General features: G+C 44.4%; 1 protein-coding gene and 2 long non-coding RNA genes across 3 annotated transcripts; all 3 read right to left on the reverse strand.

Moving 5' to 3' along the window:
• Positions 1-25,177: 25,177 nt before the first annotated feature.
• On the reverse strand, positions 25,178-734,335 carry LOC144680472 (exostosin-1-like). The gene is made up of 12 exons (XM_078541470.1): positions 734,252-734,335; positions 732,431-733,450; positions 239,291-239,384; positions 232,357-232,464; positions 201,496-201,615; positions 193,430-193,562; positions 177,101-177,219; positions 170,394-170,489; positions 117,504-117,593; positions 90,383-90,543; positions 65,352-65,523; positions 25,178-29,536 (listed from the first exon to the last, which is right to left on the reverse strand). The coding sequence occupies exons 2-12, from the start codon at positions 733,429-733,431 to the stop codon at positions 29,351-29,353; spliced, it is 2,280 nt and encodes a 759-aa protein (XP_078397596.1). The 5' UTR covers positions 733,432-733,450; positions 734,252-734,335; the 3' UTR covers positions 25,178-29,350.
• LOC144680477 (uncharacterized) lies at positions 692,936-719,365 on the reverse strand. The gene is made up of 3 exons (XR_013576565.1): positions 719,253-719,365; positions 695,934-696,099; positions 692,936-693,373 (listed from the first exon to the last, which is right to left on the reverse strand). It is a non-coding gene; the product is annotated as an uncharacterized LOC144680477 (long non-coding RNA).
• Positions 734,336-796,333: 61,998 nt separating the features above from the next.
• LOC144680271 (uncharacterized) lies at positions 796,334-822,881 on the reverse strand. Its single transcript, XR_013576513.1, has 2 exons — positions 822,704-822,881; positions 796,334-796,978 (listed from the first exon to the last, which is right to left on the reverse strand). It is a non-coding gene; the product is annotated as an uncharacterized LOC144680271 (long non-coding RNA).
• Positions 822,882-1,140,628: the final 317,747 nt, after the last annotated feature.

The following is a 1,140,628-nucleotide window of genomic DNA, read 5'->3' on the forward strand; positions in this document are numbered from 1 at the left end:
AGTTGCTGACATTGCCCACAATGCTTTACCATACTCTATATTTCGCCATCCACCCCAGGCCACCACAGGGGAGCAGACAGGTGTTTCTGTGGCCATCAATGTGACTCCAGGAAGGTTTGTTGCCTCCCTGGTGTTAGGGTCAAGGATGTCACAGAGCGGCGGCAGGGCATTCTAGTGGGCGAGGGCGAACAGCCAGAGGTTGTGGTCCACACTGGTACTAATGACATGGGTAGGAAGGAGGATGTGGTCCTGCCATCGGAATTTAGGGAACTAGGTAGAAAATTAGCAAGCAGGACCTCTCAAGTAGTCATCTCCGGATTAATCCCAGTGCCACGGTGCAAGTGAGTACGGAAACAGGAAGATAAAACAGATGAATGCGTGGTTGGAAAGGTGGTGCAGGAGGGAGGGCTTTAGATTCCTGGGACACTAGCTCTGGGGGAGATGGCGCCTGTACAAGCCAGGCGGGTTACATCTGAACAGAGCCGGGACTAAGTTCCTTGTGGGTTGTTTTGAGAGTGCTGTTGGGAAGGGTTTAAACTAACTCAGCAGGGGTGTGGAAACCAGGAGAGAATATTAGAAAGTAACATCAGGGTGCACAGAATGCTGGGAAAGGCAGACAGCACTGAAATAGAGAATAGTAAGTTAATAGAGTCAGAGTAAGGGAGCAAGTAATGAAGTCTAAATCAAGGTTTCACTGCATGTAAGTGAATGCACGGAGTATAGTTAATAAAATTGGGGAGTTACAGGCACAGATTGTCTTGTGGGATTATGATGTTGTGGCGATAATGGAGACCTGGTTTAAGGAAGGGGAGATCTGGGTGTTAAATATTCCTGGTTACATGGTGTTCAGAAAAGGTAGGAAAGAGAAAAAAGGAGGAGGGGCGGTGTTTTTGGTTAAGGAGAGTATTGCAGTACTGGAGAAAGAGGACGTGTCAGAGGATTCAAGGACAAAATCGATTTGGCTAGAGCTAAGGAATAAGAAGGGTGAAATTACATTGCTCGGTGTAATATATAGACCACCAGCTAGTGAGAAGGGTATAGAGGAACAAATCTGCAAGGAAATTATAGAGAGGTGTAGACATCTTAGGGTAGTTATAATGGGGGGCTTTAATTACCCGTATATAGACTGGGATAGTTGTAGTGTAAGGGGCAGTGAGGGACAAGTATTCCTAGATTGTGTTCAGGAGAATTTCCTACAGCAACATGTGTCCAGTCCAACAAGAAAGGAGGCACTGATAGACCTGGTTCTTGGGAATGAGGTGGGCCAAGTAGATAAAGTGACAGTGGGGGAATATTTAGGGGACAATAGTCATTGTATCATAGGGTTTAGGGTGATGGTGGAAAATGACATTGGTCAATCCAGGGTAAGAATAATCAACTGGCAGAGAGCAGACTTCAATGGGGCAAGGACGGAGCTGGGCTGGATCGACTGGAACCAAAGGTTGGCGGGAATAACAGTAGCTGAACAATGGGCTACCTTCAAAGAGGAGGTGGTTTGGGCACAGTCAAAGTATGTTCCCTGAAAAGGGAGGAGTAGGACAAATAAATCCAGAGCTTCCTGGATGACAAAGGAGATAGAAATTAAGTTAAAGAAGAATAAGTGTGCTTACGCCAGGTGTCAGGGAGCAAATACAATTGAGAACCAAACTGAATACAGAAGGTTCAGAAGGGATGTGAAAAAGCAAATATGAGAAACAATGAGGGATGATGAAAAAAGACCGTCGGCTAACACAAAAGAAAACTCCAAGGTATTCTATAAACACATCAGTAGTAAAAGGGTGGGAAAAGGAGGACAAAAACAGAAAATGCTGGAAAAACTCAGCAAGCCTAACAGTATCTGTGGAGAGAAAAAAGAGTTAATGTTTTGAGCCCGTATGACTCTTCTTCATATTTATATATTTTATATATATTATGGTAAATTATATATATGGTATTTTATGGTAAAAGGAGGAGTCGGGCTGATTAGGGATCAAAAAGGGGATTTACACATAGAGGCAAAAGGCATGGCTGAGGTGTTAAATGAATACTTTGCATCTGTCTTTACCTACGAGGTAGATGCTGCCCAGGTCATGGTGACAGAGGAGGAAACTCAGTCACAAGGAGGGTTTAAAATTGATAAGGAGGAGGTATTGGATCAGCTGTCCGTACTTAAAGTCGATAAGGCACTGGGACCAGATGAGATGCATCCAAGAATATTGAAGGAAGTGAGAGTGGAAATTGCAGAGGCACTGGCCATAATCTTTCAATGTTCCCTGGATTCAGGGGAGGTGCCAGAGGACTGGAGAATTGCAAACATTACACCCTTGTTCAAAAAAGGTTGTAAAGATCTGGCCTGCAATTACAGACCAGTCAGTTTAACTTCGGTGGTGGGGAAACTTATAAAAACAATTATTCAGGATAGAATTAATAGTCACATGGAAAAACGTGGATTGATTCGGAAGAGTCAGCTTGGATTTGTTAAAGGAAAATCATGTCTCACTAACTTGCTTTTTGAAGAAGTAACATAGATGTTTGATGAGGGCAAGGCTATTGATGTGGTGTATATGGACTTCCAAAAGGCTTTCGATACTGTGCCAAACAACAGATTTGTGAGTAAAGTTATAGGTCATGGAATAAAAGGGATAGTAGCAACATGGATACAAAATTGGCTGAGGGATAGGGAACAGAGGGTAATGGTTAATGGGCATTTTTGCAGACTGGAAGAAGATTTGCAGTGGAGTTCCCCAGGGGGTGGTATTGGGACCCTTGCTTTTCCTGATATATATAAATGATCTAGATCTTGCTGAGCAGGGGACAATTTCAAAGTTTGTGGACAACACAAAACTTGGGAGAATTGTAAACTATGAGGAGGACAATGTAGAACTTCAAAAGGACATTGACACATTGGTGAGTGGGCAGATAGGTGGCAGATGAAGTTCAATGTGGAAAAATGTGAAGTGATGCACTTTGGTACAAAGACTTGGAGAGACAGTATAAAATAAAGGATACTAAAGGGTGTGCAGGAGCAGAGAGACCTGGGTGTATATGTACATAAGTCATTAAAGGTGTCAGGACAGGTAGAGGGAGCTGTTTCTAAAGCATACAGTATTCTAGGCTTCATTAATAGAGGCATAAAGTACAAGAGCAGGGAGGTTTTGATGAACTTATATAAGACACTGGTTAGACCTCAGCTGAAATATTGTGTACAGTTCTGGGTGCCACACTATAGGAAGGATGTGAATGCATTGGAGAGAGTGCAGGAGAGGTTTATGAGAATAGTTCTGGGGATGAGATACTTCAGTTATGAGGAAAGATTGGAGAAGTTGGGACTGTTTTCCTTGGAGAGGAGAAGACTAAGAGGAGACTTGAAAGAAGTTTTCAAAATCATGAGGGGTCTGGACAGTGTAGATAGGGAGAAACTGTTCCCATTCATAAACAGATCAAGAAGCAAAGAGTACAGTTTTAAAGTGTTTTCCAAAAGAAGCAAATGCGAGGTGAGAAAAAGCTTTTTCACACAGTGAGTATTTAGGGCTGGAAGTGTGGTGGAGGCAGGTTCAATTGAGGCATTCAAGAGGGCATTGGATGATTATTTAATTAGAAACAACGTGCAGGGTTACGGGGAAAAGGCAGGAGATTGATACTAAATTAAAATGCTCAGACAGCCGGTGCAGACACGATGGGCCGAACGGCTGCCTTCTACATCGTAACAATTCTGTGATTCTGTGTGACCAGAGTTAGCTGTGCGCTATGGTCTTCATTCAGGAAACTCCTGGATGGGCGCTGTGTAGTACAACTAAAAGTGGCTCCCTTCCCTTTGGAGGAACTATAGTAAGATGCCATCCTGGTTGGTTATTTCATGTGTTCTGTTGAAGTACGGTTTCACTACATCAGATACGGGTTCCTGTGCCCAACCAGGCAGCACTTATTCTTGTACTTGAGATGGGACTGGGTCTCGACTTGTCTGGTCTCTGATCTGTCGAGCACATAGCAGCGAGGAATCTGAGAAATTTAACAGTGAAACAAGTTCCTGTGGAACTAGGACTTGCTCATCAATTTCCTGTAAAGGCAAACGACTAGGGGCATCGATGTTGGTGATTTGATTGCCAGGCTTATGTACAAAAGTGTATTCGTATACGGCCAGAATTAAAGCCCTATTAGTATTTCTGTATCTTCTTTCTACATGCCTTCTACTTTCTAGCACAGATTTTAATCTCGGCCTTCCTTTTGACCTCACTATTGGTCAGACATCTCTCAAATGTAATGTCAGCTTGTCTGAGCTCAGTGGCTGAGTCTCCCAAAATTTCATTATCTGTCGGCTTCTTGGAAAATTCTGTGACTTTTGCTTCCAAAGCCTCTTTGGCTTCATTTAGCTCATTCTTCAGCTCTTCCATCTTTTTTTTGTATTTGTTTGCTGCCTCCTGGAAAATTGAGCATTGTTGTGTCTTCTCTGCCAACTCATTCTTTAGTTTGGTCAAAGAAGTGCTGAATTCTTTCTGTTTCTCTTCATACTTTTCCAGAGGTACGAACATTTGACTGAGGGTATCTTGTAGTGTGTGAAGGTCTTTCAACAGGTTTTCTTTTTCCCTGCTAAGGTTCCTACCTCGTCTCGAACTCTGTCATCAAGCAGGGTCTCTTTGAGTTTCTTCCGCTGTTCTTCCAGGTTTTGGCTTAGGACAGCCTGCAGTTCATCAGGTTGTTGAGTCCTTACATATTCCTTTTTCAAAACAGGAACACTTCCAGCTTCCTTTTGGAATCTCAGTGATCAATCAAGGTTGATTTCCCTTAGCCAATTTCGCCCTAGAAGGCTTGGTCCTCTGCCTCTCAACACAACACTGGTAGCTTTGCCGATTGGCTTCCATAATGGACATTTACTCTGCTTGTGCCTTTTACCTGAATGTCTTCGCCTATATATGTCTTTAGCTCAGCAGCCATTTGTTCCAAACTTAATTGATGTTCATCATAATTCAAATATCTGAAGCTATGTTCCCCAATTACTGTAATGGAATCTCTCGTGTCTATGTCCATTCCATTAGGTTTGCCATTTACTTTCACTGTGACAAATATTAGCTCTGTCTTTCCAACTTTCAGATTAAACGAGTCAATGCCAGAATTTGTTGTTTCAGGCTCTTCTACATTGTAGATTTTACTGGGCTTCTTTTCTTTACAAACCTGCCTGAATCTTTCCTTGCACTCCCTCCTCATATATCCATTCCTGTGACAATTGTCGCATTCGATTTTTTTAAACTACCAATCGCTAAAAGACTGATTATTTCCACCTCTTTTAAACGTATTCTTCGAACTCGCTGCTAAGTTATTTTTCTTTATTCTTCAGCTAGCGGGGGCTGTTTCCTGCTTCGTGGCAGAGTCTCACGTTTTTGCGCCACTTTCGCTGGAGGTTTCCCACCCGATGTGGAGGACGGCGCCATTTGCACACCCTGTATTGTTACTGCGCTTTCCATGGCCAGCGCTATCTCTAGTGCCTTCTTCAAATCCAGATTCACTTTGGACAATAATCTTCTCTGAATAGAGTCCTCATTCACAACACACACTAAAAGATTCCTGAGCTCACTGAACTAAACCGAACTTACAGTGTTCTGTTAACTGCCTCAGATTTGCCACGTAGCACCCAGTTGTCTCACCCGGGGGCTCTATTTCACAAATTCTGCACCGTGACTGAGGGCTTGGGTTGAAAGTGACCCTTCACAATGTCCATCAATTCATCGAGATTCTTCGAACCTGGGGCATTGGGTGCTGTCAGACTTTGAATGAAACTGTAGGTTTTGCTCCCACAAGCACTCAAGAGGATCACTTGCCTCTTCTCTTCCCCCATAATCTCGTTCACTTGATAAAAGAACGCGAGGCATCCTATGTATTGAGACCAATCATCTGTGGCTGGTTCAAAAGGATCAATTCTCCCAAGTTGTGGCATTTTGAGAGAGGATAACTTCTTCAATTCTAACAGAGCTTGTTACTTACAATCCCTGGGCGAGGTATAGTGCTGATTTCTTTTTAACTTGATTTCTTCTGTTCAATCCTGTTTTGTCCTCAAGGCCAGTTTGTGGTAGGGTGACAAGTTGTACTATTCGTAAAAGAATTGAACCGCAGACACTTCTTAAGTGGAAACATTGAGTTTATTTACACTATACTCAGCAGAAACTACACGTGTGCTTTCAACTCCAACTCTATCTCCACACCGTTAGCTGAAGTACCCTGCACTACTCTCCTATTGGTTACTACAGATCATGTGATCTTTCCTAACAAGTATTATTCTTAAAGGTACATTACACACTAAATGAAACCATAATTACTACAGTGGAAGACCTAAGCTGTAGGCCATCATTGTACGCAGCATCAAGACCATGCAATCAAACTTGGAGTGAGCATTTTGAGGGGACCTACAATGATGGAGCCTCTGATGACAGCTCTGACAATTTTTATGGGAGGTCAGACAGTGCTCCTTTGGCTCTGTGGTCCAACATCTCCTCTTGACACACAAAGTCTGAAGAGCATGAAGTGATCAAGAGCATTCCAGCACACCTGCACTCTGTCCCCTTGTAGAGCAGCAGGAATGCTGAGGCTCAAGCCCCTGACAGTGGTATTTGCTCTGTGGGGGAGTCACAAGCTTTTCTTTCTCAAGATGACGACATGCCTGGTTCCCCCAATGGTTTCTTCCTTGCTGGTTTCAGACAGACAGCTGAACCAAACTGGCCTGGCTGAGCTATGGCCCCATCATTATGCAGCCAGGTCATCAATGACCCAGAGCTCCTCAAGAACGCCCAGTACAGCCATCCAAATGTTCTCAGCAGGGATTCAACAGTTGTCAACCTCTCACACTGTAGCCATTGACGAACTACCTTGTAGGGACACTAGAAAAGACAACTGAGCACACAAGACAATCACTTGAGGTTCGCATAAGAGTGGCTTGTAGATATGCATGTTTCTTGTAACTATTTGACAAATTAAGATGGGAGTATTTTTAAGTAAAATGTTTTATTTCGGTATAGCTGTTAGCCTTCATAATTTAAATGATGTACCAGAAACCCCATGAAGCTGTATAGTTTGAAGGCCTTAATCTGGTGAGGTCATGGGTCAAATGCTGGGAGTTTTTTGGTGCTCAGGGGAGGGGAGTCATGGTTCAGGAGAATCTCTCCTCATTAATTTGCTGCCTTACAGCTCTGACAGCTCACAGAACTGTGAGACAGTGTTCTGCCTTAGCATTCTTCGATTCCCCATCCCCTCCTCACACTGACTGTGCAAAGCCTCCTGTATCATCTTCTGCTCCTGTCTCCTTCCGTAGGCAACTCTACTTTACACTGGGAGATTGTGGAGCATGCAGCAAACAATAATGAAACTTGACACTTGCTCTGGGCTCTACCAAAGGACCACTCCCAGCCTGTCCAGAAGCAGAACCATTATTATGGGATGTCAATGTCTACCAAGGCTCCTGGTTTGGGTAGTCTCAAGGGCAACATTCCAACCTTCCGTAACTGAGATTAAGCAAATCCTGATAAAGGATTCAAAATTTCCACAAAATCTCTGTTCCAAAGAACTTCCTAGCCAACCTGTAGTCAAAGCAGTGAAAAACTTGTTGTAAAAGTTAGCTCTTGTAACCCTAAAATGATGACTTATCTTAATGAAGTTGAGGATCTTTTTTTAATAGTGATTGGTTGTTCTCACTGTGATTTGCTGGACAGGTTTAGGAAGTGAAGTTTCAAGTACATAAGGACACCAATTCCTCACAAGGGTCCTGATTCAGGTGCAGGCCCCTTATTAACATACTATAATCATGGCTGCTTTTGTTTCAGGTAGTCAGAGGGAGGCCTAACGAGTACCTGAACCAATATGGCATTGGGTATACTCACCGAACATCTGGCCAAAAAACTGGGCATTGTGGTGCCTGTTTTGGATGCAGAAAGTGGGTGAACGGCATTCCAATTAATGTCCCAGCAACTTTACTGCATAATATTATTGAGGTGAATTCGAGTACTCCAGAGCACAGTAACCCAGCTGGTTTAGCAACCCCTGTGTGTTCAATTTGGTTGCTGATTATCAATTCGAGCTTTGATGATGCGATTTTCTGTATTTTGATTTTAGCAATTCTCAGCAGCTAAGCCGGACAGCTGAGTCAGTTGGGAGGGAGTGGGTTGGTGTTGTTTATGAAATGCAGCCAAACTGTTGGTGGAAGCGTGGTGATTGTTGAATATTCTGGCGTTTGCATGTGGGGATTTGATGGGTAGCTATCCAGAATTTTCCCTCAGAAGTTTAGTTATGCAGGACAGGCCCCATGGTGGGATAGATTGAACATGTTCTATGCATAATCAGTTTGCTCATCTGAATCACCTTTTTTTTTTCATGTTCTGTTGTTACTTACATTACTGAGGAGGCTGATGCTCTGACTGATACCACATTTTACAGCTTTTGTCAGTCAGCGGTTCTGCACAGCAGGGCAGGTACAAGGAGTTGCAATGCAGATTGTTTTTCCATTGACCTTCTCAGCTGGTGGTGAATAGAGATGATCAAATAGAAAAACTAATGTTAAACCGCAGGGACCTATGCAATTTTTCCTTTCCCTGCTTAGGGAAGGTACCTTGTTCTCACAATTTGCTAAACCAAAGGGTTGTGCGAAGAATTGGAGAGTACAGTGCCTGTGGCTGGTTAAAAAAAAAAGCAAATGCTTAGACAAATGGCAAATGTTAATAATAAGGTGCTTCTATCATTTTATTTGCTTATATTGGCAGGTCAGCTGTGCTGATATGAATCTATTTATTTGTTATTGGATGAGACAATCTTGTTTTTACTCATTTTAATTGTTCTTATTGACATTGTAGCTTTATTTATGATTCCTACGTTTTGTATCGACTGCACTACCCTCTTTGGACCTTTTAAGCATCCTCCAACATCGATGTTGTGCATTCTTAGTAATCAGGTTTGTAACCATTAATAGAGTTATATCTAATTAGCAAGAGATTCAGCTAACATACTTTGAAAATGATAAACTACCTCTATTTTCTAAAAATAGCACTGAATGATACCAAAAAATCTATACTAGTGGTATATTTATCATACTTTAAAACTGCAATGATAAAGTGATTGGAGGAATAGCCAATGGAGAAAATAGTTGTCATTATTGCCTGCTAATTGATGTCAGCAGTGAATAGAATAAGCAATAGAACGTTTACTTGTAAAACTACTTGAGACCTGCACAAAACAGGCAATGATAGATTCTTTGCATTTTTCTTCATTTCTGTTTCTCTGTTATTTGTTATTTGCTCCATTCTTAAATCCTCTCCTTTCTCCTCCAACCAAATGAATAATCGGAAGCTAATATACTATGCTATATAATATGCTCATTACTTACAACCATAGTAAATTATTAATTTTCTATTTGTATAAACATTTGTACAGGTGAAATCATTTTTTCACTTTGGCTTTTGGTTCAACATTTCTCAAAACAACTTGCATCCATAACATCTCTCCCAAAGTAACTTGGATATGATTGAGAGCTTACTCTGCAAGCAACTTTAGGGGTCAATGGCCTATTACTCCCTGCTGCATCAAAGTTGCCTTTTCTTCAAAGCAAGTTTAGTTTGCAATGCAATAAGGCAACTGGGGTTCAGTTGTTGAAGTGTGAAATATGTTTTTTTCCTGCTCCTTGTCAATGGGTGAATATTCTTTCCATATAGACTAGAAAGTATTGATGTGATAAAGTGACGAACACTCAATGAGTTCATATGACATTCTTATGTCTGTTATTTTAACAGAGCTATTAACTCAACTCCTCCATTAAAATAGCAGACAGAAGCATTTTACATGAATGCAGCAAGCTTTCATCTGCTCTTATTGGGCTGATCCCTAGCCAATAGATACTGAACTGTTGCCATCTAGAGCATTGCAGTCTATACCCAAATTCACAGCCTTAGATATTAAAACAAAGCACTGAGCACCCATGAAACCCTTTCCCCAGGGCTCCTCAGCCTCACACAGGATATATATCTAATTTTAAGAAGCTGGACAAGCAAATTGCTCTCAGGCCTCCAACAATGGTCTTTTAAGTAAGTAGAAGATGTGTGTGAGGCCTAGGCATGATTCTACGCTCGTACCCCTTATTCCCTCCCTCGCAGGGAAACAAACACACAGGGGACAATTTTCTCCCTGTCGTGCGGGCTGGACAGGAGTGGGCCTGGGCGGACGTGTGGCCGATCGCCGCCCGCTGTTGGCTGCGCGCCGCCATTTTACGGCATTACCCACCCAGCATGACGCGCACCTGGAAACGCTGAGCAGGCGGTGGGAGGAGGGAGAGTCAGGGCCTGCACGTGAATGGGCACAGGAGTTGCCTCAGGGAGAACACTTTGATTTGGAAAACTTGCAAAAAAGAATTAAAAAAATGATTCAGACATGTCCCCGCATGCGACAGTGTCACAAGAGCTGGGACATGTCAATGAATTTTAATAAAAACTTTTAATAGACTTATAAACCCTTCATGAAACCTCATCCCGCCCGTGGATGAAGTTCCACGAAAAATGTGAAGGCCGCCTGGGCTCTTCGCCTGCCCGACAACCTTAAGGTTGGACAGGAAGCCCTGTTGATGATTTCAACTGGTATTTAAATGGCCTTAACAGGCCTTTGACGGTTCGGCAGGCGCGCGGCCGAATCTGGTGCACGCCCACCGAACTGAAGCTCGGAATGATGCGCCGTGACATCGACACGCACGCCTGACATCACCGCGCGTCATTTTATACATTGGCGAGCGGGGCCCCCTCGCACGCTGACCAGAAGATTCAGGCCATAGGCCCGGATTTTCATCATGGAGGCATGGAATGGAATCGGGGATTTTTCCCGATATTGTGATCTTGCCTCTGCTCCAGCAGCGCTGACAGGTGGGATCTTCATCTCCTGGAGGGTGGGATGGCCTGGAGTTAGGGTTGCTGCCTAGAGATTGGCCAATGCAGAGATGGCCAGGTTAAGAGTATGAGAGGGAGCCAGAGGGAGCCGGGAGGGTGGGAGAGTGAGGGTGCATTGGTAGCGGTAGAAGGGATGGTGAGGGCGGTTGGTGGGGACACCCAGGCAGACATGGACCCTGGGGGTGGGAAGGACTACGTCGGGGAGGTCAATGTGGATGGGGGTAGGATTCTCAGGAAGGTAGGGAACATGAGCGTTCACCTGGATATCCTGGAAAGACAAGGGTTCGGGTTGGGTAGGTGATGGTGGGGCGGTGGAAGGTGATGCCTGGAGGGTTTGACAGTGATGAGGGAAAGTACATGGGTAACTGGAGGAGGGGAGAGGACAGGGGAGCTGATCCAAAGCTTTACTAAGACCCCCGTTGTCGAAATCGAAAGTGAGTGGAGCCTCGTATCGGAGGGGCAAAGGTGCCGCGTGGGAGTGAGATCAGTGGGTGGGCGGAGATGCAGGTCAACTCAGATGGGCAACTGAAAGCGAATCCCAGCAGGCAGCATTGAGATGAGTGTGATGGAGGAAGGCCCCGTGTGTGTGAGAGAGCGCTGGCACGAAACTCCGAAAGGCCCTGCCCCACACACACACACACACACACACTTCTCCCTCCAGAATCACTCGTGGTCTGGCTGTGTACAGCTGAACGGTCAGTGGTAGTGGGGTGGGGTGGAGGGGGTGGGGGGAATGCAGAGGGAAGACTTGCGAAACCTGTCGATGAATCTGAAAGACACCATTACACATTATTCAGTGAAAGTGAATATATTTTCAGATTGTAAAGTGACATGGCATGTCTTCTCTTCCTGCACTGGATGGCTGACCTCCTCTGTGCTCCTGTGACGCTGACTGCCCCTGTCACCCCCTTCCAGGCCGGGTTGGTGACTCTGGTGGATCTCCTGTGGCCAGAGCAGGGGTAGAGGACATCATGGGGGGCCTTTCACTGTGTCCAGCAGGTGCTCCAGAGAGACCTCACTAAAACTGGGGGCTGCCTCTTCTTTGCTTTCAGGGCCACCTGTCGCCTGGAGCAGGCCTGGTCTGTAGACATGAAGCAGGCTGCACTCTGGTGTACGTTAAAGATGGCGCCTGGAGTGAGGAAGCGTTGAGGTCCCAGTGTGGCGGGAAATCCAAGCCTGCCCGCCAGCGATCTGCTGTGTTTCCTGTGAATGCATTATTAAGGAGGAGGCGTGTGCTGGGAAAGGGGCGATATGGTGTGAAAACCCACCATTGCAGCTGTCTGGTAAAATGCCTCTTTTTTACACCCACTTCTGCACTTAGCACAAATCTGGGACGATTCCGCCCTAAATCCTGGGAGCCCAGGACCGGGTAAGTTTTGGTCCTCTCAAGGTGGGGAGGGTGGTAAGGCCCCAGAGTGGGGTGGTGTTGATGGAGAGCCCAGGGATGAGGGGGAGAGGAAGCAGCCTCAGGAGACAGACCTTTTAAAGGGGGCGCCCGATTGTAAAAGGAGGCCATTGATCGAGATGCCCTCTCATTGCCCCTTCTAGCCACAGGGCCACTTTTTGGGCTTCCTCCCTGCCCTTGAATTGGCCGCATGGGCCTCAACTGGGCAAGTGTGGGGGAGGGGGCAGCCTAGGCCTCACCATCCCACTGTAAAATTGAGGAGAGGTCGGGCCGGGCAAGAGCCCAGTGGGAAAGCCATCTGAAGAATGTTATGGTCACCCCCTGTTGTTAATGCTCGTTTGGTGTCTCACTGGGAGATCTGGAGGCTTGTATGGTTGAACATAAACCATTTATTAACAGCTTATAACTATACACATCTCTGGGTGGTACTGTCCTCTCATCCCACATTAGCCCCCTGGTCTGCTGAATACCCTTATATTATAATGGTGTGCTGCTATCCCGTAAACATATCCCATAACAACCCCTCTACCTCCAAACCTGTCAGCAGGGGAATGTAAAAGCTCTGCCCCATGTCTTTTTGGTATGGATGGTTAATTGGTTAAAAAATAGAGAGCAGAAAGTAGGGGTAAATGGTAGTTTTTCCAGATTGGAGGAATGTAGTAAGTGGTGTTCCACAGGGATTAGTGCCGGGATCCCTGTTATTCAAAGTTTACCTTAATAATTTGAATTTAGGAGCAAGTAACTCAATATCAAAATTTGCAGATGATACCAAACTGGGGGTTTACTGGAGGAAGAATGCAACATAATACAAGAAGATTTAAGAAAACCTGCAAATGGGACAGTTATAAATGGCTTCAATGTGGATTAAGTGTGAGGTGATACACTTTGGTAGTAAAGAGCAGAAACAATCCCTACACAGAAAATGAGAAACTGGATGTGGCGGCAGCACAAAGGAATTTAGGGATAAAGATGAACAAATTATTAAAAGCATTATCGCAACTCAGTAAACTTATTAAAATTTGTAACAAAGCACTAGGATTTATTTATTTAATTCATACATGGGATGTGGGCGTCGCTGGCTGGGCCAGCATTTATTGTCCATCCCTAGTTGCCCTTGAGAAGGTGGTGGTGAGCTGCCTTCTTGAACCGCTGCAGTCCATGTGGGGTAGGTACACCCACAGTGCTGTTAGGGAGGGAGTTCCAGGATTTTGATCCACTGATAGTGAAGGAAAAGCGATGTATTTCCTAGTCAGTGAGTGGCTTGGAGGGGAACTTGCCGGTGATGGTGTTCCCACGCATCTGCTGCTGGTTTTGAAAGTAATGCAGTTATGCTAAACTGAGGGCCGGATTTTCGCCATGGAGTCGGGGAGCTTATGTCTGGAAATCTCCTGGCCCAGCAGACCTGTGTCCATTGAAACGACCCCTACGCGCACGATTTGCACTGAGGGTTGAGGGGGCCGGTGTTTGATCACGTTGGGCATGCCCCCTGTAGGGGAAGTCTGGAGCTGGCCATGGATGTGGGTGAGTAGCGAAGCAGGCTGGTTAGAAGGCCTGTCTCAGTTCTCTGAGAATTTGGCCCAATTTTATAAAAGGCTGTTAGGCCCTCTACCCATATCCACCACACACCCCCTCATGCCCCCCATACCCCATTCCCCCTCCATGTCACCACATATTCCCATGCCACTTCCATGCGACCTCATAACCCCATGCCACCTCCATAGCCATCCATTGTGAGCAGACCTCAGGACCCATGCAGAAATGAAAAGAAATCTTCTAACAATCTAATAGAGCTCTCACTCATCCACACTTGATACAGAGAAAACCTCTCATTCGTGAAACCCATTCCAAGATTTCAAATCCCCTCAAGTGGTCAATTTTGTATAAAAACAAACTTTTATTCAGCAACCACGTCAAAGACAGCTAATCCTTAAAATTTTCAATTAAAATGTGAACTGAGTCCTGCTGTTGAGATAAGTGCTTTGGACATTTTTTGAACTCAGCTAAGCATTCATAATAGGTTCAGCTGTAATAACAGCCCTTGGGAAATGTCAACAATGAAGGTGATGGAACTGCAGGAACGGATAGTAATGACTTTTTCTAACCCACACCAGATGGCCTGCCAATTAAAGCAGACCAGCAGCTAATGTTTTGTTTACTATGACAAAAGCAAAATATTGCGGATGCTGGAAATCTGAAACAAAAACAAAAATAGCTGGAAAAACTCAACAGGTCTGACAGCATCTGCGGAGAGGAACACAGTTAATGTTTCAAGTCCATATGACTCTTCATCAGAACTAAGGAAAAATAGGCCTTTGACAGTCCAGCAGATGCACAGCCGACTCTGGTGCACGCCCGCCGAACTGAAAATCTGAAGGACACGCGGTGATGTCGGGACGCACGCCCGATGTCACCGCGCATCATTTTATGCGTCGGCGAGCGGGCCCCACCCCCACTTGCCGACACGAATATTCTGGCCCTAGGTTACCATCAGATCAGCCATGATCTTATTAAATGGCAGAGCAGGCTCAAGGGTTGAATAGCCTACTCCTGCTCCTTGTTCATATGTTCATATGTACGTATGTAATCACAGTGCATCATATCATTGTCCAACAGGTTTGAGGTTTTTTCAGCTTGTTTGGATGAGAGTGGGGGCTACAGGTTGGATGAGCTGACTGACCACGGCACCGTGGTACAGGATGCTATTCAAGTAGGGGGGAGCAAACAGGAATGTAGTGGTAGTAGGGGGACAGTGTAGTCAGAGGGATTGACACCGTTCTCTGCAGCAAAGAGCATGAGTCCAGACGGCTGTGTTGCCTGGCCAGTGCCAGGGTTCGGGACATGTGCTCAGGGCTGGAGAGGAACTTGCAGTGGGAGGGGGAGGACTCAGTTGTTGTGGTGCATGTAGGTGCCAACGACATAGGCAGGACAAAGAAGGAGGTTCTACGTAGTCAGTGTGAGGACCTAGGCGCCAAATTAAGAAGCAGAACCTCAAAGGTCATAATCTCTGGATTATTACCTGAGCCATGTGCAAATTGGCATAGGACAAATCAGATTAGGGAGATGAATGTGTGGATCAAAAACTGGTGTGGGAGAAGTGGGTTCTGGTTCGTGGGGCACTGGCACCAATATTGGGGAAAGTGGGATCTGTACTGTTGGGACAGTCTACACCTGAGCCATGCTGGCAAATGGAATAGAATGTGGGAAAATGTGAAATTGTTCATTTTGGCAGGAAGAATAAAAGAGAAGCATATTATCTAAATGGTGAGAGATTGCAGAGCTCTGAGGTGCAGAGAGATCTGGATGTCCTAGTGAATGAATCACAAAAGGCTAGTATGCAGGTACAGCAAGTAATTAGGAAAGCTAATAGAATGTTATTGTTTATTGCGAGGGGAATTTATTACAAAAGTAGGGAGATTATGCTTCAGTTGTACAGGGCACTAGTGAGACCACGTTTAGAGTACTGTGTACAGTGTTGGTCACCTTATTTAAGGGAGGATGTAAATGCGTTGGAAGCAGTTCAGAGAAGGTTTACCAGGCTAATACCTGGAATGGGTGGGTTGTCTTATGAGGAAAGGCTGGACAGACTAGGCTTGTATCTGCTGGAGTTTAGAAGAGTAAGAGGCGACTTGATTGAAACGTATAAAATCCTGAGGGGTCTTGACAGGGTCGTTATGAAGAGCATGTTTCCTCTTATGGAAAAATCTAGAACTATGGGTCACTGTTTAAATATTAGGGGACGCCCACATAAAGCAGGGATGAGGTGAAATTTTTCACTCAAAGGGTTGAGAGTCTTTGGAACTCTCTTTCTGAAAAGTGGTACAAGCAGAGTTTTTGAACATTTTTAAGGCTGAGGTGGATAGATTCTTGCTAAGCAAGGGGGTGAAAGGTTATCGGGGGTAGGTGGGATGCAGGTTTCTGGTTACTATCAGATCAGCCATGATCTTAGTAAATAGGGGAGCAGGCTTGAGGGGCTGAATGGCCTTCTCCTGCTCCTTGTTCGTATGTTCATATGTAAGCACACCTCACCCTTTAATGCACCAAGGGCAAATGGGCAGGTCTCCCATTTGGCCAGCACAGGTTTCAGTGCCACTTGGCACACACACACTCGTACAGCTCTGAGCGCCATGATACAACGGCCACCCCTCAACACGTCTCTACACAGTTCCATGTCATCTTGGCATTCACCCTTGCAGAGCACAGAAAATCATTAAACCTTTCGTGGCACCGTATCCATTTACGGTGATCTGCGTTATGCCCGCTGACACGGGCTGCCACCTCTGACTATACCTTCCTAGTGAGGTGAGGTGGCCTCCCTTTGCCATCCTGTGCCATTACAATGTCATGCCTGGCACTGCCTGCCTCAACAAGAATGCTCGTCAGAAAACAGGGGGGGGGCGGTGGGGTGGGGCAGAGTGCCCACCAGCCTTGCCCTCCCCTTGGCGTGCCCAGCAGATGCCATGAACATAAATAATAACTTTGACTAGCCTACAAGAATATACGCTAATTCAGCTCCACGCATCCAGTCTGGCAACTGTTGTGACTCTTTTCGATAGCACCTCTCTTAATGTTTGGCTTTTCAAAGCGGCCGTGATGGTGAGTCCTCTTAAACCAGGTTCTCAGTTAAAAAGATTCTCCTTCTTCTCAACTGCATTTGAAAAATGGTGTGCAGAGCGTTAGAGCCTTCCAGTTTTTACAGAGGAGTATAGATAAGTTGAGTGAGTGGGCAAACATTTCCGGCAGGTGTAGCATAACGTGGGAAAATTATGTTCACTTTGGCCGGGAGAATAAAGAAGTCGAGTAATACTTAAACTGAGAGTTACTGTAGAATTCCAAGGAGCAGAGGGACCTCGGGGTTCCCGTGTATGAGTCACAAAAGGTTAGTCCGCAGGTCCAGCCTGTAATCGAGAAGGCTAATGGATCCTATCCTTCACTACGAGAGGAATTGAACATGAAAATAAGGATAAAAGCAAAATACTGCGGATGCTGGAAATCTGAAATAAAAACAGAAAATGCTGGCAAAACTCAGCAGGTCTGGCAGCGTCTGTGGAGAGAGAAACAGAGTTAATGTTTCGAGTCTATACAGCTCTTCTTCCTCTTTATCTCTGAAGAAAAGTCATATGGACTCGAAACATTGGGGAGGAACTTCCCCCACGTTGGGTGGGCTGAGTGGGAATGGCCGTGTGTGGGCACGGACCTGATCGCCCCCCCGAACGCGATTGGGTCCGCGCTGCCATTTTACACAGGCAGGCCAATTCGGACCCGCCCAGCGTAATGTGTAGCTCCCGAGATAGCGGGAGTGGGCGGGTGGCGGCGGGAGTGCACTGACTGCTGGGTCCAATGGCGACCTGGCGGCCTGTTTAAATGAAGGCCTGGCAGCCTTTGCAAGGCTGCTCACAATGGCCGGGAGAAGGGCTCAACAGAGGGCTTCTGGTAAGCAGGCCAGGCCGCAGGGAAGGGCAGTGGGACAGTGTGCCCCTCAGCTTTCGGACGAGTGCCTAGCTTCCCTCCTGGAGGAGGCGGAAGTACGGCGGGAGATGCTGCTTCCGAAGGACAGGAGGCAGAGACCCTCCCCCACCCACCTGACCAAACGTGCGTGGGAGGAGGTAGCAAAGACTGTCAGCTCCCAGGATGTGGTGCGAAGCACCGTGGGTCCAGTGCCGCAAGAGATTCAACAACCTCCTACGCTCGGGAAGGGTGAGTGCCATGTTGGCTGAGGTCACTTAATGCAGCCGCCACCCTTTCCACCCAAGGCACCGGTGAGGCTGGGGTGCCACGGGGAGGTATGTTTGGTGAGCACTCAGGTCATCATGTGTGTCCCAGAAGCCATGGCACTGCTGAATGCTCAGTGACTGAAGTTTCCAACAAGGGTTGACCATTGACTGTGGAAGGATAAGCATGTATTGATCTGGGGGAGTGGCATGCACATTGACATTGTTCCCACTTTAACTAATTAAATATCCTTGTTCTTCCTCTCAGCATCACCGGAGCAGGGCCAGGAAGAGGAGGCAGAGGGCCCACCTCTCACCGCTGAGGGCCCAGAACATATCGACTCACCAGCGTCACACCATCCCAGCCAGGCAGGCACCAGTGCAGATACTAGCACCTCGGTGAGAATTAGATTGTTCGCTGGTGTCCCGGGGCACGGAGGTGAGGGCAGTTCACACTCACTTGAGGTGTGGGCAGAGACAGGGAGTGTCCATGGCGCCAGCAGTCGGGGGACTGCTGGGGACCAGGTACATGCTCGGTCAGTGGCTGATGATGAGCCTCTGGAGTCGTTCGTGAGGCAGCGAACGCTGGAAGTGCAGCAGGGTGTGCGGGAGGATCTGGTGGAGATACATGAGACAATGCGTGGCATGGTGCCTGTACTGGAGGAGTCCACGCGGAGCATCACCGATGCAATGAGCCTCATGTCCGAGTGCCAAGCTTCCTCCATGGAGAGGCTCCTCCAGGAGAACAATCAGGGCCTCCTGGGGATGAGCTCGGACCTGCAATCCCTCACAGCGGCATTGGCCACAGCTGGTCAGTGCCAGTGTTGGTTTGGGCACCAAGTATCCCAGCTCAATGCCCATCCATCCATGGTGAGCAGGGAGGTCCGAAGCGACCTCACATCGGCGCAGCAGCTGCCTGTCATCGCTGCAGGCTCCTCTCAGGGTGCTCCGGATGAGGGCAGCAGCTCCTCCGCCCCTCTGCCAGTGACCGTGGCATCTGATGAGGCTGTGGTGACTGGGCAGATGCCAGCTGTGGAACTGGCCGCTCCGTCCCAGGCGGGGCCAGCACAGGCTCCACGGGCCAGAGGACGTCCGCCAAGGTCATCGAGGCCAATAGGACAGCAGAGTGAGCAGGCTGGCTCGGGTGCCAGTGCCAGCGAGGGTCAGAACCTAGACTCAGCACCCGTAAGTGTAAATTTAAGGATCCTTAGACACACCACGGGTTTCTCACTGGTGCTTTTATGTTGCCCCACTGTTAGTTCATGACAACTTCATGTGGGTGCAACACTTTTTTTTGTTTTTGAACTTATTTCCTTATATCATTAAATTTTGCCATGTTTCCATGCCCCAGGGTGATTCCTTACTTCTGCAAGTGGACGGGAAGCCATGATGTAATGAGTGAGTTGTTTGACATTGAGCTTTATTGACAAGGGCCTTTGTTAATGTTATTATCCAGGCTGATTTAGCACTCAGGTATCGAGTGTGGAGCCCGCAGCCCTGGCGTGTGTTGAAGGTCCATCTGTGGTGGGCTAGCTAAAGGTTCTTTGGATTAAAGCCTCCCGGGTGTCCCTGCCTCCCTGGAGGTTGCCCGGGTCAGCGTCTACCCCCTCAGCGTTCTCCTGTGCGTGCTCATCCTCGGACTCTCTGCTGGACTCATCGTGTGCAGCCGCAGCCACTGTGTCTACGTCTTCATCGTCCACTGCGTCCCCCCTTTCCAGCACAAGATTGTGGAGAGTGCAGCATACAACCACTATCACCGAGACACGATCTGGAGGGTTTTTAGAGTGCGGCCCTGAACAGTCCAGGCATCAGAAGGGCATCTTGAGAAGACCGATGGCTCTCTCCACCACAGCCCTTGTGGTGTTGTGGCTCCTATTGTACCGCTGCTCAGCCTCTGTTCTTGGATGGCGGAGAGGCGTCATGAGCCACCTTCTGAGGGGATAGCCCTTGTCACCCAGCAGCCATCCATCCAGCCGGGCTGGAGCACTGAAGAGCCCCGGCACCTGGGAGTGTCTGAGGATGTAGGCATCGTGGGAGCTGCCTGGGTACCTTGCACAGACTTGTAGAATCAGCATCCTGTGGTCACACACTATCTGCACGTTCATGGAGTGGAAGCCCTTCCTGTTGACGAAGGCACCGGGCTCACCTGCTGGCGCCTTGATGGCCACATGTGTACAGTCTATAGCACCCTGGACACGGGGGAAGCCAGCAATGGCTGCGAAGCCTCAGGCTCACTGTGTCTGTCTGGCATCGTCCCAGCGGTAGTGGATGAAAGTCCGTCTGAACAGAGCGTCTGTAACCTGCTTGACACAAGTGTAGACAGATGATTGGGAGACTCCACACAGATCACCCACTGACCCCTGAAAAGAGCCAGAGGCACAGAAATTGAGGGCAACTGTGACCTTCAACAGCACTGGCATGGGGTGTCCACCCACACAGTTGGTGCAGATCTCAGGGCCTATCACCTGACAGATGGAGGTCACTGTCTCCCTTGAGAGATGGAGCCTCCTTTGGCACTGGACCTCAGACATATTGAGGTAGCTGCTTCACCGCCTGTAAACCCTGGCAGCAGGATAGTGGCGTCTTCTGGGGGTCCTTCCACCTTGTACTCCCTGTTGGCCCTGCACCCCTTGTGCCTGTGCCTCTCCTCCCAAAGGTGGCTCCCCTGGAGGCTGAATGTGGACTCCTGGCCTCCTCCCCCTTCTAGCCCTCCCTTCCTCCTCAGAGGAGGTACCTCCAGTCGGAGGGGCACAACTCCCATTCCCAGGCTAAGGGAAGGCTTCCTGAAACCTGCAGGCCCCAGAAATGATCTTTACTGTAGAGTCCTGACCAAGGCTGTTACTCCTGTCCAAGCAGCTGGTGAGAGTTTTGAAGTATTCCTGCTCACACAGGCAAGTGTCTGTAACTTTCACAATTAAATATCTAACAGATTCCACTCACGACCCCATTCACCTCTCTTATCCCACCCGTGGATGAGGATTATACAAATGTCTCCTACCCTCCTGCCCGTTGCGCCCATGCGACGTCCTGAAGATCACACGGGCCCTGAAAAAGAGCAGACCATTGCTGCCTCAAGGGCCTTAACTAGCTGATTAATTAATGGCGGGTGCACATCTGAGAAAGTCGCGTGCCCGCCCACCTGAATATCGCGATGGCACCCGGTGACATCAGGATGCTCACCCCCAATGTCACCACGCGTCATTTTACTCGTCAGCGTGCGGGGCCCGACCTCACACGCCAACGAGAAAATTCTGCCCGTTAACTCTGTTTCTCTCTCCGCAGATACTGTCAGACCTGCTGATTAGGCTTCAGTTATACAGGGCGTTGGGGAGACCGCATCTCGAATACTGTGTGCAGTTTTGGTCTCCTTGTTTAAGGAAGGATGGAAATGTGTTGGAGGCGGGTTGAGAGGAGGTTTACTAGATTGATACCTGGAATGAGCGAGTTGTCTCATGAGAATAAGTTGGATGGGCCGGGATTGTTTCCACTGGAGTTTAGAAGAGTGAGGGGTGACTTGATTGAAGTATACAAGATTCCGAATGGTCTTGACAAGGTGGTTGTGGAAAAGATGTTTCCTTCTGTGGGTACGCCCAGAACTAGGGACCACTGTTTTAAAATTAGGGGTCGCCCTTTTAGGACAGAAATGAGGAGAATGTTTTCTCTGAAAAAGGGGGTGGAGAGCAGCCAGTCTGAGGACCAACCGGGTTCTGAGACAAGTCAAAGTCTGACATCACAGGGAAACAGGTAAGTGATTGGTTGGTGAGTGTTTTACTTATTTAGCTTTCAAAACTCAGGTAATTTATTATAATTGTAAAGTTTATTACTACTAGTAAGGCATAATAAGTAATAGTAGGGTTTGTCAATATTACTAAGATTTATTAATAGTCGTACATTTTATTGGCATTGGTAAAGGTTTAATAATATTGATAAAGTTTATGACCAGTTGTAAGGTTTAATCACAGTCACAAAGTTATCAGTTAATAAATAGCGAATTGGTAGGGCTGCTCCAATCTCAAGAGTCCCCATCCCGTGCTATTTGGGGACTCCAGGACACTTCCCATGTCCTGGATAACCATTTGTGCAGGAACTGTCATCAGTGGCAGCATCTTGCGCTCCAGGTTGTGGAATTTGAGCAGCAGTTGGCATCACTGCAGAGCATTCATGAATTTGAGAGTTACATGGGTATCATGTTTATAGATGAGGTCATCCTGCAGATTAAAAATATGCAGGGAGTGAGGGAAGTGGTGACCACTAACAGTTAAAAAAGAACTGGGCGGTAGAGCAGAAATTCCCTGAGTCCATCCCACTTTCCAACCGATATTCAGTTCTGAATTCTAAATCAGGGTTACTGTGCATGTATGTGAATGCACTGAGTGTGGGAAATAACTCTGGTGAGTTACGAGCGCAGATTGCCATGTGGAAATATGATGTTGCTGCTTTAACAGAGACTTGGCTCAAATAAGTGCAGGACTGGGTGTTAAACATCCCTGGATACAAAGTATTCAGGAAAGATAGGAAAGGAAGAGTGACGGTTCATCTGGGAAATATAGCCGGAGCCCAGTCCAGGGCACCACAGGTGTCTCAGCTCGATGGGGGTGGGGGTGGGGGGCACAAGGAAGTCTGGAAGAGCAATAGTGATAGGTGATTCAATAGTTTGGGGAATAGAAGGGGATTTCTATGGCAGCAGGCCTGAATCCAGGGTGGTGCCTTGCATCCCTGGTGTCAGGATCACTGAGTGGCTGCTGAGCATCCTGAGGGGGGAGGGTGAACAGTCAGCAGCCATGGTTCACATCAATACCAATGACATAGGTAGAAACAGGGGATGTGGTTTTGCAGTTTGAATTTAGGGAGTTAGGTATTATTATTAGGTAAAATTATCAGGCAGGACTCCAAAAGTAGTAATCTCCGGATTACTGCCAGTGCCGCATGCAAGTGAGTGCAGAAATAGGAGGATAAGACAGGTGAGTGTGTGGCAGGAAAGATGGTGCAGGAGGGAGGGCTTCAGATTCTTGGGACATTGGGACTGGCTCTGGGAGAGACGGGACCTGTACAGGCTGGAAGGGTTGTATCTGAACAGAGCCGGGACTGAGTTCCTTGTGGGGCATTTTGCTAGTGCTGTTGGGGAGGGTTTAAACCAAGGATATGGGAACCAGGAGATAATATTAGAGAGAATTAGTAAGGAGCACAGAATACTTGGTGAGATGGATGGCACTCTAGAAGGGAATGATAAGTTAATAGATGGAGCCGGAGTAAAGGGGACAGTAACAGAGTCTAAATCAGGGTTATGGTGCATGTATGTGAATGCACCCCATATGGTACATAAGACTAGGGAGTAACAAGCTCAGATTGCCATGTGGAATTACGATGTTGTGGCTATAACAGAGACTTGGCTCAAAGAAGGGCAAAACTGGATGTTAAACATCCCTGGATACAAGGTGTTTAGGAAAGATAAGAAAGGAAGAAAAGGGGGTGGGGGGTGGCCATATTGATAAAGGACAGCATTGCAGTGCTGGAGAAAGAGGATCTCACAGAGGGTCAAGGGCAGAATGTATTTGGCTATAACTCAGGAACAAAAAAGGCGCAATTATATTGCTCGGTCTAATCTACAGGCCACCAACTAGTGGGAAGGATGTGGAGGAAAAAATTTGCAAAGAAATTAGAGAGAAGTGCAAAAATGATAGAATACTTATAACATAGACTGGGGTAGTAGCATGTAAAGGGCAGAGAGGGGCAAGAGCTTATAGAGTGTGTTCAGGAAAATGTTTTCAGCAGTATGTTTCCAATCCAATGGGGAAGGAGGAACTGTTAGATCCAGTTCTTGGAAATGAGGTGGGCCAATTTTTTGAAGTGTCAGTAGGAGAACATTTAGGGGACAGTGATCACTGTACCATAAGGTTCAGGGTGACTATGGAAAAGGACAAAGAACAGTCCAGACTAAGAAAAATTAACTGAAGGAAAGCCAACTTCAGTGGGATGAGAACGGATCTGGGCCAAATAAATTGGAGTCAAAGGTTGGTAGGAAAACAATAGCTACCTTCAAAGAAGGGATATATTAGTTCGAAAGGGAAAGGTAGGGCAAACAAATCCAGAGCTCCCTGGGTGAGAACGAGATAGAAATTAAGATAAAGAAGAAAAAGTGTGCTTATGACAGGTATCAGGTAGAAAATACAGTTGACAACCAGGCAGAATACAGAAGGTTCAGAGGTGAGGTGAAGAAACAAATAAGAGAAACGAAGAGAGAGTATGAAAAGAAACTAGCATCTGGCATAAACAGGAATTGCAAATCCTCCATAGTGTTACAGAAAGGAAAGAGACAGTCAAACGGCAGTGATTTCCTCTTACCACCTGTCGGTAAAGAGATGTTTTGAATTAGTTTTTAAAAACAGACACGTTTTCCCAATCCCTTGCTTCTTTTGTGTGATCCAATATACTAATAATCCACTGCAAACTCAAATTAGGATTAGCTCAGAAGGTTCGTTTATTTTTCACACCCAAAACACAGGGAATGAACATTCACAACACCCTGGATTATTCATGAACCCAGGATATGAGATTGTTACAACATGTAAGAAGGCACAGATTTGGGGAGGGGTTTGTGATAATCATTGTCACGGATGTGATTTTTGGTAGTTTTAAGAAACATATGTTTAGCAGTAACAGGAGTAGCAGATAACAGAAAAAGCAGTAGCAGAAGCAGCAGTGGCAGCACTGTATAAGAATGGATCTTCTCAGAGAACAAGCTTAATAAGGGGATTAGATGAACTAAAATGAAGCTAAAGAAACAATGGTAACAGAAGCAGCATTTTTCTTCAAGAGTTAACAGTGTCAGTGCAACTCAGAAGTTGCAGGAACAGCATTTGAGAGTGTGGTACTGATTTAACTTAAAAGGAAGCAAGGTACTGAAGTTTGGACATTATTGATGGTAAACAGCATTAACAAGTACTGATTTAACTTAAGGGGAGCAGGATACTGATGTTTGTAAGTTTATCAATGTTGTAACAAACCATTAAAAAGAGGAGTTGTGAGCCTTAACCCCTTTCTCCATCCAGGCGGGTTCAGGCTGAACCTTAGAGTTAGGAGTATAAGAGAGGTATTGGTTCACTTACCCACAGATTGTTGATGCAAGTGCCTGACCTACTGCTTGGCTTTTCAACTTGAATGAGGAAAAAAATGCTAAGAAAACGTTGTCATTTAAAAAAAAAATCATTTTATTTCAACAAATTGAGTCATTTATAGAAAATTGGCATTTACAGTATTTGTTTTATATCTAAAAAAATCTGCAAGTTGCTCTACATAAGCAAAGTGGAAAGTAGAGTGTACATTTCACACTTCCTGATTCAGCACTGCGACACGGCCGCATGCAGTGGCAGGTTTGCATGTAAGCCAGATCGAGCACGAATGTGAACACAGACCCCAGGATTTCAAAGAGTTTTCTATTGATGGATCTCTTCCTCGACCACCTGGGAATAACATTGGCAAAGGAAATCGTTACATTTCTTGATACCTCTTCCATCATACCTGTGAGGACTTCTAACAGCCCAGCATGTCAAAAACTAGACCACAGTGAACCAAAGTATTGCATTTTGTGTAACAGTTCAGACATGTGGAAGTACAACCGAGGCAAAACCAAAATTAGAATTCAGAACGAACAAACCTGGCAACACAATGCATTTAACCTCTACTGAATAAAGATATGTGCAATGTCATTAAAGCTATGTGATTAGGCAACACTTGAAATGGGCAAATATTGGATTGTATGGTTAAATGTTAAAAAACATGATGTACTTAATTGAGATTCACTTTCAAACTCAAACTGTGGCGACAATCATAATTATGCCTCAACTACATATGCTGTGCAAGGACATGCTGATATTGTGCATTGACTTCTGAGAACCATTCTAAACAAAATATTTCATCGTATGGCTTGGGTGTTGCATTGCACAATCTAATTTAAATACTACATTCTTTCCAATAATTGGTTGAGAACTGGCTAAACCCAAAATCTAATCCAGTTTACAGTACATTTTAAATTTATCCCAGCAAAATTCACTTCAAAGTATTATTGACACCCCTGCTGATCTGAACTTGTTATATTATTAACAGTTACTCAGAAACCAAATGCTGTACAAATTTTGAAACAAATTAATAGCAATAAAATGTACATATATCAAATGACAGGAAAATACACTAAAACTAATATATAATTAAATCAAGAAACAATACTGATATGCTGATGTTGATCCAATAATAGGGAGCTTGCAAAGGCAAAACCCAAACAGACCCTGTAAATGGAAGGATAGTTTATCAGAGTGTAGCACTTTGAGGGAAACACCACATTAAGAGAAAGCGATTGAAATATTGTAATATTGTATGCCATGGTCTATTAACCTTAAGCTTATTATGCTTTCATGGAAGGAAAGCAATGTATAGGGTTAAAAAGAATGCTTCTTGAATACAATTTATTTGTGCATTATTCTGCATTGGTACCTGTTTAATTATTTATGTTTATTGGATACGCTTTACATAATGCATGCTGTGTAGAACATATGTTACAGGAAAATTGCAGCCCTGTTGTGGAGTTCTCTGACAGGCTTCATCCCTGGTCCCTGTAGGAGCAGCCTACGCTAAATATCTGCACAAACAGTGCCAATGCTGGCTTCTGGGAAAAGTTGGAATTGCAGTCGAGGCTGTTGACTACTGAAGGATGGATGTTGCAATTTGTTTTTCCAATGTTATTTTAGGTCAGCTGACCTAGATATTTCAATTGGGTAGCCTCTCCAATGGGGTGGGTGAGTCACCTTAGGTACCCCCTGGTGTGACCAACTCTCTGGCCCTAGAGCCACTTGAATATTGGAGGTAGCCCTTCTGCCTTCTTCTGAGAAGTTGCATTGGTTGGGGCAGTACCTGGAGCAGCAGGAGGAGGACGGCAGCTACTAAGGGAAAAAATTATTTTTTTCGAGCAGCTAAGTATTTTCCTCCTTCTGCTTTGGGTCTGTGCACAGCCATAGCTGTGAGTGCTTTCACAATCCCCTCCATGATTGAATTGCCAAGGCTCCCTCACCACCCCCACCAACCTTTGAACATTGGATGTTGCTGGGAAAAAGTACACAACATGGTGGAGGCTGTGTTCCCTCGCTTCCATGTGATTTTTGCGCATCTGCCCAAATACGAGTGGCGCATTTTTTTGCTATCTGGCTGCTGTCCAGTAAGTGTGGAGATAGGACATTGCGGTGCCCATTCCCAAGGACATATTTGGCCTATTCAAATCAGAGATAGCAGAAAACCAGTGGACTGTGGCCAGAAAGTCTAGATTTTGTCCATATTTATCTTGCAAGACAAGTTACGGGATCTGTTGAAGGGATATAATTCAATTAGAAACTATGAATTTTTTTATGAATCAAGGTAACTGAATTTCAAATTTTAAACATAACTTCTCAATGATTACTATTAACACGCTAGAAAAATAACTTCAGCATAGACAAAATGAACCAATGAATGGGTCAGGATTATTTGGGAACAAATTTATCAGAGCGGAATCAACAATTCATTATTATTTTAACTTCAGTTTCGTACCAGAAAATTAAACGGATTAAACCTGATCCCTCTGACCATTTGATTTCTTTCATAAATATTATAAATGAGAATGCAATCAGCTGTTAAAATCTACAAATTGCCACATGGACATATTTTGCGAAAGTGCTACCTTTGACTGTTACCTGTATTTAGTTTACTTAACTGAGATATCAATAAGAACATGTTTGAAATAAGTCATGGGGATAGGGGTGTAGTTCATGAAGTCCCACTCCAGAAGTCATTTGACTCAATAAACCAGAGTGCATGTGGCTCTGCTGTTCATTGAATCTCCACGTAAATGTATTATTGACCCAACCAAAGCAATACCCTTGTGACTATCAATACATTCAGAGAATTTCTGTCACAGAACTGAAACTCCTATTGTGTTAATGTAGAAATTTCTCAACATAAAAGCTATTTTATAGCAGTGTTCCATCTAGATCATAACAAAACAAAATGAATATGTTGATGTTTCATATTGGCATATGGGTATAATATAAATTTGTAATGATAAGCCAGCAACATCATAAAGTGCCATCTTTGTTTTAAATTCCTTTCCTAACCTTTTGGTCTGGCAACCCACGTACAGTGATACAATCAGATTTTAAATGAATCATTACTTGTGGCTATCCTTTGAAAAGTTTGGCATACAGTCAGAATGAATCTATAAATCTAACCTGTATACTTTGAAAAAGGTTTTAAAAAAAAGCAGCTTAGAACTGGCAAATGACCAGTCACCTAGACAAGTTCATTGTTACTACTATTAGCAGAAGCGACCTTGGATCATGCTATCTCAAAACTGGCTTGTTTATTTATTTTGGATATGTGGAGTGCTTATTTTAAAGATGTATTTCCAGGATTCCAAGAATCCTTTTGTACATTACTGACTGCTCAGAACCAGTAGAAATCCCAAGCCCGTTGGGCTACAGGACATCACCATTGGTCCCATTTTTTTTTGCATCTGCTTAGGCCCACAAAGCCGAAAACACTGTATATTATCTATACTAAGAATAGCAATTGCTATATTAAAATATAATGTTATTGTTTAAGATTGCAAGTGTATGGTTCATTACTGTACCAAATTCTGATCCTAGCAATTATCTCAGATATTGTAAGGTTCATGACTGGGGACCAATGGTTTCATCCAGCTCTGAATTCAGTTGGTGTGAATCGATCATTAGCACCTGTAAAGGCTTCTTTTTCAACCCAGCGTGCAGTATAATTTCAAAGCTAAACTGTGCGTGTTATTCTGTAATTATACTTAGTTGCTGCACACCGTTTCTCTTTGTTCTCATTGAATATACTTTTGACCATTTAGAAAGACACATCTGTCACAGAGAAATAATTAAAATGTAAGCGGTGACAACTACATTTTCATAAGAATAAGCAAAAACAAAAAAAAAAACTGATTTGTATTCAGCTGAACTCCCCAATCCCCTCGCAAGCTATAAATAGAAAATGTACATTCTTTGACCATAAATTTGCTATGTGTTATTTATTCCTAAAATCCTCAAAGATTAGGCACGATTGTCAGAAACTTCAGTCTGTATACACAAAATAAAACAATAATATGATCAGAAACATCTCCAAAGCCTGCCTGGCAGTTATCTTCCTTTCAAATTGCACAAGTTTCATCGCTGTCTGGTCCCCAGAAGGTGCAGTATTCTTGTTGTTCCGTGTTACAGCATCATCAAGAGTTACTTGGGGGCTCTATATGAATATAACAGCCAATTGTCACAGGCTTGCAAGTCCAACGATCCACCTCCATTGTCTGTGGCCGGCCTCTATAACCGTTCAATATCCCGGTACTTCTTCCGCAGGATGGAGACTTGGTCTTTGAAAAGGATGGGATCCAGCCTCATTTGTGAGTGAATGAGAGGCATGAAGCCAAACCAGCTGGCAAAAGTGTTCATGCAGGTCTGGCGTTGTGCAAAATGATCCGGATCAGCCCAGCGGGAAGTCTTTGATCCCTGGGGAGAAAATACAAAGTCAAAGCTCGAAAACGAAAAGTAGCAGCAAAGGGTAAATAAAGTTGCTGTGGTCAGAGATCAAGCAAGTTGTTTAAAATGCTCCCAATTACACTTTGAAAAATGTCCATCGTGTCAAACTAGAGATTTAAACCAGTGTTATTTTAACCTGTGGGACATTTCACACCTTGCAGACTTGCGATATAAAAAACACAAAGGCAGAATCCTCGGGTCGGCGAGTGGGGGCAGGCCCTGCTCACTGACATGTAAAATGATGGGCGGTGACGTTGGGCGTGTGTCCCGATGTCACCGCGCGTCATTCAGATATTCAGTTTGGCGGGTGTGCACCGGAGTCGGCTGCACGCCCACCGAACTGTCAAAGGCCTGTTAAGGCCATTTAAATATCAATTAAAACACTTAACTGAGCTTCCTGTCCAACCTTAAGGTTGGCGGGGGGGGGGGGCAGACGAAGAGCCCAGGCGGCCTTCGCATTTATCATGAAACCTCATCCATGGGCGGGGTGAGGTTTCATGAAGGGTTTTAAAGTTTATTAAAATTTTTAAATAAAATTCATTGACGTGTCCCAGCTGATGTGACACTGTCATGAGGGGACATGTCTTAAAATTTTTTTTTTTGTCTTTATTAAAATTTTTAAAAGTCAAACTCATCTCCCTGAGGCAGCTCTGTGCCTCAGGGAGATTTCTGCGCTCTTTCACGCGCATGCACGAAATAGCGCAGACTCCAACTCAGCCTGCTCCCTCCGCCTGCACAGGGAGTGCTCAGCGTTTCCGGGTGAGCCTCATGCTGGGCGGGCATTAATTGGCCCGCCCATGTAAAATGGTGGCACACAGCCGATGGCGGGTGGCAATCAGCTGCACGCCCGCCCGCACCTGTTCCCGCCCAACCCCAGTCGACGGGGAGAAAATTCTCCCCAAGGTGTGTAACTTGTTCTAACAGGTCAGCATTGCCCATGAAGGAATCATGCGTTATTATAATTATCTAAATAATCGAGAATAGGAGAAGTATAACATAAAGTAGGAAAATATGGTCTTTGACCTGTTACCTTGTTAAACACAAAGTTTGTACATTAGTAGGCCAGCTGGCTATATTGCCTTTAGTGTAAAAGCTGTTAAAAGAAAATCCTGTCTGAGCAGATTATTTCAGTCATATTTCAGTCATGGAACTATAACACTGAGATTTACAGGTTAACCTCAAATAAACTCTGTTTTTCAGGTTCAACCCTAACATTGTCCTTACAACTGCTGACAAAGGGAGCACTGTTGTTGTTTACTGAACAGGCCTCCACCTACCAGAGACTGAACACCAACTCTGACTCTTCTTCCTGCCCCTCCCTGGACCATGGCCCCACCACTGAATGTCAAGCTATTGTTTCAAAGACTGTTATTCACCTCAATTCCTCTGGAGAATTTCCCTCTGCAGCCTCCAACCTCATAATCCCCCAACCCTGCTTCTCTGAGTGTGGGGGTTGGTGAACCTGTCCAGGAGCAATGCAAAAGCGCAGGTGCGTGTTGGGTACATGCAAAATTTTGAGGTTTGAAAGATGGGGCGATACTATCCTAGAGCGATACAAGCTGGGACAACGGACAATCAGTTCAATTATGGGATGACCCCGTAGGATCCAGGACAGTTGATCACCCTGATCCCAACATCTCCAAAAGGACAGTCCTGGTAGACCCATTATTTTAGTTTCCAATTTCCTGGGCTTAACCATCTCCTCTTCATCATTGATGTCCGCCCCCAACGAGGACAGCCTGAGGATCCTTCGCTTCTTCCTCATACAGTGGCCTAACCATTCCCCATCCATCACCACCCTCCTCCGTCTGAATAAACCTTTTCTCACGTTGAACAACTTTGACTCCTCTCACTTCTTCCAAAGAAAAGGTGTTGCAATGGGAAACTGTGTGGGTCCTAGATATGCCTAGTCATACTCAGGTCCCGACCCCTGACTCTTTTCATGCTACATTGTTGACTGTTCTCCCTTCTAACTGGAAAATTTCATCAACTTTGCTTCCAATTTTCACCCATCCTTCACATTCAAATGGTCCTCTCTGACTCGACTTCCCTGACTCAAATTTTGGGGATAGGCTATCGAAAATATCCACTATAAGCCCACTGACTTGCACAGCTACCTGACTACACTTTCTCATAACCATTTTCTGTAAGATCTCTGTTTCATTCCCCCAGTTTCTTTGTCTCTGTCGCATTTGTTCTGATGATGTCACCTTGGATACCAGTGCTTCTGGTATGTTTTCCTTTTTTCTCAACTGAGGATTCCCTTCCACCTGTGATTGGCAGGACCCTCAACCATGTCCATTGCATTTCCCGCATTTCTGTTCTCACCTCTTCCCCTCTCTGGCAGAACCACAATAGGGTTTTGCTTGTACAAAAACAAAATAATTTTTGTTTTTGTTCTAGATTTCCAGCATCTGCAGTATTTTGCTTTCATCTTAGGGTTTTGCTTGTCCTCACCTTCCATCTCACCAGCTTCCACATTCAAAGGACCATCCTGTGTCCTTCATCCCAATTGCCACCAAACACAGCTAACCTCCCCCCTTTCAGCATCTTGAAGGGACTGTCCCCTCCGAACAACCTGATCTGCTCATCACCGCCAACAGCCCCATTCCATTTCCCACAGCATCTTACTGTGCAATACCTGACCTTTTACCTCCTCCCTCCCCACTGTCCAGGATTCCAAACACTCCTTCCACGTGAAACAGTGATTTGTTTGTACTCCTTTCAGTTTAGTAAACTACATTGGCTGTTCAGTATTGGCTCTTTTGGGTGTTCTACTCCAGAAAGTCAGGTGGTGAAGGATAGAACTGGAGCCAATCTTTGCACACTTTTAATTATAGAGGCACACATTACAAACATGCACCTCCTAACCCAGCAAACACAGTTTCAGTCTGTTCTTATTTATACCTCTTTTGAAGAACCCGTAAATAATTAAGTGCCCCATTTGAAAGAGATACTACTAACCCACCATAACAAAAAAAAACTTCAAAGAAAACTTAACAACTCAAACTAAATTAAAATTACATTCCTGGGGGCGATAATGCACTCCAGCAGCAAGCGCCCCCCACCCCCAAACCCAGATGCTCACTGGTTACGAAAGGCCTCAATTGCCTCAAGTATATTGGCAGACAAAGCACGCTCCCTCTCCAGGGGCACCTGGACGTGGACATAGTCATAGAGGAGAGGCACTCAGTCAGACCAAATGATCACCTTGACTGCCTGTTCTTTTTTCCTAGGAGCACAAGTTAATGGCCACCACCTCCATACAATCAAACACGATATAAAATTAACATTGGGGAGACCAAATGAAAGCTGGGTGACCACTTTGTGGGACACCTCCGTTAAGCCGGCAAAGGCATGTCCTTATATTTTAATTCTCCTGTCATTTTAATTCTCTGCCCCACTCCCATTCTGACCTCGGCCTTCTACACTGTTCCAACAAATTTCAATGTAAGTTCTAGGAACAGCACCTTAATTTTCAATTAGGCTCTTTACAGCCTCCAAACTTAACATTGAGTTCAACAATATCAGAACCTCTGCTCTCTTTTTTCTCGAATGGAAGCTATTCATGAATTCCACTATTTCCATTTCCATCTCATCCAGATCTGTCCTTTGTTTCTTTATTTGATTCAGTAACACCTTTTTTGCCTTGCACCATCTTAGTGTCATTTAATCTCTGCTGACTTTCACCCTATTTCAGGCCTTCCCCTTTCTTTTCCCTCCTCCCATCTTCCCTGTCTTTGTAATTGTTTAAAGTCATAGAGTCATAGAGGTCTACAGCACAGAAAAAGGCCCTTCGGCCCATCGAAATCAGTTCTGATGAAAGCTCATCGGCTTGAAAAGTTAACTCTTTTTCTTTCTCCACAAACGCTGCTTGGCCTGCTGAGTATGTGCCGGAATTTACTCTTTATATTACAGCAAAAATTGTAAACATTATTTCCACTGCGTTATGGATCTCAGAGTAGAACATTGCAATATAGGAAGAGAATACTTCTATGCTCTGGTTATTGGTCACAGTAGCATGTATGTGTATTCGCAAATCATATCTCATTTCAGTGCTAGGGATGATCTTTAAGCACAATAAAAATATTTTATATATATGTAATACAGATTAAAGCTAGTCTCAGTGATGGTGACCATGAAGCTATCACTGATTGTTGTAAAAACCCACCTGGGTCACTAATGTCCTTTAGGGAAGGAAATCTGCCCTCCTTACCTGGTCTGGCCTACATGTGACTCCAGACCCACAGCAATGTGGTTGACTCTTAACTGCCCCTCTGAAATGGCCTAGCAAGCCACTTAGTTCGAGGGCAATTATGGATGGGCAACAAATGCTGGCCCTGCCTGTGACGGCCATGTCCCATGAATGAATAGAGAATAAACTTGTTTTTGGTATTGATCACAATGATCTTGCAACTCAAAACACTATTTTTCCTTTGATTGTTACACAACCTAACCCCTGAAAATCTCATGTTCTGCTTCTCACCTTCATGTGAAGTGTTTGAAGTTCTCAATGTGTGAAGCTCAAAAGGGCAGCTCAGGCAACAATGCTGTCAATTTGCTTTCTAAACAGGATGGAAATTGCAATTACTTTTATCTTTAATGCGGTCTTAGAAAATTGAACTTCTCAAGTCTTATGTTTAAATGTTGCTCTTTTTAATGTGCTAACGACACACCATCTAAGCACTTTTAAGTGGTTCATTTGTTTTCAGGACAAGGGTGATGCTGGCAAGACCACAGTTTTATTGTCTTTCCCTGCCTGTCATGAAAAGGTGGTGGAGGAACATTTCTTTGAATTGTTGTTGTCCAGGTGCTGATGGTGCTCCCACAATGATGTTCTTTTTATTCTTTCATGGGGCATGAGCATCACTGCCATTCCTAATGGGCCTTGAAATGGTGATGGTGAGCTGTCTTCTCGAACTACTGCAGTTCATCTGTTGTAGGTTCGCCTACAATGCTGTTAGGAAGGGAGTTCTAGGATTTTGACCTAGTGAGAGTGAAGGAACGGCGATATAGTTCCAAGTCAGGAAGCTGAGTGGCTCAGAGGGGAACTTGCAGGTGGTGGTGTTCCCATGCATCTGCTGCCCTTGTCCTTCTAGACGGTAAATGTCATGGGTTTGGAAGGTGCTGTCGAAGGTGGCTTGCTGAGTTGCTGCAGTGGATCTTGTAGATGGTACACACTTCTGCCACTGTGTGTCGGTGGTGGAGGGAGTGAATGTTTAAGGTAGTAGATGGGACGCCGATCAAGTGGGCTGCTCTGTTCTGGATGGTGTCGAGGCTCTTGAGAGTTGTTGGAGTTGCACTCATCTAGGTAAGTGCAGACTATGCCATCGCACTCCGGACTTGTGACTTGTAGATGGTGGACTGCCTTTATGGAGTCAGGAGGTGGGTTACTCACCAGAGGCTTCCCAGCCTCTGACCTGCTGTTGTAACCACAGCATTTATATGGCTGGTCAAGTTCAGTTTCTGGTCTCGGTAATCCCCCAGGATGTTGATAATGGGGGATTCAGCAATGGCAATACCATTGAAGCTGCAGGGGAGATGGTTAGATTCTGTCTTGATGTGGCTTGTTATTGCCTGGCACTTGTGTAAACATATGTTTTATTTATTTCCAAACAAGTCATGCACAATACAAATGATCGCGATCACAGCATTTACAACAATTGCAAGATTCAAATTCATCAGTAAAGATGGGTTGTTGTTAGATGTTTGTATGGGAGTGGTGGTGGCCAGTGGGGGAGTATTGTAAGCATTTGCTTGAATGTTGATTACCCTTGAGGGAGAGAAAGGGAAAGAGAAAGAAAGATACCCGAGTCATGATGAATCAATAGGAAAGAAAGCCAGAAAGCTGAATCTTCATGTTATAACCTGTTACTTGCTACCTATCAGCCCAAGTCTGAATGCTGTCCATGTCTTGCTCATATGGGCACAGATTATTTCAGTATCTGAGGAGTTGCGAATGGTGCTGAACATTGTGAAATCATCAGTGAACATCCCCACTTCTGACCTTATGATGGAAGGAAGGTCATTGATGAAGCAGCTGAAGATGGTTAGGCCGAGGACACTGCCCCGAGGAACTCCTGCAACAGTGTCGTGGGGCTGAGATGATTGGCCAACAACCACAGCCATCTTTCTTTGTGTTAGATATGACCAACCAATGAAGCACTTTCCCCCTGATTCCCACTGACTTCAATTTTGCTAGGGCGCCTTGATTCCACATTCAGTCAAGTGCTACTTTGACGTCATGGACAGTCACTCTCCCCTCACCTCTTGAGTTCAGCTTGTTTGTCCATGTTGGGGCCAAGGCTGTAATGAGGTCAGGAGCGGAGTGACCCTGGTGGAACCCAAACTCAGCATCAGTGGGCAGGTCATTGCTGTGTAAGTGCTGCCTGATAGCAGTACAAATGTCCAAGTTAGGGTGGCACGCAGAGAATCTGATCACAATGGTATTCCCGTGATTTTAGTGTACTTGAAAAATTATGTCCTTTCTCTGTGAGGGTTGCAGAATATAGTCACCAGGCTTAGGTCTCTGTTTCAATAGTTATACCTAGGGGTTGATTTTAACCCCAGTGGGTGGGAAGTTCAAAATGAGCAGGTGGTTTATCTGCTCAGTACTCGACCCTTTCTATTACTCCTGATTTTAAGTTGTAAGGTTCTGCAGGCAGCTGAAATTGAACAGTTTATCGAAATTTCATGCCAGTGATTTTTGAAAAAAATAAAGTTCTAGTTTCTGTGTCAGAATTCTTGTTCAGTATTAAGACTGACTGTCTTGACATTGTACTGGACGCCTTAAAAATGATGTTCCTTTTGCCAGCACATATTTGTGTAAAGCTCAGTTTGGTGCATTTGTCTGCATTAACCCTGGATGTCCAATCTGAGATTAGATGTGCAGTATCAACCACACTGCCAAATTTGAAGAGACTGTGTTGCAACATGTCTCATTAGGCCAGGTGAGTACATGAAATAATAACATTTTTACAAATTACTTTAAAAACACAGATTTCATATGCATATAATGTATCTTATGTTTATCTTCAATGTGCAAACTTTAGTAATTAAATACTGAATGTTATCAAGTGGTTGATCGTTTTTGTCCATATCTGGGATTGTGTTAATTTTCAAGTGTTAAAATGGGGTCACATTGGGAAGAACTGGCCTAGGTGCTCCCCCACTTTTATTTCTGGTTTGTTTCCCCATTACTAGTGTTACGGACAGGGGAGGAGAAATAAACTGAAACCCCCAATTCCCTTCCCTTTACTGTCTGCAATAGGTGTTGCTGTTTTTGAAAGGCAGTAATGTATATTTCTAAGCTCACCTTTAGCATGTGGTCAACTTGAAAAAAAAACAGCGGCAGATTTTCACGAGTTTAAAAATAAAGATTATTATTTATTCACACACTTACCCAGAGAGGTTTAAACACCATGTCATTCACACACCAGGCACTCAAGAAAGATACAACTGAAGAAGATAGTGCACTTCCACAAATCTTAAACCAACAGAACAATTCACATATTTAAACAGAATTACCTGGAAAAACTCAGCAGGTCTGGCAGCATCGGCGGAGAAAAAATCAGTTAACGGATTTCTTCTCCGCCGATGCTGCCAGACCTGCTGAGTTTTTCCAGGTAATTCTGTTTTTGTTTTGGATTTCCAGCATCCGCAGTAGCTTTTAGCTTTTTTGTTTTTAATTCACATATTTAGCTTGTTGAAGGAGATCAATCAGTGCGGGCCCAGTTGGGAGAAGTCCTTTTCCACTCTTGAATTGTAGTCCCGATGGGTCCAAAAATAGCTGAAGTCAGATGTCCAGATTGATGCAAGCTTCCTTCGAAGGGATGAATGTTCAGCCGGTTGTGAAGCTTTGGGGTTTTCATACCAGGAGGTCAAATCTCTTTTCAGATGGACTTGAATTTTGGAATCAGGCTAGAAAGCTTTTAAAGACTTTACAATCTTCTGGTCCTTAAAAGGCAAAGATGGCACAGCCTTCTTGCTGCTGTTGTTCTGCAGCTTTTGGTGTTCCCTTGTAGATTGCTGAGGCCCTTTCTGGGTCTTTAGATAAAAACACATTATCTCCAGCCAGTTTTGGTCACATGACCAATCCTGGTATTGTCTAACCAGAATGGCTGGGAAATACAAAGGTATCACCACATAATAAGGAGACAGATGGTGGTCTCTCATACTCATTCTGTAGATAACTGGTCTCTTTAGCTCCTTTTTGTGAAGCACTGATCTTGGGGATGAGAAGTCTAGAGGTATGTTGATTCTGTGCTTGAGGTGAACTTCGAATAATGGCAGGTGTGAATCCACAGATAACATTCGTCTTTGTACGTCCATATCAAGGGAGCTGCCCACTCTGGGTGATTTAATTGGAACTTTCCGGAAACTTGAGATAATCTTTTTTAAATAAGCAAAAGTCACCTGACTCTTGGCAGCTACCTTAGTAGCTCATTAGTGTCCAATTTAAAATATAAAAGACAGTTCCTGTAGCTTCCACAGGTCAAGGTCCATGTTTGATGTTATGAATAGGATATACATTCACATGGCATTACACTAGATTCAGTAATGAATCCTTCCTTGTCACATTTCTTACACACTTGGTTAGAATGAAGTCCTGTCTACACTGTAAAAACTCTATTCCCTTATCCCCTTTACTTATCTCTTCTGGTCAATTAATTTTGGGGCGGTTGAAATCCCGCATGACCATTACTCTTTTTTAAAATGACTTCCCTAATTTGTGTGTATATTTTTTCCTTCACCTCCCTTTCAGCATTAGGTGAGCTGTAGACCACACCCATGAGTGTGATTGATCATTTATTATCTTTTATCTCTATCTGGATGGATCTTCTTTCCGTCTTACAGATGACTGTGTCACAATTGGCTGTTACATAGCAGCAGGGCAGCTGGTATTCCCCTCCATGGACTCCTCCCCCTCTTTTTAGCCCACGGAGCTCTTTTCCTCTGGCTGCTCATGTGAGTGAAAAAGCTGGTTCATATGAAGTACAGTAAAACATTTTAAAATCACACTGGCTTTCGTAAAAATCTCATATTAGTGACGAGAGGAAGACATGGCTATTGATGTCCAGATCCTGCCCAAAATGTTTTATTCAATCTTCCAACAGTAAATCAATATCATTATATGAACATTCTGATGATTATCACAACTCTAATTAGGCAGACCATACCGCGTTATGAGGCTGCAATAAAAAGGACTAAAAATCATGACTTGGAACATTGGTGAAAAATAGATTCTTCAATTAGAATATCATAGATAGGTTTACTGGCTATTGTTGAAGACAATGAGGTCTTGGTTAAGTTGAATTTTGTAGATGTTTTAAACCCTTGATGACTAGGTGGCTATAGGGCCCTGTCATGCAAAGTCGCATGAATATAATGCAGGCTTCTTATTTCTCTCCATAACTCTCTCTCTAGTTCTCCAAAGGCGCTAGCCTTTGTTAAAGTTAGCTGCTGCCCTCCAGCATCTCATTCAGGTGACCATTTTTCATGGGTAAGCGTCCCCTTGATTACCCCCAGCAAGGACCACCTAACAACACCAATCAGAGATCTCGCTGATTTGCCTGGTTGAGTTCCCCAGTGGGCAGTTTTAGTAACGTTTTAATTTCCACATGTTAGTCACAAAAAGTTATTTGTTTTCTTTCCTGGTTTAATTAGGCACCCTACTGAAAGATTTTAGAAGATGTATAAATGATGGGCGGATGCACTAGGTGTGGTAGTGGGCATGAAAAATGATATATTGCCCGCTGGCCACAATGACGGGTTTTTGCGCCATCCTGGCATGTCCTTGCCTCATTAATAATGCATTCATGGGAAACACACCGGATCGCTGGTGGCCGGGCTCAGATTTGCTCACCCCACCCTGACCTCAGCGCTTCCTCGTTCCTGGAGCCATATTTAAAGCGTACCAGAGCGCAGCCTACTTCATGTCTACAGACCAGGACTGTTCCAGACGGCAGATGGCCCTGAAAGCAAAGGTGACGGCAGACCTCAAATTTAGTCTCACGTCTCTGGGGTGCCTGCTGGATGCAGTGGGAGGACGCCGTGAACTTCTCCATCTTCGCTCTAGCCGCAGGAGGTCCAGCAGAGTCACCAATCTAGCCTGGGAGGCGGAGGCAGCGGTGGTCAGTGCCAATGGAGCACAGGGCAGGTCAGTCATCCAGTGCAGGAAGAGGATCAATGACCTCATCCATTCCGCCCGGGTAAGTCAAGCACCTCATCACTCACAACACAAACACTCACAAACCCATCACACATCCACAGGGATCTCACACCTCAGAAGACAACACCACTGACTCTCACACATACCCTCACATCTCCATCGGGCTCATAGCCTCTGGATCTCACGTCCTCATCCTGTCCATGGCTCCGCTCACCACACAAACATTCCACACAGTGCCATGTGTCCTGCTCACACTCTCTCCATCTGATTTCATGCAGGAGAAGCTGGCTCACATCAGCAAGGAGAGGTCCCAGACTGGGGGTGGAGTGTCCCACATTAGGCCTCTCACTCACTTTGCAGAGTGTGCCATCGCATTGACTGGTGAGGACGTGCACTGTGCCTGCGGCGATGGTGAGGTTGGCGGCGAACACCCAAGTGAGAATTCTGCACCAGATCACCCACGCAACTGTGAGTGCTCTTTCTCCTGTTTTTGACTCTGCTGCCATACACTAATTATCTCTACTTTGGTTCACAGGGAGCACTGCCAAGCGACTGACACCCTCAGCCAGCCAGTCCCTCAGCTCCATCCAGGTCCTCACCTCCAGCCAAGAAGACACCTCCTCCATTGAAGAGCTGGAAATAAGCAGCTGGAAGACCCGTCACAGCCCCACACCCTCCACCAATGCAGAGACACACACCTCGCTGGGACCTAGATCTAGAGCAGGCTCAGTTTCACAATGTGGTGGCCACTGCATGGACACATGTACGCAGCAGAAGGAGGCAGGTTCAGCTGAGTTCCCTGGCACTCGGAGGACTGCTGGGGAAGAGGCATTGTCAGGTCTGAGTGAGATAAAGAGCCTTTGCATTCAGCCTTCCAACTCATTGTGGAAAGTCAGCAGATGGCATGGGAACATCACACAGAGCTGTTGGAAGACCTCAGCAGGGTGGCTCGTGAGTTGGAGTGTGTCCGCCTGCTCCCTGATGAAGTGGTGCCCACATATGTGCACATGAGATCTCCATGGGAAGGACGGCAAAAACCATGGAGACCCTGGTCTAACAGAACGTGGAGATGTGCGCAGGCCCACACTCCATCGCGATAGCCAAGGGTGAGTTGCTATAGTGGCAACGTGAGGGGGAGACAGGGCACCTCAACGTCCCTCAAGGTGTTTCTTGCCCTCAACAAGTCAGGCTGGGGCCCTCAGGCACCCGAGGGAGGAGGAGCGGCAGCTGGGCACCCCCGGGTCATTCACTCAGTGATCTCAGAGGCTGTGTCTGTTCCCTCTGACTCCCCTTTGCCTGTGACCCCCTCAACCTCGTCCTCCATTGCCACAGAGGGAGCAGCTGACCTTTAGGAGGACAGCTAAAGCAAGCCGGGGCCCTCAAGACCTCGGCTCTCCAGAGGACGCATGCCAAAGTCATCAGAGGCAACAGGGCCAACCATTGCACAGGCTGTCTCCACCCCTGCTGTGGATGTCAGGGCAGCACCTAGAAGAAGTGGTAGATCTAGAAAAGTTAGTGTGTGTGTGTGTGTGTGTGTGTGTGTGTGCGTTTGTTGCAGAGCCTTTCGGAGCCTCGTGCCAGCTCTCTCCCACGCATGCGGAGCCATCATCCATCACACTCATCTCCCTGCCCTGAGCATTTTCAATGCTGTCTGCTGGGGTTTGCTTTCAGTTGTCTATCTGAGCTGACCTGCATCTCCACCCACCCACTGATCACACTCCCATGCAGCACCTGTTCCCAACCAACACGGGCCTCCACTCACTTTCAATTTGTGTGAAATAGTTGTAGTAAAGTTTCTTATAAGCTCCCCCATCCTTTCCCCTCTGCCAGTCACCCATGTCTTTTCCCCTTTCACACTCCAACCCCCTGGCATCACCTTTGACCTCCTTACCCTACAGCTCAAACCCTTCTTCTTCACGAATGTCCAGGTGAACATGCATGTTCGCTACTATCCTGAAAATCCTACCCCCATCCACAGTGACTTCCCCGGCCACCTCCTTTCCACCCCCAGGGTCCACGTTTGACTCCATGTCCCCACCAACCACCCTTGCCATCCTTCTACCTGCACCGACACACCCTCACCCTCCCACCCCAGTGGCTCCCTCTGCCCCTTCTTACATTCACCATTCCATCCTACCACGCTCATCCTGAGTTTGCTCTCCATGACACTCACATTGACTCCACAGACCCCTCCCTTGCATGTTCAATTGGGCATTCCACTGCTCCCCAACACCTCCCTCCACCCTTACTGCTTTCTCCTTCCCATACTCCCTCCTCTGCCTGAACTTCCTCCTCCCCCAGGGCACCTTCCCCACTCCGAACTCCCTGCACCCACCCCCACCGGACAATTTCCCTCCCCACTCCGAACTCCCTCCTTCACACCTACCTCCCCACTTGCACCATTCTCCCCCGTTACACCCTCCTCTCCCGGACACCTTCCCTTCCCCCTTCTGAACTCCCTCCTTCCCCTGTACTACCTCCTCCCACCGTACTGCCTCTATCCCCAACCTCACCTCCCCAACACCTTCGTCACCCCCTTCCAACCACCCTACCCCCCCAACAACTTCACTCCTTTTCCAACCTCACCTCAACACCTTCACCCCTCTTCCAACCTCACCCCCACTAACACTTCCACACACTCCCCATTTCCCCTTCAAACCTCAACACCGCCCCCCCCCCCCACCCCTGGACACCTTCCTCTCCCACTCACACCGAGAACTTCCTCTTCCCCCACTTTGGTTCGCTGATCATCTGTACCAGCCCATGGCCAAGTCTGTGACCTTCCAAAGCAGGTCCGAAGCATCAGTGGAGACCATGGAAGATGGTGTGAGCCCACGGCGGAGTCCGTGATGTTCCGAAGCCTCAGCAAAGTTGAAGCTGCTGCGTGGAGACCTCCCACCCTCCGAGAGCTGCTTCGCGGCGCGGCCATGTGCACGAGGATCCACCCAGCCTGCGATGCACGTGTTCCTCCAGGGCCGGTGGCTGCAGGGCTCCAGCATCTTCTGCTCCCCGGACGTCCGCGTTCTGAGCAAGGCCCTAAATGTAAGTCCTGACTCCTGCACATCACGCTTGTCCACGGATGTTCTGGCGTAGCGATAAATCAGGCGTGGGGGATTGATTCCGGTTGGGCCTTACTTTGCATCCCATTAGCGGGATTCAACTCGGGTTCACGCTGGCCTCCAGCGGGATTCGTGGTCCGCTATCCATCAGATGATTTCACTGTGATTTCACGCCGGTATGAAAGCGATTTCTGCCCTTCCTACCAAATTCTACCCCCCCCACCCCCACCTGCTCTGCGCCTGCCGCCTGATGTTAATTACTTTTATTCTAAAAGTTTATCTCCTTGTGAGACTGAATGTGGTTTAAGACTGTCAGATATTTTTAACCACAAATAACTTCTACGATAGGCTATCCGCTTTATAAGTACATTTAAACTACATAAAATTATTTCTCTGTAATTTTATCAGTGCTCCAAACTTTTTTTATCTCTAACTTTTAGCTAATATTAGTGCACAAGAGAAAAATATAGCCCTTAATAATGTGAATAGCAAAATGTATCAAGCAATCCATGTGATTTATTATACATAAGAGTTGCTAGAACATTTTGAGTATGAACTTTTGATGACATTAAAATATAATCTGCACAGAATCATCTTGCCATAAACAAACAGTTCAAAGCTTTCACATTTCACTGGCAGGAATTCTGCTTCTTAATGAAAAATTTCATGTGGCCTTGATGCTTTATTTGTTGATTTGCTGGCAATTCAAAACAGCTTATTAAATTGTTCCAGTTTATTTAAAACATAAGATGATATTTGCGCTTTCTGACATAAATCATTTATTTTTTTTTGTGTGGGGTTTGAATAGTGGTCAAGATGGTCTCTGAAGACGTAATCAAACACTTAGGTTAAGCAAGAAACAAAAGGTGAGAAACTAGCAATATTTAGAAAGACATTACACAGCATATCATTTGATTAACAGAGAGACTCAGTTGCTTTGAAGGCCGCCCTCAAGTAGTTTCACTTTTCTCATAACCCAACAGATTCATCTCAATTCTTTATTGATATTGTTATGAAACATAAACAGGCATTACAGGCTTTGAAAAATAACCTTGTTATATAAAAATAGAACATCAATACACAAGATATAATCCTGCACATGACTCCTGGAAGGATCCTGGCAGTAGTATTTTTTTTAAAATCTGCACAGTACACAGTCATTTATCTATCAGGCCTTGTTCACTTGCTGAGATCCACGGTGAAATTATTCATTCATCCACCCTTTAACTTTAAAAATTATCGGTTCAATTCTGGACCATTCTGTGAGTGAATGGACCTATCACTGAATGTCTGAGACACGGCCACGTAATCATTGTAATGGGAATAATTACCTTAAATGTGGAGCGAACATTTTGTGGAATTCACTGGCATGAAACATTATGGCCTATAAGTTTGTCCTTGCATGTCCATTTTGGGCACTGACTACTAAACTCCCCAATATCGTGAGCAGGAAGTGCAAAGTCTGTCATATTGGGAATGACAAAAAAACACCCTTTACTGCACGCTTGAAGGATTTTTAAGCCCTTTGCATATGTAAGGAAGGGGCCTAATTCCTGCTTTAAGTTTGCTTTGTCCCAAGTACCATTGGCTGCACTCAGGAGAGTTTGGCCTAGGAGGAATAGCCTGCCAACCACGAAGGTAACTCACCTATCTGAATCTGGAACTGTGAGAACAGGAGTGCTCCTCCAGACTCCACACATAAGGAATTGACCGCTGCTGCTCTTGACACATCGAGGCTGCCTCTGGCACTAACATTCAATCACCCCAGCTCCTGGCTCCGGCCCCCTGATCCAGCCCCACTGCCTCCTTTGCTGACCCCCAATGGATCCCTGTGGGCCCTCTCCAAGGCCCAATCTGATCCTTTGGCCTCCACTGCTTGTTGGCCACCCTCGCATTCTCTGCCAATCTCGGATCACCCACTCCGATTCGTAGATCACTCTGATCCACAATCTGATTGCAGACCCAGCCCCTGAACCCACTTACCTGAGGGCTGCAAGAAACCTCTAAGACCATATTGGCTTCTTTAAAATGAAGCCCCAATGCAATATCTGGGGAGCCACAGGCTTCACCATTCAGGCACAAAGAGGAAAATCTTGTGCCCCTGTGTGGTCCATGTTGGTGCCTACATCTTGTGATGGAATTAAGATCCATCTTATTTAAAATGATAAAGTTTGAACATGAAGACCTTGCTTAACAGGAACACACATAGGGGAACTGGATATGGAGATTAGATTTATGGCACTTCCAATACTCCAGCCATTAAAATCCATGAAAATCAATAGTGAAGCTTCAAGTTTAAAGTTTTAAGTTTTGAAACACCCCTGAAAAGCAGACTGGTGCAATCTTAACGTTGATTTTGAAAGCGGATGGTCCCATTTGCCACTTGCTCTTCACAGCCCTGCCTGTTAGGTTTGGGGTGAGCTGTGGATGGAGGGGATTTTAAAAGTATTAACTTGATGCTGCCGGCTCTGTAGTCTTTGCAGTTCCAGGGCTGGCGATGACCATGCATGTGCCCTGCTGCACATTGCCCCCAATAAAGATGGCGGACTCACATGTGTTTACACATGTGCGGCATTGACAGAAAACCCAGGCTTTAAAAACATTCTTCATTACCTCTCTTCTTCACTCAGCTACATCGGCAACTCCCACCTCTGATGATAGGGTTGCTGCTGGGTCAGTGCTGGAGGGGCCTCCTAATGATCCTCGGTTCTTCTGGAGCTCTCCCTCCACACTTTAGTGGATGGGGCTCCCAGAGATGGCCATTCGGTTTGGTTGCCTCTTTCAAAGTCTTGCTGGTGCCAGCATGCGTGCATCCCTAACTTGCATTTCCTCTCAACGGCGGGATTGGGACCCACAAATGAAAATTCAGCCCCAGGCTTCAGCTGTCCCTGGTTCTGGCTCCATCTGTGAGACCCTGCAAACACCCGCTATCCATTTTTCAATGCTGGTATTACAGCTCTGAGAAGCTGGTTTCCATTCTTCCCGCTGGCGCACTATCAACTTCTTCTGTAAACAGCCGAGCGGCTGACCTGTGATTTTCAAATGGGGTCCGGCAGTGAAAACCTGCCACTCTGCTGACTTACAGCCCCATGCAACATGGCCACCTGTTCCCACCAGGCGTTAGAATCAGCTCTGATAGCTTTTTAAAGGAAAGGGGAAAACAATAACCTGCATGTACTTAGTGTCTGCCATGTCTTTAGCATAACCCAAAGCATTTCACCACCAGTGAATTACTTTTGAACTCAACTTGGGAACAACAAGGTGTTACAAACGGAAGGGAGAGGAGTGACCAGTTTATCTGTGTTAGTGGTGATGGTTAAAGGATCAATGAAGAGTGCAGGAGCAGCACCAGGCATACTTAAAAATAAAGTGTCAACCTGGTGAAGCTACTACACAGGATTACTTGCGTGCCGAACAGCATAAGCAGCAAGTGATAGACGGGGCTAAGCGATCCCACGACCTACGGATCAGATCTAAGCTCTGCAGTCCTGCCACGTATAATCGTGAATGGTGGTGGACAATTAAACAACTCACTGGAGGAGGAGGCTCCACAAGTACCCCCATCTTCAATGATGGAGGAGACCAGCAAATCAGTGCAAAAGATAAGGCTGAAGCATTTGCTATAACCTTGAGCCAAAAGTGCCAAGTGGTGATCCATCTCGGCCTCCTCCGGAGGTCCTCAGCATCACAGATGCCAGTCTGAAGCCAATTCAATTCGCTACACATGATATCAAGAAACGGCTGAAGGCACTGGATACTGCAAAGACTATGGGCCCTGACAATATTCTGGCAATAGTACTGAAGACTTGTGCTCCAGAACTTGCCGCGCCCCTAGCCAAGCTGTTCCAGTACAGCTACAACACTGGCTTCTACCCGGCTATGTGGAAAATTGCCCACGTATGTCCTGTACATAAAAAGCAGGACAAATCCAATCCGGGTAATTACCATCCCATCATTCTACTCTCAATCATCAGTGAAGTAATGGAAAGAGTCATCAACAGTGCTATCAAGCGGCACTTGCTTAGCAATAATCTGCTCACTGTTACCCAGTTTGGGTTTCACCAGGGCCATTCAGCTCCTGACCTCAATACAGCCTTGGTTCAAACATGGACAAAAGAGCTGAACTCCCAAGGTGAACTGAGAGCGCCTGCCCTTGACATCAAGGCTGCATTTGACCGAGTGTGGCATCAAGGAGCCCTGGCAAAACTGGAGTCAATAGGAATCAGGGGCAAAAACTCTCCTAGCACAAAGGAAAAAGGTTCTGGTTATTGGATGTCAGTCATCTCAGCTCCAGGACATCACCGCAGGAGTTCCTCAGGATAGTGTCCTTGGCCCAACCATCTTCAGATGCTTCATCAATAACCTTCCATCCATCATAAGGTCAGAAATGGGGATGTTTGCACAATGTTCAGCATCATTCGCGACTCCTCAGATACTGAAGCAGTTCATATCCAAATGCAGCAAGACCTGGACAATATCCAGGCTTGGGCTGATAAGTGGCAAGTAACATTTGCGCCACACAAGTGCCAGGCAATGACCATCTCCAACAAGAGAGAATCTAACCTTTGCCCTTTGATATTCAATGGCATTATCATCACTGAATCCCCCACTATCAATATCCTGGGGGTTCCCATTGACCAGAAACTGAACTGGACTAGCCATGTAAATACTGTGGCTACAAGAGCAGGTCAGAGGCTAAGAATCCTGCGACGAGTAACTCATCTCTTGAATCCCCAAAGCCTGTCCACCATCTACAAGGCACAAGTCAGGAGTGTGATGGAATACTCTGCACTTGCCTGGATGAGCGCAGCTCCAACAACACTCAAGAAGCTTGACACCATCCAGGACAAAGCAGCCCACTTGATTGGCACCACATCCACAAACATTCACTCCCTCCACCACCGACACACAGTAGCAGCAGTGTGTACCATCTACAAGATGCACTGCAGGAATTCACCAAGGCTCCTTAGACAGCACCTTCCAAACCCACGACCACTACCATCTAGAATGACAAGGGCATCAGATAGATGGGAACACCACCACCTGGATATTCCCCGCCAAGTCACTCACCATCCTGACTTGGAAATATATCACCGTTCCTTCACTGTCGCTGGGTCAAAATCCTGGAATTCCCTTCCTAACAACACTGTGGGTGTACCTACACCACATGGACTGCAGCGGTTCAAGAAGGCAGCTCACCACCACCTTCTCAAAGGTAACTAGGGATGGGAATAAATGCTGGCCCAGCCAGCGAAGCCCACATCCTGTGAATGAATAACTGAGCTACTCACCGCAGGATTCCTAGCCTCCACCTGCTCTTGTAGCCACAGACACAGTGAGGAGAGAGCGAGTGGCTGCATGAGTTGCCTCCAACACGGAGGAATGCAGGACCCCTATGTGACTACATTAAGCATGGATCCTTACTGGGTGGAGGCCACCCGCCAACCACTCCATCTGCACAGGCTTGGTCCCGTTCCCCCCCACCAGGTGGGCTGCTCACTCCTTGATGTCGGTGAGGTTCTAGAGGGCAGGCCAGCCCCCTCCCATCTTCTCTCTCTCTCCAATTGTGCCTCAACTTTTTTTGTGCAAAGAGAGAAGATGAGGTCGAGGACAATTGGTTTTCATGTATCTTTCTTATGCTTCCAGACTGACTGGATTGTGTGCCATGCGATTGTTGCGCTGCAGATTGTCCATAAAGGTTTTGGGGCAGCATGCTGCAGATATAAGTATAAGGCTTACACAGAGGCATGTTATTAGCAGTGCTTGCTGGTCACCTCAACGACTATCCTCTTCACCATCTCCCCACCACAACCTGCACCCCCCACCCCAGACAGCATCTGAGCTTCTGAGCTCTCTGTGTGGAAGGGTCAGGGGCCCAGAGTGGCCTCTCCACCTGCAGATCAGATGGACGGCATTGGGGCTATGAGGCCTCACCTTACAACGTTGAGTAGCTCGTCTATGCATGGGCCGCATGAATGGTGCTCTTGCCACTGAGGCCCACGTTCCCTGTCCCATTCAGTGAGGTGAGTGGGAGCAGTTGCAGGTTCAGTTACCCTGGCGGAGTAGATGCTATCATTCATCCACTTGCGGCTTTGCAGCGCAGTCCTGTAGTGGAGATCCTGGGCACTGACCTCCCTGGAGACTTCCTCCCATCCTCCCATGCATCCAATTCTCAACATGAAGAACAGGTAGAATTACAGGGGAAATTTCAAAAGTCCAGAGAGAATTAGCTTTGGCCAATCCACCAAAACAAATAATACTGCAATTCACAGTGGAAATCAGTACAAAGTAACTTTATTCATTCCTAATAGTAGATTAATTATTGTCTTCAATGGATCCATAATTTCAATAAGTATTGTTTCAAAAATCATTGGGGTCAATTAAATAACTTTTACAGCCAGAACACAGAGTGGAATTTTCCATTCTGGGACTAAATCCAGTGGCAGGGGGTGGGAACTGGGAGTGTTTTCCTCTGAGGAAGCCAATGGGAATTCGCCGCATATCGCATGATGCTGGCCTAATTAATTATGCAGTCGAGGGGGTTTCCCAACGTTTTGCACGGTGGGGTGGGCTGGATGGTGTGTTTCCTGCTATGCCATCTGGGTGCCATACTAAAAAGGTGCCTGAACATCAACTTAACCACCACTGAAGGAGGAGATGGCCCACCGATCACAGGGGGCTCCAACCCCAGGTTCAGTGACGCACCCTTGGAAGTCCTTCTCAATACAGTGGAAGTCCGGAGGGGTGTCCTCTACCTAGAGGACGGAAGGCGGAGCTGAACCATCACACCAGCCCGTGCGAAACATTGGGAAACCCACAAATGCATAATTAATTAGGCCAGCATCGTGCGATATGGCACAAATTCCCATTGGCCTCGCAGAGGAAAACACTCCCAGTTCCCACCCCCACCACTAGATTTAGTCCCAGAATGGAAAATTCCACTCTGTGTTCTGGCTGTAAAAGTTATTTGATTGACCCCAATGATTTTTGAAACAATACTGATCAAAATTGTGGATCCATTAAAGATAATAATTAATTTACTATTAGGAATGAATAAAGTTACTTTGTACTGATTTCCACTGTGAATTGCAGTATTATTTGTTTTGGTGGATTGGCCAAAGCTAATTCTCTCTGGACTTTTGAAATTTCCCCTGTAATTCTACCTGTTCTTCATGTTGAGAATTGGATGCTGAGCAGTGCGTGCAGTGCACTTGTCACTTCATCGCATGAGCTGAGTGCAGAGCTTAGGAACAAGAAAATGTTAAATGGCATCCATTCTCCTTTGCACCTTCCGACAGCATCTGTGGAGAGAAAGACAGAGTTAACGTTTTGAGTCCTATGACTCTTCTTCAGAGCTAAAGGGAAGTAGAAATGTGCTGAAGTATATACTGTTTGAAGGGGGGTGGAACAGGTGAAGCTGGACAGAAGGCCAGAGATAGGTGGAGGCAAAGGAGAGATAGGCAAAGATGTCATAAACAAAAGGTAAAGGGTTGTTAATGGTGGTGGTGTTGGCTAAAGGAGGTGCTAATGGTGACATTAAGAGTGGAAAGCAGAATGTGATAATGGCTGGACCAGCGTAAGCACTCTGGGAAGTGACAGATGGCCCTAGTGGGGGTGGGGTGGGGGGAGGGGGCGGTGATGGGAAAAAGGATCGAAAATAGGATAAGAGCTGGGGATAAAACTATGAAGAAAAATGGAAATAAATTTAAAAAATAATAATGAAAATAAGTTGAAAAAAATAAGTTAAAAAATAAAAATGAATATAGAGAAAAGGGGATCGGGATGGAGAGAGAGTTCATGGTCTGAAGTTGTTAAACTCAATGTTAAGTCCGGAAGGCTGTAAAGTGCCTAATCGGAAGATGAGGTGCTGTTCCTCCAGTTTGCTTTGAGCTTCACTGGAACATTGCAGCAGGCCAAGGACGGACATGTGGGCATGAGAGCAGGGTGGAGTGTTGAAATGGCAAGCGACAGGGAGGTCTGGGTCATACTTGCGGACAGACCGAAGGTGTTCTGCAAAGCGGTCACCCAGTCTGCGTTTGGTCTCTCCAATGTAGAGGAAACCGCATTGGGAGCAACGAATGCAGTAGACTAAATTGAGGGAAGTGCAAGTGAAATGCTGCTTCACTTGAAAGGAGTGTTTGGGCCCTTGGACAGTGAGGAGTGAGGAGGTAAAGGGGCAGGTGTTGCACCTTCTGTAATTGCATGGGAAGGTGCTGTGGGAGGGGGTTGCGGTGTTGTGGGTGATGGAGGAGTGGACCAGGGTGTCCCAGAGGGAACGGTCCCTGTGGAATGCCGCCGGGGAGGTGAAGGGAAGATGTGTTTGGTTGTGGCATCATGTTGGAGTTGGCAGAAATGGTGGAGGATGATCCTTTGAATGCGGAGGCTGGTGGGGTGAAAAGTGAGGACAAGGGGGACCCTATCATGGTTCTGGGAGGGAGAGGAAGGTGTGAGGGCAGATGCGCGGGAGATGGGCCGCACACGGTTGAGGGCCCTGTCAACCACCGTGAGTGGGAAATCTCGGTTAAGGAAGAAGGAAGACATGTCAGAAGCACCGCTGCAATGTTCCAGTGAAGCTCAACGCAAACTGGAGGAACAGCACCTCACCTTCCAATTAGGCACTTTACAGCCTTCCAGACTTAACATTGAGTTCAACAACTTCAGACCATGAACTCTCTTTCCATCCCCACCCCCTTTTTGATCCTCATTTTTCTATATTCATTTTTATTTTTTAGCTTTTTTTTCCAGTTATTTTCATTGTTATTATTTTTAAAATTTATTTCCATTTTTATTCATTGTTTTATCCTATTTTCAATCTTTTTTCCCACCACCATCCCCTCCCCCCACCCCACCCCCACTAGGGCCATCTGTCACTTTCCAGAGCGCTTACCCTGGTCCGGCCATTATCACATTCTGCTTTCCACTCTTAGTGTAACCATTAGCACCTCTTTTAGCCAGTACCACCACCATTAACAACCCTTTATCTTTTGTCCATGACATCTTTGGCAATCTCTCCTTTGCCTCCACTTATCGCTGGCCCTCTATCCAGCTTCACCTGTTCTACACCCCCTTAAACAGTATATATTTCACCACATTTCTACTTCCCTTTAGCTCTGAAGAGGAGTCATAGGACTCGAAATGTTAACCCTGTCTTTCTCTTCACAGATGCTGTCAGACCTGCTGAGTTTTTCCAGCACTTTTTGTTTTTGTTTCAGATTTCCAGCATCCGCAGTATTTTGCCTTTATCTCATTTGCACCTTACCTGCTTTTGCACTTTTACATGGTCATGTTTCATTTTTTTTCACTGTAAATACATTTTTACAAATACTGATTGAAAACTTGGTTCTCAATCATCCAAAAACCTGCCACATGTATCATTTCTATAACTATGTGGTAATAGAAATATGTAAACAAAACTGTCATTAGACCCATGAAAGTGATGTCCAGGGGTGTACTAAGATTTTTAGTCCTTGTTTTCTTACACTTTAGCACAGTTCCAAAATATATATTTTTTTAACTGAGTTTCTTCAAATTTATATAATCTTCCGGGTAATGATTCCTTGTTTAGTTTCTCTACTAGTTAACATTAGCGAAAAAGCTGAAAAAGAATGGGTTTTAAATTAAATAAAGATTTTTATTTGTTTTGTAAGTTCTCAACGTAGAAGCCAGAGAATAGGAATGTGCAGCCACATCCATCATCTTTTTAGCCAGGCAATCATAAAGTGAGGCGTTCAGGACACAGGCCAGATGCTTTTGCTTGCAAACTAATTCGATGAAGAAGTTCTTCTCAGCACCAGACCCTATTACACTTTGTCAAGTCATCCATTGGGCATGCAAGGCCTGGATGAGATGTGAACCACGAATCAATCAAATTGTGCTATGTTGGAGGTGCTTCAATGTATTTTTGAAGTTGATTTGATTGACAGCCTTGCACTCAGTTCTTTTTTTGTAGTCAATACAAGCAGCTGAACTGACAGCACAACTATATTTTCAGATCATTGCAGTGACACCGAACAGGATGAGAATAAATGTGTGCACCTACGTAAACAGCTTATTTAAAAACTCAGGAGGCTCAGGAAACAGTTTAATGCACCGGTGAAAGTTAAATCGACATTACACCATTTCTCTGCTGATTTAACTTCCACGCTTAATTCTTTCTCATAACCATTATTTTATACATTAGTTAGCAACATATGGTTAATTGGTATAGTATTTATCTACCTTTCAGAGTGATTGGGGGCGCACAGTATGTGTCAACCTGGTTCTGTTTGTAGAACTCTTATTTTAAAGAGTTACGGGGTGGATTTATTGCCCCCCCGTCGGCAGGTTTGAAGGTGGAGGGGGCATGTGTCCAGTGTGTGCCCTTCCCACTGCCTACCCACCTGCCCCTGACCTGTCTGAAATTTTATGGGGAGTGGGTGAGGCATTGGGCAACTCGCCCACCCTTGAGCTTTAAGTGGTCAATTAATGGACATTTAAGTGCCTTACCCCGCCACGGCTGGTACTTTACCCACAACAGAGAGGAGGTCCACACCATGCGGGAAGCTCATCAGCTTTATCTGCATGGGCTGGTGTCAGGCAAGGCAGCTGACCTTCCTTGGGGGCCCGTCAGGGGTCCCCTGAAAGTCTCCACCAGGGCCTTTTGAAACCTACGTCCTATCCCACCCCCTACTCTCCGCCCCCACCTCACCACAACCCCTGACCTCAGACTTACCTGTCAGTCAAGACTCTTCAGCTTTGGTTACCAGTGGTGCCAGCCAATCCGATTGGCCAGCAGTTCTCTAAGGCATGACATCCTCCCAAGAAAGGGATGCAAGTCTCACCTTAAAGCAATGAATGCTGCTCCTAGCATTAAATCACTGCTGGTTAGCCATCAGGATCATAGCGGGCATCCCAGCTTTTTAGCTGGGGGGTGTGGCAGGGACCACGATGCCCAGTAACATCCAGCCCTATGGGTGCAAAACCACTATGGATTTGAGAACATAATCTTTAGTGCAGTACAGAAGGAGTGCTACATAATTTTGGTGACACTGTTCTTTGGATGAGATATTAAACTCAGGTCTCATCTGCCATTCTTATGCAAATCTATGGATGGTCCCATGACATTTGATTTCTGAAGTACTGGCTGGTTTTCCTTATTCAACCATACTAGTAAACTACAAGATAATGCATTTATATAGTAGCTTTAACATTGTAAAATGTCTCAGGTGCTTAAGAAGCATTAACCGGTCATTCATTCATTTTCTATTTGTGGAAACTTCCTCTGTGCAAATTATCTGCAGGTTTTCTTGCATGGGGCGACTGCATCTCAGAAATAATGTCAACTGCGATGTCCTAAGGATGTAAACAGCACTTGGTAAGTATAAATTCCTTCCTTATATCTGGGATAACAGAAAGCTGGTATGGTGCAGGGGCCGCTGTGGCACCCAATGTTCAGGTCTGGAACTTGGCTTGGATCCTGAAGATCATGACAAGTGGAACCTGATGGGCGATTTATGATAGAAGCCCGGCAACCCCTGGAGTGGGACAGGCCTCTGCTGCATTTTACGACACCTGCACAAAGCACTCAAGATCCAGCTCTAGTGATGTGAGTGCCTAACAAGAATGTAAGAGGATGCCTCCCTCAGCCCCGTCAAACTCCACCATCAGGGGTGCCAATGGGTGTATCCTGTATGTCGCGCACATGGATTTAGGAGCCTATAGTCCTTGTAATTAGGTAGAAAGGAGTGCTGTCTTGTGAGTAAGGGAACACAATAAATTCCAACAAAACTTCAGCAAGAATGCCAGAATCCACCATTGATCACTGCTGTGGTTTGCAAAGTGATCAATCTACTGTGGATCTGGAATTGATCTGGTGCTGGGAAATGACAGTGTAGACTAAAGAATTATTAGAGAATCTGCAAACACCACCCATTCTGCTCAACAGACAGTCACAAGTTGAGCCGTTAACTACATGTAGTGGATGATTCGTCAGAGGTTTGCTAAGTATTGGATGGCAAAGGTATCCCATGGCTTGTGACCCAATATAATTCATCTCTGTCAGCTTTCTGGTTTTCTTTCCTTTCTGCATATAGCAGTGCCCTCTAAGTTAGAGATGGTGCAGCCCCTGGTTCCGTTATACACTGCAGAGGTTAAAATCATTCAAGGGTATTTTAGGCATGTTTTCAGAGACAATGTCCTCATGCTAAAGGTTTTGGAAAAGTCTTTTCATTTGTTTGTAGTACAACGATGCAACTAAAATTAAAACTGCGTCATTATGCCATTTGCATGCTTTATCAGAATGAAAATGATATAGGTCTGTTCTGCTTTTGCCTGTTGAAATAGAAAAAAATAGTAATTTTTTTGCCATGAAGATGGTGGCCCTTTAATAAGAGTTTAGTTTAATTTCCTTTCCATAATTCAGTCAAACATAGCATGTTATCTAATGTAACAACCAACCAGAAGCGAAACCATGACTGAGCTTCAGATGATGTTTCTGTAAATTATTTGAACATTACTTTGACAGCTTATGACCTTGTCTGAACAATTTGATGAGATACTGTCTGGTAACATGGTCCTGTGGTGTAGGCACATGTTCCGTGGTTTCACCACTGGATTTGCTGCCTTTCGAAATCAGCATGCTACTTTCCAATGTTGGAAATGTGAGGACAACTCTCCAAGGAGGCTCGACTACCAGAATAGTTTTGATCTCTCACTGGTGACATCAGGTGGGCATTTTGACTGGTTTGTCAGGTATACATTGAAGATGAAAATTAATTCCATTGTGCTGAGACAGTTAAAGGCGAGATGGATGAGATCTAGGAAGAGTAGTGCCACCACTTATCTGGTCCAAGCTCATCACCAACAATCGTCCATTTTGGAAAAATAGCGCTAGCCATTTGTCCAGTACGAGAAAGGGCAAATACAAAAGTGCATTATAAAATAATAGGCTGCCAACTATTTTGAGCATTTTAATAAGATTTAACCTGTACTTAACGATTTAAAAATCTCTGCTGATTTTAGGCAAGATCAGGGTTTCATTCAGGTTCAATTACCTGTTCGCACCACAGTAAAGTGCAATTACCTCAGCGATGGGATTCTTGATCCAACTATTAACAATTAGGAGAAGCAGATGCTCAGTGAGATTTCCTGTGTTTTTAAATTATGCTGGCTATTTTGCCTTTTGTTTTACTGCCCGTGTGTAGAGAACAAATTGCATTAACACCACATGGCCACTATAAATGGTACAGATTGTGTTATCATGTTCAATGTACAGAGCAGGCATCGACCAAACAAACAGAATGCTGAATTATATAGTCAAGCTTACAAGTGTACTAAGTTTCATAATCGATTAGGTACTTGCATTTCACTTCTGCAACCTAGATTCAAATCTGCCCCACATTGATGGGATGAAACTTAAGGGTTACAGAAAGGGTTCTATGTGACATGGTTTTTGGCAGTTTGAGTTCAATTACGAGCATTGGCATTATCATAAAATGATCCCTAACTGTTGCTCATTCTGGGTTAAGGATGGTTGGTGCAGGGAATTGTAAAAAGTACCACACCAGTCCAGTAGGGGCGCTATTCGCAGGGTGAGGATGGAAATGAGCTGTTGGGACAGTGTGGAGGGAGTTTGCTCTGTTTCTGTCTTATGAATAACAGTGGGTGAGCTATCGCTGTTACCTGTCACCTTGATGAGCGCACAAATCAATGGTGGATACCAGAGGATCAGAGGTCAATCATCTCAGGTCCAGGATGTCACTGCAGGAGCTCCTCAAGGCAGCTTCCTGAGCCCAACTATTTTCAGTTACTTCGCCAATGACCTCCCCTCCATCATAAGGTCAGATAGATGTCTGTTCACTGATGATTGCACAGTGTTCAATTCCATTTGCAATTCCTTAGATAATGAAGCAGTCCATGCCTGCATGCAGTAAGACCTGGACAACATTCAGGCTTGGGCTAATAAGTGGCAAGTAACATTCGCATCACAAACATCAGGCAAAGCTCATCAGCAGGTAGTATAACCACCGTCCTTGACATTCAACAACATTACCAAATCTCCCCATCATCATCATCCTGGGAGCTAACCTTTGAAAAAGAAAAAAAAAGTTTTGCATTTATAAAGCACCTTACATGTCCACAGGACATCCCAAAGGGTTTTAATGCCAATGAAGTACTTCTGAAGGGTACTGGCTGTTGTGGAAATGCAGCAGCCAATTTGTGCACAGCAAGCTCCCATAAACATCAATGTGATAGTGACCAGATAATCTGTATTTGTGACGTTGATTGAGGGATAAATAATTGGCCAGGGCAGTGGGGATAAACTCCCTGGCTTCTTCCTTTTCATTGCCCAGAAATGGAACAGGGCCAACATACATGCCATAGCTACTAGGATTAGCAGATTGGTACTACAATTCAAATGGAAGCTATAGAGATGTACTGCTGAGAGGCTTCTTTAGTTGAACAACAAACTTTATTTATAGAGCTGCTGCATTACCTGCAGACTTTAAGCAAGGCTACAATACACACTATAAACCAGGAAAACCCCGCCCCTTATAAACTTCCCTGTGCTCAGTGCTGATTGGTTATTCTGACCATGTGACCCTTACTCAGAAAGGCTGGCCTTAAAGCAAAAATCACCACAAAAAGATCCCTCTCCCTTTAGTTCCTTGTTTTACATTCCTTATTTACACAAATTACTTTATAAAGGTGAATAGAAAATAATATTAAAAATCTTAGAAATAATCAGGCTGGCACTTTGCCATGAATTCAGATTCAGATTGGTGCAGTGACTACAAATCAAGCCGTTGAGGGGATTTTCTGTCCTACAGGCTTGACACTAACGGGAACTGTGATAACCGGTACCTTCTTTTGGCACAGGTAGTTCCTCACTATTTGATTCCATGGAGTCGCCCGTTATGTCTATAACAGGCCGATCAGGTATTTGATGCTTACAGGTTTGAAAATGTTCTTTGGTGGCAACACTGACTGTGGGGGTGTCTCCCTGTTCCTCAGGTGATCCATGTGCTTATGAATGATGCAGCCTTCCGTGTCTATTTGGCGTGAAAGGGGTCTGGTCTCACGGGCGATAATTCCTGGGGTCCAACTTGGACCGCTACCGAAATTTCTTCCATATACGGCTCCATTGCCTGATACAATGACTTTGGGCAATCAGTGAGTCGAAAAGCATTGGTGTAAACTTTCGATGGTAGCAGGCGACGTCAGTGATTTCACCTCAAAAACCTCCATCCATTTTGAGAGCACGCCAATTACGAGCGAAAACATTGTGTCTCGGAATGCACCCAGGTGGACTATATGGATCCGCACCTATGGTCGGCCAGGCCATTCCCAAGGGTGTAGTGGGGTTGCAGTTGGCAACTTTTGTTGCAGTTGGCACTGTTGACAGTGCTTGACTAGCTTCTCAATATCTGCATCTATACCAGGCCGTCACACACAACCTCTGGTGAACATTTTCATTTTAGAAATGCCAGGATGAGCACTGTGTAATTCTGTTAGGAGCAGTTCCCTGCTTGGTACAGGAACAACTACTTTTGCTCCCCAGAGTGTGTTGCCATCCTGACAACTCAATTCGTATTTGCAGTTAAAAATGGTTTAATTTCCTCAGGGACTGGCTCATTTAAGCATCCTGTAAGTATCTGGTCACTCACTTTAGGCAGAAGCTGATCTCGATTGGTCCAGTTCGTGATCTGCTTCACACAGATGGGCGATGTGTCTAAAGAATTCAATGCAAGGACGATTTCTTGGGGTACAGGAGTGCATGAGATGCTTTCTTGCAAGGGTAAGCAGCTAAGAGCGTCCGCATTCGCTATGTGTATCTCAGATCGGTGCTTGAAAGTGTATTTGTAAGCGGACAAAATTAATGCCCCTCGCTGAATTCTTGCCGAGGCTATCAGCAGGATAGCCTTGTCTTCACTGAAAAGGCCCAAAAGTGATTTATGATCGAAGACAATAGTAAAGTGCCTGCCATGTAAGTACTGGTGGAATTTTTTAACTCCAAAGACTATTGACAGTCCTTCCTTCTCGATCTGTGAATAACCTTTCTTGGACTCTGAGAGGGTTCCTGATATGTATCCTATTAGCCTCCCAGAGCCGTCGTCCATTTCATGGGACAACCTGGAGTGGCGTCGCAGGTCAACATCAATTCTTCAGATGGGTTGAAGTGCACAAACAAGGTTGAGGAGTGCAGCAGTTGTTTTACTCTGTTGAAGGTTTCCTCCTGTGGAGCCTTCCAGGACCAATGATGGTGTTTCTTCAGCAGTATGCACAAGGGGACCAGTACAGTCAATAGGTTTGGTAAAAATCACCCTAGTGGTTTACCATCCCTGAAAATGATTTGAGCTGGGTGATATTTGTGGGGGAAGGCGCCTCCTTTATCACCTTAACCTTTTCTTCCACAGGGTGTAATCTTTGTACCGTCTACACGGTGCCCCAGAGAGGTAACCTCAGTGGCTTGGAAAGTGCATTTCTCCTTTTGTAGGCAGACTCCGGTTTCCAGAAATCTTTTTAATACCTCCTCTAAATTTGCTAAATGCTCAGCCTTTGTCGATTCGGTTATGAGGACATAGTCAAGGTATACTACAACCCGTGGTAATCCCTGTACAAAGTCTCCATCATCTTTTGAAAAATTGCACATGCCGAGGACGTGCCAAAAGGTAGAAGTGTATATTGGAATAGGCCTTTGTGTGTGTTTATTGTGACATACCCCCAAGATGTGTTATCTAACTCAAGTTGCTGGTAAGCATGGCTCATATCCAATATAAATCTTGGCTTGCAAGCCTTTGATTTTCCTAACTCGTTGCAAAAGAGGCTGTTGTATTTTTAAAATAATTCTAGCAGCCCTCCTTGAAAAATTTCGGACCAATTTAACTTGATTTCTTTTTAGCCAATCACGGCCCAGAAGGCATTGTCCTTCCCCCAATCACCATTATTACGGGGAGCTGGGCTGACTGCTGCCTATAGCTCACAGGTACCATGGCAGTTCTTTTACTTTTATGGCTTCTCCCGTGTAAGTCTTCAACTGGGCAGAAGTTTTCTCCAGGCTTAAGGGTTGGGTACCTTCTCTCAGGGACTGAAATGTGTGCTCACCCATCACTGTGGCTGATGCCCCTGTCCCCACCTCCATAACTAGAGGCTTCCTGTTTACGTGGAGTCTGACAGTAATAGGGTTTGCCTTGACTGCTTTAAGATTGAAAGGAGAGTGAATGTCAGAATCAGTTATTTCAGGGTCTTTCACATTATGTACTTCTGACATCTTAGCTGGCTGGTTACTTGGCAGTCTGGACTTAGCTCTGCACTGCTTTGTCAAATATCCTCTTTTGTGACAGTAACAGCACTCTGCCCCCTTAAATGTACATGTTTCAGGAGTGTGGTTACCCCCACATCGGCAACATTTCAACTTCAGGAGCACTGTCTGATTGCCTCCAGTATATATTTTTTGATTTCTGGGTGATTGGGAATGATTCTCGCTTCGCAGCTGCTTCTGCGGTTTTAGCACCACGCCCAGCTGCAGGTTCACACCCTAACTGGTAAACGCTGCATTTTGCAAGCTCTGTGGCTCCTGCAAATCTTTTTCAGTGCTTTCCATGCTACCCTAGTAGTTTACCATCCCTAAAAATAATTTGAGCTGGGTGATATTCGTGGGGGAAAGCGCCTCCTTTATCACCTTAACCATTTCTTCCACAGGGTGTAATCCTTGTGTGTCTACAGGTGCCCCAGAGAGGTAACCTTCCAGCGCTACCGCCGTGGTGCATTTAAAATTTATATCGACTTCTGCTAGCAATCGACACTGAATGGCTTCGTTGCGCATGCCACAAACTGACCGATCCCGTACCATGTTGTTCAAGGTCGCTCCGAAATCACAATGCTCTCACAATTGCTTTAACTCAGCAATATAACTCACAGTCAATTCGCCTGCGGCCGTCACCCTCATCTTAAATTTGAATCTTTGCATCACGACTGATGGTTTGGGCTGAAGACGACCCTTCACTAAATCTACGAGCTCACTGAACGATTTGGGTCGGACTTTTACGGCCTCGTCACGATGGGGGCTGGGCCCTGAAACGTAGCGAGCTATTCTCAACTCCATTGACTTCGGCGGGAACGTAAAATCTCGCTTCCATAAGATTCCGCCCTTGGAGTCAGGCGCGCTTGGGGCTGCGGGGCTGAAAATAAGGTTGTAGGTTTGACTCCCACAGGTGCTTAGGAGAATTGCTTTGCGCTTTGCTTCCTTCCCTATTTTGTTGGCCTGGAAATAAAACCTGCGACGCTCGATGCATTGAGTCCAGTCCTCCGTGGAAGAGTCAAACGAGTCAATCCTCCCAAAGAGAGGCATCCTGGTGAGTATATATTTTTTCCTCTTTGATATGAGATACTCACAGTTGTAGGGCGAGAGGCAACACTAGGATCATTTATCCTTGTCGCCAGATGTAGAGATGTACTACTGAGAGGCTTCTTTAGTTGAGCAACAAACTTTATTTACAGAGCTGCTGGATTAGCTGCCTGCTTCTAGCAAGGAGAGTCTAGGACCATAGGGCATAATCTCAGGGCAAGGGGTCACCCATTTAAGATAGAAATGAGGAGGAATTTCTTCTGAGGGTAGTGAATCTGTGGAATTCTTTACCGCTGAGGGCTGTAGAGGCTGGGCCATTAAGTATATTCAAGGCTGAGATAGACAGATTTTTAATCAGTAAGGGAATCAAAAGTTATGGGGAAAGGGCAGGAAAGTGGAGTTGAGGATTTTCAGACCAGCCATGATCTCACTGAATGGTGGAGCAGACTTGATGGGCCAAATGGCCTACTTCTGTTCCTGTGGCTTATGATCGTATTAAGGCTACAATGCACTCTCTAGACCAGGAAAACTCCCCCCCGCCCCCAAGCCCACCCTACCTTATAAGCTTCACCATGCTAGGTTCTGATTGGCTGTTCTGACCATGTGATCCTTACTCAGTAAGGTTGGCCTTCAATCAACAATCACCACAGGGGCCAAATCTATTTTTCTTACATTCGGATAGAATGGGCTCTCAAAATCTAGAAATATTTTCATTTTTCAAAATTGTAATAAATATTAAGCTGTATAAGTGAAAAACAAATTTTGTAGAAATAATATTGAAGGTAATAAATTATGGTTATGATGATATTGATTTTTACTCCATGAGTCTGACAGAAAGCATAACTAGCAAATGGTGTGGGCGCTAGGGATTTTTTGATTTTTTTTCTCATGAGTGAAATAAAGATCGATATAATTTTTGATCTCATTTATTGTTCTATGCATTGATTGACGTTCCTTTCCTAATGGTGCAGTATTGGATTTTCCATGCCTTCCATTTAAAGATCTCTTTGGTGGGAATTTCCTTGGGAATTCTCCTGCTCTGCCGTCGAACCACAGCAGAAACCCAATGACCAGCAGGGGCTCCTTGGAAAGGAGGGAAGAGCACGAGCTTGAATAAGGGATAGTGGAAGGAGTCTACCATCTTAACAGGGTTAAGAAGAAAAGGCTGAATGAAAAGACCAAAGTGTTTACGTGAACGCATGGGACTTAGATGGGGTGCAACTTCTCTGTGAACTGGGACTTGAGGTGAAGGATCATCCTTGCCTGGATCTGGATGGGGTGGAGTGACATTTACTGGATCTAGATGGGGTGGGCCGACTTTGTCTGTGTCGGAAAATTGGTAGAGTGGCTTTCTCATTCTGGAGGGGTAAGACGGCTTTGTGAAAATGGTAACGGGAGAATGGGTACGGAAACCATTTAACTGTTTATTTAGTGCTCCCATGCCATATTTATTCTATAATTAATATGTTCTAATTTTAAAGTGCACTTGAGGATTGCTATATATAAGCTGTTGCTCTCTTCCTTCTCATTGATGCTTTTTTTAAATAAAAGTTTTCTAATTTTTATGTCCCATTTTTAATATTTTTATGGTGGTGTTATTATATACACTGGGGAGAATTTTATTCCCGTCAGGGGGGTTTGGGCGGGAGTGGGAGCGGGTGCAGGGACAGATGCTCAGCCAATCGCCGCCCGCAATCGGCTGCAAGTCGCCATTTTATGTGGGCGGGCCAATCAAAGCCCACCCAGCGTGAGGCGCGCCCGGGAGCGCTGAGCCGGGGCCTGCGCTCTTTCGCGCATGTGTGTGAAAGAGCGCCGAAATCTCCCTGAGGCACGGAGCTGCCTCAGGGAGTTTAGTTACATTTTGAACAATTTAAATGAAGAGAAAATAAAAAAAAGAGAAAATAAAAAACATTTTCAGACATGTCCCCCCTCATGTGACAGTCAGTGTCACACGAGCTGGGACATGTCAGTGAATTTTAACAAAAAAATTTATCTGATTTACAAATCCTTCATGAAGCCTCCAGGCAGCTCCGTTAATTATTTTAATTAGTTTTTAAATGGCCTTAATAGGCCTTTGACAATTCGGCGGGCATGCAGCCGACTCTGGTGCGCACCCGCTGAACTGAAGACCTGAATGACGCGCAGTGACGCGAGATGCACGACCGACATCGCTGCCCGGCATTTTACACATCGGCACGCACGCCGACTCGAAGATTCTGGCCGTTAGCACAAAACTGAACCGAAAAATCTTCCTCATGTAAATAGTAAATGGGTAGTAAGTGGTCGGGTGGGACCTGTTAGGGACACAGAGGGTGATATATTTTCAGGGGTGCAAAGCAAGGCTAGAATAATTAATGAGCACTTTGTATTGGTGTTTACTAAGGATGTTGGTATCAATAGAAACAGAAATAGTAGAGGTAATGGATGGCTTGAAAATTGATAGGCAGGATTTTCTGGAAAGGCTGGCTATGTGTAGAGTGAATAAGTCAGCTGGTCCCGATGGCTTGCATCCCAGATTGCTGAGGGCGATGTGGATGGAGATAGTGGAAGGGCTTGCCATTATCTTCCAAACTTGCCTAGTTTTGGGTGAGGTGCCAGAGGATTGGAAAGTGGCAAACATGACACCCTCGATTAAGAACGGGGGGTAACTACAGGCCAGTCAGTTTCACGTCAGCGGTGGGTAAGGGCCAATACTAGGAACGCTGCTTTTTTTGGTATATATAAATGAGTTTGGTATTGGAATGCAGAATAAAATTTCAAAATATGACAATGATACCAAACTTGGAGGTGTGACAAACAATGAGGATGATACCAACCATCTACAACCGAACATAGATAGGTTAGTAGAATGGGCAAATAAGTGGCAGGTGGAATTTAATACAGAGAAGTCTGAGAAAATGCATTTTTGCAGAAGAGATAGGAAGAGGCAATATAGACTAAATGGCACATGTTAAAGGGTATACAGGGACAGGGTCACCTTCAGCTTCGTGTGCATCGATCTTTGAAGGTGGCAGGACATATTGAGAGAGAAGTTAGTTAGCAAAGTATATGGGATCTTAGGCTTCATAAACGGAGGTACTGAGTACAAAAACAGGGAAATTATGTTGAACCTTTATGTAGCTCTGGTTAGGCCACAATTAGAGTATTGTGCCCAGCTCTGGTTACCACACTTCAGGAAGGATATGAAGGTCCTTGAGAGGGTGCAGAAGAGATTTACCACAGTGGTTCCAGGGATGAGGGATTTTAGCGACAGGGGTAGGTTGGAGAAGCTGGGGTCATTCTTCTTGCAGCAATGGAGTTGAGGTTTGATAGCAGTGTACAAGATTATGACATGTTTCAGTAAAGTAGACAAAGTAAAGCTGTTCCTATTATCTGATGGTGCCAAATCTAGGGGTTTCAAGGCTTTGAGCAAGAAATACGCAGTGAGTGCTAAATGACTTAGAACTCGCTGCCTATGAGGGTGGTGAAAGTGGAGACGATCGATGATTTCAAAAGGAAATTGGGTGGGCACTTGAGGGAAATAAACTTGAAGGGCTACAGAGATAGAGTGGGGGAAAGGGAACTGACTGGATTGCTCTACAGAGAGTCAGCATGGACTCAATGGGTTGGATGGCTTCCTTCTATTATGTCATGAATTTGTGATCATCACATTCCAGAATAATTTATTTTTGGCTTTAACTGCTGAATCACTATACATGTCCTGAAGATGTGTCCAAAAAATATCCAAAATTAAAAGTAACTGCTAGACAATACATTTTACATCATTAGAGTTAATTTTCCACTTTACAAATGTGTAAACCCACCATTGCATAAATTGCACTTTTGTGTATTTGAGTTTCTTCACTTATAATGTGACTGATGATACAGGACATCATTGTATATTAAGCCATCACAGGTTCAAGTTCCACTGCACTCTCTTTGCAATTACTTGCTTTCATATGCCATTTGATTTTCGTTTTTACAGAACAATAAAATGAATTGCAGAATATAGTCCCAAAATACCATGAAAATCCTGAAGTCCAATGTAATAAAAATGGATTAACTCACCTAGTTGCCTTGAAGCAGTGGCCTTGATCATAGGATTGTTTTCAGTTACATGCTCTTTTCACGTGATTTCCTTTTTGGACACAGTGCATGCTTGCCTGAAACTGTTTGTCAGCTTCTTTGTGTTTATAAGTTAAATGAAATCTGATAAAATGGTGCAAGATTTGAGTCGCACTTTATACATACCTGTTGCATCATAGTTTCCTTATACTGCTTTTTCTGTGTGACTTTAATTGGAGGGAGTTTGGTGATGGCTGAAACCAGAAAGTTCATTAGGATATCTTCACAGTTTGTCATCTGGTCTATCATGTTGTGAAGACTGGCTGGCAAGTAATAGCTGTACAGGTAGTGATAATATCTGTAACAAAATAGAAATTTCATATAGACATCTATCACCCAATTAATATCTTACAACTCAGAGCATAATTAAGACAGAACAATTAAATTAAGTAGGAAGATGTTTCCTCCTACTGATGTCGGAATATTTTCATTAAACAATGATGACTCACAGATGCTGTCTTTCAAAGTTGAAAATAGATTATACTAATTCATGCTGACTGGTTGAAACCTAAAACAAAATGTTTTTGGGTAAAAATTGGTTTTATATTATCTCGGAATGATTCCCATATTTGCCACTTACAATAACAGGCTGGATTTTTCAAATGGGTTGAGGTTGGGATCATAGGCGATGTTGCGCCACTGGTCTCCATGCCAGTTCACCGTCACCACAATCCTGACCCCCAGCCATTTCCAATGAGGGTCACTCGGGGGCAGATCAGCTACCTGCTGGCAAATGGCAGGCAGCCAATTAAGGCCAATATTTTCAATTAACGGGCCTGTTAAAACCCCATTCCCGTGCAGACTGCATTTTCAGTCAGCAATGTGGGCAGCCCATGTTGGGCTCAGGGGGAAAGGGGTGAGGGGGGGGTGAATGAAAGATCAAGCAAGGGTCCCGCCCTGAACCCATAACAGCCATCGAGCCACAGCTGCAGCTGCTGGCCATCCTCTGGCATGGTGGCCCCTCCAGGATCATGCAGGCAGCTGTGGCATTTTAGACTTACCCTGGCCCTTTCTCTCTCAGTCTCCATGCCTCAGACAGACAGCTCCCACCGTAGCTGTTCCTGACTGGATAGCAAGCCTACTCCCTGCTTTTAATTGCCTGGAGCATTAAAGATTGTGGTGGACGCCATGTGGGGTCAGAACCGCCGGAGCTAGCCCCCATTTTCGGCTCCTGACCTGAATTAAAAATCCAGCCCAGTATGGAAAAGAAAATGACAAGACAAATAATTGCTAGGTTTTCAGCACTCAGGGCAACAATCTTTAATTTTAAATATATTCCTTCATTCATATCTGAATCTTCCTCTGCTTCACAACATGCAAGAGTGTAAGGGCAAATGATTTCCAGCATCCACAGCATTTTTTTTAATGTTTAATTCACTGCTACTTCTCTTCTAGGAACATCCAAATTGAAGAAATTCTGCTTTTCCCTTTGGTGGGATTTCTGTTTGTCTCCTTTACAGATGTTTGTTCTATTTCATCTTTCACTTCATCTGCTGCTTTAAATTTATCTTCTTCATTTCTGGTGTCAAGGACCACAAGCTTCAAGCATTCTAACACATAGGACACTAATGCCCCTATGAACCCTTCTTCCATTTCACTTTTGCTGATGTCATCCATCCTTCCAATCTCATCCTTTGCCATCTTTTCACTATCCTAACCTTGCGCTCTTCTATACTAATACTTCTGATATATCTTCATTTTTTCTCAACTGCATATTCCACACCACAGTGACTGTCAGAGACCTTGATCCATTTCCATTTCCAGCTCTTCCACTTTCATGTCTTCCCCTCACTCCCAGAACCACCACAGAGCTGCCCTTCTCCTCATGTTCCACCTCAGCCTCCACACTGAACAGATCATCCTCCTCTATTTCTGCCTTGTAGTGATGCCACTATCAAACATATGTACCATCCTCCCCCTCCCATTTTAGCATTCCAAAGGGAATGTTCTCTCTGCAACACCCTGATCTACTCTTCAATCACCCTCAACATCCCCTCCACTTCCCACACAACTCAGGGGAGGCCTTTTTAACCTCCTCTCTTCACACGTCTACGATCCCAAACTTTCCTTGCAGATGAAACAGTGATTTACTTGTACCTCTTTCAATTTCTTCTATTGTATTCACTGCTCATGATTTGGTCCCCTCTATGTTGAGAAAATCAAATTTAAATTGTGTGACTGCTTTGTGTGAGACGCCTCTTTTCAGTCTGCAAACATGACCTTGCACTCCATCTTAGGCCTTCACTTTTGTTCTTTCCTCCCCTTCCCTGCCTCTGTACTTGCTTAAAACCTGTTGTATCTCTAACTTGTCGTGTCTTGAGGTCATGCAGCTTTCTGCTGTCAGACCTGCTGAGTATTTCTAGAGTTTTCTGTTTTTATTTCAGATTTCCAACATCCATAGTCATTTGCTTTTTAACCTTTAAGTTTATACCCAACATTCAGCATTACAATTCTGAAACTGTATATTAAATGCATTAGAGTGAAATGGTTCTTTCTCTAAGGCTTCGACTTTTTTGTACAGTATCATTCAGCTTGTGGTTGGCATTTCTCCACAACAAAGTGAGTCAAATTTGGGATCTGGGATAATGGGATAGTGCTTTATCAATAGGATTGGGTTTGGTTTGTGACACAGCCTTTAGTGCTGCTGCATTGCTTGCTTCCTGTATTAATTAATAAGCAATGACTTATATATCACATTATTCTGCAACTTAGAGTTTTCCAATTGTGTAGTAGCCTATTCTCTAATAACTCCTCAGTCTCTTTCTTGACAAGAATCCAAATGTTAATGTGTTTAACTACAACAGATCGTGGTATAATGATGTACCACTAATTTGAATATATAAGTCTACGAAGTGGATATAATTGAGATCTGACAAGCCTTTCACTGATCAGTGCTGATGACGCACAAACTCTCAATTTGGCCCAATGTAGTTATTAGTAAGTGATCCTGACCTATTTTCACTCGTATTTTTTTTATTCTGATGAAAGCAATGTTGAGCTACTGCTGGCTTATATACAGAATTTCAACCAGCTGTGAAATTGTATTGCTGAGACCAAGCACATCAGACATATATATGTAAATTAATACATTTGAATGATTTAACAATAACATTCAAAATTGTGAATTTGTGTTAGTAAAATGGTTGAACAATTATATAGATAGGGAATAACTGGTGGTTTTAAGTATCATGTACTAGCAAACACCCCTGATATCTTCCCATGTAATATGGACAGATTTATTATATTATGGATATATTTATTATGGAAATTATGTGGATAATAACAGCTTGGTTCATTTGGTAGCACCATCCCCACTAAGCAAAGTAGTTGTGGGTTCAATCCCAACTCTAAAACTTGAGCACAGAATCTAAACCATAATTTTAGTTCAGTACCAAAACAATACTACATTGTTAGACGTGACATGCTTTGGATGAGGTGTTAAACTGAGATCTCAGCCACCCATTCGGCTGGACAATAAAGATCCCATGGCACTATTTGAAGAACAGCAGGGAATTCCTCCCAGCCTTGGTCAAAATTCCTCCTTCAAAAAGACCACAAAATAGAATAGCTGGCTATTTATCTCATATTTTGAGCATCCCCGATATCTTGCTTTTGTGATAATTGGTTATTTACCTTGTTACTGTTCGAGGGAACTAACGGTGTCGAATTTAATGACAGACAGTTTTTGGGCAGTGGTTAGGGTGATTGGGCTGCCCACCGAATGCCATTAGATTGAGGTCTGCACCATTTCAACGACCAGGCAGAAATGAGGCCAGGATTTCCAGTTGGCATGTGCCCATGCCAATGGATACAAATAGATTTCATATTTTGTTTTCCATCACTGATTACTTTATAATTATCTACACTAAAACCCAGCTGCCTAAGCCATCTTAATCTGTCTATATACCCTGGAATGTTATTGATCTCTTACATATGGTCACCTGACCACACATCTTCGAGAATCAATACATTTTGTAACATTACTAAAAATCCATTTCTTTCTAGTGTTTATGAATAGGCTGTTTTTTGAAACCAAAGCAGCACGGAATATATTCACAAAAGAAACTACTAATTCAGAAACGAGTTTCAAATACGTCATCGTTGTTGCAACCAAATGAACAATACGGATCCCACCTGAATTTGGGTATGAGGCCAGCAGCAGCTATGGAATTGTCAACTCTGGCTCAATGTATTTCTGGTTTTATCACCAGACCTCCCACCACCAGTTGCCATCCATTGTTAATCAGCACTTTTTCCCAGTTCCAATAATTCTACAACTGCGTTTTTTTCCATGCCCCTACGATTTTTCTTCGGGATTTCTCGCTGCAGAATCTTCATCTCCTCGAGATTCTAGGGCAATTCTGCAGGGTTTGCAATGACTGCTATGTTAAAATGTTTACAAGAAAACCACGCAAAATTGGTCCTTTTGTGTGATCAGGACATGTTCCTGTTGCATCCCAGGAGACAGTGTGCCTGTGACAAATAGATTTGCATGTAGGAAATAAGCCCAACCCTGCTTTGGGGCAAACTCCAGTCATGTTAATGAATTTGACAAGTTGCATTCTCCTGGTGAGGAATGAGCCCACATGCATGCAACAGACTATGTTAGATTCTTCACTGCCCATTCTTCACCCAAAACCAGGTACTGCATGGTTCAATTTCTAGGCCTAGCCATTTTAGATTCTCTTCTTCAACTCTCACAAATGTTTCTGACCAGAATGGAAAACTTCAACACAGAAAAGATGCCAGAGGCCATTGTAATATGGGTTCTGTAGATGTCTCAATGATGAGATCTTGAGACTTGTGTATTTAAACATGAACCATTTATTGTTAAATTTTTTTATTCATCCATGAGATGTGGGCATCGCTGGCTAGGCCAGCATTTATTGCCCATCCCTAGTTGCCCTTGAGAAGGTGGTGGTGAGCTGCCCTCATGAACCGCTGCAGTCCATGTGGTGTAGGTACACCCACAGTGCTGTTAGGGAGGGAATTCCAGGAATTTGACCCAATGATAGTGAAGGAGCAGTGATATATTTCCAAGTCAGGGTGGTGACTGACTTAAAGGGGAACTTCCAAGTGGTGGCAAACCCATGTGTATGCTGCCCTTGTCCTTCTAGATGGTAGCAGTCGTGGTTTGGAAGGTGCTGTCTAAGGAGCCTTGGTGAGTTTCTGCAGTGCAACTTGTAGATGGTACACACTGCTGCTACTGTGTGTCAGTAGTGGAGGGAGTGAATGTTTATGGATGTGATGCCAATCAAGCGGATGGCTTTGTTCAGGATGGTGTCAAGCTTCTTGAGTATTGTTGGAGCTGAACTCATCGATGCAAATGGGGAGTATTCCATCATATTCCTGACTTCTGCACTGTAGAAGGTGGATAGACTTTGGGGAGCCAGGAAGTGACTCACTGCAGGAGTCCCAGTCTCTGACCTGCTCTTGTAGCTACAGTATTTATATGGCCAGTCCAGTTCAGTTTCTGGTCAATGGAAACACCCAGGATGTCGATAGTGGGGAGTTTAGTGATGGTAATGTCATTGAATGTCAAGGGGCAATGGTTAGATTCCTTCTTGTTGGAGATGGTCATTGCCTGGCACTTGTGCAGCATGAATGTTACTTGCCACTTGTCAGCCCAAGCCTGAATATTGTCCAGGTCTTGTTGCATCTGGAAATGGGCTGCTTCAGTATGTGAGGAGTTGTAAATGATGCTGAACATTGTGCAATCACCAGCAAACATCCCCACACTGACCTTATGATAGAAGAAATGTCACTGATGAAGCAGCTGAAGATGGTTGGGCCTAGGACACTATCCTGAGGAACTCCTGCAGTGATGTCCTGGAACTGAGATGATTGACCTCCAACAACCACAACCATCTTCCTTTGTGCTGGGTATGACTTCAACCAGCAGAGAGTTTCCCCTTGATTCCCATTGATTCCAGGTTCGCTAGGGCTCCTTGATGCCACACTCGGTCAAATGCTGCCTTGATGTCAAGGGCAGTCACTCTCACCTCACCTCTGGAGTTCAGCTCCTTTCTCCATGTTTGAACCAAGGCTGTAATAAGGTCAGGAGCTGAGTGACTCTGCCAGAACCCAAACTAGGCATCAGTGAGCAGGTTATTGCTAAGCACGTGCTGCTTGATAACACTACTGATGACCCCTTCCATCACTTTACTGATGATCAAGAGTAGACTGATGGGGTGGTAATTAGCTAAGTTGGATTTCCCCTGCTTTTCATGTAAAGGGCACACCTAGGCAATATTCCACACAGCTGGGTACTGTTGTAGCTGTACTGGAACAGCTTGGCTAGGGGCACGGCAAGTTCTGGAGCACAAGTCTTCAATATTGCTGGAATATGTCTGGACCCATAGCTTTTGCAGTATCAAGTGCCTTTAGCCATTTCTTGATATCACATGGGGTGAATCAACTTGGCTGAAGACTGGCGTCTGTGAATGCTGGGGACCTTCAAAGGAGGCCGAGATGGATCATCCACTCAGCACTTCTGGCTGAAGATTGTTACGAATACTTCAGCCTTATCTTTTGCACTCATGTGCTGGGCTCCCCCATCATTGACGATGGGGATATTTGTGGAGCCTCCTCCTGCAGTGAGTTGTTTGATTGTCTACTACCCTTCATGACTGGATGGGCAGGACTACAGAGCTTAGATCTAATCCGGTGGTTGTGGAATCGCTTAGCTCCCTTGCTGCTTATGCTGTTTGGCACACAAGTAAACCTGAGTGTAGCTTCACCAGGTTGACACCTCATTTTTAGGTATGCCTGGTGCTGCTCCTGGCATGCCCTTCTGCACTATTCATTGAACCAGGTTTGATCCCCTGGCTTGGTGGTAATGGTAGAGTGGGGGATATGCTGGGCCATGAGGTTATAGATTGTGTTCGAGTACAATTCTGCCGATGGCTCTCAGCACCTCATGGCTGCCTAGTCTTGAGTTGCTAAATCTGTTTGAAATCTATTCGATTTAGCATGGTGGTGGTGCCACACAACACGGTGGAGAGTATCCTCAATGCTCCTTTGTGCTAGGTATGACTCCAACTTCGTCTCCATAAGGACTGTGCATTGGTCACTCCTACCAATACTGTCATGGACAAATGCACCTGCGCCAGGCAGGTTGGTGAGGATGAGGCTAAGTGTGTTTTTCTCTCTTGTTGGTTCCCTCACCACCTGCCGCAGGTCCAGTCTAACAGCTATGTCTTTTAGGACTCGGCCAGCCCAACCTGTTGTTGTGCTACCGAGCCACTCTTGGTGATGGGTATTGAAGTCCCCCACCCAGAGTACATTCTGTGCCCTTGCCACCCTCAGTGCTTCCTCCAAGTGGTGTTCAACATGGAGGAGTACTGATTCATCAGCTGAGCGGATAACAATGTGTGGTAATCAGGAGGTGTCCTTGCCCATGTTTGACTAGATGCCATGAGAAATCATTGGGTCCAGAGTCAATGTTGAGGACTGTATACCACACAGTGCCACCACCTCTGCTGGGTCTGTCCTGCCAGTGAGACAGGACATGCCTAGGGATGGTGATGGTGGCATTTGGGACATTATCTGTAAGATATGATTCCGTGAGGATGACTATGTCAGGCTGTTGCTTGACTAGTCTGTGAGACATCTCTCCCAATTTTGGCACTAGCCCCCAGGTGTTCGTAGGGAGGACTTTGCAGGGTCGACAGGGCTAAGTTTGCCTTCATCGTTTCTGGTGCCAAAGTTGATGCCAGGCGTTCTGTCTGGTTTCATTCCTTATTGACTACTTTTAAGCGGCTTGATACAGCTGAGTGGCCTGCTCGGCCATTTCGAGTGTCAACCACATTGCTGTGGGTCTGGGGTCACATGTCGGCCAGACCAGGTAAGGACAGCAGATTTCCTACCCTAAAGGAAGCAGATGAATTTTTATGACAATCAAAATGGTTTCATGGTCATCATTAGACTGTGAGGGTGTAATTTTCTATCTGTGAATGAAGTGCTATGGTGGGCAGTTTCGGCCTTGACCACCCCTGTTGGCCGGAACGGCAGGGACTCGTGCCAGGCTTTGCGCTTGGAAGCTCATTAATTATGTACAGACTGAATTACCTGGCAGGTCGGGAGCTGATTCGTCTGCCCGCTGTCAGCTGGCAGGGTCAAAGTTCCAGGAGCCATATTTAAATGCCAGCACAACACAAACATCTCTCCAGCCCACCTGTCTTCAGAACACGCACAGAGATGTCCTCCAGCCACAAAAAGAAGCCCAAAAGCCTCAAGAAGGCGGCAGCTTCACACACCAGGCCCTCCAGGCATTGATCAGAGGAGTGCAGGCGCACAGGCATGTCCTGTATCCCAGGGATGGCTCCAGGAAGCACAGCAGCCTCACATCTCCAGACTGGGAGGCCGTTGCAGAGCAGGTCAGCATGGCTGGCAACCAAGCCCAAAATGCCATCCAGTGCAGGAAGAGGATGAATGGTCTCATCCGCTCCGCCAGGGTAAGTCATCCTTCAACACCCTCCAAAATCAAAATCCCATCATGGCATCATGCATTCAAACTCAGGGATCTCTCTCAACCATTAGCAGGGAACACATATCACCAGTCATTCTCTCACAGAGACTTTCACATCACCACCATCCCATCTATCATGTTGCTCACACTCCATCCTCTGGCTCTTCTGGAGAGGGCTCACCACAGGGGACATGCATCTCACCCAACTCTGCTCCATCCCTTCCCATCACTTGCCTTTCTTTCTTCTTCATACAGGCCAAGCTGGCACACAGCAGGCGCAGACCGGGGGAGGGATGGCCGACATTGTTCTCGCTGAGTTTGAGGAGGCTGCAGCCAAGCTGGGGAGGTCAGGGATGGCTCCTGTGGGGAAGGGGAGATCGGCCTCTTCCAGCCACCTAGTACGGATCATAGCTCCATCACCTCATCAAATCCTGACATTCACAGTGAGTCATACGCAGTTTTATATAGCTCATGCCCATCAACTGAAACTCTATTTTCTAGGCATCAGGAGATCGAGGCCCACAAAGCAGCCAAGCACCAGTCTGAGCCCCCAGAACAATTCCATAGAGAAAGCTCTGGAAGAGCCGTCATGGCCCTCACACACACCCTCCACCAGCGCAGAGGCACACACCTTGGTGGGGAACAGTTATAGATTAGGCTCATGCTCACTTTCTGGAGAACACATCACTGACACATCCCCACAGCAGTCGGAGGCAGGTCTCTGGCACTCGGAGAGCAGCTGGAGACCAGCTACCTGCTCACTCTGAGTCAGGTGGTGAGCCTCTGGAAGTGGTCGCCTACTCAATGCTGGGGGTGCAACAACAGGCTGCAGAACATCAGACAGATCAACAGTCACACAGCAAACTAGCGCGAATGATGGAGGAGTCCGCCCGTGTTCTGTCTTATGCTGTGGCTTCGACATGCGAGCGCCTTGAGATCACCATGGGAATCCTGGTGCCCACCATGGAGACCTTGGTCCAGCAGGTCTTGCCATATTTTTGCTCAGCCCTGCACTCCATGGCCACACACCCTGGTGGGCATCATCAAGACGTAGGCCATGGGGACAAGGCAGCTCGACCTCCCGCTGGGTGCACCATCTCCTCAAGGAGTCAGGACGGGCCCTGGGGCACCCACGGGGAGGATGAGGGGCTCTTGTCTCAGGACGCTTCAAGGGTGTGCAGCCGCTCACAGCCCCCCTCTGTGTGTGACCTCATCCACCCCAGCTGCTCAGACCGCAGAGGGCACATCTGCCCCTGAGCAGGAGACCCTTATAAGGCTGGCGCCCTTCAGGCCTTGGACCTTCAGAGGACATCAGCCCAGATATCAGGACGTAGCAGTCAGCAGGCAGCCTCCACCTCTGCTGTAGATGTCGGGGCTGCACCCAGGCATAGGGCTAGAGTTAGGAAAGTTAAGAAATTTTGATGTCACCTTTAGGTCATGGATGTGCTACCACTGTAAAGAAAATACGCTTTTGTGAATACATTTCATGATTATGTAAATGTTTTGGGCAGCTGAAGGCGTAAATTTGTACATTTGAATTCCCTTATGTTGAGGTTTAACCATCCTCCCACTCAGTGACAATGTCCCACGATGAGATTAATATTCATGTGATGTCAATCTCAGTTGAGCTATTCTCCACACCCTTGTGTGATGTCAAGAAGATGTATTTAAATTTTTATTTGAAGTGTGTGATGTAAGCATTTCTAACCTTTCTGCCTTAAGGAACACCATTGAGTGAGACCAGCTCATCAGCATTGATAATCTAGCGGCATGTGTGTCTCCTCAGTGCTCGTGGCAGAAGACAAGACATGCCCGGGAGGAGGAGATCGCTAGCCATGTTCTCATCTCAGTTGCAGCTGTGTTTGCATCATTAGATGGCGGCGAAGGCTTCAAGTCTTCTCACGCATCATTCTTCTTCCTCAGTGGACTTTCTGTTCCCAGAGTGAGCTCACTCACAGGGCCCCAGGGACCAAAGCAGAGATCATGGCCTGGTGATTCATGAGGCCTGAATGTGCACGTGTGAATGCTGGACTCGTTCTCACTACATGTGGTTGAACATCCCCTGAGATGAATGGGAATGGCATTGAGGGCTAGGAGAGATGTGGCTATATGCCCTCCCTTAACTTTATTTTTTCTGGAACCTGTCAACAATTAGTGTCACGGGCATGTCTCCCTTGTCTTCCTTCTTCCATGGCGTGATCGCGCTCATACTGACCTCAGCACCTCCTGAGGTTCCTGGCCCTCCAGCGGCTCCTGGGCCTCTGGATCTTCATCCAGTTCGCCCTCTGGCAGGGAGTCACCTCTTTGCATTGCCAGATTGTGAAGGGCGTAACACGCTGTGATGATGTGGGAAACCCAGTTGGGAGTGTATTGGAGTGAGCCACCTGAGCAGTCAAAGCATCTGAAACGCATCTTCAGAAGCCCCATGGTCTGCTCTATAAGGGAGCGTGTGGAGCTGTGAGCAGTGTTTGTACCTCTCCTCGGAACAACTCTGAGGATGATGCACCGATGTCATCAGCTAGTGTTTCAGTGGGTACCACTTATCCCCAAGCGGCCATCCCTGCAGACGTAATGGCCCCTTGAAAATCTCAGGCACCTGGGAGTGACTCAGGATGTAGGAGCCATGCCAACTCCCAGGGTACTGTACACAAATGTGCCGTATGTGCTTCCGGGGATCACACACCATTTGTACATTGATGGAATGATAGCCCTTGCGGTTTATAAACATTAGGGGCTGGTGCTGTTCGCCTTTCCTCCTCACAGCCACTCCACAGTCTTCCCTCCTCCCCATTGATCCCCTCATGTTCACCCTTCTCCCTCACAGCCACTCCACAGCCTTCCCTCCTTTTTGCCGTCTTGCATTTGCCCTTCCCCTTGCTGCCCTTCTACAGCCTTCCTTCCCCATTGCCCACCTTGTGTTCAGCATCCTCGTCTCACGCCCCACCCCCACCCCCGGTCGAAGTGCTAGTTTCTGAAAGTGGAGTTCTGCCTGACTACCACTGCACGGTGGTGTCCTTGTGGACACCGGTCTCAGCCACTGGGAGTAGAAGACCCCCTGCACTCCCCAACCCCGGCCGCAGTACTGGCCACTGTCTGAAAGTGGAGGTCTCCATGAGTGCCACAGCACGGTGGTGTCCTTTAGGACAACTTAGGTGACGAGCAGGAGCAGACCAGCAGCGTGGCATTCATTTCAACAAGACTGGCGCAGCGCTGTGGCAGGTAGACTACATATGTTACACTCACCTCAAAGTTATGAGCAAACTGAGGTCTGACCTGTGCCTCCCTTTTCAATCTCCCACAAATTTGGAAAGTGTGACAAGATCCTGGCGAGCAGCTGTTTTAATGAGCATTCATGAGTTTCATGGGCACAATGAGCGTTAACGTGTTCACGGCACTAGCTGGCAGGATAACCGACCCACTATTAACCCACCATCAGGAGAATTTCAAATTATTTTTACCCCGGCGGATTTGCAACTTTTTGCCTGCCGTTGGATTCTCCGCTCCCACCCACCACGGGCAGGATGGGAAAATTCCGCCTTTAATTCCAGATATGTTATTGAATTGAAATTGTGGTGGGATTCGAACCCAGGTCCCCAGAGCATTACCCTGATTCTCTGGATTACCAGACTAGTGACAATGCCACTATGTCATTGCCTCGCCTGGTGATCTTTAACTATTTACAGATCCTGGGTTACCGTCATGCATTGTGCTGTTACCTCCATGCAGGCTGGTTCCAAAGTTTTCTCTCTAGACTGTTCTCTCAGTTTATTACCATGTTACTCTATACATCATACCATGGGCAATGTTACTCTCCAGTCTGACATTCACCCTTGCTCTGCTAAACACCTTTGCATTACAATGGCAAGCAGGTACATCATATAACATCCCCTTTCTTCTCCAAAGAAAATGTTCCCTTCCAACAGAGCATAATTATTTGTAATACAATCTTTACTTGCTACCCTGATTCCCCTATCTCAAGTCCCTGAATTTATAAATTCAGACGGTCTTGAGGCTTGACAGTTCTTCCACATCTTGGTCTGTCACATTTGGAGGAATGGTAGTTGTACTTTGTATTTCTGGTACTCGGTTATCTCTATTTGATTCGCTTTTTGCTTTCCTTTGAGTTGCGTTGTTCTTTGCCTATCATCCGTCTGCTTTTTTTGGACACTGTGGGCTCATCTTTTTCCTTCTGCAGGGAACGTGTGCTCTGTACATTCCTAGGGTGGACTCGAATTTTCATTTTCCGTGATGCCTGCCATGTTCTTGCTGGATGTATGAGTTTCACAAATGGAAGTTTCATTTCCACTTGTTTTCCAATCTCAGCCAAATATTTCTTTGCTGTTTTGTGTTCAGACAGTTTTTCAAGCTCATGAATCTTTTTCATTCAGCTCAATGGTTCTCAGTAGGTCTGAGACATCCAGTACTCTTTCTTCTTCTAATTCCTTGCATTTCAGTGCTTGATTTGCATTTTCTGATCATAGTTCTGTCTTATCTTTCTTTGTCTGCAGTGTAACTTTGTCCTTGTGCTTCATTTTGGTTTTATTGTTGGCCAGCTCTGTCTCTGGCAAAGTCTTAACTTTTTTCAGTTCTGTAATTGTGCAATTCATGGCTTCATTAGCTCCGCACAGTTTGGAAAGTTCTACGCTCTTCCTTTCAATGCCTTCTCTTTTCCATTCAACTGCTGCTTCAGCTCATCAGGCTGTTTCTTGGAGCTTTTGGCTTCCTCCTGGAATATTGAGCATTACTGAGGCTTCTCTGCCAACAGGTTCTTCAGTTTGTTTAGAGTGATGTTAAATTCATTTTCTTTCTCTTTGTAATTTTCCAAAGGAATAAACTTTGTCCCAAGGAATTCTTGTGGCGTTGAAGGTCTTTCAACAGGTCTTCCTTTTCTTTGTAAAGCTTGCTTGCTTCATCTTGAACTTTCCTGTAATTCAGCATAGTCTCCTTGAGTTTCTTCTGCTGTGCATCCATTCTACTGTTTAAGACAGCCTTCATTTCTTCATATTGCTGAATAAGTACGCATTCCTTTTGCATGTGATCTTGAAGGACAATAAATTGTTCTTTCAGCGGTTTATTTTCTTGTTGACCTTTTGCCAACTCACTCTGGGCTTCAGTGCATTGTTATGTTGCTACCTATAGTTCCAACACAGCTTTTTCTGAAGTAGTATCCAATGTTCTTTTTAGCTCCTCATGTTTTTCCTGGTTACATATTGATCTTTCAAGAAGTCTTTCAGGGTCGCAACTTTGTTGCATGCCTTTTCTGCCTGCTGTTTTGCCTGGCTGTAAATGTTGTTGAGTTTTCCCAACTCTTGCTTTGAATTGCCAACTGTGGAAGTGCGGGTTGTTATCTCCTCTTGGTACCTTTGTGCCATCTCTGAAATTTGTTTGTTCAGATCTTGAACAGCTTGGCTCATTGAAGGCTTCAGTTTCTCGTGCGTTTCCAGAGGTATATACTCAACTTGAATCTTGTGCTTCAAATCTTCCAGTTCAGCTCTGATGCGAACATTTTCTTGTAGAACAGCTTCATTTAATCTTTGCATGTTTTGCTTCTTTTGAGTTACCTCAGATAGCTTTCCTTCATTCACAATCATTGGCTCACTCTGCACTGCCATCTGTCTCCCTTGCTCTGGGGTCGTTTGGCTCTCTTGCTTTGGAGTCTTTTATAGCCCCCTCTCTGGGGCCTCTTGTTGCCATTGGTGCTTTATTGGGAGTTGCCCTCTCTCTGCGGTCTCTCGATGCCCTTGGTGCTTTATTGGGGGTGTGCTAGACTTTCTTCTAGGGTCTGCATTCTCCACAACTTGGAGTTTAAAATATCTGTCAAAGCCATTTAATATCCAACCAAATGTTGTTGAGTATTGATCTATATGTTGGCTGTGGAGTACTTTACCAGCAAGTGAGCCAAAGATGAATAAAATCTTATCAGCTTGTACTTCTTCTGATTCCTTATTTAATCTTGTAGTTTTTCTGTAAACTAAAAATTGTCTTCTCCAACACTCCCACTCTTGGGTCTGGCTTAGCCCTATCCATAGCACAAATGTATCTGGCTCTTCTAATTTTCTGTCCATGGCTGGTTTTCCTCTTGTAGTTATTGCTTTAAATGTTGTTACTGCTTTAAGACTGTCAGTGACCTAACCATTTTCTTCACTCGGGCTATCTGCAGCTGTTGGCTTTCTGTGCTGTGGGTTTCCCCACATATTTTCAGGTTTTGGCGGGCTCTCTAGCAATCACGGCTGCCTTTGTCATTGAACTTTTAAACTTTCAAGGTAGCGGTATTGCTTTTCTCTGTGACTCTTTCCTTCTTTGTTTCTGCAGGTCTTCTTATTTGGAGTTTTGGCAGGCTGGTGGTCTGATCGGGGCCCATTTTTTAAAATTAAAGTGACAGCACTTTTCTCCTCTGAACTGCTGGCCCATTGTTATTTCTTTCAGGTAACTTTTTTTTCTCAGCAGCTTCTTCTTTACTCTGCAGTTTTTCTTCTTAAACTTCTGATTCTGCCAGCCAATTTTTATTTAACTTTTTTTTTTAACTGCAGCTGTTTTTCAGCTGCTCTCTGGATGCTGAGCCCTTGGGACTGCCATTTATTCCAATATGTAACTATAGCTACTTTTTTGTATTTGTGCTCACCATCTTGTGAACTTTGTCACTCAGGTTCTTGCAATTTTCTGTGATAGACTTCTACTCATTCAGGTGGATTCCTCACTTCCAAGTCTGTAATGAAGCTTCTTCAGCTTTTTCTTCAAGTTTTCTTCTTAGCTGCGCGTCTCCCTTGTTATGATCCTAGCTGATTACCACTGGACAATTCAGATCCCAGGGTGGAACCCGGCTTGATAGATCCTAACTTTTATCTTTTATTTAGAAACACGGAGGGCAGCTACTGAACAGAGTCACAGGAGTCAGCTGATGAACTTTTAACAAAACATTTATTAAACAAGATGAACTATATTACATTACTCCTTCATCCAAAACTATATCTTTACAGATATATGCAGATTTGTAAGGATAGCACAAGTTACAAAAGCTATCTTATACTCTCATGTTCACGGTAAGTACACAGTCCTTGTAAACCTGTGGTCAGGCACAGTCCATGTAAACCTGTGGTCAGGCACACCACACTCTGAAACCAAGTGACAGATGTCACCCCAAACAGATGCCATGGATCCCTCATCAGCTCCCTACCAGACGCTTGTCGCACTATGAGCCAACCGGTCTCACTGAACTCTGTCTTTCACATGAGGGTATCAAATGAAGAACCTGCTTTGGAATCTTCTCCGTTCCACCTCCAGTGTTTCGAACTCTCCTTCCATTGTTCCTCTTTCCTGGATCGCCATGTGTGTTTAAGCTTTGCCTTCTATGCACTCTCAGATACTCAGCTGTTTATTGTTAATCTTTAACTATCTACAGGTCCCAGGTCACTGTCACGCATGGTGCTGTTACCTCCATGCAGGCTGGTTCCAGAGTGTTCTCTCTAGGCTGTTCTCTCAGCCTATTACCATGTGACTCCATACATCATATTGTGGGCGGTGCTACTCTCCAGTCCCACGTTAACCCTTGCTCTGCTGAATACCTTCACATTCCAATAGCCTGCAGGCACATCATGTAACAAAGGCTAAAATGTGGTCTTGTATTTCTTAATGGAAACATACAGCTGACATTACTGGAGCTCAGAATTATCTAAACGTAACATCGCATCTTAAGTTCAGCCAGACAATTCAGACCTTATCATGCAGAGAAATGATTACAGTGCATGCTTAATGAAAAATCAATAGCGGTGACATTTTAGTACAGATGCTTTCCTCGAGCCATTTGATGATATGATACCTTTCAGAATGTGGTCATTCTCCTGTTTGTTCTGTTTTCTGTGTCATAACCACATTTTCCCTGAGTGCAGCACCACCAATTAACTAACATCTTCCAAAACTGAAAACACGTGCCACTGTTATAAATGGTCTCTTGCATAGACATTTTGGAAAATTATGTTTTTCATCAGACCTTTGAGTCAATTATTGGGGACTATTGTTGTTCACACTAAAGATGTAATAAAACTTAAATGTTTCCTCACAAATCTGCAAAGAAAAAGCGTTGAGTTGTTATAACTCTTCCAAATTAAAACATTAAATCAGCTCCCCCTTGATTTATGGTTTCTTTGATGAAAAGCCTCTTGTAGCCATTATTTGTGTTAAGTGCAAGGGTAGAACTTCCGTTATGAGCCAGCGAAAAACATATGAAATCCATAAATAAATCAACTATTCCCCCTGGTGCGCATTTAAAATTGGCGATGTTCATTTTACTTTCAGTAGCATTAAGCTGCTTTCTTCCTGGTTAAGGTTTTATTTTACTGTGATTGGAATTCAACATAAAAACAATTGTTCTCCAACCTCCAAATAATAAAATAATTTAGCGCTGGTCTAAACATTTTGAGATGGTGGAAAATGGGCAGTAGTGGTTCAGCTACTTGGCACACGCCCTGGGAGATTCTCCTTTTCAACTGTAAAACAAAGGCAGGCAGGGTGTGTAACGGGCAGCCAACCCTTTGCTTTCTGCTGAATGTTATAATGGCAACGGAAGGCATCAGGAGGGAAGCCCAACATGACCCCACCACCACCAGATACTACCGAAGTGTGGATGGCAGTGGTTTGGGCGCCTGCTGATGGAGGCAGGCAGCCAGTTAAGGTCGTGAATTGGTCCATTTTACTGGCATCAGAATAAACCTCTGCTGCGCTGGGTGCTAAATTAAGCTGGCTTCCCAGCAGATTCCCGGAGAGATGTGAGCCTTCCTTTTCCTTTTATGTCACAAGGTAATGGCACTGGTCATCCCCACGATCCCAATGCCAAGATTAGATGCAGTCAAAAGGCTTTGATTTCTTGCCTGCCACCTGAGCACAGCAAGCAATTGTCATTCCTCAAGCCTTATGTATGGTCCAACTCATGATGTTTCCAATGCCCTGCCCTTGGTGTCTGTAGCTCCCTCTTCTGCCTTCAAAATCTTGCTTCACACTCTTGCAAGGTAACCATCATGTAAAGCAACATTGCATGAGCAGATCCCTGGTCACAATGGCACTCTGCATGGACTCCGCATCCTCTCAATGGCAAGGTTGCCTTGTCTCCGGGGTCCCATCGGCCTTCCTCCTCACTCTTCCTTCTTCCGAAACGATTCCTCCTCCTCCTGCTGCTCCTCATCCCAAGGAGGAGCTCCCTTCCTCATCCTACTCTTGCCCCAGTGCCAGACCCCTTCGCAGTGCCAAGTTATGGAGCATGCAGCATGTTACAATCAGTCAGAATACCCTGGAAAGTGTGTACTGCAGAGCTCCCCCTAAGCGGTCAAGTCACCTGTACTGCATCCTAAGCAGCCCAATGACCTGTTCAACTAGAGTCCTTGTATGAAGATGGCTTTTGTTGTACCTTTTCTGGGCGTCTCTGTGCGGTTGCTGTATGGGTGTGAGCAGCCACTTCCTCAGGGGATACCCCTTATCCGAGTATCCATCCATGCACCTGCAGGGTTGGTTGGAACACTCTCAGCAGCCCTGATTCCCCTAAAATAAATGAGTCATGGCAACTGCCAGGGTAACAGATGCAAACATGCAGGAACCTCTTGCATTGGTCACAGAGCAGCTGCACATACAAAGAGTGATATCCCTTTCGGCTTTTATATCAGTCTACATTCTGTGTGGGTGTCCTTATCGCAACATGTGTGCAGTTGACCACACCCTGCACCTGGGGAAAGCCAGCTATGGAGGCAGACGCTGTCGCCCTCTGTATCTGAAATGCTGCGTCAGTTTTGAAAGAGGTGACCTTGGTCAGCCTGGTGAAAAGGGCATTGGCTACTGTGTGGGTGCACGTGTGCGCTGCTGACTGTGACATGCCACATAAGGTTGGCTGCAGAGCCTTGGAATGAACTGCAAGCAAAAAAATTAAGGGCCATGGTGAGTTCAATGCCACTGGCAGTGTCAGCCTCTGGCATCCCCTTGACTGCAGATCTTCTTGAAGAAGAGTGCAAAACTCAGCCATAATCTCACAGGATCGATGAGCCTTCTTTTGCATTGTCTCTCACTCATGTCTAAGTAAGTGATTTTTCCCTGTAGACCCTTTCCAGTGGGAACTGCCTCATTGACCAATACCTCCTTTCTGTGGGCACTCAGAGTCTTGGTTCCCACTGTCCATGGACCTGTCCACGTGGCATATGAAGCACTTCAGGCTGCTGCTGCACCTGTGCCCCTATGTATTGGGGGTAGCCTGGTCCTACGCCCATGACCTAGGGAACAATTTTAAACTGTTTTAGGCTTTGAGGCTGCAGTGGAGCCCTGTTACTGGCAAGTCTGTAGCTGAGCTGAGGGTGTGGCCTGCAGAGGCTCCTCCATGCATTCCCCCCTCTCTGGCAAAGAATCGCTTTGCCGGCAGGCAAGTGCTGCTTACAAAACGTTGGTGGCACAATTTCCCTGGACTCTTCCCGAACCGACAGAGGTCACAACTCGATGGAGGAGATGTGGTTTCTCTCAGTTTCGCAAAATGTGCTAGAGCATATGGAAAGTGCATGCGAGATGAGATCTGAAATTACTGCATCTTTTATAATGGTGACCCTGAGTCAGTGAACCTGCATGTAGGGCCGCAACCCAAGGCCTTCTTAAACCACGAAAATACCACATGGGGTGGTGAAGCGACTGGATTTTCAAATTTTCTGCAAAGATTTTGGCTTCCCCAGCCCCATTCCTGCCACCATCAGCAGATGAAAATCCAGCCTATTATTCATCTGGATTTTAACATGGAAAAAGCTCCAGACAAACCACCTTCAATTTTTAAAAATCTTTGTAAAGTTGTTTTGCCTCTTTATTGGTGCCAAAAATCTCACTGGTAGATGGATGACAGTGAGCATAGCTCAACATTGCCTAAGTATGGAGTGAGAAGCCAGCGATACTTGCTGTGTCCCTTTTGCATCATTCTTAAACAAAGACCAATCCCAAAAGCATAACTGAAGAATAAATGGAAACTTGGACTAATATACATCACAAAATCCTCATGAAAACAAGAAAGATAAAAGGTAGCCAAACCAGAATGCCAACTATTGTTTTTAAGAGTTCCACAAATATAGGACTCAGCGCTGGATAATAAGTGATATCCCAATATTCTGTACAAGAGTGGTGTGCCCTCTGGAATCATCGGCCACATAACTGGCATCCATTGTCGAGAAATTGCTAACCAAGAGCGTTTTCTGGGATGCTATTATCTTCTAAAGAATGTTGATGTAAGAAAAACTCAGCATCAATTTAAAAGTGAACAAATTGTATCTCGCACATCTACTGTCGTTCCTTAAGGGGGAACTGAAATTGATTGACGAGTGTACTGGTTTTTATAGTAAATGCAATCTACTTTGAGTTTTAGAAGTCATTTGCTAAAGTACATGTCAAGCTTTTAAATAAGATTAGGATTCTTGGAATGAAAGGCAAATTAGCTAATTGGATTGAAAATCAGCTTAGTGATAGAAAGTAGGAGCGATGATAAAACAAAAAATCACTCGGAACTATTCAGTAGTGATAAAGTGATGCCACTTTTTTTTGTAAAATTTGATCATGTCATAAAGCTGTGCCTAGCTGGTAAGTATAAAATAAGTTTATATTATTCAAAGGCATCTGGGGCCATTAAATAGATTGCCTATAAAGGAATTTGAATGTAGATGAATGGAAAATAATCTACATGGGAATCGTGTATTCCTTCTATCCAAAATCAATTGGTGTTCTGGGATGGTAGGTCGTTAAGATTCTAATGTACTAGCTTTGATAGTGTTTTCTTACTTACTGTAAATAAAGCAAATCATTATCCCATCTTGGCAAAGAGAAACCTGACAATCCACTCTATTAGAATGTAATACCATTTTTTCACCGTACTGTTACAACCCCATAGAGACCGATAACTTTTAAAAGGGAATTCAAACTTCCAGTTAATTGCTGAATGGGTGACATGACAAGATTTCACATTTTAAGATGTTTACTGTAACAAACAGACTAAAAGCACCATCGACTAAACACTGGGCAGGGTATTTAGGTCGGCGTGCGGGCACGATCGATGGGCCCAGGAGTGGCCAGGGAACGGACTGCCACCTGCGATTGGCCCCCGACTGTGATTTCACGCTGGCCGGCCAATTGACGGCCGGCAAGTGTGAAACGCATGCTGAAATGCTCAGCGCTGCCGGGGTGGAGGTGGGTGCTGACATAAGCGCTGGCGCGGGGAAGCGCAGGATGAAAACTCCCTGAAGGCAGAGAGCTGCCTCAGGGAGCTAAAGAATTTAAAAGCAATAAATGAAGATTTTAAAGTCCGTAGAAAAATGTCCATCTGTCAGGATCAGTCACCTGAACAAAGAGCAGAGAAAAGTACAGCACAGGAACAGGCCCTTCGGCCCTCCAAGCCTGCGCCGATCATATTGCCCGTCAACTAAAACATTTTGCACTTCCGGGGTCCGTATCCCTCTATTCCCATCCTATTCATGTATTTGTCAAGCTGCCTCTTAAACACCACTATCGTACCTGCTTCCACCACCTCCTCTGGCAGCGAATTCCAGACCCTCACTACCCTTTGCGTAAAAAACTTGCTCTGCATATCTCCTCTATAGTTTTCTCCTCTCACCTTAAATCTATGTTCCCTAGTAATTGACTCTTCCACCCTGGGAAAAAGCTTCTGACTATCTACTCTGTCCATGCCACTCATAATTTTGTAAACTTTCATCAAGTCGCCCCTCAATCTCCGTCGCTCTAGTGAGAACAATCCGAGTTTCTCCAACCTCTCCTCATAGTTAATAACCTCCAGACCAGGCAGCATCCTGGTAAACCTCCTCTGCACCCTCTCCAACACCTCCATATCCTTCTGGTAATGTGGTGACCAGAATTGCATGCAATATTCCAAGTGTGGCCTAACCAAGGTTCTATACAGCTGCAGCATGACTTCCCAGCTTTTATACTCATTACCCCTGCCAATGAAGGAAAGCATGCCATATGCCTTCCTGACTACCTTATCCACCTGCGTTGCCACTTTCAGTGACCTGTGGACCTGTACACCCAGATCCCTCTGCCCGTCAATGCACTTAAGGGTTCTGCCATTTACTGTATAATTCCTGCCCGTATTAGACCTTCCAAAATGCATTACCTCGCATTTGTCCGGATTAGACTCCATCTGCCATTTCTCCGCCCAAGTCTCTAACCGATCTATACCCCGTTGTATCCTTTGATAATCCTCTTCACTATCTGCAACTCCTCCAACCTTAGTGTCGTCTGCAAACTTACTAATTAGCCCAGTTACATTTTCCTCCAAATCATTTATGTATACTACAAACAGCAAAGGTCCCAGCACTGATCCCTGCGGAACTCCACTAGTCACAGTTCTCCATTCAGAAAAGCACCCTTCTACTGCTACCCTCTATCTTCTATGACCAAGCCAATTTTGTATCCATCTTGCCAGCTCACCTCTGATCCCGTGCGACTTCACCTTCTGTACCAGTCTGCCATGAGGGACCTTGTCAAAGGCCTTACTGAAATCCATGTATATAACATCCACTGCCCTTCCATCGTCGAGCATCTTTGTCAATTCCTCAAAAAACTTGATCAAGTTAGTGGGACACGACCTCCCCTTCACAAAACCATGCTGCCTCTCACTAATACGCCCATTTTCTTCCAAATGGTAGTAAATCCTGTCACGAAGAATCTTCTCCAATAATTTCCCTATCACTGATGTAAGGCTCACCGGCCTGTAATTTCCTGGATTATCCCTGCTACCCTTCTTAAACAATGGAACAACATTGGCCATTCTCCAGTACTCTGGGATCTCACCTGTAGCCAGTGAGGATACAAAGATTTCTGTCAAGGCCCCAGCAATCTCCTCCCTTGCCTCCCTCAGTACTCTGGGGTAGATCCCATCTGGCCCTGGGGACTTATCCACCTTAATATTCTTCAAGATGCCTAACACCTCCTCTTTTTTGATCTCAACATGACCCAGGCTAACTACACACTCTTCCCTAGACAAAACGACCGCTAAGTCCTTCTCTTTGGTGAATACTGATGAGAAGTATTCATTTAGTATCTCTCCCATTTCTTCTGGCTCCACATACAGATTCCCACCACTGTCCCTGAGTGGGCCTACCCTTTCCCTGGCTACCCTCTTGTTTTTTTACAGATGCATAAAAGACCTTGGGATTTTCCTTAATCCTGGTGGCCAGTGACTTTTCATTACCCCTTTTAGCCCTCCTGACTCCTTGCTTAAGTTTCTTCCTACTTTCTTTATATTCTCCATGGGCTTCATCTGTTCCCAGCCTTCTAGCCCTTACGAATGCTTCCCTTTTCTTTTTGACTAATCTCACAATATCCTTCATTATCCAAGGTTCCTGAAAAATAAATGATGAAAACTCATCCATACATTTTTATTTTTTTAAATTTAATAACGGAAACCTCATCCCGCCCTTGGATGAGGTTTCATCAAATATGCAAAGTCCGCCTGGCAGATTTGTCCGTCTGCCAACCATAAGGTTGGATGCAGCAGGAAAAAGCGGGGGCAATTGGAACTTTAAAGGGCTTAATTGCCCTCTTAGTTGTCAGCGGGCGCGCTTCTGACTTTTGCGCATGCCTGCTGCCAAAATATCACAGGAGAGCAGGATGACATCGGGACGCTCGCCTGACGTCATCATGCGCTATTTTACGCCCGTGCGGGTTGGGCAAGCGCCTGCATGCCGAGCTAAATATTCTGCCCACCATTTTTGTAAACTTAGAATCTCTCTTAAAGCCCATTTCCATGACAACGTGTGTCACATGGGCCTCACATCCAGGTAGAAATGCCGATTACCTATCCTTGAGAGCCCAACTCTCTTTTACCTTAAAGCATAACTGTTTACAACCCAACATTCTCAACACTCTTCTGGGGCACTGGAGACTCACAGTCTATTCACTGTTGACACAGAGGCTGCTGCCATTGTCCCTAAGCATAAACACCTTGCACCTTCTTTCCAGTCATATAATCTGAGCCCCTTTTAATTTCTAACAATCATACCACCCAGGCTTGTTGTCAGGCAGACTTCGGGACAGGTCATATGACACCCTTTACTTTACCTTAAATTAAAGGCACAGTCTCGAAACATAACAGTACAGTAAAGGAGATAAGCGACATCTGGCAAACACCACCATAACGTACACGCTCCTTAGTAGAGAATTTTTAAAGTTCTTTCAGTTTTTTTTAAGGAACCCTGGATTAAGTCAATATTTCATTTCTCTATTCTTTCATAATCTAGGGCATTTGGATTTTGCACAGTATTATTCTTGGAGATGAGAATAATTTGCAGTGTTCTGCCTCTGCTAAACAAAAGAGCAAGTTAAATAAGTTCCCATGGACACATTAGACTTTCCTATGCTATTATCACAAACCATAATTTCCAGGTTTTATATCTTTATCAGGAAAGCAGTGAAGGTAATCAGGTTTGTTAAAGGAAATGATGGATTTGCTGAGGTGAAGAGGTTCACAGTGCTAGAGAATTGTTAAAATCTACCTTGCTTGAAGTTGTGTAAGACAACCTGGAGATGTACAGTGGTGTGTTGGTTTCATTGTTTCTTTATTATTTTAATATTAATGCAAGTCATATATCTTGAATTGAGTCAGGTCATCAGTTGTTTTGTATGTTCACCTCACTGAAAATAATTTAGCATAACATATTCTTCTTGGCCAACTCTCAGAGCAATTGAAGCAATATGTATGTGAAGGACACACATATTCGGTTTAGGTCGCAAAAGTTGATATAGGACAGTGTAAGTCAACTCCCATAAAAGTGAGATGCTTAGCCCTATCAGAGGAGTGACGGATACCGATGAACCAAAGAGAGCATCTACTTGCATACTTCTCAAGTTACCTTACCACTAATGTAACAGCAGCAAAAGGCAAAATGCGAAACACATGAATCAATTACACTGACAGTTGACCATTTTAATCCAGTCAAAGTTCTGGTGATGTCAAGATAAATACTGTCATTCAATTTATTATTACACAGCTAAGCATGTTTCGTAAACGTACAGAAGCATCAAAATTCTTGAATGCAATTTGAAGTAAAGGGAAATAATATTAGTCTCTACACAGGCTGATGTTATAAATCTCCTCCGGTCACTGATCATTTTAATTACAATTACATGCATCATCTTCTTAACTGTTAAAACAACTTTGATACCCCTTTAAACTACACTCCATTAATTTACTAAAATGTAAGTATAAATTTTAATTGCATATATTTTATATATATATATAAAATAGTTCAGAATGTTGGTATAAAACAGCAATATACTAGATATTCTAGATAAATCTGAGAATGCCCCTGTAAATGATAAAGATGTAAAACCTGGAAATTATGGTTTGTGATAATAGCATAGGAAAGTCTAATGTGTTCATGGGAACTTATTTAACTTGCTCTTTTGTTTAGCAGAGGCAGAACACTGCAAATTATTCTCATCTCCAAGAATAATACTGTGCAAAATCCAAAATGCTCTAGATTATGAAAGAATGGAGAAATTAAATATTGACTTAATCCAGGGTTCCTTAAAAAGATCTGAAAGAACTTTAATAATTCCCTACTAAGGAGTGTGTATATTTTGGTGGTTTTTCCATAAAAATCAAACAACATAAACTACTTAATATAAAAAAATAGCAGCATAAGGTGTAGCAAAGTGATTTTGAACTTGCCTGTGATAAAATGCTGCTCCTGTCAGAATCATGGAGTATTCATTGGTCCATTTCGACGTGTACCCCCATCGCCCCTTACTGTTGTCCCAGTAATGACTCCTGGCTGGGTAACCAACGATACGGTCTGGGAAACTGTGCCATACAATGAAGGCAAAATCAACCTAAGAATAAGACGATAAGGTCAACAGTCTGGTTCTATAGTCAAAAACTCAAATACAGGCATCTGGGAACAGATCCTTTCCTCTGCTTTGGTGACTAGCAATGGCAGTGTTCACATTCCAGTAAGACAACCATGGATTAAAATCTTTGCAGCATAAGTTTTGGGGTTCTAAGAAGGAAAAAGAAAGAAGCAATAAAATGAATGAAACTTTCTCCACAAAATAGGGGAGAGGAAATAGTCACATTACATGCTTTTCAATGTACCGCCTTCAATGCCAGTTTATCCTTTCTTTAATATGGAGACCAAAACTGCACACAATACTCCAGATGCGGTCTCACCAAAACCCTGTACAACTGTAGCAAGATTTCTTTATTTTTGTACTTCAATCCCCTTGCAATAAAGACCAACATGCCATTTTCCTCCCTAATCTGCATGCTAACTTTCTTTATCCCTCACACAAGTACACTCAAGTCCCTTTGAACAACAACACTTACAAGTTTCTCACCATTTAAAAAATATTCAGCTTTTTTATTCTTATGACCAAAGTGAATAACTTTACATTTCCCTACATTATGTTCCACCTGCCATCTTGCTTCCCATTCACCTAACCTGTCCACATCTCTCTGCAGCCTCTCTGTGTCCTCCCAGTCGCTTGCCTTTTCATTTAGTTTGGTATCATCAGCAAACTTAGCTACATTAATCTCTGTCTTTTCATCTATTCTAAAGCATTAATATAGAGTGTAAATAACTGAGGCCCCTTGCAGTAGTCCATTATTCACTACTTGCCAACTTGAAAATGCCCATTTATGTCCACTCTCTCTTTTTCATCCATTAACCCATCCTCTATCCATGCTAATATATTACTCCCAATTCCACGAGTGCTTATTTGCCTATGAACCTTATTATGTTTTCATTTATGCAATGTGGGCTTCGCTGGCTAGGCCAGCATTTATTACCCATCCCTAATTGCCCTTGAGAAGGTGGTGGTGAGCTGCCTTCTTGAACCGCTGCAGTCCGTGCGGTATAGGTACACCCACAGTGCTGTTAGGGAGAGAGTTCCAGGATTTTGACCCAGCGACAGTGAAGGAACGGTGATATATTTCCAAGTCAGGATGGTGAGTGGCTTGGAGGAGAATTTATAGGTGGTGATGTTCCCATGTGTCTGCTGCCCTTGTCCTTCTAGATGGTAGCAGTCATGGGTTTGAAAGGTACTGCCTAAGGAGGCTTGGCAGGTTTCTGCAATGCATCTTGTAGATGGTACACACTGCTGCCACAGTTCGTTGGTGGTGGAGGGAATGAATGTTTGTGGAAGGCGTGCCGATTGAGCGGGCTGCTTTGTCCTGGATGATGTCAAGATCCTTGAGTGTTGTGGGAGCTGCACTCATCCAGGCAAGTGGAGGGTATTTCATCTCACACCTGACTTGTGCCTTGTAGGTGGGGAGTTAGGTGGTGAGTTACTCGCCGGAGGATTCCTAGCCTCTGATCTGTTCTTGTAGTCACAGTGTTTGTATGGCTAGTCTGGTTCAGTTAACAGGATGTAACTCCTAGGATGTTGATAGTAGGGGATTCAGCGATGGTAATGCCATTGAATGTCAAGGGCAATTGTTAGATTTTCTCTTGTTGGAGATGGTCATTGCCTACAAGAGAAATCCAGGTATATCTACTGGTTCCCCTTTGTCTACCCTACTAGTTACACCCACAAAAAACTCTAATAAATTTGTCAAACAAGATATCCTTTAGCAAAGCCATGTTGTCTTGTTCTAAACGTACTATGCTTTTCTAAGTGTACTGTTCAGATTTCCTTAATAATAGATTCTAGCATTTCCCCAACAACTGAGTTAGGCTAATTGGCCTGTAGTTCACTCTTTTCTCTCTCCCTCCTTTCTTGAGAAGTGGTGTTACATTTACCAACTTCCAATGTAGTGGGACCATTTCTGAATCTAAGGAATTTTGGAAAATCATAACTAGCACATACACTATCTCTGCAGCTATCTCTTTTAGACCCTAGGGTGTAAGCCATCAGGTCCGTGGATTTGTTGCATTTTAGTCTCTCAAGTTTCTCCAATGCTTTATCTCTGCTGATATTAATTTCCCAAATTTCCTCACTCTTTTCACTCTCTCGGCTATTGTCTATTCCTGGTATGGAACTTGTTTCTTCTACTGTGAAGACAGACACAATATATTTGTTCAATGCCCCTGCCATTTTCTCGTTCCCCATGATAATTTCTCCTGTTTCTGCTTTGAAGGGATCAACATTTACTTTAGCTACTTCTTTTTATATACGTTTAAAAGCTCTTAGGGTTTTAAAAATATTTTTGGCTAGTTTACTCTCATATTCTATTTTTTCCCTTTTTATCAACTTTTTGGTGCCCCTTTGCTGGTTTCTAAAACACTCCTAATCCTCAGACACACTACTGTTGTTTTGCAACATTTTAATCTAATGCTATCCTTAATTTCCTGAGTCAGTCGGATGGGTCCTTCTCGCTGAGTATTTGTTCTTCCATGGAATGTATTTTTGTTGAACATTTTGAATTGTTTCTTTACATTTTTCCCATTGTTCATTTACCTCCATACCTTTTAGTCCATTTACCCAATTAACCTTAGTTAGTTCTCCCCTCATACCTACGTAATTAGCTTTGTTTAAATTTAAGATTTTTGTTTGTAATTGGAATATGTCACTTTCAAATTTAACGTGGTATTGAATGGTATTATGACCATTATTTCCCAGTTGATTTTTTACTGTGAAATTAATAATTAACCCCACTTCATTACACAATACTGGATCTAAGATAGCTTTATCCCTAGTCAGTTCCACTATATTCTGCTCCAAGAAACTGTCATAAAAACATTTTACAAACTCATCCTCTAGACCATTCCTGTGAATTTGATTGTCCCAGTCTACATGAAGATAAAAGTCCCCCACAATTATTACATTTCCTTTGATACAGGCGCCAATTATTTCTTGTTTAATGCTTTGCCCAATGGTATAGCTACTGTTAGGGGCTCCCACCAGTGTTTTCTGACTCTTGCTATTCCTAATTTCTAACCATACTGATTCTACTTCATGATCTTCACAGGCCCAATCTTTTCTCACTACATCCTTAGGTCATCCTTTACTATAAGGGCTACCCCCCCACCGTCCTTTGCCATTGTCTGTCAGTCTTTCCGAAATATAGTGTACCCTGGCTGCAAATGAAGATGTAAACACCAGGCGGGAGGTGAGGTTGGCTGGGCACTCGGCCCCCTGTTTTTCCGACAAGTGCCTCTCCGCCCTCCTGGAGGAGGTGGCTGCCAGAAGGGACCCCTTGTCCCCAGAGATGGGAGGAGGAGGCTACCGCACCTCACAAAGAAGGCATGGGAGGAGGTGGCAGCCCAGGTGAACAGCCACGACGTGGTGTGGCGCAGCTGGGTGCAATGCCGGAAGCGCTTCAATGACCTGCTGTGCTCGGGATGGGTGAGCATCGTGTTGGCATGGGTCAGTGTGTTGAATTGTTTTGGGCTAGCTATCCTCCCATGGAGCTCGGGGGTGTTAAAGTGTGAGTGCCAACTGTCAATCACACCGGAGCTGGCCAAGGGAGTGAGCCCTGACTGCTTTGACTCAGTGTCTTGCGCCTCGAGGGCCACGACTCAGATGTGCCCTGCGAGGTGCTCCTCAGGTGGGGTTGGCCAGGCTGCAATGGTGCTGCAGGTAGAGAGCAGACTAATCAATGCTCCTCTATCCTTTCAGGAGAAGACATCCCATAACAATATTGAGAGGTTGCAGACTGGCAGGGGACCCCCACACCTCCTCATCCTCTCCAAGGTATGAGCAGGAGGCCTTGGAGCTTGGGAGGCACCATGCACCTCGGACAGCTGGCCGCAGAGAGGCTGGGGTGTCAGACGAAGGTAAGAGTGCAGTGCACTGAGGTGAGAGTTTCAAATGCTGCAAACAATCTTGTGTAGTCTCATCATTGATGGGAGCCTCCAGACTGGAGTCCCCATTGATCATTGAAAGACGATGGCACCATGATGCAGATCTCCATTGTCTCACCAGGGTACCTGGCATGCACAGTGACAGTGTGATGACTTAAACTAATGACATGTTCTTCTTCTCCCTTAGATCTGCCACCAAGCAGCCAAGTGCAGAACCTCCAGGAGCTCCTCCTGACACTGGCGGACCACCATGCTCCAGAAGCACCTGTGTCACACCCACTCTCTGAACCAGGCACCAGTGCAGATACCAGCACCTCAGTGGGCATTAGTTCAGCGGCTAGTAGCTCGGTGCACATTGGCGAGGGCACTTCACAAGTGCTTGAGGTGCAGGTGGAGGCAGAGAGTGCCCAGGGTGCTGGCAGTCAGAGGGCTGCTGGAGACCAGGATGATGCTCGGTTGAAGGCTGATGATGGGCCTATTGAGTCGTCCATTAGGCAGCAGATGCTGGATGTCCATATGAGTGTGCGGGAGGATCTGGCGGAGATCCATGAGGGTATGCGTGCCATGTTCTCCGTTGTGGAGGAGTCCCTGTGGAGCATGAGCACTGTGTTGACCATCATGGCCGAGCACAATTCCTCTTCCATGGAGAGAGTGGCGACTCTCATGGAGAGGCTGCTCCAGGAACCGAATCAGGGGTTCCTGGAGATGCGCTCAGACCTGCAAGCCCTCACACAAACAATGACCTCAGGCGGTCAGCATCAGTGTGGGAGATGGATGAGGCACCCAGTATCCCAGCTCGGTGCCCATCCATCAATGGTTAGCAGGGAGGTCCAGAGTGACCTCACGTTGGCGCACGAGCTGCCTGTCGTCTCTGCAGGCTCCTCTTAGGGGTCTCTGGGTGATGGCAGCAGCTCCTCCGTCCCTCTGCCAGTGACCGTGGCATCTGATGAGGCTGCGATGACTGGGGAGATGCCAGCTGTGGCACTGGCTGCTCCCTCCCAGGCGGGGCCAGCACAGGCTCCACTGGCCAGAAGACGACTGCCAAGGTCATCAAGGCCAACAAGACACCAGAGTCAGCAGCTGTCTCCAATGCCGGTGCCAGCGAGGGGGGAGCACCTAGATGTAGCACCCATAAATGTAAGTTTATAGCACCTTAAGCACAAGAGGGACTGGTCACAGGTGATCTTTTGTTCTCCCATTTTGTTTTACATTTTTTAATGGTGTGACCATCAACACCAGATATTGTTCTGTTCAATAATCTGTGAGGTCCAACATTTGCTGTTGTGTTATTGGCCTGAGTTTGCTTCATTTGTTCTGTAGGTGCAGGGTAGATCAGTATGTAATGCTGAATGCGGTTAGCTCAAAACATTATTGCACAGGCACTGACTGTATCTTGGGGGCAAAAGAAAGGATCATTTCTGTGACCCAGGATGGTGGCGGCAGCCCTGGCATGAGGTGGTAACTCTTATTTGGTAGCCTTAGCTGAAGGAGCGTTGGTTCAAGATGTCCCTGGTGTCCCTGTCTTCCTGGAGTTTTCAGAGGTCTGGTTTGAAGCCCTCAGCGTTCTCCTCAGTGTTCTCCTCACCGCACTCCTCACCGCGCTCCTCACCGCGCTCCTCACCGCGCTCCTCACTGTGCTCCTCACTGTGCTCCTCACTGCGCTCCTCACCGTGCTCCTCACCGTGCTCTTCACCGCGCTCCTCACCGTGCTCCTCACCGCGCTCCTCAGCGTTCTCCTCACCGTGCTCCTCACTGTGCTCCTCTTCTGACTCACTACTGGATTCATCATCTGTTGCCTATGCAGCTGTGTCAAGATCCTCTTCCTCCAGTGGGTCCCCCCTTGCCAGTGCCAGATTGTGGAGAGCGCAGCATGCAACGACTATCAGTGATACCCGCTCTGGGGGGTATTGCAATGTGTCCCCTGAATGGCCCAGGCATCAGAAGCACATCTTGAGAAAACCGATGGTTCTCTCTGCCACAGCCCTTGTGAAGGCATGGCTCCTATTGTGGTGCTACTCTGCCTCTCTTCTTGGGTGGTGGAGAGGCATCATGAGCCACCTTCTGAGGGGATAGCCCTTGTCACCCAGCAGCCATCCATCTAGCTGGGCTGGAGCACTGAAGAGCCTTGGTACCTGGGAGTGTCTGAGGATGTAGGCGTCGTGGGAGTTGCCTGGGTATCTTGCACAGACTTGTAGAATCAGCATCCTGTGGTCACACATTATCTGCACGTTCATGGAGTGGAAGCCCTTCCTGTTGACGAAGGCACCGGGCTCACCCGCAGGCACCTTGATGGCCACATGTGTACAGTCTATAGCACCCTGGACGTGGGGGAAGCCAGCAATGGCTGCAAAGTCTCTGGCTCGCTGTGTCTGGCTGGCCTCATCCGTACAAAAATGATAGAAAGTCAATACCCGCCTGAACAGAGCTTCAGTCACCAGCTTGACCTAACTGTGGACAGCTGATTGGGAGACTCACACAGATCCCCCACTGAGCCCTGGAAAGAGCCGGAGGCATAGAAGTTGAGGGCCACTGTGACCTTCAGAGCCACTGGCATGGAGTGTCCACCCACTCAGTGGGAGCTGATCTCAGGCCCAATCATCTGGCAAATACAGGTCACTGTCTCCCTAGAGAAGCAGACCAGCCTTCGACATTGCACCTCGGACATACTGAGGTAGCTGCATCACTGCTGGTAAACCCTGGCAGCAGGATAGTGGCAGCAGGTTAGTGGTGTCTTCTGCAGCCCTTTCCACCTTGGATTTCCTGCTGGCCCTGCGCCCCTTGTGCCTGCGCCCCTCCTCCCACAGGTCCCTCCCGTGGAAGCTGCATTGGGACACCTGGCCTAGAATCAGAGACCACAATCCCCAGTAGCAGGGTAAGGGAAGGCTGTCTGATACCTGGAAGGGTCCACATTGTCTGAATAGTCCGGGGGCCTGGAAGACGCCAATGAGTCCTGAAATGAAGCCTGGAAATGCTAATAATGAAGCCCCGATCAGAGATGAAGCTGCCAAATACCAATAAGTAACCAGCAGCAAAGTATCTCCAAAACTCCTCACTACTCACACTGACAATGCTGCCGACCCTTTTAATCCCACCCATGGATGAGGTTTTGCAAATTGTGGGCTGCCCGCCTGCCCGTTTTGCGCGTGCGACATGCGAACAATCGCACGGGCAACGTTAAATCACCGTCAGTTGGGTTGTCAAGGGCCTTAACTGGCCTCTTCATTAATGGCGGGCTCGGCTCCGACTCCCTCACACACCCACCGAGTGCGCGATGACTTTGGGACGCTCGCCCAACATCATTGTGCGTCTTTTTACACTCATTCGGGTTAGGCACGCGCCAACAAGAGGAAAATTCTGCCCCAATAAACAGCTGAAGGCACTGGACACTGCAAAGGCTATGGGCCCTGACAATGTTCCAGCAATAATATTAAAGGCTTGCGCTCCAGAACTTGCCGTGCCCCTAGCCAAGCTGTTCCAGTACAGCTACACCACTGGCATCTACCCGGCTATGTGTAAAATTGCCCAGGTATGTCCTGCACACGAAAAGCATGACAAATCCAACCCAGCCAATTACCACCCCATTAGTCTACTCTCCATCATCAGTAAAGTAATGGAAGGGGTCATCAGTAGTGTTATCAAGCAGCACTTGCTTAGCAATAACCTGCTCATTGATGCCCAGTTTGGATTCCGGTAGGGTTACTCAGCTCCTGACATCATTACAGCCTTGGTTCAAACATGGAAAAAAGACCCAAGGTGAGGTAAGAGTGACTGCCCTTGGTATTAAGGCAGCATTTGACAGAGTGTGGCATCAAGGAGCCCTAGCAAAACTGGAGTCAATGGGAATCGGGGGAAAACTCTCCACTGGTTGGAGTCATACCTAGCACAAAGGAAGATTGCTGTGGTTGTTGGAGGTCAGTCATCTCAGCTCCAGGCATCACTGCAGGAGTTCCTCAGGGTAGTGCCCTAGGTCCAACCATCTTCAGCTGCTTCATCAATGACCTTCCGTCCATCATAAGTTCAAAAGTGGGGATGTTCGCTAATGATTGCACAATGTTCAGCACCATTCGTTACTCCTCAGATACTGAAGCAGTCCATGTCTAAATGCAGCAAGACCTGGACAACATCCAGGCTTGGGCTAACAAGTGGCAGGTAACATTTGTGCCACACAAGTGCCAGGCAATGAGCATCCTCAACAAGAGATAATCCAACCGTTGCCCCTTGACATTCAATGGCATTACCGTCACTGAATCCTCACTATCAACATCCTAGGGGTTACCATTGACCAGAAACTGAACTGGACTAGCCATATAAATACTGTGGCTACAAGACCAGGTCAGCGGCTAAGAATCCTGTGGTGAGTAACTCACCTCCTGACTCCCCAAAGCCTGTCCACCATCAACAAGGCACAAGTCAGGGGTGTGATGGAATACTCCCCACTTGCCTGGATGAGTGCAGCTCCAACAGCACTCAAGAAGCTTGACACCATCCAGGACAAAGCAGCCCACTTGATTGGCTCCCCTTCCACAAACATTCACTCCCTCTGCCACAGACAATGAGTAGCAGCTGTGTGTACCATCTACAAGATGCACTGCAGAAACTCACCAAGATTCCTTAGACAGCACCTTCCAAACCCACGACCGCTACCACCTAGAAGGACTAGGGTAGCAGATAGATGGGAACACCACTGCCTGGAAGTGCCCCTCCAAGCCACTCACCATCCTGAGTTGGAAATATATCGCCATTCCTTCACTGTTGCTGGGTCAAATCCTGGAACTCCCTCCCTAACAGCAATGTAGACATCGCATGGACTGCAGTGGTTCAAGAAGGCAGCTCATCACCACCTTCTCAAGGGCAATTAGGGATGGGCAATAAACACTGGCCTAGCCAGCGACACCCACATGCTGTAAATGAATTTTTAAAAAAAATTCAGCTTTAGTGGCAACGCAACTCCTTTGCACTTTTCACCATGGCTTTTCTCTGGTTTATTGGGTGCCATAATGGAAGGATGGGGTTTATAATTCACTCAATAGCAAAAGTAGAAATTACAATGGCAGCTACGAACAAGTAGGACTACCAGCACCTCTACTGGAAGCTTGCCTAGACATACAGACATACTAAGGAAATCTTTGAGTTCTGGATAACTTCTGAATGGCTTCCAGTTGGTAAAGTGATGATTCGCATTCGGAGAATATCAGAAATTCCAGTTAGTAGAGCATTCCAGTTCATAGAGTGCCGGATAACACAAAGTTTACTATACCATTTTCTAATGATTTTAAGGAACAGAAGTTGGCAGGATTATGATGGGCCAAATGACTTCCCTTTGTGCTGCAACAATTCCATGATTCTATGAATTCACCCACTGCTGGGACAAGATCTTTTTTGTCTCAGTGCCAAATCTTGTGTAATCATGTCACAAATTGGGTAAGTTATGCAAGAATTCAAAAAACTGTCAACACCTTGGCAAAGGCGCAAAGGAAATTTATTGGAATGGTACCAGTGATGAGAAACTTCAGTTTGGAGGAACTAGAAAAGGTTTGATTGTTCTTCTTAGGGGAGAGAAGGTTAAGGAGAGATTTAATCGAGGTATTCAAAATTATGAAGGGTACTGATTGCTTAAATAAGGAGAAATACTTTCCACTGATAGATGATCAGTAACCATGGGACACAGATTTAAGATTATTGGCAAAAGAACCAGATGGTGATAAGGAAAATGTGTTTCATGCAGGAGACTGTTGTGATCTGGAATGCAGTCCCTGAATGGTTATTGGAAGCAGATTCAATAATAACTTTCAGAAGAAAACTGGACAGATACTTGAAAAGGAAACATTTTTCCGGACTGTGGGAAAAAAGCAGGGGGAGTGGGATTATTGGTTAACCCTTTCAAAGAGAAGACACAATGGGTCGAATATCCTCCTTCTGTATAACTCTATGCTTTTATAAAGTGCGAAGAAAGAAAATGGGAGTATTTGGTGTTCTCACCATGTACACACCAGGAGTCCTGGCATTGTAAGAATGGGGGATGAGGGAAATATGCACAAGACAGAATAAAAGATGGTATGAAGTGACTAGGTGGAGGACAGACCATAAGATCATAAGACGTAAGAGCAGAAGTAGGCCATTTGGCCCATCGAGTCTGCTCTGCCATTGAATGAGATCATGGCTGATCTGACAATCCTCAACTCCACTTTGCTGCCTTTTCCCCATAACCCTCAATTCCCTTACTGATCAAAAATCTGTCTATCTCCGCCTTGAATATACTTAACGGCCCAGCTTATAAGACCTATAAGATGTAGGAGCAGAAGTAGGCCTTTACAAGGCAGTAATGGTGTAAGGCATGTATTTATTAACAATGTAGATAGGTGCAGGCACGTCTCCTGTGGCACACCTTTCTTTCAAAATACATATATTGAAGCCAGCTTCAGGTTTTGTGCATTGTGGACACTTAAAAGTTGAAAAGGTCTTTGTTGCCTACACACCTGAGATTCACCCTGGCTGATCACAAATAAAAAGGAATTTTGAGAAAAATATGATCGCCTGCTCAAAGAGTTGGAATCAAATCACATACTCCACAAAGAAATTGTGTATATTGAAGAAGTGTCCTTGAAAATGTATTCAGGGAACTTAATAACATTAAGAAAGTTACTCATTCCAATTTTGTTGAAATGCCCAAAATAATGCCTTAAACTCTTAGCCATCTCTCTATCTCCAAACCATATGTTTGATTGGATTCTTATTAACCCTACATAAGTGAATTCACAAGAACATAAGGTAGACTCAAGCAAAACAATAGTCAACCCCATCAAGACAACTAAATAACCATGGACACCAACTCCCTACCTGACAAAGCCCCATTCCAAAGAAAGATAAAGGTTAAATTATTGGATCACTGGATGGGCAATCTGGAGGTCAGGTGCCTAAATTCAAAATATAAATTTTTGGGTTTCTACCTCCTTGTGAAGCAAAATCAAGTGGTGGTGTTAATGCCTCTCTAACCTTCAAATCCCCAATAGCTCTGCAGTTTGTAAGAAATCTTACAGTCAGTACAGTACCATTCCATTGTTACTAACTTAAGATTTGGTGCTTCAATAGATTATACAAAGTGTGCTACAGCAAAACCATCTGGATAAGCTTCTTATGTGCCAATAGCCTACTTAAATTAGGGAAGAACCCCTCTTTCAAAATTCAATGCAGTTCACCATCTGCACTTAAGGACATAAGAAATAGGAGCAGGAGTTGGTGGTTTGCCTCCTGGAGCCTGTTCTGCCAATCAATAAGATCATGGTTGATCTGATGTGGCCTTAACTCCACTTTCCTGCCTTTCCCACATAGCCTTTGAATCCCTTCTCAATCCAAAAATCTGTTTAACTCAGCCTCGAAAATATTTAATGGCTCAGTCTCCACTGCTTGCTGGGGGAGGGAATTCCAAACACTAATGACCCCCTAAGGGAAGAAATTTCTTCTCATCTCTGTCCTTAATGGGAGATCCCTTAGTTCTAGACACCCCCACGCGGGCATCCGCGAGGCTGAGAGCTACGTGGATAGCATGTTCCGAGAGATGGTCACAGTGCAGCTTAACGGCCTGGAGACAGAGGGGGAATGGGTGAAGCTGGTGGGGGCGCTGGTTCCTCAGAAGAGTGCAGTAAGAGCCAAGTTTGTGGCACCATAAGTGGCTTGGCTGTACAGGAAGGGAGGAAGAAGGAAGAGCTATAGCAATAGGAGATTCATTAGTTAGGGGAACAGACAGGCATTTCTGTGGCCGTAAACGTGACTCCAGGATGGTATGTTGCCTCCCTGATGCCAGGATCAAGGATGTCACAGAGCGGCTGCAAGACATTCTTCTGGGGGAGGGTGATCAGCTAGAGGTCGTGGTCCACATTGGTACCAATGACTTGGGTAGGAAGGGGGATGTGCTCCTGCAATCAGAATTTAGGGAGCTAGGTAGAAAATGAACAAGCAGGACCTCTAAAGTAGTAATCTCCAGATTACTCCCAGTGCCACGTGCCAGTGAATGCAGAAATAGGAGGATAAGGCAGATGAATGCGTGGCTGGAAAGATGGTGCAGGAGGGAGGGCTTTAGATTCCTGGGACACTGGGACTAGCTCACTGGGGAGATAGCACCTGTACAAGCCTAGAGGGTTGCTCCTGAACAGAGCGGGGAATGAGTTCCTTGTGGGGCGTTTTACTAGTGCTGTTGGGGAGGGTTTAAACTATCTCAGCAAGGGTGTGGGAATCAAGAAAAAATATTAGAGGAATACCAGGGTGCAGAAAATACTGGGAGGGACAGATAGCACTAGTCTAGACAATAGTAAGTTAATAGGTGAAGTTGGGGTAATGGAGAAAGTAACAAAATCTAAATCAGGATTACTATGCATGTATGTGAATGCACAGAGTATAGTAAATAAGACTGGGGAGTCACAGGCGCAGGTTGCCATGTGGAAATGTGATATTGTGGCGATAACAGAGACCTGGCTCAAGGAAGGGCAGAACTGGGTGTTAAATATTCCTGGGTGCAAGGTGTTCAGAAGAGATAAGAAAGGAAGGAAAGGAGGAGGGGTGGTATTGGTTATGGAGAGCATTGCAGTGCTGGAGAAAGAGGATTCCCAGAGGATTCAAGGACAGAATCAATTTGGCTAGAACTAGGGAACAAAAAGTATGCAATTACATTGCTCGGTGTAGTCTATTGACCACCAAATATTGAGAAGGACGTAGAAGAACAAACCTGCAGGGAAATTACAGAGAGATGCAGGCATTATAGAGTAGTTATAATGGGGGACTTTAATTATCCGAATGTAGACTGGGACAGTGGCAGTGTAAAGGCAGAGAGAGGCAAAAGTCCCTAGATTGTGTTCAGGACAATTTTATACAGCAGTATGTGTCCAATCCAACAAGAAAAGATACACTGTTGGTCTTGGTTCTTGGAAATGGGGTGGGCCAAGTAGATCATGTGTCAGTGGGGGAACATTTAGGAGACAGTGATCATTATATTGTACGTTTTAGGATGATGATAGAAAAAGACAATAGGCAATCCAGAGTAAAAATAATTAACTGGACAAGAGCCAACTTCGATGGGGCAAGATCGGAGCTGGGCCAGATAGACTGGAATGAAAGATTGGCAGGAAAAACTGTAGCTGAACAATGGGCTAGCTTCAAAAAAGAATTTGTTCAGGCACAGTCAAAGTCAAGGTACATTCCATCGAAAGGGAAAGGTAGGGCAAACAAATCCAGAGCTCCCTGGATGAAAAAGGAGATTGAAATTAAGATAGAGAAGAAAAAGTGCACTCATGACAGCTCAGGTAGAAAATACAATTGAGAACCAAGAGGGATACAGAAGGTCCAGAGGGGAGGTGAAAAAGCATATTAGAGAAGTGAAGAAGGTTTATGAGAAAAGACTGGCAGACAACATAAAGGGGAATCCCAAAGTCTTCTATAGGCATATAAGTAGTAAGAGGGTGGTAAAAGGAGGAGCAGGGCCAATTAGGGACCTAAAAGCAAATTTACACATGGACAAAGGGGCCACGGCTCAGGTATTAAATGAATACTTTGCATCCATCTTTACCAAGGAGGTGGATGCTACCCAGGCAATGGTGACAGACAAGGAAACTCTGTTGCTAGAAGGGTTCAAAATTGATAAGGAGGAAGTGTTGAATACACTGTTGGTACTTAAAGTTGACAAGGCACCAGGACTGGATGAGGTACATCCAAGGATATTGAAGGAAGTGAGAGTAGAAATTGCAGGGGCACTGGCCATAATCTTTCAGTCTTCCCTAGACACAGCGGAAGTGCCAGAGGACTGGAGAATTGCAAACATTACGCCCTTGTTCAAAAAAGGTTGCAAGGATAAGCCCAGCAATTACAGACCAGTCAGTTTAACTTCAGTGGCGGGCAAGATTCTAGAAACAATTATTTGGGATAGAATTAGCAGTCACATTGAAAAACATGGGTTGATAAGGAAGAGCCAGCATGGATTTCTAAAAGGGAAATCGTGTTTAACTAACTGGCTGGAGTTCTTTCAAGAAGTAACAGAAAAAGTCGATGAGGGTTATACTGTTGATGTGGTGTACATGGACTTTGAAAAGGCATTTGACATAGTGCCACACAAATGACTTATGAGAAAAGTTATTGCTCATGGAATAAGAGGGGCAGTAGCAACATGGATACAAAATTGGCTGAAAAATAGGAAGCAGAGATTAATAGTCAATGGATATTTTTCGGGCTGGAGGAAGGTTTGTAGTGGAGTTCCCCAAGGGTTGGTATTGGGACCCTTGCTTTTCCTGATATATATTAATGATCTAGATCTTTGTGCGCAGGGGACAATTTCAAAGTTTGTAAATGATATGAAACTTGGGAGTGTTGTGAACTGCGAGGAGGACAGTGTAGAACTTCAAAAGGACATAGACACGTTAGAGTGGGCAGATAGGTGGCAGATGAAGTTCAATGTGGAGAAGTGTGAGGTGATGCATTTTGGTAGGAATAACATGGACAGACAATATAAAATAAGGGGTGAAATTTTGAAGGGAGTGCAAGAGCAGCAAGACTTGTGTGTATATGTGCATAGATCATTGAACGTGGCAGGACAGGAGGGGAGAGCATTTAATAAAGTGTATAGTATCCTGGGATTTAGGGGCATAGAGTACAAGAGCAGGGAGGTTATGCTGAATTTATATAAGACACTCGTTATACCTCAGCTGGAATATTGTGTACAGTTCTGGGTGCCATTTTATGGGAGGGGTGTGAACACACTGGAGAGAGTGCAGAAATGGTTAATAAGAATGGTTCCAGGGATGATAAACTTCAACTATGAGGATAGATTGGGGAGGTTGGGACTGTTCTCCTTGGAGAGAAGAAGACTGAGAGGAGATTTGATAGAGATGTTCAAAATCATGAGGGGGCTGGACAGAGTTTTTTTTTTCATTCACAGGAATTGGGCTTTGCTGGCTGGGCCAGCATTTATTGCCCATCCCTAGTTGCCCTTGAGAAGGTGGTGGTGAGCTGCCTTCTTGAACTGCTGCAGTCCATGTGGTACACCCACAGTGCTGTTCGGAAAGGAGTTCCAGGATTTTGACCCAGTGGCAGTGAAGGAACAGCGATATATTCCAAGTCAGTATGGTGAGTGACTTGGAGGGGAAACTCCAGGTCGTGGTGTTACCATCTATCTGCTGCCCTTGTCCTTCTAGGTGGTATTGGTCATGGGTTTGGAAGGTGCTGTCCAAGGAGCCTTGGTGAATTCCTGCAGTGCATCTTGTAGATGGTACACACTGCTGCTACTGTGCGCCAGTGGTGGAGAGGGTGAATTTTTGCGGGTGTGGTGCCAATCAAGTGGGCTGCTTTGATCTGGATGGTGTCAAGTTTCTTCGGTGCTGTGGGAGCTGCACTCATCCAGGCAAGTGGAGAGTATTCCATCACACTCCTGACTTGTGCCTTGTAGATGGCAGACAGGCTTGGGGAGTCAGGAGGTGAGTTACTCACCACAGGATTCCTAGCCTCTGACCTGGTCTTGTAGCCACGGTATTTATATGGCTAGTCCGGTTCAGTTCCAGGGTGTTGATGGTGAGGATTCAGTGACGGTAATGCCATTGAACACCAAGGGGCGATGGTTGGATTCTCTCTTGTTGGAGATGGTCATTGCCTTGCACTTGTGTGACACGAAGGTTACTTGCCACTATCCCCAAGCCTGGATATTGTCCAGGTCAGTATCTGAGGAGTAGCGAATGGTGCTGAACATTGTGCAATCATCAGCGAACATCCCTACTTCTGACGGATGGAAGGTCATTGAAGAAGCAGCTGAAGATGGTTGGGACTAGGATAGTACCCTGAAGAGCTCCTGCAGTGATGTCCTGGAGCTGAGATGACTGACCTCCAACAACCACAACCATCTTCCTTCGTGCTAGGTATGGCTCCAACCAGCGGAGAGTTTTCCCCGATTCCCATTGACTCCAGTGGACAAATGCTGCCTTGTCAACCTGTTGCTCTTGTCAAGGGCAGTCATTCTCACCTCACCTCAGGAGTTCAGCTCTTTTATCCATGTTTGAACCAAGGCTGTAATGAGGTCAGGAGCTGAGTGGCCCTGGCGGAACCCAAACTGGGCATCTGTGAGCAGCTTATTGCTAAGCAAGTGCCGCTTGATATCATTGATGATCCCTTGCATCACTTTACTGATGATCGAGAGTAGACTGATGGGGCGGAAATTAGCCGGGTTGGATTTGTCCTGCTTTTTGTGTACAGGATATACCTGGGCAATTTTCCACATAGCTGGGTAGATGCCAGTGTTGTAGCTGTACTGGAACAGCTTGGCTAGGGGCGTGGCAAGTTCTGTGTCACAAGTCTTCAGTACTATTGCCAGAATATTGTCAGGGCCCATAGCCTTTGCAATATCCAGTGCCTTCAGCCGTTTCTTGATATCACATGGAGTGAATTGAATTGTTTGAAGGCTGGCATCTGTGATGCTGGGGACCTCAGAGGAGGCTGAGATGGATCATCCACTCCACACTTCTGGCTGAAGATTGTAGCAAATGCTACAATCAGCACTGGTGTGCTGGGCTCCTCCATCTTTGAGGGTGGGGATATTTGTGGAGCCTCCTCCTCCAGTGAGTTGTTTAATTGTTCACCACCATTCACGACTGGATGTGGCAAGATTGCAGAGCTTAGATCTGATCCGTTAGTTGTGGAATCACTTAGCTCTGTCTATCACTTGCTGCTTATGGTGTTTGGCACACATGTTGTAGCTTCACCAGGTTGGTACCTCATTTTTAGGTATGCCTGGTGCTGCTCCTGGCATGTCCTCCTGCACTCTTCATTGAGCCAGGGTTGATCCCCTGGCTTGATGGTATTGGTAATGGGGGATATGCTGGGCCATGAGGTTACAGGTTGTGTGGAGGGTATCCTCAATGTGAAGGTGGGACAGTGCGGTGGTCACTCCTACCAATACGGGTTGACCGGGTTGCGATTGCCATTGTCGTTTCCAGTGCCTGGGTGGTCCGTCCACCTTCATTCCTTTTTTGTGACTTTGTAGCAGTTTGTTACAACTGAGTGGCTTGCCATTTCGGAGGGAATTTAGGCCCATGTAAGATTTCCTTTCCTAAAGGGCGTTTTTATAACGATCAACAGATTTTTATTGAATTCAAATTCCACCATCTCCCATGGCAGGATTCGAACCCTGGTCCCCAGAGCATCAACCTGGATTACTAGTCCAGCGACAATACCACTACGCCATCACCTCCCTATGGATAGGAAGATGGGGAAAAGCTGTTCCCACTCATAAAAGGATCAAGAACAAGAGGACAGATTTAAAGTGACTTGCAAAAGAAGTAAGTGTGACATAAGAAAACTTTTTCACACAACGAGTGGTTTGGGTCTGGAATGTGCTGCCTGGAAGTGTGGTGGAGGCAGGTTCAATCGAGGCATTCGAGAGGGCATTATTTGATTATTTGAATAGAAACAATGTGCAGGGGTACAAGGAAAAGGCAGGGCAATGGCAGATTTGGAGCTCATGCTCATTTGGAGAACTGGTGCAGACATGATGGGCCGAATGGCCTCCTTCTGTTCCGTTAAGATTCTGTGATTCTGTGAAATTGCGGTTGGGGGGCTGGTTGTGGCCGGAGGCCCTTGTCCCTTTCACCTCTGGGCCCGCCAATCACATGCGCGATGAACAAAAAATTCAGGCCTATACGTTACAATAAGATCAATGCCATAGCGGTATTGTTGCTGGACTAGTAATCCAGAAACTCAGGATAATGCTCTGGAGACCTGGATTGGAATCCCGCCATGGCAGATGGTGGAATTTGAACTCAATTAAAAAAAAATAGAAATAAAAGTCTAATGATGGCCATGAAACCATTGTCAATTGTTGTAAAAACCCATCTGGTTCACTAATGTCCTTTAGGGAAGGAAATCTGCTGGCCTACATGTGACTCCAGACCTACAGCAATGCGGTTGACTCTTAAAAATGCCCTCTGACTTAGGGCAACTAGGGATGGGTAATAAATGCTGGCCCAGCCAGCAACGCCCACATCACATGAACGAATGATAAAAAAACCTCTCATTCTGCTAAATGCCAATGAGTATAGGTCCAACCTGCTCAACCTTTCCTCATAAGCCAACCCCTTCATTCCAGGAATCAGCCTAGTGAATCTTCTCTGAACTGCCTCCAATGAAAGTATGCCCCTCTCTAAGTAATTTGGCACAAATGCTTCTGTACCACGGGCCATCTCAAGCCCATTGCTGCTCTTCTCATAAAATCACAGCCGATATTCAAGGATGCCATTTTAAAATCCATTTCATAATCTGTCTGACAACAATTTTTGCTGATCAACATTTGAACTGCCAAAGCGTCAAGAACTTGAATCATTTTAATCCTCCAAACCTGAGTATTCAATATCTATTAAGGCAAAATCTTTTTAAATTGACTTGAGTCTAGTGAAAAAGTCGTGACAAAGCTGAAAAGATAACATTTGAAAACTTTCATTGGTGCTTCAGCTTTAACAGGATCAGGACTTTAGCTTAACTAACAACCACAGTAACAAATGAATATTGATATATTAAGCAAATATCTGTATATTTGGCTTAGATACAGAACTCAACATAGCAAATCCCATATAGCAATTGACTCACTAAAGGCAAGACTAATATTAAAGCAACTGCCAAAAAAGACACAGGGCAGAATTTTCTGCCTGTCGGGCGGGCAGGCCAGACCCAATCTCCGGCGGGCGGGGAGCCGATCCCTGCCGGAGAAGCGGGCCCCACCGCCATTTTACGTGGGCAGGTCCATTAAGGCCCGCCCAGCGGGAAGTGCTATGCGCTCCCTGTGCTGGGGTGGGGGGGATTCCCCAAAAGCGAGAGTGAGCTCTTTCGCGCATGCGCACAAAAGAGCGCACTCATCTCCCTGAGGCTAAGTGCAGCCTCAGGGAGATCGCTTACACTTTTGAAAATATCAAAAATGGGAAAAAATAAATTCCCTAACATGTCCCGCTCATGTGACAATGTCACATGAGATGGGACATGTTCATAATTAAATGTTCATAATAACTTTATTAAAAATTTTAAAGCCCTGCATGAAACCTCATCCCGTCTGTGGATGAGGTTTCACGTTTTATATATTTGCCGCCGGGGCTTCTGGACAGTCTGCCAACCTTAATGTTGGACGGGCAGGTCCACCAATTACTTTAATTGATCTGTCAATGGCCTCAATTGCGCCCCCGCCTTCCTGAAAATTTAAATGGGGCAGGATGATGTCGGGGGTTCCACCCGACGTCATCCCACATCATTTTACGCGTCAGCGAGTGGACCCCGTGGTCATTTGTGCATTGAAGTTTAAATTCCTGGTATTCTGTGCCTTGTGAATCAGGAACGATAAGGTGTCCGTCGTATTTAAAAGTAACTCAATTGACATCGTTGTTATGATCCCGGACAAGGTTATACGACTCTCTGCACGCTTCTTTATCAATCTTCGTAGCAATTTTAACGATAGGTGAATCAGCTGGCGAACGTCTGTACAATATGTTGTACATTTTCATTATAAGAAAAAAGAATCAAATTTCACAACTGAATAACATTGTCGGAAGGTATGCAGGCAATCAAAATTGAAGATCCAATTTTGTCCTTGGCCATAACTCTTCAAATTGCAGTTTATAAAATGTCTTTTCAGGTATCTGAATGGCTGCAGTGACCCTATGTTGTCAGTTGCGGGTTTTGGGGGAAATTTAACACAATTATAAACAGATTTGTTCAAGCTAAAATAGCTGCAGTAACTAATATGATTAAAAGGTAAGTTTTGATAGTAGTACATGTTAATGTATTACAACGCCTCAAGCTTCCTCAGGGTTTTGGTGCACATTGGACAGGATTCATTCACACTGGTTAATTAGAAACCCCTTTTGCTGAGTTGTTTAAGCTGGGGGCAAAGATGTACATGTTTCTTACATTCTTCCCCCCTTTGGTGTGCATTAGGGAATGAGGCAGAACGATGTAATTCAGTACCACAGACAGAGCGCGGCAGAATGATGCAATAGCTAGCTCCTCCCACGGTGTCCCACAGCTGTGTCGATAATAGTACAGCATTCCCAATGCAACACTGTGGGCCTTAATCTTTCATACAGATTTCTCACTGAATAGCCACCTAAAACATTTCAATAAACTACAACTGTAAGAAAAGACCAAAAGTACTGCCTGTCTTAAACCGAAAAAGGGTACCTTTTCTTGTTTTTTTTCCTGCTGTTTAATGACTATTTTAGTTAACTTTCATACTGACAGAAATAACAAAACATGTAAAATTACCACATGTTCTGTGGGGATTCATTCCCTCGGTTCAATAAAGTGGTTTTTCTTAAAAAAAAAAATTGCCTTCTGCTTTTCTTGATGAAAATAAAAAAAAAACTCAATGTAGGTATAACTTGATTTAAAGTTCCAAACAATTATAAATGGCTATTACTTTAACTCATGTTGAGGTAATGTCTCTTAATTAAATATTCGCCAGGATGCATCATTTTTACTGACGGATAAGCTGGGATACATAAACATCAATTTGTTCTATTACTTGTTTCATGTCTTTCATAGGGGAAGTAAAATGCTTGTTAATAATTTAATGCAGCTATAAATTATACATCCCTCAATTATTTAAGGATACCGATGGCAATGCATTATATATTGGCTCAGACTTTGATGGAGTGGTGCACCTAACAGTGCGTGCCATTAAATGGACTTCAACTCTCACCCTTCAGCTCGAACTATTTTAGTTCTGGAAGGTGCTGAAACCCTGACCAGATAATAGCACGGGGAGGGTTAATGGAGCCTCTGGGGCCTTAGTGAAAGACAGGACCGATAATGATGAATGAGCTTTAAGGATTGATAAACAAACAACGGGAAAGGAAATAGAGTGAAGTAGAGTCAAAGCGGGTGCAGAAAAAGAAAGAAGGGAAATAAGATGGCATTAAGAGATTGAGAACAAAGGCAGAGAGCAAAAGGAGAGAAAAAAAACAGCAGTAAAGAAAACCTTTTGCAACAATGTACCACCTATTGGAATGAGACCCTACAGTTTACATTGTTCCCTTTGGGTCGGAGAGGTTGAGGGGCCTTTCAGGAACATAAGTCTCATTAAAAGGGTCTTTATGAAGTTAAGTAGCAGCCCCAACTTTCTACAGCCAGTTTAAATCGCAATTAATGTGAAAATTCGGCAATATCTTTTCTTTATTGGTTCACAAATGGGTGTTGCAGATAAGGTCAACGTTTATTGCCCATCCTTAATTGCCCTTTGCTGAGTAGCTTGCTGGATCAGAGGACAGTTAATAGTCAACCATATTGTCGATGGCCTAGAGTTACAAGTAGGTCAGAACAGTAGATTTTCTTCCCTAAAAAGGGCATTCATTTTTATGACAATCTAGTAGTTGCATGATCATCATTACTGAGGCTGGCTTTTTAATCCAGATTTAATTGTTAACTGAATCCAAATTCCCTGGCTACCATGGGTGTGGTTTGAACTCCAGTGTCCAAATCATTAGTCCAGACCTCTTGGTTGTATAGTGACATAAAAACTATGCTACTTCTTGAGGGTGGTTGAGGGTAAGCTCCTGTTTTCACAAATCTCTTGTTTTCACAGTGGTGCAAATTGCCCAGGACCTCGTGATGTTTGGCAATTCATGTAGTAACTCTTCTTTGTCACAAGTTACTGGATGACTTGCACATTAATAAGAGTGAGCATCATTAAACTCGCTGTTGCTTTGACAGTAAAATCCGAGCCACTCTTTATTCTTCAGACCGTAGGTAACACATCCTGGTGAAAGACAAATGGCAAATGACAACTTGGCTGCAGCGGGTAGCATCTACAAGATGCACTGCAGCAACTTGCAGCAGCTTCTTTTGCAGCACCTCCCAGCACGACCTAGGAAGACAAGTGCAGCATGGGAACACCGCCATCTTCATGTTCACTTTCAAATCATACATCACCCTGGCTTGGATCTTTGTTCCTTCATCACTGGGTCGAAGTCCTGGAAATCTCCCCCTTAAAGCACTGTGGGTGTACCTACACCACATGGACTTTAGTGGTCCAAGAAGGCGGCTCACCAGTGCCTTCTCAAGGGTAATTAGGGATGGACAATAAATGCAAGCCTCTCCAGCGACATCCACATCCCATAAATGAATAAATATCAATAAAAAATAGACCCAACTTAGAAATATCTTAATCAATACTGTCCATGTACTACTGATGATGGATTATATATCATTTGCTTTCATCTTTACTTAAATAAAAATACTATAGTTAATTTTAATTTCTTTTAATTTATTCCAAGAGATAGCTTCTCAATCTGCTGTTGAAAGACACACAGAAATGTGAAATTGTGATGGGTCTAGGAACCTGCATTTACTATGAACAAGGTATCAGGCAACAACATGCTTCTCTTTTTACTTAAACTAATTTGGTAACCCTAAATAATTTAAAATATGAGCTTTTCAAGATTTCTTTACCATGTTGGCCAATAGAATGCAGCAATCAGTCATCAGCTACTTTCTCTCAGGGTCAGGAAGCTCACTGCTCAATGCATTTTCTATTCCTGTTTTTAATCATGCAAATAAACAATGGTTTTGTTTTTAATTATTCTTTTTTGAAAGCTTCACTAGGTTGAATGGCCTTTTCTTCTTGACATGTTCTTCTGTTAATGCGGTGCCTCTAAGTGAGAGCACTAATTTATTGTCAATTAGAGCCAAATGTTGGACAGGTTTTTCCTCCTGTAGACAGGTTGGCCCCAGGAACTGAATCCAGACTCATTTCATGTTGATCCTTTACAGGCACAGAGACAGCAGATTTTCATCTTATCAGTCTGGACAGATGTGAACTGACGCTTAAGGACATGATGTGTGCCACTCAGATCCTCTCAGTTGCATTTGTAGATAAATATATGTAAATACAATAGTAATATTTTTGAAACAGGGATTTTGTATTAGTAAATAATGAAGTTTATATTTGTTTTATTTATACTGCATAATAGCATGATAGGAGAGGTAATGCCATATTGCAGATGCTCCAGACAGCCTCATTATATTGGAACAACCTGTTTCAAAACAGCTGCGATGTCACTGTGTGGCTCAATTTTACAAAGTTTTGCAATGGTGCGGACTTTAAAGGGCATATTTTCTGGCGCCATTGCTTAATTGGCATCACCAGGATGCTGTGAGCTTTTTTGCTCTCCTTAATCAGGTAGGAAGGGGGCTAGATAGCTCAGTTGGCTAGAAGGCCAGCATGTGGTTCAGAATAATACCAGCATTCCAAGTTCAATTCCCGATTCTGCTAAGGTAGACTTGGAACCTGCCTCCTTGCCCTGCCCTTAAGAGCGGAAGGCAATGGTAAACCACCATTGCCAAAAACTGCCCAGGAAATACATCAGGATGAAGCACCAGCAGACAATGAGCCAAGGACCTGTGGTCAGGCAGACGACACATAACACACCAATCAGGAAGGGGTGACTCTACTGGTCCTTTGTGGCCTGCCCTCATTTACTATGAATGATATGAAAGAAAACTCAGGGATAGAGCTGCTGTTGAAGGTTGGAGGAGATGATTAGGCTTTTCCATAATGCTGAGAATCATTGCTTGGCATGTTACCTGCTACTTGCCAATCCAGACCTTGGTGTTGTGAAAAGCCCACAGTAAACTGGAAACCAGACTAACAAAGTGATGACTGGCCCAGAATTCATACTGTGCTGACAAACAGTGGCCTGGATTTTCACTGAGTCAGGTTGACTCAGGAGGTTTTTAAAAATGGTGGGTTCCGATTCTGGGATTTCCGACCCCATTCCCGGCCTGTACGATTTTTTTGGGAGTGCCTTCAAAGGGTGCCGGCTGCTTCCTGTCAGAAGCCCACATCCGGCACTCCTGACCTGGCTGGTTTCATTGGGGAAATGGGCATCTTCTACTCCTCTGCAATTTTCATAGGCCAGAAATTTCCCCCACTTTGGGGGGGTGGGGGGTTGTGTGGGGGATGGGCCAGCGCGGGCGCAAACCCGATGGGCGCCCCCAATCGGGGCCGCGCCACCATTTATGCCAATTAAGGCCCACTCATCATGACGTGCGCCCAGAAGCGCTGTGTGGGCGGTGGGGCGGGGGGGTGGGGGGATTCCCTGAGTGGGGACCTATGCTCTTTCGTTCATGCGTGCGAAAGAGCACAGAGATCTCCCTGAGGTATGGAGGTTTCAGTCTTAAACTTAAAATAAAGGATTTTTAAACTTTTAAAACATGTGACACTATCACATGAGCTGGGACATGTCAAAGAATAAATGTATAAATTTTTATTAGATTTCAAAACAGTTCACGAAACCTCATCCCAGTTGTGGATGGGGTTTCATGATAAATGTGAAGGCCGCCTGGGCTCTTTGCCTGCCCCCCCGCCCCCCAGCTTTAAGTTCAAAAGGTCTCCCTCATGCCCCCCATCCCAAGTTCTGCCCTTCCACCCCTCCACAATGTCCCCTCAATTCCCCAAGCCAAGCCATGGCACTTCCATGCCCATTGACCCACTGTACAATTTCTAGAACCAATGAACCCTATAATGTAAAGTGGGCTGTGTAAAAAAAAATAAACCCTTGAAAAGAAGTCATTCATTGAGAACTTTCTCCCATGTTTGAAAGAAAGTCTTAAGTACAGGCTAGTAAAAGTGTCAATCATCAGGCCCTTTAAAGTTTCAAAAACAGTAAACCACAAACCCTTGAAATGCATAACATGTGTAAACAAACATTGTGACCACATGCTTGGCAGAGAGCAGAGACATCTATTATAATAACAGAACACCTGCTCCCCAGAGGAAACAATGTTTGACAGCTCAGGCTTTCTGATCTCTGCTAGCAGTTTCACAATGTTTGTTTACAGAAGTTAGCGGTTTCAAGGGTTTGTGGTTTGTGTTTTTTGAAACTTCAAAGAGCTTGGATGATTGACATTTTATTAGCTTGTACTTCAGACCTTTTCTCAAACATGGGAGAAAGTTCTCAATGAATAACTTCTTTTCAAGGGCCTGAATTTTTCAGGTGGTAGGCGGGCTCAGCAGGAGTGGTTGCAGAGCTGAGTGCTGCCTGCACTGCCATTTTACAAGGGTGGACCATGCGGTAGAGCGCTACCTGTGCAGGCGGGGGGGAGGAGGGAGAGTCGGGGCTAGTCCTCTTTTGCGTATGCGCGTAAATGAGCGCTTCAATCTCCCTGAGGCACGGAGCTTCAGGGAGATTGAAGGGCTTTTGAAATTATTATTTCAAAAAATTAATTTAATTAATTCATTTAAACATGTCCCCTCATGTGACTGTGTCACATGATGGGACATGTTTTTATATTTATTAAATTTTTAAAATTTAATTAATAAAAGCTTTAGGATACCCGTGGGATGAGGTTTCCTAAACAACGCAAAGGACGTTTGGCATTTTTGCCTGTCCGCCTACCTTAAGTTTGAATGGGCAGCGTTTACAATCACCTTAATCACTTCCTTAAAGGCCTTAAAAAGCCGTTTACGCATCGGTGGGCGTGCAGCCGACTCCGGCGTGTGCCCACCAAACATAACATCGCAACTCAGTGCGATGATGTTGGGACGCACGCCCGACGTCATCGCGCGTCGGCAAGTCGGGCCTGCCCCTGCACGCCCACTGAAAAATCCTGCTCAAGGTTTATTGTTTTACACAGCCCACTTTACATTTTAGGGTTAGGTGACCCACTGCGCACATTCTAGAGCCAAAGGGCATGGAAATAGCTTGGCATGGGGGGGTATGAGGGGCCATAGGGGATGGGTGGAATGGCAGATCTTGGCACAGGGGGCATGAGCCATGGGTGTGGGTGGAAGGGCAGGGCTTGACACGGGGGCTTGAGCAGCCATAAGGGGTGAGTGGAAGTGGGGAGCTTGGCATAGAGAACATGAGAGACCATGTGGCGTAGGTGGAAAGGCAGAGCTTGGCATTGGAGGCATGAGGGGTGGGTGGGGGGGCCATGAGGTGGCATGGCTGGGGCATGGAGAGGGTGAAGGGGATGTAAGGGGTGAGGGCTGGAGGACCTTTGTGTTTTTATTTTAGCTGGAACAAAGGCCCATGGCACTGAGACGGGCCTTATAAACAGTCTGCCTTGGCACCCAGCAGACCCCGTGCTGCCTCTGTGTTTCTTCCTGAGTCCACTGGCCCACTCCAGCCCACACCTGCCCCCCGCCCCAGCAATGAAGGTCCTGCCCTTGGAGGCACTCTCTTCTGAGGTGGGCAGGCTGAACCAGGAATTTTCCCTGAATTCCCTTGCCACAAGGATGAAAATCCAGGCCAATACCTCAAACTGATGTGCAACATGTGTGTGTAGAAGTTAGGCTTTAGCTACATGCTGGTGTGAGCCTTCCCTTAGGCTACTATACTCATGACAGCGACTAGACATCAACAAGTGCAGTGAAACAAACTTAACAACAACAACTTGCAATTATATCGCACTTTTAACATAAGAATATGATCACCGAAGCATAATTAAACAAAATATTGAGAAAAAGCCTAAGAGGGGAATTAAAAAGAAGAGCGATTAAAGGTTTGGTCAAAGTAGATTTTGAGGAGGATCTACAAGGAGGCGAGAGAGATGGAGAGGTGAGGTTCAGACAGGAAATTCCTGAATGTAGGGGCTGAAGGCACAGCCACTAATGGTAGGAGAAAGGGAGATTGGGGTGCACATGAGGCCCAAGTTGTAAATATGCAGAATTTTGAAGGGTTGTAGGGATGGAGCAAAAGTTAGGAAGGGGCAAAGCCATGAAGGCATTTGAACAATGAGGATGAAATTTGTAAATTAAAGTGTTGGGGGGGTATTGGGTTGCTGGGAGACAATGCAGGTCAGTGAGGATGGGAGTGATGGTTGAGCAGGAATTGCTGTTTATTAGGAAACAGGAACCAGAGTTTTGGACGAGCTAGATTTTATGGAGGGTGGAGGTTGGGTGGCTGGCCAGGATAATCCCAGCATAGGGATGGGATAAGTGGTTTTGCAAAGGCAGTCAGAAGCTCCATCCCTTAGAAGGTCAAATGGAAATTCCTAACGGAGTTTTCTCAAAGACATTATTTTGCAGGACTAGTGACTCACCTCGTTGCTTGACAGCACAGTGTCTTCATCTAAGCTGAGTACAGCATCTGTCTGGATGATGTTATATGGGAAGAAACGGCTACTCATACTCTGTAAAAATACAAAAGCTATAAGTTTTACAGCCTCCGGAACTTTCATACCATCCAATATTCACGTTTTAAGTAATCCTTTCATAAAGATCTCATTTGGAATAATGTCTTTGTAACATATGTTTGTAGTTACTGCTTGTGCATGGCTGTGAGAAAAAATAAATAAATTAAAGGCCTGGCACACTTAAACAAATTTCCCATGCACCATATAAAAAAATAAATTAGAAGGCGGGTGCCCAATTGTTTCACTGTCTGAACCCGTAAGCACCCCCCCACCCCATACACCACTACCCCACCGTGACTCTTAACACAATTAGCTGACATCCTATGCTGCTACAGTCTGATTGGCTGAAATTATGGTCTACACTACCAATGCATGAAGTTCCATGCCAGGAATGTTAAAAAGGAAAATTCGCTTGATGCTAATAAGGCGGTGAAATACCTCATTTGTTGAAAATGTTGTGAAACCATGATTTATATTTTAAAAAATTATTTTACTGGATGGAAACCCCTGATTGATTTTAAAGAAAAAACTAAAGCCACATTCCAATGGTCATGGTCAAAGATGGCTGCACATTTGCATCACTGCAGTCCAAAACTACTGAAATGCAGACAACCTGTCTGCAAGGCCACACCAGGAACGTTGATCGTGAAAGAGGATGAATGGGGGCCACCTCCTATCCCACTAGCAAAGCATCCAGGGTACTCAACTGGTGGAGACAAACCATTAGACATAATCACTTAGATAATGGGACCCTGGCTGAAAGAGGAATTCCCAGCCATGATGTAATCAAGGTAACTGGAATACACTAGCTATCAGCATATTTGGGTCACTGGGAAGTTGGAGAGAGAAGGTCATATGACAAGCCAACCCTTTGTGTGTTTTAAGCACCTACTTTCTCTGCGAACTGGTCAAGCAACTGAGACGTTGAAGCAACAAAACCCTGAATGAGTTCCTTTCCTCCTCTCTCTCCATCCAACTTACAAGTTTAACCCTGTCTGCTTATTTTGACTATCCAGGTGCTGCAGACAGAGATTTTAAATATCACTCAATCCTGCGCTGTTGTCTCCAGAAGAACATATAAATTGCTCAGCTACAGCTTTAAACCACCTTGACACTGAAAGCAGCAGGACTATCAAGTTCAGCCTGAAGTCAACCACGTCACTAGTCTTCAAGAGTCGTATATACCTTCAATTTTACTGGACTCTAAATTACTTAATCAACTGTGTGTGTGTGTGTCCGTGTGCATGCGCATGTGTATTATTTTACTTAGACTGAGTTAAGTACAATAGAAACTATCCTCTTCTCTCTTTTAAAACTCATCAAAACCTGTCTGATCGTGGGACTTTTATGGTCACAGCACATGAACAGTTAAACACTCACGGAATTGGCAAGTATATCCATTTTTAAAAAAGTAATCTGATGCGGTCAAACAAGGAGAGGGAAAAGAAGGGAACCATTCGACTCCTCCTCACCAGATTGCAACAAAAAGGAGTGAATATTTATTTTTCTACAAAATGAATAACGGGTGTTATAGACTTGATTTTCCAGACAGGTTTCTGATTAGAAACATCGAACTTTATTTATAGGCTGCAGCAGCAGTTACATGTTTCCATCAAGCTCCACCATTAGAAGAACTCTTACTCTAAAGTTCCCTGTGCTTAGAGCTGATTTGTTCACGACTTCATGTGATACTATACAACACAATGGACAATATTTTCCCCCCCCCGGTCGGGGGAGAAGTGTGGGAGCGGGCGTGGGCGGGCGGCCCTCCGTTCGGCACCCCCAGTCGGGGGCGCGCCGCCATTTTTCGTGGGCGGGCCAGTTAAGGCCCGCTCATCATGATGTCCGCACGGAAGCGCTATGCAGGCGTGCGAAGGAACACTCCGATCTCCATGAGACTAAGTGCTGCCTCAGGGTGATCGGTTCCCAAAGTGAAAAAGTTATTCTGTCGCAAATTTCGTTTACCATCCATGTCACATGAGTTGGGACGTGGACATAACTTTAAATAAAAATGAATCTTAATTTTTTAATTCAGTTGTGAAACCTCATCCCGCCCGTGGACAAGGTTTCATGCTTTTTCAGGTTGCTGCCAGTGCTCCCGGCCTGCCCACCAACCTTAAGGTTGGACGGGCAGGTCCACTAATTGGTTTAATTGTTTGTTTGAATGGCCTCAATAGGCCGTTGACAGGTCGGCGGGCACACAGCTGACTCAGCTACGCCCCCGCTGACCTGAAAATGGAAATGACGTGGGGTGACGCCGGGAGTTCCGCCCGATATCATTCTGCATCATTTTACGTGTCGGCGAGTGGGCCCCGCCCCCGCTCGCTCACGGGGAAATTCTTCCCAATAATTCTTAATACTGCAGTCACTACATTCCTTAAAGGTACAATTACTACATTCCTCCCCTTTAAAATTTTGGTACAGTTTGTATTTACAAAAACATCTACCTTCATGACAGTACAAATATACACGCAGGTCATGGAATTATACGTTCAGTCTCTCAGGTAGTTTCTGGATCTGGGCAGAATGGTGTAGCCCCACGGCTCTCGAATTTCTTACAGGATCTACATTATCTGGAATCGCAGCTACATCAGGTACCTCTTCAGACATAGACAGTTCAGTGTTATCCACTCCGACAGGAACATCTAGTATGTCTATCCTTGGGTGAACAATTTCCACAGGGACCATGGGTTCTACAATGGTTACAGGTGGAACATCATTTTGTTGGGGTATCTCCCTCCTTCTCAAATAATCCACATGTTTGCAGGTGATCCGACCCTCCACTTCTACATGGTACGAAACGGGTCCAGTCACAGAAACTATTACAACAGGTAACCAACTTGATCCACCACCGAAGCTTTGTACGTACACAGCTTTACCAACAGTTCATTTTCACCATCGACAGTGCAATCACAAGTCGCTTTTTGATTCCCTTGACTTTTCTGCACTTTCCCCTCCATATTGGGAAGTACCAGGCTTAATCTCATTCGAAGGTGTAACTTCATAAGTAACTCTGAAGGTGTTGAAGTTGTAGTAGTGTGTGGGCGCGGGTGGGGGGGCTTGTTTGATAGTGAAACAGGAAACATGAAAGTTTAGTCTCCAATGATCCTCCTGATAATTTTTTCATCCCAGCTATAAAAGTCTGCACTGCTCTCTCAGCTAATCCGTTCAATGACAGATGATATGGTGCTGTCTTTACACGTTTGTTACCATGTAGGCTTACAAATCTTTGGGATTCAGAGTTAGTAAACACAGTACCATTGTCTTAGATGATTACTTCTGGCAATCCACGTGTAAAAAAGCTTTGGCGTAACTTTTCTATAGTTGCACTGGACGTTGGCGACCTAACCTTGAACACGTCTAGACATTTGGAATGTGTGTCAATTATGAGTAGGAACATGGTGTCTAGAAAAGGACTGGTGTAATCTAGATGAAGTCTCACCCAGGGCTCCCCAGGCCATTCCCACGGGTGGGGCTGCAACAGGTAACTTCTGTAGTTGTTGGCGTCGTATACAGTGTTTAACCACCTTCTGGATATCACCATCCATGCCTGGCCACCAAATGTAACTTCACCCAATCATCTTCATTCTTGAGATTCCTGGATGGGCACTGTGGAACTCTGCTAAGAGTGGCTCCCTTCCTTGTGAAGGAACAACTACTCGCGCATCCCGTAACAGGACTGTTCAATCCATTCCTTCGAGTGAAGGATGGCTTCAATTCGTCAGGGACTGGTTCCTGGGACCATCCTTTCAATACTTGGTCTCTCACTCTAGGCAGGGATGGGTCATGAATCGTCCAGTTTCTTACCTGCCTCGCGCAGATTGGCGAGGAATCCAGGAAATTCATCGCTAATATGATCTCTTGGGGAATTGGAGCAAGTTCACTGCTCTCCTGCAAAGGAAGGTGACTTAGAGCATCGGCATTGGCTATATGCACCCCTGGTCTGTGTACAAAAGTGTATTCATGGGCAGAATCTTCGGCTCGGTCAGTGGGGGCAGGGCCCTCTCGCCGAGGTGTAAAATGACGTGGGGTGATGTCGGGCGTGTGTCCCGATGTCACTGCGCGTCATTTAGATTTTCAGTTCGGCAGACGCACAGCCAAGTCGGCTGAACGCCCACCAAACTGTCAAAGGCCTGTTAAAAAGCAATGAAGGCAATCAGCTGAGCTGCCCGCCTCACCTTAAGGTTGGACTCCACAGGCAGGATGAGGTTTCATGAATGATTTGAAATTTTCAGAGAATTTTTTATTAAAATTAATGCACATGTCCCAGCTCATGTGACCGTTTCACATGAGGGGACATGTCATAAAAAATTTTACAACACTTTATTAGACTGTTTAAAGTTAAAACTAATCTCCCTGCAGCACCTCTGTGCCCGCACAGGGAGCGCCCTTAATAGTCCCATCCATGTAAAATGGCGGCACCCAGCTGATCGGGGGCGCCTATTGGCTCCACGCCCGCCTGTGCCCATCCCCGCATGACCCCCCCGCAACGGGGAGAAAATTCTCCCCCATATGCGGGTAAAATTAGAGCCCATCTTTGAATTCATGCAGAAGCTATGAGAGGGATAGCTTTTTCTTCACTGAACAGACCCAAGAGCAGTTTGGGATCAGACATTATCGTAAAGTGTCAGCCATGTGTGTATTGATGGAATTTTTTAACTCCCAAAATGATCAATAATCTTTCTTTTTTGATTTGTGAATACCCTTTCTCGGCCACAGAAAGGGTCCTGGACACGTAGCCTATCAGCCTTTCTGAGCCGTCGTCCATCTTGTGTGTCTGTATCGTTCCCACGACATAGGGGGACGATTCACAGGTTAGTGCCAGTTTCTTTGTTGGGTCATAGTGTACTAACAAGTTTGAAGAGCGCAAGAGCTAGTTAAGTTTCGTGAAGGCTTCTTCTTGGGGTGACTTCCAAACCCAACGCTGGTTTTTCTTTAAGTGTAGAAGGGCTAGGACCATTGGTAAGTTGGGTAGGAGTCGACCATAATAACTAACCATACCTAAGAATGACTTGAGATCACAGGCATTTTTAGGCGAAGGTGCTTTAACTTTTACTTCTACCAGTATAACCCTTGGGCATCCACCTGGTGGCCAAATAAACGACTTCACTTGCCTGAAAGGTGCACTTTTCTTTTTTAAGCGCACTCCTGCTCCCAAAAATAATTTCAAGACCTCCTCCAAATTAGCCAAGTGTTCAGCTTCCGTGAACCCTGTTATTAGGATGTCGTCAAGGTAGACCACGACTTGAGGTAGTCCTTGTAGCAAACTCTCCATCATCCTCCGGAAAATCGCACAGACTGAAGAAACACCGAAGGGCAGACGCATGTATTGATGTAACCCTTTGTGGGTGTTTATGGTCACAACTCTCTGGAGGCATCATCCAGTTCCAGTTGCTGATACGCGTGACTCGTATCTAGTTTAGTATAAGTTGTTCCTCCTGCTAATTTAAAATGGAGATCCTCAATCTTGGGGATAGGGTGCATGTCCAATTTGGCAGTTTTGCTTACTGTTAGCTTATAGTGTCCACAGATCCGGATGGTCTGATCCGGTTTTAAGAAAAGGACTATAGGTGCTGCCCACTCAGAACTGAACTGGCTGTATGACCCCCAGCCTCTCTAAATAGTTCAATTCAGTGTCAACCTTCTCCCTCAGAGTATATGGGACCGGCCTTGCTTTAAAAAAACAAGGAGTTACCTCCGAGTCAATGTAGATCTTATCCTGTAGGCCTTCAATTCTCCCCAGTTTGTCTCGAAAAACCTTGTTATATTTCTTTAGCAGGTCTGGCAGTCCTCCTACTCATAGCTGGCAAATGCTATACCAATTTAGTTTAATTTCTTTCTCCTTTGCCTTCTACTACCATCACTGGGAGTTGTGCTGCTTATAATAAACAGGTACAGTGGCAATACCTTTCACTTGGATAGCTTCACCAGTATAAGTTTTCAGTTTGGCTGAAGTCTGCTCCAAATTCAATTGTTGAGTCCCCTTGTTTAAAGATTTGAAGGTGTGCTCTCCCAGTGCAGTGGTTGAAGTACCAGTGTCCACTTCCATCATCAAAGGTTTTCCATTTACCTGCAGAGTAACAGTGATTGGCTCTGCCTTCCCTACTTTACATTAAATAGGGAGTAAATATCAGAATTGGTGGTTTCTGGTTCTTCCACATTATGTACTTCAATTAACTTAGTTTGCTGCCTGGGAGTCTGTCTCAATCTTGCTTTACAGTGCTCCAGTGTGTGACCTCCTTTTATGGCAAAAATAGCATTCCACCTCTTTGAAACAGCAAGTTTCAGGAGTATGATTATATCCACATTGGTAACAAATCATTCTCAGTTTTGCTCTTGAGCTGTTTCCTGTGTTTATTTTAAATTTTCGGGAAGCGGGGACTGTCTCCTGCTTCGTGGCAGAGTCCCGGCTTTTCGTACCACACCCGGATGTCCGTTCCTGCATGCGAGTCCCGTTCAGTGCTTTCCATCGCGAGCACTATTTCCAATGCTTTTTTAAAATTGAGATTTACTTCAGCTAATAATCGTTGTTGAATGGTGTCATCTTGCACACTGCAGACCAAATGATCCCTGAGCATATCACTTAGGGTCTCCTCGAAATCACAATGTTTAGCTGTTTCAATTTCACTACATATGTAGCAATGGTCTCCCCTGGGGCTCTAACCCTCGAATTAAACTTGAACCTCTGCATGGTGACTGGGAGTTTGGGTTGAAAGTGTCCCTTAACGAGGTCTACCAATTCGTCGAAGGTCTTCAAATCGGGGGCGTTTGGGGTCATCAAACTTTGGATTAAATTATAGGTTTTATTCCAGCAAATGCTTAGAAGAATTGCTCTCCTCTTTTCCTTACCCGTTATTTCATTTGCCTGGAAATAAAACCCGAGGCATTCTACATATTGATGCCAATTCTCTGTGGATGGTTTGAAGGGGTCAATCCTGCCAAAATGTGGCATATCTGGTAAGTATATCTTCATTTTCTTCTGTTTAAACAAGATACTCAGAGCCGCTGGGTGAGGGACAATGCCAGACCCGATTTACCCTTGTTGCCAGTTTGTTATGGACTTGATTTTCCAGACGGGTTTCTCATTAGAAACATCGAACTTTATTTACAGGCTACAGGAGCAGTTAAATGCTTCCATCAAGCTCCACCACTAGAAGAAGAGCTCTTATTCTAAGGTTCCCTGTGCTTCGAGCTGATTCGTTCACACTGTCATGTGGTACTATACAACACAATAAGTCTTAAAGCTACAGTCACTACCATTCCTTAAAGCTACAATTACTACAACGAGTCAATGTAATTGCAGGAACATGCAGTTTTGAAACATGCTACCGCCGAAAGTGCAACATTTAAGTGAGTAATTAATCATGGAGGGAAGAAAAAGCATTCTCTCCATTTTTGTTGAATGAGGAATTGCCTTAGCAAAACAGAGAAACATTGGTTGATAAATATTCAAAATTATTTGTGAAAAAGCAATTTTTTTAAGGGTGAAATACTTTTAAGAGGATAGGTTTCTTTTTGGTGGCTTAGAATTGAGAGGCACTTGCTTAGCAATAACCTGCTCACTGATGCCTAGTTTGTGTTCCACCAAAGCTACTCAGCCCCTGACCTCATTACAGACTTGGTTCAAACATGGACAAAAGAGCTGAACTCCCGAGATGAGGTGGGAGTGACTGCCCTTGACATCAAGGCTGTATTTGACTGAGTGTGGCATCAAGGAGCCATGGCAAAACTGGAGCCAATGGGAATCAGGGGGAAAAGTCTCCACTGGTTGGAGTCATACCTAACACAAAGAAAATAGTTGTGGTTGTTGGAGGTCAGTCATCTCAGCTCCAGGACATAATTTCAGGAGTTCCCCAGGGTAGTGTGTTCAGCCCAGCCATCTTCAACTGCTTCATCAATGACCACTATAAGGTCAGAAGTGGGGATGTTCGCTGGTGATTGCATAATGTTCAGCACCATTCGCGACTCCACAGATACTGACACAGTCCATGTCCAAATGCAGCAAGACCTGGGCAATATCCAGGCTTGGGCTGACAAACGGAAAGCAACATTCACACCACACAAGTGCCAGGCAATGACCATCTCCAACAAGAGAGAATCTAACCATTGTCCTTTGACATTCAATGGCATTACTTTCAGTGAATCCTCCACTATCAACATCCTGGGGATTACCATTGATCAGAAACTGAACTGGACTAGCCATATAAGTACTGTGGCTACAAGAGCAGGTCAGAGGCGAGGAATCCTGCGATGAGTAACTCACCTCCTGGCTCCCCAAAGCCTGTCCAGCACAAGTCAGGAGTGTGGTGGAATACTCCCCACTTGCCAGGATGAGTGCAGCTCCCACAACACTCGAAAAACTTGGCACCATCCAGGACAAAGCAGGCCATTTGATTGGCATCACATCCACAAACATTCACTCCCTCCACCACTGACACACAGTAGCAGCAGTGTGTACCATCTACAAGATGCACTGCAGGAATTCACCAAGGCTCCTTAGACAGCACCTTCCAAACCCACAATCACGACCATCTAGAAGGACAAGGGCAGCAGATAGATGGGAATACCCCCACCTGGAAGCTCCCCTTCAAGTCACTCACCATCCTGACATGGAAATATATCACCGTTCCTTCACTGTCACTGGGTCAAAATGCTGGAACTCCCTCCCTAACAGCACTGTGGGTGTACCTACACCACATAGACTGCAGCGGTTCAAGAAGGCAGCTCCCCACCACCTTCTCAAGGGGCAACTAGGGATGGGCAATAAATGTTGGCCCAGTCAGTGAAGCCCACATCCCATGAATGAATAAAAAAGAATTTTTATCTAACTACAAACAATCCATTTATCGCAAGTTTAAAGGCATTTGGGAATTGTCAAGTAACTGCCTGATATATCACAGCTGAATCTGAAAGGATAATTATAGTCTCCTTTTTTATGCAAGGTGTGCATTAGTATTCACTATTAATTTGTATTTGTACTACAGACTTCTATAATTCTAGCACCATACTTAAATTTAGTAATTTTGAAATAATGAGATGTCTTGCCGGTTTGACAATGATTTGGAAGAATAAAAATCAACTTTCAGGGTACAATATTATGATTACCTTTATGTAACACGTACAATAGCGAAGCAAGTCAATCATGTAAGGGCAAGAAGTTTTAGGCTCAGCTGTTACAATTGGACAAACCTAAATGCTCACATGTGCCAACTCTTTAGCTCATTGGAACAAGTGAAAGTCACACGTTATGGTTCTATTGTTAATGTATCATATCACAAGGGCTTTCTCATTACCTGAGCTGCCAGTTCCTTAGTAGTGAAATAGCTGTAGGATATCAGTAGCTTATGCAGAAATAAAAACTTGAATATAGGAGTTTGATTGTTTCAATGCAGTAATAGCTACACTGAAAGTGATAGTTAATTGGTATGAAACACAATTTCATATTGCCTCACACAACACAGTACAAATGAGGCCATTTCCTCACTGGTTGGAAAAACAACACTCTAAAAAAAGTCCTGTTTTAAGGTAATTGGGGTAGAAACACATTGTCTTTTTCTCTGGCAGGTATCTGACAATGAGCATGCACTTGCTCAATAAAAGAGACTTCACCTGAAATGATCTTGTTATAATAATTGGGATGAGTTGTCAGTGCTTATCACCCCTTCGCAGGGTGCTCGCCCCTTTCAATCCATCCAACGATATATTCTGGGAAGGGGAAAACGGAGAACAGGAGGGGTGTTCATGGCTAACGGTCACCCGTTAGGAACACCATGGAGTTGGGAGGAAAATTTTCTTCTTTTAAAAAAAGATTTTTTTTTGGTTTGGTGTCAGCTTATGAGGCGGCATTCATGGCAGGAAAAGCTGAACACTGCAGGCCTGGGGCCTACCCTGCTCAGGGAAGTCCTAAAACTGGTGCTTGGACCCCAATTAGCATATACCAGGGCCCTAGTACCTGGTCTAGGCAGCCACCAGGTCACAAGGCATTACCTCATCAAATTGGCCCTTTTTAACCATTTTCTGCCTGGGAAATGGATGTAACAAGGTCCAACATCTACTCCAATTATTTTGTGCTTGCTTATAACTTTGTGCTTTGAACTGGGAGTGATGGATAATACGCAATCATATAAAGCCTGGGGCAGCTTCTCAGATGCTGATTTGATACTTCCACTGTCCCCACACATCCTTCGACAGCACCTTTCAGAATCATGACCTCTACCACCTAGAAGGAGAAAGTTGACAGGTGCATGGGAACGCGACCTGTAAGTTCCCCTCCAGGCCATCCTGACTTGGAGCTACATCTCCATTCCTTCACTGTCACCAGGGCCGAAATCCTGGAACTTCCTTCCTAACAGCTTTATGGGTGTACCTCTGCCATGTGGACTGCAGCTGTTCAAAAAGACAGTTCACCACCACCTCCTCAAGGGCCATCGAGGATGGGCAACAAATGCTGGCCCAGCCAGCGCTGCCCACATCTTGTGAAAAGAATTTTAAAAAGTACTGATGTAAACATAGCAGGGCTAAAACATGACACCATTATATGTATGCAGAATCATCTTATTGGAACAGCACAAAGAAAATAGAATTCTGATCCTTATGTTATCAGAAATCTTAAAATGAATTCTAGGAACAGAATTCAGCAGTCAACAATTTTTGAATCCTAAATTGTCAATTTACCACTAGCTGCTAGGACAATGCACTCTGCATAATTAATAACCAAAATGAGAATAAATTCTTGTCTGATTATTCACAGGTGGGATAAACTACAAATAATTTGCATAACTAATAAAGACTACTTCACATAGTTGTATAGGTTGTTCATTTTAGAGTAATATAACAGTGAAAATCATCTCCACTCATTCATATAAGAGCTGGTTCTTCATATGATAGTGAAAATATATTTGAAGTGGACAATTTACAGTTGCTTACTTAGTCTCACTGACAGACTATAAAAAAATGTATTATTTGCTAATCTTTTTATCAGGGTTTAGCCATTGAAAATTGACATATCAGAAGCTCCTTAAGCAGCATTTAAATGCCAAAAGATTATGTACATACAGCAGAGCATTACTTATGCTACAATATGCTTCATGTCTACTTTCCCATCAATGCTTCAGGTAAGTGAAAAATCAGTACTATGTTGAACATGAGTGTCTAATAATAAGCTTTTTGACAAAAGAAAGATATCTTCCACATTGACTGGAGTGAACAAACAGCATTGATATTCGAGATCCATCAACCTGCAGCCAAAGTAGCATCGCAGGTGATGTAGCTATCTGAAGAGTAATGTGTAATTTCAGAACAATCTGCAAAATAAGCACTAAACAAAATCATAGAAACATAGAAAATAGGAGCAGGAGTAGGTCATTCAGCCCTTCGAGCCTGCTCCACCATTCAATGTGATCATGGCTGATTTCCTATCTCAAAACCAAACTCCTGCTCTCTCCCCATACCTATTGACACCTTTAGAGTCTAGAAATCTACCTATTTCCTTCTTAAATATATTCAGTGACTTGGCCTCCACAGCCCTCTGTCAAGGGGTTGGTTAGCTCAGTTGGCTGGCTTGTGATGCAGAGTGGCGCCCACAGCGCATACAATTCAATTCCCGTACCGGCGGAGGTCATTCATTGAAGGCCCTGCCTTCTCAAACTCGCCTGAGGTGTGGTGACTCTCAGGTTAAACTCACCATCAGTCATCTCTCTCTCTAATGAGAGAGCAGCCCACGGTCCTCTGGGACTATGGTGACTTTCATAGCCCTCTGTGGTAGAGAATTCCACTGGTCCACCACCCTCTGTGTGAAGAAGTTTCTCTTCATTTCAGTCCCGCACCCTGAGACTGTGACCCCTTGTTCTAGAACACCCCATCATCTCTGCATCCAGTCTGTCCAGCCCTGTCAGAATTTTATACGTTTCAATGAGATCCCCTCTCAGTCATCTAAACTCCACTGAATACTGGCCTAGTCAACCCAAGCTCTCCTCATACGACAATCCTGCCATCCCAGGAATCAGTCTAGTGAACCTTCGCTGCACTCCCTCTACGGCAATATAGTCTTTCTTGGGTGAGGAGACCAAAACTGCGCATAATACTCCAGGGGCAAAATTTCCCCCCCATCACGGGGGGAAGTGTGTGGGCGGGCGGCCCTCCGTTCGGCGCCCCCCCAGTCGGGGGCGTGCTGCCATTTTTAGTGAGTGGGCCAATTAAAGCCCTCCCAGCGTGATGTCTGCAGGGAAGCCCAATGCGCTTCCTGTGCGGTGGGGGGGATTCCTGAAATCGGAAGTGCGCTCCTTTGCACATGCGCATGAAGCAGCACGACAATCTCCCTGAGACTAAGTGCTGCCTCAGGGAGATGGGTTCCCAAAGTAAGAAAGTTACTGCAGTGAAAATTTCATTCAACATCAATGTCACATGAGTTGGGACATGGACATAATGTTAATTAAAAGTGCCTCTTAATTTTTTGATTCAGCAATGAGACCTCATCCCGCCCGTGGATGAGGTTTCATGCTTTTTCAGGTGGCCTTAAGGTTGGACAGGCAGGTCCACTAGTGAGCTTAATTGTTTTTTGAATGGCCTCAATAGGCCATCGACAGGTCGGCGGGCGCACAGCTGACTTGGTTATGCCCTTGCCTATCTGAAAATCCAAATGGCGTGGGATGACGTCGGGAGTTCCGCCTGATGTCATTCCGCGTCAGTGAGCGGGTCCCACCCCCGCTCGCCAACAGGAAATTTCTTGCCCAGGTGTAGTCCCACCAAGGCTCTGTACAGTTGCAGTAAGACATCCTTGCTCCCGTATTCAAGTCCTCTCGCAATGAAGGCCAACATTTCATTTGCCTTCTTAACTGTTTGCTGCACCTGCATGCTTACTTTCAGTGATTGGTGTACAAGGACACCCAGGTCCCCTTTGTACATCAACACTTCCCAATCTATCACCATTTAAATCATACTCTGCCATTCTGTTTTTCCTATTGGAGTGGATAGCTTCACGTTATACTGTATCTGCCATGTATTTGCCCACTCACTCAACTTGCCTAAATTGCCTTGAAGCCGCTTAACATCCTCCTCACTACTTACATTCCCACCTAGTTTTGTGTCGTCAGTAAACTTGGAAATATTACATTTGGTTCCCTCACCCAAATCATTGATATATATCGTGAATAGCTGGGGCCCAAGCACTGATCCCTGGGGTACCCCATTAGTCACTGCCTGCTGCTCTGAAAAAGACCCATTTCTTCCTACTCTCTGTTTCCTGTCTGCTAACCAATTCTCAATCCATGACAGTATATTACCCCCAATCCCATGTGATTTAATTTTCCACACTAGCCTGTTATGTGGAACTTTATCAAAAGCTTTCTGAAAATCCAAATACACTACTTCCACCCGTTCTCCCTTATCTATCCTGCTAGTTATGTCCTCAAAAGACTCCAATGGTTTCTCAAACATGATTTCCCTTTCATAAATCCATGTTTGCTTTGTCTAATCCCATTGATATTTTCTAAACGTCCTGTTATCACATCCTTTATAATAGACTCTAGCATTTTGCCTACCACTGATGTTAGGCTAACCGATCTGTAATTTCCTGTATCCTCCCTCCCTCCTTTTTTAAATAGTGGCGTTACATTTGCCACCTTCCAGTCTGCCAGGACTGTTCCGGAATCAACAGAATTTTGGAAGATGATAACTAACGTATCCATTATTTCCATGGCCACCTCCTTTAGTACCCGGGGAGGGAGATTAGCGGGCCCTGGGGATTTATCGGCTTTCAGTCCCATTCATTTCTCCAGCAATGTTTTTTTTAGTAATACTAATTTCTTCAATTCCTCCTTCTCACTAGACCTTTGGCTCCCTAGTATTTCTGGGAAGTTATTTGTATCTTCCTCCGTGAACACAGAACTGAAGTAGTTGTTTAATTGCTCTGCCATATCCTTGTTCTCTATTATAAATTGTCCCATTTCGGGCTGTAAGGGACATACATTTGTCTTCACTAATCTTTTTCTTTTTACATATTTATAGAGGGTTTATATATTTATAGAAGCTTTTACAGTCTGCTTTTATGTTGCTTGCAAGTTTACTCTCATACTCTATTTTTCCCCTGTTAATCGATCTCTTGGTCCTCCTTCACTGAATTCTAAACTGCTCCCAATCCTCAGGCTTGCTACTTTTTCTAGCAACTTTATACGACTCCTCTTTAGATCTAATAGTATCCTTAATTTCTTTTGTTATCCATGTTGAGCCACTTTTCCTGTTGTGTTTTTGTGCCAGAAAGGAATGTATAACTATTGCAATGCATACATTAATTCCTTAAATATTAGCCATTGCCTATCCCAATGAAGTTCCCCAATCTATCTTAGCCAACTCATGCCTCATACCTTTGTAGTTTCCTTTATTTAGATTTAGGATCCTAGTTTCGAATTGGACTACTTCATTTTTCATCCTAATGAAGAAATCTATCATGTTATGAGTCCCTTAAGGACCCCGCACAACAAGATTATTAATTAGCCCTTCTCATTGCACAAAACCAACTCTAGGATAGCTTGTTCCCTAGTTGGTTTCTCAACGTACTGGTCTAAAAAAACCATCTCATACACACTCTCGGAATTCATCCGCCACAGAATTATTGCTAATTTGGTTTGTCCAGTTTATATGTAGATTAAAGTGACCCATGATTACTGGAGCACCCTGGTTACATGCATCTCTAATTTCCTGTTTAATGCCATTCCCTGCCGTAACACTACTTTTTAGAAGCCTATAGACAACTCGCACTAATGTTTCCCACCCCATGTTCTTCTTAGTTCCACCCAGACTGATTGTATATCTAAGTTTTCAGAACCAATAGCCTCTCTCACTATTGCACTGATTTCATCTTTAACTCCTTTTCCTTTTTGCCTGTCCTTCCTAAATATCGAATACTCTTGGATATTCAGTTCCCAGCCTTGGTCACCCTGCAGCCATGTCACTGTAATCGCAATAAATCATACCCGTTTACGTCTATTTGCGCTGTTAATTCATCTACTTTACTGTGAATGCTCTGTGCATTCAGATACAGAGCCTTTAGACTTGTCATTTTAACATTATTACAAATCCTTTTTGTACTATGGCCCTATTTACTGCTAGCCCTTGATTCCTCTGCTTTCCACTTTTGCTTTCTACTTTTCCGTCTTTCATTTCTATATTTGTTTTGCTCTCTTGTGTCTCTCTGCTCAGGTTCCCATCCCCCTGCCACTCTGGTTTAAACCCTCCCTCACAGTACTGGTTTAATCCATAGCATGGGTAGTGGGTGATGTCTGGAGACTCTCAGTACTAGAAAATATTGATTATCGCAATATGGGTTAACTAAAAGTTTTAAAAATGTGTCGCAAAACTGGAAAATGTTTGCCTTTGTGAATCTCCGTATTACAGGTCATGTAAATTAGCAAAGCAAATATTCCAGAGGCTAAATTCCCCTCATAAGGATTCACATACCATATTTGGCTTTACATGAAAAGGAATTTAACTTTGAACTCTGAGCTGTTGTCCTTTCCATGCTTCACTGGTAAAGACAACCTTCAGATGTTGCCATGATCAGTTATGACTAAGTATATAAATACATAAACCATAAGACACTGGTCAGTTAGATAACTAGGTAAAGGAATTGTGTTGTAGCATATATACAGTTTGTGTCAAAGAACTAGTTATAATTTGTATGCACTGTCCACAACTGAATAACAAAGACTATTTTGCTTACCCTCCTCTTCCAAAAAAAAAGTTTAAAAAATGAAGAAAGCAGTCCTATAAAGAGCCCAGCTTCAGCCTTTGCCAAAAATAGTCATTTTACGAGTGAAAATTATAGCATCATGAATAGTTACATCACAGAAGGAGGCCATTCAGCCCTTCATGTCCATGCCAATGGGATAAGGTGAACAGTCACGCATGATTATGAAAATTAAATATAGGCCTTCACATACTCCGTGAACAGCTCTAAGTAAGTCAATTGATACGTATTCTAATGTACCTGAAAGTGAATAGGCTGAATTATACGAAAACGCCATGGTCCTCGCCAGGAATTCTGTGATGAATAACTCACCTCCTGGCTCTCCAAAGCCTGTCCACCATCTACAAAGCACAAGTCAGGAGTGTGATGGAATACTCCCCACTTGCCTGGATGAGTGCAGCTCCCACAACACTGAAGAAGCTTCACCATTCAGGACAAAGCAGCCCGCTTGATTGGCATCACATCCACAAACATTCACTCCCTCCACCACCGACGCACAGTAGCAGCAGTGCGTACCATCTACAAGATGCACTGCAGGAAATTACCAAGGCTCCTCAGACAGCTCCTTCCAAACCCATGACTGCTACCATCTAGAAAGACATGGGTAGCAGACACATGGGAACACCACCGCCTGGAAGTTCCCCTCCAAACCTCTCACCATCCTGACTTGTAAATATATCGCCGTTCCTTCACTGTCGCTGGGTCAAAATCCTGGAACTCCCTCCCTAACAGCACTGTGGGTGTACCTACACCACAGGGACTGCAGCAGTTCAAGAAGGCAGCTCACCACCACCTTCTCAAGGGCAACTAGGGATGGGCAATAAATGCTGGCTTAGCCAGCAATGCCAACATCCCATGAATGAATAAATAAAAGCAAGCTTTTGTATTTTAAAATGAAGAATATTAGTTTTTTTTACACACTTGCCTCAGAGGTTAACGAAAAAGTGACATTTCCCTCAAATGTCTCACCCACAGTATGACACACACACACAAAACTAGATATATTTGAAGGTAAAACAGTGACTATAAAAATGGAATTTAACTCACTCTCTATTTCAGTGCAGGCCTGATGTTTCATAGTCAAGTTATTACTTGAGCTGAAGTCAAGGTCTCGAAAATGTAGAGATTTCTCAGTAATTTTGATGGTTCCTAGAGTTAATATGCCTGGAGGATTTTTTTCATAAGTAGCTTTGAAGGTGGACCAGGTTAGAAGAGTGAGAGAGAGGCTTAGTTTCTCTTTCAAGATATTGTAGGTGGTTACATTGCTGCTTAACTGGTTGTAGTGGTTGATGGCTTTGCCTGTCAGACCTCTCTCTCTCTCTCTCTCTCTGATGGAATTCTGTCTCTGTCTCTGAAGATGTCTCTGAGAAGCAGTTTGAATTTTCTGCTATATCTTTAGCAGGGAACCAAGATGGCCAGTGTATCGTGTGATCTCACATCAGTGTCGAATAATGGTCCCAAATAAGGGATTGAGGTAATTTAATTAACGGTCCAAAGTCTTCTCCCGCCTGCGGTTTTTTTTTAATGCCTTTAGATTTGACAAGGCAAATTTGCATTTTTACAATGGTATTGATTGATGGAGTGTTCTTTATCTCCTGGCTGAAACCACATTTAGTTGTAAGTTTTTGAGGGTGTTTAACCTCCAAATTCACTTACACTCACTTATTAATTTGTTCTTTTGAAACTTTGACCATTCAGGCAAGAGGAGACAATCTAGTGAAGCAACTCAGGAAACATTTATTAAGCAATGAAAATAATATGGCAGTGACTTTACTGGCTTAATGCGGTTCATTATTCAGCTTAGGGTGCGAGGAAACACATGGGGCAGAATTTTCTGGCTGACATGCGGGTGGTGGAGCCCGCATGTCAGCGCTTAAAATGTCACGCGCTGACATCACACGAGCATCCAGACGTCAGTGCGCGGCATCGCAATGTTTAGGTCGGCGGGTGCGCTATGCAGTGCGACGCACGCCCGCCATTAATTAAAGGCCTTGTTAAGGCTCTTAAGTCGGCAATTGACGCCGATTTTGAGGAGCCCGTGCGAACTTCAGCTCAGCGCACGGGCCCAACGGGCAGGCAGGTAAGTGACTTTTTAACAAACCCCATCCACTGGTGGGATGAGGTTTAATTTCAGCTTCAAAAAAATTTAATAAAGTTTTTGTGCACTTTGTTAACATGTCCCATCTCGTGTGACATTTTCACATGAGGGGGACACGTTAATGATTGTTTTATTTTTCTATTTTTAAACTTTCACAACCTTTCAGCGCTCTCCCTGAGGCACCACTTAGCCTCAGGGAGATGTGCGCACTCTCGCAGTTGGGGAATCCTCCCACGTCCGCACAGGGAGCGCATAGCGCTTCCCGGCAGACGTCATGCTGGGCCCGCCCACGTAAAATGGCGGCAGGGCCCGTTTTGGCGGCGGCGATCGGCTGCCCGCCCACCGCTGAGTCGGTCGGGCCCGCCCGCCCGTCAAGGGCAAAACTCAGCCCATGGACTTCTCTCTTTCTCTGTCTCTCAAGTAGAGTGTTCTTCTGCTCCCAGCTGGAAAGCAGTCCTCAGTTTAGTCTTCAAATTCAGCACGTCTGATAGCTCAAAGCTGGCGCTTTTTAACTCTTTCAAAACGACAACCCATGTGCGTGATTTGTTATGTTTTAGGATTCTGATTGCTCGGATGGTGCATGATCGGTTTCTGATTGGTTTGGGTGGAGCACGATCATCTATTGTGTTACTTATTCATAGGACTGTCTCTCTCAATTATAGTCTTTCCAGTTGTCTTATTAAATGTTGTGATTTGCCACTGAGATAATGAGCCTTAAAGGTAGTTTCGGTGTCTGCTTTTAGTTTCGGTGTTTGCTTATTCAAGATAAGAGTCTGGTGTATAGCGCTACTGATTAACACTTAGGCTCAGTAACCCAAATGTTTAACTGATTTTGGATTTCCAGCATCCGCAGTAGTTTTTTGTTTTTATCTCTGTGTTTAACTGATGTCTAGGTGTCTTGTAGAATTCTCACCTGCCTGTGCTTTGTACAAGTTAATTAAAATATGGTAAAGGAGTACAGAGCGGTGCATAAAGTGGTGCTTACAGAAATTACAGAGGTTACATAAAGTCTACATAAATACATATAAAAATTATTGGCTAGAGATGATTGGTGTAGTAAACTTTAAGTAACAAGATGTAGATGCAAGATATAGCCTAACATATTACAGATTCATAAAGAATACAAGTCACAAAAACTATATAGCTATGAAAACTGATTACAGAACTCAACTATAGCTTTCAAAGCCAAAGATGGTTACATATTTACAATAGTACAAGTTAAAAAGACTAAGCTAGTTCTGACTAATTGTATAGAATCTTGCAGTTATTTTACTTTACACATTTTTAACAGTGGCTTAGTCATGTGACTTACCTAGTGTCCTGCATTGACAAAATATCGTGTTGAGTTATGTACTTCGATTACTTGACCGTTACCATAACCAAACTACAAACTAATTATCAAACCTAAACTTTTCCACCTACTCAACATCAGAAAAGGTATCTTCATCCTCTTGACAGTTTAATCTACAAAAGTGTTTGGTAGCTCTGAGTTCTAGTTTTATTTACTTTTTAAGTGTAGACTTTTAAAACATGTTTTAAAGATTTATGATGCTGTCATGCAGGTGCTGTGTCATGACATGGGCAGCAGGCAAACATGGTGCTGCCTGCTTACCAACACATGATTGTGGCATTCACTCCAGTGCAATATACACTGCTCACCAGCCTGCATGATCAGCTGCAGGCTCAGGTACATGCATGGTAAGCAAGGTGTACAGCCAGCCTACATCTTAATGAAGCTTGCCCTCCACCTCTGGAAGGGGAGTTGCAGTCAGGCTACAGCAGCAGGTGGAACTGTTTCTTAAAGTTTTTAAAGGAAGAAAGAAGATTGCCAATGGAGGAACAGGCCAAAGAGAGGGCTGCCTGGAGGCTTTAGACCAGGAGTTTAAGAGGAGAGAGGTCATGTTTGCACATGGGCCAGGAGGCATTGCACATATCTTAGAAGATGGTATATAGCTGGGATCAGCAATCAGCATTGAGTCACTGGGCACTAATACATTGCAGCTAGAGCAGGAGAAAGGACAGGATATGTGCCATCTCATGACAGGATGAGGCTGCAGTCAAGTTCTGCTGCAGAGGACACTGGTGAGGACGCTGATAGGGCCGTGTACAGGGGAATGCTGATTGGCGCGTGCACAGAAACGTTTGGTGCATTGGAAGGCCTGCCACAGAGCATGTTGTCACTGTGACGGTGCATGGAGGTGTCCAGCTCCTACCTGGCACAGGGCCGTGTGCCAAGCTTGAAGCCCAACCTTTTCAGTACGAAAATGGGGCAAACTCCATGAGAGAACTTGTGGGCCCAGCCTTGATGCAGCATCTGGCGGCTGCTGTCTCTATTTCCATTGCAGGGTGGATGTAAGTCACCCAACAGCTCAGTGCTGCTGTGGAAGCTTAAACAAGGTCATGAGATCCACGCTTGTTGCCATGCAAGCCCAGCTTGGTGTCATGTAGGCTCAGACTGATCTGGACACCTGTGCTCAAAGGGCCTTGCAGGGTTTCTTAGCCGTCCAGCAATTTGTGGTCTAGCAGACTACTTGAGTTGCTGGAGCACCACCTTGGAAGGGTGGGGGGTGGAGGTGGGGAGATAGCAATGGCTCCATGGAACATGAATCTGCTGCCCTCTGTCAGGATGATAGAATTCATGCTCCCACTACCAACACTCAACCAGTGCCCTTGCAAACAATCATCCAGCCCGGGCTGCTGTTGCCCATGCTGAGGTGGTGCAACCTGAAACCAGGCCCTTTAGGCCCAGAGCTGCTTACCCTGCAAGGCTATTTGCAGTCTCCCCCACTGAGTGTCAGCAGCCTTCCGTCTGCCATGCTGCAGCCACTAGGGTTGAATAGAATTTTTTTGTAGTGTCCTTTACTTCAGGATTTTGACTGAGAGGAGATTGTGATGGACTGCAGCGCAGGGTTGGAAAGGTGAGGAATTGTGGAGCAGCAGTGATGTGGTGATGAGATTTCAGGAGAACCGGAATTTGAGTAGCTGCTCATGGATAGGCCACCTGGATCGAAGGGGTGTTGGGATGCCTCCTCGCTTGTTCCTCCTCCTGCCCAGGGCGTCTGCTGAAGGCCTGGTATGAAGGATTGTGCCCTCATGAGAGTGATGTTGTAGAGGCCGCAACAGACCACCACAAATTTGGGGACAGGTTCCAGCGAGTCCTGCAGGGCTTCTCCAAGTAGTCGATGCAGCGCAACTACTGTTTCAAAAATGTTGATGGCTTGCTTCATGAGGTTCATGGTTGCAGCACTGCCCAGGTGTGGTTGGGTAGTGGAGGTGAGTCATTTGCCAGGTGTAGAGCGGGTAGCCTCACTGCCACACAGCCAGCCTCTGGTTCATTGTGGTGGCTCAAACATGATGGGTAAGGCTTTCAGCCACAGTTGCTGCTCCCAGGACTGCAGGCATTCACTGACATGATGTCCCGTGCATGATCGCATACTGACTGCACATTAAGAGAGTGATAGCCTTTGTGCTTGTGATATATCTTCCTGTTAATATGTGGCACCCGTAGAGCCACGAGCACTGATGACTCTCTGCACCAATAGAAATTTTACTAGTCTGGCAAAACCACATGCCCATGTATCCTGCTTCTCTCTGGGAAGAAAGACTATGGAGTCTCCTCTCCTGGTGTACAGGGCCTCTGTTAACTCCCTGGTGCAAACTGTGAGATGGTGATAATACTACCCGTTCCCATCTGGAGGATCTGGTGGTGTAGAAATTAAGGGCCACAAATGATCTTCATGGCCAGCTCCTGACCCTGCTGTGCAGCTGTAGGCCTGCCTGTAGGAAGCGGCAGCCTGGTAATGAAAGCTCTCTTCCTTCCTCTATGCACAGCTTCCTGTCTTTGCAACCTGTGCACCATGTCCTTGTGATACAGCACCCAATGGAGGACTGCAACTATAGGCCCCATTATCTCATGCAGGCTTTCTGCTGACAGGCCTTCACATTTCTCTGACCTCCTTCGCAAAGTCACTTCTGAATCCAACAATTTCTTTAAACACCTCCAACAACATTGCATATAGTATTTTCATTCACTCTGCAGTCGCAAATGAAAGTGAAAAACCCCTCAGCTGGAAGTTCAATAGGTCAGGGGAGGTGGTAGCCTAGTGGTACTGGCACTGGACTAATACTCCAGATACCCAGGGTAATGGGGATCCGGGTTTAAATCTGACCACAGCAAAAGTCTGATGACGACCATGGCACAGGGAATTAAAAGTCTAATGACGACCATTGTCGATTGTTGTAAAAACCCATCTGGTTCACTAATGCCCTTTAGGGGAGGAAATCTGTTGTCCTGGAATCCAGTGCCATCTGGCTTTAAATCTACTTGTCTGATTAGCCTCACAGAAAAGCCTCAAACCTTAGCTTAGAGGCTAGTGTGCAACCGACTGAGCTAAGTTAACACATGTTCAATTTGTTATTATTGTAACATTGTTATTCAGCTGCCCACAGTAATGGCTTTTCTTTACCTTATTTTTTTCCTTCTAGCATTTTGCTTATTTTTTTCCTTTGCACGTGACATTGCAATGTAGCAAAAATGCCAATGTACTGCTAAAAACATTACCTTCTTTGAGAAAGTTTAACGCTGGGCAGTTTGCTTTGTTACAAATAATTGCTCAGGAGATACCAGAGACTCCCAGTTAGCCTCCAGAACCCAAGAAAGGCCCACAGGCTGACATGCCTCAATAAAATCTTAAATGGACAGTTGAATATTTCTAAGCAGTACATGGAGCCCAAATGTGACTGAGTTTGAAGAGTTCATAAACGACAACTCCATCTGTATACACTCCAATGTGCTTCCTTTGCCAACCTCGCTTTCCCTCAAGAACAATTAAGGACTGGAATAACCTTATAAAAACCTTAATCTCCATGCCCTCTAAGGATTCATTTAAGGAAAACCTGTTGAACTTTTTAAATTAAAGGAGCCATCGGTTGACCTCATTGTGCACCTCCTGTGAAAAGTCCCTAAAGGTACAGAAGGAAACCTTACCAAGTACCAAGTAGCACCAAAAACTTCTGTAAAGAAAAATTACTTTACAGCCGGGAATTCTGTTTTTGCCTGAAAAAAAATGGTATCCCTCATTAACAGATGCATTTAATGATGAATAAAACCCAAACTTCAATTGAAAAATGTTTTCATCATCTTTCTTTTTCTAGGACACATCTGTCAGCTACTGGTTTTGTTTAAGCTGGAGGGGAAAGTAGACTTGGATATGGACTCCTGAGAGATAGCTATCAGTGATACTCCCTGATGTGCCGATAGGAACTTAGTTAGTGGGTGCAAGTCTTAACTCTTGGCTCCCAGAGTTAAGACTGAAGCTAAGGGGCTAGATTTTCCTCTGTTATAGTTCCTTATTCCCACCTATATCAATGCCAATTTAAATAGTCCTTCTTTCAGAGAGAAACTTTGTAGGGTTACAAAGGAAGTGTGGGAGAGTGGGATTAGCTTGCAGAGAGCCTGCACAGACATGATGGGCCAAATGGCCTCCTTCTGTGCTTTTTATGATTCTCTGCTGGAAGGAAGTTCATCTGTTGCCCCTTGACCACTTTGCCACATGTAAATAACATGGGAGAGCATAGCCAGGATATACCTCACGGTTTCCTCTACATTGGAGAGACCAAACGCAGACTGGGTGACCACTTTGCAGAACACCTTCAGTCTGTCCGCAAGCATGACCCAGACCTCCCTGTCGCTTGCCATTTCAACACTCCACCCTGCTCTCATGCCCACATGTCCGTCCTTGGCCTGCTGCAATGTTCCAGTGAAGCTCAACGCAAACTGGAGGAACAGCACCTCATCTTCCGACTAGGCACTTTACAGCCTTCCGGACTGAATATTGAGTTCAACAACTTTAGATCATGAACTCTCTCCTCCATCCCCACCCCCTTTCCGATGCCCCCCCTTTTTTTCCAATAATTTATATAGATTTTTCTTTTCCCACCTATTTCCATTATTTTTAAATGTATTTCCATCCATTGTTTTATCTCTACCTTTTAGCCTATTTTGATCCCTTCCCCTTATCCACCCCCACTAGGACTATCTGCACATTGCTCGTCCTGCTTTCTACCCTTAATGTCACCTATTAGCACATTTCTTAGCTAATATAACTACCGTCAACTCCTCTTTGTCCTTTTGTCTACGACATCTTTTGGCAATCTCCACCTATCACTGACCCTCTATCCAGCTCTACCTGTCCCACCCCCCCTTAAACCAGCTTATATTTCACCTCTCTTCTATTTTTACTTAGTTCTGTTGAAGAGTCATACGGACTCGAAACATTAACTGTGTTCCTCTCCGCAGATGCTGTCAGACCTGCTGAGTTTTTCCAGGTATTTTTATTTTTGTTTTGGATTTCCAGCATCCACAGTTTTTTGCTTTTAGCCAGGATATACCTGTCCAATTTCCCTACAACCAACACCAGTAACTGTCAGGAAAGAGGTAGTGACAGACGCAGGGGCACTGGCAGAAGGTCCATTGAAGCTCCTTTTAGAGGGAGAACACCCAGCACTGAGTGCACCTGTACCTCTCCTCAAGCCCCAAACACTGCCCATCTTCACATTTCAACTCTGTTTCTGAGGCTAAACTAGCATGAAACTTCAGATCTTCAGGGCCTTGCTCCCAGCTCCACCTACAGTGTGGCTTCTCTTATGCTGCTGCAGCAGATGTCCTAACCTTCCTCTGATTAACCCACTAAGAGGCAAATAGTAACAAAAATCGTCCTATTCATTGTGGCAGATGAATCTGAAGACAGAGAAGTCGAGTAGAAACATCAAAATTTTAACTGCTAAGTTATGTTATAAATGCTAATATTGTTGTACATTATATATGTCATTGCAGTAATTGTGAGTTAAACCATTTCTTACTGTTATGGGGATCATGTGACAGTATAGAGCAATCAGCCCTAAGCGTGGGGAATCTTACAGGCAGAGCTTTTTAGCCTTGGTCTTGGAACAAGCATGTAGCCTCATCTGGAGTCTGTAAATAAAGTTTGCTGTTTCTTACAAGAAACCAGTCCTGTACTCCAAGTTTATTACAATTGATGATGAGGATAAATAGCGCTGACACAGCATCTCACCTCGTGACTGTGAGTAATTCGATTTTTCTTAAGAGAAGAAAGAAAAGAAGTATACTCACCAGCAATGCCTCTCTTAAACTGAATTGACCCGTACGACTCATCCGTCGAGGATTGGAGTCAGTTAAATTAGGTTGCGGCCAGATTAAAGAAAATGACCTAGGTGCTATTGGCAAGATAAGGTTTGAGGTATGAACATAAGAAATTATGGGAGAACAAAAGGTTAGCCACCCTATTAATGCTCCAGGACATGGACCTTGTCTAACTCTTGCTAAAACAAATAGGAGACGAAATTGGGTATTCCCTGAAACCAGAAACAGGGATCACAATGTGCGACTAACCCAATTGAAATGCAGGAGCATGCCACCTTTGTGTTGCTTGTCGATTAGCATGATTGCTGTGTGCAGCCAGGACTAACCGCACTATTTACTGGCTGCCCTCACCAGCAAGGGTGCTGACATCGTAACTTGCTAGTGTCAATTAAAGAAAACCTGCACTGTTTAAAGCTAGCTTGCACCTCAAAAGGGGAGGGTGCACTGTGGCTGGACAAGCTTCTAGGAGTCAGGCAGGAGTTGAATCTGATCTGGGAAGCAGGAAAAGTGACACAAAATGGGAAAGAACAGACTCCAAGGTTTTCAAACACTGCATTGGAGGTCTTGGTGAAGGAAGTGGAAAGGAGGAGAGATGCTCTGTACTCGCAAGGGAGCAGAAGGCCCTCCAGACACACGGTCACACAGTAGGAGCAGATAGCCATTGAGGTCAATGCCAGAGGACCTGGATGGATACAGCAAGAATTTCAATGGCCTCACAAGAGTGGTCAAGATATCTTCAAGTATTATAGCCTACCAATTGCAACACGAGTCTCAGAAACTCCTCAATTCACCACCCTGTCACTCACCAACAATATATTAATCAGAACTCATCTCTGAAATTTAAATGTTCCCCCGTACCCTCACACATTTAACAGGGTTACAAGCCTCAAACCCACATACCAAGGTTACACGAACTGCCAGCAATTCAACCATGACAGGTGCATCAGCCAACAGGTTGCACAACACACACTGACATACTTCCCTTTCTCTTGCAGGACAAGGTAGCGCACCACTAAAGGTAGCAGGGACCAACCAAAGAGATCAGGCTTGCCATATCCCAATCCCTATGGGGGAGATAGTGCTCACCATAATTGGAACAGCCATTGCTGAGGCTGTGGCCAGTAACTGGGCCTCTGACTTTTCCCCGTCCACCCCCTCATCACAAACCTACCGTTGTGCTTTTTACCTTTCAGGTACCTGTTACGGACAGGAGGGGCTTTAAGTTCCAAAAGCTCCGATTCTCCTCTTGCCATCTGTCCGTGAACAGAAAGGTGTTTTTGGTTTTTGATGTCCCCCTTCATAAGTAGTGGCGTACTTTCCCCAACCCCTCAGTTTTGGAGTAATCCAATCCTCTGTTAATAACCTCACAGCAAACTCGAGATAGGGTAAAATCAGAGGGTTAATTTATTTTACACACACTCAAAATGCAGGGAGGGTGTGTCACTAAGTAACCCCAGTACATTCACACAACAAAAGAGGGATGGAAGAAAGAAAGAGGTACAGGCAAAGACCAGGATTCTTTCTGGAGACCTGACTTTGAGAGAGATGGAGGTCAGAGGCAGGATGCTATAGCCTGGAGTCCTGTTATCCCTTCTGAGGTTAAACAGCAACCAAAGATGGAATCCAAAAGATGTATAATTAAAGCAATTCAAACAGCTCAAGTCTTAGTCATGTGACAGGGTGGTTTCAGGTCAGGCCATTCAGCTAAGGAGGCCCCCTTGCTAAAACCCATTGTATTTTGAGCAGGTAACTGTGGAACCATTAGTAAACATTGTAGATGAAGAGTCACAAATAGCTCTGCCTTTGTTCAGAGCTGGCTGGTGCGGGCATCTTGTCTACTAGTTCTTTGTGTTGGCTTGGCTGGAAGCTTCATACAAGTCACATTCCAGGAGCTTGATGAGTTTGCCTTTGTCCATTGGAACTGCTCAGAATTTTACAGAACTGCCAGCATGTGACTAGCTGGGGCCATTTAATAGCCCAGCAATTGTCCATTCATTGAAAAAAAATATTTAAACAAGATTATATGGAAGAGGAACAACTTTCTTTTAAGTTTTTCTTTCCTTCATGCCTTCTCGGCCATGACATACCCAAGAACAACTGATCAGGTACTGGAGGAAACCCAAAAAGAAAGCCGAGTTGAAGTCATATCGATACTTGCGGCTGAATTTTCACCTCAGCGTGCAGGTGCGCGCCTGACACGCATGAGCGTGAAACAGCGCGCGATGATGTCGGGCGAGCATCCCGATGTCATCGCGCACTGGCGTGATATTTTATTCGGCGGGCGCGCGTGGGAGTTGGCAGCGTGCCCGCCTACAATTAAGAGGGCTGTTAAGCCCATTAATTAACTAGAATTTTTCCCTGCCCGTCCAATCTTCTGGTGGGCAGATCAATAGGCCAAGCGGCCTTTCGATTTCTGTGGGAGCCTTATCCACAGCCGGGAGGAGGTTTCCGATGTGAATTAAAAATAAAATAAACGTTTTCAAAACTGATTTACATCATGTAACCTGCTCACGTGACAGAGTCACACGGGGGGACATATTTTTGTTATTTTTTTAGAATTTTATTTTTAATCTGGGAAATCTTCAGCTCCCTGAGGCAACTCTGTTCTGCGAGTGTACCTGTGCGCACGCGCTGACTTTAGCGCTCGCCCTCGCCACCCCCTGCCCAGGCAGCGCTGAGCGTTTCAGCGCACGATTCACGCTGGCTGGCTGCTAATTGGCTGAAATCATGGTCGGGGCCTGATCGCGTGTGGTGGGTCGTTGCACGTTCGTTCCTGGGCCCACCCGGGCTCACCCACCCAACTAGGGGAAAATCCTCCCCTTGATTTCACACTTGCAGCCATCTGTTCAGATGCTGACTGTGCATATCTTAGAGCAGTGATTCTCAACGTTTTTTGGTAAAAGAACCCCTTTTCAAACGGATTAGTAATCACAACACCACCTCCCCCACACCCAACATCTAAATTATACTAATGCTGATTATATCAAGGTGCTGTCTGTAAATAGTTTTTTTAATTTTTAAATGGGATGAGGGTATCAGCATTTATTGCTCATCCCTAATGGCCCTTGAGAAGGTGGTGGTGAGCTGCCTTCTTGAACCGCTGCAGTAAATGTGATATCGGTACACCTACAGTGCTGTTAGGAAGGGAGTTCCAGGAATTTGACCCAGCGACTGTGAAGGGATGGCAATATATTTCCATGTCAGGGCGGTGTGTGGCTTGGAGGGGAACTTGCAGGTGGTGGTGTTCCCCAGCGTCTGTTGCCCTTGTCCTTCTAGATGGTAGATGTCACTCGTTTGGAAGTTGCTGCTGCAGAAGGCTTTGCGAGTGGCTGCAATATATCTTGTAGACGGTACACACTGCTGCCGCCGTGTGCCGGTAATGGGGGGAGTGAATGTTTAAATTGGTGGATGGGGTGCTGATTAAGCAGGCTGCTTTGTCCTGGATGATGTTGAATTTCTTGTGTGCTGCGTTCGTCCATGTAAGTGGGGAAAATTCCAACACAGTCCAGATTTGTTACTTGCAGATGGTGGACAGGCTTTGGGGAGTCAGGAGGTGAGTTATCTCCCACAGAATTCCAACCCTCTGCCAGTTGTGTTTCTGGTCAATGGTAACTGCAAGGATGTTGATGCAGGGAGATTCAGCGATGCTGATACCATTGATAACGCCAAGGGTAGATGGTTACATTCTCTCTTGTAGGAGAAGGTCATTGCCTGGCACTTATGTGGTGTGAGTGTTCCTTGCTACAGGGACCTACAGACAAGTTAGCCTGATATCGGTCATCGGAAAAGTGCTGGAATTTATCATTAAGGAAGTCTTAACAATAAATTTAGAAAAGTATTATTGGAACAAGTCAACGTGGTTTTTCAAGAGGGAAATAGTGTTTGACAAATTTCTTAGAGTTTTTTGAGTGTGTAACTGCTAGGTTAGATAAAGGGGAACCAGCGGATGTGGTACATTTGACTTTCCAAAAGACATTTGATAACGTGCTGCACCTAAGGTTAATACACAAAATATTGGTTCATGGACGTGGGGGTGATATATTAGCATGGATAGAGGAATGGTTAACAGATAAGAAGCAGAGAGTCGGGGTAGATGGGTCACTTTCAAACTGGCAGGCTGTGACTAGGAGTGCTGCAATGCCCAGTACTGGGGCCTCAGCTATTTACAATCTATATTAGTGACTTAGATAGAGAGACAGAGAGTAATGTATCGAAGTTTGCTGACAATGCAAAGTGAGGTGGGGATGCAAGTTGTGAGGAGGACACAAAGAGGCTGCAAAAAGATATGGGCCTGAATTTTTTGGATGGCGGGGTCTTGTTTCCTGCCTCTGAAGAGTCAGTGGGGAACACATCCCCGCCAACTCAGAATGCCCCGCAGCCAATTCACGCTCCAACGAGTGTTAACTGGCTGCAAATGGGTCTTCCGCCCCTCACTCAGGAGGAAGTCCCTGCAGCAATCTGATTGGTCAGCTGCTCTCCAGTCCCTGCAGTGATAGCGCTTCAGTGGACAGAAGAAGAAATGGAGGAGGACGTTGGACCCTAAGTCTGGTCACCGGAGGCCCAGGTACGTTCAAGAGGCCCCAGGGCGGGGATGGTAGGGAAGGCCTTGGGGTGCGAAGGGGCGATTGGGGTCTTGGAGGAGAGGCTGGGAAGTTCCGGAGTCCGACTTCAGAATGGGGCTTCTGATGGAGGCACCAACTCCCCTACCTGCCCAGATGTAACTCTTCTTTTATGGGTTTCCCCCAGGGAAGTTCAATCCTCCCGCCAGCCTAAAAACTGAGGCTGGGTGGGAAATGGCCCTTGACCACTTAAGGTTCTCAACAGGGGCAAGTGTGGGCTTCCTGTCCAAGGCCTCGCCTGCCCCAGCGTAAAATCGCGGTGTGGTCGGGGTGGGCGGGAACCCAGGGGGAATCCCTTCTCATCAATTTCACGCTCCCCCCGCCTAAAAACCTGCCAGTGGGCCACTGTAAAATTCTGGCTATAGACAGTTTAAGTGAAGTGGGCACCAAGGTGGTAGGTGGCGTATAATGAAGGAAGGGTGAGGTTATTCACTTTGATCCTAAAAATAGAAAAGCAGAATATTTTTTAAAAGGTGTGAAACTTGTTGATGCTCAGAAAGATTTGGCTGTACTTGTACAAGGAACACAAAATATTAGCATGCAATACAGCAAGCGAATAGCATTTTGGCCTGTATTGCAAGGGGATTGGAGTACAAGAATAAAGAAGTCTTGCTATAATTGATGACACCTCATCTTGAAAACTATGTGCAATTTTGGTCTCCATATTTAAGGAAGGATATACTTGCAATGCATTGGAGGTAATACAGCAAAAGTTCACTCGATTGGTCCCTGAGATGAGGGAGCTGTCTTATGATGAGACACAGATTAAATTGGGTCTATTTTCACTAGAGTTTAAAAGAATGAGGGGGTGATCTCTTGAAACATTCAAGGTGGAGTAGATGGGAATGTGGAATTTGAAACACAGTCAGATCAGCCATGACCTTATTGAATGGCGGAGCAGGCTCGAGGGGCTGAATGGCCTACTTTTCTTATTTTGTATGTAAAATTATGAATGGCCTTGATGGGGTAGATACTGAGACAATGGGCGGGATTTATCGTACCCGCCCGCCGCCATCTTCTGGTCCCACCACAAGTCAATGGGCTTCTGGCTGGGGCGCTGCCTCGCCCACGGCAAGTCCCACCCATGACAGGGCCGGAAAATCCCGGCCATTGTTTCCCCTGGCTGGGGAGTCTAGAACAAGAGGCTACAGTTTCAGGATAAGGCGGGTGGGGGGGCGATCATTTAGGACTGAGAGGAGGAGAAATTTCTTCACTCAAAGGGTTATTAATTTTTGTGGATGTGCCATCATTGAATATATTTAAGGCTGAGATACACAGAGTTTTGGTGTCGCAGGGAATCAAGAAATGTGGGGAGGGGTTGGGAAATGGAGTTGAAACTAAGATCATCCATGATCATATTGAATGGCAGAACAGACTCGACAGGGCATGTGGTTTTCGCCTACTCCTGCTTCTTATGTTCTGATCAGCCCAAGACTGAATGTTGTCCAGTTCTTGTTACATATTAAAAATAACAAACCTTTGAAGAAAACAGGTATTTACTTTACATATATATCAGTGAGATGGTGTGCATCCTTCTCACTACAGAGCCTACCTGTCCTTGTTGTGTCATTTGACATTGACACTTGTAAACGCTTGATGGTTATTTTATTCAATCAAAAATCTCCACCGATTGGTCTCTCACCAATTAGGAAAAGGGGAGGGATCAGTTTATGGCTTTTTGAAAAGCATATATTAATGATTTATATATACGTGTGTGAGTTTGTATGTTAAAATAATTCAAAAGTAATCATAGAAAGAAACACGTCCATTTTTAATCTACGATTCTATCTATTCTGCTCCACAATTCGAATGTTGGTGAGTCATATGATTGATGTGTAGAAGAACCAATAAATGGCAAATCTCCATTCCTGTCTGGAGCTTTCAATTTATCAGCACACAGAGAGACGGGGCTTGAGGTTGGTTGTGATGGGAGGGGTGGGGGGGGGGGAAGGTTATTACTAGCATTAATATCATTTAATTTATCGTTATTGAAGTGGTCCCTAGTTAGGAACCTTTTTATTTCAATACGCTTCATATTAAACTTGTGATGGACAAGTTTAGTCTGTGGATCCCTGGGCAATTCTCTGTGGACCCCGTTTGAAAAATAGAGGATAGATTAGAGGTGGGATCTGCACATGGTGAGACACTAAACACAAGTCTGCTGCAGCCAGAGCAGGGGGGAAAGGATCACATAGGTGCCAGCTGACCAGAGGGCAAGGTTGCACAGGAGTTCTGCTGATCCCGTTGCAATTAAGCACCAGCCAGCCCAGTTAGCGACCACCCTGCGGGAATACTGACAAATTGTTGGCTGAGGGTAGGACGTCTGCAATGGTGGGCTTGGACAATGTACTGGAAGGAGATTCCGGCGCTGCATTGAAAGGGTCGCCATAAAAATGGGTATTTTTCGGAATATTACAGAATTCTTATGGGGTTAGTTGCATTGTGTGAAGCTACCTCGCGGAAACATTGTTTCTCTTCTTTCTCTTGGTAAAAACACACAAACAGAAATGTTGAGGTCTCCTGGTTCAGGCTTCCATGTTGACATTCCTAAGTTGATAGGATGACGTCTTGTACCCTCTTATCCATACAAGTGTCCAACAGGAGTTAACAAATGGCTTCCAGCATGAGACAAGCTAAAAGATGATCTCAGCTGAGGGGAGGTGACACTCTGGGTCTCTGGGTATGGTCCGGCAGCCATTGTCCAGAGCTACTTGAACAAGTGGCTGACATAGGGTAAACAACCAGCCCCTAGAAATAAAGTATATTAACAGCTGCTTGGAGGCAGGGTACAGTCCTCGTCAGGCAGCTGCCTGGTCTTACCTGGAAGACGACCAGGGAAGATGGAGAAAGAACAGGGAAAGAGCTTCCTAACACTTTGGCTGCTGAATAGAGGCTGCACCACAAGTAATCAACACACTCTGTGTCGTCTATCCATTTGTCCTCCTGGATCAGTAAACCGCTCTCACCTGTCACGGGTTGTGCGTTTTTCCTATCCATTTAGCTTATGCATCATACCTAAACTGTCGCTTCTTAATAAAGTTTATAAACTACCTTAAAATCACTAATGAGTTCTTGACTGCCTATTTTGGATTATCTGTGACACTCAAACCTTAAAACTTACAAATTGGTGTCAGGAGTGGAATCTCAAATGTCGAGATAGTAGGTTCAAGGCTTGAGAAGCCACAGCTATAAGTCTTAATTAAACAATGTGGAATAGTTCCTAAGTGAAACCAGCATTCACAATGGGGCTGGCGTATGCTAAGGAGTGACTGATAGAGGGTCTGACTGAGAAAACAGATATGCCTGGGATGAGAGATATCCTGGGAGCTGCAGAGGAGTGTGACGGAGATTACCAATGCATCGCTGATAAGCTTTCTAAAGAGATTCAGAAAGGCAAGATTAAGTTAAAGAGGGTACAGAATAAGTTGGCTATGGGAAGCCTTGCGGCTGAATAAAAAGTACAAGGATAGATAAGTTGCAAAAGAAAAGTGTGCAAATAAGCAATGTTCTCCTGCTTCAATCAGTTACGCTGGTAACAAGAGGCACTTAGCTGCTTACGAGGAAAACACTGGGATAAAATATTGGTTTACAGTCAGAAAACACCAGGCTGAGTGAGGAATTAGAAGCTGCAAAAGGGACTTTGTGGGAGATAATTTGGCAACAAAAAGTTGCCCCCTTGAAGCAGACAACTCCCCATGTTTAGCTAAAATTGCAGGCACAAATTGGCCAACAGCAGGCACTTGTGGTTGCTTTCTCCAAAACCAAGGGAGGTGACTCCAGCCTTTACTGAAACAATATAGTTTAAAGCACTCCTCCCTCTGTTCCACCTCTCCAATGTAATGAGGGAATGCCAGTGTGTGGGGTCACACAAGCTACGGCCATAGGAGATGCTAAGACCAAGGTAGAAGGGGGTGCGAGGAACAGTGAAAACATTCTCACCTACTAGGTTCAGGAAAGGGGTCACAACCATATCCTCGCACAAGCCCCTTTCCCTGGTGAGGTTAGGGCTCTGAAAGAGGAGTTGGGGGTGACAGTGGATATGAACACCGCCCCCTTCATCTGACGCCAAAGTGGGAAATTTTTAAGACTTCACACCTGGAGTTAGAGAAAGGGGGCTTAAACAGGTTCTCCAAGCTGCATGCTCCCTAGAGTTAAAGCGAGAGATGGACTGAGACATTATGGCCAAAGCCTCACTCAAGAAGGTAGAGGCTGACCTAAAAAAAGGCTCCGAGGTGAAGAACATTGATTTTCATGAGGTTCTGGTTAGCATCAAACCCATCCCAACTGAAAACTCAGGTGTATTTGCAGAGAAGTCCATGACTGTCACTGGCTCATGACGGACAGTGAGGGTCACCATTTTGACTCCCCGAGCTTTACTTGAATCATGCTGGGGCCAGTGTCCTGGTGAATTGAATAACTAGGGCTGTAGAAAGGGCTTTAAACTAAATAGAGGGGAGGGGGAGGGTTCTGGAGAGGGGATATGTAGGTTTACAAAGCTAAAGGATATGGTAGCATTGCAGGGCACCTATTTAGGTAATGATAACCAGAGTGTGACAGGAAGGGACTGAATGTACAAACATTTTAAAAAAGCAGCAAATAGGGTGAAAGGGGAAAAAAATGGTCAAAAGGCAAAATTAGTGGCTCTTTCCTTAAATGCACGTAGTATTCGGAACAAAATAAATTAATTAATGGCACAAATTGAGGTTAATGGGTATGATCTTGTAGCTGTTATGGAGAAATGATTACAAGGAGATCAAAGCTGGGAACTAAATATTCAGGAGTATGTGACTTTTTGAAAGGACAGGCAGGAAGGAAAGGGTGGTGGGCTAGCTTTGTTAGTATGAGATGGAATAAGTACGATAGCAAGAAACGATCTTGGATCGGAAGATGTAGAATCCATATGGATGGAGGTAAGAAATAACAAGGGGAAGAAGACACTAGTGGGAAAATGTGCGGTTATGCATTTTGGCAGGAAGAATAGAGGAGCTGAATATTATTTAAATGGAAAAACACTGCGAAAGCTGCAGCACAGAAGGATTTGGGAGTCCTCGTGCATGAATCACAAAAAGCTAGAATACAAGTCCAGCAGGTAATAGGGAAGGCAAATGGAATGTTGGCCTTTATTTCAAAGGAAATAGAGTATAAAAATAGGGAAACTTTGCTAAAATTATACAAGGCACTGGTTAGGCCACACCTAGAATACTGTGAACAGTTTATCTAAGGAAAGATATACTGGCACTGGAGGCAGTCCAGAGAAAGTTCATTAAGTTGGTCCCAGGGATGGAGGGATTTTCTTATGAGGAGAGATTGAGCAGGTTGGGCCTGTACTCATTGGAGTTTAGAAGAATGTGAGGTGACCTTATTGAAACATATAAGATTCTGAGGGGGCTTGACAGGGTAGATGCTGGGAGTTTGTTTCCCTTTGTGGGAGAGTCTAGGCCCAGAGGGCATAATCTCAGAGTAAGGGCAAGACAGAGATGAGGAGGAATTTCTTCTCTCAGAGGGTAGTCAATCTGTGGAATTCTTTACCGCAGAGAGCTGTAGAGGCTGGGTCGTTAAGTATATTCAAGGCTGAGATAGACAGATTTTTAATCAGTAAGGGAATCAAGGGCTATGGGGAAAAGGCAGGAAAGTGGAGTTGAGGGTTATCAGATCAGCCATGATCTCACTGAATGGCGGAGCAGACTCGATGGGCCAAACGGCCTATTTCTGCTCCTACATCTTATTGGAGGTGTCCATTCAGCCCAGAAGCATTGCAATCTCCCTCTTGTCTGCACGTGTGGATTCCTCCATTGAGAGGTAGCTCAATGGGGGTCCTGGTGGATGCATGGCTCGCATTGCATCAGTGCTCAGCCTCTCCTTATCGGGATCATGATTAATCTCTTTGGCGGTTACCGCCTGTCGCCCGCTCTCCTGAAAAGTGCATCTGTGACCACATGACGCAGTGATGTGCTTGTGAGATGCTGGACAGATCTCTGACTGCTCTCTGGAATGAGCATGAAGCATAAATGTTCAAGGCTGCTGTCAATTTGAAGCCACTGGTGTTGGGTGTCCACCAGCACAATTGGAACTTTTCTCCCATGCCAGTATCTTGTACAGAGGTGGCACTGTCTCCTGGGAGCGAAGACATTGCAAGTAGTTTGAGCAGTGCCTTAACACCCTGCCTGCATGGTAAGGTGATCTTTTTTGGCCTTTCTGACAGTGATCTCTGCAGCCTTCTGCCCCTTCAACACGACCATCTGCCTCCTGGGGCTAGTCAGCAGGATACTGCTGTCCCTGTCTCCCTCTCCTGTTCTCCTCGCTGGAGGAGTCCCCAACAGACTGCACAATGCCCAGAGGACAGCGACCTATTACTTCTCAGTTTGAGCCTTCCCTTTTAAGGATCTTCTGTGGCTCCAGGCCCCTTGAACTTTGAGTCCTTTCTACATTTTCCTTTGCGGTATATTACCTTGGAAAGGTGACCCAAGATCAATAAATCAAAAGCATGTCACCTCTACCAGCAGGCTCAGCTGCTGCCTTCACCTTGAGTTCCTCTCCAGCCCTGATATAGTGCCAGTTTGCCACCCATGCAAATCTACTGAGAATAACTCCATCCCACACCCCAGCTCCCCCATTTGGCTCCTGCGCTTCCCCAAAAAGTGGCAAAATCTGAGCTCATTGACAATTTATGTGATGCCCAATTTTATAGAGGGACAGCTGCCCAATCCGTCACTGTAAAGTTCAGCCCCAGGTCTCCGTCCACCCTCTTGCACATCAGGGTTCCCTGTGATATTCCCAGTGTGTGTCATTGGGCCTGTGCCTGTAGTTGATGCAGACCCAACATCGGTAGGTAGAGGTTGAAGAATTCAAAGGGGAATGTAAAACATTTTTTAACTCCCACCACCCCTCCTGCCCTGATTTTGACAGCCAGAGTGCAGCTGCAGGTTTCTCATCAGGCAAAGGAACCAGGGAAGGAAAAACAGGAGTAGATGATTCCTCACAGGCACAGCGTTAGCCATTATGCTGTAATCCTTTAAAATGTAAATCAAAGTTCTAAGGTTTAACAGTCTTCACAAACTCGAATGTATTAGACTGGAGGTGATACCATTACTGAATAATTGCAGGGGGAATACTATTCCTTATTGTAATTTATTAGAAATTCACAATAGAGGTTGAACTTAAAAGGGACAATTATGCAGCCATGGGTTCATATAAATTTGCACTGTTTCCAAGTTTAGTCCAAAGACATAAAAGAATTCAATGTTGAAAACAAAGCTCTTGTTTGAGAATGACTGTTACTAAACTAAGATGGGTTTCCTGGCACAGCTTATTGTTTTTATTGCCATTTCATGCTTCTCATCTTTCATTGACCAAGCTATAAAATTGTGTTATGTATTTATCAGATAAACTCTCACTGAAAGTGTTCTTAAAATCCCAGTATTTTCCATCTAATTATCAGCCAGGTAGATTGCCAAGGTGCGTTTTGCCTTTACTGTAATGGAATTGGCAATGTTAAATCTTCTCTTCAATTCCCATTGGTGCTTTTCTTTTCATCACTATCTGTTGTCAAGCCAGCTATTGCCTATGGGACATGTACATTTCAGCTCCATTTCTCCAATATAAATAATTCATCATGGAGGTACATGGGGTCAGTGAGAAGCAAGCAGCTAGGGATCGTAAACAGTCTTAAATACAGATTTTTGCTCATTTTGCCTGTAAGCAGAGTTCACAGAGTTGTACGGTGTCATTGAGCTGAAACATTTGCAGTACTGTCCCTAATGCAATTGCCATGTATTATAAAGAGTAAACTAAATTTATCTGCCCAGTCAATTGGATTTCTGCTGAACCAATGTAAGAATTGGAGCAGACTGGTGATGTAATAAATAAACTGTCACATGTCTGTACTAGCCCCAGATGGTCTAACCCCTTACCAGCGAGATTATTCATCCCATTAAGCTCATTTCATCTCGTGGGTTGGTCTGGCAGTAAATTTGGATTCATTATTATCCTCTGATTCTCTCAACTTCCCAAATCATAACCCAATTCTATCAGCATGTTGTTCTAAATTTCTATGAGATCAATGGGACTAAGGTGTCTCCCTTGATTAACCAATTTGTAAGTTTTTGCACATACAGTGTTACATTCATACAAACAATAAAATACAGTAATAAACCTAATTAGATGTTAGCATTGCTTTCTTGGAGTATTAATCCCGGACTCCTGTGATAAGGAATTAGAAACCCAAACATTTTAGTCTTTCTGGTACCTGGATGAGCACTTGGCATGTCATAACATTCAAGGCTCTGGGCCAAATGCTGGTAAATGGGATTAGGTAGGTAGGTCAGGTGTTTCTCACGTGTCGGTGCAGACTCGATGGGCCGAAGGGCCTCTTCTGCACTGTGATTCTGTGATTCTGGTGCACTCCTATCATAACTGTGGCAGAAGTGAGAAGTGCCTAAAAATAGATAAGGCCCTGACAACAGGTCCCAGCCTTTGCTGAGCTCCAACTGAACCTTGTTCAATGGCAGTGCCGACGGTAGGGGTGGGGCTCTCTGCATTGATTGCCTTGTAACCTTGCCCCTTGTTGAAAGTTGAGGCATCTTCTGAGGCCTGTGTGCCCAGCAAGAAGACAAATAGATGACCTTTTCCTGGAAGAAGTGGGGTCTATTTGCATCATGGCCTGTCAAAAGGGTGACAGTTTTTACATATGAACATATGACTTAGGAGCAGGAATAGGCTACTTGGCCCCTTCAGCCTGCTCCATCATTTAATAAGGTCACAGCTTATCTGATTGTAACCTCAAATCCACATCACTCCCGCCTAACCCCGATAACCTTTCACCCCCTTGCTTATCAAGAATTGATCTACCTCTGCCTTAAGAATATTCAAAGGCTCCACTTCTAGCGCGTTTTGAGGAAGAGAGTTCCCAAGACTCACGACCCTCTGAGAAAAAAATTCTCCTCATCTCTGTCTTAAATGGGCGACCCCTTACTTTGAAACAGTGGCCCCTAGTTCTAGATTCTCCCACAAGAGGAAACATCCTCTCCAGATCCACCCTGTCAAGACTCCACAGGATCTTATACATTTCAAGCAAGTTACCTCTTACTCTTCTAAACTCCAATGGATACAAGCCTAGCCTGTGTACCCTTTCCTTATAAGGCAACCCTCCCATTCTAGATATTAGTCTAGTAAACCTTCTCTGAACTGCTTCCAACGTATTTATATCATTCCTTAAATGAGACCAACAGTGTACAGGGTACTCCAGATGTGGTCTCATCAATGCCCTGTATAACTGAAACATAACCTCCCTACTTTTGTATTCGATTCCCCTCACAATAAATGATATCATTCTATTAGCTTTCCTAATTCCTTGCTGTACTGCATACTAGTCTTTTGTGATTCAAAGAACAAAGAACAGCACAGGAACAGGCCCTTCAGCCCTCCAAGCCTGCGCCGATCATATTGCCCGTCAACTAAAACATTTTGCACTTCCAGGGTCCGTATCCCTCATGCACTGGGACATCCAGGTCCATCTGCATCTCAGAGCTCTGCAAACTCTCGCCATTTAGATAATATGCTTCTCTTACATTCTTCCTGCAAAATAGACAATTTCACATTTTCCCACATCAAACTTTATTTGCCAGGTCTTTGCCCACTCACCTAACCTATCTATATCCCTTTGTAGATTCCTTATGTCCTCTCCACAACTTACATTGTGTCATCAACAAATTTAGCAACCTTACCTTCGGCCCCTTCATCCAAGTCATTTATATAAATTGTAAAAGGTTGAGACCCCAGGACTGATCCCTGCGACACACCACTCATTGCATCTTGCCAACCAGAAAGACTGATTTATGCCAACTTTCTATTTCCTGTTAGCTAGCCAACCTTCTATTGATGCCAATATGTTACCTCCCCATACCATGAGCTTTTATTTTCTGCAATAACCTGTGATGTGGCACCTTATCAAATGCTTTCTGGAAATCTATGTACAGTACATCTATTGGTTCCTCTTTATCCACAGCACATGTTACTTCCTCAAAGAACTCTAATAAGTTTGTTAATACGTTTTCCCTTTCACAAAACCATGTTGACTCTGCCTGATAACCTTGAGTTTTTCCAAGTGCCCTGCTATAACATCCTTAATAATAGCTTCTAACATTTTCCCTGTGACAGGTGTTAAGCTAACTGTATTTTCCTGCTTTCTGTCTTGCTCCCTTCTTGAATAAAGAAGTTACATTCACTCTTTTACAATCTAAAGGAACCTTCCCTGAATATAGGGAATTTTGGAAAATTAAAATAACCACATCAACTATCTCACCAGCCACTTTTTTAAGATCCCCAGGTGAAATCCATCAGGAACCAGAGACTTGTCAGCCTGCAGCTCCGACCATTTGTTCAGTACCACTTCTCTGGTGGTGGTTGTAATTTTCCTGAGTTCCTCCCTCCTTTCCATTTCCTGATTTGCAGCTATTTCTGAGACGTTACTTATATTCTCTGTAGTGAAGACCGATGCAAAATACTTGTTCATTTCATCTGCCATCTCCTTTTCTCATTATTAATTCCCCAGACTCACATTCTATTGGACCAACGCTCACTTTGTTAACACTTTTCTTTTTAAATTAACTATTGAAATTCTTACTATCTGGTTTCATATTTCTAGCTAGTTTTCTCTCATACTCTAATTTTTCCCTCCTTATTAATCTTTTAGTATACTTTGGTGTTTTTTTATATTCTGTCCAATCTTCTGACCTGCCACTCATCTTTGTGCAATTATATGCCTTTTATTTAAGCTTGATACTATCTTTAACTCTTTTAGTTAACCACAGATGCTGGGTCCTCCCCTTGTAATTTTTCTTTCTTGTTGAAATGTGTCTATTCTGTGTATTCTGAAATATCCCCTTAAATGTCTGCCACTGTATCTCCATTGACCTACTCCTTAACCTAATTTGCCAGTTTACATTGGCTAGCTTTGCTTTCATGCCCTCATAATTGCCCTTATTTAAGTTGAAAATACTAGTCTTGGCCCCACTCTTCTCTCCCTCAAACCAAATGTAAAATTCAATCATAATATGATCGCTGCTACCCAGGGGTGCCTTCACTCTGAGGTCATTAATTAATCCTATCTCATTGCACAATACCAGCTATAAATTAGCCTGCTCTCTGGTTGGTGCCAGAACATGATGTTCCAATAAACTGTCCCAAAAAACATTCCATGAACTCCTCATCAGGGCTACCTTTGTCCATCTGATTTTTCCAGTCTGCATGTAGATTAAAATCCCCCAGGATTATCGCCATATCTTTCTGAACACAAGCTCCTATTTTTCTTCCTTTATACTCTGTCCTACCATGTGGTTACTGTTAGAGGGTCCGCACGCCACTCCTTGCCTTTATCATTTCTCATCTCTACCCAAACTGCTTCTATATCCTGGTTGCCTGAACTTAGGTCATCCCTCTCTAATGTGCTAACACTATCATTAATTAGCAGAACCACCTCTCCACCTTTTCCTAGTTTCCTGTCCTTCATAAATATCATTACCCTTCAATATTCAGATCCTAATCTATGTCATCCTGTTGCCATGTCTCTGTAATGGTTATCAGATCATACTCATTTAATTCTATTTGCATTATCAGTTCATCTGTTTTATTTCAAATACTGGATGTATTCAGATACAGAGTCTTTAGTTTTGTCCTTTTATTATTTTTGTAACATCTAGCCTTATCTGCTATGTCAATTCTGTTTTAGAATTATCGACTATGTCAATTCTGTCTTAGAATTGAACTCTCTATCCTTTCCTGTCACAGTCTGCTTATCATTTCCCATATTAATACCTTGCTCTCTTGCCTTGTCTCTACTCTTTGATTTACCACATGTTCGCAAATTTGATCCCTTGCCCTCAATATTTAGTTTAAAACTCTACTTCCCAGTTATGCGGTTCTCTGGAACACTGTTCAAGTGTAGAATGTACCAACGGTACAGCCCCCACTTTCTCCAGTGCCAGTGTCCCATGTAACAGAACCCACTTCTACCACACAAGTCCTTGAGCCACATATTAATCTCTCTAATTTTATGTACCCTATGCCAATTTGCACAGGGCTCAGGTAATAATCCAGATATTATTACGTTTGAGGTTCTGCTTCTTAATTTGGTGCCTAGCTCCTCATACTGACTATGCATATCTTTCTTCCTTGTCCTGGCTATGTTATTGGTACCTACATGGGCCATAATGACTGGATCCTCCCCCTCCCACTGCCAGTTTCTCTCTAGCCCTGAACAGGTGTCCCAAATCCTGGCACTGGGAGATTGGGGACAGGTAACACAGCATTCTGAACTCTTGCTCTTTGCAGTAGAGGACAGTGATAATCCCACTCACTATACTGTCCCCTGCTACCACTAGAATCCTTTTCGCTTCCTCTACTTGAATGATTTCCTGTACCATGGTTCCATGGTCAGTCAGCTCATCCACCCTGCAGCCCCCACCCTCATCCAAATAAACTGAGAGAACCTCAAGCCTAAAATAAAAGCAAAATACTATGGATGCTGGAAATCGGAAACAAAAACAAAAATAGCTGGAAAAACTCAGCAGGTCTGACAGCATCTGTGGAGAGGAACACAGTTAATGTTTCGAGTCTGTATGACTCTTCATCAGAACACATCAGATAGTGGCATCTCTGAAACAACACCACTGTTATCATCCTCATCACTGAATTCTCTAGCCAAGGAGCAATGGTCATCTGTTTTAAGCAACCAAAGAATTATCTTTCCAAATAATAGAAAGTTTGCCAAAGACTCAGAAAGGTTAATGAAAGACTACTTGAGCAACAAAATAAGAACTACGAAATATACTTTCTTCATCCTCTGAGGCACTGCTGGGTTCATCATGTGCAGCCTCATCCACTGCATCAAGGTCTTCAACATCAACTGCATTGCCCCTTTCCAGTGCAAGATTGTGTAGAGTGCAGCATGCAACCACTATCACCGAGACCCGATCTGGTGGGTACTGGAGTGCGCCCCCTGAGCAGTCCAGGCATTGGAAGCGCAACTTGAGAAGACCGTTGGCTCTCTTCACCACAGCCCTTGTGGAGCCGTGGCTCCTATCGTACCGCTGCTCAGCCTCTGTTCTTGGATAGTGGAGAGGGGTCATGAGCCACCTTCTGAGAGGATAGCCCTTGTCACCCAGCAGCCATCCATCCAGCCGGGCTGGATCACTGAAGAGCCCCGGCACCTGGGAATGTCTGCGGATGTAGGCATCGTGGGAGCTGCCTGGGTACCTTGCACAGACTTGTAGAATCAGCATCCTGTGATCACACACTATCTGCACGTTCATGGAGTGGAAGCCCTTCCTGTTGACGAAGGCACCGGGCTCACCCGCTGGCGCCTTGATGGCCACATGTGTACAGTCTATAGCACCCTGGACGCAGGGGAATCCAGCAATGGCCGCGAAGCCTCTGGCTCGCTGTGTCTGGCTGGCCTCGTCCCAGTGGAAGTGGATGAAGGTCAATGCACATCTGAACAGAGCATCTGTAACCTGCTTGACACAAGTGTGGACAGCTGATTGGGAGACACCGCAAAGATCACCCACCGAGCCCTGGAAGGAGCCAGAGGCATAGAAGTGGAGGGAACTGTGACCTTCAGAGCCGCTGGCATGGAGTGTCCACCCACTCAGTTAGTGGAGATCTCAGGCCCAATCATCTGACAGATATAGTTGACCATTTCCCTTGAAAGTCAGAGCCTCCTTCGGCACTGCACCTCAGTCATATTGAGGTAGCTGTTTTGCCACCAGTATATCCTGGCAGCAGGATAGTGGCTTCTTCTGCAGCCCCTTCCACCTTGGACAACCTCTTGGCCCTGCACCCCTTGTGCCTGTGCCTGGCCTCCCAAAGGTGGCTCCCCTGGAGGCTCATTGTCCAATCCTGGCCTCCTCCTTATTCTAGCCCTCCGTTCCTCCTCAGAGGACTTACCTCCAGTGGAGATGTCAGAACCCAGGCTAAATGGAGCCCTCCGGAAAGCTGCAGGCCCGATAAAGATTCCTGTCTGCAGAGTGCTGAGCTGAAGCTTCAAAGTACAGAGAAAGCTGCTGGAAATCGATCTGATCTGCTGCAGATCACACAGGCAAGTTTAAAACACTTTCTGCAATAAATACTTCACATAAAACATTGATGACCCCACTGAGCCCACATATCCCGCCCGTGGATGAGGTTTGTTAAAAAGTCACTTACCTGTCTGCCTGTTGTGCCTGTGCACCGAGCCGAAGATCGCACGAGCGCCTCAAACTCGGCGTCGATTGTTGAATTAAGGGCCTTAACAAGCCCTTTAATTAATGGCAGGCGCGCGTCGCACTTGATCGCGCGCCCACCCAGCTAAATATCACAATGGCGCGCGCTGAGGTCGGGACGCTCACCCAGTGTCAGCGCGCGCCGTTTTAAGCGCTGACGTGCGGGGCCCACCACCCGCACATCATCCAGAAAATTCTGCCCAAAGTTGCATAGGGGCCTGTTTACATCTTACAAACATCAAAGTGCTTCATTCACAATAAAATATTTAGAAGTGAAATGACTGGTGTTGTGTAGAAGACACTACATCAAGACCCCCGCCCCCCTCCATAAACAATAATTAGATTAATGACTAGGAAATCTGCTTTTGGTGGTGTTGATTGTGAAAAGCAATGTTGACTTGGACACCAAGGGAACTTCCGGCTCTTCCTCCTACAATGCTAATAGGTTATTTAATATTCATTTGAGCCACTGAAATCTGGCCTTGGTAACAACTTCTCTAAAGGGGAGCACCTGCTCAGTACTGCACTTGAGTGGCAGGCTACAAAATGTGTGGGTAACCTGAGTTGATGTTGCATCCATAGCTGTCTGGCTATCGATTGTGCCAAGGTGACACATTTTACACATTGAGTTCTACTTGTTTCCCTCTATTCTCTCTTTTCCATTTATTCTTTCATCATTTAATTTTTAGCCTTTAATTTGATTTCTTTCTAGCTAATTTAATCACAGCATTGGTATTTTTTATTTCTTTAAAGACTAGCTTTAAAACCCTGTATTTACCTTCATGATTTTTTTAAAGCGGGTTTCGATTGGATAAAGCATGTTCTTTGGTCTATCTTTTAGCCAATTAAAAGGTAGAGGAATAGAGACTGACAAAGTCATATCACACATAACTAAGTCAACATCTGACACAGTTTTACACGCATAGATGGCAAGTAAACTTGGCATCAGCTTATAAATTAAAATACATGCCTGAACAAGAACAACCATCCAAGATGCATTACAGGTTAGACTTTGATTCTGGAAGTGAAATTCTTTGAAATGCATCTTTTGTAAGAATCTACAAACCATTTTGGGACTATACACAGTGCAGAATCTTTTATGTTAATCATCATGTGCGAGTAGATCCTGCTAAATGTTGATCTAGCAAGGAGCAGCTTCATTTTGAAAGCATGTTCTACATTCCTGAATCATTTCAAAATGGTTGCTCGTTTCTATCTTTTTCATTTTCTCCCTCATTTAAAAACAATACGAGACATATCTTCTTTCATCCTTCACTGAAGAAAACTATCTTGATTCTCTTACTTTGGTGGATCTAAATTTTTAAAAAATCTTTGTTGCTCTTCTCTGAAACCTTTTCCTATGATTTACTTTGCATGATGCTAAAGTGAAATGCAATATTCTAGCAAGGATGCACTAATGTATTATGGAAGTCAGTATTGCACTCTTTGCTCATTCTCTTTGTGCCTTGAAATGCCATCTGACATTGTATTTGCATCGAATTAAATGCCATTTTCAAGTCATTAACTTGATTACATTGCCTTCGGTCATGGGGGGAATTAAAAATGTAGTCTTTCTTCTCCTCTTATTCCCTTTAATCTCCAAAGGCAATTTAATTTTAATTTCCTAATCTTTCCTAAGAATTTCCCTTTCTTTCCTAATTTGCATGTTATTAATCTCCATCTGTGTTTAACATGCAATTTTATCCATTGCGGGCTACTTATATTGTTGAAAAATCTCCCAATTACTGGAATTACAATGAGATACAGCCATGCTGAATGATTACCAATTATCACCTTTTCACTGGGAATAATTTTATAAAATCAGGTCTCCATTAATATAGTTTTAGTTCCAGAAATAATATTCATTTTAATGGTAGCTTTATTTGCGGCAGTGCCTTGTGTTGCTAATATCTAGTTGATAATTCATATATTTTAGGATATAACTTCTAGCTTTAGGAAGTTAAAGTGTTAAATGACTGAGAAACTGGTAATAATCCTGAAGCGAATGCAAGTTAAACTAGCTGGGAATTAATTACAGTGAATCGCTACCCTATGTTTACCATGCAAGGTTAGAGCTGAAGTGTAAACACTGAACCATTTCTGGACCACTTGGTAGAGCAATGGGTGTCTATCATTACCTCCATAAAAGAAGCTAAAAGAAATTCTAAGAAGAAGGGTTGTAAAACTCCAATGGAGATAGAAATTATTCATATGGTTTCCCAGAATCAAGGAAAACGTCAGAATTAAAAGATAGTTGTTTTCCCTTTCTACCTGGAAACAGGCCATGTGTGTCATCTTGCCATCGAGATAGTTATTCAGTGTGCAGCTTTGGTTGGGAGGTTGTTTTGTTTAATTTATCTGTGTTTGTTTACTGACAGAAGTAGGTAGTTCAGTTTGGGAACAGGCAGAGGCAGATGTAGCTCTGCTTTGGTGAAGACTGCATCTCACCAGATTGAGAGAGCCAACAGGAGATGATAGTCAGTTAGGCCTACATTTCAAGCTGATAAAAGACTAGCTTCATCATTCGCTCCCTCCCCCCATCCCCACCCCGTTTCTTCCCCCTCCCTTTTGTTTTTTTTTCAATAATTTATATAGATTTTTCTTTTCCCACCTATTTCCATTATTTTTAAATCTACAACTAATACCTTGTCAGTCTTTCCACCCCACCCCCACTAGAGCTGTACCTTGAGTGTCCTGACATCCATTCTTAATTAGCACATTTTCTTAGATAATATCACCACCTTCAACACCTCTTTGATCCTTTTGTCTGTGACATCTTTTGATTATCTGCTCCTATCACTGCTTGCTTGTCCCTACAACCACGCCCCCCCCCCCCCACTCAACTTCTCTCCCCCCCCCCCCACCACCTTAAACCAGCTTATATTTCACCCTCTCCTAACTATACTCAGTTCTGTTGAAGGGTCATGAGGACTCGAAACGTCGACTCTTTTCTTCTCCGCCGATGCTGCCAGACCTGCTGAGTTTTTCCAGGTAATTCTGTTTTTGTTTTGGATTTCCAGCATCCGCGGTAGTTTTTTGTTTTTAAGTCATTCTTCTCATTATTCTCAATTCACATACTCACAAACCCATCACACATCCACAGGCTTCACACTCACTGCCCGATCCAGGGACATCACCACTCACTCTCTCACAAACACCCTCATCTCCCCTGCCCATCGTGTCCTCATGCGGTCCATGGTACCATTCATACACCACTCATGCCAGGCATGCTTTTCATCTGGCCTGGCAGGCATCTTGCTTACACTCTCTCCAACTGTCTCCATGCAGGATAAGCTAGCCCACAACAGGGAGATGACCCAGACTGGTGGAGGAATGCCCAACATCAAGGTCCTCACGGGCTTTGAAAATAGAGCCACCCAGCTGGCTGGCGAGGATGTGGACTCTTCCTGCGCAGACGGTGAGGTTGGCAGCGCTCAACCGAGTGACAATCTTGCACTGCAACATCGATCAGGCAACCAAACTGAGTGATGGCTCCTGTTTCACAGTCCCTGCCAGGCACTAATTATCTTTCTTTTCTATCACAGGCACATCCAGGAGGGCAGCCAGGAGCCATGTCATTGACTCCAGCCCCGAGGACACTTCAGAAGAGGAATCCACAGACACACCAATGGAAGACCCATCACAGTGTTCGCCCACACCCTCCACCAGCACAGAGAGACACACCTCAATGGGACCTAGCTCTAGATTAGCCTTGGGGTCACAATCTGTTAGGCACACAGCACTGTCTGATCCACAGCAGGCGGAGGCAGGGACACCCCAGGGTGCCGGCACTTGGAGGACACCTGGAGACCAGGTGTCTGCTGAGTCCGAGTCAGACGATGAGCCTCTGGACTCAGTTCCACCTCAGTTGCTGAAGCTGCAAAGACAAGCTCAGGAACATCAGGAAGGAATGCCTGCTGCACTCCTCAGATTGCAAGGCACAATGTCAACACTGCTAGGATGGCGGCTGCCATGAAAACCTTGGTCCAGGACATTGATCCAATGCTGTAGGAGCTGCACTCCAGCGCTGAGGCACTTGCTAGCATCCGTCAGTGACAACACTAGGGGGACGGGGGCGGGGGGAACGGGGGGGTGGAGGGGGAGGGTGGCAGGGCAGCTTGAACTCATTCCAGCTTCCCCTTCCTCTCAAGGTCAAGGGGTCAGCCATGGGGCCTTGGGCGCCCATGGGGAGGAGGATCAGCAGGTGCACACCCCGGGGCCATCCACCCAGGTGACTCTGGGAGTGTTCAGCCCGTCTGAATCCCCTCTTCCTGAGCCCCACACCTCCAGCTCCGCAGGCCATGGACGGTGCCACTGCCACACTGCAGTACCCCAAAAGCAGGCTGCGGCCCTCCACACAATCACTTCTGCATAATGTAAATAAACTCCCGTGAATGTCTCCTTGTCCATGGATTCTTGTTATGATGAGCAATGTTTGTGTCACTCAGATGTGAAACCTTGGTTCCTGCATGAGGTGAAGGCAAGTGTCTCAGTCCAGAGCCTCTTCCCTGTGCAGTCTGTAACCTTCAGAGCAAAGTTATTGTCTGGCTTCACAGTCACTCGACACAGAAGTGTTGCCTGCACCTTGATGTTGCTCATCATTGTTGTGCTGTCAGCACCTTTGAGGTGGGGATGGCCCCCATCTCTTCGGCATCTGTGTCTGGTGACACTGTGGTCCTGAAAGGGGCCAGCGATGAAAGTTGCCAAAAGAATCAGATGCTGTTAAAGTATCATTGCTGTGTCTCCATGATATACCCTGATCACAGGGCACAAGCGAGCTCCCCTCAGCCAGACAGGAGTCAGACGTTCACAGGTGCAATGTGAAGATCTATGGAATGTGCTCACTGCCTGTCGTCATCATCCACCTGGAATCTTGCGACTGTTAGGTGCTCCGCCACATCTCCATGACATGAGCCTGGTCACAGAAGGTATGTGCATTGCCGGGAGCCAGACAGGTGTCAGGCATTCAGGGATGCAAGGTGAGAAGGTCAGGAGTGTACTCACTGCATGTCGATTTGATTTTGTATGACAAATGAGAGGTTCGAAGATTTCTCTATCTTTGTACTTTAACTTCACCATGAGTTGGCCTTTGACTTTCAATGTAGTGTCACCAGGACCCAGTAATTTGATAGATGAGGGCTTGAGCCATTTTACTTTGTCTGATAAAGCAGAAACTCCTGCTCCTGTATCTAGTTCAAACTCTGCGGGGTGTCCATCCACTTTGAGTTTAACACTCTAGTATTTATTTGCTGTGTAATTTTTCTCTCCTAGGTGGGTTACTTCCTTTGTTTGTGGTTCTTCTGCTTCTTGTATGTGGCTTTGGTTTAAAATTTTCTCCCTTTTCTTACAGGTTGTCAGCACCTTTGAATGACAGACAGTTCTGATTATTATTCCATAGTTGAGGCACTCTGCTCCACTCACTGGGCATTCTTACAAGTTTACGAATTAGGAGCAGGAGAAGGCCGCTCAGCCCCTCGAACCTGCTCCACCGTACAATAGGACCATGGCTGATCTGATTGTAACCTCAACTCCACATTCCCAACTACCCTCAAAAACCTTTCACCCCCTTGCTCTACCTTAAAAATACTCAAAGACTCTGCTTCCACCACCTATTGAGGAAGAGTTCCAAAGACTCAGGACCCTCGGGGAAAAAAAAAATCCCCCTCGTCTCTGTCTTTAAACAGTGACCCCTAGTTCTAGATTCTCCTACAAGAAGAAACATCCTTTCAACATCCACCTTGTCAAGACCCCTCAGGATCTTCTATGTTTCAATCAAATTGCCTCTTACTCTTCTGGATGCAAGTCTAACCTGTCCAACCTTTCATCACAAGACAACTCACCCATTCCAGGCATTGGTCAAGTAAACCTTCTCGCTTGCTCAGCTTGCTCCTGCTATATTGATGACATTTCAAGATGGCAGCTAGTGAGTTTTTCTCCGTTTTGATGGGCTCAGACTTTGGCGCACTTCCTTTCTTATGGCCTACATACTGAATGGTCTCACTAGATCTTCTTCACAGGACCTCACCCTCTCCGCGAACGAACGCCCAATTTTGTTTTCTAAGCTCAGTTTGCCTTGCGACTTGTACTGCCTTTGATAATGTTAAATCCTCTTGTCTGTAAGAAATATGATAAGGCTTTGTCTCGGACCCCAACTACTATTTGATCACAAATCAATTCCTCTCTGAAGATTCCATAATTACAGTTCCCTGCCAGCCTGTATAGATCATTGATGAATGAATCCATACCTTCAGCTGGTCTTTACTTTCTCTCATTAAATTTTACCCTATCTATAATTAAATTTCTTCAAATGCTGAAATATGAATCAAATGTTTGCAGTTCTTCTTCGTAAGAAGTTGCAGTCTCATCCACTCCCTTCCTTGCTGTCACATCATCAGCAATAGATCCAACAGCATAAAGTAATGTACTGACCTGATCCTTTTAATCTTCTTTTGCATAAGCCAGAAACAGTTCTATATATTGTGAACCTCTTTCTTTAGTTGTCCCAGTTTGGGCCTGTAGCCTTCAGCACTTTGAAATGGTTCTGGGAGGGGCATGTGGATTCCATGCTTCCAGTGAGCCCTGGAATTGTTGCTGCTTCACTGGTGCTACTTGTTGCTATGTGTCTGTGCTCACTGCTGTCCAGACGCCAGATCGGTGTCTCAGCTTGCATCTGCTGCACTCACGATGCTCCAACTTAGGCGAGTTTTGAATTTGCTCCTTTTATCCTGCTTTTAAGGATTTCTTGACCTGCCATGTCTGTAGCTACTTCTTAAAGTTTTCTAGGTCTTTTACGTGCTGTCCGCTGCCACCATGTTTTGTTGTACTCAGGGTCTAGATGGGATTCTTTGAGGCTTGTCTATTCTCCCAAAGTAAGTTGCATGAGACTGCAGCCATTATACTATTTTTCACAGCTACCATATACATATTGGGACCTCTGCACACGTTTGGAACTTTTGTCCTCTCCATATCTCTGTTACTCAATCATGTGATGTTACATCATCATTACATCAGCATGATGAGCTTCTGGTGTTAACCATTCACTTTACAGGCTGTAGCATACCTTTTGGGTTGGCCCCAGGGAAAGTGAATGAACCTTCAAGATTTCACAAGATAAGGAAACTCTTGGAGCGGGAGTAAAAAGCAGAACTGAGTTTTATAACCTACACTCTTATAAGCTGCAGTGTTAAGTTAGTGGTGCTTATGTTGTTTAATTCTTTTTGATATACAATAAAGTTTGCTTTTGTTTAAAAATGTGAATTCCTGTGGCGTAGTTCTGTCGGTAAACTGCTGGGTGTCTGGATTTCTTCTTTAAATATTAATAGTGCCCAACAGGATCATAACAAGATTCAGAGTATACGTCTTCCATCCAATATTTTAAAATATTTCTTCGATATGCTTTTTGTCAACACGCTAGTTTCCATACTTGGTGACTCCTTGATTTAAAACTCATTAGCAGTGTTGTATGTTGGGGATACACAGGCATCCATTTCATAGTGTTGCTTGGGTGCAAGTGGAGAAACAGATGTTAATGGTGCAGCACCACACACCTACCCCCACCTCTGGTTGGGCATTATGACAGATGAAAGGGGCTGAACTTCTCAAACAACTCACAGGATCACAAGAAATGCAGAAAAATAACAAATGGACACCTGAATGACAAAAAGATTTTATTGCTGGGATTTTCCAATTTTGGTTTTGTTTCAGATCCGGGTGGAGTGGTACGTTTGCTTGTCGCGCAGATGCATCCTTGATCCTGGCGAAATTCCTTGCCCTCAGCCCATTTACATGCAAAATGGACAGAAACTTGTGCGATAATATCACCACCTTTAACACCTCTTTGTTCCTTTGTCTGTAACATCTTTTGATTATCTGCTCCTATCACTGCTTGCTTGTCCCTACAACCACCGCCCCCCCCCACCAACTTCTCTCCCCACACACCCCACCCCACCTTAAACCAGCTTATATTTCACTCCTCTCCTAATATTGCTCAGTTCTGTTGAAGGGTCGTGAGGACTCGAAATGTCAACTCTTTTCTTCTCCGCCGATGCTCCCAGACCTGCTGAGTTTTTCCAGGTAATTCTGTTTTTGTTTTGGATTTGCAGCATCCGCAGTAGTTTTTTGTTTTTATATATATAGAAGCTTGTGCGGATTGCATTTTGAATGTGAAAACCTCCTGCCCCCTTTGCAGTCTGCTGTACACATAGCTGATTATTTACACCCAAACACAAGAAAGGAAAATCTGCTTCCAAAGATCAGAGGTGAAAGGATTACTATTATAAACCACTACCCACAAAAATGTGTCCAATTGTAATAGCACACTTACTGTGTCTTAAATGTTCCACCACAACTATAATATAGTCCTTCCTCAGTTTGCTGCTAAATTTTGTGTAGTGAATTGATTCAGATGCTACATTTAAAAGGAATCTTGTATTATCCAAATAGATTTGTTTTCTTAAGGGCTTTGTCCATTCCCAAACAATTGAAACTGAACATATACAGCACTTCCATTTATTTGTGCAAATAGCTCTGTGTCAGCCCGCTCACATTTACCTGGTTGTTGTTCAGGTCTTTGCTTAGCGTGAATTCTACTCAAATTGATTCTGACAGTTTACCATTAAGGTTCAGCCCTTCTTTCGTGTAGACCGTCAAGTCTTCCACAGCAGCTCTATTAACCTAAAGCTGATCTGTGCTGGAAGAAATCAGACTTGCTGCAAAACCGGTTTCAGTTATTAGCATAGCTACTAGGAGACTGCCTACCTTGGTGGTGAACTTGGCCATACAATAATAAACATTTCCTGGTAGCTTTCTGTGGGTATAACAGTGACATTACATTGCTCAGCCATTTAAGAAGAGCAATCAAGATGCATTGTTTCCAATTGAAGATATTCTCACTAAACATTGTGAGGATGTTAAAAACTCACCTTACTTTCTCCTTCAATGACAGTTATAGGCACTGGGGTGGAGGGCCATTTGCTCTTGGGTGGTAATGATCTATCACAATTCCATAACACTATAATCTAAAAAAATAATCAGTACATGATATGCATTAATATTCTTATCAGACTGGAAACATCTTTCTTTTGTGGGTGCATGACCCAAAGAGATCACAGAGACAAACAGAAGGATTTCTTGTACCTTAAAAAATATTTTTCAACTATTAATGCTTTCTTCCACAAACATATCGTCAGGTTAATTCATCTTACATGCTAATATAAACAAACAGTATTTTCAAAATTATAAGGACCATAACAGGTTAAAGAAAAATGATGAAATGCTTAATATTAACATTCATTTTCATTAAGAAAAAATCTTAGAACAAAATAGGATGCTTAGATTACTCAGAATTTTCCGTTCTTAGATTGTTCAGTTGGTAAATTAACTGGGACTGAACTGAACCATACAGACCAGGAAAGTTCCAGTTCATCCCCATCTGTGTTAAGCTACTTGATCTCAGTCATGACTCCAGTCAAGATGTTGTTACTGGTCCCATTGTCCCTGGGCCAGGGAGGAGAATAAAACACAATCAGCCAGGCTTCCCATTTCTGACTGAAATCCAGTAATTCTCAGTGAAAAACACATTTGTGTGGACGTTGGATGTGGCTGGGTTAGGTTGAAATTTCCCTGAGGTTAATACCTCGCCAATGTTCATTGCCTAGTTTAGGCTAACTCATGAAGCGTCGACACTTGAGTGAGGTACTGGAAACAAAAACTTCCTTCATGAATTTTACTTCCACATGAATCAGCATCGTACATGCCAATCTAGAAAAGCTGCAAAAGCTAACTAACGGCTTTTTTAAAAAAAGCAGACAATTCAAAACAGCTCTGAATGTACATAAATAAGTAATTACACAGAAAGTACAGGAAGACATAAGCTTGTAACTTCATCTCTAACATTCCTTTATCCATGTTGCAGAAAAAAATCATAGTCGATGGAAGCCTTAAAAGGCACAGAAATGTAAAAGGCATGAGTGATGGGAAATTCTTCAGAGTTCTCCTAATTGGCTGTCATACCTTCAGCAGAAGATTAGCAGAAACTTTGAATGCACCAAAGTTGCAGCGACCAATTGAGAGAACAGAGAGGAAATTGTGGGTGATGAATTATATTCTTTAGCGTCTGTGTGGATACCGCCTACAGAAAGTTTTCATTTTTGATACTTCATTTCGTGCATTTTTCTAGCGTTTTTGATTCTGTGTTGATTGATATAACTGGCGTCTTGTGCCTCTGCCAGCTCTCTGAAAGAGCTATCCAACTAGTACCACTCCCTTTTCCTTCTCCATGAGCCCTGCAAACCTTCCCTTTTCTGCGTCTTGTGCTTTATTGAGATGAAGTTGCTTCTCAAGTATTGTATTCCCTCCACATATTTTCAATTTATTTTTCTCTCTGAAAATATATTCAATGTTTGGATGGAAAAATAGCAGTTGAAGGGGAAGGATGCAGTAAGGATAATTTTAACCTAACTCATCTCCTGGGAAGCAGATGGGATTAGATCGGCTGCCTGCTTTACACAGCATCACAGTTTTAGTGTCTATTGACTTCAGTGTAAAATAGTTGACAGAACCAATCCCACCGACTTTCCCATCGGTTTAGGCATTCGGTGTGGTGTGTGCGTGTGTGTGTGTGTGTGTGAGTGAGTGAATGAGTGAGAGAGAGAGAGAGAGAGAGTGGGGTGGGGGGGGCGCAATTATAGTAGAATACTCCAAACATAAAATCATCCCCGAACTGTTTTAATATTGGAAAAATAATCAACTCTGAGGTAAAGGTTATCCATTTCTCTCCTGATCATTTTCAACCCCATGGAGACTTCTATTAAGTCTTTTCTTGCAACAGAGCCCACTGGTAATATAACTTTGATGTTATAGATACATAAGGGAGCAGTTGCATAGGGATTCCTATAAATCAGCATGTAAGCTGGTCCTTGATTCTGACATGCAGGATTCCTTACAGAGCCAATCTCTGATACAGCCATAAATGATATGAGCTTATCAGGTTCTTTGGTGCAAAGAAATAATTTGAAATGCTGTGCTGCCAAGGGGTTAAGAGTCAATAATAAAATTTAGGTAAAAATGTTTTTGTTATGTTGTTAGTTGATTTTTATATTAGGAGTACTTGTAATTTCCCTTCTGGTTACACAGGCACTACTATTCTTCTCCTTCAAATCCTTGAATCATTGAAAAATGTCAATATATCTTAAAGGACGGGACAGGTAGCTCTGGTTCTCATTTCCAGTTAGCCATATATTTATAATTTATGAAATTCAAGAGTCAGATAGATACTGTAATTTCTGTAATCCTGCAAGTATGGCCTTCCTACCACTTGTGTTAGCTACACCCATTTATAACATTTATAAAGATAAATGTGTAGAGACTCACATCTACATATATTAATTTATCTTCATCTAAACGCCGTTTTCGCTCATTTCTATCCTGGTAAATGATGTCTGGTTACTCGAGAAATACTGGAACTAAATAATCCTTCACAGAGTCTACTGTACTTTTTTTCCAGATACACTGTCCTTTATTGATACACAAATATATATTTTTTTATTTATTCTTTCATGGGTTGTGGTGTCGCTGGCAAAGCCAGCATTTGTTGCCAATCCCTAATTGCCCTTGAATTCAGTGGTTTGCTAGGCCATTTCAAAGGGCAGTTAGGAGTCAACCATGTACATTGCCATGGATCTGGAGTCACATGTGGGCCAGATGGGGTAAGGATGTCAGATTTCCTTCCCTAAAGGTCATTAGTGAACCAGATGGGTTTTTACAATAATCGATGATAGTTTCATGATCACCATCACTGAGGCTAGCTTTCAATTCCAGATGTTTTTTTATTAATTGAATTTAAATTCCACCAGCTGCCATGGCGGGATTTGAACCCGTAACCCCAGAGCGTTAGCCTGGAACGCTACGCCACCATCTCTCCCATGGAGTGCTTTATCATACAGCGATATAATGTAAATTCTTCATGTCATAGGAAATGGAGGAAAAGGCACAGCTGGAAGCCAGATTCTTCTTCAAAAATGGGGAAGAAAAAAATCACAAGCATCACCCAAAGGTGTTTTTAGACATCTCCTGTAGGACAGTGCAGACAGGTAATACCCAAACTCTTTGAGCAGGCCACTTGCTTGTATCCTTGGTCAGGAAATGGTGTAGTAAACTTAAAAGAGCAGAAAGCATTACTTAAAGATGCAGCACTAAACATCCATATAGTTTTTAAATTATATACATAAATGATGGCATGGTTGGTCCGTCCCTTAGATGGTGTGGTATAGAAGCACATAAACTAGAGAGGTGCTTAATTTGATTCCTAGTCTATGCTAAGTTTGCTGATTACAGCTAAGGGGTTGATGGAAATATTGTCATTGGTCTAAGTCTCTGGATTAGGAAGTAAACCTAAAAATCATCCAAGGTTCCTGCCTACAATTGCTAAAAAACGGCCTCCCTTTGGAATGTGCACAAATGCTGACTCAGAAGCAAGAATATTCCCACTAAGCAAAGCTGACACTTTAGCCAGACATCTTTCCACTTGTGCTTTTTGGAACAATATAATGGCCCAGGTTTTGTGGAAGGAATACTGATGAGTTTATCAGCACTCACCGTTATTAAGAAGTTGATCGGGAGGGTAACTTCCAGCATTCACAAAGGCGCAATTAAACATGAAAATCAAGATGTTTCTGTCCAATTTGCTCTGCTCCTGCACAAGCTTCATTACACCAATAACTCACAGAGTCAGTAAAATACATGAAGGGTATGAAGTTGCTCTACTTACCAGTTACCCACTAAACATACCAGAAAAAGTTAGAACGTGTCCATTCAGATGTGAGTGAATTTTTAATGGAATAATAACTCTTAACTGCTGCCAAACAACCTCGCTGGGCACAGAAAAATAACTTGTGTAAGTGTGGAGGTCTTTTCCTTCAGATTTTAATTACTGGTAGAGATTTAACAATATTAAAAGTTAAAATAAGAACTTTAAAAAACTTTTTCTGTCTTTTTAAAAAAATCTTTCTCTCAATTCCATCTTTCGTCCCTTTTCTGCATTTTGTTTTCTGCACATTGAATTAAATATTCTAACTTGCACTTTCTAGTTTAGGTGCTCAGTGACTAATTTTAACCCCCAAAAATGGGTGGGTTTGCATTGCGCCGGATGTCAAAGTTTTAAAGATCCCATATCTGACCCCAATCTGCCTACTTCTGGTTTTAACGGAGGTGGGACAGGAACAGGCAACCACCTGTCCCAGGATGCGGGCTGGACATTTAAACATTATAATGCGGTTGCATGTCTCATTTTTAACCTGTTATCCAGGTTTAACCCCAGTTAGTCAGGTTCCCCAGGCCTCGAGGAACCCAGTAGCTAAAGGAAAGTGAGGATAGGGTCATGGAAAAGGTATGCATCTTTCCAGCACTGCTTGTAGGCCAAGAGGAGCAGGAGTGCTTCCTCTCACCGCATCAAACATACCCATTTTCCTGTTCAATCATTTCAACAATACAAACAGGTTCACTTCTTACAATTTTCAGACCCCATCTCTGAGATCCAAAGAATTCCCCCACGAAGGAGCCCTGGGATTGGCAACCACACCCTCCCACACCTCAACAAGCTTCATACCTATCCTCCACCCCAGGCTATCACCAACCCATACGCAGTCTTCCTATGTACTCACGGCCTGCTTTCACAGCTACCAGATCCCCTGGAGAGGTTGCTATGCTGCTTGAGATTCTCAATGGCTGTAAGTTGTTGATAAAAAGCACACAAAAAAGTCAATGGGCAGCTGTAAACACAATGAATGGTGCACACTGTTTGTTTGGTGCTGACTTCAGACCAATACCAGTGAGGCAATGGTGAATTTTAAAGGTTCACGAGGGTTGCTATTCATGCGGCCAACGGATCATAAAAGGACATTTTAGCAATTTGCATATTGAAAGAATCCACATTTTTGTCCTTCCACTTAAATCTTTTTGCCTTTTTACCCTCCTTTAAAAATCTTGCCAAAACCTACATCTGAGGAATCTTTTAGTCACCCTTCCTATTGGCCCAGGTCTTCAAGTCTTTGGAAGGTCGGAGACCGGGCGTCCCCTGGAAAATGTGCTACGGGACACCTTGGACGTCCCGATCCAAGAACTCCACGGGAATTGCCCAGGAAGTTTCAACTTCTGATGGGCAAATTTCCCTGTACCCCGGGACCCTCCGAGAAATTCTCCAGCTCTAATTTAGAGTCAGAGACTTTGGACAGTTCTGACTTACCTGAATAGTTACCCAGGAAATATTAGTCAGGGAAAAACCATGTCTAACTCCTGGGTAATTATACAACTGACCGCACCAACCCCCCACAACATCCCACTCACCACCACCACCCCACGACTCCCCCCAGTGACCCTCCGACTCGCCCACCCCGACCTGCTGTCGCCCCCAAACCAGACCTGACCAGACCTCACTACTCTACCCAACCTGCCACCTACCACCCTATAACCCTGCCCACTTAGCTCACTGACACTCATTCACGAACACACTGAAAAGCTATTTAAATGCCCCAAAGCTTTTCAGTGTGTAAGCAAATGAAGACTTACCAAGTTGACACTAGCTTACAGCTAGTGCTGTAAAAAGGCAGGGGGAGGGGCTTGGCTTCCCCCAGTGATCCTACACTACGAGGAAAGACTTTGAGAACAGGCATTTCTGAAGAGGCCTGGTTTGGAAGTCTGGGCCAGAAATGTGGAGCTCCCTTTTAGTGTAAAAAAGTAGGGGCATATGTTGATTGCCATTCCACAGGAAATTCAGCCCATAATCTCCATCTTTGGCTCAGTGTCAATTTTTGTTTGATTATGCTTCCGTGAAGCTTTTTAGATGTTTTCCTACGTTAAAAATGTCATGTAAATACGAGTTGTTGTTGTAATTTTCTCCCACTTCTTCCTGAATATTCTCATTTATACCGGGATATGGTTCCATGTCACCAGCTCCACCCAGTACACTGTCAAGTGACTATTCTTAACATGCAGATCCTGGATAAGTGTGTGCCTGCAGGCTACTTAACAGTGGAAAGGCATCATAGCTGAACCCAATCCTGCCCTTACCTGAGGGTGAAATTCTTTTGGTAAAAGTCAGAAGAATGCCTACTTTTCTCCATAATTAAATCACCTGCCAGTGAAATTGTGGAAACACGTGGCTTTGAAATGAAACTTTTGAGAATTTTTTGAGCACGTGCTTGCAAATTATGGAGAGAAATAGACCTATTTCTCATTGAAAGAGGAGTGGGTTATACATGATCTTTTTACAGATGCTCCTTCTGGCAGGTGTCACTGGATATCAATCAGTAATGGGAGCTCTGGTTAATTTTCCCTCTCTAGGCCTCTTTCTGACATTCCTCTTCCTGGCCCAGCTAAGACCTGTCAAGTTCAGAAAGGAACAAGGAACCTGGAACTTTGTGGTCTGGAGAAATCATATTTTCCAAGCATAAATATTTACTTTCTAAAATGAGATTCTGATAAACAATATCAAATACCAGAATACAAGGTTAAAAAACTGGATCCGTGGATGATATAAGTTTCAAAACAAATTAAAAGTTATATATTTTTTTTTCTACAGCAGTGCCAGCACGATCCTGTAAAGAGTTAATATTATTGCCTCCTCATTGCGTACCTGCTTGCAGTATTTTGATCTCGAAACTGCTAATATCAGTTTAACAATAGGCTGGGACTGCGACAGAAGAGGAGAAACTGCCTGAATGACTGCTGTGAACTCCTCTGTTGGGGTTATACCTGTTAAGAACAAATTTATACTCATATGAACATGAATAACAATAATGGAAAAAAATTAGCAGTATTATCATAAGCTCATCAGTTTGAACAGAACATGAAACTCTCAAAAGTAGGACTGTTTGCAAAGTAGTAACACAAGCCAGTTATTTTACTTTAGGATTAGCGAGTGCAATCACTGTATGTACCCGGATGATTTTGTGGAGTAAATGAGCTTTTGATTTGCTGTATGAACCACAGAAACCAGGAAGGTCACAGATCCAATTCTGAATCAGCGAATTCTCACCTGCAGTAGTTTGGGACACCCATGTGTGCATTGCTAGGGAGGTCAATGACAAATCAGACAGGTTCTTACCTCTAATCACTGCCCAGTGAGTTCCCTTTGAAGTGGATACTGGATGAAGGCACGGCCAGGCTCAGCTGTGGATGCTCCACACAGCTAAACCGCCTGCCAACATTTACTGTCTGTGCACATAATTAAAGAATAGCCACTTGGGCAAGATATGGAAGGAAACACTGCCTGTATTCATAGAATCACACAGCAGCTTGTGTCATCATCTTCACAAAAGGTGAGAAGAAAATTGAAAGCAAAGCACACGGAAATCCTCCTGTGAAAGGTTTTCTTAAAAATACTGATTGTTTATAAACAATCAAAAAGTCATATTGAGGAAGTATACAAAGATATGTAAAAAGATTCAAATAAAGAAAGACAATTTCACACTACAATAGCCATTGCAGCTCTTCTTTTGAGTCTGGGTACTACTACTGGGGTTTTGCACCTGTACTGCCACTTTTGTAACCAAGACTTTGGTGCACCTCAATATAAAAGTGGGAGCATAACCCAGGACACTGTTAAGCACACCAAAGTCCAGAGGTGTATAAGACCCCACTTTGATGGGGCTTTCTTACATTGGTTTGAGCTTCCAAGGAATGCAGTATAAATCCAGTAACTCTTTCACAAGGGTATATAGAAGTGAGGAATGCGTATAAACACTCAAATACAAAAAGAAATCTCTTATTTATGCAGTGGCTTATTTTCCCAGAGTGTCCCTGGCATTGATTTAATTGGATGCCCCTCTCACTCTCTGTTGGTTATGGCTGATCAAACTACACACAAAAACACAAAGGATGAAGTTTTGTAATTAATTGACCTGTCCTTATCAAGCCGGCCCTGTGGTGTGATAGTCTTCTGTACATGTGTTGTTTTATGTAATTGTTTGGCTATTCTGATCCAGTTCTCTGTGAGGGAACATGACATAAAAAGTAAAAAGAAAATGTTTGCCAAGTATTATAAAAAGTAAGCACATGGTTATAAAATTTAACAATTTTATATAGTTTTCCAATGGTGACTAATGTTTAGGAAATGAAAAAAAGAACTTGAAAATTTGGCTAAAATCTGTAGAAGAAAAAAAAGATGTGCATTTACATAAGCCTTTTTCATGACCGCCAGATGTCTCAAAGCGCTTTACAGTCAATGAAGCGCTTTTGAAGTGTAGTAATGTAGGAAATACCTGTGGTCGCTTTTCTGTTTTACATTTGATCAGGCTTTAAGTGGTGTTTTATTGGTTCCCGCCCAACCACTAGAATGCTAAACCCACCTAAGGTTGTGATGATGGAGCCAGGACAACACCTGCCACCAACCTGCTGGCCGGCAGTTGCTGGATTTCTGGTCGCATGAGGGAGGTGAGTACCAAAGATGAACCAGGAGGGGTATTGATGTGAGCTGCTTCCGTGTAAACGAAACTCTCTCACACAGATCCCCAGAACATCAAGCTCGGAATGTATAAATTGACCTGGGCTAAATGAGTTCCAGAGGTGATTAGACAGTGTGCTGACTCATTGTGACCTCCAACCCACAACTCATGTTGAGCCTAATATACTCCAATTTTCTTTCATGACTGGCTTATCCCGCAAAGGGCTCGGGTTCCCTTCTGTGCTCTTTATGATTTTCTGCTTGATGGGGCTATTTTAAATGTGAATCATTCGTGCAGTATGTTTTTTTTATATATATAATCTGCTGTTGCCATTGCACTGCATCTGTTTTCTTTCTAATTATGCTGGTGTACATTCATTGAAGGAACTCTGAACAGATTGATAGCTTAAAATGCAGAACAACATAATCTTCAAAATATTACAGAAAACACATTATTGAAATTGAAAATGTCAAGTCAGATGCTGATCTTTTTTAACAAGTGGGAGGATTAAATTTACATGCCCAACAGTAACCTGCACAAAACCTGTGAATGACCTCACTCTCAACCACACAATGGATGGTCTGACAAATATAACTTCGAACAGATTAACAGAACATTATTCTTCCTTCAGAAGCATGGCTGTGCGCTGGAGGCAACCTTAGCTGCACTACATCAATGGCAATAAATGACTCAAAGAGACTCGGGATTACAATTTGACCCTATATGTGACGATCAAAATTAGATTTTAAAACATGAGCTATTTGAAGATGCAATCAATATATTCCACCCTCTTCAATCACAGAAGCATCAGAGTAGACAGATGAATAAAGGGATAAAATTAACATGTAAGTCAGTGATTTTCTGAGTCTTTGCCTGTCACGAGGTGCCTCACATGCTGTGAGAATACATCACAGGACCAGTGCCCATGTTTTGCTGATGGATTGCTGATGTGGGGTATTTTACCGAGGGTGGGGATATGAAAAGCCTATTCTCCAAATTTAAATCCCAGAGTGAGGACACATCACTTAGTCTATCAACAGCACTCCAGCCAAAATCTATGCAAGAACTATTCTCTCATGGACCACCCTATACCCCATCCCCCCAAATGCCCCCTTAGTGTGATCTCCTGCTTTAGGAAAATTTAATTCAATACCCTGACTTGCACTCCTTCAAAAAAAAAAGTGCTCATTAATGCCTCTTTAACCCTCACCTTCCCTTCTCAATAGATATGATTAAATTGCATTTTAAAATGGTAAAATTACAGCTAGGCTTTTCAGGTCGTCACTTAGAAAGACATGGATTAATCAAGGACAACCAGCATGGGTTTCTTAAAGGAAGGTTATGTCTCACTAACTTAATTGAATTTTTGAGGAGGTAACGAGGAGGATTGATGAGGATAGCTGACTTGAGGTTGTCTACTTGGATTTTTTGCAGGCTTTTGACAAGGTCCCACATGGCAGACTGGTCAGAAAAGTATGATCCCACGGCATCCAAGAGAAAGTGGCAAGGTGGATCCAAAATTAGTTCCAAGACAAGAAGCAAAGGGTTTTTTTTATTCTTTCATGAGCTGTGGGCCTTGCTGGCAAGGCCAGCATTTGTTGCCCAACCCTAATTGGACTTGAACGGAGTGGTTTGCTAGGCCATTTCAGAGGGTGGATCTGGTATCACATGTAGGCAGATTTCCTCCCCTAAAGGACATTAGTGAACCAGATGGGCTTTTACAACAATCAGTGATAGTTTCATGGTCACCATTGCTGAGACTAGCTTTCAATTTCAGGTTTTATTAATTGTATTTAAATTTCACCAGCTGTTGTAGTGGAATTTGAACCCATATCCCCAGAGAATTAATCAGGGCTTCTGGATTACTAGTCCAGTGGCATTCTCACTACATCACCGTCTCCCTGGGTTATGGTTATCAGGCGTTTTTGTGACTGGAAGGATGTTTCCAGGAGCTTCCATAGGGTTCAGTGCTGGGTCCCTTACTTTTCATGATACATATTAATGATTTAGACTCAAGTACAGGGACTTGATTAGGGAGTTTTTTCGTAGATGATACACATCCACAGATCCCTGAAGGTAGTAGGACAGGGAGGTAAGATGGTTGAGAGAGCATAGGGATGCTCTCCTTTATTAGCCAAGGCTTAGAAAAGAGAGCAGGGAGGTATGCTATAACTGCATAGATAGAACTGGATAGGCCACAGTAAGACTACTCCATACAGTTCTGGTCACTGCATTATAGGAAGGATGTAAATGCACTAAAGAAGGTACAGAGGAGGTTTATGAGGATGTAGCCAGGACTGGAGATTTTAGCCATGAGGAAAAATTGGATAAGCTGGAGTTGTTTTCTTTGGAACAGAGAAAGCTGAGGGAAGATTGGACTGAGATATTAATTATGAGGGGCCTAAAGGAAGGCCCTATTCTCCTTAGCAGATAAATAACTGGAGGCCATAGGTTTAAAGTAATTGGCAGAAGGGTTACAGGGGAGTTGTCTTTTCACCCAGAGGGTGGTGGGGGTCTGGAACTCACTGCCTAAAAGGGTGGCAGAGGCAGAAACCTTCACCGCATTTAAAAAATACGTAGATATGTACTTGAGACGTAATAACCTACAGGGCTACGGACAAAGAGTTGAAAAGAGTTGGCACAGGTATGATGTGTTGAATGGGCTCCTTCTGAGTTGTAAAATTTCTGTGTTTCTATTGGTGAGACCAACAAGCAATTTCTCACACAAAATCTGGAACCCTCTTCATGGAAAGGTGGTGAAATCTAGGCCAATGAAATTTTTAACAAAAATCAATCACAGTTTTAAGTGTTTTTGTTAAGTATGGGTATAAAGGATTCTGGAACAAAGGTGGTTAAATGGAATTGAGGTACAGATCAGCTAGAATCAAATGGAATGACAGATAGAAAGCAGAGAGTGGGCATAAATGGGGTTTTTTCAAGTGGGCGGACAGTGAATAGTGGACTGTCACAAGGGTCAGTGCTGGGACCTCAGCTATTTACAGTCTATCTTAATGACTTAGACGAAGAGACAGAGAGTAACGTATCTATGTTTGCTGATGATACCAAGCTTGGTGGAAAGGTCACCTGTGGGGAGGGCACAAGATGCAAAGAGATATAGAGGAGGAGTTTCTCCGTCGGGCAGACGTGGAACCAATCGCCGTGCGCGATTGGTTCTGCTCCACCATTTTGCATGACACATGGCCGGTAGCGCGCGCGCTACCTGTGCGGGCGGGGGGGAAGAGGGAGAGTCAGAGCCCGTGCTCTTTCGCGCAAGCACACGAAAGAGCGCAGAAATCTCCCTGAGGCACGGAGCTGCCTCAGGGAGATTAAGTACATATTGAGATTTTTCAATAAAGAAACATAAAAATTATTTACACATGTCCCCTCAATGTGACAGTGTCACATGAGTTGGGACGTGTTTATGAAATGTGAAAAAATTATTTATTTGTTTAATAAAATCTTCAGGAAATCTCATCTTGCCTGTGGATGAGGTTTCCTGAAAATGGCAAAGGCAGCCTGGGCTCTTCACCTGCCCGTCAACCTTAAGTTTGGACGGGCAGCATTGATAAGTACGTTAATTGGTTTTTATATTGGCCTTAACAGGCCTTTGACAGTTCAGCGGGCGCGCAGCCGTCAGTGGCACAGAGCTGCCGAGCGAAGGATCTGAATGACGTCACGCCCGACGTCACCGCGCGTCATTTTACGTGTCGGCATGTCGGACCCGCCCCCGCATGCTGATGTGACAACTCTCCCCATAGACACATTACGTGAGTGGGCAACAAGATGGCAGATAGAGTATAATGTAGGGAAATGTGAAATTGTTCATTTTGGTCATAAGAGTAGAAAAGCAGAATATTTTTTCAAAGTTGTGAAATTTGCAAGTGTTGATGTTCAAAGAGACTTGGGTGTACTGTACAAGAAATGCAGAAAGCATGCAGGTACAGCAAGCAATTAGGAAGCCAAATGGCATGTTAGCCTTTATTGCAAGGTGATTAGAGTACAAGAATACAGAAGTCTTGCTACAATTGCATAGGGCTTTGGTGAGACCAGATCTGGAATACTGTGTGCCGTTTTGGTCTCCACATTTATGAAAGGATAAACTTGCAGCGCAGGCGGTACAGCGAAGGTTCACTAATTTGGTCCCTGCGATGAGGGGGTTGTCCTATGATGGGAGGCTAAGTTAATTGGGCTTATATTCTCCGAAGTTTAGAAGAATAGGAGGCGATCTCATTGAAACCTACAAAATTATAAAGGGGGCTTGATAGGGTGGGTGCTGAGAGATCATTTCCACTGGTCAGGGAGTCTAAAACATGGGGGCACAGTCCCAGGAGGTCAATCATTTAGCATTGAGGGGAGGAGAAATTACTTCATTCAAATCGTTGTGAATCTTTGGAATTCACTACCCCAGAGAGTTGTAGATGCTCCATCGCTGAATACATTTAAGGCTGGGTTAGCCAAATTTTTAGTCTCTCAGGGAATTGTGGGATATGGGGAGTGGGCAGGAAAATGGAGTTGAAGCCCAAGATCAACCATGAACGTACTGGATGGTGGAGCAGTCTCGATGGGCCATTTGGTCTACTCCTGCTCTTATTTCTTGTGGATAGGTGACAGAGTCTGAATGACTTACTCCTATGTTCTTCTCACAGGTAACCCCAAATCAGCTCTTCTTCAAGTATTTCTTCCACACACCCATTATGCTATAGAGATATTTTTCTCATCCATATCTTGCTTGATACTTATGAATTTAATTCCTGTGTTCTCTAGTCTTTTATCACTTGTCTCAGCTAAATATGTTGCTCACTTCAATCTTGTTTATACCTTTCATTGTTTTAAAGATGCATATTGGTCAGGATTTTGGAAGTTCACCGGAGGTGGGAATGCAGGTGGATTGGCCTGGAATTTCCCGCCGCCTGGCACATTCCTGCCTCCAGGACATTTTCCCGGAGGCCGGGTTGGGGGATGAAATGACTACCCACCCACAAGCAGCAGTTGAGGCCCTTTAGGGGCCCATGAAGGCTCTCCTCCTGCACCGACTGGAACTTTCCAGTCAGCATGTGGCTCTCCTGCGGTGACCGAAAAGAGGCCAGTGAGAGGAGGCGGCCTCCTGGGCTAGTGTTTCCTGGCCAGTGTTCCTGAGACATTTAAAGAACAGCTCCCCCAACCCCACTGCCAATACAGGAAAAGGGACATAGCTCCAGCTGAAGGCCACCTTCTGGAGGGGTTTCCCCTTTACAAAGATGGTCTGGCAGCTGTGGCTGTTATTATTCTCAAATATTTTAAAAGTGCTGAGAAGGTGCCTCCATCTTGATACCTCCTCTCTGTCCCTTACCTGTATCGGCAGGTTGCAGGTTTCTCACTGCTGGAGGGCCATCTATTGACCCCCCCCCAATTTCAGGAGCCTGCCCATCATCCTTAATTGGGTGGTGGTTGTGCCCTCTCAACATTAAACACCTGATCCAACAAAAATCACTTTGGACATGTTAAGCCCACAGTGTGTGGGATTGGGACCCAGAAATGATCCTACTGTCCGTGTCCCAGCCCCTGAAACAAAAGTCCTGTCCATCATGTCTCACTTCAGGCTCTTTGCCAGAGAGAAAACAAAAAACTTTAGTTGTTTACGCCTTGCTTCATAATTTTGTTATCTAAGGTTTGGGATTATCCAGGTCATTTATTTCTCTTTGCTTTTTAATGCATCTTTTGGGGACCAAAACAGTAAACCATACTCCAGGCTCTGGTGGTCAGTCACCCACCTGGCAAAACTTGTCCCAGTGAGTTGGGATCAGTGCTCGAGACTGTCAAGTATCATAAGATTTGACAACCTGTTATGAAAAATGATAAATACAAGCTTGTATTGTTGTTTTCACTGCTCGCTGGTTTCATTGTGCTTTACGTTTATATAATTGGAATCCCATATTGGTCAGGATTTTCCAGTTTAGTAGAAATCCAGCATTAAGTCAGCGAGGCTGCCCTTGCACTTTCAGATTTGTCTCTGTCGCTGACCCGAGGTAGGTTTTCTGGGATCAATCTCACTTGAATAATTTTTGAAGTCTCCTGTTAAGATTCCCACCTACCTTGAATGAGGAAGGAACATTATGATTGTGGGTTGTGAACACCAGCGTGGGTGACTCAGTGCTGGTGTCTGCTGGTAAAGAAGCTGAAGAAACCATGAATTACTGAAAATATAAATTTCCTCAGTAGATGAAGTGATTGGCCTAACAGTTAATTATAATGCAACAAACCTTTTGAAGTGGGAGCGATTTAGGTCTTTCTCTAAAACAACATTGTACACTGCAATTTATTGGTTCTCCTGGCATGTAACATTGCAATGCCATTAAAGACAGGAAATACATTGCATACATATTGCACTGTCTTTATGGTGTTATTTGAATAGAGCCATCGTTCATTAGGTGGACATATTCAACATCCCCATCACTTCTGGCAGAAAATCCCAGGTGTGGTGATGGCCCAGGGGGAGCTGGTGAATCAGCTCTTCAATGCCCTTCAGAAACTCATGCAACCTCAGCAGATGTTTCCCGATCATGTTCATATCATAAGCTCATTAATAGTTTCATCTCGGACTCCTTGGCTGTGCAAACTATCCCTTTAGTTTGGTAGATCTCTATAAAACAACCAATTTTAAGCACAAAACGGTGGCACAATTAGGAGCTATATTGGCTAACAAAATGATATTTTGCATTATGACTGACACCACCTGACTAGTTAACATGGCAAATGTCATGATTTAATGGTCAGCTATAGTCACGCGTAGGAGAGAGGTGGATGATCGTTGTGCATCCGTTTCTCCTTTCGATTGCGAATTAGACATAGTTGTTCAACATCTTTCTTTTCAAAATGAATGTTAGATATATATTCTTTCCCTTACATTTGGGGTTAGTAAATCATTTGGATTTGACTTGCTTTTAAAGAGAATATGGCACAAGGTTCTACATGTCTTATCCTCAGCTACTTGTGGAAAGTGTATTTCTACATCAAAATTCAAAACGACAAGGTCGACGTTCTGTCTATTTTTATGGTGCACACGTATTCACTTAAGTGCGCGGGCCCTTTAAAATTCTTACTGCAGCTACGTATGCGCTGTAACTTAAAAGGGGTCAACTCGTTCTTGCCCTGAATGAGAACCGGGTTGCTGCACATCTGCGCAGCTTGAGGTTGGGGCGTGGGGGGAATCACTGAAAACAGTGGACATCAGGAGATACTGAGAGCCAGGGAAGAACACAAAGGCAATATTTCAGTGCTCTAATCTTGAACATGGTAAGAAACTAACAACATAAAATTAAATAACAAGGCTTTGACCAAAAAAAAGGTACGATTATTCAAGTTATTGCTTTAAATCCCCAAAATGATGCCACCTGTCAGGTTCCAGCTGCTGAAACATCTGTGTGCTTCATTGTGGTAAATCTAGCATCAAATGTTGAACCGTGCAAAATTTTACAATAAGCAATAATTTGAATAGGATTTGACAGCAAGAACATTATGTTCATTCCAAATGTTACCTATTATAAAACTACGGAAGGTACATACTGTAAAATTACCAAAGACCCAAGTTATGTCAGTGTCTCTACGGTAACCAAACGTGTTTCTCCATAAGCATCGAGGACTTGACACATGGTAATGAGTCACAGGGTAAAAAAGAGGATACAAGGACCAGCTTTCTAACGTGCAAATGTCCCTTTTTGAGGGCTAATTTCTAAATTGCGTTAAAATTTTCCGTGAAATTTTCATTATTTTTCTTCATTCAAAGCTATAGTGCTAATCATGCAGAATAAATAAATATATATATATATATGTATATATAAATAAACTAACAAGCTTAGACTGTATATGTAATCCTAAATAGATCATAAAATAAGGTATAAGATAAAGAGGAAAAATAGCCTGTGCAGGGAAAAGGGGCTCATTAGGATGTGTACAAGAAACTGAAAAAAGAATAACTTAAAAAGATCAGAGAGTTGACAGACATGTAAAAATGCACAGCAGCTGATACAATGCAAAACAGTAAAAAATATTTCAAGAACAAAACAGCCAGAGAGCCGTCAGAGAGGTGAAAATCAGAAAAGATAGAAATAGGCTTAAAATTGAGGATGAGTACAAGTTAATAATTATCCTGAATGACTCCAAGTATTCTGAACTAAGACATATTACCCTCTCTGAATAGATATTCCAAATAAAATCAATGACAGAAGAGTTAGAGAGGCCAATCTGGCTTGAAATAAACTAATCCCCAGGGATAGATAGTATTTATCCCAGAGTTCTCAAAAAGACTAGGAAAGAGATTTGCAAAATGCTGGCTATCTTTGAGGGATCATTGGACACTGGGGAGATGCCAGAAGATTGAAAATAGGCTAATGTGGTGCTCACATTCAGAAATAGTGACAGCATAGACACAAATAACTCAGACACATTAATCTTATTTGAATTTCATTATTGGGAGTGTGATCTGTACAACAATGATCTAGTGATCAACAGTGAATAAAGATTCAGAGGGGGAAGATCCTGACCCCCCCACCATATTCTTTGAAGGAGTGAAAACCCAAGGGAATGGTTTTTTAGGCTTGATGATGTAGAAGTCTATTCAGTCCATCTTCATTCACCCATCTGGAGAGATCTTAATGGCACCCTAGAATAACTTGTCCAGATCAGTTTAGCTAGGTGTCTGTTAAACAGAGACATGGCAGGGCACCTGAGGTCTGCTGAATGTATATTCTGTGTCATGTGGAAACTCCAGGAGGCTTCCCAGCTGGACAACCACAGGTGTGGGAAGTGTCAACATCTGGAGGAGCTCAAGCTCCGAGCGTCCTGTGCAGCAGCTGGCATCGTTGCAGTGTATCCACAGGCTGAGAGGCACCTGATAGTCAGAGCTTTGAAGCCTAGACAACTCAGTCCTATTCTGTGCTTATTTTTATTTAATGAAAAATATAAAAATATAAGTTCCTCAAGGGTCCAACTTTGGCCTCTTTCTCTTCTGCATCTACATTCTGTCCCTTGGCAACATTACTTGCAGACATCAGTTAGCTTCCACATGCATGTCAGTGACACCAATCTCGAGCTCTTCACTATTTCTCTCGATCCCTTGGCTGTGTCAGTGTTGTCTTTCTGTTTGTCTGACATCCAGTCTTAGATGATCTTCCAGCTAAACATTATGAAGACCAAAGTCACTGTTGACAGTCCTCAACACAAGCTCCTCCCCCTTGCCACCCATTTCTGGCTACCCTGTCAGGCTCAATCAGACTGTTGGCAACTTCAGCATTTTGCTCAACTCCAAGTTCAGTTTCCAACCCCATATCATCTCCATCACCTACTTTCACTTCTGTAACATTTCCTGACTTTGCCCCATCTCGGCCCAAACAAAATATTCATCTATGCCTTTGTCATCTCCAGACTCAACAATTCCAATACTCTCCTGCCCATCCTTCATATTCTTTAAACCTTATACATCCTGTATCACATCCCACACTAAACCCCTTGTTTGATCATTCCATGCTAGTAACAAGATAGATGACTTGACGGCACAAATAGAAATAAATGAATATGGCTTGATAGCTATTACAGAGATGTGGTTGCAGGGTGACTAAGACAGGGAACTCAATATTCAAGGGTATTCGACGTTTTGGAAAAATAGGCAAAAAGGAAAAGGAGGTGGGGTAGCTTTGTTAATAAAGGAAGTTATCAGTGCGGTGGTGGGTAGTGATATAGGTGCAATAGATCGTGATGTGAAATCAGTTTGGGTGGAAATAAGAAATAGCCAGGGGAAGAAGTCACAGGTGGGAGTCGTCTAGAGGTCCCTGAAGAGTTGCCTCACTGTAGGACAAAGTATAAATCGGGAAATAATGGAGGCATGTAAGAAGGGTGCTACAATTGTCATGGGTGATTTAATCTGCATAGTGACTGGACAAATCAGATTGGCAGGGGTTACACGGAAGACAAATTTGTAGAGTGCGTCAGGGATTGTTTCTTACAGCGGATTGGAAAATCGCTAATGTGACGCTACTGTTCAAGAAGGGGTGGTGGGCGGGGGGGGGGGGGGGGGGGGGGGGGAGGTGGTTGGGTGGGGGGACAAAAAGCAGGAAACTATAGGGAAATTGCTAGGGTCCAATATTAAGGAAGAAATAGCAGGTCATTTAGAAAAACTTAACGCAATCAGAGTCATCATGGTTTTGTGAAAGGGAAATCATGTTTGACAAATTTGCTAGAGTTCTTTGAGGATATAACAGGCAGAGTTGATAAAGGGAAACCGGTGGATGTAGTGTATTTGGATTTCCAGAAGGCATTTGATAGGGTGCCACATAAAAGGTTATTGCACAATATAAGAGCTCACGGTATTGGGGGTAATGTATTAGCATGGATTGAGGATTGGTTAACACACAGAAGACAGAGAGTCGGGATTAACGAGTGTTTTTCAGGTTGGAAAGACGTGACTAGTGGAGTACCACAAGGATCAGTCCTAGGGACTCAATTATTTATTATCTTAATTAATGACTTGGAAGAGGGGGCAGAGTTTAATGTATCCAAATTTGCTGATGATACAAAAATAGGTAGGAAGGCATGTTGTGATGAGGACATAAGGGATCTGCAAGGGGATATAGATAGGCTGAGTGAGTGGGCTAAAACTTGGCAGGTGCAGTTTAATGTGGGAAAGTGTGAGGTTATGCACTTTGGTAGGAAAAATCAAAAGGCAGACTATTATTTAAATGGAGAGGGACTCCAAAAAAGTGCAGCACAGAGGGACCTGGGTGTTCTTGTGCATGAAACACAAAAAGTTAGCATGCAGGTGCAGCAAGTAATTAAGGAGGCAAATGGAATTTTGGCCTGTATTGCTAGGGGGTTGAGTTCAAAAATAGGGAAGCCTTGTTACAACTGTACAGGGTGTTGGTCAGTCCACACCTGGAGTACTGTGTACAGTTTTGGTCCCCGTATTTAAGAAAGGATATACTGGCATTGGAGGCAGTTGAAAAGAGGTTCACTAGGCTGATTCCTGGGATGAAGGGGTTGACTTATCAAGAATGGCTAAACAGGTTAGGCCTTTATTCATTAGCATTTAGAGGAATGAGGGGGTGATCTTATTGAAACGTACAAGATTCTGAGGGGGCTTGACAGGGTAGATGTTGAGAAGATGTTTCCACTAGTGGGGGAATCTCGAACTAGGGGACATAGTTACAGAATAAGGGGACACTCATTTAAAACTGAGATGTGAAGGAATTTCTTCTATCAGAGGGTAGTGAGTGTCTGGAATTCTCTACCTCAGAGAGTTGTGGAGGCTATATCACTGAAAGTGTTTAAAGAGGAGATAGATTTTTGAAATATCGGGGAGTTGAGGGCTGTGAGAAGCTGGTACAAAAGAGGAGTTGAGGCCTGGGGCAGATCAGCCATGATCTTATTGAATGGTGGGGCAGTCTTGAGGGGCTGAATGGTCTACTCCTGCTCCTATTTCTTATGTTCTTATGTTCAGTCCTTGCTTACCTATGCTGGTTCCTGATTCCTTAACATCTCATCTAAAATTTTCATCCAAATGTTTAAATTCACGTATGATCTCACTCCTCCCAAGCTCTATAACCTCCTCTTACAAACAACTGTCAACATTTTGCTTCCCCCAACCTTCCTTTGTGTCCCCTCCCCTCACCCCACCATTGGCGGTCATATGTTCAGCTGCCTTGGTCCAAACCTCTGTGTCTCTCCACTTCCTGCTCTTTCTTTTAAGATCCTCTTTAGAGCTCACCTCTTTGATCAAGCTTTTGATCACCCTTTGAAATTATTCATTGGCTCGGTGTTTATTTTTCCTTACCTGCTTGTAAACCTTTTGTTCTATGTTAAAATCATGATATAAAAACAAACTTTGTTCACTGTTTTTTGATTTGCATTTGTGGGCATAGAGTTTTAGAAAAGGCACTGTTGTCTCATTGGCAGATAAATTCTAAATCAAGATCTGCTAAAATCAGCATGCAAATTAATGGAAGCATAGAGTTACACTTTCAATCTGATCTTTGAGACTCCATAATATGCATATCTGTTGCCCACAAAGACAAAAGCTTGGACCCCTTCAGGTTAACAAATCCTGGTACATTAAGTGTCAAAAGCAGGCAGACCAAAGATAGGGATGATTCAGAAATAAAGAATTTATGTTAAGAAGTAGGCACAAAAAATAGCAAAAAGTGTACTGGTGGGAATGGTCTACAACCTGAAGGGGGGAAAAACTTATCAACTAGCAAAACCTAAAGAAAACAAGTAAGCCTTGCATTTTTATACAGCTTTTCATAACTTCAGAATGTCTTAACACGCTTTACAGTCAACTAAGTACTGTTTTTAAGGTGTAGTCAGTGCTGTCATGTAGAAGTGTGACAGCTTATTTGAGCACAGCAAAGCCCCACAAACAGCAACATGATAATGACCAGATTGTCTATTTCAGTGAGCTTGGGTGAAGGATAAATATTGGCCAGAACACCAGGGAGAACTTCCCTGGTCTTCTTTAAAAGAGTGCCATGGGATTCTTTACAGCCAACTGTGAGGACAGATGGCGCCTCAATTTAACGACTCATCAGAAAGATGGCACCTCCAACAATGCAGCACTCTCTTGCTAGTCCACGGCAACATCAGCTGAGATTATGTGCTGTGGGTCTTGAACCCATGACCTTTGGATTCAGAGGTGAGAGGACTACCACTGAACCATGGCTGACATTTAACCAGTGGTATTTTAGCAAAAAATGCTGCTTACATTAGAAACAAATCAAAATCCAGCTTAATAGGCTGGCCTTTTAAAGGGGATGGTTGTTTGGATGGTTTGGACTGATTAGGGGGAAGTTAAATATCCAAAATGGCTGGGCTGGTGTTAGTGGAGATGTTTTAAAAAATTTTTTAAATCTCATATCCAACACCAATCACTGCACTTCTGGGCTTAATAGAGCTGGGACAAGGGACTGTTATCCAACCCGTTCCCAGTAGGTGGGTTGGACATTTAAATACTTAAATGAGGCTGGAAGCTACAGTGTAACCCTAACCAGCTGCGTTTACCAGAACTTGCAAAATCTAGCAACTGAAAGAAGGCACAAATAGATTCATTCAACGGAAGATAGATACTCTTACAGAACTGTTTGTTGTTTGCGGGCCAGGAGGAGAAGGAGTGCCTATCCCAGCCCCAAGCTTACCCACTTGTCTTGGATCAGAACCCATCCCTCCTCCCTGGGATCAAGGATCAGACTCCCCTCTCACCAGGCTCTCAGTAGCAGCTGCAGGCTCCCTACCTGGGGCTGCGCACCAAGCCTGTCAATCAGATTGACTTACACGCCGGGAATCTGACAAAAAAAAACATGTATGCTGTGCAGTCAAAAATGCGCAGCACGTGGAAATGAAATTCTGCACCAACACCTACACAACCCGTCCCCATTAAGATGGGACCCCACAAGGGCTGTGCAGTGCCCAATACTGTCATGGACAGACAAATCTGCGACAGGTAGATTGGTGGGGACAATGTCTAGTAGGTTTTTCCCTCTAGTTGGTTCCCACACCACCTGCCACAGGCCCAGTCTGGCAGAAACGTCCTCAGGTCTTTGCCAGATTCAGATTGGTCATGGGTGATGCTACTGAGCCATTCTTGGTGTCCTTGCCACCCTCAGTGGTTCCTCGAAGTGATGTTTAACATGTAGGAGAACTGATTCATCAGCTGAAGGAGGGAAGTACGTGGTAATCAGCAGGAGGTATCCTTGCCTATGCTTGATCTGATGCCATGAGACCTTATGGGGTCCAGAGTCAATGCTGAGGACTCCCAGGGCAACTCCCTTCCAACTGAATAGCATTTTGTTGCCACCTCTGGTGGGTCTGTCCTGCTTGTGGGACAGGGCGTAGCCAAGGATAGTGATTGTGGTGTCTGGGACATTGGCTATAAAGTAAAGCCGATTTTGTCACAAGGAGAAAGGCTTTGTAGGCTCAACAGTTCCGGGTGTGCCTCTGTTGAACAGTTCCGGGTGTGCCTCTGTTGTTTCCAGTGCCTAGGTTAATGCCAGGTGGTCCGTCTGGTTTTATTCCTTTTTGGCTTTTCTGCAGTGGTTTTTGGTACAACTGAGTGACTTGCTAGGCCATTTCAGAGTTAACCACATGGCTGTGTGTCTGGAGTCACATATAGCCCAGGACAGGTCATGATGGCAGATTTCCTTCCCTTGAGGACATTAAGTGAGGAAGATGGGTTTTTAAGATAACTGATGACAATTTCATGGTCACTATTACTGAGAATAGTTTTTTCAAATCCAGATTTTTATTAATTGAATTTATTAATCAATTGAATTCATTAATTCATTGAATTTAAATTCCACCAGCTGCCACAGTGGACTTTGAACCCATGACCTGCACAGCATTAGACTTGCCCCTCTGGGTTACTAGTCCAGTGGCATTACCACTGTGCCAACATCTCCCCAGTAATCTGACAATATGATGATTACTTATCACTTCAGAAAACGCAAAGAAATAAAATCTATTCCACACCAAGAACAAATGTCTAAAATTACAGTACTTACCCAAACTTAAATAATAAAAAGGAAGAGCAGCTAAATTTGTTGAATACTGTGGTAATATGTAAAGTCCACCTGGTGGTTTATTCCATATGAACATATTTCTTGCTATATGCGAATATATCCTATCGTGTATGATCTGTGGAAGATAATAATGTAAATGTTATTCAGTTTGATTTTCATTGTACAGTTTGCTATAAACTTAGCACAAATTTCTAAACTTATATAAAAAAAACTACAATGCTCATCCCTCCTCTACACTTCAGCAAGTATAAGGAATAAAAACAGAAAATGCTGGAAAAACACAGCATGTCTGACAGCATCTGTGGAGCGAGAAAAACAGAGTTAACGTTTCGAGTCCGTATGACTCTTCAGGGCTGTATTTTGCTTTTCCCCCAGCAAGTATAAGGTATTGTTAGGAGAGAATGGAGGCTGGGGGTGTGCTGTGAACTCTCAAAGGAACACAGCTACTTAGGAACACATGTTTTATGTCACTAAAGCAGCTCAAGACGGGAACTGAGCCTCTTACTGGTAGATCTTCATAGCAGTTACACTTTGCCATTAAAATTAAAATATCTTCTATTGGCATCATGATTTTTTCCAAATACAGTACTTTGCGCAGAAACTATTTCCCATAGCAATTTTGACTTGTTTAAAAAGCATTAAAAAAAACTTACAACATCTTCCAAGACCTCCAATTAACTGCAATTAAATTTTACAATGTTTATTCAATTACTCGCAGTCATCAGATATGTGCAAATAGCTGTGTTTTAACTCTGTACAAAGTAATTGTAAGTTTAAAATGACCATGTTAATAGTATGTTTTAAACGGTAGACAAAGAAATTTCACATGAATGCACTAAAATATTTGATATTAATATCATGGAGCACAATTTCAATCCAAAAGAGAGGCTGCAAATTCCATTGATAGAATTAAAAAAACTTCCATAGGATTTGGGTGTCACTGGCTGGGCCAGCATTTATTGCCCAGCCCTAGTTGCCCTTGAGAAGGTGGTGGTGAGCTGCCTTCTTGAACCGCTGCAGTCCATGTGGTGTAGGTATAGTGCTGTTACGGAGGGAGTTCCAGGATTTTGACCCAGTGACAGTGAATGACAGCAATGTAGTCCCAAGTCAGTATGGTGTGAGGCTTGCAGGAGAACGTGCAGGTGGTGGTGTTTCCATGCATCTGCTGCCCTTGTCCTTCTAGGTGGTAGAGGTCACTGGCTTGGAAGGTGCTATCAAAGGAGCTTTGATGAGTTGTTACAGTGCATCTTGTAGATGGTACTAACTGCTGCCACTGTATGTCGGTGGTGGAGGGAGTGCATGTTTAAGGTGCTGAATGGGGTGCCGATCAAGCGGGCTGCCGTGTCCTGAATGGTGTCGACCTTCTTGAGCATTGTTGGAGCTGCACTCATCCAGGCAAATGGAGATTATTCCATCACACTCCTGACCTGTGCCTTGTAGATGGTGGGCAGACTTTCAAGAGTCAGGAGAGTTATTCGTTGCAGGCTTCCTAGCCTTCAATCTGCTCTTCTAGCCACAGTATTAATATAGCTGTTCCATTTCAGTTTCTGGACAATAATAATCCCCAAGATGTTGATAATGGGGGATTCAGTGATGGTAATGCCATTTGAATGTCAAGGGGAGATGGTTGGATTCTCTCTTGTTGGAGATGGTCATTGCCTGGCACCTGTGTGGCGTGAATATTATTTGACACTTCTCAACCCCAGCCTGAACATTGTCCAGGTCTTGCTGCATTTTGGGCATAGGCTACTTCAGTATTTGTGGAGTTGCGAATGGTGCTGAATGTCATCAATGAACATCCCCACTTCTGACCTTATGATGAAGGGAAGGTCATTGATGAAGCAGCTGAAGATGGTTGGGCCTAGGACACTACCCTGAGGAACTCCTGCAGTGATGTCCTGGAACTGAGATGATTGATTCCAACAACCACATCTTCCTTTGTACTAGGTGTGCCTCCAACCAGGGGAGAATTTTTCTCCTGATTCCCATTGACTCCAGTTTTGTTAGGACTCTTTGATGCCGCACTCGGTCAATGCTGCCTTGATGTTAAGGGCAGTTACTCTCATTTCATCTCGGGTTCAGCTCTTCAGTCCATGTTCGGACCAAGACTGTAATGAGGTCAGGAGTTAAGTGGCCCTGGTAGAACCCAAAATGAGCATCAGTGAGCAGGTTATGGCTGACTTAATGTCGCTTGATAGAACTGTTGATGATACCTTCCATCACTTTGCTGATGATCGAGAGTAGACTGATGGGGCGGAAATTTGTTCTGCTTTTTGTGAACAGGACATACCTGGGCAATTTTCCACATTGTCGGGTAGAGGCCAGTGTCATAGTTGTACTTGAACAGCTTGACTAGAGGCTCGGCAAGGTCTGGAGCACAAGTCTTCAGTACTATTGCCAGAATATTGTCAGAGTCCTTAGCCTCTACAGTATCCAGTGCCTCCAGCCATTTCTTGGTATCACGTGGTGTGAATGGAATTGGCTGAAGACTGGCATCTGTGATGCTGGGGACCTCCGGAGGAGACTGAGATGGATCATCCACTCGGCACTTCTGGCTCAAGGTGGTTGCTTCAGCTTTGTCTTTTGCACAGATGTGCTGGGTTCCCCCATCATTTGAGAATGGGAATATTTGTGGGCCTTCCTCCTCCAGTTATTTGCTTAATTGTCCACCATCATTCACCACTGGATGTGGCAGGACTGCAGAGCTTAGGTCTGATCCGTCGGTTGTGGGATCACTTAGCTCTGTCTATCGTACTTCCGCTGTTTGGCACGCAAGTCGCACTGAAGTTGACATCTCATTTTTAGGATAAAAATGAAGAAAAGCTCTTCTGAAGAAGAGTCATATGGACTCGAATCGATAACTCTGTTTCTCTCTCCATAGATGCTGCCAGACCTGATGAGTTTTTCTAGCATTTTCTGTTTTTATTTCAGATTTCCAGCATCCACGGTATTTTGCTTTTACCTCCTATTTAGGTATGCCTGATGTTGCTCCTGGCATCCCCTCCTGCCCCCTTCATTGAACCAGGGTTGACTTCCTGCTTGATGGTAATGGTGGAGTGGAGGATATGCTGGCCCATGAGATTACAGATTGTGGTTGTGTAAAATTCTGCTGCTGCTGATGGCCCACAGCGCCTCATGGGTGCCCAGTTTCAAATTGCTAGGTCTGGTTGAAATCTGCAAATTGAATTTAGCATGGTAGTAGTGCCACACAACACGATGGATGATATCTTCAATGTGAAGACAGGACTTTGTCTCCATAAGGACACCGATGCTGTCATGGACAGATGCATCTGAAGCAGGCAGGTTGGTGAGGATGAGGTCAAGTGTGTTTTTCCCTCTTGTTTGATCCCTCACCACCTGCCACAGACCCAGTCTAGCAGCTATGTCCTTCAGGACTCGGTCACCTCTGTCAGTAGTAGCGCTATGGAGCCACTCCTGGTGATGGACATTGAAGTCCCCCACCCAGAGTATATTCTGTGTCTTTGCCATCCCCAGTGCTTCCTCCAATGAGTGTTCAACACAGAGGAGCACTGATTCATCAGCTGAAATTGCGAGGGTTTGACTGGGGGATGGGTGGTATATGGTAAGCAGCAAGAGGTTTCCTTACCCATGTTTGACCTGATACTATGAGACCTTATGATCCAGAGTCAATGTTGAGCACTCCCAGCACAACTCCCTCCCAACTGTATACCACTGTGCTACCACCTCTGGTGCACATACCCAGGGATGGTGATAGTGGTGTCTGGGACATAGCCATGTTCATGGAATCTTACCTTACAGACAATGTCAGGCTGTTGCTTGACTAGTCCATGGGACAGCTCTTCCAATTTTGGCACAAGCCCCCAGATGCTGGTAAGGAGGACTTTGCTGGGTCGACGGAGCTGGGTTTGCTCTTGTCGTTGCCAGAACTGAGTGGTCCTTCCTGTTTTATTCCTTTTAGACTTCGTAGTGGTTTGATACAACTGAGTGGCTTGCTAGATTATTTTAGAGGGCATTTAAGAGTCACATGTAGGCCAGACCAGGAAACGACAGCAGATTAGTGAGCCAGATGGGCTTTTCCAACAATGTTTTCATGGTCACAATTGCCGAGACTAGCTTTTATTTTTATTTCCAGATTTATTTATTGAATTCCAATTTCACCAGTTGCCACAGTGGGATTAGAACCCATGTCCCCAGAGCATTACCACTACGTCACTGCCTCCCACTACATTCTCATAATTTGCAAGGATAAATTCACTGATAAAGCACTCCAACAGGGAACCAGGCTTGAATGGTGTATAGGTCAGAGATGGGGCTACAATAATGTGGTGTTGATCCTGCAATCTTCACTCCCTTTGAGCACAAGATCAACAAATTTACCCCAATAATGTCATCAGGACAATAATTGCATTGAATCAAAAATACCATCCTCATTTTGTCCTCTGCACTCCATAGTGTTTATCTTTGACAATGGAGTACCTTTTCAATTTGTAATAAGCAAGTTTGCTTTAAAATGTATATATTAATAATAAAAACTGTATGCTCTGTCAGTCAACAGGTTTGTGTCAACATTGACTATGAGTTTCTCCACATTAATTGCGTTAACACTTGGTGATACCCGCCTCCTGTCATATTTTCAGTATGAATTTCCTGATAATATGAGCTGTAACACAGCAGTCGAAAACTCTGGCCACTGGGTGACACTTGTGGAGTGGTGTATTTTTCTTCTCTTGGTTCTAAATTGGTGCCATATGGGTTCAGTTGAGTGTTGTTGGAACTGCACTCACCCAAGCAAGTGGAGAGTATTCCATCACACTCTTGACCTTGCAGATAGTGGACAAGTAAAGTATTCCTGCCTTAAGCCTAAACAGAATAAAATAATTGTGACAGAAGTCATAGTATATTTGTTCTTCAGAAATAACATTATTTTGGCAAGGACATCAATTAATCTATCCAGAAATGGGTGGCAGAGAGCATCTTCTCAAACCCTGTGACATTATGGGATTAAGCAATCTTCTGACCTTGGATGTGATATGTAATCTTCTTGTCAGTCAATCACTCTTTAAACTCTATCAGTGTAGCTCAGCTAATAGCATCAAGGTTGTAGCAAACTGCTATTTGTCAATTCCATCTAAAATTGGACAGTCATTCCACTATTTCCTTACTTAAAATCAGTCAAGTGCTTTTTGGAAATCATATTGAATAGATAGATAAAGTGAAATGAAAAATGTTTGCACCATTCAATACAGCCTAAAAAAGTTATTTTCTCAATTTGTCATCATGCTCAAAATATTCAGGAACATATTTTATGATTACACGAGGATTTTTGCAAGATAACTTAAAACATGCAATTGGCCTTATTTAAGTCTCCCCTGAGGCAGTTGAACAATTGGCCCAAAAGTAGCTTTGATAAAATGTTTTAGGAACAGATGAACGCCTAGGCTGAGGATAAAATGGGGGAAAAAAAAATACGGGGAAAAAAGTATTTTGCTTCTAAATAGACGTGCTGAAGTAGGATAAGTGTAAAAATACTGTGTGGAAAACCAGCTGGGCGAAAGACAATAAGAGCATAGATAAGGAACTGAAGGAATACGTTTTATGACATTTGTGGCTGTATAACACAAAAAACTACAGGATACAATGTTAGTGGAGTCATTGTTCATCAGGATTTGTTAGATATCAGCTATTTGTTGATTGAACAACAGCAAACTGGATGACATAATTTGGACAGATATTTATTTAACAATTAACAGTAAAATACTAGGAAACATTTAAAACATCAATTTTCATGATGTCTGCAACTGAAACTCATGTCTTGATACTACAAACCGTGAAATCTGTGTCAAGCTGATCTTGAATATACCATTCAGATGCTACCATAGAAAAGGTTAATAAAATAGCTGTGCTTTCTCATTTAAAAAAGGGTTTCAGTTATCTTTGTTCATTCAAAGTAACTTAATTAACTGATAATGTGATATCGAGTCCTACGTTTTGGGGGTGCTAATGAGATGATGCCAGCCATTTAATTCAGAATCAGGTCTGTTTATATGAATTTCAGTATTGGGTAATATCAGACTCAAATGTGGTTAGGAGGTGGAACTCACTAACTGCGATGCTAAAAGTGACAAAAAGTGCTGTCCTGAATTTACAGCATTTTATTTCTGTTGTGTAATGTTACCAAAATGCAGTCGCTTCTTCAAAGAAATTAAGCAAATAAAAGCAGGGTTAATGGAGCTGATTATTCTGTCCTTACTGCAGTCTGAAGGATGGTCAGGTAAAAGAATTGGATGAAGACTTGAAGGGGCTAAGTTTTCAGAGCTATGAGGGAATAGCAGCAAGGTGGACTAATTAGGTAGCTCTTTGGAAAGGCTGGCACAGACACAATGTGCTGTATAATTCTGTGAAGAGAAAGTTTATCACTCCCACCTTTCAAGTGAAATTTCTTAACCAGAGGGATAAACAAAAGAAAACATTCTATTACTACGAGGCAATGAAAAGACTGGACTTTCCAAATTCCCCCTACCCAACAGCAACATTCCCAGGATCAGGATTTTACCATTAGCGTGCGGGGGTGGGCCCGACACACCGACACGTGAAATCACGCGTGATGATGTCGGGCGTGCATGCCGCTGTCATCGCGGTGTTTCGTTTGGCGGGCGCGTGCTGGAGTTGGCTGCGCGCCCGCCGATAATTGATAGGCCGACTAAGGCCATGAACGAAGTCATTAATTTCAAGTTTAACTGGCGTGCCTGCATAAAATGGCGGCGTGGACCCGATGGCGGGTGGAGGTCAGCTCCGTGACCGTCCCCGCTCGCTCCCATCCAGACTGCCCGGCCCAGGAAATTTCCAGGCCCAGGACTTAATCCTTAAGTACATTTTATAGTTTCATTTGTAAGGTGGAGCTTTGCCATTTGGGAGCACACGTTGGCTGGAGAGGTCCAGATGTTCTGCAGAAAGTTCTGTCCGTCAATGTTAAAAATGAAACTTTTTGTTTTCTATCTAAGAGCCTGCTTCAATTCCAATAGACTGCGCTAACCGCTGGGGCAGCATTTTCCCGTCGGTGAGGGGGGGGCGGGGCCCATTCGCCGATGCGTAAAATGACATGCGGTGACGTCAGGCGGGTGTCCTGACTTCACCGCGCGACGTCATTCTGACCCTCAGTTTGGCGGACGCACAGCTGCGCGCCTGCTGAACTGGCAAAGGCCTATTAAGACCTGTTAAAAACTAATTAAAGTAATTAACTGAGCTGCCCGTCCAACCTTAAGGTTGTCGGGCAGGCGAAGAGCCCAGGCGGCCTTTGCATTTTTCATGGAACCTCATCCACGGGCGGGACGAGGTTTCATGAAGGATTTACGAATTGAATAAAAAACCTTTGAAAAAATTCAGTGACATGTCCCAGCTCATGTGACACTGTCAACATGAGGGGACATGTTTTAAAAGTTTTTTCCCTTAATTTAAATTTTAAAACCATAAACTGATCTCCCTGAGGAACAGAGGTGCCTCAGAGGGATCTCTGCGCTCTTTTGCCCGCACAGGGAGCGCTCAGCACTTCCGGGGCGAGTGTCACCCTGGGTGGGCCTTAATTGGCCCGCCCATGTAAAATGGCGGTGCGTCCCCAATCCGGGGTGCCGATCAGGTTTGCGCCCACCCCCGTCCGCCCCCGCACAACCCCCCCCCTCCAATGGGGGGGAAATTTCTGCACCTGGCAGAAGGGTTGGCATGAAATGAAATGAATCACTTCACTGTTTTTTTTTTAATAACTGTACCTGATTTTGTAAATAAGTCTGATCAATTTTAGCCTGTTAAAAAGTCTGGTCAGGGTGCAGTATTTTCCATCTATCTGAAGTATGTGTGAGTGTATCTTTAAACAGCCAAAGCCTTGGGATAGCTGTTAATCACCTTGTCCACACACTCTGGATGGTAGGAAGTGTGAAGATACAGATTCCAGATATCAGGGGACATGGTCTACCTATGGAAGCTGCTGGCAGGCCATTGACTGGTAGAATGCTGCAAAAGAAGCCAAAACTGCAGGATATATTAACTAAAAGTACATAGATTGAATCACTCACCTCTAAAGTAGTTAATACTATCTTTTCTGCAGAAGAAAAATAAGCATCCCAAAGGAACTGTGTTTGTTGCCTTAGTGCCAGTATCTTCTCATGGTGTACAGACCTAGTTATTGAAGGAAGCTGCAAAAACAAAACACACGGTGAGAGAGAACAAGAGAATTTATATGAACATTGAGAAGAATAAATGCTATTCTGAATTGGTAGCAATACCAGAAATAAGTACTTTGGATGCAACAGAAATATGCAGGTGCCTCTGGGATCATGGAAGTATCATTTTAGATAAAAACAAAAAACTGCGGATGCTGGAAATCCAAAACAAAAACAGAAATACCTGGAAAAATTCAGCAGGTCTGGCAGCATCGGCGGAGAAGAAAAGAGTTGATGTTTCGAGTCCTCATGACCCTTCAACAGAACTTCAGTTCATCAACTCTTTTCTTCTCCGCCGATGCTGCCAGACCTGCTGAGTTTTTCCAGGTAATTCTGTTTTTGTTTTGAAGTATCATTTTATTTGGTTGTCTTTAGCTTCTGACAGTAGAATTTGCTTTTCTTTTAAAAATTAAAAAAGGTGCACATCATCTCCTTTTACTTACTATTCTGAAATGAGCACACTTCTAAAATCTCTTCCTCACCTGCTTTTATTGTCTTCCTCTACCCGATCAGTGTCTCAACTATTCCCATTCTCTACACATCCTAAATGACATCTCCACACTGCCTTTTTAAACCTGTTTAAAATCACTGTTCGTTATTTAGGACAAATAACAGAAGAAGATTCAAGATGTAATTCCAAAGTGAGAAGCATAGCGATAGCCGGAAGTAATTTTTTGAAGATGAAGAATGCGTTAACACCAAGAAAACTCAGGCTTGTAACAAGGAAAAAAATCTCAAAAACGCTACAGTCTCCTACCCACTTTCCTGTGTGTCTCAGAAACCTGGACAATAAAGAAAGATCGGTGGAGGATAATAAATGCCTTTGAAATGTGAATGCTAAGATGTATGCTAAAAATTCCACATACAGACCCATAAGACAAATGAAGAGGTGGTTGAAATTGCAAGAGCATAAAGAACTCTAAAAGGTGACATCCAGAACAGAGAATGTCAGTGTTTCAGCCATTTGATCAAAGCTGAAAAGCCACAGAGATCTCTTCCAGAGGAGAGAGTGGAGGGCAGCAGAAAGAAAGGTCAACCTAGGTGTAGCTGAATGACGGATGTCACACAGTGATTGCAGACAAACTACAGTGGAAGTGTGAGGATGGTGCAAGACAGATGTCTGTGACATACCATGACAGCAGATCTCCTGCTCGGAGTAACTCCAAGCAGCAGCAGAAATCATTGTGCTGCCTCTTCGCACAAGATCACAATATGCTTACAGATGAAGAACAACAAATTACATTCTTTTTATTGCTGCACCGAGTTGTTTCCTAAATGATTAAATGATTCCTGGATTTTTGCCTCCGGCTTTTGGCCAACATGCTGATTCCAAGTGTTGATCGTTGCCCGGGTGATGAATTAGGACTCCTGACATCAGTTCCAATATTACATTTTATTGGTTTGACCCCACGTGCCCTTTGCCCTTCCCCCTCAATTTAAAGCAGTTTTCCAACTTAGCTTTTCCATACCATTTGCTTTCTTTTACCACACAGCTGATTTAGCGTGAAATCGTCTGCTCCCATTGGCGGCAGGCGTCATGGCGGGGGTGAGCGGACAACATGGCGAGAAGGCCAAAATTCGGTTTCACGGCATCGTGGAAGCAGTTTGCGATCGTCCGCTCCACCCAATGGTGTTTCCTGCTGACCAAAAGTTGGGATCTTAATTTTAATGCATTTGTATCCCATTATTGTGCCCGCATGCCGGAATTATCTTCCAACGTTAAATTTACCGCCCACGTCAACATGACTTCAGAACAGTGCGCTTCACAACTGCTTTTAAAAGGCGTGCACCTGGTGAACTGAACTTTGAGGGGAACTCGGAGGTGAGTGCACACAACCTTGCGCAGCGCTTGTGAGGATCGCTCATAGGACATCAAGGAAGAGGCGCCGTGCATTCGTTGGGGGGGGGGGGGGGTGGCGGGTACCAGCAAGTCACTTTCTCCCAGCTGGCTTTCAGCCCGGGTGCCGGGGCACCGGTGCCAGTGTGGGTGAGGCCTGGGTGGTGGGGGTGGCGAGGGAAGCGGTCGTGCACTTGCGAAAGCTGGTCAAGAATGAGTATTCTTCTGCAGCTGAGACCATTCAGCTGCAGTTCCATTGACATGCTTGGGAGTCGGGCCTCTGAAGCTTTCCTGCCCACTCAAGCAAAGCAAAAGCCTGAACGTGCCACCAAATGCACACACAACTTTTTGCCCCCTCGGGCACAGGCTGCAAATTAACGGGCATTATAAGGGGCAGCAGAACAATTGGCCGACTGGGCAAGTTGTACAAACGCCTTGTGAGTGGTGGCCATGGCGTACTGACTGGTGGAGACACTCACAGCCCCTTGAAATGTCTTTATTAAGGTTTGGACCAGTATCCATTATGGTTCAAACTAACAGTGCAGCCTTGCAGTGTGGGTTAGGGGAATGCCTGTGCCTGAGCTGAGAGCACAGTATGCAGTCCAGTGGCCGCAGCTGCCGCCAATCGGTCAAGTGGAATGGGGCGGAGGTCAGTGGAGTTTCAGACAGCCATGAAAAGCACTACACACTGGCCATCCAAGTGGTGGCCAGCACTCTCCAGCATGTGCGAAGGGGCTTTCAGACCTAACCAAGAGAGGTTCTCAGGACGTATGTGTGAACCCACAAATCTCTCTTTGATCCTGCAGGAGGAGAGCATCAGGATGATGGAGCCTGGTGGTTTAGTGGTATGCCTCATGGCTTACCAAGGGGCAGAGAAGAAGATGATTGAGGCAGAGGTGCCTGGCTCGGCAAAGTAGGAGCACCTCCCTCAAGACGAAGGAGCGGCAGGGCCTGCCTGCATGCAGCTGAAGATCCACAGAGAGCCGTTGCACGTAGGCACCTCACTAGATCCAGGATCTATAGACGGCGCCTGATATTCCTGCAGATGACTGAGAACCAGTGTCACGGAAAACTGTGCATGGGAACTGGTTGGTCACATATGCCACCTACTGTGGGAAATGGTGCCATGGGGACTTGGAGGCATCCACTGCCAGTGACTGTAAAAATGAAAGCTCAATTTTTACATTCGTTGCACCTTCCAGGGCTCCACAGGTGACCTTTGTGAGATTTCACAAGCCTCCATGCACAAGTGTACCCAGCAGGTCACAGACACCATCTTCACAAAGGCACAGAACTTTGTGCATTTTGCCCAGGATCAGGAAAGCAAGGATACAAGAGTGCTTGGATTTGTGCAGATCTCTGGTTCTCCACAGGCGCAGGGTGTCATCGACTGCACTCACGTGACGCTTAGATCTCTGTGGCAACAAGCAGTCACTATGTCAAAAACAAGGGCTTCCATTTGCTGAATGTTCTGCGGCCACCTCAAATACAACCTACAGGTCTGTGCACGGCTCCCAGGGAGCAGCCACAACCCCTACGTCCTTAGCAGCTCTCAGATCCTTGATGTCTTCCAGGATCCACAGAGGCTGCAGGGTTGGCTCCTCAGGGCAAGTGCTACCCACAGAGGACGTGGCTGATAACACCCGTGCGGTGGCCTCAGACTGCAGCAGAGCGACAGTGTAACGAGGCTCATGCCGCGACCCGGACTTTGGTGAAGCAAATGATAATCATCTTGAAAATTAGGTTTCAGTGCCTCGACAGGTCTGGTGGAGCACTGCAATATAGCCCACTGATGGTGTCGTGCATCATCGTACCTTCCTAATGAGATGCCAGCGAATGTGTGATGGGCTTGTGAGTGGGTGAGTTGAGATTGATGAAATGGTTGACTTACCCTGGTGGCACAGATGAGATCATTCATCCGTTTTCTGCACTGGATGGCTGACCTCTTGCATGCAGCATTGACACTGACCACCTCTGTCACTGCCTCCCAAGCCGGAGTGGCGATTGATGGGCCTCCTGCGGCCAGAGCGGGGGTAGAGGACATCGTGTGTGCCTCCACGATGTCCAGAAGGCGTCCCAGGGATGCATCACTGAATTGGGGGGCTGCATTCTTCTTGGCTTTCAGGGCTATGTCTTCACCAGAGCAGTCCTGCGCTGTAAGCATTGAGAAATGCGCGTGGCCGCATTTTCAATATAGTGCCTGGCGTGAGGAAGCTGTGAGGTAACGGCATAGCGGGCCAATCGGAGGCCAGTCACCAGGGATCTGGCATGTTTCCCGTGACTGCATAATTTATGAGGTGGGAAAACCCACCATTGCGGTCAGTAGGTAAAATGCCTTATTTCACACCCGCTAACGCACCGAGTGCAAATCTGGACGATTCAGCCCTTAGTCTTTCATTATTCCTGGGCACATCAAGCACCTTCAGACCCTGCTGAGCTCTGCTGAGCTGTTTGCTACTCCAGGGTCATCCCAGAATGTGAATATAAATTGTTTTCTCTGTTGAACTTCCGAGCTGAGGTGAGAGTGACTGCCCTTGACATCGAGGCAGCATTTGACCGAGTGTAGCATCAAGGAGCCCTAGCAAAACTGGAGTCAATGGGAATCAGGGGGAAAACTCTCCGCTGGTTGGAGTCATACCTAGCACAAAGGAAGATGGTTGTGGTTGTTGGAGGTCAGTCATCTCAGCTCCAGGACATCACTGCAGGAGTTCCTCAGGGTAGTGTCCTCGGCCTAACCATCTTCAGCTGCTTCATCAATGACCTTCCTTCCATCATAAGGTCAGAAGTGGGGATGTTTGCTGATGATAGCACGATGTTCAGAACTATTCACGACTCCTCAGACACTGAAGCAGTCCATGTCCAAATGCAGCAAAACCTGAACAATATCCAGGCTTGGGCTGACAAGTGACAAGTGACAAGTAACATTCGCGCCACACAAGTGCCAGGCAATGACCATCTCCAGCAAGAGAGAATCCAACCATCGCCCCTTGATATTCAATGGCATTACCATCACTGAATCCCCCACTATCAACATCCTGGGGGTTACCATTGACCAGAAACCGAACTGGACTAGTCATATAAAATACTGTGGCTACAAGAGCAGGTCAGAGGCTAAGAATCATGCAACGAGTAACTCACCTCCTGACTCCCCAAAGTCTGTCCATCATCTACAAGGCACAAGTCAGGAGTGTGATGGAATTCTCCCCACTTGCCTGGATGAGTGAACGCTGAACAAGCTGGACACCGTCCAGGACAAAGCAGCCCACTTGATTGGCACCTTCCAAGTGCACGACCACTACCATCTATAAGGACAAGGCAACACCACCATCTGGAAGTTCCTCTCCATCCTGACTTGGAAATATATCGCCGTTCCTTCACTGTCGCTGGGTCAAAATCCAGGAACTCCCTTCCTAACAGCACTGTGGGTGTACCTACACCACATGGACTGCAGTGGTTCAAGAAGGTAGCTCACCACCACCTTCTCAAGGGCAACTAGGGATGGGCAATAAATGCTGGCCCAGCCAGAGAAGCCCACATCCTGAGAATGAATTAAAAAAACCCATCTCCTTAAACTCTTCCTCCCTGCTTCATCAACCTTAACTTGCAAAAATGCAAGGAGCTCATGGACTTGTGTGTCAATATCAGAGATCATCCATTTAGTTGCCGCTGTTCCCCTTGCCCGCCAAACCAAGCTTCTCCCAAGGTTCCCTTCTGCCCTAGCTAAGAACCAGAATCTTTCCCTAGCTCCCCTCTCTCTCTGCATACCATGAGCCTATCCTGTTCATAAAACTCATCTGCTTTTTACACAACTCTATTTCCAATAAACTGATAATTAACTTCCCTTCCTGGCTCCATTGCTAGCTGATATTGATATTGATATCCTCAGGTACTGTCAATCTTCCTTTCAAATCTGCCAACAATAGCCCTTCCTCAAAAAGCTCAGCGTTAACCAATTTGACCTTGCAAACTACAATCCCATTTTCATACTCCTGTTCCTCTCTGAAGTCCTTCAATATGTTGTCGCCTCCTAACCCATTCCCATCTTTCCATGTTTGACCCTCTCCAATCAAGTTTCCACCCCAGCCATAAGACTGCACTGGCCCTAATCAAAGTCACAAGTGATATCATCTGAGCATAGTGCATTATTCCTCTTCATTCTTCTTGATCTACCTGCAGGAATGCAGGGATCCCAGAGGGTTGTAGAGGTCACAGAGAAAGGGAGACGTGTGGCCATGCACCTATGTGAACACAAGGATGAGAATTTTAAAATTGAGACCTTGCTGGACTAGAGAGTCAATGTTGGTTGTCGTACGTTATGATGTAGGCAGAAGTGGTTTGGATGAGTTCAAGTTTATGTAAGGTTGAGGCTGACAAGGAGACCGTTAGAATAATTGTGTCTGGAGATAACAAAGGTTTGGATGAGGGTTTCAGCAACAAATGAGCAGAGGCAGGGCGATGTTACAGAGCTGCAAATGCACTGTAGGCAGTCTCACTCTGTAGTGCAGAGGATATGGGATTGTAAGCTTAGCATAGGGTCTGATTCCACCAGTTATTTGAGGGGGTGAGTTCCTAATTCTGCATATCAACATGAGGGGAGGTGATGCCGAAAAGAGGCAAGTCTCTGCATCCCTCAGTCAAATGGGTGCCACAGTGCCTTAAGAGCAAGTTGACCGTTTGCCTCCAAAGCCATGAATGAAGTAAGCCACGGTGAGTTGGGGAAAAACAGAGTCTTGTCTTTAAAAATTTGCTGTACAGAGATGATGGTCCTGTACCTTTGCTGGTGATATGACATTTGGGAGACACGAGAATTACATTTTTATATTAATGCAGATATTCAGCATTAATATGTTTTAGAAATAGTTAGCGTCCATGAGGAAATTGCCTTTCCTTTTTAAGCATCAAAATTGAGACTGTAGCCTAGCTGTCTTAAAATTCCAGGCAGATTTGTAGATTTTGAGTTGTAGAGTATCGAGGCTGCAAATGATGGGTTCTAGATCCAAATCAAGTTATTGGTTCCTTGAAGGACATTAGGTATTTTGCTTTTAAATTCCAAGCCGTAGCAATCGGACATCAGAATGGTTTGCTGGCAAATGTCAAGTGCTTTGAACGCATTACATCTTAAATAGCTGCACCAACAAGAGAGCTTTATTCTAGGAGGAGGCAAGTGTCAAACCAACCAGACGATTAGGTGACCAGGAAACTACTGTTTGCATCTCATCTGCTTATGTGTTAGAAATGGTTAATATTCCAATTGCCTGACGATGGAGAATAAATTTGATCAACAAATGCATCTACTTTAACATCAACATAAGGGCAAACACACAACTGAAGATCAGCTCTATGGTCCTCAGTTTCCTGTGCCGACTATGAGCGGGGCTACAAAGATGCCCTTTGTGAGGCTGAACTCCCATGTAGCAAGAGGTTGTTGAAAGCAAATGAAAATAATGGCAATGAGTTTGGGTTGTCTTTTCTTGTTTTGAAATCGTTTATCTTTTGTGTAAGTCAAGCATACTAGTTTCTTCTGGTGTCATCCTGCTTTTGCGCAATTGTCTATTAGCTTTAGCCTGAACATAATAGTCAGTCTGTGTGGTATTTACCAGCTTTTTGAAGAACTTAATGACCATCCCACATAGTCCCCCCTGTATTATTTGCTGCAGCTGGATTATGTACCTACCACACATAATGGCACAAATGTGTCCACGCTAGATATCTGTGTTTTACATGCATATCAGCCAGCATTGCAGACCCAATGCCTGTGTTTGTTGTTTAAAATCAGCAAAGCATAAACACCCCATCTGAAGTTCCCACACTCAATAAGATTCACTGAGTTAAGTTTTAATATGGCATGCTGAGTCCAAGGTGACACAAGACTGGAGACCTGGTGGTGAGAATGTAACCTTTTCTCTCAGAAGGCTGAGAGTCTTCAAAACTCTCTTCCTCAAAACGGTGGTGGAAGCAGAGTCAAGCAGAGTCTTTGAATATTTTTAAGGCAGAGCTAGATAGATTCTTGATTAACAAGAATAGCTAGAAAGAGGGATGAGGTCTTGCATCACGAATTCAGGGAGTTAGGCAGTAGACTAAAAAGCAAGACCTCTCGGGTTGTAATCTCTGTGCCATGTGCTAGTGAGCTCAGAAATAGGAGAATAGCACAGATGAATTCGTGGCTTAATTGATGCAGGTGGGAGGGTTTTAGATTCCTGGATCACTGGGACCGTTTCTGGGGAAGGTGGGACCTGTACAAGCGGGACGGTCTACATCTGAACCAGAGCGGGACTAACATCCTTGCGGGTGGGTTTGCTAGTGCTGTTGGGAGGAGTTTAAACTAATTCGGCAGGGGGAAGGGACACAGAGTGTTAGCAGAATAGGGACACATCATAATACAGTAAAACAATCAAGTCAGAGGGAGTACAGCTGCATTAAGTTTCAAGGGAATCAGGCAAGGCTGGGTGGTCTCTACTTTAATGCCATGAGTATTACAGGTAAAACGGATGAGCTAAAGGTGAGGATTGACACGAGGAATTGTGATATAGTAGCCATCACTGAGATGTGGTTAAGGCAGGAACAGGATTGGCAGCTCAACATTCCGGGATATAGGATCTTCAGGCGAGACAGGGAGGGGGTAAAAGAGGAGGAAGCATTGCATTAATAGTTAAGGAGTCAGTTACTGCAGTAAGGAGAGATGATATCTTGGAGGGGGCATCGAATGAAGATTTGTGGGTAGAGCTTAGGAATAAAAAAAGGGGCAGCCACATTGTTAGGTGTTTATTATAGACCCCCAGATAGTCAGCGGGAAATTGAAGAGCAAATATATGCACAATTTGCGAAGGTGTGTAAAAGGGACCAAGGGGGCAATCTATGGGTGGAGCCAGAGGACATCGCTAGAGTGTTGAATGAATACTTCACATCCGTCTTCACCCAAGAGAATAAGGATGAAGGTATTGAACTCGGGGAGCGAGACTGCGAGGTTCTTGAGCAAATTGATATAGGGAGCGACAAGGTATTGGAGGTGTTGGCAGGCTTAAAAATGGACAAATCTCCAGGTCCAGATGATTTGTGTCCTAGACTGCTGAGGGAGGCAAGGAAGGAGATCGCAGGGGCTCTGACCCAAATTTTTAATTCCTCTCTGGCCACGGTGGAGGTGCCAGAGGACTGGAGAACAGCTAATATGGTTCCGCTATTTAAGAAGGGTTGTAGAGGTAAACCAGGGAACTACAGGCCAGTGAGTCTCACGTCAGAGGTAGGGAAACTATTGGAGAAAAAATTCTGAAGGAGAGAATCTATCTCCACTTGGAGAGGCAAGGTTTGATCAGGGATAGCCAGCATGGCTCTGTCAGAGGGAGGTCATGCCTAACAAATTTGATTGAATTTTTTGAGGAGGTGACCAGGTGTGTAGATGAGGTTAGTGCAGTTGATGTAGTTTATATGGATTTCAGCAAAGCCTTTGACAAGGTCCCACATGGGAGACTTATAAAGAAGGCAAATGCACATGGGATACAGGGTAATTTGATAAGGTGGATTCAAAATTGGCTTAGTTGTAGGAGACAGAGGGTGATGACAGAAGGATGCTTTAGTGACTGGAAGCCAGTGTCCAGTGGCGTACCACAGGGATCTGTGCTCGGTCCCCTATTATTCGTCATTTATATAAATGACATAGGTGACTATGTGGGGGGTAGAATTAGTAAGTTTGCGGATGACACAGGTAGATATAGACGGGATGGTCAAATGGGCAGATAAGTGGCAGATGGAATTTAACCCTGAAAAGCGTGAGGTGATACACTTTGGAAGGAGTAATTTGACAAGGAAGTATTCAATGAAAGGCATGACACTAGGAAGTTCTGAGGAATAAAGGGACCTTGGCGTGTGTGTCCATAGATCTCTGAAGGTGGAGGGGCATGTTAGTGGGGTGGTGAAAAAGGCATATGGGACACTTGCCTTTATCAATTGAGGCATAGATTACAAAAGTAGGGAGGTCATGTTGGAGTTGTATAGAACCTTGGTGAGGCCACAGCTGGAGTACTGTGTGCAGTTCTGGTCACCACATTATAGGAAGGATGTGATTGCACTGGAGGGGGTGCAGAGGAGATTCACCAGGATATTGCCTGGGATGAAACATTTAAGTTATGAAGAGAGGTTGGATAGACTTGGGTTGTTTTTTTTGGAGCAGAGAAGACTGAGGGGCGACCTGATTGAGGTGTACAAGATTATGAGGGGCATGGACAGGGTGGATAGGGAGCAGCTATTTCCCTTAGTTGAAGGGTCAGTCACAAGGGGACATAAGTTCAAGGTGAGGGGCAGGAGGTTTAGGAGGGATGTGAGGAAAAATTTTTTTACCCAGAGGGTGGTGATGGTCTGGAATGCACTGCCTGGGAGGGTGGTGGAGGTGGGTTGCCTCACACCCTTTAAAAAGTACCTGGATGAGCACTTGGCACATCATAACATTCAAGGCTATGGGCCAAGTGCTGGTAAATGGGGTTTGGTAGGTAGGTCAGGTGTTTCTCACGTGTTGGTGCAGACTCGATGGGCCGAAGGGCCTCTTCTGCACTGTGATTCTGTGAAAGGTTATCAGGGGTAGGCAGGAATGTGGGGTTGAGGTTACAATCAGATCAGCCATTATTTTATTGAATGGTGGAGCAGGCTCGAGAGGCCGAGTGGCTACTCCTGCTCCTAATTCGTACATTCGTACAAGAAAATAAGAACATAAGAAGAAGGAGCAGGAGTAGGAAATTCAGCCCCTCGAGCCTGCCCTGCCATTCAATACGATCATGGCTGATCTCATTTCAGCCTCAACTCCAATTTCCCGCCCTCTCCCCATAACCTTTCAACCCGTTACTAATTAAAAATCTGTCTATCTCCTCCTTAAATTTATTCAGCGTCCCGGCATCCACTGCACTCTGAGGTAGTGAATTCCACAGATTCACAAACCTTTGAGAAAAGTAATTCCTCCTCATCTCTGATTTAAATCTACCACCCCTTAGCCTAAAACTGTGGCCTCTTGTTCTAGAATGCCCCACAAGGGGAAACATCCGCTCCACGTCTACTTTGTCTATCCCCTTTAGCATTTTATGTACCTCAATTAGATCTTCTCTCATCCTCCTAAACTCTAGCGAGTATAGGCCTAAACTGCTCAATCTCTCCTCATAAGACAAGCCCCGCATCTCTGGAATCAATCTAGTGAACCTCCTCTGAACCGCCTCCAGTGCAACTACATCCTTTCTCAAGTAAGGGGACCAAAACTGTGCACAGTGCTCCAGGTGCGGTCTCACCAATGCCTTGTACAGTTGCAACACTTCCCTATTTTTATACTCTATTCCTTTAGCAATAAATGCCAAAATTCCATTTGCCTTCCTTATTACTTGCTGTACCTGTATACTAGCTTTCAGCGATTCATGCACAAGGACACCCAGATCCCTCTGCACTGAAGCAATCTGAAGTTTCTCTCCATTTAAATATGTATGTTCGGTAAATTACTTTTTTCCTTTAAAGTCAGAATTACAATAAGTTTCATTTTATTTGATATAGATAACTAGTCATAACATTGTTGAAAATGTTAGCTGTCTTGTTATCCCAGCACTTACTGGCTATTCTCCTATATGTGAGCCATCATGTCTATACAATACCAATGGTCACAGTGCTAAATTCTGTAAAGTTGTATTTATAATTTCCTTTTAACTGATCTTACATTTTGTTTTTGAAGACAGCGATGCATTCTGTCTTTATATATCAAGGTTAATTTACTGAGAAACTCAAGGAAATCAGAGTGGAACTTTACCGAAATGTACACGCTCCCAGCAGGAAGGTCAGCAGTGGATTGGGAACCCGTCTGATTCGGTAGCAGGCTTTTCTGGGGCCCTTTAACTGAGCCACAGCATTAGCATCCAGCTAATTAGCATCCATCACGCAAGCGTCGGGTGACATCGGGACACTCACCTGACGTCATCTTGCAGGATTTCCCATCCGATCGGGATAGGCACTCGCTCGCCAACCTAAACATTCTGCCCTCTGTCTTCCTCACGAGAACTTCCAATCTCCACATTTGAAGAATTTGCCCTGGAAATCTCTCCAAACATCACTCCCACTTGGATGGCTTCAACAATGACCCGCTTGTGGGGTTTCAATCTCTCACCTTCTGAGATTCCTTTTCTCTGGACCTCCGCGTACACACAAGCTTCGCCTTCCAAGCATGACTTCAGAAATTTGGCCGTCCCAAGCAGAACACCACCGCTCAAAGGAGCACCTTTGTCCCTACGGCCTGCAGCACGGAGTCACCCTCCATCGGCTGCCATCTTTGACCTTCTGAGCCTCTCTCAAGCCCACCTTGTGTCAAGTCTGCTCCCCGCCGTTTTCTCTTAAACTTGGAGCCTATTTCTCTGCTCTTTTCTCTCAACTTTACTTAACAAGGTCTGTTTCTCATCTCTGTCCCTGTTCCTTACCTGGGACTGTCTTCTGGGCCTCTTTCTGACCCCTGTCTTTGTTCCTGCTTGGGACATCTTTCTGTCCCACTCCCTGGTTTGGGACTTTCTCCCATGTCCTGCTCCCTTGGACACACTCAGCAAAATAGCACTCCCCGGTTCAGGTCATCTGACCTGCAGTTTTGAACCATTTCACTTCTTTGCTTCCTTTTTCTCCTGCGCAGGTAGCAGGGCCGGTTCCCAGTCTAAAGACAGTAAAAAAAAATACCAACTGAGCAAGTGTGGCCATTTCCCAGCCAGCACATGCCAGGGGTCCCGAAGCCAGCCGGGAACTGTCCTGCCCGAACTGCGACTGCCGATTCAAAACCAGGTGTCAGGTTTTGTTGCAATGGTTATAAGAAAAGAAATGTGACGATTACAGGTAGAGATGGAAGAGCTCCCTTGGCTGAAGTAGGAAAAGAAACAGTGGAGAGGTATGATTCGAAAATGAGGAAACTACAAACTCAATTTAATGTCACAAAATGTAAATTCACGTGATGTTTTTTAATGACTAGGTTAATGCATTCTGGGAAAAAAAGTCCTCTGTTGTAATTCATTAACTTACCTATTTCAAAGAGTTTAAAGTTTTCATTGAAGGGTTAAAGGGTAAGAATTTTACTGGACAAATGAACTGATACATTAAATATAGTGTAGAGAGAAATTCCAACTCCAAGAGCCAAGCTGCTTCAGATTGATGGGGTGAAATCTGTTTTAATTAAAAATAAGTGTGACTGTCCCTTTTTTCCTGTAATTAACTCATTAATAAAATATGTGTGTGACTTCTAAGAATGCAATTCCATTATTGGCCATTAATTGTGGATAAAAACAATCTCTAATTTCTCATTAAAAGTTAAATTTCACCTCTTGAGGTTGTTAGGTTCTAGGGAGATTGCCCACCTAACACACAGATTGTGGAATTGGTTGAAATATTTGAGGAAAAATTGAACCAATTCCTGAACTGTGAGCAAATAACAGGAGATGGATTGGTGCTCTACAGAAGGAATATAAAAATATTTAGGTGGATCTAAATGGTGGGGTTAGCTAAGTGGGTGAGTGACTTTCACCCATCTCCATTTACTCAGATCCCTAAGTATCATTTTTGCCAATCCTGACAACCACAACCATTTAATTTAATTTTTAGGATATAGGGAATGTAAGAAACATTTTACCTCATCATATTTGACACTAGAAGCTTAGTGAATAATAACTTTTGAACACGATAGAGTTAAATGTAATTTATTAACTATAATTGACAGTAACTGAATACATAGAATCATAGACTGGTTGCAGAATAGAAGGTGGCAATTCAGCCCATTGTGTCCGTGCTAGCTACATTAGAGATTATGTTATCAAATTCATAGATTTACATCACAGGATTTGGTATAAAATCTTAAATAAATGATTGTCATTGCTGCCAGATGTGGGTTCTACAAGCATTGTATATTCATCTACATCAGCTGGACTTTCAGGTTTACAGAACTTACGCCAATAAACTTCACCAGACATTACTTGTTCATTTTACTTAACTGTTACCTGCTGATAAAGTTGAACAAATATCCAAAATGGTAAAATACAAGTCAGAGGAAATCATGATTAAACTGTACAGTTTTCTATGGCAAAGCCGCAACTTGAATAATGTGTCCAATCCTGGTAACTGAGGAAACAAAGGGTGGAATTTTCCCAAATTTTCACCAAGTGTGGTAGTGGGTGGATAAAACGGTGTGTTGCCCACCGATGGCGATGGCGGGTTTTCACCCTGTATCATCCCAAGCTCACCTCATTATTTATGCGCTCCCGGGAAACAGGCCGTTTCCATAGCAGCCGGGCTTCTCTTGCGTTCGCCCGCCCATCACCCCTCCGCTGTGTCATGCCAGGCGCCATGTTTAAATGCCAGCTGTAAGCACAGCGCTCATTGCTTCCGGCTCGCCACTGCTGCCCAGGAGACATGACCCTCAAGGGTAAGAAGACTGCAGCACCCCCCAGGTTTAATGGTGGGTCCCTCGAGAGACTGCTGGGTGCCGTGGAGGCCCCGCCAGGATGACCTGTACCCTCGCTCTGGCCGCAGGATGGGCAGCAACGTGACCAATCCGGCTCGGGAGGCTGTGGCAGTGGTGGTCAGCGCCAATGCCCTTCAGAAGAGGACAGCCACCTAGTGCCACAGGAGGATGATTGATCTCCTCTGTTCCGCCAGGGTAAGTCACTATTCTCATCGCTCATAACTCACACACTCACAAACCCATCACACACCCACAGGGCCCTCACTCATTGCCAGTGCAAGGGGCATCACCATTCCCTCTCTCACACACATCGACATTGTCCTCATCCCGTCCATGGGACCACTCACCACCCGCACATGCCAGGCACATTTATCATCTGGCCTGGCAGGTATCCTGCTCACACTCTCTCCTTCTCTATCCATGCAGGACAAGCTGGCACACAACAAGAGGGAGAGGTCACAGACTGGTGGAGGAATGCCTGAAATCAAGGTCCTCGTGGACTTTGAAAACAGAGCCATCCAGCTGGCCAGCGATGACCGGGACCAGTCCTGTGCTGACGGTGAGGTCGGCGCTGCTCTACCAAGTGAGGGTCCAGCAGTGCAACATCCATCAGACAACCATGCTGTGAGTGATGTGTCCTGTTTCACAGGCCACTGTCATCACTAATTATCTCTCCTTGCTTTCACAGGCACATCTGGGAAACAGCCGACAGAGTCCATGACCCAGGGCCTCCAATCAAGACCCGAAGAAACCTCTAGAGGAATCTAGAGGTACCCTCCCTGAAGTCCCGTCACAGCGCTCACCCACACCCTCCGCCAGCGCAGAGACACACACCTCGGTGGGACCTAGCTTTAGAGTAGCCTCGGGATCACAATCTGGTGAGCACATCGCACTATCTGATCCACAGCAGGCAGAGACAGGGACTTCCCAGGTCCTCGGCATTCGGAGGACTGCTGGAGGCCAGAAATTTGCTGAGTCCGAGTCAGATGATCAGCCTCTGGATTCGATCATGTCACAGTTGCTGGAGCTGCAAAGACAAGCTTAGGAACATCAGGAAGGGATGTCCACTGCACTCCTCAGATTGCAAGGCACGATGGGGGAGTCTGTCTGTCTTCACTCTGAGGTTATAGCGCCAGCATTACAACGCACCGAGGTCAACACTGGCAGGATGGCGGCCGCCATGAAGACCCTGGTCCAGGACTTCGCTCCTGTACTGCTGCACGGGCTTAACTCCATCCCTGATGCCATAGTTGGCCTCCAATAGTGCATACGCGAGAGGGGTGACGGGCAGCTCGATCTCACTCTAGCTACCCCTTTCACTCACAGAGTCAGCCAGGGGCCCTCAGGCACCCATAGGGAGGGGGATCAGCAGGTGCACACCCTGGGCCCATCCATCCAGGTGACTCAGAGTGTGTCCGGCCCATCCGAATCTCCTCTTCCTGTGACCTCAGCAGCTCCAGCTCCACAGGCCGAGGAGGGTGTCACTGCCACACAGCAGGACCCCGAAAGCAGGCCGGAGCCCTCCAGGTCTCAGCCCTCCAGAGGACGACTGCCAAAGTCATTACAGACAGGGCATAGCAGTCAGCAGGCTGCCTCCACCTCCATTGTGAATATCCGGGGTGAACCAAGACGTAGCGGCAGGGTTAGGAAGGTTAAGGGGAATTAGTTGCACAGCCTGGGCATGGGTGTTAATCAGTTGCACATACTGTTCACTATTGTCAATAAACTCCCAAGAATGTCTCCCTGCCTATAACTCCTTGTTCTGATGAGCAGTGTTCGTGTTACTCAGATGTGAAACCTTTCTGCAAAGTTAAAGGCAGGTGTCTCAGTCCAGGGTCTCTTCCCTGTGCTCTGTGCAGCCTTCAGACTAAAGTGATGGTCCGGCCTCACACTCCCTGGACACATTACTGATGCCTGCACCTCGATGGTGCTGGTCATTGCTGCCAGAATGTAGTGGGCAGGCATCACAGAGTTCCCTCATTCTCTCTGTGTGCTCTCAGCATCTTTAAGGAGGGGCTGGCCCCCATCTCTTCAGCATCTGTGACCTACATGTGACTCCAGACCCACAGCAATGTGGTTGACTCTTAAATGCCCTCTGAACAAGGGCAATTAGGGATGGGCAATAAATGCTGCCCTAGCCAGTGATGCCCACACCCAATGAACGAATAAAAAAAAACCCGTCGCTCTGCTGCAGTCTGAGGCCATCGCACGGGTGTCATCAACCACATCCTCTGTGGGTAGCCCTTGTCCCCGAGGAGCCAACCCTGCAGCTTCTGTGGATCCTGGAAGACGTCAGGGATCTGTGACCGACTGAGGATGTAGGCGTCGTGCACAATCCTTGGAAACCGTGCGCACACCTTCAGGGTGCATTTCTGGTGGTTGCATACCAGCTGCACATTCAGCAAATGGAAACCCTTGCGGTTGATGTAGTTCACTGTGCGTTACGACAGAGTGCCATGAGTGCAGTAGATCGCACCCTGCACCTGTGGGAAACACAAGATCTGGGTGAATCCAATCGCTCTTGCATCCTGGCTGTCCTGGTCCCAAGCGAAATGCACAAAGTTGTGTGCCCTCGCAAAAATGACATCTATGACCTCATGGATGTATTTGTGGGTGACGGCTTGTGAGATCCCACAGAGGTCACCTGTGGAGCTCTCGAAGGAGCCACTGGTGTAGAAATTGAGGTCACTTTCACAACCACTGGCAGTGGATGTCCTCCATGTCCCCGTGGCGCCAAATCCTGCAGCAGCTGGCAGATGTGAGCGACCAGTTCCCTAGTCATGCACAGTCTCCAGTGACACTGGTTCTCAGTCATCTGCAGGAATGAAAGGCGACATCTATAGACTCTGGGTGCCAGGCTGTGTTGGCTCGCTGTAGCTCTTGGGCAGATATGCAGGAGCCCCAGCCATCCCTTCGTCCTGAGGTTGCTGCTCCTGCCTCTGCACAGCCAGGAGCCTCAGTCGCTCTTCCCTCCATCTTCTTCACGCTCTGTAAGCCATCAAGCATACATCTAGTTCATCAGTTCCATGATGCTGATGTGCTCCTCCTGTAAGGTGAAAGAGAGAGATACATAGTTAGCTTGGGTGCGCTAAGAACCTGTCCTGGTTAAGTGTGACGGCCCCTTAATGTGTCCCAGAGGGTGCTAGCCACCACTTGGATGGCCAGAGATTAGTGCGCCACATGGCTGCCCTGTTAGCTTAAGCCATGGGGGAGACTGGATGCTGACATTGCACGGGGCTCTGAGCGCCTCCAGCAGTGACTGCTCCATGGCCAGTTTTAGCGAGGAGATTGTACAACAAGTGCAGTTGTCCAACTGCTCTGCAGTTGTCCAACTGCTCTGCAGTTCACTAAAAGTGCTCATGAATTTACCGGGGCGGGGGCCAGCGGTGGAGTTTGGGGGGTGGTTAGCTCTGGAGAACTTGGTGGCACTTTGATGCCTCTGCATTGCTTGAGTGGGCAGGTAAGCTAGGAGCCCGGCCCCAGTCAGATCAATGTGGATGTGTCTGAACTGTCCGAGTTGCAGAGGAATGGTCACTTTCTACAGGTTTCCCTAACGCGTGGCCACTTCCCTCGCCCACCCTGCCCAATACCCCCCTCACCCCACCCCGAATGCTTGTGCATTATATTCAATGGCAGGGCTGCCCTTGCCCACCACTGGTCGCCTCAGAGGCAAGGCTGCACCTGCACCCGCCCCCCCCCCCCACCCCCCCCCTCGCCGGCTCCCCCTCACAAGTCGCCACCGAGGCAGGGCAGCACTAACCCCCGACCCACCCAGTGCCCCTGAAGCCTGCAAAGCAACAGGCGACCTTGGCGAGCTCTGCAGAATCTTGCTGTGCACTCACCTCCAGTCCACCCAGAGTGCAGCCACCAAGTGCACGTTGCATCTCCGCTGTTGTGAAGCAGGTCGGTGTGCTTTCCCGCCGTCATGGACGGACAATCCAGCGGGTGTGCGAAAGCCTGGCAGGATGGCCTGATAATGATACGCTGATGTATTACTATGAGGTCCCCCACGACCAATGGCAGGAAATGCGGCCTGCCATTGGCGGGTTGAGCGGACAATCACGACCTTCCTGCCCGCCGTTGTGAAACCGATCACACCACGTTGTCCGCTCACGCCACCTATCACACCTGTCAGCGGGCACAGAAAATTCCACCCAAAGAAAGAGATTCAGCTTTGGGAACAGGGCACAAAGAGCAATGAGGCTGATCCCCAGTGTCAGTGATCTTAGTTATTAGGAAACACTGGAGAAATGTGGGCTTTTCAACCTGGAAAGGAGGCACCTGACAGGCGAATTTATAGATGGAGGTAAGGATAGTTCAGGAAGTGGAAAAGGTTGTTCCAGAATACCATGTTAAGCTAAACCGTGTGAGTATTTAGGTTCAAACTAGTAAATTCTAATTTTAGAACTGCCATCAAGATATTCTTCATGCAAAGAGTGGCCAACACTTGAAATAACTTTCAGATAGAATGGTATAGGCAAAAATCCACAAATAATTTAAGAAACTATTATGCAACAATTTGGGATTGGAATGACTTTCCAGCGAGATAAAGCAGGGTGGGTCAAGAGATATTCCTCAATATAAATCTCTTGTAATCCTGCAACTAAAAGACTAGGATCCTAGTTTACAATGGTTATACTTATAGTGATTACCATTTGTATACTGTGTACTTGTCAAGCATTCCTGACTGTGATTTATTTTGGTGTGTAGAAAGTCATTATTTATGGATAAGACATTAGAGCTAATATACACCCTCAGTCGGAGCGAAACTCTGGTGAAACTCAGCCACCAGATATACATGCCAGTGGGTCTTCCGTTCCACTCAATACAACGTAAAGGATGATCAGGTGGTGGGTACAATAGGCAGCCAATCTGAACCAGCCAGTTATCCACCACTGTCAAAGTTAAAAGTTACCTTCATTATCTTACTGGACCTTTCTTTATTAAAATTCACAATGGAAGTTGTTATAAATGTCAGTTGCAGAACAGGCCATCAATAAGTTTCTGCAGATGCTCTGAAAGATCAAAGCCTTTAACTTAGACTGAGATGGCTTTTATTTTTGGCAATGGAAGAAAGTGGGAGGTAATGGATTGGGCAGCTGTTATACATACCACTTGATTTTCTTTGAAAGGAGCATTGGACAGGGTATATAATGAGTAGTTGACCTCAATGTGTGAATATTATTGGACGAGTACTAAACTTGTTTGCATCAAATTCCTTTGCTCTCTATTTTAACAGACAAGTTAAGGAAAACATAGTAGAAAGGAATTTTATATAAAACGTTCAGCTAGTTTATATAGTTTGAAATTTTAAGGCTTAGGAACATCAACATTACTAAGCTATTACCTTGAACGAATGATTCGTTATTGCATAAATACACTCAAAAACTGCTTCTGCAACTCTTTTATTCAACATTGCTGTACTTGTACAGGAAATAACACCATATGCACTAAGTGACTAAATCCATGGGATTCTGCACTGTACCAAATTATATATGTGCTAGCAAAGTTGAATGTCGTGCAAAAATACAAGTCTGTTCCAAATACATCAACAGCTTCAAAAATGTGTTGATTCCCATCTATGTAAAGTTGCAGTACTGTGCCAGATTTGCTGTTTGTAAAGTTAACCCTGCTTCATCAACTAATTCTTTTAATTGCATACTGTGACACCAGAGGGTGGTTTCATTGCTAATTTATCCCCAAGATTAAAGAACGTGTTGATGAGTGCTGAGAATTAATTAAAACTTTGCCAACAAAAATGACTTGCATCAATAAATCATAGAGACTAGATGCTTGGGAGGCAATAGTCAGAGGAAATGTTACAAATTCATGCCATCAGCTTTGTGCATTAGGAGCGCTTATCAGGAATTTGGGCCTGAAGGTCAGCTGGTCTCACAGGATCTTCTGCCCTTAAAATTTTAATGGTTGAAGCATCCTGCAGGGTCCAGAGGCCTCTGTGCATGAATTCATACAATAGACTCCCCATAAAGGAGCTCCACTCAGGGGTGCACATTGGTACATTCTACCCTAAGAAATGATCTGGCTTCATGCATGCACCAGAAATTGTAAAGTTCTAAAATTAAACAACACTATGAGATCCGCTGGCAGACATTGACAGATCCTGTGATGAAACAAAAATAGTCAAGCAAATATTAACTTCATGTAAACAGATTCAAATACTGGTAACTCTTCGCCTTCCCAAATACCCTGCTCTGCTTCTACAATCCTTCAAATTCTAATCACTTCTGGAGCTTAATTTAATCTATTGTATTATTTTCAAATCATGGACCTCACTGAATTATGAACCGTTGTCCTTCAACTAGACTTCTCCATTAAAAAAAAACCCCTCATTTAGACTGACAGGAAGATTGAAATAAAAATTACCACCCATCTGCTTGGAAGGCCTGGCACACACTTGAACAGTAACATATTAGCTCAACAACATGGACCCGTTCAATCAGCATCTACTATTCAAAGTTTGCTCGACTTCACTGCTAGACTGTCAAATTAATATGATAATAGGATTAAAAGATTACCATTATGAATGCGGTGAATGAGCAAATAATAATGGACCCGGTTTTGTGGCAACAAAGATACTGACACTGTCAACGCTCAATCTCATCACTCCATTGAAGCTGACTGCAGCTTCTGGAGTCCACACTCCACACGCGGGCAGTTAAATGCAGAAATCCAAATGTCACTGGCAGTGATTCCATGCATCACCATAGGGTGTACTGTTGAAGACCTCCAAATTTCAATCATTTTGTCAGTGTGCAGACAAAACCTTGCCCTTTTATTAGTCTCACTGTAAAAACTCTTGAAAAAGTTACACCTTGTTGAATGAGATATAACTGGATTTTCAACAGCATACTAAATTCATAATTATTGCCGTATGGCCTCATTGTTCCTGAAAGGCTAATTTTATATCTGTGGAATGTCAAATTTCCCCATTATGATAAAAAAATTCCACATATTTTAAAAATAATTTATCAAAAAATTGTTGAGATTTCAGCTTCCATCTTAATCTGGTGTGCATATCCCAAATATTTACTTCACTCTCAGTAAAAAAAAAAGATAATTAGTGCATTTTATTTCCTGGTTTGCAGACTGTGAGAATACTGAAATGTGATTGGCTGCTTACCCTGCTTGATAACACCACTATTGTAGGATGCCTGGAAATCCCCTTGAATTGGCTCCAGATTCAAACTCACATTGGGTAAGGGGAAAACCCACATCATAGAGATCGCTTGATCTTTGTGGGCAGCTTTCCTCAAGGTCATTGGTTAGCACCATTACTTCAATGTTGAATGCAAAATCTGTGTCACCAGTTAAAATTAGCTGCAGGCAGTGAACAAATTTCCTGACGTGTGTTGGCATGATCAACATCTACACATAACTCTCTACAGCAGAAACTTTTAATTGAATGTGTGCTATTCCTCCGATGGGAAGAAGGATTATAGTAGTTAGGGATTTACAAGCTGAAAAACAACATACCAGCCAGAAAATGAAATTATGGTTGTACACTGCTGGATTGATCGAAATGGTCCAAATGACACACACAATTTAAACAGCCATGATTTCTCCTCTCATCAGCCGTCTTCCAACAGAAAGGTGTTCTAATTGTGATTACTTGCCTTTATAAGTGGTGGCGTATTTCCCAAAGCCCCTCAGTTTTGGTGTGATTCGATTTCTATTGATAACCCCACGACAAGCTTGAGATTGGATAAACTCAGAGGGTTAGTTTATTTGTACACATTCAAAAGGTGGGAAGAGGGTTCGCAACGTGCCTCCCTCTACCTTTTTGCATTCATTCAATTAAAAAAGAGGGATAAAGGAAAGAGTTACAGGGCAAAAGGCCACAGAGGCATTAAGAATTGTTGTTTCGTTTGAGTCCAGAATCAAAACAGTGTATTCCTTCACAGGGGTCAGCAGGTTGAAACTGATGCTGGATAATCCACTTTTCCAATAGTGATGAATTCTACGATGAGATGGGCACACAGAGGTAAATTAATTTTGTAGGCAATGGTGCAGAGTTTTAGAAGTTCCAGTAGAAACAGCTTAGATGGGTCCAGGCATTCCAACCTGGACAGAGCCCTTTTTCTGAGCTGCTGCTTGTTTTATGGAAGATGGCAGACTCATCTTAACACCTCCACAAGACAATAATCCAGATTCTACCAGCTTTGTGGAAATGGGGTGGGGCGGGGACGGGGGTGTCATGTTACTCCCACGACTCCAATTTGCCTTTGACAAAGGATGATGTACATTCCTTCGTCTGGATTCTTTAGATTATTAATGTTTCAACCATTAAGAATTTCAAAAGAGGTTTTAAGGTCCTTTATCCTAGCAGATGGGTCATCTCCATTGGCCAGGCTTGGCTTAACAAATGTAAATGGCCTTTGTATAACTCCCTTAGAAGTCAGTCTTCTGCAGCTCACTGGGTCTCTTCATCTTCAGGGATAACAAGGTCTCAGCTTCCCTGAATGCCAGAAAGTTCCTTTTGTTTGAGTCATAGCCAGCCATGGCTTCAGTTATTTTAAATTATTTGTCCAGTTTTTAAATATTATTTTACAAAAATATGGAGTGAGGTCTTAGCCCTCTGACGCTTTTTAGACGTTGTTCATCTATACTTTTCAGTTCTAACAAAGAGTATTCACCTGAAATATTAGCCCATCTGTCCTCTCTACAGGTATTCACTTAGCAGCCAAGTGTTTCAAGCATTTCTGTTCATGTCATCCAATGGACCCCTGTTATTGTATCTGGACATTACATTTTTCTCAAATTCAGATTTGTGGTGTTGTCGTTTTCAGCATGTTTTTGTCTTTAGGGTGTGAGGCCACCCTTTAATGCATATTAGATCAAATACATTTCTATGTCTTACTGGAAAATCAAACTTTCTTGCTTATGATTTATAATTATGCACCATCAGTGCAAATTACTTCTTTTATCAAGTGATTTGCATCAGCCTTACTTTGTTAACCAAGAGCCCCATCAACCATTTAGTGCTAAAACATTTCACAATCTGATGACACATTCTGTGTTTGTGTCAGCAGCAAATAGGTGGCTGTTCCACACACCAACCCCACCCCATCCAAATCTTAGTGAGGAAATGGTATGAGAAAACTTCCTTGCCAAAGGTAAAAAACACCTCTTAAAATTCTTCAGGCTATTTAAATAATAACGAAAGGTACTTTAGAGTGTTAAGGCCATAGTTGAATTAAAGACTTCAGCTGTGTCAGTAATTATGAAAGGTAAGATTGAGTGAGTTGTATGGGAGAATTTTCTCCTTGTTGGGAACGGGCGCGGAGCCGATCACCGCCCGCGATTGGCTGCACGACGCCATTTTTGCATGGGTGGGCCAATTAAGGCCCGCCCAGCGTGACGCACACCCGGAAGTGCTCAGTGCTACCTGTACCGGCCAGTGGGAGGAGGGAGATTCGGGGCCTGCGCTCTTTCGCACATGCGCGTGCAAGAGCTCAGAAATCTCCCCGAGGCACGGAGCTGCCTCAGGGAGATTAATTTCAGCTCAAGACATGTTTAAAATAAAATTATGCAGACTTGTCTCTTCATGTGACAGTGGCACATGAGCTGGGATGTGTTTGTGAATCTTAATAACATTTTTTTATTTAATTTATAAACCCTTCATGAAAACTCATGGATGAGGTTTCATGAGAAATGCAAAGGCCACCTGGGCTCTTCGCCTGACCTCGCCAACCTTAAGGTTGGACAGGCAGCCCAGACAATCAGTTCAATTAGGTACTTAATGGCCTTAACAGGCCTTGGACAGTTCAGTGGGTGCACAACCAACTCCGGTGCGCATCCGCCGAACTGAAGATTGAACTGACGCGCGGTGACGTCGGGACGCACGCCTGATTTCACCGGGCATAATTTTCTGCGTTAGCGTGCAGGGCCCTCCCCCACACGCCGACCGGAAGTTTCTGGCCATAAACTTCATTACCAGGTAACTTGATTAACCTTCAACTCACCGTCTACTGTTGTGCATGCATGCCTTTGTGTCTACAGTGACTGAATACATCAAACTGTGCTGTATAATGGGAATACAAAATAAGGGTGGAATGTATGACTACAAAATAGGGACTAAGTAATATTTGTGCACACTGGCCCAAGTATTTGACATTCTCTAATTCAGCTGATGGCTACACTGGTCTTGATCTCCAGGGGCAATTTAATACCACTCTTCCCAATAGGAAAGGGGCAGATGTAGAGCTAAAATTGTTATGCAAAGACTCACCACCATGTTCTCACTCGATTCCTGTCCACTACTCTCTTAATTGCGCCCTTGTTTTTAGGCAGCCGAGGCATCTGCCTGACTTGGGCTGAAGCCTCATCGATACAGACAAAGCGGGCATCTAGATGTTATTGGAATCCCAAAAGCATTTTAAGTTAACTGTTGTTGGTGCCATACTCAGTAAAAACTGGAGATGGAAGAAGGGGAGGCCATCTAAGATACGTCAAAAGCTTTCCTAAGTGGGTGGGCTAGGAGGAGTGGGAGTGTTGCTGAAAGTCCCCCAAGGGGAGTCTGGGCCTCTACGGCCTTTGATCCCCTTCCCCTCCCACCCACGAAGTGACATCAATCCCATCACCCACTGTGCCTTATCTTGGTGACAGCAAGCAGCCTCCAGGCTCCGTGTGTTTTGTTTTGTTTAGTCTGAAGCTGACCAGCGGCCCGCTCCTGCCTGTTGTGGACAGGCAGCAGGTGGGTGGAATGAAAATGAGGCCCAGGAGTTAAAATGACCCAGGCCTCAATATAATGACAAAAAACAAAAAAACTACTGCGGATGCTGGAAATCCAAAACAAAAACAGAATTACCTGGAAAAACTCAGCAGGTCTGGCAGCATCGGCGGAGAAGAAAAGAGTTGACGTTTCGAGTCCTCTCGAAACGTCAACTCTTTTCTTCTCCGCCGATGCTGCCAGACCTGCTGAGTTTTTCCAGGTAATTCCGTTTTTGTTCTCAATATAATGACATTGGGTGAGTTTGACACTACCTCAGCCGTTCCACTTGCCAAAAACCAGATCCCAGTTAAAATTCTCTGTGTGTAGCACTATTGGCTATCGATTAATAATGTATTAAAAATCTTACATCTTTGTAAGCCTTATGTTAACTTTCCATTATAAATTCTTGTGTCCACATTTATAATGGAAGCGGTCTTTGTAAACTTGTCATACTGTAATTACACTCTCCTACCATTAGTAGTGATGTAGCATTTTTGAATGTTACAGCTTCTCAGCATGTAATGTAGATGTCTAAGCTCAAACAAGTTATTGCTGTGATTTTCAAACTGCATATCAACAGTATATTTGAGTTAGTCATGAATAATAATATCAATGCTATGATTTGTTACCAGATCTCCCATGGTGTTGCCCATGGCGAGTAAGATGATTCTCTGATTTATAACAAAAGAAGATTTATACCATGGATAAAATCAGGACCACTGATCTACCGTCACCAAATAAAATATATTCCACTTTTATTAAAATGTATTCTAGGGATTTTTACGCTTTGGGGATTCCATTTCACATCTCTGTACATTATTATTGTGCAAACTGTGCATGAGTGGCTTTTATATTTCATATACATTCCTTTACCTATGTATTTACTATATATTCTGTAGTATTTTAAGGAGTGTACACAGTATGATGATCCGCGAGATTTATTAATTCAGTATAAACGTTTATGCACTGACAGTTCAGAAGTTCTGATGAAAGGTCATGAACCGGGAATGTTCATACCGATACTTGCATTGCCATGAATACTCATTAGCATAAAACACTTTCAAATTACATCATAGCTTTAAGATAAAATCGGCACACAAATCTTGCTGCACAGGGATCACATTTGTTTTGAAGGTGGTGTGTACCAGTCGGCTTTGTGCAGTTGTGTCTGAGGTCAGCGGTTTCCTCGTTTAACTTGTTTATGGCACAAGGGAGGGGGAGCAGGGGAACGGCTGCTTGCATGAAGGCTTGGGACCAGCAAGGGTGAGTCAGTAGTGTGGGGGGGCAAGGGGGGTAATGTAGAGTGGGGTCAGGAGCGCAGAGGAGAGGAAGAAGGATCCGGGGAGGACAAGACTGGGGTTGGCCGTGGATTAATGAAGTGGGAAGGGTCTGGTCTCCTGGGTGTGGTGGGAACAGGTCAGTCAAGCTAAGAATATGAGGGGTCTAAAGGGTGGTGTTAGTACTGTCCAAATGTGAGTCCATCTCAGGGTTTTGGCTGGCAGAGTCCTTACAGGGCTTTGAATTCACCCACAACATTTCATTACCCCCGCTGAGAGTGATCTCGGACAATGCCCTTTACAATGCATAGAAGGGAGGGCCAGTTGAGCCTACAAGTTCAGCTATGTCCCAAAGAGTGGCAAGTACAACACTGGATGCTAATGGGAACGATCAATGAAGAACTGACAAAAAACACAACATTGTTTCTTCCACAATAAAGGAAATGTCCCTAACTCCCCTGTAAGTATCAATGTGTGCCAACCACGAGGCGTGCCTGTACTTTTAGTCTCTGACTAAGCTAATCCCAACAAATAATGACGATGCAAACACAAATAAAGTGCAATGTGAAATATTTACAAGTGAAACTTAATTTTGAAAAATGCTCTTTGTGCTCTCAAATCTTATGTTAATGGCAATTGGTTGGGCAGGAATTGACCGTGATGAAGCACCTTCCTGTGTAACCAGGAGGCTCTTTTATATCCCACATGTAGCTGCAGCATTGTCACCTGACATTGGGGTTTCCCCGGCTGCGAGATTGCATGTATCTCACGTGCACATCGCCAGCACTTTAAACTTTAATTTTAATCACGTAGGAAACGGGAAAAAAACAAGAAAGCAGAAGTTGCACATACTTGTGGTTATGCCGTAGGAAATGGCATGCTGTTGACAAAACCGGGGGATCTGGGGCTCTCCCAGGCCTCTGGATGTATTTTCAAATGGTAAGTTACAACTCACCCTGATTTAATGTATAATAATAGATACATAACAAAATTGACATAAGCACACGTTTCTGGTCCATTCTATTGCAGATATTACTGTCGATGATTTTACCTCTCTCTTTAAGTTCAGAGGTCGACAATTACTTTTGGCACAATCTCACATGAAATCCAAAATTTTAAACAAAAAAAGAGTTTTAATTAAATCATACAGTTACCCCTCAGTGGGCAATCTGAGGTGACTGTAGGTCACTTAGGAGTGATCTTTGACCGAGATCTTCCTGCTGGGTTCACCCTTCAACAAGTATTCTCTGGAGCGCTCCCTGTTGATACACATTGTCTGTCTTCTTTCTGCAGTCCCTGCCATGTTGGCCTTTTTCCTTGGTTTATATGCAGCATACAGCGTGCATGGGTTTTCCAAGAAATCACTTCTGCATGTGATTGGTTAGTTGGATGAAAGATCAGCAGTGGTTGGTTAGCATATTCTCAGGTTGTCTTCCATTGGTTTAGCCATAAAAGGACTTCTTCCTGTCCCACTGGGGAGGATCTTCCGGTTGGCGAGCGGGGAGGGGGTGCGGGGTGGTGTATAAAATGACAGGTGGAACTCCCGACATCACCCCGCATCATTTCCATTTTCATGTTGGCGGGGGCGCAGCCAAATCAGCTGTGCACCCACCGACCTGTCAATGGCCAACTGAGGCCATTTAAAAAGTACTTAACATCATTAGTGGACCTGCCTGTCCAACCTTAGGGTTGTCGGACAGGCCGGGAGCCCTGGCGGGCTTCAGAAAAAGCATCAAACCTCATCCATGGGCGGGATGAGGTTTCATGAGGGTTTTTAAGTATTTAATATATGTTTCAGTAAAAATGATGGACATGTCCTAACTCATGTGACAGTGCCATATGAGGGGACATGTCAGGGAAATTTTTCTATCATTTTTATTGCAAATTTTAATTTGGCGCCAATCTCTCTGAGGCAGCACTTAGCCTCAGGGAGCTGAGTGCTCTCTTTCGTGCGCATGCGCGAGAGAGCGCACTCCCGGCTGAGGGAAACGCCCCCACCCGCACAGGGAGAGCCCAGTGCTTCCTGGTGGACGTCATGCTGGGCGGACCTTAATTGGCCCGCCCACGTAAAATGGCGGTGCGGCCCTGTTTGGGGGCGCCAATCGGAGGCGTGCCCGCCCGCGCCCGCACATCCCCTCCCAACAGGCGTAAAATCTTTCCCACTGTGATCATCCGTTTGACTTTAATCAGTTTGCTCTGATGAACTGTGCTATTTAGATGTAAATTGTTCGATTTCATTCTGCAGTATCGTCCCCATTAACAAGTATTGACATAATTAACAGGTATTGCTCCTGTCCGATTTCCATCTAACAAACACTGCTTGAACTCATGGGGTAGAATTTTCTGCCTGTCGGGCGGGTGGGCCCGACCCAATCTCCAGCAGGCGCAGAGCCGATCCCCGCCGGAGAAGCGGGCCCCGCCGCCATTTTACATGGGCGGCCAATTGAGGCCTACCCAGCGTGACATCTGGTGGGAAGCGCTATGCGCTCCCTGTGCGGGCGGGGGGGAGATTCCCCAAAAGCGAGGTGCGCTCTTTCACGCATGCGCACGACAGAGCGCACATCTCCCTGCGGCTAAGTGCTGCCTCAGGGAGATCGCTGACACTTTAAACAATATTGAAAATAGAAAAAAAAAATTCCCTAACATGTCCCCCTCATGTGACAATGTCTCATGAGATGGGACATGTTCATAATTTACAGATTAACTTTATTAAAATTGGGTTTGCCAGCAGCCTCAGGGTGTGGGGCGTGGGTGCGTGGTGGGGGGGGGGTGCCTTGTGGTCAGGCACTCTGTGCCCAATCGAGGGACTCGGACAGGGGGGGTGATCGCTGAAAGAAATCCCCTGCCCTTGTCACTTACCCTCACTCCCCCCACTCTACTGAGATCACCCCCCCACCCACCCCGTGACCCCCCTTCACTCAGCTTTAGCCTGTGGTCCCATGATGGTCTTGGGCCTCTGGCGGGTTCACTGCTGCCAGAGCGACTGCTCCTGCTGGTGACATGAGGAGCTGCCGATCTCTGATTGGCCAGCAGACCTCAGTGGGCAGGACTTCCACCACTGGGGGCCTCAATCGCAGGGAAGGCCTGATGGTAGCCACTTAAGTGCCTGAAGGGGACTTGATTCTGTCAAGCGTCCCCCGACGAAAGTGACGGGGGTTCCCCTTGGTTCTCCAGCCTGTGGGCGAGATCCCCATTGGCTGAATAAATTCCCAGCCAGGATCATTCCTGGCACACCAAGGTCCACATCAACAACATTTAGAATTAAATGAAACTCAACAAACAGTGAAGCTCAACGTAAACTGGAGGAACAGCACCTCATCTTCCAACTAGGCACTTTACAGCCTTCCGGACTGAATATTGAGTTCAGCAACTTTAGATCATGAACTCTCTCCTCCATCCCCACCCCCTTTCTGATCCCCCCTTTTCCAATAATTTATAATTTTAAAAAATTTTATATATATTTTTCCTTTCCTACCTATTTCCATTATTTTTAAATGTATTTCCATCTATTGCTTTATCTCTACCTTTCTGCCCATTTTGATCCCTTCCCCCCACTCCACCCCCACTAGGGCTATCGGTCACTTGCTTGTCTTGCTTTCTATCCTTAATTTCACCATTAGCACATTCCTCAGCTAATATCACCACCGTCAACACCCCTTTGTCCTTTTGTCTATGACATCTTTCGCAATCTCTTCTTTGCCTCCGCCTATCACTGGCCCTCTATCCAGCTCCACCTGTCCCATCCCCCTCAAACAGCTTATATTCCACCTCATTTCTATATTTCTTAGTTCTGATGAAGAGTCATGCGGACTCGAAACGTTAACTGTGTTCCTCTCCGCAGATGCTGTCAGACCTGCTGGGTTTTTCCAGCTATTTTTGTTTTTGTTTCAGATTTCCAGCATCCGCAGTACTTTGCTTTTAAATAGGGATGTTACTCAGTTATCTGGATCGCCTGAACACATAGGTTAGCCAACATTTTAGACTCTGCCCAGTTTTACTGCTCATTGACTGTGCTTTCCTTGCCCAGTAGGGTAAGGTTAAAATGACTCCCATCATGTTTGTAGTGCAAATGAAGGCAGAATTGTTGAAGATTTTCATTACCTTTTTCAGGAATTCAGTCCTACTTTTTAAACTGTAAGCAAATTATTCCTTTTGTGGATCTGCAAGTTTACCAGAAAATAATCCAGGGATGATGGGAGGTGTTTATGCAAATAAAACTCATTCTACAGAAATATTGATTTTATTTCATGATCTATATCCAATTTTCCTTCTAAGGTTTAAGCTTTTCTCCTGGTTTTTTGAATTTGTTAAGAATGATTATCAAGGTACGCTGTACTCCACTTGCGATTCCAACAGTTCTTTCATGGGACCATTAAATACATTTACATGTAATACAACCATTGTATCCTGGTGAATGTGTTACCTGTAGAAGAAGCCTCTCATCCCCAATAATTGCAGCTTTACTCCAATCAATGATCTCTGAAAATGGTAGCTCCCATCCATTACTCAGTAATACTGGGATACATGCAGCCTGTAACAAAGGATATTGAAAGCTACGATTACATTACGCTCTAACATGTTCGTTTTAAGTTTTAAATGAGCAACTACAGAGAGCTTGAAGACAGGAGTAGTTATTTTCCATTTTTTAACTATGTGACTGACAACCCGAAGACAGTTGTAAGTATGGGGGCAGAGCACATCCTTCTATTCAGACATATCGTTCAATTTTCTTTATGTTAGAATCTTACATTTCTTGCAAGACTTGATTTAAACTCATGTGTGAAGATTGAATCAGCTTGGGGTGGAAACTTGATGGAACGGGGAAGGAGTTAATATCTAGTAATGTCACAAAGCCAAAAATATAAAAAGAAATCTGATGCGAAATTATCTGATCAAATGGCAAACGCATTATGAGCAGCAAGACTAAATAGTATAGGTGTATTTAATTACGCTTAATTAAAATGAAGCAAAGAGATGTCACAAAGCGAGGAGGTCAATTCACATAACGAATGCGCCACTGCTTCTTGATTCAGTGTATTGAACAATTGGGCTAGAATTAAGACCATAATTGATTTAAGTAATGATGCAGACATGATGGAAAAGTTGGAGCTTAGTAATCATAATATTTAATTTAATGGTGTTGACATGGGTAACAGTTAGAAATACTCAAACTGATGTACCAGGTTTTGGGAGATGGCTTGGGGATGATTAATCAGAACTTATACTGCAGTTAACAAAGGAAAAGAAAAACAGATTTCCGGAAGTGTACAGTGGAATGTGCACACATATACCTCACATCTAAATAGAAAATTAATGTAAAAGCATAAAAAAGGAAGACAAAATAAGGACAAAGAAAAAAACAAAATGGCTTAAGTGATTTAGGGAAACTGGGAAGGAAGAAGGTTGGAAATATGTATGAAAAGTAAACAAAAAATATGGGAATGAGAGAGGGAAAAATGCATTAGGGGAAACAAGGTACTTTTGGCTTATTTGTTGTTGGCAAAGTTTTGCAGAACAAATGGAACCATTTAAGTATGAAGAGCAACAAAACTCTTTCAGTATAGAATGCTGAGATCTTACTATGCAAAAAATGATAACTTTCAGAACTAAATTTGCCTATAAATTTATAGAAATAAAATAGGAACAAGTGCTATTTAAACTTAGAAGTCGAAGTGCCAGCTGAATTCATGGAGAATGGGGAGGTCAACAATAAAATGCATACCTTTGAAGGAAGTCTCAGATTCAATCTCCAGTCTATGCTGAGTTAGCCAATAGATAGGACGGCAGTGCAGTGTTACAGTTTTTTAAAAAACATCATTCACGAGGTATGTGCATTGTGGCCACGGCCAGCATTTATTGCCCATCCCTAAATGCCCTGAGAAGGTGGTGGTGAGATGCCTTCGTGACAATTGGTGCTTACTATGCCAGTTCAGAGAAAATTAACAATCACACTGATGTGGGTCTGGAGTCACATATAGGTCAGACTGGATAAGGAGGACAGATTTCCTTCCCTAGAGGACATCACTGAATCAGATTGAGTTTTACAAAAATCCGATCATAACTGATACTGGCTTTTTAGTCCAGATTTATTTAATTTACTGAACATAAATTCCCCAGTTGCTGTTGTGGCATTTCAACTCACATCTCTGGATCATTAGTCCAGGCCTCTGGAATACTAGTCCAGTAAAATAACCATTATAGCACTGTTCCCGAATATTTACATGTATACGGTTACAATTGGCTGCAACACACCTGGATTTCAGAGAGAAAAAATAGTGATATTGTCTAGTCCCAAAGACTGAAGAGCTAGAAGTGCGTATGTGTAAATATTGGGCAAGGTTTAGCCATAATACCCACACTATGATCAGAAACCTGCCAACGCTCATTACCCAGGCTAGCACATGGCCACTAGGAAAAGGTTTTCAGAATGAAAGTGGAGCCTGAGGAACCAAAGCCCTGGGAAATTTGATGGAGGAATTAAAACAAAAACTGAGGTACTTCAGCAATCATGAAACACTAAAATATAACGGACTACAACCATGGGAGTTTAAAGAAGTTATAGGAAAGGAATGCTGTTGTGGATTTTATTTCTGTTCTTTGGACTCCAAGGTGACAAAGTATGGAAAATAAGTATTGTTATTCCATTCTATAAAAATGTTTGAAGCATAATCTTGGGAAGTATAAATCTGCCAGATTAAGATCTATAGTGGAACATATTTATATTTATCTATAGTGGGAGTCTAGCATACAGAAAGCAATGCTCAGAACACTCTTCCAATTCATGCAGTTCATGCTATTTTTGATTTCAATGGAGGTCCGGTACATAAAATAACCAATTTTTCAAATTGTGCCAGTCTAGATGGGAACACAATATGTTCTAAGAAATGGTTCAATAAAAATATACCAGCAGAAATTTAGTAATTGAATGGCTTATGCATAATTAAATATGGACAAATTAAAAACAATTTATACTTTGGACCTAAAATAGTAATGAATAAGGCAAAATTTCAAGCAGTGTAGCAATTAACTAAAGATAAAACATCTACTTAGGCATTCTGAAATCCAGGGTGTATATAGCTTTGTAGATTCCAAGGAATCTAGAGATACACTATAGGTACTCCACTGTGTATTGATCAGAGGTGTATGAAGTACCATACTTAACACAAAGGTACAGTTTCTATATTTCAATAAAAGGGAACAAAGATTGTTACAGGTCTTATATCATTGAACTATGAAAAGAAACTAATTTAACTCAACCTGTTGACATTGCAAAAGACATGGCAGAAATGATATGTGGTTTAAGTTTAAAAACTGTTTGGATAATCAGTCAGATTGATGTGTTTTATGAGGAAGCTGGAATAATAAGCCAGTGATCATAGCTGAAAAAGCCACAAATGAAACGTAGTTTGAAGTGTAATTTCCTTGCAGAATTGTAAGTCAGCCAGTGTAGTAAGTATTGATGATAAAAGAGACTTTTTTGTCAAAACGTTTTGTATTGCACTCATCAAGACAATTCACAAGAAAATAACAATGTCAGAGGAAACAACATATTTATGCTTTTTGAGAAGAGAGTGCTGATTGGTTGGCAAGTGGGCTCTTATTGGTAGAGACGTTACCCTGGAGAATGCACCAGTTGATGGTGATTGAAAGTTAATTTCCAAGCATTGTTTGAAATTTGAACCAGGCAGCTTGACTCGGATTGGTCAAGGCATTGCCCCGGGGAATGAACCAGCAAATGGCTGTCATTTATTTTGTTCTTTCTTGGGAGGGGATGTGATGTGGAGATGTAATGTGGTGTATGAATTTCAGTGCCAGTGTAATGCTATGTATGTAGGCCATCCCAAAGACTGGCAGATCGCATCCCTATGTATGTACATCCCAAAGACTGGCAGATCGTATCAAACAGCATGTCCCTTCCACTGTTTGCAACAGGCAAGGTATGGACCATATCTAACCAGCCCTGCTTGCAAAACTCAAAACAGTATCTAACGTTAGATGTGATTTCACCATTGGACAACATTTGCTAAGTAATCCTCAGTGTGCTAAGAATTACGCTGACAACCAATTTGAGTTGGCAGGCTCACAGTGTGGCACATTTGCATGTACTGGAAGCTATGTATATTAATACGCAGAGCCCTGTTCTTTGCAGACAGAAAGAACACATGCACACATTGTGCCCATTTCAGATAAACAAACTAAGTGACAGCCATTCACTGGTTCATTCCCCAGGGCAATGCTTTAACCAGAGTCAAACTGTCTTGTTTAACTTTCAAACAATGCTTGACAGTTAACTGTCTGTCACCATAAACTGGCGCATTCTCCATGGCAATGCCTCTACCAGAGTCCACTTGCCAACCAATCAGCACTCTCTCATACAGTATAAATATGTCGTTTCCCCTGACATTGGTATTTTCTTGCGAATTGTCCTGATGAGTGCAAGACAAAAAGTTTTAACAAATAAGCCTTTTTTTTCAACAATACTCAAGCTCTGTACTACCAAACAACTGCGTGTAGTAAGTGTTAACTCAGCTGCAACATTCAAAAAGGGAATAAAATATTATCAATTCTGTATAGAGACGGACCAAGGCTGGTTGCTAAAACAGGAAGGAGAGGAGAATGGTTTGCGTAGATACGAAATAAGGGACTAAACAATGAGGTGAACTGACAAATTGAACAGTCTCTTCTCATTCCTACTTTCTTACATTAAGTGCATAATTTAAATGTGTAATGTCCTCTCTGCAGCCTGGCCAATATTCTTGTCAACCAACAGCACTGAAAACAAATTAACTTGTCATTCATCTCATTGTTGTTTGAGTATCTTGCTGGCTGGTATGTTTGCCTCCATAACAATAGCCTCTGGACTACCATGTAATTCATTGTGCAAAATGCTTGGGGATATTTCTGAGAGATGTAATATGGAACAACATAAAAACAAGTCCTTTTTTTCTGAGATTCTGTATTATAATTATAACAGAGTTTTTCTTGCTCTTAATACTTTATTCTAGGCAATATTTCACAAAACTAATTTGTAACAGATGGGTTTCATTCACCATAATGTTGGCTAAATAAATTGCATTAGCCAGGAATGATCAACCTTTATATTAATAAAAATGCTAATTACATTAAATTAATTGTTTCTACAATCAACATAGCATTAGGATTGTGATTTCCAAAATAATCGTTGGCATAACTATGATGAATATTTAGTGAGAGAAACAGATTTGGGGTGACGGAGAGATTAAGCATAGCACATTAATGCTGTAATATGCTGAGTCACTGAGTGGTTAAGAACCAAGCTAATGCCTTTTTGATTTCCCACTCAGCAAATTCCAGAGTATTAGGGAAGTGCAAAGCAAAAGTTAAGAATGTCTCACTGGAATTCAGGAAAGATCAGTGATTTTGTCTATAAAGACTCCTTTGAAACACTTCTGCGCTAGTTCAATAGCGAGTTGCTTAGCTACTCCTTTGTCCTGGGAAATGATGTATACTACAAAGAAGCCAAAATAAAGGAGAAACAAACAATTTATTTAATATGGCAGTGGGATGATAGAAAATTATCTGTAAAACAATTTGTTTTCTGGGCTAGAAGATGGTCAATACAAATCCTGATGCCACACTTTAGATATTGAGCATGGGTGGGGAGAGGAGGAGGGAGAAGAGAGCAGTAAATGGTTTAAAGCAGTCTTGTCCAACCAGCATTTTGGTCCCCGAAGCCAGTTTTCAAAATGCCAGTCAGACAGGTAAGTAGAGAGGAAGATTCTACAAGGAGCTGCACCTGCAATCACATGCTGTTCCTCATTGGTAAACCTATCAGCAGCAAATATGGGAAAGAAACTGTCTGTGATCGGAGGAGCAGCGATGAGTTTGGGGGAGGTGGTGGTGGGTGGGGGGTGGTATGGGAGTTCTGGGGACCCTGAGGAGGCCAGAATGCTGGGGCTGGGGTAGTGAGGGGTGGGGGTACCAGAGGACAGAGTGCCAGGGAGGACAGGCAGGCTGCAAGGCCTGGGAGTGTATGCTACAGAGCCTGGAGTCATAGGAGAGGGGGGTGGGCTGGGGTGTGTGTGAGAGAGTGAGAGTGAGTGAGAGTGTGACTGAGGGTGTGCCTGTCTTTGGAAGTGAGATGGGGGGAGGGTGCCTAGGTGGATTGAGCGTGTGTCTGCTTTATTCCCAACCTCAGGTTTCTCATTCACTTTCACCACCACACACCGACACATGCACACTCCCACTCACAGTGGCAGAGGGTGAGTGAGTAAACACCCTGAGACTGGGAGCGACCCTGGCGCGCACACACTCTGACCCTCTCACACTCTGGTCATTTTTATTAATTACTCTTTTTGAAGCTTCACAAGTTGTTGCTATGATATTGCTTTATTTTTTGCTCAGCAATTGTTTCTTTTCTTGATACCTCAACTTTTTTTTTTGAAATTCAGTTTAACGTTGTGGCCAAACTTTATCTTTCTGAAATTTGCTCATTAGCCCCTTGAGTGAGAAAAAATTGGAAATGTGCCCCCGCCAACCCCAAGCAAAAAGATTGGGCAAGCCTGGTTTAAAGCAATGTTTCTCCACAGGGGACCAAAATAAATGAAAAATGGTAATTAATTGGGTTTTATAGGTTATAGGTCTTTAAATAATCACAGAAAGATAGAGGATAAAAAGCACACGTATCCTTTTGAAATATTTGATTAATTATTTAACAGTACTCTGATTGTACTTAATATGAGACAAGTGTACTATTTTGTTTTATAGTTTTGCAACTACAATCACATCTGTTAAAATTCTATTTAAACATGTACCAATGCAGTTGAGACATTAGACAGCTTTATTCACACAATAATAAAGCTCGTCATGTACTCCAATGTTTTTCCAAATACCTACTGAAGTTTGCAATTGTTTTGCTAGGTGAAAGGTCACTGCATATATTAGGAAATGAGAGGTGTAATAATAGGGAACCCCACATGCTATCTGAGCCTAGAACAGGTGCCCCCCAGCACTTGTTCTAAATCCAGATGAACTGCTAATAGATTTCCCTTTATAACATGATGGACTGCTGGAGAGCCCTGCAGTCTGCTGCTTTTCAACCTTGACTGAAGGAGAGACCATATGGGAACACTGGGTCGTAGAGATTAATGTTAATAATACATGTTTTAAATTTAATATGCAAAAATAGACAATTTTAAAGTTATATTAAAAAACATTGTTTCCCAGTGGCAATGGGTTGTTATTAATTAACAGAGTCTTCCAAAGGTCCAAAGAGTATCTTGGGAACTCATGGTTAAAATGATAACTATTAAATTTGACTGATTATGTTAAGGAACAGCTAACATTGTGAACACCCTCTTGTTTCTCGAGCGTATTACCTGAAGAGCCTCCAGAAATCGGAAAGAGCCCAACCTCCTCCCTCTTGGGACAAGACAAAAGCTTGAGTTGTGCAGCAATTCTTGGTATTCAAACCTGCAGAGACAAAGTAAATAAATGCAATTAAATCCACTATTTCAACAAAAAAAACCTGTTTTTAAAAATCATGAGCACTATTTTAATTGTGTCCCTTTCTCTTGGCGAACACCAAAATAGACCTTGGTTGTTTCTACTAAAACACCTTTGCTTTTGAATAAACCCGAATCAAAGACTGACACATGAGGCAGAATGTCTTCGTAGTTCCCTCTCAATTATCTCCATAATCAAATAAATATAGGACAAGCCTTTCAATTTTGGTGGAAGGGGTAGGGGGTGTGTAAAACAAATAGTAGAAGATAATTCACCAATTAAACAAACCCCCTGATTCATTTGGAAAATCCGATTGGATACATCACGAGTGGCCAGTGCACCAGTGCTCATATTATGTCCCTGTCAAAGTTAAAAGTTTTCCTAAGGGGGAGGGGAGACTTTGTGTTGGCTGCCAAATGGGAGTGATACTGGCAATACCCTTGTAGCATCTACCCAACATAGCAATCAGGGAGCCCAAAGCATTTTCAGATTCGGGCATCATTATAATTTTTTTCGTGAGTCACTTGTGCCATATGTGGCGGCTGAACAAAGGCAGAGAGGTGGGGAGGGATAGCCCGAAAAACACTGGCCCCAGGTGGCATGTCAATTTCAAGCCCAATCTTGGTGTGGTAATAATCACTGGTGCAGAGGGAAGGCGGGAAAGGAATCCTGCTCTCCTCCCCATTGAGGTCAATTAAACATGTTAAAAAGCTCATGAAGAGTTTGTTGGAGGAGGAGGGTGGAATATTTAAAAGGGGTGCATGGTTTTCAGAAGCTTTCATTTTCTGAACGGCTGAGGGCAGGTGGGTACAGTGGGGTGTCAGAGCACCACTCCAGCCCCATAAAAGGGCCGGAGGGGCAATGGGGCACTGGGCACTGGTGCACCCTTAGCACTGCACAGAAAGAAAGGAAAGTGGGCAAAGTGCCCGGTTTTTGAACAGGGTCATCTTCTGCTCCCCCCCCCTGGCATCATGGGGGCAGAAGAGCAGGGGGCTGCCAAGGACAATTGAGTGGCCACCAGTCCAGAAGGAAGGCTCCAGCCTGCAGTAGGGGCACAAATCTCAGACTCTGGACCCAGTAGCGATAAGGGGCAACACCCTTCAAAGGAAGGGCATAACTCCAGTCCTCAGGAGAGGAAAGAGGGGCAGGAAGGCAACGAAAGCCAAACCCTCAATGCAGGATCAACTGCAGAAGATTGATCCGCCTGGAAATGACCGAGAACTAGTGCCACAGGAGGCTGTGGCTCTCCAGGCAGATAGTGTCACCACAGCCTACATGATGTCGGAGTGAGGATGGCCCACAACCTACAACTACGGACGTTTTGAACTGTCTAAAGAAGACCTGTGTTTTCTAAAGAAATACAAGAAAAGACACTGATCAAAAGATGGCTGATACTGTAAAGGGACTCCTTCTGGAAAATTCCTATGTTGAGTACACTGACAGACATGTCCTGAGAGGACATGGAATTTCACACCTGGGGAGGTGTCAAGCCACACTTCAAATAGAGACTTTAGAAAGGAAAGTATTCAAAAGCAAAAGGCTGGACTTTTAAATTACTGTTTGTGAAGACAATGGAAACTGTCCCCCCAGCCAGCTACAACCCACTAGACACCCAAAACCACCTCCTGTTGATTTATATCTCAGAACGTATCGAAAAGTTTGAGCTGAAAGCAAAATGGACTTTGGATGCAAGGAATGCCTGTACACAGAGAAATGAGTTTAAAACTGGCTCTGAAGACCACTGTTTGGCAGTGGCAGAGCCGAAGGACAATACCAAAGAAGTAAGAAGGACATCTCTCTCTCTCTCTCTCTCTCTCTGGGGACAAGTGTTGTAATCGGGAAAAGCAAACAACAGCAAGAGGACAGTCACCCCAGCAGAGACAAGCAGGTCATCTCTCCATCAAAAGGTGTCTTCAGCAAAGTGCAAAACTGAACAAAGCTCACTCTAGAGTTCCGACAATACCACCTGCTCAGTCGAACAACCATTGAGCCGGCTATTGGACTACTGAAGATTCAATTCCAGTACCTGGAATGGTTAGGTGTTACCCTCCAATGCCTTCCTGTAAAAGTCTTGCTCATTATAGTGGACTGCTGCACTCTCTGTAACATGGCCCTCCAGAGAGGTGTGAACCCCGAGGGCGGTGAGGTCCTGAAGGACGCCAGCATATTGGGGGAGGAGCAGATGCAGGAGGTGAGAGAGAAGGAATTGGAGGCAGAGGGATGACGCAGAACAGAGAAGTGCTTCTCTGTTACGTGACGACATGATCTGCTCCTGTCACCCTCTGGGGAGAAGACCTCCCTCTGCTCCCTTACAGCCTCCAGCATTAGATCCAGATTGGTATCAATGAATCGAGGGGCAGCCTTGCCCTGGGCGCCAGGCTTCCGCTCCCCTGTGATATTTTGCTTCCTGCTGGTGAACTGAAGGCTTTGGCACATTCAGCAGATCTCTCCCTCAGAACAACCAGCAGCCTCAGTGATGATTGCCATGGGGAGTCTAAATGAGTTCCACACTTCACTGCTCAAAGTGTACAGGGAAGCTGACTCCATGCCAATGAAGGGCTCACCTCTGTGAAAATCTGAACTTCAATCAGTTTCCCACCAGAGGCAGGTTTCTGACCACCCCCCAAAACAGAGCTGGCTCCTGTTCCCCATCTCCATGCCCATAATTCAGCCCAATGTGCCTCTTTGGGAGGAAGAAGGGAGAACAATTGCCAGCTCTTCCAGCTGGCTAGCAGGTGAGGTTTAATGGGGGCAGAAGGGCAGGGTGGGAACAGTGATGTGGGGAGGGTGGAGGGCAGGATGGGCACAAGCAGATTGAAAGAATTTTTTGAGGTTCAATGGAGCTCCTCCTGGCCCCCAAAAAAAATCATTCAAAAAACTGGAGAGGCCCCCAATGTTCCTTTTAAAAGGTCCATAAATTAGGCCTCTCAATGCCTGCAAAAATGAAACTGGCATGCATCATGCACATTTTGCCTATTTCTCCTTGAAAGTTCCAATCAGGCTTTAATAATGGACATTGCACCGCTATTTCCATGTGTGAGTAGCCTTCTGCCTGTTTTTGAGTAGGGGTGGCGGCTGCCTATTTAGAATGATGTCAGAAAGTTAATTCAAACAGATAGATCAGTGGACAAGGTCCCCACCAAACCTTCAGTTGCTGGCCACCCATTTTTAACAATTGGAAACAGGAGGCAGGCAGTTGAAAGCTTTCCCTATGTTGTTTCAAAACTGAATGGAATCACTTTCTGTAATCTTTTTCTGGCAATAGAGCAACTATTTTTCCTTTATTCATACATAAATAGGTATGTCTCAGTTTTTAGATATATAATCTACAGCACAAAGCACTCTTGTAAACATGAATGTTTCCTTAGCCATCATTTGAGGTGAACAGAAGGAAAATGTTGCCTCTTGTTAATAATTAACAAGCGCATCCTTCAGTTTGAGTCCTTTCATGAACGCAATGGCATTTCTGCACAGTGACCATGATGAACTAATTTTCTACAGCCCACTGGCGTCATTAAAAAGAGACATTCCAATCCTGTTAAAAACTGTTCACATTTCAAAAAGTCAAAAGTTGTGTACAGAGTTAATTGCCCTGGGAATGTACATGTTTAGCATTTTGCAACTGTTATAGAGATATATTTTGGGATGAATGTGCATTTTTAAAATGCTTTACAGTTCAATACATTAGGATCATTATATAATCACTCAATGGTTTAGAAAACTATACAGTTTAATCTACTAGAATGTTTTATACAACCCGATATATTATGAATGCTATATGCAGCTCAATACATTAGAAATACAGTAGATAGTTAAAAACATGAATACTGAAAACAATTCAATAGTTCAATGTAAGCACATTGTTTAGTATGGTGTGAGCACACTTGGGGAGCTCACTTTGCCTGGTTCAGTGTGGTAGGGCCACGTTATGTGGTTACATATTTGAAGAGCACGAATTCTAATTCTTCAAAAATACTGCTCAAAGACATTTTCCTTAAGTTATCAAACATGGTTTATTGAATCAGGGCTAGTGTAGATTATATAATCTACTAGGAGCACCATACTGGTCCAATAGATAGCGAATTCTACACAGTCCTTGTGTTGCTTTCTTATGGATGAAGGAGCTGGGAATATACACAGCCTCAATGGATTCACAATTGTTTGCAAAGCAACAGCAACTTTCATTTGTTTCTTTTTTTTAAAATGTCACAAAGGTTTCACAAGCAGGTGTGTGAAGAACAGCACTGAACCAGGATTAGGAGCAGTGACCAAAAAGGTTGGTTGAATAGATGGATTTTGTGGGGTTTTTAAAGGATGGGAGAGTTGTGGAAAGCAATGGAGGGGTTTAGGGATGGAATTCCAGACGGTAGGTCTCAGCAACCTAAATGCTTTAGCACCAGCACCTGGGCAGGGGAAGAGGAGAGGCACAAAAGAACAGAGTCAAAGGTACGGAGAGTTGAGGGGTGGGGGTAGGATTATATGTCTGGAGGAGATTACAAAAGTAGGCTGGAGGAAGGCCATGAAGAGTCATAAAGACAAGAATGAGGTTATAATTTCAAGGGGCTGGAGGCAGACAGCATGAGGATGTGAATTTAACGAGGGACAGAGTATATACAGCTGAGTTTTAGACAAGATAAAATTCACGGAGGATGGAAAATTGTCAATGAAAGCACTGAAATAGCCAACTCTGGAGGTGCATAAGGGTTTTAGTAGTAAATGAGGTGAGGCAGGGGCAAAATTATTGACAAAGGTGAACACATTTTCTATTAATAGACTACAGATAATGATAACTAATGAAATAAAGGGTGGTGATGTTAACTGGAATGTTTTCATTGCAAAACAATAGTGAATTAAGAGCCTATATAAACAGAAGAAAAGGTATCTATGTTATTGATGATCAGTGTGAAAATGACTGTGTTTGATGGGTTCATATTCTCACATGTAGGTAATATGGCATAAATGATTTAATGAGTTATTCATGTCAGAAACGCTGTGCATAATTTAATGAACTGCAAATAATAAATGTGGAATGTGAGTTAAAGAGGGACTTGCAGGAACATGTGGCATTGTGACTTCTGCCAAATCACACCCTGAAGAATTGAGACCTTAAAAATTATGGCATTATCACATTTCTTTTCAGCTATTGCTTAGAATCTATTTTCGTGAAATAAGGATTCCAAACTTTTGGCAATCAAAAAAAAAACAAGGATTTTTGCTGTGTAAGGCATCGGAAAGAAAAGTTGAAATGACCTAATTGTCGCTTTGAAGATTTTGGAAGAAATGATGCTGCTGATCTAGGCAAATTGATCATCATGACAAAAGTTTCAAATATCAGGGGAAACAAGTTAAAAATAGGACTAAGAAGGGAAGCAAGTTGATACATTTTTATAAAAGCAAAAAACTGCGGATGCTGGAAATCCAAAACAAAAACAAAAATACCTGGAAAAACTCAGCAGGTCTGGCAGCATCTGCGGAGAGGAACATAGTTAACATTTCGAGTCCAAATGACCCTTCAACAGAACTAAGTAAAAATAGAAAAGTGGTGAAATATAAGCTGGTTTAGGGTGGGGGGGGGGTGGTGGGACAGGTAGAGCTGGATAGAGGGCCAGTGATAGGTGGAGATAACCAAAAGATGTTACAGACAAAAGAACAAAGAGGTGTTGAAGGTGGTGATATTATCTGAGGAATGTACTAATTAAGGGTAGAAAGCAGGACGAGCAAGGTACAGATAGCTCTAGTGGGGTGAAGGAATCAAAAAGGCTAAAAGGTAGAGATAAAACAATGGATGGAAATACATTTAAAAATAATGGAAGTAGGTGGGAAAAGAAAAATCTATATAAATTATTGGAATAAAAAGGGGGGGGGGGGAATCGGAAACGGGGTGGGGATGGAGGAGAGAGTTCAAAATCTAAAATTGTTGAACTCAATATTCAGTCCGGAAGGCTGTAAAGTGCCTAGTCGGAAGATGAGGTGCTGTTCCTCCAGTTTGCGTTGAGCTTCACTGGAACAATGCAGCAAGCCAAGGACAGACATGTAGGCATGAGAGCAGTGTGGAGTGTTGAAATGGCAAGCGACAGGGAGGTCTGGGTAATGCTTGCGGACAGACCGAAGGTGTTCCGCAAAGCGGTGTGTAAGAGGTATTAGACACGTGGAGCAAGTTACCAGGCAAGGACACTGAACAAAACAGTACAGATGAGTTCAAGTCCTAAGCACTTGTATTTCTGAAGAGCAATTGAACTCAGTAGGCAGAAAAATGGGGATGAAATCAAACAAGAAGGGACACGCTTGTTGAACCTAATGGCCTGTTCCTGTTCTTAAAAAATCCTTTCGTACTTATAATATTCAATCTAGAAATCCACTCAAAATAATTTCTGAAATGGAGACCCATGCATTAGAAAATATATGATCATCTTAGATTCTGTTAGTCAAACGATAAACAAGACAAAAACGTTGATTCTCGTGTCTTGTGGAGAGTTGTGATGGTCTTTGCACGGAATTTACTAACCTGTATTAAGCGTTACACTGACACTAGAGGTCTCTATAGGAATAGAATTTCAAATGATGCAGAAGTGCCATAGCTACATATGAACTGGCACTGGGTAAGTCTTCCTGAAAAGTTATTGATATATAGGAGTCTCCAAAAATACTTAAGATTTACAAGGATGACACTTCAAATTTCAAATCTAGTCGTGCTCTGTGTGTTATAACTTTAAATCTCCTCTCCACTGTTGTTCAGCTGGGTGGGAGTGCACTCGCCTGGTTCCATTCTTATCTATCTAATCATAGCCAGAGAATCACCTGAAATGACTTCTCCTCCTGCTCCCATTCATTCCCTCTGCTGTCCCCCCCAGGATCTATCCTTGGCTCCATCCTATATCTCATCTACATGCTGACCCTAAACAACGTCATCCAAAAACTCAGCCAAGTTATCACGTGTATGGTATCAAATGAAGGCAGAAACTCTCCAGCAGCAAGGCAGCTTCTGTGGCCTTTCATCGCTACTGCGAAAATTTAGAAATACAATAAGTTTTCGGTAGGTAAAAGTGGGGGTGGGGAGGAAGAACCAGTGGGAAGGTCAATGATAGGGTGGGAGGACAGGAAAAATTAAATGGCAAAAGGTTTCATGGTGCAAAGGCAAAGGTAGTTGTAATGCGACAAATGAAGGATCAAAAGATGTGTCAGAGGAGATGTGAATGGCAGGATAGCAGCTTTCCAAATGCAAAGTAAAAAATAATAATAGAAAAAAAAACAAACCAGCAAAAAAAATACAAAACAAAAATGAGACAAAGGTTATGATACAGAATCTTCAGATGCTGACAGACTGAGTATTTTCAGCAGTTTCTGTTATCATTTCAGATTTCCAGAACCTGCAGCATTTGGCTTTTGCCAATTATCACATGTACGTTCATGACACCTAGCTCTATCTCAAAATCACCTCCCACAATTGCTTCACCATCTCTAAATTATCAGGCTGCTTCTCTGACACCTAGTAACGGATGAATAGAAATTTTCTCGAATTAAGTATCGGGGAGACTGAAGCCGTTGTCGTCGGTCCTGCTACAAACTCTGTTGCCTAGCCGCCGACTCCATTTGTCTCCCTGGCAACTGCCTGTAGCTGAACCAGATGGTTTGCAAACTTGGTGTCATGTTTGATCCTGAGATGAGTTTCCGACCATACATCCACGCCATCACTCCGCCGCCTATTTACATTCCATCCTGCCCCAGCTCATCTGCTGCTGAAATCTAACCACGCCTTGGTTACCTCTAAACTTGATTATTCAAGTGCAATACCGGCTGGCCTCCCACATTCTATGCATCATAAATTGAAGTCATTTTCTGCTTGTGTACTTACTCACACCAAGCCCCATTCATCCTTCACTGCTGTGCTTGCTGACCTATCTTGGTTCCTGTTTAAGTAACAATTTTAAATTCTCCTCTTTGCTTTCAAATCCATCCATTGCCCCTCCCTATCTCTGTAATCTCCTTCAGCTCCACAACTCTCCAAGATATCTGCGTTCCTCTAATTCTGGCCTCTTGAACAACCCTGATTTTAATTACTCCATCATTAGTAGTGGTACCTTCAGCTGCCTTGATCCTAAGCTCTGGAATTCTCTCCCTCGCCCACTCCGAGCCTCCACCTCATTTTCGTCCTTTTAGACACTGCTTAAAACCTAGCCCCACAACTAAAGTTTTGGTCATCTGCCCTAATGTGGTTCGATACTTGTTTTCTTTTATAATTCTCCAGTGAAGTGCCTTAGGACATTTTTTTAAGTTAAAGGTACTACATAATTATTTCAACAATCAAAACTTGTATCTAACAGCACAAAAATAAAGTATACACTTAAAGACAGACGATCGCAAATTTAGGGAGTCCTTGTGTTACAATTGTGTGGTTTGGGAGATGATTATATTTTGTGGCTGTATCTTTACATTTAAGATAAATAAAAGGGGGTCATGTGATCTGTTCTGCAGTCTGCCTGACAGTAAGCCTGGGTGGTTTGATTATTAGAAATTAAAGGAAGACTTAGTTTGTTTTACTGAGAAGATGCAAGATATTTATGCTTGGAGACAATGGCACCAGTCTGAATTTACAATGAGAAGACTCTGAGGACTGGATTTTTGCTATCGAGGTGGGTAGCTCGAGTTAAAAAATTTCCTGACTCGAGCTACCTGCCTCAGTGGAAAGTGTACCGTCAGACCCAATCTTCACTCTGGGAGGGGTGGCAGGGCAGGATAGAGTCAGGCCCACTACCTCTGGATGCAAATTGGCAGTGGCCACAATGGCTGCCCAGTGCTGAGGCAAGCTGTTTAAAATGCCCATCTTGATTCTCTGGGACTTCATCCCAGTTGTTTCATTAAATTTTAGGATCTCTAGCCCTCACCCATCACAACCCACCATCCCCATCCACTCTCCATGCCAACTTAATGCCAACCCATGCCCCCACCCACCTTATAGCCCCCATTCAAACTTAATGCCAACTCAACCATCAACCTTGGCCCTTACACCCTGAGCACCAACTCATCTACTATCTACCATGAGCAGGCCTCAGGAGCCATGCTGAGGTAAAATAAAGGCCTAAATACCTATTATAGACTTTGCTATATTAAAAAAAACACTCCCATTCATGAAAGCCTATTCAAAATTTTTAAAATCTCAAGTTCTTAATCCCTTATAAAAACATACAAATTTCTGTTTATAATCCCACATTAATCCTTTAATAACCCATTTGAGCTGTCAATCAAACTGTGAACTTAAGACTTCCTGCTGAGATAATTATAACCTACAGAAAGCAGTCAAGCATTCGAAGAACATAATGACAGCCCTTGGGAAAATGTCAAAAAATAGCTATTGCAACTGCTATAACAGAGGTTTTTAACTCTCACTGACACAGACAGCCTGTTTATTTTTTTAATTTTTAAAGGGCTTTGGATTTAAATAACTGCATATCATTACAGTTCTACAAACCCGATCAGCCCTTTAAGAACATTTATGTCTACTCTAAAAATTCATGAATTCCACACTGCGGGTTAAGGCCCTTGCTACAGAGAAAAATGGGGTTTGTTTGAACATAACACTGAGTTCAAAAGGACCTGCTGAGTTTGGATTTCCTCATGTGAGCCACACCCTCCCCCCTTTCCCCTACCAGCAAAAACGGCATCTGTTGGGAATGAGGGGCAGGACTTCTACATCTGGGTCCCACTCACCATTTTTAAAGATTGTCGGAGTCTCCACAACTCTGCCATAATCTGGGCCCAAGTCCCACAAGTCCCAGTAAGGTGTTGTGGGTATCGGGTTGTAAACAATTATGCTGTAAGCTGTCAATTTATTTCTAAGATGAAAGGGAATTGTAATCAAGGATAGATAATTAGCATTTTTACCTGAACGAGGTTAATGTGTTTCATGATGCCATGGGGAAGAGGGCAGAGGAAGCCATTTTTGAGATTAGGTTACAGACTTCCCTTTAAATCAATCACTATCACAGACAGAGGTTTTGTGTAGTCAGCAGAGAGAAGAAGCTACTTGGCTTTGCAAGCTACCACAGCTGATGTGGGAGGGAGACAGTCTCCAATTGAAGAGACACTTCCTGCAGACATCTAAGGATTCCAGGGGATTTGTTCTAGTGTGACCAGGGGAAGATGAATCATTGGACCAGGAGTTCCTGCTGGTGTTAGATTCAAGAAACTCTCAGGAAAGAGGAAAATGCCTGGAGATAGTCACTCAAAGCTACTACCTGGTGAAACAGGGATACAGAACCCACAGGAAGCAGGAAACAACTGTGCACAGCTTGCTATGAGTGTAATTCTGTGGGGGGGTGCAATTCATGATAATTATAAAAGGGGAATGTTCTTCTTTGTAGTTTAAAGTACAAGTGCCTACAAAAAGAGAATAGTGTTTAGTCAATAGTCCCTTTAGCCACTTGTTACAGCAAAAGTTTTAAAACATGATAACTTGCTGTATCATTCTTATAGCTTGTTACAACCAGGTTAAGAGAGGTTGAATAGCTTCCCTCTTTGCCCTCTCCCCATTTGACCACAACAGTTTTTTTTCTGTTTGAAAAAGGATATACTTGACAACTTCATGAGTGCTTAACTGTTTACATGCTGTGATCATAAAAGAACCAATAGGACAGGTTTTGTTGAGTTTAATGAAGAAAGAGGTTAGCTTTAATATACTTAAACCAATCTATGCAAAATAGTAAAATACACGCACACACATTACAGAGCAGGGGAGGATAGATTAGTCAAATTAAAGTCCATTAAAAAAAAGTAAAAGAGTATACAGCTTGTAGTTTGGTGACTTGGCTGGCTTCAGGCTGGTCTCAATGCTTCCGATTTAAAGATGTAGCTGACCGAGTTGGTTGATCTTCAGGAGACGGTGGTGCTGGGTTGGGGATTCTTTTAAGAAATCTCTGTCTGCAGCAGGATGTCCCCGGATGATCACAGTCAGCAAATAGGGCTCGAAGCCTACCAGGTGGGTTGGAGAAAAAGAAAGGAGGCAAGAGGGACCCCACTTGGGTCTTTTCCCTAAGCTGCTTGTCCTCAATTCTGCTGAGAAACCATGTGCATAAAACATACAAAGGGTTGGTTTATCATGAGGCCTTCCTTCTCCAACTGCCAGGTGGATTAAAAAAAAGACACTATCCATGTATTCCAAAGACGACTTGATTAGCTCATGTTTAGAACTAACTTTGCCAGGGTCCAATAGTCCAAACGATTAGTATAAATGGCCCGTCTCTCAGGTGATCGTCATTGATGTCTTGCTAATGAGACAGGAGATGTGAGCCCTTCACACTCTGCGGGAGTCACTGTCTTTGATGAGTTTGGCAAACAGATTGTCTCCACTCCAATGAACTGGAATGTGGAACATACAGTATTGCAAATTGGGCGTAGCCATCTTGGGTTGTGAGGTCAAGTCATTTTATCTGTGTTTTTAAAAAGGCTGTTTTTAAAAGTTCAATTCAGGCTACCAGCTGGTGGATTAAAAATCTTTCTTTGACATAAAGCACATTTCCATAATAAGCTAGTAACTGGAAGTTCAAATCTCTTTAAAAGTTATTGGTCTCTACAGAGATCGTAATAATTGTATAATCAGATCCTGAAGTGACCATAGAGAACTTACTCTGAAATTCTCTTCACATCTGCTAGAAAAGCCTAAACTGCAATTGACACCATGGGTGGAATTTTCTCACTTTAGTCACATACTTGAAAACAATTTCAAAATAAATTCAGATGTTGGCTATGCACAGACAGGTGTTACATTCAGCAACTGTGGCTGTTTAGCCAGGGACAGTGGTATGAAAGACGACACCCAACTTTGGGTAGAGACAGAGACTCAGGGCTGGGGTCGGGTGGAGGGTGTGGGGTTGACCTTTGGCCCTAAAATGACAGGCACCTTAATGGCCACTGACAATGTGTGATCACCTAGTTTTCTGTAAAATAGGTCTTGTTTCAGGAGGTTGCTGATGTCTAGCAAAGACCAGTTGTGAAAGACTGAGCATCCCGACGCACTGCTGCTCAGACATGTTGAGAGATCCTCTGATATCTCTGATCCTCTGCCTTTAGACCTGGTCTCAGAGGTCTTCTTTCCTTGGAGCTGGATCTGCGTGTCCACCCTCTCTGCCTTGTGGCACAGCATGTGGCTGAGGTGAAGGAGGCTGGTGCTGCTGCCTGTGTTGTTTTTGTTCCTGATGGTGTTGTTGGTGCTGCTGCTCCTTTTGTTCTTCATCAGAGGTGCAAAGTAGGGCTCCACAAGTTGCTCCCATGTGGTGGCGAAGGCTGGCATCAGAGGGGTTCCGCAGAAAATGAGTGAAGTACAAGACAGGTGACATGACCTCCAAGAAGTTGGCAATCATTTGTCAAGCACAGAAAGCACTCTCCGAGAGGGAGTGCTGTGAACAGCAGCTTCTCACCTGGCCAGAGCTGGAGATCTTCAGTTTCACTGATCAAGGACTTCCCAACCAGTTAGTTTCACTGAAGAAGCACACCCCACTGCGCACTCACCTCTGTGACCCTGTCGAATTGCTGACAGGTCAGGAAATAGGTCCAAAATCCTTAGTTAAAAAAAAAACTTAATGATCCATTTGAATATTTAAATGAATTACCCAACAGCTGCACATGTTACCCCACTCCTCTGAAATGTAAAAGTGGTCAGGGTGATATTGAAATCCTGACCCAATGTCCCTTTTAGGGGATTTAACTCCCTGCACACACCCAAACCTGCCTTTCCTTGCCTGTCAAAATTCTCCCTACATTGCAAATCACGTGATACAATTTTCACACAGGTCCTGTTTAAAAAAATATTTTTAAAAAATCACACAAAAACATATCACACGTCTCGTCTACAAACCTAGAAAAAATGTACATAGCAGGACAGTAATACTTGGTAAAATTACATATGAATAGTAAAATGGCGATATGATACTTGATTCATAGGTGAAATGTTAATTTGTGTTATTATAATAGCTGTGACTCAGTATACAGCATTGACAAAGAACTCTGTTACCAAAACATTTCTTAAAAGCATATATTCACTCAGATTTTGCAAGGTCCTTACAGTTCCTTTATCACAATGTGTTATTACAAGCATGGCTTGCTTTTCTTGGTTCTGTGAGTGGGAATGCAAAGAATTCTTTCAGATTCCTTGCTTTGCAACCTTGGCAACAGGCAACATTTTTCTGACAGGTATTTGTGATCAGCTGCAAATGATGGACTGTACCCAAATTTCCAACATATGAAACTAGCAAAAGCTGACCAAAAGCTTTAAAAAAAGTGTACCTCCAAATAAAACCAAAATGTTATGGCACATGCCTGTATACATAAGTCACAGAAAATTAACATGCAAATACAGAAAGCAATACAGAAGGCAAATGGTGTGTTAGTTTTTGTTACAAAGGATTAGAGTATAAGAGTAAAAAATCTTACTACAGTTGTATGGGGCATTAGTCAGGCCACACCTGGAGTACTATGTGCAGTTCTGGTCTCCCTAGCAAAGGAAGGACATCCTTGTCCTAGACTGGGGAGTGCAATAACGATTCAGTGGACCAGTATTGTCCTATGGGATTTTAATGCTTGCCAAAGCAGTGGCAATCAGGTCATCATATTTGTCACATCATACAAAATAAATGCTATATCTAATAATATTTCGACAGCACCTTCCAAATCCACAATCTCTACCACCTAGAAGGGCAACAGCAGATGCATGTGAACACCACCACCTGCAAGCTCCCCTCCAAGCCACACACTATCCTGAATTGGAACTGTATCATCATTCCTTCACTGTCACTGGATCAAGCTCCTGGAACACCCTTCCTAACAGCACTGTGGGTGCACCTACACCACATGGACTGCAGCGGTTCAAGGTGGCTTCCCACTACCTTCTCAAGAGCAATTAAGGGTGGATGGCAAATATTGGCCTAGCCAGCAAAACCCAAATCCCATGAAAGAATAAGAAATATGCAATCTTTTGAAAATAGGTTTGAAGTTTTAAACTGTTAGCAATCGAAGACAAATATACTCACTGCCAAACCCAGGTTGACAGCTTCAAAGTAAGCCTGTTGCATACACTCCCAAATGGTGGTGACAATCTGTTAACTGACATACCTGTTTCTGACAGTGTGCTCCGGTTCGTTTAAAAAATAACAAATAAATTCAAGAATAAAATGCCTCTATTTTATCAGAGCTGATATACTGGGAAACCTTTGGATGGAAAAGAATCAGCAAATCTCTATGTACCGGCTTCTGCGGTCTGACTCTTGCCTTGCGTATGCTCTGTCGCTTGCCATTTCCGAACAAAACATCTAGACATTTAATAGGCGTTTGGCTCATGGCCATCTCCAGACCTGTAATCTCTTGTTTTCTGCCAATAGTGTCCTATTCCTTTCAATTGCTCATTTAAGCAGATATACTAAGATGAAAGTTGAACACATTTGAATGTTGCTGTACTACCCTGCTTGCAAAAATTTCCCATTTCAGCCCTCATTGGCAGCTATGCAGCACTGGGCTAGTAATCTAGAGGCCCAGGCTAATGCTCTAGGGACACTGGATCTCACCACGGCAGCTTGTGGAATTTAACTTCAATTAATAAATCTGGAATTGAAAACTAGTCTCAATAATGGCAACCATGAAACCATTGTCGATTGTCATGAAAACCTATCTGGTTCACTAATGTCCTTTAGGGAAGGAATCTGCCATCCTTACCTGGTCTGGCCTACATGTAGCTCTTATCTTCCCTGTGAAACGGCCTAACAAGAACTCAATTCAAAGTGATTAGGGATGGGCAACAAATGCTGGCCTTGCCAGTGATGTCCACATTCCATGAAAGAATTAAAGAAAAACACAACTCAGTATTGCGCTGATGTAAGAACGAACTTCATTTTAAATAGTACTCCACTTCTCTCTGTCCCCTTTTGCTGTTGTAAATAGTGCTCTGCTGCTCTCTCTCCTCTCGTGCTGTTTTAAATATTGCCCCACTGCTCTCTTTCCCCATGTGCTGTTTTAAAGAGTGCCCTACTGCTCTCTCTCTCCTTTCACACTGTTTCAAATAGTGCCCCACTCCTCCTCTCACACTGTTATAAATAATACCCCACTGCTCTCTCTCTCTCTCGCTCCTCTATTATGAAATAGCCGATGGTAAATGCTGAGCTGCTCAAATCCCAAAGGTGAACTTGAAACAACTGCCACAACGGTTTTGCAATTTGTATAAATTTCGAGATGCTTGCCTTGAATTCCGTAGTAATAAGATCACCAAGCCTTATAGGTTTCTTATAAAACTAAATTAAACCTTTATTAATAGAGGAAATTATTTTAAGTACATACATAGACCTATAAATTATTACTATGATAACTTCTAAATCCCCTAGTTAATCTAACTCCCTGTTACACTTTCGTTAAGGCAACAGTGAGACAGATTTTAAAAGTCCCAGGCAAAGAAACACGATGCCCTGAACAATCCTGAACAATCCAAAGTGAGTTTTCTTAACTTCAGTTCTTTGTACACATCAGCTTGAGGCTAAGATGCTGGAGGTTTTCACACTTGTTAGAACTTAGAATGCCTTCCCTTACACACAGCCTTCTCTCCTTTATACATATTTTCCACTTTGAATGCAAATTCCTATTGTTTCACTATGTCTTTGGACTTTACCACTCTGATAATAAAAGTCTCTCATACTGCCAATTTTACCAGTAATCTTTGGGAAAAATAAATACACTGTTTCTGAACCTCTCCTGGCTAGGTGAAACATTTCACTCCCTCTTTTGAATTCGAGCTAGTCTGGTTTATTTAAAAATGCAGATGTTCCCTTTACATCTATGTTTACCTACTTAAAATTTCAAACCTAGCTTATCTTCTGTTACATCAAAGTCTTCAGACCAGCTGCCTTTAATTCAATTAAGTCACACACACACACACACACACACAGAGACACAGACACAGCCCCTACTATTACTTTACAATAAATTCCATTAACATTATGAGAATTATTATATCTTCCTGACACCTATCATATGGTTTTAAATAGTGCCCGACTCCTCTCTCTCCCCCACCTCACACTGTTTTAAATAGTACCCCATTGCTCTCTCTTACCCCATTGTCCTGCTGTTCTCTCTCTCTCCCCTCGCACTGTTTTAAACAGTGACCCCGCTGCTGCTCTCTCCCTTCATGCTGTTTTTATAATGTTTTGCAGCTCTCTCTGCCCCCTGGTGCTGTTTTATGGCTTGTCGTTGCTCTCTCTCCCCTTCCACTGTTTAATGGCATCACAGGATATGAGATAGTGTGGCAAAGGTAGAGTTGAGGAAGATGATCAACCATTAAATGGCAGAGCAGGCTCAAAGTGCCAAATGGCACTCCAGCTCCAATTTCCTATGTTCCTATACCAATAGTCTTCACAATGTTGGAGTGTGCATTATGTGTAGTAAAACTCCTCTCTTCACATTGGTTTGTGCTAGGTTTTAAATGTGTGACAATCAGCTGTTAGGGGTGAGGAAAGAGAGGGACAAGCTCAGAACATGAGATGAATTTATGATATATATTGGTTTCTGGGATATGGTGCCAATTTCAGCTCCTATACAGGAATCAGTATTGGGCTATCTCCTAGAGTGAGACATCACTGTTCAGTTTTAGGATTTTGTGCTTAGTTCATTCCAATATTGGTATAATGTCACTACTAACTGTAGAGTAAAGGGTTAACTCTAATAATAGCTACTGAGCATGTGCGTAAGGAGCTATGGCACAGTGATGTCACTCACTGAAGGAAGAGGATGACAAAGCATCTTAGAGAACAGCTCCAGCTATGTCTTAGTATTTACAAAGGTTAATCAGGACCATGTAAATAAAGGTAATTTCAACAAAAGACTACTGCCTTCTTACTCTAGAGTAAGAAGGTTATGAATCCTGAGATAAAACCACAATAAGAGATGGTGGCAGCAGTGACAGATAAATGGTAGAAATTGGCAGGAAAAGCCTCAAGTGAAACCCATCTGTGCAGCTCAGTGGGTGAAGGATTGAGAACAAACCAGAAACCACACCAGAGATGACAAAATAATGATGGCAGCCCAGTGACTGGCAAGACAAGCAGCGCAGGAAAAGACAATCTCAAATCAGGGTGAGAAATTGCGAATACTTTGCCCCTACCAGAATCATTTCAAAATGTAGAGGGGCCAGACAGACTCAGTCTTGGCAAAATTGGTGAAGGCGAAGATGTTTTACCTGGTATCACATCAGGTCTTGCGAGTGAAGGAACAAAGATCAAGTTAACACTTTGTTATAGGTTGCTGGGAGTATAGCAGATGATCTCACCAACACCTTGTACCATTGTGACAAAGCTTCCCTATTTTTAAACTTCAACCCCCTAGCAATACAGGCCAAAATTCCATTTGCCTTCTTAAGTACTTGCTGCACCTGCATGCTAACTTTATGTTTCATGCACAAGAATACCCAGATCCCTCTGTGCTGCACTTTTTTGGAGTCCCTCTCCATTTAAATAATAGTCTGCCTTTTGATTCTTCCTACCAAAGTGCATGACCTCACACTTTCCCACATTAAATTCCATCTGCCAAGTTTTTGCCCATTCACTCAGCCTATCTATATCCCCTTGCAGATTCCTTATGTCCTCATCACAACATGTCCTCCCACCTATTTTTGTATCATCAGCAAATCTGGATACATTACACTCTGCCCCCTCCTCCAAGTCATTAATATAGATAGTAAATAATTGAGGCCCTAGGACTGATCCTTGTGGCACTCCACTAGTTACGCCTTTCCAAAAAAGACCCATTAATCCAGATTCTCTGTCTTCTGCGTGTTAACCAATCCTCAATCCATGCTAATACATTACCCCTATTACCATGAGCTCCTATCTTGTACAACAATCTTTTATGTGGCACCTTATCGAATGCCTTCTGGAAATCCAAATACACAACATCTACTGGTTCCCGTTTATCAACTCTGCTTGTTATATCCTCAAAGAACTCGAGCAAATTTGTCAAACATGATTTCCCTTTCGCAAAACCATGGTGACTCTGTTTGATTGATATTTCTTCCTTAATAATAGACTTCAGCACTTTTCCCAATGGCAGATGTTAGGCCGACTGGCCTATAGTTTCCTGCTTTTTGTCTCCCTCCCCTTCTCGAACAGGGGCATCACATTAGCGGTTTTCCAATCCACTGGGACCCTCCTTGAATACAGTGAGTTCTGGAATATTTCGACCAATACCTCCACTATATCTGCAGCCACTTCTTTTCGGAGTAGTAGGCAAGTCCTCCTTTCCTCGACTCCAGCAGTGTCTCCGAGAATACTTTGTTCTTTGTTTCGTCTACCAGATTCATTCCTCACTCAGGTATTCAATGTTGTCACAGTAGTGGCGGATGATACACCTGCAAAGTTCTTCATAGGAGCTGAAAGTGCTTCATTTTGGCAAGCCAGCTCTTTCACCTTTTCCCACTATGCAATACAGAAAAAGATGAGGGGGAGAGTTTCCGTTTGTTGTCTTCATTTTCAAGGGGTTGTGATCATTTGAGTCCTGAAGGATTCTCTCTTGAATCAGTTTTTCCTTGATTGGTCTTCACTGCTTTACATTCAGGTCATCGTATGTTTCACAGCCCAGGAGCCAGCTATCACGAGAAGCTGCTATCCCACTCCACCAACAAGATGAAAAGGGAACACATGCAACCTCTGTGAGAGCAGGGAACACTATTGGGGATTGATGCCTTTGGCAACAGTGACTTGGGGGTAGTAGGAGTTGGATGGAAACTGTAAATAATACATGAGGTTAACAGTTTGTGGGAATAGAGCATTTTGCGGTAGATGTAAAGGGTGAACTCTAACAAAAAACTACTGAATGTGTGCATAAGGAGCTTCGTCACAGTGATGTCATTCACTGAAGGAAGAGGACTGAGAAGCATCTTAGAGATTAGCTCCTACTATGTCTTGGCCTCGTTTAACCTTTGTAAACAGTTAGTATCTAAATAAATGTGTTTTCAACAAAACTGCATTATCCCCAGCAAGATCTCTTCTAGAGTAAGAAGCTAACGAATCCTGAGATAAAATCAGGATAACAGACTAATGTCAGTTTATCAGATGCTAATGTAAGTGCAAGTCATGGCTTTTTGCACTTACAAATAATATGAGTTGCTGAAAAACCAAAATGCATCAAACATCTTGCCTAACGATGCAATGTGATCTGTTCTCCAAAGCAATTTCTCCAAAGCAAATATCAATGAAAGTTGCCTGGCACCATGAATTAACAATCTGTCTCTTCACCTCTGGTGGGGGCTCAGCTTTCAAACCAGTCCCGTCTGATAGAAAAACACCCTCTCTCTCTGATGTGGGTGGTGGTGGCGGGGGCGGGGGGGGGGAGGTTATTTGATGCAGTGGATTAGAACATCGCTCTTTCAACCTCTGAGACCTGATGTAAATTATGAAAATCTCCCTCGAATGGAGAGTAAATAATTGCAGATCAGAATACTTCCATTTCAACTCTGGCACCATATTATGAAGGTTGCCCACCTAGATGATAAAATCTTCCCATTTTGTTTGTGTAGCCTCAATAAAATGCTTGGTAGACATAGCGCAGAATCATCTGTTCAGCGTGCGGGAGATGGGCCCTGCTCACCAACACGTAAAAATGATGCGCGGTGACGTTGGGCGTGCGTCCTGACATCACCGCGCGTCATTCTGATCTTCAGTTCGGCGGGTGTGCACCGGAGTTGGCTGCGCGCCTGCCAAACTGTCAAAGGCCTATTAAAGCCATTAATAAACTAATTAAAGTAATTGTCAGGGATGCCCGCCCAAGACTGGGCGGCCTTCGCATTTTCCATGAAACCTCATCCGCGAGCGGGATGAAGGTTTCATGAAGGGTTTATTACATTGATAACATTTTTTTAAACATTTGATAAATGCTGTCACACGAGGGGACATGTGTAAATAATTTTAAACTTTTTTTATTTTGAACTGTCCAATTCAACTTAATCTCCCTGAGGCAGATTTCTGCACTCATTCGCGCGCATGCGTGAGAGGGCGCAGGCCCCGACTCTCGCTCCTCCCCCCGCCCGTACAGGTAGTGCTGCACTACCGGGCGCACGTCACACTGGGCCGGCCTTAATTGGCCCACCCACGTTAAAATGGTGGCGCACAGTTGATCGCAGGCATCGATCGGCTCCGCGCCCACCCGCGCCCGTTCCCAACCGGCCCACCCAACGGGGAGAAAATTCTCCCCATAAAAACATGGTTGCGCTTTTGGGAAAAAAAACTCACTGGTCTTAGACTACCTTGTTATCAGGTGCCTTACTGCAATTCTAGAACTAATACCTGTGCTGCGCCCTGTTAGCCAACCGGAATTCATCTGGTCCCTTTATAAAGTTTGCTGTGGCATTCTGTTTCATAACCCCTGCTAGTAATCTCTTTTTTCTATCATCCTCTTACTAAAATAAATATTGCCTAAACTTGAGTGCACAGCACAAAACAAAATTTTCTTAGCTTATTTTTTTTAAATTGAGCAATTACTTAATGCATAGTGATAGAGTTAAAATTGAACTGCTGAACCTCTTCATCAACGGAACCAAATTAATGTAGGTTTGAATAAACATATCTGGAAAGCGATAAGTTAGGTTTCTATTTGTACTGTTCATGTAGTTCACTCAAATGGCACTATTTATACGAAGGAGCTCATGTTGACTAACCATTACATCAGTCCATGCCTTCTTCCTCTATGGAATTCTGTAACAACCATGAAGAATAGATTGATTACTCATAATCAATCTGTTACTCATAATCTTGTCAACACGGGTGTTCCGAGTTTTAAGTAACTCAAAGTGTAAACAAAAAGAAATTGTCCAAAATCGATACAGTTCCGGGTGCCACACTTTAGGAAGGATGTGAAGGCATTGGAGAGAGTGCAGAAGAGGTTCACGAGAATGATTTCAGGGATGAGGAACTTTAGTTCCAAAGACAGATTGGAGAAGTTTAGGACAGTTTTCCTCAGAGAAAAGACGGGCGGAATTTTCCAGCCTCATCACAGCGGGGCCAAGGCCGTAAATTGCAGTGAGCCATTCAATAGTCTATTGGCTTCGGCAGGACCATAAAATTCCACGTGTAAAATTCCACCTGAAGGCTAAGAGGAGATTTAATAGAGGTATACAAAATCATAAGGGTCTGGACAGAGTAGATAGGGAGAAAGCATTCCCACTCATGAAAAGATCGAGAACAAGAAAACACAGATTTAAAGTAATTTGCAAAAGAAGCAAAAGCAATATGAGAAAAAAACTTTTTCACACAGCAAGTGATTACGGTCTGGAATGCATTGCCTGAGAGTGTGGTGGAGGTCAGTGCAATCAAAGCATTCAAAAGGAAATTGGACTTTTATCTGAAAATAAAGAACGTGCAGAGTTACTGGGAGAAGGTGGTAGAATGGCACTAAATGAATTGTTCATTGAGAGAACTAGTGCAGACATGAGGGGCCAACAGGCCTCCTCCTATGCTATAACAATTCTGTGATTCTATGAAATACACCCAATAATCAATGGAGTTCAATTTATTCCTGTCCAATTATAAAACAGAGGAAGATTATTTTCAGGGTGTTACTCTCAATGTCATGGAAGAATGAGTCCAAAGCTAGTCTTTTACCTCACACAGGTTTATTCTCAAGCCACTACTGCAGTGTAACAGACTCTCCCAATTCCTCCACACGAGAGTGTTACAGCTGTACCCATTTATAGGTGAGCCAATGGCCATCACCTGTTTTAATAATGTAATTTCTATACGATGTAATTGCCAGTCAGCAAGGAGATTGTTATTGGACCTTTACAATGTAATTACTGATACATTGACACAGGGAAGGGCTCTGTTTAACATGTTTAGCACCTAAGCACTTGGAGTAGGAGTAGCCCATTCAGCATCTCAAGCCTGTTCTGATACAAGTTCTGTTGAAGGGTCATGAGGACTCGAAACGTCAACTCTTTTCTTCTCTGCCGATGCTGCCAGACCTGCTGAGTTTTTCCAGGCAATTCTGTTTTTGTTTCCGATATTCAGTTAGCTCATTGCAGGTCTGTATCTTAACTTCATCTCCCTGACTTGGTTCTGTGACCCTTAATATCCTCACCTGACTAAAAATTTATCAAACTCAGTTTCAAAATTTTCAACAGCTTTTTGAGGGCGAATTTTATATTTCCGTTAGCCTTTGTGGACAATAATTCTTTTTAAACATCATCACCAAAATTCCAAAAATTAGAGCCCGAATAGGATGGTGTGTATGTTAACACAAAACCATGCAAGACTAATTTGAAAAAGTTAGAAGCATTAAAACGATGGAGGTGTAATAGTATAATAAATAAAGGGGATACAGTTTGATAGGATGGGAATTAATAGTTAAGTTCACTGTGAAAATATAAAAGGATACTCAATAGTCAAAGATAAGGGCGCTAGACAGGAAAAGAAGATAATATTCAGTGAACTAAGAGGGATCTGACCCAAATTAACTGGCCAGAAAAAATAGCATGTCTCCTCTCAGTCTTCTAAACTGAAGGGAATACAAAGCATCTTAAAGCAACCTGCCCTCAGTATTTAGCCCTTTAAGCCCTGGAGTCATTCTACATCATTTTTGTAGTAAATTAATACAATTCATTACGGTATTTGAGATTTTGTCTGAGCTGAGCAGCCCATGTATCAATGTAGAACAACACTGAATTCCTGTATTTTCTAAAATAAAAACAGTGCATGAAAGAATCAGCAGGTCCAGTAGCATCTTTGGAGAGGGAAACAGAGTTAATGGACAGAACCTTCCGGTCGGCACACGGGGAAGGGCCCGACATGCTAATGTGCAAAATGAGGTGCGATGACGTCGGGCGTGTCAGGCAGGCCCCGACTCTCACTTCTCCCCCCGCCAGCACAACACTGGGCGCTACCAGCTGCCTGTTACACTGGGCGGGCCTTAATTGGCCCACCCACCTAAAATATCGGCTCTGCTCCCGCCCAGCCTGCCCGCCATAGGAAAAACCCAGGCCAATGTTTACAGTCCATATTGTTAACTGTTTCTCTTTCCACAGATACTGCCAGACCTGCTGAGTTTTCCCAGCGCTTCTTGTTTTATTTCAGAACTCCAGCATTCGGAGTATTTTGCTTTTATTTCTGTATTTTCTAGATATTTTTCTTTTTCACGCCCTGATAACATCAACATCGTAGTCATTGTGTCTTCACACTAGCATCCTTAATATAACAACACCCCAAGGTTTTGTACGCTCTGCCTCAATAATTTGCCACAACAGAAACATCAGGAAAGCACATCCTGTTTTAAAAGTGTGATGATTCTATTTCCTGGGCCAGCCATTCTTAAATGCTCACTGAGTGAGACTGTTAACTTTTGTATGTTGTGGGCTTGTGCCAAGTCGAACTGGCTGAGACTACCCAAACTCATTTAGCTTCCAAGACTTACAGCCGGCAGACACAGGAGACTTTCATTTCATTAGCCTGGGTTGTATTCCAATCCTGGTCCCAGAGGTGATAGGACAGTATGTTAGTCCATTGCCACAACCAACTCCGAGAGAAGAGTTGGCACAAACTTTATTTGCGTCTAGTTTATACACAAAATTGGGTGGTATAATCCCAGTATATTTATATAAGCCATCTTGCAGAACTATCTGTGGATGACTTGCACTGGTAGTCCGGCTCCATGGCTGCCGTGATGTTGCTGAGGATAGTGAAGTTGCCCCTCCCAACAAGGACTAGCTAATTGCTGTTTTTGTTGGTCGACAACAACATTTCAATGAGATTTTTCTGTATTATTCAATGAGCAGCATCAGGAAATCATAGTTTCAAGAGACTTGCGTTTACTGTGGGCCAATTATCAAATGTAAATTGACATAGCCCTGAAATGTCTCAACTGCTTTTCAGGTCTAGATACCTGAGTTTTTCGTACATGCTGTACAGAAATAATTATCCTCTGCTCAGTGTCTCCCAAACAGCACAGCTGAGATGGCAGTGATACCTATTACAACAACCTGCATTTATCAGACCTTCTCATATCAAAAGGCACTTCAGAGCTTCAGATCAGACTCAACCATGAGCATAAGGGATCTCAGAGAGGTTACTGAAAACACTATTAAAAAGGTAGGTTTTAAGGACAACATGAGGTTGGGAGAAATAGAGCAAGGCAAATGAGTTTAAAGAGTGTATGTCAAAATATAGGAATGATATACTGTGTTCCCTGCAGCAAAGAGCGAGAGTCCAGATGGCTGTGTTGCCTGTGCAGTTCCAGGGTTCGGGACATCTGATCAGGGATGGAGAGGAACTTACAATGGAAGAGGGGAGGATCCGGTTATCGTGGTCCATGTAGGTACCAGCGGCGTAGGCTGGACAAGGAAAGAGGTTCTGCAAAGTCAGAATGAGGAGCTAGGTACCAAGTTAAGAAGCAGAACCTCAAAGGTAATAATTTCTGGATTATTACCTGAGCCACGTGCAAATTGGCATAGGACAAATAAGATCAGAGAGATAAATGTGTGGCTCAGAGACTGGTGTGGGAGAAGTGGGTTCTGGTTCGTGGGGCACTGGCACCAGTACCGGGGAAAGTGGGGGCTGTACTGTCGGCACAGTTTACACCTGAACAGTGCTGGGACAGTGTTCTTGCAAATCGCATAACTAGGAAAGTAAAGAGGGCTTTAAACCAAACAAGAGGGGTGAGAGATCAAGCTTGGGTAGGTGTAGCAAATCAAGAGGTAGAGTCAAGGCAGGAGAGCAAAATAGTAAAATGTGGGAAATGATGGTCAGAGAATGACAGGGAGGCACAGAGAGAAAAAACCTAAGAATACACCAACAGTCAAGACAAGACGTTACAAAGGTAACAAAAAAACGAAACTGAAGGCTCTCTATCTGAATGTGTGTAGCATTCATAACAAAGTAAATGAATTGGTAGTGCACATTGAAGTAAATACATATGACCTGATAGCAATTCCTCCGATATGGCTGCAGGATGACAAGGTTTGGGCCCAGAATACTGAGAGGTACATGACATTCAAGAAGAATAGGAAGCTAGGTAAAGGTGGAAGGGTGGCACTGTTAATAAAAAATGGCATTGGTGCAATACTTAGAGATGACCTTAGTTCAGGAGATCAGGTTGTAGGATTGCTTTGGGTGGAGATGGAGAATAGTAGGAGAAAAAAGTCACTAGTGGGAGTGGTCTACAGGCCCCCTAACAGTAACCAGTGTAGAACAAAGTGTTCAAGAAGAAATATTGGGTGCTTATGATAAAGGGGCGGCAATGATCATGGATGATTATAATTTACATATAAACTGGAAAAATCAGATTGGCAGTAGTAGCCTGGATGAGGAATTCATAGAATGCTTTTGAGATAGTTTCTTAGAGCAGCATGTTCTGGAACCAAACCAAAGAGCAGGTTATATTAGACTTGGTATTGTGTGATATGACAGCATTAATTAATGTAAAGGCGCCCTTAGGTAGCAGCGACCACAATTTGATTGTATTTTACATCCAGTTTGAATGGGAGAAGGGTGGGTCTAAGACTAGTATCTTAAACTTAAATTTAAATAAGGGAAACTATGTGGGCATGAAAGCTGAGCTAGCTGAAGTGAACGGGGGTACTAGGCTAGAGGATAGATCAATAGAGAAGTAGTGGCAGACATTTAAGGGGATATTTTGGAATATTCAGAATAAATATATTTCTACTATAAAGAAAAATTCGAGGGGGAGGACCCACCACTCGTGGTTAACTAAAGAAGTTAAGGAAAGTATCAAATGTAAGGAAAACACATATAACTGTACAAAGATGAATACAGGACAGATGATTGGTCAGAACATAAAGAACAACAGAGAATGACTAAAAGGTTAATCAGGAGAAAGAAATTAGAGTATGAGAGGAAGCTAGCTAGAAATGTATAAACGGATAGCAAGAGTTTCTACAGGTATTTAAAAAGGAAAAGAGTAAGTAAAGTGAGTGTTGGTCCTCTAGAGAGTGACAGTGGGGAGCTAATAGTACATAATAAGAAAATGGCGGAAGAGACAAACAAATATTTTGCTTTTGTGTTCACTATATAGAGGATACAAAAACATTCCAGTCATTGCTGTAAATCAGGAGGTGGAAGGGAGAGAGGAACTTGGTAAAATTGCAATAACTAGGGAAACAGGACTGAGCAAACTGATGGAGCTGTGGGCTGACAAGTCTCCGGGACCAGATGGACTACATCCTAGGATCTTAAAAGAGGTGGATAATGAGGTAGTAGATGCACTGGTGTTAATTTTCCAAAAATTGCTAGATTCTGGAAAGGTTCTATCAGACTGGAAAGGAGCAAATATAACCCCTCTATTCAAGAAGGGAGGGAGACAGAAACCTATAGGCCAGGTAGCTTGACATCTGTCATACGGAAGTTGTTAGAATCAATCATTAAGGAGATTATAGCTGGGCATTTCGAGAAACTCAAGGTAATCTGGAAGAGTCAGTATGGTTTTGTGAGAGGGAAATCATGTTTAACCGATCTATTGGAGTTTTCTGAAGGAGTAACATACACTGTGGATAAAGGGGAGCCTGTAGATATACTGTACTTGGATTTCCAGAAGGCATTTGATAAGGTACCACATCAAAGGTTATCGTAGAAAATAAAAGCTCATGTTGTAAAGGGCAACATATTAGCATGGACAGACATTTGGCTGGCAGAAAACAGAGAGTATGCATAAATGGGTCTTTTTCTGATTGGCAGGCTGTGACGAGTGCAGTCCTGCACGGGTCTCTGCTGGGGCCTCAACTTTTTACAATTTACATCAATGGCTTAGATGAAGGGAGCGATGGCATGGTCGCTAAACTTGCAGATGACACAAAGATAGGTAGGAAAGTATGCTGTGAAGAGGACATAAGGAGGTTGCAGATGGATATAGATAGGTTGAGTGAGTGGGCAAAGATCTGACAAATGGAGTTTAAAGTGGGAAAATGTGAAGTTGTTCACTTTGGCAGGAAGAACAAAAAGGCAGAGTATTACTCAAAGGGAGAACGACTACAGAATTCCGAGGTGCAGAGGGATGTAGATGTTCTAGTACGAGTCACAAAAAGTTAGCATGCAGGTACAGCAAGTAATTAAGAAGGCTAATGGAATGCTATCCTTTATTATGAGAGGAATTGAACATAAAAGTAAGGCTGTTTTGCTTCAGTTATACAGGGCATTCGTGAGACTGAATCTCGAACACTGTGTGCAGTTTTGGTCTCCTTATTTAAGGAAAGATGTAAATGCATTGGAGGCGGTTCAGAGGAGGTTTACTAGATTGATACCTGGAATGAGTGGGTTTGTCTTATGAGGAAAGGTTGAGCAGACTGGGCTTGTTTCCACTGGAGTTTAGAAGAGTGAGGGGTGATTCGGTTGAAGTATACAAGATCCTGAACGGTATTGACAAGGTGGACATGGAAAGGACGTTTCCTCTCGTGGATGAGTCCAGAACTAGGAGGCACTGTTTTAAAATTAGGGGTTGCTGTTTAGGACAGGGATGAGGAGAATTTTTTTCTCTCAGAGGGTTGTGTGACTTTGGAAGTCTCTGCCTCAGAAGGTGGTGGAGGCAGGGTCATTGAATATTTTAAGGCGGAGATAGCTAGATTATTATTGGGCAAGGGAATCAAAGATTATCGGGGTAGATGGGAATGCGGAATTCAAAACACAAGCAGATCAGCCATGATCTTATTGAATGGTGCAGCAGGCTTGAGGGACTGAATGGCCTACTCCTGCTTCTATTTCTTATGTTCTATGTTCTTAATGGGGAAGAGGAAGCAGAGGACATTATACAACTACATGGAGAGAGCAGGGTAGTGGGATGAGTTGTGGGTTGCTCCAGCAAAGGCTATGAAGGCAAAAAAGGGGCAAGGCTGTGAATCTGAAGACAAGGGGGAAGATTTTGGCTTTGGTGTGTTGGAGGACAGAAAGGCAATGGGTGCTGCTGAAACATGCAATGTATAGACCAATTAGGCAGGCTCCACATATCACAATGAACAAGCAAAGATGACTTCAACTAAGTGCAGAAGGTCAGCTCTAAATTGGATCGAATTCTTACACAAAAACAAAAAAATGGTGGAAATACTCAGCAGGTCAGGCAGCATCTGTGCAGAGAAATAATTCTGACGAAAAGCCCTCTGCTGGAAATGTTAACTCTGTTTCCCCTGTTCTGATAAGGTCATCGATCTGAAACATTTCTCCCTACAGATGCTGTCTGGCCTGTTGAATATTTCCACCATTCTTATGTTTTTATTTCAGATTCCCAGCATCCGCAGCATTTTGCTTTTGTATTAGTGTTTAATATTCTTCTTGTACAAATTGTGCAATTGTTGTTAATTGGAAGGAGTATGGACTATATAAATAGTGAAGTTTTTGCCACAATTGTGCAGGGCAGTGGTGGGACCACATCTGGAATACTGTGTGCAGTTTTGGGCTCCTTACTTGAGAAAGGATGTAATTGCCCTAGAAGTAGTTCAGAAACGGTTCACTCGACTGAACAATTTTGTTTCCCTACTTTGCATTTACCTTTACTTGTTATAATTCAGTTCTTTTGCCCCAAACAACCTTTGGAAAGGATTACAACTATTTCAACACTGTGTTCAGACCCATGCAATCACAACTTTAAATAATCCCAACAGTCCTTTAAGGGTTCCAGCCATGCCAGACATCCAACCTACACACCAGTTGCACAAACCAGGGGTTATCTCATGAGGAAAGGTTGGGCCTATATATATTAGAATTGAATGAGAGGTGATTTTATTGAAACTTATAAGACCCTGAGGAGAATTGACAGAGTGGATGCTGAGGATGTTTCCCCTTGTGGGAGAGAAGGGGAAAGAGTTTAAAAATAAGGGGTCTCCCATTTAAGACGGAGATGAGGAGAATTTTTTTCTCTCAGAAGGTTGTTGGTCTGTAGAATTCTCTTCCCTGGAGACCAGTGGAGGCATTGAATATTCTTAAGGCTGGGTTAGATAGGTTTTTGATTGACAAGCGAGTCATACGGTGTAGGGGGTACTGGAACGTGGAGCTGAGGTCTCAATCAGCTCCGCCATGATCTTATCAAAGCAGGCTCAAGGGGCCGCATGGCCTATTCTTGCTCCTAATCCAAATGTTTGTATATAAACTGGCCCAGACATGGCCTGTGCAACGGGTCTGTAGGTTAGATGTCTGGTATGGCTGGAATCCTTAAAGGGCTTTTGGGATTATTTAAAGTTGTGATTGCATGGGTCTCAACATAGTGTTGAAATATTTGTAATGCTATCCAAAGGTTGCTTGGGGCAAAGGAACTGAATGACAGCAAGTAAAGGTAAATGCAAAGTAGGGGCACAAAATTGAGTCTATGGGCAAGTAATGGAGCAGTAGTTTACCTGATGCTAGCAAAGCGAATGCGCTGTTTGTTGAAGTGGGCACAGGGCCTACGCACATCAAACATGAAGCAAAGTATATTTCAAGAAAGTATATTTTAGAGGCAGCATTCAGCTGCAGTGTGTGCTATCCACAGAATGTGGTTCACCAATTCCCTGAGGCTGCTTCAGCATCCCTTGAACAGTCCAGGTATTGGAAGCGCATCTTGAGAAGACCTATGGTCCTCTCTACCACCGCCCTTCTGGAGGCATGACTCGTATTGTAACGCTTGGGTGGCGGAGAGGTGTCATGAGCCACCTCTTCAACAGATAGCCCTTGTCATCCATCCAGCCGGGCTGGAGCACTGAACAGCCTTGGAACCTGGGAGTGACTGAGGATGTAGGCGTCATGGGAGCTGCCTGGGTACCTTGCACAGACTTGTAGAATCAGCATCCTGTGATCACACACTATCTGCACGTTCATGGAGTGGAAGCCCTTCCTGTTGATGAAGGCACCGGGCTCACCTGCTGGTGCCTTGATGGCCACATGTGTACAGTCTATTGCACCCTGGACACGGGGGAAGCGAGCAATGGCCGCGAAGCCTCTGGTTCGCTCAGCCTGGCTGGCCTCACCCGTACAGTAAAGAATAAAGGTCAATACCCACCTGAACAAAGCATCTGTAACCAGCTTGACGCAACTGTGGACAGCTGATTGGGAGACTCCAAACAGATCCCACACGGAGCCCTGGAAAGAGCCGGAGGCATAGAAGTTGAGGGCAGCTGTGACCTTCAGAGCCACTGGCATGGGGTGTCCACCCACACAGTGAGAGCTGATCTCAGGGCCAATCATCTGACAGATGGAGGTGACTCTCCAATGAGAGACGGAGCCTCCTTTGGCATTGCACCTCAGTCATACTGAGGTAGCTGCTTCGCCGCCTGTAAACCCTGGCAGCAGGATCATGGCGTCTTCTGCAGCCCCTTCCGCCTTGGACTTCCTGCTGGCCCTGCGCCCCTTGTGCCTGCATCTCTCCTCCCAAGGGTCATTTCCCTGGAAGCTGCATTGGGACACTAGGCCTCGTCTCCCTTCTGCCCCTCTCTTCCCCCTCAGAGAAGGTGCCACCAGCGGAGACCACAATTCCCATTGCCAGGGTAACGGAAGGCTCTCTGATACCTGTAAGGGTCCACACAGTCTGAATCCTCTAGGGGCCTTGGAGACACCAATGAGTCCTGAAATAAAGCCTGGAAATGCTAGGAATGAAGCCCCGAACAGAGATGAAGCTGCCAAATACCAATAAGTCACCAGCAGCAAACTATGTACCAAACTCCCCACTACTCACACTGGCAATGCTGCTCAGTTCTTATATCCCTCCCTTGGAGGAGGTCTTTGAAAATGTCAGCTGGTTACCTGCCTGTTTTGCCCATGTGACAAGCGCAAAATCGCACGGGCAACGAAAAATCACCGTCGAATGGCTTTTAGTGGACTCTTAATTAATGCTGAGTGCAGCTCCAGCCCCCGCTCGGGCCCACTGACCGAAATATCGCGCCAGTGCGTGATGAGGTTGGGATGCTCACCTCACGTCGTCGCGCACTATTTTACGCCCGATCGGGCCAGATGTGCACCTGCCCGCTGGATGCAAAATTCTGCCCCATGGGTCCCATCACCGGGACCAAAATGTCTGGAGACGGGCTGCCAAGCGGGAGGATGAATAGGGGACGGTGGAGGGAATTTTACCGGCAGCCAATTAAGAGGCTGCGACCGGGACTGCTGTCCCATAAAGCCTGGCGGCTGGCCTCTTGGAGCTGCCGGACCAATCAGGGGGCAGGCAGCTCAGCAGCGACACCTATAGGCTGCAGGGAGGGAGAGGGAGAGCGTGCTTCCATGTTGAAGCTCCCTTGATGGTGGGTAATTCATTTTTTCAATGTGCCAGGGCTGGGCAGGCAGGTTACAGGCAGCCACAGGAGCGAACCCTCGAGCGGTGGTGTCGGAGGCGCAGGGGTGACCATTGCTGCTGAGGACCACTCCGTCCATTAAGCGATTTTAAAGAAAGAAACCCCGGGAAGCCTGCTGTGACGCTGCCTCGATCTACCTGACCGTCTCCCCACACAGCTGTGGGTCTTATCAACGTCAATAAGATGCTGACAGAAGCGTAAAATGGCCATTAATTGGCTCATTAATGTCCTAAATTCACTGCCTGCCTCTGATCGGTGGGCAGCCAAGCTGCTGCTGTTCCCACCTCTCTCAATAAGCCTTGGCAGCGGGAAGACATTGGGCTTCCCCACCCCTTCCGCTGCTATTTTACTCGCCCTTCTGCCTCCCAACCCGTCTCTAGAGGGCTGGTAAAACCCTGGCCAGAGAGTCATTGCAACACACAAGGAGGCTATTTGGCCCATCGAGTTCACGATGGCTCTCTTTAGAGCTATCCAGTCAGTGTCATTCCGCCACTCTATCCCATAGACCTACAAGTTTATTTCCCTCAAGTGCCCATCCAATTTCCTTTCAAAATCATTCGTTGCCTCCGGAGTAGACAATGAAGGCCATCATTGCAATGTTCAGGTGGAGGTGTCACTGCAATGTTCAGGTGGAGGTGCTGTCTCTGCAATGTTCAGGTGGAGGTGCTGTCTCTGCAATGTTCAGGTGGAGGTGCTGTCTCTGCAATGTTCAGGTGGAGGTGTCTCTGCAATGTTCAGGTGGAGGTGCTGTCTCTGCAATGTTCAGGTGGAGGTGTCTCTGCAATGTTCAGGTGGAGGTGTCTCTGCAATGTTCAGGTGGAGGTGTCTCTGCAATGTTCAGGTGGAGGTGTCTCTGCAATGTTCAGGTGGAGGTGTCTCTGCAATGTTCAGGTGGAGGTGTCACTGCAATGTTCAGGTGGAGGTGTCTCTGCAATGTTCAGGTGGAGGTGCTGTCTCTGCAATGTTCAGGTGGAGGTGTCTCTGTAATGCTCAGGTGCAGGTGTCGCTGCAATGTTCAGGTGGAGGTGTCTCTGCAATGCTCAGGTGGAGGTGTCTCTGCAATGCTCAGGTGGAGGTGTCTCTGCAATGCTCAGGTGGAGGTGTCTCTGCAATGTTCAGGTGGAGGTGTCTCTGCAATGCTCAGGTGGAGGTGTCTCTGCAATGCTCAGGTGCAGGTGTCTCTGCAATGCTGAGGTGGAGGTGTCTCTGCAATGCTCAGGTGGAGGTGTCTCTGCAATGTTCAGGTGGAGGTGTCACTGCAATGTTCAGGTGGAGGTGTCTCTGCAATGTTCAGGTGGAGGTGTCACTGCAATGTTCAGGTGGAGGTGTCTCTGCAATGTTCAGGTGGAGGTGTCTCTGCAATGCTCAGGTGCAGGTGTCTCTGCAATGCTCAGGTGGAGGTGTCTCTGTAATGTTCAGGTGGAGGTGTCTCTGCAATGCTCAGGTGCAGGTGTCTCTGCAATGCTCAGGTGCAGGTGTCTCTGTAATGCTCAGGTGCAGGTGTCTCTGTAATGCTCAGGTGGAGGTGTCTCTGCAATGTTCAGGTGCAGGTGTCTCTGCAATGTTCAGGTGGAGGTGTCTCTGCAATGTTCAGGTGCAGGTGTCTCTGCAATGTTCAGGTGGAGGTGTCTCTGCAATGTTCAGGTGCAGGTGTCGCTGCAATGCTCAGGTGGAGGTGTCTCTGCAATGTTCAGGTGCAGGTGTCTCTGCAATGCTGAGGTGGAGGTGTCTCTGCAATGCTCAGGTGGAGGTGTCTCTGCAATGCTCAGGTGGAGGTGTCTCTGCAATGTTCAGGTGCAGGTGTCTCTGCAATGCTCAGGTGGAGGTGTCTCTGTAATGTTCAGGTGGAGGTGTCTCTGTAATGTTCAGGTGGAGGTGTCTCTGCAATGTTCAGGTGCAGGTGTCTCTGTAATGTTCAGGTGGAGGTGTCTCTGTAATGTTCAGGTGGAGGTGTCTCTGCAATGTTCAGGTGGAGGTGTCTCTGCAATGTTCAGGTGGAGTTGCTGTCTCTAAAATGCTCATGGGAAGGGCAACATGGATTAACAGATCGGAGAACTATCATGGTAGCAAAAATCGTGATGGCTATTTGCACTTTTAAAGTGGAGCTTCCATATGCACTCCTACCCCTCCTGACTCCACATTCAGTTAAGTGGTTTTATTGAGAAAACTTATCTGTGTTGCGTCCTGCTGCAGAATCTTTATGGCTGCCTCAACCCACTTCCCATTATTGCCTTGACGCCAGCCCACATCGCTCCCTCCCTCTCCAAAACACACAACTCTCTCAGTCGCTGTCATTAATTCCTCTTGGTTGAGCTGCTTGTAGATGTGGCTTTCCTGAATGGCCTGGTACCAGCTGCATTCAGGACAGGCCAATTTGGTAAAGGGGACATCAAAGAGGCATTATTTGCCTATGCAAAGGGACCACAGCCTATTTCAGGGAGAGACCCTTAATGCCTCTGTTGATGCCTATAACAACATTAACAACAAACAAATTTCATTTATATAACCCTTTGAAAGTAGGAAAATGTTGCCCATACGCACACCATTCACCATGTTGGATGGTTTGACACCATTTTAATGCCTAAAAAATGGGTGCAGCATTAGTGAATTTCTAGGTTAAAATTTTTAGAAAAAAATACAGTTTATGTTTCTTATTTGAAAGCAAAATACTGCGGATGCTGGAAATCTAAAACGAAAACAAAAATAGCTGGAAAAACTCAGCAGGTCTGGCAGCATCTGTGGAGAGGAACACAGTTAACGTTTCGAGTCTGTATGACTCTTCATCAGAACTAAAGAAAAATAGAAAAGAGGTGAAATATAAGCTGTTTGAGGGGGATGGGACAGGTAGAGCTGGATAGAGGGCCAGTGATACGTGGAGGCAAAGAAGAGATTGTCAAAGATGTCATAGATTAAAGGACAAAAGGGTGTTGACGGTGGTGATATTAGCTAAAGGATGTGCTAATGGTGACATTAAGGGTAGAAAGCAGGACGAGCAAAGTACAGATAGCCCTAGTGGGGGTGGGTTAGGGGGAAGGGATCGAAATAGGCTAAAAGGTGGAGATAAAACAATGGATGGAAATACATTTAAAAATAATACTAGAAATAGGTGGGAAAAGAAAACTATATTAAAAAAAAAATCTAAATTATTAGTAAAAAGGGGGATCGGAAAGAGGATGGGGATGGAGGAGAGAGTTCATGACCTGAAGTTGTTGAACTCAACGTTAAGTCCGGAAGGCTGTAAAGTGCCTCATTGGAAGATGAGGTGCTGTTCCTCCAGTTTGCGTTAAGCTTCACTGGAACATTGCAGCAAGCCAAGGACAGACATGTGGGCATGAGAGCAGGGTGGTGTGTTGAAATGGCAAGTGACAGGGAGGTCTGGGTCATGTTTGCGGACAGACTGAAGGCGTTCCGCAAAGCGGTCACCCAGTCTGCGTTTGGTCTCTCCAATGTAGAGAAGGCCGCATTGGGAGCAGCGAATGCAGTAGACTAAATTGAGGGAAGTGCAAGTGAAGTGCTGCTTCACTTGAAAGGAGTGTTTGGGACCTTGGATGGTGAGGAGGGGGGAAGTAAAGGGGCAGGTGTTGCACCTTCTGCGGTTGCATGGAAGGGGGTTGAGGTGTAGGGGGTGATGGAGGAGTGGACCAGGGTGTCCCGGAGGGAACAGTCCCTACGGAATGCCGACAGGGGGGGTGAAAGGAAGATGTGTTTGGTGGTGGCATCATGCTGGAATAGGCGGAAATGGCAGAGGATGATCCTTTGAATGCAGAGGCTGGTGGGGTGAAAAGTGAGGACAAGGGGGACCCTATCATGGTTCTGGGAAGGAGAGGAAGGTGTGAGGGCAGATGCGCAGGAGATGTCAACCACTGTGGGTAGAAAACCTCGGTTAATGAAGAAGGAAGACATGTCAGAGGAACTGTTTTGGAAAGTGGCTTCATCAGAACAGATACGACGGAGGCGAAGGAACTGAGAGATTGGGATGGACTCCTTACAGGATGTAGGGTGTGAGGAGCAGTAGTCGAGGTAGCTGTGGGAGTCGGTGGGCTTGTAATGGATATTGGGGACAGTCTATCATCAGAAATTGAGACAGAGAGGTCAAGGAAGGGATGGGAAGTGTCAGAGATGGACCATGTGAAAATGATGGAGGGGTGGAAATTGGAAGCAAAAGTAATAAATTTTTCCAGGTCCAGACGAGAGCATGAAGCAGCACCGAAGCAATCATCAATGTACCGGAGAAAGAGTTGTGGGAGGGGGCCGGAGTAGGACTGGAACAAGGAATGTTCCACATACCCCATAAAGAGACAGGCATAACAGGCCCATGCAGGTACCCATTAGGCACTTCCGATTAGGCATTTTACAGCCTTCCGGACTTAACATTGAGTTCAACAACTTCAGATCATGAACACTCTCCTCCATCCCCACCCCCATTCCGATCCCCCTTTTTTCTAATAACTTATATATATCTTTTTTAATATATTTTTCTTTTCCCACCTATTTCTATTATCATTTTTAAATTTATTTCCATCCATTGTTTTATCTCCACCTTTTAGCCTATTTCGATCTCTTCCACCCCACCCCCACTAGGGCTATCTGTACCTTGCTCATCCTGCTTTCCACCCTTAATGTCATCATTAGCACATTCCATAGCTAATATCACCACCGTCAACACCCCTTTGTCCTTTTGTCTATGACATCTTTGGCAATCTCTTCTTTATCTCCACCTATCACTGGCCCTCTATCCAGCTCTACCTGTCCCACCTCCCCCCCCCACCCCCCTCAAACAGCTTATATTTCACCTCATTTCTATTTTCCTTTAGTTCTGATGAAGAGTCACACAGACTCGAAACATTAACTCTGTCTTCCTCTCCGCAGATGCTGTCAGACCTGCTGAGTTTTCCCAGTTATTTTTGTTTTTGTTTTTGTTTTATGTTTCTTATTTCATCACTTTATAACCTGTCAGTATACTCACAAATTTAATGGCTTTAAAATTGGTTTAGAATCATTTCATTTTAACAAAATTCCTGGTGAGTTCAGAACTCTTTCATTCAGCTGAATATAATGCCATTAAGCGTGTAAATCCAATTTCACAGGTGTAATGCTGTCAACTGCAAAAGTAATTAAATAGTTATCCCTGGGCTATAGTGCTTCTCAAGCAAAGACAATCACCTGTCACCAGAATGTGATCTTCCTGATGCTACTTAGTTGACTATCAGGTGAAGTGATGCTTTTTTAGCATTTGAATAGCCTAAATCTTTTGCCAGCACAACCTGACAAGATAAAATCGACTCTGAAATTTACAGCCCACCCGACCTAGAGGAAGAATTGGGTGGGATGTAGAGCAGACAGCCGATCTATTCTCGCTCTTTTCTTTCTGTGCAGGTTAGGTTAAAATGATCCCCCCTCAAATCCTCCAGCCCAAAACATGTAGCAAAATGGAACAAGTTGCAGTTCACAATCTTCCTTTCTTCATAGTTATTATTTTGTATGAAACAGGGCTGAATTACACAGGATTACATAGAATATACAGCACAGAAACAGGCCATTCATCTCAGTTAGCCTGTTCTGGTGTTTATCCTCCACATGAGTCCATGAGTCTCCTCTCATTCCGTCAATCTCATCTCAGCCTTTTCTCGTCCAGTTTCCATTTCGAAAGCATCTGAGTTATTTGCCTCAATAGCCTTTCGGGGTAAAGGAATTCTCCTTATTCCCCTTTTGGATTAAGTAAGCTGTCTTGCAGTTACAGTCCCCGGTTTTGGATTCCCCCACAAGTGGAAATATTCTTTTCACATCAACTGTGTCCAACCCATTCATAATTTTAAAAAGCTCTATTAGGTTACCTCTAAGCCTTCCCTTTTGCCAAGCAGAAAAGCCCAACCTATTCAATCTTTCCTGATAGCTGTTTACTCTCAGTTTACACCTTCGTAAATCTTTTTTTGCACCTTCTCCAGTAGCTTCTATATCCTTTTTATAGTGTGGATCCAGAACTGTGCACAGTATTCTAAATGTGCTCGGACCAAGGTCCTATAGAAGTTTAACACAACTGCAATACTTTGAACTGCAATACTAGAAACAAATCCTTGGGGGAAAAGAATTGTTTGTGTAGTGCAGCTTCAACCACTGCTACGCAGACCATGTCGATTCTCTAGGGACAGGCAGCGCCATGGGCTGCTACCTGCAGGTGGTAACGCATGGCGCTGCCTATCCCTGGGGAATCGATGCAAGTCTGCCTAGTGCTGCTCGAACTGGAGCTATGCAAAGAAATGTTTTCTCCCTAGTGCTTTGTCACCACTTTTAATTGTCTTGCTAACCTGTGATGCGGCTTTTAATGATTTGTTCACTCGTATCCCTGGATTCCTTTGCTCCTCTACCCCATTCAGTTCTTTATTTCCTAAGGTGTAGGTGATGTTTTTATTTTTCCTCCCAAAGTGTATCAGCTCTCATTTATCTGTGTTAACAGTTCATTTTCCACTTGACTGCCCAGTCTGCAAGTTTTCTAATGTTTCCTCATATGATGTTACATTCTTCCTCAGTGTTCCCTACCTCACCCAGTTTGATATAATCTGCACATTTTTATAGAGTTACATTTTCCAAGATCAAATCATGAATGGAAATGGTAAACAACAGTAATCCCAGCACTGATCCTCACTTTCTCCCTCCCTCCAGTTGTACGTGTTGTGTGTTTGTGTGAGTGAGATCCAGATTATTGCCCTTTACCCTGACTCTCTGCCTTCTATTTTTTTCACCAAATTGCTGTTGTTTCAGCTGTTTGTCACTTGACTCCACATGCTAACCTTTGTCAGCAGCCTACCATATCAAAGACCGTTTAAAAATCCAAGTGTCAGACACCTACCGCATTAGGTAATCTTTCCATTACTTCTTCAAATGATTCCATCAGGTTAGCTTAAACATGATTTAGTATTTTGCAATCCATACTTACTAATTTTTAATAAATTTTCTATCTGAAAATGCTTTCACAACAATTCTTTTAGTATAGATTCCGGTATCTTTTTTACTGCTGACATCAAGCTATAGTTCTGTAGTTTTGCTGAAAAAAGAGACATGCCAAAGCTTTTTGTCTTGCACTCATCAGGACACTTTGCAAGAATACCAATATAAGGGGAAAATGACAATTTATACTGGATGAGAAGAGATTGCTGATTAGTTGGCAAGTGGACTCTGATTGGTAGAGGCGTTGCCATGGAGTATGCACCAATTGATGGTGACTGACAGTTAACTACCAAGCATGGACTTCCCATAATGTTATTCTGGTTTTGTATGCCAGAATAACATTAGCTGTCTGCCAATCCTCTGGCAATATCCATTCTTCTACAGAACTTTTGTACACATAAACAGGCGTCTCTATTATCTCTTCCCTAGTTTCCTTGAGCATGCATGGGTGCACACCATCCAGATCTAGGATTTTAATTTTGCTAGTTTCTCAATTGTTTTTTTTCCCTTTCTATTCCAACTGTATTAATATTCTTTTTTGAGCTCATTCTCTTCATTAGCTTCTTCAGTAAAAACTGACATGAAGCAGTTATTCAGTACTTCTGCCATTTTTCTGTCATTACCTTTGAGTTTATCCTGTTCTCCCTTTAGTGGTCCTATCCCTACTTTAATTATCATTTTGTTAGTTAAGTCTATAGAACATTTTTATTTCTTCTGGTATTCTTTGATAATTTAATTTTGTAAATTTTCTTTGCCTTTCTGATCTTTTTTAAGTCTTTCCCCTAAGTTCTTTGTATTTTCTTTCTCCCTCTTTTTCTTTAGTATCCAGGTACCAGATTTTCAAGGCACCCTCAAATTCAATTCTGCATAAAAGGAACCCGGCCTGGCCTTGAATGTTGCCAAAACAAAACTGATACATCAACCCAAGCCTGATCAGCCAACTATTCCACCTCCCATGTAGGTTGAATGAGAAGGTTTTGTAATATGTTGAGCACTTTCCATATCAGCTACCTCTCGCTAAAGATCATCATTGACAAGGAGATCCAACTACAGATCAGCTGCACCAGCTCAGCCTTCTACAAACTATGGCAGCGAGTTTTTGACAAGAAAGATCTCTGCAAGTCAACAACAATCCTAGCGTATACAGCAGTTGGACTACATTCGTCACTACATTCCTGTGAAACCTGACATAAGAGTGCTAAAGAAACTCCATTGGCAACGCCTCCGCCATATCCTCTGGATTCAATTGAAGGACTGTTGGACAAATGCTAGCATCCTTCATCCAGGCAAAACTCCTGCAAAATCGACTTCAATAGATTGGACACTCTGTCTAGATAGTCGAAAAGTGTCTCACCCTGCCCAGGTTTTTTTTTCTCAACTCGCAAAATGGTCAGTGTTCCAGGGGAGGAAAAGGGAAGCACTTTGAAGTCCTCACTGAAGCAGGGAAGCATTGACATCAATGACTGGGAAGAGCTTGCTGCCAAGTGTTCAGAATGGCAACAACTTGCCATTTTGGCAGTGGCATAGTGGTATTGTCACTGGACTGGTAATCTACAGGCCCAGGGTAATGCTCTGGAGGATCTGGGTTCAAATCCCACCACAGCCAATGATGGAATTTGAATTCAATAAAAATCTGGAATTAAAAGCACAATGATGACCATGAAACCATTGCCGTTTGTTGTAAAAACCCGTTAGGGTCACTATTGCCTTTAGGGAAGGAAATCTGCCGTCCTCACCTAGTCTGGCCTATATGTGACTCCGGATCTGCAGTAATATGATTGACCCTTAAATGCCCCCTGAAATGGCCTAGCAAGCCACTCAGTTGTATTAAAACCGCCACAAAGTCAATAAAAAGGAATGAAACCGGATGGACCACCCACCATCGACCTAGGCAGTGGAAACGAAAACGGCAAACCCAGCCTTGTCGCCCCTGCAAAGTCCTCCTTACTAACATCTGGGGGCTTGTGCTAAAATTGGGAGAGCTGTCTCACAGACTAATCAAGCAACAGCCTGACATAGTCATCCTCACGGAATCATACCTTACAGATAATGTCCCAGACTCCACCATCACCATCCCTGGGTATGTCCTGTCCCACCGGCAGGGCAGACCCAGCAGAGTTGGAGGCACAGTGGTTTACAGTTGGGAGGGAATTGCCCTGGGAGTCCCCAACATCGACTCCAGACCCCATGAAGTCTCATGGCAACAGATCAAACATGGGCAAGGAAACCTCCTGCTGGTGATTCCCAAGGTGAGGTGATTACCACGAGTACCACGCTCCCATCAGCTGATGAATCAGTGCTTCTCCATGTTGAACACCACTTGGAGGAAGCACTGACGGTGGCAAGGGCACAGAATGTACTCTGGGTGGAGGACTTCAATGTCCATCACCAATATTGGCTCGGTAGCAACACCACAGACAGAGCTAGCCGAGAACATAGCTGCTAGACTGGGTCTGCGGCAGGTGGGGAGGGAACCAACAAGAGGGAAAAACATACTTGACCTCATCCTCACCAACCTGCCTGCCAAGGATGCACCTGTCCATGACAGATTCGGTAGGAGTGACAACCCTGTGGAGACGAAGCCAGGCCTTCACATTGAGGATACCCTCCATCGTGTTGTGTGACACTACCACCGTGCTGAATGGGATAGATTTCAAACAGATCTAACAACTCAAGACTGGACATCCATGAGGTGCAGCAGAAGAATTCAGCAGCAGAATTGCACTCAACCATAATCTGCAACCTTTTGGCCTGGCATATCCCCCACTCTACTATTACCACCAAGCCAGGGGCTCAACCTTGGATCAATGAAGAGTGCAGGAAGGCATGCCAGGAGGCATGTGTCAACCTGGTGAAGCTATGGACTACTTGCGTGCCAAACAGCATAAGCAGCAAGTGATAGGCCAGAAGCTGAGCGATTCCACAACCAATGGGTCGGTTCTAAGTTCTGCAGCCCTGCCACATCCAGTCGTGAATGGTGGTGGACAATTAAATAACTCACTGGAGGAGGAGGCTCCACAAGTATCCCAATCCCTGCCAATCCCCTAGCCAAGCTGTACCACGACAGCTACAACATTGGCATCTATCCGGCAATGTGGAAAATTGCCCAGGTATGTCCTGTATACAAAAAGCAGGACAAATCTAACGCAGCCAATTACCACCCCATCAGTCTACTCTCAATCATCAGTAAAGTAATGGAAGGGGCCATCAACAGTGCTCTCAAGCGGTACTTGCTTAGGAATAACCTGCTCACTGACGGTCAGTTTGAATTTTCCAGGGTCCCTCAGCTTCTGGCCTCATTACAGCCTTGGTTCAACATGGACAAAACAGCTGAACTCCCGAAGTTAGGTGATAGTGACTGCTCTTGACATCAAGGCAGCATTTGACCAAGTGTGGCATCAAGGAGTCCTACCAAAACTGGAGTCAATGGGAATCAGGGAGAAAGTTGGGTGGAGTCATACCTAGCACAAAGGAAGATGGTTGTGGTTGTTAGAGGTCAGTCATCTCAGCTCCAGGCAGGGTAGTGTCCTAGGCCCAACCATCTTCAGCTGCTTCATCAATGATCTTCCTTCCATCATAAGGTCACGAGTGGGGATATTCGCTGATGATTGTACAATGTTCAGCACCATTCACGACTCCTCAGATACTGAAGCAGTCCATGTCCAAATGCAGCAAGACCCGGACAATATCCAGGCTTGGGCTGACAAGTGACAAATAACATTCATGCCACACAAGTGCCAGGCAATGGCTATTTCCAACAAGAGAGATCTCATTATCTCCCCTTGACATTCAATGGCATTATCATCACTGAATCCCCCACTATCAACATCCTGGGGATTACCATTGACCAGAAACTGAACTGGACTAGCCATAAATATACTGTGGCTACAAGAGCAGGTTTGAGGCTAGGAATCCTGCATCGAGTAACTCACCTCCTGACACCCCAAAGCCTGTCCACAATCTACAGGCATAAGTCAGGAGTGTGATGGAATACTCTCCATTTGCCTGGATGAGTGCAGCTCCAACAACACTCAAGAAGCTTAACACCATCCAGGATAATGTAGCCCATTTGATTGGCACCCCATCCATAAACATTCACTCCCTCCACCACCGACGCACAGTAGCAGCAGTGTGTACCATCCACAAGATGCACTGCAGGAATTCACCAAGGTTCCCCCAAATCTACAACCACTACCATCTAGATGGATAAGGGCAGCAGATAGATGGGAACACCACCACCCGGAAGTTTCCTTCCAAGTCCCTCAGCATCCTGACTTGGAAATATATCGTTGTTCCTTCACTGCCGCCGGTTCAAACTCCTGGAACTCCTGCCCTAACGGGACTGTGGGTTTACCTATACTACAGGGACTGCAGGGGTTCAAGAAGGCAGCTCATCACCACTTCCTCAAGTGCATTTATGGATGGGCAATAAATGCTGGCCCAGCCAGAGCCACCCACATCCCATAAATGAATTAAAAAAGTTGCATTATGCATTAAGTCACAACGTCTTAATGATGAGGCAGAGCGGCAGCAGAGAAAGAAAGAAAAAGAAGCAAATCCTACAGTCCAGATACCACTACCTCATGGCATGTCCTGTCCCATGTGCTCAAAGATCAAGAATCGGCCTGTTCAGTAACCTGAAGACCCATATAACAGAAATCCGTGATTCTGAGTAGATATCATCCTCGAATCGAAGGACAGCCGACAACTTACACGTCCTTTTCTTTAGATTCCATTTTCTCTTTAGTTCTTTATTAACCCATGGTGTGCCATTTTTGACTTTTAGTGAAATGCATTTCTCTTGAACCCCATGGTTACCCTTTTAAAGATTTTCCAATGTTTCTGTCTTTTTGCTTTCAAGATTTTTTCCCTCTTTAGTTCCACCCTGATTTCCTCATGATTAACTCCTTACCATCCATCACCCTAGTTTTTGTTCTACTTGTGTCACTCTCAATCCTGATATTGAACCTTACTATGCTGTGATCGCCATGATTAAGATGCTCCCCAGTTCTTACTTCTCCTGTCTGTTCTGCTTCATTGTCTATTTCAAGATATATACTGAGTGAGAAAACAGGCCTGTCTACAATATAAAAATTCAATTCCCTTTTCTCGTTTGATTCCTTCTCCCTGCCAGTTTATTTGGGGATCATTGAAATCTCCCATGATTATTATTCTATGTATGCTACTCACCTCATGATTTGCCTACATATTTCTTCTTCCAATTTCTTACACTACAGCATTTGGTGATCCATAGTATTCCTCTCTTAGGGTGACAGAAACCTTTTCTTTTAGTTTAATCCTTATGGATTTCCAATTTATCTTACTACTAGTTATTCCCTTTTTATCCACTATAGAGCCACTCTACTTCCCCTTCTCCAGTCCATTTCCTTCCTAAATGTGTAATATCTACAATTTTAATTGGCCATCTTAAATCTTCTTTGGCTTGTTTAACGGCTTCCTTGCTTTGTTAGTTCTGCGAAAGGGGCACCGATCTGAAATGTTAACTCTATTTCTCTTCATAGATGCTGGCTGACCTGCTGAGTCCATTTTCACCATTTTTGTTTTTATTTTGATTTGTTTAAATGGCTCTTTAAACCAAACAGTATATAACAGTACACACATCCGTTTGAATATATTTCTGATAAGAGTGCGTTTATACAAACAATCCAATATCAGTGTGCAGCAGTCCTGGCGTTGCACTGGCATTAAACCTGTAAGGTGTCAATCAACTGCCAAGGCCCTGACCATAGTGAAAAGCAGTTTGATATTCTAGCTATTCTAGCTATTGTAAAGAAAATATCATTTTTTCCCCAATATTACTGTGGGATACTATATAAAAAAAAGGCTGGGTGTCTGTGTCTGGGGGTGTGTGATTTAATTAAACTAAAGATAGTCAGGCTGCAAGGTTTAAATCATCAAAGGGGATGGGTGTGAAAGTAGACATTTTGAAATGGAGATGGATGAGCTAAGATGGGATTCCAGTAGATACAGCATGAATAGGAATTTGCATTAGGAGATAGATAAGGAGTTGAATTTTGAGCTGTTGAATTTCAAAGAGACATAACAGGAAGTTTTACAAATGGCAAAGATCATAAATAAATAAAGTAAAGTTAATTAGTTTATTTTTCCTGAAAGTACTGGCCATGATGACAACATGAAAGATTTTTAGATTCTGGGAAAGTAACTTTCAAAAGGTTAAGAACAATGGGTTTAAAAGATAAAAGGGGAGAAAATATATTTTAAGCAAATATTAAAAGCTGTGTGAGTAGGTAGCCATGTGAGATCATGAAGGGTGGGCTGTGCAAAGACAGACTTGTGAAAAAAATCTTCCAGCCACCCCAGAGAAGTGTTTGCTTGTTTCAGAAAGCAAGATTTTGTTATAAGCCTTGGATTTCCATTGTGGAGTGAGAAGTTTGTGAAATACCTCCCTTATAACAACAGTGGGTGCCTTGCAGTAATATTACTGGATGTTTTATAGATTAGGAAATTTAAGGAAAAGGGTGTTGATTTGCGAGTCTAGCTAAGTAGAAAACTTTTGGGAAATGTTGTAAGGCTAACTTTAACTGTTACTAAATGTTTTAATTTAATATTTAAAATCTCCAAAAGTGATAGTAGAATCTTTACTTCTGACTTCAGTGCTCATACCTTCTTGTAATAAATATAAATTGCAAAATCGTTACGATAGCCTGACCAAGTTTCCCTTTGGGATTTGGTCATCCCAGCAAATGCCAACTGCCATATCATAACACAATGATGAATCTCACTCCCTTGCACTCAAATGTCATGTAAAACCCAAGCTCTGAATTCAGGCTGTATTTATGCTGTAGCTGCAATGTTGATGAAAATGAAAATGACTATTTACGCTGACACTGCATTTGTAGTGTAAATAATTGACTCAAGTATAATTCCCTTTCTCACTAGATGGTGGACCTCTGAAACATTACTTGTTTTATGAGCTTCAAATCACTGCTTTTCCTCAGTATAGTGCTTGGGGAATGCCCAGTTTCCCATTTGGCTTTGCAATATATTCCAGCACATGATGAGTCTCAAATTGTCTGGATACTCTTTGTGACTGGTCAATAAACATCCCTCAAAAATCCACCTTTCCTTATTAACACTTCTTCATTGTTTACATATATTTCATGTTACAACATGCATAAAGTGCACAGAAAAGTGCAGCAGTCAAAAGGTTGTCGAAAGTAACCCAAGAATTTTGCCAAATGCAGGGTGCATCCCCAGAGCAAACAAAGTTTTTACAACAAGGTCTTATTTCCCCCAAGCCTTTAAAGGGTGGGGATATACATTGACCTGTGTACTGCAACTTTCCAGGCACAAGCAAACAAGTGGAATGTCCTGGTCTGGTACTCCTTAAAGAAAAGCAACTGGTTGCAACAGTGAGCTGCTCCCTGTCAATTCAAAACTTTTTTGTGCTGTAGGGGGCCCCAGCATTCGTCGATCTAAGGATGCAGGCTCACGACTGGATGTCACTCCAGGCGCAGTGGAAGGTAACAGTGCTATATTTTCTTTAAAATCTGCAGTATGTTCAGGATTTTCTTCTCACAATTTGTGAGTGCAAACATATACAGTTCACCAAAATACTGCTCATTCAAAAGCATTTCATAGCTGTGTCTTGTGTTTGATGAAAAAAAAACAGATGCAGCTCAACTCCAACTAACTGAATGAATGATATTAAATTAGGATAACAACAAAGATAAACAACTATAGCAACCTGAATTTATAAAGTGCCTTTTATGTAGAAAAAACATCCCAAGGCGCCAAGCTGCACCAAAATGATGCTGAAATAAAAAGGGAGATATTAGAAGGTTTTAAGGAGAGTTTTAAAGGCAGAGAGAGAGGTGGAAAGTTTCAGGGAGATGGGGAAGGAATTCCACATTGTGGGTTTGAGATGGCTGAAAGTATGGCTGCAGATAATGTTACGAGATGGAGGTGGATACATACAAGACAAGACTCAATGGGATGATAGGTGGTGAGGCTGGGAAGGTTAAAGGGAATTTACAGAGAAAGGGCCTGGATTTTGCTGACAAGGGTGAAGTCCTGCTGCCTGAGCTAGGAGTGGAGGATGACAAACTACAGCCGGCGGCAGTGCCTGGGGTGGGGATACCGCTGGTGCGGGCCAAGTAAGAGGTCACCGATGGGGCTGTTGTCCAATTAAAGATGGCCGCCTGCCCTCCAAAAGCTGCCGGTCCAATCAGAGGGTGGCCAGCTCAGCAGCGCTACTGCTAGCAGTGGCCAGTGTTGAAGCTGCAATTCTAGGGTGAGGGCACCTCAATGGTGGGGTATTCTCGAAGACAAGTGCATTTGGTTGAAAGGTGTTGGGGCCAGGCAAGCAGGCTCGGGCAATCCAGGGGAAGGGATGGTGGCGGGGCCGGGTTGGGGGCGGGGGGGGGTGGGGGGGGTCGTTGTTGAGATTGTGATTGAATAGGATGATGAGGTTGCAAACTGTCTGGGTCAGTCTGAGATAATGTTGTGGGGGAGGGGCAGGGGGCGGGGGGATGGAATCAATTGTAAGGGTGTGAAATTTTGTAATGGAGAGCAAAAAATAATGGTTCATCCAGGGCTGGATAGCAGGCAAGCTATCTGGTAACGAAACAGCGGAGGGGTTGAAGGAGGAAGTGCTGAGCTAGAGCAGGGTGTCATCACTGTACATGATGACATTTTGGCAGATGATGTCACCTCGGGGTAGAATGTAGATGATGAAGAGGAGGAGCCAAGGATAGATCCTTAATTAACAGTTTGGAAAAGAAAGTGAAAACATTGTTGGAGATGATCTAGCTACCATTGGCTACGTAAGAGTAGAATCAACCAAGGACAATCTCATTCGACTGGATAATGAAGGAAAGGTGTTAGTGGGGCACAATATAGTTGACCATCTCAAAGGCTGCAGAGGGCTCAAGGTGAAATAATGCAGGCCAGTCAGAGTGGGTGTTATTTGTGACTTTGAATAGGGGCAGTTTAGGTGCTATATGAAATTGCAATTGGTGAGATTCAAACAAAGCGAGCAGGAATTATAGGCATGTTCAAGGCATTCTTTTTTGAACAATCGGGCATTGGAGATAGAGCAATAAAAACAGAGAATGCTGGAAACGCTTAGCAGGTCAGGCAGCATCTATGGAGAATGAAACAGAGTTAACATTTCAGGCCGATGACCTTTCATTAGAGCTGGAAAATGTTAGAGATGCAAGGGGTTTTAGGTAAGTACAGAGGCAGGGAATGTGGGAGCGGAGAAAGAACAAGAAGGGAGGTCTGTGAAAGAGCGGAAGGTGGGAGAGATTAAATGGTGGAAGGGATTATGGTGCAAGGCAAAAGAAGATAGTAATGGGGCAAGTAAAGATATAAAAGATGGGTTTAGGGTAGGTGTACATGGAAATTGTGGCATTTTCACCAGCAGCTGCCATCCAAAAAAAAAAGTGGTGGCAGAGGTTACAAACTGAAATTGTTGAACTCAATGAACTCTGGAAGGTTGTAAAGTGGTGAGACCAAATGCGATTGGGTGACTGTTTTGTGGAACGCCACCATTCAGGCCACAAGATTGACCTCACGCTGCTGGTCATCTGTCAGCAATGGATGGAGATGATCTTGGAGTAGTGGCTGATTTTGGCAGAAAAGAGTGAGATCTGACAGTGCTGGAGGTGGTCCAGCATGACCTTATAGATTTGATGGAAACCAGTGTACAATAGATACACTTCCTTGGACTTAAGGGAGCGATGGTGAGGGCATACCAGGGAGGTTGACTGGGCTGGGAGAAAGTTAGGGGCAGAGATTAGCCTCAGGCAAGGCACAAAACAGGCAATACCTGATCAGCAGCCCAATTTACGCAGTGCCTGACATTTAATTCCATTGACTGGAATGGAAGCTGATCCAACATCTCCTGTTTTGCGCCACCACCTGAGACAAATTTCTACTCTGAAATGTTTTGTTTGGAACAAGGGAAAGAAAGGTGGATATGAGTGAGCGGTTGACCAGATTGACAACTCCAAAAGTATTGCAGTGAATGGAGAGCCAAAAGCTAGCCTGTTGAGGTATAGAAGGTTCAAATCGATACATCAGTTAACAAGGTTAAATCATTATTGTGACAAAAAGTAAACTGTAAACGTTCAATATACCAACTACGCTGGATCTAACTAATTCTATAGAATGAAATATACCTTAAAACAGTTAACCCTTAGAGTTCCATTAGCTGCAGTGAACTTTATGTCACCGGAGATGACTGAGTTTATTCGTTTACAGTTCTCAAAATGAGATGCTAACATGTATTTTTATTTTAGTCATTTAATGGATGTGGGCTTCACAGGGCTGGGCCAGCATTTATTGCCCATTCCTAATTGCCCTTGAGAAAGTGGTGGTGAGCTGCCTTCTTGAACTGCTGCAGTCCATGTGGTTTAGGTACACCCACAGTGCTGTTAGGAAGGGACTTCCAGGATTTTGACCCAGCGACAGTGAAGGAATGGCGATATATTTCCAAGTCAGGGTGGTGAGTGGCTTGGAGGGGAACTTCCAGGTGGTAGTGTTCCCACGTAGCTGCTGCCCTTGTCCTTCTAGATAGTAGTGGTCGTGGGTTTGGAAGGTGCAGTTTAAGGACACTTGGTGGGTTCCTGCAGTGCATCTTGTAGATGGTACACACTGCTGCTACTATGCGTCGGTGGTAGAGGGAGTGAATGTTTGTGGAAAGGGTGCCAATCAAGTGGGCTGCCTGTTCCTGGATGGTGTCGAGTTTCTTGAGTGTTGTTGGAACTGAACCCATCCAGGCAAGTGGGGAATATTCCATCACACTCCTGACTTGTGCCTTGTAGATGGTGGACAGGATTTGGGGAATCAGGAGGTAAGTCACTCACCGCAGGATTCCTAACCTCTGATCTGTTCTTGTAGCCACAGTTTTTATATGGCTAGTCCAGTTCAGTTTTTGGTCAATGGTATCCCCCCGGATGATGTTAGTGGGGGATCAGCAATAGTAGTGCCATTGAATGTCAAGGAGTGATGGTTGGATTCTCTTTCGTTGGAGATGATCTTTGCCTGGCACTTGTGTGGCATGAATGTTACTTGCCACTTGTCAGCCCAAGCCTGGATATTGTCCAGGTCTTGCTGCATTTGGACATGGACTGTTTCACTGTCTGAGGAGTCATGAATGGCGCTGAACATTGTGCAATCATCAGCGAACATCCCCACTTCTGACCTTATGATGGAAGGAAGGTCATTGATGAAGCAGCTGAAGATGGTTGGGTCTAGGACACTACCCTGAGGAACTCCTGCAGTGATGTCCTGGAACTGAGATGATTGATCTCCAACAACCACAACCATCTTCCTTTGTGCTAGGCATGACTCAGCCAGCAGAGAGTTGTCCCCCTGATTCCCATTGACTCCAGTTTTGCTAGGGCTCCTTGATGCCACACTCGCTCAAATACTGCCTTGATGTCAAGGGCAGTCACTCTCACCTCACCTCTGGAGCTCAGCTCTTTTGTCCTTGTTTGTACCAACAGTAACAACAAAGATATTCAGAGTTCAGCAATTCTCTATTAATCTAATAATAGAAACAGGAGCAAGTCATTTAGCCCTTTGAGCCTGTTCTGTCATTCAATGAGATCATGGCTGATCTGTGACCTAACTCCATGTATCTCCCTTTGCCCCATATCTGTTAATACCTTTGGTTAACAAAAATCTATCAATCTCAGATTTAAAATTAACTATTGACCTAGCATCAACTACGGTTTGCAGAAGGCTGTTCTAAACCTCTACCGTCCTTTCTGTGTAGAGATGCTTCCTAATTTCACATATGAAAGGTCTGGCTCTAATTTCTGGATTACACCCCCTAGTCTGTGACTCTCCAACCAGTGAAATAGTCTCTATTTACCCTATCAGTTCCCCTAATATCGAGAAAACTTTGATAAAATCTTCCTTTGGTCTTTTAAATTCTAAGGAATACAACCTTGATTTGTGTAATCTCTGCTCTCAGATTAACACCTCAAGTCTTGGTATAATTCTGGTAAATAAACACAGCACTCACTCCAAGGTCAATAAGTCCTTCCTCAGATTTAGGACCCAGAATTGCTGCAGCACTCCAGGTGTAGTCTGAATCGGACTTTTTATAGCCGTAGCAGAATTTCTATCCTCCTTGTATTTCAATCCTCTAGCCAGTCTTCAGCCAATTCGATTCACTCCACATGGTATCAAAAAACAGCTGAAGGTGTTGGATATATGGGCCCTGACAACATTACAGCAATAGCACTGAGGACTTGTGCTCCAGCCCTGGCCCTAGCCAGGCTGTTCCAGTACATCCACAACATCTGGAGAGGAAGCACACGGTGTCTGCTGGCACTGTCGAGGCCTTCCACGCTCAGTGGGCACTGCGGGGACTGGGTTGTTTTATTGACCTGTTTGATCACATTTTGGTTTAATGTTTGTAAGTTTCCTTTCAATTTTGTCTTTTGTATTTTGCGGTTTCCCTTTAAGGGGCTGCCATTTAATTTGTCCTCTGATTTGTTAATTTAGTTTATTTGGTTTGACTTGAAAGGGTTACAGCCACAACACTGACAGCTTCCCAGCAATGTGGAAAGTTTTGTTATATTCATTTACGGGATGTGGGCTTCGCTGGCTGGGCCAGCATTTATTGCCCATCCCTAGTTACCCTTGAGAAGGTGGTGGCGAGCTGCCTTCTTGAACTGCTGCAGTCCATGTGGTGTAGGTACACCCACAGTGCTGTTAGGGAAGGAGTTCCATGATTTTGACCCAGCTGCCCAGTTATGTTCTGTCCACAAAAAGCAGGATAAATCTGACCCAGCCAATTACCACCCATCAGTCTGTGCTCGACCATCCACAGTGTGATGGAAGAGGTCATTTACAGTGCTATCAAGCAGCACTTAATGAGCAATAACCTGCTCACTGATGCTCAGTTTGGGTTTCACCAGGGCCACTCAGCTCCTGACCTCATTACAGCCTTGGTCCAAACATGGACAAAAGAGATGGACTCAAGAGGTGAGGTGAGAGTGATTGCCCTTGACATCAAGATAGAATTTAACCAAATATTGCATCAAGGAGCCCTAGCAAACCTAAACCCAATGCGAATCAGGGGGAAAACTCTCCACTGGTTGGAATCATACCTAGCACAAAGGAAGATGGTAGTGGTTGTTGAAGGTCAATCATCTTAGTCCCAGGACATCACTGTAAGCGTCCCTCAGGTAGTGTCCTTGGCCCAACCATCTTCAACTGCTTCATCAATGACCTTCCTTCCATCCTAAGGTCAGAAGTGGGGATGTTCTCTGATGATTGCACAATGTTCAGTACCATTTGCGACTCCTCAGATACTAAAGCAGTCTGAGTCCATATGCAGCAAGACCTGGATAACATTCAGGCTTAGGCTGATAAGTGGCAAGTAATATTTGCACCACACAAATGCCAGGCAATGACCATCTCCGACAAAGAAAATCTAACCGTCTTTCCTTGGCATTCAATGACATTACCATTGCTGAATCCCCCACTATCAACATCCTAGGGGTTGCTAGTGACCAGAAACCGAACTGGACCAGCCATATATATCTGTGGCTACAAGGGTAGGTCAGAGGGTGGGAATTCTGTCATGGGTAACTCACCTCTTGACCATCCAAGTGGTGGGTAGCACTCTCCAGGATGTGTTAAGGGGCCTTCAGACTTAACCAAGAGGGGTTCTTAGTACATCCATGCTAACCCACGCATCTCTCTCTTTCATCGTGCAGGAGGAGTACATCAGGAGCATGTGGTCTGGCGAACTAGCTGTATGCCTCGTGGCTTACAAAGAGTGAAGATGATGGAGCAGAGAGCGACTGAGACACCTGGTCGCGCACAGGGAGGAACAGAACCCTCAGGAAGAAGGGGTGGCTGGGGCTCCCTGAAGAGCCACAGTGAGCCATCGCTGGTCGGCACCTAGCTAGACCAAGGGTCTACAGACACCAACTTTCATTCCTGCAGATGACCGAGAACCAATGTCACCGAAGACTATGCACATGTCTAGGGAACTGGTTGGTTACATCTGCCAGCCACGAAAGTGGCCACAGTGCTCAATTTTTAAGCCAGTGGCTCTTTTCTGGGATCCACAGGTGACCTCTGTGGGATTGTTATAACATATTCTCTCTTTTTCTCCTTCCATCTTCTCTATCTTCACAATTTCTAATTCCCTTTAAAAGCCATTTCTCTGTCCTTTGCTTCTAATTCAAGGTTTTTCAGTTCCTTTGCTTGTTCAAACTCAAGCATCTTCATTTGTAAACTGAAGTCTCACTCCCTCCAACTGTGACTCACTAGTGTCAGGTTTCACTTCCAACTGTAGATACTGTGCTATACTTATAACTATATCAGATTTCCTAGCCCCCCCAGGTAGCCCCAATTTTAACTTATCCACTAACTCTGTTAACTTACTTTTGGTTATTTTTTTCCAACCCAATCAGAGTTATCTCTTCTACTCCCAGGCAAGTCTTGGCAATTGCCAAAGCTACCTTGCAATCTCACCACTTCTAAAATACTCCACCAACTCCTGAATCCAAAGTGCTTCTTGTACTCATAACCTTAAGATTCACCAATTGCAAACCAATCAAGGAATTAGAAATATTTTTATTCCCCGCTAGAGCCCCCAGTTGTTATGAGACAGCAGTTGGTAAAGCTGAGTTATTTAAAAATCCCAGAGGGAAATCTTAAACAACTGTCATAGCCTATATTTTTAAGTGGTATGTTTGAGACGCAGCTCTAAATTCAGGAATCAGACTACCAGTTCTCAAGAGGTTTTTATATCAAACTACACGGGACATTTTTTAATTTACACAAGCTAAACAGAAACACATGGCTACAAATTATTACTATCATAACTTAACAAATTCCCAAACTAATCTCCATTAAGGCAACAACAACCCATAAACTTTAACCAGACACCAGGCAAAGCATTTTCACCTTGCAAATTCAAAATGAGGTTCCTTTCACTTTGGTTCCTTTGCAGACATGGTGGTAGGCTGACAGGCTTTGATGTTACATTGCCTATGCCCTGCACACACAAAACTGCTGTCTGGTATACCCAGCACATCTCATTGAATGTGAATTCTCAATGTATCACCAGCCCCTTTGAACTCCCTTAAACTCCATCTCTTCTAACATTAAATACCCTTTCATAGTACCAATTTTATTAGTTATATAAACATTGCTTGGTCTCTGCTAGCTAGGTGCCAATTTTCACTCCCCTTCATGAATGCTCTATTGAACAAAATGCAAATGCACTGTACCTCACTTACATCTCAAAACTAGTACACATCAAAGCACCCAGACCAACTGGCTTTAATCCAATTAAGACACACCCACAGACTAAACCTCTATTTAAAAAAAAATTCCAATAATATTATATACATTAATAGCTTCATGACAGGGATATCACAAGCCTCCAGCCACAAATGCATCCATGAGGTCATGGATGCCATTTTCGTGAGGGCACACAACTTTGTGCATTCTTCCCAGGACCAGAAGATCCAGGATGCAAGAGCACCAGGACTTTCCCTGATCACAGGTTTGCCACAGGTTCAGAGTACCATCAACTACACTCATGTGACGCTCGGATCTCCATCACAACACTTGGTTAACTATGTCAATTACAAGGGATTCCATTCGCTGAATGTGCAGTTGGTGCACGACCACAACAAATGCATCCTGTAGGTCTGTGCTCCGTTCCCAGGGAGTGTCCATGACTCCTACATTCTCAGTTGGCCACAGATCCTTGACATCTTCCAGGGTTCACAGAAGCTGCAGGAATGGCTCCTTGGGGACAAGGGCTACCCGCAGAGGATGTGGCTGATGACACCTTTGCACTGGCCTCAGACTGCAGCAGAGTGAAGGTGTAACGAGGCTCATGCTGCAACACGCAACTTGGTGGAACAAACCATCGGGATGCTAAAAATGAGGTTCCGGTGCTTGGACCAGTCTGTTGGAGCCCTGCAATATAATCCACAGAGGGTGTCACACATCATTGTTGCCTGCTGCACCCTTTACAACCTGGTGCTGCAACGGGGAGAGGAGTTGGCTGAGGAGGAGATAGAGGAGCTGGACATCTCCTCTGATGAGGACATTGACGGGGATAAGGGTGAGGAGGTCCTTGAAGGTGACGATGATGGCGATGAGGCCCTAGCACTGGCCAGACGAGGCAGGCATGCTCAGGAAGCCCTCATAGCTGCTAGATTAGTGGAGGATGATGACGACATGCAGTGAGGTGACCTCATAGATCCTCGCATCGCATCCGTGAACGTTTGACTCCAGTCTGGGTTATGGCAGCACACATATCTTCTGTGAGAATGCTCCTGTCATGGAGACGCATTGGAGGCCAAAACAGTCACTCGATTGCAAGAGGATGATGACGACATGCAGTGAGGACATTTCATAGATCTTCACATAGTCTCTGAGAATATCTGGCCGAGGGCAGCTCGCTTGCGCTCTGTGATCAGGGTCATATCATAGAGACACAGCCAAGAAACTTTAAAAGCATCTGATCCTTTGTCAGCCTTCGGCACCTGACCCCTTCAGGAGCACAGCATCACTGGTCACAGATGCTGAAGAGATGGGGTCCAGCCCCACCTTTAAGGTGCTGAGAGCACACAGAGAGAATGATGGAACTCTGTGATGCCTGCCCACTACATTCTAGCAGTAATGACCAGCACCATTGAGGTGCAGGCATCAGTAATGTGTCCAGGGAGTGTGAGGCCAGACCATCACTTTGATTTGAAGGCTGCACAAAGCACAGGGAAGAGGCCCTGGACTGAGACACCTGCCTTTATCTTGTGCAGAAAGGTTTCACATCTGAGGGACAAGAACACTGCTCATCAGAACAAGGGTCCATAGGCAAAGAGACATTCTTGGCAGTTTATTTACAACAGTGAACATTATGTACAAGTGATTGACACCTGAGCCCAGGCCGTGAACTACATCTTCTTTACCTTCCTAACCCTGTCGCAACATCTTGGTGCTCCCCAAATATCCACAGTGGAGGTGGAGGCAGATTGCTGACCGTTATACCCTGTATATGATGACCTTGGCAGGCGTCCTCTGGAGGGCTGAGACCTGGAGGGCCCCAGCCTGCTTTTGGGGTCCTGCTGTGTGGCAGTGGCACCCTCCTCAACCTCTGAAGCTGGAGCTGCTGGGGTCACATGAAGAGGGGATTCAGATGGGTTGGACACTCCTGGAGTCACCTAGGTGGATAGCCCCAGGGTGTGCACCTGCTGATCCTCCTCCCTATGGGTGCCCGAGATGCCCTTGGCTGACTCTGTGAGGAGAAGGGGAAGCTTCCCGGCACCCCTCTTGCGTTGGAGGCCAACTATGGCGTCAGCGATGGAGTTCAGCCCATGCAGAAGTGCAGGAGTGACATCCTGGACCAATGGTGGCTGCCATCCTACCAGTGTTGACCTCAGTGCATTGTCATGCTAGTGCTATCACCTCAGCCTGAAGGCAGATGGACTCCTCCATCGTGCCTTGCAATCTGAGGAGTGCAGCGGACATCCCTTCCTGATGTTCCCGAGCTTGCCTTTGCAGCTCCAGCAACTGTGACATGACCGAGTCCAGAGGCTCATCATCTGACTCGGACTCAGCAAATTTCTGGCCCCCAGCTGTCCTCTGAGTGCCGGGAAGACCCTGCCTCGGCCTGCTGTGGGTCAGAAAGTGCGATGTGCTCACCAGATTGCAATCCCGAGGCTATTCTAAAGCTAGGTCCCACAGAGGTGTGTGTCTCTGCGCTGGTGGAGGGTGTGGGTGAGCGCTGTGACGGGACTTCAGGGAGGGAGGGTGCCTCCATATTCCTCTTTAGAGGTTTCTTCGGGGCTTGATTGGAGGCCCTGGGTTGTGGATTCTATTAGCTGTTTCCCAGATGTGCCTGTGAAAGCGAGGAGAGATAATCAGTGCATGGCAGTGAAACAGGACACATCACTCACAGCATGGTTGTCTGATAGATGTTGCACTGCTGGACGCTCACTCGGTAGAGCAGCGCCGACCTCACCGTCAGCACAGGACCGGTCCCTGTCATCGCCAGCCAGCTGGATGGCTCTGTTATCAAAGTCCCTGAGGATCTTGATTTCAGGCATTCCTCCACAAGCTTGTTGTGAGCCAGCTTGTCCTGCATGAATAGAGATGGAGAGTGTGTAAGCAGGACGCCTGCCAGGCCAGATGATAAGTATGCCTGGCATGTGTGGGTGGTGAGTGGTCCCATGGACGGGATGAGGACAAAGAAGGTGAGTGTGAGAGACTGAATGGTTATGTCCCTTGAACTGGCAGTGAGTGAGGGCCCTCTGGATGTGTGATGGGTTTGTGAGTGTGTGAGTTGAGAGTGATGAGAAGAGTGACTTACCCTGGCGCAATGGAGGAGATCATTCATCCTTCTGCAGCACTGGGTGGCTGTCCTCTCTTGCAGGGTGTTGGCACTGACCACCATTGCCACCGCCTCCCAAGGATTGGTGATGTTGCTGCCCCTCCTGCAGCCAGGGTGGGGGTAGAGGACATCATGGATGGCCTCCATTGCGTCTAAATTACACTTGAGGGGCACATTGTTGCACTTGGGGGCTGCAGTCTTTTTGCCTTTCGGGGCTATGTCTTCGGTGCAGCAGTCCTGGGCTGGAAGCGCTGAGAGGTGTGCGCACGGCCGCACTTTAAATATGGCACACGGCGTGATGATGGCATGGCGGGTGAATGAGAACCCGCCTGCCATGGAAACGGCGTGTTTCCCGGGAATGCATAATTAATGAGACGGGAATGGGATGATACAGCGTGTGAAGCCGCCATTGCGGCCGGCGGGTGAAAGGTCTTCCCGCCTGCTACCGCACTTAGTGCAAGTCTGGGACGATTCCACCCACAGTTTCACACAAATATTCTGCAGTAAAAATATATTTTTTTTAAAGAATGAAATAGGAAAAAACACAACCGGAGGGATGCTAAAACTGACTGCAATTCCTCGCTGTTTCATGTTTGATAATGAAACCTCCTGTTTAACAGGTAGCATTTTCTCTGCCTGCCCTACGGAGTCAAATTGTAAATGCAAACTAAGACAAAGTGCTCTTTTAAAACTGATCACAAGTTCTATTAAACAGAATACAAAATGAAAACAGCAGAATGCCCAGTTTATAACACTTCCATAACTCACTTATTACTTTATCGGGTTTATTCATTCATGTCACTAGCTCCGTATTCCGCTGTCTGCTTATGTGGTTTTTCAGCATTTTTCTTCCTCAAGATACAATTATGTGCTTTGACCCTCAGTAATGAAAACAGAATTGCTCAATAAAATATGTTTCACCCTATGGCCCGATTAAACAATCTGACAGAAAATAAATGACTTGGTATAGACTGTTATCTTTTAAATAGGTCTTGTTTGTGCTAATATAAAGCACTGATTCATCCTTCCTACAATAATTTGCTCAGCTGTTCTGCTCACAAAGGTTGTATATTTTGTGCTCTACTGGGTGCAGTGGGTACATATACACAGGAGCCTGCAACTGCTCCTTGCCAAATTTAAACAAAGCATGATATACAGCGAGGAAACAATCAGCCAACAGAATTTCTTAATGCGCTGCCAAAACCGAGCAATTGCTGGAAATGGATAAGAAGCACCATGGTTCTTCCAGATGTGCGTGCTAGTGTGAATTGTGTTATATTCATGGAGGTCATGTCTGTAATGCTAGCGCTATGTCATGTCTGAAATGCCAGTACAATGCTCACCTTATACTGCGTCAGACACATCCTGTCTCCTCATGCTGGTGTTACTCATTCCAATTTCAGTCGCACCAAGTACTGTTATAGCAGAAGTATAAGGTCCAGTCTCCAGTCGTGTCTTTGCAGTCTTCTTGTGTACCAATAGCTTTGTAATTTAATTCATACCTAAGTGTTTCAAACCTGACAATATAACACACACTGAATTTTTGCTCAGTACAACGAGTAAATTATGTCAAAAGCAAAATACTGCAGATGCAGTAATGCAGTAATTATGTCACTGTTTTAAGCGTATGAACAAAGTCACAGCTTTGATGATAGTCCAAGCTCTCCCTGCTTCAAGCTATAAAACAGGGTGTAGTAAAAGCGGCCAGTGGAAATTTCAGCAGTTATCACGGCCACGCTGCAAACTCTGTTCCCTATCTACAGACTCCACCCGTCTCCCTGGTAACATGAGGCTGAACCAGACTGATCACATCAAAAGTCGTGGTGATGAAAAGTCGCTGACCTGAAATGTTGGCCGAGATTTCCAGCCCCGCTTGCCGGCAGGATTTCCTGCACCCATCAAAGTCAATGGATTTTTGGCTGCCTCGCTGCGCTCACCGTGGTGGGTTCCACCGCCAGGCTGGCAATGTCCCACTCGTTAACTCTACTTTTCTTCAGAAATGTTGCCTGGCCTGCTGAATATTTCCAGCGCTTTCTGCTTTTGTTTCAAATTGATCACAACCTTGGTGTCATATTTGACCCCAAACTGAACACATTATTACTAAGACAGTCTATTTCTGCCTCTGTAATATCGTCCAACTTCGCCCTTGTCCCGGCTCACCTGTTGCTGAAATCTTATTCTTGCCTTTGTGTGAAACATAGAAACTAGGAGCAGGAGTAGGCCATTCGGCTGATCATCCAACTCAATAACCTGCTCCCACTTTCTCCCCATACCCTTTGATCCCTTTCGCCCCAAGAGCTACATCTAACTCCTTCTTGAAAACATACAATGTTTTGGCCTCAACTACTTTCTGTGGTAGCGAATTCCACAGGCTCACCACTCTCTGGGTGAAGAAATTTCTCCTCATCTCAGTCCTAAATGGTCTAGCCCGTATCCTCAGACTGTGACCCCTGGTCCTGGACTCCCCCACCATTGGGAACATCCTTCCTGCATCTACCCTGTCTAGTCCTGTAGAATTTTATAGGTTTCTATGAGATCCCCCCTCATTCTTCTGAATTCCAGCGAATATAATCCTAACTGACTCAATCTTTCCTCATATGTCAGTCCCGCCATCCCAGGAATCAGTCTGGTAAACCTTCGCTGCACTCCCTCTGTAGCAAGAACATCCTTCCTCAGATAAGGAGACCAAAACTGCACACAATATTCCAAGTGTGGTCACACCAAGGCCCTGTACAATTGCAGCAAGACATCCCTGGTCCTGTACTCAAATCCTCTGGCTATGAAGGCCAACATACCATTTGCCTTCTTTACCGCCTGCTGCACCTGCATGCTTACCTTCAGCGACTGGTATACGAGGACACCCAGGTCTCGTTGCACATTCCCCTCTCTCAATTTATAGCCATTCAGATAATAATCTGCCTTCCTGTTTTTGCTACCAAAGTGAATAACCTCACATTTATCCACATTATATTGCATCTGCCATGCATTTGCCCACGCACCCAGCTTGTCCAAATCACACTGAAGCATCCCTGCATCCTCCTTACAGCTCACCCTCCCACCCAGCTTTGTGTCATCTGCAAATTTGGAGATATTACATTTAATTCCCTCATCTAAATCATTAATATATATTGTGAATAACTGGGGTCTCAGCACCGATCCCTGCGGTATCCCACTAGTCACTGCCTGCCATTCGGAAAAACTCTTTGTTTCCTGTCTGCCAACCAGTTTTCTATCCATCTCAATACACTACCCCCAATCCCATGTGCTTTAATTTTACACGCTAATCTCTTATGTGGGACTTAAGTGCTCAGCTATTAAATCTTTTATAATGGACTCTAGAATTTTCCCCACTACCGACGTCAGGCTGACTGGTCTATAATTCCCTGTTTTCTCTTTACCTCCCTTTTTAAATAGTGGGGTTACATTAGCTACCCTCCAATCTGTAGGAACTGTTCCAGAGTCTATAGAACCTCGGAAGATGACCACCAATGCATCCACTATTTCTAGGGCCACTTAAGTACTCTGGGATGTAGATTATCAGGCCCTGCGGATTTATCGGCCTTCAATCCTATCAATTTCTCCAACACCATTTCCCTACTAATACTGATTTCTTTCAGTTCCTCCCTCTCACTAAACCCTGTGTTCCCCAACATTTCTGGTATGTTATTTGTGTCCTCCTTTGTGAAGACAGAACCAAAGTATGTATTTAGTTGGTCAGCCATTTCTTTGTTCCCCATTATAAATTCCCATTATAAATGAAGATGCATGTTATCTTTTTTTAATATTTTTGGGAATATAATCATATTCTGTACAGAAGGCTGTGTTTGTGTGTGGGTGTATCCATGGGTAATCAAACTGGGGGAAGTTTAGTAAAGACAGCTTGTCTGTGGGAACTGAGAGATGAAAGGTAAAGGTACTGGATACATACATTTGTAACGAGAGGCTATGGTGAAGTTGGAATTACAAGTAAATAAGTTGGGTTTAAAAATTTTCATTAGGTGATAGGTGAGGGCTTGACTTTTCAGCTACTAAATTGCAAAGCGAGTTTAAGGGACTTTTACAACTTACAAAGGTTTTGTAAGTAAACACGAGGAGGTTATTAAATGTTATTTGACCCAAAAGTGGAGGTAATAGGAAAGCATGAAAGATTTTTATATTTTGGAAATGTTGAGATTAAAGAGGCGCTTTTTTTATTCACTCACGGGATGTAGGTATCGCTGGCTGGGCCAGCATTTATTGCCCATCTCTAATTGTCCTTGAGAAGGTGGTGGTGAGCTCCCTTCTTGAACCGCTGCAGTCAGTGTGGTGTAGGTACACCCAAAATGCTTTTAGGGACGGTGTACCAGGATTTTGACCCAGTGACACTGAAGGAATGCCAACATATTTCCAAGTCAGGATGGTGTGTGGCTTGGAGGTGAACTTGCAGGTGATGTTGTTCCCATGTGTCTGCTGCCCTGGTCTTTCCAGATGGTAGTGGTCATGGGTTTGGAAGGTGCTGCCTAAGGAGCCTTGGTGAGTTGCCTTGGTGAGTTCCATCACACTCCTGACTTGTGCCTTGTAGATGGTTGACAGACTTTGGGGAGTCAAGAAGTGAGTTATTCACTGCAGGATTCCTGGCCTCTGACCTGCTCTGGTAGCCACAGTATTTAGATGGCTAGTCCAGTTCAGTTTCTGGCCAATGGTAACTCCCAGGATGTTGATAGTGGAGGATTCAGCAATAGTAGTGCCATTGAATGTCAAGGGATGATGGTTATATTCTCTCTTGTTGGAGATGGTCATTGCCTGGCACTTGTGTGACGCGAATGTTACTTGCCACTTGTCAGCCCAAGCCTGGATATTGTCCAAGTCTTGCTGCACTTGGACATGGACTGCTTCAGTATCTGAGGAGTTGCGAATGGTGCTGAACATTGTGCAATCATCAGCGAACATCCCCGCTTCTGACCTTATGATGGAGGGAAGGTCATTGATGGAGCAGCTGAAGATGGTTGGGCCGAGGGCAATGAAGTCTCGGATGAAAGGGAAAAAAAAGACATTTAAGGGAGATGTTTAGTTGAGTTGAGGTGGCTGTGTGGGGCAATGTCCTGAGACCAGCTCTATGCTGAGAAACGTTGTGATTTTGAAGCAGACATCCAGTTTCAAACCAGAGAAGCTTTTGTTTCCAGAAAGCAGTCAATTTTTGAACTTCCTTTGGATTTCCACAACAGACTATGTGGTATAGTTTATTAAAGTAGTAGCAGGTTTTGCCTTGGGTAATATTACCCAAAATCTATAAGGGAGCTGTTGCCAAGTAGTTTACTTGTGTGTCCTGACCATGTCGGTTTTTTGGGGGGAATAACTTGTAAGACTGAACTGTGTAATTTTAATTCTGTGTTTAAGTTTTGTTTTCTTCTTGTTAATAAATCTTTTAATTTTAAAATCCTAAAAGAATTACTGGGGTTCTATGCTTCTGGGATCAGTAGTTTACCCCTCATTTTCAAAATACAAAACAAAAAAAGTAAGACAAGTTTTCCTCTGGGATCATGCTTGCTCAGCAAGTAACATCGGCTGCGGTTGTAACACTTTGTTAATCCTAGGCTTGACTATTCCAAAACACTCCTGGCTGGCCTTCCACGTTCCACTCTCCATACACTTGAAATCAATCCTGCCCATGTCCTAACTCACACCAAGTCCTGTTCACTCATCACTCCTCAATGACGTGCATTGGCTTCGGTTAAGCAATGCCTTGATTTTAAAATTCCCATCCTTGTTTTCAAATCTCTTCATGGCATCACCCCTCCTACCTTTGTAATCTCCTCCAGTCCATAACCCTCCGAGATATTTGCGCTTCTCTAATTCTGGCTTCTTGAACATGCCCAATTTTAATCTCTGTACCAATGGTGACCGTGCCTTCAAATGCCGAGGGCCTAAGCAAGTGGAACTTCCTTGCTCAACCTCTCTACCTCACTTTCCTCCTTTAACATGCTCCTTTAAACCTACCTCTTAGACTAAGCCCATCTACGCCTTCACTTGATCACCCAGCATGGGGCCTGTTGGGATGCAAGAACCACAGCCATGGACACAAGCCATCTTATGAAGGGGGGACCCCTCCACAATGATGGCTTGACAGCTGTGGCCATGCATGATGTTTTATTTGCCCCGATGCTGTTCAGAGCACCTCCATTTTGAAGCATCCTCAGGGTCTCCTGCCTGCTCCAGTTACCATCACCACTGAACATTGCTACAGATCTTCCTTTTGGGTCTGCCAGTTCCCTGGTTAATCATCGTCCTTAACTGGATTTGGTTCCCAGAAGTGGCTTCTTAACCGGCTGTCTCAATGGCCATTTCTGGTTTCTTGACCCAGAATTGAGGCTGATATAGGAATATCGGAATCATGACCCAATTAGGGTAATTCAGTCCTTTTCTAAGAACAGCTGCTCACATAGACTATTCTTGTGCCTTCCTCAAAGAACAAAATAGTTAGTCCTGAGAGCAGCAGGTTAGCTACCCACATAGTTAGGGAGGATTTAACAGGGTTAAGAAAATGAAGAAACTGAGCGCCAAAAAAAATCCTCCCCTGAATCCTCAGCTTAAGCAAAATCATGTTTGTTCAGTTGTATTTAAGATGCAGCAGATATGATATATATTGTGCAAATTCTTCTAGTGCATTTTATTTGGAGGGTGATGAAGTTTTCACTTAAAATGCTGTTACATTATGGCTGCCGCATTTTTGTCAGTACTGGAGTTGAGAAATAGGCTGTGTGTGCTTCCCCCATCAGGTGCTGATCTCAAAGCTATCAACATCCTGGGAGCTCACCATTGACCAGAAACTGAACTGGACTAGCTATCCAAATACTGTGGCTACAAGAGCAGGTCAGAGGCTAGGAATCCTCTGGTGAGTAACTCACCTCCTGACTCCCCAAAGCTTGTTGACCATCTACAAGGCACAAGTCAGGAGTGTGATGGAATGCCCTCCACATGCCTTTCCAGCTCCAACAACACTCAAGGAGCCTGACACCGTCCAGGACAAAGCAGTCCACTTGATTGGCACCCCATCACAAACATTCACTCCCTCCACCACTGACGCACAGTAGCAGCAGTGTGTACCATCTACAAGATACACTCACCAACACTCTTTAGACAGCACCTTCCAAACCCACAATTGCTATCATCAGGGAGGACAAGGGCAGCAGATAAATGGGAACACCATCACCTGGAAGTTCCCCTCCAAGCCACACACCATCCGGAATTGGAACTATGTCACCGTTTCTTTACTGTCACTGGGTCAAAATCCTGGAACTCCCTTCCTAACAGCACTGTGAGTGTATCTACACCACATGGACTGCAGCGGTTCAAGAAGGCAGCTCATCACCACCTTCTCAAGGGAAACTAGGGTTGGACAATAAATGCTGGCCCAGCCAGCAAAGCCCACATCCCATTGAATGAATAAAAAAAAAACATGGAAATAAACTGCCACAGTCTTCAGCTTCATGGTTATAACCTCTTCTCTTCAAGAGATAAACATACCTAGTTGTTCTTTTCCATCTCATAGTGATCATGTCAGAATTCTGGTGAAACCACATTCCTATTATTTACCCTTTGTCCCAATTGTTGCTTTGTGCAGCTGTCATTTAGTTTTGGATTTAGGAAGGATGGCACTAAATTCATAAATACTCTTTACACTGCCTGAAGGAATGAGCCATAAATAATTGGAAGTTGGACAAAAAGTGTTCAGGCTTGTTAAATTCATAACTTGCCTGCTTTGGCTGAGAACTTGACCATAATTCTTCACATCCTCTTGGTAATGAACTCTGAATCCATCAAAAAGGCCATATGCCACATCTCTTTAAAGAATTCAGGAAATTCCGGATTACTGACTTCTTTGGATTATTGCCATAGGAATTTCCTGAGTCATCTCTGCAACGTGTTACAATGATAAATTTTGAGATTAGGTTTTCTCATTCCCGGCTATTTCAAAAACATGGAACACTTTTTGCTGAATAAAAGCCGACTAGCTATTGGCTAAGGGAAATTCTGCTTAAAAACAAACGTGGACGAATACTCCCAACATGGGGAAATTCTGAGGTTGCAGATTGTGGACCAACTGTATTGGCTATGACCAAGATTTAGAAAGATTAGTGGCTTCCAGTTGCTCTTTAAAAAAGACCAACTATGTATGCAATCAGTCCTGGCAAGTATTCATTCTCCACAAAGACTTTACTGTCTGATTTGATTTCAGTGGAGCCACAAACACTTCACACTTTTGGTTGGATGGAATATCTATTCCTGAGATTGACAGAGTGGCTGTCAAACTGTTGTTATTTTGTTGCAGTAGAAATTAAACATAAAAACTAAAAGGGGCATACAAGCTTCACCAAATTCATGAGGCACACCTTTATACAGATTTTAGGACATGTAAACCCTGTGATTGTAATTTTGGACTGGTATCCCGGTATTTTACCTGGTAACTTTGCATTTTCACACCACTTTTGCCATAATATTGCAGATTCACAGTGCTCCCCCTCTAGTGCTGTTTTTCTTTAATAATTTTTGATCAATGTCATGAGGATTACTATCGCACTTTCTGCATCACCCTCATTCGCAATTTCTAAGGTAATGAAGCAGCAAGGCCTGGACAACATTCAGGCTGAGGCTGCTAAAGTGGCAAGTAATATTAACATCGCACAAGTGTCAGGCAATGATCATTTCCAATAAAAGGGAATCTAACTACTTCCCCTTGGAATAAAATGGTATGAATATCGCTGAATTCCCCATCATCAAGTTCCTAGGGTTACTATTGACCAGAAAGTTAACTGGACCAACCACATAAAAACAGATGTTCTCTAGCATGTAGCTCATCTACTGATTCCCCAAAGCCTTTCTACCATCTTCAAAGCACAAGTGAGGAGCAGAATGGAAGATTTACTACTTGCCTGGATGATTGTAGCTCCAGTAATATTCGAGAAACTCAACACCAACTAGGACAAAGCAACCTGCTTGATTGGCACCCTACTCATCAGCTTAAACATTCATTCCCTGTATCATCAGTGCACAGTGGCAGCAGTGTGTACCATCTACAAGCTTCCTTTACACCTTCCAAAACTGCGAACTCTACCACCTAAAAGAACAAAGGCAACAATTGCAAGTTCCCCTTCAAATCATGCACCATCCTGACTTGGAAACGTATCACCTTCATTCACTGCCACTCAATCAAAATCCAAGAACTCTGTGCCTAAGAGCACTGTGGTGCATGTACACCACATGGACTGCAGTGGTTCAAGAAGGGGGTGCACCACCACCTTCGCAAGGGCAATTAGGGATGGGCAATAAATGTCATATTCGTGGTAATGCCCACATCCCACGAACAAATTTTAAAAATCTAATTTAAACACACTATACATTGTAAACCAAAAATGCAATTACTGTACAGCTTTAAAAATCCTACAAATTAAATTACATATATTTTATTTAATAAAACAATTTTAAGTCCAGTCAGGTGTTGCTAAGTGCAGAAAATGGGGTGTGTTTTTTTTATTCATTCATGGGATGTGGGCATCACTGGCTGGGCCAGCATTTATTTCCCATCCCTAATTGCCCTTGAGAAGGTGCTGGTGAGCTGCCTTCTCGAATCGGTGCAGTCCCTGTGGTGTAGATGCACCCACAGTGCTGTTGGGGAGGGAGTTTCAGGATTTTGATCCAGCAACATTGAAGAAATGGCGGGCGACATATTTACAAGTGAGGATGGTGAGTGGCTTGGAGAGGAACTTTCCCATCTATCTGCTGCCCTTGTCCTTCTAGATGGTGGTGGTCGTGGGTTTGGAAGGTGCTGCCTAAGGAGCCTTGGTGACTGCGAAATACATTCTCTGGAGAAAATTTGAGAGTGCTTTAAATAGGGCTTTGGAGGTCTACTGGAGATGATGGCATAGAACATTGGTGAGCTGTCTGTGCCCAATGCTATCAGGTAGGAATCTGACCAATCAGATATTAATGAGGCCTGTGAGTTAATCTAAACTAAGCCTGCAATTTTTGATAGTGCTTTTTGTACTTCCCTCACCGCTCACCAACCTGCACACCCCCCTCCCACTTCTTGGACACCCACTTTAAGCTGAAATCTATCCGTTAAGTTTTCCTTCCTGAACCACCCACCAAATTTCATTTAACCTATCCTGTGATACATGAATAACTTTCAAGAGTGGATACTTTTCAGTCGCAGGTTTCATGCTGTATGGTTGAGTTCAAGCAGAAGTAATTATCTATGAATGGATTTAACTGAAGCATAAAAATATGAAATTGAATCTTCCTCTTAAATTCAAGCATCGATGTTCTCAGCAAGAAATCTGAAGGTTGCTGTGTTTAGAATTTTTTCCACCTCTTAACTTCCATCCAGCCTCTCCTGCAGGCTGATTTTTGTGCTGCGGTAAGCTTTCATGTATGCTGCCTGAGCATCAGTGGAGGCATCACAGCAGAGTTAATTCAGTTTTCATTCACTCTTCACACACACTGTTTGCAGCATTGAATATGACAGGACATGCTTTCCCAGCTCATAAGCACTGAAAACCACCTGAAGCATCCCTACTGAGATCAACTAACTTAGGACAGGCTGCGGCTCAAACACGGGACGTTTCCAAGCTCAGTTCCTCACAATGCAGTTAGCAGCTGAGCAATTGGAGGAGCTAGCTATGTGCTTTCAAAGGGATCCCTGGTGGATGTATTTTTGTCAAGGGCCCATCCTTCAGTAAAAGGGAGAAATAGTATTGAGTCTCTGGCTGGTGCTGAGGGGAGGGGCCATGGGGTAGGGCTTATTAAACTTTTCAATTTACTGACCTGGAAACAAAGCTGCCGTGGAGTGGTGTGATCTATATTTTATGGGCCCACACTCATAGAAACGTGTTATGGCAATGACAGGTGTCCCATTGCGTCAAGGCACTGTGTCAGGTACAGTGAATATTCACACTTAAGACTAAATTTTAAATATGATGGTGAATGTAAAAGGAAAGAAAATGCTGACATTTCTCAGTACTTGATATAAGTATGGGGTCTGACATGTGGCACCACCCTCTCAGCTTATTAATATACTTATATCTCCATCATTGGATGGGCTACAAGGGTCATCTCCAAAGGTACGAAAAATTGGCATCAAATGTCTTCTATATGACATCTATGAGGATATATTTTCTGTAAATATTCAATGCTGTTACTTTAATAACAGCAATATAACATAACTATGTATTGCTTTAGTTGCAGGTTTGTGTGAATAAATCCAAAGTATTTCTTCTACACTATTTGGTTCACTCCACAGCTCATTAAGAAAGAACCTGAATGCACTGGGCACAGCAAGGCCCTGGTAACGCTCAAGCTGTAGTGCCGAGGACCTGTTTACCAGATCAAGCTGCTTCACTGCCTAACTTTTTCAGTGTAGCTATGACACTGATATCAACCTGATACTATGGAGTATTATCCAGTAAAAAAACAGGCTAAATCAGATGGGCAAATTACTACTAATCAGCTTCTTCTGATCATCAATAAAGTGGTGGAAGGAGTCAACTACAGAATCAAACGAAAAATATTCGCCAATAACCAGCTCACCAACATTTAGTTCTAATATTGTAATATTCCCTACATTACAACTGTGACCACATTTCAAAAGTACTGCATCAACTGCAAAGCAAATGGGAGACTCTGAATTTGGAAAACTATTTGAATGAAAAAAAATTGCAGGGCTATGGGAAAGACCGAAAGAGTGGGGCTAGTTAAATAGCTGTACCAGAGAGCTGGCACAGGTACAATCAGCTTAATGGCTTCATTATATGCCGGATCATTCTATGATCATGAAAGGTTCAATCTAACTTCACTGTCACCTCCTCTATAGCTGGTGTATTGTGAATGCACAGGACACTCTCCATGATCTCTACAATGGGAAGGACAGGAAGCAGCAATGTTGTGGGAATTCAATCATCTCCTTTCTGTGCAAGTCACACATTAATTTGACTTGGCTCAACATTGTGTAATTTTCCTACCTAACACCACCGTGGGAACAACTTCATCGTAAGAACTACAACTGTTCAAGAAGAGGCACAGCGCCTATTCAGAGCAATTGGGGATGGGCAATAAGCGTAGTCTTACAAGCACCACCACATCTCAAGAACAAAAAAGGAACTATTATATCTGTATATACATATAAATCTAAATATCTGTCCTAAGTTAGTTACATATTACATATAGTTATATTCTATATCATATTTATTATATATACCATATATTATTTAAATATATATAAATTTTATGTATTAATTTTGCAGACTTAGCATCACTTTGTGCAGTGTTTAATGAATGATTGTAGGAAATATTTGTTCCTGTTGAATACTTCATATGACAGTCCTTAAAGAAACATTGGGCGGAATTTTCCCACCCTTCCTCCTGTGGATTTTGTGGTGGGCGGGAGCGGAGAATCCCAGCCGCAGGCAAAAATTCGGAAACCCGCCAACGCAACAGTAGTTTGTGATTGTGCCGATGGTGGGTCGGTTATCCTGCTAACTAGTGTCGTGAACGCCACTTGCATTCATTACCAGCGCAAGAATGCTCATTACAACAGCTGCTCACCAGGAGCTCGTGATGCCTCCCAATCTTACCAGTCCAGCCAGCGGGAAATGGCATCAGCCTCAAACCCGTTTGAAAAGGAGTGGCGTGCACCCGTCGGACCTCAGTTCACTCGTGGCTTTGAGGTGAGTGCAACATGCATAGCCTACCTGCCGCGGCGCTGCGCCGGTCTTGTTGTGATGAAGTGCCACACTGCTGAGGCCGTAGAGCTGGTCTGTTCCTGCTCTTTGCCTAGGATGTCCCAAAGGACACCACAGTGCTGTGGCACTCATCTAGGCCTCCACTTTCAGACCCTGACCAGTACTTTTTAAAATTAATTTACGGGATGTGCGTGTCGCTGGCTAGGCCAGCATTTATTGCCCATCCCTAACTGCCCTTGAAAAGGTTGTGGTGAGCTGCTTTCTTGAACCATTGAAGTCCAGCCGGGGTTGGGTACTGTGGGTGTCTTCTGCTCCCGGTGGCTGACACCGTTGTCCACAAAGACACCATGGTGCAGCGGGAGTCAGGCAGAACTTCGCTTTCACAAACGAGCATTTTGACCGGGGGGGGGTCGTGGGGTGTGACGGGAGAGTGGGGGTGACAAACACATGGGGGGCAATGGGAAAGGAAGGCTGTGCAAGAATTGTGGGGGGAGGGCGAACACAGGCAGGCTATGGGAAAGGAAGGCTGTGCAAGGGCTATGAGGGGGGAAGGGGGCAAGATGGAAGGAGAAGGGGCAAGGAGGTGAAGGAGAATGGGGAACAATTGAAGGCAGTGGGTAGACTGTGGGGTGGGAAGCTGGAGCCCAACAAGGGGACATGAAATGCTGACATTCAAGGGCTCAAAGAGATAACAAATGTTTGACAGGAAGGGAATTCACACAGACCCTGGAATAGGAAGACGGGGGCATTGTTAGTGTAGCACAAGAGGGATGGGTTGCATGGACACTCAGAAGGTGCGGGGGTGGTTTGAGATGGGACACTGTGTGCCTCAGTCATCAGGGCAACGGGGAACTCTGTTAAAGTCAAAGTCCTTGGTCTGGGGCTTGCAGTCAGGAGTCCCAGAGTACAGACACTACTGTGGTGATGTGGAAAGGAGTCAGAGAGTACAGACACTCCTGTGGTGATGTGGAAAGGAGTCAGAGAGTACAGACACTACTGTGGTGATGTGGAAAGGAGTCAGAGAGTACAGACACTCCTGTGGTGATGTAGAAAGGAGTCAGAGAGTACAGACACTCCTGTGGCGATGTGGAAAGGAGTCAGAGAGTACAGACACTCCTGTGGTGATGTGGAAAGGAGTCGGAGAGTACAGACACTCCTGTGGTGATGTAGAAAGGAGTCGGAGAGTACAGACACTCCTGTGGTGATGTAGAAAGGAGTCAGAGAGTACAGACACTCCTGTGGTGATGTGGAAAGGAGTCAGAGAGTACAGACACTCCTGTGGCGATGTGGAAAGGAGTCAGAGAGTACAGACACTCCTGTGGTGATGTAGAAAGGAGTCAGAGAGTACAGACACTCCTGTGGCGATGTGGAAAGGAGTCAGAGAGTACAGGCACTCCTGTGGTGATGTGGAAAGGAGTCAGAGAGTACAGGCACTCCTGTGGTGATGTGGAAAGGAGTCGGAGAGTACAGACACTCCTGTGGTGATTTGAAAAGGAGTCAGAGAGTACAGACACTCCTGTGGTGATGTGGAAAGGAGTTAGAGAGTACAGGCACTCCTGTGGTGATGTGGAAAGGAGTCAGAGAGTACAGGCACTCCTGTGGTGATGTGGAAAGGAGTCAGAGAGTACAGACACTCCTGTGGTGATTTGAAAAGGAGTCAGAGAGTACAGACACTCCTGTGGCGATGTGGAAAGGAGTTAGAGAGTACAGACACTCCTGTGGTGATGTGGAAAGGAGTCGGAGAGTACAGACACTCCTGTGGCGATGTGGAAAGGAATCAGAGAGTACAGACACTCCTGTGGTGATGTAGAAAGGAATCAGAGAGTACAGACACTCCTGTGGTGATGTAGAAAGGAGTCAGAGAGTACAGACACTCCTGTGGTGATGTAGAAAGGAGTCAGAGAGTACAGACACTCCTGTGGTGATGTAGAAATGAGTCAGAGAGTACAGGCACTCCTGTGGTGATGTGGAAAGGAGTCGGAGAGTACAGACACTCCTGTGGTGATGTAGAAAGGAGTCGGAGAATACAGGCACTCCTGTGGTGATGTGGAAAGGAGTCAGAGAGTACAGACACTCCTGTGGTGATGTAGAAAGGAGTCGGAGAATACAGGCAATCCAGGGGCTATGTGGACCTCATAATCAGAAGTGAGAGATAGGAGACAGTCCAGGGATGCAGGAGGAACCATTGGGAGCAAGGTGTACTCATGCTGCAGGGAGAGGCAAGGGTTGTGTGTTTCAGAGGGAAAAAGCACAACTTGTTGTGCGGGGTTGTCTCACAGTTGCTGTCCTTGGGCTGCAGATAGAATGGTAATGGGAGACATCTGCAGCCTGTGAATTGGAAACACATAATAAAGGTGGGATGGGTGGATGGTATATGAAACTCTCCTGGGGGGTTCACCATGGTAGGTGACCATGCACACATCCTCCACATGGGGCGGTTAGGGGTTCACATGGGGCACAGCACATCATAGAGTCATAGAGGTCTACAGCACAGAACAAGGCCCTTCGGCCCATCGAGTCTGCATCGGTCAAACAAGTACCCAACTATTCTAATCCCATTTTCCAGCACCAAGCCCATAGCCTTGTATGCCATGTCATCGCAAGTGCACATCCAAATACTTCTTAAATGTTATGAGGGTTTCTGCCTCTACCACCCTTTCAGGCAGTGAGTTCCAGATTCCCATCACCCTCTGGGTGAAAAAATTCTTCCTCACATCCCCTCTAAACCTCCTGCCCATTACCTTAAATCTATGCCCCCTGGTTATTGATCCCTCCACCAAGGGGAAAAGCTCCTTCCTGTCTCCTATCAATGCCCCTCATAATTTTATACACCTCACTCATGTCCCCCTCAATCTCCTCTGCTCCAGGGAAAATAACCCCAGTCTATCCAATCTCTCCTCATAACTAAAACTCTCCAGCCCAGGCAACATCCAGGTAAATCTCCTCTGCACCCTCTCTAGTGCAATCACATCCTTCCTATAATGCGGATTCCAGAACTGCACGCAATACTCTAGCTGTGGCCTAACCAGTGTTTTATACAGTTCCAGCATAACTGCCTTGCTCTTATGTTCTATGCCTCGGCTAATAAAGGCAAGTATCCCATATGCCTTCTTAATCACCTTATCTAAATGTCCCACTACCTTAAGGGACCGGTGGACATGTACAACAAGGACCCTCTGATTCTCGGTACTTCCCAGGGTCCTACCATTCATCGTGTATTCCCGTGCCTTGTTTGTCCTGCCCAAGTGCATCATCTCACACTTATCCGGATTAAATTCCATTTGCCACAGATCAGCCCACCTGACCAGCCTGTCTATATCCTCCTGTAATCTAAGACTATCCTTCTCACTATTTACCACCCCACCAATTTTCGTGTCATCCGCGAACTTACTGATCAACCCTCCTACATTCAAGTCTAAATCGTTTATATATACCACAAACACCAAGGGACCCAACACTGATCCCTGTGGAACCCCACTGGACACAGGCATCCTGTCACAAAAACATCCCTCAACCATCACCCTCTGCTTCCTGCCACTCAGCCAATTCTGGATCCAATTTGCCAAATTGCCTTGGATCCCATATGGTAATGTATCATAGTGATGGGCTCGGAGGGGAGGGTGGGAATGTCCACCACAACAACTATGGGATCCAGTATTATTGGGGGAGGCTGGAGAATAACAGGAGGGTGCTCTACCTTCACATAATGAGGTTCCAGCACACTGACAGTAAGAGAGGAAAATCAAATTGTGTTTGGAAGTAATAGCGGAGAACCGCCATCTTGCTGTATCACAGTCATGGCACTGTCTCAAATAAAAAGTACCAGCGAATCTGATCGGCGGAGGTCTGAGGCAGCGTGGGAGGAGCGCACTGCTGGGCTAAGGGGCCCTTTCTGGGGGCGTTGTCTAACTTGTCGGTGCCGCAAGTTTGAACATGAGTCTGCTTAGTGAGAAAGGAGGAAGACCTCCTTGGGAAGAAAGCCACTGAAAGCCAATGCCTTCATTAGTGCTGTTAAAGGAATACACTCTGTGGCTTCACAGCACAGTCGCTGATTCTCAAGAGTAACACATAGGGATATAGAATTTGAGAATGCAGGCAATATTGAAGGAGGCACAGCTGTATCATATATGGCATTTCATCAATGAAGACCTGTCACGCGTTCACCAGAATTGGCATTCATAATGGTCAAAGGGCATCCATTCATTGACCATGAACAACTGATTAGTCATTAATATGCCACATCAGAGATTGCAGCACAGAGCTAGGCTGGGTCACTCATCTTATTTACATCTTATTATCCCACGCAGGACTCCAGATGTTACATATGTGGGATTCCATCTTCTTCACCTCCATGTGTGTGCTAGTGTCTCAGAGGCAAGGCTGCTTTGGCCACCATGTGAGTAGGGGAGGAAAACCTACAGACCCTTACATTTGCCATACATTTCATATCCTAAGCTTCACTTTCTCGACCCTTAATCATTAGTGTCTTCAATGTTTCATTTCAGAACGAAGGCAAAAGCACAAATGGATCCAGGGCTCAATGCTTTGTCAGGGTCCCAATGCAATGGAGGAGGCAAAGGAGGGAGAGGCAATGCTGAGCATCGCTCCAGCAGGAGACCACGCCGAGGGACATGGTCAAGGGGAGCAACAGCATGAACAGGAGGGTCAGGAGGAGAAACCCAGACAACAGAGGTGAATCACCAGACTTAGGGTACACCGTAGTAGAGTCTCATATTTACGAATGAGTGAGAAACAATACCAGGCACGTGTGCGCTTGTCCCAAGCTCTGGTACATCACATACACCACATTCCGCGTGAAGACCTGATGCCAGGTGGAGTTGGAGGGTATCCTCTGCCAGTGGCTTTGAAGGTGACTGCAGCACTCAGTTTCTTTGCCTCTGTGTCTTTCCAGGAATCAGGAGGGGACCTGTGCAGCATCTCTCAATCTGCTACACATTGATGCATAAAGGAGGTCACAGATGCCCTTTACAGGAAGGCCCATTATTATGCCAGGTTTGCTCTGGGTGAAGATAGCCAGGCTGCGAGATTAATCAGCTTCGCTGCCATCTCAGGCTTCCCGAGAGTGCCGGGTGCAATAGACAGCCCCCATGTGACTACACGGGCTCCATGGCAACAGCCCCTAATGTTTATAAACCGCAAGGGTTATCATTCCATCAATGTACAACTGATGTGTGATCACCAGAAGCACATACTGCACGTTTGTGCTACGTACTCTGAGAGTTGCTGTGACTCCTATATCCTGAGTCACTCCCAGATTTCTGAGATGTTCGAGTGGTCATTAGGTCTGCAGGGATGGCTGCTTGGGGATAAGGGGTATCCAATGAAACACTGGCTGATGACACTGGTGCGTCGCCCTCAAAGTTGTTCCGAGGAGAGGTACAACATTGCTCACAGGTCCACACACTCCCTTATAGAGCAGACGATAGGGCTTCTGAAGATGCGTTTCAGATGCTTGGACCGCTCAGGTGGCTCACTCCAATACACTCCCAACTGGGTTGCCCACATCATCACAGCGTGTTGCGCCCCTTCACAATCTGGCAATGCAAAGAGGTGACCCCCTGCCAGAGGATGACCTGGAGGAGGATGTCAGCTCATCAGGGGATGAAGATCTGGAGGCCCAGGAAGCTCAAGAGGCTGCTGAGGGTCAGTATAAACATGATCACGCCATGGAGGAAGCAAGACATGGGAGATGTGCCTGTGACAGGTTAATTGTTGACAGGTTCCAAGAAGAGTAAAGTTAAGGGAGGGCATATGGCCACATCTCTCCTAGCCCTCAATGCCATTCCCTTTCATCTCAGGGGATGTCCAACCATTCACAGTGAGAACGAGTCCAGCATTCACACATGCACTTTCTGGTCTCATGAATCGCCAGGCCATGGTCTAGGTGATCTTTGCTTTGGTCCCTGGGGCCCTGTGAGTGAGCTCACTCTGGGAATTTAGAGTCCACTGAGGAAGAAGAGTGATGCGTGAGAAGACTTGAAGCCTTCGCCGCCATCTAATGATGCAATCACTGCTGCAACTGAGATGAGAACATGGCTAGCGATCTCCTCCTCCCGGGCATGTCTTGTCTTCTGCCACGAGCACTGAAGAGACACACATGCCGCTAGATTATCAATGCTGATGAGCTGGTCTCACTCAATGGCGTTCCTTAAGGCAGAAAGGTTAGAAACGCTTACATCACACACTTCAAATAAAAATTTAAATACATCTCCTTGACACACAAGGGTGCAGAGATTAGTTCAAGTGAAGTTGACATCACAGGAATCTTAATCTCACAGTGGGACACTGTCACTGAGTGGGAGGATGGCTAAACCTTGACATAAGAGGATTCCAATGTACAAATTCACAATGCCTTTAGTTAAGTAAAACATTCACATAACCATCAAACGTATTCACAAAAAGTGCAATTTCTTTACTATGGTAACATAATTTCTTAACTTTTCTGACTCTACCTACCTGGGTGTGGCCCCAACATCTGCAGCAGAGGTGGAGGCAGCCTGCTGACTGCTACATCCTGTTGTCTGTGACGAACTTGGCAGACGTCCTCTGGTGGTCCGAGGCCTGGAGGACCTCGGCCTGATAAGGGTCTCCTGCTCAGGGGCAAATGCATCCTCGGCGGTCTGAGCAGCTGGAGTGGTTGGGGTCACAGGCAGAGTGCACTGTGAGTGGCTGCACACCCTTGGAGTGTCCTGGGATGAGGCCCGCGGGGTGTTGGGCTAATGCTCATCCTCCCAGTGGGTGCCCGAGGGCCCCGTCCTGACTCCTTGAGGAGCTGGTGCACCTGGAGGGAGGATGATCTGCCTCGGTCCACATGTTGCGTACATCCTGATGATGCCCACCAGGGTGTGTGGCCATGGAGTGCGGGGCTGAGCAAAAATCTGGCCAGACCTGCTGGACCAATGTCTCCATGGTGGTCGCCAACCTTCCCATGGTGACTCTGAGACGCTTGCATGTCAGAGCTACGACATCAGACAGAACACGGACAGACTCCTCCATCATTCGCTCTAGTCTGCTGGGCGACTGTTGACTCTCTGCCTTTTGTTCTGCTGCCTATCGTTACATCTCCAGCAGGGAGATGCTGCTTCCAGAGGCTCATCGTCTGACTCAGACCGAGTGGGTGGCTGGTCTCCAGCAGCCCTCCAAGTGCCAGAGGCCTGGGCTGTCCCTGTCTCCAACTGCTGTGGGGACGTGTCAGTGAGGTGTTCCCCAGAAAGTGAGTCCGAGCCTAATCTATAACTGTGCCCCACTGAGGTGTGTGCCTCTGCGCTGGTGGAGGGTGCGTGCGAGCAACGTGATGGCTCTTCCAGAGCTTTCTCTTCGGACGTGATCTGGGGGCTCGGACTGGTGCTCCACCTTTTGTGGGCCTCGATCTGCTGCTGCCTAGAAAATAGAGAATAGAGTTTTAGTTGAGGAACATGAGCTATATAATGACTCACAGTGATTGTCAGGATGTGATAAGTGAGGGAGCTGTGATCCGTACTAGGTTGGTGGGACAAACCAATCTCCCTTTCGCCCCAGGAGCAATTCCCATCTTCCCCAGCCAGTTTGGCTGCAGCCTTCTCGAACTCAGTGAGGGCAATGATGTTGGTCATCCCTCCCCAGTCTGCGGTCTTCCCCTTCTGATGTGTGTGCCAAGTTGCCTATATGAAGATGAAAGAAAGGCAAGTGATGAGAAGGGATGGAGCAGAGGTTGGGTGAGATGCATGTCCCCTGTGGTGAGCCCTCCCCAGAAGGGCCAGAGGATGGAGTGTGAGCAACATGATAGATGGGATGGTGGTGATGTGAAAGTCTCTGTGAGAGAATGAGTGTTGATACTATGTCCCCTGCTAATGGTTGTGTGAGATACCTGAAGAGAGTAGCCGTTTGAGCGCATGATGAGAGTTTGATACTGGAAGAAATTGAAGGATGGCTTACCCTGGCGGAGCAGGTGAGATCATTCATCCTCTTCCTGCACTGGATGGCGTTTTGGGCGTGGTTGTCAGCCGCTCTGTCCTCCTGTGCAACGGGCTCCCAGGCCAGAGAGGTGAGGCTGCTGCGCTTTCTGGATCCATTCCTGGGACACAGGACATGCCTGTGCGCCTACACTCCTCTGACCAATGCCTCGAGGGCCTGGTGGGTGAAGCAGGGTGCTGCCTTCTTCTTGAGGCTCACCGTGCCTTCTTGTGCGTGGAAGACATCGGTAATGGTCTCCTGGAGACAGGTGGGCTGAAGAGAATGAGATGTACGCGTTTGACTGGCATTTGAATATGGCGCCCGCACCTTCGACCCCGCCCGCGATTGGCAGGTGGACGAATCAGCAGGTGGGCAGGTGATCCGGCCCAATACACGCCTGTGCATAATTAATGATAATTGCAAGCGCGGAATTGGGCGTGAGTTCCCGCCATTCCGAGCCGTGGGGTGGGTGCCGCCAAAATCGCCCACCGCTGCACTTAGTCTCACAAATGGAAAACTACGCCCATTTATTCATTATAGAGATTTTGACAGGATAGCCCATAAATCCTGAAAGTTTCTTTTTGCATTGCTTTCATGGCCAAGAGCGATTTCTAAGAATCCACATCAAAATAATGATAAAATAACCATTACCCAGGCAAACAAAATCAAGGGGGAAATCATAGACAGTGTCGTGGGGTACAATTATGTATGATGAATGAAGACTGTTTTTTCTCATTAGTATTAGTATTTGCTGCTTTTTTAATTCAAAAGTTCCATAGAAAACTTAAAAATTGAGAAAATTATACAGAGAGCAATCAAAATTTAAATAGTGACCGAGTGCCTACAAGGGGAAAGGACTGTTAAAAGACACACATTTTCTTTAGAGAAGTAAACAGATCTGATAAACCCGAGAGGTATATGTCCCACACCTAACTGACACCTCACGCAGAGTTTCAGTGACTACTTGGCAGGAATGTCAGCTAAATACAAAGAATATATGACATCTATTACCTTGTACTATATATATATTGTTTATATTAAGCTATAGTTTATAATTTCAGGCGCTTGCTGCTATTGAGACAGTTTAGGTTTCTATACCTGTGATGTTCACATGAACCAACATATATTGGGAGATATAATGGGCTGAATGTCTCTTGCTGTGCTGTGTCATGAAAAGCCGATTACCACCACAAATTAATAACAGGCAGCTTGTTCCTTTTAAGATTGTTCTCTCTGTGTGTTTTTAAAGAAATACAAGCAAGGACACTGAGCAAATTACGGCTGATAATGTAAAGTGACCACTTTTTGGAAAACTCCTATATGGATTATACTGACAGGTCTGTCCTGAGAGAACATGGAATGTTACACCTATGTGTCATGGCCTTATTTAAGCAGAGACATTTGAAAGGGAGATAGAAAGGATGCAAAAGACTCAACTTTAATCTCCTATGGTTGCAAAAACAAAAGACTAATTTGCACATCTCAGCGGTCACTCAAAAATCCATCTCCTGTTGATTTATATCTCAGAGTCTGTAAATAGTTCTCATATGAATGAAAGATGACTATTTCCCCTCATGGAATAAACAGCGGGAAAAGGGTTAAAAAGCTAGCTCGCAGAACAATGCAGTGTGTGCTGGTGCGCTGTGAGAGTGACAGCACAAGGAGACCAACTAGTCACCCCTGCAGTTGCAGGTGAAGTCTCTCTCTCTCTCTCTCTCTGTCTCTCTCTCTCTGTCTCTCTCTCTCTCTGTCTCTCTCTCTCTCTCTGTCTCTCTGTTGTTGGAGGCAAGGCTCTGCAAAGCCACAATCAAAAGGGAAATAGGACAGCTTCTTCAGCCAACCTGCAGAACCAAGTGAATCCAAACCAACTGCTAAACTGCCAAAGTCAGCTTTACCGGAATCACCCAACTTAACGGCCACAACGCACCACCATCTATGCTTCACGGACAAGCCAAAGACGATTCGTATATTTTATTAACTTTTATTTGGTCTCTTAACTTCTCATTTCTGATCTGTGAGTACCCGTGTTGCGCTTTTATTATTTTTTTCTCGTGTTTTAGTAACTAATTAACTTACTCTTTGTTTGGCTCAAGAAAGCCTGGTTAAATTGGCTCCTTCTTAAAAATAAATACATTTGGACTGGGAAAAAGTATTTACAGGGGGAAGGGATCCCTTTTAAATTAACCTTGTTGTGACCAACCGAGGGGGTTGAATAAAGAAGGGAAGCCAGCTCATTCCCCCCCACGTGGGAGCATAACAAAATTGGGGTCCCGTTCCGGAAGTTAACAAATTGGGGGAACCTCACCCACGGACCGGTCATAACAGCTGTAAATCTCTGAAGTTCTAAGAGATTGCTTTCTCTTAGGGCGTCATTACAATATTCAGCAGATTCAATACAAAATTCCTAGTGCAGAATGTAAGCAATAATAAGGAGGAAGGTGCTTTTTGTAATTGCTCCCATCTTACAACACGACAGGAATTCTTTCAGCACAGGATCAAGGTAAAGGCCCCAGTATTCCATAGTCTTCCACTGCACACTCCCAAGACAAATCGGTATATTTACAGCAGAAGAGAATGAAATTAGCCTTAATACTCTTAGAGAATTGGTAGTGGCTCTGCATCTCATTTTCCCACTCCTCCTGCAGGGAGGCGCCTGACCTTGACTGAGCAGATCCCTGCAGATGAACACCTGATTTCCTCAACAGGTAATTCTGTTTTTGACCTGATTTCCTCTTCGGGGAGACCAAATGCAGATTAGGTGACCGATTTGGAGAACACCTCCGTTCAGTCCATAAGCTTGATTCTGAGCTTCCTGTATATTCTCATTTTAATTCTCCGCCTTGTTCAATGATTTTAGATCATAATCTCTGCCCCCATTTCGTTTCCCTTTTCTTGGCTGGTTTTGACATTTCTCTCTTGTTTCTCTCGTTTATTTCATGCTTTTGAATGTCAGCTATTCATCATTCTGCCATTTACACATCCTCTTTACACATCTTTTATGCTCGAGGAACAGCACATCATCTTTCGATTAAGCACTTCACAGCCTTCCAAACTCAATGGTGAGTTTGAAAATTTCAGGCCGTAAACACTATCCCCCTATTTTGTTTCCCTTGCATGTTTCAATTTTTTTCTCTTATTTTCGTTCTCAGTCGGTAGCATAACTGCTCTGGGCCCATCTTTTGTTTCTTGGTTTTTTATCTTGCCCAATCACTATTCCCTTTGGCCCTGGAAGACTAATTATTCTGTCAGTCGGTTTTTCCCATTTCCAACCTATCGCAGACCTTCCTTTTGTCCTTGTCCCAACGAGCCCTTACTCAAAACCTATTACATCTCTGACTTTTCCCAGTTTTGATGAAAGGTCATTGACCTGAAAAGTTGGGCTGGATTTTCATCTGCGAAGCAGGTATTGGGAGTCGGAAAATTTCCCACATCATGCCCTCCACCCACACCCCCCCCCCCACCCCCCATGGCTCTTCATATCTTCCATGCCAAGCTAAGCCCCTCCACCCACCCCCCATGGCTCCTTATACCCTCCATGCCAAGCTATGGCACTTCCATGCCCATTCACCCAGTGAACTCTATCGTAACAATAGAATGCATTAAATGCTTTTATTGCAGCCCAATAAAAGTATCAATCATCTAATCCTTTAAAGTATTAATTGCAGAAACTGCAAGCACTTGAAACCTCTTTATTTTGAGTAAATAAACATTGTGATATTGACAGAATAGATCAGAACGCCAAAGCTGTCAATCAAGCAATGTTTTCCCTAGGGTGAAGCTGTTTCAACACTCTAATGGATGTCTGGGGTCCCATGCAAGCCTTATTATTTATGCTTGGTTGAGAGCCCAGACATCTATTAGACTACCAGGCAGCATCCAGCTCACATTTGTCTAAGTGCACCAATTGGCTTTGAGCACTTATGTCTGAGGTCAGTGATTTTCCTTGTTGAACCCTGTTGCCCAAGGGAGGGGAGCAGAAGAATAGCAATGTGCATGGAGGCTTGGGACTGGCAAGGGTGAGTCAGTGGTGGGGGCTGGGGGGCAGATGGTTGTGGAGTAGGGTCTGGGGCAAGGAGGAGTGGAAGATGGATACATAGAAGGAGAGAGGGTGGGATCCAGGACAAGGAAGACTGAAGTGGGAATGGCCTGGCATCCTAAGTGTGGTGGGGGATGGTGGGAACAGTCAGTCAAGGTAAGAAATTAAGGGGCCTAAAGATCACGGTCAGTACCCCATCTCAGGGTATTGGCTGGCAGAGTCCTTAAAGTGCTTTGAGTTCATCTACAACATTTCAATTATTCCCGCCATGGGTCATTTGATTCCCCGAACCCAGTCCAAAGTGATTCTTAGCTCCCGAGAGTTTACTTCCATTTCTTTCCTTTCCCAGCCTTGTAACTTTTAACCCTAGAATTGTCTTTCATGGTGAGGGGTTTTCCTGGCGATTCTTCCTATAACGCAAGCTAAGTAAATCTTCCGGCCTTGTTTTAAATCTTCCTGAATGTGGTCTTGTCAATCCAAGTGCGAGCTCCCGCCTGCATTCCTATGTGGTGAACGATAGAGACTTTGGCCTCTAGGTGCTCCCTTGCTCCAGATCCTTGCAGGCTGCGTGTGTCTGAGAGTTTCAGGGCTATCTTAGAAACCCTTCAACTTTCAAAGCCTATCGCCGTGGCAACATGAATCACATGGGACTTGTAACAAGTAAAAATGCTGATCTTTGATTCCCTAACTCTTTTTTCAATCTTGCAGTAAATTGACAGTTTAAAACATAACTGATTACAACCCAACTTTCTCAACATCTTCCTGGGTCTTTGGAGAGTGGAGATCTAACCTCTGTAAACACCAATGCTGCTGCCATTGTTTCCAAGTGTGAACACTTTACATCTTTTCCGAGCCAAACAACTCGGGCCACCCTTTAATCTTTAACAGCCACGTCACCCAGGCCTGTTTTTGGGTCACATGACCCCCTTCACTTTATCCTAAGTTAAAGATACAGTCCCAAAGATAACAATCTAATAAACCTCATAATTGTACCAACAGAATTGGATAAATAGTTGATAGGGGCAAGATTGCAGGGCTTTGGGAAAGGGCAGGGCAATGGGACTTATTTTATAGTTCTTTCAAAAAACTAGCAGAGGCAATATGGCAAGGATGGCCTCCTTAATGCTGAATCATTCGATTTTTGTAACTCAAAGCATTTAATAAAAATACTTACAATTTGTTCAAGATTTAAAACAACAAAGATTGTTGGAAAATTTCCTTTTCTTTTCGGATCCAGTGTCGAACTTACTTGCGGTCTTAAAAACAAAACCTCCCTTCGAAGAATATTTAATTAAAACAAATCCTGTAATGACTGGTTGTAAATCTGCTCGATTTATTACCGATATAAAGACATCTGGCATCCAGTAAAGAAGTAAATTGACTACATTTATACAGTAAGTTTCTAATCCAAACTTTTTATCCAGAGCAGAGTGCCATGAGAACACTCACCAGACTGGGATCTTGTAAGCGGGTTATCTAAAGTGAAGCTACTTAGGCCAGGATTTTGATGTCAACATGCAGGGGCGGGCCAGAGGCTGCTGCACGCCCGCCGAACTGTCAACGGCCTATTAAGGCCATTAAAAACCCAAGTAACGTAATTCTCAACGCTGCCCGTCCAACCATAAGGTTGGCGGGGGGCAGGCGAAGAGCCCAAGCGGCCTTCGCGTTGTTCAGGAAACCTCATCCACGGGCGGGATGAGGTTTCCTGAAGGTTTTATTAAATAAATAAATATTTTCTTACACAATTCACAAACATGACCCAGCTCATGTGACACTGTCACATGAGGGGAACTGTCTGAATCATTTTTGACTTTATTATTTCTGAACTTTTAGCACGTACTTAATCTCCCTGAGGCAGCTCCGTGCCTCAGGGAGGTTTCTGCGCTCTTTCGAGCGTGTGCCGCGACTCTCCCTCCTCCCCCCTGCCCACACAGGTAGTGCTGAGCGCTACTGGCCGTGCGTCACGTTAAGGCCCGCCCACGTAAAATGGCAGCATGCAGCCAATCGCGGGTGGCGATCGGCTCCGCGCCAGCCCACGCCCGCTCCCGATCAGCCTGCCCGACATACAGAAAATTCTCCCCTTAATTTCAAATGTTGCGTAAACCAAAGAACAGCAGGCAGGGTAAGTCTCTCTGAATTTTTGGTAAGTCTGTTTATGAGGAAATCTCAAAATCACACTGCATATATCTTCATTTTAACTAATGTTCTGCTTGAATGTAACTATTTGTGTTTTTACAATCTATTTTCTATACCATTTGCATTATTTAAAAATATTCAGGAATTTCATTTCAGAGATCCCCAAAAGAGCACATTTCAACAACTTCCATTGCAACATTTATTGTCAGGACTATAAGGAGGTTTTGTTTTATATCTGCCTTGGCCAATAACCAGCCTAAAATCATTCCTGGAACCTGGCATCTCTGCAATCCTACATACTTCTTCACGAAATCTGAGCCCTTGGAGAAAGATTTCTTGGGTTCAAATGCAAGGAATTTTTCCTTTTTTTTTGGTTGCTATGCTTAAATTTGAACATGAGCATTTTAACATGCAAGCACTGGTCGCATGATTATTTCTTCAGTTAACCCAAAGCTGACATTGAAAAAGTTCAAGAAAATGATGAGTAAATATAATTTTTCAGTTAATGGTAAAAATGTTTATTTCACGCCAATGTGTCAATATATGGTCCATGAAATCTATTGAGCTAATTTTAAACAAATGTTCTTCCTACATTCCAGTATATCATTCTACAATATTCCTGAAATAAAGGCTCCAATTTTAGACAAGTTAGGTAAGTGGGCAAAAATTTGGCAGATGGAGGATAATGTGGGAACATGTGAGGTTGTCCACTTTGGCAGCAAGAATAGAAAATCAGAATATTATTTAAATGGAGAGAGACTGCAGAATGCTGCGGTACAGTGGGTTCTAGGTGGCCTTGTACATGAATGAAAACAGGTTAGTATGCAGGTACAAGAAGTAATTAAGAAGGGAAATGGAATGTTGGCCTTTAGTGCAAGGGGAATGGAGTATAAAAGTAGGGAAGTCTTGTTACAACTTGAGGGCATTTGTGACACCATATCTGGAGTACTGTATACAGTTTTGGTCTCTTTACTTAAGGAGGGATATACTTGAGTTGGAAGCAGTTCAGAGAAGGTTCACTGGGCTGATTACTAGGACAAAGTGGTTGTCTTATGAAGGAATGTTGAACAGGCTGGGCCAATACTCATTGGAGTCTAGAAGAATGAGAGGTGATCTTATTGAAACATATGAAGTTCTGACAGGGTAAATGCTGAGGGGATGTTTCCCCTTGTGGGAAATCTAAGAACTAGGGGGGCATAGTTTAACAATAAGGGGTCTTGGATTTAAGATGGAGATGAGGAGGAATTACTTCTCTCAGAGAGTCATTAGTCTTTGGAATTCTCTTCCACGGAAAGCCGTGAATCTGGCATCATTGAGTATATGTAAGGCTGAGTTAGACAAATTTTTGGTATAAAGGGAATCAAGGGTATGAGGAGCAAACAGGAAAGAGGAGTTAAGGCCACAATCAGGTCTGCCAGGATCTTTTTGAATGACGGATCAGGCTTGATGGGCTGAATGGCCCACTTCTTTGTTTTACATTCTTTTACAAAATGTGAGTGTCGCTAGCTAGGCCAGCATTTGTTGCCCATCCCTACTTGCCCTTGAGAAGGTGGTGGTCTCCTTACTTAAGGAGAGATATACTTGATTTGGAAACAGTTCAGAGAAGATTCACTGGGCTGAGCCTTCTTGAACCGCTGCAGTCCATGTGGTGTGAGAAAGGGAGTTCCAGGATTTTGACTCAGCAACAGTGAAGAAACGGTGATATATTTCCCAAGTCAGGATGGTGAGTGGCTAGGAGGGGAACTTCCAGGTGCTGGTGTTCTCAGGCATCAGCTGCCCTTGATCTTCTAGGTGGTCGAGGTTGCGGGTTTGGAAGGTGCTGTCGAAGCAGCCTTTGTAAGTTGTTGCAGTGTATCTTGTAGATACACTGCTGCCACTGTGCATTTGTAGTGGAGGAAGTGAACATTTAAGGTCCTGGATGGGGTGCCCATCAAGTGAACTGCTTTGCCCTGGATGGTGTCAAGCTTCTTGTTGTTGGAGCTGCACTCATCCAGGCAAGTGCAGGGTATTCCATCACACTCCTGACTTGTGCCTTTTAGATAGTGGACAGATTTTGGGGAGTCAGCAGGTGAGTTATTGAGTGCAGAATTCCCAGCCTCTGACCTGCTCTTGCAGTCACAGTTTTTATAAAACTGGTCCAGTTCAGTTTCTGGTCCAGAATATTGATATGGAGGATTCAGTGATGGTAATACCGTTGACAGTCATGAGGAAATAGTTGGATTCACTCTTCTTGGAAATGGCCATAGCCTGGCACTTGTATGGTGTGAATGTTATTTGTCACTTATCAGCCCAAGTCTGAATGATATCCAGTTCTTGCTGCATATGGACACAGGCTGCTCCAGTATCCGAGTAGTGAATGGTACTGAACATTGTGCAATCATCAGTGAACATCCTCACTTCTGACCTTATGATGGAGGGAAGGTCATTGAAGAAGCAATTGAAGATGATTGGGCCTAGGATACTACCCTGAGGAACTTCTGCAGCAATGTCCTGGGACATCCAACCTCCAACAATCACAGCCATCTTCCTTTGTGCTAGAAATGACTCAAAGCAATGGAGAGTTTTCCCCCTGATTCCCATTGACTTCAGTTTTTCTAGGGCTTCTATATGTTATACACAGTCAAATGCGGCCTTGATGTCGATGGCAGTCACTCTCACCTCACCTCAGTTCAGCTCTTTTGTCTATGTTTGGACCAAGACTGTAATGAGGTCATGAGCTGAGTGGCCCTGGCAGATGCCAAACTGAGCGTCAGTGAACAGGTTATTGCTCATTAAGTGCTGCTTGATAGCACTGTCAACAACCCCTTCAATCACTTTGTTGATGATCGAGAGTAGACTGCTGAGGCGATAATTCACTGGGTCAGATTTGTCTTGCTCTTTGTGGACAGGATATATCTGGGCAATTTTCCACATGACCAGTGTTGTAGCTGTACTGAAATACCTTGCATAGGGGCACAGTTGTTCTGGAGCACAAGTCTTCAGTACTACTGCCAGAATGTTGTCAGGGCCCACAGCCTTTGGATTATCCAGTGCCTTCAGCCCTTTCTTGATATCACATGGAGTGAATCGAATTGGCTGAAGACTGGCATGTGTGATGCTGGGGACTCCAGCAGGAGTCCAAGATGGATCATTCCACGTGGTACTTCTAGCTGAAGATGGTTGAAAATGCTTCAGCCTTATCTTTAATTTATCGTCCTTACCTTCCATTGTTGAGGATGGAGATATTTGTGGACCCTCCTCCTCTGATTAGTTGTTTAATTGTCCACTGTTACACACAGGGTAGCAGAGATGAGATGACAGGCAAGGCTCTCATTCCTTTTCACTTCTCCACTGATTGAAGACAATGTGTTTTAAAAAAAAGGTGTTTTCACTTCAGAGTGCTTTAATTGTCAGGGACAGGCAAGTGACAGGTTTTTGTAAGTTTTAAAAGAAAGACAAATATTTATTGTTCAACACCCGAATATATGCATCTACACCCATAATCATGCTCACGCATACATACACACGCACACGCACACACACACACACACTGAGGTAATGACTGCAATTATAAAAGTACCTTGCAAAGAGTTCTTTGTTACACTTGCTTTTTCCTGAGGTGAAGACTTGGTACAGGCAGGCCTGTAATTCTTTTGTCCACTGAAGAAAAGCTCTGGTAGTTTCGAAGGGCAGATTCACTGTTGTTTTACATTCACAGTAGTAGGTTTCCCTTTTATTATACTCCAGTCAAGATGCAATACCGGAGCCCTGGTACAGTTCCTCAGGTCGGGAGTTCCAGGCCAACTCCAGTCTCTGCCAACATGTGGCTTAAGGGCCACTTTCCTTTCATTGTGTTAGGAACTAGAGAGTTGAAGTAAGTTATATTTATATTTGTGGGTGTTAGGAATGAGTTTAGCTTGAAGTTTAAGTTTAATTTGTGTTTCTGTAATGGTGTGTTAAGAAAAGGGGGATCGTGACCAGAAACTTACCTGTGTTGGGTGGGGGCGGGTACGGTGGCAATTGCTGCCCTCGATCCGCTAGGCGCCGCCATGTTGCGCAGGCGAGCCAATTAAGGTACGCCCAGCGTGACGCACGGCCGATAGCGCTCAGCGCTGCCTGTGCGGACGGAGGGAGGAGGGAGGGAGGGCCGGAGCTTGCACTCTTTCACGCATGCGCGCGATAGAGCGCAGCAATCTCCCTAAGGCACGGAGCAGCCTCAGGGAGATTAAGGACATAGTGAAATTTTTTAATAAAGAAAGAAAAAAATGATTTACACCTGAACCCTCGTGTGACAGTGTCACTTGAGCTGGGACAATTTAGCGGAATTAATTTATTGATTTTATTAAACCTTCAGGAAACCTCACCCCGCCCGTGGATGAGGTTTCCTGAAAAACGCCAAGGCCGCTTGGGCTCTTCGCCGGCCCCCCAACCTCAAGGTTGGACGGGCAGCGTTCTTAATTATCTAAATTACTTCCCTAATGGCCATAACAGGCCTTTGACAGTTCGGCGGGCACACAGCCGCCTCTGGTGCACGCCCGCCGAATGAAGGATCTAAATGACGTGCGTTGATGCCGGGACACACGCCCGACATCATTGCGTGTTGGCATATCAGGCCTGCCCCCGCACGCAGATGGCAATAATCAGACCCTCGAGTTTTAGTTTCACTTTAAAAGACGTCTGCATTTTAATGAGGTTTACAACTCTTGAAGGAGAGTTAAAACACAATGTAGAAAAAAAACAGTGCTGTTGCCTAGCAACAGGGGTCCAGAGAGTGAGGTCCCACACAGACACAAAGAAACTGAAAGCGCTTTGAGTTCAGTTGGTGATTATGCTCTCAGGTTGAGAGGAGTTGCCAGCAGAAGCAGCATAGGAGAGGGATGGATAGCAAGTCCTAAACTAAAGTTGGAAACAGGGGCTGGGAGAAGCTGGACAAGAGAGCACTGCAGGAAGCAGGTTTCCCCAAAGAACAGAAGAAGGGGGCGGGTAGGGTTCCCTAAAAGACCTTTTAGTCAAAGGGAAAAAACAGGAATCTGGAAAAGTCCTGTCAAGTGAAGTTACTAGTAGTGAGCAGAGAAATGCTCCAAGCTCGAAGGGAGAAAGCTGCAGGATGCAGCCTTGAAGCAAAATGGGCTTGCGAGAAGCCAGAAGGTCCAAGGAGACAGTTGAAGGTCTGTAACTCTTTACTATGGGCATGTGAGGCAGTAGTACCCTGTTGGCTGAGCATTTAACTGAGTGCATGGAAGGCAAAGCTTGAATGCACGTGGTGATCCGGCAGGGAGGAACATCGGAAGGAGAGTTCGAGACCCTGAAGGTGGACCCTTATGGAAGGCGTCTGAGAGAAAGTAATGTTTGGGAGAAGATTCCAAAGCAACTTCTTCGAGAGTGGAGTTTGGAAACCTTCATGTGAAAGATGGAGTTCAGTAAGACCGGTTGGCTCACTGTGTGACAAGCATCTGGGGGGAGTTGAGGAGGGATCCATAGCATCTGTCTGGAGTAGCATCTGTCACTTGGTTTCAGAGTGACCCCAGGTCGCCTATTGGTTTACATGGACAGTGTACTTACTATGAACATTAGAGTATAAAATAGCTTTTGTAACTTTGTTATCCTTACAAACCTGTATATAGTGTAAAGTATAATTGTGGGTGGAGTGTCGTAATATTGTTCAACTTTTCTTGTTTAATGAATATTTTATTCTTTTGCTGAAAGTTCGTCAGCTGACTCCTGTGACTCTGTTCAGTAGCCGCCCTCCACGTGTCTACACATAAAATAAAAGTTAGGATCTATCAAGCCAGGTTCCACCCTGGGATCTGACTTACCCAGTAGTAACATCAGCTGGGATCATAACACTTGGCACAGATGTTTCTGCCTGACAAAAATATGCTTTATTAAAGCCCACATCAGAAACCTTGGGCAGAATATTGCGCTTGTCGGGCGGGCGCACGCCTGACCCGAATGAGCGTTTAATGACGCGCGATATTTCGGTCGGCGGGCACATGCGGGAGTCAGCAGCACTCCTGCTGATCATTAACAGGCCTATTAAAGCCATTAAAATAATAATTAAATGAAATTTTTTGCTGCCCGTCCAGCTTTACTGTTGGTGGGCAGGCAAAAAGTCCAAGCGGCCTTTAGATATTTTAGGAATGAGGTTTCCAGCAGTAAATAAAAATGTTAAAATTTCATTCATAACCTGTCCCTGCCAATGTGCCAGAGTCACATGAGGGGACATGTTTCCAACATGGTTTAAGTTTATAATTTTTAACTTTAAAAATCTTCAGCTCGCTGAGGCAGCTCTGTGTCTCAGGGAGCTTTTTACCTGCGCGCATGCCCGGACTTCAGCACTCACGCTCCTTCCTCCCGCACCCCCCCCGCCACCCCAGCAGCACTGAGCTGCTGCAGCGCGTTTTTCATGCTGGCTATCCATTAATTGGCCAGCTAACCTGAAATTGCGGCTGGAGCCCGATTGCGGCCGGCGGTCAGCTTCCTGACCACTCCCGGGCCCGCCCACAGAGCCAGCACGACCACCGGGAAAATCCTGGCCCTCCTCTCTGTCTTGATAGCACCTCTTCCCATTGTCCTCATAAATTGTTTCTGTTGGTTCGGCCATTGTCAGACAATGGGTGTCCAGTTAGCACTCGTCGATTTACTATCTTGATAAAATAGCATTTCTCACACCCGTTGTTTCTGAATTTCATGTTTGGAGCTGTAGAGGCTGCTACAGTATTTTGAACCCAGTCTTTTCAATTAGTTGGAGAAATGCAGCCATTATCACAGGAAAAGCTGTTCGCATTTTAGTAACTTCACAAAGTTACTAAACTCCACGAAGACTTGTCCAGACATGAGAATTATGTTGTTGATGAAAATTAGCTCAGTGTTCTTACAGTTCCATGTGTAGTGCCAAGAGAAAAATGTCACCTGACCTCTCAACTCCATTTTGTGTTACAGGAAAATGTCCATTTCGGGTTTAAACTTCATAAGTTCACATTTATGGTTCATAAGTTCAGATTGAATGAGTGTGACACCACCACCATTGACGACTGGATATAGCAGGACTCCAGAGCTTAGATCTGATCCGTTGGCTGTGGGATTGCTTAGCTCTGTCTATCGCACGCTGCTTCTGCTGTTTGGCGTGTATGTATTCCTGTGTTGTAGCTTCACCAGGTTGATACCTCATTTTCTGGTATGCCTGATGCTGCTCCTGGTATGCTTTCCTGCACTCTTCATTGAACCAGGGTTGATCCCCTGGTTTGATGGTAATGGTAGAGTGGGGGATATGCTGGGCTATGACGTTACCGATTATAGTTCAATACAATTCTGCTACTGTTGATGGCCCACAGCGCCTCAAGGTTGCCCAGTTTTGAGTTGCTAGTTCTGTTTGAAATCTATCCCATTTAGCACAGTAGTAGTGTCACACAACACAATGGAGGGTAACCTCAATGTGAAGAGGGGACTTTTGTTTCCACAAGGACTGTGCAGCAATAATAAAAACAAAAAACTACTGCGGATGCTGGAAATCCAAAACAAAAACAGAATTACCTGGAAAAACTCAGCAGGTCTGGCAGCATCGGTGGAGACGAAAAGAGTCGACGTTTCGGGTCCACACAACCCTTCAACAGAACTGAAGTATAGTTAGGAGAGGGCGAAATATAAGCTGGTTTAAGGTGGGGGGCGGGGGGAGAGAAGTTGAGGGTGGGGTGGTTGTAGGGACAAGCAAGCAGTGATAGGAGCAGATAATCAAAAGATGTCACAGACAAAAGGATCAAAGAGGTGTTGAAGGTGGTGATATTATCTAAGAAAAGTGCTAATTAAGAATGGATGGCAGGACACTCAAGGTAGAGCTCTAGTGGGGGTGGGGTGGAAAGATTGACAAGGTATTAGTTGTAGATTTAAAAATAATGGAAATAGGTGGGAAAAGAAAAATCTATATAAATTATTGAAAAAAAAACAAAAAACAAAAGGGAGGGGGAGGAAACGGGGTGGGGATGGGGGAGTTTAAGATCTAAAGTTGTTGAATTCAATATTCAGCCCGGAAGGCTGTAAAGTGCCTAGTCGGAAGATGAGGTGCTGTTCCTCCAGTTTGCATTGGGTTTCACTGGAACAATGCAGCAAGCCAAGGACAGACATGTGGGCAAGAGAACAGGGTGGAGTGTTAAAATGGCAAGCGACAGGGAGGTTTGGGTCTTTCTTGCGGACAGACCGCAGGTGTTCTGCAAAGCGGTCGCCCAGTTTGCGTTTGGTCTCTCCATTTGGACAGAACAGGTTATTTTGTATTTCAAAGCTTCTCAGTTAAAGAATTCCAGGGACAGTTGATTGTTTTCTTTTGGTTCCCCACTTGGGACTGGGGCTCCCCTGTGGTTCTTGCCTCATATGAGAGACCGTGAACCGCATATTCTCACAGAAAGGGGCTCGACTCCACCAATATCAAGGAGGTGGGTGTTTAATCTGCCCAACCCTACAATGGAACCGACAAGGGTGGGAGCGCTGCTTATTTAAAAATAGCACCAGTTTGGTTAAAGGGAACAATCACTGAACAGGAATTTCTTAGTTTTGTCTTCATCTTCCTTCTACTTAAATTTAATGTTATCCTAAAGTTTAAATTTAATGCTACCCACGAAAATTGCTAGAAACGGGAATGGGAGTGGGAATCCTGGAATCAGGGCCAGTCCACTATTTTTAATGGGTTCTCAAGTTGGCCTGACTTGGCTAAAATCCGGGTCAATTTTTCTTCATATTTGTACATTTGAGTTTAAATAGTGAGTTACTTATGACATTGTCAGGGAAAATGCTTGGATGGAGTTATGAGCTTATTGTCATGTAGGAGCTGATTAGAGGAGACCAAATATAACCACAGCATTTCCATCAGTGGCTTCTCTTCCCACACCTATCTGAGTGTCCAGAGACAGAATTTAATTCTTTCCCAGGAGGCGGGCTGGGAGGCCAGGAAGGGCCTATATAATCAAGCGGGAAGGTGCAGGGTGGAGATCCTGTTACCTCCTGACACCCGGCGAATAAATCTGGGGCGGGAATGGTCAAGGACACCCTTCCTGGTCAGAGGCCAACAAGGCCATTAAGTGGCCACTTAAGGGGCCATGTGGGCCACACACCACACTAGCTCTGACTGGTATGCCTGCGGCCTGGTGGGGTGGATCCGTCCTACTTGGGCAGCTTCTTGGGATGCCTATGCATGAAGACCTCTGCCTGTCCTTTAAGCTAATGCCCCTTCCCCACCTCGCCAAGGCCTCCCTGATTGACCTCCATGACAGCGATCCTGTCTCACCTATCTTTCCTCCAGGCTCCAGCGATGATCCTCAGCCTGGGCCTACTCCAGTGTCGGCAGTGGCCACCGTTCCTGCTGACACTGCCGGCACCGGAATGCTGCTGGCTTCTGATTGGCCGGCAGCTCTTGGAGGTGGGACATTTGTCCTACAGATGTTGAGGGCCCCTTTGCCAACTAGTTAAATGCCTGATTGGGATTAAATCGGGTCGGGGCATCTGGAATGGCCCTGGTGGGGTTGCCACTGACTCTCTTGCCGGTGGATGGCCTCAGCGCTGCAACCATTAAATTCTGTCCAAGAGTTCACAAGAATCTATCCTTGGTCCCCTCCCCTTCCTCTAATAAAAACTGTCCCTTGATGATATCATGCAGACATGTTCCCTATGTAGGCCAACACTCCGCTCTACCTCTCTACAACTCCTTCACTGCTTCTGTGTTAGAAAACTGTTTGACTGACATATGGTCTTGGATGAGCCATAGCTCTTCTAGTTAAACATTGGCAACACAAAGCCAGACCTGCCAGAAACTCTGTACTCTAGCCACAGGTTTCATTCCTGGAATTCCCAGACCAGTGTCTCAGGCTGAATGAGATTTCAAACAGTTCAAACTCAACCTAAGCTCCAACTCACATTCATTTCATTGCAAGGGCTGCCTAAATACATTTGTTGTATTATCTGCCTCTGCCACTACCTCAGTTCATTTGTCACTGAAACCATCATTCATGTCTTTGTCACCTCCAGACTCAATTAGCAGTATTCCAATGTTCTCCTAGCAATTCTCCCATTAACTTCAAAATTCTTCACCCATATTCTATCCTGCCGCAAATTCTGTTCACCCAACCCCATTCCCCCATCCTCACTCACCTATATTAACTTCCAGTCCTCTCATGTCTAAAAATTTAAAACTTAATTTCATGTTTCTATAGGCATGTGAAGAGAAAAAGATTGGTGAAGACAAATATAGGTCCCTTACAGTCAGAAACAGGGGAATTTATAATGGGGAACAAAGAAGTGGCTGACCAACTAAATACATACTTTGGTTCTGTCTTCACAAAGGAGGACACAAATAACATACCAGAAATGTTGGGGAACACAGGGTTTAGTGAGAGGGAGGAACTGAAAGAAATCAGTATTAGTAGGGAAATGGTGTTGGGGAAATTGATGGGATTGAAGGCCAATAAATCCTCGGGGCCTGATAATCTACATCCCAGAGTACTTAAGGAAGTGGCCCTAGAAATAGTGGATGCATTGGTAGTCAACTTCTGAGATTCTATAGGCTCTGGAACAGTTCCTACAGATTGGAGGGTAGCTAATGTAACCCCACTATTTAAGAAGGGAGGCAGAGAGAAAACAGGGAATTATAGACCAGTCAGCCTGACGTCGGTAGTGAGGAAAATTCTAGAGTCCATTATAAAAGATTTAATAGCTGAGCACGTGGAAAACAGTGGCAGAATCGGACAGAGTCAGCATGGATTTATGAAAGGGAAATCATGCTTGACAAATCTATTGGAATTTTTTGAGGATGTAACTAGTAGAGTTGATGAGGGGGAGCCAGTGGATGTGGTTTATTTGGACTTTCAGAAGGCTTTCGACAAAGTCCCACATAACAGATTGGTGTGTAAAATTAAAGCGCATGGGATTGGGGGTAGTGTATTGAGATGGATAGAAAACTGGTTGGCAGACAGGAAACAAAGAGTAGGAATAAATGGGTCTTTTTCCGAATGGCAGGCAGTGACTAGTGGGTTACCACAGGGATTGGTGCCGGGACCCCAGTTATTCACAATATATATTAATGATTTAGATAAGGGAATTAAATGTAATATCTCCAAATTTGCATATGACACAAAGTTGGGTGGGAGGGTGAGCTGAGGAGGATGCAGAGATGCTTCACTGTGATTTGGACAAGCTGAGTAAGTGGGCAAATGCATGGCAGATGCAGAATAATGTGGATAAATGTGAAGTTACCCACTTTGGTAGCAAAAACAGGAAGGCAGATTTTTATCTGAATGGCTATAAATTGAGAGAGGGGAATGTGCAACGAGACCTGGGTGTCCTTGTACACCAGTCGCTGAAGGCAAGCATGCAGGTGCAGCAGGCGGTAAAGAAGGCAAATGGTATGTTGGCCTTCATAGCCAGAGGATTCAAGTACAGGAACAGGGATGTCTTTCTGCAATTGTACAGGGCCTTGGTGAGACCACACCTGGAATATTGTGTGCAGTATTGGTCTCCTTATCTGAGGAATGATGTACTTGCTATAGAGGGAGTGCAGCAAAGGTTTACCCGACTGATTCCTGGGATGGCGGAACTGACATATGAGGAGAGATTGAGTCGATTAGGATTATATTTGCTGGAGTTCAGAAGAATGAGGGGGGATTTCATAGAAACCTATAAAATTCTAACAGGACTAGACAGGGTAGATGCAGGAAGGATGTTCCCAATGGTGGGGGAGTCTAGAACCAGGGGTCACAGTCTGAGGATATGGGGTAGACCATTTAGGACTGAGTTGAGGAGAAATTTCTTCACCCAGAGAGTGGTGAGCCTGTGGAATTCACTACCACAGAAAGTAGTTGAGACCAAAACATTGTATGTTTTCAAGAAGGAGTTAGATGTAGCTCTTGGGGCGAAAGGGATCAAAGGGTATGGGGAGAAAGTGGGAGCAGGCTATTGAGTTGGATGATCAGCCATGATCATAATGAATGGCGGAGCAGGCTCGAAGGGCCGAATGGCCTACTCCTGCTCCTAGTTTCTATGTTTAAATCCACTCATAATCTCCCCACTCCCTATGTCTGCAAACTCCTTCAATCCTATCACCACTGCACCCCTCCCCTCCCAGTTTAGAACTTTGATTGTGGCGTCATGTGCAACCCTCCCTTTAAAAAATGAGGTCCATCTGCTCTCTCAGGTGTAGACTAAAAGATCCCATGACACTATTCAAAGAAGAACAGGGAAAATATCCCCAGTGCTCTGGCCAATATTTACCCCTTAATCATGAGCACTAAAAACAGGTTATCTGGCCAGTATCATATTGCTGTTTATGGGAGTTTACTGTGCGCAAAGTGGTTGCCACATTTCCTGAATTACAATAATGACTACCCTTCAAAATACTTTGTTGGCTAGAAAGCACTGCGGGGCACCCTGGCATGATGAAAAGCATTATACAAACGCAAGACTTTTTCCTAAACAAAAACAAAAATACCTGGAAAAACTCAGCAGGTCTGGCAGCATCTGCAGAGAGGAGCACAGTCAACGTTTTGAGTCCGAATGACCCTGCAACAGAACTTTCTGATTGTGCCATCTTGTGCATCCCCTCCTCCCCTAGCCCACTATTGGTGGCCATGCCTTCAATCACTTATACTCTAAGCCCCATGCTCTAATCTCCTTCCTAAACCCTTCTATCTTTCCACTTTGCTCCCATCCTTTTGGTCACTCATCCTAATATCTCCTTCTTGTACCTCTGTGATGTGCTCTGGGCCATCTTTCTACATCAAAGGTGTTATATAAATGCAATTTTTCACTGTCATGCCTAAATTATGTAATATAATCATGGTAGTGTTTAATTTTAATAGGAGTACTATTGGTGAAAATCTTGTTTAACTGCCTAAAGTGAGAAAAACTGACCTATCTAAAGATTGTGTGCATTTCGCATAATGTATGCATTAAGTTCAGGTAAATGTTACATAAGAAAAGACGAATATCTGAAGTAAGCCCTTATATTTCACCAGTAATTACTATTGGCATGAAAAGTTATAAAAGAGTTAGGCAGTCATTTTACTGAAATCTCATTGTGTTCATGAAGAGTAGCAGCATATTTGCGTGAAAGAAAAAAAAACATTGGAAAAATGATTTGTTACAACGGTAAGACTTAAGCGGTTGCTAAACTATAGTTTGTTTTGGATCAGCACTGTCTCTTTTTATCTGTGATGTTATAGCAAGCTGGACACAATCATACATCTTCTAAAGGATTTTGCTATTCTATTAAGGACTGTTTCCAAATTCAAACTTGTTTGAAATTTCAATTTCAATGATTCACTGAACCACTCCTTGGGGGAGAGGTGCCTCAGCAGTTATCAGTCTCAGTGACAGACACACAAATTGTCCTGCAGGAGTGAGTCTTTATAATCCTCATTCACAAAGGAGGTTTGATTATTCATTTAAATTACTGCATGCTATTGCTGTCAAATGCTGTAAATTGCATACAATTCCAGATGGATAAATCCTTTTCTTGAGTTATATTCTGGGTTGGAAACAGTGAAAATAATCCAATTCTCTATGCAGAGTAAAAGACTGCAACAGTAATGAAAGAAGTATACCCACAAGTAAGCACCAGCAGCATTGCAATATTTCAAGTAAGGTCATACATTTCAGAAAGATTAATGTGGCATGGTGAATTATTACTCACTTATGCAAAAATTATTTAAAGAACCTTTTCCCAAAATTATCATTTTATGTTCTTAGAAGATTGGCTTTCTAGTGTAATAACTACAAGTATTATAAGTAAAAGGAATGTTAAGTGTTAAGCTCCAGGAAGGTGTAAAAATGCTTCTGAATTAATGCCATGTTATTTTAAGTGCTGGCTACTTTCAACATTTAAGCCTGAGTAGTGTGAATAACATTATTACCCTGCCAATGACAAGGGTTTTCTCATCGAGGTGAAGTAATTCAGTTGTTCTCTGTGGTACACTATATTGACTTCAGTTTGTCTATTTGCAGGGCTGGTAATTTGCTTTTTAATTACATCTTCCAACAACTATTAAATATTCAAACAAATTAATCTTGAGAAATTAGAATTTCAGGTGGGGCACAGAACATCATGACCTAACAAATCTGGGGCCTGTTTGAGATCTACATAATACAAGAATTTAAATGGAAGTAACCATGAATTACCCATAAGGAGATAAAAGTAAATCAATGAATCAGGGGGAGGTGTTGGTGTAGTGGTATTGTCGCTGGACTAGTAATCCAGAGACCTAGGGAATGCTCTGGAATCCCAAATTTGAATCCTGCCACAGCAGGTAGTGGAATTTGAATTCAATAAAAATCTGGGATTAAAAGTCTAATAATGACCATGAAACCACTGTTGTAAAAGCATATCTGGCTCACTAATGAATACCCTTTAGGGAAGGAAATTTGCCATCCTTACCTGGTCTGGCCTACATGTGACTCCAGACCCATATCAATGTGGTTGATTCTTAAAATGCCCTCTGAACAAGGACAATAAATGCTGGTCTAGCCAGTGACACCCACATCCCATGAATAAAAAAAAAAAATTGGGAGCAGTGTTAAAAGTAATTTAAAATGAAGCATAACTGTCAAACATCAAGCAACACATCAACTGAATGTACACAGTATATGAGAATTTCCAAGGATGAGGACTTCATTTGTGAAGATTGGAGAAGCTGAGGCTCCCTGGAGAAGAGAAGGTTGAGAGGAAATTCGATAGAGGTATTCAAAATCATGAGGGGTCTGGACAGGATGGATAGGGAGAAATTGTTCCCATTGGCAGGAGAGACCAAGAGCCAGAGAGCACAGATTTAAGGTAATGGGCAAAAGTACCAATGGCGACACGAGGATAAACTTTTTCACGTAGCATGTGGTCAGGATCTGGAATGCACTGCCTAGGGGTGTGGTGGAGGCAAATTCAATCATGGATTTCAAAAGAGGTTTGGGTCATTAGCTGAAGAGGAAAAATTTGCAGGGCTATGAGGAAAAGGCAGGGGAATGGCACTAGATGAGTTGCTCTTGCAGAGAGCTGGCACAGACAGGATGGGCTGAATGGCCTCCTTCAGTGCTGCATGGTCTCCTTCAGTGTTGCAACCTTTCTGTGATTCTATATTGCAACTAATGGTGAAAGGACAGGTTTGCAAAGGAAGCAAATAATTAAGAGTGTACTAAAATATTGAGTAGACTTACACTTAAATCAAGTCTCAGAAGCTGCTGGCCTGCCCCAGCATACATTATTGCATTCAAAAGGGGAGGAAAATGGAGAAAAATGGGAAAATAAAGACAAGGGTTGAACAATCTGTGGCCCTCTAACATATTCCTGTTGTAACTATGAGGGCAAAAAGGGCCAGAAATTAGGTAGCACACCTGTCTCGTAAGGAGAGCACATATATCACTCTGTACCACATGGTCCATGTGGGCCCAACCTGGAGGACAAACAGAAGAGGAGTGGGTCATTCAGACCCTTAACTCCGTTATGCCAGGACTGGAGCCCAGAAGAATAAAAGGTAACTATTTAAATAATTTAAATGTGGTGGCCATAGGGACACACTTTCTGGTAGGGGAGAGAGTTCCAACAACCTCTGGCCCCTGATAGCATGGGTAGGATCAGGAAGAGGTCCCTTTATGTGCATGGAAAGGGCTAGCACCTATGTCACTTGGGGCACAGCTTCAATGGGACCAGTGGTAGAGATCAAATCAAAGAGATTGAGTAGACTAGGCCTACATTCCCTGGAGTTTAGTAGTACGAGAGCTGATCTAATTGAAATATGTACAATTTTTCAAGGATTTGACAGGTTAGATACGGAAAAAATGTTTACCCTGGCTGGGGAATCTAGAACACAGGGGCCACAGTCTCAGAATTAGGAGTTGGCCATTTAGGACTGAGATGAGACATTTCTTTACTTTGGAATCCTCCACCCAGACAGTTGTAGATGCTCAGTCATTGAGTATATTGGCAGAGGTCAATAGATTTTTAGGAACTAGGGATATGGGGATAGTGTGGCAATGTGGAGTTGAAGTAGAAGATCAGCCATCATAGCAGAGCAGGCTCAAAGGGCCAAATTATCAGCTCCAATTTCTTATGTTCTTACTACACCTATGTGACACACCTGCCCCTTTACTTCCCCCTTCCTCACCGTCCAAGGGCCCAAACACTCCTTTCAAGTGAAGCAGCATTTCACCTGCACTTCCCTCAATTTGGTCTACTGCATTCGCTGCTCCCAATGCGGTCTCCTCTACATTGGAGAGACCAAACGCAGACTGGGTGACCACTTTGCAGAACACCTTCGGTCTGTCCGCAAGCATTACCCAGACCTCCCCGTCACTTGCCATTTCAACACTCCACCCTGCTCTCATGCCCACATGTCTGTCCTTGGCCTGCTGCAATGTTCCAGTGAAGCTCAACGCAAACTGGAGGAACAGCACCTCATCTTCCGACTAGGCACTTTACAGCCTTCCGGACTGAATATTGAGTTCAACAACTTTAGATCATGAACTCTCTCCTCCATCCCCACCCCCTTTCCAATCCCCCTTTTCCTAATAATTTATAATTTTTTATATATATCTATTCTATATATATTTTTCTTTTCCCACTTATTTCCATTATTTTTAAATGTATTTCCATCCATTGTTTTATCTCCACCTTTTAGCCTATTTCAATCCCTTCCCCCACCCCACCCCCACTCGGGCTATCTGTCACTTGCTCGTCCTGCTTTCTACCCTTAATGTCATCATTAGCACATTCCTCAGCTAATATCACCACCGTCAACACCCCTTTGTCCTTTTATCTATGACATCTTTGGCAATCTCTTCTTTGCCTCCATCTATCACTGGCCCTCTATCCAGCTCTACCTGTCCCACCCCCCTCAACCAGTTTATATTCCACCTCATTTCTATATTTCTTAGTTATGTTGAAGAGTCATACAGACTCGAAACGTTAACTGTGTTCCTCTCCGTAGATGCTGTCAGACCTGCTGAGTTTTTCCAGCTATTTTTGTTTTTGTTTCTTATGTTCTTATCCTGGTTAGATGTATTCTGGCATTTACACCAGGATGTATGTCTCCCACATATATAAGTCACACAGTTTTGTGACAGTTACCATTTCCTTAACATTGTATGTTTTGCTGCTACCAGTACTTTGCTTTTTTGATAGTTTATAAATGTAGATTTGTCAAAGGTCTCTAAATGTCGAGCTTGAATTTGTTGTCGCAGTAACAATGATGAAGTGATTATCAGTCACAATTATTTAGACAGCAACTTCTGGTGACTGCACAGGCGCAATTAGACATGGAAATCTGGGAGCTGTTGAAGATCCGATGTTCCTCCAAATTTTTCTTGAAAATGGCAGCGTCTGGCTCCCTATTCAAATACACCTTCCCATTCATTGAGGGGTGAGGGCAGGAGGGCCTAACAGCTTCTAAAACAACTGGGACAAAGTCCCAGAGAACCGAGGCGGGCCTTCTAACCAGGCTGCCTTGGCACCCGTCTGCCTACCATCTGCTTCTGGGGTCAGCGAACTCAGCTGTACCCTGCCCCCACCACCCCGGAATGAAAATTAGGTCTTACCGGAGGGGTGGGTGGAGGTGGTGTTGCGGGGGGGGGGCTTTAAACCAAGGCAGGTCTGCTGAGTGATGAAATTTCCTGAGTTGAACTACCTGCCTCAGTAGATAAAATCCGACCCTTGATATTACTAACATAGTAGAGTCTGTTCTGAAGTGTTCCAGGCAAGATGAACTCCAGCCAGCAGTGTCAAGGCAAATTTACTCTAAGACGATTGTGAGGTGGTTTTGGAATACTATAAATAGTAGTTCTGCGCTCTCCAATGATAAACATTTGCTGTGCGTTTGCATGTTTATACAGTATCTCTCTCCTAAGATTAGATATTTAACTTATTATTATTACTAATTATTTTATTGTTATTTTAACAAGGTTTTTGGCTTTTCCTAATAGTGTGGCAAACATGAAACAGTTCGGTCTAGTTTTAGCTTTGTGGAGGTTCTTTAAATTCAATCCCTGGAAGCTTAAAAAAAGCTACAGGCAGAATCTAGTCCCAAGTTTAACTTGAGACAAATGTTTCAAGTTCCTTCAATTGTTTCTAAAGTTAAAAAGAAGAGCCGACCCACTCCCAAGCACAGGTATGTGATATATTCAGACATATTGGGCTGAATTTAGTCCTAATGTCACGGTCCCCCCAGCAGGCCTGGAAGTCCTCAGGGAACTGGTGCAGGTCAGTTGAACCCAATGAGGTGGCAGTAAGCTCATGAATGCCAGTGACATGGACGCCGCCAGATCACGTAGTGGGGGGGTCAGCTCTGATGTCTCCTGAATCTGAATTTCTGTTGCTCCAGCACAAAAAGAAGTTTCAAAGTCCAGGGAAAAGATTCCTCCGCCATCACACAAGATCATTCGATGGCATCAATGGGTTTCAGCTGAGGTCTGAGGTATCGCTGTCTAGCCAACGCACCTCCTCCAGTGCTCAAGGATGAAGAAGGACAGAGTGGATCGTTCCCATGCTGTCACTACTTCTCCCTTTCCTTGCAGACAGCCTCCGAAGTGTCCTCGCCTTAGGGACTTAGATCTGTGATGCCGCTTTAAGGGATCGCCCCTCTTCACCTCAGTTGCACGCTTCCCCTTTAAATTTTCAGAAGCACAGAGTTGTTACAACACAGAAGGGGGCCGTTCAGTCCACCATGTTTTCACTGGACCCCCTAGTACTTCTGGGGTCTGAATTTCCAACCTGAAGCTCCACCCCTCAGAGTGTCAACTCAGTAAGTGTTTACACAGAGAAAAACTTGGAGTGTCCAAGGTCAATCCAGTGCCCCGGTGACTCAGTCTCCAGGAAGTCCAAAGGACTCTCCCAGTGAGGACTCAAGGGAGCCACATATAAGTCACCAGCTTTCACTGGGTGGGTTACTGAAGGCACAAGAGACAAATATGAGTTTCAATAAATCATGAAGGCAAAATTAAATCATATCAAATTGCATTTTGTAAGTGGGTAATTAAGCATATCAATGAGCTTTCTGCTGCTCACAGGTGAGTTTCCCATTTTGTTTCCTTCCTGTCGCTGAATTAATCGCTTACAGTTTTCCCACTGGCAGGGGTCTGACATGTAGCCTTTCACGCAATACTCCGCGCCCTCCTGCCATCCTTCCCGCTCCAGTAGGCTCCACAAAATCCACACTATTATATGGGAAGCAGATGAAAATGTTCCTGCAGACATAGGGAGTTGGGATTCACCTATGAGAATGATGTACAATACTGAAGCTCAAGAGTTTAGAGTAAGGAAATCAAGAGAGACCTAAACATGGTCACCATATCATTTTAACTGTGAGCTATTCTTTAGTTCAGTTCCAGCTGATGCAAATTTGAAACTTGTCTTCATAATCCCTGGGAAGAAATGAACAATTTAAAAGTCATCCAAGAATGACCCTTTTAAATTGGTGTGGTATATGAAGTACCTGCGCAATGAGCTCCTTGACCCATCATTTCGTGATGTTGAGTGGAGACTCAGTGCTGCCATACAAAGATAGAGTCATGAGTTCTACAGTAGCTGAAGAAGTGTGGCAATTACCTGAGGATAATCTCCTTGCTGATTCTTTCCGTCAGATAATGTATGTAGCACTGGAAGATTGGGGGAGGAATAAGGAGGAAAAGAGATTTAACGTATATACTTATGAATGACTACACACACAACTTTATTAGGTTGATGTAAATGGCATCTAACTTTAAGAAATACAGTCTTATGGAAAATAAATGATATACTTGTGGAAATATACACAGTAGTTTTGCTCTCCAATTAATTTTCTTGAATCATGCCTCAAAATCTGCACCTGGAATTCCCTTTCTGGATCATTTATGAATGAAAGAAACTCATTCCCCCTCTACTCATCCAACAGAGGAAAGAGATGTATCAATAAGCAGCTAGATGCAAATGTTAACATGATGCCAGAGAATTCAGAGTCAGCGCAATACTCTCTGGAAGTTGTTCATTTCCAGGCAAAGGTGAGCACATTTATAGGTTGCAATTGGCTCTGGCTGTTATTCACATTTTCCATAATACCATTTTCAAACTGTGAAACTTGGCTAAAAAAAATTAATATATTACATAAGGTCTGTGCAGGTGAATCATCAAAGCCACCAACACAGTCAAGGAATCTCGTATCCAGCACACATGTGGTGAAATGCATTAAGCATGAGTTTCCTCAATTTCCTTTAAAAGCAAGAACAACTTGTATTTATATAGTGCCTTTCAGGATCTCAGGGTGTCCCAAAGTCCTTTACAGTCAATGAAGTGCTTCTAACCAGTTCAGTCATGATCTTACTGAATGGGGGTTGCAGGCTCAAAGGGCCAAATGGCCTACTCCTGCTCCATGTCCTATATTTCTATGCACTTTTGAAGTGTCATCATTGTTGTAATGTAAGAAATGTGGCAGCCAATTGCGAACAGCAAAATCCCACAAACAACAATCTGATAGTGACCAAATAATCTGTGTCTTTACGATGTTGATTGAGGGATAAATATAAGCCGCATGACATCTGGGGCAACTCCCCTGCTCTTCTTCAAAATAGTGCCTTGGGATCTCTTAAATCCACCATGAGGGCAGACAGGGCCTTGTCTAATATCTCATCTGAAAGAAGCAATTATTGCATAAATGCTGAAGATAGCAGGGCCTAAGGGGGGCTCATTTGCATAGGAGTGTCACTCATGTAGTGGCACTATACCTGGCAGTTTCCAGCTGGTATAGTGGGAAAGTTAGATTCATATCAAACAGGCGGAGCTGCTCATCCAATCACTGAGGAGTTTGTAACTGCAAACAGTCCCCAGAATTAGATCATTGATTTCTGGCTCCACCGACTTTTCAACCCATTTTTTTCAAAGTTTTTGCTCATTGAAACTTGCACTGTACCTCCATAAGACCATAAGACATAGGGGCAGAAATTAGGCCATTCAGCCTATCGAGTCTGCTCCGCCATTCAATCATGGCTGATAAGTTTCTCAACCCCATTCTCCCGCCTTCTTCCTGTAACCTTTGATCCCCTTACCAATCAAGAACCTATCTATCTCGGTCTTAAATACACTCAATGACCTGGCCTCCACAGCCTTCTGTGGCAATGAATTCCATAGATTCACCACTCTCTGGCTAAAGAAGTTTCTCCTCATCTCTGTTCCAAAAGGTCTTCCCTTTACTCTGAGGCTGTGCCCTCGGGTCCTAGTCTCTCCTACTAATGGAAACATCTTCCCCACATACACTCTATCCAGGCCTTTCAGTATTCTGTAAGTTTCAATCAGAATCCATATAGTCCCATTGTCTTACCCCACCCTTCCATTTTTCTGCCCCTCCAGTATCTGGCCTCAGAAATACTCTAGAAGAGGCAAGTCTTCCTCTTCCCCATGAACGTACTTCTCTCTCATCTTTATGGAGCAGGAGGAAGGAACAGCAGCAGGTGTAAACAAGGACAAGAAGGCAGCATGTCAGAAGGCATCAGCCCAGCAGGCAGTATCCACAATAGCAGGTGAACAGGCAGCGCAGGTGCTTCGAGGGCTGATTCAAAGAATTTATAGCAACAGATAATTCATGATTTCTAAAATTAAACCTGCTCCAGCAGCTTTTATAATCCTGTGTTTTACACTTTAAAACTATTGATCAGAATTAGTCTGTAAGCAGAGTCTATTCTAGTGTTTGCATGTGTGTGTTGTGTGTGTGTATTATTTGTTTGTGCATTTGTGATTTAGCTTATCCTAAGTAAACTGCCCTTACTTGTAGCCTCAGCAGAAGGTAGTTGATGGTAAGCATCCATGTGGCAAGAGAATGGAAATAGAATAGAAAATAAATGATCCTGCCAGCAACAGTAATCTGGAAAAATTCCCTCAATATGCTCAATAAAAGACATGAGATTGAAGCACATTAACAGTTATTCTCATTAGCCTCGTTTGTGAAGCATGCTATCTTCTTCCCATTTGCATTCTGCTTACCCTCACAACTTCCTAAGTGATGGTCTTTCCAAGACCTAGTAACAACGTACTGTCATATTAGTGCAGCTCTCCTCAGAAGTGCTGTTTTACATCCACCAGGGTCCCTGGAGGAGACAGTTAGCTCACGGCATGGCTCTCAGGTTTAAATACACGGTGCTCCGGTGCTTATTGCATTTATATATATATATTCTATTTCTATTATAGCAATATTGGGCCAGAATCTGCTGGCAAATAACAGCGAGTTTAAAGGTGATCACCGTTATTAACATGAAGATTGTCCACCAACTTGAGGTGAGGAAGAGATACCTGCTGAGTTGTGCATTGATACAACATTGCTGGACGATTTGCATTGCAAAAAATGGCAGCGTAACCTTAGCCTCTCCCTGAGTTTCAAAAAATGGCTGCATTTGTGGACCCATTTACAAATTAAACTCACTGCAGAAAATTAGGGCAGGTAAAGCACGAAGACCTTCTTAATGATAAGAGTTATGGGCGAAATCATCCCAGATTTGCACTAAGTGGGGTATTGGGCTAGTATGTGTTGCCTTTCATAGTTGAATAGCCTCACTCACTATCCAAGCTTTAATGTGAAGAAGTGCTGTTGCAATGAGATACTGGTAGGTACTTGTAGAAAAAACCCCCCAACGCAATATGGGCAGAAAATTGGAAAGAGGAGGGAGAAGGTGGGGCAAGTCGATTATGTTCCTGTTTGAAGTGCTGCTTATGGTTAGACTTGAAGCTATAGTGTCTGGTCACTATTCATTTATTAACTGAAATGCATCTTCAAAAACTAACCGGAACCTTCCATCATAATAAAAGGAATAATTCCATTTAAGAGCAAAATTGTGAATGGACATTTTACCTGCCCGTCGCCATGGTGGCTTTTCACGCCATATCGACCCAATCCCGCCTCACCAATTATACAGCCACCGGAAACATGGCGGGTCACTGGCAGGCAGCCTCTGGATTGCCCACCACACCGTTACCTCACCGTTTCCTCATTCCGGGTCCAATATCTAAACGGCAGCTGCCCACACAGTTCTCAATGCTTGCAACCCAGGTCTGCTCCAGTGAAGACATGGCCCTGAGAGCCAGGAAGAGTTCAGTGGCCCATCACTGAAATGCCTTTCAAAGGCCTGCCACGGCAGTGGTGGTCAGTGCCAATGCTGCAGAGAAGAGGTTGGCCATCTAGTGCAGAAAATGGATGAATGATCTCATATATGTCGCCAGGGTAAGGCAACCATCTCATCACTCTAAACTCACACACTCACTGGCATCTCACTCACTGTCAGCTCAAGGGACATCACCACTCACTCTCTCACCATAAGATGCAGGAGCAGAAGTAGGCCATTCGGCCCAGCGACTCTGCTCTGCTATTCAATGAGATCATAGCTGATCTGATAATCCTCAACCCCACTTTCCTGCCTTCTTCCCATAACCCTTGATTCCCTTACTGATTAAAAATCTATCTCAGCCTTGAATACACTTAATGACCCAGCCTCTACAGCTCTCTGTGGTAAAGAATTCCACAGATTCACTACCCCCTGAGAGAAAAAAATTCCTCCTCATCTCTGTTTTAAATGGGTGTCCCCTTACTCTGAGATTATGCCCTCTGGTCCTAGACTCTCCCACAAGGAGAAATAACCTCTCAGCATCTACCCTGTCAAGCCCCCTCAGAATCTTATATGTTTCAATAAGGTCGCCTCTCATTCTTCTAAACTCCAATGAGTACAGGCCCAACCTACTCAACCTCTCCTCATAAGAAAATCTCTCCATATCCAGGGTCAACCTAGTGAACCTTCTCTAGACTGCCTTCAATGCCAATATATCTTTCCTTAGATAAGGGGACCAAAACTATTCACAGTATTCTAGTGTGATCTAACTAGTGCCTTGTATAATTTTTAGCAAGACTTCCCTATTTTTATACTCCACTCCCTTTGAAATAAAGGCCAATATTTCATTTGCCTTCCCTATTACCTGTTGAACTTTGTATGCTAACTTTTTGGGATTCATGCATAAGGACCCCCAAATCCCTCTGTGCTACAGCTTTCTGCAGTCTTTCTCCATTTAAGTAACATTCCTCTATTCTTCCTGCCGAAGTGCATAACCTCACATTTTCCCACATTATATTCCATCTGCCAAACTTTTACCCACTCACTTAACCTGTCTATATCCCTCTGCAGACTTTTTGTGTCGTCTGCAAACTTGGCGATAGTACATTCATTCCCTCATCCAAGTTATTAATATATATTGTAAATATTTGTGGCCCCAGCACTGATCCCTGTGGCACTGTGCTAGTTACAGGTTGCCATCCTGAAAATGCCTCCCTTATCCCAACTCTCTGTCTTCTACTAGTTAGCCAATCCTCTATCCATGCTAATATACTACACCCAACACCATGGGCTCTTATCTTATTAAGTAGCCTTATGTGCGGTACATTATAGAACACCTTTTGGAAATCCAAATATATTACATCTACTGGTTCCCCTTTATCTATCCTGCTTGTCCCCTCCTCAAAGAATTCTAATAAATTTGTCATGCATGATTTCCCCTTCATGAAGCCATGCTGACTCTGCTTGATTAGGTTATGCATTTCTAAATGCTCTGCTATAACATCCTTTATAATAGACTCTAACATTTTCCCAATGACAGATGTTAAGTTAACAGGCCTATAGTTACCTATTTTTTGTCTCCCTCCCTTTTTGAATAAGGCTGTTATATTGGCAGTTTTCCAATCCTCTGAGACTTTTCCAGAATCTAAGAATTCCCGGAAGACCACCACCAGCGCATCCACTATCCCCGTAGCCACCTCCTCCAACATCCTAGAATGCAACCCACTGGTCTAGGGGACCCAGCAGCCTTATCTCCATTAGTTTCCCTAGTACTTTTTCTCTAGTGATAGCTATTGTGTTTATTTGCTTCTCCACTTTTGCCCCATGATTATTTAGTGTTTTTGGAAAGCTATTGGTGTCTTCTAACGTGAAGACTGATGCAAAGTATTTATTCAACTCCTCTGCCATTTCCTGCTTCCCCATTATTATTTCCCCAGCTTCATTCTCTAAGGGGCCTATGCTCACTTTGGCCTCTCTCTTCCTTTTTATATATTTGAAGAAGTTCTTACTGTCCGTTTTTATATTACTTCCTAGTTTACCCTCAGTTTATTTTCTCCCTCTTTATTTATTTTTTGGTCATCTTCTGTTGGTTTTTAAAACTTTCCCAATCCTCTGGATTACCACTAATCTTTGCCACATTGTATATGTTTTTTTCCAATTTGATACTATCATTAACTTCCTTGGATAACCATGGCTGGTTTATCCCCTTCCTATAATCCTTCTTCCTCATTGGGATATATCTTTGTTGTGAGTCATGAACTATTTTCTTAAACATCTGCCATTGTTCATCATCCATCTTTTCTGCTAAAATCCTTTCCCAGTCCACTCCAGCCAACTCTGCCCTCATTTCTTTGTAATTACCCTGATTTAAGTTTAGCACAGTTGTTTCCAACCCAAATTTCTCACTCTCAAACTGAATGCTAAATTCTACCATGTTAGGGTCACTGTTTCCTAGGGGATCTTTTACTGTGAGATCATTTATTAAACCTACCTCATTACACACTACCAGATCCAAAATAGCCTGATACCTGGTTGGATCCACAACATATTGCTCTAGGAAACTGTCCTGAATACACTCTATGAATATGATAAGTCCCCTGGATCTGATGGCCCGGATCCTAAGATCTTAAGAGTGGTGGCCACAGAGATAGTGGCCATACCGGCTGCAATCCTCCAAAACCCCCCACGTTCTGGCAAGATCCCAGTGTTAAATGAATAAATTAAGGTTAAGTACATACAGGTGGAGGGCATTGATTGGCTAATTATTAAGTCCAGCCCTAACTGCCCTTGAGAAGATGCTAGTGAGCCACCTGGTTGAACTGCTGCAGTCCATCTGACATAGTTACACCCACAATACTGTTGGGAAGGGTGATCTAGGATTTTGACTCAGCGACAGTGATGGAACAGCGAAACAGTTCCAAGCCAGAATGGTGTGTGGCTTATTGGGGAATTTGCAGGAGTGGGTGTTCCCATACATCTGCTGCCCTTGTCCTTCTGGGTGGTAGAGGTTGAGGGTTTGTAAGGTGCTGCCGAAGGAGCCTTGGTGAATTGCTACAGTGTATCTTGTATGTGATACACCCTGCTGCCACTTTGCGTCAGAGTTACACACCCTCACGTCTCCATCTGGCCTCATGTCCTCTGGAGACTGCCCCCTCAGCCCTCACCATCTTGAGGCCACTTGCAGAGATCAACATGAGCCCCCACACACACCCTGGGATACTCCCCTTCCCCAGTACAGCCCTCAGCCTGCAGCCTCTTCCCTTGCCTGAGACCACTTCCCCCTCTTCCCCAAGCAAGACCTAGAGTTGAAGCTATTGAAAAGCCAGTCCCACCTTACGGCTGGTGTGGTAAGATAGAGACCTGCCCATGAGCCTCCCTAAAAGTGATGTGGTGCTGCCTGCAAAGCCTGGTGCTGATGACTGCGAGTGCCGCAAGGTAGGCAAACAAACGTCAAAGACCCGAGCCAAGTGCAGCTCGCCAGGTGCACGTCGCTTGTGTACAGTTGTGAAATGCACGCTGACATGCTCAGTGATCCAGCGTGGGGGGGGATGATCCTGGCGAGCTGGGCTTATAATGATGTGCAAACGTATTACAATCAAGTTCCCGACACGCGGTGGTGGGAAACACAGCCTGCCATTGACGGGCGGAGCGGACATTTGCAAACTGGTTTCAGGACGTCGTGAAACCGAATTTCGGCCTGCCCGCCATGATGCCCAAACCAGCGGGCAGGGAAAGTTCTGCCCTATGTCTCTGCAATGCCACTCAACATCTTCAGTCCAGAGAGGGAACAATTAAAACTGGGGTCATATTCCTGAAGATTCTTAAGAGTTTTAAAGAAGTGTTACAATTCTTAAATATTTTCTTCCTGCTTGTCTTTGTTTCTTTCATCCTTATTCTAATCTTTCTTTCCCTCTCTTTATTTTATTCTCTGTGCTTGATTTGCCTCCGATTCATCAATTAGGCTACTGTAGCAATTCTGCATGCATTTTGGGGGGTCCTCAGTACAGGAAAGGGCCTGCAAAGAGTGCAACTGAAATTCATTAGGATGATACCAGGAATGAACAGTTACAGAAAAAAAAATATATAGTAATTTAATCACTGGACAGAGATTATGAAGGCAGTTTTTTCAAGATTATGAATGGTTTTAAGAGGGTAAACACTGACAGTGTGCTGCTGACTGGCAAATCAGTAATGGTAGGTAGGGGAGGGGGATGTGCACAGTCTAAAGATCAACCCTAGAGTATTGAAGGTGGAAGTTGGAAGGAATTTTCACAAAGGTGTAATAGAAAATAGAATACTTAATCAAAAGTGGCTAGTGAGGCAGAAACTGTAATGTTATTTGATAGGAATTGGTTAATTATTTTAAAAAAAAAAACAAGATATGAGGAACAGGCAAGGAAATGGAATTAAATTTGGCAGGTCCATTTTAAGAGCTAGCATCAGCATAGCATAGCCAAATGGCTCCACACTGCCGGAACATCGATGATCCTAATATTGTGTATTGCATCTGATCCACAGTTTATTTCATCCAGGAGCCATTGCTTAAATTGCTTTTAAATTCCATTAAAACAAATTTTATAAAGTCAATAAATGACTCATGAGCAATGACTTATGATCCATTTTGTCACATCTGGCATGCATATCTAACAAGCCTGAAGGGCCAAGGGTTACATTATGTAGTCTCCTCACAAACTGGTTTATTTTCCAGTGCTGTACTGTTCCAAAGTCATTTATTGGTTTTGTTAAATGTGTTTTACTGCAACTAATCGGGAGTGTTAGTGAGAGTTCCTCCAAGAAATAAACCATGCTTTATGTGGTAAAGAATATTATCACTTATTTTCTATAATGTGAAGGAATACTGAATTCATTTTCTGATATAATTTACCACCATACCGTTATATTATTCAAATGCTTGGAGTAATATTCTAAAGATATTTGGAAATAGTGGGATACAGAAAATGTTCTCAATCATTAAGAATACCATGAAAAACTACCTGTCTCATATTTATTATTATACAAATTTATGCAACATTAAATTTTCAAGTTTAAAGGAACTATGATAACAGGAGTCGCTTAATCGTAGACACTTTATTCTGAAGGCAAGAGCAACTGATTTATTTCTCTAACAATAAATAGGATTATTTCTTCCAATAGTAGTTCTGCAGATGCAAATCCGCAGCACATCTGTTTCTAAACCATAAATTGTGCCAATTTTAGCTCTAACAAAGGACATGAGTTAAGACGGCAGGACTTCTCAAGTCATCTTTCCTGTAAAACAGCAAACTTTCTGACAATCCTTCTCTGAAAAGTGACCTTTTGAATATCACCTTCTTTGAGACAGCCAGATCAGATAGCAGCCGCTGTGATTCCTCATCCTTCTGACAGCACTCTCTATGACACAAACATTTTCCAGTAGCACCTTTCAATACAGCGTATCCTCCGAGACTGCGTGCTTTCAGACAAAATGAGTGCTGAGACAGAAAATGAAATAGGAAAAGCAAAGGATTAAATCTGTCCAGCTATGATAACTCACACTTCTGCACCCAGTTCTGATAACAGGGTACCTTTCCGAATAATGACTAAAATAAAAGATACCTAAATCCAGTCTTAAGAAAACTGTATTTCAGCATTTTAAAATAATATATTAAAATGCCTAGACTGTTAAACTGTGTAGATTAGGGTCATTTTCATTCAGCAGCACTGTGGTGAACCATACTGGAGCACCAAGATGGAGCATTATAAATAGAGGGAAGCAATTTCTAGCCTCCAATTCCTAATCCGAGATTCTTAATGGCTCCCAACTCTGGGAATTGAGTAGATGGATTGAAGAAGAAAGAAAGACTTGTATTATATAGTACCTTTCATAACCTCAGAACTTGGCATAGCACTTTGCAGCCAATGGTAGTTTTTGAAGTGTGGTCTCTGTTGTAGTGTAGGGAACGTGGCAGACAGCAAGGATCCGCAAACAACAATTAGATAATGACCAGATAATTTGTTTTAGGTGTTGCATGAGGGATAAATAATGGCCAGGACAAGCCAGAGAACATCCCTGCTCTTATCTGAATAGTGCCATTGAATCTTTGGCATCCGTCCGAGGGTAGATGAGGTCTCAGTTTAATGTCCCATCTGAATGAGAGAATGCAAGGGGTTACTATCACACATCTGCTGGCTGCCTAAGAGGGGCAGTAATCAGGAAGCAGGCTGTCTTCTCACCTGACCTCTCTCATGTTCAGAATGTATATGAACTATGAGAAAGGAGGCAATAAGGCAACTCATGGATCCACCTACTTCCTTCCAAACTGTAGAATTGAGGAAACAAGTGGGGGGGTGGGTGGGATGTTCAGGGTAATTTGAACCTAAATCATTTGATGGGAAACTGATGAAATCAAACAGACTTCCCATTTTACACGAAGCCCAGTTCTACTTCCTAATAACTTCAATGGAACAGGATGTACAACTGGTCTCCAATCCCGTCAGATAGGCGTAGAGAAGGCTAGGCTAAAAGTAACCTCAAAATGATTTTTATTCTCAAGCTTCAAGCTTCAAACGTCATTTATTTCTGATATTCCTTTTCCTTTCTCATGCAAGATTCCACACCCAAAACTGATCCAAAGTCCAAAATTAGATAAGGGGGCAGAAATTTTCGCTCGGCGGGCACGCACCCCCGACCCGCTTGAGTGTGAAATGACGTGCGTCGACAGCAGTCGAGCATGCCACCATCAATTGGCAGCCGGGCGGTAGTTCGGTCAGTGGATATGCGCCGGAGTCGGCCACTCGCCCGCCGACAATTCAAAGGCCTGTTAAGGCCATTAAGTAACCAATTAAATTAAATTTTTCGCTGTCTGTCCAACCTAACGGTCGGTGGGCAGGCGAAAATACCAAGCGGCCTTTGCATTTTTTTTGGAAACCTCATCCACGGGTGGGATGAGGTTTCCAAAAAGCAAATAAGAATAAAATAAAAACTTTTAATTTTTTTATTAATAACATGTCCCTGCTCATGTGGGGGCATGTTTCATTACATTTTTATTATTTTTCATATCTCTTCATCTCCCCTGAGGCAGCGCCGTGCCTCGGGGAGGTTATGAAGCGTTCACTCACGCCCATGTGCGAAGTTCTCACTCGGCCCGCTCGCCCTCCTCCCCTCCCCCGCACAGGCAGCCATTGAGCGCTGCCACTCACGTTTGAGTGGTTCATTGACCCGCCCAGCGTGAAATCGCGGTCCGGTGCTGATCGCAGGCAGCAGTCGGCTTCCCGACCGCCCCTACCTGCCCTGGCCAGGCAACCCCGCTAAGGGCAAAAGTCTGCCCAAGGAGAACATACTGTAGAAACAGAGCTTAAACAATACAAGTACCAAACATGACACCAGGATGCCAATTTCTAATAATGTCGCCCATGAAAAACCCAAAGTTAAAAAATAAATCTATGTGGGAAGCCGGGCACATTTCCAGTACCCGGGGCCAGCATGTGTGCGGGAAGTGTCTCCAGCTGCAGCTCCTGGAAGCCCGGGCTCTGGAGCTGGATCAGCGGCTCGGGACACTGTGGAGCATCCGCGAGGCGGAGAGTATCCGCGAGGCGGAGAGTATCGTGGATAGCATGTATCGAGAGGTGGTCACACCGCAGGCTAAGAGTCCACAGGCAGGAAGGGAATGTGTGACCAGCAGGCAAAGCAAGAGGACTAGGCAGGCAGTGCAGGAATCTCCTGTGGCTATTCCCCTGCAAAACAGATATACCGCTTTGGATACTGTTGGGGGGGAATGGCCTCTCAGGGGAAAGCAGCAACAGCCAAATTCGTTGCACCGTGGTTGGCTCTGCTGCACAGGGGAGGAGTAAAAAGTGTGGGAATGCAATAGTTATAGGGGATTCAATAGTAAGGGGAATAGATAGGTGTTTCTGTGGCCGCAAACGAGACTCCAGGATGGTACGTTGCCTCCCTGGTGCTAGGGTCTAGGATGTCTCAGAGCGGCTACAGGACATTCTGAAGGGGGAGGGTGAACAGCCAGTGGTCGTGGTACACATTGGTACAAACGACATCGGTAAAAAAAGGGATGAGGTCCTAAAAGCAGAATATAGGGAGTTAGGAAGTAAGTTGAAAAGTAGGACCTCAAAGTTAGTGATCTCAGGATTACTACCAGTGCCACATGCCAGTCAGAGTAGAAATAGCAGGATATATTGGATGAATACATGGCTGAAGAGATGGTGTGAAGGGGAGGGTTTCAGATTCCTGGGGCATTGGGACCAGTTCTGGGGGAGGTGGGACCAGTACAAACTGGACGGGTTACACCTGGGCAGGACTGGGACTGATGGCCTAGGGGGAACATTTGCTAGAGTGGTTGGGGAGGGTTTAAACTAAACTAGGGGGATGGGAACCTATGCAAGGAGTCAGAGGAGGGGGAATCAAAGACAAGAACAAAAGACAGAAAGGGGAATAAGAAAAGTGATAGTCAGAGAAATCAAGGGCAAGAATCAAACAGGGCCTCAGTGAAAAATAGTGGGAACGGGACAAGTAATGTTAAAAAGACAAGTCTTAAGGCTTTGTGCCTTAACGCAAGGAACATTCACAATAAAGTGGATGAATTAACCGCGCAAATAGATGTAAACAGGTATGATGTAGTCGGGATTATGGAGACATGGCTGCAGGGTGACCAGGGATGGGAACTGAACATCCAGGGGTATTCAGTGTTTAGGAAGGACAGACAAAAAGAAAAAGGCAGTGGAGTTGCATTGCTGGTTAAAGAGGGAATTAACGCAATAGTGAGAAAAGATCTTAGCTCCGACGATGTGGAATCTGTATGGGTAGAGCTGAGAAACACTAAGGGGCAAAAAACGTTAGTGGGGGTTGTATATAGACCCCCAAACTGTAGTGGTGATGTTGGGGATGGCATTAAACAGGAAATTAGAGATGCATGTAATAAAGGAACATCAGTAATTATGGGTGACTTTAATATAAATATAGATTGGGCAAATCAAATTGGTAACAATACTGTAAAGGAGGAATTCCTAGAGTGTATACGGGATGTTTTTTTGGACCAATACAATGAGGAACCAACGAGAGAACAGGCCATCCTCGACTGGGTATTGTGTAATGAGAAAGGAATATTTGGCAAACTCGTTGCGTGAGGCCCCTTGGGGATGAGTGACCATAATATGATAAAATTCTTCATCAAGATGGATAGTGATGCAGCTGATTCTGAAACTTGGATCCTGGGTCTTAATAAAGGAAACTATGATGGTATGAGGCGCGAGTTGGCTATGATGGATTGGGAAACGTTACTTAAAAGGATGACGGTGGATAGGCAATGGCAAACATTCAAAGAGCGCATGGGTGAACTGCAACAATTGTTTATTCCTGTCTGGCGCAAAAGTTAAACAGGAAAGGTGGCCAAACCATGGCTGACAAGGGATCGGTGCTGGGACCCCAGTTATTCACAATATATATTAATGATTTAGATGAGGGAATTAAATATAATATCTCCAAATTTGCAGATGACACAAAGCTGGGTGGGAGGGTGAGCTGTGAGGAGGATGCAGAGATGCTTCAGTGTGATTTGGACAAGCTGAGTGAGTGGGCAAATGCATGGCAGATGCAGTATAATGTGGATAAATGTGAGATTATCCACTTTGGTAGCAAAAACAGGAAGGCAGGTTATTATCTGAATGGCTATAAATTGAGAGAGGGGAATGTGATATGAGACCTGGGTGTCCTTGTACACCAGTCACTGAAGGTAAGCATGCAGGTGCAGCAGGCGGTAAAGAAGGCAAATGGTATGTTGGCCTTCATAGCCAGAGGATTCGAGTACAGGAACAGGGATGTTTTGCTGCAATTGTACAGGCACTGGTGAGACCACACCTGGAATATTGTTTGCAGTTTTGGTCTCCTTATCGGAGGAAGGATGTACTTGCTATAGAGGGAGTGCAGCAAAGGTTTACCCGACTGATTCCTGGGATGGCAGGACCGACATATAAGGAGAGATTGAGTCGATTAGGATTATATTCTCTGGAGTTCAGAAGAATGAGGGGGGATCTCATAGAAACCTATAAAATTCTAACAGGATTAGACAGGGTAGATGCAGGAAGGATGTTCCCGATGGTGGGGGAGTCCAGAACCAGGGGTCACAGTCTGAGGATACGGGGTAGACCATTTAGGACTGAGATGAGGAGAAATTTCTTCACCCAGAGAGTGGTGAGCCTGTGGAATTCGTTACCACAGAAAGTAGTTGAGGCCAAAACATTGTATGTTTTCAAGAAGGAGTTAGATATAGCTCTTGGGGAGAAAGGGATCCAAGGATATGGGGAGAAAGTGGGAGCAGGTTATTGAGTTGGATGATCAGCCATGATCATAATGAATGGCGGAGCAGGCTCGAAGGGCCGAATGGCCTACTCCTGCTCCTAGTAAATCAGTGTGTTGAAACCATTTATTTTTTGTGAATGAAAGAAACAATTTATCTTTATCATTAATACCATGTCAGCCAAGGTTTAGCACTATAGTGCAGCTGGATTTTAAATTTCTAAATGAGGTAAAGGTTGGATGAGGCTGTGAATTATAACCACTCCCTTAATGGATATAACCACTCACTGAATGGATTTATTTCTTTTTAGCATGCCTAACATTAGCTCCTAACTGATCTAGTCAAGATATGATACAATAAGTTATCTATATAAATGGAACCCGTGGCAGATATTGTGAAGCTCTTGCTAACAGATGATTCAACCCACCAAAAAAAAAGTAAAATATATGTATATTACATAACTGGACAAACACATACTTCATCCCTCTGGAGCAATGAAGAACTTTATAGACAACTTTAACCAGTAACCATCAACTGGCTAAGTAGAAACTTTGCTTCCCTAAAACTGCTCAAGAAAAAGAAGAGGTCAAGGTTACCTGCCGATGACCTTCTGTGAATGTGATGGACCATAGAACGTTTTATGAATTATGAATGGCTTTAATATTGCCTATCAGAAATAATGTTGACAGCATGCATTAAAATGGTTCTGAATTGCGCAGAAGCAACAGTACCACCATTTATGAGAATCAACAATAAGTCATGATGATCACAAACAAACAATTTTCAAAAAAGGTAAATAACTGAAAGAATGAAATTGCCATTGTTTCAGAATGTTAAAAATACAGCATCAGAATGGTCAGGTGTGGTTTTGCGCTCATTATCGTGAATTTCTCATTTCAGCGATATTATTGGCAAGGGAACGAAGCACAAATTTCCTACCAGGGATCGAGGAAAACAAGAAGACAGGTCACGTGGACCAATTTTGCCATGGGAAACTCAATGATGACAACGAGAAATATGGCTGCCCTCTCAAATGGTGAATGTGGAAGGAGAATTAAGATGAAAGATAGAAATAAATAAATCTAAAACTGAGGTAGGGGTGCACAATCTGTTATTTGAAAGCAAGTATCGCCATTGCACAACTGACTTACCCTATCGATTGATATAAATGGTGTAAGCCACAATTGTATTTCATGTGGTATAATTAGAATATATGTAGCATATCACCAAGGGCAGGATTTTACCGTCGGCGAGCGGGGGCGGGGCCCGCTCGCCAATGGATAAAATGACGCGGGATGATGTCGGGCGGAACTCCCAACGTCATCCCGCCTCATTTCAATTTTCAGGAAGGCGGGGGCTCAGCAAAATCAGCTGCGGGCCCGCCGACCTGTCAATGGCCACTTGAGGCCCCCGCCCGCACAGGGAGCGCATAGCGCTTCTGTGTGGACGTCACACTGGGCGGGCCTTAATTGGCCTGCCTATGTAAAATGGCAGCGTGGCCCCGATCGATGGTGGCGATCAGGTCAGCGCCCGCCATTGGGTCAGCTCTGCCCGCCCAACGAACGGAAAATTCAGCCCCAAGTCTCTGATGCAATTCCTTAAAGATTATAGGCTATTATGATTCAAAGATTTGCTGTTATATCTATGATACATCTACTGCCTTGTGTGGGAAGTGAGAGGGAACTAAGACCTCATCTGTATATTTTTCTTATAAAATATATAGAGTTATGCTCATGGCTATCTCCAAAAATTTCAAACTGAACAGATACCTGAAAAAGCCGGATCTATGTCTGCTTGCGGCCCCGGACAAAATGAGCTACCTGGCAGAATTGGATGAACTCGTGCCTCGTTATTCCTTAAGAGACACTAACGATTTCCCTGTGGGATGTACAGATCAAATTCAAAGAGAGCTATACAAAGGCCATCTGCATTTCATAACCCAGGTTGGCCAACAGGAATCTGCTCATCTGCTAAGACAAAGGGCCCACAACCTTTCTTTCAGTTCTTAATGGTTGATGCTTTCAAACAATCTCGGGGACTCAGACGAGGGATACACATCCCTTGTCAAAGCCAGAGTGGAGGTGGGAGTCATGTGACATGGATCTTTAGCTTGTTGAACCAGTAGTATTGCCTTGTGGAACAGCAAAGTCTCAGTCTGCCATTTTACAATCTAACCAGCAGCATCACAGACAAGGAGCTCTGGCTCAAGTTTGACACTGGGCCCATCTACACTGCTTCTGCTGGAAATCCTGTACCATCGCCTACAAGATTCATCTCTGCATGTTTACCTTGACATGTGAAGTTAACACCACTAGAAAAGAGAATTATGCAGCATTGGTTTTTAGCCTGCCAACTGCCTTGAAGGAATACCTCATTGGACTTTGATTCTGGACTCTGGAACCAATGAGAAACAACATTTCTCTTCTCTGTGGTCTCTGCACTGTAAATCTTTCCTTTCCTGATCCCCCTTTTACTGTATGAATGCAGAGGAGGCAATGTTGTGACCCTCCTCTTGCATTTTGAATGACAGTAAATTTGAGTTCATCCTATCTCAAGTTTACTGTAGGGTTATTAACAGAAATTGGATCACACAAAACTGAGGTGTTGGTAAATACGCCACTGCTTACAGAGGGAAGCAAATGAAAAACCCCTTTCTGTCTACGGACGGGTGTTAAGAGGAAAAATTAGTGCTGTTTAAATTAACCCCACTCCTGTCCATAACAAAAGCTATAAAGTAAATATGGTGTACTTAATCATCATTAAAACCTGCATTTTCACTGATAAATTCTCAGGTGAGCAAAAAGTGATTTTCTCATGAATCTAACAACTTTCTGCTCAAAATTTGCCAGTATGTTCTCAACAAAATTCAGGCCTGGAGACGTATGCAGATCATATCGACGATGTCAGTACACACGTTGGGCAAGATTTTCCAGGTGGTGGAGTTTCCTGCCCTGCCACTCGAAGAGTTGGCAGAGAATGCATTCCCCCTCGATGACAGCAGCCCACAGCCATTTAACCTCTGAGTGCATTAATTGGCTGGAGACGGGATTTCCGTCCCTCACTTGGGTGCAAGTCCCACTCAGAGACCTGCGGGCTAATCTAACTGGCCAGCAGCTCTGTAGTCCCAGCAGCACCAGTGGCAGCAATGGCCAGAACTGGGACTACGCACAGCTCCAGATTCGAAGTCCCAGAGTCCAGGATCAGGTAAGTGCAGGGGGTCTCGTGGCAGGACAGAAGAGGATAGGGGGTGGAAGTCTTGACGGAGGGGCCAGGAGGGAAGGGCGCACCCGTGGGGGCAGTGGGGGTGAGGGGGGGCAGATGGTGGGGGTGCGGAAAGGGGGCCGTTGTGGGAGGCGCCCCTCCTTTTCTGCCAGAGGCCTAAGCAGGGTGATCTGCCAGGCCTCTACCCACCTCTGAACTCCTCCCGCCAACCTCTAAATTAAGTCTGGGCAGGAAGTGGCCTTTAATTGGCCACTTAAGCGCCTCAATTGGGGCAAGGGCAGCTGGGCCACCCTAGGCTTCACCTGCCCAATGTAAAATTGCCTTTAGGTCAGGGTTGTGGGAGTAGGAAGACCACCTGGGAATTTTGCAGGTCATCCCACCTGCAAATTCACTGGCAGCAGATTGTAAATTTCTGCCCATTGTCTGGTTGCAGATGTGTTCTGGTGTCACAGATATAGCTCATGCACATCCCCAGTCCTGACTTTTAGCTGGCTGTCAATCTGGATTTCTTTTTAAGGGAACCTGGATATTCCCAGTACTGCTGTGAGGACTATGTTCCTAATGCTGCAATAAATGTCTGCATTTCATTCTACGTTAAGTATAGAACAAGGATTGCAAAGCGCTGACCTAGTCTCTTTAAACTAAAACTATCAAACGCTGACTGACTAAGGACTATTCTGATACAATCATGCAACTGAATACGTGTTCCCTTGCTGACAGGTGGAAGAAGCTCTGTCTGGACATTTCCAGAAAACTCCTGAATCCAACCTCTTATTGCCACTATCCTTTATCACACAAAAGTAATGTGCGATGGAATTAAGGAGAAATGGCACCATTCCACAAGTAAGTTAGAACAAACAGAAGATGACACAGCCCAAAACTCATATACAATATGTAAATGACTGAGAGTTTAATGAACTCAACCTGACAACATATGATCTATGGACTTTAATGCAAAACGCAGAGTGCAGTAGTCCCTTCATTTTTATTCTGTAAAGTATGGAGACCTGCATTTTCCAATGTATTCTAACTATTTGTATACTTAAATGTTCATTATTGTGCAATCCTTTAATTATAGTTTATTTTTCTTTTATGATTGTCTATAACCACATTTCAAGATTTTGACCCAGCAACAGTTATGACCCACCCCCAGGTGAGGTTCCCCAAATTTGTTGATCCAGGTGAGACCCCTCGATATGTCACCGTCTGGCTGGGCCACCCCCAAATTGTTATGTTCCGGGTGAGGAGGGGTGAACTGGCTCCCTGTCTTTATTCAGCACCCTCCCTTGTTGGTTGCATCAAGATTTAATCTAAAAAGGACCCCTTTTGCGGATACCTTTCTCGTAGATCTAGTCGTTCTGATTTTGAAGCAATCAATTTGATCAGACTTTCTTGAGTTAAAGGTAAGAGTAAGTTTATTAACTACTAAAGGCAAGAAAGGATAACACACACGCATCTACGATCATTAAGGTTAAAAGTAAGAATTGTGTGGCTGTTAATTCTGAGTCAAACTTCCAGCACTTGCTCCCTCTCGGAGCACCTACCAGACAGACACCAGGACAGCTTTTCAGTTCAGTTTTAACCCCCCCTCTGTATATTCCAAGTGGGAAGTGAATTCGCAAATCTGTCCAGTCATTGCTCACAGGATTTCTTGATGAGCTGATACTCATCTCCCATTATGTCCCATTGTCTCTACCAGAGGGAGTAGTTAGTTTCTGGATGTCTTTAGAAGTACCTTGTCTGGCAACAGGGTGGGGTTCCATTACCTCTTAGGGAGTCACCCTGCAATATTCCAGCCAGTGGCATTTTAAAAACTCAGGTCTTACTTTTAAAGTCCAATATTTCATGACGCAATTCAGCATTTTTCCTTCGTTATCACGACACAGTGAAGGAATGGCGATATAGTTCTAAGTCAGGATGGTGTGTGGCTTGGAGGGAAACTTGCAGGTGGTGGTGTTCCCATGCATCTGCTGCCCTTGTCCTTCGAGTGGTAGAGGTTGTGAGCTTGCAAAGTGCTGCTGAAGCAGCCTTGGTGCGTTGCTATAGTGCATCTTGTAGATGGTGTACATTGCTGCTACTGGAGCCGGAGGGAATACATTTTTAAGGTGGTAGATGGGGAGCCAATCAAGCTGGCTGCTTTGTCAAGCTTCTTGAGTGTTGTTGGAGCTGCACTCATCCAGGCAAGTAGAGAGTATTCCATCACACTCCTGACTTGAGGCTTGTAGATGGTGGACAGGCTTTGGGGTGTTGGGAGGTGAGTTACTCGCCACAGAATTCCCAGCCTCTGACTTGCTCTTGCAAACACGGTATTCATATGGCTGAGCTAGTTCAGTTTCTGGTCAATGGTAACCACCAGGATGTTAATAGAGGGGGATTCAGCGATGGTGATGCCATTGAATGTCAAGGGGCGATGGTTGGATTCTCTCTTGTTGGAGATGGTCATTATCTGGTTCTTGTGTGGCATACCGGTTATTTGCCACTTATTCTCCAGATCTTGCTGCATTTGGACATGGACTGCTTCAGTATCTGAGGAGTCATGAATGGTGCTGAACATTGTGCAGTGATCAGCAAACATCCTCACTTATGACCTTATGATGGATGGAAGGTCATTGATGAAGCAGCTGAAGATGGTTGGGCCGAGGACACAGCCCTGAGGAATTCCTGCAGTGATGTCCTGGAACTGAGATAATTGACCTCCAACAACCACAACCATCTTCCTTTGTGCTAGGTATAACTCCAGTCAGCAGAGAGTGTTCCCCCTGATTCCAAATGACTCCAGTTTTGCTAGGACTCCTTGATGCCACAGTTGGCCAAATGCTGCTTTGATGTCCAGGGCAGTCACTCTCACCTCACCCCTTGACTTCAGACCTTTTGTCCATGTTTGGACTAAGGCTTTAACCCAAACTGTGCATCAATGAGCAGGTTAGTGCTGAGTAAGCATGATCCCTTCCATTACTTTGCTGATGATCAAGAGTAGACTGATGGGGCGGTAATTGGCTGAGTTGGATTTATCCTGCTTTTTGTGGACAGGACATACCTGGGCAATTTTCCACGTTGCTGGGTAGATGCCAGTGTTGTAGCTGTACTGGAACAGCTTCGTTAGGGTGCAGCTAGTTCTTGTGCACAAGTCTTCAGTTTTATTGCCAGAATCCATATTGTCAGGGTCCATAGCATTTGCAGTATCCAATGCCTTCAGTCATTTCTTGATATCATGTCTATTGAATTGAATTGGCTGAGGACTGGCATCTGTGATGCTGGGGACCTCATTTATTTAGCTACTAAGATTTAGATACTCTCTATCAAACTACTTTGACTCCATACTTCAACATATTAGGTAGTGGCTCCTGGAATCTGTCATATGGTTAGGATATAACATGAATTTAGGAGGCATAATAAGTTGTGTACTTGGGAGAGTGAAATTACAAAGGTTGTGTACTTTTAAAACAAATTAATTCCTCATTTATGCAACTTTTATAAAGTGGGAAGCTTGTACTTTTGGACAATATGTTCATTTAACCATTCACTTCCTGTCCCTTGGAGGTTTGTCCTCTTGGGTCACAACTTGTATTCAAAGCCTCTGTAATGTTGTTACTGGGGTGGTCTGCACAATTGGTGCAGCAATCTCTTCCAATAATATTACAGTCAGGACTTTAGACACCTTCAAGCCAATCTAGAAGCAAGCAACCAAAATGTTGTTAGTGCTAAGTTTTTCAGCTGTCATACTTTGGATTTGGCTTCAATGTTCTAAAATGAATGGAGCTCTTCTGGAGTTTACACTGTCAGAATGACTCAATATATCCCCACCAAGCAGAATATATGCTACTCAATTAACAAATATGTATAGGAATATTTAGCAGCAAAAGTGTTCTTTTAGATTTCCTGCATAAACTGCATTTTAGGGCGTATTATAGATGGTTCAATCAACCTGAAAAAGATTCCGTACTTTAAATTGTGGAGGGACATGCAAACGCCTGCACTCTGTCCCATCCTTTGATTACTAATGAGGTAAGGTACAATAACCCGTGTATCTAATTATCTGTGATATGAGACTGAGGACAGCTGGAAATTATTACACAATTTAAATTTATTGAATTGGTACACAAACAGAAACTGTTATAGTTTCAAAACAATTATAAATGTTTTAGTTTTCTCTGCCTCTGTATGTTGGGCCATTTGACCAATGTCATGGAATCGGTAGTTGCCAGGCTTTGAGGCAGACCCTAACTGAAAACAAAACTGAAGAAGGAAACAGAGAAAGGAAAGAGAGAAAGGAAACTGATCTCTCAGTTTCTAAGGAAACAAAATCTGAACCTGAGATTTAGAACCCAAAACTACTGGGCAGACTGAAACTGGTTGAGGCAACATAAAGGGCCATCAAAGCTCGGTAATCCAATAGTGCAGCACAGGGAAACTGAAGAAGAGAGTCCAGATCCAGAAGCAGAGAATAAGTCGTGCAGCCATTTCCTTTACTTGAAGGTAACAATGGTGGATCTACACTATCCAGACCAAGCTGAACAGGTTCTGCAGACGTGTGCTATTTGTGGTGAAGAACGCGCCTGTTGGTTGTCCACTGCTGAGGATCAGACTACTTTATAGAAGGAGAGGAGCTGAAATTCTTGGAAGACAGAGTTTTGAAGGGCTTTTCAACTGAGCTCGATCACTTATACACTGTGGACTGCCGAGCCAATTCATAAGATCTGCCATTGCTTCTGCCATTTAATGTGTAATTTATTGTTATAATGGATGACAATTTGCTTGTTAATAAGGGACAGGAAACAGAGAGTAGAAATAAATAGGACATTTTAAGGTTGGCAAGCTGTGACTACTGGGGTGCGGCAAGGATCAATGCTTGGGCCCCAGCTATTCACAATCTAAATCAATGATTTGGATGTGGTGATTAAATGTAATATTCCAAGCCCACTCACTCAGCCTCTCCAAATCCCCTTGTGCCTTTGCATCCTCCTCACAACTCACACTTCCACCTAGTTTTGTATCACCTGCAGTGTGAGTCGTGAGGAGAATGCAAAGATGCAAGGGGACTTGGAGAGGCTAAGTGAGTGGGCAAAAAATTGGCAGATGGAATACAATGTGAATAAATGTGAGGTTATCCACATTCAGAGGAAAAACAGAAATACAGAGTGTTTCTTAAATGGTGAGAGACTGGGAAGTGTTGAGCTTCAAAGGGACTTGGGTGTCCTTGTTCACGAGTCACTGAAAGCCAACATGCAGGTACAGCAGGCAATTAAGAAAGTAAATGGTGTGTTGGCCTTTATTACAAAAGAATTTGAGTATAGGAGTAAAAACATTTTACTGCAATTATATACAGCCTTGGTGAGAGCGCACCTGGAGTGTTGTATGCAGTTTTGGTTTCCTTATCGAATGAAAGATACACTTGCCATTGACATAGTGCAACATAGGTTCACCAAACTAATCCCTTAGACTGAGGGAATGTCCTATGAGGAAATATTAAATTGACTGGGCCTTAATTCTCTGGAGTTTAGAAGAATGAGAGGTGATCTCATTCCAACTTACAAAATTCTTACAGGGCTTGACAGGGTAGATGCAAGGAGGATGTTTCCCTTGGCTGGGGGGTCTAGAACCAGGAGACAGTCTCAGAATAAGGGGCAGGCCATTTAGGACTGAGATGAGGAGGAATTTCTTCACAGAGGGTGGTGAATCTTTGGAGTTCTCTGCCCAGAGGTCTGTGTAGGCTTAGTTGTTGAGTATGTCCAAGAGTGAGATCGATAGATTTCTACATATTCAAAACATACAGGGATACGGGGATAGTGCAGGGAAATGGTGTTGAAGTAGATCAGCCATGATCTCATTGAATGGCAGAGCGGGCTCGAAGAGCTGATCTTCCTCCTGACTGGCCCAGTCATGATTTTAAGATTATTTTCCCTTGTTCTCAATTCCCCTGCTAGGGGAAATAATTTTTTCCATATCCACCCTTTTAACAGTTGGCTGGATGGTAGAGTGAGATGTAGAATGAAACTAACAGTTCGGGTTCCATCCCCATACTGGCAGTGATAATTCACGGAGGCCTGCTTCGTTGCCTTGCCCCACACTTGACGCGGAGTGGTGCTTCTCAAGCTATACAACTAATCACCTCTCTCTCTAACAGAGTGAGATATCTATGGTCCTTCATGGTCTATGGCTAACTACCATCATTATAATCAGATCACCCTCAATCTTCGATCCTCAAGGGAATACAAGCCAAGCTTATGAAGGGACAAAGAGGTAAAATGTAGAAGGGAAAAGAGAAACATAGGCAAAGAAGTAAAGTGATTATAGTGTCAGGCAGAAGCAACAGAATAGAGACAAATTGCACAGAAAGTATAAATATCAGCAGAAACCAGGTGGGTGTGCAGTTAAAATTAGCCAAGTGACTTAGCCAGCAATATTCCACATCAATCCTGCCATCCTCTACCTGCTGTTCTGAGTGGGTGTAAAGCACACCTGCCTGAAGCCAGTGGCAGCTTTCTTTACATTAGTAAGATTGGGGTCCGGTGACAAGGTGAAAGTAATATGCCTCAAGCTTAAATCTTTCATTCACTGGGGAAGATAATGTGTGACTTGTCCATTTACACAATGACCAGTCCTCACAATCTCAACATCAGCACCCTTTAAAATTAAAAGACCGGAATTAACGTTAACAGCATTTTAAAATCTCTTTCTATTTGCTATAGCTAACAGCATTATTTTAAAGTCTGGCTTTTAGAGATTAATGAACCAACAGTGTGAAGAAGGTATGGAAAAAAAAACAATTCATATTGTTACTTTCACACCACAGAGCCACATGGTTTTCAACAGTATGTAAAATGTGCAGCAGTGAACAGGCAACCCATTTTACACCCAGCCTGGTTTTCTTTTCCATCAACTTCACCCCATGGGTTCTTGCTAATATGATTTCTACATTGGGACTTGAAGAAAAGTAATTAATATGTTGATACTAAGAATCTTTGAACACTCCTCAAGCAGCTAAAATGTCACGGTGCAAATGTAGGAAAATTCACTGACCCCATCCACAAAGTCTGTAACTTGTGTGTCAAATGGCAATTGAGGAAATCCCAATTTTCCCTGTATTTTCAACTGAGAAAACTTCAATTTCCCCTGTCTAGCTATGTACACATCTCTTCCCAAACAAATCAAATGTAAAACATAAACAAAAATAGCTGGAAAAACTCAGCAGGTCTGACAGCATCTGCGGAGAGGAATACAGTTAACGTTTCGAGTCCGTATGACTCTTCGTCAGAACTAAGGGAAAATAGAAATGCGGTGAAGTATAAGCTGGTTGAGGGGGGTGGGGGGTGGGACAGGTAGAGCTGGATAGAGGGCCAGTGATAGGTGGAGGCAAGGAAGAGATTGCCAAAGATGTCATAGACAAAAGGACAAAGGGGTGTTGACAGTGGTGATATTAGCTATGGAATGTGTTAATGGTGACATTAAGGGTAGAAAGCAGATGCTGTCAGACCTGCTGAGTTTTTCCAGCTATTTTTGTTTTTGTTTCAGATTTCCAGCACCTGCAGTATTTTGCTATTAAATCAAATTTAAATGTTGCCAGTTCTCTCAATAAACATTGCTTCCCTCCTAATCCTCACGACCTCATTTAGTACACAAAGAACTGTAAAATGTGTAAATTTTAATAAAAAATATTTTGCTATATAAGGACATTCTGTTAGTCTCATAATTCCCCTCTCCGTCCCTGAAATTTATGTTTCGAGTATGCCATGAACTACAGTAGGCATACCTAGAAAGGAGATGCCAATCTGGTGAACACAGGAGTACACGCACTGTAAACCATGGAAGGGCATGCTATCAAGCAATCCCATAACTAACTGATTAGATCAAAGTTTTGCAGTTCTGTCACAATCCATCCATGAATGGTGGTGGACAATTAAATAACTAACGAGAAGAGGAGGCTCCATGAATATCTCCATCCTCAATGATGGGGATGCCAGCATGTGACTTCAAAAGGCAAGGCTGAAGTATTTGCAACCATCTTCAGCCAGAACTGCCAAGTGGATGATCCATTTCCGTCTATTCCCGAGGTCCCCAGTATCACAGAAGTCATTCTTCAGCCAATTTGCCTTGTTCCACAGAACATTAAGAAATGACTGAGCGCACTGGATACAGCAAAAACTTTGGGCCACAACACAATCCCAGCAGCAGTACTGACGAGATACTCCAGTATTAGCTGTGCCTCCAGCTGAGCTGTTCAAGTACAGCTCAACACTGGCATGGCATCTACTCAATAAAGTGGGAAATTACCCAGGTCTTATTGTCCTGTCCAAAAAGCAGGACAAATTCGACCCAATCAATAACTGCCCCATCGGCCTATTCTCAATCATTGGCTAAGTGATGGAAAGGGTTGTCGACGCTGCTATCAAGCAGTATGTACTCACCAATATCCTGCTCACCAATGTTCAGCTGGGGTTTCGCTAGGATAAATCGACTCCAGACCTCATTACGGCCTTGATTCAAGCATGGACAAAACAGTTCCAGTATAACTTCAAGGAAGTGTTATAAATTGAAGTCACTGGGGGTCGGGCTGGGGGAGCGGGGTGGGGAGGGGGGGAGATCTGGTATGGATGCAATTGTGCCATTTGCACCTAATTTTCCGATTAGCTTGGCTCTGGTTGCAGATTTGGATGTGTGCAGAGAACTTGTGTTGGAAGTGGACAATTAAATGACAATATCACATACGGTATCAAAAATCTGAAAGTTTTTAGGAAGTTTTTCAGAATGCTCAACCTACTGTCAACTTTTACCATGGTTGAAGGGAGTGGACTAGGAATTGACAGGCAAAGTTGAAGAGAAAGGAACCCCAAAGTGCAGACATATTTTTGTAGAAAAGTGATAGCCCCTCCAAGCACCCAACCTCTACTTGCTCTCTGCTGAAGTGGAGGCATTGCCGCATAGAATGGTTACAGCACTAACTGAAGTAGTTACAAGAGGAAGGGCTGCATATCATGGCGCCTTTCCCTAATGGAATAATACCTGCAAAGAGATGAAACCAAGATTTCGGCCAAAGTGGAGTCTTGTCACAGCCGCTTCTGGATTCCCGACTGGGAATTGAGACTGACATCGGGATTGCAACCTAACCTGGACAATATTTCACTTGATCAGTCAATGCACATATCACATTCATGTCATTTGATTTGATATCCCAGCTCCGTTGGAAATAAGAACTGCCACCAGCACTAATCACCTGCCACAGTGAAGTATCTTTATCTTTATTAACAGATACAGATATCTGGACACCACTGGGCTGGCACTGAGCATCTCTTTTATACTGTGACTGGCCTAGCATTCCTCCACCGATTCTCCTCTTTTTCTTCCAAACAGCTGAGATACGGGTTTCCCGCTGAGAAACCTATTGGGGTCAGTGATGGTGCTAATAGAGGAAAGACACTGAACAATGTAAGCTCCTATGAATTTAATGATGGAAGCCATACCTAGCACAAACGAGCATGGTTGTGATTGTTGGAGGCTAATCATCTCAGCCGTATAGGAGTTCCTCAACGCAGTGTTCTAGGCCCAAACGTCTGCAGCTGCTTCATCAATTACCCCCCTTCTATCATAAAGTCAGAAGTGAGTGTTCGCTGCTGATCTCAGTGTTCACAACTCCTCAGGCAATGAATCAGTTCTTTCCCACATGCAGCAAGACCTGGGCAACGTTCAGGCTTGAACTAATAAGAGGCAAGTAACATTTGTGTCACACCAGCGCAAGGCAATGACTATCTCCAACAAGAGAGTCAAACCACTTCCACATGATATTCAACAGAAACACCTTTAGCTGAATTCCGCAGCATAAACATCCCGGTGCTCACCATTGATCAGAAACTTATTTGGACCAGTCAACAAATCCTGTGGCTACAAGGGCAGGTTAGAGGCTGGCAATTCTGTGGTGAGTAACTTACCATCTGACTTCACCACATACAAGGCACTAGTCAGGGGCTTGGGTGGAATATGCTCCACTTGCAGCTCCAGCATCCAAGACGCTTGACAACATCCAAGGCAAAGCAGCCTGCTTTATTGGTGCCTTATCCACCACCTTAAACATTTACCCCCTCCACCATCAACACACAGTGGCAACAGTGTGTACCATCTACAAGATGCACTGTAGCAACTCACCAAGGCTTCTTTGATAGCACCTTCCCAACCTGCAACCTCTACCACCTTGAAGGGCAAGGGCAGCAGGCACATGGGAACACCACCACCTGGAAGTTTCCCTCCAAGTCACACACCAACTTGACTTGAACATATATCACTGGTCCTTCATTGTTGCTGGCCAAAATTGTGGAGCTCCCTCCCTAACAGCAATGTGGGTGTACCTTCACCATAAGTACTTCAGCAGCTGAAGATGGTATCTCATCACCACCTTCTCATGGGCACTTAGGGATGGGCAGAAAATGCTGGCTTTACCAGCACCGCCCACATCTTGTGAATGAACAAAAAAAAAGTTACATCTCTTTCAATCTGCAACTCACTTACCCAGCTAACCAGCCATTTAATTTTAACCAGTGATCTGTCATTCCCCAGCTACCTGAGCATGAAGGAAGTTATCAGCTGGTGTAATATGCAGTTGGCCATACAATCAACAAATGTATCTCCGAGTGACCCCTAAGTTTAAAACAGTGCCGCCCTAGTTCAGGACTCTCCCACAAGAGGAAACATCCTTTCCATGTCCACCTTGTCAATACCATTCAGGATCTTATATACTTCAGTCAAAGAAAGATAGTTCAGAATGAAATGCCAGTGCTGGACGGTGCACAAGATTCATGAAAGGGCATGATGGAGTGCCCTGTTAGATAGGAAATATTTCACAGTGTCTGCCATCTGAACTTGACGATGAAATCATCAAATTCCACTGTTTGTCTTCTGGCATCGAGGGAAGAATGCGTAGTGATTGGCCTGCATTAGAAATATGGATGAAACACCGATGAACTTTGACATGCCAGCAAACAAGAAGGTTACCAGGATTGGTGAAAAAAAACATCCTTGTAAAGATGACTAGCCACAAAAAGACACGGTTCACTGTGGTTCCATCTGGTAGGGCAGACAGCACAACATTAAAGCTGAATGGCGATATTCAAACGCAAAACTCTCCCAAAGGGAAGTTCCAGAAAGGCACTGTCATCCACGTTCACAAGAAAAGCTGGATGGATGAAGGCAGTTGCTAAATCATACAAGTGTGGTATTGGAGACCAAGAAGACCACACAAAGAAAATATTTAGTTTGTCTGGGACATGTTTTAATTCCAGCTTGTCGACGGAGTAAACCCTGTGATGTGAGATCAACTAACACCGACGTGGCAGTTATTCTTGGTGGTCTTACAAGTGTTGTTTAGGACTTGAATGCGTGTATAAATAAACCTCTCAATGACAGTATCCAAAAGATGTGGAATAATTGGATGTTAGAAGGCATTCACTGAAGGGAAGAAGAATGCAAGCACCCTCACGAGCAACATTGAATCAATGGGACATTGATAGATGGAATGAACTTGATCGCAATAGTGTCAAAAATAATTTTTAAAATGTGGAATATCAAATGTGCTCTATGGTACTGAGGACGATTTCTTGTGAAATGACGATGCCGACGTTACTGGTACTACCGATGATGACGATGTTCAGAAAGGTCCATATCATGATGTGACACAGCTAGGCTATTGGTATGAATTGTTTGGTGATTCAGATAGTGATCGGAGTGATTTTGAAGGATTTCCTCTGAAAGTGTTGCAGTTAATTCGTTATGGCATCAATTAATATTCTGTTGAATGAAATGTATATTTTTTTAATTCATTCATGGGATGTGGGTGTCACTGGCTGGGCCAGCATTTATTGCCCATCCCTAGTTGGCCTTGAGAAGGTGATGGTGAGCTGCCTTCTTGAACCGCTGCAGTCCATGTGGTGTAGGTACACCCACAGTGCTGTTAGGAAGGGAGTTCCAGGATTTTAACCCTGTGATGGTGAAGGATCGGCGATATATTTTCAAATCAGGATGGTGTATGACTTGGAGGGGAAATTCCAGGTGGTGGTTTTCCCATCTATCTGCTGTACTTGTCCTTCTAGATGGTAGTGGTCATGGTTTTGGAAGGTGCTGTCTAAGGGGTTTTGGTGAATTCCTGCAGTGCATCTCATAAATGGTACACACTGCTGCTACTGTGCATCAGTGGAGGGAGTGGATGTTTGTGGATGTGGTGCCAAGCAAATGGGCTCCTTTGTCCTGGACAGTGCCAAGCTTCTTCAGTGTTGTAGGAGCTGCATTGATCCAGGGAAGTGGGGAGTATTCCATCACATTCCTGTCTGATGTCTTGTAGATGGTGGACAGACTTTGGGGAGTCAGGAGGTGAGCTATTTGCCACAGGATTCCTAGCCTCTGGCCTGCTCTTGTAGCCAGAGTATTTATATGGCTAGTCCAGTTCAGTTTTTGGTCAAAGGTAATCCCCAGGATGTTGACAGTGGGGGATTCAGTGATGGTAATGCCATTGAACATCAAAGGACAACAGCTAGATTCTCTTTTGTTGGAGATGGTCATTGCCTGGTACTTGTGTGGCACGTATGTTACTTGCCACTTGTCAGCCCAAGCCTGGGTATTGCCCAGGTCTTGCACCATTTGGACATGGACTGCTTCAGCATCTGAGGAGTTGCGAATGGTGCTGAACATTTTGTAATCATCAGCGAACATCCCCACTTCCGACCTTATGATGGAAGGAAGGTCAGTGATGAATCAGCTGAAGATGGTTGGGCTGAGGACACTACCCTGAGGAACTCCTGCAGTGATGTCTTGGAACTGAGATGATTGACTTCCAACAGCCACAATCATCTTCCTTTGTGCTAGGTATGACTCCAACCAGCAGAGAGTTTTCCCCCTACTTCCCATTGACTCCAGTTTTGCTAGGGCTCCTTGATGCCACACTCGGTCAAATGCTGCCTTGATGTCAAGGGCAGTCACTCTCGCCTCACCTCAGGAGTTCAGCTCTTTTGTCCATATTTGAACCAAGGCTGTAATGAGGTCAGGAGCTGAGTGACCCAGACGGAACCCAAACCGGGTGTCAGTGAGCAGGTTATTGCTGAGCAAATGCAATTTGATGGCGCTGTTGATGATCCCTTCCATTACTTTACTGATGATGGAGAGTAGACTGATGGGGCGATAATTGGTTGGGTTGGATTTGTCCTGCTTTTTGTGTACAGGACATACCTGGGCAATTTTCCACATAGCCGGGTAGATGCCAGTGTTGTAGCTGTACTGGAACAGCTTGGCTCGGGGCACGGCAAGTTCTGGAGCACAAGTCTTCAGTACTATTGCCGGAATATTGTCAGAGCCCATAGCCTTTGCAGTATCCAGTGCCTTCAGCCGTTTCTTGATATCATGGGGAGTGAATTGAATTGGCTGGAGACTGGCATCTGTGATGATGGGGACCTCCGGAGGAGGCCGAGATGGATCTTCCACTTGGCATTTCTGGCTGAAGATTGTTGCGAATGCTTCAGCCTTATCTTTTGCACTGCTGTGCTGGGTTCCTCCATCATTGAGGATGGGGATATTTGTGGAGCCTCCTCCTTCAGTGAGTTGTTTAATTGTCCACCACCATTCATGACTGGATGTGGCAGGACTACAGAGCTTAGATCTGACCCATTAGTTGTGGGATCGCTTAGCTCTGTCTATCACTTGCTGCTTATGCTGTTTGGCACACAAGCAGTCCTGTGTTATAGCTTCGCCAGGTTGATACCTCATTTTTAGGTACGCCTGGTGCTGCTCCTGGCATGCTCTACTGCACTCTCCATTGAACCAGGGTTGATGCCCTGGCTTGATGGTAATGGTAGAGTGGGGGATGTGCTGGGCCATGAGGTTACAGATTGTGTTCGAGTACAATTCTGCTGCTGCTGATGGCCCACAGCGCCTCATGGATGCCTAGTCTTGAGTTGTTAGATCTGTTCAAAATCGATCCCATTTAGCACAGCGGTAGTGCCACACAACAGGATGGAGGGTATCCCCAATGTGAAGGCAGGGCTTTGTCTCCACAACAACTGTGCAGTGGTCACTTCTACCGATACTGTCATGGTCAGATGCATCTACGGCAGGCAGGTTGGTGAGGGTGAGGTCAAGTATGTTTTTCCCTCTTGTTGGTTCCCTCACCACCTGCCGCAGACCCAGTCTAGCAGCTATGTCCTTCAGGACTCGGCCATCTCGATCAGTAGTGATGCCACTGAGCCACTCTTGGTGATGGACATTGAAGTCTCCCACCCAGGGTGCACTCAGCGCCCTTGCCACCCTCAATGCTTCCTCCAAGTCATGTTCAGCATTGATTCATCAGCTGAGGGAGGGTAGTAGGTGGTAATCAGCAGGAGATTTCCTTGCCCATGTTTGACCTGATGCCATGAGACTTCATGGGGCCGGGGGTCGATGTTGAGGACTCCCAGGGCAACTCCCTCCTGACTATATAGCACTGTGGCGCCACCTCTGCTAGGTCTGTCCTGCCTGTGGCACAGGACATACCCAGGGATGGTGATGATGGAGTCTGGGATATTATCTGTAAGGTATGATTCCGTGAGGATAACAATGTCAGGCTGTTGCTTGGCTAATCTGTAAGGCAGCTCTCCCAATTTTGGCACCAGCCCCCAGATGTTAGTAAGGAGGACTTTGCAGGGTCGACAGGGCTGGGTTTGCTGTTGTTGTTTCCGGTGCCTAGGACAATGCTGGGTGGTCCGTACGGTTTCATTCCTTTTTTGTGACTTTGTAGCATTTTGATACAACTGAATGGCTTGCTAGGCCATTTCAGAGGGCATTTAAGAGTCAACCACATTGCTGTGGGTCTGGGGTCACATGTAGGCCAGGTCAGGTAAGGACGACAGATTTCCTTCCCCGAAGGACATATCAGCTGGGAGTATCTTCCGGAGGTCTTCAAGGTTCTCGCCACAAAGATGGCTGCTCTCAGCCAGAGTTTATACAATTCAAAACTTAAATTGGCTGCTATCCCAAGCTGTCAAATCATGCTTCCATATCAGGTATTGGGTTAGCTCAGGTGTGGGAGCACAGTCCCATCCATTTTCTTTCAGCCAAGGAAATGAACCTTTAAAATGTCTCAGCCATACTTGAATGGCTCTCATTCTTCCAGGTTTGGTGAGTAGGGAAGAGCTATTTGCACTCACAAGCAAGCCATTGTCAATGAGTCTCTGTTTAATCTTGTGGAAATGCACATTGGATTTCACACGTCTGGATATGTCCATTCGCAATCCACTTGGTGCCATCTAAAAGGTTGACAGCATTGTAGTTGTAAAACATCAGATGCCTTCTGGCAGTCACTTTTAAGGCTTCTTGTGCCCATTGAAAAGCTAATTAGCTTTTTTACAAAATCTATAATGTCACAACTATCTGGTCATGACAGTAAGCATTTATTGTAGGTCAAAATGTAAGTTTTAACAATGAGAAAGAAGACAAGGAAATATAAATCCATGTTACCTTCAAGAAGGAAAACCAGTCATGAGATCCGCAGATGATTCAGCAGAGATATTACCAAGCTTAGGCTCCGATGCAGCATTGTTAACATGATGGTAAGAATAAGTGTGAAATGCTACTTCAAAATAGATTAGATGAGGGGGATAAACAGACACAGGTTCATACTAGTGAAAGGTTAATTTAGAACATATCAGGAAGTTGTTTTTCTCAGAAAGATTGGTCAATATATGGAACTGACTTTTTGGTAAGAGTGATGGAGGCAAAATTCCAATCATTTAATAACCAATTTGATGCTGCAGCGAGGGGACATTTAGGATATTTGTGGGCGAATGACCTAAGATGAGTTGGAAGGGTTCCATGATGTTTGTGTGTTTATATCTGTATGTAGGTGAATGTACACGAGGAAAAGCAAACAGTGGGAATGGTAAAGGTTGTATATGGTATCCTTTTTGATTTTTATAAAGCCTAGGTGGACGTAAAGGCCCTTACTGCAGGACAGCATTGCTAAGCTTCAGGTGTATTTTAGATATATTTTTGTTGTGTTGTGTACAAAGGTCATGTCCACAAGTAATAAAGAGAGAAAGTAAACCTGGACGAAAAGTTAAAAATTGATAGTGGTAAGGATATCAGCTAAGATTGCTATCCTTTCGGAAATAGCAATTAGTGTACCTGTCCCCCCCGACACACCAACCCCATGAACACCTTGCAGCCAAAAAAAAAACAAAAGAATAAGCCAGGGACGATAAGACAAAAAACATTCTTGAAAATTCCTCTCTGACCTCCTCAGACAATTGGAACCCGTTCAGGAGGCCACATGGATCGAGTTTTATCTATAGAGACACTTGCTTTCTATGTGATGCAATCTCTTCCCCAGTAACGAACCAGCTCCCTCTTGAAGTAATGCAGAGAGTCAGCATTCACTGCACCAGACATTAAAGAGGCTTACTACTCTCTGGGAAATGAACTGCGCTAATATCCAGTCTATTCCTAATGTTACATATATTAAACTCATGCCTCTGGTCCTCCCCAATCTGTTAAACTGCAACAATCTATCAATAGGGACACTATCCAGCCCTTCAATTATTTTGTAAACCTCGATCAGATAACCTGTAAGCCTTTGCTGCTCCAAAGCAAATAGACCAAGATTCTTGTGCCTATCTGAGTATCTGAGGTTCTTTGAGCCAGGAATTGTTCTTGTAGCTCTTCTTGACCTTTAACGAGGTCACTATAATCACCCAGCATGTTTGGCATTGTACTGTAGTGTGGTCTTGAATTTCTTTTTATTCATTCATAGCATGTGGGCTTCACTGGCTGGGCCAGCATTTATTGCCCATCCCTAATTGCCCCTAAGATGGTATGAACTGCCTTCTTGAACTGCTGCAGTCCATGTGGTGTAGGTACGCCCACAGTGCTGTTAGGGAGGGAGTTCCAGCGTTTTGGCCCAGTGACAGTGAAGGAACAGCGATATATTTCCAAGCCAGGATGGTGAGTGACTTGGAGGGGAACTTCCAGGCGGTGGTGTTCCCATGTGTCTGCTGCCCTGAATAGTGACCTGTTTAGTGTTAAAATGGTGTCCATTGATTTATACTGAATGGTTCTATTGATACATCCCAATGTCTAGTTGGTTTTAGCTTGGTCATGAATCTTCAACACAACACGCCAAGACGGTTCTTGTCTTTTCTTGTCATGGTCTCACTGCAGGTGGGTAATGGATTCCACTTATCATCTATAGGACAGGATAAATGTCTAGAACAGCATCAAGAGGCAGATTATCTGAAGGCATACCATTTATACGCATGTAAAAGTCAAATTTATGAGACCAGTTTTATAGGCCAAAAGTCATGTGGTTGTTTTTCCATGGGTCATGTTTCTGTGGGATAGAGATGCTTGCTTGATTTGGGCCCAGAAAAGATCATTGCAATGGAATGAAGGAAAAACTAACAACACTGAAGAATTCATATTAATTCGCTAACATTTATTTATTTTATAACATTACAATGTTATAAAATGTTGGGAGAGGTGATGGTGTAGTGGTATTGTCGCTGGACTAGTATTCAGAGACCCAGGGTAATGCTCGTGGTGGGTTCGAATCTCACCATGGCAGATGGTAGAATTTGAATCCAATAAAAATCTGGAATTAAAAGTTTAATGATGACCATGAAACCATTGTTGATTGTCATTAAAAAAAACTTAGTCCTGTGTGCTAGGTATGACCGAGTGTGGCACCAAGGAGCCCTAGCAAAATGGGAATCAGAGGGAAAACTCTCCACTGGTGGGAGTCATACCTAGCACAAAGGAAGATGGTTGTGGTTGTTGGAGGTCAGTCATCTCAGCTCCAGGACATCACTGCAGGAGTTCCTCAGGGTAGTGTCCTAGGCCCATCTGTCTTCAGCTGCTTCAACAGTGACCTTCATTCCATCATAAGGTCAGAAGTGGGGATGTTCGCTGATGATTGTACAATGTTTAGCACCATTCACAACTTCTCAGATACTGAAGCAGTCCATGTCCAAATGCAGAAAGACCTGGACAATATTCAGGCTTAGGCTGACAAGTGGCAAGTAACATTCGCGCCACACAAGTTCAACCACAGAGAATCTAACCATTGCCCCTTGATGTTTAATTGCATTACCATCACTGAATCCCCCACCATCAACATCCTGGGGGTTACCATTGACCAGAAACTGAACTGGACTAGCCATATAAATACTGTGGCTACAAGAGCAGGTCAGAGGCTAGGAATCCTGTGAAATAACTCACCTCCTGACTCCCCAAAGCCTGTCTAGCCAGTCAAGAGTGTGATGGAATACTCCCGACTTGCCTGGATGAGTGTAGCTCCAGCAACGCTCAAGCTTGACACCATCTAGGACAAAGCAGTCCGCTTGATTGGCACCACATCCACAAACATTCACTCCCTCCACCACCAACACACAGTATCAGCAGTGTGTACCATCTACAAGATGCACTGCAGGAACTCACCAAGGCTCCTTCAACAGCACCTTCCAAACCCATAACCACTACCTTCTAGAAGGACAAGGGCAGCAGGTAGATGGGAACATCACCACCTGGAAGTTCCCCTCCAAGCCACACACCATCCTGACTTGGAAATATATTGGCATTCCTTCACTGTCACTGGATCAAAATCCTGGACCTCCCTCCCTAACGGCACTGTGGGTGTACCTACACCACATGGACTGCAGCAGTTCAAGGAGGCAGCTCACCACCACCTTCTCATGTGAAAGCTGGTTTTTTGCTCTACCAGTGGGAGTCACAGAAGAAGTTGTCCAGAAATCATTACTGTTCTGATGAAAAGGAATCCAGGCAGTCTTCAAGTGTTGTGCTGGCAGAACCAGTTAAGTAAAGAGACCTTCACTCGCTCCCCAAAGCTGCTCTACTTGCTGAGTCCACCTGACAAGGCAAACGCTGACTATTCGACTACAGAAGCTATCACAACTGCTGCAGACAACCAACACTTCAACTGCAAGCTACAGGCCTGAAAAGATATCTTAAAGGACTGAACTGAATCTAATTTTTTAAGTGCAGTATAAGGGTCTGGCACATATACGGTTAAACGTGGGACTGAGTACAGTACCGCCCACACAGTGATGTAAGAGAGCACATGACTCACACCCAGGGTCTGGTGTTGGACAGAGCCGTGTGCACCAGCAAGCATGGAGGCAGCCCCTAGCTTGTACCCTTTACTGTATATTTGTAAATAGTTCTGAGTCAATAAAGACTTGCAGTTAACCTACGTATAACGACAAAGACTCCTTCAGACCTACCAAGCTATAATCAACACCCTACAACGTGATGGAAGCTTGTGGAAAAATCCAAGACCTCACAGAAAACGCAGAGAAAAACTAAAATGCTGGAAGACTAGGGAAAAGTCAACAAAGCAGTTAAAGCTCCAGGGGCTGGAGAATAGAAGAAAAATCTCCAGAAAAAAAAAACGCTCCAAAGAAAGGCTAGGAAGCTGGAGGCAGAAATTTAAAATTCCTCAGTGCAGCAGAGGGACTCCACGGTGCCGCTTTTGGGAAGTCCAGCTTCTAATCCCACAGTCCTACCAGGGGTGTGCTAAATTCCAGGCTACAGCAAGTTGTGAGAAATCTTTAAATAATTCAGAGAGCAGCTTAAAAAAACCCGTCGCTAAAAACTGATCCCCAAGTCAGCACCTGAACCTGTGACGTCTGCGCCCACTCTGAAACGGGAAAATATAACTAATTAAATAATCTGGGAGAATCGATACTTCTAAGCTCAAAAAGCCAGGGTTCGACAAATTTGCGACTTTGAAGTAAATAGCTGAGCTAGAGAACTCTGCAGGCAGTCGATCAAGGCAGCCATTGTTGAATTTTTTTTCAAACTGAGCGCGATCGCCATGGTAGTGCAGACGGCCAAAACCGTCGAGTGTGGGAAATCCCTTTGTCTCCAAATGAATGGCGACGTCATCTTGAAATTCGGAAAGCTCTTAAAGCAGAGCGTACACTTTTAAATCTTTAACCATGGGTCAGAATTCCGCTCATCCAGAACCATTTGGATTTATCCCAGGGCCAACCCTAACAAAAATTTGGGTGACCAGGAGAAGCGAATTTCCAAATGACCGGAATATATCAGATCCAAGTAGGAAGTCAGAAAAAGTCTAGATTAATGCATTTTTATACTGGTTTGGTGAACTTGCAGATGAAGTAATCCTAATGCAGTGCATTGATGAATTCTCAACCAGCTTCAATAAAATATTAAAAGCCTTTGAATATTTTAATCTTTAAGTTGTGGAGCGCAGACAGCTTAAAAAGGATAGAAGACCCCAACAAAGGTATGAAAGGGTAAAAGACATTACCTGAGCAAACCACACGAGGGCACCAGAAAGGCAAAGAACTTCCCAAAAATATACACGTTACACCACATGGACAGCAGCAGTTAAGAAGGCAGCACACCACACCTTCTCAAGGGCAATTAGGGATGGGCAATAAATGCAGGCCTGGCTAGTGACGCCCACATCCCATCAACCAATAAAAAATATAGTTCTCTATTTAGGTAACTAACTGCTCTCTGACAACTCTTTTACTGTTGATATACCAATAAAAGACTTTTGGATTTTCTTTTATGTTAGGCTCGTATCTATTTTCGTTTTGTTTCTTTGCCCCTCTTACTTCCTTTTTCACTTCTCTGCACTTTTTATAATCAGTCTGATTTTCCTTTGTATTATCAAGCAGACTTCTGTTCTACACACCCTTCATCCTACTCTATAACTCTTTTAACATCCAGGGAGCTCTGAATTTGGTTGCCCTCCCTTTCCCCCTTGTTGGAATGTACCTGAACTTTGAAAGATCTCCTCTTTAAAGACCGCCCTTTGCTCCTGTTATATTCATGCTTTCCGGTCTTTGACTCCGATTTACCCAACCCGGATCCCTCCTCAATCTGCTGAAATTAGCCCTCCTCCAGTTCACTATTTCTATTGTAAAACTTATCTCTTTCTCCTCTGCTTCACCACATTTAGTTTAGCATGGTTGTTTGAACCGCCTTATCCTTCACATTTATCACTCCTGTGGAGCTTTAAAATATTTCCCTTTATTCAGCAAAGTCTGAGCCTGGAGTAAAATATTTGATTGTGCAGTGATGAAATGCTGCATTTGTTCATTATTAATGATTAACAACCACAAATCAGCTTCATTGTAAATGTTTTGCTCATGTTCACACTTCCATTTTCCCAAGAGTAGAAATCCTCAGAGCAGCACAGAACATGTCTGAATAGCCTGTAAGCATGTTGTACTGAATTCTTCAGTGGCATTCACTTCATGCCTTACATCAATAAGCTGAGCAAATCATAGACTAAGCTCCTGGGTTAATGATTATATCTACTCATGTTAATTATTCTCCTGGAGACTAGTTGGGTAAAAGGCAGCCTGAGGGAGAAGAATGGATGTCATCATGACTCCAGGCTGTTCTTGTACTACATACCTAACTGATTGGCATCAAGTTCGAAATAAGTCATAACTTCCTACTGCTCAATATTGGCAAAATTGATGCCGTTTCTTTAGCTGCTAATACCTAGTTTTTCACTCAAGCTGAACTCCGTGCAATCTTGATATTCTGTTGAACCTTAGATGAACTTTTACCCCATATCACTAAGACTTAAGCTCTGATGCATAATACTGCTTATCTCGGTCATCAGCTGGTGGGAGAAGGGAATGAGGTGGGAGGTAGGAATGAGATGGGAGGCAAGTACCCAGAGCATTGTCAGTGTGAGGCCCAGTCCATTTTAAGTCAGGGGCTTTCCAAAGATTTGAAGGAAGGAAGGAATGCACAATTTCTACTGTACTTCCTGATTATATTTAAAATGGGGATGACCCTCTATAATTAGGAGTAGAAAAGGCACTTTCAATAAATCCAAAAAAGCTCTTCTTGGAAGGACTGGGCTGTAATTATTGCAAAAGATCAAATTAACATAATATTTGCATATGTTCATTTTGGTTATTATAAACTTAAATTTGCATTCAAATGCCATAAATGCCAGTTGTGTGGGCATTGTATATTGGTATAGGTTTCTGTACAAATGTTTGTTTAAATATAGTGCCTCCCTTTACTATTTGTAGCATTTTACAACTGTATGCACATTCTGTCAAAACATATGGATTATAGTGATTTCTATTTCTAATTGCTGGACAGCTTTAAAGCATACCAGAGCACATTAGAAGACCTGCTAGTAAAGGTAATTGTGAAGAAGATGCTACCAAAGTCAGCTTCAAGACTGATCAGACAGTTTCCATAGAAACCACCGACAAAAAAAAAACTGCGAAGAATAGCTTTGTATAGAGCAAAGGTATGCAGAGATTTACTTCATTGTGTCAAAGTTAGTGCAATTGTGTGACAGTTCTGGGGGAGGATCTATGGGGAGGACAGAAGAATAAAGCTGGGGGGCATTCCTCTCACCAGTTTGATAAGAATCTCCAAATGTTTGTCTGACAGATGATGAAACCCTTCATCTAACCCAGTGACCCATGAAGGAGGGAGAAAGTAGTTATTTGGCAACACCGACAATTTTATCTCGTTTTCCAGTTCTACTTTTATAATAGCGATTTTTTTCAATGTTGGACTGGAGTTGTTCTAATTTACAGGCTAATTGGTTTACTTGACATTACAACAGACATTCAACATCGTGCAAAGATTACATGGCAGGATTCCAATTATTTTTCTAGCTTCTGCCTGTATTTATTTGTTTTAGAATTATTTGGCATCAAAGGGTGACACAGAATGTTACAAGGCCTATACTATAAGCAAAGGTACAATTACATGCCTTATTGTCCTGTGGAAGTTTCATGCTAGTTTTGCATTTAGATTCCAAAATATGACAATACTGACTTGATAATGGCACTGAGTCATTGAGTGCACGATTTACACTGGTACTCTGACCAATGATATCTTGCAGTAGCATTTAGATGGTAGCTGCCCTCAAGGAAAACAAAATGCTTTTTAGTCAGGTAAACAGTTTAACGAGTTAAAAAGATGCCCTTATTTCTTCAGCTCAGCGGTCATGTTCCCAGAGTAGGCAACGTTCCTAAATTATATATTTAGGTAATTTTTTCGTTGATCCAGATGATTCAATGTTGAGCAACAGAGAGTTTGCCTCTTTGGGCACCTAGTATTAGAATCAAGCATTTTCTAGGCCAGATACAACATGGTAAGATACAGAGTAAAATTCCATCTCTCAACATATTCCCTAAATTTAACCTTGGAAGCGCATCCCTTACTGGAATAACGTGAATAATTCTATTTCCCACATCAGTTATCCTTGTGGCCAATTTGAGAATGCCAATCTAGTGTCAAGTTATTGACAGTTTTGTCCCCTGGGCATCCATCAATAAAATCATTTACAGAACCCTTACAATTATGAGAAAAAGAATACTTTCAATGCTTTCACTGGACTGGATCCAAACCTCAGCCTCAGCTGACAGATTAGGTTTTTATTTCACTATATCAGCTAGACTCAAACTCTAACAGTGATAGATTTTCATCCAATCAGCATGGGTTTGTTTATTTGTAAAATGAGGATGGGAAATTCTCTTTCAATAAAGTAGCAACAAAGGGGAATTTAGTAATCGCAGCTTAAAAATAAAATGTATATTTGTATACTCCTATTAAAATCCGATATTTTGGATTAATACCTCCAAAAATATTGACCAACTGAATTTATTGCTTTACTGGCTTGTGTATTAACTGAACAAGCTGAGAATATAACAGAAGTGTGAACATCAAGAGGTTATTTGTAGTCATGTTCAGCAGAACAACGGTCATGGTACATTGAAGGAGAGGATTACGTGGTAGAGTGGACTGATCAGCCTCTTTATAAAACATAAAAACAAAATACTGTGGATGCTGGGAATCTGAAATAAAAACAGAAAATGCTGGAAACACTCAGAATGTCAGGTAGCATCTATGGAGAGAGAAACAGAGGATGGAATCATCCCAAATTTGCATTAAGTGTGGTAGTGGGCGGGGAAAACGTTGTTTTCCCCGCCAGCCGCGATGGCGGCTTTTCACGTCGTTTCGTCAAGAACCTGCTGCCTTAATTTTGCACTCCCAGGCCCCTCACTCCCTGGACACATTACTGATGCCTGCACCTCGATGGTGCTGGTCATTGCTGCCAGAATGTTGTGGGCAGGCGTCACCGAGTTCCATCATTCTCTCTGTGTGCTCTCAGCGCCTTTAAGGTGGGGCTGGCCCCCATCTCTTCAGCATCTGTGACCAGTGACGCTGTGCTCCTGAAGGGGTCAGGTGCTGAAGGCTGACAAAGGATCAGGTGCTTCTAAAGTTTCAGGGCTGCGTCTCCGTGATATGATCCTGATCACAGAGCGCAAGTGAGCTGCCCTCGGCCAGACAGGAGTAAGGCATTCTCAGAGGCTATGTGAAGATCTATGGAGTGTCCTCACTGCATGTCGTCATCATCCTCTTGCAATTGAGCGACTATTTGGGCCTCCACTGCATCTCCGTGACAGGAGCATTATCACAGAGGGTATGTGTGCTGCCATCAGCCAGACTGGAGTCAAATGTTCATAGATGCGATGTGAGGATCTATGGTGTCTCCTCACTGCATGTCGTCATCATCCTCCACAAATCTAGCAGCTATGAGGGCTTCCTGAGCATGCCTGCCTCGTCTGGCCGGTGTGAGGTCCTCATCCCAGTCATCATTGCCTTCAAGGACCTCCTCATCCTTATCCCCATCGACGTCCTCCTATCTGAGGAGACCTCCAGCTCCTCCTCAGCCAGTTCCTCTCCCCGTTGCAGCGCCAGGTTGTAAAGGGTGCAGCAGGCGACGATGATCATGACACCCTCTGTGGACTGTATTGCTGGGCTCCACGAGACCGGTCCAGGCACCAGAATCTAATTTTCAGCATCCCGATGGTTTGTTCCACCAAGTTGCGAGTTGCAGCATGAGCCTCGTTACACCTTCACTCTGCTGCAGCCTGAGACCACCGCACGGGTGTCATCAGCCATGGCTTCTGTGGTAACCCTTGACCCCAAGGAGCCAACCCTGCAGCTTCTGTGGACCTGGAAGACTTCAAGGATCTGTGACTGACTGAGAATGTAGGAGTAGTGGACACTCCTTGGATACCATGCGAGACCTGCAGGATGCATTTGTGGTGGTTGGACACCAGCTACACATTCAGCGAATGGAAGCCTTTGCGGTTGACATAGTTGACAGTGTGTTGCGATGGAGATCTGAGCATCACGTGAGTGCAGTCGATGGCATCCTGCACCTGTGGGAAACCCGAGATCTGGGCAAATCCAATTGCTCTTGCATCCTGGCTGCCCTGGTCTCCGGCGAAACGTACAAAGTTGTGTGCCCTCGCGAAGATGGCATCCATGACCTCATGGATGCATTTGTGGGTGGAGGCTTGTAATATCTGAAAGAGGTCATCTGGGGAGCCCTGAAAGGAGCTGCTGATATAGAGATTGAGCGCCACTGTCATTTTCATGGCCACTGGCAATGGATGCCCTCCATGTCCCTGTGGCACCCAATCCTGCAATAGCTGGCAGATGTGATTGACCAGTTCCCTAGACATGCACAGTCTTCGGCAACACTGGTTCCCGCCCCTTCTTCCAGAGGGCACTGCTCCTCCCTCTGCCCAGCCAGGTGCCTTAGTTGCTTTCTTCTCCATCAACTTCACTCTCTGTAAGCCACAAGGCATACAGCTAGGTCACCAGGCTCCATGATGCTGATGTATTCCTCCTGCAAGAGGAAAGAGACGGGCGCATGGGTTAACTAAGAACCTTGGTTAAGTCAGAAGGCCCCTTAATGCATCCCGGAGAGTGCTGGCCACCACTTGGATGGCCAGTGTTTAGTGCGCTGCATGGCTGCCCGAAACCCCACCCACCTCCGCCCCACTCCACCCGACCGATTGGCAGCAGCTTTGCCCCCTGGACTGCATGCTGTGCTCTCAGCTCAGGCACAGGCATTCTCCTAACCCACACTGCAAGGCTGCACTGTTAGCTTGAACCATGGGGAAGACTGGTCCAGACCGGGATGATGACATTGCAAAGGGGCTGTGAGCACCTCCACCAATGACTGCTCCATGGCCAGATTTAGTGAGGAGATTGTACAACATGCTCAGTCGTCAAACTGTTCTACAGTCCACTAAAACACTCATTAGTTTGCAGTCTGCGCCCAAGGGGTGAAAAGCTCTGGAGCATTTGGTGGCTCTTTGATGTCTCTGTGTGGCTTGAGTGGGCAGAGAAGCTAGAGGCCCGACTCCAATCAGATCAATGTGGCTGCGCCTGAACTCTCTCAGCTGCAGAGGGATGGTCACTTTATGGAAGGTGTCTCAATGCGTGGCCGCTTCCCTCACCCACCAACCATCCCCACCCCCGCCACACGCTAGTGCGGTACCTTCAACTGCAGGGCAGCCCTTGCCCACATGCCGCAAGTCGCCTCAACCACAGGGCAGCACTTGCACCACCCCCTCTCCCCCGCCCAACGCACCTCAACCGCAGGGCAGCCTTTGACCCCCCCACCAGCCCCACAACACGCCTCAATCTAGAAGTGCAATAGGCGACCTGGGCAAGCACTCCACAATGTTACTCTGTACTCACCTCCAAGTTCCCTTCAAAGTGCAGCCCGCCAAGTGCAGGCCTTTTATATGCTGCTGTGAAACACATCGGCGTACAATCACCACACCAACGTGGGCGGATGATCCAGCAGTGGCGGGGGGTCGATTCTGGTCGGCTGGCTTTATAATGATCCGCTGATGTATTACAGTGAGGATCCCGGTGTCTGATGGCGGAGAACATGGCGACGATCACAAACTGATTTCACAACGTCGTGAAGCCGATTTTTGGCCTTCTGGCCATATTGTCCACTCACGCCATCGAACACGCCCGATGCCAGGGGGCATGGAAAATCCCGGCCAGAGTTAGAGGAACTGGGACAATTTTTTTAAAAAACGTACTGAACAAATGGATATTTCTGACACGGAAAGCCAGTCTCCAAAAAAGATAAAGGCTCCAACTCCCAGCATCTACCAGACTATCAGAGATCAGCTTTTTTGTGGTATATGTGTACGTAATTTAGGCATCGCTGGCAAGGCCAGCATTTATGGCCCATTTCCTAATTGCCCCTGAGAAGGCAGTGGTGGTGAGCCGTCTTCTTAAACTGCTGCAGTCTGTGGGGGTGAAGGTGCTCAGCAGTGATGCTCGGGAGGGAGTTCCAGGATTCTGACCCCACGACAGTGAAGGAACAGCGATATATTTCCAAGTCAGGATGGTGTGTAGCTTGGGGGAACTTGCAGGTGGTGGCGTTCCCTCATCCTTCTAGGCGGGTATGGCTCGTGGGCCTGGGAGGTGCTGCAAAGAAAGCTGCAACTCACTGACTGAGATTGAATTCAAAACCCACTATGAAACCATACTTGGAAATTATTACTGGCGATGTTATCATACAAATCCATAATATCAAATTCTTCCAACGACCACGTTAACAAAAGTGTTAACTTATTTATTCAAGATGGGTTAGAACTCGCATTCAATTAGCCGAGAGGAAAACCTGATAGGAATATTAATACAATGACGTTGGCGACAGTACCTCTATCCTGCTGAGTAAACACACGTGCCTACTCACCATTAGACCATCAGGCATTATAGCAACCCTTTTGTAGGTTTGCATAAATTTCCCTCTCCCCTACAAAGACAGCCCGAAATCAGGAAAGTATAAAATTGTTCCCTTTGTCACATTGGTTCTAGCTTCAGATGTTATCTGTCCACCTGCCACTTGCTATTATGTAGATACTCCAAACACATATGCATGCGCCGATACTGAAGGCAGTTATATTCTTTCTTCACAGCTGAATGGTTGAAATACTTGAAATAGATTGTAGTATCTTGGGCTGTATTATTGCACTGAACACAAAGGATTGTCCTGTTTTTTAATGACATTTTCATTTAAAATTTTAACCAACTAAGGAACAGTTGTACTGTAACTACATTGTTGGAATACATAAACATATATATTTTCCTGGTGCTATTTCATCCTTACACAGGTGGCACAATAGCTACAACATAAGACTCTCAAAATGCATAACAGAAGGCTGTATCTGTAGCATTCTGTATAGGCCAATGTTCATTCTTGCTCATTTAAACAATGATAACGTCCCATATCCACTCAACTGTTTATCCCTAAAAATAAAAGTTAGTACATTATATACACGGTACATATAAACGTACAAAATAGGAGCAGAAATAGAGCATTCGGCCCCTCCAGGCTGCGCTGCCATTCAAGATGATTATGGCTCATCTGTTTGTGTTTTGAATTCCACATTCCCATCTGCCCCAATAACTTTGGATTCCCTTGCCTAACAAGAATCTGATCTACCTCTGCCTTAAAAATATTCAGTGGCCCTGCCTCTACTGCCTTCTGAGGCAGAGGGTTCCTAAGTCACACGACCCTCTGAGTGAAAAAAATTCATCCTCATCTCTGTCCTAACAGGGCGACCCCTAATCTTAAAACAGTGCCCCCTAGTTCTAGACTCACCCACAAGAAGAAACATCTTTTCCACGTTCACCTTGTCAAGGCCAGTCAGGATCTTATATGCTTCAATCAAGACACCCCTCACTCTTCTAAACTCCAGTGGAAACAAGCCCAGCTTGTCTTAACCTTTCCTCAGTCCAGGTAACAATCTAGTAAACCAATCCAGTCATTCACAATGCTACAAAAAGGAAATGGATGAACTGGAAAACGTGCAGACAAGAGTTACAAGGATGTTGTAGAGATTTGAGAAGATTCATGGATCATGCAAGATTGAGATTGGAGCGCTCTTCCAAAAGGAGAAGGTAAAAAGAGCCTGTAAAATTCAAAATTAAGTCATGGCCTTTAAAATTATAAATGGGTAGAAGTAGAGAAACTGGCTCGGGTATTAATGGAGAAGCAGGGAGGGAGCAGGGGACAATCTTATAGTTGGGGAACCAAGGAGAACGGGTTTCCCTCAGGTCTTGCCAAATTTAACAACAGGTCGATCACCATGTTTGAAATCCCTTCAGAGGCTGGCTTGCTATCAGGTAGGTAGGTCTTCAACAGCATGTTGCAGCTGGGGAGTGGGGAGGGAGAGAAAGAGAGGGAGATAGATCCAAACGGGAGAGTGACATCAAAGGGGGGTGGCGGCAACACCTCTTTGAACAGCCTCAGTCTTTGCAAGAAATGCTGCTCCACCAAAGATTGGTAGATATTTCTTGCTTTTAGATACAGCCCTGTGATAATTAGTGTGAGGAGCTACACTGTCTCTCACGCTTCCCAACTTCATACGTGATGATGCAGGTCAGCACCTATAGAAGTTGTCATGCTCACCAACATGTTTGCTTATTCCAGAGAACCAATAACTTGTGTTAGGACTGGTCCTTGTGAAGAATTCATTGCCTAGAGTGGAAACAAAGCACCAGTTTGGCTGTAAATGAACAGCCACTCCCTATGAATTGAGCTATGACATTATCCACACAATATCTGGGAATGAAGCATTGCTAAAGTCAAATAGTACATTCTTGTTACCGTAATGCACTCACTGAAAATGACATAGGCCCTTGTGTCCTAGTTTTTGGATAATACAAGAATAATCATTCTGTCAGACCATGTGGTTTAGGCTGTAATCTACAAATCAGGCTTGTTAAAAATAAAAAGTAAAAAAAGCAAAAGATCAATACAGCAAGTTACAACATGTAATTTACAATTCCTTGGTTCACAAAATAATTAAAGAACACCACGCTCTCCCCTGTTGTCTAGCTCAGTGGGGTGCATGCTTCTGACTTTGCCTATTAAGCTGCAACCAAAGCATCTCCAGCAATGATTTTTCTTCCTGCCCCCTGTCCATTATGCATGGAATCCCCAAAGATCTATCCTTTGCCTTCTCTATCTAGCCAAATGCTGCGTCTAGGGATCATCTCTTGAATTGTCTAATATACTGGGGCTATAAGACTGCTTGCCTGAATTCCAGTCTTAGATGAACTGCAATTTCGTCCGGTTAAGCATAGGGAAAACCAAAGCCGCCAGTTGTGATCACAAACTCTATACTCCTTCCAACAATTACATCTTCCTCTGCGTCAGGCTCAACCAAACTGCAACCTCTGTGTCCCATTCAATATCAAACTGAATGGGCAGAATTTTCTGCCTGTCGGGCGGGCAGGCCTGACCCAATCTCCGGCGGGCGGGGAGTCGATCCCCGCCGGAGAAGTGGGCCCCGCCGTCATTTTACGTGGGCGGGCCAATTAAGGCCTGTCCAAGCGTGATGTCCGGTGGGAAGCGCTATGCGCTCCCTGTGTGGGCGGGAGGGATTCCCCAAAAGCGAGAGTATGCTCTTTCGCGCATGCGCATGAAAGAGCGCACATCTCCCTGAGGCTAAGTGCAGCCTCAGGGAGATCGCTGACAGTTCTAAAAACATTAACAATATTAAAAAAAATCCTTAACATGTCCCCCTCGTGTGACAATGTCACATGAGATGGGACATGTTCATAATTTACACTAAAACTTTATTAAACTTTTAAAATCCCTACAAGAAACCTCATCCCGCCGGTGGATGAGGTTTCATGTTTTTTCTAGTTCCGGCCGGGGCTCCTGGCCTGCCCGACAACCTTAAGGTTGGACGGGCAGGTCCTTTAATTGTTTCAATGATCCTGTCAAAGGCCTCAATTGGCCATTGACCGGTCGGCGGGCACACAGCTGATTTTGCTGCGGGCCCGCCTTCCTGAAAATTTAAATGGGGCAGGGTGACATCAGGGGTTCCACCCGACATCATCCTGCATCATTTTACACATCGGTGAGTGGGCCCCACCCCCTGCTCGCCGACAGCAAAATTCGGCCCAATTTATGAATTCACAGCCGGCGCATTGCAGAAATCACCTACTTCCAATTCAGTAACTTGCCTCTATCCCTGCCTCAGCTTATCTGCTGCTGACTCTCATCCATATCTTTGCCACCCTAGATTCAGCCATTCCAATGCTCTCCTGACCACCTGTTCCATTCTCCAAGCTCTGTAAACACCAAATGATGAAAATTCTGCATCCAGCCCCACTCATCTATAACTCCTATCCATGCTAATGATTCTTCAATGCCTCGTATCTACATTTACCATCCTCATATTCAAAATCCTTCATGGCCTTACCCATCTTACACCACTAACCTCCTTCAGCCCAACAATCGTCCCAGAATTCTTGGCTGCTCTAATGAGAGCACAACACGAGATGACGAGGACTGAGTGTGATGAGGAGCTGGTGCTAAGTTGAGAATTTGGAACAGATAGGATGTCTCTGGTAAATTTCCTCAAGCTATAATTTAGATTGGCAGTCAGACTCTGACTTAGAACCTTAAAACTACAAGAACCTGGCAGTGGGAGTTATCTGTCAATCAACTGAATTATTGGTGTGTCTCACAAAGGCAATGTAGTAATTGTGAGGGACTTTAATCTTCAAGGGTGGTCCAGAAGGGGAGCTTGTAGATTGTTTTTGTGATGGTTTCCTGTAGCAATACATTGTGGAATCAACTAGGGAGCAAACTATTTTAGATCTGGTATTAAGTAATGAGGCACTGTTAATTAGTAATCTCAAGGTAAACGATCCGCTAGGAACTAGTAATCATAATACAACTGAACTCCATGTTAAGCTTGAAATCAACATACACCAGTCAAAAACCAACAACAAAGTCAATTACATAGGGATGAGGAGGGAACCAGCTCAGTTTGAATGGGTAAAGGAACTAAAAAGAATGCCCGTAAATGAACAATGGGAAACATTTAATGAAACAATTCAAAATGTTCAGCAAAATCTCAGCAAGAAAGATCCATCCGTTGTGTACTCAGGAAGTTAAGGATAGTATTAGATTAAAAGGAAAGGCTTAAAAGGTTGCAAAGAATAGTAGAAGTCTAAGAATTGGGAGTGTTTAAGAATCCAGCAAAGGACCACAAAAGGTTGATGAAAAGGGAAAAAAGTAGAATATGAGCGCAAACTAGCCAGGAATATAAAAAACAAGTCGTAACAGCCATTACAAGTATATAAAAAGGAAGAGAGTAGCTAAAGTAAACGTTGGCCCCTTAGAAGGAGAGGTGGGAGAAATGATCAGTTCCAAATAAGAGTCACATTGGAATTGAAACATCAACTCTGTTTCTCTATGCACAAATGCTGCCAGACCTGCTGAGTTTTTCCAGCACTTAGGTTTTATTAGAGGGGAAATTATTATGGGAAATGAAGAAATGGCAGAGACACTGAAGAAACATTTTGTGCCTGTTTCAGATTAGAAGACACAAGTTGCATACAAGGAGTAGAGGGTAAAAAGTGCTAGAAAGAGTGAGGGAATTCGGAAATTAATATCAGCAGAAAAAAAGTACTGGCGAAACTTTAGGGACTAAGATCTGACAAATCCCCAGAACCTGATAGCCCACATCCTAGGGTTTGAAAAGGGATAGCTGCAGAGATAGTGGATGCTCCGGCTATGATTTTCCAAAATTGCCTCAATTCTGGAATGGTCCCAGCAGATTGGAAGTTAGCAAATGTAACATTGCTATTCAGGAAATTAAGAAAGAGAGCAAGCAAGGAACTGCGGGCCAGTTAACCTGGCATCAGTCATTGGGAAAATGCTGGAATCTATTATCAAGGAGGTTTTAAAAATGCATTTAGAAAATCATAGTATGATCAGACAAAATCAACATGGTTTTACACGGTTACATGATTTGACACATTTATTTGATTTTTTTGAGGATGTAAATAGTAGGGTAGATAAAGGGGAACCAGTAGATGTAGTATATCAAGATTTCCAAAAAGCATTCGATAAGATGCCACATAAAAGTTAGTATGCAAGATAAGTGTTCATGGAGTTGAGGGTAATATATTATCATGGATAGAGGATTGGTTTTTGGACAAGCAGCAAAGAGTAGGCATAAATGGGGCATTTTCAAGTTGGCATGCTGTGACTAGTGAAGTGCCGCAAGGAACAGTACTGGGGTCTCAGCTATTCACAATTTATATTAATGGCATAGACAAAGGCCCAGAACATTTGGTCCCTGGGGGGGTTGTACCCCAGAGTCACCCCAGAAGACGCTCTGGGGAACTTCCCGGAAGTCATCACGCAAGGATTTGAAATTTGCTACTTAACTGAAAAAATGCCATTGTGGATCCTTCTTCCACCACTTTATGTACACCTTCATCATGCAGGTATATTTTTTCCTGGGGTGGTAGAGGTTGCAGAACGGCAAAATTTCTGGGAACTCTGCAAGAACAAAATATGGGCTGGTACAATAATTGCTCACCTCCTCCCATCGGAATTTCTTCCTATTGGAGAAAGTGGTGCAGGTCCGGCCGGGCTGAATTGCAGCACAAATTGTCCGGCCATTCCCCAGCCCCAGGGTACACCATCATCCCCCGCACTCACCAATATTAGTAATGTTGCGGCCGTTATATTTAAATTTCCAGTGTCTGGCAGTTTTTTAAATTCATTAGGAACGGGACATTTGTGTTATTAGGAAGATCAGCAACAATTACTGATCTTTCGGCTTTCTGAAATAAAACAAGGTCATCCTGTATTCTTATCATGCTGGGGGTAATGGTCCATTCATTGTTAAAACAATATACTTTTGCAGCTGTTCCGTTGTTCTAATGTCAGTTCCCATCAATTAGTTTTTTTCCTACAGCAGTCGACATAGGAAAATCAGTGACCTCAGCTCATCAGTGCCTCTACCTCTCTTGAGTGTTCCTCACTTTTGCACAGCACAGCTGAGAGGAAAATTAAAATATCAACTTTTCTTGTGAGAGAATGCTGCTTGTTCCTGTAGCTGGGCTAAAAATATGTTAGCCAACGTCGTGTGTGACAGTGTGCCAATGCAAGAGTCATACCACCTGCGCTCGGGATCAGATTCCAAGAGCCGTTTTTTGTAGAGAATCATGATTCATCTGCTTAGCAACAAAATTGATTTTTTTTTAACCACATTGTGAGGTAATCAGTAATGTCCTATTGAAGTGATCAAATGTTAAAGAGCAAGTGAAGAGAGAAACTAATTATTTCACAGAGGATAGAGAGTTGTCCAATAAATTCGGACCATGGGTCAGTGTGTTGGCTGTACTGAGCTGGTACACCACTGACCGACCACTTCCCACATGGTGGACTCTCATTTTCAGCTCTGCCGTTAAGAGATGGCTAGGCCACATGGTAAAGTTACCCAGGCCATTCTTGAAGTGCTCAGGTCAGTTAAAGAGTATCAAGGGTCTTCTGAGAGTAGGTGGCCAAGCAGTCAGCCTGGAGAATGACTCAAAAGGACTTTAAAATGTTTTAATAATTCGAAAATAGAATGAAAATATTAGGAAACCTGTGTGAATGCACTTGCATAGAGAAAAGGAAGGGCTGTGCTGCCCATTTTCTAATTCTGGAAGATTGTTATGTTCCCTGGAATATGGGAGAACTCATTTTTACACTTGAGTGTCTACAAAAAGTGTACATTTATGTACTTTTGCGATGTACTCTGAGAGAAATTACCCTGAAAACATCAACAGAGCGGGCTGGCTCAAACTACCTCAAAGTTATCAGGCCCATGTGAAAGTGATAATACTGTTGTAGTAACTGGGGGTATAGTCCCTCCCTTCCATCAATTGGGGTCACGTGATATACTGTGAGGGCTCCAATCAGTGAGCTTGTAGCGCGGGTAATCTGGGGGAGGCGGAGCTTCCTGACAAGAGTCCTGGTCGAGCGTGAAAGCATCTGTAAATCTCTCTGCAATAAATTTAACTGTTTTCTGATGAAACCTGTCTGCTCCGTCGAGGGTAAATCAGCTCCGAATCTGCACCTCGCTCTGTTAGTGTGAGTACATGAATTTTAAAAAAAAACTACTTGCCGGTCATGCCACTCTTTGGCAGATTTGATCCATATGATGCGACTATGGAAGGCTGCAGCCAGTATGTTGAGCACCCTCAGATTTTACTTTGTAACAAACGAGATTACCGCAGAAGAAAAGCAGAAAGCGATCCTCTCGAGTGTATGTGGCAGTGAAACATACTTGTAACCTATATTTTTAACCTGATGGCCCCAAGCGAGCCCAATTCTAAGTCCTACAATAAATTTGTGGACCTTGTGAAAGCAAATTTCCAGCTGAAGCTACCCATAATAATGCAGCGTTTTAAATTTAATCCAAGAGTTAGGGCCCCGGGGGAGTCCATCGCGACCTATGTCGTTAACAGAACACTGCGACTTTGGGGACACATTGATCAATTTGCTGTGGGACCGATTGGTCTGTGGAGGTCAAGACGACGGCAGACAGCGTAGCTTACTCACCGAGGTCAACATCGACTTTAACCACACCCTAGAAATCTCCCTCGCCATGGAAAGTGCTGTGAGAGACTCGCAGGCTTTGCAACACATGGAAAATGGCGCCACACTTCATGTTGGGCGGGAACCTGCCGCCGAGCGTGGGGCAAAGGCCAGACCTGCAGAATCGAAGCGCAATTCAATGTCCGCTGTGAGAAACATTAAAAAGCCTAGCAGAAACACTTCAGCAGCAACTTCAAGACAAAGCTGCTACAGATCTGGGGGTGACCACGGAGCAGATACCTGTAAATTCAAAGGGGCAGAATGCCATTACTGTCATAAGAAGGGTCACGTGGTTAGGCAATGCCAGACAAAGTTGGAGCAGTCTGAGAAACAGCAAACAAACATGATAGAAATAACGGGCACAACAATGGCTGAAGCTGCTGCTCCTGACGTTTACTCCGTATATAATGTGACCACTGTGAAAACTGAACCTATTACTGTAACATCACCAGTTAATGAGAAGCCACTGAAAATGGAAGTGGACGCGGTTGCCTTAACCACAGCGGTGGGAGAGCACACCTTCAGATACTTCAACAAAGGGAGACAGCCAATAAACCTGGAGTGGACAACCGTTAAATTAAGAACATACACGGGAGAATCTATTCAGGTAAAGGGCATCGCCACAGTCCCAGTCCTTACAAGCAACAGACAGCCCAGCTGCCTATAATAATTGTGAAAGGAAGAGGACCCAGTGTTTTAGACCAAGACTGGCTACAGAAGATCAAACTCAACTGGTCTAAGATACTTCACCTAAAACCAGATGAAACTCAGAACTTCCAAGAAAATACATCCTGGGTTCTCGGGGTGAGTTAGGAAAACACAAGGACTTTCACGTGCTACGAGGGTCTGTCAGGTCTAAGTGTGTTCCTCTGGAAAATTATGAAGAGAAGCAAGATGAATTTAATGCCACTCTGAACAAACTGAAGAAACAGTTGGCAGAGAAGACTCAGCAATCTTCATTTGTCCAGGAGGAGGCTGAGAGATACAAGAAAGGGACTGAAGAACTAGCTGAGTGAAACAAAAGAAGCCTTGAAAGGAAAAGTCATGGAACTTTCCAAGAGGCGATTGGATAATGAAGACATGAGTAGCACAATTATAGAACTGAAGCAAGCTACGGATTCACAGGAGAGAGACCTGACCAACTGTGAAACCAAAGCGAAGGACTAGGACAAGCTCTGCTGCAGATAAAGAAAAGACAGAAATGAGATTAGAAAATGTAAATCCGACGTATTAAAACAGCCCCTTACCATCTCTTATTGAATGGTGTAGCCGAGAGGGCGGTACAAACTTTTAAGTCTGCTATGAAAAAGCTATTGGAAGGCACTCTGGAATCTTGACTTTCCCGGTTTCTTCTCAGTTATCATCAATGCCACATTCCAACACCATCGGAGTTATTGATGAAACGCCATCTGCGTACACGTTTACATCTCGTGTTTCCAAACTTAAAGGGGAAGGTGGTGCAGAACCAGAGTAATCTGAAGTTTAACCATGACATACACTGTAAAGCTCACATTTTCAGTTTAGGTGACACGAGATGCATACGGAATTTCAGCAATGGACCCTGTGGGGCTCCTGTGGCCATTGTCTCAGAGACTGGTCCACTATCTTACCAAGTACAAGTGGAAGTTAGAATACTCCGAAAGCACGTAGATCATATACGTGCCAGAGAGACATTCCAACAATCGACTGATCCACCTGTAATTAACGTCGAACCGTCAATTCCTGAGGTGTCTAACCGACCTAGAATAGACATGCCAAATGTCTCTGGGAAGTTATCAGATCCTGAACTGCCACGTTCTGATAATGTGTCTCTTACTGTGGTTCCAGATCCTGTCGATCCCGTTCAGGAACCTCCAGTGGTAGAGCTATGTCACTCTAGCCATATAAGAAGAGCACCTTAGAGACTTGATTTATAATCACCTGAAATTGTATATTTGTTTGTTGGATTGTTCAAATATTTTCCTGTAAATAGAAATTGTAAAAACTAAAGGGGGAGGAAATGTGGTAACTGGAGGTACAGTCCCTCCCTTCTGTCAATCGAGGGTCACGTGATGTACTGCGGGGGCTCCAACCAGTAAGCTTGTAGCGCAGGTAATCCGGTGGGGGGGGATGGGACTTCCTGATGAGAGTCCTGGTCAAGCGTAACGGCATCTGCAAATCTCTCTATAATAAAGTTAACAGTTTCTTGATGAAACCTGTCTGCTCTGTCGCGTCATCATAACTGTACAACCTTAATTAAACTCATAAAATTACTTTAAAAAAAAATTCTTCCATGGGATGCGAATGGAGCTGCATTTGTTGCTCATCCTTAATTGTCCTTGAGAAGGTGGTGCTGAGCCACCTTCTTGAACCTCTGCAGTCCATGATGTGGTGTAGGTGCATTTAAAGAGCTGTCAGAAAGGGAGTGCCAGGACATTGACCCAGCAACAGTGAAGGAATGGCGATATAGTTCCACGTCAGGATGGTGTGTGGCCTAGAGGGAAACCTGCAGGTGGTGGTATTCCCATGCATCTTCTGCCCTTGAACTTCTAAGTGGTAGAGGCCATGGGTTTGGAAGGTGCTGTCGAAGGAGCCTTGGAGGTGAGTTGCTGTGGTGCATCTTGTACACAATGCTGTCACTGTGTATCAGGGGTGGAGAGAGTGAATGTTTAGGATGGCGGATGAAATGCCGATCAAACAGGCTGCTTTCTCATACGTATTACATTACATACATGATGAATAGCATAAGGAGAAGCTAGGTAAGTATGTACTTTAGAAAGGTGTAAAAATATATGTTGATAGGGTGAGATGTAGCGAGGTGGGAGGAGGCTTGAGTGAGGCATAAGCACTATTGGACTGAAAGGTCTGTTGCTTTGCTGTGAATTTTTTTGCATTTCTATGCAATAACTGGGCAGTCTTAACTATTTATTGAAAGCAAAATATGATAAATGCCAACATTCTGACATATAAACAGAAAAAGCTCGAAATATTCAGCAGGTCAGAATTTGAGTTTGATAAAAGGTCATCGACTTAAATTGATTCTGCTTCTCTCTCCAGAATCTGCATGATCTGCTGTGTATTTCCAGCATCTTCTGTTTTACATCTTAAAGATTTTATGTTCACTTCTGTCTGTGTATTATCAATATTTCATCATTTAAATAAGAATTTACAGATTAAAAGATGATTAGAGGATTATAATCCCCCCTACTTTAATGTGTAACTTTTTCCTAGTTCGATAAGATTAAATTGTGCAATTTCTCCAATGCACAATAAAAATCTATCTCTATATATGTTGCAATAGTCATCCCTCACCTGATCAGTCCTGCTTTCTTCCAGATCAGCTGGGGTGACAGGAACTACAGTGAATCCATTCCATGTGCCATTGACCCACGCAGTGCCAGTAAAAATGTTCTCTTGTGACTGGAGCGAGGAACCTACAGGTACAATCTATCCATGCTAATAATGTAAGGTAGGAGGGTGCTATATAAATTTCAAACACATACTTTTAAAATTATACAATTAAATTTGGCAGATTGCTGATGGTAGAATGCCAATGACTAATCACACAAATAAAGGCAACAATCTTATTTGCTTTATAGGAAAGAGACTGTTATCAACCCATCCACAAACCACACTACCATAGATCAACTGGTGACCACCTGACATAGTATCAACGGCTAAAAGTAAGAATTAAACTAAAAAGCTTATGAAGTGCTAGTGCAATATTAACACTGACAGGGACAAGCTAAAATGTATTGTATGGCTGTAAGCATTTTAGATTGTGCAGTAATATTGGTCAGTTCATACAGCAATGTGGCTTGTTTTGTATACTGCTGCACTGAATATCTTTAATGCTGATTTTCTCTTAAAATGGACATGAAAATGCAGGCATTTATCTGCTCACTCCACTACAATTTTGCAAGCTGTCATTCCAGAATATTACACAGTTGATCTCCACCACATTAAATCATTTCCAGTTTGGATAGAATCCTTCATCCTTGCATAAGATATTCCCTCGATTCTTCAATTTTCAATATTCAGCAGCACTAAAGGGAATCAGCACATTGGCAATATTTCACTGATGGACAGAATCCCATTTAAGAGCTCTAATCATTTTTGTTTAAAGTTTTATAGTATACTCAGCTACAACAGTTTGGGAAACTCTGGATTTCGATTGGACCTGATCCCACACACTGATTCCTTTTGTCCAACTTCTCCTGAATGTGCCTTTAGATTGCATCACTTTTGTAGCTCCCTTAGAAAGCTCAAGATTGAGGGAAAATTTGGTAATAAAACTACGGCTGATCTTATAACATAGGATATCATTGCTTTACTTTTTATAACATACAGAGAGGGAATGTACTTGATTCTGAAAACACTCCTTTCTATCCTGCCTTTTCTCCTTTAAGAATGTTATATTCTGGGCGGCCTGAGAATGGTTGTGGATGTGATGATCCAAATTCAATTGACTATTAATACTTGTTTTCTTCAAAGAAAACCTCATCCAAACATAATCCTACAGTGAAAATGGCTTAATTAGGATTTATTTGTATACTGCAAGTCCAATTGCTTTTAATTTACATTTCAATTATTCTGTGACCCTATAGCTACTGCATGTTCTTAGATTAGTGTATGTACTAAGATTATCTGCTACATAACTGCTAACCAGCCTCGAGAGCTCACTATCCTATCAATGCATGCAATTGTGCCATCTCCTGCTTTGGATGAATCTACTGATATCCAGCACTGACAGAAACTTGGCACATTTTCAATTCTTTTCCCTTCATTAAAATCTTCCCACCCGGTTACACATTCTGTCACCTGTCCTGCCCAAACTGCTGCAGTGGTGGTGTAGTTTACATCAGCAAGTCCCACTTATCCATCTACTCTGGCTCTTTCTCTTCCTTTGAGTACCTCACATTTAAAATCCTCGCCATTTAAAACCATGCTCTCCTAAATCCTGAGTTGATTTTGCATGATGAGATGCCCCTTCTGCCCCTGATTGACTTTTGCAGTGGTACTTCAGCTTATGCTTATACATTGCTAGCTTCCTTCCCTTCCAATCTCTCTACCCTTATATCCTCACTCCAAGTCACCTACCACACATATACTACAACTCTTACCCACACCATCAACCTCATCAACTCTAACACCAACGTGTCCCTTTGCTCAGTTCTTTGTCTCTAGCCACTGCTATATATTTCTATAACATCTCTGACCCATCCGTCAAAAAAATACTATTGCCAGCTCCTTCACTACTTCATTCTCAATTCCAAACACCTTTCTTCTAGTCCACACTCCAGCAGGACACCTGTGCCACCACCGACACGCTGAATCACTCTCTCAAGTCTGCCTTTGACACTCTCTTGAATCATTCATTTCTCCCCTCCCTGCTGCCCTCCCGATACAGTCCCCATCTTCCTATCTTCAAGGTTGTGGACTGCAAACCCAAGCACACGGTGCATAATTGGCCTTGTTAGTCAAGTCAGATCTGGCTTAACTATGTCAAGCATACTTTATGTAGCCTAAGCCTCGCGGTACACCATAACCTTCCTGGAGGACAAGAACAACATTAGGCTCCCTTTCTGCATGATAAATGTTTGCTCAAATCTCACTCCCTCCATTCTCACTTCAAATACCAAGGTGAAAAAGTTCATCCATTTTTTTGTGGCTAAGATGACACCCCCTTTGTGATTATGATGGTGATACATTTACTCCTTTGTCCTCTTCAACCTCTTGCAGTGTCGGCTACAGTTTACCACGCCAATCTTTTCCATCATTAATAGTTCTGAAGGACAGTCTTATTCAACTTGAAATGCTGACTTGGATTTTGTCAGCAGCGTGTCTTTCCCAAGACGGTAAGTGGAACTGTGTGCCACTTCTGCTTTCTTTCTCTTTGCCCTTTACCACACGGTTGGAATTAAAACTCTAAGTGCCAGCGACGTACATGCAAAACACATTGGATTTAACTGCTGGGGAAGCTTTTCATTGGTGAAACCCGCTGTCAGCTGACAATGCTGCAGCTGTGGATGGCTAATAAAGAGTCTCCTGTCAAACAGGGAGGCTCTGCATCATGGCCACAACTTTCTAGCCCAACTCCATTGCCAGTAACATAATCCTGAGGGCGCAAAGGGCGTTTTCCAAAATTAAATTTCACTTGTAAATATTTCACATTTCACTGGTTTCATTTTATTCACATGTGCAGCATTGTTATTTGTTGAGACCAATTTAGTCAGAGAGCTAATTGTACTGGCACACCTCATGGTTGTACGCATTGATGGTTACAAGGGAGTTAGGAATATTTCCTTTATAATGGAAGAAGCAATGGTGTGTTTTTTGCATTCAGTCATTATTGAATGTTCATGTTACTGTCCAGTGTTGTACTTACCGCTCCATGGGACATGACTGAACTTGCAGGCCCAGCTGCCCCTCCCTTATATGCATTGTAACGGACATTGTCTGACAGCAATCTCAGTGCGGGTAATTGAAATGTTGTCGGTGAACTCAAAGCCCTGTAATGACTCTGCCAGCCAACATCCTGACTTGAACACATGTTTGGACAGTACAAACACTGCCCTTTAGGCCCCACATTTTGTTACCTTGACTGACTGTCTGCACCGCCCAGGATGTCACCCCACTCCTCCATGTCCTGGCTTTCTGTCTCCCCTGGATCCCTTTCCACTCCTCCATAACCCCAACCCCACTCCACAACCCCCCTCACCACTGACTTACACTTGCTGGTCCCTGAGCCTCCATGCAAGCAGCCAATCTCCTGCTCCCCTCCCTCGTGCCATAGAGTTAAACAAGGAAAACCGTTGAACTTACACACAACTGCACAAAACCACCAGGTGCATGTCAACTTTAAACAATAGTGACCCAGGTGCCACAAGATTCTCGCTGACTTACCATCTTGAAGGTCGACTTTATTGAAAACTGTTTCATGTTAATCAGTAATCATGCCATGCAAATGTATTACAAGTACAAACCCACCACAGGCCGGTGTAATGCTTGACACACAGCAAACATGCCGCTGACTTTATCTCAACATGCTGTTGGAAAATCAAAGTTTCACATTCTGCCTAATGAATTTAGCCTGCATGCCACATTTCCCTCCACCTCTTTCCCCCATTAATTGCCAGACCTGCTAAGTATTTCCAGCACTTTTTTTTTATTTCAGGTTTTTTCCAACATCTGCAGTACTTTATTTTTACTATTTTCTATCACCTCTCCTTCTTTGTCCAATCCTTGCATGGTTCCATTTCTACCCTTCCCAATAGAACAAATGCATCCTCTTCAATGGCTTCTCTTCGCACCCTCAGAAGCCCACAAGAATCTACCCTGGCATCTTTCTCCTTTGGTGACATCATCAGCAGGGTGTGGGATCAGCTTCTTTATTTACGTTGATGACATTCAATTCTCTCCACCACCAAGGCCTGCTTGCTAGTTACTCTTTTCCCCAATGCATTAAATGTAAAATCCTTGTCTGCATCTTCAAATGCCTTTGTGGCCTCGTGCTATCCTAACTTTCCAGCCTCCTTGAGGTAAGTTTCCTCTCAGCCTTTCTGCTCTGGCCTGTTGTGTGTTTCCATGTCCTTCATCCGACAATGGTGGTACAGTTTACAGCCGTTTGAAACCTTACTGTCGGGAACTCACTCCCTAAATATCTCTCTGCTCCACCACTTCTCCCTCCACTTTTAAAAAGCTGCTCAAAACTCCTTTTTTTTAAACCAAGCTTCAGTCTTCCCATTATTTTATTTAAGACTCAACACTTGTTACCTTATTTATCTCAATTGCAAAACACCCCATGCATGTTTGACATTAAAGGCACTTAATAAATGCAAATCGCTTCTATTGTTTTTAATTTTTTTCTCCTTTGGGTCCCTCTATGCCACACAGAAAGGGGACCGAGATAGGTAGGTTCTTGATTGGTAAGGGGATCAAAGGTTACGGGGAGAAGGCGGGAGAATGGGGTTGAGAAACTTATCAGCCATGATTGAATGGCGGAGCAGACTCGATGGGCTGAATGGCCTAATTTCTGCTCCTATGTCTTAAAGGGAACCAGCGTCTAAGCTTTTGCTTGTGCCCGATCTATAATTCGTTACCAGAAGCTTCACAAGGCTTCTGAGTTGACCTGTGTTGCCCATCTCCTTCCACTACTGAAAAAAAGCACTTTCGTTCTTCAATGCTTCCCAGCTTTTTGCGTGGAAAGCCACAGCGAGAAATCCAAACTGTAGCCCTTTGAGGTGCAGAAAGTGGAGCAGCTGTGCAAAATGCAATTAGGCTGTCTTATTGTAGAATGAATACTTTTAACTTCACTAACTTATTATACTATTTGATAAACACAAAACTGCAATGACAACTTAAATTTACCCAGCGCCTTTTATGTCTCACAACATCTCAGGTCAACTCAAAAATGTATAATCAGATAAATAAAAAGCATCAAGCCAAGGAGATGATAGGAGGGATAACGAAAAGCTTGGTTAAATAGATAGCTTTCAAGGGGAAGCAGGAGGCAGAGGGGTTTCGGTGGGGGGCGGGGAGGCCAATGGCTGCCAATGTTGAGGTAAAAAGAGGGGATGCACAAAAGTTTTCAGGGGAGATTTGATGCACCGTAGTCACAGAAGGCATCATTGTGGCTTTGAGTAGGGCTGATTGAAGGAAACCTGATTAAAGAGATCCAAACTTGGGAGTTGTGGGACAGATAAGCATAAACATGGGAGCTGACAACATATTCAAAGGTTTTGGGAAGTAAATGGATGTTGGGTTGTAAGGGCCATTTCTGATCAGAGTGTTGATGCTGGCAAATTTGAAAGAAGGGAGAATACCACCTGATGAGAGGAAACTATTTACATTGATAACTTGTTTTGTTGAGCTTAGTTCAAATTATTTTTAAAAATCACTCTGCATTTAAGAAGCCATTAAAAATCCAATTATGTAAATTGGATTGCAATTATGCATTTTTTGCAAAGAAAATTGTCCACTTGAACATCCAATTCATTGGTTAATTAGTACAGTTTAGTGCATTTACTATTTCCAGTGTCACAGCAAATTAATAAGATTCAAGATTTAGGGTAAATTTCCTAATGTTAAGTGCTGAGCTACAAATTAGTGTATTTTGTCTTCTAATGGGCCATAATCTTAAATTGCCAATTTTCTTGGAAATTTTTATAAGTGAATATTGTTAATTTATTTTAAAAAGAACCATAATTAAATCTAACATCACTCCCCTGAATGGAAATTGTAAGGGATGTCAATAGGCCTCAACTTGAGAGAACTCTTTTGTTCAAGCAGTTTATACATAGATACAATTTTTAAAAAAGAGGAAAGCCCTTTCACTTCCCCTCTACTCACCGTCCAAGGGCCCAAACACTCCTTTCAAGTGAAGCAGCATTTCACTTGCACTTCCCTCAATTTAGTCTACTGCATTCGTTGCTCCCAATGCGGTTTCCTCTACATTGGAGAGACCAAACGCAGACTGGGTGACCGCTTTGCAGAACACCTTCGGTCTGTCCGCAAGCATTACCCAGACCTCCCTGTCGCTTGCCATTTCAACACTCCACCCTGCTCTCATGCCCACATGTCCGTCCTTGGCTTGCTGCATTGTTCCAGTGAAGCTCAACGCAAACTGGAGGAACAGCACCTCATCTTCCGACTTTACAGCCTTCCGGACTGAATATTGAGTTCAACGATTTTAGATCATGAACTCTCTCCTCTATCCCCACTCCCTTTCCGATTCCCCCCCTTTTTTTCCAATAATTTATATAGACTTTTTTTCCCCACCTATTTCCATTATTTTTAAATGTATTTCCATCCATTGTTTTATCTCTACCTTTTAGCCTTTTTTGATTCTTTCACCCCACCCCCACTAGGGCTATCTGTACCTTGCTTGTCCTGCTTTCTACCCTTAATTAGCACATTCCTTAGATAATATCACCACCTTCAACACGCTTTGTCCTTTTGTCTATGGCATCTTTTGGTTATCTCCACCTATCACTGGCCCTCTATCCAGCTCTACTTGTCCCACCTCCCCTTAAACCAGCTTATATTTCACCTCTCTTCTATTTTTACTTAGTTCTGTTGAAGAGTCATACGGACTCGAAACGTTAACTGTGTTCCTCTCCGCAGATGCTGCCAGACCTGCTGAGTTTTTCCAGGTATTTTTGTTTTTGTTTTGGATTTCCAGCATCTGCAGTTGTTTGCTTTTATCTTTATGAAAGCTTATATTTGTTCGCTAATACAAGATTTTAAAAACTGTCTTATAATCTTTAAGTAACTTTTACAATTTAGAATTGTTCATTGAAAACACTTCAGAGAATCCTAGGGCATTGAAGTACTAGCGTGTTTTCTGACTTTGAAAATAATTGCAAGATATCTCGTCTACTGTTAATGAGATGACTGTGTAGATTTGTCAACAGTAAAATAAGGGAAACTTCATTTTTTTCCCACTGGAACTTTGTACTCCCATTTCTTCAGAACTATTTTAAGCTTATTTGTCATATTCTGCAGTTTATATGATAATACTGTATTAAATTCTGCACAAAGACAATTTGTGAGACAAAATGTAATTTGCTACGATGATCGATGATGTGATCAATGATTTCTTTAACTCAACAGTTTAATCATAAAGAAGGTGATGCTGGAACCTGTAACCATTGAGCAGTATCCAGTAAAGGTAACAAAGCAAAGCAAACAAAGTGTGTCAAAAGCAGAGGGCCATTAAAGGAATACTTAAAGCCTCTTCAAAGCAATCAAAAGTTGCTCTGGGTACATTATGATGCTATGTATTATGCAGCTAGGGGGGTCATTAGAGAGATGAAACTCAATCAATCAGTCAGGCATTCCACTTATTGGTTTTTGCAAGGAGTTGACCTTGTGTCTCGTATGGTCCTCAAAGAAACCAGGGGCAATAGCAAATCACACATTTTATATGGAATGGATACTCCAGATCCAAGATAATTGTAAGAGTAGACTCGCTTAGTTTGTCACCTCTGATTCCACCCAAATAACACTGATGAAGTATTGATAAAAGCAAAATATTGCAGATGCTGGGAATCTGAAATAAAAACAGAAAGTGCAGAAAATATTAGCAGCTCTGGCAGCATCTGTGGAGAGAGGTTTCAATAAGAATATGACACTACGGAAATAAAAACAGAAAATGCTGGAAAAACTCAGCAGGTCTGACAGCAACTGTGGAGAGAGAAACAGTTTAAATTTTTGAGTCCATATGACCCTTTTTCAGAGCTAAAGAGAAATAGAAAGTGATGAAATTTATACTGTGTAAGGGGTTGGAGTAGGTAAAGCAGGAGAGAAGGTCAGTGATAGGTGAAGGCTAAGGAGAGATTGACAAAGATGTCGTGGACACAATACAAAGGGAATGTTAATGGCAGTGGTAAGGGCTAAAGAAGGTTCAGAAAGTGGCATAAAGGCAAGAAAGCAGAATGTGTTAATAGCAGAACAAGGGCCAGCACTCTGTGAAAGACCTACATTGAACACATGACAGATCACCCTTTTAGGGGTGGATTGGGGGGAGGGGCAGTTGTTGGGGAAAAAGGATAAAAATGGATTAAAAAGGGGGATGAAACAATGAATAAATTAATAAAAATAAAAATAAGTAAATAAAAAGTAAAAAAATAAATTTAAAAAAAGGGATTTAAAAAGGGGGTGAAATGGAGGAGAGAGTTCATTGCCTGAAATTGTTGAACTCAATATTAAGTCCGGAAGGCTGTAAAGTGCCTAGTCGGAAGATGAGGTGCTGTTCCTCCAGTTTGCGTTGAGCTTCACTGGAACATTGCAGCAGGCCAAGGACGGACATGTGGGCATGAGAGCGGGGTGGAGTGTTGAAATGGCAAGCGACAGGGAGGTCTGGGTAATGCTTGCGGACAGACCGAAGGTGTTCCGCAAAGTGGTCACTCAGTCTGCGTTTGGTCTCCCCAATGTAGAGGAGACTGCAATGTGGAGGAGACGCTTTCAGAACTTTTCTGTACATGACTCAGGCCTGAAGAATTGAAGAATCGACTGGACAACAAGGTTTTACATTGCATCACTTCTCAAGAGGGTGCAAGGTTGTCCATCACCTGACCTATTTGACTTCTCCATCAATGATGTATTAAATTGAGCAGTAAAGGGGCAATTTTGAGTGTCTGTTCCAAATGTTTCTGAAAGTAAGTGATATTCCCTTTTGAAGATGAGATTATATTGTTGATTAACTTGTCAGCTTGGCTTTATAATGCATTGCACAATTCATCAAGCTACTGATCAGGAGCTCCTAGTACACGACATCCAGCTACCAGGCATCAAACTCAAATTTATATTTGCCAATTAGTGGTTTATCTTCCTTGTGGGGGGTGGGGGGGGGAGGAAGTTATGTGGGTTTTCTTTGCAATCAAGGTGTCCCTGAATTGCCCACCGGTGAACTTTCTGTGGTATATTTGGCTGTTCAATAATCAAGACAGCCAGGTGTACAGTACTCCTGGCGAGTGTTAATAATTGATCAGTTAGGTTGATATGTTGACCAATTGTTTGAGGCTGGAATTCCTCTCAATCAGCACTAGAAAATCCAGCAGGCCCAATCCCTGATCTGCAGCAATGGAAAGCTAAACAATGATCTACTTTAGTTTGTGTTAATCTTGTATTTGCACATTGCATTGGTGTTAAGACTAGCTTCAATTTTATTCAATGCTAGCCTCATCACATGATGGAAATAGTCATGGTGGACAATATCAATATTGCAGACCTGCACTTTTGCCCTTGCAGAAACTCCCTTCTGCTTCTTTGCAGCAGTTGGGGCAATAGTACACGATCCAGTGTTGCATATTTTTCATTGTGACCAAGAGAACAGCATTGACAATGGCAGCATTATGAAAACAACACCACACACGTTCATGACTAACATCCTAAAGACAATAGCAACTTGGATTTAAGGCACTTAATTAATATGGAAAAGATCATTATAAAATATTTAAAATGTAATACCTTTGCTACATACTGCTATAAATAACCTTATTCCACCATCTGCTCATCACATAATTCTTTCCGAATGGGTGAGTCATAAGGTTGTAGTTACAGAAGTTGCAGCACAGCTCAACCGAAAGGGCAAATAAGTAGCTGCATATGCAGCAAATTCTCTTAAAACAGTAGGATCTGTACCTAGTAAAATTTATTAAGCAGGTCAGAGTTGTACAATTCTCAAAAGATCAAATAGGGCATCGGAGGGTTTCTTTGCTCCCATCATCCGTGGTAAGAACCTTTGGTTGTGTTAATGTCTTTTAAACGATACAGGTTTTGCTATTTCCCTGAAACTTGCCATGAAACAAAGCTCAGTATCCAATCATGTATGCAATTGCATTTTAGTTTGAATCATGCAGCATGACTGCAGGAGTCTAAGGCCCATCAGCAACCACAATGGCGCTCAGTGTCAAAAAAACTTACATAAATGAAATAGCACCAATTCTGTGATCTCCAGCAAATTCACTTTGGTGTCTTTCAATAAAGTCGAGGTGACATGACAAAGCAATTAAAAAAAAAGTTAACAGAAATATAACTATAAAGCCACAATGGGAAATTCAGAACTACAGCAATAAAAACATAAAATGCTGGAACTAGCAGCAGGTTTGTCAGCATTTTTAAAACCAAAAATACAAATTTAATATTTGAATATCGACCCTGCATCAGAACCAAGGGATCTACACCCAAAATGTTAACTTGTCTTTTCTCCTTTCATGTGCTAAACCAGCAGCTATCTATTTGCAGCATATTTGGGTTATATTTCAGACTTTAAGATATTGCAGTCTATCTTTACAGATCTGTAGAAATGCTGCAAGAGCTACGCACTAGATTACCAATCCTCACTTAGAATACTTTGTTCAGTTCTGGTCACTCTGTCACAAAAAATGATATACAGGCATCGAAAAGGGTACTAAGAACAGCAATAAAGCTGATCCCTAGCGTAAAGGAAATTACTTTGAGGATCTAACTGAGAGGTTTCATTTAGAAAGAAGGCAGTTATGCGAGAAGAATTACCAAAGTAATTGTTACAATCCCACAGAGACCAATAGCTTTTAAGACGATATTTGAATTTCCAGTGGCTGACTGGAAGCATCACATGACAAATTTTCAAGTTTTAAGTCTTTTACTGTAATAAACAAACTAAAAGCAACATTGATTAAACACTATTTAGTCGGCAACTAATACCTTGAACCACAGAAAAGATCCACCTGTGTCTTTTAACACAACCAAAAATCCCATGCCACAGTTATTCTTTACTCTATCCCTTATTCTCCTAGAACAGCCCAAAACAATTCTTTGCTCCCAATGGCCGACTTCCATTTTCCTTGTCCAGCTGGGTAACTTCTAATCCTCACTGCGAGGGTTACACTGGAGATTCCTTCTCCAGCCCAAGCTAGGCAAATTTTCCAGCCTCCTTTAACTCCTCACGAACACAGTATCTTCCATCAGAGTGCAAGCTCCCAGCCACATTCTACGTGGTGAATAATAGGATCAGTATTTTCCCTGCGTCAGGTACAGGACTAGTTGCCCTATCTCCTGATCTCTGCCTCCAGGTGGCTGCAGACTCCTTGGGTCTATAATGTTCAGTGGTATCTTAGGAAACCCTGTAAGCTGATACCACAATGGCTTGCTATGGCTTCTTCCCTTTCCAAAGCCCATCTCGATGGCAATGTGAATCACATGGGCATTACATCCAGGTAGAAAAGACAATTAGCTATCCTCTAGACTCCAACTCCATTCTAGCTTGGAACTAAATAGACTGTTTAAAGTATGACCCATTTATAAAATCTGACATTCCTAACACCTCCTTGTGGGACTTGAAGGCTAGCAGTCTACCCACAGTCAGCACAGATGCTCTCCCCATTGTCTACAGGCGTGAACATCTAGCACCTTCTGAGTAAGTCTCCTGACTTGGGCCCCTCTTTTCCCCATAGCAACCAAACCACCTAGGCTTGTTATCAGGCAGGATTCAGAGCAGATCACGTGGTCCCTTTATTCCTCCATTTTACCCTAAAGAGATAGTCCCAAAACATAATCTTGCAACCATGCATTTGTAACATAATAAAGTTAAACCTAGAATATTACTTCAAGAAAGTAGAACTAAAGGGAGGCAACAAAACAAGACATATTAATGGCTTGGATGAAGAAACAGCATTGTATATCCATGCTTTAATAGAATGATACAGCACAGAAGAAGTCCATTCAGCCAATTTTGTTTATGCCGGCAGTTTGAAAGGTCTATCGAAAATGTCCCATGCTCCTTTCCCATACGCCAACACAAAATTTCCCCCTTTAAGTATTTGTCCAATTTCCTTTTGGAAGTTACAATTGATTCTGCTTTCACCATTCTTTTAGTCCAGGTCATAAATGCTCACTGTGAAAAAAAATGTTTCCCAATGTCACTTCTGGATCTTTTACCAATTACCTTATATCTATGTCCTTTTTGCTGAGGGAAACAGTTCCTCCTGATTTGCTCTATCAAAACCCTTTATAATTTTGAACTCCTCTATCAAATTTCCCCTTAACATTCTCTGCTCTAAAAAGAACAACCCAAGCTTTTGTTCTATGTGCTTCTATTATTAAAGCCAAGGATCCCATTTGACTTTTCAACAGCTTTCTCAACTTGTCCTGCCGCCTTCAAAGATTTGTGTACTTATACCTCTGAATTTCTCTGTTCCTGCAACCCCTTTAAAATGGCACCAATTAGTTTATATTGCCTCTAATTTAATATTGTTTCCTCGCAACATGAATCACTTTACACTTCTTTGCATTAAATTTCATCTGCTTTTTGTGCTGACACATGTGCTGGGAAAAGCCACAAAATATCACAAAATCACAAAAAACACTGGTGAGGCCACAACTGGAGTATTGTGTGCAGTTCTGGTCACCACATTACAGGAAGGACGTAATAGCTCTGGAGAGAGTGCAGAGGAGGTTTACAAGAATGTTGCCAGGGTTAGAAAAGTGTAGCTACAAGGAGAGATTGGATAGGTTGGGGTTATTTTCCTTAGAACAAAGAAGGCTGAGAGGTGACTTGATTGAGGTGTACAAAATTATGAGGGGAATAGATAGAGTGGACAGGATCAAATTGTTTCCCTTGATGGAGAATTCTAGAACCAGGGGACATAGATTCAAGACAAGTGGCAGAAGGTGTAGGGGCGGACATGAGGAAGAACCTTTTTACGCAGAAGGTAGTGGGTGTCTGGAATTCGCTGCCCAAGTTGGTGGTAGAGGCAGAAACTCTAAACTCTTTTAAAAAGTGCCTGGATCTGCACCTTAAGTGTTGTAAACTGCAGGGCTATGGGCCGGGTGCAGGAAGGTGGGATTAAAAAGGGCACCTGGGTGTCCTCGGGCTGACATGGACAAGATGGGCCGAATGGCCTCCTGTGCTGTAACTTTTCTATGGTTCTATGAGTGTATATTGAAAGAGGTTTATTGGTTTTCTGATTATGACATCATTAGGTTCCAAGAAATGTCCATATGACCTATGATTGTTATGGGAATGAATAGCTAAGAAGAAAAAGATAAACAAAAAGCTCATTGCAGTGGGGTTGTGTTTCAGTCTGTGCTTACCAGTTGGCAGTTGACAACACTGAAAATTTGTGCAAAGAGAAAAGCAATTAAGGCTCTCTCCAGGTGGAACAGCTTTCTGATTGGCAGTCTTCAAACAGATCCTGCTGTTGAAGCAGGTTGCTGAGAATAGAGCAGAAACTGTGTTACTTTGTCTGTTATACAGTTGGAAGGGGCAGAACACTGAAGACAGGAAGAGTGAGGGATTATGGAAATTGGACAATACCCATTGCTGCTGTTGAAGTAGTGCCAAAGCCCATCAGACCATTTAAAAGGAGGTCTCACTGTGAAAAAAAATGTTTCCCAATGTCACTTCTGGATCTTTTACCAATTACCTTATATCTATGTCCTTTTTGCTGAGGGAAACAATTCCTCCTGATTTGCTCTATCAAAACCCTTTATAATTTTGAACACATCTATCAAATTTCCCCTTAACATTCTGGTGATTCTGAACCATCAGGACTATCATGACCCGAATGAGAAAGGGTTTGTAGACGTGTGTGTGCATTGTTGGTGGCAAACCATGTCTGGGGACTTTGGAAGGAAAACGGTTACTGGCGAATGCGACTCAAGGACCGAAAGGATTGGATGGGGGCGTCAAAACTGTGGGGGTACCCCGAAACTCCGCTGGGACTCCCACACCCCCCTGGATGTCTCCAGGTAAGGAGTTGGAAAGACTGTGAGATTGCATGTAGCCCTGCATTTGTGCAGGAAGTAATGCAAGTGCTTGTAACTACATGCGGTGTATCTTTGACTATTTAAAGTGAAATTTATCTCCTTATTTGAAATATCGTTCAGCTGTTAATCAATGTTTGAGTTATGTTGATTTTAGTTGGTTTGGTACAGTAAAGATTTGACAAAGTGAAACCCTGTCCAGTGGTTTTCTTTCCATTGGCCTTATGCAGATTCCTTCCTTTTTAAAAAGGTATTGATCTCTACGGGGACCATAACACATTTGTCTGTTCATTTCTCCAGTCTGTCTAAGTTCTCCAGAACCAGTCTGTTACTGTCCTCCTCGCTGCTAACTACATTTCTGTGTTTCATGTCAAATGCCAAATTTGAAATTATGCCCTGTATACCCAAGTGCAGGTCATTAATATATATTTTAAAAAATAATGGACCTGATACTGACCCCTAGGGGACCTCACTGTATACTTCCCTCCAGTCTGAAAAACAACCATTTATCACTACTCTCTGCTTTCTATTACTTAATCAATTTGTATTCATGCTTCCACTGCCCTATTTAATCACAAAGCCTTCGCTTTTGTTAACGCGTTTATTGTGTAGTACTTTATCAAATATCTTTTCAAAGCGCAAATACACAACAGCAACGGCACCACCCCCATTAACCCTCTTCTGTTACTTCCAAGAACTCATTCAAGTTAGTTAAATGCAATTTGCCTCCACTAAATTTGTTCTGGCTTTCATCTATTAATCTATATTTTTCCAAGTGCCAATTAACTTTGTCCCAAATTATTCACCTGTAACTTCTGGGCTCCGGGGTGTCGTACCTCAAAGCTGCACTGGAGACCACCCCCCGAGAATGTCCCCAGGTAAGGATTGCCCAGCAATTGCCTGGGAAGTTCAAACTTCCATTGGGTAATTGCCCTGCAATCAGAACCATCCAAAAGTACAATTTAAGTTGCAAACTTTGGATGGTTCTGACTATCTTAAAGTAATAATTACCTAGGAAAAGTTAGAAGGGTTAAATCATTTCTAATTCCTGGATAGATATAGTACTGATCTCCACCCCCCTGATGTCCCCATGGGACCCTCTCCACCTCCCCCACCCCCAACGGGAAAACCCTGACTGCCCCCCGACCACCTGACCCCCGCCACCTACACACCACCCAACCAACCAACCCCCCCCCACACCCGATCTCCTCCACCCCCACCAACCCTGCCTACTTACCTTACAAACCTACCTTCTCCATGGCTTCCGAAAGTGGCTGGACTTTTAAACGTACCCGCTTTACGACAGCTAGTGCTGTAAACTAGGGGTGTGGCTTCCTTACCTCAGACTCAGCAACCCTGGACTGAAGGCCTCAGGGGCACGCTGCATGACACATTTCTCACCCGGCCTGAGTCAGAAGGTCGGGCGAGAAAGGGTCGGCTGGATTTCCAGGTAGGAAACTAGGAGTGGAGTGGCAACCCAACTCCGATTGCCGCTCCACGGGAGTTCAGGCCCAATATGATTGTTTCTAATCGTTTTCCCACCATCGCCGTGAGACCGATGGGCCTGTAGTTTTGGTTTATTCCTCTACCCTTTTGGAACAAGGTGTATTGGCTGCAGCCTCTAGTCCACTGGTACCACTCCCATACCAAGAAGGATTTGGAAGGTTGTGTCCAGAGCTCTGAATTTCCATCCTAGCTTGTCTCATTAACCTTAATGAATCCCATCCGGACTGGGTTGCTTTCTACTTCAAACGCTGCCAAATTTTCAAATGCCTCCCCTTGATCTATTTTTTATCTAATTTCTCTAATACCTCCTCTTTCACTTTGACATCAGCAGCATCCTCTTTTTTTAATTCAAGTCAGATGCAAATTATTCATTCAGTTCCTCGACTACAAGTTCTGCCTGCACAAGAAGGGTCTCCTTTTTGGCCCCTAATCAGCCCCACCCTTCCTTTGACTACACTTTTTCTACTTATATGTTTATAAAGGACTTTTGAGTTGGCTTTAATGTTATCCACTAATCTAACCCCATACACCCAGTCTACCCTCTCATTTCCTTCTGCAGTTCTCCTCTTGCACTTTGTGTATATTGCTTGGCTCTAGGCTGCAGATGATCACTAAATTATATAACATAGTCAGTCGTGTGGAAAGGAGAACAATATTATCAAGGGATATTGGAAAAGAATTTTGCTTGTTTTAATTTTGATTGTTGATTTCGTCGTCATCACCATTTCTTCATTCAACTTTTCTTCGATTTTGTTTTTCATGCAACTTCTCCATTCTTTCTTTCTCATAATCCAGCTATATCTCTGTAATGAATTCATTGAGGTATGCATATTTAGACTTTTCTATTAGTTTACTATTAGAAACAATTAAAATCAATTCCCATATTGTCCAGAAAAAAGTAAGTTTCTAAATTTTATACTTTCAGGTCAAACAAGGCCACAGAAACTTCTGCCGATCACTTCTGTTCCCCTCAGCTACATACTCCTTCAGGTTGAACACTATTTGCAGGAAGTATTGAGGGAATGTCCTTTGGTTATGGGACTTCAACATCCGTTTTTTAAATTCATTCATGGGCTGTGGGCGTCGCTGTCTAGGCCAGCATTTATTACCCATCCCTGATTGCCCTTGAGGAGGTGGTGATGGTGAGCTGGCTTCTTGAACCGCTGCCATCCATGTGATGGTACACCCACAGTGCTGTTAGGAAAGGAGTTCCAAGATTTTGATGTAGCGACAGTGAAGGAACGGCGATATATTTCCAAGTCAGGATGGTGAGTGGCTTGGAGGGGAACTTCCAGGGGGTGTTTCCATCTATCTGCTGCTCTTATCCTTCTAGGTGGTAGTGGTTGTGGGTTGGAAGGTGTAGTCTAAGGAAGCTTGCTGAATTCCTGCAGTGCATCTTGTAGATGGTACACACTGCTGCTACTGTGCGTCAGTGGTGGAGGGAGTGAATGTTTGTGGATGGGGTGCAAATCAAATGGGCTGCTTTGTTCTGGATGGTGTCAAGCTTCTTGAGTATTGTTGGAGCTGCACTCATCCAGGTAAATGGAGAGTATTCCATCATACTCCTGACTTGTGCCTTGAAGATGGTGAACAGGCTTTGGAGAGTCAGGAGGTGAGCTACTTGCCATAGGATTCCCAGCCTCTGACCTGCTCTTGTAGTCACGGTATTTATATGGGCAGTCCAGTTCAGTTTCTGGTCAATGGTAATCCCCAGGATGTTGATGGTGGGGGATTCAGGGGTGGTAATGCCATTGAATATTAAGGGGTGATAGTTAGATTCTCTCTTCTTGTAGATGGTCATTTCTGGCACTTGAATGGCATGAATGTTACTTGCCATTTGTCAGCCCAAGCCTGGATATTGTCCAGCTCTTGCTGCATTTGGACATGGACCGCTTCAGTATCCCGAGTGATGCTGAACATTGTGCAATCATCAGCGAACATCCCCACTTCTGATCTTACGATGGAAGGTCGGTCATTGTTAAGCAGCTGAAGATGGTTGCGCCAAGGACATTACCCTGAGGAACTCCTGCAGTGATATCCTGGAAACGAGATGATTGACCTCCAACAACCACAATCACCTTCCTTTGTGCTAGGTATGACTCCGACCAGTGGAGAGATTTCCCTGATTCCCATTGACTCCCATTTTGCAAGGGGTCCTTGATGGAACAAGGTGACACTTGGTCAAATGCAGCCTTGATGTCAAGGGCAGTCATTCTCACCTCACCTCGGGAGTTCAGCTCTTTTGTCCATGTTTGAACCAAGGCTATAATGAGGTCAGGAGCTGAGGGCCCTGGCAGAACCCAAACTGGGCGTCAGTGAGCAGGTTATTGCTTAGCAAGTGCCGCTCGATAGCACTGTTAATATCCCCTTCCATCACTTCACTGATGATCGAGAGTAGACTGATGGGGTGGTAATTGGCCGGGTTGGATTAGTCCTGAATTTTGTGTTCAGGACATACCTGGGCAATTTACCACATAGCTGGGTAGATGCCAGTGTTGTAGCTGTACTGGACAAGCTTGGCTAAGGCCATGGCAAATTCTGGAGCACAAGTCTTAAGTATTATTGCCAGAATATTTTCAGGGCCCATAGCCTTTGCAATATCCAGTGCCCTCAGCCGTTTCTTGATATCATGCGGAGTGAATCAAATTGGCTGAAGACTGGCATCTGTGATGATGGGGACCTCCAGAGGAGGCCAAGATGGATCATCCACTCAGCACTTCTGGCTGAAGATCCTTGCAAATGCTTCAGTCTTATCTTTTGCACTGATGTGCTTGGCTCCCCCATCATTGAGGATGGGGATATTTGTGGAGTCTACTCCTCCAGTGAGTTGTTTAATTGTCTACCACTATTCACGACTGGATGTGGCAGGACAGCAGAGCTTAGATCTGACCTTTTGGTTGTGGAATCACTTAGCTGTCTATCACTTGCTGCTTATGCTGTTTGGCACGCAAGTAGTCCTGTGTTGTAGCTTTGCCAGGTTGACATGCCTGGTGCTGCCTCTGGCATGCTCTCTTGCACTCTTCATTGAACCAAGGTTGGTTCCCCTGGCTTGGTGGTAATGGCAGAATGGGGGATATGCTGGGCCATGAGGTTAAAGATTGTGGTTGAGTGCAATTCTGCTGCTGCTGATGGCCCATAGCACCTCATGGATGCCCAGTGTTGAGTTGCTAGGTCTGTTCAAAATCCCATTTAGCACAGTGGTATGCTACACAACACGATGCAGGGTATCCTCAATGTGAAGGTGGGACTTCATCTCCACAATGACAGTGCGGTGGTCACTCCTACCGATACTGTCATGGACAGATGCGTCTGCGGCAGGCAGGTTGATGAGGATGAGGTCAAGCATGTTTTTCCTCTTTGTTGGCTCCCTCACCACCTGCCGCAGACCCAGTCTAGCAGCTATGTCCTTTAGGACTCAGCCAGCTTGGTCAGTAGTGGTACCACTGAGCCACTCTTGGTGATGGACATTGAAGTCCCCCACCCAGAGTACATTCTGCGCCCTTGCCACCCTCAGTGCTTCCTCCAAGTGGTGTTCAACATGGAGGAGCACTGATTCATCAGCTGAGGGGTGGGGGCTGTGGTAAATAGTAATCAGCAGGAGGTTTCCTTGCCCATGTTTGACCTGATGCCATGAGACGTCATGGGGTCCGGAGTCGATGTTGGGGACTCTCAGGGAAACTTCCTCCTGACTGTACACCATTGTGCCTCCAACTCTGCTGGGTCTGTCCTTCCGTTTTTTTTTTATTCATTCACGGGTTGCGGGCTTCGCTGGCTGGGCCAGCATTTATTGCCCATCCCTAATTGCCCCTGAGAAGGCGGTGGTGAGCTGCCTTCTTAAATCGCTGCAGTCCATGTAGTGTAGGTACACCCACAGTGCTGTTAGGGAGGGAGTTCCACATTCCAGTGACAGTGAAGGCACGGCGATATATTTCCAAGTCGCGATGATGAGTGACTTGGAGGGGGACTTCCAGGCGGTGGTGTTCCCATCTATCTGCTAACCTTGTCCTTCTGGGTGGTAGTGGTCGTGGGTTTGGAAAGTGCTGTCTAAGGAGCCTTGGTGAAGTCCCACAGTGCATCTTGTAGATAGTGTACACACTGCCGCTACTGTGCGTCAGTGTTGGAGGGAGTGAATGTTTGTAGATTTGTTGCTAATCGCGCGAGCTGCTTTGTCCTGGACGGTGTCAAGCTTCTTGAGTGTTGTGAGAGCTGCACTCATCCGGCGGGACAACCCGGGGATGGTGGTGGTGGTGTCTGGGACGTTATCTGTAAGGTGTGATTCCGTGAGTATGACTATGTCACAAAATAAATCCAGTGCTCAAGAATGATTTATGGTATCTGGAAAGAAGGCACACTGTTGAAGTCACAACTTTTTTTCCTTTAAAAGATTCTGTAATGTGACGCACATTACTGCTTTAATAGTTTTAGGGGGTGAATTTCCTTGGGGATTCACCTGCTCTGCTCCTCGTAATTTCAATGGGTGTTTGGTGGAAGCCTTGTTGACACATTTAAACAGGGTTCCCGCTGAATATCTGGTATTAACCTGTTTGTTTTAAAAATATGTTGAGCTGTTCTGATATAGCTGTATCACAGAACAGACACATAAATAACAAAATAAAAATATCAGGATATGAATAGGCCTGCTCAGAGATGCACGAGATAAACTTACAGTACCGTCAATGAGATGATAAAAATACTAAATAGTTACTTTGCCTTGGTATTCATCAGAGAGACAACAGGGTTGAATTGACATTAAAAGAAAAGATCAAAAAAGATACAAAGGATTTTAAAAAAGAAAGGGGGATGTGATTGATAAACTAATCAAATTTAGGAAGGATAAAATCCCTGGTCCCTGGATTGCATTAGCACCTAATAAAAAAGTTAGGGAAGAGATATCAGAAGAAACCTTATTGAACTCTCTGAAGAAGTAACAGAAAGGGTTGATCAAATTAGCACATTTTATGTAATATATTTGTATTTTCAAAAGGCCTTCAATAAGGTACCATTTAATAGACTCATGATTAAGGTCAGAGCGTACTGAGTCAGGGAACAGGCAGCAGAATGGTAGCTAGCTGGCTACAAAAAAGAAAACAGAGAGTAGGGGTTAAGGGTAGCTACTCAGACCGGCAAAAGGACAGAGACCAGTTCTGGGAGCGTTGTTGTTTACAATTTGCATTAATGATTTCGACTTGCGAATTATAAGAACTTGAAATGTTTTTGGATACATTAAATTGGGAGGTGTAGTAATAGAAAGAATGCAAAATGGGCATATTATTAGAAAATGAATTTCAATGTAGACAGGTAAGGCTTTCAGCAGGTAGAATAAGGAGAACGCATCCTGTTTGAATAAGAAGAGCCTGAATGAGGTAGAGGAACAAAAGGAAATAGGGTTACAGATACACAAATCATAAAGGTATCAATACAAAAAAGAAAGACTTGCATTTATATAGCGCTTTTCATGGCCACAGAAAGCCACAAAGTGAAGTGTAGTTACTGCTGTAATAAAGGAAATGCAGCAGCCGATTTGTGCATGCAGCATGCTCCTACAAACAGCAATGTGATAATGACCAGATAAGCTGTTTTAGTGATGTGATTGAGGAATACATATTGCCCGAACACCAGGGATACTTCCCTGTTCCTTCTTTGAAGTCATGTCATGGGATTTTTTATGTCCACCTGAGAAGGCATTTCATCCAAAAGATGACTGTGCAGCACTCCCTCAGTACTGCACTGGAGTGGAGTCTAATTTTTTCTGCTCAAGTCCTAGAGTGGAATTTGAATCCACAATCTAATTCAGAGGCAAGAGTGCTGCAAACTGAGCTATGGCTAACACTAATAATAATGGCATTTAAAAAAAAAATTAAAACCAGGCACAGGAGTTCATTTCTAGAGGGATAGAAATGAAAAGCAGGGAAGTTTTTTTTGTACAGAACTTACATAGTACCTTGGTTAAACCACATTTGGAGAACGGTAACGGCCTCCATATTACGAAAATGGTGTAAAGGCATTGATGAAGGCACAAAGGTTTCAGACAGGTGATCCCAGAACTGAGAGGATATACTTATCAGGGAAGGCTGAAAAGGTTGGGACTCTTTTCTCTAAAATAGAGATGGTGGAAGGATGATCTGTTTGAGAGCTTTTATAATACCTCCCTTCTAATGCCAGAAATGACAATCCACTTACGACATGAATTATGGATCAATTGGTGTCTGGATTTTACATAAACTATTATTCATCATCACCTTGGCTCCTTTCAAAAGTGATCCCCTGAAATTGTATACTTAAAGGATGACAGATTTTGATTTTATCCTAATTAAAGTGAAATTGCTAATCTCTTGAGAGTTCTAAATTTTTATCAGATTGTCTAGAGTTGACAGATACTATATATATTAAAAAAACCACATACGAGCATATTAACATTTAGAAAGCAAAAAAAAACTTCAGCGATTCAAATAATCAATGCACATACAGCATAACCACTGTTATTTATTTGTGTCTTGTGAAATAAATGTATAGCAGAGCTTTATTTAGAGGACTGTTTGTAAGCTGTACTGCTTCCACCTACTCCATCTTTCACTAACAGCACAGCCAGGCAAGTAATTGGCCCTGAAAAAGAAACATTCCACCATGATTCATATTCAACTGTAGCAAAGTGGAACTTAATAAGGGTATTGCTTCAATCGTCAACATTTTGCCATCTTCTAATTAGGGTTTTCCCATCAATATTGTGTAGATTAAGAATTAGGCTAGACCGTGAAATGCATATAAAATTAAAAGGCAAAAAACAGGCTTTTGCATCAAACACATCTAAAGAGAGAGAAAAAAGTAGCTTCTCCACATATTGTAGCATGGAATTTTACTGTTTGAAAAACTGATTTGTTTGCAAATTTAGATCTATGAATATTATGATAGAACTGAGAAGCTGCAGTCAGCCACATCCACAGCAAACATGATTTAGCATGGCCTGTCATTCGTCACTGACTATATAATCAAAAATAAGTGATTTGTGCTGTGGTGGAGTTCCAAAGTATTAAAACACAAAGGTATGTAATCAGCAAGCAGAAAGAGTTTTGTTAGTTTCCTTGATTATATGATTGTTTCAATCATGTAAAACTGGCCTTGAATATGTAGCACATGATATAATGTAAGGAGCTTGGAATTTCCAACCCTATTATAGGAAGAAATTGCTATCAGCATCTACATTTATGTTTCTGCAAACTGAGGAAAATTGGTTGTTTTGATTTGCAACAATTTATTAAAGTTGAGGCTTTCCTTGCGCCATATGATGCAGCCAAACACATTTTAGTACAGCGACAAATAATTTCAGTGAACTCTGGTGCACAAAGTGCACTTCACATGGTGAGCTACTGTAGGTTTATGATTTGCCAATTTTAAATTTTGTAAACCTCAGAACGATTATCTGCAGAAATGACTCCACAGTTTCAAATCTTACAATATTTACCAGGGTAGTCGGGAATTGGGGGTTTATTTGAAGGATGGGGAGGGTCTGGGGTCGGGAGCATTGTCGGGTTTTTGAGGGGGGGTAGTCGCGGGGTGGGGAGTAGTCGGATGGTCAGGCAGGTAGTTGGGTGATCAGGGGTGTTGGGAGGCGAGTTGGGGTGGAGTAGTCGGGGATTGAGAAGTGCAGTCGGGGATCCAGTGGAAAGTCAGGGGGTCAGTACCACACTTACCCAGGAATTAGACCTTTTACCCCTTCTAACTTTTCCTGGGTAACCCAATTTCACTAAGCGAGTTGTAACTATCCGAAGTCTCTGACTTTAAATCAGAGTTTTGGTGGGTTCCAGGCACAGGCGATTCGGACCCAGGCAATTCCCATGCAGTCTTTGCCTGGGGACATTCGAGGGGTCCCCCAGTGCATCTTCCAGAGTATGACCCTCCGGGCAACAGTAGGTCTGGGCCAATATTCTCATCATTAAAAGGGTCCTCACATTGAATCCTAACATTCAGGATATAATTTCCTTGGCACAAATTGCTGGGCTATTTAAACATTACTAACTCATTACAGCCTTGGTTCAAATATGGACAACTGAACGGAATTGCCGAGATGAGGTGAGAGTGACTGCCCTTGACATCAAGGCAGCATTTGACCAAGTGTGGCATCAAGGAGCCCTAGCAAAACTGGAGTCAATGGGAATCAGGGGGAAAACTCTCCGCTCATTGGAGTCACACCTAGCACAAAGGAAGATGGTTGTGGTTGTTGGAGGTCAATCATCTCAGTTCCAGGGCGTCACCGCAGGAGTTCCTCAGGGTAGCGTCCTCGGCCCAACCATCTTCAGCTGCTTCATCAATGACCTTCTTTCCATCATAAGGTCAGAAGTGGGGATGTTCGCTGATGATTGCACAATGTTCAGCACCATTTTGCGACTCCTCAGATACTGAAGCAGTCCGTGTCCAAATGCAGCAAGACCTGGACAATACCCAGGGCTTGGACTGGCAAGTGGCAAGTAACATTCGCACCACACAAGTGCCAGTCAATGACCATCTCCAATAGGAGAGAATCTAACCATTGCCCCTTGACATTCAATGGCATGACCATCGCTGAATCCCCCAATATCAACATCCTGGGGGTTACCATTGACCAGAACTGAACTTGACCAGCCATATAAATACTGTGGCTACAAGAACAGGTTAGAGACTAAGAATCCTGTGGCGAGTAACTCACCTCCTCACTCCCCAAAGCCTATCCACCATCTACAAGGCACAAGTCAGGAGTGTGATGGAATACTCTCCACTTGGCTGGATGAGTGCAGTTCCCGCAACACTCAAGAGGCTTGACACCATCCAGGACAAACCAACCCACTTGATTGGCACCATAACCACAAACAAACATTCACTCCCTCCACCATCAATGAAAAGTAGCAGCAGTGTGTACCATCTACAAGATGCACTGCAGAAACTCAACAAGCCTCCTTAGGCAGCACCTTCCAAACCCATGACCATTACCATCTAGAAAGACAAGGGCAGCAGATACATGGGAACACTACCACTTGGAAGTTCCCCTCTAAGCCACTCACCATCCTGACTTGGGAATATGTCGCCACTCCTTCATTGTCAAAATCCTAAAACTGCCTATCTAACAGCACTGTGGGTGTACCTACACCACAGGGACTGCAGCAGTTCAAGAGGGCATCTCACCATCATCTTCTCAAGGGCAATTAGGGGTGGGCAATAAATGCTGGCCTAGCCAGTGACACCCACATCCTGTAAATGAATTAAAAAAAACTCATGTGCACTAAACTCACCATTATTCTCCCAGCAGATTCTGGGTCATGGTTACCCTTTATCTGTTGGTAAATGTCTCTCCAGAGTAATTCTTCATTCAGTTGTTGTACTTTCTATGACAAAGGAGCAGTTTCATTCTATACCACTAATGGATTACCATTTGCCTATGTTCAACCAAGCATTTAGGAAAGTAATTTCAAAGCACCTGGCAAGAATTTCTTTGCTTAATCGTATTGTTGTTTTGGTTTCCAACTTCAGATTGTCAGTTTTTTGGATTTGTATTCAAGAAACATTTTGTGTGCGATGAAAAGGAGTTTTGCATTGAATTTGACCCCTGTCATTCCCTCCCTGCTGCCTCTGTGATTATTTGAGTGCAGGCTACAAAAATATGTTATTTCCTACCCCTGTTGTCTCTCACACCATGCTGCATGCGCATCAATTTAAAAACATGCCACACTTCTGTATTCGCATTCAGTTTTAAATTTGCAGCAACTTTTATTCCCCTCAGTGCTATTTTGTTTTCCTATTTACTAGAGGTTTTGAAAAAAGTTTATTTGTATAAGGTAAATGCCGGGAGAGGAAAGAGAAGGACACTGTAACAACATATTGCTGTGTACTTTGTTTATCCAGAATAAAAAGAAATACAAACTGAAATTGTAAATATTGGAAAGCTGAACTGTAAATGAAAAATTTAAAAATACACAGCAATTTTTATGATGAAATGAGCAGATACATGGCAGTTGATGAAGGGAAATGTGAAGTGATACATTTTGGTAGGAACAATGAAAAGAGACATCATAAACCAAATGGTATAATTTTAATGGGGTGCAGGGACAGGGAGTCCTGAAGCTGCACATACACAAATCGTTGCAGAACAGGTTGGGAAAGCTGTTAAAAAGGCATGTGCATCCCTGGCTTTATTAATACAAGGGTACAAGAGAATGGTTTAATTCTGTTTCGTGTAATTTTGCAATTCTATAATGCCAACTAACTTTAGTGATCGCAAGCACTGCTAGGTTTTGAGAAGAGTGATTGATGGGTAACAAATTGTGAAGAGATGGTAAACAGGTGACCTTTTCCAACTAAAATATCTCTTGAAGAAGTCTGTGCTAGGTGAAGATTCTGGACAGTTTGCTTGAGACATGGCAATAGAATAGATCTAGGAGATGTGGTTAAAATATTCTGCATGAGCTTTTGGTGCAAGGACATGGTAACTGATCAACCAAGAGTTCAATGAGATAACGCACTGGATTACAGACTTTTCAAACCCAGTCACCTGGTGTACAGTGGTCACTGCGCCCTATATGTAATTGTAATTCTACAATATGCAATGGCCTCAGAAAAAATGAATATATAACTTTTTTTTATTCATTCACGGGATGTGGGCTTCGCTGGCTGGGCCAGCATTTATTGCCCATCCCTAGTTGCCCTTGAGAAGGTGGTGGTGAGCTGCCTTCTTGAACTGCTGCAGTCCATGTGGTGTAGATACACCCACAGTGCTGTTAGGAAGGGAGTTCCAGGATTTTGACTCAGCGACAGTGAAGGAACGGCGATATATTTCCAAGTCAGGATGGTGAGTGGCTTGGAGGGGAACTTCCAGGTGGTGGAGTTCCCACCTATCTGCTGCCCTCGTCCTTCTAGGTGGTAGTGGTCATGGGTTTGGAAGGTGCTATCTAAGGAGAAGGAATGATTCCGTGAATATGACAATGTCAGGCTGGTGCTTGATTAGTCTGTGAGACAACTCTCCCAATTTTGGCACAAGCCCCCAGATGTTAGTAAGGAGGACTTTGCGGGGTCGACAGGGCTGCGATTGCTGCTGTCATTTCCGGTGCCTAAATCGATGCCAGGTGGTTGGTCTGTCCGGTTTCATTCCTTTTTTGTGACTTTGTAGTGGTTCGTTACAACTGGATGGCTTGCTAGGCCATTTCAGAGGGCATTTAAGAGTCAACCACCTTGCTGTGGGTCTGGAGTCACATGTAGGCCAGACCAGGTAAGGACAGTAGATTTCCTTCCCTAAAGGATATTAGTGAACCAGATGGGTTTTCACAACAATCGACAATGGTTTCATGGTCATCATTAGACTTTTAATTCCAGATTTTTATTGAATTCAAATTCCACCATGGCCGAACCCGGGTCCCCAGAGCATTACCCTGTGTCTCTGGATTACTAGTCCAGTGACAATACCACTACACCATTGCCTCCACCTAAACTCTGCTCCTGCGATCCCAACCTTAATTATCAGATGCATATACAATTAAACATTTAGAAAAGCCATTTGACACACCTGGCAACAATTCTGCTCCTTTGGCAGCCTTCAGGAAATGACAGGGCCCTCAACTGTGTCCGGCCCATATCCCGCACATCCTCCCTCACGCCTTCTCCTCCTTCCCAGAAACATGATAGGGTCCCCCTTGTCCTCACTTATCACCCCACCAGCCTCCGCATTCAAAGGATCATCCTCCGCCATTTCCGCCAACTCCAGCATGATGCCACCACCAAACACATCTTCCCTTCACCCCCCCTGATGGCATTCCGTAGGGATCGTTCCCTCCGGGACACCCTGGTCCACTCCTCCATCACCCCCTACTCCTCAACCCCCACTTATGGAACCTCCCCATGCCCACGCAGAAGATGCAACACCTGCCCCTTCACTTCCTCTCTCCTCACCGTCCAAGGGCCCAAACACTCCTTTCAAGTGAAGCAGCATTTCACTTGCATTTCCCCTAACTTAGTCTACTGCATTCGTTGCTCCCAATGCGGTCTCCTCTACATTGGAGAGACCAAACGCAAACTGGGCGACCGTTTTGCGGAACACCTGCGGTCTGTCCGCAAGAAAGACCCAAACCTCCCTGTCGCTTGCCATTTTAACACTCCACCCTGTTCTCTTGCCAACATGTCTGTCCTTGGCTTGCTGCATTGTTCCAGTGAAGCCCAACGCAAACTGGAGGAACAGCACCTCATCTTCCGACTAGGCACTTTACAGCCGTCTGGGCTGAATATTGAATTCAACAACTTTAGATCTTAAACTCCCCCTCCCCCCATCCCCACCCCGTTTCTTTCCCCCCCCCCACCTTTTTTTCAATAATTTATATAGATTCTTCTTTCCCCACCTATTTCCATTATTTTTAAATCTAACCTAAAACCTTGTTAGTCTTTCCACCCCACCCCCACTAGAGCTGTACTTTGAATATCCTGTCTTCCATTCTTAATTAGCACTTTTCTCAGACAAATGTCACCACCTTCGACACCTCTTTGACCCTTTTGTCTGTGACATCTTTTGATTATCTGCTCATCTCCACAATCACCACACCCTCAATGTGTCTCTCCCCCCTCCCCCCCCCACCCACCTTAAACCAATTTATATTTCTCCCTTCTTCTAACTATGCTTCAGTTCTGCCGAAGGGCCATGAAGGCTCGAAACGTTAACTGATTTCTTCTCCGCCGATGCTGCCAGACCTGCTGAGTTTTTCCAGGTAATTCTGTTTTTGTTCAGGAAATGTTATCTGGACAACAGAAAGGGGCACTGCATTGCATCTGCTAAGCTCTCACTCGCAAATCAGTTTTGTGATTCCTGTAAATTGTCTATACCTGTGATTTCTGTAAATTGTCTCTACCTGGTCTATCTTAGGATTACCTTTAAATGAGCTGCCAAATTTCCGGTTCTTTGTCAAAGATGGTCTTGTCAAAGTCAACCACACTGTTGTGTTTCAAATAGACAGTGCTGGTTCTGTACATGCTAATATTATGCTATTGAGAGAAAGCGAGAATGTAACTATATATGCTTTTTGGTTATTGATGGAAATTGGCTCCTGAGGAGAATGAATCTTTAAGTACACTACTGTAAGAAACCCTATTCTTAGATATAGAGGATTAGGATTTGGTTTAATCTTTCATGATTAAGGTTTTTTTTTTCTTTCTTTTCAAATATAAATAGCCTGTAGACTTGCATTGCAGCTAGAAATAATGAAAATGGTTAATTTGCACATTTCCAGCGTCCTTCAGGGTGTGGATGACATTTCACAAGATAAAGCTTTGATAGCAAGGTGGGGTGTTTTGCTAGTAAGGAATAAGTGGTCAGTGGTCTTCCAAATAAAAGGGTAGCCCATATGACTGAAAAAAATGATCAACAGGTTAGATAGGAAAACTGAAAACTAACTCTTAGCACACCTCTATAGTTGAGAGATTTCAGCTGTGATGATGGTGAAATTGTCAGCATTTATCATCATCACAACTGTGAAATTGACAGTACTTCCAGCATATGCACAGACAGTTAAATGCAGAAATCACAAAGGTGCTGTCGGTAAATCCCTGCTCCTCCACAGGGTGCACTGTTAAAGTCCTGGCAGGTGGCAATCTTCTAGAAAGCACTAAAGTGCCAAGAAGCTCCCGTTTTATACTGTCATACTGCTGTTAAATGCCATCCACCGGAAGAAGTTATGTCGCACTGAAGAGTTATAATTGAGTTTGTAACAATGCACCAAGTCATAACTACTGCTGAAGAGCTCTCTCGCCCTAGAATTTAATTTTATATTTTTGTAATGTCAATTTGTTCTATTATGATTAAAATTCTATGGTTTTGTTTAGAAGTTTGTTTATGATATTTCAGCTTCTAATGTGCATGTTCCAATTTTTATTTCACTCTCTACAAAGTTTAAAGTGATGGATAATCAGCGCATTTTACTTCATGGTTCGCTGTCTGAGAATTCTTCAATGTGTTTGCTGGCATCACTGTTACTCAGAGTTGCAGGTCTCCCTGATTTGGCCCCAGATTCAAAGTAATGTCAGGAGATTTTGTGGGCAGCTTTCTTCGTGGTCAGTGGTAATTGCCGTTGCTTCACCGCTGGCTGCAGGATCTGAGCCAATGAACTATCAAGGTTACTGGGATGAATGGAAGTGACTAAAGCCCTGTGAAGCCCATTGGTGTCAATTTCCCCTTTGCTGAAATTAATCGGAATTGAAGAGACCTCCCCCGGTCACGCCAAATTTAGTAGGGTCAATTGTGAACAGGAGTCAAAATATTCTTTTCGAGGCCTCATCTTGAGATTTTCTCAAGGGTTACTTTTTGGTTTTTGGGGGGCAAATTTGGCATTTTCATTTTTCATTTTCGCTAACTCTTTTATTAGATGATGTAGTCATGTAGTATCATTTCCTTATGTATTTGTGTTGAATTTTTTTAGGGGTTCCTTCTTTAGATTGACAAGGTAATACATATACCATATATGTATAATTAAATCTTTTAACTTGGAATCTATAAATAAGATGCTTCTGTTAATTTATTGTAAATAAATCTCCCACATTCGTTTCCAGAATGAAAATTCTACCTATTTGGCACAAGGTAACTTATTGGGAATGAGTCTCACACCTGCAGCTCCTTTTAAAAATTCATTGCAAGCAATTTTCACTCTCCCGTATTCTTTGGTTTTGTTCTGCAAATTTCAAATTTCTTTCCCCTCAATATTTCTGCTTAAAGTGAAAGCTGACAAACATGTCAGCCGACTTCCAAAGGTTCAACTCTGTGCGACAACGGGAATACACACACATTGGCCTGAATGTTACCCTTGGCGGGTGCACGCGATTGGCGGGCTGGAGAGTATCCGGGAAATGGACCCCCGACCGCGATCGACCCCCCAACTGCGATTTCACGCTGGCTGACAGGCCAATTAACGGCCAGCCAAGTGTGCAACACGTGCTGAAAAGCTCAGCGCTGCCAGGGTGGGGGCGGGAAGAGGGTGGGCGATGACGACACCACGGGCATGGGTGAGCGCTGACAGCTGCCTCAGGGAGCTGCAAACTTTCAACTAGTTAAATAAAGATTTAAAAACCTACAAAAAAAAAATGTCCATGCATCTCAATCAAGCACCTGAAAGCATACCTCATAAAAATACTGTCCACAGATATTTTTTGTTTATTTCATAACGGAGATTTCATCTTGCCCTTGGATGAGGTTTGATGAGATATCGGCCACCTGGCCGATTTGTCAACCCGCCAACCCTAAGGTTGGTTGCGCCATGAAAAATCGGAGACAATTGTGCCACGAATGGGCTTAATTGCCCTCTAATTGTCAGCAGGCGCGCTTCCGACCTTTGCGCACGCTTGCCAGGACCCTCGCCCAACATCACCGCACGCGGTTTTGCGTCCCACTGGGCCGGGTGTGCACCCGCCCGCAGAACGTAAAATTCCAACCATTCATTTTGCAGCTCAAAGCTAACCATCAGATCATGAATTGTTTAATTCACATATACTTCACATTTCAATGTCCTTTTCCAATGCACCTTCCCACATGATCATCTGTGCTTTAATGAGACATAGATTGGAACTCCTGAGCGCAGAAGACAGCCTTAAATTGGTTGTCAGTGTAATTTTTAGGGCACTGAGAATTGCTGAGCAAATGTTGTCCAATCGCGGAATCGCATCTAACATTGGACACTGTGTTCAGAGTTTTGCAAGCACAGTCTGTACCTTGCCCGTTGCGAATAGCAGAAGGGACATGCTGTTTGATATGATCCTCCAGTTTTTGGGATGTACAGACTACATACCTAACATCACACTGGCACTGAAATTCATACACCACATTACTCATTTGTGTGATAGGCAGAACCTCTTTTTGGCTTGACAGCAGCATCCTGTTATTGGCAAATACCACTTGTGCTGCTACTGCATAATAGCAGCATGAAACAGCTAGCTTCACCTGTTGCTCAAATGTTTGAGATACCTTGTCCTTCCAGGGTAATTTGAGGTAGACTGGACACTTTTCAGGGTTGAAAGTGATGTCCTTAGGTCTGTACATGAGTTTGCATGATATACAGTGCAAAATAACCTGACCAGGGTAGTCATTATGCTGCAGGATGTCTTTGATGCACCCTATTAGACCATGAGACATAGGAGCAGAAATTAGGCCATTCAGCCCATCGAGTCTGCTCCACCATTCAATCATGGCTGATAAGTTTCTCAACCCCATTCTCCCGCCTTCTCCCCATAACCTTTGATCCCCTTACCAATCAATTCCATGCTATTCCAGCATCAAGCTTGCATTGTGAGCAAATGGATCGGTCCCATTTACAAGGTTGTCGATAAGACCAATCTTATAGTGCAAGGAGCTGTAAGAATCCCAATGCATATATTAACCAGCGAAGGTAGGCTTGCGGTAGACCGTGGTTGAGAATCTCCTGGCAGATTTCTCAACTAGTATGTCAAGGAAAGGAAGTTAGTTTGACTGTTCAATTTCAAAGATGAATTTGAGCGCAGGATGGAGCCCATTAAGACATGCAAGGAAATTGTTACATGCAGCTGTGGATTTAAATAAAGCAAACATCATCCACATATCGGAAATGGGCAAGGGGTAGGAAATTGGGTGTCATTCCATCGAAGACACGTTTCTCATGGAACCCAACAAAGATGTTAGCAAGAGCTGGGCCTAGAGGGGCCATCTATTTGAGCATACCTGGTGTCATTAAAACTGAACTCAACTATGTGAGTTGCCGAGTTCATAAGTTCAATGAATACTGATTCACGTAATGGTGGTGGGTCTAGATCGTCATGATATAGTGCTGCAGTGCAAATATTTATGGCTTCTGTGGTAATCTGAGGTATAATACGCCTTTAAGAGAACATGAGCAGATTGACCATGTGACTATTATTCTATTGCTGTGTAACATGGGCTACATTGTTAATCAGTAGTTTAGAATGGTTCTGGTTCAAGAAGCACACATGTTTTTGTGCTCTGTTGTTCATATGAATAAACAGCATGTGTTTCACCTCACAACAGTCTCTTCGGCCACATTGTTCAGTTTACCAGCCAACACCTTGGTAGGTAGGCGTGTAACAGTGTTCGCTGAGCAGGGCGAACTCATAGTAACAACATAACAACCGGCGATGAGGCAAAACACAACCAGTCGATGACACCACGGCAAGCCGCCGAAATTAAACTGAGACAAATCAGTCGTACCTTGCAGGTGCTTGGAAGTACTGCCTTTGTCCTAGTCGTCAGAGTTATCTCCCTACAGTATGCCAGAGTTTGGCCATGGCGAACTGGTTGATCAGGCCACCAATGACTGGTCATAATACACTGAACGCTTTGCTTTTTCTTTCTGGCCAACGACATATCGGGGGAGGAGAAGAGGCGGGCGATCCTCTTATCGACATGCGGCAGTAAAACACGCAGCCTAATTCGTAGTCTAACGGCAGCCAATGCCCCAGATTCCAAGAGCTTTGACAAGTTGGTAAATGTAGTGAAATGCCACTTTCGGCTGAAATCCTCGGTAACAACGCAGCGTTTTAAATTCAATTCGAAGTATTGCGCCCCTGGAGAGACAGTCACTTGCTACGTAGCAGCCTTAAAATAATTGGCAGAAAAATTGTGAATTCGGGATGTCGATTAACGACATGTTAAGAGGCCGATTAGTGTGGGGGATTAACGAAGACGCCATTCAAAAAAGGTTGTTGTGAGAAACGAATTTAGACTTCAGCAAGGCGCTGGAGTTGGCGCTCGCAACGGAGACGCAGTCAGGGATTCAGAAACAATCAAGGGAGCACCACATGGCACCATCTTCACGTTGGGAAGGAAGCCCCGTTAGAAATTGCGTGAAAGCGCAGGGCTCCGCAGGAAGGTGAGGAACAGCCACCATCAACAGACCAGCGAAAAGCAATGGGTTAACAGACAAAACCTATCATAGTAAGAGCAGAAATGGAACCAGACAGTCTATAAATTAACAACAATTTATAACAATTGAATGTTTCTTCTGCCATCATAAAGGGCACATTATGCGACATTGTAAAGATGGATTAAGACAAACCTTCAAACAAAAAAGTAGAAATCGTGACATTCACATAATTGAGGAGCCAGGAGGGACAGAGTCAGATATTTACTCACTACACAATTTAAAAATGGATAAAACAGAGCGAGTCAACGTGACAGTAAAAGTCAATGAGAAACCCATTCGAATGGAGGTGGATATCGGGGCATCTGCGACAGTCATAGGGGAGCATACGTTCAAATATCTGAATGGAGGAGACCACCCATAAATCTGGAAAATTCAGACGCTAAATTAAAGATGTATACTGAGGAACACTTACGAGTAAGAGGTATATGCAAGGTTCCGGTGCAGCATGGAAATCAGTCTATTCATCTGCCCCTAATGGTGATAGCAGGCAGAGGACCCGAGTCTCCTCAGAAGAAACTGGTTAAGAGAAATTAATCCTGAGAGACTACTAAAATCTCAAATAGAAGCAGGAAATATTACTGTTTGGAAAAAGGAGCATGTAAAGACTCAACAAAAGGAACTTGTAGAGGTGATGCTTCAGGACAGAGTTCGAGTTGAAGTCCGTAACCTCTAAAAAGGAAAAGAAAGCCTGCTGAAGGACTTTGGCATATTGCAAGATTCCCTCAGGTCCCAATTTGTACCACTAAAAGGAAGAACAGAAAGAATTCAGCACATCTCTAACCTAGATGAAGAATAAATTAGCCAAGAAAACACAACAATTCTCCAGGAAACAACTGACAAACATAAACACGAAATGGAAGAACTGACAAATCAACTATGCGGAAGCCAAGAAGCTTTAAAAATAGAGACCCCTGAGTCTTCAAAGGAGCTGACAGATGAGGAAATGCTGGAAGACTCAACCACCAACTTCATTTAAGTTGAGCCTATACCTGAGCCTAGTTGAGGCCAATAAGGAAATTGAAAAGAAGGCCGAGATTAAAGTCATCGCTGCCAAGAAGAAAACCTATCAAAAGAAGACACATAGGAAGAAAAAGCAAATGCCCCAACATTTTATTTTTACACAACTGGAAGGGAGGCCTCGGACAAACCATCAGAATTGTAGAACTACAATGTTCGATGTGTTTGAAGAAGCCTCCAGAGAGACTGAATTTGTAAATAGTCTATTGATGTAAATAGTTAATATATTTGTAAAGATTGTAATTTGTACCTTTGAGTAAAGGGGGATGGACGTGGTAATCTGAGGTGCAAAACACCTTCAAGAGAATGTGAGCAGTTTGCCCACGTGGCTGTATTACCCAATTGCTGTGTAGCGCAGGCTACAATGTTAATCAGTGGTTTAGAATGGGTTCTGGTTCGAGAAGCATGCATGTGTTTGTGCTCTGTTATTTATATGAATAAACACCATTTAGTTTACCAACCAACACCTTGGTAGATAGGCATGCAACAATGTTCGCTGAGCAGGGCGAACTCACAGGGAAGAATTATCCCCCCATTGGGGGGGGCAAGTGCAAGAGCGGGCACGTGCAGGCGCACCTACAATTGGCGCCCCCAATTGGGGGCGCACCATTTTATGTGGGCGGGCCAATTAAGGCCCGCCCAGCGTGACATCCGCCAGGAAACGCTATGTTGCTCCCTGTGCGGGTGGAGGGGAGTTTCCCTAAGCCACGAGTGTGCTCTTTCGTGCATATACGTGAAAGAGCGCACTCATCCCCCTGAGGCTAAGTGCTGCCTCAGGGAGATCGGCGCCAAATTCAAAAATGGTCAATGCACAAGCATAAAATTTCCTTGATATTTCCCCTCATGTGACACTGTCACATGAGTTGGGACATGTCCATCACTTATATTCAAACTTTCATTAAATTTTTAAAAACCCCCATGAAACCTCATCCCGCCCGTGGATGAGGTTTCATGCTTTTTCCAATGCCCACCAGGGCTCCCGGCCTGCCCACCAACCTTAAGGTTGGACGGGCACGTCCATTAACTACTTGAACTACTTTTTAAACAGCCTCAATTGGCCGCTGACAGGTCGGCGGGCACACAGCTGATTCGGCTGCGCTCCCGCCGACCTGCAAATTGAAATGATGCGGGGTGACACCGGGAGTTCCGCCCGACATCATCTCGCATCATTTTACGTGTCGGCAAGCGGGTCCCGCCCCCTGTTCGCTGACCTCAATATCCTGGCCATGGTAACAACATAACAGCTTCGTTAAGTCGAACATTGGTGAATAGACTAGTCATGTCAAATGAGCAGATAGACACAGCATTGCTGTCGATATGCAAGTCCCGTGTGGTCTTTGCAAATGTGAAGGAACCTTTCACCGTGTATGTGGAAAATTCACTCAAAACTGTTTGTAACAATTCAACCAGCCATTTGGCCATTTCATGCTGTGCAGAACCGATCATAGATAAGATAGGGCGTCTAGGGACATCAAATGGATATGTCTTCCACTGCCACAGGGAATGGTGATGGGGCAAGAAAAGAAACAAAGAAATAAAGTTGAGCCTAGAATAGCTTTGTGCTGCTGACTGAAAGAAAAAACACCAAAACAAGCAAAGGAAATGAAATAAAATGGAGCAGAGATTGTGGTCTGAAATTGTTGAACTCAATATTGAGTCCTGAAGGCTGTAAAGTGCCTAATCGAAAGATGAAGTGTTATTCGTCAAGGTTATGTTGACCTTCACTGGAACAGTGCAGAAGGCCAGAGGCAAAAATGTCAGTGTGAGAGTACTGTTCAAAGTTTCCCTGGAATTTTTGATTTCCAATCTCAGTTTCAGAAATCGGAAGATTCGTTTTCCTCTTTCAGTTAGGGCCTGTCTCAAAAATACAGGCTTTGAAATCACGGATTCCATCACAATACTTAACACAACAAATAAGAGGATTAGACCATATGGCCCACTGAGCCTGCTCCACCATTCAATATGATCATGGCTGATCTTGGGATTCAACTACATTTTCCTGCCTAAGGACAGGTATACCTTATGGGGATGGAATGAAAGTTCAATAGATTGATTCCTAGAATGGGATAGTGGTCCTCTTTGGAGAGATTGAATAAAATAGGCCTATAATCAAAAGAGTTTAAAAGAATGAGAGCTGATCTCAATGAAACATATAAGATTCTAAGAGGATTTGTCAAGGTAGATGTGGGGAGGCTGTTTTCCCTGGTTGGGGAGTCTAGAACTGGGGTCATAATCTAAGGACACGAGGTTGGCCATTTAGGACTGAGATCACCAACCTTCCTAGTTTCATCGTACATAATTTTAATTCATTGGGAACTTTGTGTAGGGTGGGGTGCAACAGCAACATTCTACATCCCTAGTACACTATTTTCGACAACCTCAAATGGCTCCCTGTATCCCGATATTTCACTCAGAGGCTGGTGAATCTTTGGAGTTCTCTTCTCCAGAGGGCTGTGGATGCTCAGTAATTAAGTATATTCAAGGCTGAGATTGATAGCCTTCTGGGCTCTAAGGGGATCAAAGGATATGGGGATTGAACAGCAAAGTGGAGTTGATGTCAAAGATCAGCCATGATCTTACGGAATAGCAGAGCAGGCTCGAGGGGTCATACAGCCTACTCCTGCTCCTATTTTTTATGTTCTTATGGCAGGACCTGTATAAAACAGACTTAATTCCATCTGATGAGCAGATGAATTAAAATTCACATTGCCTTCTTTTAAAATTTGCTAAAAAGCTATAATCGCAGCGTGAAAAAGCAATTTGTCTGAACGCTTTTTATCCTTTAATGGGATGTGGGCATTGCTGGCAAGGCCAGCATTTTGTGCCCACCCCTAACAAGGTGGTGGTGAGCCACCTTCATGAGTTACTGCAGTCCATCTGTTGCAGGTACACCCACAGAGTTGCTGGGAGTTAAGGAAGTTCCAGGATTTTGATCTCGTGATAGTGAAGGAATGGTGATATTGTTCCAAGTCAGGCTTGGAGGGGAACTTGCAGGTGATGGTGTTCCTATGCATCTGCTGCCTTTGCCCTTCTAGGTGGTAGGAGTCCTGGGTTTGGAAGGTGCTGTCGAAGGAGATGCTGCAGTACATCCTGTATATCGTACGCACTGATGCCACTGTGCATCTGTTGGGGAGGGAGTGAATGTTTAAGTTGGTGGAAGGAGTGCCAATCAAGGTTGAGGAATAAAGTTGAGGAAATGACAGCAGTTGTCATCTGGTTTCAAGTTTAAACATACCACATATCAGAACACCATTACCTATTTCTAATTTCAGTTTTTAACACTTCCACCATTGCTTCTTTTTTAAAAAAAATCCTTCCTTGAAGACTGAAACAAACTAGAAAGAATCTTTGTTGCTTTACTACAACACAGCAATAAATTAGAAAGAATAAAATAAAGCCTAAGCCAAAAGCATGGAAGGGGGAAGGGCAGGAGTTCACAGAGCCAAGTTCTGCCTGAATACTGAACAAATGCTTTGAATGTGAATGTGATTATCCGGCATCCTGGGGTTCTTCTCTGCAGAGCAACAGCATGCAGCATTATTTACCGGTAGTTCTTTATTTCACCAGTATTTGCATGAACAGGCGCGTAGACATAATGAATACTGACATGTTGTACCCTGTCTGACCTGACACTGTCGTCCCGTCCAAATGTACACCTCATGCTGTTTCTAGCAGCAGCGATGCTAATGAGATTCTGAAGGTCATAAATTGGTAATGAAAAAGCCAGCACAAATACCTCCCGACTCAGTATTCAGAGAAAATCCTCCTCTTTACTGTACCTTTGTTTTTTCAGCTCAATAGAAGCAATCGAGAACTCTGTTTCTCTCTCCATGGCTGCTGCCTGACCTGCTGTGCATTTCCCGCATTTTCTGTTTTTATTTCAGATTTCCAGCATCCACAGAATTTTGCTTTTGTATTCGTGTTCAATTCACTGCCACTTCGCTTCCAGGTAAACCCACCTTGAAGAAGTTTTCACTCTCTCCAACGGAATTTCCATTTGTCTCTTTGCTCACCATTGCTTTCTATTTCCCTTATCACGTTTGATCAGGTATTTACAAAAAGCTGCTTTCACAGCCACATCTCCTTCCTTAGCAATTGCCTCCAGCTTCAACTTATTCCACATGTACTCCTTTTAAAATTCCACCCTTCGTGTTTGGAATCTGCCTACAATCATCTATCTTCCAAACTTTCAGCATTCCTCAAACCATTGTTCTCGCTGCATCAGTTCTGACAAAAGGTCACAGAACTGAAAAATTAATTCTGATTCTCTCTTCACAAATGCTGCAAATCCTGCTTACTATTTCCAACGTTTCTATTTCAGAAACCTCCCTTGTGTTCACTCACACTGTTGGTCCACAGCCTAACTGTCCTTCTTAATCCTTGGCTGAGTTTCAAATACCACATCTGGTCCATCATCGTGCTTAATTCCACCTCTTGAATAGTGTCCATATACACCCTACCTCATCCCTACCATCCCTGAAACCCTCATACACACCTTTGCCACTTCAAGCTCAATTTCTTCAATCCTTCTCTCACCAACTTTCCCATAATTTTAATTCACTGGGAACTTTGTGTAGGGTAGGATGTAACAGCGACGTTCTACATGCCTATCACACTGTTTTCGACAACCTCAAATGGCTCACTATATCCCAGTATTTCATATTGAGACACAGTCTTTAAAATAGAAAAAAAATATCCCAAGGCACCTCACAGAGGTATAGTGAAGAAATGAACAACAACCTAATGAATGGGGCTATTTGGAGGGCAGATTAAAAAAACTTCGATAAAGTTTTAGGTTGTAAAGAGGATCTTAAAAAAGAGAGAGAGGGAGGTGGTGAGGCAGCAGAGTTTAAGGAAGGAATTCCAGAGGCCAAAGTATAGCTGCCAGTGGGAAGGGGGAGATGCACACCAGAGTAAGAGGAAAACCAGTTAATGGGTGGGAGCACAGAAGAGGTTACAGAATATGGAGGGGTGAGTCCATGAAGGAATTTGACATGGGGGGCGAGAATTTTAAATTTGGGTACTGGGGAATTGGGTGCCAATGTCAGTCAGTGAGGTGGAGGTATAAGCAAGGATGCACAAAATAGTTTTGGATTAAATAATCTAAATTAATCTAAGGAGGATGAAGGATGGAAGGCTGGCCAGGATTGCAATGGAATTGTCTTGCCTGGAGGTGACAAAAACAGAGATGGGGGGTTTCAGTGTCAGACAGGCTGATATAAAGGCAAAGCTAAGTTTCCTCAGCCCTATATCCCAATCTGTACTCTTGCACCTTCATCAGAACTACCATATGTTCTGCTCTCTTCCTGCTCATCTGGTGGCTCTACCTTTAGCCACCATGCCCTTACTATTTTCAGGTCAGTCATCATGCATCTGCTCGCTAGAACTCATCTACCACACTCCTGCTCCCTGAAATTCTTTCCCCAAACTCATTCATCTTTCGACATCTCTCCTTTCCTGCAAAAGTCTCTCCAAAACCTAACTTTAACCATCCTTTTGATCAGAACTTTTACTTCTGTGTACATTGTTACCCTATATAAAGCACCTTGGGCACTTTTGTTTGTATTAAAATATGTAAGTTGCTGTAGATGTTAAAGTTTTAGAATGTATGAGGCAATAAATTACCATCATGCTGAATAAATAATGACACAATACCAATTTGAATCATTTATGATCAAACAGGGGTCAGTAACTTGACAAAACCTATTGTGCTATAGACATTAAGTGCACTTAAAAATCAGAATGGTTAAAGATGACTAGCTGACATTAAATCATAAGCACACGGCTTTATTATTTTATTATTTTAATCCAAAACACAACAATCAAAACCAGAAACAATTTGATCAACTGACACCTATCAATAAATCAAAACAAGCATTCTCTAATCATTCTTTGAGGGCTACAAACAACTTCACTGAACCAGCAATACAAGGATCACTGTCGAAAACTGGTAAATCATTTTTTTTCATTATTTATAAATTTATTATTTAGAATGTTTAACATTTTCATTTCTTCTCCCATTTTGTCCAGAAAAATCGTAAAGCTATAACTGTCAAATCATTACAACCTTGAGATTATATTGTGAAAACTTTTAATATGTAAAATAGCAGATAAAGGAACTTCATAATATCTAATGAATATTAATATCCTTCGCAGTAATTTCAAGACTCTGTTTTTGAATTAAGGAAAAATAAAGATGTAGATTGTCATTTGTTGTACCTGGTTAGGTGTAGCAGAGCGCATTGAGAAGAAATGGGCAAGGAAGATCATACACCCATAACAGTGCCTGGTCTGTTTTAATCTATTTAAATGATTTTACAGAAAATCAGGTGGACTCTGTGATGCGGATGCAATTCTATCTGCCCAGTTTTTGTTCTTGTGTTCTGTCCAGGTGGTTCTTTCTCCATTTAATACAATTGTATTATACATCAGAGGCACCAAGAGCTTTCTTAACGCCAGCTGCAGCTAGTCATAAATGACTTGGCTTGGAGCTTTGTCATTTCGTTCAGTGTTCTTTATTATCCAGTAAACTTGACAATGCTAATATATCATTTATATTACTTTCCTTATAGAACTCGCAAGCCCCATAAAAACATAAACCAAAATAAGGGCCTGTTCAATAGCAAATACTTCAACTAAAACAAAAGTACTGAAGAGGAACATCTTTGAAGGGAACAATATCCTAGAAAGAAGCTGATTTCTGCTCAAAGATTTTACAAATTGAGTCCAGAGGGGATCAGGATAGTTCGGCTCACTAAGTCAAGATGACAATTCTTGTTTAAATAATTCTTAAATTAGGTCAGCGCTGAAGCTTGGTCTAGAGGAGCAACAAGAAATTGTACTATTGTTGTTCAAGACTAGCTCAATGGAACAAAATTACATATTTTTCATCCTAAATAAGAGCAGCACTTCATATTATTTAATTTATTGAACAATCTCCAATTAGAATAATTTATTCAACCTTGCTGACTAGAACTGCTTTCCTGCTCAAATAGGTCTCCAAGACATTTGTAAACTAAGACCCAACACATTTCAGAACCTGCAAAAGCTCAAATTATATATTGCCCATGTTATTGCTTGGTATCGATTGCAGGTTAAACTCTTATGAAACATCTGTGGTTACACTGCTATTTTAATCACACAGAAGATCTTATCACACAGTGACTGAATGCATGCATCATTATAGTTTGCTGATGTCTGCTATGCCAACTACCATTGGCTAAACAGAACTCCTGTCAGCTCTAAAAGTAAATATAATTAAAAAAGATGGCAGTGGTATTGAGAACTGCAGTTTACAATATTATCTGATCCTTCAATGAAAAGAGTGCCTTGTATTCATTTCTGGGCATCCATTATTTTTGCACATAAATGGAGTTTAGGATGCAAGGATGGGAGAGGAATTAAAATTGGAAGCTCATCTCTTATCACTAACACATAAGCTCGAGACTGGAAATTATTTTTATTCTCTCATCCCTTAACTGTTAGCAGATTCAGACCAAACTCTGGACATGTGCCACTAATCGATGCAAATTATGGGGAACGACTTCTGCCCAGATGTTTAGTGTAAGCTGTCCTTCATAGTACACAGTGATTTTTACCAGTGCTTTGAAGATCGAGATCTGCAATTCTGTCCATTTCCCATGAAAAGCGTAAACGCACTATACTGGCATCTCAGGGAAAGACTGCACCGAATTTTCAGTTAGAGGCCTAGTCCCTTAATTTGAGGCCTTGATTTTTTTTTCGTGCCTTTATCTATGTGGCAACTTTTTTTTTTAAAGTCCAGGATAAACGTGCAGGTTAAAAACAAAGTTCTGGAAAAACTCAGCCGGTCCGGTAGTATTTGTGGAGAGAGAAACTGAGTTTATGTTTTGAGTCCATCATGACTCTTCTTCGAAGAAATCTGAGTTCTGAAGAAGAGTTACACTGGACTTGAAACATTAACTCAGTTTCTCTCTCTCCACAGATGCTGCCAGATCGGTGGAATTTTCCCAGCATTTTCTGTTCTTATTTCAGGTCTCGAGCATCTGCTGCTTTAATGACACACATGGGGCAGACTTTTCCCCCCATCATGGAGGGGGGGGGGGGAGTTGATGGGCGGGCGTGCTTCCGATCGGAGGCGGAGTGCCATTTTATGTGGGTGGGCCAATTAAGGCCCGCCCAGCATGACGTCCACAGGGAAGCATTGTGCGCTCTCTGTGCGGGCGGGGGGGAGGGGGGGGATTCCTAAAATTGAGTGCGTGCTCTTTTGCGCATGCGCACGAAAGAGTGTACTCATCTCCCTGAGGCTAAGTGCAGCCTCAGGGAGATCGGCTTTATGTCCAAAAATATTAAAAATAGATAAAAAAAAAATTCCCTTACATGTCCCCTCATGTGACACTGTCACATGAGTTGGGACATGGTTCATAATTTCCAACAAAACTTTATTAAAATTTTTAAAACCCTACATGAAACCTCATCCCGCCGGTGGATGAGGTTTCATGTTTTATCTAATTCTTGCCGGGGCTCCTGGCCTGTCCACCAACCTTAATGTTGGACGCGCAGGTCCACCAATTACTTTAATTGATCTGTCAATGGTCTCAATTGGCTGATTTTGCTGCACCCCCACCTTCCTGAAAATTTAAATGGGGCGCGGTGATGTTGGGGGCTCCGCCCGACGTCACCGTGCGTTATTTTACACGTCGGCGAGCGGGCCCCGCCCCCGCTCACCGACGGTAAAATCCTGTCCATGAAGATGATAGGCAACATGCAGTAGATTGGAGAAAATGCATATGGAGTTTAACAGTTATTAGAGGGAAGTGTGTAGGTGGATTGTTTGTGGAATGGCAAACTGAGATTTGGCAGCATTAGGGGTGAAAAATGTGGGGCTTGGTTTATTAAGGGATTCCGATCGGACTGGTAGCTATGGAGAGTTCCAGGTATGGCAGCACTCAGGCACAGGCTACAGTGGTGTGGCAGACTGGAAGGGGCCATTGTAAGGTTGGGAACAGCAGAAGGAGTGCTGGTATTTGGTGGTATTGTGGAAAAGAGCCATACGTTTGGGTTAACTGAGTAACCCAATACATTTGAGCAATTCTGGATTAGAGACGGGTGGGCCAAATATCTTGCAGGACTGGGGAGAAGGATCCCAGCATCTCTTAGAGTGCAAGAGGGGAATATCTGGGAGCTGCCCCCGAGATCTACCACCAGGACATTGCCAGTAGTGCAGCAGAAACAGTGGGCTGAATTTTACAGGTTACCTGCTGGTGGAAAAGCAGTTGGGTGGACCCATAAATTAGGGCGCCATGCCATTGGCAGCATGCCCGCTTCTGGCCTTCCTGCCCTTGCCCCCCACCATGAATTTACAAGCAGCAGGGGAGGCATCAGATGGGTTACCAACTCGTGGCCCAAATGAGGACCTTAAGTGGGCAATTAATGCCCAAATAATGGTCTCATCTCGCCAGAACTCTGATTTAACAGGCGGCGGGAGAGGCCGGCTCTCAACGTGTGGCCCTGGCAGCTGTAACCATGCAGGCTGCTGGCCAGTTAAAGGGGGCAGTGTCTCTTGCTGGGCCCCCGCAGCCAATTGGAGGACCCTCCTCTCAGTTTTTTCCTCCACACCTCCCCCCTTCCCCTATGCTATTCAGCCTCTGACTGGCCGGCAGCTCCATGAGGCGAGACTTTCTCCTGGTGATTGATGGAAATCCCACATCATACCAGTTAAAAGGGGCCATTGCACAAAAGGTTAAAGCAGGGCGAGCCGGCTGAGCAGAGGCTGGTTCACACCGGACATTCATGTTGAGGTTCGGGGAGACTGCCCTCAGCGTATAATCCAGCCCAGTGCTTCCTACACACTCCAGTGAAGTTACAGTGGTGGAGCAGGAGCAGCTCCAAGGAAATTGCTGGTCAGAGAGGCTTACAATACTGGTGGAAGTTGGTAGGATTTTTGAGCAGAGAGCATTTGGTAGGAGGATGTTCTTCCATGAAGACTTTTAAAAATATTTTCAATGTTGTGTTGTGCCTTTTGAAGCTCTGTTCAGATTCAAACAGAGGTGCCATCATCAGGTTCACCCTGAAAGGGCAGATGCTTATGGAAGGAAAGGGGCCAAAAATGGATCCTACAGCCAACCATGGCTGGAGCTAAAACCATTGCAGGTAGTAAACAGGAGTGGAATTAAATGAAGATAGTGGTGGTGGCCCAAAGAAGAGAATTGATGGAGGCCGAGGGTAAAGATAATTGAACAGTGTAGAATGTTTGTGATGACAAAGAGGAAGAGCTTACAATTATCACAGTCACATTGGATGTTGTTAATGACTTTGATCAGGATATTCCAGGTTCTGTGATAAAGGCAGAATCTGGACTGAAGGAATTTGAACACAGGCACCTGGATTTTTGCTCCCAGATCAGGAATGCAGAGTTGGGACATTTCCCAGCTCCACAAACCCGATCCAGGGAAAAAAGAGGGGGAAGTTGGGATTTTCATTCCGCTGGTCGGGCTGGATTAGAAGTCAGGCCTGCTAACCTTGGAATGAACGCGGAGGCTGCCGGGAGCAGAGGCAGGCTGGCCGAGGCCTGCCTCTATGCACTGACACTGTGTGAAAGATTGAATAAAACAATAAAACAAAATACATCCCTCCAGCCCTCACCCCCCTCACAGACTCCACATGCCCCATCCATGCCAACACTTGACAACTTATGCCCCTCTACCCACCATGGACCCCCATGCCAACCTATGCCCCTCCAGCTACCCCTAATGGACCCCCTATACCCTCCATGCCAACCTCTGCCCCTCTACTCAACCTCATGGACCCCATACTGTCCATGCCAACCTATGCCCCTCTACCCACCCCCATGGCCCCTCATACCCCCTATGTAAACCAATGCTCACACTCATCTCCATAGTTCTTTAAAGTCCCTTTGTGAACTTAGTGCCAACTTATGCCAACCTATGCCCCCACACACCATCCTTTGCCCCACCATGCCAACTCACCTAGTCTCAATGATGAGCAAACCTCAGGAGCCATGCTGACATAAAATAAAGCTATGTGTCTACTGATGATACCTCTATTTAAAAAACACTCAATGATTTAAAAAAAAATCAATAGATTGAAATTTCTTCAGTTTTATTGTCAATTATGAAAACAAACATTTCACTTAAATACTTAATCTCTTATGAAAAAAACTATTCTATAATCACTTGGAGCTGTCAATCAAACTGCTCACTTTTTTTTGTTCATGGGATGTGGGCATCATTAGCTAGGCTTGCATTTATTGCCCATCCCTAATTGCCCTCGTTCAGAGGGCAGTTAAAAGTCAACCACATTGCTGTGGGTCTGGAGTCACATGTAGGCCAGACCAAGTAGGGACAGCAGATTTCCTTCCCTCTGCAGGCCAGGATTTCAGGAGAGATGAGCATTTGAGTGGTCATAACACGTTCAATTTTCATAGAGAGAAAAGGAGGCAGGAGAAAGGATGATAATTGAAAAGGACAGAAATGTTGAGGGTGGAGGAGAAGATTTTGAAGCTTTAACAATTTGGGGGTTTAGATCCCGAGAAAAGAAAGTCACTTAAAGTTGTACCTGAGCACTGGGCTGAGCAAAGGCAGTTAGTTGTGTGTTGAGATACTGAGGAGGGAAAGGATCCATCATGCAGCAACATGGGTCTCATGGAGGTCATGAGCTGGTTAGGTCTGGGATTAGGAGAAAGTACCTAGGTGATACAAAGTCATTGCAGGGATATGGTGATAGTCGAGAGGGGTGGGGTCATCAGGCAGGGGACAAAGAGGAAGCTTAGGCAGCCAAGTGGATAGTCTCAATCTTCGAAATGGAAACAAATCCATGAACTCCTCACACAAATGTTTTAACTGAAAGCGGGGAGGGGAAGAATAAAGTCTGCGATTATCCTTACCCTTCAGAATAATCTTGGGATTTGTGGCAGGAATCTGGATGCGTCAGTGGAGAGGGAGGTGAGGTATTTTTCACCCCAAGGACAATTTAAATGCTCAAGGTTCTTCATCAAGTCTTCTCTATTTATAATATCAGGTTTGAGTTACTTACATTAAGGTAAATCTCTAAATACTTAGCTTGCAGGGTTAGTCTAACCATTTCTTGTACTTTTAATTATTTATGTGCATTTAATCCAAAAATGTTGTTGTTGGGCTAATGAACCTAAAATGTCAGAAAACTAATCCTGTGAGGGTTGTGTGCATGTAAAACCTTGGTGTTTTTCTTTGCTATAGCAGCAACAGCCTCTAATTTTGCCTGCACCTTGCGCAGAATATGTGATATTACTTTGTAAAATATTTTGGATATCCTTAAGGAAATTTTATACCACATTTCAGTTGAAGTCCTGGAATGTAAGAAATGCTTGAATGTATTTCGAAGACCTATTGTTGGCATCTAAATTATTATACCAGCCCTTTGTATATTTTCCAATAACTGCACTTCTTCCTAAAGCAATATAGCTGCGCGCAATAAATTTAAAGTCAATAATGTTGTCAGCCACATGGCTATTGAGTCCTGAACCACCAGTACTCTGCATGTACAGCACACCATCTGACCATTGCAGAAGTTAAAAGTTCAGTCTCTTAATTGGGATTTCTGTTAAGGCCTGATAAATCTCACCTGCGACAAGTGTGTGCACATCCCAGCTGTGCAAGCTGTGCAACTGACTTATTAGCTCGCAATTAAGAACAGGCTTACAAGAAAAAACGCCAAGTGGACTGGAAGAGGCAAAAAAAAACAACAGATAAATTAGCTTACTGCGTGCAGTTGGCGGCTGTGTCGCTTGGTATTTCAGTGGGATATAACAACTGTTAATCATCTTACAGAACCATTTGTTTACAATATATGGCAGAAAAGAAACTGGAGTTCATTTTTGGGATCTATGAAAAAGGTCCCTGTTGTTCCTTCAAAAGCAAACAAGAATGAATCAAGGGAATACTGCAGAATCAGGGCCTGTAATGTAATGGTTTCATCTCAAACAATTTTAGGAACACATCTCTTATTTCATGGTTTTAAAAAAACTTGTCACAAATGGCTACCTTTCCTATTTGAAGCCACAATCTCAGTGCTGTTTCTGAAGCTGTGGCTGGGAATAAATGCACCATACTTCGCTTTTAGTTGATAAAAAAAAAAGGTTAAAAACGCACTTTTTGTCATTATTTAGGACCCACTAATCAAATGGCAAAAACGTGTATTTGCTAACTGAGGATTTCATCTGAGTATAGATTTTCCAAGTCCTCTTTGGTCCTGCTGCAAGTTCAGGTCAGAACATTGAGAGCAAGGTGGCTGCGATTTTCTGTCACTTTATTTCACCTGATGGGGAATTGCAGATAATCTATGTTGATGTGGATGAGGTCACAAAATCTGCCCGTTACGTAAACCCATTACTGAGAGGGACTGAAAGGACAATCATGGTACACCAGCAACAATAGAAAGAACTTTCACATCATCGCAAGGCACTTCACCATCAATGAAGTATTTTTTTTAAAAAAGTGCAGTCACTGTTATAATGTTGAGAAACGAAGCAGCCAATTAACACAAAGTGAGGTCCCAAAAATAGCTTTAAAATAAATGCCCAAGTAATCTGTTTTAGTGGCTGTTGGTTGAGGTACAAATATTGGCCAGTACATCAGGAGAACGACCCTGCTTTAGGAGTAGTGCCATGGGATCTTTCATAGCTACGAGAGAAGATGGAGCCTCAGTTTGGCATCTCATCTGGCGCATCCTCAGTACTGCACTGAAGTGTTGACCTAGATTATGTGTTGAAGTCTCTGGAGTAAAGGCTGACCCCACAGCCCTCTGACTCAGCTATAAGAGTGCTACCACTGAGCCAAAGCTGACACAACAATCCTTTAAACAAGCAGCAGACTCACTTACTCAAGGGGCACTGAATTTCCTGACACACATCATCTGTCTTTTTAATGGAAGCAGATGTGACTGTTCTGCACTCCTCACAACAAACAATTCATGTCTGGATTTCTACAGATGCATTGTTACAAAGAAATAATTAGTAGTTTTAAAGTTGATGTTAACACAAAAAGGTTGAATGTGAAATCATAGAATTGTTACAGCGCAGGAGGCAGCCATTCGGCCCATCATGTCTGTACCAGTTCTCCGAATGGGCAAGTCCCTAGTGCCATTTTCTCGCCTTCTCACTGTAACCCTGCACATTCTTCCTTTTCAGGTAACAGTTTAATTCCCTGTTGAATGCTTCAATTAAACCTGCCTCCACCACACTCTCAGGCAATGCATTCCAGACCTTAACCACTCACAGCGTGAAAAAGCTTTTCCTCATATCATTTTTGCTTCTTTTGTCAACTACTTTAAATCTGTGACCTCTCATTCTCGACCCTTTCATGTGTGGGAACAGTCTCTCCCTATCTACGCTGTCCAGACCTCTCATGATTTTGAATACTTTGATCAAATCTCTCTCAGCCTTCTTTTCTCCAAGGAAAACAGTCCTAACTTCTCCAATCAATCTTCATAATGGAAGTTCCTCATCCCTGGAACCGTTCTCGTGAACCTTTTCTGCACTCTCTCCAGTGCCTTCACAGCTTTCCTAAAGTATGGTACCCAGAGCTGGATGCAACACTCCAGCTGAGGCCAAATTAGTGACTTATACAAGTTCAATATAACCTCCTTGCTTTTGTACTATGCCCTTATTAATTAAGCCAAAGATACTGTATGCTTTACTAACTGCTCTCTCAACCTGTACTGCCACTTTCAATGATTTATGCAGATACACACCCAGGTCTCACTGCTCAGGATCCCCTTTAGAATTGTACCCCTTTATTTATATTGTCTCTACACATTCTTCTTCTGTTACGACAGGAGGGGGCTTAATTTAGAACAGCCCTGATTTCTCCACTCTCTACTGTCCATAAACAGAAAGGTGTTTTTGATTTTTGATTTGTTCCATTATAAGTAGTGGTGTATTTTCCCCAACCCTTCAGTTTTGGAATGATCCGATCTTCTATTAAAAACCACACAGCAAACTTGAGATGAGGTAAAATAAGAGGGTTGGTTTATTTTCCACACATACAAAATGCAGGAAGGGGTTTTACAATGCCTGCCCCTTTTGCATTCATACAATAAGAGAGGGGTAAGGGGAAGAAAGGGGTTCAGGGCAAAGACCATGATAAAAATAAGAATTATGGTTTCACATGTGTCCAAAATCAAAGTCTAATGAGGGATTCTTTCACAGTGGTCAACTGGCTGAAGGGCATTGGTGTCAGATTTGCCTTTATGGTGGTGTTGATGTCCTTAGATGAGGTAGGCATGCAGAGAATGAATCAGTTCTGCAGGCGATAATTACAAAATCTTCCCAGCAGAGTTATGTTAGATAGGGCCAGTTGCTTGCTTCTTTGTGGCCTGCCTGTCAGGTGTTAAACAGCAGACTGAAGATAAAACCCCGAAAAGCTGTATAATTAAAGCAGTTCAAAAGCTCAAGTCTCGGTCATGTGACAGGGTGGTTTCAGGTCGAGCTATGCAGTTAACGAGGCTCCTTGTTAAAACCCATCGTGTTTTGGAGCAGATAACTGTACAGTTAGCACAACGTTGGAAATGAGAAGTCACAAATAGCTCTGCCTTTGTCCATAGCTGGCTGGTTCAGGCATCTCGTCCACACTCCTTTGTGTTGGCTTGGCTGGAATTTTTATACAACGCAAGCAGTGTTACATTCCAGGGGTTTGAGGAGTTAGCCCTGGTCCATTTTTAAACTGCTAAGAAACTTTCAGAGTTACCATCATGTGGTGGCCATTTTATCAGTCCAGCTATTTATCCATTTAAAAACAACAGAATTTAAACAAGAGAATATGGAAGAGAAACAAATTTATTTTAGATTTTTTCATGCCATCCCGGCAGGACACTACCATAACGAATCACTTCACATTGGTCCGCATTGAACTTCATCTGCCACATGTCCGTCCATTTCACCAACTTGTCTATGTCCCTTTGACGCTCTACACCATCCTCGTCACAATTTATAATGCTTCCAAGTTTCGTATCATCCAAGTTTCGTATCATCCACAAGCTTTGAAATTGCACCCTGTGTACCAAGTGTCACTAATATATATCAGGAAAAGCAAGGGTCCCAACACTAAGCCCTGGGAAACTCCGGTAAAAACCTTCCTCTAGCCAAAAAACATCCATTAACCACTACTTTCTGTTTCCTGTCACTCAGCTAATTTTGTATCCATGTTGCTACTGTCCCTTTTATTCCATTCTATAACTTTTCTCACAAGTCTGTTGGGTGGCACTGTATCAAATGCCTTTTGGAAGTCCATGTACACCACATCAATAGCATTGCCCTCATCAACCCTCTCTGTTACCTCAAAAAACTTCAGTAAGTTAATTAAACAGGATTTTTGCTTCAGAAATCCATGTTGGTTTTCCTTAATTAACCCACATTTGTCCATGTGGCTATTAATTTTTTTTTCGGATTATTGTTTCCAGAAGTTTCCCCACCACCCACGTTAAACAGACAGGGCTGTAGTTTCTGGGCTTATTTTTACAGCCTTTTGTGAACAAAGTTGTAACATTTGCAATTCTCCAGTCCTTGGTATCACCTGAGCCTAAGGAAGGTTGAAAATCTATGGCCAGTGCCTCCTCAATTTCCACTCTTACTTCCCTCAGTATCCTTGGATGCATCTCATCTGGTCTCGGTGTCTTATGAACTTTAAGTACGGACGTCCTATCCAATACCTCCTCCTTATCAATTTTCAACCCTTCTAGTGTCTGAATTAGCTCCTCTTTCACCATGGCCTGTGTAGCATCTTCTTCCTTGGTAAAGACGGATGCAAAGTACTCATTTAATATCTCAACTATGCCTTCTGCCTCCATGCCTAAATCCCCTTTTTTGTCCCTAATCAACCCCATTCCTCCTTTAACCACCCTTTTACAAGTTATATGCCTAAAGACGATTTTGGGATTCCCTTTTAAAGCATTCCTTTAAAGGAAAGCAGCATCATAGTTAATATCCAATGAAAGTAGAGCTATATTTCTACAGACCGTGCATTCATATCCTCATTCTACTACAGTGTTTCTTTCATAGAAGATCTTTGGAACATAGCAACATGAGAATAGGTCATTGAGCTCCTTGAGGGCACTGTGCCATTCAATTGGGAGATGACTTATCTGTACCACAACTCCATTTACCTGCCTTAGCCCCAAATCCCTTGAAAACCTTACCTGACAAATATCAATTTCAATCTTGAAAGCTCATTGTCTCAGTATTCAGTCTGTTGGGGAGTGAATTTCAGATTACTACCCTTTCCGTAAAAAATATTTCCTGATTTATCTTCTAAATGGCCTACCTCTAATTTATTATTAATAGACACTCTTGGGGCTAAAGTTGGTAAAGTTGAAGCCAAAAATGAGTGCAAGGATTGTGAGAAGGGATTATCCTGCACCTGTTGCTTCCATTGCAAGCAGCACACCAACTTCATGCTGCCTGCCAATTAATATGGCTGCAGCATGCAGTCAGTACTAAGTGTGCTGTTGAGTGGCTGCAGCCTCAGCAAAAGGCCCAAAATTGTCAGAGGCCAGCATCATTTAAAGCTAGCCAGTACTACACCTCTTAAAAGAGCAGGTGCACTTTGGCTGGAGCCAGTGGTGAAAATTTATGGAACTGATTCTGACATGGAAAACACCTATAATGGCACAACATCAGAGAGAGAGCAGCTCCAAGAATTTCTAACGCTTCGCTGGAGGCACTGATCGAGGAGGTGCTCTATCCACAGGGGGCCAGGAGGGCCTCCAGACATACTCTTATAAGGCGATGGGACCATATAGCTAGGGTAGTCAATGCCAGCAGTCAAGCCCCAAAGACCTGGATCTGTGGTTGCAAAATGTCAGTGACCACACAGGGTGGTCAAGGACAGTTACTTATCTTCAAATGTCATATCCAACTGCACCGTTAGCCTTAGCAACTGCCCAATGCGCCACATCTTTATCGATCAAGGCTCTTACATGACATGCATAGCTGCACTTCAACCATGACTGCCATATCACCCAAACAGATTGCACCATATTCACCAACACACTTCCCTTTCTCTTGCAGTACAAAGTGGCAAACAACTGAAGGAAGCAGGTGCTGACTGGAGGGGACAGGCATGTCCTTGAAGGAGATGGTGCTCACCATTATTGGTGCAGCCATTGCTGTGGTCGAGGGCAGCAGTGAGCTTAAATCACTTGTTACGATCTCAGTAGAGACCAGTAACTGATTTTTTTAAAGTAGACAAAATTCGTAAGTTCCAATTATTTGCTAAAAGAATGAAACCACAGGATTCCATGGTTTAAAAATAGAAGAATGTTTCACTAGACAAAGCAAACACTAAATACTATCTCTCCTACATCTAACATCCATAATTAGTGAGTTAAATATGAATTAAGAGGCAAATTGTGGTCGAATATAAACTATAAATTGCAACTTAAATGCCAGATACGACTAAGACAGATCTTATGAATTGGCTCAGCTGCCCCCTCAGCTTTTAGTGATCACAATGGGTCAAGTCTGTCTTCCTCATGAGGAATTTCAGCTCCTCTCCTTCTAGGAGTTAGTCTGACCCCCAGCTGCAAGCAGTGCACAGCCAACCCACGGTCCACAGGCATGGTCTTCACCACAAATAGCACATGTCTGCAGAACCTGCTCAACTTGGTCTGGATGGTGTAGATCGACCACTGTTATCTTCAAGTAACAGAAACAGCCACAGCAACTTATTTTCTTCACTTATTCTCAGCTTCTGGATCTAGCCTCTTCTTCTTGAGCCTCCTTCAGCTTGTCTATTACGCTCCTGTGGACTCAACAACTGCTACTGCTGCTTGGGTCTTATCAGCGTCCTTTGATATCTTTCAACAATGTTTCAGTTTCCATTTCCCAGCGCAGCTTGTTTGTGATTCCTTAGAAACTGGGCAGCTCAGTTTCATTTCTGGGTTTACCTTTCCTGCTTCTCTTTCAGTTTCATTTTTCAATTCAGTTTCTGTTCTGAGGTATGGTCTGACTCAAACACATACAAATTAAATTTTAAAATGTAGATTCCCTTACACACTGAATGTGATGGTATCCTCATACCTAATCCTTCTTCTCACATCCGACTTCCTATACAAAGCATAGTCTCTTCTGATTTACGTGCTTCATATGATGTAAGCATGCACCTCTTGCTTTCTGTGCAACCTCCTTCCCTCACCACAACCCTACGCTCGAGCCTTTCTCCTTTCGTATACCTTTTTTGGAATATGTTTTCTTTCAATTAATCGAGAACTGTAGCCTGGTTTGGCAGCGGTTGAAGAGTAACAAATGAAAATGCAAGAAGTCAGTGATGATGAAGAAATACCATCACTCAATCTCACACTTGCAGCCACCAATTCAGATACTGACATGGCAATTTAAAGGATAGTTTATAGGCGGGGTCTGCACCTGGTGAGACATGAGTACCACATCCAGGATAGGGGGCAAGGGTTAAATAGGCGCCAGGGTGCTAGAGGGGGAGGTCACACGAGTTCTTTTGCAGGGGACTCAGATGAGCACATTGATGGGGCAGGCTACAGAGGAAGGCTGATGGGTATGCACAATCAAATGCTTGATGCATTGGCAAGCCAGCCAATAAGTTCGCAGGAAATGTCAAGGAGCATGAAGCAGTCCAGCATCAACTTGGCACAGGGTTTTGCGCAGAGCTTGAAGTCCGTTTTTTCCATCATGGAAGTGGTGACCAACTTCATGAGAACATTTGTGGACTCAAGCAAGATGCAGTGTCAGATGGCTGATATTTCAGCTCCCTTTGCAACATTAGTGCCAGCCTGTGGCAATGGAAGCTCAAACTTAAGCCTTGCATTTTCAGCTTTCTGCCATAAAAGCTCTGACTGCTCCTATCATGGCTACAGGTACAAGTTCTCAAAAGGGCTTGCAGGGTATCACAGCAGTCCAGCAACCTGTCCTCCAGCAGGTCACTGGGATTGCGGTCCCTCAGGGGAGCGGGAGTGTTCCCATGCAGCAGGAACCAGCATCCTTTCTCAGGGTGACAGCACTCACCCTGGTACTAGGACAAGCAAGGGCACAGAGAAAACAGGCATTAAGGGACTGCACAAGGGTGATGAGGTGACATACGTATGCAATGTGGCAAGCTTTGATTTATAAATTTATTTTAATGGGTTTGCCTTTATCTTTGTATTGTGGATGATGTGGTGGTCAGTAACAGAGGGAAGGTAAGATGTGGGACATTTGGTGAATAGGGAATTGGGGTTGAGTTTACGAATATTGCAATTGGATGAGTTCTTCAGGGACAGCCTGGCAGAAAGGATTGTTTAGATTGCATCCTCCCTTTCCCTTCTTCCTGCTCCTGTCCCTCAGCTCACTGCATAGCTGGTGGCAACGGCTGTGCCCTCATAAGGGCAAAGTTATGCAGCATATAGCTGAACACAATGAATCCTGGCACCTGCTCTGCCTAATACTGCACAGTTCCCCCAGAGCAGTCCAAGCAGCAGAAGTGCCACTTCAGCACCACACTGGTCTTTTTAATCATGTTTCTTGTGGCAGCATGACTTCCATCGTATGCATGCTCTACATGTGTGTATGGTTGCAGTAATCTCATGACATGCGGCGCCTGCAGTGTGACACGCGTGCAGTCAGCAGGACTCTGAACCATGGAAGCTAGCAACCCTTGCAAACCCACATGCTCACTCGGCCTGTTGCTCTCTGGCAAGACAGAATGAAGCGTAGTCGGCTGTCTTTAAATGACCTCCCTAACACAATAATGGACGGCAAACTGCAAGATGCTGCAAATCACTTCAACTGCATCCTGCAAGGAGCCTGAGGCATAAAATCTTGTGCACCAGGGCACCTTCATTGCCACTGACAGTATGGTTCTCGTGCTGGCTAGGCAGTTGTGGTTCTGACTGAAGCAGAGATGTCTCACACATTGCTCCTTGCTGAGGCCAAGGGGTTAAGGTTGGAGAATTCCTCCCTGACATGCTGGGAGGATATTTCCTCTGCTGGCCGTACTCCGCGTCACCTCTGCTCATTCTCTCAGTCATCCTGGATTCCAAGTGGAATGCCTACTACTGTACCCATGTCCAGAAGCAACTACTTTGTACAGAAGCCTTGAATTCAGGACTAAGCCCTCATCACCTGCCACAAAACGCTGACGAGAGGTCATTGACCTGAAACGTCAAATCTTTTTTTCTTTCCCCAGAAGCTGCCTGATCTGCTGAGTATTTCCCAGATTCTGTTTTTATTTCACTCCCTGTATGCCTACCCTGCATCCTTCTGGCTGGAGCACACTGCCCACGCTTAACACCTCCAGCAAAGCACGACTTACATCAGGATAGTACGAGCACACCATGGAAACCACTTTCAACTTCTAAGGTCACTCTTAACACCCATAAAAAATGGGTGTTACAAATTAGAATTTACACGGCGTGTATCTACTCTATTGTATTCTTTCATCATTTTAAATCATGAAATCATTCAGCCAATCTTCAGTACTCAAGGGAATGCAAGCCAAGTGATAAATTCATCTGCAGCCCCTGCACTTTTTACACACACATGCACAGGGTTTCTTATGCTATTAAACCAATTCCAAAATCGCATTGAATTATTCACTGCATCGTCATACCTGTACAGACTCTCCCAAAAGTCTTTATTTGTTGCAATTAAAATGTTTACCTAGTTTAATGGATGGTTTGGAAATTACACTGACCATTTATGCTTTTACAACAGGGTGATCAATTCAGAAAATACCAGAAAATGTGGTCTAAAGTGGTAATACTGAACTTATGTCGAATAACATGTCGGTGCTTAAACACCTACAAATGTCTCAATTATCATCCATTATGATGTTTAGGTCTCCTTGTTTCCTGACCTTTAAATCCTAATTTTCATATTATTTAATCCTCACCCTAACAAACAAAACCTACAGCAGCACTCACCAAGCCTGACAGCTTAAATGCTGCCATGCCAAGTATTCCACGGCGAATGTCCTGTTCCTGTTGATGGGGTCCCAATTGAATGCTCAAACAGTTCACAGTACAGAGCTACTCTGCACTGAATATGGATACTAATTGAAAAATAGATAAAAGTTCTGGCGCTGGAGCTCCTACTGCCTCCTGCTCTCCAGGTATTATCTCCTTCCACTTCTGCGTGAGCTGAATTTAATTTAGGAATTTGTTTGAAGCATTTAATCTCTTTCACTGCTGTGTTGATATTCTCCTGTTCTTTGAACTCACTAATGGAGTTCAATTTTTAATAATTGCCCTCATCTCCCTGCCCTGCCTATATGATTTGTATGAATTATTCATGATTGGCCTTTAACAAGCAAATACTTTAATTTCACTAACTTTCCTGACCATTTATGGATAGCAAGCAGATGAGCATTAAAGACAGATGAATAGTCCACTGTTGTTTTACACTAATTATACACAGCGACCATCATTAAAATTAGTGACCTGGGGAAGATATGATCCAATGTTTCTTCACTCATTTGATTCCCTAGCATTCTACTGCAGTATTGAAAAATTTAAAAATGAAGAGTTCGAGTTGCTGTGCATCTGTACCCCAGGTTTGAAAATAACAAGAACACAATATTGTCAACTAGGAAATCAGGTGTTTAAAAAAATTCTTTTAACTTAAAAGCATTTAAAAAAAAAAAGTTTACTTGGATGTACAAACGTGTGAAAATGACAGGAGACGACCTTTTGGTCAAAGCAGCCTGCCCCACAGAATTGAGATACCTTGTGCATCACAATGTATGCACCCTCCACCCCAAAACCATGTGATCTTCTGGGAGAAATGTAAAACCAGATAGAAACTGAGGCAAAGTCAGGGGGGAAAAAAAATCTGAGAAACCCATCTTTGACCGTACACCCTGTCCCTACTCGATGTGATCATACCTAGTCCAGGCAATCTCCCTGGCCCTGATAATGCTATGCAATGCCTAGCCTTTTGAACGAGGTGACCTCCAAACCAGTCAGAAAGCGACGCAAGCTCTTGCTTGAAGAAATTCAGCGAATAGCTGTACACCACAGAAGCTGGCAGCGTGTTTCACTAGAAATCCACTATTCTCTGGGAAAAGAACTGCCTCCTAATATCTAAGTAAGGTCTGATCTTATACAACTTATACTCCTTAAACTCCTCATGCTCCCAAACCCAATTAATTGAAACAAACAGTTCGCTTACACAATATATACCCATTCGCCCTCTTATAAACCTGTATCAGATCACCGCTATGTCTCCTCTTGAAGACTTAAGGTCAATCTGTTTTCTTCTATAGAGATTTTGTGATCCTGTTTTAACCCATGTTTTCTGTACTTTGCAGTCCTGCATGCAGAGATGGACAAAATTCATTCACGGGATGTGAAATTCAATGTGGCAAAGATTAGTGGTAAGCCAGAGGATTGGAAAAGTTTTAAAAACCAACAAAAGATGACCAAAAATAAAGAGGGAGAAAATAAACTTTGAGGGCAAACCAGCAAGTATATATAAATGGACAGTAAGAGCTTCTTTAAATATATAAAAAGGAAGAGAGAGGCCAAAGTGAACATAGGCCCCTTAGAGAATGAGGCTGGGGAAGTAATGATGGGGAACCAGGAAATGACAGAGGAGTTGAATAAATACTTTGCTTCAGTCTTCATGGTAGAAGACACTAATAGCATTCCAAAAATACTAAATAATCAAAGGGCAAAAGTGTGTGTGTAGGCGGGGGGAGGAAATAAATACAACAACTATCACGAGAGAAAAAAAAACTATCACTAGGGAAACTAATGGAGCTAAAGGCCGATAAGTCCCCTGGACATCTTAGGATATTAAAGGAAGTTGCTACACAAATAGTGGATGCACCAGTAGTAATCTTTCAAGAATCTTGTGATTCTGGAAAAGTCCCACAGGATTGGAGAACAGCCAATGCAACACCCTTATTCAAAAAGGGATGGAGGATGGTAATTATAGCCAGTTAGCTTAACATCTGTCCTTGGGAAAATGTTGGAGTCTGTTATAAAGGATGTAATAGCAGAGCATTCAGAAATACAATCTAATCAAGCAGACTTAGCATGGCTTCCTGAAGGGGAAATCATGCCTAACCAATTTATTAGAACTCTCTGCGGAGGTAACAATCAGGATAGATAAAAGGGAACCAGTAGAAGTAATATATTTGCATTTCCAAATGCTGTTCGATAAGGTACCACACATAAGGCTACTTAATAAGAGCCCATGGTGTTGGGGGTAGCACATTATCATGGATAGAGGATTGACTAACTAATAGAAGAAAGAGAGTTGGGATAAGTGGGGCATTTTCGGGATGGCTACCTCTAACTAGTGGAGTACCCCAGTGCTGGGGCCTCAGTTATTTACAATATATATTAATGACTTAGACGAGTGAAGTGAATCTACTATCGCCAAGTTTGCAGATGACACAAAAATAGGTGGGAAGGCAAGTGGTGAGGATGACACCATAGAGTCTACAGAGGGAAATAGACAAGTTAAGTGAGTGGGCAAAAAAGTGGCAGATGGAATATAATGTGGGAAAATGTGAGGTTATGCGCCTTGGCAGGAAGTATAGAGGAGGTGAATATTATTTAAATGGAGAAAGACTGCAGAAAGCTGCAGCACAGAGAGATTTAGGAGTCCTTGTGCATGAATCCCAAAAAGCTAACATTCAAGTTCAACAGGTAATAGGGAAGGCAAATGGAATGTTGGCCTTTATTTCAAAGGGAATGGAGTATAAAAATAGGGAAGTCTTGCTAAAACTATACAAAGCACTAGTTAGACCACATCTAGAATATTGTGAACAGTTTTGGTCCCCTTATCCAAGGAAAGATATACTGGCATTGGAGGCAGTCCAGAGAAGGTTCACTAGGTTGATCCCGGGTATGGAGAGATTTTCTTATGATGAGAGGTTGAGTAGCTTGGGTCTGTACTCATTGGAGTTTAGAAGAATGAGGCGCGACATTATTGAAACAAAAGATTCTTAGATGACTTGACAGGGTAGATGCTCAGACATTATTTACCTTGTGGGAGAGTCTAGGACCAGAGGGCATAATCTCAGAGTAAGGGGGCACCCAGTTAAAACAGAGATGAGGAATAAGTTATTTTCTCAGAGGGTAGTCAATCTGTGGAATTCTTTACTGCAGAGGGCTGTAGAGGCTGGGTCATTAATATTCAAGGCTGAGATAGACAGATTTTTAATCAGTAAGGGAATCAAGGGTTATGGGGAAATGGCAGCAAAGTGGGGTTGAGGATTATCAGATCAGCCACGATCTCATTGAATGGCGGAGTAGACTCGATGGGCTGAATGGCCTACTTCTGCCCCTATGTCTTATGGTCTTATGTGTGCTTTGCTGGCTAGGTCAGTATTTATTGTCCATCCTTAACTGCCCTTGAGAAGGTGGCGGTGAGCTGCCTTCGTGAACCGCTGCAGTCCATGTGATATAGGTACACCCGCACTGCTGTAGGGATTCCACGATTTTGACCCAGTGACAGAGAAGGAATTGCGATATATTTCCATGTCAGGATGGTGAGTGGCTTGGAGGGGAGCTACCAGGTGGTGGTGTGCCCATGTATCTGCTGCCTTTGCCCTTCTAGATGGTAGTGGTCGTGGGTTTGGAAGGTGCTATCCAAGGAGCCTTGGTGAGTTTCTGCAGTGCATTGGCGGTGGAGGGAATGAATGTTTGTGGATGAGGTCCCAATCAACCGGGCTGCTTTGTCCTGGATGGTGTCAAGTTTCTTGAGTGTTGTTGGAGCTGTACTCATCTAGGCAAATGGAGAGTATCCAATCACATTCCTGGCTTTTGCCTTGTAGACGGTGGACAGGCTTTGGGGAGTCAGGAGGTGAGTTACACACCACAGGATTCCTAGCCTCTGACCAGCTCTTGTGGCTACAGTATTTATATGGCTATTCCAGTTCAGTTTCTGGTCAATGGTGACCCCCAGGATGTTGATAGTGGGGGATTCAGTGGTGGTAATGTCATTGAACATCAAGGAGTGATGGTTAGATTTTTCTTGTTGGAGATGGTCATCGACTGGCACTTGTGTAGCACGGATGTTACTTGCCAGCCCAAGGCTGGATATTGTCCAGGTCTTGCTGCATTTAGACATAGATTGCTTCAGTATCTGAGGAATCATGAATGATGCTGAACATTGTGCAATCATCAGCGAACATCCCCACTTCTAACCTTATGATAGAAGGAAGGGCATTGATAAAGCAGCTGGGCCTAGGACATTCCCCGGAAGAACTCAGTTCAACCAATTGAAACTAACATAGGGTGGACGAAACCCACAGGTGGACACAGCTGTGTGTAGGTGGGGGCGAAGGTGAATGGGAGGAGAAAAGGGGGTCCAGCCACGATATGACTGCCTGGCAACAACCCCAGATCAGAGGGGATTGGAAAATATATGTGCCACCATTGTCTGACATCCTGAGGTGGGTGTGAGCATTGGCATGAGTGACACTATAAACATCAGGAGCTCAAGAGGGTCAGCGCTATGATCAGGAAGGTGTGACTTGATCAGCCACTGAAGACAGGAAGAGGAATCGTTCATTGCAGTGACCATCCTGGGATGGGGCTCTTGCATTCGGGATGGCCAATAGCCAGTTTGTGAGTATACTTGTAGTGACTTGTGATACTCAATAAAGAAAAGCTTGATTAAGCCACATGGTTGTTCTGTAACGTTGTATACCCAGAGTAAGACTAGAACCTAGGCGGAGTATGGCCCCAGTTAAGGAAGGGGCTTTACAACTCTTCTCTAAAGTTTAGAGTCCCAACTCAAACAGCTCAGATGCTTTAAACAACTTAGTAATTTGACCATAAGTCTTTGTGTATTTAATTAAACTCGTTGATTCAATTAACAAGGAAAGCTGATTCTTTATCCATATAGATAACAATTCATGGAGATGCTACATATAGTAATTACTTCAAGATGAACCTTTAAGACAATGAGGGAAAATGTGTTTCTTGGGGACAGACTGTGCTGCAGGCCAATTCCAATCCACCCGGAGAATCTACATAGTCTGCATAGCCCCACTTTTAAGGGGTACTATACAAAGTTTCTCCCTTAGTGTGTCTCATAAATTAATGAGACAAGCAATTTAGGAGAGGCATGATAAAGACCATATTGTTGAGTGGAGAAAATGTAATAAAGGCTATTAATGCCAGAAATATAAGTAAGGTATCAATTATTTTCTAAATTCCATTTCATTTTATTGGTATTTAGAATGCCAGTTTGCATGCTTACCCAGACTAAGAAGGATATGGGTTCAATCCCACTCCAGGATTTAAGCGCATAATCTCAGCTGAGATTCTCATGATGTAACATGAGATTGCTGTGTTCTCAGAAGAGTTCTTAAACTGAAGTTCTGCCAGGCTGTTCAGGTGGTTCCACTGAATGTTAAAAGGCCGCATGGCATGATTCGAAGCAGAGCTTCTGATTCTGATTTACTGTAGACCCCAGCGAAGATGACACCATTTTATTGGCGGCAAATTTCATGTTTAGGCTACGCTCACCATACAAGTCAACCCCCACCTTTTCTGCTAAGAAATGCTATACTCACATTAGGAGTCCACCTCAATTTTTTACCTCAGAAATGCATGTTTTACTCACCTTATAAGTCGGTACTTGGAATCAAGCAGGTGGCAGGGCTTTGTTGCCAAGGGGACGCGTGGGTGATTGGGGTGCTCCCACACAGAGCAGACCATGCATGGCAAATGACGAACAGAAATGGGTCCTCCGGCAAAAAGAGTGAAGTACAAAGCTGGCTTCAAGCTAAAAGTCGTAACATTTGCTAACTCGCCAAATAATTGTGCTGCAGTGAGAGAATTCACTGCTAGTGAAAAACTAGTGTGAGAATGGAAGGAGGAGGAATCTGCCCTGAAGAAGATGCCCAAGATCAAATGCACCATGAGAACAGAGACCAGCCACTGGCCTGATCTCCAGAAGCTTGTATCAGAATGGGTCCTGGAAAATTGTCATAATGCTGACATTGTCACCAGCAACGCAAGGTGTGCATTCACAGATCTGTGGGTTTATCCAACCCTGAATCCAGCAAAGGATTTCAGAGCAACAACTAGTTGGCGTAGCTGTTTTAGGGAATGAAAATGTCTAGTGTTGCGGCGGAAGACCAAGACTGCTCAGAGACCACCATTGCCTCAGTGCCAAAATTACCAGTTTCTAGCGAATCACGATCAGACAGCAGCAAAAACACGAATACCCATTCTGCCGCTTCGACAATATGGATGAAACACCCATGAATTTTGATATGCCCAGCAGCTGAACTGTGCAGAGGAATGGGTCGAAAACAGTTCTAGTTGAAAAAGCAGCAGAAGATAAGATTTACAGTGGCAGTAGCCTGCATGACTGAAGGAACAAAATTAAAGCCTATGGTGATTTTCAAATGTAAAATAAAACCATGCTGAAAATCAAGTTCCCAGTAAGATTTTTTAATGCATGACCGTGACAACGGTTGAATAGATGAGAATGGAATGAAGTTGTGGATTGATAAAATGTGGAATAGGTAGCCCAGTGGCCTACGTAAAGAATGCAGCTTATTAGCGTGGGACATGTTCAGATCCCTTATAACTGATGAGATCAAGAGGCGCCTGCGAAGAAACAACATCATGATTGCAGTTATATCAGGCGGCCTAATGTCCATAGCTCACCCTCTGGACGTCCGCGGTGACGGTGGCAGAGTGGTATTGTCACTGGACTCATATTCTAGAGACACAGGGTAACGGCCTGGGGACCAGGGTTTGAATCCCACCACGGCAGATGGTGAAATTTGAATCCAATTAAAAATCTGGGATTTAAAAGTCTGATGATGACCATGAACCCATTGTCGTAAAAACCCATCTGATTCACTAATTTCTTTTAGGGAAGGAAATCTGCCCTCCTTACCTGGTCTGGCCTACATGTGACTCCAGACCCACAGCAATGTGATTGACTCTTAAATGCCCTCTGGACAAGGGCAATTAGGGATGGACAATAAATGCTGGCCTAGCCAGTGACACCCACATCCCATGAATGAATGAATAAAAAAAGGCTATTCACATGTTTGCACCGAATGGATGATTGATGGAGACAAAACCTTCCCAAAGGGTGGAAATATGCATGCTGTCCCACTTTATGTTTTGTGTGGTTTCATTATCGAATCGTGGGATGCTATGTAAAAAGTGTCATCAGATCATTCAAAAAATGCAGAATATCCAATTCCATAGATGGAGATGGAGATGCTTTGCTGTAGAGGGGGTGGTTCTGAAACCGAAAGTGCCAAAAACTTATGATGATACCATAGCTGAGGTGACTCAGAGTGAACTTGATGAACTACTTGCACAGATGCCAAAGACAATGAATCTGACGGTTTGTATAGAAAAAGAAAAAATGCTGGAAAAACTCAGCAGGTCCGACAGCATCTGTGGAGAGAAAGACAGAGTTAACGTTTCGAGTTCATATGACTCTTCTTCAGAGCTAAAGGGAAGAAGAAATGTGGTGAAATATATACTGTTTGGGGCGGGGGGGGAGGTGGTGGATCAGGTGAAGCTGGATAGAAGGCCAGCGATAGGTGGAGGCAAAGGAGAGATTGCCAAAGATGTCATAAACAAAAGGTCAAAGGGTTGTTAATGGTGGTGATGTTGGCTAAAGGAGGTGCTAATGGTGACATTAAGAGTGGAAAGCAGAATGTGATAATGGCCGGCCCAGGGTGAGCGCTCTGGGAAGTGACAGAGGGGGTGGGGTGGGGGGAGGGGACGGTGGTGGGAAAAAAGATCGAAAAGGCTAAAAGCTGGGGATAAAACTATGAATAAAAATGGAAATAAATTTTAAAAACTATTATAATGAAAATAAGCGGGGGAAAAAATAAATAAAAATTAATAAAAAACGAATATAAAAAGAGGGTGGGGATGAAGGAGAGAGTTCCTGGTCTGAAGTTGTTGAACTCAGTATTCAGTCCGGAAGGCTGTAAAGTGCCTAGTAGGAAGATGAGGTGCTGTTCCTCCAGTTTGCGTTGGGCTTCACTGGAACAATGCAGCAGGCCAAGGACGGACATGTGGGCATGAGAGCAAGGTGGAGTCTTGAAATGGCAAGTGACAGGGAGGTCTGGGTCATGCTTGCGGACAGACCGAAGGTGTTCCGCAAAGCGGTCACCCAGTCTGCGTTTGGTCACTCCAATGTAGAGGAAACCGCATTGGGAGCAGCGAATGCAGTAGACCAAATTGAGGGAAGTGCAAGTGAAATGCTGATTCACTTGAAAGGAGTGTTTGGGCCCTTGGACGGTGAGGAGAGGGTGTAGGGGGAAGTAAAGGGGCAGGTGCTGCACCTTCTGCGATTGCATGGGAAGATGCCATGGGAAGGGGATGAGGTGTTGTGGGTGATGGAGGAGTGGACCAGGGTGTCCCGGAGGGAACGGTCCCTACGGAATGCCGACAGGGGGAGTGAAGGGAAGATGTGTTTGGTGGTGGCATCATGCTGGATTTGGTGGAAATGGCGGAGGATGATCCTTTGAATGCGGAGGCTGGTGGGGTGATAAGTGAGGACAAGGGGGACCCTATCATGGTTCTGGGAGGGAGAGGAAGGTGTGAAGGCAGATGCGTGGGAGATGGGCTGGACACGGCTGAGGGCCCTGTCAATCGCAGTGGGTGGGAAACCTCAGTTAGGGAAGACATGTCAGAGGAACTGTTTTGGAAAATGGCATCATCAGAACAGATGCGACAGAGGCGAAGGAACTGAGAGAATGGGATGGAGTCCTTACAGGAGGTGGGGTGTGAGGAGTTGTAGTCAAGGTAGCTGTGGGAGTCGGTGGGCTTGTAATGAATATTGGTGGACAGTCCATAAGCAGAAATTCAGACAGAGAGGTCAAGGAAGGGAAGGGAAGTGTCGGAGATGGACCATGTGAAAATGATGAAGGGGTGGAAATTGGAAGCACAATTAATAAATTTTTCCAAGTCCAGACAAGAGCATGAAGCAGCACCGAAACAGTCATTGATGTACCAGAGAAAGAGTTGTGGGAGGGGGCCTGAGTAGGACTGGAACAAGTAATGTTCCACGTACCCCATAAAGAGACAGGCATAACTGGGGCCCATGCGGGTACCCTTAGCCACACCTTTTATTTGGAGGAAGTGAGACCAGTTTAAGGAGAAATTGTTCAGTGAGAGAACAGGTTCGGCCAGACAGAGGAGAGTGGTGGTGGACGGGGATTGTTCAGGCCTCTGTTCAAGGAAGAGCCCTCAGACCATCCTGGTGGGGGATGGAGGTGTAGAGGGATTGGACACCCATGGTGAAGAGGAGGCAGTTAGGGCCAGGGAAATGGAAATTGTTGATATGATGAGGTCTGTAAAACATTTTGATTGCAGTTAAAGACCTCCTTATTGGATTCATTCATTCAGTAAAATGTGTCACATTGATTTAATTTGAATTAGCAATGTGTTTTTTTTACACATTTCAAAATGGCGGCACCAACACCTGTGGTTCACCTTTTATACTCAGCAGCTAAGTCAACCTCCATTTTTGGGAGGATTTTTCGAGGCTTCAAAGGTCAATTTATATGCTATGATTTACGGTAATTGATAATCATGGGACCTCGTTGTGATGCCTACATAACAGTCACTGACGGTCAAAGAAATTTATTCTATGCAAAATACAAAAAGATATTTCCTCTTTTATTTGAGACCATTATAAAGATGAAGAGTATATTATATTAGTACTAAAGTCACATCTTGGAGTATTTCTTTCAACTGCAACTATCTTCACATTCTCATTGTAATCATTGTAAACATTAAAGACCTAATTCATTGTGAATTAGAAGCTTTATTGCAATTATCCTGCAATTGGCACCAGTACAGCAGATAAATTGTGGATTGCAGTAACTCCATTATTTAGTGAGCGTCTGCCAACTTTCGTTGCACTTTTACAAATGGTCCAATTGGCCTCTTACTGCATTCCATGACTACAAGCAGCGCAGTAAAGTCACGTGTTGTCTTGGAAATCAACAGAATAGCTAATGCAGCAAAAGAAAACAAAGAGAGGGTGATGACCAGTCAGCTCTGAAAAAGCTACATCCCCAGTGCAGTTACTCCTACGAAAGTGAACTTTCCAGATACATCGAGCTCAGGTTCAAGGGAGACCATGAAAAATAAAGGGCAGTGAGATCTTTTCCCAGACAGCAAGAAAATCTCTCAGATAATGAGGTTACCCCATACATTGGGGGGAAGTGGAGTGTTCTGGTGTAGAAACTATTTGACTTCTTATTCAAAACAAAAACAGAAATACCTGGAAAAACTCAGCAGGTCTGGCAGCATCGGCGGAGAAGAGCAAAGTTGACGTTTCGAGTCCTCATGACCCTTCGTGAGGACTCGAAACGTCAACTTTGCTCTTCTCCGCCGATGCTGCCAGACCTGCTGAGTTTTTCCAGGTATTTCTGTTTTTGTTTTGGATTTCCAGCATCCGCAGTTTTTTGCTTTTATCTTGGCCTAACTGAGCAGCCTGTTCAAACTTCAATGCACTGTGCCACAAAGAGGTAGAATGATCTGAGATTCTCTGGCCCTTGTAATAGCTGAGAGACAGGAAAGGAAGAGTGGTTTTCCGGAGATCCCACTGAATTTAATGGCAGGATCCAATTGAAATGTTTTGCATGTGTTCCCTGGTCATCGCTAGCCAGGTTGGAAGGCTGGCCGGCTTTTTAGTGGGAAGGCTGCTGGGAGAGTAGCAGAGGAAATTTGGACCTGAGGGTGTTTTGGGGGAGTTGGGGAGAAGGCAGGGAGAATCAGACATACAAGGGTCAGTAAGGCAGATGAAATGGACAGCAGGGGACTCTGATTGTGGGGGTCCAGTTGTGGGGAAGGAAACAGGTATCGCTTTACTATTTTTCAAAAAGGAAAAGGAATATTTATAATGTGTGGACACTCTGGTGGCATGGTGTCTTTGCGTTCCAAAGTAGTGTGGTATTGAAGAACAAATAGATAGGTGAATAAAACTGGCAATCTTCAAGTGCACCTAGTGGTTATGTATTTTCCTTCCAACAGTATAGTCTATACGTGACATAGATTTGTACCAAAAGCAGGCAAGGTCATATCAATTAAATCCTCCTAACACAAAGTGTTTAAATACCTGGTTCATAACAGAATTGAAGGTTAGAGGGCTTGATTTACTTTGTCCATTCCATTCTTAAGATTACATAATTTTAGATAACAGTTATAGTTCCATATCCTGTTGGGATCCAGGGGCAATTTTAACCCTACCTGCCTGCACGTGTGCAGTTAGGAGGTTTACCTGCCAATACCTCGCTCACTTCCTTCAATGTTAACCTGTTTTTCTGACCAGGCGGCAAATGTGACAACATCAAACCAATGGGATCTTTTCTTTAAATATCAAGAGTGGGCTCTGTTGGTCTTACCAGGAGCTGACTACTATTTTAACCAGTACGCTGAGTGGGGATCTAATTGTGCCTTTTCCACCAGGTTAAGCTAGTGGGAAAAGTTGGGGCCTGAAGCGCCAAAGGGGTGATTTTGTTTTTATACTTTTTATTTTACTTTTGTTGTGGAGCCAGTAGGAGCTGGGGTGCTGCGCTGTACCCCATAAAGAACATTCAGGCCTCCTGTTCCAAATCACGAGGCCCTTCCATAACAATCTCCCCATGATTGGCATGAGAACCACACTCCCCACCCCCCACTCACCGTCCAGCTGCTGTGTTCCAACAGTCGAGTGGACATAGAAACATAGAAAATAGCAGGAGGAGGTCATTCAGCCCTTAAAGCCTGTTCCGCATTCAATATGACCATGGCTGATCCTCCATCTCAAAGCCATACTCCTGCGCTCTCCCCACATCCCTTGATGCCTTTAGAGTCCAGAAATCTACCTATTTCCTTCTTGAATATATTCAGTAACTTGGCCTCCACAGCCCCCTGTGGTAGAGAATCCATAGGTTCACCCCCCTCTGAGTGAAGAAGTTTCTCCTCATCTGAAAGGGAGCACGCGGATGAGGCACGTTAGTTGAAATTAAAGGCACCTTCAACAATAATGCAGTTCTCCCTGTGCACCGCATTGAACCGTGAGGCCAGATTACACGCTCGAGTAACTGGGGCTTGAGTTCAGAAGCTTCACAGAGACATATGTTACCACTATGCCAAGAAGGCACTAATGCCTAAAAGGATTTTTTTGTGGATCAATCACTGTACTGTATGCCGGTGAAAGAAAATACACCTCATATTTGATTTTTTACATAATTTTGGACAGCTACAGTATAATCTGATCTTTCTATTATATTTATGTTCTATAGCTGCTATTTCAATCAGAAAATTCCACATTGAAAAGATCATAAGAAATAATAGCAGGAATAGGCCATTCAACCCATTGACCCTAATGCACCATTCAGTAAGGCCTGGCTGATCATGTCTGAACTGATTGTGCCCCTAGCTCCACCTTCCTGCCTGCCCCCATAATCCTCCGCTCCCTGCGGAAGAAATTACAACAAATAATTAGTGCCCTTGTGATTAAGATATTAAGTTAAACCACACATGCCAAGGTCCGGCTCAATTCCAATAATCTGTGCCTTTTTAGACGATCGGAGATGGGCAAGTACTCACTGGCTGGATTCACAAATGAAGAGTTGCCAATTGACTAATGGCCAGAGAGCGTCTGCTTTCCATGGCACTGTACCCCAGCATAGAATCAGTTGGGCACGGATATTTAGTGGGGCGGGCATGAAGTTTCGGCTGGGCAACCTGGAAGTTTGGATTTCACCACACACGATCGCAATGCGTGTCTTTTGCTGCTGACAGGTTCCCTGTTCAGGAGGCAGCCTGACTGAATTGACAGGCCTGGATTCCTGGCAGGTGGAGCGGGCTTCAGAGCAGGCCGCAGGATCAAGTAGGTCCAGTCCATGATCCTGAAATGAGGCGAGGGTGGGGTGCAGGTCTGAACCCCAACCCTCGGGATCTTTGTATGGCAGGGCTGTGATAGGAGCAGCTTGTGGGAGCCACCAGGAAGCATCTTTGCACCTCCTGGCCCACGTGCTGTGCTGTGAAGGTGCTTAACTTCTCTCTGAAGCTGACCTCACCTCGCTCCAGCCGCAGCATTTCTCGAGGCGTGTGAAAAATGGCGGCCCATTGTAAAGCTTGCAACGCAGGTTGAAACCAGGAGGTTGCCAGCCCTAATATATTTAAAATGCCAACCTGTCTCCTGAGAGAGGGTTGGTGCCCAGAACTTGTTTGACCTCCATAAAATCTCGAGCAGTTTGAACCTTTTTCCAATTTAACCCACACTCTCCCCCACCCCCATACAATCCCAGGGATAAATATTGGCCAGGACACCAGGGAGAACTCCACTGCTCTTCTTCAAAGTAGGGGGCGTGGGATCTTTTACGTCCACCTGAAATGGCAGACAGGGCCTCAGATTAACGTCTCATCTGAAAGATGGCAGCTCTAACAGTGCAACACTTCCTCAGTACAGGGACCCTCACTTAAAGTTGTGGTTGCATTTCTGAAAATTGCGACTTTGAGTGAAACAACTTTAAGTGAATCATGGGTTCCCATAGGAATCAATGTTAAAGCCAGAGTTAGGTTCCTGCAGACATTTGTCAACCTGTACAAGTTGAAATACTGTACCATATATATGCGCAGTACTATGCAGTCCTAGCTGAAATAACTTGAAAAATAAATTAAATATGAAAGAAACTCAATACAAAATGTAATTTTTAAAACTTACACTCGCCTCACAGTACAGTCATTTTAGATTGACCAGGCTCCATCTAGTGGCAGGAGTTGGCCGGTGCATGGAGCTGCTGGAATCCTGGGGTAACCTGCACTAGAGCCCGAGAGTTTCAGTTCAGAACTGGAGCCAGGAATGAAGCAGCTGAAAACGGACCCTAGTAAGAAGAGGGCGGGATGCAAGGTTGGGAGGCTGGGAATGGAAGCAAGTTGGGGGTGGCGGGGGTGGGAGGGGGGGAGGTGCGCAGTGGTGTAGGCAACCTTGAGTACATCATCAAGGGGCTGGAAGCAGACCGGAGAGCAACATCGTTGGGAATGGGATGGGGGGGATGACAGGCCGTAAAGCAACCTCGCCGTGGGGAGGGAAGGGCGGGGAGGCAGGTCAAAGAGCAAAATCAGGATGGGGGCAGACCGTAGAGCAATGCCAGGAGGCAAGGGAGGCAGTGGGGAAGAAGGACTAAGGGCGAGAGTGGAATTAAGTGCTATGGGAAAGGCTTTGTGCACAGAAGAGGAGGTCTGTGGAAAATGACTTTAAAGCGAAACTGGTAACATTAGACAGATATACTGACACTACCTCATTAACAATGTTAAAGTGATACAACGTTAAGTGAGTCAATGTTAAGCAAAGACTTACTGTACCACACTGGAGTGTCAGACTAGATTTTGTGTTCAAGTTTTGATTGCACAAACTTTAAACTTTGTAAATTGCATAGGAACTGCTAAAATCGATTCCTTTTGATGCATGTAACATAGGTTGACTTCTAAAAACATGAGTTTGGGAACATTAATCTTTTGCTTAAATAACCACTGCATGCAGTGTGCACGCACTGCAGAACTGAATAGAATTAATCCTCTGTGTCCAGTATTAAAACAATATACCTTGCAATGTATTTGAACAGAAAGGCATTTTTGATTACATTTGTTAAATGATTAAATGATTACATTTACCTCACATGCAGCACTTATGGAGAACCAGTGAACAGAACAAATACAAATATTCACCCAATGGAACTCTTTCAATATGAATGTAATGCTTGCCCTCATTTGTCTCACCCTCTCATCAAAATACATCTTTAAATGAAGACAAAAGCCATAACAACAACTCTGGTAACTGAAGGTACAAACTCAGAGAAAAATTGGTATGGGCAAAATATGTTACAAATCCAATTGACAAAATCTCATTAAATCTGTACAAGAAACCTTGACGGTAAAATGCAAAGGTAAAATTTTTTTTAAAAATGTATCATAGCAGTGTTTCAATGTTATTTCAGAACTTTGGCCACAAATTGTAACACAATCTGAAGATTGCACAGATTAATTGAGCTTTACACTATATCCTGTTTTACCTCAAGGGTTTTTTGATACAATAACTTATACCTATAATCAGATATATATTATATATACAGAATTTTAAAGCCCACCAAAATATTTGCTTTATAGCTTCAATTTAATATTTATGGCAAAAATGTAAATGCATCTGGGTTCCATACACTATTTTATTTAAACATTAGAAGCAGCTTTGAAATGATTGTGTACATAGTAAGAATGCTATCATTCGTTAGCGCACATTATGCACTTGACAGAACTCAAGGATTTTCAACAGGAAAATGTCAAATCTGAACAAAATGGTCACTTTGTTTAACGTGGCCAATTCAGAATGTTCTCCTACGCCGACGAGGCTTTTTAACAATTGCCACAGCTTCTATACTTTGATAGAAATACATGAAACAACTATCTCTGAACTTTGTATAATTTTGTAATACAGTGAAGATTTCTACTCGAGCTCTGTACTTGCATCAAGAACATTTTTGTCACCCAGTTTTCCTCAATAACGCAAAATCTGTGGTCAGCAGTGAAGCAAAGGCGCTCGCTCCTTGACCACAAAGTCTCACAGAAAAGTAATTTCTCTGGTGAGAGTTTCATCTCTATCAGCGTGCAGTGGGACCGCAACTGGCTGCGGAGATCTTTACTAGGCAGATCATGGAGCACCAATGATGTCATTAGGCTGCTCAAGCAGCCAATCACATTAAAGGATTTTCACAGACATCTCCAGGCAGGAAACAAAAAGCACCAATATAAAATCACTTAAAATTTCTTTTACATAGAACAAATTAAAGGTTGGGATATACATATGGGCTGAAGGCAGAAAGTAAAAAAAGTACTCTGAAAAAAATCACTTTTAATAAGAATTATTTTTAAAATTAGCTTAAAATCCACTAATTAATCATTACCAGCACAGCATAATTATAAAATGATTTTGTCAGGTTCAGTTCTGTTGTTCATCACTATTAAACACCCAGTTACGCTTCACTAAATTAGGTGTAACTTTTTAAGGGGTTTCTAGCAGTTTGTGGGAGCAGGAAAGTTGAAATTCTCACTGATTTCATGACTACCGAGTCAGGGGAGTAGGGCAGGGGGGAGTGAGGTGCTATGGTGGTGGTCACGGAAAGTTTCATGTGCTGCATGATCCCATTTCTCGACTGAAGTGTGCACTGAGGTGAAAACAGAGGCTAAATACAGGGAAATGACCATGTTATTTACTGCAGGCAGTGAAGAAAGCAGGGGTGGAGAGGAGGATTTCAGGCCTGGAAACATAAAAATTCTGATTTCCCGGAAGTCCTGCTGAAATTAACTTTCTTTCAACAAATTTATACGTAATTAACCTTTTTAAAGCAGGGTTCTCCCCACCCCGACCCTGACAGCCAGCCTAGTTAACAGGTTGTTTACTTGTCAGGTGGGGTAGCAGCTGATGGCAAGTAAATAGGAGACTAAGGGGAATTGGGTGATGTGGAAATTGGCTGATCATTGGAAAGGTGGTGGGGGGCAAACGGGGGTCCTTCGTATGGGGGGGTGGGGGGAGTCGGAAATGGGAGGGTGAGCGCTGCAGTTGGCAGAGCCCAGGGGAAAAGTCTTTAAAAACTTTTACTGAGTGATCAGATTTTACTTCTGAGAGTAGATTGGTCACCTGTGCTAGCCACACCCACTGGTCCGTCTCCGTTAAAACCAAATGTGAAGGGGTTGAGGTTGGGTTTGAGATATTTTAAATTTTTACTTCTCACCCCCTCCCAGCCCATCTACGTTTAGAGGTTAAAATTAACTTCAATGTGTGTTTGTCTGTATTTACATGCTATATAACATTCACTAAAATAAATGTCCATATTACCTGCTTTTTATCTCCTGTGGTGCAGTCTTGGTTGTTTGTTATCCAGTGACTTTGCTAATGAAATTTATAAAATGATATATGTTTCCTTTCTTTTTCAGTTCCTCTTCCAGTTTGCTTATTCTCCTGCAGGCAACCACTTAATGGAAGTACGGTTCCATGGGCAGCAACATTACCCCTCCAGTGCCCCATCTATTCTTCATGTACAAGGTCAGAAATTGAACACTAGCAGATTATTACATAACCATTGTTACAGAGCCGACTTCTGTCCTCACACAACACCCATACAAATGCACTTTCAGTGCAGGTCACTGAGCAATCATTGGGCGCGGGAATCCTGGTTGACGTTTTCTGGGGCACTGTTGGTAGTTATAGCATTTCCATCACTGATCCCGCTGGGAACAGTCACCCCAGCAAAACTAAATCAAACTTGGGAACGCCATCTCAGAGAATTGGGTGGCATTGATAAATAACTTAAGCTTTGTTTTTGCATTGTGTATATGCAAGCTTTGCACTTGAGATTGATCCGTGGAAAACAAAAGTTAACTTAGGAATAAGAGCAGACAATATTTGATACTTCATTAAAAGAGGTTGCAATGTAATGTTTACTGATCTGCAAGAGGCGGGATTTGTTTTTGGTCTGGAATTCAGAGTGACAGTGAGCTGAAACTCAGATAACAACCACCGGATTTATTTTCGGAATGCATTGCACCAATGGCCAGAATTTTACACCAAGGCAGTGGCCCCACCCCATGGTTTAAAAGCAGGGGTTAAGCCCGCCCCACGTGTCTCGGAAGCCTTGAGCTGATTCCATGGCCATTGGGCTGTTAATTCGCTCAGGGCGAGATTTTCACCCCACCCTCTGGGAGGAAGTCCCACTGAGAGCTGCTAGCCAATCTGACAGCTCTCCAGTCCCAAGGGCACCACCGGGATCGTGGCCATTACTGGACAGCATCCAGTCCCCAACAATGCTGGAACCAAATTAGAAGGCAAGTGGGCGGGCTTTGCCAGGGTCAGTCTGGCGGACCCCAGCAAGGGGCTGCCAGTGAAGGGGTGGGGGTGTGGAGCAAGCAGGGCAAGGGCAAGGGGGCTTCCTGGGGGAGGCGTCCTTTGGCCATGGCATTAGGAGGTCCAAAAGTGACCACTGATTGGTTACTTTAATGGCCTCAATTGACCTCAGGGTGGGTGAGCAGCCTGATGCCACTGGTAAAATGACAGTGGGGGCAGATAGGCAACGGGCATGGCATACCTCGCATGCTATCCAATTTTACATCCCCCAAGCCCACCTGCCAGCCCCCTCCCAGGTCAGGGTGTAAAATTCAGGCCAATATTTACAGGGGAGTGGGGAAGAAGCGGTGATTACTTTCAGCTACCGGCAAACCAGGAAATATGGGTAACGTGGCAGTCCTGCTGAAATTTAACAACAGGACCTCATTGGAATTTTATTTCTTTGTTGCCTGCCTGGCCGATGATCAGATTGACAGTCTGGCCAGCGGGAACGCCTGTGATAGAAGGCTGCAGTTGGGGACCAAGGGAGACAGAGGTCAAGGGGAGGCATATGAGTGGGGCGAGATTGCAGGACGTCATCGGATTGCAGGTGGTTCAGCGTCTCTTAGCAAGGAGGCGGAGATTGCGACGGAGGGTTAGCTTGGGGGCTGCGGCAGGGTGAGGGGAAACACAGCTGCTCCCGGCCCACAAGCTGTGCTGAAAAGAACTTAGCTGGTGCAGTCGACAATTCTTGTGCCCCTTTAGCCGCTATGTTTCCCAAGCCCTGGAAAATCCAGTCCACAGCCGTTAAACACAAATGGCTGCAAAAAATCTGTTGCTCTCAATCTCCTGAACATTTTTCAATTGTTGACCCACCTCTCGAGAGTGGGTTATTCACCTGGCCCTCAATCCACCTTGGTTAAACCGACTGTAAGCACGTTTGTGGCAGGTTGGGGGCAGATTTCCCACACTCCTCTTGCACCTATCCTGTGAGGTAGTGGTGGGGGGGATTAAATTCCACTCCCACCACCCTCCACCATGTTTCCATTGCAGATCCAAGTAAAATTAATGAATGGATACAAAAATTATAGCAGTCATGCTCCTCGGTGTCCCAACATGAGTTTGTGCTCTGAACTTTCAGACTTAAGTAGGGGTATCATATAAAACCTTATACAATATGCGAGGACAGATATTGTCTGAGAATGAAGTATGGAAAATTGTAATTACACTTATACTGGTGATCTTAAAGAGATTGGTTTCAAATTTCACAATGTTGTGCACTCTTACCGTACATTTGTTTATTTATTTCTATAATTAAAAACTGAATTGTGAGACTAATTACAAACTCATTGGAGCTGACCAAAATGTCCATTGAGGATGTTACTCTCCTCTTAAAAACGGTGACACTTCCTCTGCAAAAAAACCTGGGCCTAGTTATGTATCATTGGCTCATAGCTTAAAAAACATCTTGCTTCCTTCCAGCTGTTCAAGGAGCACACAGTCATTATCCTATTGCCAACTGATTAAATTATTGTATTCATGAGAATATATTTTGCTTTCTGAGAAGACAAATATTTCCAGAAGCTGTTTTCTTCTAACAAGCTGTGAGGCATCTCAAAATACTTCTGACAGCTTATCAGACTCTTTATATTAGTCTGCAAACAAAAGCACCCGTACGTCTTGCAATCTGCTCCAACCTCGGCTTTATAGGCTTCCTACTACCAAGCAACTAAAACGTACAGAGGGTTTTTTTGACTATCAGGCTGTCAACCCACAGAGTACATGGGCCAGCTGTCCAGTCTAGTGAGGGCAGACCACAGTAAAATGCTGCTGAAGAGCTACATGGCCTGATGAACACCCACTGCACTTTGGTGGCTCTGAGCTGTCAAAATATCAGGCCAATCAGCTGGCAGAAAAGTAGTCCCTGGCTGGGGTGATTGCAGAGTTTAGGGAAACAATGACCCACATTATTCTAGTGGAGCCTGTTGACCATCAGGCTTTACTAAGCAGTGTCCACAGTGCATGCACTGTCCACTAGGTATTTGGGTCCTATGTACATCATGGTACCCATTTTGCATAGGACCAAGATTTGCATATATTACTAAGGCTCCTGCAAAAGACCCAACTTAACATGGTGGCAGAGCAGAAATGAGTTAGTAAGCTGACCACCTTGATTTTAACTCTACTACTACCCTGTTTCTGCCAGAGAGAGTGTTAAAATCACCCTAATCACTTCTAGCTAAAAAGCTTTTGCTCTACTTCCTTTATCAAGAGTAAAGTGGGCTACCTATTGGAACATATTGGTATGTGGCTGACTCATTAACAGCGCAAGGACTCAGTATATTAAAGCAGTGGTGCCTCATAAAAGACACAGTTTGAAAATACAGCCATCTCAAAATATTTCCTCTATTCCATTGTTGTGTAATTACAATCCAAATTAGTGGAGATATCAGTACCAAAGAGATTTTGTTACATTTTGTGTATCACAGGCACTCATTATCAATCTGGATACCAGATCAGGACAAATCCTTTTTCCTAGAGAAGACTGAGCAGCAATGTGTCCTTAAACATTTTCAGAATTCTTAGAGGTGACAGACATGTAGTCCCAGTGCAGCAGAGTGATGCATTTCCTCCTCACACTCTCCAAGTGACTATGCCACATTGAACTAGCCTCACCCAATAATAAAAAAACACAGTTGATTTCCAGATTTTAGCAACAGCACGCAGCACATGTGCCAATATGACAAAGGCCAAATTTCCACGGCCCGCAGCTGTTAAAGGAATGCTGGCTGACCTTAAAGGGATACTGCAGATTTTACGACAAAAAATGACTGGCCACAAAATATCATAAATGCTCCTATTAGTTTGAGATAGAATGCTGAAAATAATCTTTATGTTATGTGCTTCATTGTCTCCTTCTCCCTGACACTGAACGCTATTCTTTTGATAAAAATTATTACAACACAACACACACGGTCTTTGTAATTGCTAAGGAAAGGTAACATTTAAAAGGTTAATTGCATTTGCAACTGAGATTACACTGTCATTGTCAGCGCACAGTTTCACTTGGAATTTAAATCAGCCTGCTAATATATTTAGTTCTGTACATGCATGTAGCTTATCATGGAATACTACAGCATAGGAATGGTACACTCAGCCCATTAAGTCTGCTTTCCTCCTCATAAGCCAGCCAGTCTAATTCCACTCTCCTGCTCACTCACTACATATTTTAGTGTTTATTTTTCAAGCAACTAACTCCCTGCTAGAATTACCTATTGTGGTGGAGTGCCTTGTACATTTGAAATCAGCGTCAAAAATGTAGAGATATCGAGTGCAAGTTACGTAAAGCAGAAATGGAGTTTCTAAAATATTTCATGCTGATTTAAAAAACATCATGCCAGAAGTCAACCCATAAAACTTGCCAAGCCCCTCAATCGAAGTAGAGTTTGGCGAGTTTCCGCTATGTGAGCTTGTTTGTGACCCTTCGAGGAGGATATTGAAATTAAGTTGTTTTTTAACTTAGGTACAAAAGTAGCTAGTAGGCACCTTTCAAAAGTTTTTTAAATATGAAGTAGTTAATTTACTAATAAACCATGCAAGGGAATTAAAAACAATTACATTCTAAAATACTGCCCAATTGCACTGGTTGAGGAGAGATTGGCGATTGCGCGATTGAGTTTGAGTGGGAACCCGAACCATTACTTCACTTCAGGAAACCAATGGAATTCTGAGCACAATTTCCACCGGGGTTACTGATTTCATCCAGAGTGGAAACCCAACCCCATTGTCTTTAAAAAATATATTTAAAAGTAGTTTTTAAAAATTATCCGATGTGTTTAATTGGTTGCTAACAAATTGCAGGATGTAAAATCCAGTGCAGGATTTAATCTGTCATAACCAACACATTGAGCTAAACCTCTGAAATCCACAATTTTTATTGAGGTAGGTAGCTCATTAGCAACTGCACATTTAAACAAACTCTGGTATGATAATGAGGTAAAGCTTTCTGGGATTGCTACATTTCATGAGAAAAATCACTAAGGATTAGTTTAGGATGAGTTAAATTACTCCCTAATTTTCTCTGCTGTTCAGTGTTAATCACAAAGGAGCTAAAACATTAATTAGTCTGTCAGAGGATACAGAGGAGGTGAAGAGAGCAAACCATGCAAGTTTGTGATTAAATGATGATCTGTTGATAGCATTTCACTAACATAATTCACCATATTGCTGGAACTCAAGTAAAATAAAGTTTCAACAGGATCACCACTTTGTGTTTCCATGCCTGCCAATACATTCCCTTAAATACACCTGATCAAATTAATATTCCTCGACAGATTGCAGAAAACGTGGTCGTTTGTTTGACAGTTCTCATGCAAAGCTTATATCCTGACATTGACGATATCCTGCTTTTTTAATGAAGCAATACTGAAATCTAGACATGACTACAGAAATAGGAATGTTTTATTTCTGTTAGACTTTGCCACAATTTACTTGAATGCACTTCTGTACACAGAGGCTGCCATTTCCTCTGGCTATTTGTCTTCTTGGTGACAAGATTTTAACCTTTGAGTTGTTGGTATTTTCCACACAGACCGCTGAGCCATTTCGTTATATGAGATCATAATTTTGCTAATCATGTTTACCTTAATAATTCCTATTATAGGTGAAAATTACTACTTGAGCATAAGGAGAAACTTGTTTCCCCACCCCCCTCCTCCCCCGACCCCCAAAGAGGTTGGTGAAAAGGTTTAAGTATATTTCTCTCCTTTTTCAAAATGGCTCCTACCTCAAACAAGTAGCTGAGCCATACAGATCGGAGAGATCCAAAGTTTGATCCTGTGCTGAGTGCCTCACCTTAGCTTGTTCAGCCGGAAGGCTCCAGAAATGGACTTCACGTCTCTGGGCGAGAAGTGGTGGTGGCAGTGAACTAAAAAGAAACCAGTAATGAAGGTCAAGTCTATAATGGTAGCTATTTTTTCTTTGAGACATTGACCCATCTGCTGTGGATTTTTAAAAAATTTTTGCTAGGCAATGGTATCCTCATTATGATTTCCTGAATTCTGTTGTTCCATGCTTCTGCTTTCCCTCAGCATCCAATCCTCTCCCTTGCTTCTTGCTTCTGGTTCTTTTATCCTTTTCCCATGCCTCTGATGTCCCTCCAATGTTATCCGGATTCTGGCAATGTCTTGTTCCTTTGAGCCCCTGTTCCTCAGATCCTCATACCCCAAGTCACTCCCCCTCCTCCTACTGTATTTCTAAATTCCTCTCATCAACATCTGATGTCTTCTGTGTCCTTTTTCCAGCCAATCTGTCCTGGGTTATGGGGAAGAAAAATCAGTCCGGATTTCCAATCATCATTGCAATCTAGATTCTCTTGTTGTAAGCTCTTGATCTTATTACAGCCTTGGTTCAAACATGGACAAAAGAGCTGAACTCCCGAGGTGAGATGAAAGTGACTGCCCTTAACATCAAGGCAGCATTTGACCAAGTGTGGCATCCAGGAGCCCTAGTAAAACTGGAGTAAATGGAAATCAGGGGGAAAACTCTCCACTGGCTGGAATCATACCTAGCACAAAGGAAGATGGTTGTGGTTGTTGGAGGTCAGTCATCTCAGCTTCAGGACATCACTGCAGGAGTTCCTCAGGGTAGTGTCCTCGGCCCAACCATCTTCAGCTGCTACGTCAATCACCTTCCCTCCATCATGAGGTCAGAAGTGGGGATGTTCGCTGATGATTGCACAATGTTCAGCACCATTTGCGACTCCTCAGATACTGAAGCAGTCCATGTCCAAATGGTGCAAGACCTGGACAACATCCAAGCTTGGGCTCACAAGCGGCAAGTAACATTTGTGTCACACAAGTGCCAGGCAGTGACCATCTCCAATAGGACTAACAGCACTGTGGGAGTACCTAGACCACATGGACTGCAGCAGTTCAAGGTGGCAACTCACCACCACCTTCTCAAGGGCAATCACGGATGGGTAATAAATGCTGGCTTAGCCAGCGATGCCCACATCCCTTGAATGAATAATAAACAAGTTGAGAAGTGTGGATTTCAGGTTAAAAAAATATCAGAATTTGCTTTCACAGCCCTCCAACTAATCATCACCCCATGATATTCAGCGGCATTACCATCACTGAATCCCTCACTATCAACATCCTGGGGGTTAGCATTGACCAGAAACTGAACTGGACTAGCCATATAAATACTGTGGCTGCAAGAGCAGGTCAGAGGCTAGGAATCCTGCAATGTGTAACTCACCATCTGACTCCCCAAAGCCTGTCCACCACCTACACTCTCCACTTGCCTGAACGAATGCAGCTCCAAAAACACTCAAGAAGCTTGATACCATCCAGAACAAAGCAGCCGGCTGGATTGGCACCACCTCCACAAACATTCACTCCCTCCACCACCGACGCATAGTAGCAGCAGTATGTACCATCTACAAGATGCGCTGCAGGAACTCACCAAGGTTCCTTCGACAGCACCTTCCAAACCCACGACCACTACCATTTAGAAGGACAAGGGCAACAGATAGATGGGAATACCATCACCTGGCTGTTCCCCTCCAAGCCACACACCATCCTGACCTGGAAATATATCACCGTTCCTTCACTGTCGCTGGGTCAAAATCTTGGAATTCCCTCCGTAACAGCACTGTGGGAGTACCTAGACTATGTGGACTGCAGCGGTTCAAGGTGGCAACTCACCACCACCTTCTCAAGGGCAATCAAGGTTGGGTAATAAATGCTGGCTTAGCCAGCAATGCCCTCATCCCTTGAATGAGTGACAAAAAAGTTGAAAAGTGTGGATTTTAGGTTAAAAAAAATCAGAATTTGCTTTCACAGCCCTCAGTATCAAACCATCTGCCATCCAACCACCCAAATTCACACATGAAGAAAGCTGCTTGACTGAAGAGCCAGAGGGCCAAGTCTTATGTGAACAATACTTCAGCATGGCAACGTCTAAAGAGGGCTGAGGCAAGTGCACTCAATAGAACCTTTTTAAAAAATGTTTCAACAAAGATAAAAAAAACACACATTAATAGATCTCCTGTCCCAAATGAGTCACTGTATTACATTTTGTTAATGCTATATTCCAACCTATGCATAAGAACTGCTGTAATTGTTGATTCCTGCAAACTGCAAGACATTGTGCTTCAAAATATATCAGACAAATAATGGAGGAATTTTTTTTTAAACTGAAAACAAATGTGGATGTGTAGAATTCTTCCTTATGAAAATCTTTCCACCGCTATGTTTTTTACTACGTCTACAATTACTGCATCTACAAATCAGAAGGATTAATCACAATTTCTCAGGGACAAACACATTTTCACGACATAACAAATAAAATTTTAAGATTCTAAGTGAACTGCCATTTCTGTAAATAGTTACTGTACATCATCTGTTAAATCCGTAAATATAGCCATTAAGGAGGTTGACATTAATACTGTTATTTTTGCTAATTTACATTTTAAACACAAATAATGCAAAAGAGAATTTTCAACAACATTGGTCGTTGATAACTGGAATGGACTGCAACATAGGAAAGGAACAGATCAGGGTTAGTGATAAACTAACTGCTATGGCAGTATGCTCAAATGACATATGGTTGCCCTGAAATGATATCTTTTTAAAGAAAGATATTGGGCAGAATTTTAACTTGAAAAAGAGTGAGGGGGGTTGGGAGCAGCTAGGTGGTTAAAAGCGCTGAATGTGACAGCATCAACTTGCCAACTTCCACATTTAATTGCAGGCTGTTTGACTGTGCGCAAGAAATCCCCTTAAGAGAGGCAGGTTGGCAATTTAAGCATGTTAAAACCTCATTAACAGCCATTATTACAAGGGTTTTCAACTTTAACTGTCAGTTACCCATGCTTCCTGGTATTCACCGGTGATAGCACGGTGACAATTGAGGATGCTGAAAAAATGATAGGCAGGAAAATCCCATAAGCAATGAAAGCTCAGACCTGTTTCCTTGCCGATGTGAAAGGTTTTTGCTCACAGTACTTGTGCCAAGCGTATGCTTTCACTACTTTGGAGATGATTTCCATATTTTGGAAGTCATTTTTACTGCTTTGCAGGTGACTTTTACAATACTGGAGGATACTTTCACCAATTTGGACACTTACATTTCTAATCCCCATTCCATCTACATCAGGGGGCTAGTGCCAAAATTGGGAGAGCTGTCTCACAGGTTAGACAAGCAACAGCCTGACATAGTCATACTCACAGAATCATACCTTACAGATAATGTCCCAGGCACCACCATCACCATCCCTGGGTATGTCCTGTCCTTGGCAGGACAGACCCAACAGAGGTGGCAGCACAGTGGTATGCAGTCGGCAGGGTGTTGCCCTGGGAGTCCTCCGCATCGACTCCAGACCCCATGACATCTCACGGCATCAGGCCAAACATGGGCAAGGAAACCTCCTGCTGATTACCACATACCGCCCTCCCTCAGCTGATGAATCAATGCTCATCCATTTGAACATGACTTGGAGGAAGCACTGACAGTGGCAAGGGCACAGAATGTACTCTGGGTGGGAGACTTCAATGTCCATCATCAAGAGTGGCTCGGTAGCACAACTACAGACCGAGCTAGCCTAATCCTAAAGGACATAGCTGCTCGACTGGTTCTGTGGCAGGTGGTGAGGGAGCCAACAAGAGGGAAAAACATACTTAACCTCATCCTCACCAACCTGCCTGTTACAGATGCATCCGCTCTTGACAGTATCGGTAGGAGTGACCACCGCACAGTGGTTGTGGAGACAAGGTCCCATCATCGCATTGAGGAAGCCCTCCATCATGTTGTGTAGCACTACACTGTGCTGAATGGGATAGATTTCAAACAGATCTAGCAATGGCGAGATGCTGTGGGCCATCAGCAGCAGCAGAATTGTACTCAACCACAATCTGTAACCTCATGGCCCAGTATACCTTCCCCCCACCCCCCCACTTTACCCTTACCACCAAGCCAAGCCTGGTTCAATGAAGAGTGCAGGATGGCATGCCAGGAGCAACACCAGGCATACCTGAAAATGAGGCGTCAACCTGGTGAAGCTACAACACAGGACTACTTGTGTGCCAAAAAAAATAAGCAGCAAGCAATAGACAGAGCTAAGTGATTCCACTACAACAGATCAGATCTAAGCTCTGCAGTCCTGCCACATCCAGTTGTGAATGGTGGTGGACAATTAAACATCTCACTGGAGTAGGTGGGTCCACAAGTATCCCCATCCTCAATTATGGGGGAGTCCAGCACATCAGTGCAAAAGATACAAACATACATAAGAATTAGGAGCAGGAGTAGGCCACTTGGGCCCTCGAGCTTGGTCTGCTATTTAATAAGATCATGACTGATCTGAACGTAACCTCAACCCCACATTCCTGCCTAACCCTGGTAACTTTTCACCCCCTTGTTAATCAAGAATCTATTTAGTTCTGCCTTAAAAGTATTCAAAGACTCTGGTTCCACAGCCTTTTGAGGAAGAGAGTTCCGAAGACTCACAACACTCAGAAAAAAAAAATTTCTCCTTATTTTTGTCTTAAATGAGCGACCCCTTATTTTTAAACAGTGACCCCCTAGTTCTAGATTCTCCCACAAGAGGAAACATCCTCTCCACATCCACCCTGTCAAGACCCCTCAGGATCTTAAAGGTTTCAATTAAGTCACCTCTTACTCTTCTAAATTGCAGTGGTAACAAGCCTAACCTGTCCAGCCTTTCCTCATAAAACAACCTGCCCAATCCTGGTATTAGTCTGGTAAACCTTCTCTGAACTGCTTCTAATGCATTTACATCTTTCTTTAAATAAGGAGACCATTGTACTCTATTATACACAATACTCCAGAATTGGTATCGCTAATTCCCTGTACAACTGAAACATAACCTTCCTAATTTTGTAATCAGTTCCCCTCACAATAAATGATAAGACTGAAGCATTCGCAACAATCTTCAGCCAGAAGTGCAGAGTGGATGGTCTATCTCAGACTCCTCCGGAGGTCCCCAGCATCACAGATGCCAGCCTTCAGCCAATTCAATTCACTCCAAGTGATATCAAGAAATGGGTGAAAGCACTGGATACTGCAAAGGCTATGGGCCCTGAGAATATTCTGGCAATAGTACTGAAGACTTGTGCTCCAGAACTTGCCAGGTCCCTAGCCAAGCTGTTCCAGTACAGCTACCACACTGGCATCTACCTGGAAATGTGAAAAATTGCCCAGGTATGTCCTGTACACAAAAAGCAGGTCAAATCCAACCAGGCCAACTATCGCCCCATCAGTCTACTCTCAATCATCAGTAAAGTGATGGAAGGGGTCATCAACAGTGCTATCAAGCCACAATAACCTGCTTAGCAATATCCTGCTCACTGATGCTTGCTTTAGATTCCGCCAGGGTCACTCAGCTCCTGACCTCATTACAGCCTTGGTTCAAACTTGGACAAAAGAGCTGAACTCCAGAGGTGAGGTGAGAGTGACTGCCTTTGACCGAGTGTGGCATCAAGGACCCCAAGCAAAACTGGAGTCAATGGGAATCGGGGAAAACTGACCGATGGTTGGAGTCATACCTAGCACAAAGGAAGATGATTGCGTTTGCTCAAGATCAATCATCTCAGTTCCAGGACTGCAGGAGTTCCTCAAGGTAGTGTCCTAGCCCAACCATCTACAAGATGCACTGCAGGAGCTTACCAAGGCTCCTTAGACAGCACCTTCCAAACCCACTGCCACTACCATCTAGAAGGACAAGGGCAGTAGGCACATGGGAACATCGCACACCATCCTGACTTGGAAATATATCTCCGTTCCTTCACTGTCGCTGTATCAAAGTCCTGGAACTCCCTCCTTAATAGCACCGAGTGTACAGACACCACATGGGCTGCAGCAGTTCAATAAGGCGGCTCACCACCACCTTCTCAAGGGCAATTAGGGATGGGCAATAAATGCTGGCCTCACCAGCGATGCCCCCATCCCATGAATGAATTATAAATGAAAGGTCTTCATGCAACTTGGTGCGAGGTTCCCAGGGATCTGTCATGGTCACGACTTCCACCCATCCTGAGCTCTTTGGACCTTGGAACAGACTTGCAGTTTGGCTCTTTTGGGATGAGCTGTCCACTTAAAATATGGCTGATGAAACCAGCGAGGAGCTCAAGCAGTGATACAATCATAGCCACATTACAACAAGATATGTAATAGAACCAGGAAGCGGGATGCTGAAGAAAAGTCTTAAGTGAGCTTTGCATACGTGACCATATTTCACTGGCTGCTGACATCAAGTCAACATGGGTGAGTTTTGTATGCCATGATATTTAATTCTGTCACCACATAGCTGCGAGGCTCCCATCTCCCCTTCACTAATAGCCAGGCATGCCCAGACTCAGCTTATCTCCAGCACCTCTTTCTCTGCAGCTGTCAGTATTATGATGGCTGAAGGGCCACCTCTGGTGTTCTGTGCTGTCTTCTCCTGCAAGGCGGGAAAGAAGAGACCTGTGAGTCAGAGTAATGGAGTGTGCCAAATGGGTGGATAGACAAAATCTCTTGAGCGTGATTAAGAGGAACAGATACAATATTTCATTAAGCGGAGAGTGGATGTCTGTGGTCGATGGTCAGGTGGAAATGTCAGGGAGTGCACTGACAGAGAGGGTTGGTGCACCTACAAAATGAGTTGGTTTGAGGAGTGATGTGCAGGAGTAGGGTTTGGAAGCCAGAGTGAGAAGGTTGATATGATACACACATCGCAATGTAGTTGAATGCGTCATTGTACTCACCTTTCCTGCCTTGATTGGGTCATTAAACCACTTCTAGCCTTACATTCAGGAGTCTGACATCACATTCCTGATGCTAACATCCTCAGCAATCTCCAATCACACTTTCTTGCAGTTTAAAGCAGGTTTTTTCCTCCTGTCACAGGGAATAGGGAATCTCCCTAGCAGTCCATACTGCCGCAGGTCTGGGGAGGCAACTGTGAAGCAAGGCACAGCCATGCCATGTTGGATCCATGGGTAGAGATGCTGCCTCTGTTCTCCCCCGGCACAATTCATCAACTGTCATCTTCGCAGGGTCCCTTTAAATAGTCATCATGCCTGCTCATGCTAATTGGTCGGGAAACCCAAAATTTAGGTGCAAATACAGGAGTCGGGTTTAGTCACTGATAAATACACTGCAGCTACACTGAGCTCCCCACACAGTGGCAGTCGAAGTGTTAAAATCCCACACAGAAAGCAGCTTTGATCAAAGGTTCCTTCTTCAATTCTCTTTGATTTAGTTTAATTCTTGGTAACATAAATTAGCAACTTTATTCCCTCAAAAGAACAAAGTTGACTGAGATTGGTCCCTATGTCTCTGAGGTAACTGGCGAAGGTGATAAAAGGTATGTAAAATTGCACCTGATTTCATGTTTGTGTAAACCTGGATGTTTATATATTTATGTATGATTCATGTGTAAAATTCTTTTCATTGTAGATGTTGGTCACCTTCTCCAGATTACTGCTGGTCTGCATTAATTAAATTTCTCTGCAAGCAATTTTATAATCTAATAACATCAAGCAATGATAAAAGAACAATAGGTTATAAAATGGTTTGGCTCAGATGTATTCAGGGAAGGAGCTCAAAATACCACAATAATGGTAAGAATCCATAAGTAATCATTCAGCACAGAGTTGGCCATATATTTACAAAAACAAATTGTACTGTCTTCGTGTATTTACAAAATGACAAATAAAATAGGTCCTTACCACAATATAGAAGGTCCTTGCAAAACAAAGGATTATAGAGGAAAGCTACAGAGTATTGCATTGTTTTAGATACAAAGAGCTGGAATATTTCTACCGATGCCAACTACAATGATTTTATTTGAAAACACTCCTGTGAACTCATTGGGATGTTTTACTCTGGTAAAGGTACTATATAAATGCAAGCTGCTGTTGTTGTTGAATTCTTAATAAGGACACCACAGAGGAGGAATTGGTCCCCAATGGCCCTTTTTTACATGGACAACCAAGTTTTTGTGCCTGGTGCCCCATAAATTGGCAGCTGGCAACTTCCAAGTATGCCTTCCAAGTGTGGAGGAACAGCACCTCATCTTCCGACTAGGCACTTTACAGCCTTCCGGACTGAATATTGAGTTCAACAATTTTAGATCTTGAACTCTCTCCTCCATCCCCACCCCCTTTCCGTTTCTTCCCCCTCCTTTTTGTTTTTTCCTATAATTTATATAGATTTTTCTTTTCCCACCTATTTCCATTATTTTAAATGTATTTCCACCCATCGTTTATCTATACCTTTTATGCCCTTTTAGTCTTATTTCACCCCACCCCCACTAGAGCTATCTGCACCTTGCTTGTCCTGCTCTCCACTCTTAATTAGCACATTCCTTTAGATAATATCACCACCTTCAACACCTCTTTGTTCTTTTGTCTGTGACATCTTTTGGTTATCTCCACCTATCACTGGCTGCTTGTCCCAACAATCCCCCCCCACTAAACCAGCTTATATTTCACCCCTTTCCTATTTTTACTTAGTTCTGTTGAAGGGTCATGAGGACTCGAAATGTCAACTGTGTTCTTCTCCGCCGATGCTGCCAGACCTGCTGAGTTTTTCCAGGTAATTCTGTTTCTGTTTTTGTTTCCAAGTATGCCTGCCTGAAAAAACATTTTAGGCCCTGAGTATGCAAATTAAAGTTAATGCCTATTTTAGGTCAATGCTCCAAATTTGTCATTAAATGGATGGAGCATGCAATGTGCAGATCTTCAGCACATTAACCTGCCATCCTTAAAGGGATGTTGGGGCTGCATACAATGAGGTGAGTTAACTTGTTTATTATACTTTTGTTTTCATCGAGCCACAAAGATCAGAAACTGCCCTGGGCTGGACTCCCACCAGCAGCAGCCCCACCTCTTGTATGTTGCAACCCCACAGTGCCCAGGTTTACCAGTGAGCCATCAAAATGCTCAACTGCTGTCCATAACTTGCCACTTTCTCAATGGTGAGGCCCAAAACCTAATTTTCCATCAAGCACTGGCCCGAAATCTTTGGATTCACGTTCCAGGTGCGACATCCACTCTGCATCCCCAGCTTGGATCTAAGGCTTCACTGATTCTTGGTCTTAAGCTTTTCCCTACACACTTACCCCACATCACCACTGCACACCCACCTCTCGCCTGCCACCACCCTACACAGCCCCACCCCAGGTGAGTTTATAATTTTTGAATGAGCTAATGAGGAAGGAAGGAGACAGACATGTAATGCCACCATCGATTAAACATGCCTTCCGTAGTGGCATTAGCTCTGTTGGCAAAATTATCCTTTTCTGGCCAAGGAGATTAAAATGGCGAAAACTCATTTACAATTGTTACAAACCAATCAGGAAAATAAAATATTTTTACAAGGAATTCCAACTCAGTAATTTAAAATTATACATTCAGGAAATGGGATATTGCCCACAATCAACATATGTAATCTCTTTGTGATATGTTGAAAAAGTCACATTTTAAGCTACAAGATTGCCTTGAATTCTAATAAATCAGTTTCACAGAATTGATGGCTGGTATGTTCACAAAAGAAGGAACATTTTTGGACACACCAGAAAGAAAGTTTGCAAATTTCAAAATGCACAGATTATCAGAATAACGTTTAGCAATTTTAAGGGACGAAGCTTGCTGTACTCCCTTATTATGGTAGCGATTCTGGCATCCACTTGTTCTTGTTAGCATTTTATTAGGAGCCAACTTTTATTGCAACTACAAAACTGGGTATATAATCTTTTGCACTTACGATCTGAGTCAAAGAGAGAAATGCTGAAAATTTGAAAGCTAATTGCTCTATTGAAAGGTTGGTAGTTCTGTTGAGTAACATTCCAGATTGTAATGCGCTCTGTGTTATCTTTAACATATCCTAAACTTAGCAGAAGAAAATATCCTTATTTATTCTCACACCAATCACTTTTACATGTAAAACAATGCCAGCTTTCTTGTTATTAATTCGTCTCCGCATGGAATTCTCAAACATTTGCAGCATTATAAATGATCTTTCAATTGTAATTTTATAGTAACATTTTTGGACATGTACCAAGAATAGCAAAACAAAGTATTAAAAAAATAGACTAATTAGTGGCATTAGATGTTAGAGTTCAAGCCAAACCTAAATTGTGTGGCACACACATTTTTGTTCTTGCAATTTAGGTGCTACGAGGTGAGGAATTTGTTACCCTAAGATAAAAGCAAAAAACTGCGGATGCTGGAAATCCAAAACAAGAATAAAAATACCTGGAAAAACTCAGCAGGTCTGGGAGCATCTGCGGAGAGGAACACAGTTAACGTTTTGAGTCCGTATGACTCTTCAACAGAACTAAGGAAAAATAGAAAAGAGGTGAAATATAAGCTGGTTTAAGGGGGGGGTGGGGCAAGTAGAGCTGGATAGAGGGTCAGTTATAGGTGGAGATAACCAAAAGATGTCACAGACAAAAGAACAAAGAGGTGTTGAAGGTGGTGATATTATCTAAGGAATGTGATAATTAAGGGTAGAAAGCAGGACAAGCAAGGTACAGAGAGCCCTAGTGGGGGTGGGGTGGGGTGAAGGAATCGAAAAAGGCTGAAAGGTAGAGATAAAACAATGGATGGAAATACATTTAAAAATAATGGAAATAGGTGGGAAAAGAAAAATCTATATAAATTATTGGGGAAAAAAGGGGATCGGAAAGGGGGTGGGGATAGAGGAGAGAGTTCATGATCTGAAGTTGTTGAACTCAATATTCAGTCCGGAAGGCTGTAAAGTGCCTAGTCGGAAGATGAGGTGCTGTTCCTCCAGTTTGCATTGAGATTCACTGGAACAATGCAGCAAGCCAAGGATGAACTGTGTTCCTCTCCGCAGATGCTGCCAGACCTGCTGAGTTTTTCCAGCTATTTTGAATTTTTTACCCTACTCTGCTAAAATAAGTGACCAGTCTGATTATTTAAAGGTTATTTAATCTGCATTAGATGGCTGTATTTGTTTTCTTATGCTAGCAGGGCTTCTAATGAATTTGATTTGAAAATTGATATTCTTAATGATGTGGAAGTTAATCTTAATGCCCTATTACACAGTCCCTTACCCCGTTTACCCCCCACCCACCAACAATTGGAAATGTATAAATGCAGAAAGAGAAAAAAAGCTACTGCATTTAACATTTGTACAGCTGGTGGTACATCTAGGGTCAGATTTCCATCTTCAAGGTGGGTGGCTCAAGGCAGGAAACTTTACGACTCAGCAGACCCATCTCGGTAGGAAGTGCCCCATCAGATCCAATGTTCATTCTGGGGGGCTGGTTGAGGTGGGGGGGAGGGGGGTGCTGTCGGGGCAGGTGTGAGATCGACACAGGCCTGCTGCCCCTGGAGCCAGATTGGGACGGCCAGAGGGGCTGTGTAAACAACCTCCCACTCAGATAATCCTTTTCATGGGTCTCGGCTCTCAGCCAAGCCCCATGCTTTTTAAATCCCCACCCCCCCCACCCCCACCTCCATTTTGAAAAGGTCAGACTCATGAAAATCTCGACCCTCATGTTTGTTGCTGCAGTGACAGTGAAAGGGGGGGATTGGAATGGTACTTGCCTAGAGTGTAAATCAAGCCCATAACTGGACACAACACTTAACTGTAAGTGTTGTTTTGTCTGCTTTCTCACTGATCACTGCCATAAATGGTCCTATCATTCTCCACAAGGGTGTAACAATTTTTAACTTTCCAATCCAAGGGCATTGTAATACACCTGGCTTGGACTGTGGAAGTTGTGGGTGTAAGATGACATTTATTACATTTCATCAGTACTATCAACCTTTTTAACTTCAAAGGAAAAATATCACACATAGCAAACAAAACCTGCTCAGTTCAGCATATCTAACAGATTTTACAGAATGCCAAATTGAGAACAAGACCAGTAATGAATATATTTAGGCTCCCCAACATGTATCAAGATAATTATTATTCATCTTCATTTAGCTTCAACTATACTTTCTGACAATGCACACCCAACCATTTTTACGTGATTTCAAATCATGTATTTATTTGATATGAGCTCAAATAGGATATTGTACTGGTAGAACATTCATACCCTTAACAGATTTGTCTTTTTAATGTATTCTCAAATTGGGCATGTTATTTTTGAATCCTGTCAAACGTTGCAGGGCTGTTCCTGTCGAGATCTGAAAGTGCAGTAACTTGATAAGTAAATGTCATAACATTTGAAAGGTATTTAGTTGAAATATCAGAATAACCTGCTTGCCCCTGAATTGGCCGTGCAGCAACTTCAATTATATTTGTGAACCCGAGAGGCAGGTTTCTCCATCGCAACATTTCCTCAGCTGCTTGCAATGAACAAGCACAAATGTTCGTTCACAAACAGAGAGCAAGCTTCACGTCTACTAAAAATGAACTGTTATATTGTGGTGCAGTGCAGCACACCTGGGATTTTGTCTTTTTTCAGAGTAAAGCAGAAGGTAGGTGCTTTGAGTTAGTAACTGATTCAAATGTGTTGTCCTTCATTTGGTGCACTCGATGCTAACAAGATCAATTGAAAGTGTACACATTCAGACATGACATTCATTCTGCATTCTTTTCTCTTGTTGGGTCTGCTCCTGGGCCTGGCAAAAGCTCCCAGTATGAGGATGCATTGGAGTGACACCGCTGCCTGCTTGCCCACATTCAGGCAAAAGCAGAATAAACCTGTGGTATGCGCCATTCCAAGCTTTTGCAACCTGTGTGCACTGCAGGTGCAAATCTCTGAAAAGTACTTTAGTTGACCAAGGTCAACCAAAAGCTACTGGTGGCGCTCTACCAAGAAGTGGGTGCTTAGAGAATAATGCTTCACCTCCATTTAACCCATTTAAAATAGAGATACCAGAAAATGAACCATATAACGCAATGAGTTAAAGAATATTTCTGAATTCTTTGTTACATAGAAAAACAATGAAAGGTAATACACATGGCACTTCTGGCTGAAGATGGTGGCAAATGCTAGTGGTAATTGATCTCCACACATGACTGGCTGTGGCAAGGTTGCAGAGCTTTGACTTTTTTAAAATTCATTTATGGGATGTGGACTTCAATGGCTGGGCCAGTATTTATTGCCCATCCCTAGTTGCCCTTGAGAAGGTGGTGGTGAGCTGCCGCCTTGAACTGCTGCAGTCCATGTGGTGTAGGTACACCCACAGTGCTGTTAGGAAGGGAATTCCAGGATTTTGATCCAGCAACAGTGAAGGAATGGCGATATATTTCCAAGTCAGGATGGTGAGTGACTTGGAGGGGAACTTCCAGGTGGTGGTGTTCCCATCTATCTGCTGCCCTCGTCCTTCTAGATGGTAGTGGTCATGGGCTTGGAAGGTGCTGTCTAAGGAGCCTTGGTGAATTCCTGCAGTGCATCTTGTAGATGGTACACACTGCTGTTACTGTGCGCCGATGGTGGAGGGACTGAATGTTTGTGGATGTGGTGCCAATCAAGTGGGCTGCTTTGTCCTGGATGGTGTCAAGCTTCTTGAGTGTTGTGGGAGCTGCGCTAATCCAGGCAAGCGGGGAGTATTTCATCACACTCCTGACTTGTGCCTTGCAGATGGTGGACAGGCTTTGGGGAGTCAGGAGGTGAGTTACTCATCGCACAATTCCTGGCCTCTGACCTGCTCTTGTAGCCACAATATTTATATGGCTGGTCCAGTTCAGTTTCTGGTCAACGGTAACCCCCAGGATGTTGATAGTGGGGGATTCACTAATAGTGCCATTGAACATTAAGGGGCGGTGCTTGGACTCTCTATTGTTGGAGATGGTCATTGCCTGACACTTGTGTGGCATGAATGTTACATGCCACTTATCAGCCCAAGCCTGGATTGGACATGGACTGCTTCAGTATCTGAGGAGACACGAATGGTGCTGAACATTGTGCAATCATCAGCGAACATCCCTACTTCTGAGCTTCGGATGGACGGAAGGTCATTGATGAAGCAGCTGAAGATGGTTGGGCCGAGGGCTCTACCCTGAGGAACTCCTGCAGTGATGTCCTGGAACTGAGATGATTGACCTCCAACAACCACAACCATCTTCCTTTGTGTTAGGTATGATTCTGACCAGCAGAGAGTTTCCCCCCTGATTCCCATTGACTCCAGTTTTGCTAGGGCTCCTTGATGCCACACTGGTCAAATGCTGCCTTGATGTCAAGAGCAGTCACTTGCACCTCACCTTGGGAGTTCAGCTCTTCTGTCCATGTTTGAACCAAGGCTGTAATGAGGTCAGGAGCTGAGTGACCCTGGCTGAACCTAAAGCAAGCATCAGTGAGCAGGTTATTGCTAAGCAAGTGTTGCTTGATAGCACTGCTGATGACTCTTTCCATCGCTTTACTGATGATTGAGAGTAGACTGATGGGGTAGTAATTGGCTGGGTTGGATTTGTCCTGCTTTTTGTGTAGAGAACATACTTAGGCAATTTTCTACATAGCCGGGTAGATGCCAGTGTTGTAGCTATACTGAAACAGCTTGGCTAAGGGTGCGGCACGTTCTGGAGCACAAGTCTTCAGTGCTATTGCCACAATATTGTCAGGGCCCATAGCCTTTGCAGTATCCAGTGCCTTCAGCCATTTCTTCATATCACATGGAGTAAATCAAATTGGCTGAAGACTGGCATCTGTGATGCTGGGGACCTCTGGAGGAGGCTGAGATGGATCATCCACTCGGCATTTCTTTCTGAAGGTTGTAACAAATGCTTCAGCCTTATCTTTTGCCCTGATGTGCTGGGCTCCTCCATCATTGAGGATGGGGATATTTATGGAGCCTCCTCCTCCAGTGAGTTGTTTAATTGTCCACCACTATTTACGACTGGATGTGGCAGCACTGCAGAGCTTAGATCTGACCCGTTGGTTGTGGGATCGCTTAGCCATGTCTATCACCTGCTGCTTATGCTGTAGGAGTGACCACAGCAACAACTGTGCGGTGGTCACTCCTACTGATACTGTCATGGACAGATGCACCTGCAGCAGGCAGGTTGGTGAGGATGAGGTCAAGTATGTTTTTCCCCTCATGTTGGTTCCCTCACCACCTGCCAGACCCAGTCCAGCAGCTATTTCATTTAAACTCGGCCAGATTAGTCAGTAGTAGTGTGACCGAGCCACTCTTGGTGATGGATATTGAAGTCCCCCACCCAGAGTAAATTCTCCACCCTTGCCACCCGCAGTGCTTCCTCCAAATGGTGTTCAAGATGGAGGAGCACTGATTCGTCAGCTATTCCACTGTGGGCTCACTCAGTTTCTATAACATGGCGCTTTCATTGATTAGCATGCATGTGGTTCAGTGTTGTAGCTGCATCAGTTTGACACATCATTTTCAGCTCCACCTAATGCTGTTCCCAACATTTTCTTTACACTCTTCACTGAACCAGGATTGATCAGCTGGTTTGATGGTGATGGGAGGAAACAAAGAATATGCTGGACCATGAAGTTACAGACTGTGGTGGTATATGATTCTGCTGCTGCTGCTGATGGCTCAGTACTTCAAGGATGCATAGTTTTGAGGTGCTGGATTTGTTCTTAATCTATAGCATTTAGCACAGTAGAAATACCACACAAAACGACAGAAGGTATCCTGAATGTGAAGGTAGAACTTGGTCCCGATGAGTATTATGTGGTGTTCACTCCTAACAGTGCTGTCATGGACAAATGCCACTGCTGCGTTGGTGAGGAGGAGGTCAAGATGGTTATTCTGTTGTCTTGGTTCTCTCAATCCAGTCTGGCAGCTATGGGATTCAGGTCAGTTGTGATACTACTGAGTCATCATGAAGATGGACCTTGAATTTCTCCACCTAACGTCCATTCTGTGCCCTTGTCTCCTCCAAGTGGTGTTCAACTGAGGCATGGTCAAAGATGGTTATCAGCAAGAAGTACCCTTGCCACGTTTGGCCTGAAGCCATGAGATTTCATGGACATAATAGGCAAAGTTGAGGTCTCCAAAGGCACTTTATCCCTCACTATGTACCACTATGCCCCTACCTATGGTAAGTCTGTCCTGCTTTTGGAACAGGACATACCCCAGCATGGTGATGAAAGGCTCTGAGACCTTGTCTGAAGGGTATATAATTCAGTGAGTATGTCTAGGTCAGGCTGTTGTTTGACTAATCGTTGCGACAGTTCACCCAACTTTGGCACAAACCCTCTAGTGTTAGCATGGGGGGCTCGCAGCATTGACTGGGCTAATTACAAACATTCAAATTAGGAGCAGGGGTAGGTCACTTGGCTCCTCGAGCCTGCTCCGCCAATAAGTTCATGGCTGATCTGATTATAACCTCCCTTCTACCTCTGATAACCTTTCACTCATTTGTGTATCAAGAATCTATCTACCTCTGCCTTAAAAATATTCAAAGACTCTGCTTTCACCCCCTTTTGAGGAAGAGATTTCCAAAGAAACTCTGCCCTCGCGGGGAAAAATTTCTCCTCATCTCTGTCTTAAATGGGCAACTCCTTATTTTTAAACAGTGACTCACGTTCTAGATTCTCCCAAGAGAAGAAACATCCTTTCCACACCCACCCTGTGAATATCCCTCAGGATTGTAAAGGTTTTAATCAAATCACCTCTTGCCCTTCCAAACTTCTGTGGATACAAGTCTAGCCTGTCCAATGTTTCCTCATAAGGCAATCCATCCATTCCTGGTTTTAGTCTTTGAACTGCTTCTAACGCATTTACATCCTTCTTTAAATAAGGAGACCAAGACTGTACACAGTACTCCAGATGTGGTCTCATCAGTGTTCTGTACAACTGAAGCATAATCTCCCTACTTTTATATTCAATTCCCCTCGCTATAACATTCTATTAGCTTTCCTAGTTACTTGCTGTAGCTGCATACTAGATTTTTATGATTCATGCACTAGGACACCCAGGTCCCTCTGAATCTCAGAACTCTGCAATCTCTCACCATTTGGATAATATGCTTCTTTTTTATTCTTCCTGTCAAAATGGACAATTTCACATTTTCCCACATTATACTCCATTGCCAGATCTTTGCCCACTCACTTATCCTATCTATATCCTTTTGTAGCCACCGTATGTCCTCTTCACAGCTTACTTTCCTACCTATCTTTGTGTCATCAGCAAATTTAGCAACCATGCCTTTGGTCCCTTCAGCCAAGACCTTTATATAAATTGTGAAAAGTTGAGGCCCCAGCACTGTGCCACACCACTCATTACATCCTGCCAACTTGAAAAAGACCCATTATGCCTACTCTTTGTTTCCTGTTAGCTAGCCAATCTTCTATCCATGCCAACATGTAAGCCCCTACATCGTGAGCTTTTACTTTCCACAATAACCTTTGATGTGGCACCTTACGAAATGCCTTCTGAAAATCTAAGTACAGTACATCCACTGGTTCCCCTTTATCCACAGCACATGTGACTCCTTTAAAGAACTCTAATAAATTGGTTAAACATGATTTCCCTTTCACAAAATCATGTTGACTCTACCTGATTGCCTTGAATTTTTCTAAGTGCCCTGCCATGAGATCTTTAATAAAACTTCCAATATTTTTCCTGTGACAGATTTTAAGCTAACTGGCCTGTAGTTTCCTGCTTTCTGTCTCCCTCCCTTTTTGAATAAAGGAGTTATATTTGCCATTTTCCAATCAAGTGGACTGGAAATGATCAAATGGATTGGATCTTGCCGAACACAAAGGAAGATGGTTGTGGTTGTTGGAGGTCATTCACCTCAGTACCAGGAAATCACTGCAGGAGTTCCTCAGGGTAGTGTCTTCGGCCCAACCATCTTCAGCTGCTTCATCAATGACCTTTCTTCCATCATAAGGTCAGAAGTGGGGATGTTCGCTGATGATTGCACAATGTTCAGCATCATTCGCGACGACTCAGATACTGAAGCAGTCCATGCCCAAATGCAGCAAGACCTGGACAATATCCAGGTTTGGGCTGACAAGTGGCAAGTAACATTCCTGCCACAAAAATTCCAGGCAATGACCTTCTCCTACAAGAGGGAATCTAACCATTGCACCTTGTCATTCAATGACATTACCATCGCTGAATCCCCCACTAACAACATCCTGGGGGTTACCATTGACCAGAAACTGAACTGGGCTAGCTATATAAGTACTGTGGCTACAACAGCAGGTCAGAGACTAGGAATCCTGTGGTGAGTAACTCAGCTCCTGACTCCTCAAAGCCTGTCCACCATCTAATACTCTCCCCTTGCCTGGATGAGTGCAGCTCCAACAACACCCAAGAAGCTCGACACCATCCTGGACAAAGCAGCCCACTTGATTGGCACCACATCCACAAACATTCACTCCCTCCACCACCGACGCACAGTAGCAGCAGTGTGTACCATCTACAAGATGCACTGCAGGAACTCATCAAGGTTCCTTAGACAGTGCCTTCCAAACCCACAACACTACCATCAAGAAGGACAAAGGCAGCAGATACATGGGAACACCACAACCTGGAAGTTCCCCTCTAAGCCACTCACTATCCTGACTTGGAAATATATCACTGTTCCTTCACTGTCACTGGATCCAAATCCTGGAACTCCCTCCCTAACAGCCCTGTGGGTGTATTTACACTGCATGGACTGCAAGGGTTCAGGAAGGCAGCTCACCGCCACCTTCGAGGGCAATTAGGGATGGGCAATAAATGCTGACCTAGTCAGTGACACCCACATCCCACAAATGAATGAAAAATAAAGGAACCTTCCCCGAATCTAGGAAACTTTGGAAAATTAAAACCAATGCAGCAGCTATCTCACTAGCCACTTCCTTTAAGACCCTAGGAGGAAGTCCATCAGGACCCGGGGATGTGTCAGCCCGCAGCTCCAACAATTTTCTAAGTACCAATTCCCCGTGATTTTGTTGCATCCTGATTTGATCCCTATGTTGCAGCCGAGTGGTCTATCTGCTTTTATTCTTGTTTTTCTTTCTAGTGGCTTAATGCATCTAAGATGTGGCTCTTGAGATGTCTGCGTGATGAACATTTGAATATCAATGTTTTTAGTTTCCCCGTAGGCACAAAAGCAGCGGGTCTATTCACCACCAGTTGCTCCACAGAAAATCCTAGCTAAGGTTAAGTGTTTTCTAAAACACCATGACACTGTTACTGACTTATACTTATTTATTTTTTTTACGAGCACTAAAATGTGATATAATTGTACAATGTGTTTCTGTGTTAGAGATAAAGTATTTTTTTTGCAAACAGTGTTAACCATAGTTAGGAATGAAATCACAGTATTTTCATGAGGGAAGGCAGTTTTATCCTGGTTCAAATATACATCTTAATTCCAATCCAGAGGGTTCATTCTTTTAGTGCTAGTCCTGTAGATAATTTAGCAAAATCAAAATTCCACAGATCTGTAGGTTACTTATGAGCATAATGATGTCACAGTCACATGAAGCCAATCAACTTTGTTTACTGAATATGGACAACATCGGTAAATGTCATGGGTTTGGAACAGTGATTGACAGGAGGCGGAATGAAATGATGTCTGTAAAGGCATCATAGGATGTCCTTCACGTTCTTAGCACATTACATGTCTGCTGTGTGATCTTTCTTCTTATTAATGAAGACTTATTAGTGGAAATTAGTGACTGACTCAGATGCCTTCCCTCCCACTTACTATGATGCAAGTAATCAGTGAAAATCAGGATAAATTGGTCCAAGATTGAAAATGTTCCGATGAAAATGGCTAATTATTCAGTTTAATTATTCTTCTATCCCTTCAAGTCATGTTGAAAATTAGTTGCAAGTCTGCTAGAATTATTTTCGTTCAGCGCTCTGAATTTTCACATGACATTTGCAATTATCTGTAGCACTATGGCAAACCAATGCCCTTGTGTGTGCGTTTTTATTTTTATTGACAGAAATGAAAAATGACAGGCACGAGTGGGCTCATTGCAGGTCTCAGAAATGTAGATCTTTATGTTGTTTACTAATAGGACGTGGTGTTATTTTAACAACCAATAAGATGTGAACCATAGCCAGAAATTCCTCGCAGAAGCAGGAATTTTGTAATCATTGATATTTTATGAGGTAAGATATGTAACTGCTTTCAAATAATTCCCAAACATTTCAGTCTCTGTTCAAGTCTTACTGTGCCTACTTATTGCCCAGTCAACATACTATGCTGTGTTATACCTTGACCACATCTGCCTGTTCAGCCTTTGAAGGTAGCAATTTAAAACTAGGCCAGTGTTAGTAGCTTTCTTTAATTTTTGTAAATTTGACATAATGGGAAGTTCCTTTACAATTAGATTTTAAATAAGAATTACCTTTTTGGATGAATGATGTGAACACGTTCACAGCACTCATTTTAAAAGTGCCTATTTTCAAATTAATGCTATTTTTTTTTTTTACTTAAGGTACCAGCAATTGTGGAAGCTTTTACATTGCTAAAGTCAAGGGCTAGGTGAGTATGGTTAACTTCTCATGTCAGCACGTCCCTGGTTAAAACTGTAGCGAATAACAAATGGTTATTATTCTGAGCAGGTAGCACCTCCAGATCAAACAGACAGTCTCCCATGGGTGTATAGAAAGTCAAAGCAGCTGTAACAAGCTGGAACCTGGTACTGGAGCTACAGCAAAACATCACAAAGGGAAGTCACATAGGCATAATTTGAAAGCAACAAGCCAAGCTTATGATATTCCATGTTAACAACCTGGGTGACTATACCAAGAGATCTATTTACACAAAAACTTTAGATCTTCTTCATTTGTATTTATTGCTGCAGTCCCAATGTTCTTTCCTGTGCAGGAAAACATTTGTAAGGTAAATATGGAGCAAACACATAGGTGGACCAAACCGACCATGCTCATTTTAAACAAAAATGAAGGCAATATACTTCATTGATAGTTATAGAAACCTGCACTCATATTAAAAGCTGTAGTCCACAAAATGCAGCCTCAGACTTCAGCTTCCCTCAGCCAAGCATGATCAATTTCAAGCAGTATAATGGCATCAGCCATTGAATAAGTCTTTTTGTTGGTTTCTACATACTTTAGAAATGGAATGTCATGGCAGAAATGTTCCTTCCATTTGTTTGTATCCAAAATTACATAATATTGCCATCGTGGCCTCTTTAATTGATGTAAGACTTATCTATGAAAGTAAGGGTGTACATTAGGACCAAAAATGGGACCCAATTCTAACCTTGCCACCTGGCAGGGGCAGAGTAGGTGAACAGTTAAAACTGTGGGGTTCCCATTATTTGTCTTGCTCCCATCATAAACTCCCCAATTGTGATCTTAATGGTTCAGATCAGAAATGCATCCATCAGAAACTGACAGGTTATCTAATAAATAAATTCAATACAGGGTCCCATTATCTCATAGAGAGCCCAGTGATATTTTAAACTGGGCTGGACTATAATCCTACCCAGCAGATAACACGGCCAGTAAAACCTCCAAAACGTAGAACTACTGAAAGAAGCATCCCCCTGCAACCATTAGGAGTGTTAAGATTTCTGTGCTTTGCTGATTATTGGATTGTCAAGGTATGACAAAGCTTGGAGATTGCTCCTTTTTGACTTTTTTGTTTTTCTCAGGCTGACTAATAATTTTTCAGATGATCGCGGGTGTAATATGTTTGCTGTTACATTCTGGATGGAGGGACAGTTAGAAAAGCAGCAGCAACAACCTCTACAACCAGAGAAGTTGGAGGGGGAAATGCTGTTAGAATGCACCTTCCTTAGGTGCATAACTGTCCAACAATGTTGCTGTGTGTTGGGGAGTTGCTGGTCGTTAACTTGCCCTTTGCATCTGCCAGTAGCTGTCTCTTGTTGAGTTATTGCTTCTTTTCATCAGCTTCTATACTGACACTGTTTGCTGACCATTTGTTATAGCACTATTCTGCTGGACCCTTTGCTTCAATCTTGCCCATCTTTTGTTGCAATCAAGTCCCCAGGGTTATCAGGTCCGGACTTCCTGATGCAGCTCAATTCAGCTGCTGCAATTTGGGGGCCGGGGGTGGGAGGATGTTGGCCAATGAGGCCTGCGGTTCATTAACATTGAAGAATGGATTAATCAGGGATAGTCAGCATGGTTTTGTTAGGGGAAGGTCATGCCTTACTAATTTAATCCAGTTGCTTGAGGAAGTAACAAAGAGGATTGATGAGGGTAGTACAGTGGATGTTGTCCACATGGATTTTAGTAAAGCATTTGACAAGGTCCCACATGGCAAACTGGTCAGGAAAGTAAAAACCCATAGGAAAGAGCGGAATATGGCGAGATGGATCCAAAATTGGCTCAGTGACAGGAAACAAAGGGTAATGATTGATGTTTTTGCAAATGGAAAACGGTTTCCAGTGGTATTCCACTGGGCTCAGTGTTTGGGCCCTTGCTGTTTGTTGTATATATTAATGATCTGGACCTAAGTGTGGGTGGCATGATTGGGAAATTTGCGGATGACACAAAAATTGGCCATGTAGTTGATAGTGAAAATGGAAAAGTGGCAGATGGAATTCAATCCAGAGAAGTGTGAGGTAATGGGCAGAATTTTGCCCTTGATGGGCGGGCGGGCCCCACTGGCCCGACGGCGGACGGGCAGCCTATCGCCGCCACTGAAATAGGCCCCGCCGCCATTTTGAGTGGGCGGGCCAATTAAGGCCTGTCGGGAAGCGCTATGCGCTTCCTGCGCTGGGGCGGGGGTGGGGGCGGGGGCGGGGGGGAGAGATTCCCCAACTGTCAGAGTGCGCTCTTTCACGCATGTGCACGAAAGAGCGCACATCTCCCTGAGACTAAGCGCTGCTTCAGGGAGATCGGTGAAAGCTTTGTAAACATCAAAAATAGAAAAATTTAAAAATTACTAACATGTCCCCCTCATGTGACAATGTCACACGAGATGGGACATGTTAATAAAAAGCACAGAAACTTTATTAAACTTTTTAAAAACAGACATGAAACCTCAACCCGGCAGTGGATGAGGTTTCATGTTTTCTCTCCTTCCCGCTGGGACTCCTGGCCTGCCCACCAGCCTTAAGGTTGGACGGGCAGGGCCTTTAATTGGCTTAATGATCCTGTCAATGGCCTCAATTAGCCATTGACAGGTCGGCGGGCGGACAGCTGATCGTGCTGTCCGCCCGCCTTCCTGAATATTTAAATGGGGCGGGATGACGTTGGGCATTCCCCCCCGAAGTCATCCCGCGTCATTTTCGTGTCGGTGAGCGGGCCCCGCCTCCAACTCGCTGGCGGAAAACTTCTGGCCAATGTATTTGGGGAGGGCAAACAAAGCTAGGGAATACACAATAAATGGGAGGATATTGGGAGGGATAGAGGAAGTGAGAGACCTTGGAGAGCATATCCACAGGTCCCTGAAGGTGGCAGGACAGGTGGATAAGATCGTAAAGAAAGCAAATTGAATGCTTTCCTTTATTGGACAAGGTATAGAATACAAAAGCAGGGATGTAATGATGGAACTGTATAAAACGCTGGTTAGGCCACAGATGGAATTTTGTCTACAGTTCTGGTCACCGCATTATACAAGGACACAATTGCTCTGGCGAGAGTACAGAGGAGATTTACGAGAATGTCACCAGGGCTTGAAAATTTCAGCTATGAGGCAAGTTTGAATAGGCTGGGGTTGTTTTCCTTGGAACTGAGGAGGCTGAGGGGTGACCTGATTGAGGTGTACAAGATTATGAGGGCCCTAGATAGAGTAGACAGGCGTGCCCTGTTCCCCACCCAGAGGGTGGTGGGTGTTTGGAAATCGCTGCCTGGTTTGGTGGTGGAGGCAGAAACTCCCAACTCATTTAAAAGGTACCTGGATCTGCACCTAAAGTGCTGTAACCTGCAAGGCTACGGACCAGATGCTGGAAGGTGGGGTTAGAATAGGCAGCTAGATTTTTTTTTCCTTCTTTCTCGGCTGCGCAGACGTGATGGGCTGAATGTCCTCTTTCTGTGCCATGACTTTCCTATGGTTCTATTGTCCAAATATCACCAGTTTCTCCGTGCTGTCACCATAATACCCTTGCCTGGGTGGGGGTGGGGGAGGGGGAGGGGGACCACCCATGGGCCCAGGATATGCAGGTTGGGATCTATTGTTTCCACAGCATTCTTCCCTGCATAGGTCCTTGCACTGCTCAAACCTTCTTAAATGTGTAGAAAGAAGGGGCTGGGGAGGGAAGGGTTGGCATCTGGAAATAATTGCCTTCAAACACTGACAGGACACTGGGTGGCAAAAACTGGCATGAAAAGATTGCCAAAACTGAGCAAATTGGAAACTAAATCTGAGAACAATTTCTAGATGGCTAGGGTGAGATTCTACAGCTTTATCGGTCCCTTTGTAGGCTTCCCAGCCTGAGTCCTGTGAGGGCCATGAATCACATCAATATACAGCCACCTACTCCATTATTTTTCAGCCTAAGTGACTGTGGCATGAAAACAGGCATAAATCCAGCAAATTCACGATTGCCTACAGTAATACACAATAACCGTAAAATCATGCAATGCCGTGCTGATTTTAAGTATTAACGAAAAAGAATAGTTTAAGAGGAGAAGAGTTACTTTGGTCACCATATGTATCAAAATTGCAACTATATTTTTTAACTCATGTGCTTTTAGCCTTGTTCCAAACGATCAAGTTACCTCAAGCCTCCCCTGGTGACTCCTTTGAAGAGCTAGAATTTGTAAGGTCAATATCCTGAACTTCACCATTCTTTGGGGCTCAGGCAGCTACCAAACTTTAGAGCCGGAATTTTGACTGAGGGGGTTCCCCCCCCCCCCCCCCCCCCCCCCCCCCCCCCTTCATTATGCTGGGAAACATTTCCCATTTTTTGTATCACAGGCCTTCGAAACCTAAAAAAAAAATCAAATGACCCCTATCCACTGCTGGTCATCTGGGACAAACAGCTAATGCATACTTTATACACAGTAAATCTTGTGCACTGTACAATCCACATTCACATCCTCAGAAAGGCGCCAGTGAGATTTTTCCATTACCTATGTGAACCATCTCATGCTTTCTTTGAGTAGCAATTTGTGTTCGGTCTTCAATGCGAGTTTCCATTGGGAATGCTCAAAATTACAGCTACTGGTGAGAGGAGGCTTTCGTCTCACTGGTTAAGATTGTGCATTCAAATCCAGATGTTCGAGGGTGAAAGAATAGTTATCCCATCCACTGTGAAGTTCATTCCTCAGCAAAAGAACATTTACGGAACCATATATCAGAATATTTAAACTACTGAATGTGCGTAGAGACTGCCAAAAGTTTTTTTTTTTGGAGAATCCCTAGTTGTTTCACAGTAGAGAAAATATTTGCTCTATGTTAGAAGCATGTTGCATTATCAGGTCTAGCAGCCTGCATAAAAAAATATACGGCAGGAACCACGAAGTGTTTAGTACCAACAACAACTGCAACTTGCATTTATATAGCACCTTTAACATATCAAGATGTCCCAATGCACTGGTTTATTTTCTTGGCCCATTAGAGTTGAACTGGTGCAGACCATAAAAGTCAATATCTCATAGCTGGAAGTTTGGAGTGTACTTGATTTTGGAATTTTGCAACTAGCGGTCAGGTTTTCCCAGCCCTGATTAGACTGGAACAGAGGGGGGCCCAGTAAAAAAAATAAAATAAAAATCCTGCTTCCGTTCCTACCCTCCCCGGTTTTCCCCCAAGGGTGGGCCTCCGATCTTGCCCACAACCATTGAGGCCAATCAACAACGTTGTTGGCTCTTTAAAAGCCTGTCTCCCACAACTTATCAAATCTTCCTGGAGTGACCCAGAGCTTAGCAGCAGTCTGAATGAGACCAGCTGCACGGAGGTGAGCACCATGTCTGGGGCAAGTAATGGAGGCGAAAAGAGTTCTAAAAGGAATGTAAGAATGCTTTTTAAGCTTAAAGGGCTTAACCCTTTGAAATTCAAGTTGGAGCATCAAAGGTCAGGGAAGGAGCCAGCATTAAGGACTTTGCCAGTTCAAAGGGTTGTGACCCTCTTGGCGCCACATGGGCATTGGAGCTGTGGGCAAGACTGTTTGGACCCCACCTGAGCACCAGGAAGAGTGCAGCTTGAAATGGGTGCCACACTGTCAGAAATTGAGGCCACTGGAAAAAGAGGCGCAGCAGCCTGCACAGGAAGGTCAGAGAGCCAAGCATCAAGGGGCTAGGGGAGAGGAGTAAGGGGCACGAAGGAGAAGATGACACTACCCTGAGAACAGCATCAACAGGCAGAGGTGAAAATGCCTTGAAATGACTGAGAACCAGCGCTGAAGGAGACTGCGACTTTCTAGGTAGATGGTCACAGATGTCTGTGCCCTTTCACCTTTAGAGAGCTGTAAAATGAGCAGTAGCAGGTCAATCAGTGGAAGCCAACCAGTTACCATCTGCTTTATGCCTCTGCTTAAGTTAAAAGTTCTGCCAAATACATTACTCTTAAAAAATATGATTCCACCCTGAATTGCTGAGATAGCGGAAATGTCAGTAAAGGCCAATGATAAATATTATTTAATATAAGGTTAAACAGGAGTCTTGGGCGCAATAAAACCAGGCTTTATATCTATTATATTCATTTCTGCATAACATTTTCTTCCTGGATGAAAACTGCACCTTTAAGTATATTGGTAAATCACACAATATTCTTGGACCCAATTTATTAAATGAAGACAATGACATTTTTTATTGCATGTACCATAATTCCACTTTTTATGAATTTTTACTCTCCATGTGAGGGGTGTCAATGCAGGTGCACAGAAAACTTCTGTATCTTCAGTACCCACTGACAGCACCAAGCACTCATATGTCAGGTACAGCACAGGTTACGGGTGGTGTAAATTCTCCTATTTATACTGAATAATGGCACAGATCTTCTGGTCTCTTTTTTTTTAATTTGTTCATGGGATGTGGGCATCGCAGGCTAGGCCAGCATTTATTGCCCTCATTCAGAGTCAACCACATTGCTGTAGGTCTGGAGTCACAGGTGAGGACAGCAGATTTCCTTCCCTAAAGGGCATTAGTGAACCAGATGGATTTTTACAACAATTGGCAATGGTTTCATGGTCATCATCGGACTTTTTAAAAAAAATTGAATTCAAACTTCACCATCTGCCGTGGTGGGATTCGAGCCCAGGTCCCCAGAGCATTACCCTGGGTCTCTGGGTTACTAGTCAAATGACAATACCACTACGCCACTGCCTCTCTTCTGGATTGCTGGAGTCCAGAACCAAGATGCACGTCAGGACCCTGCAGAAGGCCCAATGCATTAACCTCTGTGGGAACTGTCTGGGAAGTATGACCTTTCAATGGGCAATTCCCCTGCTCCCTGGGACCCTCCGCGAATGTCTCCAACTCAGAGTTAGAGTTAGAGACTTTGGACAGTCCCACAGTACCTTATCCGAATAGTTACTCAGGAAGTGTTCGACGGATTAAAACCTAATCTAACTCTTGGATAACTATATAACTGACCCTCCCCAATCACTCACAGCGACTCCCCACCCCGCCCCCATCCCTCCGACTACCCTGATCCCCCAACCACTCCCCTTGACCCCCAGCTACCCGCAGCCCAACCTGACCCGACTACACCCTCCCGATCACCTGACTACATCCAGGACAGGACCTAACTACCCCTCCTGACCCGACTACCCTCCGACCCACTTACCCACCTCTCATCTGCCACCCTACCGGCTTGCCACTTACCCACTACAACCTCATCAACTTACCACCCTACTCACCTACCACCCATTTACCTCGCCCACCCTACATACTTGTCTCACCCAGCTACCCACATTACCACCCTACCCTTTCACTCATTCATCCATTTACCCGCTAACATTCACACTGGACCTTCAAGCTTACCATACGACAGCTAGTGCCATAAAAAGCGGGCATGTCTTGTTTCCCCCCCCACGCTACAGCACTTCGATGGAGTTCTTCAAGGGACACTGCTTTCCACATTTCAGGAGAAGCCAGGCTCAGAAGACTCAGCAAAAAAAAAAGCAGAGCAGCATCAAGGCATGGATAAATTCAGGCGGAATGGTAATCTGATGATGATTGCCACTCCATGGAAGATCAGGACCAATATGTCCCATCTTAATGTCTCCCTGCTGTGCACACTACACAAGTGCGAGATTTCACATTGCATGCACAGCATGTATCCTTGTGGTTCCTCCATGTGAGATTGCTAATTTTATGACATTTGGTGCTGTATTAAGTTCAACTTTATGCTGTGGGCTGACTCCTCCAGGTTGAGACTGCCCACTCTTATTTCACATTAGGAACCCTTCACCTTCCCACTCAGGTATCATAGAGGAGAAAATGTCATGCCTTCAATTTGAGTCAAGTACTGGAGGGGACATTTTTTTTTATTGACAATACATGTCAATCTTGTATTTATCTATAAAAACTGATTTGTATTTTGTCATTACAATACAACTTTATTTGTCTTAGTGCAAGATATAATCAAAGCAGCTGCAATACATATTGTGAAGTAAAACTCTGCTAGTTTGAGTATCAGTGAAAATACTAAGATGGAGGTTAGATTGTTTTAAATGTTTAATGACCTTCTCATTCCAATCCTGATTAAAGGACATGAGCCATTATTTTGCTTTGATAAACTACTGTCTGTATTTTCTGTCACAGGTGACTGATCAAGAGTATGATCAGCCTGCCATATTTAAGTTGCTGCATTGTGTATATAAGTGGCTTGATGCACAAAAACAGCAGAAAGAGGAATTACCATTGAATTCTTAAATGTTAGTGTCCCGTGGTTCAGTTTTAGAGTCTATGGGGGGATTTTAACCTGACAAGCTGGGTAGATTTGCGAGCGGGTGGCCAGTGTGTCAGGAAGCCAAAATAACCGGTCGACTTCTGCCTTTAACCTGAGTGTAAGCAACAGCACATGAGAAATCCCTATGGGAGGAGGGTCTGCTATTTAAATATATAAAGTGCTCATTATCTGCTTCTTTAACCCTGAATTCTAACTTTAACTGCGTGTGCACAGACATCCTGGAGCTTTGGCAGGGAAAATAATGTGCAAGCACTTCAGTATTTGAGGGGGTTGACAGGCAAGAAATGCTTTAAATACTGAGATCTCGTACCTGCTTCTTTGCCTAAGTGAAAGGCTTTTGCTCACAGGGCTTGTTCTGAGAATGTGATTTCATTGGTTTGGAGGTGATTTCCAACACTTAGCAGGTCATTTCTACCACTTTGAAGTTTTTTACCTTTGATCTGCACTTCCCAGCTCTAAACCTTCATATCAACATGGGAGCAACTTCTGCAGCTCTATCTTGGACCTCAGATGAAGAACAAGATGACCAGCAGCAGCAACAACAGCCACAGAATTGGGTGCAGCACCAGCAGGAGCTGTAGCAGCCTTCTCCTCAACCACCCGTTATTCCACAAGATGGAGGAGGTGAGGCCAGAACTCCAGCTTGCAAGAAGCAATACCGCCCCCAAAGGATATACAGGCAGAGGGTGAGCTTCCTGGACATGACTGAGCATTAGTGTCTCAGGAGGCTTTGACTTTCCCATCAGGTGGTTGCTAACATGTACAGTCTCCTGGAAGAAGACTGCTTGTCTGGTGGGCCAGGAGGCATGCATTGATGATGCATTGTCAAAGCCACCGAAGCAATTAATTTCTTTGCCTCTGGCTCCTTCCTGGGATCTGCAGGGGCTATTCGTAGAAACTCTCAATCTGCTGCCAAAAAGTGCATCTCACAGGTAACCTGTGTCATGTTTGCCGGGCCCTGCACTTATGGGCAGCCTCATCAATGGCAGCTCCCTGGGAACTTGCCCAAACATGCATGTTGAACTTATGGTAGTTGCACACCAGGTGAAGGTTGATGGGGTGGAATCCCTTTTTGGGGGGTGGGTGAGGGGCGTGAAGATTCCTGGGTGACTGGAGGATATCTTGATTGTCACATGTGCAATGATACCTGCATGTACCTGTGGAAACCCAGCCAGAGTGGCAAATCTGAGTGCGTACTCATTCTTACTGGCTTCATCAGTTGGAAAGTACACATAGGGCAGAATTTAGCCCTTTATGCTTGAGCATGAAATGACCCGTGCTGACGTCGGGCAAGCATTCCGACGTCAACGCGCAGTCACGTGATATTTCATTTTGGCGGGCACACGCCAGAGTCAGCAGCCTGCCCACCGACAACTGAAAGGCCTGTTAAAGCCATTAAAAAGATCATTCAAAGAAACTTTTCGCTGCCCATCCAAACTTACGGTTGGTGGGCAGGTGAAGAGGTCAAGCGGCCTTTGCACTTTTTAGGAAACCTCATCAACGGGCGGGATGAGGTGTCCTAAAGCAAAAATAAAATAAAAAGCTTAAAATTTAATTACTGGCATAGGGCAGAATTTAGCCTTTTACGCTCAAGCGTAAACTAACATCGGCCGAGCGTCCAGACGTCAACGCACAGTCGCCCGATATTTCGTTCGGCAGCGCACCCACTGACAATTAAAAGGCCTGTTGAGGCCATTGAAAAGATAATTAAAAGAAATTTTGCGCTGCCCAGACCAGAAAACATTTTTCATTTCTTTTTTTAAAAACTCTTCATCTCCCTGAGGCAGCTCTGTGCTTCAGGGAGATTATCAAGCACGCACTTGCGTGCATGCACAAAGTGCGCGCTTGCCCTGCTCGCACACCCCACACCCACCCCACCCACCCCACACAGGCAGCACTGAGCGCTGCTGCTCGCATTTCACGCCTTAATTGGCCCACCAGCGTGAAATCGCCTTCTGGCCTTGGTGTGGGCGGCGGTCAGCTTCCCAATCACCCCCACCAAGTCTGCCCTACAAGGGCAAAATTCTGCCCTATGTGTACTTTCCAACCGATGAAGCCAGTAAGAATGAGTACACACACCAATTTGATGCTCTGGCTGGGTTTCCACAGGTACATGCAGGTATCATTGCACATGTAACAATCAAGATATCCTCCAGTCACCCAGGTATCCAGTCACACCCCTCCCCCATGATGAGTTCATCCTGCACCAGTCAAATCTCTGAGATATTCATACCTCAAAACAGAGTTAGCATATGACTCCTTGCAGAAAATGTCTAATGTCTGAAGGTGTGGCTGATGACACCTCTGAGGAGTCTGATCACTGATGCCCAGGAAAAGTACACCAGAAACCACATTATCAGAGTTGCAAAGAGCAAGCAATAGGGATGCTGAAGATGTTATTCAGTATGCACCAGCTAGGATGTCCAGGATGATAGTGGTCTGCAGTGCCTTGCATAACATTGTATAGTAGTGAGCACTGCAGCTTCAGGATGAGGAAGGTGGAGCAGTAGGAGGATGAAGAGCGTGATGTGGCAAAGGCTTCTGCAGCTGCACACTTAGCTGCTAGGGATGCCTGAGACACACTGACTTAGGAATGTCACACTTAAACTGAGGCACTACGCTGACCTGGCAGCCAAATTATGAACCCATTTGGATCCCCCATCCCCCACCACAAAAATCCTGTAATTAACAGACATCTATTGCTTGTCTTTAACTCTTCACAAGCCAGACAGCCACTTGACTGGCATGAGGCAAAATGGGTAAGATGGGACCATGGAGCAGTGAAATAAATTGTATGGTGCATAAGCCCAAAAGGGAAGTGTGACGTTGTAACACTGCTAAACATCCAAGTTCCTCTCCAAGTCTCTCACCATCCTAACTTGGAAATATATCACCGTTCCCTTCACTGTCGCTGGGTCAAAACCATGAAACTCCCGCCCTAGCAGCAGTGTGGGTACATGGACTGCTGTGGTTCTAGAAGGCAGCTCACCACCACCTTCTCAAGGGCAATTAGGGATGGGCAATATATGCAGCTAACCAGTGATGCCCACATCCCATAGATGAACAAAAAAAAAATACACCTGCGCAATTATAGATGCTTTACCTTCCTTCTTCTACTCCTACATACTGCTATCCTGGAGCTTCAGCAGAACAGACAGGCTGCTTGATTCCCTGACTTGACTGCTTAGGTGCTTTTGGCTGATGCTCTCTTGGTTTAAGAGGTTGGGAAACTCCTGTCAAAGACCTGGAAGCAGTACCAACAGAAGGGAAGTTAACAAAAGCCTTGTGGCTACCAGATACAAAGGAGAGCTGCAAACAAATGAAAGCTGCAGCAGAGGAAAGAACAGAAAAAGCACATTTACAAGGGGCTGTGTTTGCATAGCACAGTTAAACAGGACAAAAAGCTGAAGACAGAGTTAGAGCAGGGATTGTGAATTGGATAATTTTACTGCTTCTGTTGCCAGAGTGGACCAGGCCATTTAATAGGGTTTATTAAAGTGAGAGGATAAGGAGTCTCTCGGCTACAAAAAGTGGAATCTTGTTAGTAATTTCTTCATTTGGTGCTCATTCAGTAATTTTGGTAATGTTGGTTTATGGTCCGCCTTCCCACAGGGATTGTAACAGCCTACATAGAAACTCTCCACTGCAGACTCCATGGATCTATTAATAATAAACATATGCCTGTATGTTAACTGGAGACCAGCATCACAAGCACAGATCAAATGAGCTAAAAGCAGATGTAGAAGGAAGGTCATGTCAAGAGGGAAATTATAAAGTTGGAAACAACATCATGCAGGTAGGAAGTATAACATTGTTTTTGGCAGGAAGATTTGATTGTGTTTAGTATCCCAGTCATCACTCTTAGTACAGTTCAGAAATGATTAAAAGGAACACAAGTCATTTCCACTTCAACCTGCAGTGCCATTACTAAATCCCGACTCCCTGCCACTGCAAAAGTAGGTATCATATGTCAGATAAAAACAGAAAAAGAGAAAGGAAAGGGACTCTCACTTTGTCTCACTGTAACTCAGTCTGACCTCATTCATGCTACATCAACAAACCTGTTGGAAAAGAAGCCTTATAAAAAATAACATGGGCTGCATCTAACAGTGAGTTTACTACTTCCAGAAAATCTATACCACAAATGAGCCTCAGACTTGTGCTGAATCCGAAAGAAGCTTAATAAGAATTTTAGACTGTTTTTCCAAGGGATTTGCTGAATTACATTTTCCATTGATAATGTATTGGTATCGAAAATATGCAACTGTTATATAAAATGTCATAATTGTTTTGCTTAATTAATAGAATTAGCAGACTAGAATCTCAAGTTATGTATTTAGCACTAAAATATTTTAATGTAATATGACCATTGCAGAGCAGTGAAGTTTGAAATATTAACAGGAGCAGTAATACTGCATTATCCCCTCAACCTACGAGCAGAAGGAGGAATAGGTAACATTGACAACGAGCATTTGCTTACATTACTTAAAATGCATTACTTTCAGTCTAAATGGAAACTGTTGCAAATTAAAAGTCTGTTGATATTATGCCTTTACACAAATCTAAAATTTGCAGAAAAATAATGAAAAACTCTTACTAATGGATTCACTGGCCATTAGGTCCTTGGAGCCAAATTTAATACCAGTAGCATGACAGGGGGCTGGAAAACCTGGAGCAAGCCCACTATGGTTGTTTCCGGGAGCCCTGATCCAATTCTGTGCCCATCACTTCACTAACTGCCTTGCAATGGGACTCCTATTTCTTGAAGGGTAGAGATCTTGCCTCCAAGAGCTGCCGGCCAACAGGAGGACCAGCAGCTCTCCAGTCCCAGCAACTCCACCAGGACTGGTGGCCACCTTGATCAGGAATTCCACCCCCCACCCCTGCCCCTGCCCCTGCCCCGAGGTCACCAGCTTTTACTTCGCTGCACTGGAATTTTACCAGCGGCAGCTGTAGGAGGCCTTTAAGTGACCCTTTAATTGGCCATTTACTTAAAGACCTCAATTGACTTCTGGGTGGGAAAGCTGTCATTGACCTTCCTGACCAATTAGTGAATTGGATAGAGTTGGGAAGGCAACAGGCGCTCTACCCCCTGCCTTCCCAGACAATTACATTGATGTACAATCGGCCAATTAAATTCTGCTCTCGATTCCCAATGGCCGAGATCGACTTCCAAATGCTTTTGACTGCCACCTAAACCTTTTAAAATACCCCCTTTGAAAAGTAGCTAGAGATAGTTTTATCCTGACCTGATAGAATAAATATGCCCTAATTATATATCGTGAGTCATAATAAAAAGTTAATTGATTATCATCATCATCAGGCAAACAGCAGGAATTAATCATCACTTCTCTTAGGTAAACTACCTGGCAAATTACACCCTTTAGCAGATACATATTGAAACTGAATTCAGCTAAAGGTCAAGAGGATTGTTTTAAATCAGCACAAGTTTGAAAACATAATTTTCTATGTTATAATAATTATACTTGATTTATTGAAATAAATTCTCTCTCAAATACAATAATCTTTTATTTTTCCATGCAATACTGTCTGACAAATTTAATATTCAATAAGGTTATTCAATATATTTCTAAAATATCAGTTGAAAACAGCTCCTGAGATCAGTGCATTTTATTTCCTCATCTATTGCAATAAAATCTAAATAGAGGAATACATACATTCACAGTTATAGTCACCAAGTGTATAAGTGTACAACTTTAAGAACATAAGAACTAGGAGCAACAGTAGACCATACAGTTCCTCGAGCCTGCTCCAACATTCAATATGATCATGGCTGATATTCTGTCTCAACTCCACATTCCCACCTGCTCCCATGTCTCTTGATTCTCTAACAGACCAAAAATCTATTTTAGCCTTAAGTATAATGGAGAGCTTGCAACCCACCTGGGCAGACAGTTCCATTGAGTTACCATCCTCTGAGTGAAGAAATTTCTCCTCATCTCAGAACAGACGATTGATCCTTTATTCCCCATGTTCTAGATTTCCCAGCCAGGGGAAACAACCTCTGTGTTTACTCTGTCAAGCCCCTTCAATAAATGAGATCACCTCACATTATTCTAAACTCCAGAAAGTATAGGCCCAATTTACACAGCCTCTCATCATAGGACAACCCTCTCATCCCCAGAACCAATCTAGTAAACCTTCGCTGTACCGCCTCCAAGGCAAGTATATCCTCCCTTGGATAAGGAGACCAAAAATGTACCCAGAACTCCAGGTGTAGTCTCACCAATGCCCTGTGCAATTGTAGCAAGATGTCCTTACTCTTCTACTCCAGCCCCAGGACATCGCTGCAGGAGTTCCTCAGGGTACTGTCCTAGGCCCAACCATCTTCAGCTGCTTCATCAATGACTTTCCTTCCATCATAAGGTCGGAAGTGGAGATGTTCGCTGATGATTGCACAGTGTTCTGTACCATTCACGATTCCTCAGATACTGAAGCAGTCTGTTACTGCATGCAGTAAGATCTAGGCAAAATTCATTCCTGGACTGATAAATGGCAAATAATAATTATGCCACATATGCACCAGGCAATGCGCATCTCCAACAAGGAAGAATCTAACCATAACCCTTGACATTCAACGGCATTAACGTCGCTGCATCCCTCCCCGTCATCAACATCCTGGGGGTTACCATTGACCAGAAACTTAACTGGATCAGCCATGTAAATACTGTGGCTACAAGAGCAGGTCAGAGGCTGGGAATTCTTTGGCAAGTAACTCACCTGCTGACTCCCCAAAGCCTGTCCACCATCTACAAGGAGTGTGATGGAATGCCCTTCACTTGCCTGGATGTGTGCAGCTCCTACAACACACAAGAAGCGCAACACTATCCAGGACAAAGCAGCTGCTTGATCAGCACCTCATCTACAACCTTGAACACTCCCTCCCTCCACCACTAGTGCACAATGGCAGCAGTGAATTATTTATAAGGTGCACCGCAGCAACTCACTATGGCTCCTTCAACCGCGACCTCTACCACCTAGAAGAACAAGAGCAGCAGACACATGGGAACACGTCATCTGCAAGTTCCTCTCCAAGTCACACACCATCCTGACTTGGAAGCATATCGCTGTTCCTTCACTGCCGCTGGGTCAAAATCCTGGAACTCCCTACACCACATGGACTGCAGTGGTTCAAGAAGGCAGTTCATCACTAATCTCTAACAGCAATTAGAGATGGGAATAAATGCTGGCCTTGCCAGTGATGGCCACATCCCATGAGTGGATATAAAAATAAAACCCTTGCAATAAAGGCCAACATGCCATTTGCCTTCCTAATTGCCTGCTGTATCTGCATACTAATTTCTGTGTTCCTTTTATGAGTGACATAGCTTTGCTGCCATAAAATTAATAACTGTCAAGTATCAAGATAGTACTAAGTTTAATTGAAAAAATGTTATTGAGTGGCATGAGCTGTTGGTCTAATTGCTATTATGTGATATTACAGCAGCCAAGTTTGGACTGTATAGGGCTGAGCAGCCAGATTATGGGATTGGGGGAAACTCACTGCCTATTTCCTCATCTCTCCACTTGTCCAGTGCCTACACCAAAGCCTCCAGTGCCTCATTTATTAACCTTGAAGCACGCTCTCTGTCCTGGTTGCACCATTTGTCAAGTCAGTCTACTTGCTGCTCAAAATGTCTACCCAGCCAGTCGCAGCACCTGCTGCAGGCAGAGTACACCTCCCCTTTAAAAGGCGCAGGCTGATTTTAAATAGTGCAGGTTAACTTTAAGTGCTGATAGCCTCGTACAAACTTGGGCCCCCTGCTGAAATGTGCCACCACTCAACAGTGTGTTTAGTGCTAGGCTGCATGCTACTATCTTTTAAATTAGTAGGCTACACAAAGTTTGTATGCTGCCTGCATCAGAAGGACTCAGCACAGGTTAATTGTGCATCGAGATACCCGTATCCTTTTTTTGAGGGCTTTCTAATTTCCCACCCCACTATGCTTTATCTCGCAATATGTTTTAAAATAAACTGTAAACCCTATTCACATTTATGCATATGACAGGCAGTAACAGATCAGCATATATTTTCAGCTATGTCCTCTGCCAGCCTTTCTATTTCAGTGGACACTGCACTGCTTTTTATATGTGGTAGTTCATTTAGGCATACAGATTCTCTACTGTCCCTCAGACATTATTTTAACATTGCTGCTTGGAGTCAGAGTGAACTAGCTCTTCTGAAAGAAATTTCAGTGAATAAACCTTGTTTTGATTGGCCCAATTTAGAAGCTATTAACCAATAGATAAGAATGTTCAGTTTCTTCTTCAAATAAATCATCACTCGATAAAATCGAGTATTTTTTCCCCCTGCTTAAAGCAATGAACAAATCCCACTGCACAGTTTGAGGAATTAATAGAAGAGTGTAATTTACCTCGAGGATTCTAATGTAATCTCTTAACACAGTAACAACACATCTCAGACCCATCAACCAAGCTGACACATTCCGTTCTCTTTGGTCTAGAAAGCTTAATATGTATAGCTTAATCTTTATTTAAGAACATTTCACATTTTATATCAAGTATCGCTTTCCCTGTGGATTAAGACAAAACTATTGTTCTCGGTGAAAATTTTAGGCATTCCTGCAATTTTCAAGAGCAAAAGTGCTAAACACATCTCTAAACCAGTTCCATTTATTTTATCTCCATGTGAATGTTATAACCTACAGAGTAAGAATGTCAGCATAGATAAAAGTCCTGTACTGCAAAAGATTAAACTCACAGGGCTGCTGCAATGATGCGATTTAATAAGGGATTTAGTCAGTATCAATGGCATCTAATGAATTGTTTCAGTTAGAACCTTTGGTTAAACTATTCTGCACCAACGCCTTTTGCCGCATTCCCAATTGCAAGAGGAATCATGTAATAATCGTGCATGACTGGACATAGATCATGTTATTTTACAAGAAATATGTACCATGGTTCACATACCTTCCTGTGCGGTCATTTTTGGAAACACTCCTGTCTATCATGTTCATTAAAATCACACTAAACTGTAATTTTGTAAAACATTGAGACAAAGATATCTATAAAGTGCTTTTCTTTGGGGCACTATGTTATTTTTTTACTCTCCATTGAGTATTAATCTACTGCCTGATGTCAGATGTGCCATTGAAACTCTTTTTGAGTTATCAACAGTCACAGATTGCAACTCTTTCGAGTACAATCACAGTTCTTGGTTTTCCGAGAGTGGGACATGAACCCACAACGCTCTGATTCAAAGGCGAGGGTGCTATGAACTGAGCCACAGCTGACACCTGCAGCTGATCTGACACTGTGAGAACTCAGCAATCTTTATATTGTAAGACCTAGACAATCTGTCCCTATGATCTAGCATGTGAGAGAATTAGAACAAAAATCCTTAAAATGAAAAGTGTCCTGTGTGACAAGAATAGAATCATAAGTTAATAGATTAGATGCAAACTATATGATCTAAAATTAGAGTAGAATTTTGTATGTTAGGCTTCTATATATGTGTGTATATAAAATAGATTAGGGTAACACAGCGTAGAGTGGATTTCACTTCCCTTTTTAAAATCTTAAATGGCTAGTCGAGATAATTTATGAGACTCATATCTATAGGATTCTTTGATGAAGAATTAATCAGCTTAATGCTCTTTGAAAAGTGAGATCTTGCATGCTAAAAAAAATGAACAATTTTGTGTGTTTAGCTCATAGGAAGATTTTAATACATTAATATTGGGCAGAGATATGTCTTCATTGTTGTTTCCTGTCAGTAATGCTTCACAAATCTATGTGAAAACAGCTGAATGGTAGATTACAGGCAGTGTGTTTACCTTCTTACTTATATGGGACTGTCTTCATGATATTCTGATTTAATATTGCTTTGGTTATGATTGATTAACTGTTCAAGCGTAGGAGGAGGAATATGTGTGGTGAAATTCTGTACTTGGTGCAATTCTAGCACTGGGTATTTTACATAACACATTTTACACTGGCAATGCACAAAGGAGACATCTTTGGACTTTCCAAAGTCCTCTTGTTAACATCGAGTTATTATAGAGTCATTTCACACAGGAGGAGGCCTTTCGGTCCATTGAGTGCATGCTGGATATGACAGATATTTTCCCAGCATAATTTACATCACACAAGTGATTGCTGCATCTTGAGGAAATTAGCCAAATGTGTAACAATTCCTGGGAAAGACAGGATAGTTCCTTATAGAGGTCCCTTTCTTGTGCCTCCTCTTGTCCTTACCACAAGGCAACTTTAGGCAAGCTTGTCCTCTGTGTTGTCTGGAAGCAGCCATGAGGAGACGCTTATGATAGAATGGAAAATCTCTTCCTTTCCCTTTAGGAAACACCTGAATTTTCCTTAAAACCTCTCTACGATGGCCCAGATGTTACTATAAAGGAATTTGCTGAGAGAACCATACCACAGTGCGCATGTGTACTAACATGTCACTCATTTACAGTTGCTGTGTAGCCATCGATGAAGGCGAGAAATAATGAATTGGGACACAAGTAAAATTGTTCACCACTATACACACTAGAAAAATCAAGAACTTTTACTTGTAACCACTAACCTAACAGACATGATTCACATGGTACAGGTATATGGCTGAAAAGGGAGACATGTTGCCAAAGCTTTTTGTTTTGCACTCATCAGGACAAATGTAAGAACACCAAATTTCGGATGATCACAACAATTTATATTACAGAAGAAGTGAGTGCTGATTGGTTGGCAAGTCAACTCTGATTGGCTAAGGTGTTGCCACAGAGAAAGCAACAGGGACCTGATGGCTCCCCCAAGTGGCTTGAACATATTCCGTTTATTTCCAGAGAACGGGTACCTGCATATAAACCTACATTCATAGCAAGTGCAAATGAGCCACATTATGAGCTTGACTGATTATCTTAAATTGATTGTTTGTGTACTTATTAACACACTCTGGATTGTTCAGCACGTGTTCCGTAATCGTTGAATCACATCTGATAGCTGACGTTTTGTTTTGGGTTTTGCAAACGCGGGCTGGTTGTGTACGGTTAACTGAATTCTGCATAAAATTTGAAACATTGTGTTATAAAGGTTAAGTAATTCTGATGCATTCAGACATATTTTCTATTAAACCAGTTCTTTTGAAGTAGATGTACATTGGTCCAAAAGTTACTGTACAGTAAATCACTACAATATGTGGCTGCAGAAGAAGGTCAACAAGATTAGTGCAAACATACTTTTGAGTCTTTTTGAAAGTGCCAACCATATGAAAATCAGGTGTTTAACTTTAAACTAATTCCTATATGATCCTAACAGATAATGGCCAAATAGCCGACATTTGCAGGAATTTAAAATACAGGTTGCATCAGCAGGTTCAAAAATTCTTAACAAGTGAAAAAACTTCCTGATACTTTAAAGATTTGGATGAAATAAGGTTCATCTCTTTATGTCAAGTTATAGCACTGTTATTATTCTTTCGCATTGGCCTGTAGAAAATGTCGGTGCTGCTCCTACACATTTTTGATTTTTGATAATTCTAATGCATGGTGCAAGTAGAGATTAAATGGAAAATTCCACTTCTGTTGCCATATCTGGCAGAAGATTCAGACACCAGAATCAGTCCACCCATGCCCAGAGCCATAAATGCTGTACCAAATTCCAGGGATGAAGCCATTGGCATGGTCACGGTGAGCAGCTAATGACCCACAGCCAATCCATTAAAGGGCCTCCCGAAGGCTTGTTCAGGCCAAAGAAAAAATGATAAAAATAATCTTCAGGTGCAATAAGAGGCAAAAGTGTATTTAAAATAAGGCAATTGATCCCTTTGCATCCTTTTTTTTTGGTTCAATTGCCTTTGAGAGAAATTGAGGACTTTAAAGCATACATTGGGTATAACTTGTGGAGAAGCCCAGGAACTGCCCAGACACGTGTCCTTGGTGTAACAGGAACAGGTTTTCCTCACATGAGACACACAATTGTCAGACTATGGAAGGAGTGGTTCTCAAGGACAGCTGTACCAACTAAAGGAAATTGTGACCTCAACCATAGATTCCATTGGGAGCAGGACAGGTTTAAGCAGAAGGTCACAAATGAAAAATGTGGAAAAGATAGGAACGGAGACTAGAAGAGTGAAAAAGAAAACAGGCCTATTCCTCTTGAATTAGATTGCAGGAGAATATACAATCCTCTTGCCTAAATAAATACACTATGTTTGTCTTATTGCACTTATAATAAATCAAATGTCCTCAACTCTGTCCCAGGAACTTAAAAGGGAAGAAAGTAAACTTTTCTATGTTTGGTAACCATATCATGCTCCATGTGCCCATGCTAACACCCTCATCAAAATGGCATCCATGCAGCCAACAGCAGAAGTGTCCCGGATGCCATTTTGGAACTGAAAATGCAGATGTGACACAGCTGTACTTCGTAGCCTTAACATTTAAAAGACTATTATGACCTTATTGCAATTGATTTGTAGTACGCAACCCAAGCCGTTGAAAACAACTCAATTTTGTTAAACAGTACAACTGGTACAATTACACTGTGCTGAGGAGTATCAGGAACTTTCCAGCTTCCTCTCTGAGGCAGGTGTCCCAAATGCATCATAATGGTACAGTGGCTACCAACAATATGCAAAATACCCTTGACCCCAGGGTCATGGGGAAGGCAGAAGTTCCACCTGTCCTGATCCACTCCAAAAAGACCTCCCATGGAATTTCAGAGCAATAAAAATAAGGGCAGAATTTTTCAGTTAGCGTGCTGGGACGGGCCCGATACGCTGATGCGTAAAATGACGCGCGATGACGTCGAGCATGCGTCCCGATGTCATCGTGTTGTCTCGCAGTGTATCATTCGGCAGGCGCGCACCAGAGTCGGCTACGCGCCCACCAATATTTAAACGTACCATTAAGGGAGTCATTAGTGAAATTGTTGACGCTGCTTGTCCAACCTTAAGGTTGACGGGCAGGCGAAAAGGCCAAACAGCCTTCACGATTTTTAGGAAACCTCATCCACGAGCGGGATGGGGTTTCCTAGAGCTTTTATTAAATGAATAAAAAAATTTACGAAATATAAAAATATGTCATGAGGGGACATGTTTAAATAAATTTTCAATCCGTTTATTTATTTATTTGAAAACTGCTTCCATCTCCCTGAGGCAGCTCCGTGCCTCGGGGAGATTGAAGGGCTCTAGCGCTGGCCCCGACTCTCTCTCCTCCGCCCGCCCGCACAGGTAGCGCCGAGCGCTACAGCTCGCATCTTACACTGGGCGGGCCTTAATTGGTCCGCCCGCATAAAATGGCGGCACGGAGCTGATCGCAGGCAGCGATTGGCTCTGCGACCACCCCAGTCTGCTCCCGCCGAGCCCGCCCACTGACTGAAAAATTCAGGCCCAAGTTCGTTGGCTTGGCATACTGACGATGTAAATGCATTTGTTCTTGTGTACTGAAATCAATGTGAATTCTGAGACCTTATCTCAATAGTATTAGCGGCATTACTTTTGGCATGCTCATATATGTTTCCCTGAAAAATAATCTTTACAATTTTGAAAATCATCTAATGTTTCAGGATTTATTATTTTAAAACAATAACTGTTAATACAGTCAAATGTATAACACTTACAAATTCAACTAGGCCTTAAATAAATCATTGGGAATTTTGCATGCAGTGCCAGGAAACTTAGTATATTGTATAATGATGCAACATTGGCCTTTTAATTCCCTCTTCAGAGATGAAGTTTGAGGTGTTAACTGTGTAACACAATATTTATCTTGGAAACGATTGCAATAATGAACCATAAAGCAACTAATCACCCAAAGATAAACTGCCATTGAATCTAATAATGGATCACAAAGGCTGTGTTGAACACTGTTTTCTTTTTACATGGTAATTAAATCTATAGATTATGCTTAAAAATGCCAGTGTTGCTTAGAAGTAATTTAATGGTCTACACAATGTAACTTACAACAAGAAATGTGCAATCTTCCAAGACTCTTTAAAACATCTTTAAGTTATGACTTGTATTTGCTTATGCCTATCAGACTAAAACTTCTGCGGACCTTTTTGAGGAGAAGACAGTGCAACAGAGCAGAGGATCCACCCACTGTTTTGCCCTGCTATTGACCCTGCCTCAGATGCCAAGGATGAAGTTATTTAAGTATTTGGAGAGAGCACCACACAGATGGGACCCAACGGATGTGCCTGCCACATTCAAAGGGGCACCCTGCTGCTCTGGGAGTTGGCACCTCAAACTTATATTTGACCTAAGACAAGTGGCCATGAGGTTTATTATAATCCTACAAAAGAACAGAAGGCCAACTTTCCAAAAGTTAGCAATCCCTCAAAATTTTCAACTTCCAAGGAACTTTCTTAAAGTCTACAGTGCAATGTCAGAAAGTATAGGACTGGTTGGCCTATTGAGCCAAACTGGATGGAATTTCGAGGGTAGCCTGGGAACTCCAGTGCCACACCCCTCCCCCTAACTCTGCCAAACCCCCGCAGACATTCCCAACCTTTTTGGGGTGGGCCTTAAAAACAAACACATATTCCGTTCGTGGCGACAATTTGTGAGGATGGAAATCAAGTAGATTGAGATTACACCCTAAAGTCACTGCTCTCCCCAGCTAGAATCATTCTGGAGTTGCACACCTCTGCCTGCTGAGTTTTCAGCCTACCCCTTCGTAACTTATGAAATTTTGCAAATATAATCTGTACGTATAAATATACACATATAGGGCCTGAAATTCTTAGGTAGTAGGATGGGCAGAAAATGAGTTTTCCACCCCAGGGGCAGGCAGGAATTTGGGTCAAAACTTCTACTGTGATTCCACCGGATTAAGATAAATTCCAGTGGAGTTGGTGGGAGGGGTTGGGGTTGGGGGTGGGGTTGGGGATGGGGTGGGGGGAGGGGGAAACTGCATCGTCTTTTATGCTATCAGATTTTTGATCCGTCATTGCTGCCGTAAGGTTTGAGTGGGAGTCTTTCAGGCACCTGTCCAGGTACCCATAGTCAGCCCAACCATGTAAATGACTTGGTTCCAATCATTTGGGATTTGGGGGAAGAATTTTCACAGTGTAGAAAATAACCTGATGGTTCTTTGATCTGCCACTGTAAGGCCACCTCCAGGTAGTTGCCAGGCTCCAGACTTAGCGCAGGGCCCATCTAACAATGGGAACGTTCAGTTGGCATTGGATTTTGGCATCAGGCATGAAAGTACATCTCACCCATCCATGTAACACAGTCTGCCCTTTACACCAGAGCCTTGCCTCCCAGCTACCCATCCTATAATGTGACAACGCACCAATGTCTTCATTTAAGAGCAGACCAACATTCATCAAAAAGGGAATAAGTCAGACTAAGTGCACCCCTTTCTGTAAATAACAAAATGTGATATCAGTGCATATTCTATTCTATTATAATTAAGCCTAAAGTGAAGAGGAGCTAATCTATCTTCCCTATCACCATGATAAAAGCAAAAAACTGCGGATGCTGGAAATCCAAAACAAAAACAAAAATACCTGGAAAAACTCAGCAGGTCTGACAGCATCTGTGGAGAGGAACACAGTTAATGTTTCAAGTCCGCATGACTCTTCAACTGAGCTAAGGAAAAATAGAAAAGAGGTGAAATATAAGCTGGTTTAAGGGGGGGTGGGACAGGTAGAGCTGGATAGAGGGCCAGTGACAGGTGGAGATAACCAAAAGATGTCATTGACAAAAGGACAAAGAGGTGTTGAAGGTGGTGATATTATCTAAGGAATGTGATAATAGGTGGCATTAAGGGTAGAAAGCAGGATGAGCAAGGTACAGATAGCCCTAGTGGGGGTGGGGTGCGGGAAGGGATCGAAATAGGCTAAAAGGTAGAGATAAAACAATGGATGGAAATACTTTTAAAAATAGGTGCGAAAAGAAAAATCTATATAAATTATTGGGAAAAAGGGGGATTGGAAAGGGGGTGGGGATGGAGGAGAGAGTTCATGATCTAAAGTTGTTGAACTCAATATTCAGTCCGGAAGGCTGTAAAGTGCCTAGTCGGAAGATGAGGTGCTGTTCCTCCAGTTTGCGTTGAGCTTCACTGGAACAATGCAACAGGCCAAGGACGGACATGTGGGCATGAGAGCAGGGTGGAGTGTTAAAATGGCAAGCGACAGGGAGGTCTGGGTCATTCTTGCGGACAGACCGAAGGTGTTCCACAAAGCGGTCACCCAGTCTGTGTTTGGTCTCTCCAATGTAGAGGAAACTGCATTGGGAGCAGCGAATGCAATAGACTAAATTGAGGGAAGTGCAAGTGAAATGCTGCTTCACTTGAAAGGAGTGTTTGGGCCCTTGGATAGTGAGGAGAGGGGAAGTAAAGGGTCAGGTGTCGCACCTTCTGCGGTTACATGGGAAGGTGCCGTGGGAGGGGGTTGAGGTGTAGGGGGTGATGGAGGAGTGGACCAGGGTGTCCCGGAGGGAACGATCACTGCGGAATGCCGCCGGGAGGGGTAAAGTGAAGATGTGTTTGGTGGTGGCATCATGCTGGAGTTGGCGGAAATGGCAGAGGATGATCCTTTGAATGCGGAGGCTGGTGGGGTGATAAGTGAGGACAAGGGGTACACTATCAATGGTTCTGGGAGGGAGAGGAATGTGTGAGGGCAGATGCGCGGGAGATGGGCCGGACATGGTTGAGGGCCCTGTCAACCACCGTGGGTGGAAAACCTCGCTTAAAGAAGGAAGACATGTCAGAGGAACTGTTTTTGAAAGTGGCATCATCAGAACAGATGCGACGGAGGCGAAGGAACTGAGAGAATGGGATGGAGTCCTTACAGGAAGTGGGGTGTGAGGAGCTGTAGTCGAGGTAGCTGTGGGAGTCGGTAGGCTTGTAATGAATATTGGTGGACAGTCTATCACCACAAATTGAGACAGAGAGGTCAAGGAAGGGAAGGGAAGTGTCAGAGATGGACCATGTGAAAATGATGAAGGGGTGGAAATTGGAAGCAAAATTAATAAATTTTTCCAGGTCCAGACGAGAGCATGAAGCAGCACCAAAGCAATCATCGATGTACCGGAGAAAGAGTTGTGAGAGGGGGCCGGAGTAGGACTGGAACAAGGAATGTTCCACATACCCCATAAAGAGGCAGGCATAACTGGGACCCATGCGGGTACCCATTGCCATACCTTTTATTTGGAGGAAGTGAGAGGAGTTTAAGGAGAAATTGTTCAGTGTGAGAACAAGTTCAGCCAGATGGAGGAGAGTAGCGGTGGATGGGGACTATTCGGGCCTCTGTCCGAGGAAGAAGCGGAGAGCCATCAGACCATCCCGGTGGGGGACGGAGGTGTAGAGGGATTGGACGTCCATGGTGAAGAGGAGGCAGTTGGAGCCAGGGAACTGGAAATTGTTGATATGATGTAGGGTGTCAGAGGAATCACGGATGTAGGTGGGAAGGGACTGGACAAGGGGAGAGAGAATGGAGTCAAGTTAGCAAGAAATGAATTCCATGGGGCAGGAACAGGCTGACACGATCGGTCTGATTCCCTATCACCATGTTTTTCTGTGAGTAGGTGTGTGTGCCTTCCCTCCACCTGTTCTACTACTTCTCCTGGGTGCAACCTGAGGGCCATTAACAGGAGAGATAGATGGCTGATATGCAAATGTCTCTTGGACTGAGGTTGTGTCCTCTCATGGAAGCTTGCTCCAGGCAGGGATTCATGCTGGCTGCAGCCCTGGAGTTTGTACCTGAGCAGCAGGGTGTCAGTTCCCATGTTCCACTGGCATGGTTTTCTGAGATGGAAGGCCAGAGTCCCCACATGTGCTGCTGTCCTAATTAACGGCAGCACCAGGCAAGTGGATTCCAATCATTGCCATTCTACAGAGCCCTGCTGTATTCTCACTGATCAGCTGAATGGCTGGTCCAGGTGTCAGGTCCAGGAAACTCTAAGCGGCAGAAGCATGTAGTTCAGTCATCAATTCCAGATCTGCAGTCTGGGCTTCTCTGCAAGTAGAGGCACTATCTGGTTCACACTGCTTCTTAGATGAGAGTCTGCTGTAAATTCCAGTAAAGCTGACACAAGCTCCATTGGTACCTTCAACACAGAAAAGACTTCCCTGGTATTATCACAAATTAGAGCAGTGATCTGAAGTTTCAGGCATTAAAGAACTAGTACTCAGTGCCAGTGCCCGATCTCCCCAGTAGACGCAGGCTGCATTCAGCAGTCCACATCTCCTGTTTTCAATCTTAAAAAGTATCAAAGATTAATGAGAGATGCAGACAGTTAGCACCATGACTACCAGGTTATCATATATGAATATATTCTGGTAATCCTCTGAGTAAAGAAAATTCTCCTAATTTGTCCTCCCTTGTTATTATGGTAATGCTTAGTTTTAGGGCCTTTGATTATTGGCTCATTGACCAAGGGAAAAAGCTTTTCCCAATATAACATCAAAATGCTTCATAATTTTAGACTCCTCTACAGGATTATCTGCTTACCTCTTGTGAATACAGCCTAGCATTTTCTCACCCCTCCTCAAAACTAAAGCCTTTCATTCCCATTATCATCATAAGACAGTAGCCTTGACAACTTTCCTAAGGTGCCTAAAGCAAAATACAATATTGTAACTGTGAACTAACCAATGAATGGTATAGCTTTAACATTACTACAGAAAAAAAAAATTAGTGGAATCTGTAGAACTTGCAATTAATATATAATTTAATTGTCCAACTAAGACAAATCTAATAAGGATGTAAAAAAGCTAATTAGGATGCATGTCATAGCAATAGCGCCAGCTGCTGTAGCTCATTAAAATATGGCTTAAACCAGTTATTTTCTACAATATGACATGATCCACTGCCCGGCAAGGAATGGCTGTCATAAATAAATGGCATGTACACTTCAAGGAGAGTGACAAACAAGTAAAAATGCAATTATTTTCACAAGAACTAATGAATGTGCTTCACTTGAGCAGCACTTCCTTTATGCGACACAATTTCTGTGAAAAACACAGTTTTAAAATCAGTACAAGATATTTAAATGATATTTTCCCCCTCCCTTTCCTGCTATTTTCCTTAAAGGGCTTTCTCTTGGAGATTGATCATGTTGGTCAGCTTCTGGCACTTCACCCAAGTTCTTCACCCATTCTTCATGTCTGGGAAATTGCCAGTGAAATACCTGAGTACAGGGCATCGAAACTGAGCCTGATCCTGCCTTCACCAAACAGATAAATATATGTATTTCTATTAGGAGTCACAGGATAGTGATCTAAATGAAGAACTCAAGGCAATTTTCCTCACCCTAACCATAAATACTGTGGCTACAAGAGCAGGTAAGAAAGAGGCTGGCAATTCTACATTGAATGACTCACCTCGCAACTCCCCAAAGTCTGTCCACCATCTACAAGGCACAAGTCAGGGGTGTGGTGGAATACTCCCTACTTGCCTAGGGTAAGTGCAGCTCCAACAACACCCAAGAAGACACCATCCAGGACAACGCAGCCCGATTGATCGGCACCCCATCCACCAACTCAATAATTCACTCCTTCCACCACCAGCGCACTGTGATTATAGTGTGTACCATCTACTAGATACACTGCAGAAACTCCCATGGTTTCTTTGACAGCACCTTCCAAACCTGTGACCTCTACAGCCTAGAAGAACAAAAGCAGCAGCCACATACCAGCATCTGCAAATTCTCCTCCAAGTCACACACTATCCTGAGTTAGAATTACGTCACTGTTCATTCGTCATCACTGGGTCAAAATCCTGGAACTCCCTCCCTAACAAATCTGTGCAAGCACCTTTACCATATGGACTGCAGCAGTTCAAGAAAGTGGCTTACCACCAGCTTTTCAAGCAATCAGGTTTGGGAAATAAGTGTCAGCCTTGCCAACGACACCCACATCCCATCCCAAGAAATAAATAAAAAAGGTAATGAGGACAATTGTAGAGCTCCTATCAGCATCCTGGATGAGAACAGACAACTCAGATCAGTGCTCAAGCTGAAACCCTTCTGACCTGTATAGCTGAGCTACTCACTAACTCAGCTAACTTGGCACTGAACAATGGCTATTTTAGTGAAATGGAGATAGAAACTACAATGGATGCAATGATGTTAAAAACTCTGGTCCCAAAATTACTGAGGTCACAAACGCAACAGCAACATTGGAATCAAATAAGAAAGTGCTTGACAGATCAGCTTCCTGTTGGAGTTCACACATCAGTGGGAGGGCACCTCATTAGTATGGGCTGGATGGGTGCAAGCATCAGATCAAATGTATCGCTGATGCCTTCTGCCCATGACTGCTAGAACATTCAATGCAAGTCTGCCCACTGTTAGGCATGAGGGATGCCCAGGCTCCCTTTCCGAACTCTGCCAATATTCCAATCAGACCCTTTTACACATCTGACTAAAAATATATTCATATTCTTTGCGGGTACATTCGCTTACCTGGCCTAGACCCTGCCAGTGGGATCTGCGTCTATTCTTGTCCAGTAGCTGCCACACAAACACAGCACTGAATGAACCACAGGAATGGGCGTGTAGAGTACCTGCAAATAGCTCCAACACCTGACCTGCATTTACCTCTAAATGTGGTTTTGCCCCATTCAAGACAATGAGGAAACTACAATGAATAGTGGGGAACAATGCAACTGGTTCCCCAGCATTTTGTTGGTGCTTCTGCCAGTCTCCCACTAGATTTAGGGTGGGACACCTATGGCACATTTTTACAGTTTGGTATGAAAAAGGGGTTTAAAAGGACCTTAAAATGAGCTTTCAAAACGGGACAAGATGGATCTTATGCACAGGTAACTTGTCAATGAAAAATAATTTGTACAATAGTAATACCAATGAACTTTCAAATACCTTCAAACAATTGAAGGTCCTGCCTTCTCAATACTTTGATTAGCATTTTGACTGGGTTAAACACTTTTATAATAATGCCATTGCTTTGTATACAATTTTAGGAAAACACATTTTAATCTTCATTTTGATACCATTGTAAGGACCTCACTCCACCTTTTCTTTTCACAAGTGTCATATGATACCAGCATTAACAATAATGAGGCCCCACATTGCGAAGTAACAAAAACATCAGTGATTAAACATGTATAAGTCATGAATGCGAACTCTTCTTAAATTCCTGTGGTTGAAATATAAACCCTAATTTTAGCACCCTCCATACGGCGTGTGGAGGAGGGATTAATATGGTGTGCAGGTGCTACACATCATGTCCCTGAAGCATTTGCACCCCCTGCCATATTTTTATCTCCTGGGTTTTGGAAGCATTGAAGCTGCCTGTCACAGACAGGTGAGGAGCTCGTAAATATTTAAATATCTCAGTCTGATGATGCAGTGCGGAGAACCCTGTCAATTCAGTTCCAAGATGCGTGAACCCGCAAAAGCTGGCTGCATGCAGCATCAAGGCCAAAGGGGCCTCGGTAAGTTCCTCCCTTTATTTCTTTTAGCTCTTTGTGCACTTACGTCCAGGTTGGAAACGGGACGATATGCACTGTGGTTCATGAGCCTTCTGTTCAGGCTCACCTGTGAAGCTAATTTTCATACATCAGAAGTGTACCTGACATATTGGTCAAACACCTGGTGTAATAAATGTACGTGTCAACATTTTACTCATAGACAAAAATCCTATGAATTGTTCTAAAACAATTTCTGCTCAATGGTGGAGAAATTCTGATTGTAAATCCTATTTGTCATTTTGTTGCAAATATCCATTCCATAATTCATGCATTTTAGAGGCATAATTTTTAGTTGTAGGAACATAACTTTTGGGTTGGAGATTAAAGTGTTAAATGTAAGATAAATGGAAAAACCTGATTAAGAGCATAGTTGACAACTCTAAAGTAAATGCAAATCACATAAAACTGGGTTAATCACAGTTAGAAGATAACCTATGTTTATCTTACAAGATCACAGTTGGAAATTCACATTCATGACTTATACATGTTTAATCATTGATGTTTTTGTTATTTCGCAATGCGGGACCTCATTATTGTTAATGCTAGAATCTTGTGGCACTTGTGAAAAGTAAAGGTGGAGTGAAGTCCTGACAATGGTATCAAAATGAAGATTAAATTATGGCCAGGATTTTCCCCTTGGCGATTTGGGGGCGGGACCCACTCGCCGAGGGGAAAATGACGTGAGATGACGTTGGGAGGAATCCCCAACATCATCCCGGACCATTTAAACCTTAAGAAAGGCAGGCGGACAGCGAAATCAGCTGTCTGCCGGCCGACCTGTCAATGGCCAATTAAGGCCATTGACAGGCTTATTAAGATAGTTAAATACCCCGCCCGGCCAACCTTAAGGCTGGCGGGATGAAGTTTCATTACCGTTTTGTAAAAATTTAATAAATTTTATGAGTTTGTTATCAACATGTCCCATCTCGTGTAACATTGTCACATGAGGGGGACGTGTTAATAATTTTAAAATGTCTCTATTTTTTGACTTTACTTACCTTTCACTAAACTCCCTGAGACAGGACTTTGTCTCTGGGAGCAGTGCGCTCTTTCGTGCGCATGCATGAAAGAGCGCACTTTGACAGTTAGGGAATCCCTCCCCCCCTGCACAGAAAGCACATAGCGCTTCCCGTCAGGCAGGCCACCGGACAGGCCTTAATTGGCCCACCCACTCAAAATGGCGGCAGACCCCGTTTCGGCGGTGGGGTTCAGCTGCCCACCCGCCACCGAGCCGGTGGGGCCCGCCCGACAGCCAAGGGTTAAATTCCGCCCTATGTCTTTCTAAAATTGTATACAAAGCAATGGCATTATTATAAAAGTGTTTGATCCAGTTGAAATGCTAAGCAAAGTATTGAGAAGGCAGGACCTTCAATTGTTTGAAGGTATTTGAAAGTTCATTAGTACTACTATTGTACAAATTATTTTTCATTGACAAGTTACCCGTGCATAAGATCCACCTTATGCCATTTCGAAAGCTCATTTTAAGGCCTTGTTAAACCCCCCTTTTTCAAACCAAACTGTAAAAATGTGCCATAGGTGTCCCACCCTAAATCTAGTGGGAGACTGGCACCAACAAAATGGTGGGGAACCAGTTGCATTGTTCCCCACTATTCATTGTAGTTTCCTCATTGTCTTGTATGGGGCAAAACCACAGTCAGAGGTAAATGCAGGTCAGGGAGAAAACTTAAACAATGGATCTCTGGACCTCTTGGTACAATCTATTGTTATCTTAATAAAAACTTGAAATTATTTATGTAGCTCCCTGATGAAAGAAGCCAGGAGCAATTGGCAAACAAGGGAGTCCCTTGATGAAATGAGCAATTATGGGAAAGTGGATCATAAACTCCATTAGAGATATAAATTATTTATATGGGTCACAGAATCAAAGAGGTTGTTTTGAAGGTAAAAGGCAGTTAATTCACATTTCTGTTCAGAACATCCCAAGTATGCCATGTTGCCATAGAGATGGGCTGTGGGGGTTAGGGAGGTTCCTTTTGTTTAGTTTATCTGTGTGTGTCTGTTTGCTAACAGAAGCAGGCCATCACCAGTTCAGTTTAGGGACAGACCGAGGCAGCTGCAGATAGTGAGGCTTGCACCTTAAGTAGAGAAAATATTAACTTTATCATTCATTGCATGTAATGCGAGTGGGAGCTCAAGTTCAGTTTGGATACAGAATTCATGAGGGAAGAAAGGCCGGAAGATTTGCCCAGCTTGGAGTTGGAGGAAGAAATCTACTCTTACAGTGAAAAAAAGCAGCTAGCTTGGAGGATGTAGTGAAGCCTAAGCTTGATCTGAGAAGTCCACGGTCGTATGGTTTTGAAGAAAAGTTGGCAGATTGCTCAGCCAAATGCTAATGGAAAAATTTCCATGAAATCGTGTTATCTCGGAGAATAGCTGAAACACCAAAGAGAAATCAAAGTAAATTCCAGAGGGCTGTGGTGTGCCTTTGGGTTGATCTTAGGAAAAGTGAATGAACCATCAAGATTTCATAAGGTAAGGGAATTCTTGGCGGGAAGTAAAAGTAAAACTAGAATCATAGAGTAAGTAGTTAGAAATTATGGTGTTAAATTAGTAGTGCTTTCTTCTTTTTATATATACAATAAAGTTTGTTTTCGTTTCAAAACATTGAAATTTTGTGGCGTAGATATTTCAGTTAATTACTGGGATTTGGATTTCTCTTTAAATCTTTACAGGGATTGTAACAACTTCTATTTCCTGCAATTTGGTAGGATAACATCACTGTAGCTGTGCTTTACATTAGATTTGCATTTAGCAGATATTAAGTAACAATTATTTTGTGAAAAGTTCTTTCAACAACTACACAACAGAAGATTTACACAGCAAATTAAATACTTCTGAACTGTAGTCACTGTGGTAATGTTGGGTATAAAGCAAAGCTTAGATTAAACAAATTCGGACCACCAGAACACAGCCTATCTGATTTCCCATTGATTAATTTAAATCTGCCTATAAACTTTCAGAATACAAATTATGATAGGTGACTTGGATGATAAATTGGACTACACGCTTGTCTTTTCTAGGTTCAGGGTTTAAATTCCAGACTGATGGCATAAAAGTTTTCTCTATGTTCTAGCCAAAGGGATCATATATAGACTGGCTTCTCTGAACCTACGGCTGAGATTTTACTGGCATGACATTGGCATGACTGGCATGACCTAGGCTGTGCAGCAGATGGCGAGACCATAGTGGCAATTTTACCAGCGGCAGCCACTTGGGGACAGCCGTCCTATGGTGGTGGCCGGCCTCTCCAAGTTTCCAGCTCATTCAAAGGGCTGACCGCTCGGCAGCATTGGCAGTGCCACTGATAGAGGTGACCACAGCAGAAGCTGTAAGGGGAAATAGAGGGCGTTTCCAAAATGAGTTGCCTTGGAAGGGCCAGCAGGAAATAAATGGATGTGTTGGGGACAACCAAGCTAGCCCCAGCCAGCAGCGGCAGCCAGGCCCCTAGGGGCGGCCATCGCTGCTGGTGGGCCCCTCCTTAATCATTGGAGCCTCTGTAAAGGAAGGCCCTCCCCACCTCTGGTGTCCCAGGAAGTTGATGGGTGGTCACCTTGATGCAGCTGACAGACTCTTCAGGTGGCGGAAGACCATTCAACACCAGTAAAATGCTGATAAGGTGGTGAAATGACCATCACTAGGCTTAATTGGCTGCACACATCCGGTCAGTGGGCAGTCAGGCTACTGTTATTCCTGCCAATGAGAATATCCCCCAGTGGCAGGAACACACTAGCCCCTTTCAATGCCTTAAGCTACCATTTTAACACCCATTCCACCTCCCAGCCTATGGCTAAAGGGCTGGGAAAATTCGAGCCGATGATCCTATTGGACATGGTGACAACTGCAATACGACCCTAATTTAACATTTTCACAATCTCATTCAGAGAGGACCTCGGGTGGGCAATGTATGAAATGCAATACCACATAGTTTTAGCTGAGGTTGGAACTAAGGTACCCTATTGGTCACAACACAGAAACTTCACTTTACACTTAACAACATTATACCTGAGTGTGTTTGGGGCAGAATTTTCTCTTTTTGCATTTGGGGATTAAAAAAATATATCCTGAAATGAACAGATTCTCAGATGGACTCCATTCCTTTATATTAATGATATGTTAATTAGATTATCAAGGTTAAGGATACACATTGCTTAAGTGGCTAGAGCACATATAAACAGATAGTGTCCCTTTAAGGGGCTGTCACTTTGTTAATTAGTTAATTAGTTTTTATTGGAATACTCAAAAGAGTATAAACAGAGATTGGGGGGCTCAGTGTCCAACTCTCTAAAATCATCCCAATATTTTTGAGCACAACAGTGTTCAAAAGAAACTCCCAGAATGATCTAGATCCACAGGACAGCTGTAAAGTTCATTTTCCCTGGAGAGGGAGCACACGGTGTCCGCCGGTATTCTTGAGGCCTTCTGCAACTGGTAGGTACCACTGGGGCTGCAGTGCATCATCAATGCTGGGAACATTATTTTAATGGTAAGTTTCCTTTGTAGTTTATGTTTTAGTTGCAGTGCCTATTTAAGGTGTTGTTAATCAGTTAATTGTTCATTTGTTACTCAAAGTATAAACAGAGACTGCTAGAACACTGGGATGTTAGTAGGTAAGAGGCAGACATATATAATGATACATTCTGTAAATGAACCTATTGTCAAAGTAAAGGATCGGCAACTAGTTGCATTCTTCACCATCTGACTTGGGATTGAATGAATATTGTATGTTGATCCCAAGCACCCAAGAGGAAAGTCTCTCCCCTCTGACCCTACCTCACCCTCACTACTGTCGGAATCCTTATCTATGTCTTCCTCATCCCTCGACTTAAATGGTGGAACTTTCCACTTGGATGGGACCATGCCATACGCGTCAGTGATGGGGTGATCCATTTTGTTTGACCCATTGCCAACCTGAGAGGTTTTTATGAGGTTAGCCTCGTTATAATAATTTGGATGAACTCCCATCGGGATGCCCGCCTGTGTGAGAGTATCTGCCTTGAAAAGGGTGTGGGGACTTGAAAAATCACTGCTACAGGATTCAGGTACCTGAATCAGCAAAGAGTGATGTTGCTTTTGTGTGTGGCTGGCTTCGCTGGGATTGCTGAAGACTTCTTTTTGTACATACTTGGTCCCTACGATTAATCACACTCCCTTCCAGGAGAGAAAGCATTTAAAATTCCCAACTGTGCTTCTTACCCGTTGAGGATGCAGAAATGCAGAGGTATTCCCAATAACCCCCAGGGCTGTAGGAAGCCTGATTTAACCAGAGGAGGTAATTGTGTCAGATTTTCCATAACTGTCCTTGCTGAATTCATGGCTTCCACAGAGCTTCAAATCAACCAAAACTTCATCCACTTCCTGTCCTACAGTAAGCCCTTTTCATCCATTACTCCACTACCCATCTGTGTTGACCTATGCCAGCTCCATATAAACCAGTCTGTTTGCAACCTTAGTATCATATTTGACCCTGAGATGAGCTTCCGACCACATACTCGTGCTATCACTAAGACCATCCATTTCGTTACATTGCATAACTTTGCCTCTGTTTCAACTCATCTGAGGAAGCTCTCATTCATGCCTTTGCTACCTTTAATCTTGGCTATTCCAACACACTCCTGGCTGGCCTTCCACATTCTATCCTCCGTAAACTTGAGGTCATCCAAAGCTTTACTGTCCGTATCTTAACTCACATCATGTCCCGTTCCCTTATCACTTCAGTGTTTGCCAACCTACATTGGCTCCCAGTCGAGCAACATCTTGATTTTAATATTCTCATCCTTAGCCTCGCCCTTCACTACCTCTGTAATCTCCTCCAGCCCCTCAATGCTCCAAGATATTTGAGCTCCTCTAATTCTAGCCTTTGGTGGCTATGCACTCAGTTGCCTAAGCCCAAGCCCTGAAATTCCCTCCCGACGCCTCTCCACCTCTCTACCTCACTTTCCTCCGTTAAGGCACTTCTTTAAACTTACCCCTTTAAACAAGCTTTTGGTATCTGGCCTAAAATCTTATGTGGCTTGGTATCATGTTTTATTTATATTTTGTTTGTAATGCTCCTGTGAAGCGCTTTGGGATATTTTATTATGTCAAAGGCATCAAATAAATATATGTCGTTGTTTTATCAAATTCAAAATGCTCATTCTCATCTTCACATCCTTCCACAGCTTCCTCCATCTTTGTTCTGCAACCCCCTTCAACGTTAGGCTAGTTACACCCCCACAGGATTTTAAGACCCTGGACTCCTCTCTATGATTCCTTCACCCTGATCTACCAATGTTGGCAGGGCCATCAGTCATTTAAGCCTTACCCTTTGGAACTCCTTTCCTAACCCCCTTTATCTCTCTACCTTCCTTGTAGCCTGCAAAATTCTTCTCAAATCTCATTTCTTCAACGAGGCTTTCAGTCACCTAACCAAACACTCCCACAATGGCTCATCATTACCCTTCTGTTGAGCAGTTTGGGACATTTTCCTCTGTGAAAGGTGGTATGTAAATAGAAATTATCATTAATAATGACAATAATTGAGTGTCCAAAAAGGACTGTATCATTCTCTAGTGCTAATATCATCTTGATGAGCACAAAATTTACCACAAAAAACATTACGGATAGATTTTACACCCCATTGACTACATGAGTGATTTCTTGCATTATCTTAATAAAGTGAAAACGTTACAAATGATTTAGAATCAGTACAGACAGTACAGTGATTAAAGATTCATGGACAGATTTTCCTTTCCTGTACATGGGTGTAAATAATGACCAGGTGGAGCGCATAGAGGAAAGATGGATGGGGAGGATCAGGAGGCTATAATATAGTCCACCCAATTTTCTGTCCATTAATTTAAATGGAAGGATAATCAAGTAGGCTCCATTATGGATGTGAAAATCTCCCAATATAATTTTCCTCTATGGATTCCACCCAAATGACTAGTTGTGCCTAAGTATAAAAGAGTGAAACCTCCCCCTAAGTATCCATGGTGATCTCATCCCTAGAGAATAATAATGGTTTCGGTGTTTAATAGACCATTACATTTGAACAGTTGAAAGAAAACTAAGATTCCTGAGGGGAGATGTTACACGCATGGTACAATTGAGGCTAGGCTTCTGTATCACGTTGCATTTGATATGATGTTTATTGGAATAATTATTCACAGTTGCTTTGCAGCTTTGGTCTTGTGCAAGGATCAAACCTAAATCTAACCGGTTGTTTCAAATTAAAACTGCGTACACCTAAAAAGATAACTGGCTGCATATGTCGACAAATGTCATTTCAACCTTCTAAAACTTTAAAATGAATTCTATATATTTGCAGTCTTGCCAAAGGCTAGAGTTAGGGAAGAAATGGAAGACATAGATGAAAGGAAACCCAAAGTTGAAGGGCAAGAGGAGATTCTGTGGCCAAGTGATGGGCCATTACAGGATCTGATCTCACCTTTGAAGATAGATAAATGGACATACAGTTGCATGAGGTGGATGTGAGCATGGTTGTCCTAATAGGCACTTCAGGGCACCCTTACCAGAAGACAACAGTGCACTATTGTTGTGAGAATATGTAACCCGATTCAGGCTACATGATCTGGCCACACTTGAAAGAATCTGGCAAGGAAATACTACCCAACAATACCATGCATCTTGTAGATGACCTACGATTTTATATTACAGATTGTTACTGTCAACCTATTTCACATTTACTGACCACCCTTACAGCTCTTTCACTGCATAGCAGATCTCCCCATGACTCAGCACAATCCTTTACTTTTCATTTCTTATCTCTGTAATCACTCACTCAGTGTATCGTGTACAAACAAACTTTGGAATGCTGCAGCATAACTCATTATATGTGGTACGTAAGCACTGTTGAAGCCAGCATTTTAAAGCTTTTATTTTTCTGATCCTATGAGTGCCCAAGAGGAAGAGATATCTCTAACCAAAATCTCTGGACTGATCATTTTACAAAATCTGCTACACTGTTACAGGGACAGGCAACAGCACAAATACATCTACCCTAGGAGATTCAATTAGTGAGTCACTGAATCCATGAGCACAGGTGAAGGGGGGCAAGTGCAGGTAAAATCGGAAGAGTCACGATCTGCTGGTTGAGGGCAAGCTCAGGTCTTCCATTAGTTACTGAGTCCAGGATCTCTCAGTGCCAGCCTACAACTGCAGTTTGATAGCTCAGTACTAGAATTTCATGAAGTGATTTGAAATTGTGCCAGTCAACCTGTTAAACGTAGCAATGTCTATGCAGGAGTCCATAAGCCACTTAATACAATACAGCATGAATTTTTGACCTGTATGGAGTGAAGTTCACACCTCTGCACCAGAGTCTTCTTGACAGATTAAGCTTGGACATAGGGATCTGGAAAATTTTAGTACTTCCCTCAATTTCTGGTTTTAACTTTTGCAGGAGACCAGTGGAGCCCTGGAGAAAAGATTGGTCCTCTAGAGACAGCAGGCTACAAGCTACCTTGTCGGGTTTGACCATGTCAAAGTATCAGTTTGAGATACCTTGGTCCTCAGCTGCATAATTCGGGCAAGCTACAAGATCATGAGGAACCTCTGGACCCATTTAAGTGGCAACAGTACTGGCAACAGCCTTCATGGAAGTCCTGGCAAATAGGAGACTGACTGACAAAAGCCCTCAGTAGTGTGGAGGATGGTTCCAGGGATGAGGAACTTTAGTTACAAAGATAGATTAGAGATGTTGGGACTGTTTTCCTTGGATAAGAGAAGGTTGAGAGGAGATTTGATGTAGGTATTCAAAATCATGAGGGGTCTGAATGGAGATATGGAAAAGCTGTTCCCACTCATGAAAGAATTGAGAGCAAGAGGCCACAGATTTAAAGTAATTGGCAAAAGAAGCAAAAGCAACATGAGGAAAAACTTTTTCATGCAGCAAGTGGAGAAGGTCTGGAATGCACTGTCTAACAGTGTGGTGTAGGCAGGTTCAATCGAGGCTTTCAAGGGGAAATTAGATTGTGATCTGAAAAGGAAAAATGTATAGGGTTACAAGGAGAAGGGGGTGGGGGGTGGTGGGTAAATTGCACTAGGTGAGTTGCTCATTCAGAGAGCCAGTGCAGACATGGTTGGCCGAATGGCCTTCTTCTGCATGGTAACAATTTTGTGATTCTGTGCTGTGGAACCAGGAGGAGTACCAGTGTGCTTGCACAGGAACAGGAGAGTGAGCACATCCTGAGTGGGGCATGGCCAGAGTGGGTATTCGGAATTTGGTGCAAAGTGGGAATTCGGTGCAGAGGAGATGCTCTTTGCATTTTTTCCTTGCTATCCAACTTCGTAAATCTTCAGAGCATGCTGCAGCAATAGAGGCTACAAGGGAAAGGAATCACTGGTAAGTAGTGGGTAAGGTATTTCCTACTTTAATCGCTTATAGTTTAAGGTCTTTTTGTGGTTTACAGTTTGTATATTCTACAGTAACGAGGATCAGGAAAGAAGGGCCCTAGAGTAATTGACTTAAAACGTTTAATTTAAAGGGATAAGTCATGGTGTGCTCCTCGTGCTCCATGTGGGAAGCCGGAGACATTTCCAGTACCTGGGACCAGTATCTGTGCAGGAAGTGTGTCCAGCTGCAGCTCCTGGAAGCTCGGGTTTCAGAGCTGGAACAGCGGCTGGGGGCATTGTGCAGCATCCGCGAGTTTGAGAGCATCGTGGATAGCACGTTTAGAGAAGTGGTCACATCGCAGCTGAAGGGACTTGAGGAGGGAACGGAATGGGTGACCACCAGGCAGTCCAAGAGAAACAGGCAGGTATTCCATTTTGGAGGGCGCTGATTCGTCCAGGGAGAGCAGACAGAGCCGAGCTTCTGGCACCACAAGCAGCCTGTCTGTACAGGAGGGGAGGAAGGGAGGAAGAGCAATAGTAATAGGGGATTCTATAGTCAGGGGAACAGATAGGCACTACTGTGGCCGTCAACGTGACTCCAGGATGGTATGTTGCCTCCCTGGTGCCAGGGTCCGGGATGTCACTGAATGGCTGCAGGGCATCCTGAAGGGGGAAGGTGATAAGGCAGAGCTCATGGTACATGTTGGTACCAATGACATAGGTAGAAAGAGGGATGAGGTCTTGCATCAAGAATTCAGGGAGTTAGACAGTAGGCTAAAAAGCAAGACCTCTTGGGCTGGAATCTCTGGATTACTCCCAGTGCCATGTGCTAGCGAGCTCAGAAATAGGAGAATAGCACAGATGAATACATGGCTTAAGAGTTTGTGCAGGAGAGAGGGTTTTAGATTCCTGGATCACTGGGACCGTTTCTGGGGAAGGTGGACCAGTACAAGCGGGACGGTCTACATCTGAACCAGAGCGGGACTAACATCCTTGTGGGCAGGTTTGTTAGTGCTGTTGGGAGGAGTTTAAACTAATTCGGCAGGGGGAGGGGACACAGAATGTTAGCAGAATAGGGACACATCATAATACAGTAAAACAATCAAGTCAGAGAGAGTACAGCTGCATTAAGCTTCAAGGGAGTAAGGCAAGGCTGGATGGCCTCTACTTTAATGCCCGGAGGATTACAGGTAAAACGGATGAGTTAAGGGTGAGGATTGACATGTGGAATTGTGATATAGTAGCCATGGCTGAGACATGGTTGAGGGAGGGGCAGGATTGGCAGCTCAACATTCCGGGATATAGAATCTTCAGGCAAGACAGGGGAGGGGCTGAAAGAGGAGGAGGCGTTGTGTAATTAGATAAGCAGTCAATTACTGCAGTAAGGAGAGATGACATCTTGGAGGGGGCATCAAATGAAGCTTTGTAGCTGGAGCTTAGGAATAAAAAAGGGGCAGCCACATTGTTAGGTGTTTATTATAGACCCTCAGATAGTCAGCGGGAAATTGAGGAGTAAATATATGCACAATTTGCGAAGGTGTGTAAAAACAATAACAATAGGGTAATTATATTAGGTGATTTCAACTTTCCCAACATTAATTGGGATAGACATAGTGTTAAGGGCTTGGATGGAGTGGATTCCTTGAAATGTGTACAGGAGGACTTATTAGGTCAATATGTAGAGGGTCCAACAAGGGACGGCGCAGTGCTGGGCCTAATTCTGGGGAATGAAGCCGGACAGGTGGCTGAGGTGGTGGTGGGCGAGCATTTTAGCGATAGTGACCACAACATGGTACAATTTAAGTTTGTTATGGATAAAGAAATCGACAAGTTGCAAAAAAATGTTTTGGATTGGGGGAGAGTGGATTTTAGTAAAATAAGGCAGGATCTGGCCAAGGTAGACTGGGAACAGTTACTTGTGGGGAAATCTACAGAGGAGCAGTGGGGGGGTGTTCAAAAAGGAAATGGGGAGGGTACAGGCTCAACATGTTCCCTCTAGGGTGATAGGAAGGAGTAACAAGCCCAGAGAACCATGGATGACCAGAGATATTCAGGATACGATGAGAAGGAAAAGAGAGGCTTTAAGCAGGTACAAGGGAAGCAAATCAGCAGAGGCATTAGTGGAGTACAGAAAATGCAGGGTGGAGCTTCAGAAAGCAATTAGGAGAGCAAAGTGGGGATATGAGAAAGCTCAGGCTGGTAAAAATAGGGAAAATCTCAAGATATTCTACAAGTATATCAATGGGAAGAGGATAACCAGGGAAAGAGTGGGGCCCATAAGGGACCAAGGGGGCAATCTATGGGTGGAGCCAGAGGACACCGGTAGAGTGTTGAATGAATACTTCACATCTGTCTTCACCCAAGAGAATGAGGATGACGGTATCGAACTCGAGGAGAGACTGTGAGGTTCTTGAGAAAATTGATATAGGGAGTGACAAGGTATTGGAGGTGTTGGCAGGCTTAAAAGTGGACAAATCTCCAGGCCTGGATGATTTGTGTCCCAGACTGCTGAGGGAGGCAAGGGAGGAGATCGCAGGGGCTCTGACCGAAACTTTTAATTCCTCTCTGGCCACGGGGGAGGTGCCAGAGGACTGGAGAACAGCTAATGTGGTTCCGCTATTTAAGAAGGGTTTTAGAGATAAGCCAGGGAACTTCAGGCCCGTGAGTCTCACATCAGTGGTAGGGAAACTATTGGAGAAATTTCTGAAGGGGAGTATCAATCTCCACTTGGAGAGGCAAGGGTTGATCAGGGATAGTCAGCATGGCTTTGTCAGAGGGAGGTCATGCCAACCAAACTTGATTGAATTTTTTGAGGAGGTGACCAGGTGTGTAGATAAGGGTAGTGTTTAAGAAAAAGTTGATGTAGTTTATATGGATTTCAGCAAAGCCTTTGACAAGTTCCCACATGGGAGACTTATAAAGAAGGCAAATGCACATGGGATACAGGGTAATTTGATAAGGTGGATTCAAAATTAGCTTAGTTGTAGGAGACAGAGGGTGATGACAGAATGAAGCTTTAGTGATTGGAAGCTAGTGTCCAGTGGTGTACCACAGGGATCTGTGCTGGGTCCCCTATTATTCGTCATTTATATAAACGACTTGGATGACTATGTGGGGGTAGGATTAGTAAGTTTGCGAATGACACAAAGATTGGCCAGGTGGTTAACTGTGAGGCTGAGTGTGTTGGGCTACAGGAAGATATAGACAGGATAGTCAAATGGGCAGATAAGTGACAGATGGAATTTAACCCTGAAAAGTGTGAGGTGATACATTTTGGAAGGAGTAATTTGACAAGGAAGTATTCAATGAACGGCATGGCACTAGGAAGTTCTGAGGAACAAAGGGACCTCGGCGTGTGTGTCCATAGATCTCTGAAGGCAGAGGGGCATGTTAGTGGGGTGGTGAAAAAGGCATATGGGACACTTGCCTTTATCAATCGAGGCATAGATTACAAAAGAAGGGAGGTCATGTTGGAGTTGTACAGAACCTTGGTGAGGCCATAGCTGGAGTACTATGTGCAGTTCTGGTCGCCACATTATAGGAAGGATGTGATTGCACTGGAGAATGTGCAGAGGAGATTCACCAGGATGTTGCCTGGGATGAAACATGAAGAGAGGTTGGATAGACTTGGGTTGTTTTTGTTGGAGCAGAGAAAGACTGAGGGGCGACCTGATTGGGGTGTACAAGATTATGAGGGGCATGGACAGGGTGGATAGGGAGCAGCTGTTCCCCTTAGTTGAAGGGTCAGTCACAAGGGGGCATAAGTTCAAGGTGAGGGGCAGGAGCTTTAGTGGGGAGTGAGGAAAAACTTTTTTACCCAGAGGGTGGTGACGGTCTGGAATGCGCTGCCTGGGAGGGTGGTGGAGGCGGGTTGCCTCACATCCTTTAAAAAGTACCTGGATGAGCACTTGGCACGTCATAACATTCAAGGCTATGGGCCAAGTCCTGGTAAATGGGATTAGGTAGGTAGGTCAGGTGTTTCTCACATGTCAGTGCAGACTCAATGGGCCGAAGGGCCTCTTCTGCACTGTGTGATTCTGTGCTTCTGATTCCTGACTCTTCATTAAGGTAAGGTAAAAGATTAGCTTTGTGTTGATGGCCTCCAGCAGTTCCTTCTCAGGAGTCCTGGCAGGGCAACATTTGGAATTGAAAAACTAAATCAAACATGCTTAGAACGTGCTGAGCTATTGAGAAATTTTTAGTGGAGTTCTTCCACAAATTTTAGGCCCCTCATTAGCATGCGCAAGGGTCCTAACCCCTGTTTGTGGTGGCTGACAGGAATGCCTTAATATAATCTGAACCAATATGGCAACAGGCATATTTCAGGCATCCTTGGGTGCAATACACAATCCTGAAAAACTGAACCATTTTGCCACTGTTTCGCATCTGATGAACAGTTAAAATAATGTCCAATTTCACCCCAAATACTGCAGACATTGAACACTATGGAACAATCAGATAATGCTACAGTATGCAACTCAATTTCAGAACAATGGGATTAAATAATGTCAGCTGTAGCCTGTGCCAGGGTTCAAGCATAGTCATCACCAGGACTGGCTCTACAAAAACGATGCTCAAACATGTGACTTCCTGGAATAAAAATGAGCAGCCTTCATTGTCTGGCAGAACAAGCCAAGGTTGCAACTCAGCATACCAACAGCTCAAGGCCAGAACCAGAAGATAAGATATGCGGTAGGAAATAAGACCCAACAGATCCAACAATATGTTGATCATCATGACATGCAAAGCTTCTATGTAGTTACCAGGGCCACCTAAAGACCGGGATTTAAAGGATGGTATTTATTTTCTTAAGGATAACAAAGCTGGAAAGAACGTTCTAAGCAACCCCTAAACCGTGAATCCACAGTGGTAGCCAACACTCTCCAGGCTATGCTCCAGGGCCCTGTGGTAGAATCCATGGGTGAACCACCATAGATGGGAGAGCTACAACAGTCAGATGAAAAACAGCAAAGCCTATGGTATTCCAGCTGAGGTCTTCAAAGCTGACTTTTGTAGACATCAAGATTTCACAGGTTTGGGAGGAAGAAGAGCTCCCTCCTCTCCCTACCCCCCTGCAAAACCACCCCCCCCCCCAACCCCGCGCCCCACCCCCCCCCCCCCCCCCACCACCCCCCCACCCCCCCTCCTCCCCCACCACCCCCCCACCCCCCCTCCTCCCCAACTAACTTCAGAAATGCAAAAACTGTAAATATCTTCAAGAAGGCAGATAAATCATGCTGTGGAAACTTTCCAAGGTACTTCCCTCTTGTCCATAGCAAGGAAAATTCTCCTGAGTTGAGTAATTCCTGTGGCTGAGGAAAACCTCCCAGAAACACAATGTGGCTTTAGGTTCATGGAGATATTTCCTACATAGTCTTTGTTGCCAAACAAATCCAAGATCAACACCAGAAACTCTCCATTGCATTCATCTCCCTGATGAAAGCGTTTGACTCAGTAAATTGCAAGGCTCAATGAATTGTGCTGTTAATGATTTGGATGTCCAAGAGACCTCATCACAACCTTGCAATTGCTTCATGATGACATGACTGCAACTGTCGAGTGGGAAATCTGAAACATGCCCTCCAAATCCATACCAGTGTCAAGCAAGTCTGTGTAATAACACCATACTATTCACAATCTACCTGATAGTGGCTCTTCACCTCATCAAAGATCAACTCCCCTCTGCTGTCGATATTGAAAAGCACTTAAAAGATGATTTTGCTTTACCATTCACAAAAAGAAATATACGTGAGCTGAGTGCCGGACACTTCTTTTACCTATGGGATTCAAACAAAGCTAAAGAGATGTCTAATCTGCTCCTAAATGCTGCAGGTCCACAAAAGATAACCTTTCAAAAATGCTCCCTTACTCACAGGTACTGTAAATTTACTGATATAGAACTAGAAATGCCAAAAAGGTCAAAAAAATATCTTCTGGTATTGGCATTATGACACATAATGGCACATAAGGCACAAACAGTCAGAGGGAAATAGAAGAGCTGATATGTAGGCAAATTTCAGAGAAGTGTAAAAATAATAGGGTAGTAATAGTGGGGGATTTCAACTTCCCCAACATTAACTGGGTTAGTCATAGTGTGGTAGGTTTAGAGGGAGCGGAATTCTTAAAATGCATCCAGGAGAGCTTTTTAAGCCAACATGTAGAAGGCCCTACAAGACAGAGGACAGTCCTGGACTTAATTTTAGGGATTGAAGCCGGGCAAGTGGTAGAGGTATCAGTGGGGGAGCATTTTGCAGATAGTGATCATAACTCTGTTAGATTCAAGGTTGTTATGGAAAAGGACAAGGAATTTGCCAGAAATCAGAGTTCTAAATTGGGGGAAGGACAATTTTAATAAGGTCAGATATGATTTGACCAGATTGGATTGGGAGCAGCTACTTGTGGGTAAATCTGCGTCAGAGCAGTGGGACTCATTCAAGAAGGAAATAGGGAGAGTACAGGGCCAACATATTCTAGTAAAGATAAAGGGTGGGACCAACAAATCCAGAGAACCCTGGATGTCAAGGGATATACAGGATTGGTTAAAGAGAAAAAGGGAGGCTTATGGCAGATACCGAGGGCTCAAAACAGCGGAAGCCCTAGAGGAGTATAGAATGTATAGGGTGGAACTTAAAAAGGAAATTAGTAGAGCAAAAAGGGGGCGTGAAAAAACATTGGATTTTCCTTTATTTTACCTGCCAAAGTTATTTTACAAGTACATAAAGAATAAGAAGATAACTAGGGGAAGAGGAGGGCCCATTAAGGACCATAGTGGTAATTTGCATGTGGAGCCGGAAGACGTGGGTAGGGTTCTAAATGAATACTTTGTGTTGGTGTTCACAAGTGAGAGGGACGGCGTGGGTATGGAAATCAGGCAGAAGGACAGTGATATAATTAAGGAAATTAGCATAGAAAGGGAGGAGGTTCTAACCTGCCTGGCAGGCTGAAAAGTAGATAAATCTCCAGGCCTGGATGAAATGTATCCCAGGCTGTTGAGTGAGGCAAGGGATGAGATAGCAGGGGCGCTGGCAATAATTTTTAATACCTCTCTGGCCACAGGAGAGGTGCTAGAGGACTGGAGGACAGCAAATGTGGTACCGTTATTCAAGAAGGGAGGAAGGGATAGACCAGGGAACTACAAGCCACTCAGTCTAACCTCAGTGGTGAGGAAACTATTGGAACCAATTCTGAGGGACAGAATTAATCTACACTTGGAGAGGCAGGGATTAATTAAGGACAGTCAGCATGGTTTTGTTAAGGGGAGGTCATGTCTGACCAATTTGTTTGAATTTTTCGAAGAGGTGACCAGGTGTGGAGATGAGGGCAATGCATTTGACATAGTCTACTTGGACTTCAGCAAGGCTTTTGATAAGGTCCCGCATGGGAGGCTGATAATGAAGGTGAGAGCCCATGGGATCCAAGGCAATTTGGCAAATTGGCTGAGTGGCAGGAAGCAGAGGGTGATGGTCGAGGGATGTTTTTGTGACAGGATGCCTGTGTCCAGTGGGTTTCCACAGGGATCGGTGTTGGGTTCCTTGCTGTTTGTGGTATATATAAACGATTTAGACCTGAATGTAGGAGGGTTGATCAGTAAGTTCACAGATGACACAAAAATTGGTGGGGTGGTAAATAGTGAGGAGGATAGCCTTAGATTACAGGAGGATATAGACGGGCTGGTCAGATGGGCTGATCAGTGGCAAATGGAATTTAATCCGGATAAGTGTGAGATGATGCACTTGGGCAGGACAAACAAGGCACGGGAATATACGATGAATGGTAGGACCCTGGGAAGTAGCGAGGATCAGAGGGACCTTGATGTCCATGTCCACCGGTCCCTTAAGGTAGCGGGACAGGTAGATAAGGTGGTTAAGAAGGCATATGGGATACTTGCCTTTATTAGCTGAGGCATAGAATATAAGAGCAGGGAGGTTATGCTGGAACTGTATAAAATGCTGGTTAGGCCACAGCTAGAGTATTGAGTGCACTTCTGGGATCCGCATTGTAGGAAGGATGTGATTGCACTAGAGAGAGTGCAGAGGAGATTTACCAGGATGTTGCCTGGGCTGGAGAGTTTTACTTATGAGGAGAGATTGGATAGACTGGGGTTATTTTCCCTGGAGCAGAGGAGATTAAGGGGGGACATGATTAAGGTGTATAAAATTGAAGAGCATAGATAGGGTAGACAGGAAGGAACCTTTCCCCTTGGTGGAGGGATCGATAACCAGGGGGCATAGATTAAAGGTAAGGGGCAGGAGGTTTAGAGGGGATGTGAGGAAGAATTTTTTCCCCCAGAGGGTGGTGGGGATCTGGAACTCTCTGCCTGAAAGGGTGGTAGAGGCAGAAACCCTCATAACATTTAAGAAGTATTTGGATGTGCACTTGCGATGCCATGGCATACAATGCTACGGGCTTGGTACTGGAAAATGGGATTAGAATAGATAGGTACTTGTTTGACCAGAACCACAGAATCGACAGTGCAGAAGAAGCCCTTTGGCCCATCGAGTCTGCACTGACACGTGAGAAACACCTGACCTACCTACCTAATCCCATTTACCAGCACTTGGCCCATTGCCTTGAAAGTTATGATGTGCCAAGTGCTCATCCAGGTACCTTTTAAAGGATGTGAGGCAACCCGCCTCCACCACCCTCCCAGGCACTGCATTCCAGACCGTCACCACCCTCTGGGTAAAAAAAGTTTTTCATCACATACCCGCTGAACCTCCTGCCCCTCACCTTGAACTTATGTCCCCTCGTGACTGACCCTTCAACTAAGGGGAACAGCTGCTCCCTATCCACCCTATCCACGCCTCTCAAAATCTTGTACCCCTTGATCAGGTCACCCCTCAGTCTTCTCTGCTCCAACGAAAACAATCCAGGTCTATCCAACCTCTCTTCATAACTTAAATGTTTCATCCCGGGCAACATCCTGGTGAATCTCCTCTGCACCCCCTCCAGTGCAATCACATCCTTCCTATAATGTGGCGACCAGAACTGCACACAGTACTCCAGCTATGGCTTCACCAAGGTTCTATACAACTCCAACATGACCTCCCTACTTTTGTAACCTATGCCTCGATTGATCAAGGCAATTGTCCCATATGCCTTTTTCACCACCCCACTAACATGCCCCTCCGTCTTCAGAGATCTATGGACACACACGCCAAGGTCCCTTTGTTCCTCAGAACTTCCTAGTGTCATGCTGTTCATTGAATACTTTCTTGTCAAATTACTCCTTCCAAAGTGAATCACCTCTCACTTTTCAGGGTTAAATTCCATCTGTCACTTATCCGCCCATTTGACCATCCCGTCTATATCTTCCTGTAGCCCAAGACACTCAACCTCACAGTTAACCACCTGGCCAATCTTTGTGTCATCCGCAAACCTACTAACCCTATCCCCCACATAATCATCTATGTCGTTTATATAAATGACGAATAATAGGGGACCCAGCACAGATCCCTGTGGTATGCCACTGGACACTGGCTTCCAGTCACTAAAGCAGCCTTCTGTCATCAACGTCTGTCTCCTACAACCATGCCAATTTTGAATCCACCTTATCAAATTACCCTGTATCCCATGTGCCTTTGCCTTCTTTAAAAGTCTCCCATGTGGGACCTTGTCAAAGGCTTTGCTGAAATCCATATGAACTACATCAACTACACTACCCTCATCTACACATCTGGTCACCTCCTCAAAAAATTCAATCAAATTTGTTAGGCATGACCTCCCTCTGACAAAGCCATGCTGACTATCCCTGATCAAACCTTGCCTCTCCAAGTGGAGATAGATTCCCTCCTTCAGAATTTTCTCCAATAGTTTCCCTACCTCTGATGTGAGACTAACTGGCCTGTAGTTCCCTGGCTTACCTCTAAAACCCTTCTTAAATAGCGGAACCACATTAGCTGTTCTCCAGTCCTCTGGAACGTCCTCCATGGCCAGAGAGGAATTAAAAATTTTGGTCAGAACCCCTGCGATCTCCTCCCTTGCCTCCCTCAGCACTCTGGGATACAAATCATCTGGGCCTGGAGATTTGTCCACTTTTAAGCCTGCCAACAACTGCAATACCTTGTCACTCCCTATATCAATTTGCTCAAGAACCTCACAGTCTCTCTCCTCGAGATCCATACCTTTATCCTCATTCTCTTGGGTGAAGACGGATGTGAAGTATTCGTTCAACACTCTAGCGATGTCCTCTGGCTCCACCCATAGATTGCCCCCTTGGGCCCTCTTTCCCTGGTTATCCTCTTCCCATTGATAATCTTTAAGAATATCTTGGGATTTTCTCTACTTTTACCAGCCAGAGCTTTCTCATATCCCCTCTTTGCTCTCCTAATTGCTTTTTTAAGCTCCACCCTGCGCTTTCTGTACTCCACTAATGCCTCCGCTGAGTTGCTTCCCTTGTACCTGCTTAAAGCTTCTCTTTTCCTTCTCATCGTATCCTGAATATCTCTGGTCATCCATGGTTCTCTGGGCTTGTTACTCCTTCCTATCACCCTAGAGGGAACATGTTGAGCCTGTACCCTCCCCATTTCCTTTATGAATGCCCCCCACTGCTCCTCTGTAGATGTCCCCACAAGTAGCTGTTCCCAGTCTACCTTGGCCAGATCCTGCCTTATTTTACTAAAATCCACTCTCCCCCAAACCAAAACATTTTTTTGCAACTTATCTATATTTTTGTCTACAACAAGCTTAAATTGTACCATATTGTGGTCGCTATCACTAAAATGGTCCCCCACCGCCACCTCAGCCACCTGTCCGGCTTTATTCCCCAGAATTAGGTCCAGCACTGCGCTGTCCCTTGTTGGACCCTCTACACATTGACCTAAAAAGTCCTCCTGTACACATTTCAAGAAATCCACTCCATCCAAGCCCTTAACACTATGTCTCTCCCAACTAATGTTGGGAAAGTTGAAATCACCTAATATAATTACCCTATTATTGTTTTTACACACCTTCGCAAGTAGTGCACATATTTGCTCCTCAATTTCCCGCTGACTATCTGGGGGGCCTATAATAAACACCTAACAAAGTGGCTGCCCCTTTTTTATTCCTAACTCTACCCACAAAGCTCCATTCGATGCCCCTCCAAGATATCATCTCTCCTTACTGCAGTAACTGACTCCTTAACTAATAATGCAATGCCTCCTCCTCTTTTACCCCCTCCCCTGTCTTGCCTGAAGATTCTATATTCCGGAATGTTGAGCTGCCAATCCTGCCCCTCCCTCAACCACGTCTCTGTGATGGCTACTATATCACAATTCCACGTGTCAATCCTCACCCTTAACTCATCCGTTTTACCTGTAATACTCCGGGCATTAAAGTAGAGGCCATCCAGCCTTGCCTTACTCTCTTGAAACTTAATGCAGCTGTACTCCATCTGACTTGATTGTTTTACTGTATTATGATGTGTTCCTATTCTGCTAACATTCTGTGTCCCCTCCCCCTGCAGAATTAGTTTAAACTCCTCCCAACAGCACTAGAAAACCCGCCCATTAGGATGTTAGTCCCGCTCTGGTTCAGATGTAGACTGTCCCACTTGTACAGATCCCACCTTCCCCAGAAACGGTCCCAGTGATCCAGGAATCTAAAACCCTCCCTCCTGCACCAACTCTTAAACCACGTATTAATTTGCGCTATTCTCCTATTTCTGAGTTTGCTAGCACGTGGCACTGGGAGTAATTCAGAGATTACAACCTGAGAGGTCTGCTTTTTAGTCTACTGCTCCCTGAATTCTTGATGCAAGACCTCATCCCTCTTTCTACCTATGTCATTGGTACCAACATGTACCATGACCTCTGCCTTATCACCCTCCCCCTGCAGGATGCCCTGCAGCCATTCAGTGACATCTCAGACCCTGGTACCAGGGAGGCAACACACCATCCTGGAGTCACATTGATGGCCACAGTAGCACCTACCTGTTCCCATGACTATCGAATCCCCTATTACTATTGCTCTTCCTGCTGTCCTGTACAGACAGTCTGTTTGTGGTGCCAGAAGCTTGGCTCTGTCTGCACTCCCTGGAGACTCGATGGGCCGAAGGGCTTTTTTCTGTGCTGTAGACCTCTATGACTCTATACAGCTAGTGGAAAACGCATATCTCCTCAGTTACCTCCATGCCAAAACTAAATTGATCACCGTGGACATACTATTTGTGGATGACTGCAGTGTCATTGCCCACTCACCTGCACCAAATTTACAAGCCACTCTTGATCTCTTCAATTCTGCATACAAGAAACTTAGCCTGTCCTTGAATGTTGCCAAAACAAAACTCATATCAACTCACAATTGGTCGGCCAAATACCCCACCTCTAACATATGTTTAAGGAGAGACTCTGGAATACGCTGAGCATCTTCCCATACCTTGGAAGTGACCGCTCTCAAAAGGCCAGCATTGATGAGGAGATCCAACACCAGATCAGCTGTGCCAGCTCAGCCTTCTATAAACTACAGCAGCGAGTGTCTGACAACAAAGACCTTGGAAAGTCAACAAAGGATTTTTTATATTTGTTCATGGGATGTGGGTGTCGCTGGCTAGGCCAGCATTTATTGCCCATAATTGCCTAATTGCCCTTGAACTGAGTGGCTTGCTAGTCCATTTCAGAGGGCATTTAAGAGTCAACCACATTACTGTGGCTCTGGAGTCACATGTAGACCAGACCAGGTATGGCGAAAGATTTCCTTCCCTAAAGGACATCAGTGAACCAGATAGGTTTTTTCTGACAATCAACAATGTTTGTTTTTATGGTCAACATTAGACTTTTAATTCCAGATTTTTATTGAATTCATATTCCACCATCTGCCATGGCGGGATTCGAACCTGAAAAGTCTTAGTTTACAGAGGAGTTGGCATCACCATGCTCCTGTAATGCAGCAAGACCTGGACTGTGTATCAGCGGTGCATAAGAGGTGTAGAGAAATCCCATCAGCAAGGCCTCCGCAACATCCTCTGGATTCAATGGGAGGATTGTCAAACAAAAGTCAGTGTCCTTCCTGAAGCTAGGTTCACAAACATTCAGGCAAAACTTCTGCAAAATTAACTTCGATGGGCTAACCCCTACATCAGCATGGCTGAAAACCATTTCCCCTGACAAGTCCTGTTCTCTCAACTCTCAAATGGCCAATGTTCCAGGAGAGAGCAAAAAAAAAATGCTTCAAAGACACTTCGAAGTGGTCCTTGTAGTACAGCAGCATTGACCTTAATTTGCTACCAGTCCCTCAGAATTGCGACAACTTGTCCATCAAGCTGCATCATACTTTAGTCCTTAATGATGAGACAAAGTGATGGCAAGAAGGAAAGAAAATGAAGCGATCCCACAATCTCATGGGTAATCCTGCCCCACGTGCCCAAAGATCTGTGGGTCGAAAATCGGCATGCTCAGTCACATGAAGACAAATAGCAAAAATTCACGGCCCTGAGGAGACGTCAGCCTCGAATTGAGGGACAGCCAACTGTGACTATACTTCATGGGTGATTCTGAAAATAGGATAACTTCAGGCTCAGTTTCAGAAAAGCTTTGCAGCTATCTTCAAAGTGAGGTATTCCTGAGAGTTGGAGACATGGCACCAGACCATTCCCTTGATCTTATTAAAGCTAATATTCGTCCCTGAAATACAAACAAATTGCTTTTACAAAATACACCTAACTGTAAAAATAAAAAGGAAATGAAACAGAAATCCCACTTTATAGGAAACAAACAAGGATTTTCTTATCATTTCAAACCCCGAAATGAATTTTTGGAACTAAAATACAAAGGTGGTTGCTCTGAGAAGACAGAAGGCAAGCACAGTAGTCAAGCAGACCACACTCTGTGGAATGCAAGCCTCCCACTTGCACGTAATTTCTTTCGAAATGAAAGTATAATTCCCAGAGAGCTCATACATGGCAATTGCTTAACACATGATAATTCTCTTCCTGTGTCAATAATGCACTGTTAGAATTTGAGTTTGAAATACAGAATTCAGTGAGTGACAAAACTGACTGGGAAACTGCAGAAAAAGAGATACCCACTGTGTACTATTACTCCACACAGTCAAATGAACTTCCTGTAATCCTCTCACAAGGAACAAATCCCTTCTCTAGTGAACTGCTGCTAACTCTTTGGGGATCTTCCGTTCTACACTGAAACATGACAGATCCTCCAAATGTATGTATGATATATAGTAAGGATTAACAATAACTTATACTTATATAGCACCTTTACGTAATGAAACTTCCCATGGCGCTTCACAGGAACATTCCAGAAAATGAAACTGAGTCACAAAGGAGATATTAGGTCCGATGACTAAAAACTTGGTCAAACAGGAAGGTTTTAAAAAGTGTCTTCAAGGAGGCAAGCAAGATGAGAGGTGGAGCGGTGTAAGGAATGAATTCCATAGAGCTTGGGGCCTAGGCAACTGAAGGCACAGCCACCAATGAAAGTGCAATTATGTGGGGTTGGAGGAGATTACAGAGGTAGGGAGGGGCAAAGCTGTGCAACAATTTGAAAACAAGGATGAGAATTTTAAAATCAAGAGCAAATGTAGGGCAGTGAGCACAGAGGTGATAGAGGAATGGGACTTGGTGTGAGTTAAGATATGGGCAGTAGAGTTTTATACGACCTCAAGTTTACAGAGGGTAGGAAGTGGGAGTGCATTGGAATAGTTGAGTCCAATGGTAATTAAGGCATGGATGGGGGTTTCAGCAGCAGAAAAGCAGAGAGAGGGGTGAAGTCAAGCAATGTTACTGAGGTGGAAATAGGCAGACTTAAAGATGGCACGAGTATGAGATCAGAAGTTTATGTCAGGTCAACTGTGACACCGAGGTTGCGAATAGACTGGATTAATTTCAGACCGTTGCCAGGAAGAGGGATGGAGTCGATGGTTGGAGAACAGAGTTTGGAGTGGGGACCAAAAATAATGGCTTCAATCTTCCCAATATTTAACTGGAGGAAATTTACAGCTCATTCAGTACTGAATGTCAAATAAGTAGTCTAATAATTTAGAAATAGAGCAGGATTTGAGAGGTATGGTGGTGAGGTAGAGCTGGGTGTTGTCAGTGTACATGTGAAAGCTGTGGCTTTGGATGATAGAGCCAAGGGGCAGCAGGTACAAAGGGGTCAAGGTTTAATCCTTGGAGGACACCAGAGGTAATGGTAAAGGACTGGGAAGAGGAGCTATTGCATGTGATTTTCTGGTTACAATTAGATAGATAAGAATGTTGGATGGCAGTGGGGAGGCATTGGAGCTGGCTAGCATGGTCAACAATGTCAAAGGCTGCAGACAAGTCAAGAAGGACAAGGAGAGAAAGTTTACCTCTGTCACGGTCACATAGAATGTCAGCAGTCGAGAACAGAAGCTAGGGGGTTATCTTTGCATTCCAGGATAAACATGAATGGTGGGCAGTTTTAGCAGACAAGAGTAAAACCTGGTAATGTTTTAAGTGGTGCAGCAAGACCTGGCGGTGGATGGCTAGACCAGTTGTGTGCCAAATTCTTTCCACTCTGCACCCTTGTGAGTGGTGGTGAGGGCTGTGGTGGCAAATGGCCAGGGTGAGAGAGAGAGTAATGGTTTTATTGGGGACTAGGATATCGAAAGTGGAGGTAAGGGTGTGGTTAAATATATCAATAGATGCAAACAATGTTGTGGCAAAGAGAGGGCCAAAGGCTAGATTGTCGGGATTTTGAAGGTGCAGCTGTAAGTGAATTAGGGTTAGCGTTTTTCAGGGACAAACCCAGGAGGACGTAAGTTTGGGGTGTGGGAGGAAGATGTGGGTGGTGAGCAATATAAGAAAGTGAATAGAAATAGGAGGATAAAGTAGATGAATGCATGGCTGGAAAGATATCAGCTGCCAGTCTTTTCATACTCTCACTTTGCTTCGCTGATTTGCTTTCTCACTCCCCCTCTGAACCTCCTATATTCAGCCTGGAGTTCTCCATTGTATTATCCAGCTGACATCTGTCATAAGCACACTTTTTCTTCTTCATCTTAATCTCTCTCTCTCTCTCATCATCTGGGGAACTCTGGATTTGTTTGCCCTACCTTTCCCCTTTGTGGAAATATACCTTGCCCAAACTATATCTTCTTTTGTCACTTGGTAGCACAGAACTTGTGTACTGCTGAAGAAAAGAGACATGCTTTTGAAGTTTTTCATCATTGCACTCATCAGGACAGATGCAAAAATACCAAATCTCAAAGGAAACAACAGTTTATACTGCATGAGAAGTGGGTGCTGATTGATTGGCAAGTGAACTCTGACTGGTAGAGGCATCACCATGAAGAATGCACCAAGGAACAGTTAACTGCCAAGCTTTCATTTAATTTCAAACCAGGCAAGTTGACTCTGATTGGTCAAGGGATTGCCCTGGCGAATAAGACAGGGAGTAGCTGTTCCCCAAGCTGGAGCATTGTGTCCAGTTCTGGGACTTTAGGAAAGATGTGAAGGCATTGGAGAGAATACAGAAAAGCTTCATGAGAATAGTTCCAGGAATGAGGAACTTCAGTTACAAAGATAGATTGGAGAAATTGGGACTGTTTTCATTGGAGAAGAGAAGGTTGAGAGGAGATTTGATAGAGGTATTCAAACTCATGAGGGGTCTGGAAAGGGTAGATCGGGAAAAACTGTTCTGACCCGTGAAAATATCGAGAATGAGAGGGCACAGATTTAAAGTAGTTGGCAAGAGAAGCAAAGGTGACATGAGACAAATATGTTCATGGATTGCAAGTGAACAGACATACTGGGGGGAAATGCACAGAGGAGTGGTGAGAGCTGAACTGCTGGCAGAGTAATGTCGCCTTTATCATGCAGCGGGAGCTTAAGGACTGGAATGTACTGCTGAGAGTGTGGTGGGGACAGGTTCAATACAAAAGAGAATTAGATTGTTATCTGAAAAGGAAGAATATGTAGGCTTACGCGGGGGGGTGGGGGCAGGAATGGGACTAGGTGAATTGCTGATTCGGAGAGCTGGTGCAGACACAATGAGATCAATAGCCTCCTTCTGCACTGTAACAATTCTGTGTTTCTCTATCGGAGATCACCTGATCTGTGATTGAAACTTTGGGAGTTGCGAAACCATGTGAGATGAGCTTGGTCAAGGCGGTGGCTGGAGATATGGGTTGGGGAGTTTACATGGAGGGAGAGATTTAGGAAGCATAAAATGGCAGTGAACACAGAGGAAGGAAAAGATGAGATGGAGGTTGAAATCACCGAGGAAGAGAAGTCATTCAGTTCACAGACTGAGGGAGGAATACAGTGAAGAAATCTTTGTGATAAATTATTTATCGTAATCGGTGGGATGTTACAGAATGATGACTTTGAAAGAGGGGTGAGAGGGTTGGAACAAGGAGGAGAAAGTGCCAGAGGAGCAGGGGGTCAGGCTAACATGTGATCTCCTGATAAACACTACACCACCACCACCATGGTCTTAACGGAGCAAGTGGTGGCAGATGTAGCCAGGCGAGGAGGCTTTTTTAACAGTGAAGGTGTCATCACCCCTCAGCCAGATTTTTGTTAAGGTTATAATGTCATTGCAACCATCTGCTATGTTCATGGATGGCAAGGGCCTTATTCGCAAGTGAACGGACATTCTGGAGGGAGATGCAGAGAGGAGTGGCGAGAGCTGAAAAGCTGGCAGAATCAAAAGTGGGAGGGGTGTGTTGGAGTGGAAGATGATTGGCAAGGTTAGCCCCTAGCTGTGCAATGGATAGGTAAGCTGATGAGAAAGTGGAATGGGGCAATTGGGGTTGCTGCTCGTAAAGAGCCAGTGCAGAGTACCTCGATGCGCCCATCGAAGGCTTCCGAGAAAGACATAGAGGGAAACTGTAGACTTATCTAAAAACGAGTCAAGCCAGGAACGATGGCAAGTGAGCAGAAAGGTCAAGCCATACTGAAGGGTTAGGATAAGGAATTGGCAGCGCAGAGTACCTGAGAGAGGAGAAGCGAAAGGAGGCATGACAATAGAAGAGAGTCTTGGAGAGACTCTCCAGGTCTCTTGGGGAACAGAATAGAGAACAGAAGTTAAAATAAAGAGCAAAAGTGGAAATAGATTGATGAGCTCAGGTCTGGAGTGGTAGCCAAAATGCGCATGCGAACGTATGCAGAAGAGGGCAAGTTACATAGATCTAGTTACACAGAAATTAGGATACATTGAAAAACTGACAGTAAATGGGCAATAGGAAATAAATGGTGATAATAGGAAGGAGTCCAGAGTTAAAGTCAGAGGTCGCATGGTGAAATAATGATGGCTTCAGAAGGGTGGAATCAAGGTGAAGCATCAATGAGCTGTTGTTTGAAATTTAGAGATAGGTGAAGTCAAGAAGCTGTTTGAGGATAGAGTATCAGGGGAAGCACTGGTGGAGGTAATTTCATTGGAATGACAATCCAGGTGGTTTAAGGGCTCAGTTGCAAATTGGAGCACACAATAAAACCCAAAAGTAGCTGAGGATTTCTGCTCTGAATACAATGGCCAGGAACAGAATGAAGCTGAACAGTCAAACCAGTAGCCAGACACAGGCTCAATCACAGTAGTGGTGGGGACAGTAGACTGATCCAAGATACTTTAAATATCACAAATGAGCAGCAAGTCAGAGCAGAAGTTGGAACTTCCAGTACAACCAGTATAGTCCAGAGCAGAAACACCTTCTTATTGAGATGAGTTCAGGAATTTGAAGCCAAGCTTGAAAGATGATCTAAGATCTAGATTTTTCCTGAACTTTTTAACCATAGGTTGCAGATTTTTTTTAAAAAGTAGAAATATCTTTTCATCCTTCATTTTGGGTCAGTAAAAACATACAAGTCTCTTTTTCAGGTCCTGAAGTTGTGGGATGGGGGTACCTGTATGAATGGAAAGGGCTGAGTGGAACAATATTTTTTATATTATTTATTCTCAAGATGCAAGTGATGGTGACCAGGTTGCAATGACTAGTCATCTCTACTTACCCTGTTAAGGTTTGCTTGGCCACCCGTGAAAAAGAAAAGTCTTCATTTATATAGTGCCTTTCATGACCATGGTTCGCCCCCAAAATGGCCAGTGAAGCACTTTTGAAGTTTAATCATTGTTGGAATGCAGGAAACATGACAACTAATTTGCATACAGCAAACTACCACAAATAGCAATGTGATAATGACAAGATAATCTGTTTTTGTGACGTTGTTGAGGAATAAATATTGGCCAAGTCACTAGGGTTAACTCCTCTGCTCTTCATTGAAATAGTGTCATGGGATCTTTTATGTCCACCTCAGAGGGCAGATTTTAAATCTCATCCAAAAGACACCACCTCTGACAGTGCAGCACTCTTTCAGTGCCCCTCTGGAGTGTCAACCGAGATTGTTGGGCTAAAGTACAGGAGTGGGACTTGAACCACAACCTTCTGACTCAGAGGCAAGAGTGTTACCAATTGAATCACAGTTGATACTGATAGTATTATTACTCAACATACATACTAAATAGAAGTAGCAGGCAAACTTACTGCTTGAAAGGACATTAGTCAACAATGTGGCATTTTCTTTTTCTTCTTATATTAACCCAAATTATAATATTTATGACTGATTTTTCTCCAAATAGGACATGAAGAATAGGTGCATGGCGGAGGAAAAATGGGTGCTAATTACATGCTGTCATTCTGCTCCTGATTTCCTTTCTGGCTTTTCTGGTGTCAGCACCAGATTGTGCCTGGAGAGGGTGTAGCGATGTAAATTATATGCACATGACTGCCAGAGGGCTTTGCACACAGATTTGCGGGAATAGCCCTAGGGTAATTTTTATCAATAGCATAAAATGGACAATAATGGTTGAAACCCATTACACATCTTGGAATGGACTGACAATGGAATGGAAAGTTGGTTGTGTAAATAACAGACGGCTAATCTGACTAACCACTGCCCAACTGGGTGCAGATCAAGGGCAAAGGACAACCTCCAAAATCTGGAACTATTGTTTCCTGAGATGTTGTCTAAGTGCTGTCTAAAGCAAGAGGTTGGTGTTGTCAAGCAAGTTTTTTTAATTTTAGTTTTGTTGATTATAAAATGGTTTTGCTGCTTCAGTACTTGCCACTGAATGTTGTTAATGCAAATAGTGGAAGCTAGATTCAGCACTGTCCAAGTTCTTTACTAACATGATTTATCTGAAGACAGATAAGTGAAACAGCCACAACCTTCACGGCTCTTCCCTGAATCATAAATATCTGTTTCTCTAACACAGGACAAGAATTCCCTCCCCACAACCTTGCAAGTGATCCATCTCGCCCTGAATAAAAAAAAAACGAACATACGAATTAGGAGCAGGAGTAGGCCGCACAGCCCCTCGAACCTGCTCTGCTGTCCAATAAGAACATAGCTGATCTGAATGTAACCCCAACCCCACATTCCTGTCTACCCCCTGATAACCTTTGTTAATCGAGGATCTATCTAGCTCTGCCTTAAAAATATTCAATGCCTTTTGAGGAAGAGAGTTCCAAAGACTCTCAACCTCAGAGAAAGAATTTCTCCTCATCTCTGTCTTAAATGAGCAACCCCTTATTTTTAAAAAGTGACCCCTAGTTCTAGATTCTCCCACAAGAGGAAACATCCTCTCCACATCCACCCTGTCAAGACCCCTCAGGATCTTAAAGATTTCAATTAAGTTGTCTCTTACTCTTCTAAGTTCCAGTGGATACAAGCCTAACTTGTCCTGCCTTTCCTCATAAGACAACCTGCCCATTCCTGGGTAAGTGAAACAACCACAACCTTCACGGCTCTAGTAAACCTTCTCCGAAATGCTTCTAATGCATTTACATCTTTCATTAAATAAAGAGACCAGTACAGTATACAATGCTCCAGATATGGTCTCACCAATGTCCTGTGGGAGTCAAAACCAGTTAGCTCCAACTGATGATCAGGGCATTCAATTAGCAGCCACAGCCTACTGGGATTCCAATGAGGTAGCCTGAGGACAAATTTAGTATGATCCTTGGGCTTCTGAATTTTGGCACACAGCCATTGCACATGGCTGCAATAGCGCCTGGGTTTGGCACTGTCCAATTTCTAACCCCCTCACGCACTCATCCAATCTCTGCATTACAAAACTCGGTCCATAACCACTATGCAACCATCCAGGTTTTCCAGGGACAACCCTCACTTACTACAAGGTAAGCAACTGGCTTTGAGCCTACAGACAGGGGTTCACCAAAAGATAGGGGTACATCTGAGAAATTATGCATGTCTTCAGCCTTTATAGGGCTGAGCACAAGTTTTAAACTCATGTTTCAGACTAAAATGACGTTGAAATTATTTTCCTGTGCTTGACAGGGAAGATTAACTGGCAAAGACCTGCAAATGGAAAATCAAATATGAAGGCAGGAAGGCCTAATAAATTTTAACAGCTTGCTGAACACCACAGGACTGTGTGTAGCTTTCCCGTATCTCTCAGAAAATATATAAAACTTTATATTGCAAAGGATTCGTTATTTCCCCTCTCTTTTTTAAAAGCTTACTTTTGAGCATTCATGGCCAGTGATGAGAGGAATTCCTTGTCCAATTTGTTTCTTCCTGATCACACATTCGTGCCAGCAGGATGGAGTCCGCTGCTGGAAAGTAAGCCCTAAAACACTGGTAATTACATTACAGCGGGATGTTAAGGAAATTGGAATAAATAATCCAATCAATATTAACACTTGCCTAACTAAAAAAATGTAAGAAATAGTGTTGAGTGTTCTTCTACTTAAGTCCAGTTCGTAAGGGCCTTATAATAGCTCCAGTACTTATGTAACGCTGCTGCCCTACAGATGCCATTTCACCAGATTATCTGAAGCAGTTGCTTGAAACCTGCTACATTTTGGCTGCACACTGAGCAATATGACTTGGTGAAGAAACACATGAAACTGAGGGCTTGTGCATTACCGATGAATAAGCCTCATTAAGATTTCAGATTTCAGCAATAATGGATTAAAGAACGCTGTCATAATGGGGTATTTGTGCCAGCTTTGGTCTTTTATCCTTCAGTGTTCTTTAGGCTAGGATCAAGGGACTCTCCATGGGAACAGGTAAGCGGTAAAAGCTTTGCAATTGTTTTGTTTTCTCTGAATTAACAGACTGGCTCTAAATTTCTTTAGGGGCTAACTCGACCTCCTGCTCTAACTAAAAGGATGCAAAAATGAAGCCCAAGGAAAAAAAAACATTTTACAGGAGTTAGAATTTTTATTATTTAGAAATAATTGCCAAATACCAAACTACAAATTGCATAATACAATAGAGTCGTCTTTGGCTAAGTACATAATTGCCAAACATTACTAATTATTTCATGAGGAATCTCTTTAAATTCTAAATGGTCTGCTAAATTGGCCTGTTATCAAGCTCTTTTATTTATGTGGACGATTTTCTCCCCTGGCTCCATCTAGGATATTAACAATTTTTCATTTTATTAATCAAAACACGAAATGTCACAGGAAGCTTGACAGCAGTACTATGGCGGTAGGGAAGCATTCTTGGCCTGAATCTTCTGGTTGGTGTGCGGGGGTGGGCCCTGCACGCTGACACGTAAAATGACACACGGTGACGTCGGGCGTGCATCCCAACGTCACCACACATCATTCCGATCTTCACCTCAACGGGTGCGCACCGGAGTCAGCTGCACGCCCGCCAAACTGTCAAAGGCTTATTAGGGCCATTTATCAACTAATTGAGGCATTTGTCTGGGCTGCCTGTCCAACCTTAAGGTTGGCGGGGTGGGGGGGGGGGGGGGGGGGGGGGCCCAGATGTAGAACCCAGGCGGCCTTCGCATTTTTCATGGAACCTCATCCACGGGCGGGATGAGATTTCATGAGGGGTTTATTAATTTAATAAAATGTTTCATGTAAATTGATAAACGTCCCACCTCATGTGACAATGTAACATGAGGGGACACGTCTGAATAATTTTATCTTTTTATTTATCACATTTTTATGACTTCCCTTAATTTCCCTGAAGCAGCTCCGTGCCTCAGTGAGATTTCCACGCTCTTTCATGCACAGGCCCCGACTCTCCCTCCTCTCCCCGCCCGCACAGGTAGCGCTGAGCTCTTCTGGGTGCGTGTCACACTGGGCGCGCCTTAATTGGCCAGCCCACGTAAAATGGCAGCCCGCAGTCAATCATGGGCAGCAATCGGCTGTGCGCCCGCCCTGCCCGCTTCGGCCCAGCCCACCCGACGGGGAGAAAATCTTCCCCTTGAAATTGAGAGCTTATTTATAACTGACGGTAAATGGTACACCACTCTCCTTGGGGAAACTTGTCCTGAAGTATCGATCATCATTATGTCATGCCCCTTCGGAAGTTGTGGTGGCTCAAACTTCTCCATTTTTCAAGTCCTTGCCTCCCTTCCTGGTACAGGAGATCCCTATATTCTGAAATAACAAAGCATTTAATCCTTCTCACCACCTTATGCAGCAGTGTGGGAGATGGGGTGGGTGGGGGTGTTGATTGCTGTACATTTATCAAAGGTGATTGCTTAGTCCCTCCGCATTTGATTTCCTGTCATTTTTTTTCACGCTTAGCACTTCCCTGCCCCTAGACTGCGTAAAGGCTGACAAATATTAAAAAATAATTTTCAAGTTTCTTAAAGGATGAACAGAATTTTACAGCCACCCACTGAGGATTTACAGGTGGAGAGGGCCCATAAAGTTCCCCAGGCGGCCTTAAAGCTGCCCTCCTGCTTGCCTCCCGACCAGTCCACAGTTTTAGTTGGGGCATGCGAGGCCTAGGGTGACCGACCCACCCGTGCCCTAATTGAGATCCTTAAGTGGCCAATTATTGGCTACGATAAGCTGCTTCCTGCCCAGCCTCAAGGAGGTGGCAGGAGGTGTTCAGAGGCAGTGGGAAGTCCTTGGGCCTCGAATGGGAAAGGTGGTGGGGGGGAAGAGGCAGGGCAGGCATCTCCTTCAAGGGCCCATTTTCCACATCAGGTTCCCTGCCCCCAAATTTGCCCCCCAAGGGTGATCCTTCCCTCCTGGTCTCTTCATTGAGACCCCCACCCCACACCCCCAGGCCTCACCTGCCCTCCTCACCATAAGATGTCCTTCACTTACCTGATCTGGACTCCAGGACTTACAATCTAGGGATAAAAACAAAAAGCTAAAAGCTACTGCGGATGCTGGAAATCCAAAACAAAACAAAAACAGAATTACCTGGAAAAACTCAGCAAGTCTGGCAGCATCGGCGGAGAAGAAATCAGTCAACGTTTTGAGCCTCCATGGCCCTTCAGCAGAACTGCAGCATAGTTTCAACAAGGGAGAAATATAAATTGGTTTAAGGTGGGTGGGGGGCGGGGGGGAAGAGACACATTGAGGGTGTGGTGTGAGCAGATAATCAAAAGATGTCAGAGACAAAAGGGTCAAAGAGGTGTTGAAGGTGGTGGTCTTTGTCTGAGAAAAGTGCTAATTAAGAATGGAAGACAGGATATTCAAAGTACAGCTCTAGTGGGGGTGGGGTGGAAAGACTAAAGGTTTTAGTTTTAGATTTAAAAATAATGGAAATAGGTGGGGAAAGAAGAATCTATATAAATTATTGAAAAAAAAAAGCGGGTGGGAGGGGAAAAGAAACGGGGTGGGGATGGGGGGAGGGGGAGTTTAAGATCTAAAGTTGTTGAATTCAATATTCAGCCCAGAGGGCTGTAAAGTGCCTAGTCGGAAGATGAGGTGCTGTTCCTCCAGTTTGCGTTGGGCTTCACTGGAACAATGCAGCAAGCCAAGGACAGACATGTTGGCAAGAGAACAGGGTGGAGTGTTAAAATGGCAAGCGACAGGGAGGTTTGGGTCTTTCTTGCGGACAGACCGCAGGTGTTCCGCAAAACGGTCGCCCAGTTTGCGTTTGGTCTCTCCAATGTAGAGGAGACCGCATTGGGAGCAACGAAGGACACCCTGGTCCACTCCTCCATCACCCCCTACTCCTCAACCCCCACTTATGGCACCTCCCCATGCCCACGCAGAAGATGCAACACCTGCCCCTTCACTTCCTCTCTCCTCACCGTCCAAGGGCCCAAACACTCCTTTCAAGTGAAGCAGCATTTCACTTGCATTTCCCCTAACTTAGTCTACTGCATTCGTTGCTCCCAGTGCGGTCTCCTCTACATTGGAGAGACCAAACGCAAACTGGGCGACCGTTTTGCGGAACACCTGCGGTCTGTCCGCAAGAAAGACCCAAACCTCCCTGTCGCTTGCCATTTTAACACTCCACCCTGTTCTCTTGCCAACATGTCTGTCCTTGGCTTGCTGCATTGTTCCAGTGAAGCCCAACGCAAACTGGAGGAACAGCACCTCATCTTCCGACTAGGCACTTTACAGCCCTCTGGGCTGAATATTGAATTCAACAACTTTAGATCTTAAACTCCCCCTCCCCCCATCCCCACCCCGTTTCTTTTCCCCCCCCACTCGCTTTTTTTTTTCAATAATTTATATAGATTCTTCTTTCCCCACCTATTTCCATTATTTTTAAATCTAAAACTAAAACCTTTAGTCTTTCCACCCCACCCCCACTACAGCTGTACTTTGAATATCCTGTATTCCATTCTTAATTAGCACTTTTCTCAGACAAAGACCACCACCTTCAACACCTCTTTGACCCTTTTGTCTCTGACATCTTTTGATTATCTGCTCACACCACACCCTCAATGTGTCTCTTCCCCCCCGCGCCCCACCCACCTTAAACCAATTTATATTTCTCCCTTGTTGAAACTATGCTGCAGTTCTGCCGAAGGGCCATGGAGGCTCGAAACGTTGACTGATTTCTTCTCCGCCGATGCTGCCAGACTTGCTGAGTTTTTCCAGGTAATTCTGTTTTTGTTTTGTTACAATCTAGGGACTGCTTGTAGTCCCAGTCCTGGTCACGGCTGCCACTGATGCTGCTGGGATTGCAGAGCTGCAAGCCAATCAGATTGACCGGCAGCTCTCTGACATGGGACATCTGCCCAAGTGAGGGGCAGAAGTCCCGTTCCCAGCCAATTAGAGCTCCTTGGAGCATTAGATAGCTGTGGGACCTTTGTGATCAGTAAGGATGCACTCCCTGCCTACTCTTCACATGGCGAGGCACAAAGCCCCATCATCTGAAAAGTCCTGCCCAATACTTTTTCCATATGCAGCTTCTTACCTCTAGACATCCTTAATTTGTATTGCTGACCAAGCTCTCCACATTCACATATTAGGCATGCTCCCTGAACAAGACCAAGCTGCATAAGCAGCTATGAATAATTATTCAAGTGTGTTGGCAGCAGAAAATTGGGAGCAGTCAATTCATTGTATTGTTGTCTCGCTTTGTTCCAGCAAAGAGGAAAAAAGTCTAAATTGCAATGGTAGTGATAGAATACCCTTTAGTTTTAATGGCCATACTGAGCACAGAGATGGTACACATCGTAAAATCTGTGACTTCGCATGTAAACCAATTTTCCCTTCATTTGCATAATTTCCTAATGTTTCATAAGGCTCCCACACATTCTATGAAATTATAATGTGTTATTTGAGCAAGGAACCTGATGACTTTATTCACAACTCAAATTCTGGACCCTGCTTCTTCATTTCATGAATAGTTTCTACCCGCCAGAAGTTTTACCCTTCTAAAACAGATAGAGTTACTTAATCAACTGAGATCTGTGCAAGGCACCTGAATATACCAGTGTCTTTGATCTTACATAATGTGCTCAGTCTACAGTTTTGCTGCCCTCATACAGTGTTCGGTGGGTTTGCATTCCTATTGCAATGGGCTTCCTTTGGTGAATTAAGGAATCTTCTTGCTCGCCTTCCAAGGGAAAGGTGATCATGTTCACCAGCTGGGATGTTTGGTATGATTCCAGTGGGTACACAGGTGACTGCTAAGGCCAATTTGCACCTGGAAAGTTCTGCTGCAAATAAGGCAGGACACCACAAGTGATTGAGTTTTGGAAAAGTTGCTGGTTTGCAATTTCCTCTCCTTGCATTTTCTCTCTGCCTCTGATATGCATTTGCGTTTAAAGGAGGCCGCACCGGTTTTCATTTGGTTGTGCCAGGTGCAGCAATCTTGGGTGAGTTTCTTCCAGGACTCTGTAACGCTCATGCAATATGGACCTATGGAGTAGAAGTTCAAAATGGACACTGCTTCTAAACAAAATGGAGTTGAGAAGTCAGGTGACCTTTCCATGAACTAATCTTCAGGACAAGTCATTCAAATGTAAACAAACTTTCAGGACATATCTTTGAGAAGTCATTAAAATGCAACAGAACTTTCCTGTGGTTAATAGCCGCCCTTCTCCAAATAATTAAAGAAACAGTTTCCACAATACGGCTTGTAGACTTTGACTTCGGAGTTGAAATCCAGAAAATGGGTTTGAAAAAAATCTATTCTACCAAGATGATATATGAATGGGTGAAACTCAGACTCTATTATTATTTGACAATGGCCTAGTCATCAGAAACTATTTGTATGGACAAAGGACAGAAATACTCTGGTCATATGACAGAAACTACGTTTTGGATAAGGGTATTTAATAAAGCACATCTTTGGAACAGCAAGGGAGAAGGATCCAGATCAATGAAGGATCAAGACCCTGCCCAAGAACCATCAGTGGGCAGAGACACCAGGTTGGCCTTTACCTCTCCATTTGAGAAACTGAACCAGGTTTCACGACAGAGCTTCGACTGCACCTTGACTGGAGTAGAAGAAGAGAAATCTGCTATAGCAATAAACTACAGTGATGTCATGCCGAGTACAGGCATGTCACATTATGGACTTTCAGACATTACTTCTTAAAACTGGACACAAGGAAACTGTTAAATGGCTACTGCAAATCATGTGACTTTTGGCATTTGGACTGCAGACAGTATCAGGTCTCCAGCAAATACCTAATTAAATATGGGCATAGGTGAGGGTACCTCACAGTCATTTGTGATATTCACACATCTCATTGCTTAAGGATGAGCCGACACCCAAAGACTATGGAGTTTCCAGACTGCCTGTCTCCATGTTTCATATTGGACAACGGGAAGATTGAAACTCAATGGCCACTTTCAACTTCCCATTGTATCGCGATGGCCTCCCCCATCCAAACTAGACAGGGTAGGCCTCAGAAGTGTTAACCCAGCAGTCATTTGATCAGAAGTGGTTACAGGGATTGTGCCCTTATTACTTCAGGACCTAACAGATCCATCAGAACCATCAGTCATCATCCAGCCTGAGAACCAGACTCTGAAACTTGCTGCAAGCCGCCAAGCAGGCCAAGTACTTAACCTGTTCCAGTTTCAGTTCACCTGAGAACCAACCTCCTAGACATTCGACTACAAGAAGCTTTGCAACCTGCGTCAACCCTCGCTTTACAAGGCCCTCATTTCAACTTTAAATCATCAAATCCATTCAGGAAACCGTAGGCCTGTGAGGTAGGAGAGTAGAAATTGTAAATCAGAGGCTAAGTTAACTGCAATCTGTAAAAGTGCACCATCTTTATCCATATCCAATCTTTTTGTGTGTGTGTGTGTTGCATGAGACCAAGTATGTGACATTGTGTTAATCCGGGGTAAGTGTGTGAGAATAAATAATCTTCTTTATTTTAAACTCATGAATCATTTAATTGGAATACACACTCCAAGGATAAGAAAAGACACCTCTTTCCATACAGAACATATTAATTACAGGCAGTAAGAGAGCAAAGTAAATCTGTGATGGAGTATTCATCTTCCTAAGCATCCAGACTGTATTCTTCAGTGGGTCAATAAAAGAAACTATAGACCTGCAACATTTCAAAACTTCATCTTGAAAATAGCGAGTATTACAGAGAACTTTCAAACTTTTAAGACCTAAGTGCATGCTACATTTTGTAATCATAAACGTTTCTTGAGTGTGTGTTTGTATGAGAATGCGAGGGATGTGGTTGCATATACATTCAAGTGTTGAATAATAAATATTTATATTTCTTTTAAAACTTATGAGTAAACCTGTCATTTTTGTGTTCTTGACCGTTACAGCATGCAACGGATTAAAACATCTTTTCTTTTAAAGCATGTCTGTCTTCAGTCAGTTGAGAGGCGGGAAAAGGGAGAACCATCCCTATCATCTCTCCTCTGTCAGTAACAGCTCATAATCAATATCAAAACTCCTAAGTGAAGCCTTAAGTGTCCTTGTAGCATTTCCTTTGAATGTTATGAGAGCGCACTTCAGACTGAAGTTCTCCATAGAAGGTGTGCTTTGGTGAGTGAGTGTCACTTAACTATTTCAGTTAATGTGGGAGCAAGGAGCCATCCGCAAGAATGCAAATTTGCCTCCATTGTCCACTGTACAAGCAGAAAGCAACACATGTATTTGGCAGCATTCATAGAGGAATCTCGCTCCTATCCAGCAAAATCTTCACCAAAATCCTTCTGAACCACTTAGTGCAACATCTCAACCAGGATTTACTGTCAAAGAGTCAGTGCAGTTTCAGAAAAGGTCAAGGAACCACTGATGTGATGTTTGCAGTTAGACAGCTCCAAGAGCAATGCCAGAACCGAACATGGACCTCTACAACACTTTTTTTTAACCTGACCAAAGCTTTTGACACAGTCAGCTGTGAAGACTTAATGAAGAAATTTGGCTGTCCTGAGAAATTCGGAAAAATTAAAGGTATTAAAACAGTGTTCCATCCTCTCAAATATATATCAGTGTTTCAGAACCATGAAATTCTACGATAATGTAAAGTAGAAACTTGTAATTTGAGACCATTTACTCAAATATTTCTATTTGGAAATGCATAGGTACCAGGTTCTCATTAGATATTAAACTATACACAGAAAGACTTAAGAGTCAGGGAAGCACAGATTCAGTAAAGAGAGTGTGACTGACAGGAAGCCAGGAGGAGCAGACTTAGAAGAGGTTGAGAAGCTGGTCACATAGACCCTGGTCCTCTTCAACAGGTATAATTTACTTGCTATTGTTACAATTATGAGGTTTATATGATTGTTATGTTTTGGGACTGTCTTTAATTTAAGGTAAAATGAAGGGGGTCGCATGGTTCACCACGCTGGAATATGGGTACGAGCTTGCACATGGAATGGAAAGCCCGAATTTATGAGAAGTTGTAATGGGACTGGATGATTTGCCTAGCTTTAGATAGAGGAATAAGTCTTCAGGAAAACTTGCAATGTGAAAGACGGTTCTGAAATTTAAAAGTATCCAGGCTGGGAAAGGAAAAGATCGGAACTAAACCCTAGGGAGCTAAAAATCATTTTGGACTGGTTCCAGGAGAACTGAATGTTTATTTAAAGGACAGTGTGACAAAGACCTGCTAGTGTTTTTTGGGTTGTGTTAAAAGTTCTGTTCTGTAGTTTAAAGTAAAGTATAAGTTGCCGACAAAATTAGTGTTTAGTCAACAGTGCTTTTTGTCTGTTTGTTAAAGTAAGCATCTTAAAACATGAAACCTTGCTGTGTTATTAACTGGAAGTTTGAGTTTTCTTTTTAAAAGTTATCAGTTTCTTCAGGGATAGGAACACTATCTGTGAGGACAACAAGAAAAGCTACAGGGAGGACAGTCACAATGCAGACCAAGGTATCAAGGCTCAAGGTTATCCAAGAGCTAGAAGAGCAGAAAATAAATTTGGTATGAAAAGAGGATTCTTTAATTAGGGAGGAACAGTTGCCAACTTCTGTAGCTTAAAATCAAGAGACTAGAAGGGTGTCTCATCTACCTGCTGCCAGGGTAAGGGATATTTCAAGGCAACTGGAGAAGAATTTGGAGAGGGAGGGGCTAAATCCAGTTCACTTAGTCCATGTTGAAATAAACAACACAGGTAGGAACAGGGACGAAGTACTGCTGAAGGATGAGGAAATTAGAAATTGTAGTCAGGGGTAATAATCACTGAGTTATCACTTGTGAACATTGGCAGATCAAGCAAGTCAAGTCTTAGCTAAAGTGCTAATGTGGGAAAGAGCGGTTCCTTTTCATGGCATACTGACACCAGCAGTGGGACAGGAAGAAGCTGTACCAATGGGATGGTTTAACTTGAACTTTAGCAGAAATGGCAAATAGGGCAGTGGGAAAGGTTACTAACCAGTAAGGTGTTGGGAGGAAACTAAAAGATATAAAACAAGTGTAAGTATAAATGAAACAGCAAAGGAGAGCATGTGACAGACTAAACTAAAGTGGGACATAAATGGACATGGAATAAATAGAGTTGTAGAACAGGAGTTCAAAAAGACGGCAAATGAGTGCAGCTTTGGAACTGAGTGCATAACTGGGTGTTTGGTGAGGGGGGAGTTTGGTGAGGAGGGAAAGGAGATGTTCCTTTCCCTTTTCTACCTTTTTCACCCTGTAGGAATTGGTTCTTACTCTGCTACAGGGAAAGGAGCTCGCTGTTTGGTCAGTATCTGGTAAGTGGTTAAGGCTTGTTCCAGCCCTAAGGTTTTAAATAGTATTAATACAGGTGGCAAAGTTGATACAATATATAAAAAAGGAACATAAATAAGTGAATAATTTAATTAAGTAATTAATTAAAACACATTAAAGATGTCAGGACAGGTGATGCCATGAAAAGGAACCTCTCTTCCCCACATTAGCTCTTTAGCTAAGCTTTGACTTGCCTGATCTGCCAATTTGCACAAAGCATGAGCAGCAATTCAGTGCTTAATACCCTTTGGTACTGCTTTTAACTTAATTCCTAATTTCCTCATCGTTCAGCAGTACTTCATTCCTGTTCATACCTGTATTGTTTATTCCAATATGGACCAAGAGAACTGGATTTACCCCCTCCCTTTCCAAAGGCTGCAGCATGTGAGCTCCTAGATGCCAGTGTGATCCAGACAAACTCATCTGCAGTAAGTGTTTGTGGCTCGAGGAGCCTTGGCTCAGAGTCATTGAGCTGGAGGCTGAGCTGCAGACACTGCAACACATCAAGGAGGAGGAAAGTTACCTGGATGCATTGTACCAGGAGGCAGTCACACTGCTTAGGATAGGGTCTTCTGATTTGGTCAGTGGTCAGGGACAGGAGGATGTGACTGTGAGTGAGGCAGGTAAGGGGACCCAGAGGGCAGGAGTGCAGGAGTGTGAGTCTCTGCAATTGTCCAATGGGTTTGAGGTTCTTTTAGCTTGTTTCTATGAGAGTGGGGCTGCAGGGTGGATGAACAAACTGACCATGGCACCATGGTAGAGGAAGCCATACAAGTGGGGGTACCAAAAAGGAATGTAGCGGTAGGACGGGACAGTATAGTGAGCGGGATTGACACTATTCACTGCAGCAAAGAATGAGAGTCCACATGGCTGTGTTGCCTGCCAGGGGCTAGGGTTCAAGACATCTGCTCAGGACTGGAGAGGAACTTGCAGTGGGAGGGGGAGGATGCAGTTGTTGTGGTGCATGTAGGTACCAATGACATAGGTAGAACTACGAAAGAGTTTCTGCATAGAGAGTATGAGGAGCTAGGCACTAAATTAAAAAGCAGAACCTCAAAGGTAATAATCTCTGAATTATTACCTGAACCATGTGCAAATTGGCATAGGGTACATAAAATTAGAGAGATGAATACACACCTCAAGGACTGGAGTGGGGAAATGTGGGTTCTGCTTCGTGGGGCACTGGCACCAGTAATGGGAGAAGTGGGGGCTGTACCGTTGGGATGGTCAACACTTGAACCATGCTGGGACCAGTGTTCTAGTGAGCTGCATAACTAGGGAAATAGAGAGGGTTTTAAACTAAATAATGGGGGCAAGAATCAAATCTGGGAAGATGTGGTAAATCAAAGAGCAGAGAAAAGACATGTGGGAAATGATAAAGAGACTGTGACAGGAAGGGACAGAGATTACAAGAGTACAAATCTACGTGTAAATCAACAGATAAGGCTAGACATTACAAAAATAACAAAAGGACAAAACTAAAGGCTCCATATCTGAATTCACGTAGCATTTGTAACAAAACAGATGAACTAAGTGCGCAAATAGAAATAAACAAGTATGATGTGATAGCCATGGTTGCAGGATGACATAGGTTGGCATCTGAATATTGAAGGGTATGTGACATTTGGGAAGAACAGGAAGCTAGGAAAAGGTGGAGAGGTGGCTCTGTTAATTAGTGATGGTATTAGCACATTAGAGAGGGATGACCTAGGTTCAGGAAACCAGGGTGTAGAAATGGTTTGAATAGAGATGAGAAATGATAAAGGCAAGTCACTTGTGAGAGTGGCACACAGGCCCCCTAACAGTAACCATATAATAGTACAGAGTATAAAGGAAGAAATAATGGGAGCTTTTCATAAAGGTACGGCAATAATCATGAGGGATTTTAATCTGCATATAGACTGGGAAAATCAGATGGGCAAAGGTAGCTTTGATGAGGAACTCATAGAATGTTTTAAGAATAGTTTCTTAGAATAGCACTTTCTGGCACCAACCAGACAGCAGACAATACTAGATCTGGTATTGTGCAATGAGACACGGTTAATTAATGACCTCATAGTGAAGGCACCCCTAGGTAGCAGCAATCATAATATGAATGAATTTAACATTCAGTTTGAGGGAGAGAAGAGTGGGTCTAAGACTAATATTTTAAACTTAAATAAGGGCAATTATGAGGGCATGAAAGCAGAGCTAGCTAAAGTGAGCTGGCAAATTAAGTTATGGGATAGACCAATAGAGATGCAGTGGCAGACATTTAAGGGGATATTTCTGAATACACAGGATAGATAGATTCCAATGAGAGAAAAATTTCAAGGGGAGGACCAACCAATTATGGTTAACTAAACAAGTTAAAGATAGCATCAAACTTAAAGAAAAACCATATAATTACGCAAAGATGGGTGGTAGGTCAGAAGATTGGACAAAATATAAAAAACAGCAAAGGATCACCGAAAGGTTAATAAGGAGGGAAAATTAGAGTACAAGAGAAAGTTGGCTAGAAATATAAAAACAGATAGTAAGAGTTTCTATAGATATTTAAAAAAGAAGAGTTAACAAAGTGTGTGTTGGTCTTATAGAAAGTGAGTCTGGGAAATTAATAATGGGAAATAAGGAGACGGCAGATGAATTGAACAGGTATTTTGCATCTGTCTTCACTATAGAGGATACAAGTAACATCCCGGAAATAGCTGTAAATCAGGAAATGGAAGGGAGGGATACTGAGAAAAATTACAATCACCAGGGAAGTGGTACTGAGCAAATTGTTGGAGCTGCGGGCTGACAAGTCCCTGGGTCCTGATCGACTGCATCTTCGGGTCTTAAAATAAGTGGCTAGTGAGATAGTTGATGCATTGGCTTTAATTTTCCAAAATTCCCTAGATTCGGGGAAGATTTCATTAGATTGGAAAATAGTGAATGTAACTCCTTTATTCAAAAATGGAGGGAGACAGAAAGCAGCAAACTACAGGCCAGCCAGCTTAACATCTGACATAGCGAAAATGTTAAAAGCTATTATTGAAGACGTTATAGTAGGGCACTTGGAAAAATTCAGGGTAATCAGGCAGAGTCAACATGGTTCTGTGAAAGGGAAATCATGTTTAACCAATTTATTGGAGTTCTTTGAAGAAGTAACATATGCTGTGGATAAAGGGGAACCGGTGGATGTACTCTATTTAGATTTCCAGAGGCATTTGATAAGGTGCCACATCAAAGTTTATTGCAAAAAATAAAAGCTCATGGTGTCAGGGGTCTTTTTCTGGTTGGCAAGATGTAACGAGTGTTGTGGCACAAGGATCAGTGCTGGGACTTCAACTTTGTACAATTTTTATTATGACTTGGATAAAATGACTGAAGGTATGGTTGCTAAATTTGCTGATGAAACAAGGATAGGTAGCATAGTAAGATGTGAAGAGGACACAAGGAAGCTACAAAGGGATATAGATAGATTAAGTGAATGGACAAAGACCTGGCAAATGGAGTACAATATGGGAAAATGTGAAGTTATCTATTTTGACAGGAAGAATAAAAAAGAAGCTTATTAACTAAATGCTGAGAGATTGTGGAGCTCTGGGATGCAGAGGAATCTGGGTGTTCTAATGCATGAATCACAAAAGACTAGTATGCAGGTACAGCAAATAACTAGGAGAGCTAATAAAATGTTATTGTTTATTGCAATGGGAATTGAATACAAAAGTAGGGAGGTTATGTATGCTTCAGGTATACAGGGCATTGGTGAGATGACATCTGGAGTACTATATACAGTATTGGTCACCTTATTTAAGTAAGGATGTAAATGTGTTGGAAGCAGTTCAGAGAAGGTATACTAAACTAATACCTGGATTGGGCAGGTTGTCTTGTGAGGAAAGGTCGGGCAGGCTACGTTTGCATCCACTAGAGTTTAGAAGAGCAAGAGGCGATTTGATTGAAGCAAATAAGATTCTGAAGGGACGTGTCAGGGGCGCTGTGAAGGGGATGCTTCCTCTTGTGGGAGAATCTAGAACTAGGGGCCAATGTTTAAGAATAAGGGGTCACCCATTTAGGACAGAGATGAGGAGAAATTTTTTCTCTGAAGGTTGCGTCTTTGGAACTCTCTTCCTCAAAAGGCGGTGGAAGCAGAGTCTTTGAATAATTTTAAGGCAGAGCTAGATAGATTCTTGATTAACAAGGGGGTGAAAGGTTACCAGTGATAGGGGGGAATGTAGATTTGAGGTTATAATCAGATCAGCTATGATCTCATTGAATGGCAGAGTGGGCTTGAAGAGCCTAGTGGCCTACTCCTGCTTCTAATTCATATACTCATTTGTATAAAAATGAAGTGAGAGGATCTGCTATTAAAAATAAGTTAAACTGTCTTGACAGTACAGCAGTGTCTGTAACAGAACAAGGGAATTGGAGGCAATAAAACGTTGCAAGGAACCAGATATGGCCAGGATTACTGAACCAAGGCTACAGAAAAATCTGATATGAGAAATAAACATTGACGGGTATAACATATTTTAGAAAATAGAAAGAGAAAAGGGCAGGTGGAGTAGTTGTACATAGAGGTAAAATTGCCATTAAAAAAAGTTGTTGCAGCCATCAGCAAGGCTGAAATAGAATCCTCTTGGATAGAGATAAGAGATGAAAAAGGATCAACCACACTATTAGGGGTAGTCAACAGATCATTAAATATTGGAAGGGAGGTGGAGGAAGAATTCTGCAAACAAATCAAGGATGTTATTTAAAAAAAAGAATAGTAATAATGGGGGATTTCAACTACCCCAAAATTAAGTGGCCACTGGAAGTAGATAGAGGGGAAAACTGTGTGTGTAGCTCTAGTCAGCATGTTATTAAAAAAAAAAGAGGCACTGGAGAGGATGCAAAATAAATTTATGTCAAACCTGCAGGGCTATACTGATCAGGGAAGTATGAACAGGCTGGGTGCCTTAATTTTCTCTTGAAAAGAGAAGGCTGAGATCTGGAAAAATCATGAAAGGTTTTAGATAGAATAGGCAGGGTGAAAGTGTTTCTATGCCTGGAAAGAGGCCATCAATGTAAGGTAGTCACCAGGGAAACAAAGTTGGAACACAGAAGAAACCTCCTTACCCAGAGAGGAGTGGAAATGCAACCATCTTCAGTCAGGAGTGTTAAGATCCCCAGCTGAGGCTACCACTGGACAAGCCTGCTCCCTAGGTGGAACCTAGCTTGATAGATCCTAACTGTTGTTTTTTTTTGTTTAGATACGTGGAGAGGGTCTACTGAATGGAGTCACTGGAGTCAGCTAATGAACGTTTAACAAAATAAAACATTTATTCAACAGGAAAAGATGAACTATATTACAATACTCCTTTACCCACAACTATGCCTTTACAGATATATACAGATTTGTAAGGATAACACGAGTTACAAAAGCCATCTTATACTCTAATGTCCACAGTCAGTACACAATCCATGTAAACCAATAGGCACCCTGTGGTCAGAGATACCACACTGTGAAACCAAGTGACTGATGCCACCTCAAACAGATGCTAAGGATCTCTCATCAACCCCGCCCCCAGAAGCTTGCACCGTGAGCCAACTGGTCTCACTGAACTCCGTCGTTCACATGAGGGTTTCCAATTCCCACCTTCCCAGAACTTGCTTTGGAATGCTCTCTCAAACCAATGCTTGCTCTCAGATGACTTCCGCAAGGGTTCACCCCCAGAGTTTTGAATTCTCCTTTTGAAGTTCCTCTCCCCTGGGTCACCATATCCATTCAAGCTTTCTTCCATGCACTCTCGCTCAACGATTCAGCTGTCAACAGTACACCACTGCTCCATATCACCCATTATGGTCCCATAACTCTTCAACCTCATAACCTTCATCCAACTAGCCAGTTTGATCTTGAATATTGAATAGTTTCTTCCTGAACTACTAATCTTAAAAGTGAATTCCAAAGTCTCAAAACTCCACTAAGAAGGTTCTCCTGCACTCCCTTCTAAATTCCTTACAATTAGTCTTATGTCTATGATTCCTTGTTCTCGACCCTCAACTACTGAGAACATTCTGCTTCTTTCTAACCTATACCATGCTTTTCTAACTTTAAACACTTATGTTCTATTGCCCTGTAGTTGTTCTAATGGAAAAAGGCCCAATTTTTCCAACTATCTCTTCATATTTGTATTTCTTCATACCAGACAAATCCTAAGAAGTTTTTGGATAGGCTGGCTGTACTTAAAGTTGACAAGGCACAAGGCCCAGAGGAGATGCATCCAAGGATGTTGAAGGAAATGACAGTGGAAATTGTGGAAGCACTGGACATAATTTTTCAGTCTTTCTTAGACTCAGGGGTGGTGGCAGGAAGCTGCAGAATTGCAAATGTCACAACGTTGTTCAAAAAAGGGCGTAAAGATAAGTGCAGCAACTACAGGCCAGTCAGTTTAACTTCAGTGCTGGGGAAACTTCCAGCATCAAAAACTCAGGACAAAATTAATAGTCACATGGACAAATGTGGGTTAATTAAATAAAACCAGTGTGGATTTCTTAAATAAAAATCGTGTTTGACTAACTTGCTGGAGTTTTTCGAAGAGGTCACAGAGAGGGTTAAAGAGGGCAATGCTGTTGATGTGGTGCACATGAACTTCCAAAAGGCATTCAATACAGTGCCACACAACAGACTTGTGAGCAAAGTTATGCCTCATGGAATAAAAGGGATAGTAGCAACATGGAAACGGAATTGGCTGAGTGACAGGAAACAGAGAGTAATGGTTAATGGATCCTTTTCGGGCTGGACGAAGGTTTGTAGTTAAGTTCCCCAGGGGTCAGAATTGGGACCCTTGTTTTTCCAGATATATATTAATGACCTAGACCATGGCGTACAGGGCACAATTTCAAAGTTTGCAGATGATACAAAACTGGCAAGCATTGTGAATTGTGAAGGGGATGGTGTAGAACTTCAGAAAGACACAGAGAGGTTAGTGAAATGGGCGGACAGGTGGTAGATGAAGTTCAATGTAGAGAAGTGTGAAATGATTCATTTTGGTAGGAAGAACATGGAGAGACAATAGAAAGTAAAGGGCACAATTCTAAAGGGGTGCAGGAGCAGAAGGACCTGGGGTATATGTGCCTAAGTCATTGAAAGTGGCAGGACAGGTTGAGAGGGCAGTTAATAAAACATACAGTTCCCAAGGTTTTATTAATAGGGGCATAGAGTGCAAGACCAAGGAAGTTATGTTGAACTTGTATAGGACACTAGTTTAGCCTCAGCTGGAGTATTATGTCCAGTTCTGGGTGCCACACTTTAGGAAGGATGCAAAGGCATTAGAGAGGGTATAGAAAAGATTCACGAGAATGTTTCCAGGGATGAGGAACTTCAGTTTTGAAGATAGATTGGAGAAGTATGGGCTGTTTTCCTTGGAGAAAAGAAGGCTGAGAGGAGATTTGATTGAGGTATTCAAAATCATGAAGGGACTGGACAGAGTAGATAGGGAAAAGCTGTTTCCACTCATGAAAGGATTGAGAATGAGAGGGTACAGATTTAAAGTAATTAGTAAACAAAAGCAAAAACAACATAAAGGAAAACTTTTTCACGCAGCGAGTGGTTAAGGTCTGGAATATACTGCTTGAGAGTATGGTGGAGGCAGGTTCAATTAAAGCATTCAAAAGAGAATTAGACTGTTATCTGAAAAGGAAGAATGTGCAGCGTTAAGGGGAGAAGGTGGGAGAATGGCATTAAGTGAATTGCTCATTCGGAGAGCTGGTGCAGACATAATGAACTGAATGGCCTCCTACGCTGTGAGTCTGTGATTCAGTGAATTAGCAATGTACACTCTCCAAAGTTTTAATATCCTTTGCTACTGTGGAGCCCAATACTGTGCACAGTGCTCTAACTGAAATCTTAATAAGATAATATAAGTTCACCATTACCTCTTGACTCTAATTGTACATTTGTTAGGCGTAAGGTAGGAATGCATGTAATGACAAACTAGGGTATTTTAGACTGAATCAAAAGAACACCAGCATCTTGATGGGAAGTTCAATTTCGTTTTGTAGGGAATATGAGCATAATTCAGACTTAAGTTGAAACTGTCGCAAATTTTGCTGAATGTGCTGTGCATTTCAGAGACAACTATTTGACTTCAGGATATATCAAAAACTGACTTCTATACTGCCACATCACACATATCAGTGCCAGATACTAACAACTGCAGACTTTATTTCAAATTACAACTACCCTATTGCAGCACATTTTTCCAATTATCAGCCTTTAGAATTGGCCTGCTTTTAGTGATACAATAATGAGAAAAATATTATACCATGGAAACATTCAAATACTGGATCAAAATGGCATGATGCTCTCATTTCATGTCAATTACTAGAGGTAAATCTTTGCAGTTTACATGTGTGCCTAATTTTTATAGGACACATTGATAAAAACACAACTTAAGTAACAAATTAATCTCACGATGAAAATGTTTCTGTCACAATTGTTCCAGCATAAAAATAATACAAAAGTACTCTGATTTCACCAATAACGAAAAAAGGATTTCCTTTCCATTCATAATTTTTTAAAATTCACTCATGGGATGTGAATGCTGGCCAGGTCACCATTTGTTACCCATTCCTCATTGCCCTGCAGAAGGTGCTGGTGAGCTGCCTTCTTGAACTTCTGCAGTTCATGTGGCGTAGATACACCCACAGTGCTATTTGGGAGGGACTTCCAGGATTTTGATCCAGTGACAGTGAAGGAACAGTGATATAGTTCAAAGTCAGGATGGTGTGTGGCTTAGAGGGGAACTTGCAGGTGGTGGCATTCCTATGTGTCTGCTGCCCCTGTCCTTCTAGGTGGTACAAATCATAGATGTGGAAGGTTTTGTCTACGGAGGGTTAGCGAATTGCTGCAGTGCACCTTGTAGATGGCACACACTGCTGCCACTGTGTTCTGATGGTAGAGGAGGTGAATATTTAAAATGGTGAATGATGTGTTGATTAATTGGGCTACAGTGTCCTGGATGGTATCCAGCCACTTGAGTGTTACTGGAGTTGCACTCATTCCAGCAAGTGGAGAGTATTCCATCACATTGCTCACTTGTGCCATTGTAGATGTGGACAGGCTTTGGGGAATCAGGAGATGAGTTACTTGCTGCAGAATACCCAGCCTCTAACCTGCTCTTGTAGCCACATATGGCTGGTTTGGTTAAGTTTTTGGTCAATAGTAACCCCGTAATGTTGATGGTGGTGGGAATTCAACAATGGCAATGTCATTGTTAAGGAGAGATGGTTAGATTATCTCTTTTTGGAGATGGTCATTGCCTGGCACTTGTGTAGCATGAGTGTTATTTGCCATTTATCAGCTCAAGCCTTTTTGTTGTCCAGGTCTTGTCACATGTGGACACAGACTGCTTTAGATTCTGAGGAGTTGCGAGCAGTACTGAACACTGGGCAACCATCAGCGAAAATCCTCATTCTTACTTCATGATGGAGGGGAGGTCACCGATGAAAGAGTTATAGGTGGTCAGGCTTTGGACACTGCTCTGAGGAACTCCTGCAGCAATTTCCTGTGGCAGAGATGATTGGCCTCCAATAACTGTAACTAAGTATGACTTCAGCCAATGGAGAGTTTTCCCACTAATTTCCTTTGACTTCAATTTTGCTAGGACTTCTAGATGCCACACACTGAGTCAAATGTTGCCTTGATGTCAAGAGAACTCACTTCCTTCCAACCTCTGGAAATCAGCTGTTTTGTCCATGTTTGGACTCAGGCTGGTTCTGGTGAAACCAAACTGAGCATCGGTGAGTTGGTTATTGCTGAGTAAATGCCCTTGATAGCCCTATCTTTGTTTAGCTATACTTAAAGCAGGCTGTAGGTATGAAGAGAACTTGCCCCATATCAAGTACCATTTTTACTCTGCCCTATGAGAATTTTCATATTCAGACAAAAAGATCCTACCATAAATTTGGAAAAGGAACATGCTAAAACAGTTTAATAAAAAACAGAAAATGCTGGAAAAACTCAGCAGGTCTGGCAGCATCTGTGAGAAAGAACAGAGTTAACGTTTCAGGTCCGCGACCTTTCATCAGTTCTGATTAAAGATAACAAACCTGGAGTTTTATGGTTTTTGATCATTGCGTGTGTTGCCCTAATTAGTCTGGCAGATGAGGCATTTAAGCACACCTCTAACATTCTGATAGCGTCATCTCCCGTACATGGATGTTCACGGAGATGCTGCACTGAGGAACCTAGGTGTGGATTTTCAACTCCACTGCCTTGACCTACCTATTTTGAACCAGCCCATTTTGTGTCTGTTAGTTTACAACCCAAGCAGCAAAGTTGAAAATCTAACTTCCATTGGACTTGGCAGAACTTGATCAGCAGGAACAGGCTCATGGCACCAAACAGCAAAAGGAACTAAACATTTGTTTTCCTATTATTTGGGCACAGAGATCGAGATTTGCAATCATTCCGCACAGTTCTGTTGGAGTTGGGAAGCAAGCAAACTTGGTATTCCCATCACATTTATTGGAAAGAAGCATGGGACCCTGCATATCACCCTGGACCCCTCTCTCTGCCTTGGAATTCCATTTACCATGTTTTAAATTCCAACAACATTGCTCAGTGCAGTTGTAAGAGAGACAGCCTGGTTTTAAGAGCAGGCTGGCTGCGCCACATACACTCTGTACAACTCTGTTCAGCCTCCTGCTGCGTGTAGAGGCAGCTGGCTGTATGAAGAGGAAGGCAGCAGCATGGAACCCGCTCCATGCTATAACCATGTTAGTGTGGAGAACCAGGCCTGCAGGCTAGCCATCTCCAATGGAGCCAACAACAGCAGGTTGTGAATTGTGCCCCGCACTTAAAAAGTGGAGCAGAAGAATTTTTATCCCTTGATCTCAGAGCTTCTAGTTCAGTACTGTAGTGTCTACACTGCCTCACTTCTCTGCTCTACACATTAATGTAGATTTTCTTAATAATGAAAGATAAAGAGATTACAACTGATGGGAAAACAGACTGAAATCTTTATCGTAGCCCATTTAAAGAAACAATTTGTATTTATAAAGCAACTTATGCCTCCTAAAAGTCTTAAATGCATCACAGCCAATGAATTAGTATTGAAGTTTTGTTATTACTATTATGTAGCCAAACACCAGGAAGATAAATTATTAGATAATCTGTTTCGGTGATAGTGATTGAAGTTAATTGTCAGTCAGAACAACTAGTGTTCTTCTTTAAATAGTGTCATAGAGGTGTCAGCTGTGGCTCAGTTCATAGCACCCTCGCCTTTGAATCAGAGGGTTGTGGGTTCATGTCCCACTCCCGGAAACCAAGAACTGTGATTGTACTCGAAAGAGTTACAATCTGTGACTGTTGATAACTCGAAAGAATTTTAAATAGTGTCATGAGGTGTCAGCTGTGGCTCAGTTCATAGCACCCTCGCCTTTGAATCAGAGGGTTGTGGGTTCATGTCCCACACCCGGAAAACCAAGAACTGTGATTGTACTCGAAAGAGTTGCAATCTGTGACTGTTGATAACTCGAAAGAGTTTAAATAGTGTCATGGGCTCCTTTACATCCATCTGAATAGGCAGAGAAGACAACAATCTAAAACCTCAAGTGATGGAGTTGTGCATCAAGCTCAAAGCACAGACTCAGGGTAGAATTTAATGTAGGCAGCAGGGGTATTGCCCACCAGCTGGACAGCCAGAGACCCACACCGTTTCTTTTTGAGAAGGTCCTTAACTGGATAGCAGCGGGCCCCGGGATCAAGGACTCTGGGACAGAAGTCCCCCCCCCCCCTGACTGGTAGTGGCAGCCAGAGGCCAGCAGCTCTTCATTGCTTAGCAGTATCACAGGAGAGGCGGTGGCTGCTATCGGTAATCCATCCACCTGAGACCCAGGATCACTGAGGGAGCCAGGCCAGAGATGAGTGATGGTGGGAGAGGCATCACAGGATGAGGGTCATGAGGGAGGGGGAGAAAGGGATCAACAGCAAGGGCAGGGGAATGGCTCTCAGGTGTTATTGTTGAATTTATGTTGTAATGAAATGCATGTTTTGAATTTATAATTAAGCACAGCTGTCCCCAATTGGGGAAGAATGAGGGAATCATTGTAAGAGTATATAAACCAGTTCACTCTGGGTGGAACTGGAGAGTCTGTTATGTGACTTTGCTGTTTTAGAAATAAATCTGTTTTGTGGTATGGGCTAGCTTCATACTCATTCTTTCTCAACCAATAATTATTGGGATTAAAATGGTAGCAGAGGATGAACATTAAGCTTTGGTAATTGGTTACTAAATAAGAAGTTTTTGTCTCTCTCCTCTGAGAGGAAAGAAGCATACTGCTGCTGACAGACTCAGTTACAGAATGGCAAAAGGATGCTGCAAAATCTCAGGCTTTGACTAGTCACCAAATTTTTTCAGATGTGGAACCATGTCAGCAATGGAAAAATGAAGTTGAGGTGTGAACACGGGTTACTTCATTACTCTGAAAGAAGCAAGGTACGGCTTTGACATTGTCACTAGCAGCAAAAAGTAAGATTAGGGGTAAAGTGTTTTCAGAATTGGATGTAGATGATTTGGACACCAAAGAGGAATTGACCCTACTATTACAGTTTTTGGAAAAGTTTGCAAAAAGGATGATTTGTTGGTAGCATATGAAGCATAGTCAACCGTTGGTAGATTTAAGCAAACACATAACCAGTCCATAGCAGAAAATATTATGGACTTGGTAAGTTGTATAAGAGACTGAAAAAGTTTAACCTTGAAATCCCAGAATCTGTATTGACATTTAAGTTAATCGATTATGCACACATTTCTCATGTCGATAGACTATTGGTATTGATGAGGGTTCAATTCCATGGGAAAGACTTTCTCCTAGGCCAAATGGCTGCTGCCCTAAAAATTTGGGGAAAACAGTCATTTCTAGCTACTTTCCTATCAAATACAAGTAACTCTGGTAAAACAAAGGATGAAGGATTCAATGGTGGCAGAAATTCAAGATTGACAAAATATTAAATGCAGGTTCCAGTACAAAGATGGGGTTACTAGTAGGTGATCTGAAGATGGTTATAATTTTAGCCAATTTGATAGTCAAGACAAAAGCAGGTCTGGGATGGTGACCATAGGTGCTTCAATCTGAGAAATGCACAGGGAATGGTTCATCACTGTGATTTTAAGTTTAATTATGCAATGAATTGCCGACAGCGAAAGAATAGTGCTTTTGAAATAATGTATGAAACACAAGTCCGAGGCTGAAAATGATGGTGGTGATTGCCATGAAGGAATTGTTGGTTACTGGGAACTTGAATCTGGTGATGAGTGTTTGGAGGCTGAATTATTCAATTGTGTGGTTTTAGATAGCGGGTGCAATTCTACAGTGTGTGGGGTGGACTGGCATAACTGCTACCTGGAGTGTCTCAATGAGACAGATCAGCAGAAGGTTAAGGAGTATGGAAGCTCTATCTGCTTCAGGTTTGGGGATGATAACACGCTAATGTCTTCCAGAAGAGTAGTCCTCCCTTGCAAGATAGAGGGGATCAGTCTCTTCTTCAGTACTGATGTGGTCTCTAGTGAGGCACTTCTATTGTTAAGCAGATCTTCAATTGAAAAAAAGCACAGATAAAGCTAGACTTGGAGAATGACCAGAGCAATTGTGTTTGGGAAAACTGTGGATCTACATTTTACTCAGTCAGGCCATTACTGTTTGCCATTAAGGAAGCCAGCTGTTTCCATTAAAGAGCTAAGGCAATCTTGTTAACTGCTGGGGATAAAAGTTTGGTGGACAAGATGATGATTATTTGAAAGTTGCATAGACAATTTGCACATCCAGTGCCACAAGAACTGAAAGCTCTACTGCGGGATGTTGGAATGGTTGATAAAGAATCTTATTGAGTCACGGCTCAATGTGACATTGTGTTAAATATCGAAGGACACCACCACGCCCTGTTGTGAGTTGGCCACTGGGCAGGGAAGTAAATGATGTAGTGGCAATGGGCTTAAAAATATGGGACAAGAATCAGAATTTTTTGCAACGCTTTGTAGATAGGCTAAATCTGGTCACCATATCTATGATAATACATAACAAGGACAAACAGGCTATGGTCAATAAGGTCATGGAGAAATGGGTGGATACCAGATTAGGAACACCAGTGAAATTCCTGACAGTGGAGGGGAATTTGTGAATGAGGAATTTTGGGACGTGTGAAAATTTGAATATCATAGTTATGCATTCTGTTGCTGAGAGTCCGTTCAGCAATGGTTTGTGCAAGCGGAATCATGCAGTGATAAACAACATCTTGCATAAGATACTGGCTGATCAACCAGATTGCAAACAGTGTTGTCATAGGCGATGCATATGCAGGATCTTTTGTTTCAATAAGATCACCCCTCAGTTTTTTAAACTCCAATGGATACAGACCCAGCCTGCCCAACTTTTCCTTTTTAAAATAACTTCCCCTATCCCAGCTATCAATCGAGTGAACCTTCTCTGAACTGCTTCTAATGCATTTATATACTTTCTTAAATAAAGAGACCAAAACTGCACACAGTATTCTAGATATGGTCTCATCAACGCCCTGTACAACTGTAGCAAATCATCCCTACTTTATATTCATTCCCCTTGCAATAAAAGACAACATTCCATTTGCCTTCCTAATCACTTACTGTACCTGCACACTGACTTTTCCTGATTCATGTTACAGGACACCAAGATCCCTCTGTACATGAGTTCTGCAATCTCTCTCCATTTAAGTAATTTGCTGCTTTTCTATTATCCCTGCCAAAGTGGACAAGTTTCCATTCTCCCACATTTTACTCCATGTGCCAATTTTATGCCCACTCCCTTAACCTATCTATGACCCTTTGCAGACTCCTGATGTCCTCTTCACAACTTACTTTTCTACCTATTCTTTGTGTCATTGACAAATTTAGCAACCATACACTTGGTCCCTTCATCCAAGTCATTAATATAATTTGTAAATAGTTGAGGACCCAGCATTGATCCCTGTGGCACTCCACTTGTCACATCTTGCCAATCTGAAAAAGACCCATTTATGCTTACTCTGTTTTCTGTTAGCTAACCAATCCTCTAGCCATGCTAATACGTTACCCCCTAAACCAAGAACTCTTATTTTGCATAGTAACCTTTGATGTGGCACCTTGTCAAATGCCTTTTGGAAATCTAAGTACAGCACATCCATAGGTTCCCATTATCCATATTGTTTTTTTTAACTTCCTTAAAGAACTTCAAAAAATTAGTCAAACATGATTTCCCTTTCACAAAACCATGTTGACTCTTCTTGATCGCATTGAGATTTTCTAAGTGCCCCACTATAACCTCTGTAATAATAGATTGCAACAATTTCTCTGACCTATGTTAAGCTAACTGGCCTGTAGTTTTCTGTCTCCTTCCTTCCTTGAATAGAGGAGTCACATTTGCTATTTTCCAATCTGACGGGACCTGGACTCATTCCTGGAACCATTCTCATAAATCCTTTCTTAAATGTGGTGCATAGAATTGAATGCAATACTCCAGTTGAAGCTGGACCAGTGTTTTATAAACGTTCATCATAACTTCCTTGCTTTTGGACTCTATGCCTCTATTTTGACAAGGTTCTTTGAGCAATGAGGCATTGTTGAATCTGATTCTGGGGAATGAGGTGGGTCAAGTGTTAGTAGGGAAACCTTTAGGGAAAAGTGATCATAAGGTTTAGGCTAGCTGTGGAAAAGGACAAGCAGCAATCTAGAGCTTTAAAAAATAAAAATAAATTTAAGTGGGGTGAGAATGGTTCTATCCCAGGTAAATTGGAATCAAAAACTGGCAGGTCAAATTTTAATAAAACGATAGACTCCCTTAAAGTAGATGATTCTGCTATAGTTGAGGTACATTCCCACAAGGAAGAAAGGTAGGGTAACCCAAGTCAGAGCCCCCTGGATGACATGAGAAATGAAGGTGAAGCAGAAAAAGTATGGCAGATGTCAAGTTGAAAGTAAGTGAGAACTAGGCTGAACATGGTAAATAGAGTTGCCAGGAATAGAAAGGAAAGTGGCAGCAAGTTACAAAGTTGGCTGAGTAGCAGGAAAGAGTAGTGGTGATTAATTGCCTTTTAGGGTTTCCCAGGGTTTTCCCAGGATTACTGCTTTTTTTTGATCTATATATCATGCCCTGGAACTTGACTGTGGTGCACAATATCAAAATTTGAAGATGGCACAAAATTTGGAAATATTGTGAACTGCAAAGGAGATAGTAATGGGCTTCAAGAGGACACCTGCTGTTGGAATAGGAGGACACTAGGCAGATGAAATTATATATTTTGGCAGGAAGAACGAGGAGAGGCAATAAAAAATAACTTTTTCTTCTAAAAAGGTATAGGAACAGTGTCATCTGAGGTATATATGCACAAATCATTGAAGGTGGCAAGATAGGTTGAGAAAGTGATTTTAAAATGGCACACAGGATCCTAGACTTTATAAACAGAGGCATAGAGTACAAAAATAAGGAGGTTGTGATGAATGTTTATAAAACACAGGTTCGGCCTCAACTACAGTATTGCATCCAATTCTATGCGTCACACTTAAGGATACACTTAAGGATCCTTACAAAAATAGTTCCAGGAATGAGCAACTTCAGGTACATGGACAGATTGAAGAAGCTGGAGTTGTTCTCCTTAGGAAAAGAGAAGGTTAAGAGGAGATTTGATAGAGGCGTTCAACATCGAGAGGTGTAGACAGAACAAAAAATGTTCCCCTTTGGTCGAAGGAGATGAGAACCAAAGGACACTGATTTTAGTTGATTGGCAAAAAAACCAACGATGACATAAAGAAAAACTGTGGTTAGGATCTGGAATGCACTGCCTGAGAGCATGGTTGAGGAAGATTCCATTGCGGCTTTCCAAAGGGAATCAGATAAGCACCTGAACAGCAAAAAAAAAAATTGCAGAACTACAGGGAAAGGGTGCAGGTGTGGAACTAGCTAAACTGTTCTTGCAGAGAGCTGGCACGGATTGACTGGCTACCTTGTGTTCTGTAACCATTCTATGAATCCTATGAACCAAAATCCAGCGATCAAATCTCCTTTCATCATTCAAGCCTTTTTCTTTTATCAGCCCAATGTTACAGTCGACAGAGATGGGTCAACACACACTTCCTGACGATCATCACATTTTCTATTAAATATAGTGCCTACATTAGCCATGGGAGTGCTGCTCACATGGATTTCCTGCTTTACCAGTTGCTACAGTTATCAGTGGGATGGGGCAGAGGGGAGGTAATGGCAAAGTGAGGGGAAAATGTTATTACTGATGCTACATGGTCAACACTGATCTGTACATTTTTCACTTGTTAAACAGTCATTTTTTTCTGACAGTTTCCAGTGTTTTTGTAGTTCCCTGTCAAGACCAACAAATTAGTTTATTCTTTTTGTTGTCATGTGTTCCAGCTTATATGTTTAATCATTGTGGTACTTTTGTGACAAAATCAGTTATAACATTTTTCTTTCAGCTTCTCCATTGCTTAATTAGAATTACTATATTCAGTATCATGAAATTAGAAACTGACAAAGAAAAATTATACAATTTAAGTTTCAATCTGTGCAGCATACATGTACTTGGAAGTATGACTGCTGATTAATTGACACTGTCAGTTGGGCTCTGTGCCAGTCTGTAAAAGAATGAGAAAAACTAAGACTCCATTTTAAACAGAGTTGGTGGGCGGAGTTGCAGGAGCGCTGAGTAACGGATGGTGCACTAGGGCAGGTCAGGGATGTGGAGGCACTGACAATCTTAATGATTGGGCCTCATTTAAATAAAACTTCCCAGGCTCCTGCCTGACGACCAGCCAGATTCACTGTGACCAGTGGGTGAGAGTGGGAATTTCATTGCAGGAGGCCACAGGTTTGGGAATTGCTTTAACATCAGGAGGAGTGGGAATTTCCTTGACATCGAAGGATGGAGGGGCAGCCAGGGTGGTGGTGGGGGAACTGGTGAGTCTCTGAAGATCAGGGGAATATAAGGTCTGACAAAGCACAAGGACTCCTTGACAGATCTGGTGGTGCATTCCTGCTCCTCCTCCTCGCCCATAAGGAGCTCAAAGAAAGGGAGAAGTGGCTGGCCAAAACCCCTTGCATGTTTCTGCTGCTAGGCAACACAAAGGCAGTATGGGACTGCCCCTGCGTGGACACTTAAATTACATTGTGACCTCAATAGCATCATTGGGCCATGGCTTTTGAATCTTAAGTAAGCTCTTTTCTGCATTTAGCAGGGGCCCATCCAGGGCCTGAATCGCTGCCATAAATATTATGGTGACCGGTAACATGGCAGATCTCAATCATTGACACTTTTACCACTCGCCCTACGCATTACAGCCCGTAGTTGGGGGTTAAAACCTTAGTCTTCACTAGTCAATCGTCAGTCAGTGAAACTATTCACAGCTATGGTGACCAGATGTCCCAGTTTTGCCGGGACAGTCCTGGTTTTTCATTAAACATCCTGGTGTCCCAGCAGTTTGTTCAGAATAGCTGAAATATCCTGGTTTGCAGCTTTTCACTCTTACAGGAACCATAGCAGAGATTTCCGTCAACACTTCACCTTTTCGCACAGCATCAGCATCTCCCCTCTTCACTCCTGTCCCCTCCCCTTTACCCTTATGCTCCATTTACTGTTGCAAACGCAAAAAAGCGCTGTGCTGCACTGCACCCTGTAAATTGGAATGTCGCCCACTTGCCAACCATTAAGTGGCTGCACCGGGACGCTCCCACAGGCACAGACATCCTCCTCACCGGCATCCAGAGCCGGGAGTGGTTTTTTTTTTCCCCCCCCCCCAAAATGATCCTCGATGGGACAGCTTTAATTGTAAAACTTCTGTGTTCTTCCACCTGGTTTCCAGCACTGTCTTTAGCTGCATTAACTTTATTTAGACCCTGCCTTTGATATCTTCCCCTACAAGTACAATTTCTCAAATTGCTTTCTCACCCCCCAAAAACCTACACCCAACAACTATTGTGCAGCTCACAAGGTGAACACTTGGTTCTGATTGGTCAGTTGGAGTCTGTGTTCTGTGTGGCCCTGTGATCTGTCAATCACTCGCTGGAAGTAATGGGCACAGTTGAACTTCTCATTTCAAGCAGGTCAAGTTTTTTGTCTCTGGGCAATTCAAGTCCTCTTAGTATTTCCACTGCCATCCAATTTAATAGACAGTGATGATAGATCTGGTTTGTTCTTAAGGTAAACACCCTTTTCAGTGTCTTAATTGTTAGAGGCCGCATTGTCTCTGAGATTCCAGATGTGAGGGTGATTGGCAGCAGTAAGGGCCAATTACAAAGGTGCAAGTGGAGTACTGTGCCATAACAGACAGCTAGACAACCAATGAGATCTAAAAATCAAGAGGCCTTTTTAAACAATGTCTTAAGGTTGCCAATTCTGGCTGGACATATTCTGGGAGATGTCATCACATGACCTCCCACCTTAAATTGCTCCACCTCCAGACTCCTGCCATTGGTCGCCCAACATGTGCATCATCATGTAACCCTGCCTTCCCAGGACTTTTCAATGCATCCCAGTTTTGACTTTTGAGAAAATCTGGTCACCCTACTCACAGCATTTAGCCATTTAAGTATGCTGTAATTTCTGTAAATGGAACTTTCTTTTCTAGAGTCAAAAGATCTTTTAAAATTCTTTCAAAGACAAGTGGTGCCCCGGTCTGAAATATATCCGATTTAAGAATTAAAATATCACACACTGATCTATTACAATTTAGCTCTGTTGAAGAACATAAGTTTTGATTTTATCTTGGAGGAAGGAAGAGAATGGGGAACCATGTCAACCATGAAGCTTGTTGCATTTTCTAAACAATTATCTATCGTTGTGGCACAATGTTGAAAGCATTTATTTATGCCCAGCCGTTGATCTGAGTAGTCTTAAAACACCAGCTAATAATCATTATTTTTAAAAGAACATGCACCAATATTCTTCAAACTGAAAAGTTGCAACACATCATGAAACCTGTTTAAAATTGAAAGTAATAGTAATATGACACCAGAACTACCAGAGTTAAAAGTCATAGTACCTCTGGCTATAAGCAGGGTCTGGAGCACCTCTACTAGTTATTAAGAATAATATATATGGACTCTATGACCTAGCTTCATCAGATTTTGGTTATAATTGCTATGGGAACATGATAGGTTTCCATGATAGCATTAAGGAGCAGAACAGAAAATAAAAATTGATACATATCAATATATATATGTAATCTATAAAGGCAATTACAAGCTGGGCTGGAAATTCTGGTTGGTCTTCACCAAAAAGAAAGTGGATGGGATTTCTAGCAGTCTACTCCAATATCAGAAGAGATGACAATCAAACTGTGCAGTGTGCTGGGCAGACCGCATCTTGAATACGGCATACATTTTTAGTCAAGGAGAAAGAGATGTTCAAGTGCTAAAAGTCTTGAAGAGAAAGGCCATGAGGCTGATCTCTACTATCAAGGACCTGAGTTATAAGGAAAGAGTGGTGAATTAGGCTTTTCAGCCTCTAACGTAGATACAGGAATATAAAATTGTTGTGAGTACAGAGGAAGTTCACCTGGAAGATTACTTTAAATTAAACTAAAAGAGTAGAACCAGGGGGACTGATGTTCAAATTAGAGAAGAGTACTTTTAAGACAGCTATTAGGATTTTTTCCTTTTAAATGGTGATCAACATGTGGAATCAGCTTCCAGTTACAATAGTAGAGGCAAAAACTCTGGAATTATCTAAGAAATAATTGGATGTTACAATGGATCTCTCTGGGTGGACAAAGTGCAGAGATAAGCACATTGCAGTGAATGCAGTAACATGGACATTCAGAAGGCTTTCAATAAGATGTCACATAAGGGACTCACAATAGTCATGACATGTGGAGTCAGGATCCAGGAAGCAGAATGGATTAAAAGATTGTTTTGTGTTTGACAGCCAAGGGTAAGAGTTAAGGAAGCTTTTCAGATTGTCAGACAATGGGAAATGGTGTCCCACAGAGATCTATGCTAGGACCATTATTGCTTATCATATACATAAGTGATTTGAACACAGGAATTGGAGTACAGTGTCAGGGTTAGTTGATCAATTAAAAATTGTAGGGTGGAGGGGCAACAGCTAGTAATATGGAGGATTGCAACAAAATACAAGATATAAAGCGGGCTTGCAAAGTGGTCAGATAAATCGCAAATTAAGGTCAATATCGCCAAGTGTGACGTGGTTCATTTTGGTACAAGGAATAAATGGTTAAAAAAAAGAAACTAAATGAGGTAGAGGAACAAACAGATCTGGGAATACTGTTAAGTAAATTGCTAAAAGTACTGGCACAAGTTGACAAGTTTTTGACAGCTGAAGTGAACTGTTGACTTTGCATGATTGATATCTTTAAGTTGTTATAACAAGTTGTTCTTTCTGTGATCTCTTGTCAATGTCTCAATGTTTATTTGAACAAGAATACAAAGTGTGACATGTTTGAAGCCTTTGTTATCCAGACTTTAGGTGTCTGATTGACACTTTCATAGTATTGTATGAACAGTTTTATTTTCAAAAGAAATTTTGTGACACTTTTTCTCAGCAAATTCATTGTTATATGGCTCATTGGTCATGTACATAGTGCATACTGGGTGATTGAGCATGGGAAGGGGCATGAGTTGGTATTGAGTGTGAGGGGCCATGAGGGTGGTTGGGGCATGAGTTAGCATTGAATTGGCATGAGTTGGCAAGAAAGATATATAATGGGGTGGGTGGTGGGGTGGTATGCAGTGGAGGCGGTATAGCCGAGAGGGCCTAATGTCTTCCAACATAACTGAGGTGAAGTCCCAGATAACCAAGGCGGGCTTTCTAATTACCCTGCCTCGGCACTCACCAGCCCTCACGGTCACTGTGCTCTGCTTCCAGGGTTGCAGGCCTAACTCCATCCTGCACCGCTCCCACAGAGCAAAAATAGCGTGCATCGGGTCAGTTTTTACCAAGGTGGGCCTGGCAAGCCAGGAAATTTCCCAAAGCAAGCTATTGAACTCAGTAGCCAAAATCTGGCCCACTGTTTCCACTTGTGGATGAGTCTTGAATTTGGAGGGGAGGTATAAATATAAGATGAAGAACACTGGATAAATTTGTGTGTGTGGAATCCAGGCCACGGTTTTGGGCTGCACCTCCAGGTATGCCCCCCTTTAGTCATTGATGTGGCTATATACCAGGTCCAATCCAAGGATACCTGCAACATGGAGAAACTGGGCACTTTTGAGGGCTGAGGTCATGGACGCTCCAGGCTCCATCCACATTATTTTGCTTGCATTCTTCAGGGTAGGTGAAAACTCTGTTGCAACAAGTCTGTCTGGAAATTGGAACACAAGGACCCAGTGTATCTCTCTCTAAAGTTGCCCTCAACTTCTGCCAAAATTATAGTGGGAGTCTGCAAGAACCAGAGTGGATTTTTGGCCCCAGAATGTATGATCTTAAAATTATGTCTGGTTTTATATTTGAATGTCCTGATCCAATTATCCCACATTGTCCAACTGTCCTTACCTGAAGGCTAAACTTGGTCTTGATTCCTTGCAACACCAGTAGAGATCAAATAGCAGAGCATAAGTTGGGATACACCAGAAACTTTGGCCTCATTTTGTACAGAAATGTAAGTGACTTCATATTTGAGTGCAACATGCAAAAAGCATCTGTTGATGGAATTGGCAAGAAAAAAGGTGGTGGTGTCCAATATATTAAGCAATTGCATAATTACACTTTAAAAGTCATACTCAACTATTAGAAAGTTTGAACAGAATGGGCAAGTTGTAATTTTGTTAAATCATGAACTACTTAACCTAAATAGATCATAAGGTGAAAATATACTTTTTCAGCTGTGATTCATTATAGATGTACAAATGGGTAATGCAACTGGAGCAGGATTCTCTCATGGCCTGGTTGTTATTATATGACTAATTTACAGGTTTAATTAGGCTTCACACTGATAAACAGAGGGAAAGCACTGGCCTGGAAATGCAATGGGGCCAGACCTGTTTCTCAGCTGCTAAACAGATGCCTAAGCCTCCAGTACAGCAGGCAGGAAGTGCATGCTCATTACAAGCTAGAAGTCATTTTGGTATAGGCAAATAAACAGTCATCTAGGTCTATGCCTGAAATGGGTGATGTGACTTTGCATCTGCAAAGAAAGACTTGAATAAATGTAGCATTTCCTTAGAATAACAGATTGCAAGTTAGTATGATATAAATGTTTAAAATTGAGAGACTAGCACAGGGATCAAGATTGAGGGGCCTTAGATGAAAGATTAAACACAAGATTTAGAATAAATAGCACAATAAACTTTGTCTAAAGAGTTGTAAGGCTGTGGTATTCACTTCCAGGGTTAGTGATTGAGGCAAAAACTATGACAATGTTCAAGATTAGATGGAAAAAGGTGGAGGGATATAGGAGCAATAAATGTGATTAGAATTACTTCCTCATGTAGATGGTGAACACTGACATGGGCCGATTGAGTAAAATGGTCTGTTTTCTGTGTTGTAACTTCTACATACAAGGCTGTGTCATCTGCTCCCACAACTTCAAGTGTTTCCAATCCTTCCAGGCATGCTCCAATATTGACTTGAGGATTGGCAAATACATCCATCCTCTTTGCAACTGTCTCCACCTCAGCAGCCATAAAACATAAGATCAAGTACTAGCTTCCTCCATCACTTGTCTGCAGGCTCATATCTGCAATCATGGCCTTTCATACCTCAACTTCACTGTCAATTTTTAATTTCCCACTTCAGCCTTGGCAAAGGCTGCCAGTGAACTGAGATGCATTTTCAACCTTTCCGTAGGCTATAGGAAGTTACGCCTCCCATAGACAGTAGGTATCCTTACAAAAATAGCACAAAATGGCTCTATGCTGGCCTAGAGTCTGTGGAACCAACTGAAGCCTGTGGAGCCAGGTACTATTGGTCATTGCCTGACATGTCAGAGCCTGCAGGGATGGTTGGTAGTATAATGGTGGATCTGCACAGTGCAGCTCAAGTGCCTTCTGACCTCCCTGGAATATTTTTCGTCAAGTACCACTTTATGGTGGTTCAAAGCCAATCCCCATATATTTTGGCTTCTGGCTTTGCTTGCTGGCCACCACAGATCTCTTCACTTCCATTAAAAATATTCTCTTAGCTGGTAGGAGATATGGCTAAATTTATTATTGATTTTCAGCTTACACGCATGTTTCTGGTCATCCTTCAAACCACATGGTGGCCTATCAGCTTTGAATATATAGGCCATGATTTGAGGTATAATGAAGTATCTGAGCCACAATAAGTCAACCCTACCTCAATAAATAATAGTCCACAGGAATAAAAATAAACATTGAAATTGTGAACATCTAAGAGACTATCACACTTTTCTCACTGATTTTATAGGAACAAATTTTTAATCTCTTTTTCTATGAATAAATGGATTTTGAGTTATGAATAATTTTTTTCTCTGGCCCTAAATGTCAGAACTCTAAAGGTTAAAAATCAAACAAAACTGGTTTAAAAAAATTATAGTAGGTAAGGGAAAGATATGCAAACGTATGCTCATTAAAATCAAAACTCGTTAACTACCTGAATTCGGAGTATGTTTCTTTTCCCCAAGGCTTCTGCAGTTCCCGAGATAGACAATGCAACAGACAGATAAATTAAATCCCCATAATCTCCTTTAAGCATTATGATCACTGGTGGAACTAAATAACCAAAAATCGTAATTAAAGATCCATCGCTTGTAGAATTTTTTGTTAGCTACTACCCAGGACAAGCATAATGAAGGCACTTTTAATTATTAGAACCTAAAGGACAATTTTTCATCAGCTACACATTAGATGCAGTGGCAGAAAGGGTGAACCTAATAATACCAGTCAAAGATGAAAATGTGCAACTAATAACTGAGCATTAGCCAAGGTTTAAGAGCGTTTCGTGTCTCTTTTTTTATTCTGTATCTTCAATTTGCATTTATGAAGCTGGTAACATTTCACAAAATCAAACGTAAACTGAGATTTCCTATGCAGCAAGTTTATGATTTCAGCCACATCTGGTTGAGGCAACAAGTACGCAACAGATTTAACCCAGAAGGAACAATAGAACTTTAGCAGACAATAAACAGGGAATGTTCTTGCACAATTCTCATAATTGGTGATAAAGCATTGGTAGAGTCCTGGCTGTAAATCACCACCTAACCATGTGAATAATGCATGGTGTGATATATTAAAGGGAATTAAAATCATGGAGCAAAAATAAAGGGTTTTGGTGAACAGCATGGTACTGTGTGTAACATTGGTGTCTTTTTGACCAAGCTGAGTTTCAGACCCTGCTACTTCCAAAGTAAAACCCATCTCTCTCCTCACCTCATCCCCACCATGCAGAAACTCTTACTTGTGCCTTCATCATTTTCAGGCTTGATTTTTCAAACACTTATTATCCTTTCTAACTTCACCATATACAAAGCCCAATGTACGCAGAGCTCTGCTTTTACAATTTTATCCTGTGTCTAAGTCTCATTCACCCATCAACCATATTTTCGCCAACTTCTATTACAGTATACTGATATCAAAATTCATGCCCCTATTTGGCTATGATGTGTTTTGGAGTATCCTGAAAACAAGAAAGACACTAAATAAATGTAAATTCTCTTATCTTTACCAGTTACAGGTATTAGAATGACACATCATTCTTTACAGGTCTGCAAAGAGATGCATGAACAATTCTAGATTGAATGTTTTTCTGTGGCCTTGTTCCACTCTGTAGATAAAATTTAATGCCCTCCCCCACACTGAGTTTGGTGACAAGGGCATTTAAGCAGGCAGGAGGGTGGCGGGTGGGGACCACACCACCTTCCAAACTCCGCCCCTGGACCACCTTCCTGCCCCGCTGCCAATTGAGGCCCTTAAGTGGGCAATTAATGCCCACTTAAGGACCTCATCCTGCCATTGGCTGCCAACACCACTCACCCCCTTACATCCCCCTTGAACCGCACACTACGACCCCTCCTCTCGCCATCACTTACCTGTGGTCCAACATTCAGCGACCTTACATGGCCTCACGTGATCGTCCTACCAGCATCAGCCACTGCCACCCTGGTGGTGGTGCTGTTCAACAGGCCTGCTGGCCTTTGATTGGCAGACAAGACTTCCACCCTCTTGCTCCTTGATCCTGGGGAAAGCTCACCTCTTCTACCTAAGTGCGTGAATAGCACTTACTCAGCAGGCCTTCCTTTAAAGAGGCGATGCAGGGCTTCTGCCAGCTCTCTAGCCAGTGGATAAGATACCTGTCACCTCCATTGAATCCAGCCCTATGTGAGCAACTGCTTCCAGCCATTAAATCAAGTTCACATCTCGATTCTGTCACGATTCACTGGGGATAGCGCGCTGTAATATCAGCCCCACTGTTCCCCAGTCGCGACAAATGTGAAAAAGTTTGATCAAACCACCAGATTGCCCCAATTCTACCTAAATGTTTAATTTAGGTTAACAGAATACAAGCACCAGGTTTGTAAACTTAATAAGTAAATAACTGTTTATTGAACAAATTGTCATTAATCAGTGGCAAAAGAGAGAAATATGAACTGCTAATTTCTAACACTATAACTTAAGCTCTATCCCTTCTTAAATCCCTATACAGACACATACAAGACACACAAAAACATGGATTTTAAGGGTGGGATAAAACAGTTCAATAGCACCAATTCCGGAGTACAGGATTTGATGGGTTCATTTTGATCGATGTCTTCCAAATTCCTTTCGGTTCTTGTTGATGGAACAAGGTGGTCTTCCAGCACTTTCAGTATTTAGCTCACTGGTTGAGCACTTGCCTTTCAATGTCTCTAACAGTGATTTTCCCCTTTGCCTCTTGATAGGGATTTTCAGAAAGAGAGCAGGTTATAAAGATATGAGGAGAAAAAGCCAGCTAGCTACTATTGTGGAATTACTAGAATCTTACACAGGAGAGAGAGGTTTTAGGTCTTTTTTATTTCAGGCTAGGAACTATTCTGCTGCGCTGCTCTCACACAAAACCCAGTCAGCTGGTCAGGAGCCAATTAAAACGTTGCCAGGCAGCTCCCTTGGTCCAGCACTCCTTTCCAGCACCATGCCGTCTTTCATGATACACTCTGTTCCAGGACTGCAACATTGTATATATGTCTCAACCTGTTCCAGTGGACATGTCTTTCAAACTGCAGCCATTGTCATTTTAATCTACAGTCCAACAGAAAGAAAAAGGTATGTTCTTTACAACTCGTGTTTCTTATCTTCTGTATGTCATCCCTCTAAAGACTATAGATAAACGTAAAAGCTCCCATGACATTATTCACAATAAAGAGCAGCAAGCTGTCTCACTGTCCAAGATGCATCTCTCGATCGACAACGTCAATGGTTAGAGTATTTATTATTCATCATTTCCTTGCCAGTTCCAAATTCGCTGCTGCATTTGCCTTCAAAACAACAATTATTAGTTTAAAAAATTCAATGGTTGTGAAGTGTTTTGGAACATCCTAACAACATTAGAAGTGCGAAATAAATGTTAATTCTCTTATCTTTACCAGTACCCATCAGTCTTTACAGATCTGTAAATAGGACACATGAATAATTCTAAAATGAATATTTTAAAAATACGTATATGTAGGGAAGGAATTGGTTTGGTTAAAATCTATAGACAAATGTTTAATTATGCTATTTTTTCTTTGAAATTTGAGTTTGGTTTTAATTAGATTTTCAATGTGAACTGCTTGCTAAGGAAATTCAAATTGTCTAGATCATTAAAACTGATGAAGTAGTTCTGTTCAGGTGTTTCAAGCAATCACCCCTAAACTGAAAGGCTGTTCAGCGACTTGAGAGTTTCTGCAAAGGCTGCACACTTAAATAAATCGCCCATGTGTTCCAAAAACAATTAGAGGGTATCTTGGTTTCAAGTTTGTTTAAAATACCAAATTAATGAAAGAACTTGCATTTATATAGCACCTTACACAACCTCAGAACAATCAAAAGTACATGTGAAATGCAGTCAATATTGTAATGCAATAATATACTGCAACCAATTTGTATATAGACAGATATGTCAAACAGCAAGCAGGTAAATGATCAGATACTCTGGTTTAGTCATGTTGGTTGTAGAATAAACATTGGTCCAGACACCAAACGACCTTTCCTGTGCTCTTCAAATATTACTGTTGGATCTTTTACTCCTACTTGAGAGGGCAGTTGGGGCTTTAGTTTAACGTTTCATCCAAAATACGGGACCTCTGACAGCGCAGCACTTTCTTACTCACTGGGTTGCCAGCCTCGATTATGTACTCGAGCTTCTAGAGTGGTACTTAAACCCACAAACTTCTGGCCTGAAATTGCTACCACTGAGCCAAGGCTGATACTTTCTGATACTTTTCCTTTTAAAATGACTTGAATTCGTTTCTCATTTTTGCTGCACAACATTGAAAGGCAACCCTGATTATAATATGGTTGTTAATTGTAACAACTATTATATGGATTGGCCCTTTCTTTACAAATCCTTCACTATATTTAGAGGATTTAGGAATTACCACAAATATATGACTGATACACATGAACTTTTACCACTATAGCCATTCAGCAATCAGCTAAAACAGAACATGATTGTGAATTGGATTTTGAAACTATTCTTTAAATTAACATAAACAAGAAATAAACAATTTTATCTTGCATCCTGGAAACCTAATTCGTCAGTGAAAATGATGACGAGATTTGTTCTGTGCCAATCTGTACACTGAGACCTTCTCTACATATAGCATGAAATAATATGATGGGGAAGCTCTCATGACATTGAAAGGCTTGCATTAAAACTTCAAAAGTACACTACTATGACCAAGCATTGACAATATTGTCAAAGCTTGCAATGTGTGGTGATGCCCAATTTGGCAACCTTTCGAAGACCCCTGTCAATTTTTTTGTACCTGTGGACAGGTGAATAGCAGAACTGTACTGACCCCTTCAGTAATTTCCATTCAAGCCACTCTCAAATTCCTCCTTAAAGCTTCTCACCGCTCTACTAGCCAACAACAGATGGAGCAGACCTCTAAAATTGCATCTTGAAAGGGCAGCATTGTACAGTTTGGCCTTGCTGTAGCCATTTCTCCCCCTCTGTTTTGTTACAGCTAAGGCAACCAGCAACTACTTAATAGCTGCTGGCACCAGACAAACTGCTTCTCAATTCAAATGCTCCATCAGCATTACATGCATTGAGTCACTGCAGAATTGTGACATTATGTAAAAATGGTGGCCTAATGTTATGACATGCGGCCAACTCTCAGCACAGATGAATACAAGCCTTAAAGAAAGGAGACCAGATATATTGACTAGAGATCTAATTAGAATATGCTCATTGGCAGAAGCTGAGTTTGGCACAAGTATGCACTGTCTTTGAAATTAGCTTTTCCTTACAACAATAATTCGCAGAATCATGAAATCAACATCTGAAATATTTGCAAGTGCAATTTTAAAAAAAGGCATGAATGTGGTTACAAATCATTCCCTAGTTACAAGCAATGAAGTGTAAATTGGTTTGTCTGTCTTTGAATCTATAATCGATGGTGCACACAGAATGCATGTCCGATCCAGGAATGGAAAAATTGGGCATTAGGCTTCATTTCAACAATTTGGGTGAGCTGCCTGTCACTGGCAATAGGCAGCTTACCAATTTGAAGCAAATGTTTTCAAGTCCCAAGCCTCACTGGCAGTGGTCTTCAAATAAGTTTGGGGGGGTGGGGGGTGGTGCAAAGAGGGACAATGAGATGGGGGCCAATTAGCCCTCAGTGCTGCAAAGCTAGAAGAAGCTCACTTGGTACTGGAAAACAGCCAAGAAGGCACGAAGCCTGCTCTGCTCAGTGCGTATCAAGTTCTCAAAGTACCTAAACCAGGCATTAGGCTCCTCATTAATATACGCAAGAGACCTATTACCTGTTCTAGCTGGCCATCAGCAATGCCTGAAGAATCATTTGATCCCTTGGGGCAAGGGAGACATCAAAGTGAAATTGACGCTTTTGTCCCTTGTTCTACATCCACTGGTTTCTACCCAGGTTTATGTATTTCATTCCATTTCTACCTGCAGTCAAGATTATCTCTGCCAATGCTGATTCTGGGTTATGTTCCAGGATGGCTACATGATTGTATGAAGTGAATCACCCACCTTCTTTTGACTTGCCCTTTCTCATCAAAGGCATCTGCCTATTTTTAACACACCCTGCTGACTGGACTGATAGCAACACACAGTCCATGTGCATCAGTCAATAGTCTAAACATACACTCTGCACTCCTACAGGAAAGCAAATTGCAGTATCAATACACTAGCAAACTCTGCTAGATATTTTGTACAGATAATCATAATGTTATTTACTGAGGATTAGGGGTAGAAATGAGACCTTTTTGCACCCAATTTACAAGTCTAAAACGAGGGCCAGTTCACAAACCAAAGTACAACTGAGAGACAGTCAGATCAGTAATGCACAGACCATTATTCCAGCATCCTTGGTTGCCACCTAAATTAGATGTTAGACCCTCTACATTAATAGAGGAGGGGCTTAACATCTGTTATAGATGCCCCTGCCAACATAGGATAGCAGGGTTGGTGCAGATTTCTTTGGTGCCTGTTTTACTTTGAAAGAAAGATAATTACTGTGAATCCAGAAGGGGCATTTCTCTGCTCCACAGTGCTCTGATCTCTCTATCTCACAATTGCTGCTCAACCCACAAGGCACGTGCTCCCGTATTCACTTTTGTAAATGGGCAAACTTTGAAAGTGTGATTTGTGCTGGCAGTTTGCCCAAATAATGAGTGCTAAATGCCCCCTATAGCAGTTGATTAACTTTGCTTCCCCACAGTCCCCATTCTGAGCCTGCTCTAAACAAGTAACAGGTATCCCTGAGGGATAGAAGACATCATTGCCTCCTGTATGAAATGCCTTAAGATCACAAAAAGGAATGCTCAGATTCCAAGAAATAATGTGGCGGCAGAGAGGCGGAACCATTAGGGACCAACGAGGGATCTCATCTTTACTTCCAGGAGTCAGCACGCGCAGAGTTTGAAAAAAGAATCAAACAGTGACATCAGCGGGGAGTTGTAAGATGTTTGGTTGGTGAATAACTGCTGTTAGGGAGTGTCTGTAAATAGCTGGAAAATAGAAAAACGTAAATTTTAAAATAACCCTTAAGCTACCTTCTAACTAATTAAGAGGCGCAAACAAAAGGGAAAGCAGGAAACTGGTGAGTACTGTTGCTTAGGGACTGAGTCTAAACAACTGGCAGATTAAAAAATATTAAACATTAAGTATTAATAACAAGTAACAAGCGAGGAGCTGGTAGTCCTTTTTTAAAGTAACGTTTATTACCACTAGTAAGATATATTAATTATTCGTACGGTTTATCAGTATTAGTAAGATTTATTAATGGTAGTAAGGCTAATTACTATTGGAAAAGGTTTATTAGCAGTAGTAAGGTGGCAGGGCTGCTCCAACATCCAGAGGGCACACCCTGTGCTACGTAGGAACTCCAGGATGCTTCCCATGTCCCGGAGAACCATTTGTGCAGGAAATATCATCAGTTGCAGCAGCTTGAGCTCCAGATTTCGAAAAATGAGCAGCAACTGGCATTGCTGCAGCACATCTGATGTTGAGAGTTTTGTGGACAGTAAGTTTATAGATGTGATCACCCCCACAGCTTAAGGTTATGCAGAAAGAGGGGGAATAGGTGACCACCAGGCAGTCAAAAGGAATGGGCAGGTAGTGCAGGGGTTCAGAGTGCATCTCACTCTCTCCAACCAGAAATCCGTCCTGAATATTGATGAGAGTGATGGTTCATCTGCGGAGTGCGGCTGGGGCCAAATCCATGGCACCACAGGTTGCTAACCTGTACAGAGGAGTACAAGACTGGAAGAACAATAGTGATAGGTGACTTGATAGTTACGGAAATAGATGGGCATTTCTGCGGCCACAGACGTGAACCATGATAGTATGATGCCTCCCTAGTGCCAGGGTCAAGGATGTCACTGGCTGCAAAGCACTCTGAGGGGGAGGGTGACCAGCCAACAATCATGGTCCACATTAGCATCAACAAAATAGGCAGAAAGAGGATGTGGTACTGCACTCAGAATTTAGGGAGCTAGGTAGGAAATTGGCAAGCCAAACCTCGTTGTAATATCCAGATTACTCCCAGTTTCACATGCAAGTGAGGATAAAAACAGGAGGATAAAGCAAATGAATGAGTGGCTGAAAAGATGGTGCAGGAGGAAGGGCTTTAGACTCTTGGGACATTGGGACTGGCTCTGGGAGAGATGGGACCTGTACAGGCCGGAAGGGTTGTACCTAAACAGAGCTGGGACTGAGTTCCTTGCGGGCAATTTGCTAGTGCTGTTGGGGAAGGGTTTAAATTAACTTGGCGGGGGTGTGGGAAGCAGGAGGAAATAGAGGAAGAGCAAGGTGCACAGAATGCTGGGAGAGGTAGATAGCACTAGAGTAGGGAACAGTAAGTTATTAGGTGACACCAGAGTAAGGTAGCAAGAATAAAGTTTAAAGAGGGTTAATGTGTATGTATATGAATGTACAGAGTGCAGTAATTAAGATTGGTGAGTTAGAGGCACACACTGCCATGTGGAAATATGATGTGTAACAGACCTTGCTCAAAGAAAGGTAGGACTGGGTATTAAATATTCCTGGATACACAGTATTCCGGAAAGATAGGGAATAAAGAAACGGGGAGGGATTGGCAGTTTTGATTAAGGAGAGCATTGCATTATTGGAGAGAGGATGTCCCAGGGAAGTCAAGGACGGAATCTACTTGGCCAGAGCTAAGGAACAAAAAAGGTGCAATTAGATTGCTCAATGTAGTCTATAGACCACTAACTAGCGGAAAGGATATAGAGGAACAAATTTTTAGCAATGCCTGGCGCTGCTGCTGGCATGCCCTCCTGCACTCTTCATTGAACTCTTCCCCTCTGAACCTTCTATGTTCAACAGGTTCTCCAATGTATTATCCACCTGACAACTTTCATAAGCACACTTCATCTTAATTTCTCTCTTTTGCCAGGGAGATTGGAATTTGTTTGCCCTACCTTTCCCCTTCAAGGGTATACCTTGACTGTGCCTGAACTCTGTTCTTTGAAGGTAGCCCATTATTCTGCTGTTTTTCCTGCCAACCTTTGATTCCAATTTATTTGGCCCAGATCCATCCTTACATGTTGAAGTTGGTTTCCCCCTGTTAATTATTCTTCCTCTGGATTGTTCTTAGTCCTTTTACATAGTCAGCCTAAACCTTATGACTTAAATGATCATTGGCCTCTAAATGTTCTCCTACTGACACTTAATCCACTGGGCCCATGGGCCCACCTCATTCCCAAGGGCCAGGTATAGCAGTGCCTCCCTCTCGTTGGACTGGAAACATACTGTAGAAAATTTTCCTGAACACTCTAGGAACTCTTGTCCCTCACTGCTCTTTCAAATACTACTATCCCTCTGACCAGCCCGTCCATATCATCCTGTAGTCTAAGGCTTTCCTCCTCGCTCTTTACCACACCACCAATTTTCATGTAATCTACGACTTTCCTGGTCATAACTCCTACATTCATGTCTAGATCATTAACGTACACTACAACAACAGCAAGGTACCCACCACCAAACCCTGTGGTACGCCACTGGACACAGGCTTCCAGTCACAAAAATGACCTTCAACCATCACCCTCTGCCTCCTGCCACTAAAGCCAATTTTGGATCCAATTTGCCAAATTGCCCTGGATCCCCATGGGCTCTTACCTTCTTGACCAGTCTCCCATGCAAGATCTTGTCAAAAGCCTTATTGAAGTCCATGTAGACTACTTCAACTGTACGACCCTCGTCTACACACCTAGTCACCTCCTTGAAAAATTCAATCAAATTTGTTAGACATGATCTCCCCCTGACAAAGCCATGCTGACTATCCCTGATTAATCCCTGCCTCTCCAAGTAGCGATTAATTCTGTCCTTCAGAATTTTTTCCAAAAGTTTCCCTACCACTGATGTTAGACTCCACTGGTCTATAGTTCCCTGGTTTATCCCTACCAGCTTCATCTTGAATAATGGTACCGCATTAGCTGTCCTCTGGCACCTCTCTTGTGGCCAGAGAGGATTTGAAAATTAATGTCAGGGTCCCTGCAATCTCCTCCCTTGCCTCCCACTGCAGCCTGGGATACATCTCATCTGGGCCTGGGGATTTATCCACTTTTAAGCCTGCTAATACCTCCTCTCCCTCCATGCTAATTTGTTCAAATATATCACAGTCCCCCTCCCTGATTTCTATATCTATGTCATCCTTCTCTATAGAACATAGATGCAAAGTACTCATTTAAAACCTCACCTACGTCTTCTGGCTCCTCATGCAGATTGCCATTTAGGTCCCTAATGGGCCCTAGTCTTTCCCTGGTTATCCTTTTGCCCCTAATATACTTAAAATGCCTTTGGATTTTTCATTATTTTACCTGCCAGTGTTTTTTCATGCCCCCTCTTCACTCTCCTAATTTCTTTTTAAGTAACCCCATGCGCTTTCTATACTCCTCTGGGGCTTTGTCTGTTTCGAGCCCTTGGTATCTACCATAAGCTTCCCTTTTTTTCCTTATCCAATCCTGTACATCTCGACATCCAAGGTTCTCTGGGCTTGTTGGTCCCACCCTTCACCCTTACGGGAACATGTTGGCCCTGCACTCTCTATTTCCTTTTTGAATAACTCCCACTGCTCTGATGTAGATTTTCCTACAAGTAGCTGCTCCCAGTCCACTTTGGGCAGATCCTGTCTTAAATTAAAATCGGCCTTCCCCCAATTCAGAACCTTTATTTCCGGTCCATCTTTGTCCTTTTCCATAACTACCTTAAATCTTACTGAATTATGGTCACTATCACCAAAATGCTCCCCCACTGACACTTCTACCATTTGCCCGGCTTCGTTCCCTAAAACTCGGTCCAGCACCACCCCCTCTCTTGTAGGACTTCTACATGATGGCTTAAAAAGCTCTCCTGGATACATTAAGAATCCAGCCCCGTCTAAGCCTTTCCACACTTTGTCTATCTCAGTTAATATTGGGAAAGTTGAAATCACCTAGCATTATTACCCTATTATTTTTACACTTCTCTGGGATTTGCCTACATATCTGCCCTTCTATCTCTCCCTAACTGTTTGTTTGGGGGTCTATAAATACGCTCCCAACAATGTGATTGCCCCTTTTTGTTTTTAAGTTCTACCCTATGGTCTCATTTTTTTTCTATATGTTCATGGTATGTGGGCATCGCTGGCTAGGCCAGCATTTATTGCCTATCCCTAATTGCCCTTGTTCAGAGGGCATTTAAGAGTCAACCACATTGCTGTGGGTCTGAAGTCACATGTAGACCAGACCAGGTAAGGACAGCATATTTCCTTCCCTAAAGGACACTAGTGAACCCAGATGGGTTTTTACAACAATTGGCAATGGTTTCATGGTCGTCGTCAGACTTTTAATTCGATTGAATTCAAATTTCACCATCTGTTGTGGTGGGATTCGAACCCAGGTCCCCAGAGCATTAACTTCTAAGATATCATCCCTCATTATTGTAGTAAATGACTCCATGATCAATATTCTGACCCCACCTCCTCTCTTACACCACTTCCCTGTCTCACTTGAAGAATCTATAGCCTGGAACATTGAGCTGCCAGTCCCGCCCCTCTCACCGTTTTCCAACACACAAAATCTGTTTTTGATTGAGATGCGTTCTGGGGCTTTCCTGACTACCTAACTGTCTGCCTCCCCTCTTCTGACTGTTGGTCACCCATTCCTTCTCTGACTGCACTTCCTAAAGCTGCGGGGTGACCATGTCTAAAAATGCGCTATCCATGTAACTCTCAGCCTCGCGGATGCACTGCTGTAGCTCCAGCCAATGCTCAAACTCCAAACCCCGGCACCCAAGCTGGTCAAACCAGTGGCACTTCTTGCAGATGTGGTCATCCAGACTGCCAGGAGCGTCTAAGACTTCCCACATACTGCAGGCCATGCAACACACGGGACTGAGCTTCCCTGCCACACCTTCAGTTAAAATACTCTTGCCCTAAGTTTAAGCCAAGTAGAAAATTATTTAAGTTTCATTCCTTTTTTTAAAAAAAAGCTAGAACTCTTACCTTTCCTTAATGTAGCTTTAAAGTGGAGAAAAACAACTTACCCACTACCTACCAATCAGCTCTCTGCTTTGCGTTGACGTCATTTTCGTCAGCCTTTTTGAATTCTGGCGGGGTTCCTGTTGGGGTTAGCTGCTGCTTCAGCTGGCTCGATCTGGGCCTTGACCCTCAGGCTTTTATTGAGAAGTTCCACTTGCGCCATTCACCCCCAGGTTTGCTCTGCTCTGCTCCCGCTGCTACTCCAACTGGCTTCAGGGGGGTTACCATTGACCAGAATCTGAATGGACCAGCCATATAAATATTGTGGCTACAAGAGCAGGTCAGAGGCTGGGAATTCTGCAGAGAGTAACTCATCTCCTGACTCCCCAAAGCCTGACAACCATCTACAAGGCACAAGTCAGGTGCGTGATGGAATACTCTGCAGTTGCCTGGACGAGTGCAGCTCCAACAACATTCAAGAAGCTCGATACCTTCCAGGAAAAAGCAGCCCATTTGATGGACACCCTAAGCACCAGCTTAAACATTCACTCCCTCCACCACCGATGCACAGTGGCAGCAGTGTATACCATCTACATGATGCACTGCTACAACTCACCAAGGCACTTTCAACAGCATCTTCCATACTGGCAACCTCTACCATCTAGAAAGACAAGGGCATCAGATGCATAGGAACACCACCACCTGCAAGTTCCCCTCCAAGTCTGACACCATCCTGACTTGGAACTTTATCACTGCTCCTTCACTGTCACTGGGTCAAAATCTTGTCCTTTCTAATAACACTGTAGGTGTTCCTATAACACATGGACTGTAGCAGTTCAAGAAGGCAGTACACCACCACCACCTCAAGGGCAATTAGAGATGGGCAATAAATGCTGGGCAAGCCAGTGATGTCCACATCCCAAGAGTGCATTAAAAAAAAAGGCCTAGTTCGGCCTCAGCTTTAGTATTTCCAGCCGCTGTATTTCAGGAAAGATGTGAAGGCACTAGAAAGGGTGCAGACAAGATTCATGAGAATGGTTCCAGGGATGAGGAACTTCAGTTAGAAACAAAAACAAAAATACCTGGAAAAAACTCAACAGGTCTGGCAGCATCTGTGGAGAGGAGCTGTGCTCCTCTCCACAGATGCTGCCAGACCTGCTGAGTTTTTCCAGGTATTTTTGTTTTTGTTTTGGATTTCCAGCATCCGCAGTTTTTTGCTTTTAACTTCAGTTAGAAAGTTAGGTTGGAGAAATTGTGATTCTTTTCCTTGACGACGAGAAAGCTGAGAGGAGATTTGACAGAGGTATTCAAAAATCATGTGGGGTCTGGACACAGTCGATAGGGAGAAACTGTTTCCGCTCATGAAAGGATAAAGAATGAGAGGGCACGTGAGATTTATAGTAACTGGTAAAAGAAGCAAAAGAGACATGAGGAAACGCTTTAACCACACAGCAAGTGATTAAGGTCTGGAATGCACTGCCTGGGAGTGTGGTGGAGACGAGTTAAATCGAGCCATTCGAGAGGGAATTAGTCTGTTATCTGCAAAGGAAGAATGTGCAGGGTTTGGGGAGAAGGTGGCTGGAGGGAATGGCACTAGGTGAATTGTTCATTCTGAGAGCCAGTGCAGAAACAATGGGATGAATGGCCTCCTGTGCTGTAACGATTCTGTGAACAGTGTTCATAGTAATAAGCAGCAGAGGAATATCAGATGCGGCAGCTTAAGTTAATTTGGATATGGTGAACAATATTTGCATGGGCACTTTCAGCCTCCAAGTTTTCTTCTGGAAGGGGTAATTTTAGTGGAATGCCTCATTTTCCTTTTCAGTCCACCCCAAAAGTGCCTGAAATCAGACAGTAAAGTCCATACTATAGAATCTATTTTCAGCCAAGTAATAAATGGGAAACATCAACAAATTGGTATTTATTCTATCTAATTTTAATTTTACAAAGATGAACATTTGTTTTCATAAATCTGTACAGGATTAAACATAGGTCATATGCAACTAATTACGTAGTTTCTCAAAATACCGATGTTAACTGAAAAGAATACAAGTTTTTTTGAGTTTACTGTCAGGGACGGACCTTTGTTATAATGTAGAGCTTTCCTCATCATTATTACTAAATCTAGTGAAACTGATTTCCTCAAATTATTCATGAAGGATTTCCTCCTTCACTCTCACTTCACTCATGATCTGCTAATGTTTTGGAAGAAACAAACAGGTATTGCTGCACTTATTTAACCCTTTAGATAAAACAGGATTGGTAAAATCGTATAAAGCAATAATATTCTGGGCAGAAAGTTTCATACTTTGAAACCTCAGTGCAAAGGTGCCTTTCATATGTAATAAAAACATCCAAGTGTTAGAAATAAATACTCAGCATATCAGGCAGCATTTATGGAGAGAGAAATGGGCTTCATTTTCCCAGTCCCATAATAGCAGGCCTCAAGGCGAGTGAGCCGGAAAAATACGGGGGAGCCATGTCATGATGGGTCCCTGATACATTCCCAATGCTGGGAAGCATCATTGGTGGAGCCAAGAGCCTGAAAGGCCACAATCGCAGCCATTCGCGAAGCAGGAGGGAATTCCCCTTCATGCCAATGTACCTGAAACTTAGATTTTGTATATTTCTGCACTTATGTGGAGCCCAGTGAGAGCACCTCCATGTTGAGGGGCCCTCTCTTTCCCCAACCTGCCTCAACATTTCCCATCTCTCCAGTTTGGGCTACCAAGGGTCCAGAGCTGCCGACCTTCTGATTCGGCCTGCAACTTCCAAAAACTCGCCCGCAGTCCTTAATGGGATGGCAAATGTGGAGATGGCCATTTAGGAAGATTGCTAAGTTGGTCCCACTGCCAGCATATACAACTTGGAACCCCCATTTGATTCTGACATCGGGGTCCTGAAGCCCACAGCAAAATCCTCCACAACACTCCTTGTCAATGACAAAAGGTTTGTTGTTATCTGGGCCTTACTTTTTGAATGAGATCAGTATAGACTGGAAATCCAAACTGGGAACTTCCTTCACTGTATGTAAATGCACTGAGCATTCGGTTGGGCCAAGCCTGACTGCTTAAGGCAAAAAAAAAATTGGATCCAAAATTCCAATAGGGTCCTGGGCTCTTCTCTGATGCAGCTACTGTACATGAAACAGAAATTGGGACAGTACCAGATTCCACTGGGATTCTGTCCCATGAAAAGGAGGCAGAGAAATTCCAATTACCCCTCAGCCAAAGGTAACATATGGAAGGGTTTCCTGCGAATACAACCCAGAATGCCCTTTAAAGCCCTCAACCGAACTAATTCCAGCTGAGAGCCCCAGGAAATACCCTAAAAGGATTGACTACCCACATTATATTTCTAATGGAGTGGGCCAAAAGAATTTAGATCTCTAGGTTACTGCTACAGACTAGTGACTTATTACACCTGTTTCCATAAGTCTTGTGATTAGCCATGCAACAACAGTGACTACATATGCTTTCCTTATTACTACAGAATATTTTATACAGAGCTATACAGACTGACAACTGAGAACTGCAAACTGGGACTTCCATATAATGATCCACAATAATCATCCCTCTTTTGTCTTCCATTTTCATGAACAATACTGGATAAATATTATACTCAATCACCTGGAATGGCACTTTGGATTTGGATTTCTTCACCAATGTTTTCCCCTCAGAATTGTCTTCTCTTCAATCACTGCATCCACACAAATGTTTATCACGTTTGTTGTACTTTCAATTTGATATACTTTATTTTATGATCATGTTGCAGTGTCCTTTACATTAGAGAGATCAAACACAGATTGGGTGACCACTTTGCCTGACGGCTCCATTCTTTTGGCAATCATGACCCTGGGCATCTGGTTTCTTGCCATTTTAATTCTCCAACTGTCACTCTGATCTCCCTGTCCTCAACCTCCTACATCGTTCCAATGAAGCTCAATGCAAACTCAAGGAACAGCACCTCAGCTTTTGTTTCAGCACTTTACAACCTTCTGGTCTCAACACTGAGTTCCACAACTTCAGGTCATAACCATCACTCTCATTTTTTCCAAAAGCAGATGTTGGTAACGGTTCTGCTATTGACATCTACAACTCCTTTGAACCCATCATTTACTGTCCCAAAACCACTTCCTTTTGCATTGCACCTTCATCACTTTTGTCAATCGCTTCTTCCCTTCACCCTATCACTTTTGTTCTTTCCTTTCCACCAGACCCTGCACCACCCAACCACTTCATCCTTGGCTATCCACTACCTTTTAAACTGTCAAATCTCTCATTTCTTCCGGTCCCTCTGGGAGCTCATCAAGCTGAAACGTTAACTCTATCCACAGGTGCCTGAGCTGCTGAGTGCACTTCCGGCATTTTCTACTTTTATTCCAGAGTCCAGCATCTGGAGTGTTTTGCTTTTGTTTAAATGTTTATCACACTCCACATCTTTTATGCAGCCTGGAACATTTTTCCATTTGCTCAAACACCATTTTGGTTCATTTGCTGCCAATGCACATTCAATTTATTGCACAGTAACATGATCAAACTAAAACAGGACAGATCAGGTTATTCCAAATATTTTGTTTATATACTCCAATTACTAAAAGCCACAATGAAACATGCTTTAGGCATCCTCAGGTATTTTTTAAATGCAAACTATATTGCAGCACAAAGCAATGAGCAGAGGCATAATTAATAGGAACAAATTGCGATCTGTCAATAAATTAAATAGCAGGAATTGGGAAAGGAATAGTAATATTAAAAATCTTCACATTATAGAATTACATTACCACAATTGCAATTTTCAGATACTGCATTTCATCATGATTTCCCATAAAATAAAGTGTGGCATTGAAAGAAATAAACTAAAGTTGCCAGTATGACCCTAGCACCCTAATTGTTTCAGCATTTTATTTTGAATGGTACTGAAAACAATCTAAGTTTCCAGTGTTCCAGTACGTTTCTGTTTAGTAATGCAGCAACAAACATTCAGGTAAGTCAGTTCTGCGTGATTGCTAAAGGAGAATTCCATGGCCCTGATTTTGTGGTTATAATAACCATTCACCATCATTACAACAGTGAAACTGACAGCAGCCTCTAATGTCCATATATACAGAGTCAAACACTGAAATCCAGAACTTGCTGCCAGTGACTCCCTGCTCCTTCACAGGGTGTGGTGTTTAAGCTCCCACAGATGGAAATCTTCTGAAATTACTTGAATTATTGTGAGCTTCCATTTTTAGATGATTAGTCTCGCTGTAAATATTTTGAGAAAGTTATGCCATGCTGAAGGAGATGCAACTGAGTTTTTAGTAGCATACTAAATTCATAATTATTGTTGAACAACCTCTCTGGCCCTGAAAAGTGAATTTTATATTTGTGGAATGTCACATTTTTCTATTATAATAACCACTTTTAAACTAATAAATTATTTTTGAAATATTTTTATATTTTAGTTTCTACCTTAACACCATTTTGTATGCCCTAATCTTTAATTCGCTAACTGTAAAATGGTTAAAAAATGAAGGATAATTATTTTTTGGTTTGCTGTCTGTGAGAATTCTTTGATGTGATTGGCTGCTTAGCTTACTTGATGATATCACTGTTGCTGGGTGCCAGAGATTTCCTTCAGCTGACATTGGAATGGAAGCAACAGCAGGAAAGGTGAATTCCACACCATAGAAATAGCTTGATCTTTATGGGCAGCTTCGAGGTCAGCGATGAACATCATCACTTCGCCACTGACCATGACAGCTGGGCTATTTCATTAATATCTGGACAAGTCACTTAACTAGTGCATAGGTACAAAAAAAAATCATATAGGTGAATAGAATGTTAATCTTTATCTCCAGGCTGTTGAAATACAATGGAAATTTATGTGGTGCTTCAGTGGTACAGAGCATTGGTCAGCTCCTATCTGAAGTACAGTATTCGGTTTTATCACCACACGTGAGGAAGGATTATTGATCTTGGGATGTCTCTCATTTCTATTCCTCACTCCAATCCTGTTATCTGAGTGCAGGCAAAATTGTAACTCAGTAACTTTTGAATTACTGACAAAAAATATGCTTAATGAAGCACATGGAATTGCTACATCTCTTTTTCAGATTAAATTTAGAAAGGAGCATTTGATGGAATATGTGGAGACACACGAACAATGCTGCACATTGCTGAGGAGTGTCTCCTCTACAGACTAAACTGTGGACTAATCACCTGAAACTCAACATATGAGGAGGCTATCGCTTGGCTTTGGGGATTAGCAATTGCTAAATAAAATTGACCTTAGAGGTGTGACCTACAGCACAGATTCATCAGAATGATATGCAAACAGAAAATGCTGGAAATATTCAGTAGGTCAACCAGTATCTATGGAGAGAAAAACAAAGTTACTGTTCCAGGTCAATGCTCTTTCAACAGAACTTTCCACAGATGCCTTCTGACCTATTGAGCATTTCCACCATTTTCTGCTGTTGCAAGTACTCTGCATTCAGGGTGGGCTGAACTTCTTTCAATGTTTTATTTGTTTATAGCTGATTTTAAATCAAGCTTACAACAAAGTTCAGTGGAACAAGGCTACTCAAAATATCAATTGTATGTGGCATGGGTTGAACACTTGATGTCTCTCTCATTTCTATTTTTCACTCCATACCTGTTCTCTGCGTGCAGGCAAAATTGTAACTCAGTAACTTTTGAATTACTGACAAATAACATGCTTAATGAAGCACATGGAATTGCTACATTTCTTTTTCAGATTAAATTTAGAAAGAAGCATTTGATAGAATATTAAACCTTTCTGATTCAGTGCCGGTTCAACCACGTTTTACATGCTTCTTCTGTAACATTGTCTTACCCACTCCACTAAAGTTGCAATACATATAGCCATTTTATGAGAAGAGGCCTTTTTGCATTCCCACTCTCCATACCATGGGTAGAATTTAGTGGGACCTGCTGGAGTGGGCAGGTTGGCAGGCAATTGGGATAACCGTGCGGGAGGCTATGCATCCGACTCCCGGCAACAGGACAGTATGTGGCGGGAAGGGGCTGACACGGGAAACCCACCTGAAGGCCAGTTAATGTGCCACTTAAGACCAATTATCCTGAGCCCATTGAGATTTAATCGTGATTCATGGGTTACACAACACTCACACGTCTCTCATGCCTCCAGAAAGTTGCCCACAGTGACCTACGGGGGAAGGGGGGGATTCTTCATTCACTGGCACTCGGTGTCCGATAAAGGGAACTGTCATCGGGAAGGGAAGGGAGAGGGGGGCCTCACTGAAAGCCATCTCCTCTCCCCCCCCACCCCCGCCCCCTCCAGTTTACTGACAAACCTATCTCCGTGACCCCCATCCCACTTACACCTCTCCAGGGATCCAGCGATGATCCCTGGTGAAGGCTGAAGTATGTTACCAGCAGCAGCCATCTCTCCTGCTGGTGCTGCCAGTAAGAAGGCCGGCAGCTGTTGGGGGCAGGATTTCCACCTCAATAGGGACTTAATCTGACATCTTGAATAGCATACAAGAGCCTGAGCATGTGTTTACTGTTTCAAATCTCCCACTTCAATTTACATGACTACTGTCCAATCCAGCTGTGACACAATGAAATAGTCTGTATGAAAAGAAACGGTTGTGTACAATGCTTTAAACAGTATTTCCCAGAGGCAAAAGCTTCCATCTTAGGTTTTTGTTACACAGGATAGACCTTAAAACATGTGCCTTCCACTTGATAACAGAAAATATTTCCTTATTTGCCTCCACTGAAAAGAATACTGGTGGCTGTATGAACTTGGTTGGTGCCAATGCAGCCTACATTTGTGATTTTTAATTGCAGAACAGTTTTGAGATCCTAAATACCTCCTCATTTGGAACATATGCTGCAGCAGAATCTCTAACTCTTCAATATCACACAAGCAGTGTTGTTGAGTCTTTTGTATCAATCACTCCACAACTCCACCTTTAATGGTTTGCTGTTCCATCATAACCTTTTTCAATCCTGGCCAAGTGAGGCAAGTGCACTATAGGCCAAGTTTTCTGGGTAAGCTTTGACTGTGCCTATAGCTTTTTCAAAATGGCAAGGCGAGAGGTTGGTTGGGGTAATGGTGCTTTCTACTGCAAAATTTGGCCAGGTCAGTACTTTGTGCTGAGGGGCAGGCAAGATAACTTTTTTTTTCCTTTTTTCCTATTATTGTAAAATCCAGGCTACTGTATATTTTTATTAGTCATTCACAGGGCATGGGCACCACTGGCAAGACCATCCCTAATTGCCCTCAAGTGGTGGTGAGCTTCCCTTTTGAACTGTTGCAGTCCATATGATGAAGGTGGTCCACACTGCTCCCAGGAAGGTCTTCCAACATTTTGATCCAGCAACGTTGAAGGAGCAGCGAGTGGTATATTTCCAAATCAGGATTGCGTAACTTGAAGGGAAACTTTTGAGTTTCCATGCGCCTACTGCCCTTGTGCTTCTAGGTGGTAGAGGCTGCAGATTTGGGAGGTGCTGTTGAAATAGGCTTGGCAAATTGAAGCAGTGCATCTTGTAGATGATGCACACTGTAGACACTGGTGATGGAGGGAGTGAATGTTTAAGGTGGTGGATGGAGTGCCAATCAAGCCAGCTGCTTTGTCCTGGTGTTAAGCTGCTTGAACGTTATTGGAGTTGCAGTGATCCAGACAAATGGAGAGCATTCTACACACTCCTGACTTGAACTTTGTAGTTGGTGGAAAGACTGAGTAATCAGGAGGTGAGCTACTCATTTCAGAATACCCAGCTTCTGACGTGGCTTTGTAGCCACTGCATTTAAGTGGCTGGTCCAGTAAAGTTCCTGGTCAATAATGACCTCCAGAATGTTGATGGTCGGGGGTAGAGGGGAGTGGGGGGGTGGGGTTTCGACAATGGTAATACCATTGAATGTTAAGGAGTGGTGATTAGACTTTCTCTTGTAGGAGATAGTTACTGCCTGGCACTTGTGTGGTATGAGTGTTATTTGCCACTTATCAGTCCAAACCTAAATTTTGTCCAGGTCTTGCTGCACGTGGGCACAGACTGCTACATTATCTGAGGTGCAAATGGAACTGAACACTGCAATCAGCAGTGAACATCCCGACCTTATGATGAAGACAAGGCCATCATTGTTGGAGCAGCTGTAGATGGTTGGGCCTAGGACACTGCTCTGAAGAATTCCTACAGCAGTCCTGAGACAGAGATGGATTGAGATGATCAGTTCCAACAACCACAATCATTTTCCTTTGTGATTGGTATGACTCCAGCCAGAGGAGAGTTTTTCCTGCTGATTCCCATTGACTTCAGTTTTGCTAGGGCTCCTTATGCCACTTGGTCAAATGCTGCCTTGATGTTAAAATGTGTCGCTCTTACCTCATCTCTGGAATTCAGCTCTTTGTTCAATGTTTGGATCAAGGTTGTAATGAGGTCTGGAATAGGGTGATCCTGGCAAGAACCTATCTGAATCAATAAGTGTCGCCTGATAATTCTGTCAATAACCTCTTCCATCACTTGGCTGTTGATTGAGTCTTGACTGATTACTGTGCTTGTATGTAAAGACTATGCCAAAAAAAATGGTGCATAACAGTGGGATTTAACTTTTTTCCTGTAATGTCGGCAGTGGTATTCATTTCTATTAAAGATGTCAATAAGGCTTTCACAACGTAACCCAGTTGAAGTTTTTCTTTCTTGTACAGACACATAAAATGTTAGCATTGTAATTTACTGCTTGGAAAAGCAGGCAGACTCAATCCATACTTTTACTTTCAACTGCTGCACATCCCAGAACACTTATGTTACAATACAATTATCCTAGATGGAAACTAGACCTGGAGCTGACATTTACTGTGCAAAGGCCAGAACTATTCTCTGTGGGTCCATTATGTCACACAGTAGCAAACATGCATGTATAGTAAATGCACAATAAACAGTGTTAAATGCCTAAAGGCTACTGCTGAATATTACAACTTTGGTACTACAACCTGGAAGCTGATTGACCAGAAGACATGAGTAATCATGTAAAAGTTGCACTGCATAATTCAATAGAAATCAATTTTAAAAGTCTGACATTTTAAAAGTAAGAACTTACATTTATATAGCATCTTTCATGACCTCAGGACACCCCAAAGCACTTTACAACCAATGAAACGTTTTTGAAGTGTCATCACTCTTCTAATATAGTGAATGTATGCCCAGCAAGGTCCCACAATTAACAATGTGATACGAATATAGGAACATAAGAAATAGGAGCAGAAGCAGATTATACAGCCCTTCAAGCCTGCTCCAATACTTAATAGGATCATGGTTGATCTTCAACCTCCACTCCACTTTCCCACTGATGCCTATATCCTTAATTCCCAAAAATCAAGTATGGAAAGTACAGGCCAATTCTACTCCATTCTCCTTATTGGATGATACACTCATCCCAGGAATAAATCAAGTGAACCTTCATTGCGCACGCTCTTTGACAAGTAAGTCCTTCCTCAAGAACGGAGGTCAGAACTGTACACAGTATTCCAGTTGTGCTCTCACCCAAACGCTGTATGATTGCAAGTCTCTTCCAATACGTGCCAATGTACTATTTGCTGTACCTGCATGTTAACTTTGTGTTTGTGTACAAGAACATGCAAGTCCCTCTGAACACCATTTTCGATAACTTCTCATTTAAAAAATATTGTTTTTCCATTCTTCTTACCAAAGTGAATAACCTCCTGTTTCCCCACATTATGCTTACATGCCAACTTCTTGTCCACTCACTTAACTTGTCTAGATCCCATGCAGATTCCCTGTGTCCTCCTCACAGCTTACTTCCTGACCTAGGTTTGTATTGTCAGCAAACTTAGGTACATTACACTTGGACCCCTCATCTAAGTCACTAAAATAGATTGAAATAGCAGAGGTCCAAGCACGATCCTGTGACACCTCACTAGTAACAGCCAGCCAACCTGTAAATGAAATAAAAACAAAGTGCTGGAAACACTCAGCTGGTCTGGCAGCGATTGTGGAGACAGAAACAGAGTTAATGTTTCAAGTCGAATATGACTTATCTTCAGAGGCTGAAAATTACCTGTTTATTCCTACTCTCCATTTTCTGTCCATAGCCAATCCTCCATCCATGCTATTTTATTACCTCCAACCAATGTTCCCACCAAGCAGCCTGATTGTGCGCCTATGCAGCAGTCTGGAAGGTACCATGCAGGACTTGTTCTGTTACAAATACCATGCACACAAAGCTATGAAAATAAATTTAAAGGGACCACACATTGAAAAACTGGTTGCACACCTCAACAATTGCGGACTGGAAAATAGCAAATGTAACACCACTCTAAGGAGAGGAAGAAAGTTTGGAGAACTACAGACCCGTTAGTTTGACGTCAGTAGTAGGAAAAATGTTAGAATCAATTATAAAGGATGTGATAACTGGACATTTAGAAAGGAAAGGGAAATCGTGTTTCACAAACTTGTAGGAGTTTTGAGGATGTTACCTGTAGCATTGATAAAGAAGAACCAGTGGATATGGTGTACTTGGTTTTCAGAAGACTTTTGAAATGGTCCCACACAGGTTAGTAAATAAAATTAGAGTGCATGGAATTGGGGGAAATATACTAGTATGGATTGAGAATTGGTTAACAGACAGAAAACAGAGGGTAAGAATAAACTGATCATTCTCAGGATGGCAGGCTGTTATTAGTGGGGTACCACAATGGTCAGTGCTAGATCCATAACTGTTCACAATCTATATAAATTACTTGGAGGTGGGGGCCAATTGTATTATTTCCAAATTTGCTGGTAACACCAAACTGGAGTTGGAATGTAAGTTGTGAGGAGGATGCAAGGAGGCTTCAAAAGAACTTGGGCAGGCTAAGTGAATGGCCTAGAACATGGCATATGGAATATAATGTGAATCAGTGTGAAGTTATTCACTTTGGTAGAAAAAACAGAAAGGCAGAATAGTTCTCAAATGGTGAGAGGTTGGGAAGTGCAGGTGTCCAAAGGGACCTGGGTGTCCTTGTTCATAAGTCACAAAGTTAGCATGCAGGTGCAGCAAGCAATTAGGAAGGCAAATGGTATGTTGGCCTTCATCGCAAGAGGAATTGAGTACAGGAGTAAAGATGTCTTGCTGCAGTTGTATAGAGCCTTGGTGAGACCTCACCTGGAGTATTGTGCACAGTTTTGGTCCCCTGGATATACTTGCCATAGAAGGAGTGCAATAGTGCTTCACCAGATTAATGCCTGGGATGGTGGGATTGTCTTATGAGGAAAGAATGGGGAGACTGGGTCTGTATTCCATAGAGTTTTGAAGAATGTGGGGTGGCCTCATTGAAACTTACAAATTTTTACAGGGCGTGATCGGGTTGATGTAGATAAGATGTTTTCCCTGGCTGGTGAGTCTAAAACCAGGGGACATAATCTCAGGATAAGGGTAGGCCATGTAAGACTGAGATGAGGAGGAATTTCTTCACTGAGTGGTGAATCTTTGGAATTCTCTGCTCCAGAGGGCTGTGGAAGTTCAATCATTGAGCATGTTCAAGACAGAAATCACTAGATTTCTGGAGACTAATGACATCAAGAGATATGGAGTTAGCGAGGGAAATTGGCATTGAGGTAGATGATCAACCATGATCCAACTGAATAGCGGAGCAGACTCAACAGGCTGAATGGTCTACTCCTGTTCCTATGTTCTCATCCTTTTTTAAAATTCGTGTAGAAGCCTATTTTCTTCCCCCTTCATGTTTTGGTCATCCTCTGCTGGTTTCCAAAACTCTCCCAATCCTTGGGCATACTACTCTTTTAGGTTACATTAAAAGCCTCTTCTTTTGATCTAATGCTATCCTTAGCCTCTTTAGTTAGCTGTTTAGATCGTTTTTCTTGTGGAGTTTTTATTTCTGAATGGAATATATTTTTGAAATGTCTCTTTGAATGTTCGCTATTGCTTTTTTCTTTTTCTTAGGCAGTCCCTCAGGGTCGAGGATGACTTGCTTCCACACTAAAAATGAGTTCTCAGGTGACTATCTAATGTGCAACCTACAGTCTCTGTCACATGTGGGGCAGACGGTAGTAGTGGGAATGGGTGGATGGGGTGCCCGGGTTGCTACTCGCTCCTTTCACTGTCGACGTTTGGCTTCAGGTAACCCTTAGCGTTGAGACTCAAGGTGTTCAGCTCCTTCTTCGATGCTTTCGCTCCACTTCGGTAGTCTTGGGCCAGGGATTCCCAAATGTCGGTGGGGATGTTGCGCTTTTTCAAGGAGGCTTTGAAGGTGCCCTTGAAGCATTTCCCCTGCCCTCCTGAGGCTCACTTGCCATGTCAAAGCTCCAAGTGGAGCATTTATTTCGGGAGTCTCGTGTCAGGAATTACGGACGATGTGGCCTGCTTAGTGGAGCTCATCAAGCATGGTCAATACTTCGATGCTGGGGATGTTGGCCTGAGCGAGAACACTGACGTTGGTGAGCTTGGTGCCGGGTTTGAGATCCTGGTCTTCAAACACTCTCTTCCTCAGGCGACTGAAGGCTGCACCGGCACACTGAAGGTGCTGTTGAACCTCATCATCGATGTTTTCCCATGTGGACAGTCGGCTTCCAAGGTATGGAAAGTGGTCCACTTTGTCCAAGCAGTGCAGTGCGAAGGGGGAAGGTTGGTCGAGGACCTTTGTCTTATGGATGTTTAGTGTAAGGCCTATGCTCTCATATGTCTCAGTGAAGGCCTTGACAATGGCTTGGCGTTTGGCCTCTGAGTGTGCGGAGACACAAACATCGTCTGCATACTTATAGTTCAATGACAGAAGATGGGGCAACCTTGGATCTGGCCTGCAGGTGGCAGAGGTTGAACAGGTTCCCACTTATTCTGTACTTTAGCTCCACTCCAGTGGGGAGCTTGTTGAGGGGGAGATGGAGCATTGCAGCAAGGAAGAGCGAGATCAAGTGGAACCTTTTTTACATGTTTTTTTACATAATTTCTGAATCTGCCGTACCCAGCTTGCCCCTCATGCATATGTAATTGGTTTTATTTAAGTTTAAGACCTAGTTTTGGACTAATGTACATCACTCTCAAACTCAATATGAAATTCCATCATATTATGATCACTCTTCCCCAGAAGATCCCTTACCAAGAGATTATTAATGAACATTACACAAGCCAAGATCTAATATAGTATTCTCTCTGGTTGGTCCCACAAAATATTGTTCTCGGAAACTATCTTGAATACATCCACAAACTCATCCTCCAAACTGCTTTTGCCAATTTTATTTATTAGTCTATAGGAAGATTAAAGTTTCCAATAATTATTGCATAACCTTTATTACAAGCTCCTCTTATTTCATGATTAATACTCTGTCCAACAGTATAACCACTGTTAGGGCTATAAATTACTCACCCCAATGTTTTTGCTCATATTATTTCTTAAATTCACCCGTACTGGTTCTACTTCCTGATTCTTCTGCACAGCTGTTCTTATGTCATCCTTTACTATCAGGGCTATCCTCTCCTCCTTTTCTATTTTGTCTTTTGAAATGTCAAGTACTCAACTTTGATCGCTATGCAACCACATCTCTGTAATGGCTGTCAAATCAAACCTATTTACCTCCATTGTTGCTAATTGGGCTATTATGTTAGAAGTGCTTTGTGCATTTAGATAAAGCACCTTTACTTTTAACTTTTAAACTATTTTTCCTGGATTTGACCTTATTTACAAATGCTCTATGACCATTAAACTCTCCTGCGGAAACATTTGTTCATGTGGCATTGCTTTGTTGAAGAATGGCACTGTCTCCCAGGGAATTGCATAGTTTGTGCAGCACCACTTGAAGTAGTCCTTTGTGAACTAATTTCTGGTCTTCCTTGCTTACCTTTACCCAAATCACTACACTGTTCTATGATCTTGACATTTTTCATTAGATGTATAAATTTCCCCTCTCTTGAAAGCACCCACCTTTCTAGTTTGATACCCTATCAACATCTCCAGTTATCTGATTTGCTAGGTCATTGGTCACAGTCTTGTGTAAGTGGAACCCACCTCAACAGAACAGCTCCCTGTTTTCCCCAGTATTGGGGCCCATTTTCTTGCACCACTCTTTGAGCCACACATTTAATCATCTGATTCGTTTGATGCAATGCCAATTTGAGTGTGGCTCAGTTAATGATCCTGAGGAACCTTTGTAGTTCCACTTATTAATATGAGCCCTAAGCTCCTCAAACTACCTGAGCAAAACCTTATTCTTACTCCTACCTATGTCATTGATTTCTCCCTCATGCTCCAAGTTCTTTCCCATCTGTGAGGAGATATCCTTAATCCTGGAACAGAAATACCTGGAAAAACTCAGCAGGTCTGGCAGCATCGGCGGAGAAGAGCACAGTTGACGTTTCGAGTCCTCATGACCCTTCAACAGAACACAGCTTTTGGAACTACTGGTCACTGCGGAAAACAGTATCTATCCCCCAACTATATTATTTCCTACGAATACAACACTCCTTTTCAATCCCCTCATTTGAATGCCTCCTGTACCACAATGCCATGGTCAAATTGTCCATTCTCCCTGCAGTCTTTGTTCTCATCAATACAATATAAGCAGCAAGAGATAATGATCAAGTAATCTGCTTTTTCAGTGATGTTGTGCCATTGAAAACAGTGGTTTTACTAAGATAGTTATGCATTGAATTAATTCGCAATAATTAAGGAATCAATGTGTTCAGTACTGCAGATAATCACTTCATTTAGCGAAGAAACTTAAATTTAAATGACAATGGCTAAATGTGTCCCCTCTTTTTCGATTCCCAACCACTGAATGCAATAAGCCCATTGTGAAATCAATGCCCCAGGCCAAATGCTAATATTACAGAATGTTGACTGACAAATTGCCTCAGAACATAGACAAAGCCCTGCCTACACAGCTTATACTATGGGTAAAGGAATGAGTTAGCTCATCAGTATCAATAATCTTTACTGTTTTTTTTTCTTATTCATTCATGGATATGGACTTCGCTGGCTGGGCCAGCATTTATTGCCCATCCCATTGTCTCAGAAGTTTAAAAGGAAGTTAGTTGTATAATTGGAAGAAAAGCTTCCTTTCTTAGCTAACTCATATTTCAATTTAAAATGATCATCTTTGCAATTTATTTTGTACAAATCATTAAAATTATGACTGTGAACTCTGTCAAAAATAATGCACTTTTTCATAACCACAAAAATTGCAACAGCTAGGAGGTTTGAAATCTCCAATAATTGTTTTCAACATCATTATTGAAGAAAGTATTAACTGAGTGCAAATCACTGAAGAAAGACTTACAATTACTTAGTACCTTTCACGATCACTGGACATGTCGAAGTGCTTTTTTTAGTATTCATTTGTGGAATATGGGCATCTCTGGCTAGGCTAGCATTTATTGCCAATCCCTAATTGCCCTCGAGAAGGTGATGGTGAGCTGCCTTCTTGAACTGCTGCAGTTCCTGTGGTATAGGTACATCCATGGTGTTGTTAGGCAGGGAGTCCCAGGATTTTGATCCAGCGACAGTGAAGGAACAGCGATATAGTTCCATGTCAGGATGGTGAGTGGCTTGGAGGGGAACTTCCAGGTGGTGGTGTTCCCAAGCATCTGCTGCCCTTGTCCTTCTAAATGGTAGCTGTCACGGGTTTGGAAGGTGCTGCCTAAGGAGCCGTGGTGAGTTTCTGCAGCGTATCTTGCAGATGGTGTACACTGTTGCCAGTGTGTGTCGGTGGTGGTCGGAGTGAATGTTTGTGGAGAGGGTGCCAATCAGGCGGGTTGCTTTGTCCTGGATAGTGTCAAGCTTCTTGTATGTGGTTGGAGTGGCACTCTTCCAGGCAAGTGGATAATATTCCATCATACTCCTGTCTTGTGCCTTGTAGACGTTGGACAGACTTTGGGGAGACAGATGAGTTACTTGCCGCAGGATTCCTAGCCTCTGACCTGCTGTTGTAGCCGCAGTATTTATGTGGCTAGTCCAGTTCAGTTTCTGGTCAATGGTAAACCCCAGGATGTTGATAGTGGGGGTTTCGGTGATGGTAATGTCATTGAATGTCAAGGGGCAATGTTTAGATTCTCTCTTGTTAGAGATGGTTATGGCCTGGCACTTGTGTGGCACAAATGTTACTTGCCACTTGTCAGCCCAAGCCTGTATATTGTTCAGGTCCTGCTGCACTCGGACATGGACTGCTTCAGTATCTGAAGAGTCGTGAATGATGCTGAACATTGTGCAATCATCACTTCTGACCTTATGGTGGAAGGAAGATCACTGATGAAGCAGCTGAAAATGGTTGGGTCTAGGACACTACCCTGCCGCACTCCTGCAGTGATGTCCTGGAACTCAGATGATTGACCTACAATAGCCACAACCATCTTTCTTTGTGCTAGGTATGACTGTAACCAGTGGAGAGTATCCCCCCCGATTGCCACTGACTCCAGTTTTGCTAGGGCTCCTTGATGCCGCATTCAGTCAAATGCTGCCTTGATGTCACTGGCAGTTACTCTCCCCTCACTTGTTCTGCCATCCTTACCTGGTTTGGCCTACGTGTGACTCCAGACCCACAGCTATGCAGTTGACTCTTAACTGCCCTCTGAAATAGCCTGGCAAGCCGCTCAGTTCAAAGGCAATTAGGGATGGGCTACAAATGCTGGCCTTGCCAGTAATACCCACAACCCATGAAGGAATAAAGAAAAAAACTCACCTAATGAAATATCTCCAACCTCAGCTAATGAAATATTTTTGAAATGCATTCACTGTTGTAATATAGGAACCGTCTGTGTGATAAGTGTCTGGGGCAGGCTACACAAGATAATTTAAAGGAACATATCAGATTTTTTTAATGGTTTCTCTGTTAATGTAGAATCTATGAAACAATGTATATTAAACCAGAGGTCCTGTAGCTGTATATCAAAGACCTCCTAAAGTAATACACTGCTGTTGTTTTTCAAGTCAAAAACAAATTGTCATGTAATGATATCCAATATAACAAAACGTACCCTAAGACCCCAGTAACACCCACCAATTTACCGGCATATAGTCAAACATTATTGAAGATTTTGGGATTTAAATAGTTATTTGGTAGTGCAGAACTTCAGTATTGTTGAAGAAAAGAGACGTTGAAGCTTTTCATCTTGCACTCATCAGGAAATCTGCTGGGGTTCTCGATCATTGTCTACTGAAAGTCTACCTTCATTGGTCAATACATGCATTGGGATTCTTACAGTTCCACACACTATGATTGGCCTTATCTGCAACCTTGTAAATAGAACCCGAGCCATTTGCTCACCATGCAAGCTTTGTGCTGAAATAGGGTGTATCAAAGACATCCTGCAGGAAAATGGCTACTCTGATCAGATCATTTCACACCGTATATCACACAAACTCATGAACGTGCCCAAGGCTGTCATTGCCGGCCCTGAAAAGTGCTCAGTCTACCTCAGATTACCCTGGAAGGGCAAGGTATCTCAAATATCTGAAACAGGTGGAGCTAGCTGTTTCACACTGCTACTATGCAGTAGCAACATGAGTGGTATTCACCACTTTGGCTGCCATCAAGCCAAAAAATGTTCTACCTATCACACAAATGAGTAATGTGGTACATGAATTTCAGTGCCAGTGTGATGTTAGGTATGTAGGCTGTACATCCCAGAGACTAGTGGATTGTATCAAACAGCAAGATAAAAGCAAAAAACTGCAGATGTTGGAAATCCAAAACAAAAATAAAAATACCTGGAAAAACTCAGCAGGTCTGACAGCATCTGCGGAGAGGAACACAGTTAACGTTTCGAGTCCGTATGACTCTTCAACAGAACTAAGGAAAAATAGAAGAGAGGTGAAATATAAGCTGGTTTAAGTGGGGGGGTGGGACAAGTAGAGCTGGATAGAGGTTAACGGTGTTCCTCTCCGCAGATGCTGCCAGACCTGCTGAGTTTTTCCAGGTATTTTTATTTTTGTATTAAACAGCATGTCCCTTCCGCTGTTCACAATGGGCAAGGTACAGACAATACCAAACCAGCTCATGCTTGCAAAACTCAAAACACAGTGTTCAACATTAGATATAATTCCACGATTGGACAACATTTGCTAAATAATCCTCAGTGTGCTAAGAATTACGCTGACAATCAATTTAAGATTGTCAGTTGGGCTCACAGTGTGTCACATCTGCATGTACTGGAAGCCACACATATTAATACACAGAGCCCTGTTCTTTGCAGACAGAAAGAACATGTACACACATTAACAGCTGTTCGCTAACTCATTTCTCAGAGCAATGCCTTGACCAATCAGTCAAGCTGCCTGGTTTAAATTTTAAACAATGCTTGGCAGTTAAATGTCAGTCACTATCGCTGGTGCATTCTCCATGGCAATGCCTCTACCAAACAGAGTCCACTTGCCAACCAATTAGCACTCTTCACATACAGTATAAATTGTTGTTTTCCCTTTATATTGCAAAGTGTCCTGATGAGTGCAACACGAAAAGCTTTGACATGTCTCTTTTTCCGGCAATATTTTGTGATCTTTTCTATTAGCCTTGGCTGAGTCCAGTAGCATACTGTTCACAAAGAAAACACATCTGACAATATTTCTTGTTGCTGTGATTGTATTTTTTATCGACATCTTTCTATTGTTCACATTAGTGCAAAATCACAATTTACAGCACATTTGAAATAACTTCTCAACCTTTTATTCCCAGAACAAGTGTTGAACATTAGTGACTTTTACAAATTCTAAATATTGTAAGCACTGTATAGTCAGATAGTACATTTGTCTTTAACTTGCTTGGTTGAGTTGGTAAATCAAAATTCATCACATGAACACAAGCCAGATTCTAATATGCATCAAATATAAGCATTACGCTATGAAGACTGTACTCCTAAAAACCTTTTGGCTGCCTGACCTAGTCAAATTCAAATAAACTCAGTCATCCAAGTATTCATTCAAATGAGACATCATCCAGTGGGAATTGAGGACCGGTCATACAACTGTAATAGTTCCAAGGCACTCTAATAATATGTATTGCCAGGGGAAAGGGCATTCAACTTTTGTTTGCTCATTTGGTAATCAGCAGCTGAATTTTGTATTAGAGAATATTTGAAAGGAGAAATTGCTGACAGAAAATGCAATGGCAAATATCAGAACTTCATATTCATATTTCAAGCCACTCAGTTCAAGGGCAATTAGGGATGGGCAACAAATGCTGGCCCTACCCAATGATGCCCACATCCTATAAAAGAATAAAGAAAAAACATTATTCATTAATAATTCCAAAACTGAACATTTTATTAATACAATATAAGGTAAGGGCATCAAGTTTATTGACATAAAAGATAGCTTTAACTTATATAGACTTTGTTGAAGACTATACCAGTATAAATGAAATATCTGCTTCTGGGAACCTTCTAGCAATGTAAAGCACAATAATTAAGCTTGATTCACAGACAAAGTATATATATGTCTTCCTTTTATTACATTTTACACTATACGGCAAATAGGCGGTTTAACATTAAAATTTTATTAGAGCAGAAAGGTATAGTTGTTTCATAATTGGAAATGTTATATATTTATAGTGTCTCTCAATCACCTCTTGTTGTTTTACTTTAAAATTGTTCTTTAATGATAACATGGAGCACACATTTTCCTCACCCCCTTTCATGTGATGTCAAAAAAGTTCCATTCCAATATCACAAATGAGGAATGCTACTTACAATTTATTTTGCCCAATCACATCACTGGTTGTTGGGAAATTATTAGAACCTATAATTAAGGATAGGGTGATGGAACATTTGAAAATTTTCAGCAGATCAGAGGAAGACAGGTTTGTAAAAAGGAGATTGTGCCTGACAAACCTGATCACATTTTTTGAAGAGGTAATCAAAGTAGGGAACAGGGGACTGTCTATGAATATTATTTATGTGGACTTCCAAAAGGTATTTGATGAAGTCTGAATTCCTCTTAAGAGACTGATAGCTAAAGTTGAAACCCATGGAATTGAAGACAAAGTAATGATCTGGTTAGGAAATGAGGCAAGATTTAGGGTGTAGGGATCAGAGCAGGTATGCTAAATAAAAAATACCTAGAAAAGCTCAACAGGTCTGGCAGCATCGGCGGAGAAAAGTACAGTTGACGTTTCGAGTCCTCATGACCCTTCAACAGAGCTAAGTAAAAGTAGGAGAGGGGTGAAATATAAGCTGGTTTAAAAGGGTGGGGGGGGGGGGATGGTTGTTGGGACAAGCAAGCAGTGATAGGAGTAAATAACCAAAAGATGTCACAGACAAAAGAACAAAGAGGTGTTGAAGGTGGTGATATTATCTAAAAGAATGTGCTAATTAAGAATGGCGAGCAGGACAAGCAAGGTACAGATAGCTCTAGTGGGGGTGGGGTGAAATAAGACTAAAAGGGCATAAAAGGTATAGATAAATGATCGGTGGAATACATTAAAAATAATGGAAATAGGTGGGAAAAGAAAAATCTATATAAATTATTGGAAAAAACAAAAAGGAGGGGGAAGAAACGGAAAGGGGGTGGGGATGGAGGAGGGAGTTTAAGATCTAAAAGGGCAGGTATGCTAGTTGGCTAGTAGTGTTCTGCAAAGATCTGTGTTGGGGCCTCTGCTATTCACCGTATAACTAACAGGATGAATAAAAACTATTTTGGCTGTTTCTACATTCCTAGAGGAAAATATCAAGAAGTCACATGAGGAGGGAATTCTGCACAAAATGCCTACTTCTGGAACATTATTTACAATATAAACCAAAGCAACAGAGCAGTTTGAGAGATACGTTTAATACCTTTAAAAGTATGGGACAAATACACTTTCTAAGGAAGTAAATTTCAAAGTAATTTGAGCAGAACAGGCCCCAGGGTTGAAATACCTATGCCTGTTTATATGTTGTAAAGCTTTTGGGGGACAGGGGGCCAAAGGGGTGCTGCTAAGATGATGCTAATAAAATAATTCCAAAAGATGTGGCAAATTAATAAACAATTAACAAATTAATAACTTTTAAGAGGTTAGCCAGCCATTTTTAACTAAAAGGCCATGTATGATTCACCAGCTTAATTTTTTAATTACCCACAGTTACTCTCATGGGACTTCAACAGATTTTTCTCTGAAAAGAGCTTACAACCCTAGATTATTTGGCATATCTAGTTTTTTATAATGTAATGTGGCAGTTTTCAAAGATGAAATCAACTAAGTGCCCTGTCCCAGTATATTCTGAATTTCAAACTAATTTTGAGATTTCTGAAAACTGTTCGCAAAAGGCAGCAAAAGATGGCTGCCTGAAGATCAACTGACTTCTTTTGTGGATTGAAACTACTCCCCTGTCTCAATAGGGAACTAAGAACATTCCAGGTTGATGTTCAATCAATGCCTTTTCCTGAACCTAATTCAAAAGGGTATTATCAATTGAATGGGTTATTCAAATAAAAAGACACTGGCTGTCTCAAACTCTCAAGGTGTGAAAGCCACCACCTGGATATGTATTCAATATAACCATCCAACTTATTTGGAAAATGACTTTGAACTTGTAAAGGGTCACATGAGACAGCCATGTTTGTTGTCTGCCTTTAAATCAGCAGAGAGCAAACTCTACCAAAAGCCATCGAACCAGCTGCAAGTCATCCAAACAGCCAAGGTAATAAGCAGCAATACCTTGAAAGTGGGAGGAGGACTCCTCCACAACCTGTTCCAATTTCAAGTTCACCTGAGAATCTACCTCCTAGAAACTTGAGTACAGGAAACCTTGCGGCTTACTGAGAATGCCTCGCTTTACCAAATTTTCACGTCAACTTTAAGGCATCACCTCCATCTAAGAAACTACAGGCCAGCAACAAAGGAGATGGTGATAATTATAAATTTGCAACCATATTGTTTTTACCTTTATCTGTATCTAATCTTTCTGTGTATGAAAGTGTGTGTGAGATGTGAGTGAGACATCACATTTCAAATTCCGGAGTGTGTGTGCGATACTAAATAACCTCCTTTATTTTTAAACCCACAAAAAGCTTGCTGCCCAAAATGATTTAATTGGGGTTCTCACCCTGAGGGTGAGGAAACACACCCTTCTTAGACATACATACTGATCACAGGCAGTGAAAGGAAACACACAAATTCTGTGACCTAAGCTTCTTGCTTCTGCTATTGGATCTTAAAGAGAATGAACCTTCAGAATCTTTCTTATCCTGTGTGGGAAAAAATTATCTAATGAGAAAAGTGAAATATTTCTCTCATATCTCCTATAACTAAGCAAGAAACAAGGTTCAAATTGTAAAAATAGTCATCAGTTTGACAACTAAGAATTTCAAAGATATATTGCTCATCCTTTCTTTTCCACTGTTTGGCCTGCTCTATCAGGCTCAAAAAATGTCTGCGTTCCATTAACAAATTCTTTTAACACAGCATGTAGAGCAAAGCTCATACAATTACACAACAGGCTCAGAAAGAAAGCAAATCCCATCAAACCTATTTCCATTCACTCTGGCATAAGGCTTGAACATGAAATTTGAAGAATCTGCATAATCTTTTCCAATAATTACAGATTTGTACAATGCATTTTAATTCATGAAACACAACCACTGTAATTGAGAAGGAACATTTATATCTGCTGTGGGTAAGAAAAGTTGACATGTCTACAGTAAACAAAGTATTCACAAGGGCTTTTTTAAAAATATGAAGTGCAGTGCTCCCTGGTGTAATTAAATAATATACACAGACTAAAATGTACAGACAAGCTGTCATTTATACAAACAAAGCAGAAAAACCTTTCAGTCAAACATAACATCCAGACTACAAAGATTTGAAAGTGATTTAATGGGGAAGTTAGTTGTTCAATTTAGACAATTCAAGCTATTGTTAGTTGCTTGGTAAATGGGGCATAACTATAAACTATGTGACCTTCAATTTTCTTGGTGTTGTACAGGAACTGATGATATCTGGGAATTAAACTGCTTTACAGATAATTGGAAAAATTGGGTTAAAGCAAAACAGCAACAGAAAACTTGTATTCTCACTGTTGTTATCATTTATGTTGTATGAAGGTAGCATAATTAAGGCCCGCCCAGTGTGATGCAGACCCGGAAGCGCTGAGCGCTCCTTGTGCGGGCGGGGGAGGGAGATTCCCTGAGACATTTCCTGTGCTCTTTTGCGCTTGTGCCTCGGAGATTTGTTTCAGTGCTAACGTTTCAAATAAAGGTTTGTAACACTTTTAAAACATGTCCCCTCATGTGATGCCATCACATGAGCTGGGACATGTCAAAGAATAAGAGTATAAATTTTACATTTCAAAACACTTCATGAAACCTCATCCCGCCTGTGGATGAGGTTTCATGAAAAACGGAAAGGCCGCCTGGGCTCTTCACCTTCCCGCCAACCTTATGGTTGCACGGGCAGCACTCTAAACAGCTTTAATTATTTTCTTAATGGCCTTAATAGGCCTTTTACAGATTGGCGGGTGCGCAGCTGACGCGGCTGTGCGCCTGCCGAACTGGCAATCTAAATGATGCTTGTCATCTTGCGCGTCGGTGAGCAGTCCCCGCCCCCGCTCGGCAACAGGAAAATTCTCATGCTTTTAATCCACTCCATCCCACGGTTCCCTTGAAATATAACATATAAAATCAATGTAGCATCTGATGATCTGTCAATGCCAGTAACTTTCAGACAGGTCAATCCAGTGGAAAATTGTGGATCTTAAAATCCCATGAATTCCAAACATGAATAATTAGAATTTCTGCAGATCAAAAGCCAGAACTAGGAACATGCTTTTGAGTTACTATAGTGTTAAAACATTGCTGATGTCTTGCAGTATTGCAGCAGGAATGAACTTCAAGAGATGCATTTGTTTTATCTTTACAAGTGTTCGTTACAAAATAAGAAAGATGGAATTCAGAACTTATATTTATATAGCACTTTTCATGACCTCAAGTAATGTCAAAGTTCTTCATAGTCAACAAGTACTTTTGAAGCAGAGTCACTGTTTTAATGTATGGAAATGCACACGCATTAGGTTCCACAAGCATCAATGTGAAAAATGACCAGATAATCCCTTCTGGTGATGTTATTTTAGGGATAAAGTTGAGCAGGATACTGAAAAAACTCCCTACCCTTCTTTGAATAGTCTTATGGAATTTATAACATATTTCTATTTTCTTATTCTTCTGATGAGCCCATGAGAAAATACACTATCTTCCTCCGTCAGAGAGTAAAGGCAGTTTGAGTGACAGACAACGCGACTGATTCTATTGATGTTCCACTGTTAGTTCACTGGAAATTGTACTTTGATTATAATAGGGAAGAAAGGAAGCCCTATACTAAGGTTGGCCAAGAAAGAGATTCAAACTTTAGTCTTTCGGTTACCTGTTCACATTTTAATGTTGTTGCTGTGAGCTACTTTGTTTTGGTGTCATTTTTCAGTTGACTTGATTAAGAACAAAAATAATCCAATAAATTCTATTGTTAAATATTCCATTAATTATTATAGAAATTATCAAATTATCTCAGAAATTACAACACAGAAATGAGCAGTTCAACCCAAACAGTTCACATTAGTGTTCAACCTCCATTTTAACCCATTTGCCTACCCAATTTCCACATCCCTTTAATTCCCCTTTTCTTTGACCACCTAGCCAACCAATTCTGAAATATTGACATAATCTATGCTTCAATCACTACATCCAATAGTACATTCCATAGCTTCAGAATCTTCTGTGAAAGTACGTTTCTCCTGCACCCTCTTCTAAACCATGTAATCTTACATCTACATGCCCCTATTCTAGGCCCTATGGCCACTGTTACAATCTATTCTTTCTTTTATCATAATTATATTTCCTCATTTGAAGTAGCATCGTAGTGAATCGGCATTGTACCCTCATTATTGCCTCAAATCCTTCTTCCAAAAGTTGCCAAACTGTGATTTTATAAATTTACCATTACATTTTGACTTTTATATATTCTATGCCTCTTGCCATGCAACGTATTATTCCATTAGTTCTTTTTATATAGTCTTATTCACCCAAGGTGTTCCTATTAATGTCTTGTGATCCTAAACTCTCAAATTCCTCCTCATTCCATGCCTTCCCCCATTAAAAGTCTAATCAATTTAAATGTGCCCCCTCACATCTACTGATTCTGCAGTTTCCTTTGGTCCTCAGGATTGTTTACTATGTTAGCTAGGAGTTCTACAATTTTGCCCCTACATCTTCTCTGTGCTTCAGGAACTCTCTTCCTAACAGCATTGTGAGGGCACATTTGCCACAGAGTCTGCAGCAGTTCAAGAAAAAAAAGTCTACCACCACTTGCTCAAGGGAACCTTGGGATGGAAAATAAATTCTGGCCTTTCCAACAATACACAGCTTCCCAAAAAAAAAATTGTCTTAAATTTGGATACAATGCCCCCTAACCCAATATACAAATCACTGATATACCCAGGTGCAATCCCACAAAAGAACCCTGAAGGACACCAGCAAATATATCTAACCATTCTGAGAAATTATTCGTTCTTAACTTCAATTTTTTTTTAATGTAAATGATGCCCAATATTACTTGCTGACCTTTAAAATGTTGTCTACCTCAGCAAAACAAGACAAAAAAAGGGTGTGAAGCAGTGGGCAAAAATAAGCAAACAAACAGACAGACAAATTGAATAAGATTACTGATATATTGGTAATTGCTTAATGAGATGTACTACCATTTGTTCTAAATTACCTTTAATGATGACTGTAAGCAGTTTCATCTCAATACCTAAATCATAATTATATGTAAAAGAGCAGGAGGAATTAATTGTAATTACAACTTTGAAAAAAGGATTGAAAGAAGCAGACATTATGGGAAGAATTTTCCCCCCATCCGGGGGTGGGGAATTCAGGAGCGGGCACGCCTCCAATTGGGGGCGAACCACCATTTTACGTGGGCGGGCCAATTAAGACCAATTATGCACTCACTGTGTGGCCACGAGTGCGCTATTTCGCATATGTGCGTGAAAGAGCGCACTCATCTCCCTGAGGCTAGGTGCTGCCTCAGGGAGATCAGCGCCCAATTCAAAAATGTGAAATATAAAAAAATAAAATTTCCCTGACATGTCCCCTCGTGTGACACTGTCACATGAGTTGGGACATGTCCATCACTTTTAATTAAACTTTTATTAAATTTTTAAAAACCTACATGATACCTCATCCCGCCCATGGATGAGGTTTCATGCTTTCCCTGAAGCCCGCCAGGGCTCCCGGCCTGCCCACCAACCTTAAGGTTGGACAGGCAGATCCTTTAACTACTTCAATTAATTTTTAAATGGCCTCAATTGGCCGTTGACAGGTCAGCGGGCACACAGCTGATTCGGCTGCGCCCCAGCCAACCTGAAAATTGAAATGATGCGGGGTGACGTTGGGAGTTCCGCCCGACATCATCCCACATTGCTGCGCAGGCCCCGCCCCCCCCCCATCCCCACTCGCCGAACTAAATATTCTGCCCTATGTAAAGAGGGAGCAGCCTCTGCATATGCCATGACGTTTTCATATTGTTATTTTGAAAGGTTTACATCACTTCATTACTCAGTTAGAAACTTCTACACACTCTTCAGAGCTCTCTCAAAAACAATGCTGAATTGCGCTCAAGAACTAAGTTAAATAATATTGACCAGCACTTTATTTACATCTAGGGGTAATTTTCAACTTGCTGCCTGGGTGTAAAACTAGCATCGGAGTTTTATATAAACTGCCTTTCGCTTTAAGAGGGCCATCATCAGTCTTAAGCAAGCTATAAATCTACCCGCAAGGAATGTCTAGCATGTGAGCTACATTCCTTGATAATTCTTTTTAGTCAAAACCATAGACCATCTTATTTATTCTTTTTAATTATTTATGGCTATAACTTTGCTTCTTGAAAAGAGGTTCCTTTACGTGCACACTTGGATTATAGTCTAGTGCTCGAGTCTCAATTTCCACACACGGGCTGAATTTTACAGCAGCCCGGGGAGTGGAATAGCAAGTGGGCTATCCCAGAGCCTTCCTGAACATCCTTCTGCATTTTTACCAACAGTGGCGAAGGTGTCAGAAGGTCACCTGCAGGCTAATTGGGACCCTGAAGTGGTGACTTAATGACCATTTACGGGTCTCCTCCCACTGCCCGTGGCAGGGCAGCACAAACTGTTCAGCCTGCCACGTTTCACTGGGTGGGATGGTGGCCAGGCAACTGAGCCCGTACTCATCGGAGAACACCACCCTCCCCCACCCAAGATATTCCTCCTCCCCACTACCCTGTCCACCCCCGGCTCCCACCTCTTCACTCCCCTCGCCGGGGCCAGGCTGGCAGACCCCGGCGAGATCCCAGAAGTCCAGTTCCATTGCAACATGCTTTCCTTCCCTTTGGCCACTGCTGGGATTGTAGTAGTCCCCTGGCTCCCAGCGGTGTTGCTGGGACCAGAGAGCTGCTGGCTATTTGATTGGCTGGCAACTCTCAAAGGTGGGACTTCATCCCTAATGGGGATGGATGGCCCACCTCAAGCTAATTAACTGCCTGTCAGCTGTTAAATGGCTGCACTGCAGCAAGGTGAGCCAGCCAAGCTAGGGCCATCTCACCCCTAACATGTACGGGTACACTGCCCCCAGCATGAAATTCAGCCCAAGAATCTTATGTAGTTCTGTACTTACAAAACATTCCATGCGAGAGTGATGGAACTACATACCAGTAACTCAGCATCAAAACCACCTGATAGTCTCACTTAAAGCGATGTAGTAATGTAGATTTGCATTTGGTAGCATAACACTACATATCCTGGGCTGAATTTACACAGATGTGAATTAGAGATCAAATTCATGGAGTTATAACTAAATACAATTGCCCTGATTTGCGTTCACCGCCTTCTACTCAATTTTTAAAAAATTTTGGAACTAGTACCTCAGCAACTCTTGCAAGGATTCGAGATACAATGCACCAAAGTCTGTGGTGTGATAATTTGCCATTAAGATCTACTTCTTTTGGAAACATTCTCTGGTATGTTTCATTGTTGATGAGTTTTGAAGTCAGCATCCATTCTCTATTCCTTCAATCTTCCAGAAAATTTGTATGCGTTTCCCCTCCGGGATGGAATACTTTAAATAAATGTTTTCTTTGCGTCTGCAAACAACAAATGACATACAGATAATCTATGCGATCCATTTGAAAAATAGAGTAGAAAGTGCTGCTTGCAACTGCTGTCTTACAAGGTTTGCCCACTCCGGGGTACAATTTCAGATGTTCAGATAGTAATGGGCCAATTGCAGTAGGCTCTGCACTAGATCAGGTAAGACATGCTGACAAGAAAAACAAGAAGGTTGGACCTTCTTATACTAACCCTACAAAACTGTTAACATAAGCAATCCTACAATAAGTGTACAAACCTCCTAACAACTCATCTACCTGATCCTCTAAGCACCACCTGCATGTCGCAGAGTCCACAGATCACACAACAGACTCATCAGCCATCTCAGAAACCCATCAAACTGGAGTGAAAGCAAGTCATCCTCGATTCCAAGGGACTGCCTAAGAAACAATAAGAGTAAAAGAGTGGAAATTGGAAGTTTCCTATCAGAGCAATAGAAGGAGGTGCTGCGAATTCACTCAAGGCGCCAAACGTGTGGAGTGAAAAACATAAAATATATTTGGGAGAAGAAGAATTGCTGTCTCATTTAAAAATAATGGGTGCAGCATTTTGGGAAGGTTGATAGCTCTACTAATTGGTTCTCTGAGGAAAATAGGTAATCTTCTCTTAGTATCCCCCCATAATAGGAGAGTTGGAACTGGAACTGGAATTGCAAGTGCACATCAAAGTGCCAATTTCCCTTCCCCCTCTCCCCCACCCAACCATAAACTGACTAGTACACTTTTCCCAATGCCTATATCCAGCTTTTTTGCTGGCTGGTCCCAAGAGTTTGTTGGCAGGCCCCTTTACTGATACCCAAACCCAAGGGGTAGACCTGCTATCTCTACCAGCTGGTTTTATTATGGTTTTATGACTCCAGATTGAATTCCCAGAAAATGAAATACTTGGTGTTTTATTTTAATGCTCATTGCCACATCGAAGATACCTCAGAAAATGTATATCAAGCACAAGCAATGCAGATATCTGGAATCTTGGACTTCCATTGCTTTTTCCTATCCTACTGCTTCAGAAACTGGCACACATGGGCTATAAAGTTGAAGATAACAGGTCCCCACATTTTTATTCAAAAATACATCTTAGCTGAGATTTTCTGCATTTCTAAGTAAAGGAACCGATGATTTTAATTACAAAAAATAACTGCAATATAAAAAATGTAAGTACACAGAAACAAGAGAAATGCCCACGTAAGTAGCACTTACATAAAAGAACATAGCCAGGAAATTCTGAGTTTCTCTGTGCCATGAGATATTTGGCAGGGCAGAACTTCACCTGCTGTTTTCAACCTAGCATTGCATCATCCTAAATCTCGAGGTAATGACATTTAAAGCCAGAGGTAGCAGCCAAGCTGGTAGAGGTGCAATTGTGATGCTTGCCCCACCGAACCAACATAACCCTGGAACTGCACCCCGAGTATGTGTCCCATAGTGGTATAACGTCATGTTAGACCTACTGTTGCACAAACATTCTTCACTCCAATAGCAATAAACTAAAAAATCTCTGCTGGTGAGAACCAATTATGGCTCAGATTAATTTCTATATGCAGTAGACATAACTACTCGTGGGGCAGAGGTGTAACTATGTGATTCCTGGGGCAGCCAGAGAACAGCTCCAGAAAACCAATAACATAAAAAAAAGGCAGAAATATATATACACACATAAATATTTGTATAAATGCATTAATAGATGATCATGCTATTGAAATACAGAAATAGCACAAAGAAACTTAATATCAAAACAGGCAAATAAGATCAAGATATGGCTTTGGTTATAAATGAAGAGGCTCCAGTACTTCTGGTATTAATGCAAAAAACCAAACGAGAACAAATGCATAATCAATGTACATTGTTGGTGAACAGTGTTTCCTGTTCACAAATTATTCCGAAGGCATAACTGTACTGGGTTCGAAGTGTATAATTAAAGACTGCTGTATTTTTCCTAAAAGTGAAAAACTGTGAACAAGTATATTTGCTTAATCTGTAGTAGTTACTGCAATGACTGCATTATTATTTATTTTTATACAGCATATCATTTGCAACAGGATTTAGGTAAAATCTATTCACACTTTTAACATCTTCCCATAGTATCAATGCAGCAATCTTGAGGGTAAATAATAATTAATAATACAGGACAGATCTTTTTCAAAATTCTCCTCAGATGTAACAATTTCAGTGTTTCAAGAAAGGCAGAGTTACAGAACAGAAGCACTTTTTTTATTGCAGTGCTTTTGCTTTATCTTGTCAAAAGCAGCAATAAAAAGAATTTTAAAAATTGCTGTTTTTATTTTTATTTACAGATGGGGTGCAGATTCCAGTGGCCATCGTTGAATTATCTGCACGGTCTCATTCAGTTAACTGTTCAAATGCTGCAAATTTGTATCAATTTGCAAGTGGCTGGAATAGCACCAAAACAATTTTGTGTGCTTTTCCTCAAAATAGAAAGGGCACATATAACCAGAAAACATGTTTATTTTGTACATTAGAACCTAAGGGATAATTAATTCTTAAAATTATCACATGTCTAGCACTACCTAGGAGTAGCCTACAAATCTTAAGGTAGAGGTGTATGGTGCTGCAAAGACGTAGTGGGAGCCATTGGAAAATGGAACCTGATACTTTGAGAAATGTCGACCATGTGAAAGTGTGCGCATCATGATTTGCTGATGATGCATCGGAGGACTTTATCACAGCAGGTAGTGGAAAGAAGACGACATCCTGTATCTACTGGGGGACAGGGAGGAAGCAGCAGTGGGGGTCGCCGTCAGGAGATATCTCCAATAAGTGGGATACAGTTTAAGAAGAATTTTAATGATTTCACAGGAATTATCAAGATGAGTTCAATCTTCAAATGCTATATCCTACCTACTGCACCACAAACTTCATCCACTGCTCAAATTCACTATACCCCCATAACCCACCTACTGACAATTTGTATCAATAAGGATTCAAACCTTCAATTCATACGGTTTATCAAACCCTCACACACCTACCAATAGTTCAAGCCTCACACTCAGAACAGGCAGCTGTTCAACCATAACAGCTACATCACCCAAATATATGACAGGACTGTCAATGGCCTCTTTCCTGCCAGAGGAGAATAACGGGGCAGCAGGAGAAAACTGCACATGTTAAATCTCCATGGAAGAAACAATGCTGTCGAGCATGAGAGGGACATCGCTGAGGCCATAGTCACTGGCGATGCTGAGGGTCTCTGCAGTTCTAATCTTCCTTCCCACTTCTCCCTCATCCTACAATCTCATCTAGCAAACCAACTGCAGATAGAGTAAGCACGCACTTCTTACTTTTTCTTTTCCCCTCACCAGGATCCAAACTTTGTTCCTTTTTAACTTCAGAAACCCAAGAACTGGAATCTTCCCAGTCAGAGGAGAAAGAGGAAGAAGATCGTGATGAAGAGGAGACAATATCACTCAATCCTGCACTCGCAAACACCAGCTCAGAAATTGACACTGAAAGGTTTGCACAAATGGCAGTTTGTCAAAGGGCAAAGTCGCCTACTAACTTGCTGCAGAGAAACCAGATGGAAACTTTGATTGCTCAGGCTACAGAAGAAGGCTGATGAGCATACACAACTAAATGCATGGTGCACCTGAAAGTTGACGCACAATGTCCAGGAGCACGGAGGAATCCAACTCCAACTTGGTATGAGAATTTGTGCAGAGCTTGGAGCCCACCCTTTCCATCATGGAATGAATGGTCACCTCCAATATCACACCTGTGGAACTGACCATGATTTAATGTTTGATGATCAATGCCACAATTTCTACTGCAGCACAATCAAAGTTCTGACTAATGCCTTGTAAACTGAGATTGCTGGCATCGTGGTTCTGGGTGCCACTGCTAGAAGCAGATTCCAGAGCATCTCAGCAGCCCATCAACCTGTTCTCCAACAAATCACTCTGATTGCTGAGGTGCCACCCTAGCAGCACAAACCTGCTGTTCTCTCAGGGTAATAACATTCATGATCCCAACACTGCTATTCTGCTAGTGCCCTTGCTGTTGTCTGTCAGGCAGCCAGCCCACACCACTGCAGCCCAAGATGAGGTGGTACAGTCTCAAGGCAGGCCTTCAAGCACTACAGCTGCTCAAGGTCATCCTCCAGGCCATTTGCACTCCTCAACTGAAAGCCAACAGCTTTCCACTAGCAATGCTGTAGCCACTGAATGTCATAGGATCAATAGGAAAGCTAAAGATACGCAGAATACAGACACAGAGTGTACAACGGTGAACAGTTTCACTTTGCAAGTGTTATTTAATCAGTGAATTGATAAATTTCAATCTGAATTTGGTAATGGTTTTTATTTCTGCAGTGAACAAAGAGGAATCAATAAGTACAAAAACAGAATTACCTGGAAAAACTCAGCAGGTCTGGCAGCATCGGTGGAGAAGAAATCAGTTAACGTTTCGAGTCCTCATGACCCTTCGGCAGAACTGAGTATAGTTAGGAGAGGGGTGAAATATAAGCTGGTCTAAGGTGGGGGGGGCGGGGGGAGAGAAGTTGAGGGTGGGGTAGTTTAGGGATAAGCAAGCAGTGATCGGAGCAGATAATCAAAAGATGTCACAGACAAAAGGATCAAAGTGGTGTTGAAGGTGGTGATATTATCTAAGAAAAGTGCAAATTAAGAATGGATGGCAGGATACTCAAGGTACAGCTCTAGTGGGGGTGGGGTGGAAAGACTAACAAAGTTTTAGTTTTAGATTTAAAAATAATGGAAATAGGTGGGAAAAGAAGAATCTATATAAATTATTGAAAAAAAAGGGGGGGAAAAACGGGGTGGGGATGGGGGGAGGGGGAGTTTAAGATCTAAAGTTGTTGAATTCAATGTTCAGCCTGGAAGGCTGTAAAGTGCCTAGTCGGAAGATGAGGTGCTGTTCCTCCAGTTTGCGTTGGGCTTCACTGGAACAATGCAGCAAGCCAAGGACAGACATGTGGGCAAGAGAACAGGGTGGAGTGTTAAAATGGCAAGCGACAGGGAGGTTTGGGTCTTTCTTGCGGACAGACCGCAGGTGTTCTGCAAAGCGGTCGCCCAGTTTGCGTTTGGTCTCTCCAATGTAGAGGAGACCGCATTGGGAGCAACGAATGCAGTAGTCTAAGTTAGGGGAAATGCAAGTGAAATGCTGCTTCACTTGAAAGGAGTGTTTGGGCCCTTGGACAGTGAGGAGAGAGGAAGTGAAGGGGCAGGTGTTGCATCTTCTGCGTGGGCATGGGGAGGTGCCATAGGTGGGGGTTGAGGAGTAGGGGGTGATGGAGGAGTGGACCAGGGTGTCCCGGAGGGAACGATCCCTACGGAATGCCGCCGGGGGGGTGAAGGGAAGATGTGTTTGGTGGTGGCATCATGCTGGAGTTGGCGGAAATGACGGAGGATGATCCTTTGAATGCGGAGGCTGGTGGGGTGATAAGTGAGGACAAGGGGGACCCTATCATGTTTCTGGGAAGTAGGAGAAGGCGTGAGGGCGGATGCGCGGGATATGGGCCGGACACGGTTGAGGGCCCTGTCAACGACCGTGGGTGGAAAACCTCGGTTAAGGAAGAAGGAGGACATGTCAGAGGAGCTGTTTTTGAAGGTAGCGTCATCAGAACAGATGCGACGGAGGCGAAGGAACTGAGAGAATGGGATGGAGTCCTTACAGGAAGCGGGGTGTGAGGAGCTGTAGTCGAGGTAGCTGTGGGAGTCGGTAGGCTTGTAATGGATATTGGTGGACAGTCTATCATCAGAAATTGAGACAGAGAGGTCAAGGAAGGGAAGAGAAGTGTCAGAGATGGACCATGTGAAAATGATGGAGGGGTGGAGATTGGAAGCAAAATTAATAAATTTTTCCAGGTCCCGACGAGAGCATGAAGCAAGCACCGAAGTAATCATCGATGTACCGGAGAAAGAGTTGCGGGAGGGGGCCGGAGTAGGACTGGAACAAGGAATGTTCCACATACCCCATGAAGAGACAGGCATAGCTGGGGCCCATGCGGGTACCCATAGCCACACCTTTTATTTGGAGGAAGTGAGAGGAGTTAAAGGAGAAATTGTTCAGTGTGAGAACAAGTTCAGCCAGACGGAGGAGAGTAGTGGTGGATGGGGATTGTTCGGGCCTCTGTTCAAGGAAAAAGCTAAGGGCCCTCAGACCATCCTGGTGGGGGATGGAGGTGTAGAGGGATTGGACATCCATGGTGAAGAGGAAGTGGTTGGGGCCAGGGAACTGGAAATTGTTGATGTGACGTAAGGTGTCAGAGGAATCACGGATGTAGGTGGGAAGGGACTGGACAAGGGGAGAGAGAAGGGAGTCAAGATAACGAGAAATGAGTTCCGTGGGGCAGGAACAGGCTGACACGATTGGTCTGCCAGGACAGTTCTGTTTGTGGATTTTGGGTAGGAGGTAGAAGCGGGCCGTCCGAGGTTGGGCGACTATCAAGTTAGAAGCTGTGGGAGGAAGATCTCCAGAGGAGATGAGGTCAGTGACAGTCCTGGAAACAATGGCTTGATGTTCTGTGGTGGGGTCATGGTCCAGGGAGAGGTAGGAGGAAGTGTCTGCGAGAATCAATAAGTATTAGAAAGAGGACAATGTGATGATCAGTGAAAGAGAAAAGATAAAGAGAGTGTACGACTGCAAATGAACGAAGCGGTTGAGGTTACTGGTATTGCTCATGAATAATCTGACCATGTACAGCCCTAGCAAAAGGGGTTATGTTGTGGCCTCCCTTTCTCTTCCACTTACTCATGCGCTTTCTCCTTCTAGGCTTCTTGCCTTATAGATGATAGCAAGGCCTTTTCCTCATAATAGCTATGTTGTACAGCAAGCAGTAAAACACCACAAACCTCAATACCCACTCATCTGACTATTGCAGGGCTCTTTTGAAATGGTCCAGGCAGCAGAAGCATTGCTTGAGAACAGCAATTGTGTGCTATATAATGTTCTTTGTGTCAGCATAGACCCTCATTGTAGGCCTGCTTTGCACATGTGCTCAGATTTCCGATCAGAGTTGTGAAACATGTCAGTAGAGGGGAAACCCTTGTCACTCAATCCCCAGCCTCTGACTCGCCACATTGGTTCAAATACAGGTGGAATAGAGGGCTGCATAGATTAAAAGAGCCATGATTGCCGCCAGGTTAATGGACATTCACTTTCATAATGTGTTGCCTGTGGTTGCACATCAGTTGCAGATTCCAAGAGTGGAAACCCTTTTAGTTGATGAATTTGGACGAGATCAGATGAGGTGCAAGCAAAGCCTCATTGACATTCTGTGCTATGGGGACTTTTGCAATCCATGCCAGAACTCATACTCCCTCCTCCTGCTTGTCTCTGGCAAGAGCAAATAACATGTATATGTTTATCATTATATAGGGAGGCTCAATGACTTCCCATATACAGCAGTGTACCACACAACTGGGCACCCATATTTCTGCTGCAAGGACATCTGCAAGAGAGATATGAAGATGGCAGACATCGACATAACCGGAAGACAGTTGCTGACTTTCATCTTAAGAGACAGAAAGCTACCTTAAGACTGTTGAAGAAGCCTGAAATAAGCCAAAGTCATAAAAATTAAGAGCCATAGTCATATTGACAGGCATGGATAATGTTGTCCTTGACCTGCTTTGAGGTTGCAGTTGTGGATGCAGTAGTTGACAAATTTCAGTCACAACTTCCTTGTGCACCGAAGACATCTCATGCACTGACCAACAACCAGTCCTGCAGCAAGAATGCATTTAACTTAAAGTAAACTGATATTAGAGGGTCAAGTGGCTGAACTGTAAAGGCAGTTTATAAATTGACCAATCACAAGGAATTGACTAAGTTTTGTATCCCAGGAACCAACTGTACTTTTAACTGAACAAAACAAGCTGTAAACTGAAAGGAAATTATTCATAGAGACACAGGCACAGGCACGAGTTCATGAATACGCTAAGGAAGTTGGAATAATCAGACCGACCATGGTATATAAAAACAAAATACTGGAAAAATGCAGCAGCTGTGGCAGCATCTGTGGAGAGAGAAACAGAATTAATGCTTTGAGTCCATAAGACTTTTCTTCAGAAAAGTCCAGGCCTGCTGAGTTTTTCCAGCAATGTCTGTTTTTATTTCAGGTTTCTAACATCTGCAGTATTTTGCTTTTACCTTTAAAACAATGGCATATGTTTGTTTAAAATTAGGTGACTGTCCTGAGCTCCTGTGGCCAAGCTGTTAACAGGACTTACAAAATAATGACCATAGTTCCACTAGGTCTGGATAGGCTCCCACATCCTTTGAAAAAGTTAATCTCAAAACTGTCATAGAGGGTAAAAACCCATTCACCAACCTGATGATACTGATAAGCCCAGAATTTTCCCCATCAAAACGCCTATGGGTGATGGTTAAAATATCAGACAGAATCAGGACAGATGATAATGGATTATTCACCAACTCATGATGTGGATGCGATCAAATCAAACACACTATAGATTTGCAGAAACAGACGAGACTAAAATGTTACAGAATGAAAAAGGGTGGAGGAGTTACGTCAATCATTGTCACAGGTGTGATCCTTGCACTATAAGAAGTGTGCACTTAGAGACACACTTATGCAACTTGCAAGGTAACCACGAGTGCACTTGGTCATCTTAATTGATGTGAACACGGTCCTCCGAGTGATCGCTGAGTTGAGTTGTGTTTGAAATTAAAGGGAGTAAAACAGAACAGCATGTGGGAACTGCGTGAAACTGAAGGGAGAGAACAGCATACGTGAGTGCTGTTTGAAATGAAAGCGAACAGTATACTGTCATTTGTAGGTTATCGCCATTATCCTGCCAGAAAATTTCAGAAAACTCCAGTGGTCTGTTGTAGCACCATTCATATTGTTGTGTGCGTAATTTTAACTTCTATCGCTGGGCAAAAACAGGGGATAGTGAACTGGTCACTCGTTTTACACCCCGCGTGATTTTATGATCAACAGCCGTCAATGGAAAAGAAAATAAGGCAGGGTGTAAAATGGGCAACAAATTCACTATTACCTGTTTACGTTAAATTTACACTAATGACTCAAAAAATCTCAATCACATTAAACAACTTCTCCTCTGCACTTAATTCTCTAGCTATGCTATGGGACATGTGGAACATTCTTTTTTCCGGTCCTGATCAGGTCCAGCCCTCCACTTCTTTTTCCACTACACTAATAACATCAGTGCCACTTCCTGCTCTCACACCGAACTGGGAAATATCAGCTTTGCTTCTATTTTCCATCCCTCCCTTCCTTGACTTCTCTGTCTCCATTTCTACGGATAGGCTGTCGACTAATATCAAGATAAAATCACTAAATCCCACACCCACCTTGATTACACTTCTGCTCATTCTGCTTCATATAAGTGCTCTATTCCATTCTCTCAGTCTCTCCATCTTCATCACATCTGTTCTGACAATGTAACCTTCCATACCAGCGCTTCTGATATGTCTTTTATCTCAACTGATAATTCCCCATCACTGTGGTCGACGGCGCGCAACTGTGTCGGTACAATTTTCCGTATTTCTGCTCCCATCCCTTCCCTTCCCCTCCCTCCCACAAGAACAGTAGGGCTCCACTTGGCCTCACCTCCCACCCCAGCAGCCTCTAATTCAACAGACCATCCTCTGCCATTTCTGTCACTGTTAGCATGATGCCACCATGAAATACATCTTTCCTTCCCCTGCCATTTCAGCATTCTGGGTCGTTTCTTCCATGACACCCTGGTCCACTCTTCAATGACACCCAACACCCTTTCTTCAATCCATGACAAAGGTGTAATGAAGTGGGAAATCAGAGATCAATGCACCCTGTATGTATTTCAGTTTATGTCTGAAGCTTTACCTTTACCAACTTAAAATTGAGTAATAATGATAATAGACTTGCATGTCTGGAAAATGAGCTGATAATGCACCCTTTGGTACAAACTAAAATCAAGATTTAATGTACTGTCTTCTTTCTATCTTTCTCTGTCACTTTTTTATTGCCCCTCATTGCCTACCTAGCTGCCGATTTGTTGAGAATCCTGTTTAGTGCTTTTCCCCCATAATTTCACCATAGCCTTTAGTCTTAAAAGAACATGGTCATTAGTGCTATAGACACTGGGAACGTCTGCCCTTCAAGTATTTTTATATTTGCTTGAATGAAGTTGAAGGAAGAATCCATTTGCAAACCTTCGTTACAATAAATTTAACAGGGCACTATCTCTTACAATAAAACTAAATAAAATTACCTGAAGTTGGTAATTTGTTGTGAGGTAGGAGACAGAAAAGAGCAATAAATAAAATGTGTGCTGATTCATGGAACGTGATAAGTGGTGATCCTCAGAGTTCTGTACTAAGGCCCTTATATACTAATATATAAATGCATACACAGTGTAATATCCAAGTTTACAGCGGACACATTATGAGGCACACTAAGTTGTGAGATGGGAGCAGCAAGTTATAAAGGAACATAGACAGTGAGCAGGCAAAACTACAGCAGAAGTTTTTTTTTTATTCATTCATGGGATGTGGGTGCCACAGCATTTATTGCCCATCCCTAATTGCCCTTGTTCAAAGGGTCTGGAGTCACATGTAGGCCAAACCAGGGAAGGACAGCAGATTTCCTTCCCTAAAGGACACCAGTGAACCAGATGGGTTTTTACAACAATCGACAATGGTTTCATGGTATCAGAGTTTTAATTCCAGGTTTTTAAATTTAATTCAAATGTCACCTTCTGCTGTGGAGGGATTCGAATCTGGGTGCCCAGAGCATTACCCTGGGTCTCTGGAATACCAGTCCAGAGACAATACCACTATGCCAACACCTCCCCCTTATGTGGCTAATTGTCAGGCCATCACTCTGAATCTAAGACACTCAAAACACAACATTTTCTTAATAACAAGAGATTACAAACTATGGACACCCAAATCCTTTTGCTTCTCCATGTACAAAGATCACTGAAACCTAGTGCACAGGAAAAATAGTAATCAAAACAGAAAATGGAGTGTTGCCCTTTATCTCAAAGGGATTAAAATACAAAGGGGAAGAAGTTACCCTTCAGTTGTAAAGAGCCTTGGTCAGACCCCAACTGGAATAAATACAGCATTCAGTTTTCAGCATTGCACCTTAGGAAAGATACACTAGCCTTGGAGGGAGCACAGTGCATACTTACTAGCCTGATAACTTTAAGGGTTAAAATATAAAGTCAGGCTGCAGGAATTGGGGTTAGATCCCTTCAGTTTAGAAAGTTGTGGGGTAATCTAATTGAGGTATTTAAAATAATAAATATTTGAAAGGGTAGATACAGAAAAGCTACTTTCTTTGGTGGTGGAATCCAGAACAAGGGGGCATAATCTTAAAATTTACATAAACGATTTGGATTTGGGAATCGGGAGTATAACTTAAAAACTTGCGAGTGACATTCCTATTACAACTGTGGCTGAAATTCAAAGTCTTGCATTGGCTGTAAAGTGCTTCGAGACCTTCGGTGTCTGGAAAAAGCACTATATAAATGCAAACCTTTCTTACTTTATTAATTCAGGGATACAGTTAATACTAAGGAAGACTATTACAAAATAGGGGGAGGCAGTAGCATAGTGGTATTATTACTGGACTGGATCCAGAGACCCAGGGTAATGCTCTGGGGACCTGGGTTTGAATCCCACCACGGCAGATGAATTCAATAAATATCTGGAATTAAAAGTCTAATGATGACCATGAAACCTATCTGGTTCACTAATGTCCTTTAGGGAAGGAAATCTGCTGTCATCACCTGGTCTGGCCTACATGTGACTCCAGGCCCACAGCAATGTGGTTGACTCTTAAAAATGCCCGCTGAACAAGACAATTAGGGATGGGCAATAAATACTAGCCAGTGGCGCCCACATCCCACAAACGAATAAAAAAATAAATAAAATAATGTTAGGACACTTGCAGAATGGGTGTGCATTTGGCAAATTAATTTCAATATAGGTATGGAGGTGGTGCATTTTGGTAGCAGGCCACATACTCCTTCTAAATTGTAAGTATAATTGGGATAGAGGACAAAGGGACCCAAGGATATAGATTCACAAACAATTAAAAATAGCAATACAAATCAATAAAGGCATAAAAAGTGCAAACAAAGCACAGGCGTTCATTTCTACAGGAACAGAATTGAAAAGCAGAACTTTGTTAAACTTGTACAGAACCTTGGTTAGAATACAGTGCACAGTTCTGGTCTCCATATTACAAAAGGAATATAGAGGCACTGGAGAATGTGCAAAATGATTTATAAGGATGACACCAGCTCTGAGGGGTTATACCTATCAGGAAAGATTGAACAAGCTTGAGCTATTTTCTCTAGAAAAGAAAAAGCTGAGTGATCTAATTAATAGGGGTGTTTGAAATTATGAAGATGATAGACATAAAGAGGTTTCCATTTGTGGAGAAGCCAAAACTAAGATAAATATGAGTCAATAATAAATCCAATAAGGAATTTAAGAACAACTTCTTTACCTATGGAAATTGCTACTACAGGATGTATTTGAGACAAATAGCATAGATACACTTAAGGGGAAGCAAGTACATGAAAAAGAAAGCAATATAAGGATATCCTGATAAGTTAAATGAAGTAGGGTGGGAGCAGATTTGTATGGAGAATACTAATTGGGCTAAATGGTTTGTTTCTGTACTGTACATTCTATGTCATTCTATGAAATTTAATCTAATTGAATGGTGAAACAGGTTCAGGAGGCTGAATGGCCTACTCCTGCTCCTATTTTCCTACTCCTGCTCCTATTTTCCTAAGACTGAGTACAAATCAGCCATCAATGATTCTGAAAGTTGTTGCTGCTGGATTGTATTTTACACTTTACTCAGGTTGCAAACTTTATTCAGTTTTCTTTCTTTAAATATTGTTTTACATACCATTTCAGTCCACTTGTTGCTAGGGGAAAAGAATTCCAGGCTGCTTCCAGACCCCCTAAAAATGCAACAGCAACCTGGAAATGATAATGCCAACTGATATTCCCCTCTCAGTCCCCTCCCTCTAGCAAGGTACTGAACTTCAATTTTCAGCTACCACCACTCAGACTAGGAGCCGACTGGAATGGTAAATGGACTCCAATGGACTCAATCTACTTGATCGCTCTATGTATTATTGTTGCAATGTGCAAGTCTACTGTACAACTCATCATTTTAGTTATTTGTGAAGGCAATTTTATCAATGAACTGCAGGTGAAACCCCACTGTTCAGAGTAAAGTTTCTTTAAGCTTTCTGAGAAAGTAGTTTCTGTTTACTGTTTCTTGTGAAGCTGTCATATCAATATGTCCAAAAGGAAGTCAACATCCAGCCACATTCATCCTCAGAGTCAAGCGACAGTGGCTGTAACTACATCAGTGATAGAATCTCTCTTTTAGATGAACTAAAGTAAGGACTTTTTGAACGAAAAGCACATTAAAGCTATGAAGAGACAATGGTGTCCACCCATTCAAGGTGGCAATTTTACTGACAATAGAAGGTTTTTGCACAGGTTTTTTGTTAAAGCAGTCCATCTATTTATATTCATGCTCTCATTAGTTAGGTATCATGACAAAGGTTTGATTACCATAATATCTGGTGCACAGTTATATTTTCCAGATATAGTTTTATGCTTTTTACCCAATTTTCTCTCCTCCACAATGATCCATGCTAGCATCTGACCTAAGCATCTCATCCTAGTAGTCATTCTATATTATGTATCAGCAAGGTATGCTGGGGGTCAAAATCACAGCCTGGCCCAATCTGTCTTCACCTAATAAACTATATATGTGCATTTCCCAGGTGGAATCATTTGGTGCCAATTTGGAACAAGTGTCTATATTGGCTGTATTTTTAATGTGGACACAGAGGCCAATTGGATTGTCCTTTCTTCTCTCACAGTTGATTTAAATGAGCTCAGCCCTCCTGCTTTGTAAAGCTCAATACTAAACAAGGCATGCAATCATCCACCCTGCCATTGATGCTCCCATACCCTGTTTAATGTTCTTTAAAAAAAAATGTTGTGATTAACAAGCAAATCTTCTTAAAACCAAAAATAAGCTTTTAATTGTGAATTTTGACTTGTAAAATGGATGCATAAAGTACAGGCAGGACGTTTTAGTGCTATTCAACACTCATTTTGGCAATCTAGCCACAGAGAAAAGCTGATCTGCCGTAAGAAGTGGTCAGAGCACTTTGATCAAGAAATTGGTTGAAATTGGTTGACTGTGTTAAAAATGACTCTTTAACATTACATTACCAAGAAACATAAATATAAAAACAAGACTTTTATACAGAAATTGCTTTGGAAAGACTAACACTGGACTAAACAACTGCAGTTACATCCAATTGTGAGGTCAGAGAAATCATTTTTGACTGAATAACGGAATATACAGTAGAGTGGAAGATGTCTCATTCAAAAACAGTGTGCTACTTAGACATAGGGGAAAAATCAATGCCATTGATCAAACTATATGGCAGAAAGCAATTTTATATCTTTTTAAGCATAAAAGGAAATCAAGTATAAGGAATGTTTGCACTGGATACTGGACAAAGACTTGTCCAAGTTTGTCACTCATAATAAGAACAACCATTTTCAGGTGAAATATAGCACTGATGTATTAAATGGTAAATCCCCGATGTTCAAGTTCAACTTCAGAAGAGCATGCCAGAAGATAGGAATCTTTCTACTTCTATCACCTTTTTCAAAAGGCTTTACAACTAATGTTTCATATAGTCCTCCTGAAGAAGCTGAGGCTGATGAATTAAATACATAAACAAATCTTTTATTTCATTGAGGAAGGGTACTCAGGCTCCAAGATCCATGTAAAGGCTGAGAGACTCAGAGTGAAAGAGAGTGTTGGTGGTGGGTTACAGGTCACTCAGGGAGACCAAGTTGCTTTGGGAACATGCACTTTTACATGCACATTGTAGCCTGGAGCTTTAGATAGTGATGGTAGAGGCTCTAACTTTCTTTCCATCACATGGCTGACCAGGAATCTCACCCACTCTTACAATCTGCCATTGGTGTGTGTTGGAAGGATTTGCAGTTGATAATCAACCTGTTTGGCCACTTTATGGACACACCTTCCTTAGCCATCAAATCCTGGATGGGGCTCGCACCCAGAACTTCTAGCTCAGAGGCAGGGGCGCTTTCCACTGCAGTATACAACCTCCCTTGAAGAAGAGCGAAGAATGATTATCCAACATATTAGACTTCTTTATCATAAAGCAATGAATGACATTGTAAACAGCTTTCACAGACTGTCTGTTCTGGGCATTTTTGGAAAACTGCAGCATATTTTTTGCAGATAAGATTGTATTGTCAGGCTCACCTAAGGACCTAGTGTCCATTCTACTCAACACGAACAATGGATCAGCCAATGAGATATCTTGCTGGATACCTCAATGTTGTATTATTGTATTATTAACATGCACCTCAAAAGATATCAGAAGAACATGTCCCATTTGTTGTTATATATTGCTACATCAAAATTCTTCCACGCCTTGTGAGATAGAGGACCAAGCTGTGAGGTACATTTATGAAAAAATAGTTGCAGGGAGGAAAGGATCTGGCTTACACTAACTTGTCCTTAAGACTTTGAGTTTCATGCAGGTATGTCAGGCACAATTCACACATCAAACATATAGAAACTTAGAAAATAGGAGCAGGAGTAGGCCATTCGGCCCTTCGAGCCTGTTCCGCCATTCATTTATGAGCATGGCTGATCATCCAACTCAATAACCTGCTCCCGCTTTCTCCCCATATCCTTTGATCCCTTTCGCCCCAAGAGCTACATCTAACTCCTTCTTGAAAACATACAATGTTTTGGCCTCAACTATTTTCTGTGGTAGCGAATTCCACAGGCTCACCACTCTCTGGGTGAAGAAATTTCTCCTCAACTCAGTCCTAAATGGTCTACCCCGTATCCTCAGACTGTGACCCCTGATTCTGGACTTCCCCACCATCAGAAACATCCTTCCTGCATCTACCCTGTCTAGTCCTGTTAGAATTTTATAGGTTTCTATGAGATCCCCCCTCATTCTTCTGAACTCCAGCGACTATAATCCTAATCGACTCAATCTCTCCTCATATGTCAGTCCCACCATCCCAGGAATCAGTCTGGTAAGCCTTCGCTGCACTCCCTCCATAGCAAGAACATCCATCCTTAGATAAGGAGACCAAAACTGCACACAATATGCCAAGTGTGATCTCACCAAGGCCCTGTATAATTGCAGCAGGACATCCCTGCTCCTGTACTCAAATCCTCTGGCCAACATACCACTTGCCTTCTTTACCACCTGCTGCACCTGCATGCTTACCTTCAGCGACTTGTATACGAGGACACCCAGGTCTCATTGCACATTCCCCTCTCTCAATTTATAGCTATTCAGATAATAATCTGCCTTCCTGTTTCTGCTACCTAGGGGATAACCTCACATTTATCCACATTATACTGCATCTGCCATGCATTTGCCCACATCACACTGAAGCATCTCTGCCTCCTCCTCACAGCTCACCCTCCCACCCAGCTTTGTGTCATCTGCAAATTTGGAGATATTACATTTAGCTACCTCATCTAGATCATTAATATATATTGTGAATAGCTGGGATCCCAGCACCGATCCCTGCGGTACCCCACTAGTCACTGCCTGCCATTCGGAAAAAGATCCGTTTATTCCTACTCTTTGTTTCCTGTCTGTCAACCAGTTTTCTATCCATCTCAATACACTACCCCCAATCCCATGTGCTTTAATTTTACACACTGATCTCTTATGTGAGACTTTGTCGAAAGCCTTCTGAAAGTCCAAATAAACCACATCCACTGGCTCCCCTCGTCAACTCTACTAGTTACATCCTCGAAAAATTCCAGTAGATTTGTCAAGCATGATTTCCCTTTTGTAAATCCATGCCTACTCTGTCCAATTCTGCCACTGTTTTCCAAGTGCTCAGCTATTAAATCTTTTATAATGGACTCTAGAATTTTCCCCACTACCGACGTCAGGCTGACTGGTCTATAATTCCCTGTTTTCTCTCTGCCTTTTTAAATAATGGGGTTACATTAGCTACCCTCCAATCTGGAACTGTTCCAGCGTCTATAGAATCTCGGAAGATGACCACCAATGCATCCACTATTTCTAGGGCCACTTCCTTAAGTGCTCTGGGATGTAGATTATCAGACCCTGGGGATTTATCGGCCTTCAATCCCATCAATTTCTCCAACACCATTTCCCTACTAATACTGTTTTCTTTCAGTTCCTCCCCCTCACTAAACCCTGCGTTCCCCAACATTTCTGGTATGTTATTTGTGTCCTCCTTTGTGAAGACAGAACCAAAGTATGTATTTAGTTGGTCAGCCATTTCTTTGCTCCCCATTATGAATTCCTCTGTTTCAGACTGTAAGGCATTTGTCTTCACCAATCTTTTTCTCTTCACATACCTATGGAAACTTTTACAGTCAGTTTTTATGTTCCCCACAAGCTTACTCTTACACTCTATTTTCCCCTTCTTAATCAAGCCCTTGGTCCTCCTTTGCTGAATTCTAAACTGCTCCCAATCCTCAGGTCTGTTATTTTTTCTGGCCAATTTGTATGCCTCTTCCTTGGATCTAATACTATCTCTAATTTCCCTTGTAAGCCCTGGTCTGGCCACCTTTCCTATTTTATCTCTTTGCCAATGGCCTCATATGAGTTAAACAGTTTGTGAAGAGTAGTTCTGGTACGCACCACTGGATTTAGATGCGGAGACCTTCAAGGTAGCTGCTACAACACAAGCTGTATATAGGTATGCAACCTTGTATGCACTTCCACCACTAGAAGGCATTGTCCATTCCACAGCAAATGAGAAAATGCATGAGACACTGACTCATCTTCTGGAGGGCATTTCCAGAGAATGGAGATAAGAATATCTGTACATATAAATGGAACTGACTGAGTTATAAACTTGCTGTCCACATAGTGAGGGCTCAAACCCAAGCTTGACACTAGTGCGATAACCAACCAGTGGCTGTCCTTCTAGGCAATGGTAGTTTAGAATCAAGTAAACTATCTGTTGCAGATTCAGCAAACTTTAACCACGCAGGTCTGCTGTACTTAAAATTGAAAAGCTAGCCTCAGTGTAAACTGTCAGGGTTGGTGGCAGGGGAAGGAGGGGCAGTCAGGGTGGAGGGGGAGAACTGCCTCTGGAGATGAGATGTTTTTCCGCTAAATTTCAGATAACCTGACAAACTGAAGCCTTAATGGATAAAATAGTGGAAGGTTTACCAATGTATGGTGCTGGTGGGTTGAATGGTTTCAGCACTACTGGGCTATCAGAAATCAGCCTCCGCTCCAACTGATCTAGGGGAGGGAGAGTGAGATGGAAGGAAAGAGGGAGGGAGAGAGAGAGAGAGGGCAGGAGAAGGGGGTGGGTACGAACAGGGCCGGGAGCGAGGGGCGTGGCAGGCGAAAGGGCGAGAGCAAGTGGGCGAACAGGAGGCGGGGGGGGGGGAAAGAGGGAGCGGGCGGAAAATAGGGAGGGGGAGAGGGAGTGGACGGGAGGGGGAGGGGGAGGGGAGCGGGCGGGATGGGGAGTGGAGGGGAGCAGGCGGGAGGAGGAGGGGAGAGAGAGAGCGGGTGGGAGGAGAAAAGGAGCGGAGAGGGGGAGAGGGAGCAGGCGGGGGGGGGGAATGGGAGGGAGAGAGAGAGAGCACGAAGGAGCAAGAGAGGGAGCATGAAGAAAAGAGAGGGGGTAGAGAGAGAGAGGGGGGTAGAGAGCGAGGGCGAGAGCAAGAGAGCAATGTGTTCCTCACATACAACATTCCTATGGCACAAGAAGTAGGTGAATTTAAAAGTTAAAGTCCCAAGGGAGTATAACTGATGACAAGGCTAATCAACTGCACTTCCATATCAAGTAATTTTGTTCCCAAAGCCTGCAGCAGCAATTTCCCTTCCATCCTGGGGCAAACACCTAGACACAGGTGGGAATCCACTGGCAGTACACCCATATATTAAAATAAACTAAGAAAACTGGAAAATTGGCAAGGATCTGAGGCACACACAATGACAGATAAAAGTTGTGCTTTTTTAAATTTGTCTCATTGTAAGGGGCAAGAGAAGAAACATTTAAAGAGATTTAAAAAAAGGATGCTTATTGACAGAGAGGTCCAAGGAGTACTGAATGGGTACGTTATTGGAGTGCAGCCACAGTGCCTGCCCAGTACAGCAATCCAGACCTCAAAACAACAATCTCATTAACATTTTCTGAGCAAGGTGCAGGTCCAGAACAAGCACCCCACTGCAACTCACCGGCAAGTAAGCCATGTTTGGGGGGTGGGAGGAGTTAATTCTTTGGAGGGGGAAATAGACCAACAATGGCTCAGAAGACCACTCCTGCTCCTCCTGACACCACAAAAGAAAAAGAAAAATGTACCTTTTGGAGGAAGCTTATCAAAACCTAGACAGTGTGGGACTAGCATTCTTCAACCCTGTCTCTTTAGAAGTTACAATCGGAGCCCAACAATATGTAGGACTCTACTTGCGTATTTAAAGAGCTTCCACCTTGTTTTGGAAAGGAGTACTGGGCATATATCAAGTCTTGCCCTAAAGTGCAAATGGGTCTACAATGTCCCCACCAGATTTTCTCCTGTCAGTCACCTATTTTACATATAAAAACTAATGGCCAAATGTTGAAAGTTTCACCCTATGTATAAGATACAGAGAGAGAGAGGGAGACACAGCAAGTAAGCATGTGGGAGACAGTGCATGAGGGAGGAAAGCAGGCACAAAAGACAGAGAAATATTGTATGGAGAAAGGGAAAAGGCAATGTGTAAGAAAGATAGTATGCAGGGCATGGAAAGAGATTAAGGAGATATAGAGAGAGGAAAGGGAGAAAATGTGCAACAGACAATCAAACAATGAATGAAATACATACATACAGGAAAACGTGCACAGAAAAAAACATGGGGAAGAGGTTTTCTCTAGTTTTGTGGCCAGATTGCACTGTAATTTGGATGGAAACAACCATACTAGGAGAAAAGATTAGGGAATTTAAAAGATAGGTAAAATGTGTCTATAATCACTTACACTCTTGTTTTCCACAGTTTATTTTATGGTAGTTTGTTCGCTGAAATAGGGCCCGACCAATGAAAAACACCACGCCCCTGATCTGGGGAGGCCATTTAAACTGTGGCAATTTGAAGTGCGGGGCACTCGTAGGATGGTTTAAAGCTTTTTCATATCAAAAGTTATTTAAATTATAGTAATTTGATTGTACAGAACTTGAGTATTGCTGAAAAGAGACATGCAGTTAAAGCTTTTCGACTTGCACTCATCAGGACAGTTCACAAGAATACTAATAGTAAAGAGAACAATTTATACTGTACAAGAACAGAGCGTTGATTGGTTGGCAAGTGGATTCTGCTTGGTAGAGGCATTGCCATGGAGAATGCAGCAGAGAACAGTTAACTGTAAAGCTTTTGTTCAAATTCAAACCAGACAGGATAACTCTGGTTGATCATGGGATTGCCATGAGGAATAAAGCAGGAAAAGGCTGTTTAGTTGGAAAAGGTACAATGTGTTGATATGCTTTTTCTGTCTGCAAAGGACAGGGTCCTGTGTGAGTGTATATGTGGCTTCTAGGATGCATAAGGTGAGCCACACTGCGAGCCTGACTGATAATCTTAAATTGGTTTTCAGTGTAATTCTTAGAACAATCAGGATTGTTTAGATGTGATTCTGTGATTGGACAACACTTGCTAATGTTGGACACTTTGCTTTGAGCTTTGCAAGCACAGGCTGGTTGGGTAAGGTCAGCACTTTACCTGTTGTGAACAGTCGAAGTAGGTGCTGTTTGATACACCCACCAGGAATCCAGCCAATGGAAAGAAAACCAATGGATGAGATTTCATTATTTTAAAGCTTTTACTATAACAAGCCAACCAAAACAACATAATTCAAAGCATGAATTAACTGCTGAAGGCCCTTTAGGCAGCCTGGTGGGCTCTAGCACCAATATAACAACAGCAATGGGTATTGTCCAATCCACTATTCCTTGCCATTCCTATCGTCAGTGTTATGTCCTTTCCAACTGTATAACACACTCAATAACACAGTCTCTGCTCTATTCTCAGAGACCTGCTTAAATACCAGGATCTGTTCGAACACTGTCAAACAGAAAACTGTGCCATCCGGAGACAGCCTTGTTTGTTTTCTCTTTGCATTAATTCTCAGTGTTCTGAACTGTGAAACAAAAAAAAAGCTGACTCAGCCCCACTGCAATTAGCTTTTTATTTACCTTTTGCTTCTTAGTTGTTCATTCCTCATGGTAACCCCAGATCGCATGGGCATTTCTAAGAAACCAATGCTCAGGAAACCAATTAACCCTCTTTCAAAATACTCCCCAGCCTACTTTGTTTTTAAAGGGACATTGCACAAAAGAAAATACAGGCTTTTCCTAGCACCTGGGTCATCACACTAGGGTACACCATTGAAACAATTAAATGGTTCAATATTGTTATTTTTAAGTGATTTTCAGTTATATTAAATCAGGTTATTCACAGGTGGAAGACAGGACACCCTTATTAAAAATGCTGATAAATTCACTTTCAACTCCATTAATAAAAATGCACCAGGTTGCCACTCATAAATACATTTGAGATATGGAAAGGGAAAAAAAGTTACAATTACATTTGATTACATTGCCTGATTGCACTGGTTCATGGGAGATCTGACTTTTGCGATTATGTAAATGATTTTAGCAGAAACTTGAAGCATAACCTAACCAGCCTAATTTCAACTAAATTTTGGATGCAATTTCCCATTACGCCCCAAGCAGAAACTCTACAGTAAACATATAGAGGCGAGAGAACAGAATGAAGGAGAAATATACTGAGGGTGGGAAAGTTGGAGGCAAATACAATTTTAATCAGCACCATATTTTGAAATGCTTGTGTCTGCCTCTTTCCATCATCCTTACAAATGGCAATCATTCAACTTACCAACACTTTTTAAAAAATTATGATTTACATTATGAGCAACTATTACAATAAACAGCTATAAACATTATTCACTCTTGGATCACTTGAGAAAGACAGGATACTGACATTTTATGACATTTGGCGTATTAAAATTAAAGTTACATGTTGTTATCTCCTGTCATAAAAGTGCATTCACAAGCTTAGTGAGCAGTGCCATGGGGGTTAGTTAGTGTATCTAGTGCATGTTTGTCACATGACACATGCAAAGCAGTCTTTAAAAAAGAGAAAGAAAGCCAATTAAACTAGAGTTGGAAATTTACAAGCAATTATAACCACCAGATCAGCTTCTGCAATTTTTAAGCAGCTATAATTATCTGAATTTGTCTATTAGAACTGTGGTTTTAGAAGCACAGGTTAGGCTATCAGCTACGAATACTCCAGATTTAAGATTCGCTGTTAGCAATGCCAAAGGAGGATAGCTGGTAATACAAAATACAAAATATGTAGGAAGGAGCTCTAAAAACTCCCTGATCCTCTGCAGAAAGATGCCACATCCCTGCTCAGTAATTCAAAGCAACATCATTTATCTATACTGCATGTCGAAATTATGCAGTAAAACAAAAATACACACACCAATAGAGTGCACTGGATGTAATTACCTTACAGCTGTTATTAGCAAAAATTTAGAAATAATTACTTATCTTTCAGAGCCTTAAAATGTATTCTTCAAAACTAAGTGATTTGTGTATGAAGATAAGTACCTCAAAAAAAGGTGTACAGTACTTGTATTGTGTAATGTAACACTAAGTTTGGCACATTCAATTATATTGAATTTCTAAATTGTTTGAGTAACTGATTTTGTCCTGTAATTTATTTTTTAAATTCAATAAGATATACACGTAAAAATTATAAGTCAAGCCAACATTCACATGTTATGCTACTGCAGTAGATAGTCCCAATTTGGAAATAACCTCACTAGTTTTAAGTAAAATGTGTACTCACTGCATTAAGGAATTTGGCATATCTTGAAACATGTTTTTATAATCAATGATTGGTCAATGTTTATTCCATTAATATACTTATAAAACATTTTTCTTCAATTAAAATAATCTCCATATGGCAAACACCAGGGCTGCAGTGATCATTATAATCACTAGATTCAGTTGGTTAAATTATTTACTGCTGCACATAACTTAAGGTTAGTGTCAGATCTCAAGGAGACTAAAATTTCATGAATGAGGGACTATTTGTGAAAGATTTATTAGGGTTGCTGTTAGACAGGAACAACTGTAATTGAAAAGAACTCTATTTTCTTCTCTAACAGTACAAAGGGACAGGGAAACTATGTATGTTCCTCGGATGAAAAAAAAATATGGTAAAGTGAAGCCTAAAGCATTATTTAACAACTTATGTGCAAAACTTACCTCAAAAAGATATTTTACCAAATGTAAAGACATTAACTGATAAGAAAGTAGAGACAGATCTAAGATACAGTTGAAGGTAACAAAATCTGCTATTAGAACAGTAGGAAAGAGGCAGGAGCACTAAGATCTTTTCCAATATAACAGGGAAATGATGAAAGCAGACAGGCCCTGGGAGATATTTTGTAGGGCAAGACAGGATTAGAAACCAAGATAATATGGCTGAGGTGCTGAATAGATACTTACTATAGAAGAGGACGCTAACGTGCTAGCTGTGATAGTGAAAATGTGTTCCTAAAATTAAACCCTTAAAAGTCAATGTGAAAGTGGTCCTGGCAAGATTGCAATTCGTAAGATTGATAGACCTGTGGAACTAAATGAAATTCACCCTACGGTATGCAAATGCATTATAAGAGTCACTGGCTTATATATTTAAGACGTTATTGCATTTTGGGATCATTCCTGTAGAGCGGAGCAAGGCCAATGTTGTGCCAATATTTAACACTCTGGGAACAATACATCAGATAACTTGACTTTGGTAATATGCTGAAATGCACTGTTATAAGATGTGCTATACAGTTGCTCGGATAAATTGACAGTATGAAAGAATTCCAGGAAGGCTTTGGGAAATGGAGGTCCTGTTTCTTTAGCCTTCAAAAGTAAGGCTGACAATGCTATCAAGTGGAAATTACTCACTTTAGGATCTGCCAGGACCATTTTTCTCTAGATCTCATTTACAGCATTAGCCCACATGTGGACAGAAGAATCGAATGGCGGTAGCCCAACTGACATGGCCTAACTTTATTTCTAGAAAGTCTTTAATAAAAGTGTTGCATAGTAGGCTATCAAGTAAGGTCTAGTCATAGGGGCATGATGGACCAATCATAAACTGAGTAGTGAATTGGTTCTCATTGTCACTTTCTCATTAGCCAAGGGTAGTAATAGAAACAACTCTGCAAGGAGTCTGGTCACAAGTGGAGACCTACGGTGATCAATATTGAGCAGCTGCTCTTTTTTACTTTCATCAATGATCTGAATAAATGCATTAAGGAAACAATTCTCAAGTTTACCACAACATAAAAATATGTACAGGAGTTAGAAATCTTGATGGAATAAATAGGTTAAAGGCTAATTTAAATACATTGACTCAATGTTTGGCAAATGGGTTAGTTATATTCTGGAAGTATTTCTTTTTCACAGAAAGCCATCAGCCATTGGAACAGATGACCAAAAAGCCTGTTAAGTATGAGTCTACTGCAATCCATCAAGAGAGGCTAGTTCTCACAGTCATTGTCCGCATGTGGTCAAGGTATATTGGATGCACCCTCACTCTCTTGTTGGGAAGAAGCCAACTTTTCCTTCCATGCAGGAACGATTCCTATCCTCTCCAGCCAGCTCTGCAGCCTGTTCCTCTAACAGGGAAGAGTGTGCTCAACTCTGGGGCACCCCCCCTCTGGTCTTGGCGCTCTCCCTTTTGTTATGGGAGATCTTGTCCTGCATAAAGACAGATGGATTGACTGTATGTATTATGGATGAATTATGAGATTAGAGAATAACTCAAATTATAGAAAGTAAGTGAAAACTACCTAGGATGAGTTATTGCAATCCCCATGAAGCTTAATTTATTGCCTTCAAGAGTCAGAGTGTTCTTCATAAATAGGCTTAAAACTTTTTTCTCCAGCTTTTTGCCTCTTCTAAGAAATTGCAAGACAAGGGTAGGTCAATGGTTCAAGAAGGCAGTATTGTTTCTGGGTAAAATGGCTTGACATATGTTTACAATATGTATTTGAGAAAATATTAAAGTTCCAATGTTAACCTAACCCAACCCAACAGGAATGGAACAAATGCCACATTTACACTTCACCTGATTTTATGCTCCACTGTCTTCAATGGAGTGCAAAGTTCAGCACTGTGTAAAACAAGAATCCAGCACAAATTTCTCCCCTTCTTGCTAAGGAGGTGAGATTAAAATCATGGCCTAATACTTGTCTTTCAGTGCTGTGGCAGCATTTACTAAGGGCAGGAATTGAAGTTGAGCCATGCAGAGGCCTCGTATCTAGCACAGTTGACGATTTTTTGCCCTCCAAAATCTCAAAGGCTACGATCATCACTTCAGTTTATTCACAATTATATCATGCACTTAGTAATAAATACATGTGCAAGAACTGCCAAATTTGACCATGATCTATTAAAACAGGAGGTAGAATTTTGCATTCTGTAGATGAAGTCTAGCAGCGGGTGGAAAAGTTGACATGATTCCCGCTGCGCGGCAGATCAGCTGAACGCACGCCATCTTTTGCTTTTTACCTCATTAATTATACATCACCCAGGAGCTTGGCGAATCTTGAGGCATGGCGAGCAGGAATTCACCAGTCCATCCGTTACCTCATGGGTTTGAAGGTCCTGGCGTCATATTTAAACAGCACCTGGACAGACATTCACTCACAGCAGGCCAGGTGTGCTGTAGCACAAGGAATCCATGGCTCCAAGGAGAACCAAACTGTCAGCACCACGTTTCAGTGAAGCCTCCCTGGGGATACCCTTCCAGGAAAGGTGGGAGGTCCTATTTCTGAGGGATGGGAGCAGGAGGTCCTCCCACCTGATCATGCCAGCTTGGGAGGTGGTCACCGTGGAGGTTAGCACCTGTGGCAAACAAAAAAGGACCACCTTGCAGTGCCATCAAGGGATGAATGATCTCTGCTCTGCTAGGGTAAGAAACTGCTACTCACTCCAAACTCACACTCTCTCAAGGCCATCAGGCAGTCTAAGGGCTAGAGCCAACAGGGATATCACACACTACACCAGCAGATGGGACATCAACATTGATTGTCTGCCAGCCACTTTAAGGTCACCATCTTATGTGAGACCTTGCACAAACAGCATTTTAATCCCTTACTGGGGAGGGCTCAGCAGACACAACAGGCATGTATGCTTCTGAACTGCTCTTTCATCCATAATGCATACAGTCAATCCATCTGTCTTTATGCAGGACAAGATCTCCCATAACAAAAGGGAGAGCGCCAAGACCAGAGGGGGGTGCCCCAGAGTTGAGCACACTCTTCCCCGTTAGAGGAACAGGCTGCAGAGCTGGCTGGAGAGGATAGGAATCATTCCTGCATGGAAGGAAAGGTTGGCTTCCTCCCAACAAGAGAGTGAGGGTGCATCCAATATACCTTGACCACATGCGGATAATGACTGTGAGCGACCTATGATGTGAGTCTGCCTAGTCAATCACTAATTCTCTCTTCTCTCTATTCCAAGTACCAGCAAGAGAAAGGGAAGGATGTCCTCCTCCGGATGACTCAACCCCAGCCCAGACAACCTCAGATGAGGTAGCAGACCTACCATCACTGCGTTCACCTGCACCTTCCACCAGTGCAGATACGCGCACCTTGGTGGGACCTAGTTCTAGAGCAGGTTCGGGTTCACAATCTGGTGAACATCTCACAGATCCATAGCTTGCAGAGGCAGTGACAGCCAAGGTCTCCGACATTCAGAGGACTGCTGGAGACCAGGCCTCTGCTGAGTCGGAGTCTAATGATGAGCCTCCGGAATCAGCCCCAAGAGAGATGTTTGAGATGCAGGGACAAGCAGGGAACATCAGGCAGAGTTGTTAGAGGCCGCCAGCAGACTGGAACAAAGGATGAAGGAGTCCATTCACATTCTACCTGATATCGTGGCTCCGGCATGCGAGCGCATCAAAGTCTCCAGTGTCAAATCAGTGGGAGGCATTCAAAAGCGAGATTCTACAGGTACAGTGTAGACATGTCCCTATGAAGAAAAAAGGTGGTACTGCAAAATCTAGAGCATCCAGAAGCATGCAGGGTAAGATAAAGCAGAAAATGAAAGCTTATGACAGTCACAACAAGATTAATACTGTAGAAAGCCTAGAGGAGTATAGAAAGTACAGGGGTGAAGTAAAAAATGAAATTAGGAAAGCAAAGAGAGGATACAAAAAATATTGGCAGGTGAAAATCAAAAGAAAACCCAAAGATGTTCCACCAGCACATTAAGAACAGAAGAAATAGGTAAGGAGAGGGTAAGGCCTATTAGAGACGTACTGGTAACTTATGCGTTGATGCTGAAGATGTGGGCAGTGTTCTCAATGAGCACTTTGTCTTCACTAAGAAGGATGATGCACACATTCTAGTTAAAGAGGAGGTGTGAAATATTAGATACAATAAGCATAATAAGAAATGGTCTGATATCTGTGAAGTTGGATAAATCAGCAGGACCAGATGGATTGTATCCCAGTCAGTTGAAGGAAGCCAGGGAGGAAATAGCAGATGCTCTGAGGATTATTTTCCAATCCTCACTAGATACAGGATAGGTACCAGAGGATTGGAGATCTGTGAATATTGTGCCATTATTTAAAAATGTGCAAGGGTTAGGCCAGAAAATTATGGGCTGGTCAGTCTTGACTTCAGTGGTGGGCAAATTATTGGAATCAATTCTGAGATGATAAACTGTCACTTAGAAAGGCATGGATTAATCAGGGATAATCAGCGTGGTTTTGTGAGGGGGAGATAGTGTCTTAGTAACGCAATCAATCTTTTTGAGAAGTAACCCCAAGTTTGAGAAGTTCCCCAAGGAGAATTGATGAGGGTAGTGCGGTGGATGTTGTCTACATGTATTATTAGTAAGGCATTCGATAAGGTCCCACATGGCAGACTGGTCAGAAAAGTGAGATCCCATGGGATAAAGGGGAAGGTGGCGATTTGGATCCAAAATTGGCTCAGTAATAAGAAACAAAGGTTAACGTCAATGGGATATTTTTGCAAATGGAAAGTGGTTTCCAGTGGTGTTCCACAGGGCTGAGTGTTGGGGCCCTTGCTGTTTGTTGTATATATTAAAGACTTGGACTTAAATGTTGGAGGCATGATCGGAAAATTTGCAGATGACACAAAGATTGGCCGTGCAGTTGATAGTGAAGAGGGTAGCTGTTGTATCCAGAACAGTATCAATGGTTTGGTTGAGTGGGCAGAAAAGTGGCAAATGGAATTCAATCTGGAAAACAATGGGGTAATGCATTTGGGGAGGGAAAACAAAGCAAGGGAATGCTCAGTAAATGGGAGGATATTGAGAGTGATTGAGGAATTGAGAGACCTTGAAGTGCATGTCCACAGGTCCCTGAAAGTGGCAAGGCAGTTGGGTAAGGTGGTAAAGAAAGCATATGGAAATTTTTTAATTATTGGGTGAGGTATTGAATACAAAAGCAGGGATGAAATGCTGAAACTGTATAAAATACTGGTTAGGCCACAGCTGGAATTTTGTGCACAGTTCTGGTCACCACAATAAAGGAAGGACAGAATTGCTCTGGAGAAAGTACAGAGCAGATTTATAAGAATGCTGCCAGGGCTTGAAAATTTCAGCTATGAGGAAATATTGGCTAGGTTAGGGTTGCTTTCCTTAGAACAGGGGCAGCTGAGGGATGACCTAATTGAGGTGTACAGAATTATGAAGGGCCTAGATATGGTAGACAGGAAAGACCTGTTTCCCCCTAGCAGAGGGGCCAATTACCAGGGGGCATAGATTTAAGGCAATTGTTAGAAGGATTAGAAGGACATGAGGAAAAGTGGGTGTCCGGAATTCACTGCCTAAATTGGTGGTTGAAGCTGAAAAGCTCAACTCATTTAAAAGGTACCTGGACCTGAAGTGCTGTAACCTGCAAGGCTATGGGCCTTGATCTGGAAAGTGAGATTAAAATGAGCAGCTAGTTTCTTTTTTCCCCCTCTCCTTTTTGGCTGGCACAGACACAATGGGTTGAATGGCCTCTTTTTGCACCATAACTTTTCTACGGTTCCATGGAAGGGTGGCAGCCACCTTAGAGACCCAGATCCAGCAGTTTAGCAGACTAGTAATCCAAAGGCCCAGATAATGCTCTGAGAGCCCGGGTTCGAATCCCGCCATGCCAGATGGTGGAATTTGAATTCAATAAAACTCATCTGGGGAAGGAAATCTGTCATCCTTGTCTGGTTGGGCCCAGACCCACAGCAATCTGGTTGACTCTTTAATGCCTCTGAAATTGCCTAGCAACCAGCCACCCAGTTCTAAAAAGGAATGAAACCGGACATCAACCTAGGCACTGGAAACGACCCTGTTAAGTCTAGTGCCAAATTGGTAGAGCTGTCTCAGACTGGTCAAGCAACATACTCATACTCACGGAATCATACCTCACAGATAACGTCCCAAATACCACCATCACCATCCCTGGGTATGGGTATGTCCCCGGCAGGACAGACCCAGACCCAGCAGAGGTGGCGGCAGAGTAGTATACAGTCAGGAGGGAGTTGCCTGGGAGTCCTCAACATCGACTCTGGACCTCATGAAGTCTCCTGGCATCAGGTCAAACCTTCTGCTGATTACCAGTACTGCCCTCAGTGCTCCTCCATGTTGAGCATCACTTGGTGGCACAGAATGTACTCTGGGTCAATGTCCATCACCAAGAGTGGCCTACTACTGACATAGCAGCTAGACTGGGTCTGCGGCAGGTGGTGAGGGAACCAACAAAAGGGAAAAACATACTTGACCTCATCCTCACCAACCTGCCTGTCCATGACAGAATCGGTGGGAGTGACCATCGCGTAGTCATTGTGGAGACGAAGTCCTGCCTTCACACTGAGGATATACCTTCCATCGTGTCGTGTGGCACTACCACCGTGCTAAATGGAATAGATTTCAAACAGATCTAGCAACTCAATGAAGAGTGCAGGAGGGCATACCAGGAGCAGCATCAGGCAAACCTAAAAATGAGGTGTCAACCTGGTGAAGCTATAACACAGGACTACTTCCGTGGCAAACAGCATAAACAGCAAGTAATAGACAGAGCTAAAGGTTCCCACAACCAACTGATCAGATCTAAGCTCTGCAGTCCTGCCACATCCAGTCGTGAATGGTGGTGGACAATTAAACAACTCACTGGAGGAGGAGGCTCCACAAATGTCCCCATCCTCAATGATGGAGGAGCCCAGCACAGGAGTGCAAAAGATGAGGCATTCGCAACAATCCTCAGCCATAAGTGCCGAGTGGATGGCCTATCTTGGCCTCCTCCAGAGGTCTCCAGCACTACAGCTGCCAGTCTTCAGCCAATTCAATTCACTCCACATGATATCAAGAAACGGCTGAAGGCACTGGCTAGTACAAAGGCTATGGGCCCTGACAATATTCCAGCAACAGTATTGAAGACTTCTGCTCCAGAACTTGCCATGCCCCTAACAAATCTGTTCCAGTACAGCTACAACACTGGCATCTACCCAGCTATGTGGAAAATTGCCCAGGCATGTCCTGTACACAAACAACAGGACAAATCCAACCCAACCAATTATCGCCCCATCAGTCCACTCTCCATCATCAGTAAAGTAATGGAAGGGGTCATCAATAGTGCTATCAAGCAGCACTTGCTTAGCAATAACCTGCTCACTGATGCCCAGTTTGGATTCTACCAGGGCCCCTCAGCTCCTGACCTCATTACAACCTTGGTTCAAACATGGACAAAAGAGCTAAACTCACGAGGTGAGGTGAGAGTGACTGCCCTTGACATCAAGGCCACATTTGACTGAGTGTGGCATCAAGGAGCCCTGGCAAAATTGGAGTCATGGGAATCAGGGGGAAAACTCTGCTGGTTGGAGTCATACCTAGCACAAAGGAAGATGGTTATGGTTGTTGGAGGTCAGTCATCTCAGCTCCAGGACATCACTGCAGGAGTTCCTCAGGGTAGTGTCCTCGGCCCAACCATCTTCAGCTGCTTCATCAATGACCTTCCTTCCATTATAAGGTCAGAAGTGGGGATGTTCGCTGATGATTGCACAATGCTCAGCACCATTCGTGACTCCTCAGACACTAAAGCAGTCCATGTCCAAATGCAGCAAGACCTGGACAATATCCAAGCTTGGGCTGACAAGTGGCAAATAACATTCGCACCACACAAGTGTCAGGTAATGACCATCTCCAACAAGAGAGAATCCAACCATCACCCCTTTATGTTCAATGGTATTACCATCACTGAATCTCTCATTATCAACATCCGGTGGGGGGGGGTTACCATTGACCAGAAACTGAACTGGAGTAGCCATATAAATACTGTGGCTACAAGAGCAGGTCAGAGGCTACGAATCGTGCGATGAGTAGCTCACCTTCTGACTCCCCAAAGCCTGTCCACCATCTACAAGACACAAGTCAGGAGTGTAATGGAATACTCCACACTTGCCTGGATGAGTGCAGCTCCCACAACACTGAAGAAGCTGAACACCTTCCACGACAAAGCAGCCCACTTGATTAGCAACACATCCACAAATATTCACTCCCTCCACCACCAGCGCACAGTAAGGTGCACTGCAAGAATTCATCAAGGCTCTTCAGACAGCAACTTCCAAACCCACGACCACTACCACCCAGAAGAACAAGAGCAGCAGATAGAAGGGAACGCCACCACCTGGAAGTTCCCCTCAAAGTCACTCACCATCCTGGCTTGGAAATAGATTGCCGTTCCTTCACTGTCACTGGGTCAAAATCCTGGAACTCCATTCCTAACAGCGCTGTGGGTGTACCTATGCCACATAGTCTGCAGCAGTTCAAGAAGACAGCTCCCTACTACCTTCTCAAGAACAGCTAGGGATGGGCAATAAATGCTAGCCCACCCAGCGAAGCCCACATCCCGTGAATGAATAAAAAACTCAAATCCTCTTGCAATGAAGGCTGGCATACCATTTGCCTTTCCAATTGCTTGCTGCACCTGCCTATTTACTTTCATTGACTGGTATACAAGGACACCCAGGTACCTCAATCTCCCTCCAGGCACCCCTTCTCAAGGAGTCAGGGAGGAGCCATCAGGCATCCAAAGGGAGGAAGAGCACCAGACAGGCACCCCGAGGGCATCCACGCAGGACACTCCAAGGGTGTCGTGCCACTCCAACTCCCCTCTGCCAGTGACCCCATCAACTCCAGCAGATCAGGCTGAGGAGGGCAGACCTGCCCCAGAGCAAGAGGCCCTTAGGCCAGAGCCATCAAGGCATCCACCAGAGGACGCCTGCTGAAGTTACATCTCAGAACAGGGCATTGTAGTCAGCAGGCTGCTAAGGACGTCAGGGCTGCACTTAAACATAACGGTAGGGTTAGAAAAATTAAGAAGTTTTGAATGCACACTGTAGCACAGGTATTCACTCATTGTATATACTTTTCACTTATGTAAATATATTTCGTATTAATGCATCTCCAAGTCTCATGGATCCAACGGCTAATCAATGTGATTCAAGGTCTCACGTTCAATGATCAGCAATGTACCCCAGCATGAACTCCCATCTGGATCCTCAGCTGCATTAATTCTCACATAGTGAGTAGCCTTTATTTCCACATCTACAATATCAGCAAAGGCACATTAGATGTGACAATAATGGCTGGCCAATACACCTGTCATCCTTAAATTTCAAGCAGACATTATTTGGGCCCAGGAGAATTGTTCATCAAGGTTCATGATTATCTTGGGTCCTGTCACACTAATAACTGTTGTTTGTGGATGGCACAAGTTTTTTTTGAAGTGACTAACATTTTAATCATTTTTGCAAAGTGTATTTGCAATGGCGTTTATTTTATAACATTGAATTTTTGGAAAAAGTAGTATATATCATCAAGCACCATAGGCTTTCATGCCTCTCTGCAGCTTGTTATCATCTCTGCGTTTAAGGCTGAACATCACTCCATTCTTAGTTCCCATTCTCTCCAAGCACGATGCTGAACTAGGGAAGAAAGTATCAATCGGGAACATTACAAATGTATGCAAGAGGGGCAAGTGTGTGATGCCAAAGGTGTGTGCTCATCTTGATGAAGCCGTCTCCTTACCCATGAGGATCTTACTTTGCTCCTGGAAGGCTGCTTAACGGTGCTTTATGTGATCCTTATGTAAAGGCACAGCACACACTCTCTGCGGAATTCATTGCATGACAGCACACTAACCGACTCAGGCTACACAGAAAGGATTGTCTTTTGTGAGCTGCAATGGCATCCTCTTGTGGATCATCTGAATCCTCGCACTGTTCAGAATCGTCCCCTTCCAAGTCCTCCTCATCTGAGCAGACATCTAGATCCTCAATGTCTCCCTCTGGCAACACATCCCCCCTTTATAGCACAAGGTTGAGCAGGGCGCAGTGAACAACGATGATGCAGGACATACTCTGTGGTGAGTATTGGAGAGCCCTGCCTGACCATCCAAACATCGGAAATGCACCTTTAGGAGGCCAGTAGTTTGTTCTATTAAAGGACCTTGCGGCGGAATTGCTGCATTGCATCTCTCCTCAGATACACTCTGTGGCTGACAAACAAACGTCATTAGCCATGTCGTCTTGGGGGACCCTTTGTCACCGAGGAGCCAATCCTCTAAGTGCTGAGATCCCTCAGATATCTGTGGTACCTGCAAGTGACTCAAAATTTAAGAGTCGTAAGAGCTCCCTTGGTACCTAGTACAAACATGCTGGATCTGCTTTCTGTGATCACAAATTAGCTGAACATTCAGAGGCTGAAATCCTTTTCTATTAATGAATCTCTCAGGCTTCTGTCAGGGAGCTTTCAAAGACACGTGTGCAATCAATGGCACCCCACACTTGCCGGAAACCAGAGATTGCAGCGAATCCAAAAGCTCTGGTAGCTTGGCTTGCATCCTCCATGTGGACCTGCACATAATGGTGAGCTTTACTGAAAAGGAAATCTGCATTATGCTTTTGCATGCCATTGATTGTGAGATTCTGCAAAGGTTCCCAGTGGAGCCCAGAGCTGGCAAAAAAGTTGAATGTGACAGTAATCTTCAAAGCAACCAGCATGGGATGGCCTCCAAGTCTTTGTGGCATAGGTTCCTCACAGAGAAGGTGGCAAATGTGAGCTACCACATCCTTAGACAAATGAAGGTGCCTGCGGCACTTTCTTTTGCTCATCTCCATATATGAGCTGCACCTTCACAAAGACCAAATGTCTTTGTGGATTTTGCCCCTCCTCAGGATCATCTGGGAGTTCATTGGGCCCCTCTGGCTCTTGCTTCTCAGGACGATGGTTTTCCCAGAGTTGTGCCAATCGGCATAGGCCCTTCTTCTCCTCATTCTAAATTACAGCTAACAACAAGGCAGCATTGCCTGCATTCTCCATTCTTCCTTATATCTCTGAATGGATACATTTGAGAAATCAATAGTAGTTCCCTTGAATAGTCTCCCTCCATATCCAAGGTAGGAATCCAGTCTCTAGCCCTTGACCTGCCCTCAGTCTGTACATGGAATTCCCAGGCCACCCCTTGCAGGATGATTACATCCAGGAGGTCAACAGATGGCTGAGCTTCCCCCCTCAGATGTAACTGTGCATTTACAACGAGGATCTTTATTAGGCTCAATAGACCCATGTGCTATAATCCTATCATTAGTTGTACTCCAGTAGCCTTGTACTTATGTCATGACTGTAAGTATGGTGCCTTCAATGCCATGGCCAGTACACTAGGAACATTGAGGCTGGTAGGGGCCATTTTGCTCTGTGCAGCAGCTGTGGGCCTTGATTGTTCGAGCCACGTGAAAAGGGATGTAGGCTATGTAAGGATCAGACGATAATTAAGGTCAACTGCACCACTGCACCTAAACTTAGTGGATTCTCACCTAATGTGCACCATTAGTAAAGGAGCAAAGTTTGTTCATTGTGCATTAGACCCTCGAGTCCAGCACTCAGCTGAGCCATGCTCTCCATGGTTTGAGCAGAAAATTGATAGAGCGCCCCTTCAATCAGCCCAAAATAGTTGTGCTGAACTCCTCCTACATGCCGAGACCCCTCCCTTATTGATTTTTTCAAGCTTGTTTTTCCAGCTGCGTCATTCATCGGTGATTGCAAAAATGGTGCACTTAACTTTTATAAGTGAGACCAGCTTCCAACTTGCCCCCTATCACGCACCAAGTTCTTCCCGTCCTCCTACATAGTCACCGCCTCCCAATTCTCATTCCTCTTGTCAGTATCCAGCATCCCCCATTACCCTTGACCCCATTATTGTTCATGTTGATATTTCTGTTCTCCTCCATGAACCTTTCAATGTGAAACTGACTCCTCCCCTTCTCAAGGCCACATGTGCACATACTTTTCGGGACACTCACACCACCCTTGATAAGACCATCCAATGCACCCCCCCATGACTTTTCAACTATCAACGTGCAGGATCCAGATACATCCCGTGAACATTACTATGCCCTTTGTCTCCCAATACCATGACTCGACCCTCCAGGACCAAATGTCTTAGGTGACTTACCATGCCCTAAACACCATTCTGTGCATGAGCGTCACACCCCAGAGAGGCCTTCTACTCCCCAAGGGCAGTACCAAGACATGCATGCTATGCAGAGCCCTCTAACAGGGCCAATACACCCCAGGACAATCTCTGAAATATGCCCCCGACAGCATGGCCTCAGCCCAGGACAATCTCTGACATATGCCCCCAGGCAGTCTTTGATTCTTCCACGGACAGTCTTTTAATTCTTGACCCTGGGCAGGCGTTCAGTCTTCCACTCTGTTCTTTGACCACCCCCTAGTCCTGTCTCCATCTCACCCCTCCCCTATTGTGCTCCCTGCCCCCAGTCCTGCCACCATCTAAACTTCTCCCCTCGTGTTTCCCCCTCCCATGGCCCAGTCCGGCCTCCTTCTCACCCTTCCCCACGGATCATGCTTCCCATGCCCAGCCTTGGTGCAGCTTGTGCTATAGACATTCAATATTTCGCAGGTACGGTGTTAAAGGAAGGTGAAAGCAGCGTCTACTGACCTCCAAGTAATGGATGAACTGAAGATCATCAGATGTGCACCACTTCGAAATCAGAGCATTCTAATTATCCATTGGCGGTGCACTTAATTTGGAGGGGGAACATAATTCCAGCAAGTTAGCCTTGCAGTGAGCATTCATGAGATGCAAATAAAGGCTAAAGTTCCTGACATGGTTAGCAGGAAACTCAACCCAACTTTAACCTGTCATCAAATCAAGAAAACAAAATTCCAAGCATTTTATTTTTGCTGGCAGGAAATTGACTCTCCCATTGACGCTAAATTTAGTGCCCCTGCCCGCCATGATTCCCGCCACTGGTGGGAGCGGTAAATTCCGCCCATGATGTTTCATGCAGCATAGCATAAACCTAATGCTGTGTCATTGGTTTTAAATGATGGATGAAGAAATCCAAGATTACTCTAGCCGAGCAACATTATTTCTAACAGCCATTGAAAATATACCTTCACTTGTATTGTACCTATTAATAAATTGTCTACAACAAATATAATTAATGGTTCATCTGTACTCATTCATCTCTTTTATAAATGTATATCAGAAGCAGAAATGCTGGAAAATGCATTTGTTCGAACAAGTGTACTCCACAAATCCTATTTTGTTTTATGTTTAAGGAAAGTTAAATAATTTGCCAGTTATTGTGTACCAGTAAAACCAGGCTACATTAATTTTTATGAGCAGGTATTTTCTTTCCAATATAAATAGAAAATATTGGAAATCCACAGGTCCAACAGCATTTGTAATGGGTAAAGGTAGTTTATGATTTTTCAGTAATGTATGGATTATCAGAAAAAATTCTGACTACGGGTACACATCCAAACTATCACAGCCTGTATTTTCTATTTCACCCGCAGTTCCTGCTTTTATTTCAATTTTCCAGCATTTGCACTTTACTTAAAATCTTCTTTATACAAGTTTGCGTACAAATAAATGGAAAACATATATCAAACTTGAAGGAATTATCTTTTTCCTCAACCATTTTAAAAATGGGCAGCAAAGGCAAATCTCATTGAACATATCCAGGTAGCTGCCTGACCTGTAGATAAAGCTGGGTCACACACACAACACAGAATCAGTACGCAGAAGGAGGCCACTTGACCCATTGTGTCTGCACCGCCTCTCCAAATGAGCAACTCGCCTAGTCCCATTCTCCCGCCTTCTCCTCTTAACCCTGCACATTCTTCCTTCTCAAATAAAAGTCTAATTCCCTTACGAATGCTTCAATTGAACCTGCCTCCACCACACTCTCAGGCAGAGCATTCCAGGCCCTAGCCACTCGTTGCTTAAAAAAGTTTTTCCTCATATCAGTATTGCTTCTTTTACTAATTACTTTAAATCTCTGCCCCCTCAATCGCAATCCTTTCACGAGTGGGAATAGTTTCTCCCTATCTACTCTTGTCCACACGCCTCATGATTTTGAATACATATGTCAAATTTACTCTAAGCCTTCTTTTCTCCAAGGAAAACAGTCCTAGCCTCTCCAATCCATTTTCATAACTGAAGTTCCTCATCCCTGGAACAAATTTCTTGAATCTTTTCTGCACTTTCTCCAATGCCTTTACATCCTTCCTAAAGTGTGGTGGCCAGAACTGGACACAATAATCCAGTTGAGGCCAAACTAATAACTTACGAAAGGTTCCTTGCTCCTGTACCCTATGCCCCTATTAATAAAAGCCAAGATACTATATGCTTTATTAACCGCTCTATCAACTTGTCCTGCCACCTCAATTACTTATGTGCATATACACCCAGATCCCTCTGCTCATGTACCCCCTTTAGAGTTGTATCCCCAATTTTATACTGTCTCTCTTGTGTTCTTTCTACCAAAATGAATCACTTCACATTTCTCTGCATTGAACTTCATCTGCCACCTGTGCACCCATTCCACCAACTTGTCTATGTCCTTTTGAAGTTCTACATTATCCATCTGACAGTTCACGATGTTTCCCAGTTTTGTATCATCTGAAAATTCTGAAATTGTACCCTGTACACCATGGTCTAGGCCATTAATACATATCAGGAAAAGCAAGGGTGCCAACACTGACCCCTGGGGAACCCCACCACAAAACTTCCTCCAACCCGAAAAACAACCAATAGCCACTACTCTGTTTCCTGTCGCTCAGCCAATTCTGTCTCCACGTTGCTACTGTCCCTTTTATTCCATGAGCTATAACTTTGCTCACAAGGTTGTTGTGCTACACTGTATCAAATGCCTTTTGGAAGTCCATGTACACCACATCAATAGTATTACCCTCATCAATCCTCTGTTACCTCTTCAAAAAACTCCAGCAGGTTAGTTAAACATGATTTTCCCTTAAGAAATCCATGCTGGCTTTGCTTCATTAACCGAATTTTTTTACATGTAACCATTAGCTTTGCCCCAAATTATTATTTATACAAGTTTCCCCACCATCAAAGTTAAACTGACTGGCCTGCAGTTGCTGGGCTTATCCTTACAACCTTTTTTGAACAAGGGTGTAACATTTGTAATTCTCCAGTCCTCTGGCACTACCCGAGTCTAAGGAAGACTGAAAAATTATGGCCCTGCCTCCGTAATTTCCACTCTCAATTCTCGTAGCATGTTTGGGTGCAACTCATCTCATCTGGTCCCAGTGCCTTATCAATTTTAAGTACAAATAACCTATCTAATACCTTTTTTCAATTTTAGACCCTTTTAGTGTCTGAATTACCTCCTCTTTTACTACAGCCTGGGTAGCATCTTCTTTCTTGGTAAAGACAGGTGCAAAGTATTTATTTAGTGCTTCAGCTATGCCCTTCTGCCTCCATGTGTAAATTCACTTTTTGGTCCCTTGTCATCCCGACTACTCTTACCACCATTTTCCTATTTATATACCGATAAAAGACTTTGGGATTCCCTATTATGTTAGCTGCCAGTCTCTTTTCCTAAACCCTCTCTGCTTCTCTTATTTGTTTCTTCACCTCCCCTCTGAACCTTCTATATTCAGCCTGGTTCTCAATTGTAGTTTCTACCTGACACTTGCCATAAACACACTTTTTCTTCTTTATCTTAATTTCTATCTCCTTTTTCATCCATGGAGCTCTGGATTTCTTTGCCCTAACTTTCCCTTTTGAGGGAATATGCCTTGATTGTGTTCGAATTATTAAGGTAGCCCATTGATCAGCTACCGTTTCTCCTGCCAATCTTTGACTCCAATTTATTTGGCCCAGATCCGTTCTCATCCCACTGAAGTTGGCTTTCCTTCAGTTAATTTTTCTTACTCTGGACTGTTCTTTGTCCTTTTCCATAGTCACCCTGAACCTTATGGTACAATGATCACTGTCCCCTAAATGCTCTCTTACTGACACTTGACCAGCTTGGCCCACCTCATTTCCAAGAACCAGGTCTAGCAGTTCCTCCTTCCTCATTGGACTGGAAACATACTGAAGAAAATTTTCCTGAACACACTCTAGGAACTCTTGACCCTCTCTGCCCTTTACATTACTACTATCCCAGGCTATATTTGGATAATTAAAATCTCCCATTATAAGTACTCAATAATTTCTGCACCTCTGTAATTATCTTGTAAATATGTTCCTCTACATCCTTCCCACTAGTTGGTGGCCTGTAGAATTTTTTTTATTCATTCATGGGCTGTGGGCATTGCTGACTAGGCCAGCATTTAATGCCCATCCCTAACTGCCCTTGAGAAGGTGATGGTGAGTTGTCTTCTTGAACCACTGCAGTCCATGTGGTGTAGGTGTACCCACAGTGCTGTTAGGGAGGGTGTTCCAAGATTTTGATCCAGCAACAGTGAAAGAACGGTGATATATTTTCAAATGAGGGTGGTGAGTGGCTTGGAGGGGAACTTCCAGGTGGTGGTGTTCTGTCTTCGAGAGGTCAGAATTTTATATCTCATCTAAATCAGTCACCCCACATGTCATGCTGGCTGCATAAAATTACCTACAAAATTACAGCTTCACCTGCCACCTGTCCTGCCTTCTCAGATTCAGCCCAAGATTTCACTTCAGTATTCTTATAATGCTTATAACATTTTCCTTCCATGCCTACCAGCGAGAGATATTTTAGTGTTAACAAATGTATCACAACCTGTCAGAAAATTCTAAGGTGAGAAAGTGATTACTGTTCATTTAAAATCTTCACCCCATTCTAAAATGTACTGAAAATTAGTTGATATACGTTTGGAAAGTTATTGATCACAGAATCACACAGTGCAGAAGAGGCCCTTCGGCCCATCGAGTCTGCACTGACACGTGAGAAACACCTGACCTACCTACCTAATCCCATTTACCAGCACTTGGCCCATAGCCTTGAATGTTATGACGTGCCAAGTGCTCATCCAGGTACTTTTTAAAGGATGTGAGGCAACCCGCCTCCACCACCCTCCCAGGCAGTGCATTCCAGACCGTCACCACCCTCTGGGTAAAAAAAGTTTTTCCTCACATCCCCCCTTGTATAATTGGGTGTGATAAACATAATTCAGTACACTAACTTTGAAAGGATTTTCTTCTCCCCCCAAAAAGAATGTACCACAATATGGATGCAATAAACTTTTCTCTTACTGGTAAGCGGTGCCAGGTTTTACCAATGTTCTCTATGCCACATTGAATTAAATCTCAGAACTTTAAAATACACCATTTTAAATTGTATTAAAATGTTATGCTACAATACTAAACAAAACGTGCATACTTAGTCAAAAATTTTTTTAAATTCAGATGAAAGGTCATTGATCTGAAACGTTAGCTCTATTTCTCTTCACAGATGCTGCCTGACCTGCTGAGTATTTCCATTATTTTCTATTTGTATTTCAGATTTCCATCATCTGCAGTATTTTGCTTTTGGGTCAAATAAAATTAACATGGACAGCAGTGAAGTGTCTACTTTACTTTGAAAGGTATGTAGAATTAAGATCAGTGTAAATCACAAAGCGCTTTCAGTGACAATGCATTGGTTATCTAAGAACACTGGACTTATAACAGGGAAAATGAAATTCATAACCAATAGACAATTCAACTTAGGCTTTCCTAGAAGGAAAATTCTGTCAGGCTCAATCAATTTGTTTTTTTGGAGCAATAAAGTGGAAGTGGAGCAAAAAAGTAAAGTTTGTTTCTTCTGCATATTGAAACATTGAAAAATAATGATACCACAACAAAATTGCAACTTTTTTTGAATCAGTAATTCCAAAAGGATGCAATATTTCAATGGTTAATAATACATAAGCATGTTAAATTAAAAATAAATGTTTGCAGCTTTGTGCCCATAGAAATAAAATGGTCCACAATATAATTTGCTTCTCTAAGTCTTGTTAAGACATCAAATGTTGAAAATAAACATAGATATCACTCACTTATAACTGATCTGTTCATACAAATATCAATATTTTGAAAGTTGCAATACAATTTCAAAGCAGGGTTAAATAATATCCTGCCTGGGCTGCATTAACGCATACACAGTCATCAACAGGTATATGTTTAAGTCAAGATGGTATATGATTTGTACAGAAATTAAGGGCGATGGTGTTCTCATAATGTAGATCCTCTCATCTTTTTTTTATGATGGAGGTCTCAGGAGAGAGAAGTACCGTTAAAGTAATCATGGCAAGTTGATGCACTGCATTCTGTAGGCTACACACTGCAGGGCACAGTGATGGAGGAGGCAAGATAATGATTTCAGTGCCAGTGTGTCGGTCAATCAAATTGCTTTTTGAGCATTGTTGCAACTACCCTTATCCAGGCAAGTGGTGAATGTTTCAACCCTGAAGGTTTTTATCCTGTTTTGACACTTAGATTGACTGATTAACGTATACCCAGGAGATACGTACCCTCAAAGGAGTGGCATCCAACCTGTAGCGGAGGGGTCACATGCAGTTGCTACATCCCCACTCTCAAACATCCCCCTCCCCTGCCCTACCCTGGTATTCTACCCTCAGAGGCCAGGCAGTACAATTCTATTTATGCTTATACGTGTAATTTAACCTGTTCAAATTTTGTGGGGCTGGAGATTTGGAAATGGCTGGAGATTTGGAAATGGCTGCTTTTGGTGCTGCATGCTCATTTGTGAATAAATTCAAATCAGAACACTAAAGTCTGCCAGTGTAAGAAACTTGAGATACGTGCAAACTAATGCGGACAAGAATTTACATTTTTGCCTCTCAATGCATTTAAGTGGCCCAAGCCATGAAATTTAGAAACATTAAAGGGCATTCTACAATGTTTATCAACAATAAAAATAGATCCAAAGTGGAAAAAATATAGTTTGGCATCCTTGCCACTTTAAAAAATGTGTTAAATAAAGATAAACTAAGCTTTTTGAGATATAATCCCTTTCTGCATGCTATTATGCCACAATAATGTTTCATTTACATTTAACAATAAAATACAGACGGATGAAATATTAGAAATAATTTACCCAAGATGAGTTACTGTGTATCTACAATTGCGAAATGTGACCTAGAACAGCTACAGTGAAATACTGTACTGGTCTAACCATTTTATCTCACTCTTAAATGACAAATTGTTTAAAGTGGCAGAAGTAAAATGCTTCAATTATCACTACAGCCTTCTACAGGGCTGCTTCACTGCTTACGGCATTATCTGAGTTTTTTTTTTAAAAAGAGCCTTACTTCAACCTTAAATATAATACTGGAGATGGTACACAATTCTATACAGAATTGAAATGTCAGGACACATGACAATAAAAACCTAACTATCTTTTTCATTTAATAAAATGTTATTGCACTGGGGGAAATTAAAATGTACCCACAGGGGTGAACTTGTCTACATCAACAGGAGCTTTCACCAGTAGGAATTAACCTTAACAGGAGCAATCTGGCTAAGGATTAGCATTCTGCAACATATTGCTTTTAAATTTCTTATTTACTTTCTATTTTTAGAGGTACCTACTCTCCAACAATGTGGTATATGATGTTGTGTTTGCCTGCATGTCACTGTAATACAAAGGTGCTCAGACTGGAGGATAGCACCGCCCACAGTATGATGTACAGAGTCACATGGAAATAGACTGAGAGAACACTCTAGAAGCAGCCTACCTGCATGGCAGCAGCACCATGCATGACAATAACTGGGATCTGTATATAATTCAAGACTACCAATAAATGGTTCAGTTTAAACATACAAGTCTCAAGACCTCTCAGTGAAACATAAACGAACCCATAACACAACAAATAAGTGATCCTTTTGATGTCGGCGTTGGCTCAGTAGTAGTGCTCTTGCCTCTGAGGCAACAGATTGTGAGCTCAAGTTTCACTCCAGAGACATCTTTACAAAATCTAGGCTGACACTTTATTGCTGTAAAGGGAGTGCAAATATGTTGTATGCTTTATAGTTTTCAATTAAACTTATGCTAGTTTCATTAAATTGGCCCCATTGCATAGAATAATAGCAACTGAATATCATTTAGGTGTAAAAGCAAAATACTGCAGATGCTGGAAATCTGAAGCAAAAACAAAAATTACTGGTAAAACTCAGCAGGTCTGACAGCTGTGGAGAGAAAGACAGAGTTAAGGTTTTGAGTTGTATCACTCTTCTTCAGAACTAAAGAGTAGAAATGTGGTGAAATATATACTGTTAAAGGGGGTGGGACAAATAAAGCTGGATACAAGGCCAGTGATAGATGGAGGCAAAGGAGAGATTGCAAAAGATGTCATAAACAAAAGGTCAAAAGGGTGTTGATGGTAGCGGTACTGGCTAAAGGAGGTGCTAATGGTGACATTAAGAGTAGAAAGCAGGATGAGCAAGTGACAGATGACCTTAGTGGGGGTGGGGTGGGGAGAGGGGACAGTGTGGGAAAAAAGGTCAAAATAGGCTAAAAGGTGGGGATAAATAATGAATGGAAATAAATTTTAAAAATAATAATAGAAATAGGTGGGGAATATATATATATATATAAAAATTAAAAAATAAATATTGAAAAAAGGGGATCAAAAAAGGGTGAGGATGGAGGAGAGAGTTCATGATCTGAAGTTGTTGAACTCAATGTTAAGTCCAGAAGGCTGTAAAGTGCCTAATTAGAACATGAGGTGCTGTTCCTCCAATTTGCATTGGGCTTCACTGGAACATTGCAGCAGGCCAAGGACAGACAAGTGGGCATGAGAGCAGGGTGTTGTGTTGAAATGGCAAGCGACAGGAAGGTGTGGGTCATGCTTGCAGGCAGGCTGAAGGTGTTCAGGAAAATGGCCACCCAGTCTGCGTTTGGTCTCTCCAATGTAGAGGAGACCGCATTTGGAGCAGCGAATGCAACAGACCAAATTGTGGGAAGTGCAAGTGAAGCGTTGCTTCACTTGAAAGGAGTGTTTGGGTCCTTGGACGGTGAGGAGAGCGGAAGGAAAAGGGGCAGGTGTTACATTTTCTACGATTGCATGGGAAGGTGCTGTGGGAGGGGGTTGAGGTGTAGGGGGTGATGGAGGAATGGACCAGGGTATCCCGGAGGGAACGGTCCCTATGGAATGCCGATAGGGGGAGTAAAGGGAAGTTGTGTTTTGTCGTGGCATCATGCTGGAGTTGGCGGAAATGGCGGAGGTTGAACCTTTGAATGCGAAGGCTGGTGGGCCGAAAAGTGAGAACAAGGGGGACCCTATCATGGTTCTGGGAGGGGGAGAAAGGTGTGAGGGCAGAGGCGCAGGATATGGGTCGGACACGGTTGAGGGCCCTGTCAACCACCGTGTGTGGGAAACCTCGGTTAAGGAATAAGGAAAACATGTCAGAAGCACTGTTTTGGAAAGCGGCATCATAACAGATGCGACGGAGGTGAAGGAACTGAGAGAATGGGATGGAGTCCTTACGGGAAGCAGGGTGTGAGGAGTTGTAGTCGAGGTAGCTGTGGGAGCGGGTGGGCTTGTAATAAATATTGGTGGACAGTCTATCACCAGAAATTGAGACAGAGAGGTCAAGGAAGGGAAGGGAAGTGTCAATGATAGACCATGTGAAAGTGATGGAGGGGTGGAAATTGGAAGCAAAATTCCTTCACCTCAACCGTGTCTGACCCATCTCCCGTGCCTCTGCCCTCACACCTTCCTCTCCCTCCCAGGATAGGGACCCCCTTGTCCTCACTTTTCACCCCACCAGCCTCCGCATTCAAAGGATCATCCTCTGCCATTTCTGCCAATTCCAGCATGATGCCACCACCAAACACATCTTTCCTCCATCCCCCCTGTTGGCATTCCGTAGGGACCGTTCCCTCTGGGACACCCTGATCCACTCCTCCATCACCCCCAACATCTCAACCCCTTCCCACGGCACCTTCCCATGCAATCACAGAAAGTGTAACACCTGCCCCTTTACTTCCCCTCTTCTCACCATCCAAGGGTCTAAACACTCCTTTCAAGTGAAACAGCGCTTCACTTGCACTTCCCTCAATTTAGTCTACTGCATTCGCTGCTCCAAATGCGGCGGTCTCTACATTGGAGAGACCAAACACAGACTGGGTGACTTTTTTGGAACACCTTCGGTCTGTCCGCAAGCATGATCCAGACCTTCCTGTCACTTGCCATTTCAACACACCACCCTGCTCTCATGCCCATATGTCCGTCCTTGGCCTGCTGCAATGTTCCAGTGAAGCTCAACGCAAACTGGAGGAACAGCAGCTCATCTTCCAATTAGGTACTTTACAGCTTTCCGGACTTAACATTGAGTTCAACAATTTCAGATCATGAACTCTCTCCTACACCCTCAGCCCTTTTTGATCCTCATTTTTCAATATTTATTTTTAAATTTTTATATATATATTTTCCACCTATTTGTATTATTATTTTGTAAATTGATTTCCATTCACTGTTTTATCCCCACCTTTTAGCCTATTTCGATCTTTTTCCCCCACCCCACCCCCACTAAGGCCATCTGTCACTTGCTCATCCTGCTTTCTACTCTTAAAGTCACCATTAGCAGCTCCTTTAGCCAATATCACCACGATCAATGCTCCTTCGACCTTTTGTCTATGACATCTTTTGTGATCTCTCCTTTGCCTCCACCTATCACTGGCCTTCTATCCAGCTCCACCTGTCCCACCCCCTTTAACAGTATATATTTCACCACATTTCTACTTCTCTTTAGTTCTGAAGATAAGTCATATGGACTCGAAACATTAACTCTACCTTTCTCGCCACAGACGCTGTCAGACCTGCTGAGTTTTTCCAGCAATTTTTGATCATATAAGTGTACTTTATACCTAACAACACATCACTGCATTAGTGGATGTGAGAGACCTTATCGTCAGCTGCCACTCTGCCTGAGTAGCAAAGATAATGTTGAGGAAACAAGATTAACAGTTCTGAAATAAATTGTTCAGTTTCTCATGACATAAATACATTAGGAAATCATGGAATGCTAAAAATATTTTACGATTATTAGACCGGCTTGCAAAATTATTTATTGCAATTCTCACTCTTATATTGGTTATTACCAATGTAAAAATATCTAACAACCTGGTATGGTATGAGATTGAGATGGTGACCAAATCCTACCAGCTCTACCATCATCAATGACTCGATCCATCATTTAGCAGTCATAGTCACAGTCATAGAGGTATACAGCACAGAAAAAGGTCCTTCGGCCCATCAAGTCTGCGCCGGTCAAACAAGTACCTAACTATTCTAATCCCATTTTCCAGCACTAGGCCCTTAGCCTTGTATGCCATGACATTGCAAGTGCACATCCAAATACTTCTTAAATGTTATGAGGGTTTCTGCCTCTACTACCCTTTCAGGCAGTGAGTTCCAGATTCCCACCACCCTCTGGGTGAAAAAATTCTTCCTCGTGTCCCAAACCTCCTGCCCCTTTACCTTAAATCTCTGCCCCCTGGTTATTGATCCCTCCACCAAGGGGAAAAGTTCCTTCCTGTCTACCCTATCTATGCCCCTCATAATTTAATACAACTTAATCAGGTCCCCCCATAATCTCCAGGGAACATAACCCCAGTCTATCCAATCTCCCCTCATAAGTAAAACTCTCCAGCCCAGGGAACATCCTGGTAAATCTCCTCTGCATTCTCTCCAGTGCAATCACATCCTTCCTAGAATGCGGACTCCAGAAATGAATGCAACACTCTAGCTGTGGCCTAACCAGCATTTTATACAGTTCCAGCATAACCTCCCTGCTCTTATATTCTAGGCCTTGGCTAATAAAGGCAAGTATCTCATATGCCTTCTTAGCTACCTTAAGGGACCGGTGGACATGCACATCAAGGTCCCTCTGATTCTCGGTACTTCCCAGGATCCTACCATTCATCATGTATTCTCGTGCCTTGTTTGTCCTACCCAAGTGCATCACCTCACACTTATCCAGATTAAATTCCATTTGCCACTGATCAGTCCATCTGACCAGTCCGTCTATATCCTCCTGTAATCTAAGGCTATCCTCTTCACTAGTTACCACCCCACCAATTTTCATGTCATCCACAAATTTACTGATCAACCCTCCTACATTCAAGCCTTAATTGTTTATATATACCACAAACAGCAAGGGACCCAACACCGATCCCTGTGGAACCCCACTGGACACAGGCAAACTGTCACAAAAACACCCCTCAACCATCACCCTCTGCTTCCTGCCACTCAGAAAATTCTGGATCCAATTTGACAAATTGCCTTGGATCCCATGGTTCTTATCTTCGTTAGCAGTCTCCCTTGCGGGACCTTATCAAAAGCCTTGCTGAAGTCCAAGTAGCTTACATCAAATGCATTGCCCTTATCTACACACCCGGTCAACTCTTCGAAAAATTCCATTAAATTGGTCAGACATGACTTCCCCTTAACAAAACCATGCTGACTGTCCTTGATTAATCCCTGCCTCTCCAAGTGTAGATTAATTCTGTCCCTCAGAATTGCTTCCAATAGTTTCCCCATCACTGAGGTTAGACAGGCTGGCCTGTAGTTCCCTGCTTTATCGCTTCCTCCCTTCTTGAATAACGGTACCACATTGGCTGTTCTCCAGTCCTCTGACACCTCTCCTGTGGCCAGAGAGGTATTGAAAATAATTGCCAGCACCCCTGCTATCTCCTCCCTTGCCTCACTCAACAGCCTGGGATACATTTCATCCGGGCCTGGAGATTTATCCACTTTTAAGCCCACTTAGAACTTCCTCCCTTTCTATGCTAATTTCTTTAGTTATATCACAGTCCTTCTGCCTGGATTTCCATACCCACACCGTCCCTCTCACTTGTGAACACTGACACAAAGTATTCATTTAGAACCCTACCTACGTCTTCCGGCTCCACACACAAATTACCACTATGGTTCTTAATGGGCCCTACTCTTTCCCTAGTTATCCTCTTACTCTTAATTTATTTGTAAATTAACTTTGGATTTTCCTTTATTTTACCTGCCAATGTTTTTTCATGCCCCCTTTTGCTCTCCTAATTTCCTTTTTAAGTTCCACCCTACACATTCTATACTCCTCTAGCGCTGCCACTGTTTTGAGCCCTCAGTATCTGCCATAAGCCTCCCTTTTTCTCTTTATCCAATCCTGTATATCCCTCAACATCCAGGGTTCCCTGGATTTGTTGGTCCCACCCTTCGTCTTTACTGGAATATGTTGGCCCTGTACTCTACCTATTTCCTTCTTGAATGAGTCCCACTGCTCTGATGCAGATTTACCTAAAAGTAGCTGCTCCCAGTCCACTCTGGCCAAATCATATCTGATCTTATTAAAATCAGCCTTCCCCCAATTTAGAACTCTGATTTCTGGCCCATCCTTGTCCTTTTCCATAATAACCTTGAATTTAACAGGGTTATGATCACTATCTGCAAAATGCTCCCCCACTGATACCTCTACCACTTGCCCGGCTTCATTCCCTAAAATTAAGTCCAGGACTGCCCCCTCTCTTGTAGGGTCTTCTACCTGCTGGCTTAAAAAGCTCTCCCGGGTTCATTTTAAGAATTCCGCTCCCTCTAAACCTATCACACTATGACTAACCCAGTTAATGTTGGGGAAGTTGAAATCCCCCACTATTACTACCCTATTATTTTTAAACTTCTCTGAAATTGGCCTACATATCTGCTGTTCTATTTCTCTCTGACTGTTTGGGGGCCTATAGTACACTCCCAGCAATGTGATTGTTCCTTTTTTGTTTTTCAGTTCTAACCATGTGGCTTCATTTGAGGAGCCTTTTAAGATGTCATCCCTCCCTACTGCTGCACTTGATTCCTTGATCAATATTGCGATACCCCCTCCTCTCTTACCTCCTTCCCTGTCTCGCCTGAAGACCCTATATCCTGAAATATTGAGCTGCCAATCCTGCCCCTCTCTCAAACATGTCTCTGTGACAGCAATTCCATTATACTTCCATGTGTTAATTTGTGCCATCAACTTATCTGCCTTATTCATCAGACTCCTTGCATTAAAACAAATACCATCCAACCTTCCCAAGCTCCCTTGTGCCTTAACTGGCCTATAATTTCTATGCCTTCCAGACTCACTTGCTCTTTCTTCCAATTGTGGCTGTGCATCTCCCGTTGCTGAACCTCCTCTCAGGATCCCATCCCCCTACCAAGTTAGTTTAAACCCTCCCCAACAGCGCTAGCAAACCTCCCCACAAGGATGTTGGTCCCATTCCGGCTCAGGTGCAACCCCTCCGCCTTGTACAGGTCCCACTGCCCCCAGAAATGGTCCCAAAGTCCCAGAAATCTAAAGCTCTCTGTCCTGCACCATCTCTCCAGCCATGCATTCATCTGGACTAACCTCCTATTTCCATACTCACTAGCGTGTGGCACCGGAAGTAATCCAGAGATTACTACCTTTGAGGCCCTGTTTTTTAATCTGTTTCCTAGCTCCCTAAATTCTGCTTGCAGGACTTCATCCTTCTTCCTACCTATGTCATTGGTACCAAATGTACCACGATCTTTGTCTGTTTGCCCTCCCCCTTTAGAATGCTCTGCAGCCAGTGATATCCTTGACCCTGGCACCAGGGAGGCAACATACCATCCTGGAGTCACGTCTACGGCCGCAGAAACGCCTGTCTGTTCCCCTTACTATCGAGTTTCCTACTACTATTGCTCTTCCCCTCTTTTTCCTCCCCCCCTGTGCAGCTGAGCCACTCAGTGCCATGAATGTGGCTGCACTCCCCAGAGGAGCCGTCACTCTCACCGTTTTCCAACACAGAAAAACGGTTCCCAAGTGAGATGCACCCTGGGGATTTCCTGACTACCTGCCTGACACTTTTCTTCTGACTGACGATCGCCCATTCTCTCTCTGTCTGCACTTCCATTAGCTGTGGGGTGACCACGTCTATAAACGTGCTATCCACGAAACTCTCAGCCCCACGGATGTACCTCAGTGCCTCCAGCTTCCGCTCAAGCTCCGAAACTCAGAGCTCAAGTAGCTGCAGCTGGTGACACTTCCTGCACATGTGGTTAGTCAGAGCGCAAGGAGCGTCTAGGACTTCCCATATGTTGCAGGTGGTACATAACACAGGACTGAGCTGCCCTGCCATGCCTCTAGTTGAAAAAAAAACCCTTCCTTTAAGTTAAATACAGTAAAAAAAAGTTAAATTATTTATGCACTTTAAATAAAAACTAGAACCCTTACCTTTCCTTAGCTTAATCTATTTTAAACTGGAGAAAAAAAAACTTCCCCACTGCTCACCAATCAGCTCTCACCTTTGCGTTGACATCACTTTTTGAAGCTTCCCTGCACTCGCGCTGTTCTGATCTCTCCATCGCTCTCTCACGCTGTCTTCTGATGTCATTCTTGTTATTTTCAACAAGATCTGACTACAGGACACTCTTCCCAGATTGCTTCACTGTGATGCTGACTGCAGGACACTTTTCCCAGGTCATGCCATAAGTTTTACAAAAACACCATAGACTCAGTAGGAATGAAAGTCATTGCTAAGAGTTTACATTAAAATGAATCATCCTTCAAACTATGCGGCTAACAAAGGACAGAATAAATTGCATAATGTATAGATTGAACGAAACAGTAGATGAGCAGAGAGAAAAGACAAATGGAGAAGATAACAAATATACTAATAAAGCATATAATGTGCTAAGTTTGTTCACTGTATATCTTTCAGTGCACTATTCAAACTGCTCTGGTTAGTTTTTTTAATATCTGGCAATGGACTGTCCCTTAGTACCCTGCAAATCCCACTATTTCAAAAAGCAAATTAACAAGGTATTAAACAGCTAGTAAATAAATGACTCATGTAGCTTCGGGCATTTTGTTGATCCTGTTCAATTACAGCAGAATCGATGACCATGCCACAGCATATTAACAGATCAGTGATTTTCAATTGACGAAGGAAAGATGTGGGTACAAGCCTATTTATCATTTAAAAAATTCAGCTGTGCAAGAATTTACAAATTAAATGGGAGTCTTTGTACATTGTTAAATATAACCTGATATTATACAGTAACAATTTACTTTATTGTATTATAGAGCAAAGTAATTTCTGAACTTTTATGGCCCTATAAGAAAAGCAAAATTAACCATGTCATAATTTTGTCATTGTTGTGTTGCATATTTTGTGGTGCATATTTTGTGGTGGTTTTACTTTTAAGAAAATTACTACTGTTATCGAAATAAACTCCTGTGAGGCCAACCATTTTGGCTGATAGGTTAACTAATTATGAAGTAACAAAAAAATGATGTTGTCATGACAATGAAATATGTTTAATCTGTGTTCAATTCATATATATGCCTGCCATTACTTTGTGTGGTTCATCTGTTCAATTCTGCTTCTAAATTAGAATTGACTAAAATTAACACCAACATTAAATTTATGTTCTGATGAAGGGCTACACCACATCAACATTTTTCTTCTCCTTTCTTTTCTTTCCAGATGCTGCCTTACTTGTTGAGCGTTTCCAGCATTTTCTATTTTTGTATCAGATTTCCATTGTTTTACAGCTTCTTTAACATGAAAATCAAATTAATATCTTTCGTCCATTGGGCTAATCCAACAATTGCACAGATGAATTCTGGCTCCCAAATAGTCACTGAACAGTTTGCACTGAACCAACTGCAGGTTTTTTTAAGCTCAGTTGTGAATGAAGTATTTGAATTGTCCAAAGGAACACTTTTTATGTCAAGTAATATGAACAAAAGATAGCATAGTGATAATTAATTGCCAACTGAATAGTTTTTATGCAACATGATATAGTATAATCTCCCATAAGCAATGTTCTTACTTTATAGCAAAATTGTGTTTGTAATATATTCAGACAAACAAGCTCTAACTACAAAAACTTTTATCAACATGTACAAATACCTGATTCGATTTTAAAACACAATCAAATGATCTAGGGAATACAATCTATACTTGTTTCCACTGCCTTCATTGAAGCCAAAAGCAAAATCAGCCCCATCTGTCTCAGGCATTGGTTGATGCAGTGAATTAGAGTACTGTTCTTTTGCTTCTGAGTTCTAAGTTCAAGTTCAAATCTAGCTCAGAGTGATGGGATAAAAACCACTTCTTTCTGTTGGATTTAAGTAATCCATGTAAAATTAGCTTGTAAAGTCTTCATTCTTAGGGAGCTTGAGTGGTACCAAACTGGCACCACAGGAATGTCTTAAATGGGAAGCTGTCAGGTCCTCAAAGTTGTTAACACAGCACTGACTTTGTATGACAAATTGTGAAGTTTGTGCAGGTGAACACTGGGAAGATTGAAATTATTGATTTTGGCTATGGCTATAAACTTCACTTCTTTCCACTGATCCCTCAATTACTTGCTCATGTAAAACCGGATCACGGCAAACCTTTGTCTTCCATTCATTCTCAAACTGAGCATCAAACTCTACATTCTATCCTTTATTATGCAAATGAAAATTACATATTTCCATTTCCACAACACTGTCCACCCCCACCATTAATTCACCACACCCCCGTCAGTTAATATTTTATGCATGCTTATGTCATCTCTGGAATCTATTTCTCCAACATCCTCTATGTTGTCTTTTAAATTCCACGAATTCTGTACAAATTGGAGTTTAATCTCCCATATCCTGCCCCACACTAAGCACAAAGTCTTTGTATGGCATGACCTCCATGCTTGCTGACTTACACTGGCTCCATGTCCACCTATACATTGGATTTAAAATTCTCACCATTGTCTTCACATTTTTGTTTTCTCAGTATCTTTGCAACTTCCTCCAGCTTTATATTAGCTTAGTCCTCTGACATTGGTCTTTCATGCACCCCACTCTTCCAGGTACAGCTATCCTGGCCCTAATTTCTGGGACTTCCTCCCAAAATCATCATCGTCACTTCTCTCCCCAGCTTTAAGAATTTCCTCAAAATTCATCTTTTCAATGAAGCTTTCAGTTACCTCCCCTACAGTGCTTTGAGTTTAAAAGCAAAATACTGCAGATGCTGGAAGTCTAAAATAAAAACAGTAAATGCTGGTAAAACTTAGCAAGTCCGGCAGCATCTGTGGGGAGAGTTAATGTTTCAAGTCCATATCCTCAGAGCCAAAGAGAAGTAGAAATGTGATGCGATGGATTTTATACTGTTTAAGGGAGGGTGGAGCTGGTGGAACAAGATAGAAGGTCAGGGATAGGTAACAGCTAAGGAGAGATTGACAAAAATGGCATTAGGCAGAATCTTCTGGCTGGCGTGCGGGTGGTAGAGCTCGCACGCCAGCGCTTAAAATGTCATATGCTGACGTCACGCAAGCGTCCCGACGTCAGCACATGCGGCATCGCGATATTTCGGTCAGCGGGTGCACTATGCAGCAGGACGCGCGCCCGTCATTAATTAAAGGCCCTTAACTTGCCAATCGTCGACGATTTTTAGGGGCCCATGCGAACTTCGGCTCGGCGCACGGGCCCAACGGGCAAGCGGGTAGGTGATTTTTGTACAAACCTCATCCAGTGGCGGGATGAGGTTTGATAGCGGTTTTAAAAACATTTAATAAAGTTTTTGTTTATTTCATTAACATGTCCCATCTCGTGTGACATTTTCACATGAGGGGGACATGTTAATGATTTTTTATTGTTCTATTTTTTATATTTGCCTGCCTTTCAGCGATCTCCCTGAGGCAGCACTTTGCCTCAGGGAGATGTGCGCTCTTTCGTGTGCATGCGCGAAAGAGCGCACTCTGACAGTTGGAGAATCAGAAGATGAGGTGCTGTTCCTCCAGTTTGCGTTGGGGAAATGTAAACTGGAGGAGCAGCACCTCATGTTCTGATAGTTACTTTACAGCCTCCTGGACGTAACATCGAGTTCAACAGCTTCAGGCCACGAACTCTCTCCTCCATCTTGACCCCTTTTTCAATCCAATTTTTTTACCAACTGCCTCCCCCTACCCCCACAGGGCCACCTGTCACTTGTTCTTATGTTTTGCTTTCACAGAGCACTGACCCTTGTTCTGCTGTTAACACCTTCTGCTATCTGACCTTAATGCCACTATCAGCACCTTTTTTAGTCTTTAATGCTACCATTAACATTCCCTTTGTCTTGAGTCCATGATATCTTGGTCAAATCTCTCCCACCTATCCCTGACCTTCTAATTTACTCCACCTGCTCCAACCCTCTCTTAAACAGTACAAAATCCATCACATTTCTACCTCTCATTAGTTCTGAAGAAGAGTCATATGGACTCAAAACGCTAACTCTGTTTCTCTCCCCGCAGATGCTGCCAGACCTGATGAGTTTTGCCAGAATTTTCTGTTATTAATGGTTTGAGTTTAACTGCTGTCATCTCTTTTTTCTTCTCTGCTTTGCAAAATAACTTGCAAAGTTTTCTAAGTTAAAGACATTTCATAAATAAAAATAAATGTTGTCAACTATTTAAGATAGCTAGGGGCCAGCTACTTGTGCTTCTCCATTATAGCAACTACGAGTGCATCCAAGGCATGGCTGTTGTCATGAACTTTTTGAACTTGATTGTAAACTATTTTGCATAAACACTGTGCATGCCTCAGACAGATTAATGAACAATCTGACATGTAAGTAGTTCATATATCTGCTTGAAAATGTTAATTAACATTCAATATAAGTACTGCATTATTGTTAATTCATTCCTGTTAACAAAGCCACATTATCAGGACATGCAGGTTTCTAAACTACAAGTTCTTGTAATTTCATTACCAGGTTGTTAATTTCCAGAAACTGGAGAAGCCGATGAAGGTCAAGGGAATGGAAGATTGCAGTTATGGATTAGGTGAGGAAAAGACAGGAGGACGCTCAAGTCGAGTCTAAAGGCCAGCATGAACTGGTTGGGGCAAATGGCCTGTTTCTGTGCCATATATCCTTTGTAATCCTCTGTAATTAAAAATAAGCAACTCTCCTGATCTTCATGAACTGATCAAAATTTAGGAAAATAAGACTAATATCTTTAGCCTGAAGAATGTAAAGACTGATTTGTTTTAAATTGATGTCTTGTTATGCTACAAATGAATGGCTGTGAATTTTAGCACCGAATTCCAAAAGAAAACATTCAATCAAAAGACTCATTGTATTGCAACACCTTGATATGTGCACAGAGCATATTATTTTTCCACTACTTGAAAATCCATGATGTTCCGAAAAAAAAATCAAGCAGTGTTTTAAAAAAAACCTTACAATAATGGTATGCTCTTTCACAGCTCTCATGAACATCTCCAAGCTCATTACATACAATTAATTGCTTTGGAGTGTGGTGACTGTTATATAAATGAAGACAGCATCCATTTTTCACACAACAAAACATAACATATTACAATGAGATAAATTATCCAACAGTTGAACTTTTACAAGATGGCATTGTTGAAAGCAAGAATGTTGGCCAGGACACTGGAAGAACACCCTGCTTTTCATCAATTTGTATTACAGAATCATTAAAACCACCTGAATAAATAGAGCAGGCAGATATGGCCTTGTGATTACTTCATTCAAAGGAAGACAGCTCCAAAGGGCCAAAATTCCCTCAAGATTACACTGAAATGTTAGCTTAGGGTAAGAGTTTAGGCTGCTGGTACAGGCCATAAGACTACTTCCTCTCAGTTTTAATTCAGCCGCTCTGAAGAAAATTAGTTAATTGAATAGTTAATTTAAACTTTAAAATTAGTTAATTGAATAATCAATTCCAAAAGATAGAATTTGATGAGGAACGAAGTCAACACTTGATTAAAATTTAATGAAACTACTGCGCTGTAGTAGCATTGCATGCCTTAAAAGAAATTCAAAAACATGGATGATTCAAATGTACAAATGTGTAGGTTCCCATTTTATGACAGCACTCAGGGAAGCCTGGGGAACATTTAATCAGTTTAAAATCGAGTAAATATTTTTAATGTTATTAATGGATGGCCATAGATAGATATCATAATAAAGTAAACCATCTCTGCACATCTTTATTGGGAGATGTTTGTGAATTTCAAAACAAAATGAGATCAATGCCTTGCAAATGAAAAGCTAACCAGGGGCACAAATGTACAATAGTACATTTTCGTTCAGTGGTTCAATTCCAATACCAGATACACTCACTCACTTTTCCAGAACCGCTTCATCCAATGGAGTTGGAGCCTATCCCAACAGGAATTGGGCACTGGGCAGGATACACCCAGGACAGGACGCCAGTCCATCACAGTGCCAATAACAGATACAGAATCACAGAATTGTTACAAGACAGCAAGAAGCCATTCTGCCCACTGTGTTTGCATCGGCTCTCCAAAGGAGCAACTCTGCTAGTGCCATTCTCCCCCTTCTCCCTGTGACCCTGCACATTCTTCCTTTTCACAGATAACAGTCTAATTCCCTTTTGAATGACTCAATTGAATCTGCCTCCACCACACTGTCAGGCAGTGCATTCCAAACCTTAACCACTCACTGTGTGATAAAGCTTTTCCTTGTTACCTTTGCTTCTTTTGCCAATTACCTTAAATCTGTGTCCTCTTGTTCTCAATTCTTTCACAAGTGGGAAGAGTTTTGCCCTAATTACCCTGTCCAGATCCCTCATGAATTTGAATATGTCTATCAAATTCCTTCTCAGCCTGCTTTTCTTCAAGGAAAACAGTCCTAACAATCCCAACTACTCTAATCTATCTTTGTAACTGTAGTTCCTCATCCCTGGAACCATTCTCATTAATCTTTTATGCACTCTCTCCAATGCCTTCAGGTCTTTCCTCAAGTGTGGTGCCCAGAACTGGACTCCAGCTTGGGGAACAGCCATTTGCTGGTTAATTGCCCAGGGTAATGCTTTGACTGGTTTTGAAATTAAACAAAAGCTTGACAGTTAACTGTTCCCTGGTGCATACTCAATGGCAACACCTCTACCAATCAGAATCGACTTGCCAACCAATCAGCACCCTGTTTCATGCAGTATAAATTGTTGTTCCCTTTTGAGATTTTGGTGTTCTTGTATCTGAGTGCAAGACAAAAAGCTTCAACAGCATATTGCTTTTTTTTCAACAATACTCAGGCTCTGTATTACTAAGCCACTAAAGAGAAGATAGTTAGGGCATAGTCAAGGTATATTCCCATGAAGGGAAATGTAGGGTAAACAAATACAGAGCTCCCTGGTTGACAAAAGAGAGATTAAGATAATTTTTTTAAAAGTGTGCTTATGATAGATGTCAGGATAATGCAATGGAGAACCCCAGGCTGAAAATAGAAGGTTCACAGGGGAAGTGAAAAAGCGAATCAGAGAAGCAAAGAGAGTATGAAAAGAGACTGGCAGCTAACATCTTTCCAGCCACGTATTCACCTGCTTTATCCTCCTATTTCTATACTCACTTGTACATGGTACTGGGAGCAATCTGGAGATTACTACTTTTGAGGTCTTGCTTGCTAATTTCCTACCTATCTCCCTAAATTCTGGCTGCAGGACCACATTCTTCTTTCCACCTAGGTCATTCATACCAATGTTGACCACGACTGCTGGTTGTTTATTGCCAACACCCAACCCCTCAACTAACCCGCCCACCCTCAAGGGTGTTGTGCAGCCATTCAGTGACATATACATTTAAGTGCATATTGCTCTCCTGTCAGAGAGATGGATACGACAGTAATACCATTTGAGTTGAAGAGATTTTATATATAGGAATACATAGTGAAGAAAGTGCACCAACTGGCAGAATGAAGAAAAGAATTAGGTTCAACCATGAAATTTAAGTGCAAACTAAACCTTTGTTGTCAAATGTGGAATGAAAATGAGAGCTATTTTGTCCTTCTAACTTGAGTAACATTTTCAGGAACAAAATTGTCATTGTTGTTATGATCTTGGCAGAGACCAGTAACTTATAAAAAGAAATTTGAGCTCCCAGTTATTAACTGAAAGAATTACACCAAAAGATTTCACATTTTAAACAAAAAGAACTTTTATGGCACAAGAGATAAAGAAAACAGGTACAACTAACTTAAAACTCTATTAAACACATCCTTTAAATATGAAAATCACAACAGACCACATCCTGTTCTACTTTTAATTCCACCCAACAGTTCCCTGAGGGTTCCATCACTTCTCCTACGACCAAATCTAAGACCAAAATTCTCTTTGATCCTTCTAAATGTTCCTGCTGTTCTCAGAGGTATGAGATTTCTTGGGGTCCTTTCACTAGCATCCAGCTAGGTGAACCCTCCAACTCTCCCTCAACCCAGTGTGACTGTGGACTCCCCAGTTCAAGCATGGGCCTCACTGCATCCTTGTTTTGTGGCCCCCAATCAGAAACACCCCCGGTTTCTGATAGCCCTCTGCTACTGGCTCCAGCTGCTTTAAAGCTCCTGACCCAGTCTTCAACTACATGTTTCTGTGAGAAATCACACAGTTAAAACCCAATACAAAGAAAAAAACTTCCCTGCTATCCATTCCCACGATCAAGCGACACTCCTGGGATGTCCCAGATAGAGATTTAAACTAATTATCCACAATTCCCAAACCTTCCCTTTGTCCTGGGGAACCATATGAATAATTTAAACCCCCTACTGAGGCAGCTGTAGACACACCATCTCCACCAAACTGCTCAGAGAAGTCACCCATTTTTAGGGGTTTCCCACTTCAAACTATGCGCTTAGTAAACAAACACAGGTCATCCTATGATTAGCAATTACTTTAAATTTGTTTACTAGCTTCACAAACCAGATGTTTTCATTTATCTTACATTAAAAATTTCAATCCTAAAAGTTATACTCCTAACACATATGAATCATAAAATTAGATATTTATAACATTATGCATTTAGATAAACCAGAGGAAAGTTTGGAGGGAATTAGATATAGAAGTCATTAATTAATCTAATTATCTATACTATATTTATACCATCAGAAAAATATCCTTCAGAACAATTAATCACGCTATATCACTATCTTCTAGGTAATTGTAATTTCTACCCGAATTAGCGGTCTTTAGCCTGTGCAGCACCATGACAGTCACACCTGAAAATACTCAGCAGGTAATGACAGTCAAAGAAATATTATGCAATAAATATCATGTAGGAAAGAATTAAGCAACATTAGCAGATTTGTGACTTGTAGTATTGTCATTTAATGGACTGCTCTCAGTTTACCTAATCTACACCATAATATTTGTAGATGCACAGTCTCAAAATATGCACAATAAAGAATGTACGAATGGGATTCCTTTTACTGCTACATATACAATTTTTTAAAATATTCCTTTAATTTTTCTTTTTCAGTTTTCTTCATAAGCATTCTGACCTTCATTATGCTGATGGTCAAAAAGATATACATGCAAACAATTTCAAACTTGCCTATGTTTGAAAGGAATCCTGAGGGGTGCGGCAGTCTGATGATCAGGTTTCCACATAACTGATTCCAAAGTTGTTCGCTCTAATCAGCCAAGAGATGGATTGATAAAAATGTAAATGATCTCATTTACCAAACAATTTAAGAACATTACATCAAATATTACAATATTACATCAATAAGTACCAATAAAATTTTAAAATAACTTCACTGCAAATGATCCTTTTTTACTGCCAAGGTGGTTTTAAAAAAAAATCTGATTTGATGCAGTGTCAATGATATACTTACTCACGTAGAGTAGAGTCAATTTTAACTCGGGAGTGGGAAATGAAAGTGGGTGTCAAAGTAGGTGATGATCCCACTGGATGCAGAAAGGATTCAAACATTAAAACAAATCCAGCCAATTTAAGAGCTTCAATTCAAGTTAAGCTGACATCAGTCTGGGTAGCAGTTCAGGCATTACAATTGGTCTCAATGTCCTTGATCCAGAGAAGGGGAAATCAGCCAAGGCGTCCCGCCTAATCAGAATTCACTAACATCTGGTGGAAATTACCCATCTACAGGTATCAAGTGAGAACAAAACTGCAGAGAAATAAAATCATGGGTTATGCATATGGCATTGACTGAATAATTGGCACATGTTGAAAATCTTAGATTCGCATAACCTTTTGTCTACCACTTCTGTTATAAATTCTTACTCATGTTTATAATGGAAACTGTCATACTATAGCATCATTCCTGGTGGGAGGGTGCAATTGCTGTGTGACAAGTTTACATAGGCGGTTTCTATTACAATGACATAAAATTTATAACGAGAGTGTAAAAATAAAGACAGTATGTATAAATTAAAATGGGGACTGATTTACACCTGTTCATGCTGGCCCAAATATCCTTTTGTCCTCAAGCCTTGTTCCACTGAATTTGATCCTTTGGGGATACTATATTTAGGAAGGATAGAAAAATAACAAAGGAGGCATTATATTTCGGCAAGATTAGAAAGAAAAGTGTAGCGAAAGAGGGAATGCATGTTGTAGAGAAGGTTATTGTATACAAGGGGTACATGCAGAGTAAATATGATTAGAGCTCATAAGATAAAAAAAGGGGCTTGATATATTTGTAGGAATGTATTACAGGCCTCCTAATTGTGGGAAAGAAACGGAAGTGAGAATCTGCAATTCGATCATTCAGGGAGATTTTATCTATCCACTTACTGATTGGGGCAAAAAGGAAGTAAATAGAGAAGGGATGGAGTGTATACTGATCTCCTTCCTCAAGCACTATATTAGTCAGCCTACAAGGGCCTGGTGTTTCTAGATATGGTTGAGTAATGAAATTGATCAGGTAGACAAGCTAAATGTGGATGAGCAACCTGGGAATAGTGGCTACAATGTTGTAAGGCTTAAGATCGAACTAGAAAAGGAAACAGTCAGTACAAAAACGAAAACACTTGATTGGATCAGGGCAGATATTACAAAATGAGGAGCAAGCCAGTTGAGATGAGGTGGAAGTGGAAACTGGTAGTGAGGTGCTTGTAACAAGAGATTACAATGGTATAAAATGTTTGTATTCTATTAAAAAATGTAACAATCAGCCAATATAAAACCTCAGTATGTACTGAATTTTACGATATGCTTCCAGAAAAGAGTTCATGAAGATAAGAGAGCTAAAAACTGGGTTACCCTGGTTTGAGTCCTTGCATGTGCCCTTTTCTTCAAAGACCATTGTGCGGGCCATACAGGAAGAGCCAACAGCATGGGGCACACATGAAAAGGGTTGCAAGGCTTGCAGAACGTTACTGAGAGGCAATTTTATAACCACAGGCTGGATTTTCATTCCAGGGTCCTGATCTCAATGCTGGAGAATGAATACCAGGTCTGGAAATCTGTAGATGCCAGCGGCAGGACCCTGGTAGTGATTTTCAAGGAGGTGGCCAAGTAACTGGCCACTTCCAGGAGCTCCACCCAATTAAGGATGGTAGGCGGCTCCCAAGGCCTTCCAGCACTAAAAGATCTGTTGCCCCACTGTCAGAGATGGGAGCTGTGGGTGTAGGTAGGCACTTCTAAATGCCTTTTAAAATTTACAAATACAAAGCATTCACAGCTGCCAGGTTGTCATTGTGGGGAGGCAAACCCTCAACCCCTCCACAGGATGGCCAGCGCCCACTGCTGTAACTCAATGGCTATGCTGGTTGCGGGGTGATGGGGGCAGGGGTGGATTTCTGTAGATGAAACACTGACCCGATCCCAGTTTGCCACCACGAGACTGCCTCCCTCCCATATCCCAAAAGTAAAATTCGAGTTGGCGTTGGCAAAGTGACCCGAATAGGCCCTTTAGGTGGCTTAATTAGCTACATGCCGCTTGCAGGCAAGTAGCCACCACCCTCCAGACCCAGCCTGTTGCAAAATAGCCTAGAAGTGGGAACATGCCAGCAAACCAGCACATTGGCCCATGCCGGCCTTCCTGCCACTGGCCCCACCTCTAGCCAAATGAAAATTAAGCCAGGAGACTCCAATCCATAAGAATTTATATGGTCATTAATGAATGGCTGAAAATATAATTTTTGATTTAAAAGAATTAATTCATGGCATATAGTTTGATATAGAGCTAGATCAATAAAAGATTATTTTTAAAATAACATTTAGCAGATAGTGAAATTTTCCAAAGTTTACTTTAAAAAGTAACCCAAGAATATTTTTCAAAAAGTCATGAGGTGCAAATCAACGTATCTATACATATACCAATATGGAGCAAAGAAAAGGAGCATTATTATATCCAGTCTTCTTGTTAATGATACCTTCTGAACCCCTTTCAATGACTACAATACTTAAAAGCCACCAACAGTTATCTAATGTTCTCTCATTTTAAGTACAAATCATGATGGCACCTTGGTCTAATATTTTTAACACCACCCCCCCCCTTCACCCCCATCACACACCCCACTCCCACTCTCCAGCCATATGAAGATAATTTGAAGTGAAAAGCATTGTGGGATGACACTAATTCATGGTGGAACCAATACAGTTCAGCATTAAATACATATTTAAACTTTTTTTTACACAATTAACAATTTACCATGCGGCATAAACAGAATACATTATAAAGTCTCATGAGACACAATTTATATCACACTCATGACACCTACTATAATTCAGTTGCAACTGTACCACCTGCGAACTCTCAGGTCAGCCCACGCATAGGACATAATCACATCCCATGGGTCTAATGCATTTTCTACATCTCCATATTGATGATGTCATCATTATTCAGGTGCCAGCACTGAGAATACGTTCATGGTTATCCACCAATTCCTACAACAAAGTCCATGCGTGCCTTTGAATGTCATATTAGACAGAGCTGTCTCAGCCCCAAATATCTTAACTTAGTTACTTAGTTGGAATGCAATATAAATATAGTTTGTTCAATACACAGTTCCAAAATAAAGCAAGTATTAACCACTTTAATTCTGTACAACAGCAAATCTAATTTTTATTGTATTTACATTTAGACACTATACTGTAAATCACGGTTATGCCAGTTCCATTAAGAGGTGGGAGGATGCAAATCAATTTAATGATCAATTCATATTTAGGGGATTTTCAGGTGTCAGACAGTCATCTCGGAGGAGACAAGAAGTAATTCAAATAAACCAATAATGCTCAACAATCACAATTCATTTAAGATTCAAGTTTAAAAAGGTGCAAGAATTAAAATATTTGGTATTATAGCCTAATGATAGGGACTATGGGCTTTATTGGCACTATCCTAGTGCCAACTCATGAGCTGACCAAACAACATATGTTGAAAATTAGTCACTTCGCAAGTAGAAATATTTATTCTATTGCATAACCTAATCATTATCATCCTGTATCAGTAGTGCACTATATTTTGCTGGATCATTCCTGTTCTTCCGCAATATGAAAGACATTCATAACTCATTCGTGACCATACAAATTATTCGTTTTCCATATCCATATGATAAATATCACTTGAAACACTCTGTACCCTTACACGTAATGTTAGGGGGAAGAAAGTAAATGAGAATATATGGTAAGAGAGAATTCATTGTATGGGAATGATACTGTTGGAATCTCCAAGTAGCCAGTGCCTGCAAGTACATAAACATGAAAAAGCACCAGATGAACTTTATACACTCTCGAACTTTGTACACCCTCAGGGTTTGCAATCACCAGTAAGGCCCTGGGAGTCAGACTGGAGACTTAGGTTGTAAAAAACAATGAAGTTTGAGCCTGTTTACAGCAGATAGGGAAAGAACAGATGGTCCTAGTTTAGGTAGGAGGGAAGGTCTCTGCCTGGGTGAAAAATAGGGACATACGATGCATGTACCTGTTACCAGAGATGTCTGTTTAATGTAAACCTATATGTTGACAAGATCAGAATCTGGAAACTATTCTTGTACGTGACCGATAATGTATAAATATGTTGAACACTTGTAATTTAGCAGAGTGCTATCTCAAGCTGCATTCAGATGGTTCTCCCCTTGCAATTGCTCGAATAAACGATCGTGACCTGTACCTGAGACTCCTGTGGTCCGTTTGTCAAAGTGACCACAACAGTAATCTAAAGTCCAACGATCTTGAAGGCACATCTTGTGGAATGTGTAGAGCTCAACAAGATACGGAAGGCCACCTCGTCAACCACTACATCCAGATCTATCTCCAACCATCTACACCCCGCTTGCCACTGGATTAAGATAGGTCAGGACAAGAGTGCAAGGCGCAATTCTCACACTATAATCCAATTCACTTGCAAATCACATTCATCATCTTTCTATCATCTGTTATCCACCATCTATGTGTCACAAGTCCTGTGCAGGTGCTGAGCGACATAGCAGCAGGTGTGGATTCCCTGGGAGCTGTAGCCATGAACCTGCATGCAGATGGCTCAGGCAATAGAGTCACTTTTACTGGAATGAAACAGAAGTGGAACTCGGCAGCCCCCTCAGCAACTGAGCAGCCTTTTCAGGACTACCCTAGTATAAGGGAAGGGCTGGAAAAGGTGCCCTAAACAATCTCTGCTTCACCTTCTTGACTAGCAGGCCACAGCTGGCAGGGATCCCATCAACACAATCGTAAGTAAATCTCAAAGAAGAATGTGACGGTGGCACTAGTCGCCCATTGGCACATGGAAGGTGCACACCCTCATGGACAATACCACAGTTGACAAACTCGAGAGAAGAATCGCTCGTTGATAGAGAGCTGGCCAGGTACAATGTCCAGATTGCTGCGCTCAGCAATGCTCGTCTATCTGAGGAGGGTCAGCTCAAGGTTACACATTCTTTTGGAGTGGTCATGGAAAAGCAGAACGGCGCGAAGCTGGTGTAGACTTTGTTGTTATGAACCATCTCATCAGTAAGTTGATTTGCCTTCTCAAGAATGTTAATAATTGTCTAATGGTGCATAAACTCCCCCTGCACGGCAACAGGCAAGCAACTCTCATCAGTGTATAAGACCCTTCCATGACCAACCCTGATGAAGTCAAGGATAAATTCTATGAGGACTTCCACTCCTTAATTGCTACTATGCCAAACTCAGGCAAGCTAATCATTCTTGAATCAATTCAACATAAGAGTCAGTGCAGATCACCAGGCGTAGGAAGGGGTCATCAGAAAAAAATCAGGCTTGGAAATCATAATAAAAACAGTTTCCTCTTGCTGAAAACGTGTCCTGAGCATGAGCTCTTTAATCACCAAGGGCTTTCTCCCTCCCTAATCGCAACAAGACATCTTGGATGCAACCTATTCTATGCATTGGCAACTAATCAACTATGTCATCACCAGGCAGAGGGACAGGCAACATGTGCATGTAACGAAAGCCATGTGCAGTGCTGACTGCTGGGCTGACCTCAGAGTTATCATTTCAAAACTAAACATCAAGAGCTATCCCCCTAGGTGCCCCAGGGAACAAAGGTCCGGATGCATCTCAATGGCTCAAAGCTCAAACAGGCAGTAATAAAGGGATCTCTCTCAGAGAAACCAAGAGTTGCCTGTGTTCAAGGATATAATGTGCTCCACTGCTCTAGAGACCTTTGGCCCTACCATGGAACAAGATTGGTTCAATGAAAACAATGAGGAATCCAGAAACAATGAGGTGGGGCATCGCATCTACAGGGTTTTCTTCAATAGCAAGTCATTACTATCCAAGCACGATGCCTACTGAAACATCTGCAAGCTCAGGGAGATGAAAGATGCCTGGCTGAATCAGAAAGCTGATGAACTTCAGTCATATGCAGACCACAAATTCTGGAAGAGATTCTACAATGTTCTGAAATCTATCTACAGGCCCCAGTTTACTGGTTCATCACCAATCCTTGGTGCTGATGGGTCAACACTGCTCACAGAACATGCCCAAATTCTAGAAAAGTGGGCAGAACATTTTAACCACATCTTCAATCAACCTTCCTCCATCAATGAAGAAGCAATCAACAGGTTACCATCATTCTTTTTTATTCATTAACAGGATGTGGGCTTCACTGGCTGGGCCAGCATCTATTTCCCAACCCTAGTTGCCCTTGAGAAGGTGGTGGTGAGCTGCCTTCTTGAACCGCTGCAATCCATGTGGTGTAGGTACACCCACAGTTAGAAAGGGAGTTCCAGGATTTTGACCCAGCGACAGTGAAAGAATGGCGATATATTTCCAAGTCAGGATGGTAAGTGACTTGGAGGGGAGCTTCCTGGCGATGGTGTTCCCATCTATCTGCTGCCCTTGTCCTTCTAATTGGTAGTGTTCGTGGGTTTGGAAGGTGCTGTCGAAGGAGTTGGTGAATTCCTGCAGTGCATCTTGTAAATGGTACACACTGCTGCTACTGTGCATTGCTGGTGGACGGAGTGAATGTTGGTGGATGTGGTGCCAATCGAACTCTCTTGATGGCCCTCCCATATTGTTAGAAATGACAAATGCAATCAAATGCCAGTCTAACGGCAAAGCTCCAGGAGCTGATGTTATCTCAGCTGAGATCTACAAGTCTGAGGTCAATGCCTGGTCAAGAAGCTCACTGAACTGTCTAAGTCTATGTGGAATCAAGGAAGCACCCTGCAAAAGTGCAAAGGTGCCTCCATTGTCCACTGTACAAGGGGAAATGAACCTGCCAATCTTGCAACAATCAGAGGAAACTCACTCTTCCCCATCACCGGCAAAATCTTCACCAGAATCTTTCTAAATCACTTAGCGCAACATCTCATAGGGACATAGCAGCAGGCTATTCGGCCCCTTAAGCCTGCTCTGCCATTTAACTAGATCACAGCTGATCTTTTAACTCAACACCATCTTGCCACAGTATCCCCATATCTCTTGATGTCATCAGTATCTAGAAATATATCCACCTCTGCTTTGAACACACTCAATGACTGAGCCTCCGCAGCCATCTCGGGTAGAGAATTCCAAAGATTCACCACTCTTTGACTGAAGAAATTCCTTGTCATCTCAGTCTTAAATGGCCTACCTCTGTGTCCCCCGGTTCTAAACCTCCCGCCATGGGAAACATCTTGCTTGCATCTACCTAGTTGAATCCTGTAAGAATTTTGTACCCTTTAATGAGTTCACCTCTCATTCCTCTAAACTCCAGAGAACGCAGACCCAGTCTCCTCAATCTTTTCTCATAGGACAATCCTGCCAACCCCAGGATTAGTCTGGTAAGCTTTTGTTACACACTATCTATGGCCAGTATATCCTTCCTGAGGTAAGTAGACCAAAACTGCACACAATCCTCTAGGTGTGGCCTTACCAAGGTTCTCTATAACTGCTGCAAGACTTCCTTATTCCTATACTTAAATCCCCAATAAAGGCTAACAAACCATTTGCCTTCCTAAGTGCTTTTTGCATGTTAGCTTTTAGTGACCTATGAACAAGGACTCACAGGTCTCTTTGGTTATCAACATTTCCCAGTCTCTCCCCATTTAAGAAAAACTTTGCATTTCTGTTTTCCCTACCAAAGTGGGTAACTTCATATTTTTCCACATTATATATCAATCTGCTATGTTATTGCCCACTCACTTAGTCTGTCTAAGTCTCCTTGATGTCTTTTTGCATCCTTGACCAGGATCTGCTCCCAGAGAGTGAGTGAAGTTTTAGAAAAGGTTGAGAAACCACTGATATAATGTTTGCAGTTAGACTGCTCCAGGGGAAATTCCAAGGACAGAACATAATCTCTACACCACATATATTGACCTGACCAAGGCATGTGAGGGCCTTTGGAAGGTAGTGGAGAAATTCGTTTGTCCTGAGAAATTCATCACAATGGTTCAACAGTTCCATGAAGGTATGCTCGCACATGTCCTGGACAACGATGAGTTTTCTGACCCATTATCAGTCACTAATGGAGTTAAGCAGGGCTGCATGCTAGCACCAACCTCTTCAGCATGCTTTTTCTCCTCTATGCTCTCCGATGCCTTCCATGATGGTGATCTTGGCATTGAAATCAGATATCGCAAGGGCTGGAAGCTACTCAATCAGAGATGACTCCAGGCAAAGACCAAGGTCTCCAAGGTTACGCTTCACGATTTTCTGTTTGCCAATGACTGCACTAGCTGCCGTTTCAAAGCTGGACAGGTGAAGTAATGTACTAGCCTGCTCCAGGAGAGTCCTATCTTGAGCCCAAGGTTTCAATCCATGATCAGAACCTGTCAGCAGTGGACAAGTTTACTTACCTCGGCAGTGCACTCTCTTGAGCTGTCCATAATGACGATGAGACTTATGCAAGAATTGCCAAAATAAATTTTAGCCTTCAGTAGACTTTGAATATCAGTCTGGGAATGAAGCCTGCCTATGACCAAAGGTTTATAGAGCAATAGCCATGCCCACTCTTCTCTAAGCATGCAAGGCTTGGACTGTGTACCAGCATTATGCCAAGAAGCTCAAACACTTACACTTGAGCTGCCTTCTGAAGCTTCTGGAGATGGCATGCCAAGCATCCACATGATATTGAGACACGTCACTGATGATCACACAACGTTTAGCACCATTTACGACTCCTCAGATACTGAAGCATTCTATGTCCAAATGCAGCAAGATCAGGTTTGGGCTGACAAGTGGCAAGTCACATTCGAGCCACACAAGTGCCAGGCAATGACCATCTCCAACACGAGAGAATCTAACCATCGCTCCTTGATGTTCAATGGCATTACCATCACTGAATCCCCCATTATCAACATCCTGGGGGCTACCATTGACAATAAACTCAACTGAACTAGCCACATAAACACTGTGGCTACAAGAGCTGGTCAGAGACTAGGAATCCTGCAGCAAGTAATTCACCTCCTGATTCCCCAAATCCTGTCCACCATCTACAAGGCACAAGTCAGGAGTATGATGGAATACCCTCCACTTGGCCTGGGTGAGTGCAGCTCCAACAACACTCAAGAAGCTTGACACCATCCAAGACAAAACAGACCACTTGATTGGCACCCATTTCACAACCACTCACTCCCTCCACCACCGACGAAAAGTGGCAGCAGTGTGTACCATCTACAAGGTGCACTGCAGAAACTCACCAAGGCTCAACTGCTACCATCTAGAAGGACAAGAGCAGCAAATAGATGGGAACACCATCACCTGGACGTTCCATCCAAGACACTCACCATCCTGACTTGGAAATATATCGCCGTTCTTTCACTGTCGCTGGGTCAAAATCCTGGAATGCCCTCCCGAACAGTGTTGTTGGTGTACCTACACCACAGGGACTGCAGTGGTTCAAGAAGTCACCTTACCACCACCTTCTCAAGGGCAATTAGGGGTGGACAATAAATGCTGGCCTAGCCAGCAATGCCCATATCCCGTAAATGAATAAAAAATGTTAAAACTGAATTGGGCTGGTCATGTAGCCAGGATGCCTGACACTCACTTACCAAAGCGAATCTTCTATGGCGAGCTCACGTCTGAGGTGCACTCCCTTGGCTGCCAAAGGAAGCGTAACAAGGACACACTGAAGACATCACTTAGGAGTTTTGATATTGACTTTGAGTCCTGGGAGATGCTCGCCAAGGTTCGCTACGCCTGACGGAGCAAAATGAAAAACAGTGCAGCATCCTTTGAAAGCAAGCGCATATCAGAAGCAGAGAGAAAATACAAGCAGAGGAAATCCCGAGCCAGCAACTCATCCAAATCTTAATAATCTGTGGTACCTTATCCTATCTGCAGCAGAAACTTCTGGGTGCAGCTCAGCCTTAGCAATCGCCTATATACCCAACAGAACCCTACCAAAAACAGATGATGAACATGGTAATCTTCACCCTGAAGGATGAACGTGGAAAGGAAAGTATTACTGCTGTCTTCGCCAAACTTAACTGGTTAATATTCACTGGTTAATATTCACTGGTTTGGTAACCATTCCAGCTATTTTTAAGTATTAAATGAGCCAAATTAGTAGTAAACTTTATCCAATTGTATGAAGCCTTTCAAAGAGCCAACCCATGTCACCCACTGATGCAGTATAAAAAAATTGTTTTCATCGCTCTCTGGAGGATAATCACCAGCTCTAGCCTGTAATGCATACATATTGCAGATAGTGCCATGTTTAATTGCTTTCAATAACAGTGGCTGTTAGCCCTCAAGAGACGCTGCTAACAAGAGCAACTCTAGCTGCAGCTGTTTCAGTGATCTTATTCAACTGTATTTAAAAGTACAGTAACAGCTGGCTGGAGGTGGAGTCGGGATAATTTTCTGATTTCCCATAATAAATTTTATATGAATGTTCTAAATATGAAGCATTTATTTTTAAAGCAATACTATTGTTTAGATAAAATAAGCAAAACTCTCTAAGAAATAATACATATGCTGCACTTCAGTAACTTGAAAGACAAACCTGGTTTGAAGGCCAGTGTGTGCGGTCATGTTAGAAGTAGTTTGATGGAAACAGATTTAATACTCTGTATATTACACTAAACTCGCCATCTGTCTATAACTGGAAGCAAACTGTTTAAATACAGTTAATTTAGAAAAGAAGTATCTGTTGCTGAATTGCTGAATATTTCTACAATTCTCATTGTAGCTAAAACAAAACAATTTTTTGGATTGGTTGTAAAGTGGTGACCCTTAGGAGTACTGGAATCACTGTTCCTCTCACAATATATACAGACTATATATAGGACGGTAAGCAACATATATAGGTCAGTGGAATGGGCAGATAGATGGGAATTGAAATATAATGCAGAGAAATGTGAAATTATATAATTTGGAAGACGAATAAGGGAAATGTACATTAAATGCTAATTTTAAAAAAGTAATGGTGCAGACACTTTGAAGAGGAAGCACAAGTTATTAAATCCTGCATTTTATAAATAAAGGTGTGGTACAAAAGAAAATCATGCTAAACTTGCACAAATCATTGGTTAGGCTACAGTGAGAACATACATAGAGATGTACATACATAGGGAGATCCCAGTAATAGCTGTAAATCAGGAAATGGAAGGGAGGGAGGAACTCTGGAAAATTACAATCACCAGGGAAGTGGTATTGAGCAAATTGTTGGGGCTGCGGGCTGACAAATCCCCAGGTCTGGATGTACTTCACCCCAAGATCTTGAAATAATTGGCTAGTGAGGTGGTTGATGCATTGGTTTTAATTTTCCAAAATTCACTAGATTTGGGGAAGGTTCCATTAAAAAATAGCAAATATAACTCCTTTGTTCAAAAAGGGAGACAGAAAGCAGGAAACTATAAGCCAGTTAGTCTAACATCTGTAATAGGGAAAATGTTAGAAGCTATTATTAAGGATGTTATAGCAGTACATTTAGAAAAATTCAAGGCAATTAGGCAGAGTCAACATGGTTTTGTAAAAGGGAAAACATGTTTAACCAACATATTGGAGGTTTTTGAAGGAGTCACACCTGCTGTGGATAAAGGGGAATTGGTGGATATACTGTACTTGGATTTCCTGAAGGCATTTGATAAAGTGCCACACCAAAGGTTATTGCAGAAAATAAAGCTCATGGTGTAGGGGGTAATATATTAGCATGGATAGAAGATTGGCTAGCTAATAGGAAGCAAACAGGAAGCAGAGAGTTGGCATAAATGGGTCTTTTTTTGGTTTGAAGGATGTGATGAGTGCTGAGGCCTCAATTTTTTACAATTTATATAAAAGACCTGGATGAAGGGACAGAAGGAATGGTTGCAAAATTTGCTGATGACACAAAGATTAGGAAAGTAATTGTGAAGAGGATGTAAGGAGGCTACAAAGGACGTAAGGAGGGACATAAATAGGCTAAGTGAGTGGGCAAAGATCTGGCAAATAGAGTATAATGTGGGCAAATGTGAAATTGTTCATTTTGGCAGGAAGAATAAAAAAGCTTATTATCTAAATGGTGAGAGATTGCAGAGCTCTGAGATTCAGAGGGATCTGGGTGTCCTAGTGCATGAATCACAGAAGGTTAGTATGCAGGTACAGCAGGTAATTAGGAAAGCTAATAGAATGATATCATTTATTGCGAGGGGAATTAATTACAAAAGTAGGGAGATTATGCTTCAGTTGTACAGGGCATTGGTGAGACCACATCTGGAGTATCGTGTACAGTACTGGTCTCCTTATTTAAAGAAAGATGTAAATGCGTTAGAAGCAGTTCAGAGAAGGTTACTAGACTAATACCAGGAATGGGTTGTCTTATGAGGAAAAGCTGGACAAGTTCGGCTTGTATCCTTTAGAATTTAGAAGAGTGAGAGGCGACTTAATTGAAACTTTTAAGATCCTGAGGGGTCTTGACAGGGTGGGTGGGGAGACGATGTTTCCTCTCGTGGGAGAATCTAGAACTAGGAGGTCACTGTTTAAAAATAAGGGGTCGCTCATATAAGACAAAGATGGTTGAGTGTCTTTGGAACTCTCTTCCTCAAAAGGCGGTAGAAGCAGAGTTTTTGAATATTTTTGAGGCAAAGCTAGATATATTCTTGATTAACAAGGGGGTAAAAGGTTATGGGAGTAGGAAGGAATGTGGGGTTGAGGTTACATTCAGATCAGCCATGATCTTATTGAATGGCAGAACAAGCTCAAGGGGCCTATCCCTGCTCCTATTTCATATGCTCATACATGAATTAGGAGCAGGAGTAGGCCACTTGGCCCTTCGAGCCTGCTTTGCTATTCAATAAAATCGGATTTTAACCTAATTTAGAGGCCAGGATTTTCACGGTCCCAATTGGGACCCGAACAAAAATGGCCACTGAGCAAGGCAGCTAGAGGTCTGTACCCGCCCTCAGCCATTCTCACGAGGGCAGGGGAGGAAGTGGTCCCAGAACCTGTACACTCATATGAAGACGACAAGTGACAGTGTTGTGGGCTCACTGAGAGCCCAGCTCAGAGAAGTTTTTTTTAAATTTTCATGTCTTTTGCAGAGTTGTATCTGTGGTCAGTAGGGTTAGTTATGACAGTGTTGCGATTGGAAGATGTAACTGCCCCTTAAACAATGCATTTGCCAGATTGTTATTTCTACCAATTGGTAAGCTGTTAACATTATAAGTGTGAAAAAGTTTTCGGATAAGTTTAAAATTTCATCTAACGCTTAAAAAGATAGAGTACATTTCATACTATTGAAAGGATAGCCTGGTATGATAACCAAATGTAAATGTTTAATCTTTTCCTATTGCCTTTATGTAATCAGTCTAGACATCCGTTGAGATAACAGTTCTGAAGTCTGTTTGTTTGCTGAGGGAGGTTTATGGGCTCTTGTTGCAATCCAACCACCTAATCATTTTACAGGTACTTGACCTTGTTTACACAGTTGGTTTGAAGAGTATTTATTTATTCAATGTGTTTTTTGGGCTATTCAACAGCTTCCAACTGTTATAATAGGCCTGTGAGTTCTGTTCATAAAGCGGATGTGTGGGGGAGTGAGGGGGTGAGGGCATTTAAAGAGATCAGAAGGTTCAACTATATACAGATGAACCGCTGATTGCCTTGGAAGCATCAAGCCGAAGCTTTTTGAGAACAGAGACAAGCCTTTTAACCTGCCTGCCCTGGACTCAGCCCACCTCCATGCCAGGCCCCCCTCCAGGCCACTTAGGGCCTGGACCTCCGGAAGATCCCACCTGCTTGCAATCTCGAGACAGAAGTAGGATCCCAACAGCAGAATGAGTCCTGTCTCCCAATTCTTGCCTCCGGAAATACAGCCTGTCTAATTTTAAGAAGGGTGTCAGGGCTATAGAGAAGGGATTCAGTAAAACAAAACCAAGAATGAGTGACGTTCATTATCAAGTGAAATATTTAATGTTATCATGGAAGGTTAAGAGAAGACCTGACAGAGGTACCATGAATTATAATTTTGGTAAGGTAAAAAACTTTTTCCATCTTTATGCAGAGTTGTTTGGACTTGGGAATTCCCATCAGAAATAATGTAGAAGCAGAATCACTAACAGAGCTGATTTTTCTCTCCCAACAGGCTCCAAGAACAATTCAAGCAAAACACACCAGATTTACACGGATTTTCCTGCTGGGGCTAATTTAAATATTATTGGTACATTCCGTGTACCAATGGTTTAAGCCATTAGCAAGAGGAAGCTTGAGGGCTCCTGAGGTCTTCAAGGTGGTATCATAGGACATTGTTTTATCCACTTTTATACAAAATTATTTCAGTGGTTTTATGAAAAGAGCTTTATAGTCTTTTATGGCAGGATTGAAAATGACAGCTTTTACCAGTATGCTAAGTTTTCTTTGACCTAGCATTTTTATTTCCCTCTTGTATTGGAAATGGTTCCATTGATCAATCTGACTTTTAAAATTACAGAAGTGAAGTAATTCAACAATGGATTCATTAATCAGTCAGTTTAATGTTCAAACCCATTGCAGATTTTTCACTGGATGTGAGGATTGGTCATGGGTAATTCAGCAATGAGAAGGCAGAAAATGAAGTAAACTGGCTTTAAAGCCTCAAGAGGGTGATTCACTTACTTTGGAAACACACTGTACTCAAATTTGATGGAATCAGGCTTGCACACTGTACATTAGAGATCCCCAAAGAGACAGATTTCTATGCAGACCAGTGTTTAGGAAAACAGGACTGTTAACATGTCAGCTGTTCCTGAATATTTAAAAGTTGAAATCCATTTTTGTCAGCCAGATGCTAAAATTTGCATGCCTCTGCCGCTCTTGTTTATTTTATTTTCCCATCAACATGCTTATATTGTCGTTCCAGTCTGGGTGGCTTCAGCAGTCCAAGGAGGAGTTTGGGTGCCTCTGCCATCTGCCTTAAAGGGAGCTGATTAAATCACAGCAGTGCAATGTCAAGTTGAAGGAACAGGGAAAACAAATGAGAGTATGAAGAATGATGTTTCAGGAATAGGAGGAGAGTAATGGTTTGACTGCACGCTTTTCTTCAATCAAGGTTTAATTATATCGACAGGAGGAGCAAGAAACCTTGCTTTGTGGTAAGGAAACAGGTGTTAATGGTTCAGGAGAGGGTTAGTCAAATTTCTTCAGCAACTGTCAAAGGGACATGTGGTTGTTTTCCTTTGTCTACAATCAAATAAGTATTATTGCAAGATGTACAAGTAGCTGAACAGTACTGAATGCAGCCTTCATCACCATGTGTAAAAAAGCTAGGAGGGTAATTTTTTGCCAAATACCCAAGATGCTAAGGAGGTAAAGAGATAACGAAAGTGAACTTAAACTGAAATGTCAGTTTAGCCCATGTTTAGCACAAGACAGCATCTTGGTAAAGGTGTTGAAGCAAATGCTAGAAATGGCTGCCTGGAGGCATGTTAAACAACTGATAGTTATTTAAATAGCTGCTAGTGCTCATTAAAGAGGCCACATAGCATTTTGGTGGCTAGGGCTTCTACTAACATCTTTCCCTAATAGCAATCAGCAGTGTGGAAGTAAACACGGCATTGACGTTGATTTCATGCTCTACAATTCTATATTATACAAATTTTCTTGAGAACTTCACCAAGAAAGTGTAAGTGCTATGCTACTCCACTTTATATGGGTCACCAGGAAAAGGGAGTGTTTGAACATGCACATCCTGCTAGGCAGCCTCCGTGGTCTGGACAAGGAATTGGGGGGAGTCACAAGGCTAGGTAGAACAGCATTAGCTGTTTCAGGAGAGGGGGACAGGCAAGATGGCATTCCTTCCCCATTTAGGTACAGGACCGCTCTCCTCCTCTGATCTCCTCCACCAGAACCTCCAGTGCCACATCGATAATCTGTGCACCCATTCCTTTGATCCTTGAGTCGTCCTGCAATGTGCTGCTGCTGTGTGCCAGCCAAAAAACTCTACACTTTCAGGAGAGTGGGTGCAAGAAGCCTACATAGCACTCCACAAAAATTGCATCTAATCAGTACTTGCTAAACCTGCAGGTTTCTGGTTAGCACCTGCAAGCATATACAAATCACAATCATCATCAATTAACCCAAAAATTGCATGCTAAAGCTAGACTTTCAGCCAGGCGTTTCTTATTAGAACAGCATATGTTTAGCACCTATTTTCACCCTTTAGCCATAATAACACCCTAACAGCCTTCAGAAACAAGTTATGAAGCTGCACCACCTGATGACATAAAAGCTAAAAATAAAGACCTGTAAGATGGATAGTACCTACACACCATAGCTGAGAAAGCAGTAGTACCAGGGTTCATGGAGTGGTCTGCCCTGATCTGCATCCAGTATTATTAATAGAATTCCAAATGCAAAGCCCTCTAACAATTATATAGGCATAGACAAACACCAGAAAAAGCATGAGCGGAGAGGAACATTCTTCAGGGTCATTCGGACTCGAAACGTTAACTGTGTTCCTCTCCGCAGATGCTGCCAGACCTGCTGAGTTTTTCCTGGTATTTTTGTTTTCATTTACTAGTCATGTTGCCCTTCAGCATCAATCCCACTTCACACCCAAAGCATCTGTCCAAAGAGGTCTGCGTGTAACCAAACAGGCTAGTAATGATAAGTGACATCATACATGGCAGCTTTTGTTACTCTGGACGATCTGCATATTGGTGATCCTTTAACATTTTTGTACAGGTCCAGAAGAACAACTCAAGTCTTTCCAGAATCCATCGACATTTTGTGAATTTTCTCACGCAATTTGCAAAAATGCTATCATCATACCCATTTAAGAGATATTTAAGTGCAATATTGAGAATTTTATTAATAAACCAGAAGGGCAATAAAATTCAAATAGTTTATTTAAGTACTCATCTTTCAAGTGCAGTTCATAAATATAGAGAGAAAAATATAGAAAGAGTGCTACCAGAAACAACTGACAATTAGAAGCTGCGCTGCATCCAAAACAAAAAGGGAACACAAACAAATGGTACACCATGGCAAATAGTAGGCTCTAAGATTTTCCAATCCTACACACTGGAGGACTTGATGAAGGGGGTAAAGAGGAAAGGTGTGATCTAGCCAGAGAATGGAAGTAGGCCCTCCAGTCAAATTTTATGAAGGTAGTGCAACCAAGTAGTCATGACAATCAATGCCAAGAATCTAGCCTCAAGGAATTGGACAAAGTGCCACGCAAAGGGCAATTACCTCACAAGTGGTCAAGGTCAGTGAATGTATCTTCAATTGCAATATTTCACCAACTACACCACTAAAGTCACACATTGCTCAATGAACTACACCGGCTTCATTCATCTACCATTAATTTCTAACAATCACAACTCATACCCAACATTCATAGCTTCACCTCACCCCCACATGCTTAGCACCACTGCTAGCCTCACACCCATAATTCACAACTTGCACACACTGCCAGCTGTTCAACCATTACAGCCACATCATCGAAACACATTGCACCACACTCATTGACACACCTCTCTCCCTTATGCAGGATAACATGACACATAACTGGAATCAGCATGACCTAATTAGTGGGATTCAGGTATAGCTGCATGACCATGACTCAGTGGAGGAAACATAGCCACTCCAATGATGGGGACCACTGAGTATGCCAAAACCATCAAAGATGACAGTATCTTCATACCTAATCCTCCTTCTCAACTCTCTCAATTTCTTCTGATTTACAAGGAATAGATGATGTAAGCACGCACCTCTTGCTTTTCACCCATTCCCTCACCACAATCCTACCATCATGCCTTTCTCCTTTCAGATCTGCAAGAACTGAAGTGGTGGAAGAGCAAGCGGTTGAAAAGAAGGAAGACAGTAATGAAGAGGCCACACATTGCTCAATTTTACATTCACAGCCACCAGCTCAGATGCTGACATGTAATTTAGAGAGCTTAGAGGTGGGATATATGTATGCTGAGACACTAGGGACAAGTGCCCTGCAGCCAGAGTAGGGGATAACAGTAGCACAGGTTGTTTCTTTAATCTCCTATAAAGGGGTTGTAGGCATATTTTTTAAAATCTTGTTGACTGGTAGCACCATCTACAGATAGTGGCCTGTCATCTCCACTTTTCCTGCACCTTCTTCCTCTGGCAGACACCAAAAGGGGCACAATTCCTGCCAATTCCCTTTTGAAAATGACTATTGAATCTGCTACTACCTCCCTTTCAAACTGCATAAAACAATTCTTCCTCATGTCACCCCTGGCACTTTTGCCAACCACCTTAAATCTTTGTCCTCTGATTATTGGCCCCTCTGCCATTGGAAATAATTTCTCCTTTTTTCTATCAATATGCTTCATGATTTTGAACATCTCCATCAAATCTCCCTTTAGTTTCCTCTGTTCTAAGGAGAACAATGTGAACTTCTGTAATCTTTCCACATAACTGAAGTTCCTCACCCCTTATATCATTCCAGTAAATCTCCTCTGCACCTTCTCCAAGGCCTTAATATCCTTCCTAAAATGTGGTGCCCAGAACTAGCCTAGCCAGTGTTTTATAATGTGTAGGAAAGCTTTGTTGCTTTTATACTCTATTCTTGTACTTATTAAAGCCATGGATCCAGTATACATTTTTAACAGCCTTCTCCAACTTGTCCTGCCACCTTCAAAGGTTTGTGCGCATACGTCTGCATGGGTATAAAAATTGCATAATTAGTTTAGGCACACTTTACTAAATCAGATGAAGAGCCCCAAACCATAAAACAGCCCTAATAAGGTCAATTGGGAAATAGTAATACTACTTCTCCAAGCACAGTATGAGGGGGAAAAGAATGCAGTCAAGATTTAAGCAGTTTTATAATTCCCCATGCATAGGGCATAATGCATTTTCATTGTTCTGCCTTATCAAACCTTTTCGAAAGACTACTGTGGAAAGGCACATTGAGGGTGTTTATTAGTGCATCAAATATAGGGTAAATTTTCTGAGGCACTACACTACTGGCCATATTTAACCTGAACAGAAATAAGGCACTCAACCTAGTGTGCCTTACTTTCAAGGGGTCCAATTTTCTGACGGTGATTTAGGCCAAAAAAATTGGACTTTTGATTGAGAAAGGCATAAATAAACCATAAGGGAATGAGGATGGAGCTAAAGAAGGTAAACTAAAAAAAAATTGACAGGTAAAACCAATGGGCAACATTTAAAGGGGGGGGGGGGTCAATAGAGTTCAGAAAAAATGTATTGCTAAAAATATGAACAGACTAGCTGAGCATGAGATGCTATGTAGTGATAAATAGGTGAGGATGAAATGAAATTTAAAGAAAAGATCTTATGCAAAGTGCATAAACGATAAGGATGTTAAGAAACATAAAGCTTTTAGAAAAGGTTAAAAAGAAAGACAATTAGGATAACAAAGACAAATAAGAACTAGAAGTATCAAAGAATGTAAAAAGAAACAGCTCATATTGGCCAACCAGACTTGCTTGTCAGGTGCAATCCCTATACTGTAAGAGCATTTTGAACAGGGCCATGTTCTCCTGCGGCATTCCAGGGCGTGGCTTTTAAAATACTGTCACATTAGCAAAGGGAAAATTAATGAATTTAGGAGGAACATATTTGCAACTGGCTGCCAAATGGTGTCAAAGCAGATAACATTGATGCATTTAAGGAGATGCCTGATGCATACATGAAGGACAAGGGAATAACAGGAAATAACGGGAGAGATAATAATAGATAAGGAGGTTTTGTGGAGTACAAACACTAATGTAAACGAATTCAGCCAAATGGATTTTTTTTTGCTGTAGATTCTATGGCCCTGGCTTTAAAGGGGTACAGGTATGGTGTATGGGAGACCCAAAGCAGAAAGGGCACCTGAAGAGTCTAAGGACATGGTCCAACTAATCTTAACAGGTTAGGCCTCATTTTAATAAATCTTAATCAAACTTCTGCCTGAACCCAGCAGAAGGCAAATGGTTAGTGTTAAATACCCAATAAGAATAGACAGTGTAAGTAGTGGAAGCTGTATATTATGCTATGGATGGTTGTCAGCATATGAGGCCTCATTTTAATATTTAAGTAAACTGATTTTAGATGCTGCAGTTCTGCGGGCACTCTATCAGTCGGTGGTGCTGAAGCAGGAGCTGAGTTTTAGGACAAAGCTCTCGGTTTACTGGTCATTCTACATCCCCATCCTCACCTATGGTCATGAACTGTGGGTAATAACCGAAAGGATAAGATTGTGTGTACAAGCAACGGAAATGAGGTTTCTCCGCAGGCTTGCTAAGTATACTCTCCGTGACAGGTTCAGTAATCCAGGAGAGCCTTGGAGTAGAGTCGCTGCTCCTCTGAATCAAGAGGGGCCAGTTGAGGTGGTTCAGGCATTTGATAAGCATGTCCCCTGGTAGGCTCCCACTGGAGCTGTACCGGGCATGGCCCACTGGGCAGAGACCTCGAGGCTGACTCAGGACACGCTGGAGGGATTACACCTCTCAGCTGGCCTGAGAATGCCTGGGAAACCCCAGAACGAGTAGGAATCTGTGGCTGAGGAAAGGGAAGTCTGGTCAGCCCTGCTCAGCTTACTGTCACCTCGACCCTCACCAGGAGAAGCGGTGAGAAAATGGATGGATGGATGGACCTTTATTGAATTCTCTAACTTCAATAGAAACTTGTAGGCCTCCATACCTTCATTTTTTTCTCCTGATGCTTAACTTCATTGAATTTTTTGAGGTGGTAACAAGAAGAATCAATGAGAGCAGCACATTTGCTGTAGTCTACTTGGATTTTAGCAACTTTTTTGACAAGGTCTCAAATAGCAGTCTAGTCAGTAAAGTAGGAGCCCATGGGATTCAAGGCAAGTTGGATCCAAAATTGGCTTGGTGGTAGGAAGCAAAGGATAATAGATTGACAAGTATTTCCGTGACTGAAAGGCCTTTTCCAATGGGATTCTGCAGGGTTCTGTATTAGGTCCCATGCTTTTCGTGGTATATGTCAATCATTTAAAATTAAATATAAGGGCATGATTAAGAGGTTTGCAGATGGTAGAAGGCAGATGATGCAGAAAATCTCCCAATGATTGATAGTGAGGAAGAAAGCAATAGATTGCAAAAATATATCAATGACTTGGTCAGAAAGACAGAAAGGTGGCAAATGGAAATCAGTGCAGAGAAATGGGAGGTATTGCATTTGGGGAGACTGAACAAGGCAAGGGAATACACAATAAATGGTAGGATACTGAGAAGTGTAGAGGAACAGAGGACCTTGGAGTACTTGCCCACAGATCCCTAAAGTTAGGGTAGGTAGATGAGTTGGCTAAGAAGGCATATGGTAAACGTTCCTTTATTAGCTGAGGCACAGCATTAAAGTTGAGAGGTTATTCTAGATCTGTGAAAAAATAAACTAGTTAGGTCACAGCTAAAGTACTGCATACAGTTCTGGTCACTGCATTATAGGAAGGGTCTGATTGCACAAGAGAGGGTACAGAGGAGATTTACGAGGAGGTTGTCAGGAATAGAGAATTTTGTATATGAGGAATGATTAGACAGACTGTTTTCTTTTAAATGGAGGACGTAGAGGAGTGTTTTAATTGAGGTGTCTAAAATTGTAAGGGGCCTGGATAGGAAAGACCCATTTCCCTTAGCAGAGAGGCCAATAACCAGGGGACACAGATTTCAAGTAATTGGTGAAAGGATCAGAGGGGAGTGGAAGAGAATCATTTTTCACTTATAGGGTTATGGAGTTCTGAAACTAACTACAATGGTGGTATAGGCATAAAATCTCATCATATTTAGAAAAAAAATTATTTGATATGTGCTTGAAGTACTATAACCTACAAGACTACGGACCAAGAGCTGGAAAGTAGGATAGGGCTAGACAGCTGCTTTTTGGGTACCAGAGATGGACCAAATGGTCCCCTTCTGTGTCATAAATTTTCTACGTTTCATTATTTGTGGGCTTGAATTTTAATGTCAGACCTGCTCATAGCAGAGGAGGACAGCAGTGGGTTGGAAAGCCGAAAGTTTCACTAGTGGGTTTGACAGTGGCTTTTTAACCCAGTTACTGTATTTGCATCTGGCTTCCAGGTTTCCCAACCAATTAGAGCTGGTGGCTGTGATGATGACCAACATTGGCAATCCTTCAATTAAATAGTGAAGCTGAAACAAACCAATATGTCAAGAAAGAGTCAGGTATTTCACAGATGAAGGCTCAATGTGGAAAGACAGCTTGAAGCTTCTTCATTGTGTTGCTGGACATCATGCTGCAAGCTGTAACAACTCTGTTCCCTGCAGATGGGAGAATGAAGGCAGCCTAAGGACAAGCAAGCATGGCTGGACAGGCTGAGAAGGTCAGCAGCAAGAGAGTGGTGCCTCCCTTCTGGGAGGAGTGCTGCAAGAGGTTTAATGAGCTCATCAGGACAGGAAAGGCAAGTGGCAAGGCATATTCAAATCTTCTCAATCCGCCTTCCCTAGCCTTCTCCTGCATATCACTCCTCAGACCAACAAACCAGTGCACCCATCTCTCTATGTTGACTTGATGCCAGCAGCCACTGAAATGTGACAATGATGCCTTGGTGCCTTCTTACCTTTTCTGTTCTAATTTGTGTCTTTTATCTCACACCAGGTTCTACAAGCACCCTCAGGAGCTGTTGCCAGAAGAGGATGAAGACTCCTCAGCAGGTCACCCTGTGGAAGCACAGTCACATGACTCATGCACATCCTCCACCAGCTCAGATACACCTAAAGACAGGTAGTTGGGCTGTCACGAATGAGCAGGAGCAGGTGTTGGAGACCAGTACAGAAGTGGACAGTCCCCATTCAAGGGCTCAGGACCTTTCAAGCCCAACTCAGATAGATGCAGGTGCTGAGTCTGGGGGGTAATCAATAAAGAGGAAAATAATAGAGCAGCAGAAAACTTAAGGTTCTCTCAGTGTTTCCAGAGGCGCTGCACACAACTGGAGGGAGATAGGAGTGGTCCATCTCTATTACGAGTGTCATGATATTTCAAGCCTTCATGTTGATGTTTACATCCATGCAAAGAGTGACCACCTGCATGGAGCATCAGATGCAGAAGGTAACCGACTGCATGTTGACCCTCAACATTGGCCTGAACATTTAGGCTGCTACTTTAAGCAGAATGGAGGAAAACCTTGTCTTGACTATTTAGCACCTCACTAAGTGTAGAAGAGCACTCTCCAACACTTAGCTAGCAAGGAAGTGTGGGTGGGCCTTGAGAGGGAAGATGGAGAAAGGGGACATGGAAGTGGAGGTTTTGCTCAAAGCGCTTCCACTCCTGGCTCCTTGCCAGTACACCCTCCCTTCAGTCAGAGCCTCACATGCTACTTCCTGCTCCGATGCTGAGTGTGCCCCTGCACAGGTGCAATTGGATTGCTTCCTCCCTTCCTCTTCTTCACACTTATACTCCTGCTCTTCAGCTGCTTGCCATACAGCTGGTAGTAAGGGCTGTCCCCTCATGATGGAGAGGTTCTGCAACATGCAGCAGACCAGCATAAATCTTTACACCAACACTGCCCTTGCCAGGAAGGGGGGGCCATAAAATTCTGCCCATTGTTCCACCTCCATAATGGCCTGCTTTATTATATTTCATGTAGCAACATGGCTTTCATTGAATGCATGCTGTAAATGTGTGCATGATTGCATGCCAGAGTCATCAGCCATGTCATCAGTGGATAGCCCTTGTCATCCAGCAGCCATTCTTTGGTTCATCATAATGGCTCAATGCATCTTGTACAAAAATGAAGGCATCATAATTGCTTCCAGTTGACCTGCATGATCCAGTGCAATTAGGGATGGGCAAAAAATGCTGGCCTAGCCAGTGACTCCCACACCCCATAATAAAATAATAATAAAAAATCACACAGCCATGCTGGCTGATGTGATGTCCATCTCACACAACAAGGATCAGTTATTCAGCTGTCCCTTCACTGTCACTGGGTCAAAATTCTGGAACTCCCTCCCTCACAGCACTGTGGGTATACCTGTAACACATGGACTGCAGCGTTTTAAGAAGGCAGCACAGAGGGATTTGGGGGTCCTCATGCATGAATCCCAAAAAGCTAGCATACAAGTTCAGCAAGTAATAGGTAAGGCAAATGGAATGTTGGCCTTTATTTCAAAGGGAATGGAGTATAAAAATAGGGGAATCTTGCTAAAACTATACAAGGCACTAATTAGACTCCACACCTAGAATACTGTGAATGGTTTTGGTCTCCTTATCTAAGGAAAGACATACTGGCATTGGAGGCAACCCAGAGAAGGTTCACTAGGTTGATCCCGGGTATGGAGGGATTTTCTTACGCGGAGAGGTTGGGTCTCTACTCATTGGAGTTTAGAAGAATGAGGAGCGATTTTATTGAAACATATAAGATTCTTAGGGGGCTTGACAGGGTAGATGCTGAGAGGTTGTTTCCCCTTGTGGACGAGTTTCGGACCAGAGGGCATAATCTCAAAGTGAGGGGTCGGCCATTTAAGACAGAGATGAGGAGGGATTTCTTCTCTCAGAGGGTAGTCGATCTGTGGAATTCTTTTACCACAGAGGGCTGTGGAGGCTGGGTTGTTAAGAATATTCAAGTTGAGATAGACAGATTTTTAATCAGTAAGGGAATCAAGGATTATGGGGAAAAGGCAGGAAAGTGGAGTTGAGGATTATCAGATCAGCCATGATCTCATTGAATAGCGGAGCAGACTCGACGGTCCGAATAGACTATTTCTGCTCCTACGTCTTATGGGCTCATTACCCAATTTATGGTGGTAAATAGGTGTCAGGTCTATCCAGAAATTAGACCTTCATTTGTCATTGCTAACTGCTTGAGATATGTTGCTGAATTAGTACTAATATAAACCACATTGAACTGGATTCAGATATACAGCATCACCAGACTCATACTCAAATTACTGCAAGTGCTTTGTTTTTTCTCATGTTTGCTGCAACTATCACTATTTGTCCCTTTCTACAATTTCCACTGGCAACAAAAGCTTGAGGAATCTTGAGCTATTTGGGGTAGTATATGGGTTATTCAGGAGAAAACAGTCATTTGACCCGAAAGAGAAAACCTAGGTCCTTGGAGGCAGCTTTAACAATGGCAGAGACATGGGAGCAACACATTTGAGGTCAGAGTGAGTAATGCAGCCGAGTATCAATAGATGAAGGAGGACTGAGGATAGAGCCAGCAAAAAGAGAGGTTGGCAACAATAGCACATCTGAGCATTCATTTCCTTTTTAAATTCTGGATGTGCACAAGCATAAACATAACAGCTAGCATTTCCATGTATGTTGCAGAAGAGATTATATACCAGCTTTCACAATCTGAAGACATCCAAAAGTACACAGGTAATGAAGTACTTTTTAAGTGCAGTTAGTGTTGGAATAATGTAAATCTCATCCACCTCCAGTAGGGTAGCATACCCTCAGCATGGCACTGAAGTGTCAGTCTAGTTTACATTCTAAATGGGGCTTGAACCTACACCTTCTGATACAAAGGCGAGAATGCTAGCTCCAAGTCAATGCTTATACCTATTTTTTTTAAATTAAAGCACTTAAGAGTTTCTTAGCAACATAAATAGGCCAATGTTGCTGAATACATTTGAGAGCTTGAATACTGAGCTCAAATTACAATATTTGATTCAGAATAAGTGGTACAGATCAAGCCACATAATAGGCACTGGCAAATACCATTCTATGCTCACATTGTGAGAAAGAGGCCACATTTTCTTTGTGCCTGTGGTGCAGCGTTCCCCTAAATAGCTTGGTGAACACAAAGTGCAGCTCACAGCAGTTACACTAGTGCTACCCCATAAGTATTTTGTTGTTTTTGTTTGCTGGAGGCGGGCTGAAGGTACAAATAGCAGAGGCCATTTCTTAAACTTATCTTAAAAATCTTATATATGCATGCACCTCCGGTCAATAAACTTCAATTATTTTTGTCACACTTTTATGTCAATAGTTAACTTTAAATTCTTTAAGTAACCTCTTAAAATTGAATTGCCTACATTAACAAATGGTGATTAGCAAATGTTTATGAAGCAATCAAAAATGAAACAATGTTGTTTTCATTCAACAACTGAAAATTGGAATGCTCCAAACAGGCCTCAAATAAAAAACATTTCAATTCAAAAATTGCACAATAACTTCACAATAACAATTTAAAGTTAATAATTGAGTTGTCGCCCAAAGCTTTAGTTCAAGGACCTCTCAAAAGTTTCAACTTTGATAGAATTTTTTTAAAAACTCACAGCAGTTGAAGATAACTTTCAACCACATCTGTGCATGTGCAATTTTCACAACTTCCAAACACGTAATCTGTTCATCAAGAGGATTGAGAAGTAGCAGAGCTTATCCATTCATCCTATGAGGATTTAACAACAACAGACCAAATCAGTGAAGAGGAGCCTATGTGAAATGCAGCACCTGTGACCAACGTATCACTGATAGTTAGAAAAGAAAGAGAATGGTTTGATGTTTATTGGTGTTGAAAGTTCAGCTAAAAAAATCTCAATAGGCTTACTAATAATGCATTCAATTTTTCACATCTGCACGCATGGCACACACCAGGGACAGAATTTTATGCGGAAGCGATGGCCCTGCCCTCGGCTGAAAGGTTGGGTGCGAATCCACCTCTGTAGTGCCGGGAAGCTCTGACCTAATTTTACAGCCATCAGACTGTTATTTGCTTAGGCTGAGGTTTCTGCCCTCATCTGGAAGGAAGTCTTGCCACCAGGCACTGCTGGCCAGTCAGATTGCTGGCAGCTCTCCAGTCCCAGTAGCACCACTGGGAAGAATGGCCACTGCTGGGACTGCAGCCAGTCCCCATAAGGATCACTGCAGAAGGACAGACACTGAGGTAAGTTGAGCACATTTTGCCAAGCAAATGAGGTAGGATCCAGCGAGGGCGATAAGGGCCACAATCAAGGAATGGGGTGGAGAGGTGGGGGGGGTTGGGAGGTAGATGGAACAAGGGAACAGGAGGCACACCCCAGCCAGGCCATGAAGGTTTAGCTGGTGGCCTCACCAAACTGACACAGACATCCCCCACCGCTGGTAAAATACCAGTGGTGACACCAGAAGGTCCTTAACTGGCTATTAATTGGCCACTTCAGGCTCTCACCGGTAAAATTCCACACCAGAAATGCACATCAAGAAACTGAATAGTCCCACCCCATGATGTACCATCAATTAAATTCATGCTGAAATGTTTTAAAACACTAACGTAAAAACAGAAAACAGGTGACGATGGAGAAAATCATGGTGAGGTACTTTATAGAGCTGCAGACAAATGGGCAGACGAAGCTGAAATTGTGGGAACCTGGTTGGTTTGAGCCCTGATAATTTGAAAGGGACCAAAAGCAGTCTGGATCGCATTCTCGTGGGCTCCCTCTCCCATCAAGTTGTAATACCATGCTGTCTCCTGCTTGGTCCCAAAAACTCTAATGCTTTACCACCAGAAACTGGTCTGTTCTTCAATACAATAGAACTGCTCCTCAGTCCTACTGAATTCCAGGAAACCGCTCCCAATCTTTCCCCACCACTCCCACAATCCCTTCAGTGCTTACAAGACCCTAGATTACATTCCCAATGTTCCCTGATTTAGAAACCTCACTGCTCCAGACACTGAAACCTAAGTATTTATGCTAAATCCTACATCTAGCGGCGCTGCCTGTCAACTATTTCCATTGTCAACTCTCATGCCCACACTTATATTAGAAACTGCTTATGCAAACTTGTAACACCAGCATGACACTCTCCTGCCCATAAATATTTTACAGTACCACACTGGTGGAAGGGTGTAATTATAACAATAACAAGTTTACATAGGGAATTTCCATCACAAACATAACATTAATTGGAATGGAAACACAAAAATAAGAAACAAGTGTAAGATATTATTGAATTATGTCTTCACACTGTCCAATTATTCATCCACCACCTAACCTCCCCTGCATTTGGTCTTGACTTTGGTGTGCGACTCCAAGAGAAATCAACTAGTGGGGATGAAGTTAATCTGTTGTAGCAATTGGCTGATGGTTTGTATCCTGCCCGATTTCCTTTACCATGAAGTCACTGAAAAAATGAAAGGTCACAGACCTCGGACATTATTAACTCTGCTTCTCTTTCCACCGATGCTGCCAGGCCTGCTGAGTATTTCTAGCATTTTTACATTAGAAAAGAAAACTGGGTGGAGTATAAAACAGGGTGCCAATTCATTATCACACATTTTGCACTACCACAAAGATGAATTTCACCCTCAGTATATTTAAATGAACCCTCTCCTGTGTTTATTTTTCTTTCCCAGGCTATACTTTTCATGTGGCTATGGAGACAAGGCAGCTCTTCTTGGTTAATTACTGGAAAATGTGCAAGAGCAGTCCACTGAGACTTCCCATCATCCTCCATCACTCCTGAAGTTACTCACCTGGCATCCATTTGTACTTGCCCATGAAGAATGGCTGAGATTGGGAACTTGATGAAATGGTGAAAATCCCTTCATTCCATATAAGAACCCTCTGCCATCATGCTGCACTCCCTTAACAGTTGCACTTTTATTTAGCCCCACTGGTAATTTCATACCATTATCACTTGAAAATAGGAACAACTCTTCACCTCTACTTGTAGGTGAAAAATTAAGTTAAACCATCATTTTCATGTTTAACTCAGGCAGCTGTTCAAACAGGTTTAAATTCCTGCAATTCAATGAATGAAAGTTATTGGAATATTCATAATATGGCCACTTTTGAAATAGTACCAAGACAATGATTGGTCATTACAGCCCTGCAAATCTCTTGGTATACTCAGAACATTCATTTTACATTTTAATTGTTCCTTCTGCATATTGTTTTCAGGGTCCCAGAGCAACCATTATTGCCCCCTTTAAATCGTTTTTTTTTCTGGTTAAAATTATTTGCTTTGAAAAAAAATAGTAAAATAATAGTGTATTGGGGTATAGTGAGCTAATCACAATAAAAAAAATTGGCAGTGAGAAATAGCTGCAGCAGGGATTAGGAATTAAATAAAGCAGAAGAATAAACCTGCAGAGAGAAAGCTGAAGTGATTCCCTGGCTTGAATATAGGAACATTTTGAGGAAGTAGTATCCCACATGGACTGTGAAAAGCCCAATGCTGTGCTGTGCCTAGACTTCCAAAAATCATTTACCAAAAGTTAGTAATTAAGTTCAAAGCAGTGATGATTCAAGGTAAAACAAGCAAATGGATAGGAAATTGGCTGACGGTGGAGAACAGTCTCTACTTGTTGGAGGAGACATGTCACTGTTGGGGGGAGCAGAATTAATGAGTGGCTGTCCCAGGGTTCAGTGCTAGGGCCAATATTATTTCTTACTTACATTAATGGTTTGATTCAAATATTTAATACCTACAAGTCAAATATGCTGATGATACCAAACCAAGAGAGGCAATTGTTTCTCAGGAGTAATACAGGAAATACATATTTTGTTCCACCTATTTTGTAAGTAGGAAGTGCAATGACTGATAAGATTTAATGTAAATAGGAACAAAACAATTAGTGGCATTATTGAGCTGCTAAAGTACGAGTGTATTTCCCCATAGACTATAAGGAATGATTAATTCAGTAGCCTGTCTCAGCAATTGAATAAAAAAAAGACTTCACTCCCATTGTATTTGGAAGGCTCTGGTCCCAGGCACAACAGAGGGATTTAACTGATAGGACTACCCTTCTAATGGAAAATGCCAGGTGATAAAAATAGAGGCAGCTACAAATCTAGCGAAGGCTACAACATGCATTTAATTAATAAAATAATAAATATCTTGCACTTTCCCACATCAGTGAGTTGTACAAAAGCAAAATATTGCAGATGCTGGAAATCTGAAATAAAAACAGAAAATGCTGGAAGTGCTCAGCAGGCCAGGCATAAACTATGGAGAGGAACAGAGTTAACCTTTCAGGTCGATAACTTTACATTAGAAACGGTTCTGATGAAAGGCCATCAATTTGAAATGTTAACACAATACGTCGTGTTACTTGGCTTAAACAAAATGACTCCCAGCCACCTCCATACATTCTTTTTTTAAAGCCTGGCCAAGCTTTCCGTTTTGGCCTTTGCTAGATTGGTGTGGCTGCCTCTATTTTTATTACCTAGCATTCTCTGGTAGTAGGTTAGGCCTGTCAAATTCCCCTCCTATGTACCTGAGACCAGAGCCTTCCAAGTACAATAGGTGTGATTTTTTAAAAATTGCTGAAACAGGCAACTGAATTAATTATTCCTTACAGTCTTACAGAAACACACCCACACTTTAGCAGATAAATAATATGTTGCTTTACAAGGCCTAACATTCTTGTCCTTATGGAACAGTGCAACCTCTGACTTACTACAAGAAATGTCACTGGAAATCTATTTCTTACACATGTATATGTTTAAAATCACTGAATGTTTTTCTCTGTATGGTCAAATTGCAAACTTGTTATGTAATGGTTTTCTTGTCAAATTACAATATCATTCAGAAAATCTGTCAACAAGATATGATGAGCGTCTCCTCAATTATCAAATTGAATGAGTTATTTTGTTTCACTTTGCCAGGGAAAGGCTGCAATTCAAAATTCCCAGCAAAACTGGTGCCACTGTCTCAATAGATTAAAAATGGGGTTTTTCTTTCAGTTCTGTAGCATATTCAAAACCTTGTCACTTGGGCCAGGAGGATTCAGTTAACAAGACGCACGCGTTTGTAATTCCTATCAACACAAAGCCTAAAAGGGGATGGAAATCAAAGATGAGCAGAATTTGACAAGCTAAATACTGTCAATTTCCAAAAAAAATTCTTAAAGGGGGTAATTAAATCAAGATACAGCTTTTGGATTATAGGGAAAAAGGTCATTTACAGAAACTGCTGTGAAACTGTTGACAAATGATTTCAAGAAGACTTCCCTTTATACAGCACCTGATCATATCTCTCAAAAATGTTTCAATGTATTTCATAGACAATTAATTACTTGAGTGTAGTGACTATTATGTGCATAAATTTTACTTTACATCGTGGGTTAAGATGAAATTTTGATCATTTGTAAATCAGTATGAGTGTTGCAAAAGTATACTGTAATCCTAAAGACTATTCAAGACTGCCATCACCTGCCATTAATGAGTACATCAATGAACTGCAGTCTCTAGCCTTTAACATTATTAATACCTTACTATTCCCAGGAGGGGGATGAACACAATAATCTTTGGTACCACAGGCTGTATTCCACTCTCATCATTTTCAACATTGTTAACAAAAAGTGAAGGTTATCAACACCAACAGAATGACAATATATTACTGCAATCCCTCCAGTCACAGAAGGTTTTTGAGTGTATCTTGAAAGTGACACATCCACTGTTTGGCAAAATCCATACTTTGCCTATCAGCTTTTTCCTATAAATAGCATAAGATATTTAGAATTCCACATGAAGATTCATAAGACAAAACCATGGTTCTAAAGTGACTACTTAATATAAGGAAAAAGACACATACAGACCACCTAACTACAAGCGTGACATTGATATTCACAAGTGTCAGTTATAGATGTGTTTTACCACAATAATATGATATGTAGTGATATCTTCATTAATAGGTTACAAATCCTACTGTCAAAATAGAAAATGCTGGAAATACATTGCAGATCCATTCAGCTCTAAAAGAAGAAAAGTTAACATTTTGGGTGAAAACCCTTTGTCGGAACACAGTCATCACAAAAAGTCTCACCTGAAACATAAATCTATTTTGTTTCTCTTTCAAGATGCTGATCGACAACGTTTACTTCCAGCAATTCTAAATTTAAAATACTTTAGAATTTAGAAAGCGAAAGCTACAAATATTATTATTTTTCTCCAGTATAGATGTGCATATGCAGTCGATGTGAATCAAAGTTCTATCAACCATCTTTAACAATTTAGTAAACTATATAAAATGAATCTGTATGTGCAAGCAGATAGAATCATAAAGTAGTTAAAAGCACAGATGGAGACCATTCAGCCCATCATGTCCATGCAGGATCTCTGTAAGCTATTCCCACTCTCCCCCACTTATAGTTCTGCAAATTCTCTCTCTTTGGGTGCTTATCCAATTCCCGTTTGAAACCCACGATTGAATCTGCCTCCAACACCCTCTCAGGCAGTGCATCCCAGATTCAAACCACTCACTGCATAAGAAAACATTTCCTCATGCCTCTCCAAAGCCATCACATCCTCCCTAAAGTGCGATGCCCAGAAACGGACACAATGCTCCAGGTGAATCCAAACCAGAGATTTCTAAATGTTCATCATAATGTCCTTGCTTTTGTAGTCTCTGTCTCTATTTATAAAGACCTGAGTCTTGTATGCCTTTTTAACCATTTTCTCAACCTGCCCTGGCACTTTCAATAATTTATGCATATATTTCCCAAGTCTCTCTGTTCCTGTTAGAATTGTGCCCTTTACTTTATATTGCCTCTCCTCGTTCTATCAAAATTTATCACTTCACTCTTCTCTGCATTAAACTTCATCTGCCACGTTTCCACCCATTCCACCAGCTTGTCTATGTCCTCTTGAAGTCTATCACTATCCAATTCACAATGCTACCAAGTTTTGTGCCGTCTGTAAATTTTGAAATTGTGTCCTGTACATCCAAGCCTAGGTCATTAACATATATCAAGAAAAGCAGTGGTCTTGGAACCAACCACTTGAGAACCCCAATGTACATCTTCTTCCAGACCCGAAACCAACCGTTCATTACTACTCTGTCTTATGTCACTCAGCCAACATCATATCCTTGCTCCTTGTTCTTTTCCTTGGCTGACATAAACCTTATGATACAACGATCACTGTTTGTTAAATGTTCCCCAACCAACACTTGACCCACCTCCTTCCCCAGAGCAATATCCAGCAATGCCTTCTTCCTTGTTAGGCTGGAACATACTACTGATCAAGAAAATTCTCCTGAACACACATTAGAAACTTTTCCCCCTCTCTGCCCTTTACACTATTACTATCCCAGTCTATAATCAGATAATTAAAGATAATTGAGCTACTCTATAGGTTTTGCATCTCTCCAGATTCAAAGAAACAAAGTGATGTTGTTAGTAATGGAAGATGAACTTCAGGCTTTTTATATAAATTTGTGACATGACACTGTTTGGTTTTAACTTTCAACTAAATCTCATACACTGAAAAGCAAGTATTTAACAATGGGACCTGGATTTTGTTTTGATACAGCACACAAAATATACTCAGAAGAAAATATGTATTCTGATGTCACATAGATGGAAAATATTTCTAAAGCTGAGAGGGTTTAAAAACTGATGTGGTGAAAACATAAAGGGAAAAGTCAGACTAAATTGAATACCTCAGCATCAAAATATGCTCAGAATGTTGCACTGCTTGCTTACTACAGTGAACCCTTAAAACAACTATAACTCAATTACAATGAAGCAAGACAACAGTACTGTTATGTAAATACAAACTTGACTATTACAGCATTCAATGTGCTCAGACAGTCATAAAAAAAGAAAGACTTACATTTATGCAATGCTTTATGGGAACTCTCAAAAGCATTTCACAATGTTTTGTACACAATAAATTGTTTTAATGCAGGGACTGTCTCTGTACAGTAAACACATCATCCACTCTACATTTAGCAAGCCTCTACAAACTGTAATATGGTGAACTATCAGTTAATTTGTTTGTGATGGTGTTGCTTTAAGCAGGAATGCTCACTAAGACTCTGGAAGAACTCTGCACTCTTCAAAAAATGCCAAGGGATCTCTTGTACCCATCTGGAGTAATATTTCATTCCAAGGCTTGAAACATTGAGAAAATTCTACGACATTCTACTGGAGTGTTACCATTAAAATGCATTGAATGGTGAGAATTTCCTGTATTTGAACAGTAGGTACGAACTAAATTAGCCCACACGCCCATTTTCTTCAACATGATGTTATCAGCTCAAACTTTCAGCAGCTTCCACACATGTTTAAAAATCTAAATGTGAAAGGGCAGTTTAACTGATGTCAGATGCCATTAGATGCCCTGCAACAGCAAATTATGAGCGCATGTAGAAAACATGCCATTCCCCACTTCCCCACCTTCCTCCACAAAAAAAGCAAAGCTACACTGAAATGGTATATATTATACATGGACACTAAAATAAATCCAAAATACATCTTTTTTTCTTTAAATCTTATGTCCCCAGAGAATGTTCATAAGAGGTATTATATGCAAAAGATTTACATTTGTTAATATACTTGTTTTAGAGCAGTCTGCTGAATAATGGCTTCTAGTTATAGAGAAGAATGTTTAAGTGATCCACAAAAATGAAAGCATGGAAAAATCCATCAAAGTGTACCATTGCTAATGTGCTTGGAGTAATTTTCAAAATGCATGGCACCAGAATCTATCCATTCCCCTTACTTCTAGTTTGCCCACAGAAAAGGTTAAAAGTCCCAAGTAACATCTTCATTTCATTTTCATAGCATGCCTGTAATTCTTTAAAGTGCAGTATCTTTAACCAATTACACACAGGTGCTCACCAAATTTACTCGAAGTAGTTCATGTTGTCTTTAGGTTATACAAACTATTTTTTTCCATAAAAGTAATTAAAATACATTTTATTACAATATAAACTGCATAAGAGAACAATTATTACACTCCTAACTTAACCATTTAAGTCAAAGTAAGGATACATTTGATTTTAAGCACAAATGTGCTTATACTTGTAGCTTGGCATGAAGGATTCTCCAATTTGCAAATATACCAAGTATTCAAATTAAATAAAATACTGAAAACTTTTATTGTACAATGGCTGGGTTAAGAATTGCTGAGCAGCAAAGAATTTGAAATACGACATATGAGATGGCAAATCAGTTACTTAGAGGGGTGATTTTTATTACAATTGTCTTTTTCCATTATATCCTAAACAAGCCACATAATTTACAAACATGTATGAGGATTTGTTTTAAATGTAAGGTTAGGATCACTGACTATTATATTAAAAAAGTTAGAACTTTAGTAGGGCTGATACGGAGGTACATTTTTCCAGTGTTTAAAATACTCTTAGCCCTATGTTATTGTATTAACATTATCTCTCCGCAATTTAACAGATAACCTGCACTAAAATTAATATTTATTTTGGAAATAATAGGGTAAAATTGAAAAAACATATAACTACAAATATTCAACTTCCAAAAGTGTTATGATACTGACCCGCTCAGTACTTTTATTTTCACTATGAAAGGTTCACAATGCAGGCCCTCCAGAGGGCGAACTACACAATTGAAAATCAATAACCTTATCCAATAAATCAGAACTGGCCAGAATTGTGAAGCAGGTTAACGTAAACATGTGCTTAACCAAACTATAAACATGAAACCCAATTTCTACTTGCACACCGGCACAGCAAAAATACAACAAACCACAGTGTACAGGACTTTAAAGATAGCAGTAATCAAAAAGGAGCATGTTGATCTACAGAACTAGCAGCATGCACTTTTAAGTAAACAATTTACTACATTCTGTGACAATTGCATAACTTCAAATACTGTTATTGATTATAAACTTTACAGCCATTTATAAATATTGAAACTTGTTGGAAAATATCAAACAGCTTCATCTACAGAAGTCCATCACATATTATTTCGAATAAACAGTTTACAATTAGATGAAGTCACATTAAAAACAGCAAATTATGATGAACATTTCACTAAACAGCCAAGAGTAAAAGACCAAAGCTTTGGACAAAAATCAGTATTTACATGATTCAACCTTCAGAACATTCCAATATTTATGTAATAATGTTTATGATAGTCACTTCAAACAACGATGCAGTATCCAGTTTATGTTGTACAATCTACACCAAAAGATTTTATGTCAGAGAAAATCAGTTGTAAAGAGGATTGTGGGCCCATTGAATACATGCAGACGAGACTACAGTGGACAATAAGTACATGACAGATTTATTAAATGGGCACTTTCTATCTGTTTTCACAGTGGATAAAGAGTACAAAAGACCTACAGTGCAGGAACCTATACATAAGTCAAGAAGAAGTTTTAAAATGGTATTGGAGATAATAATGGGGCTTAAAACATGAAAACTTCCTAAGGTTTCCACCCTATAGGATTAGAAAAAAGGTGAGGAAATTGCAAATGGGTTAGCCAATAATTTTCCAATGCTGTCTATATTCAGGGATTGTGCCTATGGATTCAAAAATTGCAAACGTCATTCTATTATTTAAGAAAAGAAAGAGGAGAGAGAAACCAGGTAACAACAGACCTGGCAGTTTAACATCAGTTGTGAGGAAGTTATTGGAATCCATCATCAGAGTCTGTGGGTGGGGTTTTCCATCAATGGACTTTTGCCCGCTCTCCAAATTTTCCCATCTCCCCCCGCGAAGATGCCCATCACTGGTGGAACTGGAAAATCCTGGCCTGTGTGACTGAGCATTTAGACAAGTACGAGCTGATCATGTCTGACTAGTCCAACCCAGAGGTCAAAATTTGATTAAAGTCTGTTTGCCCTTCACAAACTCCAACCAGTATTTTTAGATCTTCAGCTGCATAATCGACAGTCCTTAAAGTGACCACTGGGAGGCCAATCAAAAAAAAAGCCCCAAAACGTCCCAAAAGGGTACTTCTTATGGAGATGGAAAGCACAGTGCTCCAATTCAAATTTGCTGCAACTGTGGCTGCTGTTATCCTGACCTCGCTTCAGCCACAACCCCCCCCCCCCCCCCCCCCCAACATCCCATTGATCAATTTCCAGCCCCTACACTCCCTGACTTAGCCTCAGGTCTCTACTTCAATCAAAATTTGTTAAGGCCTGACAGACCAACTGCATCATGGCATCTAATTGAAACCTAGAGTTTGCTGAATTATAATGGCAAACCCATAGAACAAATTTAGGACTTGCTCTGGCATGTCATCTTGTGTGTCACCAGAATCACGTCAATTTCATACAGTAACAAATTTAGGACCCAATATATTGTACAGATGAATCAAGGAAGTTACAAAGGGAATAAACAGAGTATGAGAATGATAAAAATTGTTTCAGATAACATTTAATGCGTGGAAGTGTGAAATAATCCACTTCTTAATCAGAGAAAGACAAATTAGAATGTTTCCTTAATCAGGAGAGACTAGGAACTGTAGCGGAGCAAAGAGGTTTATGTACTAATGCACACAAAACACTAAAAACTAATGCATGGGTACAAAAATCAACCAAAAAGGTTAATGGAAAGCTGGCAATTATTTCAAGGTGTTTAAAATATAAAAGTGTGGTGAAACTTGCAGAGCCTTAGTCATATCCCATCTGGAGTATTGCTTTCAGTTTTGGGCACCAAACCAGAGAGAAATTTATTAGCCTTGGAAAGAATGCAGCACAGATTTAATATAATTTAAGAAGAATTAAATTCTAAGGACAGATCGCCTAAACTTGGCTTTTATTTCCTTGAGTTGAAAGAATTGAGTGATGAAATAGAGGTCTTCAAAACAATAAAGGAATTAGACAGGGTAGACACAGAGAAATTATTTCTGATGGTGGGTTATCCAGAACTAAGGGCATAATCTTAAAATGAGAGCTAGGCCAGTTAGGACAGAAATCAGAAAGTACTCCACACAAAAAGTGGATGAAATTAGGAACTTACTCTCCACCCCCTCCTTCTTCCCCCAAAAGGTTGTGGATGCTGTGACAATTCTAACTTTTCAAGACTCAGATCAGTAGATTGTTGTTAGATAAGGCTGTTAAGGGGGAATGGAGAAAAAGGGATGTAACTGGAGTTGAGGAACAGATTACTATGACCCAAAAGAATGGCGGAACACACTCCAGGGACTGAATAGCCTACTACAGTCCAGGTGTCCCTATTAGTGATCATCCTATTTAGGAGAATCTTTTGCTTAGGTAATCAATTCGTCATATCTACAAATCCAATGGAAACATTTTTACCCAATTTCTGCAATTCATCGAGTGGTGGATATTTAAACAAATACAATAGCCAGAGTTTAATATGTAGTTAGTTAAATATTTTGCGATAAGCACTGATCAATAATTGTCCTTGGTACTTCCATCAGCATAAGCACCACACCTATGCCACTCTAAGGACTGCATCTAGTGACAATGATTTCCTCTTTATCGGTTACGTCTGGTTGAGTAATCAGCCCATACATGATGTGATTTTCTAACTGTTGGCTATAAAGCCATACCGTAAGTTACAAATCATGACATTTCCTAGCACCAAACAACTGCAACTGTGTCTAGTTGTTTGTTCGTACCATGGAAATTGCACTACAATGTAAAGTGGGTAAGATTCCATAACACCAATACTTAATAAACACAACAACAATTTATATTATTTAAACAACAAATTAATTATTATACAATTTATACAGTGTATTAACTTCATTTAAAAAATCCCAGGTACTTTAACAAGAGCTATATCAATGAAAAATATTTTTGACATTTTTTGACACCAATCCATAGGAGGAAAAATCAGAAGAGATAAACAAAAGTTTGATCAAAGAAAGGTGCTTTTTTAAGTGCCTTAGAAGAGGAGAGAGGTGGGGTAGCTTAGAGGTTTAGGGAGGGAATTCCAGAGCTTATGGCTAAGGCAGTTGAAAGCATGGCCAATGGTAGAACGATTAAAATCAGGGATGCACAGGAGACCAGAATCGGAGGGCTGCAGAGAAAACAGATAGGGAGGGGCAATGCCATTTAAATACAAGGATGAGGATTTTAAAACATAGCCATTGTTGAACAAGGTGGCAGTGAGTGTCAGCAAACACAGGGTAATAGGTGAATGAGATTTGGAGTGTGTTAAGATTCAAGCAGCAGAGTTTTGAATGAACACAAGAATATATAGGGTGAAAGATGGGAAGCTGGTCAGGAAAGCATAGGTATAGTCAAGTCTAGAGGTAACAAAGGCATGGAAAAAGAAAGTAAGACAGAGCATAAATTATCAATAAAACAGATAACAATTCTGGTGTCTACTCAACTGGAATGTTTGGATGATGAAACAAGTGCCCCATTAAAAGATTTCAACAGTGTTCATGAATTTAAGACTTAGTTATTTTATAGCATACTGAAGTCAAGCACTATACTCCCTGACACATTTACTATTGTACAAGTGTAAGCAATTTTTAAAGCAGCAATTTATAACACATCTGCAGAATACCAGAATAGTTTCAGAAACAATTTCAAATGTACCAGTAATCACATACACCATGTGTATATCCATCAAAACCAACAAATGACATTATATGAAGAAATATCAGCAATGTTTGCCTTTCTTTCAAAAAAGAAATTGAAATAATCATTTTTGATAATTGTATTCAGTGCATGAACACATACTACACTCTGCAGGAATGGCAGCGTAAGCACTTCCATGTGACTCATCAATTGCTACAATCCGCTACAACAGAATCAAAGTATAAAGTTTGTTACTTACTTTTCATATTCCCCGTTATCTTTATCACATCTGGAATCTTTATGTTTTTCCCAGTCCTTCCCATGTTTACAAGTAGTTAACAAAATAATATCTTCTCCATTATGTACATGATACAAGGCGTTTCTGGTTTCTGACCCAATGCCAGTTAGGTATCTTTTACCTTTAAAAACCAACAGGTATTTTCTTGTGGGTGGCACATTGTTGTACATAAGCCAGCCCCTCTCGCCCCCTTTTTGAGCATGCTCTTTGGAAAACAAGGGGATGGACACATCAAAATCAGATCGGAAGTTATCCATACTGATGCTGGCTTTGGCTAACATTGCCTGCCCGATATCAAACCCTAAATCTTCTGTGTAATCAGGCCAGGTCCCTGAATACAGATTGAAAACAAGATGATTTCTTCCATTATTCCACAGTGGGAGGCTTTGGATTTTAGTTTTCACATTATGAACATACTGAAATGAAAGTTGATCTCTGTCCAAGGTATCAATGCTGAGGACAAACAAGCATGCTTGTCTTGGATCTGATGTATAATATCTCGAATCCTCAATAGTAGTAAGGATTTTCTGATAACTTTCAGAAATCTTCTCCCCCTTTTGAAGTGGATAGATGTACACTTTGAATCCATTCCTTTGGCAGAGAGAGGAATCAAAGCAAGTCTCCATCCTGCATTTTCGATTCTTATAAACGTTTGCTTTGATCTCTCTCCTCTCCCTTGGAGAAAGTCCAGGGTTGACGCCAAGCTGGGTTCCCTCCTCTTCATTATTTTGCCCATCTTCCAAACTGAAATAGCTGCTCAAGTGGTTAATCCACACAGGCCAGCGGCGTCCGATGGGGGGTGAAGCCTGATTCCTGACGTCGTGGTGAAGATGATCAGATGACAATGATGAAGATGAAGGTAAATTTGGGGGCAACTGTCGGAACCGTGCTCCTCCCAAGTAGAAAAGCAGCAAAAGACAGGCGCCCAATGACACTAGAAGATACCTTTTCTTGGCCTGCATGTGGACAAGCAGGGGGCCACTAGAAATGCATAAAAAAGAATGGGGAAGGGGAAGGGGTGTGGGGAAAGAGAGAGAGAAACAGTTGCCACTTAGGATTTGATAATCTCGTAGAATATCATAAACAAGAAAAGAATAATTGATCACAAACTTTCACTTAAAAAGTTAATTTTCAATGGCAAGGATTCCTGGAAAGCTAGCACTAAAAAGCCTGCCTTTGTGGTTGATGTGATGGAGTGTGGAGCCTGGCAGTTTGTGTTGACTGTGCGAGCTGGGAAGGGGGTGAGGGAGGATTTTCACAGCTCAGTCCCCCTCTGGCCCAAGCTGGAGCAGAGCAGAAGCAGAAGCACCCTCCCGCCGCCATGTTAATGTGGTTACCAGGGCGAGGAAAAACTCGCTCCATCCCGCACTCTAACCTGGCAAAGAAAAGCTCGGGGAACCTGACGCGTTCACTGACCCTGCCACACACATCCCGCAATCCAGGAAACAGGAGCAGCAGCAAAGGCAAGTTAAGTGTCAGCAGTGAGAGCCCCTGGCGTCTTAGTTAGAAATTGGCTCTGTGGGTGTATCTGGGGAGGGTTTCCCACCACCCCCACCAAAAAAAAACAACTTTACATCAGCACAAATACCGACCTTTAAAACAAGAAGAAGGAGGAAAAAAACACAAACTAATCAACCTAGCTTGTCATAAAATAAAACTGTTGGTGAGGTTTGGGAACGCATTCCTAGTTTACCATTAATAATAATAAAAAAATCTCCTTCGCCCGTCAAGTAGTATTGACGAGATGACTTGATGTAGAAGTATAAAATTATTATCGGGTACCTGGATCTTGTCTGGGAGTTACAGTGCAGGAGCCTGTCATCGGGAACAACTTATATCCCTCTTTTCAGTCTGTTACTCTTGGAGATGAGGACGGCCATCCCGCGTCCGCTGTGCGCGCACTTGGTGCTAGCTCGGGCTGCTGAGACCCTTGGCGTTCGGCTGTCATCTGGGATGATCGAGTGCCCTGGGTTTTACTTATTTATTTATTTTTATTAATTTTTTTTTTTCTCTTTCTTTTTAATTATTCAAATCTACCGTCTCAGTCGGCGGAGAAGCCAAGGTCACCATCCGCAGAGCGAACATACTTTCCTGATGATTCTGATCTTGTCGTGTGAGGAGTGAGGTGGTGGGGGGGGGGGGGGGGGGGAAGTTTCCCCGGTTTCACCGTCAGTCCTCAGTGATTAAGGGTTGTCATTTTATTTAATATATAATAAAAAAAAACACAGTTTGAAAGGGGGTGGTGGGGGGGGGGCGGTGGAAAGAGGAGTTGGGGGAATTAAGTTTTACGGGGAGGAGGAATGAGGAATGAATGAATAATAAACAAAACAAAACAAAAAAAAAAATCAAAGCAACTCCTTCAACTTTCGGAAACCGTCCGGTCCCGTTTTCTAAACCGCTCCTGCCGCCCTCACCCTCATCCACCGGGTGCCCCAGGTAAATGTGCAGCACACACCGTGTGAGAGAGCAGAGACATCCATCAGGGGCAGCCCCTGGACTCGGTCAGATGAGCTGAGGTGGGATGAGGTGAGGTGAGGTGTCCCGGGGACTCGGGTCTCTTATCTTCAAATGCCGGAGACGCCGTGAGATTCTCGGTTCATTTCTTCCCTGTCAGACTCTCCCCCCCCCCTTTCACTGAAGCACCGGAGAGGAAACAGGTCCCTCTCTCCCTCCCTCAAGGCTGCCGACTGACTGACTAACTGACTCCTACAAGCTTTGCCTCGGAGGTGTGGGCAGGATTTCCTCGCCCTCTTTGGCTGCCGATTCGGACATTTGTCGAGCGGCGTCTCTCTCTCTCTCTCTCTCTCCCTCCCCTGCCTCCTCCACACCGGCTCCAACCGCCCTCTCCTCGCGCGCTGATCTGACTCGACAGCAGCTTTCCCTTCCCCGCCCCCTTTCCCTCCTTCTCCCTGCTCTGCCATTGGCTGCGATGGCCGCAGCTCCCGTCGCTCATTGGACAACCGACACGTCAATGACTGCGAGCCCCCGGGGGTTGGGGGGTGTGGGGGGGGGGTTGGGGGTGGCTTCTTCTCGGGATGCGCATGCGCGGGATGTTTGGACGGGCGGCCGGAGGAGCGTCGTGACGTCATCCACCCTCCCTTTGCGGAGTTAAAGGGGCAAGTGTCTCTTTCTGTCAGAGCGAAGCGACGTCATTCTGCTCGACACGAAAGCAACATAACTGCGGATGCCGCAAATCTAAAAAAAAACACCGACAATGCTGGATATACTCAGCATGTCTGGCAGCATCTGTGGTGGGAGAAACAGAGTTAACGTTTCAGGTCTGTGACTTATCTTCAGAACTACTCTACTGTCTTGCCCAGACAAGTCACCAGCGCCCAAAGTCCAAATTTTAGCAACATCGAGTTCAAATGCAACCAAAAGTAATTACTCATATCTGAATAGGTGCTTCAATCACCTGATTGAATTTTGAACTACAAACCAAAACATTAGAAATGTCAATGGAGGCCGTGGTCAAACTTTATAATGCTCTGGTCAGACTGCATCTTCAATATTGCACCTTTTTCTAGATGCTGAGAAAGAAGCGGGAGATTCAAGCGTTGAAGGCAGTGCAGAGAAAGGGGATGGGGCTGATTCCTGTTAACAGGGGTCTGAGTTATGAGGAAAGGCTGGAGAAACTTAGACAAGGAGGCATATGGGAGGTAATCGTTTAGAATTATACAAGATTCTTAAGGGTATAAAGAAGTTAACAAGAAATTCAACTGTGAGAGAAGAACAAGTAGTCACAGGTTCAAACTAACGAAAGTTAATTTTATGACTGATAATAGGAAATTCTTCTTCACACAAAGTGACTAACATGTGAAATAGGCATTCAGACATAATGAAGACAAAATTGTAGAATAACTTAAGAAACAATTGAATCTTATGGTATGGAACATTAGGCTTTCTATGGATAAACTAAGATGGACCTAGATGGTTTTATCATCCTTAATTAACTTGAAAACTCTGGAATGTAATAAAAAAAAACAAAGCATCTGAGAAGAGGAAAGATGCATTAACGTTTCAAGTAGGGGCCTTATATTTAAAGGGAAATAAAGAGGAAAATGCCAATTCTGCAAGTAGAAAGGAGAATGGGTTCTCTGGGGTTACGATAGGAACATTCAGAAGCAAGTTAGCAGAGTGATCAAAGTGGCAAGGAGATATTTTTAAAAATAGCTGAAAAAGTGAAATGTAACTGTAAAAAAGCTTTTACTGCTTCATAGCCAATTGATAACTTTTGAAGATTAATCACTGTTATTGTGCAAGCAAACATGGTGCTGATTTTTTTGTATACCAAAACTCCACAAACAGCAATGAAATAGATCACCAGTTAATCTTTTTTTGGGAATTTTTGTTGAGATAAATGCTGGCCTCTGCTCTTGAGAATTGCCCTAGGATAAATTATGCCCATCTGAACATGTTTCTAATTTACATCAATTCAGAAACAATGACATTTTCTAAAATTTGCAGTTGATACCAATCAAGGTGGGGCAGTAGTAAAGGGAGCAGAAAGTAATCAGAAATTATAGATTCAGTAGGAGAAAATAATTGTAGAGACTAAAATATGGCAAGGAAATGTAATATAGAAAAGTGTGATGTAGTGCACATGTTATATTCAGAGGGTTCTTAGGTAGCTATTCATGCCTCATTTGGACATATCTTTTATTTCTTTACTATATCCATTACCACTCTGGTTGTTGCATCATGAAATATTTTGTTATTTAATCTCCATCCTATCACAAACCTTCTCCTTTGTTCTTCCTGCCCCTCCGCTGGCTTTAAAAACTCTTACATTTTTATCTTTCTGATAAAAGGCTATCAACCTGAAACATGAACTCTGTTTCTCTCCACAGATACTGCCTGGCCTGATAAGTTTTTCCAGCTTTTTTTTTTCTTAAATCAAATTTCTAACATCCATGGTGTTTTGTTTTTTTTAAGGCAAATGACAGATTCACTTCATGAATGGTGTTAAAATAGCTAAGGATGAAATTGTAGATTCAGTGTCCCGCATTTCTAACCAGTGCAGGGCAGAATACTGAACTACATAGCCAGCACAGCAGCATATAAACCAGAGAAGATTGTGATTAAACTATATAGTGCACCGGCCAAGCTGCACCTTGAGTATTATGTTTATTCTGATCACTCAGAAGCAGGGGAGACATGCAAGCACTCTAGGCAGAGAAGGGCATGGGGCGTGTGAGTTATGAAAAATTTCTGGAGAAACTTGGGGTTTTCAACCTGAAAAATAGATCTGTGAGGCACCTTGTACTAGATTGCACTGTATACTAGGAAGGTAAAGTTATGCAAACGGTACATCCAGAATATTAACTTTAAATTAAATTGTTCGAGTAGAATAAGCCAACAGAGATTCAAGCTAGAAAAGAGTAAAGCTAAGACATCAAGAGGTCCTCCTTCATATAAGCATGATCAAGAGTTGGAATGGAATTCGAATAAGTGGGTAGAAATTAAAATCTTGGAATCATTTAAGAAAGAATGGGGTACCGCGGTGGGGACACTGTAGTGCTTTCCTCATAGATGTGCTATATGTGACCTGAATTAATGCCCTTTATCATCTGCAATTACTTCGTGATATGGATACTCTGTGGCTTTCCCCTTGTAAATTGCCAAAAGCAACTTTAATACAGGATAATCGGTCTCGACAGGACAAACCGTCGGCTTTTGTCAGATGTGGATTTTTGTTGTGAACTAGAATTGCCAAATATTACCGCTTGCAGACGGACAATATTTGTGTAATTCATCAAATAATTGTCATTCATTGTGTGCCCATTATGACTCACAATGTAATTTAGAGGTTTTAAAAGTGCCCATATGTTACCTAATGCTCTTTAACGTTTTCCTTAATATGCTAATCGACTCAACTCAGTTTAAAAAAAGGTTGTGTTCGCTCTGTCTGCAACTGGTATAATTGTTGATATTCCAGGCACGTATGTTGAAGTTTTCCAGCAGCGATGCATCATATTTAGATAGATATGCTGGTCTTCATCTGCAGTTGGAATTGTGTTCCATTTCATACAAACACGGAAAAAACTAAAGTGCGGTATGTTTTTGAACATCTGTTAGATCCAATCTTGCATTACCTGGATTACATCTGCAAAACCGTCGTGTGATAAAGCAGAGCAGGAGCTTGGCAGACGCTAGGCTTTGCAGAGCACACCTGAGACTGCCGGCTTTGGACTGGATATGCTGAACCTTGTCTTGGAAGCATTCAAACTATTCCTTTCCTTCATGTAGATACTATATCTCGTGGCAGCCATGCTTACTGCGAACAAAGGAAAACTATTTCATTGATATTGCACGACTGTCGATCTTAGATCGAAATGTAACTAATTGTTAAGATGATAAACAGAAGACGATGCTCGTTTTTATATTTTATACATACACATCCACATTTTACGGCTTATTTATTTTGTGATTGTATCGTCGACCTTCGAAGTGAAGATAATGTAGTCCCGAAGAAAGCATTTTATATTCTTAGACATGTTAATTACGGTTGTTAATGTATTCATTGTATTCACTCCTTTAGTTATACGTACACACATATCCTATGCAAACGCAATGCTTTAATTTTTTAACCTTTGCAATTTTAACACTGAGATTACATTTTGCGGTAGTTACTTGAACGTTAATTAAGCGGAGAGCAAGAAACTATTTTTGTTTCAATAAAATAATTACTTGAGAGTTATGAGATTGCGTTTCTTTGTAACGTCAAGAGCTTAGATTCTGCAGAATCTCGAGATAAACACTTTTTGTTGTGTCCAGTTTCTATCGCCAGGCATTGAGCGGCACTGCCTTCTCCAGAGCAGCCCCTAGCTACAAACATCTACAGTACAGTAGTTTTTTTTATATATAAGCACTTAATAATAAACTCTGTATACTGATGTGTCATTTGTTATGTATTAATCTAATTCGCCCCGTGAGACGAGTCGCCTGGGAGCGAGCGTTCACAGTACAGAAGCTAATGCATGTTGTGCACAACAAACATTATTAAAACACACCCTTGAGATGTAAATTTTCTAACTCCGGTGCAGTACTGGATAATAGCGCACAGTCATAAATCCAAACATGCACGAGAAAACTTTTATTAATTTTCTGTGCAAATAGCATTTTCGCAGCCTCGCTAATGTGTATGTTCCGGGAACAGAAATCTGTTAATTGGGTTACGAAATGAAGTGGACGGGATATTGACTTTTTTATGTTTGTAACATACTACGCAGCGTTGTCAATATATCGGTTGAAACTGGTCAGTTTAGTTGGTTTAAAGATATCCAATCTTCCCTTTCGAAGCAGTTGAGTGAAATGATTCATAAAAAAGCGACATCTAGCGGTTTAACGAGCTGCGATAAAAGGTCGATAAAACTTTGAAAAGTAGAATATTTCCTTATTAAATGTGGGATCGCTGGTTTCTGTGCTCGCTTGCAAACACACATCTATGCAGAAAATACATTGTACCTTGAAAATGATATATCTGCCCCCCTCCCCCTCCATATGATTTATTTATCCTTCCATATTGTGGAAACAAGTGCATGCTGCCCACTTTATATTATTTAAGTTTATGTTCATGTGTATTGTAAAACTATCTTTCCCCGCCGTTTATATCCAAAAGGGAGCTGCATTTTCTTGAGGAAACAATCTTAAATAATTCACTATGAAATTTAATACCACTAAATAGAATGTTTTATTTCAGTGATGAAGATTAAGGTGCCAACAAGTGAAGTTGACGTTTGGTTTTACGCCGGTAGATAGGGAGGTATTAAAGCTAACTGGCTAATGAGCTAATTGGCTTGATTTTCAACTACCAGCGGCGGCCAGAACGCGTGTGGACACGCGTTGAAAATCGCGTTTCCAGAGGACGACACTGAATCCCCACACCGACCGAACACAATGCGATTCTCAAAGGGAGGAAGCCAGCAATACACACTAATTAACTGCACCTTCCCATGCAACCACAGAAGGTGCAACACCTGCCCCTTTACTTACCCTCCTCCTCACCATCCAAGGGCCTAAACACTCCTTTCAAGTGAAGCAGCATTTCACTTGCACTTCCCTCAATTTAGTCCATTGCATTCGCTGCTCCCAATGCGGTTTCCTCTACATTGGAGAGACCAAACGCAGACTGGGTGACCGCTTTGTGGAACACCTTCAGTTTGTCTACAAGCATGACCCAGACCTCCCTGTCGCTTGCCATTTCAACACTCCACCCTGTTCTCATGCTCACATGTCCATCCTTGGCCTGCTGCATTGTTCCAGTGAAGCTCAACGCAAACTGGAGGAACAGCACCTCATCTTCCGACTAGGCACTTTACAGCCTTCCGGACTGAATATTGAGTTCAACAACTTTAGATCATGAACTCTCTCCTCCATCCTCACCCCCTTTCCGATCCCCCCCTTTTTTTTCCCAATAATTTATATAGATTTTTCTTTTCCCACCTATTTCCATTATTTTTAAATGTATTTCCATCCATTGTTTTATCTCTACCTTTTAGCCTATTTCGATCCCTTCATCCCACCCCACCCCCACTAGGGCTATCTGTCCCTTGCTTGTCCTGCTTTCTACCCTTAATTAGCACATTCCTTAGATAATATCACCACCTTCAACACCTCTTTGTCCTTTTGTCTTTGACATCTTTTGGCTCTCTCCACCTATCACTGGCCCTCTATCCAGCTCTACTTGTCCCACCCCCCCACCCCCCACAATCCCAAAACCAGCTTATATTTCACCTCTTTTCTATTTTTCCTTAGCACTGTTGAAGAGTCATATGGACTCGAAACGTTAACTGTGTTCCTCTCCGCAGATGCTGTCAGACCTGCTGAGTTTTTCCAGGTATTTTTGTTTTTGTTTTGGATTTCCAGCACCCGCAGTTTTTTGCTTTTATCCTAATTAACTGCTTTTGAGGTGTTGATGGGCTCATTAACAGACCTCAAGAGGAGCAGTTTTAAAATTTCAATCTGGACTCACGGGAAATTCGCAATCCCTCGGTCACTGAGGTCTGCTCAGTTCAAGTGCATACTGCTGCAGACAGGGTTTGAGGCCTGTCATCCAGGTGTTGTTTGCCACTTGCCTTATAAGGTCATTGAATCCCATATCCTCCTGGCCATTGCTGACTTCTGTAGCCCCCTCCATCCAGGCCCTTTTGGTGTCTCTTGGTGGATTTTTTTCTACCTCTTGCCAGGAATCATCTCTCTACCTCCTGCCTCTCATCAAATGTCTTGGTTAGCATCTGGAGAGGCACCAGAGAACCTTGGGGCTGCTGGCCCTCTATGCAAACTCTCCTACACATCTCCTCAGTGAACAGCAAGCTCAGTAATGTCTGCTGCTTGCCTTTTCAAGATCACTCCGTTTCCATGTTGTGCCTCCAGGCTGAAGCGACGTGGGATCAATGTCTGGAAATGTTCCAGGGGTGAGGTTCCTTACCTCAGATTGAAAATCCAACCCCTCATGTCTGCCTTAATGTGCGATTTCAAATCGGCTTCTGTTGCCATCATTGGCAAATCGTCCATCTCATTTCAAGTACCATTTTTAAGGATTTGTGGTGTCAGTACTACAGAATAATAGAACATTTGTCCACTTAATTTCCTACATAAAGTATTCCTGATTTCAACCAAGTCATCATGGGACTTGAGAAAAAGGGGTGAAAATCAGGAAGAAGGTTACCCTGAGCCATCCCTCTAGTCCAAGAGGTCAGGTGAAAAGAAGAATGGGCAAGAAAGAACTTGTGTTTATAGGGCACCTTTCAAGGCCCCAGAATGTCCCAAAGTATTTTACAGCCAATGTAAGTTTGAAGTGTATTCATTGCTGTAATATAGGAAATACTTAGGCAATTTATGCATAGCAATGTCCCACAGACAGCACCAAGATAATGACCAGATAATTTTTGGGTTTGGATGAGGGATAAACATTGGACAGGAGACCAGGTGAATTCTGCATGTTTTCTTTGAATAGTGCCATGGGTTCTTTAACCTCCGCCAGAGAGAGAAGATGAGGCCTTGGTTAACATCACATCTAAAAGATGGCACCTGTGACAGTGCAGCACACCTAGGTACTGTACTGAAGTGTTAGCTCAAGTCTTTGAATAGAACTTAAAGCTGCAAGCTTCTGAGTCAGAGGTGTGTATGCTGACACTGATACAAGGCTGAAGTCTGGGATCAGAACATCTGCAACATCATTTAGGTGGAGGAATGTTACATGTAAGAATCATTGGCATCCTTTCATGTACAACATCAAATCAACCCATCGGTTTGTGCCACATCTTCCTCATAGCTCTACAAATTTTTCCTTTCCAAGTATATGTCCAATTACCTTTTAAAAGTTACTATTGAATCTGCTTCCAACAATCTGCTTCCAACACCTTATCAGACATTGTATTCCAGATCATGCAACTTACTGCAGAAAAAAATCTCTCGTCTTCCCCATTAGTTTTGCCAACTATCTTAAATGTGTATCTTTTGGTTACTGACCCGCCCAATCGAAACAGTTTCTTCCGATTAATTCTGTTAAAACCCCTCATAAATTTTGTAGATGTCTATTAAATCTTCCCTTAATATTCTCAGCTTGAAGGAGAACAGCTCAAGCTTCTCCAAATAACTGAATGCAAAAATTACCAATCTCTCAATCTTACTTTATGATTTCTGTTAAGTCCTTACTTTATTCAAAATAACAATGTCATATTGAACACCCACAGATGATATATTTTTCCTATAAATGGAAGTGACACATAATTACAAGGAGAATTGGAATTAGTGATGCTGTTTGAGATTCTAGAAACATATACCAATAAACAGAATGGTTTCCTTCTGCACTAAAAATCCCTAATTCTCAAAATTTCCAGCGGCAATGCAGCATATTGTTTTTCAATGAAAGACTCCTATCAAAATTTGGAAATTTTAATAGAACTTTCACAAAGTTTCAATTAATCAAGACCAATACTCATAGAATCACATAACCATGCAGCAAAGCTTGATGCCATTCAACCTATCACATCTATACTGGCTTTTTCAAAGAACAATCCAGTTAATCCCACACTTTTCCCATAACCCTAATGTTTTTTTTATTTTTAAGTATTTCTTCAATTCCCTCTTAAAGGCTTCTATTAAGCCTCTATCCACCACCATATCAGGCAGTACATTTCAAAACCTAATTATTTGTTGTGTAAAGTTTTTCCTCATATCACATCTAGTTCTTTTTCCAATAAACCTGTGCCCTCTGGTTATTGACCCTTCTGCCATTGGAAACCCATTCAGCCATTATTCATTCTTTCTGAACACTTAATGATTTTGATCAAACCTGCTTTTGGCTTTCTCTGCTCTAAGGAGAACAACCTCAGTTTTCCAATCTATCCTTGAAACTGGATTCATACTCATTCCTTGAATCATTCTAGTAAATCTCTTCTGTACCCTCCCGAAAGCCTCCACATTCCTCCTAAAGTGTGGTGCCCAGAATTGAACGCACTACTCTAGCTGGTGCTGAATTAGTATTTTATATAAGGTTTAATGGCACTTTCCTAGCTTTTGTATTCTATGCCTCTCTTTATAAAACCCAGGATCCTATATGTTTTATTATCTGCCTATTGTCCTGCCTTGTCACCTTCAAATATTTGTACACAAGCACCCCTAAACATTCGCTTTAAAATTGTACCATTTAGCATGGATAGTCTTCCCTCATTCTCTTAACAAAATGTATCACCTCACACATTTCTGGGTTGAATTTCATTTGCCATGTGCCTACCAATTCCACTAGCCTGTTCCACTCTTTACTATCTTCCTCAGTGTGTACTTCAATGTTTTATGAGATCTGCAAATTTCAAATTTGTGTTGCTGTACTCCCAAGTCCAAGTTGTTATTAAAGCCGGCAGTGGTCCTTGTACTGAAACTTTGGGAATTCTACTGTATACCTTCTCCAGTTAAACACAGCCATTTATCACAATTCTGATAATTTACCCCTAGCCTATTTTGTATCTATGCTGCTACTGCCACTTTGTGTTCCATGGGTTTCAATTTTGTTAAGCCAAATATATGGTACTTTTTCAAATGCCTTTTCATAGTCCGTATACACAACATCAACCGCACTACCCTCATCCATCCCCTCTGTTACCTCATTAAAAAATCTGTCAAATTAGTCAAATGTGATTTGCCCTTAAATCCTTGCTGCCTCTTATTTATTAGCTTATCCAAGTGGCTGTTAATTTTCTCCCAGATTATTGTTTCTAAAAGCTTTCCAACCATTGATATTAAGTTGACAGGCTTGTAATTGGCAGGTTTATATCCACACTTTTTGTGTATTTGTGGTCCCTCAGTGCTTTTGCATCATCCCTGTACCTAAGGAGGATTGGAGGAAGATTGAAAATGGAAGATTGTGCCCAGCACCTCTGATTTTTACCTTTACTTCCCTCTCCAATATAGAATGCATCCCACCCAGATTGGGTGGTTTATCATTTTAAGTATCATCAACCTTTCTAGTACCTCCTTTTATCTATTATCTCAACCAGTATCCTGATCAGCTCCAACTGTCTACCCTAGCTATGGTAAAGTCCTCTTCCTTGGTAAACACCAATGTAAAATGTTTTTTTAAGAAGAGACTCTCATTTATATAGTGCTTTTCATTACTATCCTAAGCCTCAAAGTGTTTTACAGCCAGTGAAGTATTTTTGAAGTGTAATCACTGTTATAATGTAGGAAATGCAGCACCCAGTTTGTACTCAGCAAACTCCCAAAAACAGCAGTGATAATGACCAAATCTTTTTTTTTCTGATGTTGATTTGAGGGATAAATATTGGCCAAGATGCTGATATAAGCTCATAGTTTACAGCACAGGAGGCCATTCGACCCATTGTGTCTGTGCCTGTCAATAAAGATCTGACAACACTAATCCCATTTTCCAGCACTTGGCCCATAGCCCTGGAGGCTATGGCAAAGCAAGTGAATATCTAAATATTTCTTAAATGTTACTAGAGTTTCTGACTCAACAACCCTTTCAGGCAGTGAATTCCAGACTCCTACCACCCTCTGGGTGAAAAGATTTCTCCTCAACTTCCCTCTTAGCCTTCTACACCTTACCTTAAATCTATGCCCCCTGGTTATTGGCCCCTTTACTAATGGATAAATTACCTTCCTATTCCCTCTGTCAATGCACCTCATAATCTTATACACTCTATCAGGCTCCCTCTCAACCTTCACTGTTCCAAGGAAAACAACCCCAGCCTATCCAATCTTTCCTCATAGCTCATATCCTCCAGCCCAGGCAGCATTCTGGTAAATCTCCTCTGCACCCTCTCCAGTGCAATCACATCCATCCTATAATGTGGTGACCAGAACTGCATGCAGTACTCCAGTTGTGACCTAACCAGCGTTTTATACAGATCCAGCATAACCTCCCTGTTCTTGTATTCTATGCCTTGTCTAATAAAAGCAAGTATCCCATATGCCTTTTTAACTACCTTATCTGCTCTGCTACCCTCAGGGATCTGTGGATATGTGCACCAAGGTCCCTCTGATCTTTCCAGGGTCCTACCCTCAGTGTAATCCCTTGCCTTGTTAGCACTCCAAGTGCATTACCTCTCTTTTGCAGGTTTAATTCCATTTGTCACTGCTCTGACAATCTGAACAGTCCATGCCATACAGATTTCTTCTTTGAAATAATACCATGCAATGTTTTTACATCCACCCAAGGAGGCAGATGGGGCTGTGGTTTAACATCTCATCCTAAATACTAATTTAATAACTCAGCCATGACTTCTGCCTCCACTGATTGATTTCCTTTTGGTCCCTACTCTGTCCCACCACTTTTGTGATAACCCTTTACTCTTAATATGTCTACAGAAGACCTTTGAATTCCCTTTATGTTTGCAGCCAATCTGTTCTCATGCTGTCTGTCCCTCTTATTTTCTTTTTCACTTATCCTCTGTAATGTCTATATTCAGCCTAATTCTCCCTTTTTATTATCAAACTGACATCTGCCGTATGCCCTATTTTTCTAATTCGTTCCAATCTGTAACTCCATCAAGGAAGCTTTGGTTTTGTCTGTCCTCCCTTTCTCCCTTTTGGGAATTTACCTAGTTGGTCCCTGAACCATCTTCTCTTTACAAGCCATCCATTGCTCCATTACATTTCTGTTTGCCAGCCTGAGTTCAATTTATCTGAATCAGCCATACTAAATTTTCTATAATTAGTCCTCCTCCAGTTAAATACTTTAATCCTACATTGCTATTCAGCCTTCTACATAACTAATCTAAACCTTGCGATACTATTACTACTATTCCTGAGGAGCTCCTCAACTGTGACATTCCCCACTTAACCCACTTCATTCCCCAGAAGTATATTCAGCGATGCCTCTTTTCTTCATTGGGAAGAAAACATACTGTTCAAGTATGTTCTCCTGGACACACATTTAGAAATTTCTCCTCTTTGACTTTAACACAACCACTGCCCCCCCTTCAATACTGGGGTAGTGAAAGTCTCCCATTATCATGACTCTTTCAGAAATGTATTTACAAATATGCTCCTCTATTGCCTTCGCTCCATTTGGTGCCATATAGAATACACCAAGGAGCATAATAGCCTCTTATATTGTTTCTCAATTCCAATTCAATGAATTCTGGTGTTTGACACCAAGGACACACTGTTTTTAGCACTAATATTTTCCTTAGTCAAACATGCTAGTTGCCTTTTTTCCTCCTTGATCTTTCCTGAATACCTTGTATCCAGAAACACTGAGCATCAAATTCACCTCTACATCATATTCCCACATGACTATTTGCACTTGCAGCTTACCAACCAAGTTGGCCATCCTTTGTGTATTTACGCACAGAGGGCAGTATTTGATGACGGTGACAGGGTTCTCGCCTTCTGGCTGGAGAGCCGATGGGAGCCATGAGTCAACTCTCTTTGGGGAGGTCCATTGAATGAAGTGTCAATCAGGGGCTTAAGTAGGCAATGGCGAGTCTTCCCAGGAATCAAAGATCCTGTGGGCAGAAATCCTGCCTGCTGGGAGCTGCCTGTAATATCCTTGTGCTATTTATATCTAACACAAATTGGGTATGTGGATTCTATTTGCTTGAGGATCTCTGGTGGGGTTTATTTACAGCTAAATCGGCATAAGCAGTCCAGCAATCTCTAGACACATCCTGTTGTCTAGGGTTCTACAATGCAGAGAGGGATTGTGGCTCCTGGTCTTATGATGACATGCAGCTACCTGGCTCACCTGCATGTTGAGCTTCATAAAGGGACATCACTCCTAAGGCAATATTACAACATCCCCTTTTTTCCAAAGATAAATCTCATGTATTACAAGTGAGATACATAGGCACTGAGTCACAACAAACTTAGTCGTACAGAGATAGGGATTGTATGCTTTACAAGTACAGGAATAATTATCGTAAAATTTATGAGTTTGGAAGTTTAGGATATTGTTTCAGTGGTTTAACAACTCTTCCCGATCCTGTTAGTGTAACCTTCTGGAGGTGTGAATTTCACCCTTGGCTGTTCTTGATTTGCAGACGTGTAGTCGGTGTGTGGGTTGTTCTGGTGTTCCATCCCACTGTTGTCATCTGGGTGAGTTCTTTTGTGTTGGTTGTGCACAATTGGTGTGTTGTGCATTTCTCTTAGCTGGCTTCTGTTCATTCTGAACGTTGCTCTGTTGGAAGTTGTGACTTTGTAAGACCTGGGCTCACTGCACCCTTTATATACCTCTGCATGTAACAACGTTCCCATTGTGGGGTGTGTGACCCTGACCTTTTGTCCTATGTGTAGCTTAGGTAGTTACGCACCTGCATGCTGGTCATACATCATCTTCATCCTCTTGCTTTTCGAGAAGTGTGTCCTACATCTGAGAATTTGGATAGGTGATGGCTCGGCAAGATCGTTCTCGCTTGCCTTCCAAACATGATTTCTGCTGACAATGGTAAATCCATATCTAGGGGTATAGCTCAGAGGTGTAACATGGTGACACGAAAATCTAGTTTTGTTGTCCCACGCTTCAGGATAAGTGATTTGACGGTACAGACCATCTGCTCTGCAAGGCTGTTATGTCAGATAGTGTGATGAGGATGCCACATGGGGTTCATGCCCCATTGGCACACATGTCCCTCAAAGGTCTGCCTGCGCACAATGACCCATTGACTGAAATGATTTCATCATGTGTACCAAACAGACTGAATATTGCATGTAAACATACTAATTAGGAGCAGGACCGGGCCATTTGTCCCTTGAGCCTGCTCTGCCATTCAATAAGATCATGGCTGATCTGATTGCAACCTCAACTTCATATTTCCACCTATCCCTGATGACCTTTCACCCCCTTGCCTATCAAGAATCTATTTAGCTGTGCCTTAAAAATGCTCAAAGACTCTGCTTCCACTGCCTTTTCAGGGAGAGTCCCAAAGACTCACTGTCCTTTGAGAAAAAATTCTCATCTCTTTCCTAAATGGGTGATCCCTAATTTTTAAGCAGTGACCACCACCACCACCACCCCACCTTCCCCCACCCCTCCCCGCAGTTCTAGATTCTCTCGAGGGGAAACATCCTTTCCGCATCTACCCTGTCAAGACCCCTCAATCTTAGATGTTTCAATCAAGTTGCCGCTTGCTCTTAACTCCAGTGGATGCAAGCCTAGGCTGTCCAATCTTTCCTCCATAAGGCAACCAGCCCATTCCAGGTATTAGCCTAGCTAACCTTCTGAGCTGCATCCAACACATTTACATCCTCCTTTAATAAGGAGACCAATACTGTACACAGTACTCCAGATGTGGCCTCATCAATGCCTGTATAACTAAAGCATAACTCTCTGCTTTTGAATTCAATTCCCTTTGCAATAAACAACAACACTTTATTGGCTTCCCCAATTATTTGCTGCACCTGCACACTAGTCTTTTGCGATTCATGCACTAGGACACATATCCCTCTGCATCCCAGAGTTCTGCAATCTCTCACCATTTACATAACATGCTTCTCTTTTATTCTTCCTGCCAAAATAGATAATTTCACATTTTCCCACATTGTATTCCATTTGGCAGATCTTTGCCCACTCACTTAACCTGTCATTTTGTAGTCTCCTAATGCCCTCTCTACAGTTTACTTTCCTACCTATCTTTGGAGCATCAGCAAATTTAGCAACCATACCTTTGGCTCCTTCATCCAAGTCATTTATTTAAATTGTAATAAGTTGAGGGTCCAGCACTGACCCATGTGGCACACCGCTCATTAAATCTTGCCAACCAGAAAATGACCTATTTGTGCCTGCTGTTTCCTGTTAGCTAGCCAATCTTCTATCCACGTCAATGTTACTTCCTATACCATAAGCGATAACCTTTGATGTGGCACATTATCACACGCCTTCTTGAAATCCAAGTACAGCACATCCACCTTATTCTCGGCACATGTTGCTTCCTCAAAGAACTTCAATAAATTCATTAGACATGATTTCCCTTTCATAAAACCATGTCGACTCTGCCTGATTACCTTGAATTTATCTGTGTCCTGCTATAACGTCGTTAATAGCTACTAGTATTTTCCCTATGACAAATGATAAACTATCTGGCCTGTCGTTTCCTGCTTTGTCTCCCTTTTTGAATAAAGGAGTTACATTAGCTATTTTCTAATCTAATGGAACCTTCCTTGAATCTAGTGAATTTTGGAAAATTAAAACCAGCACATCAACTATCTCGCTAGCCACTTCTTTTAAGACCCTAAGATGAAACCCATCAGGTTCCTGGGACTTGTCAGCCTGCAGTTCCAACAATTTGCTGAGTACCACTTCCATGAAGATGGTGATTTTCTTGAGTTCCTCCCTCCCTTCCAATTCCTGATTTACAGCTATTCCTGGGATGTTACTTGTATCCTCTATAGTGAAGACCAATGCAAAATACCTGTTCAATTCATCTGTCATCTCCTTATTTTCCATTATTAATTTTCTACAGGACCAACGCTTACTTTGTTAACTCTTTTAGATATATACAGAAGCTCTTACTATCCGTATATTTCTAGCGTCACACTAATGGTAGTAGATCACCGTGAGGGCCTCCTCTTCAACAGCAGAAATTGTCAGGTGAACGTGAGTCAGATCAATTTCTTTGGTTCCAACTGTTCAGGTTGCAAAATCAGTCCCAATCCATGCAAAGTCGAAGATATCAGGTACATGCTTACCCCAAAATACAAAAGACCTACAGAGATACCTTGGATTTTTCAACTTCTTGGTACCATATGCTCTGAACTTTTCCAACAAAAGCATAGTCATTGAGGGAGCTAGTGTGTTTCTGCCATGGATGCACTTGACATGTCCCTTGCCTGCCTGACAACTGGAAATTTGAAGAAGTAATCAGTGACTGATAAAGTCATCTCTGTTAACGGTAAATAGATTGGTGATTTTGGACAAAGGGGTTGAACGTGTGAGGGTGTAGGGATTCTTTGCGTTGCTGTGGCTGGTGGCTGCGGCATTCCTTACACATCTTCACTAGCTACTCAATGTCACTGTTAATCCCTGGCCAATAGACAGTACCATGTGCCAGTCATCTCATCTGCTCTATGCCCATATGTCCTTGGTGTAGTTGTGACTGTCTGAGAGCTTTAGGCACAAATGCCTGTTTCCAGTTGAAAAATTATGCCTCTCTAGATACTGAGTTCATCCCTGTATGGCCAGAAACATCTGAGGTTGGCTTTCTTTTTCTTTTTTCATTCATAGGATGTGGGCTTCGCTGGCTAGGCCAGCGTTTATTGCCCATCCCTAGTTGCCCTTGAGGTGGTGTGAGCTGCCACCTTGAGCTGCTGCAGTCCTTGTGGTGCAGGTACACCCACAGTGCTGCCAGCGACAGTGAAGGAATGGCGATATATTTCCAAGTCAGGATGGTGAATGGCTTGGAGGAGAACTTCCAGGTGGTGGCGTTCCCATCTATCTGCTGCCCTTGCGCTTCTAGATGGGAGTGGCTGTGGGTTTGGAAGGTGCTGTCTACGGAGTCTTGATAAATCCCTACAGTGCATCTTGTAGATGGTACACACTGCCACTGTGCGTCACTGATGGAGGGAGTGAATGTTTGTGGATGGGGTGCCAATCAAGCAGGCTACCTTGTCCTGGATGGTGTCAAGCTTCTCGAGTATTGTTGGAGCTACACTCACCCAGGCAAGTGGAGAGTATAACATCACACTCCTGTCTTGTTCCTTGTAGATGGTGGACCAGCTTTGGGGAGTCAGGAGGTGAGTTACTTGCTGCAGGATTTCTAGCCTCTGACCTGCTCTTGTAGCCACAGTAATTATATGGCTAGTCCAGTTCAGTTTCTGGTCAATGGTAACCCCCAGGATGATCTTAGTGGGGGATTTGGCGATGGTAATGTCAAGGTCTGAGATGGTCTTTGCCCGCCACTTGTGGCAACACTTGGCAGCCCAAGTCTGGATGTTGTCCAGGTCTTGCTACATTTGGACATGGACTGCTGCAGTATCTGATGAGTTGTGAATGGTGCTGAACATGGTGCAATCACCAGCGAACATCCCCACTTCTGACCTTATGATAGAAGGAGGGTAATTGTTGAAGCAGCTGAAGATGGTTGGGCCTAGGACACTACCCTGAGGAACTCCTGCACTGATGTCCTGGAGCTGAGGTGACTGACCTCCAACAACCACAACCATCTTCCTTTGTGCTAGGTATGGCTCCAACCAGTGGAGAGTTTTCCCCCTGATTCCCATTGATTCCAGTTTTGCTTGGGCTCCTTGATGCCACACTCGGTCAAATGTGATGTCAAGGGCAGTCATTCTCACCTCACCTCGGAAGTTCAGTTCTTTTGTCTATGTTGAACCAAGGCTGTAATGAGGTCAGGAGCTGAGTGGCCCTGGCGGAACCCAAACTGGGCGTCAGTGAGCAGGTTATTGCTAAGCAAGAGCCGCTTGATAGCACTGTTGATGACCCTTTTCACCACTTCACTGATGATGGAGAATAGACTAATGGGGTGGTAATTAGCTGAATTAGATTTGTCCTGCTTTTTGTGTACAGAACATACCCTGGCAATTTCCCACATTGCCAGATAGGTGCCTTTGTTGTAGCTGTACTGGAACAGCTTGACTCGGGTCACAGCAAGTTCTGGATTACAAATCATCAGTACTATTGCTGGAATATTGTCAGGGTCCATAGGCCTTGCAGTATCTAATGCCGTCAGCCTTCTTGATCATGTGGAGTGAATCGAATTGGCTGAAGACTGGCATCTGTGATGCTTGGGACCTCCAGAGGAGGCTGAGATGGATAATCCACTCGGCACTTCTGGCTAAAGATTGTTGCAGATGCTTCAGCCATATCTTTTGCACTGATGTGCTGGGCTCCCCTGTTATTGAGGATGGGGGTATTTGTGGAGCCACCTCCCCCTGTGAGTTGTTTAATTGTCCATCACCTTTCACAACTGGAGGTGGCAGGACTCCAGAGCTTAGATCTGATCCATTGGTTGTGGAATTGCTTAGCTGTGTGTCACTTGTTCCTTATGTTGTTTAACATGCCAGCAGTCCTATGTTCATAGCTTCACCAGGTTGGCATCTCTTAGGTGTGCCTGGTGCTGCTCCTGACATGCCCTCCTGCACTCTTCTTTGAACCCCTGGCTTGATGGTAATGGTAGAGTGGGGGAGTATGCCAGGCCATAAGGTTACAGATTGTGTTCAAGTATAATTCTGCTGCTGATGGCCCACAGCACCTCATGGTTACCCAGTCTTGAGTTGCTAGATCTGTTTGAAATCTATCCTATTTAGTACAATCGTAGTGCCACACAACAAGATGGGGGTATCGTCAATGTGAAGATGGGGCTTTGTCTCCGCAAAGACAATGTGGTGGTCACTCCTACTGATACACTCATGGATGGATGCATCTGCAGTAGGCAGGTTGGTGAGGATGAGGTCAAATATGGTTTTCCCCCTTGTTGCCATCTGCCACAGACCCAGTCCTAGCAGTTTTGTCCTTCCAGACTCTGCCAACTCAGTCTCTAGTGGTGCCACTGAACCACTTGATGGACATTGAAGTCCCCCACCTAGAATACATTCTGCACCCTTTCCACCCTCAGTGCCTCCTCCAAGAGGCATTCAACATGGAGTACTGATTCATCAGCTGAGTTTGGGGGCACAGGGGAGCTCAGTACATGGTAATAAACAGGAGCCTTCCTTTGCCCATGTTTGACCTGATGCTATGAGACTTCATGGGGTCCAGAGTCTATTTTGAGGACTCACTCCTGACTGTGTACCACTGTGCTACCACATCCCTGGTGGCCCAGGGCTAGTGTCTGGTACATTGTCTGTAAGGTATGTTTACATGACTGTTGCTTTTCTAGCCTGAGACAGATCTCCCAATTTTGGCACTAGCCTCCTGATGTTAAGGAAGATTTTGCAGGGTTAACAGGGCAGAGTTTGCCATTGTCTATGCTGGGTGGCCAGTCTAGTTCCACTCCTTTTTAGCACATTGATACAACTGAGGTCATTTCTGTGTGTTTTAAGAGTCAGCCAGATTGCTGTGGGTCCAGAGTCACATCTGGACCAAGCAAGGACAACAGATTTCCTTGAACCAGATGGGCTTTTAATGACCATTATTTATCTTTGAATTCCAGCTTTTTATTGAATAAGAATTTCACTATCTGATGTGGTGGGATTTGAACCCCGGTCCCCACAGAATTGCCCTGGGTCTTTGGATGACTAGTCCAGCCACAATACCACTATGCTACTGCCTCCCCTGTGGGCATGTAGGAATGTTTTATGTGCCTCCAGCAGTGTTACTGCTGTATTCTCAGCCTTTTGCTTTTTCTCTTGCTTTATAATTTACTTTTTGTCCATTTTACATTTTTTAAATAACTCTGCAGCCTCAGTCTGTTCTGACTGCCCTTTACTTGAAGTTACATGATCCTAAGACAGTTGGCTGCTTTGCAGAATTGCTCAGCCCAAAAGCACTCAATTTAAATAAGTGGGCCTTGTTTCTTCTGTTTGGTGCTTGTTTTTGTCTGTCTTCTGTACTGTGGGAATCTGAGTGATTTTTAACCTTGTCTGCTGTTTTTCCCCTTGGTCTTCCAAGCTTGTATCCTTTGTTCTGCTTTCACTCTTAAAATGATAATACAACGCTGCCTACCATTCAGAGGCCGACAGCTCTTCATTGCTGGGTAGCGCCACAAGGGAGGCAGTGGCTGCTGCCAGTACTGCGCCCACCCAAGGCCTCAGTCATAGGTGAGTTATGATGGGAGATGGTTGTAGGAGGTGGGGGGGTGTAAGCAGCAAGGGAATGGAGGAGGTTCTCAGTGGGACCCCTTCCTGGATCAAGCGCTGAATATGTCTGAATGAGGAACACTCCTGAGGGCCCACAAGAAACCTCGACGGGGTTTGATTTTTGGGCTCCACGCATGGCAAGTCTCGCACCCACCAAGGGGTGAATTTCAGTGACCATGGGATGAGGGCCTTGAGTGGGCATTATTTGTCCACTTAAGGGCCTCAATTGGCACAGAGGGGCAGGAAGGTTGTCCATGGGCCTTCCTGGCAAGGGCTTAATTGGGACACTGGCAAGAAGGGCATAGGGTCACTACCTGCCTGATTAAATGCCCCCTGCTATCAAACTTGCCAGGAGGAAGGCATTAAATTCTGCTCATGAATTCCAAACTTTACAGAGGCATTCTTGTATTTCCTCTGATCCCACTTAATTTTGTATTATTTCTAATGTGAACTGTTTCTCCGAGTCCTCTGTGCACTTGTTCCTACTTTGCAATGGGACATCTTGGTGCCCAACACCTACCAAATTATAAGCCCCCACAGCACGGCTTATCCTATCCGCAAAAGATATTGGGTGGAATTTCTGGAGTCCAGTGGAATGAGCAGGATGGTGGGCAGGCTGGGAAGAATTTTGTGGGAGGCTGCATGTCCAACTCCTGGCACTGGGAAAACTGACTGCATATCGTATAGGGTGGGAATGGACCAATGGGGGGAACCCACCTACAAGCAACGGGAAAGCAATTAGACTTATTAATGAGCTACTTAAATCCAATTAATCCTGAGACAACTGGGATTGAATGAGGGCCCGGATTATGAGATGTCCATGGATTTCTCGTCCCTCCAGGCAACCATCGAGCAAACTGTCAGGTTTGTCAGTGGCCTACCTGGTGGCGAGGATGTTGATAGGGGTCCCTCGCTCACAGGCACTCAGTGGGGAGCCAGCATTAGGAGGGGAGGGACTGCTGAAAGCCACCGCCCCCTGCCTTGCATCCAAAACCCCATCCCTCCCTTGCGATTCCTACCCTTCTCCAGGGATCCAGTAATCATCCCTCATGAAGCCCCCAGTGTGTTAGCCGCCACCTCTAATTGACTGGCAGCTCTGGGGGGTGGAATTTTCACCCTTCTGGGGACTTATTCCGATCAGAGACCTGATGCTGTCCATGTATGTGCCTGCTTACCTTTGAATTGTGTCAGACCACCTGGAGAATAGCAGGGTTCCCACCAGTTCTTCAACAGGTAGACGGGATCCCTGTCACCACCACTAATGTCCTCCCATTGGTCCCATCTCTGTTCAGGCGCAATCTATCCATCTTGCCATAGAACTGGTCCAAATGTCCCAGGAATTTGAAACCTTCCTTCACCATAACTCTTGCCATGCAATAACCCACCATATTTCTACTCTTATTAGCATGTGGCACTGACAAGTATTTTTTTGTTCTTTCATGGGATGTGGACATCACGAGAAAGTCCAGCATTTGTTGCCCAGCCCTATTTATCCTTGAAGTGAGTGGCTTGCTCGGCCATTTCAGAGGGCAGTTAAGAGTCAGCCACACTGCTGTGGATCTGGAATCACATGTAGGCCAGACCAGGTAAGGATGGCAGATTTCCTTCCCTAAAGGGAATTAGTGAACCAGATGGGTTTTTAAGAAAATCAATGATAGTTTAATGGTCACCATTACTGAGATGAGCTTTCAATTCTAGATTTATTAATTCAACTTAAATTTCAACAGTTGCCGTGGTGGAATTTGAACCCACAGAGCATTAGCCTGGGCCTTTGGATTACTAGTCCAATGACATTACCACTATACCATCACCCCCTAACAATGCAATGGCAGTTACCTTTGAGGTCATGGTTTTCAACTTCTTTCCTAGCTCCTTGAACTCTGACTGCAGGACCTCAACCAACAGAATGAGGAAGAAGATTGACAAGGGTCATCACTGGTTCTTTCCTGCCTGCTGGAGAATGTTCTGCATCCTTTTCCATGATATCCCTTACCCTGGCACCAGGGAAGCAACAAACCATGAGTCTCAGGTTGATAATGGCAAAACTATCTATCTGTTCCCCTGACTTTTGAATCCTCAGTAACTACTGCATTCCTACACTTTTCTGCCACACACCCCACCCCCTGCAGTATTTTGCCTCATGGTGCCAGGCTTAGGGCTGCTTTCCTTTGGGGTATGGTCATCATCACCAGTATTCAATGCTGAATATCAGTTTGAGTACCATACTCCAGAAGAAAATCCAGCACTGCCTGCCTCTTGCTATTTTACTGGGTGGCCAACCACTTGCGATTCTGAACCCCACCTCCTGGAACCTGTGATCTAGGAAACATTCAGCCACCATGTAATGAATCCACCTGCCCCTCAAGCTCAAAGTCTGAGTGAGTTTGAGCAGCTCGAGACACTTCCTACAAACATAGGCGTGCACATGTGAAATTCCCACATGGTGCAGGAATTGCAGCCTCTGGGTTGCAGCTGTCCCTCCCTTATGGGCAGTTAGGGATGGGCAATAAATGCTGGCCTAGCCAGCAACACCCACATCCCATGAACGAATATAAAAAAAAATAGTGAAAGCTCACTAATGCTTGGCAACGACATTGAAACATAAACCACACTGCTATTTTTCTGTTTGTTCCTCACAGCAAGCTACACAAATACTAAATTAAGTTTAACAAGAACTACTGAGGCACTAAACACGAACACAATTATTAGATACTTAACTGCTTAAACTAGATACTTACCGTAGAATCATTGGGTTCTGTGGTTTCAGACCTTTAAAGCTGGGCATGAGATACCACCTTCCTCCTCATTACTGAATTCCTACCATCACCAAATTCTTAGCTTCCATTCTGTGATCCACTCTGATTGCGATTCACCCAGCTGACACCCAGATGCCCAGTAGGGGCATCACAGCTGAGCCCAATATCGCCTTCATCCAAATACAAGCATTTTGCAACTAGAGTTACTACGTGGAGATCAGGAGTGGTCCTTTCCCTCTCCTCCCCAGCACACAAGCACTGAAGTCAATTACAAGTCCCTTACCAGCACAACTTTGATAACTCTGCAGCTGGACTTCAAACATGCAAACCTCACAATCTACTTAAGAGTTCAACAATTTGTCTAATGAACCCGAGGGAACTTTTTTGTTCTAATCTTTCCCAAGAATTGAGTGTGGTCTTCAAGGAAAAATCTTTGCCAAGAATGAATATTAATGTTAAAGTTTTACTTCACCATGTGCTAATGAAGGATTAGTTCGTATTTTATGAAGATTTTTTACCAGAATAGTTAATCTGCCATTCTCTTTCAATTGCTGCCCAACCTGTATTTTCAGTTTTGACTAGCAATTTCAGATTACCTGGAGGAAACACATTTTGTTTTCTACTTGGGCATTTTCCTTTGGGAATATCTTCTACTTTGACCATGTTGATCTTAGCAATACTTCCATAAGCCACTGATCACATTGCCAAAATAAAAATATATTATTGCAGTGAGTTTTTGTAAGCATATTGTAGCCTCTTTTGGACTCAAAAACTGTCATACTGATCATAAAGATCTATCTCTGTTCAGATGCATCAATGACAGATTTTAAAGCTTATCTAAACTTTATCAAACTCCGATCTTAAGTCCTTGGCTCAGAACTCCAAATTAAATATTTTATGCATTCATGCATTTGGGAAAGTGTCAAGACTATTTTGATAAAGTTTGAGGCTGATGCTATTAAAGGGAATTCAGGTGCACAGATTTATGTGGACAAAAGGCAGAGAAAATGTGAAAGGATGTTTATCAATTTGGTGGGATGTAGATAGTGGCTTGCCCAGGGATCTGTGATAGGGCCCCTCACTTTTGATTTTATGTCAAATTACATAGAATATACAATACAGTAACAGGCCAGTCAATCCAAACAGCCCATCTTATATTGATGGCCTCCAATTATAATCTTTCCCTCAAACGGAAAGCAGGTTTGGGTGCATGGATGGAGTTTTATTCCCTGTAAGTGAGGCTAGGTTGGGATCCCGACATCATCCCACTCTCTTCTGGGCTTTTAACCAGGTGGGTTTGAAGGCAAGTGGGGAACCCTGTCCAATTGTCAGGTAAGGGATACAAATATTCCAATAACAATTTTCAATGTTTTATCCAAGGATTCTGGATTTAACAACCTGTGGAACTATTTCCCCAGCTGTCATCCAACTCGCTTGTGTTACCGAGGTGAATGCACAGCGAGTGCTAATTCAGTGAACATAACAGGCTGGGAAGCCAATGAAATGAAGAGCTCCAGCCATGGCCGGGTGAGAGTCTGCTGCTCACAAGACTAGTCCTTAGAGTGCTCTCACTGCTTAATGGGTGATTGCCAACTTCTTGGAAATAACTTCATCTGTCCTGCACTTCAATAGTTTCACTACAGTTGCAATTCCCTGATGTCGGCCTTCACTATGGCATGGGAGCAGCTTGTGTAGCTGCACCTTGCACCTCTGACAAAGAGCAAGAGTAGTAGTAACACCAACACCTCCAGCAGCAGCAGGAACAGCAGCCAACATCTCCTCAACCATATGCCTCCCCACAGGGCAGAGGGGATGGACACAAGATCCAGCAACTAGGGTGTGAGGTTCCATCACGGGGCTTCAGAGGCAGAGGATTAGCTTTCCAAATATGAGCACCAGTGCCTCAAGTTGCTCAGGTTTTCATGGCAGGTCATTGCTGACATCTGTAAACCCCTGGAACAAGTCTTCTTTCCCAGTGGACTTCAAGGTGCCTGTCTCAGTCTTTGCCTTTTCCCAAGGTTGTGTGCTCTCTTATCCTACAAGGAGAGAAAGCAGAGTTACATGTGTTAGTAATGTATTGTGTGAATAGTAGCGAGGACAACATTTGTGGAGGGTGACTGAAGCATCAGTACAAGAGAGCAATAGTTTGAAGGTGAATGAGTGTTGGTTGTTGAGATGGAGATGAGGTGCCTGGAGAGAGAAGTGAGTGCACATGCAAGGTGTTGTTCTGAAGAGTGTTGTGTAGGAAAGCCAGGCTTGTGACCTGAAGGTATGATGCCACTCAACTTCCCCATCCTCCTGAGGCCTTGGATCATGGTGCACTGTCTCCAGGTTGGAGAGACCACACTTTTTTTGCTGTTGACTTCCTCGGTCACTTTCTTCCGTGTCTGCTTGGTTGGAGAGGTTGTCCTCTTCGTTCTGTCTTTGGGAAAGATCACTTCACTGTAGTCCCTCTCATCCCACAGCAAACATTACTCCTGTTCTCTCCATTTATGTCATTAGTATAGACTGTAAATAGCTGAGCCCCAGTTCTGATCCTTGCAGAACTCCACTAGTTACAGTCTGTCAACTTGAAAGTGCCTCATTTAGCAATACTCTTCGCTTCCTATCTGTTAACCAACCCTCTAGCCATATCCATTTATTATCCTCAACTCCATGAGCCTATATCTTGCATATTAATCTTTTGTGTGACACCTTATCGAATGCCTTTTGGAAATTCAACTATACTACATCAATTGGTTCCTCTTTATCTACCCTGCTAGTTACATTCCCCAAAAAACTCTAATAAATTTGTCAAACATAATTTCCCTATCATAAGACCATGTTGACTGTCTCATCATGCTATAATTTTCTAAGTGCATTGTTAAGATTTCCTTAATAGATTCCTACATTTTCCTGGGAACTGATAACAGGCTAAGTGGTCTATAGTTCCCTTTTATCTCTCTCCCTCCTTTCTTGAATAGCAGTGTTGCATTTTTTAACTTCCAATCTGCTGGGACCATTTTAGAAAATCATAACCAGTGCATTCACTATCTATTTAATTACATCTTTTGGAATCAGGATGTAGGCCATCAGCTCATGGGGATTTTTTTGGTTTGTAGTCCTTTATATTTCTCTCATACTTTTTCTCTGCTGATATCAAATACCTTAAGTCCCTCATTCCTCTTAGACCCTTGGTTACCCTCAATTTCTGTAATGTAATTTGTCTTCTATTTTGAAGGCAGACATTATTTGTTCAACATCTCTGCCATTTCCTCATTCCCCATGATGATCTTGTCTTTGTCCTTAAGGGACCAATGTTTACTTTAGCTACTCTCCTCCTTTTTGTATACCTGTAAAAGCTCTTACAATATGTTTTTATATCATTGACTACTTTACACATTCAATTTTTTCCTTTTTTAATCAGCATTTTGGTCAGAATTTTATTTTGGATTTCTAGCATCTGTGGTATTTTGCTTTAATATTTTCCTGGGCTCTGTTGAACAACATTTCAAATGTTTTCCATTGCTGTTTTAATCATTGTTTGTCCATTTAATTTTCCCCAAAGTTTTATTCTTAGTCCCCGAAGATCAACTTTTCTCCAATCTGCTGCCCTGTTCTTTGTACAAATTTATCTAAAGGATTTGGCCATAAACTGAGGATCTAGACTGAAGTTTGCTAATAACACCAGATTAGAGGGCAAGACAAATTGGGAGCAAAGATACATGGCAGGTGCAGTTCAAATGTAGAGATATATGAAACAATACATTTTAAGACAGAGCATTAAAATGAATAAAAGTAATAAATTCCAAAACTAGGGATCATAGAGGTAAGACAATCAGTAAGTCCAGGAAAAGATTCAGAAGAAACCTTTCCACCTAAAAAATGCCAAAAATATAAAACTTGCTACCTCATGGAGTAATTGAGGTGAATTGGCCGGCAGCTCTAAGTCTTGACATTAGGCAATTAACACCTTCGTGTGCTAAACTTGGGGCATCTGGGATTGATGGGGTGCGTTACCCGTTGACTCTTGGGGTGGCGGGGTGGAAAATCTTGCCCGTGAAATAAGGTGGGAGGAGAGTCATGTGGAGAATAGCCACTGGCATAGACATACCGAGCTTAATGGTTTCTGTGCAGTAAATTCTGTGTAAAATCATTTTAACTTTCGGGCAACCAACCAGCAGAGAACATCAGCTCCCTGGTTGGTGGCAAAGTGACATCAGCAATTTTAAGGCCCTGGCTTGACTTGATAAGATTGCAAGCTATAGACTACAAACAAGCAACCCAAGGCAGTTCACTGGTTTTGACCCACAGTCAGATGGCTGGTACCCCGGCAGCAGATGTAGACCTCTCCTTGGAGGTGAAGCTGAGGGGACCCGAGCCCGGGCCAGCCGAGGGCCACAGTATTTTTGTGGGGTACAGAGCAGCTTAACTTTATATGGCCTTCTCGGCTGTAATGCTGGTGAAATTGATCAGAGCATTGTCATGAAAGTATAATAATTCTCATTATTGTGATTTATTGTAGAAGTAGGTTAATAGTGGGGTTTGGATAGTTTGTGTGGGACTTAATTGAATTGCAGTCGGCTGGTCTGGAGGCTTTGACTCATCAAAAGAAGCTAAGGTTTGAAATGCTAAATACACAAACATGGCTGAGAATGTGAGGTGAGGAGAATTTTCATTTTTAGATAAATCGGGGTAGTTTGAATTTCAGAGATGGTAGGATGTTACACCTAGCCAGAGAAGCTAGGCCAAGCTGTGAGTTTATTTTTTCCCAAAGGTTACTGCTAATAGCACCACAATAAGATTTATATTACGAGAAAGGTAAAGTTCCAAAGACATATGGGAACAATGGGATTTACATTAAAGGTGAAACATGTATAAAGGAGAATGAGGCTGTCTGGGAAGGCATTGTAAGGCCTACCAGAAATGTGAAAAGCCTCCAGTATTTGTGCATGAAGCTTGCTGTGTACAGAAACTGAAGCTGGTAAAAATTTTGAACTTTGAATTCTACTATCCAGGGTATTGTGGTAACTTGCTGGCATCTGTTTAAAATCCTATTTTTTTACTGTTGCCTTAAAGGGGGTGTAACTCGAAGCCAGATTAATCAGGGGTTTTTGGAGTCATTATAATTTGTAGACCTATGTATGTGCTTAATCTTTTTGTTAATGTTTAATTTAGTTTTCTAAAATCTTCAAAGTTATGGTAGTCTTATTACTTCTGAATTCAGGGCACACATCTCTCAATAGAAGTTGCAAAACCATTGTGACTGTGTGATCAAGTTTCCCTCGTGGATTTGATCCACCTGGCACACATCATCTGCCACATCAAAACAGCATACACGCTGTAGAGGCTGACCAGTGCCCTCTTAAAATGACAATCAGGATCACATGAATATCAAAGGTTCCCAATTTGCTCATCAAAAGGGGCCTTCTGTTTGAAAATGGCAGACACTTCAGCTGCCTGGAAGTAGCCCCTAAAGTAACAGTGAGTTGATTGTTGGGGTTAATAGTGTAAGTTTACTGATCCCACTTTGGAGCTGTTACTATCCCATCGACATCAATTAGTAGGTTAAAGTCAGCCCCATAGATCTTTGAAATTAATAGCACAAGTTGTAAAGGCCACAAAAGGTAAATGCAATTTTGGATTTTAGATAAGGGCGTTGAATATAAGAGAGAGGAAGTCCCTTTGTTTTGCAAGAATTGGTTAGACTACAATTGGGAGCCTCATTATAAAAGGCTGTTATGGACAGGTTTTGTGGACCCTTTGGTCTGGACTCAGGGTGTTTGTGTTTAAGGTGTGTCTATTTCTTTACTCTTGAGTGATATTTCTCAACATAATTTCCAGCAGCAGGCTTCCTGGTGGTCTTTAAAAGTAAATAGGGTTATATATTGTCTCAAGCTAGCCTTGGATGTTTGAACGCAACATCACAATAACTTGTCTCACTCACTATCACATGCAAAAAATTAGATACAGATGGAAGTTAAAGCTGTTGTTATAAAAATGGAATTTATAACTTGGTCTTTATTGATGCAGGCCTGTTGTCTTGGTTGAATTGATACTTTAGTTGGAGTGAAGCTGTTTCAGAAACTAAAGATTCTCACGAAGCTGCAAAGCCTCTTGTAGATGAATGGCCAGGAGGTTAGTTCTCAGGTGGACTTGGGAGCTGGAACAAATACAGTACTTTGGCTGCATTAGAAGACTTTTAGCTATGATGTTTCAGATGTTTCCTGGTGATTTAGATATTTCCCTCAGGGTGTTATGACTGGGATGGGAGGAGTGTGCACTTTCTTTAGCCCCACTACTCCCCAGGTTGCACCATAAGTGTAAATGTTTAAATCCCCAACCAAAATGGCCAATTCCCAGATTAAAAGAGACTTCAACCAGGCTTCTTTCAATAACTCCAGAATAATTGATTTATTATGAAACAAAGCTTCATTTTTGAAACCAGTTGCAAAACTGGTTCACATACAATTTGTAATCCAGAAGTGTAATGATTTACCCCTTTTAAAATCCCAACACATACAAAAAAAACTAAAGGGCAAGACAAATAAGGTCTCTGCAGAGGTTGGCATAAGGGAGCATTTCATGAAAAAGGATGAAGTTCGAAGAGCCTTGACCTTATAGATTTGGTCTTTCTGTAGGTGAAGACAGAGTGCTAGTCACAGTAGTTGTCTGGTAGTCCTTTCCAAAGGATCTTTGGTGAAACACTTAATTCTCGCTTGTTGCAGCATCACAGGCTTTCAAATACAGACACATTATACCGAAATGTCAATTTTCTGGTTGAAGGTGAACACCCACTCTAGACTGCAAGGAGAAGGAGAGAGAGGAGCAATCTTCCTTCATGGTTTGCTCTCAAGACACACGCTTGAGTTCAAAACACATGTTCAGACAGAACTTCTGCAGACTAGGTGTTTTTCAGCCAATCAGTAGGAGCCCACAGTCTGGCAACAGCAGTTTTTATTTTAACTCCAGTAAACAAAATAACTTATCTCCCCAGGTGTCTTGCTGGTCACTTAGCTGAAGTCATGTGATTTCTTAGAAAAAAAGCAATTTGCTCACAGACAAAAGTGAACTTGTGACCTTTCAGAAAAAAATCAGGAGTGTGTCCACACCTACCCCCAAGCCACTAGCTTCAATTGCCACCTTGAAGGGTTTAGTGAAGTTGGGGGCAGCTAACACTGGTTCATTAATTAGAATTGCCTTCAGCTTCTCAAAAGCTGCCTGGCACTCTCTTGCCCATACTACCGTTGCTGCCTTTTACAATAAATCTGTTACTGGAGCAGCTTTTGTACTGAAGTTTGGCACAAACTTACGATAGAAGCTGCACATCCCATAAAATCCCGTGATTTCTCATTTAGTTTTAGGGGTATGAATTCCATCAAAGCTCCAGTTTTATTATTCTTGGCAACACTTGCTCTTGCCCTACGATATGCCTCAGGCAAGTTATTTGTGCTTTTGTGAACTTGCACTTGGCAAGGTTTATTACTAGATCTGCTGACTGTAATTGTTTAAACAGGGATTCCATTTGCTTTAAATGATAAGACGATAAGTTGCAGGAGCAGACGTAGGCCATTTGGCCATCGAGTCTGTTCTGCCATTCAATGAGATCATGGCTGATCTGATAATCCTCGACTCCACTTCCTTGCCTTTTTCCCATAACCCTTGAATCTGTTACTGATTAAAAATCTGTCTATCTCAGCCTTGATTATATTTAATGACCCAGCCTCTTCCAGTGCTCTGTAGTAAAGAATTCTTCAGATTGTCTACCCTCAGAAGAAATTCCTCCTAATCTCTGTTTTAAATGGGCACCCACTTATTCTGAGATTATGCCCTCTGGTCCTAGACTCTCCCACAAGGGGAAACAACCTCTCAGCATCTACCCTGTCAAGCCCCCTAAGAATCTGACATGTTTCAATAAGATTGCCTCTCGTTCTTCTAAACTCCAATGAGTACAGACCCAACCTACTCAACCTCTCCTCATAAGAAAATCCCTCCATCCCCAGGATCAACCTAGTGAACCTTCTCTGGACTGCCTCCAATGCCAGTATATCTTTCCTTAAATAAGGGGACCAAAACTGTTCGCAGTATTCTAGGTGTGGTCCAACTAGTGCTTGTATAGTTGTAGCAAGACTTCCCTATATTTATACCCCATTCCCTTTGAAACCTTTCCAAGTGTTGCTGCAAATCCAATACATCATCCAAGTAAACCACACAGTTAGGAACACTAGTTATACCTTGATTCAGTATTCTTTGGAAAGTGCCAGGAGCATTTTTTTAGTTCAAATAGCATCACTCGGCACTAGTATAGCCCATTTGGCGTGACAAAAGCTGATATCTCCTGGGCTCACGATGTTAAAGGTACTTGCCAGTATCCTTTCAATAAATCTATCTTGGTAAGGAACGTGGCACTGCCAGTCCTGTTGATACAACCTTCTAAATGAGGGATAAAAACAAAAAACTGCGGATGCTGGAAATCCAAAACAAAAACAGAAACAGAAATACCTGGAAAAACTCAGCAGGTCTGGCAGCATCGGCGGAGAAGAGTACATTTACAAGAGTACAGAAGTACTCGAAACGTCAACTGTACTCTTCTCTGCCGATGCTGCCAGACCTGTTGAGTTTTTCCAGGTATTTCTGTTTCTGTTTTTGTTCTTCTAAATGAGGGATTGGGTAGGGGTCTGTTTTTGCTGTATTAACCTTTCTGCAATCTATGCAGAATCTGGTTGACCCATCACGTTTAGGCACTAACACTACGGGAGAACTCCAACTGCTTTGACTAGGTTTAGTAAGGTGATTTTCCAACATAGGTTGAATTTCTGCTTTTGCCTGAGCCTGTTTCTCCGGGCTTAATTGATAAGGATTTTGTTTTATAGGAGAAGACTTCCCTACATCCACAAAATGCATGGCTAAAGTTGCACAACCTGGCTCATCCCTACAGATTCCATTAAATTCTGTAAGTAACCTCACTAGATCATCTTGTTGTCCTACCTCTAGGTATGAGAATATTGTGTCTAGCTGCCCTAATAGTTCAGTGTTAGCTAACTGGATAATAGGAGGTTCAATTTGTGAACTGTCCAAGTCTCCTGCTTCACTCACTGGCTTTTTGTCCTCCACTATCCTCACTACCTGACATACCTGCTCCTTCTTATCCTCCTCCCTACAACGGTATTGTTTTAACATTGATAGGACACAGCCAATTCTTCCTTTGATCTGGGGTATCCATAAAATGATTTACTTTACCAACCTTCTTAATTACCTTGTATGGAGCACTGGACCCGTGCTTTCAGAGGTTTCCCCTGTAAAGGCAATAACACAAACTTCATACCCTGGTTGAAATGTTCGGGTCTCAGCTCGCTTATCTGCCCATTCCTTCATCTTTGTGAAATTTTATGATGCTCTTGAGCCACTTTGCAGATTCATATGAACTGTTCCTGGAACATGGACACATAACCTAGCATACAGGGTTCATCTCCCCCTGTCCTAAAAACTTTTCCTTGATTAATTCCAGAGGACCTCTTATCTCATGTCCATAGATTAATTCAAAAGGACTTAAACTGGTAGATTCATTCTGTGAATCATGGGAGGCAAATAAAAGCCCAGTCCTTTGCCCTAATCATGGAGATATTCATGACAATATGCTTTAAACATTGGTAACGTTTCGAGTCTGTATGACTCTTCTTCAGATCTGAAGATCAGAGATCTGAAGAAGAGTCATACGGACTCGAAACATTATCTCTGTCTCTCTCTCCACAGATGCTGTCAGACCTGCTGCGTTTTTCCAACATTTTTTGTTTTCATTTCAGATTTCCACCATACATAGTATTTTGCCTTTATATTATGCTTTAAACATTGTTTTGAGAGTTTGATGGTACCTCTCTAAAGCTCTGTCTGCAGATGATATGTGGGTGATACACCCAAATTACTCATTGTGCAGAATTTTCTGTTTGATGTGCAGGGGGTCGGGCTCCACATGTCAGCGCTTAAAATGACGCGCAGTCACGTCGGGCGAGTGTCCCAACGTCACCAAGCACCATCGTGACATTTCGTTGGGCGGGTGCGCGATGAAGTGCGACGCGCGCCCGCCATTAATTAACAAGCTAGTTAAGGCCCTTAACTCGGCAATCGATGCTGATTTTCAGATGCCTGTGCGATGTTCAGGTCGGCGCACGGGCGCAATGGGCAGGCGGGTAAGAGACTTTTTAATAAAACTCATCCACGGGCGGGATAAGAGGGCTCATTGGGGTTGTCAATCTGGTAAGTGAGTATTTATTGCAGAAAGTGTTTTAAACTTGCCTGTGTGATCTGTAGCAGTTCAGAACAAACTCCAGCAGCTTTCTCTGTACTTTTAACCTTCAGGTCAGCACTCTGCAGTCAGGAATCTTTATCGGGCCTGCAGCTTTCCGGAGGCCTCCCTTTAGCCTGGGTATGGGTTCCGACATGTCCAATAGAGGCAGCTCCTCTGAGGAGGAAGGGAGGGCTAGAAGGGGGTGGAGGCCAGGAGTGCACACTCAGCCTCCAGGGGAGCCACCTTTGGGAGGCCAGGCACAGGCACAAGGGGCGCAGGGCCAGGGGGTAGTCCAAGGCGGAAGGGGCCGCAGAAGATGCCATTATCCTGCTGCCAGGGTTTACAGGCGGTGAAGCAGCTACCTCAATATGTCTGAGGTGCAGTGCCGAAGGAGACTCCGACTGTCAAGGGAAACAGTCAACTATATCTGTCAGATGATTGGCCCTGAGATCTCCCCTAACTGTGTGGGTGGACACCCCATGCCAGTGGCTCTGAAGGTCACAGCTGCCCTCAACTTCTATGCCTCTAGCTCCTTCCAGGGCTCGGTGGGTGATCTTTGTGGTGTCTCCCAATCAGCTGTCCACACTTGTGCCAAGCAGGTTACAGACGCTCTGTTCAGATGTGCATTGATCTTCATCCACTTCCGCTGGGACCAGGCAAGTCAGTCACAGCGAACCAGAGGCTTCGCGGCCATTGCTGGCTTCCCCTGCGTCCAGGGTACAATAGACTGTACACATGTGGCCATCAAGGCGCCAGCAGGTGAGCCCAGTGCCTTCATCAACAGGAAGGGCTTCCACTCCATGAACGTGCAGATAGTGTGTGATCACAGGATGCTGATTCTACAAGTCTGTGCAAGGTACCCAGGCAGCTCCCACGACGCCTACATCCTCAGACACTCCCAGGTGCCGGGGCTCTTCAGTGCTCCAGCCCGGCTAGATGGATGGCTGCTGGGTGACAAGGGCTATCCCCTCAGAAGGTGGCTCATGACGCCTCTCCACCATCCAAGAACAGAAGCTGAGCAGCGGTACAATAGGAGCCACGGCACCACAAGGGCTGTGGTGGAGAGAACCATCGGTCTTCTCAAGATGCACTTCCGATGCCTGGACCGCTCAGGGGGCGCACTCCAGTACCCCCCAGATCATGTCTTGGTGATAGTGGTTGCATGCTGCGCTCTGCACAATCTGGCGCTGGAAAGGGGGACGCAGTGGACGATGAAGATGTTGATGCAGTGGATGCGGCTGCACACGGTGAGTCCAGCAGTGATTCTGAGGATGAGGAAGCACAGGGGAATGATGAGGGGCTAAACACTGATCCGGCACTACACCAAGGAGACAGGGACACCCGGGAGGCTTTAATCCAATGAACCTTCAGCTAGTCCCACACAAATGGATCAGGGGGACCAGCCTTGCCTGGCGCTTCCACACTCGGCACCTCAGTGCGAAACCTCCCACTTCATCAGCTGCAACTAAGGGCTTTGGACATGAACCTCAATGTCCACTCAAACACTCATGACATGTATGTAAAACATACAAATGCAGCACAAAGGAACCACCCTCAGCCATGGTAACACATCTGGATTTAATTTCATCCATGATATGGTGCAACAAAATGAAAGCAAAACATTTTTACAACAGCAATAAATAATAATTCCCTAATCTCGGGCCATCACAAAAGCACCAGTGAGAAACCCGTGGTGTGCCTAAGGTGCCTTATGTTTACGTTTCCAGGTGCTACGTCTTGGTGCCGCCCCATCGCTCAGACTGGCACTGAGCCAGCCTGCTCACTCTACTGGCCTGTTGGCCTTGATGACCTTGGCGGCCGTCCTCTGGCCCGTGGAGCCTGTGCTGGCCCCGCCTGGGAGGGAGCTGCCAGTTCCACAGATGGCATCTCCCCAGTCATCGCAGCCTCAGTGGATGCAACAGTCACTGCAGAGGGGCGGAGGAGCTGCTGCTGTCATCCGGAGCACCCTGAGAGGAGCCCATAGATACGACAGGCAGCTGCTGCGCCGACGTGAGGTCACCCCGGACCTCCCTGCTCACTGTAGATGAATGGGCACCGAGCTGGGAAACTTGGTGCCCACACCATCTCCCACACTGGCACTGACCAATTGTGGCCACTGGTGCTGTAAGGGCTGCAGGTCCGAGTGTATCCCCAGGAGAAGCTGTTTGTTCTCCTGGAAGCCCCTCTCCACGAGAGTCGCCACTCTCTCCATGGAGGAAGCAAGACGCTCTGACATGAGGCTCATTGCATCACTCATGCTCCGTGTGGACTCCTCCACCACAGACACCAAGCCAAGCATAGCCTCATGTATCTCCCCCAGATGCTCCCACACACCCGGCCGCATTTCCTGCAGCTGCTGTGTCGCGGACGACTCCAGAGGCTCATCATCAGGCACCGACTGAGCATGTGCCTGGTCCCCTGCAGTCCTCTGGCTGCTAGCGCCATGAGCACTCTCTGTCTCTGCCAGCTTCTCCAGCGATTGTGAAGTGCCCTCTCCATTGTGCCCCGGGACACTAGCCAATGGTGCAATGCCCACCGAGGTGCTAAAATGTGCGCTGGTGCCTGCCTGGCAGAAATGGTGTGACGCAGGTGACAGTTCACAGCCCTCAGGTGTGAGAGGGGGCATCTGGAATCGATCCTGGTGGACAGGCTCTGATGATCTGAAAATAACAACAAGGACAGTGGATCAGTTAGCGTCCACACAGTGACACACTTCATCCCTTTCCCCCTGGCTCATTATGCGCTCAACCTTCCAGAGCCTAAGGAGATGAATATTGACGGAGTGGCAAATAGTCAGGAGGAGACCCAAACATTACAGGCGGATACAGACGGTCAGATGGCCTAAGGAATGCCAAATGGAATGTTATGTGGATAAGTGTGAGGTGATGCACTTGGGCAGGAGAAACAAGGTACGGGAATACACGAGGAATGGTAGGACCGTGGAAAGTAAGGAGGATCAGAGGGACCTTGCTGTGCATATCGACAGGCCCGTTAAGGTAGCGGGACAGATACACAAGGCGTTTAAGAAGGTAAATGCCATACTTGCCTTTATTAGCCAAGGACTGGAATATAGGAACAGGGAGGTCATGTTGCAAGTGCAGTAAACGCTGCCGAGGCCACAGCTATAGTTCTGTGTGCAGCTGTGATCAGTGCTTCACGGTAGGGATGTGACTGGAGTGGAGAGAGTTCAGAGGTCGCTGACCAGGATGCTGGCTGGGCTGGAGAGTTGGAGTTATGAAGACACGTAGCATAGACTGGGGATATTCCCCTGGAGCAGAGGAGATTGAGGGGTGACATTATTGAGCTTCATAACATTATGAGGGGCATAGATAGGGTGGACAGAAAGCAACTTTTCCCCTTTGCGGACGGATGAGTAACCTGGTGACATAGATTTAAGGTAGAGGCATGAGGTTGACAGGTGAAGTGTTGAGGAACTTTTGCACACAGTAACGTGGGACACACTGTCTGAAAGGGTGGTGGATGCAGAAACCCTCCTAACATGTAATAAGTATTTAGATGTGCAGTTGCGATGCCCTGGCACACAAGGCCATGGGGATAGTGCCAGGAAATGGGATAAGGCGACTTTGGAAGGTGCTGGACATGCACATCTTCCAAGGGCTGAGGGACCTTTGTCTATGACCCACACTCTGACTCTATCAGTCTGTGAATGAGCAATGTTGCTACAATAACAATTCAAACAATCATCAGTGCTATGGATGGTGGGAAGACAGAGCGGATGTGACTGTGGACCTCAAATACCTGGCCGCTCCACCCCAGCCTCACCGACACCTGTGGACCTGGGCACATGGCGCCTCTCAAGCTCCAGGGTCTCCTGCTCAAAATGGCTCAACATCACCAACTGGGCCTGGCCGCCTCCAGTCCGCAAACACTCACAGGTATTGTGAGCATTTTTCTCCTGAAAAACAGAGAAGACCATTCATTGGGGCTAATTGCACATGGACTCTGCACGCGCACGCCACACCCCAACCACAGTGGGCCATGTCAGGCCTCCAGTGCCTCCTCTCCACAAAAATATAGTATGACTGCTCCCAACCCTCCCTCCAACAGCCCCTTGGACACATTCTGCATCCATTACTTTCAGAAACACACGGTCTTAGCTCCCATGGCAAGGAGGCACCTTGAGGCTCCCCTTCTACAATCCCATCACCGTGAATAGGACATGTGCTGGAGTTCTGAGTATGAGCCTAACTGCATCTTCTGCAGGTTGCCCCCAGACCAGTCATGTGCAACTAAGAGCAACACATGGTGCAGGGAGAACCCATTTTCTCATGAACCACTCAGGCTGATCTGAGCACTATCTGCCTGCCCACCCAGCGTATGACAAATGCCCAACATGAGTCTCTGCAGTCACATCAGTAAGACTTGAGGGGGGCTCTCAAATGCTAAGGCTCCCTGCTGGGTTAAATGCCCAATGCCAACATGGTCCTCACTCTTCCAGAGCGCAACAAGTCATTGAAGCGCTTATGACACTGGATCCAGGTGCACCGCACCACATCGCGGGAGCTCACCACCTCCGTCACCTCCTCCCAGGCACATTTTGTCAGGTTGCGGTGCCTCCTCCTCCCATCCTGGGGAAACAGCACCTCTTGCCATGATGCCACCTCTTTGAGGAGGGAAGCAAGGCAATCAACAGAAAAGCGAGGGGCACATTGCCCCCCCGCTGGCCTAACCTGCACCCTTTCCCTGCTCCTGGGGCTGACCCTGCAGCCTGGCCCTGCTCCTGGGGCAGACCCTGCAGCCTGCCCTGCTCCTGGGGCTGACCCTGCAGCCTGGCCCTGCTCCCGGGGCCTACCCTGCAGCCTGCCCTGCTCCTGGGGCTGACCCTGCAGCCTGGCCCTGCTCCTGGGGCTGACCCTGCAACCTGGCCCTGCTCCTGGGGCTGACCCTGCAGCCTGGCCCTGCTCCTGGGGCTGACCCTGCAGCCTGGCCCTGCTCCTGGGGCAGACCCTGCAGCCTGGCCCTGCTCCCGGGGCCTACCCTGCAGTCTGCCCTGCTCCTGGGGCTGACCCTGCAGCCTGGCCCTGCTCCTGGGGCTGACCCTGCAGCCTGGCCCTGCTCCTGGGGCTGACCCTGCAGCCTGGCCCTGCTCCTGGGGCAGACCCTGCAGTCTGCCCTCCTCCTCTGGCCTTCCCTCAACATTGGCCTGCTGTGCAGACCCCCTGAGGTACCACCTGCAGCTGGCCATAGTGAGCAGCCTAAAGGAGGCTGCCTGGCCTTTTTTTAAACAGACTGCTGGGTTGCCATTGGACCCGGTGGTCTGTGCACGCCTGTCGCAACCTTCAGACTCCCGCTCTCCACGGGAGTTGGAAAAGCGCTGGTGCGCAAAATGGCAGCGCAGCCCCGATGGCGGGTAGTGATCGGGTCCACGGCCGCCTGCATCAGCACCTGCTCTGCCCACCCGCCCGCCAAAAGGAAAATTTTGGCTATTATATTTTGAACATTTTTAGATATAAAATTGGAACCTTGATCCAACTGGATTTCTGTCTGTCCAGATTAAGTAAAAGATTGGGTTAACTTCTCTACCATGACCTTAGCTAGAATTGTTCTCAAAGGGATGACCTCTGGAAGTTGAGTTGTCATATCCATAATAGTAAGGATATACTGGTGTCCCACTTGTTTTTGGTCCCACACATTCTACTGACACCCTGCTAAATGATTCCCCAAAAGCTGGTATAGGAATTAAGGATGCCAGTTTGATTGTAGGTTGTGGTTTCGCCATCATCTGGCACATATGGCACATTTTACAAACCTCTTCCATGTCCCTGTCTGGCAATTTGCATGGCTTTTTCCAAAGTCAGATCTTTAGATTAGAGTACATTTGAAAAAAGTATCATCAGCCACTCCCACTACTATTCAGTCTCTTATGAGCTCTGACTTACAACCACCATAGTCACATCCTTCAACCAATCTGTATAACTCTTATGAAAGAGTCTACGGGTTTCCCGGGCTTTTGGGTTCTCTTGTTAAATTTTGCTCATTCCGAAATTTTATTGCTTCTTAGGTTGAAGTAAACTTCAAAGGACTTCATGACCTCCTCAAAGTTATCGGCTTCATTTATTCCTTATCTGGCAGTTATGTTGTTGGCTATTGGACTGACCGAATATAATAGTGTATTCACTCATTCAGCCTGTTTTCTTATTCAAGCCGGACGCTATCATATATCTTAATTTTCTCCAGAGCGCCCAATTTTGTGCCTGGTCTGCCTTAACTGATCTGGCAGTGTTGATTTAACACAGGGGAGAACCACTTTAACTTTTTGTTTAAATGGCGCTGCAAGTCATCAATTTTTTTTCTTGCATTTGTTGCGATTTTGTGGGTTCCTGTTGCAGTGATGGAACCATTTAAAACTTCAGCGATTCAGCAGAAAATTGTTTGAACAAATAGTTTTTGGCAAACTAGTTGCCTTCCTGAGCTTGGGGAATCGAATTGAAGCCAATTTTTTGCACTGACTCCTCTTTCAAATTTTGTTTTCATTCATTTGCAGTCACCACATGTTATGGCGCCTATTCCGGATCCAGGCTGCAGTGTCCTTTAAGCCACGCTCATTAAAGCAATTGGTCTGTCATTGCTGCCTGATTGTTCGCTGAATTTAAAATCTTATTTTCGGCATTTTTTTAGAGCTTACTCACCGTTTTGCGAGTTGGCTAGATCCTTTGACTTTGGTTTCTATTGGGTCATGCAACAGAACTCCACATGCTCTGGAGAAGTCCTTTTATGCTGCACAGTAGACCTTTCTTCTGCCCATCAGCCTCCATGCCTGTAATGGAGCTTTGTCGGTGATCTCCAGCTGTGTATACATTGTCTTCAAGTTAGGTGCATTTCTCCAAGGTCAGACTGCAGTTTCTTTACTACTTCATTCTTTGGGATTTTGGGGTCCTTCACCTGCTCCTACTATGTTGTAATGTTGTATGTTGTCTCATGAAGAGGTCTAGAGGCTTGTATGATTGAACAGTAACTGCTTAATTGTTCAGTAGTACAGAACTTTAGTATTGCTGAAAAAAGTGACACACTATCTAAGTTTATTGTCATGCACTCATCAGGATAGCTCAGAAGAAATGACTAAATTTTAATGGGGGAACAACAATTTATGCTTTGAGAAGAGAGTGCTGATTGGTTGGCAACTGGACTCTGGTGGAGGTGTTGCCATGGAGAATGCAGCAAGGAGCTTTGTTCAAATTCAAACTGGGCAGGTTGACTCTGGTCAAGACATTTCCCTGGGGAATGAACCAGGGAAGACTGTTCTCTAAGCTTTTGTTTAGATAAAGGTGCAAAGTGTGCACATGTTCCTCCTGTCTGCAAAGGACAAGGCTCCGTGTGTGAATGTGTCTTCTACCATAGAGATACATGCACCAATGTTCACAAGTGTGGATGCAGACTAGTGCTTCCCACTCTCCAGTAGACTATTTGTGTTCAATTTCCGACAATGGGCACAATGCATAAGAATGGTCACTTGCTTCCTTCAGCGTAGAGAGAGTACAACTCTATTTGTATTTCCTGATGCATCTGTTGTGACATACGTTTCTGCATGTGGGTTGAAATGCATAAGGATCGGTGGAGGTATTATCTTTGCTTTTAACGTATCAAATACAGTTTGCTTTTTGATTATCCATTCGTATTGTGCCTCTTTGTGCAATGGCTTAAAAAAAAGGCTCTGCAATCCCTGCATACTTAGGAATGAATTTATGATAAAAATTGGTAGTACCAAGGAACAATAAGACAGGGTCTTAATCTGAAGAATGGCTTAAATGTTGTCGGGTGTAGGCTTTACTCCAGCTGCTGTCAGTTTATACCTAGAAAGTCTATCTAATTTGCCATGAATGTGCATTGGTTTTTGTTGAGCATCATTGTATTGTGCAAGTCAAGTGAGCACCACCATATTGCCTAATCCTCTTCTGCTTTGTCCTTTCTATGGATCATGACATCATTAAGTAGATTGAACATCCACTCAATGTCTGACAAGACTGAAGAAACAATCTTCTGGAATGTGTTAGATGCTGAACTTAGTCCATAGGGCATTCTGTGGAAACAAACCATCACAAGTAACAAAAGCTGTGATATTGGCTTTGCTCTGCTCAGTGGTATCTGAACATTGCTCCATCATGTGTTCAGCTTCATGAAGACTGTAGAGTCATGAAATGGTGCTGATAGTTCTTGAGTTATAGGAAATGGATACTCGCCCGGAGTAATAGCTTGGTTGACCACTTTAAGGTTGACACATAGTCTAAGTTGCGCAATGACTAGATTTGACATCCAGGCGATGATTTGATTCACTTAATGATACCATCTGCTACTAGTCAATTCAGCTCCTGTGACACTTCAGCACAGATAGCAAATGGCAGCCATCACAAATTTAGCAAAACTGGCAGAATCGGTGTGTTGACACAAGAAGCATAACATTTTCCCTTGATCTGCTCAGACCTGGTAAATAAAGGAGGATACTGGTGTGTATTGGCTGTATCACTGATCACGTTAATGTGTGCTAAAGTAGGGTCTTCAAGTTTGAATCCAAGCCTCTCAAAAGTTTACCCCAATAAGGCTTCTACCTTTAGCTACAAAGAATATGAACCTGTCTCAGGTGACATTTTTGTCGTGTACTGGAGCTGTGATCCTTCCCAAAACCAAAATAATTTAGTCATCGTAAGCTTGAAGAGTATCTGTCACAGAAGTGAGAAAAAGTTGTGAATAATACCAATGGTAAAGTTTGTTGTTCAACATAGATACTTTCACATCAACATTGTTGAAAAGTGACCCTGAAATGCCCATTATTTTGACCAAGCTTTCCTTAAAGTAATCTGGTGCTTTACCATTCACAATGGTATGCTCATTGTCAGGAAGAGACTCCTCCATGTGCTGAACCAATGAAGTTCTCTTCTTCGATGACCTGCACATCTTTGCAAAATGATTCCACTTTAAGCATGAGTTTTACTTTTTCCCCTCAAGCTGGACATGGCACTGTGAATTGATGAACAATTTATGTATGGTCTTGAATGTATCTGACCTTGATGGGGCATGAATTGGTGAGACTGCTGAGGTCTTTTTGTCCAGAGCATTTGCACTTGAACTGATTGGGCAAACTGCAGCCCTGCGACAGAGGGTGAATTTCTGCGTAACCTCTTTGAATCAGACATGGCAGATTCGATTTGAACTGGTATTTTCCAAGATGAAATCGTCATCCTTCATGAGATGTTTCCTAATTTGTGGAATTGTCTTTTCAATTAATCGGTCCTGAATTAGTTTGTTTGTTGGTATGCCAAATTTACATGTAGAAGCCAATTGCCGCGATGCTGCCATGTATTGTTTAATGGGCTCACCATTTCCTTGAGATCTCTGGCAGAATGTCTATCATTCAATTATCACACATTTCTTTGGCCTGAAGTATTTTTTTGAATGCACTTACTGCCGTATCATATGTAGATGTGAGCTGTTCTGTGAGCTGCCCGAATATTGGCTGGCCTGGGACAATGCAGAAGTATCTCCTTTTGGAATTCTGCTACATTCGGACTGTCCATCCCTGTAGTGAGCAAGTAGGCCTTAACCCCCGAAACCCAGCGATCCCACAGAATGGGTAGGTTTCCCAGTGCAGAAAGGAAAGGTGCAGGCGTTGGTAAATTCAAACTTTCTCCATCATTCTCATAGCCAATTTGCTGTATATTTTATATCTCAGAGCTGCGCAGAGATGACATTAGTTTCTATGTATGTAATAGGTTTTATGCTGTATTTTAAAATATCTGCTGCATGCTTCTAGTTCTGGCTTCGAACTCTTTCTACAAGTTGTTTACTTTTCTCAGCATCCACAAAGGCTTAACCAATCAAACAAATTGAGCAACAATAATCAACAGACATGCGCACATGTCGAATGAAGGTAAACGACTGATTTTAACTAGAGTAATCAGATCTAAATAGTTAACAAATGGCATGAATCCTACTAGATAGTAAAATCCTAATATTACTCAAATATCCTATGTTACTTGCTATAATTACTCACAAGTCCAAGGACAGGTTTATGGAGGTATAGGGAGCACATTCTGCACCTAGATCTGGGAATGGTTATGTGAATAATTGTGCACAGATAATTATGGGAATGGATAACAGTTAATAAGTGAAAATTAAAGAGTTGGGAACAATTAACAATCACAATAGTGAGCAAAAATTCTGAAAGCCTTTTGAAAAGTACAGAAAGCATTTCATAGAAGAACCAACATTTCCCTTTAAGTTGAACTTTCTAGACTGACTGTAGGTTGACATCCTTGTGATTATCTTTGCCGTAATGATTTGCCTCAAAGTGTGTTGCAGCAGGATTCCCTGAAACTTTGCAGATTGCCTCTTGAAACAAATAATGGTTAGAGCTTTTTGAAAATTAAGTATCAGCTTTGGCAATGTTTTAATGAGTTAACTTCCTTGCAAAGATGAGCAAAGATGGCTTGCATTTCTTGGAAACTCACAACACAATCAAGGAAATGTGAATTATATAAAAACTGGTGTTAAACAGAATGCAGATCTTGAACTAGGTTTAAACTGACTAATAGGGGGAATTTTAACACCCAACGACAGGAGGGATCGTGTTGTAGGGGAGGGGCATGTTACGATTCCAAAAATCTGAAACCTGACCCCAGTGCGCGTGGAACACACATATTCTCGAGGCGGAAAGGAGGGGCAAATGAATAACCTGCTCCTCTCTGGAGGAGAGTCATTTATTTATGTATATTAATGAGTCTGCATGTCTTGGATTTTAGCAGCCATTAGATTTAATGGCTGAAGATTGGGTTTCATAAGAACATAAATAGGAGCAGGAGTAGACTATACTGCCCATTGAGCCTGCTCCACCATTCAATACAATCATGGCTTATCTATAGTTTTAACTCCGCTTTCCCACCCATTCTCCATGTCCCTAGATTCCCTGAGACTAAAAATCTGCCTCTCTCAGCCTTAACTATACCCAATGATGAACATTCTCAATCTTCTGGGGTAGAGAATTCCAAAGACTCTCAACCCTTTGTTTGAAGAAATTTCTCTTCATCTCCAACCTAAATTTTTAAAAATTCATTTATGGGATGTGGGCTTCGCTGGCTAGGCCAGCATTGGCCCCTTATCCTGAAACTATGCCCCCATGTTCTAGGTTCCCTGATCAGTGGAAACAGCCTCTCAGTCCCCACCCTGTCAAGCCTCTTCAGAATCTTATGTTTCAATGAAGTCACCTCTCATTCTTCCAAACTGCAGAGAAAATGTGCCCAATTTACTCACCCTTTCATCCCAAGGACCAATCCAGTGAACTCACTGTACTGCATCAATGCAAGTCTATTCTTCCTTCAACATGGAGACCAAACTGAACACAGTACTCAAGTCGTGAGCTCACCAAAGCTCAAGCAATTGTAGCAATACTTCTTTATTCTTGTACACCGATCCCCTTAAAATAATGGCCAACATGCAATTTGCCTTCCTAATTACTTTCTGTACCTGCACGCTAACTTTCTGACTTTTCCAGGGCTCGAGAAACCAAACAGTTGAAGGGAAGTGAGAACTACTGGATTCAGCAGGTAAGTGCCTTTCCAGCCCTGCTGTGGGCCAGGAGAAACAGGAGTGCTTCTCCTCAGCCTCCCGAACTAACCTTCCAGCTCCCATGATTCACCACCCTCTCTGTGACTGCTTCAACCCTGACCCATGATCCCCGATCTGACCCATGATCTCTCCCCTCTCTGACCTCTGATTCACAATCTCCCCTCATGACCACAACTTCCCAAGCCCATGATCCCTCCCCTACCCACAACTTGCCCCCCCAACCCACTAACTCCTCGCCGATCCACAGTTGAAAAAGAACTGGAATAAGAGAGTAAACAAATATCTGGCTAAAATTGTGAAACAAGTGGAAATGAGGGTTCCATTTTTGAAATGTCAACTTCCGGGAAGAACACGGTGGGCCCCACGGAAATGAAGACCCGAGATCTGGAAATCTAGGAATGAATGGAGTGAACATTCCCTTTGGAAGGAACGGAACAAACCCATGGTGTCCGAACAAAGCAAACCGGTTGTTGATAAAGAGAAATTCAACTCTAAGGAGCGCAAAAAGCGAATCAGATGGAGATACCCAGGTACCGGAAACACCGAATACGACAATTTCAACTCCAAACAAAATCTGCCTAAAGCAACTGAGACTACCATTCCTCCGAATGTGACAAGAATGAGATCTAGAAGAATCAAACAGCCTCCAGACTGCCTGAATTTTTAAAGTCAGAGGCTTGAGGTTGGGGGGCGCTGTGTTGGAAGGGGTAGCATGGAAATAAAGATCATATTGTAAATATGTTTGGGTAAAGATTTGGGGGAGTTGTAATATAAAGCTGTTCAGGTTAGTAAGGGTTAATGTGGGACTGGGAAAACAATATCACCCACATTATGATGTAGAGAGTCACATGATGGTAGACTGAGTACAGTAGTAGTCTAGCAGAAGCCAGCATGAGGACAACACAGGACTGTACCTTGGAGATGTATATGGTTGTGTTAACAATAAACAGTTTACGTTCAACCACATAAGCCTCAGACCTCCTGGTGAGGCACAAAACAACCTTACAACAGCTGGATGAAACCCTGAAGTGATCATTAGTTGGCCATTTAAGGGCCTCAGTAGGCAACAGGGCGGGAAGGTCAACCATGGGCCTTCCTGTCCAGAACTTAATTCTGGCAGAAGCAGGGAGGCAACAGGGCTCTAATAGGCCACCATTCACCTAATTAGATGTCCTTCCTGCCGCCAAGCTCACCACTAGTGACAGCTCAAGATTGACCCAAAGTACAGCATCGGGGATCAGACATAGCCTTTCCACAAGACTTACCAGATATGAAATTCAGACCCAATGTGGAAGTATCAGGAAATAATTGCTTGCTAATGTCCCTTCCATATCCTCATGTTGTGGCTTCCAATAAAGATCAACTAGGTAAAGTTAAAGAGTAGAAAGTTAATAACACAATTGCAAGATTTGTCACAAAAAAGTTACCCTGCACCAGATGATGCTAACTATATATAGAAACAGGAGTAAGTTTTCACCATGATGTGATCGTGCCTCATACTGACCCTCAGCAGCCTCCTGAGCTTCCTGGGCCTCTGGATCTTCATCCCCTGAGCTCTCATCCTCCTCCATTTCACCCCCTGACAGGGGTTCACCTTTTTGCATTGCCAGATTGTGAAGGGCACAACACACTGTGATGATGTGGGAAACCCTGTATTATACTGAGCCGCCTGAGTGGTCCGAGCATCTGAAACACATCTTCAGAAGCCCTATGACCTGCTCTATAAGGGAGCGTGTGGAGCTGTGAGCAGCATTGTATCTCCTCGAACAACTCGGCGATGCACCAGTATCATCAACCAGCACTTCAGTTCAGCCCTTATCCCCAAGCAGCCACCCCTGCAGATGTAATGGCCCCTTGAAAATCTCAGGCACCTGGGAGTGACTCAGGATGTAGGAGTCTTGGCAACTCCCAGGGTACCATGCACAAACGTGCAGTATGTGCTTCTGGTGATCACACATCAGTTGTACATTGATGGAATGGTAGCCCTTGCGGTTTATAAACATTAGGGGCTGCTGCCATGGAGCCTGTATAGCCACATGGGGGCTGTCTATTGCACCCTGCACTTGGTAAGCCTGAGATGGTGGTGAAGCCGGTGAATCTCGCAGCCTGGCTATCTTCATCCAGAGCAAACCTGGCATAATAATGGGCCTTCCTGTAAAGGGCATCTGTGACATCCCAATGCATCAATGTGTTGCGTATTGAGAGATGTCGCACAGATCACCTTGGAAAGAGACAGAGGCCAAGAAACTGAGTGCTGCGGTCACCTTCAAAGCCACTGGCAGAGGATACCCTCCAACTCCACCTGGCATCAGGTCTTCACGCAGAATATGGTGTACCAGAGCTTGGGACAAGTGCAGATGTGCACAGCATTGCCCCCTCGCTCATTTGTATATAGGAGACTCTTCTACAGTAAACCCTAAGTCTGGTGATTCGCCTCTATTGTCTTGGCGTCTCCTCCTGACCCTCCTGTTTATGCTTGACCATGTCCCTCAGGTGTGGCCTCCTGCTGGAGCTGCATGTGGATTCGCCTCCCTCTTTCACCTCCTCCATTGCATTAAGACCCTGACAAAGGCAGCGTTGAGCTCTGGATCCATTTGTGCTTTTGCCTTCTCTCTGAAAGGAAACATTGAAGATAATGATTCAAGGGGCAAGAAAGTGAAGCTCAGAAGATGAAACGTATGGAACGTAAGGGTCCATAGGTTTTCCTGCCCGACTTGCATGGTGGCTGCTGCCGTCTTGCCTCTGAGACATTGGCACACACACATTGAGGTGACCAAGGTGGCATCGCAGATATGTAACCTCTTGAGCCCTGCGTGGGATACTAAGATTTAATTGAGATGAGTAACCCAACCTAGCTCTGCACTCCAATCTCTGATGTGGCATATTAATGACAAATCAGTTGCTCATGATCAATGAATGGATGCCCTATGGCCCATTAGGAGTGTCACACCTGGTGAGCATGTGACAGGCCTTCATTGATGGAATGCCATATATGATACAGCTGTGCCTCTCACTATTGCCTCCATTCCCAAATTCTAAATTCCTATGTGTTACTCTTGAGATGCAGCAACTGTGATGTAAAGCCACTGAGTAGCTCTTAATGAAGCCATTGGCTGTCAGTGGCTTTTATTGCAAGGAGGTCTTCCTCCTGTCTAAGCAGACTCCTGTTCAGTCTTGTGGCAACAAGAAGTTAGAGAGCAACCCCAGAAAGTCCCCGTCGTGTTCACCCTTCCCCGTCAGTCATTCCACAGCCTTCCTTCTCATTGCCCACCTTGTGTTCATTATCCCAACCCTCTCCTTGCAGCCCACCCCCCTGTTGAAGTGTTAGTTTCTGAAAGTGGAGTTCTGCCTGGCTACCACTGCACGGTGATGTCCTTGTGGACACCGGTCTCACCCACTGGGAGTAGAAGACCCCCTGCACTCCCCAACCCTGGCCGCAGTACTGGCCACTGTCTGAAAGTGGAGGCCTGCATGAGTACCACAGCACGGTGGTGTCCTTTGGGACAACATATGCAAAGAGGAGGAGCAGACCAACCCTACAGCCCCAGCAGTGTGGTGTTCATCTCAACAAGACTGGCGCAGTGCTATGGCAGGTAGGCTATGCATGTTGCTCTCGCCTCAAAGTCACGAGTGAACTGAGGTCTGACTTGTGCATGCCACCCCTTTTCGAATAGGTTTAACACTGACGTAATTTTCCGCTGGTGTGAGATCGGAAGGCGTGAAGGCAGATTCCAGCGAGCAGCTGTTTTAATGAGCATTCATGAGCTGTTAATGAACGCAAATGGCACTCACGTCACTAGTTGGCAGGACACCGACCCGCCATCGGGAGAATTACAAACTGTTTTTACGCTGGTAGATTTCAGACTTTTTGCCTGCCGCTGGATTCTTCGCTCCTGCCCGCCACAAAACTCTGCTGCGGGCGGGATGGGGAAATCCCGCCCTTGAAGTTCATCAAGTTCTAACTTTTCATTAGTAAACTCATTTTCTGTATGTGAGAGTTGGTTCTCTACACTGAACAGTTTTCTCCTTAGCAGAACCAGATTCCTGTGTGCTATCCTTCAAACTCACGTTCTTTAACCTTTAATTGGGAAGAATTTTCCCCCCAATTAAGGCCCACCCACTGTGACGTCCACCAGGAAGCGCTATGCGTTCTCTGTACGGACAGGGGAGGATTCCCTCAGCCGGGAGTGCGCTCTTGTGCGCATGCACACGAAAGAGTGCACTGATCTCTCTGAGGCTAAGTGCTGCCTCAGGGGGGTCAGCTCAGAATTAAAACTTTTAAGACAAATGTGTGAAAAATTTCCCTGACATGTCCCCCCATGTGACACTGTCACATGAGTTGGAACATGTCCATCACTTTAACTCAAACCTTTATTAAATATTTAAAAACTCTCATGAAACCTCATCTCGCCCATGGATGAGGTTTGATGCTTTTTCTGAAGCCCGCCAGAGCTCCCAGCCTGTCCACCAACCTTAAGGATGGACGGGGCAGGTCCCTTAATTATGTTAATGACTTTTTAAATGGCTTCAATTGGCCGTTGACAGGTCGGCGGGCGCACAGCTGATTCGGCTGCGCCCCCGCTGACCTGAAAGTGGAAATAAGGGGGGGTGTTGCCGGGAGTTCTGCCCGATGTCATCCCGCGTCATTTTATGCTTCGGCAAGCGGGCCCTGCCCCCCCGCTCACTGACCTAAAGATGTTGCTCATTGTTTCTGAGACTCTACACTCTCCTTTGAGAACTTCTAATTGCTCCTAATGTATTATTGATATTCTAGGCTCTTGATTTTCATTTCAGGCATGTAATTTTTCAACAACTCAATGATTCTCAGTAGGTTTGAGGCATCCAGTGCTTTTCCTTCTAGTTCCATGATCTTCAGCATCGGATTTACATTTCCCAATCTTATTTCTGCCTTTTGTTTCTCCACCTGCAGCAGAGTTTTGTCCTCATTCTTCATTTTGGTCTCACTGTTGGCCAGGTCTGTCTCTGGCAAAGTCTTAAACTTGTTTCATTTCTGTAATTATGCTACTTGCAGCCTGGAAAGTTCTACGGCTTTTCCTTTCAGCGCCACCTCTTTTCCATTCAATTGGTTCTTCGATTCTTCATCTCTTCAGTCTCTTTCTTGTACCTCTTGACTTCCTCCTGGAATACTGAATATTGTTGGGTCTTCTTGCCAACATGTTCTTCAGTTCATTTGCAATGACATTAAATTAATTTTCCTTCTCTATGTAATTTTTCAGAGGAACAAGTGTATGAAAGTCCTTCTACAGGTTTTCCTTTTCTTTGCAAAGCTCATTTGCTTCACCTTGGGTATTCTTGCAATTCATTAGAGCCTCAACTTTGCTCGGCTGTTCAAGACAGTCTTCATGCTGCTGAAAGATTATGTACTCCTTTTGCATTTGATCTTGAAGGATGATTAGCTGTTCTTGCAACTGTTTCTTTTCTTGTTGATCTCTTGCCGTTTCACGTTGAGCTTCAGCACATTGCTTTGTCACCACTGAGTTCCAATGCAGCTGCTTCTGAAGTAGTCTTCAACATCTTATTAAACTCCATGTTTTCCCATGAGCATGTGTTGATTCTTCAAAGACTCTTTCAGGGCAGTGACTTTGAGTACATTTTCTGCCTGCTGTTTTGCCTGGCTGTACTCCCTGTTGAATAATTCCATCTCAGCTTTGATACGAATGTTTTCCTGTGGAACAGCTTTATTTTCTATGTTCAGTCATCTGCTCACTTCGCATTGCCACCCGCTGTTGCAGTTTGGGTAATGTGTCAGCATTTTCAAAAAGCTTGATATTGAAGCCTACTAGTTACTTCCCAGTCTCTTCTTTCCTCTGCACTAAACTCTTTGGCTCATGCATTTAATTGCCATGACATGGTCTGCCATCTTGTGCTTTGTTTGGGTAATGTCTCCCTCGCCCTATGGTCTCTTTGTCTTTTTGGTGCTTTATTGGGGTTGTCCTATACCTTTTTAAGGTCTGTGCTCTCCACAACTTCGAGTTTAAAATATTTGATATTTGATAGCAACCAAATGTGGTTGAGGATTCATCTACACCTTGTCTTGTATATATTTGGTGAAATAAAGTAATCATAAGAATATATAACTCGCACTTCCTCTGATTTCCTATTGGGACCTGAGGTACTCCCGTAATTAAGTTTTGTTTTTCTTCTCCAAGATGCTCAATTTTGCACCGGGTTTGTCCCTTGCATCAGTCCAAATTGGCCTTGTAACGTTGATTTGTTTTAAATTCAGGTGAGTACAGCTCCAAAGGCTGTGCAGCTTTTAAAGATGGCACCACAGTTACCGTTTTTTCAGAGTCTTCCTGTGCTTGCCGTGTTTTGGTGAGCCTCTGCAATGATGGTGGTCCTGGCCTCTTTGGGGTTTAGTCTTTTGCAGCGGTTTGTTAGATCAACGATTTGAGGTCTTCCCCATGATTTTGGAGGATTTTCGGGCATTTTACAGTCGATTCCCTGCTTTGGCAGAGGTTTTTAAATTTTCCGCTTCTTTCTTTCCCCTCTTTTTAAATGAGCTCAGCCACCATGTGGCATGTCACTGACCCTGAACCTGGGCTGGCTGTGGTGATTTTTGGAAATGGGCTGCTCTGATTTTATTTTAAAGGACACAGGACTTTTAAAACCAATTCTGGCTTAGAACTGAATCTTTTTTTGCTCACCCCTGCTCGGCCCCTAGACTCTGCAATCTGTGGGTCCCCTCGATGAACCTTCGAGGGGTCCTTAGCTGCTCAGTGGATTTTTCTTATGCCCTTCAGACTCCTTTTCTTTTGAATTTTGCTCAGCCTTTTGTGATATGCCTGGGTCCTAAGACTTTGCGTTCGATCAGATCTGGCAATGGACCTCCATGCCTGCCCTGCAGAGTCTTTTTAGGTGACCTCCAGCTGTGCCTTTGGTGCAGGCACACTTCTTACAGGCCACATCGCAGTTTCTTTACTTTTCATGCTTGAAGATTCTGGGGTCCCTCTCCAGCTTCTTTTGAGGTTATGGGTTTGTTCCTTTGCTGTCCGCCTGTTGTAAGGTTATTTTGTGTCTCAACCAAGAGGTCTGGAGGCTTGTGTGATTGATCAAAAACTGTTTATTGTTAAAACATAACTATATACACCTCCAAGGTACAATCCTGTCTAGGTGCTCTCCACGCGCTGGATTCTGCTAGACTACTACTGTACTCACTCTACCATCGAGTGACCATACATCATAATGTGGGTGGTACTGTTTCCCCAGTCCCACATGAACCTTTAACCTGAACACCCTTCAACTACGTCGGCTGCCGCTGGTATTAACTCAGTGGCGGGCGAGGAGAGTACGAGAGGAGGACCCGGGAACAGGCAGTCGGCAGTACCTGGAGGAGAGTGTGAGAGGAGGACCTGTTTCTACCTGTCAGAGCCGAAGAGTGGTGTCAAAGGAAAATGGGTAGGTGATTGGTGACTATCTCTTCTGTGTCTCTCTTGATTGGCCAAGTGGTTTAAATCAGGAGACATTATTACAGCTGAAGAGTACAGTTAAGAAATTCATTTAAAATATTTACCAGCTTAATTAATTAATTAAATAGAATAGAGATGGCTGGGCAGGCGATGTGTTGCAGCTGTAGAATGTGGGAGCTGGTGGATGCCAATGCAATCCACGGTGACATCGCTTCTGGGGTGGAAAGGAACTTGGAGTGGGAGGGGAAGGATCCAGTTGTTGTGGTCCACGTAGGTACCAACGACATAGGTAGGACTAGGAAAGAGGTTCTGCTGAGGGTCTGAGCAGCTCGGGGCTAAATTAAAAAGCAGAACCTCAAAAGTAATAATCTCTGGATTACTACATGAGTCACGTGCAAATTGGTGTAGGGTAAATAGACTTAAAGAGGTAAATGTGTGGCTGAAAGATTGATGTGGAAGAAATAAGTTCCGATTCATGGGGCACTGGCACCAGTACTGGGGAAGGAGAGAGCTGTTCTGTTGGGACGGGCTTCATTTGAACCATGTTGGGACCAGTGTCCTGGCGAATGGTATAACTAGGTTTGTAGATAGGGCTTTAAACTAATTAATGGAGAGAGGATTAAATTGAAGGGAAGTTTAAAAAATCAAAAAGAAACGAGAGCAGAGGTGCAGAGTAGTGAAGAAGTGAACGATAATCAAAGTGCGACTGGAAGGGGCAGAAAATATAAGCAGAAGAGTGCAGCAGAATTCAGAACCAGGATGAGGAATAATGGTAAAAAGTCAAAGCTTAAGGTTCTTTATCTGAATGCACGCAGCATTTGTAACAAGATAGATGAGTTGATGGCACAAATAGAAATAAATGAATATGACTTGATAGCTATTACAGAGACATGGTTTCAGGGTGACCAAGACTGGGAACTCAATATTCAAGGGTATTCGACATTCTGGAATAAAAGGCAAAATGTAGGTGGGGTAGCTTTGTTAATAAAGGAAGGTATCAAGTGCAATGGTGAGTAGTGACATAGGTGCAATAGATTATGACATGGAATTAATTTGGGTGGAAATAAGGAATAGCAAAGGGAAGAAGTCATGGGTGGGAGTTGTCTATAGGTCCCAGAAGAATTGCCTCACTGAAGGACAAAGTATAAATTGGGAAATAACGGAGGTATGTAAGAAGGGTGCTACAATTATCATGGGTAATTTTAATCTGCATATTTACTGGATGAATCAAATTGGCAGGGGTAACATGGAAGACGAACTTGTAGAGTATATCAGGGATTGTTTCTTAGAGCAATACATTGCAGAACCAACCGGGAACAGGCTATTTTAGATCTAGTAATGTGTAATGAGTTGGGGTTAATAAGAGATATTGTAGTTGAGGATCCTCTAGGGGGTAGTGATCGCAACATGGTAGAATTTCAAATTCAGCTTGAGGATGAGCAACTTGGGTCTCAAACCAGTGTCCTCAATTTAAATAAGGGCAATTACAGAGGTATGAAGAAAGAGTTGTCTTAAAGCGGGCTGGGAAAATAAGGGGAAGGTCAGTGGATGAGCAGTGGCAGACATTTAAGCAGATATTTCATTACGCTCAAATTTATCCCGGTCAAAAAGAAGGACTTGATGAGAAAGATGAACCACCTGTGGAGAGCATCCAATCAAAAACTAAGGCATACAAAGCGGCGAAAACTAATGGTAGACCAGAGGATTGGAAAATTTTAGGAACCAGTAGCGGATGACTAATAAGCTAATAAAGGGGGAGAAAATTATGAAAGCAGATTGGCAAGAAATATATAAACAAACAGCAAGAGCTTCTACAGGTATATAAAAAAGTGTGGCTAAAGTGAGCGTGGGACCTTTGGAGATGTGACTGGAGAATTGATAATGAGGAACAGGGAAATGGCAGATAATTTAATCAAATTTTGCATCGGTCCTCATGGATGAGGATACGATAAACTTCCCAAAGATATCAGATAAGCAAGGAGCTAATGGGAGGAAAGATCTTGTAATAGTCTCTAACACGAGGGACAAAGTATTTGACAAACTAATGGGACTAAAGGCAGACAAATTGCCAGGACCTGATGGCCTGCATCCAAGGGTCTTAAAGGAAGTGACTGCAGAGATAGCGGAGGCGTTGGTCGAAATATTCCAGATCCCGCTGGATTACGGGAGGGTCCCAGTGGATTAGAAAACTGCTAATGTGCTGCCCCTGTTCAACAATGTATTAGCATGGATTGAGCATTAGTTAACACACAGAAGACAGAGAGTCAGGATTAATGGGTCTTTTTCAGGTTGGAAAGATGTAACTAGTGGAGTGCCACAAGGATCAGTCCTAGGGCCTCAATTATTTACTATCTATATTAATGACTTGGAGGAGGGGGCAGAGTGTGATGTATCCAGATTTACTGATGATACAAAAATAGTTGGGAAGGCATGTTGTCATGAGGACATAAGGGTACCTGCAAGGGGATAGAGACAAGTTAAGTGAGTGGGCAAAAACTTGGCAGATGGAGTTTAATGTAGGAAAGTCTGAGGTCATACACTTTGGTAGGAAGAAACAAAAGGCAGACTATTATTTAAACGGAGAGAGACTCCAAAAAAGTGCAGCACAGAGGGATCTGGGTTTTCCTGTGCATGAGACACAAAGTTAGCATACAGGTGCAGCAAGTAATTAAGGAGGCAAGTGGAATTTTGGCCTGTATTACTAGGGGGTTGGAGTTCAAAAATAGGGAAGTCTAGTTACGGAGTACAGGGTGTAGGAGTACCGTGTACAGTTTTGGTCCCTGTATTTAAGAAAGGATATATTAGCATTGGAGACGGTTCAGGAGAGATTCATGAAGCTGATTCCTGGGATGAAGGGGTTGATTATCAAGAAATGCTAAACAGGTTAGGCCTTTATTCATTAGTTTAGAAGAATGAGGGGTGAGCATATTGCAACTGTACAAAATTCTAAGGAGACTTGACAAGGTAGATGTTGAGAAGATGTTTCCACCAGTGGAGGAATCTCAAACTAGGGGACATAGTTTTAAATTAGTGTCCGCTTATTCTGTAGCTCAGATGTGAAGGAATTCCTTCTGAGGGTAGTGAATGTCTGGAATTCTCTACCTCAGAGAGTTGTGGGGGCTAGATCACTGAAAGTATTTAATGAGAAGGTAGATAGATTGTTGAAATATTGGGGAGTTGAGGGCTATGAGGAGCTGGCACGAAAGAGGAGTTGAGGCCTGGGGCAGATCAGCCATGGTCTTATTGAATGGCGGGGCAGACTTGAGGGGCCAAATGGTCTACTCCTCCTATTTATGTTCTTAGGAGCATGTCGACATGCGGCGACCGGGACAGGTTAAACTATATGGCCAGCTTGTCACCTTGGGGAGGAGTGAGGTGGTACCTCAATCAAAGGCACTCAGTTCCTGATCGAGGGGCTCTATCAGGAAGAGGGGGCCGTTGAGAGCCACCCCATGCCTTTGCTACCAACCGCCCATTCACCCCTCTTCCAGCGACTCCACAGACCCCTCACCCCCACATTACTTGACTGTAGCTTAGGTCGCTCTGCGATCCTGGGACTCTGGAAGGTGTTTTTACTCCAGCCACCACCTCCCCTGTGGCGCTGCTGAGCACAAGAGCTACCAGCCTCTAATTGGCCAGCAGCGCTCAGGTGAGACTTCTGCCACCAGGGTTTTGATTCCAAGGGAGGGCCTGCCACCGGCCACACCGCTGCTGATTGGCTTGTGGTTCAGCAGGCCTTCCGAAGGGGCAGTGCAAGCCTTTCGCCAGGTCTCCAGCCATCAGCTGAGGCCCCCTGTGCCTCAATAGGTATGTGCATTGACTTCCATGTGAGGATGGGGTGGAACAGGGAAGGTGGGGAAAGGGCAGTAAGGGAAGTATCTGTGTTTCATGGAAGCAAGGATTAGATCATCTAAAAAAATTATCCAAATAACATAGGCACAAGAATTTCAAAACAGACATTCTTAATCATTTATCCTTTATCCTTTCTCCTCCTTTCTGTGTTTAATTTCTTAATTTGGTATCTAATGGAAGGAAAATGAAATGAGAAAATACCACTCTCACCATCAAGCTTGTTCATCGTGTACAATTTGCATTGCGTGGGTTTGATTTGATTTGCTCATTCCCAGAGGGAAAGCTTTGAGATCTCTCTCCTTGACCTCCAGGATATCTAACCAGCAGTATGACCTATTATTTGCTGTGCATCAACGTACCCATACCTCAAAATTCATCAGCTCTGGCCAACTATTTTCTATAGATGATGTTGCCATTAAAATGGGAACCATGGCTGAGAACTTCAGGTATTGTCAGGAACCAGGGTAAAAAACGGTGATGGGTCTTGGATGTGTGCCCAAAGTTTGGAGGCCTGATGTTTGCTTCTAACTGGACAGTGGGCCTCATCTTTATATTCCCAGTCAGGATGACCAATTGGACATCCTGATGCAACTTGTCATTTGGGCCTTTTCTACAATTGTCCTGTTCAGCTGCCAAGCCAGCGTGCAATTAAGTCCTGTGGTGGAGGTGGAGAGGTTGGGGGTGGGGTTGTGGGCAGATGACCGGGAGTGGGGTGAGTGCTCCTGCTGTTCCTTGCTCCACGTTAAGGGTAGTGTAAAAAGAGGAGGTTGGTGATGTCAGCATAAGCCCTGAACATCTGAATGGACAATGTGTCGATTTTGCTGAATTTAGCGTCAGAGTACTGAAACAAGCGTTAGGCTGATGATTAACATAAGGCCTGATTTAGTCAGGCATCCCAGGAACTCAGAAGTAGTTAACTGCTAAATTGAGAGATGGAGCGTGTGAGATTGCACCTGTGGCAACCAGGCACAATGGGGGAGTTCCCCATGAAATATTTGAAATATTTGTTCATCTTTGTTTGTACTTAACCCAGTGAGCTTCAATCCTATTCTTCATCAGATATTTAGCTATTTTTTCTAATGGCCTTAATTAACATAATATTAGATGCTTTCCTGTATGAAGACATAGGGAATGAAAGGAATGCAGGAAAGGACAAGCCAGTCCATCAAGCCTGCCCCACACTCATAATAGCTGGATTATCATAACTAGACCTACCTGCCTGCCTCCCTGACCTGCAGTCACATCATCCCCTGAGAGGGCACAAATAGAGAAGCCTGGGGCCAATGAAGGGGGAAAAGACTTTGGAAAATTTCTCTCCCAGTTCTTCAATTCCCTTTCTAAGATCTCGAACCCTTGTTGCTTTTCTTTGAACTCTTTCTGATATCTTGGCATTCCTTTTAAAGGTAACCTGTCCCAAACCACACGTTATTGGTGAAGCAGCAATTATGATATTCTATGGGTCGAAAGAAAATGTTGCTTCGGTCATAGTTCAATGTCATTGACATGTATCTCAACAGATGAGTTGTTGCTTCCCTTGTTCTGGCTGACATTAATGAACCCACCTGTATTTCTGGACTCAACACATTTGCACAAGCCAAAATGGTTCCCCAGCATTGAGGTGTCCCTTGGAACGTGTTCGACTGAAGGTAGGAGAGGAAATTCAAACACTGTTGTAAGCCTGAGAGGCCCATAGAAACACTAATGGCTGGTGGCTCTTAGCCCGTTTGGCTACTGTCCAAACACAAGCTCAATTTCCACAAGATCCCAGGGTAACAGAAAGGAAATTGAAATCTGCTCTAATGGGTTTACGTTCCTTTTCCTTTTGTTTTGAACTGGGAATTGAGTACTCCCAGGCACTTAACATAGGGAAATCAACTATTATTCTAAGGGTGTGGAAGCATCTGTATATCGACAATTTTAAGGGACATTTTTCCTTCAGGACTTCTTTTACAACTAAATTTGGAAGCATAGAAAATGTTAGCATTAGTTTCATATATATTTCTGGTTATTAAGGTTGTTCTGCTACCAAACCCAACGTGAGTGCCAGTCGACGTAGACAGGGCTTCTTCTGAACCAGCCCAACTTAACATCAAAGACCACATCCTGAAAAACAGGGCTCAATTTCACTGGCTGTCTGGTAGCAGGATTGGAGGTGGGAGCTGCTGTGCCCTGATGCCAGGCAAGTTTCCCAGCAGTGGGCAGGAGGTGGGCTGTGAAGTGGCCTGCTCCCCAGAGGTGGGCAGTCAATTTCCATACTTGAGGCTCCAATTATGGGCCATTTCATGAGGACACCAGTATTTTGCCATTGGCAGAGCAGCCCCTGACCACATGGGGCAGGCACCAGCTTCAGGGAAGCAGCTTCCCTGAAGGAGCCCAGGGTGCCCTTCAGAACCGGAGGCTCCATGACTCAGAAGGCTGGGGGCACAAGAGGCAGCCCCTGTGGCCCGAATAATTTCTCTCCTCACCCCCCGCGAAATACTTCTCCTCTGACCCTCGGGGTTAACCATTTTGAGGCAGCCTGAGATTTCTGACCTACTTCAGCAGTGCCCACCTCTCCCTCTGGCTCAGTGACAACAGGAATCTGACTGCCATCCTTAATTGGGCAGAGTGCCTGCAACTGGTCAATTAAGCGGCCACATGCAGCAACATTGCCACTGCTGGCAAGTTTGGGCTTGGGACTTGCTTCCTATCCTGACATTGGGGTGTCAATGACCGCGGCAAAACTAAGCCCACAGTTAAAATATGCGATGGGTTCATAATATACGACTATGCATGATAAATTCTGAAAAATAAAGTTGCACAAAGTTCACCATTCCATCACAACTCTTTCCTTTGTACAAAGAAGCAGCTTATGCTAAAGATTTATGCAAAAAGATTTGGTGTGAGTAAAATTGGCCTTTTTTTTTTCTAGAGCAGGGATCCATTTCAATGATATAAAAATTATGCACTTATCGGTCACGTTACTGGCTGTGAATGACAAAAATGTAAGAATAAAGTGGAGGTCAGTCCCATAAGGACAAAGCACTCATTATTCAAAATGATCTTAAGTTAAATATGTTTGAAATGAGAGTCGGGGGGAAAATATGTATTTTGTAGATGTGGGAAAATATAATCGTGAAGCAACTGTGAACTACTTCAGCTTTAATTTATGTTCTGACAGCTGATAAAAGAGCAGAGTTTGTTTAATGTTGTTTTTGTTTGGTTTATTGTGAGTTTCCAGAGAAGAATATTGTTGAGGTAAACCATATGGAAGACAAGTTCTGCCAGACTTTTCTCTTCCTCTTCCATTCCCTCTAACATGAATCATCGGTCCCATGTTGCTGCATTAAATGTCAAAACTTTCCACCGTGGCCATGTTAATTTGAAAGATATTTGATGTTAGACATTAGTTCAAATTTTTTCATGTCAAATAGTTTTAAACTGTAACGAGTAATAGTTAAATAAAAATAAAATTGAAAAAAAAGTGTTGAAAGACCACTAGCTAAACCTGGTGATAGCAGGGATTAACACTCTAACCTGTCTACTTCCGCTGTCAGTCAATTGTTGCTGGCTAGTAACTGCAGCCATATTTAACTGACGAAAAGTTGCCCAAAATCCAACTCATCAATTTTTAGTTTACAATCTTATCTTGGCCCAGAGCACTCACCATCTCTGAGTCATGTTGAGGCTTGATTTCATTATTGAGGTTGACAGCCAGTACAGAACTCAACGAATGCTGAATTGTTCAAGCTGCTGTCTTATTTGCATGTTTGAGTTATGTTAACATTCCGTAGCACCATTTGAAGAAAAGCATGGAGTTCTCCCTTAAACTAATACCATCTAAAAGCAGACTGGTCATTCATCTAATGGCTGCTGATGATGTTGCTGAGGCAGAACAGGATGCTGCGCAGAGCAACTGACACCAAGGGCCAAAAGCAGGAGGCAGCACTACTTTAGTGGTTGGTGGGATCCAGGGTGGCATATTTCCAGTTAGAGGGCTGCTATCTCAGTAGCCTCAGCAGCACCATTCCTGGAACTGCAACACCAGGGAGAGGGTACCTTAATGGTGAGCTTGTCTCGATGATCAGGTAGGTCTTGGAGGAAGTTGGGACCTGGCAGCCAGGCCCCGGCCATTGCACTGGAGTTCTTGAAGCACCGGTGGCATTGTTGCTAGGGGGCTCCTCCATGAGCCATAGAATGCCCATAAAAGAGGGGTTCTCCAGATTCACCCAGCAGTCTCCCTACAAGTGGACAACATGCCCACAGAGGCAGGAAGTGGCCCTTAATTGGTCACTTAAGTAGCTTAATTGTACCTAGAATTGTGGGCAATATATTGTTCAGAAAATGGATACTGCAGAGCCAATCAATTACATAGCTAATCAATTACATAGTCAATCAATTACATAGCCAATCAATTACATTTCCCACTGTTGGCAATATTGTATGGCAGTGGGAAGATATCAGCATTCCTCCCTCTGCCATTTTGGCAGCCCTCCCACTGCCCAGCCTGTGGCTAATGGGCTGGAAAAAATATGGCCCTGAATTTCAAGTTATTCAACCTGTGAAGTACTTGGAGATATTTTGATACGGCAAGGTACCGTATGAATAAAAAATGTTGTTATAGCTCAGGAAGATTGTGCAACTGTGGTACAACATTTACTTAAGTTTCTTGTATGTCTCGTTGCACACGGCCAATATCAATATGCACCAAAAAGAACGTGAGAAAGTGCGAGGAAAAGAAAATTCACATTATTGGCCCATTCCAACAACTCAAGTACCATTGATTACAAAGTTACTTAATTTTCTCTCAAGTAAACATGCACAGGTCTCTACAAAATCTCTAAGGAAAGAAAACTGCCAAGTTTTTCCTTATCCCCCTGCTTCTACAAAAGGTAATGATTGGAAAACCGAGGACGTCAATCTAACATTACCATCAATGTCATTGAACCTTGACAAATTGCATTCCAGACCTCGCCCTAGAAATTCAGCTATGCAGTATCCGTTTTTTTGAGCACTAAATTGCCCACAATTCTAGATAGAAAGAAAAGATTTCAGCCTAACCCAGGTGGCTCCCATCAATAAGTGTACAAGAGAATATAAGAAATCCTGAGAAGTGACAACAGCAATTAAATGCGGAGATTAGGGTGTACATTAAAGTAAAAGTAACTGAATTGTACTCCGCTTCTTGGCCAGATAAACCTAAAATCTCCTCACAGCTGAACCATGAATACAGTATGTTACATTGCTGTAATTTCATGAACACTAAGACATTAAAAATAAGAAATAACCTCATTATGCATTTTTCACATTCTCCTGGCATTTCATTTGATTTTATGCTTCTCAAGGAACTTAAAATATGTAACTTAAAATCTTTATTGTTATCATCACAATAGTGCATTGTCCTAATCTGTCCTAATGGTTCTATCACGAATAAGAAAGATCCATCTTCAGAACTAGCCTATCAATTTATTTAGATGAATGCGTATATGACCTTTCAAAAAGTAACTATATCTCCTATACATGCTTGAAAGAAAACTTTGGTTGTGAGGAGAAAGGAAAAAGTATACATACGGTCCTGTTGCACGAATATGTCTGAGAGATGTGTTACCCTTGCTACAAAGTAACTCTAAAAAGCAATGGCTCAAAAACTTCCAGATGTACGCTTTACACTTGATTCATTTTCTCCAGAGCTACACTTCAGTCAACAAAACAAATTGCTCTGTTTGTGCCAAAATTTACCACTCATAATAGGGTAATAAAGTTTAAGGATTTTGGACATGGACCAAATTAGTGAGGGTTTAAATAAACAAATTTTAATTCTACCGAGTTCAAGTGACAATTACAAATAATCACATATATCAGATTTATATATCGTATAACAGAATAATTGGATGCTTGCACATACTAAAAAGATTAAGAAGTGATAGTCGGGAACAGCTAGTATTTTGGATTGTTAAAAGAAAGACACAAACCCTTGAATTTTCCCTCCCCCTTGAACTGGTTGTCACCCACATTCTTCTCCAGTTGAGAGGCATCCTGATTCCCATCAATGCCTCTTCATCATTACTGGACGGAAGGTTAGTTTCAAATTGAATGGGTCAGATGTAGGCAGTTTATTCAAACCCCTGCTGTTGTATCTTGACAAACTCGGTTTAGCAAACTAGCTAAGAGCTGACTGAACTTGCTCAACAAATGACAGGCAGCCTTGGAATAAAACTTATGACCTTGCAGTTCGAAAACGGGTTACCCTTGGGTTGTCCAAGTTCTGCATTATTGATGTTCTAGAAATTTCCTTAGAATTGGGCTTATCGCCACACGTCCTAATGAAAGAAAAAAATTCTTGCATCAGTCTTTATTTTTCCCAGAGACTAAATGCCAGTAACATTTCCCTGGTGATGCGTGTTACACTTTTCGGTATACTTTGATTTCATTGTACCTTTAAAAAATGCAACAGCAAACACAACGGTGAGTGAACGAGTAAAACAATAAATTATTTACACCTTTGTGTTATACCAGTTTTTTCAAATTAAGAATGTAATTTGATGTGAATTAGCTGAAAGATCTAAATTTAATCCACCGTTTCATTGCTGCCACAAGCCATATCTGTGATGTAACTTGCTTATGAAACATTACACTTTTGTATTTTTGGTATATTTGTAGATATGATGTCATCCGTATATCGAACGTTAATGTCCATGCAAATTTTATGGTAACATAGGGATTTCTACATTTGCAATATTACCCAGTTGCATGTGACCTTAGGCAGCTGAAACGACGTTGTGAAATATGGAAGAGGTGAAAATGTCAACTTGGAGATCATAAATAAAATGATTGTCAATTAATTCCCTCCACTTCATCTCTGGGACTTCCAGGAAGATTAATATCTGAGCAATGGATTTGGGCTTCAGAAAACAATTCATTACAGTGACATGCCTTCGAACAGTTTCAACTATTTTCAATGATTTATCATAATTACTGTTCTATAAAGGTCATGAGAGGTGAATAATTCAGAATTAGAGCCATCTCTATCTCATTTTCAAAAATAGCACAAAAGCCCACAGCAACTCGACAAGTCTGCTTTTGAAAAAAAGCTCTAGATTGATAAAAAGTCAATGCTACTTTGTGATAGTTAATGTTTGTGAATGACAAGTTGTTACTGATGGCCTAAGTCTCTGTGGAAGGAACCTATGTATATCAAAAATAAGTTTATTTTTTTACTACATGCAGCAGATGGAGGAAATCTTCCTGCTTTATTTCCAAAGGATAAGTTCTGTAACTCTTCTAATATTACATATTTGCTCAGTTTGTTCAAAGGTTGCAATGGATTATAAATAAGCCTTACTCCAAACTCCGACTTCTGTGGCATGAATTTGCAATTTGCAAAAGAATACTTTGTGTAACTACTGTTTCTGCATCAGCTACATCCACAAATGACTGAACGCTAAGGTTTTTCTCCTGTTTGATAAAGGGTATCTTTTTCTTCAGTTTTCTAAATATATCCTTAATTTAGCTATTTTTTGGTCATTTGCAGGGAGAGGGTTGGTCTAGTATCTAAATCAGCTGTATAAAGGGCCAGGACGAATTAGAACTAAATGATAGCACTAATAGCTTAGAACAATTTAGGCTGTTATCAAATGATACATTTTTTAGCAGTAACAAAATGAAGTCAGAATCCAAGCTTGGCAAAAGCTCTTTTCATATACACTAAAAGTCAAATGACGATTTTCTCCATATTATTTGCTAGTCTTTTCTGCATAAGTAACAAACACATAAATGCTGCTGCCCTAATACATTACAGTAAAATAGAACAAAATATAATCCATTATATATTAAGCTGAGTGTGCATGGTGCACATTTTCATTGAAAATTAATCTGTTGTTCCTGTGGGTATTTGCAGTATTAAAGGGGCTACACTGCGTAACATAGACTGGCTACTGTACGGTTAGAGTATACAACCCTAAGGTTACACAATCTAGATCCTGGATTCAAGTAAATTGTTCAAAATGCTTTATGAATTATTTTTTCATCCATTTGTTTTTTTTCCCCACAGCAACTGAAATTGCTAATATCCAAAATAGGTGTTTAAACAAAATTTATTATTTTTGAAATGATAAACTTCACAAAAACATTATTAAATTAATTGATTAAATTACCTTTTATAGCTTCCATTACATTTTTACTCTAAGGCTTAAGGCTGGGAATAAATTTTTGTTGAAAAGCTGTGGCTCTGAGTTATCAGGATTGTGCAGTCTGAGCATATTGCACTATACCTAATTCTCCAGGATCTATCAGTTCGACCAGCTATACCGATGGACTGAATTTTTTTTATTGCCTCCTACACATTCGGTTCAGCAGCTTTTCAAGAAATATTTAAAAAGAACAAGAGGATACATTTCAAAAGCCTCACATGGAGCTAGATATGTTTGTGTATGAGAAAAAAGATGATAATGTTCTAATTATACAATTCTTGCTTGTATTTTGTGCTATACAAACAACCTATCAAAAACAGAGTGATGTCAAGACTGTAATGAAACTACAGGTGTAGGTGGTTCTGAAAGCATCATGTAATGTTTGAGTTACCATGGCCAGGATCTATAGGTCAGAGAGCAGGGGGGGTTAGGGGGAGGGGGGCGGGGCACACTCGCCGTCGCATAAAATGATGTAGGATGACATTGGGTGGAACCCCCGCGTCATTTTAATTTTCAGGTCAGCAGGGGCGCAGCTGAATCAGCTGTGCACCCACCGACCTATCAACGGCCAATTGAGGCCATTTAAAAAGTAATTGAGATAATTAATGGACCTGCCCGTCCAACCTTACGGTTGGCGGGCAGGCCGGGAGCCCTGGCGGGCATTGGAAAAAGCATCAAACCCCATCCACGGGCGCGGTGAGGTTTCATGAGGGTTTTAAAAATTTAATAAATGTTTCAGTAAAAGTGATAGACATGTCCTAACTCATGTGACAGTGTCACATGGGGGGACATGTCAGGGAAATTTTATTTTTACGACTGCACCATTTTAAAATTTGATACCGATCTCCCTGAGGCAGCACTTAGCCTCAGGGAGATCAGTGCACTCTTTCATGCGCATGTGCGAAAGAGCGACTCCCGGCTGAGGGACTCCCCCACCACCCGGACAGGGAGTGCATAGCGCTTCCTGGCTGACGTCACACTGGGTGGGCCTCAATTGGCCGGCCCACGTAAAATGGCGGCGGGGCACCGATCGGAGACGCGTCCACTCCTGCACTTCCCCCCCTCCCCCAACGGGGGGAAAATTCTTCCCATGAGATTGGATGTATTGTTACTTGACAGCCCCCAAGTGAAATACAGATAAAAAACATTCCCAATGTGAGCAAGATTTTTCATATTTCCCCCATCAAGTTTTCTGTCCTTAACCCTGAATTCCAAACCTCAGCCCTACCCTTCCACCGAGCTAGACTTTGACCTAAACCCCTCCCCCTCTGAGCTTGACACAAGCCCTCATGCCAACACCACAGAACAAAATTTCAGCTCTATCCCGCCTCACTTACAGGTTTCCAGACCTTAACCATCCCCCTGAACCCCCCCAACCATGATCATGTTTGTGTCCTTCAGGCTCCTTCTCTCACTCACTGAACAATATTTCTCCCACACTCAGCAGGATTTTAGACTTAATACCCTTCCTTCTCACGCTAAGTATGTTTATTGGCCTCAATCCTAGTCTCTAGGAACAATACTTTAACCCATTTCCACCCCTCCAAAAGCTGGATGAATCTCTTGTTACAAAGCTCTTGTTGCAATCTACCAATGAACTTCCAATGTTCCCCAACCCATCTGACTATCCTGCTTCAATTCACCTTATAGTAATCTAACTCATGAACTGACCCCGGCCATGCACCCATACCTCCCCACAGGCTAGTCTCATCCTTTTCCAATGGTCGGCAATTCCATGCTTCAATTCTTACCCCGGCCAAACTGAATTTATCTTCCTCATTCCTCTCTACCACCCTCTCTCCCATCTCTCTTTTCCCTTCCCCTCTCCCCCTCTCTTGACTCCCCATCACCTCCACATCCACTGGTGTTTCCCACCCTCATCTCCTCTCACCTCTTCACTTGCATGCTCATCTGCTCTCAAATCTTCCTTTCTTCCCCCTCCTCAACTTTCCTTCCACACCATCCTCCACTGTTCTTCCCCCCTCTCTCTCTCTCGACACCTCCTCCCTTTTCATTTGTCTTTGATTTTTCCAATGGCTCTATTGTATCCCAACCTCTGAACCTGCTTGCCTGGGAAAATTCAAGGTGTAATGCCAGGTCATTGAATGGCAAAATTTTAAAAAGTGTATTAAATTAGGATGATGGGAGAGATTGGAGTCAAAAGGAAAGAAGGAGGCAAGGGGAAATGTGCTTTTTTCATTTAATTTATTATAAAAATATTAAATTTTCAAACCACTACTTAGCTCCATCCATGCTTTATTGACAGTAAAGGTGGACACCCGTTCTGTGTGAGACAGAGGTTCCAATTAGTAGCACCTATGAGGTAGAGAGGGTGAGACAGAGGAAGACACATTATTTTAATTCAATGTTTTATTTAAAAAAAACATCGGGTGAAATCGGCAAAGTCCAATATCGGGCAGGGAAAGCTGAGTTTGACCAACCAACGGCAATGGCGGCTTTTGCCTGCAGCACTTTGTTTCAAATATGGAGAGGCGCAGGTTTCACATCAGATCACTGGTGGGGCGGCCTCTAATTCAGCCGCCCCCATCTTCACCCTGGGCCTTCAGGAATCCAGGCGCCATATTTAAAGGGTGCTCCTGCACAGATCTAGCGCTTTCTATAGGATCGAAAGCTGCCGCAAAGACATGGTTGCCAAAGGGAGGAAACATGCTGCCTCCAAGTTTAGGGACGTCTCCCTCGAGGGCCTACTGGACAGAGTGGAGGCCCGACGTGAAGTACTCTACTCCCATCCTGGGTGAAGACCAGCAAGCAAGGTGACAAGTGCAGGATGGGTGGCAATGGCAGCGGTGGTCAGTGCCAAAATCCTGCAAATGTTGACAGCCACCCAGTGCAGAAAGATGAATGATCTCCTCTGTTCCGCCAGGGTAAGTCACTCTTCTCATCCCTCTCAACTCACACACTCACAAACCCATCACACACCCACAGGGCCCTCACTCACTGCCAGTTCAAGGGACATCACCATTCACTCTCTCACACACACCATCATTGTCCTCACCCCGTCCATATGTGACCATTCACCATGTACACCTGCCAGGCACCCTTATCATCTGGCCTGGTGGGCGTCCTGCTTACACTCTCTCCATCTGTATTCATACAGGACAAGCTGGCACACAACAAAAGGGGAGGTCGGAGACTGGTGGAGGAATACCCAACATCAAAGTCCTTGCAGACTTTGAAAATAAAGCCATCCAGCTGGCTGATGGCGATCTGGACCATTCCTGTGCTAATGGTGAGGTCAGCATCACTCAACCAATTCACAGGCACATCTGGGAAGCGGTCCAGGAGCCAGGTCCTCAACTCACAGTTGCTGGAGCTGCAAAGGCAAGCTCGGGAACATCAGGAGGGGATGTCCACTGCACTCCTCAGATTGCATGGGGTGATGGAGGAGTCCATCCGCCTTCAGTCTGAGGTGATAGCACCAGCTTGCCAATGCATCGAGGTCAACACTGGTAGGTTGGCAGCCGTCATGGAGACCTTGGTCCAGGACATCAGTCCTGCACTGCTGCAGGAGCTGCACTCTGCTGCTGAGGTATTTGCTGGCATCCATCAGTGCCAGTGAGAGGGGGTGGTGGGGCATCTCAAGCTCGCTCCAGCTGCCCCTTCCTCTCAAGGAGTCAGCTGGAGGCCTTCGGGCACCCATCGGGAGAGAGGATTAGTAGGTGCACACCCCGGGCCCAATCACCCAGGTGATTCCGGGATGTCCGCCCCATCCGACTCCCCTCTTCCTGTGATCTCAGCAGCTCCAGCTCCACAGACCGAGGAGGGTGCCACTGCCACACAGCAGGACCCCGAGAACAGGCCGGGGCCCTCCAGGTCTCAGCCTTCCAGAGGACACCCACCAAGGTCATCACAGACAACAGGGCGTATCAGTCAGCAGGCTGCCTCCACCTCCACTGTGGATGTTGGGGGAGAACCCAGACGTGACTGCAGGGTTAGAAAGATCAAGAAGATTTAGTTGCAAAATATGGGCGCAGGTATTAATCACTTGTACTTAACGTTGACCATTGTACATACACTCCCAAGAATGTCTCCCTGTCTTTGGCTCCTTGTTATGTTGAGCAGTGTTTGTGTCAATCGGATGTGAGGCCTTGTTTCTTTCTTAAAACGAAGGCTATTGTGGCATGTCCAGGGCCTCTTCCCCCGTGCAGTGTGTAACCTTTGGAGCACAATGATTGTCCGGCTTCATAGTCACTGTCCAGGTCAGTGATGCCTGCACCTCCACTTGGCTTGCGTTTGCTGCAAGAGCCTCGTACCCAGGCCTCACTGGGTTCCCACACTGGGTTCCCTCACTGGGTTCCCTCACTGGGTTCTGTAACATTCTCTGTGATGCTCTCAGCACCTTTGAGGCAGGGCTGCACCCCCCATCCTGACACCCTTCCTGACAGGTGAAGGTGCGGTGCTGAAGAGAACAGGTGATGAAACCTGCCAAAGGATGAAGTCGCCTTAAAGCCCAGGCACCGGAACCTCGTTTTCAGGATGCCAATGGTGTGCTCACCCAAACTCCGGGTCGCAGCATGAGCCTCGTTGTACCTCCTCTCACCAGGAGTCTGAGGCCCCCACATGGGTGTCATCGGCTATGTTCTTTGTGGGTAGCCCTTGTCCCGAGGACCCAACCCTGCATCCTTTGTGGTCCCTGGAAAATGTCAGGGATCTGAGACCTGCTGAGGATGTAGGAGTTGTGGACGCTTCCGGGGTATCTTACACAAACCTGCACCATCCATTTGTTATGGTCGCAGACCAGCTGAACATTGAGAGTGAAAGCCTTTGTGGTTCACATACTGGACTGATTATTGTCAGGGAGATTTAACATCCATGTGGGAGCTGTCCCTGCACCTGTGGAAACCTGGAAGTCTAAACAAATCCCAGTGGTCTTGCTTCCTGGTTTGCCTGATCCCTGTCCAAATTGACAAAGGTGTGCGCCTTGGCAAAAAGAGCATCCATGGCCTCCTGGATACATTTCTGGATGGAAACTTGTGCGATCCTACAAAAGTCCCCAGTGGAGCCCTGAGTGGAGCCACAGCCTTAGAAATTGAGCACAATGGTAACTTTAACTGGCAATGGGTGTCCTTGGAGTCCCCATGGTGCCAAATGCTGCACAAGGTGTTGTATGTGAGTGATCAGTTCTCTTGACCCAGTGACACTGGGTTTCGCTCATCTGCAGGTAGCACATACGCCGACTGCAGACCCTGGGCCTAGCGATGTGCCTATGAACAACGGCTCTATGGGGTACATCCTCTGTGTGCAGAGGAGGCCATTCTGCCCTTTGATCTTCAGGGTTCTGCTCCTCCCTTTGGCAAGCCAGGTACCTCCATTACATTCTTATCTTGTTTCTTCTCCTGCCTATTAGTAATCAGGCAGACAGCGAGATCACCAGACTGCAGGTTCCTGATGGTCTCCTCACTGCAATATCAAAGAGAGAGACGCAAGGTTCAGCAATTATCTCCTAAGAACCACTCTTGACCAAGTCATCGCCTGCGGCTGCCTCTCAAGGCCCCTTAACACATGCCGGAGAGTCCAGGCCATCACATGGGTGCCCAGCAGTGTTTAGTGCGCATGATGGTTCACCTTACCCAGACGCAGCACCGCCCCGCACCACATGACCAAGTGGCAGCAGATTCAGCCACACGACTGCACCCTGAACTCTTATCTCGGGCATGGGCATCTTCCCTAACCTGGACTCCAAGGCTTCGTGGTCTGCTTGGACCATGGGGGTGACTTTTCAATGTCAACTGAAACTTAATGCAAGGGACTAGATGGGCATCTCTCTGCCAGTGTTCGATAGCCACCTTTCCCAAGAGGATCCTCAGCCTTGCCCAGGTTTTGCAGCACTAGAGCACTTCTGGAGTTTGAAGTGTCCACACGAGGGGATGACAGTAGAAGAGCAATCACTGGCACTATGAGGAATTAGTGCTGCTTTGAGTGTGCAAAATTGCTTGACTAGGCTGACTCCAAGCATATCACTTAAGCCCGAGCTAAACGCTCTCAGATGCGGTGGAGTGCTCACCTTTGACATGTTTGGCCAATAGCCCGGCCATTTTCTCCCCCCACCCCCACCCTCCATGTGCTTAGGCTCAAACTTCAGTCGGTGTTGCCATGACCATCCCCACCCCGCCACCCCCACAGCACTGTCACCTTTGCCCCGTGGTTGCCTTTCCCCCTTCCCCCTTTGCACTGTCACCTTTGCCCCGTGGTTGCCTTTCCCCCTTCCCCCTTGGCACTATCGCTCTTGCCCCAGCACCACAAGCCAGCCATGAAGAAGCCACTGCAGAGACTTGCCCGTGCCCGGCCCCCTGAATCTACCTGGAGCCGGTGGGATCATCGCGAACGCTGTGCAAAGCTGTGTGCACTCAGCTCCGAGCTCCCTTCGAAGTTGAGGTCACCAGCTTCCTGCCTTTTCAAGGCAGTTGTAAATCGCGCCGTTGTGGGATTTAAATTGGACGTGGGGGATGATTCCGGCATTTCGCCACAATAATTAGATGCAAATGTATTACAATTAAGTTCCCGATGTTTGATGGTGGGAAACGAAGCCAGCCATTGACGGGGGGGAGGGGACAATCGTGACTTAGGTTTATATCATTGGGGAACATGACTAGGGTCTTCTCACGGGATTCTCCAATCTCGTCACTGAACGTGCCAACTGCGAACGGGGGTGGAGAATCCCGGCCGCTGAATTTTGTAAAGAACCAAAGTATTTGAAGGAAACAGGAGGCGAGTGTAGGTGGAGGAGGAGGTGGGGGAGGGGATGGAAAAGTCAGGGAGGGTGAGAAGGCCCCTGGCAGGAGTGTGGGGAACTGCAGTAGCATAGACGGAGAGTTGAGGGTAGAGTTGGTGATAGTGGAGTGTATAGTGGAACGTATAGTCAGCTTACAGGGATTGAGTGGGGCATTCACCAATGGAAGAGGTGGAGGTAGTAATAGAACTGATAGTGGGAATGCTTCGTGGGAAGATGAAGGGATGCAATAGGAGAGAGGGAGTTAGGGAGAAACATGAGTGATCAGGAGGAAGGATATAAAGGCAGCTGCTAGAGATCGCATTTTCTCGCAGACTCATCACAAATGAAACCTGCAGCTATTGGTGCGCCATTTTCTCATCAAGTTATGCCACATCACTCACCACCTCTCACCTGAAAGATAAAAAGAAAAAGGCAGAGTGAAGCAGCAGAGCAGAGAGAGAGAGAAGCAAATGGAAGAATCGAGTGGAGAGAAGCGGAGGAGAAGACAGAGAGACAGAAGCAGAAGAGGAGCGACATAAGAGCATCATTAACACAAGGAGAGGTAATAGAGTGACCACGTTCTCAGTGAGTAATGCTACTGATAATAGCTAACAATAAAATATAAATTATCTTGAGAAACTGAATAGGGGAAAGGCTGGATTACCTCTCCATGGTGGGAATATATGCCGCAAAATTCAATTTTGTAGCACTGGTATTTTCGGTGCTGCATCTGTTCCAATATCCATGGTATCTGAGTTCACTTCTGGTGCTGGCGATGCCAAATGATATTTTGGTGAGTGCGTTAACAGTGAGTGGGCACAGAAAGCATGCGTCAGGTGTATGTGGAAAAGGCAGATTGTGACGTTACTCACCATGCCATTTGGCTTTGATGCCAATCCTGTCACAGTCACTCCAATGCTCCAGCTAACACCCTTAGCCTTGCACAACTGACCATGCATTCAGCAACAGGAAGGACGATTAAAAGAGATTGTGAATTACATTCAGGTTATTGCTGATCGATTTCTACTGGTTGTTACTGATTTTGCAGAAAGGTTTGGTGCTATGTACTGCTATTGAAACTTACTGAAGTAACAGGGAGTGGTGTGACATGCGCTGAAGGAGTTGGTCCTGAGTTCAAGGGTTCTGCTCAGACGATTTAGCCCCAAACTGTGGTGCAGTAGTTAGTATCATCCCTGGCCTGAAGCATTGAGAGGGGGAATGAGTAGAAGTGACACAGCAGAGGACAAGCTACTCAAAAAGGGAGGGGGCAGAATGAGAGAAGGGCTCCTAGGCGGAGGGCGTATCCGCTCATAGGTTTCAGGATGAAATTCTCCCACCTTACCCTCGGCGAGGAACAGTGTCAGAGGTTACTGATTCACTAAGGAGGTGCTGACTGTAAAATGCCACCTGTTGCAGCCAGGACTGCAATCTCAGAGCAGGGAGAGGATGGCATTGCCAATGGCTGTGAAGATGAGCTTAGTCATGGATTTTTAAATGTCAGGTTCCTTGCAGGCTGGAGCAGACGATATTTGCAACAAGTCCAAATTCATCGTCCACTGTTGTATAAAGGAGGTCACTGCAAACCTGTAGGCAAAGAGGCCTCAATACGTTTTATTCTCTCTTATTAGGGAAAAGCAGGCCGTGTGCAGCTTCATGAGAATTGCAGGCTTCCCCATGGTATCAGGTACCACTGACTGTATCATGTCACCTTGTGGGCACCGCATGTAAATTCTGTGATGTACTGCAAACCAGAAAGGATTCCACACCATCAATGTCCAGGTGGTGTGTGACCAGACTCAGTGTTTCATGAAGGACAACACGTGGTGTGCCGTCAATAGTCATGATGTCTTCATTCTGTGGCAATCTGCTGTCCCATCGTCATTTAGGGCACAACAACAAACCAGAGGGTGGTTACTGGGTGACAAGAATATTCACTGACAATAATGACTCCTGTGTGCCACCCATGTTGTGGACAGTTTGCATATAATGAAAGCCACGCTCCACAAGAAATGTCCTTGAATGGATCATCAGGGTGTTTAAACGACACTGGTTGCCTGAACCACCCTGGAGGAGCCTTTTACTAGACACGTGAGCGCGTGTGACAATTTGTTGTGGTTGACTGCATGATGCATCATGAGGGCACAGCTCTTGTCAGCAGCTGAGGTGGAGGAGGACAAACAGGAAGAAGTGAGGGGGTAACCAGCGCTTGTCCTTTGTGGGTGAGCTGACAGTGATCAACTCCTCTGACTGTGGAAGCAGTGAACACAATTCCAATTTCCCATTCAACGACATTCCCAAACTTCACCTTTACTTTGCTACTGACCATCACAGTGTCCTCTTAGCTATAATGCTGGAATTAAAAACCACCACAAAACAAACAGTCCAAAACAATTTTATAAGCCAAACTATCCAATACACCATATAGAAGTCAACTAGTTGTCACGTGTATTCGCTCAGTGCCTGTCTTCTATGTCCTTTTGCCTGTCCCAGTGCTCCTATCCAGTGCCACCTGAACGCCTGCTGCATGGCTGGTGGAAGGCGATTGATTTTCAGTGGGCCAGACTGCAGAAGGTGTTATAGGCTGACTGCGAGCAGCTCTGGACCTGTAAGGCCCAACTTCAAGCTGCAGCGCCTCAACGTACACTGCAGCAGTCTAGGCTAGCAGGTGAGGCACTGGCAGAGCAGCAGTGGTGAGACGACGGATGCTGCCATCCTGGGAGAGGACAGCAAGTCCGTGCTCCAAGAAAACAGTGCCACTCCGCCCAGGATGGTGTCTCAGCAGTCGTAGCAATGTGCTGGAGGACAGATTGCAGGATTGCTGTGACACCCTGTTAGCTCCTTCGAACACCGGCATCACAGCCATGATGACGTCTGTCTGAGTGTATGTTGGCAGCAAGCTAAGCTTGGATGACTAAGGTCAAAGCTCCCACTACAGCACTTCGATATTGTGTGGCTTCTGTTTGTGCTGCATTGGAAGCTGAGACATTGGCCTTTGGATGGTGTATCATGGTTAGATCCATTAGTGTTCTGTTGGACAAAAACAGAAAATGCTGGAAAAACTCAGCAGGTCCAGCAGCATCTGTGCAGAGAGAAACAGAGTTAATGTTTCCAGTCCATGGCCAAAATTTTCCGTTTGGCGGGCGGGCGGTGCAGGAGCGGACACGGGCAGGCGTGGACCTGATCGGTGCTCGCGATTGGGGCCGCGCTGCCATTTTGCGTGGGTGGCCAATTAAGGCCCACCCAGCGCATTTCTGACTCCCGTGGATAGCGGGAGTGTGTGGGCTGCAGCGGGCATAGACCACCGGGTCCAATGGTGACCCGGCAGTCTGTTTAAAAGAAGGCCTGGCAGCCTCCTGTAGGCTGTTCACTATGGCCACCTGGAGATCCAACCACAGGGGGTCTGCTCAGCAGGGCAATCTGGAGGGAAGGGCAGAGGAGCAGGGCCAGGCTGCAGGGTCTACCCCAGGAGCAGGGCAGGCTGCAGGGTCAGCCCCAGGAGCAGGGCCAGGCTGCAGGGTCAGCCCCAGGAGCAGGGCCAGGCTGCAGGGTCTGCCCCAGAAGCAGGGCCAGGCTGCAGGGTCTACCCCAGGAGCAGGGCAGGCTGCAGGGTCAGCCCCAGGAGCAGGGCCAGGCTGCAGGGTCAGCCCCAGGAGCAGGGCCAGGCTGCAGGGTCACCCCAGGAGCAGGGCCAGGCTGCAGGGTCAGCCCCAGGAGCAGGGCAGGCTGCAGGTTAGGCCAGTGGGGGGGCCAATGTGCCCTTCGTTTTTCTGATGACTGCCTTGCTGCCCTCCTCCAGGAGGTGGCCGCATGGTGCGAAGCGTTGGTCCCCCAGGATGGGAGGAGGAGGCCCCCCCACATAACCAAACGTGCCTGGGAGGAGGTGGGGGAGGTGGTGAGCTCCCGCGATGTGGTGCGGTGCACCTGGATCCAGTGTCGTAAGCGCTTCAATAATTTGTTGCGCTCTGGCAGGGTGAGGACCATGTTGGCATTGGGCATTTAACCCAGCAGGGAGCCTTCGCCTTTGAGCACCCCCAACCCTGAGTCTCACTGTCATGGCTGCATTGAATCATGTTGGGCATTTTTCCTACGCTGGTTGGGTAAGCGGATAGTGCCCATGCTCAGATCAGCCTGAGTGGTTCATGAGGAGATGGGTTCTCCCCCGCACCATGTGTTGCTCTTATTCGCACATGACCAGTCCGGGGGCAACCTGCAGGAGATGCAGCTCGGCTCATACTCAGAACTCCAGGACATGTCCTATTCACGGTGATGGGATGGTGGAAGGGGAGCCTCAGGGTCTCGTGGCCAAGAGCCATCTGCTGCCCTCGACACCGCACCTAGTTACGCCTCCTTGTCATGAGAGCTAAGACCGTGTGTTTCTGAAAGTGATGGATGCAGAATGTGTCCAAGGGGCCGTTGGGGGTGGGGGGGGGGTGGGGTGTTGGGAGCAGGCGTACTATCTTTGTGTGAGTGATCAGCAGCAGCGGGGAGAGGAGGCACTGGAGGCCTCAGATGGGCCACTGTGGTTGGGGTGTGGCGTGCGTGTGCAGAGTCCATGTGTGATTAGCCCCAATGAATGGTCTTCTCTGTTTCTCAGGAGAAAAATGCTCACAATGCCTGTGAGTGTTTGCGGACTGGAGGTGGCCAGGCCCAGTTGGTGATATTGAGCCATTTTGAGCAGGAGACCCTGGAGCTTGAGAGGCACCATGTGCCCAGGTCCACAGGTGTCGGTGAGGCTGGGGTGGAGCGGCCAGGTATTTGAGGTCCACAGTCACATCCGCTCTGTCTTCCCACCATCCATAGCACTGATGATTGTTTGAATTGTTATTGTAACAACATTGCTCATTCACAGACTGATCGAGTCAGAGTGTGGGTCATAGACAAAGGTCCCTCAGCCCTTGGAAGATGTGCGTGTCCAGCACCTTCCAAAGTCGCCTTATCCCATTTCTGACCACTATCCCCATGGCCGTGTATGCCATGGCAACGCTACTGCACATCCAAATACTTATTACATGTTAGGAGGGTTTCTGCATCCACCACCCTTTCAGGCAGTGTGTCCCACATTACTGTGTGCAAAAGTTCCTCATCACCTCACCTGTCAACCTCATGCCCCTTACCTGAAATAAATGCCACCAGGTTAGTCATCCCACCGCCAAGGGGAAAAGTTGCTTTCTGTCGACCCTATCTATGCCCCTCATAATGTTATAAAGCTCAATAATGTCACCCCTCAATCTCCTCTGCTCCAGGGGAATATCCCCAGTCTATGTTATGTGTCCTCATAAGTCAAACTCTCCAGCCCAGCCAGCATCCTGGTCAGCGACCTCTGCACTCTCTCCACTCCAAACACATCCCTCCCGTGAAGCGCTGATCACAGCTGCACACAGAACTATAGCTGTGGCCTCGGCAGCGTTTTCTGCACTTGCAACATGACCTCCCTGTTCCTACATTCTATTCTTTGGCTAATAAAGGCAAATATGGCATTTACCTTCTTAAACGCCTTGTGTACCTGTCCTGCTACCTTAACGGGCCTGTCGACATGCCCAGCAAGGTCCCTCTGATCCTCCTTACTTTCCACGGTCCTACCATTCCTAGTGTATTCCTGTACCTTGTTTCTCCTGCCCAAGTGCATCACCTCACACTTATCCACATCACATTCCATTTGGCATTCCTTAGGCCATCTGACCAGCCCGTCTGTATCTACCTGTATTGTCTGGGCCTCCTCCTGACTATTTGCCACCCCACTAATATTCATCTCCTTAGGCTCTGGAATGAGCCTGGGGGAAAAGGATGAAGTGTGTCACTGTGTGGACGCTAACTGATCCACTGTCCTTGTTGTTATTTTCAGCGTTATCAGAGCCTGTTGACCAGGAGCAATTGCAGATGCCCCCTCTCACACCTGAGGGCCCTCAACTGTCACCAGCGTCACACCATTTCTGTGAGGCAGGCACCAGCGCAGACATGAGCACCTCGGTGGGCATTGCACCATCGGCTAGTGTCCCGGGGCACAGTGGAGAGGGCACTTCACAGTTGTTGGAGGAGCTGGCAGAGACAGAGAGTGCTCATGGCGCTAGCAACCGGAGGACTGCAGGGGACCAGGCACACGCTCAGTCGGTGCCTGATGATGAGCCTCTGGAGTCGTCCGCGATGCAGCAGCTGCAGGAAATGCGGCCGGGTGTGTGGGAGCATCTGGGGGAGAAACATGAGGCTATGCTTGGCTTGGTGTCCGTGGTGGAGGAGTCTACATGGAGCATCATTGTTGCAATGAGCCTCATGTCAGAGCATCATGCTTCCTCCATGGAGAGAGTGGCGACTCTCGTGGAGAGGGGCTTCCAGGAGAACAAGCAGCTTCTCCTGGGGATACGCTCGGACCTGCAGCCCTTACAGCACCAGTGGCCACAGCTGGTCATTGCCAATGTGGGAGATGGTGTGGGCACCAAGTTTCCCAGCTTGTTGCCCATCCATCCACGGTGAGCATGGAGGTCTGAAGCGACCTCACGTTGGCGCAGCAGCTGCCTGTCGTATCTATGGACTCCTCTCAGGGCGCTCCGGATGAGGGCAACAGCTCCTCTGTCCCTCTCCCAGTGACCGTTTAAATCGGTGAGGCTGCGATGACTGGGGAGATGCAGCTGTGGAACTGGCAGCTCCCTCCCAGGCGGGGCCAGCACAGGCTCCATGGGCCAGAGGACGGCCGCCAAGGTCATCGAGGCCAACGGGACAGCAGAGTGAGCAGGCTGGCTCAGTGCCACTCCCAGCGATGGGGCAGCACCAAGACGTAGCACCTGGAAACGTAAGCATAAGGCACATTAGGCACATCATGGGTTTCTCACTGGTGCTTTTGTGTTGGCCCGAGATTAGGGAATTATTATTTGTTTATGTTTGAAAAATGTTTTACTTTCATTTTGTTTGATCTTATGATGGTGAAAATTAAATCCAGATGTGTTACCATGGCTGAGGGTGGCTCCATTGTGCTGCATTTGTATGTTTTACATACTTGTCATGAGTGTTTGAGTGGACATTGAGGTTCATGTCCAAAACCCTTAGTTGCAGCTGATGAAGTGGCAGATTTCGCACTGAGGTGCCGAGTGTGGAAGCGCCAGGCAAGGCTGGTCCTCCTGATCCATTTGTGTGGAACTAGCTGAAGGTTCATTGGATTAAAGTCTCCCGGGTGTCCCTGCCTCCTTGGTGTAGTTCCGGGTCAGCGTTTAGCCCCTCATCATTCCCCTGTGCTTCCTCATCCTCCGAATCACTGCTGGACTCACCGTGTGCAGCCACATCCACTGCATCAACGTCTTCATCATCCACTGCGTCCCCTCTTTCCAGTGAAGATTGTGGAGAGCGCAGCATGCAACCACTATCACTGTCACTCGATCTGGGGGGTACTGGAGTGCGCCCCCTGAGCGGCCCAGGCATCGGAAGCGCATCTTGAGAAGACCGATGGTTCTCTCCGCCACAGCCCTTGTGGTGCTGTGGCTCCTATTGTACCGCTGCTCAGCCTCTGTTCTTGGATGGCAGAGAGGCGTCATGAGCCACCTTCTGAGGGGATAGCCCTTGTCACCCAGCAGCCATCCATCCAGCCGGGCTGGAGCACTGAAGAGCCCCGGCATCTGGGAGTATCTGAGGATGTAGGCGTCGTGGGAGCTGCCTGGATACCTTTCACAGACTTGTAGAATCAGCATCCTGTGATCACACACTATCTGCACGTTCATGGAGTGGAAGCCCTTCCTGTTGACGAAGGCACCGGGCTCACCTGCTGGCGCCTTGATGGCCACATGTGTACAGTCTATAGCACCCTGGACACGGGGGAAGCCAGCAATGGCCGTGAAGCCTCTGGCTCGCTCTGTCTGGCTGGCCTGGTCCCAATGGTAGTGGATGAAGGTCAATGCACGTCTGAACAGAGCGTCTGTCACCTGCTTGACACAAGTGTGGACAGCTGATTGGGAGACACCACAAAGATCACCCACCAAGCCCTGGAAGGAGCCAGATGCATAGAAGTGGAGGGAACTGTGGCCTTCAGAGCCACTGGCATGGGGTGTCCACCCACACAGTTAGGAGAGATCTCAGGCCCAATCATCTGACAGATATAGCTGACTTTCCCTTGACAGTTGAAGCCTCTTTCAGCACTGCACCTCAGACATATTGAGGTAGCTGCTTCACCGCCTGTATATCCTGACAGCAGGATAGTGGCATCTTCTGTGGCCCCTTCTGCCTTGGACAACCTCTTGGCCCAGCGCCCTTGTGCCTGCACCTGTACTCCCAGAGGTGGCTCCCCTGGAGGCTGATTGTCCACTCCTGGCCTCCTCCTTATTCTATTCCTCCCTTCCTCCTCAGAGGAGCTGCCTCCAGTGGACATGTCAGAACCCATACCCAGGCTAAAGGGAGGCCTCTGGAAAGCTGCAGGCCCGATAAAGATTCCTGACTGCAGAGTGCTGACCTGAAGGTTAAAAGTACAGAGAAAGCTGCTGGAATTCGTTCTGAACTGCTACAGATCACACAGGCAAGTTTAAAACACTTTCTGCAATAAATACTCACAGACCAGATTGACAACCCCACTGAGCCCTCTTATCCCGCCCGTGGATGAGTTTTATTAAAAAGTCTCTTACCCGCCTGCCCGTTGCGCCGACCCGAACATCGTACGGGCGCCTAAAAATCAGCATCGATTCCCGATTTAAGGACCTTAACCAGCCAATTAATTAACGGTGGGCGCGCGTCGAACTTCATTGCGCACCCGCCCAACAAAATATTGCGATGGCGCCTGGTGACGTTGGGACATTTGCCCGACATCACAGCGCGTCATTTTACACGCTGATGTGTGGGGTCCACTCCCCTGCACGTCAAACACAATATTCTGCCTATATGACCCTTGTTCAGAGCTCTGAAGACGGGTCATACAGACTCGAAACGTTAACTCTGTTTCTCTCTCCACAGATGCTGCCAGACCTGCTGAGTTTTTCCAGCATTTTCTGCTTTTTTTTCCAGATTTCCAGCATCTGCAGTATTTTGCTTTTATCTTAGTGTTTTCTTGGAGTTGGCCACTAGTTCCACTTTGGAAGAGTTGTTTCCAAACTCTGTGCAAAGCCCTGTGCTTGGGTGATGTTGGGCTTGTCCATGCTCTTTGACATTCACCATAGGCTTTCCTGTCAGGCCTGCAGATTCACCAAGCATTTAATTGTGCACATCCATCAGTTTTTTTCCTTAGGCCGCTCCATCAAATTATGTGGTTGGACTCGTGTGCGACTGCATCATAGACCATAAGACCATAAGATGTAGGAGCAGAAGTAGGCCATTTGGCCCATCAAGTCTGCTCCACTATTCAATGAGACCAAGGCTGGTCTGATAATCCTCAACTCCACTTTCCTGCCTTTTCCCCATAACCCTTGATTCCTTTACTGATTAAAAATCTGTCTATCTCAGCCTTGAATATACTTAATGACCCAGCCTCTACAGCTCTTCTGCGGTAAAGAATTCCACAGATTCACTACCCTCTGAGAGAAGAAATTCCTCCTCATCTCTGTCTTAAATGGGCGACCCTTTACTCTGAGATTATGCCCCCTGGTCCTAGACTCTCCCACAACGTGAAACAACCTTTCAGCACCTACCCTGTAAAGCCCCTTATGTTTCACTAAGGTCGCCTCTCATTCTTCTAAACTCCAATGAGTACAGGCCCAACCTACTCAAACTCTCCTCATAAGAAAATCCCTCCATACCCGGGATCAACCGAGTGAACCATCTCTGGACTGCCTCCAATGCCAATATATCTTTCCTTAGATAAGGGGACCAAACTGTTCACAGTATTCTACGTGTGGTCTAACTAGTGCTTTGTATAGTTTTAGCAAGGCTTCTCTATTTTTGTACTCCATTCCCTTTGAAATAAAGGCCAACATTCCATTTGCCTTCCCTATTACCTGCTGGACTTGTATGCTAGCTTTTTGGGATTCATGCATGAGGACCCCCAAACCCCTCTGTGCTGTAGCTTTCTGCAGCCTTTCTCCATTTAAGTAATATTCAGTTTCTCTATTCTTCCTGCCAAAATGCATAACCTCACATTTTCCCACATTATATTCCATCTGCCAAGTTTTTGCCCACTCACTTAATCTGCCAATTTCCCTCTGTCGACCCTTGGTGTCATCCTCACCACTTGCCTTCCCACCTATTTTTGTGTCACTTGCAAACTTGGTGATAGTACATTCACTTCCCTCATCCAAATCATTAATATATATTGTAAATAATTGAGGCCCCAGCACTGATCCCTGTGGCCCTCCACTAGTTACAGGTTGCCATCCTGAAAATGCCCCCCTTATCCCAACTCTCTGTCTCCTATTAGTTATCCAATCCTATATCCATGCTAATATACTATCCCCAACACCATGGGCTCTTATCTTATAATGTAGACTTCTGTGCAGTACCTTCTCAAATGCCTTTTGGAAATCCAAATTACTGGCTCCACTTTATCTGTCCTGCTTGTAATCTCCTCAAAGAATTCTAATCAATTTGTCAGGCATAGCTTCCCCTTCATGAAGCCATGCTGACTCTGCTTGATTAGATTATGTAATTCTAAATGCTCTGCTATTAAATCCTTTATAATAGACTCTAACATTTTTCCAATATTGGATGTTAAGCTAACTGGCCTATAGTTACCTGTTTTTTGTCTCCTTCCCTTTTTGATTAAGGGTGTTACATTGGCAGTTTTCCAATCCTCCAGAACTTTTCCAGAATCTAAGAATTATTGGAAGATTACTGCTTGTGCATCCACAATCTCTGTAGCTACTTTCTTTAATATTCTAGGATGCAACCCATCAGGTCCAGGGGACTTATCGGCCTTTAGCCCCATTAGTTTCCCTGGTACTTATTTTCTCCCCCATTTTTTCCCCTTGATTATTTAGTATTTTTGGAAAGCTATTAGTGTCTTCTACTGTGAAGACTGAAGCAAAGTATTTATTCAACTCCTCTGCCATTTCCTGGTTCCCCATTATTATTTCCCCAGCCTCATTCTCTAAGGGGCCTATGTTCATTTCGGCCTCTCTTTTTCTATTTATATATTTAAAGAAACTCTTGCTGTCTGTTTTTATATTACTGGCTAGTTCACCCTCAAAATTTATTTTCCCTCTCTTTATTACTTTTTGGTCATCTTTTGTTGGTTTTTAAAGCTTTCCCAATCCTCTGGCTTACCACTAATCTTTGCCACATTGTATGTTTTTTCTTTCAATTTGATACAATCCTTAACTTCCTTGGTTAACCATGATTGGTTTATCCCCTTCCTAAAATCCTTCTTCCTCACTGGGATATTTCTTTGTTCTGAGTCATGAACTATTTTCTTAAATGTCTGCCACTGTTCATCAACCATCTTTTCTGCTAAACTCCTTTCCCAGTCCACTCCAGCCAACTCCACCCTCATTCCTTTGTAATTACCCTTATTTAAGTTTAGCACAGTTGTTTCTGACCCAAGTTTCTCACTCTCAAGCTGAATGCTAAATTCTACCATGTTATGGTCACTGTTTCCTAGGGGATCTTTTATCCTGAGATCATTTATTAAACCTGCCTCATTACACATTACCAGATCCAAAATAGCCTGATCCCTGGTTGGATCCACAACATATTGTTCTTAGAAACTGTCCTGAATACACTCTGGCCTGCATTTTCCAGTCGCCTCATCCAGAGGCGGGGCCTGCTCGCTGACGTGTAAAATGATGCGGGGTGACATCGGGCAGGCGTCATTTAGATTGTCAGTTCAGCGGGCACACAGCCGAGTCGGCTGTGCACCCGCCAAACTATCAATGGCCACTTAACCTTTAAAAAGTAATTAAAGTAATTAATGGATCTGCCTGTCCAATCTTAAGGTTGTCGGGCAGGCGAGGAGGCCAGGCAGGCATCAGAAAAAACATGAAACCTCATCTGTAGGTGGGATGAGGTTTCATGAGGTATTTAAAATGTTCATGAAATGTTGAAATGAAAGAAATTGACATGTCCCAGCTCATGTGACAGAGACACATGAGTGCACATGTCAGTAACTTTTTTACCCTTCTTTATTGGCACTTTCAAACCTGAGCTGATCTCCCTGAGGCAGCACTTAGCCTCAGGAAGATCAGCGCGCTCTTTTGTGTGCATGTGTGAAAGAGCCCACTCCCGGCTGAGGGAATCACCACCCCCCCACCGGCACAGGGAGCGCATAGCACTTCCTGGCGGACATCACGCTGGGCGGGCCTTAATTGGCCCACCCGTGTAAAATGGCTGCCCGCCCCTGACTGGGGGCACCGATCGGGAACTCGCCCGCTTGCGCCTGCTCAACTGCCCCGATGGGGGGAAGGCCCTGCCCTCTACAAATTCTTACTTTTGGTTACCTCTGCCAATTTGATTTTCCCAATCTACATGAAGATTAAAGTCACCCATGATTAATGTGCTGCCTTTTTTACACAGCCTCATTATCTCCTGATTTATTCTCTGTCCTATAGTATATCTACTGTTAGGGGGCCTATAGACTACTCCCACCAGTGTCTTCTTCCTCTTGTTATTTCTTACCTCCACCCATATGGATTCCACATCTTCCGATCCAAGATCATTTCTTGCTATCGTACTTAGTCCATCTCGTACTAACAAGGCTACCCCACCTCCCTTTCCTTCCTGCCCGTCCTTTCGAAAGGTCCCATACCCCTGAATATTTAGTTCCTAGCTTTGATCTCCTTGTAACCACGTCTCAGTAATGGCTATAAGATCATACCCATTAACCTCTATTTGTGCCGTTAATTCATTTATTTGGTTCCGAATACTACGTGCATTTAAGTAAAGATACATTAATTTTGCCTTTTTACCATTTTTTTCCCCTTTGTCCCTATTTGCTGCTTTTTTTTAATGTTTGTACACTCTGTCCCTTCCTGTCACACTCTGGGTATCATTACCTAAATAGCTGCCCTGCAATGCTGCCATGTCCTTTTGCTTGGTAAGCCAAAGTATCCCCTCTCCAGAACCCTTCCCCACCTGTATTTAGTTTAAAGCCCTCTCTACAGCCCTAGATATTTGGTTCGCCAGGACAGTGGTCCCAGCACGGTTCAAGTGAAGCCCGTCCCACTGGAACAGCTCCCTTCTACCCCAGTACTGGTGCCAGTGCCCCATGAACTGAAACCCATTCCTCCCACACCAATCTCTGAGCCACGCATTTAACCCCTCGACTTTATTTACTCTGTGCCAGTTTGCCTGTGGTTCAGGTAGTAATCCCGAGTTTATTACTTTGGAGGTTCTGCTTTTTAATTTAGCTCCTAACTGTTCAAATTCTTTCAGCAGAACCTTCTTTCTAATCCTAACAATGTCATTGGTACCAACGTGGATGACGACAACTGGATCCCTCCCCTCTCACTTCAAGCTCCTCTCCAGCCCTGAGGAGATGTCCTTAACCCTGGCACCGGGCAGGCAACACAGCCTTCGGGACTCACGCTCACTGCTGCAGAGAACAGTATCTCTTCCCCTAATTATACTGTCCCCTACCACTACTACAGTCTACTTCCTCCCTCCACTTGAATGGTTCCCTGTACCATGGTGCCGTGGTCAGTTTTCTCAACCTCCCCGCAGACCCTGCTCTCGTCCGCATAGTTTGCAAGAACCTTGTAATTGTTGGACAATTGCAGGGGCCGAGGCTCCTCGAACACTACCCCCGGGTCCCCATATCTGCCTCACCTACAGTCACCCCTTCCTGTCCCTGATCACAGGTCAAGTTTGAATAATCTAACCTGTGGGGTGTGACCACCTCCTGGAGCAGAGTGTCCAGGTAACTTTTCCCCTCCCTGATGTGGCGCAATGGCTGCAGCTTGGACTCCAGCTCCTCAACTCAGATCCTAGGTCCCTCGAGCTGCAAACATTTATTACAGTTGTGTTCACTCTGGATCACCTTGGTGTCCAGCATTCCCAAATGCTACAGCAGCAACACATCACCTGTCCTGCCATCGCTATTGTATTTGATGTAATTTATTAATTAATTACACTCTTATCCCTGTTCCTTACACTTGAAGATTCCCCCACTCTTTACACTTCAATGTAATTAATTTTTTTACACACTCGTATCGATCTTGTACCTAACAAGCTACTTTTATGAAAGAGAAAATAAGGACGAGAGACCTAAACACAAGCTAAAGACCTTAATTATACTTTAAAGTCTAGGGCCAGGACCTTTAGGTCAGTGAGTGGGGAGCGGGACCCGCTCACTCAGGTGTAAAATGACGCGGGATGACATCGGGCGGAACTCCCGACATCACCTTACCTCATTTCAATTTTCGGGTCGGCGGGGGCGCAGCTGAATCAGCTGTGCGCCCACCGACCTGTCAATGGCCAATTGAGGCCATTTAAAAACTAGTTATACTAGTTAATGGACCTGTCCGTCCGACCTTAAGGTTGGCGGGCAGGTCGGGAGCCCTGGTGGGATGAGGTTTCATGAGGGTTTTTAAAAATTTAATAAAGGTTAGAGTTAAAGTGATGGACATGTCCCAACTCATGTGACTGTCACAAGAGGGGACATGTCAGGGAAATTTAGTTTTTGTTCCATTACCATTTTTAAACGTGGAGCCGATCTCCCCGAGGCAGCACTTAGCCTCGGGGAGATGAGTGCGCTCTTTCACGTGCATGTGTGAAAGAGCACACTCGCGGCTGAGGGAATCCCCGCACCTGCACAGGGAGCGCACAGCGCTTCCTGGCGGAAGTCACGCTGGGCGGGCCTTAATTGGCCGGCCCATGTAAAATGGTGGCACGCCCGCGATCAAGGGCACTGATCGGAGGCGCGCCTGCCCATGCCCGCTCCTGCACTTCCCTTCCCTGATGGGGGGGAGGGGAATTCTTCTTTAGGAATACTCACCAACCCTACTCACCAATCAGCTGCTCTCCCCACTCGTTTTTAAAATGACGTCTCCACACTCTCTCCGCTAGATTCTTTTTTTAATAAGAACAATGAGCTGATGCTACAATTCCCCAGCCCTGGCTGCAGAATCCTTGTGTCTGATGGCCCACCATCTCATTGAGTCTCACAGGCAGAGGCTGTCCTGCCCATTAAATTCATGGCAGCTGTGTAGAACACCTCAGTCAGCATCATTCCCATGCTCCATCCCCATAAACCTGCAGGTTTATTTCCCTCAAATGCCTATCCAATTTCCAACTGATTGTCTCCACTTCCACCACACTCATTGGCCAGGATATTGAGGTCGGCGAGTAGGGGGCGGGACCCGCTCACTGAGGTGTAAGATGATGTGGGATGACATCAGGTGGAACTCCCAACGTCACCCCGCCTCATTTCAATTTTCAGGTCGGCGAGGGCGCAGCTGAATCAGCTGTGCACCCACCGACTTGTCAACGGCCAATTGAGGCCATTTAAAAACTAATTATACTAGTTAATGGACCTGCCCCGTCCGACCTTAAGGTTGGCGGGCAGGCCGGGAGCCCTGGTGGGCTTCAGAAAAAGCATCAAACCTCATCCACGGACGGGGTGAGGTTTCATGGGGGTTTTTAAAAATTTAATAAAAGTTTAATTAAAAGTGATGGACATGTCCCAACTCATGTGACAGTGTCACACGAGGGGACATGTCAGGGAAACATTATTTCTCTATATTTACCATTTTTGAATTTGGCGCCGAGCTCCCTAAGGCAGCACTTAGCCTCAGGGAGATGAGCGCACTCTGTCATGCGCATGCGTGAAAGAGCACACTCGCGGCTGAGGGAATCCTCTCCCGCCCGCACAGGGAGTGCATAGCGCTTCCTGGCGGGCATCACTCTGGGCAGGCCCAAATTGGCCTGCCCACATAAAATGGAGGTGCGCCGATTGGAGGCATGCCCACTCCTGAATTTCCCCCCTGATGGGTGGGGCGGGGGGGGGAAATTCTGCCAATAGAGAGTGGGTTCCAGGTCATTAAAGCTCGCTACATTAAAAAGTTCTTCCTCACATTTTCCCTGTATCTCTTGCCCAAAAACCTTGGACAGGATTTTCCCACCGTTGGGGTTGAAGTTGAGTGGTGGGTGCGCACAGGCGCTCCTCCGATTGGCACCCCTGATTGGAGGTGTGGCGCCATTTTACGTGGGCAGGGCAATTAAGGCCCGCCCAGCGTGACATCCGGCGGGAAGCGCTATGCGCTCCCTGTGCGGGGCGGGGGGGGGGAATCCCTAAACCCGAGAGTGCGCTCTTTCACACATGTGCACAAAAGAGCGACTCATCTCCCTGTGGCTAAGTGCTGCCTCAGCGAGATCGGCTCTGCTCTCAAAAATATTAAAAATAGAGAAAAAAAATTCCCTGACATGTCCCCTCATGTGACACTCTCACACGAGTTGGGACATCCATAAATTTTACAAAAACTTTAATAAAATTTTTAAAAACCTACATGAATCCTCGTCCCACTGGTGGATGAGGTTTGATGCTTTTTCTAATTCGCGCCAGGGCTCCTGGCCTGCCCACCAACCTTAAGGTTGGACGGGCAGGTCCTTTAACTACTTAACTGACCCTGTCAATGGCCTCAACTGGCCATTGACAGGTCGGCGGGCCTGCAGCTGATTTTGCTGAGTCCCCGCCTTCCGGAAAATTTAAATGGGGAGCGGTGATGTCGGGAGTTCCACCCAACATCATCCCGCATCATTTTACACGTGGGTGAGCGGGCCCCACCCCCGCTCGCTGATGGGAATCTCCTGCTCCTTAAGTCTGTGACCCCTAGTCCTTTTACCATTCGCTAATGGAAACAGCTTTCCCTTGTCCAAACCTACCATAATCTTGTACCCTCAATTTCCTTTGCTCTAAGCAGAACAACCTCAGTTTCTCCACCTTACCTTGTAGGTAAATTTCCTCACCCTGGAACCATTCTGGTAAATCTCCTCTTCACCCTCTCAAGGACCCTCACATCCTTCCTAAAGTGTGGTGACCATAACTGGATATAATACTCTAGTTATGGCCTATACAGAAAGGTTCAACAAAACTTCTCTGCTATTGTTCTCAATGCCCCCCTGCACAGGAAGTGCATAGCGCTTCCTGTCGGGCAGGCCGTTGGGTGGGCCTTAATTGGCCCGCCCACTCAAAATGGTGGCAGGGCCCGTTTCGGTGGTGGCGATCGGCTGCCCGCCCGGTGTTGAGCCAGTGGGGCCCGCCCACCCGCCCACCTGCCCACCCATCAAGGGCAAAATTCTGCCCATTAACTCTATTTGCCTCTGCCCATCCCTTCTGCCAAATGCATCACCTCATACTTCCCCGTATTGAATTCTATCTGCCACTTGTCTGCCCATTCTGTTAGCTTACCCATGTCCTGTTGCAGTCGATGTGCAGGTCTCACCTTGAAACCACACTCCAAGGTACAGAAGTTGTCAGTATCTGAGAGACAGTGAGAGCGAGTGATGGCGATCCTTCTTTATCGCTGTCTTCCTGCTCTTCCACCTCATGTTTTTTCACCACTGCCTAGCCAGACGTCAGCTCTTGAGTGCCTGAAAGATAAAGAGCACAAGGGTAGGGTTCAGTGAGGGGAGGAGTAGATAGCAGGAGGTGCATGTTTACACCATGAAGAGATTACAATGGCTCAGCCCACTGCTGGCTGTGATCTTAGTCAGGACTGCTCTGATTATGGACAGTATATATTCTCCATGGGGGTAAGGACACACAGCTGTGCCTGCCTCCCACCGGTTAGGTACTACTGCTTCTGATTATGTGCCACCTGTCTGTAAGAGAGGGCAAAGTGTGCCAGTGAGTGTGGCACAATGTGTTTGGGTGAAGTGCCTTGTCGTAGTTAAATGGCTGAGTTTGTGCAAGGTGTGAGATATGGGTGTGAGGCTTGGAGGGGTACTTGAGGTCCAGAAAAGGCATGGATGTGAGGTATGAGCCAGGGTTGATAGAAATTGTTGGTGGGTGAGTGGAGAATGCAATGAATTGAACGTTTTTAAAAATTCTTTAACAGGGCGTGGTCATTGCTGGCATTTAATGCACATCTGTAATTGCGCTTGAGAAGGTGGTGGTGTAGGTACACCCACAGTGCTGTTAAGAAGGGAGTTCCAGGATTTTGACCTAGCGACAGTGGAGGAATGGCGATATGGTTCAAAGTCAGGATGGTGTGTGCCTTGTAGGTGGTGGTGTTCCCATGCGCCTGTTGCCACTGGCATTCTAGGTGATAGCTGTTGCAGGTTTGGAAGGTGCTGCTGAAGGAACCTTGGTGAGTTGCTGCAGTGCATCTTGTAGATGGTACACACTGCTGCTACTGTGTGTCGGTGGTGGAGGGAGTGAATATTGAAGGTGGTAGATGGAGTGCCAATCAAGCGGGCTGCTTTGTCCTGGATGAGGAGGCTAATGGTTCAGATGGTAGGATATGACATTTGAAGATAAATTCCCTGATCTCCAAGAGTTCATTAAACCTCTTGAGGCACTGCATCCAGGTCCTTGGGACTACACTGCATTGATGGCTATCTGCTCCCATTTCCTTCTCTGAGTTTATCTGAACAGCTTCCTAGCCCCTTGTGAAAAGAGGACATCTCGCCTCCTGTCCCCTTACACCAAGGCCTCCAATGCTGAGTCTGTGAACTTTGGAGCATACCCTCTACCTTGTTGCATCATTAGTCAGACCTCTTGTTGCTCAGAGTGTCTTCATCAGCCAAATCCACCATCTTCTTCAGCCAGAATGTACTTCCCCTTTATGCCGCACAGGCAGGGTTTAACTAGTGCAGGTTAACTTTAAAAGCAGTGCCAGTCTCACACAAGTTTGAGCCCCCTGCTGAGGTAAACAGTTATTCAACAGCGTGTTTAGCACTGGGCTCCACACTACTATCATTTAAATTAACAGACGGCATGAATTCTGTGTGGTGCCTGAATCAGAAGGAATGGGCGTGGGTTTATCACACATCCTGATTTCCGTGCCTGTTTTTGGGGGCTATTGAATTTTGCTCCCGTAACATTTTGCAGATTTTCAAATTGCAAAGGCTAGGAATTCAAATAGATAACATGTTGTCCTGTGGTGAAGAAAACATTTAATTAGCCAATAAGCGCTGGGACAAAAACAGCAAATGCTGGCAAAACTCGGTAGGTCTGACAGCATCTGTGGAGAGAGGAACAGAGTTAAGGTTTCGAATCCGTATGACTCGATAAGTTAACTCTGTTTTTCTCTGCACAGAGGCTGTCAGACCTATCGAGATTTTTCCAGCCTTTTCCGTTTTTGTTTCAGATTTCCAGCATCAGCAGTATTTTTGCTTTTATCAACGTGCGATGGAGTTGTTCATCCAGACGATTTGAATTTCAAAGAAAAAAATCAGAAGGTGTGACTTCAGTTTCAGGAAGCAGATTGTGCTGAACGTGTAACGATCGGACCTGCTCATTGGCACTTTGGTCAGGATTAGCAGAGCTGGGCAGTTTGTTCATTGAAATGCAGCCCATTGAGCCGCTTGCTAAGCACAACTGATAAATCGCATGCCAATTTTAATGAGATGTGCCAGATTTTGACAACTAAGCTCCAAAAAGACATCCGTCTTTTTCAGATTTAGTGAGAAACATTGAGTGACATTTGTAGCCACTCAGTCAGGATGTAGAGCAAACAGCAAGGTGTTTGTTTCCTTTACAGCTATCCTGAAACCTTATGCATGATTCACGCTTTATCATGTCCTCTAAATAAAGGGCAATGACATCAGTCGGACTTTTATTACACAGTAGGAGTTGGGGCTGCTGTGCCCAGCACTTCAGTGTTCCTGACATAATCACTCTCCTCGGTGGTGAGAAGGATGCTAGAAGCAGCATAAAACCTGGTGGCTGCCCCACCGGAGGAAGGGTGTGCGCAGGGTAATCTGAGGCTAAAAGTAAAACCAGGGAGGAAACAAAATACTAGGAAGCACCTGGAAGTAAAAGTTCAAGGTGAACAGAGTGAAGGATTCTGAGGGACAGAATATATCTGCACTCGGAGAGACGTGGACCAGGATTCTCCCTTTGGGGGGGGTGTGGGGTAAGCGGGAATGGGTGGGCACAGACCCAATCGCTGCCCGCGATCGGGGCCGAGCCGCCATTTTGCGCGGGCGGCCAATTAAGGCCCGCCCGGTGCATATCCGACTCCCGTGGATAGCGGGAGTGTGCGGGCTGCGGCAGGTGTGCACAGACCACCGGGTCCATTGGCGACCCGGCAGCCTGTTTAAAAGGAAGGCCTGGCAGCCTCCTGTAGGCTGCTCACAATGGCCGGTTCCAGGCCTCACCAGAGGGGTTGGGTGAACAGGCCAGGCTGGAGCGAAGGCCAGAGGAGCAGGCCAGGCTGCAGGGTAGGCCCCTCATTTTCTGACGATTGCCTTGCTGCCCTCCTCCAGGAGGTGGCAGCACAGCGGTAGGTGTTGACCCCCCCGGATGGGAGGAGGTGGCCCCCCCACATGACCAAACGTGCCTGGGAGGAGGTAGTGGAGGTGGTGAGCTCCCACGATGTGGTGCGGCGCACCTGGATCCAGTGCCGCAAGCGCTTCAATGGTTTGTTGCGCTTTGGCAGGGTGAGTACCATGTTGGCATTGGGCATTTAACCCAGCAGGGAGCCTTAGCCTTTGAGGCCCCCCCTCAAAGTCTCACTATCGTAACTGCATTGAATCAGGTTGGGCATTTTTCCTACGCTGGGTGGCCAAGCAGATAGTGTCCATGCTGAGGTCAGCCTGAGTGGGTCATGAGGAGATGAGTTCTCCTCCGCACCATGTGTTGCTCTTAGTCGCACATGAGTAGTTTGGGGGAAACCTGGAGGAACTGCAGCTAGGCGCATACTCAAAACGCCAGGGTGATGAGATGGTGGAAGGAGAGCCTCAAGGTGTCGTGACCAACAACCATCTGCTGCCCTCTACGCTACACGTAGTTGCGCCTCCTTGCCATGGGAGGAAATACTGTGTGGCTCCTAATGTGATGGATGCAGTATGTGTTGTGAGGGGGGGTGGGGAGCAGGTCTGGCATCTTTGTCTGAGTGATCAGCTGCAGCGGGGTGAGGAGGCACTGGAGGCCTGATATGCCCCACTCTGCTTGTGCACACCACAACCCAACCAGGGTCCATGTGCAATTTGCCCTAATCGATGCTCTTCTCTCTTTCTCAGGAGAAGAATGTGCAGAACGCGGCCGAGCGTGTGAGGACTGGAGGCAGCCAGGCACAGCTCTCCATACTAAGCTGCTTCAAGCAGGCGCCATGCACCCAGGCCTACAGGTGTCGGTGAGGCTGGGGTGCCACGGCTAGGTATTTATCCCCAACAGTGAGGTCAGCATTGTCCTCCCAACAGCCATAGCACTGAAGATTGTTAGATCAGTTATTGTTGCAACATTGCTGGGTCATTGGTTATGGGAGGATGAGCGCATAATGAGCCAGTGGGACAGGGATGAAGTTTGTCATTGTCTCCACATTAACTGATCCAATGTCCTTGTTCTTCCTTTCAGCATCAGCGGAGCAGGGCCGGGAGGAGGAGCAGCAGAGACCCCCTCACACACCTGAGGGGCCCTGAAGTCTCACCAGTGTCACACCATCTCTGCCAGGCAGGCACCAGCGCAGATACTAGCACCTCGGTGGGAATTTGAACATCGGCTAGTGTCCCAGGGCACAGCGGAGAGGGCACTTCACAGTCGCTGGAGGAGCTGGCAGAGACAGAGAGTGCCCATGGCGCCAGCAGTCGGAGGACTGCAGGGGACCAGGCACATGCTCAGTCGGTGCCTGATGATGAGCCTCTGGAGTCGTCCGTGACGCTGCAGGTGCAGGAAATGCGGCCGGGTGTGTGGGAGCATCTGGGGGAGATACATGAGGCTGTGCTTGACTTGGTGTCCGTGGTGGAGGAGTCTACGCAGACGCTCGCCGAAGCAAAGAGCCACATGTCCGAGCGCCATGCGTCCTCCATGGAGAGATTGGAGACTCTCGTGGAGAGGCTCCTCCTGGAGACCCACCAGGGCTTCCTGGGGTGGCGCTCCGACCAGCAAGTACCTCATATCAGCATTGACCTCAGCTGGTCAGTGCCAGTGTGGGAGATGGTCTGGGCACCAAGTTTCCCAGCTCGTTGCCCATCCGTCCACGGTGAGCAGGGAGGTCCGGGGCGACCTCACGTCAGCGCAGCAGCTGCTTGTTGTCTCTGCGGGCTCCTCTCAGGGTGCTCCGGATGAGGGCGGCAGCTCCTCTGTCCCTCTCCCAGTGACTGTATCATCCGGTGAGGCTGCGATGACTGGGGAGATGCAGCTGTGGCACTGGCAGCTTCCTCCCAGGTGGGCCCAGCACAGGCTCCATGGGCCAGAGGACGGCCGCCAAGGTCATTGAGGCCAACAAGACAGCAGAGTCAGCAGGCTGGCTCAGTGCCACTCCCAGCGAGGGGGCAGCACCAAGACGCAGCACCCGGAAACGTAAACATAAGGCACCTTAGGCACAACACGGGTTTCTCACTGGTGCTTTTGTGTTGGCCCAAGATTAGGTCTTTATGATTTCTTTTGGATTGTTGACATTATTGTTTAATAATTGTGAGAACTTCTGATTCATACATTAAATGCCAGATGTGTGACCATGCCTGAGGGTGTCTCATTTCTTCTGCACGTGTATGTTTAAGAGAAGTGTCATGAATGTTTCTTTGGACATTCACCTTTATGTACAAGGCCCTTAGTTACTGCTGATGGCCTGGCAGATTTAGCACTCAGGTATCGAGTGTGGAGCCTGTAGCCCAGGCTTGTCCTGGAGATCCATCTGTGGTGTGTTAGCTGAAGGTTCATTGGATTAAAGCCTCCCGGGTGTCCCTGCCTCCCTGGAGGATGCCCGGGTCAGTGTCTACCCCCTCAGCATTTCCCTGTGCGTGCTCATCCTCGGAATCACTGCTGGACTCATCGTGTGCAGCCGCAGACATTGCGTCAAAATCTTCATCGTCCACTGCGCCCCCTCTTTCCAGCGCCAGATTGTGGAGAGTGCAGCATGCAACCACTATCACCGACACACAATCTGGGGGGTAATGGAGTGCATCCCCTGAGTGGTCCAGGCATCGGAGTGCATCTTGAGAAGACCGATGGTTCTCTCCACCTGCCATGGCTCCTATTGTACCGCCGCTCAGCCTCTGTTCTTGGATGTCGGAGAGGCGTCATGAGCCACCTTCTGAGGGGATAGCCCTTGTCACCCAGCAGCCATCCATCCAGCCGGGCTGGAGCACTGAAGAGCCTCGGCACCTGGGAGTGTCTGAGGATGTAGGCGTCGTGGGAGCTGCCTGGGTACCTTGCACAGACTTGTAGAATCAGCATCCTGTGATCACACACTATCTGCACGTTCATGGAGTGGAAGCCCTTCCTGTTGACGAAGGCACCGGGCTCACCCGCTGGCACCTTGATGGCCACATGTGTACAGTCTATAGCACCCTGGACATGGGGGAAGCCAGCAATGGCCGCGAAGCCTCTGGCTCGCTGTGTCTGGCTTGCCTGGTCCCAATGGAAGTGGATGGAGGTCAATGCATGTCTGAACAGAGCATCTGTAACCTGCTTGACACAAGTGTGGACAGCTGATTGGGAGACTCTGCAAAGATCACCCATCGAGCTCTGGAATGAGTCAGAGGCATAGAAGTTGAGGGCAACTGTGACCTTCAGAGCCGCTGGCATGGGGTGTCCACCCACACAGTTAGCGGAGATCTCAGGCCCAATCATCTGACAGATATAGTTGACTCTCTCTCTTGAGAGATGGAGCCTCCTTTGGCACTGCACCTCAGACATATTGAGGTAGCTGCTTCACTGCCTGTAAACCCTGGCAGCAGGATAGTGGCGTCTTCTGCAGCCCCTTCCGCCTTGAACTGCTTCTTGGCCCTGTGCCCCTTGTGCCTGCGCCTGTCCTCCTAAAAGTGGCTCCCCTGGAGGCTGAATGTGCACTCCTGTCCTCCTCCTCCTTCTAGCCCTCCCTTCCTCCCCAGAGAAGCTGCCTCCAGTGGACAGATCAGATCCCACATCCAGGCTAAGGGAAGTCTTCCTGAAAGCTATAGGCCCTGAAAAGATTCCTCACTGCAGAGTGCTGACCTGAAGGTTAAGAGCCCAGAAAAAGCCGCTGGGATGTGTTCTGAAGTTCTGCAGATCACACAGGCAAGTTCTCCAATAAATACTTCACAAAACAGATTCACAACCCCACTGAGCCCTCTTATCCCACCCGTGGATGAGGTTAATAGAAATGTCTCCTACCCGCCTGCCCATTGAGCCCTTGCGCCGACCCGAAGATTGCATGGGCGCCGAAAAATCAGCGTCGATTGAACAAAGGGCCTTAACTGGCCCGTTAATTAATGGCAGGAGCGCGCGTCAGACTTCATCGCGTGCCCGCCCAGTGAAATATCACAATGGCGAGCGGTGACGTTGGGACTCTCGCTCGATGTCACCGCACATCATTTACGTGCAGAAGTGCGGGACCCACCCCCACACATCAAACAGAAAATTCTGCCCATGGATTAATCAGGAATAGTCATCACAGATTTGTTAAGGGGGAAAGTCGTGTTTGAGAAATTTGTTCTAATTTTTTGAGAAGGTAACCAGGAGTGTTGAAGAGGGTAATACGTTTGGTGTCTGAAGTGTGCAGCTACTCAGCAACACAGTTAGCACTGGCTGCATGCTACAATCGTGGCAATGAGCAAGCAGCATGAAGTTGGTGTGCTGCCTGCATCACATTGAATGGTTACAGGATAATTGTGCATCTGGAACTCAGCACCTGTTTTCAGGGGCTGTCCAATTTATCCCCATAGTCTTTAACATTGGAGGTGGACCACATGCATTTTCATTATCAAAAACATTACAACAGGTCCCTGAATATGAGAAACCAGCTGGTTAGGTGGAGGTCATAAAGCATGGAGGGCGTGAAAAGCAAAAATAAAAAAGAAAAAAAAAAACCCTGTGTTCAGGATGTTCAGAAGCCATTTGTGAGTATTTGTTAAAAGGGTGGAAGCTTCTGGAACATTAGTGATTCATAGAATCATAGGAACGTACAGCACAGAAGGAGGCCATTTGGCTCTTTTATCTATGCTACCCCATTGAAGGAGCAGCTGTGCTTAGTCCCAATCCCTGCTCTTTGTCTATAATCCTACAAGGTCCTCATCCTCAATTCCAACACACCCCTTTCAAATGATTTGTGGAATCAGCTTCTACATCTTTTCAGATTGACCATTCCCTATCCCGACAACTCTTTGTGTGAAACTATTTTTCCTCATCTCCCCTCTAGATCTTCTGCTAATAATTTTGAATCTATCACCTTTCGTTCTTGATCCGCTCACCAGAGGGAATCATTTTTCTCTATTCCATCTAAACCTCTCATCATCTTGAAACCTCTGGTTAGGCCACCTCTTGACCTGCTCTGTTCCAAGGAGAACAGTCCGACTTTTAAACCTTTCCTTATAATGGAAGTCCCTCATCCCTGGCAGCAGGCTGGTAAACCTCCTCTGTACCCTTTCTGAGGCCTTTACATCTTTCCTGAATGCGGTGCCCAGAATATTTCAGCTGATGTGTAATCGGGGATTCTAACATGATTTCTTTGCTTTTATATGCCGATCGTCTATCTTTAAACCCAAATTACTCACGTTTTTTCACCTTCACCCTGCCGCCATTAAGGGTTTATGTATTTATATGATTATTTTCAATTTAAAGCTCAATTGTGGGTGAATGACAATCTATCTTGGCAGCTGTATCAGAACTCTTTTGGTTAAATATGTGTGGGACAATAATTGAAATTGGGAAGAAAGATCTTGCACAATACGATCAATGAAAGAAAATGAACAATTAGAAAGGAGGAAAACAGACAACGAATCAGGGGCAGAACAATTGACAAGTTGCATTAACTGTCATAACATTGATGACATAGTTAACATATATGACAGACACAAGGTACTTTATTATAAAGATGTATGATCAGCACTTTTGGATTGTCTGTGAGGTTTACAGCTTCATTTATCAATCAATCATGTTGGCAGTCAACTGTGGGCCTAGCTATCCCATCCCAAAAGAGATTAATCGGCCCGGCTCACATCTTGGCATCTAAGTAAATTACCTGCTGAGCAATGGTTAATGGTGAAGTTCTGAATGTAAAAAAAAACCGAGCAGTTGTTTCGTTTCATGGCTGCATTGAAAAATGTGGTTGTTTGATCAGCAAAACTACGTTGTGCCGTACAAGGGACAAGGTGGAAGGAAAGGAAATACTGACAACCACACAATTTTTAAAAATCAATAATGGACCATGACGGATGCAAAAAAAACTTTTAACATTTGCAGAATTGTATATACTTGTCAATCTAGGTGGCTACCGTCCTGCATCTAAACATCACTGGAAATATGACAGACAGCATATTGGTTTGGGTACCAGAGACGTCTCCAGAATGACCACCTAAAATAAATATTAGGCCCATTGGATATGTTGATAATAAGTATATCACCTGATTTAGGACTCAAACCAGAAACAGGTTTACTTTGAACATAGCAGGCCTTGGGCTGACTCTATTCTGGATTTCCCTTCGGTCAACATGCAGCCTAACCAAAGGAACTGCTGGAGGTTGCCACCAAAAAGATTAAGTTTAAAAAGATATTTTTCTGAATGTAGGGCCAGGAGGAACAGGAGTGCTCTTTCTGGTGCTACATTAAAACTGTGGACAGCTGCCAGATCGTACTCTTGCCTTCAGATTGTCCCATCTCCCTCCACACTCACCTGAGACCCTTAATCAGCACTTCAACCAGTTAATTTCTCTCCCTCTCAATGATCAATGAGCTGCCTCTGGGGCTGTGACTGGAGCCAACAGCATGGTGTAATATTCTAATGAGGCCGGTGGATCTATTTGTAACTCTTTCGAGTTATCAACAGTCACAGATTGTAACTCTTTCGAGTACATTCACAGTTCTTGGTTTCCGGGAGTGGGACATGAACCCACAACATTCTGATTCAAAGGCGAGGGTGCTATGAACTGAGCCACAGCCTTGTAGTGGCCCTGTCAGTGGAAGCTAATTGTGCACCAATTCAGGTGTGATCCTATTTTCAGACTAATGTGTTCATGTGAAGAATGAGGGAAGACAGGAGTAGCACCAGGTATCCCTTAAAATGAGGTGTCAACCTGGTGAAGCTGCAACACAAGACCACCTGCATGCTTAATAGTGGAAGTAACATGCAACAGATAGAGTTAAGCAATCCCACAACCAATGGATCAAATCTAAGCTCTGCAGTCTTGTCACATCCAGTTGTGAATGGTAGTGGACAATTAAACAATTAACAGGAGCAGGAGGCTCCACAAATACCCCCATCCTCCATGATGAGGGAGCCCAGAACATCAGTGCAGAAGACAAGACTGAAGCATTTGCAGCCAGCTTCAACCAGAAGTGTTGGGTGGATGATCCATCTTGACCTCCTCACAAGGTTCCCAGCATCACAGATGCCAGTCTTCACCCAATTTGATTCACTCTACATAATATCAAGAAATGGCTAAAGCATTGGATACTGCAAGGCAATGGGCCCTGACAACATTCCGGCAATAAAACTGAAGACTTGTGCTGCAGAACTAGCCGCATACCTAGCCAAGCTTTTCCAGTACAGCTACAACATTTTAATCCACCCGACTATGTGGAAAATTGCCCAGGTATGTCCTGTCCACATAAAGCAGAACAAATTCAACATGACCAATTACAGCCCCATCAGTCTACTCTTGATCATCAACAAAGTGGTGGAAAGTGTCAACAACAGTGCTATCAAACGGCACTTGTACAGCAATAACCTGCTCACTGATGCTGTTTGGGTTCCGCTAGTGCCACTCAGCTCCTGACCTCGTTACAGCCTTGGTTCAAACATGGACATAAGAGCTGAACTCAAAAGGTGACTGCCCTTGACATCAAGGCAGCATTTGACCGAGTGTGGCATCAAGGAGCCCTAGCAAAACTGGAGTCAATGGGAATCGGGGGAAAACTCTCCGCTGGTTGGAGCCATACCTAAAAAAAAGGAAGATGGTTGTGGTTTTGGAGGTCAGTCATCTCAGTGCCAGGATATCACTGCAGGAGCTCCTCAAGGTAGTGTCCTAGGCCCAATAACCTTCGGCTGCTTCATCAATGACCACCTTTCCATCATTAGGTCAGAAATGGGGATGTTTGCACAATGTTGACCACCATTCATGACTCCTCAGATACTGAAGCTGTCTGTGACTATATGCAGCAAGACCTGGCCAATATTCAGGTTTGGGCTGATAAGTGGCAAGTAACATTCGCACCACACAATTGCCAGGCAATGATCATCTCCAACAAGAGAGAATCTCACCATCTCCCCTCGACATTCAGTGGCGTTACCATCACTGAATCTTCCTCAACCAATATTCCAGGGGGTTACCATTGATCAGAAACTGAACTAGACCGTCCATATAAATATTGTGGCTACAAGAGCAGGTCAGAGGCTGAGAATTCTGCAGAGAGTAACTCACCTCCTGACTCCCCGAAACCTGTCCACTCTCTGCAAAGCACAAGCCAGGAGTGTGATGGAATACTCTCCACTTGTCTGGATGAGTGCAGCTCCAACCTCAATGGATTTTGGTGAGATGAGGGAAACTTAAATATATTTCTAAAAATCTAATATTGTTTGTATTCAACATTTAACTGCAAGTACTGTTTAAATTCTAAACCTTATCCAGGGGCCTAAGCAGGAAGATAGAAGCTATCCACTGGCAGCAGCTGAAATAGTTAAGGAAACTAGCTTCAACTGGTCTTGCTGTACCTGGGCTCAGCTAGTCCCTTTGTATAGAGAATATAAATTCAGACATTCTCAGTATGACCAGGACTGAATGTGTGACCTCAGTGGAGTGTGAGAATTTGGTGACCTGAAGGAGTTTGATGAGGAGGGGAGGGTGGTGCTCCTTTGCTTTTTCTAATTTTTTCACCCTGTTAGAACTGGTTCTTGCTCTGCTACAGGGGAAGAAGCTAACTGTCTGGTGAGTATCTGGTAAGTGGTCAAGGTCCATTCTATTCCTAAGGTTTAAAATAGTACAGGAATTTGTGATAAGATTAATAAATATATAAAAGAAAATAAATAATTGAATAAAATAATCAGGTAATTAATTACAGCACGTACGTATGGCTGGACAGGTGATGTGTCATGGCTGCAGCTTGTGGGAGCTCCTAGATGCTGGTGTTATCCAGGATAAGCATACCTGCAGTAAGTGTCCACAGCTTGAGGAGCTTCGGCTCAGAGTCACTGAGTTGGAGGCTGAGCTTCAGACACTGCGACACATCAGGAAAGGGGGAGGATACCTGGATACTTTGTACCAGGAGGTGGCCACATCCATTAGGATAAAATCTTCTGATTTGGGAGGTGGTCAGGGTCAGGATGGTATGGACTGTCGCAGAGGTAGGTAAGGGGACCCAGAGGGCAGGATTGCAGGACTGTCAGCCTCTGCAATTGTCCAACAGGTTTGAGGTTCTTTCAGCTTGTTTGGGTGAGAGTGGGGCTGCAAGGTGGATGAGCTGACTGACCAAGGCGCTGTGGAACAGGAAGCCATTCAAGTGGAGGGAGCAAAGAGGAATGTAGTAGTAGTCGGGGGCAGTATAGTCAGGAGAATTGACACTGTTCTCTGTGGCAAGGTGCGAGAGTCCAGACGGCTATGTTGCCTGTTCAGTGCCAGGTTCAGGACATTTGCTCAGGGCTGGAGAGGAACTTAAAGTGGGGGGTTGGGGGGGGGTGAAAATTCAGTGGTCATGGTTCATGTAAGCACCAACGACATAGGCAGGATGAGGAAGGAAGTTCTGCATAGTCAGTATGAGGAGCTAGGCACCAAATTAAGAAGCAGAATCTCAAAGGTAATAGAAACAGAAAACGTTGGAAAAACTCAGGAGGTTTGGCAGCGTCTGTGGAGAGAGAAACAGAGTTAAAGTTTTGACTCCATATGACTTCTTCGGAGTTAAAGAGAGGTAGAAATGCGATGGATTTTATACTGTTTGGAGAGGGGGGCGTTGGAGCAAGATAGAAGGTCAGGGATAGGTGGGAGCTCAGGAGAGATTGACAAACATGTCACTGATACAATACAAAGGGAATGTTAATGGTAGTGGTAAAGACCAAAGAAGGTGCTGATAGTGACATTAAGGTAAGACAGTAGCAGGTGTTAATAGCAGAACAAGGGGTAGCACTCTGTGAAAGCAAAACATAAAAACAAGTGACAGATCACCCCATGGGGTTGGGGGGAGGGAGGGGAGGATTAAAAATTCAATAAATAAATGAAAATAAATAAAATAAAAATATTATAATTATTTATAATTTAAAATTTAAATTTATAATTAAATAAATACAATAACTATCAGTGGAGAAAAAATGCTAGGGAAATTAATGGGACTAAAGGCTGATAGGTCCCCTGGACCTGATGGGTTGCATCCTAGGATATTAAAGGAAGCAGCTACACAAATAATGGATGTACTGGTAGTAATCTTCTAAGAATCCTTAGGTTCTGGAAAAGTCCTAGAAGATCAGAAAACTGCCAATGTAATGCCCTAATTCAAAAGGGACGGGGACAAAAAACAGGTAACTATAGGCCAGTTAGCTTAACATCTGTCATTGGGAAAATGTTAGAGTCTGTTATAAAGGACGTAATAACAGGGCATTTAGAAATGCATAACCTAATCAAGCAGGCTCTCCATTGCTTCATGAAGGGGAAATCATGCCTGACAAATTTATTAGAATTCTTTGAGGAGATAACAAGCAGGATAGATAAAGGGGAACCAGTAGATGTAATATATTTGGATTTCCAAAGGGTGTTTGATAAGGTGCCGCACATAAGGCTACTAATAAGATAAGAGCCCATGGTGTTGGGGGTAGTATATTAACATGGATAGAGGATTGACTAACCAATAGAAGACAGAGAGTTGGGATAAGGGGAGCATTTTCAGGATGGCAACCTGTAACTAGTGGAGTACCACAGGGATCAGTGCTGGGGCCACAATTATTTACAATATATATTAATGACTTAGATGAGGGAAGTGAATGTACTATTGCCAAGTTTGCAGATGACACAAAAACAGATGGGAAGGTAAGTGGTGAGGATGACACAAAGAGTCTACAGAAGGATATAGACAGGTTAGGTGAGTGGGTAAAAACTTGGCGGATGGAATATAATGTGGGAAAATGTGAGGTTATTCATTTTGGCAGGAAGAATAGAGAAGCTGGATATTGTTTACATGGAGAAAGACTGCAGAAATCTACAGCACAGAGATTTGGAAGTCCTCGTGCATGAATCACAAACAGCTAACATTCAAGTCCAGCAGGTAATAGGGAAGGCAAATGGAATGTTGGCCTTTATTTCAAAGTGTATGGACTATAAAAATAGGGAAGTCTTGCTAAAATTGTGCAAGGCACCAGTTAGACCACACCTAGAATACTGTGAATAGTTTTGGTTCCCTTATCTAAGGAAAGATATACTGGCATTGGAGGCAGTCCAGAGGAGGTTCACTAGGTTGATCCCGGGTATGGAGGGATTTTCTTATAAGGAGAGGTTGAGTAGGTTGGGCCTGTGCTCATTGGAGTTTAGAAGAATGAGAGGCGACCTTATTGAAACATATACGATTCTTAAGGGGCTTGACAGGGTAGATGCTGAAAGGTTGATTCCCCTTGTGGGTGAGTCTAGGACCAGAGGACATAATCTCAGAGTAAGGGGTCACCCATTTAAGGCACAGATGAGGAGGAATTTCTTCCCTCAGAGGGAACCTGTGGAATTCTTTACCGCAGAGGGTTGTAGAAGTTGGGTTGTTAAATATGTTCAAGGTGGAGATAGGTTTTTAATCAGTAAAGGAATCAAAGGTCATGGGGAAAAGGCAGTAAAGTGGAGTTGAGGATTATCAGATCAGCCATGATCTCATTGAATGGGGGAGCAGACTTGATGGGCCGAATGGCCTATTTCTGCTCCTACGTCTTATGGTGTTTCTGCTCCTACATGTTATGGTCTTATGGTCTTATTTGTATTTTTATGTATCTAATTTTATTATTTAATTTTATTTTTTATTTGTTTATTTTCATTCATTTTATTCATTTTTAAATACTTTTTCCCAAGCCACCCGTCACCCCCACCACAGGGCCATCTGTCACTTGTTTCTATGTTGTGCCTTCACAGAGCACTGACCCTTGTTCTGCTATTAACACATCCTGTTATCTTACCTTTATGCCATTATTAACACCTTCTTTAGTCTTTACCACTACCATTAACAATCCTTTTGTTTTGTGTCCATGACATCTTTGTCAATCTCTCCTTAGCTTGACCTTTTATATGGATCCACCTGCTCCACCCGATCTTAAATAGTATAAAATCCATCACATTTCTACTTCTCTATAACTCGGAAGAGTCATACGGACTCAAAATGTTAACTCTGTTTCCCTCTCCACAGATGCTGCCGGACCTGCTGAGTTTTTCCAGCATTTTCTGTTTTTATTTCAGATTTCTAGCATCCACATTATTTTGTTTTCAACTCAAAGGTAATAATTTCTAGATTATTATCTGACCCATATGAAAATTTTCATAGGACAAATAATTTTAGAGAAATAAGTGCATGGCTTAAAGATTGGTGTGGGAGAAGTGGGTTCCAGTTCGTTGGGGATTGACACCAATATTGAGGAAAGCGGGATCTTTAATGTTGGGATGGTCTACACCTGAACCATGTTGGGTTGGTGTCTTCGTGAGCGCATAACTAGGGAAGTAGAGATGGGTCTAAACTGAATAGTGGGGACAAGGGATCAAATTTTGGAAGATGTGGTAAACCAAAGAGTTGGGACAAGGTAAGAGAGAAAGGTACTAATATGGAAAATGATGATCAGTTCATGACAGGAAGGGCTAGAGAGTACAAATCTAAGAGTAAATCAGCAGATGAGACTAGACTATACCAAAATAATAAAAGGACAAAACTAAAGGCTCTGTATCTAAATGCATGTAGCATTCAAAACAAAACTGATGAACTGATAGCGCAAATAGAAATAAATAAGTATGATCTGATAGCCATTATAGAGACATGGCTACAGGATGACTTAAATTGCGACTTGAATATTGAAGGGTGCATGTCATTTAGAAATGAGAGGAAGCTAGGAAAAGGTGGAGGGGTGGGTCTGTTAATTAACGATGGTATTAGCACATTAGAGAGGGATGACCTTTCAGGAAACCAGGGTGTAGAAGCGGTTTGGGTTGAGATGAGAAATGATAAAGGCAAGAAGTCACTTGTAGGGGTGGTGTACTGGCCCCCTAACTGTAGCTACATGGTAGAACAGAGTATAAAAGAAGAGATAATGGGAGCTTGTCAGAAAGGTACAGCAATAATCATGGGGTCTTTAACCTACATATAGACTGGAAAAATCAGATATGGGCAAAGGTAGCAAGGATGAAGAGTTCATAGAATGTTTTCGGGATAGTTTCTTAGAAGATCATGTTCTGGAGCCAGCCAGAGAGTAGGCTATACTAGACCTGGTATTGAGCTATGAGATAGGATTAATTGATAACTTTATAGTGAAGAAACCTCTAGGTAGCAGTGATCAGTGTGATTGAATTTTACATACGTTTTGAGGGAGAGACAAGTGTGTCCAAGACTAGTATTTTAAACTTAAATAAGGGCAATTATGAGGGCATGAAAGCGGAGTTAGCTAAAATGAATTGGCAAATGAGGGTAAGGGATAGGTCAATAGGGGTTCAGTGGCGTACATTTAAAGGGATATTTCAGAATACACAGAATAAATGCATTCCAATGAAAAAGAAAATTTCCAAGAGGAGGGCCCACCATCCGTGGTTAACTAAAAAGTTAAAGATAGTGTCAAACTTAAAGAAAAAGCATATAATTATGTAAAGATGGGTGACAGTTCAGAAGATTGGAAAGAATATAAAGAACAGCAAAGAATGACAAAAAGATTAATAAGGAGGGAAAAAATTAGAGTATGAGAGAAAGCTAGCTAGTAATATAAAGATTGATAGTAAGAGATTCTGTAGATATTTAAGTAAGAAAAGAGTTAACAAAGTGAGCGTTGGTCCTATAGAAAGTGCACCTGGGGAATTGATAATGGAAAGTAGGGAGATGGCAGATGAATTAAACGGGTATTCAGCTTTAGTCTTCACTATAGAGGACACAAGTAACATCCTGGAATTAGCTGTAAATTAGGAAATGGAAGGGGTTGAATGGTGGAGCAGACTTGATGGGCCGAATGGCCTACTTCTGCTCCTACGTCTTATGGTCTTATGGGACAGAATTTTTCCCCCTTTGGGGGGGAAATTGAAGAGCGGGTGCGTGGAGGCGCGCCTCCGATTGGGGGAGCACCGCCATTTTATGTGACGTCCGCATGGAAGCGCTATGTGCTCCCTGTGCGGGCGGGGGGGAGGGAATCCTAAACCTGAGAGTGCACTTTTTCACGCATGCACACGAAAGAGTGCACTCATCTCCCTGAGGCTAAGTGCTGATTGGCTGTACATTGAAAAATATTAAAAATAGAAAAAAAAATTCTCTGACATGTCCCCTCATGTGACACTGTCACATGAGTTGGGACATGTCCATAACTTTTAAAAACACTTTAAGTAAATTTTTTAAAACCTAAGTGAAACCTCATCCCACCCATGGACGAGGTTTCATGCTCTTTCTAATTCTCGCCAGGGCTCCCGGCCTGCCCGCCAACCTTAAGGTTGGATGGGCAGGTCCTTTAATTACTTAAGTGACTCTGTCAATGGCCTCAATTGGCCATTGACAGGTTGGCGGGCGGACGGCTGATTTTGCTGAGCCCCCGCCTACCTGAAAATTTAAATGGGGCGCGGTGACGTCGGGAGTTCATCGCGCGTCATTTTACGTGTCGGTGAGTGGGCCTTGCTCGCCGACGGGAAAATCCTGGCTATGGCCTTATGAAGGGAGGAACTCGGGAAAATTACAATCACAAGGGAAGTGGTATTGAGCAAATTGTTGGGGCTGAGGGCTGACAAATCCCCAGGTCCGGATGGACTTCACCCTAAGGTCTTGAAAGAAGCGGCTAGTGAGATAGTTGCTGCATTGGTTTAATTCCCTAGATTGGGGGAAGGTTCCCTTAGATTGGAAAATAGCAAATGTAACTCCTTTATTCAAAAAGGGAGTGAGACAGAAAGCAGGAAACTATAGGCCTGTTATCCTGACATCTGTTAGAGGGAAGATGTTAGGAGCTATTATTAAAGATGTTAGAGCAGGGCACTTAGAAAAATTCAAGGCAATCAGGCAGAGTCAACATGGTTTTGTCAAAGGGAAATCATGTTTAACCAATATATTGGAGTTCTTTGAAGGAGTCACATGTGCTGTGGATAAAGGTGGATGTACTGTACTTAGATTTCCAGAAGGCACTTGATAAAGTGCCACATCAAAGATTATTGCGGAAAATAAAAGCTCATGGTGTAGGGGGTAACATATTGGCATGGATAGAAGATTGGCTAGCTAACAGGAAGCAGAGAGTTGGCATAAATGGGTCTTTTTCTGGTTGACAGGATGAGACGAGTGGAGTGCCACAGGGATCAGTGCTGGGACCTCAACATTTTACAATTTATATAAATGACTTGGATGAAGGGACCGAAGGAAGGGTTGCTAAATTTGCTGATGACACAAAGATAGGTAGGAAGGTAAATTGTGAAGAGGACATAAGGAGGCTACAAAGGGATATAAATAGGTTAAGTGAATGGGCAAATATATGGCAAATAGAGTATAATATGGGCAAATGTGAAATTTTGTCAGGAAGAATAAAAAAGAAGCTTATTATCTAAATGGTGAGAGATTGCAGAGCTCTGAGATTCAGAGGGACCTGGGTATCCTAGTGCATGAATCAGAAAAGATTAGTATGCAGGTACAGCAGGTAATTCGGAAAGCTAATAGAATGTTATTGTTTATTGTGAAGGGAATTGATTACAAAAGTAGGGAGGGTATGCTTCAGTTATACAGGGCACTGATGAGACCACAAATGTGTACAGTATTGGTCTCCTTATTTAAGGAAGGATGTAAATGCATTAGAAGTAGTTCAGAGAAGGTTTACTAAACTGATACCAGGAATGGATGGGTTGTCTTATGAGGAAATGTTGGACAGGTTAGGCTTGTATCCACTGGAGTTTAGAAAATTAAGAGGTGGCTTGATTGAAACCTTTAAGATCCTGAGGGGTATTGACAGGGTGGATGTAGAGAGGATGTTTCCTCTCGTGGGACAATCTAGAACTAGGGGTCACTGTTTACAAATACATGGTCGTTCATTTAAGGCAGAGGTGAGAGAAAGCTTTTTCTCTCAGGGGGTCGTGAGTCTTTGGTGCTCTCTTCCTCAAAAGGCAGTGGAAGCAGAGTCTTTGAATAATTTTAAGGCAGAGCTAGATAGATTCTTGATTAACAAGGGGGTGAAAGATTATCGGGATTCGACAGGAATGTAGGGTTAAGGTTACATTCAGATCAGCCATGATCTTATTGAATGGCGGAACAGGTTCGAGGGGCTGAGTGGCCTATTCCTGCTCCTAATTCGTATGTTCATTTGTAACACTCAAGAAGCTCGACACCATCCAGGACAAAGCAGCCTGTTTGATTGGCACCACCTCCAACATTCTCTCCCTCCACCCTGACGCACAGTGGCAGCAGTATGTACCATCCATAAGATGCACAGCAGGAACTCACCAAGGTTCCTTCAACAGAACCTTCCAAAACTGCTACCTCTACCACCTAGTATGTCAAGGGCAGCAGATGCATGGGAACACCACCACCTGCAGGTTCCCCTCCAAGTCACACACCATCCTGACTTGGAACTATATCATTTTTCCTTCATTGCCTGTGGGTCAAAATCCTGGAACTCCCTCCCTAAGAGCACTGTGGGTGCTCCTACAACACATGGACTGCAGCAGTTCAAGAAGGTGGCTCACCACCACCTTGTCAAGGACAATTAGGGATGGGCAATAAATGCTGGCCTAGCCAGCAATGCCCACACCCCACGAAATAAATAAAAAAAGACTACTATTTTGCTGAATTACATTGACCAGCATTTCTAGTATCATAGGCAGAATACATTAGTAATAATGTTAGGACAAAGGTGTTCAGCAGGATGAAACTTGCACTGATTAATTATTGAAACGATGTTTTGAGATTAATTCTTGTCACTCTTTCTCAGTCGCCTCGCACAAATTATTCACATCTTTTAGTCCCACTAATGATCATCTGCAAAAGAAAAGATGATGCAAATCAGGAAAAGTTCAAGACTGTACGTTTTTTTCTCATTAAAAATATTATAGTCATCTAACTGATCAGATATCCTTCCTTTTGGTCATACCCTTTGATCTATTTTTCCCAGGCTTGCCCTGCAGGTTTGGGAATTCCCAGCTGCTCCATGTCATTGCCCTGGCCTAGGCAAAGCTTCCAGCCCACACATAGGCTGAAGGAAACTTCACCTTATGGTGGGGAGCTAGCACATCCATGTCCTGACCTAATTTGCAATCCTTATACTCCACTCATGGCAGAGATGTGACAGGAACACATTCCAAGGACCTTGGAATTTCAGCCCAGTATAATTTAAAAATTGCTTTGCTTTTTACACCATTGATTAATTTGAATATTGATGAAAAGCACATCATCACAGCCCCAACAGAGTTAATGCAAAGATGCAAAATGAATAGTTAGCGTCAGTATTCCCTCCAGTACGCCACATGTACATGTCAGATATTTGGGTGTAGAATGAGCATAATGATAGCCAATTTCGGGGGCCAGTGTCACATCCTCAAGCTACCTGAAAGGCATGTGACTTGCCACTAAGTTGAGCCATATTTTAGGCGTCCCTGGCAGCCGCCTAAAGCAGATGTTAGCATCTTTGCTTGTGTCGATAAAATGCCTAAAGCCTGTTTTAGATCCTTGTACCTAAATCGGGCATTACCTAGGCAGCAGTCACCACTAAATGTTTGTTTAAAAAAAAAAATGTTTTGGTGTTCCGGTGATTCCACGGTATCTTAATCACCCCTCTTTGTTGCAGCTCCACACCTACCCTGGTGAGGTAAGCAGCTCCAAAATCCATATTTTAGCCCAGCTGCCTGATAACAAGCACGGAATTGCTTCCCGGTTGGGGACTTGTGCTCGGTGTGCGGTGCCCATTTCAGACTTAAAAATAAGCTTAATTTAGTTTCCATCCACTGGGAGCAAAACCAATGATGGCACTGGTCAGTATATTGTGGGACAAGGGCTTACAATTGATCACACTTACAAGCATGGACATCCAGCTCCTTTATCTGGACGCTTTTTCGGGGAACAGCATACGTTCTTTTTGGACAACTAATGTTTTATTTCCTGCACAGAGAATGAGAGACTGAAAAATGAGCTTTAACTCAATAAATTTTATTAAGTATTTCACTGCATATGTGTTTGATGTGCTTTATTGATGTTTTCCTTATGTGAGTCTTAAATCTCTGCATGATGGATGTTCACATGACGATACCTTTAATGCTATTTTGGCTAATTAAGTTAAAAGCAAAATCTGAAACTAAGTGCCTAGATAACTGACTGTTTCATTACAAAGGATGCAGGATCACTACATGAATTTACAGCAAACTCTGATGGATCTGTATCTTTAGCTTGTGATTTCACTGTTTGCAGAAGGGACACTTGCTTTGACTACATGATGACATAGAACTGTTCCTGAAAAGCACATCACCCTTTTGGAATTCTTACATTACTCCAGTGCCATTTTAGCATAGGTTAAGGTTTGAAACTTACACCAAATGAATTGAAACCAACGGGTTTGGATCCTAAATATCCATAGCAGCAATATTAGCTTTCATGGGAGCTGCTCCTATTGCATCAATAGACTTTCTTACTGAGGTCTTTACTATTGTTACCACATCTCCATGACAAGCTGAAATGCAGAGAACTATTGGTCCCACCTGACCATTCCGTCTTTATATCATGTGTTTGGAGAGAAGTGACTGTTCAGCACAGAGCATATCCTGCAACATCCTCTGTTGGACAGCAGGCACATGATTTGTATATATGTGTGTTCCCATGCAACTGAGGTGGAACATTCACCATACCACATCACCCTCTGCTATTCTTCCATTACCATTAACAAGGCAGCCCTGAGGCTCAGTAACTAGTGGCCCTGCTTCTGAGCCAGAAGTCTCTGGGTTCAAGTCTCATGCCAAGACTCTTAGGCAAGGGAAGGAGTGTTCAAGACATGGTTCAAATGGGTTGGTTGTTAGTCTTCTAATGTTTCTTCACTATTCCCACAAGGGGGAAAAAAGAATGTGAAGGTAAAAAAAGCAAATTAATATTCACCATTGCTACCCCTTTGTCATAGTATTTTGCGTACATATTTCCCCTTCAACCTATGTCTGATTCAAATGGGGGATGTGATGTCTGGCACTTTTGTGACTGGTGCTCTCTCAGTATGGTTTGGTTTAACGTTGTTCTCGAACAGAAAAATCTAGACGCTATAAAACTTTATTCACACGTTTAGGTTTTATATTTTTATTGAATGCATTATTGTACACAATCAATGTGTATGAATATGCTGATGTGATTATTCACACATATGGAAATAGAATAAACATTGTAGATAGAAATCAACTTTATAAGCCTTCCATATTGGCAGTGCCCAGAGCCTTCCAAATTCTTCCTCTAAATAAATTTACTATTCTATCCATTTATGCAGTGAGTTATTTGTGCATATGGATCCCACTAGCTATTTCATGCTATGCTGTAGGTGACAGCTTTACATTTAAGCTAAGAACAATGTGAATTGAGATAGGGTGATGGGGCCCATGGCTTCTCTGAAGTACATCATTGCATTTGTATAACCATAATTTTTTCTCTTACTAACTTCTTTACTATAACTTTACTAACATTTCTATATGTTGGTGCAACATTATTTAAGTTTATATTGACAAGACTTTTGTCCAGGTCCACATTTGTCTTATAGTGATAATGTATGGTTATACCAGTTGGCACTTCTTTAAATCAGTCAGCGTCTTCTTAAACTTGTGACAGGTCCATAGAATTGTTGACGTTGAATTCATGCTACCTGGGACATTTTCGTATGCTTGTTGCCACCATATCACATTTTGGGTTATTGTCCTGCATCAAAAAATATCGATCACAAGGGTGTGCAATGCCAGGGAGCCAAATCGGCCTCTTTCCTGCTGTTCCTGAGCCATTTTCAAATAAATTTGATCAGTCTACAACTGCATTGAAATTTTTTTTTTGCTGCACTTAATTTCTCTTTAGTAAATTGTAAAGATGGTACAACTGCTTGGAAAGGGTAACAGGATCATTATTCCTGGTGCATTCTGGTTAATTGTTTTGACCTCTTACAAAATTGCACACTCAGAAGCTGTATGCTTCACAGTGCACATTCTCACCATTTATTAGTAGGTCAAAAACAATTATGAATAATGGGCATTGGATCGATTTTCAAAAAAAATGATGCAGTTTTGGTCATTGAAATTTGTGAACTGAAAACAAGTACAATAGGCTTACATATTGAATTTGGTGCATTTCTGAGTAATTTCTTTGAATTGATCTGACGGTAGGGGGAAGAGTTTAGAAACATGCCGTCTGGATATGGAGCCTAGTCCTCTTGGGATGCAGGAACTTCCACAATTTCCCAAGATGTATTCCCATTTGGAAAAAAAATGGCCCTTAGAAATCAACATGGCAAAGGAATAAAGAAAACAAAAGCATATCTCTGACTTATCTTTACATTGCCAGGTCATCTGTACTTTAAAATATTCACTTTCAGAGTGGGATCACAGTCCACATGTTTAGCTGCCTGGGACACTGCTTCATATCTGGTTGGGCTATCTTGTACACATTCCTGATATAATGATAATAGGAAAACCTTTTTATAGTCCATTTTGCCTACCGATAGAGCACCAAAGTTAAAGTGGTACTTCCATCACAAAAATATTTTAAGTAAATGATCAGTCCCTAAGTTATAGCACCACCAACGGTGGAAATCCCAGACACTGGCATCAGTAGATTTAACAATTAGGAATCAATTATTTCCAGCATTATAACTGAGAGAGGGGAATTGCTTTGGCAAGAGGGATTTGTTGGAAAGAAATGATGCTGTGGCCATGGATCAAATTGTAATTGGTGCTAATTTGACTGAAAGATTTGCCCTCCAATCCTAGCTTTCAATCAAGCTGGAGTTCTTAAATTACAATTGAGTGCACCTGCACATTCATGACTCATTATTGCTTAATTTATTGTAGGTGCTATTCATTATTATCTTCAAACATGTACGTAGCTATAAGCTAGAGTAACCACAGCACAGATGATTGTTGTCAGATGACAATAGAGTCGGAGGCTTTTGTCAGAGACATAGTTTCCTATAAAGGCCTCAGACTTACATTATGTGTATATGTATATATAAATAAATAAAAGCTATACATGAAATAGAGGTTAAGCTTGAACATTAAGCACAGAATGTAAGGACACAATTACAACATTCAAATTAGATGTTTCTCATAAAATAGTGAATATGTAGAGCAGGTTATTAGAAATTCTCAATCAATTGATAAGTTTGGGTGGAAAACATATCCAAGACTGAATAGTTTTACACAGACATAGCAGCCTTTTCCTGTTCTAAACTTTTTTTGGATTCCTCGGACATATCTATTTTGTGTTATATGTATGTGGCAGATGGCAAGCAAGGCTGAAGATTCAGAAAAAAATCACATACAATTTTATCATTGGAATTCAACATCAGCAAACAAGGCTATCAGCCAACTCTTCTTTTCCTTTCTGTTTTTCTAATATAATTCAACTCGGAGCCGTGCACCACTTCTTTCTTAACAGTATCATGCCAGCTTGGCATCTTACAAACAATCCACTAACAACAGGCATTTTCTACAAGGGTCACTTCAAAATGTTTAAACTCACAGAGTTTCGTCCTCGAGCCTGCCATAAAAGAACTATTTTGGCAGCTGACTTGCATCCATTCTCACTACATGATTGATTCAGCACAGCTGCACCTTTACCAGGATTACCAGTGGTGTTTGCCCTATCTGTACCTTGCTGTTGGGTCCTTAGGATTACTATTTAACATCAGAGATGCCATCAGTGGAACGTACTTTCTGCAGAAGACCCGAATCAAAGCTGCCCGTTAGATGAAGAATTTTTTGTTTTGAAAGAGTCCCTTAATGTACCTCTTCACTTATTGGTGGATATTGTAAAAACCTGCAAATGTAAAAGAATATTTCATACATTTCCCAGCAGTTGCACACTAGCAACAATTGATACAAGGGGAAACTTGCATTTATGCACCTCCTTTAGCATGGCATTATGCCCCAATTGCTTCAAAAGAGATGTTTGGAAGACATCTTGGGAGAAGAGGTAGGTTTAAATGATGATCGTACAAGAGAAGACAAAAGTGTAACGATGGAGATGTTTAGGGATATAATTTCAGGGCTTAAAACACGCCACCATGGGGCAACAGGAGGGAGGAATGCACCAGAGCTTGGGTCAGAGGAAGAGAGAGCTTAGTGGGATGGTGGCATAACATTGCAGAAGATGGTACAGAAATGGAGTGACAAGACCATGAAAGGATTTAAACACAGGATAAGAATTTAAAAGTGGAGGAAACGGGGGACAAAATCTAGTTTAGGTCAACAAGCCAGCGTTGAGTATGGAACAGTGTTTTAGATGAGCTAAAGTTTGCAGAGTGTGGAGGATGGAAGGTCAGCCAGGAGCCCATTGGAGTAGTTGCATCTAAAAGTGACAAAGGCATGGTTGAGGCTTCCAGCTAAAGTTGGGCTGAGGTCATTGCAGGGGCGGGCAAAGAGAAAGTTAGATAGTTTAGGAGTTCTATGGGAACGGGGTTAAAGAAGCGTGAGGTGGGTCTCATGGATGAATTGGGTTTGGAGTTCACGCAGGAGAATGTAAGGGTGAAGCGAAAGAGAGCAAAGTGTTCAACTCTGTGGTTGGAGGGACATGGCGAGAGGTTTGCCTTGTCAGACAAAGGGAAAGCAGAAAAGGCAGGTGAACTAGCAGTCACAAATTTTGATAACAAAGAAAGCCATGAGCTGCTCACCACATGTTAGAGATGAAGATGATGGGGCAGCGCAGAGGAGCTCAAAGGAGTGATTGGCAGTGCTGTGCAGGATGAGCCCAAAGGAGTGGGCAGTTTTAGCAGAGAAGTATGTTGCTTGGCAGAGCTTGATGTAGCTTAGCTAAATCTTATGACAAGCGGCTAAGTCAGTTGTGCAACAGATATGTCCAAGTAGTCCAAAGCTGTACAGCCCATTGGATGATGAAGTTGATGTTCTCCATATTAAACTCTATTTCATAAAATATTGCGGAGATTTGCCTGAGTTGTTTGTCAAAGTTGTAACTTTACTGGCCCCATAGCATTGAAGACATACCCTCCACGCTTATGTCAGGAGCACACAAGCTGTTACAGAATTTCCTCTTAACCTTAAAACTGTCAAGTTTAAACACCATGCAACTGCTATAAATGTCTTGTTTAGCATGAAAACTAGCAGGTAAAGCCAACTGCCATACTTCAGTAAAGCCATTTTAGAACTTGGTATCAAACTGAAAATTTGATTCATTGATTTAGGAGCAATGGAAGGAGAAAATCAGAACAGCTCAATATAATGATCTCTAGATCAATCTGTGTCAGAGTCAGATGGCAGAGCATTGAAGTGTTTTTTTTTCATGCCATTGAAAAATTTAAATTCTTGGCAAAAGACTAATTTAAGTAGGTGTTAGGGGGAAATAAAGGGATACAGTAATTATTAGGGGGAATATAGGGGCACCAGTAAGAACTTATTGAAAGGGAATGAATTACTTAAACTCTCCAGGCAACCAGGGCTACCAAGCACGTTGGCAGTTAAAGGTTACCAAATGAACCTTGCACAGCCTTAAGGGCCTGCAAACAACAGAAAGGCCTTGGTGCCAGACTGTAGTCAGAGGATGGCAATAACAACTAAGATTAAGTGTGCTGTTCAACAGATAGGGGAAGAACAGATGGTCCTAGTTTAGGTAGGAGGGAGGGTCTCTGCCTGGGTGAAACCGAATAGGGACATACGGTGCATGTACCTGTTACCAGAGATGTCTGTTTAATGTAAACCCATATGCTGACGAGATCGGAATCTGGAAACTATTCTTGTACGTGACCAATAATGTATAAATATGTTGAACACTTGTAATTTAGTAGAGTGCTACCTCAAGCTGCATTCAGATGGTTCTCCCCTTGCAATTGCTCGAATAAACGATCGTGACCTGTACCTGAGACTCCTGTGGTCCGTTTGTCAAAGTGACCACAACATAGGTATTTAGAATAGATCTGAATCCAGTTATATTATTGTTATTAGACTATGCATAGAAATTCTCAAAAATTCTAATTCAAGTTGCTTTACTAAAGTTTCCAGGCAAACAATAAGCAAAATTCATATTAATCAGGCAATTTAGTATGTATTCAAGCCCTATATAAAACAATAACATTGATGAGGAGTGTGTTGAAAGTACTTTATTTCATATACCAGAGGGCAGAATTTCCACTGGGTTTATTTTGGCTTCTCCACATTAACCCTGTGAGCAGGAGTTGGAAGAGTTGTTTGAGAGTTATTCTGAGAGTTATTTTGAGAGTTATTTTGAGAGTTGTTTGAGAGTTATTCTGAGAGTTATTTTGAGAGTTATTTTGAGAGTTGTTTGAGAGTTATTCTGAGAGTTATTTTGAGAGTTGTTTGAGAGTTATTCTGAGAGTTATTTTGAGAGTTATTTTGAGAGTTGTTTGAGAGTTATTCTGAGAGTTATTTTGAGAGTTGTTTGAGAGTTATTCTGAGAGTTATTTTGAGAGTTGTTTGAGAGTTATTCTGAGAGTTATTTTGAGAGTTGTTTGAGAGTTATTCTGAGAGTTATTTTGAGAGTTTTTTGAGAGTTATTCTGCTAACTTCCACTGCCACTTTCAGGAACTTTTAATGAAGAAATGTCAAGGAATGTGGAACGTGGGTGAGCATATTCCAAGGGAATGCAAATGATCGGAGCATGTCACTCAGCATCTATCCTGCCATTCACACCCCACTAGCATTGGGTCCTGGGTGTGCTGTTATGTTCTTGCCATCCATTATTGCCTTGGCACACGAGGGGTGTTTTGTTCAACTTCCCAGCCTTTTTCAGCTGTCCTGGAGACAACTAGCTCAGTCACACTATGGCAGACACAATGAATTTCCTCTTTCCCTCAAGCTTAGCTCCCCAAGGTCAGCAAAGAGCATAGTTTGGGGGGTCCACCATTGAGGCCACTGGAATGTCCATTCAGTCGTACAGACACTGGTGCCAGAATTTTCCAGCCCCTCACGCCAATGGGGGGATTTTCCGGTCCCCCCCATTGTGAATGAAGATTTCAATGCCTCACCAGCACGCGCCGGGGAACCCATGGTGGGGGTGCTGGAAAATTCCGGCCTGGGACTCCACCAAAGCTGGAAATCCAGCTCCATGTGTTCTACTGAAATGGGAACAGTCGATTAAAGAGGATAAAAATATATGGATATTAACTGACAGGCAGGGAGGAAGCAGGGAGTCTGTGCTGAGGTCAGCAAACCTGAAACTACTGGTCTCCCCAACTTTCTCTTTAATTTTTCTTTCTTTAGGTTTCTCAATTACACCTGGCTGCCTGTCAGCTGGGGAATCCTGCAATGCAGGGCTGCAGCTCAGTTGGGAGCTGAGAGAGCCAGAGTTCACTCCGAGAGTTGGCAAGAACATCAGGGGCTGAAAGTACAGAGAGAGAGAGGGAGAGAGCGGGAGTTCACTCTGAGAGTCGGCAAGAACAGTGAGAGCTGGAAGCACAGAGAGAGAGAGAGAGCGGGAGTTCACTCCAAGAGTTGGCGAGAACAGCGGGGGCTAAAAGTGCAGAGAGAGAGAGAGAGAGTGGGAGTTCACTCTGAGAGTTGGTGAGAACATCGGGGGCTAGAAGTGCAGAGGGAGAGAGAGCGGAAGTTCACTCCAAGAGTTGGCGAGAACAGCGGGGGCTAAAAGTGCAGAGAGAGAGTGGGAGTTCACTCTGAGAGTCGGACATGGACTTCAGTAAGGCTTTTGACAAGGTTTCGCATGGGAGACTGGTCAAGAAGGTAATAGCCCATGGGATCCAGGGCAATTTGACAAATTGGATCCAAAATTGGCTTAGTGGCAGGAGCAGGGTGATGGTCAAAGGTTGTTTTTGTGGCTGGAAGCCTGTGTCCAGTGGTGTACCACAGGGATCGGTGCTGGGTCCCTTGCTGTTTGTACTGTACATTAATGATCTAGACATGAATGTATGAGGTATGATCAGTAAATTCGCAGATGACAGGAAAATTGGTGGTAAATAGTGAGAGGAAAAGCCTTAGACTATAGGACGATATAGACAGGCTAGTGAGATGGGCAGAATTATGGCAAATGGAATTTAATCCTGAAAAGTGTGAGGTGATGCATTTTAGGAGGACTAACAAGGCAAGAGAGTACACGATGAATGGTAGGACCCTAGGAAGTAGATGATCAGAGGACCCTTGGTAGCATGTCTGTACATCCTTGAAGGCAGCAGCACAGGTAGATAAGGTGGTTAAGAAGGCATATGGGATACTTGCCTTTATTAGTCGAGGCATTGAATACAAGAGCAGGGAGGATATGATGGAGCTGTACAAAACACTAGTTAGGCCACAGCTGGAGCACTGTGTACAGTTTTGGTCGCCACACTATAGGAAGGATGTGATTGCACTGGAGAGGGTACAGAGGAGATTCACCAGGATGTTGCCTGGGCTGGAGCGTTTCAGCTATGGAGTGAGACTGGGTAGGTTAGGGATGTTTTCCTTAGAGCAGAGAAGGCTGAGGGGGGACCTGATTGATGTATACAAAATTATGACGGGCATGGATGGGGTAGTTAGGAAGAAACATTTCCCCTTAGGGAAGAATAACCAGGGGGCATAGATTTAAGGTAAGGGGCAGGAGGTTTAGAGGGGATTTGAGTAAAATTTTTTTCACCCTGGCTATTACATATGTGCCTGTGGATTAAACTGCGCAGGGCTGTGGACTCAGTACAATGTGAAGCAATCACCGGGACTGTCCTTACTATTTGAAAGGAATAGAACAAACCACTAACTTATCAGCAATTTAAATACCTGTTTTCAAAGGGAATGTATCCCAGTTCATGTTGATTCCTATTTGTGCAGATCATCCAGCGAAACCGGAAATCAGGCTGAATGAGTCTGCAAATATATTTCTGAAAGGTGAAAGCTTCGGCGTTGCCTGCTCGGCTGTGGGGGGGTGGGGGGTGTCCGGAACTCACTGCCTGAAAGGATGGTAGAGGCGGGAACCCTCACAACATTTAAGAAGTATTGAGATGAACACTTGGAACGCCATAGCCAATGCCATTGGCCATGGGACAAGTGCTGGAAAATAGGATTAGAGTAGGTAGGGGCTTGATGACCAGCGCAGACACGATGGGCCAAAGGGCCTCCTTCCATCCTGTAAAACTCTATGACTATGACTCTATGACTCTATGAGAACAGGTAAGTCTAATGGGGGTGGGGAAATGGGTGGATTTAGGAGAGATCATGAGGGTGGTGGTGGATGGAGAGGCAGTTAACTTTTTTAACCTTCCACCTGAACTAAGCCTACCTGTTATTTTGTGGGGGGTGTTAAATTTCCTTCCCCCTCCCCCAATAAATTCTACAGCATAAACTTTAGAATTTGCCATATGTTAAACTGTGCTACATTACCCCTTACAGCCTCAAAATGAAGACCTGTGTCACATTGCAATAGAATAAAATTGGGCAAGCTAGCTTTCAGAACGTTAGAAACAATGTTTTGATTATTGGATATTAAAACAAATTCATATAAAATTTACTACTACAGAACTTTATATTTGGCCTGAAGTATGGTAAAAGCTTGATATACTATAGGACGTCCACGGCCTGATACACTAAAATCTACAGTACAAGGCTTCAAAGCGTCTAATATACTGACATCAGCAGTTGTCTGCAGCTTTTAATTTGCGAGTGCTACACCAGTTTGTAATTTATTCTGCAGGAGACAGCAAAGTGCAAATTTCCATTATAGTGGTGGGCTTTTAAAAAGCTCAATTTAGAATATCCTAAGGGATATTTAAATATTCTCTGCCACATATTCAATAAAAGCAAAGGGCTTAGAATGACTTTGAGCTTAGCTTTTAATCAAAAGTTTTTCATTAAACAAAGTGACATGTATATTGTTTGAGTTCTCATGGCATGTAACTATTATAAATGACATTTCATATTTCCATTTCATCCTGTTACCCCCCCCGCACCCCCCCCTCCCCACCACCACCACCACCTCCTCCCATCCCCCCCATATGGTACCATGTCTCCATGCAGTGTTATGCAGACAGCAGCACTGTTCACAGTCGCATCAACAACTGTCATATCTCTCATGATTGGCTGACAAGAGCAGTAAGCCAAAATGGGCACTGTTATTTTATCATCTTGCTTCAAGTAAAATGCTCAATTAATGCTAAGTGCTTTGCTTAGAGATCTAGCTGAGAAATCAGTGACTTGTGGTATGTGTGAACCGTTCTTGTGCAGAATCTTCTTAACTAGTTAAGAGCTGGACGCTCACATATTGGTACGCTTTTCAATCAGTCACAGAATAAAAAGCACTGCCTTCTAGAACTAATTAATCGTTTAAAGTTATTTGAGATGTTACAGTGTGAAAAGTATGAAACGAATGCAAGTTGTATGGGGTGGATCCTGAATTTAACTCTTTGTTAATGAGAGAAAATTAAGATGGAAAAAAGTAAAACAAATATTGCAAGCACACAAATTTCTACCGTTTACAGTTTGTCCTAGTTACTCTGATTCATGCAGGAATGCAAGTGGAAATATCCCATTTGTTGAGAACATAAGGATGTTCCATGGGAATAAACTTCCAGTTCCACAATTAAGAATTATAATGCATTACAACACCCTGAGGATGTTGAAGTTGCTAACATACAAAGAATATATATTATTCAATAATTATTTTTACAAGTATGATGTCTGGCGTGACAACTTAATCATGATCAAAGAGTCATAGAATGATATGGCACAGAAGGGGGTTATTTGGCCCATTTAGCCTATGCCAGCTCTTTGGTAGATCTATCTAACTGATCCCTGAATTTTGTGCACTCTGCAAACTTTGAAATTATGCCCTGTATAGCCAAGTCCAGGTCATTAGTATATATGGAAAAGAGCAGTGGTCCTAACACTGACCCTCACCTCTGTATGATTCCCTCCTGTCTGAAAAACAACCATTCACCACCACTCTCTGCTTTTCGTCTTGTGGCCAATTGCCACTGTACCTTTAATCCTTCCTACATCATTGGGTCCCACATGGACCACAACCTCTGGCTATTCCCCTTCCCCCCCTCAAAACATTCTGCACCTTTGACCAATGATGTCCTATACCCTGGCATCATACCCCGGCATTCATGTCAGCAGTTGTAAAAGCCCCTTTCTATCGCTTGGAATATTGAATTTCCTACATCCAGTGCATTTCCAAATTTACTGTGCAACTCCCCCAGGCAGTCAATTGTCCCATGATACCCCGTGGTCTCATGACTCTCAACGGTGTATGGGCACTGAAAACTGATTTAAGACACGCTCAGAGAATTCCTGCACTGCCTACCTCAGCTTATCCTAAATTCTCGGCAGCTGCAAGGTGACCATCAGCTAGAACAGCTCCTGGAAATCCTTCGGCCACCCATGACTCAAAATGGCCCTCAAGCTCAGAAACTCTGAAATCATTTTAGGTGTGTAGTATATCATCACGGCCAAGAAGGAAGTAAAATTATTAATTGATATCTACAAGTCGGGTAATTAAATGGGAGCAGAAAGCTGGTGCTCAGCTAAATTATATTTTCCGATACCATCAAAGGGATCACTGCCTAATTTTGATTAAGAGCAATTGTCAGTTATAACTAGTTTCCTTGTTACGCACGGACAATAGTGTTAAACTGCCTAGCCAGCTTATCTGTCCAGTTTCTGAAGATAAGTTATATTCAAATTACCTTCATTCCAGTGCTTAATTTTGCTATTCTTCCCCACTTAAAGTCCTGATGTCACCATTTTATAATGGAGACATTGGGCCACAAACATACCCCTAGAAATGGAGGCAAAAGGCGGTGGACTTAGGACCAGCACAGGAGTGTTGGTCAATTAGTTATCCACTCTCCTGAAGACTCCTGAAAAGCTTCCACAGATGGTCAGATGAATTTAGGAACAGAACACTGAGCAAATTATTCAGAAGAGTCAGCATTCTGAAGCATTGTGTCGGTACTCTGTGGTTTTACTGCAGGCAGCCGCTGCACTAAAGCTGAGATCATCAAAGCTGGAAAAGTGAGAAAGACGCAGCTTATCTCATGTCTGTGCAAACATATAAACAAATGCTGACCGTAATTAAACTGTCTTTCAAATTACCAGCAATTAAATTAGGATTCAGTTCCCTTTAATAGCTTTTAATTTAAGTGCTCAGAAAGAAAAATCATCTGCATCAGGTCTTCTAAGTTCATTTTTGTTCAAGCAATTTAATAATGCTCACATTCTGCAGAAAATGTATTCATAAAGCCAGCTTTCAATTAGCTAGATTCTGCAGCTCTGAGGGATAAATGTCAAAGGGAAATAAGAGCCTCAATCATCCCATGAGAGGTGCATTTGTGCCAGAATGCTGGGACAGAAATGAAGCATAATAAAAAAAAATCAAACTGTTCAGTTCAATTTCTGGCACTCGGTAGAGATCATTATTAAACCCCTCAAGGTTAATGCATTAGTGTGTCAAAATTAAAGCCTCCAGGGAGGAATCATTGTTGGCAAAATTTACAGGAACTTTGATATTCAGCCTTGGTGGGTGAAAAATATGCAGCATCCACGACCTTGCCATTTGCCTATACTGAAGCTGACATGTAGTTTCATAAAAAAAATAGGCCAAAACACACAACAGTTTTGTGTATTAACTCTATACTGCCTTGTCATAGGAAGCCTAAAAAGGCACCCAAGTAGGGTATTCAATTATTTTATAAACAGAATGAGTAATACCGCAGCATTTTCCCTTTTACTATGACTGCACCTGCTGTCAGAAAAAGGCTAAAGGTCCGATTCCGTGACCCCTGCAAAATGGAGCCAGGTTCAGCGAGGTCAGCTCTTTGCATATATTTCACAAGCACAAGGAGTACAAGGAATCAGACAGGGTATGGAATCCTAAGCAACTATTAGTTTGCTGCATTATTTTAACATAGCTGGTCACTTTGGCCACAGTGAAGAGCAGCTATGGAAGGTCAGTAATGGAACGTTCCCCCTTAATGATGGACAGTTTGGATGTTCAACTAGAAGAAGCGCAGCAGAGGAGATTGGCTGCGTTTGGGGGTGAGGAAAATCATCCTCAGCAGCTGGTTAAAAATAAAAGGAAGAAGGAAAGTCATGTGGACCTTTTTAACTGAAAAGGCCATAAAATTATGAAGTAAGTTACAAAGGAAGGTTCTTGAATTGAACAAAATGAGTTGTCACGACTCACTGGGGATAGCGCGCTATAATATCAAACCCCGCTGTTCCCCAGCTGCGATAAGTGTGAAAAAGTCTGATCAAACCACCAGATTGCCACAATTCTACCTAACTGTTTAATTTAGGTTAACAGAATACAAGCACCAGGTTTGTAATCTTAATAAGTAAATAACTGTTTATTGAACAAATTGTCGTTAACCAGTGGCAAATGAAAGAAATATGAACTGCTAATTTCTAACATTATAACTTAAACTGGTCCCTTTGGAACACTCTCATTCTTTCCTTTTCTTCTTCTTTCTCTGCCCTTTCTTTTTCTGCTGCCTCTAGTTCCAATTTTTTTATTTGCAACTGAATTTGACCCCGTTCCAATGAACCACCCCTTGAAGAATTCGATCTCTCGGGTTAACCAGTGGCAAAAGAAAGAAATATGAACTGCTAATTTCTAATTCTATAACCTAAACTCTACCCACTTCTTAAGTCCCTATGCACATACATACAAGATACATAAGATACACAAAGACATGGATTTTAAGGGTGGGATAAAACAGTTCAATAACACCAATTCCGGAGTGCAGGATTCGATGAGTTGATTTTGTTCGATGTCTTCCAAATTCCTTTCAGTTATTGTTGATGACACGAGGTGGTCTTCCAGCACTTTCAGTATTTAGTTCACTGGTTGAACACTTGCCTTTCAATGTTTCTAACAGTGATTTTCCCCATTGCCTCTTGGCAGGGGTTTTCAGAGAGAGAGCAGGTTATAGAGATGTGAGGAGAAAAAAAGTCAGCCAGCTATTGCTGTAGCATTACTGAAATCTTACACACATAGAAGAGAGAAGTTTTAGGTCTTTTCCTTTCAGGCTAGGGGCTGTTTTTCTGCACTGCTCTCACACAAACCCTGGTCACTTGGGCAGGAGCCAATTAAAATGTTGTTACCAGGCAGTTCCCTTGGTCCAGGACTCCTTTCAGGCACCCTCCTGTCTTTCATGGCACACTCTGTTCCAGGACTGCAACATTGTATACGTCTCTCATCCTGTTCCAGTGGACATGCTTTTCAAACTGTAGCCATTGTAATTTTCTTCCACAGTACAACAGAAAATAAAAAGATATGTTCTTTACAATAGTCCAACAGAAATAAAAAGATATGTATCTTACAGAGTTCAAGATCGAATGATACAGGTGACTAGAAGAAAGGGGATTGAGGGAGATAAAGAGGACAGGTAATATTGATTTATGGAAAAGGGACAGTTTTCCTGTTCCTAAAATTCTGTTTTAATATTTGGGAAGACAGGCAGTGGGATGCAGGGGTAGCTGTCCTAGAAGTGCAGTGAGGGGCACAGGCCATTTCGAGGGCTGTGCATCCATTAACTAGAACTTTCTTGCCGTCTATCTGTCATAGCAACATCAACAGTGCTATCATGATGGGGGTTCCAGGATTTTGACTCAGCAACACTGAAGGAATAACAATCCAAGTCAGGGTGGTTTGTGGCTTGCAGGAGGTTGTTTTTCCATGTGCTTGCTGCCTTGTCCTTCTAGGTGGTAGAGGTCTCAGGTTTGGAAGGTACTATCAAAGGAGGCTTGGCAAGCTGTTGTCACATGTGGCACAATTTATGATTATGTTTTCCCCTCCATTATTGTTAACACTTTTTCAAACTATACATAAAGCTTTTGGCTGCAAAATTGGGCTCCTTAGCTTCGCTACTACAGGTGCCATTCTGATCCCAAAATAGTGTTGCACATATCCAGCACGAATGTGAGTTTTGCGTTAAGTGTGTTGTATTTCTATGTTTGCTTAATGCAGACTTACCAATCTCACACAGGACTGCTAAACTAAATGTAGGTTTAGCATGAATGAAGTAGGTTTAGAATCAAGAGCTGCCGGCTCTCCAGTTGGCCAGCAGTCATGGAGGTGGGATCTATGTCTCTAAAGGAATGGGAGCCCGAATGCCAGGGAGTTACTTGCCTGATGGGCATAAAATCACGTACGGGTTCTCAGGAAAGGCCACAGAGAGGTTGACCTGGCTTTCCTGCCCACCATCGGGGCCACTGCCTCTGGAATTAAATTCAGCCCAAGTGGAGTGCAGGAAGCGCTGGGAATAAATAGTGTCTCAGTGTGCCTGGCCATCGGACATTGGGGCTTCCCGGTTACCTGGCGAGAAATTTAAATGTCAGACATCCTGGGAGTTACCATTGACCAGAAACCGGTTTATTTGTGGCAGAATTTTACATTTGGCGTGCGGGCACACACCCGACACTCCGAAGCGTAATATGACGCGCGATGACGTTGGGCGTGCATCCCGACATCATCGTGCCGTCTCGAGATATTTCATTCGGCGGGTGCGCGCTGGAGTTGACTGCACGCCCGCCCATAATTGGAAGGCCTATTAAGGCCATTAATGAACTGATTAACTTCAAATTTATGCTGCCCATCTAACCTTATGGTTGGCAGGCAGGCAAAAAGGCCAAGCGGCCTTTACATTTTTTAGGAAACCTCATCCACGAGCAGGATGAGGTTTCCTAAAGCTATTACAAATTAAATAAAAACTTTCCTTTGACAGTAAAAACATGTCCCATCTCATGTGGTGACACAGTTACATGTTTCATTAAATTTTTAATGTTTTTAATAATTTTTTAAAAAAGCGCTTCAATCTCCCTGAGGCACGGGTGGTCTTTCACGTGCCTGCGCGAATGAGCACTGGACCCAACTCTCCCTGCCCCCCCCAACCTGCACAGGTAGTGCTCAGCATTACTACTCATGATCCATGCTGGGTGGGTCTTAATTGGCCCGCCTGTGTGAAATTGCAGTACGGAGTCGATCGTGGGCAGTGGTCAGCTCCACAACCGCCCCTGGCCGCTCCCACCGAGCCCACCCGGCCAATGTAAAACCCTGGCCTTGAGGATGTAGTACAGGATTGCTCAGGAGACAGATTTACTATAAAGATTCAACAACTATTGTTAATAGGAAAACACATCTGCAGCTCCTTCATACCACAAGCTGCTAGCTAAACTGAAAGCTCCTCTGAACAATGTCTGATAGTCACATGATTTACATCCTGGCTACTTACTTATTAGCATATTCTCTCTTAAAATGATATCACAACAGGGTGTACACCAGAAGTATGCAGAGTATGCAGATTATAATGTCAGTCAGCGTGTAATGTTGATTTGATGCCAGTGCTAGCATTTTCAACCTCCCCACTCCATCTAATGCCCTTTCTTAAACACACACAGCTGAACATACATTCAGCAAAAGGAAGAAGCCATCCCTGGCACCAATGCTATTTAAAGGGATTATCAACTAGCAGATTAGTTGATGATAGTTGACCCTGTTTGAGTTTGCAGAAGTGTTTGGTAGTTCGAAGAGTTGGCTAAAGTTGGTAAAGTTTACAGTGAGTTGTGTTGCATGTGGAGAGAGCCTTGATTGTGACATAAAGGGTTCTAGTCAGACAACTTGCTCCCAGTTATGGATGTTGTACCATTCCCCTTGGGCTGCCACATGAGAGGGAGATTAAGCAGAGGCAGCAAAGAAGAGGACAAGTCACTTGCAGAGGGAGGAGGAGAATGGCTTTCAGCAGGAAGCCATACCCATCTAGGATCTTCCAGAAGCATTTCTCTTGCCTCAAGCTAAGCCAACAGCCTTTCTGCCAGGAGAAGAAAGTTCACTGTGTTCTCTGTGAGTGAGAGGTGAGATGTGCTGCAGCCACAAAGGTTACCACTTGCTGAATGTACGGTTGGTGCGCGACGATACTGAACATATCTTGCTGGTGAATGCCCCTATGCTTGCATTAATTCTGCACCAGTCCACTATTCTTTCAATATTTGATTTAACACATCAAATAAGAGGGTAGCTGTGGGGTGATATAGGTGATCTGCTTAACACCAGGCTCATGACTCACTCAACAACCCAACCACACGTGGACAGCAAGTGAGGGCCATGCTGCTACACAAAACATCATACAGCAAACTACTGGGATTCTGAAACAAAGGTTCCGCTGCCTCAATCGTTCTGTAGCCGTCCTCAAGTACTCCCGAGAACATATGACACAATTCATGATGGTCAGCTGTGTCCTCCACAATCTGGACATCATGAGGGCACAGGCCTTGCCCCCAGGGTTAAGGCGAGTAGCTCAGGTCAAGGAGGAGGGGGAAAGGAGGAATCAACAAGCACACCTCATTTCTGGATCAACTGCCTTGTGATTGCCTCAATCGATTATAGTTGCTCTGAACAGAATCCTAAACCCCATTGCACAATAGTCATACACCTTCCTATCCCTTTGGTACAGATCATCACAGTGTCCTCTTGGCCACAATGCTGAAATAAAAGCTAACCTATTCTACCGTTCAATATTCAACTAACCACCCTTTTGCTTTCCCTTAGTACCTGTCTTGCGGGTGCCTATCCCTGCCCAAATGCTTCTACACAGTGCAGTACCGATGGCTGCAACATGGCTGATGAAAGGCTACTGATTTTCGTTGGGGGAAGACTTGACATGGGCCTTGGAGGATGCTCTTGAGCAGCTCTGGGTCTAGAAGGCCCAGCTTTAGACTGCACCACCTCACTATGGGCAATAGCAGTCTAGGCTGGCTGGTTGACAAAGTGGCAGAGGCGAGAGCATGAATGTTGTTTTCCTGAGAAAGGGTAACAGGTTCATGCTCCACGAAGCCACTGTTCTACTCTGGACAGCCAGGCAGTGAAGGATAGAACTGTAACAATTGTTATACACTTTTGAAAACTTTTATTCACAGAGATAAACATTCCAAACATAGAACTCTTAACCCACGCCCCAGTTTCAATCTTTTCTTATTCATAGGAACATAAATAAATCCCCAGCTAATGCCCATCACTTGTGGCCACCAGCTCAGATGGTGGCAATGTGTGTACTTTACAGGGTAGCATACAGGTGAGATCTGCACTTGGTGAGCTACTGGGTACAATGGCCTGTAACCAGGGCAGGGGGAAATGATGGTCCAGGCGACAGCTCCTTGCAAAGTAAGACCTGGGTTCCAGCAGATTACTAGGATGGCTGAAATGCCACCCCATGTGAGTGGCAGCGGCTGCTAACTGTATATTAATTGTGCTCAGTGCAAAGCTTAAACCAAGTTGGAGCCCAACTTCCTTCCTGACCTTCCGTCCATCATAAGGTCAGTGTGGGGATGTTCACTGATGATTGCACAATGTTCAGCATCATTCACGACTCCACAGATACTGAAGCAGTCCATGCCCAAATGCAGCAAGACCTGGACAATATCCAGGCTTGGGCTGACAAGTAGCAAGTTACATTCATGCCACACAAGTGCCAGGCAATGACCCTCTCCAACAAGAGAGAATCTAACCATCGTCCCTTAATGTTCAATGGCATTACCATCGCTGAATCCCCCACTATCAACATCCTGGGGGTTACCATTGACTAGAAACTGAACTGGACTAGCCATATAAATACTGTGGCTATAACAGCAGGTCAGAGGCTAGGAATCCTGTGGCGAGTAACTCACCTCCTGACTCCCCAAAGCCTGTCCACCATCTATAAAAAACAAGTCAGGAGTGTGATGGAATACTTTCCACTTGCCTGGATGAGTGCAGCTCCCACAACACTCAAGAAGCTTGACACCATCCAGGACAAAGCATCCTGCTTGACTGGCACCCCACCCACAAATATTCACTCCCTCCAAAACCAATGAACAGTAGCAGCAGTGTGTACCATCTACAAGATGCACTTTAGAAACTCACCAAGGCTCCTTAGGCAGCACCTTCCAAACCCACGGCCATTAGCATCTAGAAGGACAAGGGCAGCAGACACATGGGAACACCACCACCTGGAAGTTCTCCTCCAAGTTACTCAACATCCTGACTTCACTGTCGCTGGGTCAAAATCCTGGAACTCCCTCCCTAACAGCACTGTGGGTGTACCTACACCACAGGCACTGCAGCAGTTCAAGAAGGCAGCTCACCACCACCTTCTCAAGGGCAATTAGGTATGGGCAATAAATGCTGGCCTAGGCAGTGATGCTCACATCCCATAAATACATTTTTTAAAACTCAGCCATTCTCTTTGGCAGTGACCTCAGGCTTTCTTGCAGACCTGCAAAGAACCATGCATTTTTGTGTGCCTGCCCTTCAGCCCTTTTCTGTATGCTGCCCCATTGAAGTCCTTATCTGAGTGTCCTACAGCAGAACTCATGTGCAACCTCACCCTCTGGGAAACTGGCACTTATCCTATCCCTTCCCCCTGCTCTAACTGCAGGCCACTTGCTCCCCGTGACTCATCAGGTGCAAATTTCACCTCTACGTTACCCTCTAAGTATACGTATTGCCATTATCTTAGCTGGTGGCCGCATGTGTGATATTGAGTGAATGTATATCATCATCAGCAGTTTCTTTGTTCCTCTTGGATTTCAGGTCCACAGTTCTTGATCAGGTGGCAGTTCTTGGGTATGTAAAAGGATAAAGGTAAAAGGGCAGGGTTAACTTGAGGGAAGGGGAGCAAGCAAGTGGGTCCTACACCAGGGGCAGAAGAGATTATGGGATGAGGGGTTAGTGGGATATGAAAAGATGGATTAGCTAGGAATATATTGTCATCCTTTATGATTTCAGCCCTCTGCTGACCAAGTCATTGCTCCTCCAATGGTGGTCAGCACTGTCCCCTCTTGGGAGTGAACCTGATTCTCGTTGGTTATCTGCTGCTGCTGCCTCCAGTTATGGGCCATCTTGTCCTGCAAGAGAGATATACGTATGTCATTGAATGTAGAGCAGTGTGATTGAATGACATAATGGTTGTAGTTGACAGTGTGCACAAATTGCACATTCTCGCAAGCCTCACATTTGAAAGGTTTCTTCCCTGTGTGGACTGTCCAATGGACCAAGAGGTTGGATGACTGTGTGAAGACTTTGCCACACACCTCACAGGATTCAGTTGTACAGGGCACTAGTGAGTCAACATTTGGGGTACCGTGTACAGTATTGGTCACCTTATTTAAGAAAGGATGTAAATGTTTTGGAAGCGATTCAGAGAAGGTTTACCAGACTAATACCTGGAATGGGTGGGTTGTCTTATAAGGAAAGGTTGCACAGACTAAGCTTGTATCCACTGGAGTTTAGAAGAGTAAGAAGTGACTTAATTGAATCCAATAAGATCCTGGGGGGTCTTGACAGGGTGGATGTGGAAGGGTCGTGAGGACTCGAAACGTCAACTGCTTTCTTCTCCACCAATGCTGCCAGACCTGCTGAGTTTTTCCAGGTAATTCTGTTTTTGTTTTGGATGTGGAGAGGGTGTTTCCTCTTGTAGAAGAATCTAGAACTAGGGACCACTGTTTAAAAATAAGGGGTTGCCAATTTAAAACAGAGATTAGGTTAAATATTTTCACTCAGAGGGTCTTGAGTCTTTGGAACCCTCTTCCTGAAAAGGTGGTGGAAGCAGAGCCTTTGAATATTTTTAAGACAGAGGTAGATAGATTCTTGGTAAGCAAGGGGGTGTTGGGCTACCAATGGTAGGTGGGATGCAGATTTCAGGTTATTATCAGATCAGTCATGATCTTATTAAATGGCAGAGCAGTCTCGAGCAGCTGAATGGCCTGCTCCTTGTTCATATGTTCGTATGTTTGAGTACAGCTTCTCCCCTGTATGAATGCATTGGTGTGCGCACTGGCAGTGTGTGTAAGCAGTGAGATGTGAGTGTGAGGCTTACAGCAATAATAATAGTGTGAGGGTGAGGCTGTTAAATGTAGGTATGAGTCATGCTTGATAGAGATTGTTGGTAACTGGGTGAAGTGGGTGTGGTGAATGGAGCAGTGTATGAGGCTGATGCTTCATTTGTAAGAATATGGCATGCGAAGATACATCCAGTGGCCTTGACCAGTCTCACGTGAGGTCATGGAACTTTTTGCAGGACTGCGTCCAGGTTCTCCGAGCTAGAACGTGGTAGCTATTCCATGGCAGTGATCTGCTCCTTTTCCTTTGTAGCGTCTATCTGGAGTCTCTCCTGCCCTCATTCCCCCCACCCCAAAAGAGTGAAAAGACACTCTCTTCTCTCATGCACCTCCTACGCCAAGGCCTTCAGTCTGCACTGGAGAAACCTGGGGCATACTCTTTGCCCTATTGCACCATTTCCTCTCCCCTTTCTCCTCATAAACCCTTCTTTATCCAGTTCCACATTGCAGCCACAATGCACCTCACATTGCAGAGGCTCAGGCTAGCTTTAAGTGGTGCCCCAGACTGAGGCAGCCACTCGGTAGCGTACTTTACGCTGGGCTGCTAAACCACTACAATTGGAATTAGCAGGCGGCACCAAGTTCAGGTGCTGCCCGCATGGTCATGAGTGGGTGCCGGTCAATCGTGAACCATTATCCTTGCACCTGCTTTCCAACCTTACCCAATTTTTCCCCTTTGACTTTAAACAAACTGGACCATGTGGGACGTTGAAATGAAGTCCAAGTGCAGATGGCAGTTTATTGAGTGGAATGACACGCTTTTCAATATTTCTTGGAATCAGCTAATGGAAGTCTAATTGGAACGTTCCATGACAGTAAAATCAATAGTCACTGAAATGTGTGTATGCAATGCAGAGAAGTAGACATGGAGGAACCCAAGAGGCTCCTTTTATAGTAGCAGATGAATATATAATAATTAACAAAAAGGATAGGAGCAGAACTATCTGAGTTTTAACGAGCTAACCAAATCTAACATTATAATTTTATGAGCACTTATGTATGGATTATAGTTTTTGTTTTCTTTTGCTATATTGACAAACATGGTTATAACTGTTGATCAATGTGGCTGAATCATGACCTGCATTAAAAAGCATTTGTGTGGTATTGTATTATTGCTCATCTCAACCAGCTTTATTTGACTGAAGAGTAAGCAATCTTCTCCAGTTAGACAGTGCAGAAGCAGACCCCTACCAAAAAGGTTTGACATCATTTTTGCGTTCAAATATGCTCAATGCGCTCAAAAACAATCAGCAATAATTTGATACCATTTGATATCAGAGGATTGCATTGAAAACGTGTTTTTCATGCAGTCAGCAGTGCTCTTTGACATGAAATGTGATCAAAAGTGCTCCAAGGTATCAAAAGCATTTAAAGGCATTAAAAATGATCATTACATCTTCTCCCTGCACTCCCCCCTCACACACAAACACTCACCTATGCCCTCCCTTTCATTCCCACTCAGCCTCTACTCACTCCTCCTGCCTCCTTCTCCACTAGCAACCCGCCCCCCAGATTTCACCACCTTGCACGGATATGGGAGAAAGCTCCGACTTGGACCTCCCACCAGCTGCCTACCATGGGACCCTGGCTGAACCTTCGTCCCCGCTGCTGACGCAGACCCACTGCCTGCCCTGGGATCCTAGCTAGATCAACCCCTCACTGCTGACTCGGCCCTACTGACAGCTGCTGGACATTGGTTGGACCTCCCCCAGCCCCAGCGCTGGCTTAGCTGCCCTGCAGTTAGACCCAGGGCCCTAGCTGGACCTTCATCGCCGCTGCCAACACAGGCCTGTAGGAGCACAATCCCATCGCAAACCCACACCTCTATCTGCTTGTTCTCCTGTTGTGGCTTCTCCTTGTGGTGGAGCTCATACCACAGTGTGTGTGGAACCCATTCCCTAGTGAGAGTCAGTGTGTGTGGGACCCGTACCCCAGTGAGAGTCAGTGTGTGTGGAACCCGTACCCCAGTGAGAGTCAGTGTGTGTGGAACCCATTCCCTAGTGAGAGTCAGTGTGTGTGGGACCCGTACCCCAGTGAGAGTCAGTGTGTGTGGAACCCGTACCCCAGTGAGAGTTAGTGTGTGTGGGACCCGTACCCCAGTGAGAGTCAGTGTGTGTGGAATCCTTCCCCTTGTGAGAGTCAGTGTGTGTGAAGCCCATTCCCCTTGTGAGAGTCAGTGTGTGTGGAACCCGTACCCCAGTGACAGTCAGTGTGTATGGAATCCTTCCCCTTGTGAGAGTCAGTGTGTGTGGAATCCTTCCCCTTGTGAGAGTCAGTGTGTGTGGAATCCTTCCCCTTGTGAGAGTCAGTGTGTGTGGAACCCGTACCCCAGTGAGAGTCAGTGTGTGTGGAACCCGTTCCCCAGTGAGAGTCAGTGTGTGTGGGACCCGTACCCCAGTGAGAGTCAGTGTGTGTGGGACCCGTACCCCAGTGAGAGTCAGTGTGTGTGGAACCCGTACCCCAGTGAGAGTTAGTGTGTGTGGGACCCCTACCCCAGTGAGAGTCAGTGTGTGTGGAATCCTTCCCCTTGTGAGAGTCAGTGTGTGTGAAGCCCATTCCCCTTGTGAGAGTCAGTGTGTGTGGAACCCGTACCCCAGTGACAGTCAGTGTGTATGGAATCCTTCCCCTTGTGAGAGTCAGTGTGTGTGGAATCCTTCCCCTTGTGAGAGTCAGTGTGTGTGGAATCCTTCCCCTTGTGAGAGTCAGTGTGTGTGGAACCCGTACCCCAGTGAGAGTCAGTGTGTGTGGAACCCGTTCCCCAGTGAGAGTCAGTGTGTGTGGAACCCGTACCCCAGTGAGAGTCAGTGTGTGTGGAACCCGTACCCCAGTGAGAGTCAGTGTGTGTGGAACCCGTTCCCCTGTGAGAGTCAGTGTGTGTGGGACCCGTACCCCAGTGAGAGTCAGTGTGTGTGGAATCCTTCCCCTTGTGAGAGTCAGTGTGTGTGGAATCCTTCCCCTTGTGAGAGTCAGTGTGTGTGGAACCCGTACCCCAGTGAGAGTCAGTGTGTGTGAAGCCCATTCCCCAGTGAGAGTCAGTGTGTGTGGAACCTGTTCCCCAGTAAGAGTCAGTGTCTGTGGAACCTGTTCCCCAGTGAGAGTCAGTGTGTGTGGAACCTGTTCCCCAGTGAGAGTCAGTGTGTGTGGAACCCGTTCCCCTTGTGAGAGTCAGTGTGTGTGGAACCCGTGCCCCTTGTGAGAGTCAGTGTGTGTGGAACCCGTTCCCCAGTGAGAGTCAGTGTGTGTGAAGCCCATTCCTCAGTGAGAGTCAGTGTGTGTGGGACCCGTTCCCCAGTGAGAGTCAGTGTGTGTGAAGCCCATTCCTCAGTGAGAGTCAGTGTGTGTGAAGCCCATTCCTCAGTGAGAGTCAGTGTGTGTGAAGCTCATTCCCCAGTGAGAGTCAGTGGCCAGAATTCTATGGCCCCCTTGCGGCAGGGTCGGGGCTATAGAATGCGGTGAGCCATTCTAAACTCCACTGACTTCGGCGGGACCATAAAATCCCACGTCTAAAAATTCCAGTTGGTGTGCGCGGAACCCGTTTCCCGGTGGGAGTCAGTATGTGTGAAATCCATAGTCCTTTGAGACACTATCTGTGGAACTGTACCCCTTTGAGAGTCAGTGTGTGTGGAACACAAACCCCAGTGACTGTCCGTGTGTGTGGGACCCGTACCACAGTGAGTGTTAATGTGTGTCGGATCCATATCCCAGTGAGAGTCAGTGTGTGTGGCACCTGTACCGCACTGAGAGTCAGTGTGTGTGTGGGACCCATATGATATCCCACAGGGTCTCTCACTCTCTCTCTCCTCTGCTCATACACACTATCTCTCTATCCCTTTCTCTCTTTCACACACAAACATACACACGAGGAGGAAAAGGGAGGCATGTTTGCACCCCCACCAGTGATTTGCACTGGTAAAAAATCTACACAATGCATGCAGAACATGCTGCATCAACTGGGACTTAGAAAACCCATGGCACAGTATTGCTGATGTCACCTGATGTCTGAAACTTAGTCAAATTTTGTCATAACCATTAGAACTTAGAATTTTTCCTCACGAGCAAACTCTGCTCTCTTTTGATATCAGTTGAATGCTTCTGAGTGCTTTGAAGGTAATTAAATGGTGCTAAATGATTGGAAATTATGTTGCTCGAGTGTGTTGATGTCAAATGATGACCAATGACGGCAGTTGATCACTACTTGGGATGTCAAATGATGGTTAAATGATCACTTTTGAGCACAAATGATCACAGATGAAGGTAAATGCATGCTGTTGAATGCAAATGAAGTCAACATTTTCTAGAAAGGGTCTGTTGCTTTCCTCATTTATCTTGATGAATAATCATAAGTAAATTCTTACCAAACTTAAAAGGGATTATTCTGAAAAAAAGACAAGGGGAACACATAATATTTCACAAAAATGATATTGCAATGCATTGTCATTTGAAGTGCGCTTCAGGATGTCGATAATGATCTTAGTCTGGTGCAGTTTCACATCTAATGTCGAAATCTAATACAATATGCATGATCTCCATCCAGCAGCATCATTAAACACTATTGCACATGGATATGAGTATTGTTAAATAGCCTCCTTAACCAATCACATTGCAGAGCCAGAAACAAGCACCTTTCATTTGTCCAGATCACAAAATGAAAATCATATTGCACAAAATCTTTCTCTCTCCTGACTTTTTTATGACCAGTCAAATTGCAACAAAAAATCTGTTCAAATACATCAGAGAACAAAAAGTCTCCAATCATGCCATGATTTATTTTCTTCAAGATAGTCACCATGATATTCATTGTCCAAGCTTAATCTAAGAGAAAAGCATTCCAAACAATAGACTGTAAACATTTTCCCTATAAGTTCAGCTTACTTTATATAATACAACCATTCAGGGCAGCAGTACCTGGATGATGGAAGCCACTCCTAATACACATGTGCCTTTATCATGCCAGTGCCACTGACCTGGGCCATAGCAGTCATCTAATGACCTGACCTGTGCCACACTTTGGTCAACATCATGATTCAAACATTCACCTCTGGTGATCCAGGCCATTATCTGGATCCTAATTTATTTTCAAAGATTAGATTTGTATCCTTGCTCTGGAGGAAACATATGAAGTAGTCAATAATTGGCACATGAGGTTCAACAGCTACCAAGTAATTGAAAGCTGAATAAACGCAGATAAAAATGAATCCTTAGGGGTGGCTTTTGTCATTTTCAAGGATCTATTTTCAGTAGCAACTGGAGCCCATGTCACTAATCTTCTCTGTCAAAAAGAGCTGAAGAACCCCCAAGGCTGTAGATTCATGTATGGACCACCTCTCACCAAAGGGTTTCCCAATTGATCATTGTTCCTCATTGTTATGGACAGGACAGAGACAGGCAAACTGTACTTATTTCCTCTCACCAACAGTCCGTAAGGAGATGGTGTTTGGAATTATTTTTTAAAGTATGTAATGGCGTGTTTTTCCAAACCCTCGGTGTGTGAGATCCAATTTACTAATAACCAACAGCAGATCTGCGTTATGATTAACTCAGAAGGTTAGTTTATTTAATATTTAATGCCCAGAGCAGGAGAGTTCATAACTTCCCAATCCATTAGACACACACATGCACACACACACACACGGAATAGAAAAAAAGAGTTTTACAACTATGTATAGTAACAGCACAAGAGCCACAGAGATGGATATCAGTGCACCTGATTTGCAGATCCAGAGTCAGACTCCAAGGAGAAGGAGGAATTATTTCACGTAGGAGCTCGGGTTCAGCTGGCTCAAGACCAGAGTTGTAGAGTTCACTTTACAGTTGGTGCTAATAGACTAGATGAAGTAGGTACACAAAGACTGGGTGGGTTCTGCAGGCGATGGTAGGAAATTTTCCAGCAGAAACAGGTTTTGAGGAGCAGGCTGTTGTTCTGCCTGGAGTTCTGCTTCTTGGTGTTTCACAGGTTTGATGTTAAACAGCAGACTGCCTGTGAAGCTTAACAATCAGTTTCTGTGCTTCTGGCCAGAATTCCATTTTTCTTCCTTAGGGGAGAGACGAGGTGGTTATTAGCATCTCTTCCAATATAGCGAGTTTTGATCTCTCTCTTTTTTGATAGTTCAGATTGGTGAGCCAGTTCGTCTGCACTTCTCTGCTTTCATTGATTACAGGTAAATGAGGTGTGAGATTCCACAGGCTGGTGGTGTCTCCCTTTGGTCAAGTGAGTTGTAGCAGCCGTCTTTTTTGTTTCAGCAGAAACTCAATTTTTTTAACCATGGCAAAAGAATAAAGTTTTGGATTTCTTCTCATGTCAAATGGATCCAACGCATAAATAATTAGAATATGTATGACCTGGGGGTCCAGAAGTGATGAAAATTCCTCTAACAGCAATGCTCTCTACTTCCTTACTGAGGTTGACCAATGATGTAATATTGACACAGGGTTCAAAGCAGTGCAGTATTCAGTCAAGTTATTGTGAGTAGCTCGGTATCTACTTTACTTTCCAATTTTACTGTTCAACCTCACTGGAAAACCTCATACTACTGACCAATTCTCTTCATCATAAGGAAGACAGGCCTTTGCTGTCTTGTGCAGGATGCTGGCCTCATAGCAAATAGCGACTTCCAACTCAAAGCAATTGGGGTTTTCAGTGATATGGGTCAAGGTACTCAGTGGCAAGAAGCACTAAACGCTGCTCTGAGCGAGGGGATGAGATGGCATAAAAACACGAAGCATTTTTGTCAAAGGTTTAATTTGGTATCGGCAGATTTAATTCTGATATGGTACACAAGTTAAAAATCAATTCTATTTAAGAAATTGTGTCACATTATAACTTGATACAATTGTTACAAAATAGTCCATTCATTCAAATATCATACCTGAAGGAACTGCTTGCTTCTTCCCCACTCACAGCTGAGGATGTATTTTGCCTCTGCCAACAGATCCTAAGTGACACACCCAATGTTTAGGAAGAGAACCTCTGTTCCTCACTGTGCTAAACTTTTTTTCTAAATTCATTCACTCATGGGAAAGGGGCATCACTGGCTAGGCCAGCATTTATTATCCATCCCTATGTGCCCTTGAGAAGGTGGTGGTGAGCTGCCTTCTTGAACCGCTGCAGTTCATTTGGTGTAGGTACACCCACAGTGCTGTTAGGGAGGGAGTTCCAAGAGCTTGATCCAGCGACAGTGAAGGAACGGCGATATATTTCCAAGTCAGGATGGCGTGTGACTTGGAGGGGAACATCCAGGTGGTGGTGTTCCCATCTACCTGCCCTTGTCCTTCTGGGTGGCAGTGGTCATGTGTTCGGAAGGTGCTGTCTAAGGAGCCTTGGTGAGTCGTTGCAGTGCATCTTGTAGATGGTACACACTGCTGCCACTGTGTGTCAGTGGTGGAGGGAGTGCATGTTTAAGGTGGTGAATGGGGTGTCAATCAAGTGGGCTGCTTTGGCCTGGACGGTGTCAAGCTTTTTGTGTTGTTTGAGCTGCACTCATCCAGGCAAGTGGATTCAATTCCATTACATTCCTGACTTGTGCCTTGTAGATGGTGGACAGGCTTTGGGAAGTCAGGTGGTGAGTTACTCGTTGCAGGATTCCTAGCCTCTGACCTGCTCTTGTAGCCACAGTATTTATATGGCTAGTCCAGTTCAGTTTCTGGTCAATGGTAACCCTCAGGATGTTGATAGTGGGAGCTTCAGTGCTGGTAATGCCATTGAATGTCAAGGGGCGATGGTTAGATTTTCTCTTGTTGGATATGATCATTGCCTGGCACTTGTGTGGCGCGAATGTTACTTGCCACTTATGCCAAACCTGAATACTGTTCAGATCTTGCTGCATTTGGACATGGACTGCTTCAGTATCTGAGGAGTCATGAATGGTGCTGAACATTGTGCAATCATCAGCAAACATCTCCACTTCTGACCTTATGATGGAGTGCTTGACACTTGGTCCTCATCCTCTCCCAGTCCCCTGACTTTCTCCCGTTCTGGCAGATCAGGAGGCCTCCACCTCCTTCAACATGCCGAATATTCAAAAAGTGCTGCCACGTTGGACATGTGAAAGGATGGCCCCATCCTAAAACCAGTTCACTGTGTTTGTCCGAGTCTCAAATATTCACACATTGCCATGGAGAGAGAGAGAGAGAGGGAGGAGTTGTGCAAGTGTCAATAGGAGAAAGGTACTATGTAATTGAAGGAAGGAGCACAAAGAAGAATAAAATGGGAAAGAGGAAGGGAAAACAATGCAGAAACCTGAGGGAGAAAAGGGAATAAAAGGGGATGAAAAAGAACAAAGAGGAAAGTTTTAAAAAGGAACAATCCAAGCTGCCAAAAGCATGGCTTCCCTGACTCACCCCCCTCTTCCTTCACCCTATCTTCTTGTTGTGACTGTATAGGTCTAATCACTCCCAATCCCTTCCAACAGCCGTAATACTGGGAGGAATCACATCCAGCCTGAAACACCAGAGCCAATACTGAGCATGTAGCCTGGCATCCCAGAGCCAATACTGAGCATGTAGCCTGGCATCCCAGAGCCAATACTGAGCATGTAGCCTGGCATCCCAGAGCCAATACTGAGCATGTAGCCTGGCATCCCAGAGCCAATACTGAGCATGTAGCCTGGCATCCCAGAGCCAATACTGAGCATGTAGCCTGGCATTCCAGAGCTCGCACTCAACATGCAGCCTGGAACACCACAGCCAGCACTGAGCATCCAGCTGTATCAATGTCACTATTCTGTAAGTGAAAAGATTCAAAGGCTATCAGGACAGCTGTGAAGACTGCACGATGAAAAGTTCATCTAGATTATTTCTGGTGCTGGAAAACCTCCTGAGGTCTGAATAGGAACAAATGTACCTTTGAGGTAATTCTAGGAACTCGCAGTCAGAGTATATGACTTGCATCTTACATATTCACATTGGTGTTTCTTTTTCTGCACCTTCTGTCCTTCTGAACAGTAAGAATAACAATAGATGACATTGGGTGCTCTCTAAACCTTGGAAACCATTCTGCATCGCAGGATGGCCAGCAAAGTGGGAGAAGCAGGGGTGAACCTAAGAATAGCAGCTGGACCTCAGGTACAGCTGAGAGCAGGGGAATGAGCAGTTTGAACAAGTGTTACCAGGGGATCAGCTGCAGTAGGCGGTATGGGGGCAGCCGCATAAAAACTAGGTCAAGAGCAGCAGTGGCTTGTGCCCTGTGCTGCACAAACCTTGCAGGACCTGATCCCACCAGGGACACTCACCATCACACCAGGAGGCAGCGGCCAGGACAGCCAGCAAGGTGTAGTGCAGCAGAATCAAAAATTGAAGAGATAGTGAGGAAAATGATTTTTTTTTTCAAAGCGAAAAATAAGCGATTGCAATTTTTACTGGTCCCACTTTTCCGTTTGTGTTCCGGCCTTATTTTGTTTACTGGCCACAATTTTTTAGGGCTTATTAATGACCTGGATTCACTAGATATCATTAATTCACACTTGGACTGGCCTTAACTTTGCCAATCTTTTAATGGCCTCAGTTAAAAAAAAAATATCTGTATCATCCTTTTTCTGCTCTAAGACGGTTACATAAGGAGCCTGTCATGTAATGTTAGCTTGTAAGCACAACACCGGAAACCCATATCACAGCACCACCTGCAGGCACAACAGTTATCATTTATAAATGTAGATATTCTTATAATGGACAAACTCATCGACAAACTCTCATGGACGGGTTTCAGTGCATTTTAAAATGGAATGTAGCAATCCATCAATTGATTTTAATATAAAATGCATCGTGCATCTACTGTTTCTATTCCTTCATGGGATGAGGCCAAGGTCAGCATTTGTGGCCTATCCCTAACAGCCCTCGATTGGAGTGACTTGGCAGGCCGTTTCAGGGGGCAGTTCTGGAGTCACATGTCGGCCAGACCAGGTAAGGATGGCAGATTTCCCTTCCTCATTTGTGAACCAGATGCAACAATCAACAACGGTTTCATAGCTGCTATTACTGAGACTGGCTTTTATCTTAATTCCAGAAAACAAAACAGCAGCGACCACAGTGGGATTTGAATCCCTATCCCTAGAAAATTAGCCTGAGCCTCAGGATTACCAGTACAGCACCATCTCCCAGGTTATAACCCCAAAACTAACTTCTTTTCAATTTTCTGGTTGGCTTAATTACAATTTGCTCAGTTGTGTTTAATACAGACCAACGTGAAAGAACATACTTTTAATAATGTGGAGCTGCCCACAGACATAGAACATCATAATCAATATGTGGCATTGGGATTCAAATGGAATCAATAAACCTAAACAGAAAGGATTTCATTCCAACAACCTGGTTGGTTTTTGAGCAGTATTCTTCTAACTCAGGTAACAGTGATACCCTCTGCACTAATATTCAGCTGCTGCTTCATGTAAAAACACCAGACCCTACACCGAAATGCAAAGGAAATGTAGGAGTTGTAAAATTTATTTTTCTCTTACTATTCCAAGTTTAACAGGAACTTTGAATTTATTAAATCGCAGAAACATGACAAGAAAAACCCCAAACTGATTGGCAACAGGCATATTATTTTTAGACTGGGTACAGTGGTTGCATTCATTTTATAGACTCAACACATCTGCTGCAAGTAGGCTTCTAAAACAACGAAGAATTAACAGCATAAATATAAGTTCAAGTGAAAGGACAGGAAGAATTTTTAAAAATAGACACACTTAAAAATGTGCTATCTTCAACTCCTTGCAAAGTCAGAAGAAATTTAATGACCTGCTCCCCCCGAGATTTGTCTGCAGCCACTTGGTATGTGTTGCACTCCATCATTGGTGTTCTAGGTCTGAATATTGAGGCACTGATTGCTTCTCCTATCTGCTAAACTGTTCTAACAAAGGACTACTCAAAAGCAAACGTCAACCTTGAAATTGCATGGAGGAGGGGTTCTCCTGGGTTTACAATGGGGGAGACAGGAGGTAACCTCCAGGGAACAGAGTTCAGCCATTTATGTTGGCCGAGATTTCCCGGTCCGCGACAATGCTGACCGTGACGCTTTCTGCAATTCGACAGAGCTGCCCATTTTCAGCCAGGACTTCTTGTCCCAGCTAAAACAGAAATGGTCCAGTGCAGCCTCTCCAGGGTAAGTCCAGTAAACGCAGGAGAGTCAAAGGAAGGAGAGGACACGCCCCTTTTTTAACAACATTAGCTGCCGCATTCAGGTAAGTTTTTAAAGGTCACAAGTCTTTTAATGGATGAGTGTGGGCGAGTGATGGGCGCGTGAGTGGGTGTGTGGGTGAGTAGATGGGTGAGTGAGTGGGCGAATGGATGTGTGAGCGGGTGAGTGAATGAATGAATGAATGAGTGGGTGAGTGAGTGGGCAAGTCAGGGCGTGGGTGGATGAGTAAGTGGGTGAGTGGATGAATGAGTGAATGGGTAAGTGGGTAAGTGGGTGGGTAAGTGGGTGAGTTGGTGGGTGAGTGGGTGGGTGAATAGGTGGGTGAGTGATGGGTAAGTAGGTAAGTGAGTGGTTGGGTGAGTGAGTGGTTAGGTAGGTGGGTGGGTGAGTGAGTGGCTCAGTAAGTGGGTGGGTTGAGAGTAAGTGGGTGACTGACTGAGTGGGTAAGTGATTGAGTGGATGGACGAGTGAGTGGGTGGGTGTGAGTGGGTGGGTGAGTGAATGAGTGAGTGAGTGGGTGGGTGAGTGAGTGGCTAATTGATTGAGTAAGTGGGTGGGTGAGTGAATGAATGAGTGGGTGAGTGAGTGGGCGGGTGGGTGAGTGAGTGAGTGGGTGAGTGGGTGAGTGAGTGAGTGAGTGGGCTGGTGGGTGAGTGGGTGAGCGGGTGGGTGAGTGGGTGAGTGGGTGAGTGAGTGGGTGAGTGGGTGAGTGGGTGAGTGAGTGAGCGGGTGGGTGAGTGAGTGAGTGGGTGAGTGGGTGAGTAGGTGAGTGAGTGAGTGGGTGAGTGGGTGAGTGGGTGAGTGGGTGAGTGAGTGAGTGAGTGAGTGAGCGGGTGGGTGAGTGAGTGAGTGGGTGAGTGGGTGAGTGAGTGAGTGGGTGAGTGGGTGAGTGGGTGAGTGAGTGGGTGAGTGGGTGGGTGAGTGGGCGGGTGGGTGAGTGGGCGGGTGGGTGGGTGGATGGATGAGTAAGCAGTCTGGTTGGGGGGCAGTCAGGCTCGGGCCACAATTGGGACAGAGCAGTGGTCGGGTCGAGTGAGTAGTTGGGTTGGGGGGTGCTGGTTGAGGAAGGGGAAATGGTCAGGGGGGTGCTGGGCAGTTTGACCAGGTGCATCGTTGGACTGGGGGGGGAGTTGGACTGGGGTCGTGGTTGCTTCGGGTTGGAGGGGCTAGTTGGGTTGGGGGGTGGGATTGGAGGGGTCAGTTGTGGTGCACAGTTCAATTATACTGTCTAATATCTGTGTTACACCAAGTATTAACTAGCATAACATTTAGCGAGTGACTGTCTGAGTAAGTATTACACATTCAGCCCAAGTCTCTGATCCTGAGCTCAGTGTCAGAGACATTTGTGGAGGGTCAAAGGCAGCTCAGATCAGTCCATAGGTTATTAAACTGTCCAGGTAATTAGAGTGCGTGTGTGTGAGTCAGGACTTCTGCAGGATCCAGACGTGTAACAAAGGTTAAGTCCAGATTTCGCTACTCTCGATATCGGAAGATTTAGGGCATTGTTTCTCAAGGAGTTCAGGATGACTTACAGCAGGAGACCAGGAGAATCCGGGCCGAGGGAGGGAATTTTATGCTCCCCTGCTGGTGGGTATGGAGGCCGGGAGTCGGGGGGTGGGGGTGCTTGTAATATGTAGCGAGTATGTGCCCACTGCCTACTAGCCTGCCACTGACCTGCCTCCCATTTTACAGGGGGCAGTGGAGGCGTTGGGTGGAATGCCTGCTCTAGGGCCTATTGAGCCTCTTAAGTGGCCAATTAATGGTCATTAAGAGCCTCATCCCGGCTCTTGCTGCTATTTTACCCGCAGCAGGAGTATGTGTCCACTGTGCCCATTGGAGGCACACCACCCTCCTCACCAACCACACAAGGTAATAGCCCCCCTTTAACCTTCCCCCCCCCCCACCCCCTTGGCACCACTTCCACAAACATTCACTCCCTCCAACACTGACGCACAGTAGCAGCAGTGTGTACCATCTACAAGATGCACTGCAGGAATTCACCAAGGCTCCTTAGACAGCACCTTCCAAACCCACGACCATGACCACCTAGAAGGACAAGGGCAACAGATAGATGGGAACACCACCACCTGGAAGTTCCCCTCCAAGCCACACACTATCTTGACTTGGAAAGATATCGCCGTTCCTTCACTGTGATTGGGTCAAAATCCTGGAACTCCCTCCCTAACAGCACTGTGGGTGTACCTACACCACATGGACTGCAGCGGTTGAAGAAGGCAGCTCACCACCACCTTTTCAAGGGCAATTAGGTATGGGCAATAAATGCTGGCCCAGCCAGCTATGTGCACATCATGTAAATGAATGAAAAAATAAAAAACTCAGCTTTCCCACACCCTTCAGCAGTGCATCCCAGCCAGACCCTGCTGATGCCCTGGGCTTAACTTCAGTCTGGCCTCCATTAGCTTCTCTTCTTCGGGGATTGGCTGTACTCCTAGCAGTGGCCACCGCTCGAACCTGGTGCTACTGGGACTACAGAGCTGCCTGCCACCTGATTGGCTCGCAGGTCTCTAAGGCAGGACTTCCTCACCACATTGGGGTAGAACACTCACCCTTAGCCAATTAACATCCCACCAAACATTAAAGGCCTGCAGAGCAGCCTGTATCAGTGGGGATGCGTTCCCCACCAACTCTTCAGGCGGTGGTCCGGGAAACCCGCCATCTGGAAAATCCTGCTCAATGTGATTTTCAAATGCGCGTAAGCCATGCAGTGTACGTGAAAAATTATAACACAAAAGAACGCAAACCTATAACAAGCAACAAATTCATCTCTAGCTGCATACCTTAAGGTTATCTAATCAAATATTAATTTCACAATTAAGGTATTTGCTAACCTACTTAGGGGCTCAAGAAAAACTTTTACCCCTCAACGAACATTACATTCTTATCAAGTTTTAATGGTGTGAGAAATGGATGTTTTTTTAAAAAACATTTTTCGGGAATATTGTGTTATTCTGTGAAAAGGGCGTGTATGTGTGTGTGTGTGTGTGATTTAATTAAGCTGGGCAGAGATTACTAGTAGACAGGTTGTCGGGGCAATGGGGTTTAAAACATGAAAAGGATAGCGGTGTTAAGTTTGAGGTACAAGTAAATAGGTTAGATCTAACACTTGCATTTTTAGACAAGTTGAGTCCCTGTTTGAATATCAAAAGGGAGTCAGAGGTAAAAAGAAACATGTTTGGCTCTTGCAGGAATCCCATAGACGAACAGAAGTGGGGATATTATATTTTATTGATCCAAAAACAAAGACAAGATGGAAACATGAACGATCTTATATTTGGAAGGATTTGAGTTTCAAAGCGGTGTGAAAACAATGGAACCTGAGATGAAAGGGGGAAAAAAGGTATTTTAGAGTTGCTGTAGAGAGCTTAGGGTGTCTGGAGCTGTTTGAACTGTTGAGTTGGAGCTAAACTGTTGAGCTGGGACTGTGAAATATAGCAGCTGGAGCTATAGATGGAGCTGTGGCTGAGAGAGGATGCAGTTTGAATCAACCATCCAGTCAAGCCCGAAAAGTCTTGGTCTGTAAAAAGCAATTTTATTCTGAAGTTTTGATTTTCACGGCAGAGTAAAGGAGAATTAAAGATCATGTTGGTATGCCTTTATTGAATCTACAGCAGTTTGCCCTGGGTAATATAACTGGATAATATATAGTTAAACATTTATAAGGGAATGTTGCCTGGAAGGTGTTTACTTGTTGGTCTGAGCAAGTCGAAACATTTCTTGGGGGGAACATTTTGTAAGACTAAGTTTAACTGTGTATCTATAATCTTGTGTGCTCAAGTTTTCTTTTATTCTTCTTAGTAAAACTTTTACTTTTAATTTTTAAAATCCCAAAAGTGTTACTGGACTCCTTATTGCTGCGATCAGAATGCCCACCTCATTTTCAGAATACGAGAAAAGGGTATGGCCCTTAAAACAAGTTTCCCTCTGGGATATGGTTTGCTGGTTTGTGCAACAATTAACATTGGCTGTGGTTCTTTAAAAAATAACTCCTGCCTCTCCACTAGATTGTCTCAGTTGAGGGAATTTAATTATGGCTATGTGGGATTGTTAGTAAGGTGAAGGCCACTTGACATTTCTGCTATAAAGTTACATAAAGCCTGATTCCTCCCCCACCCCCCTTCACCACAACCTTCCCCCCAACTGTGAATTGTTCACAAAAATACTTATTTCTCTGAAGTTTTTCAAACGCTGGAGCTTAAAATAGCTTTGGAAATATATTTGATACAATTTTATACACAATTACAACATTACTACAGCATTAGCTTTTGTTTATATAGATTTTGTATGCATCAATTAATCCAGTAATTAAATATTGACCTTGCTGACTGCTTTTCATGTCTCCCTCATAATGCCATTTCTCCTTGATCCTCCCTGCCCCATATTCGTGTTATCCTTACTGTTTCAAGGCCATTCGTTATTTTAATGATTATTATCATTAGCCCTTTTCATAAGTAATGTAATTATGTGCTTATTACTGCTTATGTACAGCATGTTAAAAACCTGTTACATACCAAAACTTCCAATGTGACAAGAACATGGGGGTGAAATTGGGCGCTGTCGCATCCACTAGTTGCATAAACTGCAAAAAATGGCCTCTGCGATGCAGAAGCATATCACTGCTAGAAATGAGCTGGGCGCCATATCTGTAAAGGGATTTACACCCAAGCACCTAATAAGAGCCATGCAGAGTAAGCAGATCATGACATCGATCATTACATAATGCTGACTTAGTGGCAAATTTGCCATTTTTGAGGATCACTCTCCAATCTACACCTGGGCTGATCTGTACAAGGCGCTAGATTCCCCATCCTCAGAGGCTAAAACCTCGGTGGAGGCTGTGGGGGTGGGGGGCGGGGGGGTGGGGGGGGGTGGGTGGGAAGGAGGGGAGAGCCTGTTGAGGGAAACACCAGCTGCCCTGCAGCCATTTAATGGCCAGTTGGGGGTTACATAGAAACTAGGAGCGGGAGTAGGCCATTCAGCCCTTTGAGCCTGCTCCGCCATTCATTATGATCATGGTTGATCATCCAACTCAATAGCCTGCTCCCACTTTCTCCCCATACCCTTTGATCCCTTTCGCCCCAAGAGCTACATCTAACTCCTTCTTGAAAACATACAATGTTTTGGTCTCAACTACTTTCTGTGGTAACGAATTCCACAGGCTCACCACTCTCTGGGTGAAGAAATTTCTCCTCATCTCAGTCCTAAATGATCTACCCCGTATCCTCAGACTGTGACCCCTGGTTCTGGACTCCCCCACCATCGGGAACATCCTTCCTGCATCTACACTGTCTAGTCCTGTTAGAATTTTATAGGTTTCTATGAGATCCCCCCTCATTCTTCTCAATCAAGCAAACTGCTGTTTTGGGTGGTGTCAAACTCCTTCCTCATTATTGCAGAAACACCTATCCAGGTGAGTGATGAGTATTCCATTAAACACCAGTGTTAGAACTTGCAGATGATCAAACGGTGAACCATTCATTGCATGGTATCCAGCCTCTGCCCTGCCCTTATTACCATGGTATTGAAAAGACTGCTCCAATTAAGGTTTTATTTAATGGTCATCCACAAGATCTCTCCTTTCTTTTCTCCCTCAGCTTCAGCACACACTAACTGCTCGCCAGTGTGATATCAATCTTTATAGCAACTCATTTTGCCCTCTATTTTCTGATTTCATTGTCTGCATGCCCTCCTTTAAACTTTCCATCCATATAAACTCTCCTACTAACATACATGGCCGCCTCTTTGATCTTGCTGTCATATGCAGTCTCTCTACTCGCATCATCTCAATCATAAACAAAACCATTACTCATCACTTTCTTATATTCCTCACCACCCACATCCATCTACTTCTTTGCAATCCTATCACATTGGTCACTTAAAAATGTTCTTCCCCACTCACTTACATCTTAACTTTCAAACTCTTAACTGTATCATTTTTAGCTCTCAATTAACCATCTGTACCTTTGATGGCCTTGTGACAATAAAACCCACACTTTCTGTCAGCCTGATCATTGCCATTATTATGGTCCCCATCTTTGCTCCTGGTCTAAGGCATGTAGACTCCAGCAGACCTGACACACAACTATTTTAGCCGCCCATCACCAGGCCTGGCAGGACCACATTAAGCACAACCAGACCTTGTTCTTTTTTGCTTCCAACTAATCGGGATTATCCCTGATCTTTCAAGGTAACTCTGGCATCTTTACTCCACAGCTAAATGCCCCTTAAATCCCTCTCTCCTGTACACTTCACCTTCCTCTCTATCAAGTGTGAGGAGCTCATTGACCTCTTCCTGACTAAGATTGAGATGATCCATTTAGCTGTCCCTGTGCATATGTTCTCCCCTTGCCCACCAAACCAAACAAAACCTCCCCTATTGCACCTGTCTGCTCTAAACATAGAAGCTAGGAGCAGGAGTAGGCCATTCGTCCCTTCGAACCTGCTCCGCCATTCAATATGATTGTGGCTGACCCCCTACCTTAACGCCTTATTCCCACTTTCTCTCTAGACCCCTTGATACTCCTAATATCCAAAAATTTATCAACTTCCTTCTTGAATATACTCAGTGACCTGGCCTCCACAGCCTTCTGTGGTAGAGAATTCCACAGGTTGACCACCATCTGAGTGAAGAAATCTTTCCTCATCTCAGTCCTAAATGACCTGCCCCATACCCTGAGTCTGTGGCCCCTGGTTCTAGACTCCCCAACCAGGGGAAACATCCTCCCTGCATCCAGTCTGTCCAGCCCTGTTAGAATTTTATACGTTTCAATCATTTCCCCTCTCACTCTTCTAAACTTTAGTGAATACATTCCCAGTTGAACCAATCTCTCCTCATATGACAGTCCTGCCATCTCCAGAATCAGCCTAGTGAACCTTTGCTGCACTCCCTCTATGGTTAGTATGTAGTTTCTTAGATAGGGAAACCAAAACTGCATGCAAACTCCAGGTGTGGTCTCACCAAGGCCTTGTACAACTGCAGTAAGACATCCCTACTTCTGAACTCAAATCCTCTTGCAATGAAGGCCAACATACCATTTGCCTTCCTAATTGCTTGCTGCACCTGCCTATTTACTGTCATTGACTGGTGTACAAGGTCACCAAGATCCATTTGTACATCCACATTTCCCAATATATTATCATTTAACTAATACTCTGCCTTTCTGTTTCTCACACCAAAATGTATAACTTCACATTTATCCATGTTATACTGCATCTGCCATGTGTTTGCCCACATACACACAACTTATTTAAATTACCCTCAAGCTACCTTGCATCCTCCTCACAACTCACAACCCTGGCCAGTTTTGCGTCATCAGCAAATTTGGAAATATTGCATTTGGTTCCCTCATTCAAGTCATTTATATATATCGTGAATAGCTAGGCCCAAGCACTGATCCCTGTGGTACACCACTAGTCACTGCCTGCCATCCGGAAAAAGATCCATTTATTCCCACTCTCTGTTTCTGGTCTGTCAACCAATTCTCAATTGATGCCAGTATATTATCCTCGATCCCATGTGCTTTAATTTTGCCCACTAGCCTCTTATTGAGGCCTCATTAAAAGCCTTCTTGAAATCTAAATACACCACATCCACTGGTTCTCCCTTATCTATTCTACTAGTTACATCCTCAAAAAACTCCAGTAGATTAGTTAAGCATGAGTTCCCTTTCATAAACCCATGCTGACTTTGTCTAATCCTGTTAATGCTTTCCAAGTGTTCTGTTACCATGTCTTTTATAATAGACTCTAGCATTTTCCCCACTACTGATGTTAGGCTAACTGGTCTGTAATTCTGTTTTTTCTCTCCCTCCTTTTTTAAATAGTGGGGTTACATTTGCCACCCTCCAGTCTATAGGAACTGCTCCAGAATCTACATAATTTTGGAAGATGACCACCAAAGCATCCAATATTTCCAGGACCACTTCCTTTAACACTCTGGGATGTAGATCATCAGGCCCTGGGGATTTTTCAGCCTTTAACCTCACTAATTTCTCTAGCACATTTTTTTTTACTAATACTGATTATCTTCAATTCCTCCCTCTCACTAAGGGCTGCATTTTCTGGTTGGTGAGCAGGGGCGGGGCCCGCTGGCCGATGTGTAAATTGATGCGAGGTGACATCGGGCGTGCATCCTGATGTCACCGCGCGTCATTCCAATCTTTAGTTCGGCGGGTGCGCACGGAGTCAGCTGCACACCCGCCGAACTGTCAGCGGCCACTTAAGGCCTTTAAAAAAGTAATTAACCCAATTAATGGACCTGTCCATCCAACCTTAAGGTTGTCGGGCAGGCGAAGAGCCCAGGCGGCCTTCAGAGAAAACATGAAACCTCATCCACTGGTAGGATGAGGTTTCATGAGGGATTTAAAATGTGTATAAAATTTTTAAATAAAAGTAATTGACATGTCCCTGCTCATGTGATAGTGTCACATGAGGGGACATGTCAGGAATATTTTTTTCTCCCTTTAATAAAGTTTTCAAACTTGTGCCTACCTCCCTGAGGCAGCACTTTGCCTCCGGGAGACCTGTGTGCTCCTTTGTGCGCTTGCGCGAAAGTGCGCACTCCCAGCTGAGGGAATCCCACCCCCCCCCCCACCTCCACCCACCCTCCGCCATCACAGGGAGCGCACAACATTTCCGGGTGGATGCCATGCTGGGCGGGCCTTAATTGGCCTGCCCACGTAAAATGGCGGCACGCCCCCAATTGGGGGACGCCGATTGGGAATCCGCCCACCCGCACCAGCACTCGCACAACGCCCCCCCCACCCCCCAAGGAGGGTGGGGGGGGAGGGAAATGCTGCCCTAACATTTCTGGGAAATTATTTGCGTCCTCTTTTGTGAAGACAGAACCAAAATATGTGTTCAATTCTTCTGCCATTTCTTTGTTCCCCATTATAATTTCCTCTGTTTCTTGACTGTAAGGGACCTACTAATCTTTTCCTCTTCACATACTTATAGAAGATTTTACAGTCAGCTTTTACGTTCCTTGCACGTTTACTCTCATATTCCATTTTCCCCCTCTTGAACAATCTTTTTGTCCACTTTTGTTGAATTCTAAATGCTCCCAATCCTCAAGCTTGCTGCTTTTTCGGGCAATTTTATATGTCTCCCCTTTGGATGTAATATTATCCCTAATTTCTTTTGTAAGCCATGGTTGAGCTACCTTTCCTACCTTTTTATTTTTATGCCAGACAGGAATGAATAATTGTTATAATTCATGCATACGTTCCTTAAATATTGGCCATTGTCTATCCACTGTCAACCCTTTTAGTAATGTTCCACAATCCATCATTGCCAACTCGCACCTCATACACTCATAGTTCCTTTTATTTAGGTTCAGGACCCTAGTTTCAGATTCAACTTCTTCACTCTCCATCCAAATGAACAATTCTAACATTTTATGGTTGCTCTTCCCCAAGGGATCCTGAACAACAAGGTTGTTACTTAATCATTTCTCAATGCACAATACCCAGTCTAGGATAGCCTGCTCTCTAGTTCGTTCCTTAACATAATGGTCTAAAAAAACCATCATGTACACAATCCAGGAAACCCTCCTCCACAGTATTAATGCTAGTTTGGTTTGTCCAATCTATAGTAGATTAAAATCACCCATGATTACAGTTGTACCCTTATTTCATGCATCTCTGATTTCCTGATCAGTGCCTTCCCTTACATCTCCGTTACTATTTGGGAGCCTATAGACAACCCCCACCAATGTTTTCTGCCCCTAGGTGTTTCTTATCTCCACCTAAACAGATTCCACATCATGATTTTATGAGCCAATATCCTTCCTCACTATTGCATTGATTTCTTCCTTTACTAACAATGCTACCCCACCTCTTTTCCCTATTTTTCTGTCCTTCCTACATATTGAATACCCCTGGATGTTCAGTTCCCACCCTTGGTCACACTGCAGCTATGTCTCTGTAATTGTAACTATATCTTAACCGTTTATATCTATTTGCGCTGTTAATTCATCTACCTTATTGCAAATGCTCCATGCATTAAGATACAAAGCCTTTAGACTTGGCTTTTTAACCTTGTTAGTCATCCTAGCTTGATTTTGCACTATGATCCCATTTGTTTCTCGCCCTTGTTTTTTCTGCCTTCCACTTTTGCTTCTGCCTTTTCTGCCTATTCGTTACTATCCTTGTTTCCCCCTCCCTCTGCCTCCCTGCTCAGGTTCCAATCCCCCTGCCATTCTCTAGCCCCCTCCTTTCCCCTCATACATACTCTGAGCTTATCTTATCCATGAGATTCATCGCTGCTCTCTTGATCTCACTCCTGGTAAATTGATGACCACCCAACTTCTCTTCCTTGTCCCCATGTTAGCTGATATTATTGTTGGCACTGTCTCCTCAGGTAGCATTCCCCTCTCTTTTCAAAATTATCACCATCAAACCATCCTCAAAAAAACCCGTCAACTGCTCCATTCTTGAAAATTAACATTTTCAAACTCTCTTTCCAACATTTTTGAAATTGATATCGCCATCTTTTCTGCAATTCCATGTTTAAACTTCTGCAATCAGGTTTCCTTCTATGCCCCCAGCACCAAAATGGCATTAACCAAATTTTAAAATAACGTCCTTTGCAAAAGGTTCTGATGAAAGATCACAGATCACAGATCTGAAATGTAAACTCTGGGCTGAATTTTCCCAGCTCTTTGGAGATGGGTTGGGAGGTGGAAGGAGGGCTGGCACTATGGCAGGGGTAGGCATCAGTAGATGCATCTTTCTGCAGCCATGGCATATTGTCAGCAGTGGGAACCTTAGTGGTATGGCAGTCAATTGCCCTATTAAGGGTTACATCCCGCCTCTATAAGCATTTTTCCTGCACCAGGAGGGTCTGCTGCTGCCTGAGGAGAACGCGAAGTAACCCCAGGCGGTCTCCCACCAGGTTTTTTTTATGGCCCATCGAGGGGCCCCCAGTGGAATTAGCCAGTCCGTGCCCAAGGCATCAATGGAACACCTCCCCCCCCACCACCTCGCCTCCTCCCCTCATCCCCAATCACCAATGTATGCCTGTCTGGCACCGGCTTCCCCCCCAAATATTCATCATGCTTTGAAGATACCTCAGCATTGAGGCGCTCTCTCCTTACTGAAGCAGTTCAGCACTGGCCACTGCTAATGATAGCATTGTCAAGGCTGCTGAGTTGCCAGCTCTCTGATTGGACCGGCAGTTCTTGGGCGTGGGCAGCCATCGTCAATTGAACAACCACCCTAGTGGTGGCCTCATAAAAGACTGCTGGCAAAACGCTGCCCTAGGGTCCCACTGCCCACTGGAGCAGAGTTGTCACCTGCTTTTAGCCCCGGCAGCGAGACTTGCAGCTCCTCCAAAAAAAAATCCAGTCCTCTGTTTCTCTCTCCGTAGATCCTGCCTGATGTGTTGAACATTTCCAGCATTTTCTGTTTTTGTTTCTGATGTCCAGTATCTGCTGTATTTTGCTTTTTAACTTCCAACACCTTTCTGCTTGTTGTAGCAGGGACACTAAAGTCATGTAAGGAAGCTATTAGTAATGGTGATAATAATCGTGTTATCTTTGCCAGCCAGAATCATCATAAGGTAATGGGCGATTTTAGCAGAAGACAGTGAGACACAGTAGCCCAATACACTTTTTACTGATGTCACTGGGGAGTGCTATGTTGTCACTAAAACATCACTTAACCAGAAATTATGCACATTTAACATGTCATAATCATTTTTAGCTGATGGTGTATCAGGATGGAATGCCTCCACCGATAGCCCAACTGATAAAGGCACTGTGTGTGGCACTGACTATTTATGTCCAGGTTCAACCCTGGCCTATTCTGAGTTATCTGATCACAGCTGAAGTAAGTGACGGCATTATAGTTGGCTTTAGTGTCCCTGTAATAGAAAGGAACAGAAATAATCACCCAGAGATCTCATTCCTAGTTGCTACTTCCTATTTGAAACAGGGTGATAAGCCTTCTGGTCTAAACCTTAAGTTTAGCAACTATAAATCTTAATCACCATTTTGTCTTGAACATTCTATTACCATATACACCACTTTGACATCCACCTTTTGTTTTCATGTTCTGTCCCTTTCTCACCTCCCTTGCACCATCACCCTTTTTATAATTTAATCGCTCCTGCCATCTACACTATCACAGGTATTTCTCTTTTGTTCTTGCCCCACCCTTTTCCCATGAGCTGGCTCTGTATTCACTTAAAAGCTGTTCATCACTCGCATCTTTGAGTTTTGGTGAAAGGTAAACCACCTGAAGCGTTTACTGTTTCTTCTCCATCGATGCTGCCTGGCCTGCTGAGCATTCCCAGCATTTTCTCTTTAGATTTCAGATTTCTCGTTTATGCAGTATTCTCCTTTCATCTATATGGATAGTGAATGAAGATAGAACTGAAATCAGTTATTTTGACTTTCAGGATGTCATAGTTCATCAATGTTCAATGCCTCACCTCTTATGGTGAAGAACAAGCTCTTAGATGAGCTCTCAAATATCTGTCATTGTCAATGGAATGCCCTCGATACGATCCATTGCTTTAAGAGAAAGTTACTGCTGGGGACATTCCATTTTATAATCATTTTCCCGTGTAATTTTAAACTCAGTGGATAGATGCCAGTGGACACTCCAAGGGAACATTTGATGAAGCGTGAAACATTCAGCTGGATGCAATTTGCATAGTTGGCAATAACATCAGTGTTTGAGGGAGGACTTGTTCAGTGTTGTGCTCTTAACATGCTTGTGAAGTGCCTCAGGATGCTTTGCTATGTTAAAGATGCAACATAAATGCAGGTTGTTGCTGCAGTCAGTCAGGGCTAAAACACACAAGTGTTTCTACAAAAATGGATTGAGCAACACAGGTCACAACCGTTACCACAGGTCCCTGGGCGAGGTCCCCCAATTTGTTACGATCCAGGATGAGATACCCCAAATTGTTAACTTCCCGAAGGGGACACCAATTTTGTGATGCTCTCAGGTGGGGAGGAATGATCTGGCTCGCCTTCTTTATTCAACCCCTTCATTTGGTTGCAACAAGGTTAATTTTAAAACGATCCCTTCCCTCATGGATACCTTTTCCCAGTCCAAATGTATTTATGTTTTAGGAAGAACCAATTTAACCAGGTTTTCTTGAGTAAAACAAAGAGTAATTGATTAGTGACTAAAAACCCTGTGAGAAAATAATAAAAACGCAACACACGTACACACCGATCAAAATTGAGAAGTTGAGTTCAAAAATAAAAGTTAAAAAAGATATACGAATCAGTCTTTGGCTTGTCCATGAGGAGTAGATGGCAAAACATTGTGGCCGTTAAGTTGGGTGATTCCAGTCGAGCTGACATATGAACATACGAGCAAGGAGTAGGAGTAGGCCATTCAGCCCCTTGAGCCTGCTCCGCCATTTAATAAGATCGTGGCTGATCTGATAGTAACCTGAAATCTGCATCCCACCTACCTCCGATAACCTATCACCTCTTTGTTTTCCAAGAATTTATCCACCCCTGCCTTAAAAATATTCAAAGACTCTGCTTCCCACCACCCTTCCAGGAAGAGAGTTCCAAAGACTTGCGACCCTCTGAGTGAAATATTTTTGCCTCATCTCTGTTTTAAATGGGTGACACCTTATATTTAAACAGTGACCCCTAGTTCTAGATTTTTCCACAAGAGGAAACATCCTCTCCAATTCCACCCTGTCAAGACCCCTTAGGATCTTATATGTTTCAATCAAGTCGCCTCTTACTCTTCTAAACTCCAATGGATACAAACCTAGTCTGTCCAACCTTTCATCATAAGACAACCCATCCATTCCAGGTATTAGTCTGGTAAACCTTCTCCGAACTGCTTCCAAAACATTTCCATCCATCCTTAAATAAGGTGACCAATATTGTACTCAGTACTCTAAATGTGGTCCCACTAGTGTCCTGTACAACTGAAGCATAACCTCCCTATTTTTGTATTCAATTCCCCTCACAATAAATGATAACATTCTATTAGCGTTCCTAATTACCTGCTGTACCTGCATACTAACCTTTTGTGATTCATGCACTAGGACACCCAGATCTCTCTACGCCTCAGAGCTCTGCAATCTCTCACCATTTAGATAATATGCTTCTCTTTTATTCTTCCTGCCAGAATGGACAGTTTCACATTTTCCCACATTATACTCCATTTGCCAAATCTTTGCCCACTCACTTAACCTATCTATGTCTTTTTGTAGCTGCCTTATGTTCACTCCACAATATACTTTCCTACCTATCTTTGTGTCATCAGCAAATCTGGCAACAACCCCTTCATCCAAGTCATTTATATAAACTGTAAACAGTTGAGGTCTCAGCACTGATCCCTACGGCACACCACTCGTTGCATTTTGCCAACCTGAAAAAGACCCATTTATGCCTACCCTCTGCTTCCTGTTAGCCAGTCAATCTTCTATCCATGTCAATAGGTTACCCCCCATACAAAGAATTTTTATTTTCTGCAACAACCTTTGATGTGGCACTTTATCAAATGCCTTCTGGAAATCTAAGCACAGTGCAATAAACGGTTTCCCTTTATCCACAGCGCATGTTACTTCCTCAAAGTACTCCAATAAGTTGGTTAAACACAATTTCCCTTTCACAAAACCTTTGGCTGGCGAGCAGTTGGTTTGGAGACATTTGGTTCTGGAGGTTAGCTGAAGGAGCTGTCCTATTTCCTTTCTGACTGTAGCTTTGCTGACTTGTGACTTGCCTCCAGCAACAGAGAGAGAGAGAGAGAGACATTTACCTTTGAGCTGAAGGGACGCCTCGTTGCTCTTCTTCTGCTGTGACCTTAACAGCAAACACTAGCACACCAGAACTAGAACACTGGGGGCAGAATTTTACACCCTGAGGGTGGGGTGTGCCCGACCTGATTGGGCATAAAATAGTGCGTGATGACTTCAGCGAGCGTCCCAATGTCATCGCCCATTTGCGCGATATTTTGGTCAGCGGGCGCAAGAGAGTTGGCAGCGTGCCCGCCAACGATTAAGGCCATTAAAGTATTAATTAAGAGAGAAACCCCCCCAAAAATCCAAGGAAATGGAAGAGGGGAATGTCAAAAGAAGACCTTCTAGTCAATGGAAGGACAGGAACCTGGGAAAAGGTCCTGTTAAATGAAGTTAAGAGTGAGGGACAGAGAGAAAGGCTCCAAGCTTCTTATTTAAAGAGACAAAAGCTGCAGAATGCAGATTTATAGTGAGCACAGCTTTCAAGAGGCAAGAAGACCCAAAGGGACAACTGAAGGTCTGTAACTCTTTGGTAACTCTTTGCTATGGGCATGTGAAGCAGTGGTGTACTGTTGGCAGCTGACTCAGAGAGACAGAAAGTGTGAAAGACTGCTTGAATGTCAGTGGTGACCCAGGGAAGAGGAAAATCAGAAGGAGGGTTGGAAACCCTGGAGGTGAACCCTTGTGGAAGGCATCTGAGAGAAAGTGTTGGGTTTGAGAGTAGATTCCAAGGCAAAGTCTTGGAGAATGGAGATTGGACGGAGTGCAGTGAGACCAGTTGGCTCACGGTGTGATAAGCATCTGGGGGGAGTTGAGGGGAGATCCACAGCATCTGTGTGAGGTGGCATCTGTCACTTGGTTTCAGAGTGTGGTGTGTCTGACCACAGGGTGCCTATTGGTTTACATGGACTGTGTACTTACTGTGAACATTAGAGTATAAGATAGCTTTTGTAGCTTGTAATATCCTTACAAATCTAAATACACCTGTAAAGGTATAGTTGTGAGTGAAGGAGTATTGTAATATAGTTCATTTTTTCTTGTTGAATAAATGTTTTATTATTTGGTTAAAATTTCATCAACTGACTCCTGTGCCTCTGCTCAGTTGCTACTCTCCATGTATCTAAACAAACAAATAAATGTTAGGATCTATCAAGCTGGGTTCCACTCTGGGATCGGGCTTGTCCAGGGGTAACCTCAGCTGAGATTGTAACAAAGTGGGGGCTCTTGCTGGATTTGAAACATGTACAGTGGGTGATTGGATGTGGAATAATAACTGGTCTGGGACTGGAAATCCTTGACATTGGTGAGATCTGTGAATCCTTTGAACAAGTACGTGGAGGTAGAGAGGTACTGTGCATAGGAATTGGAGCTGCCATGAGGTATATTATGTGGCTTGGAATTCAAAATGACATCGGAGGTTGCTAAGGTTTTTTTTACGGATGGAAAATATAACCCTGACTGGTTTACAGAAATTAACTTAGAGTAAGCTGATGGAATTGGCAGATAAATTAGAGTTAGAATTACCTGAAGGGGTGACGGAAGCAGACATAGTTGAGATAATAGCACAGGATTTAAAACTGGAAGGAATACCTGAGAGACTGGGTTCTCCAAGGGGTGGTTCATTGGAATGGGCTCAAATTCAGTTGCAAATGAAAAAACTTGACATAGAGGCAGCAGAAACAAAAAAGAAAAGAGCATTTCAAAGGGAACAGGTAGAAAGGCAGGAGAGAGAAAGAAAACAAGAAAGGGAATTAGAAATTGCAAGGTTAGAAAAGGAGGAAAGAGAAAAAGAGAGAGAGAGAGAATTCCAGCTTAAAATGCTGGCAGCTAAAGAAGAGACATCAGTAGGGGAGGAGGGACTTATTTTCAGATCAGAACCCAGTGGGGAGATGTTTAAATTTGTACAAGCTCTCCCAAAGTTTGAGGGAAGGGATGTAGAGGCATTCTCTATCTCGTTTGAAAAGGTGGCTAAGCAAGTGAAGTGGCCAGAAGAAATCTGGACATTACTTTTACAGAGTAGGTTGATAGGTAGAGTTCATGAGGCTTATGCTTCACTTTCAGAAGAGCTATCAGTGGATTATGATGCAGTAAAAAAGACTATTCTGAGTGCACTTGAGTTAGTCCCTGAGGCATACAGGGAGAAATTTTGGAATATAAGGAAACAGCCTGGGCAGACCTAGATTGAATTTGAGAGGGTAAAGCAAAATAACTTTGACTGTTGGATAAGGGCATTAAAGGTGGAGACAATGCATGAAGCTCTTAGGGAAATAATTCTCTTGGAAGAATTTAAAGATTCACTCCCTCTTGTAGTTAGAACCCATGTTAAAGTCCAGGAGGTTAAAACAGCTAGACAGGCAGCAGAGATGGCTGATGATTACGAACTGGTCCATAAATCTAAACCATTTTCCCCTCATCCCCATAAACCTGAGAAGGACAAAAGATGGGAAGGTAAAAGGAAGGCAAGTAGTCAGGGAAGAGAAGGGACAGTTGGGAGTTCTCAGGAAATTTCGCCTCAGACTAGAAAGGAAGGTCCTGAGGGTAGAAGTGACATTCGAAAGCCTAAGGGCAGGATATTGAGGTCAGCGAGCAGGGGGCGGGGCCCGCTCACTGACGCGTAAAATGGCGCAGGATGACGTCGGGCAGAACACACGATGTCACCCCGCGTCATTTCAATTTTCAGGTTGGCGGGGGTGCAGCTGAATCAGCTATGCGCCTGCTGACCTGTCAACGGCCAATTGAGGCCATTTAGAAACTAATTCAACTAGTTAATGGACCGGCCTGTCCAACCTTAAGGTTGGTGGGCAGGCCGGGAGCTCTGGCGGGCTTCAGAAAAGGCTGGATGAGGTTTCATTTAGGTTTTTAAAAATTTAATAAAAGTTTGAATACAAGTGATGGACATGTCCCAACTCATGTGACAGTGTCACACGAGGGGACATGTCAGGGAAATTTTATTCTTGTGCATTGACCAGTTTTGAATTTGGTGCCGATCTCCCTGAGGCAGCACTTAGCCTCAGGGAGATGAGAGCCCACTCTCGGCTTAGGGAATCCATCCCCCCCCACCGCCCGCACAGGGAGCGGATGTCACGCTGGGCGGGCCTTAATTGGCCCTCCCATGTAAAATGGCGGTGCGACCCCGATTGGGGGCACCGATTGGAGGCACGCTCGCACACGCCCACTCCTGAACTTCCCCCCCAACGGGGGGGTGGGGGGTGGAATTCTTTCCTAAGTGTTTTCATCATAACAATGTTGGACATGTTAGGGCAGATTGGTGGAGATTAAATGGTGAACCAATTGCAGTAGTAGTCACCTGCTGCGCCCCTCACAACCTGGTGCTGTATCAGGGAGAGGAGCTGGCTGAGGAGGGGCTGGAGGAGCTGGAGGTCTCCTCCCATGAGGACGTTGACGGGGATGAGGATGAGGAGGTCCTTGAAAGCAACATTGATGACAATGAGGCCTTCACTCTGGCCAGATGAGGCAGGCATGTTGGGGAAGCCCTCATAACTGCTAGATTTGTGGAGGTTGATGACAACATGGAGTGAGGAGACACCATAAGATCCTGACATTGCATCTGTGAATGTTTGACTCCAGTCTGGCTTACGGCAGCGCGAATACCCTCTGTGAGAATGCTTCTGTCATGGAGACACAGTGGAGGTCAAAATAGCCACTTGATTGCAGGAGGATGATGACGACATGCAGTGAGGACACTCCATAGATCTTTACATAGCCTCTGAGAATGTCTGACCCCTGTTTGGCTGAGGGCAGCTCGCTTGCGCTCTGTGATCAGGGTCATATCATAGAGACACAGCCATGAAAACTTAAAAGCATCTGATCCTTTGTCAGCCTTCAGCACCTGATCCCTTCAGGAGCACAGCATCACTGGTCACAGATGCTGAAGAGATGGGGTCCAGCCCCACCTTAAAGGCACTGAAAGCCCACAGAGAGAATGAGGGAACTCTGTGATGCCTGCCCACGATATTCTGGCAACAATGACAAGCACCATCGAGGTGCAGGCACCACTAATGTGTCCAGGGAGTGTGAGGCCGGACCATCGCTTTGGTCTGGAGGCTGCACAAAGCACAGGGAAGAGGTCCTGGCCTGAGACACCTGCCTTTATCTTGTGCAGAAAGGTTTCACATCTGAGTGACATGAACATTGCTCATCAGAACAAGGAGCCATGGGCAGGGAGATATTGTTGAGCGTTTATTGACAATAGTGAATATTATGTACAAGTGATTAACACCCGTGCCCAGGCTGTGCAATTACATCTTCTGAACCTTCCAAATCCTGCTGCTACATCATGTTGCTCCCCAGATATCCACAGCGGAGGTGGAGGCAGCCTGATGATTGATACGCCCCGTCTGGGATGACCTTGGCAGACGCCCTCTGGAGGGCTGAGACCAGGAGGGCCCCGGTCTGTGTTCAGGGTCCTGCTGTGTGGCAGTGGTACCCTCCTCGGCCTGTGGAGCTGGAGTTGCTGAGGTCACAAAAAGAGGGGGTTTGGACAGGCCGGACACTCCCAGAGTCACCTGGGTGGATGGCCCTGGGGTGGGCACCTGCTAATCCTCCTCCCTATGGGTGCCCAGGGCCCCTGACTGACACCTTGAGGAGAAGGGGTGGCTGGAGTGAGATCGAGCTGCCCCTCACCCCTCTCGCATACACACTGTTGGAGGCCAACTATGACTTCAGCGATGGAGTTCAGCCCGTGCAGCAGCGCCATCTTGGACCAAGGTCTACCTGGCGCCCGCCACCCTACCAGCGTTGACCTGGTGACCCATGGTGTTGATCACGGAGTTTGGTCCAATTTTTCATCAGCCATTTTGAACATTTACAGAAGTTAACGGTGAACAGCACATATTGACGCCAGTCAAATAATATTAGGCTTGGAGTTTCTGGCCCCATTGTGGTGGGACTCACCGTGGGAGATTCAGCAACTCAGCCAAAAACCCATTGACTTTTGGAGGGACCGGACAATCCCGGCAGTGGGGGGGTTGCCGGAGAAGCCCACCCAATATTAATCCCCTTCCTCCTAATTGGATTGGCTTTACTAAATGAACGCGTTACTTCAAGTCACTGTCGGAAGCTCCATTTATGTTAAAGGGCACGACCATGTAGACACTTCCCAGGTTTATTCAAGTTAAATAAAAAAATTTAAACCAGCTTCATTTGAAAAAAAAATAAAAAGCCCAATAAGCGTTTGAGTCTCTTTTGAAAAGCGTAGAAGAATGAGGGGAGATTTGATAGAAGTTTACAAAATTGTGAGGGGTATAGACAGAGTAAATGCGAGTAGGCTCTTTCCACTTAGATTAGGAGAAATAAACACGAGAGGACATGGCTTTAGGGTGAAAGGGGAAAGGTTTAGGGGGAACATTAGGGGGAACTTCTTCACTCAGAGAGTGGTGAGAGTGTGGAACGAGCTACCATCTGACGTGGTAAATGCGGGCTCACTCTTAAGTTTTAAGAATAAATTAGATAGATACATGGATGGGAGAGGTCTGGAGGGTTATGGACTGGGTGCAGGTCAATGGGACTAGCGGAATAATATTTCGGCACAGACTAGAAGGGCCGAATGGCCTGTTTTCTGTGCTGTAGTGTTCTATGGTTCTAAAAATTTTGATTATCTCGCAAAAAGTGCTTATCTCGTTGAGTTAAACTATTTTGTAATGCACTAATGTTTTGATGAAGGTATCATTCATGAGGAAATCACACAAAATATTACAAAAGCAAGACCATCACGAAAGTGTTCACTGGATAGATTTGATTTCAGATGTTTTTTTGGAATATCTAGCACCCGATATCAAATAACATTAATATTTTCTTCATGCTTGGATTTCAAAGCCTTCTGTTCGGCAGCTAATATTAGCAGTTGAGTGAAAAGATCAGAATAGTAAAGAGACTGCATTTATTTTTAATTTGATCGGTGTCCATATCCTCCCATCTAAGCTCCACACTGTCACTTCATTGTACAACCGTGTCTGCACAATGGTTCTCAAACAGGGGAGCCTAAAAACTGAAATCATTAAACATTTCAAGCAGCTATCTTTTCCGGCAGGTGTGTCTAAGTGCACTATTAGCTTTTATCACTGTTGTGAAGTGCAGCCGTCCAATTTAAATGCAATATAATGAAAAGCTGACAGTATATCACCTCCACTTGTCAAGCCATTTAACTGGTTGAATTTAAAAGGTTATGAATGGATACTATAATAGAAAGGATTTTTTTTTAAAAACTACTGCATCATACCTTCCGTGCATACCTCAGTCTCTGTTATGACAGATTCATGACAAGGGGCTGAATTTTCCCAGTATTGCACTAAGTGTCGTAGCGGGCGGGTAAAATGGGGCCCAACCCACTGATGAGAATGGTGGGTTTTCACACCGTATCTTCCCGCGCCCGCCTCATTATATATTCACTCCCGTGAAACACGCTGTTTCCATGGTGGACAGGCTCTCATTCGCCCGCTCGCCATCACCCCGCTGTTGCGTCACGCCAGCCGCCATCTTTAAAATGCAGCCGTCAGCAAAGTGCTCATCGCCACCAGCTCATCACCGCTGCCCGGGAGACATGGCCAGCAAAGGCAAAAAGACCCCTGCTTCAACAACGGGTCCCTCGATCGACTGCTGGATGCTATGGAGGCTGCCGGGATGCACTCCACCCCTGCTTTGGTAGCAAAGTCACCAACCCGGCTTGGGAGGCGGTGGTCAGTGCCAACGCCCTGCAGAGGAGGACAGACACCCAGTGCCACAAAAGGATGATTGATCTCCGTTCCGCCAGGGTAAGTCACTCTTATCATCACTCCCAACCCACACACTCACAAACCCATCACACACCCACAGGGCCCTCACTCACTGCCAGTACAAGGGACATCACCATTCACTCTCTCTCACACGCCATCATTGCCCTCATCCTATCCATGGGACCATTCACCGCCCACACAGGCCAGGCATACATTTCATTGGCCTGCCAGGCATCCTGATACACTCTCCCCATCTCTATCCATGCAGGACAAACTGGCCCACAACAGGGGGGAAAGGTCACAGACAGGTGGAGGGATGCTGGAATTCAAAATTCTGACAGAATTCGGAAACAGAGCCATCCAGCTGGCTGGTGAGGATCTGGACCGGTCCTGTGCTGACGGTGAGGTCGGTGCTGCTCTACCAATTGAGAATCCAGCAGTGCAACATCCACCAGACAACCATGCTGTGAGTGATGTTTCCTGTTTCACAGGTCACTGCCATGCACTAATTATCTCCCCTTGCTTTCACAGGCACATCTGGGAAACAGCCGACAGAGTCCATGACCCAGGGTCTCCAATCAAACTCCAAAGAAACCTCTGAAGAGGAATCTGAAGGTACCCTCCCTGAAGTCCCATCACAGCGCTCACCCACACCCTCCGCCAGCGCAGAGACACACACCTCGGTGGGGCCTAGCTTTAGAGTAGCCTCAGGATCACAATCTGGTGAGCACATCGCACTGTCTGATCCACAGCAGGCAGAGACAGGGACTTCCCAGATCCCCGACACTCGGAGGACTGCTGGAGACCCGAATGTCGCTGAGTCGGAGTCAGGTGATGAGCCTCTGGACTCGGTCATGTCTCAGTTGCTGGAGCTGCAAAGACAAGCTCGGGAACATCAGGAAGGGATGTCCGCTGCACTCCTCAGATTGCAAGGCACAGTGGAGGAGTCCGTCCATCTTCAGGCTGAGGTGATAGTGCCGGCATTGCCAACGCACCGAGGCCAACACCAGCAGGATGGCGGCCACCATGGAGACCTTAGTCCAGGACATCGCTCCTGCACTGCATCGCTGATGCCACAGTTGGCCTCCAACAGTATGTACGTGAGAGGGGTGTGGGGCAGCTCGATCTCACTCCAGCCACCCCTTCCGCTCACGGAGTCAGCCACCCATAGGGAGGAGGATCAGCAGGTGCACACTCCAGGCCCATCCACCCAGGGGACTCTGGGAGTGACCGGCCCATCTGAATCTCCTCTTCCTGTGACATCCGCAGCTCTAGCTCCACAGGCCGAGGAGGGTGACACTGCCACACAGCAAGACCCCGAAAGCAGGCCGGGGCCCTCCAAGTCTCAGCCCTCCAGAGGATGCCTGCCAAAGTCATCACAGACAGGGCGTCACAGTCAGCAGGCTGCCTCCACCTCCGCTGTGGCTGTACGGGGAGCACCAAGAGGTAGCGGCAGAGTTAGGAAAGTTAAGGAGAATTAGTTGCACAGCCTGGGCACGGGTGTTAATCACTTGTACATAATGTTCACTGTTGTAAATAAACTCCCAAGAATGTCTCCCTGCCTATGGCTCCTTGTTCTGATGAGCAGTGTTCTTGTCACTCAGATGTGAAACCTTTCTGCACAAGATAAAGGCAGGTGTCTCAGGCCAGGGCCTCTTCCCTGTGTCTGCGCAGCCTCCAGACCAAAGTGATGGTCCAGCCTCACACTCCCTGGACACATTACTGATGCCTGCACCTCGATGGTGCTGGTCATTGCTGCCAGAATGTAGTGGGCAGGCGTCACCGAGTTCCCTCATTCTCTCTGTGTGCTCTCAGCACCTTTAAGGTGGGGCTGGACCCCATCTCACCAGCATCTGTGCACCAGCTCCTGAAGGAGTGAGATGCTGAAGGTGGACCCAGCATCAGATGCATCTAAAGTTTCATAGCTGCGTCTCTGAGATGGCCCTGATCATGGAACGCAAGCGAGCTGCCCTTGGCCAGACAGGAGTCAGGCATCCTCAGAGGCTATGTGAAGATGTGAGTGTCCTCACTGCATGTTGTCATCATCCTCCTGCGATCGAGTGACTATTAGGGCCTCCACTGCGTCTCCATGACAGGAGCATTCTCACAGAAGGTATTCGTGCTGAGATAAGCCAGACTGGAGTCAAACATTCACAACTGTGATGTGAGGATCTATGGGGACACCTCACTACACATCATCATCCTCCACAAACCTGGCAGCTATGAGGGCCTCCCAGGTGTTCCTGCCTTGTCTAGTCAGTGTTGGAGCTGCATCCCTGTCATCATCACCACCGAGGACCCCCTCACCCTCATCCCGGTCAGCATCCTCTTCATCAGAGGAGACATGCAGCTCCTCTATCTCCTCCTCAGCCAGCTCCTCTCCCTGTTGCAGCACCAGGTTGTAAAGGGCGCAGCAGATGATGACGATGTGTGACACCCTCTGCGGACTGTATTGCAGGGCTCCACCAGACCGGTCCAGGCACCGGAACCTCATCTTCAGCATCCCAATGGTCGGCTCCACCAAGTTGCGAGTTGCTGCATGAGCCTCATTATAGCGTCACCCTGCTGCAGTCTGAGGCCGCTGCACGGATGTCATCAGCCACGGCCTCTGTGGGTAGCTCTTGTCCCCAAGGAGCCAACCCTGCAGCCTCTGTGGACCCTGGAAGACTGCAGGGATCTGCGAACAACTCAGGATGTAGGCGTCGTGCACAGTCCCTGGAAACCGTGCGCATACCTGCAGGATGCGTTTCTGGTGGTCGCACACCAGCTGCACGTTCAGTGAGTGGAAGCCCTTGTGGTGGATGAAGTCCATCGAGTGTAGCGATGGAGACCTGAGCGCCACATGAGTGCAGTCAATCGCATCCTGCACCTGTGGGAATCCCAAGATCAGGGCGAATCCAATGGCCCTGGTATCCTGGCTGTCCCAGTCCTGGGCGAAATGCACAAAGTTGTTGCAATGGAGAAGATGCATCCGTGACCTCATGGATGCATTTGTGGGTGGCGGATTGTGAAATCCCACAGAGGTCGCCTGTGGAGCCCTGAAAAGAGCCACTGACATAGAAATTGAGCACCGCCGTCACTTTCACAGCCACTGGCAGTGGATGCCCTCCATGTCCCCTTGGCGACAAGTCCTGCAGTAAGTGGCAGATGTGAGCCACCAGGTCCCTAGGCATGCACAGTCATCGGTGACACTGGTTCTCAGTCATCTGCAGGAATGGCAGGCAGCATCTATAGACCCTGGGTGTCACTAGGCACTGACCAGCCACGGCTCACTGTCACTCCTGGGCAGCATGTGTGGGAGCTCCTGCTGCCCCTTCATGAGGTTGCTGCTCCTGCCTTTGTGCGGCCAGGTGCCTCAGTCATTCTCTCCTCCATCTTTTAGGCCTCTGTCGGCCATCAGGCACACAGCTATGTCACCAGGATCCATGATCCTGATGTGGTCCTCCTGCAGCATGAAAGAGTGAGAGATGTGGTTATCATGGCTGTACTTAGCACCTTTCCTGGCCTGTGTGACCGCCCCTTAATGCTTCCCGGAGAGTGCTGGTCACCCCTCGGATGGCCAGAGATGAGTGCGCTGCATGGCTGCCCTGCCAACCTGCGACATGGGGGACACTGGTCCAAACCAGGATGCTGAGGTTGCAAGGGGTTGTGAACACCTCCAGCAGTGACTGTTACATGGCCAGTGTTAGTGAGGAGATTGTACAACCTGTGCAATCCAACTGCTCCACGGTCCAATAAAGTGGTGGCGGACTCGCAGTCTGTGCCAGGGGGTGGGGGGTGGGGGAGCGGAGTGGGGTATTGTATGGAGCGCTTGGTGGCCCTTTGTTGCCTCCGCGTTGCTTGCATGGGCAGGCAGGCTGGGAGCCTGACCCCAATCATATCACTGTGGCTGCGCCTGATCTGTCTCAGTTGCTGAGGCCTGGTCAGTTTATACAGGTGTTCATAATGTGTGGCTACTTCCCTCACTTACCCTGACCCCCACCTGTGTGCGGGATGCAGCGCCAGGGCAGCACTTGAACCCCTCCCTCCCCTCAGCAGTAACCTCCGAGGCTGGCCAGCACTTGACCCCCCACCCCCCCGCCACCAACAACAGTCGCCCCTGTGGCTGACCAGCACTTGCCCCCAGACATCCCCCACCCCTCAGCAGTCGCCTGCGGGACTAGGCATCAGTTGTCCCCGCCCCCGGCACCCCTGAGGCCTGTAAACAATGGGTGAGCCGTGGTGAACGCTGTTGCTCACTCACCTCAGTTCCCCCAAACTGAAGGCCGCCAAGTGCACGTCTCCTGTGTGCTGTTGTGAAACATGTCGGTGAGCTTTCCCACCAACCTGGACGGATGATCCAGCAGGGTTCCAAGAGCCTGGCGGGATGGCCTTTTAATTATATGCTCATGTATTACGATTAGCTCCCCAATGGCGGGGAACATGGCCCGCTGTCGGTGGGCTGAGTGGAAGATTGTCGTGAAGTGGGTTCTCTCCATATTTTCCCTGCATTCCACCCATCACGGCCGCAGCCAGCGGGCTGGGAAAATTCCGCCCAATGTGACAGTTTCTCTCCATATTTTACTTCTTTGTAGTTAAGTGAATACCATTTAAACAAACACCCCTTTAGAAGAGGCACCCATTTAGTTAAATTTATTCTGAATCTGAAATTGAGAAAGATTGGAGTACCTAATTCTATTGTCACTGGCATAGTGCAATCCCAACACGACAGTTATAATTTCACGTAACCCTGCTCCTGGCAGGGAATTTCACTTGTCAGGAGTCCAACCCCTGAAGTTGGACAAATGCTCTCCATGATTTTCCATCCACTGACTATCTCTAATATTCTTACATCTGCATGAGGACTATAGCTAAATGCACTCCTATCACATTCCCAATAATCAGTCTTTGAGAGTCTACAAATCTACCCCCCCACAGAACCCCACCCCCCACCACCCGCTTTATCTTTTCACCATTCTCAGTGTCCTGTAACACTCACAGAGAATTGCATCATTCTCCTCTTTACTTATAAAAATGTATCCACATGGATTTTGGCTTAATGGAATCCTTTATTTTATAATGCCACAATAAAATCTTTGATTAATCCTGTCAGCACATACTCCCTTTTCTTCTCCACCGGGAATATTAAGTTTCCAATCCCATCCAAAACTCGAGATATGTCTTCTTTTGCTGCTATATAATTATTCTGCATAGTTATTAATAATCTAGCACTTCATTTTGTTTTTTTGTTTTGAATGTTATGTGCATTTCTATACAAATCACTCAGTTAGAACCATAGAAAAGTTACAGCACAGAAGGAGGCCATTCGGCCCATCTTGTCCATGCCAGCCCGAGGACACCCAGGTGCCCTTACTAATCCCACCTTCCTGCACCCGGCCCATAGCCCTGCAGCTTACAGCACTTAAGGTGCAGATCCAGGCACTTTTTAAAAGAGTTTAGAGTTTCTGCCTCTACCACCAACTTGGGCAACGAATTCCAAGCACCCACTACCCTCTGCATAAAAAAGTTCTTCCTCATGTCCCCCCTATACCTTCTGCCACTTATCTTGAATCTATGTCCCCTGGTTCTAGAATTCTCCATCAAGGGAAACAATTTTATCCTGTCCACTCTATCTATTCCCCTCATGATTTTGTACGCCTCAATCAAGTCACTTCTCAGCCTTCTTTGTTCTAAGGAAAATAACCCCAACCTATCCAATCTCTCCTCGTAGCTAATCTTTTCTAACCCTGGCAACATTCTTGTAAACCTCCTCCGCACTCTCTCCAGAGTTATTACATCCTTCCTGTAATGTGGCGACCAGAACTGCACACAATACTCCAGTTGTGGCCTCGCCAGTTGTAATGTTTTTGGCAGTCTTGTCCTTTTCAATTCCTCCCTTGGCAGATCTGCTTTTCTTTAATTCTTTCCTGCATGTTTTCTCCTTTCCTCCACTTTTGCCAATTTTGCTTTCCTTTGTTTGCAAAGCTTGTTTTTCTTCACCATTCCCACATCAGCTGGAAACTCACCTATCCCAGTGAGGACATTGATTCTGGTCTTGTTTTGGCCAAGTCTGCCCATCATCTACTGGCCACTCCTGCACCTTGAATCCCAATTTCTCCCTCCTATACCACCTTCTCTGCCATGCGTTTAACAGTTCTCGTTATTCCTACACTGACTAGCACATGACAAGAGGAGTAATCCTGAGATTACCACTGTTCATCAATCTACCTCTTAACTTCTGAAACTCCCTTTACAGGACCTCAGATCTTGCTTTGACATAGTTCCAACATGAATCATAATGTCTATTGTTTGCACTTGGCTTTCCAAAACCTTTTGGATTCACTTTAGTGCATTAAGACGGAGATGAGAATTTCTTTCTGTCAGAGGGTCATTGGCGTGTGGAATTCTCTTCCCCAGAAAGCAGTGGATTTATTCAGTGCAGAATTAGATACATTTTTGATAGACAAGGGAGTCAATGGCTATCGGGGGCAGATGGAAAAGTGGAGCTGAAACCACAACCGGGTCAACCATGATCTTATTGAATGACGGAGCAGGCTTGATGGGCTGAATGGCCTACTCCTGCTCCAAAGTCCTATGTTCCCACGTTCCTAAATTCCTGTCACTCAGGTTAAAGCTAATCATATCATCTATGTAGCCAATTAATTAACCTACTGTCGGTTCCAACTAACCCACAAATAAGACCAAAAACACAAGTTCAAACAGTTCCTGTTACTAAAATATAGTCAAAATCCAATCAAATAATTTCCGTTCTCTTGCCTCAGTCATTCCTCCTGAGACTGAAGCCCACACCCTCTCAAGCTTATTTATTGGTCCCTTAATGCTCAAGTTTTTCCTCATGATTGCTCACCAGTTGGAACTGACGACTCCTTGTTCCATTATCCTGACATATCTGTAATTGCTTTACTTATGCTGTTTAATATACAAATATTTGGAAAAAATGGGCAGGAAAAGACCTGCTGATCCATGATGCATGCCCACACTCATGACGACTGGAGCATCATGACTAGACACCTACTCCCACAAGCAGCTAAGTAAACTCCTCTTGGCTATTTCTGCAAGCTCTCCTCTCAGTGACTTCCTTTCAAAAGAATATCAGTTTTTTTCTAATTCTTCACTTGCAAGTCCATTATTGCAGGTTGAGGATAAGCCTCCCCTCTTTGTGACCAAAGCTGTATGCAGTATTAAAGGTGCAATCTGACCAATGCACAGTACATTTTTAGTACGACATCGTCCTAACAGACCTAGCAATATTGTTATGCAGATTATGTAGATTCATTTGTATTCAGTATTGCTCAATAATAATTTGACATGCTAAATGTTGAATCTACTATCACCACCAAATCCCTTTCCACTTCATCTTTAGCTATTTCCACATCAGAGTGTACTTGTGTCAACATTTTTTCTCCTAAAGTGTAGCATTATACAAAGAAGACAGGGTAGGGTCTCTGTTCACTTACACTGCATCTTATGGTACAGTTTGCCTGAAATCAACATGAGCCAAACAAAAGTTCATGGAATCTTAAGTGCAAACTATGTTCAGTGCAAATGGAGTCTCTGCAATCTTAGGTGCAAATTATTTTTTAAAAATGCGTAAAGCTGACTTTGCCCACAAAAGTGGTCTTGCCCCCCAGGGTGAATTAATCACAGAATCACACAGTGCAGAAGAGGCCCTTCAGCTCATCGAGTCTGCACCGACACATGAGAAACACCTGACCTACCTGCCTAATCCCATTTACCAGCACTTGGCCCATAGCCTTGAATGTTATGACGTGCCAAGTGCTCATCCAGGTACTTTTTAAAGGATGTGAGGCAACCCGCCTCCACCACCCTCCCAGGCAGCGCATTCCAGACCGTCACCACCCACTGGGTAAAAAAGTTTTTCCTCACATCCCCCCTAAACCTCCTGCCCCTCACCTTGAACTTATGTACCCTTGTGACTGACCCTTCAACTAAGGGGAAAAGCTGCTCCCTATCCACCCTGTCCATGCCCCTCATAATGTTTTACACCTCAATCAGGTCGCCCCTCAGTCCTCTCTGCTCCAACGAAAACAACCCAAGTCTATCCAACCTCTCTTCATAACTTAAATGTTTCATCCCAGGCAACATCCTGGTGAATCTCCTCTGCACCCCCTCCAGTGCAATCACATCCTTCCTATAAAGTGGTGACCAGAACTGCACACAGTACTCCAGCTGTGGCCTCACCAAGGTTCTATACAACTCCAACATGACCTCCCTACTTTTGTAATCTATGCCTCGATTGATGAAGGCAAGTGTCCCATATGCCTTTTTCACCACCCCACTAACATGCTCCTCCACCTTCAGAGATCTATGGACACACACGCCAAGGTCCCTTTGTTCTTCAGAACTTCCTAGTGTCATGCCGTTCATTGAATACTTCCTTGTCAAATTACTCCTTCCAAAGTGTATCACCTCACACTTTTCAGGGTTAAATTCCATCTGCCACTTATATGCCCATTTGACCATCCCGTCTATATCTTCCTGTAGCCCAAGACACTTAACCTCACTGTTAACCACCCAGCCAATCTTTGTGTCATCCGCAAACTTACGAATCCTACCCCCACTATGTCGTTTATATAAATGACAAATAATAGGGGACCCAGCACAGATCCCTGTGGTACGCCACTGGACACTGGCTTCCAGTCACTAAAGCATCCTTCTGTCATCAACCTCTGTCTCCTACAACTAAGCCAATTTTGAATCCACCTTATCAAATTACCCTGTATCCCCTGTGCATTTGCCTTCTTTATAAGTCTCCTATGTGGGACCTTGTCAAAGGCTTTGCTGAAATCCATATAAACTACATCAACTACACTACCCTCATCTACACACCTGGTCACCTCCTCAAAAAATTCAATCTATATTATTAGGGATATCACAAGCCTCCACCCACAAATGCATCCATGAGGTCACGGATGCCATCTTCGTGAGGGCAACACAACTTTGTGCATTTTACCTGGGACCAGGACACCCAGGGTGCAAAGCAGTTGGATCTGCCCAGTCTGCAACCTCTCCCTCTTGTCTGCCAGCTTGTCCTGCATGAATACAGATGGAGAGAGTGTAAGCAGGAGTGTATGCAGATGATTTGCACTAAGTGCAGTAGTGGGCAGGGAAAATGACATTTTGCACGCCAGTCGCAATGGCGGCTTCTCAACGTCGTATCATCCCAAACCCACTGCATTAATTATGCATTCCTGGGAAACACGCTGTTCCCATGGCAGACAGGCTCTCATTCACCAGCCACGCCATCACCTCACTGCTTCATCACGCTGGGCGCCATATCTAAATTGCAGCATATGCACACCTCTCAGTGCTTCCAGCCCCAGGACTGCTGCATGGAAGTCAGGATGGTCACGAAAGACAAAATGACTGCAGTCCCCTAGTTCAATGATGTGTCCCTTGAGCACCTTTTGAACACAGTGGAGGTCCGCTGTGATGTCCTCTACCCCCACTCTGGCCGCAGGAGAGGCAGCAACATCACCAATCCGGCAAGGGAGGCGGTGGCAGTTGTGGTCAGTGCCAATGCCTTTCAAAAGAGGACAGCCACCCAGTGCCGCAAGGAGATGAATGATCTCCTTCATTCTGCCAGGGTAAGTCACTCTTCTCATCACTCTCAACTCACACACTCACTAACCCATCACACACCCACAGGGATTTCACTCATTGCCAGTTCAAGGGACATAACCATTCACTCTCTCACACACACCATCATTGTTCTCATTCCATCCATGGGATCACTCACCACCCACGCCAGGCCAGGCATACTTATCATCTGTATACACTCCTGCTTACATTCTCTCCATCTGTATTCATGCAGGACAAGCTGGCGCACAAGAGGGAGAGGTTGCAGACTGGGCAGATCCAACTGCTTTGCACCCTGAGTGTCCTGGTCCCAGGCAAAATGCACAAAGTTGTGTTGCCCTCACGAAGATGGCCTTCGTGACCTCATGGATGCATTTGTGGGTGGAGGCTTGTGATATCCCACAGAGGTCACCTGTGGAGCTCTGGAAGGAGCCACTGGCATAGAAATTGAGCACCGCTGTCACTTTCCCGGCCACTGGCAGTGGATGCCCTCCATTTCCCATGGCAGCAAGTCCTGCAGCAGCTGGCAGATGTGATCGACCAGTTCCCTAGACATGCGCAGTGTTCAGTGACACTGTTTGTCGGTCATCTGCAGGAATGAAAGGCGGCACCTATTAGACCCTGGGTCTAGCTAGGCGCTGACCAGCGATGGCTCGCTGTGGCTCTTCAGCAACTTGTGCAGTAACCCCAGCTGCCCTTTCTTCCTGGGCACTGCTCCTCCCTCTATACAGCCAAGCACCTCCATCGCTCTCTTCTCCATCATCTCCGCTCTCTGTACACCAAGAGGCACACAGCTAGGTCACCAGGCTCCATGCTCCTGATGTAGCCCTCCTGCAGGATAAAAGAGAGAGAGACGCATGGGTTAGCTTGGGTGTACTAAGAACCTCCTTTGGTTAAGTCTGAAGGCCTCTTAATGTATCCCGGAGATTACTGGCCACCACTTGGGTGGCCAGAGTTTAGTGCCCTGCATGGCTGTTTGAAACTCCACCCAACTCTGCCCCACTCCACCTGACCGATTGGCAGCAGCTTTGCCCATTGGACTGTATTCTGTGCTCTCAGCTCAGGCACAGGCATTCTCCTAACCCGCACTGCAAGGCTGCACTGTTAGCTTGAACCATGGGGGAGACTGGTCCAAACCGGGATGATGACATTGCCAAGGGGCTGTGACACCTCCACCAGGGACTGCTCCTTGGCTTTAGTGAGGAGATTGTACAACGTGCCCAGTCGTCCAACTGTTCTGCTGTCCACTAAAATACTCATTAGTTTGCAGTCTGTGCCCGAGGGATGAAAAGATTTAAAGCACTTTCATGTCTCTGTGTTGCTTGAGTGCCCAGATGAGCTAGAGGCCCCGACTTCACAGATGTCAATGTGGCTGCGTCTGAACAGTCTCAGCTGCAGATGAATGATCACTAATGCCGTGGCCACTTCCCTCCTCCCCAGCCCGCATGTGCTTGTGCACTACTTTCAACTGCAGGACAGCCCTCGCACCCACCCTCCAATACGCCTCAACCTTGAAGTCCATTGGCAAGCGCTACGCAAAGTTATTGTGCACTCACCTCTGAATTCCCCTCAAAGTGCAGCCCACCAAGTGCACACTTTACATATGCTGTTGTGAAACATGTAGGCGGGTGGATGATCCAGCAATGGGGTGGGGTGGGGTTTCCAGTTCTGGCCTTATAATGATATGCAGATCTTTTACAATGAGGTACCTGACGTCTGATGGTGGGAAATGTGGCCCATCATCAACGGGCTGAGCGGACGATCGCAAACTGGTTTCACAACGTCATGAAACCGATTCCTTGCATTATCGCCATATTGTCCGCTCACACCCCTTAACACGCCCAACGTCAGTGGGCACGGAAAATTTCATCCTTGATCTTACTTAACATTTGTAAATAATTAGCATGTCAATAAATGTTTTGAGCAAAAGACCATCACCTCCAGCAAGATCCCTTCTAGAGTAAGAAGGCAACAAAGCCCGAGATAAACCCACAATAACAGAGACGCTGTGGTTAAAAATGCTTTTTTCTTGTGATAAACCCATTTTCAGATGTACTAATCAAACTGCACCAAATTCCCACTCTTTCAAATATCAAGGAATATTTTTCAACGCAAACTTTTTTTTTCCAAAAGTTATGTTTAAAATGCTTTTCAATCGTGCTGATACATGGAAGGTTTTGCATTTGATGATGTGTAAATAAGCTTGACTAGAAACACCAAAAGACAAAACTTCTCAAAACGGTGCTGGTTTGGGTGCAATCTGCGTCTGGATCATTGATTGTGCCCAAAGCAAAACGTTACACCATTAGTTTGCTGAGACTTTAATGCTCAGTGACTACGGAAATAGCATTCAGAAGCCGACTGAACTACAATGTTGCGAGAATTGTTGCTGTGACCATTCGCCTCCCAGTTTTGAGAGTGAATCTGATGCAGATTTCAAGCACAGACTTCATGATCTGTTCGGTTTGAATTTGTTTTGATCATTTCTTTTGGATCTAAGGGATCAGGCATTCAAAGCCATGAAATCGCATAATCTTCTTCCAGGATGTAAAAGAGACAATTTTGTTTGAAACGGGCAGTTGGCGTTGGGTAACCTCATGGGCAGTTACTGAATCTTACAGGAAAAGACGGCTTGGAAATCAGAACAAGAGCCAGTTTGAAAATAATCGACTGGACCAATGTTCTTGAAAGATGGAGTGTATCTTTAAACGTTAACAATAAAAGATCATGGCATGAATGGACACTTGAAAGTTTTGGTAAGTTGAGACTCAACCATGAGAGTATTCTAAATTGTAAGAAGAGAGATATATTAAATAAAAAGTTTTTGAAAAAACCCAAAAATGGGTTATACATATATACATGTGATCTAGTATGAATTATATTTAACAAATAGTCAGTAGAAGTGCAAGTAACTTGATGCAAGGCTGAAAATCCAGTAACTGAAACAAACTGGAAAACATATCACTTAAAACATTCCTAAATGTGGGAGTTAGCTACAGACCACTAAACTTCATTATGACTTAAATTATTAGTTCTAGATAACCTGGCAGGAGAGTGTACCTATTTACAAACACAACCCCACACACAGGGAAAGTAGATGGACGTATGGCTGTATTCTCCATGTACTGAGATTCCAGTCGCAGATTCATTTTCATAAGGAGGCAGTGAATTAGCTGAAAGGAAAGAAATGGAAGCCATTTTTAATGAAGATTACAGAGTTCCACTGGCAGAAGATGGCATGGATTTGCTGCTTGCAACTTGTGTTGGAGAATATTATATGATACAATTAACGGAGAACAAAAAAAATAAGTATAATTACTAAATATTTGGTGTAACGGATTACAAACTCTTTTTATGTTTGGTGCGCAAGGTAAGCACAAGATAACTAAAAACAATATAAAAAAACAACATCTTGGTTTGATTTTAATCATTTAAGAGATTAAAAATGAATGAAATACCACCTGCTCAAATTACTGACAACACTGACACTATGCAAGAATATAAAACCGATAAATGTGTTATCCATCATCCAACTAGCAGAAACTAAGAGATAGAGTAATAGTTCCTGAGGTGGAACTGACATATTGAGGTCATTCTCCAGAGTTACAATCTTAATGCCTCCTTATTGATAGCATATTCCACTGCAAGTCACTTTTGATTTCTGTACGTATAGTTTATTTGAGTGAACAGAGCCAACAGTCATTGTATTCTTGGTGAATATGGCCAACGTACAAAGTTCATAGCAAATTAAAGAATAAAATTTACAGGTTTTTCACGGGCCCTTAAGTGATATTGTACTGTTGTGAGTTGGCTATACTGCAGGAAATATTCCTTTTATCTGGGATGGGAGATGGAGCCAAGATTTCAGGAAAACTAAGGGCATTACTTTTTAAATGTTTTATCTAAAGTAGTACAAGAAAGTGCAAGGAGAAAAAAAAAATAGATCTTCTGCAGTTGGATGAGACAAACTAAAAATTGGCTTAACTAGACTTTGACTCAACAGGACAGCAAAAGATTGAGGTAAATGCAAGAAGAAATATTGACCTTAGTAAAAATACATATATCATAACATCCTCAGCTACATATGGAATATTAACGATTTAGCTGTAGGTTGTTAATATGGTAATCATCTTGTTAATACCCATTGGTAGTTAAACAGGTAATGGGCATTAATTATCCCATCTAAATAGACCAAAAAGGTACAGCTGGAACGCTTTGTGTGGAAGCTACTTGGAAGTCAGTAGCACTGAGGAGTTGTCTTGGAAATAAACCATCTTTAACCAAGAGACCAACCTGGATTAATTCTTCCACCACAACCTCTTATTGTGAGTAAGATGGTAGCAGAGGATGAACTTTAAGCTTTGTTGATTGATTGCTGTATATGAAGATTTCTGTCTCAGTCCTCTGAGGGAAAAGAAGTGTATTGTTGCTGACAATTTAAGTTACGGAATGGTGAAAGGATGGTGCAAGTTGCAAGCATTGACTATCCACCAGTTTTTTCTGACTCTGAACCTTACAAGCAATGGAAGGCTGAAATAGAAATGTGGACCCGGGTTACTGCTATACCCTGGAAGAAGTAATGTATGGCTTTGGTGTTATCATTACCAGCCAAAAGTAAGATAAGGAGTAAAGTATTTCCAGAGTGGAAAGTGGATGATTTGGATCATGAAGAGGGATTAAACAGTCTGAAAAAATGTTTTGGATAAGTTCTACAAAAAGGATGTTATTGGAAGTGTCTGAAGCTTGAATGATCTTTGATGGGTTTAGGAAATCAGGTGATCAGTCCAGGGAAGAATGTATCATGGATTTTGATAAATGGTACAGGAGACTCCAGAGATTTGAACTTGAAATTCGGGAATTGGTATTGGAATTTAAATGACTGGACTGTGCTCGCATTTTCCCAAGTTGATTGACTTTTAGTACTAACAGGGGTTCAGTTCTGGTGGAAAGAATCTCTTAGATCAAATGGCTGCTGCCCTAAAAATATTTCTGGGGAAACAGTTGTTCCCTGCCACTTTTTTAGCAAATGTGAACTATGCTGTAAAACAAAGGATCGAGGATTCAATGGTGACCGAATTTTGTGGTCGACGAGATGAAGATTCCAATACAAAGATGGGGTTAATGACAAGGGGTTTGAAAATGGTCATAACCCTGGCCAATTTGAGAGTCGGGACAAAAAGCATATCTGGGATGGTGACTGTAGACATTTAAACCCAAAAAAAGGCATTAGGAGTGGTTTATCGGTGTTTTCGGTGTGATTCCCAGTACCATTACGCAATTAACTGCCCACAGCGATGGAATCGTGTTTTTTGAAGTGACCCATGAGACAGATTCATCTGAAACTGAAAATGATGATGGAATTGTACTGATCACTGAGAGTTTGAATCTGGTGATGAGTATCTTGATGGTAGATTCCTTCAACAGTGCAGTTCTGGACAGTGCTTGCACTCCTACAGTGTGTGACATGGACTGGCCTGACTGCTATCTGGAGTCTCTCGATGAGGCAGACCGACGGAAGGTCAAGGAGTATGAAAGCTCTACCTGCTTCGGGTTTGGAGATGACAATACATTAACATTCTCCAAACGGGTGGTCCTCCCTTGTGAGATAGCAGGGATCAATCTGTTTATCAGTACTGATGTGGTTTCTAGCGAGATACCACTATTGAGTTGATCTGCGATGAAGAAGGCTCAGAAGACGCTAGATATGAAGAATGATAGAGCAGTCGTGTTTGGGGGAAAATGTGGATCTCCATTTTACTCGGCCAGGCCATTACTGCTTTCCACTAAGGAAGCCGGAGATTTCTCATCAAAAAGTTCATGAAGTTTTGTTAACTGCTGCGAATGAGAATTTGGTGAACAAAAAGATGACCATTTGGAAATTACATCAACAGTTTGCACATCCAGCGCCACAGAAACTGAAGACTCTACTTCGAGATGCGAGAGTGGTTGATAAAGGATATGATGATCTTATTGAAGGAGCCGCTGCTCAGTGTGAAATTTGCCTTAAATAGCGCAAGACACCACCGCGTCCTGTTGTGAGCTGCCTCTAGCCAGGGAGTTTAACGATGCAGCGGCAATAGACTTGAAAGTTTGGGACAAGGATAGGGGTGTTTTTTAACTACACTTCGTAGATATGACAACCAGATTTAGTCTATCCACTGTGATACATAGTAAAGATAAAAGGACCATTGTTGACAAGGTCATGGAGAAATGGGTAGGAACAGGATTAGGAACACCAACGAAGTTCCTCACAGATAAAGGTGGGGAATTCGGCAATGAGGAATTTTGAGATAAGTGTGAAAATTTAAACATCATAGTTATGCACACTGCAGCTGAGAGTCTGTTTAATAATGGTCTTTGTGAAAGAAACCACGCAGCAATAGATGACATGTTACATAAAATGTTAGCTGATCAACCAGGTTGTAAACTGCAAACAGCACTAGCATGGGTGGTGGGCGCAAAGAACTCTCTGCAAATGGTTGGGGGGTCCAGTCCCTACCAGTTGGTGTACGGAAGAAATCTGAAGTTACCTTTGATGTTGTCAGACGCTCCCCTTGCTCTAGAAGGGACTAGCATTAGCTCAACTTCTTCTGCTTATCTGAACACTTTGCATATGGGCAGAAAAGCTTTCATTAAAGCTGAGGTTTTGGAGAAAATTCGGCGGGCCTTACGGCACCACATAAGACCATGGGGAATACAGGTTAGACAAGGAGACATGATACATTATGAAAGGGAAGGCCAGAGAGTGGGAAGGACCTAGCAAGATTATAGGGAGTGATGGGAAAGTAGTAATTGTGCACCATGGCAATCAAACTGTTAGGGTGCATTCTTCATGGTTAATTGGTACTGACTATACCTTTACAGGTTCTGAACAGGATATAGAACGTGAGGAGGCACAATGCCCTTCACATACATACACTGGGTAGTTATCAGGAGCAGATGACAGCAGATACAGGGTTGACTGACTATGAGCAAAGTAACACTGAGGTACAGGACCACACTATTCTTCCAAAAGGGCAATTACCCAAAGTATGAACAATGGTAATATACATGCCAGAGGGATCGGTGTGTGGAAGGATGCTACCATCATAGGGAGAGCAAAAAAGGCCACTGGTAAATATAAACATTGGCTAAATGTGCAAGATGAAGGACAGGCGACAAGACCTATTGATTGGCAAACTGAGGTAAAGATGTGGAAACCCAGGAATCGCTGTAGGAGTTCTGATAGTGGACCGGAAAGTGGTCGTGACACTAGAAAAAATCACAGACTTGCGAACGGAGTTCTGCTCACACAGGAGAACACTCATATAGTAGCAGTCCAGAAAGGAGAGGAATGTGAGTAGAGGCCGTAACTTAACAAGGAAGACTAGAGAGCAAGCTAGCAATCTCAACTAGCTAGTAGAAGTCTTTATGACAAGATATTCTAGTAGCTGCTAATAAATTGGAAAGTAAGCCAAATAAAGGAAGCCAAATGGAAAGAGTTAGACAGTTGGAAGGAATTTGGGGTATGTTCTGAAATACCTGACAGGACAGCCAGCTTTATCCCACAGATGGACCTATACAGAAAAGGTGCTCCCAGACGGCACATATAAGGCCAAAGCGAGATTAGTAGCCCGAGGCTTAGAAGAGAAACTAGGAGATCAGGATGTCAGTGGACTCAGCTACTGTGGGGAAAGTGAGTTTGATGCTGTTTTGGCATCCTATTCCTGGGAATGCAAATCGATTGATATAAAGGCTACATTTTTACAGGAGGAGAAGTTTCAAAGGGAAGTTATTTTGAAACCATCCAAAGAAGTCGGGGATGTAGAAGGAAAGCTATGGAAATTGAATAAGTGTTTATGGGTTGAATGATGCATCAGGAGTTTGGTATTTTTCCGTGAGGTCTGTCTTGTTGAAAATAGGTTTCATTCAGTTAAAGACAGACTCTGTGATGTTCTGCTGGTACCATAAGGAGAAACTAGCTGGGATCTTTATCATGCAAGTTGATTTCCTGCGGGGAGGATCTGTAGAATTTGAACAATGGGCAATCGAGGATAAAGAAGGAATTCCAGGTCGGAAGTCAGGCTTCTGGGGCCTTTAAATGCATAGGCTTAGACATTAAGCAGAGCAAGTTAAGAGTGACATTGAATCAACAATCTTACCTAGAAAATGTTAATTATATCCCAATAACTTGTGGTAGATACTCACAAAGAGGATCCTGCTACCAAGGGAGAAATGGAACAGTTGAGAAGTTTGTTTGGGCAGTTGAACTGGTTGTGCATTCAGACTAGGCCTGACGCTAGTTATGATGTGTTGGAGCTGAGTACCATGATGAAGCATGCTACAGTTGAGCAAGCTCTGAGAGCAAATAAAACACTTTAAAAATTAAATTCTGAGAGATGTGTGCTCAAGTTTCCAGCCTTGGGTGATCCAGAAGATATGAGGTTGGTCATCTTTAGCGATGCTTCACATGCCAATCTTCCAGATGGGTAACTCTAGCACAGCAGGGTTTATTATATTCTTGGTGGGAAAGAACGATAAATGTTGCCCACTGGCTTGGGAGGCCAAGAAAATAAAAAAAGGTAGTGAAACGCACCTTAGCTGCTGAACCGTTAGCCTTAGTAAAGGCATTAGATATGGGGGTTTACTTGTCCAATGTATAGACAGAAATATTATACAAGGGGCAATGTGGGAAAGTTTGCCCATAGAATGTTATGTTGATAACCGGTCTCTTTGGCTGAATGTTCATTCCATGAAAAGTGTCATGGAAAAAAAAGACTACGAATAGACCTATCCAGCATAAAGGCGATGTTAGAAAGAGAAGAGATCGCTAAGATAAAATGTATTGATGCAAGTCACCAACTATCGGACTGTTTTACAAAAAGAAGTGCCTGCTCTAAAAAAAATTTATTAAATGTGTTGGAAGGAGGGGTGTCTTATAATGCAACGAAAAAATGTGTTTTGTTTTATAATTGTGTGCACGTGCTGGAAATACCTGACATTATTTCCTTCTGTTTGTTTAAAAAAGTGTTCAGGTTTTTTAGTGATTTGTTAATATGGCAATCATCATGTTAAAACCAATTGGTAGTTAAACAGGTGATGGGCATTAATTATCTCGACTGAATAGAATAAAAAGGTACGTCTGGAACACTTTGTGTGGAAGTTACTAGGAAGTTAGTAGTACCGAGGAGTTGTCTTGGAAATAAACCAGCTTTAACCAAGAGACCAACCTGGTTTAATTCGTCCACCACAGCCTCCTTTTGTGAGTAACAAGTAACACTGATGGAATGCTCAGGATTGTGCAGATCCTACACACATAACCTTATTGTGGTTAGGATATATTTATTGCAAAGTACACAATCAACTCCTTAAATTACCAAATTCAGAGAAATCTTGATGTGAGTTACTGAAGCTAGTTAATATCATATTAATAATATTACTATACAAATATAATTGATGGTTACAGAGGATATCGTTCATGCAAGATGTAAAAGACAAACTGGAGCATTTGCAGCCATCTTCAGCTCGAACCACCAAGTGGATGGTCCATCTCAGCCCAGCATCAGATGCCTGTCTTCGGTTAATTTGATCCAGTGCACTGGACACAACAAAGTCTATGGGCCCTGACAATAACCTGGCTGTAGTGGCTGAAGACTTGTATTCCAGAGTTAGTGACAAGTGGTTAGGATCTGGAATACGCTGCCTGAGAGTTTGGTGGAGGCAGATTTATAACCATGTCTTTCAACTGTGAATTGGACAATTATCTGAAGAGAATAAAAATTGCAGGGCTATGGAGGAGAAGCGAGGGAATGGCAGTTGCTCTTCCAGAAAGCTGGGCTGGGATTTTCCAGCCCTGTGTGGCAGGACTTGGCAGCCCAGTCAGAAGCCCATTGACGTTTGGTGGGACTGGCCAAATGGTCTCCTTTAATGCTGTAACCACTCAATGGTTCTATTCTATTATGTGCCTTCCTAATTGTTTGCTGTCCCTGCATGATCACTTCTGTCTTCCTTGTATGAATACAACCAAGTCTCTCTGAGCAGCGACGTATTGATGTTTCTCACCTTTTTAAAAAATATTCTACTTTTCTATTTTTATTAACAAATTAAATAACCTCACACTTACACTTACATTAAGCTCCATCTGCCACCTTGTTTCCCACTCACTTGATATCTCTTTGTGCACTCCGTGTGTCCACCTCACAGCTTATATTCCCACCCAGCTTTGCATCATTAGCAAACTTGGATACATTACTCTCAGTTTCTTCATCTAAATCATTAATGCAGATTTAAATAGCTGAGGCCCAGTACTGATCCTGTGGCACACCACTAGTTATAGTCTGTCAACCTGCAAATACCCCATTTATCACTATTTTCTGCTTCCTGCCCACTGGCCAATTCTCATCCATATATCCATATATATTACATCCAAATCTATGAACCCTTATCTTGCATCTTAACCTTTCGTGCAGCACCTTATTGAATTCTTATTGGAAATCCAAGCCTACTGCACCTCCTGCCTCCCCATTATCTATGCTACTAGTTACATCCTCAAAGGCTCTAATGAAATTGCCAAACAAAATGTTCTTTCTGTAAAAAACATGCTGATTCTGTCTGATTATACTCCAATTTTCTAATTGCATTGTTAAGTCTTCTTTAGTTTATAGATTCCAGTATTTTCCTGATAACTGATGACCAGAAACTTAACCAGGCCAGCCACAACAATACTGTTATAAGAACAGGTCAAAGGCTGGTGTCATGGACCAGTATATTATGAGCTTTTAGTCAATACTTTTAAAACGTGGGACACACAGACTATTAAAGTGGCCACTGCAAATCAGGAGTTCTTTGGCATTTTGAGCTGCAGATAATCCTAAGTCTCAAATGAACACCTAATTAAGTATGGACATGCATAACCATCCAGGGAAATCATGCATTGCTTTGTTTAAGGATGGGTCAACACAAAAGGGCTGTAGAATTCCAGCTGACCTGACCATTTCACTCTGGACAAAAGGGAACATCAAAACTCAATGGGCAGAATTTTGCCCTTGGCGGGGGCAGTCAGAAAGCTGACCGCTGCCTGCGATTGGCACCGCACACTGCGATTTCACGCCAGCAGGCCAGTTAAGGCCCTCCCAACATGAACCACAAGTGGTGGAGCTGCCGTGGTGGGGAAGGCTAAGCGGGCTGAGCGCTAACTTTGCGCGTGCGCATGAATGAGCGCTGCATAATCTCCGAGGTACAGAGCTGCCTCAGGGGCATGAAGAGATATTGGAAAAAGAATAAAAATGTCATGAAACTTTGTCCCCTCATGTCACTGTCACATGAGCAGGGATATGTTGTTAAATTCTAAAACTATTTTTATTTTTATTCGCTTTTGGAAACCTCATCCCACCTGTGGATGAAGTTTCCAAAAAAAATGCAAAGGCTTTTCACCTGCCTGCCAACCATGGGGTTGGATAAGCAGCGAAAAAATTAATTTAATTGATTATTTAATGGCTTTAACTGACCTTTTAATAGTCGGCGGGCGCACCCACCGACCGAACTATCGCACAACTTCGCTTTGACATCGGCATGTTCAACTGTGCACTCAGAGGGTTCAACCGAAGGCCATCTAACCAGCTAAAAGTCATCCAGGCAGTCAAGGTAATAATAATAACGTGAAAGTGGGAGATTCTAACAGAGAAGGAGTATCCCAACCTGTTCCATATTCAAGTTAATCTGACATCCAACCTCCTAGAAATTCGACTACAAGAAACCTTAGAACCTGCTGAGAATCCTTCGTTTTAAAAGACCTTCACTTCCACTTTAAAGCATCAATTTCATCAAAAGCTACAGGCCTGCCACACAAGAGACTCGGATAACTATAAGCTGTAACAGTATATTACCTTGATCTGTGTCTAATCTTTGTGTATGCAAGATTGTGTCAAATGAGTGTGAAATGTTGTGTTAAATTCAGAATAAGTGTATGACAATAAATAATGTTCTTTGATTTTAAATACACAAAAACTTACTGCTGGAATTATTTAATTGGGCCAGCCATTGGGGGATATGAAAACACACACTTCTTACATAAGCTTCTTACTGATATGGGCTGTAAAAGGAAATGCAAAAATTCTGTCCATGACACAGAATTCTGCAGTAAATAACTCACCTTCTGATACCCCCCCCACCCCCCGAAAGCCTGTTCACCATCTGCAAGGAACAAGTCAGGGGTGGAACGAAATAATTCCCACTTTCCGAGACAAACAACAACACTCTAAGTTTGACATCGTCTAGGACAAAGCAGCCTGTTTGATTGTCACCCCATGTACCATCTTATACATTCGCTACTTCATCACAGGTGCTCAGTGGCAGCAGTGTATACCACCTAGAATATGCACAACCTCTACCACGTAGAAGGACAAGGGCAGCAAGTGCATGGGAACTGGATGTTCCTTTTCAAGTGTCTCTCCATCCTGATTTGAACTATATCACTGTTCCTTCTGGGTGAAAATCCTGGAACTCTCCCAAACAGTGCTTTGCATGTGTCTACACCACAAGGATCGCCGTGATTCAAGAAGGCAGCTCACATCAAAGTCTTGTGGGAAACTAAGTATAGCCAATAAATGCCAGCAGTGTCCACATCAGATGAACACATTTTTACAACTTGTTTTTGCCAGCGTGTTCTCAGTGCCATGAGTAGGATTAAAGCAGGATTGGGAAGCTTCAAACAGAGTTTTAAGAGTGATGGTATGAAGTTGGCAAGTAATGCACGTTTGATGACCTTTGACGTGGGAGGGATGGTTACAGATTGGGAAGTAGCTGAAGAGGATAGATGGCTCAAGGTAAACTTTCTGAGGAGATTTTAAAAGGGGTAGGGGCCATGCATCAACAAAGACTGTTTGCAAGGTTGGCAAGTGTGAGAGCCCGGAGAAAGTATCAAGGGAGCGAGAGTGCATCTTACAAAAGAAATGAAAAGCAGAGGGAAGGTGGAGGTATTTTAATATAATGTTTAGTTGTAAACTGACAGAGCAGGTTTTCTGCCTATTGTAGGATCTGCCTAATTTTAATTTCACTCCCATTGTCTACATTGGCACCCAATCGGCAACAGCAGCAGAGGCACCGGCCATGGAAATGGTGGGGGCGGCAAAGGCAGTGGAGGCGGCAACAGTGACTGAGGCAGCAACAGCAGAGGAGTCAGTGGTGGAGAAGCCGCAGAGGAGGCCACGACAGTGCCTGCAGTAGTGAAGGCGATGGCAGAGGCAGCAGTGGAAGTGGAGCAGCAGCTGTCATGGTGGAGGGGGTGGCAGCAACAGCTGTGGAGGTGGCGAGGAGGTGGTAAGAGACTGGGAGCAGCAACAAAACTGGCCAAGCTGTGGTGCTCAAGACAAGATGGCGACCAGGAGTGAATACCTTGTCCCTGTGCTGTCCCTGGGAGCTGCTCCAAGTCATCAATGTACAGGGCCACCCAGCTCCTGCCCAATTAGCACTTTCCAACTGAAGTTCCATCCCTCATGTTTCAAACTCGCCCAGGATTACAGGTATCTCCGGGACATACAACACTCCTCGGGCTGCTGTTCTCGCTACATCCTGAGCTCCACACTCAGTGCCATGTGCAGCCATATGAATACATTCGACCTCACCCTCCAGCAGCACCGACTCAAAGCTGTCCTTGCCCCCAGTTTCATTTTATTCTTTGTCTCATCCGACGCCTTAAGAAGTTTTGTCTCTTCCTTTCAGGTGCTAAGGAACACAAGCTCCAACAACTCATTGATACCAACGTCCATCCAGGAACCTCCACCACTTCCCATCCCTCTGACCCCATCCTGTCTTCTATTCCCAGCCCTTGTTATGTATTCACTATACCCTCTGACCTTCCCCTTTCTGATACTGAACGTTTAGTACTCAGCAAAGGATTCAATTTCATCCCCTCACTCACCTCAATGAATTTCGGGCTCGGCACAATGCTGAACTCTTCTTCCACCGCCTTCAGCTCCGTGCTCACTACTTTGGGCAGGAGTCCTCCCCCTGTTCCACGATCCTTCCACCTGCCTCCGGTATTCTCCCTCCACCTGGATCCCTCCCCCTGGCCTTTTACCTGCTCTTGATCTTTTCATTGAGAACTGTCAGTGTGACATCAGTCATCTCAATTTCTCTGCTCCTCTCACCCACTCTAACCTGTCTCCTTTTGAATTTGCTGCACTCCGTTCTCTTAGGTCCAACCCTGACTTTGTTATCAAACCCGCTGACAAGGGTGGTGCTGTTGTTGTCTGGCGCACTGACCTCTACCTCGTGGAGGCTGAGCGTCAACTCGCAGACACTTCCTCCTACTTCTCCCTGGACCACGACCCCACCACTGAACATCAAGCCATTGTTTCCAGGACTGTCACTGACCTCATCTCCTCTGGAGATCTTCCATCTCCAGCTTCCAACCTCATAGTCTCCTACCCCAGACAGCCCGTTTCTACCTCCTACCCAAAATCCACAAACAGGACTGCCCAGGTAGACAAATCATGTCAGCCTGTTCCTGCCCCATGGAACTCATTTCTTCCTGTCTTGATGCCGTTCTCTCTCCCCTTGTCCAGTCTCTTCCCACCTACATCCGCGACTCCCCGATGCTGTCATATCAACAGTTGCCAGTTCCCTGGCCCCAACCGCCTCCTCTTTACCACGGACGCCCAGACCCTCTGCATCTCCATCCCCCCCCACCGGGATGGTCTGATGGCTCTCCGCTTCTTCTTTGAACAGAGGCCCGAACAATCCCCATCCACCACTACTCTCCTCCATCTGGTTGAACTTGTTCTGACACTGAATAATTTCTCCTTAAACATGTCTCACTTCCTTCAAATAAAAGGTGTGGCTATGGGTACCCACATGGGCCCTAGTTATGCCTGTCTCTTTATGGGGTATGTGGAACATTCCTTGTTCCAGTCCTACTCAGGCCCCCTCCCACAACTCTTTCTCCGGTACACCGATGACTGTTTCAGTGCTGCTTCATGCTCTTGCCTGGACCTGGAAAATTTATCAATTTTGCTTCCAATTTCCACCCTTTCATCACCTTCTGGTCCATCTCCGACATTTCTCTTCCCTTCCTTAGCCTCTCTGTTTCAATTTCTGCTGATAGACTGTCCACCAATATTCATTACAAGCCCACCAACTCCCACAGCTACCTCGGTTACAGCTCCTCACACCCCGCTTCCTGTAAGGACTCCATCCCATTCTCTCAGTTCTTTCCCATCTGTTCTGATGATGCCACTTTCCAAAACAATGCTTCTGACATGTCTTCCTTCTTCCTTAACTGAGGTTTCCCACACATGGTGGTTGACAGGGCCCTCAACCGTGTCCGACCCATCTCCCACGCCTCTGCCCTCACACCTTCCTCTCCCTCCCAGAATCATGATAAGGTCCCCCTTGTCCTCACTTTTCACCCCACCAGCCTCCGCATTCAAAGGATCATCCTCCGCCATTTCTACCAATTCCAGCATGATGCCACCACCAAACACACCTTCCCCTCACCCATACTGTCAGCATTCCATAGGGACCGTTCCCTCTGGGTCTCCCTGGTCCACTCCTTCATCACCCCGAACATCTCATCCTCCTCCCACAACACCTTCCCATGCAATCGCAGAAGTTGCAGCACCTGCCCCTATACCTCCTCCCTCCTCACTGTCCAAGGGCCCAAACATTCCTTTCAGGTGAAGCAGCATTTCACTTACACCTCCTTCAATTTAGTCTACTGCATTCGCTGCTTCCAATGCGGTTTCCTCTACATTGGAGAGACCAAACGCAGACTGGGTGACCGCTTTGCAGAACACCTTTGGTCTGTCCGCAAGCATGACCCAGACCTCCCTGTCACTTGCCATTTCAACACTCCACCCTGCTCTTATGCCCACATGTCCGTCCTTGGCCTGCTGCAATGTTCCAGTGAAGCCCGACGCAAACTGGAGGAACAGCACCTCATCTTCCGACTAGGCACTTTACAGCCTTCTGGACTTCACATCGGCCAGAATTTTAACGTTGGCGTGCGGGGGCAGGCCTGACACACCGATGTGTAAAATGATGTGCGGTGATGTCGGGCATACAATGTCACCGCACGTCTTTAGATCTTTCGTTCGACAGGCGCACGCCGGAGGTGGCTGTGTGCCCGCCGAACTGTCAAAGGCCTGTTAAGGCCATTAGGGAAGTAATTAAGATAATTAATAGCATTTCCCATCCAACCTTATGGTTGGCGGCAGGTGAAGAGGCCAAGCGGCCTTCACATTTTTCAGGAAACCTCATCCACGGGAGGGATGAGGTTTCTTTGAAGGTTTAATAAAATCAATAAATAAATTCTGAAATTGCTAAGCATGACCCAGCTTATGTGACACTGTGTAAATCATTTTTATCTTTATTAAATTTCAATATGAACTTGATCTCCCTGTGGCAGTTCCGAAAGGCACAGGCCCCGACTCTCCCTCCTCCCCCCCCACCCCCGCCCGCAGAGGTAGCGCGACCGGCCATGTGTCACGCTGGGCGGGTCTTAATTGGCCCACCCACGTAAAATGGCGGCATGCAGCCGATTGCGGGCGATTGGCACTGCGCCCGCTCCCGACCGGCCCGCCCGACATTCAGAAAACTTTCTCCATTGAGTTCAACAACTTCAGATCACAAACTCTGTCCTCACCCCTTTTTTTCAATATTCATTTTTATATTTTTATTTTTTTTTATCCACTTATTTTTATTCATTGCTTTATCCCCACCCTTTATCCTATTTTCGATCTTTTTTTCCCCACCATTATCCCATGTCCCCTCACCCCAACCCCACAAGGGCCATCTGTCACTTGCTCATGTTGTTCTTTCCAGAGTGCTTACCCTTGTCCTGCTATTATCACATTCTGCTTTCTTATCTTAATGCCACCATCAGCACCTTCTTTAGCCCATACCACTACCATTAACACCTCCTTTGTCCTTTTATTCATTGTCAATCTCTCCTTTGCCCCCACCTATCGCTGGTCTTCTATCCAGCTTCACCTGCTCCAGCCCCCTTTAAACAGTATAAATTTCATCACATTTTCACTTCTCTTCAGCTCTGAAGGAGAGTCATACGGACTCTAAATGTTAACTCTTTTCCTCTCCGTTGATGCTGTTAGACCCGCTGAGTTTTTCCAGCATTTTGTTTTTGTTTCAGTTAGTGCTGCAATTGGTTGAGGTCAGTCATTGGGACTGGGGTGGAACGGTGAAGGGCCACCATTAGGGGTGGGTGCGGGGAGTATGGGGATTTAGGTTATTATTATAAGATGCTCCTTGTTATATGCTTTTATCTTAATGTGGCAATCTCTTCATCAGCTGCAAGTGTTTTATTCCAGCATTATTTTGGTTTTACTCTGTACCATTCCAGGCTTATCCTAGAGACAGGTTTTCTTCCATTTAATTTAAAGTAGTAAAAGGATAAACTTATGTTTCTACCCATTTGAAGTCTAATAACTCCGGTCATTTTAAATAGCCTAGAAGCATTTGAATTTCACTACAGGAGTAAAAAGTGCTATAATCACATGAATCCTTGCCATAAAGAATTTCTAGACCTTTTTCGTCTTCCACCACTAACTTTTAGACCTTTTTGTCTTTAGCCAGTTGTTATCACAGTCGCTTATTATTATTATTATTACCTTTTTGTCCATTATGTCTTCTCATCCAGATATCAGTGACCTTATTGCTTCTGCCAAGCATTCAATGGCCTCAGCATAGTCAGCCACGATGAGCTGAGAGTTGCGTTTGGTGTTCTGTATCATGGAACAGCTGAACAGCATTGAGCCATTGTCCGCTGTGGCCAGCAAGAATGATTGGAAGGAAGGGGTAACGTGCCCCAAGTGAAATGAAAGGGGTGAGGGAAGTTCTCGAGAAAAATTTTGCAAATGAGTGCTAAGATGTGTTGTTTATTTTTCCATCATAACATGTAGGAAGCTGTACTGATACAATCAAAGGGATCGTGAGGGTATTTGATGCCGAGTGATTGCTTCTGTACAGCGGCTGCTTTGCGAATGCATCTGATCGCTAACAATCACCTCTGAATGCTAATGATTGCTTCCGCAAATTTAACTAACAAGCTGTGATGGCTTTTGAACACTTTTGATTACTTTGACTCCTGAATCAGAAGCAAATTAGCATGATGTTAAAAGGTGGCTAATTGAGCACTTTTATGATCGCTGTTTCTGCGATCAAAACTTGTTCCAAATTACGTCTTTTGATGTCAAATGATGCACTGACCATTTTAAGCGCAGTTGAATACAAAATCAATGTCAAAACTTCTGGTCGGGAAACAACAAGGAAAATTCAGAGCCCTCTTAGCTTTGCCTCTTCTCTGAATGGGGGAACACACGCAGTTTTGTATATAGTTGAATTATCATTAATTCAATATGTTTTTTACTAGCTTTCATGCACTAAGGTTTGATAACACCCTATATCAGCAAGGCCCCAGGTTGCTTAATCACCATAAAAGCAGAAAAAAAAACAGAAAAAAGCTTCTGGAAGCAAATAAGGGAGTCCCAAGGTCTATACCTGGAGGCAGAACTTAACTGGCTCATGATTGAGCAGAATGGGGGTATGGAAAATTCAAGATTAGTTTGGGTTTCTCTGTTGTTCCAGTTCATGGCGTACATCCTAGCGGTTTTGAGTCAGTCTCGGTGTGGAAGTCTTTGGAAGAACTCAGGAGGCACCCCAGGGGATGGACCAGAAGCGAGAGATGAGAAGTGCAAAGACTTGCAGGGTAAGTCTCAACTGTATTCTTTAAACTACTGTTCTAATGCTGTAATATATTAAGTCTTGCTTGCGCAGTATTGAATAAGGTTAAATCACTGTCACCAGTATGGGCCAACTTCAAATCATTGGAAATTAAGTTTCAAAGCAAACTACATTTATTAAGGGTTATTTTTCCAGTGGTACAATGGAAATGTCAGATCCTTTGGGAATGTCAGTTCCTTTGGAAATGTCAGATCTTTTGGAAATGTCAGTTCTTTTGAAGCCGTTTGTCAACTTTTCTGCTTTAGGGTTGGTATTTAAGCAACTGAGGCATTGTAAGTCGGGAAACTGATATTTTCAATCATGAAGATGTAAATCAGAAAAACATTGATCTGGATTAGTTGGAAGAGGGGCTTAATTTTGAAGGAGATTGAGCACTCAGAAGTACTTGGTGAGAGGAAGCAACAAGAGATCACAATGTGACGGTGGGAAGAGTGCCTTCTGAAATCACCGTTGCCATGAAGCAGTCTGGGAAGAGTGTCCTTTGTAGTCACTGTCGCCGGGAAGCAGACTGGGAAGAATGCCCTCTGTAGTCACCGTCGCCGTGAAGCAGTCTGGGAAGAGTGTCCTCCGCAGTCACTGTCGCCGAGTGGAAAAACACAGTGACATCACAGGAAAACCGTAAGTTTATTGGTTGGTAAGTAACTGCTAGTTTAAGCTACCTATTCTAAGTTGATTTCAGATTAAAGGTGACCACTGGGGCCCAGGATCGGAGGCCTAACACATCAGCTTCAACTCAGCAGAGAGAGCGAGTTCCAGTTGATTTTAAAAAACTGTATTTTGAATCTCTATTCTAACTTGCTTTCCGATTAAAGGTAAATAGGAGAAATATTTTACAGATTCATAAACTAAAGACCAGTAGGAAATTTAAAAATAAATTGTAAAAAATTAATTAAATAAAATAGAGATGCAGGGCCAGGCGATGTGTTGTTGCTGCATGATATGGGAACTTGTGGACCCCATTGTGGTCCTTAGTGACCACATCTGTAACAAATGTTGGTTCTTCGAGGAACTCCGGCTCAGAGTTGATGAGCTGGAGTCTGAGCTTCGGACACTGCGACACATCAGGGAGGGGGAGAGTTACCTGGACGCTGTGTTTCAGGAGATAGTCACACCCCTTAGATTAACTACCTTAAATTCGACCAGTGGTCAGGGACAGGAAGGTGTGACTATGAGTGAGGCAGGTAGAGGGATCCAGGAAGTAGCACTGCAGGAGCCTCAGCCCTTGCCCTTATCCAACAGGTTCGAGATTCTTGCTCCCTGTGTGGACGAGAGTGGGGACTGTAGGGAGGATGAGCAAACTGACCACAGCACCGTGGTACAGGGAGCCATTCAAATGGGGGGAAGAAAAGAGAAATGTAGATGTAATCGGGGATAGTATAGTTAGGGGAATAGATACTGTTCTTTGTAGCCAGGATCGAGAGTCCCGAAGGCTGTGTTGCCTACCTGGTGCCAGGGTTAAGGATATCTCATCTGGGCTGCAGAGGAACTTGGAGTCGGAGGGGAAAGATCCAGTTGTTGTGGTCCACGTAGGTACCAACGATATAGGTAGAACGAGGAAAGAGGTTCTGCTGAGGGAATACGAGCAGCTCGGGGCTAAATTAAAAAGCAGAACCAAAATGGTAATAATCTCTGGATTACTACCTGAGCCACGAGCTAATTGGCACAGGGTCATTAAGATTAAAGAGGTAAATGCGTGGCTCAAAGATTGGTGTGGGAGAAATGGGGTTGAATTCATGGGACATTGGCACCAGTACTGGGGAAAGAGGGAGCTATTCTGTTCGGACAGGCTCCACTTGAATCAGGCTGGGACCAGTGTCCTGGTGAATCGCATAACTAGGGCTGAGGATAGGGCTTTAAACTAAATAGTCGGAGGGAGAGTTCAGTTGCATGGAAATATAAAAAATCAAAGTTTGAGGAGAGGGTAAGAGTGCAGGTTAGCGATGAGGCTGATTGCTATCAAAAAGTGAAAGGAAGGGACAGAGTGTGTGAACGCCATGTTGCACCAAAGAATCATATAAGAGTAGGGAAAATTGACAATAGGGCAAGCTCACCAGTGGAACAGCGACATGGCCTGAACCAATGGGCCTGAGTTTAACTCTGTGCAAGTGGATGGGTTCTGAATCAGTCTGCAATGATCTTAGGAGAGGAGAAAGAGTGGAGCAAGTGACAAAATATAGGAATACTGCATATAAAATGAAGGTCTGATAAGTAAAACAGTCAATATAGTCAGACATACAAATTAGATTTAATACAACATACCCAGATCTGCTGAAAGCAATGACATCTATCACTGAGAACATATTCAAAAGCATATTAATATTTAAATGTAGTGTATTTTGGAAAACAAAACTATGCTTTTTCTTATTTAACTTGATGCATTTTGTTCAATTTTGTGATGCAAAGACACCACATTCATCACACAACTGACATGGCCAAGTACAGTGGTGGTATAGCACTGCACTGATTCTGCACTGCTAGACACCCTCAAATTTGTAACAAATTGTGATACCCGAGGTAAATTACATTGTTCATTTAAATTTACATTTAAAACATTGGGTTTAAGAAAACAGGGCTCCTTGATGAATTGTGAGTATTTGTGAAGGTTAATTTCTGTAATTCCATTTTCTCTTTCCCGATCTCCCCTCCCACTCAAGCCCTTGAATTCCATTCTCTCCTGTTTGTTCCCATCTCCCAGCCCCTGCCTTCCAGTGGTAAAAGGTCAGTAACCAGAAGGCAAAGATTTGAGGTAACTGACCACATAAGGAAAAATTTTGTTATGCATAAGTTCTGATGATCTGGAATGCTCGAAACAGCGGTGGAAGCAGATGCAGTAAGAATGTTCAAAAGGGAACTGTATAAACACTTAAGGGGAAAACTTTGCAGGGCTTTGGGGGAAAAGCAGGGAAATGCAACTAATTGGATAACTCAGGTCAAACGACCTCCTTCTGTGCTGCATCACTATGATTCTCATCTGAGGCCTATACTTTTCTCCCCCAACCCCTTTATTTTCAGAAAATTGCTCACACTGTATGTACAGAAATGGCAATCTAATTGTGATTTTCACTTTGGCGAACAAATTTGAGCTAAAAGTTTTGTTTTTGCTAGAGCTAAAGAGAAGTAAAAATGTGATCAATCTTGTTAAGGTGACGGGGAGGGGTCTTGGTTGCCAACTAGAGAGCTGGTGAGACCCTCGCGTCACCTCCTTTTCAGGAAGGCTCACAGCATCTTGTGCCATTCGGGCACTTGACAGGCCATGGCAGTGGGATGCAGTGGCTGCCGATTGTGCTAAACCCCGCTTGAAGCCTCAGATCGAGGAGAGACCCAGGCACAGGTGAGTAATGGTGGGAAAGGGGGTTGCAGGGTGGAGATCGCAGGAAGTGGGGAGGGGGCACTGAGTGTCTTTGAATGAGGATTTGCTTGTCATGCTCCCCACAGGGCAGGTTCTCTGCCCGCCAAGGGGTTCGTACCTGTAGCAGGTTCCCACCCGTCACCCTCTTGCCTGATTAAATGCAGCCCCAGCCACCAAATTCGCCACAGGGGGAAAGGCACAAGATCCTGCCCCATGTAACAGGAACATTGGAATTTTATGGCCCCTGGGGTGGGTTGGCATTTGGGTGGGGCAGAGGAGTAAAATTGGGCAAATGCCAGCGGCGCTACTCATCCCTGTCAACCCCACTACAATTTTGCTAGTGAGCAAACATGCCAGGGTTTGCTTGTCATGCTCCCTGCATGGCAAGATCCCGCCCTCCCCACACCCCCACCGCTGCAATTTTTTTCCTGGTGGAGGAGGTGTCAGGTGGCTTCCTTGCCCTTGGGCCTGTTGAGGCCACTTAGAGGCCTCCTCCCACCACTGTTGGGATGTTAACCATGGTGGGGGAGGCTCACAGCTGGCAAACTGGTGGCTGGGCAAGAGCCGGGGGCTCCTTTTCAGGTCCCCTCTGCTCATCGGAGCACGCCCCCACCCCCCACCCCGCCAAAGGTATTCCTCCACCTGCAATTCTTCTTCCAACCTGCCATGTCCACCCTGATCCCACCATCCCTCGCTGGGACCTGTCAGTCTGGCCCCAGCAAGACTCTGGACTCGCCTTTATCGGGACCCCCATCACAGCTTGCTTCCCTCTGGGACTGTCTGCAGTTCAAGCTGTGGCCACCGTTCCTGGTGGCGCTGCTGGGACCAGAGAGCTGCCGGCCATTTGATTGGCCAGCAGCTCAATGAGGTGGGACTTTCTCCCCGATGAGGGTGGAAGACCAACCTCAAGCCAGTTAAAGGCCCATTAAATGGCTGTGGCGAGAGCTGGCGAAGCAGGGGCAGGCTCACCCTCTGACTTTTATGACAGGAAGTGGGTCCCCGCCCTCAGTGTAAAATTCAGCCCTTAGACTCTGGATCATTGCTGACCAGCAGCAATGGAAAGGAAATATTTTGACCCCTAGGTTAACTTCAAGCTGTGCATCCACTGCCAAGGCCATCTATTCAACCTCTGCAATAAGATATTCCTCCATCTCTACCTCACTCGAATCGCCTCTAAAACCTTTATCCATGCCCCTGTTATCTCAAAACTTAATTTCTGCAATGTTCACCTCATCAGCTTCTCAAGGTCTAGCTACAAAAATTTCAACTCATCAGAACGCTGTCCCTCTATCACGCTGCACGGCAGAATTGGAGCCTTGGGGGGCCACGAAAATAGCAGGGAGCTGCGTCAGGATGCATTCCCACCATTGGAGAAGTTTCCCAAGTGACGAGCAGGATTATGGATTGGCTGCCTGCCGAATGGAGGTGGGCAGCCAATTACCATACTTGCCACCAATTAGGGGGCGAGTTAGAATGTCCCCTGAGATTTTGCGGCCACATGAAGAGGCTCCATGCCCCAAAATGGGGTGACGGGCCTTGTGCTGGAAAGGCAATCTCCACGGCCTCAACAAGTCACCTGGAGGGGGTATCCACTCTGAGGGGCCTGCACGCTCAGCTCCTCCGCAGTTTATTTTATTTCACATTGAAGTGCCCTCTCGACTTCCTACCCGCTGTAGCAGTGCCCACCTGCCACCTGGTGGGACTTGCTGAGGCTTCAGAGCTGCTGTCCTTAATTTGACTGCGAGCTTGGAGGCAGCCAATTCGGATGCCCCCCCACTTAGAATATCTCTTTGCCGGTCCCGCTACCAGCAAGTCCAGGCTCAGGACCTCATTTGGACCTGATGTTGGGGTCCCAAAGCCCATGAGAAAATGCCTCTGCTCAAATCCCAAGATCTCATATACTTTATTAACTGCTTTGTTAGTCTGTCCTGCCACCTTCACAAAGGTTTGTGCATAAGCGTGTCCAGGTCTCTCTCTTCTTGCACCTTCTTTTAAAGTGGGATATTTAGCATATATTGTGTCTCCTTTATTCTGTGCTTCATTTGGCTGCCATGTGTCTGCCCATTCCATCAGCCCAGCTATGATTTTCAAATCTATTAATATTCTCCTCATGTTTTGTGTCATCTGCAAATTTCAAAACTGTGCCCGATAGCCCCAAGTCATTAATGTAAATCAAAAACAGCAGTGATCCTTGTACTGAATCTCGGGAACTCCAGTGCAAAAAAAACACAGCCTCACCACAACTCTGTTTTCTAACTCTTTGTCAATTTTGTATCCATGCTGCTACTTCCCCTGCGTTTATCCTGTGGGCTTAATTTTGCTAACAAGCTGTTACAACATGTGGTACTTTATCAAATATTTCTATTTCCATATGCCCTGAATTGCCTCATCCATCCTCTGTTACCTCACCAAAACACTCAGTCAAGTTAGTGTTATGGAAAGAGGGGGGGTTAATTTAAACAGCACTAATTTCTCCTCTCACCTACCATCTGTAAACAAAGGTGTTTTGATTTGTTTCCTTTTTATAAGTGATGGTGTATCTTCCCAACCCCTCAGGTTCTGTGCGATCCAAGTTTTTATTAATAGCCCCACAGCAAACTCAATGTAGGAGGAACTCACAGGGTTAGTTTATTTGCGCACACTCAAGATGCAGGAAGCAGGGTTTGCAATGTCACAGCAAAGAGAGATAGAGAAAATAAGTTTTTTTTTACAGTACAGAGACCACAGAAAATAAATATTGGTTCACGTGAGTTCCGGAGTCCAGAATCCAAGTCCAATGAGGTATTCCTTCACCGAGGTCGGCGGGCCTGAAAACCAATGTTGTAGAATTCACTTTTCCGGTAGTGTTGACTTCACAAGATGATATAGGCACGCGGGAATGAATCAGCCTTATAGGTGATGGCACAGAACCTCCAGCAGAAGCAGGGTAGATGGGGTCAGTTGTCCAGTCTGGCAGGAGCTCCTTCTGGGTGCTCTGCTAGTCGGAGGTTAAAGCAGCAGATTGAGCTATACAGTTCAGCAAGGGAATATTAATTTGTTCAAAAAAAAAAACCAGAGGCCTAGGTCACATGACCCACACCTCCCCACCAGGCCTTCAATAAAGGATGTGTATCCATCATCTGGAAATCAGCTGGATCACAAAGACTGCTATATGTCCCAGCCATCATGAGTTGAAAGGAATGCTTGAGGGGCCTTTTGTCTTAGCAGACGCTCCATCTCCTGTGGGCCAGCTGGGTTATCAGATGTAAATGGCCTTCGTAGAGTTCTTAGTCCATAACATTAGTCAAACATGATTTCCCCTAATAAATCTGTGCTGGCTCTTCCTTGTTAGTCCATGCTCATCCAAGTGGCTGTCAATTTTCTTTCAGATGATTGTTTCTAAAAGCTTCCCCAACACCCAAATTAAATCGACTGGCCTGTAATTGCCAGGCTTATCCTCCTCCCTCTTTTTGAACATGTGTGTAACACTTGCAATCCTCTTGTCCTTTGGCACCATCTCTCTATCTATGGTGGATTGGAAGATTATGGCCAGCACCAGTTGTTGTTTGTGTGTGGATGGGGAGGAGAGAGAGCCTGAGTTACCACAAAATCCACATTTCCTGCCGACTATTCCGAGAAGCACCGAGTGCAGAGATTGCTGCTGGCTCATCCTACACTACCCTGACAGTAGAAAAAAAAGGGATGGTGGAAAGCAGGCTGAAGAGGCAAGTAAAACACAATTAGAAAACAAGGGAGAAGTAATTAAGAATTGAATGATTGCATAGATTATTGTACAGAATTGAAGCAACAACTTTGATGCAGAATTATTGCTGAATTAACTGAATTTTTTAAAAGCCTGAGTGTTGCAACTATTAGCAATTTGACTGGCAGTTGTCAGATCAGTGGAACCACATCACATAGATGTGAAGAACTGTGCCATCCCCAGTAAATATAAAGAGCAAGTGGAAAATTATATGAATGGGCTGTGTCCACAGTGACAAGACTGGGACATGTGTAAATCATAGAATCATACAGCATAGCAGGGACCATTCAGCCCATCTTGCCAGTGCCAGCTCATTGAAAGAGGTGTTCAATTAGTCCTGCTCCACTGCCCTTTCCTCATAACCCTAAAAATGTTTCCTTTTCAATTTTATATTTGATTTCCTTTTGAAAGTTACTTTGAATTTGATTTCACCATCCCTTTTAAAGTATTAAAAGAATTCTCCTCATCTTTTGCAATTATTTTAAATTGGTGTTCTTTGATTACCAATCCTTTTCAACAGCTTTTACCAAGAGCTTTTCCTTATTTACTCCTTCAAAACCCTTCATAATTTTGATCAACCATATTAAGATTCCCCTTAACATTCTCTATTATAAGAAGAACTATCCCAGTCTCTCCACATAACTGAAGTCCCTCATCCCTGGTACAATTCAACCAACCTACTCTGCGCCATCTCCAAAGGCTTTGACATCTTTCCTCAATTGTGGTGCTCAGAATTGGGCACAATACTCCAGCTGAGGCTTAACCAGTGATTTTTATAAAGGTTTGGTATAACCAGGTTAAGAGGTTGGCTTCACTACCGGACAGCAAGATCTGCACGGGAAGGTTACATCTGGGAAGTGGAGAAGGAGGGAGGCTCGGAGATCGAGGTGGGGGGCGAAGACCTCATGAGAAATTGCACAACTATGGGAGACAGTGTATCGGGGGTTGTTGTGATCGCTGGGGGATAGTCCGCATACGAGGATGGAGGAAAGGTTAGCTCGTGGCAGGGGTGCTGTGGGAAATTGCTGTTGTTGCTCTTGGCCCATAAGCAGTGCTGGAAAAGCACTTTCCTGCTTGGTCCGGAAATTCTCGCCTCCCTCAACTGCAGGTTTGTCAAGCCCTGGAAAAACTGAACCTCAGCCATTAAATAATTTGTGTCTCCAACCTGGCTTTGTTAAAACCAGCAGTAAGTGTTGAAGATTGGTTGGGGGTCAGGTTCCAGATTTTGGACATTTTAACACACCACCTCCCATGACTCCTGATGCCCTCCCGGCTTTTACAGGAGATTAAAATTCCACCCATGTCTCTATTTTTGAAACCTTTTATGTTTATGTACCCGATACCAATGTTTAATTATAATGCTGTAATATGAAAAGTGACCACTAGAAAGATTAAGAAGATGAAATAAAGTTGAAAATAACAGGGTTGTGTTCTTCAAAGTCAGAGATGTCAACGCTTTGGCACTCAGTGACAGCATTAAATATTTGCAACTCCCACCACATCAATATCATGATTACTACAATTTGCCAAATCATCTATGTGAAAATGATGTTCTCACTCCACTCCTCCAAGAGACTACACGTTGCAGCTCAGGAATAATTTCATACAAGCGTCACATTTCTGTCGTTACACTGATTTTGATGCTTTGTTAAATCAACACTGATTATTTTTTCTGGAATTGCGCCATTTCATATTGCAGCTATTGCAACACCTGTGTTCCTTAAGGAGAAAAAAGAAGCCCTTTCAACAAGACCTAGCTGTTCCTTCCCTCATTTGCTGCTAATTTACCTGAGAACAAACTACAAGCTCCCACTTTAGATGTAGCTACCTTGTAAAGCTGATTGAAAATAGGTGCAGCAAGCTATAATTAAAGTACTTTTCTGTACTACTCATTATAATTTTCAAGTAACAACTAGAGAAAAAGGCAAATTAATCACATTATAAATACTAACAATAATATATGAACAAAGACTGTCATGATCCTTGGCCAGACCCTCAAATCGTTGTTGAGATCTAACCAATAATATTTTGTTTAAAGTAGACAAAGTTTGAGATTCAAGACACTTACAAGGTTCCAGGGGTTTTGAACAAACAGAAATAAACTTCACTATACAAGGTCAGAAAGATAAAACAATTTACAATATCTGTCTCATGGCTAACATTCAGGGTAAGTGTGAGGTGCATATGAATTGACAGACAAACTATGGTTGGACACACCACACTGCATAAGAAATGACAGATGCGACCAAAACAGATTCCATGGATTTCTCAACATCCCACCCAGATGTTCGGAACACTGAGTCAACCAATCTCACTGAAACATTGTCTTTCTCACAAGGGTTTCCAATCTTCACCTTCAAAGACCTCACCTTGGAATTCTCTCCAAAAATCGCTCCAACTCAGATGGCTTAAACAACTGCCCACCTCACAGGGTTTCAATTTTGCTTTCTGAGATTCCATTCCCCTAGATTCTCGAGTACATTCAAGCTTCAACTTACAGGCATAAATTCAGCTCTTTGGCCACACCGAGCAGAACACTACTGCTCCAAAGGGGTACCTTTGCCTCAACAGCCTGCAACACGGAGTCACCAACCTTCGACTGCCTCCTTGGGTCTTTAGGTTTTCTCCCGAGCCCGTTTCACAATGTCTGCTCCCTGCAGTCCTTTTCTCTAATTGGAGCCTATTTCTCTGCTCCTTTCTTATTTATTAATTTAATTGGGACCTATCTTTGTCCCTTTCCTAGGACTCTTCTTTTGGGACCTCTCCCTGTCATTTCTCCCTTGATTCTTACCTGGGACATTTCTTGGGCCCTTTCCGTGTCCCCTCTCCCTTGTCCCTCTCTCTCTGGGACAATCGCTGGCTATGGTGCTCTGCACCTGGTCACCTGACCCAGGCTTTATCATGACTCTCTGCTTTTCCCTCTAGGTGTATAGGTGCATGGGGCCTGTCCTGGGCCTGAAGAACGTAAAGGTGCTGCAGAAAGCCTGAGGTCTGTTGGGAACCAAACTTCCTGACCTCCCAGCTCAACACTAAGGTAATTTTGGGTTTTGTAACACAACACATTGGGGTAGATTTGACTTTGTATGATAGTGTCAAATAGGTGATAGCAGAGAGGCAGTGTGTTTTACATCTCTCCCAATTTGTGTTTTCATTCAGGAATGACCCACTGAGGCTGATTGGCTGAGCCCCCTCTTGCCTCGTTGGTGAAAAGTATTCTTTTAATTCACACATCACTCCGGTCTTTGCAGGTTTTGCTTTAGTGAAGGAAAGCTACCCCTGTTCCAGCGCCCCCCCCAACATGGACTCCCATGGGTGGATTTTAATGGCCTCTCTCCTGGCATGTTTGGAGGCAGGAAGGGCATTTAATTAGGGTGGGATAGTGGCGTGCCTGAACCCCACCACCTTCCCCCTCCACCAGAATTAAGCCAGGGTGGCAAAGCCTGTGGTCAGACTTCCTGCCCCACTGCCAATTGAGGCCCTTAATGGACAATTAATGATTACTTAAGTGTCTTATCCTGCCCCCACTGGTATTAACGGGCCTGGTGACATGCGGTTTGCATGACAGATAAAACGGTGTAGCCTGTTTGTGGTATCGCCGGCACGGGGTGTCCCTTGTTCAAAGGCTCTCCACGCCTGATCGAGAGATGTGACATCAGGGAAGCAGGAGGCGTGGGGGGCGCAACTGAGAGTCGCCCCCTGCCCTTGCTGCCAACCCCCCTACATCCCTCTCCGCCCCCCCCCACCCCCGGACCCATGAATCCCCTCCAGTCATACAGCCAGACCCATCCAGGGCCCCCAGTGGGTATCGATCTGGCAGCAGCCACGGTCTTGGCACTGCTTTTCAATGGAACTGCCAGCCTCTAATTGGCCAGCAGCTCTTGGTAGGCGGACTTCTGCCTGAGGTTCTTGATCCCGGGAAAGGTCTACTGCTTGCTTCTTAAATGCTTGAGCATCACTTAATACTGATGGGCCTTCCCAGAGGTGGCAATGCAGGGGTGTCGTCGACTCTCCAGCAAGCAGGTGAGACCTCCAACACCTCCATAAAATCCATCCCAGCATATCCTTATCAGACACCCCATCACAATGTCCCCTCGGCCGACATCATTCAACAAAGGCGTACAGCAAATATTTTCACTCAACAGCTTCATCCAGCAACACATCAACAATTCAAAACAAAACAGAACTAATCACCCTTCTACATCCGCTTAGTGCCCTTCTTGTGAATGTCCTTACCCACAATGGAGGAGACCACAGATCACAGCTAGAGTATTGCGTGCAGTTCTGGAATCCGCATTATAGGAAGGATGTGATTGCGCTAGAGAGAGTGCAGAGGAGATTTACCAAGGTGTTACCTGGGCTGGAGAGTTTTAGTCATGAAGAGAGATTGAATAAACTGGGGTTATTTTCCCTGGAGCAGAGGAGATTGAGGAGGGACATGATTCAGGTGTATAAAATTATGAGGGGCATAGATAGGGTAGACAGGAAGGAACCTTTCCCCTTGGTGGAGGGGTCAATAACCAGGGCGCAGAGATTTAAGGTAAGGGGCAGGAGGTTTAGAGGGGATGTGAGGAAGAATTTTTTCACCCAGAGGATGGTGGGAATCTGGAACTCACTGCCTGAAAAGGGTGGTAGAGGCAGAAACCTTCATAATATTGAAGAAGTATTTGGATGTGCACTTGCGATGTCATGGCATACAAGGCTATGGGCCTAGTGCTGGAAAATGGGATTAGAATAGTTAGGTATTTGTTTGACTGGCGCAGACTCGATGGGCCGAAGGGCCTTTTTCTGTGCTGTAGACCCCTATGACTCTATGAGTCTAGATGGCCTTTCAGGACACCCTCAAGCAGTCCTGGCCATTGAGCGGCAGGCTTCAGACTGCACCATCTCAACATGAGTGGCAGCATTCTACACTAGCTGGTTAAGATGTGACAACAAGGACGCTGGCAGAATGGTAGTGGGAGGACAAATGCTGCTGTCCTGAGAGAGGACAGCAGGTTCATGCTCCATGCTGCCGTTCCCATTCCTTTGGGGTGACACCTTGACAATCCCGGAGCACAAATTATTGGATTGCTTTGAGAGTCTTCATGTTTCATTCAGCTCTGAAATCTGAAGTCAGCAGCCTGAGCCTACATGCCAGCAGCCGTCTTTCTCGTGACCTTTGTCTGAATTCCCATTGCAGCAATGAGATGTCAGGGGACTTCTGCCTGTGCTGCAGTGGAAGCTGAAACAGTGGCCAGCAGATGATTCATTGCAGGTCAGTCTGGAAATCCTGTCATGGAGTTGGCCACCACTTGCAGAGTGGAAAGCACGGGCTCCGATTTTTGCATGATGCCCTCTGCCGCTTTGCAGTTGGTCTCCTCCCTGCTCCTAGTTAGTAACTGGAGGCTGTCTGGCAGGCCAACATTGCACCCAGCATCTTATTTTGTATCATTATCAGTGAATTCCTATAGTGCATCCCATAGAGGTCTTCATTTGAGCCCCCTGCAACAGAACTCATCTATGACCTCGCCCTCGAGGACATTAACACACAAGCTGACCCGTTCCCTTATCCTGGCTTCACCCACTTGTGCTCCATCTTGACTCTACACTAGCTTCTAATGGTTGTGCAGAACCAGTATCTGAGCTAGAGCTGAGAGTGTAAGGTCAAGCGATGGTGCCTCCTCCTCATTCCTGTGGGTTTGCTTTTCCTCTCCCTCACGACCCTTTGGAGGCTGAGCAGCTGCCATTTCTTGACTAACTGAAAACACAAAAGCATAAAGGGAGGGTAGGGGTGAAGGAGGAGGGGGTTGGGAAGAAAGCGATCACTCCATCTGCAGTTTCCATCTCATGGCACCTTTTAGGATGAGAATAAAGTGCGAGTGGAGAAGGTGCATAAGGTAGAAAAGTACCAAGGCAGCGCCAGTGCCACTGGTCTGCGGCATTTCATAGAATCGTGGAATGGTTACAGCACAGAAGAAGGCCATTCAGCCCATCCTATCTCTGCTGGTCTCAATGATTCTTTGGAACATCTCCTGAGGTTGCGAAAGGAATGCAGTTGTGCCGATCCTTCACTGTTCTTCTGGCTTTCCCACCTGTAGTGGGAAATATTCTCCTGCAAGAGAAAGGGCAGAGTGTAAGTGACTGTGTGTCAGTGTACTTGGATGATATGCCTGCCATAGCTGAATAGCTGTAGGTTCGTGAAGGCGTGGAGTGGTGTTTGCAAGTCTGTTGGATTGGAAGTTGTGTGTGGGTGAGTTGTGGTATAAGAATGTTAGGAGTGAGACTTGAATGTGGGGTGTGGTACTGGGTGAGTGATGTGATTGTGGTGCATTGAACAGTGAGACAGGTGGGTGGTGTGATGGGTCTGTGATGTGGTGTGCAAATGCATGCACTCAACATCACCACACAGGTTAAGTCATTCTTTCTGCACTGCTGCTATGTCCTGGGGTGACACACTGGGTATTAACTGCCCTTATCACTGCTCCCATTCTCTGTGGAAATCTTCCTGCCCCCCTGCAGAAACATGGCCTTTCTTCTGGCTTCCAGCTATCTGAGCACTGCATCACTGAAGCGGGGGAGTCCCTTCTCTAAAGTGGTGTGTCGTCTTCCTTGGCCCTGAGTGCTCCAAAGTGGTTATCCAGCAACCTGCAATGCACTACTGCAGCTACCCTTTAAGGACTGTGTCTGCTAAAGGAGAAGGCTCTCTGGTGCACGTGGTAAGTTCAGAAGCTACTCAGTGGCTGCATTGCACAGAGGCTGCCAGTTAGCACTATGAAGGACAGTGCAACATTGATACGGTGCAATGTGGTGCTATAATCATGAAAATTAGGTACACCAATTTTTATGTGCTGCCTAACATGTTTGGAACAAACTGACACGGGTAGTTTATGAATATTCATCCCCCTGCCCAAACAAGGTTAACCAATTTCTAGCCCTGTGGGTTCAAGTCCCCCTCCAGAGACTTGAGCACAAAAATCTAGGCTGAATGTCCAGTGCAATATTGAGGGAGTGCTGATGATGATGATGAGATGCAGGCAAATTCATGCTATAAAGATAGGTGAAAAGTCCTCCCTACATCCCTCTCCATGGTTTAATACATAGTGTTCAGCCTCCACTTACCTCTAAGAACAAAACAAGTACGTTTAGATGTTAGGCCATTGGGCACCAGGAGTCTGCTCCACTACTCAGCTAAATCGAGGCTCATAGAATAGGAGGGTTCAGTGTCCAAAAACAAAAAATGCTGGAAAAACTCAGTAGGTCTAACAACATCTGTAGAGAGAAAAACAGAGTTGACTTTTTTTGAGTCCCATATGACATTTTTTCAGAGCTTTCATCTTAGGATAAATTGGATAAAAAATTGGCTTAAGGACAGATAACAGCTAGTCACAGTAAATGGTTATTTTTCAGGCTGGGGGATGGTAAACAGTGGGTGTTTCCCAAGGGTCAGTGCTCGGACCACTGCGTTTTTTTTGCTATATCTAGATGACTTGATCTTGGAATACAGAGTAAAATTTCAAAATGTGCTGATCATACCAAACTTGGAGGAGTGGTAAAGAGTGAGGATGATACAAATCACTTGCAACAGGACATAGACAGGCGAGCAGAATGGACAGGCAAGCGGCAGATGGGATTTAATACAGAGAAGTGGAGGGTGATGCATTTCGGCAGAAAGGACAGGGAGAGGTTCGACTAAATGGCACATTCTAAAATGTGTGCAGGGACAGAGGGACCTGGGGGGTGCAAGTGCATCGAATTTTGAAGGTGGCAGGACATACTGACAGAGCGGTTAACAAAGCATATGGGATCTTGGGCTTCACAAATAGAAGCATTGAGCACAAAAGCAGGGAAGTTATGCTGAACCTTCATAAAACTCTGGTTAGGCCATAACTAGAATATTGCATCCACTTCTATTCACCACACTTTAAGAAGGATGTAAGGGCCTTGGGAGGCTGAAAAAGCGGTTTACCAGAATGGATCCTGGGATAGGGGATTTTGGTTTACAGGGTTAGCTTGGGAAGCTGGGCTTGTTCTCCTTGGATCAAAGGAGGTTGAGGGCAGCTTTGGTAGAGGTACAAGATTATGACAGGCTTGGAGAAAGTAGCCAAGGAAAAGCTGTTACAGATGATACAGAATTAGGGGACATTGATTTAAGGTTTTGGGTAAAAAGATGCAGGAGGCTTGTGAGGTAGAATTTTTTCTACACAGTGAGTGGTAATGACCTGGAACTCATTGTCCACAAAGGTGGTGGATGAGGGAACAATCAATGATTTCAAAAGGAAATTTGACGGGCACTTGAAGGAAATAAACTTGCAGGACTTTGGGGTTGAGCCTGACTAAATTGCTCAATGGAGAGCTGGCATGTGCTCAATGGGCCAAATGGCCCCTTTCTGTGCCGTAAATGCCTCTATGACTCTGTCTTTCAGATCAGACATTAAACTGAGACCCAGACTGCGCTCTCAGCTGTATGTAAAAGATTCCTTATTGCTATTTTGAAGAAGAGCAGGGCAGTTATCCCTGGTGTCCAGGCCATATTTATTCCCACAACATCTTTAAAACAGATTATCTGGTCTCTTTTTAAAAAGTTCATTCATGGGATGCGGGCATCACTGGCCAAGCCAGCATTCATTGCCTATCCCTAGTTGCCCTTGAGAAGGTGGTGGTGAGCTGCCTTCTTGAACTGCTGCAGTCCGTGGTGTAGATACACCCACCGTGCTGTTAGGGAGGGAGTTCCAGGATTTTGACGCAGCAACAGTGAAGGAACGGCGATATATTTCCAAGTCAGGATGGTGAGTCGGCTTGGAGGGGAACTTCCAGGTGGTGGTGCTCCCATCTATCTGCTGCATTTGTCCTTCTAGATCGTAGAAGTGGCCTTGGGTTTACAAAGTGCTGTCTAAGGAGCCTTGGTGAGCTCCTGCAGTTCATCTTGTAGATGGTACACACTGCTGCCACTGTGGTCAGTGGTGGAGGCTGTGCTTGTAAGTGAATGGGATGCCAATCAAGTGGGCTGCTTTGTCCTGGATGGTATCAAGCTTCCTAAATGTTGTTAGAGTTGTACTAATCCAGGCAAATAGAGAGAATTCCATCACACTCCTGACTTGTGCCTTGTAGATGGTGGACAGGCTTTGGGGAGTCAGGAGGTGAGTTACACACCACAGGATTCCTAGCCTCTGACCTGCTTCAGGTTGGAGCTGGTTGGTCCAGTTCAGTTTCTGGTCAATGGTAACTCCTAGGATATTGATAGTGGGGGATTCAGCGATAGTAGTGCCACTAAATGTCATGGGGCTGATGGTTAGATTTCCTCTTGTTAGAGATGGTCATTACCTCACACTTGTGTGGCATGAATGTTACTTGCCACCTGTCAGCCCAAACCTGAATATTGTCCAGGTCTTGCTACATTTTCAAGTGGACTGCTTCAGTATCTGAGGAGTCACGAATGGTGCTGAACATTGTGCAATCATCAGTGAATATCCCCACTTCTGACCTTATGATGGAAGGAAGGTCATTGATGAAGCAGCTGAAGATGGTTGGGTCTAGGACACTACCCTGAGGGACTCCAGCAGTGATGTCCTGGAGCTGAGATGACTGACCTCCCAGCAACCACAACCATCTTCCTTTGTACTAGGTATGACTCCAACCAGTGGAGAGTTTTCCCTTGATTCCCATTGACTCCAGTTTTGTTAAGGTTCCTTGATGCCACACTCTGTCAAATGTGGCCTTGATCTCACCTCACCTCGAGAGTTTAATTATCACAGTGTTCTTTGTGGGAGTTTGCTGTGTGCAAATTGGCTGCTCCGTTTTCCATACTGCAACAGTGACTATCCTTCAAAAAGTACTTCAATAACTCTTAAGCATTTTGGGATGTCCTGAGGTTGTGAAAGGTATGATAAAACTGCATGTCTTTCTTTTCTCTTTTAAACTTCAAACACCATACTTCACTTCTGACATGTAAAAGTCCTTTGTCACGCTTACACTGGATTGTTTTCACACTTGCAAAATATGAGCCAGGGACACATCACAGCTGAACAGTTAGGCACCATAACTCCTGAAACATGAGAAAGGTAGGGAGCTAGGCTTTAATTCCCAGCTGCTGTTGTAGGAGTATGGAAACATTAGAAACAGGAGAATTCCATTCAATACCTTGGGCCTGTTAGACCATTGAAATACATCATGGCCAGAATCTTCAGTCCGTGAGCGGGAGCGGGGCCTGCTCACTAACGGGTAAAATGATGCGCAGTGACATCGGGCGCGCACCGGAGTGGGTTGTGCACCCGTCACACTGTCAAAGGCCTATTAAGGCCATTTAAACAGCACTTAAAATAATTAACTAAGCTGCCCGTCCAACCTTAAGGTTGGGGGGCAGGTGAAGAGCCCAGACGGCCTTCGCATTTATCATGAAACCTCATCCACGGGCGGGACGAGGTTTCATGAAGGTTTATAAACTTCAATAAAAATTTGCCAAAAGATTCATAGACATGCCTCAGCTCATGTGATACCGTCACATGAGGGGACATATCTTAAATTTTTTTTCCCCTTTATTTAAATTTTTAAATATCAAACTGATCCTCCTGAGGCAGCTCTGTGCCTCAGGGAGATCTCTGTGCTCTTCTGCACGCGTGTGTGAAAGAGCGTGGGCCCTGACTCAGCCCACTCCCCCCGCCCGCATAGGGAGCGCTCAGTGCTTATTTGGCCTGCCCACGTAAAATGGCAGCACCCAGCCAATCACAGGCGGCGATCGGCTGTGCGCCTGCCCACGCCCGCTCCCGCCCAACCCCCCCCCAATGGGGAGAAAATTCTCCCCCATGACTGACCTGCACCCCAACTCCATTTTCCTGCCTTTGCTCTGTAGTCTATGATTCCATGATACACTGATGTCCTTCCCTCACAAAAAGCTAACAAGCTCAGTCTTGATTTTTCAATTAATCCAGCAATTTGGGGAGACAGTTCCAAATTTATCTTAACCTTTCCGTGAAAAATTGCTCCCTGTTTTCGCCCCTGAATAGTTCTAATTTTAAGATTATATTCCGTCTTTGACACCCCCATCAGAAGAAATAGTTTCACTGTTTCAACCCTATTGACCTTCTTAATATTTTAAATACCTTGATCAGATCACCCCTTAATCTTCTATACTCAAAGTAATACGAACTTACCTTATACAACCTAGCCTCATAATTTAACCCTTTCTACTCCCAGGATTCTGATGCATCCACACTGTACCCCTTCCAAGGCCAAACAACCTTCCCAAAGTCCGGTACTCAAAATTGAATTTCGTACTCCAGATGTTGCTCCCTAGTCCCAAGTCTGCCAGCTGAACATTTGGAGTGTGGAAAAGTTTATGCAATGTGTGTTCAGAAAGCTAGCCATATCTTCATTTAATATGAAAGGCAGAGAGAGCAGGAACAAGAGATGGTGAGTGAGGAGGAAAGAGAGAGAGATAGGGAAGGGAAAGAGAGCAGGGAAGGTGAAAAGAGTGAGAAAGAGGGAAGAAAATGGTGGCGAGGGAGTGGGAAAAGAGAGGAAGAGGGATAGACGGAGGAGAAAGAGGGAGGGAGGGTGGATAGAGAAATAGCAAAAGATAGGGAGTAAGAGGGAGGGGAAAGAGACAAATGGAGAGAAAGAAAGTTAGAGATTCCTCCTTCAGATGAGGCAGCTAAATTTTCTACCTTGAGTGCAATAAAGGCACATTGCAGAGACAGGATGAAGCAGGGGCTGAGATCCTGATTGAATTTTTCAGTCTACTCACCTTTTACTTTCCTAGACCTTGAAGCAGGTTTGGAAATTTATCTTTGTATTTCACCCTTTCAAATGTTCCATGTATTTTCTTTTCAGATTAAGTCTAGTGTTTGGTCGTTCTGATAGGGCATTTCTTATTCCTTCAACATTTTAGTGATGTTTCTCCTCTTCTTAATGTCCCCAGAAAACCTCCCTGCAAATTTAATTAGTTATGCCCAAGATGAGTCAGAATTAAATGTGTGTGACTGGTGACTTGTGAATATTAACTTGGGAATATCTGCTCTGAAGTTGATTGTAAATTCAATGTGATGGATGTTAAGCATAGGTTCCCTGTCCCCAGTCTGTTTCTTTCCATGATATTTACAACTTCTTACAAAGCTAATGTCTTCACATAATTCTCTCACACCACTGTTTAATGCCCTTGCTTAGAATATTTACAACATATGGCCTTTTTAGTGAGCTTATTATGGCTTGGAATTGACCTACCATACCACATACATCCACTTGATTATTTTGATGAGGATCTCTTGACCTCTGTTGAGTACACCGCATCCACAATTGATCCTATAGTTTCTGATGGGGGTGCTCTTCAAAGGAAAGGCTATTGTTTCCCAACCAATCTCACTCTATCAAATCTGATCAAGAGCTTTCCTGAGAATTTTCTTTTTGGACAATTTTTCACCTTGGCAACCTACAAATCTTTTTTATGTGAAAATCACACAGTAGCTACATGCTCCATGAGGCAATTCAAAGTGACAATTAAACTAAACAACCAGCTCAACTTCTTTTTTGTCACTGGGAATTTAATCAGTTTGCTCAGGAATTGTATATCTGTAATATCTCAAAGGTGAATTGATTCAAATCAGGGATTCGCAAAAGGTCAGTATTGAAGGAGTGCAGATATCTTGGTGGGATGTCGGGCCAGAGAATTTGAAAAACGGTTAGTTACTCCAGAAGGGTGTTCATCTTCAACCTTTACTAACACTTTGTTAATATTTATATTAGTTTTGTATGTGGGAAATTAAATTTTCTGGTGCATTTATTTTGTTTTATTCTTTCATAGGATGTGAGCAGCGCTGGCAAGGCCATCCTTAATTGCCGTTGAGAAGGTGGGGGTGTGCTGCCTTCTTAAGCTGCAGTGTTCCACCTTCTGTTGGTACAACTGGAGTGCTATCGGGAAGAAAATTCCAGAAATTTGACCCAGTAACAGTGAAGGAACAGCAATATAGTTTCAATTAGTCAGGATCGTGTGACTTGGAGAGGGAGTTGCAGATGGTGATGTTCCCATGCGCCTACTGCCCTTGTTCTTCTAGCTGGTATAGGTCAGAGGGTTTGGAAGGTGCTGCTAAGGGAGCCTTGGTGAGTTGCTGCATTGCATCTTGCATTTAGTGCACACTGCTGCCACTGTGGGTTGGTGGTGGACAGAATGAAAGTTTAAGGTGATGGGTGGGCGCCGATCAAGTGAGCTGCTTTGTCCTGGATTGTGTTGAGCTTCTTGAATTATATTGGAGCCACACTCATCCAGTAAAGTGAAGAATATTCCATCACACTCCTGACTTGTGCCTTGTAGATGATAGGCTGGCTTTGGGGAATTAGAAAGTGAGTTACTCACCGCAGAATTTGCAACCTCATACCTGCTCTTTTAGCTAGTACAGTTAAGTTTCTGGTCAATGGTAACCCCCAGGATCTTGAATGTTGGGGGATTCAGCAATGGTAATGCCGCTGAATGTCAGTGGGGGATGATTAGATTCTCTCTTGTTGGAGATGGTCATTGCCTGGCACTTGTGTGGTGTGAATGTTACTTGCCGCTTATCAGCCCAAGCCTGGACATTGTCCAAGTCTTGCTGGATATGGACATTGACTGCTTCAGTATCTGAGGAGTCATGAATGATACTGAGCATTGTGCAATCATCCATGAACACTTTTGACTTCATGATGGAGGGAATGAAGCAGCTGAAGATGAATGGGCCTGGGACGCTACCCTGAGGAACTCCTGTAGCTGTGCTCTGGGGTTGAATTGATTGGCTTCCAACAACTAAAACTGCCTTCCTTTGTGCTACTTATGACTACAACGAGTGGAGTTTGTTCCCCCTGATTCCCATTGACTTCAGTTTTGCTAGAGCTCCTTGATGCTGCATGTAATTAAATGCTGGTTTGAAGTCAAGGGCAATCACTCTCACTCACCTCTTGATTTCAGCTCTTTTATCCATGATTGGACCAATGCTGTAATGAGTGGCCCTGGCAGAACCCATGCTGAACATCGGTGAGCAGGTTATAATGGTGTAGGTGCCACTTGATAGCACTGTCAACAACACCTCCCATCACTTTATGATGATGATCGAAAGTAGACTGATGGGGTGATTATTGGCTGGTTTGGATTTGTCCTGCTTTTTGTGGACAAGGCATATCTGGACAATTTTCCACATTGCCAGGACAATGCCATTGTTATATCTATACGGAACAGCTAGGCTAGGGCCATGGAGCGTAAGTTCTGCAGCATAAGTCTTCAGTACTGTTGCTGGAAAGTTGTCATGGCCCATAGCCTTTGCTGTATCCAGCCCCGTCAGCAGTGGAGTGAATTAGATTGGCTGAAGCCTTGCATCTGTGATGCTGGAGATCTCAAGAGGAGGCTGAGATAGATCATCCACTCGGTACTACTTGTTGAAGATGGTTGCAAATGTTTCAGCCTTGTCTTTTGCAATAATGCCCTGGCCTCCCCTCTAATTGAGGGTGGGGATATTTGTGGAACCACCTCCTCTGATTAGTTATTCAATTGTCCACCAGTATTCCTGGTTAGATATGGCAGAACTCTAAAATGTTGATCTAATCCGTTGGTTGTGGGACCACTTAGCTCTGTCTATTGCATGTTTCTCCTGCTGTTTGGCATGCATGTAGTCCTATGTTGAAGCTTTCGCAGATTGGTGCCTGGTGCTGCCCTTGACACGCCTCCTGTACTCTTTATTGAACCAGGGTTTATCCCCTGGCTTGATGATGATGGTAGAGTGAGGGATATGTTGGACCATGAGGTTACAGGTTGTGGTTGTAGGGGGTGGTGGTGTGTGTGTCAGCTCCACCTCTGACTTCTGAGCGGTTCGAATCGCTCCCACTCCCTGGGTTCTACACCTTGGACTTATTTGGGGGTTGTGACAAAGTGCAGCAGACAACTGGTTTTGGTGCAAGAAAAAAAACTGAGTTTATTGAAGTCACAAATGAACTTATAACATTAGGATTACACTGAGATTATACAGACTTACAAAGTACACTTAGTTAAGAATGGGGAACACACGGAATAACGAGGGAAAATCACGCTACTAATCCCGTTACCCTTGTCCCACCCCCAAAACCTAACTAAATTGAACTAGAAGAGGTCAGGGATCACGCTCACCAACCCAGGGTTCCTTGACAGTTCGAAATCCAGCCAGGTAAGCCAGTTGCAGTTTTGGAGTACGCTCTTTGTGTCCTCTGGGGCCTGCCGTCCCCACGTGGTCCTGGTCTGTGGAATCTGTGAAGGTTCTTCAGTTGGGTGGAGGGCGCAGTTGTGGGTGATCGATCTTCGTGGAGGGCTGCGGTTGCGGCCTTGTTGTCTTCGGTTGAGCCTGCCACCCCGTGCCCCTTGCCGTGATGTTGCCTGCGGGCCTGCAAACCTCCAGATCCCCTTCCTCCGCTTGGCTCAGCTCCCTGTTTAAACTCTGCAAAACCGCTCCCAACTGCTTACTGCCCAAAACTGCTCACCTCAGATCTGCTGGCCCAGTTATACTGTTTTTAAAAAAAATTTCTTATCTCAATCCAAATCAAGGTTAGTTCTTTGTTTGATTTTGGTGGGCTTCCCCAGGTGATTGTTGTCTCGTTGCTTTTAATGGGCTTGCATGATGTTTATTATTGTCTTCCTACCCCCGTAACTAGTCTTGAACTGAAAGCCATTGTATGTGTGGAGTATTGATGTGTTGCATAATTGCATTGATTGTGGTTTTCCTGCCCCCATAGTTAGTAGCAATTATTTATGCAAGATTTTGATGGGCTTTAGATTCGTGTTGATTGTTTTAAAGGGAAGAATGCATATTCTATCTCCTTGTTGTCTGGTTTCAGGTAAAAGTCCAAAAGTCATATCCTTGTTGATGATATGAAAAATGTGGGAATTTTGAGAACCCTTCATAGTTGAGTACAATTCTGCTGTTGCTGATGGCCCACAGCACTTCATTGATGCCCAGTCTTGAGTTACTAAATATGTTCTGAACCTATCTCATTTAGCATGATGGTATTGCCACACAACACAATGGATAGTATTGTCAGTGTGAATACAGGACCTTGTCTCAAGGACTGTATGGTGGTCATTTCCACAAATGTTTTCATGGAGACAAAAGGTAGAGTGGTGAGGGCAAGGTCAAGTAGTTTTTTTCCTCTTGTTGGCTCCCTCACCACCTGCCGCAGGCCCAGTCTGGCAGATATATCCTTCAGGATTTGGCCAGCTTGGTCAGTAGTGGTGCTACCGAGCCATTCTTGATGGGCATTGAAGTCCCCCCACCTAGAGTACATTCAGTGCCCTTTGCCACCCTCAGTGCATCTTCAAGTGGTGTTCAACACAGAAGAGCACTTATTCATTACCTGAGGGAGGGTGGTAGATGGTAATCAACAGGAAGTTTCCTTGTCCATGTTGGACCTAATGCCTTGAGACTTCATGGGGTTCAGAGTCATTATTGAGGACTCCCAGGGCAACTCCCTCCCAACTGTATACCACTGTGCCACCACCTCTGCTGGGTCTGCCAGGGCAATAGGATATACCGAGGAATGGTGACGGTGGTATCTCGGACATTATTTGTAAAATATGACTCTTTGAGTGTGACTATGTCAGGCTGTTCCTTGACTAGTCTGTGGGACAGCTCTTCCAATTTTGGCACTAGCCCCCAGATGTTAGTAAAGAGGACTTTGCAGGATCGACAAGGCTGGGTAGTGCCAAATTTGATACCGGGTGGTTCATCCGGTTTTATTCCTTTTTTAATTTTCTGCATCAGTTTGGTACAACTGAGTGGTTTGCTAGCTCATTTTAGAGGGCAGTTAAGAGTTACCATATTGCTCTGGGTCTGGAGTCACACAGAGGCCAGGCCAGGTAAGGGGGGCAGTTTTCCTTTCCCAAAATACACAAGTGAACCAGATGGGTTCTCACAATTTGATAGTTTCATGGTCACCACTGAGACTAGATTTTAATTCCAGATTTTTATTAATTAATTGAATTTAAATTCCATCAACTACCATGGTGGGATTTGAACTCATTACTTTAAAGTAATGTATTTTACATGACACATTGAGATATTTCTTAAAGATGACACCTGGTGCTAAACTTCACTAAGAGTTGTGAATCTTTGGAATTCTCTATCCCAGACGGTTTTGGGAGCTTAATCATCGGTTTACTGAGCAGAATAGATCAATAGGTTCCCAGCTTCAATATCTGATCTGTACTAAAGTAGCTGATTTCAGCCAGTCCAATTTGCAGCCTATAGTGCTGTAGTATGCCTTAGTACCCCGAGGAGAAATATCAGCTAGGATTATCACTGCTGACTGCCACTCAGCAATCGCCTTCTAGAAAATGCAAACTTTGATCCTGGATGAGCATCGCTGAGGGCTCTGCTGTGGTGTTTTTAAACAGCCTGCAGATACTTATTGTTTAAATTCACACATGAAAAATGGAGACGCAGTGAGGGTAACTGCTGCTGAACGAATCAACCCCAGAATAACCATAGAACCATAGAAAGGTTACAGCCCAGAAGGAGGCCATTCGGCCCATCTTGTCCATGCCAGCCCGAGGACACCCAGGTGCCCTTTCTAATCCCACCTTCCTGCACCCGGCCCATAGCCCTGCAGCTTACAGCACTTTAGGTGCAGATCCAGGTACTTTTTAAAAAGAGTTTAGAGTTTCTGCCTCTACCACCAACTTGGGCTGCGAATTCCAGACACCCACTACCCTCTGAGTAAAAAAGTTCTTCCTCATGTCCCCCCTACACCTTCTGCCACTTATCTTGAATCTATGTCCCCTACTTCTAGAATTCTCCACCTAGGGAAACAATTTTATCCTGTCCACACTATCTATTCCCCTCATAATTTTGTACACCTCAATCAAGTCACCTCTCAGCCTTCTTTGTTCTAAGGAAAATAACACCAACCTATCCAATCTCCTCGTAGCTACACTTTTCTAACCCTGGCAACATACTTGTAAACCTCCTCTGCACTCTCTCCAGAGCTATTCTGTCCTTCCTAACACAAGGCTCTTGAGAAGAGAGGAAAATAGAAGCAAAGGTTCCTTTTTACCCCAGTATTTTTGAACAGTTTAGAAGTTTGCTGTTAATTATTTTTGTTGGGTACTTACTTCAATAATTGCTAAGTATCTAGTATCTACCATACAAATCCATCTAATATTTACATATTGAAGGGTCACTTTCTATTGAATAAAACTATTTGACAATGGGGAATTTATCATGGGCCAAATCTTCCGGCCCCTGGGTCAGTGGAGACTGGATGTATGACTGAAAAAGCACATTGGGCCCTGTGGTAGTCCTGACGTGTACCTCCATGGGATTTGCCTTGGAAGTTTAAGCTTCAGATAGGCAATTCCCCTGCTATCCAAGACCCTGTGCGAATCTTTCCATCTCTGAGCTAGAGTTGGAGAGTTGGGACAGTTCCATGGTACCTGGGTATTTGCCAAGGAAATGTTAGACAGATGAAAACCTGGTCTGACACTTGGATAACTACACAACTGATACCCACCCCCACACCCGCCCCACCCCCCCCACCCCCCCCCCATCACCCCCTGACTCCCTGACCGTCCAACAACTCCCTCAACCCAACACAGCTACCCCCCCTGACCCGACTACCCCCTGGCTAGACCCGACAACCCTCACCTGAACCGACTACCCTCCCAACCACTCAACTACCCTCCCAACCAGACCTAACTACACCCCAGCCCGACTAACCACTTGCCCACCTACCCACCTACCCAATTAACCTCTTATCCACCTACGCAATTACCCACCTAACCACTTTCCCACATATCTACTTATCCACTTACCCATCTAGCCACCTGTAGAGTAAAGGGTTAACTCTAACACTATTTTAATAATAGCTACAGAGCATGTGCGTAAGGAGCTATGTCATAATGATGTCACTGTGAGAGATGAGTGTGAAGGATCTAAGGGGGAGCAATAATTCTGTCTTGTTCTCTAATCTTTTATATAGTTAGTTATGTAAATAACAGCACTTTTAAGGAAAGAATTTTGCCTCCAGCAAGATATCTTACTAGAATAAGACACCCAATGCCTTCCGAGACAACCCAAAAATACCCAGTCACGCACTTCATCCACATACTCATTCACCCACTCACCCACCTTACCCGCTCACCCATTCATCCACTCACTCATTCATTCTTCCAGTCACTAACATTCAAAGGCTAGGCCTTTAAACTTACTATTGGGCAGCTAGGGCTGTAAAAAGGGTGTGTTTCCTATCTTCCCTGATTCTATTATGCTCCAACAAAGTTCCCTGAGGGACACTGGGCTGCATATTCTTGTGAAATCCAGGCTCAGAAGGCCCCGGAAGAAATGCGCAGCAGTGTTCAGTTACAAGCGCAGCAACAATCCGCTCATAAGATTTGGGTCCATGTTTAAAATTGATCATGTAGTGTTAGAAAAACAGGGCCAAGTTGCTGGAGAGCAGGCAAGATTAGGTTAAAATACCCACCATATTCATCATCGTAGAGTTCTTCGATTCTTAAGTGTTCTCATGCAAGAATTCACCAACATCAATAATATCTTATATTTATATAACACTTCTAACGTACAAAAACCTCCTAAGACTCTTCACATAGTTAGAAAGAAAACAGAGATGCTGGGCCAAGCAAGAAGGAAGGCTGATCATAACCTTGGGCAAAGGAGGAATTAAAGTTTGAGAGGGAAAAAGATTTGAAGAAGGGATTCCAGTCAGTGAGACCTAAACAGCTAAAGTTAGAGCTGCTAATGGTTAGGCAAAGTTGGGAGTGGTCGTGATCTACAAAAGGTCAGAGTGACAAAAACTGAGGGTTTGGTGTTCGGGAAGGAGTTGTTGGGCTGGAGGAAATTACAGATATAGGGAGGAGAGAGGCAATGGAAAGATGGAGAAGCAATGGGAGCCATAAAAGTGGTGAACAGCAGCGAGAGTTTGGGGCCATAAAAGCAGTGAGAGAGACAGCGAGAATTCAGGGCCATAAACGCAGTGAGAGAGATAGTGAGAGTTTGGGACCATAAAAGCAGTGAGAGAGAGAGCGAGAGTTCAATAATAACAGTGAGAGAGAGCAAGAGTTCGCTACCAGCATGTGGAACTTTTGGACAATCAGAACTGCATTTGGAAACAAAAATCGAGGTGTGACATCACAGAAAAGTTATAAGTTGATTGGCTGGTGAGTATTGCTGCTTAGGGACTGATTCTAAACAGCTGGAAAATTAAAAATGATATTATTATTAATAATACATACTAGTAAGTAGCTGTGAGTATTATCTTTTATTTTTAAGTAGGTTTTTTTTACTAGTATGGTGTGTTAAGAATTAGTAGGATTTGTCAGTTTATTAATAGCAGTAAGATCTATTTTGATTGGTAAGGTTTCTTAGCACTAGCAAGGCTAACTAATAAATAAAGAAATGGCAGGGCTGCTCCAACCTCTAGAATACACAACCTGTGCTATGTGGGAACCCCAGGACGCTTCCCCTGTCCTGGATAACCATTTGCACAGGAAGTCAACTGCAGCAGCTTGAGCTCCAGGTTTTGGAACTTGCGCAGCAGCCGGCACCATTGTGGCACATCCCTGAAGTTGAGAGCATCGTGGACAGCATGTTTATAAATGTGGTCACCCCACAGCTTAAGAGTAGGAAGGAAGAGAGGGAATGGGTGAGTACCAGGCAGTCAAAAAGGAACAGGCCAACAGCACGGAAGCCCCTGAGTACATCCCACTCTCCAACCAGTATTTAGTTCTGAAGACTGATGAGAGTGATAGTTCATCTGGGGAATGCAGCCAGAGCTGAGTCCATGGCGCCATGGGTGGCTAAAGCTGTATGGGGGAGGAGGGGGTGGTGGTGTGGGGGATACAAGGAAGTCCGGAAGAGCAATTGTGATAGGTGCTTTGATAGTTAGGGGAATAGAAGGTGTTTCTGTGGCTGCAGATGTGAATCCAGGATAGTGTGTTGCCTTGCTGGCACCAGTGCTTAATTAAATGGTTGCAAAGCACCCATTTGGGGAAGGGTGAACAGCTCACAGTCGTGGTCCACGTGGGTATGAATGACAAAGGTAGGAAAAGGGATGTGGTCTTGCAGTCAGAATTTAGGAAGCTAGGTAGGAAATTTGCGAGCAGGGCCTCAAAGGTAGTAATCTCCAGACTACTCCCAGTACCATGAGCAAGTGAATATAGGAATAGGTGGATAAAGCAGGTGGATGCTTATCTGGAAAGATGATGCAGGAGAGAGGGCTTCAGACTCCTGGGACATTGGGACCAGCGCTGTGGGAGATGGGTCCTGTACAGGCTGGATGGGCTGCACCAATAAGTAGCTGGGACTGAGTTCCTTGCGGGGCATTTTTGCTTAGTTTAATACCTCCCCAATAGCACTAACTTGGCAGGGGCATGGGAACTAAGAGATAATATCAGAAAGGAATGCCAAGGTGCACAGAATACTGGGACAGATAGGTAGCACTAGAAGAAGGAATAGTAAGCCAATAGGTGGGGTCAGAGTAAGGGAGAAAGTGATAAAGTCTAGATCAGGGCTACTGTGCATGTATGTGAATGCAGAGTATGGTAAATATGATTGGTGAGTTACAAGTGCAAATTGCCATGTGGAAATATGATGATGTGACTATAACAGACATGGTTCAAAGAAGGGCAGGACTAAGTGTTAAATATTGCTTGATACAATGTGTTCAGGGAAGATAGGAAAGGAAGAAAAGGAGGAGGGGTGGTGTTATTGATTAAGGAGAGTATTGCAGTACTGGAGCTAGAAGAGTCAAGGACAGAATCTATTTGGCAGGAGCTAACAAACATCAAAGGTGCAATTACATTGCTCGATGCCGTCTATAGGCCACCAACTAGTGGGAAGGATGTAGAGGAACAAATTTGCAAGGAAATTACAGAGAGGTGCAAAAATTATAGGGTAGCTGTAATGGGGAAGTTTAATTATTGGAATATAGACTGGGATAGTAGTGGTGTAAAGGGCAGTGAGGGGCAAGAGTTCCTAGAGTGTGTTCAGGAAAATTTTCTACAGCAGTATGTTTCCAGTCTAATGAGGAAGGAGGCTAGACCTGGTTCTTAGGAATGAGGCAGGCCAAACAGATCAAGTGACACTAGAAGAACATTTAGGGGACAGTGAACATTGTATCTTAAGGTTTAGGCCGACTATGGAAAAGGACAAAGAAAAATCTAGAGTAAGGATAATTGAATGGGGAAAAGCCCAACTTCGGATCTGGGCGGAATAAATTGGAGTCAAAGGTTGGCAGGGAAAATGGTAGCTGAACAATGTGTTACCTTCAAAGGAGAGGTATTTCGGGTACAGTCAAGGTATAATTCCTCGAAAAGGAAAGGTAGGGCAAAAAAAACCAGTGCCAAAAGAGATGGTCACTAAGATAAAGAAGGAAAAGTGTGCTTGTGAAAGATGTCGGGTAGAAAATACCTGAATATAGAAGGTTGAGAGAGGAGACTTTTTTTAATATTCATTCATGGGATGTGGTTTTCACTGGCTGGGCCAGCATTTATTGCCCATCCCTAATTACCCTTGGGAAGGTGGTGGTGAGATGCCTTCTTGAACTGCTGCATTCCATGTGGTGTAGGCACATCCACAGTGCTGTTAGGGAGGGAGTTCCAGGATTTTGACCCAGTGACAGTGAAGGAATGGCGATATATTTCCGAGCCAGGAGGGTGAGTGACTTGGAGGAGAACTTTCAGGTGGTGGTGTTCCCATCTATCTGCTGCCCTTGTCTTTCTAGATGGTAGTGGTCATGGGTTTGGAAGGTGTTGTCGAAGGAGCTTTGGTGATTTGCTGCAGTGCATCTTGTAGATGGTACACACTGCTGATACTGTGCGTCAGTTGTGGAGGGAGTGAATGTTTGTGGATGTAGTGCCAATCCAGTGGGCTGCTTTGTCCTGGATGGTGTCAAGCTTCTTGAGTGCTGCACTCATTCAGGCAAGCGGAGAGTATTCCATCACATTCCTGACTTGTGCCTTGTAGATGGTGGACAGGCTTTTGGAAGTCAGGGAGAGTTTTCCCCCTGATTCCCATTGACTCCAGTTTTGCTGGGGCTCCTTGATGCCACACTCGGTCAAATGCTGCCTTGATGTCAAGGGCAGTCACTCTCCCCTCACCTCGAGAGTTCAGCTTTTTTGTACATGTTTGAACCAAGGCTGTAATGAGGTCAGGAGCTGAGTGGCCCTGGCGGAACCCAAAGTGGGCATCAGTGAGCAGGTTATTGCTAAGCAAGTGTCGCTTGATAGCACTGTTGATGCCCCCTTCCATTATTTTACTGATGATTGAGAATAGACTGATGGGGTGGTAATTGGCCGGGTTGGATTTGTCCTGCTTCTTGTGGACAGGACAAACTTGGGAAATTTTCCACATAGCCGGGTAGATGCCAGTGTTGTAGCTGTACTGGAACAGCTTGGCTAGGGGTGTGGCAAGTTCTGGCTGAAGATTGTAGCAAATGCTTCAGCCTTATCTAATGCGCTGATGTGCTGGGCTCCTCCATCATTGAGGATGGGGATATTTGTAGAGCCTCCTCCTCCCATGTTGGTTAATTGTCCACCACCATTCACAACTGGATGTGGCAGGACTGCAGAGCTTAGATCTGTCCGTTGGTTGTGGGATCGCTTAGCTGTCTATCATTTGCTGCTTATGCTGTTTGGCATGCAAGTAGTCCTGTGTTACAGCTTCACCAGGTTGACACCTTATTTTTAGGTATGCCTGGCATGAACTCCTGCACTCTTCGACTGAACCGGGGTTGATCCCCTGGCTTGATGGTAATAGCAGAGTGGGGGATATGCCAGGCCGTGAGGTTACAGATTGTGTTTGAGTACAATTCTGCTACTGCTGATGGCCCACAGCACCTCATGGATGCCTAGTCTTGAATTGCTAGATCTGTTTGAAATCTATCCCATTTAGCACAATGGTGGTGCCACACAACATGATGGAGGGAATCCTCATTATGAAGGTGGGACTTCGCCTCCACAATGACTGTGTGCTGGTCACTCCTACCGATACTGTCATGGACAGATACATTGGCAGCAGGCAGGTTGGTGAGGATGAAATCAAGTATGTTTTTCCTGCTTGTTGGTTCTCTCACCAACTGCCACAGAGTGGGAAGGACAGATTAAGTAATTTAGAATCCAGTAAAATTAATGGGGTATATGGCTCTTGAAGGTTGGTGACTCGACTGACTTTAGGTTGAACTTGGTGGTGTAGAGGGTGGTGTGTGTGTCAGCTTCACCTCTGACTTCTGAGCGGTCCAAATCGCTCCCACTCCCTGGGTTCTAGACCTTGAACTTATTTGGGGGTTGTGACAAAGTGCAGCAGACAACTGGTTTTGGTGCAAGAAAAAAAACTGAGTTTATTGGAATCACAAATGAACTTGTAACATTAGGATTACACTGAGATTATACAGACTTACAAAGTACACTTAGTTAAGAATGGGGAACACACGGCATAACGAGGGAAAATCACGCTACTAATCCCCTTACCCTTGTCCCACCCCCAAAACCTAACTAAATTGAACTAGGAGAGGTCAGGGATCATGCTCACCAACCCAGGGTTCCTTGACAGTTTGAAATCCAGCCAGGTAAGCCGGTTGCAGTTTTGGGGTACGCTCTTTGTGTCCTCTGGGGCCTGCCGTCCCCACGTGGTCCTGGTCTGTGGAATCTGTGAAGGTTCTTCAGTTGGGTGGAGGGCGCGGTTGTGGGTGGTCGATCTTCGTGGAGGGCTGCAGTTGCGGCCTTGTTGTCGTCGGTTGAGCCTGCCACCCCGTGCCCCTCGCCGTGATGTTGCCTGCAGGCCTGCAAACCTCCAGACCTCCTCCCTCCACTTTGTTCAGTTCCCTCTCCCTTTTTAAACTCTGCTTCAACTGCTCCAAAAACTGCTCACCCTCCTGTCTCCAAAACTGCCCACTTCAGATCTGCGCCTTTCGTAACTGGTGGCCCAATTATACTGTTTTTCTCGAATTTCTTATCTCAATCCAAATCAAGGTTAGTTCTTTGTTTGATTTTGGTGGGCTTCCCCAGGTGATTGTTGTCTCGTTGTTTTTAATGGGCTCTCATGATGTTTATCGTCGTCCTCCTGCCCCCGTGACTAGTCTTGAACTGAAAGCCATTATATGCGTGGAGTATTGATGGGTTTGCATAATTGCTTTGATTGCAGCCTTCCTGCCTTAGTAGATAGTAGCGATTATTTATGCAAGATTTTGATGGGCTTTAGTTTCGTGTAAGATGAAGCCTTTCTCTGGGTTGATTGTTTTAAAGGGAAGAATGCATATTCTGTCTCCTCTCACCCTAGCCTCCTGTCTGCAGGGTTCTACACTTAACCCAGCAGTTGGGTCCTCTGCCAAAAAGTCCAAAACTCATACCCTTGTTGATGATATGAAAAATGTGGGAATTTTGAGAACCCTTCCGCGGCCCTGCTGCTTTCACTTCTTGGGCTGTTACCTTTGGTGCCAAGACAGTTTAAAGCCGTAGATGGACAATCTTCTAGAGACAACAGCACTGGGTTGAATTTTTTTTAAAAGCTCTGTCTGCAGCACCTGGATAGTCAGAATCAGCAGACAGGGTTCAAGTTGGATGGAGAGAAAGAGAGACAGAGGGGGGAGGAACGCACTCAGGGTTTGTTCCTTCAGCAACTCAGCTGCTCGGTTAGTTCTGCAGAGAAAACAGGTGCTTAAACACACAAAGGGTTGGCTTGTCTTTTCTATCCAACTGCCAGACCCAAATATGGTCAAGGCCAGTGATTACCTTGATTATAATAATGGCTGGGAATTCCTCTCAGCCAGTGTCCCATTTTCCCAGTGATTATGTCTAATGTGTTGTTTCCATTCAGTTAAGTACCTAGATCAATGCTTTGCTAATGGGATAGGAAATGGCCTCTATTCATCTCTTTCAAGACCATTGCTCCTGGTGTGGCTTTGCAACTCATCTCCCTTTCAAGAGCTTTGAAGTACAGAAGATATAGTGATGCAAATATATAGCCATCTTTGACTGTGATTCCAAGTCATTGGAATGTGGCTTTAGTCTTTTATGAAAAAAAAACCAATTAGGGGTTTTGAGCCCACAAATTCAAAAGTCATTTTTTGATGTAAAACATGGTTTCATGACAAAATTAATAGAATCCATTATTTGAGACAGAGTGACTGAGAACTTGGCCAAATATGAACCAATGAGGGAGAGTCAGAACAGATTTGTAAAGAGTGAGTTGTATCTAATGAAGTAAGTTGAATTTTTTAGGGAGGTAATTAAGGTGGTAACTAAGGGAATTTCTGTGAATGTTAAGTATATGGACTTCCAGAAGGTAATCAATAAGATTCTACATTGGAGGATTCAAATTGGGGGCAACGTATTGGTTTTGATATGGAATTGGTTAGGACCTGGGAGACAGCGTAGGAGTAATGGGTACGGACTCATATTGGCAGCATTTGGCTGTTGGTGTCACTCAGATACCTGCACTTGGGCCTTAGCTTTACAATATATTTAATTAATAAATTAAATGAATAGGATGAATTATTAAAAAGCCACCTGTCTGAGTTTGCTGATGACACCAACTTAAGTGGCACAGTAATGCAAATTAGGGCAGAATGTTGCAAAGGGACATTTATCGATTGAGTGGTTAAATCTGTAGGAAAATGTGAGCTCATTCACTTGGGATCAATGAAAAAGTCAAGGGTACTTACTAAATACCAAGAAGCTAAGAACTGTTAATGAGATGAGAGATTCAGGTGGCCAAGTACAGAAATCATTAAAAGGACCATGTACAAAAACTAATTATAAAGGATGATGGGGTTTTGGCCTTTAACTCACAGGGGGCTGGAATGCATTGGGGTGGGATTTATGTTACAGCTGTACAGGCTCTGGTTATGTTTCACCTGGAGTACTGCATCCAGTTCTAGGCACCACACCTCAGGAGGGACATATTGGCGGAGCAGGTTCACCAGAATGATTTTGGGGCTAAAAGGATTAAATTATGAGGACAGGTTTCTTGGACTAAAGGCTGAATTTTCGTCACGGATGTGGGTAACAGGAATTGGGTCTATTTTTAGGTTAGAAACCTGCCTCTGGGTGGGAAACTGAATAAAATTTGGATTTCCATGGGGTTGAGCCCTTACTCGGTATGGAGACATGTTTCCTGACCACTTAGAGTCAGTGCAGTGCAGGTGGATCAGGTGAAATGTGGACCTCATTTAGACACCCCATGGCAGTCATCACCCAGGCTGCTGGTTGTCCTGAGGGAGAGAGTTTGGGCCAAAGCCTGACATTGCATCACAAGTAAATGAGAAGTCAAAGAACAAAGAACAAAGAAAAGTACAGCACAGGAACAGGCCCTTCGGCCCTCCAAGCCTGCGCCGATCATATTGTCCGTCAACATTTTGCACTTCCGGAGTCCGTATCCCTCTATTCCCATCCTATTCATGTATTTGTCAAGCTGCCTCTTAAACACCACTATCGTACCTGCTTCCACCACCTCCTCTGGCAGCGAATTCCAGACACTCACTACCCTCTGCGTAAATAACTTGCCCTGCACATCACCTTTATAGTTTTCTCCTCTCACCTTAAATCTATGTCCCCTAGTAATTGACTCTTCCACCCTGGGAAAAAGCTTCTGACTATCTACTCTGTCCATGCCACTCATAATTTTGTAAACTTCTATCAAGTCGCCCCTCAATCTCCGTCGCTCTAGTGAGAACAATCCGAGTTTCTCCAACTTCTCCTCATAGCTACTAACCTCCAGACCAGGCAGCATCCTGGTAAACCTCCTCTGCACCCTCTCCAATGCCTCCATATCCTTCTGGTAATGCGGTGACCAGAATTGCACGCAATATTCCAAGTGTGACCTAACCAAGGTTCTATACAGCTGCAGCATGACTTCCCAGCTTTTATACTCAATACCCCTGCCGATGAAGGAAAGCATGCCATATGCCTTCCTAACTACCTTATCCACCTGCGTTGCCACTTTCAGTGACCTGTGGACCTGTACACCCAGATCCCTCTGCCCGTCGATGCACTTAAGGGTTCTGCCATTTACTCTATAATTCCTGTCTGTATTAGACCTTCCAAAATGCATTACCTCGCATTTGTCCGGATTAAACTCCATCTGCTATTTCTCCGCCCAAGTCTCCAACCGATCTATATCCCGTTGTATCCTTTGACAATCCTCTTCACTATCTGTAACTCCTCCAACCTTAGTGTCATCTGCAAACTTACTAATTAGCCCAGTTACATTTTCCTCCAAATCATTTATGTATACTACAAACAGCAAAGGTCCCAGCACTGATCACAAGGGAGCCGGACTCCTGGAACCCATTGTTTCATGTTCAAAGATAGCAATGCTTTCTCATTGTAGGTCTTTATTGAACTGATTGTAAGATGGCAGCTTACAGAGCTTCTCTCATGGCAGAGATCACATTACTACAGCAGGCCAGATAGGACATATAGTACTGTTGCACTTCAAAGCCAAAACATCCCCTTTTTCATGCCGAACAAAAGATCCAAACATCTCCCATTTCCTAGTGAACAGAAGACACATTTGCATGCATGATCATGTGTAACTGTGAGTTTCCCAAGTTACCCGCTGTTCTCATGCATTAATAACTGGTTGTTCTACTGGCCTGTCTCTACCCCTGCATTGCATACAGAGTCTTTAAACCGGGCAGGTCTCTTAATGGTATGCATGCATGTTGTCATTGGCTGTTCACCTGGGTGGTGTTCCTTGTCCCAAGAATGTCATTCCCATGGCACTTGTTGCCATGGTTACTGCTGTTGTTCTTTTGTCATTGTTGGGGACCTGCAGACCTCTGTGACTGATGGTAGTTGTGTACTCAGTACAGCTGGTGATGCCTCTTCTCCATGATCGGCTGATTGCTGTGAAGAAACAGCTTCACTAGTTGTGCACGTACGCCTGCACTTGCACCAGTGTATTTGGTCATCCACTTCCATCGCGTGTGATCAAGGTGACAATTTCTCTACACATTTCCCAAGTTTCCAAGTGGGCTGACACCTGCTGAAATCGTTGAAGGTTTGTACCCTGACTGGCTCCCCAGTGCTCAGCCCTGGCAGTAATTTGACAGTCTTGTCAAAATGAAATTTAGCTTTCTGCTGTTTTACCTTGATTTTTTTCACTCTCATCTGTTACTACTTCTTGTTCCAGGAGCTTTTTTGGTATTGGAAGAGTAGTTTGGGTGCAGCATGACATTAGTCTTTGGACTGGACTGCTTTCCATGTCTTCAATCAGCGTGTCTCTCCATTCAAGGATTGCCTTGTTTACATCTGTGCTAGATTTGCTTGATTTCTTGATTCCTTTGGTGATTTTGACTGCCGCCTCAGCCTTTCCATTCAACTGGCGATAGTGCGGAAATGATGTGTGGTGTTGAAATTCCCAATCCTTTGTGAAATGGCTTGAATTCTTCATCATGAACTGAGGGCCATCATCACTCATCACAATGTCTGGAATGCCATACGGACTGAAGTGTGCTTTCAGGCATTCTACTATTTCTCCTGTCATCATTACAGTCAGCTGGTCTAACTCCCAGGAGTCAGAATAGTAGTCTACAGTTACTAGATAATTAGTTCCTACTATAGTGAAGAGGTCTACTCTCAGCTTCATCCATGGTCTGTCTGGGATGTAATGTGTCATCAATGGCTCTCCAGCTTGTTTAACTTGGTACTCAATACAAGCACTGCACTGGCCTATGTGGTCTTTAATTCTCCTTTTGTACACGATGGCACCCTGGGCTGTCAATTCACATCACTATGCCCAATTTTATCTTGTGACCACAGGTGTGTCCTTGATGCTCTCAGGCCATCCTCTCATCACCACTCCTTGTAGCGCTTGGAGAGTTACATCTTGTTGGGTAGTTCGCTTGATTTGACAAAGGCGCTTATCTGTCAGATTCAATGTCTGCTGGGTTGATGACTTCCAGATCATGTCTAGCTGCTGCTTCATATTGAATCTGGAAGATTTCACATTCTGATGTAGCATCCTCAACTTTCTTCATGGGAACTGCTACTCTCAACAGCATGTCTGCAATGTAAATCTGTTTCCCTTGCTTCACATCTAGATGATATCTCTGTAAATAACATAACATTCTTTGCAGACACTTTGAAGCAGATAGTAGCGGTTTGAGAAAAATGCTTTGAAATGGCTTGTGGTCGGACTCCATTATTCCCTTGTCTCTCCCAAGCAGGTATTGATGAAAATGCTCATGAGCAAAAACAATAACCGGGCACTCTTTCTTGATCTGAGTGTAGCGTCATTCCATTTGTGTTAGTGCCCTGGATGCAAATGTGAATGGCTGTCCATGCTGAATTAGGGTTGCTCCAAGACATGTCTCACTGGTGATACACTGCAGATACAGATCAGCTATGATCCAATTGAATGACAGAAGAGGCTTGAGAGACTGAATAGGCTTCTCTTTCCTGTTCCTATATTTTTATGTGCTGGATAGACAATAGAGTTTGGAGGAGCTGATGTTTTGTAGGGTAGAGGATAGGAGTCTTCTAAAGAAATTGCTGGAGCAATCAGCCATTGAAGTGTCAAAAGCATGTAATAAGGGCTTCAGTATCTAGCTTTAGATAGGAGCAGAAGTAAGCTATGTTATGGAGATGGGAGTAGTAGTTTGATGGAAAGAATATGGAGTCAGAAACTCAGCTCAAAGTCAGGTAAGATGTCAAGAGCACAAATTATCTAGTTGAGCTTAAGACAGTGGCTGGGAATTAGGAAGATGCCTGTTGTATGGGTATAGAGTTTGAGGTGGGCGATGGTGGCTGAAAATTATGGCTTCAGTCTTTACAATGTATAATTTGAAGAAATTAATGCTCAAGCAAGAGTGCATGTTGGACAAGCAGTCTGCACTGAGAGTGCAGAGGGGTCAAGAGAGGTATTGGAGAGGTGTGCAGAGTATTAGCAGCATAAATGCGAAAACTGACTCCACAACAAAGGATATCAAGTAGATGAGGAAGAGGACTGAGTCTAGGACTGGTTCTTGTGCACTCCAGACGTGCCCAATGTTGATGGGCAGACACGCCATTGTTCTGCATACATTCAGATAGGTGAAAGTTGAACCAGGTGAGGGCAGTCCCTTGGAGAGCTGAACAAATGGTTTTGGAGGAGGATGGTGTAGCCAGCTGTGTTGAAGGTTGGAGTGAGGTTAAGGAAAGAGAGTTTTATAAACATCTTAGGACATGCTTCACTGCCAATAAAGTACTTTTGAAATGTAGGGAAACTTGGCAGCCAATTTGCACACAGCAAGGTCCAAAAACATCAATGACATAAATAACCGGAAAATTTGTTTTTCTGTGGTGTTGGTTGAGGTATAAATGCTTTCCAGGATATCAAAATAACTCTCCTGATGTTGATAAGACTTCCACCGAATCAATTTAACTTCTGAATATTTTGCAGTTGTGTATCAAGTTGCTCAATTTGTTCATGATAATTATGATTTTCTTTTGTTATGTATCTTGTTTTATGATTAGAATGACACAGACTCCGTCATTTTAAATTTTAATAAAAACAACAAAAGGACTTCAAACTTCTCTCATTCCATCGTGGAAAATAATTTCAGTTCATGGTATGTTGCCTCCATTTATAATACTTTATCCTAACGTCATTATGTCACATCAACCAGTATACATTATATGTTTGTTCCCCATCAACATATAACGATTAGATTAAAAACCAAAAAAAAACAAGGAGGTCCAGAGGCACCAGCAAGTGGACAGGTATCTTATTTTTAAATATTAGGCAATTCAGTAAAAAGCAATTCCATCTTAGATAGGTAGTGACTGCTTTAGTAACTTTAGATACTGCCCTCAGTACTGCGCATGTAATCTAGATTCTTATCTGACCCAAGTAGGATAAAAGTTTGAAACAAAAACAAAAAATACTGGAAAAACTCAGCAGGTCTGACAGCATCTGTGGAGAGAAAGACAGTAAATGTATCGAGTCCGTATTACTCTTCATCAGAGCATAAAAGTTTCCTTTCTTTAACAGCTATAGGAATTTTTAAAAATTAATTTGAGCAAGCTTAGTCCAGTTACTTGTTGATGCAAGTCCACTGAACAAAGTGAACCATAACTAGCAGCAAGTTATCAAGCTCAAAGTTAGCTGGTATGGGCAATGAAAATCACACACTGGTGGAGCAGAGAATACTCTTTGAGTCAAAGCACGTTGATGGACCTTTATGTTACGTCTGAATCACATTATAGCTACCCTGGGAATGTTTGAAGCTAGCAGCAAATGAAGAAAAAATGAAACATGTTTCACTTACAAGCAACCACATACCTTATCTTGATAAGTATGAAAATTGCACACTCTCTCCCTCCACCCCCCCACCTCCAAAATTCAAGAGAATAAGGTAACCTGCGGACCAGACCGGTAGAGTTCGGGGAATTCATGTGCCCAATCTATGCAACTAATTTCAATACACCAGTGTACATTATTCATTTTGTTTCATTATTGAGAACTACTGACCCAAGAATAATATTTCACAACAAATTAGTCAGTCATTTATCAGGATCCAACTTGATCATAAGAAATAAGAGTGGGAGTAGGCTATTTGGCCCATTAAGCCTGTTCTGCTATTCAGTATGATCATGGCTGATCTGATTGTGGCCTTAATTTCACTGTCCTGCCTGTTTCCCCATAAACCTTGACTCCTTTGCCAGTCAACAACCTGACTAACTCAGCCTTGAATATATTCAATTACCTAGCCTCCAGCGCTCTCTGGCAGAGAATTCCAAGCCACTGCAAGAAGAAATTCCTCCTCATGATCGTCTTAAATGAGGGACCTCATTTTTAAACTGTGCTCTCTAGTTCTAGATTGTCCTAGGAGAGGAAACATCCTTTCAGCAGCTACCTGATCAAAGCCTTATGTGTTTCAATAAGATCACCTCTTATTCTTCTAAACTCCAGTGAGTATAGGCCCAGCCTGCTCATCCTTTCCTCATAAGACAACTCCTTCATCCTAGGAATCAGCCTAGTGAACCTTCTTGAACTGCCTCTAATTCTTCCTTAAGTGAGGAGACCAAAACTCTACATTGACTCCAAGTACAGTCTCACTAATGTCCTGTACAGTTGTAGCAAGACTTCCCTATTTTTATACTCCAACCCCCTTGCAATAAAGGCCAACATTCCATTTGCCTTCCTAACTACTTGCTGTACCTGCATACTAACATTTTGTAATTCATGTACAAGGACACCCAGATCCTTCTGCACTGCAGAATTCTGCAATCTCTCTCCATTTAAATGTTATTTTGCTTTTCTATTCTTCCTGCAAAATGGACAGCCTCACATTTTCCCACATTTTACTCCATCTGCCAAATTTTTGTCCACTCACTGAACCTATCTAAATCCCTTCATAGACTCTGTGTCCTCCTGACAAATAGCTTTCCTACCTACCTATCTTTGTATCATCAGCAAATTTGGCTACAATGCAAGTTGGGTTGTGGAGAATATTGGAAAGGCAGCATTTATTGCTCATCACTGACTGAGAATTAAGAATCAATCAAATAGTATGGGACAGAGTCATTTGTAGATCAGACCCTGTAGGTACAAAAGGTAGGGGTGGCAAATGCCCTTTGATGAAGGACATTAGTGAGGTAGTAGTTTCTTTTCAAAATTCCAGCGACTTTCATAGTTAATTTTCTAGTTATCACCTACAAATGATCAGTTTTATTGTTTGGCGGGGTGGGGGGCAGTTTTAACCTGCCAGGGTGAGAGGATGGCAATGTATGCAAGAGGTTAAAAGAGCAGAAGTCGCTGGTTTTCGGGAAGCCAGTAGAGACCCACTCACTAACGTATTTGACTAGAGCTCATTCATTATTGCACAGGACGCCCCTGTGGGACTGGCAGGTCCGATATATGCTTAATGGAAATTGAATGCATTTTAACTGTGGATTCTGGTATTAACTATCAGGGCACAGGTTTCTCAAGCTTCCTGGAACTTAGCAGGTTGAACAAGGCTACAACATAAAAAGTCAGCTGACAAAATTGAAGCTCATGGAATAGGAAGGTCAGTGTCAACTTGGATTTTTTTTTAAAATTGCCTTATGTACAGAAAACAGTGGGTCATGGGAGACAATGGCATTCCCAAGGCTCAGTGCATTTTTGGTATATATAAATTACTTGGATGTTGGAATACAGGGTAAAATTTCCAAATTTGTCAATGAGAGCAAATTTAGAGGTATGGCAGTCAGTGAGGCAGTCAATTGACTACAACAGGGCAAAGCTAGACTGGCAGAATGGGCAGACAGGTAGAATTTAATACAGAGAAATGCTGGGTGGATGTGATGCATTTCAATAGAAGAGATAGGGAGAGACAATATAGACTTTAGGGAGCAGTTCTAAAGACTGTGCAGGAACAGAGGGACTTGGGGTTTCATGTGCATTGATCTTTGAAGGTGGCAGGACATATTGGAGAGTTATCAATGGGCTTCATAAACGAGACATTGAGCACTAAAGCAGAGAAGTTATGCTGAGCCTTTGTAAAACTCTGGCTAGGCCATAACTAGAGTGGGTGCCCAATTCTAGTTTAGGAAGGATGTGTGGGTCCTTGAGAGGGTGCAGAGGAGATTTACCAGAATGGTTTCAGGTATGAAGGAAGTTAGCTACAAGGTTAGGCTGGAGAAGCTGGGGTTGTTCTCCTTGGAGCAAAGGACATTGAGGGGAGATTTGATAGAGGTGTGCAGGATTATGACAGGTTTAGATAAGGTATACAAAGAAAAGCTGTTCTCAATAGTTGACCTTACAAGGACTAAAGGATACAGATTTAAGATCTTGGGCAAGAGATGCAGGGGGTGATGAGAAGGAAAGCTTTTTATGCAGCAATAATGATGTCCTCGAACTTGCTGTCTATGAAGCTGGTGGAACAGAGACTATCACGATTTTGAAAGTAACTGGATGGGCGCTTGAGAGAAATAAACGTAAAGAGTATTGGGGATAAGGGTGGGGTAATGGGACTGACTGGTTTGCTCTACAGACAGCTGATGTGGACTCAATGAACCGAACACCCTCCTTCTGCAATGACTTTATGACTCTAGGATGGCAGGGTTGACAGGATTGAGCAATTGACAGGCCAAAAATCCTTTAAGTACAGCGGTGTAACAGCAGCTTCTTTGCCGAAGTGAAAACCTTTTTCTTACCGGGCTTGTTCTGAGTCTGTGCTTTCACTGTTTTGGAGGCAGTTTCCAAGACTTTGGAGGTCATTTCTACTGCCTTGGAGTCCGCTCACTTTTTGATCACTTTCCAACTGTCAACCTTCAGATCAACATGGGGGCCACTTTTACAGTTCGACCTTGGATGAGGAATAAAAGGAACAGCGCCAGCAGGAGTAGCAGTGGCTTCTCTTTAGCCAGTTTCCATTCCATCGGACAGAAGAGATGAACACAGATTTCCAACTCTCAGGAGATGATGCCCCAACACAGAACATACAGGAAGAGGATTAGCTTTCTGGATATGCCAGAGTACGATTGCCTCAGGAAGCTTAGTCTTTCCTGCTGAGGTTTTGACGTTTACAGCCTCCTGGAAGAAGTCCCCCTGCCAAGTGAGCATTGCCAGTGGTGGTCAAAGTTACCACAGCCCTGAATTTAATCGCACCCTGCTCCTTCCAAGAATCTGCTGATGAGTTCTGTGGAATGTCACAACCTGTTGCACACAAGTGCATCTCTGGGGTCACTCATGCCACTTTGCCAGGGCCACCACTTGGATCCTGTAAAGCCAATCGGAATGAGAGGGCCTATGGATTTGCTGCAAAGGCTGGATTCCTGATTCTGTCCCTACCTCAGCTCTTCTGCTGTTAAAATCCTCATCCTTGCCTTTGTTACCTCTAGATATGACTATTGAATTATAATGCTGACTAACTTCCCATGTTCTACCTTCCATAAACTTGACATCATCCAAATCTCTGCTGTCTGTATCCTTACAGACAGCAGGGAGGATGAGCGAACTGACCACAGCACCGTGGTACAGAGCGCTATTCAAGTGGGAGGAGAGAAGAGAAATGTAGTAGTAATAGGGGACAGCAAAGTTAGGGGAATAGATACTGTTCTCTGCAGCAAAGACAGGGAGTCCTGAAAGCTGTGTTGCCTACCTGGTGCCTAGGTTAAGGACATCTCTTCTGGCTAGGAGGGGAACTTGGAGTGGGAGGGGAAGGATCCAGTTGTTGTGGTCCACGTAGGTACCAATGACATAGGTAGGACTAGGAAAGAGGCTCTGCTGAGGGATTACGAGCAATTTTGGACTAAATTAAAAAGCAGAACCACAAAGGTAATAATCTCCGGATTACTACCTGAGCCACGTGCAAATTGGCATAGGGTAAATAAGATTAGAGAGGTAAATGCATGGCTCAAAGATTGGTGTGGGAGAAATGGGTTCCGATTCATGGGGCACTGGCACCAGCACTGGGGAAGGAGAGAGCTGTTCCACTGGGACAGGCTTCATTTGAACAACGCTAGGACTAGTGTCCTGGTGAATCGTATAACTAGGGTTGGAGAAAGGACTTTAAACTAATTAGTGGGGGGGAGGGTTCAATTGAAGGGAAGTTTAAAAAGTCAAAAAGAAAGGAGAGAGCAGAGGTGCAGGATAGTGAAGAGGCGAATGATAATCGAAGTGCGACAGGAAGGGACAGAAAATATAAGCAGAAGAGTGCAGCAGAATTTAGAACTAGAATGAGTAATAATGATAAAAAGTCAAAGCTTAAGGCCCTTTATCTGAATGCACACAGCATTTGTAACAAGATAGATGAGTTGACGGCACAAATAAAAATAAATGGATATGACTTGATAGCTATTACAGAGATGTGGTTGCAGGGTGACTAAGACAGGGAACTCAATACTCAAGGGTATTCGACGTTCTGGAAAAATAGGCAAAAAGGAAAAGGAGGTGGGGTAGCTTTGTTAATAAAGGAAGGTATCAGTGCAGCGGGGAGTAGTGATATAGGTGCAATGGATCATGATGTGGAATCAGTTTGGGTGGAAATTAGGAATAGCCTAGGGGAAGAAGTCACAGGTGGGGGTTGCCCCCGAAGTGTTGCCTCACTGAAGGACAAAGTATAAATCGGGAAACAATGGAGGCATGTAAGAAGGGCACTACAATTGTCATGGGTGAATTTAATCTGCATATTGACTGGACAAATCAGATTGGCAGGGGTTACATGGAAGACAAATTTGTAGAGTGCATCAGGGATTATTTCTTAGAGCAACACGTTGCAGACTCTACCCGGGAATAGGCTATTTTACATCTAGTAATGTGTAATGAGGTGGGATTAATAAGAGATATCGTAGTTAAGGATCCTCTAGGGGGTAACAATCACAACATGGCAGAATTTCAAATTCAGTTTGAGGGTGAGCAACTTGGGTCTCAAACCAGTGCCCTCAACTTAAATAAGGGCAATTACAGAGGTATGAAGAAAGAGTGGTCTAAAGCGGACTAGGAAAATAGGCTAAGGGAAAGGTCAGAGGATGAGCAGTGGCAGATATTTCATAATGCTCAGCAAAAATTTATCCCGGTCAAAAAGCAGGACTCGATGAGAAGGATGAACCAACAATGATTAACAAAAGTGGTCAAGGAGAGTATCCAATCAAAAACAAGGGCATACAAAGTGGCGAACATTAATGGTAGGCCAGAGGATTGGGAAGTTTCTAGGAACCAGCAGCGGGTGACTAAAAAGCTAATAAAGAGGGAGAAAATTGATTATGAAGGTAAATTGGCAAGAAAAATAAAAACAAACAGCAAGAGCTTCTATGGGTATATAAAAAGAAAGAGAATGGCTAAAGTGAGCATGGGACCCTTGGAGGATGTGACTGGAGAATTGATAACAGGGAACAGGGAAATGGCAGATAATTTCAACCAATATTTTGCATCGGTCTTCACGGTGGAGGACAGTATAAACATCCCAAAGATATCAGATAAGCAAGGAGCTAATGGGAGGAAAGATCTTGTAACAGTCTCTATCACGAAGGACAAGATATTTGAGAAACTAAAGGCAGACAAGTCGCCAGGACCTGATGGCCTGAATCCAAGGATTTTAAAGGAAGTAGCTGCAGAGATAGTGGAGGCATTGGTTGAAATATTTCAGAACTCATTGGATTCCGTGAGGGCCCCAGCAGATTGGAAAACCACTAATGTGATGCCCCTGTTCAAGAAGGGAGGGAGACAAAAAGCAGGAAACTAAAGGCCAGTCAGCCTAACATTTGTCATTGGGAAAATGTTAGAGTCCATTATTAAGGAGGAAATAACAGGACATTTAGAAAAGCTTAATGCAATCAAACAGTGTCAAGATGGTTTTGTGAAAGGGAAATCATGTTTGACAAAATTTGCTAGAGTCCTTTGAGGATCTAACAAGCAGAGTTGATAAGGGGGAACCGGTAGATGCAGTGTATTTAGATTTCCAGAAGGCATTCAATAAGGTGCCACGTAAAAGGTTATTGCATAAGATAGGCGCTCATGGTATTGGGGGTAATGTATTAGCATGGATTAAGCATTGATTAACGCACAGAAAACAGTGAGTCAGGATTAATGGGTTTTTTTCAGGTTGGAAATACGTAACTAGTGGAGTGCCACAAGGATCAAATCTAGGGCCTCAATTATTTACTATCTATATTAATGATTTAGAGGATGGGGCAGAGTTTAATGTATCCAAATTTGCTGATGATACAAAAATAGGTGGGAATGAATGTTGTGATGAGGACATAAGGAATCTGCAAGGGGATATAGATAGTCTGAGTGAGTGGGCAAAAACTTGGCAGATGGAGTTTAATGTAGGAAAGTGTGAGGTCATGTACTTTGGTAGGAAGAATCAAAAGACAGACTATTATTTAAATGGAGAGAGACTCCAAAAAGTGCAGCACAGAGGGATCTGGGTGTTCTTGTGCATGAAATATAAAAAGTTAGCATGCAGGTGCAGCAAGTAATTAAGAAGGCAAATGGAATTTTGGCCTGTATTGTTAAGAGGTTGGAGTTTAAAAATAGGGAAGTCTTTTTACAACTATACAGGCTATTGGTCAATCCACACCTGGAGTACTGTGTACAGTTTTTGTCCCTGTATTTAAGAAAGAGTATACTGGCATTGGAGGCAGTTCCAAAGAGATTCATTCAGCTGATTCCTAGGATGAAGGGGTGTCTTATCAAGAACGGCTAAACAGGTTAGGCCTTAATTCATTAGAGTTTAGCAGAATGAGGGGTGATCTTATTGAAATGTACAAGATTCTGAAGGGGCTTGACAGGGTAGATGTTGAGGAGATGTTTCCACTAGTGAGGGAGTCTCGAACTAGGGGACATAGTTACAGAATAAGGGGACACTCATTTAAAACTGAGATGTGAAGGAATTTCTTCTCTCAGAGGGTAGTGAATGTCTGGAATTCTCTACCCCAGAGGCTAGATCACTGAAAGTATTTAAAGTGGAGGCTATGTGGAGCTGGCATGAAAGAGGAGTTGAGGCTTGGGGCAGATCAGCCATGATCTTATTGAATGGTGGGGCAGGCTTGAGGGGCCGAATGGCCTACTCCTCCTATTTCTTATTTTCTTATGTTCTTACTCACAAGTCTTGGTCATAAGTTTCGATCTTGCTGATCTACATTAATTCCCTGTCAAGCAATGCCTTGGTTTTAAAATTCTTGTCCTTGTTTTCAAGTCCCTTCATGGCCTTGTTCTTCCCTCTCTCTGTAATCTCCTTCAGCCCTACATCTGCTCTCATCTAGTTCTGGCCTTTTGTGCATCCCTGATTTTAATTGCTCCACCATTTATGGCCCCGCCTTCTTCTGCCTGGGCCCTAAACTCTGGAATTTCTTTCCTAATCCTTCCTGGCTCTCTACCTATCTTTCCTCCTTTAAGTCACTACCCAAAACCTAGCTCTTTGACCAAGTTTTTAACCATTTGCTCTAATATCACCTCATGTGGTTCTTTATCAAATCTTGCTTTACAACGCTGTTGTGAGAGGCTTTGGGACATGTAATAATATTAAAGGTCTATACAAATATAACTTCTTGTTGTTCCTGTATCTTCTAAATACAAACTTGAATCTTTTGTCGAAAATTAACTTGATGGCCCAAGTCTGGGTTATCACAAGAGTGAACGTGTTCAGCAGGTAGTAGACCAGAATTACCCCTGCAGATAAACAGCTGCAAGCGGAATGGAGACCAGTCAATTTGATTCTTGGATGTAAAGTTCAAGCTGTGATTTGGTTTCTAAATTGACACTACAAAAAATTTGCTGTGGCCAACGTCAATCAACAGCAAAACTTGAATTAAATTTTGGCTGGAGGACAAAAATCCTTGAGTGTCTCAATAAACATAATTATTTAAACTGTGGAGGTCACTCCTTGCCAATGAATTTAATGGCCAGAAGCAAATGCTGTTTTATCTGACAGTAACTTAACACTGCAGCTGGGTCAAATAGATGAGGTGTGAATTTGGTTAGCAGCAAATTCAAGTCCTATGCTGGAAGGGTGGATTCAATTGAAGGCTAAAGCTGGTCACTTACTGAAGTCTGAATGAAAAGAAGTGCTAAAGTACCAATAGAGTATTGATGAAGAACAGACATAGATCTTCTTAGAACTGCTATCCATTTGAAAGCTATGAAGATTCTAACAGGATATTGAAGACGTGAAGGAATACTCAGCCAATAAAAGAACAAAAGCACCAGTTACTGAATCTCTTACGTTTTCAGAAGGAAGATACAACTGCAGAAATGAAGCACAGAGAACAAAATCTTCATGGCGTTGTGGTCACTTTGACAAATGGACCACAGGAGTCTCAGGTACAGGTCATGATCGTTTATTCGAGCAATTGCAAGGGGAGAACCATCTGAATGCAGCTTGAGATAGCACTCTGCTAAACTACAAGTGTTCAACATATTTATACATTATTGGTCACGTACAAGAACAGTTTCCAGATTCCGATCTCGTCAACATATAGGTTTACATTAAACAGACATCTCTGGTAACAGGTACATGCATCGTATGTCCCTATTTTTCACCCAGGCAGAGACCTTCCCTCCTACCTAAACTAGGACCATCTGTTCTTCCCCTATCTGTTGAAGAGCACACTTAATCTTAGTTGTTATTGCAAATGCTCTGACTGCAGTCCGGCTCCCAAGGCCTTTCTGTTGTTTGCAGGCCCTTAAGACTGTGCAAGGTTCATCTGGTAACCTTTAACTGCCAATGTGCGTGGTAGCCCTGGTTGCCTGGAGATTGTAAGTAATTCATTCCTTTTCAATAAATTCTCCCTTACCATAAATTCTTACTTACTTTCTTCCCCCTAACAATGGCGAGCCTGCTGATCTTACATATCTGGATGAATCAAATATTTTCATTTAATCTTTGGAACTTGAGGTGATTGTAATGCATTTATCTTGATTCCATAATAATTGATGGCTACCCAGGTGTAAGATGTAAAAATGATGCTGTGCTGCAGAACCCCATAATAATATAATTTTCGGTGGCCATCAAATATTCATCAAGTGAATTATTTGTCAAGAGCAGTTGTAAGGATGGAGCTTTCGATGGTTGATATTTTCTAACCCAATGTGGCCCTAATTCACTAGGATACAATCCAAGGAAGGTGGCAAATGCAATTCAATGTAGAGACAAGCAAAATGGGGCAGAAAGTCCAAGAAAAGGGCAAAAAAAAAACAATGGGCTAAATCCTCCGGTTTCCGGAGTGTCAGAGACCGGATGTACGACTGAAGATGCACGCCAAGACCCTCCGACTATTCCCCAAACATCCGACATCTCCCCGACCCCCTGACTAACCCTCCAGACACAACCCGAGCTGACTACCCTGCTGAGTCCCCGACTACTCCCCAACCCAGCCATCCCCAACCACCTCACCACCCATCTATCCCGGCCCGAATACCACCCCAACCCAACCACCCACTCACCCACCCAACTCACCTGCCACTTCACCCACCTACTACCTCACTCACTTGCCATTTCACCCACCTGCCCATTTACTCATTCACCCATCCACTGTTTTCACTAACATTCATTGGTCAACATTCAAACTGGACCTTTAATCTTATCGTAGGGCAGCAAGGTGCCATAGTACATGTCCTGTCTCCCCCGCGACTCTACTCCATTCCGACCAAGTTCCCTGATGGATGCTGCGCTGCACATTTCTTTGGGAGCTCGGAAGGTCATGGGAGAAATGCGCATCATCGCTGAGGTAGGAGCATTTATGAGTAAAGCAGCAATCCGACAATCATTGCTGCTGCCAGGAAGGACAAACTTTAGCAACTTAGAGGAAACCTCGTCAGCATGCACGTTGGCATATAAAAGCTAAATTGGAATATTGCTCAAAAAGTAAACCGTGACAATTGTGAAAGGGAGCCCAAGCTGAAACTGACAGAAGGTAAATTTAGGACTGATATCAAGGAGCTCAATCTCTCAAAAATAGTGACTAACTTAAGCACAGAGTAGTGGAGGCAAAAGCCCGCAAATCATTTAAGATGTAATTAGATATTCAAACCGCACTCCAGAGACTTGAGCACATAATAACCTGGGCTAATATCTTGGCACAGTGCTGAGGGAATTCTGCCCTGTCCAAAGTGCCATATTTTCACTGAGATGTTGAAGCCACATTTGTCTTTTCAGGTGGACATAAATGGTCTAGTGGCACTGTTTGAAGAAGAATCCTCCTGGTATCCTGGCCATCGTCTATCCCTCGATCAATACTGCGAAAAACAGGTCAATGATGGGAGATTGCTGTATGCAAATTGGATGCTGAGTTTCCTTACGTTACAACAGTAACTGTGTTTCAAAAGTACACCATTGGCTGTGAGGTCATGAAAAGTGTCATCTTAGGGAGGTCTTAAAAGCTGTTAAATGAATGGAAAAGAAAACTGGGTGAGAAATAAAATGGGTTGGCAATTCCTTATCACCCATTTCTTTTACCCAATGATAAAGTTCAAATTACCTCAACATTTTTCAGCCTTCGATCTGAAACAATTGTTTTTAATGAGGATTACAAATTGTAGGAAAGCACATTCCTACATTCCTATGTTCTAGTCCTCATCTCAGATATTCTGGAAAGTGATTGAAAAAAATACTATCAGCATTTTCAATTACTATCAATTTTTCAGTACTATCAATTTTCAGTGTGACAGACTATGGTTTTTTTTTTAATGTTTCGCTTGTCTGAAGCAGCTTTGCAGTCCACCAGCTCAGTTGAATTTATTAGTTAATACTGTTATTACAGCAGATTTACTTTACTGCTAATGTGTTAACTGAAAAGCATAGCAAGTCAAGAAACACTAATTGAAATTGCATTTAATTGCTTTGCTTCTCTTAAAAAAAACACTATGCTCAGTCGGTTCAAAGGGTATAAGTATGGGGCTGACCACAGGTCAGTGGTCTTGTAAGACTTGCAGACCTAGTACTTTGTCAAGCCAGCGTTTGAAATATCAATTTCAATTAAAACAATACTGGCTCCTGGACACAGTTGTCAGGAAACAAGAGTAAGCATGTTATCTGACAGGGTGACTGGCAGCTAGTAAACTTAACGATACTCAAGTGTAACAGCAACAGCTGAAAAGCCACATTCTCAGCAGTGCCCCAGAAGTAATCCCATAGCCGTAGATGCTAATAACTAAAAGTGGAGGAAAAAAGTCTTTAAAAGGCATAATTAAGGCTAAGTGTAAGAAACAAATCTTGAGTATGTCAGCCCAACTCTGCCTGGATTGCCGACGGCATGTTCTGCCATTTGAGCTGCTGTGAAGCAACCACCTCTCTAATATTGCGGACAGATGATTTAAGAGCAATGTCGAGCTGATGGCAAAAGTATTTCTGCACCATTCTTCAGTGCAATTTTCAGAGAGGTATTTATCTATAGGTTTTAATCCTTATTGTACACAACTATCACTAGAAACTACCTGGAATTGCAAAGTAGTCAATCTTCCCCTTTTGACGGCGATGGGGCTCAGTTCCCGATAGTTATTAAAATTCCTCAGCTGCAGCCAATCTGAGCATCAGCAAGTGTTCATTGTCTTCAAGGTGCAACACTTAAATGGGAGGATAAAATGTGAAAACCTATCCTCACATTGACAGTGTTTCATTTTCCATGGGTCGAATTATCCCAGATTTACGGTAAGTGCGGTAGCGTGCAAGAAAACGAATGTTTTACCCTCCAGCAGCAATGGCGGCTTTTCACATTGGGCAGACTTTTCCCGTTGGCGTGCAGGGCCCGCGTAAAATGACGCGCGGTGACGTCAGGCGTGTGTGCCGACGTCACCACGCGCCATCACGATATTTCAGAAGGTGGGCGCACTATAAGTTCGGATGCGTGCCCGCCATCAATTAACGGGCCAGTCAAGCATGTGACAGACACTCTGTTCAGACGGGCATTGACTTTCATCCACTACCGCTGGGACGATGCCAGACAGACAGAGCGAGCCAGAGGCTTTGCAGCCATTGTTGGCTTCCCCCGTGTCCAGGGTGCTATAGACTGTACACATGTGGCCATCAAGGCGCCAGCGGGTGAGCCCGGTGCCTTCATCAACAGAAAGGGCTTCCACTCCATGAACGTGCAGATAGTGTGTGATCACAGAATGCTGATTCTACAAGTCTGTGCAAGGTACCCAGGCAGCTCCCATGACGCCTACATCCTCAGACACTCCCAGGTGCCGGGGCTCTTCAGTGCTCCAGCCGGGCTGGATGGATGGCTGCTGGGTGACAAGGGCTATCTCCTCAGAAGGTGGCTCATGACGCCTCTCCACCATCCAAGAACAGAAGCTGAGCAGCGGTACAATAGGAGCCACGGCTCCACAAGGGCTGTGGCGGAGAGAACCATCGGTCTTCTCAAGATGCGCTTCCGATGCCTGGACTGTTCAGGGGGCGCACTCCAGTACCCCCCAGATCGTGTCTCGGTGATAGTGGTTGCATGCTGCGCTCTCCACAATCTGGCGCTGGAAAGGGGCGACGCTGTGTACGAGGAAGATGTGGACACAGTTGCTACAGATGCACACGATGAGTCCAGCAGTGAGTCCGAGGATGAGCACAGGAGAACGCTGAGGGGGTAGACGCTGACCCGGGCATCCTCCAGGGAGGCAGGGACACCCGGGAGGCTTTAATCCAAAGAACCTTCAGCTAGCACACCACAGATGGACCTTCAACACACGCCAGGGCTGCGGGCTCCACACTCGATACCTGAGTGCTAAATCAGCCTGGATAATAACATTAACTAAGGCCCTTGTCAATAAAGCTCAATGTCAAACAACTCACTCATAACATCATGGCTTCCCGTCCACCTGCAGAAGGAACCCTGGGGCATGGTGACATGTCAAAATTTATTGAGGGAACAAATGTAACTTCATAAACCAAACAAAAAGGTGTTCAACATCACACAAAGTATTCAATAAACTACTATGGGCCAACATAAAAGCACCAGTGAGAAACCCGTGGTGTGCCTAAGGTGCCTTAAATTTACGCTTACGGGTGCTATGTCTTGGTGCTGTCCCCTCGCTGGGAGTGGCACCTGAGACAGCCTGCTCACTCTGCTGTCCTGTTGGCCTCAATGACCTTGGCGGACGTCCTCTGGCCTGTGGAGCCTGTGCTGGCCCCGCCTGGGACGGAGCGGCCAGTGCCACAACTGGCATCTCCCCAGTCGCCGCAGCCTCATTAGATGCCACGGTCACTGGCAGAGGGGGGGGAGGAGCTGCTGCCCTCATCCAGAGCACCCTGAGCAGAGCTCGCAGCGACGACAGGCAGCTGTTGCGCCGATGTAAGGTCGGAGATGGATGGGCACCGAGCTGGGATACTTGGTGCCCAAACCATCTCCCACACTGGCACTGACCAGCTGAGGTCAATGCCAATGTGAGGGCTTGCTGGTCTGAGCACATCCCCAGGAGGACCTGATTGGTCTCCTGGAGGAGCCTCTCCACGAGAGTCGCCACTCTCTCCATGGAGGGAGCATGGCACTCAGACATGAGGCTCATTGCATCGGTGATGCTCCGTGTGGACTCCTCCAACATGGGCACCATGCCACACATAGCCTCATTTATCTCCGCCAGATCCTCCCGCATACCCTGCTGCACTTCCAGCGTTCGCTGCCTCACAGACGACTCCAGAGGCCCATCATCAGCCACTGACCGAGCATGTACCTGGTCTCCAGCAGTCCCCCGACTGTCGGCGCCCTGGGCACTCTGTTTCCACCCGCACCTCAAGCGACTGTGAAGTGCCCTCACCTCTGTGCTCCAAGACACTAGCTGGAGATCTAATTCCCACTAAGGCGCTAGTATCTGTGCTGGTGTCTGCCTGGCTGAGATGGTGTGACGCTGGAGAGTGCATTTGCTCGGGGGCTTCAGGTGTGAGAGGTGGGCCCTCTGCCTCCTCCTCCCGGCCCTGCTCCGGTGATGCTGAAAGGAAGAACAAGGACATTTGATTAGTTACAGTGCAGAAAATGTCAACTTGTTCCCCCGGATCATTATGTGCTCATCCTTCCATTAACAATGTTCAACTCATGTTGCTAACTTCAATCACTGAGCATTCAGCAGTGCCTTGGCTTCTGGGACACACGTGGTGACCTGAGTGCTCGCCAAACATACCTCCCCGTGGCACCCCAGCCTCACCGCCACCATTTGACCTGGGGGCATGGCGCCTCTCCAGATCCATGGCCTGCTGCTCGTAAGGTGTCAGGATCGCCAACTGGGCCTGGCCTCCGCCAGTCCACATCCGCTCTGTGGAATTGTGCGCAGTCTTCTCCTGAAAAGGAGAGAGGAGCATTAATTAGTCCAGCCTGTACCTGAATTCCCATCGCATTCCTGCCAACCCAGCCAGAGTGGGACATTGCAGGACTCCAGTTCTTCATCACCCCACAGCTGCCGCACACTCACCCAAACACGCCAGGGCTGACCCCGCCCCCACCTCCACCCCCACCCCCACCCCCATTGCCCAAATGCTGCCTCCATCACATGTGGCAACACAAGGTGTCACTTTGCTAAGTAAGGAGGCACAAGCACGTGGAGCGCAAACACCAGCAGATGGATTGGTGCCCCGCCAACTGGAAGCTCCCCTCCCAGCATGTTAGCATCCTGACTCTGACATGCTTCCCAGTTCCAGCTCTCTGCCTAGGTGCAGATCTTTGACATTCAACCTCATTCTATACTCTGGGTGTCAGTGTCACACATGCTGCGGATGCAGAACACATCCTAGCTCAGCTCTCTCAGGGTGAACTAGGCATGGGCAATATCTGCTGTCACACCCAGCGAGGGATCCATGACATGAGGGATTCAATGCTGTTACTATACTCAGAGTTGCCGGGGGGCAGGGGGGTGCTGGGGGTGGGGAGGGGCTGGGTACTGGGGGAAAGGGTGGCGGCTGCATTAAGTGACCTGAGGCAACATGGTTCTCACCCTTCCCGAGCGCAGGAGGTCGTTGAATCTTTTGTGGCTCTGGAGCCATGTTCACCGCCCCACATCATGGGAGCTGAACTCTTGGCCACCTCCTCCCACGCACATTTGGTCAGGTGGGAAGGCCTCTGCCTCCTGTCCCTCGAATGAAGGGCCTCCCACCGCACTGCCACCTCCTCCAGGAGACACGAGGGGCACATTGCCCCGCTGGCCTACCCTCCGGCCTGACCTGCCCTGATGGCCTACCCTCCGGCCTGGGCTGCCCCGGTGGCCTACCCTCCGGACTTGTGTCAGGCACATTGCCCCTCTACTGTGCTCTTCTCCCAGCCATTGTGAACAGCCTTGAAAAGGCTGCCAGACCTTCTTTAAACAGGCTGCCAGGTCGCCATTACTACGCTAAGTGGGCCTGAATTGGCCCGCCCACGTAAAATGGCAGCATGGACCCAATCGCAGGCGGCAATCGGGTCCGAAACTGGACTAATATCAGGAACGGGCGGATTGTTTTATGAGGAAAGGTTGGACCAGCTAGGCTTGTATCCACTGGAGTTTAGAAGAGTAAGAGGCGACTTGATTGAAACCTCTAAGATCCTGAGGGGTGTTGACAGAGTGGATGTGGAGAGAATGTTTCCTCTTATGGGACAATCTAGAACTAGGGGTCATAATTTAAAAATAATGGGTCACTCACTTAAGACACAGGTCTTCATCAGAAATGTTTTCTCTCAGAGGGTTGTGAGTCTTTGGAACGTACTTCTTCAAAAGGTAGTGAAAGCAGAGTCTTTTAATATTTTTAAGGCAGAGGTAGATATATTCTTGATAAACAAGGGGGTGAAATGTTATCAGGAGTAGTCAGGAATGAGGAGTGAAGGTTACAGTCAGATCAGCCTTGACGTTATTGAATGGTGGAGCAGGCTCAAAGGACCGAGTGGCCTTCCCCTGCTCCGAATTTGTATGTTCGTATGTATGTACTTTGATTGGTCATGTTACTTGAAGCGGAATCTTTGGGCTCTTCACAAAAACAAAAGTCAGATAAAGCAGAAGGTTTTCAGCAAGTTTTGGAAGCCAGAAGGTCAGCAAACGTTGAAAGGGTTTTAAAGACTTAATCCTATCTTCAAAAATTCAGAAAATACTTAAGAGTATAAAGCCAAAAAAATGAGAATACAAGTAGAAATTAAATTTGCTGAGTCCACATTCCACCCAGGAAGCTTTGCCAATAAAGAGTGCATGAGGGACAATTCTGATCCATATTGCCCTCGATTTTTTAAGAATTAAAAATAATGGTCGACAACTTGTGGGCAGTTCATGCTCACATTTCAGATATGTGCTTTTGGCAGTTGAAAGTCCCCACCTAAAAATTAAGGACCGTACTTAATTTAGCAGCCTAAATTTTAGGACAGAAACAAAGCATAGTATTACAACCAGATGAAAACATTGGACATGCAAAGTTAACTAAAACCAGGCGTCTCGATCTTGCACTTACAGCAACTTAGCAGAACAAAGTGCTATCAAGACTAGATGAATAAGGACAAATCTAACTAACAACGGGCACTGTTTGAGGGGCTGGCACAGTAATGTTTCAGCCAACATTGTGAGAGAACTAATGGTATTATTGTAGATGTAGTTTGATAGTGTTAGTGATGTATTTCTATGCCTAACTCAATCTTTCACTTCTTTGCCAAGTGTTAACATCAAGTTCATAATTCATATGTTTTAGAATATAGCTTTTAGTTATTAAAGGTTTAATAAATGGGGCTATCTGTTTGAGAAATTGGTAAACACAACTCTGTTATCCCTGTCTCTCTATAGCAGTCCCTCGAAGAAAGGAGGAAGCTTGCAATGGAGCCCATAGCAAGAGCTTGCTCATGGAGTCTTTTAATCTGAGGAGGCTGATGGGCCCCAGGAGGAAAAAAAAACAGTAAAAACTTGGAAATAAGAATATGGTCCGAACTGGTCTTGTAAACCTTAAAATAGAACACCAGTAAAAACTGGGTATTGGAGTACTGGTCCAAACTGTTTTTTCCTTCTGGGGCTGTAGCTACCACACAGTCTGGCTGTCCGGGAAGCTCTCCCACTCTTACCGCCTGCCATAAGCTTATTGGAAGGATTTACAGGTTGACAATCAACCTGCTTGGCCACAACACGAACAAACCTTCCATGGTCATCAAGCCCTAGAATGGGACTGAAACCCAGAGCTTCTGGCTCAGAGGTAGGGATGCTACACATCCCACCACAAAACATCCACAACTCTGATATAAATGCAACACAAAAAAGCCTTGGTTTTTTAAACTTAAAATGTAGCCTGTATTTATTCAATATGGTTGTGGAGTGGATTATGGTGTTAGTCCCTCGGATGATCAGTCTCTCTTAAAGATTAGACTATAGACTCCACAGACACTTAAGTGGGTCTGAAGAACTAATGCAACCCTTCTCGAAGGAAAAGAGCCACCAGAGAATATTACCATCCTCCAGGGAGCCTTTTTAACACATTTTAGCTAGATTTTAACAACCCAGATATTATATGAGTCTGGGCATCTGTCCTCAACAATGTACCTTTCCACTGAAGAGTGTATGGAGATGGGTCCTCGAGTTTGAATAACGAAGGCTAAACAAGACAATATATATTTGTGGAAAATGACAGCGCATGGTGTAGGGGATAAGATATTTGCAAGGATAGAAGATTGGCTGGCTGGCAGAGAACAGAGAGTGTGTATAAATGGGTCTTTTTCTGATTGGCAGGATGTGACAAGTGGAGTCCTGCAGGGGTCTGTGCTGGGGCCTCAACTGTTGCTGGGGCAACAATTTAAATCAATGACTTAGATGAGAGGAGTGAAAGCATGGTAGCTAAATTTGTAGACGACACAAAGATAGGTAGGAAAGTAGGTTGTGAAGAGGACATAAGGAGGTTGCAAATTGATATAGATAGGTTAAGTGGGCGGGCAAAAACCTGGCAGAAGGAGTATATTGTGGGAAAATGTGGAATTGTTCACTTTGGCAGGAAGAATAAAAAAGCAGAGTATGACTTAAGTGGAGGATAACTGCAGAATTCCAAGGCGCAGAGGGATCTAAGTGTTCTTGTGCATGAGTCACAAAAAGTTAGTATGCAGGCACAGCAAGTAATTAAGAAGGCCAATGGAATGCTATCCTTTATTACGAGAGGAATTGAACATATATGTTAGGATGTTATACTTCAGTTATACAAGGCATTAGTGAGACCGCATCTCAAATACTGTGTGGTCATCTTATTTAAGGAAATGCGTTGGAGGTGGTTTAGAGCGGGTTTATTAAATTGATATCTGGAATGAGCAGGTTGTCCTATGAGGAAAACTTGGACAGACTGGGCTTGTTTCCACTGGAGTTTAGATGTGTGAGGGGTGAGTTGATGGAAGTATATAAGATCCTGAATGGTCTTGAAAAGGTCACCGTGGAAAGGATGTTTCCTCTTGTTAATGAGTCCAGAATTATGGGGCACTGTTTTAAATTTAGGGGTCACCCTTTTAGGACGGAGATGAGGAGAATTTTTTTTTCTCTCAGAGGGTTGTGCGACTTTGGAACTCTCTGCCTCAGAAGGCGGTGGAGGTGGGGTCATTGAATATTTTTAAGACAGAGGTAGATGGATTCTTGACAGGCAAGGGAATCAAAGGTTATGTGGAATTTGAAACACAAGCAGATCAACCATGATCTTATTGAATGACAGAGCAGGCTCGAGGGGCCGAATGACCTACTCCTGCTCCTATTTCATATGTTCGTATGTTCGTATGCATGTTCATATTTTCTACATTATATAAATGTCGATTAAAGAACCAAACATGCAATTAACTTTTCTTGGTAGTCGCAACATTGATAGTTCTAGGAAAAGTAAGTGTAATCTTGTTTCTTTTCAAGAATCCAAATCTTATTAATGTTATAGAGAGAAATCCATCATATTTCAAGTAGCATTTTCCTTAAATCCCTGAGAAGAAGCCACAGAATTTAGCACGATACCTCCATCCCAATTAAGGGAAGAACTATCATTACTATGCTATAGCAGCTATGTCTTTACCTTGAGAGACGCTGAAATGAATCCAATGAATCTAAAAATCCCCTACTGTGTGGTTCCAATATAGTTATACCATGAAAGAACTGGAACAGCAGGAAGTATGTTGAGCACTCATGCTAGACAACATCCTTTGTTTTAGTCAACATCCTTCATTTTAGTCAACATCCTTGATGCAAATAGGATACTGTGAGGTGCAGATAATGGTCACTACACTCAGTTTCCAAGATTCAGTTGACAAGTTATTTAGGGTCTTCCTTAAGGTTATCCATTGTTTGATGTATCTTACAAATCATCAATGTTTTACTGAGGTGATGCAGAGGCCAGTTCCTGTTTTTTCAGGACTGCCTGTGTTAGAGGACATACCATATCCTATGCCATAGGATATTGTTGTCCTTGAGCAGACAATTATACCCAGGCATGTTTATGAACTTCTTGAACCTTTGTCCAGCAGATGAATTCTGCTTTTAGTTTTTAATCCCTACTTCATAGGAGAATCACTATTTTAATCTTATAACTCTGTATTTATAGTTGTATTCTCTTATAACTCCATATTAATAGCTGGATTCTCTTATAGCTCTATATTTATAGCTGCACTCCTTCGCAGTGGGAGGTGATAGTGGGAACACTTGAACAGTGAATGACCAATAGTTAGGCTTGTGGTAGAGCCAGAGGGTTTCCACTTACTTCGATAAAAAAATTAAATGATGTGTGTAGTCCCCAGTTGAAAAAAGATTGGGGCAGCTGGTCAACAAGGGAGCTCCTCGATAGGGACAGAAATTCTGGAGAACAGTCATAAATTCCATTAGCAATATAAATTATTAATATTGGTTACTGAATCAAAGAGTTGTGTTGAAGATAAAGAACTTATTTACATTTCTGTTTGAGATCATCCCAAAGCATGCCACATTGCCATAGAGATAGGTTGGTGGGTAGGGGTTTGGAGGGGGGGGTGGTAGTGTGGGATTGCGGGCAGAAGTTCCTTCTGCTTAAGTTATCTGGGTGTTTGCTCAGAAAACAGGCCCTTTACAGTTTTGCTTTGGCACAGACTGCATCTCACTGGGTTGAGAGAGGTTAGTCAGGCCAGCGTTTGAGGGCAGAGAAAATACTCACTTTCTCATTCGCCAGACAGAATGTGGGTGGGGTCCAAGCTCAGTTTAGATTTTGTGAAGGAAAATGCAGCTGGAAAATGTGTCCAGTGCGCAGCTGGAGGAAGAAAATGCCTGTGGCAGAAAGCACTCAGCAGAGTTAACTTGGAAGCTGTGAGAAGGCAATTGGAAATCTGCTGGCGACCAGAACAAGGAGCTGAGGCATGTTTTTTTATCTATTCGTTCATTGGATGAACATTTCTGGTTAGGCCAGGATTTATTGCACATCCCTAATTACCCTTGAGAAGGTGGTGGTGAGCCACTTTCTTGAACTGCTGTGGCCCATGCGGCGTAGGTACAGGCATCCACAGTCCTGAGGTCTTGAGGAAAATCTGGAGGGTTGCTTAACCATAAAGCTAACAAAAGGATTCCAATAAAAGTATTGCAGTTTGAGGAATAGGAGCTAAGGAGAATTAAAGTGAATGCCAGGGGGCTGTGGCATACCTTTGGGTTGGTCCCCCAAAGTGAATGAAACTTTAAGATTTTCTAAGATAAGGGAACTCTTGGGAGGAAGTAACAAGTGGAATTGAGTTTATAGCACAAGTCTTTATTAACTATAGTGTTAAGTTGGTAGCACTTGACGTCTATAATTTTTTGCTTATACTTTGTGTTATTGTTTAAAAAATGTGAAATCTTGTGGCTTAATTCTGTCAGTTAATTACTAGGTTTTTGGATTTCTCTTTAAACATTAACAGTCTCCAACAGGATCATAACAAGAAAGAGTTAATTTGCACTTCACTTAGTGTTATCCTGTCATCCTGTTGTTCATTGATCTGGCTTGATCAATCTTCAACATCTTTCATATGCAGGATGGTTTGAGGTAAGCTAATTTTGGCACTGTATCAGCAAATTTAACAACAAGAAGAGCATTTTTAAAATGTAGTTTAAAAAATGCAACATCTTATAAGTCCCAATACTCTTAGAGCAGAATCGTCCCAGATTTGCACTGAGTGCGGTAGTGGGCGGGTAAAACGACGTTTTATCCATTGGCCACAACAGTGGGTTTCATGCTGTATCGCCCCAAGCGCGTTGCATTATTTATACATTCCCAGGAAACACGCCATTTCCATGGTGGGCGGGCTCTCATTTGCCCGCCCCGCCATCAACTCACCGCTTCAGTACGCCAGGCACCATATTTAAAGTTGAGCTGCGTGCTCACATCTCAGTGCTTCCAAACACGACAGCCGCAGGGAAGATGTCCATGAAAGGCAAAAGGACTGTAGCCCCCAGGTTTAGCAATGCGTCACTGGAACGCCTTTTGGATGCCATGGAGGCCCTCCTCGATTTCCTCTACCCCCGCTCTGGCCACAGGACGGGCATCGGCGTGACCAGCCAGGCTTGAGAGGCGGTGGCAGGTGTGGTCAGTGCCAATGCCCTTCAAAAGAGGACAGCCACCCAGTGCCGCAAGGGAATGATTGATCTCCTCTGTTCCACCAGGGTAAGTCACTCTTCCCACACTCTCAACTCACACACTCACAAACCCATCACACATCCACAGGGATCTCACTCACTGCCAGTTCAATCATCATTCACTCTCTCTCACACACCTTCATTGCCCTCATCCCATCCATGGGACCACTCACCACCCACACCTGCCAGGCATATTTATCACCTGGCCTGGCAGGCATCCTGCTTACACTCTCCATCTCTATTAATGGAGGACAAGTTGGCACACAACAAGAGGGAGAGGTCACAGACCAGTGGAGGAATGCCTGAGATCAAGATCCTCAGGAATTTGAAAACAGAGCCATCCAGCTGGCTGGCGATGTCTGGGACCGGTCTTGTGCTGACGGTGAGGTCGGCGCTGCTCTACCAAGAGAGGGTCCAGCAGTGCAACATCCATCAGACAACCATGCTGTGAGTGATGTGTCCTGTTTCACAGGCCACTGCCATGCACTAATTATCTCCCCTTGCTTCCGCAGGCACATCTGCCAAACAGCCAACAGAGTCCATGACCCAGGTCCTCCAATCAAGCCCTGAAGAAACCTCTGAAGAGAAATCTGAAGGCACTCTCCTTGAAGTCCCATCACAGCGTCACCCACACCCTCCACAACGCAGAGACACACACCTCGGTGGGACCTGGCTTTCTGGCACCTGGAGGGCTGCTGGAGACAGGAAATCTGCTGAGCCCGAGTCAGATGAGGAGCCTCTGGACTCGGTCATGTCACAGTTGCTGGAGCTGCAAAGGCAAGCTTGGGAACATCAGGAAGGGATGTCCGCTGCACTCCTCAGATTGCAAGGTATGATGGAGAAGCCCGTCTGCCTTCAGGCTGAGGTGATAGCGCCGTCATGCCAACGCATCGAGGCCAACACTGGTAGGATGGCGGCTGCCATGAAGACCCTGGTCCAGGACGTCACTCCTGCACTGCTGCGCGGGCTTAACTTCATCGCTGATGCTATAGTTGGCCTCCAACAGTGTGTATGTGAGAGGGGTGCAGATCAGCTCGATCTCACTCCAGCCACCCCTGCTCCTCAAGGAGTCAGCCTGGGGCCTTTCGGCACCCATAGGGAGGAGGATCAGCAGGTATACCCTGCACCACCCCACCCCCACCCACACCCCCAGGCTATCCATTCAGGTGACTCAGGGAGTGTCCAGCCCACCCGAATCCTCTCTTCCTGTGACCTCAGCAGCTCCAGCTCCACAGGCCAAGGAGGGACCCACTACCACACAGCAGGACCCCGTAAGCAGGCCAGGACCCTCCAGGTCTCAGCCCTCCAGGGGACGCCCGCCAAGGTCATCACAGACAGGGCGTAGCAGTCAGCAGGCTGCCTCCACCTCCACTGTGGATGTCGGGGGAGCACCAAGAGGTAGCGGCAGGGTTAGGGAGGTTAAGAAGATGTAACTCTTTTGAGTCAACCAAATAAACTAAATTATCAAAATCAAGGATAAAGCAAAAGCAGCCCCTTAAAGGGAAACTGCAAAAACAAAGACAAAATTTAAAGGAAAGTTGCAAACATTAAATCAAAACATGATTAACAGGGTCTATAAAACACCCCAGTCCCCGCGGTGCCCATCGAGTATGGAAGGCCTCGATGGTGCAGGCAGACATCATGTGCTCCCTCTCCAGGGACACACGGCCGTGAACATAGCCACGGCAGAGGGGCAGATAGTCAGGTTGGATGATCCCCTCGATCACCAGCTGCCTGGACCTGTTCATGGCCTACTTGGCCAGGCCCAGGAGCAGGTACACGAGAAGGTCCTCCTCCCTCCCCACCCCCCTCCGCACCGGGTGTCCGTAGATGAGGAGCGTGGGGCTGAAGTGCAAACAGGACAACAGTAAAAGATTTCTTTAATAACTGGAAAGGGCGTGCAGCCTACAACATCCTATAGAAACATGGTCCACGGACTCCAAAAGGCCACAAAAGACGCAGGCACCTTGGGAGTCCGTGAACCGACACATCCTACGGTTGAATGGGAGTGCTGTGTGCAACACCCTCCACCCCAGGTCCCTGATGGATAAGGGGGAGGACACCCCCATAGAGGGCCCCCCACTGAGGACCTCTACCGCCAGATGACAACGCAGGGCGTGTCCGGGTGGGGGGGGGCGAGGGTGAAGAGAAGGGTGTGCAGCAGCAGCCCGTACAGGAAACCCCTCCTCGCCGTGCTAAAGGGCACGGAGGGCATTTCCCCGAGGTGACTCAGGTTGCAGGGCACCGGCTCCCGAGGGAGGGTTCGGGGCTTGGAGCCAATGTGGAATTCCGTCCGGACAGGTGTACGCTCGGACGGAAGATCACCGCGCACCTGGGCCACCCCGAGGCCCAGTATAAGGTCAGGGCCGAGCACGACCGTCCTAAGGTCTTGAATGGCATTGCCCGCAAGCCGGACGTCCACAGACACGCAATGCACCAACTCCTGTGGAATAATCCAGCCCGCTCCTCCGCCACCCAGCACGTCCCCGATCCTGGTGACCCCGACAGCCACAGCCATCCTCTCCGCCAGCCACTGGAAAGGACGGAGAGGCGGATTCCTGAGCAGCAGCTCTCTGACGATAGCCGCTACTCCTGACGGGGGAGAGCTGCGTCGCAAGGCGACCACGTTCCAGACTTTGATCAGGTCCTGGTAAAAGATGGGCAACGCCTGTAAGGAGCCACCAAGGCCCCTCAGGTCTATAAACAGGAGCTGCAGGTCATAATTCAGGCCGTGCACCTGGCGGAAGAAATACGTTGCCAGGGCAACCATCTCGGAGGAGGCTCGACGTAAAGGTATCGCCGCAGGGTCTGAAGGCAGAAGGTCGCCACCTGTGTGCGTAGGCACATCAGCGCCTGACCGCCCTCCACAAGCGGGAGACTCAGAACCTCAGCAGCGACCCAGTGCAATCTTTTGTCCCAGAAGAAGTCAACGAGCGTTCCCTGGATTTTTGTGACAAAGTCCAGGGGGAGGGGTCAAAGTGACCAGTCGGTACCACAACATGGCGGCGATCAGCTGGTTTATGACGAGAACTCGACCCCGGTAAGACAGCACTCGGAGCAGTCCTGTCCAGCGCCGCAGGCGAGCGGTGACTTTCGTCTCCAGTTCCTGCCAGTTCACCGGCCAGGATTCCTCGGCAGGGCAGAGATGGACCCCCAGGTAGAGGATGCTGGTCCTGCTCCAGGTGAAAGGCCTGAGCTCCTTGGGTAGGGGATCCATCTATAAATGGACCAACTAGGAGTCCAGAACACTTGCCCCAGTTGATCCTGGCAGAGGACGCGGCAGAGTAGACCTCCTGGCACTCGTGCATCCTCCACAGGTCAGCGGGGTCAGGGAACATGAGGAGCACGTCATTGGCATAAGCAAACAGGACCATCCTGATGCCCGGCCCGTGCAGAACCAATCCCAACAACCTCCTCCGCAAGAGGCGCAGGAAAGGCTCCGCGCAGATAGAATACAACTGGCCAGACAGGGGGCAGCCCTGACGTACCCCTCTCCCAAAGTGTAGGGGCGCTGTCAGGGACCCGTTAACCTTCACTAGACACTCCGCGGCGGTGTACAGAAGCCGGATCCGGGCGACAGAATGCGTCCCGAACCTGAATGCTCACAGAGTCCCGAGTAAATATTCGTGATCCACCCTGTCGAACGCCTTCTCCTGATCAAGGACTCGACAGACCAGTCCTCTGGGAAAAATGGATGATGTCCCGGACCAGATGGATGTTATCAAAGATTGTGTGGCCTGGGACGGTGTAGGGCTGGTCAGGGTGGATCATGTGGTCCAGCACGGTGCCAAGGCGAGAAGACACGGCCCTGGCAAAGATCTTGTAATCGGTGCTGAGGAGGGAGACCGAGCACCAGTTTTTGAGGTGGAGGAGATCCCCCTTCTTGGGTAGCAGGGCAATCACAGCCCTGAGCCACAATGGGGGGCATCTCCCCGGGAGCGATACTCTCCCCCAGGACGTCCCAGAACGCCCTGAAGAACTCCATGGTCAGCCCGTCCAGCCCCGGAGATTTGCCCCCGGAGAGGCTGTCGAGGGCACCGGTCAGCTCCCCCAGACCTATCGGGGAGTCGAGCTTTCCGGAACCCTCCGGGCCGACCTGCGGCAGGTCCTCCCACAAAACTCTGCAACCATCCTCGCTGGACGGGTCCGGAGAGAACAGGGCAGTGTAATAGTCTCGGGCCCTGGCCCTGATGCCCTCCGGATCCGAGACAAGGGATCCATCGTCGGCCCAGCAGCGTAAAGAGCTGCTGACGGACCCCGTGCCTTTTTTCCAGTGAGTAGAAGAAGGGGGAGCCACGGTCCAGGTCCGTGAGTTGCAGGTCCCGCAGCGCGCCCTTCTTCTCATCGTACACTGACTGCAGGGCCGGGTCCACATCGTACACTGACCGCAGGGCCAGATCCACATCGTACACTGACCGCAGGGCCGGATCCACATCGTACACTGACCGCAGGGCCTGGTCCTCATCGAACACCGACCGCAGGGCCGGGTCCACATCGTACACCGACCGCAGGGCCGGGTCCACATTGTACACCGACCGCAGGGCCGGGTCCACATCGTACACTGACCACAGGGCCGGGTCCACATCGTACACTGACCACAGGGCCGGGTCCACATCGTACACTGACCGCAGGGCCGGGTCCACATTGTACACTGACTGCAGGGCCTGGTCCACATCGTACACTGACCGCAGGGCCGGGTCTGTATCGGGCTGACGGAGACGTGTCTCCAGGTCCCGCAACGCGCCCTTCCTCTCATCGTACACTGACCGCAGGACCGGGTCCGCCTCGGGCTGACGGAGACGTGTCTCCAAGTTGAGCACCTCCTTCTCCAACTCCTCATCCCTGGATTTCCGCCTCTTTGTCGACCCCCTCGCGTACTCCTGACAGAAAACGCCGACGTGAGTCTTGCCCACGTCCCACCAGAGCCTCAAGGAGGGGAGGTCTTCCCGCTTCCTTCTCCAGCCGGCCCAGAAACAATGGAATGAGTCCAGGAACCGCTCGTCCTCCAGCAGCGGGTTGTTAAAGGGCCAGTACGCAGACCCCTGCATTGCTTGAGTGGGCAGATAAGCTGGAAGCCGGACTCCAGTCATATCAATGGCTGTGTGCCTGAACTGTCTCAGTTGCAGAGGAATTCCCACTTTAAGTAAGATGTCCCTAATGCATGGTCGCTGTCCTCGTCCACCTTACTCCCCACCCCAAATGCTACAGACCGCAGGGCTGTCCTTGCCCCCTGCCAACGCCCTCAAGCTTGAAGTCCAACAAGTGACCCAGGTGAGCGCTCTGCAACGTTACTGTGACCTCACCTCCGAGTTCCCCTCAAACTGCAGTCTGCCAAGTGCAGGCCTTTTAGATGCTGTTGTGAAACACGTCCGAGTGCTTTCCCGCCGACATGGGCGGACGATCCAGCCATGGGGGGGCGGGGAACAATTCCGGCAGGCAGGCCTAATAATGACACACTGATGTATTACGATGAGATTCCCGATGTCCGGTGGTAGGAAACGCAGCCGGACATCAGAGAGCTGAGCGGACAATCGCAAACTGGTTTCATACCATTGTGAAACCCACCGCACCATATTGCCCGCTCATGCCACCAAACATACCCTATACCAGCGGCCAGGAAAATCCCAGCCTTACTCAAATGCCAATAATGACGCAAAACAAGACAGAAACACGTTTAGTAATTTCTATGCAACACATTTTCATAGGGGCTCATAAATGTACACGTATTAACATCAATGAAAGGGGGGCAGTTGATTATTGGCAGCACTTTAAAGGTATTTACAAAAAGTTGTTAATTGAATTATACTTTTTCACAAGTACAATGTCCATAATAACGTAACAAGCCATTTAATTACCAAATGAATTTGGAATTGGTGCGAGTGAATCAGTCCATTTATTTTGAAATTCTCAATATGTATCTTTGACTTATCCCTTCTTTATAGCCATTTCAACCCCTGCCTTCTTTATTCAAGTTAAATTCAAATGTTAAAAAATGTCTGTCAACCTTAATATTCCACACAATACTACTGATGGAATGCTGAATCTCCTGTTTCCTGGAATTTTTTTGTGGCAAAACAGCCTCAAGGCAAGGGCCACAGTTAGTTCCTTTATGGATGTATGTGGCTATGACAGCGAGTGACTTGTGTGATCGCTTAGCAGATGATACTTAAGTCATTAATGCCATGATGCATGGTCATTTTGCTTGGCAAAGCAGTGCAACTTTAAATTGTATGACCTTTGATCCAAGCGAGCTTTGATAGAATTTCCAATTTTTGTAATTAATCGTTTCAGTAGTTCTAGCTGTTATCTGTTAAAATATCCATCGCCAAGCAGGTTTTAAGACATCTGATATTCTTTTTCAATTAAAAACAAACTTAGATAACTAATTTCTAAAAATTGATAATGGGAGAAAATGAGTTTGATTGATCAAGTTTGGGGGTAACATGAGTCCTCAACATGCCAAGACTGTGGTAATCGGCATCAATAACCACCCCACTTTTTAAAATAGATCATGCACACGCATCTTCCCCTCTTGTCCATTTTTCCTCACTGCAATATCACCATCATCTCCAGCAAATTACCCACAGGCAAGGAGATAATCTACAGTACAGGATAATAAGAGGTTCTACAGGTATTTAAAAAGAGTAATTAAACTGAGTATTGGTCCTCAAGAGAGTGAGTCTGGGAAATTAATAGTGGAAAATAAGGAATTGGTGGATTAATTTGAACATAGAAGACACAGATAACATCCCAGAAATAATTGTAAATCAAGAGGTGAAAGGGAGGGAGGAACTTAAAATAATTACAATCACCAGAGAAAGAGTACTGAGAAAATTATTAGAACTAAAGGCTGACAACTCCCTAGGTCCTGATGGACTTTATCACACAATCACAGAATGTTATCGGCACAGAAGGAGGCCATTTGGCCCATTGTATCTGTACCGGCTCACCAAATGAGCAATATGACACGGCGCCATTGCCCTGCCTTTTCCCCATAACCCTACACATTGTTTCTATTCAAATAACCATCTAATGCCCTCTTGAATGCCTCGATTGAATCCGCCTCCACCACACTTCCAGGCAGTGCGTTCCAAACCCGAACCACTCGTTGTGTGAAAAAGATTTTTTTCACTTCACATTTGCTTCTTTTGCAAATCATTTTAAATCTGTGCTCTCTCGCTCTTGATCCTTTTATGAGTGGGAACAGCTTCTCCCAACTACTCTGTCCAGCCCCCTCATGATTTCGAACATCTCTATCAAATCTCCTCTTAGCTTTCTTCTCTCCAAGCAGAACAGCCCCAACCTCTCCAATCTATCCTCATAGCTGAAGTTTCTCATCCTTGGAACCATTCTTGTAAACCTCTTCTGCACTCTCTCCAATGTGTTCACATCCTTCCAATAATGTGGAACCAGAACTGTACACAATACTCCAGCTGAGGTCTAACCAGTGTCTTAAATAAATTCAGCATAACCTCCCTGCTCTTGTACTCTATACCCCTATTAATAAAGCCAGGATAATGTGTGCTTTATTAATTGCTCTCTCCACCTGTCCTGCCACCTTCAATGATCTATGCACATATACACACAAGTCTTTCTGCTCCTGCACCCCCTTCAAAATTTCACCCCTTATTTTATATTGTCTGTCCATGTTCTTCCTACCAAATGCATCACCTCACACTTCTCTGCATTGAACTTCATCTGCCACCTATCTGCCCACTCACCAACTTGTCTCTGTCCTTTCGAAGTTCTACGCTGTCCTCCTCACAGTTTACAACACTCTCAAACTTCATATCATCCACAAACTTTGAAATTGTCCCCTGCACACCAAGATTATTAATATATATCAGGAAAAGCAAGGGTCCCAATACCAACCCCTGGGGAACTTCACTACAAACCTTCCTCCAGCCCAAAAAATATCCATTGACCATTATTCTCTGCTTCCTATTTTTCAGCCAATTTTGTATCTACGTTGCTACTGTCCCTTTTATTCCATGAGCAATAACTTTTCTCATAAGTCTGTTGTGTGGCACCGTATCGAATGCCTTTTGAAAGTCCATTTGCACCACGTCAACAGCATTACCCTTATCGACATTTTCTGTTACCTCTTCAAAAAATTCCAGCAAGTTAGTTAAACACAATTTCCCCTTTAGAAATCCATGCTGGGTCTTCCTCATCAACCTATATTTTTCCATGTGACTACTAATTCTATCCCGGATAATTGTTTCTAGAATCTTGCCCACCAGTGAAGTTGAACTGACTGGTCTGTAATTGCTGGGCTTATTCTTACAACCTAAAAGAAGTGGCTGCTGAGATGATAGATGCATTGATTTTATTTTTCCAAAATTCCCTAGGTTCAGGAAAGATCCCATCAGATTGGAAAATAGCAAAATGTAACTCCTCAATTCAAGAAAGGAGGGAGATAAGAAAGCAAGAAACTACAGGCCAGTTAGCCTAACATTTGTCATAGGGAAAATGCTGGAATGTATTATAAAGGAGATTATAACAGGGCAGTCAGAAAATCTCAATGCAATCAGGCAAAGTCAACATGGTTTTGTGAAAGGGAAATTGTGTCTGGCTAATTTATTTAAGTTCTTTGAGGGAATAACAAGCAACGTGGATAAAGGGGAACCTGTGAATGTGGTGTACTTGGATTTCCAGAAGGCATTTGACAAGGTGCCACATCAAAAGTTACTACAGAAAATAAGAACACATGGTGTAAAGCATATTAGCATGGATAGAGGATTGGTTAGCTAACAGGAAACAGGTTATGCAAAAATGAATCATTTCCAGGTTGGCAAGATGTTACGAGTGAGGGCCACAGGGATCAGTGCTGGGGCCTCGACTATTTACAATCTATATTAATAACTTGGATGAAGGGACCAAATCTACAGTTGCTAAATTTGCTGATGACATAAAGATAGTTAGGACAGTAAATGATGAAGAGGACATTTCTTCTTACAGTGATGCGTATACCTCATTAGCTCTACCTAACAACCTAGACGGTAATAGCAATTCCTTTTTGCCATTTTGGCCATTTCATCTGTTTAGCTATCTTCTCAAATGAGATAAAGAACACTTTGACATCGCTTTCCTCAAACTTAGGAAGAGCTTGTACAAATTTAAACAGCTCCCCACTGGGTTTAGATTGAAAATGGTTGTTCATCCTCAGAACCTCCCTCAGCCTCTGAGGTCTTTTTTTTTTAACTTCCAGCTTCCTAAGCTGATATTCCCTTACTCTGTTCTTCTCCCTTTCCTCCAGTGCTAATTTCTTCAGTTCTAATTCCCTCTCCTGTTTTCTTTCTCTGTCCTGCATTTCTGCTTGATCCCTTTGGAATGCCCTTTCTCTTCTTCTTTTGATTCAAATTCAAGTTTCTTCAGTTCCTTCGCTTGTTCTAATTCAAGCGTCTTCATTTGTAACTGAAGCTTCACTATCTCCAGCTGTGACTCACTAGTGTCAGGTATCATTTCCAATTTCAAATGCTGTTCTATTACTCTAATTATGTCTGATTTCCTTCCCCCTGCAGATAATCCTAATTGTAATTTACCTGCCAATTCTATTAATTTAGCTTTCGTTACTACTCCCAGATAAGTCGTTGCAACTGCCAAAGCCATTTTGCAGTCTCTCATTTATAAATCTCATAATACCACTCCTGGTTCAGTATACTCCTCGCCTTCATTATCTTTAAAATCACAAATTCCAAGCCAAACAGGAATTATTCTTTTAATATCCCGCTAAGCACCCCGAATTTCGTTATGGCACAGCTCATGGTAAATGCCGAGCTGCCCTAATCCCAAAGGGAAACTTGAAACAGCTGCCAAAATGTTTTTTTGCAATTTGTATAGTATGAGGAGAGGTTGTGAAATTAAGAAATGATGTCCCTGACTACTTGTGATGATTTTATAGTAGAGTAAATATTATTAAAAGAATTAGCAAAAAAAAATGAATTATACTTAAGCATAAAAATGGCTTCACACAGCACAAACAGTACTTTAAAACTTAACTACCCTCAGAGCTAACCTTTCCCTTTTCTGTTCAGCAACTATCCTTACAGATGTTCAAAATCTATAGAATTCCAGTAATTTTTATCCCACAATGCCTTTTTCCCTTAGGGTGTCCTCTGAGGCTGACGGCAACTGGTCCTCCCAGCCTGTCTTGTTCACACTGTTTCCTGTGAGTTCTGACCAGTTATCCTGCTGTCTCCTGGGACATCTAAACAGCTACCCCAACTCCCCACCCCCCACATAGGCTTCAGTATTTCCTTAAATGCCTTCCTTTCCTTTGATCTCTCTACTGTCTCAGCCAGCCTCTTTAGAAATACTTTCTTCCCAGGTTTGATTAGACTCTTCTTTACTTTAGCTTTTATATTTTTTTTAAAAAGTAAACTTACCCTATCTTTTTACAAACCTTTTTACAAACTGCGCATATCCCCCTTTGAACTAAAACAATTTAGTTCAAAACCACTCCTGTTATTGCTTTATGTAAAATTCTGATTGAAGTTCCTCTTGGTTCATTAACATATCCAAACCACTTCTTACAACAAGAGTTTTTACAACAAAACAAGAGTTTTAGACTCTTGCAGTCACTATGGCTCTTACTCCAATTACCATATTTACAACCCCCAACAGCCTGTCTTCCAGTACATAAGAAATATGACAGTGTTATTAACAGAAGAAAAATATTACAATTTCTTCTTTTCTTAACAGGTAGCAGTGTGTACCATCTAAAAGATGCACTGCAGCAATTTACCAAGGCTGCTTCGACAGCACCTTCTAAACACACAGCCTCTACCACCTAGAAGGACAGGGCAGCAGGTGCATGGGAACACCACCACCTGCAAAATCCCCTCCAAGCCACACACCATCCTGACTTGGAACTATATCATAATTCCTTGACTGTCACTGGGTCAAAATCCTGGAACTCCCTCCCTAACAGCACTGTGGGTGTACCTACACCACGGGGACTGCAGCGTTTCAAGAAGGCAGCTCACCACCACCTTCTCAAGAGGAATTAGAGATGGGCAATAAATACTGGCCTAGCCAGTGACACCCACATCCCATGAAAGAATAAAAAAATGCAGAGTTAGATAGACTCTTGACTAAGAAGGGCGTCCAAGGATATAGGAGATCGGCAGGAAAGTGGATTTGAGGTCACAATCAGATCAGCCATGATCTTATCAAATGCTGGAGCAGACTCAAGGAGCCGATTGGCTAATTCCTGCTCCCAATTTGTATATTTGTATGTCCGTGTGGGACTGTTGTCCTCTGGGGATCTGGGGTTGTATTCACTGGAACCGGAGTCGAATGATGTGCCCAGAGCCCACCTGGAAGGTAGGGTGTACCAGCTGCCTCCTCCCTTACTCCTCCTCCTCCTCCCTTACTCCTCCTCCCTTACTCCTCCTCCTCCTCCCTTACTCCGCCTCCTCCTCCCTTACTCCTCCTCCTGCTCCCTTACTCCTCCTCCTCCTCCCTTACTCCTCCTCCTCCTCCCTTACTCCTCCTCCCTTACTCCTCCTCCTCCTCCCTTACTCCTCCTCCTCCTCCCTTACTCCTCCTCCCTTACTCCTCCTCCCTTACTCGTCCTCCTCCTCCCTTACTCGTCCTCCTCCTCCCTTACTCGTCCTCCTGCTCCCTTACTCCTCCTCCTCCTCCCTTACTCCTCCTCCCTTACTCCTCCTCCTCCTCCCTTACTCCTCCTCCTCCTCCCTTACTCCTCTTCCCTTACTTGTCCTCCTCCTCCCTTACTCCTCCTCCTGCTCCCTTACTCCTCCTCCTGCTCCCTTACTCCTCCTCCTCCTCCCTTACTCCTCCTCCTCCTCCCTTACTCCTCCTCCTCCTCCCTTACTCCTCCTCCTGCTCCCTTACTCCGACTCCTCCTCCCTTACTCCTCCTCCTGCTCCCTTACTCCTCCTCCCCTCCCTTACTCCTCCTCCTGTACTCCTCCTCCTCCTCCCTTACTCCTCCTCCTCCTCCCTTACTCCTCCTCCCTTACTCCTCCTCCTCCTCCCTTACTCCTCCTCCTCCCTTACTCCTCCTCCTCCTCCCTTACTCCTCCTCCTCCTCCTCCCTTACTCCTCCTCCTGCTCCCTTACTCCTCCTCCTGCTCCCTTACTCCTCCTCCTGCTCCCTTACTCCTCCTCCTCCTCCCTTACTCCGCCTCCTCCTCCCTTACTCCTCCTCCTCCTCCCTTACTCCTCCTCCTGCTCCCTTACTCCTCCTCCTCCTCCCTTACTCCGCCTCCTCCTCCCTTACTCCTCCTCCTCCTCCCTTACTCCTCCTCCTCCTCCCTTACTCCTCCTCCCCTCCCTTACTCCTCCTCCTGTACTCCTCCTCCTCCTCCCTTCCTCCTCCTCCTCCTCCCTTACTCCTCCTCCTCCTCCTCCCTTACTCTGCCTCCAGCTCCTGCTTCTCCTCCTGAGGCGCTTGCCAAATCCCTTAGTGGCGGGAGCTACACTCTCATGATGACCAAGTGGGAGATGTAACAGCCCACCGTGAATTGTGACACCTTCTCCAGCAAATGCTAGAAGGCTCCCTCAGAACAGTCAAGGTAGCAGAACCATTGCTTCAGCACTCCAATCTCTCGCTGGAAGGCGTTTCTTATAGCAGCATAGTGCTCATTGGATAAATGCTGGCCACATGTGGCTGAGTTGTGGGAGGGAGTGGTTACCAGGTGAAGAGCAGATACCCCTTGTCACCCACCAGCCAACTTCTGGCTTGAGGTAGTGGCTGAAAGACCGAATAGCATAGAGTGAACGCATCATGACTGCCACCAGATTAGTCGGCATTCATCAACGTGATGTGCTGTGTGTGGTCGCACATCAACTAAACATTCACTGGGTGGAATTACCTGAAATTTGCACAAAGTGCGGTAGCGGGCGGGAAAAATGACATTTAACACGCCGGCAGCAATGACGGGTTTTCATGCATATGGTCTCAATCCTGCGACATTATTTATACACTCCCGAGGAACACCCCGTTTCCATGGCGAGCGGGTTCTCATTTGCCCGTCCGACATCACCCCAATACTTCATCACACTGGGCGCCATATTTAAAATCCACTCATGCGCACGTATCTCAGCGCTTCCAGACCACGGCTACTGCAGGGAAGGTGTCCACAAAAGGCAAGAAGACTGCAGCCCCCAGGTTTAGCAACACGTCCTTCATGCACCTTTTGGACGCCGTGGAGACCCGTCGGGGTGTCCTCTACACCTGCTCTGGCTGCAGGATGGGCAGTGGTGTGACCATCCAGGCTTGGGAGGCGGTGGCAGTGGTGGTCAGTGCCAACACTCTTCAGAAGAGACCAGCCACCCAGTGCCACAAGAGGATGAATGGTCTCCTATCTTCCGCCAGGGTAAGTCACTCTCCTCATCACTCTCAACTCACACACTCACAAACTCATCACACATCCACAGGGATCTCACTCGCTGCCAGTGCAAGGGACCTCACCATTCACTCTCACACACACACTTTCATTGTCCTCATCCTGTCCATGGGACCACCCACACATGCCAGACATAGGTATCATCTGGCCTGGCAGGCATCCTGCTTACACTCGCTCCATCTCTATTCATGCAGGACAAGCTGGCACACAACAAGCTTGTGGAAGAATACCTGAAATCAAGGTCCTCACGGACTTTGAAAACAGAGCCATCCAGCTGGCCGGTGAGGATCTGGACCGGTCCTGTGCTGACGGTGAGGTCGGCGCTGCTCTACCAAGTGAGGATCCAGCAGTGCAACATCCATCAGACAACCATGCTGTGAGTGATGTGTCCTGTTTCACAGGCCACTGCCATGCACTAATTATCTCCCCTTGCTTTCACAGGCACATCTGGGAAACAGCCGACAGAATCCATAACCCAAAGAAACCTCTGAAGAGGAATCTGGAGGCAACCTCCCTGAAGCCCCATCAAAGTGCTTAACCATACCCTCCACCAGCGCAGAGACACACACCTCGGTGAGACCGAGATCACAATCTGGTGAGCACATCGCACTGTCTGATCCACAGCAGGCGGAGGCAGGGACTTCCCAGATGTCTGGCACTCAGAGAACTGCTGGAGGCCAGGAATTTGCTGAGTCTGAGTCAGATGATGAGCCTCTGGACTCGGTCATGTCACAGTTGCTGGAGTTGCAAAGACAAGTTCAGGAACATCAGGAAGGGATGTCCGCTGCACCCCTCAGATTGCAAGGCACGTTGGAGGAGTCCATCCGCCTTCAGGCTGAGGTTATATTGCTGGTATGCCAATGGACTGAGGTCAACACTGGTAGGATGGTGGCCGCCATGGAGACCTTGGTCTAGGATGCCACTCCTGTACTGCTGCACGGGCTTAACTCCATCGCTGCTGCCATAGTTGGCCTCCAACAGTGTGTACGCAAGAGGGGTGTAGGGTAGCTCGATCTCACTCCAGCTACCCCTACTCCTCAAGGAGTCAGCCAGGGGCCCTTGGGCACACATAGAGAGGAGGATCAGCAAGTGCACACCCCGGGGCCATGCACCCAGGTGACTCCGGGAGCATCTGGCCCATCTGAGTTCCTTCTTCCTGTGATCTCAGCAGCTCCAGCTCCACAGGTCGAGGAGGGTGCCACTGCCACACAGCAGGACCCCGAAAGCAGGCCAGGGCCCTCCAAGTCTTTGCCTTCCAGAGGACGCCTGCCAAGGTCATCACTGACAGGGTGTCACAGTCAGCAGGCTGCCTCCACCTCCACTGTGGATATCCAGGGTGCATCAAGACATAAGGGCAGTGTTAGGAAAGTTAAGAAGAATTATTTGCACAGTCTGGACATGGGTGTTAATCACTTGTACACAATGTTCACTGTTATCAATAAACTCCCAAGAACGTCTCACTGAGATAAAAGCAAAATACTGCGGATTCTGGAAATAGGAAGAGCTCCAGAGGACGCCCCCCTCCTGAGGAAGAGACGTGCGAATTCAAAACGTGAACTCTGTGCAGAATTTTCACCTCGCCAGGGTTCGCGCACCCAACCCGCTCGAGCGTGAAACGGTGTGCGATGGTGTTGGGCGAGCGTCCCAACATCAACGCACGGTCGCGCAATAGTTTGGTGGGCAGGTGTGTGCAGGAATCGGCAGTGCGCCTGCCGACAGCAAGAAAGCCTGTTAAGGCCGTTAAAGTAGTAATTAACTTAAATATTTCACTTCCTGTCCATCCTCACGGCGGGCGGGGCCGGCGAAAAGGCCCAGCAGCCTTTGCATTTTTTTGGAAACCTCATTCGCGGGCGAGATGAGGTTTCCAACATCAAATAAAAATAAAATAAAATGTTTTAAATTTAGTTTATAACATGTCCCTAATCATGTGACGGTCACATGAGGGGACATGTTTTATAACATTTAAAAAATTTTTATTTCTAATTTTTCAAACTCTTCATCTCCCTGAGGAAGCTCCGTGTCTCAGGGAGGTTTTCAGGCGCTCACTCGCCCGCATGCGCTAAGTTCCCTGCTCGCCCTCCACCCCCAGCGCTGCCGGTCGCGTTTCACGCTGGGTGGGTCTGAATTAAGCCGCCAGTGTGAAATCGCGGTCCGGCTCCGATCACCGGCAATGTCCAGCTTCCCAACCGCCCCCGCTGAGCCTGCCCAACAAGGCCTGTCAGAGGCTTCTAAGTTTTTCTCAGCTTTTCCTGCTTTTATCCCAAGAATGTCCCCCCCCTCGATGGCTCCTTGTTCTGTTGAGCAGTGTTTGTGTCACTCAGATGTGAAACCTTGGTTCCTGCACAAGATAAAGGCAGGTGTCTCAGTCCAGGGCCTCTTCCCCATGCAGTGTGTAACCTTCAGACCAAAGTGATGGTCCAGCCTCACACTCCCTGGACACATTACTGATTCCTGCACCTCCCCCTTCTCGAATCGTAAACACTGAACACACTTCTAGCTTGGGTGGAGATAGGAGACATCCTCCTGTAGGATCCTAGGTGGGTAAGGCCTTCTGATGAAAGCCCTTCTTCCCTTCCTCCTTCTCCCTTTGTGAGCAGCTTGGACTCGTGTTTGCTATCTCGACAACATGTCCCTCCCGTGCTGTGATACAGTGGGCCCTATGGACTGAGAACAAGTGGTTTACTCAGAGTCTTGGAGTCATAAGCAAAGCCTTTCCCACATGCAGCATCACTCCCTGCAGCGTTCACCAATGTTAAGCAACTCCTCTAAACACCCGGCACTTCCATAAACATATACAGAGCCAGGAGAAAATAATCAGCAACCAACCTGAAAGTTGCTGACGATCTGTTTAAATAGCATTTGGGGGATGAGAGTAATTCCTGCTGCTGAGCACATCTTCTGGAATGGGAGGGTTGTCTTATGAGGAAAGGTTGGACAGACTAGGCTTGCATCTGTCAGAGTTTAGAAGAGTAAGGAGTGACTTGAGTGAAACATATAAGATCCTGAGGGGTCTTGACAGGGGGGATGTGGAGAGGATGTTTCCTCTTGTGAGAGAAACTAAAACTAAGGGGGTCACTTTAAAAATAAGGGATCGCCCATTTAAGACAGAGATGAGGAGGAATTTTTTTCTCTCAGAGCATTGTGAGTCTTTGGAACTCCTTCCCTCAAAGGGAAGGTCAGAAGCAGCCTTTGAATATTTTTAAGGCAGAGCTAGATAGATCCTTGATAAGCAAGGGTGGGGGGTGGTGAGAGGTTATCAGGGGTCGGTGAGAATGTGGAGTTGAGGTTACAACCGGATCAGCCTTGATCTTGTTGAATGGTGGATCAGGCTTGAGGGGCCGAGTGGCCTGCTCCTAATTCATATGTTCGTACGTCCAGCTATGTGTGTTTAACAGAGAGCATTAACAGGAGCAGTGAGCTCCATGTTTCTGATGCACACTGGTAATGCCCACACTAATGACCTCACCATGATGTTTGGCGTGGGCTGCACCAAAAGTGAGCAGAAATGGCAGAGACAGCATTTTGGTCCTGAACAACGGCCATAGCACTGAAACTACCAGTGCTGTCGAGTGCAATTTTACAGCACTGGTGGCTAAGAGATGATCTTATTAAGATTTATAAGATATTAAATGGTAAGGCAAAAGCTTAATTTGGAATACTCACTGTTGGAGTAAATGTCCCAACATTAATGTGACCCAATATACATATTTAAAGAAAGATGTCACTATCATCTTTTGGGTGTCCTACTTACATGCTTAAAAGAGCAGGTTAATATCAGAATTGGGAATAAGGTAGCAGGATCAGAGCGGATAAGTGACAGCCCTCATTTTAACTACCCCCTTTTTCCCCGCCAGTTTCCCCTCAGGCTGGGTGAGAGTTAAAATTCAGGCCTCTGTGTCTTTGCTAAAGATGATGGACCTTCAATTCCTTGAGCCTTGAACTGCCTCTAAGAAGATCAGCAGAGCAGGATTGGCAGTTGCCAGTCTGCCCTAGTCTTAACTCTCTCTCAAAACCAGGTCTTTAAAAAAAATCAATTTTGAAGGAGCCAAGTTTCTAGTAGCAATCAATCGGGTCTGTTGTAATAACACCGAACGCAAGAAAAAGAGACAGAGACCCAACGGAACAATCATGACCCAACGCCCCCAAGGCTTGAAATTAAAATGTTCTCCAAGGCCTTGTATTTCAAGAATATGTGTCAGATCACTTATGCTCTGAACTGAACTATCTTAAACCAAAGGGGGCCATTAAAACTTTCTATGAAAGGCAGCTGGGTTCCTGGACCTCAACTGACCTTAAAAAAAAAAGTCCACCAGGATTAATCCGTGGCTGCTGTGAACTGGGGACGTTTCCTTCCTGCATCTAAAAATTATAAAGTGAGGGTGGAGACAAACTTTATTCTCGAGCCAAATGGCAGCCAGCGCCATGGCAACAGTGATCCAGAAGTGGCCATCATCTGTCAGCCATAATCTTTCTCAGTGGGCCGTTTTGGGGGAATTAAGCACTTAAAACACAATGGGGAATCTCATTAGCCCATTGCTGAAGCTGGAAAGAAAAATAGTAGGAGTGCAGTGTCAGACTGCTTCCAATTCTATGATAAGGAAATGGACATTTGCAAGCTTATTAAATAGCCATGTTGCAAAAGGTAATTACTTGGAATAGGTCCCGGAGGAATCTACTGCATTGCTCCTGTGTGATAACTTGCTGCTTTGAACGGTGATGGATCTGCTTTAAATTTCCTGTCAAAAATGTTTTCGGTAGTCTATTCTTGTGTGCATGTTACATTACTGCCGTAAATAGAATAATTTAAATAAGCATATGGTTTGAATATGAATATGGGATTCAAGTCATCATAAGCTAATCTGATGTTGATTGAGTTTCATTATCTCACGTTGTTAACATCTGTTATGTTATGAAACCTACAATCACTACCGGGAAAAGTGACTAGAGCACCCAGGTTGTTCCTTTCTTTTGATGGTGATTGAATATACATTTGTTGCAAACTACCATTTTTCATTTGTTACAAAGCAAAACAAAACCACTACAGATTTTTTTGAGGCTAGTTTATGATTGTCATTATTTTCACAAGAGTATGAGAAATGTTGTGGTAAGTGAGCCTCTGCTCTGTTCTTTGCCCACTGTTATGTAAAACACACAACATAAATGTGATTGAGGACACAGTGGCATTCTTAATGCCGGATGTGCTCAAGGAAATGCTCAAGCGCTCTCCGCAGTGAGTGAATCATCTTGAAGTAAAGCTCCTAGCAAATGATAAAAGCAAAGAGCTGTGGATGCTGGAAATCCAAAACAAAAACAGAAACAGAAATATCTGGAAAAACTCAGCAGGTCTGGCAGCATCGGCGGAGAAGAAAAGAGTTGACGTTTCGAGTCCTCATGACCCTTCAACAGAACTAAGTAAAAATAGGAAAGGGGTGAAATATAAGCTGGTTTAAGTGGGGGGGGGAGGTGGTGGCGTTGTTGGGACAAAAGCCAGTGATAGGTGGAGATAACCGAGCAAATGAGTTTTAGTTGGGTTGGGAGTGAAGGTGGGGCTAAAAGTAGATCTAAAAAAGAGAGAGAAATTATATTTGTATCTATCTACTTCTGATAATTTTCATAATATGATTGTGGAAAATAATGATGGAGAACCTTTGAGAAAACTGTGACTTCTGTAAGCCAACAGACTGGAACATCGCACAACCGAATTAAATAGTTTCGTTTCTGGGGCAGGGTGATAACAACAAGTTTTAAATCATAGCAGTTAATACGATACCGCCCAAAACGAAAAACATCTATTTTTGCAGGATAGACACACGTATCCACATTAACCTTTAGAAACCGGAACATCTGATCCTAGTTGGAGCAAGTTATGGTATCAATCAGAGTAAAGAATTGACACTTGGGTCACCAAATTGGGTGTTGATTATTTGCAGGCCTGCCCTTGGTGGCATCATCCACAGTTATAAGGCAGAATCTTTGCCCTTTCTGGTGGTGTGTTTGGAGGTGGGAAGGGCATTTAATCAGGCAGGAAGGTGAGCCCATTGCTGCCTTCCCACCTTCACTCCGGGCAGGAAGGCCTGTGGTTTACCTTCCCACCCCACCATCAATTGAGGCCCTTAAGTGGACAATGAATAACCACTTAAGGATCTCATCCCACTGCTGCTGGTATTAATCCAGCTGTGGGTGGGCCTGTTGCCATGTAGCGGGCATGAAAAATAAACCTGTACGAGCGGCTTGTCGGTCTCCCGGAGGGGTGGGGTCTCTCCATCCAAGGTACTCAGTGCCTGATTGAGGGACCCGGCATTGGGAAGGGAGCAACCCGCTGAGAACCAATCCCCTGCCCTTGCTGCTGACAACCCCAACTCCCCCCCAACCCCTCAAGCTCCACCTGGCGAACCCCCCCCCTCCCCCCAACTATTATTTGCCTGTGGCCTGGCTCTGTGGTCTTGGATCTCCAATGGGTGTCTTTCCTGCAGCAGCCTCCACTTCCTGTGGCGCTGCTGAGCAAAAGAGCTGCCGGCCAATCAGAGGTCATCCGTCTCCATGGTCCTGATCCTATGGAAATGCCCATCACTGGCCTCACCACATCCTGATTGTCTTGTGGTTTAGTGGACCTTCACCAAAGGAAGCAAGGCAAGTCTCTTACCGATTCTCCAGCCAACAGGCGAAGTCCCCTTTGCCTCCACAGGATTCTGGCCCTCACGAGGCCTTCACTACCTCAGTTTTGTCAGATTGCATGTCCATAATCCAATCTTGAATGAATCACAATTTTCTTCAGCTTAACATTGCGAAGACCAAAGACATCAGTGTTGTATTTGACCCCAAGATGAGCTTTTGTTCACATAACTGAGTCATGAGTAAGACATCTATGTCCACCTCCTGACTTCGCCCCTGCCTCAGCTCAGCTTTGCTGCAACCCACGTCCGTGCTTGTGTTACCTCTAGACTTGAAAATTCCAAACACTCCTGGCCAGCCTCCCAAATTCTACTCTCCTTGAGTGGAACTTGAGTTCATCCAAAACTCTGCTGCCCATGTCCTACCTCACACCCAGTCCCATTCACCCATCAACCCCTTGTTCACCACATTGGCTTCCAGTTAAGTAATGCCTCATTTTAAAAATTCTCACCCTTGTTTTCAAATCCCTCTGTGGTCTCGTCCATTCCTAACTCTGCAAACATCTCCAGCTCTACAAACCTCAGAAATATCTGCATTCCTCCAATTCTGTGCATTCTTGATTTTAATCGATCCGCCATTGGCGGCCATGACTTCAGCTGCTGAGGAGCTAAGCTCTGGAATTCCACCTTCTTCTCCTCTCTACATCTCTTTTCTCCTTTAAGATGCTCCTTAAAAGCTACCTCTTTGGTCATCTGCCTCACATCTGCTGTTAAGCCACCCTTTGGTTTGACATGGGGCAGGATTTTCCACACCTGACCATCGCTAGGATCTTCCAGTCCTGCCACAAGTCAATGGACATCTGTTTGGGGGCACGGCCTTGCCCGCGGCGGGTCCAACCTGCAATGGGGCCAGGAAATCCCGGCCCTGGTGGCACAAGTGTTGAGGGAAGAGCAGACAGAACAGACTGGAGAGGCTAAATTGCCTACTTCTGTTCCTGACTACAAAGTTATAATATTTTCATTTCTATTCTGCCTTTTTACATGTTTTTCTACCTCCATTATTTATTTTGTATTTTAATTTTTTTTTACCATCTTCAATTTTTCTCACTTTTTTTTATATACAAATCTTTTCCGGGGCCTCGTTGTTTACCTAGACCGTGCCTCCAAGCCTGAGATAGAACTGCATATAATTAAAAATTGTATTTAAATGTACAGTTTCCATGTCCAACTTGCGAATGTCATGTACTTTGCTCACACATATTGGTAAACATTTAAAATTAAAACTACTAATGCAATTATTTAGACTGGAAATTTTGTGTGCCAGAGGTTTCCAAACTTGTTTTGCTGAGCCCACCTTCAGGGATTGGCACCCGAATATTGCCTCGTTTTTTCCAGGAAACAGCCTTGTTGCTTAGTGCAATTAGAATTTTACTTTCTTGGCTAAAGTAACGTATTGCTGAAGACAGAAAGCACCACAAATAGCTCTGTAGTTGGGCTATATTTCTGAATAAATTTGAACATAAAACAATACTTGATAACTCAACCTTATCCCAGTGAATGGGATGAGCCTGTTTGCTAGCAATTTGAGGGATCTTGGTTTAATTTCAAAGAGTTTCAACAGCACATCCATCTCTACATTCAAGTGGTTGTTCTATATTTTGTTTTGAATGTGATTAAGCGATGAAAATAACACCAAACAAACACACTGAGGCGAAGTAGACCTGCATTTCAATGGTTCTTTAGGACAACTTAGGGAACGTTTTTGAACTGAATCTAGAACTGGTCAAGAGGCCGGGGCTTTACAATTACCGCTCGGACCAGAGACACCAGCATCATCGAGAATTATTTTTTTTTTTAGAATTAGGACAAGTTTGGTTTAGGGTTGCTAACTCTCTAAATTTTTCCTGGAGTGTCCAGAAGGTAAAGATTTAATCTGCTAAGACACTAGGACAAGCAACCAATAATCATAGGGGAACAAAAATCAATTGTGTATTTTTTTCAATTTCTTTCAACTCTATCATTTATGCGTTATAAAAATATTGGAAATGGGTAAAAAGGCAGTTCAACTTGGTGAGGTGGTTGGAGGCAGAATGTCACGACTCTATGGCCAGAATGTTCTGCTTGGCGTGTGGGCTCGGTGGGAGCTGGGGGAGGGGGCGGGTGGGAAGCTGACCACCGCCTGCGATTGGCTCCACACCGCGATTTTCCGTGGGCGGGCCAATTAAAACCCGCCCAGCGTAAGACGCAACAGCGGCAATGGAGAAGGGGCGGGCGGGGGTTCAATGTCCACTGGGTCCAATGGTGACCCGGCGGCCAATTCGAAAGTGGCCACGGCAGCCACGCGAAGGCTGCCAGTGAAGCAGACGCACCTGGTCACGGAGCCCGGTACTGGTGAACACGGCAGGCGGGGGGGCAGGTCAGGGGGACAGTCAGCCTCGCGTTATTCTGATGAGCGTCTCGCTGCCCTCCTGGAGGAGGTGGCAACACGGAGAGAGGTCCTTATCCTCAGGGACGGGAGGAGGAGGCCCCACCACCACCACCACCACCTCACCAAAAATGCCTGGAAGGAGGTGGAATCCAGGGTGAGCTCCCATGATGGGGGGAGGTGTACACGGGTGCAGGGCCGTAAGCGGTTCAGTGACCTCCTGCAATCGGGAAGGGTGAGTACCGTGTTGGCCTGGGTCACTTAGCACAGCAGCTGGGATTCCCCCGGACCTCAGAGTTCTTAGAGTGTGAGTGGCCAATGTCAATGAGGCAGCATCTGGGCAAGGGGGGTGAACCCTGGCTGCTTGGACTGAGTGTCCTGCTGCTCCTGGGTCACAAATCAGCTGTTCCCTGTGAGGTGTTCCTCAGCTGGGGTTGGCCAGGCTGCAATGGGGCTGCAGGTAGAGGGTGGACTAATCAATGCTCCTCTGTCCTTTCAGGAGAAGACATCCCATAACAATGCCAAGAGGTTGCGGACTGGCAGAGGACAACCCCACCTACTAATCCTAAGTAAATATGAACAGGAGGCCCTGGAGCTGGAGAGGCGCCGTGTGCCTAGGTCAACTGGTCATGGTGAGGTTAGGGTGCCACAGGGAGATAAGAGTGCAGTGCACTGAGGCCAGAATGTCTGTAAGAGCAACCACTCCACTGTTGTCTCTATGTTGATGTGAGCCTCGAACATGGAATCCCCATTGATAATGGGGAGGTGAGGGCCCCCTGATCCGGGTGCCAGACATGCACAGTAACAGTGTAATGACTTCAACAAATACATGTCCTTGTCCTTCCTTTCAGGCTCACCAACAGCCCATCGGGGTGAGGAGCCTGAAGGCCCACCACTGACCCCAGAGGACAGAAACCATCACAACGCACCAATGTCACATCCTCTCAGCCAGGCAGGCACCAGCGCAGATATCAGCACCTCGGTGGGCATTAGATCGACAGATAGTATCTTAGTGCACAGCGGTGAGGGCACTTCACACTCGCTTGAGGTGCAGGCGGAGACAGAGAGTGCCCATGACGACGGCAGTCGGAGGGCTGCTGGGGACCAGGAACATGCTCAGTCGGTGGCTGATGATGAGCCTCTGGAGTCGTCCCTGAGGCAGCAGACGCTGGAAGTCCAGCAGGGTGTGCGGGAGGGTCTGGCGGAGATCCATGAGGGTCTGCGTGCCATGGTCTCCATGATGGAGGAGTCCATGCAGAACATGAACAATGCAGTGACCCTCATGGCCGAGCGCAATGCCCCCTCCATGGAGAGAGAGGCGACTCTCATGGAGAGGCTCCTCCAGGAGCTGAATCAGGGCTTCCTGGGGATGCGCTCGGACCTGCAGCCCTCACACCGGCAATGACCTCAGGTGGTCAGTGTCAGTGCAGGAGATGGATTGGGCACCCAGTATCCCAGCTAGGTGCCCATCCATCAATGGTGAGGAGGGAGGTCCAAAGCGACCTCACGTTGGCACATGAGCTGCTTGTTGTCTCTGCGGGCTCTTCTCAGGGCGCTCCGGATGAGGGCAACAACTCCTCTGCCCCTGTGCCAGTGACCATGGCATCCGATGAGGCTGCGGCGACTGGGGTGATGCCAGCAGTGCCATTGGCCGCTCCCTGCCAGGCGAGGCCAGCACAGGCTCCATGGGCCAGAGGACACCCGCCATGGTCATCAAGGCCAACAGGACAGCAGAGTGAGCAGGCTGTCTCCAATGGCAGTGCCAGTGAAGGGGGAGCACCTGGACGTAGCACTCACAAACGTAAGCTTAAAGCACCTTAGGCACAACACGGGCTTATCACTGGTGATATTTTTCCCCCAGTTTTACGTTAATTATTATTAGGTGTGATGGATAATACCTTTCAATTTAATTTGTATTATGTATGTCAGGCACCACAGCATTAAATGTGTTCCTGTTCAATGAGCGTCTGGGTGCTTCATTAGTTCTGCAGGTGCAGGGGAATTCATGATGTTATGAGTGCCTTGTTTGTCATTGAACTTTATTGAAATCGCACATAGTACATGTTGCTGGCCAGGCAAATGTTGCTCTCAGGTATCGAGTATGGAACCTGCAGCCCTGGCATGTGTTGGTGGTTCATCTTTGGTGGGCTAGCTGAAGAAGCATTGGATCAAAGCCTCCCGGGTGTCCCTGTCTCGCTGGAGGTTGCCTGGGTCAGTGTCTATCCCCTCAGCGTTCTCCTGACTGTGCTCGTCCACGGACTCACTACTGGACTCATCGTCTGTTGCCAGAGCATCGGTGTCTACATCATCTTCCTCCACTGTGTTCCCCCTTTCCAGCGCCAGATTGTGGAGAGTGCAGGATGCAACCACTATCACCAACACACGATCTGGGGGGTACTGGAGTGCGCCCCCAGAACAGTCCAGGCATCGGAAGCCCATCTTGAGAAGACCGATGGTTCTCTCCACCACAACCCTTGTGGTGCCGTGGCTCCTATTGTACCGCTGTTCAGCTTCTGTTCTTGGATGACTGAGAGGCATCATGAGCCACCTTCTGAGGGGATAGCCCTTGTCACCCAGCAGCCATCCATCCAGCCGGGCTGGATCACTGAAGAGCCTCGGCAGCTGGGAGTGTCTGAGGATGTAGGCGTCATGGGAGCTGCCTGGGTACCTTGCACAGACTTGTAGAATCAGCATCCTGTGATCACACACTATCTGCACGTTCATGGAGTGGAACCCCTTCCTGTTGACGAAGGCACTGGGCTCACCTGCTGGCGCCTTGATGGCCACATGTGTACAGTCTATAGCACCCTGGACACGGGGGAAGCCAGCAATGGCCGCGAAGCCTCTGGCTCACTCTGCCTGGCTGTCCTCGTCCGTGTAGTAGTGAATGAAAGTCAATGCACGTCTGAACAGAACATCTGTCACCAGCTTGACACAACTGTGGACAGCTGACTGGGAGACTCCGCAAAATCACCCACCGACCGTTGGAAAGAGCCGGAGGTCTAGAGGTTGAGGACAACTGTGACCTTCAGCGCCGCTGGCGTGGGGTATCCACACAGTCGGGGCTGATCTCAGGGCCGATCATCTGACAGATGGAGGTCACTGTCTCCCGTGAGAGGCGGAGCCTCCTTCGGCACTGCACCTCAGACATATTGAGGTAGCTGCTTCACCGCCTGTAAACCCTGGCAGCAGGATAGTGGCGTCTTCTGCGGCCCTTCTACCTTGGACTTCCTGTTACCCCTGCGGCCTTTGTGCCTGCGCCTGTCCTCCCACAGGTCGCTCCCCTGGAGACTGAAAAGGGAACCTGGCCTCCTCTCCCTTCTGCCCTTCTCTTCCCATCAGAGGAGGTGCCTCCAGCGGAGACCACAATCCCCATTACCCGGGTAAGGGAAGGCTGTCTGATACCTGGAAGGCCCCAAGTGGTGTGACTCCTCCAGAGTCCTGAACTGAAGCCTGTTATTTCTGTCAAAGCACCTCTGAAGTGAAATGAAGTTGCCCTGTTCACACAAGCAAGAAGCAGCACTTAAAATCTAGAGTACAAACAACTCACACCAGCTCACTCACTCCTCTTATCCTGCCCGTGGATGAGATTTTTGAAAATGTGGCCTACCTGCCTGCCCATTGCACCTGTGTGAAGCCCTGAAAATCGCACAGTTTACGTAAAATCACAGATAAATGATGCCTCAAGGGCCTTAACTGGTCTGTTAATTAATGGCGGGCGCGACTCTGTATTCATCGCGCGCCCGTCTAGCGAAATATCAGCAGGGTGACGTCAGGACACACGCCCGCACACCAGATGTAAAATTCTGGCCACTGACCTGTTGGACACACAGATGAGGGGGGCATGTTAATCGAATTGTGAAACTGAAGTAAAAAGCACACCACAACCAGTCAGCATTTCACACAATGGATTCAATGTTCACTGTGTCAATGCAACATTCCTTTTATTTAACGCTTTAATTTGTTTTTATTTCATTTGCAACGTCAATCGAGTCATTAGAATGACATTCTAATACTATACTAATGATCTGATCTATATAATGATCCAGCCTTTTTTTTATATGAAGTTGGGGCAGCTGTGGAGAAGCTGGGCTTTTGTCCATCAGGAAATGCTTCCAGCTCATTAATCTCTAGACTACACAAGGCTGTTGTGGATATGGGATGAGTTGCATGCGAGAGAGAGAGAGAGAGTCCTTGGCCTCCAGCAGGCATTCATACCACACCAGGACCTTGGGCCTGCTGTGGTGGGAGGAAGGAAGCTGCCACACAACTCTCTGAAGCGTGTTTAAAAAAAATGTTGACTTCCTTTCTCCTTGCAGCTGCAGTGCCTCAGACCCAGTGTGATTGCATAGGCCCCCGCACAGTGACCTGTGCCACAAATACCCACGTTATTCCACCCCATAATCCTGGAACATTTGACTCAGAGCTGCACAAAACTTAGTGAATATTTTCCTGAACGAGAGGCAAGGGAATTTCAAGATTTCACCAGCGTTCAAAATCCATTTTCACAGGATTTCATAGCAAAGGTCAACATAGGCCAGAATTTTACCTTCTGCGTGTGGGCACATGCCCGACAGGCCGGAATGTGATATGACACCCAGTGACACCGACATCCTCAGACACTCCCAGGTGCCGGGGCTCTTCAGTGCTCCAGCCCAGCTGGATGGATGGCTGCTGGGTGTCAAGGGCTATCCCCTCAGAAGGTGGATCATGACACCTCTCCGCCATCCAAGAACAGAAGCTGAGCAGCGGTACAATAGGAGCCACGCCTCCACAAGGGCTGTGGTGGAGAGAACCGTCGGTCTTCTCAAGATGCGCTTCCAATGCCTGGGCCGTTCAGGGGGCGCATTACAATATCCCCCAGATCGTGTGTCGCTGATACTGGTTGAATGCTACACTCTCCACAATCTGGCGCTGGAAAGTGGGGACACAGTGGAGGAAGATGTTGACACAGCTGCTCTGGCAACAGATTATGAGTTAATAGTAAGTCCGAGGACGGGCACGCTCAGGAGAACGCTGAAGGGATAGACGCTGACCTGGGCAACCTTCAGGGAGGTAGGAACACCCGGGAGGCTTTGATCCAACGCTCCTTCAGCTAGCCCACCAAATATGAACCACCACCACATGCCAGGGCTGCAGGCTCCATACTCGATACCTGAGAGCAACATTTGCTTGGTGAACAACATGCACTATGTGCCATTTCAATAAAGTTCAATGGCAAACAAGTTACTCATAACATCATGAGTTACCCTGCACCTGCAGAACTAATGAAGCACCCAGAGGCTCATTGAACAGGAACACATTTAATGCTGTGGTGCCTGACATACATAATACAAATTAAATTGAAAGGTATTATCCATCACACCTAATAATAATTAACTTAAAACTGGGGGAAAAATATCACCAGTGATGTGCCTAAGGTGATTTATGCTTACATTTCCAGGTGCTATGTCTAGGTGCTGTCCCCTCGCTGGCACTGGCATTGGAGCCAGCCTGCTCACTCTGCTGTCCTGTTGGCCTCGATGACCTTGGCGGGCGTCCTCTGGCCCGTGGAGCCTGTGCTGGCCCCAAGTGGGAGAGAGCGGCCAGTGCCACAGCTGGCATCTCCCCAGTCGCCGCAGACTCATCGGATGCCACGGTCACTGGCAGAGGGGCGGAGGAGCTGCTGCCCTCATCCGGAGCGCCCTGAGAGGAGCCTGCAGAGGATCCTCACCTCGATGGGCTGCTGGTGAGGCTGAAAGGAAGAACAAGGGCATGTGATTAGTTGAAGTCATTACACTGTTACTGTGCATGCCTGGCGCCCGGGTCAGGGGGCCCTCACCTCCCCATTATCAATGGGGATTCCATGTTTGAGGCTCTCGTCAATATAGAGACAACAGTGGAATGGTTGCTCTTACAGACATTCTGACCTCAGTGCACTGCACTCTTACCTCCCTGTGGCACCCTAACCTCACCATGACCAGTTGACCTAGGCACACGACGCCTCTCCAGCTCCAGGGCCTCCTGCTTATATTTACTTAAGGTTAGAAAGTGGGGCTGTCCTCCGCCAGTCCGCAACCTCTCGGCATTGTTATGGGATGCCTTCTCCTGAAAGGAGAGAGGAGCATTGATTAGTCCACCCTCTACCTGCAGCACCATTGCAGCCTGGCCAACCCCAGCTGAGGAACACCTCACAGGGAACAGCTGATCTGTGACCCTGGAGCAGCAGGACACTCAGTCCAAGCAGCCAGGGTTCACCCCCTCGCCCAGATACTGCCTCATTGACATTGGCCACTCACATTCTAAGAACTCTGTGGTCCGGGGGGACTCCCAACTGCTGTGCTAAGTTACCCAGGCCAACACGGTACTCACCCTTCCCGATTGCAGGAGGTCATTGAGCCGCTTACGGCATTGCACCCGTGTACACCTCACCCCATCATGGGAGCTCACCCTGGATTCCACCTCCTCCCAGGCATTTTTGGTGAGGTGGTGGGGGTGGTCGGTGGGGCCTCCTCCTCCCGTCCCTGGGGTGAAGGACCTCTCTCCGTGTTGCCACCTCCTCCAGGAGGGCAGCGAGATGCTCATCAGAATAACGCGAGGCTGACTGTCCCCCTGACCTGCCCTCCCGCCTGCCGTGTTCACCAGTACCGGGCTCCGTGACCAGGTGCGTCTGCTTCACTGGCAGCCTTCGCGCGGCTGGCACGGACACTTTTGAATTGGCCGCCGGGTCACCATTGGACCCAGTGGACATTGAACCCCCGCCCGCCCCTTCTCCCTGTTGCCGCTGTTGTGTCTTACGCTGGGCGGGCTTTAATTGGCCCACTCACCTAAAATGGCGGCACGGGGCCAATCGCAGGCGGTGGTCAGCTTCCCGCCCGCCCCCACCCGCTCCCACCGAGCCCACACGCCAACCGGAACATTCTGGCCAGTGTGATGGGTCTAGTGTGTGGGTGAAGAGAGTTTGCATTGTTTCTGCTTTTGTATACTAGTTTGATATTCACTTCCAGCCTACACCACTGGCTAGCAGCAATGTGGAAAAGATAGCCAAGTGTGTAAGTCTCTCTCTGGTCAGCACACAGCCTCTCTATTGGCAAGTCCTCAGCTATGCAGCTTCAGGGCTACGCATGAAAGCTGGGTCCCAAGCAGCCCCAGGTTAAAGCTTCAGAGGAACTCAGAGGAGGCTGACCCCCAGACATGCAGGGTGCAGGCCCACCAGCATGTAAACATGCCCTGACACTCCTGAACCAAGCTCCCAGCTATGAGTGAATGGCTCCTCTGCCTAGTGGATACCTCATTCAAGTTGCAGGCTAAAGGAGTAAACCCTGACAAAAAATCCAGAGTGGAGTCTAAAGGGCAACTGATGTAAATAGGTTATCTTCCCAGCAGCTTCTGCAACCAAGCCAGTGCTAAACGCTGTGCTTTGCCTTTGGACTCAGCCGGGGACATTGAGAGGGGTCCCTGATATTTGGGCAGCCTAGCGTCACCATAAATTGTTCTCAGCCTTGCACCCTGTAGAGGACATTCCAGTTTCACTGCAGAGCATTAACACAACACGGGAGACAGCAGTTATGATTGATAAGCCCAACTTGATTGGTGTAGAGAATGGGTGCTGTGCTATGGGCTGCCTCCAATGGTGGGCAAGACTATTGTGTCCTACTGGTTAATAGCTGCCCACCTCAAGTCAGGCAGTCCCCAAAGAGTCAATTGCTGACCCACCACAGTCCATTTACTCCAATGGGTGCTTGGATCTTAGAGTCTCTCCCCAACAAATGGACCAAATCACTTGCAAGAAAGAAGATGCCTACTTTTCGATTGGCAAGCTGAAATGCCAGGACCGTGTGCACGGAACTGAAAGAGGGCGTGCTGTGGGTAGATCTGCCATTGCAGAGTCAGGCTCCTGAGCCACACCAGGCGATGCTTAACACAGAGCGTTGACCACCACGGCGCGGACTATTGTCTGACCAGATGGAGGGCTGCCACCCAGGGTAATGTGTTTAAACCCTCTTAAAGGCATCTATAATCACCTTGACCAAATAGCAACTGTGAAATCTACAAAGAAAGTGAGGTGAAAGGAAACAGAACTTCCTCAGAAAGAATTACTTGTTCCCTAGCTTTATATCTGCTATTAGCCAATACCGATGGAACTCTTGAAAGCTGAATTGCATGACCTGCCACATCTGTTGTGAAACCAAATATTGTAGCAATGCTGGGATGAGCCAGCTGGATTAACCAAGTAACATTAATCACATACACTTTGTACCCCCTCCCACAAACAAAAATGAATCCCTGAAGGTCTACAATCATTTTTGTGGTTTTGCAAGAATGAATAATCATCACTGAATTGCCACAGTAAGGAGAAAGGATTGTCGTCTGAGTTCAGTGCTTTAACTGAACCAGTTATGTCAAGGGATCTTGGTGCTGAAAGCTTGACTAATGTCTTACAGACAGAGCTTCATCACTTTCCTATTATGTTCGATATGTTGAGGCCTAAGTGATGCAGAGGACTAAACTATCTATCTTGCAAAATGACATCTACTTTGGAAAATAGACAGCATTAAGTCCAGGGCTGAGCAATTAATGACAGCTTTCTGTGATGCCTGTTAAGGGTCATAGCTGATATAAATTTAGGCAGTCACGGCCTGTACCCCATGGAACAAGAGTTCATTGCCTCATAAAATATTCTAAATGTAACATTTGCACCTTTCAGCAGACCCTAAATGGGTATATGAAGAATAAATATATCCCATATATCAAATACTGCTCTGCTGAGGCTGGCTTTAAGTTGAATATCTGAAATCATTCTAAGGAGATGCTTGACACACATTTTTCATAATTATAATGAAGATGTTAACTGTTCACTACTATTAACATTGATCCTAGGCACACAATTCAAAGCTTCCTGTCACAAAATGTATTGTTATTTATTGTATCACCAGATCCTAAAAAATTGGGCCAAAAATTGCTGTCAAAGTAGCGGCAAGGCTAATAGCACTTGCTGTTGTTTATGTGCAAATACCAAAACTGCTTCAGCTGGGGGAAGATGCGTGATTAAGCACGGAAATTGAGAAGCTGCTGATGGAGATGGACTCACCATTTGTACTGAGAGGTGTGAAGTTCATGTACTTCCACAGTACACCTGAAGTAAACCTGCCCAAGAGAGTTATGCTGGAAACAGTCACAGGTCAGGCTGCATCTGTGGCGAGTGATAGAGAGTAATAGAGTTAAAATTTCAGGGCAAGGACCCTTCATCGGAACTCAATTTTTAAAAATTGAACAGCACCCAGTATTAACTAGATTCACCCTTGCCCTACAAGTTGCTGGGTGGAAATGGAGTGGTGCCCTCTACAGGGGCATCTGGGATCTGCATGAAGGGGGCAGTCAAGCAAGTTCCAATGAAGGGTCATGGACTTGAAACGTGGCTGGGTTTTAATAGAGCCCACCAGAGTGGGCTTGATAGCAGGCAGGCCAGCATAACTGCAGGCAAGACGGATAGCCCATTCCCGCTGGTGGAAAAACCAACCCCCATTGAGTTACCAGCGGGAATGGAACGATGGGGAGGCGGGGGGGTGGTGGGTGTGAATCCCACTGGCTAATTGGGCTCATTATTAATCCACTTAAAGGCCATTATCCCCGACCCAATCGGGATTTAGCGATGGCTCATGGATTCTCCCAAATTCGTGCAGCTCTCCCGTGACTTCTGAGGGCTGCCCAGAAAACTCTGAGCGGAAGCGTTGGGTGTCATGGAGGGTGTGAGTGAACCCGTATGGTTCAGTTTCAGGCCGTTGTGAAACCAGTATGCGATCGTCCACTCCACCCGTCAATGGTGGCCCGTCTTTTCTCCCACCGGTGGTGGGGAACTTCATTCTAATACATCTGCATATAATTATAAGCCCAGCTCGCCAGAATCATCCCCCCGCCCCCCGCCACCCCCACATCAAATTTACCATCCACCTCGGTGGGAAAACACATTGGTGCAGAACATGTCTTGACAAGTGTGAGATGCAGAAGTCGGGTCTTACCATCCAGGGCCTTGCTCTGATTGCGGACATCCAAAATGCTGGAGCCCTACAGCAACCGGTCCCTGGAGGAACACGTGCATTGCATGCTGGGTGGAGTTTTACAGACATGGCTCTGGCGCAAAGCAGCTCATTGGAAAGCGGAAGGTCATCATTGAGGGCCTGCCTCGGGACATCAGTGTCTTGGCCATGGTCTGCTACGGGTGATTGGTGAGGGGGTGGAGAGGGAGGTCCAGCTGTGAGTGGGAGGGGTAGGTTTAGAACAAAAACAAAAATACCTGGAAAAACTCAGCAGGTCTGGCAGCATCTGCGGAGAGGAACACAGTTAATGTTTCGAGTCCGCATGACCCTTCAACAGAACTAAGGAAAAATAGAAAAGAGGTGAAATATAAGCTGGTTTAAGGGGGGGGTGGGGCAAGTAGAGCTGGATAGAGGGCCAGTGATAGGTGGAGATAACCAAAAGATGTCATAGACAAAAGAACAAAGAGGTGTTGAAGGTGGTGATATTATCTGAGGAATGTGCTAATTAAGGGTAGAAAGCAGGACAAGCAAGGGACAGATAGCCCTAGTGGGGGTGGGGTGGGGGGAAGGAATCGAAAAAGGCTAAAAGGTAGAGATAAAACAATGGATGGAAATACATTTAAAAATAATGGAAATAGGTGGAAAAAGAAAAATCTATATAAATTATTGGAAAAAACAAAAAGGAGGGGGAAAATCGGAAAGGGGGTGGGAATGGAGGAGAGAGTTCATGATCTAAAATCGTTGAACTCAATATTCAGTCCGGAAGGCTGTAAAGTGCCTAGTCGGAAGATGAGGTGCTGTTCCTCCAGTTTGCGTTGAGCTTCACTGGAACATTGCAGCAAGCCAAGGACAGACATGTAGGCAAGAGAGCAGGGTGGAGTGTTGAAATGGCAAGCGACTTTGCAGAACACCTTCGGCCTGTCCGTAAGCATTACCCAGATCTCCCTGTCGCTGTGACGGGTCTTCCAGGCTGCTTATTTCCAGCTCTTCAATGGAGGAGGTGTCCTCTTGGCTGGAGGTGAGGACCTGGATGGAGCTGAGGGACTGGCTAGCTGAGGGTGTCGGTCACTTGGCAGAGCTCCCTGTGAACCAAAGTAGAGAGAATTAGTGCCTGGCAGCACAGCCAAGAGCAGGAGAGAGAGCACTCACTGTTGCGTTGAGAGAGAGATGATGTGGTGCAGGATCCTCATGAGGGTGTTCGCCGCCCACCTCACCATCGCCACAGGCACGGTCCCCGTCCTCACCAGTCAGCGCGATGGCTCCTCAAAGTGAGTGAGGGGCCTGATATGGGCCACTCCACCCTCGATCTGGGACCTCTCCCTGCTGTTGTGAGCCAGCTTCTCCTGCATAAAAACAGATGGATAAGGTGAGAGCAGGACACATGGCACTGAGTGGAATGTTTGTGTGGTGAGCGGAGCCATAGACGGGATGAGAACACGAGCTCCAGAGGATATGAGCCTGATGGAGATGTGAGGGTGTGTGTGAGAGTTAGTGGTGTTGTCCCTTGAGGTGTGAGATCCCTGTGGATATTCAGGTTATGATGAAAAGGAAAAGAGAGGCTTTAAGCAGGTACAAGGGAAGCAAATCAACGGAAGCTTTAGTGGAGTACAGACAGTGCAGGGTGGAGCTTAAGAAAGCAATTAGGAGAGCAAAGAGGGGATATGAGAAAGCTCTGGCTGGTAAAAGTAGGGAAAATCACAAGATATTCTATAAGTATAACAATGGGAAGAGGATAACCAGGGAACGAGTAGGGCCCATAAGGGAGCAAGGGGGCAATCTATGGGTGGAGCCAGAGGACATCGCTAGAGTGTTGAATGAATACTTCACACCCGTCTTCACCCAAGAGAATGAGGATGAAGGTATCGAACTCGAGGAGAGAGACTGTGAGGTTCTTAAGCAAATTGATATAGGGAGCGACAAGGTATTGGAGGTGTTGGCAGGCTTAAAAGTGGACAAATCTCCAGGTTTGGATGATTTGTGTCCCAGGCTGCTGAGGGAGGCAAGGGAGGAGATCACAGGGGCTCTGACCCAAATTTTTAATTCCTCTCTGGCCACGGGGGAGGTGCGGACTGGAGAACAGCGAATGTGGTTACGCTATTTACAAAGGGTTGTAGAGATAAGCCAGGGAACTACAGGCCAGTGAGTCTCACGTCAGCGGTAGGGAAACTATTGGAGAAAATTCTTTAGGAGAGAATCTATCTCCACTTGGAGAGGCAAGGTTTGATCAGGGATAGTCAGCATGGCTTTGTCAGAGGGAAGTCGTGCCTAACAAATTTGATTGAATTTTCTGAGGAGGTGACCAGGTGTGTAGATGAGGGTAGTGTAGTTGATGTAGTTTATATGGATTTCAGCAAAGCCTTTGACAAGGTCCCACATGGGAGACTTATAAAGAAGGCAAATGCACATGGGATACAGGGTAATTTGATAAGGTGGATTCAAAATTGGCTTAGTTGTAGGAGGCAGTGGATGATGACAGAAGGATGCTTTAGTGACTGGAAGCCAGTGTCCAGTGGCGTACCACAGGGATCTGTGCTGGGTCCCCTATTATTTGCCATTTATATAAATGACATAGATGACTATGTGGGGGTAGAATTAGTAAGTTTGCAGATGACACAAAGATTGGCCGGGTGGTTAATAGTGAGGTTGAATGTCTTGGGCTACAGGAAGATATAGACGGGATGGTCAAATGGGCAGATAAGTGGCAGATGGAATTTAACCCTGAAAAGTGTGAGGTGATACACTTTGGAAGGAGTAATTTGACAAGGAAGTATTTAATGAACAGTATGGCACTAGGAAGTTCTGAGGAACAAAGGGACCTTGGCGTGTGTGTCCATAGATCTCTGAAGGTGGAGGGGAATGTTACTGGGGTGGTGAAAAAGGCATATGGGACACTTGCCTTTATCAATCGAGGCATAGATTATAAAAGTAGGGAGATCATGTTGGAGTTGTATAGAACCTTGGTGAGGCCACAGCTGGAGTACTGTGTGCAGTTCTGGTCGCCACATTATAGGAAGGATGTGATTGCACTGGATGGGGTGCAGAGGAGATTTACCAGGATGTTGCCTGGGATGAAACATTTAAATTATGAAGAGAGGTTGGATAGACTTGGGTTGTTTTCGTTGGAGCAGAGAAAACTGAGGGGCGACCTGATCGAGGTGTGCAAGATTATAAGGGGCATGGACAGGGTGGATAGGGAGCAGCTATTCCCCTTAGTTGAAGGGTCAGTCACAAGGGGTCTTGAGTTCAAGGTGAGGGGCAGGAGGTTTAGGGGGGATGTGAGGAAAAACTTTTTTACCCAGAGGGTGGTGACGGTCTGGAATGCGCTGCCTGGGAGGGTGGTGGAGGCGGGTTGCCTCACATCCTTTAAAAAGTACCTGGATGAGCACTTGGCACGTCATAACATTCAAGGCTATGGGCCAAGTGCTGGTAAATAGGATTAGGTAGGTAGGTCAGGGGTTTCTCATGTGTTGGTGCAGACTCGATGGGCCGAAGGGCCTCTTCTGCACTGTGTGATTCTGTGATGTGTGATGGGGGTTTGTGAGTGTGTGAGTTGAAAGCCCTGAGAACAGTGACTTACCCTGGCGGAACAGATGAGGCCATTCATCCTCTTTCTGCACTGGGTGGCTGTCCTCTTATGCAGGGGTTGGCGCTGACCACCGCCTCCCATGTAGGATTGGTGACCTTGCTTGCCCAGAGCGGGGGTAGAGGGCATTGCGGCAAGCCCCCACAGTGTCCAAAAGGCCTCCCAGGGATGAGTCACTGAATCGTGGGGCTGCAGTCTCCTTCCCTTCCGGGGCCATCCTGTCTGCTGTGCAGCAGTCCCGGGCTGGAAACACTGAGAGGTGTGCGTGTGGCTGCACTTCCAATATGGCGCCCGGCATGAGGAAGCGGCGAGGTGACGGCGTGGCGGGTGAATCGGAGGCTGCTTGCCAGCAAAATGGCATGTTTCCCGGGAATGCATGATTAATGAGGTAGGATTGGGACCACACAGTGCGAAAAGCCACCATTGCGGCCAATGGGTAAAATGTCCTTTTCCCGCCCCCCTACTACACTTTGTGCCAATCTGGGACGATTCCTCCCTCTGTTGGGTTTGTCAGGGGTCTCCTGGGGGTTCCCTCTTTCAAAATGCACAATTGAGGGACCTGACACTGGGAAGGGGGTTTGCCTGCAGAGAGCCACCTGCATCAGACCCACCCTCCGCCTTCACTCACCGGTGACCCCAACCTGCCCACATCCACCTGTCTCCTGGGATCCAGTGATGATCTCTGGTGATGATCTGAATGCAGCAGTGCTGCTGGCAATGGAGAGCTGCCAATCTCTGATTGGCCGGCAGCCCTCGGGGATGGGATTCCCACTCCAGTGGGAACTTCATTCTGTAGGAGGTGTGATGTTGTCCACTTAACTGCCCAATGGCACTTAAATAGCTTCAGGTGTCCATTGGACAGGTGACACAGGAAACCCAACTGGTTCTCCCACCAGTGGAACCTGCATCACTTGCGCAACACTCCACCCATTAACTTTTTTGCTCTCCACAGACGCTGCCTGAACTATTGATTATTTCCAGCATTTTCTGTTTTTGCTTGAGAGTTAATTCAAGTCATTTCAAGTCAAAGTACCATTCTTAATGATGTAATAATGCTAATCGCTGCTGTTCAGTCAACATTTCCAGCATTGGAAATTAAGTAATTACAAGTATGGAGTCGCTTTCTTTCAGGTTTGGAAACCTTTTATATTAAAATTTATGTTCCATTTGTTTTCTTTTTCTTTGTCCATTTTCCCTCAATCTTTCTTTCCCTCCCTATTTCGCTTTCTGCCCCTGATTTGACATTGAATTCACCCCTGCTAACTTTACATGTCTTTGTACAAATTTTGCACTGTCCATTTCACCATGCTGCAATCTGATTTGCTAAGGGGATACACAGTTGTTTGCCATCGTTTTCATCTTGGACATCCAGCAACTTGCAGGGCAAAGGGTAAATCTAATAGCGCGTACGGTATATATGTCCAAAAATAAAAGTTGAGATTGTGCTTAATTTCTAATAGTTTCATTAACATTTCACCATGTAAAATTTTCAGTTGTATAATGGCTGGAAGCTTCAGCTATAAATGTGTCAGTAACGAGTAACCTGCAATCTTAAATTAGGCTATAATCAAGAAAGTTTTGACTAATAATGCTTGGAATTGGTAGCTCCCTCTTGCGATCTGTTCCAACAACAAAGGTTTCATCATCCCCAGATGAGCTGTGTATTATATTAACAGGGCACAATAAGGACATTTTTGTTTCCACATTGAGTTTGGCAGCTCTGTTGTGCTTTTAGCTTTTCTGCTATACAATGCTGTAATATGTGACCCTGAATCAGTAACTATTGCCATTGGCTTTAATAGGTGCTTTGTCAATAGGGAGAGGCAGAAAGACGGGACAGAGATGAACTGAAACTAGATGGTTTGTCTGCACCAAGGATAATGGTCAAACAATGCAGTGCAGGCAAAAACAAAAAATAAATATCTGTCAACCATTCTCTATCTGAACTCTCTGGACTGTGTCTTCCTCTCTATCTGAACTCTCTGGACTGTGTCTTCCTCAGAACAAGTTTCCAGCCTCCAGATATTCCTGAACTATTCAACAAAACAACTCAAACTTAGAAAAAAATAACTAATTCTGACAGATTTATCTGAATACACAAATTTACCATACAAGACAATGGGTGGTATTTTCTGGTATTAGTTGGGTGACGGGAGGGGAAATGAGAGCAACTTCCACTTGGGGACAGGTTGGCTGGGCCACATGCGATCTCGTGCTGTTCAGCTCATTACATATGCATGCGCAAAGAGCACAGCGAATCCCGTGGCGGAGTGTCCAGGAAGTTGCTGTCCCCACCCTTACCTCCAGGTGGCGAGACTCATGGTGCCATGCTTTTAAGGGCAACCAGCCAGACATTTACTCACTGCGAGCCAGAAACGCCAGATTGTGAATCCCACTTGATGTGTCAGAGCAGAGAACATATGGCCCTTATGGTCCAGCGAGGTCTCCCTGCAGATTCTCCTCCAGGCTGTCCAGGAAAGGTGGGAGGTGCTATTTCCCAGGGATGGCAGCAAGAGGTCCTCCCACCTGATCATGGCAGCCTGGATGGAGATGGCAGTGGAGGTTAGCGCCCATGGGGCCCACAAGAGAACCGCCCATCAGTGAAGAAAAAAGGACAAACAATCTGCTGCACCCTGCCAGGGTAAGTGGCACAGTCTACCCACTGCAGGGTGACGCGCATAAAGGAATCAAGCCGTGCACAGGGGGTGTCAAAGAGGACTTTGGGCTGCAGGACTAAGCAGCAGGTAGGACATGTGCACAGAATGTGTGGCAGCCATTTCATGCTTTCAATGTCCTACCAGTCGCAGGACATCCTGCTTGTTAGTTGGTTACTGGTAGGGTTCAGGAGCTGGCACAGGCATGCATGCACCTAAACTGCTCATGCACCCATTGGGATGACACTCAACCCTTCCGTCTGTCTGCAGGACAGGAATGCACATAGGCAGAGGGAGCAGGCCAGGACCAGCAGCAGCATTCCATATATTTTGAGTCCTAACCACATTTGGAGAGGAGGTCACAGAAATAACTGGGGAGGAGCAGGACCATGCCTGAACCGAAGGCAAGGCAGGTCTCCCCCAGCAAGCTAGTAAGGATGCCTCCAGTCTGCAATTGTCAGATTGTGTAGATAAGAGAGTCTGCTTAGGCATCAACTAAATCAGACTTGTCCAAATCCATTGCAGTCCCAGAGGCCTCTGGATTCGGCCCACCAAACTACTTGGACAAACTTGTTGCATTTATGTTTGAAAAATGCTGTGTAGCTGCTCAACCAATCACAGGCTTGTTGCTCTCTGCATTTGCTGCTGGTGAGCCTATCAGCAGCAAACGCAGAGAGAAACCAGCCTGCGATTGGTTTAGTAGCAAACAGCGGGAAGGTAAGTTCCAGGGCCTGGAGAGTGAAGGGGGAGAGTGGGGCACAAGGTAGCCAGAGCGGGGCCCAGAGGAGCCAGAGCGGGAGTGGGGTTCAGAGAGAGTGTGGTGGCGGCGGAGGGGGGTGGGAGAGAGAGAGAGAGAATGTGTGGCAGAAGGAGAGAGAAAGTGTGTGGGTTGGAAGATAGAGAGTATATCGGGGGAGAGAGAGTGTGTGTGAGGGGAGAGAGAGAGTGTGTGAGGGGGGAGAGTGTGTGAGGGGGGAGAGTGTGTGATGGGGAGAGTGTGTGAGGGGGAGAGTGTGTGATGGGGAGAGTGTGTGAGGGGGAGAGTGTATGATGGGGAGAGTGTATGATGGGGGGAGAGTGTGTGGGTGAGAGTGTGTGGGTGAGAGTGTGTGAGGGGGGAGAGTGTGTGGGTGAGAGTGTGTGATGGGGGGAGAGTGTGTGGGTGAGAGTGTGTGATGGGGGGAGAGTGTGTAGGTGAGAGAGTGTGAGGGGGGAGAGTGTGTGGGTGAGAGTGTGTGATGGGGGGAGAGTGTGTGGGTGAGAGAGTGTGATGGGGGGAGAGTGTGTGGGTGAGAGTGTGTGGGTGAGAGTGTGTGAGGGGGGAGAGTGTGTGGGTGAGAGTGTGTGATGGGGGGAGAGTGTGTGGGTGAGAGAGTGTGTGGGTGAGAGTGTGTGATGGGGGGAGAGTGTGTGGGTGAGAGAGTGTGAGGGGGGAGAGTGTGTGATGGGGTGAGAGTGTGTGGGTGAGAGAGTGTGAGGGGGGAGAGTGTGTGGGTGAGAGTGTGTGATGGGGGTGTGTGATGGGGGGAGAGTGTGTGGGTGAGAGAGTGTGAGGGGGGAGAGTGTGTGGGTGAGAGTGTGTGATGGGGGGAAAGTGTCTGCATAAGTCTGGCTCACTTCCAATCTCAGGATTCTCATTCACCCTCACTGCCAAAAACCTACATGCCCCCTCGTCCACTCTCACAGTGGGTGTGGGTGTGTGAATGAGCCAGACTCTCACACTCTCACCTTCTCACACTCTAATACTCATCTTTATTTATTACTCATTGATTTATTGCTCAGAGTTGTATCTTTTCATACCTCAGGGTTTTTTTAAATTCCTGTTTAACGTTGTGCAGAACTTCATCTTTCTGAAATTTGCACCTCAGCCTCTTGAGTAGAAAAGTGTTGAAATGTGGCCCCCCCACCACGTGAAAAGGTTGGACAAGCCTGAACTACGTCTTTCTCTTCCCCATTCCAGGTTCAAGCAAAAAAAGGTGGAGGAAAAGAAGGCCGACCACCCACAGCTCCATCTCCAAACCCAGCTCTGAGGATGATGCCTCAGAATCTGCAGAAGATGCACCATCGTGACATTCACCTGCACCCTCCACCAGTGCAGAAACATTCACCTTGGCGAGTGCACGTTCTAGACTCAGCTCGGGGTTATGATCCGGGGAGAACCTCACTGAAACCGGCCCACAGCTGACAGGGTGACAGCCGAGGTCTCTAATGCTGGACTGAAGGCTGGCGGAGTCTGTCCATGGTATGTCTGCTGTTATGGCTCTGCCATATGAGCTCCCTCCATAGAAAGGGTGGTGGGCAGCTTGGTGAGCCTGCTCCAGCAGAACACACAATGGCTGCCAGATATGCGCTCGGATCTGCACCATCGCTCTATGGGTGCAGTGCAGTAGTGGCTAGGTGAGAGGGGGATGGGGCACCTTAACCTCTTTCCAGGTGCCCCTTCTCCTCAAGGAGTCAGGAAGGTGCCATCGTGCATCGACAGGGAGGAAGAGTGCCAGCAAGGCATCCTAGGGGCTTCAGCCCAGGGCATTCCAAGGGTGCCCTGCCACTCAACTTCCTCTCTGCCAGTGACCTCATTGTCCCCAGCGGGTCAGGCTGAGGAGGGTGCCTCTAGGCCTTGGGCCACCCACCAAAATCATCACAGTCAACAGGGCATAGCAGTCAGCAGGCTGCCTCCACCTTAGCTGTGGATGTCAGGGCTGCACCTAGGCATAACAGTAAAAAAAAAGAAAGATAAAGAAGTTTTGAGTCACACCTGGCACAAAGGAAGGTGGTTGTGGTTGTTGGAGGTCAATCGTCTCAGTTCCAGACCATCACTGCAGGAGTTCCTCAGGGTAGTGTCCTTGGTCCAACCATCTTCAGCTGCTTCATCAATGACCTTCCTTCCATCATAAGGTCAAAAGTGGGGGTGTTCGCTGATGATTGCACAATGTTCAGCACCATTCACTCCCTAAAGCCTGTTCACCATCTGCAAGGGACAAGTCAGGAGTGTGATGGAATACTCTCCACTTGCCTGGATGAGTGCAGCTGCAACAACACTCAAGAAATTTGACAATATCCAAGACAAAGCAGCCCGCTTGATTGGCACCCAATCTATAAACATTCACTGCCTCCACCATCGATGCACAGTAGCAGCAGTGTGTACCATCTACAAGGTACACTGCAGGAACTCACCAAGGCTCCTTAGACAGCACCTTCCAAACCCACGACCGTTACTATTTAGAAGGACAAGGGCAGCAGACACATGGGAGCACCACCACCAGGCAGTTCCCTTCCAAGCCACTCACCATCTTGACTTGGAAATGTATCAGCTGTTCCTTCACTGTCAATGGGTCAAAATCCTGGAACTCCCTCCCCAACAGCACTGTGGGTGTACCTACATTACATGGACTGCAGTAATTCATGAAGGCAGTTCACCACTACCTTCTTAAGGGAAATTAGGGATGGGCAATAAATGCTGGCCTAGCCAGCGACACCCACATCCCATGAATGAAAAAAACACAGGTGGCACTGGTGTGCAACTATTGCATATAGTTTTGGCACTTGCAAATATATATTCGCTTTGGAAATGAGCTAGATTCTCATCTCGCTGCAAGTTCCTTCAATGATCGTAGGCATTTAAGGGCATTAAACTTGGTCCCCTATCAGAGTCCAATAATGTCCTCCTATAGAGTCATTTATCTCACATTATCAACATTGTAATCACTGAATATTCTGAGAGGAGGATACTTAGGTATAGTCATTTATGAGTGTGTAGCCTGGACACGCATCATATTATCCATTATTTGCAGCTGACCAGGTTTTGAAGCCTGAGAATAATGTCTGCGCAGAGTGTGCAGCGAAGTCATTGCATCTCCTGTTGCTGTGCCCTGATATGAGATCTGGGTGGATGCAAAGAGACTTCAAGGGGAGTTAAACAGTCTATGTGAGTGGCAAGGAACACTGTAGATGCAGTTTGATGGTTAAAAGAGTGAGGGTCTCCACTGTGGCCTAAACAATAGAAAACCAGAGGCTCCCTAGATGTGAGGAGAATGATGGGGTGTGAACACCCAATCATTCCTGACTGTCCTTGTTCATTCGTAATATTGAGCTAACATGTAGGTGAAGGCTAAAAATAAGGAGTTAATAGGCAAGTTGGCCTTGACTGCAAGAGCGTTTGAGTGCAGGATTAAAGCGGTGTGTGTGAAGTTGACTGCAGCCTTTGTGAGACCTCACATGGAGAATTGTTTGTCCTGCTTGTCTCCTTATCAAGGGTGGGAATAGACCTTGCATAAAGGGATTGCAACCAAAGCGCACTGGACATATTGAGGGACTGAGGTATTATCCCATAAGTGAGAGGAAGTAGAATGGGCCTGTGTGCTTGACTGCACGGGGAGGACTGAAAGGCTGTATATGCGAAGCATCGAGAGCTCTTACAGGGCTCTGAGGGCTTCATGTAGGAAAGACGTTTAACCTGGCTGGGGTGTCGTGAATGACAGATCTCAGTCTCGCAGTAATAGTAAGGGCATCTAGGACTGAGATTTGTAGGATTCTGTGCAATTGGTGGGTCGCAAATTGTTGGTCCTCAACACCAATGATGCAGTTGAGGCACTGTCATTGACTAGACTCCAAATTTACCTTGATAATTTTTTGGATGATGAAAATGTGAAGAGATATGGGGTTACTGTGGGTGTGTGGCAACCGGGGACCAGTAACAAGAACTTCTCTGATCAAGGTGCATGGAGGAGCAATCTCGAGGGACCAAATGATCTACTCATGCTGTTCTTTGCTGTGCATGTTTGTGGTTCCACCTGAAAGAGCTCTCTGCAAAGTCTACTCCCCATTGGGAGCAGGTGTGAGGGTGACATGAGTGCATCCCTGCTGAGGTCATATTTCATGTTGCTTTCAATGCGTCAAGCATATGGACTTTGTGAGGGCATGGGAAAGATTTCATTTCTCCTTACAAGTGCCCAAGGTTGCAGCAGAGCGGAGTGCTGTACAGGTTCTGATGCATGCATTTGGTGCAAGGGCTCTGTATATCAGTGCAGTTTGGCGCATGCAAAGGATCACCCAGCCAGCAGGGCAGACACTAAGTAGCACAATTTAATTCAGCAATCTTAAATCAAGGTACATGAGAGCAAAGTGTAATGTTTGTTACACCAGCCAGCAGAGAATAGAAAACCAAATAGTAAACGATAAGTATCGGCAATCTACTCTGCCTGGGATCTGTTAGCTGTTAGATTGTCAAGGGCCTGTCTACCATGTCATACCCTTGCAAAGGCCCCTGCATGTGCCTCCACCACATCCTGGCCCTCATCATCACTGTTCCCTTCCCCATGTTTATCGTCGGAGGAGATATCTTGGTCCTCCATGTCTCCTTCAGCCAAGCCCTTGGTTGCGCGAGGTTGTGCAGTGCGCAAAAAGACAATGATGATCCAGGACATTCCCTGAGGGGAGTGTTTGAGTACCTTGCCTGAGCAGTCCGAACATCTGAACCTCATCATGAGGAGGCCTATCGTCTGCTCAATAGTGGCCTTTGTGGAGGCACGTGCAGCATTGTAGCTTTCCTCGGTGACACTCTGCAGATGGCCAAATGCATTATCAGCCAGGCATCCAGGGGTATTCCTGTCCTCAAGGAGCCAGCCCTGAAATCGGCAAAGTCTTTCAAAAACTTATGGCACCTGGGAGTGGTTCAGAATGTTGGCATCGTGAGAGCTCCCTGGGAACCAAGCACAAACATGTAGGATTTGTCTTGTGTGATCGCGTATCAGCTATATTCAAAAAGCGGAAACATTTCCTGTTGATGAGTGAGACTCGCTGATACCAGCGAGCTCTCAATGTTACATGTGTACAGCCCATAGCCCCTTGCACTTGCGGGAATCCTGCGATTGCTGCAAAACTCAATGTTCTGACTGTCTGGCTCTCAGGATCCAAGCAGAATTTGACAAGTTCGTGCGCTCTCCTGAAGGGAGCATCTGTCAGCTACCAGATGCACTGGTGCGTCGCTGACTGGGGAATATCCCACAGATCCCCAGTGGAGCCCTGGAAGAAGCCACTGACAAAGAAGATTTGGGTGGTGGTGACCTTTATTGCCACCAGCAAGGGATTGCCTCCAAGCCCTTGCAGATGCAGATCCTGATAAGAAGCTGGCAGGTGTGAGTAACCACATTCCAAGACAACCAAAGGCGCCTCTGGCATTACCTTTCGCTCATCTGTAGGTAGTTGCACCACCAGCGATATACCCAAGTTCGGGCCAATGCTCATCATCACACTGGCCCTTAGTCACCAGCAGCCTGACCTTCTTGAGGCCCCACTGCCTCTTGCTCCTCTGGCAGTTGCTCCTCCTGACCCTGGGCTAACCTGTGCCAGCTCCTCCTCATCTGGACAAGAGTCAGTAGAAATACAGGGTTTCCCGGAACTTGCATCATCTGTGAAAAAATTGCAGTGGTCCATCAAGTAACAATATTGTTTGTAGATTAGACTCCATCTCTGAGCCTGGCTCCCATCTAGACATGGCATCGCCACCCCACCCTTTCCAGGTGAAGGACATGCTGGAAGACCACAGATGAGTGTTCCTCCTGTTCATACATGATTGTGCATGGAGATATTGCACGTTGACCGGGGTCAAGAACAGCCATGACTCTCCCTCAGACAATATTCAGCTTGCCTACATTACCCTCAAGATTCTCCAGAGCGACCATTGCCTTAGCAGCATAGAAAGACTTAACACATAAGTCCTTGTCAGCCATGACCACATACCTAGAAGGATGGAAATTTGGATTTGGGAGTTTTCTGTTGTCCACCATCAGTACACCTTCAAGGCATCCACCTGCCTCCTTTACTCCCTCCCTATCTCTCTTCATCCCTGCCTCTGACAGCAGCAGATGCCAATCAGCAAAGAATGCTTGGCAGTTCCAGACCTTGACGGGTTCCCATTGGAATACGATCCATTAGTCATGGAGCAATGCTGGTTTATTGGGCATTGGATCTTTGAGAGCAGGACTCAGCTGAGTCTGGTTCTCTATGGAATGGACGGATAATCAATAGGGTGCCCCTTTGCTTGGCCCAAAAAGATGAGTCATTAACTCCTCCCACCCAAAAAGAGACCCCTCCTATAGCGAGTGCTTGAGAAATTTTACATACTGTTTTGATGAGGTTTTGCTTGCTCTATGAGTGACTTGAAGGTAGTCAGCATTGAGTTTTTCTAAGAACTATTTATTAAGAACTATTTACAAAGACCCCATGACATAATTCCATGGGCACAGACAATTCGGAGTCCTGCTTTCTTGGAGCCTCTTTGTTCTCTGACCCTGATGTCACGCTTTCATCATCATTAACATAATTTTCTCATTACGATAACCACTAACTCTTTACTGTACACAAACTATGCAACAACCTTGAGAGATTCAGCATGGTGTGTATGAGATTTGCCAACGCATCAAACATGTTCTACCCTACCCCTGTTACCCGCCAAGATTCCCCCCATCCTCCTACACAATCACCACCGTGTCATTCCTCTCTCTCCTGTAAACATGCAACCTCCCCCCATTACCCTGCATCCAATTATTATTATAATAATATACAAGCAAAATACTGCGGATGCTGGAAATCTGAAATAAAAACCAAAAATGCTGGAAAAACTCAGCAGGTCTGGCATCTTCTGTGGAGAGAGAAACAGACTTAACGTTTCAAGTCCATCCATATGACTCTTCTTCAGAGCTAAATGCTTTAGCTCTGACTCGAAATGCTAACTCTGTTCCTCTCTCCACAGAGGCTGCTAGACCTACCCAATTATCATTTATGTGGACACTCCTGTTCTCCCCACTCTTCCCATAACTGTTGGCGTGCCCATGTCCCTCCTGACCCTGTCTCCTCCCATTCTCGTGGCCAGCTGTACTCTGACCTTCTGCAACTCCCCCATGAGGCCATCCACTAACTGCCCATGAGCCGAGCACTTCCGCTCTACCTGGTCCAACTCCCTCCTCTGACTGTGACTGTACCCTGTGCTTCCCACTATCCTCATTCAAACACTTAGGACCAAATCCTTGAGCTCATGGACCAAGTCCTTCAGACCCATCTCTCGATAATGCGCACTGCCTAAAGAGGCTATCCACTGCTCTATAATGGGACCAAGAGATGTGTTACATGCTTACCCTTCTAAATAAGTCTTGGATAATCTGGTTTTCTTCTCCAAACACCTTCCTAACATGCCCTGGTATAGTCTGGCTTCCTTCCACAGACACCCTCCTATCCAAGCCCCGGAGACTCTGGCTTCCTTGCCCAGACATTCTGTTTCCTTTCTGTAGTGATTTTGAGTAAAACCTTTCCTGCTGTTTTAGGGGTCACGTGATTGTGCTGACGAATCAGCCCTAAGCACAGGTAAACTTAGGGGCGGAGCTTTCTAGTCATGGACCTAGTTCAAGCATGTAACTTCTTCGAGAGCTCTGTAAATAAAGCTATGGGCAGGATATCCCCCCCATCGCGGTGGGGGGGGAAGTTGAACAGTGGGCATGGAGGTGGGCCTCCAATCGGTGCCCCCAATCGGGGGACATGCCACCATTTTACGTGGGTGGGCCATTTAAGGTCTGCACATCCACACAGAAGCGCTATGTGGCGGGGGGGGGGATCCCTAAACCCAAGAGTGTGCTCTTTCGCACATGCACACGTGGCTAAGTGCTGCCTCAGGGAGATCGACTGTACATTGAAAAATATTAAAAATAGAAAAAAAATTCCCTGATGTGTCCCCTCATGTGACACTGTCACTTGAGTTGGGGCATGTCCATAACTTTTAAAAATATTTTAATTCAATTTTTTAAAACCGACATGAATCCTCATCCCGCCGGTGGATGAGGTTTCATGTTTTTTCTAGTTCCCGCCAGGGCTCCCAGCCGACCCGCCAACCTTAAGGTTGGACGGGCAGGTCCATTAATTACTTAACTGACCCTGTCAATGGCCTCAATTGGCCATTGACAGGTCGGCGGGCGGACAGCTGATTTTGTTGCGCCCCCGCCTACCGGAAAATCTAAATGGGGCGCGGTGAGAGTTCCGCCCAACGTCACCGCGCGTCCTTGTCCGCGTCGGCGAGGGGGCCCCACCCCCCACCACCCCCACTCACCTACGGGAAAATCCTGGCCTATCTGTTTCAAGTAAGAAACCTGTCTGGTACACCAAGTTTATTACAACTGGCGATGAGGATAAATAGCTCCGACGCTGCACCTCACCTTGTGAATATGAGCACATCAATTCTTAAGGAAAGAAAGAAAAGTATACTCACCAGTCACGGCAGAATCAGCCCTTAGGACTTGTCCATGGAAGATTGGAGCCAGTACATGGAGCACCCAGGTTTTTATTTCATGGCAAATGAAATACCAGCGAGGGGAAGCAGAAAGCAATTCTTCTAAGCATCTGCAGGAGAAAGACATATAATCTCATCCGCAGTCTGAATCTTTGAATGAGCTGGTAGACCTTGTGAAGACACATTTTCAGCCAAAGCCATCCGTAATTATGCAGAGATTTAAGTTCAGCTCCAGAGTGAGGACCCCGGGTGAGTCAATCGCAATTGATATCACAAAGTTAAAACAGTTGACTGAGCACCGTGACATCGGAGATACACTCAACGACATGTTGTGAGAGCATTTGGTTTGTGGCATACATGACGACGCCATTCAGCACCGTTTACTTGCCGAAGTTAACATTGATTTGCGCACCATGGAAACAGCGCTAGCAATGGAGAGGGCTGAGAGGGACTCACAGGCTTTACAGAATGTGCAATATGGCACCGTTCTTCAGTTGGGGCAGGAACCTATCACCAGGTGTGACGCAAAATCCAGAGAGACAGCCGCGAAGTGGGAGACAGTCTCTACTGCTCAAAAAATGAAAAGGCAGACTGGAAGCATCTCAGCAGCGATTCAGAAATTAATTTGTTGCTGATGTGGGGGTAACCAAGTACCAGAAACCTGCAGATTTAAAGAGGCAGATTGCCACTACGGTCACAAAAAAGGGGCATGTAATAAAGCAATGCAGGGCGAGATCGAGACAGCCAATCAGACAGCAGACCAAGAGAATTGAAGTGCACAATATAACTAAACCAGAAGCTGCTGATACTGATATCTATTCCCTATACAATGTCAAAGCTGTAAAAACTGAACCAATCACTGTCACCATTCAAGTGAATGGGAAGCCTCTAGTCATTGAGGTAGACACAGGAGCATCGCCCACCATGGTGGGAGAACACACATTTAAATACCTAAATGCAGGTACCCAGCCATTGAACCTGAAGCAAACCAGGCTCTGCTGGAGGCATAGACTGAAGAGTCAATACAGGTAAATGGCATCGCCACGGTACCTGTGTTCTGTAGGCAACAGACAGCTCAGCTTCCAGTGAGCATTGGAACAGGCGAAGGACCTAGTCTTCTAGGCCACGATTGATTGCAAAAAATTAAGCTCAACTGGTCAGAAAGTTTTCAAGTTAGAACAGAAGGAATTGTTGAGCCGTATGGAAGTACGACAGTTTATTTTGTGATGAATTGGGAAAGATAAAAGGCCTACAAGCAAAAATATATGTAGACTCGGAGGCAACAGCCCGGTTCTTTAAGGCCAGGCCTGTGCCTTATAGCCTAAAGGAGAAGGTGGATGCAGAATTGTGCCACTTAGGCATAATCCAGCCAGTCCAATTTTCAGAATAGGCGGTGCCCAAAGTCCCTGTGATGAAACCAGATCAAATACTTGCATTTGAGGAGACTACAAATTATCTGTGAACAAGGCTTCTAAATTAGATAAATATCCTATCCCGAGGATTGAAGATCTATACACTAAGCTAGCTGGAGAAAAATCCTACACCAAATTGGACATGAGCCATGCATACCAACAGCTAGAGCTGGACAGCACATCTAGAGGGTATATAACCATCAACATGCACAAGGGCCTGTACCAATATACACACCTACCCTTTGGTGTATAATCTGCCTGTGCAATCTTCCAAAGGACCATGGAAGCCTATTGCAAAGACTTCCCCGAGTTGTAGTGTACCTGGATGACGTCCTGATCACAGGATCAATGGAAGCCGACCACTTGGCCAACCTAGAAGAGGTTTTAAGAAGATTGTTGGAAGCTGGTGTAGGATTGGAGAAAGAGAAGTGTACTTTCCAAATGACAGGAGTCACTTACTTGGGTCATCGAGTGGATGCCCAGGGGTTGCATCCAGTAGAGGAGATAGTCAGGGCAATCAAGGAGGTGCCCTCTCCTACCAGTGTCACTGAACTCAAGTCTTTGTTGGGCATGATAAATTGTTATGGTCGTTTCTTGCCAAACTTGTCAAGAGTGTTAGCCTCTTTACATTTATTATTGAAAAAGAATCATTGATGGTCGTGGAAGGCACAACAAGAAACCCTCATAAAAGTCAAGAAGCTATCATAATCATCATGTTTACTAGTCCATTATGATCCATCAAAAGAATTAATATTAACCTGTGATGCATCTCCCTACGGTGTGGGAGGGTTTTGTCACACTAGATGGAAGATGGTTCCGAAAGGCCAATAGGTTATGTCTCCGGAACCCTCTCTGCAGCCGAGAAGGGTTATTCACAACTTGAAAAAGAAGGTTTATCAGTAATATTTGGAGTAAAGTATCTGCATGGTCGACATTTCACCATAGTGTCAGATCATAAGCCACTCATAGGTTTATTTAGTGAAGGTAAAGCAATTCTGCTGATAGCCTCTGCTAGAATTCAACGATGGCCTTTGATTTTCTCGGCAAATGAGTACACCTTTATGCACTGTTTGGATTTGCATATAGCACAATGCAAGCATCCTCAGTGGTCTTCCAATGCTAGATAGCATCGCACATACTTCAGTGCCACAAGAAGTTGTGCTTGTGTTGAATTTCAGGGACTCCTCGCTGGTCTGTGCAAAGCAAATAAAGAATTGGACAAACCGGGATCCAATTTTATCAAAAGTCCGAGACCAGGTATTGCAAGGATGGTCGAATGCACCGGTCTCTGAAGAGATAAGACCATTCCATGCCTGTAAAACTGAGTTCAGTTGTCAAGATGGAATCTTGCTGTGGGGAGCAAGAGTCATCCCTTCACAAGGAAGAGAACCACTCTTGACAGAGCTTCACAGCACGCATCCAGGCATTTCAAAGATGAAGATTCTTGCTTGAAGCTATGTCTGGTGGCCAGGAATAGACAGTGATATAGAAAAGAAGATTAAACACTGTCTCCAGTGTCAGCAACAACAGAAGTTGCCCGTTTCAGCTCCACTGCACCTGCCGGAATGGCCTGGTCAACCCTGGGTTAGACTACACATAGGCTATGTAGGTCCATTTTTAGGTACATTTTATTAATCATTGATGCATATCCTAAGTGGACGGGTGTTTATGAATTTAGATCACCGACATCGTGTGCAATCACTAAAAATCTGTGCCTATGTTTTAGTCTACATGGCCTACCAGAAATCATTGTTTCAAATAACGGTACTGCCTTCACTAGTAAGAAATTCCAGAGATTCATGAGTTTAAATGGAATTAAACACATTAAAACAGCCCCATATTATCCCTCATCCAATGGGTTAGCAGAAAGAGCAGTGCAAACCTTCAAATCAGGAATGAAGAAGTTATCTGGAGGTACTTTAGAAACTCGACTTTCACATTTTCTCCTCAATTTTCGGACAACTCCTCATGTAACTATGGGTTCAACACCATCTAACTATTGGTATACATGGCTCATATCCAGTTTGGCCCAGCTAGCTTAGTGTGCAAATCTGCCATCTCAGGATAGGATATTTATTTAATTTAGCAGCCTTGTTCACAGTTAATTTGTAGTCTCTGTAAATGCGAATAGTTTGTCCTGGTTTCATCCCAGGGACTATGGGCGCTGCCCATTCTGAAAGTTGGACTGGCTGGGTAATGCCTGGTTTTTCTAAGTGGCACAATCCCACATCCACCTTCTCCTTTAGGGCGTAAGGCACAGGTCTGGCCTTAAAGAACCTGACATCACCACTTATTCTCACACACACACCCTCACATCTCCATCTGGCCTCATCTCCGCTGGAGACTGCCTCCTCAGCTCTCACCATCTTGAGGCCACTTGCAAAAATCAACATGTGCCCCCCATACACACCCTGGGATACCCTCCTTCCCCAGTACAGTCCTCATCCTGCAGCCTCTTCCCTTGCTTGAGGCCACTTGTCTCCCTTCCCCAAGCAAGCCCTAGCCCTGTAGCCATTGAAAAGCCACCCACATATGGCTGGTCTGGTAGGTAGAGACCTACCCTTGAGCCCCCCCTAAAAGTGATGCAGTGCTGTTTGTGAAGGCTGGCGCTGATGACTGCGAGTGCTGACCGAGGCAAGGTAGGCAAACAAACCTTGAAGCCCCGAGCAAAGTGCAGCCCTCTAAGTGCACGCCTTATAAATGCTGTTGTGAAAGACGTCAGAGTGTTTACCCACCGACGTGGGCAGACGATCCAGTGGGGGAGAGGGGATGAGCCTAGTGGGATGGCTGTATAATGATATACTGATGTATTACGATGAGGTTCCTGACATTTGATTGCAGGGAACGCAGCCCGCCATCAGCGGGCTCAGCAAACGATCGCAAACTGGTTTCACGCCGTCGTGAAACCGATTGCACCATATTGTCCGCTCACACCGCCGAACAATGCCAGACACCAGCGGACATGGGAAATCCCGACCGCTGTCATACTTCCTTAACAGCTCAGGAATTCCTCCTGTTCTCACTTGAAAGATTTCTGACCAGTTGAGCTTAATTTTTTGTAACCAATCATGGCCCAGAAGACTAGGTCCTTCACCTGTTACAATGATCACTGAAAGCTGGGTTGTCCGTTGCCTATAGAACACAGGTACTGTGGTGATGCCCTTTACTTGTACTGACTCTTCAGTGTACGTCTTCAGTTGAGCCATGGTTTGCTCCAGTTTCAGTGGCTGGGTACCTGCATTTAGGTATTTAAATGTGTGCTGTCCCACCACTGTGGGCGATGCTCCTGTGTCTACCTTCATGACTGAAGGCTTCCCATTCACTTGAATGGTGACTGTGATTGGTTCAGTTTTTACAGCTTTGACTTTGTACAGGGAATAGATATCAGTATCAGCAGCTTCTAGTTCTGTTAAATTGTGCAGCTCGATTATCTTGGTCTGCTGTCTGATTGGCTATCTTGATTTCACCCTGCATTGCTTTATTACCTGCCCTTTTTTGTGGCAGTAGTGGCATTCTGCCTCTTTAAATCTGCAGGTTTCTGGTACATGGTTACCCCCACATCGGTAACAGATTGACTTCTGAATCGCTGCTGTGGTGCTTTGACTATGTCATTTTGTTTTCCAAGCAGCAGAGACTGGGTCTGGGTCTTGCTTTGCGGCTTTGTGTTTTCGCACACGCCCATCAGAAGGTTCCCGGCCCAATTGAAAAGCAGCGCCATGTTGCACACTCTTTAAAGCCTGTGAGTCCCTCTCAGCACTCTCCATTGCTAGCGCTATTTTCATGGCGCACTTCAAATCGATGTTAACTGCTGCATGTAAACGGCGCTGAACGGTGTCATCATGAACACCACAAACCAACCAGCCCCACAACATGTCACTGAATGAATCTCTGAAGCCACGGTACAAAGTCGACTGCTTCAACTTCACTATATAAGTTGCGATGGACTCTCCTGGGGCCCTTATTCTGGAGTTAAACTTAAATCTCTGCATAATTACAGATGGCTTTGGCTGAAAATGCGTCTTCATGAGGCCTACCGACCAATTAAAAGATTAAGAATTGGGCGCATTCGGGGCCATCAGACTATGGATGAGGTTATATTTCTTGTTACCTCAGACACTTAAAGAATTCCTTTCTACTTCTCTTCCGTTGTTATTTAATTTGCCAAAAAGTAAAAACCCAGGCACTTTATGTACTGGCTTCCACGGAACAGTCATAAGAGTCGATTCTATTGAAGAGTGGCGTGACTGGTGAGTATACTTTCCCTCCTTTCCTTAATAATTGATGTACTCACATTTATGAGGCCAGGTGGAGGGTCAGAGCTATTTATCCTTGTCACCGAATGTCATGAACTTGAGGTACCGGACAGGTTTCTTACTTGAAACACATAACTTTATCACAGAGCTCTTTTAGAAGCTACAGGCTTGAACCAAGGTCCAGAACTAGAAAGCTCCGCCCCGAAGATTACCTGCACTTAGGGCACATTCGTCAATACGATCATGTGACCCCCAAAAGGCAGTATGAAAGGTTAAACCTACAATCACCACCTCTATGGTCATGGAAAGTGGGAAAGTTCAGGCCTTAATGTGGTCAATAATTTACAGGGTTTAACCCAGTCCTTTCTTCATACATACATTTTAAAGTATAAGACCATCTGAATAATGAAACAATTATTTAAAATTAAAACTAGGGCATAAGGTGTGTTCATCATCAACAAAAGGTTTCAGTAATGACGCTGTACTTTGATTATTAAAGACGTCTTTTCTTTTAACAGAGATCCCTGCTGCCATCTGCCCCAGGTCTAATAATGTGAATAATACTGATCAATCCAGATTAGACTGACAAGAGGAAACATTGATTAAATAAATGTTATTAAAACATAATAAAAGATGCAATCAATGGTGAATTAGTAAACATCGTTTTACTAGTAAACCAAGCTGGGAAAGATTAATTTATTAGTCATGGGCCTGCAAAATAAGACACTGGAAAATCTGTCAGGCGGGACCGCACCTGATGAATAAGTGTGAAGTGTTGCACAGTGGAAGGAAAAATAGGTGACACACGAACACAACAAGCAGTGCAGATATAACGACAGGTGCAATTGAACAAGCGCTTGTGTGTTCCAGCAGTGGAAAATTGTCGAGGGCCTGTGGAGTTTGCACGTCAGCCACACACCGTGATCACCCAGGACCTGCCTGATATATTTTTTGGTACACCTCCCCCCACCCCACCTTTTACCAATGGGTTGCCCCGCCCATGGAGCTGCTGGATTTCCCACTCATACTGGGCTACGATGCTCGCTAGTGCTTGTTTAGCACTCAGCAGCTCTCCCAAGTCACGCTAGTGAGGTCAGAATCCGGAAATGGCTCAGATCTCTTGGCACTGGGTTTTGGAGTTAGGGACGAGACAGGGGAATGATTGGTTATACGAGTGCTCCACCGATTTCACACCTGCCTTGGGTGGATATTAAATGTCACCCAAACATGTCCAATGAATGCAGAGCAGAAAATGATGAAACAGGTAGAATGTTGAATAATGTGGGTGAATCAGTGGAGTACAAGTCGGAGGATGCCAGACTAAAACTGTATGACACTATGGTCGGATTGTACATCGAACAATGCATCCAGATTATGGCCATGCTGTGTTGGGGAGTAGAGCTTGTTCTCCTTGGACAGAGGTGCTAAGATGGGTCAGATGGTTCCCTCCTATGTACCTATCTTGTGACCAGGTGCTGTAGGCTAAGCTGTATTGTAAATATTATATTTTTTAGAGACCAGCAGAAAATGATGATACCTTTAAGAATTGAAGATGGGCTGACTGACCTGTGAACTTCTATAAGGGAGCCTAAGTTCCTGCAAAGAGACTGAATATGAATTTTTTCAAGGGGAGAGGCACACGTTCTAAAAGCCACATGTTTCCAACTTGGAGAATAGGCTGCATTCGTCAGATTTTTGAAGAACATGCCACAAGGGCAATGTACCAGAATAGAACTAAAACAAGACAATGGAAACACAACAGGCTATATAAACACTCAAAGCAAAAAACTTTAACTCTTATTTTCTACAGGCTGATATTTCAATGGATTACTTCAAAGGTGCAAGCATTTTTTTTATTCATTCATGGGATGTGAGCATCACTGGCAAGGCCAGCATTTGCATCCTCAATTGTGCTTCAGAAGGTGATGGTGGTGAGCCACCTTCTTGAAGAGCTGGAGTCCATGTGCTGTAGGTACACCCACAGTGCTGTTAGGAAAAGAATAGAATCATAGAATGGTCATAGCACAGCCAGAGGGCATTCAGCCTGTCATGTTCATGCTGGCTTATGTAAGAGCAGCTCAACTTGTCCCACTCCTCCGCCCTTTCTAATGCCCGTCCAGGTACACCCTGGTCTTCCAGTCCACATCTCAGTCAGCCTTGTCCTCACCACCATCCCCAGGTAGTATTTCCCTGGTGTGAATTGCTCCAATTCCATGGTAAAATCCTATACAAAATGTCATTAACCTCCTTCTGTGTGGTTCTGAGTCTTTCACTGGTTGGGTCCAGAATAGCAGTAATTGAATCTAACTACTTCTGCAGAGCTGAAAGCATCTGTTACATTATCCAAAAAAGCGTCTTTTAGCTGCTCCTATCGATCTGCAAATATCTGATTCATTGTCTTCTCTGAGTCTTTTAACTTCTCCTGCAGCTCTTTCAATTCTTTCCAACTATAGAAAACACCATTCCACTGGTTCAATGTGCAGAGAAGAGCTGCAAATATTAAAACCATGATTATCCAGAAAGCCATACTCAATCCTGGAGCTTCCATCTACTGAGGGAAAAACTCACCTGGTATTTCAATGACCCCTTCTTTTTCCTCTAAGAGTAATCTGTTCCTAATCAGGCAGGAGTGGCTTTTATGAAGATCCTTTGTAATATTGATGTGAATTGCTATATTCAGAGCCCTACTGACTCTCGTATTCAGGGCTTTAGAGGGTGCAGATGTGTTCTGTCAACCTGTATATCTCTAGTATACCTCAGGGACCGGATAACATCCACTGGATTTACACACAAGACTCTCTCCTCTCTCATGGATTCCTTCAGCATGGATCTCAGGTTGACTGATGCGGCTACTATTAATTCTGTTTCATCTACCCAGGTTCTGGAACTCACGATGCATATCTTTACCCATATCGGAGATTCAGGCATTTCTTTGATGGAAGGACAGATTTCCCTGATTAAATTTGCCCATAAAAAGCTCAGTCCGTCCAGAGTAGTTGATCGGCTTTGCACTAGTAAATGCATTTATCATTGAAATTACTGTCACTGTCTCACTGTTTTTTGAAGTTCAGTTTTTGACCCAGTTGACAATGGAGGAACAGCGATATAGTTCCAAGTCAGGATGGTGTGTGGCTTGAAGGGGAACTTGCAGGGGGTGATGTTCCCATGAGTCTGCTGTCCTTAACCTTCTAGGTGAGGTCTTGAATTTGGATTGTGCTATGGGAGGAGCCTTGGTGAGATGCCAAGGTGCATCTTGTAGGTGTTACACACTACTGCCGCTGTGCACCAGTGGTAGGGGAAGTGAATGTTTAACATGGTGGATGGGGTGCTAATCAAGCATCCTAGAGTCCTGTGTGGTGTTGAGCTTCTTCAGAGTTGTTGGAGCTGCACTTATCCAGGCAAGTGGAGAGTATTCCATCACACTCTTGATTGCGTCTTGTGGATAGTGGACAGGCTTTGGGGAGTCAGGAGGCAAGTTACTCACCACAGGAATCCCAGCCTCTGACCTGCTCTTGTAGCCACAATATTTATATGGCTGGTCCAAATAAGTTTCTGGTCAATGGTAACCGCCAAGGTGTTGATCCTGAGGGATTCAGAGATAGTAATGCCATTGAATGCCAAGGGGAGATGCATGCCCGTGTGCAAGTCCTGTCACTAAGACAGTCAATAATGTTAACATAAATATTTTGCTGGCAGTCTGGCAAGCATTTTGCTTTGAATGATGTACAAGTACACAAGAAACAAATCAGAGCAATTATCTTTAATTTTTCTTTTGCTGGAGACGGTCATTGCCTGACACTGTGTAGCATGAATGTTACTTGCCACTTACCAGCTCAAGAATAAAAGTTGCCTGGGTTTTGCTGCATCTGGGCACAGACTGCTTGAGTATCTGAGGAGTTGTGAATGGTACCAAACACTGTGAAATCATTTAGTCAACATTCCCATTTCTGGCCTCATGATTGGAGGAGGGTCATTGATGAAGCAGCTGAAGATGGTTACGCCTAGTATACTACCGTGAGGAACTCCTGCAGCGCTGTCCTAGGGCTGAGATGATTGGCCTCGAACAACCAAAACCACGAACATCTTTCTTCATACTACATCAGCTTAATCAGGATTTAGCTAATGCACAAAATTTTCCTGAGAACAAGAAAGAAGATGCCCTATTTAATGCAAGTGCTTTGCTAATTTACTAAAATTTGCACGGAGAACCTGCATGTTATTCCACTCATGCAAGGTACACCACCTAGTGGCCTGCGGAATGATAGCACCGTCTGCCAGCTCTGAATGTTGGGCAACTTGGAAACATGAACCAAGCACCTTCTAAATTGCAGAACACAAACTTTATCCACTATTCTCCTTACCTCTAGACCCAGACTGTAACACATTAACCGTTCATAAAATAAGAGACACATTGGATGAAATTGCATTATTAAGTCAGAATGTATTGAAGAGTACTGGAAAACTTGTCATTCAGCTATACAATATAATATTTTATCCATAAGTAATTTTGTGCTTGCTCTTTTGCTTTGGGGATTATTATAGAATATCTGCCACTTCTAAAGCATTGAAGCAATTACTACTAGTAAAATAATTGGTAATGGTATCCAGAAAATGTTTGTCTGTGACATTTCTGCTGAGATTTGCAATGCTGCCTAATAATGCATACCCCTGAGCAAGTCGTGTTACTGAGATAGTCAATAATATGTATATAAATATTTTGCAGGCAGGCTGGCAATTACTTTTCTTTGAATGAAGTACCAGTATACAAGAAACAAAATACAGCAATTATCTTTAATTTAATTTCAAGGCACAGAAGGACTTAAGTATTAGACTATTAAAAAACGTCTCCCTAGGATCAACTAGAAATATTTGAGCAACTCACTCAAATTATCCAGTGGAGATTGTTGGAGAAGGAGCTAATTAAACCCAATCAAAATCAATCAGAACGGGAAGGAAACTTCAGAATGCCTTCCTAGGAGTTAATGAAGAATTGTAAACAGTTAATTTACTTTAATTGTTACAGAAGAACCTTATTTCATTTAAACAGGTGTCACCTTATAACGCAATCTGCTGGAAAACATTGGCATGAACATAAGGAAAAAGAAATAACTTATATGTAGCATCTCAGCAAGTTGTTAGGATGTACCAAACACTTCATTTCCAATGAATTATTTTTGTAATAAAATCTCTTTATATCAGCCAATTTGTGCACAGAGATATCTCAGGAACGGCAAATGAGATCAAACACAAATTAAACTTTTGTTTGGAGATATTGGTTGAAGGAGGAATATTGGCCAAGACAAAAGCAGTTGGTGTCACTGAAGCTTTTATGCTGAACCTGGGACAGGCAGGCTGATTTAATGTATCATCTGAAAAGCAGCAAAATCCAGCATTCCCTCAGCTCTGAACTGTCAAGCTGAATAACACACTCATGGACTGAAGGGGACTTGAATCCATAATCTTCTGATTCTGATGTGTGACTACTACTGACTGAAAGCATGCTTCAGTCAAAGCATCCTAATTCACCAATTTACTCTCTTGGGGTAATCAGGCAAATCTCCATGCTATTCATTCATCCTTTCATTTGACAATGAATTCCAGCCACATTGATGGTCAAATGATTGGGATCCACTGGCAGAGTCCAAGAAAGTAGTCATGATTCAGCTGAGTGGGTCAGAAAGGAGGTTGCAACAAGGTTAGACACTGGCAGGAGCACTGGGTGCAAAGATCAGCATGGGATTGGGGGTAGTGTATTGAGATGGATAGAAAACTGGTTGGGAGACAGGAAACAAAGAGTAGGAATAAACGGGTCTTTTTCCAAATGGCAGGCAGTGACTAGTGGGATACCGCAGGGATCGGTGCTGAGACCCCAGTTATTCACAATACATATTAATGACTTAGATGAGGGAATTAAATGTAATATCTCCAAATTTTCAGATGACACAAAGCTGGGTGGGAGGGTGAGCTGTGAGGAGGATGCAGAGATGCTTCAGTGTGATTTGGACAAGCTGAGTGAGTGGGCAAATGCATGGCAGATGCAGTATAATGTGGATAAATGTGAGGTTATCCATTTTGGTAGCAAAAACAGGAAGGCAGATTTTTATCTGAATGGCTTTAAATTGAGAGAGGGGAATGTGCAACAAGACCTGGGTGTCCTTGTACAACAGTCGCTGAAGGTAAGCATGCAGGTGCAGCAGGCGGTAAAGAAGGCAAATGGTATGTTGGCCTTCATAGCCAGAGGATTCGAGTACAGGAACAGGGATGTCTTGCTGCAATTGTACAGGGCCTTGGTGAGACCACACCCGGAATATTGTGTGTAATTTTGGTCTCCTTATCTGAGAAAGGATGTACTTGCTATAGAGGGAGTGCAGCGAAGGTTTACCAGACTGATTCCTGGGATAACGAGACTGACAAATGAGGAGAGATTGAGTTGATTTGGATTATATTCGCTGGAGTTCAGAAGAATGAAGGGGGATCTCATAGAAACCTATAAAATTCTAACAGGACTACTCAGGGTAGATGCAGGAAGGATGTTCCCGATGGTGGGGGAGTCCAGAACCAGGGGTCACAGTCTGAGGATATGGGGTAGACCATTTAGGACTGAGATGAGGAGAAATTTCTTCACCCAGAGAGTGGTGAGCCTGTAGAATTCACTACCACAGAAAGTAGTTGAGGCCAAAACATCGTATGTTTTCAAGAAGGAGTTAGATATAGCTCTTGAGATGAAAGGGATCAAAGGGTATGGGGAGAAAGCGGGAGCAGGCTATTAAGTTGGATGATCAGCCATGATCATAATGAATGGCGGAGCAGGCTCGAAGGGCTGAATGGCCTACTCCTGCTCCTAGTTTCTGTGTTTCTATGTTAGGCCATTGAGATTGGGGCTTGTAAAAAGGGCCTCAAAAGGCTCTTTGGAGATTGCCCAGAAATGCACAAAGGGTAGATGTGGGCTATTCAAGAGCTTTCAACCCTGGGAAACTCAAGTCAAAAGAGGAAAGATAATGTGAGACTGTAGCCAACGAAAAAACTGACTCAGCCGATTAATTTAACTAACGAGCTGGCAGAAGCAGAGGGAATTATTTAATATGAAGGTAAGGTACAGAGTAGAAACATTCCACTACATGTGAAATGATTGGGAAGAAAGTTTGAGTTTCATTGGTTAAAAAAGAGATGAGATCAAAATGGAAGTTTAAAAGAAAGTCCACAATATAATGAAGGCTGGTGTGAGCATAAATCTAGGACAGAATGGGAGGTAAAAGGCTGGCGTTATGATGTGGGAATCAGGTGGCATGCCTGACATTTGTCCATCACCATGCCATTTTGCCAGCAACGGGAAAGATGGCTGATGGCCTGCCCACCTCGAATCCCCTCTGGAAAACCCGGCCCTCCTATTAGTACTGAAACCAGAAACAAGAAGGTTAGAAGATTTTTTCCTCACATAAATAGAATATAGAATAAATTGAAATCAAGTCAGTATTAGAGTATTAAGCGTTCGAAGAAAATATATTCAAGCGGAATGAGAAAATAGGATTGGAGTCGGTATCCCTGAGGTAAAGTTAACACTAGCGCAGGATGATAGGATAAATAGCATCCTACTCTGCTGAAATTTCTATGATTCTATGATCACTATTCAATGTAGTCTGCTACTCTCCAAGACAGTATTCCATAAGATACGATGATTGTTGAAACAAAATTCAATGTTTCAGTAAAATGTAAAAATCAGATGGCAAGCAAATGCCAAGACAGCAAATCACAGCCTCGAATCACTTACGGACATACTAAACTTTTAAGTAAGACATGTGTTTTTTTAAAAAGGGCCTACAAGCAAAAGTTGGCTGAGAATATAAAGTTACCACTTCCTGGACCAACTAGCCCAGGGAGTACATGGAATGTTGCACTTAAAAAGGTGTCAAGGCCCACTTCAGACAGAGACACTTGAAAGGCAGAAATGCAATGCAAAGGACTGAACTTTAATCTCCTGTGGTTGCGGAGACAGTGGAGACTGATTACCATCTCAGCAGAGACCATCTCCTGTTGAGTTATATCTCAGGATGTGGAAATGGTCTGAGTTGAAAGAAAGCAGATCCCAGGCAAAGAACATGTTTGTTTTTTCCTTTCCAGTCATACACAAGAAAATGGGTTAAAAAGCCAGCTGCAAACCTGATCTGTGTGCTCTAGTCCTGGTGTACTAGTGTGTGCTGTGAAGGTCACAGCAGAACAACATCAACTAGACATCCCTGCAACTTTCAGGTAAAAATCTATCTCTCTCTCTCTCTCTCTCTCTGGCTGGAGGCAAGTCAGTGAAGCCACAGTCAAAAAGGAAACAGGACAACTCCTTCGGCTAACCTGCAGAACCAAACATCTCCAAACCAACTGCTCAAATGCCAAAGTCAGCTCTATCGGAATCACCCAACTTAACACCCACAATGTTTCGCTATCCACTCTTCACAGACAAACCAAAGACTGATTCGTTTACCTTTTCTAACTTTTATTTTTCGACTCAACTTCTCAGTTCTGATCTGTGTGACTGTGTGTTGCAATTTTATTATTTTTTCTCATGTTTTTAGTAACTAATAAACTTACTCTTTCTTTGGCTGGTTAAAGCCTGGTTAAATTGGCTTCTTCCGAAGCATAAATATGCTTGGACTGGGAACAGGTGCCCATGAGGGAAGGGATCCCTTTTAAATTAAACCTTGTTGTGACCAACGGAGGGGGTTGAATGAAGAAGGTGAGCCAGTTCCTTCCTCCCCACCCAGGAGCATCACAAAATTGGGGTCCCATTTGGGAAGTTAACAATTTGGGGCATCTCGGCTGAGATCAAAACAAATTGGGGAACCTTGCCCGGGGTCCAGTCATGAAACAAAACAATTGAATTTTGTATCTCCATTAAATGGGTTTTAATTCTAAAATGACAAATTAATTTATGGACAGTCCCCGTCTACCTTATTCAAAAGAAACCAAACAAGTGAGAAAACATTGGACAAGTTGTATGAAAATCCAAATCTTCAGCTTGCCCTTAAATTGTGTTGCAAAATGAATTAGGGTGTTAAGGATCAAATAGTTGAACACCAACACTGGGCAAAATATCTCTGGGCTTTTTTTATGGCCTGAATTTTACATTCCAAGGTCAAGTGACTTGAACGCACGTGAAATTGCACAAAACGACGCCGGGCGTGCATCCCAATGTCATCGTGCACGCGTGCAATAGTGAGACCGGTGGGCACACATGGGAGTCGGAGTTGCGTCTGCCGACAATTAAAGGGCCAATCGAAACCAATAAAAAGCCTGTTGACTGTGATTTTATGTTGCCCATGCGATTTCACGGTTGTTGCATGGGCAAAACGGGCAGGCGGGCAGCACATTTTTATCAGATGGTCATCCAAGGGTGGGATAAAATGGGTCTGGAGCATTGCCGCTGTGAGTCATGAGGAGTTTAGGAGATAGTTTGCTGCTGGTTGCTTAGTGAAACTTGACAGCCTTATCTCTGTTTTAAACTTCAGCCTTTGTGTTGCTAACCTTCTTCTCTGGACTCGCTGGTGTCTCCAAGGCCCTGGAGGATTTCAACTGTGTGGACTCTTCCAGCCACCAGACAGCCTTTAGTTTCTCTGGTAATGGGGATTGTGTACTCCACTGGGGGCACTTCCTCTGAGGAGGAAGACAGGGGCAGAAGGGAGAGGAGGCCAGGTGTCTGCAAGCAGTATCCAAGGGAGCAACCTGTGGCAGGAAAGGCACGGGCACAGGCACAGTGGGCGCAGGGCCACCAGGGAGTCCAAAGTAGAAAGGGCCGCAGAAGATGCCACCATCTTTCTGTCAGAGCATGCAGGCAGCAATACAGCTACCTCCTCATGTCGGAGGTGCCGTGCTAAAGTAGTCTCTGCCTCTCCAGGGAGACTGTGACCTCCAAACGTCAGATGATTGGGCTGGAGATCACCTTCAACTGTGTGGGTGGACACCCCATGCCAGTGGCTCTAAAGGTCACAGAGGCCCTCAGCTTTTATGCCTCCGGCTCTTCCCAGGGGTCAGTTCGGGATCTGTGTGGATTGTCCCAATCAGCTGTCCACAGTTATGTCAAGCTGGTGACTGATGCTCTGTTCAGATGGGTAATGACATTTATTCATTACTGATGGACGAGGCCAGCCAGGCTGAGCGAGCCAGAGGCTTTGCAGCGATTGCTGTGTTCCCCCGTGTCCAGGGTGCTATAGACTGCACACATGTGGCCATCAAGGTACCAGCAGGTGAGCCCGGTGCCTTCGTCAACAGGAAGGGCTTCCACTCCATGAACGTGCAGATAGTGTGTGACCACAGGATGCTGATTCTACAAGTCTGTACAAGGTACCCTGCCGGCTCCCATGATGTAGACATCCTCCGACACTGACAGGTGCCAAGGCTCTTCATCTCTCCAGCTCGACTGGATGGATGGCTGCTGGGTGACAAGGGCTATCCATTGGAAAGGTGGCTTATGATGCCTCTCCGGCAGCCAAGGACAGAGCGGAGCTGAGGTATAATAGGAGTCATGCTTCCACAAGAGCAGTGATAGAGTAGACCATGGGTCTGCTGAAGGTGAGATTCAGGTGCCTGAACCATTCAGGTGAAGCACTACAATACCCTCCAGAGCATATGTCTCTGATAGTCGTTGCATGCTGCGCTCTCCACAATCTGGAACTGGCAAGGGGGGATCCACTGGAGGAAGAGGATCTTGAGGCAGTTCCACAGGCCACAGATGATGACTCCAGTGGTGGATCAGAAGAGGAGCCCGGGTAAGAACACGGTGAGGACATGGAGGCAGACCTCTGGAACCTTCAGGGAGGCAGGGACACCAGGGAGGCTTTGATTCAACGCTCCTTCAGCTAGTCTGCCAAGGCACAGCTTTTACCTCATGCCAGGGGTTCTTTTGATAACTTCAACTTGCAGTCCGCTTGGCTACAAAATGTAATTAAACCACACACAGACAGAAAAACACAACCCCCATAAACCTACTTTACAATAAACCAGGAAAATATTATGAAAATTATTATACTCTCATGACACGCCTAATAAACAACTCCAGGGGTTCGTCATTTGCCTCGGACTCAGCATGGTCCTGGTCTCCAGCAGTCCTCTGACTGCCGACACCCTGGGCACCCTCTGCCTCCACCAGCTCCTCATGCGAGTGTGCCCTGCCCTCCCTACTGTGCACTGACTGCAGCCGACCACCTAATGCCCACCGAGGTGCTGGTATCTGCACTGGCGCTTGGTGCAGAGAGGAGGTGTGGGACAGGTGCATCTGGTGGGCACTAGTCCTCTGGTGTCAAGGACGGCTCCTCGGGGTCCTAGAGTCGTTGGCTGGATAGTGATTCTAGGGGAGGAAAACGACATGTTATTTGTATCAGTCAACACACTGTCACTGTGCACACTAGGCAGGCTGGCAAGGCAATGGAGATCTGCATCATGGTGCCATCATCTTTCGATGAACATTGGGGACTGAAGGTTTGAGGTTTCCATTACAGATGAGACAACACAACAATGTTTACACTCTCTGACACTCTCGCATCCGTGCACTGCACACTTACCTTCATCAGAAACCCCTGCCTCTCCACAACCAGTGAAGCGATCTGGGAGCCGGCACTCCATCTCTAAGACATCCATCTCGTACCTCGTCAGAATCATCAGGTTTGGGGGAGGGGGCCTCCACCTGTCCTTGACCACTCGATGTTGTTCTGGCTTCTCATCTCCTGAAAGGACAGAGGAGCATTGGTTAGCCCACTCTCCACCTGCAACCCCAGCTGAGGAACACCTCACAGGGCACATCCAATTCGTGGCCCTCAACCCACAAAGCAATCAGGTCAAGCAGCCGGAGCTCGCCACCTTGGCCGGTGCCAATGTCATTGACAGTTGGCATTCAGACTCTTACACTCCTGAGCACCAAGAGGGGAGGGCCAGCCGCTAACACTTCACCACACAGATCCATGCCAGCTCAGTACTCACCCTTACTGAGCGCAGCAGATCGTTGAACCTTTTATGGCACTGCGCCCATATGCACCACACAACATTATAGCCCTGACCTGGGCTGCTACCTCTGCCTATGCCTTCTAGGGGAGGTACGGTGGCCTCCTCTTGCCATCCCTGGGTATCAAGATGTCCCACCTGGCACTGCCCTCCTCGACCAGGATTCCCAGGCATTCATCCAAGAACCGAGAGGGGAGGGGGAGGGAGTGCCTACCTGGCCTGCCCAGCAGGTGCAGATACCATGGTTATTCCAAACAAACGAATATTCTTTCCTCAGACTCGACAGCTGCCTGTGTGTCCCCTTTCTGGGGGGGCTGCCTCTGCTACTTTTGAATTCCCCACCGGGTCACCATGGGGTGCCCGACAGACTCCCGCCCCCGCCCGGCTCTTCCGACCAGCGAAAAGACGTGTTTCAGGCTGGGCGGACAGGCCTTAATTGGCCGCCCAGTGTGAAAACATTTTGAAAACGTGATCTCGCCTGGCAGCAGATTCTACCTCCACTTCCAGGCCCACCAACTTGGCCCAAACGCTAAGTTTGAAATTCAGGCCTATGGGGCATTATCAACGCGCAGCTAAGGAGCATGGACACCACAATAAACGTAGGGCGGAATTTCCCGTGCCCGCTGGCATCGGGAGTTTCCGGTGGTGTGAGCGGACAATGTGGCGCGATTGGTTTTACGGCAGCAGGAAATCCGTTCACGATCGCCCGCTCAACCCACCAATGGCGGTCCGCGTTTCCCACCATCGGTCGTCAGGAACCTCATTGTAACACATCAGCATATCATTACTAGGCTTGCCCTCCGGAATTGTCCCCCCACCCGCCAGATCATCCATCCACATCAGCAGGAAAATACGCCAGCGTGTTTCACAACAGCACATCAGTGACGTGCGCTTGGCGGACAGTAACGTTGTGCAGCGCTCGCCAGGGAAGCCTGCTGGGCTTCAAGCTTGAGGGGTGCTGGTGGATTGAGGTTAAGGGCAGCCCTGCCATTGAGGTGACTTGTTGGGGGCATGGTTGGTGGGGTGGGGGGGGTGGGTGCAAGGGCCTGTCTTTGAATATAGCGCACAAACATTCAGGGCGGAGGGGCAGGATGGGTGAGGGAAGTGGCCACGCATTAGGGAAACCTTCAGAAAGTGACCATCCCTCTGCAGCTGAGACAGTTCAGGCGCAGCCACATTGATCTGATTGGAGTCGGGCCTCTAGCTTCTCTGCCCACTCAGGCAACACAGAAGCATCAAAGAGCCACCAAGTGCTCCAAAGCTTTTCACCCCTCAACTTCCTCACCCCGGCCCAGATTGCCAATGCTTGAACGTTTTAGTGGACTGCAGAACAGTCGGACGACTGGGCACGTTGTACAATCTCCTCGCTAAAGCTGGGCCATGGAGCATTCACTGGTGGAGACGCTCACAGCCCCTTTGCAATGTCATCATCCCGGTTTGGACCAGTCTCCCCCATGGTTCAAGCTAACAGTGCAGCCTTGCAGTGTGGGTTAGGAGAATGCCTGTGCCTGAGCTGAGAGCACAGCGTGCAGTCCAATGGGCAAAGCTGCTGCCAATCGGTCGGATGCACTGGGGCGGAGGTGGTAGAGTTTCGGGCAGCCATGCAGGGCACCACCCACTGGCCATGCAAGTGGCGACCAGCACTTTCTGGGAATCGTTAAGGGGCCCTCACACTTAACCAGGACAGGCTCTTAGTTCCCCCATGTTAACCATGTGACCCTTTCTTCCATCCTGCAGGAGGCATACATCAGGATCATCAGCGTCTCCTCACAACATTTAAGATGAGCACTTGAAATGCGTTTGCATATAGGGCTACAGGCCAAGTGCTGGAAAATGGGATTAGAATAGATAGGTGCTTGATGGCCGGCACGGACACGATGGGCTGAAGGGCCTGTTTCTGTGCTGCAAAGTTCTATGGCTCTATGAGGGTCATGGAGGCTAGTGATCTAGCTGTATGCCCGATGGCCTACAGAGAGCGAAGATGATGGAGGAGAGAGCGCATGAGGCTCCTGGCTGCGCAGAGGCGGGAGCAGCAACCTCAGGAAGAAGTGGAGGTTGGAGCTCCCGCACACACCGCCAAAGAGCCACAGTGAGCCGACACAGGTCAACGCCTGGCAACACCCAGGTTCAAGCTAATTCTTCTTAACTTTCCTAACCCTGCCGCTATATCTTGGTGCTCCCCAGGCATCCTCAGCGGAGGTGGAGGCAGCCTGCTGACTGCGACGCCCTGTCTGTGATGACCTTGGTGGGCGTCCTCTGGAGGGCCAAGACCTGGAGGGCCCCGGCCTGCTTTCGGGATCCTGCTGTGTGGCAGTGGCCCCCTCCTCGCCCTGTGGAGCTGGAGCTGCTGAGGTCACAGGAAGAGGAGATTTGGATGGGCTGGAGACTCCCAGAGTTACCTGGGTGGATGGGCCCAGAATGTGCACCTACTGATCCTCCTCCCTATGGGTTCCCAAGGGCCCCAGGCTGATTCCTCGAGGAGAAGGGGAAGCTGGAGTGAGATCGATCCACCCTTGCACCCTTCTCGCGTACAATTATGGCCTCAGCGAAGGAGTTCACCCCACACAGCGGTGCAGGAGCGACGTCCTGGACCAAGGTCTCCATTGTGGCCACCATCCTACCAGTGTTGACCGCAGTGCATTGGCATACCGGCACTATCACCTCAGAGTGAAGGCAGGCAGATGTTCCCGAGTTTGCCTTTGCAGCTCCAGCAAATGTGACATGACCGAGTCCAGAGGCTCGTCATCTGACTCGGACTCAGAAATTTCCTGTCTCCAGCAGCCCTCCGGGTGTGGTACACCTGGGAAGTCCCTGCCTCCACCTGCTGTGGATCAGACAGTGCGATGTGCTCACCAGATTGTGATCCCGAGGTTATTCTAAAGCTAGGTCCCACCGAGATGTGTGTCTCTGCGCTGGTGCAGGGTGTGGGTGAGCGCTGTGACGGGACTTCAGGGAGGGTGCCTCCAGATTCCTCTTCTGAGGTGCCTTGGGGCTTGACTGGAGGCTCTGGGTCATGGGCTCTCTTGGCTGTTCCCAGATGTGCCTGCAGAAACAAAGGGAGATAATTCATGCATGGCAGTGGCCTGTGAAACAGGACACATCACTCACAGCATGGTTGTCTGAAGGATGTTGCACTGCTGGATCCTCACTTGGTAGAGCAGCACCGACATCACCGTCAGCACAGGACCGGTCCAGATCCTCACCGGCCAGCTGGGTGGCTCTGTATTCAAAGTCTGAGAGGACCTTGATTTCAGGCATTCCTCCACCGGTCTGTGACCTCTCCCTCTTGTTGTGTGCCAACTTGTCCTGCATGAATAGAGATGGAGAGAGTGTAAGCAGGATGCCTGCCAGGCCAGATGATAAGTATGCCTGGCATGTGTGGGTGGTGAGTGGTCCCATGGTCAGGATGAGGACAAAGAAGGTGTGTGTGAGAGACTGAATGGTTATGTCCCTTGAACTGGCAGTGAGTGAGGGCCCTGTGGATGTGTGATGGGTTTGTGAGTGTGTGAGTTGTGAGTGATGAGAAGAGTGACTTACCCTGGCGCAATGGAGGAGATCATTCATCCTCTTGCGGCACTGGGTAGCTGTCCTCTTTTGAAGGGCGTTGGCGCTGATCACTGCTCCCAAGCCTAATTGGTGATGCCGCTGCTCATCCTGCAGTCAGGTTGGGGGTAGAGGACATCCCAGCAGGCCTCCATGGCACCCAAAAATCACTTGAGGGATGAATCACTGAACCTGGGGGCTGCACTCTTCTTCAGTTTCAGGGCCATGTCTTCCATGCGGCAGTGCTGGTCTGGAGGCACTGAAATGTGCACTTGCGGCTGGACTTTAAACATGGCGCCTGGTGTGATGCTACTGCGGGGTGATGGCGGGCGGGCAAATGAGGGCCCACCTGACATGGAAGTGCCGTGTTTCCCGGGAGTGCATAAGTAATGTGGCAGGTTTGGGGCGATACCGGGTCAAAACCTACCATTGCAGCCAGCAGGCAAAACACCGTTTTACCCCATCTGCTACCGTACTTAGTACCAATCTGGGACACTTCTGCCCATAGTTTTTAGAAGAGGTGTGTCCTGCTTTGGGAACCATTTAAATGCCTCAAGAAAGTAACCAATTTAAATAGACAAGACTGTTCAGTGATATTATTCTGAATGCCAAAAATAAAACCCTGCAGCAAAAAAATTGGTAACACATCCAGAAACATGCGATTAACAGCAGATGAGTTGGCTGGACTGAAACATGGCTTAGCAACAAAACATTACCATAAATATGTATTGCTAAAAAAAATACATTTTGTCAAAACTTTTCATCTTTCACTCATCAGGACAATCACAAGAATACCAATGTCTGGGGAAGCACCAACTTCATATTGTATGAGAAGAGAGTGCTGATTGGTTGGCAAGTGGACTCTGATTGGTAGTAGTTTTGCCATGGAGAATGCACCAGTTAATGTTGACTTACAGTTAACTGCCAAGCATTGTTTTAAATTTAAACCAGGCAGATTGACTCTGATTGGTCAAGGCATTGCCCTGAGGAATGAACCAGCGAATGACTATCACTTACTTTCTTTAGCTGAAATATGTGCAATGTTCATGCATGTTCTTTCCATCTGCAGGGAACTGGGCTGTGTGTACTAATATATGTAGCTTCCAGTACAGCCAAATATGGCACACTGCAAACTGGACTAACAATCTTAAATTGGTTGTCAGCGTAATTTTCAGCACACTGAAAATTGTTTAGCAAATGTTGCCTAATTGTGGAATCACATCTAATGTTAGACACTGTGTTTTGAGTTTTGCAAGCACAGGGTGGTTGGGTATGGTTTGTAACCTGGCAATTGCGATTGGTGGAAGGGACATACAGGGACATGCTGTTTGATATGATCTACCAGTCTTTGGGACACATGGCCTACAGACTGAGCATCACACTGGCACCCTGTTAGTGGTGAATACCGCTCCTGTTGCTACTGCATAGCACCATTGTGAGCAAATGGCTTGGGCCCTATTTACGAGGATGCCCATTAGGCTAATCTTATAGCGCGTGGAACTGTAAGAATCCTAAAGTGTTCTGACCAGTGAAGGTAGGCTTGCGGTAGACTGTGGTAAAGAAACCCCTGGCGGATTTCTCAACTAGTATGTCAAGGAAATGGATTTGATTGCTCCATCTGACTGCTCCATTTCAAAGGTGAATGTGAGCACAGGATGGAACCCATTAAGGCATGTAAGGAAATGATTGCATGATGCTACAGATTTAAATATAGCAAATGTATCATCCACATATCAGAAATAAGCAAAGTGTAGGAAGTGGGGTTATATCATTATATCATTATATCAAATTGAACCCAACAAAGATGTTTGCAAGAGCTCAGCCTAGAGGGGATCCCAAGGCAACACCGTCTATTTGGGCATACACGGTGTTGTTAAAACTGAACTCAGCTGCGCGAGTCGCAGAGTTCACAACATTCAAGGTACGGACCATACCCAACTAGCTCATTCTTGCAAAACTCAAAACACAGTGTCCAACATTAGATATGATTCCGCGATTGGACAGCATTTGCTAAACAATGCTCAGTGAGCTAAAAATAACGCTGAAAACCAATTTAAGATTGTCAGTCGGGCTTGCAATGTGGTGTAATTCCATGTAATGGAAGCTACGTATATTGATGCACAGGGTCCTGTTCTTTGCAGACAGAAAGAGCGTATGTGCACCTTGCGCCTGTTTCACCTAGTCATTCACTGGTTCATTCCTCAGGTCAATGCCTTGTCCAATCAGAGACAAGCTGCCTGGTTTAAATTTCAAACAACTCTTGGCAGTTAACTGTCAGTCACCATTACCTGGTGCATTCTCCATATCAATGCCTCAACCAATCAGAGTTCAGTTGCCAACCAATCAAAACTGTCTACTCATACAGTATAAAGTTGTTGCTTCCCTTGACATTGGTATTCTTGAGATTGTCCGGATGAGTGTAAGGTGAAAAGCTTAGGCAGGATGTCTTTTTTCAGCAATACTCAAGTTCTGTGCTACCAAGTAGCTATTTATAATAAACATATAAACAAATACCAGAGAGGGAATGAAGGAGGTAGTGACAGGAACAGTATAGGTGTCGGTAAGAGGAATGTTTAATTTCTTGAACCTGGATGCCAGAGGTGGTAAAACAATACACAAACACAGCTCTTCAGAGCTGACTTTTGAAAGTTCTTGTTTTTAAGAGCTTGGAGCTTAATTTTAAGGCTCCATTATAAGTGAATCAGTTACAACAGCTTACCTTCAATAGCATGGTAGAGTTTTTCATTTGAAACGATTATCTAGAGCTGTACCCTTTCAATTCCCATTAGTGTCTGAATGAACAGGAAGTTAAATGGAATGAGATAATCTAAGATTGAGCAAAATGCCAAAGGTCAGTCCCTGTAACAGTTTTAATTTGAAACAGGTTATTCAGACATCGTCCAGGTGATTGGTGGGGCCTCACCTGAAATATTTTGTGACAGCAAAAAAAGCATGACCTACCCCCAGTGCAAAATTGAAAATCATGGGCTACCACATCTGTTCAATATGCACTGGCAGGGGGTCTCACTGAGGTCGCTCTTTGCAGTATCAGGTAGTGAGAGGGTTCACAAGAACGATTCTTGGATTTCAGACTCTTGGGTTCAAAAGAGGGGCTAAAAGATACACATTTGTTCATTATTGAAGAAGCAAAGATTAAAAAGTTGACATGATCTAACTACTTGGATTATGAGTGAAGAACTAAAGGACACAAGTACATAATCCATAAGATGAGAAACTGGAACAAATGTTATTCGCACTGGTACACTATATGTAGAAAATATCACCAGCAAAAGCACTTTATCCTGCATCCTATACTTTATCTTAAACAAAAGTCCAAAAATGAATTAGTTAATTGTTTGTCTCTGGATAAACATCTAGGCAGAGATGCAAATGGCATTAAAATAAATCCAGGTAAAATGCTTAATCCAGTGGTTCCTGAATTACTGAAACCATGGTCTAGAGCGTGGCCTAGAGATTCACCACCACCCAAGGTTGGAAAGCTGATATTGATATTCCTCAGTTATCTTTGGGTGCAAGAAGAAACCTTGCAGGAACTTCTTCAAAGTTATTTCTCTTGCCAATTACCTCCCTTCCCCAATTCCTTGCAGGATTATATAGTTTCAGTTGCGCTCTGATACTTTGTTAAATTGGCAATACCATCTGTGAGCAATAATAGCAAGGCTGTTTGACCACTGGGGCAGCTGAGTCATGTTTTATTATCCTCTAAAGGCCATACTTTGAGCAAGTGTTGCTGAACAGTGATCAAGAACAGGAACTCTCCAGCTCTCCAGCGAAATGCCAGTGAGACCATTTATATCACCCCCACCTCAGTTGAAATCAGTAAATTTTGCATAGAGCAGGGATTGAATTTTGGACATTCCTGGTCTGTATCACTGAGTCACACACTGGTAACCTCAGTGAGCTACCGGAAAAACCTCCTAAAGAGGTTAGATTGCATAGCGTCATTGACAATAAGTGGAAGGAATGCACTTTGAAGGGGCAAACAGCCTTTTATTGTTTGTAAAAATTTTCTCAAGTTCATAATATTGTCATGCCCAGTAAAGGCATGTCCTGTTCATAACTTTACACATAGAACGAGCTTCTACGGAAGCTTCTGGAACTGTCTTTGATTTGTTTGAAATGGACACTGATGAACTGTTAAGATGACAGCCAAGAGGGTCAGGTGATTCGGCACAGTCTATCAAATTTCTGGAAATTTCCACATTGAATAACTATGGGTGGGGGCTTCCTCCTGGAATGGACATCCCAAGATGAATGTTATCTGTGGAATTCTCACCCGCCATTATTCAAAGCTTAATTAAAGCACAGAGTTAATGGACTCCGAGATTCCAAGGGCATAATTGTCCCAGATTTCCACTAAGTGCGGGAGCAAGTGGGAGAAAGGACATTTTTACCCTCATCGGCCATGATGATGGCTTTTCACAGTGTCGTCCCAAACCTGCCTCATAAATTATGTATTCCCGGGAAACACGCCATTTCGATGGCAGTCGGACTTTCATTCACCCGCCGCGCTATCGCCTCGCCATCATCATCACACCGGGCGCCATATTTAAAGTGCAGCCACACACACACACCTCTCAGTGCTTCCAGACCAGGACTGCTGCACAGAAGACATGGCCCCGAAAGGCAAGAAGACTGCAGCCCCCGATTTAATAACACATGCCCTCAAGCAACTTTTGCAGCTAGTGGGGGCCCATCGTGATGTCCTGTACCCCTGCTCTGGCTGCAGGATGGGCAGCAACATAACTAATCCAGCTCGGGAAGCGGGGGCAGTTGTGGTCAGTGCCAACGCCCTCTAGAAGAGGACAGCCACCCAGTGCCGAAAAAGGATGAATGATCTGCTCTGTTCCGCCAGGGTAAGTCACTCTTCTCGCCACTCTCAACTCAGACGCTCACAAATCCATCACTCATCCACAGGAATCTCACTCACTACCAGTTCAAGGGACATCACCATTCACTCTCTCACACACACCTTCATTGCCCTCATCCTGTCCATGGGACCAGTCGCACAGGCCAGGCACATTTATCATCTGGCCTGGCAGGTGTCCTGCTTACACTCTCTCCACCTCTATCCATGCAGGACAAGCTGGCACACAACAAGAGGGAGAGGTCACAGACTGGTGGAGGAATGCCTGAAATCAAGGTCCTTGGGGACTTTGAAACTGGAGCCATCCAGCTGGCCGGCAATAACATGGACCATTCCTGTGCTGATGGTGAGGTTGGCGCTGCTCTACCAAATGAGAATCCAACAATGCAAATTCCATCAGATAACCATGCTGTGAGTGACGTGTCCTGTTTCACAGGCCACTGCCATGCACTAATTATCTCTCCTTACTTTCGCAGGCACATCTGGGAAACAGCTGACGGAGTCCACGACCCAGGACCTCCAATCAAGCCCCAAAAAAACCTCTGAAGAGAAATCTGGAGGCACCTTCATTGAAGTCCTGTCTCAGCGCTCACCCACACCCTCCATGAACACAGAGTCACACACCTCGGTGGGGCCTAGCTTTAGAGTAGTCTCGAGCTCACAATCTGGTGAGCACATCAAACTGTCTGATCCACAGCAGGTGGAGGTAGGGACTTCCCAGACCTCCGACACTCGGAGGGCTGCTGGAGGCCAGAAATTTGCTGAGTCCGAGTCAGATGATGAGCCTCTGGACTCGGTCATGTCTCAGTTGCTGGAGCTGCAAAGACAAGCTCAGGAACATCAGGAAGGGATGTCCGCTGCACTCCTCAGATTGCAAGGCAAGATGGAGGAGTCCGTCTGCCTTCAGGCTGAGGTGATAGCGCCAGCATGCCAATGTACCGAGGTCAACACTGGTAGGATGGTAGCCACCATGGAGACCTTGGCCCAGGACGTCGCTCCTGCACTGCTGCACGGGTTGAACTCCATTGCTGACACCATAGTTGGTGCCAACAGTGTGTACATGAGAGGGGTGCTGGGCAGCTCGATCTCATTCTAGCTACCCCTTCCGCTCATGGAGTCAGCCAGGGGCCCTCGGGCACCCATAGGGAGGAGGATCAGCAGGTGCACACCCTGGGCCCATCCATCCAGGTGATTCTGGGAGCGTCTGGCCCATCGAAATCCCCTCTTCCTGTGACTCCAGCAGCTCCAGCTCCACAGGCTGAGGAGGGTGCCACTGCCACACAGCAGGACCCCGAAAGCAGGCTGGGGCCCTCCAGGCGACACCCATCAAGGGCTTATCAATCATCAGGCTGCCTCCACCTCCGCTGTGGATATCTGGGGAGCACCAAGACATAGCAGCAGGGCTTAGGAAGGTTAAGAAGATGCAGTTGCACAGCCTGGACATGGGTGTTAATCACTCGTACATAATGTTCACTATTTTAAATGTCCCCCTGCCTATGGCTCCTTGTTCTGATGAGCAGTGTTCAGGTCACTCAGATGTGAAACCTTGGTCCCTGCACAAGATAAAGGCAGGTGTCTCAGTCCAGGGCCTCTTCCCTGTGCTTTGTGCAGCCTTCAGACCAAAGTGATGGTCTAGCCTCACACTCCCTGGACACATTACTGACACCTGCACCTCAATGGTGCTGGTCATTGCTGCCAGAATGTTGTGGGCAGGGGTCACAGAGTTCCCTCATTCTCTCTGTGTGCTCTCAGCACCTTTAAGGTGGGGCTGGCCCCCATCTCTTCAGCATCTGTGACCAGTGTCGCTGTGCTCCTAGAGGGGTCAGATACTGAAGTTGGAAAAAGGACCAGATGCTTTTAAAGTTTCATGACTGCGTCTCCGTGATATAACCCTGATCACAGAACGCATGCGAGCTGCCCTCGGCCAGACAGGAGTCAGACATTCACAGAAGATTTGTGTGGAGTGGAGTGCTATGTAACTTTAAGAGAATGTAGTTAGTTGACCATGTGACTGTATTGACCAATCACTGCACAGTGTGGGCTTCTTGAGTAACTGTAAGTCTAGGGCTGGAGGTGATTGAAGAGCACACATTGTGTTAGTGCTCTGTTCTTAGTTCCAATAAACTATCAGTGTTTGTTCAGTTAACCAGTCTCTCTGCCCATATTGTTTCAAGAACCAACTAATGTGTTAATATCAAGGGCGTAGCTGGTATTCACCGGACAAAGTGAACCTGATAACCAAAAACATAAAACTATGTGAAGATGTATGGACTGTCCTTACTCCATATCATCATCATCCTCCTGGAATCAAGTGACTATTAGGGCCTCTGATGCGTCTGCATGACAGGACCACCATCACAGAGGGTATGTGCACTCCCATAAGCCAGACTGGAGTCAAACGTTCATAGATGCAATGTGAGGATCTATGGTGATTCCTCACAGCATGTCGTCATCATCCTCCACAAATCTGGCAGCTATGAGGGCCTCCCGAACGTGTGTGCCTTGATTGGCCAGTGCGAGGGCCTCATCGCCGTCATCCTTTGCCTTCGAGGACCTCCTCACCCTCATCACTGTTGATGCCCTCCTCATCGGAGGAGATGTCCAGCTTCTCCATTCCTCTTCAGCTAGCTCCTCTCCCTGTCTCAGCGCCAGGTTATAAAGGGTGCAGCAGGTGACAATGATGCGTGACACCCTCTGTGGACTGTATTGCAGGTCTCCACCAGACCAGTCCAGGCACCGGAACCTCACTTTCAGCATCCCGATGGTTTGCTCCACCAAGGTGGAGCTTGAGCCCCATTACCCCTGCGCTCTGCTGCAGCCTGAGGCCACCGCATGGGTGTCATCAGCCACATCTCTGTGGGTAGCCCTTGTCCCCAAGGGGCCATTTCTGCAGCCTCTATGGACTTTGGAAGACGCTAGGGATCCAATACCGACTGAAAATGTAGGAGTCATGGACACTCCTAGGAAACCATGTGCAAACCTGCAGGATGTGTTTGTGGTGGTCGCACACCAGCTACACATTCAGCAATTGGAATCCCTTGTGGCTGACACAGTTGACCATGTGTTGCGTGGGAGATCTGAGCACCGCGTGAGTGCAGTCAATGCACCCTGACCCTGTGGGAAACCCGAGACCTGGGCAAATCCAATCACTCTTGCATCCTGGCTGTCCCGGGCCTGGGTGAAATGCACAAAGTTGTGTGCCTTTCTGAAGATGGCATCCATGACCTCATGGATGCATTTGTGAGTGGAGGTTTGTGATATCCCACAGAGGTCACCTGTGGAGCCCTCGAAGGATCCGCTGTCACTTTCACAGCCACAGGCAGTGGATGCCCTCCATGTCCCCATGGCGCCAAATCCTGTAGCAGCTGGCAGATGTGACCGACCAGTTCCCTAGACATGCGCAGTCTTCAGCGACACTGGTTCTCGATCATCTGCAGGAATGAAAGGCGGCGTCTATAGACCCTGGGTGTCACTAGGCGCCGAACGGCAACAGCTCTCCATGGCTCTTCAGCGGAGTGTGTGGGAGCCCCAGCTGCCCCTTCTTTCAGAGAGTGCTGCTTCTCCCTGTGCACAGCCAGGCACCTCAGTCGCTCTTATCTCCTTCATCTCAGCTCTCTGTGAGCCACAAGGCATAGAGCTAGCTCACCAGGCTCCATGCTCCTGGTGTACTCCTCCTGCAGGATGAAAGAGAGAGACACGTGGGTTAACCTGGGTGTACTAAGAACAACTCCTGGTCAAGCCTGAAGGCCCCTTAATGCATCCCGGAGAGTGCTGGCCAACACTTGGATGGCCAGAGTTTAGTGCGCTGCATGGCTGCCCAAAACCCCACTCACATCCACCCCACTCCACCTGACCGATTGGCAGCAGCTTTGCCCATTGGACTGCATGCTGTGCTCTCAGCTCAGGCACAGGCATTCTCCTAACCCACACTGCAAGGCTGCCCTGTTAGCTTGAACCATGGGGGAGACTGGTCCAAACCGGGATGATGACATTGCCAAGGGGCTGTGAGCACCTCCACCACTGACTGCTCCATGGCCAAATTTCACAAGCAGATTGTACAACGTGCTCAGTTGTCCAATTGTTCTGTAGTCCACTAAAACACTCATTAGTTTGCAGTCTGTGCCCAAGAGGTGAAAAGCCCTGGAGCAGTTGGTGACACTTTCATGCCTCTGCGCTGCTTGAGTGGGCAGATGAGCTAGAGGCCCGATTCCATGCATGTCAACATAGCTGTGTCTCAGCTGCAGAGGAATGGTCACTTTACACAAGGTTTCCCTAATGTGTGGCCACTTCCCTCCATCCCCCCACCCCACACGTGCTTGTGCACAATCATCAGCCACAGTACAGCCCTTGTCCCCACCGTCGTAACTCGCCTCAACCACAGCAACCTTGCCGCCCCACCCCCCACCGCCATATTGCATCAACCACAGGGCAGCCCTTGCCCTCTGCAATTCGCCTCAACCGCAGCCCTCTCCCCCTCTCAACATGCCTCAACTTTGTAGTCCAACAGGCAACCCTCATGAGTGCTGTGCAACGTTACTGTGCACTCACCTCTGAGGCCCCCTCGAAGTGCAGCCTGCCAAGTGCACACCTTATATCTGCTCTTGTGAAACATGCCAACTTGCTTCGATGGTCCGGCCGGGGAGGGGGGTGATTCTGGCTGGCTGGGCTTATAGTGATACTCAGATGTATAACAATGAGGTTCCTGATGTCCGACAGCGGGAAATGCGGCTCACCATCGATGGTCAGAGCGGACGATTGCAAACTGGTTTCACAACGTCACGAAACTGATTTTTGGCCTTCTCGGCATACTGTCCGCTCACACTGCCAAACATGCCCAATGCCAGCGGGCAAAGAAAATGCCACCCTATGTATCCAGGTTAGCAGTTCAACAGAGAAAATATGGGGAGACCAGCTATCCACCTGTTCTGCCGAAGGGTCATGAGGACTCGAAACGTCAACTCTTTTCTTCTCCGCCGATGCTGCCAGACCTGCTGAGTTTTTCCAGGTAATTCTGTTTTTGTTCCAGCTATCCACCAGTTAGGCATGGAAAACTACCATCTATCCCCATTGTATATCAATGGCCTTTTACCTTTAAGCCATTCTGAGTGAACAATAGCTGTTGACCATGTGACTGAAATGGCTTCTGATACCGAGTTCCTTTATTATCTCAAGATATAGAAGAGGTCTGGGAAAACTGCAGAAGAACACCAACAAGACAAAAACTGCATAGTCGTCGGACAGCCTAAGAATCAGCCTCTGAAACTAGCTGCATGTTACCAAGCAGCTAAAGTACTTAACCTGCTCCAATTTCAAAGTTCGCCTGAGAGTCATCCTCCTAAATATTTGGCTACGAGAGACCTTGCAAACTGCTCTGAACCATTCACTTTACAAGAACCTGACTTCAACTTTAAATTATCGAGAAACCACAGGCCTGCCATATAGGAGACCGCAAATCATAAATCAGAGACTGAATTAACTGTAATCTGTAAACATGTACTAATTTACCTGTATCCAATCTTTGTATGTGTGTGTGTTCATGCATGCATGAGTGAGACTAGGTGTGTGACACAGCATTAATTGGGTTAAGTTTGTGGGAATAAATAAACGTGTTTGTTTTAAACTCACGAAAGCTTGCTGCTGAATTATTTAATTGGAATACACACACCAAGGGTTAAAAAAGACATACATCTTTCCATACAAAGCGTGCTGTTTATGGGACAATATTATTAGTACAGTCAGAGGAAAGAATATCTTGCCAAACATACAATGTGTTCCAAAAGCAGAGACTCAAATCACTGATTCTCATGTGGATTTTAATTTGCAATGTTCTTCAATACAGATTACAGATATTAGCATCTAAAGTGGTGTAATTCATATAATGTTACATTTTTGTTTACTTTGTACATCAACATCTACATATGCTGATTATGGGAATGAAGCCTACAGGCTTCTCACATTAATTTTATTTAATAATTTAAAAACTATTAAAAAGTTAAAACTGCAGACGGGTGTTAAAATCTTAGGCAACTTTTACACTAATGAGTTACAACAGCAATTCGGATTTATATAGCACCTTTAATGTGGCAAAACATCTCGAGGTGCTTTGGAGGTGGGTCAACAACAAACATTTGGCACTTATCCAAAAAAAGAAATATGAGGACAGGTGACCAAATCTTGGACAAAGAAATAGATATCTTAAAGGAGGAAACTTAGGTAGGCATCTTAAAGGTGTAAACGCAAAGAATGGAATTCTAAAGCTTAAGGCCCCAACAGCTGAAAGCATAGTTGACAATGGTGCAATGATGAAGTGGGGGAATGTGTAAGAGACATTGGAGTGATGCTTAGTTATAGAGTAATTCCAGCAGAGAAGGAGGCCATTTGGCCCATTGAGTCTATTGCAGATCTCTGTAGAGTAATCCAGTCAGTCCCATTCTCCCAGTCTAACCCCGTAGCCCTACAAGTTTATTTTCCTCAAGTGTCTATCCCATTTCCTTTTGGAATCATTGATTGTCTCACATTTGGACAGTGAGTTCCAGGTCATTACCATTCGCGTCGAAAAAAAAGTTCTTCCTCACATCCCCCTGTATCCCTTGACCAAAACCTTAAATCTGTGTCCCCTAGTTGTTGCCCCATCAGCTAATGGGAACACGTTTCTTTCTCTACCTCATCTAAGTGTGACATCATGCACCTCTATCAAACCTCCCCTCAAACTCTTTTACTCCAAGGAGAACAACCTGAGCTTCTCCAACCTAGCCACGTAGCCAAATTCTCTCATCCCTGGAACCATTCTGATAAACCTCCTCAGCACCACCTCAAGGACCTTCCTAAAGTGTGGTGACCAGAAATGGAGGCAATTATCTAGTTGTCGCCTAACCAAAGTTTTATAAAGGTGTTCAGCAAAACTTCCCCGCTTTTGTACTCAATGCCTCTGTTTACGAAGCCCAGGACCGCATTGCAACCCTCTCAATGGGCTGGATTTTCGGGGAGCTGGGGAGTCTCTGCGGGGCCAATATGTCTGGCCGTCTTCAAAGATCTATGCACATGAATCTCCAGGTCCTTCTGTCTCTGCACATTCTGAGCTGTGTCATTAAATCTATATCGCCTCCCCATCCCTTCTGCCAAAACGTACAACTCACGGTTCTCTGTATTAAATTCCATGTTCACTTGTCTGCCCATTCCACTAGCCTATCTATATCCTGCCCAGCTAATTGGTATCATCCTCACTGTCTGCCACACCTCCAAGTTTGGTATCATCTGCAAAGTTTTGAAATTTTACTTTGTATTCCAATATCCAAGTTACCTATATATAGGTACTGGACCACTTATCCGGCATCCCAAAATTCGGAAGGATCCAAAAACGGGCTACATTTGAAGCTGGCGCCCTGGGTAGCAATTTGAATAAAACACTTTTATTCTTTCATTTTCATTCTTTATTTTATGTATTATAAGTACGTGCTAGGCCTAGGACCCAAAATCCCCAAATCCGGCACACGTCCGGTCCTGGATACGGGGTCCAGTAGCTGTATAACAAAAACAGTAGCGATCCTTAGCACTGACCCTTGGGGGATACCCTGGTCTACCATCCCCCAGTCTGAAAAACAGCCAATTATCACGACTCACGTTTTCTGTCCTTAAGTCAATTTTTATGTCCAAGCTGACGCTGACCCTCCTATTCCATGGGCCTCAATTTTATTAACCAACCTTATATGTGGTACCTTGTCAAATTATTTTTTTCAAAATCATATGGACAACATCCATTGCTTTCCTTTCTTCAAACGTATCTGTTACTTCATCATAAAATTCAGTTAGATTAATTAAACAAAATATGCCTTTTACAAATCTATGCTGGGGCTTCTGAGTTAACCCAAACCTCTCCCAGTGTCTGTTAACTTTTTCCTTGATTATTGTTTCTAAACTTTACCCACAACTGATGATAAACTGACTGGCCTGTAGTTACTAGGAATGTCCTTACATCCTTCTTGAACAAGGATATCACATTTGCACTTTCCAACCCTCTGGCAGCTCTCCAGTTTCTCAGTAAATTTGGAAGATTGTGGCAAGACCCTCTGCTATCTTCACCCCCACTTCCGCTAGTGACCTGTAATGCAGGCAATTTGGACCAGGCACTCCACTCTTTAGCATAGTCCATTTTTCCAGTACATCCTTCCTATCAATTTTCACCCCATCCATTACTCTACCATCTTCACTTCTACTTATATTTTGTCAGCATCCTCTTCCTCAGCAAACACCGATACAAAGCACTCAGTGGCCCAGGTCTTCTGAAGAGTGCCAATTCTCATCAGATTGCCGCTCCTCACAAACTTTCCCCTGCCTCAATCCTACTTTGCATTCTTTACCTCGTCTTCTAAGCCTGGCTTTACCAGAAATACAGAGTACAGTGTCCCTCCAAGAGCTTTTTTGTACCTGTAGAGTCGAAGGGAAAACAGGACATACCCTCTTTTATAGCCTAGCTGCCGTATGGTAAGTTTAAAGGTCCAGTGTGAATGTTCATGAATGGGTGAGTGGATGAATGAATGAATGGTTAGGGTGGTAGGATGGGTCAGAATTTATTGCCCATCCCTAGTAGACCTTGAGAAAGTGGTGATGAGCTGCCTTCTTGAACCACTGCAGTCCATGTGATGTAGATACACCCACAGTGCTGTTAGAAAGGGAATTCCAGGATTTGGACCCAGCGACAGTGAAGGAACAGCGATATATTTCCAAGCCAGGACAGTGAGTGACTTGGAGGGGAATTTGCAGGTGGTGGTGTTCCCATCTATCTGCTGCCTTTGTCCTTTTAAATGGGAGTTGTCATGGGTTTGGAAGGTGCTGTCTAAGGAGCCTTGGTGAATTCCTGCGGTACATCTTGTAGATGTACATACTGCTGCTACTATGCGTCGGTTGTGGAGGGAGAGAATGCTTGTGGATGTGGTGCCAATCAAGGGGGCTGCTATTTCTTGAACAGTGTTGGGCTTCTTGAGTGTTGTTGAAGCTGCACTCATCCAGTCAAGTGGAGAGTATCCCATCATACTCCTGGCTAGTGCCTTGTACTTGGTGGACAGGCTTTGGGAATCAGTAGGTGAGTTACTTTCTAATGAATTCCCAGCCTCTGACCTGTTCCTGTAGCCACATTATTTATATGACCAGTCCAGTTCAGTTTCTGGTCAATGGAAACTCCCTAGATGTTGATAGTGGGAGATTCAGTGGTGGTAATGCCATTGAATGTCAAAGGGAGATGGTTAGACTCCCTTTTGTTGGAGATGGTCATTGCTTGGCTCTTGTGTGGCATGAACTTTACTTGCCACTGCTTGAATATTGTCCCGATCTTGCTGCATAAGGACATGGACTGCTTCACTATCTGATGTGTTGCGAATTGCACTGAACATTGTAAAATCATCAGGGAGCATCCCTACTCTTCAAGGCCCACTTCAAACAAAGGAAGGCATTAAAAATACAAAGTGCTGGACTTTGATCTGCTGTAGTTCTATCAAGACATTGGGAACTGCTAAACAGCCAGATACTCATCAGACTTTCAAAACCCACTGTGGAGGATGAAATAACCCCATCTCGTGTTGATTTCTATCGTGAAACGTGTCAAAAGTTTAAGAGGTGACAAGATTGAAAAATGAAATTACTTGGTCTATAACAATGGCTGTAAGGCAGGCTAATCAAATTACTTTTGGGGAATATACAGACAGGGGTTTTAAAAACTAGTTCTGCCAAGCAGAATCAGGGAGGAGGAGGAGAAAGAAACATCACAGTCATCTAAAGGCACTGCTAGAAGAGAGTAGTAAAGATCTCTCTCTCTCTCTCTCTCAAGCTAAAAGAGTGTCTTCAGCAAAGTGTTAACCTGGACCATATCAACTCCAGAACTCTATAGGAAAGCAATTAACTTCAAATAGCCATAATATTCAGCAATCTATGCCTCAAAGACAAGTAAAGGACTTAATCATATATTCTTCTAACTTTTTATTGAGCTCTAACTTTCTCAGTTATGATATGTGTGTGTGTGTGTGTGTCTGTCTTTCTGTCTGTCTGTGTGACGTCACATCTTTATTAGTTAATGAACCTAAGAAAAAAAAACATACTCTTTGACTCAAGAAAACCTTGTTTGATTGGCTCCTTACTAAAAAATAAATATATTTGGATTGGAAAGGCATTTACACAGAAAAGAAATTTTAAAACCTTTGCTGTGACCAACTGAGGGAGCTGAATAGAAGGGCAGCCAGCTCACTCCTCCTCACCCAGTCTTAACAAGTTTTTGAAACTCAGCTAAGCATTCATAATGGGCACAGCTGTTATAACAATGTAAACAATGGAGTCTAGTGAAATTACAAAAAGAGATGGCCTCTTTTTTTCTAAGTGACACTAGATGTCCTGTCAATCAAAGCAGTGCAGGAGTCGGTAGGGACTGTTTATTTCTCTTAGTGAACAATGCTGAAGGTTAAATCACTTCAGATCATTGTACTTGAGATCTCAAATAATGTTTTCTTCAGTTTCGAATGCATAAAAGCATTCTTTTCATAGGAAAAATGCATCTAATGCATCTCAGCACAATGCTCACCAACTTACCTTTCCAGGACAGAGCCTGATAATCAATCACTGCAGTAAAAACGTCCAACTTGCAATACACAGGCCTGAATTTTAGGGGTTGTCAGACAAGTACAATCGTTGGGACCGGAAGCGGCTGTGAAATCCGTACTCACCCACAGCCAGCTCCTGACAGCAATTACGCGATGGCTAGTCAAGTAACTGCCGGGCAGCGTGAAACTTGCTCTGAGAGAGGCTCAGTGCTGCCAGGGTGAGAGGGGGGAGGGTGTGCGGGAAGAGGGCAAGCATCAGAATGAATGTAGCTGCGGGCAGGCGGAGTGTTTAAAAGGAGCTCCCTGAAGTCTGATGTGCGTAGAGGATCTGCTTCAGAGAGGTGTTGTAATCTGTAAAGGGGCAGACAACTGTGCTGATATGCTGTGCAGGAAAGTGTGGCTGGGACAACAGCAATGTCTTCTGGACCCGGAACCTATGCCAGGCATGTTGGAAATGGCCCCTGCTTTTCGGATGACTGCCTGCGGGTTCTACTGGAGGCTGTGAGTGCACGCCAGAAGATATTGCTGCCATGAGATAGAAAATGGAGGCCTCCACACTTAACCATCAAGGCATGGATGCAGGTGGCAACTCTGGTCAGTGGTCATGATGTAGTCAGGAGAACCTGGATGCAGCACAGAATGAGGTTCAATGATCTTCTGCGCTCTGCCAGGGTGAGTATTGAGTCCGCATATAACCATGGAGAGATGTGTTTGTGTGTGACAGCACTTGTTGGGGCTCCCAGGTGTGAAGCCCCAAGTTTAATTTGGCACATCTTCCTGTGCCCGATTAAGACTTCATGTGAGTAGACAGGATGGCTGGCATGTATCAAAGGGTGAAGTGCCGCAGCGTGATGGGTACATAAATCTGTGACTTTGTGCGGGAGGATGGAATGTTCTGAAATGTAGAGGGGGGACTAATGAAAGCACTAATGTTCTTACATCAGGTAAGGTGTCACATCACACAGGAGCAAAGACAAACGGGTGGCGATATCTCGAATCTGTTGTTGCTAAGACGGGCAGAGGAGCAGATCCTGGAGATGGCTTGTGAATGTGGTGCCAGGTCATGGAGAGGCAGGGGTTTCAGAGGAGGGTAAGGGTTCAGTGGACAATGAAGAGACTGGGGGAGGGTGTGGGAGATATAGGGCAGCATTTGTAAGCTTGACAGGTGAAATCCACTAATCCCCTATGCTCGCCCATTCAGAAGCCTTTGCTCAGCCAGATGTCCATTCTGAGAAGCGACCAGGATGCATGTACTCTGACTTGTTAATGCTGCTGGAAGCTTACATATGTTTTCCCTCCCTCAGATGGAACATCCTCCAGACCGCAGAAGGACCCGAAAGACCCTCCCTTGACATCAGAGGATGATCTACAGTCAGCTACACCCGTGTCACCTCCTCTCTCTCTGCACCATGTGCCAGTGCAGATACAGGCACATCAATGGACATGAACACTCCGGAGCAGGTGGTAGTGCAGACTGGGGAAGGCAGGTCACACTCGCTTGAAGGGCTGGCGGAGGCAGAGAATCCACAAGATGCCAACAATGGGAAGATTGTTGGAGACCAGGACGGAGCTGAGCCCGAGTCAGATGATGAGCATCTGGGGTTGTCTATTAGGCAGCAAATGCTGGATGTCCAGTGGGATACACGTGAAGATCTGGGAGAGATCCCAGAGGGTCTGCGTGCCATGGTCTCTGTATTGGCAGGGTCCATGTGAAGCATGAGGGTATATCCTGTCCATCTCTGGCGAGCAGGGAGGTTCAAGCAAGCCTCATGTTGGCAGATGATCTGCGGCTCCTTCCATCTGGGGCTCCTCTCAAGGTGCTCCTGGTGATGGCAGCAGCTCCTCTGCCCCTTTGCCAGTGCCCATCACATCTGAGGAGACAGTGATGAGTGAGGAATACCCAGCCATGTCGCTGGACTCTCCCACCCACTCAGGGCCTACACAGACCCCAGCGACCAGAAAATGGCTGCTAAAGTCATCAAGGCTGACAGGGCATCAGAGTCAGCAGCCTGCCTTCACTGGGGCTGCAAGTGAGGGGGAAACACCAAGACGCAGCACGCGTAAGCGTAAATTTAAATCACTGTGATCACAGAAGGGGTTTCACAGGTGAATCATTTCCCATTGTCGCTTGTGAAATGGTGAATGTATGTCAGAAATCATTATTAAAATGTGACATCATGTCAAACGGCCTTTTTGTGCTTCATGTTAGGGAGGAGGCCAGTAACTCTGTGTAAGACGTCGGATGGGCTGCAAGGTTTATTCCAGAAGGAGGGATAGGAGAGGATGGTGCCGGGAGAGCCTCATCAGCCCCAGGTGGTAAGGTGGTGGTCTGTTTGTGATCGTTTGGACTCCAGGCTTTGGAATCCTACTGGAAAGTCCTCTGAATCAGGGTCTCCCTGGTCTCCCAAAAGCATCCTCATTGCTGGATCTTTTTCATCACCCTGGGGCTGATCAGGCTCCCCCTCAGATTCAGCGCTGGATTCATCCTCTGTGGCTTCTGGAACAACATCTCCGCCTTCACCCTCCATAAGCTCCCCTCTTGAGAGAGCCAGATTGTGTGGGGCACAGCAGACTACTACAATAGGGGAAATTCATTCCGGAGGATATTGCAACGATCCCCCTGAGATGTCCAGGCAGCGAAACCTCATTTTGAGTAGGCCTATTGTCCTCTCAATGATTGCCCTTGTGAGGCATGGCTGCTGTTGTAGCTCTCCCCAGCAGGCGTCCTTGGGTGTCTGAGTGGTGTCATCAGCCACCTATTGAGTGGGTAGCCTTTGTCCCCCAGCAGCCAGCCATCCAACCATGCTGGGGCTACAAAGAGCCTTGGCACCTGGGAGTGACCTGGCAAGGTGCAAACATCATGGCAGCTAACAGGATACTTGGCACAAATCTGCAGCATCTTGTGTTTGTGGTCACACAATGTTCAGAGAGTGGAACCGCTTTTTATTCACAATATTCAGTGCAGGTGCCTTGATGGGCATACGTGTGCAACCAATGGCTCTGAATTCTTGGAAATCCTGCTATTGTAGCGAAACCTCTGGCTCACTCTGCCTCGCTGGCCTCATCTGTCTTGTACTGAATGAAGATGTTCACCCTTCAGAACAGTGAATCTGTCACCAACTTGACGCAACAGTGTGTTGCCGATTGCAACACGCCACAGGGATCTCCGACAGAGCCCTGGAACAAACCTGAGCCATATAAGTTCAGGGCTACTGTGATCTTCAGAGCTAGTGGCATTGGGTGGCCACTTACACAGTTTGAGGCTATCTCAGGGCCAATCACGTCACATATTGAGGTGATGTTTCTCTGGGCAGGTGGAGCCTTCTTCGGCACTGTACCTCTGTCACGTCCAGGTAGCTGGGTCACAGGCTGTGTATTCTACCAGCTGGGTACTGGCGCCTTCTCCTGACCCTTCTCCCTTGCAACGCCTGTTGGCCCTCCAACCCCTTCTGCCTGTGCCTCTCGGTACTGAAGGCTATTCTAGTTCGGTGTCTGCGGGCAACTGGCCTCTTCTCCCTTCTTGCTCTCTCCTCTCCTGAGGAGGTCCCTCTAGTAGAGTACACTATACCCTTGTGAGACCTCATACTTGCACAGGTTTGAACAATGAAGGGGCCTGTCTGCAGAATTACTTTGAAAAGATTTAACCCTCCTAGAATTATCCAAATCAACAAAATTATTCCAAAAATGAACAATAATCCACACACCCCCAATTCACTTCAATACTCCTAACTCCTCACCTCTCCATTCCTTCTGTACCTTTCATCCACCCTGGATGTAGAATGATTAAAAAATGTGAAGCCCGCCTGCTCAACTGGCCCCTGCGCCAAGTGCAAAAGTGCACAGGCCACTCAAAATCAGGGGCGATAGGACTTAGAATGGCCTTAATTGGCCCATCAATTGCCAATGGGCACGCTGCCAACACTGGTGCGCACCAGCCAACCGAAATTTCACGAGGTGGCGCTATACCTTTGGGAAGCCCTCCCAACATCATCATGCACCATTTCGTGATGCATCATGACTGCCACGCGCCCACATGGAAATCGTAAAATTTGGCCCAACATCTAACCATCGAAACTGAAAGGTTTATTTTTGTATTTCAAAGCCTGTTAATAAAAGAATTGCAGGAGCAGTTGACTGTTTTGTTTGGTTCCCCACTTGGGACCAGGGTTTTCCTGTGGCTTATGCCTCCAACCAAAACAGGCCCAACTCCATGAAAATAGCAGGGGCTCTGAAATTCCCAATCCACAGTGGAGCAGGCAAGGGCAGGATTGTTGAGTGCTGGCTGGCTACCTGCACCCTTATCCCCGGATCATAAAATCCCACATGATGTCCATGGGCACCAGAATCCTAGAATTGGGTCCTACCAAGCATTTTAAATTCACACCTCCACCCCCCACCACCTCTGTTAGGCATGAAAACCCAGGCCTTCATTTAAGTTCACCATATTCTCTATCTTCCATGTCATCCAAGGAGTCCTGCCTTTGTTCCTCTGCCTTTCGCTCTTGGCAGAATGTACCTAGCCTGTATCTGAAAGAGATGTTTAAAGATCACCCATTGTTCCATTACGGTTTCTCCTGTCAAACGTTTGTCCATTTACCCGAGCTAAATCTTGTTTCCAGTTGAAGTTAGCCCTCTTCCAATTTAGAACTTCTGCTTTAGATTATTCCTTGCTCTTCTCCATTACTCATCTACACCTTATGATACAATGATCACTCTTGCCTAAGGGTGGAATTTTCCGTGACTGCTGGTGTTGGGCGTGCTCGGTGGCTTGAGCAGACAATATGGCAAGAAGGCCAGCAATCAGTTTCACGGCGTCGTGAAACCAGTTTGCAATCGTTCACTCAGCCTGTTGATGGTAGGTCGTGTTTCCCGCCATCGGATGTCAGGAAACTCATTGTAAAGACATCTGCATATTATTATAAAGCCAGCCCGCTGGAATCATCCCCCCACACTGGACCGTACATGATTGCACGCCGGTGCAGAACACATCTTGACAAGTGTGACGTGCAGAAGTCGGGACTTGCTGCCAGGGCATTACTCACATCGCGGACATCCGACGATGAGAAGATGCTGGAGCTCCACAGCAACGGCACACTGGAGGAACGTCCATGGCATGCTGGGTGGATTCTCGTGGACATGGTTCTGCTGTGAAGCAGCTCACGGAAGTTGGAAAGTCACCGTTGAGGGTCTGCTCACAATGGATGATGGTCGAGGGGGTGGAGAGGAAGGTCCAGCTGTGTTTGGGAGAGGAAGATGTTCCAGTGGGTGGGAGAGGAAGGTCTTGCACCAACTGGGAGAGGAAGAGGTGTCGGGGGAGAGGGTTGAGGTTGGGAGGGGCGGAAAAAAGATGTCGGGGGGGTGAGGTTGGGAGGGAGGGAACAAAGGTGTCAAGGGGGAGGTTGAAGGGAGAGAGTACGGGGGAAGGAGGGAATAACAGGGAGAAGACAGCAAGTGGGGAGATAGGTGTACAGGGGGGATGGAAGGTCTGAGGGAAGGAGTTAAGAGGGGGGAAGGAGTGCGGAGAGGGGAGGGAGTCCAGAGGGAAGAAGAAGGAGTGCGCAAAGGGGCAGAGGTCCAGGGGGAGGAAGGAGTGCAGAGAGGGAGAGAGTCCAGTGGGAGGAAGGACTGCGGAGAGAAGAGGGAGTAAAGGTGGAGGAAGAAGTAAGAGTGGAGAAAGGAGTCAGGAAGTGGGAAAGTGTAAGGCTGTAGGAAAGACTCAGGAGGAGGGAAGGACTAAGGGTGGCAAAAGAAGTAAGGGTGCCTGAAGGAGTCAGGATGGGGGAAGGGCTAAGTGGGGTGGGTGGGGGGGTGCAAGCCGTAGGCTGGAAGGGGTTCCAAGGGGGGGATGGGGTCTGAAGAGGAGGGATGTCCAGGTGAATGTGCAAGGGAGGGCTCTGATGAGTCAATGACTGCCTCCTGAGGAGCAAACTGAGTGTGGGTTTGGTACAAGGGAATGGTGATAGTGACTGAGGGCAGAGTGAGGCGGTAGGGTGGGAGGGTGAGGGTTCGATGGTAGTGGTAGAAGGGATGGCGAAGGTGGTTGGTGGGGACTCGGAGTTCAATCATGGATCCTGGGGTGGGAAGGAGGAGGTCGGGGATGGGGGTGGGATTTTCGGGAAGGAAGGGAACGCGCACGTTCACCTGGACATCCCCAAAGGAAAAGAGTTGTGGCTGGTAGGTCATGGAGGGGAGGTGGAAGGTGATGCCAGTAGGCGGGGGGGTGGTGAACAGTGATGGGGGAAAGGAAATGGGTGACTGGGAGGAGGGGGAAGATGGGGGAGTGAAAGAAAAACTGAATCACCACCATGCTGTCCAAATCGAATGTGAAACAAGAACTGTGGTGGGCGAGATCAGGTGCTGCATGGGAGTGTGATCAGTGGGTGGGCAGAGATGCAGGTCAGGCTCAGATGGACAACTGAAAGTGAACCCCAGCAGGCAGCAGTGAAAATGCTCAGGACATTGAGGTGAATGTGATACGAGAGGGGTCTGCATGTGTGGGAGAGTACTGGCACGAGGCTTCGAAAGGCCCTGCCACACACACACACCCCAGGATCCATGATTGGCTCCAAGTCCTCACCAACCACCCTCGCCATCCCTTCTACCACTACCATCGAACCCTCACGAAGGATATTGTGAGATTAGTCAAAAAGAAAAGGGAAGCATTCGTAAGGGCTAGAAGTCTGGGAACAGACGAAGCCTGTGGAGAATATAAAGAAAGTAGGAAGAAACTTAAGCAAGGAGTCAGGAGGTCTAAAAGGGGTCATGAAAGTCATTGGCAACCAGGATTAAGGAAAATCCTGAGGCCTTTTATAAATATGTAAAAAGCAAGAGGGTAGCCAGGGAAAGGGTAGGCCCACTCAGGGACAGAGGTGGGAATCTGTGTGTGGAGCCAGAAGAAATGGGAGAGATACTAAATGAGTACTTCTCATCAGTATTCACCAAAGAGAAGGACTTAGCGGTCGATTTGTCTAGGGAAGAGTGTGTAGATAGCCTGGATCATGTTGAGATCAAAAATGAGGAGGTGTTAGGCGTCTTGAAGAATATTAAGGTGGATAAGTCCCCAGGGCCAAATGGGATCTACCCCAGAGTACTGAGGGAGGCAAGGGAGGAGATTGCTGGGGCCTTGACAGAAATCTTTGTATCTTCACTGGCTACGGGTGAGGTCCCAGAGGACTGGTGAATGGCCAATGTTGTTCCATTGTTTAAGAAGGGTAGCAGGGATAATCCAAGAAATTACAGGCCGGTGAGCCTTACGTCAGTGGTAGGGAAATTATTGGAGAAGATTCTCCGTGACACGATTTACTACCATTTGGAAGCAAATGGGGGTATTAGTGAGAGGCAGCATGGTTTTGTGAAGGGGAGATCATGTCTCACTAACTTGATCGAGTTTTTCGAGGAAGTGACAAAGATGATCGATGATGGAAGGGCAGTGGATATTATCTACATGGATTTCAGTAAGGCCTTTGACAAGGTCCCTCATGGCAGACTGGTACAGAAGGTAAAGTCGCACGGGATCAGAGGTGAGCTGGCAGGATGGATACAGAATTGGCTTGGTCATAGAAGACAGAGGGTAGCAGTGGAAGGGTGCTTTTCTGAATGGAGAGCTGTGACTAGTGGAGTTCCGCAGGGATCAGTGCTGGGACCTTTGCTGTTTGTAGTATACATAAATGATTTGGAGGAAAATGTAACTGGGCTAATTAGTAAGTTTGCAGATGACACTAAGGTTGGAGGAGTTGCAGATAGTGAAGAGGATTGTCAAAGGATACAACAGGATATAGATCGGTTGGAGACTTGGGCAGAGAAATGGCAGATGGAGTTTAATCCGGACAAATGTGAGTTAATGCATTTTGGAAGGTCTAATACGGGTAGGAATTATACAGTAAATGGCAGAACCCTTAAGTGCATCGACGGGCAGAGGGATCTGAGTGTACAGGTCCACAGGTCACTGAAAGTGGCAACGCAGGTGGATAAGGTAGTCAGGAAGGCATATGGCATGCTTGCCTTCATTGGCAGGGGTATTGAGTATAAAAGCTGGGAAGTCATGCTGCAGCTGTATAGAACCATGGTTAGGCCACACTTGGAATATTGCATGCAATTCTGGTCGCCACATTACCAGAAGGATATGGAGGCGTCGGAGAGGGTGCAGAGGAGGTTTACCAGGATGCTGCCTGGTCTGGAGGTTATTAGCTATGAGGAGAGGTTGGAGAAACTCGGATTGTTCTCACTAGAGCGACGGAGATTGAGGGGCAACTTGATAGAAGTTTACAAAATTATGAGTGACATGGACAGAGTAGATAGTCAGAAGCTTTTTCCAAGGGTGGAAGAGTCAATTACTAGGGGACATAGATTTAAGGTGAGAGGAGAAAACTTTAGAGGAGATGTGCGGGGCAAGTTTTTTACACAGAGGGTAGTGAGTGTCTGGAATTCGCTGCCAGAGGAGGTGGTGGAAGCAGGTACGATAGTGGTGTTTAAGAGGCAGCTTGACAAATACATGAATAGGATGGGAATAGAGGGATACGGACCCCGGAAGTGCAAAATGTTTTAGTTTGACAGATAATATGATCGGCGCAGGCTTGGAGGGCCGAAGGGCCTGTTCCTGTGCTGTACTTTTCTTTGCTCTTTCTTTGTTCTTTGTTCTTCCTCCAGAATCACTCACGGGCTGGCTGCCCCCTCTGCAGTGACAAAAGATGAGGTTGAGGAGGCCACAGGCAAAGGGGACTCGGAGGGAGAGGACAGTCTCTGAGATTCCTGAATGGGTGACTCAGGGGTGTCCAGTTGCCGCTCCTCCTCCTTTTGGGTGTCCAGGGGCCCCGGCCTGACTCCTCGAGGGGAGGGAGCAGCTGGAGGGACATCAGGGGGTCCTGTTTCCCTCTTGCGTTGCCACTGCAGGAACTCACCCATGGCTCCTGCAATAGAGTGCAGGTCTGCACACATCTCCACATTCTGCTGGGCCAGGGTCTGCACATCTCTGTGATTTCCCTGCAGATTTTCTCCTTGAACTCTGATTATTTGGAGGTCCATAGAGTAACCCCAGTAGTGTGATCATACCCTTTTTGTTCTTCAACTCTAGCCAAGTAGATTCTGTCCTTGCTCTCTCAGGGACATCCTCTCTCTCCAAGACTACAATGTCTTTCCTAAGGAGTACTGGCACCTCACTTCCCTTTTTCCCATCTTTTCTGAACACTTTGTATCTGTGAATATTAAGCCCCCAGTCCTTGCCATTTTTAAGCCACATTTCTGTTATTGTCACCGTCATATTCCCACACGCCTATTGCACTTGTGGCTCACCAACATTATTTATCACACTTTACATACATGCATTCTAAACTTGTCGTGGTCATTCTTAGCCTGCTCCTATCTTATAAAATAATACTTCCTTCTCTAGGACCCTTCAACATTCCCACTCTTTTAAGCACCTCATTCCTCTTTCTACTTGTACCCTGCCAAGTTAGTGAACCTCCCCATAAGGACATTGGTCCCAGTGCTGCTGAGGTGCAACCTGTCCCTTTTGAATAGACGTTGCCTGGCCCAGAACTGGTTCCCACACCCCAAGAATCTGAATTAATAATAATAATTAATAACATTCAAAATAAAAATGGAAACTTTAACCTTCCTTCGGGCTCAGGTGATGCCAGCTTCTGACCAAGAGGCTGGGCTGGGTTTAGCTGTCCCTGGCTCCGAGCTCCTCTCTGACAGCTGCACTGACCCTCCCCGTCTTCTTATTTCAACTTTCATGAGCATGTGGCACTGGGAATAATCCAGTGATCTTGAAGGGTTGTAGGGCTGGTATTATAGGGAATATGATTACCATTGTAGAGATAGGGAAGGGTGAGGTCTTGGAGGGATTTGAATACAAGGATAATAATTTTAAAACGGAGGTGTTGGGTCTGGGAGCTAATGTAGGGCGGCAAACACAGGTTGAACCTGAAGGGGTCTTGATGCGATTTAGGATACTGGAAGCAGATGTTTGGATGAGTCAAGTTTCTGGAGGGTGGAAGGTGGGTGACTGTCCAGAAGAGTATTGAAATAGCCATGCAAGAGCAACATACAGCTGATGATGGAAAACTGAAATAAAAGCAGAAAATGATGGAAGCATCTGTGGAGAGAAAATCAAAGTTAACGTTTCAGGTTAAAGGGTCATCAACCGGAAAAGTTAGCTCTCTTTCTCTACTCACGGATGCTGGTATTTCCAGCATTTTCTGTTTTTGTTTGGAATTGCCATGTTTGGAGATAACAAGTTGGCACTCATGAGGCGAAGGTAGGGACAAAATTGGGCAATACAATGGAGATGGAAGTATTTTAGATTCCAGCGGTAGCACTGGTGCCAATTTCTTTCATTTCACATTTCTGTTGAAGTTGTTATTATGAAGTCAAGAGTCAAGAGCCCAGTTTGACTCCAGAACAAAATCGAGAGAGAATTCCTCTTCTGGGGATTAAAACAACTCCGAATGCTTATCCAGTTCTTCACCCACTTTGAATCAATCGCTGCTACAGAACCACAATCGACTATCTTCAAGAATTAGGAGGTTTGCCAGGACTCTAGAGTCAGTTTGGACCTTAACTTCAGGTTTGCACTCAACTTCTTAGTAATGTCATGGAGTGAAACCACTTTGCAATGACACTACACCTGCAGCATAAATGCAGGTCACTTGGTTGCATTTATAAACATTGCCGAGTACACTTGCTTGCCTGCAGACGTCACCATTTTTGCACACTTTTATATATCACAGATTAAAGTAAGAACAGATCAATCACAGGTCTATATCATGAGTCAGTCAATCTTTACTTTCTCCCTGGGTGAATATATACAGAGATGCATGATCGTACTTTATGAGACAGCAGTAAGGCTTTTTATGGACAACTTTACTTCCTGTGTGTTGAGGTGTGGTTTTCAGACAGATGCAACTATTTGAAAACACCCAGGGCACAGAAGTGCAATGCAGTACGTACCCGAGTCTTGGCAGCAGCAGGTTAGGAGGTACTGCTCCCAGTCTTCACTGGGCAGACAGTAAACAAATTAACTTGTAGATTTCCTGCTTAGCAAAACCAGGACTGTTGGCAAGCCCCCTGCTTATAGATGGTAAATGAATCAACTGTGCTTCTCTAGCTATGATTCATTCAAAGTATGTGAAAAACAGGATAAGCATATAGATTAGTATTTAAAAAACCTGAAGTTTCAGGAAACTCAGTTATTGCTACTTTGCTGTTGAAGTACATTCAAGACCCAGAAACAGTTGCTCCTAAATCTACTTCGATAGATTTTTCCTTCTGCTTACTAGGCTAAAGAAATCAATAGCCTAGAAATTTGCTTGCACACAGCTCACTTTTCACTGCTCAAGGACCCAGTATGACATGAGTGTTCATTCTGCATGCGAAATGTGCCATGCATCATATTGGTTAGGGGCCTTGCAGGCATCCAGGATGCTTGACTGAAACTTGTACCATTTTTTCAGGTGCACAGCAGGCAAACCAATGAGCTTCAAATGGTGCTGGAGGCTGTCACCAAAAAAGTAAAGTTCCAGGCCTATTTTCTACTTACCTTATTGACCCAGGGGCGCACTCCCAGTCACTGCTTTTTCTATTCCCAGTTGTCCACACCAACCTCAGTACCCACTGATACCCCTTGGCCAGTTTGAGTGAACTGCATTCATTCCTCCTCCACACTCAACTAGCTGCCTGTGGATTTCTGATGAAGACTCACGCCTCACCAGTACCATCCTAATGAGACCAGCAGATCAAGTTGCTCCAGTCCTGCCACTGGTCCCATCATGGGCCTCCCCCGGTTTGCAATCTAATGAGTCCGGTAGCTGGAAAAGCAACAAATTTATTTATTAAACCTAACAGCCTAGACACTCTGATAAAGGCAAAATACTGCGGATGCTGGAAATCTGAAACAAAACCAAAAAGTGCTGGAAAAACTCAGCAGGTCTGACAGCGTCTGTGGGGAGAAAGGCAGAGTTAGCGTTTCGAGTCCGTATGACTCTTCTTCAGAGGAGAAGAAGAGTCTAAAAAAAGAGTCCGAAGAAGAGTCATACGAACTCAAAACGTTAACTCTGCCTTTCTCCCCACAGATGCTGTCAGACCTGCTGAGTTTTTCCAGCACTTTTTGCTTTTGTTTTTGTTGTAGCCTAGACACTCTGCTGGGCTGAAACCGCTGTTGGAATAATTATCACCAATGTTTCTCACTTGAACTCACAGTAGGTTGCTGTTCTGAAGTCAGTCTAATCTTATTGATGCAAATGAACTCTCAGGGTTGATTCTGCTTCTGACTGAGAGCTCACAGTCTGCGGGGATGGGGCAGGGGGCAGCGTTGGGAACTTATTTGCTGCTGCAGGACTTAATCTTCAAGGAGTGAGAATCGAAGAAAATCTTGAAGAAAGCAATTGTACAATTTTGCTTGCAAGCAATGTCATTCAGAGTTTCTGGTTCACTGATGAAGTCCTCCTTAGAAGCTGGACAACGTAAGGATATTCTGTTTAAGGGTAAGTAGCATTGGCCCCAAAGGAAAGCAGCACAGCAACAGTGGAAGCTGGTTATCAGAGAAATAATTGTCAGTTAGGAGCTCACACATGGCAATTCAGGGCTGAAAACATCATAATTATCAGATCTGACACCTCCTCTCATCACATAATTACTAAAGTGTTTGAATCGGTCGCCATCAATGTCCTGCAAAGCACCCTTCACCGGAGGTATTGGTCTCCTTATTTAAGGAAAGATGTAACTGCATTGGAAGCAATTCAGAGAAGGTTTTCCAGTTTAATACCTGGAATGGGCGACTTGTCTTATGAGGAAAGGTTGGACAGGCTAGGCTTGCATTTGCTGAAGTTTAGAAGAGTAAGAGGCGACTTGATTGAAGCATATAAGATCCTGAAAGGACTTGACAGGGTGGACGTGGAAAGGATGTTTCCTCTTGTGGGAGAACCTAGAACTAGGGGGTCATTGTTTAAAAATAAGGAGTCGCCCATTTAAGTTAGAGGTAAGGAAAAAAAAAATTCTCTCAGAGGGTTGTGAGACTTTGGAATTCTCTTCCTCAAAAGGTGGTTGAGGCAGAGTCTTTGAATATCTTTTAAGGTAGAAGTCGATAGATTCTTGATAAGCAAGGGGGTAAAAGGTTATTGGGGATAGGCAGGAATGTGAAGCTGAGGTTAAAATTGGATCAGCCATGGCCTTATTGGATGGCAGAGCAGTCTCAAGGGGCCAAGTGACCTACTCCTGCTCTTAATTTGTATGTTCATATGTAAGTCTTCCATCATTCACAGGCCTATATGCATTTGCCCCACTGAAAGTCTCATAGGGTTTGTTGCATGCTTATCTTGGGAGTTCCTGCATCCCACAGCAAACAATGATCATTCCCTTTGCTTGCATTCTTTTTAAAGGAGAGTACAGCCATAACTGCAGACAGCAAGATTGACAACAGGGGGGTGAACCCCACTCCCCCACAATGTTACCTGCCAACAAACTAAATCACAAAACCTTCAAATCACCCCTACTGAAAGCAATGTGATCTCTGCTCCTGAACTAGCCATTCTGTCCTTTCTTCCTTTTCTCTACATGTGCCTGAGAAAAACATAGTCAAGGAATAAGTAGAATCAGGTCCCATCTCTCAGGAACACATTTTATTTTGGTTCTTAGGCCAGTCTCCTCTAAGGCCTGTACTTGAGGCTGAAAAAGCACAGGCTAAGTTACACATGTGGGTTATCTTGGGACTTGGCTGTTATAAGACAAAGGTCACTTTGGTCTCAGGAGATTCATCTCAGAGCGCAACTGCTAGCCACCTTCCAGAATCCTATCACTCAGATAGCTTCTTGGAGAGGCACAAAATAAAATTTAAGACCTCCAATTCATAAAACAGCCAAGAGGCAACACTGTGGTATGTATTAAGAGAAAACACACACACTGTATGGGTTTCAATTAAAAATATCCTTTCACTAAAGTTGATGTGCCTGCAGATATTGTTTTTGGCAATGTTTCCAAGTGGTTTGATGGAGGGGAATGAATGGGAACTGTGTAATTTGATGCGGACAGAGAAGGCTCTGTAGATTATGGCATATTTGTGGTTGTGAGGGAGAAGATGTAGGCAGGATTGGTCATGTACTGGCCAAATCTGGTAGTCAAGGTAAAGGTCCCTTGAATCAGAATATACACAAATGTCTCTTCTCTAGCCAGTAATGCAATGTTTTCCACAAGTTCTTCAGGCAGGTCCTAACCCTCTTGCCGATGGCCTTGCTCCCCATAGGAACCTTCATCACCTATGGTATGCAGGAGATGGCCTCTTTGTATGGCTGAACATAAAGCACATAGTTTGCCATCATGATCCTTCAGGCCTGTGCTAGGGCTAGAACCATGGAAACTGCACAGAAGGAGGCTATTTGGCCCATTGCATCCATGCCACTCCTCTGCCTTTTCACCATAGCCCTGCACTAATTTTGCCTTTGGATAATTATCCAGTTCCATTTTGGAAAGCCATGATTGAATCTGCCTACACCAGGTCCATTCCAGGACCTAATCACTCACTGTGTAAAATGTTTCTCCTCATGTTGGCTCTGGTTCTTTTACCAATCACTTTGGCAAAGTGACCCCTGGTTACATACGAACCATACATACGAATCAAAAGCTATTCGGCTGCTCAAGCCTGCTCCACAATTCAATAAGATCATTGCCTATCTGATTGTGGCCTCAACTCCACTTTCCTTCCTACCCTCTAGATGTGGTCAAACAATACCCTATAAAACTGTAGCAAAACATCCTTACTTTTATATTCCGTTCCCCTTACAATAAACGACAACATTCCATTTGCCTTCCTAATCACTTGCTGTACTTACATACTAACTTTTTGTGATTCATATACCAGGACACCCAGATCCCTCTGTACCTCAGGGTTCTGCAATCGCTCCACATTTAAATAACATTCTGCTTTTCTATTCTTCCTGCCAAAGTGGACAAGTTTGCATTTTCCCACATTATACACCATCTACCAAATTTTCTGCCCACTCACTTAACCTATCTACAACCCTTTGCAGACTCCTTAAACCCTCTTTACAACTCTCTTTCCTACCTATATTTGTGTCATCAGCAAATTTAACAACCGTACATTCAATCCCTTCGTCCAAGTCATTAATATAGATTCTAAATAGTTGAGGCCCCAGCACTGATCCCTGTGGCACTCTACATTACATCTTGCCAACCTGAAAATGACCGATGTACGCCTACTCTCTGTTTTCTGTTAGATAATCAATCCTCTAACCATGCTAATATGTTACCCATTACCCCCTACACCATGAGTTCTTATTTTTTGTAGTAACCTTTGATGTGGCACCTTGTCAAATGCCTTCTGGAAATCCCAGTACACCACATCCACAGGTTCCCCTTTATCCATGTTGCTTGTTACTTCCTTAAAGAACGCTAATAAATTAGCCAGACACATTTCCCTTTCACAAAACCATATTGACTCTGCTTGATTGCATTGAGATTTGCCAAGTGCCCCCGCTATAACCTCCTTAATAATAGATTCCAGCATTTTCCCTATGACAGATGTTAAGCTAACTGGCCTGTATTTTCTTGTTTTCTGTCTCCCTCCTATCCTGAATCGAGGAGTTACCTTTGCTACTTTCCAATCTGATGGGATCTTTTCAGAATCTAGGGAATTTTGGAAATTTAAAACCAATGCACCTACCATCCCAGCAGCCACTTCCTTTAAGACCCTAGGATGAAATCCATCAAGATCTGGGGGCTTGTCTGCTTTTAGTTCTAATAATTTTCTCAGTACTCTTTCCCTGGTGATTGTAATTGTTTTAAGCTCCTCCCTCCCTTTCACCTGTTGATGCACTCTTATTTCTGGGATGTTATTTGTATCCTCTATAGTAAAGACAGATGTAAAATATCTGTTCAATTCATCCTCTATTTCTTTATTTTCCATTAATAATTCCCAAGACTCACCCTGTAGAGGACCAACTTTCACTTTACTTATTATTTTTTTACATACCTGTAAAAACTCTTACTATCTATTTATATATTTTAAGTTAACTTTCTCTCATACTCTAATTTCTCCTTCATTTTTTTTAAGCCATTCTTTGCTGGTTTTTATATCCTGCCACCAATCTTCTAACCTGTCACTAATCTTTGTGGAATTGTACACTTTTTCTTTCAATTTGATACTATCTTTAACTTTCTTAATTAGCCGTGGATGGAATGTCCTTCCTTTAGAGTCTTTCTCACTGGAACGTATCTTTGCTGAGTGTTACGAAATGTCTTCTTAAATGTCAACCACTGCATCTCTAGTGACTTATCCTTGAACCTAATTTCCCACTTTAGCCAGCTCTGTCTTCATACCCTCATTATTGCCTTTATTTAAGCTCAAAACACTAGTCTGAGATCCACACTTCTTCTCCCTTGAACTGAATGCAAAATTCATTTATGTTATGATCACTGCCATCTAGGGATGCCTTTATGATGAGGGCATTAATTAATCCTGTCTCGTTGCACATTAGCAGATCTAGAATAGCATGGCCTCTGATCAGCTCTGGCATGTGCTGCTCTAAGAAACTGTCCTGAAAAAATTCTCTCAACTCATCTTCCCACCTACCTTTGCCAATTTGATTCACCCAACATATATGTAGATTAGAATCACCCATGATTAGTGGCGTACCTTTCTCACAAGCCCCCATTATTTCTTCCTGTATACTCCAACTTACTGTGTGGTTACTGCTAGGGGGCCTTATCTGCTGGTGCACTCCTAAGTTTTTATGCTCTATCCCTTCCTGCCGTGCTCTGATTATCACTTCTTTTATTGCTACCTTGCTTTCTTGCCTTGTCTTCTCTCTTTAATTGATCACACCTTCCAACACTTGATCCCTTGACCCCACTATTTAATTTAAAGCCCTCTCTACCAGTCTAGTTATATAACTCGCCAAGCACGGTTCAGATGAAGATCGTCCCAAAGATACAGCTCCCACTTTCCGCAATACTGTGTCAGTGCCCCATGAATCGAAACCCATTTCTCCCACACCAATCTTTGAGTCATGCATTTAACTCTCTAATCTGATTTACCCTACGCCAATTTGCTTGTGGTTTAGGTAATAATCCCAAGATTATAACCTTTGAAGTTCTGCTTTTTAATTTAGCCCCTAGCTGCTCATACTCCCTAACTAGAATCTCTGAAATTGAGTTGGATGTGTGAAGATTGTCCAGGTTGGTTGTGAGCTGTGCTTGGAATTCCTCTCTTCAGTTGGGCTATTTTAGGGCTGAGACATTGATTTTCTTCCTCTTGGACCTTTGGGTCTTGCAATGTCTTGGTGCTGGGTGGATGTTCATCATCAATCGAAAAAGTCGATCATACACCCAACAGGCATCAGGCCCCTGCACGGATCAAATGATGCAGGTACCACTTAGACCTTTGACTCAAACAATGATATAATCCAGGAGGTGCCAGTGCTTTGACCTAGGGTGCCTTCATGTGGTTTTGTGTTTATCCTTCCGGTACAAGAGGCTGTTTGTTATAATGAGGCCATTGCGAGCACACTTTGTCAGCAGGAAGATAGCATTGGTGCTGGCTTTTCCCATGCTGTTCTTCCCAATGGTTTCTCTCCAGATATCAGAGCCATGGCCAACCCTGGTATTAAAGACCCCCAGAAGGAAAGGTCTTTCCTTCTTTTGGGAGGGAGGGCAATGAGAACTACATCAAGGTCAGAATAGAACCTTTCCTTAACATCTTCATCAGAGTCCAAGTTTGGAGCATAGCGCTGATGATGATAGCATATTGATTGCACCTGAGCAGCAGATGAAGTGTTATGTGCCTTTCATTTGTACAATTGGGGATTTCCGGCAGTGTATCCAAGATCCTATTTTGGGCAGCAAAACCAGTTCAGTGGACAAAACGGTCGCTGTCTGCCTTTTCTTTCCAGTAGAAGTTGTATTTCCCTGCTTGTTCCTTCAGCTTTCCCTCCCCAGGAAGACAGGTCGCAATGAGGGTGGTAGTGTCAATTTGGAGTTTTGCTAGTGTATGTGATAAGATTGCAATTATTTTTCCTGGACAGTCACTCTTGAGATTATCCATGGGTGTTCTAACATTCCAAGTTGCAAAATTTAGAGTTTTCTTTCTTAGACCACGAAGATGGTGATCCCACAGGATGTGGCAGCCCAACCAGGAGAAAAGTAGGATAGCCTACTTTTAAGGTGCCTTTTCTAGCCCCCACCCCCCAACCACCCCCACCCACCCCCACCCACCCCCACACCATTTGGGGTGAGCAGAGGGCATCCTGAAGAAGACTGCTCAGTCACAGATGCTGCTTTCCAAAGTCACATCTGTCCCAACACGGGTCCAATGACCTTCATGCATCCGTTGCCTATCTACAGTTTCTTGACGAGGTTCATGGTCCTGTTCCCCATTGTCAATTCCCCATTGCCACAGGTCTTGGCAAATAGGCCCAGGTAGAAGTCTGAACTGGACTTGGTTTACCGTGGGGACCTTGGGACGCTGTCACTGTCCACACAATTTTCATGGGTTTGTGGTCAGGCTTCAGTGATGTGTTGAGCCACAATGGCTGGGATAATTTTGCCACTTTTGTCTTCACAGCTGGTGAGACACAGAGGGCAGAATTGTCCCAGATTTGCACCAAGTGCGGCAGCAGGCATGAGAAAGAACATTTTACCCGCCGTCCCCAATGGCAGCTTTTCATACCATATCATCCCAATCCCGTCTCATTAACCATATGTTCCCTGGAAACACGCTGTTTAGATGGCGGGCAGGCTCTCATTCACCCGCCACGCCATCACCTCGCCACTTCCTCAAGTCGGACATCATATTTAAAATGCAGCCACACTCACACCTCTCAGTGCTTCCAGCCCAGGACTGCTGTGCAGCAGACATGGCCCTAAAAGTCAAGAAGACTGCAGCCACCCCCGATTCAGTGACACGTCCCTGGAACACCCTTTGGATGCCGTGGAGGCCCCCCGTGAAGTCTGTCAGTGCCAACACCCTGCAAAAGAGGACAGCAACCCAGTGCAGAAAGAGGATGAATGATTTCCTCTGTGCCACCAGGGTAAGTCACTGTTCTCATCGCTCTCAACTCACACACTCACAAACCCATCACACAACCACATGGCCCTCACTCACTGCCAGTTCAAGGGACATCACCATTCACTCTCTCACACACACCTTCATTGTCCTCATCCTGTCCATGGGACCACTCACCACCCACACATGCCAGGCATACTTTTCATCTGGCCTGGCAGGCATCCTGCTTACACTCTTTCCATCTCTATTCATGCAGGACAAGCTGGCACACAACAAGATAAAGAGATCACAGACCAGTGGAAGAATACCTGAAATCAAGGTCCTCACGGACTTTGAAAACAGAGCCATCCAGCTGGCCGGCGAGGATCTGGACCATTCCTGTGCTGATGGTGAGGTTGGCGCTGCCCTACCAAGTGAGGATCCAGCAGTGCAACGTCCATCAGACACCCAGGCTGTGAGTGATGTGTTCTGTTTCACTACCAGGCACTAATTATCTCCCCTTGCTTTTGCAGGCACATCTGGGAAACAGCCGAGGAAGCCTACGACCCACGTCCTCGACTCAAGTCCTGAAGACACCTCGGAAGAGGAACCTGCTGAAACCCCAATTGTAGATCCATCACTGTGCTCACCCACACCCTCAACCTGCACAGAGACACACGCCTCAGTGGGGCCTAGTTCTAGGGTAGCCTCGGGGTCACAGTCTGGTGAGCACATCTGTTGGATCCAGTGCCCTTAGTTTGTTGGAGCTAAAGGATCTGGGTTGCACACTTTGATCGGGGTGACCGAGTTGGTACAGAGACAGAAAACATCCGGAGATCGTTGTTAGAATAAACACATACTGTTTATTTACAAACTAAACTCAGCAGCTACACTTGTGTGCTCACAACTTAAAACTCTGTTATCACTCAGCAGTGTCTAAATCAAGACTCTCTCACACAGAGGTAGCCCGCGCTACTTTGCTATTGGGTATTAAGATCATGTGATCTTACATTACAACACTTGTCTTAAAGGTATATTACATATCAGATTACTACAACATCGCACTGTCTGATCCACAGCAGGCAGCAGCAGAGACTTCCCAGGTCTCCGGCACTCGGAGGACTGCTAGGAGGTCAGTAATCTCCTGAGTCCAAGTCAGATGATGAACATCTGGACTCGGTCATATCTCAGTTTAGGGAGTTGCCAAGGCAAGCTCAGGAACATCAGGAAGGGATGTCCACCGCACTCCTCAGATTGCAAGGCATGATGAAGCAGTCTGTCCATCTTCAGGCTGAGGTGATAACGCCTGCATGTCACCGCACCGAGGTCAGCACTGGTAGGATGGAGACCACCCCAGAGACCTTGGTCCAGGACATATGTCCTGCACTGCTGCGCGGGCTTAACTCCATCGCTGATGCCATATTTGGCCTCCAACAGTGTCAGCGTGAGAGGGTGGGGACTACGCGATCTCACTCCAGCTTCCCCTTCTCCTCAAGGAGTCATCCAGGGGCCCTCGATCACCCGTAGGGATGAGGGTCAGCAGGTGCACGACCCGGGGCAATCCACTCAGGCGACTCTGGGATGTCCGGCCCATCCAAGTCCCCTCTTCCTGTGACCTCAGCAGCTCCAGCTCCACAGGCCGAGGAGGGTGACACTGCCACACAGCCAGACTCCAAAAGCAGGCCGGGGCCCTCCAGGTCTCAGCCCTCCAGAGGACACCCATCAGAGTCATCACAGACAGGGCATCACAATCAGCAGGCTGTCTCCACTTCCACTGTGAATGTCAACGGAGCACCAAGAGGTAACAGCAGGGTTAGCAAGGTTAAGAAGACATAGTTGCACAGCCTGGGCACAGGCGTTAGTTACATGTACATAATCTTCACTATTGTCAATAAACTGCCAAGAATGTCCCCCCCTCTATGGCTCCTTGTTCTGATGAGCAGTGTCTGTGTCACTCAGATGTGAAACCTCGGTTCCTGCACAAGATAAAGGCAGGTATCTCAGTCCAGGGCCTCTTCCCTGTGCAGTGTGTAACCTTCAGGCCAAAGTGATGGTCTGGCCTCACACTCCCTGGACACATTACTGATACCTGCACCTCGATGGTGCTGGTCATTGCTGCCAGAATGTCATGGGCATGCGTCACAGAGTTCCCTCATTCTCTCTGTGGGCTCTCAGCACCTTTAAGGTGGGACTGGTCCCCTATCTCTTCAGCATCTGTGACCAGTGATGCTGTGCTCCTGAAGAGCTCAGGTGCTGAAGGCTGACAAAGGATCAGATGCTTTTAAAGCTTCACGGCTGTGTCTCTATGATATGACCCTGATCATGAAGCACAAGCGAGCTGCCCTCGGCCAGACAGGAGTCAGACATTCACAGAGTCAATGTGAAGATCTATGGAGTGTCCTCACTGCATGTCGTCATCATCCTCCTGTAATCTAGTGACTATTAGGACCTCTGCTACATCTCCATGGCAGGACCACCAGCACACAAGGTACTTGCATTGCCATCAACCAGACTGGAGTCAAACGTTCACAGATGCAATGTGAGGATCGATGGTGTCTCCTCACTGCATGTCGTCATCATCCTTCACAAACCTACCACATATGAGGGCCTCCCGAGAGTGCTTGCTTTATCTGGCCAGTGCGATGGCCTCATCACTGGCATCATCGCCTTCGAGGACCTCCTCACCCTCATCCCCATCGAAGTCCTCCTCTTCGGAGGAGGGGTCCAGCTCCTCCATCTCCTCCTCAGACAGCTCCTCTCCAGGTTGTGAAGGGCGCAGCAGGCGACTACGATGTGTGACACCCTCTGTGGATTCTGCCGGGCTACACCAGACCGACCCAAGCATCGGAATCTCATTTTCAACATTTCGATGGTTTGCTCCAGCAAGTTGCAGGTTGCAGCATGATCCTTGTTTTAGCTTCTCTCTGCTGCCGTCTGAGACACCACACGGGTGTCATTAGCCATGTCCTCTGCGGGTAGCCCTTGTCCCCGAGGAGCCAACCTTGCAGCCTCTGTGGACCCTGGAAGACGTCTGGGATCTGAGACCTACTGAGAATGTAGGCCTCGTTGACATTCCCTGGGAACCTCGCGCAGGCCTGCAGATTGCCTTCCTGTGGTCGCACACCAGCTGCACATTCAGCGAGTGTAATCCCTTGTGGTTGACATAGTTGACCGTGTGTTGCGATGGAGATCTGAGCAGTGAGTGCAGTCGATGGCACCCTGACCATGTGGGAAACCCGAGATCTGGGCAAATCCAATCGCTCTTGCACCCTGGCTTTCCCAGTCCCTGGCAAAATGCACAACTTGTGTGCCCTCATGAAGATGGCATCCGTGACCTTATGGATGCCTTTGTGGGCGGAGACTTGCAATATCCCATAGAGGTCACCTTTTTTTTTCATTCACACGATGTGGGCTTCTCTGGCTGGGTCAGCATTTATTGCCCCATCCCTAGTTGTCCTTGAGAAGGTGGTGTTGAGCTGCCTTCTTGAACTGCTGCAGTCCATGTGGTGTAGGTACACCCACAGTGCTGTTAGGAAGGGAGTTCCAGGCTTTTGACCCAGTGACAGTGAAGGAACTGCCGATATATTTCCAAAGTCAGGATGGTGAGTGACTTTGTGGGGAACTTCCGGCTGGTGGTGTTCCCATTTATTTACTGCCCTTGTCCTTCTAGGTGGTAGTGATTGTGGGTTTGGAAGGTGCTGTCTAAGGAGCCTTAGTGAATTCCTGCAGTGCATCTTGTAGATGGTACACACTGCTGCTACTGTGTGTCGGTGATGGAGGGAGTGAATGTTTGTGGATGTGGTGCCAATCAAGCAGGATGCTTTGTCTTGGACGGTGTCCAGCTTCTTCAGTGTTGTGGGAGCTGCACTCATCCAGGCAGCTGGAGAGTATTCCATCACACTCCTGACTTGTGCCTTGTAGATGGTGGACAGATTTTGAGGAGTCAGGAGGTGAGTTACTCATCGCACAATTCCCAGCCTCTGACCTGCTCTTGCAGCCACAGTATTTATATGGCTAGCCCAGTTCCGTTTCTGGTCAATGCTAGCCCCCAGGATGTTGACAGTGGGGGATTCAGTGATGGTAATGCCACTGAAAATCAAAGGGCGATGGTTAGATTCTCTCTTGTTAGAGATGGTCATTGCCTGGCACTTGTGAGGTGCGAATGTTACTTGCCACTTGCCAGCCCAAGCCTGGATATTGTCCAGATCTTGCTGCATTGGGACATGGACTGCTTCAGTATCTGAGGAGTGATGAATGGCGCTGAACATTGTGCAACCATCAGTGAACATCCCCACTTCTGACTTTATGATGGAAGGAAGGTCATTGTTGAAGCAGCTGAAGGTGGTTGGGCCTAGGACACTACCCTGAGGAACTCCTGATGACTGACATCCAACAACAACAACCATCTTCCTTTGTGCTCGGTATGACTCCAACCAGCAAAGAGTTTTCCCCCTGATTTCCATTGACTCCAGTTTTGCTAGGGCTCCTTGATGCCACACTCGGTCAAATGCTGCCTTGATGCCAAGGGCAGTCACTCTCACCGCACCTCGGGAGTTCAGTTCTTTTGTCCATGTTTGAATCAAGGCTGTAATGAGGCCAGGATCTGAGTGACCCTGGCAGAATCTAAACTGGGCATCAGTGAGCAGGTTATTGCTAAGCAAGTACCGCTTGATAGCGCTGTTGATGACCCCTTCCATTACTTTACTGATGATTGAGAGTAGACTTATGGGGCGGTAATTGGCCTGGTTGGATTTGTCCTGCTTTTTGTGTAGAGGACATACCTGGGCAATTTTCCACATTGCCGGGTAGATGCCAGTGTTGTAGCTGTACAGGAACAGCTTGGCTTAGGGGCGCGGCAAGTTCTGGAGCACAAGTCTTCAGTACTATTGCCGGAATATTGTCAGGGCCCATAGCCTTTGCATATCCAGTGCCTTCAGCTGTTTCTTGATATCACGTGGAGTGAATCGAATTGGCTGAGATCTGGCATCTGTGATGCTGAGGACCTGCAGAGGAGGCCGAGATGGATCATCCACTCAGCAATTCTGGCTGAAGACAGTTGTGAATGCTTCAGCCTTATCTTTTGCACTGCTGTGCTGGGCTCCTCCATCATTGAGGATGGGGATATTTGTGGAGCCTCCTCCAGAGATTTAATTGTCCACCACCATTCACGACTGGATGTGACAGGACTGCAGAGCTTAGATCTGACCCGTTGGTTGTAGGATCGCTTAACTCTGTCTATCACTTGCTGCTTATGCTGTTTGGCACGCAAGTGGTCCTGTTTTATAGCTTCACCAGATTGATACCTCAATTTTAGGTATGCCTGGTGCTGCTCCTGGCATGCCCTCCTGCACTTTTCATTGAACCAGGGTTGATCCCCTGGCTTGATGGTAATGGTAGAGTGGGGGATATGCTGGGCCATGAGGTTACAGATTGTGTGCGAGTACATTTCTGCTGCTGCTGATGACCCACAGCACCTTGTGGATGCCAATCTTGAGTTGCTAGACTTATCGAAATATACCCCATTTAGCATGGTGGTAGTGCCAGACAACACGATGGAGGGTATCTTCAATGTGAAGGTGGGACTTCGTCTCCATAAGGACTGTGCGGTGATCACTCCTACCGATACTGTCATGGACAGATACATCTGCGACAGGCAGGTTAGCGAGGATGAGGTCAAGTATGTTTTTCCCTCTTGTTGGTTCCCTCACCACCTGCTGCAGACCCAGTCTAGCAGCTATGTCCTTTAGGACTCAGCCAGTTTGGTCTGTAGTGGTGCTACTGAGCCATTCTTGGTGATGGACATTGAAGTCCCCCACCCAGAGAACATTCTGCGCCCTTGCCACCCTCAGTGCTTCCTCCAAGTCATCTTCAACATGGAGGAGCACTGATTCATCAACTGAGGGAGGGTGGTATGTGGTAATCAGCAGGAGGTTTCCTTGCCCATGTTTGGCCTGATGCCATGAGACTTCATGGGGTCCGGAGTCAATGTTGAGGGCTCCCAGGGCAACTCCCTCCTGACTCTATACCACTGTGCTGCCACCTCTGCTGGGTCTGTCCTGCCGATGGGACAGGACATATCCAGGGAAGGTGATGGTGGTGTCTGGGACATTATCTGTAAGGTATGATTCCGTGAGTATAACTATGTCAGGCTGTTGCTTGACTTGTCTGTGAGACAGGTCTCCTAATTTTGGCACCAGCCCCCAGATGTTAGTAAGGGGGACTTTGCAGGGTCGACAGGGCTGCGATTGCTGCTGTCATTTCCGGTGCCTAGTCCGATGCCAGGTGGTCCGTCCAGTTTCATTCCTTTTTTGTGACTTTGTAGCGGTTTGTTACAACTGAGTGCCTTACTAGACCATTTCAGAGGGCATTTAAGAGCCAACCACATTGCTGTGGGCCTGGAGTCACATGTAGGCCAGACCAGGTAAGGACAACAGATTTCCTTCCCTAAAGGACGTTAGTGAACCAGATGGGTTTTTGTAACAATCGACAATGGTTTCACGGTCATCCTTAGACTTTTAATTTCAGATTTTTTACTGAATTCAAATTCCACAATTACCCTGTGTCTCTGGATTACTAGCCCAGTGACAATACCACCAAGCCATCGCCTTCACCTATGGAGCTCTGAAAGGAGCCTCTGGCGTAAAAATTGAGCGCCATGGTCAATTTCACGGTCACTGGCAGTGGATGCCCTCCATGTCCCAGTGGCACCAAATCCTGCAGCAGGTGGTAGATGTGACTGACCAGTTCCCTAGATATGCGCAGTCTTCAGCGACACTGGTTCTTGGTCACCTGCAGGAAACAAAGGCGGCATCTATAGGCCCTGGGTGTTGCTAGGTGCTGACCAGCGACGGCTCGATGTGGCTCTTCAGCAGCGTGTATGGGAGCCCCAGCCACCCCTCCTTCCTGAGGGTGCTGCTCCTACCTCTGCACAGCCTGGTGCCTCTGTCACTGTCTTCTCCTTCGTCAACCACTCTGTACACCATGAGGCTTACAGCTAGGTCACCAGTCTCCATGCTCCTGATGTATTCCTCCCCCAGAATTAAAGAGACAGAGAGATGCGTGGGTTAGCATGGGTGTGCTAAGTACCTCTGCTGGTTAAGTCTGAACTCTTAACACATCCTGGAGAGTGCTGGCCACCACTTGGATGGCCAGAGATTAGTGCGCTGCATGGCTGCCCTATAACCCACCCACCTCCACCCCCACTCCACCTGACCGATTGGCAGCAGCTTTGCCCATTGGACTGCAGGCTGTGCTCTCAGCTCAGGCACAGACATTCTCCTAACCCACACTGCAAGGCTGCACTGTTAGCTTGAACCATGGGGAAGACTGGTCCAAACCGGGATGATGACATTGCAAGGGGCTGTGACACCTCCACCAGTGACTGCTCCATGGCCAGATTTCACAAAGAGTTTGTACAACGTACGCAGTCGTCCAATTGTTCCGCAGTCCACTTAAATTCTCATTAGTTTGCAGCCTGCGCCTGAGGGGTGAAAAGCTCTGGAGCATTTGGTGGCACTTTCAGGCCTCTGCACTGCTTGAGTGGGCAGATCAGCTGGAGGCCCGACTCCAAGCCTGTCAATGTGGCTCTGCCTGAACTGTCTCAGCTGCAGAGGAATGGTCACTTTATACAAAGTTCCCTAACATGTGGCCGCTTCCCTCTCCACCCCGCCACCACACATGCTTGTGCACAACCATCGACCAGACTGCAGCCCCTCCCCCCGCCTCAACTCACCTCAAACGGAGTGCTGCCCCTTGCCCATCCCCCCCCCAACCAACCCGCCTCAACTGCAGTGTAACCCTTGCCCCAACACTGCACTGTCAGCCAGCCAGGTAAAAGCGACTTGCCTCTGCCCTTGCCTGAATGCACCTCCTCCTCATGAGTCTCAATCTTCAGGATCAATAGGTAATCCTCATGAGCGCTGCACAACATTACCATGCACTCACCTTCAAGTTCCCCTTGAAGTGCAACTCGCTAGGTGCATGCCTTATAAATGCTGTTGTGAAACACGTTGGCAATTGCGCCGACATGCTCAGACAATCCAGCATGGTGGGGATTGATTCTGTCGAGCTGGATTTATAATGATATACAGAGGTATTCCGACGTCAGGCGGCAGGAAATGTGGCCTGCCATTGGCGGGTGGAGCGGACAGTTTCACGACGGCATGAAACCGATTTTTGGCCTTCCCGGCATATTATCCACTCATGCCCCCCATGATGCCCGCCGCCAGTGGGCATGGACGATTCCGTCCACAGTCTTCCATTGCCTCGTCTGCCAATGAGGACTACATGGACTGGACTTTGCCTGGCACCTCTCCCAACCTTGCCACCATGGGTGGCCCTACCAGGAGCAAGGAGCTCCTGACAGCATCGCACAAGAACTCATCAGAGCACACAAGCTTCTCCACCACATCAAGGTGGTGTCTACAGAAGGGCCACCAATGGTAAAGCCGGAGTTGAAAGTCTGGAAGACCTGTGCTCGGACATAAGTCTTGAGCTGAAGAAATTGTGGGAAACCAATGGGCCTTACCCACATTCAAAACCAAACTGTGCAGCTGGCAATGACTCAGGCCCTGTCACTGAAATCCCCATATAATCAATATAGATATTAAAATTTTGTTTAGTATTTATTCATAGGAAAATGTCTATCTCCACAGAGAGTTGTCTTTTTGGGTCTGGTTTTTCCATGTTGCTCCAATGACATCACTGATAGTAAAATAGTCCAATCTGTCTCAGAGCAGCTCCTGTCATTACAATGAGTTTTGACTTTGGACTCGCCTGACAGCTAATCCAGAGTCATGTGTCCCAGGAAAGTACACGGTCAAATAATCCAGGAGTTCCAGATGTCGACGACTCAAAGTCGTCGCTTTGCGATGAGTCTGAAGTTGCAGTTCCCATCGCAATCAGTAAAGTCATTCAGGGATGCTTGTCTTTAGCAAATCACTGGAGTGGTCTACTGGAGAAGAACAAAACATGGTAAGACGCTGTGAAGAAAGCTATTACTTTTGAACTAAAAATTAATCCTTTCTTTAAAAGAAAAAGTGACATAAAAACTGAAATACTTTGCAAAAAAAAACTTTGGCCCATTACAATTATTAAAACAGAACTGAAGTCATCTGCATTTTTACTTCCATTTTTATCCTAAGTGCACTATTAATCCTAAAGGGAATGAAAGACAATTAATCACTCTACCATTGCATTGCTTTTAGAAAGACCCCTGTATGAGAAAGAAATATACTATACATAGCTCAGTAAGTGGTAAACCATACTGTGACCTTGGTACATGTATTATTTTACTGCTGCTGTAAAATATTTGCTGTGTTGAGTGATTCATCTTCACATTCAAGTCACTTGAAGTTTTTGTCTTTGCACTGCAACCTTTTACCTGTTAAGGATTTTTTTTTCAAATTTTTAAGCCCAGTCAAGGCACTACAATTGATGGAAACTTGTCAATGTTACAAGGAAAGAACGATTGTGAAGCATGCTGTCACCTCTCAATTCTGATGGTTTAGGTCTTTTACTCTATTGAAATTATTTCTGTCGGGAACTTAATATTTTCTATGAATTTAAATGCGAGTACCTATGTGATACTGAAAGACAAGCGTTTGATCCATAGCATCACTGTCGGAATGAAACCTAGGGCAGGATTTTGTCAGCACTTTGGAGACTGGCTGGAGGGGTAACAAAATGCCAGTGGAAGGCATCAGGATAGAAGCCCAACATGATTACACCACGAGTGAACATTCTGGAAGGCTGGTGGATTGGCGGGTGGAGGTCAATCTTGAAGACAATGGGAAGGTAATTCAGCCCGTTGCACAGAAAATTTATGGTGGCCTTAACCAGCTTTTTAGATTTACACAAGAACAATGGAGCTACAGAGACCCGCCCGCTATAGGGAGGCAGAAGCCATAGTGGAAGGTCTGATTTGATTGCAGTTTGCAGCCCTTGTAAGAGGCAATGTGGCACTCTAGGGAGGGTGATAGTAAACAGCAGCTGTAGCAATCTGGAAAGTACAGTGGAGGCATTCTAATTGAGTGTCTTCTCTGACTTGCAACTACAGAGTAATGGGTGTGGGGGGCCTTGAGAAGTGAATGGATCAATTTGCAATGAGGCCCATTCCTCAGCCTTAGACACAGCCAGTGAGGGGGACCATTAGAAAAGGGAAATCTTCAGCCACAGGAAGAGAGGCTACAACACCCCGAGAGGCACCAGGATCATGATGCTGTAAGGAGTTATGGAAGGGGAGGGCGTAGAGGGGCATGCAATCAGCCAGTTGTGAGCAGATGATGCTATCCACCAGAGAGAGCCATAAACTCTAATTCCTGCAAATGGCGCTGCATAAATGTCACTGAAAAGTGTACCGCTCCAGGGATGAGGTCACTCGGCTATGCGCGATGATGGAGAGCTGAGTTCAATGGGAAGGTTTGAGAACCAATTGCCTTTGGTGGCGAAGGTCACTGTGGTGGTGAATTTCTACACTTCAGGGACATTCCAAGGACCTACTGGAGATATCTGTAGGATCTCCCAGACTGTGGCTCATTGCTGCATCAAGATGCTCACCAGTATGTGTGGTTTCACACCAATCTGCACAGCCAGGCTGAGAAGGCTGTAGGATTTGGGGCCATTGCTGAAATCCCCAAGGTCCAGGGTGCTATAGACTGCACACATGTGTTATCCAGGACCACACAGGCCAAGCAGCAGCCTTCAAACACAGCTCAATGTACGGCTGGTATGCGACCATCGTAAATGAACCCTTCAGGTCTGAGTAGGTTTAGTGAGAAGCTGTCACAATGCTTGCATACTAAGGCAGCCCCAGGTGGCCGACCTTTTTAGGCCATACACACGACTTCAGGTATGAACTTTGGGTGACAAGGGCTACCTGCTGAAGACATAAAGCCTCACGTCTGTGCAGAGATGCAGAAGCTGCCAGGGGACAACTCAAGTGACCGTTAAACAGGCCATAGGGTTGTGAAGATGCTGTTCGGATGTCTTGATGTGGAGCCTTTCAATATGCCTCAGCAAGGGTCTAGAGCAGTCTTCTTCATTGCAAGACCCTCAAGCCAGTGGCGTCTCCCATCGACACTATGTCCGGCTCCCCAGCCAGTGGTGCAGTGCTGCCAGAGCAGAGTTCAGGCACCTCCAACCAGGGCCTGGAGAGCAAAGTGCGGTGGAGCAGAGTGCCAGAATCCCGGGGAGGAGGGACTGGCTGCGAGGTCTGGGGCCCTGGAAAGGAGGTCCGGGAATGAGCCTCTGCAGAGCGGAGCCCCAGGTCATGGGAGGTCAGGGTGGGAGGAAGAGGCTGACTGCTGAGTGTGTGTGTGGGAGTGAGAGAGTGAGTGATTGTGTGTGGGGGTGAGAGTGAGTGAGAGTGTATGTGTGTGTGTTTGTGCATGTGGGTGTGAGTGTGTGTGGGAGCGAGAGAGTGAGTGACTGTGTGTGTGGGTGAGAGTGAGTGAGAGTGTATGTGTGTGTTTGTGTGTGTGAGTGTGTGTGTGTGGGAACGAGAGAGTGTGTGTATGGGAGTGAGAGAATGAATGAGTGTGTGTGGGAGTAAGAGAGTGAGCCAGTGCGTGTGGGAGTGAGAGTGAGTGATTGTGTGTGGGGATGAGAGTGAGTGAGAGTGTATGTGTGTGTGTGTGTTTGTGCGTGTGGGTGTGAGTGTGTGTGTGGGAGCGAGAGAGTGAGTGACTGTGTGTGGGAGTGAGAGGGTGTGTGTGGGAGTGAAAGGGTATGAGTGTGTGAGTTTGTGTGTGTGTGGGAGTGAGAGAGCGAGTGAGTGTGTGAGTGAGTGTGTGTGGGGGACCTGTTTGTATCCAGGGAACGGGCCCACTCCTTCAGGAGGGAGCTGATCCTGACAGCGGCCTCCACCTGGGGAAGCACCGCCTGGCATTTCGGTGCAGTCGGCTACTGTAGGTGTTCAAGAGGCAGCCACCATCGCAGTAGGATGTGGCGTACAGGAGTGCACCACCACTCACCAGGAGAGAGAAGCACATTCTGCAGGTCAATCCCTCACTCTAGCACTGAGATGAGGGCAGGACAGCCCACTTCAAGCCTGCATTCCCCCAGAAAGAACAATGGGAAGGACTTTCCCGCCATCGGGGAGGAAGTTCAGGAGCGGGCGCGCCTCCGATCGGCGCCCCTGATTGGGGATGCGCCACCATCTTACGTGGGCAGGCCAATTAAGGCCCGCCCAGCATGACGTCCGCCACGCTATGTGCTCCCTGTGTGGGTGGGGGGTGGGGATTCCCTAAGCCGCGAGTGTGCTTTTTTGTGCATGCGCACGATACAGCGCACTCGTCTCCCTGAGGCTAAGTGCAGCCTCAGGGTGATCGGCGCCAAATTCAAAAATGGTCAATGTAGAGAAATGAAATTTCCCTGACATGTCCCCTCGTGTGACACTGTCACATGAGTTGGGACATGTCCATCACTTTTAATTTATTAAATTTTTTAAAACCTACATGAAACCTCATCCCGCCCGTGGATGAGGTTTGATGTTTTTTCTGAAGCCCACCAGGGCTCCCGGCCTGTCCGCCAACCTTAAGGTCGGACGGGGCAGGTCCATTAACTAGCTCAATTAGTTTTTAAATCGCCTCAATTGGCCGTTGACAGGTCGGTGGGCGCACAGCTGATTCGGCTGCGCCCCCGCCAACCTGAAAATTGAAATGACGCGGGGTGACGTCGGGAGTTCCACCCGACATCATCCTGTGTCATCTTATGCCTTGGCAAGCGGGCCCCGCCCCCTGCTCGCTGACCTCAATATCCTGGCCAATGTATTCTGCTTTTTGATTAATGTCCTTTCTTCCTTTGTGTTATCACAAGCAGGAATGAATCAGGCAATGGCCTCTATTATAGTAGACAATGTGGCTCACACATTGCAGGCTTTTTTGCTGAAGTGGCTTGCTTGAAACATAGTGAAGATCACTGGTCTACAGTATTGTGGTGCTGAAATCTGCACAACTTGGCATAACAGAAGGGAGAAGCTTTGAACAATGATGACAACCTGGACTGTGCTCCTCCAAGGATGAGGATTTGGAGCAGGCTCATGACCAGGTGGACCGTAATGAAGAGCTCGAGGGACTGTGGGCAAGACGCAATGATATACCGGCAAGGGAGGCTCACAACTCACTAGTACTGTACAAAGTTCTCATAAGCCTTCTTTAAACGTGCAATGCAATCAAATAAATCTTCCACCTCCTGTTGCCCATTCCTTAAGTGCTCTTAGCATCTCACAGGATCCATCATTACATCAGGTCATGACATGGGAAATGCATTAACCTCATGCACTCCTGCTTTGCATGCCCTTTGCAAGAGTCAGTAGTGAATAAAGGGTTAAAGGATTCTTTTTGGGGTCCAGTATATCAGGTTTCATTAAAGATGAATAAACAGCAAGGTGATGTCAAACTACAAGTTATAATCCCATGAAACTCAAATGCAACTAAATGGACTTTCTCACATGCTTGGGAGTGCTCCTACTGCCTTTCCAGCTGAAGTGGAGGCAGGTGCTGACCTTTCTGCCCCATGGCTTTCAATGGCTGTGGTGGTCGTCACCTGGTTGCCTAAGGCCTTGAGGGCCCAGGCACAGTTGCAGGAGCCACCTCTGTCACCACAGCTTCTTGAGAGACATTGGTGTCACCAACAGAGAAGATGGGGGCCTGTTGTCCACACCAAGATTGCCCTGAGAGGAACCCCTAGGTACTCAGGTATTCATTCCTCTACCCTTTCAGGGCACACTTGGCTCTACCTGCCCACCTGAGGAGTTTGAATGCATGGCACTGACACAGGTGTCTCATACCCCTCCCATCCAGCCATTGGTCCACAGAGCTCATAGAAACGGTGATGGTATTTAGGCCTACGCACATTTAAAACATCGACTGGGTGGTTTGCTGGATGAGGCTCGCAAGGGGGTTGCCACCCTCTCAGTGGAGGATGTCATGCACACACACACATGCCAGAGACATGGCTTCACTCGTGGTCCTCACTGTTCACACGTGGATGAGAATAGCTGATAAAAACTCCCCCAGATGCTCATGCACCTCATTCTGCAGGTCCAACATCTGCCACCTCATTGTTGACTGCAGAGGCATGTCATTAGCCTGAAGCTGAGTATCGCCATGCCCTCCCACAGCCCGCTCAGGATGATTGGTTGCAACTGTCACAGCCTCCGTCAGCTGCACTCCAGATTGTGACCCATTTGCTACTTGTATGTGACGACCCACGTGTGAGAGAGTATCTGCGTTAGTGGAGGATGGGGGCGACGATGTGATGCTGTATCCTCTGAGATCCCCTACTTCTCAGAGCTGGAAGGTTGTCTCACAGGTTCTGCGGCTGGTGGTTCTTGTCCTTGACCTGTGTGTGAGGGAGAGGAGAGTGATGACAGGGCAATACATGTTCCAACATGCTCTCTGGGTACACAGCATCTGCAGCTCTATGTGAGCAGTGGTTTAAGGATGCAAGCTTAATGATATGCACTGCACTCAAAAAATTATCTTTTGACACTGCAGCCAAGTGCACAAGGTCAAGCTTTGGCTGCCGACCCATTCCGCAATCTCTGTCCACGCCCTTTTTGTCTGGCAAACCAATCTCTTCCTGCCAGCCCAAGGGAAAGTGACTTCCCTCCACGCTCTTGCCACCTGGAGGAGCACCTCTATGTAGGAATCAGGAACTCTGGACGCTACCCTTGCTCTGGCCTGGTTATTTCCCCATCTCGGCTTCATCTCAGATTCCTCCAGCGCTGCTGCTTTTTATAGTATTGCTGGCTGCCTTTTTAAAACTGGCACCAGCCTTGCCCGACTAGGCAGTATTGACTCGCGCCTGCCCCTCTGAGCTGCCTGGCTCCCATCCCTTCCGGTCGTTGATTCGAGGGACTGCATTTAACGTTCCCCCCCACCAGGAGACAGGGAGGGTAGGTGGGTGACAAAATCAGCAGCCCACCCACCATATTTAAATACACAACGTTAATATATAATTGTTAACAAGCTCAACTGATGTGGGCAGTCGGGCAGGAGAGGGCAGCTGCCGTTTTATAAAACGTTTTCAAAGGGCGGGGAGGGAGGGAGTTTACTATCTTCCGGGGTGCCCCTTGCCTATCGGGGTGCAGCCCTCCTAAGAGAGTAGCCCCCCCTTTCTTCCTACCCGCCTGCTCTATGAAACACACCACCCCCACCCCTCCCCCCACCCCCCCGCCACCCCCTCCCTAAACTGCCCAAAGCCTCCCTGCCCGAAACCCCTGGACTTACCCGTCTCCACAGGCCTTCCTCTTGTTCCTGATTGCTTCTCGGTGCTGACAGGACTGCTGGAGCTGCCGGCCAATCCGACTGGCACTTCCTCACTGGTGAGGGGGGCGGACGTTCCACCCTGCGCCAACTCGCGGCACGTTCTAGCTGTGGGGTGAGCTGGCATGGAGCAGGATGGCTCCATGTTAACTCTGCTTCCAGGGGTGGGGGGCTGGGGTGGTGTTATCCACCCGCCCTCTTTGTAATATGCTGCCCAATATCAATGTTCTCCCACATCTGCCCTGCACCCCATGTGGCCATGTCACCCACCTGAGGTCCCGACATCAGGACTTTCTTGGTGCTGGTAAAATACTGGCCGTAGAAACTGTGAATCCCAAGTGTGCCTTCGTAACCTTCCCTTTTCTTTTAGTATTATATGGTTAAATTTGCATAAATACATAGTTTATTTGATGGTTTTTGTTCCTAATTGATCAGTTTATTCTGTTTCAGCTTTTTCTTTAAAAATAATAGAAGGGGAAAAGAAGCCCTTGATATACAGAGTATTCCCATCGTCTTTCCTTTGGAAAAAACTGGCTTGACATTTTTTCTTTATTTTTGTACAGTACAGCCTCCCCACAGGAAACTGCATCTCCAGCACCCCCCCTGCATCAGTTCACTGGTGGCGGGAGGCAGGGTGTGGTGGGTGGGTGGGTGGTGGGCATTAGAGTATTCTTGGAGAGATTCCATTGATTTCAGCCAAAGCTCATAAGTCAAACTACCTTAAGGCCAAATCAACACCAATGAAAAATCCAAAGACACCAACTACGATTTAAATCAATGCAACCACTCCTGAACTCATGTTGGTCATCAGCCAAGTCTACATCACTGGAACAGCTTGTGAGTGCACAATTGCCAAGTGCTTCCCCATCAGACTGTTTTTTTTCCAGGGTCAGTGGAGGTTTTTGACTGATTGAACACAGAACCACTCTAGCCCCCAGAATCTTGAACTGTTGCCTGTTGCAACACTTAATTGAAAGTCATTTAAATATATTTTTTACAGTCCTTACCAAGGGATTGTATAAACTATTAGCTAAAACTAAATATTACCCAATATTAACTATATATATATAAAAACTCATCTATGGCTAAGTGTCAGGACAAGTTACTGCTCAGCTATCTGCTTCTATTTAGACTATTTTCCTAAAGCTGCCCAATGTTCTTCACCGCAGTTCCATAGATAAGTATCACTCTAACCATTCCGGCATGTGAATGGCTCCTAAGTACTAAGACTGGTGTTCATTATCAAGTTGCTAACCCTGCTTCGAGGGCTGTTCTCTTGCATGCTAAATAGAAAAAAACACATTTTAACCAACACACGTTTTAGTTACAGATATTACCAAGATAAACATGCCTGCGAGTGGCTGGTGTCAAGATTCAGGATATAATTTTAATCTAACCAGCCCAGCAGGACACTGACTGGATCAGGTGGGCACTCGGTTTCACACACCACCCGATGTTATTTCCCATTGACTTCTGATTTAATTCCTTAAGTTTTCTATTGGTTAGATTAGGTTCAAACTACTCCTGAATTCTTGGCACTAGACTCTAATTCGATGTGTCTTCCTAAAACCTGAGGCTGAATTTGACAGCCCCCCTGCCGAGTGCATGTTCATGGGTGGGAGACATGTGAAATATGTAGGGTGCCCAACCCACCTCCTTCCTGCCCACCCCTGACCTCTATCCCCATAATATGGAGGGTGGGTAAGCCACCACTAAGCCACCCACTCTTAGGCCTATTGAGGCCCTTAGTTACCATGTTAATTGGCAGTTAAGGGCCTCAATCTGCCTCCACTGCCATATAACGTTGGGCAAGTCATGGCCACAGTGCAACGGTCGTTTTTGAAATGGCTTCTTTGAAAAGATGGGAAGGGGGCACTCATAAATCGGGCAGTGCCCTGTGAGCATTGGGGGCACCCTCCCCAAGATGTCACTCCACTTCGTTCCTCCTTGTCTGCTCTCTAAAACCTGGTCTCCAAAACCTCTTCCCCCTTCCCTAGGTTCTGCGATCCCTCCCTGTCCTAAAACCATGGGACTTAGCTCTCTCCGGTGACCATCAACTCTTCTTCCTGCCCCTCCTTGAAGTACTGGCGGCGCCCACTGCCGAGCTGCTGGGACTGCTAGTACTGCCCGGTCAATCAGATTGGCCAGCAGCTCACGAGGGTGGGTCAGCCTGTCCACTGAAGGGCCAAAGTCTGACCCGGAATGTTATCAGTGAGGGGCAGGGCTTTTTAAAAGTCAGTCCACTCAGGGCCGACTTTCCTTCTGGGGGGGGTGGGGTGGGGAGGTGGGGGGGTTGGGGGCGGTGCAAGTAGTACGGCCCCCATAAAATCCAGCACCTGGGGGGTGGGGGGGTGGGGCCTTGCCAGACACAGAGCCTGCCCTTTCCCTCAGTCCATTGGCAAACCAGCAGGAGTCGGAGTTGTGTACTTAGAATGTGTTCCTAGCCAACCTGGTCTCAGGCAGAATCTATCTCATATGTCCCCATTTTAAACCAGATGTGCTGGAAGATCAGCTGTGAGGTTAGTTTTTTCCCACGTCAATTGAAAGCCTGTTTCTTTGAAGCATGGAAAATTGAAACTTCCGAATGGAAAAGCTCCTTTCACACAACAAACTTGTCTGGTTCTGGTATTAATTGACTGAAGCTGCCATGGAGAAATGTTCCAGTCTCCTATTGCCATTGTGTCATCTTGGAACAACCTTGACCCAGAGAGGCCCCACATACCACCCTTCTCAGATCATTAGGTAATGTTGGTTTTGTATCTTTCCTAGAATAACAGGGTCAAGCAAGGGGCAGACTTGGATTCTCCGGCAGTCTGTTAAAAAAACCATGCACATAGACAGAGAGGGAGAGAGTCCTGGAGAGAGAGAGAGAGAGAGAGACAGGGACAGTAGCTGCTGCAGCCAGCAGAGGGAAAAAAAGGCTGTTTCTCTGTTAGCCCCCAGATAGAATGTGGGTGGGAAGAGTTCGCTGGTCAAAGAGATGGAACCCATGGAAATTTAAGGACACTAGAAGATTTGTCCTGGCGTGGCCAGCAGAAGGAATCACCTGAGTGAGCCACCCCACTGAAGGCTGGTTCAGGATTTCTTGGAAAACTGAGGAAAGGACTTCGACAGTCACTAGACGTTATGAGTCAGCGGAAAGGAGAGAAGTGAGCCCATTGGAAACCAAGAGTAATTTTGGACTGATTCTGTAAAGACTGCAACTCTGCAGGGACCGTACTGTGTAACATATAAATGTGGCACGGCATTTTTGAGTATGTTAAAACGCTAATAATGGATGTATTTTCTGTAGTTTAGTACATTCGTTGCCTACTAAGTAATGCTTAGTCAAGATTGATTTTATTTTGTTTGTTACAGTAAAAGTCTTAAAACATGAAATCTTGTTGTGTGATCCTTTTAGTTGGCCACTGGAAATTAAAATCTCTTTTTCAAACAGTTATCAATTTCTACAGGGATCAGAACAACAGTAAAAGGCCATTCAGCCCATCTGATCTATGCCCAATCTCTATGCTTCACATGTGCCTCTCCTACCCCTACTTCACCTAACCCAACCTGCACATCCTTCTGTTCCTTTATCCCTCATGCGTTATCTAGTTTCCCCTTAAATGCATCTATGATGTTCACTTCCACTACTTGTGGTAGTGAGTTCCACATTCTGACCACTCTTTGGTTCGAGAATTTTCTCCTGAATTCCCTATTGGATGTATTAGTGACTTCTTCATATTTATGACCCTAATTAATTACTCCGAAAATTTGTTTGAATTGAATTTACAGCCGCAATGCAGTCAGGAAAGGCAGCTCTCTCATCCTCACCATTCCCTCCCTCCACGCCCACCTTCACTTCACTCCCCAGGAGGCAGTCATCGACTCTACAGACCCCTCCCTTGCCCAATCACCTGGACAGCACCCCCTTACTCCCTCCTCCACCCTTACACCCTCCTCCACCCTTACACCCTCCTCCGCCCTTACACCCTCCTCCACCCTTACACCCTCCTCCACCCTTACACCCTCCTCCGCCCTTACACCCTCCTCCACCCTTACACCCTCCTCCACCCTTACATCCTCCTCCACCCTTACACCCTCCTCCCTGTGTACTCCTTCCCCACTCCAGGCTCCTTCCTCCCCCTGGACTCCTTCCTCCGTCTGGACTCCTTCCTCCGTCTGGACTCCTTCATCCCTCCAAACTCCTTCCCTTACACCTTCCTCCCACCTTAAACCCAGCTCCCCAGTTGCCGCATTCTCCCCCATTACATCCTCCCCCCCATACTCCCCACCCCTTGAACCTCACCGCCTCGACACCTTCATTCCGCCCCCTCCCGACCACATTCCCCCAACACCTTTGCTCACCCCCCTCCCAGCCTCTGCCCCAGTGCACATTCCTCTCCCAGTCAAACGTAGACCTTCCTTTCCCACTTCCCCCAGTACACCTTCCTCTCTCACTCACAGCTGGACCTTCCTCTCCCCCCACCGTGATGATCAGCCAGAGCAGCCAATGGCCAAGGCCCTGGTCTCCTGAAGCAGACCCCAGACATGAACGGAGACTTCCCACCTTCCGTGAGCTGCTTCGCAGTGTAGCAATATCCATGAAAATCCACCCAGCGTGTGATGCACGTGTTCCTCCAGAGTCCGGTGTCTATAAGCTTTTCGTTTTCAGCTCCTCCGATGCCTGCGATGTGAGCAAGGCCCAAATGGTAAATCCCAACTTCTGCACACCACAGATTTCAAGATGTGTTCTGGGCCGACGTGTTTTCCCGCCGGTTTGGGCAGGGCTAACAAGAAGATGCAGATGTATTAAAATGACGTTCCCAACGCGACCCGCCATTGATGGGCGGAGCGGACGATCGCAAACTGGTTTCACAACGGCGCGAAATCAACTTTGGGGCCCGCCATGATGCCCAGTGCCAAGGAAAATTCTGGCCAAGGAGAAAGAAGTTCATGAAAGCCAGTTGTCTCATCTCATTTTCTTCCCTCACTTGTATTTGCTAACAACCTCTACATGTTGTGACTTTGCCATGTTTTTTCCAAAAAATATGTTAACGTGGCTCGAGCTGGCAACACATTTTCTAATCGAAGACAAGGGAATTCTATGAATTTTAATTTAATATTCAAGCTTTGACTGACAAAATATTTGGGCCAGTGGGAATGCAGCATAATGAGTATTTTTATCAGCATGAACAGCCAAAACAGTCTAGAGCTAAGGAACTAAAAGGGGGCAATTGCACTGCCCGGTGTAGGCTATAGGCCACCAACTACTGGTAAGGATGTAGAGGAACAAATCTGCAGAGAAATTACTGAGAGATGCAAACATTATAGGGTAGCTATAATGGGGGGCTTTAATTACCCAAATGTAGGCTGGGACAGTGCTAGTGTAAAGCATAAAGGGAGAGGGGCAAGCGTTTCTGGGTTGTGTTCAGGAGAATTTTCGACAGCAGTATGCTGTCCAGTCCAACAAGAAATGATTCACTGCTAGGCCTGGTTCTTGGAAGTGAGTTGGGCCAAGTACATCAAGAGTCATTGGGGGAACCTTTAGGAGACAGTGATCATTTTTTCGTAAGGTTTAGGATGATGGTAGAAAAGGACAATGTGCAATCCAGAGTAAGAATAATTAATGGGGGGAGAGCTCAATGGGGCAAGAACAGATCTGGGCTGGATAGACTGGAATGAAAGGTTGGTGGGAGAAACTGTAGCTGAACAATGGGCTACCTTCAAAAATAAATGGCTCAGGCACAATCAAGGTATATTCCCTCAAAAGGGAAAGGTAGGGCAAACAAATCCAGAGCTCCCTGGATGAGAATGGAGATGGAAATTAAGATAAAGGAGAAAAAGTGTGCTTTTGACAGGTGTCAGGTAGAAAATATAATTGAGAACCAAGTGGAATACAGAAGGCCAGAGGAGAGGTGAAGAAGCAAATAAGAGAGGCAATGAGGGATTATGAGAAAAGACTGGCAGCTAACATAAAGGTGAATCCCAAAGTCTTCTATAGGTAGTTAAATAGTAAAAGGATGGTAAAAGGAGGAATAAGGCTGATAAGGGACCAAAAAGGGGATTTACACATGGGGGTGGAGGGCATGGCTGAGGTGTAAAGTGAATACTTTGCTTCTGTATTTCCCAAGGAAGCAGATGCTTCCCAGATCATGGTGAAGGAGGAGGAAACTCTGTCACTTGATAAAGGGGAAGTGTTGGATAAACTGTGGGTAGTTAAAGTTGACAAGGCACCGGGACCGGATAAGATGCATCCAAGGATATTGAAGGAAGTGAGAGTGGAAATTGCAGGGGCACTGGCAATAATCTTTCAATGTTCCCTAGACCCAGGGAAGGTGCCAGAGGACTGGAGAATTTCAAACAATACACCCTTATTCAAAAAAAGGGTCATAAGGATAAGCTCAGCAATTACAGACCAGTCAGTTTAACTTCAGTGGTGGGGAAGCTTCTAGAAACAATTATTCAGGATAGAATTAGTAGTCACATGGGAAAATTTGAGTTGATTAGGAAGAGCCAGCATGGATTTCTAAAGGGGAAATCGTGTTTAGCAAACTTTCTGGAGTTTTGTGAAGAGGTAACAGAGAGGGTTGATAAGGGTAATGCTTTTGATGTGGTGTACATAGACTTTCAAAAGGCATTCGATACAGTGCCACACAACAGACTTGTGAGAAAGGTTACAGCTCATGGAGTAAAAGGGACAGTAGCAACATGGATACAGAATTGTCAGAGTAATAGGAAGCAGAGGTTAATGGTCAATGGATATTTTTCAGGCTGGAGGAAGGTTTGTAGTGGAGTTCCCCAGGGGTCAGTATTGGGACCCTTACTTTTCCTGATATATATTAATAATCTAGATCTTGGTGTGCAGGGGACAATTTCAAAGTTTGCGGATGATACAAAACTTGGGAGAATTGTAAACTGTGAGGAGGACAGTGTAGAACTTCAAAAGGGCATCGACAAGTTGGTGGAGTGGGCAGATAGGTGGCAGATGAAGTTCAATGTGGAGAAGTGTGAGGTGATGCATTTTGGTAGGAAGAACATGGACAGACAATATAAAATAAGGGGTAAAATTTTGAAGGGGGTGCAGGAGCAGAAAGACCTGGGTGTTTATGTGCATAGATCATTGAAGGTGGCAGGACAGGTGGAGGGAGCAGTGAATAAAGCATATAGCGCCCTGGGCTTTATTAATACGGGCATAGTGTACAAGAGCAGGGAGGTTATGCTGAGTTTATATAAGACACTGGTTAGACCTCAGCTGAAGTATTGTTTACAGTTCTGGGTGCCACACTATTGGAAGGATGTGAACACATTGGAGAGAGTGCAGAAGAGGTTTACAAGAATGGTTCCGGGGCTGAGAAACTTCAGTTACGAGGATAGCTTGGAAAGGTTGGGACTATTCTCCTTGGAGAGGAGAAGGCTAAGAGGAGATTTGGTAGAGGTGTTCGAAATCATGAGGGGGCTGGGTAGAATAGATAGGGATAAACGGTTCCCACTTGTGAAAGGATTGAGAACGAGAGAGCACAGATTAAAGTGATTTGCAAAAGAAGTAAATGTGGTGTGAGAAGAAACTTTTTCACACAGCAACTGGTTCGAGTCTGGAATGCACGGCCTGGAGGTTTGGTGGAGATAGGTTCAATTGAGGCATTCAAGAGGGCATTGGATGATTATTTAAATAGAAACAATATGCGAGGTACTGCATACAGGCAGGAGAATGGCACTAAGTCATCATGCTCCTTTAAAGAGCCAGACATGATGGGCCGAATGATCTCCTTCTGCGCCATAGCAATTCTGTAATTCTGTGAAAACACACGATCCCAGGAGAATCTCAACTTAAATGTAACACTAAGGAAGTTTCTCTATGCCTGTACAAAGCCTTGGTTAGACCATATCTGGAGAACTACGTATAGTTCTGGGCACTGAACCTCAGAATGGATATATTGGCCTTGGAAGGGGCCAGAACAGAACAGGTTCATGCAAATCTTACCAGCACTCCATGGATTAGGCTGTGAAGAGGGATTATAAACTAATCTAAACTAACTAAACTAATTGTGTTCCCTGGAATATACAGGTTTAAGGAATGATTTGGTTGAGCTTTTTAAGGTTTGAAAAGAATTGATAGGGCAGATAAAGGGAAACCTTTTCCACTAGTGGGACAGTCTAGGACAATGGGACGAAACCTTAAACTCAGAACCAGAACCTTTGGGAAAGAAGTTAGGAAATATTTCTTCACGCAAAGAATGGCAGAGTGTGGGTCTCGGTTGCCACCAAAAGCAGTGAATTATCACTGAAATAATAATTTTAAATCTGAGATCATTAGATTTTTGCCAGGTAAGGCTATGAATGGATACAGAACTGAGACAGGTGGATGATGTTAAGATATAGCTCAGCTATGTTCTAACTGAAAGGCAAAACAGGTTCGAAAGGCTAAATGGCTTACTCTTGTTCTTATCTTCCTCTTGCCATCCAGTACACTTTCTTGAATGGCAGATGACCATCAGCCAATGAGGTGATTAATAAGCTCTAGATCACGTGGTATCCATGTGACATCAAGAAACTGCTGAAGGCGCTGGATACTGCAAAGGTTATGAGCCTTGATAATGTTCTGGCACTAGTAATGAGTGTTGGTGCTCCAAAAGTAGCCACACCCCTAAGCAAGCTGTTCCAGTACAGGTACAACACTGGCATCTACCCAACAATGTGTAAAATTGTTTATTGAAAGTATAGGCACCCAGTAATATAATGTTTCCACCTAGATAAGCCTCAAGCAATTAAATACATTGAAATCACAATTTAAAAGTTCTATGTAAAGTCTGAGAGAATGAATTTCACCCCTGTAGCATTATCATCAATGGTGCTATGGAAGCCTAGTACCCTTTTGCTGGGGAACAATGTATGTCCTGTCCACAAAAAGCAGAACAAGTCCAACTTGACCTATCAATTTATCCTCCATCATCAGCAAAGTGAAGGGAGGTGTCACCAAAGGTGCTATCAAGCGCCACTTACACTGCAGTAATCCAACTAACACTCAGTTTGGATTCCGCCAGGGCCACTCAGCTCCTGACCTCATTGCAGCCTTGGTCCAAACATGGACAGAAGAGCTTAAACTCCAGAGATAAGGTGAGAGTGACTGCCCTTGACATCAAGGCAGCATTTGACCTAGTGTAGCATCAAGGAGCCCCAGTAAAACTGGAGTCAATAGAAATCAGGGGGGAAACTCTCCGCTGGTTGGAGTCATATCTAGCACAAAGGAAGATGGTTGTGGTTGTTGGAGGTCAGTCATCTCAGTCCCAGGACATCACTGCAGGAGTTCCTCAGGGTAGTGTCCTCAGCCCAACCATCTTCAGTTGCTTCATCAATGACCTTCCTTCCATCATGCGGTGAGAATTAGGGATGTCTTCTGATGATTGCACAATGTTCAGCACCATTCGTGACTCCTCAGGGAGTAATTTGTAATTACTGAAGCTCTTCAAAATTACTTTACCTCCAAGTTGGGTGCATGCCCCTTTAAATAACGTGAGTGCAGGGCCCATCTTGCAGCTCAGAACCAGCTCTTTGTAGGATGGTGCACAATTTCAATGCCTGGAACTGCATTGTCCAAATTAGGCATTTTGACATCACATCAGGCAGTAGGACTACATGGCACCAGGATAACACTCTTTCTGAGGTTTACGATGCTCACTGGGGACACCTGAATGGGCACCCTTCTCAGGAAGAAACAGCTAATGGCATATTGTTCCCCAGCAAAAGGGTACTAGGCTTCCATAGCACCATTGATGATAATGCTACAGGGGTGAAATTCATTCTCTCAGACTTTATATAGAACTTTTAAATTGTGATTTCAATGTATTTAATTGCTTGGGGCTTATCTAGGTGGAAACATTATATTACTGGGTGCCTATACTTTCAATAAACAATTCACATTTTATACAGCACTTATAACTTTTTTGGATTTACAGCTCTTACATCAACAATAACAAATTTTCATTGACAGCAACAATCACATCTGACTGTATGATACAGGAAACTGCCATCAATCGTTAATGCACAGAAAGGTTTATCAATGATAATGTAGACATTCTGATAGCTTCTTAAATGCTTCATAATTAACTACAATCAGTTAAGACACCAAATGCTTCATTTGCTGAAGACATTTCCTGAATCACAAGCTTTATCTATTAATTTTTCAGCACCATGGACAAATGATGTATAGCATTTCATGTTCACATCTGTCAGAAGGTTTTAAAAGTATTTATTGCATCCTGTGCAACTGGAATTCTCTTAGAGATTCTTAGATTAAAGGGATAATTTTGCGAGGCTTTGATGACTGCCTGGAGGCTCAGGAGGGACTCACTGAGAGTCACAAACTCAGCCCAATAATGTTATGGACATATCTCTGATCTGTGCTCCCATCTAGTCTCACCAAATTGCCCATTACTGTTTTAAAGGGAGTCATTTCACGAATAACTCAAATAAATTTCACCCTTATTCTATTTAGTTACTTATTTATTTGCTGATAATTTGAGGATAGGAGCAGGTAAGGTCTTGCCCCACTAGCAGCAACTTCCACATCTGTGTTATCAGCTTGTAAATTACATCTACACTCCAAGCTGGAGCACATTATCAAGCCTGACACTTTAATTCAGTACTGAGGGAGTGCTGCACGGTCAAAGGTTTTTTGTTTTTGGATGGGACTATTACGCTTTGAGATCCTGCCTGCCTGCTCAGGTTGACCCAAAAAAATGCCGTAGCATTATTTAAACAAGAGTACAGAGTTCTCCCATAGTCCTGGCCAACACTGGTCTCTCAATTAATATCAAAAACATAGTCAATTAATGTGCTGTATGTGGACTTCACTGTGTGTAAACTGACCACTGTGTTTGCCTGCTTAACAGTAGTGACTACACTTTGGATGCGATTTGTTGGTGGTGAAACACATTACAATGTAGGGCATAATAAAGCACTATAAAGAAACATGTCTTTCTCAGGATAATGAAATGATCCTCTTCACAATTGAAGTAAGATCCTTATATTTGGATTGAACTGGACTAGACATGTAAATATTGTGGCTACAAGAGCAGGTCAGAGTCTAGGAATTCTGTGGTGAGTAACTCACCTCCTGACTCCCCAAAGCCTGTCCACCATCTTCAAGGCACAAGTCAGGAGTACAATGGAGTACTTCCCACTTGCCTGGATGAGCACAGTTCCAACAACACTCAAGAAGCTTGACACCAACCAGGACAAAGCATCCCGTTTGATTGGCACCACAACCACAAACATTCACTCCCTCCACCACCGATGCACAGTAACAGCAGTGTGTACCATCTACAAGATGCACTGCAGGAATTCACCAAGGCTCCTTCAACAGCACCTTCCAAACCCACGACCACTACCATCCAGAAGGACAAGGGCAGCAGATACATGGGAACACCATCACCTGGAAGTTCCCCTCCAAGTCACTCACCATCCTGACTTGGAAATATATTGCCGTTCCTTCACTGTCACTGGGTCAAAATCCTGGAACTCCCTTCCTAACAGCACTGTGGGTGCACCTAAACCTCAAGGACTGCAGCAGTTCAAGAAGGCAGCTTCTCCAGGTCAATGAGGGATGGGCAATAAATGCTGGCCTAGCCATTAATGTCCATATCCCTTGAATGAATGAATGAATAAAGAAAAATATCCCATTCCCTCCTCCCCCTCCCCCCAACCACCCAGTAAAATTAAGATCAGTTGGAAATGGGGACTGTACTTTGAGATCTGGGGCCCAAGTGCCATTTTGGCAGCGCCTCCTCAACTCTGCAATTACTGGGCCCCTGTGTCTCCTGCAATAAAAAACTATTTACATAAAGCACTCAAGTTAAAAAAAAGTTTTCAGAGCAACTAATGAGATAGGGAACTGAGCAGGAGTTGAAAAGATTTAGGCCTGGACTTTCGTAGAGACATGGAGGCTCCATGACATATACAAAGTCATGATCAGGCCCCCTGTCCAGAAACGCCACCCCCACAACTGCCAGAAACCACTTTCGAAAAGAAGGGAATGTGGGCGCAGTGTGACTCCCACTTGTGGGAAGCCTAAACTTAGCAGGGCAATTTGAACTCAGTACTGAGTTCAAACAGGCGCTATTTTCACTGGAACAAAGGCCTTATCCTGCAGTCTGGGAGTTATGAATCTTCAGAGAATTTGTAATTGCCCGTTAAGGGTGGATAAGGTCTGTCAAGTTATTATAATAGCCAACCCTTTAAAAATTGAAAAAACTGCCTGCCTGGGTCTGCAAAAGGTTAAAAATAATTAGATCCGGTGGTTTCAATAGCTGTTGCTGACATAAATCTAGTGCTATCATTGTAGCAGTAATAGTGGTGAATTGCTTTCCACAACTTATCATTCTCACAGTGGGGTTTGTAAGTTCACAATTTGATTGACAGCTCAAAGGTGTTATTAAAGAATTTGTTGTATTTTAAGTGGGCTTATGTTTACAAAGGTCTCCTTTATAAGGGATTAAGAACTTAAGGGGAATTAAATTTGAAAGGGCTTTCATGAATAAGAGCTTTTTTTCTCTAGAATGGAGTCTGTCATAAATATTTAGAACTTTATTTTATTTAATCTCAGCAAGGCTTCTGAGGTCTGCCCATGGTGGATACTCGGTGTGTTGGCATGGAAGGTATAAGAGCAAAGGGTGGTGGTGGGTTGGGGGCAGGAATTGGCATGAGTTGGCACTAAATTGGCATAGGGGCTATAAGGGGCCATGGGGGTGGATGGTGGTCATGAGTTGGCATGGAGGTTATGAGGGTCCATGAGCAGTTGGAGGCCAGGATTGGCATGGAAAGTATGAGAAGCCATTCAGGGTCAGTAGGGGGCATGAGTTGGCTTGAATTTCTTTTTATTCATTCTTGGGATGTGGGCGTCGCTGGGTAGGCCAGCATTTACTGACCATCTTAAATACCTTTGAGAAGGTGGTGGTGAGCTGCCTTGAACTGTTGCAGTCCAAGTGGTGTAGGTATACACACTGTGCTGTTAGCGAGGGAGTTCCAGGATTTTAACCCAGCAACTGTGAAGGAACGGTGATATAATTCCAAGTCAGGATGTGTGACTTGGAGGGGAGCTTGCAGGGAGTGGTGCTTCCCTGCATCTGCTGTCCTTGACCTTCTGGGTGGTAGAGGCCACAGGTTTGGAAGGTACTGTCGAAGGAGTCTTGGTGGGTTGGTGCAGTGAATCTTGTAGATGGTACACACTACTGCCATCGGTGGTGGAGGGAGTGAATGTTTATTGTGCTGTATGGAGTGCCAATCTAGTGGCTGCTTTACCGTGGACGATGTCAAGCCTCTTGACTATTGTTGGAGATTCACTCATCCAGACAAGCGGACAGTATTCCATCACACCCCAGACTTGTGCCTAGTAGATGGAGGACAGGCTTTGGGGAGTCAGGAGGTGAGCTACTATCTGCAGAATCCCTAGCCTCTGACCTGCTCTTGTAGCCACAGTGTTTATATGGCTAGTCCAGTTCAGTTTTTGGTCAATGGTAACCCCCAGGATGTTGATAGTGGGGGATTCAGTGGTGGTATTGACATTGAATGTAAAAGGGTGGTAGTTAGATTCTATTTCATTGTAGATGGTCTTTCCCTGGCACTTGTGTGGCACCGCTCATCAGCCCAAATCTGAATATTGTCCAGATCTTGCTTCAGTTGGACATAGAAACATAGAAACTAGGAGCAGGAGTAGGCCATTCGGCCCTTCGAGCCTGCTCTGCCATTCATTATGATCATGGCTGATCATCCAGCTCAATAACCTGCTCCCGCTTTCTCCCCATATCCTTTGATCCCTTTCGCCCCAAAAGCTATATCTAACTCCTTCTTGATAACATACATTGTTTTGGTCTCAACTACTTTCTATGGTAATGAATTCCACAGGCTCACCACTCTCTGGGTGAAGAAATTTCTCATTTCAGTCCTAAATGGTCCAGCCCATATCCTCAGACTGTGACCCCTGGTTCTGGACTCCCCCACCATCAGGAACATCCTTCCTGCATCTACCCTGTCTAGTCCTGTTAGAATTTCATAGGTTTCTATGAGATCCCCCCTCATTCTTCTGAACTCCAGTGAATATAATCCTAATCGACTCAATCTCTCCTTATATGTCAGTCCCGCCATCCCAGGAATCATTCGGGTAAACCTTCGCTGCACTCCCTCTATAGCAAGTACATCCTTCCTCAGATAAGGAGGCCAAAACTGCACACAATATTCCAGGTGTGATCTCACCAAGGCCCTGTATAATTGCAGCAAGACATCCCTGTTCCTGTACTCAAATCCTCTGCCTATGAAGGCCAACATGGATTACTTCAGTCTCTGAATGGTACAGAACATTGTACAATCATCCGTGAACATTCCCACTTCTGAGCTCATGATGGAAGGAAGGCCATTGATGCAGCAGCTGTAGATGGTTGGTCCTAGCACACTACCCCGAGGAACTCCTGCAGCGATGTCCTGGGACCGAGATGATTGATCTCCAACAACCATAACCATCATCCTTTGTGCTAGGTGTGACTCCAGCCAATATGGAGACTTCTCCTCGATTCCCATTGACTTCAGTTTTGCTCGGGCTCCTTGATGCCATACTCAGTTAAGGGCAGGCACTCTCACCTCACCTCCTGTGTTCAGCTCTTCTGTCCATGTTTGGACCAAGGCTGTTATGAGGTCAGGAGCTGAGTGGCCCTTGTGGAACCCAAACTGAACGTCAGTGAGCAGGTTATTGTTGAGCAAGTGCCACTTGTTAGCACTGTTGATGACATTTCTCGTAACTCTGCTGATGATTGAGAGTAGGTTGATGGGCCGATAATTGGCCGGGTTGGATTTATCCTGCTTTTTGTGGCCAAGGTATACCTGGGCAATTTTCCATGTTGCCAGCTAGATGCCAGTGTTGTAACTGTACTGGAACAGCTTGGCTAGGCACATGGTTAGTTCTGGAGCACAAGTCTTCAGTACGATTGCCAGAATGTTGCCAAGGCCCATGCAGTATCCAGTATCTTCAGCTGTTTCTTGATATCAAGTGGAGTGAACTGAATTGGCTGATGGCTGGCACCTGTGATGCTGGAGACCTTAGGAGGAGCTACATGTGACCCAGGACCCACAGCAGTATGGTTGATTCTTAAATGCCCACTGAAATGGCTGAAGATGGCTGCAGAGGCTTCAGCCTCATCTTTTGCACTGATGTGCTGGGCTCCCCCATCATTGAGGATGGGGATATTTGTGGTGCATCCTCCTCCAGTGAGTTGTTTAATTATCCTCCACCATTCACGACTGGATGTGGCAGGACTGCAGAGCTTAGATCTGATCCATTGGTTGTGGGATTGCTTAGCTCTGTCCATCACTTGCTTTTTATGCTGTTTGGCATGTAAGTAATCCTGTGTTAGCTTCACCAGATTGGAACCTCATTTTTAGGTATGCCTGGTGCTGCTCCTGGTATGCCCTCCTGCACTCTTCATTGAACCAGGGTTGATCCCTCAGCTTGATGGTAATGGTAGAGTGGGGGATATGCCAGGCCATGAGGTTACAGATTGTGTACAATTCTGCTGCTGCTGATGGCCCACAGTGCCTCATGGATGCCCGGTTTTGAGTTGCTAGATCTGTTCAAAATCTATCCCATTTGGCACGGTGGTAGTGCCACACAACACGATGGAGGGTATCCTCAATATGAAGATGGGACTTGGTCTCCACAAGGACTGTGTGGTAATCACTTGTACCAATACTGTCATAGTTAGATGCATCTGCAACAGGTTGATTGGTGAGTATGAGGTCAAGTATGTTTTTCTGTCTTGTTGGGTCCCCTCACCTCCTGCCACAGGCCCAGTACAGCAGTTATGTCCTTTAGGACTCAGCCACTTGGTCAGTAGTGGTGCTACCGAGCCACACGATGATGGATATTGAACTCCCCCACCTAGAGTACTCGGCCTTTGCCATCCTCAGTGCTTCCTCCAAGGGGCGTTCAAAATAGCGGAATACTGATTCATCAGCTGAGGGGGGCATGATGGGTGGTAACCAGCAGTTGGTTCCCTTGCCTTTGTTTGAGCTGATGCTGACTTCATGGGATCCACAGTCAATTTTGAGAACTTCCAGGGCAACTCCCTCCCAACTGTATACCACTATGCCGCCACCTCTGCTGGGTCTGTTCTGCTGGTGGGATAGGACATACCCAGGCTGGTGATGGTGGAGTCTGGGACATTATCTGTAAGGTATGATTCAGTGAGGATGACTATGTCAGGCTGTTGCTTGACTAGCCTGTGAGACAGCTCTCCCAATTTCGGCACAAGCCCCCAGATGTTAGTAAGGAGGACTTTGCAGGGTCGATAGGGCTGAGTGTGTTATTGTCGTTTCCAGTGCCTAGGTCGATGCTGGGTGGTACCTTCGGTTTCATTTCTTTTAGACTTTCATAGCGGTTTGATACAAATGAGTGGTTATTGCTAGGCCATTTCGGAGGGCATTTAAGAATCAATCATATTGCTGTGGGTCCTGGGTCACATATAATCCAGAAATTAGTGAACTAGATGGGTTTTTAAGACAACGTTTTCTTGGTCACCATTAGACGGACTTTTAATTCCAGATTTATTAATTCAATTCAAATTCTACCAGTTGCTGTGATAGGATTTGAACCCATGGGCCCAGAGCTTTGACCTGGGCCTCTGGGTTACGAGTTCAGTGACATTATCACTACTTCGCCGCCTTCGCAAATGTTGAAATATATAAGCATGGAGAGTTGGTGAGACGGTGAGGGGATGTGAGGGATGAGGGCTAGAGGGCTTAATGTTTAAGAGAACAGATGGAACAAAGCCCCAGGGAACTGAGACAGGCCTCCTGACCATCCTGCCTCACCGCTTGTCATCCCATGTGTCCGCCCCCGACCAGCATCGAGGGGTGGCGGGCTGACTCCAACCTGCACCCTCCCCCCATCCCCAACTCCTGGAACGCAGATCCCACCAACTTGGGGAACTTTGTTCCAACGTGGGTGCAGCGAGCCGGGAAATTTCCAGGCCCTGAGCACCTGCCTCAGGATCGAAAATCCAGGCCTTAGTGTGAGGGAACAAGAAGAGAGCGCATGGCATGTTCAGTAAGATAGACGCTTCGTAGGCTTCTGAAGTTGGAGAGAGATGGCAAGATATACTTTACAGAGGATTCAGAGGGAACGGGTATTGTGTTTAAAGGTTGTTCTCGATTGGTGGAGAGTGAACAAAGAATTATGTAATCAGTCATAGAAATAGAGGCGAAGATTGGGTAGATAGCTGGAGAAAATTCCAGCGATAATTGAGAGATTTGAAGGCAAGGAATTGAAACTAAGGGCACAATTTTTCGTACCTGCTGGCATGTTTGGTGGCAAGAGCAGACACTATGGCGAGAAGGCCAAAAATCAGTTTCATGACATTGTGGAACCAGTTTGCAATCGTCTGGTCTGCTCGTCAATGGTGGGCCATGTTTCCCGCTGTTGGGCGTTGGGAACCTCATTGTAACACATCTGCATATCTTTAGAAGCCCAGCCAGAACCACCCACCCATTCTGAATAATCCGAGCACTTTGACGTGATTGAACGCCGACATGTTTCAGAGCAGCATATTTAAGGCTTGCACTTGGCGGGCTGCACTTTGAGGGGAGCTCGGAGCTGAGTGCACAGTAAAGTTGTGCAACACTCGCCAGGGTCACCTGTTGGAGTTCCAGGTTAGGGCGCCGCACATTCAGGTGAGGGCACAGACAAGCCACTTTTTTCTGGTTGGCTGATAATGCGATGCTGGGCCAAGGGCTGCACTGTGATTGACGCAACTTGGGGGAGCTGGTGCGAGGGCTGCCCTGCAGTTGAGGCGAGTTCGGGGGGTGCAAGTGCACATGCATGTGCGGGGAAGGGGGGAGGGAAGCAGCCACGCATTAGGGAAACCTTGTATAAAGTGACCATTCCTCTGCAGCTGAGACAGTTCAAATGCAGTCACATTGACATGCATGGAGTCGGGCCTCTAGCTTATCTGACCACTCAAGCAACGTAGAGGCCTGAAATTGCCACCAAATTCTCCTGTACTTTTCACCACTTGGGCACAGACTGCAAACTAATGAGCGTTTTGGGTGACTGGGCACGTTGTACAATCTGCTTGCTAAAGCTGAGCCATGGAGCAGTCACTGGTGGAGACGCTCACAGCTCCTTGCAATGTCATCATCCCGGTTTGGACCAGTGTCCCCCATGGTTCAAGCTAACAGTGCAGCCTTGCAGTGCTGGTTAGGAGAATGTCTGTGCCTGAGCTGAGAGCACAGCATGCAGTCCAATGGGCAAAGCTGCTGCCAATCGGTCAGATGGAGTGGGGCAGAAGTGGGTGGCCTCTCAGTCAGCCATGCACCGCACTAAACTCTGGCCATTCAAGTGGTGGCCAGCACTCTCCGGGATGCCTTAAGGGGCCTTCAGACTTAATCAAGGGAGGTTCTAACCCATACGTCTCTCTCTTTCATCCTGCAGGAGGAGTACATCTGGAGCATGGAGCCTGGTGAGCTAGTTCTATGCTTCGTGGCTTACAGAGAGCGGAGATGAAAGAGAAGAAAGCGACATCAGCGCCTGGCTAGGCAGAGGGAGGAGCAGCACCCTCAGGAAGGAGGGGCAGCTGGGGCTCCCACACGCGCTGCTGAAGAGCCACAGTGAACCGTTATTGTTCAGTGCCAAGCTAGACCCAGGGTCTATAGACGCTGCCTTTCATTCCTGCAAAAGACCGAGAACCAGTGTCGCTGAACACTGCAGATGTCTAGGGAACTGGTCGGTCACATCTGCCAGCTACTGCAGGATCTGGTGCCATGGGGACATGGAGGGCACCCACTGCCAGTGGCCATGAAAGTGACCAGAGTCCTCAATTCCTCCACCAGTGGCTCCTTTCAGGGTTCCATAGGTGACCACAAATCACAAAGGCACCCAACTTTGTAGATTTCGCCCAGGACCAGGAAAACCAGGATGCAAGAGTGATTGGATTTGCCCAGATCTCAGGTTTCCCACAGGTGCAGGGTGCCATCGACTGCACTCACATGGCACTCAGATCTCCATCGCAACAAGCGGTCAACTATGTCAACTGCAAAGGTTTCCATTCGCTAAATGTGCAGCTGGTGTGTGACCGCCACAAATGCATCCTGCAGGTCGGTGCACAGTTTCCTGGGAGTGTCCACGACTCCCACATTCTCAGTCGGTCACAGATCACGGGCGTCTTCCAGGGTCCACAGAGGCTGCAGGGTTGGCTCCTCGGGGACAAGGGCTACCCGCAGAGGCCGTGGCTGATGACACCTTTGCACCGGCTTCAGACGGCAGCAGAGTGAAGGTATAATGAGGTTCATGCTGCAACTCGCAACTTAGTGGAGCAAACCATCGGGATGCTGAAGATGAGGTTCCGGTGCCTGGACCGGTCTGGTGGAGCCCTGCAATATAATCCACAGAGGGTGTCACACATCATCATCGCCTGCTGCTCCCTTTACAACCTGGCGCTGCAACAGGGGGAGCAGCTGGCTGAGGGGAATGGAGAAGCTGGACATCTCCTTCGATGAGGAGGGTATCAACGGTGATGAGGGTGAGGAGGCCCTCAAAGCCAAAGGATGATGGCAATGAGGCCCTCGCACTGGCCATTCAAGGCGCACACACTCAGGAGGCCCTCATAGCTCTTAGATTTATGGAGGATGATGACGACATGCAGTGAGGAGACACCATAGATCCTTACATTGCATCTGTGAACATTTGACTCCAGTCTGGCTGATGGCAGCGCACATAGTGATAAGGTTCCTGTTATGCAGATGCAGTGGAGGCCCTAATAGTCTCTCGATTCCAGGAGGATGATGGCGACGTTAAGTGAGGTCTCTTCATATATCTTCACATAGCCTCTGTGAATGTCTGACTCCTGTCTGGCCGAGGGCAGCTCGCTTGCGCTCTGTGATCAGGGTCATATCATAGAGACGCAGCCATGAAACTTTAAATGCACCTGGTCCTTTGTCAGCCTTCAGCACCTGAGCCCTTCAGGAGCACAGCATCACTGGTCACAGATGCTGAAGAGATGCTGAGAGCACACGGAGAGTATGAGAGAACTCTGTGACACCTGCCTACAACATTCTGGCAGCAATGACCAGCACCATCGAGGTGCAGGTGTCAGTAATGTGTCCAGGGAGTGTGAGGCCGGACCATCACTGTGGTCTGAAGGCTGCACAGACACAGGGAAGAGGCCCTGGACTGAGACACCTGCCTTTATCTTGTGCAGAAAGGTTTCACATCTGAGTGATACAAACACTGCTCATCAGAACAAGAAGCTATAGGTAGGGAGACATTATTGGGAATTTATTTAAAATAGCGAACATTATGTTCAAGTGATTAACACCCGTGCCCAGACTATGGAACTACATCTTCTTAACCTTCCTAACCCTGCCGCTACGTCTTGGTGCTCCCCAAATATTCACAGTGGAGGTGGAGACAGCCTGCTGACCGATTAGCCCTGTGTGTGATGACCTTGATGGGCGTCCTTTGGAGGGCCGAGGCCTGGAGAGCCCTGACCTGCTTTCGGGGTCCTGCTGTGCCGCAGTGTACCCTCCTCAATCTGTGGAGCTGGTGCTGATGGGACCACAGGAAGAGGGGATTCAGATGGGCCGGTAACTCCTGGAATCACCTGGGTTGATGGCCTCGGGATGTCGGATTGCTGATCCTCCTCCCTGTGGGTGCTCGTGGGCCCCTGGCTGACTCTTTGAGGAAAAGGGGAAGCTAGAGTGAGATCGAGCTGCCTCGCACCCCTCTCACATTGACACTGTTGGGGCTAACTATGGTGTCAACGATTGAGTTCAGCCCGGGCAGCAGTGCAGGACCGGTGTTCTGGACCAAGGTCTCCTTGGCAGCCACCATCCTACCAGTGTTGACCTCGGTGAGCTAGTATGCCGGCACTATCACCTCAGCCTGAAGGCGAATGGACTCCTCCATCGTGCCTTGCAATCTGAGGAGTGCAGCGGACATCCCTTCCTGATGTTCCCGAGCTTGTCTTTGCAGCTCCAGCAACTGTGACATGACCGAGTCCAGAGGCTCATCATCTGACTCGGACTCAGCAAAATTCTGGCCTCCAGGGAAGTCCCTGCCTCGGCCTGCTGTGGATCAGACAGTGCGATGTGCTCACCAGATTGTGATCCCGAGGCTATTCTAAAGCTAGGCCCCACCGAGGTGTGTGTCTCTGTGCTGGTGGAGGGTGTGGGTGACGCTGTGACGGGACTTCAATGAAAGTTCCTTCAGATTCCTCTTCAGAGGTTTCTTCTGGGCTTGATTGGAGGCCCTGGGTCATGGATTCTGTCGGCTGTTTCCCAGATGTGCCTGCGAAAGCAAGGAGAGATAATTAGTGCATGGCAGTGGCCTGTGAAACAGGACACATCACTCACAGCATGGTTGTCTGATGGATGTTGCACTGCTGGATCCTCACTTGGTAGAGCAGCGCCGACCTCACCATCAGCACAGGAACGGTCCAGATCCTCACCGGCCAGCTGGATGACTCTATTTTCAAAGTCTGTGAGGATCTTGATTTCAGGCATTCCTCCACCAGTCTGTGACCTCTCCCTCTTGTGTGTCAGCTTGTCCTGCATGAATAGAGATGGAAGAGTGTAAGCAGGACACCTGCCAGGCCAAATGATAAGTATGCCTGGCAGGTATGGGTGGTGAGTGGTCCCATGGACGGGATGAGGACAATGAAGGTAAGTGTGAGAGAGTGAATGGTGATGATGTCCCTTGAACTGGCAGTGAGTGAGATCCCTGTGGGTGTGTGATGGGTTTGTGAGTGTGTGAGTTGAGAGTGATGCGAATAGTGACTTACCCTGGCGCAACGGAGAAGATCATTCATCCTCTTTCTGCACTGGGTGGCTGTCCTCTTTTGCAGGGCATTGGCGCTGACCACCACTGCCACCGCCTCCAGTGCTGGATTGGTGATGTTGTTGCCCCTCCTGCAGCCAGGGTGGGGGTAGAGGACATCACGTTGAGTCGCCACTGCATCCAAAAGGCGCTCGAGGGACTCATCATTAAACTAGGGAGGGGGTTCAATCTACTTGCCTTTCGGGGCCATGTCTTCTGTGCAGCAGTCCTGGTCTGGAAGCGCTGAGAGGTGTTCGCACGGCTGCACTTTAAATGTGGCGCCCAGCGTGATGAAGTGGCGAGCTAATGAATTGGTGGGCAAATGAGAGCTCGCCCACTATCGAAACGGCATGTATCCCGGGAATGCATTATTAATGAGGCGGGTTTGGGATGATAGGGCATGAAAAGCCACTATTGTGGCCGGCAGGTGAAACATCCTTTCTCCTGCCCGCTACCACAGTTAGAGCAAATCTGGGACAGTTCCACCCTTTAGCTACTGGACACAGCAAGCTTGTGGGGTGCCCTATAGGATGACCATGACAGGTGAGTGGGGCCTTGTTTGGAGAGGTTTTTTAGGCCATAAAGTTCTGGATTAATTTAAGCTTGTGAAATGTGAAGGGTGAAGGTCTGGTGGGGAAAGCATTTTGATTGCTCAGGGCATATCCAGAAGGAAGAATAATATTACTAGGCAGTTAAACTTTCAATAAACAATTCACATTTCATACAGCATTTATAAATCTTTAGGGTTCATATCTCTTACATCAACAATAACAAATTTCCATTGACAGCAACCATCACATCTGACTGTGTGATACAAGGAGCAGCCATCAATCGTTACTGCAGACAAAGGTTTACCTATGATAATGTAGACATTCTGATTGCTACGTAAGCATTTCATAATTGGCTACAGTTCACCCTCATAGTAATGAAAACATATATTAGGAGCCTCAGCAGTAATGAAGGGAATAAGCAATGTTTCAGTTGTGGCAGGTGCCAATCTTAGCAATGGCCCATTGGTTTCACAGCATAACTCAGGGTTAAGCAGAATGGCAAAGCCGATGAATCATCAGGTTCCATCCAGGCAGGCAGCTGAGTTTCACTGAGTCAGAATATAAAACAGATTGGTGCTGGGAAAAGTAGGGAAAAAATGCCTTCAGCTTGGTCAACATTCAGCTGTAGTTAATTTTGGATCATCCAGGTTTTCTCGAACAGATGGATTGTATCTCAATAGCCTTGAAATTAGTGATGTAGTTAGAGAGGTAGAGTTCTGATTTTCTTTTACAAAAAAGGAGGGCACTAACTGTGAAATTCATTCTTTAATTTTATTGGAAAATGATATTCCGTTTCTTAGTGCCAGGCAGGTGAGGGTGTCACAAGAGGAAAGCACGAAGGTGAAAGGACAAATTTATCTGAGGTTAAAAGAACGCAGTGAATACTAGAAATGTGAAATGAATTATTTAATGAAAAATTCTTTCTTAGCTGCTCAGACTAGGAAATGTGCTTTCAATTAATAATAATGCTCAGCAATTTTGCTGATAGCGCCATTAAAGGGTGAATTTGCTGCTTGGGATGGTTTCCAAATGAATAGGAAGAAAACTGATTTAACTTTTACTTGCTTTTTCTTACTTCTGACCTCATTGGAAAGTGTTTGCTCCACCAGCACGGAGCCAAACACGTTGTATGTCATTCCAGCTGATGGCTGTGCTTATCAAACAAGTGCAGAAAAGAATTTGAGCATGAAATCAAAAGACGCGTTAGGGAAACCTCGTATAAAGTGACCATTCCTCTGAGGCTCAGACGGTTCAGACGCAGCCACATTGATATGCTTGGAGTCGGGCCTCTAGCTTACCTGGCCACTCAGGCGATGCAGAGGGATGAAATTGCCACCAAATTCTCCTGAACTTTTCACCAGACTGCAAACTAATGAGCGTTTTAGTGGACTGGGCGTGTTGTACAATCTCCTTTGCTAAAGCTGGCCATGCAGCAGTCACTGGCGGAGGTGCTCACAGCCCCTTGCAATGTTCAGGTTTGGACCAGTCTACCCCATGATTCAAGCTAACAGTGCAGCCTTGCAGTGTGGGTTAGGAGAATGCCTGTGCCTGAGCTGAGAGCACAGCATGCAGTCCAATGGCCGAAGCTGCTGCCAATCGGTCAATTGGAGTGGGGCAGAGGTCTTTTTTTCTTTTTTTATTCATTCACGGGATGTGGGCTTCGCTGGCTGGGCCAGCATTTATTGCCCATCCCTAGTTGCCTTTGAGAAGGTGGTGGTGAGCTGCCTTCTTGAACTGCTGCAGTCCATGTGGTGTAGGTACACCCACAGTGCTGTTAGGAAGGGAGTTCCAGGATTTTGACCCAGCGACAGTGAAGCAATGGCAAAATATTTCTAAGTGAGTGACTTGGAAGGGAATTCCAGCGGTGGTGTTACCATCTATCTGCTGCCCTTGTCCTTCTAGATGGTAGTAATCATGGGTTTAGAATGTGCTGTCTAAGGAGCCTTGGTGAATTCCTGCGATGCATCATGTAGGTGGTACACACTGCTGCTACTGTGCATCGGTGGTGGATGGAGTGAATGTTTGTGGATGTGGTGCCAAACATGTGGGCTGCTTTGTCCTGGACGGTGTCAAGCTTCTTGAGTGTTCTGGGAGCTGCACTCATCCAGGCAAGTGGGGAGGATTCCATCACACTCCTGACTTGTGCCGTGTAGATGGTGGACAGGCTTTGGGGAGTCAGGAGGTGAGTTACTCATCACAGGATTCCTAGCCTCTGACCTGCTCTTGTAGCCACAGTATTTATATGGCTAGTCCAGTTCAGTTTCTGGTCAATGGTAACCCCCAGGATGTTGATAGTGGGGGATTCAGAGATGGTAATGCCATTGAACATCATGGGGTGATGGTTAGATTCTCTCTTGTTGGAGGTGGTCATTGCCTGGCACTTGTGTGGCATGAATGTTGCTTGTCGCTTGTCAGCCCAAGTCTGGATATTGTCCAGGTCTTGCTGCATTTAGACATGGACTGCTTCACTGTCTGAGAAGTCGCAAATGGTGGTGAACATTGTGCAATCATCAGCAAACATCCCCACTTCTGACCTTATGATGGAAGGAAGGTCATTGATGAAGCAGCTGAAGATGGTTGGGCCGAGGACACTACCCTGAGGAACTCCTGCAGTGATGTCGTGGAGCTGAGATGACTGACCTCCAACAACCACAACCATCTTCCTTTGTGCTAGGTAAGACTCCGATCAGTGGAGATTTTTCCCCTGATTTTCATTGACTCCAGTTTTGCTAGGGCTCCTTGTTGCCACACTCGGGCAAATGTGGTCTTGATGTCAAGGGCAGTCACTCTCACCTCACCTCAGGAGTTCAGCTCTTTTGCCCATGTTTGAGCTCTGTCTATCACTTGCTGCGTATGCTGTTTGGCACGCAAGTAGTCCTGTGCTATAGTTTCACCAGGTTGACACCTCATTTTTAGGTATGCCTGGTGCTGCTCCTGGCATGCCCTCCTGTACTCTTCATTGAGCCAGAGTTGATCCCCTGGCTTGATGGTAATGGTAGAGTGGGGGATGTGCCAGACCATGAGGTTACAGATTGAGTTCGAGTATAATTCTGCTGCTGCTGATGGCCCACAGCGCCTCATGGATGCCCAGTCTTGAGTTGCTAGACTTATCGAAATTTACCCTATTTAGCACGGTGGTAGTGCCAGACAACACAATGGAGGGTATCCTCAATGTGAAGGTGGGACTTCGTCTCCACAAGGACTGTGCCGTGGTCACTCCTACCGATACTGTCATCGGCAGATGCATCTGCGGTAGGCAGGTTGGTGAGGATGAGGTCAAGTAGGTTTTTCTCTCTTGTTGGTTCCCTCACCACCTGCCGCAGACACAGTCGAGCAGCTATGTCCTTTAGAACTCAGCCAGCTCAGTCTGTACTGGTGCTACCGAGCCACTCTTTGTGGTGTGACATTGAAGTCCCCCACCCAGAGAACATTCTGCACCCTTGCCAGATTCCAGATTTTTACTGAATTCAAATTCCACTATCTGCCGTGGTGGGATTCGAGTCCAGCTCCCAGAGCATTACCCTGGCTTTCTGGGTTGCTGGTCCAGCAACAATATCACTACGCTACCACCTCCCTGCTCTCGGGCAGCCATGCAGCGCACTAAGCTCTGGCCATCCACGTGGTGGCCACACTTTCCAGGGTGGGTTAAGGGGCCTTCAGACTTAACCAAGAGAGGTTCTTCAAACACCCAAGCTAACCCATGCATCTCTTTCTTTCATCCTGCAGAGGCAGCGCATCAGGAGCATGGAGCCTGGTGACTTAGCTGTATGCCTTGCGGCTTACAGAGAGCAGAGACAAAGCAGAAGAGGATGATGGTGGCGTGGGGCTGGGCAGAGAGAGGAGCAGCACCCTCAGGAAGAAGGGGCGCTGGGGTTCCCACACATGCTGCTGAAGAGCCACATCGAGCCATCACTGTTCATTGCCTAGCTAGACCCAGGGTCTATAGACATCCTGCAGGTGACCAAGAACCAATGTTGCTGAAGACTGCGCATGTCTAGGGAACTGGTCAGTCATATCTGCCAGCTGCTGCAAGATTTGGCGCCATGGGGACATGGAGGGCATCCACTGCCAGTGGCCGTGAAAGTGATTGGGGCATTCAATTTTTACGCCAGCATCTCCTTTCGGTGCTCCACAGGTGACCTCTGTGGGTTATTGCAAGCCTCCGCCCACAAAAACATCCATGAGATCACGGATGCCATCTTATGGAAGGCACACAACTTTGCGCATTTCACCCGGGACCAGGAAAGCCAGGATGCAAGAGGATTTGCCAAGATCTCAGGGTGGCATCGACTGCACTTACTGCACACAGGTCTCTGTCGTAACAGTCAACTATGTCAACCACAAGGACTTCCATTTGCTGAATGTGCATCTGGTGTGCGACCACCACAAACACACCCTGCAGGACTGTGCACTGTTCCCAGGGACAGTCCACGACTCCTACATTCTAAGTCAGTCTCAGATCCTTGAAGTCTTCCAGGGTCCACAGAGGCTGCAGGGATGGCTCCTTATGGACAAGGGCTACCCGCAGAGGACGTGGCTGATGACACCCGTGCGATGGCCTCAGACTGCAGCAGAACGAAGGTATAACGAGGCTCATGCTGCAACTCGCAACTTGGTGGAGCTGAAGATGAGGTTCTGGTGCCTGGACCAGTCTGGTGGAGCCCTGCAATACAGTCCGCAGAGGGTGTCACGCATCGTTGTCGTCTGCTGCACCCTTTACAACCTGGCACTGCAACAGGGAGAGGATCAGTAACAGTGTGCTTTGAAAGTACCATCGTCTTCCATTGGGCTGAGTGAATCGCTTACAATTGCTGGCATAGTTTTGATAGATCTTATAATACCTATATAAATAGATATTTGTTGATATTCTGAGCATGCAGCTTGTATTTTTAGAGGTATGTATAAACAACATTTTCAGAAATGGCTTACATATATTAAAAAAGGACATATTAAAAAAAACTATTGTCCTTAATAGGCATGCGGAACACTTGACTCTTTTATAACTGTTTTTTCGAAAACCATGGTAAAAAGTAAAAAACAAAGACTTGCATTTATAAAACACTTCAAGAAGTATTTAGATGAACACTTGAAACGCCATAGCATACAAGGCTATGGGCCGCGTGCTAGAAAATGGGATTAGTGTAGATAGGAGCTTGATGTCTAGCATAGCCACAATGGGCCAAAGGGCCTCTTTCAGTGCCGTAAAGCTCTAGGATTCTGTGACTTTTCATGACCAGTGGGTGTCTCAAAGCGCTGTACAGCCAATGCCGTATCTTTGAAGGGTAGTCACTGTTGTAATGTAGGAAATGCAATGGCCAATCTGCGCACAGGAAACTCACACAAACAGCAATGTGATAAAGACCAGATCATCTATTTTTGTGATGCTAATTGAGGGATCAGTATTAGCCAGGGCACCAACCCTTGCTCTTCTTTGAAATAGTGCCATGGGATCTTTTATCTCCACCTGAGCTGGGAGATGGGGCCTTGGTTTAAAATCTCATCTAAAATACAGCACCTCTGACAATGCAGTACTTCCTCAGTACTCAGAACACCCAAAACAATTCTGTCTGAAACTTCAGGCTCAAATAACACAATAAAACAGTCGAACATATTACGGGGATATTGTCATTGCCTTTTGCTGCTGTCACCCACTTCATCTGCTTCCGTAAACTCGGAAGCAGGTGAAGTGGGTCACAATAGGAAAAGGCTGCACAGGAAACTTAAGTTACGTGGCATTATGTACAGGAAGGTCTGAATGAAATAGTGACAATGGGCAGACAGCTGCAGGAGCTGGCAATGAGAAGATTGTGATGGCAAAATTGTGTAACATCTTGTGATATCCTAACCTGGAGCTGAGTTTTTTGGATAACAGTGTTTCCCAATCCAACACCAATAAAGTTGACAGGAAACGCATTCCCTTCACATCAACCCTGCAGCCATTGAATGCACCATGGAGCTATCTTTGGCTGGAGACAGGACTTCTCACTCTGGTGGAGGTAACACCTCAGGGGGCATCCTGGCAGCTAATTGGCCAGCGGCTCGGCAGTCCTGACAGTGCCACCTGGAGTGTGGCCATTGCAGGGACTGCAAGCAGTCACCAGTTTGAGAGCCAGGGCCCACAGGACAAGGTAAGTCTAGGACCTCGCAGCTTGTAGGAAAGGAGAGCCGGGGGTAGGGCGGGGAGAGATGGGCATCATGCTGGCAAGGCCAAGCAGGAAGGGAGCGGGCAAACTTCTGTGGGGGGGCAGGGGGGTGGGGTATGCCTGATCTGGAAAGGGAGCCAGTGAGGAAGGCACCCCCATCTCCCCTGCCCAAGGTCTGAGCAGGTTCACCTGCCGACCCCCCCTTCACTGAACTCCTCCTGCCAGCCTCAGTGGGGGTGGGGGCAGGTGGGGCACCATGGGCCTCACCCACTTCCCATGAAATTGTGGACAGGTCGGGAGCAGGCAGTAGACGGGAATTTTACAGGACCCTGCCTGCAAACTGCTGGTGGGGTACGATAAAATTCTACCCCTGATTACGATGGCTGATTGACCAAAACCTTACCTGCTATAGAAAACAACAGTGTCATCTATTGCGCTAATTAGGAAGGCATGACTGCCAATTAACGATGGTATGAAAGGAAAGGGGATGCACCAAAAACAAGAGCTGGAGGAAGGCAGAATTCTGGAGGGTTTGCAGAGCTAGAGGAGATGACCAAGCTAATGCCAGTAAATATGAGGATGAGAATGTTAAATTGGAAGGTATTGAGAGACCTGGGACCCATGCATTTCAGCAGGGACGAGGTTCCTCAGCACATGTTTAGCAGGTGAAGAATAGGAGCCCAGCCAGGAGATCACTGGATGGGTTGTTTGAGGAATGGGGTGATGCTGGTGGTTTTGACAGCAAGCCGGTATCTGAGTGCCCTCTTAACAATACACGTTTAAGTAGAGACAAAGATACCTATAAACCAGCTTTTGCCAGTATCAGTAAAAATCTGTGAAAAGCATATAAACAGAAAAAACAGATATGGAGAATCCCTGAAAGGCTTTGAACGACTGCATCTCTGAACTTTACATTAATTTTTAACTTTACGTTACTAACTGCTGATTACTTATAAATAGAACAAAAGCCCAGAAACCAAACCATCCAATATACAATAAAATTAAAACTTCTCTTGAAAGCAAAATAATTAGGTTTAAATACTGAAATATGCTCTATGGATTGTTATACATCCCTGTAGAGGGCTCAGAGAAAAAAAAACACTGCAGCTGCTCAGATTCATCCATCATTGTACCCTCTAGTTATTCAGCAAAAAATAAAAATCAGAACTACAAAATTAAATTAAGGTAGAAGCAACCTATGATTTATATTACTGCAAGACTGAATCTGCTATTAAAAAAGGAAAAAAAGCTTTCAGTACACACAGATCATAAATAACATGGAACAAATTAGGTAGGAGACATCAACATCAACCTGGAACAGGCCTACCCAGCCTACTTTGCCTTGACCTGTAAATGCTGCAGAGCCACTGTTTTTTAAAGCATAGATAAAGCAACCTCCAAAGGTCTGCTGATGTCAACAAAATATATCACTCATACCGTGTGCTATTCAAGAAAAACTAATTTTCTATACCCTGATAATAAACTACACTGCACTCTGGCCTTTCTGGCAGCCTGCCCATCACAGGCAGGGCTACATACCTCGTTTATCTTGACAAATGGCTGATCCAACAGCATTAGCCATATTGAAGCTGGAGATGTTCCCCAGGTCTGACAGGAAGGTTTGTATTCTAATGGAAGCCTGACAGCTTGCTCAATTGCTGCCTTCTATCACAAATCTTCACTCAGACCTCCGATTTGATTACTAACTCTTCAGCTTTTATTCTCAGAGGTAAGAAATAGTAATCATGCTCTCCACAGTCATCAATGCTATAAGCATCATTACAAATCAACTTCCTGTTTTAGATGGAGGATTGCGGACGCGTTTTTAAATGCACGGTCTGGTGACCAAAGGTTGTGCTTCTTCTAGTTCTTAGATTCAATTTACCCTTTCCAAGAAAGGAGAGAGAGGGAAAAAACAGGGAAATACAGTCCAGTTAGTCTAACATCAGTCATTGGGAAAATACTGGAGTCTATTATTAACAGATAGAAAAATATAGCATGATCATAATAAATCAACATAGTTTTACTAACGAGAAATCCTGTTTGACAAATTTATTAGGCTTTTGAGGCTGTACCTACTAGTGAAGATAAAAGGGAACTAGTAGATGTAGGATACCTGGATTTCCAAAAGATGTCACACTAAAAAAGGTTAATAGGCAAGATAAAGGCTCATGGAGTTGCAGGTAATTTATTAGCATGGATAGAGGATTGGTTAATGGACAGGAAGGAGAGAGTGAGCATAAATGAGGCATTTTCAAGTTGGAGGCTGTGACTAGTGAAATGCCGCAAGCAATAAGGAAGACAAATGGCATGTTGGCCTTTATTGCAAGGAGATTGGGTACAGGAATAAAGAAGTCTTGCTACAATTGTGCAGGCTTTTGGTGACACCACATGCTGTGTGAAGTTTTGGTCTCCATAGTTAAGGAAGGATATATTTGCATTGGAGTTGGTACAGTGAAAGTTCACTAAATTGGTCCCTGGGATGAGGGATTGGCCTATGATGAAAGGCTTAGTAAGAAACCTATATCCCCTGGGGTTTAGAAGAATGAAAGGTGATCCTAATGAAACATGCAAGATTCTGAAGGGGCTTGATAGGGTGGACAATGAGAGATTATTTCCGCTGGTCGGTGAATCTAAAACATGGGGCATACTCTCAGAAAAAGATGCCGATCATTTAGGACTGAGATGAGAAGAAATTACTTCATTCAAAGGGTCCTTTGAAGTTCTCGACTCAGAGGGTTGTAGACGCTCCATCATTGAATACAGTTAAAGCATGAGATAGACAGATTTTTGGACTGTCATGGAATCAAGGGATCTGGGGGGGTAAGTGGGAAAATAGAGTTGAAGCCTAAGAATCATATTGAATGGCAGAGCACTCTTGATGAGCCATATGGTCTACTCCTGCTCCTACTTCTTATGTCCTAGTGCTCTTGTGTACCCTGGTTAAAATTTGGAACATTCAGGACAAGTCAAAAAAACTAGATTTGTTTCTCATTAGCTCCATTTTGCCTTTTTACAGAAATCGATGAGCCAAAGATTTCACATTGCAAACTGTTTGATGGTGAAGTTCTGTGTATAATCATTTCTAAAGGTAAATTTGAGACACCTCCAGACAAAAAGAAATGTCTGTGTGATTGTAGGGTCCTTTGTTTTTCTCTGTCATCTGTGATTCAGTTGGTTGCACTTTTTCCCAGGGCCAGAAGGTTGTGGGTCCGAGCCCCAATCCAGAGGCTGAATTTTTGCTGCCAGCAAAAATTGGCCCCGAGTTTCACCAGGGCCTCCCCTTAGTTTCATGGAAACTGGTTTGGCAGCCAATTAGCAATCACAGGGGTAGGAACGGAAGTGCGAAAACTCAAGTGGGAGCCTGATTTACACAGGCCCTGGCAGCAATTACTGTGGCTGGCATTTGAATGCTATTACTCCAGACTGGAAGAGAAGAGAAGATTTGTATTCAAGAGTGTGGGAGCCAGATACCTGGGCCCTGGGGCAGGAGGGATCGTTGATTCTCTGAGGCAGGCCTGGATGTCCTGCTGCACACTGTGAGGGAGAGGAGGTAGTTTCTCTTCCCGGGAGGTGTCAGGAGGAATCCGCTACCCAGGCTAAACAGACAGAGATGGACAGCGCTGACACGGTCAGCAGGAGAAGTGTGGCCCAAAGAAGTTGAATCCAATGATTTGGTTACCTCTGGCCAGGTGAATGCAACGCCCAATCCTCAGGGCAGGATTCTGGTTATTCACCCCCAGCAGACACATTACATGAGGAGCTGCAATGCATATGCTGCTCCTGAACATGGGAGGGGTGTGAGTCCAGGGCACTTACTGACCCCTCAATAAGATTCAGAGCCATAGCGCTGCTGAGGTGCTGAGGACCTGCCAGCACTGATACATGCAGCTTCTATTGTATTGGAGTAGCTGTTATTGACCAGTGAGGACAGCAGTGCCTTACCAGGCTCTCTTTTGTGCTTGCAGGAAAAACAGGTTCATAAAGCTTAGGAAAGGGTCCAGACTGGTGGAGGAGTCTCCTACCTTCAGGTCATCCCACGGAGAAGGGAGAGATGGGAATAGCCAGGATTGCAGATCATGATGGAATCACTCAGACATAGTGAGATGGGCACTTGTGGTAGAAATGGTGATTACAGAAGTCAAATGCATATTAGACGGTGCATTGCACTCCACCCCACCCAACAGTACATCAAACCCTGACTTGCATTAGGAAGCCTCAGCGCCGCAGGGGCTTCTGCTTTCCAGTCTCTCTCTCTCATGACCTCTTCTCGTGTCGCCCAAAGATACAGATGTCAAGCCAAGGAGACCATTTCCTTCACCATCACTGGGCCAAGAGCAGTAGTAGAGCTCCAAAGAACTCTCAATCCTTACAAGCACACTGTCCACCAGCACAGGTGCAGTCACCTTGGTAGGTCTTCATGCTCAGTTAGATGGGTGGCACTAGTGTGCAGGAGGAAATGCTAGTGGCACAGGTGGCTGTGGGCAATCCCCTGCATAGCCTTGCACAGATGGGCACAGATGCAAGGTCTCAGGAGTCACTGGAAAAGAAGTTTTACATAGACCAGCAGCAGCATATATTCTCCCATGTCAGGGATTCCTGGGGCAAAAAATGGAGGAGGCCATCCAGCTCATGTACACTACCATGGTTCAGGACATTCAGCGCATGAGCTGCTCTATTGAGAGATTGGCTATCTTCATGGACAGCCAAATTTGGTAGCCAGTGGTGGGAAATCTGTGGCCTGTGGGCTGCATTCAGCCCATCAGGGTTCTGAGTGTGGCCTGCGAGACACTTTGCTGACTGTTGCCCACGTTGCCAGATTCCAGTGGTTTCTGTCAGCGTAGTTTTTTCCTATTGGTATTACTAAACTGATACACATGTAAAGCAAGGGCACTTTAAGTGAGGCGTGTGCTGATTGCACACAACATTGACTGTGAGAGGCGTGCACTCCCTCTGCGTCCAATCAAAGCATTGCCACGGTTCAATCAGTACATCCTGCAAATTCTAGGCACGCAAGCGCAGGTAGCAAAATCACCCTATCCCGGGAGACCGTCTTGGTTACAACACCAATGGACGTGGGAGGTTGCGCTTTTTTATGTTACTTTTGCCGGTAATTTAATCTGCCTTTAATTATATAATGGATTGCTTTGTGTTGAAGTGGTGTGATAAAGAAGGAGAATCAAGTGCAAAATCAAAAAGTACAGAGGAAGAAGAAGTAGTCAAATAGAGGAAAATCGGAGACCAGGGCAGAATGGTAAAAGACAGTTGGGAGCTGAATTATTTTGTTATTGAATAGAAAGGGAGGCCATTTTGCTAAATTTGCAACAAGGTGACATTTTCTATAACTCGTTATGAAATATTCAACGTGTATTAAACGTATTTAATCTTATTCATGGGGTCAAGTGCCCGATTTCAATGTTGCAGCCCACCGAGATGAAGGAAGACCACTTATGTGGCCCACTCACTAGCCCAGGTTGCCCATCACTGGTGGTAGCCCTTGGAGTGTATGCAGGAATTGCATACTGAGGTGCACAGGATGCTCGGTACATTGTGTAGCAGGACTGGTTAGTGGCACTGATGGCAAAGAGGTGTTTGGATGAGATGCCAGTTGGTCCAGTTGGTGCTCCGTTCCAGACATCTGAAGCACCAGCTAAGGGCTGCGGCTGTCACCAAAGAGGATGGAGATGTCACCCCTCATGGGGAGCCTTCATTACCCTCGACCTCCTTGGCCCCTCTGACACAGGGAGGATCTGTGGAGCAGGGCCCAGTGATGGAGGCTGAACCTGCAATGATCCAGGTACAGCAGCCTCTAGAGATGTCCCCACTGGCCCCTCCATGACGAGGACACCACATGTATCTCAGCCACAGGCAGAGACAAGTGAGTAGGCTGCCACCATCTACTCAAGGCCGCAAGGGATGCACCGTATAGAAGTGGTCAAGATAACCACATAATGCAAGCACTGAGTGGGCCACTGGCATGTCTACTTCCTGTAACTGTGTACTGTTTCCCTTAGTGAACACCATCTATATAATGACACTTGAAATCAGACCTGTGGGCCACCTTTTATTAATGGTCATCCAAGAAAAGAGATATGAGGCAGTGAAAGAGTACAAGGGTTCTTCAACTATGACAGTGAAACCTCCATGCAGATTTGTATCCTTCTCTGGTGGTACGAGTTTACATGTTCCAGGCTGCATCTTCAATGGAAGTGTTAGAACAGGCACCTCAAAGTGAATTCCATAGTACGCCATTCCCCCTGATTCAGAGATGCTCAGCTGAAACATTCCTGGATCAGATGATCCCTGTATTAATGACATCCTGACGAGACCCTCAAGCCCTGTGTTGGGCCTGGCCACCTCCCTGTACACCCAGGGCATTTCACTGTTCTGTACTTTCCCCTTCCACTTCCTCTTCACCCTCATCTTCCATACCCTGCTCCTCTTCTTCCTCCAACGAGCTGTGTCCATCCAGGGTCTCACCGTCCTCGAGGTCCACACCTTCCTGGAGGGCCATTATGGAGAGTACAACAGACTAGCAAAATGAGCAAGATCCTTGCAGGAATGCATGACAGGCCCCCACTAAACCAATCTAGTCACTGGAACCACATCTTGAGAAGCCCATAGCCTGTTCACTGGTGGTTCAGGTGAGTAGGTGGGTTTGGTTGTCAAATCTCTGCCTCTGTCTGGGGCTCTGGTAGAAGGGTGAGTAACCATCTCTTCAAGATTGCTATTATTGTCCCTAGAATCCTTTTGTGGTGTTTGGGGGATAGAATGAAGAGCTGTGGCCTGCTGGACTGCTGAAGGATAAAGGAATCACG

The sequence above is a fragment of the Cetorhinus maximus genome, chromosome 5 (assembly GCF_964194155.1).
Source record: "Cetorhinus maximus chromosome 5, sCetMax3.hap1.1, whole genome shotgun sequence".
Classification (NCBI taxonomy): Eukaryota; Metazoa; Chordata; class Chondrichthyes; order Lamniformes; family Cetorhinidae; genus Cetorhinus; species Cetorhinus maximus.

Coding starts and splice junctions, on each gene's coding strand:
- LOC144680472 (XM_078541470.1), bottom strand. CDS start 733,431: ATGCAGGCCAAGAAAAGGTATCTTCTAGTGTCATTGGGCGCCTGTCTT. Junction 170,490..177,100: donor GATCAAAATACTGCAAGCAG/GTACGCAATGAG, acceptor TTATTTTTTTAG/ATTATAGTGTTATGGAATTG. Junction 65,524..90,382: donor GGAGCAGCATTTTATCACAG/GCAAGTTCAAAA, acceptor ATTTTGTTACAG/ATATTATCACTACCTGTACA.